We start from the raw sequence: 1,140,250 nt of genomic DNA, 5'->3' as shown, positions 1-1,140,250 counted from the left end.
AGTGATACCATATGATATTTGTCTTCCTCTTTCTGACTTACTTCACTTAGTATGATCATCTCTAGGTCCACCCATGTTGCTGCAAATGGCGTTATTTCATTCTCTTTTATGGCTGAGTAATATTCCATTGTAAATATGTACCACATCTTCTTTATTCATTCACTGTTGATGGACATTTAGGTTGCTTCCATGTCCTGGCTATTGTCAACAGCACTGCAATGAACACTGGGGTGCATGTATCCTTTCAAACCATGATCTCCTCCGGATATATGCCCAGGAGTGGGGTTGCTGGATCATATGGTAGCAATACTCTTAAAGCACACTTCCATGAGTGCAGAATTATTTTCTAGATAGTAAATATTAACTTTTTGAAAGGAAACTATAACCAAGCCAGTTTGTAAAACTATCTTGTTATTTTCAGTATTCAGAAGAATAACTGACCTGAAGTCTTTAAAAAGTAAAAGTAGGTCTTTGGCAGAGGCCAGGTTCTACTAGCAGAAGACTCTGCTAGCTGTTTCCAAAGCAGGTTTCTTTAGCAGCAAAATGCTTAGGAAGTAGGTAAGAGTTATCTGACTTAGTAAACTTGGTAGACTCCTCCTCTCGCCCCCAAAATGTTTGTCCCTGACACCTCATTGAACTTCTTGGAGGCCCTTCTCCCAGCCCTGGCATCTGACAGGGAGTCACCACTGCCGAAGGGGAAGGTCTCTGGTAGAATTAGGAACCAGCTCATGGAATCATGGGTGTAGCTAATATATTGATATTACAAATACACTGGATAAACAGGGCTCAGCAGATAGAATCAGAAAACAATTTGAATCATTCTTCCCACTGCCTATTCAAACCCACTCTGGGCACTAGTAGCCCTTTTCAACTCCTTTGGATAAAAATTCAGGCATAATTTCTGCAGTCCGACTTTTTAAAATTTCTCCATCATTTGACGCAGACACACACATACACACACATAAACGAATCAAAAGTTAGATTCTATGTAGTAGTCGAGATGTTCACATTTCTTTTATGTTTACAGCATTTCCCCTCTCGGGCAGCTTGCTGTTCCTCAAAAAAGTATGGCCAAGGGCTTCCCTGGTGGCACAGTGGTTGAGAGTCCGCCTGCCGATGCAGGGGACACGGGTTCGTGCCCCGGTCCGGGAGGATCCCACATGCCGCAGAGCGGCTGTGCCCGTGAGCCATGGCCGCTGGGCCTGCGTGTCCGCTTTAGGGGGGAAGGTGCAGTCACTTTGAAGATCGTGGCCTCTCTGGCTGGCTGTCGATGTCTGCTCAGCCCCTTGGAATCTGGCAGCCCACTATTCTGCGGAGATCACCTTGTTTCTTCAGGCCCTTCTCTTGGAAAGCATTTGAGATAACCAGCAGGCTGGCTTTCTCACTTGGGCCTGTGTGTATCGCCCACAAATGGTCCAACAGACACAGTCACATCCTCTGCCTCAGCAACCTCAGGCTCCCCAAGACAGCAGCCGCCTTCCCAGGCACAGCGATCCCACACCACACTTTGGAATGTGCAACCATTCCCATCTGTTGCTCAAGGTCACGGCTGAAACTGAACAGAAAGGTATTTTCTCCCGTCAGGTATCATGGGGCTCCAGAGCGAAGTTCCATTCAGTTTTAGAAAAATAAGCCTGAATTCCTTGAGTGAGTCACGGTTTGAAAATTTGTTGTCACGATATAATATTCACATACACCACGTGAGGACACATAGAACACTCAAAATATTTGTTACTGCTCTGAATATTATTAGCTCAGAGAGACTGATATGATAATATTACCTCATACCTAAAGTATTCTCTCTCCATTAAAAAATAAATCTATGAGCAAAACAAAGCGGAAAGGTAGACAATAAGACAATGGTGTGGCCCAGTAAAATAACCCGGGAATTTTTTATATACTTATGGAGAAGTAACATGGGTTTGTGGCAATGTTCCATTTCTTTTTTTTTTTTTTTTTTTTTTTGGCCATGCCATGCAGCTTGCGGGATCTTAGTTCCCTGACCAGGGATTGAACCTGGGCCCCTGCAGTGAAAGAGCTGAGTCTTAACCACTGGACTACCAGGGAACTCCCTAATGTTCTATTTCTTGACCTAGATGATATTTATTTGGGAATAATTCCTTGGCTATCCATTTACTATTTGTGCACTTTTCCGTATATATCTTATCCTTTAATAAAACTGAAAGAGGTGGTGGGCAAACAAATATTCATTTATATTCTTTATATTGTGGATATAGCCGTTATACCCCCATACAGAAAGGGAGTGAGAGAGTAAAAATGTTTTACATCTTTTTTATTTACAATGAAGAGGTCCTGATACTTTCATCATTCAAGAATTAAATTAAAAACTTGAAGAACAACGAAATCACTGAAAATTTGAAAAATAGATGCCTAGGTCTCATCCAGCTCCCCAGAGATTCTCCTTTAATTGCTGTGAGGAGGGGCCCAGAAATCCATAGTTTGAAAAATGTCCAATGTGCAGGGTTATAATTCACTCTTCTAAAGGTTAAATGGCTAGTTTCAGAGGCAAATTAACAGCTTTTCACAGTCAAGTGATACGCGTTAGGTTTTACTGTCAGGGAAATAATCTTTAAATCCTTCAGGTCTTCCAAGGGAAAGATCCACGTGTGGGAAGGCTGTTTCTCCTTCAACCTGGGAGAAGTCCAGGACCAGGGCCGACAGTAGGAAGGACTCTCCTTTCCCCACGTCTGTCAGGTGTACTGTTTGCTGTTTGCTGCTACCGTGGGAACAAGCTCACCCACCAGAGGGATACGTAAGGGCTCCAGTCACTGAAGACCTAAGTATTAAGCTTTTCCTTGCTGTGGTTGACCCAGGCTTGTTACATAGGCTATAGACCCACAGATGGATACTCTATCCCTGGTCTGTGCTGTCCAGACTCGCCCCCAGGGTCCCTAACACTTGCCCACCATCCTCCTGACCTGTAGGACCCACAGCTCTCTTAGAATCATAATCCTGGCTTTAGCCTCAGTTCTTGGGTCTGACCTCTGACCTGCTTGTCATGAGGAATTTGCTAGTACTCTTGCTACCCATCCTAACAGCAGGCCTGGGCCGGACCAAGCTGGCCTGACCTGTTGCTGAAACACTCTTAGCCTGATAAGCTTTGAAATTTTGTTACAAAGGGGTTTAATGCTTAGATCTGTCTTTAAAACCTTATAAAGAAGTTACAGGTTTTGTGTTATGTGTTGTAGAGATACGTGCACTTTTATCTGACACTGATGACACACTGCTAAGGACATTTCTCCTACTGACCCATGCCACCACACCTAGTCTCAATAGGAGAAGTACTTTCAAAGAAAACCCCATGTCTTCTCAAAGCTAGACTTACCCGGGCTTCCCTGGCGGCGCAGTGGTTGAGAGTCCGCCTGCCGATGCAGGGGACACGGGTTCGTGCCCCGGTCCGAGAAGACCCCACATGCCGCGGAGCAGCTGGGCCCGTGAGCCATGGCCGCTGAGCCTGCGCATCCAGAGCCTGTGCTCCGCAATGGGAGAGGCCACAACAGTGAGAGGCCCGCGTACCGCAAAAAAAAAAAAAAAAAAGCTAGACTCACCCATCTATGAAGCGATGCTGAGTGTCCTAGGTCCATCTCTCACTTGCGACCAAGAGAGCGCCAATAGGCCTATTTCCAGGGGATGCACAGGCTGGCCTTTCACTGCATTGGGTCTCCTCCCCTCTGTCTACTGTTATATCTGGTGAAGAGTAACCTTGCCTTTTCCCGGTGTAGAAATCTCCCACAACAATCCCTTTAGCCTCATCTCCCTAGGAATGTTGGTTCCGTTTATTTAAAGTTGTGTTTGTGTTAGGATGGTCCCACCACGTGCCCAGAAACTGAGCAATGTTTCCAGAAACACAGCATAGTATAGGAAACAGGTAAAATATATGACAGTCAAGTTGACACATATTGGAAGCAACAGATGTTTGTAGGGTTGTCATTTCACTTCTAGATAATTAGATGATCTATGCATGTGATAATAATCAGTGTCTGTTTTATAATTCTAAAACCCAAGAACACACAGACTCATTGTGGAGTACAGAAAAAGTAGGTTAAGTCTGAGGTAAGTGCCTTCTAAAAGCCCCAGACAGTCTAGACAACTAAGCTTCTCTGTTTCAGCCGTGGATACTGAAGGCCTCAATTCTCTGTTTCCAACCCACACTCCCAGGGAAGCCAGGACGGACAGACACACTAGCCCTGGGTCGTTCTTGTCTTAGGACAGAACGCCCCAGGCAGCAGTGGTTTTCAGCCTGTGTGGAGGGATGGAGATGGGATAAAGCACTCTCAATCCTTAGGCTCCTTGCAGGAAACTAGTGCAGAGGAAGGATCTCTCCTCTCCTCTCCTCCCCGAAAGCAAGTTGGTGTCAAAGAAATAAGCTGCTGGTGAAGTACAAGTAAAGGGAGGAAGGCCCCCTGGCGGTCCTAGATTAAATTGGGCACCTTAGAAATGGAGCTATAAATAAACACCTTAAAAGGACAGGAAAAGAAGACAGAGAGAAATCTGGGGTCGTTTTTACAGTGGTATCTTGTTTTGAGACTCAGTTGTGTTCCCCACGATGGTTCAGACATGTGTGGCACATCTGATAAATTGTTGGGCTCTGAAACACACGCACACACGGTTATAAATTGATAAAGAAACTGGATTAGAAAAGACAGAATGTGTTAGTGTCATGTATCTGGCCCGTCCACCCTATGCATTCAAGCCCCAGGAAAGAACTACAGGCAAACCCTGATGGAGGGATTTTCATGTTTTATTCGGAGACACAGAGGCCCTAGCAGTACACACTGGTTTCCAGGCAGGAAATGGGGTGCAAGGTCAGGGAAGGGCCCATCCTCCCTGTCCCACTTCCAGGCGTTGGCAGTTTGCCAGTTGGCAGCTGAGAATCCCTAGACCAGTGGTTTTCAAACTCTGGCCTTGGACCGGCAGTATCAGCGCCACCTGGGAATTTATCAGAAATGCAAGCCTTCAACCTCACTCCAGATCCGCTAAATTAGAAAATCTGGAGGAGAAGCCACGTAATCTGTATGGTAACGAGCCCTCCAGTTATCTGATGCATGCCTATGCTTGAGACCCATTGCCCTGGTGGACAAACCCCAAAAAGAATGGGACAGGTCAGGAAGAAGAGAGGAAAATGCCAAAAGAGGAAGGATAAAGTAAGAAGTTCAGAAGACTCAAAACCACATTATGTGAGGCCGCTCTGTACCTTTTCTCCCTTTATGAATAGTGTTCTATTTCCTCCTAGACATTGCATCCATTGGATTAGAACACACAGAGAACAGGTTACATCACATACTCAGCCACTCGCCTTCACTACCCAGCCCTATGATTCGAGCCCCTTGCTCAAAGCAAGGTCATAACCTGTAAATACTGGGAAAAGAAGACATTTGAGAGAGACTCTGCCATTCACAATCCATGGAATGAAAACCTGGAGCCCTCGTGGCTGGGTGTGGAGGAGAATCACAGAATCACAGAAAGAAATCAGATCCTCTACAGGCCAGCACCAGTTCTGCATCCATAAAGATACCTTCTACAGTAAAATCACAGTGGTTTCCAAAAGGCAGTCCTCAGGTTCCCATGCCCACATGTAATGTGTATCGTAGCCAAAAATTACAAGCCAAAGAACTTTGGTAAGAAGCTTGGAATGGGTTCTGCAATTGAAAAGGTGAACAGATACAAAGCACTGTACACGTAGAAGAAAATCAATTATTTTTATAAGAATGAACATGTTGCTTCTCTAAATATAACACACCCCAATTATTTCCCTACAGGAAATAACCAATGCTTTGGTTCAAAAGGCACATTATTTTGCAGGTCTTTGGGGTATGAAGACAACCTTGATTGAGGTCATCACCAGCTCAAAGGCAATGCTCTTTGCTTTACCTTTGCACTAATTACTTAGGACATAGAAACAACCAGACAATAGAGCTGATGACAATAAATCTGCATTTAAATTCAGTGGAGCTGAGGAACTTGTAAACAAAATACTCTTACCTCAGCGAGGTGCTTTCGGCAGGTGCTGTGGACTGAATATTGTCGCTCCTCAAAATTCACATATTGAAACTCTAGTGGCCAATGCGATGGTGTTTTGAGATGAGGCCTTCGGGAGGTTGTGAGATCATGAAGGTGATGCGCTTGTGGTGGAGTTAGTGCCCTTGTAAGAAGAGACAGAAGAGCATGCTTCTTGTCTCTCTGCTCTGGGCCGGGTGAGGATACAGCCAGAAGACAGCCACCTGCCAACCAGGGCGAGGGCTCTCAACCAGAGCCTGGCCATGTTGGCACCCCGATCTCAGCCTCCAGCCTCCAGAACCGTGAGAAATAAATGTTTGTTGTTTTAACCACCCAGTCTATGGTAATTTCTTATTACCATAGACTTATTAGCCTGGACTAAGAGACCAAGAAAGTTCATTTTGCTCAATTTCCTCATCTGAAAAACTGGGGTTATTGTATCTAGTTCAAGTGTTGTTCTAACAATTAAATTCTATGTTATATGTACATAAAGCACTTAGCACAGTGCTCGATCCACAGAAGTCATGGCTTATTCACCTGCTCTCTTTTTCTTGCAAGGATGACGCAGCTGACTGAGCATTCTCTAAGGAGACCATAAGAAAACACCAGTGGGTAAAACATTGATCAACACTTAGTTTCAGGTTCAAGAAACAGTCATCAATCTTACTGAATTACTAATCCAGCAAATTATCCAGAATTTGATTCACTATTTCCTTCTATACTTAGCAAAGGACTTAAAAGATAATCAGGTGGGCTTCCCTGGTGGCGCAGTGGTTGAGAGTCTGCCTGCCGATGCAGGGGACACGGGCTCGTGCCCCGGTCCGGGAAGATCCCACGTGCTGCGGAGCGGCTCGGCCCGTGAGCCATGGCCGCTGAGCCTGCGCGTCCGGAGCATGTGCTCCGCGGCGGGAGAGGCCACAACAGTGAGAGGCCCGCGTATAGCAAAAAAAATAAAAATAAAAGATAATCAGGTACATTTTGCTGGCTACTTTGGATTCAAACCTTCAGTGATTTTTGCCTTTATTTAAAATTAGTCTATAGTAACCGCTGGGAGGCTACAGTCAGGAGATCTTTAGCAATGTAATTGACATCACGGGGCATTTGTCATACAAGGTATTACGTGTGGATCACACCGGGAAGGACTTCCCCCCGGGTGATTTGACATCTTCCAGCTGGTTAGACCTCCAGAACAATATTACCAGAACAATAATTACTGATGCCAGTAGAAGTATAAAACTTTAATATTCATTTTAGTTTTCTTAATAACACCTCATAGGGTTGGTGTGAGGATTAGATCAATTAATAAATAAAAGCCCTTAGCATACCAAAAAGAAGTTAACTCAGTCATTACCAGGACACTGTGGTGGGGAAAAATAGACCTTAGAAATGTTTACTTATCATGGCCAGAAAGAGATTCAGAGTTGACCACCGCCTTTTGCTCACACTCAGGGGAGGGGTCACCAAGTTGTTGGATGGTTTTAAACGGTCTTTCTCCAGGCAGGTTTCTCCCCCCTATGCAGACACTTGTAAGGGGTTATCAGAGCCTGAGGTGTCTGTTGCCATATCTTTAGACTCCTACATTAGTCTTTTTGTTTTTTTCATTTAAAATATCCTTGCAGCAAGTACTTTGGGACAGGCCCTGTCGAGTCCCTTTGGATGTAGCTGTGGAGAAGAGGGTTGACCTTCTTCTAGGATCTCGCCGTCAAGGGGAATTTGGGATCCCATCTTCCAGGCCAGACTCCCCAAGAGCTTTCAGCTCTGTCTGTTCTCCACCCTCTTCCCCAGCCACCACCTTAGGACCTTCCCAGATATAATGTCTGGTTTCAGACCCAAATTCTTCCCATCCTGTCTGGTCTCAACACAGTTAAGCAGATCCCTCCTACACACAGCCTCAAATATGACAATTCTAATCAGGCCAAATCTGCCATCTGCCAAGTGGCAGAACTAGACTGCCTTGATTAGTTTTATAGATTATTCATTTTAGTTTGATGAAGAATTCAACTACCACTCTGTCGTATGTTTCAAACCAAACCAAAGCTTATTTTCACTTATTCATTTACTGGACCTTGGAAAACAAGACATTGTCCTTTTCTTTAAGAAAAAAAAAAATCCTTTAAAATTAGTCGAATTTTAGCTAACAGGTGAATAACTTTCCCTGTAAAATATATTAATTTTTAAATAAATTTTAAAACATTTAAAAGATGAGTATGGAACTTCAAAAGCTGAAGCTTTTAACTGTCTGTGAAGCTTAGTGAATCTAAGTTCATCACTAAACATTTTATCACTTTTCTAAGTTTTCCACAGAGAACACAATTCAAGAATAAAGTGTGTAACTTCTGCTTCAGCATTGTGTCAGAGGCCATTACTCTCAAAGACCTTCGTACTTTAAACCTAGACTCAGGACAAATAAGGAAAAACATATAACCACTGTTTGCAAGTTCTCTAAAAAGAAACAATTCTCAAATTTAAATTTTCCACAAAAGAATATCAGTTTATATGAGATGACTATCAGAAATCACCAATATTCAAAAAAAAGAGAAATTTTAGAATTAGAAACCAAATATAAATTTAGTGTATACTATATAAATAATGTTTAAGGGACAACAAAGTGAGCATGCAATAAGAGGGGATTAAAAATGATTGAGCACATATTTAAAAGAAATTTTAAAGTAACATTTAGAAATGATAATAGAAATTAAAACTCAATGGATACAATTTTGAGCCCTGGGCCCAACAGTGTAGCTTATACTGAATGAAATCTTCTACCAAAAATAACTTTAAAAGTTGTAAACACATATAAGCAATCCTTTGAAGGCCTTGGAGAGCCAGCACAAATGGTTTGCAGCAGCTGGAATCCCTAGAAAGGGATACACACAGGGGACTCGAGTCACCTCAGAAGTCTCCCGTGGGCATCTTCCAACTTGTGGCCAGGGCAACGAGGGCCCGAGAAGAAGGCAGGGGTCTCACGGGCCGAGACACATGTGGGGTCCGCGAAGCCAGAGGCGCTGGGTTTGAGGAGAGAGGATCGTCACAGACGGTGACCCCAAGTCTGCATTCGCCTTTCCCTCACATGGCTGGGCACGTGGCTGGGCAACCTTGGGCCGTGAGTGTGCAGAGCAGGCCTGAAGAAGGGCAGGAAGCAGCATCCATCGTCGGGGTCAAAGATAAGGGCCAGGTGCTCCATGGGGTCCACCAGGGGCTGTGAACTGGAGGTCAGGAAAAGTAGAAGCAGTGCTGTTGGCACCCCTCCCCTGCCCACGGCCCAGAAACACCACCAGGCTTTGGAGAGTGGCCTCCATCCAGGGGGCAAGGTGCTGATGTGCAGCTGGGGCTAGCACATCCACCCGGCCCCCGCAAAGAGCAGTGTAAGTGAAGGGCACCTGGGCTCAAGCCCCTCTGGGTCCATGGCACATCCCCCCAGGCATAGAGCCTGGGTTGGGAGAGGCCCGTTTCTCCAGCAATAGTCGGGAACTGCGCTGACAGAAGCGCTGAATTCTCTCCCTCACAGGAGAGGACCTTTCTGATCTTTCCTGCACTCCTTTCTGCCAGATGAGCCAGTTGTCCCCTCCTCTCTTTCCCTGATTTATTCTTCCTCTGTACGTCAACCCCTCTGCTTATTTCCAGTACTCTACTTATTCCATGGTATTGTCATTTGTCATTGGTGCCATGCTTTTTTTTTGTTTCCAGACAGCAGGAAACCGAAAAACCCAATTCAAGCGTCCACAAAAAAAAGTGGTCTTGGCTGGTGTCACTGGAACAGGCAGGGATAGAACTGGCCTCAGTGTCGCTGGGTCACATCTGGCTATGATTCTCTGTCATTCTCTTGGCTGTGCCCTTGTCAACGGCTGACTTCCTCAGGCTGATCCCCAGGTGGGTGGCTTCCTGAAGCAACAGACTCTACGTGACCCCTCTTTCACCTCTAGGAGAAAAACAAATTAGAAGCATCTCACAGCCACCAAACAAGATTTCTGAGCTTCGTGCAGAAGCCAACCCCTATAGATGAAAGAATGTCATATAGGTTTACACCTTGGTTACCCGCTCACTGCTGAAACAGTAACTATAGTAAACGACTTTGAATTATCCCTGGAGCTGCGTGTGATATTAATCCCATACAAATCCCTAACCTCCTGACTGCTACACAGTGGGAAACGCTTAGAATGGTGTTGGGTAGACGAATAAAGCATCGTTATAATCACAGTAGGTTTTTTTCTATTGTCCGCATAAAACCATGAGAGCCTGTAAGAAAGAGAGAGTCCTGACATACCTCAGTGCCTTCAGATCCTACTCGTGGCTGACATACGATCAGGATTCTACAGATTCAGATTCATTCACCTGAATGAATGGGCAAATAAAATAATAGTTGATTCTCCTCAAAACTATATTTGTCACCAACCATTCCTGTAGTTCTCTTTTTTTTTTTTTTAAGTCTAGTCTTTTGAATTTATTTTATTTTTGGCTGCATTGGGTCTTCGTTGCTGCATGCGTGCTTTCTCCAGTTGCAGCGAGTGGGGGCTACTCTTCCTTGCCGTGCGCGGGCTTCTCATTGCAGTGGCTTCTCTTGTTGTGGAGCACAGGCTCTAGGCATGTGGGCTTCAGTAGTTGTGGCACGTAGTTTCAGTAGTTGTGGCACACGGGCTCAGTAGTTGCAGCTCGCGGGCTCTAGAGCACAGGCTCCATAGTTGTGGCGCACAGGCTTAGTTGCTCTGCGGCATGTGGGATCGTCCCAGACCAGGGTTCAAAACCGTGTCTCCTGCATCGGCAGGCGGATTCTTAACCACCGCGCCACCAGGGAAGCCCCCGTTCCTGTAATTCTTAAAGCATATTGTAGTTGCAATAATATTTGTACAACACCTCATTTTTCAACCCCACCCTGCATGGTTGTAAGTTTTACCTATTGCTTTTTTGTGGTTTTTTCACTTGATTTCAACACATTACTGATTATATTTAGAGCTGCTATTAATACAGACTTCAATTGCTGTCCTGTTTTTCCCCTTGAGCAGTGAAGCAGTTGCCATGGAAACAGAATCCAATACCTCTCTCTAGAGCTTCACATCAATGCAGTTCGATGAGAGGAACTCACACACCACCTCCTACCTCTCTTTTATAAGTCTAAAGATCTATTACCTCCAAAAGATGCAAGTCATCACAGGGGTGAGGCACCTTTGATGAAGTGTGGGTTTGACAGCTTGTCCAAGAAGATGTATCAGAGCTCTCATCTGGAAATAATTCCCTAATCAGAGTTAGAGAAAGTTATTAATGCTTGAATTGACAAAAAAACCTCCAAGTCACAAGGTAGATTTTATTTATAGGTCGGAAGAAGGATCATTTTAATTGACAGCACGCAATCAGCACCAAGTCACAGGCTCATAACCACATCACCTGGTGATTATGTGGTGGAAGCATCATTGCCCCCACCTCCACCTACACAAAACGTGAGATTTGAAATCTAATCTAGGTGGGCTGATGGGGGAGGGGAGAGTAAGGCCCCAAGCCCCTCTGGGAGGGGCAGCTCCTCTCAGCCAAAGGCGAGGGCAGTTCTCTGGAGGAAGCTGTAGTAGTTCTAAGCTTGAGCTCCTCTACTCTGAGCCGCTGGGGGAGGGCACACTGGCTACGGGAACTCTGTGGGGAACCAGCAGCCTCAGCTGCTGAGTAGAAATGGTTGATCGCCAAGTCCTAAACCCTCAGTTGGAACAAATTTTCCAAGACCAAGCTTTGACCTTGTCAGCACTCCAGAGTCTTTTATCTGGTACTTGGATGTGCTATGATGGAATTTTCTGTCCTGTCCTGAGGTGTTTGCACAGAGTCTACCTCTGTGGGTGTATCTCTGAGGGTACCCTGGGTTAACCCAAGGATGTGGTCTGGAGAAAACCAGGCTGGGGTGGATGCAGGGGACAAAGAGGCAGCAGCAGAAAGATTACAACACTAGAGCCTACTGTACCATCAGGGACCTAAAGCATAGGGATCTAAGCAAAGCAAGTAGCCAGTGGACAAGCCACAGCCAAGTCATCATAGGGGTATTGACTCTTAGATACTGGCAGCTAACAGCAAGCTCATGGATGAGACACAAAGCCTAAAAGGTACATGTACAGACCAGAACAGGATCAATAGACAGAGATCGGTACCAGAAGAGGAGAAAAGGCAGAAGATGAGGCTGGTCTGTAAGAAAACAGACAGGATCCCATCCTGATTCTGTGCTGAAATCCCAGTAGATTTTGTTGCGGGATCTTTTCCTTAGGGCAATGTTTTTATATTTGTTTTCTTTTTGATTATCTGCTTGTTTGGTTTATAATCCCGACCTTAACAAGATGAGACCTTAAAGATGACACAGTATATTTGTTCTTGGTCTATGTTTTCTCTGTCTCAAGGAAAAGGAAGATTATCCATGAGCTGGATCAAGGTTGATTCTCCCAAGTGCCTTGGTTGCCACGGTTTTGTTCTTCGCTGTGTTAACCTTTGCCCTCATCCTAAACCCATCCCAGTGTTCCCAAGGAACATTCAATTCCCATCACTTTTCTAGAAGAGGAGGAGGTCAATATTCTTAGCGGAGTGTATTCTACATACCACCAGATTTGGAAATCTTTTTTGTCCAGACTTGCACAGGGTCCCCAGCTCTGATACTGCACAACAAAGCCAGACCACACTTGACCCATGTCTACCCAGGACTCAGGGGCATTCAGGGTTGCCAGGTTCTCTGCAGGTACTAGTTGTGGCTGCTATATTGCCTTCTTCATACTAAGCCTATTTCCAAGGGACTGGGTACAGATCAAGCTCTTAGTTGATCTGCTTTGGACAAAATTCCTGACCTGCTCCTACTCTATCTCTTACTTGTTTTCTCTGTACAACTTAAACCCCGCCCTTCACGCCTGCCCCCACTGCTTCACTGTGTCCATCTTCCTACTCCCCCGTTCTTGTTTTAACAATCCTACTGTACTCCCTACTGCCCCTCCATTCTAGGATGGCTAGGACGGCCAGACTGGATAGACTGAGACGGTATCGTGTCCCAGGAGAGCTCAGAGCAAAGCCAAGGCCATTGTAAAGACACTGGTTTTTACCCTAGGGAATTAGAGAGCCCTGGAGGGTTTCCAGATGAGAAGTGGATGCGGTCTGAAAATGACTGAAAATCATCGCTCTGATTGTTGTTTCAGGAGCAGATTGTAGTGGGGGGTGGATCTGCAGACAATCAAAATAGCTCTGATTGGGACGATGGAGCCCTGATACATGGTAGTCACAGGAGAGGTGGTAAGATGAGGTCAGATCCAGATGTACATTTTAAAAGGCAAAGTAAAAGGATTTCCTGGAGTTTCAAATCTAGGATATGAGAGAATGAACGGAGCAAGGCTGACTCCACAGGTTTTACTCTGAGCAATTATTTAAACACTCACATACTATTTCAGGGAATCACAACTATTCCAGACATTATTCTAAGCCCTTTGCCAATCACAGCTCATGTAATCGTCGGAACAACCCTATGATATAAATGTTATTAGCATCCCCATTTATGGACGAGGAACTTGATGTACAGATTGCTTAAATGACATGTGAATGTAATTGCCATTAGCTGAGAGGGATCGTCTAGGAAGTGAACAGATTGGAGCAATATAAGGAGTTCACTTTTCTACTTTTCAAGATCTAGAGAACACTAACCACCCAGCTGTCCAGGCTCAGTCCGCCTGTGCTTTCACAGTACACATGTCTTACCTGCAAGTGTTGTATTAGGTGCTGCAGGTTGGCGCCAGGGCTCCCACAGCTTGCTCTAACTCTGGAAGTAGTGGTATGATGGGAAATGTTTCCCAGTCCCTTGGAGGGGGGAGTAGGATTTTCTGAGTGTTTGCTGATTTCTGTGTAAATATTCAAATTCAATTTCAAACAATGTAATTTTATTGAATATGGAGTTTGAGAGAGAGGTACACAGTCTCCCGTCAGCTGCACCTTACCACTAACTGGAGCCTTTATGATAATTGTAAAGGGTTAGTGACTATCTGATTACCTACCTATCTACCTAGTATTTGGGGCCCCTAAATGAGGAGGAGAATTTATGGTTGGAGACATGGCCAAAGCAGATGGGAAAAGTAATTTAGACTTGAACTAGAGGTTGAAGTACGGATGATAAAGCAAGAATAGACAGAATAAATCCAAGGATGTGGAATTATGAAGGGACTACATAACTATAGGAGAGCTCAGTGGTTGAAATAACTGATTCTTGGCTGATGGCATGAGGGTCCAGAGCAGAGATGACCAGGATGTAAACTGAGGGGACTCCAAGGCAGGTCGGCCAATCAGGAGTCTCTGGAGTAGGTAAAGGAAGAAACTCAGTCAGTATAGAGAAGAGGCATCAGAGGACCCCGAGAGCAGGCAACAGCAGACACACTCAAGCTTGGTGTTTGCCAAATGACCACTTCTACAAACTGTCTGCCTCTGTATCTCCAGGAGTTCATTTCAAAAAATATTTTTGATGCAGTGTATCTGGGTTGAGTCAAGGAACTATGTGCTTCTTAAAAGCTTCCTAAGTCATTTATAGATAATATCAGGCTTGGAAACGTGTTAAGTACCAAAGACAGAAGGAGTCAGGATATCAAGGAATCCCAAGAGCCAATAAAAGTCACCTAATTATGAGATTAGAGTTTAGGGCCAGGACAGCAATGCCTGAAAGGAATAGGACCCAGATAACAAGATAGCAGGATACATAGGTAGGAGTTGATGCCGAGACCTGGACACGAGGACCATGTGAGGCACCCTCAGCAAGGGTTCACAAGGGTCCCAAACGTGTCACCAGGAAGTTTTTAACTTCTTGGCAATAGGTCCAAGAGAAAAATGTATTCAGGGAAGTGACATGATCATTTCATTTTCACAGAAGGATGGTGGGCAGAGTGCAAAGAAACAAGACTAGAAGTAAGAAAACTAACCAAGGGGGAAATCAAACAAAAGATGATGAAGGCGTGAACAATGGCTGTGACCATAGGAATGGAAGAGTGAGGTTGGTTTTAGAGACATTTCAGAGTTAGAACTGCCATAGGATATCTGATTGGATATGGAGAGGGAGGGATAGGGAGAAATGGAGGATAATTCTCACATTTCTGGATAAAGGGAGAGGAGGAATAGGGAGAAATGGAAGAGGATCCCCATACCTCCAACTAGGGCGATCTGGTAAACAGCATGCTGCAGGGAGATAAGCACCTAAGAAGAAAAATAGAGATGAGATCAGGACTCTTGGTGGCAAATAAGAGAAAATAACTCAACTGGCTCAGACAAAAAATGGCTTTTCTTGTTGCATGGAATCAAAGAAAGGCTTGAACCAGCAACGATGTCGTGAACTGTGGTAGCTACTATGCTGTCTTCTCAGAATGCATTTTCATATCCCTTCTAATCACAGTCTCCAGGTTTCGAGTACAGCTACATCTGACATACTCACAGACACAGGAGAAGTGGATGAGCGAGGACTGGCCAGTCAGAGTGTCCCACACTTTTGGTCAGAGTGACCAACTGAGAGGTGGTCGTAAGACCTGAGCTTGCCAATCAGTCTCAATTCATGAGGCTTCTCCAGTAAAGCCCGCAGAGGCTTTTCTCCTGCAGCTGTTGTCTTTGGGGTAATGTTTAGGCAGGATGAATAATTGGAGCAGCCTGCAACCCCCTTCCTCAGCAACCTAGAAAAGAGTCTAATTGCGTGAAGTTCAGTTGAGACCAACTCAAAAGCTGAGAGAAGAGGAGGTGAAAGATGGACAGTGTGAGTTCCAGGCATAAGTAGAGGCCGGGGTAATGCAGTATTTCTTTGATCATATTAGCTATTTCAATATCCTTCCCAATCATATGAGGAAATAAATTCCTTTTTCTCCCTTTGGCTAGTTAGCAAAGGGTCTCTGGAATCTAAAGTATTAGGTTCTCCACGAATACCTGCTGAAAGGCCAGAGCTACAACTGGGCCTCAGGAAAAACTCTATTTGGGGACTGAAGTGTCTGCAGAATCTGGTCCACCGTTCATCTGCACCTCTCTCTGGATGCTGGTGTCATTGTCTCCCACTACAGACTACTTTCATTTACATCATTGGCCCTGTGGCCACCAAACATCTCCCTAGGTTTATTCTTCATAGGTTCTGTCTCTATTTTTGAACTTGGTTCTATCTCTGTATTTGAACTTGAACCTGCAGAGAGTAAAAGGCAGGCAGTTTTACTCTCTGCCTACTCTCTTTACTTCCAAGTTCAAAATTTTTAAGGGAGGATTCTGATTGACTTGCCTCGTGTCATGTCATAGATCAAGCAATCGCCACAAGGATATTGCAATCCTATCGCTGGCTTAGGTTGGGCCAGGATGACATCCCTGAACCAATCAAATGAGGCCAGTGTGGCAGACTCATGTAAGAAAACAGCCATGCTCGTGGAAACCACAAAGTTAAAGGAAGGAGAGGAATAATTCCAAGAAGAACAGCAGTACAATTCCCGGAAGAAGGGCAAACATAGCCGTAGTTGTCCCTTACCAAAAGGATAATGTTTTAAATACGTTGAAGCCCCATGGAGGGTGACAAGAAAGTATGGATGGTCAACACTATTACTCACGTCTGTAGGAGACAATTTATGCATGTAATTGATTCTGATGAAACAGGTCGTCTCAGACTAAACTTCAAATTTAAACTGTAAACTGGGTGTAATTTTACCCCAAGATTACCTGGAACTCTAGTTTCCAAAACAATTTTGCTCACTCTCAAATGGTTATGGGATTTAGTAGAGTGGACATTGTATAGTAAGAGAGAAGAAAGGGGTGTGAGTCACAAAGAGGCAAGACCTCATGAGCAAAAAATCCTGATCTGTGTTTCTCCCCTCTTGGAAACAAGATCACAAGCTAGCAGACCCTCGGGACTCCAAGGTTTTTGGTCTGAGCAATTAGAAAAATGGGGTTGCCATTGACAGAGGAGAGGAGGATTACGAGCAGGGCAGGGCTGGGTAAGCAGGGCTCTCAGACGTTTATGTGGAGAGGTCAAGGAAGCTATTAGAAACATAGGACTGGGTTTCAGAAAAGCAATCTGGGCAGTCTCATATTTCTGATTGAATTATTGGGTTTTTGTGGGATTTCCTCTGTTTTTCATATTTGACTTTGGGGAGTGGATTTCATGATTTCAACTTATACACTCTATTTAAATTTTGGTGAATGCCCCCTTTTAGTCTTTTTTTTTTTTTTTGGAAGTGTAGTTGATTAACAACGTTGTGTTAGTTTCAGGTGTACAGCACAGTGATTCGGTTATATATACATTTATCCCTATTCTTCTCAGACTCTTTTCCCATATAGGTTATTGCACAATATTGAGTATAGTTCTCTGTGCTATCCAGTGGGTCTGATATTGAGAGTTCAGGAATAAATGAGGAGCCATCCAAGCAGATTGATGAAGCCTTCAGAGTATGCGAGGAAAACCAGGAGGATGTGATGTTCTGGAAGCCATGTCAGTGAAAAACATCAAAGAGAAGGGAAAATCACTGTGACAGATCCCGCTGGAGGGTCACGTAAATAACGACAAAGAATTAGCCATTGGACTTAGCAATGTGGCTGACATCGGTGATTTTGACAGTTTCCATGAAGTGATGGGAGCGCAAGGCGAGAGTTCCGCGGGAGGCATGAATGCCAGCAGGGTAGACAGAGATTAAGTGGGACGCTGTCCTGGAAACCCAGGATTCCTACAACACAGCACCTTCGGGCTCTGACTCAGCCACGTTCATAACGCCTCGTAAGCCACACCCCTCCCCCACGCACAGGGATACCCCCTGAGGGAGATGAGCAGGGCTGGGAGGGTCCTGATAACTGAACGATGTTTGTGTTGTTTCTATTTCATGAAGAGAATCTGAGTGTTAAATAAAACTTCTGCTTAAATGAGCAGATCACACTAAGCCTTAAATAAAAGTTCATGTTTTTCCTTCCTACCAGCCGGTGGGGAAAAGGACCAAATCAGCTACAGAAAAAACTGAAAGAACTACATGTTATTTATCCTCGTGTTGGATTTGTCACCTGTGTTAATAAGTTTTTGACCCTAATTGGATTAAAGTTTCATTATAATTTTTTTCAGCTTTATGGAGGTATAAATAGAATTGTGCATATTTAAAGTTTGCATTGTGATGAGTTGATTACACACATACGTTGTGAAATTATCACCACAATCAAGCTAATTAACACATCCGTCACCTTCCATGGTTACCTCTTTGTGTGTGGTGAGAATGAATCAGATCTACTCTTTCAGCAAATTTCAAATATACAACATTATAAAGGATAGTCACAGTGCTATACATTAGACGCCCAGAACTTACTCATAACTGAAAGTTTGTGCCCTTTGACCAGCATCCCCTCACTCTCCCCACCCACCCCCAGCCCTGGGCAAACACCATTCTACTCTCTGCTTCTACGAGCTTGACCCTTATATTCCACATATAAGTGAGATCATGCCTTTATTTCTTGCTGCGACTGTGGCTTATCTAACTCTGCATAATGTCCTCCAGGTTCATGCATGTTGTCTCCAATTTCAGGATTTCCTTCTTTTCTATGGCTGATACTATTCCATTATAATGTATATATAGTAACATTTCATTAAATATCACATTTTCTTTATCTGCTCATCAGTCAATGGGCACTTAGGTTGTCTCTGTATCTTGGTTGTGCCGCGATGAGCATGGTAGGTCAGGTATCTCTTTGAGGTACTGATTTCATTTTCTTTGGAAATATACTAGAAATTGGATTGCTAGATCCATTATGAATTTTCATTAATAAACTTCCCATATCAGATCCATAGCTTATTTTGTTAATTTTATTTATTTATTTATTTTTATACATATACATGTATCTATTCTTTTTGAAATTCTTTTCCCATTTAGGTGATTACAGAATATTGAGCAGAGTTCCCTCTATACAGTAGGTCCTTATTGGTTATCCATTTTAAATATAGCAGTGTGTACATGTCAATCCCAAATTCCCAGTCTATCCCTCCCCCAACCCTCCCCCCTGGTAACCATAAGTTCTTTCTCTAAGTCTGTGACTCTGTTTCTGTTTTGTAAATAAGGTCATTTGTACCATTTTTTAAAGATTCCACATATAAGTTATATATGATATTTGTCTTTCTCTGTTTAACTTACTTCACTGGGTATGATAATCTCCAGGTCCATCCATGTTGCTGCAAATGGCCTTACTTCATTCTTTCTTTTTTAACTTTTTATTTTATATTGGAGCATAGATGATTAACAATGTTGTAGTAGTTTCAGGTGCACAGCAAAGGGACTCAGCCATCCATATACATGTATCTATTGTCTCCCAAACTCCCCTCCCATCCACATAACACTGAGCAGAGTGCCCTGTACTCTACAGTAGGTCCTTGTTGGTTATCCATTTTAAATATAACAGTGTGTACATGTTGCGCCCAAACTCCCTGACTATCCCTTCCCCCCATCCTTCCCCCCTGGAAACCACAAGTTCGTTCTCTAAGTCTGTGAGTCTGTTTCTGTTTTGTAATAAATTAATTTGTATCATTTTTTTTCAGATTCCACATATAAGGGATATCGTATGATATTTCTCTTTCTCTGTCTGACTTACTTCACTCAGCATGACAATCTCTAGGTCCATCCATGTTGCTGCAAATGTCATTATTTTATCCTTTTTAATGGCTGAGTAATATTCCAACGTATATATGTACTACATCTTCTTTATCCATTCATCTGTTGATGGACGTTTAGGTTGCTTCCAAGTCCTGGCTATTGTAAATAGTGCTGCAGTGGACACTGGGATGCATGTATCTTTTTGAATTATGGTGTTCCCTGGGTATATGACCAGGAGTCGGATTGCTGGAGCATATGGTAGCTCTACTGTTAGTTTTTTTAAGGAAACTCCATACTGTTCTCCATAGTGGCTGCACCAATTTACATTCCCAACAATAGTGCAGGAGGGTTCCCTTTTCTCCACACCCTCTCCAGCATTTATTGTTTGTAGATTTTTTCTGATGGCCATTCTGACCAGTGTGAGGTGATACCTCAATGTTGTTTTGATTTGCATTTCTCTAATAATTAGTGATGTCAAGCATCTTTTCACGTGCTTCTTGGCCACCTGTATGTATTCTTTGGAGAAATGTCTATTTAGGTCTTCTGCCTACATTTTGATTGGGTTGCTTGTTTTTATGGTATTGAGCTGCATGAGCTGTTTGTAAATTTTGGTTACTAATCCTTTGTCAGTAACATTATTTGCAAAAATTTTCTCCCATTCTGTGTGTTCTTTTAATTTTGTTTATGGTTTCCTTTACTGTGCAAAAGCTTTTGAGTTTAATTAGGTCCCAATTGTTTATTTTTGTTTCTATTTCCATTACTCTGGGAAACGGATTGAAAAACATATTGCTGCGATTTATGTCAGAGAGTGTTCTGCCTATGTTTTTCTCTGAGAGTTTTTAGTATCCAGCCTTACATTTAGGTCTTTAATCCATTTTGAGTTTATTTTTGTGTGTGATGCTAAAGAGTGTTCAAATTTCATTTACTTACATGTACCTGTACAGGTTTCCAAGCATCATGTATTGAAGAGACTGTCTTTCCATCATTGTATCATCTTGCCTCCTTTGTCATAGATTAACTGACCATAGGTGTGTGGGTTCATTTCTGGGCTTTCTATCCTGTTCCACTGATCTATATGTCTGTTTTTGTGCCAGTCCCATATTTTTTTTGATGATTGTAGCTTTGTAGTATAGTCTGAAGTCAGGGAGCCTGATTCCTCCAGCTCCATTTTTCTTTCTCAAGATTGCTTTGGCTATTTGGGGTCTTACATGTCTCCATACAAATTTTAAGATTTTTTTGTTCTAGTTCTGTGAAAAATGCCATTGATAATTTGATGGGGATTGCATTGAATCTGTAGATTGCTTTGGGTAGTATAGTCATTTTCACAATATTGATTCTGCCAATCCAAAAACATGGTATATATTTCCATCTGTTTGTGTTGTCTTCAATTCCTTTTATCAGCATCTTATAGTTTTCAGAGTACAGCTCTTTTGCCTCCTTAGGTAGGTTTATCCCTAGGTATTTTATTCTTTTTGTTGCAATGGTAAGTGGGAGTGTTTCCTTAATTTCTCCTTCTGATTTTTCATTGTTACTGTATAGCAATGCAACAGATTTCTGTGTATTAATTTTGTACCCTGCAACTTTACCAGATTCGTTGATTAGCTCTAGTAGCTTTCTGGTAGCATCTTTAGGATTTTCTTTGTATAGTATCATGTCATCTGCAAACAGTGACAGTTTTACTTCTTCCTTTGCAATTCGGATTCCATTTATTTCCTTTTCTTCTCTGATTGCCACGGCTAGGACTTCCAAAACTCTGTTGAATGAAAGTGGTGAGAGTGGACACCCTTGTCTTGTTCCTGATCTTAGAGGAAAAGCTTTCAATTTTTCACCATTGAGAATATGTTTGTTGTGGGTTTGTTGTACATGGCCTTTATTATGTTGAGGTATGCCCACTTTCTGGAGAGTGTTTAATCATAAATGGATGTTGAATGATGTCAAAATTTTTTCTGCATCTATTGCGATGATCATATGGATTTTATTCTACAATTTGTTGATGTATCACACTAATTGATTTCTGGATATTGAAAAAGCCTTGCATCCCTGGGATAAATCCTGCTTGTTCATAGTGTATGGTACTTTTAATATGCAGTTGATTTCGGATGGCTAGTATTTTGTTGAGGATTTTTACGTCTATGTTCCTCAGTGATATTGGCCTATAATTTTTTTGTGTGTGATATCTTTCAGTATCAGGGTGGTGGTGGCCTCATAGAATAGATCTGGGAGTATTCCTTCCTCTCCAACTTTTTGGAATAGTTCAGAAGGATAGGTATTAACTGTCCACTAAATGATTGTTAGAATTTGCCTTTGAAGCCATCTGATCCTGGACTTTTGTTTGTTGGGAATTTTTAAATCACACTTTCAATTTCAGTCCTTGTGATTGGTCTGTTCATACTTTCTATTGCTTCCTGGTTCAGTCTTGGGAGATTGTACATTTGTAAGAATTTGTCCATTTATTCCAGGTTGTCCATTTTATTGACATATAGTTGCTTGTAGTAGTCTGTTACGATGTTTTGTATTTCTGTGGTGTCCATTGTAACTTCTTTTTCATTTCTAATTTTATTGATTTGAGCTCTCTCCGTTTTTTTTCTTGATGAGTCTAGCTAAATGTTTATCAATTTTGCTTATCTTTTCAAAGAACCAGCTTTTAGTTTCATTGATCGTTTCTATTGTCTTCTTTGTCTCTATTTCATTTATTTCTGTTCTGATCTTTATGATTTCTTTCCTTCTGCTAACTTTCGGTTTTGTTTTTTCTTCTTTCTCTAGTTGCTTTAGATGTAAGGTTAGGTTGTTTATTTGTAATTTTTCTTGTTTTCTGAGGTAAGATTGTATTGCTATAAAATTCCCTCTTAGAACAGGTTTTGCTGCATCCCATAGGTTTTGGATCATTGTTCTCTTGTTATCATTTGTCTCTAGGTATTTTTTATTTCCTCTTTGATATCTTCAGTGATCCATTTGTTCTTTAGTAGCATATAGTTTAGCCTCCACATGTTTGTGTTTTTTAGAGTTTTTTTCCTTGTAGTTGATTTCTAATCTCACGGTGTTATGATCAGAAAAGATACTTGATATGATTTCAATTTTCTTAAATTTATTAAGGCATGCTTTGTGGCCTAACACGTGGTCAATCCTGGAGAATGTTCTATGTGCACATTGAGAAGAATGTGTATTCTGCTGATTTTGGATGGAATGCTCTATAAATATCAGTTAAGTCCACCTGGTCTAATGTGTCACTTAAAGCTTACACTTCCTTATTGATTTTCTGCCTGGATGAACTGTCTATTGATAAAAGTGAGGTGTTACAGTCCTCCACTATTATTGTGTTACTGTCAATTTCCCCTTTTATGGCTGTTAGCATTTACCTTATATATTAGGTGCTCCTATGTTGGGTGCATATATATTTACAATTGTTATATTTCTTCTTGGACTGATCCCTTGATCATTATATAGTGTCCTTCTTTGTCTCTTATAACAGTCTTTATTTTAAAGTCTTTTTCTCTCATATGAGTATTTCTACTCCAGCTTTCTTTTCATTTCCATTTGCATGGAATAATTTTTCTAATCCCCTCACTTTCAGTCTGTCTGAAGTGGGTCTCTGGTAGACAGCATATATACAGGTCTTGTTTTTGTTTCCATTCAGCCAGTCTCTGTCTTTTGGTTGGAGCATTTAATCCATTTACATTTAAGGTAATTATCAATATATGTTCTTGTTGCTATTTTGTTAATTGTTTTGGATTTATTTTTGTAGGTCTTTTTTCTTCCCTTCCTCTTTTGTTCTCTTGTTATTTGACAACTAACTTTAATGTTGTGTTTTGATTCCTTTTTCTTTTGTGTGTGTGTACGTACTGTAGATTTTCACTTTGCAGTTACCATGAGGATTTGATATAGCAGTCTATATATAAAAAAGATTGTCATAAGTTGCTGGTCTTTTAATTTCAAATGCATTACCAATATCCAGCATTTGTGTTCTCACAATTGCTGGTTTTGATATCATATTTGTGTGTGGATGATTTCCTACCTTTACTGTGTGTTTGCCTTTATTGGTGAGCTTTTCCATTCGTAATTTTCTTGTTTCTAGTTGTGGCCTTTATTTCCGCTTACCGAAGTTCCTTTAGTATTTGTCAAAAAGCTGGTCTGGTGGTGCTGAATTCTCTTAGCTTTTGTTTTTCTGTAAAGCTTTTGATTTCTCTGTCGAATCTGAATGAAAGCCTTGCTGGGTAGAGTATTCTTGGTTGTAGGTTCTTCCCTTTCATCATTTTAAATATATCGCGCCACTCCCTTCTGGCCTGCAGAGTTTCTGCTGAGAAATCTGCTGATAACATTATGGGAGTTCTTTTGTATGTTATTTGTTGCTTTTCTCTTATTGCTTTTAATATTTTTTATTTGCCTTTAATTTTTGTCAATTTGATTACTATGTGTCCTGGTGTGTTCCTTCTTTTGTTTATTCTGACTTCTGGACTTGGGTGACTGTTTCCTTTCCCATGTTAAGGAATTTTTCAGCTATTATCTCTTCAAATATTTTCTCAAGTCCTTTCTCTCTCTATTCTCCTTCTGGGACCCCTATAATGCACATGTTGGTGCATTTAATGTTGTCCCAGAGGTCTCTTAGACTGTCTTCATTTCTTTTAATTGTTTTCTTTATTCTGTTCCATGGCAGTGATTTCCACCATTCTGTCTTCCAGGTCACTTATCCATTCTTCCACCTCAGTTATTCTGCCATTGATTCCTTCTAGTGTATTTTTCATTTCAGATATTGAACTGTTCATCTCTGTTTGTTCTTTAGTTCTTCTAGGTCTTTGTTAAACATTTCTTGCATCTTCTCGATACTTGCCTTCATTCTTTTCCCTAGATCCTGGGTCACCTTCACTATCATTATTCTGAATTCTTGTTCCAGGATTTTGCCTACCTCCACTTCACTTAGTTGTTATTCTGGGGTTTTATCTTGTTCCTTCACCTGGGACATATTCCTTTGCTGTCTCATCTTGTCTAACTTTCTGTGATTGTGGTTTCCATTCCTCAGGCCACAGGGTTATAGTTTTTCTTGCTTCTGCTGTCTACCCTCTGGTGGATGAGGTTGTCTAAGAGGTTTGTGCCTGCTTCCTGTTGAGAGGGCCCGGTTCCTGCCCACTGGTGTGGGGAGCTGGGTCTTTTCCCTCTGGTGAGCAGGGCCATGCTCAATAAGACTTTAAGCCACTCATCTGCTGATGGGTGGGACTGTGTTCCCACCCTGTTCATTGTTTGGCCTGAGGTGGCCCAGCATTGGCGCCTACAGGCCATTGGGTGGGGCTAATAGCAGCCTCCAGGAGTTCTCATTGCAATGAGCTCTTCTTAGAACTGCTGCTGCCAGTGTCTTTGTCCCCTCAGTGAGCCACAGCCACCCCCCAACTCCACAGGAGACTCTTCAATACTAGCAGGTAGGCCTGGCCCAGTCTCTTATGGGGTCATTGTTTTTTTTCACCTGGGTCCTGGTGCGTGCCCTCCAAGAGTGGTGGTTCTGTTTCCCCCAGTCCTATGTAATTCCTGCAATCAAACCCCACTGACCTTCAAAGCCAGGTTCTCTGAACATTCTTCCTCCTGTTGCCAGAATCCTAGGCTGGGAAGCTGGACATGGGGTTCAGAACTTTCACTCCAGTGGGAGAACTTCTGTGGTATAATTTTTTTCCAGTTTGTGGGTTGCCCACCCGGTGGGTAAGGGATTTTATTTTATTGTGATTGCACTCCTCCTCCCATCTCATTGTGGCTTCCTCTTTGTCTTTGGATGTAAGGTATCTTTTTTGATAGGTTCCAGCATTTTTTTGTCTACTGTTGTTCAGCAGTTGTAATTTTGGTGTTCTCTAAGAGTGCACGTCCTTTTACTCCACCATCTTGAGCTAATCTCTCGATAGCAGAATTTTTAGATCCATAGCTTATTGTTGACAATTCCTTTCAAACATACCTACTCTTTTTCTTGTGATTATGTGGCAACTGTAAAGCTGTCTCTTACTCTTGGTTTTGACCCCCCAAACTGAGTAACCCCCAAGTGAGATCCTAAAGGGAGAATTCATAAGTTAAGTTTGAAAATAGGAATCCACCTGAAAAGTATAAAGACAGTGGGAACAGAGTCAACTTAGAAGGACTCAGAGGTCAGGAACAAGACAAGTAAGGTTGTAGGTGATCAGCAGTGGATGAAGCAGGCTTAGAGAATTTTTGAACATACATGTCAAGGTGTATAGATACATTATAGTTTTTTACCTGCTTCAGGTACTTGAATGCACATTTCAGGTATCTTCACAGAGGTCAGAATGAGACATGGATCTCATAATATTTTAGAAAGTATATTAAAAATGAATAACCAAATCACTGAAATCAGAGACATTTTGACTTAAGAACTAACACTACCACTGATGTGCCATGTGGATCTGAGCAAATCACCCCTTGAACCTTGCTCAGCCTCGTCACCCATCAGATGGAGGTAATAATAGCGTGTAACGCACACAGTTGGTCTAAGAACTGAACAAAATAATGCAGAGAAGGGTCTTCATGCAGTCCCTGCCTATGGTAAACACTCCATAGTTATTATTTATCATTAGTATCATTATCCTCCATCCAGAAGTCTTCATTTTAGGGCCCTACTAGTGACCTTCTCTCCTGACTTGTTTCTACCCTCCCAAGCGCCTGCCGGCTCTCGTCAGAGTACCCATCAGCACCCCCCTGACCTTGCCCCGCTGTCCTTCCACCACAGGTGTTGTGTTGCCTCCCTCTTACCCTGTGAACCCATCAACTGGAAACACTGTTGAAGAAAAACCACACGTTCACACCAACAAGCAAGTGGAGAGGCCATGTAGGTTCACTGGCGGGCACGGTAAAGATTTTGTGCACAACAGGTATCACGGCTAAGCCCTGGACTCAAGAGATTTTATATTTTTGATGAGTAAAATCAAGTATAATTAAATGTGATACTAGGAGAAGTTTTTGGTCTCCAAAGGCGGAGAGTTTAAATTACCTCATTTTTAGAAAATCAACAAATGGGCCCTTTGACTACACACACTTAAGACAAGTCCTTTGTCTGTGACAAAGTTGCAGTGACCTGTAGGCTGAAGTCAGGTGTTGTGGTTTGATCAGTCACCATGTAAGGTAGAATGAACTCCATCTCTGAGAATATTGACATCCTTTGTTTATTGTTATTATTGGTTGATTGGTTTATTTGATTCTGTTTTGTTTGCTTGCTTGTTTGAAGCATTGAGAATCACGTGCAGGTGATGAAGCCCAGAAGGCAGAAGCTGCTCTGCTGAGACACCCAGCAGGAGCAGAACCACTTCAAGGCCCAGAGGACATCATGGTGAGGAGAGACTTCCTCCGAGCTTCTTCTAGAACTAACGGTGCCCTGCACCTCAGGAGCTGCAGCACTGTGAGCACAGCGGTGGTGCCACATCCATCAGTCACAGCAGCAAGAGGTCTTCTTCTGACGACTGTGATGCTGGTAGCTGGTAACCTAGGGAAACTAGAACAGGAAAAGAAGAAGAGGAAAATGTCACGTGGGCCCCATGATCACCCGGGAGGCTTCCCCTTTGGGGACTGGCAGACGTAATTGTGGGAACTTGGATGCTGAGGTCTTGTAAACATACTGCAGGAGGCATTGTAATTTCAGCTTTAAAAATAAAAGAGGTCAAATTTTATATAAACCGACTGGTGAGGACTTCTTTCAACCTCCTTATATTATGCATTAAAAACATGAGGTACAAACTCCTTAAGTGTCTTGACCAAGATTACCCAGGAAGGGAGAAGGACGTATGCATCAAGATTTTGAGCTATAGTATGTTATAATAATATAGAGTAAAAAACTAAAAATTGGTTTGAATTTAGAGAGTAAATATCTTCCTTACCATTCGCCAATCCAGAATCAGAACTGCAAGTAAGGCCAGGTGAGAATTTATCGGAAAACAGTAATTCTCCCAAATACAAGCTGCAGCCCTAAAAGGCAGTAACAGCCCAATTCTTGGGGTGACCATGGATTTCATACTGAGCATTCTTATTCTCTGAAATCATGGACTATCAGAAACATTTCTGTTTGACATTATTTCAGTAAAGATAAAACACCAGAGTCTGGTCTGGAGGAGTTTAATCATTGTGATACTCTGAAGCAGCCTTGATTTGCAGTCCATGTGCAGAGCTTCAGCAAGCAGGTCTTGGACACAGCATTTGACATCTACGTTAACTTTGTTTCCAAGGAAAACATAACTGTGGGTTCACTTCACAGGCCAGAATTGATGGTGGCCCCTTTACACACAGCCTGACTTTGCTTGGAGCCCATCAAAACACCACTTCATTTACATTGCACCTAAAGGCCACTCTTGCAAAATCCCATAGTAACTCTTCTTTTTTCCTTTCTTTGGTGAAACTCCCCATGGTTCCTTGGATGTGCAGTCTCCCACATGGCAATGAGTCAGTAAAGCTGACTTAGTTGGTACACAGGTTTGTCTCTGGTGGTCTTAGGCTGATTGAGCTAGGAAAAGACAATTTCTTATATCTTATTTTATTTTATTTATTTTTTAATTTCTTATATTTTAAATGTCTACTCTTAATTATCTGTATTATATCCTCTTCCATATGCAGAAGTAATGAAATAATCTAATTGCAAAACAGAAAAACGTTTATAGCTTAAACGTTTCCATGCTATAAACATAGAACGTTCTTGAGATCAAAGAGGAAGAAAATCAGTGTTTTTAAAATGAAATACACACATATTTGGTTTTCTTTTGCTTTCCCAAAACCCAGCCTGTGCCTCTTATAATACAACAGTGATCAATAAAGTGTTTTTTCTCCTTAGTTGTATGACTGAGCAACGCTTAGTGACAACAACCAGCGTCACTTGAAAGATACTGAAAAACTTAGAATACTGAAGAATTTCCACAACCTCTTTCCCAGTCCTCATTCTTAACATATGACCTTATTTTCTACTTCACAGAGAATTAGGCAAAAATCAGAAGGGAATGTACACAAGCCTCCAGCACATCTTCCCAACCTCCCGAAGCTGCACATGTATACTTGTTCCTGTGTATGACCTTCCTGTGCATCCAACAAGGATGCCTCCCTCTGCTCTGCACTAGGATCCCATCTGCTTGCACCCACACAAGGACATTGTTCCAGGAAATCTCTCCTTTCTTTTCCCTGGTGGTCCACCTTCAAGACAGCCCTGGATGATCCTCAATGCTTGGTACCTGCACCGTGATGCAGTCCCCTCTCACACTGAGTCAGGGATGGACTGTATAACCAGCAGAATTCTGCAGAAGCCCCAGTGTGTGACTTCAGATGCCAGGTCATAAAAGACAATGGCACCTCCGCCTTCTTGGAGTTCTCACTGTGGGGAAGCCACACCATGACATGGGGATACTCATGCAGTCCTCTGATGAGGCCTGTGAAGGGAAACTGAGGTCTCCCCCCAAGCAGTGAGGGCCAACGTGCCTGGCCCATAAGCAAACCTCCTCAGAGGTGGCACCTCCAGCCCGTCCACATCTTCAGATGCCTGGAACCATGGCCAGCATCTCCATGCAGTTTTGGGGGAGACTCTGAGTGAGAACCCCACCCAAGATGCTCCCAAATTCCTGACCCACAGAAACTGTGAGAGAGGACAGATGTCCAGTGTCCCCCAAGGCATTGCATTTGGGATAATTTGTTACGCAGCAATAGATAACTAATACATCTCCTGTGATCACAGGACTTGAGCTGCTCCCCATCTTTCCCAGAGGAAAATCCAGAGTCCCCTGCAGGCCTTACGAGGCCCCTCTCATCCTGTTCACCCCATTCTCACCACCCCAGGTCCACCCACGGTGACCTCCTTCTCTTCCTCAGAGCACTGAGATGGGCCTCAGGGCTTCTGTCCTCACTGTTCCCTCTCCCCTCCCCCCCCCAGCCATCCCTCAATGTCTCCCTCTCTGGGAGGCCTTCCCTGATGACCCTTCCAGAAACACAGCTCCCCACATACACCCACACCCACATCCACACACATTTGTCTTTCTCCCTCCTTTATTTTTTCCTTAATACATCTTACTATTTAATAGACCGCATGTACTGTTTATGATCTGGCTGCCCTCATAGCTGAGAGCTGAGCTGGTATAGGGATTGTTGTCTGTCCCCAGTGTCTATAACACTGTCCAGTTTACTGTACTTCCTCCATAAAGATGTCTTGGATGAATGGATGAATGTTAAGGATGCAAGGATGCAAAATTAATAGTACCTTAAAAATGCCTGACATAGACCTTTGTGATACGACTCCACTTTATAAACCTGCCTCTAAAATTTACCACTAGTTTATATAGCAAATATACAGGTCCTTAGAATCTGCACCTTTTGTTTCATCTTGATTTTCTTCTAAGTTTTTTAACTTTTATTCCTATTATTATGTCCTCGTTCTACACTGCTTCAAAGACTTCATGAAATTAATATAAATAAATGAAAGTAAGTAAGTAAATAATGTTAATGTTCTCCTAAACTCAGAATAGGTGATTAAAACCATCACTGGTTCACTACATTAGAGAACTGTAAACTTTTTAAGGAATAAAGATCTCATTTTTGGTGAACCCTATGTTTAAAAGTCATCAAAAGGTAATAGTTTTATTTTTCATTGAGGTAAACTTTATTGTGAAATAGTTTACATGAAAAATAAACTTTGAATCAGGACAGGAACATTCATTTTTAACATTCTGCCTCATCAGTTCTCAGTATCACAGTGTATTTTTCCTAATGTCAGTTTATCTTGGAAAATTTCGTTTGCTTTCTGGATATAATAAAACTCTTCTTGAAAATTATTTGTGATACACTGATTCCTTCTTTTCCACAGAACCCAGGGAGAATTCTTTTAAAGACTACAGTGGATGATTATGCTGTCTAGTGAATAAACAGGTTTTTTCTGCCTTCACACTATTCATAATTTCTCATTATGTATAGAATCCTCAAATTTGGAAGCAGGAGAGCACACCCAGTAGGATCCTATACGATCATTTAGCAACTACTGGAGGGAGGGAGAGTAGCCTAGATTTTGGAAAGCTCTTACAGCCATACTTACCCCCAAAGAGTCATAAAATGATAAACATCTGTTCAATGATCAAAATGGGAAATAATTGGTTTTGATTCTAAAGGAAAGAATAAAATAGCACTTCTCAGGATATGTTTCACTTTATAAGTACTTCTCTTATTTAGTGAATGGTTGAAAAATACAATCAAATGAAAAATATATATATAGGTATATACCTTATCATATTTATGTGATTGATATATTTACCTGGCTGAGGGAATAGTGTAATTGCCATAAAATAATCACAAACTTAATATTTTTGTAGATTTTTTAAAATTTACTTATGTATTGAAGTATAGTTGATTTACAATGTTTCAGGTATAGAGAACAGTGATTCAGTTTTATATATATATATATATATATATACACGTATCTGTATATATTCTTTTTCAGATTCTTTTCCATTATAGGGTATTACAAGATACTTAATATATTTCCCTGTGTTATACAGAAGGTCCTTGTCATTTATCTATTTTATATATAGTAGTGTGTATCTGTTAATCCCAAACTGCTAATTTATCCCTCCCCCCTCCCACTTTATTTTTTAGAACATCTCTAGATTTACATAAAAATTAAGCAGACAGGACAGAGTTCCCATATACCCTGTCTCTCCTCTTTCACAGTTCCCCTGTTAATAATATCTTGCATTAGTGTGGTACCTTTGATACAATGGATAAGCCAATACTGAAACATTTTTACGAGCTAAAGTCTGTGGTTTAGAGTTCACTCTTGAGGTTAGTTCTACGGGTTCTGACAAATGTATAATGTCAAGTACCCACCATTACATTATCACACAGATCGTTTCACTGCCCTTAATCCCCTGTGCTTCACACCTTCATTCCTCCCCTGCCCCACTTGAACTTCTCACAACTACCGATCTTTTTACTGTCTTCATAGTTTTGTTTCGTCCAGAATGTCATGTAGTTGTAATCATACAGTATGGAGCCTTTTCATATTGGCTTCTTTGACTTAGAAAGATGCATTTAAAGTTCCTTCATGTCTTTTTGTGGTTTGATTCTTTCTTTTATTGGTAAATAATATTCCACTGTATGGATGTATTACAGTTTGTTTATCCACTCACCTATTGAGGGACATCTTGGTTGCTTACAGATTTTAGCAATTATGAATAAATCTGCTAGAAACTTTTGTGTAGACATAAGTTTCCCTTCATTTTTTGTAAATACCTGGAAGGATGATTGCTGGATTATATGGTAAGACTATGTTTATCTTTGTAAGAAACCACCTAACTGTCTTCCAAAGTAACCACAAAATTTTGCAATCCCACCTGCAAGGAAAGAGAGTTCCTATTGTTCCAAGGTGTTTCCATAATTTGGAATTGTCAGATTTTTGAACTGGAGCCATTCTAGTAGATTTTGAAGTGTGATTTAATTTGCAAATGTTTTAACTTGTAATTGCCTAGTGACGTGATGTTGAGACTCGTTTCATATGATTATTGGCCATCTTTAAAACTATTATGAGCTACCTGTTCAGATCTTGAGTCCACTTTTTAAGCTGTGTAGTTGGTTTTCTTACTGTTGAATTTTAAGAGTCCTTTGTATGTTTTTGGATGTGAGTCCTTTATCTGATATGTATTTTACAAATGTTTTCTCCTGTATCAGGGTTGTCTTTTCATTCTTTTAATGTCTTTCTCAGAGAAGTTTTTAATTTTAGTAAGTTCAATTAATCAATTGTTTCTTTCATTCATTGTGCTCTTAGTGTTGTATATTAAAGCTCATCACCAGATCCAAAGTCGTTTAGATTTTCTCCTGTCCTATCTTTTACAAGTTTTAAAGTTTCGTATTTTACATTTAAGTGTATGATATGTGTTAAAATTTTGTGAAAAGTGTAAGGTCTGCATCTAGCTTAGTTTGTTTTGCACATGGATGTCTAGTTATTCCAGCACTATTTGTTAAAATACTGTCCTTTCTCCATTAAATTGCCTTCGTTTCTTTATCTAAAAGCAGTTGACTATATACATGTGGGTCTATTTGGGGCTCTCCATTCTGTTCCGTGGATCTATGTGTGTATTCTTTCACCAATACCACATTGTCTTGATTATTGTACTTTCCAGTAAGCCTTCAAGTTGGGTAGTGCTTCTCTTTATTGTTCTTCAGTACTGTGTTGGTAATTCTGGGTCTTTTGCCTTTTTGTATAAACTTTAGAATCAGTTCATCAATATTCACAAAGTAAGTTTCTAGGATTTTGATTGGGATTGCATTCAATCTACAGATCACGTTGAGGAGAAGTGACATCTTAACCATACTTTCTTCTATCCATGAACTTGGAATGTTTCTCCATTTATTTAGTTCTTTGATTTTGCTCAAAATAATTTTGTAGTTTTCCTCACATGGATATTGTACAAATTTCGTTAGATTTATACTAAATGTTTTACTTTTTTAGTGCTAATGTAAACAGTAATTTGCTTTTAACTTCAAGTTTTACTGTCCTTTGCTGGTATATAGAAAACAATTGACTTATATCTATTAACCTTGTACCTTGCAACCTTGCTATAATTGCTTACTAGTTCCAGGAGTTCTTTCTGGCAATCCTTTGGGATTTTCTATATATACAGTCAAATCATTTGTGAACAAAAACAGTTTTATTATTTCCTTCCCAATCTCTGTAACTTTTACTTCTTTTCCTTGTCTAATTGTTTTAGCTAGGAGTTCTAGTAGAGTATTGAAAAGCAGCTGTGAGAGGGGCTATCTTTATCTTATTCCTGATCTCAGTGGGAAAGCTTTTAGTCTCTCACCATTAAGTACGATGTTAACTGTGGGTTTTTAATAGATGTTCTTTATCAAACTGAGGAAGTTCCCCTTCCTCAATTTCTAGTTTACTGAGCATTTTTTTCTAAGTGGGTATTGGGTTTTGTCAAATGTGTTTTCTATATCTATTGATATGATCATGTGATTTTTCTTTTTTATCTTGTTGATATGGTGGATTATATTAATCGACTTTTGAATGTTGAACGAGGCTTGCATACCTGGGATAAATCTCAGTTGGTCATTAGGTATAATTCTTTTTATATGTTGTTGGCCTTTATTTGCTAATATTTTGTTGTGGATTTTTGCATGTATATTTGTGAGAGGTATTGGTCTGCACTTTTCTTGTAATGTCTTTATCTGGTTTTATTATTAGGATAGTGCTGGCCTCATAGAATGAGTTAAGAAGTGGTTTTTTTGTTTGTTTCTTTTTTCTGCAAGAGTGTAGATCATTGGTATACATTTCTTTCCTAAATGTCGGTAGAATTCACCTGTGAACTTATTCTGGGCCTGGTGCTTTCTGTTTTGAAAGCTTATTGATTATTGATTCAGTTTATTTAATATAAGCCTATGCAGACCGTGTGCTCCTCTCTAGATGAGTTTTGTCACATTGTGTCCTTTTAGGTATTGGTCCAGTTCATCTAGTTTATCAAGTGTGTGAGCATACCGCTGTTCACAATATTCCTTTATTACCCTTTCAACATCCGTGGGATAAGTAGTGATGGCCTCCCTTTCATGTCTAATAATAGTAATTTGTATCTTTTTTTCTTCAGTTAGCCTAGCTAGAGATTTAGACATTTTATTGCTCTTTTCAAATAAACAGATGTTTCCTTTATTTTCTCTATTGTTCTGCTGTTTTGAATTTCATCGATTTCTGCTCTTTTTCTTTCTTCTGCTTACTTTGCGTCTAATTTGCTCTTCTGTTTCTAGTCTCCTATTATGGGAAAAGAGATTACTGGTTTTAGATCTTTCTTTTCTAGTATATGTATTAAATACTATAAATTTCCTTCTGCGCACTGCTTTCACTGCATCCCATAAGCTTGATAAGCAGTATTTTCATTTTAGCTCAATATAAATTTTATTTCGAAAACTCTTCTTTGATGCCTTAGTTATTTAGAGGTGTGTTGTGTAATTTCCAATATTTGGGGATTTTCCAGCTATCTTTCTGTTATTTATTTCTGGTTTAATTTCATTGTGGTCTGAGAGCATACTTTGTGTGACACATATTCTTTTAAATGTGTTAAGATGTGTTGTACAGCCTAGAATGTAGCCTATTCTGGTTAACATTTTGTTTGAGCTTCCTGAGCTTCTATGTGAGGTTAGTGTTTTATGTGTTGTCTCTTGTGATTGGATGAAATACAAAACTGTCTTTCAGATCCAGATGATAATGGCGCTATTCAATTCAACTATATTCTCACTGATTTCATGCCTGCTGGATCTGTCCATTACCAATAGAGGGGTGCTGACACTGCAAGTGTAATAGTGCATTTATGTCTCTTTCTCCCTGCAGTTTTACCTGGTTTTGCCTCATGTACTTTGATGCTCGTTTGTGAGGTTCAGACACGGGATTGTCGTGCCTTCTTGGTGAGTTGACCCTTTATCATTATGTATCCCTGAAAATTTCCTTGTTCTGAAGTCTGCTTTGTCTGAAATTAAAATGGCCATTCCAGCTTTCTTCTAATTAGTGTTAGCACTGTGTATCTTTCTCCATTTTTAATCTGTGTCTTTATAATTAAAGTGGGTTTCTTGTAAACAACATGTAATTGGGTCCTATATTTTACTCACTCTGTCAGTCTTTATCTTTTAATGGTGTATTTAGACAATTCACATTTAAAGTGATTATTGATAGAGGTGGATTAATATGTACCATATACTTTTTTCTATTTGTTGCCCTTCTGCTTTGTTTTCTTTTTTTGTCTTCCCTCCTTTTTTCTGGTTTTAATCAGGGATTTATATGATTCTATTTTCTCTCCTCTCTTAGCATATTAATTATACTTTTTAAAAGATTTTAAGGGTTGCCCTAGAATATGCAGTAAACATTTATAACTATTCTAAATCCGCTTTCATATAACACTATACCTCTTCACAGGTAGTGCAGGTTCTTTATAATAAACTATTCCCAGTTCCTCCCTCCTGTCCCTTATAACATTGCTGTCATTCATTTCACTTACCCATAAGCTATAATCACCCAGCTTATTGTTGCTATTATTATTTTGAAGTGATCTATTAGATGAATTAAGAATAAAAAATAAGGTCTTATTTTTACTTTCATTTATTCCTTTTCTCACGTTCTTCCTTTCTTCATGTAGATCCAAGTTTCTAACTATATCATTTTTCTTCTCTATGAAGAACTTCTTTTAACATTTCTTCCAAGGCAGGTCTACTCATGAAAAATTTCCTGTTTTTGTTGTCTGAGAAAGTCTATTTCCTCTCCACTTTCAAAGGATAATTACACTGGATACAGAATTCTACATTGGTGGATTTTTCTTTCAGCACTATAAATACTTCATTCCACTCTTCTTGTTTGCATGGTTTCTGAAGAGAGAAGTCTGATGTAATTCTATTCTTGTCTTGCCATAGGTAAGGTATATTTTTTCTTCCAGCTTCTTTCAATATTTTTTTTTGTCTGATATTCTACAACTTGAATATGATACACCTACATGTAGATATTTTTGTATTTATCCTGTTTGGTGTTTTCTGAGCTTCTTGAGTCTCTGGTTTGGTATCTGCCATCTATTCTGGAAAATTCTCAGCCACTATTACTTCAAATAAATCTTCTCCTTCCTCTCTTTACTGTCTGGTATTCCCATTACTTATATTTTACACTTTTTTGTAATTTTTTCGTAGTTCTCAAATATTGTTCCTTTTTCAAAAAAAAATCTTTTTTCTCTTTACACTTAAATTTGAGATGTTTCTATTGACATATCTTCAAGCTCATAGGTTATTTCTCAGCTGTGAAAAGCATTCTTCATTTTGTATTGTTTTTGTTTTCCAGCAGCTTCTTCTGATTCTTAGAGTTTTCATCTCTCTGCTTATATTACACATCTGTTCTTGCAAGTTGTAAACTTTCTCGAGTAGAGATCTTATCATGTTAATTATTTTAAGTACTTTAAATTCCCAGTCTGATCATTCCAAAACCTCTACCATATCAGAGTCTGGTTCTGGTGCTTGTTTTATCTCTTCAGACTGTGTTTTTTTCTTGCCTTTTAGCAAGCATTCTAATTATTTACAAACCACACATGATGTATCAGATAATAGGAACTGAGGTAAGCAGGTCTTTAGTGTGAGGTTTTATGTAAGCATGGCCACGAGTAGGGCTGTGTTTACTGTTTGCTGCCTCAGAGGTTCCACTTTCCTTTAACATCCTTTGTTCTGTCTGCTGTCTGTCCTTGTGTTTACTTAGAAACTCCTTTCTGAATGGTGTCTGTGTCCTGAAGCTCTCTCAGTTGTAATCCACTGTTATTGTACTGGAACTGTTATTGTGCTGGAGAACTTTTAATAGATGGTAAGGTATTGGGAAGGAGAGGCATTCTATAATCTTATGATTGAATCTCCCTTTTTATCCGGCAGGAATCCCCAGGCTATGACCTTCAGAATAGTTGTTCAGCTTTTTTCTTGTGATGACAGGCATGACAAACTTCCAGCACCTTCAAATGTCCAAGTGGGAAGGCGCAGTTCTTTTTTTCCCTCATGTGAGACAGGGTAGAAGAGGCACAGGTTATCTAATTGTTCTCCCTGGAGGTCAGATGGAGCTCTGATATTGAAGTTTCCCTTGAGGGCTAGCCTTTGTTTCAGGAAAAGGAAGCTTTGGGTATACTTCAAAATGATTGCTTTCTCCCTCCCCTTGCCAGAGGCAAGAGAGAATTTTTCTCTGATCTTCACAGGACAGCCTTGTGGGGCTACTGAAAGTAAAACTCTGGAAAGTGTGGGTGCTCCCCTAAGGCCGAGTCCTTGCTCCCCCAGAGTTTTCCATTCTCAATTAAGTCCACACTCAGTCTCCAGCTATTCCCAGATCACAGATTAAGTGTCTCCACCCATTACTGGCTCTTGTTCCTAGTCAGCTGGGATTGTCTTCATTCACCTATTTCTTCAGTTTTCAGGGAGGTGATTTGTCCTGAATTCTCTGGTAGATGTAAGAAGAATTGTTGATTTTCAGTTGGTTCAGCTTTTTTCTTGTTGTGATGGCAGCAGTGACAGTTTCCAAGATCTTCATGCATCAGAGTGGAAACCTGAAGTCCTAATAATAATATTTTATATCCATTATATCTTTTGATGACATGAAAGGGTGCCAATGAAAAATTAGTCGATCTAAGAAAGAAATGGAAAATTTTATTCAAGCCAGTCTTGAGGATTATAACTCAGGAAGAGCATCTCAGAAAGCTCTAAGAACTATTGTGCCCATTAGAAGTCAAGGCACAGTTCTATAAGTGTTTTCAGACAGAGGGCTGTACATCAAGTGACATATTACTGGCAGTTTAGATGATCCAGATCTAATCGGCATCGTGGTGGGACATGTGATCCCCTACAAGATCAGGAAGGAATGTTGTCTTTTAAGGAGCTGTCTTGTTAATGCTGGGAGAATGTTGCTCGTTGTGGTTGAGCAGGTATTCCTACAAATGGGGGAGGTGTGGCCGGTGCATAATGCGGATACACAATGCATAGTGCCGGGAGAGAGGGGGCCAAAGGTCAGAGAAGGCTTTTTTATGTTTAAATTTTTCTTGTCTTGCCATTAAATACAAATTTTTATTTCACAAGGTTGCGGAGCACAGGCTCCGGACGCGCAGGCTCAGCGGCCATGGCTCACGGGCCCAGCCGCTCCACGGCATGTGGGATCTTCCCGGACCGGGGCACGAACCCGCGTCCCCTGCATCGGCAAGTGGACTCTCAACCACTGCGCCACCAGGGAAGCCCCACAGATCTTATTACTGGCATTTAACCTACAAGAAAACTGAGGCTGAAAGAGATTAAATAACTTTCCCAAAGACAAAGGGCCAGTAGATGAAGCTAACCCACATCTTCTAGACCCTGCCAAGACTCCTCCAACACAGACATGTATGTTCAATCATTAATGCACCTGAAACAGTGTGAAAGGAAAACTTCCATGTGAGAGAGGATCGTCCACATTTCAGTTGGCTCTGTGGCCTGATATAAAAAGCCCTGCCCTGGGATATTCCATAATAAATGTCCTCAAGCCTGACTCAGACCCCAGCTCCCATTTAGATTTTAGGGAATTCACAACAGTGGGAGTCTCAGTTTCTCGGTATGAATCTGGAGCAAGAACTAGAACCACATGACCATTCACCGAGGTCTCTTGCAATCAGAAAATGAAGCAGTGCTAGGCTGTATTTAGGCTCCACATTTTGGGAAGAGAGAGTCTGTGTATGTGTGTATCTGTGGGTCTGTGGGCATGGATATGTGAAAGAGGAAGTTATGTCTTTACAATTTTCCTTAACGGCTAAATTAAGCCTCTCCCTTAAGTGAAAAGCCTTAGCTTCTTTAATTCTTTAAATGACATGACACTTTACCTTCCCACCTGCTTAAATACACTATAGCTTATGAATGTGAATAATATTTAAAGCAGGACTTCCTTCCAAGATTTCCTCTGCCTTCGGATTTTCCTTATGTTTTCTCATGGTAACTCCACAACCATTACCAACCACTGAAATGACTCCGTGTGCAATGTCACTTCCTCAGAGAGGCCTTCCTTGACCTCTTAGGACAGAACCCAGCACTTCCTCTTTCTGAACCTATGAGTTCATGTCTGTGTCCCTCGCTATTCTGGAATCTTCATGAGGGTGGACTCTGCATAAGTCACAGCTGCACCCCCAGGGCTGACAGTCTAGGATGGACCTTTCTGCAGGATAGAGATGTTCTATCATCTGTAAGTGATTGCTGAGCTCTTGAAAAGTGCAAGTGAACTACTGAATTTTTAATCCCAAAATTTAAATAGCTATAAGCTGCTAGTGGCCACATATCGGACGGTGGAGGACTAGAGCAATGTTTCTCAAAATCTAAATCAAGATGTCAGGAATCTGCTTCTTGATCCATGCTCCAGGTAATTCTTACCAGCGGTAAAATATCACAACTGCTGGTCTAGAATGGGATTCTCAGTCCTGGCTTCACATTAGACTCACCTGGAGGAGGTTTTAAAAGAGAACAGTGTCCCAGCCACACCCCTAGAGATTCAATTTCAATTGGTCTGGTGTGGGGTTCAGGTATTAGTATTTAAAAAACGAAACAAGACAGAAACTCTCCCCTGGAGACTGTTACGGGCAGTCAGGCTTGGGCATCTAGAAGATCTGTTCTCACTCGACCCTCAGAATAGACCAAATAAATATACAGATAAACGGTCTGGGGGCATTTATAAAGGATTAGTGATTACAAGTGAAATCTTGTGATGTCCGAAGAGATAATTAGTGACATTAGTGGTTCAGATGAATTTCTTGACATTCCACGAAAAAAAAAGTCAGCTTTAGATAATCTCTAACGACTGTGTGAAATTCCTTGTCCTTTTATCCATAAGCGGTACAAATCATACCAAGCTCTGGGACATCTGGAGAGGGTGACACGCTCAGAGTTCCCTAATCAATCATCTCTTAAAATACACAAAAGCCTCTCTAGTTTGCTGGTTGATTGACAGAGGGCCTGGTGACTTCACATGGAGTCACATGATCGTGCCCTGCCCAGCAGCTGGAAGAAGGTGTTTTCCAACCTGCCGCTCTGGGCAGGTCCCGGGTCTCCTTTGCTAAGTCCTCCCCGTTCCTCCCCCCTCCAGGTGCGTCGGTCACCGTCTCGGCGGTAAGGAACGGCGCCCGGACTAGCGCGGGAACGTGGGTGCCGGAGTCCCGCCCTCCCCTCCTGCAGGTGCACAGGTAAGGGCCCCGCAGTAAGTCCAGACTGGACGGGTGCCGGGCGCAGAGGGAATCAGGCGGGTGCAGGCTGGGCACCCGCGCGGGGGGCGGCCGCGCGGGTGCAGAGCCCAGGGAATTTCAGCCCCGGCCCTGGGCGCGGCGAGGACCGCAACTCAAGGAAACCCGAGCAGCTTTGCAGGGGGAGTGTCTGATGATTTTTCAAAACATGCTCCTGATTGAAAAAAAAAAAAAAAATCAAGGCTCAGAATAAGTAGATTCAAGCACTGCTAATTTTAGCCAAGACACGGGAGGAGCTTGCCAGGCCTGGATTTGAGGAAATTAACATGAAACTAAAACCGAATCTTAGGTGAAGAGGAGCAAGCAATATTGATCAGCACGTACTAAACGCTAACAAAAAGGTCTCCGTAGAGAGAGGTTTACAGGAAAAAGTTTAAATTACTACGAGAGATTTAAGGGAGAAGTACTATTCAATGAAACAAAAGTACTAGAACAAAAATAAATGAATATAGTTTAACAATATATCAGCATATACTTACACATGTGAAAACTACTTTAGTCTAAAGTATATTAAGTTAATTTAAATATTATTCAAAAGTAATTTGAGCCTTGTTAACTCAACAGGTTTGCATTTTTAAAAACTGGGTCTAGTGTGTGCTAGAGTGATATTTTTTTCCTTTCCACAGAACTTCATTGATTTAGAATGAGGTAGATTCTTCCTTAAAGATAGTAAACATTGCCAACCCACAATGAAATTAGATCACATGCTTTCTGAAATGTACCAGAGGGGCATGCAATAAACTTCATTTATCTGCAGGTAATAACTAAGTAACACTGGTTGATGTTCACTCAGCAGTCAAAATGCAGTGTATGCACCGTGATTAGCACACCAGATTATTCTTTCAAGGAAATCTGAGAGGTTTAAGGTTGTCAGTATTCTTCAGTGGAGACATCGTTTTGCTCATGTTGCAATTTTTTTAAGGGTAGGCATTCTCTTCGCAATGTGCTTATAGAGGGTTTTTTTCGCTTAGCTGATTTTAGTTAAAATGGAAACAAAATAAGTTTCTTAGCTGGACTTAATCACGTGTCCTCAGTCCTGTGATACCCTTCCTGGATACCTCCTGCCCCTCTGACCTATTGCAGCTCTGGTATTTTAGCAACAATCCACCAGCTTGACCCTTGAGCAAAACCCACGTAAGCTATTGAGGGAAGCCACAGGGCTGAAACTTTTTTGTATCTAATAGTAAGCCTATTATTATTTTTATTGAAGTAGTGTTACTGTGTCAGTGTTTAAATGTCTTAGCATCTCTTCCTCAACTATGGTCCCGTGGAGGATATTGTCTTAAGAGCATTTTGTTTTATTTTAAGAAAACACACAAAATTTTAAATAGATATCTTTTTTGCTAAAATTTATTCATCAATTTGAAGTTATTCCTGTTTTGGGTTAAACTATGTTTAATAATACCAAAGAAGATATATTGTAGGTAGTTGTATATTTGACAATTCTCTGCAAAGAACCCATAAGGAACAATACGTGAAAAAAAAATGAAACACCTTAAATGTAAATATTTATCATTGTAAAATAAAATAATAAGGAAAGGTAATTTCAGATGTACTTTGTTCAATACACATCCACAAGAGGTTATCACTATAATATTAAATTTGGGGGAAAAAACCCACTAGATTATTTTAAATTCCATTCCAGAAGATTTATGTAGAGAAGTGAATAAATCAAAAGATCAATGTGCAAAATGATTTCAAAATGGTATTGTGGCATGACTCTGGTTACCTCCTGTGTTAAAAATGACTGTGTTATTTTTTTCTCATGTAGCTTGTACAACTAAAAAAGTGAATTATGTTCAATACCCTTTTCCAAATGTTATCTTATGAAAAATGTCTGGCTATTTGGGTTTTGGTCCTTTAGGAAACTAGAACTTTTTAATAAGCTTAGCAGTGTTGTCCAGTAGAATTTTCTGCAACGATAGGCGTGTTCTACATATAATCTGCTCTGTCCAGTATGGTAGCTGTTGATTATATGTAGCCATTGAGCACTTGAAATGGCGTTAACTTAGCTAAGGAGCTGAGTTTTCTTCTTTTACTAAATTTTAATGAAAATTTAGTTACCCGTATGTGACCAGTGGCTACCGGATTGCACAAGCATCTGACTAGCTGTTCCCCTTTGTTCTGCTGGCTGGTTGATAGTATTGCGCAAGACACAACTGCTGATCTCGTGCTGTCGGGGAGTCCTGAAGGTATTTTTCAAGAGCCTTAATCTGGAAGGGATTTAAGAGATATGTTTTTTTCATTTCATTTTTAATGACATTTGTTGCTTTGTTTTCATATTACGAGCAACACATGTTCACTGCAGACTACCAGAAACACATAAAAGCATAACGTAAAAATTTGCTATCTCCCATAATCCCCACCCTCCAGAGATAACTATTTTAGCATTTTGACACATTTCCTCCCAGTGTCTACCTATTTTTTTTTTCAATTGAGGTATACTTGACCTACATCACTCTGTTATTTCCAGGTGTACAATACAGTGACTCGATATTTCTACGCATTACAAAAGGATCCCTACAATAAGTCTAGTTACCATCTGTCACCATACAAAGTTATTACAATATAATTAACAATTTTCCCCATACTGCACATTTCATCTTGATCCCTTGGACTCATTTATTTTGCAGCTGGAAGTTTGTCCCTCTTAACTCACTCACCTATTTCACTCACCCCCCCCGACCCTGTTCCCTGTATCTATGACTCTGTTCTTTGTTATGTTTGTTCCTTTGTTTTGTTTTTCAGAGTCCACATATTAGTGAAATCATATGGTATTTATTTTTCTCCATATGATTTATGTCACTTAGCATAATAGCTTCTAGGTCCATCCATGTTTTCACAAATGGCAAGATTTCCTTATTTTTATGGCTGAGTAATATTCCATGTTGTGTGTGTGTGCATGTGTGTGTGTGTGTGTGTGTGCGTGCGTGTGTGTGTGTGTGTGTGTGTGTATATATATATATATATATATATATATATATATATATATATATATATCACATCTTCTTTATCCATTCATCTGTTGCTGGGCACTTAGGATGCTTCCATATCATGACTGTTGTAAATAATGCTGTAATGAATAGAGGTGTGCATATATCATTTTGAATCAGTGTTTTAGTTTTTCTTCAGAATGATACCAAGAAGTGGATTTTCTGGATGGCATGGCAGTTCTACTTTTAGTTTTTTTAAGGAACCTCCATACTGTTCTCCATAGTGGCTGCACCAATTTACATTCACACCAACTGTGTAGGAGGGTTCCCTTTCTCCATACTCTCTCCAGCATTTGTGGTTTGTAGACTTTTTGATGATGGCTGTTCTGACAGGTGTGAGGTGATACCTCATTGTGGTTTGATTTGCATTTCTCTAATAATTAGTGATGTTGAGAATCTTTTCATGTATCTGTTGGCCAAGGGTGTGTCTTCTTTGGAAAAATGTCTATTCATATCCTCTGCCCATTTTTTAATTAGGTTATTTGTTTTTTGATATTGAGTTTTATGAGTCCTTTGTATATTTTGGATACTAACCTATTATGAGGTATATCATCTGCAAATATCTTCTCTGATTTAGTAGGCAGCCTTTTCATTTGATTGGTAGTTCCCATGCTGTGCAAAAACTTTTTAGCTAGGGTAGTCCCATTTGTTTTTGTTTTTTAAAGATTTGTTTATTTATTTATTTTTGGCTGCATTGGGTCTTCGTTGCTGCGCGCGGGCTTTCTCGTTGTGGTGAACAGGGGCTACTCTTCGCTGTGGTGTGCAGGCTTCTAATTGCGGTGGTTTCTCTTGTTATGGAGCACGGGCTCTAGGTGTGCGGGCTTCAGCAGTTGTGGCACACAGGCTCATAGTTGTGGCTTGCAGACTCTAGAGCAGAGGCTCAGTAGTTGTGGTGCACAGGCTTAGTTGCTCCGCAGCATGTGGGATCTTCGCAGACCAGGGCTCAAACCCGTGTCCCCTGCATTAGCAGGCGGATTCTTAACCACTGCGCCACCAGGGAAGTCCCCCATTTGTTTTTTATTTTTGCTTTTGTTTCCGTTGTCTGGAGAGATAGATTCAAAAAAACAATTGCTAAGGCCAGTGTCAAACAGTGAACTGCCTATGTTTTCTTCTAGGAATTTTATGGTTTCAGGCCTCACATTTAAGTCCTTAATCCATTTTGAGTTTATTTTTGTACATGGTATGAGAAAGCAGTCCAGTTTGACTCTTTCATGTAGCTGTCCAGTTTACCCAACACCATTTATCAAAGAGGCTTTATTTTCCCCATTGTGTATTCTTGCTTCCTTTGTCATAGATTAATTGACCACATGTGTGTAGATTTATTTCCGGGCTCTCTATTCTTTTCCATTGATCTATGTTTCTGTTTTGGTGCCAGTACCATATTGTTTTGATTACTGTAGCTTAGAAGTATGAAATTGGGGAGCATGATAACTCAAGCTTTTTTCTTTTTTCTCAAGAAAGAAAAAAGCTTGTGTCATCTTTGATTTCTTTCATCAGTATCTTATAGTTTGCTGAATATGGGTATTTTTGCCTCCTTAGGTAGGTTTATTCCTAGGTATTTTATTCTTTTTACATGATAGTAAATGGGATTGCTTACTTAATTTTTCTTTGTGTTCTTTTGTTGTTAGTGTATAGCAATGCAAGAGATTTCTGTATATTAATTTTATATCCTGCAACTTTACCAAATTCACTGATTAACTCTAATAGTTTTCTGGTGGCATCTTTAGGATTCTCTATGTATAGTATCATGTCATCTGCAAACAGTGGCAGTTTTGCTTCTTCCTTTGCGATTTGGATTTCTTTTATTTCTTTATCTTCTCTGATTGCCATGGCTAGGACTTCCAAAACTATGTTGAATTATAGTGGTGAGAGTGGGCACCCTTGTCTTTTTCCTGATCTTAGAGGAAATGCTTTCAGTTTTTCACCATTGAGAATGATATTGGCTGTGGGTTTGTCATATATGGCCTTTAGTATGTTGAGGTAGGTTCCCTCTATGCCCACTTTCTGGAGAGTTTTTATCATAATTGGGTGTTGAATTTTGTCAAAAACTTTTTCTGCATCTTTTGAGATGATCATATGGTTTTTATTCTTCAGTTTGTTAGTATGGTGTATCAGCTATTATTTTTTTAAATATGTTTTTTGCCCCTTTTCTCTCCCTTCTCATTCCTACACCCCTTAATGTGAATGTTAGTATGTTTGATGTTGTCCCAGGGGTCTCTTAAGCTATCCTTCTTTGTTTTAATTCTTTTTTCTGTTTAGCTTGGGTGATTTCCACTGTTTTGTCTTCCAGTTCAATGATCCCTTCCTCTATATTATCTAATCTACTGTTATTTTTTTCTAGTGTATTTTTTTTTTCAGTTATTGTGTTCTTCACCTCTCTTTGGTTCTTCTTTGTATTTTCTAACTCATTGTTGAAATTCTCACTGTTTCATCCATTCTTTCCTCAAGTTTGTTGAGCATCTCTCCGATCATTACCTAAACTCTTTATTGGGTAAATTGCTTACCTTCACTTCACTTAGCATTTCTTGTGGAGTTTTATCTTGTTTTTTCATTTTGAAAATATTCCTTTGTCACCTCATTTTTCTGGTTCTTTGTTTTTGTTCTTCTCTGTATTAGATAGGCTGGTTATATTTTCTGATCTTGGAGAAGTGGTCTTAAGTAGTAGACATCCTAATCACCCCAGCAGCACACCCCCTGCTGGTCACCAGAGATGTATTCTCTAGGGGTGCTTCTTATATGGGCTGCATGAGTCCTTTTGTTGTGTTAGGGCCAACTACTGTGGGTACACTGGTAGGTGTGGCTGGCCCTCAGCCCAGTTGGTTGCCAGGCCCTGCCTAGTGCAGAGGCTGCTGGCCACTGGTGGAAGGGGCCAAGTCTCAGGATGGCTGGCTATGGGGACCATGTTGTCCCAAGACTGGTGCCCACTCACTGGTTGGTGAGGCCAGCTCCTGATGCAGCTGCCTGAAGTGCACCAGGGGGTCATGTGTCTAGTGCCAGCCCAGTGTGGAAACAGAGACTCTGCTCTTGAAGAGAGAATGCAAAATCTCACATGCTGTACTAGTGGTCTAACACTAGCTCCATGACCCCCTAATGCAGAATCAAGTCCTGGGGTGGCTAGCTGCAAGCCAGGGGGTCCTGGAGCTAGTCTTGGCCTGCTGATAGGCAGGATCAGGTTCTGCGGATACTGGGGACTGGGGGTGGGGGCTACCTATGGCTTCTGCTGGCTTGCTAGTGGGTTGGGCTAGTCTCTGCGTTGCTGGCTGCTTAGCCTCAGGCATCACAGGACTGGTGACAACTGGCCTTTGGGTGAGGCCAGATTCCAGTGCTAATAGGCTAGTGGGAGGACATCAAAATGGTACTTGCTAGCACCAGTGCCCTAGTGACAGCATGAGCTCGTGAAAATGGCTGTTGCCAACACCTGTGACCCCAGGGTGAGAGCTGCTTGCCTCCCGCCTCTCCAGGCAACTCTCCAAGATCAGCAAGAGGTCTGACCCAGGCTCCTTTCATATTACTGCCTCTGCCCTGGGTCTTGAAGTATGTGAGATTTTGTGTGCGCCCTCTAAGAGGCAGAGGCTCTGTTTCCTACAGACCTCTGGTTTTCCCAAATGCAAGTCTCACTGACCTTCAAAGCTAGAAGTTCTGGGGACTCATCTTCTCTGTGCAGGATCCCCGGTCTGGGGAGCCCAATGTGGGGCTTAGACCCCTCGCTCCTTGGGGAAATCTCTGCAATTGTGATTATCCTACTGTTTGTGGTCACCTACCCATGGGTGTCAGTCTCGACTCTACTGTGTCTTCACCCCTCCTCTCATCACCTTGTGGTTCCTTCTTTATATCTTTAGTTGCAGACGATCTTTTCTGCTAGCCTTCAGGTCATTTTCATTGATAGTTTCTTTGTGAATAGTTGTGATTTTGGAAGGAGGTAGGCTCAGGGTCTTCCTTCTCCACCATCTTGGTCACCTTCAAGAGATTGTTAAAGAGATCTTTAGGAGATTCTTCTATCTGTTCAGTTTTTTAAAAAGTCACAAATATAATTTCATGAACTATTTAAACTAATACACACCTAGGTGGTGCTACTGTTGAAGAAAAGTGCCTTTGCCTCTAGGGGATCCTGAGTATGTAGCAACAATACAACTTAAATGTGCCCTTAAGCTCGTGTTAAATAGTAGAACAGCTTGTGCTCAGAAGGCACTGATAGGTCTCAAAGTCTTCACCCGTGCTCTGTCATTGACTTGTCACAACAACCAATTGAACTGAACAGGATCCTGGTCCACAAATCTTCATGATACAATCTACCCACACAGAAGAATTTCTTTACGATATCATACAAATTGTATCCAGATCTTGGAAGAAGTTAGGTTTTCAAGCTCTGAAGACAAATTTTGCTTGTTTTATTGTTTGTTTTGTAGGTCAGTGATCAAAAAATATTTGTTGCCAACATAAATGAAAAAATGAATGAATGAACATGGGTTGTGAATGTAATACATAATTTCATAATGTCCTAACTTTTTATCTGGAAGGACTCTTACCATACTTTTGACAAACTCAATAAGTATCATGTATTGATCACAGTTTGCTCACAGATTCACAACTTTTTAATTGTTTCATTTTTACTCCTTTTATTTCAGAAGCTCTTGAAAAGTACATCAAGTTGAAAGTGAACCAGCTTGCTCTCGGGCAGGACCAGAGCCATGAGCAATAATGGAACAGACCTCACCACTGGTTTCATCTCCTCTATTGTAGCCATCCTTTTGTTTGGCTCAAACTTTGTACCACTTAAAAAATATGAGACTGGCGATGGTAGTTATGTTTCCTTCATTGTTAGTCTTAAATTAATTTTAAATGTGAAGTTCACTTTTTCGGTCTTTTTAAAATGATGGCTATAAAAATGAATTTTGCTGTACCTGAAACCAAATGAATAGAGCTTAAAAAAAATCATTTGACAATGCCCATGCCATGTTATCTGACTGCTAGTCAGTGTAGGATAACCTTAATATTGTGTTTCATCATAAAGCTAGGATGGGGAAAGTCTTTTAGCCATATCTGTTATGTTTAGAAAAGAAGGAAGTTAGCTCTACTGCTAACACTTGTTTTGCAAACACAAATTGCCAACACAATTGATACAATAGAAAACAATTCGCACATAACACGAAATCTGTGTTTGCCTATGAGCAATTTTGACTCTGACAAGCATTAGGTGAACACAGAAAACTGCACCCAGATGAACAAAGAGGCATAGTAATGCACAAAATATGCTCACACACACCCCTTCACACAACCACCAGGTCTGTCACACCACGCCCATACACACCTGGTGTTCAAGCCCTCATTCACCACCTCCCCAATAATCCACAAAAGCTACAACACTCCTGACATCCATTTGCATAAGCCAACTTCAGATCGTTTTTAAGGTAAAGTTCCATATTTATTGCAGCATTTGTGAACGTCTTAACCACTTAACCAGTGTAAAACTGCACTACCATCTTTTTAGGCTCCTATCTTTCCTTAATAAGTTGTTGATGGAAGTTTCTGAGTGTTGTGTCCTTAGCCCCATTTTCCCCCTAAGCTCTGCAGGCTTTATCACATGATTTTACACAGTACGGTGATGTTTAGGAACACACATGTCACATTATGGTAGAACTGACTGTAATGTGAATTATAGGGAAGGAGAAGCAGTAGTTGTTTTTATCTACCTGCCTTTCCTGTTAAAGCCAGGAGAAATTGGGGATGTTATGGTGAAACCCTGGTGGGAGGCATTGTGCTTTCACTCCAATTTATGTCTTTTTTTTTTCAACTTTATCTCAGCCTTTTTTCTTATGTCTTTATACCACTAAGACAATAGAGTTACAAATCCTTTCCCTCCAGAGCCTCTCTTCTTCTCCCCTTTGGAGTTAGAACAGGAGTGAAAAGTGCTGAAAAAATAACAAAAAACATACTAAGGGTTAGAGGACCTGACTTTTGGGTGTTCTACAAGAACGGAGTGATCCCAGACAAACCTTATCCACTCTTTTGTTCTCAGTTTCTCATTTGTAAAATGAAGTTCCCTTTCATCTCTGTGTGCTTACTTTTTTTGTCTTAGAGGTTAACAGCCTTTTTTTCTCTCCTCCACCGTGAGATTGACTAGAAATAGGGAAAATTTTCCAATAGAGTCAAAAGTGCTACACTGAGTTATAACTACCTTAGTATTTTTTCCAATGTCGATATTTTCTGTATCCTTTTAATCCCTAAAGCTTCCTTCTAAGCCTCAGAAAAGTACAGATACACCTCATATCACCATGTGACCTTCAAGTAACTTGCAGAGCATAGGAAGGGGAGCAGCCCTGACCTAGAAGGCTAATTCTCAGGTCTGGAATGTCTGACTCATTGCAGACACTCAACTCCAAGTGCGTGAGACCTACATATGGCCATAAAGGACTTTATGTTTATCCCAAAATGGTGCATATGGTCCCCAAAGGTTTAAATTACTATCATGCTGTTGTGACGTTCTTAATGCCTTGTCTTCGGTGAGGAATGGCACTAAGTATAGCATCTGAATAAAAGTATGTAGTCTTGGTCTTGCCAACATTCTTTGGTAGAAAATTTTTGATCCCTGTTAAGCCGGGATGCACGGTGTAGAGCAAGCTTTGGAGTCCAGTTGAGTTTAAATTCCAGTTTTACAGACTGTTAGCTATTTGGACAAGTTGCTTCATCTCTGATTCATTTTCTGTCTTTGAATTAGGGTTAATTATGTTGCATAGTAGTTACAAGAAATATAATAAACATGTAAAGTGCCTGGCATAGAGGCATGCAATAAATTGTGACCATTACTATAATAATTCATTGATATTCCCAAACGCACTAATTTCCTTAGATCAGTTTGAACCAATGACACCAGTTTTTTTTATTTCCAGGAATGTTTCTCCAGTGGGTTCTTTGTGCTGCCATATGGTTGGTTGCCTTGGTGGTCAATCTGATATTACATTGCCCTAAGTTTTGGCCTTTTGCAATGGTTGGGGGCTGCATTTGGGCAACAGGTAATATTTGATATAATTTATTCTTTAATCATTTTATGCTATGATCCAAATAAATCTGGTTCATAGTAGAAGGAAACTAAATGAACAATTTAGTTTCTCTCATTTATATGCTCCATAAATATTTTTGGTACATTTCCTGACTCTTTCCTTTTAATGATTTCTTTCTTAGTTCCTGGTAGATCATTGTGATAGTAAAATTATTACTATATATTATATGTATAATTATATAAAATTATTATAAGAAAAATGTTTCACTCGCTATCTGTTCAAGCATAACTCATATATTAGTTTAAGTGCTCTGGTCTTTCTTTCTTTCTCTCCCATTATGTTTGTCAGAAAATATTTATTAAATAGTCGTTTCTACTACTATCATCTTTAGGACTTGTCCTTAAAAGTAGACAAACACAGACACATTATCATTTCAAAAGCACTGGCAGAGAAACAGAAGCAAACAAAAATCTTCCCTCTGTTGCCTTCTCACTGTTGCCTGAAGTTATATAACTAGAATTTACACCTTTGCTTGGCCAATCAGGGATGCTTTTCTTCTCTTACTATAAATGCACCCCAGGAGAGTTTTCTTCTCTTTAGCAAAGAGAATCCCAAGTATCAAGGCTCTCTAGAGGCAGTTTGATTAAAAGCAAATGAATTTTTAAACGTTAAAAATGTACTGGGTAACTACTTAATTTGAATCTCTACAGAATTAAGTGATTTAGTGAAGATGATGGGTTGGAGGACAAAAGAGTTAACTTTTAAATTTCCACTAGAGTTGTAATTATTGTAGCTCACTTATACCTTAGTATGCTTATGATTGTCATGTCTAACGGGAGAGGGGAACAGAGAAAGCAACCATTCATCCTGCGGATCTTGACAACCACCATAGTATCTATATTCACCCAGCAGGTCCCACTGGGAGTCGGTGGGTTAGAGCCTAGTTTGAGAACTGCTGCAGACGGGGATGCTGTAGGTTACAGTAGCTGATTGGATGTGGGGAGCAGAGGAAAGGGAGGACCCAATGGTAATGTAGGGATTTTCTCGTGAGTGATTGGAAGAGTGATGGTGTCATTGACTTGGATGAGGAAAACAGGGACGAGAACGTGTCCGAAAGGGAAAATAATGAGTTCAGCTGGGACCTTTTGAGCTGAAAGTTCCTGGTGTTGGAAATTTCTTTTTTTTTTTTTTCTTTTTATAAATTTATTTATTTTTGGCTGTGTTGGGTCTTCGTTGGTGCATGCAGGCTTTCTCTAGTTGCAGCGAGCGGGGGCTACTCTTCGTTGCGGTGCCCAGGCTTCTCATTGCAGTGGCTTCTCTTGTTGCGGAGCACGGGCTCTAGGCGTGTGGGCTTCAGTGGCTGTGGCTCACGGGCTCCAGAGCACAGGCTCAGTAGTTGTGGCGCATGGGCTTAGCTGCTCCGCGGCACGTGGGATCTTCCCAGACCAGGGCTCGAACCCATGTCCCCTGCATTGGCAGGTGGATTCTTAACCACTGAGGCACCAGGGAAGCCCAGGAAATTTCTTATCGGCACTAAAACTCTGGAGAAGGTCCAGGCTAGCACTGGGAGCATGTGACTCTAGCTGATAGCTGAAACCATGAAACTGGTCAAGTACCCAAAGAAGAATATAGCAAGAGGAGGGGTGTGTTCTAGGGAAAATATTCAGAGGGCATCTAAATCCGGAAGGTGTGATGCGAAAGAGCAGCCAGAGAAAGAGAGAAACAGGAGGGAACTGGGAGATGAAGAGATCTTGGAAACCAAGAGAGGGAACCTTTCCAGAGGAGATTGACTGAGACCAGACAGCCAATCAAGAACTGGAAAGACCAACCATGAATTTAGTCCTGCGCACGAAGCACTGGGTGCAGGACTCCAGAAGACAAGTGGGTGAGCATGGGAGAGCAAAGTCTAGGGCCGTACTGGGACAGGGACATCTGCCAGTGGTTGGCCCTGGTTCGAGTCGTAGGGGATGGTCACTACTGATTTTATCATTGACCGGCTTCTGCAAAAAGACATAAAACAGAGACCTATGCTAAGGATGAAGAGCATTGGTGCAGTTAGGCAAGGAGCTAATTCAACATTTTCTCTGTAGGATTTTGCCCTAAGCCTGGCTCTTTTAGCAGTCACAATCATGAGTTTAAATGCCAAAACATGTGGCTGTTTTATTTTTAAAATGACGAATTGCGCTTTACTAAGTTTGTCCAAATCCCATAAGCTTTTTTTTCCATTTTTATTAAACCTTTATTTTGTTTTATTTTTAAAATTTTTTATTGGGTTGTAGTTGATTTACAATGTTGTGTTAGTTTCTGCTGTACAGCAAAGTGAGTCAGTTATACATATACGTATAACCACTCTTTTTTAAGATTCTGTTCCCATATAGATCATTACAGAGAGTTGAGTAGAGTTCCCTGTGCTGTACAGTAGGTCCTTATTAGTTATCTATTTTATATATAGTACTGTGTATGCGTCAATCCCACTCTTCCAATTTATCCCTCCACCCCCCCCTTACCCCCGATAACCATAAATTTATTTTCTACATCTGTAACTCTATTTCTGTTTTGCAGATAAGTTTATTTGTAGCCTTCTTTTAGGTTCCACATGTGAGCAATGTCATATGATATTTGTCTCTGTCTGACTTACTTCACTTAGTACGATCATCTCTAGGTCCATCCACGTTGGTGCAAATGGCATTACTTCATTCCTTTTTATGGCTGAGCAATATTCCATTGTATATACATACCACATCTTCTTTATCCATTCCTCTGTTGATGGACATTTAGGGTGCTTCCATGGCTATTGAAAATGCAAATCAAAACTACAATGAGGGGTGAGCTGTGACAAAGCGAGAGAGAGGCATGGACATATATACACTACCAAACGTAAGGTAGATAGCTAGTGGGAAGCAGCCGCAGAGCACAGGGAGATCAGCTCGGTGCTTTGTGACCACCTAGAGGGGTGGGATAGGGAGGGTGGGAGGGAGGGAGACGCAAGAGGGAGGAGATATGGAAACATATGTATATGTATAACTGATTCACTTTGTTATAAAGCAGAAACTAACACACCATTGTAAAGCAATTATACCCCAATAAAGATGTTAAAAAAAAAACCAAAAAACTACAATGGGGTATCACCTCACACCGGTCAGAATGGCCATCATCAAAAAACCTGCAAACAATAAATGCTGGCGAAGATGTGGAGAAAAGGGAACACTCCCATGAGCTTCAGTTGAAATTAAAATAAAAATTAATTCAATTGATAAACTTGTTTTCTGTATTGGAAATAACACCTTTCTTCTGTATATTTCATCTACAGGAAACATTGCGGTTGTCCCAATTATCAAAACCATTGGTTTGGGCCTTGGAATCTTAATCTGGGGATCATTTAATGCCTTAATCGGCTGGGCAAGCTCAAGGTAACACAAAGCAAAGCGTTTCAACTATGATTCTCTGCACTCACCCTCTGTGTAAGGCCAGTGCTAAGAATGGGACTAGCTGAGAGGAATAATGCTTGGTTCCTACCCTCACAGAGGCCACTACTGGTAAGGCATACACATAACATATGCTACCTTGAATTACTATTTCCCTTAAGTTCTAAAGAAGTGATCTGACGCTCTGATCAAGATAAAGTAAAGAATTGTCTCTAGGGAACAAATAGGGAGAGAGAAAGGACACTGATACTTATGTTCCCTTTCTGTGTGTGGCAATTTGCTGGACATATTATGTACATTATTCCCATCTCATTTTCACAACTATATGAGGTAAGTGCTATCTTATAAGAGAACTGGCCCGCAAAGAAGATGAGGAACTTGCTGAAGTTCACAGAGCTAATCAGCCATATTCAAACCCAAGCCTGCTGGTTCTAAAGCCCATATTCTTCCCTCTGGGGTCTGAGCCAGTGTCAGCAAACCCTGGTCCAGCTTCCCAGCCATTTTTGTAAATAAAGTGATATTGGAACACAGCCAAACACATCCGTTTAAGGAGTTTCTGTGGCTGCTTGTTCCCTATAATGGTAGAGGTGAGTAGTTGCAAGAGGCCACCTAGCCCGCAAAGCCTAAAACATTTACCCGCTGGCCCTTAAAGGGAAAGTTTGCCAACCGGCAGCTCTAGAGCTGAGCTGTCCAGTTAGGGTCACCGCAAGCCACATGTGGCCATGCGTATTTAAATTTAAATTAATTAAAATGTGATAAAGTTAAGCATCGAGTTCCTCGGCTGCACTGGCCACGTGTCAAGTGCTCTATCGCCGTATCTGGCGGAAGCTGCCCTATTGTCTGGTGCAGCCTGGGAACAGCTTCATCATCTGAGAAGATCCTTTTGGACTGCGCCACCCTCAGTCAGCATTACGATGAACATTCAAGTTGAGTTTGGGAAAATAAACAGAAAGGGGGCTTTTACTCTAACCTTGCTTTCCGGGCCCCTCTTCCCGCTCAAAACACTACAACAACCTCAGTTATAACAAAGCCAGCTAAGTTCCAGTACATTCTTTCCTGTCCTTTCCTCATCCCCGCCCTGCTTTTTACAAGTGCTATTTTCTTTTTCCTGTCCTTGCCTCCTTTCTCTGGCCCTGGGTGGTTCACAGTGATTGTCGGTGATGATCACTACAACCTCAAGACGTGGGAAAAAAAAAAAAAAGAATTTAAAGGGATACCAAAGAGCAGGGATCTTTAACCAAGCAGTTATTGAAGTCTATTTCAAGTATTATACACAATAGCAGTCAACTTGTCAGCATTCAATTACCCACTTAATCTAGTTTTTCTTCCTTCTTCCTTAGTCTTAATGAGAAAGGGACTTTTATTTTAGACAAGTACTTTTACATATACTAGCTCATTTAACCTTAAGAAACCTGTACGTGAGGTATAATTATAGGTATAATTGTTCCAGTTTTAAACATGGGAAATTGAGGCACAATAAAGATAGTTAACTTATCCAAGTCACAGGTAGGAGGTGAGGGACCTAGGATTTCAATCCAGGAATCTGACCCCGAGTCCATGGCCTTAAACACTGTGATGAACACATATTCAACAATATCTACTTTGATATGACTCTTTCAATTTCCAGGTTTGGCTGGTTTGGAATGGATGCAGAAGAGGTGTCAAAACCACTGCTCAATTACATCGGAGCCGGGCTGTCAGTAGTAAGGTACATGGCCATTTCTTATGATTTAACTCTTCTTCCCAACATTCAGGACACTTGTTAAAGATCCTGATGTGTGGACATTGCTTTACACCCACGTCTCATCAATCAACATGATTTTTTCTCAGATTCTTCATTTACATTGACAGGCATGGCTTCAGGGGACAGAAAGTGTCAGCTCTGGGGTCAGGGGCCCCAGCCTCAGTGGTCAAAAGCTCTGAGACCCTGGGAAACCTTTTAGCTGCTGTGAAGCTCACTTTCATTATCTGTAATATTCAGAAAAATCATAAGACATAGCTCATAAATGAGGATCAAATGGAGTTAAAGTATTTTGCGAACTAGAAAATGCTGTAAGTCAATGTTATTCTGGCTTCCCGATGCTCTGAAATAGCCACTGATTCTCTCTTATTACTCATGTATTCTTTGCCACTCAGTTTCCACTTTCCTGTCACGTCACTCAGCTCTTCTCAACCCGCTCACGTAACAACTCTCTCACCTGTGACAACACACACTCATGTAAATACCTGTTCGGGGATGTCTAGTTATATTCACTGTCTGAATGGCAGTGTTCAGTCCATAAAACCATCACAGAATTAGGTCACCTTAGATTCGGTCCCTTTTCCTCTCTAGGCTCCATCTGTATTTCCTGTCAGCACCTCTCATAATGGATAGTATTGCCTGTGAAGATTTTAGTACTTTTTTATTTTTCAGGGAAAGAGCACTATATTTCCCTTCCTCCTGCAGCTGACGGCTTTTCTCCAGCCACATTCAGGAACAATCTCTTTGTTGTTGAAATGTTGCCTTAGAGAGTTCTTCCAGACCAATCGGAGAGGAAATAACATTGATTATTCTAAAATAGCAGATTCTTGACATTTTTGGTTAGAGGCAATTTTGTATATTTTGTACAATTCACAGAGCATTCAAGCTTTGAAGAGCTCTCTCAGAAAACATTTCTTTACGCCCCAAAATTGGAATGTAGAATGCCTTCGTCTTGACTTAATGATAATTTGAGGCCAATTTATCCACTCCATCAGGCTTTGTTTTTCTCCATGTTCCTTCTCCCTTTAGAAAGTGTACATTCTCTAAAATTACAAATTATTCACGTTCTATCGCTTCTACTTGTGTGACCTTGGGCAAATCACTTAATTTCTCTAAACCTTGGTTTCTTCATCTGGGGATAAAGTGGGGATAATAATTGCACCAGCCTCATAGGATATTTTGAGGATTAAATAAATATGTTCAGTGCTATGTATAGTGCTAGACACATGGCTAATGCTCTATATGGTGGGTAATTTTAATTACACTAGTCACTCTTTTAATTAATAACTATTTCATGTTTGGTTTCTGTTACCCCTTTGGGTCTATGTTGTCCAACTCAACAGTTAACTAGCCAGCATGTCTGGGGGTCACCCAACTTAGTCTGGATCTTGGTCTGAGGCAGGAAAATGCAGTGATCTCTTCTGTGGTGCATCCTGGCTCTCTTCTAAGTTTCTTTTGTTGACCTGAAACAAATAGATGGCCAGATTGTCCCCAGCAAAAATGGGTTTATTCAGGATCAGCAGAGAATTGCAGTTCAGGGTCTGCAACCATGGCGAACCAGTACAAGTCCCTCACATCAAGGGAAGGAGAACGCTTTTATAGAGGACACAAGGAAGTTGGGAGGGTTATAGTAAACAAGGAGTCCATGGCTGTCCATTGGCTGAGGCCTGGCCAGGAAGGAAGAGGGGTCTGTCTCTTTCCCGTTGGGCTCTGCTATGATCACAGGGCATGTGAGCTCCCCATTCTGGTCCCTCGACTCTATTTAACTGAGTTTTCTGTTTGTTAATATTTTTTACCCTTTACTAAAATGAATTTCTGGAACCTTTCCATTTTAACTCCATTAAATCAGTTTGTTCTGAAGAGAATTCATTGAAATGACTTGGAGTTTCACAGCCAGTATAAGGAAACTTGGAATCTGGTTACATTGGTTTAGGATGTTGCTTTTCTTTTTAAAATGGAAACAATTGCTCCCATCCTCTGTATAGTCAACTGTAAAGCGTTGCTAAGGTCATGTCTAGCCTTACATCTTCCCTACGTGTTATCCAGGTTAAGTATCAGTCAGTTTCCATATCCAAGACCACCCCAGGCATCTTGAACAGCAGAGGATTTAGCACAGGGAATTGTTGACAAAAAATGTTATAAAGCCCAAAAGAGCAAAGGGAGAAGGTGGCATCACCCAAAGCCCAGGGCACCCACCCCAGCTGGCACTGTGGGGAGAAATGTGTCTGCCCTGAGCTGCTGACACCCCTGCAGCCACCCAAGGCAAGATGATGCCCGACCTCACCCCACCCCCACCGTTGGCAAAGCCGAGATGAAGCACAGTTTGGGCAAATGTAGTTTTCAATCTTCTAGTCCCCATGGTTCAGGGTGGAAGTGGAGTGGATGCCAAGAAACAAAGTCCAGGACACTCTCTTAGACATGCTTCAGTGAAGATCCAGGAGTCGGAGTTCACAAGAAGACAGATTTCCTTTTCAATTAGAAAAAGGCTTCGAGAGCTTCCCTGGTGGCACAGTGGTTAAGAATCCACCTGCCAATGCAGGGGACACTGGTTCAAGCCCTGGTCCGGGAAGAGCCCACATGTCTCGGAGCAAATAAGCCCATGTGCCACAACTACTGCACCTGCACTCTAGAGCGCTCGAGCCACAACTACTGAGCACATGTGCCACAACTACTGAGCACACGTGCCACAACTACTGAGCCCATGAGCCACAACTACTGAAGCCCGCATGCCTAGATCCCGCGCTCCGTAACAAGAGAAGCCACAGAAGTGAGAAGCCCGCGCACCACAAGGAAGATTAGCCCCCACTCGCAGCAACTAGAGAAAGCCCGCTCACAGCAATGAAGACCCAACGCAGCCAAAAATAAATAAATTAAAATTTTTTTAAAAAAGGCTTTGAATTATCCTTGAATCTACTCTCCATTCTTTTCTCTACTTCCTTAACTTGCTTCCTCTGTAGAGTTGTGTTGTGAGGAAACCCAGATCTTTGATTCTAGCGGTTAGCTTTCTTCAGAGCCACAGTCCTTACGTAGAACTGCGGATCAGGCTAAATATCTCGACATGCATGCCCCCCGGGTGCCTCCTACTCCGTCTCAGGTGGGGCTACCTGTGGAAGGGGACCCTGCCAGGTCAGGCACAAAGTCAGCCCTGCACAAACCCTGGGCTGCTGGTTCCTTTCTATTTGCCTTCAACATTTCCCAGTCAGAATTACTTTTCTTACTTTAGCCTTCCCTGGAAGTTGGTCCCTCTTCCTGTGTTCCTTCTCTCCATAGAAGGTATTAGCCACAGTCATTCAAATTCAGAACCTCGGGCATCTTGAATTTTTTTCCTTTGTACCTGACCCCATATCAAATCCTGTAAAATTCTTTCTGAATCTTTCAGAGGTTCCTCCTCTCCTTTCCCTCGGTCCCATACTACCTGCCCACCTGTATACAGTTGTAAAAATCTCACATCTCAGTTCCCTAGTTCCATTCTTTCTTGTTGCCAGTATGACTTGCTTGTATCTGCTCTCAAATCAGGACATCACTCTTCTATTTAGGAACCCCTGAAGGCTCCCCACTGGATTCAGAATAAATCTGTCTCCTTAATCCAGCATGTCCTCCACAGTTAGAGATTCAACACTTCTTCCTAGCACAGTTTCGCCCTGGGTTGTCAGTTCACTGACCCAGGATTACTTATCATACCCGACAGACACTTCCTTCAGCCCCCAAAGCCCTTTCCTCTGCCTCCCTGAAATATCACTTAAGATTTCCCATTCTATATGATGCTTTCTTGATTTTCTTCTTCTAATTATCAATAGAATGAGTCGCCCCTAAACTCCCATTGTATTTTGCACTTCTTCTATTGCCCACATTCTCAGGGTCTGTGTTGTATTATTCAGACAACCCTCTTTATCCTTAAACTATGAGATCCTGAAGGACAAAGTCTGTTATTTTCTTTGTGCACCATTTCTCCCACCATCCCTATCAGACTTCGCTGCACAGTGCTTGACATATAATAGAGGCTTGCTGGAATCAGTCGTCAGTGTAGACACACACGTGAGTTTTACTAATAGGAATGTGTATAGGGTTGCAAATCTAGGGAAATTGGAAAGGTTGAAAGTATAGAGAAGTACCCTTGCGTATAACATATTGATTTATTTTTAAAGTTTCCCATGCTTTTGAAAGCATTCACAGACTCGATCATGGAACTTTGTGTTTGACACACTGTAGCAAGTTCTTCAAGTCTGTAGCCCAGAAGACCTTGTGATCTATTTGGCTTTATGTTCATATCCATAAGATACATCTCATTACCTCGTCCTAACTTAGTGCCACCAGATTCCCTCTTGACCTAATCGAGCTGGATTCTTCTTTCTGACTCACCCATTTCATGTCTAGTATACAGGCTCAGACCACTGATTCCTTAGTCTTCATTTCTTCCTCATGCTCAGCACCCCGTCTCCCACCCAGTTTGTAGTTAAACTTCTCAACTGACCAACATATTTTGAGATTTTATCATGTGCCAAAAAGTACCCCGAGAATTTTGTAGCCATTACTATTTAATTCTCATCACAGTTCTGTAAAGTGGGTATATCTCCATTTTTTATTTTATTTATTTATTTTTATTTATTTATTTAAAAAAATTTTTTGGCTGCATTGGGTCTTCGTTGCTGCGCGCGGGCTTTCTCTAGTTGTGGTGAGCGGGGGCAACTCTTCGTTGTGGTGCGTGGGCTTCTCATTGCGGTGGCTTCTCTTGTTGCGGAACCCCAGGCTCTAGGTGCACAGGCTTCCGTAGTTGTGGCTCGTGGGCTCAGTAGTTGTGGCACATGGGCTTCAGTAGTTGTGGCTCATGGGTTCTAGAGTGCAGGCTCAGTAGTTGTGGTGCACAGACTTAGTTGCTCTGTGACATGTGGGAGCTTTCCAGACCAAGGCTTGAACCCGTGTCCCCTGCATTGGTGGGCGATTCTCAACCACTGCGCCACCAGGGAAGTCCCTCCCCGTTTTTTAGATGAAAAAAGTTGAGGGTCAGAGAGGTTAAGTGATTTGTTGGAGGGTCACACAGTTGTTTGAAGAAGCACTCTAGGGCTTTTCTCTGTGTCCTTCAAGTATATTTCTAACATATCATCCTCTATTGCTATTAGAAAAACAGATGGGTCTATACAAAGTAGAGGGTTTTCATGGTAACTCTGAGGAGAAAATGCAGTTGCAGTGTCTAATGTTAGCTTTGCGAATTAACATATATATGAGCGCACACACATGCCTATTTAACAGTTAAGATAGACACATATAATCAGGTTTTATGCATTCAATTTTACTGAGTGTCAGGTACTTCGAGGACCTTGAAGCAGATGGAAAATGTGGTTCCTATCTTCTATTGAATTGGAAAGTCTTTAGAGAAAAAAGATTACATGGACCTGTGGCAGATGGTCTGGACCGTGTGATGACGATTCTCAGTGTTTTGGGAATTCAGAGAAGAGGACAATAGGGGAGGACCAGCCAGGGGTGGGGCTCCCTTCTCAGAGTCAGCACTTCACGTCTTCTCTAGTTTGGGTAAGAGGTGAGGACACGGTATGTCCAGCTAAGGAAGGCTCACAAGCGGGACGTACAAGCTTGGAGCAGGGGCTGGTCAGGGAAAGAAGTCCATGGGAGAATTATGTTGAGAAAGGTTGGACAGGGCATGAAGCAGACAGCAGTAAAAATCAAAGCAAAACTTGAATTTCCCATGGCACCATTCACGTTTATAAAGCAGCCAAGATACTGAACTAAGGAAGCTAACTCGACATTTTAAATTTTTGTACAAAAGATCTGAGTTCACTAGTCTGCACTCAGCTACCTATACTATTTTAGTCTCATGTGTGCTTTGAAAACTTCTTATATTGCTTTAACTTTTGAACCATGCAAGTGTTTTTAAAAAGGAATATCAGAAGTATACCAAAGTTGTTAGTTTCCTTCAGTTAATTTAATATTTTAACACATTTTAGCATTTTGGCGTGGTTCAAAAGTCAAGGTCAGTGAGGCATTTGTTACAAAGATACTGGACATGAATAGTCAGTGCCTTGGGAGAGAGAGGTTAAAGGGCAAAAAGGCATTAGGCTTACGTGTGTTTTTATCTCTTAAAATATACTCTGGAGGTCTTTCCATATCACAGCACAGAAGGCATCCTCATTCCTTTTTTATGGCTGTGTCATATTCCACTGGATGATCATGAAGGTCGGCTCACCTGAGTGTGGCTGTGCTTGTGTTAGAGGTCCTGGAGCGGGACTGGTAGGGACAAGAGTGGACACACCTATGCCTTTAGTACATGGCCTCAGGGTCTCCTCTGCAGGGGTCACACAGTTCTGCACTCACACCAGTGGTACTTATCTCCTTGAGTTTGTCCAATTGAGGATGTTAAGCTTTTTTGGGGGGGGGTTGTCAATAGAACAGGTGAGATATATTATTTCAAGGTGTTTCCATTTGTGTTTTTTACCATGTGATTCCAGGGTTAAGCATGAATAAAAAGAAAGATGGGGCCATTGACTGAAACAAGAAAATCAGGAGAAAGATCTGATTTGGGAGGGAAGCTTATGAGTCTAGCTTTTAGGCTGTTGTAATTAAAGACAAGGAGAGATGTCAAAGAGAACAGCAGTGCTGGAGAAATGGCAGGACCCCTGAAGAGGCAGTTTGGAAGTAACCATCGTATCATTAAGATACGATGTTTTCCCTTAAATTCAGGCAACTTAATGTGAACCAGGGTTGTGATAAATGTCACTAAAATTTATTTTCTTTGCAGCGCTTTCATATTTTTGTTCATCAAAAGCAAAATACCAAATAACACATATTCTGTGGACACCACACCATTAATAACAGAGCATGTGAGTAGAGAATGAGAACCATCTTGATCTGAAACATATAATTAAGACAAAAGGAAAATGCATGAATTTGAACGCAGATAAGAGGGTAAAGGGGTATTTTTTTTAAATCAGGGCTATCTGAAATATTTTAGCATATTTATTATGGCTAGGTCTGTGTAGCCATCAATATTTCCACAGTAAAGATGCTCAACAAATACAGAGGTCTACTTCTTTTTATTAACGGTAGATCCCTACTAGGAGATGTACACACAAGCCCATATTTTGAAGTAACTTAAGGATTTCCGCAGTACGGGAACACTGAATACTGAGAAGGAACACGAAAATGACTTTAGAAAGGGGGAGGAAGGAGGCTTTAAAGTAGGATTGGGAGAGGGCAGGGGCCACAGATAAGACAAAGCCAGTGAAAGGGTAAATCAAATCACACGAAAGTGGGAATTAGACTTGACTTTCTCTATTTCTCTTTTCTGCCGTATCCCATTCCACTCAAAGGTGAAGACAGGAAATAAGTAAGGAGTCACTGTTTTGACCCTGAAGAACATAAATTAGTCTGGAATAGCAAGTCTAGGTTAAACAGGGGCAATCTTTACAAGACGGCCCGCAGCACTAGTGCCAGTGGCTCCATATACAGAAGTGGTTCCAGGGCAAACTGCCACGGCCATGAGCACAGACTCCAGCACCATGGATGCTGAGTGTCTCGTGCGCCTGCCCAGTGCTGGCTACCGCCTTTGAAATCCCACCTCCCACCCACACACTGGGGCACTGCCTCCCTGGAAGGCACTGCCTCTACTCCTTACTTCAAAATGAATCGTTTCTTCCCCTTCCTTCTTCCCCTATCAAAACTCTTATCAACTAAGGTGACAGAAACCTTAGTTAAATTGACGCTAAAGTCAAATAATAAGTAGCTTAGGTGTTAGAGGAAAGAGATGTATTGATCCGTAGGCCTCTCTGATCAGGGAGATGTTTCAGAGAGAATGAAGGAGTGAGACGGGGAGAAGGTGTCTGGTATTCCTTGCCCACATTAGGGGGGTGGGGAAGAAAGGAAAATAAATGCAACTTGGTAAAAGCTACAGAGAAGGCTAACGACCTTAGATTTTTCCATCAAGATGGAAGTATGTAAGCAAACTTAAGTTTAAAGATACATAAAAAGTATTGGTTACGATGCTGCTATACATCACGAGCTGCTCGTGGGGTGAGAAAGCATGATTGCCAAAGGAAAGCTTGATTTAGCACATAACGAAGAATTCAAATGTACAATAGTTTCTCACCTCTTGTGAAAGCATTAGGAGTATGGCATCAAGGAAACTTCAGCTAGGAGACAAAGATGCTTACATTCAATAGTAGAAATATTATGAATTTGCTCATAACTTTTCCTGACTTAGAATATTAGCTAATCTCAAAACAAGGCTGGAAATGTTTCGTTAGCTAATTTAGTTAAAGAATCTGGATAAAAATATGCCTATTGATCTTAGGTATTCCATAGTAGAAGAGTCTAAGTTCTAATTTCTTTACAAGTTATTAAAATTTGCAAATAGAATGCAAGCATTAATAACTTTTGTTAGCTTTGACAGGTGTATCAAAATAGCCATTTAATAAACTGTGAAAAACATTTAAACAGAGAAGTTGCCCACTGCCAGACCATTCTGAGTGACAGAGAAACAGAATCAGAAACATTTGAGTCTAGAGATGCCCACAGAATCAGTATGCAGGGTGACATGGTCATATTTTAAAGTGCGTTTGAGAGAGAAGAGAAAAATGCTGAACATCTTCTTGTCACCAGTGTGGTTATCAATTGAATGCTGTTTTCCTTTTGATTTTTGCCAATGTTTTCCATAGGTGGTTAACAAAACTCAAGACCCCGATCCTGAACATTCCTGGGTGGATAAACTTTCTACAGTGCAAAACCGCTTAGTGTAAGAAAAGGTTCTCTTATTCTGCTTTATATTTGGTTAAAGCAAGAGTGAAGTAATATTCATCTGAGTTCAAGACGAAAATGGTAACACAAGCTTTGACTTCCTAGCTCCATGGTAGAGAGACTTTCGGGTCGCTTGCTGAATTTTAAGGTACAGAGGGCCTTGGTCTCAGTGCTCCAAGGAATTCCTAAGCCACTGCAGTGTCTCTAGCCAATAAGTAGCTGACAAAAGCAATCTCATTTTGCAGGACTTTCGTGCCTAAAGTAAAAGTAAAGTTAAAAAAGAAAAAGCAAAGTAAAGTAAAACCATAGGCCACAGAGTATAATGGCCAGTATGCTCCCAGGCATCCCAATCGAATTAGGTCCACGTCTCCATTACATTACCCAGGATGCTCTCCACTGGAAATCCCTCCACTCGTGTGTCAGACAGTTTTATAATCCCAAGATATTTATTGTCAAATATAGTAGAATATTTTGTGTCTCTGTAGGCCCTAGTGCCCACCCCCAATTCTTTGTATCAAGACCAGGAGAGTTAGGCTCAATGACAGCCCTTATATTTTAGGGTTTGGGGGGCTGACAGAGAAATATGAGAATGTTTATGTTTTATGTATGAAAATTTTGTATATTTTATATAAGAAATATGGATATGTAATAGTATGTAGCTTGCATTTTTCAGTTGAGGGATGTTTTAGACTTTCTGTGGTGACACCTCAAGAATAGAAGGCATGTCCTCTGTTAGTATATACAATGACCTCACAGTGGGAAAGAGGCAGTACTGGGCGCATAATAGATGATCAATAAATATTTGAATAAATGGAATGAATGAAAGAATGAACTAACCCACACGCTTTGGAAGAAATAAATATGTTGCTATTTTTGCTTTGGAATAAAATAGATATATCAAACAAAACATTTTTCACAAAGCATTGCCTTTGTTAAGGGAATATTTGTTAAGAAGAATGTTTTCAGTTGTCTCATTGGCCAGCCTAGTCTATTAATCTGGTCCACATTTGGGACCCTCGTCCAGGACCAGATGGTCTAGGCCTCCCCAGGATGCAGGGGTTTCCATCATGAACAGAGCTCACTGGCCACGTGAGTGCCTACAGTCTCACATTCCTTAAAACACCACTAAAATAGACTTATTTTTTGGGGGTGGGGCCACACCCCATGGCATGTGGGATCTTAGTTCCCCAGCCAGGGATGGAACCCATGCCCCCTACAGTGGAAGCGTGGAGTCTTAACCACTGCACCATCCCTAAGCATTTGTTTTCAAGCTTGGAAAGGTATGGTTTTTGCCTAAAACTCTTTCTTGTTTCATGCTATTGTCCTTTACATTAAGCCAAAGGGATTGTTGCAAAATATTAATCACCTCCCTGCCAAAACCACTGGAAACACTTGCTTCACGCAGATATGGCCCAAGTCTGAGGGATCAATGTGACCCTAGTGCTTAAGGCAAAATGTTTTCTTCTTACAGGAAGTAATGTTTTACCTGAAATATTCAAATTATTTTGTTAGGGAATTCCCTGGCGGTCCAGGGTTAAGACTTGGTGCTTTCACTGCAGGGGGCCGGGGTTCAACCCCTGGTCTGGGAACTACTATCCTACAGGTTGTCGGCACAAAAAAAAAAAAAAAAAGGTTTCTTAAATTATGTTATTAAATCAGCACTTCCCCTTGACCATGCCTAAGACATAGGCAAGTCTGTGGATCTCAGCAGTTGTTTTGAACAAACGTGTGTTTGGTCCTTAGTCTATTCTAGTCATTATTATTATCTGTGCTATTGTCACAGAGGGTTTAAAAAAGAAGCATAGGGCACGGTGTCAGTCTACAAATACTGCATAATTTAATGAGAGAGCCAGGTTTATTTATGTCGCCTGTAGAATATGATGGCAATATTCCCACCTATGTAATGACAATTTATCATGATAATCCATTGCAGCGTCTGTAAATCATGTCCTTCCACCATTAGATGGTGGAGGACGGAAGCTGCATCACAGCAAGGTGGCATCAGGTACATTGACCCTGCAGGGCACTCCTGGGGCTTTTGCTTGTCACCCCACTTGAGATAGATGGGTGATTGCTACACAATGCCTTGTGATTTCCACTTTGAAGCATGCTTTTGATATGATTCCATGTGTGCGTTTGGCAGAAACATTGCTTTGGGCCCAGATGAATAGTGATTTATTTGTTTTTAAGGGGCTGCAGTCTCGCGGTAATATCTGGAATACTCTATGGATCTACATTTGTGCCAATCATTTACATCAAGGACCACAGCAAGAGAAATGATAGTATATATGCAGGGGCAAGTCAGAACGGTGAGAGGAAAAAGTTATTTTACTTTATAAATAAACTCAATACCCATGTATCTAGTTAAGAGTATAAAAAGAATGGGACTGTGGTAGATATTGGTACATAGATTTGTCGATGAAAATTCAATTAACAGAAGAGTTAAGAAGCGAAAATAGGGAATTTTATCTGAGCCAAACTGAGGATTATAGCCCAGGAGACAGACTCTCAGAAGCTCTGAGAACCGTTCCGCCTGTTAAAAGGCAAACGCACTGTCGTATACTGTTTCGAGACAAAGGATGGTACATCAAAATGACGTACCGATATTTTACGTAAAGTTCACCAAGGACACATAGTCCACCGTTAGCAGCTGCAAAGGAGCAGCAGGTCGCCATGGCCCGCTGCAGAGCTGGGAAAGAACAAGTCTTTTAAGAAGTTATCATACATTGGTAGCATCAGGAGCAAAAAAGAAATTGATCTTTCCGGTCAGGCAAGCGCTCCCATTCTGAGACGCTCCAGTTAAAGTGTAATGCAGATGCGTACCTCACATTAGGGGGGTAGGAAGCCCAGACAGACACAGAGAGAAGTTTATGTCTAGATTTTCTCGGCGTGCCTTAAAATAAAATTTCATTTCATCAGATTTGATCTTACTTTGTCATTGCAAGTGGTGAGTTAGAAGGGCACGGGAAACTAAAAATAAAGGACTGTTGGAATATTTTCATGTGATCTTTAACATACAAATAGAATAAATTTTAGTCAGGATTCATTTCAGCTACTTGGATCTTAACACATGGTTTTTGGCTTTACTGCAAGATTTGGAGATTATTTTCCAGTTTGATGACCTCTAGGAAAATATGTATTCTTCTCCTCTTTAAAAAAAAAAAAACACACAAAAACTGAAGTGTAGCACATAGTACTTTAAAATCAAATAAAGGTCAAAATATAGCCTGCTTAGTGTATAATTTTTCGAGCACAGAGTAACGCATTGAAAGGCCCAAAGTAATGCTGCCAAATTATCTCAGTTTCTAGCGCTAGAATTAATCTCTCAAGACGTCACTCCCACACAGTGTGCAACAGCCTTCTGCAGGCTCCGAGGAGGTGAGAGTGTCTAATTCAGGATCCTGTGATTATACTGAAACGTGGCTTACACCCACGAAACGATAAAAGAATGATATCGTGGTTAAGACAGTTCTACATCCATGGCACAGGAAATGAATGTCATCTGTGATCCGATAAGGGAGACTTCTGGAGGGCAAGTCATGAGGGAAAGATTGATGGAGAAGCTGGGATTTGAACTCTAAATGAGCAGATAGACTTTGAGTGACTACCATGGTCTGTTTCTTCCTTTTTATATTCAGCCCCACGAACAGTACTCAAACTTTTATTAATTTCTGTCTTTTTTAAAAGATTTTATACAAATACCTTTTGTATTTTTATTCTTTTCATTTCAAAGGATAAAAACTAACAAAAGTAGAATAGCATAGGATAAATTAAGAGAGAAGGAAAAAAGAGTGACAAAATAAAAGAGCCATGAATGAGTCGAAAAACTGTGCTACACGTGTACACTTGCTAGTGATGAGTCATAATTTGGCTCTAAGATGTCTTACAGCCACAAAGGAGATCAGATCAGTCCCAGAATTCAGCAAACACAAGATAAAAACAACTAATTGTTCAGCAGTACAGTTGTTCTTGGTACTGGGACATAATAAGCAATGTCCTCAACAATGTCCTCAACAATCTCTTCCCATAAATAGTACAATCAGTTCTTAGGGATCTTTCTTATGACAACTCAGATGTCATCTGATAGAGATACACTTTATTCCAATTTATTCAAAAATAATTCAAGGGGGCATATTTTTTTAATGTCACTTATTTAGCAATCACATAAATGGTATATGCTCCGTGCTGGGCGCTGTTCTAGTTACAGTAATAACTCAAGGGACCCTCCTAGCAACCTTACTGGTTGGATACCATTATTATTCCGGTTTTACAATTGAGAAAATTAAGACAGAGAGAGAGTAGGTAACTTACCCAAGTCTCCAAGTTAACAAGTGGTGGATTGATGAGTCCCACCAGGTTGTCAGTGTTTGAATCACTAGCTATGCTGCCTTTTCTGGTGGTCTTTGGGTGGATGTGTTGTGATATGACTCAGAGGTAGGATTTATGACTTTAGAAGAGACAAACCCTTTGACTTTCAAGATTTTCTGGCTAAACAGGGCCACTCATCTTTCTCCAAATTTAGTTGAGACATCGAGCCCAGTGTGACCTTCCCAGCCAAGAACCTGCATTACACCCATCTGTTTGGCCAAAGGACCCTCTGCTTTAAATAGTCAGTGGAGTTGGGTTTCTCAGATACTGGGCCACCGTCTGTGTTATTAACTCCCCCGTGTAATTAGGTTTATAGAAAACAAATAAAATCCTCTTTGGAATAACTTCCTGAATATCCTTCTGTATAGATGCCTGGGTAGCTTCCATCTGCAACCTGGAAGCTTGTCTCCAGATTGATCAATACACCATACAAAATTAGCACTTCTAAAATTTTTTTACACACCATCCCCCAACTACAGTCTACTTGGAGATTTGCTACAATGGCTATAGCCATCAGTAAAATTAGGTCTGATACCTGTCCTTAAAAAAGGAGATATGTTCTTTGTTATAAAGCAGAAACTAACACACCATTGTAAAGCAATTATATTCCAATAAAGATGTTTAAAAAAAATTAAAAAGGAGATATTAATGTATATTCACATAATGTTTGTTGTTTCTTATTTAGCTTTCCAAGATAATCATAAAAGCCAGTCTTTCAGGTTTGATTATAGTAACTAACTTCTTACTATTTTAAATATGTTAATTAAAATTCTATATAAATAACATGTAGATGATAAAATAGAATTAATGCTTCCTTTACATTTAAGGTTGATTTGAGTGAGTTTGTTTTATTCTTAGGACTCTAGATGTATTTGAAATGACTAAACTGATATGCTTGAGAGTTTTCTAACCTGTATTTCCAGATTTAGACTACGTTTTTGCACACTTCAGCGGCATCTTCCTTGCAAGTACAGTCTACTTTCTGGCCTACTGTATAGCCATGAAAAATAATCCTAAACTATATCCCAAAGCAGTCTTGCCAGGTAAGAATATTAACGACAGAAACTCTTCTTACTCTGTGAAAGTATCATGCCCTATTCATTTAGCTTGAATAATCGTCTTCTGGAAACCAAGCCATTCTCTGTGTGTGTCCGTTTTTGTGTGTCTTTGTGCGTATGTGTTCATTCCCTCAGTGACTTTGGCCCAGTTCACCACCAAATATGAAGGATTTAAAAACCGTGAAACTGGGTTTGAAATGCCAAGCCATTATTACAGAACCTAGAACTTGAACAATGAATCTAAGATTGTTTCCTGTGCTGAAACATCTTGTGTATTGAGGATCAGACTTTAGTATTTCTTCTTCACCAACTAAGGATGTATATTAAAAGTCAGAGTCCTGGGGCTCTCTCTATATTTTTATCTATCTATCTATCTATCTATCTACTTATTTATTTATGGCTGTGTTGGGACTTTGATGCTGCCCTTGGGCTCTCTCTATTTGCAGTGATGGGGGCTACTCTTCGTTGAGGTGCATGGGCTTCTCATTTTGGTGACTTCTCTTGTTGCAGAGCACAGGTTCTAGGCACGTGGGCTTCGGTAGTTGTGGCTCGTGGGCTCAGTAGTTGTGGCGCACAGGCTTAGTTGCTCCACAGCTTGTGGGATCTTCCTGGACCAGGGATTAAACCCATGTCCCCTGCACTGGCAGGCGAATTCTTAACCACTGCACCACCAGGGAAGTCCTGTATATATTTTTAAAGTGTCAACAAATACGAATCTCCAGTCACTTGGGAAAATAAACATTTTCTCCAAAAATTTAGGGCAAATTATTTTAAAGTTTAAAAAAGTTATGTTAAATACACATGCTTTTGGATTTAATCAGTTAGGCATTGGTTAAAAAAAAGTGTATATATAATGAAAAGTTATAATTTCTCACTTATTTAAGAGTTTGCTATAATTCGATATGGAATATAGATCCACAAGTAAAATTTTTTAAAGAACAAAATAAAGCATATGTCCGAGATTCACTTTGAGTGCCTGATTCATTTAAGCCAAAGTGTGCCACTGTACCGCTATACCGTTATAGAAAATGGTAGAATATTTACTGAATGTCTAGCTAAAGTATCCTGAAAATTTTAGCTGCTATTTTTATTCAAATTCCAGGAGGTTTTTTTTTCCCCCTTAGCTAAGCATCATCTTGAATTTCACATATTTTTTTATATTGTCACTAGGGAAAACATTTTCTCCAAAAAGTTAGGAGAAATTATTTTTGAGCTTAAAAATGGCATGTTAAATGTACATGCTTTTGAATTTAATCCACGAGGCACTGATGGTAATATATCTGTGTGTGTGCATATATATACATACACACACACATATATATAATGAGAAATTATATGTATTATAAATATAATGAGAAATTATAATTTCTCACTTATTTAAAAGTTTGCTATAATTCAATCTGGAATATAGGTCCACAAGTAAAGTCTTTTAAAGAACAAAATAAAGCATATGTCAGAGATTCACTTTGAGTGCCTAATTCATTGAAGACAAAGTGTGCCACTGTACCGCTATACCATTTTAGAAAATGGTAGAATATTTACTGAATGCCTAGCTAAAGTATCAAAACTTTTAGCTGATATTTTTATTCAAATTCTAGGAGTCTTTTTCCCCTTAGCTAAGCATCATTCTGAATTTCACAGATTTTTATGGTCATGGTTTAGAGTAAATGGTGTTTGCAGAATATGTTCAGGCCCAGTATCTTCCCTGGGTCCCCCTCCACTATCCAATCTTTACCTCAACTACTATTTTGGGTACTTGATTTCATGTCAATAAGGTAAAAGGTGATCTTTATACCCACAGCAGTCAAGAAAAGAGAAATCATTTGGTTTCCAAAATGGTCCTAAAACATGGCTAAAAAACCCATGTTGGCCGTCAGTGTTGATAGGAGTGTGTTGATCTGAGCACTTTAACATTCCAGCTCTACCTGGAGTGTGGATTTTTCAGGAGGGGAGGTGGTCGGTAAACGTGTGGTGTGTGTGTGTTTCAGGATTCCTGTCTGGAATACTCTGGGCCATTGCTACCTGCTGTTGGTTCATAGCGAACCACTCCCTCAGCGCTGTGGTCAGTTTTCCAATCATCACTGCTGTAAGTAGCTGAACTGCTTTTCCAAATTTTTGTTTTTCAAACGTAAATCTAATTTTTCTCAAGCATTCTTAGTGAATCACTGAAGCCTGTCATGGAGTTTAATTTTTCAGGAGTATAATTAGTATAACAGATTCATGTAGATAAACTGATACCCTCTAATCGCACGTCCTTGATCTCTGAGGGAATATTGCTAACCTCATTTTAGCAGGTTTGTTAATCTTTGATAACCTTGCAGTTTTTGTTTGGTCGTTTTACCTAATTTCGTTTGGGATACATTGTAATCTGCTATTGATAACAATATTCATCTCTATATAACAATTTATAGATGTAAAAAATGCTTTTGTGTGTATTATCACACTTGAATCTCATGACAGCCTTGTGAGACAGAAAGTATTTCGGCCCCTGTTCATAGTGCTCGTCAATATTTTAAGGAAGGCTTTCAGAAAGTGCTGAAGCAAAGTATTGTCTCTGGATGGTGGCATTTATCATGCATTCGTAACGCAGTTTGCTTCATCTGTTGTTTTTAGGTGCCAAACATGTAGCGCATAGGTAACAGAAAAACAAAAATGCTTCTTTTGACATAGGCAGGACAGGTATTGTCAGGCTTGTGCCCATTTTGAAGATGAGAAAATTGAGGCAGTAGCTGACAGAGTCGTCTGAAAGAACATGGCTACGTGGACATCTCAGGGCTTCTCAGGAGAGAGTTTCTTGCATGCAGGACTACATTTTGCCCTTAGTATAGAATCCAATTTAGAATGTTTCAGGTTCCTTATGGTACTAGGACCGAGACACACACACACACACGAATTAAGTGCTTTAACGTTGAGCTCTTATTTCTACTCTAGTATCTTAGGTTGTTAAGTTGTTTACCTGCCTCCCTGCTTCCTAAGTCATCATCATAAACAAAATTTGCCTAAAACATTTTAGCAGCGCACGTGTGCAAGCCTACAAAGCTGGTATTTTCAAACACGTCGTCTGGTCTAAAATACAATTCCATAAAAGTTTGAAACATCCTTAAATTTTAATTTAAATTCTGGGTTTCAAACAGCATATTTTGACAGTTCTGTGTTCATAAAACTGTTGGCTTTATTTTTTATTTGAATTTAGTGGTACACTAAAGTGAACTATTTTAATAGGTTAGGTTTTTTTTAATTTAAAGGGCTCACATTTTGACATTCTTAATTTCTATTGCGGGAAAATGTTATCAAAATTGAGCAAGTTATAAGGAATATATATATATATATTTTTTTGTGTGTGTGTGTGTGGTATGCGGGCCTCTCACTGTTGTGGCCTCTCCCATTGTGGAGCACAGGCTCCAGACGTGCCGGCTCAGTGGCCATGGCTCACGGGCCCAGCCACTCCGCGGCATGTGGGATCCTCCCGGATCAGGTCACGAACCCGTGTCCCCTGCATCGGCAGGCGGACTCTCAACCACTGCGCCACCAGGGAAGCCCTATAAGGAATATTTTTAAGTTTAAGTCCTCATCATTGGAATGGCGAAAGACCCAAATTTTTTCACAGAAAGGGTTTGTTTCTCATTATTTCAAAGATATTTAATGCTAGAAGTGACCATATAACAGGAAAATGTAATGGGCAATGGGATATATCACTTACCAGTGAAATGCTTAAAAGTAAATTTGTAGAGCAAAGTATACAGTATGATATGCACCTCGACTAGGGATGCAAATGTTATTTGACAGTCATATCCCACTACATAAGGAGGAATGACACATTAAAATAGATGCAGTCATTAATCACATCAAATTTAAGGAACTTTTTGTATAAAATACACAGATAGAATTAAGCCACACAAGACAGAAGTACAAACACAAATGGAAAATGAAAACTATGATACAAGTGAGAAAGTAAGCAAATAACACAGAGAGTAAATAGTTATGTGATTAAACACCGTTTTACTTTTGCTTGCAAAAGGGGGTGAGACAATGTGATAACTAATTCTTCTTAACTGGGAACATTATTTCCTCAGAAAAGACCAGTTATTTTCTAACACTAATATTTTTTTTGCTTTTGTTTTTTAAACACTAAATTCTTAATAGAATTTATCCTATGGGGCCTTATACAGGGGACGTGGAACAATAATAAATAATATTCTTCACAAAAATTTTATAGTAGATAGAGATATGGTTTTCCTCCTACTGTTTCTTGTATTAAGTTATGGTAAAGACTTCGCACAAGACATTAAAGCCCAATTCAGTGGAAATAAATGGCTGAGGCAGGTGGGGTGTAGGCAAAGGGCCGGTGGAAGTGGTCACTGTGGCATTTGGAGACTCGCCCATCCGAAGGATGATTCTCAAACACTGTGATGAAAGCAGGCGTCACACCCACCAAGTGTGGCTTCCTCTGGCCCCTGAGGATTGTTTCCAGGAGGGACAGGTATTTCTGGGAGGTGAGGGCCTAGGTCTTTATTGCTACTGGGCTCTTGCTTGGTTTCACTGTCATTAGTTCAAAGACAGCCTTATCTGTACGCAGAAAAGATTCGGCCCTGCCCTTCAGGATCTTACCTTCTTCTTTATTTTATTTTCATGGTAGAGCTAGATTGGTTTTAATTTTAACTTTTTTTGCTGGAAAATTTCAAAGACACCCATCACCCAGCTTTAACAATTATGAATATGGTCAGTCTTGTTTCATCAAGAGTACATTTTTCAAATCCCAGCAGCATACCCTTTTACCCTAGGACATGTATTTCCATTCTTAGGACCCATTGGCGACTAGACTGAGAGTTCCTTGAAAGCAGCATCTACATTGTTTATTGGCAAATATTCAATGAAAAAGAAAAAAAGAAAAGGAAAAGAGAAAGAAAGGAGAACAGCCCACGTAGCAGGACAGCGGGCTGGGTACCTGTGGTCCCGGTCTTCCTCAAGGAATTGAACGGCCGAATCAGCTTCTCAGGAAGGTGGAGCCTCTCCAGATGGCTCAAGCTCACCTTCTTTTCCAAGGCTGATTTATAAATGTGTAATTTGTACTCGTTTACAATAGAAAACTACGCAATCCCAGTGCCGGGACAGCTGTGACTCTTATTTAAGATGCCCTTCTCCGTTGACTGTCCTTTGCCAAACCAGGGTCCGCGCACACTTAGACTTCTGCTTGGGTTACATCTAGCAAAGCACGGCTTCCAGCAACCACAGTGCTCCTTCCAATAACTCTGAGGCCATGTCTAAACTCATATTTAGGAAGTCATCAGCCAGAAAGCTTCAGAGGTCAGTGGTACCTCTTGGTATTGTCTTCTCCCACGTACTCTGAAGGGATTAAAGAGGATAAAATTCTTGAGTGATTGTAATGATAGCATTAATATTTACACCCTATTCTATCATTTCCTCCCATCCTGCCCCAGGTCACTATGAACCTGCTAAAGGGCCCAGGTGTTTCTTGTTCCGTTTGGATTTTGAGGCTTAGGACCATACGTCATTGGTAGAAGACAGTTCCTTTGACCTATTTCTCTGGCTCTTTTGATCTTGACTTTTCCAGATCCCAATAAACAGAGTGTTCCTATTGCTTTGCTCACCTGCCAGGAGTGGAGTCCAGCTTCGGTGAACCAGTCATGTAGACAGTTGGAGTGGTGGAGGGGAAAACAGGCTGGGATTGTTTATTTGAAACTCTTCCAGAGTGTGTGCAGGGTTTGAAAAGGAATCGTCAAAATGCTGATACAGCACACCTTCTACACAAAGACTGCAATTAATCTAAATTCCAATGTTTTCCTTTCTCAGTGAAAAAAATTAATAAACTTTAATAGCTTCAAGTTTTCAGCTATTTCAGTTTTCAGAATCTTCCTTTTTCCATCTCATTTCTTCTCTTTTGTGCTGTATTATCTCATTCCTGTCTTTGTCTCCTGCTCACTAACCTGTTGTTTATTTTTCCTTACACGGTTTTCCCATCTTCCCATAATACTATCTGTAGCATTCACTAGAGCATAATGTGAGACATAGTTGATTACTGTGCAGTAATATCAGCTAAAGAGAACCTTTAAGTACATGCTGCTCCCATATGCACATTATTTTTCAGGTCCAAAAGAACATACTAAAATTTCTTTAGTTATGATATTATCTAATGTCAAAGGAAGTTATAAGTTTATTCATACACGTTTTCCTCTTAAGCCCATTTCTAGAATCCTAAGGAAGTAGTTCACTAGAAAAAGTAAACTATTTGCTTGTTAAAATATTTTATTATAAATCACATTAAAGAAACACATTGTATGGCATAAAATATTATAGCATCATCAAAATAATAAAAATGAAAACCATAGAGAAAAAAAAGGAAAAAAGTCTTCATTTTTTCACCTAACGCTACTTAGTTTAACTCAATGGTGAGCTCAGATTGAGATTATGAACAGTTTTTCCTGACAATATTGTTATATTTTTACAATAGAAGTTTATTTGAGGAAAGTGTCAGATCAGCTCTCCACCTTACTGTATTTGTGTAGAGTACAGTCACAGAAAAATAACCAATTTAAATAAAGTTCTTATTTTTTTTTAAGGGTCCAGGATTTATAGCTGCAATGTGGGGTGTCTTCATGTTTAAGGAAATACAGGTATGTACACGAAAGGTGCAGGTCCAGTTGAGAAGGGTATTTAATACTATGTGTTATTTTCTGAAAATTGCATGCAACATGAATGAATTTGACAGGTCAGATGTTCAAAGTGCTATCATCTCTAACTAGGAAAGAAAATATTAATGATGTGACAATTATTATGAACATGCTTTTCTCCACCCCAGCTTCAGGGAAAAATGCTTTAGTTGACTTTATTTTCCTGTAAGAGATTTTGGTTAAATAATCCAATAAAATATGATAGAGGGGAAATTTTATCTATTGTAAAATATGGTAGATAAACAAGATGAAATATTTTTTATCCCAAAGATTAAAATATCCCTGAGGCAAATGGAATTTGGGAATAGATTTTCTGTTGGCTCTCATGCCTCCCAAGGTCTTCCATATCCAACCACAAGCTTTACAGGAAAACAGTGTGGTAACAGGTGACAACTAACTCTTCCCTCTTGAGTGTAAATGGTGCTGACATTTTTTTTTTTTTAATTTATTTGGCTGTGCTGGGTCTTTGCTGCTGTGCGCGGGCTTTCTCTAGTTGTGGCAAGCGGGGGCTACTCTTCGTTGTGGTGCGTGGGCTTCTCATTGTGGTGGCTTCTTTTGTTGTGGAGCACAGGCTCTAGGTGCACAGGCTTCAGTAGTTGTGGAACGGGGGCTCAGTAGTTGTGGCACATGGGCTTAGTTGCTCCATGGCGTGTGGGATCTTCCCGGACCAGGGCTTGAACCCATGTCCCCTGCACTGGCAGGTGGATTCCTATCCATTGCGCCAACAGGGAAGCCCCCAATGGCGTGGACTTAAAATTGCATTTATCAAATAGTTCTAGGATGTGTGTGTGTATTCTCATTAAAAATTGTTTTAGGATTTTTCCCCTTTACCTTTATTTGTGGAAAAAGTCTTCAGTTGAGCAATCTATGTGAATAGTATTTTGTAATAGTTTTTACTAAAAAAATATATAAACTAGAGACACTGTCAAGGCATCATAGATACAATACTTTTTGTCTTAATAAGCAGCAAATAATTCCTATTTCTAAGAAGATCTGATGTTGCTAATCTCTGGGAGCCATAAAGTGAACATGTCACTGGATAATTCTTAAAATGATTATTCAGCTTTACATTTAAAACATCATTTCATTCATTCCAAATGAAATGTTTTGACTTAGAAAGCCATAAGATGTTAATACAAGTAAGATTTTCAGATTGAAGAAGTAATAAATTTGTTTAGAAGGTATTTGGATCACGATCTTAATTTTTGTGTTTTTAAATTTACAAGACAATTTAAAACATTTATAGACCCATAAGTTACTTTTGTGCACATGTTTCTTACTTATTTTAGTTAGGGTTGCTTTCCACAGAAAGTAATTCTATGCCTAAGGCATGCTGTAAATCTCTTTGCAAATATTTCATCTGCCTCGTGAAGGATAATGATTTCTATAGAATTGGGTGTTATCCAGCATAACACTCTGAAGCCTTAGAAAAGAACAAGTAAGTAACCATAGCTTATTTACAACTATAGATATAAATAAGCACAAACTGAGAATAGATTTATTATGAAGCATTTAAAAATTATTTTAGTCACTACCACAGTAATAATGATACTGAATTTTAAATCTTCTTCCCTAGATACAAGAACTCCCTTGAGAGAGAGAATCCCTAACCATTGGGCCTCGTGTTAATTCTTCAGAGTCCTCTAAAAAGACACTAAGCACATTCAAAGAAATGTTTTTTTAAGACACCTCTTAAAAAATCAGCTCAGGCCAAATAGAGGAGGAACTTTTAAAAATGATAAAACATGACCAAGTAGGGTTTAATTCAGGAATGCGAGGATGGTTCATAATATGCAAGTTAATTAATGTAATTTATTATACTATTAGATAAACAGAAAGAAACTCTGTGACAATATGTATTCAAAAGGCACTTACTAAAATTAAAAACCAGTTTTTAATTAAGAAAACAACCTCTTACAATAGTAGAAACCTCTTACAAATAGGAGGACGCTTTAGTTGATACAAGATGTCTATCAAAAAACAATAGCGAATATGTAACTAAGGTGAAACATAAGAGTTCTCTGTCAATTCTATCTCAATAGAACTGAAAAAAATAAGAGTTCTCTGTAAGTTGGAAGTCATAGATTTTCCATCATTGCTATTATTCAGTATTTTCTGGAGATCCTAGCCAGTGTGATAAGATAAAATTAAGAAATAAGAGGACTAGATATAGGAGAGAAAATTGTCATTTGCATATAACATTCTCTTCTTTAAAAATTTAAGAGTATCAGCTGAAAATCTTGAGACCCAATAAGATCATTTACTAAGGCACTGAAATATAGGATAAATATTAAATCAATAGCTTTCCAATATGTCACCAAGAACCAATTAAAAAGAGGAAAATAATTGCTATTAATACCTACAAAAAATTATAAAAATAAAATAATTAACAAGAAATGTGCTAGATTTATAAAATCTTTTCCTTTACTGCAGAAGTTTACTACAAAACATAAAAGACTATCAGAACAAATAGGAGACTCATATATCCCTGATGGAACAGCTCACTATGGTTTAGGCAGCACCTCCAATTACATTCAGTGTAATTCAGATAAAATCCCAGTGTGTTTGATCTGCAGATTTAGAGTGAGTGCAAAAGTTTGGCCAAGTATGTAAGTAAAAATAGAGAGAGGACAAAGCTGAAAGCACAGTGAGTTTTGCTAACCTTTTAACTCTAGTTCAAAAAGCCTTACAAATCTGTCTACAAACAGAACTTAAGGTGTGTCCAGCGATACTTGTTCAATGCATATACTGAGTTGCCTCTTGACAGCAACTTTAAAGGAAAGTTTTAAATACTTCCCATGCCAACGAGTTTAACAAAGAGTTATCAACTAGACAGTGATACCATAATCCTATCTGAATTTTTTAAATTATTTTTCTTAAAAAGAAGATAAAACCATAGAGGAAAACAAAACCAACACGTTTTCCTTTATGACTCATAGGTCCTATCAGCTATGTCTTGAAGCAGTCCTCAAAGACACGTATTTAAAAGTCTACAACCTGGAGCAATAAGGACTTAATGGGAGATCCAAGCACTCTTTGAGTGAAAGAGTTTAACGATTTTATTTCATTTTAATGACATCAGTGCTCTGTTTGTCTGATTTGCCCTTGAGACATTCTTTTATATCTGATATCTGTTCTTCTTGGGAAGTTTGTTTTAGAATCTTATATTTAGCTATTGTAAACTAGACAGACATCATATTTTTAGCAACACATTTTAGTCAGTGTGTCCACAGAAATCCCAATGCAGGGGATTGTTGCCACAGCAATTTACAGGTCCGTAGCAACGCCCAGATAAAGAATGAGATGATTTGTCATTTTAGTAGCTGTCTCAGAAATCCAAGTTAAACACTTTTCTTTGCTTCGGGAAGGAATGTTAGCATGATCTTTCTAAGAGTCAACATTCACCTTTGACAAAGGAAAACAAATATAATCAGTCTTTTTATCTAGGACACTAGGCAGTTTGGACAGATTCTTAACCTTAAAAGGGAAAAAATTTTACCCCCTAAGGACATTGTTCTTCTGTCTACATAGACAATAAAATAGAGCGCTCATGAAGTGTTCACATAATTAGGTGGTAAAGTGCTGATAAGTGAGGCCCCATATATTGTTTTTTATTTCAGTGATTGCATCAACTGGCTAATTCACAGAGCACATTTGGAAATTGCCCGAGTGTATTGATTCTTTGAACAAATATTTATTGAGCGCCCACTCTGCACCAATATTGGCATCTAGGCAAAGGCTGCAATCTTTAAGACTAAGAAAAAGATGTCAGGGACCCTTAACGCCTTCATGCAGGAGTGTGTGTGTGTGTGTGTGTGTGTGTGTATGTAAATAGGCTGCCCTGTGCCTGGCAAGGATTTGTGCTGTCTTTCACTTGTAGAGCTTGAATTAGAATGACTTCTGGTAGGGTTGGTGCTGACAATGAGTCAGGTAATTCAACCAGCCCAACCCAACTTGCAAAGACCACTGTGGTCATCAAACAGACGCAAAATCACCCACTTTAACCCAACTGTTTATCAAGATGAAAAAAAAGAGGATATACATTTTTGACTATATATTGTCATTAATCTTAAAAAGAAGCTGGTAATAGTATCATATGATTTGACTACCAGGAGATCTCAGTGTAATTGAGACCCTATATTACTTGCCTCAGAGTATTGGGTCTATATTTAAAGAGCTATATAGACAGCCTGGCAATCATTCAGAAGGAAACATCCAGGACCGTGCGGGAGCTTGAAACCGTTCCATTTGAAAGATAGTCAAAGGAGCTAAAATATTGACCAGGGAAAAAGATGCTTCAGGGATAAAAGACATTTATTTTTCAGTGTTTGAGGGTTTATCTTGTGGAAGAGAGATTAGAATTGATCTATCCGTACCCCTAGAGATGGAACTTATGAGAAATACAATATTTCTACTGCGCACAGGACGGTATTTCTTTGTTAAGGTACAGAGGGACTGGCTGCGGTGGGAAGTGGTCCTCCGTGCTTCCATCTTTAAGACAACATAGCTGGGCGAGTAAACTCCATCTCTGTTTTTCCCTTGCCCTTTAGACTGGTCTCTGTCTCTCCGTCTTCACTGCATCGTTTCCGCCCAGGAGGACTGCAATCACCTTCTCACTGGTCCCCTTGCATCCCTTCTGGCTCCCTCCAATCTGTTCACCATCTGCAAAAGCGTGGGCTTTACAAAATGCAAATCCCATCTTTTCACCACACCCAGCTCTGCCCATTCCTCCGATGTTTTCCTACTGCTTGGAAAAATAAAACCAAAAGTAGAGCATGGCCTCTAAGATGCCTGTGTGCTCAGGCCCATAGCTTCCAACCTCATCGAGCTCCACCTAACTCGCTGCTGTAGCCTCTCGGACCTTCTCTTAATCCCTGGCGAGTACCATGTTTCTCTTGCAGCAGAGCTCTGCACACACATTCCTTCCACCCAGGATCTCTACCAGCTGCCCTCCTTCCCTATTCAGTTCATTGATACTTAGAAGCTCAACTCAACCTCAAACCTCCCACCTTAAGATTCCTTGGTAACACACAAACAGCCTTGGGCGTTTGCTTATTAGCCTCTCTCTGTCTTTTAACATGCCTTTCTGTAATGATTTTATTCATTCCTGTCTCCCATATTATGTGAGTAACTGAATAGGGGCACGTTTTTGTTCACCATTTGAACCCCAGCAAGTGTGGATGCATAGTGGGAGCGCACATGCGTTTACTGAATGGTTAAATGATGGAGGATCTGCGGGGTTTCCAGAGAGTCAGGAAGATCAGGCAGAGGGGTAGCAAAAAACATACAGGAGGTAGACCAGATGGTTACTAAGGTCCACAGCAATGTTGAGAGTCTGTGCTGTTTGCATATTTGGCTCGGGTTTTCTTAATGACAGTTACTCATTTTTATTACTTAGGGTCGACAAAACTACCTGCTGATGATACTTGCATTTTGCATCATCTTGGCTGGAGCCTTATGCACAGCTTTTTCTAAACTCTAACAACCACAAGGCCAGCAGATGGCAGCAGTGCTTGAGAACACGTCTCTCCTGGACACAGAGTCTGCGCTGAGAACAAGGTTCATGTTCATACAGCAAATGGATCTCCATCCATCCCGGATTAGGGTAAATGATTTTTTTTCCCCCACAAATGTGAGAATGAAGGAAAACACTTTCAGTCGAGCATAAAAATGAGAAATTCTTCTAATGAAATATTTATGAAGCATTACACCTAAGGATGCTGCTTTAACGACTATATATATTTACTGGTGCATAATCTAGAAAACAGTGTGGATTTCGTATACAAAGAACTTGGTACATGTCCAAATTTCCAACATATGAACCTCATTATTGAAGAGAGGCATAAAAATGTTTGGGGAGGAGTGGGAAGAAGACTTATAGTGGAATTAGAATCCAAAGATATCTGGGGCCTTTGCGAGAAAAAGTAAATGTCAGAGTTGGTAACAGAATATGAAAAGGGCCATTTCATTATTTTTAGCCCAGACTTATTTTAACCTCAAATTAATGTTGCCCAGTTCTCCATCACCCACCTGACTTAGCTCAAAGTGCCTTTTGATTATCTCCAGATAAAATCCATCCTCAGAGAACAAAAACTTCCACTGTTGAGAATGTGTGTAACACATATACATACATAAACAAGTACACACATGAATACACATGCATATATGTATGTACTACTCCAAATTGGGGGGAGATTCTAGAATTGGTGAAGTGAGATTCTAGCTTATCGGAGTGAGAATTTTAAGGGACCAACACACTCCTTTAGATGTACAATTTAATTTTTTTTTCTGAAATATACTTTTCTAAAATCCCTCTTGTAACCGGTGGTTTTCTTCCTGTTTTAACTGGCGGTTTCCACTAGGTAAAAGAAAATCACAGAAAATGATAGTGTTCTTTAAGAAAACTGAAATGGAACTGCTAGTACAATGTTTATCACCGTGGTTCCCAAACTGTCAAAATAGTCGAATTAAAAAACCTGGAAGAGGGCTTCCCTGGTGGTGCAGTGGTTGAGAGTTCGCCTGCCGATGCAGGGGACGCGGGTTCGTGCCCCGGTCCAGGAAGATCCCACATGCCGCGGAGCGGCTGGGCCCGTGAGCCATGGCCGCTGAGCCTGCGCATCCGGAGCCTGTGCTCCGCAACGGGAGAGGCCACAACAGTGAGAGGCCCGCGTACCACACACACAAAAAAAACCTGGAAGAGTGCTGTGTCAATTTCACCCACTCCCTCTCCTAGAAGCACTTTACTTTGTTGCTAGGACAGGCAGAAGGTGTGTGACTCCCTAGTTAATCTGTATGGGTTCAAATCCCGCCTCTGCTTCATCTTGTGTGACTTTGGATAAAGGCCCTGCACCCCCTGTATCAGAGTCCCTATCTGTAAACTGGAGATAAGGGTAACATCCATCTCACATGGTTACTGGGATGTTCAAATTAGTGAAAATCTGTGAAGTATTTTCATGAGTGTCTGGTGCTTGGCAAACATATAATTCTTTTTTTTTTAAATTCACTTTTGGCCGCACTGGGTCTTCGCTGCTGCGCGGGCTTTTCTCTAGTTGCGGCAAGCGGGGGCTACTATTCATTGTGGTGCACAGGCTTCTTATTGCGGTGGCTTCTCTTGCTGCGGAGCACGGGCTCTAGGCACGCGGGCTCAGTAGCTGTGGCTCGCGGGCTCTAGAGCGAGGGCTCAGTAGTTGTGGCACACGGGCTTAGTTGCTCTGTGGCGTGTGGGATCTTCCCGGGCCAGGGCTTGAACCCGTGTCCCCTGCACTGGCAGGCGGATTCCTAACCACTGTGCCACCAGGGAAGTCCCTCTAATTCTTAGCTATTGTTATATGTCTTGTTTGAGAAAGAAAGCCTGTGTCTGTAGATTGGAGAATACTTTGTAAGAGCTACTCCTCTCACCACCATCCACACTCAAACAACTACTTATGCCTCTCTATGAGCTCAATTTAAAAATGATCCTGGAGTCCCTGTTTAATTGTTGAAGTGTGAATATAAATAAATATTTGATTGTAACGTCTTCCAAAAATTTTAACCTAAAATGTTGATATCTTTGAATCAACTGACATGATACGAAGCTATTTTTCTTGTTTAAATATATTTAAAATTTTTATATTAATGGCATTGAATTATTCTTTAGCTGAGGTTGCCAGTTTGTATGCAAAATTTTAAATGTGAAGTAAAGCAATTGCAGAGGAAAAATGAAAAAAAAAAAATCTTATTACCACTCTACAGTTTCCGCTACCAGATAGTGCCTATAATGTTAGGATAGTAGTGTGGGATAGAACAAGCTTTTTCAAAATGCTTACCAAACAAACAACTTTTTATGTAGAGGTTAGTCTAAATGGGCAATTTCCAAATCTCCACTCCCTTCGCTTATCTTAGGAAGTTAATGCCCATGGTTCTTAAAGTTTGGGGGTTTCCTTTTTCCTTGTCTAGTATGGTCAGATTCTTGTGTATGCATTCATTTTGGCTTGGCTTTCTGTCTCTGTGTTCAGAGGGCAGTACCTTAGGAGGGCATAGCCCCCAATGAAGCTGGCTTCCAGATTATGGTAATTTTCTACTATCAGAAGAAAAATGCCTGATTACCAAAAATCCCTAATGAGTTTTAAAGAATTAATAGTACAGACTTTCCCCTGAGCTACCAAACCTCGTTTTAGTCCTGTTATACTGATTTATTTGTACTTACAGAGTTGCTACCTACTAGCCTTGTATGTATCACTATTGGGAGAGCTTCTGAAAAACACATTGAGTAAAAAAAGGTGAGTTGTAGAGATGTGTGCATGGTATGATACCATTTAAATAAATTTTTAAAAATCAAAGAAATATGTACATTTTCTGTGAATTCATATGTATGCAACATATTAGAAAAACATGTGTACCGAACTCATAATAGTGAGAATAAAATGGTGACACTAGGTCAAGGTGACCTTGAGCATTACCTGTAATACTCTAATTTTTATGGCAATGAATTCATCTATGTGTTCTTTAATATGTGTTAAAGAATCAACGGCAGAAAATCTCAGAAGCATATGTCTAAATGTTAAAGTAATTCAAACTAGGTACTGTTTAAAATATCAAAGCAAGAATACACACACACGAACACACAAACTAAAAACACAAAGATCAGGACAAAACTGGGAAATTTTCCAGTGTGGGAGTCCCACCTCCTAAAGGTGGAAGCCAGAAACTCGCTTTCCTAGCCTCCCTGTGGTAGAATCTAAGGGTTTTTCTGACCATGGAGCCTCCAAGCCCAATTCCATGGTCCTGCGGGAGATTCTGTGAGCTACCTAATATAGTTGTTGCAGAAATTTGGCCTCATTAAACAACAACAACAACAAAAACTCACAAATACCTTGTAGTCTATTTTAATCAACTTTAAGAGGTATAATTTGCATCCAATAAAATTCTCCCATTTTAAGTGAACAGTGCTGTGAGCTTCAGCAAATATATACTCATGTAACCACCACTACACCCTAGATACAGAACATTTCCAACAACCCAAAAAGTTCCCTTCTGCCTCTTTGTAGCTAACCGGTGATCTGTTTTCTGTCATTCTAGATTACTTTTGCCTATTCTAAAATTTCATATAAATGGGATCATACAATGTACCCTTCATATCTGATTTCTTTCATCTTCTAGCCATTTTCAAACAATGTTTACTGATCTGAAACAATTATAATGCATTCTCAATCGTCCTCCCTAGTGGAAGAAAGCATATGTGTGTATTCAAAATAACAACTAAAGCAGAAATGATTAACATTTGGAATTGTTATATTTAAGTGTGTGATGTGTCATGTTCCAGAAAGTCACCATTTTAAATTAATAGTGTGGTTAAGAAGAATTCTTAGCTACCCTTTGAGTCCATCCCCACTCTATAATGTTCTCTTTTGAGGGGCTGTAAGATATTAAACTCCTTAAACTAGATGACCTCCATTTACTACATGTTGAAAAAAACGCCTGTTCTTGGGTTTCTTACAATGACCTAATGGATTATAATCTCTGGGGCTGGAAAGTATGAATTTGCATTTTTTACAAGTACTCTTGGTGATTCTTTTTTCATACCTTGCTATCTAAAAGATTTCAAAGTACTAGGTTATTACAAAATAAAAAAGAATATTGTCTTCCACTCCTAGAGGAAAGAGAGAAGATATAAAAGAATAGGTATCCACTTAATTTTATGAAGATTTTTAGGAGAAAAAAATGAAAGGTTTGAAACCATCCTGTTTACGTGGAATTTTTGGCAAAAAATAACAGTAATAACGACTGGGCATCATATTACCTTTTTTGGCTCAAACCACGTAACTTCCACACATCGAATCATCTCTGCCTGGTGGCCAAGCCTATTTTCACTTCAGATTATGCAGACTGATTCTTTCTCCAGTATAAAATCTCTAACACAATTCATGTTGACAAGATCCCATGAAAACAAACAAACAAAAATTCCAATTTCCAAATGGAGATTTTGCAACAAGATCTAGTGAAGCAAATTTAAACACTTGAATACACTGTTTGGTAATACTATCATGTGGAGATTTTCATGATGTGTCTGAGACTCTAGTAAAAACATGTTTATTATAAACACACAAAAGAACATGCAATTCTTAAGAGGTTCTCCTCTGGATCGTACCTGATCTGACATTAATTCGAATTTCACTCACTTATCTTGAAGTCAAATTAAGCTCTATAGAAGTAAACATGTGGAAGCGTGTAAAAAACATGGTTCAGCCTTTTAAGAAATTTGTGCACAGTCTGAAAAAGGAAACTCAATAGATTCTCTCCATGTGTGTAATGCATCTTTCAGCTGAAACCTGACACAGAGCTGCTGAAATACAAAGGAGGAGGGTAAGTTGTCATTTACTTGACCGGTCACAGCATTATGAGCTTGGTGGTCAGTTCATTCACAATAAATTTTCTAAATACATAAAACGTTTCAGTAAGTGATAAAATTCCATACATTTTGATGGAGAAAAACATGATAAGACTATGTTCGAAATAGTGCTTCTATTTGGTTCAAAATATGATATAGTAAGAGAAGGAAGCTTTGGGGAAACTTTGAGGTTTACTTTTATTGAGGCAAGTTGTGAAATTTGCTGGATGATAGGCCATGGGTAAGAGAAGGTCGGTGTGTGTGGACTGAACTGACGCTTCTTCACAGCAGCTCCTAACAATGTCTGCTGTATGAGGAACGGAAACCAGCAAAGAGCAAGGGGGAGTTGCCCTTATCTGATCTTGCAGACAGCTCTCCACTGGTTTTCAGTGTATAAGCGTCTACAGAGAAGCTTCTTCATCTTGTCTTACAGCCCCAGTGAAAAGTGGACACCCACTAATGACCCCACTGACATGCTGGGGAAAGGTACCCAAGAACAACTCTTTTGAGGACTTCCCTGGTGGTCCACTGGTTAAGACTCTGCAAGGGGGAAGGGGAGGGTGGGATGGATTGGGAGATTGGGATTGACATATATGCACTACTATGTATAAAATAGATAACTAATGAGAACCTATTGTAGAGCACAGGGAACTCTACTCGGTACTCTGTGGCGACCTAAACGGGAAGGAAATCTAAATAAGAGGGGATATATGTATACGTATAACTGATTCACTTTGCTGTACGACAGAAACTGACACAGCAGTGTAAAGCAACTATACACCACCCCCCGAAAAAGACTCCATGCTTCCAGTGCAATCCCTGGTTGGGGAACCAAGACCTCACAGGATGTCTAAAGCCCCACACCCGAGTACTCACCCCAAGGGGATTAGCATCTGAGATGCGACTGAAAGCAAATAGGAACAGTACATTGTAATGAAAAGCAGGTTCAGAGGAAACGTTACATTTTTGTTAGTAACAGGAAATATATCATACTTTGAAGACTATAGAGAAAATCACTGGATGGTGTTAGGGCCCCTACATACTACCAGCAGTGAAACTGTGGGCAGGTCATTTGATTCCCCTAGATTTCATATTTTTGTTTTTAAAGAAATAGTTTTTATTGTACAAGTAGTAAAGTTCAAGTTTGAGAAATTTAAAATTGTCAATCAGAAAAATTATCTGACCAGAGTAACCATGAAGAGCACTAGGTATGATTGCTGGCTTAAGAGACTATAGCCTGATATACCGTGATAATAATGTACATGTCTGTGTTCCTAAAATATTCATTTTAATATGCCTGATAAATATGCATGGTAAAATTATTTAAGGCATTAAATAATTCATTGTCTATTTTTTAAGATTAAGTAGTGTAACAGATCGAGGAAAATATTCTTTCTTATTATTTCTGCATAAATTGTAACATATATAAATACCTAAATCCCAAGTATATAAGTAGTATTATCCAATACAATTTACTACTTACAGTTTAGAAAAGTGTAGAATTGGGACCTCTCCAAAAAAGAGCCACTCAACCTTAATAACTAGGGGAAATGTAGTCAGGTGAGTTAGTGAAAATGGGATATTCGTACAAACTGAGGCACTTGGTTGCTCTACCTTTAGTTATTTTGACGTATGCTAAATAACCATTCATTTAATTCATCTGTAGAAATACATGTTCATATTTGACCACCAGAAGGCAGTATAGGCTTAGTTGTGATAGTCTTTATGTTAAAACATGTAAACTTTATTTTTTTTTTAAGTTTGAGCTTCCTCACTCTTCCCCGTCCCCACCCCTGCCCTGCCTTGCCCTGCCTTGCCCTGCCTTGCCCTGCCCTGCACCTCTCTTCGGAAATGACCATAATTTGCCATCAATGGTTTTTTTTTTTTTTTTTTTGCGGTACACGGGCCTCTCACTGCTGTGGCCTCTCCGGTTGTAGAGCACAGGCTCCGGACGTGCAGGCTCAGCGGCCATGGCTCACGGGCCCAGCCGCTCCGCGGCATGTGGGATCTTCCCGGACCGGGGCACGAACCCGTGTCCCCTGCATCGGCAGGCGGACTCTCAACCACTGCGCCACCAGGAAAGCCCCATCAGTGGATTTAAAAAATATAAACTAGGAAAGAAAACTACTATCTACCTTATGTCTTATACGTATCAGTCGAATCCCCAGTGTGACGTCTGCTTTTCAGTCTGTAAGTTTTCACGCCTTTTCAGCTTTATTATTTGGACTTTATGATTTGGTTTCCTAGAAGTTGAACACATCACAGAATGAACCCACACCTAGAGTTGTTCAAACAGAAGGGTGTGTCGCCTTAGAATATTCAGGACCTAGAAGAATTCTCGCAGCCCGTGCTGCCAACACTGTGAGTAATGCCGAGCAAATACTGAGCTAGAAGTCTCGTAATTCTCTGAGCCAGTGACAGAGCCGTCGTTACTAAATCGTCAGGCTGAATTGCCTCAGGTTTCTCTAAGATGCTCTAATAATTCTTCAGCTTCATTAGGCATTTTAGGTCACAGAGACCTGGGACTATTTGCCCTGCTATTTTTGAAGAACTTTTTGCAACCAAGAGGCAGGAATGTTTTCCCAATAGGCTATTAAGAAATCCTACGCTGTATCTGGATGGATTCTAAATATGGATTCTTAAGGGTCTTCCCATCACTGGTAGACTGGCTTGTGGAAGGCGAGTTCTCAGTTCCTATTTCCTGGGTACAGAACGATGTCTTACTAAGGTGAACTGTTTGACGTAAATGGAGTAGCAAATGAGCCTGATGTCTGTTTCAGCTCTTAAGTGCCTAGTGGAAAATTACCGTGAAACAACTTCCACGGAGATAGGAAAGCTGGACATGTCTAAAATGCTCAGATCAGAAACGGAGATATTTTCCAGAATCTTCTTAGTTTCTCTTCATTTACACAACAGAAGTCATTTAGAATCCTGTCTCTTCATTTACATCATCTCGTGATGCTTCCTATTGAGGACCTCAGGTCTGAAATTCCAAAATCCCATATAGGTGCTGTCTTAGTAATAAAACCTTCAGCTTTCACATGGAAATATAACATAGTTCTTAAATAGGTGGTAAGAAAATATATATAATTAACTCTCACAATATATTCCAATAGGATTTTGTGCATTTTATTGGGGGTGGAGGGGTTGAATGACAACTTGGTATTTATTCCAGCACCATTTGTTGAAAAATTCTGCTTTTCTCCGGTGTTCTGAAATGTTTTTAATGAATGCCAAATTCCTATAGGTACTTGAATAAATCTGTGGGTCCTGTAATCATTTTTTGTGCTAGGACCACCGAGTTGTAATGTACTGTTTTTGTTTTTTTTTTAATGTAAGTTTCCTTTATTTATTTATTTATTTATTTATATTATTTTTGGCTGCGTTGGGTCTTCGTTGCTGCGCGTGGGCTTTCTCTAGTTACGGTGAGTGGGGGCTTCTCTTGTTGAGGAGCACGGGCTCTAGGCACGGGCTCAGTAGTTGTGGCTCGTGGGCTCAGTAGTTGTGGCTCACGGGCTCTAGAGCACAGGCTCGGTAGTTGTGGCGCACGGGCTTAGATGCTCCGCGGCATGTGGGATCTTCCCGGACCAGCAATGGAACCCGTCTCCCCTGCATTGGCAGGCGGATTCCTAACCACTGTGCCTCCAGGGAAGTGCTGTAGTTACTGTCTTACTAACATATACTAAAATTGTTTAGCTTGTCCATTATTGTTGTTATTCTCTTTCAGGTTATTCCAGGCTATTCTTGCATGCTTAATTTTCTGGATGAATTTAGAATAAGTCTATCAAGTTCCAAGCAAACGCATATAACAGCAATGAACATCTGTTTGTATTTTGTTTGGATAGCATCTGAATTTGTAGATTTAATTCAAATATTGAATTATATTTTAATAACAATTCAAATAATTCAATATATAAATTTCAAATATTGAGTCTTCCTATTCAAGAGCATCTAATATCTTTGCACATTTTTAAAATATTTTGGTTGTGGTACTGCGTGATTTTCTATCTTATTATTATTGTTTTAAAGTACCAGTTCTTGGTTTTACTTGTCAATTCTACTACTTATCTTTCATATATCTGTTGTAATCATTTTAATCCTCTTTATTTTTAATCTGAGTTAAGTGGTTAATTCAATGTTTTATTCTACTTCTTTTAGTAAGTATAAGTTCCTAGGCCTATTAATTTTTCTATAAATATGGTTTTAGACAAGTCACATAATTTTTGATATCTAGAGTTTTTATTTTCATTTTCTAGGGATTCTGTACTATCAATTTCAGTATCCTGCTTTACACAAGAATAATTAAGGCAGCACTTAAAAATGTCCAGGTGGTTAAAATTTTTATTTTTCTACTTTCTATTTTTCACATAATTAATGCAATCTATATTCTTTCTATTTATTAAAATATACTGAAGAATTTTTTGTGCGCTAAGATAGGATCTTATTTCTATAAATGCTTAATGATGTTTGAAAATAAGGTGTCATAACTGTTCTTAGACTATTGAATTCAGCGTATACCTATTAAAGCAACCTTATTTATTGTCTTTTTCATAGCCTTTAAACAAATATTTGGGACCCCTGCTGTAGACAACTTAAAAGTATAAAAGAATATTAAAAAAGAAATCACACACCCATCCCATAAAACTTAGATTATTACTATTAACATTTTAGTTTATTTTCAAGAGTTTCCTAAGGATATTTTATTTAATCATGCTATGCAGTATTAAATATTATTTTTCATTTATTTCTACATGAGTATTTCCTATGGTAAAAGAAGAACATTTTAATTAACATTAACATTTTAATGGATATACAGCATTCCAATATATGCAAGTCATAACTGACCTAATCCTCTCCCTGTTGTAAAACACTTGGGTTGTTTCCAACTGTTACTATAATTAATCCTGTTATGAGAACCTCTGTGCTGGATCTTGGAAGTATCTCTATTTTCTTATATTAAAGTCCTGGAGAGTGAATTATAGGGCCAAAGAGTACAAACAATTTAAAGACTTTTAAAATGTATTGCCAAATTACTTTACAGATAAATTTTACCAAAATATACACCCACAAATTCTTGCTTCACTGCACATCTACCAGCATTGAACCTGAACACTATTTTAATCTTTCCAGTTGGATAATCAAACCTAAGCTCATTGTCATAATTTCCATTTTCAATGAGCCTGAATATTTCCTTATGTTTGTAGCCATTGACCTCTTCATAGGATATATGTTGCCATAATCTTAGTATAATTGGTCCATAGGGACCTGTATTCAAAGTTCCCACCAACTTGCAAATGAACTTCCAGTGTGCATCTCATTTGTAAGTTAGAAGCTGTTTATATTAGCTGTAGGTTAGAATGGAACAAGAGAGCTGGCACACTACCAAACTCTATCACAACAACCCAAAAGAACTTTCTGCAAAGTTGGAGATGCTTTATATTTGTCCATTATGGTAGCCACTAGCAACATGTGACCATTGAGCTCTTGAAATGTGGCTAATGTGACCAAGGAACTGAATTTTTTACCTTATTCCATTTCCAGTAATATTAATTTTAATAGCCACATATAGCTAGTGGTTGTCACATTTGACATCACAGCTCTCAGCCATTTGCCCATCTTAGGGAACGGGTCAGTCTAGGTTTTGTAATTGGCCTACTAAATCCATAAGCAAGAGGGAAAAAAATAAGATCACAGGGCAAACTACAGAGCGTGAGTCAAGCTCAGTAAATGTAGTATAGACTCAATATATTTTTGTTGGTTTTTGAATTGAAGTGGCCATGTTCATCTAGCATATTCATGTACAATAGTCATTAATACTTCTTCAGTGCTTACCCATGCACCTATCTGTGTCCCAGTGCCTTTCACATATTAACACACAATCCTCGCAGCAAGTCTTTAACATAGCTGCTCTCAGTTTCTCCATTCTACAGATTAAACAACTGAGGCACAAAGAGGCACTTACCTAGGGGCATACAGCTAATAAGTGCGAGCGCCGGGATTCAAGCCCAGCTGGTCTGACTCCAGAATCCATGCTTTTATTTTATTTATTTCTTATTTATTTATCTATTTTTGGCTGCGTTGGGTCTTCGTTGCTGCGCCTGGGCTTTCTCTAGTTGCAGCGAGCGGGGGCTACTCTTCGTTGTGGTGCGCGAGCTTCTCACAGCCCTGCCTGAATTTCTTGTCTGGCCTCTGATCAATTTCTATTGATTGGGGGAGGCCAGGAACCCTGGTCGGTATCAAAAACCCTGTGCAGTCCCATTCAAGACTATAATCAATACTGGAGAGAGGCAAATGCTGGTGGACAGGAAGGTTGCCTTAAATCAGAACGCCGGCAATCTGGGGAGATGGTAAGCTCACTGACTGCAAAACAACAACTCTGAAGATTCCGTTCAGCCGTGAAGGTTTTTAAAAGCAAAAAGGGAAGGGATCTCAGTGAACCACTGAGATAGGGGGTCACGGCTGTCGCCGTCCCCCACTGTGTACAGGCTGTCGACTTCTTGTGATCTTTCTCTAGATGCTATCTTGTTCACACAGCTTGTTCATGAGATTACTGAAGCTGGGGAAGAGATCTGGTCCTCTATTAATTATTTATTCTCCATTTCCACTTCTTTGATCTACGGAAACAACCAGCAAATTAGGCAAGGTATTGTGTGATCAAAAGATTTTGAAAGGTGTGCTAGGGCCAGAGATGAGTAGAGCGTGGGGGTGCCTAGTTTAAGGTTAGTGACAAGACCAACGGGCCTCCTGCAGAGAGCTCTTTCCTGCCAAAGGCTGCTTACAGTATCAGAGAGGCAAAAGTCTAAAACCCGATCCTGCCACCTACTAGTAGTGTAGTACTAGATCATTTGATTAACCTCCCTGAGCCTTGGTTTCTTCATCTATTACGAAGCCACATTATTGGCCAGAGTGCTGAAGACAATCTGTGAGACAGCAAAGTTCCAGAGGCTTGTCACACAAAGAGAGGATGAACCCAGAGACAAAATGGCATCAGCAGTCATCAGACCAGGATGAACTCAGAAAAAGACCAAACCCCAAATTGGGTTAACAGGGTTGCAGGGACAAAGCAAACGCAGCAACAGCTAGGATGAAGAAGTAATTTCAGATGCATGCCAAAGTCACAGTAAAAGAAAGATGATGTACCTGTCAGAATTCAAAACAACCTAGGGGCAGGACAGGAATAAAGATGCAGACGTAGAGAATGGACTTGAGGACACGGGGAGGGGGAAGGGTAAACTGGGACGAAGTGAGAGAGTGACATGGACATATATACACTACCAAATGTAAAATAGATAGCTAGTGGGAAGCAGCCACATAGCACAGGGAGATCAGCTCGGTGCTCTGTGACCACCTAGAGAGGTGGGATAGGGAGGGAGGGAGGGAGACGCAAGAGGGAGGGGATAGGGGGATATATGTATACATACAGCTGATTCACTTTGTTATAAAGCAGAAACTAACACAACATTGTAAAGCAGTTATACTCCAATAAAGATGTTAAAAAAATAAAATAAAATAAAAATAGTGGAAAAAATAAAATAAAATACCAACCCCGCCTAGCACAGTTATTTGGAGGAACAAGGGATTAATGCAAACGAAAACATTATTATGCAAACTAACATCCTATAACATTAAGTACCCATTAGTGTGTTTTCAGTGCCCTAATCAAGTATCTTAGGAGAGAGATTTTACTTACCTCATTATCCTAGGAAATATAAATGTAACTAGTAATCAAATTAATAGTTATTCTAAGAGGATGTCTTTGCTCCCTAAATTAAACAGGATTAAGACATGAAATCTCAGCACTTGTTTATTATTTAGGATTTTTATGTATTCTACTTTCTCTGATGGATATTTACTTTTGTCAGGGAGTGGGAAATTTCCCCTGGACCCCTCTTGAGTTCTTGTGGCTAGACTAATAAGAAAATTAACACAAGACAGATTCACAGGTGAAAAAAAAAAAAGCAAGTATGAATTCATGCTCATGGAGGTCTCATAGAAATGGGACCTAAGAAGTGGTCAAAGCAGGCAGGTTTTATAATTTTTAGACAAAGAAACAATACATTTGTGAGGAATTGACAGGACAAAAAACTTAGGCTTTGGGCACTCAATTAGTGAAGAATCTAAACAGTGTTTGGGCTTGGGGTAGTAAATTTAAAAAGAAATATGGTTTGTTTATACAGGCTTCTCCGCCCAAATTCCCTGTCTCTGACAGTAAGGATGTCCTTGCACCTCTAGATGCAGGGAGATCACCTTTCACAGGGGAGGTTTATTTCCTGCTTTTCTGGGAGACAGAGAAGGGTCAATTTTCTTCTTGGATTGGCTGCTTCTCCAGCAACTTCTATTCAAAGTAATCCATATGCAATTGTGGCATATTTGGGGGAGGCCTGGCCTGAGCCCCGATTCTTTGTTTTTTAATATATAGCAATTGAGTTGTTCTTATACTAGATCAAGGGTCATCAATCATGTATGCCAAAGTTAGCCACAGGGAATAACGATTTGTTGTGACATTAGGCTGCTTGCTTCTAGATACGTCAGCACCACTTACGAAAGGGTGTGCAATGCAGCGACTGATACAAACAGGCTAGCATTTTATTGACCCGAGTTAAACTCTAGCTCCACCACTTGGTATTTGGGTAAACTCTGGTACATTATGCCTTCTAAGCTTCAGTTTCTTCTTCATTTGTAAAGGCACATAAAAGAAAAATATCGGGCTTCCCAGGTGGCGCAGCGGTTGAGAGTCCGCCTGCCGATGCTGGGGACGAGGGTTCGTGCCCCGGTCCGGGAAGATCCCACATGCCGCGGAGCGGCTGGGCCCGTGAGCCATGGCCGCTGAGCCTGCGCGTTCGGAGCCTGTACTCCGCAACGGGAGAGGCCACAACAGTGAGAGGCCCACATACCTCAAAAAAAGAAAGAAAAATACCATGTTGCATAATGGGGGACCACAAAGAGTTAAGTGTCCCAGGTAGGTGGTTATAAAATGAGGCAGAAGAGGTAACTAGGAGCAGAGGGGGCTGGTCATGGATCTGTAAGTCATTTCTAGAAAGCTTAGAATTTAGTCAAAGGCTGCCAACTTTTTCAAATGTGAGAACCCCCTTTTAACATTGATGAATTTAGGGCCTCCACATGATGGTAACTGTGCTTTTAATATTCACATACATTAAAAATACACAATGTCTGGGCTTCCCTGGTGGCGCGGTGGTTGAGAATCTGCCTGCTAATGCAGGGGACACGGGTTTGAGCCCTGGTCTGGGAGGATCCCACATGCCGCGGAGCAACTAGGCCCGTGAGCCACAACCACTGAGCCTGCACGTCTGGAGCCTGTGCTACGCAACAAGAGAGGCCGCGACAGTGAGAGGACCGCGCACCGCCATGAAGAGTGGCCCCCGCTTGCCACAACTAGAGAAAGCCCTCGCACAGAAACGAAGACCCAACACAGCAAAAGTAAAAGAATAAATAAATTAATAAACTCCTACCCCCAACATTAAAAAAAAAAAGACACAATGTCAAACATTACCACAAGTTCACCACAACTGAGGAAATTATTATTTATATTACTAGTCATAACCTGCATCTACAAACTTTTGAAAAACAATCATGTAATTATGTATGACGTATTATTATTTTTGTTGAAGTATAGTTGATTTACAATAATTGTGTTAGTTTCAAGCAAAGTGATTCAGTTACATGTATTTTTTCATACTATATGCCATTATAGGTTATTACAAGATATTGAATATAATTTCCTGTGCTTATGCAGTAAATCCTTGTTGTTTATCTATTTTATGTATAGTAGTGTGTATCTGTTAATCCCATACTCCTAATTTGTCCCTCCTTCCCGCCCTCTCCCCTTTGGTAACCATAAGTTTGTTTTCTATGTCCATGAGTCTGTTTCTGTTGTGTATTATTTTCTAGATTCCACATACAAGTGATATCATATAGTATTTGTTTTTCTCTATCTGACTTACTTTACTAAGTATAACATTCTCTAGGTCCATCCATGTTGCTGAAAATGGCATTATTTCATTCTTTTTATGGCTGAGTAAATACTCCATTGTATATACAGAACACACCTTGTTTACCCATATTCATTTATCCATGGACACTTAACTTGCTTTCATGTCTCGGTTATTGTAAATAGTGCTGCTATTACAGCACTATTATTGGGGTGTATGTATCTTTTCAAATTAGAGTTTTTATTTTTTCCAGATATATACCCAGGAGCAGGATTGCTAAATCATATGGTAGCGCTATTTTTGGTTTTTTAAGGAACCTCCATACTATTTTCTATAGTGGATATTTTTTCAGATTATAATCAAATTTTGCATCCAGCATAGATCTGCAAACATTAACCAAAATATCAAAATATCATCAAAGGTTTATAGGCTACAAACTGGGTACTCTACTCTAGTCCATGAAAAGTCAATGAAGCTTTCAAACCCTAGAGAGAGATGGTCAGAACTGCACGACAGAGCAAGAGCCTGGACAGGGAGAGCTGAAGTGGGTATGGGGTCAATTGTTCATTTGAGATTTCCTGCATGAGGGCAGTGAAAACGTGAAATGCTCGAGAGTTAACTGATAGCATAGGAACGGTGAAGGAAGGGGAAGAGTGAAGGCTAAACACAGGAATGACCAGTAAATGCTGATGACATTAGCAAGTAGGAGGAGACTCAGAAGGGAAGGTGGTCGGTTCTTTCTGGACATGCTGATTGGAGCTGCCATGAAGTAGGAAGATGCACAGTGGACAGTAGATAAACACTCCGAAGTTGGAGGAGTCCACAGTGCAGAGTGATAGCCTCAAGCTTAAGAGGTCACACGGGGAGAGTGTAGAGAGTGACAAAGAGGGATGATAGCATGAATTGTGGGAAAGGCCAAGATTTAAGGGGTCAGAAAGGGAAAGGAGAGTGTGAATGAGACAGAGAAGGAATAGGGGCATCAAGGAAAGCCAGGAAAGTTTGGGACCCTTGAGTTCATGGTGAGGAGAGAGTCTGAGTAGAAAGGAAGAGTGCAGCTCCTGCAGGATCATGTATCACCCTGGGCGGCCGCTACAAAGTAAGAAAATGAGACTGATGGAGTGAGAAGCAGCTCTAGAGACAACCTAGTCCAGTCAGAGCCCTCATTTTGCAAATAGGAAGTTGAAGTTCAGAGAGGTTTGGTGTCCACCGTGGGTGAACTATAAACGGCAGATCTGGAATCAGGATCAAGTTCTGTAACAGCAAGACCAGGACTCACAAACTGGTACTGAAATCTGAGGGTATCAAGTGCCTGAGAGAAGTAGCCAGGTTGTTATAAGATCAAAACTAAAGACGGTATGGTCCTTACGAAACCACTTTCATTTCTAGGGATTTTTTGGCCTGAGCATTTTATCAGCTTCAGCTTACTGGCTTTGCCTAATTTGCAAATCTGTAAAACCTGCACTGGTGTTTTATCCCAACACAGAGACACTGTGTGTCCCTCGCATGGCTCCCTGCCAGGTCCAGGTCACAGTGACAGAAGCCACTGCACAGGAAAGAGACAGCTATGAGACAACTAACGCATAATTGCAGCACCTGCCTAGCACTTAAGGCCTGGCCTGGCCTCCTCTCTCTACCCCCAAAGTGTGTGTGTGTGTGTACGCACATGCGCGTGTGGGTATCAACAGAGATGTTTAGATATATGCGACACTTTTATATTAGGGAAATTCTTATGTTGAATAATCCTGTGGTAAATATAAACAATTTGGAAGGGAATGCCAAGTTTGTTTCCACTTTTTACGGCAAAGCTAGTGGGGTGAATGTATTGCAGTCACTGTAAGTGTATACCTTTCACAGTTTTGACGAGAATTTAACATCTTGATTCAAAAAGTTTGAATATCATAAGTTTCATAAAGTTGAAACATTATAAGGTCTTCCTTTTGGAATGGTGTTTGTGGACTTTTTTTAATGGAAAGTATATGAGGTTTTTTGTTTTTGTTTTCTGAGAGCACAAAATATTTTATTTAACAATTTGCATTTAGAAAACAGAGCAGCTCCCTCCTCAGAGGAAGCTTCTTGAGTCAAAAGTCGCTGGCAGTCAAACACAGAGAACGACGGGCAGGGCTGAGGAGGAAGCCAAGGGCGCCAGGTGGGTCTCGGCCCAGGAACTGCACCGATCGCTGATCCTGGGACGCGAGAGACTGCCTGTCAACAAGGTCAGCCTCTCCCAAAGGGACGAATTAGTGAAACATTCTGGAACTGAAATGATGGTTTCAAAGTCCCTTCTGGGTTTAATCTTACGAAATTCTATTCACAGTGGATTCTGGGAGGCCCTAATCCCTATGGCTATTTAATAGAGAAATCTTATCAGAATCTAAATTTCACATAACATCTATACTTAAAATGTTTCCTTGCAGAATCTTTCTTAAAATTATTTTCTCAGCTCCTGGACTAAGAATCATTTTATAAGCAAACACTATCGCTCCCCTACAAAGTAGCCTGCCTTCTCTCCCCGAAAACTGAGAGCTTTTTAGCAATATACCGATTTCATTTGGAACAACCTTCTGACTTGAACATTATTCTTTTGATCTTTTTTTATATTTACCAGCAGAAAAACAATGCAAGGGCATATCATTTATCTTTTGACTATAGAGAATTTTATTCTGTCTAGTAAGTCATTCTGTAGCCTCAAGTCACCTAACTTAAAGGCAGACTGCTTCAAAGAAACCAGCTGGTCTTCCTAACGATGCATCATTCATGAACCCAGCTCTTCAACTAAGCTGCCTTGGATCTATGTGAAATAAACACAACCTGTTTCAAAATAAATTCCTGGCTACTGAACTGAGATACTGAAAGCACACTCCTCTCCTGCCAGGGCCGTCGCCTCAAGCGTAAGTGTGTAAACCAACCGGAGTGTCAGGAAGCACCTGGGAGTCTATGCTCTGCCCACAATCTCCCTCACGGCAACTGCTAAGCGGCGTACCTATCAGACACCGGACACAAAGACAGCACAGACTCCAACTTTTCTAAGTACAGAATCATACACATTTAGATGTTAAAGAAGGGAGTGTCTAAACACCGCAAAACATGACAAGGAGCAAAAAGGACACTCGGAAAAGATGTTTACAGAAGCAAGAAGGAACCACATTAAAATCTGCACACCTACCCTGGAGAAAACTTTCCATACAATTCTGAGACTTACTGCAGTAACTGCTCTTAAGGGTGTATGAGTCACAAAGAACAAGAAAGAACTGATTTTTTTTTTTTTGCCTCTTGCTCTATCTTTGTAAGGTAACAGCGCCTGGAACCCTAAGAAAGGGCAGGGGGAAAAAAACGGCAGGGAGGCTGAAACTTGCAAAAGTATCAACCTAGGAACAACTGTCTGTGACTCAGTTTGCTTCTTGCCGTAGCCGGGGATAGGAAATACCTCTCTGGTTAACATCTGCATCACGTGTATTTAAAACAAAATCTTAATAAACAACTCACAATCTCCAAACCAGTTAACGCTTTTCAGGTAAAGGGGCAACAACTGATTTTAAATGGCTGTGTCATGTCCAGACGCTCTACCGTAGTACTTTCATCACGTAAAGGGCAGGCCGGCTTACACATTGCTCTGCCCCTTGACACAAAACACAGCGCTCGACCTCGGCTGCAACCTCTTGGTCACCTCGCCACGACGTTACCACTAGACACAACAGGGCTGGTCCTTGGTTCAGATGTCAATCTACCTCGTCGCCCGCGCGGCTCAGCAGAAACCCTTCAGCCAATGAACGCAGAACTTCAGAACCTTGGAAGCCAAGGGCACGCTGAACTCCTACAGAGATTCCCTGTTCCTACTGCTTAAAAAGTTGCAGGTCTGGCTTTTCTTCCAGCCTTTGCAACACAACCCCACACTGAGGCCACCCACTGAGGCTAGTGTCCACGCAGCTGAGCTCGCAGCCCGTGCAAGGCGGGGGCCACGTGGGCCTGAGCTGGCAGGCAGCCAGAGGGTCCGCCCGGCCCGCCCAGCCCGCAGGCCCCCGCGACCCGCCCTCCCGGCCTCCGACGCCGCGCGCGGACACGGCAGCCGCCTGGGCACCCCCGGCTCCAAGTTTTGCTTTTGATCTCGAGTGCAATGCAAAGAAGTAGACCGTATACTGCGGATTCCATGTGAAACGAGCCTTCCAGAAAAAAAGAAATCAGTTCCTGTTCCACAGATTCTGAAAAACACGCGGAGCACGATTCACAAAAAAAACAAGCACCCCAGTAATTTGCAGGGAACAAAAACACAAGGCAAGGAGTGTAAGAGATGTCTTGCCTTCCCTGGGAAACAGGAGTGTTACTGAGTGCAAACTCGTAGCGCTCGCTGAACGACAGGCGGGTAAATCCAGAGACAAGGTGTTGGGACAAGGAGTTGTGACTTCATTCAGAAAGCCCGCAGACCAAGAAGATGGTGGACTCGTGTCCCAAAGAGCCACCTTCCTCGACTTAGAATTCAGGACTCTTTTATATTGAAAGGGGAATCCTGGTTCCGCCAGACTCCAGAGGAGGTGTGTGAATTCCTTCCTTCCTGCGGCCATTCACCGGTGGGCCTGGTCAGGATGTTTCCTGGGAGCTAAAGGAAGGTATTTACTTAATGCTCATTACCTGGGGAGCAGGGTTAGGGTTAGGGTTAGGGTTAGGGCCCCCAGAGACGGGCCATTGTGTATAACTGAAGCTTCCAGGCACCATCCCTTTAGTGATGAACTTGTGATAGAGCCCAAAGGTTCTTCCCTGTTACAGAGGCCACTAGGGTGAAGGGTTGTACTCTGTTACTTCAGCAGTGGTGGGGAGGGGAGTCCTCTCTGATTTACAGAGCAGTATTTACTGTGAAGTGATGGCACATGTTTTGCTAAAGTTTCTCATATTTTCTCACATAACCCCGATTGTTTAATTATATATATATATATATATATATATATATTTTTTTTTTTTTGCAGTACGCGGGCCTCTCACTGCTGTGACCTCTCCCGTTGCGGAGCACAGGCTCCGGACGCGCAGGCTCAGCGGCCATGGCTCACGGGCCCAGCCGCTCCGCGGCATGTGGGATCTTCCCGGAGCGGGGCACGAACCCGCGTCCCCTGCGTCGGCAGGCGGACTCTCAACCACTGCGCCACCAGGGAAGCCCTGATTATATTTTAATATAACTATTCAATGATAAAGCACACTATAATCAAGAGCTATGAAGCCATTATACAAACTTGCTACTTCCGTTCCCCCAGGGTTTTTGAGGGAGGAGGGGGCTTAGTAGAAAATAGTTTTAATTCAGTAAAGGGGAAGAAAGATGCCAAAACATTGCACCAATTTACAGGTGAATTTAGTTAGGTTTCACAAATGTATTGAAGATAATTTATTTCCATAGGTTGAAATTTTTAAGGTCTAAAATTATATTCAGCTCTTGGAGGAATCTGTGTTCATGGCAAACTCTAAAACCTCTTCCACACAGAGAAAAGACAGTGGCTTTAAACACTGATTAAAATACATAGATCAAACCAGATATCACAAGTAATACTGTTTTATTGTCACCATGTTACTGCATCCTTGGCCTCAAATGAAATAAATTTCCAAACATAAGTCGCCTAGAGATCAGTGCTGTTCCTGAGCATTTCTCTGTGTTGGAGAGAAAGCACCCGTGTGGACTGTGTACCCCGAAAAAGGCACTATATGGGTTCTCGTGGAATACAGCTACCCCTGCCCCTGTAGTTACAAGAGGAGTGACGGTGTGTCTCAGGAACTATGCGGTCATCCGAGCCCCAGCCGAGTCTGGCTGCTGCTCTCATACTGACGTTCCAGGTCAAATCACTTCACTCATTTGTTTCATTATCTTAAAGAAATTATAGTAGTACATCACTGCAGCAAGAGCCCCAGTGTTATATTTATAACTCTAATTTCCTGAGAAAGGTACAGAGTCCCATACAAGATAAACCCAAGGAGTAATATGCCAAGACACATAGTAATCAAATTGACAAAAATTCAAGATAAAGAGAAAATATTAAAAGCAATACAGGAAAAGCAGCAAATAACATACAAGGGAATCCCCATAAGGCTATCAGCTGGTTTTTCAGCAGAAACTCTGCAGGCCAGAAGGGAGTGGCAGGATATATTTAAAGTGATGAAAGGGAAAAACCTACAACCAAGAATACTCTACCCAGCAAGGCTCTTGTTCAGATTTGTTGGAGAAATCAAAAGTTTTACAGACAAGAAAAAGCTAAAAGAATTCAGCACCACCAAACCAGCTCTACAAGAAATGCTAAAGGAACTTCTCTAGGTGGAAAAGAAAAGGCCACAACTAGAAATAAGAAAAGTAAAAAATGGGAAATCTCACTGGTAAAGGCAAACATACAGTAAAGGTAGGAAATCATCCTACCTAATATGATATCTAAACCAGGAATCATGAAGAGAGTGCAAAGGCAGGATATTGGAAATGCATTTGAAATTAAGAGACAAGCAACTTAAAACAATCATATGTAGAGAGAGATTGTTATATTTTGTATCCAGGAAAACTGATCAACTCTCACTAATTCTAAAACATAGCTACAAATTCTTTGGGTATAGATACACAGTCACATCACCTGTAAAGAATAGCAGTTTTCATTTGCTAGCCTTATTTCATTATTATTTTCTTTTCCAGTGCAACACTGAATAAAGCGGTGACAGCAGGTAATGTTGGCCTGTTCTTGCTATTAAAAGCCACCATTATTGGGCTTCCCTGGTGGCGCAGTGGTTGAGAATCCGCTTGCCGATGCAGAGGACGCGGGTTCGTGCCCCAGATTCGGGAAGATCCCACATGCCGCGGAGCGGCTGGGCCCGTGAGCCATGGCCGCTGAGCCTGCGCGTCCGGAGCCTGTGCTCCGCAACGGGAGAGGCCACAGCAGTGAGAGGCCCGCGTACCGCAAAAAAAAAAAAAAAAAAAAAAAGAGCCACCATTATCTATGATATTTGCTATATAATATTTCTGGTAGCTACTCTTATGAGATAAAGGAATTTTATTTTATACCTAATTTGTTTGAGGTTTTCTTTGTTCTTTTTAGTCATGACTAGCTTTTGTACTTTATCAATTCTTCGTCAGAAATAATGATATGATTTTCCTTTTTATATTTTTATTGTAGTAATTTATGTTAATTTTTCTAAAGTTTAACCTTTTATTTTTTGGATAAACTCAATTTGGTTGTGAATATCTACCCTACACGTACTGGTTTCTCCAATATCACTAGATCCAGTTTAGTAATATCTTAAGATTGTATGTTAATTATAGGCAAATTTGGCTTGCGATTTTCCTTTTTTCTACTGCGCTTGGTAGTTGCCAAGGGGACGATGAAATATAGCTCCTGTGCTTCTGCTGCATCTGATGGTTTTATTGCCTAACCTCCGCTCCTTTGGATGCTGCCGTTCCCATGGGAACTGAGTGGCTAGTCTGTAGCAGACCCCACCTGTCAGCTCTAATGGAGAGGGTTGCAGTGTGGACAGCTTTGCTCACCCTCCCATGAAGCCCAACCCGCCCTCAGGGAGATCTAGGGAGCCCGGTCACACCTGGGATGCAGGGAGTGAAAAACAGATTCGGGCCATGCATTTAAAGTCCAACCTTTCCATTTTATCCATTTAACGTAGATATATCTATACAGGATATAATATCTGTATATATGAATTCTATATTGCTTTAATTTGAGCCGTTCAATCTAAACCGATGTACAGGTGTACAATGAGAAATTTAAATGCTTAGTTATTTTTCCCAACAAAGTATAAAATAACCCTCGTCCGACAGTGGGATTTGCAAACTTTTGATGTTAATGGCTTTGCTCACTTCCTGGCAGGGCAGTTCAGTTACCCAATTTGTAACAGAGCCCGGAGGTTGAAAGTTACCTTTAAATACATGTACAAATAGTTATCAAACGTAATGTTATTAAAATACATTTATTATCCCTGAAGAAAAAAAGAAGAAGATCCATCACCACAGACCTTCTCAGTGACGCTGGTGTCCTCTCACCAGTGGGGCTTCTTGACCTGGTGAGCTGCGCCCTGTGGGTCTTCTGAGGGAGACATTACTATTCCTCATGCTCTGAACGCGCCCCTTCCTCCTCGTTCTGCCTCTACTTCTTTAGTGCAGCTCATAGCTTTCCAGTCTTCTGGGTGCCGAGCTGAAAGGTATTGCAGCTGGTCCTGCCAGAGAGTCAGAACCTTCAGGGTAGAGATAAAGGCAGATACTGAGGACAAGCATTGTTTCTGCAGCTTCTGTCCTCAAACAGGAGGAAACAGGCCACTTCTGCAGAGGGTGCAAGGGGATCTGTGGATTGAAGGTTCTCAAGTGCCTCTACTCACACAGATCCATCTCATGTCCCAAGTGCCACTCTCCCCAAACAGAGCCCTGACCTTTGCACGGAGACTTCTCTGGGCTGAAAACTCAGCCTCCTGACATCTCTTCCAAATGTACTTTAAGTCCTGTGCCTACATCACGGTTTACCAGGACTTCTGCTTGCAGAAAGTGAAAGTCTCTTGAAATATTGTCAAAAAGGTTCTTTGGGCTTCCCTGGTGGTGCAGGGGTTAAGAATCCGCCTGCCAATGCAGGGGACACGGGTTCGAGCCCTGGTCCAGAAAGATCCCACATGCCGCAGAGCAACGAAGCCCGTGCGCCACAACTACTGAAGCCCATGCGCCACAGCTACTGAAGCCCACGTGAGCCCGTGCTCCGCAACAAGAGAAGCCACCACAATGAGAAGCCCGTGCACCGCAACGAAGCTTAGCCCCCGCTCACCGCAACTAGAGAAAGCCCGCACACAGCAACGAAGACCCAATGCAGCCAAAAATAAATAAATAAATATTTTTAAAAAAAGCTTCTTTGAATGTCACACTGAACTTGAGGTCATTAATTAGTATATCCAGGTCTGCCGCTTCTTCTTGTCAGTAAATAATTGGCAGTTAGCAGCAGACATCTCATTCCATCACCCTTATAGGTACAATTTCCCCCGACCCGTTCAGATGCTCAAGAAATTTCAATATCTAGTACATCCTCTTTCATCTGTAGCCCATCCCAATTCACCACAGGTGAAAGTCTTTGCAAATCTTATTGATACAGCAGTCTAGGGGCTATCAATATTTCATCCACCACCAATAATGGGATTCCCTTTTGCAATCCAGTTGAAATTAAGCAAATCCTATCTTTATGGTCTGTTTCATAGGCCCATGCATGGCACCACCCATCTTAGATGTGATTCCCAAGAAGCAGAGCCTGACAAGAAGATCGTTGTTCAAGATTCACTGAGTGAGTATTCTCATGAGGAGAGGAAGGAAGACGGGGTGAGGAAGGGAAAAAAACGCTAAGAGGAAGTTTCAGCCTGATCGCACAAGAAAGCTTGAGTGCACAAATCACCCTATAGATTTGGTTACCCTTCAGGTAAGAAGACTGGCCTTTTGTGCCCCCTTGTCATTCAGACATCGGCTGTGGACTACCCCTGGAGAGGGCGCAAAAGTTTCCAGGTGACCTGGGTACCATCGTCACAGGGCATTTCTTCAGAGAAGAGGGGAAGCCCTGAGATGTCAGTAGCCAACACTCACAGCAGCTGAGTCATTGGTGTGTTAGTCAAATAAAGAGAATCCGGGCACTGCAGCAAACACCGTGACTGCATTTCTAGGGTTGCCACCTATTCTACAATCAGGAGGTTACTTGCTTCAGAACTATCATTTCAAGGCTATAATCTGTCACCACAGTGAGAAAAAGACCACCCACAAGAAGCCACCACAAACAGAAAGTCCCTGTAACTTTGCTACCACTCTTGTCTCAAGGTTCAAGCCAAGCTGCTACAGCCTGCATCCAAAAAAAAGACACTCTCCACACTGCCTCTCAGCATTGACAAAAAAATACCTCATGGTCCCTGGGACTCTGCTAACACTCCAGCGAGGGGAAGAAAGTTCCACATCTCTGCTTGCCAACAGAAGCAGCAAAAACAGCCAATCCAGATCCCTTGTGGGCACGTGTGACCAACTGAGCTTAAATCAGGGCTGGAATCTAACTGCGTGGGGCCTGGTAAACATTGTTTAGCTTCTTCAGCCCCTTGGTTCTGGACATCTCATCAAAAGGTGGGAGCAATGATGGTCAGCATCAGTCCACAAATCCGCCTTCGTCCACTCTTGTTATTCAGAATCTATCTCCAGTATTTCAAGTTCCGAATAAGAACATCAGTACCAACAACAGGCTGACAACAAAAATATAATAATTCAACTTATCCCCAAGAAACACGTCTCAATCTTTATATGGCAGAAAATGTCTTAATTTTGCCTTTACTCTCAGGTTAGAGTTTAGCTGTGTAGAATTCTAGGTGAACAACAATTTTTACATCAGAACATTGAAATTACTATTTCACTGATTTGTAGTATTGATTGCAGCCCCTGAGAGATCTGCTGTCCGTCTAATCATCCTTCCTTTATAAGTTAGCTGGCTTTTCTCTCCGGCAGAAGAAGTTTTTGTCTTCTTATTTGGTTCTGCAATTTCACTGTGGTTTTTCTAGATGTCATTTATTTTTCTCTTTCCTCCTGGATCTTGGTGTACTCCTTCAACCTGAGAGCCATCTTCAGTTCTAGGAAGTTCTCAGCCATTATCTCTTCTAAGACCACCCTTTGTCCTATCTTCCTGTTCTTTTTTTTCCTGGAATTTTATCAGCATATGCCTATGGATCCTTTTATTTTCTCCTCTCTGAATCTTAGCATCTCTTTCATATTTTTCATCTCTTTATCTCTATGCTTAATTTTTCTGTGCTTTCATCATTAATCTTTCAACGAACTTCTTCAGTTCAATGATTACACTGTTCACACTTTTAGTTGAGTTTTTAAAACTTCAGTTTCTGTAAATTTAACCATTCTTAACATTTTTGGGGGGAGGAGTGTTTCCAAAATTACCTGTTGTTTCCTCTACGCCTAGTTTTGACCCCTTGGTCGCTCAGATGTTTTTACGTCTACAATATTTATGCATGTAAATGTTCCCATTTATTGCATTTTCTGAATCTTGTTAATGTCACTTGTTCCTGCTGGTTGTTTGTCATTTTTACTATATGTGGGGGATGAGCTTACTTTCCAAAGTAGTTCAGCGTTAAATCTGCTTTGAAGCAACTTGAACCAGTACTTCTGCTTTCTAGTCTCTTATAAACATTTCCATTGCCATTAAAGGAAAGCACAAAACAAAATGAAAACTTCAAACTATAGAGATAAAGGAGAACCATGTATGCAGCAGAAATTAACACAACATTATAAATCAACTATACTTCAATAAAAAAAATTTTTAAAAGGAGAAAAAAATAAAAGTTCTTTTTAGTTGAAAAAGCAGTAGTTCAGTGTTCTCTGTGTTGTGGGAGAATTTCTAGAGTAATTTTGAGTTTCTTCTTTCAAGGGCCTGGTGGGTTTCATAAGTCTAGGACCAGCTTTCTGCCAAGTTTGCACCTCGGTGCCCTGAGTGCCGTGGGGAGCTCAGCTCCAGCCCTCTGCACAAAGCCACTTCTAGCCCCAATTCCCTTGGCTGGCCCTCATGCGTCAGCTAATTCACTGACCTGGGCTGGAATTCCCTCTTCATCATTTTACCTGATGGTTCTCCTTGCTTTGAAGCTCAAGTATACACAAGGGTTTGGGGGTTTTGTTGTTGTTCTATTTATTTTTGTAATTTTTATATATGGAAACTTGCAAAGGATTTCCCATACCTGCTCAGTCTGTCCTAGCAATCAAAAGTATTCTCCATGACCAATAGGTCTTCCATATCCTGAAAAAGAACAAAAGGGCAGTGGCAGTATCCCTCTAGGAATTTGGTGAAGCAGAATTGTTAGCAATAAAAGTTTCTTGAGCTGATCTTAACTTGTCACCTCCTAGATAGGAGACGGATGGTCCCTGGGGGAGGAGAAGGAACCCCATTGTACTTTATTTCCCGTTACTACACCCTCGGTTGCTACTGGTAAAATCTTATTTGGGTGGAAGAATAAAGTATCTGTCTATGCCAAATACATTTGCAGTTAAGATGCAGATGTTATACCATCTTGTAGCAAGAAAAGTCATTTCTTTTTATTCTATAACCAAGGTCTTGGATAAACAAAACTTAGTGAGAACAGGCCCAGTTGCTGGATTTCCTGATAATGTGAAAACGTATTTCTCACACAGAGAATCCTTTCAGCCCCTTGTCACGCTTCACACTCCACCTCAGCCCCCTCTCCATCCTCCCTCACTCAGCACAGGAGTGTCATCCTGCAAAGCTGCTGCATCTTCCCAGAGCCTCGTCTGCCCAGCCCCCAGATGGCAGCAGATCAAGACAGGGCCAGCAACCCCACTGTGTAATGAGTAAGGATGATTTCAGGGACCACTGACCTGCCTTGTGGACCTGCACCAAGGCTGCCCAAGACTCCTGCTGGCGTTGTTTAGGTTTCTGCAACTGAGAAGTGCAGCCATCCCAGATATGCACACACGTTTCTGTGATATAGAAACCCTTGGAAACGGGCCTGGGGGAGCTCTCCCACCACATGACATGAAGTGGGCATTACTATTTTTTCCCCCTTAAAAAGAGGGAATAGTCAATAAGTCTGGACCCTCCTGGGCCCAAAACCCGCTTCTACCTGCTCTCCACATGTGTGCAGCAAGTTAAATATTAAGGTTTTAAATTATAGAAGATTTTCTTCCTTCATTTTCTATACTGATTTGGTTTTGATACCATTCTTTAAATTACTTTTTGTAGATGTTAACTCACTATTTCTTCTTCAGTCTTCTAAAAATGCTAGGATCAAGTAAAATAGGATGGAGACTTTTTTTTTCCAAAATTAGTTTCTTTGTTTTGACATCAACCAGCTACAGGTCCACAACAGGTGGGCTGACGTCTAAAAATATGTTAGCAGATACACTTTGTATAATACTAAATTAAGGAATCCACCACTAACACAAATGCCTTTGCAATTAAAATGAAACATTTGTTCTTGTTCTTGTTGTTCTTAACATCAACCAATATATAGAGAATTAAGTCATTTTTTAGAGGAGCTAACATGCCCTGATTGAGAGCAAACTCCAGGATTTTTTCTTAGGAAATATTCTTCTATATTTTAAGATTAAACTCAGAACTTAATCTCCTTCTCAGTCCTGGGAAACACACTAGAACTTGAAATCGGGTGTTTTGGAGTGAGATGTTTTGGAGTGGGAATATGTGTTCTCTTTGAAAATGCAATTTGAATATATGTCTTAACTATGCTATAACTCTGCTGCTTGCTTTAGAGATTGCTTTTCCTAAGTGGATTGAACTTTAGCAGGACTCAGCACTAAATTTCACCTCCTTGAAATGTGTTTGTGTTACTGACCAAGAAGTTCTCAATACATATCAGTCAGAAGCTGAACCTCCTACTTGATTATGGATTCAAGCTAGATGGTAAAGTTTAAGAAAGCACTGGACTGGGTTTGGCTGCACTTAGCATATGTGACTCAGAGATGGCTCTAGATAGAGTCATAAAAATGTTCACATACCAAACACTATTCTAGGTTCTGGGGTCTGTGTTGTGGTCTCGTATTTAGTCTCATGGAGGCTACCTTTCAGTTAGAGAGACAGAAAATAAACAAGAAAACAAAGGTGCGCACGTGCACACACACACACACACACAGGCAAACAAGAATGTCAGATAGTTCTAAGATCAACGGAGAAGGTGAAACATGTAATGTGATGGTGAAAAGACAGGTGGAAATAAGAGACTATTTAAAGTGGGTCATCAGGGAAGGACTTTCTGCAGAGGGGCTACTGTGCTAAGGCCTGTTGTTGAGAAGAGGCCAGAGGGAAAACCCAGTGGAAAAGCATCCAGGCAGAGAGAACCACAGGAGCAGAGGCCCTGAGAAGAAACAAGCCAGGGAAGGTGAGGGGTAGAAAGATGATCCGTTTGAATAAACTATGTGAGACAGGAAGGAGGATGTTATAAGTGGAGATTGGACAGCTGAGCTGCAACATAACTGTACGGGGCCTTGCACCTGTCCATAAGCACTTTGAACCTGATTTTAAACGTGACAACATGGAGAGGATGTGGAGAAAAGGGAACCCTCCTACACTGTCGGTGGGAATGCAAGTTGGTGCAGCCATTGTGGAGAACAGTATGGAGGCTCCTCAGAAACTAAAAATAGAGCTACCATATGATCCAGCAATCCCACTCCTGGGCGTATATCTGGAGAAAAACATGTTTTGAAAAGACACATGCACCCCAATGTTCACTGCAGCACTATTTACAATAGCCAAGACATGGAAGCAACCTAAATGTCCATGGACAGAGGAATAGATAAAGGTGTGGTAGATATATGTGATGGAATATTACTGAGCCATAAAAAAGAATGAAATAATGCCATTTGCAGCAACATGGATGGACCTAGAGATTATCACACTAAGTGAAGTAAGTCAGAAAGAGAAGGACAAATACCACGTGATATCACTTGTGTGCGGAATCCAAAATATGACACGAACAAACCAATCTATGAAAGAAAAACAGAATCGGGGACAGAGAAAACAGACTGGTGGTTGCCAAGAGGGAGGGGTGTGGGGAGGGATGGACTGGGAGTTTGGGGTCAGCAGATGCAAACTAGTGTATAAAAGATGAATAAACAACAAGGTCCTACTGTACAGCACAGGCAACTATATTCAATAGCCTTTGATAAACCATCATGGAAAAGAATATTTTCTAAAATGAATGTATACCTATGTATAACTGAATCACTTTGCTGTACAGCAGTAACTAACACCTTGTAAATCAACCATACTTCAATTAAATAAATAAATAAATATGACAGCAAGTCATTTGGGGGTTTTAAAGAAGGAGTTTCCATGGTTGTATTTATAGGATCCCAATATATGTGAGAATCAACTCTAATATTTGTACACTTGTATGTTCTTCAGAGCATTTATTATAACATTATTTAATTGCTGGTGGGTGTCTTTTCTTTAATATCTGCCTTCTCCCTGGAAGCCCGATGAGGGTAGGAAAGAGAATGTTTTGTCTCCCACTGAATACCCAGAAGCTAAGCGAGAGTCTACACATGCACCATGGATGCTCACCCAACATGCGCTGGTGGATGAATGACTAGCGAGAGTCTACACATACACCATGGGTGCTCACCCAACATGCGCTGGTGAATGAATGACTAGATGTTAGACGTCTATTTGCAATTCCTCTTAAGGTCACAGGACACTGAAATCGCCCTCTCCAAAATAACTACAAGACAGCTGCACCAATGAATCGACTCCAGGCACCATCCCAACGTTCTCAGCGGGACTGCACACGCTGAGCCCAGAAAATACGTATTTTTATGTACTTTTCAATATTTGAAATCAGTGTACTTGTTTCTGATAAAACATAGAGAACTCAAAGAATAAAAAATATTCCCCACACAGAAGGAAAATAAGACAGAGCTCAACAGATAGGATTTTAATAGCTATTGTTTTATGTGGTAGAAGCTCTGTAATGGTTTCTGTCATGAACTGAAACCATTGACAGAAACCAATGGTTTCTGTCAGTTCAGTGAATTGAACAGGCCAAAACTACATTTCTAAATAAAAGCACTGAAAGGAATTTTATGGCCATTTCCTTCCAGCAATTCTGCCCTGGATGGAACCATTACAGCCTAAAACTTTGAAACAATAAACCCACAGTAGTTTTGTTCAAGGAGAGACTGAATCTTTCTGCTCTAAAGATACTTAGAATCATTTCAGAAAATAAAACCTGTGTATGCCTTCCTAGAAAGAAATCGTTATAGTGACCATGTTTATGGCCACTGCCAGCCTCTCTCCTCAAGTGGCTACATGCTGACTCCACCCAAACCTCCAGTTCTCGTGAGTGTATGTCTGCGTATTTCAGTGTTGGCTTTTTCACTTCTTTATTTTTTAATTCCGCCAGCCACCAAGTCATATTCAAAACTGCCAAGGGTGATCACTAAAAACAAATAACAGACAGGTCATAAGAATGGGCATGTCAGCATTTATCTTCTGTAATTTCAGGATATTGAAACATATAATTGTTTATAGTAGCCATAAGTTTGCTCCTTTTTGGCTGAACAGGTGATTTATAAACAAAGAGATGTATCAGAATTTCCCAAGAAGTATTTTTGTTTAGTTTTGGTTTGTTTTCTTGTTTCGAAATACACATGCGCCTCTGTTCTAAGTTAAATCTCTGAAAGTAGGATCTGGGCATGTGTACTTCTTTCAGTTTTTGTTTTGATATCATTTTAAACCTATAAGAAGGCTAAGAGAATAGTACAAAAAGCTGCCACCTACTCTTTATTCAGAATTCTGCTTCTTTTGCTGCATAACCAGTCCCCCAAAAGTTAGTTACTTAAAATAGCAGTGATTTTTTTAGATCGCAGATCTGCAACCTGGGCAGATCTCAGAGAGAAGGCTTATCTCTGCTCCAGACAACATCAGCTGCGGTACTGACCCAGCTGGACCAGTTCTGGGATGGGTCCTCCTTTGGCTGGCAGGTCGGTGCTGCCGTGAGCTCCGAGCCCGGCCAGCGCTGGGCTGTGGACCTCAGTCTCCGCCACTGTGCTCACCACGCAGGCTTCCGCACGACCTGCTTGAGCCACCTCTGAGTGTGGCGGCTGGTCCGAGACTGAGCCAGGCACAGCTGTACTGCCTTTTATTATCCACCCTGAAGAGTCATGTAGCATCATTTCTGCCATGGACATGCCCACCCAAATACAGAGAGGGGAAATAGACCCCTCATACTGGTAAAAGAATATGGGATGAGTGGTATTATTGTCAGCATTTTTGCAAAATGCAATGTTCCACACCTGGAATCAACAATTATTTACATTGTGCCCCATTTACTTTATTATTGTCCTTAACTATCTATATATTTATTTATCTATCTCTACAGAGATATAGAATGTCTATATATACATACACTACATATACTTACGTGTGTACTTCCTAAAAACTAGAGCATTATCTTTTGTTACCAAAGTCAGGAAATTTAATATTGATCCGTTACTGTCATCTAATCCACAGTCCACATTTGAATGTTATCAACTGTTCCCTCCCTTTCCTCTGTATCCATAAAGGATCTTATCAGGCATGTGTATTTCTTAAATCTCCAAAGGTGCGTCTGGTGGGCACTCTTAGTCTAGAATAACATGTGAATATTTGGAGACAGACCCAAGTGTAAATCCCAGCTTTGTCACTGACCAGGAGCATAACCTTTGGCAAATTACTTTAGCTCTCTCTGTCTCAATTTCCTCATTAATAAAAATGGGGAAATTGTTGGCTACACCACAGAATGGAGGGGAAATCTGCATGGTGCCTGCTTCTCAGCAAATCTTAGCTTTATCTCTTTTACTCATTAAAGCTACTAAATGATCACACAGAATGGGGTGCTGGAGGGGACAGGGACATACCACCTTTCAGCCTCCCTCACTTAACTCTAACCGCATAGGACAGCAGTTCAGCAAGAATTCAATCGTGCTTTTACCAAGGCTGCAGTCGCTTATGTGGGGTGTAATATTTGGAGTGTGTTCACTGATTCACTCCCACGTGAGCCAATTAGCTTCGTTCTGCGTGCTGATCTCAAACCCCAACAGCTTTCTTTCCTGCACAGACAACTAGAGAACTAAGCAAGAGCAGCTGAGTGAAGGGTAACAAAGCCATGCCCTCTTAGTACTCATCAAACAGCAGCATCCCCCAAACAGGAAGATGGCTTTTCATGGTTTATTTGATAAGTACTGAAAAGAAAGAGCAAGTATTACTTCCTCCCTGGCCTCTCATTACTATTTAAATGTAAACTAAAGGAAGAAATTCTTATTGCTTATTTTCGTCCTGTTAAATATGCCCTAGGATGCCCGCTACTATTGGCTCGGCTATTTACTCATAGCTCATCAGAGTTCTATGGGTTTGTCCTGCCAGCGATGTCATTTGAAGTGCCTTTATTAATTTTTACATGCCTTGATGATGTCATCATTAAATAACCCTTTTTACTATATATAAACATTTTAGTTATAAGGTCCCTAGGCAACTTGATCCATTTTATCAAGAGCCATCAGACTTTGGAATGACATTTCTTTTTTTAGCATCTCTATTGGAGTACAACTGCTTTACAATGGTGTGTTAGTTTCTGCTTTATAACAAAGTGAATCAGCTATACATATACATGTATCCCCATATCTCCTCCCTCTTGCGTCTCCCTCCCACCCTCCCTATCCCACCCCTCTAGGTGGTCACAAAGCAGTGAGCTGATCTCCCTGTGCTATGCGGCTGCTTCCCACTAGCTAGCTGTTTTACATTTGGTAGTGTATGTATGTCCATGCCACTCTCCCACTTCGTCCCAGCTTACCCTTCCCCGTCCCCATGGCCTCAAGTCCATTCTCTACGTCTGCATCTTTATTCCTGTCCTGCCCCTAGGTTCCTCAGAACCGTTTTTTTTTTTTTAGATTCCATATATATGTGTTAGCATACAGTATTTGTTTTTCTCTTTCCGACTTACTTCACTCTGTATGACAGTCTCTAAGTCCATCCACCTCACTACAAATAACTTCATTTCTTTATATGGCTGAGTAATATTCCATTGTATATATGTGCCACATCTTCTTTATCCATTCATCTGTCACTGGACACTTAGGTTGCTTCCATGTCCTGGCTATTGTAAATAGAGCTGCAATGAACATTGTGGTACATGACTCTTTTTGAATTATCGTTTTCTCAGAGTATATGCCCAGTAGTGGGATTGCTGGGTCATATGGTATAGTTCTATTTTTAGTTTTTAAGGAACCTCCATACTGTTCTCCATAGTGACTGTACAAATTTACATTCCCACCAACAGTGCAAGAGGGTTCCCTTTCCTCCACACCCTCTCCAGCATTTATTGTTTGTAGATTTTTTGATGATGGCCATTCTGACTGGTGTGAGGTGACACCTCATTGTGGTTTTGATTTGCATTTCTCTAATTATTAGTGATGTTGAGCATCCTTTCATGTGTTTGTTGGCAATCTGTATCTCTTCTTTGGAGAAATGTCTATTTAGGTCTTCTGCCCATTTTTGGGTTGGGTTGTTTGTGTTTTTGATATTGAGCTGCATGAGCTGCTTGTATATTTTGGAGATTAATCCTGTGTCAGTTGCTTCATTTGCAAATATTTTCTCCCATTCTGAGGGTTGTCTTTTCATATTGTTTATGGTTTCCTTTGCTGTGCAAAAGCTTTCAAGTTTCATTAGGTCCCATTTGTTTATTTTTGTTTTTATTTCCATTTCTCTAGGAGGTGGGTCAGAAAGGATCTTTCTGTGATTTATGTCGTAGAGTGCTCTGCCTATGTTTTCCTCTAAGAGTTTAATAGTGTCTGGCCTTACATTTAGGTCTCTAATCCATTTTGAGTTTATTTTTGTGTACAGTGTTAGGGAGTGTTCTAATATCATTATTTTACATGTAGCTGTCCAGTTTTGCCAGCACCACTTATTGAAGAGCCTGTCTTTTCTCCATTGTATACTCTTGCCTCCTTTATCAAAGATAAGGTGACCATATGTGCGTGGGTGTATCTCTGGGCTTTCTATCTTGTTCCATTGATTTATCTTTCTGTTTTTGTGCCAGTATCATACTGTCTTGATTACTGTAGCTTTGTAGTATTGTCTGAAGTCAGGGAGCCTGATTCCTCCAGCTCCGTTTTTCTTTCTCAAGATTGCTTTGGCTATTCGGGATCTTTTGTGTTTCGATACATATTGTGAAATATTTTGCTCTAGTTCTGTGAAAAATGCCATTGGTAGTTTGATAGGGATTGCACTGAATCTGTAGATTGCTTTGGGTTATTTTGTAATTTTTACTGTGAGCCCACCTTTGACACATGGGTTATCTAGAAATATATTGCTGCTTTTCCCACACTTACCTAGAAAACGATCCATATGGTATTGTTCTGGGTTTTTATCATAACTTAAAAGGAAAGATTCACAATGTCCAGAGCAAATGAAGGAGGACAATGCCCTCAATCCCTCGCAGCAGAAACCTACTTGGGTGACACCCTCCTTGACTTCCAAATGGAAAAGAACAGCCACAGCAGGAAAAATGATGCCATCTAATCATAAATCTGAAGAGGACCTGGGAGAAGCTTCATTTGCTACTGAAAACCTTGCTGATGTCAGTGTCACGTCCTCCAGGAAGCCTGGCCAGCAGCCTGGGCTGAAGTTTGCTGCTGCCACTGAAGCCATCCTCTCGCTGGTGGTTTCACTCCTGGGACCTCCACTAACCAGATCCAGGCTGCCTTCCGGAAGCTGCAGCTCACAATGGTTCCTGATGCCAGGGCTGCCCCCCAGGCTCTCCCAGAGGTGACTCTGTTAACCTGCGCATCATCTCTCTGTGTGGCACAGACTGCCCTCTGCACTGTGTGGACACTGCCATCTCTGCAACAACAAGCAATCTCCCTGAGCGGGTCTGGTGTGATGAGCACTGGCCAGGGAAGTTCTGCATGGGCAGCCCCATCTCCTGTCAACACCTGGAGAAGTCTCACCTGAGCTCTGCTTCTACAGATATCCTGAAGAGATGGAAAAGGAAGAGCAGGCCATTGCTGGAAAGGACATAACCAAGAAAGAATGTCAGGGTGAATGGGCTGCTCCAGCTCCCGAGTTCACTGCTACCCAACCCAAGGTCGAGACTGGTCTGCAGGTGTGCGGACCTCCCTGCTGGAGAGAGGTGACCAGCCTGCACTGAGCCCTGCCTGCAGCTAACAGGCCCTGCCTGCACCCCACCAAGTGACCTCAGCTGTTTTCTGTTTTGAGACAGAAAACAACAATTATTGGTAAGGCTATGGAGCAATAGAATTCCTGTACATTGCTTGTAGGAATATAAGTTAACACATTGAGAACACTTGGTCAGTATTTATTCAAACTGAACATATACCTACCTTATGACCTAGCAGTTGTACACATACTCACCAGAAATTCATGTACTTATTCACCAAAAATGTGGAGAAGAATGTTCTTTGTAGTGCTATTTACGACTGAGCAAAACTAAAAACTGCCCAAATGACCATCAACTGCAGAATGAATCAAGTGTGCTATTTTTCACAGTGGAACATAATGAACACACTGAGAAGGGGTGAACTCTGGCCGCATACAGGAATGAATCTTCCAAACATAACGCTGTCATGCTGAGTGCAGCCTCACAGACATAGAAACAAACTTATGGTTACCAAGGGGGAAAGGAGGGAGGGAGATAAATTGGGAGATTGGGATTGACATATACACATTACTGTATATAAAATAGAAAACTAATAAGAACCTGCTGTACAGCACAGGGAACTCTATTCAATGCTCTGTGGTGACCTAAATGGGAAGGAAATCTTAAAAAGAGGGGATATATGTATATGTAAAGCTGATGCACTTTGCTGTACAGCAGAAACTAACACAACATTGTAAAGCAACGATACTCCAATAAAAATTAATTTAAAAGAAACACAAAAAAAACACATAACATTGAATGAAAGGAGCCCTACGGAAAAGAGTGCATATTAGGTGATTCATTAGTGTAAAGTTCAAGGCCATGTATAACGCATGCATGATGCAAGACACGTTTCCCCTGGAGGAGGGTAGTGACTTGGCCAGGGTGGATGGGCTTTGAAGGGAGTTTCTGGGTATATATAGTGATGTGTTTCTTGATCCTGGTGCCTTTCACAAGTTTGGTTCATTTCTGGCAATTCATCCATCTGCACACATGTAGGATTGGTGTACTTTTCTCTCGTATGCTATCCTTCAGTAAAAATTGTTTTTAACTTTATGGTGATTTCATTCGATTAAGAGTATTTTCTGAGTTTACTAACTAAGAAATAATGTATGATTATTTGGATGGAAGAGTTTGTGTATTTCCACCGTGCATCAAATTTTACTTTTACTGTCTCTGAGACAAACTCACATATTTAGTATGGTACAGAGGAGTTATTGATGTAAATGCTTATGCCTGACAAAGATTCCCCCATCACTCATTTCCTTTTTTGACTATCTTATTATACAGTACATATTTGATTTTAAGTAAGAAAATGATATGTTCAAGATGGAAAGAATAGAACGTTTTATAACTTCTCTTTTCTGAGAAACCAGATGTCAGGCAGAATAAATTAAATAAAATTAAAGTTATATTTATGGGTGGGGAGAATCTTAATTCCACTGTGATTATTGACTACATATTTGAATGCCCCCCTTTCTAAAGTATATATCATTACATTTAAATTGCTTACATATTTTTAGAACCCACAAATGACATAAACTGCACTGAGAAATATTTTTAAAGTAAAGTAAATTATGTGAGAGTATATTCCTTAGTTCATAATACATTAAAAAAATTAGTCTTTTCTCTTTGAACCAAGGAAGCTATCTTTCCATCAAATGTACAGAAAATAAATCTCCATCACCGCAGAGGGGTTCCCTTGAGCCCTCTCATGGTTAATTCCCTGGTAACTAACTACTTGTCTGCTTCCTATTACTACAGCAATGCCTTTTCCAAAATGTCATTAAGTGAAATCATGGAGTACGTAGTCTTCTGTATCTGGCTTTTTTCACTGAGCTTAATATTTTTGAGATTCATACGGGTTGTTAAATGTATCCATCGTTTATTCCTTTTTATTGCTGAGCAGTGTTCCATTATATGGATTATCACATTTGTTTATCCATTCACCAGTGGATAGACATTTGGGTATTATCCAGTTTGGATCTATTATGAATAGATAAATAAAGCTTCCATGAACATTTACGTGTAAGTGTATGTGTGGACAAATATTTTCATGTCACTTAAGTAAATACCTAGGAGTGAGCTTGTTGGGTCATACAGTAAGTGTATTTTTAACTTTATAGGACGCTGACAAATGTACTGCAAAGTGACTGCACTATTTTGCATTCCTCTCAGCAACGTATGAGAGTTCCAGTTTCCTCATATACCTGCTAAAGCTTGGAATTGCCAGGCTCTTTAATTTTGTCATTTTAGTGCATGTATGGAATTCTCATTATGGTTTAAATTTGCACGGCTAATACTATTAGCGTCTATTCATGTGTTTGTTTGTCTTCTTTGATAAAGTGTCTGTTCAGATCTCTTACCCAGTTTTTAAATTGGGCTTTTGACTTCTTGTTATTGAGTTGTAAAGTTGTTTATATATTCTAATAAAAGACATAAGTCTTCTATCAGATATATGTGTTGCAAATAAATTTTTTTTCCTAGGCTGTAGTTTGACTTTTAATTTTCTTGACCTTTTCTTGACGTTTTCCCTTCTGGTATCATGCTCCTTCAGTCACTCATTCATTGCTCATTCAGCAAATGTGTGTCTGGTGCCTATTATGCCTCACAGTACAATCAAAATTTTTTTAAAAAGAGCTTTCTCCTTTTCCACGGGAAAATGACCTTGGGTTAACCATCTCACACTGTTTCCCTGGAAATGTGAAATGTCAGCTATGTTACTAGTCAACACAATTTATGGCAAAAATGATGCCTGGTTGGAAACAATATTAGCACAGGAGGACGGGAGTGGACTACAGATACCTGGTGGGAAGCCACAGCTTCGGGGTTTCCCTGAGGGCACTGCTCTGGAATGGGCATACTTTTTCTTGGGGATTTCTAGAAGACATTCTCATGGGACAAATACTACAAATGCTATGGGCCGTGGACCTGCTAAGCGAGGGTGGTACCTGCACCCACCCCTGTGGTCTCTTTCCCTTGAAGAGCTAGAGAAGAGGTTCCCACAGGAACTCCTGCTGGTGACGCACTTGATGCTGTGTTCCCATCGACTCTGATGTGTGCCTGGTGCCACGATGGCTCATCGTATCCCACACATGTATCTGGCTCGCTAAACCCAAGACCACTGCCGCTGGTCAAGCAGAGCGTGTGGTTTGGACCCCAAAACACGACGCACAGACAGTTGAGTGACCACAAAGACCTCGCTTCGGTCTCCATCATCTGACCTCCTCGAAGGGGAGACAGATGACAAAGACTCAGCATCACGGCAGGTGGGGCACTCTGTTGACAATGAAGTCACATGTGGGAAATAGAGAAGGACAGTGACATGGGGCTGGCGTGTTATAGAGTGTGCAGGGAGGGCTCTGTGACAGGGACCTCTGAGCAGAGATTTCAAGGACGTGAGGTAGCAGTTTAGGTGGATATCTGTGGGAGAACTTTCCAGGCACAGAAAATAGCAAGGGCACTGGTCCTTAGCAGAAGTGTGCTTAGCGTGTGCAAGAAACAACAAGGAGCTGACGTGGCAGAGCAGAGATGGAGCTGGGAGGCCATCAAGCTTTGGGAGGGCAAATCTTATCTATAGGGCTTTGTAAGCCAGCTGAGTCCAAAGGAGGCATCGCAGGTTCTGTGAGGGGGCGGGACCAGGCTGCTGTATGGAGAACAGACGTGAGACCCAGGGTGGAGGTGGGCAAACCAGTGAAGCTACTGCAGTGATCACATGGAAGGCAGAGTGGGAGCCACTAGGACACTGCACTCCAAGGGGTGAAAAGTGGTCAGACTCCAGGTGAGTTTTGAAGGCCGGGTTTTGTTTCCAGATTAACTTTTTCTTATGAGGAAAAAGAAAAATGAGTCAAGGTTGATTGTAAGGCTTGTGATTTAAGCGTCCAGAGGGGTATGTTGCCGCCAATTAAAATGGGGAAAATCGGGGGCTTCCCTGGTGGCGCAGCGGTTGAGAGTCCACCTGCCGAAGCAGGGGACACGGGTTCGTGGCCCGGTCCGGGAGGATCCCACATGCTGCGGAGCGGCTAGGCCCGTGAGCCATGGCCGCTGAGCCTGCACGTCCGGAGCCTGTGCTCCGCAACGGGAGAGGCCACAACAGTGAGAGGCCCGCGTACCGCAAAAAAAAAAGGGGGAAAATCGGAAGAGCGATTTTGGAAGGAAAATTGAGAGTCCCTGTTGCCCATTAGAATGCCCATTAGACATCTATCGAGAGATGCTGTATAGATTGTCAGATGGAAGAGGTTCTGGAAAGTTTGAGAATAAAGGTATAAATTCCAGAGTCATCAGGATATGGATGGTATTTGAAACCAAAGCAGTCCAAGAGCTGGGCCCAGATACTTATTAATTGTTAATTTAATCGAGCACAAGAATTTCAATGGATTTACACATTTTTCAGATTTTAATTCTGCTTGAGAATTTCATAATTTTTCAGTAAAGCGGTATGAGCACAAAGAGCTCTATAAAAATATGTGTAGAGTACACAGTCCTTGCTTTGCATGTGTGTTACTAACAAAAAGACGACTCCAGAAATGCAGTACTCCCATCAGGACAGGGACCTTAGAAAATACTTTTTTCTCAATTTGCTTCAAAGGGAAAAAAAAGCCTTCATTCTAGAATGCTTACATTCATGGCAGGATATGGTTCACATAAAAGTGGACTGTTATTCAACATGAAACATTCTAGACAACTTAATTTTTATTGTCTCCAACACTTGTTGTTAGGAAAGAGAAAACAAAATGTGCACAAATGTCACATGTGCAGGGTCACCATGACCAGTGGCTTGATTTACATTCTCTATGAAAACAATCAGAGCAAAGACTGCTTAGAGCCAGCATATCTAGATTCAAGCATCAAAAGGTAAAAGTTGCCAGGCTACAAGAAGGGAGGGCTTCCCGCTCTGCCTGGGAGATAGGAACTGAGGGTCCAGGAGGAGCAGAGTCTTACTTTTCACTGTATCCCATTGTGCCTCATCCTGCCCAGATTCCTTTTTTAAGGAAATACAGTGTTTGATAAAGTATAAATCAACTTCAATTAATTAAATCAAAATGAAACCTAAGATGTTAATGGAACTGGAGATACTGATGTCAGCAGCTCCTATGGAGCCAAAAAGTCCCGATGGCTTCAATCACCATTAAGTTTATGGCTTTAGGTTCTATCTACCATACGAACGCTTCCTTTTCCCTCTTTCTTTGGCCCCCGCAAAACAACCTTTAACTTCAGTGCTTTAGATGCAGTCAATTTGTTTTCTTTTCCTCTTTTCTATTAGCCCCTGCAAGACAAGCTTCTAAGTGGATTGAGAATTCTAGCTAGATTGGCAACCTTAAAGATCATAAACATTTGAGAGATTATGATTTCTTACCATATGCAGCTGAAAAAATAAATGACACTAAAGAGCAAAAGTGCTTATGGTTGGCTGTTGAACAACACGGGTTTGAATTGCTTGGGTCCACTTGTAGGGGCATATTTTTCCATAGTAAATACTACACTGATCCATGACTGGTTGAATCCATGGTACAAGGAGCCCAAGGTACCCAGGGCGACTGAAAGTTAAAATGTCGGGGGGTGGAGTTCCCCGGAACCCCACGGTGTTCAAGGGTCAACTGTATTTTTTAAAGAAACAAAACGTGCATGTGTGGGGGAAACTATCTGGCTTCTTTCTATGTCTCCAGATTATTCTTTGGGGGACCCTTTGCAAAACGCTTTAAGCACCTACTCAACCCAGCACACAGACCAGTGTGGTTCTAACTGATACATCACAGAGTTTTTATCTGCATGTTATTAATTTCTCTCTCCTTTCTGCATCTTTTCCCTTTGCCTCTTCTCTAGTATTCTGTACACATCTGTACACATGTGTATTCTGTACATATACTCACGCGCCGAACCCTAGATAATAATTTGTGACGAGGATAATGGACAATTCGCATCACCCTGCTGTGTGACGACAATCTGACAAGCAAAAGGTATGGCACAGGGCATTTAAAGGCAAGGAAACTATTTCACCGCGAGTGTAATATAACAGATAAGCCAGCTTATCTCCATAAAAGATTTGTTCAAATACTGAGCTATGATGTGTTTGAATTCATTTAGGGATCCTGCTGATATCTGGGGATATTCATCATCCCTAAGTGATGATGCACTGTCTTGCTTCTCCTCCCCTGGGCTAGAACACCAAATATCTTGCCGTTAGATTCCCTTTGTTTCTTCAACTTTTCAAGCTAATTATTTTAGAGCATCCATGCTCACATCCTGTGTCTTCTGTCTGTAAAATCTTTTTCCTTCCTTATGTTAAAATTGGATAATATGGGGTCTGCTGATGGAGATGACACAGCAACCTGTGACACTGCTACTTGGCTTTGCCGTTCTCTTCTAAGTATCCCACCCCACCCCTCTCCTGTCCCAGATGTTTGTATTTAGATGTGTGATGGGAAGGGAATTTTTTTAATTTTTAAGCTTATAAAATCCTTGTGACAGCCTGTTTCTCTGAGTCAGAATTAAACTAGGACCTGGTGTGACTCCCATGTCATGGGGCTTTCACGAGACAAAATCTTTTGGTCTTCCCACTAAAGAGTCTATATATTTCTTTAAGTTACTCAGGGACTCAGAGTCACAGCTACATATTCCCTGGATTCCGGTTGTCATAATAGAAAGTATCCCTGATTCTTTTCTGCCATTTTTTGACCAGCCTCGTGAAGCACCCAGAATGGGACCACTACCCGAGCTCTTTTGCTCCCTCTGAAATCACTTGTTATTCTCCAAAATGCAAAGGGAATTTTTGTTTTCTTTCTGGAAAACATATATCTGGGTAAAGCTTGTAAAACTAGAACTGGATATTTTGTTAATTCAAAATCAAATTTAGTGACTATACTAGCACACAAAAGGGAAGAGGCTCCTTTAATAGGCTTTTTATTGTGGTAAATGTATGACTATAATTTAACCATTTATAATCAAAAACAATTCTAATATCTTTTCTTTGTCTTAAATCAGCTTAAGTAAGGTATTCAAAGTGACATTCATGTATTTTAACATATTTATACTCCTGAGAAGCCATCATCACAGTCAATATAAAGAACACATCAATCACTCCCTAAAGTTTCCCAGTGCCCCACTGGTAGTCCCGCCCTCCTGTTCCACTGCAATGGCCTTTCCTCTATCCTCAGGCACTTACTAGAATTTTAGATAAATAGAACCATGTGATATGTAACCTGTTTAGTTTGGATTCTTTCACTCAGGATGATGATCTTGAGATTCACCCATGTGTCGTATGCTGAGTGTTACCCTATTATATGGATTTGCCACAACTTATTTATTCACCTACTGGTGAACATTCAGGCTGCTCCCAATATTAGACTATTACAGATGAAGACGTTATGAACGTTTGTGTTCAAATATTTGTGTGAACATGTGCTTTCATGACTCTTGCATAAACACCTAGGTGTGGAATGGCTGGATTATAAGGTAGGTGTATGTATAACTTTTTGCCAAACAGTTCTCCTACATGGTTGTGCTGTTTTCCATTCATACCAGGAGTTTATGAGAGTTCCAGCTGTTCTACATCCTTGCCAACACAAGACGTGGAGAGGCTTTTTAATTGTAGCAACTCTAGTGGCTCTATAGCAGTATCCCAATGTGGACTTAATTTACACGATGACGAGCATCTTTTCATATGCTTGCTTGCCATTCATAGATCCTGCATGAAGAGTCTATTAAATCTTTTGACTATTTCTATTGGAGTGCTTATCTTCTTATGAAGTATTGGACATTTTTTATGTGTTCTGGGTAGAAGTACTTTATTAGATATGTGATTGCAAATATTTTCCCCAGTTTTGAGCTCATGTTCTTTTAACAGTATCTTTTGGAGAGCAGTTCTCACTTTTGATTAAATCCAATTAATCAATTTGTTTTGGGGGGGATGTTGCCCTTGGTGTTGTAGCTAAGAAAACTTTGGTCTCCATCTTTTGGTATCATAGCTAAAAGATCGAAGATCACAAGATCTCTTCCTATACATTTTACAGGTTTAGATTTTATATTTAGGTCTATAATCCATTTTGAGCTAACTTCTGTACCAGGTATGAATCAAAGTTCATTCATCTGCACACAGATGTCCAATTGTTCCAACACCATCTGTGGAAAAGACTATTTTTTTCTCCATTGAATTTGCCTTGATACCTTTGTCAACCCTCAAATAACCATTATATGTGAGTCCCTTTCTGGACTCTTTATTAAGTTCCAGTGATAGGTCTATTTCACACCATGACTACAGTGTCTTGATTCCTCTAGATTTATAAGAGTTTTAAAGTCAGGTAGTTTATGTCTTTCAACCTTATTATTCTTTCCAACATGGTTTGACCTATTCTCTTCCTTTGCATTTCAATATGAATTTTAGAATCAACCTGTCAATTTCTACCGAAATGTCTCCTGGGGTTTTGATTGAAACTGCCTTGGATCTATTGGTCATTTGGAGGGTGGGGGAAATTACATCTTAACAATATTGAATCTCTGATCCATGAACATGGTAAATCTCTCCATTTATCCAGGTCTGTCTTAATTTTCATCAGCAGTGTTTTGTATTTCTAATGACAGTGCAGTGCCTGGAACCCAACAGTAATTTTTTCATCTTTTGTTGAACTGAACGGAAATAAACCTATAATGAGAGAAATCAAGCCTTATCGTCAACTTTTAATAAAAGTATACAGTGTATAATAGCCCTGCAAAAATTATCCTGATTATCAATACACGTTAACAAGAATGCCATTTAGAATGTTATACAACTTCATACTGATTAGATAACATCTGCTTAGACAAGCTTAGTAAATTCTCAAATCAATCTTGGTGTAGTTGCTAAATAGGTTAATATTTTAAATTCCCTTTTGAACCTGTTCCATTTCCCTTCTTAACTTCTCTTTCCCTGGAGGGGCTGGTATAGAGTTAGCCTTTCTTTATGTAAATCTCACTATTAATTCTCCTTTTGTGTATTCGGACAACCAATAGCCACACTCTCACCCATTCTTTGCCCTCTGCTCCCGCTTCATGAATAAATGATTCCGTAACTATTACCAGACCATCCTACTCAGGGTGCCGCAACGCTCACGAAGCATAGAACTGAACCGATTTCTCCCATGCTGCAATTCGCATTCAGTACCTGGAACAAACATTACAGGCCCTTGTTTCCCTTCTCTTACTCCACAACTATACATGAAGCAGGTTTATACATATTTTAACTGATGCAGACCATCGTGCTTTTCTTTCCTTAAATGAATTCCATCTTGAAATGGATCACTGATTTCTTTCTTTCATCTGAATAGAAATTATACCATATATCTTTAAATTTTTATTTTTTAGATGCCTTAGTTAGGGATAACAATATAATCTATAGGACCACATAATAAGAGAAATGGAAAAAAACAAAACTTAAATCATTAAGTTATGGTACTACTACCTACTAGAAGGAAACACAGGAATTTGAGAAAACTTATATAAAAAGGGTTTAATTTACTATAAAAACCTTAAGCTGTGAGTTCTGATTTAAGGGTCAGAAGAAAAAACGGCTACTCGTGGTTGTATGCCTCTTGTGACTTGCTGACGGGAGGAATTAAAGTTAGAATTGAAGTGTATATATAGCCCCGAAGAACAGATCATCTGAAATAGTTTTTTAAAGAAATATGCTGTAGTAGATTTTAACCAAGTTTTCATAATAGAAAGTAGAAATAAACAGACCAGAATCTATTAAGGACATATTGAATGTTTGCTTTGAATCTAATAAGAGGAAAATCAGCCTAATTTTATAGTTTCCTGTTTTTTGCATTTTAAAGATTTTGCCCTTAAATGTCATTGTTTTCCTTCAGCTAGTTTGAGCTGTCTTGCTGGAGGGCTATTTTTATGAACTGGAACCTTGGACCAACGAGATAGGAATAGTCTTCGTTAGAGGAATTTACTCCCATCCAGGATGGGACACTTGTCATCAAGAGATAAAGGTAACATTATTACAGGAGAGAAAGAAGAAATGTTTCAACACATCTGTTGAAATCTATTTGACAGTGGAGAGAGTCGACTCTAAAATGACATCATTTTCTATAATCCAAAGAGGCATCTAATTTATCTGGAAGCCAGTAGTTTTCACTCCTGATCACCAGCGTCTCCGAGATTCCAAAACAACCTCAGGGTCAAGGCTTAGTTGTACACCCGCAGGGGTCAAGATTGGTCTTTATCAAGTAATCAACCTACTCAGGGAGGATGAGAAGATAATGCAATAGTTTATGTATCCTAAAAACAATGAGTAAATTATAGTTTTACATGTTAAGGAAAAACTAAAACAGGGCACGATTTCTCAGGGCACAATCCACAAGTGCCTTCAACAGAAGTATCTGAGGGAATTCTAGAGTCTACTTTTGTATCAAGCTCCCCAACTAACGGTCATGCACATTAAAATTTGAGGATCATTGTTCTGAAGTTTCTCACTTGAACCACTAGCCAATGCGAAAAGTACAAAATGCTTCTTGTAGAGTATACACAGTACACAAGAAACAAGAAAGGAGTTATAAGAGGAGAAATCTGTGTGGGCTGCTCTCAGAAGATGACATTGAAAATACATAACTTAGGCTGAAACTTCAGAGAGAAGAAGAAGATGCTTCTTCTAGATTTTAGAAGCAGAGTGATACAAGGCAAAGAGAGGCATGTGTAAGCCTGCAACGTGAAAAGTCTGAAAAGAGAATGGCCAGAATCTTATACGGGACATAGTCTGGGTGATGGGCAAGGTAAAATCATATAGATCATGTATGGCTTGATGTAGTATTCATCTTCTTAAATTTGATGATAATTTGATTGAAAAAAAACAGGTAAGGAATTAGATCTAGCAACAGTATAAATAATTAATTATTTATATATATGTGAATAGTAATGGGAAAAAAAAAACAGAGGTAAGGAGTTTGGCTAAGTAACTGCTTCAGAAAAGATGCACTGAAGGGAAGAGAGAGGTCCAGGCTTGCTGTGTGACAGGTCGTCTCAGTGTCCTGCTACAGAGACTGAATAAGTGTGAGAGAATGTATTCTATCTCCGCTGATTATCCCTTATACCACAGAGTATAGCCAAGAATTGACTGGGTTTTTTTTTTTTTTCATTTCATTGGAGAAAAACATAAGAACAGAACAAAATCTAAAGGGTCAATTTGTTTTATTATCATTAATAAATAACTCCAAATATTTAGTAGCCAAAAGATTTCACAAGCATTATTTTTCCAATAAACAAATCAGACTTGAGAAGAGCCTTTGCTGTTAAATATGGAACCCAATTAAGACAGTAAAGATACCAATTTTCCAGTCACTGCCATCTCACTGCCTATAATGCATATTTTGAGTCATTGAATTGGCACATAACACATAAAATAAAGATTAAGTCAATCTTTAGTAATCCAGATGTTAAAAATAAACACATTCTGAGAGATTTCCTTTTCTGCATTACATGCCTGTCTAAAGGACTTCTTGGCTTCATAAAATTGAGTCTGTCATCTATCTTTTCTTCTAAAGACCCTATGCAAATTCACTCTATTGTCAATGCAGTAAAAACTCTTGCTATATTATATTTTTAGGACCTGATGTTGCATACATTTTGGAAACTCGTCCCCTGAAAAGGAATTCTAAGACCAAAACACTTAGAAAATGTTGAGAAATACCATGGAAAATCATTTTAATGACTTGAGGCCATGATGGCAGGGGAAAGCAATCAATCTAAAGGGAAATCTATGCAAGGAAATGGATGAGACTGTTTCTGGTAATGTGTATGTGAAGGGATACCACTTATCAGTAAGGTTTTTGTTGACCCAATACTAGCATTATGCATGTAGCATGTGATGTCGACACCTCTCCCCTCAGCCCCTGTGAGTGCACCTGAAGCTGAGGTCCACACACCTGGGAAGCTAACTTCCTACCTCAAGGATCTGTTTCTCTTCTATGTTTGAGGTTGATTTTTGACCCTTACAGGACGACGAAGTACTGGAGGGCTGAAGAGTTAAGATCACAAGGACCACCTTCAAACAACAGGGGATGAGATTTGGTGGGTAAATGTGCCAAACTTCCTATCCTCCAGAGGGGCAGGCCAGGGTTGCTCCCCATAGTTTCTGAAAGCGTTTCCCACAAGGCTGAGCCCCAACTGCACGCAGCAATAGCCCGCTCACTACACAAACTCTTTTGGCTTTTCTTCTTTCTCTCTCCCTCTTTCCCACTTCATTGGTTCGGGTCTCCCTCAAAGGTTCATGTCTTGGAGGAATTCAGACTAAGCCATGTACTAATACAAAATGAGAGATGAGTCTAGAAGGTGTCTCCAAGAAACTCCACTGCTACACAGAATTAAATTAAATCAGATATCCAAGGGTATCCAACACATAAGGCGTAATTTATTTCAACACTCCTTTAACATTAATAGGCTATATTATTAATTTAGGAAATTAAATTTTCATGTTTATTACACATTTTCAGAAATTTATTAGTGGCCCTTAGGCATATATTTTGCAAGTATTATAGTCATCAGACAGGACTTGGGTGTCAGCCCCTAATCAATATGGTCTGGAATATATTGGGAAAACTGCTTACCATTTTTAATACCTAAGATGTCCATGAAGAAACACGTCAACAATAGCATGTTTAAAGGGCTTGACAAAAATCTTGCTAAATGGGGACTTAGCTGGTTGAAGAGACATGCTAGTGAGATAACTAGGGCTTAGAGTAGAAAAGTTAAGAAGATGAAAGGGAATGTAGAGAGATCTTCCTAGTTTCTTTAAGATTCTGTATATGCTTCCTCGGTGCAAAAGCACTCAGGGTTAGGAGCTCTCTTGTTTCCCATCTTTACTTGCTCTCTCTTCTTCCTGTCCACTGACCTAGACTCTGAGTCAATTTTTTTCCATCAGAGCAGATATTAGAAATGGAAACACTAACAGGATAGTTGTGAAGGCAGAAAGCTATCAAACATTGGTCTGCTCAAACAACCCTCATTCCCTCCTCTTTCCTATCCCCAAATTTCCACCTTTCAAGCAACCTTTTCCGAACTTTATTTTTTATTAATTTTTATTGGAGTATAGTTGCTTTACAATGTTGTGTTAGTTTCTGCTGTACAGCAAAGTGAATCAGCTATATGTATACATATATCCTCTCTTTTTTAGATTCTTTTCCCATATAGGTCATTACACAGTTGAGTCAAGTTCCCTGTGCCATTCAGCAGGTTCTCATTAGTTATCTATTTTATACATAGTAGTGTGTATATGTCAATCCCAATATTCTAATTCATCCCACCACCACCCCTTCCTCCCTTGGTAACTATAAAAGTTTGTTCTCTACATCTGTGACTCAATTTCTGCTTTGCCAGTGAGTTAATCTGTACCATTTTTCTAGATACCACATCTAAGCTATATTATACGGTATTTGTTTTTCTCTTGAAACTGTTTTGGTATTGGGAAAGTGGCATTTCACATAAGCAACAAGTTGCTGAAGACTTGGCATATTTTGAAACTTTGATAATCCAAACCTAGTTTTTCCAAATTGAGAATTGGGGGTTGGGGGTGGATAATATCTACCTAAAATGAATAATTTACAACAAATGTGCTTTTGGGGGGTTTTTTGCTTTAACGTCTCCTTTTAATTTAGCAATATTACCTCTAATATTTTTGTAGAGGTCTCCAAAACTATGCCTAATGTATAATGACAATTATGAGGAATTCTTCATAGTATTTCATCACTTCTAACTTCCTTCCCAAAGTTACTGATTTTAAAGCTTGTTTTTCAGCACTAAAAGGAGTACCACCAGTTAAACAGTATTTGGATACCTTTTTATGTCATCTAAAAATATTTTCAATCGTGATAACAGGGAATGGTAAAATAACAGCAAAGTGGTCACCACAACCCCTCATACAAGTCCCCATTCCATGAACAATAGCTGGGTTCCCAAGATGCTGACCTAGGGATGGACATTTCTATTTATCAGCTGAAGTGGTGCCATGTGACAGTAGTGTAAACAGTTTGCAAGTCACTTGCCAGACCAGCCTTGAAATATTCTTTGTTTTTATGTGCTATACATAATACACATTATCTCATATTTTTCAAAAAGAGAGATTGCATTAATATTTTATGTTACTTGGTTGACAATTCCCATAAAATAAGATAGACATTGTGTTTAAATGAAATTTTCAGAAAAATTCTAAATCACAAAATTGTCTGGGTTCAAGATTGATGGTAAATAAAAAGTTGGTCTCTAGTAATATGACAATCCAAAATTTTTTATGAGTCTTATGACCACTAAGCATGAATTCTGATCTACCATATTAACACCATAAGAACATGTAAGAAACAAAGTAAATAAATGAGAAGTTTAAAAAATAAGTCGTCTGGATAACCTGCACTTAGGTAGAGCTGGAATTCTGTTCCTGCTGGCTTTGCAGGAAGTTTTTTGTTGGAGATAATAGTGCTCAGTAAAAAAGAGTAAGTAAATAAGGAGAATAAGGAAAAGCAATTTCCTAATCTCTTCTGGAGTCCTGGCAATAAGTATAATGAGATGTAAAAACATGTGAGTATTCTGTTATAATCATAGCTTTCACTAAACAAAAAACATACTTTACTGGTACTAAAATTTCCTCCAAGTCAATAAATTTTATATGTTTATTTTAGATGTAAGCTAAAATATTTTAACAAGAAATCAACTTTATTCCCACATCTGTTTAGCCCAGCATGGCCTTTGAAATTTTCGTAAATAATTTGGTAAAGGTAAAAGTAAATTTGCCGTCCATTGTAGTCGTATTAATTTTCTGAACAAAAAAAATTTATTCAGGGAACATTTTGACTCTACAAAGGATACATTTCTCTATAATTATAGCCCCTTATCTTGCTTGGCTGAGCAAAGGTAAGAAAGAAACTGCTCTGCATGTATAGAGATAAGCTAAGTACACAGAAAATAAGAAGGTATGCTGGATATTAATAGAAAAGCTGGATATGAAAAACTATTCTCCATTTAGTTAACTATGCTATGAAATAATAAAATGATTACAAACTGGAGAAATTGACTTTGCAGGCATCTTTGGTATTGTGTATTTAAAAAGCATCACTTGCTCTTTTCCCATTTAGTTTTTAAGTGAAATGAACTAACATTAGAAATCCTTGGACTTTGAAAACGAACCTTTTTTAATTTTTTTTTTATACAGCAGGTTCTTATTAGTTATCCATTTTATACATATTAGTGTATATGTCAGTTCATCACACCAGCACCATCACACCGTCAATCAAGTCCGGGAAGCACAGAGAGTCCCATACAGGAAAAATCCAAGGAGCAGCCTGTCAAGACACATATTAATCAAACTATCAAAAATTAAATACAAAGAAAAAATATTAAAAGCGACAAGGGAAAGACAACAAATAACATACAAGGGAATCCCCATAAGGTTAACAGCTGATATCTCAGCAGAAACTCTGCAAGCCAGAAGGTTGTGGCAGACATATTTAAAGTGATGAAATGGAAAAACCTACAACCAAGATTACTCTACCCAGCAAGGATCTCACTCAGATTTGACGGAGAAATTAAAACCTTTACAGACAAGCAGAAGCTAAGAGAATTCAGCACCACCAAACCAACTTTACAACCAATGCTAAAGGAACTTCTCTAGGCAGGAAACACAACAGAAGGAAAAGACCTACAATAACAAACCTAAAACAATTAAGAAAATGATAATAGGAACATACATATCAATAATTACCTTAAATGTAAATGGATTAGATGCTCCATCCAAAAGACACAGGCTGGCTTAACGGATACAAAAACAAAACCCATATATATGCTGTCTACAAGACACCTACTTCAGACCTATGGACACATACAAACTGAAAGTGAGGGGATGGAAAATGATATTCCATGAAAATGGAAATCAAAAGAAAGCTGGAGCAGCAATTCTCATATCAGACAAAATCGACCTTAAAATAAAGACTATTACAAGAGACAAAGAGGGACACTACATAATGATCAAGGGATCGATCCAAGAAGAAGATATAACAATTGTAAATATTTATACACCCAACGTAGGAGCAGCTCAATACATAAGGCAATGCTAACAGCCATAAAAGGGGAAATCGACAGTAACACAATAATAGTAGGTGACATTAACACCCCACTTTCACCAATGGACAGATCATCCAAAATGAAAATAAATAAGGAAAAACAAGCTTTAAGTGACACATTAAACAAGATGGACTTAATTGATATTTATAGGACATTCCATCCAAAAACAACAGAATACACTTTCTTCTCAAGTGCTCATGGAACATTCTCCAGGACAGATCATATCTTGGGGCACAAATCAAGCCTTGGTAAAGTTAATAAAATTGAAATCAGATCAAGTATCTTTTCCCACAACAGTGCTATGAGACTAGATATCAATTACAGGAAAAAATCTGTAAAAAGTACAAACACAGGGAGGCTAAACAATACACTACTTAATAACCAAGGGATCACTGAAGAAATCAAAGAGGAAATCAAAAAATACCTAGGAACAAATGACAATGAAAACACAATGAACTAAACCTATGGGATGCAGCAAAAGTGGTTCTAAGAGGGAAGTTTATAGCAATAAAATCCTACCTCAAGAAACAAGAAAAGCAGAAATTACTACACCATTGTAAAGCAATTATACTCCAATAAAGATGTTAAAAAAAAAAGAAACAAGAAACACCTCAAATAAACAACCTAACCTTACACCTAAAGCAATTAGAGAAAGAAGAACAAAGAACCCCCAAAGTCAGCAGAAGGAAAGGAATCATAAAGATTAGATCAGAAATAAATGAAAAAGAAATGAAGAAAATGAGAGCAAAGATCAATAAAACTAAAAGCTGGTTCTTTAAGAAGATAAACAAAATTCACAAACCATTAGCCAGACTCAGTAAGAAAAATGGGAGAAGACTCAAATCAATAGAATTAGAAATGAAAAAGGAGAAGTAACAACCGACGCTGCAGAAATACAAAGGAAAATAAGAGGCTACTACAAGCAACTATGTGCCAATAAAATGGACAACCTGGAAGAAATGGACAAATTCTTAGAAAAGCACAACCTTCCGAGACTGAACCAGGAAGAAATAGAAAATATAAAGAGACCAATCACAAGCACTGAAATTGAAACTGTGATTAAAAATCTTCCAACACACGAAAACCCAGGACCAGATGGCTTCACAGGCGAATTCTATGCAACATTTAGAGAAGGGCTAACACCTATTCTTCTCAAACTCTTCCAAAATATAGCAGAGGGAGGAACACCCCCCAAACTCATTCTACGAGGCCACAATCACCCTGATACCAAAACCAGACAAAGATGTCATGAAGAAAGAAAACTACAGGCAAAATATCACTGATGAACATAGATGCAAAAATCCTCAACAAAATAGTAGCAAACAGAATCCAACAGCACACCTAAAGCATCATACACCGTGATCAAGTGGGGTTTTTCTCAGGAATGCAAGGACCCTTCAATATACGGAAATCAACCAATGTGATACACCATATTAATTAATTGAAGGAGAAAACCCATATGATCATCGCAATAGATGCAGAGAAAGCTTTCAACAAAATTTAACACCCATTTACGATAAAAAAAAAAAAAACCCTCCAGAGAGCAGGCATAGAGGAAACTTACCTCAACATAATAAAGGCCGTATATGACAAACCCACAGCCAACATTGTTCGCAATGGTGAAAAACTGAAACCATTTCCACTAAGATCAGGAACAAGACACGGTTGCCCACTCTCACCACTATTATTCAACATAGTTTTGGAAGTTTTAGCCACAGCAATCAGAGAAGAAGAAGAAAAACAGGAATCCAAATCAGAAAAGAAGTAAAACTGTCACTGCTTGCAGATGACATGATATTATAATTAGAGAATCCTAAAGATGCCACCAGAAAACTACTAGAGCTAATCAATGAATTTGATAAAGTAGCAGGATATAAAATTAATGCACAGAAATCTCTGGCATTACTATACACTAATTATGAAAAATCTGAAAGAGAAATTAAGGAAACACTCCCATTTACCATTGCAACGAAAAGAATAAAATACTTAGGAATAAATCTATCTAAGGACACAAAAGACTATATGCAGAAAACTATAGAACACTGATGAAAGAAAGTAAAGATGATACAAACAGATGGAGAGATATACCATGTTCTTGGATTGGAGGAATCAACATTGTGAAAATGACTATACTACCCAAAGCAATCTACAGATTTGATGAAATCCCTATCAAATCTATACTGGCATTTTTCACAGAACTAGAACAAAAAATTTCACAATTTGCATGGAAACAAAATAGACCCTGAATAGCCAAAGCAATCTTGAGAAAGAAAAATGGAGCTGGAGGAATCTAGCTTCCTGACCTCAGACTAAACTAAAAAACTACAGTAATCAAGACAGTATGGTACTGGCACAAAAACAGAAATATAGATCAAAGGAACAGGATAGAAAGCCCAGAGATAAACCCATGCACATATGGTTACCTTATCTTTGATAAAGGAGGCAAGAATATACAATGGAAAAAGACAGCCTCTTCAATAAGTGGTGCTGGCAAAACTGGCCAGCTACATGTAAAAGAATGAAATTAGAACACTCCCTAACACCATACACAAAAGTAAACTCAAAATGGATTAAAGACCTAAATGTAAGCCAGACACTGTAAAGCTCTTAGAGGCAGAAAACATAGGCAGAAAACATAGTCATTTACGCTATGACATAAATCACAGCAAGATCTTTTTTGACCCACCTCCTAGAGAAATGGAAATAAAAACAAAAATAAATAAATGGGACCTAATGAAACTTAAAAGCTTTTGAACAGCAAAGGAAACCATAAACAAGATGAAAAGATAACCCTCAGAATGGGAGAAATTATTTGCAAATGAAGCAACTGACACAGGATTAATTTCCAAAATATACAAGCAGCTCAGGCAGCTCAATATCCAAAAAACAAACAACCCAATCCAAAAATGGGCAGAAGACCTAAATAGACATTTCTCCAAAGAAGATATACAGTTTACCAACAAACACATGAAAGGGTGCTCAACATCACTAATCATTAGAGAAATGTAAATCAAAACTACAATGAGATATCACCTCACACGAGTCAGAATGGCCATCATCAAAAAATCTACAGACAATAAATGCTGGAGAGGGTACAGAGAAAATGGAACCCTCCTTGAACTGTTGGTGGGAATGTAAATTGATACAGCCACTAGAGAACAGTATGGAGGTTCCTTAAAAATCTAAAATTAGACTTACCATACGACCCAGCAATCCCACTACTGGGCATATACCCTGAAAAAACCATAATTCAAAAAGAGTCATGTACCACAATGTTCATTGCAGCAACATTTACAATAGCCGAGACATAGAAGCAACCTAAGTGTCCATTGACAGATGAATGGATAAAGAAGATGTGGCACATATATACAATGGAATATTACTCAGCCATAAGAAGAAACGAAATTGAGTTATTTGTAGTGAGGTGGATGGACCTAGAGACTGTCATACAGAGTGAAGTTAGAAAGAGAAAAACAAATACCATATGCTAACACATATATATAGAATCTAAGAAAACAAAATGCTTCTGAAGAACTTAGAGGCAGGACAGGAATAAAGAGGCAGACATAGAGAAGGGACTTGAGGACATGGGGAGGGGGAAGGTAAGCTGAGACGAAGTGAGAGAGTGGCATGGAGATATATACACTCCCAAATGTAAAATAGATAGCTAGTGGGAAGCAGCCACATAGCACAGGGAGATCAGCTCGGTGCTTTGTGACCACCTAGAGGGGTGGGATAGGGAGGGTGGGAGGGAGACGTAAGAGAGAGGGGATATGGCGATATATGTAAACATGTAGCTGATTCACTTTGTTATACAGCAGAAACTAACACACTAATGTAAAGCAATTATACTCCAATAAAGATGTTAAAAAATATATATATATATATCTGACCTTATAGCACATAGAATATACTTTGTATGTATAAGCAAAATAGTGAGCTCTGAAGTCTCTTGTAATCACACCTTTCTTTAAATGGTTTTGTCTCCAACTTGCAATGCATTTAGACTCATTCCTTTTAGTGTAGTTTTAATTCTTTTTTTTTTTTTTTTGGCGGTATGCAGGTCTCTCACTGTTGTGGCCTCTCCTGTAGCAGAGCACAGGCTCTGGACACGCAGGCTCAGTGGCCATGGCTCACGGGCCCAGCCGCCCCACGGCACGTAGGATCCTCCCGGACTGGGGCACGAACCCGTGTTCCCTGCATCGGCAGGCGGACTCTCAACCACTGCGCCACCAGGGAAGCCCTTATTTTTAATTCTTAAATATTGCTTTTTAAATTTTTATTTTGTGAATATACATATACTTACACAACTCTGAAGTTGAAATTTTATAACTAAATATAAATTTAACCAAACATAAATAAAGTCTTATTTCCATCTCTCCCTTATTGACCTTGTTCCCCCCTGCCATAGGTGATACCATGTAAAAATTTACCATGTTAAATTTTAGCATATCCTTTCAGTATTTGATTTTGCAGGTAAACAAATATACACACACATGCACGCTCTCCCCCTTTCCTACACAAAAGATGATATGTCTTCAAGGTGTCATTCTGCACTTGCTTTATTCACTTAAGAATGCATCCTGATATCCACACCACATTGCTGTGTAGAGGATTTTCCTCATTCCTTTACATGTCTACCTAGTATTCCATTCTGAGGTGTACTACACATTTGGGATGTGTTTGTTTTTTCTCTACTATTATTACATATATATGCATTTGCATTTGTATATATTTACTTATAAATATGTGATTCTTTACTATATTACACATACATAACACATATTGTATATACAAATAACACTATGAATAATCTTTTGCTGACACCAGTCCTATTTATACTAATGTGTTCTTGGATTATATTCCTAGAAATTGGAATCAATTTAATCTCCAAAATATCAGAGAATATTTGAATATATTCAAATATATTTGAATATATTCAGAGAATAAATGAATATGTAATTTGGAAAAATACTGTCAAATTTCCTTTTATGGGGGATATAACAATTTTGCATTCCCACCACACCATATGAGAGTGCCTAGTTCATCAAAACATACAACAGTATGTACTTCCAAACATTTGAAATGTTGCCAACCTGATAAATGAGAAGTAGTACCTCAATATAGTTTTAATTTGCATTTCTTCTATTGTGAGATTGAGGATCTTTAAATATCTTTAAAGATCATTAAACTCGACATATATACACTACCAAATGTAAAATAGATAGCTAGTGGGAAGCAGCCACATAGCACAGGGAGATCAGCTCGGTGCTTTGTGACCACCTAGAGGGGTAGGATAGGGAGGGTGGGAGGGAGACACAAGGGTGAGGGGATGTGGGGATATATGTATACATATAGCTGATTCACTTTGTTATACAACAGAAACTAACACAACATTGTAAAGCAATTATACTCCAATAAAGATGTTAAAAAAATCATTAAACTCAATTTTTACTTCTTCTTGTGAACTATGTCATTTGCCCATTTTTATATCTCTATTTGTCTTTCTCTTTCTTGTTTTTAGTACCACCTTTAAATATTAGAAATACAAGATACAAATATTTTCTTCACAATGTGTGATTTTTCTTTTATTTGTTTATGGTTATTTGCCATGCAATTGTTTCTAAGTAGTCAAATATATCAATCCTTCCTTAAATGAGAGAGTCATGAAGTTTTAGCTGTTTTCCCAACAATGGTAATAAATTTTGGATAATTCATTGTCTTACCCAGACACTATTGCAAACAATTAATAATGTCTCAAAAAATGAATATAATTAAAAACCAGTTTGTGACACTAATGATATCACTATTCTACCTAACGATCAAATTGAATGCACAATTTTGACTTTATTAGTACTTTCGTTCAGCCACACTTCATGATATTATCATCTACACCAATCCCCTCATTTTACTAAGGACATAACTGAGACTCAGAGAAGTGGGCTGGTTTACCAGCACTCACCCACTGAATTAGGGGAGGTAGTTCTTGGGTTGGAACCAGTGTTCCTAATTCTTCCCATACTGCCTTAAGTTAGGGCTTCTTGGTTTCTATATTCATAAATCACCATGATAAGTATAAAGAATTATGTTCTTTATACTTTACTTCTTAACGAACAAACCTGCCTCTTCATATCTTACCTCTTTTTTGGAAACCTAACCAGGAGTTATTTGTAGTTTTTCTTGCTTAATGGAGAAAAGACACAGGTGGGAACACAAAGATGACATTCGCAGTCTCTTGGTTACACAACCTTCTTTCCACATGCTGTGAAGAAAAACTGCCAGGTAGATATCATTTCCCAGGTTTCTTACTCCACCTTTCCCAAAATGGTAGGCTGTTTTTCTGCAATTTCTCTCTCTCTCAACTAGATATTTAAAAGTAATGAATTTTCCTTGCGAAAATTGCCTGAGATAGTTTACGTTTCTCATTTTGGTGGCTCTGTCTATAGAGCATCAGCATTCACAGTGAGGGAAAGTAAATCACTGATAGTAAGTCTTCCTCACTGGAGAGTCTAAGGAAAGGAATCCAAAGCACATGGGTCACAGAACAGTGAGGGGCAATTCCAGGAAGGAGAAAGCCAGAGAAAGGGCAGCCCCACATCTGGTGAATAAACTTGGACCAAGTCTTTAGATGACGCCTGAACCACATATGCCTTGGGCATCAGGAAGCCGACTTAATGAAGATCTGTGCTGTAACCACTGAAGCTATGAAAGTTTCTAGTTTGAACAAAACCAAGCTAATTGTTTGCTAAAATAAAGCATATACACTCTTTAGACGAATACAGCAGAACCCAGTACCCACAAAATAAGGTTCACTATATCGAAGAAGAAATACACAATTACCTGATGTACACAGAACTAGGATAATTTGACCAATACTCAAGAATAAGAAAAATAGCAATTAACGTGACTAATCCTGAGATAACCTAGATGTTGGAAACACAAGACAATAAATTTAAAACATAAAACACTCATCACAGAAATAGAAAATATGAAAAGAACGAAAAAATTAAACCAGAAGTAAACAGCACCTAAAATTTTAAAAATAAAAAGTGTTAGATGGGCTTAGTAACATAATTTAGTTAACAGAAGAAAAATATATTAAATTTAAAGAGAGATCAATAGAAAGGAGAGAAATTTTTAAAAAGTTAAAAACATGAACCTGGCATCAGGTGTATATAATAATATCAGAATTATATGACGTATATTAATTTACAAGTAAAGGAAGCGCAATGAAATCCAAGCATAATAACTATGGAGAAAATCACACGTAAACACATCATAGTCAAACTGCTGAGGACCAAAGATAACAAAAAAACTTTGAAGGCAGCCAGAAACAAAACAATCCATTAAATATTGGGAGAAAAGAAAGTTTTAGGCCAGGGATTACTCATCAAAAACCCTGGAGTCCAGAATATATTGATACAATATTTAAAGTGAAAACTAAATAAAATAAAAGTAATGAGTTTTCCTCTGTTCTACTAAAGTTAGCTCTCACCACACTGTTTAACCATATTATTATAACTTTTAATTCAGTCTAATAGCACAAATATTGCTTTCAATAATTAATATGAGCACTCTTTAGAATGTGTTAGAAGCCGGAGAAGAGTAAAAATTAATCAGTAAGAAGAAAGAATATTTACATTTTATCTTTAGCCAGCAATAAATTCAATCATCCATTTCCTACACACACACATCCCTACTTCTTATTGATGACTGTTTACACTCACTCCTATGATTCTACTTTCTTTCTCTACTACATTTGTTCCAACTTCACTGTCTTTGATTTTACTTTTTCTCATATTTTCTAATCCAAAATTGACCAGATGGTTAAGAAACCCAAGATACCAAGTGCTCCATGGATTTCTTTACAAAGCAGTAAATATGCCATGTGTTTTCGTTAATAAAAAGAGCCAAAATTGCTTACCATGATCTTTTTTACAGCCTTGGTCATTAATATTTTAAAATATTTCTTATTCACCACTTTCATAAAAACAAATTATTCAAACAATGACCGATTATTGTACAATTTCCTTAACTAGCAATTACTTTATTCTCTTTTTAATAAGAACTCTAATATGTATTTTGCTTAAAACATTTTTTATTCCATAACCAAACAAAGCATGTTTTAGAAGAATTCATCAAATCACCCACTGTATGGAAGAAGTATCATAAATTATAGTGCTATGTTTTAAAAAATGTAAATACAGTTCTCCATTGCTAATGGAAGTTTAATAGACTGATTCATCACAGGCCAATTAAATTACTGAGAGTAATTGAAGGACTTCTCTGGTAGTACATTGGTTAAGACTCTGTACTCCCAATGCAGGGGGTACAGCTTTGATCCCTGGTCAGGGAAGATCCCGCATGATGCATGGCACAGCCAAAAAATAAAATAAATTTCACAAGTGATATGTGAAAATATTTTTTTAAAAAAGAGTAATTGAGACTAAAGTGATCAAGATCTTATTCAATCATAAGTATCACTGACCAATGAAAGCTAGTAAGATGAGCAAAATACATCTATTGTTAATCTCATAACTGAATATCTAGAGTTCAATAAATGTCAACTAAAAAACCCACTCCAATTAATATTTTAAATTGAAGAATTATAGATCAAAGTACAAATTCTAGACTGTAATAAATAAAAACACATCCACGGTCAAGTAATTAATTTTACAACATCGCAAGTCATTTTCACAAGTTACCAGACCTTTGGAATATTTTTGAGCCTGAAAGCCTTGCCTCTCTGTTCTTTTATAATAAGTCTCCCTTGGCCAAGCTATTATCTTACCTTTTTCTCAACTCCATGTCTTTTAAAACTAAGAGAATCTGCCCAAAGCATCATACAAGTTTTCAAAGCATGTTTGGCCTAAAACACTCAACTACATGAATCAAAATTGACTATTTTACCAAAATTTTCCAGACAAGTATTGATACCTCAATTTTTGAGTTTACTTCGCTTCTGTAACATATACTTACTATATGCAAAATCTAACATGTGTTTTTTATGTAATGCAGGCACTTTTTAAAGTCATAGCTGGTGGAGTGAATTGAATTGTATTCCCCCAACAGACATGGCTGGGTCCTGACCCTGGTATCAGTGAATGTAACCTTACTTGGAAACAGGGTCTTTGCAACTTTAATGAAGCTAAGGATCTCAAGATGAGCTCATCCTGGATTTAGAGTGAGCCATAAATTCAATGACTGGTATCCTTATTAGAAAAATTAGAGAAGTTTGAGACACAGACTCACAGAGTAGAAGGTGATGTGAAGGTGGAGAAGAGATGGGTGTGATGCGCTAAGAGATATCAAAGATTGCCAGCAGCTTCCAGAAGCCAGGAGACACACAGAGAAGAGAACTGTGGGGGAATATACATTTTTGTTGTTTTCAGCCACCAAATTTGTGGTAATTTGTTAGAGCAGCCTTAGGAAACGAATACAAATGGTTAAACAGTAAGACAAGCAGTAGTTGCAAAAACTAGTTATTCATACGCACAAGGTGTATAAGATACACCAGTTTCCAGTTTCTACCTGCAGTTTTACTTATACAAATTTACAAATCGATACGTCCAATACTATTTACAGTTTTGAAGCTGGGTGGCTGACATAATCCTCCAAATTTTAGAGGCTACTTGGAAAATAGCCTCTTTTCTTTTTACGGTAGCCTGCCTTCTCTCTCAGATTGTTTCCTTTTGCTCTGTCTCCAAAAAAGAGTTTCACTCAGTTCTCCAAGGGCAAATTTGGAGAAGACATTTCCCCTGGTTCTCTAGAGAATGTCGTTGGCAATACAAAGAAAGAGATGTTTCTGATGCTGTCTGGGTGGAAGAGGAGCAGATACCTAGACAATTACTCTGTTCTCTCAGCCTCAGTTACAGAAGAAAGACCCTTGGTCCCTGGAAGAACAATATTCCTCAGAAACATACCTGAGTACTCTTGGTTGAATTCTCTGATAGTCTATGGCTATTTGGGGTCATATAGTTATTCTCTCCTGAAGTGTAATATAGTCTGGGCGATATATTCTCATGAAAGAAGCGCATAAATCATAGAATGTTCCCAATGCATCCATCTTAGAAGTCTTTCATTCATTTGTCCAGTAAACACTCATTTAGCCTCTGCTTTGACTCAGGCACTGCAATAGGTATAGTAAACACAAAGCCATTCAAGAAATAACCTTTTCCTGGCCAACAGGCAAAATGAAATAAATGCTCAACACCACTCATCATCAGAGAAATGGAAATCAAAGCCGTAGTGAGATACCACCTCACATGTGTCAGAATGGCTAGCTGTAAAATGTCTGCCAATAACAAAGGTTGGTGAGGATGTGTAGAAAAGGGAACCCTCGTAAACTGCTGGTAGAAATGTAAATTGGTGCAGCCACTATGGGAAACAGTATGGATGTCCCTACAAAAAACTAAAAATAGAGCTACCATGTGATCCAGATATTCCATTCCTGAGTATTTACCTGAAGAAAATGAAAACTAAAATTCAAAAAGATACATGCACCCCAATGTTTATAGCAACAATATTTACAATAGCAAAGGTATGAAAGCAAACTAAATGTCCATCAGCAGATGAATGGATAAAGAAGATGTGGTACATATATACCATGGAATATCACTCAGCCATAAAAAAGAATGAAATTTTGCCATTTGCAGCAATATGGATGGACCTAGAGAGTATCATGCTAAGTGAAATAAGTCAGAGAAAGACAAATACTCTATGTTATCACTTATATGTGGAATCTAAAAAAAATTTTTTAATGAACATATATAAGAAAACAGAAACCGACTCAGATATAGAAAACAAACTAGTCGTTACCAGTGGGGAGAGGGAAGAGGGGAGGGTCAAGATAGGGGTATGGGATTAAGAGACACAAACTACTATGTATAAAATAAATAAGCAACAAGGATATATTGTACAGCCCAGGGAAATACAGGCATTATTTTCTAATAACTTTAAGTGGAGTATAAGCTATAAAAATATTGAATTACTATGTTGTGCACCTGAAACTAATATAATATTGTAAATCAATTATACTTCAATAAAATAAAATGACTCTGGCAAAGAAAATAAGTGGACCTTTCCCTCAAGTGGATAGAGGAATCGGAAAATAAGAAAATAAATTACAGTGTGGGATTAAAAAGAACCATTACAGAGATGTGGACAAAATGTTATGAAAACAAAACAAGAAAATGGAGCAATAAACTCTGCCTGAAAGCACTTAGAAAGAGATCACCGTCCAGACTTCCAGGAGGGACCCACAGAGGTGGCTACTCCCATGTGAAAGATGAAGATGGTGGAGGGAAAATAAGGACAAAGGCGAGGGGTGTGCAATGTTCCAGGATTCTCAGGCACCTTGCAAAGGGGGAGCTTGTGTTCTCTGGCCCTAAAGGGAGAGTTAGCCTTATTCAAATTAATCCAATCTGCATACTTGTCACGGTGAGGATTAAGCTGTTGGAATCTGAATCGGCAATGCCAAGAGGGAGAGAATCGGCTAGAAACAGCCACGTTGGAAGCCGTAGGTCTCCTTCTGGGTCTCGGTGGCCTCTCTGTAGAGCCCCTTGGTGCTGTCGACTGAGCATTCCCCAGGAAAGCCTGGGGCCACATACCCAGGACATGACACATGGCTTCACATCATTGAAGAAGAAAATGTTCCAGGAGAGAAGCAGCTCTAGCCCAAACAGAGGGAAAAACTCAAGCCCATCACAAAAAACAGAGAGAGAGATTTTAAATTAAAACGTTCACATTCCTTCATGCTGAATATATTCAATTTTGGTTGTCAGATCACCTTGGTTAACTATTGCTTATCCCTGCACCTATATATTCCTGTGTGGAAGATGTATAGAGGCATTTCTATAAAGGGATGGAACTAGGTTTTAAACAAACCTGAATGAAGCTGCAGCTGTAAGTGAAGGGGTCTCTCTTCATAACCACCCAAGAAGGTCATCTACTATTGTGGTGAGATGCTCAGCTACAAATGAAACTTCGCTCTTTATCTTTTCCCCTTCTCTGGCTGGAAGTGTGGCAGATAGCCCCGCAGAGGTGGGGAATTTGAGGTGGCTCCAATTCCAAGGGGAGCGTGGGCATTTTGGAATAATCAGAGGCTGATGCCAAGAACAGGAGATGGCTTTTGAGGCACAGAAGGTAGCCCTTTCAGAATGCAAGTGGTTCCAAAAATGAAAGCTTGTGAAAGAATATCTTTTAAGAAGGTGTTTCATAGTTCCATGCTACAGTAAAAGGGAGTTTATTCAAACTATTTAAAAGTTTTTATGAACGAAAGCTGCTTGTCTCCCAGTGATCCCTGAGAGCATGGGAAATGGGACTTGTTGCTGGATTCCTGAGAGGGGGATGCTTCACTCAACCATGGACCAGTGCCCCAAGCATCTGGAACCCTGGGAGTTGGGTAGTTACAGAACTGAGCGGTGAGAACTGGAATTAAACATGTGTTGCTATAACTACATCAGGAGGGAAAAGGAGGGTGAACTCACCCAGCTGAATCTCCATCTACCAACACAGGAAGTTAAAGAGAAGGTCTTAAATTGAACAATAAAAATAACTGTTGGCACATATTATTGAGAACTATGGAAATAAACACCAGAGGTAGCAGCTGAAGGAGTTGTGAATGGTTGTCTATGGACACCAGGAAAGAAGGGCAGAGACAGTGAATCCAAGAAGCATCCTTTTAAAAATGTAAACCTTTATTATAAATAATGAGCATTCATTCCTTTTGCAAAAATGTTTAACTTTAAAGAACCAAAAGGAAAACATACTGTATTATCTTTTAAAAAAATCCAGAACTGATGTTTGATTTAACTAATAATAATGAGGTACATTTTATATAAATCAGTGTGCTTTCATCCCTTTAAAAAAATCTAGTAATTTAATATTTTTTCTATAACTCTTCACTAACTGGTAAGAAATCCACATACTCTCAGATTTATAACCAAGCACAGGAGGTTAGCAGCTGAGGTACACTGGTCAGAGTTGATTAAGGATCTCTCTATTTTTTAGATTCCATATATATGTGTTAGCATACAGTATTTGTTTTTCTCTTTCTGACTTACTTCACTCTGTATGACAGACTCTAGGTCCATCCACCTCACTACAAATAACTCAATTTTGTTTCTTTTTATGGTAGAGTAATACTTCATTGTATATACGTGCCACATCTTCTTTATCCATTCATCTGTCAATGGACATTTAGGTTGCTTCCATGACCTGGCTATAGTAAATAGTGCTGCAATGAATATTGTGGTACATGTCTCTTTTTGAATTATGGTTTTCTCAGGATATATGCCCAGTAGTGGGATTGCTGGGTCGTATGGTATCTAGAAACAAGAAAAAGAAAATTGTCCTGGGACAGGACAGGAATAAAGATGCAGACATAGAGAATGGACTTGAGGACACATGGAGGGGGAAGGGTAAGCTGGGACAAAGTCAGAGAGTAGCATTGACATATATACACTACCAAATGTAAAATAGATAGCTAGTGGGAAGCAGCCACATAGCACAGGGAGATCAGCTTGGTGCTTTTTGACCACCTAGAGGGGTGGGATAGGGAGGGTGGGGGGGAGACGCAAGAGGGAGGGGATATGGGGATATATGTATACATATAGCTGATTCACTTTGTTATACAGCAGAAACTAACACAGCATTGTAAAGCATTTATACTCCGGTAAAGATGTTAATGGTTCTGAAGAACCTAGGGGCAGACAAAACTATAATTCGAAAAGATACGTGCACTCCTATGTTCACAGCACCACTATTTACAATAGCCAAGACACAGAAACAACCTAAATACCGATTGACAGATGAATGGTTAAAGGAGATGTGGTACAGATATACAATGGAATATTACTCAGCCATAAAAAAGAATGAAATAATGCCATTTGCAGCAACATGGATGGACCTAGAGATTGTCATACTAAGTGAAGTAAGTCAGACAGAGAAAGACAAATATCATATGATATCACTTATACTTGGAATCCAAAATATTACACAAATGAACTTATCTATGAAACAGACTCACAGACTACCATCTTATGGAAAAACCCAAATGAAATTTTTAGCCAACCCAATATATATATATATATATATATGCGTGTGTGTGTGTGTGTGTGTGTGTGTGAGTGTGTGTGTATGTAACTGAATCACTTTAGTGTATAGCAGAAATTAACACAACACTGTAAATCAACTATACTTCAATTAAAAAAACAAAACAACAGTGATACCCAGGCCCTATGCCTGATAAATTAAATTCAAATAACTGGGTGTAGGACCCAGGCTTTGGTATTGTTTAAGTCCTCCCAGATGGTTCTAGTATGACCCTAAGTTTACTAACCACTACTGTAGACATTTGTTTCTGTGGTGGCTCTCGTGTCACGTATGCAGTTTGGTGATTATGTCACAGAGGGCCCAGAGAATATTTTCATCTCTGCCTGGTCCTTCCCTGTGCCAAGGTCTTGAAACATGCTACTGTAGACTGAATGTTTGTGTCTCTCCAAAATTCATATGTAAAACTCAATGTGATGGTATTAGGAGGTGAGGCATTTGTGAGAGGATTAGGTCATAAGGGTGGAGCCCTCATGAGTGGGATTAGTGCCCTTATAAAAGAGAGTCCAGAGAGCTCCCTCCTTCTACCCACCATGTGAGGATACAGTGAGAAGGCAGTCATCTCTGAACATCTATGACATCAAATCTGTTGGTGCCTGTATCTCAGGATTCCCAGCCTGCAGATTTGTGAAAAATAAATGCTTGTTGTTTAAGTCACCCAGTCTAAGGTATTTTGTTGTATCAGTACAAACAGACTAACACAATGTCTACTCCAATAATGGAATCTATATTTATGCTTCTTTTATTACAAAGGCTTTTGTTGCTACTTCTTTAGTTTTTTATCAGAATATCTAATGTTTGGCAGGCCCCAGTAAAACAGATAGAATGGAGAGAAACAATAAATAATTAAGGAAAATAAAAATGTACACCTGACATAGGCAGATAATAGGAAAAATCAAAAACCTCCCTCATTAAAACTTATGAAAATTGTCTCAGTTCTTTAATTTATTTTGCTTGCACCAGTCCCCAGACACTCCAGATCTGAAACCAGCTGCCTTGGGACCCACAGGCCCATAGTCAGCTCTGCTATGGGACTTAACCCCACCCATGAGTGGGTAGGCACCAGACCCAGACCCTCGTCCATGCAGCCAGCTGCACCAGCACTTGGCCCTGCCACCACTACCTACAGTAGTCCACGCTACCACAACAAAATAGAAGGGCCCACTCAACCCACATAGAGGGCACACTTGGTAATATAGCTCTGGTGACCAGAGGGGTGTGCACTGCTGGGTCCCCTAGTATGTCTCCTACATAAGGCTATTTCTCCAAGATAGAGAATTATAACCAACCTACCTAATACATAAAAATGAAAACAGAGAATTAGGCAAAATTATGTGACAAAGAATGTTCCAAATGAAGGAAGAAGATAAAACCCCAGAAGAACTAAGCGAAGTAGAGATAAGCAATCTACACAATCAAGAGTTCAAAGTAATGATCATAAACTCAGGAGAGGAATCAATAAACACAGAGAGAGGTTTAACAAGAGTTAGAAAATAGAAAGAAGAACCAAACAGGGCTGAGGATTACAGTAACGGAAATGTAAAAACACACTAGAAAGAGTCAACAGTAGATTTGATGATACAGAGGAACGGATCAGTGAACTGGAAGAGTAGTGGAAACCACTGATCTGAACGGGAAAAAAAAAGGAATTTTTAAAAATGAGGACAGTTTAAGGGACCTCTGGGACAACATCAAGAGAGCTATCATTCACATGATATGAGTCCCAGAGGAGAGGAGAGAAAAAGGCAGAAAATTTATTTGAAACAATAATAGCTACAAACTTCCCTAACTTGGGATAGGAAACAGATATCCAGGTCCAGGAAACACAGAGAGTCCTGGTCAAGACAAACTCAAAGAGGCCCACACTGAGACATATTATAATTAAAATAGCAGAAAATAAAGATAGAGAGACACTTAAAAGAAGCAAGAGAAAAACAGCTAGTTAAGTACAACGGAAAAACCATAAGACTGTCAGCTGACTTTTCAGCAGAAACTCTTCATGCCAGAAGAGAGTGGCATGATATATTTATAGTGATAAAAGGAAAAAAACTACAACCAAGATTTCTCAACCTCATGAGGATGTCATTCAGATTTGAAGGAGAGACAGAGAGTTTAACAGACAAGTAAAAGCTAAGAGTTCAGAGCCACTAAACCAGCCTTACAAGAAATGTTAAAGGGATTTTCTAAGTAGAAGAAAGGACCACAACTTAGAAATATGAAAATTCCAAAAGGAAAATTATTATTGGTAAAGGAAAATACACAGTAAAGGTAGTAGATCAATGACTTAAAAAGCTAGTAGTAAGAATAAAAGACAAAATTAGTAAAATCATCTATACCTGCAAAAATGGTTAAGAGAGACACACACAAAAATAAAAAAGATGTAAAAGTTGACATCAAAAATATTAAGCATGGGGGGTGGTAAGATGCAATGTTGTTAGAATGCATTTGAACTTAAAATATCATCAACTTAAAATAAGCTATATATATGTATATAACATATATATGTGGCTAAATATAAACTTCAAGGTCCCCACAAGCCAAAAATCTATAATAGATACACACACAAAAAGAGAAAGGAATGCAAACATAACACAGTAATAGTCACCAATCACAAAGGAAGAGCGCAAAAAAGAAAGGAATAGACAGAAACTATGAAAAAATAAGGCACCAATTAACTGAATGGCAATAAGTATATACCTGTAAATAATCACTTTAAACGTAAATGGGCTAAATGCTCCAATCAGAAGACACAGACTGGCTGAATGGATACAAAACAAGACCTGTATATATGCTGTCTACAAAAGAGTTACTTCAAATCTAAAAACACACCCAGACTGACAGTGAGGGGGTGTTAAAAGGCACTCTATGCAAATGGAGACAAGAAGAAGGGTGGAGTAATAAGACTACAATCAGACAAAATAGACTTTAAAACAAAGACTAAAATGGAAAAAGAAGGACCTTAAATAATGATAAAAACATTGATCCTACCAGAAGATATAACAAGTGTAAATATATATGCACCCAAAATAGGACCACCTAAATACATAAAGCAAATATTAACAAACATAAAGGGAAAAACTGACAGTAATACCATAATAGTAGGGGACTTTTAACACCCTACTTACAGGTTATCCAGACAGAAAATCAATTTAAAAACACTGACCTTAAATGACACATTAGCCAAATGGATTTCACAGAAAAAAAAAAAAAAAATATATATAATATATATATATATATATATATATATATATATACACATTCCATCCCAAAGCAGCAAAATATACATTACTTTCAAATGTACATGGAACATTCTCCAGGATAGATCACATGCTAGGCCAGAAAACATGTCTCAATAAATTTAAGAAGGTTGAAATCATATCAAGCATCTTTTCTCACCACATTTCTATGATACTAGAAATCAACTATAAGAAAAATAATGCAAAAATCACAAACACATGGAAGCTAAATAATATGCTACTAAACAACAAATTGTTCACTAAAAAAATCAAAAAGGAAATAAAAAATATCTGGGGACAAATGAAAATGGAAATGCCATTTTCTAAAACCTATAGGATGCAGCAAAAGCAGTTCTAAGAGGGAAGTTTACAGTGATACACACCTACCTTAGTAAATAAAATCTCAAATAAACAACCTAACCTTACACCTAAGGGAATTAGAAATAAAATAACTAATAAAACCCAAATTTAGTAAGAGGAAAGAAATAATAAAGAGCAGAGCAGAAATAAATGAATAGAGACTTTAAAAAACTAGAAAAGATCAATGAAACTAAGAGTTGATTCTTTGAAGAGATAAACAAAATTGATAAACTTTTAGCTATACTCATTAAGAGTAAAGAGAGAGGGCCCAAATATATAATCAGAAATGAAAAAAGAGATGTTATGACAGACACCACAGAAATACAAGGGATCATAAAGAAATTACTGTGAACCATTATATGACAATAAAATTGACAACCTAGAAGAAATGGATAAACTCCTAGAAATGTACACTCTCCCAAGACTGAATCATAGAGAAGTACAAAATATTAACAAAACAATTACCAATAATGAAATTAACTCCAAAAAAAAAATCTCCCAAGAAAATCCAAGACCAGATGGTTTCATAGGTAAATTCTACAAAACATTTTAAAAGAGTTAACATCTATCCTTTTCAAACTATTCCCAAAAAATTGCATAAGAAGCAATGATTCTGAACTCATTTTACAAATAACGATTCTGAACTCATTTTACAACTCATTTTACAAAGTTACTGATTCTGAACTTTGTCTGGTTTGGCATCACCCAGATACCAAACCAGGCAAAGACACCACAAAAAAAAAAAAGAAAATTATAGGTCAATATCATTTATGAACATAGATGCACAAATTCTCAATCAAATATTACCTAACCAAATTCAACAATACATTAAAAGGATCATACACCATGATCAAGTGGGATTTATCCCCAGATGCAAAGATGGTTAATACCAGCAAATCAGTCGATGTGACACACCACATTAACAGACTGAAGAATAAAAATCGTATGATCACTTCTATAGATGTAGAAAAATCTTTTAACAAAAATTCAACATCCGTTTATGAAAAAATCTCTTTTAACAAATAGGCCTAGAGGGAATATACCTCAATATAAGCCATACATGACAAACTTACAGCCAAAATTATATTAAACAGTGAAATACTGAAAGCATTTTCTCTAAGATCAGGAACAAGACAAGAATGCCCATTCTTACCACTTTATTCAACATAGTATTGGAAATCATAACCACAGTAATTAGACAAGAAAAACAAATAAAAGGAATCAAATTAGACTGGAAGAATTAAAACTCTCACTGTTTGCAGATGACATGATGCTATATATAGACAATCAAAGTCTCTACCAAAAAAATTTAAAACTAATAAATGAATTCAGTAAAGATGCAGAATACAAAACTAATAAACAGAAATCTGTTGTGTTTCTATACACTAGCAGCAAACTATTTGAAAGAGAAATGAAGAAAACAATTCAATTTACAACTGCATCAAAGAGAATCAAATATCTAGGAATAAATCTAATTAAGGAGGTAAAAGACCTGTACTTAGAAAATTATAAGACACTGATGAAAGAAATTGAATACGATACAAAACAAGTGGAAAGACACATCATGCTCATGAATTGGGAGAAGTAATATTGTTAAAATGACCATACTACCCAAGGTAATCTACAGATTCAATGCAATCCATATCAAAATACAAATGGCATTTTTCACAGAACTAGAACAAGTAATTCTAAAATTTGTATGCAGCCACAAAAGATCCTGACTAGCCAAAACAATCTTGAGAAAGAAGAACAAAGCTGAAGGTATCACAATACCTGATTTCAAACTATACTACAAAGTTACACTAATCAAAATGCTGTGGTGGGGCTTCCCTGGTGGCGCAGTGGTTGAGAGTCCACCTGCCAATGCAGGTGCCTGGGTTTGTGTCCCAGTCCGGTAGGATCCCACATGCCGTGGAGCAGCTGGGCCTGTGAGCCATGGCCGCTGGGCCTGTGCATCCAGAGCCTGTGCTCCACAACGGGAGAGGCCACAACAGTGAGAGGCCCATGTACTAAATAAAAGAAAAATGCTATGGTGCTGGCAAAAAATCAGACACCTAGATCAATGGAACAGAATAGAGTCCAGAGATAGATCCACACTTATATGGTCTATTAATCTACAACAAAGGGGCAAGAATATACAATGGGGAAAAGACAGCTTCTTCAGTGAATGGTGTTGGGAAAACTGTATGACTACATACAAAAAAAAGTTGAAGTAGACTACTTTCTCATACCATATACAAAAATAAGCCAAAAATTGATTAAAATTTAAATGTAAAGCCTGAAACCATAAAACTCCTAGAAGAAAACATAAGCACTCTTTGACATCAATCTTAGCAATGATTTTTGATCTATCTCCTCAGGAAGGGAAACAAAAGCAAAAATGAATAAGTGAGACCACATCAAACTAAAAAGCTTTAGCACAGCATTGGAAACTATCAACAAAATTAAAAGGCAGCCATTTAATGAGAGAATATATTTGAAAATCACATATCTGATAAGATGTTAATAACTGAAATGTACAAAAAATTCATCCAGCTCAACAACAAAAAAAACCCCCAAAAAACCTGAATAAAAAATGGCCAGAGAACCCGATCAGACATTTTTCCAAAGAAGATATACAGATGGCCAGCAGACATATTAAAAGATGCTTAACATCTCTAATCATCAGGGAAATGAAAATTAAGACCACAATGAGATGTCACTTCACACCTGTCAGAATGGCTACTATCAAAAAGACAACAAGTAACAAGCATTGGTGATGTCCACTCTAGCCAGTATTATTCAACATAGTTTGGAAAGTTTTAGCCACAGTGTCAGAGAAGAAAAAGAAATAAAAGAATCCAAATTGCAAAAGAAGTAAAGCTGTCACTGTTTGCAGATGACATGATACTATACACAGAAAATCCTAAAGAGGCCACCAGAAAACTACTAGTTCTCACCAACGAATCTGGTAAAGTTGTAGGATACAAAATTAATGCACAAAAATCTCTTGCATTCTTATACACTAACAATGAAAGATCAGAAAGAGAAATTAAAGGAAACTATCCCATTTACCATCATGACAAAAGGAATAAAATACCCAGGAATAAACCTACCTAAGGAGGCAAAAGACCTATACTCAGAAAACTATAAAACACTGATGAAAGAAGTCAAACATGACACAAACAGAGGGAGAGATATACAATGTTCTTGGATTGGAAGAATCAATATTGTGAAAGTGACCATACTACCCAAAGCAATCTACAGTTTCAATGCAATACCTATCAAATAACCAATGGCATTTTTCACAGAACTAGAACAAAAAATTTTGCACTTTGTATGGAAACACGTAAGGTCCTGAATAGCTAAAGCAATCATGAGAAATAAAAATGGAGATGGAGGAATCAGGCTCCCTGACTTCAGACTATACTACAAAGCTACAGTGATCAAGACAGTATGGTACTGGCACAAAAACAGAATTATAGATCCAAGGAACAGGATAGAAAGCCCAGAGATAAACCCACGAACTTATGGTCAACTAATTGATGACAAAGGAGGCAAGGATATACAATGGAGAAAAGACAGTCTTCAATAAGTGGTGCTGGGAAAACTGGACAGCTACATGTAAAAGAATGAAATTAGAACACTCCCTAACACTATACACAAAAATAAACTCAAAATGGATTAAAGACCTAAATGTAAGACCAGACACTATAAAACTCTTAGAGGAAAACATAGGAAAAACACTCTTTGACATAAATCACAGCAAGATCTTTTTTGACTCACCTTCTAGAGTAATGGAAATAAAAACAAAAATTAAAAAATCGGACCTAATGAAACTTAAAAGCTTTTGCACAGCAAAGGAAACCATAAACAATATGAAAAGACAACCCTCAGAATGGGAGAAAGTATTTGCAGATGAAGCAATGGGCAAAGGATTAATCTCCAAAATATACAAGCAGCTCATGCAGCTCAATATCAAAAAAACAAACAACCCTATCAAAAAATGGGCAGAAGACCTAAATAGACATTTCTCCAAAGAAGACATACAGATGGCCAAGAGGCACATGAAAAGCTGCTCAACATCACTAATATTAGAGAAATGCAAATCAAAACTACAATGAGGTATCATCTCACACCACAATGAGGTATCATCTCACACCGGTCAGAATGGCCATCATCAAAATATCTACAAACAATAAATGCTGGAGAGGGAGTGGAGAAAAGGGAACCCTCTTGCACTGTTGGTGAGAATGTAAATTGATACAGTCACTATGGAGAACAGTATGGAAGTTCCTTAAAAAACTAAAACTAGAACTACCATACAACCCAGCAATCCCACTACTGGGCATATACCCTGAGAAAACGATAATTCAAAAAGATACATGCACCCCAATGTTCATTGCAGCACTATTTACAAAAGCCACGATATGGAAGCAACCTAAATATCCATTGACAGATGAATGGATAAAGAAGATGTGGTACATTTATACAATGGAATATTACTCAGCTATAAGAAGGAGTAAACCTGGGTCATTTGTAGAGATGTGGATGGACCTAGAATCTGTCATACAGAGTGAAGTAAGTCAGAAAGAGAAAAACAAATATTGTATATTAATGCATATATGTGGAATCTAGAAAACCAGTACAGATGAACCTATTTGCAGGGCAGGAATAGAGACGAAGGTGTAGAGAACAGATATGTGGACACAGTGGGGGAAGGGGAGGGTGGGACGAATTGGGAGATTAGGATTGACATATATACACTACCATGGGCAAAACAGCTAGTGGGAATGTGCTGTATAGCACAGGGAGCTCAGTTCAGTGCTCTGCGATGACCTAGATGGGTAGGATGGAGGGAGGTCCAAGAAGGAGAGGATATATGTATACATATAGCTGACACACTTTGCCGTACAGCAGAAATTAACACAACATTGTAAAGCAACTGTACTCCAATTAAGAAAAAGGTACTAGACAAGAAGCCCTGGGATGTAAGAGTTGGACTTAATATTTTTTATCTTTATACCAATCAGTAGTCCCTTGACCAGAGTAAATATTAAGATCTAGTAATACAATGGAGAATAAAATAAACCCATAAGGAAGAAAAAAATTACAATTCCTCCTCCCTATTATTAGCTGACAATATCTTAGGGTCAAATACATGTGAATATCCAGGCTTTAATTTTCATTTCCAGGTGGTTGGATCAGGGTTTCTCTGTTAAACTATCGTGTCTCCAACATTAAAGTTTGAGCGCCTGGAAATGAGTGTCAAAAATGGAAAGATATACAGGTATGTTTCTCATATTTAACCTAAAAAACTATCAAATTTAAAAATTTATTTTGGGCATGAGGCATTGAAGACTCTTTTACATTAAAAATTAAGGTGAGATCTTTGAACAAGATACTATGAGACATATCCTTTTGGAATGGGGGTAGCTAACAGGAGGAACCAAGGAAGGTTTGGTTTGGGATATCTTTTTGGAAGGTTCTCTTTAGAATCATAATTGTAATGCACAAATAAAATTTTCTAATATTTACCACTGAAAGTAGGCAAAGCTTCCTAAAATGGGGGAATGGACCCTTTATAAGCTCTAAATAATAAGGCACTAGAAATACTTGTTGCATAAAGTAATAAATAAATAAATGTTATAGCCATAATGTTTTTGAACCTATGTTTCAAGACTGATAACTTGTTCTGCATCTATGACTTGTAGTCCTGTTGACCACTCTTATTGCTCATCATCATTATCCAAATCTGCTCCTGCTTGGCCATGCCCAATTCTTCAACCCATCTGGCCTCTCCTGGATTCACTTACTTTGTTTTCCAGCCTGGAAAACATGATAAATTATGTCAACTATTTCTGTACCAGCATGGTCAGCTCCTTACCCCACTTTTCCTTCCAGTTAACTTGCATTACCAGTCCCTTACTCTGGATTTAACCCAACATCTTCTCTCTCTTCACTCTGGCATCCAGGGTGGAGAATAAATATAAGCATCTGGATTGAAATAAAAAATTGATGGTTTTCAGCCCCATCTGGGCTTCTTCTATAAACTGCCTCATTTCTTTTAAGCGGTATTTTTTTTCAACCTACAGCTCTCAAAGATGGAAGTCTTGTTATTCATCCTGGTTTGTGCTGAGAACACATATATATTCTCCTAATTTTCTTTTTTCTTCAGAAAATTTTATCCTTTTGTAATTTTTAATTGAAGTATAGTTGATTTACGATATTATATTACTTTTAGGTGTACAACAGTGATTCAATATTTTTTTAGATTTTGCTCCATTTAAAGTTAAATAAAATCTTGGCTATTATCCATGCACTATACAATATATCCTAGTAGCTTATTTGTTTTATACATAGTAGTTTGTACCTCTCAAACCTATACTCCAATCTCACCGCTCCCCTCTTCCCTCTTCCTACTGGTAACCACTAGTATGTTCTCTACATCTGTGAGTCTGTTTCTGTTTGGTTATATACATTTGTTTGTTTCATGTTCTTTAAATTTTATTTTATTTATTTTTTATACAGCAGGTTCTTATTAGTCATCCATTTTATACACATGAGTGTATACATGTCAATCCCAATCTCCCAATTCATCCCTTCATCACACCACCACCACACCACCACTTTCCCCCCTTGGTGTCCATACATTTGTTCTCTACATCTGTGTCTCAGTTTCTGCCCTGCAAACCTAGATTCCATTATAAGTGATAACATACAGTGTTTGTCTTGCTCTGTCTGACTAAGCTTAATGCCCTCCAAGCACATCCACGTTGTTGCAAATGTCAAAATTTCATTCTTTTTTATGGCTGAGTAATATTCCATTGTATATATGTGCCACATCTTCTTTATCCATTTGTCTGTTGATGGACACTTAGGTTCTTTCCATATCTGACTATTGTAAATACTGCTGCTATGAGCATTGAGGTGCAGGTATCTATTCAAATTAGTGTCTTCTTTTCTTTTTTTTTTGGCTATATACCCAGGAGTGGAATTGCCAAGTCATATAGTAGTTTTATTTTTAGTTTTCTGAGGAACCTCCATACTGTTCTTCATAGTGGCTGCACCAATTTACATTCCCACCAACAGTGGAGGAGGGTTCCCTTTTCTCCACATCCTCACCAGTGTTTGTTATTTGTGTTCTTTGTGATGATGGCCATTCTAACAGGTGTGAGGTGATATCTCACTGTGGTTTTGATTTGCATTTCCCTGATGATTAGCAATGTTGAACATCTTTCCATGTGACTGTTGGCCATCTGTATGTCTTCTTTGGAAAAATGTCTATTCATGTCTTCTGCCCATTTTTTTAACCCAGTTGTTTGTTGTTTGTTGATATTGAGTTGTGTGAGCTGTTTATATATTTTGGATATTAACCTTTTATCAGTCATTCCATTTGCAAATATTTTCTGCTGTTCAATAGGCTGTTTCATTTTGTCAATTGTTTCCTTTGCTGTGCAAAAGCTTTTAAGTTTAATTAAGTTCCATTTGTTTGTTTTTGCTTTTGTTTCATTTGCTTTAGGAGATGGATCCAAAAAAAATACTGCTACAATTTATGTCAAAGTGTGTTATGCCTATGCTTTCTTCTAGGAGTTTTATGGTTTCCAGTCATATATTTAGGTCATTAGTCCATTTTGAGTTTATTTTTGTATATGATGTTTGAAAATGTTCTAATTTTATTCTTTTACATGTAGCTGTCTAGTTTTCCCAGCACCTCTTATTGAAAAGGCTGTCTTCTCCCCATTGTATGTTCTTTCCTTCTTTGTCATAGATTAATTGGCTATAAATGCATGGGGTTTATTTCTGACCTCTTTATTCTGTTCCACTGATCTGTGTGTCTGCTTTTGTGCCAGGACCATGCTGTTTTGATTACTGTAGCTTTACGATATAGTCTGAAGTAAGGGAGCATGATATCTCCAGCTCTGTTCTTTCTCAAGATTGCTTTGGCTATTCAGGTCTTTTGTGGTTTCATATAAATTTTAGGATTATTTGATCTAGTTCCATTAAAAACGTCTTAGCTATTTCATTAGGGGTTTGCATTAAATCTGTAGATTGTTTTGGTGAGTATGAACATTTTAACAACACTAATTCTTCCAATCCCTGAACACAGGATATCTTTCCATTTCTTTGTATGGCCTTCAATTTCCCTCATCAATGTTTTATAGTTTTCAGAGAATAGGTATCTTACCTCCTTGGTTAAGTTTATTCCTAGGTATTTTATTCTTTTTGTTGCAAGAGTAAATGAGATTGTTTCCTTAATTTCTCTTTCTGAATATTCATTGTTAGTGTATAGGAGTGGAAGGGATTTCTGTGCATTAATTTTTTGTCCTAAAACTTTGCCAAATTCATTGATTAGCTCTAGTAGTTTTCTGGTAGCATCTTTAGGATTTTCTATGTATAGTATCATGTCATCTGCAGACGGTGACAGTTTTACTTCTTCTTTTCCAATTTGTATTCCTTTTATTTCTTTTTCTTCCCTGATTTCCATGGCTAGGACTTCCAAAATTGCGTTGAATAAGAGTGGCAAGACTGGACATCCTTGTCTTGTTCCTGATCTTAGAGGAAAAGCTTTCAGTTTTTCACCATTGAGAATGATGTTAGCTGTGGGTTTGTCATATATGGCCTTTATTATGTTGAAGTAGGTTCCCTCCATGCCCACTTTCTGGAGAGTTCTTATCATAAATCGGTGTTGAATTTTGTCAAAAGCTTTTTCTGCATCTATTGAGATGATCATATGGTTTTTCTCCTTCAATTTGTTAATGTGGTGTATCACATTGATTGATTTGCATATACTGAAGAATCCTTGCATCCCTGGGATAAATCCCAGTTGATCGTGGTGTATGATCCTTTTAATGTGTTGTTGGATTCTGTTTGCTAGTATTTTGTTGAGGATGTTTGCATCTACATTCATCAGTGATATTGGTCTTTAATTTTCTTTTTTGTGATATCTTTGTCTGGTTTTGGTATCAGGGTGGTGGTGGCCTTGTACAGTGAGTTTGGGAGTGTTCCTTCCTCTGCAATTTTTGGAACAGTTTGAGAATGATGGATGTTAGCTCTTCTCTAAATGTTTGATAGAATTCACCTGTAAAGCCATCTGGTCCTGGATTTTGTTTGTTGGAAGATTTTTAATCACAGTTTCAATTTCATTACTTGTGATTGGTCTGTTCATATTTTCTATTTCTTTCTGGTTCCATCTTGGAGGGTTCTACCTTTCTAAGAATTTGTCCATTTCTTCCAAGTTGTCCATTTTACTGGCATAGAGTTGCTTGTAGTAGTCTCTCATGATCCTTTGTATTTCTGCGGTGTCCTTTGTAACTTCTTTTCATTTCTAATTTTATTGATTTGAGTCCTTTCCCTTTTGTTCTTGATGAGTGTGGCTAAAGTTTTATCAATTTTGTTTATCTTCTCAAAGAACCAGCTTTTAGCTTTATTGATCTTTGTTAGTGTTTTCTTTGTTTCTACTTCATTTATTTCTGCTCTGATCTTTATGATTTCTTTCCTTCTGCTAACTTTGGGTTTTGTTGTTGTTGTTCTTTCTCTAGTTCCTTTAAGTGGAAAGTTAGATTATTTAAGATTTTTCTTGAGATAGGATTTTATTGCTATAAGCTTCTCTCTTAGGACTGCTTTTGTTGCATCCCATAGGTTTTGGGTCATCGTATTTTCATTGTCATTTGTCTCTAGGTATTTTTTAATTTTCTCTTTGATTTCTTCAGTGATCTCTTAGTTATTTAGTAGTGTATTGTTTAGCCTCCATGTGTTTGTGTTTTTTACCTTTTTTATCCAGTAATTGATTTCTAATCTCATAGTGCTGTGGTCAGAAAAGATGCTTGATACGATTTCAATTTTCTTAAATATAAAATGTCTTGATTTGTTACCCAAGATGTGATCTCTCCTAGAGAATGTTCCATGTGCACTTGAGAAGAAAGTGTATTCTTCAACTTTCAGTTAGAATGTCCTATAATTATCAATTAAATCTATCTGGTATATTGTGTCATTTAAAGCTTGTGTCTCCTTATTTATTTTCTGTCTGGATGATCTGTTGATTGGTGTGAGTGGGGTGTTAAGGTCCCCCAGTATTATTGTGTTGATTTCCCCTTTTATGGCTGTTAGCATTTACCTTACCTATTGAGGTGCTCCTATGTTGGGTCCATAAGTATTTATAACTGTTATGGTTTCTTTTTTGGATTGACCATTATGTAATGTCCTTCCTTATCTTTTATAACAGTCTTTATTTTAAAGTCTGTTTTATCTCATATGAGTATTGCTACTCCAGCTTTCTTTTGATTTCCACTTACATGGAATATCTTTCTCCATCTCCTCACCTGCAGTCTGTAATTGTCCCTAGATATGAAGTGTGTCTCTTGTAGGCAGCATATAGATGGGTCTTGTTTTTGTATCCATTCAGCAAGTCTGTGTCTTTTGGTTGGAGCATTTAATCCATTCACGTTTAGGGTAGTTATCAATATGTATGTTCCTATTACCATTTTCTTAATTGTTCTGGGTTTGTTTTTGTAGGTCTTTTTCTTCTCTGTGTTTCCCACTTAAAGAAGTTCCTTTAGCATTTGTTGTAGCACTGGTTTGGCGATGCTGAATTCTCTTAACTTTTGCTTCTCTATAAAGCTTTTCATTTCTCTGTCAAATCTGAATGAGATCCTTGCTGGGTAGAGTAATCTTGGTTGTTTGTTTTTCCCTTTCATCACTTTAAGTATATCCTGCCACTTCCTTCTGGTTTGCAGAGTTTCTGCTGAAAAATCAGCTGATAACCTTATGGGGATTCCCTTGTATTTTATTTGTTGCTTTTCCCTTGCTGCTTTTAATAATTTTTCTTTGAATTTTATTTTTGTTAGTTTGGTTAATATGTATCTTGGTATGTTTCTCGTTGGGTTTATTCTGCCTGGGACTCTCTGCACTTCCTGGGCTTGGGTGACTATTTCCTTTCCCACGTTAGGGAAGTTTTCCACTCTAATCTCTTCAAATATTTTCTCAGACCCTTTCTTTTTCTCTTCTTCTCGGACCCCTATAATTCGAATATTGGTGAATTTAATGTTGTCCCAGAGGTGTCTGAAACTGTTCTCAATTCTCTTCATTCTTTTTTCTTTATTTTGCTCCGCAGCAGTTTTTTCCACCATTCTATCTTGCAGCTCACTTATCCGTTTTTCTGCCTCAGTTATTCTGCTATTGATTCCTTCTAGAGTATTTTTAATTTTAGTTATTGTGCTGTTCATCTCTTTTTGTTTGTCCTTTCATTCTTCTAAGTCCTTGTTAAACCTTTCTTGCATTTCTTCTATTTTCTCCATTCTATTTCCGAGATTTTGGATCATCTTTACTATCATTACTCTGAATACTTTCTCAGGTAGACTGCTTGTTTCCTCTTCATTTGTTTGGTCTGGTGGGTTTTTACCTTGCTTCTCCATATGCAGCATATTTCTCTGTCTTCTCATTTTGTTTAACTTACTGTGTTTAGGGTGTCCTTTCTGCAGGCTGCAGGGTCATAGTTCCCCTTACTTCTGGTGTCTGCCTGAAGTGAGTGGGATTGGTCAGTGGCTTGTGTAGCTTACTGGTGGGGTGGACTGGTGCCTGTGTTCTGGTGTGTGGAGCTGGATCTTGTCCCTCTGATGTTCAGGTCCATGTCTGGTGGTGTGTTTTGGTGTGTCTGTGATCTTAGGCAGCCTGTGATTTTTAGGCAGCCTGTCTGCTAATGGGTGGGGTTGTGTTCCTGTCTTGCTAGTTGTTTGACATGGAGCTTTCTGGTGGTTGGGTGGAGCCGGGTCTTAGTGTTGAGATGAAAACCTCTGGGAGAGCTCTCGCTAATTAATATTCTCTGGGGCCAGGAGTTCTCTGGTGTTCCAACATCCTGGACTTGGCTCTCCCACATCAGGGGCTCAGGCCTGACCCCTGTCCAGAATACAAAGACCCTGCAAGCCACATGGTGTGGAAGAAAAGGGAAAAAAGAAAAAGAAAACAAAAAGACACACAAAAAGAATCACACACACACACACACAAAGAATCACACACACACAAAGAGAAAACAGAAAATAAGAGAGCAATCAAACAAATAAACAAGCCCCAAAATGCAAACAAACACTAAAAACTAAACTAACAAAAAGAAAAACAAATCAAAAGCAGAAAGCAAACTCTAGGGAGGTCTCTGGACCTGCTGTGGGCACAGTGGGGGCAGCTCAGACTCTGACCTTGTCCAACTCCTGCGTGTCCTTGACCCCAGAGCCCACAGCCTCAACTGTGGGAACATTCGTTGTCTATTCAGTTATTCCACAGATGCAGGGTTTACCAAGCTGACCGTGGGGATTTAATCTGCTGTTCCTACAGCTGCACAGAGAGATTTCCCTCCCTCATGTTTGGTCATGCAGCCCCTGGGGTTCAGCTTAGTTTTGTCCCCGCCTCTGCATGTGGTCCACCCACAGGCATCTGCTCGCCTCCCAGGCAAGAGGGGGGCGAAAGCAGCGGCTGGTTAGGGCTCACCTGCTCACTCAGGTCAGGGGGCGGGAGGGATATAGCAGTCAGAGGTGGGATGTGCGGGGAGTGCCTGTGGCAGCAGAGGCTGGTGGGAAGCTGCTACAGCCTGAGGTGCACCAGGCATTTTCCTGGGGAAGTTGGCCCCAGGTCACAGGACCCTGGGCAGTGGTGGGCTGCACAGGCAGTGGGCAGTGACCAGTGCTTGCTCACAGGACCCTGGCGGCAGTTGTGACAGCGGTAGCTCTTGTGCCCATCTCTGGAGTCTGAGATAGCAACCACTGCTCATGCCCTGGCCCTGGAGCTCCTGTAGGCAGTGCCCTGCTGTCTGTGAGTGCTTGGCGCTAGAAGCTCCTATGGCCCGTCCGCCTTTCTCCTCGTGCACCCTGCAACAATGGTCCCTTGCCTCTATGGCAGGCCCACGCTTTTCCCCGGACTCCCTCCCGGCTAGCCGTGGTGCACTAACCCCTTCAGGCTGTGTTCACGCCACCAACCCCAGTCCTCTCCCTGCGCTCTGACCGAAGTCCGAGCCTCAGCTCCCAGCCCCCGCCCGCCCCGGCGGGTGAGCAGACAAGCCTCTCGGGCTGGTGAGTGCGGGTCGGCACCGATCCTCTGTGCGGGAATCTCTCCACTTTGCCCTCCGCACCCCTGTGGCTGTGCTCTCCTCCGCGGCTCCGAAGCTTCCCCCCTCCACCACCTGCGGATTCCGCCCGCGAAGGGGCCACTAGTGTGTAGAAACCTTTCCTCCTTCACAGCACCCTCCCACTGGTGCGGGTCCTGTCCCTATTCTTTTGCCTTTGTTTATTTTTTTTTCTTTTGCCCTACCCAGGTACGTGGGGAGTTTCTTGCCTTTGGGGAGGTCTGAGGTCTTCTGCCAGCATTCAGTAGGTGTTCTGTAGGAGCTGTTCTACGTGTAGATGTATGTCTGATGTATTTGTGGGGAGGAAGGTGATCTCCATGTCTCATTCCTCTGCCATCTTTCCAAAACTCCCCATCCCTTAAGACTTTGAGCCAGTGATTTTTTTTAAGCTGAAAGTCTTTATTCATTAGCATAAAGAGATGAAAAATACTGGTAGAGTCAATTCAGTAAGCATGTATGGTACATGAACAAGGCAAAAAGCATTATTCTAGGCACAGTAAGGAATAAAAATCTAAATAAGATGCAGTCTCTTCAGGTATCTCACTAGCTAGTAGAGGACCTGACACAATGGCCAACTGCCATAGAAGGTGAACCATAATTGTCATATTGGAGCAGATGCAGTGAGAAATTCTTCCACATGAGATTTTTGCTGCAGAGATCATTACACATAATTCTCTGATTTTTGAGTACATAAACCCACAGACAGATGGTACCCCACAGGTTTGAGGAGAACTCTTCTCCCAATCTTCCCATGAACAGAGCAGCTCTCCAAAGAGCTACCTTCCTTTTCACACCCTAACCATCCGTCAGACACCATCCACGAGCCTGATAATGTTTTCTTTTCCAGCAGATTGTGGGGCAAGCTGCACTTTTTAGGTGTTCCAAGGGACTGAGTCAGGATTAGCTGTCATTTCCGGAAGATGGCAAGACACCTGTTCTTTAAAAGAGGCTCTGCTTTTGAAATGGAAGCCTCAGATTTCAATGCAAACTGTCATACGGAGAAGTGAGATCAGGGAACTTATAAATCTCCCAATGCTTTAAAGGAAGTAGAATGAAGTAAAAATAAATAAATAAAATACTTGACTGGGTGGTTTTGAAGGACTAGCTTATAGCTGAACTAGCTTATCACAGGACTAGCTTATATAACAGGGCAGCTTCTTTTCTGCCTGCCATGCTGCCAGACACCCAGTATTTTTTTTCCAGATACTATTAAGTTCCCTCATTCTAAATCCATACATGCCTGTATATTTTTTTAAAAGGGATGGATCTTACAGATATTAACTGAATTATTTTGTGCTATAGCCTCTCTCTGTCTCAAAAACATGGACAACAAGCCTTTATAGATCAAATCTATTAAAATCCCTTGATTTCCATCTCTACTAAATCAAAGCTACTTTACTGAGCAGGTAGGTCTCTAATCCTGTCTTCTTATCAGCAGACACTAGCCAAGAGCTGTCAAGTGGTGCTCAGGGGATGCTACTGTGAAGATCAAAGGACCACTTAGGGCTCATCTGTAAGCTGTTCTTTGAAGTTCCTCTCTGGACCCGATGTTTCTCTGACAGATTGGGGTAGATCACAGGCCATGTCCTTCTGCCACTTCAAACATTTGAGACAATAAAATCCCAAACCACTGGCCCTGTTTTTAATTTGAAATCTATTAGCCTTTATTGTAAAGTAAGGCATGTTTATTATAGAAAAAATGCAAAAATGCAAATAAGCAAAAATAAAATACATTTTAAATATTTATAATTCCAACTACCCATAGCAATTACTGTTAACTCTTTGGTATATGTAGTTCCAGACTTTTCTGCACACCAAAAAATATTCTAACACTATGTCTGTTGTTTTGAATCACAATATCTTGACAACTTTCATCTAACAAATATACTTGTACAGCAGACTTTTTTCAAATGGCTGCATAGTATTCCACTGCACAGATAGACATACATTAATTTATTTAGCTAATTAGCAATATTTTTATAAATACAAATAGATATTTATTTGTTTCTTATTACAAACAGCATTTCAAGGTATGTATCTGGTGCTAAGTATTTGTACATCTCTTTAGTTATTTCCTTAAGAACATCTATATTTTAAAACACTAGATTTTTCCATATGTTTTCTTATTTTCTTAAACAAGAAAGAGTAAGACAAAGTGTCATAGAATCTTTGACATATTTGAATAGAGCTCTGTTTCATGGTTAATGATTTATTTGCAGTTTTTAAGTCATATGTTCTTAAAAGGTCATTGTAATTATTTACAATTTATATGCATGCATCAGAAAAGCATTAAAGGTGAAAGAGAGATGAGAAACCACACAGAGAAAGAAGAGAGTTAATTTTAATATTCTTACAGCCAAGGTAAAAAGAATACATTACAGGTGAGGAAATTCTCATTGTCTGATAGAAAGAAGTGCATCAATTCAAAAGAGTCAAACATTTTGTCTGGCAATAGGGACAAAATATGTGTCCCATGGGTCTTTGTATAAAGATATTGACCAATGAAATTTTTTTCATCCAACATGTCTTATTCATAAAGCCAAGGGCACGATATAAAATTTATTTCAGGAAAAACATTTTTATAGGAAAAGCTAATCTAGTCCAAGTAGATGGCTTTTGATCTAACTTGCTACAAGGATAGAACCTAGGGGAACTTATCTTAATGGTGTCCTATATGGCTTCTTTCCAACATCTCTCATTTTAATCAGAAATTGGAAGGAGCTAAATAAGCTAGGGACTCCAGCACTGCCTGACCACAGGATAAATGTCTACCTCAAATCTTTGAATTTGGTCAAAAGCTTACATAACCACTATGCTGAGCCCCAGAGAGCAAGAAGTAGGTGACTGGACCTGGAAATATTTAAGGACAGCTATAATTGTCAACGAGCTGCCTTGACCATAGAGGAATTTCAAGATAGTTTGGGTAGAATGAAGGTTGCCAACTCAGAGGTCACTAAATGTGTAACGGGGCCAGGCGTGAACAGTGGGAAACTGGAGATGCTTACCTAAAGGCATTCACATTCAAAGACAACAACAGTGTGGCAGCCAAGCCCCTGGCAGATTTGGGGTTGTAGGAAGCCAGCTGGGCAATAACCCATCTGGAGCAGCAATGTTTCCTGTTGAGCCAACAGAAAAGGAGTTCACTACAAAGTGTACAGCCAATTTGCTGAATAAAAATATTCCAAGTATTCACTATTTGAATATTGGACTTCATCAGCCAAGAAAACCTATTTTAGTTCTCTTATAAGTAGCAAGCAATCAGGAAGAAGGGCTCCTTCTAATCTATGATAGTACCACCACATCATCAGTATAGAGGTTTGTCTGCTTTTCTAGATTTGCTGTAACAAAGGGATAAGCATGCAATTAATGTAAATAACAACAGTAATCAGACTATTGATTTGTGTTAATAAGAAGAGAGAATAGAATATAGCTTTCTTTTATTTCCATTTGAAATGGATCAGAACACCATCTTACCCATCTTGGCTTTGGAGAGAGTAGCATGAAGAATTCTTAAGCCCTAGAAAGTTCCCTGTGCCATCTCAGCTTCCTTCTCTCCGTAGTTTAGCCATTTTATGATATAAACAGTCAGACTGAAAGACGCAATATTGAGGAACAGAATAAACTTGAGAGAGAAGCAATGACTTTTAACCTTACTCTAAGGTCAAAGCAAATATTTCTGGAAAAATAACCCATGGGGAGATCATCTTTGAATAAAGATTTTCTATGGCTCAGTTTCTCACAGAGTTGATTCCAGGCATTCCATTCTTTCCACACTTAAGTTAACAAATGAATCCTTAAACATGTGACATTTTTAAAACTATAAGATTTTCTTTAAATTATATTAAAATAAGTCTTAGTCAAGTTAGTACACACTGATGCTTCTATACTACCCTTTACAAAAGATTAAATTCACAAGAGAAGAAAAACACCTATCAACATAGAATTTCCCTTATCTTTACTTTTGCCTCTACCCCAATTTTTTTCAAGAGTCTAGACCAACACCGTTTAATGGTTTAGCTACTAGCCACATGATAGCATCTATATTTAAATTTAAATCAAAATTAATTAAAATTAAAAGTTCAGCTCCTTAGTCCTATAAGCCACATATCAAAAGCTCAGTGGCCACGTGTGTACTGGGTACCACATTGGATGGCACGTATTTAAAACATTTTCATCACAGAAAGTTCTTTTGGACATCCGTGGTCTAGATAACATAAAAAGCCATCAGAACCTTGCTCACAGAGAAAATTACATAGAAACTTGCTGGGGGAAACAATTTGCTTATAAATACACCTGCTGATTGAGGAGTCTCAATTTGTTGGAGTTTAATTACAAAATGACATTTTTCTTTCAACTATGCCCACCAGCAATCTTGGATCAAATCTGCCTCCCCAGCTGGGTGATTGCTACCTTAACAATGTCTTAATTCTAAAATGATTCTCGGTTGCTAAAACAATCTTTTTTTCCAGTAATTAGGACTTGATGCCATTCATTTTCCTAAAAGTTAAATCTCACACTTGACTCAAAACTCTTGCCCTCTCTTACCCTCTTCCCCCGTCCCACACAAGTTTTAGTCTTTGAAGCAGAGGGGGAGTATGATTTGTCCCTGAGGCACCTCCTTTTCTTCCTTCTTACAGATATTTGCTATTCTGATTTGAAAACAAAATGGAAATGGGAATGAGGGTGACAACATTTTTATGTAATTGTCTCCACAGTGCTGGTTGAGAGGGTCCCTACTTTACTTCTAGTTTAGGCTGATTCCATCTGGTGATGGTGACCTCTGCATAAGTGATGTACATGTGAAGTTTCACACTGGACCTCCCTGTGTCTGAAATACTGCCAGTTTACCAAGAGCCCCTCCAGAGGGCCACTTGCCTTCTTCAACTTTACCATGACGTGTCTTCAAACATCAGGAGACACGGTCAAGCCTCTCCCTCTTCTTTCCCAAAGTGAGGGAGGAGAATTGAAAAGAAAAGTGTTGGGGAGCAAAAACCTTTCCCCTACACACTTAGGTTAAGTACCTGGGGGCCTTCAAATTAACCTAACCAAAGACAGATTTAACAGGAGAAAAGGCACACAATTTTTATTAATATATATGTGCAGAGGAGTTCACAGAAAATCAAAGAGGTGATTAGACTCGGGGGGTATATATCCTTTTAACAAAGGAAAGAGAGCTTGGCCTTTTAGGGACAACAAATTGTAGGGAAATGACTTGGAAATATATGGGGGAACTAATGGAAAATAAGAGCTACAGCAAGTCCCCCACATAAGAGCCTTCAAGTGGGAACTTTCAAAGATGAGAACTTGCGTTCGTATGTCCAATCACATAAGTTAGTTCACGTGTCTGGCGTACATTGTCATGTGCATGCATCCTCTACAAGTAGTTGTGCTTTTGTGTACTTTGATGTACAGGACTGTATACAGTACAGTAGCACAGTATCTTTATTTCAAGCCCAGGATGTCCTGAAGCAAGTGTAAAAGCATCAGTAATGTAGCTGGTACTGCTAAGAAGCACCAAGCAATAATGATGGAAAACAAAAGTGAAAATCCCTGAGAGTGGAGTGAGGTGAAAAGATGGTACAGGAAGGTCGCAGCAGCCATTCAGAATGCAATCCAGTGCTACCGTGTTATCTATGATGAGAAAAAAAGAGCTGCTATCCAGACACCCCTGGATCGTTTTTTCAAGAGGGTAGATAGAACTGAATCCAGCAAGGAACCAGGACCTGTGCCATCAACGTCAGGCGTGAGTGAAATTGCAGCTTGCCCTCCATCTCTGTTGCTGACGACCCTTCAGCTCTACCACCTCCCACCTCCTCTCCCTCCTCCAGTCAGTAACTCTTCTTGTCTGTTCACTCGATGCCAGCCCCTGGATGCCAGCTGTTGTGCTGCACTGCTGTACATTTCAAGGTGCTGTCCTGTAAGATGAAAAATGTTTTATTTTTTGTGTTTGTTTGTTTTTTATGTATTATTTGTGTGAAAAGTATTATAAACCTATTACAGTACAGTACTATATAGCCAATTGTGTTAGTTGGGTACCTAGGTTAACTTTGTTGGATTTATGAACAAATTGGACTTACGAACGTGCTCTCGGAATGAAACTCGTTCGCATGAAGGGGACTTACTGTATTTTAGTAAGATTGTTTATGCAAACTCATCTTGGTGTCAACTTCCCATCTTCAGTGATGAGTTGTTCTTCTCACCCCAGTGTGTTGGGGGAGACACCTTCCTCAAAGGGAAATTTGTGCCCTGCTTTTAGGCAGATAGGGAAGGGACAGAGGCTTCACCCCATGTTTGCTTTTTCTCGATGGTCTTCGGCTCAAAATAATCCTTATGACAAAGTGGCATGTTTTGGGGTGGCATATTCTAATATCTTTAAAAAGCATTCATACTTTTAGCTACAGAAGGACTCTGCAGATTCTGCAGCTAAGTAAATGTCCGGAGGAAAATGTTTCAGTCTCCCCTTTTTTAAGACACCCCAATCTCCATGAGGATTTTATTGAAGCTGACTCACTTGGTTCCATGGATGGAAAACCATCATTGTCTCCTCCTTCAAGGGCAGGGGAGGCAAGAACCTCTAGCCATAAATTGTGGATGTCCTCCCTTCCTGAAATTCCAGGACAGCGTGAGGGAATGGAGATGGGGAGGGAGTGGGTGGAAGAGAGATGGTGACTAGAGGTGGTGGCGGGAATCAAAGCCACTTAGTAAGCCCTGGCAGCTATTAGGGGCTTAGGAATTCTTAGTGCCTTGTGTCTTCAGCTTTGGGTTTCAGCCACAATTCCAAGACAACAAGAAAGTCAAACTCCAACATCCTCTTACATAGGCAATAGATATTAAAATCAGCCTTAAATTTATGCCTTTAATTTCCCATCCAGCCATAATAAAGAAGAGTTTTAGTCATGTGGAGGTATGTTCCAGGACAGTTTCCAAGTCAGAATAAGTAAAACCATTTGCCTTTTGATGCTTAGTATTTTATAGTTTCAAATATGCTGTTTGCAACCAGCCCTAAGGGTGAAAGACTCTAATTCATCTGGGTGGAGAAAAAACGTAACCAACCAGTTTCTCACGGTGAGAGGCCATGAGATGGAGCCAGCCAGCAGCTGAGAACCGGCAGTCAGTTCACAGGAGACGAGGCCCCAGTGTCCACAGTTCTACCTGGAAACTTGAGGACTGCCCCTGCATAATAAATATTTATCACTACATCTGAATGAATCAACATTAATATAGTGGTTAGAAGCCTGGGCTCCAGGGTCAAAGGCCTGAGCTGATTTTTCATCTCTTGTTAACTCTGAACCTGAGTCAGCTGCAGAACTTTCTGAGTCTCTGTGACATCCTATGATCATGTGTTTTGGGTAGCTTTGACTCTTTATACAATTGTATATTACAAGTATTAATATACGATAGTATATTATACAAATCCAGGGCTTGCATTACGGTTAAACAGTTGTTATTAAATTTCACAATACATTCTAACAGAATCAGAATACATGAATTTTTTTAAAACTATTTTTTCTTTTCTACATTTATACATTTGGTCTTGAGCACTTGCCCAATTATTTTCTTGGGATAAATTCCAGTGAAGGAAATTCTTGTGGCCAGGGGAACGTGTATTTTATTTATTTTTTTATTTTTTTTAACATCTTTATTGGAGGATAATTGCTTTACACTGGTGTGTCAGATTCTGCTGTATAACAAAGTGAATCAGCTATAGGTACACATATATCCCCATATCCCCTCCCTCTTGTGTCTCCCTCCCACCCTCCCTATCCCACCCCTCTAGGTGGTCACAAAGCACTGAGCTGATCTCCCTGTGCCATGTGGCTGCTTCCCACTAGCTATCTATTTTACATTTGGACGTGTATATATGTCCATGGCACTCTTTCACTTCGTCCCAGCTTACCCTTCCCCCTCCCTGTGTCCTCAAGTCCATTCTCTACATCTGCCTCTTTATTCCTGTCCTGTCCCTAGGTTCTTCAGAACCATTTTTTTTAGATTCCATATATATGTGTTAGCATACAGCATTTGTTTTTCTCTTTCTGACAGCATTTGTTTTTCTCTTTCTGACATACTTCACTCCATATGACAGGCTCTAGGTCCATTCACCTCACTACAAATAACTCAATTTCGTTTCTTTTTATGGCTGAGTAATATTTCATTGTATTTATGTACCACATCTTCTTTATCCATTCATCTGTTGATGGACATTTAGTTTGCTTCCATGACCTGGCTATTGTAAATAGTGCTGCAATGAACATTGGGCACTTTTTGAGTTGTGGTTTTCTCTGGGTATATGCCCAGTAATGGGATTGCTGGGGCATATGGTAGTTCTATTTTTAGTTTTTTAAGGAACCTCCATACTGTTCTCCATAGTGGCTGTATCAGTTTATATTCCCACCAACAGTGTAAGAGGGTTCCCTTTTCTCCACACCCTCTCCAGCACTTATTGTTTGTAGATTTTTTGATGATGGCTATTCTAATTGGTGTGAGGTGATACCTCATTGTAGTTTTGATTTGCATTTCTCTAATAATTAGTGATGTTGAGTATCCTCTCATGTGTTTGTTGGTTATCTGTATATCTTCTTTGGAGAAATGTCTGTTTAGGTCTTCTGCCCATTTTTGGATTAGGTTGTTTGTTTTTTTGATACTGAGCTACATGGGCTTCTTGTATATTTTGGACATTAATCCTTTGTCAGTTGCTTCATTTGCAAATATTTTCTCCCATTCTGAGGGTGGTCTTTTCGTCTTGTTTATGGTTTCCTTTGCTGTGCAAAAGCTTTGAAGTTTCATTAGGTCCCATTTGTTTATTTTTGGTTTTATTTCCATTTCTCTGGAAGGTGGGTCAAAAAGGATCTTGCTGTGAAGCATCCATGAATTATTTTAAATGCTGTAGAAGGAGAAGGAGGAGGGGGAGGGGGAGATGGGGGAGGAGAAAACTTTCAAGAAAACATTTGACAGCATAACATGTGATCAGTAAGTCTGTCATTTGCTTCACACACTACCCATCCTCCGGATGGCACTCCTCTCCATTGCTGGATTGCACTTTGTAATGTGAATTTTTGTTCAGGCACCACATCATTTTTGGTGCAGTATTCCTTTTTTTTAGAAGTCCTATTACCATGTGACATTTTTCCCGATTGCTTTGTCCATAGGAGCCACTGAGATCAATCGTTTTCTTGAAATGCATACCTCTTGTTATGCAAATGAGAAAATCGCAAGGATTCAGGTCACAAAGTTTGACCTAAGCACACATTTAATACCATCAGGCCTCCATATCTGCGGGTTCCTCACCCACAGATTCCACCAATCACAGAACAAAAATACTTGAAAATTTTTTAAATTCCACAAAATTCCAAAAAGCAGGACTTGAATTTGCCACACGTGCTGGCAACTATTCCCATAGCGTTTGCCTCGTATCTACAACTATTTCCACAGCCTTTACATTGTATCAGGTATTATAAGTGATCTAGAGATGATTTAAAGTACACAGGAGGATGTGTATAGGTCATATGCAAACGCTACACTATCTCATATGAGGGACTTGAGCATCTGTGGATTTTGGTAACTGAGTAGGAGATGGTCCTGGACCACTCCCTGCCCCCCACCCCATGGATACTGAGGGATGACTGTGCTAAGAAGAGCCTCCTGTGTCTGTTTTTCTCTCCAACCCACTATTTGTAGCATCACTAGAATAAGGGGAAATCTTTTCACTGAGAAAAAAATCGGAAAGCAGAATAATCTTTTTAAAATTCAAGTAAAAAATGAATTTATTTTCCAAATTCTTGTTAACTAATAAAATTCTATAATCAAATTAAAGGTAGTTTATATGAGAAGACAATGGTGGAAAAAATAATATAGGCACCGCTGTGGCCTGACTTGTATCCCCCCAAGATTTACATGTTGAAACCCTAATCCCCAATGTGATGCTATTTAGAGATGGGACTTTGGGAAGATAACTAGATTTAGGTGAGGTCATGAGAATGCGGCCTTCATGATGGAATTAATGTCTCTATAAGAAGAGATACCAGAGCACTCTCTCTCTTTCAATCCCCACCATGTGAGGACACAGTGAGAAGGTGGCCATCCACAGCCAAGAAGAGGGTCCTCACCAAAAAATGACCACCCTGGCTCCCTGCTCTCAGACGTGCCGGTCACAAGAACTGTGAGAAATAACTGTGTGTTGTTTAAGCTGCCCAGTCTGCAGTATTTTGTTACAGCAGCCCAGCTGACTGAGACAGCATTCCACATACTTTTATTATCAATGAAAGGTTTTTACTATGTTGAAATAAATGTGTGTATTGTTATGGAAATACAGGTATATTACTTTGAGTGGAATCCCCGGACATTTAGAAACAAGGCACAAGAGGAAAAAAATATTATTCTAGAATAATTTGTGAATATCTAAGTAAAAAGAGATGGTCATGTTCCGTTGGCTCCCTGTCTGAGGGTCATGTGAGTCTAGCGCTGACCGAGCAAAACCTGCTGGAACCGAGCACACGGCGGGAGGAGATTCGTTTAGAATCTACCTGCCCTACTGGTTGACAAACAAATTCAGTTCAAATATAAGAGGTTTAGACCTTCCTCACTATTGTGAAAGATTGAAATAAAAATATAGTGCCAAGTTTGGGATTGACATATACACACTACTATATTTAAAGTAGATAACCAACAAGGACCTACTGTATAGCACAGGGAACACTGCTCAATATTCCGTAATAACCTAAATGGGGAAAGAATCTGAAAAAGAATAGATATATGTTTATGTATAACTGAATCACTTTGCTGTGCACCTGAAACTAATGCAACATTGTAAATCAACTATAGTCCAATATAAAATAAAACTTTTTTAAAAATACAGTGCCAACACGATATAATTGAATAAGGGTAATTGGCTCTTCAATCAGTACATGTGAGCTTCACACTGAGCCACTTCCTGAAGACCTTGGGTTAATTGCTTAACTCCTCTGGAATTCAGTTTCCTCATCTGTAAAGATGAAAATGGTAATAATAGGCCAGTACCACTAAGTTGTGAGGATGCTAGGAAAGTGCCTGGGTTACAGCAAACTCTCCACTGATATTTAATGCCCTGACATAGCTGAATATTTAACATGGTTCATAAACTAACATTCATCCAGAAAACTAAGCATAGACTCCAAAGACTCCAGAAAGCTTTAACAAATCTTCTTTTTTTTTCAGACCCTACTGAGAACTCAGTTAGGCCTTTTATTAGTAAGAAATACATCCCCACGATGGAAACAGTAAGTTTCATGGCATCATAAGATATGGAGAATTTTCGTAGCATATATTTATTGATCCACAATTTTGGATGAGAATTGAAGAAATTTAGAAAAAAAATGTTCATTGCGTGTATGTGATTAGTTTTGTCAGAACACAGATATAATTGAAACAACTATATTTTAATTTTGATACAAGTTTTACAAAATTATACATATCTTCCCAATGGTCATGAATCAGTTTCCATTACAGACTTAAAGTAATTTTTAAAAACTTCAGGCAAATGAAGCTTGGACTTAAGAAGTATTTAATTGTTCTTTCATGGTACCATTTTACATTCCAAACACATTGCTTTTTTTTTTAATTTTAAAATCCTTTATAACTTAAAAAATGCTAGCCATCATCTGAGCCTTCAATGAGTATAGTAGTAACATCAAAGATCAATGATCACAGCTCATCATTACAAATATAATAATAATAAAAAAACTTGAAATATTGCAAGAATTATCAAAATGTGACATAGAGACATGAAGTGAGCAAATGTTGTTGGAAAAAAATGACATCAATAGACTTGCTCAACACAAAGAGTTTCCACAAACCTTCATTTTGTAAAAAAAAAAAAAAAAAAAAAAAAATGCAGTGTCTGTGAAGCACAATAAAGTACAGAGCAATAAAATGAGGCCTGCCTGTATCTTCTTTTAGCTCCATAAGGGGGTTTTATATCTCTCAATGTACAAGCTCCTATGATCATTTATTTATTCACCTAATTATAGCTCTAACGTATGTTCCAAAAGGATATGTTGTTGGAATTAACTAGCCAAATAAGTATTGAGAAATCTAATCCAACTGTCATACCTAGCCATTCTGTAGAGATAAAGAAAAAATTGGCCAAACTTCACAGGCCCCTATTAAAAGTGTTAATTTTTACACTTGGGAAAGGCCAGCTGTTAGATTGAGAACTGAAATGAAATATTTCTAGGAGGCAGTGCCTCATCGTTGGTGCTTCTTTCCAATATTGCCATTGAAGACGACCCACTTTGAAAAATATTTACTTCAAATTTCCAACGCAACAAACTCTAGGAGCTGCTGCTTTTTTAATGTCATTAAAGACCCATAAAAATATTTTGAAATTTTAAACATGTCCTCAAGAACCATTTTATGAGTATTTATAAAATGATTCAACCTGAAGGAGATGCAGGTGATATAAAAAGAAATTTCAAGTAAATTCAATGTCTTTGCTGAGGTGAAAAAAAAAGTTAAAAACTGAATTCTATAGGAGCCTGTACGTTAAGAGATATAAAACCAAACACATGCTTTTTTATTCAATCTGAGAATTTCTGCCTTTTATGGGAGCGTTTCGACTACTGGAGGATTGTACCTTTGGGACCTTTGGGGTGTTCTTTTTGCCCTTGGCCTCAGGTAATTTTCTTACACACACGCACTGGTCTATACTCAGGGGAAGACTCTAGGGGACCCTCTACAGATCTTTGAAGTTCTCTGAGGCTCCCTTCTCTCTGCCTTGTAAATTTTTTTATTGAGATATAATTGTCATACAACACTGTGTGCGTTCAAGATGTACAACGTGTCGATTTAACACATTTATATATTGCAGTATGATGACTGCTGTAGCTTTATTTTACACCTCTGCCACATCGTATAATTATCATTGCTTTTTTTGTGGTAAGAAATATTAAGATATAGTCTCGTAGCAACTTTGAAGTTTATAATACAGTGATGTTGATTATAATTGCTATCCTGTGCGTTAAATCCCCAGAGCTCATTCACCTTCTAGTGGCAAGTTTGTACCCTTTGACCAAAATCTCCCCCGACCCCAGCTCCTGGTAACCACCACGCTAGTCTCTGTTTCTACGAGCTCAGCTTTTTTAGATTTCACAGGTGAGTGGTATCCTGCAGTATTTGTCTTTCTCTGTCTGGCTTATCTCACCATGCACAATGCCCCCCAAACTTTCATGCCTCAGCCTACCCAATATCCATCTCCCCAACTCAGGGTACCATGACCTCCACCTGGCCACCCCTCTGCCTCTGCCACAGCCTGAAAACTCTCTCAGGCAGTGAACCAGGGCCATGGCAGGGCTCACCTCACTTGTTTCTCCCCTCTCAGGGATTCTTGTCCTCTGTTGCTTGATGGTCCACGTCTTGATCAGCCATTATTTCATGTATTAGGTCCAGTTTTTGGTGTTCAAGCAAAAGGCTAAATCCAGTTCCCTGTTACTACAAAAGGCCTCTCTCCTTGATTTCTGAGATTAAAATGAGCACCTGCCCTGGGAGAGACTTGGTTGTCCTCTCCCCATTGATGGACATGGAACCTTTGATTCCCTTCAGTTAATTCCGTGATGTTTCCCAACGCCATGAATGGCCAGTCTCACTACTGCTCCAGTGGGATGGTGGTGGCCCAGGGATGGTCCTCTAGCCTCTTCCTCACCGCAGCCCGGCATGCTCTCGGGCGGGGTCTCCACGGCACGGAAGGAGGAGACACCAGTGCAAGCCCAGTGAGCATATTTAAAGACCCCTTGCCCTTGACCGCTGACTTGACTACCATCTTCTCATTGTATATTTTTTAATTTTTATTTTATATGGGAGTAGAGTTGATTAACAATGTTGTGTTAGTTTCAGGTGTACAGCAAAGTGATTCGGTTTTACATATACGTGTATCTATCCTTTTTCAAATTCTTTTCTCATTTAGGCTGTTAAAGAACATTGAGCAGAGTTCCCTGTGCTCTACAGTAGGTCCTTGTACTTTTATTTAAACTCAGCGCTATTCATTCCCTTTACACATTGTGTATAAACTACCTTAGAGAAACCCTGCATGCGCTTCAGCTTTTCATGCCTTCTTCCTCCCCACCCAAGGCCCTCCCCTATCATTTACAGCCCAGGAAGAATGCAACCCAAGGTCCCTATGCTCTCCAGCCTCCACTCACCACCACCACCCAGATCCACTTGGTACCCCAAGGGGCCTCAGTGCACATCTGGGGGGAAGCCAGGCCACATCTCCATGCCCTGCTTATACCCCTAACGGTGACCCTCAGCCCTGCAGCCACAGGGGGAGCGACTCAAGCTCAGCTGAGCCTGTAGTGATCCATCTGGGGAAGATGCCTGAGTGGGCATCAAAGGCAGGCTTGGAGCTTGAACGCCAGCCTGTGAATTTGTACAGGGAGAATTGGGGGTGGGAAGAGAAGCAAGGGGGAGGGAAGAGAGAGGAACTCCTGGTGGCAGGTGCCCTGGCCCCATGAGGGGGATGGCACCCAGGGCTCTAAGGCCAGAGCTGCCCCACCGTAAACCTCTCCTTAAGGAACCATATCTAAAGGTACTTAACTATTTAAATGCTTCTGGTAAGAAACCTGCTTCTCTGTACCTAAAGTAAATTCCTTGGAAAAAAATCGGACTCATAAATTTAGTGGCAGCAAACCTAGAAAAACCTGAAGGCTTCAGCAGAAAAAATCATCCCCTCACTGGTGAAGTGGCTTTCTGGCAGACAGTGACTAAAATAACAAGGAGGTGTCTGGCGGGCAGATCGCAAGACCTAAAATGAAATAGAGTGTGTTTCTTCACAAAGTATTGGCCATAATTCTAACCAGCATTCGCTTATGAGCTATGGTTGTATCTGTCTGCAGTGAATGGGCTCCAGGAACTTTGATTCCCATGATGGGGCTTGAATGCCCAGAGGATGTCCTCATGTAGACGTGAGCCCTCCAGGGAGCTCCTGATGCACCTGGAAACCATCATAGGAAGAAACGCTCTCTGCCAAAGCTTCCCTTCCATCCATTTCACTGCAAGCACTTGCCCAAACTGCACCAGCATCTAAGTTTGTCATGTGGAAATAAAAGGAAATCTTCCAGATAAAAAGCTGACCGTGCGCTGCCAAGATAATTTGTCACTAGGTTTGTTTACACACATTTACAGCTGACTGAAATGCAGTTTATTATTCCTTTGGGCTAAGCGAAACTTCTCACTTTGGCAAAACAATCCAAAAGGGCTTTTATCAACTAGCAAGATATTTTTATTGCCTTGGGTCAGTAACAAAATTAAGAGATTTGTTTACGTGTTTCTTCTATTACATTTTTTAGGTGAAATTCACAAACCAAACAGGAAGCCTGGCTTCATTAACCCATGACAGAAGGAAAGTGTCATATCCGAAAAGAACTTGTAAAACTTTTTAAAAAGTAACATAATTTTTGCAATGTATTACAGTGACAGTAAGAGACAGAAACTGGGTTTGATTGAAAGTCACACGACAGCACCACACACTGACATTGTACACAGAACTCACTTCCTATCTCCAGAGGAAGACACAGAGAGATGGCAGTAACTTTCAAAGCGAAAAATGATTGGAAATTATCTTTAAACTCCTGCTGGGCACACATATTGCTGTGTCTGACAGTAATGCTGGCTGAAAGTTAAATGAATCTTACCAGAAAATTGGCAAAATGGAGACATTCGAATAAAATATATAAACCTTTATGTCTTTGACTTGTCTGGGAACTTGAACTTCTGAGATTCCAAAAGATATAGGACTGTGCTTCCCTGGTGGCGCAGTGGTTGAGAGTCCGCCTGCCGATGCAGGGAACATGGGTTCGTGCCCCGGTCTGGGAGGATCCCACATGCCGTGGAGCGGCTGGGCCCATGAGCCATGGCCGCTGAGCCTGCGCGTCCGGTGCCTGTGCTCCGCAACGGGAGAGGCCACAACAGTGAGAGTCCCGCGTACCGCAAAAAAAAAAAAAAAAAAAAAGAATAGCGGCCGATACGATATACATAAAATAGATAATTGTAACTACACATGTTTTTTTTGTTAAAAAAAACGCTAACCATCATCTGAGCCTTCCGGGAGTCATAATCTTTTGCAGTAGTAACATCAAAAATCACTGATCCCAGATCACCATGACAAATTGAATAAAAATGGAAAACTTTGAAATATTACTAGAACTACCGAAGTGTGACACAGAGACGTGAAGTGAGCGAGCCAATGCTGTTGGGAAAGTGGTGCCAACAGATTTGTTTGATGTGGGATTGCCAAGGACCTTCCGTCTGTAAAACAATGACACAGAGTATCTGCAAAGTGCAACAAAGTGAAGCACAATAAATCGGGGTACGTCCGTCTATAGCTGCTTCCGTAATGAGCTTCCAGTTTTCATCTCATTTCTTCCTCACAACAGCCCTTTAAAAGTAGGTATTAACCTTCTCGTTTTTCAGACGAGAAAACAAGTTTAGAGAAGTTAATTGATCTCGCTCAGGGTGAAATCAGTAGACAACAGAAAGGACGTTTGATTTCAAGTCTATCTACCTCTGAACGAGGTAATCTTACTGCATTACTTTATCCTGACCCGCCCCCCCCCCAGGTTAAAAATAAACCAGTAAGGTGAACTTTTAATACACAGTCTTTTGTTAGAAAGCGTTGGTAATAAGGATCCGAATTCTCGTTCCCAGGAGAGGGTGACAAGTCTCCAAGCCGGGCCCCTGCTGTGTGCGTGTGGTGGACCGGGTTGTGGATCGTACCTGTGAGCTCGTATCTGGTATGAGGGTCAAAGCTTTTCTGCCAGGCTGAGCTAGACTCAGGGCTGCCAAACGGTGTGGCAAGAGGCAGCCATTCATGGGAGTCGTCAGGTCGGATAACAGCTAGTAAGAAGCAGGGGGTTAAGTCACGAAGATGAAGGGAAGCCCTTCCTTCCATGTACTAACACTCACATGCTCTCCTGCCTCTTGTAAGCACCCTGGTGATTGTATCAGGCCCACCTGGATAACTCAGGACCCTCCTCTCACCTCCAGAGCTTCAGTGTCTCACACCTACAAAGTCCTTCCGCCGTATACGGATACATCCTCAGATTCCAGGGATTAAGATGTAGACACGGGATGGAGGATAATTTAGCCTACCATGGGCATGGGCAAGCATGCTTCTAATTCAAGCAACAGAACGCATGGAGAACACCACAGCCCAACATGCAAACCAGTTAGGAAGCAGCAAACCACATGCCCATCCTTCAGTGTTTCATCCCCCCACAGCTTGTCCGGACTTCCTTCCCTAAGTCATGCACATTGGTGTTGAAGGATGACTGTGTGCATAAAAGCAGGTGTGGCAAACAGCAAAGAAAATCTTGATTGAGTGCCTACTGTGTGCCATGGACTGTTTGGGCACCAGGGATACAGCAGTGAAGTGCTCATTCAAGAAAGGCTGACTCAGTGGGATGATTAACTTCTTGGTACAAAACAATTTTAGTTTATTGTCCTATTACATTTTCCAACAGCCCTTTTTGTCTTTCTCCTAATAACCTGTTTCTCTTGATCTTTCTCCTCTGGTTTAGTGCTCCTTGGTTGGGAGGTTTTTTTACTTATACATATGAAAGAGAGGCGTTAAGTAGCATCTTAGCGATCCTCTGGGCCTCATCAAGAAACCAAAATAGAAAAGCTATTTTAAGCACATCAAGTTTTAAATCTTCTTCCAGAAAAAGTAATTCCCTTGGCAGGGGTGATAAATTAGGAGTTGGGATTAACAGATACACACTACTATATATAAGAGATAACCAACAAGGACCTACTGTATAGCACAGGGAACTCTACTGAATATCTTGTAATAAGGTATAATGGAAAAGAATCTGAAAAAGAATATTGTAACACACACACACATATATACACATGCATATATAACTGAGTCTGTAATATAACTCTGCTGTATAAACAACACGACATTTGTAAATCAACTATACTTCAGTTAAAAAGTCACTGAAGGGCTTCCCTGGTGGCGCAGTGGTTGAGAGTCCGCCTGCCGATGCAGGGGACACAGGTTCGTGCCCTGGTCCGGGAAGATCCCACATGCCGTGGAGCGGCTGGGCCCGTGAGCCATGGCCACTGAGCCTACGAGTCCGGAGCCTGTGCTCTGCAATGGGAGAGGCCACAACAGTGAGAGGCCCATGCACCGCAAAAAAAAAAAAAAAAAAGTCACTGAAAAAATTGACTTTACCATAAATTACAAAAAAAGAAAAGAAAAAGTAATCTCCCTTTTCAAGGCATGGGGAAAACCCTGCACTGAGCCAATAGAGGAGATCTAGAAAGTAGCAGGTGGACGGAGCCACAGCTGCAAGCAGCACACATGTGCTCTTTGTGGACTCAGTAAGCGTGTCAGTCAGGGTTTAACTAGAGAATCAGGACCACGACGACTAATAGGGAACAAGGGATTCATCACTGGGATTAAACTTAACGACAGTGGGAGAAGGTGGGGAAAGAAAACTCCAGAAGAAGGTAGGCTTGGGGAATCAGAGAAGCGTCAGTCCCCAGGAACACAGAGAGAGCTGGTCTGTGCAAAGCTGTGTGTCTGCATCTGGCCACGAGTCTGAAGCCACCGTAGCTCAGCTGAGCCAGAGGGAGAGAAAAATCTGGCTGCTAAACTGGAGGAATCAGGGAAAAACTCGAACCCATGAAGAGCAGCTGGAACTCACAAAGACGAACTGAAACCCACCAGGACCAGTAGGACTGTGCCTCTGTCCCCATGGCAACTCCAGAGATGCGCAGAGATACCTGCACCCTTCACCACAAGGCTGTGCTGAAGCTGAAGGAGGACGCCCCGCCCCAGGTACATCCGCAGACCATGGGCTGCAGCAGCGCCTGGAGGCTGCCCTGAACCTTCCCAGTGTCATCACTGCGGATCCCTCAACCTGGCACACGTGGCACCCGTTTCTCTTGTGGCCAAACCTAGCCCAGAATCACAAGGAAAGGAGATTCCAGCACAATTTTCCCGTATGTGTGCAATTCATTCAGTCTCATTACCCATGTCTACTGTACATCAATTCTTACTTTGTCGCCTTTCCGATCCTAACATCCCCCAAATCCCCCAAAGTAGTGCTTCTCAGACTTGAGTGTGTATAAGTCACCTGGGAATCTTCCTAAAAAGCATAGTCCAGCCCAGTAAGTGGCGGATGGGGCCTGAGAGTCTGCGTGACGGACATACCATGTCTTTACACATGGTAACCCTCAGAAACCAACATGCTGCGGTAGCAGTTTTCAAACTGTGCTCCAGGGGACTTCCCTAGTGGTCCAGCGGTTAAGACTCCTCACTTCCGCTTCAGGGGGCGTCGGTTCAATCCCTGGTCCGGGAAATAAGATCCCGAATTCAGCGCTGCTCCCCCCCCAAAAAAAATAAATAATAATAAAATAATAATAAAACAAAATCTTTATTAAAAAAACAATGAAAATTAAAATTTCATGCACAGAAAAATATACATGAATCCCCTGATTGAGCAACAAAGACTAAAAATCAGTTGAATTTGAATGACCATGCACCTAGTTGCAAAATTATTTTAGCATTGTTTTTGAAGAACGGAAATTAAATACTCCACTGTGCATTACCTGCACCACACTTTGAAAACAATCTTGGAATAACACATTGAGAGCATAGGCTTGTTGATCACTTTATTAGTGACCTTTGCCTATTGGGTAATACCAGATTTCCCTCAAATATGTTTAATAGATTAACCGACTTCCCATCATGACTTTGGGCTAATCACTAAACTTAGAGATTTTACTTCTGTATCTATATTCAATTCAATTCAACAAATATGCACTGATGCTAAGTATATAACAGATGAAATGCCTTAGGATACAAAAGGGTTAAGTCACAGTTTCTGTTTTTGAAGAAATTTGCTTTCCATTAGGAAGAATAAAATGACTGGCCTTAAAAACCTGAGAGGGAGAGGGGGATGTAAAAAGGACAAGTGTGCAGGAGTGCAAAGAGAAAAGGGATGACCATTTGGGATGGTCTACTTGGGATGACCAGAAAGACTTCAGGAAGGAATTGGTATTGGAAGTGACTCTTCAAAGGATGGATAGGATTTCTCCTATTCACAAACGGGCAGGGAAAGAGTTTCTGGTGAAAGACACAGGGTGAGGAAAGGAAATTAGAGAAATAGAGGTATATGGAGAACAAGATGTATGAGACGGGATTCCAACAGGGCAGCAGAGTCACCGTGAATGTTACAGAATCTGGATTTGCAGTAGGAGCTGGGTCTCACACAGCTGTGAGAGGAGCCTGTAAATGAGGCTCCAAAGGAGGTTTTGCACCTGTCAATCTGAGAACCAGGCACATTAGCAGCAAACTGGCCTGGGAGGGGTGTTCCTGGGAGGAGGACACCTGGGAGGGGGCTCCTGGGAGGGGAAGTCCTGGGAGGGGGGGTCCTGGGAGGGGAAGTCCTCGGAGGGGGGGTCCTGGGAGGGGAAGTCCTCGGAGGGGGGCTCCTGGGAAGGGAAGTCCTCGGAGGGGGGGGTCTTGGGAGGGGGACCCCTGGGAGGGGAACACCTGGGAGGGAACACGGCAGAGGCATGATTTCCATGGTGTGGAATTTATTCTTAATTAGTTCCCAAGGGGATCATCGCCAGTGACGTGAGAGTGATGCTGGAGGTCTATTTTTTGCAGGTTCAGGTTGAAAAGCCTGAGACAGATCTCAAACTATCCAGTCCAGCCTGGGAAAATATCCCTGGGCAGGACGTCCTAATCCGTTCAGCCTTGAAACGTCCTTATTTAAGAGAGCTCCACGGCAAGGCTGTCCTGCTTGTGTATTTGAAAGGGGTTCGGATGCTGAGACGTTAATCCTCCAAGGCTACAGGGCTGTGCGCTGGCAGTCAGGGAGCTCCTAGACCAGTTGCCTCAGGCCGCGAGCATCTCTATCCAGGGCCCCTAGGAGGTGACCTAGCAGAGTGAGGACTGGCCCGGCAGCCCTCCCAGTGCAAGCAGTGAGCGTGATGTGCTACAGCTCGCCCTTGCTGTGTCCCCACGGAGCAGTGAACCGGTGAGCGGTGTGCCAGCACCTGTGTGTCTCTTTCAGCCGCCAGCTATAGCGTCATGTCTGCCCATCACGGACGAGGAGCTACAGAACCGCTGGAGTTCATGTCCTAGATGCCCACGGAGCACAGCAGGCAGCCTAAGTGTCCTAGCAGGAGTGGGAAGGGGACAGGGAGGAAGATAAGTTCTTGGCGGGAAAATAACCTAGGCAGTGGCTCTCAACCTTTGCTTTCACAGATGTGTAATTATTCTGTGCGTCTGTGGCTAATTTGCTGCTTTTCTGATTCAAACCATCTCCAGGTGATGGCCTTTAAAACGCACTCACATTCTGAAAATTAGAGCCTCATCATTAGTTTGAAATTCTGATACAAAATAGTTCAAGTAGATTCAAAAATCCATTAACAGTAAAAATAATTTCAATGTTTCATCTCTGAGGGAAAGAAAAGAGGAAGGGCTGCTTGAAATACAATTTCAACTGTCACAAATACTTTACTGGAATGGTTGAAAAAAGAGTTTTAATATTTTAAATCATATACCTATGTGATCAGAATTTTTCTTCGATGGTGACCATCAAGGCAGTGAAGATATCATCACCCAAAAGTATTCATCAGGAATTAAATACAACCATCGAAAGCATAGAACCTAATACTAAAATATTATGTTCATGAAAGCAAGTACAGGTTTCTCCTTTAAAAGATTGTATTTGGAATTTTTAAGCACATTCAATACTGAATACCTATAAAGAATATATGTATATCATATAAAATAAGTCTAGTTGATCTTTTCACTAAACATGGTATAATTGCTTCCAGATCCCGTCCTGTTTACTGCAGTGCATTGCACATTGTAATTTTAGACTTTTCTATGTACTCCATAATGTTAAAAATAAAATGGTTATACGGGACTATTTTTGAGAGTGAAGGTTAGGACATTTTGGGGGGCAGAGAGACACAAAGGAATCCTGCAGCTCCAATTCTCCGTAGCCCAACGTTATATCCCAAGGGCTGGCAACACCAGGAAGGATATTGACCATTGGGACCCCTGGATGAGGGCTCCTCTGCAACTACACGTCTGACCCAAGTTCATCAAGTGCAAATGGTGTTGAGGAGTAGCTAATAAGTCATCCTCTCAGTATCAGTCTTCCTCTGAAGACTAATTACCGTTTTTTCTTTAATTTTTTAAATTGAAGTATAATTGATTTACAGTGTTGTTTAGTTTATGGTGTACAACAAAGTGATTCAGTTATACATATACATATATATGCATATTCTTTTTCAGATTCTTCTCACTTACAGCTTATTACAAGATACTGAGTAGAGTTCCCTGTGCTGTACAGTAGGTCCTTGTTGTTTATCTATTTTATATACAGTAGTGTGTATCTGCTAATCCCAAACTCCTAATTTATCCCTCCCATCCCCTTCCCCCTTTGGTAACCATAAGATTGTTTTCTATGTCTGTGAGTCTGTTTCTGTTTTGTAAATAAGTTCATTTGTATCATTTTTTTAGATTCCACATATGTGATATCATATGATACTTATCTTTCTCTGTCTGCCTTACTTCACTCACTATGATAATCTCTTGGTCCATCCATGTTGCTAGAAATGGCATTATTTTATTCACTTTTATGGCTAATATTCCTTTGTGTATATATATATATACATATATATATATATTTATCACATCTTCTTTATCCATTCCTTTGTTGATGGACACTTAGGTTGTTTCTATGTCTTGGCTACTGTGAATAGTGATGCTATGAACATTGGGGTGCATGTGTCTTTTCGAATTATCATTTTCTCCGGATATATGCTCAGGAGTGGAATTGCAGGATCATATGGTAGCTCTATTTTTAGTCTTTAAGGAACCTCCGTACTGTTCTCCGTAGTGGCTGCACCAACGTACATTCCCACCAACAGTGCAGGAGGGTTCCCTTTTCTCCAGCATTTGTTATTAGTAGACTTTTTGATGAAGACTAATTATCTTAACGGAGTCCTTTAAAAGTTGTAGATTGGAAACTGCGTTTTAAGAAGCCTATCTGGCTGCAGCTATACATGGTGCAGTAGAAAGGGGGAAAACTAAGGAAGGAAGGGGACGTGTGCTCTTGCAACAGTCTGAGAACAAGAGTGATTGATGCAGCATCAGAGTAGAGTAGGTGTGGAAAAGAGAAATGAGGCTCTTGAGGCACCCTGCAGACAACATCTTCACAACTTGGATGTAAGGGAAAAAGAAAAGTTGGAAGAAGTCAAATATGACTGAAAGCTGGATCCTCAAGGGGATGGTAAAATAAAATTAAGGAAGAAAAAGGAAGTGTTGGTCTCAGGAGGAGAATGATGTTTTGGGATCCAGACAGGCTGAATTCAGATCCAGAGGGAAAACAATATAGACTGTCCATCTAGAATATCAAATAGTATTCAGAATATGAGCAGAAACATGATCAAATATGCAGTATCATTTTCAAACAGAAGGAAGAACAAATTGAATTGATAGTAAGTAATAGTAACTCAGACAATAATAATTCAGGTAAAGGTTTTGGAGATTCAGGAAGTGTTTTCCATGTTTCGTGTTCTTCCTCTGGACAGGCTTGTAAATGGTTTTCACTCCCCAGCTGTACCCCAAGCCTGAGGATTACCTCATATAGGCAACATGTAAAGACACTGGGAAATTTGTTGGCCTGTGATATGCTTTTAAAAAATATTTTTCATGTCTAAAATCTTTTCAATTTGTAGTATTTTCTTAAAATGATTTTTCCTTTTTTACTACTCAGCCATAAAAGAGAACAAAATAAAGCCATTTTCAGCAACATGGATGCAGCTAGAGGTTATCGTACTAAATGAAGTAAGTCAGAAAGAGAAAGACAAATAGCATATAATATCATTTATATGTGGAATCTAAAATAAGACACAAATGATCCTATCTATGAAACAGAAACAGACTCATAGAGAATAGACTGGTGCTTGTCGAGGTTGGGGGATGTGGGAGGGATGGACTGGGAGTTTAGGATTAGTGGAGGCAAAATGGTATATACAGAATGGACAAACAACAAGGTCCTACTGTATAGCACAGGGAACTATATTCAATATCCTGGGATAAACCATAATAGAACAGATGTAGAGAACAAACCTACGGACACCAAGGGGGGAAGTGGGGAGGGTGGGATGAATTGAGAGATTGGGATTGACATATATACACTAATAAGTATAAAATAGATAACTAACAAGAACCTGCCATACAAAAAATAAATTAAATTAAAATTTTAAAAAACATAATAGAAAAGAATATGAAAAAGAATGTGTATATATATATACACACACACACACACATATATAACTTAGTCACTTTGCTATACAGCAGTAATTAACACAACACTGTAAATCAACTATAGTTCAACTTAAAAAGGGATCTTTCCTTTTCAATCTAGCAAGACTCAGAGAAATGATATTTGCTCCTAACAAATCACACAGCACTAAGATAGGGGGAGGAGGGATGTGCCTCTATCAAACGTCACCTCCATGAACTGAGAAGTAATCAGACAGTATGTTAGTTTCTTTATTACAGACAAACGTGAAAATAATTCACCATCCTTCTGAATATTAGTCATTGGGAAAATGTAAAATAAAATCTTAAGACAGTATGTTAAAGCTCTTGATTGCATTGCAGATATAATGGCTAAGGGTGAACAAAAGTCCAGCCAAACTGAAGTTCATTCCTTCTTGCTGGCGAGATCATCATGGCACCGAGGGAAACGTCCTTCAACGCATATCCTTGACCAGAGCAAATGAGTCCAGGAGACATAATATCATTATCTCTGTCAAAGCCTTTCTCTCTAGGGGCTTATACTGTCCCAGAGAAAAATGCATGTAAATCTCCCATGAATTGCAGACATATCACATATTCTATGAAACATAAAAGAAGCAAGCAATACTTCATAGTTGAGTTGAAATTGTAGACTAATGATTACAATCTTCTTTTTCAGGTATTGTACTGTTCAAAGGGACAACTGGGCTTTCTTTGGAAAAAAATATGGAACAAGACAAAAAATTACCCTCTGTGACAGTATAATAGTTTTGCCAATTTTAAGTAACTATAGAAATAGGTCATAGATCTGTTTTGTTTGTTCCATGAGTCGTCACCAGAAAAATTAAATCAATAACATATAAAAATGTTTGCAGTTTTACATTTAGGAGAAAACTATGGTGGTGTTTTTTTGTTGTTTTATTTTTTATTTACTTACAATTTACATGTAATAAATTGCACAGCTTTTAAGTTTGCTGAGTTTTGAAAAACGTATGCATACATATAACTGAAATGTATACACCTATAACTGTGTTCCAAAGGGGCCCACATTTAGTTGAGTGCCCTGCTACTACTGTCTTGAAGTTCTTAATAATTTCATCTTTGATCTTGTGTTTTATAAATAGAGCCTGTTTGGAAAATAGAACAAGACGAGCATCTATGGTTCCTTATTGCCCCATTGGCATCTGGCCTTTGCAAAGCCCCAGGAGGACAAAATTCCAGGGGACAAAGGATGAGTGGGAGTTCAGCTCAGTGAAACTGAAGGCAGGTGAAGCACCTTACCTCTTGGAACGAACAAACGCAAGCACCACAGCCTCAGAAGCCACGATTCCCATGCCAATCAGAACTTGCTTCCAACACAGGAAGGAAGTAACAGTGTTATAGGAAACACCAATGACCAAGGAAGGAAATGTCATATCCTTTCCTATTTTTGTGACTCCCCTGCATTGGCCAACCACTTATGCTGAAAATGGTGCTCTAAAAGGAAAGGGAAGATAGGGCAGAGTGTAGCTTACTCATCATCAAGCCTAAGATACACAGAGTGTTGGTGGAATGTTTGTGTGTCAAGAAATGAAATTAAATCAGTTAAATTAGTTTTGTGCAGCATCTCCACTGTTTGGATAAGAACAAAAGACAGATGCATGTATGAGCTACAAAACACGAACAGTGTCATTTCAGTTATATAAGATAAATGTTCTTCTATTTGCATTTAGAACTGGCACTGAACAATGTAAAGATGAACAATAAATTTGAATATTGAATACTAAATTTAAATTTAGCCATTTTAATTGTTAATTTTTCCTTACTTTGAGCAACATTAAATAGCAAGTAAAATGCCATGATAATTCAAATAGCAAATAAAGATGTCATGATAATTCAAAAGACTTCAGACAACATTAAATAGCAAATTAAAATGCCATGATAATTCAAAAGTGGCAGAAAGAAAGAGCTGTACATCTTAATACCTTTAAGGGCACTTTTCCCTGCTCGTTGAACAATGGCTCCACACTTTCCTTTTGCACTGGGCTATTCAAATTATGTGGCCGGCCCTGCTGCCCCATATACAGAATCTCATAATATTGTTTCTTGTGTGTCTTTTTAACCTCAACATAAAGCTTTTATGAGATACATACATGTTGTATGTATAGAGATTGTTCATTCCCTCCTGCTGTTAAAGAGTATCCCACTGGATAACCATACCATTCCCCATGTTGATGGACATATGTATTGTTTCAAGTTTAGAGCTAATAAGAATAAAGCTGCTATGAACACGCTCGTATAAGTCTTTCTGTGGATATATGTTTCATTTCTCATAGATACCTAGGCGTAGAGCTGCTAGATCATTAAATATATATATTCATAAATATATATGAATTTGACAGATACTACAGAAAGCATTTTACAAAACGGTAAAAAGTTCTTTATCCTCGTATCCCTACCATCCTGATTTTCAAAACATTGACATTTCCCCTTGTTTGCTTCAGATGGCTTCTTTTAAAGAGTAAAACATTTGATACGGCTAATTCTCTACCCCCAGCTAGTTTCCCAACATCACAAGAAGTAACATGAAACCAAAGTTGGATCATGCCATTTCAAACATATTTTATGCATGTACATATCCAAAAACGATAAACTATGTATACCTTTTTTAAGCGTGATAGAATTTATGTAGAAATGGTATCACACCCAACATATTATTCTGTTGCTTCCTTTTTTTCACCTTACATTATTGAGATGTGGTCATTTTGATAACTTTCTTTACTTCTTTATTTCATCTTTTCCTTTAACTAAATCTTTCATTGTTTGTGGTTACCATGACGTTTTGATACTGCAGTCTATTTATATTTATATATATATATATGTATGATTGTTTTAAGTTGCTGATCTCTTAATTTCAAATATCCTGCATTCATACTCTCCTCTTCTCACGATTGCTGGTTCTGATATCATATTTGTGCACGGATGACTTCCTACCTTTACAGTATGTTTGCCTTTGCCAGTGAGCTTTCACTGTAAGACTGAACGAGAGCTTACTTATTCATGTGTCTATGGACTGACAATTTGGCCGATGCCGCATTTATCATTTTCACTATTACAAGCAACACTGAAACAGACATTCGTACACCTTTCACCTCGTCCACCTACAAGGGTCTATTTAAGGTCAATACATAGTATATGTGCATCTTTGACTTGATTGACAATTGTGAATTATTCTCCAAAATATTTGTGCTAATTTACATTCCCATAGCGATGTCAGATTCTCATCCTCACCAAAAGGTAGTACAGTCAGACTTTCAATTTTTGCTGACTTAGGGGTGCATTTTCTAGATTACTGAGATTTTGAGTATCTTTGCATATGGTTATTGGCCAAATATATTTCCTCTTTTGTGAGTTGTCTATTCATATTCTATACCTATTTTTTCTATTTTTGGTGTTTTTCCAATTGATTTGTATCTGTTCTTTATTCTGGACACAAACTTTTTGTTCGTTATGATGTTGACAATATAATCTTCCAGTAAAAGATCTGGCTCTTAATTTTGTTTATGGCTTTTGGAGCCATACAGAAATGTTTCATTTTAGTGTAGTCAAAGATTTCCAATTTTTATTGATGACTTGTACTTCATTTGTCTCAAGAAGTCTTTTCCTATCCTGATGTCATATAGATATTCTCCTAAATTTTCTTTCAAACGTTTTAAAGGTTAGATTTTCATTATCTACCAGAACATATTTAGTAATTTTATAGAGAGTGTGAGATTGATATCTAATTGTACTTTTTCCCACCTAGTTAGCAATTTTTACCCTATTTAATAGTCTTTTACCCCCACTGGTCTATAATGGCACCTCTTTCATACTCCAAATTTGTGTGTGTGTGTGTGTGTGTCTGTGTGTGTGCATTTGTGGGATCTATTTGCATCTCCTGATATCAAATTCATGTGTATTAATTACCATCATTTTATAAAAAGTCTTGGAATCTGGTGGAACAAATTAACCTTTTCTAATAAGTTCTTTCCTATTTAGAATAGTTTCTTATTTAATAACTCCAAAGGGGGGAATTTTGTGATTATGCAATATTTTCTTTTGACTCTATTAAACGTATTGTTGTTCTAGGCCTACACGTGGTAACCAGTTTTTCATAATTCAATCTCGAAATTCCTGTTAGTAATATGCTTCTGTCATAGAAAACATTGTGGCAAATAAAAGTATGCTTGCAGATCTCTATGAAGTTTACTAAGCATTTTACAAAACATTATCTTGTGATTTACAGTAAGGCTGCAGAACAGATTTTCTCCCATCTTACAATGTGCAAGCTTCAGAGCACTTAAGTAAATTGCCCAAGTTCCCACTAACTTGCTGCTAATAAGCAACAAATCCAGGTGTCTAATTCTAATGTGTGACCTTTCCAATGAATCCTATTACCCTTTTGTAATAACTGTTATGGTCTCTATTATTACTTTTTTATAAGTTCTCTTCGTAAGTAGATCATCTGCCCCTCAATTATGTTATAAGATTATAAAGGCAAGAAGACAGTGCCTTAGATACAGAGGTGCCTCATAAATATTTATGGATTAATTACCCAAAATATACAGACCTAACATTTAAGTTATTGATTTTTTAAAAATAAACTCTATAAATGAAGAGAAATGAGACCATCTTGAGTCTGTGTTATGTGGCATCATAGGGGAAGAAATACAGTGTAGATCTTGAAATAGAAAAATAGAGGGAAAGGTTGTGGTGGACATCCCAAGTGAGCTCTGCTCTCAGCGTCCTCCATGTACAGTGAGTAAACATCTTGTCCTGGGGATAAGTTGAGGCCAGCTGGCTAGAGCTAGCTGTATAGAATAATGCCAAACTTTGGATTTTATCCTGTAGATAACTATGGTATAAAATTATTAGTAAAAAAAAGAAATGAGGGAATTCCCTGGCAGTCCAGGGGTTAGGACTTGTAGCGTTCACTGCCGGGGTCCGGTTCAAATCCCCTGGTTGGGCTACTAAGATCCCACAAGTCGCGCGGCACGGCCAAAAAATAAAAATAAAAATAATTAAATAAATAGATAGATAAATGAGTCAAGAAGGAACAAAAAGTTATGGGCAAGTTTATTTCTAATATGTTGTCATGTCCATATACTATTTGTACTATTAGTTATGTAACATTTATCTTTACAATGGATTCACTTTCAAAACTTGGCAATAACATATGTGAAATCACAAGCTAGCTGTGCTTGTCCTAGCTTTTCCAACATATTCAATTAAATATATAACTCTAAAGATAAAGACGGTTACCATGTTGTGCATCCCTGGGAACTAAACACTCTTATAGTGAAAAGTTTTGCCTTGGCACTTACCGGTAATGTGACCTGTGCCGATTACCCCATGTCCATGTGCTTCAGTATCCTTCACTGTGAAATGGAGATAATATCAATTGTTCAAAGTTGCTGCGATGTTTGCATGATTGCAAAACTACAGGGCAGGTGCTGGGCACGGGGTAAGCACCAGGCAATGTTACATCCTCCCTCCACACTCAACTATTAAGCATCGGGGCAAATATGTCCGCACACATGTTCTCTGTCTTATGCCTATAATATCTGTTCAGCGCTCAGTCTATTATTTTGAAGATTTGCTATATCTTTGGATATTTTAAAAAGAAAATAGTTTTAAAAGCGGGTTTACAAAGGAAGAAGTATTAACATTACATAATATTGTTTTCAATGCATTGTACTTAGGTACGTGTATAATATGCTTTATTTCAGCAGTGTTTTTACTTATGGAAATAGCATTCAGAAGCAACTTTGGCATCCAAATGTGTTTCCTTAATTTATTCGGCCGAGGAACAAAGCCTAAGCCATTTTTACGGTGCTGTATGCTACTCTAATTCTCAGCTTGAGGGATCATTTCATAGGCAGAGGATGACCCTTCATGTTGAATGCACAACGTGGGGGAAGATTACAGAAGGAAACTCTCAGAAAGGAGCTAGAAGAAGAAAGTGATTTAAAGCCCCATGGTTTGTGGCAAATGTATAATTTTTAGCACACCTGTACAAATTCAAGAAAAGAAACCCTTTCATAACCTTGATTTAACGAATTGTGTATTACTGAGAAAGCAATACAAATATTCCCTATTGATTATTCAGAAATTATGCAAACGAAATTTATTACTAAAATAAATTGTTAGTTAGCCCTATAAGCCAAGAATGATACTGATTGAAGGAACCAAAGGTAAGGAAAGATTAAACCAGACTTTTCCTTGGGAAGCATTCTCATACGTTGGACATTACAAAGTATAAAATAGTTTTGTTCTGTTCTGTTTTGAAATGTTGTCTTGACCCAGTTGTGAGGCCCTAGTTAGAGGCCGGCCAGTTCCCCTTCTTGAGGAGTGGATTCAGTCCATACCCCAACCTCTTTCTTTACCTTATGGGGCTTTCACACTCAAGGCCATTATGCACCAACCCTAATCACCTGGGCCAGGTACCGAACACCTAGGGACGGCCCCAATGCCAGCAGCACACTGGAAATTATTCCAATTAGCCAATCCATACGGAGCCCGTGGAACCCGGCCCAGCTCACCTTGCTTGCCATCCATGACTCCAGCTTGCTCTTACCCTATCCCCGTGCATCTGCCATGTGACCCTGAGTGGCAGCTTCGCTCGTTTGGAGTCTATGAACCAAGAGTCCTGCAGTTCATTTAGCCCAGCATTTGTGTTACATCCTGCCACCCCAGAAAACTTAAATCCAACCTAATATCTCACATTATAAACGTGAGGTAACAATAAACAATGTAAATAATGATAACAATCATCTTCTCTGATTTGTTAGTGACTAATTTCTCTCTAAATATAATTCGTTATTTTTACAATTGCAATTCCCAAAGAGTACCTTGAAGCCCTCCACTGGAATACATCCAGGAGGTGAATTTTGGACACAGATACAGCAACTAATATTTTCTCAAATAACCAAAATATTTTGCATGATCTTAAAATCTGAGTCCATGGGGTAAAAAAAGTGTGGGAAAGGTGAGAATTGTGAAAATACAATCAATAAGAACTCCCTCATACCTATCACTGATATTGACCTTGCTAAGTACAGAAAAGGCTGGTGGAAGTTTTAAAGGATGGTTAAATTTTAAGTTCATCAAGGATCACTCAGAGCATTGCATTACTTTGCCCAAACCCTCTACTTACCAAAAAACAATGTATTTATTTATATGTCTAATCATATTTGTAAACTAAGAAAGCCTATACTAGTGGAAAGAACCACAGCTATAGCATCAGGCCTATCTGGGTCCCAATCTTGACTAGCCACTAGCTACCTTATGACATTGGGTAGATCCTTCAAGGTACTTTTCAAATATTACATGTACATGTATTTGTAATTGTTACATGAGTGCATGAATGTGATGATATCATTCACACATGTTTAAAACACGCATTTTTTTCAGCCTTTTCCTTTTTGACACACTCCTCTATTCCCTGTAATCCCTGGGCTGAAGCCCACACCACCTGCCTGCCTCCAGCAACACACTTCCAGGGGTTGGCATCAAAATTTATCATCTACATTTTTCACAGTTTAGACAAGACACACAAACATACACACACACACACACATACACACACACATGTAGCATATATATCATACATATCACTCCTGTGTAAAATAAAATCATAACCATCTCATTACACACACACACACACACACGTTTCTTGCTTTTTTCACACAACAGCTCACAAAAATTCCACTACCTCTATTAGTACAGTTATAATTATTTTTAATTGTGTATCTATACTATAATTTATTCAACCATTCTTCTACTGATAAACGTGTACTTGGCTCTGTTTACTTGTGCATTCATTTATTCCATTATTCATTTGCTTATTCATTTATTTTTGCCATAGCAAATAATGCAGCAGTAGATACCTTTGAAAATATATGCTTATGCACTGAGACTCATAATTCTATGAGACGCTTCCCAAGTGAAGGACTACTGAGTTAAAATGCACATGCATTTTTCATTTTTAATAGATATTTCCTGATTGCTTCTTCCAAAAGTTGTCAAATTGATATCTTCACAAGTATGTTTGAGAATTTATGTTCTCTGTATCCCAGCAGCAATCGCTGTTAGCAGTTCTTTTAAGTTTAGTCAATATGATACATGTGAAGTGGTATCTGGTTATCACTTTAAAATTGCCTTTCTTCTGATTATTAGTTAATTTGGCCATCGTTCAGTTTTTGTTGGGCATTTAGATTGGTTCTTAATGACCTAGTCATATTATGTGTCTATTTCTTACATTAATAGATGAACCATTATATTGGTTATCTGTTTTGCTAATTATAATCTTTTAATTAAATATGTCTATCTTTATTTGCATAGCTGCTAAGTTTCTAGACTTTCTTAGGAAGATCTTCAACAAACCTAGACAGTGCATATATCCTAGATTTTATTGTAGGCGTTTTATTATCTTATTTCTCAAACTTAACTTTTTAATTTATTATACGTGATGGATCCCCAATCTCATCAGCACCTTTATTAGAGAATTAGCCTTCTGCCCCAAAATACTAGCTTTGTCAGTCACTAAATTTATTCTGAAATATTTCACAGTTTTGCTACTATTATCATTTCTTTCATTTATATACTATACTGAGGCTTATTTCTAGAGTAGAGAAAAATATGATTTTTAAATTTAGCTAATATTGCTCACTAAAGGCCTGGAACCTAATCACAGGACTACTGAACACTTCCCTTCCCCTCACAACTTACAAACAAATTACTTAAAGTTTATTTACAGCAGTTCCTTTTACCCAGGAAATCATGTTTCAGTAAGAAGAAAAAAATTACAAGACATATTAGAAGGCAAAAAAAAATACAGTTTGAAGAGACAGAAGAAACATCAGAACCAGACTAAGATATGGCAGGAATGTTGGGATTATCAGACTAGGAATTTAAAATAACTGTGGTTAATCTGCTAAAGGCTCTAATGGAAAAAGTAAACAGCATGTAAGAATGGACGGGCAAGGTGGGCAGAGAGATGGAAATTCTAAGGAAGAATCAAAAACAAATACTAGAGGCCAAAAAAACTGCAGCAGAAATGAAAAATGCCTTTGACGGGCTTATAAGTAGACTGGACATCTCAATAGAAATCTCCAAAGCTGAAAAGTATACAATGTCTGCTCTCAGACCACAATGAAATTAAACTAGAAATCAATAACAAAAAGAGAGCTGGAAAATCCCAAAATACATGGAGATTAAACAACACACTTCTATATAATGCATGGTCTGAAGAAGAAATCTCAACAGAAATTTTAAAATATTTTGAAGTAAGTGAAAATGAAAAGACAACTTATCAAAATTTGTGGGATGCAGCAAAAGTAATGCATGAAGGAAATTCATAGCACTGAATGTATGTACTAGAAAAAATATCTAAAATCAGTCATCTATGCTTCTATCTTAGGAAACTAGAAAAATGAGCAATTAAATACAATTAAGTAGGGCTTCCCTGGTGGCAGCAGTGGTTGAGAGTCTGCCTGCCGATGCAGGGGACACGGGTTCGTGCCCCAGTCCGGGAAGATTCCCACATGCCGCGGAGCAGCTGGGACCGTGAGCCATGGCCACTGAGCCTGCGCTCTGCGACGGGAGAGGCCACAACAGTGAGAGGCCCGGGTACCGCAAAAAAAAAAAAAAAAAAAAAAAAAAAATACAATTAAGTAGAAGAAATAATAAAAATTAGAGCAGAAATCAATGAAAATTGAAAACAGAAAATCAATAGGAAAAGTGAATAAAACCAAAAAAAGGAAACAAAATGTATACCGATTGGAAAGGAAGAAGTAAAAACTGTCTCTGTTCACAGATGATGTGATCATCTACATAGAAAATCTGAATGAATCAACAAAATAATTCCTGGAAATAATAAGCAATTATAGCAAAGTTGCAGGATTCAAGGTTAATATACACAAGTCAATTGTTTCCCTATATGCCAACAATGAACAAGTGGAATTTGAAATTAGAAACACAATACCATTTAATTAGCACCCCCAAAATGAAATATGTCAGTATAATCTAACAAAATATGTTCAAGATCTATATGAGGAAAACTATAAGACTGATGAATGAAGTCAAAGGAGAACTAAATACATGGAGATATATTCCATGTTCATACACAGGAAGACTCAGTGTTGTCAAAATGTCTGCTCTTCCCAACTTGATCTATAGATACAATGCAATCTCAATCAAAATGCCAGCAAGTTATTTTATGGATATAGACAGATTCTGAAGCACACGTAGAGAACAAATGTATGGATACCAAGGGGAAAAGGGGTGGGGTGGGAGGAATTGGGAGGTTGGGATTGATACATATACACTGTTGATACTATGTATAAAATAGACAGCTGATGGGAACACACTGTATAGCACAGGGAACTCTACTTAATGCACTGTGGGGTCCTAAATAGGAAGGAAATCTAAAAGGGAGGGGATATATGTATATGTATGGCTGATTCATTTTGCTGCACAGCAGAAGCTAACACAACATTGTAAAGCAACTATACTCTAACAAAAATTAATTAATAAAAAATAATTTAAATAAAGTTGTATGAAGAATCAAAAGACCCAGAATAGCCAAAATAACGTTGGAGAAGTACAAAATTGGAGGACTGACACTAACCGACTTCAAGACTCCCTATATAGCTACATAATCAAGACAATGTGGTATTGGTGAAAGAACAGACAAACAGAGCAATGGAACAGAATAGAGAGCCCAGAAATAGACTCACACTTAGAGTATCGTCAACTGACCTTTGACAAAGGAGCAAATGCAACAAAGATGGTCTCTTCAAGAGGGTACTGGAACTAATGGACACCCAAATGCAAGAAAAAAGAATCTAGACACAGACCTTATACCCCTCATGAATATTAACTCAAAATAGATCATAGGCTTAAATGTAAAATGCAAAACTATAAAAGTGCTAGAACATTACATAGGAGAAAACCTAGATAACCAGATATAACATCAAAGACACGATCAATGAAAAAATAATTGATAAGCTGGTCTTCATTAAAATTTAAAACTTCTGCTCTGCAAAAGACACTATCAAGAGAATTGCAAGACAAGCCACAGACTGAGAGAAAATATTTCCAAAGGACACATCTGATAAAGGTCATTATCCAAAAGACACAAAGAACTCAACAATAAGAAAACAAACAACCAATTTAAAAATAGGCCAAACACCTTAACAGATACCTCACCAAAGAAGATATACACATGGCAAATAGGCATATGAAACGATGCTCCACATCTTATGTCATCAGTAATTGCAAATTAAAACTATGAGATACTGCTACACAGCTATTAGAATGGCCAAAATCCAGAAGCTTGACAACACTAAATGCTAATGATGATATGGAGCAACAGGAACGCTCATTCATTGCTGATGGGAACATAAGATGGTACAGACACTTTGGACGACAGTCTGGCAGTTTCTTACAAAGCTAAACATACTCTTAGCATTTGTTCCAGCCGTCGTGCTTCTTGGTGTTTATCCAAGGAATTGCGAACTTATGTCCATACAAAAATCTGCACATGGATGTTTATTGCAGCTTTATTCATGATTGCCAAAAAGACTATTCATGGCCAGTCCTTTGCTGGTGCACCTCTATACTACTTAGAAAGGGCTCCTCTACTTCAAGACAGTTTATTACCATCATTAAGATGTGATTTTGTTAAAGCAAGACACTGTATTGCCGTCCACCAGTATATTATAATAATGCGTATACAAATATGCAGCGTCTTTGGTGTGTATACCCCTCACCCCTGAGTTATGTAATGGCATAACCTGTGGTCCTGAGTCAGGTCACCATAAGCCTGTAAATTAATTAAATGTTTCCTTTGATAAAAGTGAATATTTATGGAGTACCAGCTTCAACTAACATTTGCATGCTAGGTGTTCAACACAGTGCCGAAAACATAGTAAGTGGTGGTGACACCATCAGAGTTTATAAGAGTATTAACCCATTTGATCCGAAAAAAAGAATTCTATGAGGTATATACTCTCATAGCAAAGTAGATGCTAAAATGCAATATACACATTCCTGAAAAACATCACATTCTGCAAAATTTTGCACTAAAACTAGCAGGGTTTATGGTGGAGATAGGATTCAAAGAGACGATTCAAAAAGTATGCAACTTTGTAAGCACTGCATTAATAAAATTTATTTAAAATAGCACACTTTTAAAATGTGATAAATACCTAACAATTAAAGAAATGATAGTTTATGTGTAGTTTGCCTCCTTCTCAATAATGTAGAAGAAATGTTATAGAAAACACAGAGCTTTACCTTCCTAAAAATGTGGAGTTTGCTGGCCTGAAGTGGGTATAAGAAAGAATAAAGGGGACTTCCCCGGTGGTGCAGTGGTTAAGAATCCACCTGCCAATGCAGAGGACATGGGTTCGATCCCTGGTCCAGAAAGATCCCACATGCTGCAGAGCAACTAAGCCCATGCGCCACAACTACTGAACCCGCATGCTGCAACTACTGAAGCCCGCGCACCTAGAGCCGGTGCTCCACAACAAGAGAAGCCACCGCAATGAGAAGCCCGCACACCGCAGCGAGGAGTAGCCCCCGCTCGCCACAACTAGAGAAAAAGCCTGCGTGCAGCAACGAAGACCCAACGCAGCCAAAATAAATAAATATTTTTTTTAAAAAAAAGAGAGAATAAAGGTGCACAGAGCGGACAGGAACAAAAGTCAGGAAGAAGCATACAAACAATCACTGCTAGCCAGGTGGTGGGGTCAGACACGTGTCCTAGCAGATCAAAGGTATCATCCCCGTTTTGCAAATGAGGAAACTGAGGTATGGAAAGCTTGAGAAACTTGCCCAAGATTGACAACCAGTAAGTGCTGGAAACAAGATTTGAACCTGAACTCCATCACTTTGCTAAACTTCCTCTTTCAGATTTCATAAACGGTTTCAAGAGTGAACCCATCCCTCGTATCAAAACACACATAATAGTAACTCAGGAAATAGCAACTGATTGATTGAATGATCCATATTTTTCATGTACAGAGGGGATACACAATATTTCCCATTCTTAGGTACTACAGTAACTCCTAAGGGGGCTTGGAGGGGTTTTTTGCTTTTTAATTATTTTTTTTACAAATTTTCCTGTTGGCTATTCTTCTTTTTCAGCTTTATTGAAGAATAAGTGACAAATACAATTGTAAGATATTTAAAGTGCACTCCTGATGATTTTATATTCATATACATTGTGAGGGGATTAATACATCCATCACCTCACATATTTATTTTTTTGGTGAGAACATTTAAGTTTTACTCTCTTAGAAAATTTCAGTTATACACTACAGTGTTATCAACTGTATTTATCATGTTATACGTTAGATCCTCAGACCTTATTCATCTTATAAAGGAAAGTCTGTACCCTTTTACCAACCTCTCTTTATTTCTCCCACCCCCCTGGCCCCTGGCAACCACTTTTCTATTCTTCGTTTCTAGGACTTGACTTTTTTTTTAGATTCCACATATTTACGTGATACCATGCAGTATTTGTCTTTCTCTGTCTGGCTCATTTCATTTACCATAATGCCCTCCAGGTTTAATAATTCTCCTATAAATTGGTACTCCAGTTTATTCCACATACTTATATTTCTTGCTTATATTTCTACATACTTATAGGTAGAAATATATTCTGGTCTAATCTTATGGTAGGTTTTATACTATCTTATTCACTGCATTGTCATTCTTTTATATCAAGTGCCTACTTTGCCACTAGCCAAGGGACTTGCTATTCCTTCTCTGCACCTCGGAAACGACTCCCAAGAGGTGGGAAATCACCTGTCTTTCTCTCTGCTGCTCACCGCACACCCCAGGTACTGTGTTGATCTGAAGGCAAGATCTGCTACCATAATCTGTGCTCTGCTCCCTCCCCCCGCTTCACATTCTCTCCCTTTCTTTTCTGTTTAGGAACAACATAAATTTATAGAGTAAAAAGAAGGAGAAGCAGTATATACAGAGTCATTCATTATAGCTCATGTGTTGGTTTACTTTGTTTTTAAGAAAACGTATGTTACATTTTTCAAAAAAAATCCATCAGTTTGTCTGGTTAGCTTTTTACCTCGGCCTTATATCAAAAAATTACGTTTCACATTTAATGTATGAAATTGCAAAAGGCCATATCCATGTGTTCAAATTAACTTTTGGGGATGTGAGTGTTCTAGGAGTCTTTTGTTTCCAAGTTTTAAAAAACACTTTGGTCGTTAGAAATACTTTTAAATTTTTTATCACAAATATAAATCTGTGAACCAATATCATCCTTCCCACAAACACCTGACCCATTTCTAACTCTGAGACTCTCTATTTACTGGCATTTACAAAGCAAAGGAGGTAAAAAATGCTCTTGGTAAATTCATGCCTTTCTTTCTGGTTTTGAGCTAAGCATTTTTGAATGTGTTTTATTAGAATGAGAGACTTTCAACACACACACACTGTGCCAGCCACATAACCTTGTTGCTATGATGTGAGATGGTCTCCACCTTCGTGCTCTTCCAAGTCTCACATCATCATTCTGACTGAGGCAGAAGAAGAGGTCATGGAAGGCCATACTACTGAAGCTTTTTCCAATTTTAAAACATCCCTGTGGCCATTTCACAAGGGATTGGAATTTCGAGCACACAAATCAGATGAGTTTGAGGCTGGCTCCATGATACTCTGCATAGTAATTGAAAAATCCTGTTAAGTTGCATCATTTGCCAAGAAACCTCTGAGTCTCTCTAGACCTGACTTTGAGTCTGCATAAGCAAAACCAGAAGGATTACAGAACAATTTTTTATCTGTTTGAGTCAAATTCAGTAGCTAATTTTCAGTTATCCCTATGGAAGTGGAATAGCACAGTGGCTAAGGATTCAGGCTTTGGGGATACATGTTTCAGTTGCCTGCTGGTTGGGTGGGGTTAGACAAGTTGTTTAACCTCTCCAAATTTTAGTTAGTTTTTTTTTTTTTTTTTTGCAGTACGCGGGCCTCTTACCGTTGTGGTCTCTCCCGTTGCAGAGCACAGGCTCCGGACGCGCAGGCTCAGCGGCCATGGCTCACTGGCCCAGCCGCTCCACGGCATGTGGGATCCTCCCGGACCGGGGCACGAACCCGTGTCCCCTGCATCGGCAGGCGGACTCTCAACCACTGCGCCACCAGGGAAGCCCCAAAATTTAGTTTTCTTATCAATAAAATGGGGTATTAAAGTCAATAATTTGTGTAAAGCATTAACACAGTGCCTGACAATAGTGAGTGTTCAATAAATTCTATTTATTAAAATAGTAGAGCAAATCACACTTTTAGTCTTGGCTAATACACACAGCATATTCAGATCAAAGATCATCCAGACATTGGGAAATAACTCAGAGTTGCTCTGCAGTGGGTCTGTTGCCATGAACTAGACACAGCCTGAGGAAACATATTTTAGTCCAGGTTTAGTAGAGTTAAAATTCCTCAGAGTAATTGAAAAATTCATGAAGGGCAAGCAATGAAAGTTTTACACACTGTGATGTTATTCTCTATAACTTTCCTTAAAATTAGAATTTTTCCACAGAATGGTCAAGAAAACTTGCAATGAATGAATCATGTTTTTATAACCAAAATATTTGTGATATATTAAATATTTCTAGGTACTTAAATCATAGAAACTATAAATGAAGACAGATATTTTAAACATCAATACAAATTTTAAACTGATGCACTGAAGACTTTTGAACTAGCCATTATCAAACTGTTAAGTCATCCATCATGCCAAGACAATTAATGCTAATAAAAAAAAACAAAAAAATGAACAGATGTAGAAAACAAACTTATGGTTACCAGGGGGGAAGGGAGGAAGGGATAAACTGGGAGATTGGAATTGACATATATACACTACTATATATAAAATAGATAACTAATAAGTACCTACTGTATAGCACAGGGACCTCTACTCAATACTCGGTAAGGATGTATATGGGGAAAGAAGCTAAAAAAAAAATTGATATATGTGTACCTATAACTGATTCACTTTGCTGTACAGCAGAAACTAACACAACAATGTAAATCAACTATACCCCAATAAAAATTTTTAAGAAAACATGATTCAATGAAATGTATGAACTTTATTAAGAATTCAATGTATCTCAAGCTGTGTAGTAGGAACTGGGAATTGTAAGATTAAATCCTCACCTTCAGAGGATTCATAACTGAAAAAGGAAGCAGACAAGTCATAATTTAAATGCACCTTTTAAATGCTATAATAGAGACATGTTTAACTAGCTAAGAGAAGCAAGAAGAAATCCAAGTGGACTGGGGAGATGAGAGGAGTCTGGAAAGCTAGAGAGAACTGATCATCCTCGAACTGTTCCTTAAAGAACGAGTAAGAATTTTCCAGGCTGGTAGAGTGAATATAGCATGGAGGGATGAACGTACTGTATGGCAAGCTTGCACCTCCTGACACACTGGACTTTAAGTCAGACCAAAACACCCGCACACAATTTTCCCACATGGCTCAGAAATGCAAGTTTGAAAATAAACAGGGTTTCTCAGCCTCATGTTCCTCCCACACTGCTCACTAATTCACCCCTGATTTGCCTGTCCCTACACTTCTGCTCCACACCCTGACTTCCTTACTACACCTCCCCCATTCGGTATTTGTGACCCGCTAGACAGAAATTTCTCAGACTCTGGTACATCTACAAGACTTTGGACTTCATTGCTTCCTTTCATGCATAGAGAATCACAACCAATATTTTAGAATTTTCCCTCCCAGTTTATTTCCTAAATAAAGACACATATAGATATTGATTTGGACATGTGCATATATACATGATGAGGAGAAAAGAAATTTGCTATGTAAAAACATACTACAGCCCAACCTGAGCCAAGCATGGTAAAACTGAGACCCTTTTGTTCCACTGAGCACCTTTATGGATTGGGCTCTATAAATATGAGCCCAGAGGAACTTCAACCTCATCGTAATGAAATAAATGAAGCATGGCTCCCTCCATAAACAAGGTGAGAAACAGAACTATAAATCTACCTTTGGTTAAACTAGAGCAATCTGAGCCTCCAAATCAGAAAACAAAAGAAAGCGTACAAAAAGTTGGGAAGGTCAGACAGGAGGTACAGGAAGATACGAAGAAAGAACAATTGTGTCTGAAAAGCTCAAAAACGTCAGCAAAAACTCAATTCTCTAAAGTGAGTGGCATGCCCTGAGATATCTTTAGGAACTATTGCATACTTGAAACAAGATAAATGAAGCATGTAGACTAATAGTGGAAAGCTCCCTGGATCCTATTTGCCATCGAGTGTAAAATATCTCACGGAGTAGAGATAATTTAGGAAACACATAGAGGAGCTATATTTGGGCAACCATCTGAGTGGGAGGCAAGGATGATTAAAAACAGACTATAGTGCCATTTTGAGTTGACTAGAGAGGAATAAAAGCTAAAAGAATGTATTCAGCCCCATGTCATAAGTAGAATTCTCTTTATCAAACTCTCCTGAAAAAGAAAAAAGATTATTCAGGAAAAATTCATTCAAAAATAAAAACAATAATGAAAAAAGAAAACTACATAAGATCTATTTTTTAAAAGGAGGCAGGCAACAAGGAAAATAAATAAATGGCATGTAGACTAATTACTGAAGAAATAATGACATGGAGCAAATAAAAATGGTAGCCAAATATACTGTGCTATGTATGAAAAGCATGGTGAAGCAAGAGCCTTTTTAAAACAAAAACACAAATCAGAGATACTAGAACTCAGAGCAGTCACAGCAAAACAACAATAGAAGGTGGAAAATAAGCTAAGTCAGCTCAAGAAAGAAGCGCAAGGAGAAAACGTCATCACAGAAGTGAGAATCAAATTGGAAGCAGCACAACAAAAAATACGCACAGTAAGAAACTAGAGCATGGTTATACAAAAATTGAGTAAAATAAAAAGAGCTAAGATTTTTAAACATTAGAAAGGAAATGGTGGCTTAGGAAGGCAAGTGAAGGAGATCCAACGTCTGCATATATAGTGTTACCAAAGAAGAAAATCAAAGGACTAGAAAAGAAAGAGAAAAAAAAAAAGACATAAATTAAGGAAATATTCCAGAAACAAAAGAATTAAATCACAGATTGAAAAGAGCATTTCTACAAGAAAATGGAGCCATATTAATAAATAATAATAATCATTTATATTTATGTTTTTCAGGTAGTACCTCATTTAATCCTCACAACACTGAGATAGGCAGTATCATTAACTGCATTTTACAACTGTAATAAAACTGAATTAGTGAAAGGTATCTAAGCAAAATGATCAAGTGACCTCTGTCGTAAAAATTCTGAATAGGTGTGACTTCTGTAGAAAAAAATAATTCATCATTAGAAGACAATAGAATAACACTCACAAAGTCCTCAAACAAAGAAAGTACAACCCAAGAATTTTATAAACAGACAAACTGTCATTCAAGCATAAAGACAACTGAAAAATACTTTTAAACATTTTAAAACCCAGGGAACAAAATTTGCATAAATTTTTCCTTAAGAAACTGCTAGAAGATAAACTTCAGTTTATCTGAAGTAATGAATAGAAAAATTACTGCAGAAAGATTGGGATTGAGTATTGATTCCACTTAAGTATAGGACCAAGAACAAAAGAACTATTTTTTCAGTCTACATCGCCAAAACTTAGTCAAAAGATAAATTAAAATCTTGCCAAAAAATATCAAAACACAAAGCAATAATTTCTATAATATGGAGATTGCTCCTATACCATAATCTAAGTGTGATAAATTGAATTATTTTTCAAATTTTTCAACTCTCCTCCTATGGGATAATTATACATCCCCTGACTTGTTGTACATAGGTGGAGACACTTTTGCTTTGACCAATGGGCTATGAACTGACACGTGTCACTTCCAAGCATCATGTATGCTTTTTGTTTGGCTCCTTTTGCTGGACACAGGATTTTTGAGATTTGCTCATGTTGTTACGTACATCAGTAGTTTGCTCCTGTTTGTTGCTGATTCATATTCCATTGTGTGAGTAGACCACAGTGTATCCGTTTTCTTGTGGATGAACATTTGGGTTGTTTCTAGTTTTAGGCTATTATGAATAATGCTGCTTTGGACATTCTTATGCAAGTCTTTTTGTGGACACGTCTTTTCAATTCTCTTGGGTAAATACTTAGGAGTAGAATTACCAGGTCATAACGTATCATAAAATAAACCTATGTTTAATTTTATATAAAGCTACCTGTTGGAGGAGGTCACTGAGAGGATATGACCACCAGGTGACCTGAGACCTGGACTCGGACGATGGGAGACTCCTCACTCCTGCCCCTTGTCCTTGGAATGTAGGCTCTGCCCACCGTTCCTACACTAGGGCCATTTCAAGGATGCAGCCTTGAGAGAGTAACTGTTGTCAGACTGAATATATGAATGAACTCCATTAAGGCCTCTGTATAAACTTTGAGACTGAGGAAATCTGCTCATCTTGCGGCGCCCAAGACTGCCTCATATGTAGGTTCCCTTGTTTGTTAAAGCTGTCGTCTACCAATGTGGAGGGGCCCTCCTCGTCCTTCAGCCTCCCCCTGAGCTCTGTGTACAGGGGCCAGCTTTGAATTTCACCTGGGAAACTCCCAAGGTTTCAAACCAATACTCACAGACTTCCAATGTGAGAGTTCTTCATCACTAAGGTTTGGTGTTACCAGTCTTCTCAACTTTAGCTATTCCAACGGGAGCAGAGTGGGAACTCACTGTGGACTTGATCTGCACTTCCCTGGTAACTTGTCAGGTTGAGTATATACCATTTGAATAACCTCTTTAGTGAGGTGTCTGTTCAAGAGATTTGCTCATTTTTATTGTGCTGTTCATCTTTTTTACTTTGTTCTTTACATGTTAATGTCAATGAGGGAGAGCTCTTCATTTTCTTTCTATTAGTTAGTGGATTCATTGTGCCTCTCTAAGAAATTTTGCCTACCCCAGGATCATGAAGATATTGTAGAAGATTTTATTCTTACGGAAGAAGTTTCTTTTTCCTCTAGAAATTTTATAATTTTAGTTGTTACGTTAGGTGCATGTTTCACTCAGTTTGGAGTGCAGACTGTTATGAATGTCAAGGTTCACTTTTTCCCAGATATTTACCAATTCTCTCAGCTCCATTTGTTGAAAAGACTTTTCTTTGCCCACGGAATTAAATTGAACTGGCAACTTTTCAAAGAGCAATTGATGTCTGGGTGTCTATTTGGGGACTTTCCATTCTGTTGCATTGATCTATTTATCTATCCTGATATCAGTACCACTCTGTCTCGATTTCTGTAGCTTTGCAGTAATTCATGAAATCAGATGCTGAAAAGTCCTCTAACTTTTTCTCCTGCAAGTCTCTGCTGACAATTCTAAGTTCTATTTTTCCCCTCTATATAGAGAGAAAATCAATGATTCAAGAGAGATAATAATTGTTCATGGTATGTATACAAGATTATCCATATTCCTTGTATTAACTATATCTTATTTGCTGTACTCTTTTTTCCTTTCTGGCTGCTTGTGTTGGGTCTTCACTGCTGCACATGGGCTTTCTCTAGTTGCGGTGAGAGGGGGCTATCTTTGTTGCGGCGCACGGGCTTCTTATTGCGGTGGCTTCTCTTGTTGCAGAGCACAGGCTGTAAGCAGGCGGGCTTCAGTAGTTGTGGCATGTGGGCTCAGTTGTTGTGGCTCACAGGCTCTAGAGCGCAGGCTCAGTAATTGTGGCGCAAGGGCTTAGTTGCTGCTCGGCATGTGAGATCTTCCAGGACCAGGGCTCGAACCCATGTCCCCTGCGTTGGCAGGTGGATTCTTAATCACTGCGCCACCAGGGAAGTCCCAATTTGCTGTATTCTTGATGCTCTGGCATCTGGAGCCTTGCTGATGGGAAGGAGTCACTAATTCCAGGTTAGCTAATTCCTAGAGAGAGTAAAGGGCTTGCCTGGAAGCATATCTTTTTTTTTTTTTTTTTTGCGGTACGCGGGCCTCTCACTGTTGTGGCCTCTCCCGTTGCGGAGCACAGGCTCCGGACGCGCAGGCTCAGCGGCCATGGCTCACGGGCCCAGCCGCTCCGCGGCATGTGGGATCTTCCCGGACCGGGGCACGAACCCGTGTCCCCTGCATCGGCAGGCGGACTCTCAACCACTGTGCCACCAGGGAAGCCCTGGAAGCATATCTTTGATATGAAATCCAATGAATTGGAGTCATAGACTCATATGCCTCACTTTATCAGGCTCTTGCTGCCTGGGAACACTATCCCCATGCCCCACCACCCCAAGGCCAGTTACTAGACAACTAGGGGTCACCCTAGCAGCCCCGAGCCCACCAAAATCATTCAAAATACCCATTCCCAAACCTGCTTAGCTTGCTTACCTGGTCCATTCCTTCCCATGAAAACCACAATAAAGGCTCCTACCCAGCACTTCCTCTCCCCTCTCTCTGTCTACTCATCTTGCCCTGGTGCTTTCCTGTGTGACCTCACATGGCAGCCAGACCTCCCGTTTGTAGGGGGTTGTGAGTATAATGGAAACTTCTTCCTTCACAGCGATCATTTCTGTGTCTGCATGTCTTACCATACCTGCTCAACACACATCCCAGGTACCATTAAAATAATCACACATCACCAATACTGGGATTTATCATTTTTAAATTTTGTATCAATTTGATAGCCGAAATTGAAGTTTTATTCTCAGTACCATCACTTGACTACCTAGGTATTTTACAGTTTTCTCTGTGTGTTTGTTTTTTCATATTTCTTTATTGAAAAAATTTTCCATGTTCTTTGTTCATTATTTTATTATGCCTTTGTATTGTTTTGCCTCAGGTGAGAATGCACAAACCACGCCTGAACTCTCTCAAGTGGTGCCAGAATACAGACTTGCTGGGGTGACAATAAATAGTGCAATATGGCAGAAAAGCTGTGCATTTGGAGAGCAGATAGAAATGCAGGTAGAAGCCAATATACGAAAGATCATGCATTACTTGCACAGGAAATTGTGTGTGTTTAGTGCAATGTCATAGCTGAAGGGATAGGCAGGACTGGAGTGCTGACAAGATAGTGAGCAGTTATTACCATACAGAGACAGACCGAGACTTTCAAGGGAAGCATATCCAAGAACAAAAAGAAAACTCACAGCAAAAAAAGCCCAAATCACGGAAAGACAACAAAACTGCAAGACAAATACAGAGGCTAAAAAAGGGTACAAAGGGTGATTTGGGTCAGAATGAAGGAACACAAGCCTTAGAATGACCCAAGTGAACCAAGCTGATGGTGATCAAATTTAGACATAGAGCAGACCCGGGTCATTAAGATGGAGATGGACAAATACAACCTCAGGGAATGAGAGAAACAAGGATTATGCACCCAAGAATTAGTCACAAAAATAATACTAATTAATCAATAAGTAAATAGAACAGGAGGAAAGTTTAGAGGTGATGAATGTGTTTATGGCATAAACCGTGGTGATGGTTTCACAGGTGTATACTTATCTCCAAACTCATCAAGTTGTATGCATTACATATGTACAGCTTTTCTATGTCAATCCTACTTCACTAAAGTGGTTTTTATAATGAAGAACAAATGCCTGGTGGGGTGAAGGATGTGAGACAGTTGTTGCGAAAAATAAAAAAGGGATTGATTAGAAGTAAAAGTGCTATTGAAGACCCAGATAAAATAGGAATTCACAGATGTGTCATGGAGTCAATCATTATGCTTTTGCAGGATCTTCTACCAACATTCAGAATATCAGGAGTAACAATGAAGAAAGTGGGTAAGCTCCACGTTAAATGTACAGAATTCTCTAACTGTTGTAAAGTTTATTGTCTTTTCTAACCAATCAGACTGTAAATTCCTGGAAAGTGGGGACCTGTGTTACACGACTTCTCATGCTTTACATCTCCTTGCTCCAGGTCATGTACAGATGAGCATTTAATATGTAAATATTAATAAATATGATACTGATGTTTCTATCCTATTTAAGTGCATATTGCAACTGTGTTGAAGATGTACAATGTCACGAGAAGTTCACGTGTTCATCCCTATCATGTGAACTGAAATACCTTTTTTTATACAGCAGGTTCTTATTATTTATTTTATACATATTAGTGTACATATGTCAATCCAAATCTCCCAATTTATCCTAACACTAGCCACCCCGCTTTTCCCCCTTGGTATCCACACGTTTGTTCTCTATGTCTGTGTCTCTGTTTCTGCCTTGCAAACCAGTTCATCTGTACCATTTTTCTAGATTCCACATATATGCGTTAATGTACGATATTTTTCTCTTTCTGACTTACTTCACTCTGTATGACAGACTCTAGGTCCATCCACCTCACTACAAATAACTCAATTTCATTTCTTTTTATGGCTGAGTAATATTCCATTGTATGTATGTGCCACATCTTCTTTATCCATTCATCTGTCGAGGGATAGTTAGGTTGCTTCTATGTCCTGGCTATTGTAAGTAGTGCTGCAATGAACATTGTGGTACATAACTCATTTGAATTATGGATTTCTCAGGGTATATGTGCAGTATTGGGATTGCTGGTCGTATGGTAGTTCTATTTTTAGCTTTTTAAGGAATCTCCATGCTGTTCTCCCTAGTGGCTGTATGAATTTACATTCCCACCAATAGTGCAAGAGGGTTCCCTTTTCTCCACACCCTCTCCAGCATTTATTGTTTGTAGTGTCTGGCCTTACATTTAGGTCTTTAATCCAGTTTGAGTTTATTTTTGGGTAAGGTGTTAGGAAGTGTTCTAATTTCAATTTCATTTCTTTTTATAGCTGAGTAATATTCCATTGTATATATGTGCCACAACTTCTTTATTGAGGAGACTGTCTTTTCTCAGTTGTGTATCCTTGCCTCCTTTGTCATAGATTAGTTGACTGTAGATATGTGGGTTTACCTCTGGGCTTTCTATCCTGTTCCTTTGACCTATATTTCTGTTTTTTGTGCCAGTACCATACTGTCTTAATTACTGTAACTTTGTAGTATAGTTTGAAGTCAGGGAGTCTGATTCCTCCAGCTCCATTTTTTTCTCTCAAGATTGCTTTGGCTATTCGGGGTCTTTTGTGTCTCCATACAAATTTTAAGACTTTTTTTTCTAGTTCTGTATAAAATGCCATTGGTAATTTGATAGGGATTGCAGTGAATCTGAAGATTGCTTTGGGTAGTAATAGTCACTTTCACAATATTGATTATTCCAATCCAAGGACATGGTATATCTCTCCATCTGTGTCATCTTTGATTGCTTTCATCAGTGTCTTATAATATTCTGAGTACAGGCATTTTACCTCCTTAGGTAGGTTTATTCCTAAGTATTTTATGCTTTTTGCTGCGATGGTGAATGGGATTGTTTTCTGTTCTTTTGGTTTAAACTACACAATGAGTTTTCTTATTTAAAACACAGTCTAACTTGTCAGAATCACACTGAAATAGTGTGTGAGGCTTGGATATAAAAGAAGCACTAATAAAGTTCATGACAAGCATAAACTACAGCCTAGCTACAGAGATAAGCTAGACGTCAAACATTGAAAACTATTTTAGTGTCAACAACCTGTCTGGACCACTACCTCAACAGAGGTGTTTGAGGTCACACTGCATACAGCCTCTGTGTTTCACAGGCCATCTGTTCCAGGCCATGGGAACTACAGAAATAAGATGTATGAACAGGAAACTTCTGGAAGCCATTTAACTCCACTTGACCGCACATTCTCCCACTTCATACTGTTTGGAGCCTCTTAAGCAAACAATCTAATGTAAGTGGAGAGTAGAAAATGAATATATACGAGATCAGTGCATGAAACACAGGTAGCCAGGGGTGACCTCTATTTGGGATCACATTATTATTACGGAAGTTTCAACATATTAAGAGGTCAATTTTAATTTAATGTTTTAGAGGAATAATGAATAGCTATGCTGTTATAGTTTTTAAATGCCATGTTCTTTATAAATAGCACATGAAGAGATTTTTATGGGGAATTGGCTCTATTCTGAGGCAATTATGAAATACAGAATTTAACGCCAATCAATTTTTAAGCTAGTTGTTAATAGATCCTCCTTGCCTTCCCCCCCCCTTCCTCTTCCTCCTCACATAAATCTATTTTCTTTGGCAAACAGCAGCAACTACAACTGTAGTGATTTTCAGTCCTGGCTTTGCATCAAAATTACCTGCAAAACTATTTAAAAATATTGATGCTGGACCTTTACCCGCAGATATGCTGATTCTGTGGAACTCATATGGGGTCTGGGAATATTTACACATTATTCCATAGGAGATTCTGAAGCATTGCTAGGAGTAAATATCCCTGTCTTAATTTCTATCTTGAACAATTGATAGATAGTACATAAATTACAAGCAACAGGGATCCAAATGGTTTACACAGATGTCATTTTAGTTCCAGAAATGAATACAACTGCAATGTGTGTAACAGTAGTACGGACATTCTATGGGGATTGGTGGGTTGATGTAAACACAACTCCTCACAAATCCTCAGGCCTGGTTGATGATGACGCCTCACTGAAAACACATGATAGCACATTTTGCATCCACTGAGCACCAAGAGATAACAGCCAGCCTTTTCAACGGTCCTGACAAAAGTGACATCATCTAGAGATTTCACTGACCCAATAGGAACAAGGGTACAGTCACGCTCTCCTCCTTCAGACAATGATTTCTGGATATTGTACTTGTCTCTCTTTTCTGAGATTTATGTGAACATTTCCCTGAGAACTAGTGTGTTTTCTGTTTATAGACAACGCATGTAATCTTCTTGTTCCCCTTTTTCTTTGAAAACCAGGAAGTTTAGAACCACATTTTTTGCTCAACTTTAGTAACTATGTAAAACACTACTACCTGCATGTTTACAGTCTTTCTTCCCTGCTTTGTATTATTTTATATTTTCCCTCATACAGATCTTGCTTAAAGAGTTTCCATTTTATTACATGAATTAGTTTAATTTTCCATTGAGTCAGCTTAACATGGAAAGTGATGGTATTGGAATCATTTCTAAATACAGTTACATAATTAGCAAAATAGTTTAATTCTCAGCCAAAGGAATATTGAAAGGTCATCATGATGAGCCTTCCTGAGCTTCTCAGAAACTAAAGCAATTTAGAGGTAAATTCTGCCATACAAATGTGTCATCATCACCTTCACAGATAACCTCGGTTGCAGTTCACTCTAAACTCAAATTTCTCCAAATTGGGAATCAGCAGTGATCATCTTACTTAGTTACACTCAGGAGGCTGGGGGATAGGCAGACAGTCAGTCACCCAGGTGTACACCAGACAAAACACCTAGATGACATTTGTGATTGTAGATACACTGATTTATGTCATCTTTCCTATCTTCACTTCCTAGAGTAGCAGCCCTTATTTTAACTAAAGGATGCAGTGCTTTGACTCGTCATTGGCTAGGAAGGTATCTGATATATTTTCTGAATAATTATGCATATAAGAAAGTCAATCAGCTTTCTCCAGAAATTTTTCAAAGTCTGTCCAGAACAAAGGTCTCCCAGGCCCTTGTAACCATTCAATATTTATGAAGAAGAAAGCAAGGTTTTTCATTATATTTTTTAAAATTGTTCTCAAAGATTTCTAAAGAGAAATCACACTGGAGTCTTAGGAAATGATTTTATTCTTCTGTTATGTTGTGATATTGTTGTCTGAAGACTGTGATTAGAAATGGTCAAAAGTTTATTTCCATTGTTTAAGAATGGGTTTATACCCATCACTACAATAACAGAGAAGTAGTACACAGTAGAGAATTAGTCAGGTAAACACTCCAGAAATCTAGGACAATTTCATAACTGCCAACCCAAGGCAATATTTTACAAGGTGGAATCTTCTAGATAAGAAGAATAAAACAGAATCTACCACCTTGAATATTCATCTTAGCTAGAGGTGGTGTGGTAGACATAATATTTACCCACTATCTTGTACCTTGTATCCTGAGGTACATTATCCTACTTAATGAAGATTATTGTTGGAGCTGATGTCTTTTTCTAAGAGTTTATTTGAGTAAAAAACAATTCTAAGTGTGCAGGACCAAACTGCAAGTGATTAGGAGAGCTCCACCAACAAGGAGTTTTATAGAGAAAAGGTGAAAGCACAGAAAGCAAATTATTGATGGGCTATAGCTTACAACCTAGTTGGCTATTTGTGATTTGTTGTCTTTAGCTTTCAATTTTGTAACCTTGCGCTTATAAGCTTAGATTTGAGGTTGTTTATGTTGGCCACCATGGCATTAGAACATCATAGGTCTAACAGCCTCCTTGTTTAATTAATTTAACAGTTCCCCCTTTTGGTTATCCTCACACATGAGCAACTGACCAAAACTTTGGTATTATCACCACTCTCAGTCACCACCTGAGTTAAGTTACTCTTGTCTTGTCCTGAAATTCATAGGCTGTGGTGTCAGAAGCTGATGACAGAGTCATGTTCTGTCTGTAGAGCAAGGGCTGCCCATTAGAATCACCTTATAAACTCTTAAAATTCCCAAGACCAAAGCCAAATCCAGCACAGTTGGATCAGAATATCTGGAGGAAAAATCTATGCATCAAATTTTAAGCTCCCATTAAACAGCCAAATTTGATGTCTAGCGTCACCTAAAACCAAACAATTAAATTATTTTTAAGTTATACGTAACTTGAATCAAGAATCTCATTACAGAATGAATAAAATAATCCAATCAATCAATGATTTCACTTAAAGATCACTCTTAGTAATGTGTGCTCTTTTTTCTACTGATATCTCCTTTTCCTTAAACTAACAAGAGATCCCGAATTAGTGTTTTCATGGTAAATTGAGTGAAATTCCGTAAAACATTTTATTATTAATTTTATTCAGGATGATTTTTGACAAATATTATACTCCTGGTTTAAATTTTAGACAGGAGTCTCAGAGCCAAATCATTACTCTAAAGGACAACAGACTTAATCTAAAAGGCAAAATTTGTTTATAAAATATTTAGAAGGAGGGTCTATTTAAAAACACATGATTTATTCAGAATGAAAACACAATGAGCAAACTCAAATGAGTCTTGAAAAATAATTTGAAAGAAGAAGGAGTAATTCTGTTTTGCTCAAGAAAATTGCTACATTAGGGGGAAAAAGTCAATGGATAGTAAATTTCCTTTATCTGTCATGTGTCAGTTTCAAAGAGTAAACAGGGCTTGCCATTCCCATGTCTGATTCTTATGAAATCTCACTGGTTTATGAATTCATTTGGAAGACAGTGTCATTAGTTTATAGAGAATACCTAAATTCCAGGGATTAGATATAAACTTTTATCTGTACTGTGTGTCAACTTAATTTACAGTTTCAAAGGATGAATTGAGGTACAAAGACATTAAATGACTCAAATAAAGTGTAAGTTTACTAATTTAGTATTATAATACCAACATTATCTCAGTATCCCAGAATCCCAGTAGTTTTCATAATAACCTCTTTTTCCATGAGTGCATCCCAATTTATACAAATTATTGTTCAAGATCCTTACCAGGGTTTCAAATATCTCTTTAAAAAAAGTAAACACTTGTACCTCTTTCAAAGCTCTCCTCTTTGAGATTTCTAAAATTCATGGTGAAATTTAGTCTTTTGACATTGGTGAGTGGAAACATTCATCCCTGATGGGGAAGAAGACTTCCATATCCAATAAACCGAACAAAATTTTCAAGAACGATTCATGTTTATGGAAAGATCCACATGTAGTGTTCCCAAGTCTGCCTTTCTGAGCCATCTGCTGTGTCTGTCATCAGGCCAGTCGCATAAACCAGCACCTGGCCTTTCCCAAAATTGCCTGTTTTGCATCCATGAATCATACCGCTGACTTCAAGTGGTTGGTAACTCTTGCTGTCAAAATTGGAGTTTTCTGACACAGCAAGGGTGGTGTGTGCTGGTTAGGAGTGGGTTGTATAGGGAAAACGGACTGGTTATTTTCATGAGAATACTAACCTCAAACGGGAATTTCTATAGTAATTGCATGCTTTCTTCTTTATGTGCTGTAGAGATATACTTTAAGATTATCAAAAAACAAAGCCCAATATAGTAATATTTAAAAGATGGGCAAATATCTATAGCTGAAACTCCTGATCAGACAGTTTAGCTGGTATCTGGCACCAAAAAGACTGGCATTTGATATCTATTTTATGCCATAATTCCCAAGTGATCTTTACCAGCTACCAATATTATATCAGTATTTTTCAAACTATGCCAGTCAAGAAGTCAACACCCAAGATTACTTAGCCTTCCCCCTACTGAGATGATTTACCCAAAACCTCAATGCCATGCCTTTCTCTAGGCTGGGAAGTACCACCCAACTTCCAGACATAGAGTTCTCACTTCCAGAGATGAGGAGTTATATTCATGTAAGACCCCTTTCTGGTCTCTGTATTTCTGTTCTGTTAGATCCTATTTCCTGGCCTCTTGTCCTAATCACACCCCTGCCTCCAAATTTCTCCTCCAGGTCCTTGGTAGAACTTCCCATGACATCTTTGACTGTGATGTCACCATCCCTTGACTCTGACGTCAGCTTCATCCTCTGAATTTATGATACTTGCTTTTCTCAGATTCAGTGTAACTCATTTTGCTTTCTCCAGCTTGTAACCTCATGCTTTCCTCTCATGTCTCCTCCACAAGCTCTCTGGATACTGTGTCATTTTCTCCTGACCAATCTCCACTGCAATCCACCACCCAGAACTGACAGCTGTAGTGAAACACCTATTATATACAAGCTGGGAATTGTGCATATTTACCAAGTAGGGCAGTGGTGATCCTTTAAAAGACAATAAATGGTCTTTATTTCACATGCTAACATGAATATCTCAATAAATAATTAAATGGGTAACTCACTGAGAGACAACTTTAAAAATAATAAATAAATAAAACCCAAAGAGAAAAACAATGTGCCAAAGACAACAGATGGTCAAATAATACAGCATGTATAAAACATTTGGGTAAAAACCAATTTGTTGAGTGGAGTGGACAGAAAAGGCCAAACAAAATACACTAGAGATCTTCATAAACAAGAGGAGATGTGCATCTTTCAGAGAATCATTTCATTGAAATAGAAGGATGCCTAACCTAGTGATTTTAAATAGAATTATTTGACTTCTTTTGGAAATAACTTTTACAAAAATCCAATTTTTCCCCCATATTCAATCTTTTAATGAACAAAGCAAACCCAAAGCATTTTAACTGGTGCTCTACTCAGTGTGACCTTCTGTAATTAGTTTCACATGTGATTCTTGTGCAACTACTAAAGAAAAGGAGGAGATCTTAAGGTTAAAAAAGATTTATCACGTTTTATCTTTGCTCTCCCAGTGTGTATGCACACACACACACATAGGCACACATAAACTCTCAAATCACCCTGGGAATAATAACCAGGGTCATGCAAGTTTACATCCTTTATGGGGGCGAGGGCCAGGGCAGGTTATGCAGCAATTGCGTAAGGAAACCTCAGCTGTCTCTTTATTCTTATGTAGCAGGAATGTGAAGGCAAAAATCACTCCCTCACATCAAACTGGCATTATAACCTTTGAAGGAAACACAGAACAAGGACAGTCAACCTCAGACTGGAAACATTTACAGGAAATATGCCTAAGAATATGAGACAGAGTTAAATAAATGTCTAAGACCAATCTGAGGAAGGACACTCAGTTTTTAGAGGCAGCTACTGACCATCCTCTGAGGGATCTGCTGAGACATTTGCTCTCTGGCAGCACTGAGGCCACCATCTCCCAAATGTAATGAAAACAAAGACAAAGAGTATCTCCCTTGTCAGGAGCACACACTGCAAATTGAGACAGAACTAGTTTCAAATACCAACCACTTAAATGCCACTGAAGCTCTGTGACTTTGAGCAAGTTCCTTAGTTCTCTAAGTCTTAATTTCCTTATCTTAATTTCCATTACATGGAAAACTCTTGGTTCTGGTGTTTGGCACAGGGCACATACTCAACAAATGTTAGCTGGAATAATAAACACAAGTAATATGAATAACCTGATACTCAGAAGCATGCCATTGGTCTCTTACTAGACCCCCTTTGGTTCTTCAAGGACCTGACTTTGTCTTGCAATTTGGTAGGTCCCAAGTTGGGAGTGATAAAAAAAAAGCCTTGCCTAAGAGACTATAGGCTGAATTCATAGGACAGGTTAAGGCAGGTGGCATTATCCTGATTAGAAAGGGAGAGATAGTGAAAAATAAACATAAGTCTATGCCAGGACAAGAGGTACAAACATGGCCGTGGAAAGCTATGAAAAGTTAACTGTGTAACGTGAGGTAGTGAGCACATGAACAGCTACACGGAACTGAGGTCAAGTTCTAAAGAGAAGGCGGCTTCATGGGTTGGGGTGTTGGGTTTTTTGTTTGTTCTTTATTTTTTTTAATTTTTACATTATATGGGAGTGTAGTTGATTGACAATGTTGTGTTAGTTTCAGGTGTACAGCACAGTGATTCAGTTATGCATATACATGTATCTACTCTTTTTCAAGTTCTTTTCCCATTTAGGTTATTACAGAATACGGAGCAGAGCTCCCTGTGCTATACAGTAGGTCCTTGTTGGTTATCTATTTTAAATATAGCAGTGTGTATACGTCAATCTCAAACTCTTGGGTTGGGTAGTCGTGATGGTTAATTTTGTGTGTCAACTTGACTAGGCCAAGGGATGCCCAGGGAGCTGGTGAAACATGATTTCTGGGTGTGTCTGTGGAGTTGTTTCTGGAGGAGACTAGCATTTGAATTGGTGAACTGAGTAAGACAGGTGACCCTCCCCATCGCGGGAAGGCATCCTCAATTTTTTGAGGGCCTGAAGAGAGCACAAAGGCAGAGGCAGGTTGAATTTACTCTCTGCTCAGCTGATTGAGTTGGGACATTGATCTTCTCTGCCCTCGGCACACCTGGTTATCAGGCCTTCTAGCTCAGCTTGTATCTACACCATTGGCCCTCTGATACTCAGGCCTTTCAACTACACCACTAGCAATCCTGGGTCCCCAGCTTGCAGATGGCAAATTGTGTGACTTCTCAGCCTCCATAACCCCCTGATAATAAAACTCTTTATATATATTTTTTTCTCTCTCTCTCTGTCTCTCTCCCTACCCCCCCCCCCGGTTCTGTTTCTCTGGAGAACCCTGACTCACACAGAGCAAGTAGAGCAAGTCCCCTCCATACGAGCCTTCAAGTTGTGAACTTTCCAAGGTGTGATCGTGCATTCGCATGTCCAATCACGTAAGTTAGTTCACGTGTCTGGCGTACATTGTCACGTGTGTGCATCCTCTACAAGTGGTTGTGCTTTCGTGTACTTTACTGTACAGGACTGTATACAGTATTTTATTTCGAGATCAGGGTGTCTGGAAGCAAGTGCAAAAGCAGCGGTGAAGTGGCTGGTACTGCTAAGAAGCACCGGGAATAGGAGGCCCAGGGAAAGGATGAAGAGAGACAAGAGGAAGAAGTAACTGAAGAACTGAAGAGATTCACGATGCAGGAAATGGCAAGGGGATTTTCTTTATTTGAGGGGACACTGTTAGTTTCTTCAGGCACAGGACCTGAAGGTAGAACGGTACACAAAGATTGCAGCAGCCGTTCAGAATGCAATCCAGTGTTATCACATCATCTATGATGAGAGAAAAAGAGCTACTACCCAGACACCGCTGGATCGTTTTTTCAAGAGGGTAGATAGAGTTGAATCCAGCAAGGAACCGGAACCTGTGCCATCAACGTCAGGCATGAGTGAAATTGCAGCTTGCCCTCCATCTCCTACTGCTGACGACCCTTCAGCTCTACCACCTCCCACCTCCTCTCCCTCCTCCAGTCAGTAACTCTTCTTGTCTGTTCACTCGATGCCAGCCCTGGATGCCAGCTGTTGTGCTGCACTGCTGTACTTTTCAAGGTGCTGTCCTGTAAGACTAAAAATGTTTATTTTTTGTGTTTGTTTGTTTTTAAGTATTATTTGTGTGAAAAGTATTATAAACTTATTACACTGCAGTACTATATAGCCGATTGTGTTAGTTGGGTACCTAGGCTAACTTTGTTGGACTTATGAACAAATTGGACTTACGAACGCACTCTCGGAACGGAACTCGTTCCTATGTAGGGGACTTACTTGTAGCATATTTTCCCTTATACCCTGTGTTAAAGGCTGTGTTTTGGTAGCTCTCCCAGTTCTACAGTAGAAGAACTAGGTTTAGATGACTTCCTGGAGCAGGAAAACCATGTTAATTATCTGCACCAACATAAGAGATGGGATTAAAACATTAAAATTAAAAAACATTAAAATTTTTTAACATTAAAATTTTCTCATAGATTACCTGCTCCCAGGCTAATGAGCCCACCATAAAGGTAACCCACTAACACATATGTTCTGTATGATCCCCCTGGATAGATGTCAATAGTGTGACTTCAAGAGGTAATTTTTTAAAGTTAGCTCTGTAATTCTAGGAGCATAGCAATTGCAGTAGAGGAACAGAAATGAGAAATAGGAAGCCTTTTCCAGTAAGAAGAACCCATGCCCAGTGAAGAGCAGCACCTCTGGTCATTGGGAATCTCACCTGGGGACTCTCCACAGCTCCACAAGTGCAGGCCGCAGGGTCCACGGACCACAACGTCACATAAAGGATCCTTTCAGCAACGTTATGACCATGGTATCCCTACTTCCATGAGTCCATCATCTTGTAAAATTTTCCTACAGAGACCAAAATGCCAATATAACATAAACCACATTTATAACCTAGTGTCTTATTTCTTAATATTCTGCCATTGTCAATAGCAAAGCCATCCACTCATTGTCACCTGTTATTCACTTTTATAGATATTGTCTATAAAACACATCTTTGAAACTTAATAAGTCAATTCTGACATTTATAACCTAGAAAGCATTTGTATCTTCCTCTTGGGTTCTACAGCATGTCAATTTGTGTGCACAGCACCTTTGGAGATGAGAAGAAAGACCTCTAAAAACATTCACAATTTTATCAAGGTAGACAACAGGAAAATATCTAAAGGATTTACTCAACAAGAATGCCAAAATTATCAAAGGAGGAACCATTAGTATGCACACACATCTTTCAGCTTCTGGCTTGACACCCGACTGCTTTGTGAATGCTGGTAGCTTAAAAGACACCTGCCTGAGGACAGGAATAAATATGCAGACATAGAGAATGGACTTGAGGACACGGGGAGGGGGAAGGGTAAGCTGGGACAAAGTGAGAGAGTGGCATAGACATATATACACTCCCAAATGTAAAATAGATAGCTAAACCTTGTAGCTGGAAGATACAGAGTTCCAGGAAGAAGATATCTCAGAAAAATATTGCAGATTTGATATTATTCTTGAGAAATTATTAAGAACTTGTGAGTGTAACAAAAACAAATGCAACAAATTAGAAACATAAGTAAAATCTTCAGGAAAAAAAAACAAAAGATGCCTAAAAAAATGAAATATAATCAAAGCATAATGGGAGCCAGAGCAAAAGTAGTTACATAGCCATAACAAAGTAAATAGTATTTGCTGATTTTCAAGTTTCAGAATCCATCACTAAATAAAAGCAGAAGAATTAATTATAATTACTAAATAAAATTTATATCTTATCAACCTTAACAATTTAAAGTGAAATGCCAGAAATTTGGTGAAAAAGAGAAATAAAAGTTGAAGGAAAGTCACATTCCAATGCGGGGAGTAAGAGTTATTGCCTATAGTATGCAACAAGAATTTAAAATACATTATTTAATTAATTATTTAAAACAGGCAGAATACTCTTTGACATAAATTGTAGCAATACTTTTCTTTGTGGGTCTGTCTCCTAAAGCAAAGGAAATAAAAGCAAAACTAAACAAATGGGACCTAATTAAACTTAAAAGTTTCACACAGCAAAGAAAACTGTGAGCAAAATAAAAAGACAACCTACTGAATGGGAGAAAATAATTTTGCATTTTTCCAAAGAAGACATGCAGACGGCCAATAGACGATGAAAAGATGCTCAACATCTCTAATCACCAGGGAAATGCAAATCACCACAATGAGATATCACCTCACACCTGTCAGAATGGTCATCATAAAAAAAAAAGAACACAACTAACAAATGTTGGCAAGGATGTAGAGAAAAGGGAGCCCTCCTACACTGTTGCTGTTAGTGGGAATGTAAATTGGTGCAGCTTCTAAGGAGAACAGTGTGGAGACTTCTCAAACAACTAAAGATAGAGCAATTCCCAGCAATACCACTCCTCGCTTTGTATTTATCCAAAAGAAACCCCAATGTTCATAGCAGCATGATTTACAATTGCCAAGATATGCAAACAACCTAAGTGTCCATCAACAGAAAAATGGATAAAGAGGATGTGGTATATATATATATATATATATATATATATATATATATACACACACACACACACACACACACAATGAAATAGTACTCAGTCATAAAAATGGATGGATGAAATTTTGCCATTTGCAGCAACATGGATGGACTTGGAGGGCATTACACTAGGTGAAATAAGTCAGACAGGGAAAGACAAATACTGTCTGATATCACTTATATGTGGAATCTAAAAAATACAACAAACTAGTGAATATAACAAAAAAGAAGCAGACTCACAGATATAGAGAACAAACTAGTGGTTGCCAGTGGGGAGAGGGAAAGGAGGAGGGCCAATATAGAGGTAGGAATGTAAGAGGTACAAACTATTAGGTATAAAATAAGCAACAAGGATATATTGTACAATACAGGGAATATAGCCAATATATTATATAACTATAAATGGAGTATAACGTTTAAAAATTATGAATCACTATGTTATACACTACTATACTTCAATGAAAAATACATAATTTAAATTTATCTTGAGGAAATAAAGTAAAATAATAACTATATTGGCATAAAGTAAAAAGGAAATTGAGTAAATTATGTGAGTGAGCTGAATTTTATCTCTTATAGCAGAAAACAGTGTCTAAAATTAAATCAAGTGTCTAAATCATATTTAAAATTAATAAATCAAGTGTTAATGGTACGTGTATTCTATATGCAGAAAGGCTGAAACTTCAAGAAGAAAGCATTGAAAAGTAGCTTCCTCTGGGAAGGAAGAAGTGTGACTGAGAGCTTTTCTTTACAAACCCTTAGCTACTCTTTGATTATCAACTGCGCACATGTTTTGTTTTCCCTAAATTTTTTTTTTAATTTTACCATAATGAGGTCTGTAAAATTCTACTCCCAACCTCTTTGTCTCACTTTATTTCTCATTTCTCTCTCTCTTTCTCCTTCTCTCTCATGAAAACTAGCTGCAACCAAATTTGACTATCCAACAGAAACTCATCAATCAGCCTATGTTCCCTCACGTGTGCCGTGGAGGACCTCTACTTGGTGCTGAAGACAATTAAATCCAGCTGGAGCACCATTTCCTTTGCCAGCAGAACTTGTCTTGTCCTCTTGCTTGCAGCTGCAAACACTCACACCACCACCACCACACCGCCACCCACTGTAACAGCACATTTTTGAGAGCTGATGCCACTTGGTCTTTGGCTTAGCTTAGATCTGTAGCTTTGAAACTCTCTGCTACTTCTCAGCTACTGTGAGGTCTCTCCTGGAATTCAGCTCTGTGGAACCCTCTTCCCCTACTTGGGTCATGGTCTCCTCTGCTAACGTAATGACCCACTTCACATGACTGGTCTTCCCCCAATCCTCAGATGCTGCTTACTTTGCATAGAGGTCACCGTGTGACTTGGTGACTTCTTCCCCATCTGTCAGAATCTCACACATTCTCCCAGGCCCACATCAAATACCAACTCCTCACAATTTCTTCTCTGTGCTCCACAGAACTTTGCTTCCTCTCTGTAATAGCAAAGGTCACCATGACTTATCACAAAGTTATTATTTATGTACATTTTTACACTTCTCTCAGTTTTAAATTCTTTGAGGCCCAGGACTATGTCTTGCTCATCTCTTCTCTAACATAGTAAATGGAATAATTCAAAATATATAATACTCATTAGATGAAAATTTAATAATTTCTTTTGGTGAGTCAATTTTCACGGTTATGCTTTGAGCAATTGGGAGTTATTTTCTATAAGTTTTGTGGGGAAGCCTCTTTTATTTTCTTCGCAAGCATTTATTGTATGTTACTCTGTTATTATATTATGGCTCTTACGAAATAATTAAAGATGTTTGCAAAATAATAATATTTAATGAGGTTAATAAAATGGAAAATGTAAGTGTGAAAAGGAATCATATATGCAAAACATATTTTCCCTGATTGAGCCTTAATTTTGTTGGGTTGAGCCTCCTCTTCTAGGAGTTTCATGGTTTCATGTTTTATGGTCAAGTCTTTAATCCATTTTGACTTAATTTTTGTGTATGGTGTAAGATGGTGGTCCAACTTCATTCTTTTGCACGTGGCTGTCCAGTTTTCTTAACATCATTTATTCAAGAGTCTATTCTTTCCCCATTGTATATTCTTGGCTCCTTTGTCATAAATTGACCATATATGTGTGGGTTTCTCTCTGGGCTCTCTATTCTCTTCCATTAATCTATGTGTCTGTTTTTATGCCAATACCATATTGTTTTGATTACTACAGCTTTGTAACATAGTTGGAAATCAGGGAGCATGATGCCTCCAACTTTGTTCTTTCTCAAGACTGCTTTGGCTATTGGGGGTCATCACACCTTAAAGACTTTTAAGCAAGAGAGTGATATGAAAAAAATAGCATTTAAGAACAACCACTCACATGTACCAAAATGTTCATTGCAGCTCTATTTACAATAGCCCGGGGATGGAAACAACCTAAGCGCCCATCATCGGATGAATGGATAAAGAAGATGTGGCACATATATACAATGGAATATTACTCAGCCTTAAAAAGAAATGAAATTGAGCTATTTGTAATGAGATGGATAGACCTAGAGTCTGTCATACAGAGTGAAGTAAGTCAGAAAGAAAAAGACAAATACCGTATGCTAACACATATATATGGAATTTAAGGGGAAAAAAAATGTCATGAAGAACCTAGGGGTAAGACAGGAATAAAGACGCAGACCTACTGGAGAACGGACTTGAGGATATGGGGAGGGGGAAGGGTGAGCTTTGACAGGGCGAGAGAGAGTCATGGACATATACACACTAACAAACGTAGTAAGGTAGATAGCTAGGGGGAAGCAGCCGCAAGGCACAGGGATATTAGCTCGGTGCTTTGTGACAGCCTGGAAGGGTGGGATAGGGAGAGTGGGAGGGAGCGAGACGCAAGAGGGAAGACATATGGGAACATATGTATATGTATAACTGATTCACTTTGTTATAAAGCAGAAACTAACACACCATTGTAAAGCAATTATACCCCAATAAAGATGTTTAAAAAAATAAAATAAAATAAAATAAATAAAATAAAATAAAATAAAATGGATATTAAAAAAAAGAACAACCACTCAAGCTGCAATATAGAGAATGGACTGAAAAAGTTAAGACTGCATAGAGGAAGACCAACGTGGAGGCTGACACAATAATCCACACAATGGATGAAGTGCCTTCAATAAGAAAAGGGCAGTGGAATAAAGAGTAGACTCAATATATTGATAGGACAGAAAACAAGCAACTTGTACAAAGAAGGGAGGAATCAAATACCCAATTTCTAACATTGGCAGTAGGTGGGTGATTGTGCTATTTCCAATGTTTTACAGAAGAAGAGGCAAGCTAGCACAGAAGATGATGTCATCACTCCAGGACATGTTGACTTTTAGGAGCTGTGAACATAGAAATGTAAATATTTAGCTGGCTGTTGGATATAAGTCTCTGAAGTTTAGGAAGAACACAGGATTGTAGGTAAAATTTGGGGAGTCATCTGCATATGGAACCAGTTTTTAGCCATGGGACTTAATGAGGATTATATTACATAAAGAAGAGACTTACATGCAACCTAAAGGAATATCAACCTTCAAGAAATGGGTGGAGGAAGAGATCCTCAAAGGGACTCTACAAAAAGGTAGAAAATCAGAAAGGGACCAGGAGCACGGGATGTCACAGAAGACAAGGGAAAGGTAAACCGAGAGAGAGGGAGGGGTCAACACAGCCATGCTGCTCCAAGGTTTAGGGGATTATGGAAGTGAATAAGGACTGCAGTGGGGTGGAGAATGAGTTGAGGGTGGATGTTTGAAATGACCACTACAGAGAATGTGAGAGCAAACTGACTTGGAAAATTTTTTTAATTGGAGTTGCTCTGAGTATCCATGTGAAGTTGGAGACCCTGAATATGTCCTGGTGAAAATCTACATAGTTATGCAATATTCTCCAGCAGCGAAGAGTAGAGACAGAAGAAAAACAGTTACATGGTTAGAGTGATCCAAAACTGTGGTTTTTCCCAGCAGGTGAGAAATAAGGATGAAGGTTCACCTGGTTCGAGATTAGCAAGAAAATGTTAGCTAAGGAATCTAAAATGAATAAAGAAAAAAGTGAAGAAGATGGACAGGGGAAGACCAAGGAACTAGATATTTAGTTATTAACAATAATCAGAGCAATACTGGCTGCTGGTAACAAACACCAATATTTCTTTTTTTTTATTTGTTTATTTTTGGTTGCATTGTGTCTTCGTTGCTGCGCGCGGACTTTCTCTGGTTGCAGCGAGTGGGGGCTACCCTTTGTTATGGTGCGTGGGCTTCTCATTGCTGTGGCTTCTCTTTGTTGCGGACCATGGGCTCTAGGCGCATGGACTTCAGTAGTTGTGACATGTGGGCTCAGTAGTTGTGGCTCGTGGGCTCTAGAGAGCAGGCTCAGTAGTTTTAGCGCACAGGCTTAGTTGCTCCATGGCATGAGGGCTCTTCCCAGACCAGGGTTTGAACCCGTGTCCCCTGCATTGGCAGGTGGATTCTTAACCACTGCACCACCAGGGAAGTCCAAACACCAATATTTCAATGGCTTAATCCAGTTCCATCACTTGAGTGTTCTTAAGATAGGTGAGGGGTTCTACTCCAACAGTCATTCAGGGACATAGTTTAACAGATGACCTAATATTTTCAACATATGCTTTCCAAGGTCACCCCTGAATAAGACATTCAGCCAGCACGCTGGAGAAAGTATGTTTGCTTCTTACCACCTGGACTTGGAATTATCACACATCATTACACTCTGGGTCCTTGGCAAGAATTAGTGCTGCCACCTAAAATGCAAGAGGAGCTAAGAAATATAATAACTTGATTGGCAGCCATTTGCTAGCAAAAACTATATATTAAGGAAGGGGAACATGAATTTTTGGTACAATTTTGAAGTATATAATACAATATTATTGACCCTAATCACCATGCTGTACATTATTCAATCTCCAAAACTTACTTATCTTCTAGTTGAAAGCTGGTACCCTTAAACATCATCTCCCCACTCCACTCACCCCCCTAGACCCCAGACCCTGGTAAGCAACACTCTACTCTCTGTTTCTACAAGTTTGGCTTTTTTTAGATTCTACGTATAAGTGATATCATACAGTATTTGTCTTTATTTATTCTTACCTTTTCAAATTAGACAATTGCAAATTAAATCCCAAGTCACACAAATTCTTTTAAGTGCAAAATTCTGAAAACTCTTTTAAATAGCATAGGTAGGTATTTAAATTAAAGTTCAGAAGTCAACAAGGACAAACCTCCTTATACACTAGACATACAGTAACTATTGTTTATATCATTTGCTGCTAAACAAAGAAAATGCATTCAGCTAGTAATCACAGCCTATTTATACAAAAGAAGTCACTTTCAGTAGTTCAGTGGAAGAAGCCACACATTAACTTGGAAGTGCCTTAAGACCTATGTACATTATTTGAATAAAGTAAATCAGTTTAGGTAAATTTGTTTGGTAAATACTTCACCTGAATGCAATATGACCTTTGGCAATATTCCTTGCTCCTATAACTATTAAAGTCCTTCTACAAGACACCTTCACAGAGATATTTGCTTCACTGTACTTAAAGTGGCAATGTGACCTAAAAACAGGTGTTTAAATTGGAATTAAAGATACAGAAGGTCCAGGCTTGGATCCAACAGTAGAGCTTGGCTTTAGGTCTTCATAGCAGAACTTTCTAAAATCACTGGGCGTCAAATATTCCATTTAAAATGCAAGATTTTCTTGTTAACATCAAAAATAAGCAATGTAAAATTAGCCTCTTGTACACATATGTAGTTTCTCCCACTGGTCCCTATGCTGTGATTAAAAAGAACATTTAACATGCTTCAAATCCCTTCAGATTCCTAAGACAAGTTTTCCCAAAATAAGAAATTAAAAAGATAAAATAGTTTTATTTTATGTCACTGATTGATCTTCTTCTAGACCACCTGGGTTTCTGGTTAGCACCTGGCACAAAGCCCTGTGACAATTTTTAACCACTTTCAAAAATTCATTTTTCTGAAAATTAAATAAACATACTTTTCCCCTGAGATCTTCTTGCATTATTACCGTGGCTTGTTTTCCAAATTGCCAACTTGAAAAGCTACGAGACAAGGAATTCCCATTGTTTGTCTAGCACTCCATGTTGATGGGTTTTTTTAGCAACTGGGTTTTATCCACTCAAAGAAGGAGCGGGACCAGTGTTTGAGGACATAAATTCTTCATTATTTTTTCATGTCTCAAGTGAACCAAGAGGGGACTTCCCTGGTGGTCCAGTGGTTAAGACTCCACACTTCCAATGCAGGGGGCATGGGTTCAATCCCTGGTCGGGGAACTAGGCTCCCACATGCCATGCAGCATAGCCAAAAAATTTTTTTTAATTTTTTTTTTTAAATGAGACAAGAAAGATCCCACTCCTTCTAGACCAGTGGTTCTCCAACTTGAGTGTGTATCAGAATCACCTGGAAGGTTTGTGAAACCATAGATTGCTGGGCTGCACCCTTAAGTCTCTGCTTTGGCAGATGGGGCTGCAGCCTGAGAATTTTTATTTCTAACCAGTTCCCAGGTCCATGCTCTAAGAACAATTGTTGTAGACTATTCTAGAGGTCTAATAAGAAAAAAAAGTTGTTACAAAAAATAACTTTAAATTACTGCTAAAGAAATAAAAACACTCATACTTTTTCTTTAGGTAGTATTTTTTTTTATTGAAGTATAATTAATTTACAATGGTGTGCCAATCTCTGCTGTACAGCAAAGTAACTCAGTTATACACATATAGACATTCTTTTTTATATTCTTTTCCATTATGGTTTATCACAGGATATTGAATATAGTTCCCTGTGCTATACAGTAGGACCTTGTTGTTTATCTATTCTATATGTAATAGTTTGCCTCTGCTAACCCCAAACTCCCACTCCACCCCTCCCCCACCCCCTCCCCCTTGGCAACTGCAAGTCTATTCTCTATGTCTGTGAGTCTGTTTCTCGTTCAGAAAAAGCCAAAGGAATTAGGAAACCCTGGCTTCCCAGCTTTTCTCCAAGATGCCTCACAGGACAGCCTCTGAGTGACGGAGGTAACGATGGCCCCTCCATAAAGCTCCAATCGCTGGAACCTACGTACCGTGGAGTGGGGTGACAGATTAGCTCTACACGTGGCCCACCTGTATTTCCTTGCCATGAAGCCAGGTAGCAGCCTTCGAACTAAGGGTCAGGGACTCCCAAAAATGCTAAAAGGGAAAGCTGCAAAGGCAGTGCCGTAATTCATCAACCAAGACTCTAAAACTTCTGGTTATTAGCTAATGAGTGGTCCAAAGCTAAGCCGCTGGCAGTCCCCCAGGTCTAAGGGACTTGTGCTACCAGAAAGCCCAGAGCCTGGACCAGATCAGTGGTTCCCAAATCACGATGCATAGATAGGACCCTGGAGAAGTTTGCACTTGTCTGCAGTAAAATGAGAGAAATAAAGACAATGTCATCACTTTTAATGAAACTAAACATATTCAACTGAGAGAACTCTTCTGTGTTTGAACGTTATATCTTCCCTAATTTTGTGGTATTCAAATGTCCTTACATTTATAACATGATGGTGAAAGATAATGGTAAATATGGCTTTTGTTGTTGTTATTAGTGTTTTTACTTTGCAAAATTGTTTGGTAACTCTATGTTGTCCCCATTGTTTTTATTAAAATTCTAGTTAATTATATAAGAGTTCTTTTTATGTGACCATCAGATCCAAAACCTCCTGAAGGACTCTAGACCTTTATACATGTAATACCCTCTGATTATTTTTAATATAATAAAGCGTAGCCTGATGGAATCTTAAAGAAACCGCTTTCACCATCCTCTGGAGCTGCACTGTCAGGTATAACGGTCATGACCACACATGGCTGTCGAACACCCGAAGTGTGCCAGTCCAAACTGAAATGTGCTGTGTTGCATGTGTGAAACACACACCAGATTTAAAGGACAGTTAAAAGAAGGAATAAGATATCTGATTCATAATTTTTATATTGACTGCATGTTGAAATGGTGCTCATTTAGATACATTAAGTTAAATAAAATGTATTATTAAAATTAATTTCACCTGTTCCTTTATTTTATATATGGCTACCAGAAAATCTTAAACCACATATGTGGCTCATGTTTTATTTCCATTGGACACCCCGGTTCTAAGTCAAAGTGTGCTCATGATTAGTTAGTCATGGTAAGATCCTGCGCTTTCTGGCAGTGGCTTGTTTGCGTGCCTCTGCAGTCAACTAGACCACAAGAGCTGACGTACATCTGGGACCCAGCAGTGTCACCTGCCTCACTACAGCCTCTACTCCCTCTCATCGTCTACATCTCATGGTCATGACACTCATCTTCCTTATTAGTATCCTTTTGATTTATATCAATTCATTGCTCAGATATCAATATCAACATATAATATAAATCCTACTCTGCTATCTTAATTAATCAACCTAATGTCTGACCCTCTCCAACAACCGATTACCCCGTGGCTCTCCACTATCATTTCTTGTTATTTTCTGGCATAACCCATCCATTGCTGCTGTTTCACATGCTTATCCTTTGCACTCACTCGTTTTTGACTTGAAATGTTTCTAGCATGCTCTATTGGTAAATGAGCTTCCCTGTCTCCACACTCACTACCCAGATATTCTTCCCGAACAAACCTTTCAAAGTTGACCCACCTAGCTCTCTTTCGTCGTCTCCTTCACACTCTCTCATATCTCATTTACTATATTGTGTTCACGGAATCAATTTGCATTCCTTGAGAGATTCGGTAAAAAATATACTTCAGGTAATCCATATATGTGTATTCTGTCTCCATACTAATCTATAAATTACATCTGTATTTATTTTTATTGGAGTAAAGTTGCTTTACAATGTTGTGTTAGTTTCTGCTGTACAATGAAGTGAATCAGCTATATGCATATACATATGTCCCCTCCCTCCCCATAACACTCATCTAGCTCGTCACAGGCACCGAGCTGAACTCCCTGTGCTATGCGGCTGCTTCCCACTAGCTTTCTGTTTTACTTGTGGTAGTGTATTTATGTCAAACCTAATCTCCCGATTTGTCCCACCCTTCCCTTCCCCACCATGTCCACATGGCTGTTCTCTATGTCTATATCTCTATTCCTGCCCTACAAAGAGGTTCATCTGTACAATTTTTCTAGATTCCACATATGTGTGTTAGTATACAGTATTTGTTTTTCTCTTTCTGACTTACTTCACTCTCTATGACAGACCCTAGGTCCATCCACATCTCTACAAATGACCCAATTTCATTCCCTTTTATGGCTGAATAGTTTTCCATTGTATATGTGTACCACATCTTCTTTATCCATTCTTCTGTTGATGGGCATTTAGGTTGCTTCCATGACCTTGCTATTGTAAATAGTGCTGCAATGAACATTGGGGTGCATGTGTCTTTTTGAATGATGGTTTTCTCAGGGTATATGCCCAGTAGTGGGACTGCTGGGTCATATGGTAGTTCTATCTTTAGTTCTTTAAGGAACCTCCATACTGTTCTCCATAGTGACTGTATCAATTTACATTGCCACCAACAGTGTAAGAGGGTTCCCTTTTCTCCACACCCTCTCCAGCATTTACTGTTTGTAGATTTTTTGATGATGGCCATTCTGACTGGTGTGAGTTGATACCTCATTGTGGTTTTGATTTACATTTCTCTAATGATTACTGATGTTGAGCATCCTTTCACGTGTTTGTTGGAAATCTGTATATCTTCTTTGGAGAAATGTCTACTTAAGTCTTCAACCCATTTTTGGATTGGGTTGGTTTTTTTTTTTGTTTTTTTTTTATTGACCTGCATGAGCTGCTTATATATTTTGGAAATTAATCCTTTGTCAGTTGCTTCATTTGCAAATATTTTCTCCCATTCTGAGGGTTGTCTTTTCATCTTGTTTATGGTTTCCTTCGCTCTGCAAAAGCTTTTAAGTTTCATTGGGTCCCATTTGTTTATTTTTGTTTTTATTTTCATTACTCGATGAGGAGGGTCACAAAAGGTCCTGCTGTGGTTTACATCAAAGAGTGCTTTTCCTATGTTTTCCTCTAAGGGTTTTATAGTGTCCCATCTTACATTTTGGTCCTTAATCTACTTTGAGTTTATTTTTGTGTATGGTGTTAGGTAGTGTTCTAATTTCATTCTTTTACATGTAGCTGTCCAGTTTTCCCCGCACAACTTATGGAAGAGGCTGTGCATTACTTTTGTATCCTGCAACCTTACCAAATTCATTGATTAGCTCTAGTAGTTTTCTGGTGGCATCTTTAGCATTTTGTACATATAGTATCATGTCATCTACAAACAGTGACTGTTCTCCTTCTTCTTTTCCAATTTGTATTCCTCTTATTTCTTTTTCTTCCCTGATTGCCATGGCTAGGACTTCCAAGGTTATGTTGAATAAGAGTGGCAAGAGTGGACATCCTTGACTTATTCCTGATCTTAGAGAAAATGCTTTCAGTTTTTCACCATTGAGAATGATGTTTGCTGTGGGTTTGTCATACATGGCCTTTATTATGTTGAGGTAAGATCCCTCTGTGCCCACTTTCTGGAGAGTTTTTATCATAAATTGGTGTTGAATTTTGTCAAAAGCTTTTTGTGCATCTCTTGGGATGATGATATGGTTTTTATTCTTCAATTTGTTAACATGGTGTATCACATTGATTGATTTGCATATATTGAAGAATCCTTGCATCCCTGGGATAAATCCCACTTGATCATGGTGTATGATCCTTTTAAAGTGCTGTTGGATTCTGTTTGCCATTATTTTGTTGAGGAGTGTTGCTGAGTCCATGGTAATTCCTATAGTGGATCTTAAGGTGGATTTTACTGCTGTGCTTAACAGGAAATATAGTTTTCAAAATAAAAAGTCAATTGTCTATTTCTCTGTCTTATCATTTTGCTTAACTTACTGTGTTTGGGGTCTCCTTTTCGCAGGCTGCAGGTTCATAGTTCTCGTTGTTTTTGGCGTCTGCCCCCAGTGGGTAAGGTTTGTTCAGTGGGTTGTGTAGACTTCCTGGTGGAGGGGACTAGTGCCTGTGTTCTGGTGGATGAGGCTGGATCTTGTCTTCCTGGTGGGCAGGACTACGTCCAGTGGTGTTCTTTGGGGTGTCTGTGAACTTAAGATTTTAGGCAGCCCCTCTGCTAATGGATGGTGTTGTGTTCCTGCCTTGCTAGTTGTTTGGCATAGGATGTCCAGCACTGGAGCTTGCTGGTCATTGAGTGGAGTCGGGTCTTAGTGTTGAGATGGAGATCTCTGGGAGAGTTCTCGCCAATTGAATTACCTGGGGTTGGGAGGTTTCTGGTGGTCCAATGTCCTGAAATCAGCTCTCCCACCTCAGAAGCTCAGGCCTAACACCTGGCCGGAGCACCAAGACCCTGTCAGCCACCTTCTGGGAAGTCTGAGGCCTTCTGCCAGCATTCAGTAGGTGTCCTGTAGGAGTTGTTCCACATGTAAAAGTTTTTTGATGTATTTGTGGGGAGGAAGGTGATCTCTGCGTCTTACTCCTCCTCCATCTTGAAGGCCTTCCTCCTCCCTTGTTGCTTTTAATATTTTTCTTTGAATTTAATTTTTGTTAGTTTGATTCATATGTGCCTTGGTGTGTTTCTCATAGTGTTCATCCTGTATGGGACTCTCTGTGCTTCCTGGATTTGGGTGACTCTTTCCTTTCCCCTGTTAGGGAAGTTTTCCATGATAATCTCTCCAAATATTTTCTCAGACCCTTTCTTTTCCTCTTCTTCTGGGCCGCCTATGATTTGAATGTTCATGAATTTAGTGTTGTCCCAGAGGTCCCTGAGATTGTCTTCAAATTTTTCATTCTTTTTTTCTTTATTCTGCTCCTGGGCAGTTATTTACACCATTCTGTCTTCCAGCTCACTTATTCATTCTTCTGCCTCAGTTATTCTGTTATTGATTCCTTCTAGTGTATTTTTCATTCCAGTTATTGTGTTGTTCATCTCTATTTGTTTGTTCTTAATTCTTCTAGATCTCTGTTGAACATTTCTAGTATTTTCTCAGTCCATGCCTCCGTTCTATTTCTGAGATTCTGGATCATCTTTACTCTCATTACGCTGAATTCTTTTTCAGGTAGGTTGCCTATCTCCTCTTCATTTATTTGGTCTCGTAGGTTTTTACCTTACTCCTTCATCTGTGACATATTTTTTTGCAGTCTCCTTTTTTAAATTTTTTTTTTTATGGGTGGGATTGTGTTCCTGTCTTACTGGTTGTTTGGCCTGAGGCTTTAGCACCGGGGTTTGTAGGCTGTTGGGTAGAGCCTGCTCTTGGAGCCAAGATGAGGACCTCCAGGAGACCTCACTCCGATGAATACTCCCTGGGGTCTAAGGTACTCTCTTAGCCCAGTGGTTCGGACTCGGAGGTCCCACTGCAGAAATTCTGGCCCAGTGCCCAGCTTCTGAGCCAAGATCCCACAAGTTTTCTCTTAGAAAACTAAGAGATATGTTAGAAAGAATTTAAAAAATTAAAATATAGATGAAACAACAACCAGAAGGTAAAATGGAACCACAGTAGTAAAAAACAAAGGAGAAGAAATAAAAAGCAGGAAAAGGCCTTGGCTGTGGGGGGTGGGGCTTAGGCAGGGGTGGGGTTTAGCCAGTGGGCAGAGCCTACACTTAGGACGCACAGGGCTGGAAAATGCTCTGGCGGGGGTGGCGGTGTTGGGGCTTAGGCTCAACGCAGCAGGAGGGGCCCAGGTGTGCTTCTGCCCTTGGAGGGCAGAGGACAAGTTCCAGGACCCCAGCAGGCCCACTGGGCCTGAATGGATTCAGGAAACACCCATGGTGCCTCCCCTGAGCCTCCAGTACTGGAGGGTTCCCCCCACACTCCGCCTTTCCTCCTCTCCCCCCCCACCACGCCCCGAGGACTAATGCAGCCCAGAGGGGGACTTGAAGGGCTGGGGACCCAGCCTGGGAGACCAGGAGACCTCCCAGGGCCGAGTGGGTGGGGAAACCGCCCACTGTGCCTCCCCTGATTCTCCGATCCAGAGGTGGCCCCCTCCCTCCTACACCCCCAGGACCAATGTGGCCCAGAGGGGGCCCCGGAGAACGGAGGACCAGGGCCTGGAACCCCACAGGCTTTTCAGCGTCGGATTGGGTAGGGGAAATGCTAGGCGCACTCCCCCCAATCCTCCAAACCCCTGAGGGTCCCTCAGGTGTGGGAGCCCCTCTCCCCTCCAAGCTGCCCCTCAGGGCCACTGGTCCTGTCCAGCTTCCACATCTCCTCCCCTCTTACTCCCCCATGTCCTACCTGGTTGTTCAGGGGTTCCTCCCATCTCCTTGGGCACTGAGGTCCACCACCAGTGTCAGGCAGTCACCCTAGCTGTGGGAAGACACATACTCCACGTCCTTCCCTGCCGCCATCCTGACTCCACCCCTATAAATTACTTTGAAGCAGAGTATTACATTTCATGAAATGACACATCTATATTGCATCTAAAACGTCAACTATTTGTTTTCTGAATGAGGCAAGTAAAGACCAGAGCACTTAAGTGACTTATCAGAGTTGACACATCTCATCAGTGGCAAAACTGGGACTGTATCTCTCCATCTTCTACTGGTCCTGCTGGAACAAGCTACCTTTACTTTTCTAATTTACTCTTCCTTCCAGCATGTGGGAGACACCCCTTGCATAAATCAGGTAGTCTCAAGTGCACCAAGCAGAGGTATCTGCCACAGACTGGGATTCTTAGGCTAGGCCTAAGGGCACTTAATCTCCTGTATGGCTGACCCCACAGAGTGAAAAGCAAGCCAAATCACAGGCAAGTGAGCTGGGGTTAGAGGCAAGGCTGCTATGGTTGCAGGGGAGCTGAATGCAATCTAGAAACCTGAAGCTGGACTCTGATGACTGAGCATGTACAAAGGGTTTACAGGAAAGAGGCGAGGAGGAAGGATGCTCAGGGAGAGGGCAGGTGGCCAGACAGGGAGCAGCAAGTCTAGTTTCCAGATCCCACCCCCTCTCTCAACCAGCTGCACTGTACTGCTTCTTTCATGGTGTTCATCTTGCACTAGGTAGCCTCAGTCTGGGTAGAGTGAGCCTGAGACCTGAGTGCCTTCATTTATAACAGTCTGAGAGAACTAAGTCAGGCAAGGTTAATAATACTAAACTCTGGAGATAGTTTGCATTTAACAAATGCCATCAACTGGTATTTACTGAGTAAGATGATAAATGATAGACAGATAGATAGATAAGGTAGAGAATAGATTAGATAGATAATAGATTAGATATATTAGATACATGATAGATAGATAAGATAGATGATAGATTAGATTAGATAATAGATTAGCTAGGTAGATCAGATAGATGTATGATAGATGATAGATAAGATAAATAGTAGATTAGTTAGATAATAGGTTAGTTAGATAGATTAGATAGATACCTAATACATAATAGGTGATATATAGATTAGGTAGATAGATAATAGATTAGATATATTAGATACATGTTAGATAGATAAGATAGATGATAGATTAGATAATAGATTAGCTAGGTAGATCAGATAGATGTATGATAGAGGATAGATAAGATAAATAGTAGATTAGTTAGATAATAGGTTAGTTAGATAGATTAGATAGATACCTAATACATAATAGGTGATATATAGATCAGGTAGATAGATAATAGATTAGATATATTAGATACATGTTAGATAGATAAGATAGATGATAGATTAGATAATAGATTAGCTAGGTAGATCGGATAGATGTATGAAGAGGATAGATAAGATAAATAGTAGATTAGTTAGATAATAGGTTAGTTAATAGATTAGATAGATACCTAATACATAATAGGTGATATATAGATCAGGTAGATAGATAATAGATTAGATATATTAGATACATGTTAGATAGATAAGATAGATGATAGATTAGATAATAGATTAGCTAGGTAGATCGGATAGATGATAGATAAGATAGATTAGTTAGATAATAGGTTAGATAGATTAGATAGATACCTAATACATAATAGGTGATATATAGATCAGGTAGATAGATAATAGATTAGATAGATACAGGATAGATGATAGATAGATAATTAGAGAGATAGATTACATAGATGCATGATAGATAACAGTTAACTAGGTGTTGAGCTAGCTAACGCTGTCCTCATCTTCACACTGTCAGTTCAGCAGAAGATCACTTAATTCTGTTGTGTCCCTATTACATCCCTCAAGGGCAACACATGAATCCACATGGGACTTGGTTTACCATTTAATCATTGATTCTCTGCCAAAATGACATAATAGCTTCAGATCATTTCCATCTAGGGTGAAATTGTTTAGATTTTGTACAAAATATATTTTGAAATACCTGTACCTATCCATTGCTCTGTCCCTGGTGCACATTTTGCTTGATATCATTCCCTAGAAGTCATTTCATTCCAGAATCGTTTAATTAATGCTAAATTGAGACAGCTAAAATTGTCTTTTGATGTGGCTTAGCAATGATGAGTATCTCAAAAGTGTTGCCTGATTGACAGCTGTCTATTAGAAATGCATCCATAGGATGAAACGACGTGACAGCATACATTTTAGCTCTTGGATTGCACTTATTTTTAATGTATGGGTTGACTTACTGTTATCTGAATATCTCTACATCATGAGGCCCTAATTAAGATTTTTACCAACCTCTTTCACTGGGACTTTCCCAGGTCTACAATCAAACAAACATTTTATAAAATGACTGTTTCTACTGCTGAAAATGACGATGGCAAATAGGTTCAGAAGCATGGACCAAAGCCCTTAACTATCATTATCTAATTTTAAAATTAGAACATAATGAAGAACATTATTATAGTGTCCTTTCAGTAACAGCGGGATGGAAAAACCACAAGATTAGAAACTTGAATCTGCATAGTACAGACAGGTTAATAATGCTCATCTGGCTTGACTCGCTGGGTTGTTCTGAGAAGTAATTTTCAAACAGAAGATCTTGTTACTATTCAGAGAGCCGCAATAAGGTTTCAAGAAGAAGTTCCAAGGTAAGAAAAGTTGTTGACTTCTATAAGCCTGTGTCAGCTACAGACGTGGAGTGGAAACCAGGATGCGCTCAGCCAAGCAGAGGCAATGACATCACAGGTTCTATGGGGCTCACAGTGCAGGTTGATCATTGAACAACGTGGGCAGGAAGGGAAAGCAAGGCAGGGACAATGTCTCTTTGGGTTTTTTGTTTTCTTTTGTTTTGTTTTGTTTCATTTGTTCTCTATTTTTTTAATTTAATTTTTATTTTATATTACAGTTGATACAATGTTGTGTTAGTTTCAGGTGCTTCACAGCAAAGTGATTCAGTTACACATATACGTATATCCATTCTTTTTCAGATTCATTTCCCATATAGGTTATTACAGAGTATTGAATATGCTCCCCGTGCTATACAGTAGGTCCTTGTTGGTTATTTACTTTATATATAGTAGTGTGTGTGTTCACCCAAAGCTCCCGAGTTATCCGTCTCCCCACCAACATCTATTTGTTTTTAAAACTTTTTAAAGTATGTCTTCAAAACTGCAGAACAAGAACTAACACAACATTGTAAATCAGCTATACTCCAATAAAAACTTTTTTTAATAAAATTACATTTTAAAAACGGCAGAACAAGAAAGTGAGAAAACACTTTAATTTAAATATAAGTAAGAAGAATTCTGTTTCAATTATCTGGTAAAAATCAATATTTAAACATTGTTCAGGGAAGTCTTTTGCTACAGTGAAGTTCTTCTCAACCAGGAGCAAGTTTGCCCCCAGGGGACATTTGCCAATATCTGGGAACATTTTTAACTGTCACAACCTGGGCGTGCTATCGACACCTAGTGGGTAGAGGCCAGGGATGCTGCTTAACAGGCTACAGTACAAGGCAAAAGACAGCCCTTCGCAGTAAAGGACTCTCTGGCCCTAAGTAAAAAATAGTGTCTGCTGCAATGTGTCTCTGATACGCTCAGTTTTTCTCCACCAACATGCCTATATAAAACTAATATTCCAGATTCACTGTCTTTGCTAGAAATAAGAAAAAAGTGTTATCCTGAAAAATCAAATGTCTAAAACTGTTCCTCAGGGTAAATAGCTACGTTACCAAAATCTAATATCATCTTAATGAAATGAGAAATTATTTTGAAGCTTTGCAGGGATAATTTGAGATTAAAAATACGTCGCAAGTGTATATTGCTGAAGAGTATTCCCTGGCTGCTGGTCAATTGTGTATGTCTGTGACATCAGGCAAAATGTTCAAAGCTGACGAAATAACATCAGCGTTGCATCAAAGACCTCTGTATTAACAGCTGACTTTATGCTGGACACTTCCCCAGGCAAGTTCCTCAGCTTTACTGTTGAGAAGCTTCTGATGGGCCTGCCCTTGACATGTCCCGCAGCATCCTTCCAGGAAGCACTATTTCTAGAATAACTGTTTAAATTATTAACCACTTAAAACACTTCTAGTGTTATTATAAACAATAAACATTTAAGAAACACTTATTGAACATGAAATGAGCACTCAAATCCAGTTAACCGTAAACATTTCTACCAAAAGGATGGGGTTTTCACTAAATAAATCTGCTGAATGAAGAAGGAATTGTGAGGATTCGTATACCTCATTTCTCGTTTCATGGTGTTAACTACTTCTACAGGAAAAAAGAAAAGCAGTGTCAGTGTAACCGTAGAGCCACCATGTAGAAATAGGAGTCAATGATATATTGGAGTCAATGATATAAAGTCAAGTAATTTAAATAGATTCTACATGAAGAGTGGTTAGGAGATTAACTTCACAAACAAATTTCTCATGTCAAAGTGCTACCCTTTGTTCTAGCAATAAGTGATCCCGTTGCAAAATAAGAATGATATAGCCTAGTTTAAAGAAAATGCACTCCTAATGCCGTTCGCAGCAACATCGATAGACCTATAGATTATCGTACTAAGCGAAGTAAACCAGACAAAGACAAATATCATATGATGTTTGTCTTATACGTGGAATCTTTAAAAAATGACACAAAAGAACTTATTTACAAAACAGAAATAGACCCACAGACATTGAAAACAAATTTGTGGTTACCAAAGGGGAAAGCTTGGGGGAGGGATAAATTAGGAGTTTGGGATTAACAGATACACACTACTGTATATAAAATAGATAAACAACAAGGACCTACTGTACAGCACAGGGAACTCTACTCAGTACCTTTTTTTTTTTTACATCTTTATTGGAGTGTAACTGCTTTACAAGGGTGTGTTAGTTTCTGCTGTATAACAAAGTGAATCAGCTATAGATATACATATATCCCCATATCTCCTCCCTCTTGCGTCTCCCTCCCACCCTCCCTATCCCACCCCTCTAGGTGGTCACAAAGCACCGAGCTGATCTCCCTGTGCTATGCGGCTGCTTCCCACTAGCTATCTAGTTTACATTTGGTAGTGTATATATGCCCACGCCACTCTCTCACTTCGTCCCAGCTTACCCTTCCCCCTCCCCGTGTCCTCAAGCCCATTCTCTATGTGTCTATGCGTCTTTATTCCTGTCCTGCCCCTATCTATTCAATATCTTGTAATAACCTATAAAGGAAAAGAATCTGAAAAAGAATATGTATGTATATACATATATACACATATATGTATAACTGCATCACTGTGCTGTACACCTGAACCTAACATGATATTGTAAATCAACTGTACTTCAATAAAAATTAAAATAAAAAAGAAAATGCATTCCATGCAAATGTTCTTTACATTTACATGCTTTTTCCCCCCACTGCTAAAAATAATAAAAGTCATCATCCTATGAACGGCTGCCGTTTAGTAACCACCCACAATGCTCTAGAACCCATGCCAGACATTCAGTGTGCCCTGTGCTGATCATCACAGCTACCTGGCTGGAGAGATGTTTTCCTCCCGAGAGGTAAGGCTCGGCCAAGAATTAGCAACTCCACAACTCTCAAGAAGCAGACTGTGACTCAAACCCAGGAAGGTTTTACTCCACAGCCAATGACCCAGCGTGGTCTCCACCGTAGTAAAACTCACAAGTCTGAGAAAATTTAAGATTTTTTTGTCATCCCTTTAGATTGTTCTTTGAACAATATCCTATCCTTCAAATGCCTAAACTCAGACAGCTCATAAAAGATTGCTGGAAGTTACTCTTTAATTCTTGCCTTATAGCTAATTCCACAAAGGCATTTTTGCCCTGTGTAGTTCTGTCCATTTCCCAGTCCCACGTCGTAGGGGAAAAAACACTTTGGGCTTCTGATGTATCTCCAAGCTCGATTTCTGTCTCTCTGCATGACTTTGATCAGTTCAGACATTTGTCAGAGTTCATACACACCCTCCTTTGTAGACTGTCACAGGGCATGCAAGCATGATGCTTAGAGTCAACAAGAAGAGCCTGTGTGTTCTCTGAAACTTTTCATCCCTCCTCAGCTTTGTCTGTGCATGTGTGTGTGTGCACGCGTGCGTGTGTGCGTGCGTGTGTGTGTGTGTGTGTGTGTAAAGAAGGATATTAAGACTTTGGAGAAGGCGGGTGGGGAGGAGAGATTCTGAGAGAGGAAGAAAGAAAAAAGAGGGAATGGAAAGAGAGAGGGAGAGTCAAGGGGAGAGGAGGGGGGAGCAGCTGCTTTGTAGCTGCTAAGATTGCAGACAGAAATAGCACACAACCACCGTGAGCCGATGCGACTCAGAAGCCAGGATCAAATTGTATTCACTTTCATTAATCAGTTTCTCTGAGGGAAGGAAATGACATCTGGTCCTGTCTTCCTCTACATCTTGATTTTTGGAAAATACTGTAAGTATGCTCAGCATTTAATTTTGTCTACCTTAGGATTTTATGAAATAATCAAAAGTACAAATGTTTATTACTGACATGAATGCTTTTAAGGTGCAACTGCTTTTTCTGATAAAACTGTTATCTCACTTCAGAATGATTCCTCTGAATACATTTCTGGTATTTATACTAAAAACTAGAATACTAACATGCCATGTAAACCTATGCTTCGTAACAACCAATTGGTTTGATATTAACAATTGTTTTATAAGCCATGGTATATTTCAAGAGGAGTGGTCCTTAAAGAGATTGTGTTCAAGGAATGTGCCCATTGACACATCCTGGGGAGGTCTGTACATTTGCTCCCGGCTCCTGTGTGTTTATAACGCTTCATTATCCTAGCCCTTTGTGATTTGTATCATAGGTACGCCTCCTTAGGGAAAGATGCATTCAGAAAACTCCTTTTTTTATTTTTAGCACGGTTTCTCACTATTCCTTGAAAGAAAAACCAGGGAAAGCAGAAAGCGATGAAAACCACAGACACATGAGGAGCCCAAATGGACATTTTACTTTGGCTATCATGACAGCTTTTGCTTCCTCTCCGTATACATGTTTTATTTTCAGAAAATCTGCTTTTTAATCAAAGGAAAAAGTTTGTTCTTCATTAAACCTTATTGATAGTTTATTAGGTAAATAGAAATAAAATGTTTCTTAGGTAATACATGATGAGGAAAGTCAAAGCAAATCAAGAAAGAAAACTTTCTGGGTCCCTTTCATACCTTGTGATGCTGGGAATTATTAAGCTGTAACAAATTTAGAATTCATAGGCATGTTTCCATTTCTCTGTCTCTTAAAAGTTTGCAGAAGTTTATTTACACTAAAACATTCTGTTGAAGAATACCTCAAAGTAAATTTCAGTCCTAACTCTCTCAATGCTGATGGCATGCACTGCACCAAAGTGATTTTTTTCCTTTATCTCCAGTCTTCCTGACCTCTTAGCACACCTCACTTTGTCAGTCGAAGATGTGGGGTTGCATGTAACCAAGGAAATGACTCCAAATCCTTTGGAAACATTCTAGTTCCTAGCTTTCTCCGTCTCTGATCTTATTGCTGACATTCCCATTTTTTAACTAGAGGATGAAAAGTCAAAGTGCACACCATCACCAAAAACTGAATGTTTCTAATATAATCCAAGTGTTTTGACTTTTGCAGCCAACACCCTCATAAATCCATAACATATTTTTCTATCTCCTCTCCCATTTCAATAAAATGAGCAGATTGAATAAGCCAAAGGAATACTTCCAAATAGGCATTCTAGGATGAGGGATTCAAGGGAATGTAAAAGGTATTCAGGGCAGGTAGAGAAGCAATTTGGCTAATGTGTTAACCAGTCATTTGGTAAAAACGTTCTGTGTTTAGTAAAAAAGTTCTATGTTCTCTTTTGTCAATAAAAAATTATCTTCATGAGCAAAAAATAGGTAATAGTGATGAAGATGATAATCTTCAAACCCTCCAACTTTTTAAATTTATCTTTGGACCTTTAAAAAATGTTGGTAATGCATTGTCAACCTCCTCCCTCCATGCCTTCCAGAAGCAGAATTGGGCAAGCAAGACTCCTGGCTACATGCTGTCAACAGGGTGGGTGGGCTGGAGGGGCATTTGACAGGGGCCCCCAACCCAGCAACCCACACCCATGACTCACCAGTTAGTTTATCCCATCATCAAGCCCCACCAATGAGAGGATTTCCTGGGCATATAGCAGAAGAAAACCACATAATGACAGCGTCTTAAATCTCCGTAACTAACCCCATGGTTGTTGTTAGTGGTTTGTTTGTTAACCCACTCTCCCGTTGCCTTGAAAGGACAGTGTGCTATCATGGAAGATTGAAGGGGCTTGACAGCACTGCCCTGTACTAGCTCTATACTTTTCCACAATAACTTACCCTCTGAGCCTTAGTTTGTAAAATGGCAATAAAGTCTTTTACCCTATCTACCTCCCAGAGCCCTTGTGTCCGGTTCTTTATTACATTAAGTGACCTCCTTGGATCTTCAGAACAACTCTATTAGGTAGATACAATTAAGCACATGAGGAAGGAAAGACCAAGGACATTCAGTACCTTGTCACAAGACTCAAGCTAATAAATGCCACGATTTGAATGTTTTCGTAGTCTATGCTCTTTCTCCCAGACCGTGAACATTCTCAGTAGAGATAATGTATACCACAGGGCTTTGAAAATGGAAAGCCCTTTATAGACCTAAGCAATTATCAGTCAGCCTTTTAACCAAAAATATTTATCGAATGCCAGTTACTTTAATAAGCAATAAGACTAAAGGGTGTCTACAGCATGGTCCCCGCTCTGAAGGGTTAGAGTGGAGGAGAGAGAAAGTTATCTAGGGTCACCAAACTGTGAGACAAGGGCAAAAACCTAGGGGTGCACAGAGAGGGGTGACATTAAGATTCAGAAAAGATTTCCTTTCAGCTTTGAGAATTTTTTATTCTTAAAAAATTCCTCCATCTGTTGTCTAATTAGCTGTATTGTGCCAATGTTAATTTCTGAGTTTTGATAATGTACTCCAGTACGATAAGATGGTTCCATTAGGGAAAGCTGGGTGAAGGGTATATGGGACCTCTTGTACTATTTCTGCCACTTCTTGTGGGTCTAAACTAGCGCAAAATTAAAAGTTATAGAACAATCCCCTGGAAGAATTGTATCCTAAGTCTTTATCAGCACATGCTTTACTCATTACTTAAATGGTATCATCAAGCAAAAAACAATCATTTTACTTAACACTTTGTTTAGGCAGGTAATAAGTAAGGAAATAGGACATAGAAGGGCCCAGATATGAACTTGATCTATTATAGTATTTTGCCAAGGCCCAACCCATCTGGGTAGGTCCTCACTTTTGGATTCCAAGTGGCTACTTACAAGACCACCTGGTCTTTGCCTTGAGTCCCAGTACTGGCATATCTTATAGCAACTGTCTTCTCTAACCACGAGGAAGAAGACAGGAAGAGCCTTTCCTGAACTAACCGTCAGTACACAAAAACCAGACCTTTAGTACATCAAACAGGAGAATACTGGCATATTTACCCACCTCCAAAAGATGGAAGAAAAAACTTTCCAATATGCAGACTACAGAGTATATAACAGTTCACCTGACATTTTTTAAGGTTGCTAACAATTTTATATTGTTCTTACTATGAATTTGGAATCACATCTTTACGTTTCAAACAGAAAATTAACAAGTCTGTGCAAATGCAGCACCATCATCTGTATAAAGATAAACAAATTATTACATTTGTGAACTAAATCGTTTTGCAAGCTTAATTTCACGCATTAGGACAAACCTATTAAACTGAAATGCCTGGAGTTGGGTATTCTAGTTAGGCTTATTTTTTGTCTGAAAAAATAAGCATTTTTTATTATATAATTTTTAGGTGTACAACATTATAATTCAACATCTGTGTACACTACAGAGTGGTCACCACCCCACATCTAGTTACCATCCATCACCATACAGCTGACGCCCTTCACCCATTTCACCCACCCGCCCCCAACCCCCCTTCCCTCTGGCAACCACTCATCTAATCTCTGTATCTATGAGTTTGTTTTTTTTGTTTTTTTTTTTTTGCGGTACGCGGGCCTCTCACTGCTGTGGCCTCTCCCGTTGCGGAGCACAGGCTCCGGACGTGCAGGCTCAGCGGCCATGGCTCACGGGCCCAGCCGCTCAGCGGCATGAGGGATCTTCCCGGACCGGGGCATGAACCCGCGTCCCCTGCATCGGCAGGCGGACTCCCAACCACTGTGCCACCAGGGAAGCCTATGAGTTTGTTTTTGTTTTACTTCATCTGTTTGTTTGTTTTTTCAATTCCACATTTGAACGAAATCATACAGTATTTGGCTTTCTCCATCTGCCTTACTTCACTTAGTGTGATGCCCTCCACATCCATCCATGCTGTAAATGTAATCCATGGCAGGACTGCATTCTCTTTTTACGGCCGCGTAGTATCCATTGTGGATGTCTGCCCCATCTTCTTTATGCATTCATACATTAATGAACAAAATCTGCACAAACCGGTTACTAGTAAGGGGATTGAAACAGTAATCAAAAATCTCCCAACAGGGCTTCCCTGGTGGCGCAGTGGTTGGAAGTCTGCCTGCCGATGCGGAGGACGCGTGTTCGTGCCCCGGTCCGGGGGGATACCACATGCCGCGGAGCGGCTGTGCCCCTGGGCCATGGACGCTGGGCCTGCGCGTCCGGAGCCTGTGCTCCGCGGCGGGAGAGGCCACGGCAGTGGGAGGCCCGCGTACCGCAAAAAAAAAAAAAAAAAAAAATCTCCCAACAAACAAACTGTACACATTTGTACCACTTTAGTGTCAAGTTCTAGGACTGTGGTTATGGATGTGGTGGTCATTATATCTCCCATTTATCGAGAGCTTTCCATGGACCACAAACTGTGCTAAAATGCTTTACAAACATGATCTGACTTTATCCCTGTAACAACCTTAAGGGATATTCTCACTTTACAAAATAGGAAACAGAAAATGAGAAATATTAAGTCACAAGCCTGGCATCACCCCTTAGTAAGTGTTGCAAAAGAGTGTTCAATCCAAGTCTGTGTCCTTGAATGGCCTACGCTAGTAAAACATGATTAAGTGCTAATGCTTTCTAAAGCTACAATATCTTAGAATTAAAACGGACCTGAACAGATCCCCTCATCTAGCCCACTGGCCTTTAATGAAGCACGTTAGATATTTTTCCATTTTGGAGATTAAGCAATAGAGAAATATTGATGAGCCCAAAGTCACAGAACTGGTAAATCCAAACTTAAACAAAGTTTCTACTAGAGCAGGCTGTCCTCACCCCAGGGAAGTTTGAGAAATCCATGCTCCATATTTATGCATGTCCTCCTATGGGCCAGTACCATCTGCTTTACATACATTTCTCATCGTGCACTGGGGATTGATGAATGAGGATAGATGTGTAAATAATGCGAATGAATAGAAAATTAGACTCAACTGTACTGGTTCCAGGATTTTGCCTGGAAAGCACTTTTGCTTACAGCCCATGGCACAGAGCTTTACCCACAGGAAGTACCAGTACATAGTGACTTCATTCTCATCTTAGCTCACTTCTCCCGCCCCCTGGATATTCCCCCCCCCCCGTTGTGTCCACAGTCGCAGCAGCCCTATTTCCTGTCTCACGCGCAGTGGTCCAACACTCTCTCCTCTTCTCAGCTCTGCATCCCCACCCATCACCCTGGTCGGAATAACTAGGCTCCATCACTGAAACCAAAAGCTGTTTCCTTCTTTGGAAATAAACAGGGGCAAGTTGTGAGTATTTCAAATTCAGTTTTTATTCTCTATCACAGCAAAGGTAAATGTTGAGTGGAAAAAAAGGACAGTATTAAGTGGGATCTCTGGTTATTTGTGTTAGGAATTGACATTTTCCTGTAAAATAGTTGTAGTTTATATAATAATTTGGAGATTTGATTTTCTGTTAAATAGATTTGTTTTATAATTATTTCAATATTACCTGAATTAACTAGAGCCACCTTATTTCTTACGCCTTCTATAATAATGAATATGTCTTTTTAAAATCTTCAGTGCTCCCCAAAAATGTGAAGATTATTTTGGGGGAGGAGGACCCTCGGCTTTTTCACTGGCTGTTCCAGGCCACACGGAGCCCTGGACTCTGGTCACTCTGCCAGCTCCTCTGTCCCCCTCTCCCTCCCTATCCTTCCTCCTCAACCTGCCCCCTACCCACATTGCCCCAGGAGCTCAAGTTCTCATTCTATAGTGAAGAAAAACACAGACCTCTCTCCTTAGCCCCTGTCTCTAAACCCAAAATCCAGGCCCACCTTTAGTCAAGGTGCCCACATGATTTACTACGAAAAGGGACAGCAGATAATCTGATACATTCTCTAATAGTAAGGTTCACTCCTTTTAGAAGGCAGTTGAGATTTTAAATCATCCTTTTTGTTTTCTGGTAGAGGGTTGAGTGTCTGCTTGAAGGTCACACAACTGCGTGCTCGAATCCACTGAAAAACAATTTCGCTGCACTATTTTCCCCCAACAGTTTTTTCTCTTGATTCTTACCTAATTCATTTAAAGAAACATTATATGAAGTCTCTTTTTCCGTCTCCAGCAGTCTGAGTCCTCAGTGAATCGCAACTTGATGAAACAGTTTCCTCTTATGTCTGTCAAGTACTTTTTAAATTTAAGTTTTATAAAATTAGACGTTTCTGAGTTCAAAGGAAATGTAAAGCTCACAGCGCACAACACCCTCACTCTTCATGTAGGAAGAAATTGAGGCCAGATACCTGTGCTCCCTTTTCTTTTCAGCTTTATTATCCTTTACTCACTTTTAAAAGTGGGTCTCCAGTTTCATATGTAGGACAAGACGGACAGGATAGGCAAGAAAAATCAGAAGGGTAAAACATCACCTTTAAATAGAAAGAACCTAGATTGGGGTTATTAAACCCGGGATTATTACATTTATTACCCACCAAAATCCTAGCCTCAAAAATTAAGATTTCGCAATACACTGACCTTGTGTCATCATGTTTCACACACCCTGCCTGGCAGATAAACATTTTCTTAACCAAGGATAGACTGGGCAGAGGAGAGAAGGGTCCTGCTGACACCTTCCCAAGTCCATGCTTGCACTCAGGTCCAAGTTTAAGGAAAGGGGCTTCTCAAATTGTCGGAGTAAATTCAGAGCCCATGGATGTTTCCACTCTCTGGATCCCTCGCTCCCATGCTGCTCCCCAGACAACTAGCTTGTCTTTAAAGTAGAGCGTTTTCATCACATGCCATGCGGATGAATGAATGGGGCCCCTGGGGTGTCCCGCTAAAGTGAAAGAGGCCTTGGGCGTGTGCTGCTGGGATGAGACTGAGATTGCCATGCAGGGGTCCAGGAGAAAACTGTCTACGTCCCGGGACTAGTTGGTAGACGATCAGAATCTCACTGCTTCTCGTTTCAAGACAGGTGCTTTATTTTCTCTATCTTACCCTCCAATAGCTTGGGCACCAAACACCTATGTGCTTAACCCCTCCCATAACTCCTTCCTCCCTTCCACCCCCCAAATCATCGCGTCTTCTGTCTCTGCGTCTACGCCGAGGCTGGTACCAGAGAGACGGGGTGCAGGTGAGACTCTGCTCCTATGAATAGAGGCCCCTACATTGGCTTCCCTCCGTTGCCTCACCGCAGCACAGACAACATTTCCTGAGATGGGCTCACGCGTTTTCCAATATCATGGGGCTTGAAGGGACGCTGACACAAGCCGTGCAAGGCATCTTCGCTGCTGCGTGATGCTCCCCAAAGGTATTCACATTTCACTCTTCAGTAGCAAGTAAACCCGACGCTGGTAGTAAACTCTCGGCTACCAAGCCAGTCCGCCGTCCTACTTTTCATGTGGGGTGAGACTGTCTTTGCATTTTGGCTCCAGGCATGGAGAGATAAAGTGGAAGGTAAGCAAGTCTCCTCGGGCACTCTCCCACTTCCTTCAAGTTTTGGTCCTGCTCTGTGCTCACTTTCCCCTCCTTTAAATCCCCATAGAATCCCAGCAGCATCTCCCCTCCTGGCCCCTGAGTGGCCCAGATATTGATTCCCAGATCTGATCAACCAGTTCTTCCTTCTCCCCTTTTTTATCTGAACCGTCCTCTCTATTCCTTAGGCTCACCACCCCTCCTGACAAAATCCACACGAAAGAATCTCTTGGCTCCAAATTTTGCACAGAATTCTTATTTCTACCCACCTCTTCTCCCTAAGATGCCCTCCTCACGAATTCGCACTTTCACAGAGGACAGTTGCCTATTAAACACACAACATGCACATTATACCCCATCCTCCCACCGCATTTTGCAGTTAGTTACCGGGATTCATGGACATTTTTGGCTAATTTTGCAGTATTTAGCGAGATGGTTCCAATACCTGATCCTTGCAGTGTTAAGGAAGTTACGACCCTGCAAATTTCTGTAGTTGCGGCCATTTCAACAGATACATCTTTCTTTACAGATTTCAGATTAAAATGTTACAGACCAAGATACGCAAATGGACATGAACTGACACATTCTGAACAAAATTTATAAATGTGTGTACCTGGATCTACTGGGAGAAATCAGAGAAGCTGAGAAAGGCTTTTTTGGAAGCCTTCACGCAGGACACATACTGCAAGTATAAATTAGTGAAATAACTGATTAAGTTCTGAGGTGTGTCGGGCGCTGAGGACACCAATCACGCCACCATCGAGTTCACTCACAAAGCCTCTGATCCTCATCTTTCTTGTTCAGCCTTTTCTCTCATCCTCTGCTGCTCACCCCAGCCTTTTGATATTTTAATAGGCTTTTCCCAGAGCAGGCTGGAAATGTTTGACTGATTTTTAATGGTCTAGAAGATTTGCCATTTTGACTTTCTTAGCTGTGGCCGATTTGTTGGAAATTGCAAAACTGCCTCATGCTTTATAAATGTTTCTGCGTTCTCACACATTTCAAACTTAGACGAGAAGACGTCAGCAGTCAGGCTGTCTGTTAGCTTCTCCTGACCTCCACTTAACCCCCCTCTTTGTGTTAAGATCGGGAGAGGTGGCTGGTTTGGCTACATTAAATATAGATTTTTATTTCTGCCCTTCTGGTTGCAGTCCCTACCCCTGATCTTCTGAGCTCACAGCACAACAATTTGTGCTCCCTGGAAAAAGGGATAGTTTTTGTTTGTTGAAGTTCAGCAACTTTTCTCAGCAACTGAGCAATTGTCCCCAGTGTTGACCTGAAATAATGTGGCAACTCATTTGTTCATCAAATTCAGTATAATCAGAAAAAAAAAAAAAAAAACCCTGTACAAATCCTTTTGTAGTGCTGCTGGCTCTTAGGCATCTTTTTTCAAAGTTTCTAAGCTAGTTTATGTAGCTTCCATATAATCTCATGATCCGTTTCAGTCATTACCTCCGAAGTTCCTTAGTTCAGAATCTAAGACAGATATAATGTATATCTTACTAGATAGACATGCATAAACACGAGCTAGAATTATTAAATTAAAATGAGAACAGATAGGTCAAGGCCAAGCATGTTACTATTACTGTATCCCCTCAACAGTTTGCCTGTGGAATAGTCATCATGAATGCCTGAATAGACAAATGGAGGATGAATGTAGGACTGATCAAGAATGGAATTTAACAAGGTGCATGTTACAGAGCAAAGAAAGAATGATGCCACGTGGTACGGAATAAAAATCGTGTTTGCAGACAGAAAGCGAACCCTCAGAGATGAAACCACCCAGCTGGCCGTGATGTAGACAGGGGAAGGAACAAGACAAGGTGTATGTGTTGGCGATGACGTTAGTGTAACCCTTTAAAGCCATTATATGTGGTACGGGCCTGGAGTGGGCTCGTAGGTAAAGACACTCATCTAGAACAACTCCTCTTTAACTCCTCTGAAAGGAGTTAAAGAAAGCCCCTTACACGTGATCTCCTAAAAGGAGTCTTATCAAATCCCATGGTCTCCCTTCTTGTCCATCTGTCTTCTATGCCCAGGAGACTTTGCCTCTTTATACCCCGATTTCTGTCCAATCCAAGGCCGCCTGGACCCCCATCTTCCTCTCATCTCCCCATCACTCAGCCTCCACTCCTGCTACACTCCCAACACTACACACTTCTCTGCTGTTCTTGGGCACAAAGTTTCCTTTCTATTCTGACTCATTTTTCAGGAGAAAACATTCTTTGCCCTTTTTTTCCCTCAGAACGCCCTTGGTAGAGGAGGAGTTCACAGAAGAAGGTCAAAAGGCAATGCCAGCATTCTCTGTCATGAAGTTTGAGGGTGGTGGGAAATGTTATAAACTATCACACACACACACACTCCAACAGTTTTGTTCCATCTTTAGTATTAAGTATACCCAAACCAGATATCGTATATAATATCAAATTTCCATACTTTTAGGCCACAAATCTCATGTTAAGAGATCAACTGAGGCAAATTAAAATTTTTAATAGTTTATGTGAGCAAAATGGATTTGAATTGAACAGCACCAAACTGGAAAGGGAAGTGGGAGACATACAGAGAAAGTTGCAGAGACCAAGTGAGGAAATCGTTGCTTGGCTACTGCTTAGAAGTTAGTCAGCTGTTTCTGATCGGTTGTCCCAGCTCTTTGGTTTCATGACCTTGAGGGCTTTATGGGCTTAGGTTTTCGTTTGCTTACCTCTGCTGCCATGGCTTGAGGGCCACCTCCATTTAAGGGGCTCCTTGTTTACTTAATTCAACAGTCAGATGTGCAGAAAATGAAATTTTATGTTGCTGTGACTCAACTCAGAGCTCGTGACTCCTGCATAAAATAGCAGGCCGATAAACTTGCTAATTCGAAATAGCTTGGTTTAAAAATCAGGCATGTTTTTAAAAAATACAATCTTAATCACTTAAGAATTGTCTATCTGCTCCACACTTTTCCAATTCTGCCCAAAAGCTTTTAGGTTCGAGGGCAGCTTCGGAAACATCCACGTGAGGGGGCAGGTAGAGAGATGAATTATCTACGTAACTTTGCCAGCTTCTCGTGAGATGTAACTTGTTCCTCTGGGCGTGGGCATCGGCACCTACCCAAGCATGTAAACACTTCCACCTTCTCCGGCTACCCGGCCAGATAACCCACGTTTCCCACCCAAGCAAGAGGCCGCTTCACACGGACTGTCTGCTCCTACCCAGCCTTCTCAGGAGAGCCTAGGAAACCTCAAGGGTCCTTCCTCCTGTGTCGGGAAGCAAGGGAGATGTGGGGCTGACTCAGACCCACAGCCACCAGGGCCCTGGTGCCATGCAGAGCACGTGGCTTCTGCCAGAGTCATGCCCTTTCCTTGGGCTGCACGTTAGAATCTAAGATTCTAACCACCTCTGCTTGGGCAGCCCCACTCTCTAATGATCCCCACCTCCTCCTTCCCCTAAGGAGCTCTAAATTCCAAGGGGACAGGAGGTTGTCACACGCAGCCATCACCAAGTTCAGGAAAGCAAGCTTGACCTTCCCTACAGGCTGTGGAAAGGCTCAGTGCTCTGTGTCCTTCAGTATTTGGTGTTGACAGTCAAGCCAAGATGCTCAAATTCAAAAAAGCATACCAAGTTTCAAAAATATTCTCTTTCTCAAGCATCTGGCTTTTGCCATTGGCTATTTTTGGCAGATGACTCTTCTACAAAGGTTCTTCTGAGCTCTACACTCCCTGAGCAATCAAGTACAGTCCACCTGCCTCCTATGAGTGGGGAGGGGTTAAAAAAAATAAAGGAATAACCAAGAAGGAAGTATATTTGGATACATCCTAAAAGCATGGAGCATTTGACAAGTAGGAATTATAAACACAAAGCCACAGACTTTTGACATAATAATTACAACGACATACATTAGTAAAATATGAACTCTTTGAGAATACACAAGATATATAATATGAAATATTTAGCTGTATTTCCAACCGTGTTACGTGGACACTAATGAAGAACATGTTTACTCCCACTTTTAAGAAATTTCTAAGGAAAAATCAGAATTGGCAAAACTTTCATAATGGTAGTAAGTATGGTTATTCACTTTATCAGAGGGGTATCTTTGTTTGGTAGGTTTTTCTTAATCACCCAAAAAAGTGCCCACCCTATTCGGATTCTGACTCAAAATCCTATGCTCCTTCTGTGCTATTTCCTCCCACTTTCCATTCTGTTGCCCAGACTGGTTCCTCTTATTTCACTTACACCTACCTTTTGTGTGATTTTTGCTTTCAATCTCTTTTCCCTGCATTTTACCTAGTGCTTTCTTCTCCTGTTGATCTAACCTACATTAATTACAGTACTATAGACGAAAACACCAAAATATAGAAATGTCATTCAAATTGTGAAAAATTGTTTATCTATTAACTTTCTTCCACAAATCCTTTCTGACGGAATGTCTTAAACAAGAGTTTGTGATAAATAAGAGGAACAAAGAGTAGTCTGTCATGATGCTCCCATCCTACCTAGAAGCTGTACCATCACAAACACACGTCTCCAAAGAGCTCCCAGGAAGCTAAACTGCTTTTAAATTCATCCTGGGGAAACTGTTGCAGGTTTTTAATATGACTGATAATGTGATTAGATACAAGAAATGTGCTAGGCCAAAGCTGCCATAGTCCAATGATTAACATGAATTATTTATGCTATCTTATTGCTACAGTTGTGAGTCAGTTACCGTATTGACATTCTGATTAAATGATAACACTTGAAAGTGTTGTCTAATTAAATCCTCCCATGAACCATGAAGGGCGATGGTTCCTCCCCTCACCAGAGGAGGGACTCAGTCTCAAAGAGACTTGGGAATTTGCCAAGATCACAGGCTCCCAAGTGCTTAATGCAGGACGTGAACTCACGTTTATCTGAGTTCTTTCCACTCGCCATACTAACACCAAAATCATGGTGCAGAGTTATGAATATTATCTCTCATTTTACGGGACAGATGAACAAACTGACCAAGCAAGTTGAACTCAATTCAGACCTGCCACTTACTGCTTCCGGGGGAAGAGGTGGAGGCAGGGCAGGCACAGGTGGAGCGTGGGCGGGGCCAGACCTGGGAAAACTAAGAGGAGTTGGGTGGAGTCATTAAGAGTAGGGCTCAGGACAGGCTGGGAGGTGCAGTTGGAGGAGCTCCCTGGAAAGACCAGGAAGACTTTGTGAGCCATGCTCAAGAATGACTTCAGACTTAGTGCATAAGCAGTTGGAAGGGAGGTTTTGCACAGAATGATAGAAAGAGTTTTTTTCTTTAGGAAGTAACTCTGGCAACTTACCCAAAATAGTCTAGAATGTAAGAAACTGAAAGCAAGCCCTAAAGGAGCGTGGAGGTTGCTCTCCATCTCTAAAGAGGAAGCGGCTGCGGCCAACACAAGTTGGCTGCAGCTCTTTTTTTTTTTTTTTGCGGTACGCGGGCCTCTCACTGTTGTGGCCTCTCCCGTTGCGGAGCACAGGCTCCGGACGCGCAGGCTCAGCGGCCATGGCTCACGGGACCAGCCGCTCCGCGGCACGTGGGATCTTCCTGGACAGGGGCACGAACCCGCATCCCCTGCATCGGCAGGCGGACTCTCAACCACTGCGCCACCAGGGAAGCCCATGTGTTTGTATTTTTTACAGTTTTTTTCCTGTAATTAATATATAGCCTCATAGTGTTGTAGTCGGAAAAGACGCTTGACATGATTTTAATTTTCTTAAATTTACCAAGGCTTGATTTGTGACCAAGATATGATCTATCCTGGAGAATGTTCCATGAGCACTTGAGAAGAAAGTGTATTCTGTTGTTTTTGGATGGAATGTCCTATAAATATCAATTAGGTCCATCTTGTTTAATGTATCATTTAAAGCTTGTGCTTCCTCATTTATTTTCATTTTTGTTGATCTGTCCATTGGTGAAAGTGGGATGTCAAAGTCCCCTACTATGATTGTGTTACTGTCGATTTCCCCTTTTATGGCTGTTAGCCTGTGCCGTATGTACTGAGGTGCTCCTATGTTGGGGGCCTAAATATTTATAATTGTTATATCTTCTTCTTGGATTGATCCCTTGATCATTATGTAGTGTCCTTCTTTGTCTCTTGTAATATTCTTTATTTTAAAGTCTAATTTGTCTGATACGAGAATTGCTACTCCAGCTTTCTTTTGATTTCCATTTGCATGGAATATCTTTTTCCATCCCCTCACTTTCGGTCTGTATGTGTCCCTAGGTCTGAAGTGGGTCTCTTGTAGACAGTATATATATGGGTCTTGTGTTTGTATCCATTTTGCCAGTCTGTGTCTTTTGGTTGGAGCATTTAATCCATTTATATTTAAGGTAATTATCAATATGTACATTCCTATTACCATTTTCTTAATTTGGGGGGTTTGTTATTGTAGGTCTTTTCCTTCCCTTTTGTTTCCTGCCTAGAGAAGTTCCTTTAGCATTTGTTGTAAAGCTGATTTGGTGGTGCTGAAGTCTCATAGCTTTTGCTTGTCTGTAAATGTTTTAATTTCTCCATCAAATCTGAATGAGATCCTGGCTGCATAGAGTAATCTTAGTTGTAGGCTTTTCCCTTTTGTCACTTTAAATATGTCCTCCCCCTCCCTTCTGGCTTGCAGAGTTTCTGCTGAAAGATCAGCTGTTAACCTTTTGGAGATTCTGCTGTATGTTATGTGTTTTTTTCCCTTGCTGCTTTTAATGTGTTTTCTTTGTATTTAATTTTTGATAGTTTGATTAATATATGTCTCAGTGTGTTTCTCCTTGGACTTATCCTGTATGGGACTCTCTGCACTTCCTGAACTTGATTAACTATTTCCTTTCCCATATTAGGGAAGTCTTCAACTATAATGTCATCAAATATTTTCTCAGTCCCTTTCTTTTTTTCTTTTTCTTGGAACCCTATAATTTGAATGTTGGTGCGTTTAATGTTGTCCCAGAGGTCTCTGAGACTGTTCTCAATTCTCTTCATTCTTTTTTTCTTTATTCTGCTCTGTGGTAGTTATTTCCACTATTTTATCTTCCAGGTCACTTATCCATTCTTCTGCCTCAGTTATTCTGCTATTGATTCCTTCTAGAGAATTTTTAATTTCATTTATTTTGTTGTTCATCATTGTTTGCTCTTTAGTTCTTCTACGTCCTTGTTAAATGTGTCTTGTATTTTCTCCATTCTGTTTCCAAGATTTTGGATCATCTTTACTATCGTTAGTCTGAATTCTTTTTCCGGTAGACTGCCTATTTCCTCTTCATTTGTTTGGTCTGGTGGGTCTTTACATTGCTCCTTCATCTGCTGTGTATTTCTCTGTCTTCTCATTTTTCTTAACTTACTGTGCTTGGGGTCTTCTTTTTGCAGGCTGCAGGTCGTAGTTCCCATTGCTTTTGGTGTCTGCCCCCAGTGGGTAAGGTTGGTTCAGTGGCTTGTGTAAGCTTCCTGGTGGAGGGGACTGGTGCCTGTGTTCTGGTGGATGAGGCTGAATCTTGTCTTTCTGGTCGGCAGGACCATGTCCAGTGGTGTGTTTTGAGGTGTCTGTGAACTTATTATGATTTTAGGTAGCCTCTCTGCTAATGGATGGTGTTATGTTCCTGTCTTGCTAGTTGTTTAGCATGGGGTGTCCAGCACTGGAGCTTGCTGGTCGTTGAGTGGAGCGGGGTCTTAGCATGGAGAGAGATCTCTGGGAGAACTCTCACCGATTGATATTACATGGTGCCAGGAGGTCTCTGGTGGACCAATGTCCTGAACTTGGCTCTCACCTCAGAGTCGCAGGCCTGACACCCTGCCGGAGCACCAAGACCCTGTCAGCCACACAGCACCACACTGGGTTCCGAGGGGCTCACTGGGAACAGGAAATGACGCCACCGCTTGGCCTCAGCCCCCTGAGGGATGACCTGGATGCTCCAGGGGCACCGTCCAGGGCAGGGTGAGAAAAGCTCCCACACCGAGGGACGCCCCTTCCCCCAACCCCACCTCCACAGGCTTCACTCTTAATTTCAGATGGCAGCATAAACAGAAATAAAATGTCGGGCAGTTGGCAACACAAAGTACCCTTAGGTGGCTATGTTCATTAGAACTCAATCATGAATGATTTGAGAATGGGAGAGCTCTACAAAAGATTAAGTGGAGTATTTACTAGTTCCTGATAGACTTTTATAAGAAAAGAAAAGCATAAGCAGCCTTTACTTGATCTCAGAGACAGTGTTAGCATTCAAGTGGACCACATGTGACTCTCAGCATCTCTGCCAATATTTGGCCCATGCTGCTTACAATTTCATAGGTTGTACAGTATAGATTTTGTTAAATATAATTTAACACAGTTGTCAGTTACAATAGAAATTACCTGGAAATCAAGACCAGTGGATAAATGGATAACCAACAGAGACCTTCTGTATAGCACAGGGAACTCTGGTGAATATTCTGTAACAACCTAAATGGGAAAAGAATCTGGAAAAGAATAGATACATGTATATGTGTAACTGCATCACTTTGCTGTACACCTGAAACTAACACAACATTGTAAATCAACTCTACTCCAATATAAAATAAAGAAGACCAGTGGACCTAAAAAGAAGGGGAATTCACATTTAATACATATGACTTCTGCGAAAGGCAGCAAGGGGCTCTTTCACCTCCATTGGTTTTGTCTAATCACACCAAAAACCCTGGGAGGGAGTTTTACTAATCCCCATGTTCTGGAAGAGGGAACTGAGAAGTGACAGGACCTACTGAGAGTCCACAAGGGCACACTGGGAACTCCCAAGACACCCTCCCTGCCCAGCAGCAGGCACACTCAGCCTGTGCTGGACATGGGGGTGCAGGTGTAGGCACCAAGCGTTGGGAACTGCTATGGTCTGCAGTTGTGGTAACTCCAAGAAAAGGCAGAATCAGCAGAACACTACTTTCAGATTTAAATGAGCCTGTTTGACTTTGCTGAATAATACGTAGCTGTAGGGAAAAGCATTCAAATTAAGCCCATGGTATATGTCATTCACAAAATAACAGCCACGTGGGAATTCTCAAAAGGAAGCAGTGGCCACTTAATCTGTAGCCTGCAGATGTGCGGTTGGCTAACAGTCCCTGCTCTGAGCTGCCCCATAATGGCATTTAGAAGCCTGCTTATTGTACATCCTCCCCAAAAGGTAATATCCCCACTATGCATCGTGAGACATTTGTGTCACGTCCAATAAAACTTTGTCCAACCCTCATAGCCTGTAAATGCCTTTGAAATTGTCCTTTGGGTTAAAGATGGAAAAAAATATCACTTGGAAAAATATTTTCAAAGATGGAAAAAAATAACACTCCAAAATTAGACTCCAAGTCATAAACACACAGATGATATGGAATGACATATCTTATAAATAATATTTCTGGCATTTAAAATTCTTTGTGTCTCACACCCATAATTCTGAGAAAGCTTAAAGCACACATGCATCACACACACACACACACACGGTGTCCAGGTAATTTCATATTTACTTAAAAACCGTGTGGGTATGTGTCCAAGTACCAGGCAGATGGGAGTGAGCTAAATAAATATTCTTCAAATAATAAAAATTCTAGGGAATTCTCTGGAAGTCCAGTGGTTAGGACTCAGCGCTTTCACTGCCATGGCCCAGGTTCAGTCCCTGGTTGGGGAACTAAGATCCTGAAAGCCACGTGTCTCAGCCAAAAAATAAAATCTAAAACCTGGAAACTTTACAAACCATTTCAGCTACAATAAGTTTAAAAGATTAAAATATGTTACCAAGCTTTTTTATTGTACTTTGAAAAATTTCAAACCTACAAAAGTAGTATAATGAATACCGATATACCTTTCCTCTGGATTCACCCATTAATATTTTCCCACATTTACTTTTTCTCTCTCACCAAACTCACACACATGCATATGTTTTCTTGCTGAATGATTTGAGAGTAAATTGCAGATATCATGACTCTTCCCACATAAGCATTTCAGCCTGGATCTCCTAAAAACTACATTCTCTTAGCCCCCATACGATGACTAAATTCAAGACATTTAACATTAATAAAATAGGAATATCTAATATAACATCCATATTCATATTTCATCAATTTTCCTAATTATGTCCTTTATGGAAAAAAATATTTTTTTCCTAATCCAGGCTCCAGCCAGGATCACATCCTCAGCTCTGTAGCTTCCTTTAATCTGGAGACAATGACGTGCGTTTTGAAGAACATGGGCCAGTTGTCTTATAGAATATTCCTCAATTTGGATTTGTCTGATGTAAACACAAGACTGTTACAAAAGTCGTCATAGAAATACACCAGAGGAAAGCTACCTGCTATGTTTGGGGTCTGATCTCTTGGTAAAGCATCTCCTCACATTTTCATTTGTTTTTCTTTAAAATTGTGACTCACGGCACTTCCTGTTTTAACCTGTCCCTTATTCTTCTAGTTGTCCTCAGACAATCTTCAGAGACTTGCATTTATCTATCGTAACTTTCAAGGTCATCTCTGTAGCCTTAACCCTAACCCGCACTTCCCCTTCCCTGGTTGGCAATCATTTCCAGGGTTCCTTCACCCTCGGAGCTCTGATGTTCCCCTCCAGGTAGGGAGCCTGCATTGCTGTTTTCATCCATCCCCTCTCTATCAGTGAGAAATGCACTCTACATGCAACAAAGAGAAAAACCAATCATCAGTGGGTTAAACAAATAAGAATTTATTTTTCTCACATAAACAGTCCAGCAGAAAGTGTTTGCTGACAACAGATCAGCTGTCCAGCCATGCCATTAGGGTCCTCATCTTTTCCTGTATTTCCCAGTCCACCATCCTTTGTGCTGGTTATTATGTTCCAGGCTTATCTCCTAATTCATGGAAAGATGGCCACTGCTGCTCCAGACATCAAGTCCATGTTCAAAGCAGGATGAAAGGGAAGAGTGGCATGTAGCTCCATCTTTCCCTGTTAGCTTTCCCAGAAATTCCTTTAGAAGACTTCTGCTTCTTAGATCTCATTGGTCAGGATTTGGTCCCAGAGCCGTGCTTAATTGCCAAGGCAGCAGGAAAAATGGGAAACAAGGGTAACCTTATTGTTGAAGCCAGACATCTCCTCAGCCAGGACTGAAGGCATTGAGAGGCAAAGGGGAGATGGACAACAGGTGGGCAACATACAGATTCTCTGGCTCCTCCAACGCTATGTAGATTTACTCATTCTCTCCTGCTCAATTTTATTCTAGGTGCCTTCTCAATTTTTCTTCATTTATCTTCTCTCCCTTCTACATCCCCTTGAAAAATGAACTTTCACACAGTTTTATTATCACTTCATCTTCCTCCTAGAGTCAAATAATATTACAACCACTGGTACTGTCTCCACCTTTGACGGGTGAAGAGAGCTGAAACCCAGCAAGGTGAAGACCCTTGCCCAAATTCACCCATCAGTTGAGAGGCACACCCAAGAACAGAACATAACTCTACTATCAGCATTGTCAGATCTGCCGCTCAGAATACATGGTGCCTATGTTCCACTCTGCTCTGTTTGGACCCTCTTGCCCATAACTTGGACATTTAAATATAAAATTCTCCATGAGGCTTCATCAATCCAGTTGTTTGTTTCTGGAAACTTCTCCAAAAAGGAAAAATAATAAGAAAACCGTATTTTTCCCTTTTTACTTTTTTAATTTACTCTCTAAATATGAAGGAGGGAGAAGTGGGGTGACAGACTATTGTCTTCCTTGTAAATCATTGCTCCTCTGAACCCTGAGTCTGAATTTGTAGAGCTTCCATCTCCAATACGTCTGTCAAGTAGCAATGGGACCATGTCTATTTAGATGCATCATTCTTGTCTTTGGCCTTGTTGGGAAACATCTTGGGACACCCAGGGCAACACAACATAAAATACCTTTATGAAGCAGCCAGCATCTCATCCCTGCACTGAAAGATTTAAAAGGGGGACACCGCACCCAGAATAGAAACAGTCAGAGAGGGAGTCAGTTTGAAGGTGTAATTGACCTTGGTCTTGAAGGGTAAGACTTAGCTGATAATAAGATATGCGGCAAAACTGTCACAAGCCAAGAAAGGGAAGCACAAATATGAATGGTTTTTCAGGGGTCTTATAAGCAGGTCAGTGGAGCGGGTGGGGGGACCAGTAGAGGGCAGTGGGTAAAAACACATGTTCTGAAGTCGGACAGACCTGAGTCTGAATCCCAGTTCTGCCACTTCCTAGTTCTGTGATTCCCCAAGCAAGTTACTCCTCTATGCCTTACCTTCTAAGCTGTAAGATCATGATAATATTAATAACTACTCAATGGCACTGTTACGAGGATGAAATAAAATAAGGTATGTAAAGTGCTCCGTGCTAGCGCCTCAAATATAGTGAATGCTTAAAACATGAGAAAGAAAAAACGACTGATCAGAGTGCAAAGGCCAATGTACTGGACTCTTAGGTTTAGGAAAGTAGATTGTGGCCAGTTGTGGAGGCTTTGGCTCTAAGGCTAAAGTGTAATCCAAAGGAAGCCATTAAAAGTGTACCAGCCAGACATGAGCTAATCCAGACTGGAATCACAGCTGGGAGAGGGGGAGTGGAAAGGCACTGCTGGATGGAAAGCCTGTTAAGAAGATGTACAACAGCCCTTGATTCATGGTCTTTATTTCTTGGCTGCACTACTAGTGTCATCTATGAACTGAGAAGGAATCAAATGGGATGGTTGGACAGTTGTGAAAAGAGTTGTGTCATAGTTTGAGGCCTATGCTGGAAATGTATAAATACAAAATTTAGAACTTCCAGCTATTCTGTGTGTTGGGAAGCATGTGCACTCATTCAATATATGCTCACTGGATGTTTACTATGGCAGAATACTAAACCCTAAGCAACGTTTACAATAACATCTCACCCAACTAAAGACCACTCATCCTAGAATCTCCAAAACTTTGATTCTTGAAAACCCAGGCATCAAAAAAAGAGAAAGAAGGAAATCTTGTCCTTTATCAGGCCCTCGTTCATAGCTTATCTGCTCATTTTACAAAGAGGTCTACACAGAACGTCTGAGTATCTGCATTTTTGCCATAGCAGATTTAAGTAATAAATTAGAAATGGTAATCAGAGCACTGACTCTATAGAGCAGACAGATTAATGATAGTTGAAGTGACAGCTGATAAAGAATTGTGGAGGAAAAACCATAAAAATTTGACAGGACTCCAAAAGCACAGGAGTCTGTGGTCAAAGTTATAGGACATGAGTGCCTTCAAAGCCCCTAAGGCATCAATGTGTTACCAAGTCTAAGTTCATACTGCTGGCTGCATGACAGGCCAATAAATGGAGAGACAGGGTGTTGGGACAAGGAACAGCGACTTTATTCAGAAAGCCAGCAGACAGAGAAGATGGTGGACTCATGTCCCAAAGAAACATCTTGCCCAGGGTTTGGATGCTAGTTTATCTTATAGAGCAAAGAGGGAGAGGTGAGGAGGTAAAGGGAAAATGGTGACAAGTTGTTGTAAGTCTTTCCTGGTCCAACCAGACTCTGGAGAGGAGATGTGTTAATGTCTTCCTTCCTGCAGCCATTCAGAGGTGCGCCTGGTCAGGACGTTTCCTGGGAGCTAAACACAAGTATTTTAGCTTAACACTCAGGCATGGGAGGCAGGGTTCCCAGAGATGGGCCACTGTGGACGCTTTAAGCCGTAGGCAACATCCCTTTAGTGATTAACTTGTAGCAAAAGCAATAGAACATAAAGGTTAAAGTAAAAGAAGCAGCTCCAATATGGAGTCAGGTTTGTTCTTCCCTGTTACAAACACAATAACCCAAATTCATAAAAGAAGGTTACTCTTGTGTTCAATAGATCTCCAAATCTTTTAGAAGTAAAGCTACACCCAAAACTTGAATCAGAGATACCAGTATAGAATTTCTGACAAGTTTTTCTAAAAATGGGAGATAAGAAATGAGGATGTACTTGGCATGGGGGAAGAAGTGTGTTTTCTTCTGGCTTGTTTTTAAGAAGGGAGACACAAGAGCATGTTTCAGGAAAGAGGTGAAGATGGACGATGCTGAGAGAGAAGGGAGAACCGCTGGGTCCGTCCTGAGCAGGAGAGAGGGATGGAGGCTGAGCTCAGGGGCGGGACTGGATTTAGACAACGTGAAGGGTTGCATGGAAGAGGTGGACCTCATGGGGCGGGGGGGTCCATGCGGGGATTTGTGAGGCTCCTCGGGTGGCCTCAGGAGGTGCTGGAGGCTCAAGGAGAGAAGGAAGGAAATAATCGTCTAGGAGATGGAAGAGTGCATGGGAGAGAGAACACTGCCGAGTGGCATCAAGGCCCCTCTCCCATCTCATTGGAAGGAGGCAGCAGTGTGCACAGCACAGTTGGGGACCACAAACAGACCTGTTCATGGGTCAATGCTGTGTTAAGCTCTGCAGTCAGACGGGAGAAACTGGACTAAGACAAGATCACGAAGGGATATTGAGTACCTGGATTTTGTCAGGACATTGGTGTGTTTTTCTTTTTGCTTTGTTTTGGTTTTGGTTTTTTTTCAGCTTTGTTGAGGTATAGACAATTGAATTTTTCAAGGTTTTCTGTGTATATCAATCAGAGTGCACACATGGCAAAATCTCAAATTTGAAGTCTAAAATGTTCCTTTAAATGGTAACTTCTTTTAAACATCTGTTTATGTTATTCATAGATTGATGGAACTAGTTCAAGCAGCCTGAAAATATTTTGTGGCTGATCCCCTTAATTTTGGCAGAATATCCTTAAATTTTCTATCCAATTTTTCAAAACCTCCAGAGATTCTCTTAGTGACCCAATCCATTGTTTAATGATCCTTGTAGCTAAGAAACGATTCCTTATAACTAACTTGAAAATCGTCCCTGGCATCAGAGCACAGGACAAACGGCAGCCTTTTCCCCATGTTACCTGCCAAAACAACAGCAATCACAGCCTTTCAAGAGATACAACAGCTGCACTGGTCCCCCTGCTTGGTAATGTCCATCTACTTCTAAGATCTCATGAAATCAATTAGGAAATCTCCACTAGAAGATAAACAAGCCACAGACGTAATGAACTGCCTGCCCTGCAAACGAGCGCACGTGTTCACAGTCTGCTGACACGGGATGCTTTCCCACTGGTGCTTCACCAATGCCTAATTCTGAGTTTCTCAACCTGGGCACTACTGACATTTTAGGACGATAAAACTTTTGTGGGGTGAGCTGTCCTGTGCATTGTGGGATACTTAGCAGCATCCCTGGACTCCACCTATTAGATGCCAGTAGCGCACCCCCAAGTGGTGATAATAAAAGATATCTCCAGACTTTGCCAAATGTCCCTTTGGCTGCAAAATCATTCCTGACTGAGAGCCACTGGCTTGGTCCTACCTCGTTTCAAAAGGTCTAAAGAAAACCAGCTAATTACAATCAGTGTATTTTCATCTATTGCCCCAAAACCAGATTTTCATGCATTTGAATCATCTGTAAATAGCTTCAGATTATTTTTTTTTATTGAAGTATAGTTGACTTACAATGTTCCAGGAGTACAGAAAGGTGATTCAGTTATACACACACACATATACATATATATTATTTTTCAGATTCTTTGCCATTATAGGTTATTACAAGATATTGAATATAGTTCCCTGTGCTATACAGTAGGTCCTTGATGTTTATCTATTTTATATGTAGTACTGTGTATCTGTTAATCCCAAATTCCCAATTTATCCCTCTTCCAGATTATTTTTATTAAAGCATAGTCACTTAAAAAAAAAAAAGTCCAAATTTTCCCAAGGATATAAACTGAAGAGTAAAATCACCCCTTTCTCTTACCATTATTGTCTCACTTCCCAAAGACAACCACTGGCAATAGTTTCTTGTTAGTATATCAGAATTTTATAAATGATATAAATATATATCTTATACAAATAAAACCAGACTATACAGGCTGTTGTTCAACATACTTTCTGTAACTCAGTGATATGTACTGAATATCTTATTATATTAGTAGGTGTATATCTACATCACTTTCCAAGTTGTTGAACTGAATATCTATTCAAGAATGCAGAGTTCTATAATTACATTATATGTTTATTTAATAACCCCCTATTACTACTGGTATTTTTACTTCTTTTGTCGTTGGATATCTGAAATACCTATTGATAGTTAGCATTTAAAATAGAAACTATAAAATAAGTGGGTTAAATATAGGGAAAGTTCGCCTTTGTACATGGTTTTTCATATTTTGTTTTTGTAAATTTTGCTTCCTAACAAAGTATTTTAGCAAACTGCCTCTGTACCTTTTATGCTGTGGGTAGTTACCCAAGAAAATAGGAATACTGTGTATTTTCCATAGACTATAAAAAGGATTTCAAATGCTGGTAATAAGTCATAGAATCCAATGAGACTCTTATCTCAGTGTTTGCAAAAGCCATGGCTATTCAGAAACACTACAAACAATTAAACAACACTCACCTCCTTTATTTGAACCTAAGTTAGCAGAACTGTCTCTAAGCAGTGACTGCATTGATTCCAGACTAACCATGCTGACATTTTCCATTTTAACGTTTAATGTTGTTACAGAATGAGGGTTATAATTTCACTGAGTTAGTGTTTTCCATAGAAAATGAGTTCCCTAGACACATTCGTAAGTGCTTGTGCGCTTCTGTCAAGGTCTGTCAAAAAGTAAAAGCTCAGTTTTATTCCATTAGTGATAAATCCCTAGGAACTTAGCTTCCAAGATATGTTTATTGAAACCCTTAAGATTTTAGTTCTGATAGAGGGATTCAAGATTTGGACACAAGCCAGGTCAGATCATGTCTCCCCCCAAAAATGATAACCAGCCCCAGCATAATCACCTCACTATATGGTTAATGAGGTCAGTTTCCTCAAAACCACATTATTAAAATGCTTTACTGTACTTCCTCTTTGGCTTTGGCCCTTGAATTACTCTGGCACCCGATTAAGTCAAAGAGAAGCTATGATCACTGCAAAAAGTCTGGACCATCTTTCCCTTTTCTGTGCACTACAGTTCCCCCAGGCCCACGAAATGCAGATACATATGTTTTAGTTATAAGGGAATGACAATAATTTGTCCTCCAGCTGAAAAAAAGAAAGCCACTGATTTTCACTCAGTACTGTGTCTCACTTGGCAACCAGTACATGTAACTGTTCATCTGTTTTTCCATCCACTTAATCTCAAAGTATTTCCAGGAGAAGAAAGAGATTTAAGTGCTTCATCCAAAAATATTTCTGCTGTTGCGATTAAAATTATTAAGCAAGTTTTCCAAATTGCTTCAAATTTTGACTGTAATATTTACCTGACTTCTTATGCATTGGAGTAACTTTTCAGTTACGGTGCTTTTTAAAAAATAATAATTTATAAATTTCTTAAATTATGAGTGATTTTTATATGAGAGTATTCAAATGAAAACAAACTGTAACTGCAAAAATTTTAATTCAAGTATCACTAAAAGCAAGATGCACTTATACCAACATTAAGTACTAACTTATACCATGCTGACAGAGCCAGTGCCTCATCCCTGCCATGCAGTCACCGTCGTCAACTGCCCCCTGCATCACGAGGGCTCTGCTAAGTATTTTACTTCAGTTCTGAGTCTGTTGCTACCCATTCTCTGTTGAAATTATTAATTTCCCGGTACCAGTGCCTTACAAATTCCCACTGCAAAAATATACCCAGATATATTTAATACTTGAATTACTGTAGTCAGAAAGCCTTCAAAAAATTATTTAGAGTCTGGCGCTCAAGATGTCGAAGCGAGGACGTGGTGGGTCCTCTGGTGCGAAATTCCGGATTTCCTTGGGTCTTCCGGTTTGAGCCGTGATCAACTGTGCTGACAACACAGGAGCCAAAAATCTGTATATCATCTCTGTGACGGGGACCAAGGGATGACTGAATAGACTTCCTGCTGCTGGTATGGGTGACATGGTGATGGCCACCGTCAAGAAAGGCAAACCAGAGCTCAGAAAGAAGGTACATCCAGCAGTGGTAATTCGACAACGAAAGTCATAGCGGAGAAAAGATGGTGTGTTTCTTTATTTTGAAGATAACGCGGGGGTCATGGTAAACAGTGAAGGCGAGATGAAAGGTTCTGCCCTCACAGGACCAGCTGCAAAGGAATGTGCCGACCTGTGGCCCAGGATTGCATCCAATAAAAGAAAAATATAAGAATAAAAATTACTTGCTCCATGTCACTCTTCTTGACACCACCTAACCCTCACCCCCTCTGTAAAATAAAACTACCCAGTGCAAAAAAAAAAAAAAACTTATTCAGAAATGCATCTACTCCTAAGCCACGTATTTTCCCTGTGAGGTAAGCTTAGCAACATTTGCACTAAATCCCATATTCTTAAACTTTTCTGTCTCATCTATTCACTCCTCATCTAAAAGAGCTTGCTATCACATTTAAGACTAAACAAACTTAATTTTAAAATAAGCAAAAAACAATGATTCAAATGAAGCCATTCAGTGTCCTCCTGCTGCTGTTCTCTTCCTTCCTGCTTTGATGCCTGGTGTGTGCGTGTTTGCAAATTCACACACACCCAAGACTAACATAAATGGAGAGATGAAAACGTGTTTGCTTACTCCGTTTAGGCCTCACATCCAGAAATCACTGAATCTTCCTTATTTAGAGCCAAACAACATAGAACCATCTAAACAGAGATTCTCAGTGAAGAGTAGCTTATCAGGATTGAGGGACACATAGAGTAAGGAATGTACGGCTTAACAGAGCAGCTCCAATATTGTAAGTTTATATTTTGAAAAGCCATTCTTTATTCCTTTCTTAGTAACTACAGAAAAATAACAGAACTGGACCAAATTGTCTTGGTTGCTATGTAGCCACAAAAGATATATACTCTTTCACACCATACACAAAAATAAACTCAAAACGGATTAAAGACATAAATGTTAGACTGGAAACCATAAAACTCCTAGAAGAAAATATAGGCAGAATACACTTTGACGTAAATTGTAGCAATTTTTTTTGGAACTGTCTCCTCAGGCAAAGGTAACAAAAGCAAAAGTAGACAAATGGGACCTAACTAAACTTAAAAGCTTTTGCACAGCAAAGGAAACCATTAACAAAATGAAAAGACAACCTACTGACTGGGAGAAAATATTCGCAAATGATATGACCAGTAAAGGGTTAATATCCAAAATATATAAACAGCTCATACAATTCAATATCAAGATAACAAAGAACCTGATTAATAAATGGACAGAAAACCTAAATAGACATTTTTCCAAAAAAGTCATACAGATGGTCAAAAAGCACATGAAGATATGCTCAACATCACTTATCATCAGGGAAAGGCAAATCAAAACCGCAATGAGATATCACCTCACACCTGTCAGAATGGCCATCATCAAAAAGAACACAAATAACAAGCATTGGTGAGGATTTGGAGAAAAGAGAACCCTCCTCCACTGTTGGTGGGAATGTAAATTGGTACAGCAACCGTGGAAAATAGTATGAAGTTTTCTCAAAAAACTAAAAATAGAGCTACCTTATGACCCAGCAGTTCTGCTCCTGGGTATCTATCTGAAGAAAATGAAAACACTAATTTGAGAAGATACATGCACCCCAATCTTCATAGCTGCATTATTTACAATGGTCAAGATACAGAAGCAACCTAAGTGTATCAACAGAGGAACGGCTAAAGAAGAAGTGGTACATATATACAATGGAATACTACTCAGCCATAAAAAGAAAAATAATGCCATTTGCAGCAACATGGTTGGAGCTAGAGATTATCATACTAAATGAAGTAAGTCAGACAGAGAAAGACAAATACCATGTGATATCACTTATATGTGGAATCTTAAAAAATGATACAAATGAACTTATTTACAAAACAGAAATAGAGAAAACAAACATGGTTAGGGGAAAGAAGTGGGGGAGGGATAAATTAGGAGTTTGGGATCAACATATATACCCTACTATATATAAAACAGGTAAACAACAAGGTCCTACTGGATAGCACAGGGAACTGTACTCAATCTTGTAATAAGCTATAATGGAAAAGAATCTGAGAAAGACTATATATTGTACCAATTACATATTCTATATTAAAACAAGTGGCCATGAATTCTACTCTCATGATTTGCATATTAACAACAAAATAGGATATTTTTTTCTATTTTAATATGAAAGTGCAAGAGTATATCATGCAAACTAAGAAGGCAAGAATCTGTTCGTGCTAAGACACAGAGTTGTCTTTCCAATGGCAAATTAATATCCTTGCAGAATTCTACACTCATTTTTCAAGCACCTCTCTTTGTTGCACTGATATCTGTGAATTGCAATAAACGATAAATGAAATTAAACTGCTTACTACCAGGTCAGAGAAAGCTCAGAACTATGGATATACATTAATGTAGAGCCAAGTCATAAAATGCATACAAGTTATTTTCGTCATTGAGGGCTTCTTTCCTCAAGAGTAAAGACAAGCTTCCTTCCTCTAGTCCAGGAAAGTTAAAATAATGTTTGTGGGAAGTCCCAACACTGTCTCCTTACCCTAAACTGGCTTTTTATTCCCCAGTCATCTCCCTTGGAGCTTTCAGTACACTGGCTGCCAGGGAAAGATCTGATAGCTTTGTGATGTTTTTATCCCCAGTTGATCTACACAGCCCAACAGAGAACACTAACCCCACCAACTCTGAAGGTATGTGTAGGTTATTCATGCCTGAGGCTCAGGGAGCGTGGCCTCCTGTACTGCCCCCTCCACCAGGCCCCCACCAGTCTTTCAATTACTCATTCAACCATCCTTGCAAATAAATTGCCAACATGAGATTTTTTTCATATCTGGAAAGAGGCTGTGTGTGTATAGAAAAGACACTTTTAAGTTCTTGATGTATGTTAGGAAAGCATTCTTTTTTTTTTTTTGCAAAATAGAGAAAATCTGACCTACCATGGCCTAAACAAGGATGTGTTTGTTTTTCTCACATAAGGAGGATGCTGCTTAACCCGAAGATTTCAGGGCTGGCATTTCCCAGATCCCTGTGAGTTTTCTTGGCCTCACAAGCCTGCTTGTTTCCTCATAGCTGCAAGACCGCTGCTGCAGCTCCACACATTACATCATGTGAAAGGCAGGAAGAAGGTGGAAGGCATGGCAACTGCTCCATCCATTCTTGTGTCAGGACAGCTAACCCCTCAGGACTTCCTCAGCAGGCTGCACCCGTGTCTCATTGCCAGAGCTGTGCCTCTTAGCCACTGAGTAGCAAGGGAGTTGGGAAAGAAAGTATTGTGTTCTGTACATAGGACCTGCAAATTAAACTGACAAGAGATAGATTAACAGGGAAAAAAGTTTACAAATTTTATTGATGTTATTATATTTAACTGTACATGCATGGAGTCTCCATAGAAAAGAAGTGAAAACTCAAAGAAGTGGTTAGAGTTGAGGGCTTATATGCTATTTTAACAAAGATGATAAATTGTGGGAAAGTGACAAGAGAGGGAAGGGGGCGATTGGGCTTCTGTAGGTGGTAAGTTGTGAGCAGGTAAACCCATGGGAAAACCAGTGGAAGAGAGGCTTGTTTTAGTAGTTTGCTTGTGCAGACTCATCTCAGTGACAACCTTCCTTCTCTAGTGATAAGGGTTGTTCTCCTCCTGATTCAGGAGAGAGCAGGGGAATACCTTCACCTGCAGAAGGGATTTTTACATAGCTTCAAAGACCCCCTCTACAAAATGCTTATTAATCACAAAGGTTAACTTTACAATGGAGAAGTGTGGGAGACATTACTATGATGAAGTGACCGAAGTGATCATCACCAGGAATGGGACAAAGCAGATCTTGCACTACCTGACAGGTTGACATGAGCATCTCTTCTGTGAATTTCTTGCCGAAGGTGCCTAACCTAAATCTAAATATGAGGAAATAAACCAAAATTCAGGAACACTCTAAAAAATAATTGAAGATAAGGAAAGACTGAGAAATGATTTCAGATCAAAGGAAACTAAAGGACTGTGACAACAAAATTCAAGGAATGACTGTGAACTAGATCCTCTCACTATGAAGGACAGTTTTTGGTCAATATGTGAAACTTGAATGTGTTCTGAGATTTAAATGGCAGTAAGGGATCAATGTTCATTTTCTAATTTTGATGGTTCTAGTGTGGAGAATGTCCTTCTAGTAGGAGAATGTCCTTTCTTATAGGAAATACACACCAAAGTTTTTAGGGGGATGGAGCATGGTCAGGAACTTACTCTCAAATTGTTCAGAGGGCAAAAACATTCTTAATAATATATTTGCAACTTCTCTTTAAGTTTGAGATCATCTCAAAATTAAAAAGTTATTTTTAAAATATCTCTAAGATTCCAAATTTATTTACTGAATCATAATATTTGAAAATGTAGGACTAATTTCATGACACTATCATTAAAGAACTATACCTGTTTCTGGGTCTTCCCTGGTGGTGCAGTAGTTAAGTATCCATCTGCCAATGCAGGGGACATGGGTTCGAGCCCTGGTCCAGGAAGATCCCACATGTCGTGGACCAAATAAGCCCGCGCGCCACAGCTACTGAACCTGCGCTCTAGAGCCCGCGAGTCACAACTACTGAACCCATGTGCCACAACTACTGAAGCCCACGCACACTAGGGCCCACGAGCCACAACTACTGAGCCCGCATGCCTAGACCCCGTGCTCCGCAACAAGAGAAGCCACCACAACGAGAAGCCTGCGCACCACAACGAAGAGTAGCCCCCTGCCTGCCACAACTAGAGAGAAAAGTCCGCACGCAGCAATAAAGACCCAAGGCAGCCAAAAAATTAAATAAATAAATAAATAAAAATGTTTTAAAAGAACTATACCTGCTTCTAAATATAAATTTTAAAGACAGGACATAAAAGTACAATATTCATAAAAGTAAGTTAGAGAAGAATTTTCAAAACAGCAGGATGAAAACACAGGCAGGTATGTTTAGTTAAAATGCCTTCAAACAGTCTCTGTGACTGAAGCCTGACAATTCATCAAAGAATTTTTTGATTTTTAAAGTTGGTTCTTAAAAAAATGAATGAATACATAAGACAGTCTCAACACAGATCAATGTATCTATACGTACACTGCAGGTCTCTGAAATGTGTGATGTTCTACCAATGACATCCTGTGGTATACAGATCCTGTGTCTTGACTCTGTTCTAATCAATTTGTTGAGAAGAGATTGATAAATAATTTTTAAATAATTTCACAAGTGAGAACACTATGTGTAAAAAGCTCATTATTAAATAGGTTTGACTATTTCCTTTATCAAATGATGCTCTCTGAGACAAGTAAGGACAGTCAAAACCTGACAGAGATGGATTTCTCCCCTAGGAGAATGTCACCTGCCTTGTTATCAAAATGTTCCACTGTATCTTACAAAGGAAATAGTCGCTTTTATTCTTTTCGTGTTTTGATGATAGACCACGAATACATTTTTACACAATAAGCTTTTCTGACTGTTCAAACTATTGCTTTTTTCTTTATAATTATTACTATTCTATAAGGTCTCAATGATTTACAAACTTAGTAAAGTTAATAAGCAAAAGAATTATCTTGGATTCTATAATAATCTTTGAAATCCTACAAATCTGAGATTTTAAATGGCACAGTTAATTTATGTCCCTCCACACAAAAACCTGCACATAGATGTTAATAGGAGCTTTATTAAAAATTGTCAAAACTTGCACACAACCATGATGTCCTTTCCTTAGGTGAATGGATAAACTGTGGTACCTTCAGACAAAGGAATATTATTTAGTACTAAAAAGAAGTGAATTACTAAGCCATGAAATGACATGGAGGAACCTTAAATGCATATTACTTAGTAAAGGAAGCCAATGTGAAAGGGTCGGGAACTATTTTATTTGATGCTACAGCACGGTGTCTTGCGCAGGACCTTGCCCTCGGGAACTAGCCCCACATGAGTGAGCGTGGGCTGTGCTTTCCTGTTTCCGCCCCTCCTCTTCCCCCAGTATCAGACCAGCCGTAATTCTAAGCCAATGGTAACAATGCAAGAAAGTCTTGATTTTTAAAATGACTGGATGAAATATTTTTGAAAGAGAAGAGGGGAATTGAGCTCAACGGTAAAGGATGGGCAGACATTTCATAGAAAAAGAGGGATGGTGAGGACATTCCAGGTGGGAAACATGAGAAAGAGCAAAGAGCGGAGAATCCTGGCATCTTCTGGAGACACGGAAAAGAACATCCTTTAGGGGTGGAGGTTCTTGGAAAATAGTTGGCGTCAGGCTGGTGCGCAGGGTGAGGCTGCATATGGACGGTGGTGCCTGCCAGGCTGACAAGAAGGAAGGTCTGTGCAACGTGGGGAAACCGCTCTTTGCAGTGCCTTGGGTAAACCTCTCTCCCCTCCCTCCTCGCAGTTGCTCCCGGGAGCGGGCAGGATGTCTCATGCGCCCTGGGCTACTTCCCCTGCGGCAACACCACCAAATGCTTGCCTCAACTGCTCCACTGTAATGGCGTGGACGACTGTGGAAACCAGGAGGACGAGGACAACTGTGGTGAGCGTGCCCCGAGTCACAGCTGGACGGGGGTCGGGTCACAGTAGCACCGGGGGACAGAGGACCAGGGTCAAGTTGCTGAGACCTCTCGGTACAGAGAGAAATGAGAAAACGAAGTTGAAATACAAAATATATGGCACTTAAGGAAATCTTACATTTATTTTACTAGCTTAACATATCCATTCTTATAAAGAAGATGCGGTTTTATACATATATATGTTTGTGCGTGTGTATACATAATATATACACAGTGGAATACTACTCAGCTCTAAGAAACAATGAAATGATGCCATTTGCGGCAACATGGATGGACCTAGCGATGATCGTGCTAAGCGAAGTAAGTCAGACAAAGACAAATATCACATGATATCACCTGTATGTGGATTCTAAAATATGACACAAATGACCTATTTACAAAACAGAATCACAGGCATAGAAAACAAACTTATGGTTACCGAAGGGAAAAGGGTTGTAGGAGGGATAAATTAGGAGTTTGAGATTAACACATACACACCACTATATAAACAACAAGGACCTAGGTATAGCACAGGGAATATATTCTTTTTTTTTAATTAATTTTTATTGGAGTATAGTTGCTTTACAATGTTGTGTTAGTTTCTGCTGTACAGCAAGGTGAATCAGGTGTACATATACATATATTCACTCTTTTTTAGATTCTTTTCCCATATAGGCCATTACAGTGTATTGAGTAGAGTTCAGCACAGGGAATATATTCTTTATCTTGTAATAAACTATAATGGAAAAGAATCTGTAAAAAAATATATATATATTTACTTACTATGACATATATATGTACAACTGAATCACGTTGCTGTACACTGGAAATTAACACAACATTGTAAATCAACTATACTTCCAATTTTTTTAAAAAAATCCATTCTTTCCTATGCATTAGCTCAGATTCTGTGGGGCAGCAATCCCAGCTGGGCTCAGCTGAGATGAGCTACACGGTCTTCTTGCCTCTGCTGTGCTTTCTCGATGCCTCTGCGGGCCTCTGTGGGTTGGCTCTGTCCCCGTGCCTGCAACCTGGGCTGAGACAGCTGGGGACACTGGCCCTTCTGCCACATCCCTCCCAAAGCACGTCACAAGGCCAGCCCTGTTCCAGCAGGGGAAGTGGAGCCCTCCTCCTGCAGAGAGCAGCTCAAAGTTAAGTGCAAGGACCTCAGACAGAGGGAGGGCAGGCTGCAGCCACGCTTGACACAGTGGGTATTACATTTGCTTTTCCCACAGACGTTAATATTAACTCACAGTGACTCAAAGAGTCCCACCTGCATGACCTTAGGAAGGTCTGTCTTTTAATTTAAATATTTCCAGGAGCAACCATGATTTGTCTGTTTGTTTATCTTATTAAAACAACAGCTGATATTTGAAGAAGTGATTTTTTTCTACACTCTTGATTTTGTAGTTATGTGTGTATGTAGGGGTGTGTGTGTGTATGTGTCCTCTTGATTCAGGGACAGTTATTCAGGAGGTGGGTAAGCTTTCCCCCATCTCCTGAAAATGTAACTGTAGTTTATTTGGGGGGGGAGATAAATTATGCAGATTTCTATATTTGGTCCTGAAGGATGTTCATTACTCTGAATCCTGGTAAATTTTAATAGAGAGAATATAACACTAGGAAAGACATTCAGGTCTATTTCTTCAAACTTAGAATTGAATTCTGATGCCAAGCATGGGCATGACTCTTGTGGAAACAGTACTTAATGGGAAGCAAAATCAGGTTGGAGATGCATCCTCCGTAACTGTTTCTTCTTTCCCTCCCCTTCCTGCAGTGTTTTCCACTCTCTGCAGGTCTGTGAACAGCCTCTCCCTCTCTGTCCCGTCAGTCATTTCCATGTGTCTCCCCTTCTATTCCTCCTCTCTAGCTGCCCACCCGCATTCCTTCCTTTACTCTCTCAACTCCCCTTCTTATTTTCATCCTTCTCTTGTCCTCCATTCTTTTTCAAATCAAATCCACCTCAGAATTCATAAATTAGATTTTAATGATTATTTAGCTCACTCCATTAAGTTTATAAGCTGCTCATTGTACAGATTTTAACACCTTTACTTCCAAAGAAAAAATCCAAGGAGTTGCTTTTAATTTCCAAGTAGCTGTAAAAACATTCCTGCCACGCCTACCCCACCCTTGGGCTGAGTTGCCCAGAAGGGTGGTTTTTATCTTATGGTCAGTGGACTCTGAGAATCAAGAAAATCTTCAGGCACGGTGCGGGGTCTGTAAATCCCCTGAAAACTATGAAATGTTGTGCATTTGTGTACATGTGCATTTTCAACAAGAAAAGTGTTCGTAACTTAACAGCTCTGCAAAACGTTTAGAGTTTTTAAAAGGCAAAAAGCTTCCTTATTCCTGCCATTGGCTAAAACAGAAATCTAGAAAAACAATTTCATCCCAAGCTGGAATCAGTTTCTCCCAACTAGCACTCTAAATCTGTCCATATAAAATCAGTAGTTGTGAGCAGTTTACGACAGTAATCGCAACAGCAACAACTTTCCCTTACCTTCTTTGATTTCTTTTTCTTTTTTTTTTGACAAGGAACTAATACTTATTAAGCACTTAATGTATACTAAATACCAACATTATACTTTAAATTTTTTTAATTTTATTATGGTAAGGACACTTAACATGAGATCTAGCCTTTTAAATTTTGAAGCAATTTTTAAGTCGGCCTTACTGTTTTTGTTTTTTTTTAACATCTGTATTGGAGTACAATTGCTTTACAATGGCCTTACTGTTTTTGTTTTTTTTTAACATCTGTATTGGAGTACAATTGCTTTACAATACAGTTTCTGCTGTATAACAAAGTGAATCAGCTATACATACGCATATATCCCCATATCCTCTCCCTCTTGTGTCTCCCTCCCACCCTCCCTATCCCACCCCTGTAGGTGGGCACAAAGCACCGAGCTGATCTCCCTGTGATTTCTTTTTAAAATAGAAACAAAGTTGTAGCAAGATTCCTCAACCAGGCATCAGAAGTCTCAGGCTCAGATCCTGGAAGTGCCTCTTTCTGTCTGTTGTTACTTCAGCAAATCATTTCTTTGTGCTAAGTCCCGTTCCTTACTGTGAAATTGGAGTAATAAATTCATTGTGAAGATTAAGTGAGTTACAGGGGTAGAAATGCTTGTCATGTAACGGGCACGCAGTAAATCTGGGCAGACCAGATTACTGACTACCATACTTGGCAGTTACTCTGGAATTCACCTCTTTGAAATTCTATCCGAGGAACTTTTACATTTGATTGGACTCCAAACCAGGGAAGTACTGGTTTGTAGGTGTGAAGGGAAGTATGAAGCAAGTTGAGACAAGGTGGCGTAAGCAATCTGTCCCCAAGATCTTGCTAATATATCATCTTAGGGATCTCGGACATGAGCAGGGAACGGTGTGTACTACTAACTTTTATGAAAAAGAAATATTCAGAGCATGGATCAAATAACTTAAGTTCTAGCTACATGTGCGTATAAATACCTTAAATATTAGCATGTGAAAATGAACAGCATTTGTTTAATCAACTATTACTAATTATTAAAAATACAGGGGACATTTGGAAAGCAATTAATATTTTAAAAACGAAAAAGAGTACGCTCTTTTAAAATCTTTGTTATTCACCATTGTTGACATTTAAAAATCCCCACGTCCAATTTTGGAAATATGGGGAAAATCATAATCCACTCTTATGAAGACATGTCTTTGTAATTGTAACAAATATTATGTTAAACTGTTCCTGGTCTTCTTATGCCAGGATCACATAACTCTCCTGAAATTCACCTAGACCAGCAGATCCCCAAATGTAGTTCAGGACCAAACCCATCAGCGGCATCTAGGAAATTGTTAGAAATGAGGTTCTCAGGCTCCATCCCAGCCCTATGGACTCAGAAACTCTGCCACTGGCCCTGCAGTTTCTATAAGCTCTTTGTGTCATTCAGATGCACAGTAGACTTTGAGAACCACTGACCTAAACCCAAGTGCGCAGGAAGTAAGGGATGCACGCGAAACAGTAGCCACAGCAGAACTAAACCTAAATCAAGACTTCAGTATGGCATGCAAGCATTCTAGCTTGCTACCAAACTCCATGATTACAATTATTATCAATTTTTTTGTTTCTATAAGAAAAATTGACACTCTACTAGTGGCAGTCATCTGGAAATTCCAAAAAATTGAACTACGCTCAAAACCTCAAAGATGGCCAGTTGAGATGCGCTGCTATTCATGCATGAAAGGGTTGGAACTTCCCAAGAGGAATGTCAGAATTTCACACCATTTTTACAGTCCAGGTCATAAAAATTATGAGATGTAGTTATTCCTTCCTGCTTCTCATTACTTTAATTTCCTTCACTAGCTGTGGTTTTTTCCTTCATTTTATAGTATCTGGATAATTTATGCTCCCCCAGCTGTTCATTTTTAAGACATCCATATTTAAATTTGGTCTAAAATGACCAAGTCAGAAAGTTGGTCCTTTTCAGAATATGTCAACCTCATGCATATTTGAATAAGCAGCATTAAATATATTTGCAATCACATAAAATACAATATCTTAGATATAAAAGGAAAACCCACAGCTAAAAATCACTTTCAGAGTGATCATTTACAGCTTAGTATATTGTCAAATAAAAAATCTTTTTCTAATGGAAGGGGGGACTTTTTTCTTGGTTAGACCTTTTAAAAGATACATCCTAAATAAAGTAGCTCCAAAAAGCTCTCCCTTATTCCCTTAAGCTACTTAACTTTGACACCAATAGTAATTATTAAAGTGGAGAAAAAAGTCAAATGGAAATAGTGGTAATAAAATTTAAGGAAGTCACTTAAAAAAAAATGAAACACCATCAAATAAGTTAAACTGCCTCCCCATGGATTGAACTATAATATAAACGAATTATATTTAGAAAGAACTGTTACTTTTGTATTATCACAGACATCTTAAACAAGTAGTCTAATTTGACTATAATTTTCCAGTTCTCTTTGAAAACCCATAGAAAACAAAAGAATATAAAATATTTTTAAAAAGTAAAATATCTCAGTACAAAAAGCATAAGGTATCAAATCACTGAACATTTTTTATGGACACAATGCAAGGAAAAGTTTAAATCAAGTTTCTGATATAAAACGATTAAAGTTTTCAGTTGCATTCACAAGGATCCCTTCTTTCTAAAATATCTGGGCAATACAGAATTTATATATATATGTCTACTAGGCAGTTACTCTGGAGTTCACATCTTTTTCATTCTATCCCAGGAATTGTTTACATTTGACTGAACTCCAAACCAGGGAAGTCCTGGTCAAAATTGATTGCACCGTTTTAATAACTTTGATCTTTACTGATAAACTCCAATATGGAAATGTACAAATTTTTCCCGAATTATGCCATTTGATATAATTCCCATATGTTTCTGCCATATATTACTAACCCATTTATTCATCTCCATGCAGAACTATCACAGACGCAATCAGAAAAGAGGCCAAAAAAGAAATCTTTGATTATAGTAGTGTTTAGTGTGACAATGACGAACCAAAAAAGGAGGGACCATTCAGTGTTTCAGCTAAAACTCTTAGATACTTGGGAGAATATGTCTGGGTAAATACCAAGGGAACCTGATTACAAAAAGGTGTGAGACTCTCATTCAGGAATTATCTTTGTCGATTTCAAACTGAGTGCCAACTTGGTAGTAAAAGTGAAATATTAAAATAGCATCAGAGGGGTGGGACTCCGTCCCTGCGTCTGACACCCTCACATCTTACTTCTCTCGGCCTTCATTCTCTACTCTTGGAAAACGGAGATCAGCAACATTATAATGAATGTGCTTTGCGATCTCATGATGGTCTATAGTATGCGTTAAATAGAATTTTGGCCGGGAAAGTGGAATCTTATAACCTGAAGCACTTTAAAAATAGCAAAGGATTGAAGACCTTCAAGATGGCAGAAGAGTAAGACGCGGAGATCACCTTCCTCCCCACAGATACACCAGAAAGACATCTACCCGTGGAACAACCCCCACAGAACACCTACTGAACGCTGGCAGAAGACCTCAGACCTCCCAAAAGGCAAGAAACTCCCCACATACCTGGGTACGGCAAAAGAATAAAGAGTAAACAGAGACAAAAGGATAGGGACGGGACCTGCATCTCTGGGAGGGAGCTGTTAAGAAGGAAAGGTCTCCACACACTAGAAGCCCCTTCGCGGGTGGAGACTCCGGGTGGCGGAGGCGGGGAGCTTCGGAACCACGGAGGAGAGCGCAGCCACAGGGGTGCGGAGGGCAAAGAGGAGAGATTCCCGCACAGAGGATGGGGCCGACCAGCACTCACCAGCCCGAGAGGCTTGTCTGCTCCCCCGCCGGGGCGGGCGGGGCTGGGAGCTGAGGCTCAGGCTTCGGTCGGAGCGCAGGGAGAGGACTGGGGTTGGCAGCGTGAACACGGCCTGAAGGGGTTAGTGCGCCACAGCTAGCCGGGAGGGAGTCCGGGAAAGAGTCTGGAGCTGCTGAAGAGGCAAGAGACTTTTTCTTACCTCTTTGTTTCCTGGTGCGCGAGGAGAGGGGATTCAGAGCGCTGCTTAAAGGAGCTCCAGACACGGGGGCGAGCCGCAGCCACGGCGCGCCTCACGCTGGTGCAACGTCACGCCGGCGCAACGTCACGCCGCCTCTGCCGCCGCAGGCCCGCCCCGCACTCCGTGACCCTCCCTACCACCCGGCCTGAGTGAGCCAGAGCCCCCGAATCAGCGGCTCCTTTAACCCCGTCCTGTCTGAGCGAAGAACAGACGCCCTCCGGCGACCTACACGCAGAGGCGGGGCCAAATCCAAAGCTGAGCCCCGGGAGCTGTGCGAACAAAGAAGAGAAAGGGAAATCTCTCCCAGCAGGCTCAGGAGCAGCGGATTAAAGCTCCACCATCAACTTGATGTACCTGCATCTGTGGAATACCTGAATAGACAACCAATCATCCCAAATTGAAGAGGGGGACTTTGGGAGCAGCTATATATTTTTTTCCTTTTTCTCTTTTTGTGTGGGTGTATGTGTATGCTTCTGTGTGTCATTTGTCTGTAAAGCATTGATTTTACAATTTGTCCTAGGGTTCTGTCTGTCCGTTGTTTTTTTTTTAGTATAGTTTTAGGAATTGTTATTATTGGTGGATATGTTTTTGGGTTTGGATGCTCTCTTCTTTCTTTTTTTAAATTACTTTTTAATTTTTTAATAGTTATTTTTTATTTTAATAACTTTATTTTATGTTATTTTATTCTTTCTTTCTTTTTTCCTCCCTTTTCTTCTGAGCCGAGTGGCCGAAAGGGTCTTGGTCCTCCGGCCAGTTATCAGGCCTGTGCCTCTGAGGTGGGAGAGCCGAGTTCAGGACACTGGCCCACAAGAGACCTCCTGGCTCCACGTAATATCAAACGGCAAAAGCTCTCCCAGAGATCTCCCTCTCAACGCTAAGACCCAGCTCCATTCAACGACCAGCAAGCTACAGTGCAGGACACCCTATGCCAAACAACTAGCAAGACAAGAACACAACCCCACCCATTAGCAGACAGGCTGCCTAAAATCATAAAAAGGTCACAGACACCCCAAAACACACCACCAGACGTGGACCTGCCCAACCAGAAAAACAAGATCCATGCTCATCTACCAGAACAAAGGGACTAGTCCCATCCACTAGGAAGCCTACACAACCCACTGAACCAACCTTAGCCACTGGGGGCAGACACCAAAAACAACAGCAACTACTAACCTGCAGCCTGCAAAAAGGAGACCCCAAACACAGTAAGTTAAGCAAAATGAGAAGACAGAGAAACACACAGCAGATGAAGGACCAAGGCAAAAACCCACCAGACCAAACAAATGAAGAGGAAATAGGCAGTCTACCTGAAATAGAATTCAGAGTCCTGATAGTAAAGATGATCAAAAATCTTGGAAATAGAATGGAGAAAATACAAGAAATGTTTAACAAGGAGAACTAAACAGCAAACAAACAATGATGTATAACACAATAAATGAAATGAAAAATTCTCTAGAAAAAATCAGTAGCAGAATAACTGAGGCAGAGGATAAGTGACCTGGAAGATAAAATAGTGGAAATAACTACTGCAGAGCAGAATAAGGATAAAAGAATGAAGAGAATTGAGAACAGTCTCAGAGACTTCTGGGACAACATTAAACCCACCAACATTCGAATTATAGGGGTCCCAGATGAAGAAGAGAAAAAGAAAATCACCAAGAAAATATTTGAAGAGATTATAGTTGAAAAAAAGATAGTTAATCAAGTGCAGGAAGTGTAGAGAGTCCCATATAGGATAAATCCACAGAGAAACACACCAAGACACATATCAATCAAACTACCAAAAATTAAATACAAAGAACAAATATTAAAAGCAGCAAGGGAAAAACAGCAAATAACATGCAAGGGAATCCCCATAAGGTTAACAGCTGATCTTTCAGCAGAAACTCTGCAAGCCAGAAGAGAGTGGCAGGACATATTTAAAGTGATGAAGGAGAAAAACCTACAACTAAGATTACTCTACCCAGCAAGGATCTCATTCAGATTCAATAGAGATATTAAAATCTTTACAGGCAAGCAAAAGCTAAGAGAATTCAGCACCACCAAATCAGCTTTACAACAGATGCTAAAGGAACCTCTCTAGGCAGGAAAGAAAAGAAAAGGAAAAGACCTACAAAAACCAACCCAAAAAATTAAGAAAATGGTAATAGGAACACACATATCGATAACTACCTTAAATGTAAATGGATTAAATGCTCCAACCAAAAGACATAGACTGGCTGAATGGATAAAAAAACAAGACCCGTACATATGCTGTCTACAAGAGGCCCACTTCAGACCTAGGGACACATACAGACTGAAAGTGAGGGGATGGAAAAAGATATTCCATGCAAATGGAAATCAATAGAAAGCTGGAGTAGCAATTCTCATATCAGAAAAAATTGACCTTAAAATAAAGACTACTACAAGAGACAAAGAGGGACACTACATAATGATCAAGGGATCCATCAAAGAAGAAGATATAACAATTGTAAATATTTAGGCACCCAACATAGGAGCACCTCAATACATAAGGCAAATGCTAACAGCCATAAAAGGGGAAATTGACAGTAACACAATCATAGTAGAGGACTTTAACACCTCACTTTCAACAATGGACAGATCATCCAAAATGAAAATAAATAAGGAAACACCAGCTTTAAATGATACATTAAACAAGATGGACTTAATTGATATTTATAGGACATTCCATCCAAAAATAACAGAATACATTTTCTTCTCAAGTGCTCATGGAACATTCTGCAGGATAGATCATATCTTGGGTCACAAATGAAGCCTTGGTAAATTTAAGAAAATTGAAATCGTATCAAGTATCATTTCTGACCACAACGTTATGAGACCAGATATCAATTACAGGAAAAAAATCTGTAAAAATACAAATTCATGGAAGCTAAACAATACACTCTTTAATGACCAAGAGATCACTGAAGAAATCAAAGAGGAAGTCAAAAAGTACCTAGAAACAAATGACAATGAAAACACGGTACCGAAAACCTATGGGATGCAGCAAAAGCAGTTCCAAGAGGGAAGTTTATAGCAATACAATCCTATCTCAGGAACCAGGAAACATCTCAAATAAACAACCTAACCTTAAACCTAAAGCAATTAGAGAAAGAATAACAAAAAAAAAAACCCAAAGGAAGCAAAAGGAAAGAAATCATAAAGATCAGATGACAAATAAATGAAAAAGAAATGAAGAAAACAATAGCGGAGATCAATAAAACTAAAAGCTGATTCTTTGAGAAAATAAACAAAATTGATAAACCATTAGCCAGACTTCTCAAAAAAAAAAAAAAGGGAGAAGACTCAAATCAATAGAATTAGAAATGAAAAATGAGAAGTAACAACTGATACTACATTACTACAAGCAAGTGTATGCAATAAAATAGACAACCTGGAAGAAATGGACAAATTCTTAGAAATGCACAACCTTCCAAGACCGAACCAGGAAGAAATAGAAAATATGAACAGACCAATCACAAGCACTGAAATTGAGTCTGTGATTAAAAATCTTCCAACAAACAAAAGCCCAGGACCAGATGCCTTCAGAGGCGAATTCTGTCAAACATTTAGAGAAAAGCTAGCAGCTATCCTTCTCAAACTCTTCCAAAATATAGCAGAGGGAGGAACACTCCCAAACTCATTCTACGAGGCCACCATCACCTTGACACCAAAACCAGATGAAGATGTCACAAAGAAAGAAAACTACAGGCCAATATCACTTATGAACATAGATGTAAAAATCCTGAACAAAATACTAGCAAACAGAATGCAGCAGCACATGAAAAGGATCATACACCATGATCAAGTGGGGTTTATCCTAGGAATGCAAGGATTCTTTGGTATACGCAAATCAATCAATGTGATACACCATATTAACAAATTGAAGGAGAAAAACCATATGATCATCTCAGTAGTTGCAGAAAAAGCTTTCGACAAAATTCAACATCCATTTATGATAAAAGCCCTCCAAAAAGTAGGCATAGAGGGAACTTACCTCAACATAACACAGGCCATATATTACAAACCCACAGCCAACATCATTCTCAATGGTGAAAAACTGAAAACATTTCCACTAAGATCAGGAGCAAGACAAGGTTGCGCACTCTTACCACTATTATTCAACATAGTTTTGGAAGTTTTAGCCACAACAATCAGAGACAAAAAAGAAATAAAAGGAATCCAAACTGGAAAAGAAGAACTAAAGCTGCCACTGTTTGCAGATGACATGATACTATACATAGAGAATCCTAAAGACACTACCAGAAAACTACTAGAGCTAATCCATGAATTTGGTAAAGTAGCAGGATACAAAATTAATGCACAGAAATCTCTTGCATTCCTACACACTAATGATGGAAAATCTGAAAGAGAAATTAAGGAAACACTCCCATTTACCATTGCAACAAAAAGAATAAAATACCTAGGAATAAACCTACCTAAGGAGACAAAAGACTTGTATGCAGAAAACTATAAGACACTGATGAAAGAAATTAAAGATGATACAAACAGATGGAGAGATATACCATGTTCTTGGATTGGAAGAATTAACATTGTGAAAATGACTATACTATCCAAAGCAATCTACAGATTCAATGCAATCCCTATCAAACTACCAATGGCATTATTCACAGAACTAGAACAAAAAATTTCACAATTTGTATGGAAACACAAAAGACTCCGAATAGCCAAAGCAATCTTGAGAAAGAAAAACGCAGCTGGAGGAATCAGGCTCCCTGACTTCAGACTATACTACAAAGCTACAGTAATCAAGACAGTATGGTACTGGCACAAAAACAGAAATATGGATCAGTGGAACAGGATAGAAAGCCCAGAGATAAACCCACACACATATGGTCACCTTATCTTTGATAAAGGAGGCAAGAGTATACAATGGAGGAAAGACAGGCTCTTCAATAAGTGGTGCTGGGAAACCTGGACGGCCACATGTAAAATAATGATATTAGAATGCTCCCTAACACCGTACACAAAAATAAACTCAAAATGGATTACAGACCTAAATTTAAGGGCAGACACTATAAAACTCTTAGAGGAAAACATAGGCAGAACACTCTATGACATAAATCACAGCAAGATCCTTTTTGACCCACCTCCTAGAGAAATGGAAATAAAAACAAAAATAAACAAATAGGACCTAATGAAACTTAAAAGCTTTTGCACAGCAAAGGAAACCATAAACAAGATGAAAAGACAACCCTCAGAATGGGAGAAAATATTTGCCAACGAATCAATGGACAAAGGATTAATCTCCAAAATTTACAAGCAGCTCATGCAGCTCAATATCCAAAAGACAAACAACCCAATCCAAAATGGGCAGAAGACCTAAATAGACATTTCTCCAAAGAAGATATACAGATTGCCAACAAACACACAAAAGGATGCTCAGCATCACTACTCATTAGAGAAATGCAAATCAGAACTACAATGAGGTATCACCTCACTCCAGTTAGAACGGCCATCATCAAAAATCTACAAACAATAAATGCTGGAGAGGGTGTGGAGAAAAGAGAACCCTCTTTCACTCTTGGTGGGAATGTAAATTGATACAGCCACTATGGAGAACAGAAGGGAGGTTCCTTAAAAAACTAAAAATAGAACTACCATACAACACAGCAATCCCACTACTGGGCATATACCCTGAGAAAACCATAATTCAAAAAGAGCCATGTCCACAATGTTCACTGAATAACTATTTACAATAGCCAGGACATGGAAGCAACCTAAGTGTCCATCGATGAATGGATAAAGAAGATGTGGCACATCTATACAATGGAATATTACTCAGCCTTAAAAAGAAATGAAATTGAGTTATTTGTAGTGAGGTGGATGGACCTAGAGTCTGTCATGCAGAGTGAAGTAAGTCAGAAAGAGAAAAACAAGTGCCGTATGCTAACATATATATATGGAATCTAAAAAAAAAAAAAAAGGGTTCTGAAGAACCTAGGGGCAGGACAGGAATAAAGACGCAGACGTAGAGAATGGACTTGAGGACACAGGGAGGGGGAAGGGTAAGCTGGGACGAAGTGAGAGAGTGGCATTGACATATATACACTCCCAAATGTAAAATAGATAGCTAGTGGGAAGCAGCCGCATAGCACAGGGAAATCAGCTCGGTGCTTTGTGACCACCTAGAGAGGTGGGGTTTGTAGGGTGGGAGGGAGATGCAGGAGGGAGGAGATATGGTGATATATGTATATGTATTTAAAAAATAAAATAAAGTACCATCAAATTCTCAAATGCTATGAAATTTATTGATTACATCCAGGCTTTTATTTTAAAGGAACTCTTTGAGTTTCCAGATTAGAATTTGCTAGCACTCCTTCTGTATTATAAACAAATGGCCATGCAGAAAAAGGCTCCCCATCACAGTCATGCTAACCTATCCTCATCCCAGTTGCAGGCACGTTGAATCACTCCACCATGAAGACCCAAGTTCAGATGCTCGCCTCGGCAGCCTCTGAACATCACCCTGCTCTGCACTTTAACAGCCTTGTCTACAGGAAAAGGATGAAGACATTGGTTCCTCTGTTTCCATATTTGTATTCCTTTGATCCACAGGGAAAACGGAAGCTTCCTCTAATACATTTTGGGTGATCAGTAAGTCAGAATCTGCTAAAAATGTATGTCCACCCAGAACCTCAGAATGTGACCTTATGTGGAAATAGGGTCTTTGCAAATTTAATGAAGGTGAGGAGTTTCTGATTTCCCCCTGGTTCAGCCCAGGCAGACCTTTCCCCTCTCCCTTTCTGGTCCAAGTCTCTTGTCTGGTCTGGGAACAGCAGAGCCCAGCTCTTCTTTATTTGTTTTTCCTCATCTATTGTCAGTGCTCAAACCTGGGCCTTTGATAACCAAATACTAAGAATTTGATTCTTTTGTTATCTGCAGACATCTGTGTCATCCCTTTTCCAAGGCAATGAAAGTGGAAAATTCTAGCCTCTTGCTATAGGAAAAGGGCAGAGTGCAAGGAATTCAAGGGAAAGGAAACTTTATTAATAACCCCGATTATTTGCCTGTCACTAATCTATGAGAATTAGACAAACAGTATTTATTTATGGGTATGATGGTGATGATACATACCTTTTAATAGGATTATAAGAATGTTTGAAGTGTATTCAAAGACCCTTTTAATTTTTAATTGGGCCTGCATTTAAAATTCCGGAACGCTAAATATCCCTTCATTTCCTTTTACACAGCTGTCAGGATGATGGCAATGCCAGGCAGTTTGATGTAGAACTTCCCTGTTCTCATTTTAGAATATTCCATTAAAGTTGGTAGTTTGTCTTTTTTAAGGTCAAAAAGACAGGAGGGAAAGTGACACAAGTCATAAATATGTGTATTGATACACAACTATGCATTGTACGTTCAAAAATGACTAGTTTCCTATTTATTATTCTCAAAATAGAGTTGGAAAAATGCATGTAGCTGAACCCCTGGCTTTTCTATAGATACAAACCTCGTTTTAACTTAAAATATGTTTACCCAACAATGCTTCAAAGATGTTTGAGTTAACTCCACAAAGACTTTCAGCTCAGAACGCTTCCTATGAGATAGGACACAAAAGACAGTTTCTGTAGTGGCTTCAATTTCTTTTTAAAAATCCCCAGGATAATGTCACAGCCTTAATTCCTTCAGAGTTGCCTCTAAAGGTACTCAGAAATAGAGTCACAGATGTAGAAAACAAACTTATGGTTACCAAGTGGGAAAGGCAGGGAGGGATAAATTGGGAGATTGGGATTGACATATACACACTACTATATATAAAATAGATAATCAACAAGGACCTACTGTGTAGCACAGGGAACTCTACTCAATACTCTGTAATGACCTATATGGAAAAGAATCTTAAAAAGAGTGGATATATGTATATGTATAACTGAATCACTTTGCTGCACAGCAGAAACTAACACAACATTTTAAATCAACTATCATCCAATAAAAATTAATTTAAAAAATAAAATAAAAAATAAAAGTACCCAGAAAGAGGCGTATGTATTCCGTCAGCAAACAGCTATTGTCATTCAAATTCAAGGAGATCTCACACTACTGGTCTGATGAATTGGTCTGTCTGATCAGGCGACACCTCAAGGTCTATTTTAATGGCCCAGGGCACCTCTACTCTGGGGATCATTAATTTCTGAGAAAGAGATGTTCCACTGTGTCCCAAGAATGGGTGCTGAGAATTGAGGAAATATCTGAGAATCAGGGATGCTCTGCTTGGCATAAATCCACACTTTATAAATTAACCGCATTGTAGCCAATAGGATTTATGCCTTCAGTTTCATGAAAGTGTAGAGCATTTAACACACAGCATCATGGCACCCTTCTTTGTCCTGGCTTCCTCTCTGACAGAGGCATGAGTCCCTCGACTTTGAATACTCAAAATCCAAACATGAAAGGAGCCCAGGAATGACCCCTGCAAACCTACAGGACTGTTTGGAAACCGTGCTCTGGCACAGCTGGCTGGTGAGAGGTGCAGAGTCCTGAGCTCCACCCCCAGAAACGTTGATCTAGTAGGTAAGAATGGGGCCCAGAAATCTGCATTTTAACACAGTGGGTGAGTAGCACACCTGTTAAAGTTTTGAAATGATTCACTTCCCAACGCAGACAATTTTATTACCAAATTCAGAACCCCTTGAAAGTGATTAATTAGAGTGATTAATTCAAACGTTAGCAGGCATCAGATCAGCTGGAGGGCTTGTTAAAATGCAGAATGCTGGACCCCATCTACAGAGTTTCTAATTGAAAGCTCCTGGAGTGGAGCCCAAGATTTTGCTTTTCTGTGAAGCTCCCAAGTGATACTGATGCTACTTGTCCCAGATCTGCACTTTGAAAACCACTCATCTAGACTTTTATTTTTAACTTTTTATTTTATATTGGAGTATAGCCAATTGACAATGTTGTAATAGTTTCACAACAAAGCGACCCAGCCATACATATACATGTATCCATTCTCCCCCAAACTCCCCTCCCATCCAGGCTGCCACATCACACTGAGTAGAGTTCCCTGTGCTGTACAGTAGGTCCTTGTTGGTTACCCATTTTAAATATAGTAGTGTATACATGTCAATCCCAAACTCCCTCTCCTCCACCCGTCTCCCCTGGTAACCGTAAGTTCGTTCTCTAAGTCTGTGAGTCTTCTTGTGCGAATACAGAAGCAAACAGTTCCCAACATGTATTAAAAGATGGCATATAAAAGGGTTAAACAAAATTAAAGCTATTTCTTTAAGGCTGATTTCCTTTCATCGTACTAGCCTGCATTATTAATTCCAAGTGGGGATACAGGATTCAGCATTTCCCAAGCATATTTAACCACAGAACTCTCTTCTCAAGAAGAATCCTGGGAAGCAGTTTGAGGAAAGCCTAATATAGCACCGTCACAACTATGCAGTGCCTTCAAGAAACTTGGACCTTTCCCATTCCCATCCAGACGTCAACCCTTGACACGCCACACACCCACCCCCGGCGCCAATGCCAGGGAATGTGAGAGCATGGAGAAGAGAGATGCATTCTCCAGAATTCAGATTGGTGTGTCTAACGCACTTTTCCATAAAATAAATTGTAACTAATACTAGATGCAAATGAAATAATGATTTACTATTTTATATACTTTATGAGAGCTAGTAAAAGTCATGTTTTAACTATATTAAAAGTACCTTAGAAGTCACTGAGGCAATAAAAATACATAAGCTAAGAAGATTAATTCCTATCGTACTCTCATAAGGAGATAAAATACATATCTAAATAGGCACAGTATGAAGCAGATTATAAGTGTAACAAGACATATGAGCAAAGTGCCCTTAAATTACGGACCACTTGCATTCATCTTGTTAACAGCAACGTTACTAAGGAAAAGAATCTGATCCTTCTGATTGACAGGATTCTTCTGCTAAATCTAGCCGTCCTCCACTGCAACATGAGAAGGGCTCTAGTCAGAGAAAATCCCATAATGCAGTTCTTCCAAAACTTGTTGTAAGACTCCCCCCGGGCATTGATGGAATATATAGACCTCCAGACCCCATATTGGCCAAATAAATCAGAGTCTCCAGTAGAGGAGCCTGGAAATCTGTGTTTTTGTTAAGTGTCCCAGTTCCCAAATTTTATTATAACATCAGGGAGACTGGGTTTTCTCTGAAGTGTCTTTGAGGACAGAGACCCATTCATTCATTCATTCATTGAATTAGCACATACTTATTCAGGCAGTATGCAGGACCAGATTTTTCTTGGTCTACGTCATTCATTCTTATTCAGAGCATCATTACATGTTTTTAGTTTTTAAAAAACCTATTTTTAGTAAATATATATACTTAATGCTCTTCATACAGCGCTACCAACACATACTAGGAACCACATCCCCTAACGCAATACCCTCTTGTACTGTGCTCTCTACTTTGTGATACCTCAGGAAAACTCAGAGAGTCAAATTTCAGTGGGATCGCAAGTAAAGTATGAAAAACCATTCTGCCCACTGTCCCATACATCCTTGAAATATGAAGGGTATGGGATTTAAGATATAGAAACACATATTCCAAAAGCTGTTTTCTGAAAAATGCTAACTTTCCAACTTTGCAATTTTGGCTACATCTTCTATGTTCTGTGTTCCTGCTTTCTGGTGAGAGGAAGTAATGGGTGGGAAGAAGAAAATGCTTTGGGAAGGCAGGGAAGAAGGTAAGTGCTAATTGCAAAGAAGCTTGTTTGTTTGATGATGCTGCTATTTAAAAAGAGATCTCCCCGCAAAACATATGCTCTCACTTGGAGAGCTGTAAGCCGTCTTGTCCTGTTTCCTTCTGCATTCTCAAATTCCCCATCACCTCTCTTTCTCTTTTCCCTCTCTTTTCAACTCTGTGTCTGTGTGTGTGTGTGTGTGTGTGTGTGTGTGTGTTGAGGTACAATGAGGTAGAAAAGGAGAGAAAATAATAAGATTGGGAAAGAGACAGAGAAGTAGCATAAATAACTACATCACTTGGATTTGTTGGACTAAAGTATTGCAACTACACCAGGTATAGTGAACCCCTCTAGAACAGATGTTAAGCACTGCACCACCTATTAATGGTAAGAATGCAGCAAATTGCAACAGTTCACTTGAAAAGCTCAGTTAAATACAGGGCCAGCTGAAGAACAAGAGAGAAGGAAAAGCAACGTCTTCCAGTGGTCACCCAACCACTCTGTCTCATGAATGTCACAGCAGCAGTGAGACACCACCCGCGGATACAGGTCCAGCCCTGCGATGCAGCACCTCACCTGAGTCCCGTCGCTGTGTTCTGAGGTCCAGGAGGATGGGTCAGGACACAAATGTGAGCATGGGCGCCCTCTCCCCCGCCCCCCAACCAGGCCCTGGCAGCCTGCGGGGTTGAGTCCTTCAGACCTTTCCACCCTCACTCTGTAGATACACAAAAACTCGTCTGTAAAAATAATCAGTGCCTCAGCATACCCAGAGCCAAAAGACATATCTTACCACGTGTTTCATCTGTAACGTTTATAAATGTATAAAAATTCATAATATTAGTATGAAAATTAATTTATTTTTAAATTTTTTTTACAAATGATTCACAATACTTCCATTGATCCATGGATAATAATGATAATGATAAGCTTAAATTCAAGTTAATAACTACTTCTGGTTGTTAAATAATTTTTTGTATAATTCACACAATGCTGATGTAAGAGCCTCAAGAATGGAAATGAAACAGGCAATAGAACAATAAATAGGTAACAGACAGTAACAGCTAAATATTTAAAGACAATGTCGTATAAAAGTTGGAATTTCTATAAGAGGAGTATAAACTGATTCAATCATCTTTGGACCTAGAAAAGAAAACATTAAAATAATGGTATTATTTTAATTCTTTCGTTATTTTTAATAATTCTGTTTCTTAGTCAAATCACTTAAAGTCCTCAGAATCAGTTTTTCCATCTGTAAGTAGAGTTCCCAATAATGACGAAATGGAGTTACTAGGAGAGTTGACAAGTTAGTTTCGTCAAGTAAAGTAACTAGCAGGCCTCCAACAAAAAAGTGACCTGGTCAGACAGGGGAAGGGACCCATTTACGCTGGGCTTAGGAAGGCTCAGTTGGATGAGGATTTAGGGTTTGCAAATTCAACTGAACATGTTCAAAAGTCCCATTACAATTCGCAGGGTCCCTCTCGTTCCAAATCAGTGTCCTAATGTGCACTTAAAAGACAGGACAAAATGTGAATTCAGCTTATGTTGTAACCTAGCAACCCATTGGATCAGATTCTATCTGAGTCCTGAGGTCCCAAGGGATAAAAGATTATCTTAGGGTAGTCATGGCAGCTCCCTGGTTCTCTGAATTTTCTTGAGCTGATGACATCATACCCTGAGCTTGTCATTTTCTTTCCTTAATCTCTCTGGGGCCATCTCTATAGTCATCTCATTCCACAGCCCTTGACATTTCTCATTTTCATTCTGATGAGTTACCATAGCATCCACTTTGCCAGAGTCTATCCTTCCAAGAGGCTCATAATCCAGGAAGCCAAGAGTGATCATTGAAACAACTTTTTTTGGTTGCTGTGTGCCATAAACTACGAAAGTACCATTTTGTAATGGTGACAGGACTACTGTTATCTTCAAAACCATCCAGGTCAGATAAACAGCCCAACCTTACTATGCTTGAGATTCTGTTATCTGCAATCCCTTCTGGAAGGAGGAAAGAGAAACCACTCTAGATTTTTTTTTTGCTTTTGCTTCAGAAAAAAGAGATTTCTTACAGAGAAGAATGTGTTTATAGAATCATTATAAAGACAATAGAAGCAAGAGTCAGGGGTGGGGAAAACACCACCATAGTTACAAACATCTGCCCCATTACTACTGCCCATCAGCTCTTCACCCAGGAAGCTGGAACCTGAGACTGGCCACGATAACTGCCCCACCTCCGCTAGGTACCCACAAGACTGGTGTCTACAAACTTCCAGTCTCGCAGGAGTGAGTCCCTTCGGTGGAAGCTTTTCTATAACAAGAACCTGAGCTGCTTGGGATCTGGACAACATAGATCTACGTTACCAGCCTCTGAAGAACAAGAAAGCATTCTAAACCAAAGATAGAATGCAGAGGGAGCAAACATGCGCTAAATCCCACAGTCACAACAAGCTACCATCTCTATTTGCCTGAACAAGCCCATTCTTTCAGATTTCCTCCCCTTCCTCCTCTTTCTCTACCTAAGGTGCCACCTTCTTTACAATGTCAAGGGTCGGGGAGGCACCTTGACCTGGTTCCTGGGTGTTCAGAAGCTGAGATTTGCTGTTTCTGGGGTGCTTCTCTTGTCCGCCCAGTTACTGGCACTCAGCTGGAGTCTCAGGCTGACATCTGCAGTTGGTAAACTTGAGGTCCATCAGTCATCACTGAGATATCATAATGATATCATTGAGATATAATAATATCTTTGAGATATCATCATACTACTTTGTTACTGGTGTTTATTTTGAAACCTTCTGTAATAAAGAAGTTTTAAAACTAATAAGTAATACTAAAGGATGGAAACTGCTATAAATACAATGTTTAAGTAGTCTCTCTTCTTTCCAGTTTGTTTTTAGTGGGACTTTAATAGGAAGTACACTCTTACAAGCATACATAGCACTTATGTTAGAATACCTTTCCTTCCCCAAATGTAATCTTCATGGAAGAGTTAATGAGCCATGAAAAAATAAGAAAATAACATGGAGATGAAGGAAAATTGTACAAATTATATTTCATCAGATATGAGCATATTCCAAAAAACTTAATTTCTCTGTTTTGAGCAGTTTGATAGATTGTAGGGACCATTCACCAATCCAGAGAATTTAGGAGGAATAGCAAGTTTATATGGAGACAGATAATGTGTCCCTTTTGGAGAATGCTGTGACAAGCTCCCAGATGACGTTCCTCTGTTTGTCAATCACTCATTATTTTTGTAATTAATTTTTATCGGAGTAGAGTTGATTTACAATGTACAGCAAAGTGAATCAGTTATACATATACCTGTATCCACTTTTTTTTAGATTCTATTCTCATAGAGGTCATTCAATTATTTTAAAGAGAGGACCTGTTTTCCCCAACACAACAGAATATTTCTGTTCTTGAACTTTTCGGCTCTGTGATCTTTATTTTAGGTGACAACAATGGATGGTCTATGCAACTTGACAAATATTTTGCCAATTACTACAAAATGACTTCCTGGTATCCTTTTGTGGCAGAAACATCTGAATGCTGTAAGTAATCAGAGGGAATGACGGTCCTTGCCTATAGGTTCATAGTAAGACACCATGTTCTTAACAGTTGGATCCAACATTTTAAAAAATTTATAGTTTTCTATTTGCAAAATTATAATGTTCTAGTAGACACGCAGCCTTAATTTGAGGATTTTATTTTACGATCACTCAAGGATCATAAGTGCAAAGGTTATAAATCATGCCAGGTATTGTTGTGAACAAGATTAATGTCAGTCCATCAGGGTTGCTATTTTTCATGCCCCCTTTTCACAATCATTATAAACTCTGATATAAAAGCAACTCTGATATAAAGGAAACTGAAAATAGAAGAGCAGAGAAGCTGTTTGGATTTTAACATTTGTAGGTGAGAAAGCTTCTGGAGTCTAAGCCACACCTTACAGCTACCAAAAAAGCCGTATTAATTACAATCAGCTACTTTTAGTCACATACCGAAAACTTACAAAAACCCTGGAAAGAGTCTGTAGGAGGGTATAACATTGAGGGTAAGCTATAATTTTTAAGATCAGAAAGATCTATATACATAATTCCTTTTAAATAAATGTTCTCTATTCTAATAAATTATTCAAATGTAAATGTGTGTCTTAAAGTTGTAATTTTAATCCTAGCTTTTCAAAACCTTGGTTAAAAAGCAGGCGCTGGGGAAAAGAATACTTCACTGTATTTTTCCCTTTATGTTCTACCACAAATTGTAAAGTACAGCTTTTTAAAATTTTTTAAATTTTTTTTTGTCTTCATTACTCAAAAGAGACTAAAAAAAAAACTGCTAGCAAACCCCACTTTAAGGGGGTATACATCCCTCCTGTAAGTCTCACAGGTAACTCAGCAATCTATCTCAACTTCATGTTGTCTTCTTGTCAAATATGGAGATCAGATTGCTTTATCATTAAAGAGCTAAAAGCTTTTGGGAAAGGAAAAAGTTAACAGGTATAATTTAACTACTAATACAAGGCAAAAAACTAATGGATTAAGCCATATGATCTCAAAATGTAGTTTTTATTTTCTTGTTTTATTGTACATCCTTTTCTTTTCATTTCTTAAGTTTTAATTTAATCTTTTTATATTTCACGTTATTCCCAAAAGGATGTTAGGCAATTTACAATAAAAATATGGCTACGAACAGACTTAACCCATTAACATGACATAAGAGACAAAAATTCCATGGTGAGTGGGAAAAGGAATGGAGAAGAAAAATTAGATAAGGAAATCCTCACTAAGAAAAGTTACTGCCTAGTTCTTAATTCTGTAGTCATTAAGTCAAAGAGGAAAAATAATGGGCTACATGACTTTTTCATAGTCTGGTCTGTAAAACAAAAATAAACAAAGGGGGAAAACAGATCAAGTTAGCAAGAGAAATAAATTTTTGCCCAGTGATGAACTCTGGGAGAAATGTGTCCTAAGTATACTTACATAAGAGGAATGCAGCTACACACACACAAAAAATGTTTCAAAAAATACAAAGGCAACGTTTTATCAATTCTTAGTAATGAACAAATATATAATTTTTAATTAGAGTTTTCAAGAAAGATGGGGGAGGGGTGGTAATTAATAATTCAATGTCTTTTTTCAAGCTTAAAAGTAGTGTAAAAATGAAATGGGAAGTGTAACGTAAAATTAAGGGGTGAAACTTAAATTAAGGTTCCTATGGTACCGCTTTATTATTTTTTTTGTACCGCTTTATTTAAATCAGATTATAATAAGGATTTATTGGAAATTTAACTGAAAATGGCTTATAATACTTTTTGGCTGGATGAAAGAATGTGAGGAATTCACAGTTACAAAGTCACCTCTCAAGAAAAATATCATGGAAAACATATCCATCACTAACCAATATATTAATAAAGTTTAAATTTCAAGAATTTGGAAAGTATGGAGATTTGGAAAGAATTGTTTACTCAGCCATAATTTCACCACTCAGAAGCTACCAGCATTAACTTGCTGGTGCATTACTCATCTTTTTTTATTTGAACATAGTTGAAATTTTCTATGCAATCCATTCTTATCATATTTTCAGGTAGCATTTTAGCATAATCAGGTATCCATATTATACACTTTTCAAAATACTCTGTAAGTGACAATTTGTTTCCTCCTTCTTTCCTGGCTGGATATTTAGGTGTTATTTTTTCATTTTTCCCTATCACAGGTAACCTTGTGATCAGCATATATGGATTATCTGAATTCAGTCTGCATAATAGAAAAGACACACTGGATTAATGCCAACTTCACCGCCCTCCATTTTTACCTCTCATACTGTCCCTCTCGGGACCTTCGTGTTCCACCCTAACCCTGCACATCCCATCCCCACGACACTCACATTAGCAGAGGATAAAGAGAGAGAATCAGTTTCCAGAGCTCCATCGCCAGAATGGTCACTTACAACCATAAACCTGTTTTAAAGTTCTTGGCACAGACTCTGTTTACAAAACACACAAAACCTAAATTACGATCGATCGTGAGCTCTCAGGATCCTGTAGGGAGTCTGCAGAGTTATTCGGGAGGAGAAGGAAAACACCTGTGGCCTCATAGCTGAGCAAAGAGACACGTGACTATTTCCAAGGCTGGAGCCGCCCGTGTGCATCTGTCACCCCCCAGCTTTGCCTCAGCGTGCCTGCTTTGCCATCACGATGATTTTCTACTCTTCAGAAGCTTTACTGTAAAGGTTATAGACTAAAAGTCTGCAAACAGACAGTTCTCACAAGAAGTTTTGTTTGTCCTATGATGATTTAAAATGTTTTAAGTTAGGCATTATTATTTTTAAGTAGGTAATTATATAATATGAAATATTGTCTTTCTGGCTTCTTTGAGGAAGTTGGTTGACTTGGCCACAGATGTTCCTGTTGTAATATAGGACAACAGTTCGGAGAAGCTGTCCCACTGGGACTGCTGGGTGCAGTCTCTACCCGCTTTGCCTGCCCCTGTAGATATTCGAGGCTGTAACCTCTGCTCTAAGTGCAGAGTTTCAAAGTAAACGTAGAAAAGATCACACCTCATTGCTCCCAGGAATCGTCCATTCCCCATCAAGCCAGCAGTCAGATGATGTCTCTTACTCTGAATAATAATCCCATTTCGTTGCTTAGCTACATGAACACACCACTGCAAGTCTCTAACAGACTTTAGAAATATCAGGTCACATCTTTAAGACTACCGCTATAGCCCCACAAGGTAGCCAAAGGCGTACATTCCATTTCCCCTCTCTTTCCAGCTCTCATCAGTGAGAACAGAATGGCTATGCATAAGAAATATTCACGTCCTCAAGTGAAGCTGTAGGCATCCTTACATCCCTACATAAGCCAAAAGAAGTCTTTTGAAGAACTCCTGAATTAAAAAAAAAAAAAAAATCTCCCCGCACTATAGTTCAGAGTTGAGTTCTCTTTCTTGCTAGTTAAAAAGGGCTTCGTCTTCCATTAAAACTATTAATACTTTATTCTTAAACAGCAGCTTTAATATGGACATTAACGCCCATCACACCCTGTCCTGTCACCCTGGGACGTAGCTACTCTCCAAGGATAAGAAAGAGCAGATGACTTCATTCATTTTGCAACAAATGGAGAGGGGCAGGCTGCTTTTTTTTTTTTTCTTTAAATGCATGGGCTGGTAAATGTATGTTTCCTTTTCTTCAAGTTCTAGCATCATTTTAATGTTAAAAGCAAAACTTTGGAACCTTAATTTAAAGCTCTGCACAAATTGCTTATGTAAGACATGACGCATTTTTGTATATGATTCTCTTATAGCTTTTTGTTTCTTTCTTTTCATTACCCTCCTATTCCTGGTCCCTCATCATCCGCATTCCTTACTGCTTCCTCTTTATTCAGTGGTCGGTTCCGTGCCCGTGCAATGTCTTTGCCGAGGTTTAGAGCTTGACTGTGATGAGACCAATTTACGAGCTGTTCCATCAGTTTCTTCAAATGTGACTTTAATGTAAGTAGAAAAGAATGGCTTCATCCTGACAGCCAGAACAGCCCCTGTAAAACTGTATCATAATCCAGGTGGTATTGTCATTATTAATAACGCATTGTCACTTAAGATGATATCATTGTTCCTTGGTCAGTTATAATGATTGCTGATATCTATGTGCGTTTATTACATGATAGATCTGACTCTAAATTATTCTATATGTTCACTTATTTAGTTAGCCCCTCATAAAAACCTTATGAAGTATTTAGTATCGCCACATTTTATCTAAACAAAAGATGCAGTCAAGTGTATGTGCTGGGCTTCCCTGGTGGCGCAGTGGTTGGGAGTCCGCCTGCCGATGCAGGGGACACGGGTTCGTGCCCCGGTCCGGGAAGATCCCACACGCCGCTGAGTGGCTGGGCCCGTGAGCCATGGCCGCTGAGCCTGCGCGTCCGGAGCCTGTGCTCCGCAACGGGAGAGACCACAACAGTGAGAGGCCTGCGTACTGCAAAAAAATAAAATAAAAATAAAAATACCTCTCAAATAAAATCTCTTTAAAACTTTTTAAACGATATTATGAATACAAGAGTGACATCATGAAGCAAAATGTTTCCTGAAAGCTAGTGTTAAAGTAAATAAAGTTTATAATTATTCATAATGTTGTTAAAAGTAAAGAAAAAACCTTTAAGTAAGAACCAAAATTTACATTTATTTCAGGTCACTCAAGTGGAACTTAATAAGAAAACTTCCTCCTGATGGCTTTAAGAAGTACCGTGATCTTCAGAAGCTGTAAGGAAAATTTTAATTCTTAGTATTGAATTGACTAACATTTTTTGGCATATCTGTTTCTTCCCACTTCTGCAGAGACAAACACTGCACCACTGCTTAAGTCTAACCCCTCTTTGGGGAATTATTTAGCCATTAGCTGGAGACTACCAGGTAACATTTTTTTTCCTGAGTAATTCTAGATGCTATCCTAGAAAAATCTCATGATATCTATCCCCAAAGAAACCAGAGTACGTGTGCTATGAACCCTCCAACCACACTCCTCCCAAGTGAAGATACTCAAGAGGTTTTACTCTCTGCATTTCAATGCCCATCTTACAGAATGATGTAATGACCCCTTACCAGAGCTGCCCTCAAGATTAGATAGAGAAGGGACTTCCCTGGTGGTCCAGTGGGTAAGGCCCCACACTCCCAATGCAGGGGGCCCAGGTTCGATCCCTGGCCAGGGAACTAGATCCCACGTGCTACAACTACAGATCCTGCACATGGCAACAAAGATCCCCAGTGCTGCAACTAAGACCTGGCACAGCCAAATAAATAAATAAATGTTAAAAAATAAAAAAGATTAGATAGAGAAGAATTTTCTTCCATATGTTTGCAAAGTCAATCTCTACCTAAGATAGAAAGTCCTTGTGGTTTGAAACCTCCAAGCATGTTTTTTAGGGACTTAATTCCGTTTTCACATCTGCCTCATTGGTTGAGTTTTATCTGAAATGCTAGCTTCTCTTCAGTCTAAGATTACCTATGTACTCACAGAATCCATAATGGCCCAGGGGATGGTTATCTGTTATTTAGGTCAATTTTGTGGCTAAATCATATTGTCATAGGCTTAAACTGTTGGGTTTAAAGAGTCTGTGTCTGAATCACACTATCTAGAAGACGTCTCAGAATTCCCAGTTTCATTCTCACACCTACACTGGTTTGGGATTTGTTTTTACACTAGAGACCCCTGGTATATCAATATCATCGATCTGTACTTTTTCTTTAAGATAATAAAGATAGAGCAGAATCAGAAGAAAAATGTATCCACTTTGTTTGATGAAATGTTCTCAAAGCTCGGATTACCTGCAGAAAAGTATTTCACATCAGAAAATTAAATTCTAATAAAAATGACTTTTCAGAACTGTATTCTAGACATTTATCAATCAAGTGAGAAGAGCTTTTCAAAATTAAACCTGATACACAAACTTCAAGAGGATACTTCCTTTATTTTCTGATTTCTGGAGTAGGAAGATTTTTTCTGATCTGTAGCACCACCTTATGTCCACATGGTTTAAAAGGAGTCCGGGCTTCAACTCTAAACATCAGGATTCAATAGTTCAGCAATTTTACACAGTGAACATTGAATTAATTCTTGAACAACCAATTTGTTCCAAGTAATAGATCAAAATAGCCTAATTACCAAAAAAGTTCTAATTGGTAATTGGCTCCGCCTCCAGGCAATATAATCTATTGCTTAACAGAAAATTACAGTACTTAGAAATAAATGAATAAATACTTGTCAAAGTTTTTCTGTTTATTAGTGAGAAAGATGCATTGCCTAGTAAATGATTGGACCACAGCATGTTCTGTGAGAGTGTTAGGTGTATAACAAACTTAACATTTTACAATCAAAGTTAGGTTTCTTGCATGCTGGAGAAATAGGGACTCTCCTTTAGTCAAAATTTCTAATTAACTGAGAGTTGGCCCATACTGGTTTATCCCTTATCACTCCTAAAATCTGTGAAAATTATACATAAACTCAGCAAACCCTGAAGAACAATGGTGACCTGCATCAGCAGAAGAAATAAGACTTGAAGCCCTTACTTTTGCCCTTGTTCACAACCTGGGGCCAGTGTACGTAGATGTGCAGAGCTTAAATGGGTGTGTGGGATGCAACGGCTTGTGCTCCAGGTTCTGTCTCCTTTGACCTCCTGTTAACTCCAGGCCCAACCTCCAGCAGGACCTCAGTGAACTCCGCAGCCAGCATACTTCCTTGGCCTTCCAAGCTAATTTGTCTTCTTCTAGACCTGATCCTTTTTTGCTGTTCGTTTTTTAATATGAAAACCAAGTGTTACTGTTTTTACTTCTTGCTCCTGGAAATTTTCTTTTAGTAAACATTATACTTCTGGTTTCAGAAGTTTGGGGACTCTTCCAGGCTAAAAATAAGATACTAATAGATGCTTCCCCTGAAACTTGTCCCACCCTCTACATTCTGGAATGTTGTCGATCTTCTCGGTCCACCTGATTCTTTCTATTTCTGTTTTTCTCTTTTGTCATATATACTCTTGGTAAGTTTCCTCAAACAGTTTTTGGAGCGAAACTTAGGTGTCAAATTAGTACAATTCAAGTTGATTTGCTTGGCCAGTTTGTGGTTTACATGGAATACGGTTTGGGGTCTTAACGATGTCACAACCTTGTCGTTTTGCCAACACTGTGTTGAATACTGTCAAGTTTGTAGAATTATAGCAGAAAATGTTAAAAAGTTAAAAAGGCTTCTAGGCTTGTTTGATTAGTGAGTGCATTACCATACACTAAAACTGAAGTTTCACTCATTAAAAATTCAAACATTAATTTTAGCTCTCGGGCTTCCCTGGTGGCGCAGTGGTTGAGAGTCCGCCTGCCGATGCAGGGGACACGGGTTCGTGCCCCGGTCCGGGAAGATCCCACACGCCGCTGAGTGGCTGGGCCCGTGAGCCATGGCCGCTGAGCCTGCGCGTCCGGAGCCTGTGTTCCGCAACGGGAGAGGCCACAACAGTGAGGGGCCCGCGTACCGCAAAAAAAAAAAAAAAATTTAGCTCTCATGTGCCTACCTTTATAACTAGAAGTTCCAAATAAAAACTAGCCTAATCATATGTGAACTTAATCAAGAAACAAAATGACATGATACCCAGCTCCGCTAAATTATTTTGTTATGTTTACCTTTTTCAATTTTTAAGAATTTTTTGACATTTCCTCTTTCATTTTTTTTTAATTTTTATTGAAATATAGTTGATTTACAATGTTGTGTTCATTTCAGGTGTACAGCACAGTGATTCAGTTATACATATACGTACAAATATATGTATTATTTTTTGACATTCTCTTCTATTATAGGTTATCACAAGATATTGTGGTAAAATACACACAACATAGAATGTACTGGCTTGACCATTTAGTGTACATTCAGAGGCCTTACATACACCCGCATCTTTGCAGGGCTATCACCATCAGCCATCCGCAGAACTCTTTTCATCTTGCAAAACTGAAACTCCATTTCCTTACGTTTTCCTTTTAATAATCATTTTCACAGGTGCCTGCAAAACAATAAGATTAGATCCGTATCTGTCTATGCTTTCCGAGGACTCTACAGTCTTACTAAACTGTAAGTACCAGCGCCAATTAGTCTGCCCTTCCATGGTGGCCTGCCAGCCCGACCCATCCCACCCAACACGGCCCTCCCGCCCACGACAGTGCCCACGGGACATGCAGACAGTGGACGGTGCAGCACAGCACTGGGGCCAAGGGCATGGGACCCTGAGTCACACAGGCTGCAGTCCCAGTCCTCCCTCACCACTCACTGGGTGTGTGAACTTGAGAACTTAATTTCCTTTCTAAGCATCAGCTCCCTCTACCGTAAAATGCAAACTACAACAGTACCTGCCTCAGGATTGTTGTAAGGAACGAATGAGAAAATCCGTGGGAAGAATTGGGCACACTGTACCGGGCACGTAGTAGGAGCTCAATATACATAAGCCGTGGTGACGGGAATGAGGATTGAATGAACTTTATCACCATGAGAAAGCCTGGTGATGGTTAAAATTTATGAAGGAAAAAACCCAAAGACTTCTCCAGTTACTCTTTTCCCACTAATTCTGCTTTTACAAATACATAAAGCACGATAAGTTTAAAAGAACAAAGCTTTTTTAAAAAATTATGGTAAAACATATATAACAAATGTGCCATTTTAATCCTCTTTAAGGGTTTCGTTCAGTGGCGTTCAGTACATTCACACTGTTGTACAACTATCCATCTCCAGAGCTGTTCACCTTCCCAACTAAGACTCCACACCCACTAAACACTAACTCCCCACGGCCCCTCCCAGGCCCTGGCACCCACCATGGTACTTTCTGTCTCTAAGAATCTGACTACTCTAGGGGACCTCACAGAAGTGGAATCAGGTAATACTTTCCCTTTAGTGTCAGGCCTTTTTCATCACGTCTTAAACTTAGCATAATGCCTTCAAGTTTCAGGCATGTTGTAACATATATTAGAATTTCCCTCCTTTTTAAGACTGAATAATAGTCCATTGTGTGTGTATATATATATATATATATAAAGTACCACATTTTCTATATTCATTCCTTGATGGATGGACATTTAGGTCGTTTCCACCTTTCGGCTATTGTGAATAATGCTGCTATGAACGTTGGTGTACAAATATTTGAGTCTTTGCATTCCATTCTTTTGGGTGTACGCCCAGAAGTGGAATTGCTGGGTCATATGGCAGGTCTACGTTTGATTTTCTGAGGACCCACCATACTGTTTTCCAGAGCAACTGCACCATTTTACCTCCTGGGATTTTGTTGTTGTTTTGTGTTGTGTTGTTTTTAGTAACAGCCATCCTTATGGGTGTGAAGTAGCATCTCATTGTGGTTAAGAGCTAAGCTTTATAAAACAATCTTTCTCAAAGTTCCATTCCATTTCAGCTGCATTTTACCAGGCAGCTGAAACTTACCACCTAGAAGTTACTGAATGGAAATATAACCCAAAAAATCACATTAATAAACAACTCCCTGTATTTCTTTCTGGCCCCTTGCCTTCTATCCTACCCCAGTTTTTATTCCTTAACCCAAGAAACTCTTTCCGGTCAGATTCCTCACTGGCTGTATCAGAGTTTGGGGTTGAGTCAAGAAGGCCACCTAATCATTTACTAGCAGAGAAGGTCACCGGAGACCCAAAGTCTTAACGGTAACCGCTGTGGCTGTGTCTATCCCTTCCCTGCTCTTTCGTGTCTTGGCAAATTACTCGAAGTCAATACTGGAGTCGTCCGCATCATGCTTCTGCCTACCTTTCTCTACAGCCTCTCACAAATCTGTTCAAAACTTGCTGAACAGCTCTGCTTGGTTTAACGTTCAATGGATGTGCAGGAGGCTCTTGAAAGACGGTACAGACTGGAGAGTAAACTTAAGTGTCTTCCATCTGCGCCTTGGTTTTTTCCTGGCACGAGAATATTGTCTGGCTGTTAAAGTGTCACACGGTTCTGGTCTTTCATGGGTAAACATCAGATACTGCTCTTCATTCATCCGTAGACACTCATTACCCCTCACAGTGTGCAAGGTCTTCAGCGAGACACCGTGGGGGGCATAGAAAGAGAAGTCAGACCTGCTACCTTCTAGCTCCTTATGACCCAGTATTGCAGGTAGAACCCTGTGCTTCCACCGGGGAGAGGCACCCACTCGCTCTCTGGAAGCTTACAGTCTACGGTGGGGAAACAATGCCAACATACACACAGCAGCTGGAGAATGGCAAGGGTGTTTACTTAACTAAGACTTAAACCTATGTTGTTCAGACCACAACTGCTAAGATGATTCCCTAAAAGGAGTGATTATTTTGGGTCCAGAGCAGTGAAGGATGACTCTGAAAAATGAAGACGACGGGGCAAATCAGACAGCACAGGGCATGGGGGGTGGATCAAGTACCTTTCTAGAGGATTTCTAGTGGCTCTTAAGGGAACCCCTGAGGTGTTCAGGGCAAGTGTTGAAGAGATTCTTAACATCTTCCTGTGCCCAACTGGGGCTCCAGGCTTGCAAGGGAAGGAAGTGGCTCTAGTATGGGGACTTATTCTTTGCTACCCCCAAGAAAAGTCAAATCTGATGGAGAACGGGAGATTCCTGGAAGGACAGATTTTACAGGATGTCAGCTCTAAGATCTGTCGGAGTAGCAAAAAGAGAAATCAGTGTGGTCTGTGTATCAGGGGAAGAGGAATTTGAACAAATACTCACATGAGAATCATAGGCAATGAGGAAAAAGAACAGGAAAGAAGTTGAAGTGGGAGGTTGAACAGAGACCTCATTCTACTAATATGCACCAAGTGTTCCTGACATGCCTGGCTCAAATGTTCAACAGCCCAGTGAACTAGGTACTGGTGTTATTTCCATTTTAGAGTTGGGGAAACTGAGGATTTCTGAAGTCGCTGTTTGTTTCAGGTCACACTATTAGCAAGTAGCGAAGCCAGGAACCCAACTGTCTGACAGCAGACTCAGAGCAGTGAGTTGCTGCATTAGAGAAACTGAGAGAAAAATAAACACGCAAGACAATTTCTCTGCCATTTTAAGACAAAATGGAAGGAAAGGTATATTGCACACATTCGAGTCCAGTGCTTTTGCTACCATTGGCAACCTTAGGTATTTTGAGAGTCTCACCTCCACTTTACCAAACCAAAAGGACAAAGTTAAGTGGAATTAGAGTTTTCCAAATATTTCCCTTGCTTTACCAGCTTCTGTTGGGCTGTGTGTGGTTGTGTGTGTGTCCAAAAGTTTTCTTCAGAAAAAAAAGAGAAAAGGCCACATAAAGACTCTAAGACCGGGGCTTTCCTGGTGGCGCAGTAGTTAAGAATCTGCCAGCCAATTCAGGAGACACGGGTTCGAGCCCTGCTCCAGGAAGATCCCACGTGCCACAGAGCAACTAAGCACGTGTGCCACAACTACTGAGCCCACCAGCCACAACTACTGAAGCCCGCGTGCCTAGAGCCCATGCTCCTCAACAAGAGAAGCCACCACAATGAGAAGCCCGCGCACCGCAACGAAGAGTAGCCCCCGCTCACTGCAACTAGAGAAAGCCTGCGCGCAGCAACGAAGACCCAGCGCAGCCAAAAATAAATAAATTTTTTAAAAAAATAAATAAGGCCTCTGTAAAAGAAGAGAGGTGATTTTGAAAGTTGTTAAAAGCTGGTGTTTGCTTTTGGAAGAAAACAAAGAAATAAACACATAAGAGATCAGCACAACAGAAGGAAGAGTTGGTTCACTCTGCATAAGAGTGAGAAGTAAAGTCGGGTCAAAGTACAATGGGTCTGACTCTCCAGCAAGGCATTCAGTGTCTTTTCTCCAGAGCAGGTCCGTACCTGCCTCCAGGGGCATCTCCTGCATCCCCTCACAGCCTCTTTACCGTGACCCCTCACCTTGTCACCGTCGCACCTCTCACCTTTGCATAAGCCATTTCCTCTGCCTGGAATCACTCCCAGCCATGCTTTGCTTTGTGAATGATACACCTCATCCAAGGCTCAGTTGAGAAGAGCCTTTCTTTTTCTTTTCTTTTTTTGTAATTAATTTTCATTGGCGTATAGTTGCTTTACAATGTTGTCTTAGTTTCTGCTGTACAGCGTAGTGAATCAGCTGTACATATACATATAGCCCCTCTCTTTTGGATTTCCTTCCCATTTAGGTCACCACAGAGCATTGAGTAGAGTTCCCTGTGCTCTACAGTAGGTTCTCATTAGTTATCTATTTTATACACAGTATAATGTATATATGTCAATCCCAATCTCCCAGTTCATCCCACGCCCTCCTTTCCCCCTTGGTGTCCATACGTTTATTCTCTACGTCCATGTCTCTATGCTTTGCAAATAAGATAAGATGTGGCACATATATACAATGGAGTATTACTCAGCCATAAAAAGGAACAAAACTGAGTTGTCTGTAGTGAGGTGGATGGACCTAGAGACTGTCATACAGAGTGAAGTAAGGCAGAAAGAGAAAAACAAATATCGTATATTAACGCATATATGTGGCATCTAGAAAAATGGCACAGATGAACCTATTTGCAGGGCAGGAATAGAGGCCTCTTTCTTTAACACTCCCTGTCCCCTCTCCCCTCCAAGCTCTGCTTCCCCAGTCCCAGCAGCGGCCGACACCTGCTCTGCTGAAAAGTCAGAGGACCTGTATGCTCTTGTTCTTTTCCCTCTGCTGCTGCAATAACTACCTGCTCACATGCTATCTTCTACTAGATGCAAAGCCCCTCGGAGAAAGCGATTCCACACCTAGCACAATGCCGTAGCATAGGGGCTCAAAACAATTTGATGAATAAATGAATAGACAGAGGGAGTGAGGGATTGGCTGCTGGTGGGTTGATTATTGGGAAATGAAAAACTAGACGTGAAAAGGTAAGTGATAGAGAACTTTCAGGGCTCCGAGGACAGGGAAATGGCCTGATGAGAACAACATATAAGAAAATTTAAGATGGACAATTATTGTTCTTCCTTTCCTTGTTATAAGATATCAAGAAGGTATCAAATTTACTGTAGTTATTTCTCTTTTTTCAGGTATCTCAGTCATAACAGAATAACCTTCCTGAAGCCGGGTGTTTTTGAAGATCTCCACAGACTAGAGTGGCTGTATGTTTAATTTATGTGGCATTTTATAGTACTAGCCTTTATGTTCGAAAAATATGTAAATGAACCCATTTTTTTCTTCTGGCTGGCAGGATAATTGAAGAGAATCATCTCAGTCGAATTTCCCCACTAACATTTTATGGACTGAATTCTCTTATTCTCCTGTAAGTACTAAAAATTTATGCAAATATTTCAACTGAAGGAAAAGGCATGAATAAAAATTGGGTTTAACAACATGACATTTGGAATTAAAACCCTAAAATGGAATTTTCAACTAAAAACCATCTCCTAGTCATTTCCTATGAGGCTGTTTTGTAGTTGTAACAGTTTTATAAGATCTTCCATCTTCTAGAATGTCAGCCCATCAAAACTGAACACAGCCCCACTGCCATGCTTTATTGAAATATTCTTAAGCACACCAGTACTATCCTATATTAATCTTGGTAAAGAAAAGTACGTTTGTTTAAAATCACCTCCTTTTCAGTACCCACTACTGAAGGGCACAGGACTTTTCTTCAGTTGCTAATGTTACTGCTTCCTCCATATGATGGCTACCGTTTGTCTAATTTTATTACTAACAAGCACTTAAATATATCAAGACTTACAGAGAGAAATTTGAGTGAGAAGACAACGAACTTAGTAGATGTTCACGACTTCATAAGAATAATGATAAAACCACGTTTTGACTTCAGTTGAGAAAAGAGACAGAAAACTCAGACTCCTTTGTGTTTCTCTTTTTCAGAGCACTGATGAATAACATCCTTACCCGCCTGCCTGACAAACCTCTTTGTCAGCACATGCCCAGGCTGCACTGGCTGTAAGTTGCTGTATCTCCTCTCTTTAAAAATGTTTATTGAAATATAGTAGTTGACTTACACTGTTGTGTTAGTTTCAGGTGTACAACAAAGTGATTCACTTATACATATACATATATCCACTCTTTTTTAGATTCTTTTCCCATATAGGTCATGACAGAGTACTGAGTAGAGTTCTCTGTGCTATACAGTAGGTCCTTATTAGTTATCTATTTCATATACAGTAGTGTGTATATGTCAATCCCAAACTCTTAATTTATCCCTCCCCCCCCTTTCCCCTTTGGTAACCATAGTTTGTTTTCTATGTCTGTGAGTCTCTTTCTGTTTTGTAAATAAGTTCATTGGTATCATTTTTGTAGATTCCACATATAAGTGATATCATATGGTATTTGTTGCTTTCTGACTTACTTCATTTAGTGCGATAGTCTCCAGCTTCACCCATGTTGCTGCAACTGGCGTTATTTCATTCTTTTTATGGCTGAGTAATATTCCACTGTATACATGTACCACATCTTCTTTATTCATTCCTCTGTTGATGGATATTTAGGTGGCTTCCATGTCTTGACTATTGTAAATAGTGCTGCTATGAACATAAGGGGTGCATGTATATTTTCAAATTAGAGTTTTCTCCAGATATATGCCCAGGAGTGGGATTCCTGGATCATATGGTAGCTCTATTTTTAGTTTTTTAAGGAACCTCCCTACTATTCTCCATAGTGACCGCACCAATTTACATTCCCACCAGCAGTGTAGGAGGGTTCTCTCTATCTCTTCTTACAGAAGACAACTAACTTTTCTGGTTTTGCCTAGTTCACTTCAGATGTCAGGTTTTTTCAAATGGTAGTTGTTAATATTTTTAGCATGATTTTCTTATTAAACATCCCTATTATCTAAACTAACTCCTCTAAACTCTTACCAAAATAAAACATCTCCAAAGCACAAGACATACTTTGGAGGCAGGAAGAAGGAAGACAGAAGGGCTGTTATGATATCTATGTAACATCACCCCTTCCCCCCTGTCAATCTGTTCACCTGTTCATTTGGTACAGAAAGACTAAGCCACTTTTAGTTTCATTGCTAAATTCTGTGTAATAAGACTATGGTACTTAAGCTTTATTTTTGAAGTCTCATCATAACAGAATGTGTTCCACAGAGTTTTTCACACAGTAGTTTTGTCTGTGGTAATTAGCATCACTCTACCTATGCAGAACTCAATTACCCAGTAAATGTGTCTATTTAAAATACAGGCAAAAATGAAGAAATAAATCCAAAATATTTCTTTAAATGATCAGTCAATAACCTGCATATACTCTGTATATGAAAATCCCCTCTGTCTTTTATTTGTAGGGAATTCCCAAAAGTTTGGTCAAAACACACTAGTTTGGAACCGTCTAGGGGAAGAGAAACATCCCCCAAATCATTAGTAAGTCCAGAGGGCATCTTGATATGACAGTATAGTACCCTCAGTAATGACGAACTAAGTCATCAAGGAAAGGGGAAATTAAGTGCAATATTCTTTGTGGTGATTAAATTTGGGCTCAAAAGAATTCACTAATGGTAATTACATGCTCAGTGATCCAAACTTAGTAATGAAGTAAAACTGATTAATATTTATATGAGTAAATTAAAAATTCATGCATTCAGACCAGAAGCAAATGTGGGAGATTTTATGCCCACACAAAAAGAAATCTTTCCTTTGCTTTTAAAAAGGTAGCCAAGGGCTTCCCTGGTGGCGCAGTGGTTGAGAGTCCGCCTGCCGAGGCAGGGGACACGGGTTCGTGACCTGGTCCGCGAGGATCCCACGTGCCGCGGAGCGGGCTCGCTGAGCCTGTGCGTCTGGAGCTTGTGCTCTGCAATGGGAGAAGCCACAACAGTGAGAGGCCCGCGTACCGCAAAAAAAAAAAAAAAAGGTAGCCAAATGTATATTTCAGATAAAAATAAAAAATGATTAGGATTTATAACTAAAGACGTGGACTTTTTAAATTTTTGTTACTAAAATTATAATCTTTAAATTTTAGCTATCCAAAACAACTCACTCCACATGCATCCCTGAGAGTGAATGTTGTCCCAATTTTAATGCTAGTAATAATTTTTGCTTTATAAGTATTCATTTTTTTAATTAATTACAATATCTTTACCTTGTTCATGAACTTTCATTTAGCAAAGTATAAACTAGAAAATCTGTTGGATGTGTCGGCAAACGTTTGTTTAACTATGGTTAAGTAGAAAAATAGAAATAAAACAAAAAGAGATATGACAGCCCAGGAGAATATATTCACAAGATATACAACAGACAACAGATTAAAACCTTTAATATAGTTCTTTCAAAGCAATAAAAAAAGACTATAAACACCACACTAAAAGATGTGAAATTCAAAAAGGAAGGAATATAACTAATAAATAAGCATATGAACAGATGGGGCAATAGCCAAAGATGAGCTAAAGAGCAAGAGGGTAAAGTAAACTTTTATCCAGGGATGAGACAAAGCAAGTTTATATATAGGCAGAAGAAGCTAATGTAAAGAATTTGTAAACATGGAAAACAGTGAGGATGCATTACGGAGCAAGGTCCTGGAAGCCGTGGAAAGGATGGACAAATAAGATGGGATACACACACATGTGCAATAAAGATGAATGCACCTGCCCTGCTTCAATCGACACGGCACAATTTCAAGATCGTAATATGAAGTATAAAGAAAAAGTCACGGAAGGATACATATTATATATGACAATTCCATTCCAACAATGCTGTGCTGAAGCTGTAGGCAGCCTCAAGACAATATTGCTCCCACTCTACCAATGAGGAAGGACTTTACAATCTACACAGTCTTAATTTTCTCCAGCCTGTCAGTCATAAGGCAAGCAGGGAAACTGAATTCTAAGGAGTGACCAAGAGAGACGGGACGTATACAGTATTTCACCTTTGGCAGAGCACAAGGTGAAGCGTTGACCCTCATAGAGCAGGTACAAAGAAAACTGCTAAAATTTTAATAAACCTGTAAAGGTTAAGTGTGGGCTAGTGTAACCCTTTGGAATACTGGGAACCCCACACTCAAGGGAGTCAGCTATTCCTAACCGGCTCTTTTTCTCTGGCCTCCACCCACTCATGGAAAAAGCTGGGAGTAATTAAGGAAACCAGACAGAGTCTTCTTTGGTGGCATGCCAGCACAAACCCCACCTTCTCCCCTAGACTCTTCCCTCTTAGGAAGGAAAAGCTTTACACCATGGGGAGAGGGACAGAAAATCTTCCTGCAGCCCGGGACTGTGCATAGATCCACTGCTTCCAAAGGAGCGATAGCAGCCAAAGCTCTCTACTCCAGCAATAGGGGCAAATAAACCTCTCCAGCCCAGGATCCTGCACTGTTGCCAAGTGGGTTGGGGCTTCTGGGGCATGTGGGACAACTATGCTGAGAAAGCCCCATCCCAGAAAGAGCACGAGAAACAATCCTTGTCAAATTATAAAGCAATCAACAGAACTAGGCCCAGAGATAACTCAGATGTTACAACTACCAAACAAGGAAATTAAAATACTTATGATTAATCAGTTAAATGATATAGTGGGAAAGGTGGGCAAAACATGCACACATGGAAAATGTCTGCAAAGAGATGGAAGCTTTAAAAAGAATCAGAGAATTACTTCAACAGGCTGAACACAGCTAACAAAAGAATCAATGACCTTGAAGATAGGTCAATAGAAAGCTTTCATTTGAATCAAAATGAGAACGGAGCGTAAAACAAAGATAGAACAGAGAATCCAAAAGTTACAGGATAATATAAAAGTGTCTCAAAATGCATTAAAGTTGTCACAGCAAAAGAAGAGAAGGACAACAGGACAGAAGATGCTACTAAAAATCTTGAGTCTGCTCACCAGACACACAGCAAAGCCAATCTACTGGCACCAGATTGTGGTGAAGAAAAGTACAGCATTTATTGCAGGTACCAAGCAAGGAGAATGGGCAGCTCGTGCTCAAAAGACCCAAATTCCCTGATGGTTTTCAGGGAAGGGTTTTTAAAGGCAGGGTGATGGAGAGGACTGCAAGGTGTGTGATCAGCTCATGCACAATTCTCTAATTGGTTGGTGGTGAGGTAACAGGGTGATATTACAGGAATCTCAATCATCAACCTTCTGGTTCCAATCAGCCTGGGGTCTATGTGCTGGTGATCAGCATGCCGTTAACTTTCTCCACCTGGTGACGGTTTTAGTGTCTGCAAAACAACTCAAGGATATGGCTCAGGGTATTATCTATTGCCCTTGAGGAGGAATTAAAGGACCTTGAATTTGTTTTATGGCTAAACTATTAGTATTTTGTCTTGCTTGACTATTTTCCTTTGTTTAACCATTTTCTCACTTCTCTGATTAAATCTCCTCTTTGGAACTCAGGGATGGCCTAGGAGGCTAAAGCTTTTCTACAAACAAGAGGTGGGGGACATAGGGTCCTGCTCATTTTTCAAAGAAATATCTGAAGAGATAATGACCAAGAATTTTCTAAAATGATGTAATACAAAAAACCAAAAAAAACTAAGAACCTCAGAAAAGAAAACAAGCAGAAGTAGAAAAGAAAAAAAAAAAAAAACTGGACAAATCATAGTCAAACTGCTGAAAACCAAAGATAAAGAAAAGCAAAGAAAAAAGCTTGAGACAACCAGAGAAAACAGAGATATTCAAGCTGTAAAACAAAGATAAGAAATGCAGCACTAATTTTTTTAAAAAGATGGAGGGGCTGTGTTAGCATTGGAAAAAAAATAGCCTTCTGAACAAAGACTATCACCGGGGATAAAGAGAAATATCACAGAATGATACAGGGCTCAATATGGCAAGAGCCACAATAATCTTAACTGAGTAAGCAGTTTCAAAGGAATAAAGTGAAACCATAAAACTATAAAGAAAAATAGCCTGGCGTCAAGAGATGTCATTTAAAACTAAGAAATCTACCAATATGTGGATATTTGATATTCCTAAGGTGAATATTAATAAATAGTATATTGATAAAAATCCTATGGTGAGAGAGAGAGATGAAAGAAAAGTCAGGAAGACAACACATACTAATTCCATCATTTCTTATAATAGGAAATTGATAAGTGTTATTGTTATTCTCTAAGAAAGAGAAGATGCGGTGTATTGGGTAAAGTTGTAGTTATAAAGGTTACCAATAGAATATGCAAGCCTTTTTCAATGTTAGAATAAATAAAAGTTTTAAGCCATTTGTTGAAAGATTTTTTAATCTATAAAACCATATAATAATATTTTTAAATAGCAGACTAAGGTAAGATACATCCGTCAGATCGATAAACATAAGTGGGCTAAAATTACCTACTAAAAAGAAAAACAGATGTTCAAGTTGGATCACGGAGCAAAACCTAACTCAGTACTATGTACAAAAAAGTCCAGCTGTAACTAAGTGATTAAGAAAGATTAAAAATAAAAGACTTCTCAAAAGTATGCCATGTAAATGCAAACCAAAGAAAGTAGGCATCATTTTTTATCTAAGTAGGTAGAAGTTTGGCCAATTTGCATTAAGCAGTACAAAGAAGGACATTTAAATGCTATAGTGTGCAATTTCCAATACAAGATATTATATTAGGAGTATATATATGCACCAAATAGATTCATATAACAACCAAAACAAAAGAAAAATAGACATACATAAGCGGTAAGAAATAATAATCCACCTCTTTCAGTCCGTGAAAGATCAAGGAAAACCAAAAAAAGGATATGGAGAACTAAATAACATAGTTAACGAGTTAACTCTAACTGGCACATATCAAAGTGCAAAGTCCCTTCTCGATAACAGAACAGATTTATTTGGGGCGGCAAAGTGCCCAGCTAAAATACTATATTCCCAGACTTCCCCACGTCTAGACAGAGCCACGTGGCCGAGTCCTAACTAATGAGGAGGAAGACGTATAGTGTGGAACTTCTGGGCAACCTCCTTAAAGAGAAACAGGCAGAACCTCCCTTTCTTTCCTTATCCAGAAAAGACAGATATGATGGCTCAAGCTTTAGCAACATCTTGGAACACAAAGACAAGGACCTGTGGACAGTGAATATGAAAGACCTTAGGTTTCTAACAACTTAGTAAAATTACCAGACTAGCCTTGGACTACCTAACCCTAGATTCTTTTTTTTAAATCCTTGTGTAGTTATGCTGTTATAGTTGGGTCTCTGTTCTATGTACCTGTGCTTAATCTTAATAGATATAAACTGAAAGTGAAGAACGCCCAAAAAACATTCACCAGAATTGACCATGTAATTTAGGACATACACGTTCACAAACAAAACTCAGAAAACGCGGGATTAGCCTAAAGCAGAAGGAGGTCATCGCATCCTGGGTAGGAGACCAGGTGCACATACAGGTAAATCACGGATGTCGGGCAGAAAGGCGAAGGCTTTCCCCTCCTTCATCACCTCAATTTTCTCTGTGAGATAGGAGCCAGAAAAGTACGGGAGGAAGTAGAGGGAGAGGAGATTTGCGTGTTTACAAAAAGCCCCTAGGGGATGAGAGAGGGAATTGAGAGGGCAAGATTCTTGGTGTTTTTATTTTCTGTTATTGTTCTTCAGATCCAAGAACCAAATTTTCATTTTCAGCCAGTTCTGCCATGTATAGAGGGAAACATAAAGTGGTTAGATTCAGAGGATCATTAAGTTGGAAAAGTGATCCAGGCATTAAGTAAGCAAAACACCCCCTCAGGTCCATTAGAACTTGGAGCCCAGGCACAAGGAACAGATTTGTATGCCATACCCCTGCATATCAAGAACTAAAACCTCTAATTTTAGGAAGAAAGCCACAGCAAATTCACAAATAAAGATTAAAATAAACTCAACATTGAATTTAACAATTTAATCAAAAGTCCCTAGTTTATGCCTCTTACTTTTACAAATAGTAAATTAATATTAACGTAAATATTTTTGCTACCTTAATAGAAAAAAAAAAGTTACAGGTGTAACTAACAAGAAACTAACATCAAGAAATGTTGTGAGGCTTAGGAGAAGGTCACCCCCTGGTGGTAGATTCCTGGTAACAACAACAAAATAGGAAAAGGAAATAGAACAGTCTGTGTCAATCATAACCTTCGTTATGGAAGGCCAAAAGCCTTGGCCAAGCCTAATGATCAAAAAAAGATAGTACAAGTGCTTTATTTCCAGTTTAATAGAATAATAGAGGTTTTTCTTTACAAGGGTGATCTAGAATCAAGATTTAAGATTTTAACACAACATTCCATATGTACAGAAATCCTGTCTACAAAAACCTTGTTATAGTATATGCCCTTCTTAGATCACTATAGTAAGAAGAAGCTTATTCTCTGGACACCATGGATTGTGAGCTTAAATTTGAAATGTTTTGTGTCCTTCAACGAGTAAATCTGATTTTGCAGTCTGATGCAACAGAGAAAAGCCCTATGCCTGACTTCAAATATATCTCTCTTCTTTGCTCGTCTCTGTGGTAAATACACCCTTTTAGTCCATGGACTTGATTTCTAGAACGCTTACATGCTGGCCTTCCAGATCTTCCAGATGGACTTTGATTTGTCAGCATCTATTTTTATTGCAGTGCCACAATAAAATTGACTGTCCCAGATACAGCCTCTCCCGCAGAAAAAATAGGCATGTCCACTAATGTCACTCGTGTTTCCCAGATACAGCCTCTCCAGCAGAAAAAACAGGCGTGTCCATTAATGTCACTCGTGTTTCCCGCATAGATTTTAGTAGCTGTGTCAGACTTCAGCTCAGATATTTTAGTGGCAATTGTTCCTGAATGGCTTTACGTGGTATGGTGACTGGTAAGCTAAGTGCTGGGGTAAAACGAGTAGATCTAAGAGCCAGCATCTTCTTCTGAAAGTGTATCCCTGAGCTCGGCTAACTCTGTTCTATGAACTTCCGCCATAAACCCTACGACAAGATAAAAGACAGGCAATAGAAGAACGCTTTCATGAAAACCAGGAAGCAGAGACAATTAAACAGCAAGGGAGCTCAAGTCAGGTCTGCAAGCAGCGCCCTGAGTCGGGAGTGGAGAGCCAAGGGCAGCTGTGGGTCTCCCTCTGCACTGGCCCGTGTGGCCATATAATGAAGCAAGAAAGCGTGTTCTCAGGGGTAAAAGGCTATGGAGAATCTTTTCTGCGAGTGTCTAGGCAAGGGAGGTAGAGGTTAAACACTGTTTTGCGGTAGCCTCTTCTCAGCAATGGTAGAATCTTCTGCGGGCTGTAGCAGATAGAGTCACGCCACTCAGAGAAATGCCAGTGGTACCTCTGGACGGGTGTTCAATGCAGATCACTACGTGCTTTCTGTTTATATAGCTGGTAGTTACCACAACAAAAACTTTCCATGTGCCTTTTTTCATTCTCTTCACATTCCTTAGGATACATATGTACCCATATGAACACCTCATACCTACTCAGCTCAAAACATTTTTACTACTAACACAGAAAAAAAGAAACATTACATATAAATATATCATTTTGGCTATTATGTAAGTGGCTACACTTACATTATGTGAGAATCCCTATGAAATCAGCAGTACGTGGGAAAAGGATATTTTACTAGAAAACAAATCATTCTTAACTGACTTTTGTGTGTGATTAAAATTTAGCTTTATCATTTTTTATTTTTATATTTCAGGGACTTTGAAGGCAACCATATCCATAATTTAAGGAATTTGACTTTTATTTCCTGCAGTAATTTAACTGTTTTGTAAGTAATGTTTTGTCCTTTTGAAGTATCGTTTTATCTCTTTACAAATAAAATGAATCATTTATGCGAACAGAATCTAGCATAAACATGCATAGTAATTACAGCAAATGTTCCCTCTCAACTTGAAGTTTTTTGAAAAGGAAGCACATTGGCAAAATTACTGAAGTTCAAACCAGGCATAACCACAGATTCACAACATACGTGGGTCATCACAATGGTACTATCTTACATGAGACCTGCTTTTCTCAACCTTACAAGTAAGACCCAATTTAAGGGAAAAAACATTTCTCATAAACCACCTAGAATCTGCCCTTGGATCTCAGTTTCAGAAACACCAAATTAAAGTCCTAATCTATAAAAATTATTACTGCAAAGACCGTGGGGGAAATTAATTATAACTTTTAGAAACTGTAGAATGTTCACACCCCTGAGGATGTAACTGCGGACACCAGGATAAACCTTAGAATGTTATCGAGTATAATTTCTCCTTATACTCCTCTCTGGCTTACTTTAAATTCAGGGTGCCTCTTCCATAACAGTGAGGGATACTGGGGCTTCCTTCAGTATAAAAGTATAACTGCCTCATTTGCAGTTTATTCCTCCAGAAGAGTATTTTTCAAATTGTGGGTTGAAACTCACAAGCAGGTGATGAAAGCAATGTAGTATGTCCCGAGCCACATTTTTTAAATGAAAAAGAATAGAATTGAATTGAATAAAAACATCAGAGTACAATTCAGATGATTAAATGTATTGTTCCATGAATCTTGGGTTGTGTGGGTGTATATTATGTCCCAATGCAAAATGCATTTTTCTACTGTCGGTTACCATGTGAAAAGTTTGAAAATCATCATATTAAGATATACAGGACCCCTGTGTACGGGCAATGCAATAGCTACCACTGACACAACAAAAATTTTTACCCAGTTATGCCCTCCGCCCCATTCCAGTGGGCTCAAAGCCACTGAAATGTGTGAACTTTTCTGCAGTGCGTTTAGCAGTCTTCAGATGCAGGATTCTATCAGTCATGCAAAACAGTTCATGGTAATTGCCCAAAGGAAACCAAATTGCGCTTAAAGGACACAGGCCAAATAAATATCCAAAAAATGTAGCCCTTCTTTTCTATTCTACTTGTATTTGTTCTTAGAGAACCCTCTGTATGAAGAAATCATTCGTGAGTTTCCTCTTCGCAGATGCTTGTGTTTTTCTGGTCCAAGGATGCTGGGAGAAAGTGGTAACGGTTTGGAGTGCTGAGAGGAAATAAATGCTTAAGGATGGGACGAGGCCAGGTTCCAGGCATGTCCCACAATGCCTCAAGAACTGGAAATCTTTTAAAGGTTTCCTGTGAGTTAGTCCTTTATGCTATCTCATAACACGACGTCAGGGCAGAGATGAACTGTCAGGACTTACAGTCTCATTCAGCATCCCAAACTAGAGGTCTTCTGAGTTGGTCCAGCTTGAAGTAGACCTCCTGCAGCATCTCCACCCTAAATCACATCAACTGCCCAATGTGCACCAGTGCTATTGTGTGGGAGGTATTTTGTTCGACAGACACACCATGAAGCCTACAGAGGCGACCCTAAGGCAGCTCCCTGGGCTGACGCTCAGTCTGTATTCTCAGGAGTCAAGGTTTTCACTCTTCCCCTGTGGAGCTCTTCCCTAAATCACTTAGAAATTTGAGCACTACTTTACTTTTATCATCATTGAAAGATCTGGGAAATTAAAGTTATTACAGACTGGGTAATTTATCACGCTACTTCAACCTCTCTTGACGTGAAAAGTGCACTCCACGTAATTATCTTTGTTTCTCCGATAACTCACCTATCAGTTACCTCTGGAAGCTACAACATCCCTTTCTTTTTACTTTCAGGGTAATGAGGAAAAACAAAATTAATCACCTCAGTGAAAACGCGTTTGCACCGCTCCAGAAACTAGATGAATTGTAAGCTCGATTACACATATATTGATAAGAATTTTCTTTCTACTGTTCCAGTTCGTAGTTGTCACACGTATACATTTTTATACACTTAAGAAAGATTTATTTTTCTCTCTTCCTAGCACTATTTCTGCATACCTTGAGCCACAAAGGAATTCTGATAGTTAAAAAAATATGTGTAAAGGAAAACTATAAAATAAATATTTGAGGAAAGTGAGGTAAGGGAAACATAGCTGTGGAGAAAGAATAAAGTCTGGGGAGATCAATAAATAAAATACATCTTGCACCACTCTAACCCACTGCTGGAGAGGGATAGCAAATTTATCTTTAAGTTTCCTGGAGAGTTAGGATTTAAAAACCGGAGATAAAAAGACACCACTCTGCTGATTCTGAAACCAAAGGATAATCTTGGATCCATAAGGAAATTAGACACTACCATGGGTAACATCCCAGACTATAATAATGGAAAAGAGAGCTATTTATAATGTCCCTTTTTTAAGATCAATGACACAGTTCCAAAGGACATTAAGACAACTCTCTGATAAATCAAAGCCTTGTGGTCCAAGCACATAGGAGCTGATTGTCCAAATAAAATATACACAGGACAACAAATGAAGTACATGTCCTTCAGACAATTTTTTATTTTTTACCATTAATTTCTTCAACTGGGTTTTTGCTAAAGTTTAGGCTAGCCACCAGTTTGATTTTGTGAGTTCTAGAAAGAATCTGAAGTATGGACAGAAGGTATATGTTTGACAATTAACTGGGCAGAACTTTGATTCATTAAAACTTGTCCATAAAAATTAAAGAGTGTAACTAAACTGTTTCTCGGGACACCTTACCTGCAAACTAAGACAGGTGGAGGGAATACACAGGCCACAGACAGAAACGTTCCTCGGGAACCAATGAAGCATTGTGCTCCAAAACATCAATAAACAAGCCACTGAAACCCCATTTTTCCATGACCATTAGCTTGAAACATTTTTCAGTAGACAGTACCAATCATTCACAAAACGCACAAGAAAATCTCAATAGATATCAGAACCAAGCACCTGCTGTAACAGCTCCCAGTGTCTGGCATCTACTCTAGGTGATAATGTGTTTCCTGAGCCCATTCAGAAATGGACCTCAAGTCCAGTTAAGTTTAGACCAACTTTCCTAAAACGAAACTGAGAAAATGGTCTTTTCACACATCACTTAGGGTCTAGGCCAAATGTTCCCCATTACATGATTCATGATAAAAGAACTATATGTCAGAATTGGCTCTAATAGCCGAAACAGGACTCCCACCAGAAACAGCCAAACGTGATATTTCAAGACTTAATATCCTCGTGGACTCTTCGAAATCTGTTTTTCACATTGCCTCACTAACGTGATCCATCTTTTACTTGGCTTCCCATACAAAGAACTGGAATTGTGCCACCACTTTTACCTAAATATGAAGCAGGTCGAGTCTGTTAATGGTCTTCTAGGTAGGGATACAAAGAATAGCTAGCCAAAAATTAAGCTAGATGCTGGAGAGCCCAAGTTGAATAGGTACAGGGCTTGCTCTGAAAGAGATCACATCCTTCAGAAGAGGAGAATGTATGTACAGAAACAGTTTTAATATGATGTTATAAGTGCTGTATGTGTTATCCATGCTACATACAGGAGAACAGAGAAGAGAACGCCTAAGCTCCCTGGTCACAGAGGAGTGACACGTGAGCAGAATCTCTCTTTTTTTTTTTTTAAGTATAGTTGATTTACAATATTGTGTTAGTTTCAGATGTAGGCAAAGTGATTCAGTTATGCATACCCATTCTTTTTTCAGATTCTTTTCCATTACAGGGTATTACAAGATATTGAATATAGTTCCCTGTGCTGTACAGTAAATCCCTGTTGTTTATCTGAGCAGAATCTTGAAGGATGAATAGGGAGTTCACCAGAAGGACAAGAATCAAAGCTTATTCCAGGCAGAAGGAAGCACCCGTGCAAAAACCCGGAGGTTGAAATACTGAGATGCCTTCAGGCCCTGGTGAAAGTCATTTTGACTGAGTAGAATGTGGTAGGAAACTGAGCTGGAAAGCTAGACAGTGGCAAGATATTTAAAGGCTTTTTTTATATCACACTAAGAAGTTTTGATTTTATCTTCTATGCAACAATGAGCTATTGAAGGATTTTAAGGGATGAAATTTTAGAAACATTCCTTTTGTTGTCAAATCAGACCATCTATCTATCTTCACAGGCAATTCACCCATGGAAACATAAATAACAAAAACAGCCTCAAGGTTCAGTTTACAGTATAAAAATAAAACATTTACAGCAAAGACATTTATAATATTGATTACATTAGTTACTTTTTAGTTTTAAAAACTCAGTCTAAATCTATCTTGCCCTTCCAAGTTGAATAACCTAACTTTTGATTTATAAGCACTGCAATAACAAATAGATCTATTCCCATGCTTCTCCCTGTAGCAACTAATAGGATTTGGAGATGGACAGGGAAAGTGGTTAGGCTTTCTCTTAGTATCTCTTGATGACATTGAAGAACTCAAGCCTATTGAAAGATTGTCTTATTTAGAAGAATCTGAGGCTTTGACAGGTTGCCGCTGTCAAAGCTACCGGAAGAGCTGCTACTGTCCAAAATCTTCTCACAACTAAGCTACAAGTTCATACCACTTTAGGTAGCCCAACCTCTAATACGTACATGAAGTAACATACAAAATATTCTGCCCCAGGTGTGTATGAGATCCAGTGTATATCAGCTGTGGAAGAAACTGGAAACTGAAATAATCCACTTCCAGTTGAAAATTATAATACACCCAAGCAAAGGAAAAAATTAAGGTTCCAAAGCGTATTTCTACTTTAGCAAAGGAAGGAAGGGCGGGAGGGAGGGAGGGAGCAAGGGGAGGAAGAGGAGAAAGGAAGAAGGGCACAACACATATATTAATTGAATTAGAAAATTGTATCTATTAGAACTAGATCAAATACCACCAAGTACTGTCTCTGAGTGAGCAATAAAATGGGATATTTTTATCTTTTACCATCTCACTCCCTTTTTAAAGTTTTGACTTCTATTAATTAATATAACTCACTAATGGCATTATTTGAAAGTAGTCTAATGTTTTTTTAATAAATTACAGAACTATGAGTAAAGTCTTAAGGAAATAATATGACATTTGCAATTGTTTCCCTAGGGATTTAGGAAGTAATAAGATTGAAAATCTTTCATCACTTGTCTTTAAGGATCTGAAGGAGCTCTCACAGTTGTAAGACTGATACGAATTTTGTACCTTTATTTTTTAACTTATTTTACTTCTAAAAATTGTGATTAAAATATACATAAGTATGTATATTTACCATTTTAACCATTTGTAAGTGTACAACTGTGGCATTAACTTCATTCACATTGCTGTGCAACCATCACCACCATCCATCTCTAGAACTTTTCCATCTTTCCAAACTGAAACTCCATACATATTAAGCACTAACTCCCCATCAACCCCTGCCCCTCCAGCATCCATCACTCTGTTCTGGCTCTATGAATTTGGCATCTCTAAGTACCTCATAAATCAGTGGAATCATACATATTTGTCCCTTTATGACTGGCTTATTCCACTTAGCATAATGTCCTCAAGGTTCATCCACAGGTTGTAGCATGTGTCAGAAGTTCTGAATATTATCATTCTGAATAATAATCCGCTGTATGTAAGTACCACATGGCGTTTATCCATTCATCCATTGGTGGACACTTGGGTGGCTTCCACCTTTTAGCTGCTATGAATGTGGGTGTTCAATATCTGTTCAAGAGCTTGCTTTCAATTCTTTGGGCATATAACCCCAGAAGTAGAATTACTGGATCATATGGCAACTCTATTTTTAATTTTTAAAGGAAACACCATACTCTTTTGCATAGTGGCTACACTATTTTATATTCCCACTATCAGTGCACAAGGATTCTACTTTCTCCACCTCTTTAACAACACTTGTTATTTTATATTTTTTGATAATCGCCAATCTAATGGATGTGAAATGGTGTTTCATTGTGGATTTGATTTGCATTTCTCTAATGATTAATGATGTTGAGCATCTTTTCATGTGCTTATTGGCCATTCATGTAACTTCTTTAGAGAATACCTATTCAAGTCTTTTGCCCGCTTTTAAACTGGGTTGTTTGGGTTTTTGTTGTTAAGTTGTAGGAGTGTATATATTTTAGATATTAAATCATTTTCAGATATATGATTTACAAATGTATGCTCCCATTCTGTAGGTTGCCTTTTCACTCTGTTGACAGTGTTTTCTGATGCACAAAAGTTTTTGATTTAGATATAGTCCAATTCTTGTTTTTTTTCTCTTTTGTTACCTATGTTTTTGGTATCATATACAAGAAGTCATTGCCTAATCCAATGTCATGAAGCTTTTCTCTTATGACTTCTTCTAAGAGTTTTAAAGTTTTAGCTTTTCTATTTAGGCCTTTAACCCATTTTGAGTTAATTCTGTACATGGTGGAAGCTAAGGGTCTAAGCTCTTTTTTTTTTTTCATGTGGATATCTATCTGGTTTTCACAGCACTATTTGTTGGAAAGATTGTCCTTTCCCCATTGAACAATCTTGGCACATTTTAAAAATTATTTGACTATATATACAAAGAGTTGTTCCTGGGCTCTCCATTCTATTCCATTGTTCTATACAACTATCTTTTAGCCAGCACCACACTGTTTTGACTACTGTAGCTTTGTAGTAAGTTTTGAATCAGGAAGTGAGACCTCCAACTTTGTTCTTCTTTTTCAAGGTTGTTTTAGATATTCAGGTTCCCTTGAGATTCCACACGAATTTTAGGATGGATTTTTCTATTTATGCAAAAAAAAAAATCATTGGGATTTTGACAGAGATGACACTGAATCTGTAGTTTGCTTTGGGTAGTATTAACATCTTAACAATATTGTCTTCCAGTCCCAAAACACAGAATGTCTTCTTTAACTGATGTCTTCTTTAATTTCTTTCAGCAACATTTTGTTTTCAAAGTGCAAGTCTTTCACCTTTATTCAGTTTATTCCTAAGTACTTTGTTCTTTTGATGCTATTGTAAATGGAATCATTTTCTTAATTTTCTTTATGGATTGCTCATGGTTAGTGTATAGAAATGCATTTGATTATTGATTATTGTTTGATTATTATGTGTTGGTTTCACATATGGCAATTTTGTTGAATTTATTATAATAGTTCTGACAGTTTTTGTGTGTATGTGTGTGTGAAATCATTAGGGTTTTATACACATAAAATCATGTCATCTGTGAACAGAGATAATTTTACTTCTCCCTTCGCAATTTGGATGCCTTTTATTTCTTGCCTAATTGCTCTGGCTAGGACTTCCAGTAGTATGTTGAATAGAAATGGCAAAAGTGGGCATCCTTGTCTTCTTACTGATTTTAGAGGAAAAGCTTTCGGCCTTTCACCATTGGCTATGATGCTCACTGTGGCTTTCCTATATGGCTTTTATTATGTTAAGGTCGTTTCCTTCTGTTCATAGATTGTTGAGTCCCTTTCCCTTCTTTCATACAACACATTTCTTATTGTCATCCTTCCTCTCTTCCCTTCTTTCTGTAGTCACTGCCCCTCCCCCACCCAACTAATGGTCTAATCTGCAATAAATTTCTTAAAAATTGAACCTGCCCTGAGAAGGTCCCTTTAATCAACAATTCTTATTTCAAGGTGTTGTTTTGCAAAGATTCTGAAATTTTCTCCATTTACACTCAGCTACACTGTCACTCTGACCTCTGTTTCTTTGTTTCTAACTATAGAGCCTTTTACTTTTCATTTCATGCCTCACAAATTGCTAACACAATATGCCACTCTTTGACATGATTTACTGTAAAAAGCATTCAATGTGATTTCACTAATTCAAGTTTTGACTAAATGAGATTCTTCTTTCTTTCATTTAAACCACACCTGATGATAGGCAAAACCTAAAGTGGTGTGGCTTCCCTTTGGGTACCCTGCTGCTCCTCTGGTGGGACCGTCTCTGGACCTCCCCACCTTCACGCTTCCATTCTCTCAGCTCTGTCATTAATGCACTTACTGACAGCCGTGCACTGGCCTAAGAGTTCTGTTTCCATTAATCCATTTGAATGTCCAACGAGCCCTAGGGGTCAAGTGACATTGTTGTACTTTTTTTGTTACTGTTTAAAAGTAACCCTAAGTCAAGAGACATTTTCTCTTTACTCAAATACTTTTTAAGAATTGACCTATTGCTGCTCTTTTTTTAAAACAGGAATCTTTCCTATAACCCAATCCAGAAAATTCAAGCAAACCAATTTGATTACCTTGTCAAACTCAAGTCTCTGTAAGTATACACCTATGGGGATAGTTTTATGATGTAATTTTTATTTACATACTAGCAGCTAATAAATTCTATGAAATAAGACTGATAGGACCTCAAATCAGAAGCTTTAGTCCCAGGATATTGGTTAAACTCCAGAAAAACATATAAGATGAGTGCTTGCTGGTCTACAAACAGATAGCTATTAGTTTAATCTTTCGTATTTATAAGCCACAAATTAGATAATGATTAATCATTTCATATATTTCTGTAATCACCAGAAGCTTATATTGGATTGTTTGCTTGATCCTCTGAAGGCATCTATGCATATTTATTCCTTCATTAGCACTGGGTATCTAAGAATTTATTATAGCCATCGTTATCCCAAGATGGAATGTTCTAGATGATATAGGTCATTACTTGCAACACACACACACATAAACACACACACACAAATTATGTTAGGGTCTAAGAATTGCCTTAAGAAGGTAAACTTTAGTTCTTTTAAGTGTTCCCTCGGTAAAATGGCATTTTATTAGAAAAACATTTATTATTTAAAATTATTAGAAAAACTTCAAGAATGTAAAATGCCTCTGCTATTGCAATATTGTCTAAAAGATAATGCTTGTTCATTTATTTCAAAAATATATATTGAGTGGTTACTATGAAAAAAACATTGTTCCACTCTCTATTAGAAGCCAAAAAATTCAAATAAGCAGGATATATACATATAAATAGCAGAATCAAAAAGGCATTGGGAGAAAAAAATGGGTTATTATGGGATCATATGAAATCATGTGTGTGAAACTTTTGAAAATTGTAAAGCACTGTAGAATTTAAAGAATATTTCATTCAATAAAAAAATGTTTTAATAAAAACATTTTTAAAGGAGTTGGGGAAGTGCCTAGGGAAGGTTAAGTATGAATGTTTGGTTCCGAATAAGTGTTAACTAACAGAATTTTATTAAACTGCCTGTCACAAAAACTCATTTTATTATACCCTGCATAGCATTTTTTTGATAATTAATTTGATATTTTTAGCAGCCTAGAAGGAATTGAAATTTCAAATATCCAACAAAGGATGTTTAGACCTCTCACGAATCTCTCTCACATGTAAGCAGATGTTTTTTCTTGTTCTTCACCTTGATTTTAGTCTTTTACATTTCCACATGTATTGTGCTAATACCTCCATACCCAATGCATCCAATCTATTAACATTTTCTACTGATTAATTTGCCTAAACAATAATTAACTCTTAAAGCGTTGGTATTGGGTGGGGTGATTTTTAGTTCTCCATGATCTGGCAGAATGAAAGGAGTTTTGTCTGAATGTCAGACAGCAGGAGTGTGGAGGGAACCCACTCAGGCTTGTAAACTCTCCCGAGCCCTGATGCCACTCACTGATAGTCACGTTTGTCCACTCAGCTAGTAATTTGTGCACATGGCACAAATGTGACCAGATGAAGAAGTTACATAAACAACATAAAATAATTATAAATAATTCATGTAAATGGAGGAAGGGAAGAGAGAAATCCTCTTCAGTGAAAATTGCCCACAGTGTCAGGGCATGATGTGCAAGAGTGTATGGATAAAATGGTAAACCAGGAAAAATCTTTTATTCAAACAGTGTGTCTCATCATGCCATCAATTACATGCTTCAGAAACATTTTCTTTAATTGAATGTAATATATAGCAGTATATATATGAAATATATTCGAATGGTCTCCATGCCAAGGTAATTAATTCCCAATAATTTAGAAAGTGTCATGGCAGTCACCACCACTCTATAATCTTGCTTGTATTTTAAATCTAACGGAGGATACTGGGAGTTTTTTTTCCCATAATTCCTCAGAGAGCATGCCTATAAAAGTTTCCTTGGTTGCACACAACATAAAACACTCTGACTAAATTAAGCAAAGCAGAGTTTATTGGAAGAAAATGGTGTAGGTCACAAAACCCAAGAAACAAGGAGCAGAACCGAATTGAGCAGAAACCACGGCAGATCCTGGGATCCAGGCAGCAAGAGTTAAACAACAGGACAATATACTATAATTGTCAAATTTTTATCTTGTATTTTACTACAACTCCTTATACTATAAAGATCACTTATATTTTTTGCCAGAGTACATCGCTTTAGGGGCAGAAATATCTAATTTAAATCCTAATTTCTGCATTTATTAGAAAATTTCCTAGCAGATAATTTGCCTCCATTGAAGAGTCATCTTCTTGTATGGTGATACTGACATCACGCTCATGGAGCTGATCTGAGAAGTTATTCTTGATACTTGGAAGATGCTCAATAAACGGTGCTGGTGTTGGTGGTAGCACAGTAGTAATTACTGATTATCTCGGTGGTGTTTTATTAACAAGGGAGGTCTCTCTACTGATGAAAGAATTCACTCAACACACATTTATCGAACACCCTATTATGTACCAAACTCTAGCGTGAGGATAAGCATGTTGTTAGCAAGTAGCTACAGATCACACAAATTCTATACTAGAAAAGCCATAGAAACACAGAGGACAAATTCTCTTCCCCTGGGTTTGAAAAAGAAAAATCAGTTGCAGCAACCATAGGAGTTATGTAACGGTGGATTTATTAACACATGCACTAAACACTGAAAACCCAGTAACAAGTTTCCTTGGGTGGATTGTCCTGATCACATGCTAACATTTGATTTATATTCTAAGACATGTCTAGCACTTGTATGTTTATTACGTCTTTTTGCGGCTCTCACTCACACATTCTTTTGAAAACCAAGTTAATGAGAATTAAACTTAAGGTTAAATCTTCAGTATCCCTAATGTTTTACCTTCATTCCTCTGAGTCTCATATTAAGACGTTTTCTTTCTACTGAGAGAATGTAGAAAATAGATATGAATGTAGAGTGACACTGACTTCAGTTTAAAATCTTCTTTTCCCTTCTCTCTGCACGTCAGCTATTTTAAGAAGTTCCAGTACTGTGGCTATGCACCCCATGTTCGCAGCTGTAAACCAAACACTGATGGAATCTCATCTTTAGAGGATCTCTTGGCGAGCATTATTCAGAGAGTATTCGTCTGGGTTGTGTCTGCAGTTACATGCTTTGGAAACATCTTTGTCATCTGTATGCGACCTTATATCAGGTCTGAGAACAAGCTGCATGCCATGTCGATCATTTCCCTCTGCTGTGAGTATTTCCTGGCTGAAGAGGAATAACAGTTTCAAAATATATGAAAGCGTTGCTATTAGACAATAAGTAACGAGAGCGGTAGAATTATGAGATTTTTAAAATTTCTCCCCTTTGCTTATATGTTGTTTTCACGTTCGCTACAATGAAAATAAAATTACTTTAGCGATAAGAAAGAAAATAAGTTTTTAAAATAAGAAAACTCAGCCACCTTACACAGATTAATGAAGGGCTCATTCATTAATTTTTTTCTCATAAAGAAGCTTTTGTTCATTTGCTTTCTTCTCTGATGAAGAAAGCGAATTTAATATTATTAAATAATTTATTTAAAATTATATTATAAATAATATCTTTATTATTTAATAAAATAATATTTTATCAAAGCATGTAAAATCTTTTACTATAATCAAATTGGACCCTTTCATGGTTCCAGAGCTGTGTTTATTTCTTGTTTGAATGTCCAGTTCATGGATACTGACTTCAAACGTTGTTTTTCTGGTCTCTGAGCTTCTACATTCTTTTCCATTCATAATTTGAAATATTTAAATAAGAAAGTGTTTTAGGCAGTATTAAATTTTTTAAGTTTTTGAAACGTGATTGCAAGGTATTATGTTAAATGAGGAATACAAAAATAAATAAATTAATTAAAAAAAAGCAAGAAACCAGTCCTCAGGGTGTTTATAATCTTGGTCAAGTGGCCTATAATTTACCCATCCTACCTCAAGCAGGAATCAATCTATACGATGTTCTCCTTCTTTACAAGTGCTGTGCCATGTCTTACCCTCGCCCTCACTCAAAGTATAATGTCGAACTGTCTTTTCATTGCAAGCTACCCAAGAAACAGAACTCAGAAATGGTTTACTACTTTGTATTGTTAGTTACACAATTTTGAGTTTGCTCAATTTCCCTGATAAAGGCTGGAAGATAACCTCGGTGTTTAAAGATTAGGGCCAGCCTTACGATGTATACCGTGATGTGACTTTAGGATCGTTGTATAGAATGCTTGCACGGTCAAATAAAAAATCTCACCTACTCTCTGATATGTAATATCTGCTTAAAAAGCAAATACACCAAGAAGTGTATCACATTAACAGCTGATGTGGGGGATGGGGGAGTCTGAAAAGAGACAGAGAAAGATGTTCAGATGGGAAGAAAGAATCAGAGAGAACAGTTTTGCTTCGACCACCCCTGGGTGACTCATTGAAGCCCCTCAGAATTATACTGACTACAGAGCACTTCATAATTATTCACATCTTCAAAATGACAGACCTCAAAATTCATAGTCATTACTCTGTCATAGCAACTTCTGGATTACTTTCTCTGGGATTTTGAATGACTTAAGTTTCTTAAGCTGGGAGAATTTCCATGGAAGAGATGAACCAAATTATAACTTCCCAATCTTGTCCCTAATTGAATGCTCATGCATTTTACTCATTTACTCAGCACTGCTAGGTGATGGGACTAGAACAGAAAGCAAAACAGACAAGACTCCTGCTCTTACAGACTGTGTATTAGACGAAAACAGAGGAATGATTACATAATTGGCTGCAGAGGGTGCTCTAAGAGTGCTTAGCAGGGAGAGTTGATGAAGTGGTCCTTACCCATAAATGAACTCTTAGAATAAAACTTCCCTCCCCCGCCCCCAAGATACAAGGAACTTGGCTATTTGGGGCTAATATTAAAAATATTTCTGGGGCTTCCCTGGTGGCACAGTGGTTAAGAATCCGCCTGCCAATGCAGGGGACACGGGTTCGAGCCCTGATCCGGGAAGATCCCACATTCCGCAGAGCAACCAGGCCCGTGCACCACAACTGCTGAGCCTGTGTTCTAGGGCCCGCGAGCCACAAGTGCTGAAGCCCGTGCGCCTAGAGCCCGTGCTCCGCTACAAGAGAAGCCACCGCGATGAGAAGCCCGTGCACCGCAACGAAGAGTGGCCCCCACTCGCCGCAACTAGAGAAAGCCCGCGCGCAGCAACGAAGACCCAAGGCAGCCAAAAATAAATAGATAAATACATTTTTAAAAAATTCTGCTTAATGATAACTCCATCTTACCTATTTATTTCTCTAAATTTGTGAAATTCACTGATCCCTGTAGGTGCCGACTGCCTGATGGGAATCTATTTGTTTGTGATCGGAGCCTTTGACCTGAAGTTTCGAGGAGAATACAACAAGCACGCACAGCTGTGGATGGAGAGTATTCACTGCCAGCTCCTGGGGTCCCTGGCCATTCTGTCCACGGAAGTATCAGTGTTACTTTTAACGTTTCTGACAGTGGAAAAATATATCTGCATTGTATATCCTTTCAGGTGTTTAAAACCTGGAAAATGCAGAACCATTACAGTTTTGATTCTCATTTGGATTATCGGTTTTATCGTGGCTTTCATTCCACTGAGCAATAAAGAATTTTTCAAAAACTACTACGGCACCAATGGGGTATGCTTCCCTCTTCATTCAGAAGATACAGAAAGTACTGGAGCCCAGATTTATTCAGTGGCAATTTTTCTCGGTAAGAAACTCTGTATTAGAAGCCCTTTCATACAAATGCTAGAATAAATCACAATCTGAATCTCATTATGCCTTTTAATATTTACAACTTTCTATTTCAGATCTTCTAACCAGAATGGACATTGAGGGTGGATTGTATCAGAATCCCCTAAAGGGATTATTTTTTCTAAATTACCACTTCATCATATCAATTCTTATATGATACACTTGAATAAAAGACAAGATGCTAAACACTTGCATTTCATGCAATCACCCTAATAATACTAAGGAAAACATATTTTAACTCTTTGCCTTTATGATATGAACAAATCCAAAGTAGCCACACAAGTCTTTGGCTTGGGAGCAGACAACCAAGTATGTCCTCTTGTGAAAACTATTCTCAAAATATAACGAAGTAATGGAATTACCAAAAAAATTAACACAAGACAGATTAATTTAATAAGCCCAAGAGAGTCATTGAATCACTATAATCTAATTTTAATATGCCATTTTAAAAATAAACATTTCATCATTCTTATAGCTTCAACAATATTTAGAATTTTTTAATTAATGATTTTTGTGCCTTAGTAATTCTTACAGAGAACAAAAAACACATTGTGGTCTTTGTATCTTCTCCTTTACAATGACAGCTAAGGGTATGTTTGCTTGTTCTGAAAGAATGTGCTTATTCATTAATCATCATCTTTGTGTTCTTTATAGGTATTAACTTAGCAGCATTTATCACCATAGTTTTTTCCTATGGAAGCATGTTTTACAGCATCCATCAAAGTGCCATAACAGCAACCGAAGTACGGAATCAAGTTAGGAAAGAGATGATCCTTGCCAAACGTTTTTTCTTTATTGTTTTTACCGATGCATTATGCTGGATACCCATCTTTATACTGAAATTTCTGTCATTGCTTCAGGTAGAAATACCAGGTATGAATTTTTTCTTCCTGTAAAGAAATAAAAAATCTGTCCATTAATATTTGCCTTGTATATTTAGGTGATTCTATGTTGGATGCATATACATTTATAATTGTTATATCCTTTTCTTGCATTCATCCCTTGATCATTAGGTAGTGTCAGTCTTTGTCTCTTGTAACAGTCTTCCATTTAAAGTCTATTTTGTCTGATATGAGTATTGCTACTCTGGCTTTCTTTTGATCTCCATTTGCATGGAATACCTTTTTCCATATTTCTTCCTGATTCACTATTATAAGTTTTTATGTTTCTAGGAATTTATCCATTTCTTGTAAGTTGTACAATTTGTTGACATACAACTGTTAGTAGTATTCTCTGATGATTGTACTTCTGTGATATCAGTTGTAACTTCTACTTTTTCATTTCTAATTTTATTTATTTTGATCCCTTCTCTTTTTTTTCTTGATGAATCTGGCTAAAGATTTAGCAATATTTTATCTTTTCAAAAAACGAACTCTTAGTTCCACTGATCTTTTTGACTACTTTTTAGTCTCTTATTTCTTTCTGCTCTGATCTTTATTACTTCCTTCCTTCTACTAACTTTGGGCCTTGTTTGTTCTTTTTCTACTTCCTTTCATTAGAAAGTTAGGTTGTCCATTTGAGATTTTTTTGTTTCTTGGCGTGTCCCTGAATCACTGTAAACTTCCCTCTTAGAACTGATTTTGCTGTGTCTCATAGATTCTGGAGGATTGTGTTTCTATTTTCATTCATCTTAAGGTAATTTTTTGTTTCCCTTTTGATTTCTTTGTTGACCCATTGGTTTTTTAGTAGCATGTTGTTTAGTCTACACGTTTGTGTTTTCCCACTTTTCTTCCTATAATTGGCTCCTAGTTTCATACTATTGTGGTTGGAAAAGATGCTTGATATGATTTTAGCCTTCTTAAATTTACTAAGACTCGTTGTGTGGCCTAGCATGCGATTTATCCTGGAAAATGTTGTATGCACATTTGAAAAGAATGTGTAATTTCCTGTTTTTAATGGAATGTTCTGTAGATATTTATTAAGTCCAACTGGTATAATGTGTCTCTTAAAGCCACTGTTTCCTTATTGATTTTCTGTCTGGATGATCTAGCCCTTGATGTGTGTGGGGTATTAAAGTCTCCTACCATCTTCTAATACTGTCAATTTCTCCCTTTATGTCTGATAATATTTGCTTTACATATTTAGGTGCTTCTATGTTAGGTGCACATATGTTTACAAATGTTATAGCCTCTTCTTGGGTTTACCCCTTTATCATTATATAAGTGCCCTTCTATGTCTTTTGTTACAGACTTCTCTTTAAAGTCTATTTTGTCTGATATGTGTATTGCTAACCCAGCTCTCTTTTCATTTGCATTTGCATGGAATATCTTTTTCTGTCTCTTCACTTTCAGAATGTGTGTATCTTTGCTCTGAAGTGACTCTCTTGTAGCTAGCATAGAGATGGGGCTTGTTTTTTAATCCATTCATTCACCCTATGGCTTTTTATTGGAGCATTTAGTCCATTTACATTTAAAGTGGTTATTGGTAGGTATGTACTTACTGTCATTTTGTTACTTGTTTTCTGGTTGTTTTTGTAGTTCTTCTCTGTTCTTGTCTTCTTTTAGCATATTCCCTCGATTTCCCTTAGTGTTATATTTGGGTTCCTTTCCCTTTTTTGTGTGTGTATCTATTGTTGTTTTGTGGTTTGTAGTTACCATGCCATATATATATATGTAATATATATATAATATATATATTATATAATATATATATTATATATATATTACATATATGTATACACACACACACACAAACTGATAGTTAAGTTCAAATGCATTCTAAGAGCTCTACATTGTTATTCCCCCCTGAAGGTTTGTTTTGATATCATATTTTACATCTTTATATGTATCCCTTAACTGTTTATTGTAATTATAGTTGATTTTGACTTTACAAACTTTTGGTTTTAATCTTAGTACTAGCTCTTTTAAGTACTTGATCCACTGCCTTTACTCTATATTTGCCTTTATCAGTAAGATTTTCTTCCTTCATATATTTTACTTTTTATTACGGCCTTTTTTTTTTCACTTTAACGGTTCTTGTAAGGCTGGTTTAGTGGTGATGAATTTTTTTAGTTTTTGCTTGCTGGGAAACTCTTTTTTTTTAAATACATCTTTATTGGAGTACAATTGCTTCCCAATGCTGTGTGAGTCTCTGTTGTACAACAAAGTGAATCAGCCATATGCATGCATATGTCCCCATATGCCCCCCATCTTGAGCCTCCCTCCCACCCTCCCTATCCCACCCCTGTAAGTCACCACAAAGCACCGAGCTGATCTCACTGTGCTATGTGGCTGCTGCTCTTTCAATTCTGAATGATAACATTGCCAGGTACAGTATCCTTGATTATAGGTTTTTTCCTTTCTTTCAACACTTTAAATATATCATGCCACTCCCTTCTGGCCTGCAAATTTCTGCTGAAAAGTCAGCTGGTAGCCGTATGGGGTTTCCCTTGTATGTGACTCTTTGCCTTTCCCTTGCTGCCTTTAAAATTCTCGCTTTAACTCTTGCCATTTTAATTATTATATGTCTTAGTGTGGATCTCTTTGAGTTCATTTTGTTTGGGACTTTATGTGCTTCCTGGATCGGATGCTTCCTTCTTCAGGTTAAATTAAATAATTTTCAGCCATTATTTAATCAAATACATTTTTTGCCCCCTTCCTCTCTCTTTTCTCCTTCTGGGAACCCTATAATGCAAATGTTAGTACACCTGACGCTGTCTCTGAGGTCCTTTAAACTATCCTCATTTTTTTTAAGTTATATTTTTCTTTTTGCTATTCTGATTGAGTGATTTACACTATTCTGTCTTCCAGGTCGCTAAGGATTCTTCTGTTTCATTCTTCTGTATCGCTTACTCTACTGTTGATACCCTCTAGTGTATTTTTCATTTCAGTGATTGCATTCTTTGGCTCTGATTGGTTCTCTTTTACATTTTCTGTTTCTTTGTTACAGTTGTGTGCTCCTCTAGTCCTTTCCCAAGGCGGGTGAACATTTTTATGACCATTGCTTTAAATTCTTTGTTAGGTAACTTACTTATCTCCACTTCGTTTGGTTTTTCTCCTGGGGTTTTATCTTGCTCTTTAATTTGGAAAATAGTCCTCTGTCATCTCATTTTGTTTGACTTTCTCTGTTTGTCTCTGTGAAATTAGGCAAAACAGTTGCCTATCCTGAGCTTGATTTGTGTCCTTATGTGGGAGCACCCCTATGCGGTCTGCACATGCCCAGTGGCTTTGGTGGGAGAGTTGAATCTGAAACAAACAGGCGCAAGGGTTTTCCTGGGGCATGTCAGGCCCATCGCCTTGGTGGGGGTTTGGGGGTTGGAGACGAAGGGGCTACAGTCAGAGCCCCATGTGAGCCAGGGCTTCTCCTGGGCCACTGGCAGCTGCTGCCTTGAGGGGTGGGGGGCTGGAGCCAGAGCATGGCGGGGGCTACAGCTTCTCCTGGTGCAAGCTGGAGGCTGCCACGTGTTCAATTTTTTCCACAAATGCCAAAAAACATAGTGACTATGGGAACAAAGGAACAATGATTCCAATAAATTATACTCACTGTGTTGAAATTCTGATAATCCCATGCTTAAGATGACCAGAAAGGAACACAGGTCAAAATGATTATCAAATAATTACTTCATTTTTTTTTTAGAACATAAGAAATTTTTCTTCCTGAAATACATAGCAATTTAGGGAACATTACCCCAGAGTGTGAGAGACGACAGAAGAAGGCACTCTTGATATTTAAAAATAAGGCGCATCACATTCATTAGGATGGCCGTTCTCAAAAACAGAAAATAACAAGTACCGGCAAGGATGTGGAGAAATTGGAACTCTTGTGCTGGTAGGAATGTAAAATGGCACAGCTGCTGTAGAAAACAGTATGGTGGGTCCTCAAAAACTTAAACATAGGATTACCGTGTGACCCAGCAATTCTACTCCTGAGTATATACCCAAAAGAATTGAAAGCAGGGAATCAAACAGACATTCATACACCCATGTTCATGACAGCATTATTCACAGTAGCCAAAATGTGGGAGCGAAACAACCCAAGGGTCCATCAATGGACAGATGCTTAAAGCAAATGAGTTATATACACACAATGGGTTATTATTCAGCCTTTAAAGGGAGGAAATTCTGATACATGCTGCAACATGGATAGATTTTGAAAACATTATGCTACTGAAGCAAGCCAGTCACAAAAGAACAGATTCTGTAGGATTCCACTTATATGAGGTAATTAGTGTAGTCAAGAGTCACAGAGACGAAAAGTTTGTGAATGGCGTTGTCAGGATTGGGGGGAGGAGGGGGGAGGGGGAGGGGGAGTGTTTAAAGGTACAGAGTTTCAGTGTGGGAAGATGAAAAAGTTTTGGAAATGGATGGTGGCGATGGTTGCACAACAATGTGAATGTAGTTAATGCCACTGAACTGTGCACTTAAAAATGGTTAAAATGGAAACGTTTATGTGATGTATATTTTACCACAATAAAAAAATGTATAAAATCCTGTTAGCTGTAAGTATACTGCAATATATATTCACACTTTAAAAATTTATAAACATACAACTTTAATTTTGCTTTATCCCATGGTTGGTGGCGATAGTGCCTTACATTTTATAAGTAAAAGAGGGAAGAGAGCATAAATTAAATTATAATAAATATCTGAGTATTAGGTAGTTGCATATATACTGCAGTAATTTTAAGATAAGGTTAGCCAAAGATGTTTTTACTGAAATAAATATCTAGTCAAAAGCCTAAAAATGCATACCTGTTTTTCAAACCAAATAAATAGCAGAAAAGAAATCTATTAAAGCTAAGTCTATATATTCTGAGAAATATTACCTGTACTATCTAATAATTAAAACACTTGAAAAGGTATGATTCAAATACTAAACAATATTGTTTTTCCTAAGATGGAATCATATCCAAGTAATATATAATCACTTGGTAAAACACATTTCTACCCAATAGAATACTTTTGTTGATGTATTCGAGAAAAGCTACTTAGCAAAAAAACCTGGTTTTTGATAGTGTTAGCACCTCCCTCAAACACTGGCATCCTGGAAACACATACAGACTTGGTATTTAATTATGTGACATTAAGGGGAAAAAAATTAAGACTCAAAAGTCAGTGTGGGGGGCTGGGGGGGTTAGGGGAAACAAGGACAAGGTGTGTCCATACCTTGTAAACATCCATAAACACTCAAGGAATTTCATTTTTCTCTTCCAGGTACCATAACGTCTTGGGTAGTGATTTTTATTCTGCCTATCAACAGTGCTTTGAACCCAATTCTCTATACTCTGACCACAAGACCATTCAAAGAAATGATCCATCAGTTTTGGTATAACTACAGACAGAGAAGATCTATTGACAGCAAAGGAAGTCAGAAGACATATGCTCCATCGTTCATCTGGGTAGAAATGTGGCCCCTGCAGGAGATGCCTTCTGAGCTAATGAAGCCAGCTCTTTTCACAGACCCCTGTGAATTATCACTCATTTCTCAATCAACTAGACTCAATTCCTATTCATAACCGACTGAAACCTATTTCTACACAGAGAATATTGTGGGATGCTTTATGATGGATTTATTAGTATAAAATAAATGCCACAAAATAATTTATAACGGCTAAAATAAATTAGCTTACATGGACATGAGGTTATTTGGGAAAAAATCAAAATGACAGATGCCCATGTAAAGGGAAATAAAATATATTGATAATGTGTATAAACTGATACATATTTTGGATAGGAAACTAAGAGAAATCTACTTCAAGGTTCATTCATTCTTTTACCATGCATTTATTGAGTACCCACTGTGTGCATGGCACTGCAGTAAATTCCTGGGAGTAGACAGTATAGAATCTTTTCAATTTGCAATGTTAAGTTGTATTTAACTACAAGAATATAAAAAGTCCATCTGCAGCTCCTAGTTTAAGGTAGAGCTTTATCTGTCTTGCTTACCAGCAAAAGTAAGAATCACAGACACTCTTAAATAAAGGTTTATGGTTTTGGAATAATCAGTATACTAGCATCAGAAAAAATGTCTGATTATTAGCAAAGTACAGACATTTTGTTTTAAGAACTCATCTTACCTCTCTTCAAGTCTGTATACTTGAGAGCCAATAAACATATTTATTACTATGAAAAAAGAGATCTGATATTAACTCAAAACAGCACCTCTCTGTCACTTCCTTCCCAGTTGTCTTTTTGCTTTAAATGAGCACCATTATATGAGATCATAAAAAGAGAATAAAAGTATGGCAAAGGAATGAATCAGAAAAGCCAGAACAAGGATAGACATTTAGATCAGTGGAACAGAAGTGAGAGTCCAGAAATAAAACCCTCATATTTAACAGTCAGTTGATGTTCAACAAAGACGCGAAGACAATCAAATGGGGAAAGAACAGTTTTTTCAACAAATGGTGCTGGGACAACTGGATATCCATATGCAAAATAATGAATTTGGACCCCTACCTTGCACCGTATACAAAAACTTACTCAAAACGAATTGACGACATAAATATGACATGAATCACTTAGAAGAAAATATATGGGAAATCTTCCAAACCCTGGATTTGGCAATGGATTCTTAGATATAACAACAAAAGCATGAGCAACAAAAGGAAAAAAAATGGATAAACTGGACTTCATCTAGATTAAAATCTTTTGTGCATCAACAAACATTATTAAAAGAAGTGAAAAGACAATCTTCAGAATGAAAGAAGTTTCATTCATATATCTGAGAAGGGTTTAATGTCCAGAATACATAAAGAACTCTTATAACTCAACAAAAAAGACAAGCAACCCAATTTATTAAATGGGCAAAGGACTTGAATAGACTTTTCTCCAAAGAAGATTCATAAATGGCCAATAAGCATGTTCAATATCACTAATCATTAGGAAAATACAAATTAAACTATAATGAGATAACACTGCACGTACTAGGAGGGCTATAATTTAGAAAAACAAAACCAGAAAATAACAAGTATTGGCAAGGACGTGGATATTGAAAACTTTTCTACATTGCTGGTCAGAATGTAAAATGATGCAGTCACTGTAGAAAACAGTTTGGTGATTCCTCAAAAGCTTATCATAGGGCTTCCCTGGTGGCGCAGTGCTTGAGAGTCTGCCTGCCGATGCAGGGGACATGGGTTCGTGCCCCAGTCCAGGAAGATCCCACATGCCGCGGAGTGGCTGGGCCCGTGAGCCATGGCCGCTGGGCCTGCACATCCGGAGCCTGTGCTCCGCAACGGGAGAGGCCACAACAGTGAGAGGCCCGCATACCGAAAAAAAAAAAAAAAAAGCTTATCATAGTATTCCCATATGATATAGCAATTTCATTCTTGGGTATAAACCCAGAAGAAAACAGGACTCAGATCCTTGTATTCAGATACTCATCATAGCATTATTCACAGCAGCGAAAAGATGGAAACAACCCAAGTGCCCGTGAACTGACGAACAGATAAACAAAATGTGGTGTATACATGATGGAATATTATTCAGCCATAAAAAGGAATAAATTCTGACACATGCTATAACACAATGAACGCGAATAAACCAGGCACAAAAAGTTCAAATGACTGTATGATTCCATTTACATGATATATCTAGAATAAGCAGATTCATAGAGACAAAGTAGATCAGAGGTTACTGAGGTGGGAGGGTTGGGGAGATGATGCCTGAGAAGTACAGAGTATCTTCTTGGGCAAAAAGAAGTTCTAAAATTGACTGTAGTGGTAGATAAACAACTCTGCGGATATATGAAAAGCCACTGAATTGCACACTTTAGATGGGTGAATTTTATGGTATGTAAATTATATGTCAATAAAGCAGTTAAGGGAAAAGAAAAAAAGGGCCATAATGCATGATTCAGGACCTGAACTTCAGGGGGAAAAGATCCGCATGTTTTACTCTATAGGACATTTTTACTCTACAGAGAAAGTCATCAGGGGATGAATTTACCTTCTGTTCATGTGGTCAGCAAGTTCACCAGATACTTTTTAGCTCTGAGCTATTGAAATTTTTTGCTTTCATAATTTGAAAACATTACACAGGAATAAAATGTTTTCAGGTAGTTTTAAATACCCCCCAAATGTCTGAAACATGAAAATACTGGAATCAAAAACGTAACAAATTTATTGAATAATTATATAGATTTCTTTTGAAAATAAACTACCCGAACTTTAATTCTGTTAAAAATATGGCTTGTTTGAGTCATTTCTGTTCTTACAAGGAATGATACCAATACGTTTTCCACATGAAGAATGTGGTAGGCTTTCAACAAATGTGTGTATATATATATATATTTACATATATAAAGAGATTTATTATAAGGAATTGTCTCATGTGATTATGGAGGCTGGCAAGTCCAAAAACCTGCAGAGCCAATGTTCTAGTTCAAGTCCAAAGGCCAGAAGCTCTGTAGAACCAGGAAAAGCTAATGTCTCAGTTCATAGGTCATCAGGCAGGAAGAGCTATGTTTCCAAGGCCTTCGACTGATTGAATGAGGCCCACCCAGATTATGAAGGGCAATCTGTTTTACTCAGGCTACCAATTTGTTAATCTCATCCAAAAATGCCCTCACACAAGCACCCAGAATGTTTGGCCAAAATATATGGGTACCCTGTGGTCCAGCCAAGTTGACACATAAACCATCGCATGGGAAGAGTAAATAAAATCACAACCTTGAATATTAATAGGTCTAACCAAAAGCTAGGTAGCTAGGTATGTTATAGACAAGCATATTAGTTTTGGTGTCAGAGGCCCTCAGGCAAATTATTTCATCTCAGCCTGTTTTCTATTCTGCAGATAGGAATAATATCACTTTCCTCAGAGAGCTAATATGGTTACATGAAATAATGTCTATAAAGCTCCCAGCATACTGTCTGATGCATATTTCATACTAGGAACTTTTGAAACTAAATACACTATTTTAATGCTAAAAACTCCATCTTATTGACTTCAGCCTCTTGAGGCTTTTAAAAGTTTACATCAGTCAGAATAATAAATTGTCTGAGGTTTGTATAGAGCTGGCAATGAGCTACTAAGTTTAAATTTTTTTCTGAAGTCTTTAAGAAATGTTTATGCTCTGAGCTCTTCCCCAATCTCTCCCATGAAGCAGAGCAAAAAGAAATATAAAACGGGATGATTTTCTTTAAAAGCCACTCTTGAAAATAAGATGAACTTCTCTGTGGACCCTACCGGGCAACAGAAACTATAAGCAGAGCAGAGCTGCAGGCCTGTGAGCTCCAACATTAGCAGCTATAAGTTTGGTAGAGGAATTAACTAAAGTGTCCATAGATGGCTCAGTGCCTGAAATCAGGGTTAGCCCAAGCTGATGGCAATGAAATAAAATTAGAAATCAACTAACATGCTTTTTCTAACTTAAAAAAAACATACATGGGGGAGGAAGGGAGAGGAACTCACACAAAAACCAAAGTAGTACAGATCACACTCATGATACAGCCAAAACGGGAAGTTACAGGAAATCTTAGCTTGAGATCAAGCAAATAGATCAAAAGAATAGAGAGCTCAGACTGAGGCATTTATATGGCAATCGAATGACATGTAGCATTTGAAACATGGTATTTGGAGGAACACCTATACACATACAAAACAAGACCCGAAAATTAAACCATAAGCAAAAAGAAATTCAGGTGGATTAAACACCTAAACATTAAAAACAAACTTTTTTAACTTTTGGAAAGACATATAGGAGAGCATCTTTATAACATTTCCTAGACAAGACCCAGAAAACACTATTATGAAAGATTGGTGAGATTAAATTAAAATGAAAAACGTTTATTCAAGGAGACTCTATAATCAAATATAAAAATAAACCACAGACTACAAAAGATGGTTGAAACATACATAATGGATCATTAGTTAGTATTCAAAATATGTAATACCTACAAATCCATAAGGGAAACACAAAACATAACAGAAAAATGGACAAAAGGTATGGTCTGGGAAATCACACTGCATTTCCTCAATAGGCTGGTACTTACACAAGTCAGCACTATTCAACGTGGGAGACTCTACAGGGCCATGGGTTTCAGGCGAGAGAAGACCACTGGGGCCCTCTGGAGGCTGGTTACTACATACACAAAATAGTAGTTTTTTTTTTAAACTGAAGTATAGTTGATTTACAGTATTAGTTTCAGGACAGTACTTTGCAGTGTTATGAAAACGTGTATACGTATTAAAAATACAAGAACGCAAACTAGAATATGCACCACCTCTAGGACAGTGGTTATCTCTGGGGAGAGAAGAAGGGGATGGGATCAAAGAGGTAACAAAACAAGCTTCAAATGCATCTAACATTTACATACATGCATAGATCTGAAGAAAACATACCAAATGCTAATTCAGTAAATCCACACAGTGAGAATACATGGGTGTTCTTCAAATCATTCACCTTTCCTGTTAGGTTTGAAATATTTCAGTAAAAAGTTTTAAAATAATGAACCCAAAGAAATGGAAATAACATTTGGTTTGAACAAAAGTTTATTTTTGTACATTTTAAAAATTGCAATTTTCATGACACATAAGAAAAACAGTTTTCTAATATCAAAACAAGCATCTCTTTGGTATAGGAACACACCATATGTGTTATCCTTAACTTAAAAAAATTAATCACGAACCATGACCTAATATGCTAAACAAAACTATCCTTTGCCCATCCATGTGTCCCCTTTCACAGGCCCATTGTGGGGCTTGGGAATATAGTTCTGTACATACCTCCTTACCTACAAAGAAGTAAGATACTGTATCGGAGGCATCCAGAAGTTACACAGCAAGAGAATTAGTTGGTTCAGTCACTGACATATACGACACAAACCCATCAAAAAAGAGAAAGAGAGAGAGAGGGAGCGCAACGTAAGATACGGGACAAGTGAAATAGAACACTGTCATGAAGATCGAATAATAGGAAAATAATTACACCATTTAAATTTGATGCATTTTTAAAAAGTAACTTGTTTAGAATTATTATATTTAGAATTTAGAATTATTACTTGCCAAGCTCCAAAATAATACAGAGCCACAATTTTGATAAGGCACTTTAAAGAGAGCAAACATATAACAACATCAAATATGAGAAATATCCATAAAAGCAGTTAACCTTAGGGAAAAAGTAGGCATTCTTTCAAGACGGGTTTCAGTAAAAGCTTTTTTGGAAAGCATCATAGAAGGGTGAAAAATATTTATCATATATTTTAAAAAGCTGTCAACAGTTAAAGTTCAAAATCCTGTTTTAAAAAAAAAGATAACATTTTCCTTCAGGTCAATGAGGTTCTGACTCAAATACCTTTTCGAAAACCAATTATAATCTTTATGCTAAAAACAGGAAGAAAAAACAGATTTTAATTACGTTGTCAACTCTTATTCATCAAACATTTAGTGATTGTTGTGTAACAGACTTCTAGCTGCTGGACATATATAAGTAATAAGACACAATCACTGGTTCTAGGGAACTTAGCCTAATGGAGCTGAATCTAACATTGGTCCATATAATAAAGCTCGACTTCAAACTCTGCCATTTTTGGTATCTTCTTGCAAACTGAAGAGAATAATGGTCCACCTGCTACTGGTAGCACTGTGGCATTATTAATATTATCTACTGATTAAATTAACTTCCATAGAAGAATCTTTGAAAGTTTAGAGAACAGAAAATGCTTAAAGATAAACGGGCCAGCATCAAAAATAACATCATATTCTGTTTTCACAAAATGAAGAAAACCAAGAAAAATTTCATCTTCTGTATACAGAACTGCTGGTGATTATCCTATCCACACGGTACATGTGCACACATCATAAATGAGGTGGTATGGATTATTACAGTCAAATCAGTTGTCAGGCTTCAAGGAATCATAGCCTTCTTTCAAGAGGTCCCGCCACGTTCTAAGGAAACGTGCATTTTCTGTACATTTGAAGGCAAGCTCTTCCACTTGAGCTGATACAGCAGATGCAGCTTCAAGAAGTTTGGTTAATGAAAATGCTGCCTGAAATTATAAAAAAAAAAAAAAAAGTCAAACAATAGAAGCTTTTTTTTTTACTTCTCTCCGCATCTTATAAACCAACCTGAAAATAACTTAGAACCTCGAATCCAATGCCCAAGTTATTTTCTTTCAAAGTAAAAAAATCTACAAACTAAAACATCAGCTCTTTCGTGGAACCTAAGAAATTTTCTTTTTTTTTAAATTTAGTTGCTTCTTTGCTTGCACCGGGTCTTAGTTGCAGCAGGCAGGCTCGTCTCTGGGGCACGCGGGCTCACTAGCTGCCCGGCGCCGGCTCTACAGCGCGCGGCTCAGATGCCCAGGTGGCACGCGGGATCTTAGTCCCCAGACCAGGGCTCGGGCCCGCCTCCGCTGCGTTGCAAGGCGGATTCTTAACCACTGGACCACCCGGGAAGTCCCAGAAGTTCTTCTATATGAAGTTTTGAGGAAGTATGTCTGCGAGAAAGATAATCCATGACGGATGAGACATGAGCACTCAGCATTTTTTTTCGTTGAAAATACACTAGAGTTTCATTTAGCTCAACAAGAAGCCTTAGGCCCGTTGACACCAAGTACCAGAAGTATCTGAAGGTCTTATGACACAGCTCTTACTGATACGTGGGTACCAAGGGCCGTGCTCCACTGTCTTTACCTGTGAACGCGTCAGGCCGTGAAAACGTACAGACAAAAGAACAGACCCTCAAGTTACACATCCGCACTGCATTCTACGCGCTCACTTGGAACCAGCCTGCTCAGCAGAGAAACTGCTGCAGCACTCTCGCCATCTTCTAGAACAACAAATACCGACTGAGCAACGAGACATTAACGGAGTTCACTCCGCAGTTTGTGATCTGCACGGGAGGGTCTCCCAGTTAAGACACACCCTACACTTGACCTTAAATCCTGAAACCGGTACCCCTCGGGGAGGAGGGGTTTGGAAATTGGAGGTTCAACAGAAGCCGTCCAGACCCGGCGTCCCAGCAGACACCCCGGGGAGGGGTCTCTGCCCCGTTAGTGGAAGCCGTCTGGACCACCGGGCGGGGAGTGACCCGTCCTGACTGGGTCCGCCCGTACAGATAATCGCCTTGTCAGCGGGCTCTGGGCAGGCGGCCAACCGGGACGGGGGCGCCTTAAGTCCCGGCAGAGGGATCATGGCCTGGCCCTCAGCCCCGCAGACGAGGTGGGGCGGGCCATGCGAACTGCGCGGTTTCGGGTTACAGCGCCGGACGGGACCCCGGCAGCCGAGCACGAAGAACCCCCGGCGCGGGCGCAGCGCGGGAGGGATGCCCGGGACTCCCGACGCGGATCCTGAACACGGGCGGGACCGGCCCGGACCCGCCGGCCGCACTCACGTCTCCGATCTGCAGCTCCACCTCCTCCAGCGGGTCCACCGGCCGGCCGCTGTTCCTGTTCGGAACCGTCCGGCCCAAACCCCCCGGGGTGCCGGGGGAAGATGCTGAAGACGCGTCTGAAGACGAGGCAGAGGAGGGCGGCGGCTGCGGGGAAAGCCGTAGCGGCTGCGGGGAAAGCCGCAGCTCCTCCGGGTCCGCCATGGAGAGGGCTGGGGGTGGGACGGCACCTCGGTGGCCGAACCGATGATACCAACCGACTTTCAACCGCTCGCGCCTAAATCCCAGCTGGCCCGCCTCCTCGCCGCTCTCGGCCCTGGGCCGCGAAGCCCTGTCACTTTCTCGGCACAGCCAATCAGGTGCCAGTGAGTGCGCCTCGGGCAGCTCTGCGCCCCCGGAGCGGAAGACAACACCTCCCAGGGTGCCGTGCGCGCCGCTCCGCCCCACCTTCTTGGCACTGCGCGCGCGAAGCACCCTGGGATTGGTGGTCTCGGCCCCCCAGAGCTCCGGCGGCCTCCGCGCGCCCCGGTGAGAGGCCGCGCCGCCTGCAGTCGCGGGCGGCGCCGGGACTTGGAGTCTCTTCCCTTGCCCCCTCAGTCCGTGACCCGGAAGCACTGCCTTCGTCGCGTCTCGCGCGGCATCAGTGCAAAGCAAGAGGGAGGCGGGAGCGCCGTGAAGGCGGAGCAGTCGCTGAGGAGGGAGGCGGAGTCTCCGCGTGTGCAGGCGGGCGATGGCGCCCCCCGTGGCCTAGAGGTCCCGCGCCCGGGCGAGCCGAGCCCGAGCTTCTCCCGCGGCGTCCGCCCCCGTACCGACTGCAGTGAACATGCAGGTGCCGCTGGCCAGGCTGGCCTGCCCGGGTGAGCGGGGTCTGCGCGCGCGGGTGAGGGGAGCGAGGTCGCGGGGCAGCCCGGGCCCGCGTCATTGGGTGGAACCAAGGCAGAGGTCGCGCGGTCAGCGCCCGGCGGACCCTGGATTCCTCCCCGGCTTCCTCCCCGGCTCGTCCAGCTGCAGAGTTGACAACTAACTAGGCCAGAGGTCACGGGCGGAGGAAACTTGTCTGCACGGCGCCGCCGCGGAATCTCCCCGAGCGCCAGTGCTGAGCCCCCTCCCGAAGCCCAGGCGTTGTCTGTTGCCGAGTTGGAAATGGGTAAACTAACATTTGCACAGCTTTTCCCCTTGGTCTTCAGCTGTCTGGCGTCTTGGCAGTCGTCCTACTCCTTTCTTAAGAATTTGAACCGTTCTGCCACCAGCAGTAACTTTCAAATGCTGCCCAAGTGACCAGAGTGGATCTGGGGCCAGGAATTTTTCTGCGTTGCCTGAAATTAACTCTAGGGCTTTTCGTGTCATGGTTGCGCCTAGAACCGTCAGGATGACTTGGTAAAATACCTCATTACCCGCCCCCCCTTTCACTTAAGAAAAAAAAGTAGAATGATGCAGCGGGATGGGTTTGGTTTTGTTTTGTTTTACTTAAAAACAAAAGAACGGTTAACAAGTCAAAAAAAAAAGTTTACTCCAGGATATTGAATTCTCCCACAACGGCCTTAGTTTTTATCTTTAGTTTCTTTAAATTAATTTGTGGTTATACAATAAACAGGTGTACCTATTGCAAAGTCAACGAATTTCATGAAATTAGAATTGTCAAATTCGGCCATCGTGGATTAAATAGTTAGGATTTCATTTAAAGTTTCTATACCTCGTGCGTGTATTACTACACCTAACGGGTAAGTATTGTTGACTGAAAAAAAAAAAGCACAACCTAAAGATTGCGAATTACGTTTTATTCGCAGACACACTGAGCACTTAAGCCCAGGAGACAGCCTCTTCAGATAGCTCTGAGGGACTGTTCTGAAGAGGTCAGGGAGAAGCCAAGATGCAGAGGAGTTTTTGTAAAAACAAACAAACACAAGCAAAAAAAAAAAAAGCCAGGTAGTTGGAACATGAAAAGATTACTGGTCATTAGTGAAAACCAGATATCTCAAGTTAATGAATTCAGCATTTTGCCAGGTATGGGAAGATGCAAGAGTCTGGCCTCACTGAACTCATTCCTTTGATGTGCACCTTTGCTCTCTGGGGCCAGTGTCCTGCTTCTCTCCATCCTGAATCCCCCCAGGGTGCACAGCTGGGACAGCTGCAGTGGCTGAGGGCTTGATGGCTCCACATCCTTTGTTTACTGAGATGGCAGGTGACATTCTTTGTCCACAGTGCCTCCTCTTACTCATAAATTTGACCAATGTTTGGGAGTCATTTCATGACCAGTTTTTGTCCCATGGTGCTAGGAGGGCTCATTCCTAGATCAGGCGAAGATTCTGTTGAGAGGCCACCCAATGTGTTATTTTGGGGATTGGGCCCTGTTGGTAATCTAAAATTCTCTGCAGCGCCTGTCTTACTAGTTGATGACGATCCAGGAGCTGTTTTCCCTTGTTACTTCTTCCCATATCTAAAGTTGCACTGTTACAATTATTCTAGAGTTATGTATGTGATCAGCTGTCTTAAGACATCATTGATTTTGTTGGAGGCCTGGTTACACATTGGGTAATGCAAGAGAAAGCAATCTTATAAAATAGACAGGACATAAATAATACAGCTAATAACATTAGTAAGGTCAGAGTGCAGCAGAGAGAGGGACAAGTCATAAGTAATTTGAAACTAACAAGAAAGCAAATTAAAACAATGATTAGTATAACTAGTTGTAATCTGGTCGAAATAAGCCATCAAGTCCCCAGGGGAGCCAGCTGGAGAAGCCAAATTCTGGAGGGATCAGGTAGAGAGAAAAAGAAATGTTTCATCTTTGTTTACAAAGGTATACTTAGTCAACTTGGGGTAAGTGTAAGAGGAAAGGTTTTCCAGCTCAGTGGTATGATCTAAAAGTTGTCAGAAACTTGTATTTGTCAAATAGTCCTTTTTGTAAATCTTCTTGAAGATCTTCATTATATAAAAGCATCAGAGTAAAACAATGATTGTCTAAAACGACAAAAGACTTAGTATGGCATGGTTAAAGATCTGATTACAATGCAATTGACAAGAAACTTGGATATTTCTGTGACAAACAACATTTTAAGATAATAACTAGAATTATGACTGATAGCATTATACCAGGACATATCAGACTTTTAGGAATTCTTTACAAATTTTGGAATATCTATATGAATGACATCTAACCTTAGAAGGTATTATCACCACATATTTGACAGTGTTTCCCATGTATGTTAACATAAATAAACTTAGTTTAATATCTCTCTTTGAGATATCTCAGGATTCCTTTGAAGCATCTCAGAGTTAGCTGGGGGTCAGAAGAACTTTAGTTAGAAATTTCGATTTGGGAAGTTTGTCAAAAGTATCAGAAAGGTTTCAAAACACTTGGTCAAATAGGATCATAGGTTGCTGTGAAACAACACTTAATTCACTTAATGAAAGTGACAAAATACTTCAAAAGCAAATCACTTAGAGTCAGGGAAACTCAATCTCTTATCAAAAGCAGTGAAAACTTTGTTCTCTTAACAAAGAGAGGAACCAAGTCCATTCCTACATCAGCCTATTTTTAACAACAAAATCCATTTACCTAATTAAATTTAATCTAATCCCAGCCTGACCATGTCCAGAACTCCTTTTCAGGGCTCCCTTTCTGCAAACCTTCCACAACTTTCTGTGTTCATATTAGTTTGTTCCTTAAATTTTTTAAGGAATTTTTTTAAGGAGAAGTAAATGTCTCTAGGACAAAATCACCCTTCTTTTTCCAACAAATTCATTTCTATTCTTCATATCTTCTTTTGCTGAGAACATACATCCTACTTTCCTAGCACACTGAAATGTTTCCCTTGATATTTTTAGTAGCTTTGATTACATATTACAGTTTTAACCCTTAAAAACCTTAATCTTTAGCAAAAACTGAAAAGGAGCAAGTGATTATGAACTGTTTGTTCACAAACAGCATTTCCTGGTTTGAATATTCTATAACCTTTAGAAACATACATCTTCTCATAGCATAATTTCTTTCCTTAGTGTGGTACAAGAAATGTGTCTAATAAACCCAAACATCTTTAGTTTCCCTCTTGTAAGGAGACAAAAGTAGGTAGATTTAGACCTGTTTAGCAATTAACGTTCCAGTATTTTATCTTATTTGAAATAACCTGGATATTCAATAAATTCCCATCATTTTTAACTTGTCAAAACTCAAATTACCAAAAATCTGAAGAAACTATTTTAAGATAGACCTACCCAAAACATAATTATTCCTGAAGAGTTCACCTGAAAACTCTTATCTCACTTACCTTTATTTTGTAACTTATGAAAATCGTACTATTTAATTTTTTTTCTTGTTGACAAACTGTTACAAATAACATGAACTTATGACCTTCAGTAAACCTAGGTACAATAAAAGTAAGACATGTCTGTATTGACTAAACCAACAAGCTTAAGATAGATTTAATATCAGATATTAATTTAATATTGAATATTTCCTAGATCATGTGAACCCAAAATTCACTCTGGCCAGTTTCTTTTATATTAGAAATATTTAGTTTGTAAGTGCTTATTTTAAGTCAATTAAATAGAGCTCTTTTATAAGTTTAATTTTGATAATATTTTCCAGAGTTTGAGACATCTCATATGTAATGTACAGCCAGACATATAAACAGACAAAACTAGAGATCGCATAGCTTCACTCTAAAAGCTTAGTTATGAATCAGGTATTACCATATAAACTCACTAGTTTATAAGTAACAGTTGGAATAAGTTAAATTTGTTTGCTCAGATGACCAAGGCTTCACTATTTGTGGAAAAGACTTAAGATTTGTATTTGTCCTTGATAAACCCTTAAGGAGGCTATGAATTAGATTTTGGGTGAGGAAACCTTTCCAACAGTTTGAGTTTAAAAAGGCCTTTTTTCCCTTTTTTTTCCCCTTGGTTTCAGGTTTTACCTGTTTGAGCTAATTAGGCTCAGTCTCTGGTCTTTGTGGGCTGTATTTACATTTCTGATTTGTAGAGATTTGAAAGGTACATCTGCTCCTAATTCTCCAAAGAACTGATCTGCAACCTAAATGATATTAAAATATTGATTTGCCCAACTATACTTACTTTATTTGCTTTTGTATCAGAGAGAAGATTTCCATCTAAACTGAAAATCAAGAGTTCCATGTTCTAGAACTTTAGGATTTAATTTATCATGACTTCAAAAGCTTGCATAAGGCATTAACAACGGCCCTCTTTTTGAGTGCACAGGGTAGACCCAGAGCAAAATGTCTATTATTATATTTATTGACCCCTGAGTATTAGTTCCCAGTTTTTACCTTATATTGTATGGGCTCAGGTAACCCTATTGGTTTCATTTCATATGTTTAATAGTTCATGAGGGCCAGATTCATATGCCCTGTCTTATAATACCAAGTAGAGGAAGCCCAGTGAAACATGTCTATCCCACAATAAATATCCCACAAGCCTAGTGAAACATGTCTATCCCACAATTTCAGCAAAAGGGATGTAAACATCTTATATAAAGCCTATTTAAATATACCAATTTTTATAAACTTTCATCTCAATTCTGTCAACTTTTATACCTTTAACTTTGGTTCTCATTAGGACCCAGTCAACAAGCTTTGGTCATACAAGGAGTCCTAGAAGCTTTCTTTCATTCCCCAACCATTTTATCTATTTTGTTTAAAAGGCTCTGGGGTCCCTAGTGAGGGGTTGAGCCAAGAGACTCAGGCCCTTTTGTCAGTCTTTTCATTTGATTAGTTGGCCTGTTGCCCCAAGTAACTGTTGGTCAGGTATCTAAATGTAATTTTCTTCCAGCTTTTTAAATATATATGTTTTTTAAGCTGGGTAGAGTGGACTTGTTTGGGGCCCTTTAATGTTGGGAACCAATAGGGGGTCCCTTTGGCCCATCATCCATAGGTAGTGTTGCATCAAAACCTTTTGTTTTAATCCCACTAACATCCATTTTATTTATCCCATTTATTAATAACCATCTGTAGATTTCTTTATTTGGGGGGTACCAGTCTCTAAAATTTCCACCTTGTCAGGAAGAAGTCTCTAGACTTTTCCCTTCATTTTTTTTAACTTCCGTGTTAAACTAGTTAACATTAATTAGCCTAATGCTTTTATTAGCATCTGTAAGACCCATTGAGGGGAAGCAGAGGCCACAAATAAGTCTTCCCAAACTGTTTTTTCCTTTGTTTGTTTTAAAGGAGTTCTTAGGTTAATCATTATATATGTCTTTTTCTACCTTCTAATTTGTTTTTTTCATGGGTGCCAATAAAACAGCTGCTCACTATGAGAGCGCTCTAAAATTTTACCAGTTTAGAAGTATCTCCAATTTACAGGATCCATCATCTGGCCCTTAATGAGGTATATCTTAATAGTGGCTCAAACCAATAAAATGCAAGAGGCTTCCCAATAAGAGAGTGTGGAGGGTGCTGACTAAACAAGATCCAGAAGGTTTACTCCCAAAAATAGGCTAAGAAAGTAAAGGCCTTCGTTGAACAGGCTGACACAATGAAGGTTAAGATGGCAAAAAAAAGTCCCTGAGAGTTGGCACAGACAGAAGACTGCTCGGAATCCCAGTCAGTTCGATTGGCTGACAGATTGTACACCGTATGTTACCTTCCGGATGGCAGAGACCAAGTTTAAAAACACACACAGCACCGAAGATCAGGTAGAACATTTACATCTCAAAGGCACAGGAAGGAAAATGCAAGTTCCCCCTAGGAGGACTTTTGTTACTTTAAGGTCAGAATTCTGAAAAGGTGTCTTATCAAGCCGGTTTTCTCTAACTTAACTGTGTGCACAATAAAAAAGCCCCATCTTTGTCATTTTTGAGGCAAGATTTCCTTTAATTCCCAATTAAGTAAGTACTTGTAAGTATAAGGTTTGTACGTACATAAACCTGGCTGGAGTCTTAGTTGGAGGCAAAGATATTAGGCCAGCCTCTCACCTCATCACCCAGTCCAGAGTCCCCAGTGTCTTTTAGCCAGGCCCCCCACCCCCAGTATCTTTCAGCTTGGGAACCAGGTGCCTGTTACACACCGCCACATAAAACTCTGGATCATCAACCAATAATCTGGAGCTCTGAGAACCAGGGGAGACTCACCCAGATTCGTCTGGAGTCTCTCAGGAGGTGGGTGGACAGAAGAGGCCTCTGCTGGTACCAAGGCTCCTGTTCCTCAGAGAGTTCAGGTGAAGGAGAGAAGTCAGCTCTAGGTCCCTTAGTGGTCGCCAGACTGTCACCTGGGGGATAAAAGAACACAATGTAAAAGTTGAGAATTATGTTTTAGTCAACAGACATTCTGAGGACTACAGCCTGGGAGACAACCTCTGAGACGGCTCTGAGGGACTGCTCCAGAGACATAAGGCAAGAGCCAGGATCTGGAGAGTTTTTGCAACAATAACAACCAAAACAAAAAACAAAAAAAAACCAGGTAGTTGGAACATCAAAAGATTACTGCTAATTAGAGAAAACTAAAAATCTCAAGTTAATGAATTTAGTGCTTTTCCCTGTATGGGAAGATGCAAGAGTCTGGGCTCATTGAAATTATTCCTTTGATGTGCACCTATACCATCTAGGGCCAGTATCCTGCTTTTCTCCATCCTGAGTCCCCTCAGGGTGCACTCTTGGGGGCAGCTGCAGTGGCTGAGGGCTTCATGGCCTCAACATCCTTTGTTTACTGAGATGACAGGCGACATTCTTTGTCCACAGTTTACTTATGTTTTTTGGAATATCAAAGTAAAGCGGACGCTATCTGCCCGACTCTTAATTGAGTTGAAATTGTTCTTGGGTCAAGTGCTACCCAAATTCCACCCAAATTACCATTTCTATTTTCATCGGGTATTTAAATCATTGCCATTTCATAGCCTGGTGTTAGCACTACTGGCATCAGAGATGGACATAGAATTGCCATCTGTGATTTTGTATGGTGATGTTATGAGTTCACTGGACTTTTTGACCTCACTTCTCTACCACAATTCAGCCGGTGTGTCTAAGTGTTTAAATCTCAAAAATAAAAAAGACAGTTATGTTTATATCATTTTTTGGTCATATAGATGTTTTAAATTTTTAGTTAAGTGATCTTATGATTTTTGAGATTTTTTTGCCACACTTAGAAAAAGCTTTCCACATCAAAGTTTCGTTAAAAAAAAATTACAGTTGTTTTCCCCATAATCTTTTTTGTGTGTGACTGTAAATGTTCTTTTTTAAGCAAGAGTTTTATTGAGATACAAGTCACACACCATACAATCACGTCATCTGAAGGATACGACTCAGTGGTGTTTAGTATATTCACAGAGTTGAGCAACCGTCACCACAGTGTGTCTTAGAACGTTGCCATCATCCCAGAAAGAAACCTCATACCCATTAACAATCACTCCCCAGCCCCTGCAGCCCTAGGTAACAACTCTCCATCCACTAATGGACATTTGGGTCGTTTCCACTGTGGGGCTGCTGTGAATAACGTACCTGTGAACATTCATGTACAAGTTTTTGTGCAGACATATGTTCTCTTTTATCTTAAGTATATACCTGAGGAAGGAGAGGTCAGAGGTCACGGGGGCAGGAGGCATTTCTGCCGCTGGCCTAGTTGCTGTGTAGCAGAGGGGTAGGCATCCGCCGCCACGTTCTGGAAGGTTCTTGGGCTCGACTAGGGCAGTAGCGCCAGGACTTCGGGTCTCTGCTGGCTGAGTGGAGCCGCCACCATGTTTGGCCGCTTGGTGGCGGGGAGGCTGGTGCAGACAGCTGCACAGCAAGTGGCAGAGGATAAATTTGTTGTTGACTTGCCTGATTATGAAAATATCAACCGTGCTGTGGTTTTTATGCTGGGAACAGTCCCATTTCCTGAGGAAATGGAAGGATCTGTCTACTTTTCCTATCCTGATTCAAATGGAATGCCAGTATGGCAACTCCTAGGATTTGTCACGAATGGGAAACCAAGTGCCATCTTCAAAATTTCAGGTCTTAAATCTGGAGAAGGAAGCCAGCACCCTTTTGGATCCATGAATATTGTCCGAACTCCATCTGTTGCTCAGATTGGAAGTTCAGTGGAATTATTGGACAGTCTGGCTCAGCAGACTTCTGTAGGTAATGCTGCTGTGTCTTCAGTTGACTCATTTACTCAGTTCACACAAAAGATGTCGGACAGCTTCTACAGTTTTGCTTCATTTGATGTCTCTCAGGCCCAGATGACACCAAGTCCATCTGAAATGTTCATTCCGACAAATGTGGTTCTGAAATGGTATGAAAACTTTCAAAGATGACTAGCACAGAACCCTCTCTTTTGGAAAACATAATCTGAATAAATTAATTTTTAATGGAAGAAAAAGTATATACCTATGACTGAGTTATATGGAAACTGTATGTTTAACATTCTGAGGAACTGCCAGACTGTTTTCCAAAGTGGCTGCGCCATTTTACTCCCCCCCCCCCAGCAGTGCACGAGGGTTCCAATTTCTGCACCTCCTCTCCAGCACTTGTTATGTCTTATTGATTATAGCCGTCTTAGTGGATATAAAGTGGTATCGTGTTGTGGTTTTGATTTGTTTCTCTGATAGTTAATGATATTGAGCATCTTTTCATGTGCTTATTGGACATTTGTTTATCTCCTTTGGGGAAACATCTATTCAGATTCTTTGTGTGTTTTTAATTGGGTTGTTTGTCTTTTTGTTATTAGAAATGAGTTCTTTATATATGCCAGATACAAGTCCCTTATCAGATATATGACGTGCAGATACTTTCTCCCCTTCCATAGGTTATCTTTTTCCTTTCTTGTTGGTATCTTTTAAAAACAAAAAGTTATTTTTATGAAGGACAGTGTATCTGTTTTCTCTTTTGTTGCTTGTGCTTTTGGTGTCATAGCTAAGAAACCATTGCCTAATCCAAGGTCACAAATATTTACACCCTTTTTTTTTTTTGAGATAGCACGAGGAGTTCCCATACACCCTTCACTCAGCTTAACTTCGTATCCATAGAACAATTAGTAAGAAATTAACATTGGTGCAGTACTATTAACTAAACTACAGACTTTATTCAGATCCTTTTCTGTCCAGGACCCCACATTGCTTCAGCTGTCACGTCTTCTCATATCAAGTCTACTTCGGTGTGGTAATTCTGCTGTCTTTTCTTATCTCTCATGACCTGGCACTTGCGGTGTGCACTGGTCAGGCGTTTTGTAGGAGGTCCCTCGATCTGAGTCTGTCTGCTGCTTCCTCTCGATTAGACTAAGGTTGTGGATTTGGGGGAGGCATAGCACGGAGGTGAGGAGCCCTTCTCATGACATTACATCGTGTGATGCCAGGATGTCTTGTTGCTGGTAATGGTAAAGTTGATCACTTGGGTAAAGTATCTGTCATACTTCTCTACTGTAAAGCTTGTATTTTTCCCTGCCGCACTCTACTTGTTGGAAGCTAATCCTTAAGTTCAGCCCACACTCAAAAGCAGAGAATCAAATAATTTGTGGATATATCACCATAATCGTTTTTTTAATTAATTAATTTATTTATTTTTGGCTGCGTTGGGTCTTCGTTGCTGCGCACGGGCTTTCTCTAGTTGTGGTGAGCGGGGGCTACTCTTCGTTGTGGTGCGTGGGCTTCTCATTGCTGTGTCTTCGCTTGTTGCGGAGCATGGGCTCGGCGCGTGGGCTCAGTAGTTGTGGCTCGCGGGCTCTAGAGCACAGGCTCAGTAGTTGCAGCTCACGGGCTTAGTTGCTCCGCGGCATGTGGGATCTTCCCGGACCAGGACTCGAACCTGTGTCCCCTGCATTGGCAGGCGGATTCTTAACCACTGCGCCACCAGGGAAGTCGTCACCATAAACTTTTATACTTTGACTTTTCCTGTTAAAATCATTGATCAAATGGAATTCATTTTCATATAAAGAGAGAGGTATACTTTTTTCCAAATTTTCTACCTGTCTCTGACCATTTAATGACGAGCTCTCTCTTCTTCCTTATTTGAAGTGGTGTCTTTATCACATGACAGATCCTTAAGTGTATTCCGTCTATTTCTAAACTCTTTATTCTGTTCCTTTGATTATTCCATCCCTTCTCCCATAACAGATTTTAATTACTTAAGCTACAAATACAAGTTTTTATATCTTTCAGGGCTATTCCCAAGGGAGGATTCTCTGCCCTTCTTTTATTACGAGAAGGATTGCCATGGAGAGGAGTACCAGAGAAGGGAGTGAGAAATTGAAGATACAGGAGTTAGGGGGGTCTTTGACGTAGGAATGTCTCTAAGAAGATGGGAAGGGTTAGCCTCATCATCCAGGTGGAAGGATTACTCTAAGTGAGGAGAAAAGACATCTCTTTATTATAACCTGAGAGAATGAACAAAGGACGGACACAATACAGATTACATTAGAGGTTCTTGCCAGGAATTGAGACAGTTCCCACCTGATTGCTTCTGTCTTTCTGTGAGGTTTGATGTGCTTGGTTTCAGGTAAGGGAGGGAGGAGATAGAGGTGAAGGTTTAAGGACAACAGGTTTAATGAACATTCTTGCAGATAAATCTTTGCACACTTCTGTTTATTTCCATAAAATCCTATTTGCTAACTCAGAGAATAGATACGTTTTTGAGGCTCTCAGAAGATGCTGCTATATGGCAGCGTCCACTTAATTTAAAAGGAAGCTGAAACGCAGTTTGCCACCTTGTCCCGGCATAACCATTAGTAACTGCCCCTTATTACTTTCAAAGTATCCAGTTTAGGTGATAAATTATATGGTCATCCTATTTATAAATGAAGCTTGACATGAGGTAAATTGAATAAATTAGTTTATTAGATACTTTTAAAATGTTATAATTTGAAAGCACTGCTTTCTGAGGAAAAGCCAGCTGAATTGTTCACCTAGGAAAGACAATTCACAGCTAAGGGCTCTGCAGCATAGATGTAACCATTCACTGACAGTCCGCAGTGTTGACGTGTCCAGAAGATATACATGTTTCCAAAGAGAAGGTATCATGTGGACTCATAAAATTTCAGGTCAGGGTGGTACCTCAGTAGGGGAGTTCCCTGGCGGTCCAGTGGTGAGGATTCAGCGCTTTCACTGCTGTGACCCTGGGTTCAGTCCCTGGTTGGGAAACTAAGATGCCGCAAGCTGTGTGGTGTGGCCCAAAACAAAAAAAGATGGTCCCTTAGTGATCACCTGGTAGCCCTTTACTTTTTTGAATGAGGAAACAGAAATCTAAAGCAGTTAAGTGATCTGTTTAAGCGTTTAGGGTAATTAACAGAAAACCAAACAGAAGCCAGATCTGATCCCCAATCGTAGATTTTTTTTTTTGCTTTAAAAAAATTTTTTTTCAATCTACTCCTGAGAAAAACTAATTAGAAAAATAATACTGTTCATGATTTTTATGCAGCATACCAGTGCTTTCATGCCTTACAAATTAAGAAAAATTATCTACCTCTGTGTGCTACAAGATGGTCTTCAACTTCTACTGTACCTCGAATCACTACCCACTATACTGTTCATCCCCGGGATAAGGACAAGCGATGGGAAGGTAAGTAATCGTTTCTGTAAAATTGTTGAGACTTTTCTAGACAGTTTGTATCATTTTGTGGAGGTAAATACTATATTTTTCATGATAGTGTAAAATCATCTAATAATATTTTATAACTTTACAAAATCTGTTACATATTAATATTTAGATAAGCAAATGCTTGCAAACTTATAATAATAAATCTCAGTAATAAAAGTTGGATTATGGAAGTTAAAATAAGATACGTCCTCGAACAGAACCTAAGAGAATAAACTAAGACAGTAATGGACTTAGTATAATTCTCCTGGGAAGCAGAGGGGTTATTTCTATAAATAATGCTCTAAAGGATAGTGGGTACTTGTAACCCAGCCTGTAATTTCATCAGGTAATAGTCATCCCAGAATTGATATGTGGGTTTTTTTGGAGCATAGTTGATTTACAGTGTTGTGTTACTTTCTGCCTTACAGCAAAGTGAGTGGAATCTAAAAAAATGGTACAAGTGAACTTCTTCGCAAAGCAGAAATGGAGTTACAGATGTTACATATGTTTAAACCCTCTCCCCTCCAGGGGTGAACATGGAGCGGTTTGCAGATGAGGCAGACGTGGTAATCGTGGGTGCCGGGCCTGCGGGGCTCTCAGCAGCCACTCGGCTCAAGCAGCTGGCGGCCCAGCACGAGAAGGACATCCGCGTGTGTCTGGTGGAGAAAGCTGCTCAGATAGGCACGCACACACTCTCAGGGGCTTGCCTGGACCCACGAGCTCTCCAAGAGCTGTTCCCAGACTGGAAGGAGAAGGGAGTATGAAAAGTAGTTTTTTATACCCAATCTCGTCTTATTGCATCTCTATTTCCAAATGAAAGGAGTGTGGAAAACCTTTTCACCCAGTTCTGTCTCTTAGAGGATACTTGTAGATAGATTTTTAATTTTAAAAGGGCCAAAAAATTTGAATCATATCAAATAGAGTTAAAATTTTAAGCTATTAACTCATTTAATGCCTTCTGCACATGGTATCTGTGTACTGGATTTATGAGAAGGTGTTATCTTGAGAAGATCTTTGAATAAATATAGCTTTTTGATTTTGAGGGTATTTCCTAACTTGTTCCATAGGTGTTTATATCATTGTTCTTAATAAAGTGTTCTATAACTTTCCTGGGACATTGCAGTATCTAAAGCCAAGGAGGATAATTTAATCTAATTTTCTAAGGAAATACATTAATAAGACCCCTTATAATGTAAGCAGAAAAGTCACTGGTATGATACACAGAGAATCAAGTGCTAGTTTTACTGCAGTCATCATTTGTATTACCTTGGTTAAAATATTGTACTCTATGCATCTCAGTTTTTTTCTTCTGTAAGATGGGGTTTTTGTTGTTGTTGTTTTATTTTTGGCTGCCTTGGGTCTTCGTTGCTGCGCGCGGGCTCTCTAGTTGCGGCGAGCAGTGGCTGCTCTTTGTTGCAGTGCACGGGCTTCTCACTGTGGTGGCTTCTCTTGTTGCAGAGCAAGGGCTCTAGGCGCACGGGCTTCAGTAGTTGTGGCACGCGGGCTCAGTAGTTGTGGCACGCGGGCTCAGTAGTTGTGGCTCATGGGCTGTAGGGCACAGGCTCAGTAGTTGTGGTGCATGGGCTTAGTTGCTCCGTGGCATGTGGGATCTCCCCAGACCAGGGCTCGAACCCGTGTCCCCTGCATTGGCAGGCAGATTCTTAACCACTGTGCCACTAGGGAAGCCCTGTAAGATGGGTTTTATTACTCCTGTTCAAGGTATTCAGTGTTAGAATATTTAGTATCTGTGAACATACTCTGTAAAGATTGTTAGAAAACAAAATTCACCTGAGTAAATTTAAAGATCAAATTGGCTTTATTCAGTGATTCTGGGCAGCATCCCATCTAGCAAACAGAAGGGAGCTCCAAGGAGCAGCAGAAAAGGAAAGGGTTTGACAGGCAGAAAGGGGGTGGGGCATGGAAGTCATAAGCAAAAGGGTTATTTCAGGGTATTCCCTTGCAGGCCAGTGGTTAGGACTCTACGATTTAAAAAAAAGGGTGGGGGGGGAAAGGGTTAGTTCAGGCACTGTTGCCTACCAGGCGAGGCTTCAGGTGGTGCCTCACGAGGACTGGTGGAGAGGCTGACGCGTAAGATTACATTCCTTGGAGAGGCCGGAACTGAATGAGGTTAAGGTCAGGGCTGGGTTTGCTGACGTGGGGCTTAGCACAAGGGACGATGCTCTTCTTTCTAAAGTAGTGAGCTCCTTGGAACTAGAAATGCTGTAACTATGCCTAATTAACTTCCTCTCTTCAATGTTATATCAAAAATAGGTATCACTGAATTATTATTGACACAATGTCAATTCTAATAGAAAAAGTTTTTCACATCAAAGCCTTATGTAGCCAGGCAGATCCAATCCCTTCCATGCCTGTTAATTGCCTTTATCTAGAGGAAAACTAAAACTCTTCTCTTTCCATGGAGCAGGAAGTTACAGCAGGTGCCTAGGCATCTCACACAGAGGCAGGGAGACAGGAAGACAGCCCCCCTGATGTTCACTTTCAAAGGTGGCTCCAAGGCCCCCAGCAGAGACATTCCTGGGATGCAAACTGGCTTATTTAGGTTTAAAAAGATTCCCATGCATCTCAAAGAGACAAAGGATTTACGGTGTCAAGTTCTCCAAAGGAAGTGATGGAAGAAATGTGAGGAGGATAGTTCCCTTTCCTTTTTGACACAGTAGTTTATGATTTGTATTTACCTCACAAGTATGAACTAAAGTCCTTTTCTCTCCTCCTTTTGTTTCCAGGCTCCACTTAACACTCCCGTTACAGAAGATAGATTTGGAATTTTGACAGAGAAATATAGAATTCCTGTGCCAATTCTCCCAGGTGAGGAATGATAAATACTCGTAGACTTAACAGAATTCCACAGCTGGAAGGAGCTACATTTCATCGGGTGGAATCCCTTCCTTTTACAGATGAGAAAACTAAGTCCCAGAGACTCGAAGGACTTAACCAAAATTTCACAGCTAGCTTGTGGGGAAGAAAGCAGGCCTAGAGCCCAGTGCTTTTGTCTTCCAGTCTAGAAGAATTGAGATAGTCTTGTACGGCAACCAGGGATTTTTAATTTAGTCTGTAATGTCGTTTTCAATGCAATAATAATTTGAACTCTAGACCAGAATTGTTAGAAAATAAATTGAAATTATGGCCATAAGATGATGTGTGTGTATTTATGTAGAAATTAGACATTGATTAGAACTTCTAAATTAAGTATTTCTGTTTTTGAGATGTTTTACCCATAAAAAGTCAGACTCCTAAACCAAGCATGTATCTGTAGGTCTCCCAATGAACAATCATGGCAATTACATTGTGCGCCTGGGACATCTGGTGAGCTGGATGGGAGAGCAGGCGGAAGCCCTGGGTGTGGAAGTGTACCCCGGCTACGCGGCTGCAGAGGTTTGTGGGGCCCTGTTCTTAGTGCTTATAGGACACGGTCTCTGTTTCTTCTGAAAAGCAACCAAGATGGGTACAGAGGTAAATAAATGTATATTTTTCAAACAGCCATAGGATTTTAGAATTGCAAGATCAGAAGAAATCTTAGCAAGATCTCACGCAAAGGGTACTTGAAGTCCTTGTCACCACATCATGTGACTGTCCAGCTTAGGACTGAACACCTTCAAGGATGAAAAAATATCCCCGATGTTTGGTTTGTTGGTGATACTCTCTTCCTTAAGTTGAGGAGACGTTTATTTACTGTTTTATACTGTGTGGAACGAATCTGTGCCCTCCTCCAGGGAGAACTCTCCTTCCCCACCTTCGCAGGTGGTTTTTCTCTTCCCAGTTAAATAGCCTCCATTCTTACAGCCACCATATAATATGTAAATATTTTGAGTCCCTTCAGTATTCTCCTTGCCCTCCTCTGACCGCGTTCCCTTTTTATTCCCTTTCGAAGTGGCACCCAGAACGTCTGCACTACTTCCAGCCTGCTGTACAGCAGGGCTATTCCCCTCTTCATTCTGGAAACTGTTCTCCCAGTAATTTCCTCAAAATAACTTTTGGCGGCCACATCGGACTGTAGCTTCTCACTGAATACTGTTGGGGAAATTATTAAAACTAAAATCTCCTGCCAGCCCAGAAAAATCACCTCTACATATTATAAACAAGAATGAAACAGTTTTTTTCTTGCCAAGACTACAGTGCAGCTACAGGCCATCTGCTAGGGAGGTCGCCGAAACAGAAAGAAATCTCACCCTTTTACAGAGTCAGGCAGATACAGTCCATTACATGCACGTTAATCGTCTCTATCCAAAGGACAAATAAAGCGTCCTGTATCTTTGTGACAAGTGGGAAGTGACAACGTGGAGGCCAGCACGGAGCCCAGACTCTTCCCCCAGAGAGAGGGAGACCGGCCACCATCCTCCTCCATGGTCACATCTCAGGTGTGTCCCCGAGTACCCAAGAAACTCATTGCTGAGATACAGACCTGGCAGGAGTCTTACTTAGCTTTTAACATGACTCCCATATATCTAAGAGAGACAGAGAAAGGGTTTACAGTTAAGTTTTCTAAAGGAAATGCTAAAAAAAATCCGGATGAGAGAGGGAGTGCTCTTGTTTTTGGCACAAGCGAAAATTGAAAAACTTTGTTTTTACCTTTACAGTATATAAACCAAATAAAATACATGGTCCCTGCATTACACTTGCCACTACTGATTTCTGGTTTCCCAGTTCATGCACATGCATTTGGTTTTGCATTTCTCCCAATTAAACTGTGTTCAACAGGAATCAAAGTCAGAAGTAGGTGTTCTGTAGCATCCATGATTTTCACTTTTTGAGTGTATCTGCACACATGCCCGCTCGCCTGCGCTCTCTCCCCCTCCATGTCTCTCTCTGTCTCTCTCTGTCTCTCTCTGGTCCCTTGCAGCTCTCCTCTCCTCCCCAGGTTTTGTACACCGAGGCCGTTTTCGGGTCCAGGCCACAGCCACATACTACTGTGGATTTGTTTTCAAGGTGTCACATCCATTGCTGCTGGTTCTTGTTTCGCCTTTCCTCTCCCGTGCTTTCTGCTGTGAGGTTCTAGTGTACAGTTTGTTCTTTCCTGTCCAAAGAGCATTTTCCTCCAGAGGAAACAGAAACCAATGTTATTTCTCATCTTCAGAATCATACCTTTGACCAGTTTTCCCTTTTCTTTGTGGTCCAGAAATAACTTGGACTGCCTTCAGCCCCTCTCTGTTTTGTCTTGTTGTTTGGTCTTTTGGTTTTGGGGTCTGGGCTCACTGGAGACAGAGGCTTTCCTGACACTCTCCTCAGCCGCCCACCTGACGGTCCATCCTGTCACGGGTGCTGACCCCAAGCTCTGTGCACATGCCTTTGACCCCTGAACTTGGCAGAGGGCTTCCCGCTGCATCTTCCCGGCTCCTTCGTTGTTCTCTGGCAGCTCCCCCTGTTCTTCCTCACCAGGTCAGGGCATTTCCTTCATTTCCAGCTGTTTGAGCTGTGTTCTGTCTAGAAGGGAGTAGCTTAGAAGCACACCCCCTTTTTTGCCGGAACATTCTTAAGCCTTTGTCTCTATAACCTTGAGAACAAGCTCACCTTCTAAAAACCGAAGGCTGTTTGTTTCTTTGCAAGCGGTTGTGAATCCCCAGGTGATAACCAAACGTGTTTTCATTCTAGGTCCTTTTTCATGAAGATGGTAGCGTGAAAGGAATTGCCACCAACGACGTAGGGATACAGAAGGATGGTGCGCCCAAGGTATGCACATAACAGTTCTGCGCTTCACAAACTGACAGTGAAAGAGAAAGAATCAACTCACACCCAATAATTCAGTCTTGCTACAAACTGCACATTAATTAAGTGCATGTTAGAACATTAGTTATTAATGTGGAATTTTTCTCATTGTTAAAAAATAGAGAAACATCTTTGAACTAACCATAATTTAGGCAAGTAGATATAACACGTTTAACAATAATTTTCTTAAAAGAAAAAACATGACATACAAATATCAAACAAACATGGGTCAAAGATTTTATTTCACTCATTAATTAATGAGGGAATCAGTAAGATGTTACAACCAGTTCAAGGAGAATCAAAAACCATGCACACGTGGGTCAGCAGCTGGGCCACCTCCACAGGTTCCACTTCTGTGGACAAGAGTCATTTTCATTATTACTGTCAGTAATGCTGATGGAGTCTTTGACAGGATTTTGACATCTTTTGGTAAATGCAAAACTGATTGACCTCATCTCTTTCAAAATAGGCTTCAATGGCCTTCTGGTTTTCACAACTTGTTATTTTTGCATTTGTAAAAGAAGAGCTCCTAAGACATGGATCTCACACTCTGTAAGATCCCTTGGAAAGGACAAGGAAGAAAAATACCTTGCTTTCCTATGATAATAAGAGCAAAACACAAATTAACATCTTGATAAATTAACTTGCCTATTCATGTTTATTTGTTAATTGTCTTAATTTCTCAACTAGATTAGAACCTCAGAGATCATGGAGGGTTACTCCAGAGCTAGCATAGTGCCAGGCAGTGCCGGGGCCTCAGTAGAGATTTGTCAACTCCTAGTTAGTCCTCTCTGCCATTCTAGAACAGAGCTGGGCATCTAGTCTAAGTCTCCTCCAGCAGATCGTCCTGCTTTTCAATCCTTCCTGCACAGAGATTAGCAGGTGCCAAAGCTCTCGAGTCTTACCTGCATCGTCGTTCTCCTAGTGGCTTGGCTGGCTACACCAGAATCACATGAGGCCTTGGGGCTCAGCCTATCCTGTGGCAGGGCCCAAGAAGCTGTCTTGTATCAAGCCCCAGGGATTCTGATGCATACCCAGGTTTGCAACGCCTCTTATCTCATCCTGCTTCTTATAGTGTGACCTGTACCCTCAGCACAGAAGGCCAGACTCTGATAGCAGGAGTTTGCAACAAAGTAAGAGTTTATTGCAGGGCTCCCAGCAAGGGGGTGTGAGACAAGCCTCTCAGATCCACTGCACCCGGTCTTTGGGTTCCGGGTGTTTTAAAGCAGAAGAATAAAGAAGCTGGGAAGAATCGTCATCTCGTGACATTTCTTACTCTGTTTCGGGGGTCAGGGTGTCTCTGACTGACGATGCTCTGGCCGGGTGGTCCACGCCTCAGGGGGTCTCTGGGCTCATCTTGCCCTGGAGAAACAGCCTGAGTTTGTACACTAGTGATGAGGTCTACAAGAGCCATTTTAGTACAGTGACTGTTATCAGTGGCAGCCATTGTAGTCATCGGACTCTAGTTGAGTGAGCGCAGGGTGAGGTCAGAGGGCACAGAAAGGGAGCAGAGTTTTGGATGGAGAGGAATCATGAACTCAGTAAGGGAGCTCGGGCTTAAGGGAACTCAGTGATGATAAAAGAATACTGTCTTTCTTGTATTCTTTCCTGTGTTACGGCTATTCTGTATTATGATCATTTGATTATAAATTGCATTTTATTCTTTAAAAATGTCCGTATTTAATATTACAGCAACATTGAAGCACGCAAATTCTACCATTCTGATAGTTCTTTTTGTGTGTGTATTGTCAGGGTATTTGTTTAAATGTATATTTTTGTGTCTTGTGCTTTGTAGTTGTAAAAACACTCATATATTGTATTTATATAGATATAAAAGCATAGAAGAGTATAGTGGAGTCTCAGTAATTTGAGTTTGTAAATTTCTTTTTCTTTTTTTTTTTTAATTTATTTATTTATTTTTGGCTGTGTTGGGTCTTCGTTGCTGCGTGCGGCTTTCTCTAGTTACGGCGAGCGGGGGCTACTCTTCATTGCTGTGCGCAGGCTTCTCATTGCAGTGGCTTCTCTTGTTGTGGAGCATAGGCTCTAGGCATGCGGGCTTCAGTAGTTATGGCTCGTGGGCTCAGTAGTTGTGGCTCGCGGGCTCTAGAGCACAGGCTCAGTAGTTGTGGTGCACAGGCTTAGTTGCTCTGCAGCATGTGGGATCTTCCCGGACCAGGGCTTGAACCTGTGTCCCCTGCATTGGCAGGCGAATTCTTAACCACTGTGCCACCAGGGAAGTCCCCCTTTCTTTTTTTTTAATTTATTTTATTTATTTTTGGCTGTGTTGGGTCTTTGTTACTGCACGTGGGCTTTCTCTAGTTGCGGTGAGCAGGGGCTACTCTTTGTTGCAGTACGCAGGCTTCTCATTGTGGTGGCTTCTCTTGTTGTGGAGCATGGGCTCTAGGTGCGCAGGCTTCAGTAGTTGTGGCTCGCGGGCTCTGGAGTGCAGGCTCAGTAGTTGTGGCGCACGGGCTTAGTTGCTCTGCGCGGCACGTGGGATCTTCCTGGACCAGGGCTCGAACCCGTGTCCCTGCATTGGCAGGTGGATTCTTAACCACTGTGCCACCAGGGAAGCCCATGCAAGTTTATTTTCATATGGCCGGTGGGGTGAGGAGAAGCAGGGATGGATACTTTGTTCTCCGCCAATTGGCTCCGTTGATCCCGGCATGGTTAGGCTTCCTCCTGCTCTTGCACGGAAACATTCTCGTTGCTCACAGACACCTCCGCCTGGTGGTACCCAGCTCTCTGTCCTCTCACTTGGCCCCTGGTGGGCAGTGCTGGCACAGCTGAATAACTTTTTCATTCCTGAAACACTGTCTGGACCTGGCTTTTCACACCACCTTCTCCTGGTTTTCCTGGTGTTTCAGGGCCCCTCCTGCCGCCTTTGCTTGCTCTTTCTCTGCGCCCTGTCCTCTGAGTATCCAGTGACAGGGCTTGAAACACGTCTCCCCTGAGTCCCAGAATCCTGCGTCCTGCTGCTCATTCAGTAGCTCTAATCTTAGGTCTAATAGGCATCTTACTGTCAGAATTCTGATGTGGATGTTTTCATGTTTTGGAGGTTAAGTAACTTGCCCAGGGTCAGGCCACTGTTAGGTAGTGGAGCTGGGGTTGGAATAGAGGCTCCAGAGCTGCCCCTTGCACACTAAGGAGCATATTGCCTCTAAGAGGAATATTTTAGTCCATTAAGATCGAGTTGTTTTATAAGTGGTGCTGAGTAAACTGCATGTCCATCTGGAAGCAAATAGACTTTCATTTTATTTTAATTCTGATGATTTCTTAAAACAATAAAAAAATTAGAAATCTAGGTTATAATTACAACCTAGGTGTAGGGTAGATAAACCATCCTATAAAGGCAAGAAATTAAAAAACTATAAGAGGCAGGCCTTTTTTAACTATTTAAAAATTAAACACTTCTGTATACCAAAAATACTAGTGAGTCTGCAGATAAGCAGGAGATCGGGGGAAAATTTTTGACGACCCGTGATGTCAAAGAGCACTTCTACATTGACAAGAAAAAAGAGAACACAGTAGAAAAATGGGCAGAATCTTACAAAATGAAGAGCAGATTCCGGCGAGCAGTAACCACTAGCCAGGAGGCAGGTCCTCTGATGTCTCTTATCTGGGCCCCAGGGTCCTGTGCCGGCTCCCCAGCCCTCCTCACGGCACACAGTCACACCTAGTCCTTGCACGCCCGCGTAGTCATTTATGTTTAGCTCTGCCTCCATGCCTGGCCCCAGGGAAACGGACAGTGTTTTTCTGTCATCTCTGCCCCACTGCCTAGCATACAACCTGGCACACCAGAGGTGCTCAGTTAATATTTCTTGAATCAAAAAGAAAAAGTTGCTGAAAAGAGTAATCCGGAAAATGCAAATTAAAATAGCAGTAAGTTAGCCAGCTCTACACTTAGCAAAACCGTGAAAGGAACAGTTATACTGTCACTAGCTAGAAATAGGAAAAGGGTCTTCTTATACACTGTGGGTGGAAATGTGAATTGTTCAGGCTTTGGGGAAAGCAGTCTGGGAACATCTCATAAAATAAAAGTAGGTGTGCCCTTTGATTGTACAGTGCCACTCCTGGGAACCTAGCTTACAGGAATAAAAGCACCAATGTTGTAAGGATACATATACAGGGTGTATGTTTTATGCTATTGCTTATCATAGCAAATAAACTGGAAACAGTGAATGGCTATTACCCATTAGCAGAATGGCTGGATAACCTACGGTGTTCCCACACGGACTACTACCTGCCATTAAAAAGAAAGATTTGAGCCACATGGTGACTTGGAAAGGTTTCCATGAAGTATTATTGTGAGAAAAGTAAGATACAGAAAAGTCTGTATTATATGATGCTACCGTTGTGAAATAAATCAGGAACCAAAAAAGTTGAGGTGTCTGTGTAAATACTTCAGTCCACAGGTGCGTATGTATATATATTTGGGTAAAACTTGGCATGCTAGGCTGTTAACAGGGTTTATGGACGAGTGAAGTATAGTAAGAGGAAGGAGATGGGAACAGATCCAAAGGTACTCAGCACAGTCACTTATAGGACGTGTGTGCACGTGTATGACGTTGGTGAGCTCTGCACAGAGAAACACAGAGTCACCAACAAACGTGAAAGATGTTCAGACTCTCTAGTGACTGAACGTATGAAATCAGTAGTGAAATAGTCCTTACCACTTAGACCGAGAATATTTCGCGTCAAGGATATCAATGTGAGCCATGCTTATAATAGTGAAACAGCCTGGAATAACCTAAACGTCCAGTTATTGAGAGCTGATTGAGAAGGTAGGAATCTATCCAAGCATTAAAAATGGATGCTTAGGACTTCCCTGATGGCGCAGTGGTTAAGAATCCGCCTGCCAGTGCAGGGGACACGGGTTCGAGCCCTGGTCTGGGAAGATCCCACATGCCGTGGAGGAACTAAGCCCATGCGCCACAACTACTGAGCCTGCACTCTATAGCCTGTGAGCCACAACTACTGAGCCCGCAAGCCACAGCTACTTGAGCCTGCATGCCTAGAGCCCGTGCTCTGCAACAAGAGAAGCCACCACAGTGAGAAGCCTGTGCACCACAATGAAGAGCAGCCCCTGCTCTCTGCAACTAGAGAAAGCCGGCGCACAACAACGAAGACCCAGCGCGGCCAAAAATTAATTAATTAATTAATTATTTTAAAAATGAATGTTTAATTTGGTATATATTGCCTTAGGCAAATCACTTTATATTGTATAATGTGAAAACAGTTATAAAATGCTTTGTCCGTATAAACCATTTTTTTTTGTATGAATGTTTCTGTATACACACAATACCTGTAAACATATGAATGGAGAAATATCGGGAAATATATATTTCATAAGAGACTTTCCTTATTATTCTGCATTCCTTTATTCAGGAGCTTTACTGCGTACCTACCATGGGCCGGATATAAGTGCAAAATACAGAGAGCAAACGAGAGAGAGAAAGACTTTTTAATTGTAGCTTATTTTTTCCCCTTGGAAAAAACAAGTTGCAGTTTTACAGTATATATCCAGCAATAGAGAACAAGTAAAATTAAAGTGAAAAAAGCAAGTAGCTGAAGAGTATGTTTAGGATGATCTTGTTTGTGTTAGAAGGATATACATAGTCTCATGTAGTTTTTTTATTCATGGAAAATTTCTGGCATGATTCACAAGAAATCTATTAATGGTGTTTTTTGCTTCAAATCATGGGACTAGAAAAATCAGGAACAATGGGGAAATGGCCTTTCACTTTAAAAAAATTTTCTTTTAGTTATATAAGTTTCAGGTGTCTAGCATTATAATTCGACATCTGTATACACTAAACAGTGGTGAGCACCCCAAGCCTGGTTACCACCTATCACCACACACTTGACCCCCTTCACTCATTTCGGCTGTCCGCCTTCACTTCTCACTGTACATTCATTTGTAGATAATTTTTCGTGGGGGGATGAGCATGCTTTATTTGTTTTTTTAATGCATACAGACTTAACCATTCGATCAATATGACAAAGACACAAGATACGTTATAAAATTTAAATTAGATTCCACTTAAAACAGTGTTTAGTTCTGTTACTAAAATTATATATCTGCACCTTCTCTTCTATACCTGAATCATAGATCAATTCAAAACTGACCAGAATGTGAATATTTTTAAAATTGTCAAACATTGCAATTTAACGTGTTCCTGTTTCTTAGACAACTTTTGAGCGGGGGCTGGAACTACATGCCAAAGTCACAGTCTTTGCAGAGGGCTGCCACGGACACCTGGCCAAGCAGCTGTACAGGAAGTTCGACTTGAGGGCCAACTGCGAGCCCCAGACGTACGGGATCGGGCTCAAGGAGGTACTCGAGTTTGCCGGTGTGACTTTCACGTGAAAAGATGAAGCTTACATTCATTTGTATTGTCGTGTGGTTTATAATATTGATTTAATTTTATAGTTATATTTTTCATTAACCTGAAATGTTCATAATGACTGAAAACATTAGGGATATTTTTCAAGGGGCTGGAGAATATTACTAATCAAATTTTACTGTTACCTAAATTGTGTCTGCATGTTCTAGTTGTTTTATCAAATGTTGATTGAAGTCTTGAATTTGAAAATATTTGTGATATTGATCTTTTTCATGGTAATGCCATCTGCCCTAATAGGATTTGACCTGTTATCCAATGCTCTTTGTAAAATGACCACATCGTACAAAAATTGTTTATTCAAAATTATAACATAAAGATAATTTAGTTTATGAAATATACATTCAGCCATAGTATATTGACCTGCAGCCTAAAATTTAATTAGGCTGAGTGTTGTATATTTTCTCAGTTTATCCAAACCTTAGGTCTATTAGCACAAAAGTTTCATCATAACTCTTTTGTTAAGAATCCTTTTAGGGTAAAGCTCAGAAAGTTTCAAATTCTATATATAACTAGATTCATTATATTGTGAATACGGGCTTAATTGTTTTGGTAGACTGTACATAATTCTATGTGGTGGCACATAATATCTGATTTTTAGATAATATTTCCTGTGGAAATTGTTGTTTGCAATTTAAAACTTAACCATTCTGAAAACAGGATGATCAGTTAGCTTCAGTCGGGGAGAGGGTGGTGCAGGAGGGAGCACACTGGTTTCTTTTACTGAAGAATAACATCTGTCCTGTAAAGTAACAGATCCGAAGTGCAGGGCGCAGCTCACGTTCATGAGGCGAACACGCCCGTGTGGCCGTCACCCGGGTCAGGGTGTAGGTGGTTCCCAGCACCCCATCTCTTCAGCGGCGTTTCCCACAACCGCACGAACGCTTTACCCATCTGAGAGCTTAATTAATGTCTTACAGAGTTCCTCACCTGTTTCTTTACTCCGATCGTCCTGCTGCATTTTGATGTCATTTTCTGGGATATTTGAAGTACTTTTTTGTGTGTTTCTCTTATTTCTGCTTTTCAGTTGTAACTTTCATAAATAAGACATAAAACTTAGCAAGTTTTATACATGTGGTGACATAAAACATCTAAATAATACTCTAGGACTTTTTTTTAAAGTTATGGATTATCGATGAGAAGAAGTGGAAACCCGGGAGAGTCGATCACACTGTTGGCTGGCCCCTGGACAGACACACGTATGGGGGCTCTTTCCTCTATCACCTGAATGAAGGGGAGCCCCTCGTAGCGCTCGGCTTCGTGGTAAGTTACACTCCGTGATGGGAAATTCCACTCTGAGAGCCACTGGGTCTTCAGTGTCACAAATCCAGGGCTTTGCATCTGGAGAATGTAAAAGGCTTCTCATTTAAAGCTTCCTCTCTGCTTTTGTCCACATCTGAAGTGCTTATGGCCACTGTAGACAGTGGTCTGCTTCAGCTCACGTAGCTGTAGTACAGTAGCTGCTACACGCCAGGCCCTGTGCTGGATGCTTCCCTGGGAATCCTGGTCCATAAGAATCCTGTGAAGTTGGTCTAGCGTTATTTTACTGGTGGGAAAACTGAAGTCCAGACAAGCTAAACAGCCTTCCCAGACACACGCATTAAGTGATAGAGGCAGGACTCATACCCGAACCTGTCTGACCTGAAGCCCATGTCCACTGTGGCACACCACTGCAGGAAGTGCAGTCCGCACTGGGTTTGAACCTCTAACTAAAACAGGACCATTTCCTCCCTTTTGGTCGCTTAAACATCCTTACAGTAAATTACATCTTGAACATTACAAGGAATGGAAAAGTGATATGAGTTACTGCACGTTCCAGTTGCAGCTCTATAGTTCAATGTCATGGTTAGACTTAATCTTTTCAAAGCAAAAAGGGTTTGGTTATTAATTTCAGCATTTTTGGTAAAAATGTAATCTCTAATGTTTTTCACCTTCTTTTTTTGTAAGTGTGAATACATTCTTTTTCTTCATTTTTGCCACAGTAGTACTGCATTGAGCTTATTAGTTTATTTCTGGAGTTGGTATTGAGAAATGAATGATAAATTATTACAACTCCTTTTGTAGAAACATAATGTGTAACACTTACCTACAAACATTTTTCTAATTTGGACTTTGATTTACAAAGCACAATGATTTATTAATACATTCTAAATGTTTTCAAGTTCTGCCAGTTACAAACACATGGCATCCTTTTGTTTACACTTTCTTTTCCAAACAGATTTTATTGGGTTATTTATTTAAATTTGGGTCATTGCATACCTTTCTCTAAGTACTTTGAGTACAAGCAGTTTAATGTACATGTTCTCTGGTAAATATTGCTCACATTTCAGCCTGATATAATTTGAAATAACGATGTCTCATTTAAACATTTTAAGGTTGGTCTAGACTATCAAAATCCGTACCTAAGTCCATTTAGAGAGTTCCAGAGGTGGAAACACCACCCTAGCATCCAGCCGACGTTGGAAGGCGGGAAAAGGGTTGCATATGGAGCCAGAGCCCTCAATGAAGGTGGCTTTCAGGTAACACTTCCGCATTTTTAATCCTTATTTCTGTATTTTAAATTCAACGTTGAAACATAAGGTAACAACTTTAAATAAAGGATCGAAGATTATCTCAGGAAGAAAATTTAAGTAACTAAGCAAAGCACCCTAGTATTTATAAAACTGTACCACACCAGAGTTAAATGACACCATGAATTTAATTTTAAGGATATATTGATTTCTAGAGAAAAATTCATGGGCTTTTTTGTTTATTGGTTTGTCTTTAACCAGAGAATTTAAACTATGTGATCCAAGATCTTTTCCTTTATTCCTTTGCTGCCAGGAAACTCAAGGACAGATGTAGTTTTCAGCAAAGGTAATTAATTAATCTCAACTACCTAGTGTCATCCATGCCCTTTAGGTGGCTTCTGTTAAGTTTTTACCCTTAATTGTCCTATTTTAGTATATGTTCAAAATAAATACTATCAAATGCAGTTAATTTATTAAGTATTTAGTTATTAAACAATGAGATAATTTATTAAGTATTTAGTTATTAAACAGTGAAATAAGAGCTAGATGGCTAACTATGATAAAAGCTATTAGAACTGTTTTGGAAATAGTATTCGACAGGTAAGATGATCTAAAAGTCAGCTCTAAAACTTACACCAAATGGTTTGGTCAAGTTATTTAACTCCTCGGGCGTTAAGGGCTCATCTGTAAAATAAAGATGATCCCTTTTGTCTCTAATATTCTAGGAATCTAGAACTGTTGATATTTTAGAAATCTGATATCTTTTTGTTTTTAATCTGTTGTAAAAGTAACAAATAGATCATAGAAAATTGGGGAGAAAAGTTGACTTAACCTTTAAAGTGAAGTTCTAAATACATTCATAAAGTCAAGTACAATCACAGCTAAATTATGAATGTCATCACTAGAACCCTAAAAATAACACTGTCCCTAAATTCCATTGCTGCGGGGTTACCTCCCATGAGGTTGTTTTTATTTCTGGAGCAGTTATTCGTTTGCAATAATATTTGCTAAATTTCCTATGTTCAAGCCCATTAAACTTTTTTGAATAATGTGCATAATACCTATTGCCAGCCTAATTCTACTCTTTAATTTATAGTGTAAAGGCTTCTGTGTATGCAGTAGTATATACAGACTCGTGTTTATGACACCTGCCTTGTGTGCTTCAGCATCTCAGATGATCTTTAGATGAGCAGGAAGAGGTGACCCCACACACACAATACACTTTTTACCTAAGTTTTCTGATTTAATTAGTCAAAGATTCAGAAACTTACTTCCATTAAGTTTTTGAAGACCCTTCAGAGACAAAAATTTGGAACATCCAATTTTATTTTGCACTAACAAGTATTACATGACTTTTTATTTCTCTTTCTTCGGTCTGTACCAAAGCTCCCCTTTCCTGATGGGTTTCTAGTATTTAACCCCTGTGGTTTTTTTGGGGGGGGGAGGGAGGTTCTTTTTTTTTTCTTTTAGTGCAGGGAAGTGTAATTTTATTTTGGTGCAGAAATAGATTAGGTTACAGAAACGTCCTAGAAAAAGGAAGTTACGAGACTGATTTTACCAATTGTCAGGTGGAAGGGTAAAATCTGTTACTGTAGAACTACTCCAGGCCATACCCATCTTCTTCAGTGATATGGCCTGGTTCCTCATTTTAACCCCCGTTTTTTTTGTTTGTTTTTTTAATTTATTTTATTTACTTTTGGCGCCTTGGTTCTCCGTTGCTGTGCGCGGGCTTTCTCTAGTTGCGGCGATTCTCTAGTTGCGGCGAGCGGGGGCCACTCCACACTGTGGTGCACGGGCCTCCCACTGCGGTGGGTGGCCTCTCACGCTGTGGAGCACGGGCTCTAGGCACGTAGGCTCAGTAGTTGTGGCGCACGGGCTTGGTCGCTCCGCGGCATGTGAGCTCTTCCCGGACCAGGGCTCGATCCCGTGTCCCCTGCATTGGCAGGCGGATTCTTAACCACTGCGCCACCAGGGAAGCTCTAACCCCCGTTTAATGGATGTCCCAGAATACATCTCTCTGTACGACTTTTCCTGGGTCCCCCAGGTCCTTAACAAGATGTCCAGCTGCCCGCACAGGGTAGGATCCTCACAGAACTGAAAAACACACATTTCCCTTGGGCCATAACGTTTTTTATTCTTAGGACTTAAGCACCCATTTGGAAGAATTTGCACTAGCAGGGCCACAGCCTGATTTGAGAGGAGCATTGTCATGATCCAGGTTCCTAACCATTATCTCTGTTTGCAGCTCCTGGCATTCCAGAAAGCCCTTTCCCCTTGTTGTCTGCTCTGCGGCCCTGATTTCACGCTCTCTTATCTGCATGTTTCTGATGCTGAGTTTGGTGGGAGAACAGCAGTCACCCCTGGGCCCAAGCCTTCTTGTGCCAGCGTTGCTTTTGCTTCTCACCGCCACTCCCACGCAGTTAGAACTCTGTAATCACAGGAGCGCAGCCACAGCCCCACGGCGTGGTGGCTGATGGTGGCGGGCTCCCTGTTGACCTCCTCCTCAGGGTCCCTCTCCGCCCATCGGCCACACTGTCAGCCACCCACCACTTTCTCAACAAAGATCCGTGGCGTACTGTGGGAAGCCTCCAGGGAGGGAAGCCTCCAGGAGGAAAGAGCAACTCCACAGCTTTCTTTTCTTCCTCTCCACACTGTAGGTTACAGTACAGTCTCCTGAGGGAGGCAGTCTGTAACTTAGCTGCTACATCGTGGGGCTAAACCAAAACCGTCACCCACCCTTTAGTACGTTGTTTTCCGTCAGAAGTGTATACTGAGGCCCAAACAACCATCTTAAAGTTTATTTTGGAAATTCAGTTTATTCTTCGGTTAATTAAAATATATTATTTAAGGTAGTGGCTAATTGTGGCGATGCCATGATTAGAACCTAGGTTTCCAAAACTCCCTGGACATCAAGGTAAAACAAGGAGGTATGAAGAGTTAAGATAACATCCTTTGTAAATCACGTGTTACCCACAATGCGTGTAAAAGCAGATCACAATTTAGATAATAGACGTTCAGGAGGTTTAGAGAATATTCTTTTCATTATGACATAGATATGTATAAATAAAAACATTTTATGTAAATGTTAATGCTCTGGTCTTAACGTCTGTCTCATGCAGGTAAGTCATGGGGAGGAAGATGGAAAACGTCTTAACAGAAAAAGAGCAATAGTTCTGATCCTCGTTCCTAGAGGAGGAGAAAAACTGCCCTTGCTCTGATTTTTCTCTTCACTCGTATTCATTTGCATGTAATTTTTTTTTCGGTTTTTCCCTACAGCTTTCAAAGAGGCTATAATTTGGAGTATTCGGTTCTGTTTGTTTAATTTGAACTAACAGGTGCACTTTGACTGTTTCTTTCCTCAGTCTATACCAAAACTCACCTTTCCTGGGGGCTTACTAATTGGTTGTAGCCCTGGTTTCATGAATGTTCCCAAGATCAAAGGGACCCACACAGCAATGAAAAGTGGGATTTTGGCAGCAGAATCTATTTTTAATCAACTAACTAGTGAGAATCTCCAATCAAAGACGATAGGTAAGAACTCCCATTTAATCTCACGTTCTTCATGGGGATGTTTAAAAAGAAGCTATTTAAACATACACTCAGTGTACAGATGGAGGACGACAGTAGATACAGTTAGAAATCTTGCCGTCTTGTACGTTTATCTCATTGGGCATTGAAAGATGCAGTGTGACTGTCCCTCTACACAAAGCGTCAAGATGCCTGCTGGGCAAAGCACACTGCAGCCTGCTCGCCGTGAGGTTTTTACGGCCACGTGCCGTTTCATGAATGGAAAGTAGAACGGGCCTGAGGTGTCCCGCCCCCTGGAAACAAGTTCAACGTGAGGGTCCCGCCTCACATCGCACAGGCCCAGGTGGACCCTTGCAGGCGCCCCCAGACCTTCACTCCAGGGCAGGCAGCGGACCCGCCTCCGCCTTCACCTCCTGTCACCCTCCATCCCAGACATGCTTCCTGGGTCCCGGGGGCGGCACCCAGCTGATGGCCGGCCCCCAAGCTCCCCGCACCTCGGCTCGGATCTCTCTCCGGGGGCCTCGCGCGGACCTCACCAGTGAATCTGCACCGCGCACGCACGCACATAGGCACACAGCCCTGCCAGCCCCTCTCGCCGCGCCGCTCCCTCTCCGGTGTGTTCCACCTTCCGGCTCGGCTCACTGTTTAACGTACTTATTGATCACCCTCGTTTCCTTGGACGGAACACTCCTCCCAGAGCAGGGGCTTGGCTCCCTGTGGACGCAAACACCAGGAGCAAGTCCGTAGATACCCGATAGATGAGCTGCGTTCCGTAGTCGGGTGACACGCTCCTCCAGGTGGACTGTACCTTCAGGCACGCTCGGGGACAGGAGAGGCAGGGCCAGTGCCTCAGACCGCCTCACCAAGTCCGCGTCCCGCTGGGCGCCAGCCCGCTTGCCCCGCGCAGGTCGGGCCGGAGCAGGCAGGTCACCGGCACCAGGAGGAGGGTGGTCACGAGAACGAGGATGTCCTGTTGGAGATTAAGTGCAGGGCCCCAAGCTTTAGGTGCTGCCACCTCCTAGGACCACCACAGCCGAGCACTACGAGCTGGGCAGCTTTAACCAGGAAGGTATTCGGAGTTCCGCAGGCGAGCACTTCGCAGCTGTGTCCGAGTCTCCAGCTTCCGGGGGCCCTGGGCTCCTGGCAGAGCACCGCCAGCCCCTGCCTTGTCTTCCTCTGGCTGTCTCCTGGACGCCAGTCATTGGACCAAGGGTCCAGGCCGCTCCAGCATGCCCTTGTCTTAACTCGGTATACCGGCAGCGACCCTCTTCTGACCGATTCTGAGACAACTAGGGGTCAGGACTTGAAAATACCGCTCTGGGCCTTCACGGTTCAGCCCGTGACAGAAGTGTTTCAGTGATCAGCTCCATAGGTAGCATAAACTCTCCTAGCTTCCTTTTCAGGTTCATTGAATTTTGCAACTAATTTTCCATGCTACCAGTATGGCCTTACTGCCTGTTAAACAACCTATCAAATGGGTATCTTTTTGGAAGATGTCAGCATTTATACATGAAACGTTCTTCAAGTGTGGTCTCACATGACCACCTGCTTTTTTAACTATGTAAAAGTCATGTTATTTCGGTAGCAAAGTACCTTGACAATAAAGTGTTTTATACTCCTTGAGGCAATTTCACTTAACATTTCATGCTTTTCATAAAAAGGACTTGATGTAACTGAGTATGAGGACAATTTGAAGAAATCATGGGTGTGGAAAGAGCTATATGCCATCAGGAACGTCAGACCGTCCTGCCATGGCGTCCTGGGTGTGTACGGAGGGATGATTTACACTGGAATCTTCTACTGGATATTCAGAGGGATGGAGCCCTGGACCCTAAAACATAAAGGTAATTCCGGCCTGAGTATGAATGTTAGTCCTTAACTCAGGAAACGGGATCCAGTAAGTAGGGAAAGAAGGTGACCTTCTACACTTTACTATTTTAAACTTGCTTTCTTAGAGAAATGATGAATTCAATATCTTTAGGAGGACAGGGTATCATTGTTGAAAGAGGGCTAAAGTCTTATTTCTTCAGTATAATATTTACAGGTTTTTATTAAAATATCTAAGGAAGTACTTTAGAATTAGATACATTTTTACTAAAAACCTTCCTCAAAACTTGGGAAGGTTCTGACTCTGATCAGCTCAAGCCAGCCAAGGACTGCACACCTATTGACTATCCAAAACCAGATGGGCAGATCAGTTTTGACCTTTTGTCGTCCGTGGCTCTGAGTGGCACCAACCACGAACACGACCAGCCGGCACATCTGACCTTGAAAGATGACAGTGTACCTGTAAACAGAAACCTGACCATATACGACGGGCCTGAGCAGCGGTTCTGCCCTGCAGGTCAGTACACTCATTTCCATCCACTCCTGAAACGTCAATAGGAGGATTTGCTTGAAACACGTTAGAAATAGGCTTCCGTTTTTTTAATTTCTCCTTCTATTGCTTGGAAATTGTAAATGACTCCCATCTCCAGCTTCCTTTTGAAAACTCATTCTTATGTTTCTACTCTAATGCTATAGTAGTAGGGATTTCTCATTAAGCCTAATTCAGATGGCATTTCTCAAAAGCAGCCTTTCTCTTTTCACCCTCAGCGCGAGGTTAAGGGTTACGGGGAAAAGCACCAAACACCTCTTTCCGTGTTCATGTGACTTAAAAAAAAATCGTTTCTGTCATGGCTGCTCCTGTCTGTATATATGTATGCTCATGTACACACACACATATACATTATATATGTGTACATAGCCTAAAATACTAGATTTTGGCCACATGCAGCTCAGGGAAATCGTCCTGGACTTCAAATGCATCATGGATACAGTATCTTCCAGTGCTGAGCTTTCAACTAGAATTATAGTAGGAACTGGGTCTCGAGTGCTGGTAGAACAGCATTCAGGTGTGTGAAAATCAGTACCTTCTGGACAGGAACTAGAACATACGTTCTGTGAGGGAGGGACCTTGACTGTCTTGACTTTTATCTTTTCACCATTTCTGTCATCTCACTGGGTTGTAAGCTGAGGGTAAGGGCTGACCTAATCTGTGCAGTCGTGGCACACATGTATACGGAAAGATCACATTTTATTGCACCTGGCAGACACTGCTTCTTTTTACAAAGCGAAGGTCCCTGGCAACCCCGTGCTGAAGAAGCCTACTGGCGCCATTTTTCCATTTGCTCACTCCACGTGTCACATGCGGTAATTCTTGCAAAATTTCAAACTTTCTCATTATTATATTTGATATTGTGCTCCGTGATCTTTGATGTTAGTACGACTTGCTGAAGGCTCAGATAGCATTTTTTAGCAATAAAGTGTATTTTAAGTAAGGCATGTACATTGTTTTTTAGACATAATGCTGTTATTGCACGCTTCACAGACTGCAAAGTAGCATAAGTGTAACTGTTACATATGCACTGGCAACAAAAAAATTCACATGACTTGCTCTATTGTGATAATTCACTTTATTGCAGCGTCTGGGTCTCTGAAGTATGTCCGTATATAACATCACACCCGAAAACTGCTCAACCTCGAGTTCCCTTGTTGGTAACACCAACTCAGCCACATGCTGCCGTACCTTGTGCTTTTATCATTTTTAATTTATACAACAGCAAATGCACACACCCAGATCTCTGTAATATTCTGTGGGTAAACATTCAGTCCACAAACGCTGAGGGCTTCTGTGGCTAATTTCTCCAGGACTTTAGCCTCTGCTTTAAAGGCAGCTACTGCACGGAGTTGCCTATGTTTTCTTACAGGAGTTTATGAATTTGTACCTTTGGAACAAGGTGATGGATTTCGACTACAGATAAATGCTCAGAACTGTGTGCACTGTAAAACATGTGATATTAAGGATCCAAGTCAGAATATTAACTGGGTGGTACCCGAAGGCGGTGGAGGCCCAGCATACAATGGAATGTAAACTGCAGCCGGCTTCACCCGTGCCAGTGTCTCTAAAATGGACGGCAAGTTAACTTCAAATGTTTGGAAGTTCACAGGTGTCAAAAAAGCTTAAATATATTTTTGATCAGAATGTTCATAAAGTAATTATCAGTGAAATAATTTTATACTATACCTAAAACTGTCCCATAAAAAATTATGAATGTCTCTTAAATAAAACTTTATAAGTGATGTAGCATCTACTTCTCTCTCCAAGTCTTCCGAGATTCGAACACTATTGGCACTACTGGCCTCCAATGTACATTTGACTCATCAGGCTCAGCACTTCCAGCGAAGTGTATCTCCTAGACCAGAGGTTGGCGTCCAGCCCACCACTCTTCTTACGCAGTTTTACTGGAACACAGCAGTGCCTCCTGGCTTACACACTGTCGATGGGGGCTTCTGAGCTCCAAGTGCAGAACTGGGTAGCTGTGACAGACTGTAATGTCTACCTGACCCTTTAGAGACGTCTGCCAGCCCTGCACACACGTCACAGAGAGATGCATCAAAGAACTGAGAAAAACAACATACATACTTAACTTTTGATCTGTTTATTCAAACAAGATGTGTCTAGAAGTTTAAAATACACTGGACACTATTATCCTTTGTAATGCAGAGAGCCATTTAAAATGAGTCCAACTTCAGCATATTTTGTAACACTGGTCTATTAAGAGTGAATCCCTACCTGTATTCCTAGACTGCAAACAAGGGGAACTGAATTGTCAGAGGGAACACATTAGGGATCATACATAATAGACAAGATCCTTTAACTGTCTCACTTCAATGCATACTTAAGCAAAACTGAATTCCTTATTAAGCAAACATTTTTGCATAAGCTGCCTTCTCTTTATCTTTCTGTGCCTTTATCTTTTGCTTGACTTTCAGCAATTCTGCCTGGATAGCTGCAAAATAAATATGTAATATGAGTTATTTCTCAAAACATCCAAAAAATTAGGCTGACCAGCAAACTCATGCTTTAGTGTGATAAAAAATGATATAACTCTTTGAAGGGTAACTGAGCCTTATTAACAGTGTATTTTACTTGGAGAAAGCGACCACACAAACATAAAAACCACAGAGCACAATTTTAGGAGACTGTCCACCGAGAGAACTAACTGAATTACACACAGATACGCCTTCTCCCTTCCATCAGAGGGGGGACCCCACTGAAGTGCCTCCCCAAAGACCTATTTCCACATCTAGACCTAGAATCACCATTTGTACTTGGTTTATTTGAAAAACAGGCTTATTTTTGTCGCAGCTTTCCAAAACTTTCCTAAAACATATTCAGTAGCTAGAATACTTAGGTCATGGCCACGTTCAGCTTAAGAAATGGTCCCAAACACTAAATTCGCCCTAAATACTGTGTCTTCTAATGCTGCTCTTCCATCTAGAATTACAGGACAGCAGAGCACACAGTCTTCAGACACATGGACAGTGGCTGCAGTGTAAGCTGAAGGCAGAACCCTGACTTGTGCCTTCTCCAGCATGCCTGGAGCCTGGCCTGGAACAGGCGCTCTGCAGTATCTGCTGGACAAGGCAACCTCTAAGTGACAAAGCGTATGCTAGTTCATGAGGATCAATTCTGAAGGGACAAAATGAACTTGCACTACAGAAACTGCCAACTTACCTTTATCCTCTGGTGCTATCTCCTGAGCTTTCTTAAGATCAGCCTTTAATTGGGAAAAAAAATTAAAGAAATATTAGGTTATGAGTTATGAAAGTGGTTTTTTTAATTAAAATTTAAAACAGAGAGGAGCTTCAAGATGGCGGAGGAGTAAGACATGGACATCACCTTCCTCCCCACAGATACATCAAAACTACATCTACACGTGGAACAACTACAGAACACCTACTGAATGCTGGCAGAACACCTCAGACCTCCCAAAAGGCAAGAAACTCCCCCACGTACCTGGGTAGGGCAAAAGAAAAAGAAAAAACAGAGAAAAGAATAGGGACGGGACCCACACCTCTGGGAGGGAGCCATGAAGGAGGAAAGGTTTCCACACACTAGAAGCCCCTCCACGGGCTGAGACTGCGGGTGGCAGAGGGGGGAAGCTTCGGAGCCACGGAGGAGAGCGCAGCCACAGGGGTGGGTGCGGAGGGCAAAGCGGAGAGATTCCTGCACAGAGGATCTGTGCCAACCGGCGCTCACCAGCCCGAGAGGCTTGTCTGCTCACCCGCCAGGGTGGGCGGGGGCTGGGAGCTAAGGGTCGGGCTTTGGTCAGATCCCAGGGAGAGGACTGGGATTGGCGGCGTGAACACAGCCTGCAGGGGGCTAGTGCGCCACGGCTGGCCAGGAGGGAGTCCGGGAAAAGGTCTGGACCTGCCGAAGAGGCAGGTGGTGCGCGAGGAGAGGGGATTCAGAGCACCACCTAAATGAGCTCCAGACACGGGCACGAGCCTCAGCTAAAAGCACGGACCCCAGAGACGGGCATGAGATGCTAAGGCTGCTGCTGCCGCCACCAAGAAGCCTGTGTGCGAGCACAGGTCACTATCCACACCTCCCTTCCGGGAGCCTGTGCAGCCCGCCACTGCCAGGGTCCCGGGATCCAGGGACAACTCCCCCGGGAGAACGCACAGCACGCCTCAGGCTGGTGCAATGCCATGCCGGCCTCTGCCGCTGCAGGCTCGCCCCACATCTGTACCCCTCCCTCCCACCGGCCTGACTGAGCCAGAGCCCCCGAATCAGCAGCTCCTTTAACACCGTCGTGTCTGGGCGAAGAACAGACGCCCTCCGGCGACCTACACGCAGAGGCGGGGCCAAATCCAAAGCTGAACCCCAGGAGCTGTGCGAACAAAGAAGAGAAAGGGAAATCTCTCCCAGCAGCCTCAGGAGCAGCGGATTAAATCTCCACAATAAACTTGATGTACCCTGCATTTGTGGAATACAGGAATAGACAACCAATCATCCCCAATTGAGGAGGTGGACTTTGGGAGCAACGATACATATTTTCTTTCCCTTTTTCTCTTTTTCTGAGTGTGTATGTGTATGCTTCTGTGTGTGGTTTTGTCTGTATAGCTTTCTTTTACCATTTGTCCTAGGGTTCTGTCTGTCCTTTTTTTTTTATTATTACTTATAAAATATTTTTTCTTAATATTTTTTATTTTAATAACTTTATCTTCTTTTTCTTTCTTTCTTTTTTTCCTACATTTTATTTTGAGCTGCGTGGAGGACAGGCTCTTGTTGCTCCAGCCAGGCGTCAGGCCTGAGCCTCTGAGGTGGGAGAACCAAGTTCAGGACACTGGTCCACCAGAGACCTCCCAGCTCCACGTAATATCAAACAGCGAAACTCTCCCAGAGATCTCCATCTCAACACCAAGACCCAGCTCCACCCAATGGCCAGCAATCTCCAGTGCTGGACACCCTATGCCAAACAACTAGCAAGACAGGAACACAAACCCACCCATTAGCAGAGAGGCTGCCTAAAATCATAATAAGGCCTCAGACACCCCAAAACACACCACCAGACGTGGACCTGCCCACCAGAAAGACAAGATCCAGCCTCATCCACCAGAACACAGGCACTAGTCCCCTCCACCAGGAAGCCTACACAACCCACTGAACCAACCTTAGCCACTGGGGGCAGACACCAAAAACAACGGGAACTATGAACCTGCAGCCTGCAAAAAGGAGACCACAGTAAGTTAAGCAAAAGGAGAAGACAGAGAAACACACAGCAGATGAAGGAGCAAGGCAAAAACCCACCAGACCTAACAAATGAAGAGGAAATAGGCACTCTACCTGAAAAAGAATTCAGAACAATGATAGTAAAGGTGATCCAAAATCTTGGAAATCGAATGGAGAAAATACAAGAAACGTTTAACAAGGACCTAGAAGAACTGAAGAGCAAACAGTGATGAACCACACAATAAATGAAATTAATTCTCTAGAAGGGATCAATAGCAGAATAACAGGCAGAAGAACGGATAAGTGAATTCGAAGATAAAATAGTGGAAATAACTACCTCAGAGTAGAATAAAGAAAAAAAATGAAAAGAATTGAAGACAGTCTCAGAGACCTCTGGGACAACATTAAACACACCAACATTCGAATTATAGGGGTCCAAGAAGAAGAAGAGAAAAAGAAAATGACTGAGAAAATATTTGAAGAGATTATAGTTGAAAACTTCCCTAATATGGGAAAGGAAATAGTTAATCAAGTCCAGGAAGCACAGAGAGTCCCATACAGGATAAATCCAGGGAGAAACACGCCAAGACACATATTAATCAAAGTATCAAAAATTAAATACAAAGAACAAATATTAAAAGCAGCAAGGGAAAAACAACGAATAACACATAAGGGAATCCCCATAAGGTTAACAGCTGATCTTTCAGCAGAAACTCTACTAGCCAGAAGGGAGTGGCAGGACATATTTAAAGTGATGAAGGAGAAAAACCTACAACCAAGATTACTCTACCCAGCAAGGATCTCATTCAGATTTGATGGAGAAATTAAAACCTTTACAGACAAGCAAAAGCTAAGAGAATTCAGCAGCACCAAACCAGCTTTACAACAAACGCTAAAGGTACTTCTCTAGGCAGGAAACACAGGAGAAGGAAAAGACCCACAATAATAAACCCAAAACAATTAAGAAAATAGTAATAGGAACATACATATCGATAATTACCTTAAATGTAAATGGATTAAATGCTCCCACCAAAAGACGTAGACTGGTTGAATGGATAGAAAAACAAGACCCATATATACGCTGTCTACAAGAGACCCACTTCAGACCTAGGGACACGTACAGACTGAAAGTGAGGGGATGGAAAAAGATATTCCATGCAAATGGAAACCAAAAGAAAGCTGGAGTAGCAATTCTCATATCAGACAAAATAGACTTTAAAACAAAGACTATTACAAGAGACCAAGAAGGACACTACATACTGATCAAGGGATCGATCCAAGAAGAAGATATAACAATTGTAAATATTTATGCACCCAACATAGGAGCATCTCAATGCATAAGGCAAATACTAACAGCCATAAAAGGGGAAATCGACAATAACACAGTCATAGTAGGGGACTTTAACACCCCACTTTCACCAATGGACAGATCATCCAAAATGAAAATAAATAAGGAAACACCAGCTTTAAATGATACATTAAACAAGATGGACTTAATTGATATTTATAGGACATTCCACCCAAAAACAACAGAATATACGTTGGTCTCAAGTGCTCATGGAACATTCTCCAGGATAGATCACATCTTGGGTCACAAATCAAGCCCTGGTAAATTTAAGAAAACTGAAATCGTATCAAGTATCTTTTCCAACCACAACGGTGAGGCTAGGTATCAATTACAGGAAAAAGATCTGTAAGAGATACAAACACATGGAGTCTAAATAATATGCTACTAAATAACCAAGAGATCACTGAAGAAATCAAAATGGAAATCAAAAAATACCTAGAAACAAATGACAATGAAAACATGATGACCCAAAACCTATAGGAGGCAGCAAAAGCAGTTCTAAGAGGGAAGTTTATAGCAGTACAATCCTACCTCAAGAAACATCTCAAATAAACAACCTAACCTTACACCTAAAGCAATTAGAGAAAGAAGAACAAAAAAACCCCAAAGTTAGCATTAGGAAAGAAATCATAAAGATCCAATCAGAAATAAAGGAAAAGAAGTGAAGGAAACGATAGCAAAGAGCAATAAAACTAAAAACTGATTCTTTGAGAAAATAAGCAAAATTGATAAACCATTAGCCAGACTTATCAAAAAAAAAAAAAGGGAGAAGACTCAAAGCAATAGAATTACAAATGAAAAATGAGAAGTAACAAATGACACTGCCGAAATACAGAGGATCATGAGATTACTACAAGCAAGTGTATGCCAATAAAGTGGACAACCTGGAAGAAATGGACAAATTCTTAGAAATGCACAACCTTCAGAGACCAAACCAGGAAGAAATAGAAAATATCTACAGACCAATCACAAGCACTGAAATTGAAACTGTGATTAAAAATCTTCCAACAAGGGCTTCCCTGGTGGCACAGTCATTGAGAGTTTGCCTGCCGATGCAAGGGACACGGGTTTGTGCCCTGGTCCGGGAAGATCCCACGTGCCGCAGAGTGGCTGGGCCCGTAAGCCATGGCCCCTGAGCTTGCGTGTCCAGAGCCTGTGCTCCACAACGAGAGAGGCCACAACAGTGAGAGGCCCGCATACCACCAAAAAAAAAAAAAATCTTCCAACAAACAAAAGCCCAGGACCAGATGGCTTCACAGGCGAATTCTATGCATCATTTAGAGAAGAGCTAACACCTATCCTTCTCAAAACCTTCCAAACTATAGCAGAGGGAGGAACACTCCCAAACTCATTCTACGAGGCCACCATCACCCTGATACCAAAACCAGACAAAGATGTCACAAAGAAAACTACAGGCCAATATCACTGATAAACACAGATGCAAAAATCCTCAACAAAATAGTAGCAAACACAATCCAACAGCACATTAAAAGGATCATACACTATGATCAAGTGGGGTTTATCCCAAGGATGCAAGGATTCTTCAATATACGCAAATCAATCAATGTGATACACCATATTAACAAATTGAAGGAGAAAAACCATATGGTCATCTCAGTAGATGCAGAGAAAGCTTTCGACAAAATTCAACACCCATTTGTGATAAAAACCCTCGAGAAAGTAGGCCTAGAGGGAACTTTCCTCAACATAATAAAGGCCATATATGGCAAACCCACAGCCAACATCGTCCTCAATGGTGAAAAACTGAAAGCATTTCCACTAAGATCAGGAACAAGACAAGGTTGCCCACTCTCACCACTCTTATTCAACATAGTTTTGGAAGTTTTAGCCACTGCAATCAGAGAAGAAAAAGAAATAATAGGAATCCAAATTGGAAAAGAAGTAAAGCTCTCACTGTTTGCAGATGACATGATACTATACATAGAGAATCCTAAAAATGCCACCAGAAAACTACTAGAACTAATCAATGAACTTAGTAAAGTAGCAGGATACAAAATTAATGCACAGAAGTCTCTTGCATTCCTATACACTAACGATGAAAAATCTGTAAGAGAAATTAAGGAAACACTCCCACTTACCACTGCCACAAAAAGAATAACATATCTAGGAACAAACCTACCTAAGGAGACAAAAGACCTGTATGCAGGAAATTATAAGACACTGATGAAAGAAATTAAAGATGAAACCAACAGATGGAGAGATATACTATGTTCTTGGATTGGAAGAATCAACATTGTGAAAATGACTCTACTACCCAAAGCAATCTACAGATTCAGCGCAGTCCCTATCAAACTACCAGTGGCACTGTTCACAGAACTAGAACAAGAAATTTCACAATTTGTATGGAAACACAAAAGACCCCAAATAGCCAAAGCAATCTTGAGAAAGAAAAATGGAGCTGGAGGAATCAGGCTTGGACTTCAGACTATACTACAAAGCTATAGTCATCAAGACGGTATGATACTGGCACAAAAACAGACATATAGATCAGCAGAACAGGATAGAAAGCCCAGAGAAAAAACCATGCACATATGGCCACCTTATTTTTGATAATGGAGGCAAGAATATACAATGGAGAAAAGACAGCCTCTTCAGTAAGTAGTGATGGCAAAACTGGACAGCTACATGTAAAAGAATGAAATTAGAACACTCCCTAACACCATACACAAAAATAAATTCAAAATGGATTAGAGACCTAAATGTAAGGCCAGACACCATCAAACTCTTAGAGGAAAACATAGGCAGAACACTCTATGACATAAATCACAGCAAGATTCTTTTTGACCCACCTCCTAGAGAAATGGAAATAAAAGCAAAAATAAACAAATGGGACCTAAGGAAACTTAAAAGGTTTTGCACAGCAAAGGAAACCATAAACAAGACGAAAAGACAACCCTCAGAATGGGAGAAAATATTTGCAAATGAAGCAACTGACAAAGGATTAATCTCCAAAATATACAAGCAGCTCATGCAGCTCAATATTAAAAAAACAAACAACACACTCCAAAAATGGGCAGAAGACATTTCTCCAAAGAAGGTATACAGATTACCAACAGACACATGAAAGAATGCTCAACATCATTAATCATTAGAGAAATGCAAATCAAAACTACAATGAGGTATCACCTCACAGCAGTCAGAATGGCCATCATCAAAAAATCTACAAACAATAAATGCTGGAGAGGGTGTGGAGAAAAAGGAACCCTCTTGCACTGTTGGTGGGAATATAAACTGATACAGCCACTATGGAGAACAGTAGGGAGGTTCCTTAAAGAACTAAAAATAGAACTACCGTATGACCCAACAATCCCACTACTGGGCATATACCCTGAGAAAACCATAATTCAAAAAAAGTCATGTACCACAGTGTTTATTGCAGCTCTATTTACAATAGCCAGGACATGGAAGCAACGTAAGTGTCCATCAACAGAGGAATGGATAAAGAAGAAGTGGCGCATATATACAATGGAATATTAGCCATAAAAAGGAACAAAACTGAGTTGTCTGTAGTGAGGTGGATGGACCGAGAGACTGTCATACAGAGTGAAGTAAGTCAGAAAGAGAAAAACAAATACCGTATGCTAACATATATACGGAATCTAAAAAAAAAAAAAAAATGGTCATGAAGAACCTAGGGGCAGGACGGGAATAAAGATGCAGACCTACTAGGGAATGGACTTGAGGATGCGGGGAGGGGGAACGGTAAGCTGGGACAAAGTGAGAGAGTGGCAATGACATATACACACTACCAAACGTAAAACAGATAGCTAGTGGGAAGCAGCCGCATAGCACAGGGACATCAGCTCGGCGCTTTGTGACCACCTAGAGGGGTGGGATAGGGAGGGTGGGAGTGAGACACGAGGGAAGAGATACGGGGATATATGTATATGTGTAACTGATTCACTTTGTTGTAAAGCAGAAACTAACACACGATTGTAAAGCAATTATACTCCAATAAAGATGTTAAAAAATAAAATTTAAAACAAAACTTTACCAATGCTTGGTCGTATTCTTTTAGTCCTTGCCATCCTTGGGCTCTACGGTACAGTGCTTTGGTATTTGCCGGATCTATTTCAAGGGCCTACAGAAAGTTATACAGTTAATATTTTTATCTAAGTACTGAGTACTAAGTATACATGCTGGATTTCCATTTACTGCCCGTCAGCTCCAAAACAGCCGTTCGCTGTTCTGTGATAAGGGCGCTGGGCCCTGAGAGCCTCCGGTTACACGCTGCTTTGTCAGCAGAGGGCGCCCAGTGCCCACGGCCGAGGGACCCACTTCCCTTCCAGGTCCCTGCGAGCCTCCCGCGAGCTCCCCCAAGCTCCGGGGCACCCAGTGTGGCCCAGCCCCCCTCCCCGTCGCGCCTGGGTCTCGGCCCAGGGCCTCCATGCACCCCAGAGGGAGCAGCTGCTCCTGTATCACACACGTCTCTGCACATATACATACACATATACCCTGCAATGCCCCGATCCTTCAGCGTTCCCTCTCCTAGCCAACCCCTCGCTACTCCAATCTGCCCCTTATGTGTATCCGACAGTAACCTTTCTCTGTTGGAATTACTGTGTGGTGTCTATCTCCTGATTGGGCCCTAGCTGATAGGAGAAAAACATTCTGGATAGAAATTTGGATACACTCATTTAGTTGACATCTAGGGGTTTTTCAGGAGCATGAGTAACTTCTAATAGGTTTTTCCTCTGAAACATTTTAAAAATAGTGTATTTAGTAACATCTTTTAGAGGTCAATATTCGGATTTTACTGAAAAGGGTGTATATTATCTGCCTCACAAAGGTCAAAAAGCGATCCAGAGTGAAGAGCAATCTCGTCCTCTGTCGCATGTTCCCTCCTAATAAACACATTCTTATTCCTTATTCCACCTACCCCACTAAATTAGGACCTCATTTTATTTCCACTTGCTCGGGCATAGCTGATCTTTGTGACCTAGATTAATGTGCAATATACATAAAAGTTACTAGAGGCGGTCTTTCTAAAATATATGTTTTAGTTTGGAAAACTGCTCAAACTGTGCAAGAGGGAGGCAGTCATAACTGCTCTGTTTAAGGCAGGCAGGCTGCCACCTTGCCAGCTTTGTCATTAGCACTCCCGGACGTCCCCGTGAAGGTAGGGCACCTTCCTGTGTGTTCCAACAGCACGCACTGTCCCTGTACAAGTCCTGACGACCCTACGTTGAAACTGACTCCTTCTCCCACCAAAAAAGCTCCTCAAGCTCCTCGAGGGGAGGGTCTTTCAATTAAAACACTGAAGTGTGTTAGCTGCTTAACCTGCTCCCAGCACTGCGCTAAAGGCTTTACGTGCATTACACATGGTCTTAACAATCCCAGGAGGAAAGCAGTATTTCCATTTGGCGTACGAAGAAACTCAGACTCTCCAAGTAGGAACTTGCTCAAGATGGCAAAGCGACGACGCTCTGCTAACGACCTCGCCGGCCACCGTCGCAGTCATTCCTGGCTCTGTCTTCCAATGCCTGGCACATAACAGGCGCTCAAGTGTTAAGTGAATAAATGAGCTGAGGAGGAAAGTGTCTTCAGAGAAATTAAGTGATGTAGTGTTATAAGCTAAATGAATGGTCTGAGAGGAAGAACTGAGGTCCAAAATACTCAGAGATAAAGTGACTTAGATTATGTTTCACCGGATCTCACTAGGTCCTCCGCAATAAGATAGCAGTAGTGTCACATAAAACTGCTTTTGTTCGAAGTAGTAAGTCATCATCCAACTCTTTCAAAAAGGTAACATCAACAGACTTACCTCCAAACAGCTGTCGACTGCTCCCTGCCAATCGGACAGCTTCAGTTTGCAGGCTCCGATATTCAGCAGGCAGCTCAAAGTGACAGGCTGCAGCTTTGCTCTGCCTGCGTTCTCAGTAGCAGCCTTCGAGCCTTCCACATACCTGGAGAACACATCGGTACAAGCAGCAAGCAGCCCCCATTAAGACTTAACTCTGCTCTCCTCCACTCGGTCAAAACGTGCTGCGTCAGTTCTGATATGAAAGTTCACCACATGCTAATATTAATGTTCTTAATGACCACAATCTTTTTATTAAATGCTTTCCTTTAGAAGATTTTTACTTGTTCCAACTTCTTTCCCAAAATGTTCAAAGAAGACAACTTAAGAACAATCCCCAAACCTAGAGATTATACAGTAAGGAACACTTCTATTTGTAAAGCTCAGGTTTCCATCACCCACTTTCCAGTGTAATTAGGTTTGGAACCAAGACTGTCATTGTGGGACAGGGACTGGAATGGGGACAGGTGAAGAGCCCTGTGATGGTGATTCTGACTTGTCTTTTACTATAGTTCCTAGCTGTTTACTGAAAAGGGCCTGGCCCCCAGAATTTGATTTCTAGAGTCTGTCCCCCACTGAAAAGAATCAGGGCTCCTTGGAGAAACTCAGATCTGGACACAAGGTTAAGTATAAGATGGGTCTGGACCATCTTGTGGCAGAAAGCAAGAGCTCACAGACTAACAGAACAGTCAAAGAGATACAGGAACAAAGAGATACAGGAAAGGGGCTCCCATCAGACAATCGGGAAGCCTTCAAGCATCAGAAAGAACGAAGGTAATAGTATAATTCGTTGAATTGATCAAATACTACAGTAATACTTTAAAAGAAGGAGGGGTAGAGGGTCTTTCAAACAGAAGAATGCCAGCTCGTAACTGCAGAATGAGAAAATCGCAGTTCTGCAAGCGTCAGTGTAATAACTGATTCAGGCGAAGGGCTTCAATGGTGCTGAAACCACTGGATGAAAGGCCAGGAATGAGATGTTCACATAATCTCACAGTTATCACCTCACAGAGGGCTTATTATTTACAAAGGGGAAAGGTACTTTCATAACAGAGACGTGGCTAACGCCACTTTAACCAAGTGCCAAAACTCAAAACGGGCGAAACTGCCACGTGCCTTCAGGACACGGTATCATAGGAAACATACACGTCACCTATTCAAGTCCTTGCTAAAATATGTAACCTCAAACTAACCTTGAGGAAGCAATAAACACACAGATGGTATTCCGTAAGACAACGGGCTTCGACGCCACAAAATGCAAATGACTAAAAAACGTGGAGATTAAAGATTAGAGGAGCCTTAGAGACATAAAACCAAAGGATATAATGGATACTGGCGTAAAAACAAAACAAAATTGAAACAACTGGGGACCTCTGAATATGGATGACATAATGATATTTGGGAGATGTTTTCATAGTCTTAAGGCTAAGTAGAAGAGTGTCCTGGCTTCTCAGGAAATGCTTGCTAAGATATTGAGGGGTAAAGTGTCATGGTATCTGCAACTTCCTTTCAAAATGATTCTGCAAAAACAAGTGTGGCGAAACTTAAAAACTGGTGAACACAGGTAAAGGTACATGGCTATCCATGTACTATTCTTAACTTTTCTGTGTTTTGAAATTTTTCAAAATAAGAATCTGGAAGCAACCAAAGAAGTGCAACTATTTCAATACACCTGATTACTCTGCAAGTAATATGCCAAAAATAGAACAACTCTTGAATTTCAGTTTATAATTCAATTTCAAGTTCTTACAGCAATTTATTAAAAATATTTTATTACCTTAAAACTTTTGTGTATTTTTTAATGGCCATCTCCCAGTTCTGGGATTTGAAAAAAGTATTTCCAATGTTTTTTAAGTCTTCCGTTATTAATAAAATTTTATCTACCTGTACAAAAGAAAGAACACGAATATGTTGGGTTTTAGTATATAACGCGGTTTAGTGCTAAGTTCTATCATTGAGACAGACTGATACAAAAAGCTCAAAATTTTAGGGCTAAATATTTTTAGCAGTTTAAGTACTTAAACTTTAACCCACATGAAAGTACTCACGTCTTTTACATCTATGTCTGCATCCTCGGGGAAGTCTGGATGACTGTCACCAGATCCATCCTTGGGGAATATTCCCCAGTCATCCCCGCCCTTCAGTTCTCCGCAGTCTGCAGTAACACACAACTGTAAAAACAACCGTCAACTGTAGAAGCGTCTACCTTATTAATGACGACTTTAACAAGAGTCTGGGCTTAAAAGCTCTCCAGCCGCAAGGCATGAGCAACAGCGTCCAAGCTGCTTCTGACGCGACAGGCTGGCGTCGGGAGGCGCACCTCTGCACACACCCCGAGGAGCACAGCAGGGTCACTTCGCAGCATACGTGCCTGGTGCTGCTGTCCAGGAGCTCCGTGCACACAGACTATGTGGGAAGTTTCATCGTTCCCCGTGGGATTCTCCTTACGTGGGCACGTGCCTTCGACTCACTGACTGCTGTTTCCTTCGCACACTGAGTGGCAGCCCCCCTCCTGCAGGTCTGAGTCTCCAATTCCACTCACAACCCTGCCCGTGAGGGTGGATTCACACACATTTAGAGCACAAGCCTCTTGGGAGTGACATAATCCAGTCTAAACCCTTAAATGATTTATGCAGGCTGAGGAAACGGGCCAAGGAAAGTTAAATAACAAGAGCAAGCCTAAACCACAAGTTAAATGGCAGAGAGGAGACCAAGTTTCTCGGTTTCCTGCTCTCTCTGTACTCATATACACACTGACTCAAAGTTTTGCAGGTCTAGGAGAGTTAAGTTACCAAAATCAGCAAGAATGATGCTGAAATCATAACAACCTCCTTTTAAACTGCCCTCATCTCTCCCAGTGTACAAAAGAGCTTTGAAGAAAAAGTGGCAGGGCCAGGCTTCTTTAACAAGAGCCGTCCTAACGTCTTTCAGCTAACCATCATCTGAGCCTTTTAATTACATTTGCTAAGACAGCAGCTAGGATAACGAGGGTCTTACCCTGTCACTTGGTACTCACTTTGGCAGGTTTTTCACCTTTCACCTCCACATTCTCCAGAATCCTTGCCACACCCATTCCTTTAATCACTTGGCCAAACACCACGTGTTTGCCATCCAAGTGAGGAGTCGGAACCATCGTGATGAAGAACTGAGAGCCGTTTGTGTTGCGGCCTGCATTTGCCATGCTCAGTAATCCCTCCTTATCATGCTGCAGGAATACGCCATTAAAGAAAACCAAGGTTAGAGTTATTGTCTGAATTACTCTCTACCAACCATTCACAAAACTAGGGTGGACTGCAATACTATTTAGATCACACCGTGTAGTGTAATCTTACTTTGTACCAACTGTAACCTTTAATTCACAAAACGTGGGATACTTAATCACTTTTTAAACTTTAAGAAAAGCTTATGAAACGGAATGAAGTAACAGAAACAATCGTGGGGGGCAGGGGTGGCACTTCTAAACCGGCCATATTGAGAAAGTGCTTACGCTTCGTCTTTAAGATGAAGACCTAATGATTCGGCTTTGCCCTTTCTTATGATGGGGGCGTTTTTTTCTGAAAAGCACTCAACAGCGCTCCCGCTCTCAGGCCTACATTATGATTCTTCCTTTACACTGAGAACAGCGAGGGACATTCAGTTTAGACTGGAAGTTCCGTTAGGTCCTTTCCTACTCTCCAAGGAAGCCAAATATCACGGCTTTCATCCAGTGAAGCACTTCTTGAGAGAATGCCCAAAAGGAACCGCCGCGTACCTCCCGAAACCCAACATCTACCTTGGCCCAGCCTGTTCAAAGGCTCCGTGGCCCCACTGTCTTCCTCTTTCCACCTGACCCTAAGGCTTCCTAAACGCACTCCTTGTTGGGCCGCACGTGTAACACTCATGCTGGTCCTCCCGCCTAAGGTGCCTTTACCCCTCAACCTAAATCTAGCCCTGCCTTCAAGGCCACCAAGCGTGTAGAAGAACCAGATGCCCTTGCAAAAGGCCCCCTTGCTTCTTCTCAACACGTCTGTCACATGATCTTAGTGTTCATCCTTCTGGTAGCTTCCCTTTCTCCCTTCCAAAAGTTTGGTGCTCTTCCCACGATATTAAATATTATTAACCTTATTTCCTCACGCCTTTGTCCTTCCTCACTCACATCCCTCCCTCACATCCCTCCCTCAAACTGGCATCTGTATTCTAGTTCCTTCTAACCAAATCTCAGCCACCTTGCGAGGTCCAGTTTGCCCAGCTTAAGTACCCATTCCTCCTCAGTGTCTTCCCTAATATATATCATACTTTCTTCCTACAGCATACACAGAAAGTCACAATCAACTTAGCATTTACTAGCGTATTATTGTATTATTCTCCAGTTGTCCTATGTGTTTTAATCTTGTCTTTCTGGCAAGATTTTTAATTCCTTATCATGAAGGCGTTTCATTTTTATAAACTCTTTGGCGCCAGTGACAGTACTAGCTGCAGGCAATAAACTGTTTAAAAGACTGATGACATTTTATTCTCAAATTATCCTCATTACCTTGCTCATATTCCTCATTTCCAAAAAGAGTCACTTTACTTTTGTACTTACACGTCCATTCTTATAACCTGAATGATGCAACATACCCTGACGGGGACATCTTGGGACCAGGAAGATAAGAAGGCACAGGCACCACTAACGTCCTTTAGGAGCCTGGACGTTAACCAGATCTGCTAGTGTGCAAATCCCCTGACATCCCAGACATTAGCGATGCTTTTGTTGCTCTTCAAATTTAAGGATAAAGCATACCATCCCTCTGATGAGCACATTTTTCCTGGAAACAGTTTTGCCATATGGTGGCCACCCTTAAAAACACATTGGCTTTACTGAAGTATATAAACCTGGATCACAATGAAATAGCTGTTGCATTCTTGCCAATAAAATCACTACTGGATGAAATTTTTTCGTATTAAAGACGTATATTTATGGGGCTTCCCTGGTGGCGCAGTGGTTAGGAATCCGCCTGCCAATGCAGGGGACACAGGTTCGAGCCCTGGTCCGGGAAGATCCCACATGCCGCGGAGTGACTAAGCCCCTGCGCCACAACTACTGAGCCTGCACTCTAGAGCCCGTGAGCCACAACTACTGAGCCCACGCACCACAACTACTGTGCCTAGAGCCCATGCTCTGCAACAAGAGAAGCCACTGCAATGAGAAGCCCGCGCACCGCAATGAAGAGCAGCCCCCGCTCACTGCAACTGGAGAAAGCCCGCACGCAGCGATGAAGACCCAACACAGCCAAAAATAAATAAATAAATTTATTAACCAAAAAAAAGATGTATATTTACAAATATGATACCTTTCACAAATAAAGGAGATCTGAGCACATCTGAGGCATTTATCCTAATTCAACAAGTATCCCAGGCACATAACTTTTATTATCAGCAACAAACACGCATTTTTGTCTACTTTACCTTATAATGGAAATTTTCATCTTCAAATTTTTCACCATAAATACTTTCTCCACCTGTCCCATTCTGATTTGAGAAGTCTCCACCCTGAATCATAAATTTCTTAATAACTACAAAAAAGGAAAATCGCCATTAGAAGCTACAGATGACTGCAGCAATGCTGACTAACGGATATGTCGTAATGAGGACAACTTCTCTCCTGTCCTTCCCCACCCCCGTCCACAACTGCAAACTCTTAAAAGGCTTTTCACAGTCTGAGTCCCAGCTACTCCCACTCCCTGATGGCCCACCAACACTCAAAGAATCAGTTCGCATGGCACCTCCCCTATAGAACTGTCAGACCCCAAAACTGGAACTCCTTATTTTTCTCCAACAGCATCTTGATTCTACCTCCCTTTTATCATATGTATCATAATGATCTGTCTCTCCCGGCAAACAATTAAGTACAGCAACTCCTTTTTTCCTCCTTGGTAACCATGTGCATGGCTGGGCACATAACGGTTACTCAAAAATGCTACTGAATAACCAATTATTCCCAAGAGGTTTGTTACACTGTAATGCAAGTACTTCAGCAAATATTATCACTTAGTAGCAAGGGTTCCCAAGAACACTGCCGCATGCTCAGAGATTTCCCAGGACTCACAGAACTCGGTATCTGTTTGTATTACATGGATGTAGTAAGAAGACACAGCTGGATGATAGGGAGAGAAGATACAGGCAGAGGCTGGAGGAATCCAGGTGTTCCCTTATGCTCCCTCGCTCCCATGAACGGTCACAGGGCACATTCCTCTTCCCCCCAGCAAAGAAATGCAGCAACATGTGCACAGTGTTTCTCCCCAGGAGAGCCCTGTAGAGACTCAGCACCCGAGGTCTCTGCTGGGGCTGATCTTGCAGGCACTGTCTGCCCAGCAGGAAGCAAAATTCCAGACTCCCAAAGGAGAGCAGTGTCCAGCATAAATCAGAATGCACAAAGAGTCTAGGCAGAGTAAATCACCTCCAGGATTCAGAGAGAGGTTCAAGCGCCACGCTCCCTGACTCCAGGCAGTGGCCACCCTTTGCAAGTAGACTCTTCTAAGGCCAGCAGCCTCAGGCCTGATACGTTAACTCTTTTCTGCACACCCTTTATTAGCACACAGGCACTCCTCCATTTATTGCGCTTTGCAGATACTCTGTTTTTTTTTCTTTACAACTTGCGAGGCTTGTGGTAATCCTGCATAGAGCAAGTCTATCAGTGCCATTTTTTTTTCAAAAGCATTTGCTCATTTCATATCTGTGTCACATTTTGGTAATTCTTGCAATATTTCAAACTTTCATTATTATTTGTTATGGTCATCTGTGATAAGTAATCTTTGATGTTACTATAATTGGGCATTTTTTAGCAATAAAGTATTTTTAGATTAAGGTACATACTATTTTTTCAGACATAATGCTATTACATACAATAGACTACAGTATAAACATAACTTTTATATGCACTGGGAAACCAAAAATTTGTGTGACTTGCTTTACTGCAATATTCGCTTTATTGCAGTGGACTGGAACTGAACCTGCAATATCTCCATGGTATGCTTATATTTTGGTATTTTATTAAACGTGAAAGTAAATCAACAGTTTAAGTATTTTAAAAATCACTGTTAGGGGCTTCCCTGGTGGCACAGTGGTTGAGAATCTGCCTGCTAATGCAGGGGACACGGGTTCGAGCCCTGGTCTGGGAAGATCCCACATGCCGCGGAGCAACTAGGCCCGTGGGCCACAACTACTGAGCCTGCGCGTCTGGAGCCTGTGCTCCGCAAAAAGAGAGGCCGCGATAGGGAGAGGCCTGCACACCGCGATGAAGAGTGGCCCCCACTTGCCACAACTAGAGAAAGCCCTCACACAGAAACGAAGACCCAAAACAACAAAAATAAATAAAAGAAATTAATAAACTCCTACCCCCAACGTCTTCTTTTAACAAAAAAATCACTGTTAATTTTTTCTTAATCAAGTTTTAGAAGAATTTAAATACTCATAATTATAGTTTAACTCATTTGTTTATTCATTAAACAAATATTTATTGCGGGCCTACTCAATAACTATGCTGGATGCTAAGGACAAAATGGTGAGAAGATACAGTTTCTGAACTCATGGAGCCTACAGTCTATTGGGGGAGCCATCAAATAATCACTGAACAAAGGTATGACTACACAGTGTGAAAAGTCACCTTTTGATCACACATCACACCAGGTGTCCAAGACACAGAATCTTTAAGTTGGCTGCAGTCTTCCCAAGCAATCCTGCCCAAGAAGTAGGCATAACTTTCTGTCAACAGGTAGTCAAGCTACCCAAGCTCTGTCTGTTTACCATGGCCACACCCTGGTGAAGCTAGGGTAGTCCATTTCTGTATAAATAAACCTTAGTACCCTCCCATAATTAATTCCACCTTCCACAGACCAACCTTTATGAAACTGAGCTATCATCTCAGATCTCAAAGCATCCTTTTGGAAACTAACAGTAATTTTTTTTTTTTTTTTTGGTTCATACAGTTTGGAGGATTTTTTTTAATTGAGGTAAAATTTACATAGCATAAAATTAACCACTAACCATTTTAAAGTGTACAATTCAGTGACATTTAGTACATTCACAGTATTGGTAATTATCACCTCTGTCTAGTTTCAAGTTCTTTTCATCACCCCAAAATGAAACCTTGCACAAATTAAAAGCAGTCACTCCCCATCCCTCTACCCCTAGCCCCTGTCAACCACCAATCTGCTTTCTGTCTCTATAGATTTATCTATTCTGGATATTTCATATAAATGAAGTTAAACAACAAGTGACCTTTTGTTTTTGTGTCTTGCTTTTATCACTTAGCATAATATTTTCGAGGTTTGTCCCCATGGTACCATGTATCAGTACTTCATTAGTTTTTATGGCTGAATAATAATCCAATATATGTAATTGTTAACTCTCACCCTCTACTTAGTGTTTTCTTCCCTAACTCCTAAAGAACAGGATCCAATCACCTATAAGGAAAACCAGATTCAGAAAACGCATTCGTACTTCGATGGAAAGGACATCCTTTGAAATGCAGAGGTTTCCCAGTGGTGGGTCCGATGCCTTTTTCTCCTGTACACAATGCACGAAAATTTTCTGCAGTTTTGGGTACAATATCTGCAAACAATTCCAAGACAATTCGACCAACTGAAAGAAAAAATGAAACTGTGTCAGTATGCAAAACAACCAGCTAAATAAGCAAATGGTAAAAGGAGAGTTGGTAAAATTATGGTGACTGAAAGACCAAGTTCTCTTTTTTGGTCAGTTTTCTAATATTCAAATTCAGTCTACCTCATGTTAAGTATCATGTATCTAGATGAATTTGAAACAATTATTTTACTACATCTTACAAAGGATCATCAACACAGCAGCCAGAAGAGTAGCACCATTTAAGGACACCATGAACTAGGAATGGTTTTCATTTGATTAATTTCTCTGACATGTGCTCATAACTTCCCATCACCAAGTAACCAACAGGAGAAAATGAAACATACTGAGGGGTCACGTCGGCCATGCTGTAGGTACAGCTGTAGTCTTTGTGCTCTGTGGAACCTGCCCAGTGCTGCCTCTGAAGCAAAAGCTGAAAAGTTCACATTCTAGACAATTCCTAAGGTAGGTAAAAGATAAACCTGGCACTAAATTTCAAAACAAAATCAAAGTACTGATACATATAAGTCTGTGGGGGGGGTGGGGGGGTGTATGCGCGGTCGCGCGCGTGTCAATGGAAGAGGATCACCTGCCCCACCAGTAAGCAAAGGATGTTGCAGCCATCGAGCCCTCTCATTACAGCCGCCTGCACAGTGAGCCCTGTGGGAGCTCAGCATAAAGACCAACGGGCTGCCCAGTGCCAAGCCCACCGAGCCCTCAGCCGCTGCAGCCAGCCCAAAGGTGCCCCCTGAGGAGACTCAGAGTGAGAAAGCACAGGACGCTGGCCCCGGCAGCCGAGGTGCACGTCCAAGGAAGGTTTTCAGTGAGCCCGGACTCTTGCATCTCCTCATACACAGAAAAGCGCTACGTCCCTTAACTTGATATGTCTGGTTTCCTCTGTTAACGGTCATCTTTTGATGTTCCCACGACCTGGTTTTTGCTGCAAAAACTCCTATATATCCCGGCTCCTCCCTTAGCCCTTCAGAGCAGTCCTCAGAGCTATCTGCAAGGCTGCACCCCGGCCTTAACGTCCTCAGTTTTGCCCGCCAAATAAAACAAAAATCCGGAACTTTTAGGCAACGGGAGCCCCCGAGACGCATATCCGGGGTTTTCTGAATGTCCCCCAAACATAAAAGCAGGTGGCGGGGAAGGGCGGCCAAGTCGGGCAAGACAGACCCAAAGGCCGCCACCACCCCCGAACAAAAACCTCCAGAAACTTCCGCACGCCCCAGGGCACCGGTACAAGGTCGCGGGCCCACCCCAACCTCTGGGACCCCGACCCCGGGAGCCCCGCCTCCTCACCTCGCTCCCCTCCAACGTCCACGTCCAAGAAGACTCGGGGGTTACTGGGGTTGGACGGCTTAGCCTGGGGGGACGGGTGCGACATTGTGGCCCGCAGACGTGTTCGCGAGCTCCTCGGAACACCCCGTGGCCGCCGCGCAGCCCGAACCCCAAAACCGGCTGCGTCTGCGAAGAACCGCGGCGCTGGCGACCAGCTTCCGACAGGAGCCCGGAGGCCGCGGCCCGACTTCCGGCGTCTCCGCCCGACTTCCGGCGTCTCCGCCCAACTTCCGGCGTCTCCGACCGACTTCCGGCGTCTCCGACCGACTTCCGGCGTCTCCGCCCAACTTCCGGCGTCTCCGCCCAACTTCCGGCGTATCCGCCCGACTTCCGGCATCTCCTCCCGACCTCCGGCGGCGTCAGACTTCGCTCCCGGCTGTGCTCTTCTGGTCGTGCTTTCTCTGCCCCCGGCCTGCCCTGTTTTCTCGCTCACTGAAGCCGCAGCCCCAGGTATTTCTATATCTGTCGCTCGAGCTTTATGGCTCTTCCTGCTGTCGTGGCGTGGGGGAGAGCGTGTCGGACAGCCACGCCCTTTCCAGCCTCCGGGTCCCGCTCACTAGTGAGGGGCCGCTGCTGTGAAGCTCCGTTTGTCTGGGAAACGGGGCAGGAAATGCCAGAGTCCGGGGATTTGGGGCAGCCTGGCGGCGGCGCGTCCCTGCTCCCCGGGCCGGGCCTGGGCGGCCGTGTTGTGCTTCGATTTTCGCCCGGCCGTGGGAGTGAGGCGGGGGCCGGGCGGAGGGTTCCCGGAGCCGCGGCCTTGCTGTCGCCCGGGTCCCCGTAGGGGCGTGTGTGCAGGCCTCTGGCCCCGCCGCGGGGCAGCACGCCCTCGCCTCTTCGTGCAGCCTAATTCTGGAGAAGGGTGGTGTGGTCCTTAGCACTTCGCAGCGTTCTCGTTGCTTATTAACTTCCTGCTTCATTTGTCTCCTCCCGTTAGAATGGAACCCCGGGCAAGAATTGTCTTTTCTTTTTCTCTTTCTGTCCCCGACGCTTCTCCCGGTGTCTGGCCTTGAGAATGTTTATGAGAAAATGTTAGCAAGAGCGTTTGTCTCCATGTGTCTTTATGGACAACTCCAGAAGGGCCGCTCCATCAGCTTCTCGCGCTGACCTTTTCAAATTCCAGCGCCTTAAAATTATTGTAGGGGCCTCCCTGGGGCTCCAGTGGTCAAGAATCCGCCTTCCAGTGCAGGGGACGCGGGTGCCATCCGTGGTCGGGGAACTAAGCTCCCACTTGCCGCCGCGCAGCCAAAAAAAGAAAAACAGTTACTGTAAAATGTTAATTTCTTATGAGTTGATGTCCTTCGGTTTCATGGTGTTTATCCATTCTGTTTACCTGAAGATCCAGAAGGGCTCAGCACATAACCTCTGGGCCCCTTGATAAATAACAGTCGAAGTAAACTCTTCTCTAACCCAGTCTCATTTCCGGGCTGCAAGCTGGTAACTTTGACTTTGCCTCCAAATATCAAAGGATACGTAATAATTAAAATTTTTATTCTGATTTACTAGCTTAAAAGCAGGTTTTAGCTTATTATTCCAAAAATTGTCACTTTTACACTGTAACCTCATAACCATTCTTACCAAGATGATCCTGATTAACTAGGCAGCATAACTAAGCACTGCTACTTGGCTGTCAGACTTTGGGGGGTTCAAATTCAATCTCTAATAGATACTATCCTGTGACTTTGGACAAATTACGTAGCCTCTCTGCCTCAGTTTCCTCATCTAAATCTGGGTAACAATATGTGTATTTTAAGGCTTTTATGAGGATTAAGTGAATTATCTAGGTGTTTTAGTATCGGACACACAGCAAGTACTCAGTAAGTGTAAGCAATTACTAACCATAAATAGCCAATACTTTATTATAATAATTACTAATATCAGCATATTTTAAAATGAAGTTAAAACTGCAAAGGTGCTTCGAGGCTGCCTCTGCATTCTTAGAAAATAGAACGTGATTCTTCCTGTTATACAGGTTTCTGGGTGTAAGAGACTAATCCAAATGTTACTCTCACTGTGTCTAGAGTTTTCACAGTAAAGTAACAGCTTTATATAAACTGTCATATTCCTCGAACCAACCCGAATAACAGAATCATACCTTTGAAAACCTCTCCAGAACTGATCTCCAGTGAGAAGATAAATCCTCCTAGAAGACAACGTGTCAGTCTGCTTAGTTAAGACAGGGCTTCTGAGTTCTGAAGTCTTGCCCATGTGTAGCTAGAACAGAGCCAAGACTATGCACTATCTCTGAAGGCTAAGGACACAATTTCATCCCAAGAGAGGGAAGAATATTATTCCGAAGAGCCTATTACTGTTTCTGTCTGTTCCTCGTTAAGTGTGGCAGGACAGTATTAACAGGTTGTCTCCTCCAGCCACTATCCTCTTCTCTCGATGTTTTTGTGCATCACTCCACCCCAAATGAGCAGCTAGGCATTCTGTGCTTATTGCTTTAAGGGAAGATGTGACAGCAAAGAAAGCGTCCTTCCTGGCTTTGGTGTTGCAAAAGGCTTGGCTTTACAGGAACAAAAAAGACTCCTGGCAGAGCAAGAGATTTGGATAAAACATGTTTTGTAAGAGCCTGGCTTTCTACTCGCAGAAAAAACTAAAACAAACCCATCTCCTGTGCTGGGGACCAAGGAGGCTGTGAGTGGTACAGGCAAGAGAGAAGGAGGGGGGCAGTGGGGGCCAGTCTCCACTGTCCCCGAGATAGGGAGTCTGAACCAAGCTCCCCAGTCCCGTCCTTGGGACACTGCAGACCTCCATATTTGGGTTTGTGAGATCCAAGAGCAGGAGGAAGGTGTGCCCAGAGACCTGAGCACCGCCCAGGAAGGCAGTGGGCCCAGAGAGAGAATATGGACTCATGGGATGCCTGGTGTGAGTAGGTAGGTGGCAACTAGACGGACTCTCAAAGACCTTCTGTGCCCTAACGTGGAATGCGAGCAAAACGGTATCCCTGTATATCCAGGTGTGCCGTGGAAGAAGAAAGACATGTGCATACTTCAAGGGAGCTTGCAGAAGGGAACTCTGAGCCCAACATAGGCTGGGGAAACTGATGACTGCATTAAGATGCTGTGTTTCTCACTGGATGCCCATGTAGACAGATGGCATTGGAAACCAGAGGCTCCCAACCTAAACACTCATCACCAAACTAGACATTCTCAAATTTAGATTCAGCTGTGGGGTTGATGGGAGATACCAGGAATTGGCAGAGATTATGGTATCACCAACCGTTTGGAAGAGGCAATTCAAAACTGAACTTAATTAAGGTGAGTTATAGAAAAATAAACTTGTGTTTGTACCTTCACATGGGAATAGGCTGTGATAAGGACCCAGACCAGTTTGAAGTAACACCCAACCCCATTGTCAAAGGTAAGAAATCAGGAAGGACACCAGGGACTGGGGAGGAAGCTTCAGGACCTTAGATGTTAAGAGTCAGCCTCTGACAGCAAAGTTGGAACTCGGGGAAGAGGTCCACATGCAGCTCTCGAAGGAGACAACATGACTCTGCTCCTAGAAGGAGTGCTGGTGTGGATCAGGTGGCAAGGTGTTGGAGAAGGTCCTCAGTAAGGACCCCTGCTCTGAGCTGCTCAGAGAAACGGCTGCTTCCAGTGCAAGGTCAATCGTTAAACATTAGAGTGGAAAGGCAGCGTGCAGGCTCTGCCTGCTAGATGTGTGACTCTCTAAGGATAATTGTAGGTCTTCCACGTGGGAACATTGAACCAACGGAAGACAGCAGATGCCACCAGGGGACAGCAGAGTCTCTGCCATGAGCAGAAATCATCCCACAGACAGAAATGGTGCCATGCGCTCTGGGCCTGAGGACCCCCATGTGACAAGATCCATCCTCCAGGAGCTGGAGGGGATGCAACAAAAAAGGGTATTGATGACCGGTGCACAGTGACACCAGTAAGAGGGTTTATGTCTACTCCTTTCCTGAGGAGTAATAAGATTCATTCTAACTGTTTTCCATTGCAAAATGTGTATTTCTCTGATAGACCAAAACCAATGATACACTAATGTGAACCCAAAAAACCATTGTTGAAATCCTTAGTATTCCTTCTCTCTGAAGAAAAATGTTCACATTCATCTACAAGGACTTCCTCAAAATGGATTTTATAATTATCACAAACAGAAATAATACCAACACCTACTGCTCATTGCTGTGTGCCAGCCTCTGTGCTGAGTGCTTTACAAAATTAATGTTATTTAATCCTCAACATAACTCTGTGTCATAGGTGATCTTAACATCTTATTTTACTTACCAGGCAAATAAGTGCTAGCAAGGTCACGAAAGTTGCCTGATGTGGCCTCCTAAGCCAATTCACTATGTACTAGAAAGATGGAACCTGACACTGTATCTTTAAACCTATAAGATTTAAACACTGTGTAAGAAACTCCAAGATATTTAAAGGGCCCCAAGGTCCTTGTGACATCAGCACTGGACTTGGTTTATCCTTCTATAACTTGGCTTTGACCTGGCATCTTAAACAGTTTAGGCTTCTATACCTTTTGTAAGTCATTATCTATAGAATGTGAACTGAGGCAAATAAAACACTTTTCCATAGAAAAAGAAAACAATAATAAAATTTCCTCCTAATCACTTCGCAGAGAGATTAGAGAGTTGGTGCCAGTCTTCTGGCGTCTCCATGAATTTCCCTAATTCAGGGCAGAGATTGAAGGCAAAAGAAACTAATAGACATGCAAGTAACAAATCCTGGTGACTGACTGAAGGGTTACCCTAAGTAGAAGCATCTATATAGAGAAGGTCTGTTAGGACCTTTTGATTGACAGAGACTTTTGTGATATGTTGGGGATTTAGGATTATCTCTGAAGAGGCAACGTAGGATTTTTAGCAGGGTTAACATTAAAAGATTTGCATTTTTAAAGATTACTCCGGTTCTAGCATGGAGAACAAAATCAAAGGAGCCATAACAGATGGAAGGAGGGCTGTGCACCACTTAGTAGTGGTGAGAGGTGACTCTAGCTTGTGCAACGATGCTGATAGTAAAGATGGATAAAAATTGATAGATGAGAAAGCCAAATGGGGAGGGAGGTGTGAAATCAACAGTTCCAAGCAATGGATTGGATATGGGATGTGACAGAGAATGGATGAAGGACAGACCACACCTGGATATGGGGAGGCTATTTGCGATTTATGGTGGGAAACTGGAAGAAGATAATATCTGAGTGGAATATCCTAAGTCTGGTCTTGGATACGTTGAGTTTGAGGTACCCTTGAGACATTCGAGTGGGGATGTTGAATAGTTAATTGGATATATCATGGGGGAGGTCTAAGATCAAGATGGAAATTTAGGGGTCATTAGTATACGGGTGACAATTTCATGGGGACAGGTGTGATTTCGGGGGGAACAGAGCAGAGGGTGAGTAGAGAAGAGGTCCCAGGGCAGAGCCTTGAGGAACCACAACATTTAAAGGCCCAGGAGAGAAGGATATGTCTGAAATGAAGGCAGAGAAGAAAAGTCGGAAACACAGCAAGGAAAGAATGTGGTGTCTGGGAGCTCCCTGGCAGTCCAGTGGTTAGCACCCTGCACTGTCACTGCCAAGAGCCTGGGTTCAGTCCCTGGTCGGGGAACTAAGATCCCACAAGCTGTGCAGCACAGCCAAAAAAAACCAATGAGGTATCATGGAAAGAAAGAATGTTTCAAGGAGAAAGTGAAAAACAGGTTGACAGGTAAACCTGGGAGGTCAAGTAAAAAGAGGACTGAAAACATCCACTGAATATAGTGACCACGGAGGTCTTTGATGACCTCGCTCTGGCATTAATAATCAATGGTACTACATCTCTAATGGAACAATTCATGGTAGTAAGACTTATTCCCAATAATCTTAACATTAGTTTTAATGTCCTTAAACTTACTGAAAATGATAAGTACAGTATAGAATTCCTGTAGACATTTAAACGTCTTTGGAAAAAGAGGTTTTTTTTTCCCACAGCATGATCCAGTTCCTTTGGCAGAATGATTTGTGGGAATTAAAAGAACTAACATTGCTGAATATCTGCTGTGTGCCTGATGCTTTCACATGCCTTGTAAGCATCGTCTGCATCCTAGCGTCCATGTCAACCATTGTAGATCAACACTGATGGCTGGTGGTGACAGTCTGAAGTTCAAAAAGGTGAGTTGTCACATGGAAGGTTTTGAGTCCTCTTTCCTATACCACATCCCACCAAAGTTGTTGTGTCCAAAACTGAGCTGTCATCTGCAAGTCCCCACACTCAAATTACGTTCTCCTCGTGTCGTACCTTCTCTATTTTTTAAAAAGTATCATGGGCTAGAAATATTTAAGCTCTCACTCTGCAGAAGCAGAAAGCGTCTGGCAGGCAGCCGGTCCTCAGAAATGTTCATTGTCACAATCTGTCCGTTTCTCTTTATAACATTCTCAAAGCCACCTCCCTCCTGTTCAGGAGCTTTCACACTGAGATGGAATTGTCATTGATGGGTCTGCCATCTCTAGGTTCCCCCCTAGTTCATAAGAGGAGCATTAAATAACACGATGGATGGCAATACCAAAACACAGACTCTACTACTCCCCAAGGCTTTTTCTTGTATTGACCCTCAAAAACAAGTATACAGGGGCTTCCCTGGTGGCGCAGTGGTTGGGAGTCCGCCTGCCAATGCAGGGGACACAGGTTCGTGCCCCAGTTTGGGAAGATCCCACGTGCCGTGGAGCGGCTGGGCCTGTGAGCCATGGCTGCTGAGCCTGTGCGTCTGGAACCTGTGCTCCTCAATGGGAGAGGCCACAGCGGTGAGAGGCCCACGTACCACAAAAAAAAACCAAAAAAAAAAAACAAGTATACAAAGGAACATATTGTTAAGTCATTTTTACAAGTGGCCAGAATAGTACTGTCTATTGAGGGGTATAGATTTCTAGAATTCAAATTCGAAGGATGGCTATGTTTAGCGAAACCAGGGCTTAAGTGCTTATCATGTTCTTTTTGCAGTTCCTGCTGACAGTTATGTGGTATCAGCTAGGCTTTTAACAGGCTCTGAATTGTGGCTCCATCATTGAGATGACAAGTGACAATGTGAAATGAAGGATTTCTATGCTGTTGATAGAGTCATTCGAGTGCCCTGGATATCAGACCAGTGTGAAGCAGAGAAATGAGCTTGTATTTTTGCCCACAGAAAGGAATATCTCACCTTGCTAAGAAGAAAGGTTTCAGAGAGGGTTATGGCTTTCCTCAAATCGCAACAATGGATCTATTTAAGTCCTGGAACTCTGCTGGTTGCCCCAGAAATCTGTACTACAAAGCATCATCCAAAAAAAAAAAAAGTCAACCTTGACTGTCAAAGCAGTGAGGCTGGTGTTTGAATCCTTTTTCACAGAGGAGGAAACCAGGTAGAAGAAGCCAAATAATATGTCCCAAGGCTATGTTGTCAGAGCTGTCAGGCCGTGAAACATGCTGGCTGGGTCAGCAAGAGCATTGCTCTTTCTCTATCTCGATGTTTGGGAACATCTGCCAATAAAACAGTTTTGTTTTTATCATTAGTGATGATAGTTTTATCATTGTTGCTTTTGAGAAAACATTAGCCAGCCGGTTCAGCTGCTTCTTGAGTATTCCCTTAAAAGTGACCACTGGACCATGCTGTTGGAAGGAGGCTCTGTGTTCAGGTCATTAAAAAATAACAAATCTTGGACTTCCCTGGTGGTGCAGTGGTTAAGAATCCTCTTGCCAATGCAGGGGACACGGGTTTGAGCCCTGGTCCAGGAAGATCCCATATGCCACGGAGCGACTAAGCCCGTGTGCCACAACTACTGAGCCTGCGTTCTAGAGCCCACGAGCCACAACTACTGAGCCCGTGAGCCACAATTACTGAGCCCACGTTCCACAACTACTGAAGCCCACGCACCTAGAGCCCGTGCTCCGCAACAAGAGAAGCCACCACAATGAGAAGCCCGCGCACTGCAACAGAGAGTAGCCCCTGCTTACCGCAACTAGAGAAAGCCCACACATATCAACGAAGATCCGATGCAGCCAAAAATAAATAAATTTTAAATAAATAAGTAAATCTTTTAAGCTTCAAATGGAGAATTTAGATCATAATTATTTAGTACACAGTTGAATTGGAATGGGATCTAGGAAAACAGAATTCCTCTGTACTCATTCTTGAGACATGCTGGATGAGGACTCTGTTCATTTCAGTTTACTTTTATATCTAGGAGAATACTCAAGATACGATAAAGTGATAATACTTGCTGAACTATTTCCATTAGTAGTATAACATCTACTGAGAAAAACTGTCTTTATTCAGCTGACATAACTGAGTACCTAATACCTGCCAGGCCTGACATATAGTTATAAGGAGAAATAGACTTGCTGTTTTTAAGGAGTTCACTGTTTTACAAAAGAGACAAATCATTATAATATATGTATAATATGTATAATTTGTGTATAATAATGTGTATACATAATAACATGTATAATACTCAAGACGTGGGAAAAGAATGGGAGATTCAACTTTGGAGATCTCTAACAATTTTATAGGGGAGACACCATTTGATCTAAGTCTTCTTAAATTCCAGAAAATACTTCACCAGCGGACACTTGTTAATGTTATACATATAGCATGGCCTAAAAACTGTTTAAGAAATTAAAAATTAAAAACCAGTGAAAGAAAAGCTGTTATTCCCAAAGTATGGGGGAGAACAAGATGGAATGTTAATAGTAGAACATCTGATAAGAATGAGACCTAGATTCTCAGTTTATTGAGGAAAAAGGTAGTGTGCATCCTGATGGTCTAAATACATGAAAGTCAAATAGAAAAAGAACTCTCCATGTATTCACAGTTCATCCAGATTTGCTCCAAACTCAGAACTGTAAGCAAAACTCGACTATAAATAAATAATTCTAGAGTACGTTCAGTGTTTTCATTCCTTATTCAAAATCTAAGAATGTTTGAGAGACGCTTGAATGACACATATTATCTACCCAAAACTTTCAATTGCTCAAAGACTAACTCATGAGACATTTTCATTTGTATATGGAAAACGTTTCCTTCTAGTCATGTTGCCTAAGTAGAATTTTTTTTACAATTAATTTTTATTGGAGTATAGTTGATTTACAATGTTGTGTTAGTTTCAGGTGTACAGCACAGTGAATCAGTTTTACGTATACATAGATCACTCTTTTAGAGATTCTTTTCCCATAGAGGTCATTACAAAGGATTGAGTAGAGTTTCCTGTGCTGTACAGCAGGTCCTTATTAGTTACCTATTTTATGTATACAGTGTGTCCATAACAGTCCCAGTCTCCCAGTTTATCCCTCCCCACCCTTATTCCATAACCATAAGCTTGTTTTCTACATCTGTGGCTCTATTTCTATTTTGTAAATAAATTCGTTTGTATCATTTGTTTTAGATTCCACTTACAAACGATACCATATGATATTTGTCTTTCTCTGTCTGATGTACTTTGCTCAGTATGACAGTCTCTAGGTGCATCCATGGTGCTGCAAATGGCCTTATTTCGTTCTTTTTTACGGCCGAGTCGTATTCCATCGTGTATATGTGCCACAGCCTCTTCATCCATTCCTCTGTGCACGGACACCTAGTAGATTTTTTAACTTACCGGACATCAGTGTTGGGGAAAGGTGGAACCGGACCCGGAGCCAAGCCGGGTGGAGTGGCAGCCCGGAGATGGCGCTGGCCACCGAGGCTCTTTCTGTGGGGCTGCACACGGAAGTGACAGTGCTCAAACAGCCGCTGCTCTAGCGAAGCTGCTCATCCTAGGGGGTCGCGAACCACTGCCCGCCCCCCACCACTGGGACCAGCGTGCCGGAGAGGAAGGTCCTCTCCCCGCCGAGTGTCTCCACCCAAGCCGAGGACACTGCGCGGTGGCTGGGAAGCTAGTGCTGTGCCGAGGCCTGAGCCCCTGGCTGGCGTCCACCGCCCTCTGCACCGTGACCCAGGCGGCGTGAAGAAGGCTCTCCCTCCGGAGGAGATGGAGCAGGTTTCCGTTAAGCCTGGCACGAAGACGTCTCTGACGACGGTGGTGAAGGAGACCTCCTACCTGATGATGATGATGCAAGGCATGTCCCACATGCTGGCCCACCCGCTGCGTGTCATCTCAGCGCGCTGCGTGGTCCAGTTCGTGGGAGGAAGGCCAAGTACAGCGGAAAGTTGAGCTCCATTGGGAAGATTTTCACAGAAGAGGGGCTGCTGGGATTCTTTGTCGGCTTGATCCCTCACCTCCTGGGAGGTGTGGTTTCCTTGCAGGGCTGTAACCTGCTGGCCTGCTTCCTCAGTGCCTACCTGGTGGGTGACACTCCAGGGGGGCTGGGGAACGACCAGAATCCAGGTTCCTGGTTCAGCCAGGCCCTAGCCATCCAGAGCCACCCCAGATACGTGATGGGGATGGCAGTGAGCGTACTGACCTACCCCTTCCTGCTGGTGGGCGGTCTCGTGGCTGTGAACACCTGCAGGCTGGGTCACCGCCTCACTCCTCAGTGTTGGAATCCGGATCTGCTGCTGGAAGGACCCGAGTGTGCAGGGCCAGTTCTTCCGAAGCTCCAGCCTCCTTCTCTGCCGGGTGTCATGAGGATCATACCTTGCCCTGGAGTAACCTGAATCACCTAAAAAAGCACACTGTCTCGGCCAGGACACCGTGGGTGAGGCCTGACCATCGTGGGACACGTGTAAGATGACCAGCCCAGCAAGACCTAGATGTGCTCCAGGCCAGCTGGACTTCAGTTTCCGTAGGTGCCATGAGTCTGTCCAGAAGCAGGGGCTGGGTGGCAGTGAGACTGCGTCCAGTGCATTGGTCACTGTTAGGCCTGGGGAAGGTGGGGCAGAATCCCCTGGCTTTGCAGATTTCCCGAGTCTGCCTCGTGCAGGGGGCCAGAGAATGGCTCGTGGAGCCTGAGGTTGGATGAGCAAAGGCTCGTGAGGTCAGATCCCAGCCCCCATTCACAGCCCTCAGGTCAGCCCCCCTCTTATCCTGCAGCTCAGCTGGGAGCTTCGCTCTCCAGCTTTGTAAATAGGGTGTGATCCCTTTTCAGGAGCCACCGTCATGTCCAGGCCTTTGCTAGGAGGCTGTCTTCGTTTTTCTCAACACTGCTTTTCTGATAAGGCAGCACCTTCTGAATGGAAACCGTGTGACTGCTCAGAATGTCCCCCTTGTCAAATGCTCGTCGGTTTCATGGTGACGCCTCACGTGCAGGTTATGGTTACTTGTGCGGCTGTGAACACCCAGATGTTAGGTAGATCAGTGTCTCTAGTCCTGTCCAGTTGCAAGTTCCTAATAAGATTTGACCCTTTTTCCCTCAAATAAATGCATTGGTGGTGATTTCGAAGAAAGTAAAATAAAATTGCCAGGTCTTTTAACACCGTTTATGAGAAATGTAAATGGTAACAGACCCAGATTGTGGGACTGCATGGGCTAAAAGAAATGCCTTTATAATTTATAGTAAGGCAAATATTATTGTTTAAAATTATTTGTATATTATAAAATTTATAGTATTTCATTTTTAAACAGCTGATTTTTTAAATTCTCTACATATCTTTTAGTGGAAGATAATCAATTACCATTAAACTGAAATTTTAAATAAGCACTAATACGTATTGCATGCTGATGTGTCACCAGTGTTCTATATACTTTATATCAATTTGCTTTTTAAGAAATAATTTACATGTTCGAAGAATATAATCAAAAAATGAAAAAGGTATAGAGTGAAAAGCTTTCTGGCCACTGAAGAAATACTTCAAAAATTTCCACCAGGAAATTCCAGCTTTAGGGGAAATCAATGCTACCATTTTCTTAAGTGTTTTTCTTGAGCTTTTCTGTGATTATACAAACAAATATATATACATATATATATATATATATATATATTTCCCTCCCCTGTTTTTACACACTGTTCTACACCTTGCTTCTTCTGATTAGCAGTATATCCTGGTAATATCTCATTCGATGGCATAAACATTTCCTTGTTCTTTATTACAGCATGGTATTTGATTGCATGAGTCCATCAGAACAAACGCTTATAGATGGATATTTAGGGTTTTTCCACTCTATTCTTACTATAACAGTTATCAATTTGCTCATTTACAAGCACATCTGTTCAATAAATTCCAGCTAGAGGAAGTGCTGGTAGAGGTATGTGTGTGCATTTGATAGATACTGATAGATATTGTAAACTGTTTTATGTGGTAGCTGTATCGATATACACCCCCTTGAGCAGTATACCTGTCTCCACCAGACGGTCACCTCCAGAGGTGTTATTGATCTTTTTGATCTTTGCCAGTCAGATAGGAAGTGTCTTATTTTGCTTTAAATGGATTTTCTTATTAATGCCTATAACAATAAGTACTATTATCATCACCATTTTATATATGAGAAATTAAAGCTTACAGAAGTTGGGATACTTGCTCAGTTACTCAGATAAAAGGTGGAAGAATCAAGATTAAATTCACCCTTGTCTGTGTCTTAAACAAAACTCCTAACCATTAAGGAACACAGCCAAATTGTCTTGAAACTTAACTTATATTTCTTATAATTATTTTTGATGATTCAGAACTTAATTCAAAAGGTGCAGCAGGATTTTGCAGTATCTTAGTGTCAGCATTATCACTATAATTATCACTGAACAATAGATGTGTGTCCTAGTTTAAAAGGCATCCTTGTAGATAGAAGGCAGGTAAACTGGCTTCAGTGGTCTCATATGCTATCGCGAATCCTGAAAAATTTCACCCCACCCCCAAAACTTCAGCCCGCATAATCCACACCCAGTGGCTTGGTTTCACAGCTAGTTGAACACAGAAGGATGAACTTATATTAGCTGAAATAAAACTTCATTAAGCCTAGGATGCTGATGTCACAGTAACATGCTCAAAATCTAAAAGATAACACGAGGATTACATAGCACCTTTCTTCTTCATAGTTCAAAGTGCTTTGCAAATATTAAGTTCGGGTCTTCCTCACATGTTGACGGAGTAAAGTCTGCAAAACAAACAACCAAAACCATGTGACTATTCCCTGTCGCCTCCTGGCTTTATTGGAGAGACGGTATGTGGAGTGGAGAAACCAACTAGATGGGAATCATGCGCTCACATCATTCCAGGCTGCAATTTGGAGACCTCACATACTCCGGTACTGGTGTAGGTTTGACTTGTTTGCAGCTCTCAGTGGCGTGTTTGAGGTCTCTGCCCGCCTGGAGAGGTTTCACAAAGAGGAACCACTGTCACCACAAGCTCAGCTCAGAAGCCATGAAGTCTGCCCAAGAATCTCCTGGGAGGCGTTTCATGTCAACGGAGAAAACATGGAGCATTCACCAAACGGTGAGGGGCAAATTGGGGACCATCTGAAAAAGCAATAAAGTCGGACATGTAACGCACATCTTGTACCAAAATGAATTCCAGATGCAAAAAAGATTTAAATGGAAAAGAAAAAAAGTTATCTCAGATGGGAGAGGGATTTTATAGTATGACACAATACTCAGAACCCATAAAAGAAAATATTAATGAAATAGACTTCCAATTTTTAAAACTTCTGCATAGAAAAATCATAAAGTCAAAGACAGATGACAAGCTGGGAACATTTTATTCTGTGGACTGAAAAAAAAAAGCACAATGTGAGCGTTGTGAGTTTTATTTGGGGCAAAAGGAGGACTAGAGCCTGAGAGACAGCATTTCAGAGAGCTCTGAGAAACTGCTCCAATGAGGTGGGGAGGGGAGGGGGGAGGTCAGTATGTACGTGACTCTGGTGAAGGGGGGACGTGCAATCAAGCACACGTTTTGGCAGAAGTTTGCTGCTAGTCTCGAGGAGCAGATGTCACCATGAAGGATTTTAGTGCTTTTCTAGGTATGAGAAGATGCAAGAAACTGGGTTCATAAAATCTTCTCCTGAAAATATCTATCTGAAGACCTGTTCTGCCAGTTTCTCCCAGAGCACAGAGGGCCTCATTCCTGATCTCCAGCCTGAACTCCTTTTAGGGGGTGTTGAAGGTCAGCAGCTGCAGTGCCTCATGATTTAATCCTTGTAGAGGTAGATGGCAGGTGCCAGTTTGTGGTTGGCAATTCCAACTATTATCACAGGCAAGTACTTATTTCTGTAGTTCACAAAGAGCTTATACAAAGTAAATGAGAAGACCAACATCCTTAGAAAAGTGGCTGAGGAATATGAACTTACAGTTTTCAGAAATGGAAATATAAATGGCTCCTTTTTTTTTAATGTAGTAGCATTTGTATTTTATTTTTAATATCTTTATTGAAGTATAATTGCTTTACATTGTTGTGTTAGTTTCTACTGTATAGCAAAGTGAATCAGCTACACATATACATATATCCCCATATCCCCTCCCTCTTGAGCCTCCCTCCCACCCACCCTATCCCACCCCCCCATCCCACCCCTCTAGGTGGTCACAAAGCACGGAGCTGATCTCACCGTGCTATGCGGCTGCTTCCCACCAGCTATCTATTTTACATTTGGTAGTGTATATATGTCCATGCCACTCTCACTTCATCCCAGCTTCCCAATCCCCTGCTGTGTCCTCAAGTCCGTTCTCTACATGTGTGTCTTTATTCCTGCCCTGCCACTAGGTTCATCAGTACTGTTTTCTTAGATTCCATATATATGTGTTAGCATACGGTATTTGTTTTTCTCTTTCTGACTGACTCTAGGTCCATCCACCTCACTACAAATAACTCAATTTCGTTTCTTTTTATGGCTGAGTAATATTGCATTGTATATATGTGCCACATCTCCTTTATCCATTCATCTGTCAGTGGACACTTAGGTTGCTTCCGTGTCCTGGCAACTGTAAATAGAGCTGCAATGAACACTGTGGTACATGTAGCTTTTTGAATTACGGTTTTCTCAGGGTATATACCCAGCAGTGGGATTGCTGGGTCATGTGGTAGTTCTATTTTTGTTTTTTTAAGAAACTTCCATACTGTTCTCCACAGTGGGTGTATCAATTTACATTCCCACCAACAGTGCAAGAGGCTTCCCTTTTCTCCAATAAATGCCTCTCCAGCATTTATTGTTTGTTGATTTTTTGATGATGGCCATTCTGACCAGTGTGAGGTGATAGGTACCTCATTGTGGTTTTGATTTGCATTTCTCGAATGATTAGTGATGTTAAACATCTTTTCATGTGTAAGGCCAGACACTATAAAACTCTTAGAGGAAAACATAGGCAGAACACTCTTTGACATAAATCACAACAAGATCTTTTTTGACCCACCTCCTAGAGTAATGGAAATAAAATTAAAAAATAAATAAATTGGACCTAATGAAACCTAAATGCTTTTGCACAGCAAAGGAAACCATAAACAAGATGAAAGGACAACCCTCAGAATGGGAGAAAATATTTTCAAATGAAGCAACTGACAAAGGATTAATGTCCAAAATATACAAGCAGCTCATGTGGCTCAATATCAAAAAAACAACCCAATCCAAAAATGGGCAGAAGACCTAAATAGACTTTTCTCCAAAGAAGATATACAGATTGCCAGAAATGGCTCTTAAACTCATGTTCAAACTCACGTGAGAAAAGAAAGGCAAATTAAACTACACTGTGTCAAGAATTCAAAAGCTGTTAACAGCCTCAATTGGCCAGGCTCTAGGGGAAACTTGTATGCTCATGCTGGTGACAGTAATTTGGTCAAATTTAGGATTTAGGAAAACTCAAATGCTTATGCTCTTTGACCCACCAATTCTACTTCTAGGGGAATGGAAGTTTGAAGAGGGTAGTCAGGAAAGGATTCGATGGAAAGGCAAAGTCTGAAGGAAGTGAGGGAGTGAGCTGCGCTGATGCAGTGGGAAGACCAGCCCAGGCAGAGCACCTAAAGCTAAGATGAGTGGAGGGGGGTGGGGGTGGTAGGAAGAGGGACAGGGAGGGAGAGGCAGGCGGGTGGTGGGACAGCAGGAGGGCTAGTGTGGCCAGAGTCGGGAGAGCAAGGGGGAGACCATGCGGGAGATGGCAGAGAAGTTTTGGGGGAGCAGGACAGAAACACACATACACACATATGTATACACATCTGAATATATACATATATATTCTTTTTCAGATTCTTTTCTTTTATAGGTTATTACAAGGTATTGAGCATAGTTCCCTGTGCTGTAGAGTAGGTCCTTGTTGTTTATTTATTTTATATATAGCGGTGTGTATCTGTTAATCCCAAATTCCCAGTTTATCCCTCTCCCCCTTCCCCTTTGGTAACCATAAGATTGTTATCTATGCTTGTGGGTCTATTTCTGTTTTGTAAATAAGTTCATTTGTATCCTTTGTTTAGATTCCACATATAAGTGATATCATATATTTCTCTTCGTGTGACTTCACTTAGTATGATAATCTCTAGGTCCATCCATATTGCTGCAAATGACATGATTTCATTCTTTTTTATGGCTAACATTCCATTGTATACATGCGCCACATCTTTTTTATGCATTCTTCTGTTGATGGACACTTAGGTTGCTTCTATATCTTGCTTATTGCAAGTAGTGCTGCAGTGAACATTGGGTGCATGTATCTTTTTGAAATACAGTTTTGTCCAGATGCATGCCCAGGAGTGGGATTGCTGGATCATATGGTAACTCTATTTTTAGTTTTTTAAGGAACCTCCATACTGTTCTCCGTATTGGCTGCACCAATTTACATTCCCACCAGCAGTGCAGGAGGAAGGACGTTCCCTTTTCTCCACACCCTCTCCAGCATCTGCTGTTTGTAGACTTTGTGATGATGGCCATGCTTACCGGAGTGAGGTGGTGACCTGCACTTTTGAAAGCTCACCCTAACTGCTGTGCTAAGAACAGGGAGCGGGATGGAGCAGTTAGGAGCGATGGGGTGAGGCACGAGATGACAAAGGGTGGCATCAAGATGACAGCAGTAGAGGTGGTGGGAAATATCCAGACTGTGGGTGTGTTGTGAAAGTAGTCACTCGAATTATCTATCTGGGGTTGAGAGAAAGAGTCTAGAATGACTCTGAGATTTCTGACCTGAAAAACTGGAAGGGTGACCTTCCATGAACTGTGATGAAGGAGTCTAAGGGGGAGCAGACTGGGAAGGAGCTCAGGTGTCCAATCACAGGCAGGACCACATGGAGGTGCTCGTTAGACACGCAAATGGAAATACCAGCTCAACAGCTGGCTATAGGAATTTGGGGTTTGCGGGAGGGACCCGGGCCGAAGCTCTAAAATTAGGAAGTCAGCACATATAAAATGGTCAGCAAAGCCTGAGAACTGGCTGGATGAGAGCATCAAGTTAGTGCATATAGAGAAGGGAAATGGAAAAGCATCCTCCAGTGCACCAACACGTAGAGGTAGGAGTGGTCAGAGGAGCCACAGAACAGACGGGGAAGGAGCAACAAACGAGGCTAAGAGCAGAACCCAAGGATGGAGTCCTGCGAGCCAGACAAAGGAGGTCACCCAGGGGGCACAGTGACAAGTTCCCACACTGCCATTGGAGCGGGAAGAGGGGCCTGAGAACAGGCCATTCCGTCTGTCGTAGTGATGTGGGTCATCAAGGAGCCTGACCACACACGGTCTTAGATGGTGGGAGGGTGAATGCAAGACCGAGGTGGGTTCCAGAAAGCAGAGAATCAAGCCCCAAGATGTTACTACCGCTCATCCAGAAAAAGAATGAAATAATGCCACTTGCAGCAACATGGATGGACCTGGAGATGAGCACACTAAGTGAAGTCAGCCAGAGAAAGATAAATACCATGTGATATCACACTTATATGAGGAATCTAAAATAGGACACGAATGAACTTGTCTAAGAAACAGAAACAGACTCACAGGCATAGAGAACAGACCTGTGGTTGCCAAAGGGGAAAAGGGGGGAGGGATAAATTAGGAGTTTGGGATTAACATGTACACACTACTGTATATGAAATAGATAACCAACAGGGACCTACAGTATAGCGCAGGGAACTATATTCAATATCCTGTAATAAACCATAATGGAAATGAATATGAAAAATATATATATTTATGTATTCTATATGTATATAACTGAATCACTTCTCTGTACACCTGAAACTAACACATTGTAAATCAACTTTGATTTTTAAAAATGGAAAAAAAGAAAGCTATTACTGTCAATTTACAGGAAATATAGGAGAGACAGGAACATGCTGGAAAAGTCATGAGGATGCAGTAAGCCGAATCCAGAACGTGGGGACTTCCACGGGGAAAATGAGCTTTGTATAAAAAACCAGAAAACATAAATGGCATGAAAAGAGGGGAGGGGGCGAAACTGTTAGAGACGAAAAACCACCTCTAAATACAATATGTTGAGTGCCTGAGTTGAGTCAATCTATTATAAAAGAAAGATGTTTTTGAGACAAACTAGAAAATTTAAACCCTGATCATGTATTTATTGTAGATTTGTTGCATGATATTGGTATTGTGACTGGCATTTTTTAGAGTCATTATGTGTTAGAGATGTACAGTGGATGATTTACAGGTGAATGATATGACGTCTGGGATTTGGTTTAAGATAACTCCAGATTTAGGGAAGGCAGGTGCATGAAATGAGATTGACAAAATGTTTACAGTCTTTGAAACTGGGTAATGATATATGTCTTTCTACCTTTGTGTATGCTTGAAGTTTTTCAAAATAATTTAAAACAAAAAGACAAAAGCTAAATTCAAGACATATAAAAAAGCAGCAGCAGTGCTGAAGGGATAGCCATAAGGAAAGGGCGCTTGAAAGGCTTTTTAGATTTTTTTTCAAGGTGGGAGAAATGAAGGAACATTTGTATGCTATGGGGAAGGTGAAGCAGAGAGAGAAAATGCGATGGTGCCGGAGAGAAGGGAGAATGGCTAGGGTAAAGTCTCTGCATAGAGAAGAAGTTTTGAGATCTGGTGCAAACGTGGAAGAACGGACCGGTCGCCCACAGTAACAGGAGGTGGGCACGGGTGCGAGAGGCTCTGGACATAGGAGACAGGCGCGCTTTGAAATCCTGGAGCTTTCAGTTCCCTCAGGGAAATAGAACGCAGGGTCACCAGCCAAGCGTGAGGCTGGGGATGCCCTGTGGGAGGTCTGGGCAAGGAGGATGGTTTGTCCCGGAGGCCGGGCGAGGGGGAGGGATGGTGTGATTATCAGGCAGCGTTCAAAGCCTACTGGGAGTTCAGTGTCCAGAAATTAAAGTGAGCCTGATCGGCAAGAGTTTTTCTCTGGCCAGAAACCATGGATGAGCTCAGGGGAGGGAGAGGTGGAGTTTCAACCAGGCCTGTGGTCTTGCCAGGGGAGTATTCAGACGGGAGAGAACCAAGGGCGTTGAGAGCTGTATTTTTTTTTTTTTTTGCGGCACGCGGGCCTCTCACTGTTGCGGCCTCTCCCGCTGCGGAGCACAGGCTCCGGACGCACAGGCTCAGCGGCCATGGCTCACGGGCGCAGCCGCTCCGCGGCATGTGGGATCTTCCCGGACCGGGGCACGAACCCGCCTCCCCCTCATCGGCAGGCGGACTCTCAACCAGTGCGCCACCAGGGAAGCCCCGAGAGCTGTATTCTTTAGAGTCAAGCTAGGCTGCTGTAACAAAGCAATCCAACATTAATTCTGAGACTTAAAGCAGATTTTATGTCTATTTCAAGCCACAGACCGAAGTGACCGTTCCAGGTTACTGGGTCTCAGCTTCAGAGGATCCTTTAAGGGGCAGAGGGAGGGGCTTTCTCTCTCGTTTGTCTTTCGTGATGGGGCTTTGTTCCCATCTGAATCGTGGGTACTGGGAAGCAGGCACATCTTTACCCGTTATCAGGAGGGGAAAGAACGCATGAGGAGAAAGCACTGCGCTTCTTTTAAGGGCCCAGCCTGCAGGGGTCGCACATCACTTAGGCTCTTATTCCGTTGGTAAAAGGTTAGTCCTACAGCCACATTTAAATCAAGGAAGCCCAGGAAATGTCGTGTATATGGCCAGCTGTGTGCTCAGCTATAATTCTAGCATCTTGGAAGGAAGGAGGATGGATAGGGCAGGTGGATAATTAGAACTCTCTGCAAGGGTGTGAAATAGTAATTGACCAAGGAAAGTATGCTAGGTAAGGAGGAGAGAGGGGGTCCGGGGGGCTGAGCCGTGACCGAGAGGTGGTGGGTCGAGGGGCTGCAGACCTCAGCACAGGAACAGGGTGTCAGGGACCAGAGGCGCCGGGGGTGGCAGTGGTGGTACCAGAGCATGCTGGCCATTGAGAGTATGAGGTCAAGCTCTAGGGTGTGATCTCACGGTGCATGACTGACTCAGGCAAAAGCCTAGGAAGAAAGGAAGTCAAGGGGCTGAGGGCTGGAAAGCTGAAGCCCGAGCCAAACGGATATTGAAATGACTTAGAATCATGACAGGACTTTTCCTGGAGACGAGGACAGGGCGCCAGCTGCTAAAATCTCTGAGAAATAAGGGCAAAGGGCAGTGAGGCACAGGAGGTGGTGTATCTGATGACGTGAGATTCAAAGCTGGGGATGGGAGGAGGGGAGGAGTTCGAAAGTGGCCTCGAGGAGGAAGGAGACCCCAAGTCCACGCGGCTTATGGGACCTCAGCTCGCCGACCAGGGGTTGAACCCAGGGCCACGGCAGTGAAAGTGCCAAATCCTCACCACTAGGCCCCCAGGGAACTCCTCAGACATCCTTCTTACAAGAAAATTTTAAATGATCCTTAATGTTCAGTGAAAATAATGTTTCTGGAACCCTCACAGGTGGAAAAACTTGAGCATTTTTCTCAAAGCCTTAGGAAATGAGAAGCAAATATTTATGTCCTCTGGGTCTCTGAGTGAATCCACACTGGGAGACTCTGTCCAATATCCAGGTCATTTTGTCTCTTTAGTTAAAAAAAATATATCAAACGGCTTGTCAAATCTGCTATGCGGTAGAATCAAGCCACACTATCACCCAGTTTTAAGGAACTATAATTCTTTTGAATCCTTTCCAAGAATCTCTCCCAGATTATTCCTGTCGCGTTTCTAGTTTATGAATCAGGACTTTCATTCATTGATTTCTTCAACAAGTATTTCTTTCCTTAACCGTTCCAGCACAGCTTTGTCCTAGGCACTTAGAAGGTTATAAGGCAGTCCATTTCCAATCCCACAAGGGTTTGCAATCTATTTGGGATGGCAAGAGGAAAAAAAGAAAAAGGAAGGAAGGAAGGAAGAAGGCCTTTGAAGTAGTCAAAATATATGTGTCTTAAATTCAGAAAAAAAATGCGAAACCCATGAAACAAAAACTATGAAACTTCATTGTGGGACATGAAACAAGGCTTGCAGAGGTGGAGAGACTTTCTGAGTTCCTGGGTGGGAAGAGTCAGTATTGGAACAATATCAAATATGCCCAAATTCATCTAAAATGCAGTGCACTTCAGTAAACATCCCAACCCAGATTTTTACAAAATTGACAAGTTGACATAAAAATGATTGGGAAAGGTAAATAAGAGCCAAAAAAAAATTTTTATGAGAATGAGAGTAAGTGAGGGACTTGGCCCTTGACGGAAATCAAAATATCCTCTAAATCTGTAATGACGAGAGTCTCATAATTGACTGGAAAGGAAAACACAAATACGTAGAAGAGAATAGAAAGTCCATGAAAAACAGTTGGAAGTTAATGCTAACTTCTAACAGTGAGTTTTTCATATGTTGGACACCAGTCTAATTTTTAATGTTTAGAACACAGTGATTTTTTTAAAATTTGACTTGGAAAAAATTATAATGCTGTAACAAAATTCCTTCCATTCTCATCTACTTATTTACGTAAATACAGTTTCTCAGCGTTTACGTCTATAACAACAAAGGAAAAGTATGAATTAATGTTGAACCTGTCTGATTCTTGCAATGAGTAATATTTATCCATAAGAGTGAATAAGGTGAATCTTAGCTTTATCTGTCATTGAGAAATGCATTTATAGCACAATTTGATTTTTTATGTTTAAGAATTATAAATTTTTGTTATATTGATAAATTTTGAACTAGAATGATAGGATATTTTAATTTAGAGCTTCATTAGCCCAGAAAATTAAATTTATATACATATTTTGTTACAGAGTATAATTGAATAATCAGAGATTTTGAAGTATACAAATTGTTTTACATTAAGATAAAATTATGTGAGAGAAGTGAAATAGAAATATTAGTTCAAGGATATCAAAGAATGATGCAAAATCTTTGCCTGTTAAACAAGAGGTATCATGCAGATTTCATTTGATATTTTATTGTACAGTATATTGATATAATTGCTTATGTGATTGTTTTTCTGTAATAGTTTGTCTTGTGAGAGTAGTCAAAAGGATAAGATTCTAGTGCCAGACTGATGGTTTCTAATCATTGCTTGGCTGTTCATTAGCTGTGCACAGCTACTTAACTGCGTGTATCAGTTTTCTCATCTGTAAAATGGGAGTGATAATACTACTTCCCTCATAGGGTTGTTGCCAGGTTTAAATGAACTAACAACAAGAAAATGCTTAGGACAAGGTCTGGGACACAGTAAGTGTTACGGATGGCCTTGCTATTATTTTTAAGAAATAGTGTGCCACACCTAAGAATATCAGAGATGACTGATCTATTAATAAGAAACATTTGATATGCAAATTGGCATACAGTCTGCTTAAATAACTAACAATTGCCATGCTATATGTTGTTATTCATTCAACAAATACTAACTTGGCTACTGGTTTGTGCTGGTCTATGTGATGTATCTTTTAAAAATATTTTATACTTTTTATAGTCACTAAAAAAAGTAACTGCTCTAACTTCTTAATGTATAACAAGGTTTAGAGGAAACGTATGAATCCAAATTTAATTCCTTCCAGCAATTAATCTGAAATCATATTTTGCTGTCTAGTTTAATCCAAATCACAACTCATGAACTCCTCTCGTGTTTTATAAAGACAAAAACAATTTTTAAAAGGTTGAAAGGTTAAATAAATTTGAGAAAGGCTGGCTTACACCATAAAGTTACTAAAATGTTGAATAAAAGTACAAGGTTGTCAAAATACCTGCATTAACTTTTCTAGTTGGACTCCAGCACTATTTATGTGGCATTATTATATAAAGATACCACTGAATGACAACATATGCACGTTTTTTTCAACTGAATAAAATTTAACTATAGGCTTGGTCAACATCACTGGTAGGTGCCAATGGATCCACATTAACTTTTTCGAGCCACTAGATTTTTTTTTTTAATTGACGTATAGTTGATTTACACTTGTGTTAGTGTATCAAGCCACTCGATTTATATTCAATGCACTGAAGTACTAATGCACTGCTATTCGCCTTGGTAATGTGCTAAGCAATGGACTGAAAATTCAGCCAGTGCTTTCCAGTCTATAACGTTAATGAGTTTTACAAAGTATTTAACTCACTACAACAATAATTAGCTGTGCTTTTGACCTTAATTAATGAATGGAATCTCAATTATTCTTGGAAGGAATGCAGACAGAGAACAGCCATGCTTAAACTTTTTTGGGTTTGGGGGCATCAAAGAGAATCTTAAAAGTATGGTCTTTCTCCAAAAACCTGCACATTCTTGCAAGACCTTGTGTAGAATTTCAGGGGATCTGAGTGATGTTTCTCAAAGTATTGTCCACAAACCATCTGCATCCATTTTTCTTTTTTTTTTAAATTAATTTATTTTTGGCTGCATTGGGTGTTCGTTGCTGTGCGCGGGCTTTCTCTAGTTGTGGCGAGCAGGGGCTGCTCTTCGTTGCGGTGCGTGGGCTTCTCACGGCGGCGGCCTCTCTTGTTGCAAAGCACGGACTCTAGGCGTGCAGGCTTCAGTAGCTGTGGCACGTGGGCTCAGCAGTTGTGGTGCACGGGCTTAGTTGCCTCGCGGCATGTGGGATCTTCCTGGACCAGGGCTTGAAGCCGTATCGCCTGCACTGGCAGGTGGACTCCTAACCACTGCACCACCAGAAAGCCCTCGCATCCGAATTTGTTGAGGTTCTATGTAAAGTTCATTTCCTGAGTCCCACTCTCACTAGACTGGAATCTCACAGGATCAGGCCGAGAAATAGGACTTGAACAATGTCCACAAGTGAGACTGTTTAAAAACAAACTTTACTTTTTTATCAAAGGAAGACACACACACACACAAGCACATTCATATCTATCATTTAAAAAGTCAAATAGTTTCCAAAGAAGATATACAGCTTGCCAACAATCACATGGAAGGATGCTCAGCATCACTAATCATTAGAGAAATGCAAATCAAAATTACAGTGAAGGGGCTTCTCTGGTGGCGCAGTGGTTGAGAATCTGCCTGCCAATGCAGGGGACACGGGTTCGAGCCCTGGTCTGGGAAGATCCCACATGCCGCGGGATGTGAGCATCCCGTGTCACACCCGTGAGCCACAGCTACTGAGCTTGCACGCCTAGAGCCTGTGCTCCACAACAAGAGAGGCCGCGATAGTGAGAGGCCCGCGCACCGCGATGAAGAGTGGCCCCCGCTTGTCACAACTAGAGAAAGCCCTCGCACAGAAACGAAGACCCAACACAGCAAAAATAAATAAATTAATTAATAAACTCCTACCCCCAACATCTTCTTTTAAAAGAAGAATAATAACAGTGAGGTATCACCTCACACCGGTCAGAATGGCCATCATCAAAATATCTACAAACAATAAATGCTGGAGAGGGTGTGGAGAAAAGGAAACCCTCTTGCACTGTTGGTGGGAATGTAAATTGATACAGCCGCTATGGAGAACAGTATGGAGGTTCCTTAAAGAACTAAAAATACAACTACCACATGACCCAGCAATCCCACTACTGGGCATATACCCTGAGAAAACCATAGTTCAAAAAGAGTCATGTACCAAAATGCTCACTGCAGCTCTATTTACAATAGCCAGGATATGGAAGCAACCTAAGTGTCCATCAACAGAGGAACGGATAAAGAAGATGTGGCACATATATACAATGGAATATTACTCAGCCATAAAAAGAAACAAAATTGAGTTATTTGTAGTGAGGTGGATGGACCTAGAGTCTGTCACACAGAGTGAGGTTAAGTCAGAAAGAGAAAAGCAAATACTGTATGCTAACACATGTATATGGAATCTAAAAAAATAAATGGTTCTGAAGAACCTAGGGGCAGGACAGGAATAAAGGCACAGACGTTGAGAATGGACTTGAGGACACGGGGAGGGGGAAGGGTAAGCTGGGACGAAGTGAGAGAGTGGCATGGACATATATACACTACCAAACGTAAAATAGATAGCTAGTGGGAAGCAGCCGCATAGCACAGGGAGATCAGCTCGGTGCTTTGTGACCACCTAGTGGGGTGGGATAGAGAGGGTGGGAGGGAGGGAGACGCAAGAGGGAGGAGATATGGGGATATATGTATACCTGTAGCTGATTCACTTTGTTATACAGCAGAAACTAACACACCCTTGTAAAGCAATTATACTCCAATAAAGATGTTTTAAAAATAAAATAAAATAAAAAGTCAAACAGTACTAAAAGGCTTTATAATAAAACCCAGCGGGGGTTTCCCTGGTGGCACAGTGGTTAAGAATCCGCCTGCCAGTAAAGGGGACACGGGTTCGATCCCTGGTCTGGGAAGATCCCACATGCCGCGGAGCAACTGGGCCCGTGAGCCACAACTACTGAGCCTGCGCGTCTGGAGCCTGTGCTCCGCAGCGGGAGAGGCCGCGATAGTGAGAGGCCCACGCCCCGCGGTGAAGAGGGGCCCCCACTCGCCGCAACTGGAGAAAGCCCTCGCACAGAAACAAAGACCCAACACAGCCAAAAATAAATAAATTAAAAAACAAACAGACATGGGTCTCCTGCCCCACCCTTCCACACAGCCAGTCCCAGCCCTACAGGTTACCACCTTCAACTTTTCTAGCTAGCTTCACTGATATCTTCTTCCATCTCTTTAAAAAGTTATATGCTTCTGTCACTGTTTCTTGATTTGCCAATTTAAGTCTTTGTCTGTTGACTTCCCGCCATTGTGAATAAATACTAGACTATCCCTCCCTTACCCCGACCCCACTTTTCTTCTACCCTCCCCCAGCATAGTTACGTATAATTTTTGTTAAATCAGTAGCTGACGTTACATTAGTGAGACTATATAAATATCGGCCACTCAGTGACCAAGAGCCAACTAACGCATTGCAACCACTTTTGCTTTCCCTGCACACGCTTTCTTTTTTTCTGAAGTTAATAATTGCCTCATTTTATCATTTGTTTGGTTTTCCAGCTACCTATCGTTAATTTTTCCCCAATGCTCCAGCACCTCTGCCATATACTTATTAAGAATATACTCCTTACACTCGAATACTTCCGTTCTGTTTTCCTTAGCTACCTCTGGAGCCCCTTCCCTTCTCCTGCCCCTAGCCTGTTGTTTTCTAGAGGTCCTGGGTCGCCCTTCCTGCCACCTAGCTGCTTTTTTTCCTAGTATCTTCTTGCCTGTATCTTCCCTTTTCTTGTTTTAATCCCCTATTTTGCTAACGTACGGACATCTTCCAGCTGCCTGAAAAAGAATGGAGGTACAATGTTTGAGAACTTGTGTATCTAAAAGTGTGTGTATTCTACACTACTGATTTATGGTTTAGTTTAGTCCAGGATCCTAGGATGAAAACAGTCTTCCCTCTGAACGTTTAAGGTGCCGCTCTGTTGTCTGCCACCATCAAGAGCAGCTAGAAACGGCTCTGATGCTGTTCTGAGTCCTGCTCCTTTTTTTTTTTTTTTTTTTCCGGTACGCGGGCCTCTCACTGTTGTGGCCTCTCCCGTTGCGCAGCACAGGCTCCGGACGCGCAGGCTCAGCGGCCATGGCTCACGGGCCCAGTCGCTCCGCGGCATGTGGGATCTTCCCGGACCGGAGCACGAACCCGTGTCCCCTGCATCGGCAGGCGGACTCTCAACCACTGCGCCACCAGGGAAACCCCCTGCTCCATTTTTTGATTAGCTTTTCTCTCTGAAAGGTTTTACAGTTTTTTTTCCCTTATCCAAGATGTTCTGAAATTTAATGATGAAATGCCTTGAAGTTCAAGGACATGTCCTGTTCTGGGCAGGCCCTATCCATATGGGGATACCTCTCCTTCAGCTATGGGAAATTTTCTTTTATTATTTCTTTGATGATTTGCTCCCCACTGTTTTCTCTGATCTCCTTTCTGAAGCTCCTATTAGTAATTCTCTGGATGGATTCACCAACATTCTCATCTTTCCTCTTCTATTTTCCATCTTTCCCAACTTTATCCTTCAGTTCTTTTCACTGAATATTTTATTTACATCATATATTTAATTTTCAAGAGAGCTTTCTTGTTGAGTGTGCTTCTTTCATAGCTTCCTGTTTTTGTGTTACAGGCATATCTTACTTTGTCCCTTTGATGCTATTAATCAATTACAGCTTTGAAGTCCCTTTCTCCTTGCATTGTCTGTTTGCTCCAGTTCCCTTTCACTTCTGTGTGTATTTTCCTTACCATGTTGCAGGTTACCGATTCCTGGACTGCCCCTCATACTGAGGAGTGAGACTCTAAACATTTTAGAAGAAATTCTCTGTGTGGAGTACTGATTTGTGAAATCCACAAGCAGGTGCTCTAGTAGAGGACCAGCCTTCCACTGGGCTCCTGCCACGGCAGATGTCTGGAGAGCTTTTGTCTGCCGCCATCCTCTCCCTCTGGCCAGGCACTCACCTGATGCCCCTCTTTGGCCCACGGATGGATAGATGGTGCCTGGTAGTGCAGGGTGAGGAGAGAAGGGCCCTGGGGTCTAACTAGTTCACGTGTAGACCGTCACCCATCCTTCAGGGACCCTCACCTCCCAAGTGCAGAGGCTTCAGAGTCTCGGGGGGGGGGGGCTGGCCTGCGTCTTCATTCTTGGGTTTGAACTCCTCCTCTCTGATCAACTAGTTACTCCTCCTTCATCCACTTTCCACCTGCAAACACTTGTCCTTGGCCAAACGTTTGTGGAAATCTCTCCTGCCCTTTGTCCTTGTTCCTTGCAGGCCGACACCTTCTTATTCCTCTGCTGTCGTTTTAGTGGGCTTTGAGGAAGGGGAGGTGGGGCAGAATGTGGGTGGGCAAGTCCCAGTTTGAAGCAGAATTCCAAAGTAATTTTTGTGCAACAAACAGGGAAGAGTCAGTGGCTAGGGCACAGGTGGCATTGGCACACCAGATGACTACTGGCTAAATACGAGAACTGGATGAATTCACGTAGAATTCACGATTGAAGAGTAATGAAGTATGATGTCTGTTGAACTACTGACTTAAGCGGTCATCAGACCCCCAAAATAAAATCCCTGTCAAATGAACAAGTGAAGAAGAAAAAAAAAAAAAAAGAAGGAAGGAAGGTCACACACATGTTATGTGTAGCTATTTCTACTTACCCAGCTTGCAGATGGACACATGACCATAACCATCTTTGTACCTCCCTGCCTCCTCTAAATGTTACACACTGTGTTTGAGTGTGAATGAGTGTGTGGGAGAGGGTTTCTGTATCGCTCCCAAGACCTCACCTCTGGAGGTGAAATAAAGTCCACAGAATCTGAAATATGTACATGAATTTAAGTGCCTGGACCAAAGTTACACGCCTTAGAGGCATTAATAAATAGGTAAATATTACCTGAAAAGAAACTTTTTTTTTTTTAATTTGGAAGAAGGAATGTCTTGTGGGCAGTTTTTTAAACTGAGAAGTAACAGTATCAGATCAACATTTTTACATTTAATTTGTTCAAAAAACCCCACATCGCTGCTACCGATTACCTCACAGAATCCACGTACGGAGCTGGAGATGCAAAAATCCATAATCCTCGGTCCTGTCAATAGTTGTATTCATGGCCAGTTAGGGTAATGCTCCTTCAAATGTAGGAAAATATGCAATAAAAAATTGAGTTTGTTATGTTTAAATTCTTTTTAAAATTTATTTAAAAATTATTTTTCACACAACTATGTATAACATAGACAACTAACAAGAAGCTAGCCTGTGTATAGCAAAGGGAACTCTACTCAATGCTCTGCGGTGACCTAAACGGGAAAGAAATCCAAAAAAGAGGATATATGTGTATGTATGGCTGATTCACTTTGCTGTACAGCAGAAACTAACACAACATTGTAAAGCAAGGATACTCCAATAAAAATTAATTTAAAAATTATTTTCACCATTCCTTTATTCTTGCCTCTTATAAATGATTTGCAAAATGACATCAAAATATGAAAACAATGGAGGAGGTCCATTGGTGATGACTGTTCCCCTGGTACACTGAAAGTTAAGCAGGTAGGGTTTATTTGCCTCAAATAACAAGCAGTTGAGGACAGAAAACAGGACCCTCTCTTATACACTGCTTTTGGCTTCAGATACTAGCAAATTATCTCACTGAATGGGGAAGGTCAGCCGGGGTACAGGGACTGTGGCTCAATAATGTTACTGAGGGACACACCTCCCTGCTCTGGCTGGTTTCATGCTCAGGCTGCAGCAAAAGAACTATCGTGTTACACGTAGACATACAACCTCCAAAGGAAGGGAAAACCCCACCTCCCTCCTTATAGCTCTCTATGAAGAGTGCAGAAACTTCCAGAACACCTCCTTCCCCTCCAGCTCCTTTCCCTCTTGCCTCCTGTTCCCCATTAGCTCATTCCTGAGCTACCACCTTGCAAAAGCAACGGGATTTCCCGTAGATCTTTCAGACTCAGGCTGGGGACAGTGTCGGTCTTCCCTGAGGCGCGCAGGCCTGAGGGAGGAACGGACACCTGAACAAAACTGGGCTTCTGTTGGGAAGAAGGGGGTAACAGGTATCGGGTAGGCTACAGGCTCCACGACATTCTAATTGTGGAAGCAAAACACCTAAAGCAATTTGCAGAACTCACACTCAGACTGGAGGGAACGCTCACCAGGACTCAGAATGGAATAGGACCAGGAAGTCAGCCTTCCCCATCTGAGACCTATTCTGCGTCTCCAGACCCTCAGGATATTGTTTGGGTTCCTCCTCCTTTCCACGGCCGCCTGCAGGAGCAGCCGGCAGATTACTGTCCAAGACGGAGGATGAGGTGTATGAGACTATGGAAGGACCAGTGCTGGAGCCTGGGACGGCGCTAAGCCTCAGGGCTGAAACAGTGACCAACAGATGCCAGGGGACTCGAGGGGTTTCTGAAGAGGCCCGGAACAGCCAGTAGGAGAAACAGTGAAGCTGGGGTGCAAGGGCTGTCTGGAGCTGTCTCCCAGAACTCGGTGGGTTAGGATTTTTGTAACACTTAAAATCCAAAGCGAGAAAGGTGTGGCCAGGGCACCATTTCAGTTCCTTTTTTCTCCCCTAACTGAAGTGTTGTCTTTAGTTGTAAATGCACACTTTTCCTTTAGAGCTGCCCAGTCAGGTCCAAAATTGAGAAAGATGGCGGGGCAGGCTGAGTTTTTAATTGTCCCTTGTGGATGATCCCACAGACTTGGACGGCGGGGGGGGACAGGAACAGCCCTTGGAGGTGAGGAACCAAGGACACCATACCAAATTCCTCTTTGGTACGCTGTTGCAAAAGCTGCTAGGCACACCCCGAGTATGCAGATTTTAGTTTTAAGAATAAAAGACATTTTCTGACCAAGGATGGGGTAAGGAATGGTGGTGTGTGGCCGGCCATAATATGACTCAGGACCTTGTCTTAATAAAATCATAACAGATGAGCCCAATACCTGAAATACAGGATACTGACCAGTACTGGCAGTCCTGTGAGGCAGATGCTTTCAATAAACAGAGAGAAACAGCAGAGCTGCAAATCAGGGTTCTGTGCACACTCCATCATGGGAAAGGATGAACCAGCATGAACATTTAATTCACCATTTTAATGGTGAAAATCTGAAGGAAAAAAAAAAATGACTGCGTTTCAATTTCTACCACCTTTCCCATACTTTTGTGAAATTTCAGTACATCTTCACTCACAGCTAGTTTCCCACCAAGGCCAGAAACCTATGCAATAAAAAATGATAATGCAAATTAAATTAGGCCCAGAAGAGATATCTTGGATTATATTTCTATTCATGGAAATACATTTGCCTTTTTGAGTCTCCAGGAGGCCTCCTTCCAACAAGTGTAAGAGAATCCAGGTGAAGCGCTCAGTGACCGCGGCTCATGCAGGACATGGTGTGGGTCGGGATCTCACCACCGTGTAACAGCTGGGCAGCCAGCGCTGGAAGGCTGGTCCCTCACACCGCAGCCGGGAGTTCTCACAGACCCAGGGAGGGGCTGGCAGGTGAGTGAACTCAGTTACCACGGTAAGACCTCCCTTCCCCACACCAAACAGCGTCTGCCTGTTATCAGGTTAGGATGTGCTCTGTTACATGATTAGGAAAGCAGTCCCTTGTTCTAAAATAGCTTGTTTCTAAATCTACATAGTGAATTCCACGTGCAACTTTTTACGTAACTATGGGATGGTGGCCCAAGATGCCAAACAGCAAATTACTCGACCAAATATTAAAAAACCCCAAAACCTCATAAAAGCAAACCCGGAGAACTCTCACGTGGATCCGGCACAAGCGCCAGTGCCTGGGGTGTCGCGAGATTCCGGCCAATCAACCCCTGAGCGGCGACCTCGTGCAGGAAGCCCGCTCCCCCAGCGCACGCCTCCCGCGAACGAGCCCGCGCACCTGCACAGGCGACGGCCCAGGTTCAGCGGCTTTGTCTCAACGCGACAAAGACCCGCCCTGCAGCTCTCCGGGGCTCCGAGGGACGCAGCGCCCCGGGGACCCCCGCCGCCTTCGGAGCCGCGCCCCCCTGCCCCCTCCCACGGGTCCCGGCCCCAGTTCCAGCACCACCCCTCCACCCCGGCCCCCCAAGGGACCCGCCTCGCGTCCCACAGCCCTCCCGCCCCCCCCCGCTCCCCGCCCCGCGTCCCAGCGCCCTGCCGCCCCCGCGTCCCAACACCACCGGGCCCCGCCCCCCCGTCCCACCAACACCACAACCTCCACCCCAAACTCCAGCCCCCAGCCCTACCCCCCGGGTCCCCGCCCCCTGCCCACCAGGGCCCCCACCCAGCTGGACCCGCACCCCGCCCTCGGGGCCCCCGCTTTAAGCACCGCCCCTCTCCGCCCCCGCTCCTTCCCCCTTTAAGTGCCCTGCCCCCGCCTCCCCGAGGCCCCACCCCCTCCCCCTTTAAGCGCCCAGCGCCCCCCCCCCCGGCGTCTCCCCAGGCCCCCTTTAAGCGCCTCGCCCCGCCCCTGCCCCCCGCCTCCTGCCCCACGCCTCCTGCCCCCCGCCTCCTGCCCCCCGCGGCCCCCGCCCCCGGATGCGGGGCCGGGCGGGGTCCCGGGGCCAATGGCGGCCGCGCTCCTCCCGCGCCGGCGGCGGCTCCTCCCGCGGGGAGAACTGTCAGCGCGCGGCGGCGGCGGCGGGCCAGCCCCGTCATATGACCGGCCGGCGGCCCCGGCGCCGAGCACAGCTGCCCGCGACGCGATGGCCCCGCCGCCGTCCCCGGCCGCGCGCTGAGCCGGGCCGAGGCCGCGGAGCCGCAGCCGAGCCGCAGCGCCATGGCCCCGACCCTGCTGCAGAGGCTCTTCAACAGGAAGGGCGGCGGCGGCTCCGCGGCGGCGGCGGCGGCGGCGGCGGGGGCGGCGGCCCCGGGCCGGGCGCCCCGGGAGGGGCCGGCCTTCAGGTGAGGGGCCGCGGGACGGGGGGGTTTGGAGCGGGAAGGGACGAGGGGAGGGGCCCGCCCGGCACGCCGCCGCCGCCGACCCGGCACCGTGGGCCCCAATCAGGCGCCGCGCGGCGCCCCTCCCCACCCACTTGGAGGTGCCGGGGCTCCGGGGGTACCCGCCGCGGGCCCGGGGGTCGCGGGTCGTGGGGGGCCTGGGGCGCCGCTGCAGCCTATTGTGTGGGAGACGCCGTGGCGCGAGCGCGGCACCGCCTCCTCCCTCGCCGTGGGACTGGCTCTTGGACGCGTGCCTGGCAGCGAGCCGCTTCCCGGCCGCGGGGCGCCGGCTGCGCGGGGCGTGTGCGGGGCCCGAGGTGCCTGCGCAGCGAAGCTGGTGCGTGTGCGCACGGACTGACCCCCGGTACGCGCCTCCGGAGACGCGCCGCGCGTGCGGGCGGCGCGTTGGCATCCTGGGTGCCTTCGGTTGCTTTCTCCCGGTTGCTCGCCCGGCAGCCTTGGGCGCCGGGTGTGATCCGATCCCCCTTTCACGGCCGAGGGAACGTTAAGTCGCAGAGAGCGCGACCCGCAGATGGGGGCGACAGACCCTGCATTTGACCTGCGCGCTTTGAGCGCACAGTCCAGCCTGAAGGCTCTAGGCCCGTCCGCCCTCCCGGGCTAACTTTAACACGGGGCCTTAAAACGGCCTGTATTGCCTTTCAGCTCGCTTGTGTTGAGAAGTTCCTTTACTTCCCTGTAACAGTTTTTTCCCAGCAGGTGTTTTACTGAGCATCTACTTCCAACTTGGATACTCTGCTGGGTGCTTTTTGGCTAAAATGTCTTGCAGAAGGAGTTTATAATTGAAGTGTAGACCCAGGGTACTTAACCTTTCAAAAGTTTCAAGCGGAACTTTGACTGCATTTTGGGCCAAGTTTTGTGTTCTAGATTTTGCTCCGCGTAAATCCCATTCGCTGAAAGCGCCCAGAGCCCTTCACGGCAGTTACGTGAACGTTACCAGTCTTTTGTGACCATGGGTGTGTGTGGGTGTGTGTTGTTATTTGGAAGGTAAGTTGTGAAGACTTGACACACCTTCGTTAAATTCCCGCGTGTTCTGTACGTGAACTGAATCGTTACAATTCAAGGAGGGAATTCTACTCCTTTCACTGCTTTGGGTACTAGTGATGTTGTGTTGCTTCTCAGAACTCGGTAGAATTACTTCTGGCCCAGGGTGTGTAATTTCTCCTCTTCCCTCCTGGTACCCCAGACTCGGTGGAGGGAACAAAGCCTGGAGAGGACAGGGCATGTGTTCCAGGTGTCTTTGCTTGGGCAGCCCTTGTCAAGGACACAAGAGCCCTCTGAATGCACGGTCGTGGTTTCCTGTGCTCTACGCTCACTTTCCCACCACCGTTTCCTCCATCTACAACTGTAAGGGAATGTCTTTTGAACAGAAAAACTGTGGCTATATTTAGGGCCTGGCCATATTAGGGAAACTGATTCTAACTTTGTGGGAACATTCTCAGTGTAGTGTTCTGACTTCCTGTTGGTGTCTAGTGAAGAACACAAAATTGGGCCAGGGAATGGTTTTGGAGGTTTGTTTTTGTTGACCTCATTAGGATTTTCTGCAAGTTTGGGAGGTGAATGCCCAGGAGAAAACTGGAGGTCTCAGGGCCCTTCAGCAGTGTCCCTGCTAAGGGTTCCCCTTGGAAAAAGAAATGCAGTAAAGACTCAGGAAGATGAGGGCCAAATCAACCGTGTCACACCACGTCGACCAAGGGCACCCGGACGAGTCTTTCTTCCTGCTCTCCTCACCTGGGTGAACTCTCAGATGCTGTGCAGCCTTCCTGGGAGAGTGGAAAATTTCCCTCTCTCGCCCTACAGAATGATGACCTCGCACTTCATATCTATCCAGGTTTAACGAAATAGGAGCTCGCATGTGCTTTTGGGGGAAGGGGTACCTCAGACAGGCAATGAGCTGCCCTTGGGGGCCCACTTTGTAGCTGAATAGATTTTCAGAAGTTAAGGTGCAACCCTTAGGTTGAACCTCTAGCACGCCTAACGGGAATTTGTATTCTTTTAAATTGTGTCTGTGAAATTTGTCTTCTTTTTCCCCCCTTTGGCCACGCCGCACGGCACGGGGGATCTTAGTTCCCTGACCAGGGATGGAACCTGTGGAAGTGCGGAGTCTTAACCACTGGACCGCCTGGGAAGTCCCTGGTTTTGTATTCTTTAGTGCCTTTAAATACAGGCAGTACCTTGTAGATCTCGAGAATGAAAGGAAGATTCAGGCTGGCTTTTGGGCGGTTTTGTAGCATAGATCTCCATGCATTTTGGGGAAAAGCCTAAGTAAAAATAAGACCCAGTTTGTATATACATCTTTTTGTTTTAGAGTTCTTCTCTCTCTCTCCTCTCAGTGGTGGACTTACACTAGTCATCTTAAGCCCTTCCCCCCTTCTCTGCAGTCGTGCCCTGGATGGTGCTCTGCTCGCCCTGTGCCCGGCCCTGTCACCTCCCCAACTTCCTCACCGTCCGCTCGTCCCTCCAGTTCGCACTCACTGGACTTGATTAGAGAGGAACTTTGAGGCCTGGTGTAAGTAGCTTACCTCACAGGTCATTTTCAGATCTTTGTGCTTCCCAGCGTTCCACCTGCAAAGAGTCATCACAGTTGGGATTCCTTCTTAAGTGTATTTTTTCAGGATCTCGACAAGAAGCCCTTTTCATAGCTTTGAGGAAAGAGCTTGCTAGGAAGACAGAAAAGGAATCAGAAGAGATTGAATTTTCAAGTTTGGGAGAAGGAGATGGGACACTCTGCGATTATGGTATTTGTGAAGTGTAAGCTCTAAAGTTATAAAGTTGCATCGTGGTCTTGAAATTTGAGAGAATTCTCTATTTGCTGGTCTTTACAGTGCTTTCACTTTTACCTAATTGATATATACATACACATACACACACACATATATGTGTGTGTGATATAACTCTTTTTTCCAGAAGGATAAACGAGAACAAAATGAGGTTATTTGTCTGGAGGCTCAAACAAGTAGAATTGGGTTCTTGGTTCCCTTGCATCTTAGGGAAGCATGTTCATTTAGGAACTTTTAAAAGCCAAGGTGTGCCCACTGACTTCTTTTTTTTTTTTTTGCGGTACTCGGGCCTCCCACTGCTGTGGCCTCTCCCGTTGCGGAGCACAGGCTCCGGACGCGCAGGCTCAGAGTCCATGGCTCACGGGCCCAGCTGCTCCGCGGCATGTGGGATCTTCCCGGATCTTCCTGGACCGGGGCACGAACCCGTGTCCCCTGCATTGGCAGGCGGACTCTCACCACTGCGCCACCAGGGAAGACCCCCACTGACTTCTTGAGCTGCATGTCTGGTTCAAGTTTGAAGTTTTATCTTAAGGTGTTTCTTTTTAATGTCTCTGGTAAATTAGTGGACCAGTTTCCACCTCAGATGTGTATGCAAGAGGGAGGCGGAAGAGGTCACCGGTTAGGCAGTGTCTTATTTGGGACCAGTTAGACGAAGCGAGTAAGCATGCGTGTTGCTTGGGATGTGAGGGGTAAAGGAGAGCATCTCAGCCGCTTGGTAGGTGGCTGTGTAAATGCTGGGAAGGAGAGACCCCACCCCTGCGCCTCTCCAGTCCTGAATATCCGAGGCCACAGGGCCTAGTTAGTGCTAATCCAAACGGTTCTGTTAGAACAACATTAAGTCACCCGTTCCAGGGTTAGTAGTATGTAAGTATGGTTTAATCCACTTACCACTGTTATCCAGTGGCGCCTGAGGCTCATCTCCTGGGCTTGTGGCTTTGCGCTCCGCCCATACAGACCAAGGTAGGACAGTCTGAGGACAGCAGGTCCTACGCCGAGATGCACGAACCGCAAAGAACGCACTGGAAACTATAACAGGAAGGTAATTCCGACGTGGATGAGGAGTTCACCCCTGCGTTAAGTACCACACATGGAGGATGCACTGTTCTCACCCTTGCTGTGACCGAGGATTCACTCTTCCCTCCCAGAGGAGCCTCCACTGCCAGCTCCCACGACGCTAGCATTTCTAATGAGCTTGTCCTGGGGTCGGGGGGATATTCTGGAAGAAACACGGATTAGCCCCACTACGCTCACGTTTTTACTGACTGTAACATAAGACACGTGACACAGAAATCACAGGTTTCATTTCTTTTTTTGGCGTTGCTGTGGGGATATGTGGCGAGAGCCTCTTTATTTAGTTGCAATACACGTGATAACCCAAAAGGTGGTCTGAATTGAATCTGGATTCGTGCCTGAGTTTTCCTTCCCTAGACAGTGAGAACATGAGGAAAGGAATCATGGCTTACTATCTTCTTTTAATTTAATTTTTATTTTATACGGGACTGCAGTTGATTTACAATGTTGTGTTAGTTTCAGGTGTACAGCACAGTGACGCAGTTATCCATCTGTACATACATCTTCTTTTTCATATTCTTTTCCATTATACGTTATTACAAGATACGGAATATAGTTCCCTGTGCTGTGCAGAAGGCCCCTGTTGCTTTCTTTCTACTACTTCCTAAGTCTTCCTGGAGGCTTCCTTGCACGCTGCTCTGGATCTGTGAGCACACCCCCCCCCCCCCCCGATCACATCTCCTGGTCCTGACCCGTGCCCTGGGTCCCGGCGGGGTATTAGGGGTTTGGGGCCGGTCTGGGCTCATGTCGTGGGTTCTTTTCATGGCGGAGGCCGTCGATTTTGTCCTGTCTCGTGCACCATGTTGACATGGGACCCACATGTCTCTCAATTTCTCTGGGCCTCAGTTTTGGCGTTTGTAACGCGCCCGTCCTGTGTAATAAGGTTGTGGTGAGGAGGTAATATATTTGAAAATCTTGTGAAAAGAATAAAATGCAGTACAGAATGATTTTAAGTATTACGGAGAGCCTCTTAAGTCATGGAATTCAGTATCATTCATATTGAGGCTTTATGGACATTGAACTGTTTTCTCTTTCTATAGATGGGAGACTTGAGACAGAACAGAAGCCACGTGATTTTACTTTTTTTTTTTTTTTCCACTTGGATGGTGTCCGTGATGAAACAGACTGAGCCTTCAGAGGAGCGTTAAGACCGGTCACTGAGACCCGGGTGGAGGGGCCTGGACAGTCAGGAATGGTTTTAGGAGTACGGTGTGTTTTTCAGAATTATTTGCAAGTTTTTCCTACCAAGAATAAAATCTTATTTAAGCAGCAGGAGAAATGTGTTAAGTGAAGTGACACAGCTGCACAATGGCTGATACTCTGCAGCCACCAAATCTTTATTTTATGTCTGTTTATATATATATCACACGTACATGTGTATTTATGTATATACACACATGCACATACACATGCACACGTGTTGAAGATGTTGAAGATGGGCGTGTGGGGTTGATTGTGTGTGTCTGTACAAAGGTGAGCGGCCCTGCACACCAGCATTTTAACAGGGGTGGTCAACCGGCGGGTGAAGCTTTCATTCGACTCTTCTGTGTTTTACATTTTGTTGGTATTTTGGATTTTGCTCTAACAAATTCGTGCTGCCTCTGTGATTTAAGCGACAGAAACCAGCGCCTCTCTGCATCTACACTCTGGGCATTAAAAGGCCGCATTATTTTAAATGTTAAGTAGTCTTTGGAGTATTTTGCATCGTGAGGGAGGGACTGGGTGTAACACTGGCGGAGAGACCTGATTTGAGTAACAACTCTCTAGAGACTTACTCTTCTTTGTAAAAATAAGTGGTAGTCCCTGTTACGGAGAGCAGTATGCTGCGAACTTGAATGTACTTAACACCGAAGTCCGTGACGACCCTCAGGAGGCCAGTGTAACTGGGGAGGCTGGTGAGCGTAGGCGGTATCTGTGTGCACAGTTTTCATCGGTGGGGCAGGGTCCCGGCCCTCCTCCAGCCTCAGGCAGCCTGGTCTCCAGCAGGGCTCAGGAGCTGCACCCAGCTCTCCAGTCGGCGGTCGAGAGAGACCTAGGTAAGATTTATTTGAAATATACGGAAAAAGGTGACACGACCTTTGAGATTTGGGGTACTTTGGGTACGCTGAGGGGCTTGGACTGGATGCTTTGAAAGCTGAGACAGGCATTTTAATTTTCGGTTCTGAAATCCGAGTCAGTCACGTTACACGTTGTCATTAGACTGAGTAGGTGGTCTTGAGAGGTGGGCCGGGCCTGTGGTTTTTTAATGCACAGAGTGTGTGGACGTAGCGAGGGCGCTGGTTTCTGTCGCTGTGGCTTTGGGTTGTGTTTCTCATGGTCTGCCTGTGAGGTCAGCCTAAGGAAGCCCTTGCAGTTGTGTTTCCTCGGCCAAGGGGGTGTAAAAGGTCGCCCTTGCGCTCGTGAAATGCTCCGGCTGCCAGTGTGAGCTCCTGGCGGGCGAGTCTGATTTGGGACCTGGGACCGCGCTGACTTCCCCAGCCACTGGTTTTCTTGGTGTGGACGCAAAGGAGCAAATGTTTCATCGCGCTTGTCTGAGTCCCTGGCGGGCGGGAGTGGTTAGGCCCTCAGGGTGAGATCGTGTCCTTGGCTGTAAAAGTCAGTCTTTCCCTTGCGGGTAAGAGTGCTGAAATATTTAGTGAGCTCCTACTTACCAAGCGTTCTTTTTATTTCTGGTCCGTGAGAAATGATTACTCTGGAGAAGAGGAAAAACAGGACGGACTTTTCCAGCTTACTGGGCATGGAATGGCGATTTCCCTCAACCCCACCCCTCTGTAAACGGAACGTCCACGACTCACTGCTCAAGCCACACAGGCACTCTTGTGAGGCGTGCTGGGTGGGAGGCGGGGGCGGGGGCGGGGGGGATAGAAGCCGGTGGGCTGCCGACCCTCTGTGTTCAGCCGGAAGCTGTCCAGCTGCCTGTGTGATGGACTTCTGGAAGGGACAGTGTGCCTTCTCACACATCACGTACATACGTTTTTCTTACTGCACACTTTCTGTTTGTGCCAAAATAGTATAATCTATTAAGCGCAATAAACGCAGCCATTAATACTCTAATGTCGTGGGGATGTGCTGTATGGCAGGTGCTTTCTGTTACATAAGATTTTAGTATTAGCACGAGTCTGGGTCCCCGGCTATCATGTTCCTCTCTCTTTAACCATGTGCTTCTCATTCATATGTACATTTGGAATATTTTTCTTGTTATTTGTCCCTGAATCTTGCTTAATTTGTACATCGTGCTTTAGAATTTGTGTCCAGTGTAGTGTTATAAAGAGATACGTGTCTGCTTTACGAAGATGAGTTCATCACCACGCCTGAGGCCCTTTAATCATAAATAAGAGCATTTCTGTGTTTGAAGTAATACATCTTTAGATCAGTGGCCACTGGTGTCTGATTACTCACAGATGTCTACTTGAAAATGACCACCAGCTCATGCAGGGCGGCCACTGGGGCAGCAGAAATTCGGCCCTCAAAGCCGACGGGGGCCAATGGGAAACCTGCTTATCTGATGGGGACCTCACTCTAGTTTCCAGTGAGGATAATGTTGGACGTTAATAATGTAATCATGCAGCATGTGTGCACAACCTAAATATACTGTGTGTTTATGATAGAAGGACTTTTCTAGGGAAATTGATAGTCTGTTTATTTGAATATACCCTAGGTGACATTGTGTAATGGATATCAGTAGAAATGAAACATGTCCCTGAATTTACCTGACAATTTAACACAACCTAAGAAAGGTACTAACGTTAGAAGTATCTGGTTTTCCTTGATTTAAGTATACTCGAGACCCTGTCATGTGAAAGGCCGCATTGCCAATATTGACTTGTCAAACAGTCATTGTTCAATTTTATTTATTTGTGGCTTACTCTGACAAAAAGGAGTGTGTGTTTTTAAACATTTTATCCATGAAACTTTTCACAGAACACATTATCATTTATTCTGATGGTTTAACAAACAGAAAACTAGCCTTTGCTTACAAGTACACACATACCAGTTAAATGGAATTGGGTGGAATTTTGCATTTCATTGGTAAATTCTGCTCACTAAACTTCTCGTTCAGTTGTCATGGCAACTCTGTTCCTTCACAAGTTGGAGACAAGTTAGACGTTAACCTGCTTGTTCCTCCAGAGATGAAACAGGTGTTTCATTTTAGGATGTGTTAGGAAGAAGCAGTAGTCTAATGTGTTCTGCCTTTAACACCTTATAAATACTTCAGATTGCCAACTGTGGTTCCCTGGTGTACCCAGAAAATTGGACATTTTTTTTTTTCTAACCTACAGTTGAAACCTTTGGGGTGATGGGGAGCAAATGTAGTGTATTTGATTGCATTTAGCTCTTAATTAACTGTTCTCATTTACTCAAGTTCTCTTATAAAACATGATTGAGAAATAGAACAAGAATATCATTTAAATTTGCCGCTTTAAGCATACATTTGAGTAACTGAATGAAACAAGAAAATGTCCACGTTGTGGGTAGATATGGGAATTCTTCTAATCCTAGCCCTCTTGTCGTGGCTGTAGTGCTTAGTGCAGGGCTTGGCAGGAGGTTGCACTTAATAAATACTTGTTCGATGAATGAATGAATGAATGAATGAATACGTTTAAGAGTTTTGCAAACAGACGATCCTTAAAGATTCTCTGGTATTCCAGAATCTGACCTCTTGTTATATTATTCTTTTTCTTGATGTTTCTGGCATGCATATTGTCATTTTGTTATAGACCACACAGTTTCCTTCTTTCCATTAATATGAATGAATTTATTTTTGGTATCAAAATCATAAGGTAAATACTCTAAAGGGACCTGCCCTCTCCTCAAAGTAAAAAAAAAACACCTAAAAAAGACACTTAAGTAATATATCTGAGACTCAGTTATAAACTCCCACAGCTGTTGAAAGCAACATATAGAAAAAAGTATTTTATTTAAATAATCTCTGCGAACCTCTGAAATTATCAGCTGTGTGTTGATAGCTGTAAAACTGCGTTCTATACCTTTTAGATTCCTTGAATTTTTGTGTGGCTTGTTGAACTGAAATACATGATGGAATGCAATTAGCTAAGCGGTTGTTTCCAATAGAAGATGGAGCTCACTTAGTTATGAAAACAATGTTGGTACTGTGAATCCCGCAGAGATGGCGTTTGCATGCTACCTGAAGTAAGCGCTTTAGAAAGAGGATGGAATTGTCGCTGCTTTGCAGCTGAGAAACTCACTTAAAAATGGGTTTGTAAATCTGACATGTTCTTTAGGAAGAGATGGCCCAGACCACGTGTCATTGGTGATGGCCTCAGAGGCGAGGAGGGAAGCCACAGGCAAACATCTCCCCGGCGTATCGGGTGGTGACTGTTTGCTTTAGGTTGGCACATTGAGTAAGGGAGTTGCCAGGGCCACAGCAGTGAGCACAAGGCCAAGAAGGGCACTTGGTCCCTTCCGCGCGTGCAGGGCTCCGCGGAGACCCTGAGAGCACGGGCACTGGCCAGTGCCACGTGGCCTTGAGAAACGGCTCACAAATTATGATTTTTTTCAAGAGTATTAACTTTTCAGGGTACCTGATTAAAACTCAAAACAGTATAAAATGATACACATTGAAATATCAACCTCTCATTTCACACCCCTAGTCTCTCTTCCCAAGGGCCACCCTTATTATACCAGTTTCTTTTAGTGTATCCTTCCAGAAATATTCGATGCACATACATTCTCTTTCATTCACAGAAATGGTAGTTGCTGTACACACCGTCCAGCGTGTTGCTGATAGGTGCCCGGCTTCCACTGAGTGAATGTGCGTGGAAGACTAACTCAGTGGCTGTCAAGTCTGGCTGGACATTGCAGGGACCCAGCAAGGTTTAAATGCCCAGACCATTCTCTGAGATCCTGATCTCATTGATCCGGGTTGCCTACGGATCTGTCCTTATGGACACCTCCCTGCCACCCCCCGGGTAATTTTAGTGGGCAGACAACTACAGTAAGTTTAACCAGTCCCCTGTTGACGGATGTTTAGATCGTTTTCAGGCTTTTTTGTTAGAGACGGTGAACTTCCTGGCCAGAAGATGCTTATTCATAAGCTCAAGTATATGTCTAGGGTCAGGACCCAGGGTGGAACTTCTGCCTAATCGCTCTTCAGAGATGCTGTACCTACTTACACTCCTGGCAGCATCACGTGAGTGGCTGTTTAGTGGAGGTGATTTAGTGACCGGAGGAAACTGTGCTGGTGGGTGGTGGTGAAACTCGGACCCTACCCCTCGCTTGGTAGCTGTTGACCCCTTGTCTAGCTTGTTCTAGATTTAAAAGAAAAAAGTTCTCTGCGTGAAGAGGTTAAAAAAAAGCAAAAAAGCTTTCACACATGGAGATGTTCTTTAGACATTATTGTTATAATGATAAACATCTAAAAAGAATTATAATAGTTGTCTAACAGCAGGAAGGTAGCTAAACTGTGATGTTAGCTTTGTAGGATATTATATGATGGCTAAATGATTATGAAGACTGTATTAATATGGTCACATTGTGTTTTAATATAATATATAAAATACACTCATGTATGTTTAATATGTCAACAAATACATTAAATACTATATGTTAAAATATATGTTAATTATAACATATATATTATATAATATACATATATAATGTAATACATATGTACTATGTTATAATTAATATATTCACATTTAATATAACATAATATAATCAAATGTTTGATATGGTAAATAAAAAATCCAAAATCAGTTGGTACCTACAAGATGAATATGTTAGTAAAATATATAAATATATGACCAAGGACTAGAAAGGAAAACAGGAAAATACAAGAGTTGATTTGATGGGGTAATGAACTTGTGGATAAATATCCTTTTAAAAAATTTGTTTACTGTTATAAGATAGCGTGGGCAAAAAATAAAAAATGAGAAAAAATTCTTTTGTAATGCAAGTAGCCGTTTGTGACTTTAAAGATGTATTTTCATGTTGTGAACCTCATTAACTGGTGGACGTATTATGGGCTGTGCATGTAAACAGCGTCTCTGCAGTCTTTTAAGACGCCTGTGAGTAGCTGCTTCTCCAGAATGTTTACGGAGCCCCCCCGCAGTGTTTGTGGAGGAGGGAACCGCGCCGCGTGGCATTTGCTTACATCATCTCGAAGTTACCCTTTGAGGTTTCGGATATTTCATTAGCTAATTTATAGGTATAATGTTGTAATAATTTACAGATGAAAACTGAGGCTTGCTGGAGATCACTGTGTGGGTAACTAGTGGTGCTGGGAATTAAAACCCAAGTCGGTACATGGTACATGGTCTGTATTCCCTCTCTGCAGGTGAACATTTGAAGTTCCTAGGAGGTTGATGTTCTGTGGGGTTTATAAGGAAGTATGAGGTCTAAATATTATTTCTAGGGGGCTTCCATTTTAACTGTGCAAATGATAGGTATTAAGTTTAAAAAACTAACTGATAAGACATAGCAGTAAGGAGTTCAGGACCAAGTCTCTACGGTCCTGTTGAGATGTCAGGCAGGGGTGAGGGCCCTTTAGTCCGGCTGCTTCAGGGCAGGCTTTACCCAGGAGCTGGGATCTGATGGGTATGATTCGGGTGGAGAGGATGAAGACAACTCTTACCTTGGAGGTGTTCCTGGGTCAGGGAATGGGCCGGATTCTTTGAAATAAGAGTGCTCCTGGGAGGCAGGGCCCACTGGGGCCGGACTCTGTAGGGCCTCGCAGGCATTGTTCCTGCTCAGGTGTTTTTTTTGTTTTTTTATTTGCGGTACGCGTGCCTCTCACCGTGCGGCCTCTCCCGGTGCGGAGCACAGGCTCCGGACGCGCAGGCTCAGCGGCCATGGCTCACGGGCCCAGCCGCTCCGCGGCATGTGGGATCTTCCCGGACCGGGGCACGAACCCGTCTCCCCTGCATCGGCAGGCGGACTCTCAACCACTGCGCCACCAGGGAAGACCCCTGCTCAGTTTTAAACTTAGGTGGCCCCGACGAGTAGGTGAGCGTCCTCGGTCTACACTTTGAGGGTTAATAGAAAGAGTAGAGACTCCGGTAGGGCCTGTGTTCTTGAGTCAAAGCCTGCTCTCCCACTTACCACGTAGGGCATGTCGTCTCTGAGGGTTCTCTTCCGTAAGATGGGTGTAAAACGGCTTTCCTTGCACGGGTCTGAGGACTGGAGATTACACGCGTCGGGTACACCTGGCGCACAGCGCTCAGCGCCTGCGGGGCCTCGGGTCTCGTAACCCTCAGGGCCCAGCGTTCCGTGTCTCTGCGCGCAGCTCCTCCAGCTGCTTCCCTGCGTTCACCCCGACTCTGGGTGGTGCCGAGCCTGTGGCGGCCGCGAGCGGCTGGTCTTCCTCGGGAGGTGGCGTTCCCTCTCGGCAGGCACCGGGGAGCCACCGCAGGCGTGAGCGCGGGTGGCTGTGCAGCAGCGCAGCACCAACACCTTCACTTAACTTGGGGGCTGGGATCCAAGTTAATGCAGTTTTACTGTGTATGGTATTCCTTAGTCTCCCCTCATCCGCAATCCCAGGACTCTCTTATCTCCAAAGGGAGGAAACCAAAACGGATCCGAGCCAGCAATGTCACGTGTGTGGTTCCCCTCCCAGCCTGTGGCAGAACCCATACTTGGTAAGCCTAGCACGTGTAGGGAGTGCGCTCTCTCTCTTTTTAAATAAAGACTTTCTTTAGGGCAGTTTTAGGCGTCCAGGAAGACTGAGAGAAAGGCCCCGAGGTTTCCCCTGTACCCCCTGCCCCGCACATGCGTAACCTCTCCAGTTATCAGCAAACTCACCAGAGCGGTCCGTTTTTTAACCAGTGACCACCTGCATCCACACACCATGATCACACAAAGCCCCTAGTTCACCTTGGGGTTACCTCTTTGTTCGCTCTTGTTCTGTGAGTTTGGACGAATGTGTAATGACACGTGTCCACCATGATAACATCATACGGAGAATTTTCATGGTCCTGACAACCCTCTGTGCCCGGCCTCGTCATCTCTCCCCAACCCCCACATATCTCTTTCTATAGCTCAGGAGCTCCATTTTTCCCCCAAAGCAGTTTCCCGGTAGTTCTGCTTCCTGTATTGATGAACGGTTTCCTGAAATGCAGGCCTGCACCAAGGAGAGGAGATTGAGCTTGAATACGAGTTAGATTTTCACAAGCAGGAAGGGGGAGCAAGGGGAAAAGAGAGAGAGGCGTTTGTCTCCGAAGCTAGACGAAGGGAAGCCTTGCAGCTGTCCCGTAATCTCATCGAACTGAAGCGCTAAGCACTGGTCCTCACTGTAGCGGGCTTGGGGGGTTGCAGTTCGGAAAGCCCGCACCCTCCGCCTTCCTGCAGCTGACGCTGTCAAAGGCCGCCTGGTTCCTGCAGGTGCAGCCGCACCCGCATTTCACAGTGCGTTCAGCATCGCGTCTTCCTTCTTCCAAGCCGCCTCCCTTCAGACCGGGCGGTGCTGGACTTCGCTCTCACAGCCGATGACTGCCCGCTGCTCAGATCGCTGCATCGAGGATGGAGCTTTACAGCCTGGACCGTAAAGGTCAGTAGTGTGTTTAACACGGTGGTGGCCACGTGAGTTGCCCTGAGCTTGCCTTGACTGCTAGCATGTTCAGTAGCTGTTTAACAGGAAGCTGCTTTTCAGAATTACGTCAGAATGAGCACTTGATGGCTGTGATCCAATCAGGCCGTAGCAGGTGACATCCTGGGGGTGACAGTCTTGCTGTCCATCGTATGTTAGGTCCGAGCTCTCTCCCTGTGTTTTAGAAACCTTTGTGCGCAGGGCCCTGGGCTTCCAGGACCCCAGAGACATCGTCGGGGGGTGGAGGCACAGTTATCCCCGAGGATAAAATAACAGGATCACTGCTGTCCTTCAAAAGAAATCCCAAAGTATTGTTAAACTGTCAGTTATCACCCCTCTGCTCAGAAGACTCACCTTTCCTTCCCACCCTAGAAATATTTGGGGTGCAGGACTTTGACCACCTCTGCTCTGGGCATTGGGGCGGGCAGGCTTCACAGGTCTTTTTTTTGCCAGCCCACATTCTCAGTGAGGGTCCTTCCTCACCATCAGGTTAATTCTCTGTGGCCTTTTGGGGGGCAGAGCAAGAGGCCTTTGGCCTACACGGGTTAGGCTCTGAGATCCTCACGGCTGGAATTCTCCATCTGTTCTGAGCCCGGCGCAGTCCGGCGTCCCAGGATTTAAGGCTGAGACCGGGCGTCAAAGCTCAGCAAGTAATTCTGGGTTTGTCTGTCCTCCACTGCGTCCTCTGCAGGCGGTTTCCCCGGGGGGCCTAAATGGTATGCATGGAGGACTGTGCGTCAGGCATGTTTCAGGGGAAAAAGGGACAGGAAGTGAGAGGGCCAGGGAACTGTAAACAAAAGAGTAAAGAGTCCTCAAACAGGAGCAACATAATATATAAAATAACTTCCAGGGTTTGAGCCAGAGTAACCGGGGCGAACAGTAGTGTAGTTAATGCAAGTAGGGCAGTTATAAGGAGAAATGACTTGAAAAAAGGAACGCGTATGTTTGTTTCTGCGCGTGAATTTGAGGTGCAGCTGGACACCCCAGTAATGACGTTCAGGGGACAGTTCAGGCCAGTATTTGCCAGAGGGCCTAGGAAATCCACATCTTGCTCTTAAGACTGTTCTTCTTCTTTCCGTTTTGTGTGTGTGTGTGTGTGTGTGTGTGTGTGTAATTAAAAAAAATTGAGGGACTTCCCTGGCGGTCCAGTGGGTAAGACTCTGCACTTCCAATGCATGGGGCGCGGGTTCGATCCCTGGTCAGGGAACTAAGATCCCGCAAGCCCCGCGGCCAAAAAGTAAAGAATAAAGAATAAAAAAGATAAAATTGTGGGAAAAAATCGAAGTATAATTGTTATACAACATTATATTGGTTTCAGGTGTACAACATGATTCTCTATTTATATATATTGTGAAACAATCACAGTAAGTCTAGCTAACATCCGTCACCTTGCGCAGTTATAAAAAAATTCTTATCACGAGAACGTTTAAGACCTTTTTTCTTAGCAACTTTCAAATATGCAGTACAATGTTAACTGTAGTCACCATGCTGTACATTACAAGACTTTTCTTTTTCTGTTCCCTCCCTCAAAGTTACTTTTGTCCAAATTCTGCTTGCTCTTCCCGACACAGTTCAGATGCCCCCCAACTGTCTTGAGCCCTGAGAGGGCTCACCCTCCCAGCTCCTGCACTTACTGTTTCTTTGTTTTGTCTTTATGGCACCGACAGCATTCTACCAGCTGGTATTCTAATTAACCAAACACAACCAGATTATATGGTAAGTGCAGGGAGCAGAATATATCGATGTACGTCCCTGTAGTGCACTGCATAGCACGGAGAACACTGATTGGAGCTCAGTCATGTTTAAATATATTTATTTGAGCCTGTTTTTTTTTTTTTTCTCAGCTAGTGTCACTACTTAGAGGAATATAAATCTATTAGCCATTATATAAAGTTCCTTTTTGTGCATAAACTTACCTCTTTAAAGCTTTAAGGACATCTCCCCACGCTTACATTGCAGAATTTAACCAGTAAGTGTGTTTACCCTGTCGTGCCTCTGACTGTGTTTACCCCCTTCTTCTTCTTTCTTTTCAGTTACAGGGTTATGTAATTTTTCTTCAACCTTAGACCTATAGACCGTTTTATCTTTTTCTATGCTAGTTCCAGTTTAGATTTCTGAGGTTCACTGCCAAGAAACGTATGATGTATTCTCTTAAGAATATACTTTTTTGAGAGCTTGGGTTTGTCATAAGACTAGCTTGAATGCCGTCATTCTCTAAACTGATCAGACCTTTGCTCAAAGTAAAACTCATGTACCGTTTACTTATCTGTTTGTTTGTTCAAAGAACCTGAAAGGACTTACTGTGTGTTCCACTTTAGTTGGGCATTTTCCTGCTGGAAATGTTTAGTGCCATAGATACACGTGGCCCTATCCCTGGCCAGCCTCTCCCTCAGATCAGCCATGAAAATGTTGAGTTCGCTCTTCACGCATCACTGAAAAGACCACTCTGTTTATACTTCTCCGTCCAGAGAAATGTTTGTTTATGCCTACTTCTGTTTTCTCGTCCTAATCCAGATTTCTGTCCAAGATAAATATTTTACTGGCTTCACACTGTTTTATCCTCATAAAAACAAGTGACCAGACACCTGTGGTTCGTAGAGTGAAAACTTTAATGGCAGGTGACTCTCGGATGCATAAAGGGACACTTGTTTTGGATTCTTATGGCCACAGCTTAAAAGCACAAGCCACCTAAGTTTACTAGTGCATGAATTATATACACTTACAGCTTCAGGAACAGACGTCTGTTCCTCCCATTTGAATTTTGTGGATGTCAGTTTTGAAATGAGAGGGCCAACTAGGACTTGAGAGCATTTATATTTTTTATTTTTTTAAATATTTATTTACTTAATTAATTTATTTTCCTTATTTTTTTGGCTGCGTTGGGTCTTCGTTGCGGCACACAGGATCTTCACTGAGGCATGGGGATCTTTCGTTGCAGCGCTCGGGCTTCTCTCTAGTTGTGGTGTGCGGGTTTTCTCTTCTCTAGTTGTGGCGTGCCGGCTGCAGGGCGCATGGGCTCTAGTTGAGGTGCGTGAGCTCAGTAGTCATGGCGCACGGGCTTACTTGCTCCACGGCATGTGGGATCTTAGTTCCCTGACCAGGGATCGAACTCGCGTCCCCTGCATTAGAAGGTGGATTCTTAACCACTGGACCGCCAGGGAAGTCCCGAGAGCGTTTATTTCACCCATAAATTGTGGCTGTCTTCACATAGTGGTGAGAGTTGACAGTGGTTTTTACTTCCCAGAGAGCACAGCTTTGTTTGGGAAGAAGCTCCGATAGTCGCCCTCTGCGGCCTTTATTCCTTGAGACTCTTGCTCCATCTCTTAAAAAAGTAGTGACAAGTTCCCTGGTGTCAGAGGTATTGCAGGCTTTTTTTTTAAATTAATTTATTTTATTTATTCATTTATGGCTGCGTTGGGTCTTTGTTGTGGTGCGCGGGCTTCTCATCGCGGTGGCTTCTCTTGCTGTGGAGCACAGGCTCTAGGCACGCGGGCTTCAGTAGTTGTGGCTCGTGGGCTCTAGAGCACAGACTCAGTAGTTGTGGCTCGCGGGCTCAGTAGTTGTGGCTCGTGGGCTTAGTTGCTCTGCGGCATGTGGGATCTTCCCGGACCAGGGCTCGAACCCGTGTCTCCTGTATCGGCAGGCAGATTCTCAACCACTGCACCACCAGGGAAGCCCCTGGTATTGCAGTTTTAATCTCTGGGGCTTTCCGTCTCCTTTTGACTTTTTGTGGTTTCCTCCTCATGATGCGATACCCTTAATTTGCCATGTTATCGACTCAGATGTGGTAACTTCTCAGTGGGGTGTGGACACAGGAGACACAATGGGGAGACATGATTTTCTAGCACTGCTTCTCAAGGCCCGAAGGTTTCTTTTAATCCCCAAGTGTGTGATTTGACCTTTACATCTGACACAGGAGCACCTGTGGCTCCAGAAGCCTGGAGGTGGGGAGACCGACAGGCATTGCAGCGTCTTGTACTTCGACGTTGCTGAGAAAGTACCCCCCACACGCACCCCGAGTGCAGCTGGCCCGAAGTCCTCTTACTCGAATCATTTCTTTTCCTTGGCAAAGACAAAGACTTATTTAGCCCTGGAAATGTAGTGGTGATGGTTTCAGAGTAGAAACAAGCCACGCTGGAAGTTTAGAGTGCTGCGGTTAGGAATCACATTGCCACGTAAACCAATGTCCCCCATGGGTTTCTTTTCTAAAAATTGGGATGAGAGAGAGGTGCGTATTGGTTACACGTGCTGCTGGGCGTTAAGGGCCAGTGTTTCAGAGAGAGTAAGTACATTGATGAGACGGACTTAACTGTAATAGTTCACATCACGTGGATTTTGTTTTCCAAAGTGGTTGCATTTATTTCATACAGCAGGCCACGGGCCCCCTGACCAGGGTGCTGGGTGCCCGTGCAGGGAGGGCTGGGTCGGGAACACAGACCTCTGGGCTCCTGCATTGCACTGTGGACAGTTTTCACCCCCACAGATTTGGCCGATTCCCTTTTTTTTTTTTTTTTTAATTTTTATTTTATAGTGGAGTATAGTTGATTTACAATGTTGTGTTAGTTTCAGGTGTACAGCAAAGTGATTCACTTACACATATATGTGTATCCATTCTTTTTCAGATTCTTTTCCCTTATAGGTTATTACAGAATATTGAGCAGAGTTCCCTGTGCTATACAGCAGGTCCTTGTTGATTATCTATTTAACACATAGCAGTGTGTACATGTTAATCCCAAACTCCTAATTTATCTCTCCCCCCCTTTCCCCTTTGGTAGCCATAGTTTGTTTTCTATGTCTGTGAGTCTGTTTCTGTTTTGTAAATAAGTTCATTTGTATCATTTTTTTAGGTTCCACATATAAGTGGTACAATATTTGTCTTTTTCTGATTTACTTCACTTTGTATGATCGTCTCTAGGTCCATCCATGTTGCTGTAAATGGTATTATTTCATTCTATTTTATGGCTGAGTGGTATTTCACTGTATATATCTGCCACACCTTCTTTATCCATTCCTCTGTCGATGGGCATTTAGGCTGCTTCCATGACCTGGCTACTGTAAATAGCACTGCAGTGAGCACTGGGGTGCGTGTGTCTTTTCAAATTATGGGGTTTTTTGGATATATAAGCCCAGGAGTGGGATTGCTGGGTCATATGGCAGCTCTATTTTTAGTTGTTCAAGGACCCTCCAGACTGTTCTCCAGAGTTGGCTGCACCAGTTTACATTCCACCTACAGTGCAGGAGGGCTCCCTTTCCTCCACACCCTCTCCGGCATGTATTGTTTGTAGCAGTTCCCTTGTTTTGCACTTGTTAAAAATTGTTATGAATTTGTAACTAAAATGCATTTTATAGTTTCTAATCATCGTAAAAATGCATTCTTTTGAGCATCATTGAACGTGAGGTCTGTGCTCTTGTCTGGTATTGCGGTGCTCAGCGCTGTAACCTGTGGCCCTTAAGAGTCAGGCCTGGACTCCCCCACGTGGTGGGCGGGTCTCGCTTCTCCGTGCTGTCCCCCTCCTTCTCACCTGAGTCGGAGTGAACCCGTTCCCTTTTTGTGAAGCTCTCCTTTCCTGGGCCTGCCTCGTCCTCCTCCGCTAAACCCCGGCTCCTACCTAGTCTGGGGCCGGAGCGGGCGTGGGCTCCACAGCCAGACCTCGGCTTTGCCGTCCTGCTGCCATCACCGTCGCGCAGCCGCGTGGTCCCGCGCGCGCCCCGGAGCGTCTCTGCTGGGCTGCCGCCTTCTCGTCGGTACAGTGGGAAGCATAGCGAGCGCTCGGGGACGCGGCCAGGAGGTGGACGTGGGGTTGCCCTTGCAGAGTGAGAGCAGCGCCTGGTCCTTGGTAAGTGCCCCGGGGCTGGGGCGCCCACACCCCGGGGGACAGGAGAGCCCCGGCTGCTTTGTGGTCATCACTGCACTCAGCACCCCATCCTGCTGGCTCAGCGTGGCCTGTGCCTGACTCTGCCACGGCCCCGCAGGGTCAGGGGTGACGTGCCGCGTCCGTGTGTTCACGGGGGATGCGGCGCACGACACACGTGTAGGCACGTTTGAATAAATGAATAAGCGACGGCCCTGTAAGCAGAATGCCTTCGACTCAGCTTTCCTCCCCTTCTGTGAAGAGCTTCTTAGCTTTCGTTGGGGGCTTTGCATGAGGAGAGACGTGATAGAAAAGACCACCTCCTGGTTGGGCCTGGGGTTCTTTTGGGAGCTTCTGGGGTTGGGACTTTGCTGCTTTGGGCACTTCATCCCTGGGGAAGAGGCGGTGCATACCGACAGGCCCCTGCGAGAGGTGCCGTGGCCTCGGAGCCAAGGTTGAAGTGGGCTCCGCTCACTGGGCTGGAGCAGGCTGGACTCGAGGGGAGCGCCAGGTCCGCGCTGGCCGTGTCTGGCATCCCCTCGTTCTGGTCACGGCCGCGCCACCCGGCTCTAAACCCGTGCTCGGGGGGTTCTGTCGGCCGTCAGGCACGCTCTGGGCACCGTGTAGCCTGGAAGCCACTTGGCCTTAGTCAGGAAGGAAGACAATGCAGAGGGAGAAGCTGATGCAAGAGGAGAAGAGTTTCTGGCCGGAAGTAACGAAAGAGAAGCGTTTTCTGCTCCAGGGTGGAGATGGGGCTTCACCCTGGCAGCCACCCCGTGGTGGGGTATTCTCGGTGAAAAGAATGCCTTTCTTAGGGGCAAGGGGCGGGGGGGGAGGACGGGGCTCGCTGGGCCGCCGTGATTCCTTTGTTCAAAGCCGTTGGAGGTTCAGCCCGCTAAGAAGAGTGATACCGGCAATCAATTGCTGTGAGATCTCTCGGATCTCAGGGCGGTGGTGGAAAGCAAAGACCAGCTGCAGGCTGGGCTTTCAGGGCAGAGCCACTGGTGGGACAGGGACCGCTTCTGAGTGTGTCCAGCCTTCCTCCACCTCCCCTGCCCTGGTGGAGTGATGGGCCACGCACGCCCACGGCTCTGAGCACTGTCCGTGTGGCCCGCCGGGTGCGATTACGAGCGTGTGCGTGCGTGCATGTGTGCGTGTGTGTGTGTGTGTGTGTGTGTGTGTGCGTGCGTGCATGTGTGCGCATGCGTATGCGCGCCTGTCCCACCTCTTCTCATCCGCTATGTGACTCTGGGTGGGTTGCTTCCTATCTCTGCGTATCTGCAGGTGGAGATAGAATCCCTGCTGATGAGACGGTGCGAGCGCGGTACCGTGCCAGGCCGGGTTAGCACAGCAAGCGGTCCCACGTGCGGTGCTGCCCCCCGCTGGGCGTGACCCTTGGCTGGGACTGGTGTCCCAGGAGGTGGACAGAACCCCTCAGAGCCCCTGCCGGGAAGCTCATGAGGGGCGTTTACCTGCGCCTCTGCCAGTAGGGGCCGCGAGCGCTGTCCCTCTGCCTTCCCAAGCCCCTGGCCGCCTTGTCATTGCTCCTGCGTCTCTTTGTTTGTCTCTCACACCTCGCTGAGCTGCCCCCAGAGCTCGAGGGACCGGACGCGCTCACGGCAGCCCAGCTCCTTTCATCCTCCTTCTCTAAGACGCGCCGCCTTCCACGGGTGCTCCCCAGCCCCGGGGTCTGAGAGTCTCTGCCACCCTGCCTGGCCCTCAGCCTCCAGAAGGGGAGGACTGGGGTGGGTGAGAGAGAGAGAGACGCAGCAGGCTCTTACCACGTGGAAGCGACTTTCACATAGTTAAGATGGTAAAGATGCTATTCTGTTACGGAGAGCAGCTAGTTCATGCGCTTTTAGAATAATGGGTATATCACAGGGGGGTTGGCAGGATGGCCAGTACTCTGACCACCTCTTATAATGATGCTTCTGGCGTGCATTCTGAGCTCTGAAAGTCACGGGTGAACTTACAGGACCCTGCACAGTAAATCTTCATTCAGAAGCATCTGTTGAACGTCTTCCATATTCCAGGTACAGCGAACTGTTCGGATACAGGGGTGAATGAGGCACATCACTGCCCTGAGCAGTTCAGCCCACGAAGGTTCATTCCATACAGTTCCGTTGTAACAGGTGTAACAGGAGTTAACAGTGTGCCATGCGGCAGAGGCCGGGGGCCTTACAGAAGCGCCCAGTAAATGTCTCTTATGTGATCAAAGTCCCTAAGCTTGGTAGACGCCTTCGTTTTTCAGGTTGTTGTTCTTGTTTTTTCCAGCACTTTCTTAGATTTTTTTTTTATCTTTCCGTTTGGAGAGTTAGATACTAAATATATATGTAAGTCGTTGTGATATTTGAGCTCATAGTTCTTAAATCCTTGTTGTCCTTCCAGCTCATCTGCAGGTGATTTATTAAAAGTGAAAGCCAAGTTCACGTGATTAAGACGTGTCCGCTAGTGCCCTGCAGACCTGACTCAGGGAGCTGGACAGTGTGGGGTGAGTGTTAGGTGAGAGGAGTGGCAGTGGATGGGACGTGGCATTTCCTGCAGGGCTTTGCGGTTTCTCCCCAGACCCTCAGGCTGAGTTGCTTCCAGTCCCCTATCTGTCCTCGTTTTCTGTTCAGGGTCCCCATATACTCCAGGCTTCAGACGTTTCTTCTGCAGTGAGAGCCTGTAGGGCGTTCTCACTGTTGGTGCGTTTGCAATACTAGGAATTTTGCCAGTTGTGACCAGCGACGGTTCAGATGCAGGAAATGCTTTTGCAAAGTCTCCACTTCCGTGGGGCCTCCCAGCCCCGCCCGCCACACCGACCTCAGCGGTGACCCTCTGTGTCCTGCTCCGCGTCCCACGCGCCCCCTGCATTGCATGGGGTGAACCGTGAGGGCCGCGCACGTCTGCCATCTTCCGTGCTCTGTGGGCCTTACACGGAAGGGTTGCACGTGGGTGACAGGTGTGTGTGTGCGCATCTGATGGGGCCTGAGCAGGTCGCAGACACTGAGACCCAGGTAACAGGGGCCGCTAGTCCTTCCCCTTCGCTAGAGGAGGCGCAGGTGACTGTGGGCAGGGCTCTGGCTAACTGGCACTTGCCCCGCAACTGGGGGGGTGTCTCTGGGACCCCCAGAGGACAGAGACACGAGCTGCTTCTCTGGAGCTTGCGGAGGGCAGAGGGAGCGGTCCTGGAAGCCGGCCCGGGTGCCAGGTGGTCGTCCCCCGTCACTCGTGGATTCCGTGTGTGCAAGCTCGCCTACTCCCTGAAATCGGTTTGTGACCCTCAGATCAGTGCTCGGGCCGCTTTTATGGTGGATCAGGGCCGCGGGCAGGCTGTCAGAATCCTGCTGCCGCCCGACGTGCACCTCCCAGCTGAGGGCAGAGGTAGCGCTTGCCTTCCCTGCAGACACACGGCCTCTTCGCAGCCTGTTTCCTGTCGAGGTGGGTTTCTCTTTGCATTGTTGTGCCCTTTGCTGGTGACGTGGCTGTGGAAACGGCCTCAGGCATGGTGCCAGCGCGCTGTCCAGTGTGCCCAGGCAGCACGGTCCGACGGAGAAGGCGTGCGGATGCGCTGCGAGCCCGGCCTGCGCTCTGGCGCTGTTGGCTGCGAGTTCAGTGTGAAGGAAGCAACGGCGCCTGTGCAGTGACAGAACCGCGCGTGAAACAAGGCTAAGTGCTCATCGGCCGATGAAAGGCCTGTGGCCAGACCCTGTATTTCCCCCGAAAGCAGTGGTTTCCCGCTGGCTAAGTCCATCTTCCTGGGGCGTGTACAGCGCGCGTGCACCGCGTTGGACTTGGCTGGCGCCGGGAGGCGGAGAGTGGGCCCCGGCTCCTGGAATGAGCCCTGGGCTTGTTTCGGCTGAAGGACTGACGAGGTGGCCTCAGAGCCAAGCTTCGTAGGGCTTGGAGGTAAAGAAGCGAAGCCCGGATGGACTGGCACGGGGAGACTGTGGGTGGATGCTGTCGACGGAGGGTGGGCCTGGGTGGGGGGCCGCAGGCAGAGGGCCAGGACGGCTGCGGGGCAGACGGGGAGGCAGCGCCCGCGGCACAGCACGCCCGGCCCCGCCGGCAGCCCGCGGGTGCGGAGGCGATGCCAGGGCCCCCCCCCCGCGTGCGGCCGTGGGCGCCTTCCCAGAGGTTCCACGCACCCTCAGGCGAGATCGGGAACCGAGCAAGTCGCGGTGTAGACGCGGCTGCGTAGAGGCCCCTGCAGGCATCGGAGGAGGGGCGGGGTCTCGCTGCACAGACACGCGTGCTGTTCCGGCGTACAAGCCCCGCCCCCTTTGCCGGGGGCGAGTGGGACAGGGGCCCAGAGTCAGCCAGGTGTGCGGGTTAGGTTGGGGGGGCGGGGAGGGAGTGAGGGCCGGTCTTGAGATGCTCCGCCTTCCGCAGAGCGGAGGGAGCGCTCACTTGCAGTTCCCTTGTTCTCCGCCGGCGCCCACGGCCCCTCCGTTCCCGGTTCCCCTGTCCTGCGATTGTTGCTGGCCCGGCCCGAGGCTGGCGGCAGGCACCCTGTGGCTCGGTACAGAGGGAGCCGCTCCCCTCGGTTCTCCTGCGAGGGGTGGGGCTGAGCAGCTTCCCCTGATGCTCTGAGAGGTTCCTGCGCAAGGCCGGCCTTCCTGGCGTCCCCCCTGCCCTGCACCGCGTTCCCTGCCAAACTCTCCTCCGGGCTGGCGATGGAGGAGCCGCCGGTGGGACACGTCCACGCTGCTGGCCTTCTCCTTCGGGTATGTCTGGGGCCGCGGCGAGCGGCCGCCTGGGGTCAGCCCGAACGGAGCTGTGCTCCGAGGGTAAAATTCACGTTTCGTCCATTTCGTCTTTGTGTTTTTTCAAATGTGAGTATTAGAAAATTTTAAATTGTACGTGTGGCTCCCCGTAAATTTCTGCAGGACAGTGTTTCATTGCTCCCTTTGAATTTCTAGGAGTAATTTGAAAACGCTGTTCCATGGTACTACTTCTAAAGACCAAATTCTTAGGTCCACTTGTCTTTGTAATTCCGCGGAAGTTGCCAGTGTACCTGAATGTAGCTCTTGTAAACCAAAGGAGTACTGTCGTGAAGACGAAAAATCTCTCTGCGGAGAAAAAATTCTCCTAAGAAGTTTGCTCTTTTCTTGTGGAAATTCTTGTGTAATTCGGTGTCACAGGCAACATTCATTTGCACTGGGGGGACCGTAACCGAAATAAATGTTAGCGTTAGCTCACGTTTTGGACTAAGTCCAGTCGGATTTTTAAATGCGTGATTATTTTTCACAGGAGCCCTTGACTCTATACCGCCTTGAGCCATGATGAGGTTTCCCTGTCCCTGAACCTGGGTGAACAGCTGTGTGTGAGGCAGCCTTAGTGAGTACGACTGAAGAGGGGTTCTTTCTAACTTCAGAAACACTTTCCGAGTGCCTTCTCTCTGCTCGGTGTTAGCTTTTAGCAACACAAGCGAAACACAAAAGAAGTGAAAGACGTGGCGCTCACGTCCTCAAGAAGCTCATCGTCTGGTTTAGAAGCTCGTAGCGGACATTCTAACATCCTGCTGGGGAGAGATTAATACCTGACATGTAGCAGCTAAAGCATTGCAGTCTGACAACTGTTTATCACCAAGTGCAGATTCAGGGTCACTCTGAGTCAGCACCGCTTTCGCGTGTGTTCTCTCTCGGGGGTTGTGCGTGGCCAGCAGCGGGACCGTCGCCCTGTGTGAGACGCAGGGGCTGTGGCTCAAGGTGCGGCCGAGGGGAGGTTACAGCAAGGGCGTCGGAGGGCTTCTGAGCTGCTGGAAACAACCAGCCTCCTTCGGGGGCTCTGTCTGTCTGTGAGTCCAGTCTTCCCGTTGTAGATGTTGGAGCATCTTCAGGAGAAGGGTCCTTGTGGGGAGCGTTTACAGGATAGATGGCCCTGGGTTTGGGTCCTGGAAGAACCCGGAGGCTTTGGCTCGGAGAGTTAGGCACACAGGGTGTTTTAGGGGGCGCAGTCGGGGTGGTGGAAGGGACCCAGGAGCTGGAAAAGAAACTGATCCGTGGAAGAAAGAGTGCCTTATGTTTGCTTGAAAGCTAATGATTTCATAGATTTCACTTCCCAACTGTTGCACTAATTTGTTCTAGAGCTTATCGTTCCCGAGGGGCTCTGCAGTGAGTTTGCTTTGGAAGGCTTAATCGCCTGCAGCTTCCAGAGACTTGGCCCTGTTTGAGTAGGCGGGTGGGAGGCGACTGACTGTCTCAGATAAAATGATGATTTGCCAGATGTCATTGTGGCCGAAGTTATTTCTCTTGGCTTCGTGTTGTATAAATGCAGTGCAGTCGTCCGTGAGCTTAGCCATTCAGACGGGACAGTGAGTGCTTTTGGATGGGCGTGTAGAAAGTAGGATGCACCACATCTGTCTGAGCGGTACGGTTTCTCAGGGGGGCTTTCGCACGCTCGCAGCGAGCAGCCTTATCCACCTTCCTGGCGGGCAGAGTGAGTTTCACCATCACCATTTATTTCCAGTTGAGGAGACGGAGGCTCAGAGTCACATGGCCCCTGAGTGAGGGGGCCGGAGCCGGACACAGCCCTGGGCCCCCCAGACCGCGGTCCTTCCCCTCATGTGACACCCACCGACCGTGCTGGCCCTCGGGCTGCTGGGTCGCCTGGTCCCCAGCCTCGTCATGAGGAACTGAGTCGGGAGGAGCACGTCTGCTGATCAGAGCTCACACCCTTTCCCAGCTCTCTCTGCGTGTAACTGACTTCTGCCGACTCCCAAGCAGCCCCCTCAGTCCCTGTGGCTGCGACAGCTCTCAGAGCGCTTGGGGACTCTGGTGCATTTAATTAGCCAGTGATAAACTTAACATGAGAAGCTTTGCATTTTAGTTAGCTCTGTTACGGTGGCATTGCTGTTGCGGTTCTGTTAAACCAGACCGAAGAAGAACAGGCGAGAAGCATCTTCTGTCACTAACTTTACTCTTAACCTAACCTCTAGTCGGGTTCCTTGAATTACTCTCATTACCTTTATTCTGTTGTGTACGTCGACTATTCCATTGACTGGACTTGTAGCCGGCCAAGAATGGGAGGGCTGCCAGTAAGAAAGCTGTTGCAATAGTCCTGGTGGACCCGGGGCTCGGACGAGGTGTAGCCGGGGAGGTGATGCGGCTGCCCTGTCTCCGTGGTTGGGGGGTGAGGGGGGGACGTCAGGAGGGGGCCAGGAGCGCCACGTGTGCCACGTAAGGCTCCCTCCCTCCCTAGCTTCCATATCGCCAGTGGGGAGGGGAGAGCGGGCCTGGGTACCCTGGGTACTTCTAGGAAGACCCTCTCTCCCCCTCCCACCCCCCAGGACACGGACGGCCCCGTCACACCATCGCACACCTGCTTCGAGACTGTCCCCACACTCACTCCGCTTCCCTGTGTGTCGTCAGCATCCTGAACGGCGCCTGGCGCGTCAGCGTCCGAAAGGGTGAATGAATGGAGCCCTCGTCGTTAGAGAGCGCGTTTCCAAGGCAAGGTCACCAACTGTTCTGCAAAAGCAATGAGATTATCTTGATAAATTGTAGAAGAGCGTCAATGGCTTTTTTTTTTTTTTTTCATCTCATTTGGTGGTTCATTTCATTACAGCACGGTTTAATTGATAGCTCCTAGTAATTACAAAATTATCCCAATGGCTATAATAGTTAGAATAATAATAGTTGTTGGTGTGATACCATTAACAGTAATTTGATTGAATTCTTAGTTCCTCTGTGAGATAAATAGCTGTATCCCCATGTTATAAATGTTAAAAAAAAATTATAAATGCTTCAAAGCATTTTAAAAATGTTATAAATGTAAGAGAGAGTGGGCGGGGGGCAAGTCCTTTTCACAACAGAGTTATTCTCCAGGGAGATCAGAGACCAGTCCAGCGTGGGACACAGGCGTGTACTTTACCTGAATAGCACGAGGCCTGTGAGGGGCTCCAGAACGATGGGAGGGCTTACTGCAAGGGGGTCTGTGTGCTCAGCCAAGGGGGCTGGAGCTTCGGCTGTGGCCTGGGGGTGTGAGCTGCCGTGTCTCAATAGGGACAGCACCTTAGGACGTGCCTTTGCCCGTACAGCTCTGCGTTGTACCCTGAGCAATCCAGCAACTGCTTCAAAGCATCAACGGAAAAGTTTAATGATGTTCTAGCTACACGTTCACCGGAAGAGAGACAGACACAGACGGGGAGCCCCTTCCTAGGTATTTCTCAAAACTTAACTTCTCGTGAGTTACACAGTTTGGGTGAGAATTAAGGCAGTTTTGAAAGGAGAGATGGGACCCCTGAAAACTGGCCATCCCGCAGAGCTGCTTGAGGTCTAATAAGTCGAGTGAGGCGCTGTGCTGGACAGGACTTGACTCTTCCACCTGACTCTGTCACCGCGTGCCCCGGTCACATGCTTTGCAGAGGGTGATTCCCGGGCCGACGCCCCGGCCCTGGAGCTCAGCCCCGAACCTCTTCCCCGACCCGGCCCACTGACACTTTGCTCAGGTCCACACGCTAGTGGCAGCCTGGCCCGGAGTCAGAGTTAAACTTTAAAAGTTGTGTAATCTGTTGTCACCAGTGTGTTTCTAACTTCTGGAAGCCTTAAAAGTAATCCTTGTTGTCGTTAATTTCTGAGAAACGGGGGTGGGGGGGGGGCCGGGCCAGGCTGTAAAAGTCATAGGGAGGGAGGGTTGTAGATCGAGGTCTGATACTGGACCTAAAAAAGTGACGGAAGCCTGTCTCTGAATTGCCGGTTATCAGGCTGACTCCAGGAAGAGTGAATCACTTCACTGCGATGGCAAAACAAGCAGTGCTCCTTCTCGCGGGTGGAGAGTGTCACCCCAGAGAGCCTCTGACCCGGCCCTAGCGAGCCTGGCTGCCGTCTCCCTTGCTGTTAAGGTTGAGGTACAAAGCAGTTAGAGCCCCAGTTTCACTGCGAGCCTCCTCAGAGCCACCTGTTCACTTAACAAGCTTGGGGACCTCCTGGGGTCTCACCTTTCCTTTCCTTGTGTGCAGCTTAAAAATCCTCTCGTTGGGGCTTCCCTGGTGGCGCCGTGGTTGAGAGTCCGCCTGCCGATGCAGGGGACGCGGGTTCGTGCCCCGGTCCGGGAGGATCCCACATGCCGCGGAGCGGCTGGGCCCGTGAGCCATGTCCGCTGAGCCTGTGCTCCGCAGCGGGAGAGGCCGCAGCAGTGAGAGGCCCGCGTACCGCAAAAAAAAAAACAAAAAAGAAAAGAAATCGTCTCGCTGTTAATACACGTTGTGCTGCTGCTGGTACTAAGCTGAGTCTCCAAATAAAGGGAAATGGGGAGTTTTGTTTTCAGTTAGGTGTTTTAAAGGAGCCTACAGCTGCAGCTCTCTACCTTTGCTGGCTTATGTAAGTATTAATGATAGCAGTCACACGGAAGGAAAAGCTGTGTGACTAGTACAGCAGTCTCATAGCGCACGCGCTTTGCTTTTCCTTCCAGCCATCTGAGATTGTTTTGACTCTGACAATTTCCTTACAATAAAACCCTCAGAATTGTTATAGAACAGAGAAGTGAAGTGATCATTACTGGTTTGGCAGCAAGAGTTTAAAAACGTGAAGTCGTTTTCCCCATGGTTTGTAAGTAAGGCATAGCTGTTGTTGAAAAATGGAAAATGGAGAATTGTAACGGGAAAAGCATTCTGAGTCTCGCTGCGCACAGCCATTCTGAAGTTTCTTTTTGGTTCCTTTTTCTGCATTTGGTTTTCTGAACTCACGCTAGTTATCAGAGTGCCTCCACCATTTTGTGTTGTATCCGGTTCTTTTTATTCGGCTTTGTAACATCAGAATTTTTCTGTGTTTCACAGATTTCATGAAGGTGTCACACATGCATTCATTCTTTCAGTGGCTGAGAGGCTTTTCCATGCTGGGTGCTGCGTGCTCTGTCCTCAGAGTCCGGGGGTGCGGGAGTGGGAATAATCTGGATCGTGATCGGGACTGCACAGGGCTGTGAACTTTCAAGTAACTTTGATCTGAATCTGAAAGCTCAGTTCTCTCTCAGCTGCTTCCTCATTTTAAATCAAAGCAGTCATATTGGTTGATTTTATTGTCTATTCCATCTAACTTGGTATGGATCAAAGTCCCTCCGTTTAGGAGTCCGAGCCTCAGCTGGGTAGGTCGGGAGAGGAGGGCAGAGCAGTGCCCGGGAGGGCTGCTCCTGCGCGGGGACTGTTCTCGGGGCAGGGTTCATTGCCGGCGAGGTGTCCCACGAGAGACTTGGTCACCGCAGTGCACAGACTGGGACTGAGTGAGTGAGAATCTGGACGTGTCGGGGCCGGGGTCAGAGCTGGAGGAGAGAGACTCGGACATGACTGTCGAGCCAGGGACATTCAGCCTCCTCCTGGATGGAGGAGGGGACATCCGCCCCTGAGGACCGAGGACTGAGGCCGGCTGGGGGGAGGCATGGCTCCCCTGTCACTGGCAAGGGTGCCCCGGGTCCCGGCTTGCCCGGCCCATGGCGGTTGGCGCCTTGGCCCGTCTGCTGCAGAAATCAGTGCCGCTCACTCCCTGTGACCGGCGAGCCAGCGGGTCGTCACTGCCCGCGTGGCTGGCTGCGCGCTGCCGGGCTTCCCGAGTGCGAGCTCGTCTGGTGGGCTTCGGCAGGTCCGGTGGGCGCTGCCCACTGACTGCTGTCCTGAGGGTGGGCCGAGGCTCAAGCAGCCACGTCCTGGCAGACATGGTCTTCGTCCCGCATCTGTCTGCAAGCCCGTTCCCCGAAAGCATGCTGCCTCCCCCTGCCTGAGTCCATAGCTCTAGCCCAGCAGGAGGCCTTCTTTTTTCAGATTTGATACTTTTATTAAATTTAATTAACTTATTTCATTGAAGTGTCGGTGATTTACAATGTTGTGTTAGTCTCAGGTGTACAGCAAAGTGATTCACTTATACACACGTATATGTGTTCATTTTCAGATTCTTTTCCCTTATAGGTCATTAGAAAATATTGACTGTAGTTCCCTCTGCTATTCAGTAGGTCCTCGTTGTTTATTTTATATGTAGTAATGTGTATCTGTTAACCCCAAACTCTAAATTTATCCCTCCCCCTTCCCCCTTTGGTAACCATAAGTTTGTCCTCTATGTCTGTGAGTCTGTTTCTGTTTCGTAGACAAGTTCGTTTGTGTCATATTTTAGATTCCACATATAAGTGATATCATATAATATTTGTCTTTGTCTGATTTACTTCACTTTGTATGATAATCTCTAGGTCCATCCATGTCGCTGCAAATGGCATTATTTCATTCTTTTTTATGGCTGAGTATTATTCCATTGTATATATGTGTACCACATCTTCTTCATCCATTCATCTGTTGATGGACACTTAGGGTGCTTCCATGTCCTGGCTATTGTAAACAGTGCTGCAATGAACATTGGGGCGCATGGATCTTTTCGAATGCGGTTTTCTCCGGATATATAAGCCCAGGAGTGGGATTGCTGGATCATACGGTAGCTCTATTTTTAGTTTTTTAAGGAGCCTCCATACTGTTCTCCGTAGTGACCGCACCAGTGTACATTCCCACCGGCAGTGCAAGAGGGTTCCCTTTTCTCTACCCGCCCTGCAGCACTTCTCGTTTGTAGGTTTCTGAAGATGCCCGTTGTGACCGGTGCCAAGCGGTACCTCATGGTGGTTTTGATTCGCATCTCTCCGATGATTAGTGACGCTGAGCGTCCTTTCGTGTGTTTGTTGGAGGCGTGTTTTTAACTTCATACTGAGCGAGAATATACAGACAGGAAATGTACGTACTCTGCTGCCTGCATGCTCACAGCAGCAGCGCCCAGATCAAGAAAGAGTTTACGAGCGTCCTCTAACTTCCTTGGTGTCTCCTGCTGGGGACCGCGCTTCGAGAGCCACTGGTAGGAGGGCTTGCTCTCAGTCATTCCTGGGTGTGGGAAAGGCATTAGGGAGGGAGGGGATGAGCCCGTCAGAGGGTCCGCTGCCACGGCTGTGGGTCCTAAACCCTGCCCGCCACCCCTCCTCTCCGTTTATGCTTCCCTTCTTTTCATCAAGGTAGGGTGAAGAGGCAGAGGGAGAGTCATTAGATAGGACTGATGAGACTGGACTTTTGGGGGCACTGTGTTACGGCCTTCATTTTTTCTCTCTGCAAACCCACGTCTCAGCTGTGGCTTTTGAGTTGATTTTTCTTTACACACAGTGATCACTGTTTTTTGTCACCTGAAGGGTGACACTTTAATTCTCCCAACTCTGAGTCAGGGATGGGGATGGAGTCGTCCTTAGCCACCACGTCTTGGGGGCTGGAGGTGTCCCCGGAGCGCCACGCTGGAAGGACTGGAGAGAGGTCCTGGCTTGGACCAGGACCTTGAGTGCCAGGAACCTTCCTCGTGTGGTCTAAGTGGCACTTCTGCTCTTCTCTGGGACCACTGGGTCCAGTCCTGGGCTGTGAGGTTGGAAGCGCGGCAGATGCAGCTCACAGACCTGAACCAGGAGCCTGCCTTCTGCGCACCTGGCCCGTGGGTTCACGCTGCCACGCTGCTCCATCCTCCCTTCCAGCCTGTGACACAGCTCGCCCGTCGGGGCGGTGTCCGTGAGGGCGGCAGCTGCTCCAGCCAGCGTGCAGAGCTGCGGGTGGGCTGCCGGGGCCAGCGGGTGACCGGGGACCCTTCTCCCAGCGTGTGAGCCTGGCTGAGCCGTGTGGGGAGATGGAGAGCTTGACCGTGAGGAGGGGCCGCGATGAATGGTCGCGTGCATGTTACCCTCTGTGGAAGAGCAGGGGATCCAGCGTGGTAACGAGCGATGGAGCCCGTAGGAGAGGATTCCGTTTTGGGAAAGAGAAGAAGGAGGTCATGGGAGGCGGGGTTACCTTTCTCTCACCTACTCCACGCACTGCTCTCGTGTCTCAGGAGAGTCGATATGACAGTATCATTATTACTTGTCTTTCCATTTACTGAAGAAATTTTAAAGCTCCCATTTAAATGTAAAGAAGTTTAGAGCCATATTGTGGCATCCCCTTTGAGTACAGTGGTAGTGGTTTTGATGTACATCTCTACTCTATTACATACAATCAGATTTTGGACTGTGGAATTAGGGTTCTTAAGGGGGAAACATTAAATGGAAACGTTAAATGGTAAAATAGCACGAGTCACGTTGATTGGAGTGAACGCGAGATGTTAAAGCTTCTAAAGGAACTCTTGCTGCGCTGAGTAAGAGAGGGAGAGGGAGAGTTTGAGTGCAAGCGGCGCCCTCTGGTCAGAATACACTGTCAGGGGGCAGGCAGCTTTCTGTGGCTGGATTCATGCCCTAGTTTTAATGTGTAAATACTCAGTGGTGCTAACCCAATTAAAAGGTCATGTGTGAGACCTGCACAGAGGGAACTGGTCTTGAGACCCAGTTTTTATCCTCAAAGAATGTATGATCTGGGTAGCATCTTAAGATGCATACACTTCTCTACTGCCAAGCAGTTATGTGTTAAGTGTTAAAAGTGTGTTTTTGGAAGATCACGGCAGAATTCAAGCCTGGGACGTCTTCACGGGGAAGCTGGGATGTTCACTGGGGAAGTGGTTCTCCAGCAGGTGCTTCCCAGGCCAGGAGCGGCAGCTCCTGGGAACTAGTTAGAACCGCATTCTCAGATTCCACCCCGGATCTGCTGAATTGGAAACCGGGGGTGGGGTTGGCCCATCACTGGGCATTTAGGAGCCTGTGAAGTTTGAGCACCACCTACGAGGGAAATGGAGGCTCAAGCTGTGCTGGCTGAAGTTAGGGAGAAACACTGATGAAGAAAGGAAAAGCACCGGTCGCTGAAACACAGCTTAAGTCTCGATACAAAGACTACGGGGCACCATCCTGATTCCTTCTGTTGCTCATCCTGGCATGTTAGTTGAAGGCTGAATTTGGGTCAGAGTTTCCCATGCCAGTCAGCTCAGTTTCTGTTTAAGGGGTTCTTTCCCAATGCAGTTCCATCCTTATTTCATCCAAATGTCCTTTGTAACCACGTTGTCATTTTCTTATAATTCTTGTCGTTTAAAAGTGTTCACATCAGGGCTTCCCTGGTGGCGCAGTGGTTGAGAGTTCGCCTGCCGATGCAGGGGACACGGGTTCGTGCCCCGGTCCGGGAGGATCCCACGTGCCGTGGAGCGGCTGGGCCCGTGAGCCATGGTCGCTGAGCCTGCGCGTCCGGAGCCTGTGCTCCGCAACGGGAGAGGCCATGGCAGTGAGAGGCCCGCGTACCGCAAAAAAAAAAAAAAAAAAAAGTGTTCGCATCGTCTGGATAGGGGATACAATTGCATTTTTATAACAGTGTTTGAAGCCTTGGGAAGATGTAAAATGTTAGAATGATTGAACGGCTTTGCAGCTAACTGCTAGGAAGGTGTATGTCCAGAATACATATTTAGAAAGGGTTTATGTCCTTTCATCAGGGCCTGGATAAATAAGTTTTAGAGACTGAAGTTTTAAAAGTGAATTTGTTTTTTTACACATAGAAAGTGGGATGTGTTCCCCCAGTGTTTCCTCTACATATTTTATAGAATCTAGCTACTTGGGCATTTTTAAAGGCCCTGCCCCCATCCGCATGGAACGATGCTTTCATTTCTGCCGTGATTTTAGACAAGGCAAGCCAGGCCCTGGTGAGTTGGAGGCATCCGCCTGGGACCTTGCTTGGGCCTCCTGTCAGGTGGGCGTGATGGTGCAGGGGGTTCCTTCTGACCTTTGCTTGCTGGGCTGCCTGGGCCGAGGTGGACAGGTTAGAGCTGCTGAGGTGCTCTCTGTTCCTCTTGTAAAAAAGCGAGAGTGGTTTTCCAGACAGTTCAGAGGAAGAAAAGAGGAACCCGTGAGCTCACCGTGGCCGCTGAAATTAAGCCGTGAGCTCCAAATGTGTTCCCTCCCTGGAGAAATGGATTCACTTTCTCCTAACCTGGTCCTGTCTGTCATTTGAGCCTGTGCCGCAGAGGAGCTGGTCACCATCGTAGGTGTGTTGCAGTCTTTCTCTCTCAGAGGAGGGTGTAGTTAAGATCTTCTGTGGGTTTGTTACAGAGGAACTTTAGGGTCACATGTACAATAAAGTCTTCAGGTAACTGAGACTTCTGCCACAAGACCGTTAGACCTCGTCACGCTTGCAGAGTGAAATATATGTGGCTGCCATGTGTTGATGCACTTAAAAGCCCTCTGAAGCCTGTCGATGAAAAATTAATCAACAGTCGATCTACGAAAGAAATAGAAAATTTTATTCGAGCCAACCTGAGGATTATAACCCGGGAGACGGTCTCTCAGAAAGCTGTGAGGACCGCCCCGCCCGTCAGAGGTCACGGCACAGTTAGATACATTTGTGAGACAAAGGGTTACACGTGGGCTGACGTATAGACAGTTTACACAACCCAGATCTGCACAAAGAGTTAGTAGAGCGCCATCCAGACCCCGCACAGGATTAAGAAGGAATGTAGTCTCCTAAGGAGGTGTGGTCAGTGCAGACACACGGCACTTGCTGGCGGGGAGCAAGGAGGCCCACACGGGCAGAGGAACATTTTATGTTTAAATTTTTCTCGTCTTGCCATGAAGTATGGATTTTATTTCCTCAAACTAAAGACCCAGCTGAGGGCTCATCAGATTTTAGGGCTCTGCTAATATTTTCTTCAGCCAGATTCCAGGATGACAAGAGGAAAACAAGTTGGGACAGACCCTTGTAGTTTTTTGTATCAAGACTTGACCTGTGTTTTAAGGACCAGTGCTTTTTATTTCTTCTAAAAGAGAAAATTATTTTTTCCATGAATTCACAATACTATGGAAAAATCATATTGATATGTATGATATATCGATATGTCATATAAAATGTGTAAAATATAAATGTGTATCATAAAATAGTATATATATCACAACATATAACAAAAATGTAAAATATGTATTATAAAAATCATATGGAAATATGTAATATATCATAAATGCACAGAATATAAGTATCATATAAAATATATTTCTTAAAATATAACAAAAATATAAAATATGTGTCATATAAAATATTGAAGTATGTGATATATCAGTATATATCAATATATCACAGATACATCATATTGATATATGATACCATAGTATTATTCTCATTTTACAGATGAAGTATATTCATGTCAGAAGTCAAAACTGAACTGCTTTTGTTCTTGGGTTCTGCTAGTTCAGGGCTCTCTCAGCTTGAATATGCTTAAGAATTAAGAATCCAGTGCAAGAGTTGTGAGGGTTTATGGCTTCTCAGCTTATTATTGCTTTTCTTGCATAAATAAATTAAATTCTATACTGGTATTAAAGCCAGAATGCGTCCCTGCCCACCCGCCCCCATGTCGCCCCCTGTGCATTAAGCCCTACGTCCGTCTGCTGAGGGTAACCATCTCTCTCCCTTGCTCTGGGGCGTTTTGCAAGGTTGCAGAGTAGGACCTGTCAGCTGACACTTGGTCACAGGAGAGCCATTCACAGGGTGGTGGCCAGTGTCAGAACAACCTTGCAGCTGAAGGCGAGTCACTGCATTTCTCTCACAGCCCTGTGAGCCCTGTGAGCCATATTCAGAGGTCTTGTGATGAATTAATTGGCTACGACGTCATCCCCAGCAGGGCCACAGATGGAGTGAGTCAGTCCGAGCTGCTCAGCCGGTTGAGTGTTTTTGTCTTTTGTAACCGGAGCACAAACCCAGGAACAGAAGTAGGAAGTGGGACTTGGACTTGTCAGATTGTAATGGCTTTGCTGAGAGCATGTTTTACAGTGTGAGGGATGCGTCTGACTTCCCAAATCATCGGAGGGCTTAATTTACCTAATAAGCGAATGTTCCTGTTTTGTTTCTGTTTTTTTGTAACTTCTGGAAGAGGAAATTAGTAGGCTGCAGCCGGGGAGCTCGTGTCACCTCCCGCATCTGTACGGGGAGTGCAGGGATCATTTAGCACAGCTGGTCACTGAGGAAATCCTCCAACAACGGGACCTTCCAGGTCCACGCGGAGAGTCAGGACCACCCAGAAGAGGACTGGCCTGCCGAGGAGATGTGTGGCTGCTCAGCCAGGACCACAGCCCGGCCGGGGGGCCGGCGGGACGCGGCCAGGGGTGTGAGCGATGGGCAGACGCACGGGACACTTGCGCGCTCGAGGATTTGGAAGTGCGCCGGGGTGGGAAGGGTCACCGATCCCCCGGAGCTCGACAACAGGTTTGAAACTTCAGTTCTATCTCAGAATCTCAGAGAAATATTTCTGTAATTCACTGGGCACCAGGGAGATAAAAGCGTGTTGATGGGAAACTTGAGTTTGCAGACAGGCACGGGGTGGCTGGTAGGTGTGCAGACACGTCCTCCCTTTACGGAAAAAGTGGAGGATGGGCACTTCCTAGTGGCTGTTTGGATTCTGCTGCCCTGTGCTTCCTCCTGACCCTTCCTTTGCCCCTGCTGGAGCCACCTGCAAGCAGTGGTGCCGCCTGTCCTGTGTGGAAGCTTGAGCAGTGGTCCCACTGGGGCTGTCGGGGAAAGAAGGTACGGCCCCGAAGGATCAGCACGCTGACAGATGGGGCGCGGGGCCAGGGGCCTCACTTCTCAGTCTGGACGGTGTGTGGAGGGCTGGGCGTCTCCAGCTGGAGGTGGGTGGTGACGGAGAGCCCGGGCTTCCTCTTCTGGAAAATCCTTTCCACCGGCAGGAAGGAAGGCGCCGGGATGAACCGGGGCTCCTAATGCAGCCCATCAAAGGAATAGCATTGTTCTGGCTGTATTCTTTGTTTTTCCTGATGTGCAAATAGTGGTTTATTCCAAACTCCTGCTAATTCTGTGGTACATATCTCTCAATTACTTCACCGTAAATTTAATAATACCTTTTTGGGGAAGAAAAACATGTTTTTTATCTTTGGTAATCAGTAATTACATACTTTTTTTTTTGCCCATATAACTTATTTATTTATTTTGGTTTTCATTCTGTACTTTTGTTGATTTTTTAAATTATTTTTTATACAGCAGGTTCTTGTTAGTTATCCATTTTAATACATATTAGTGTATACATGTCAATCCCAATCTCCCAGGTCATCCCACCACCACCCCCCAGCCGCTCTCCCCCCTTGATGTCCATACGTTTGTTCTGTACATCTGTGTCTCTATTTCTGCCCTGCAAACCCGTTCATCTGTACCATTTTTCTAGGTTCCACATATGTGAGTTAATATACGATATTTGTTTTTCTCCTTCTGACTTACTTCACTCTGTGTGACAGTCTCTAGGTCCATCCACGTCACTACAAATGACCCAATTTCGTTCCTTTTTTATGGCTGAGTAATATTCCATTGTATATATGTGCCACATCTTCTTTATCCATTCGTCTGTCAGTGGGCATTTAGGCTGCTTCCATGACTTGCTGTATTCTTTTGGGTTGATTATTTCATCCATTTTGGAAGAATTCATTCATTTTATTAGTAGTAGCTCTTAATTAAAACACTACTTGTAGAGAATTTTAGTGCATATCAGTGAAACAGAAAAGTCCTTTGGGAAGTGCATTTCATTCCAAAATTTTAGTTAGATAGACAGTGAGGAGGGCCAAAGAGTAAGCTCTGATTCTCGTGATTAGTGTAAGTTTCTAAATTCACTTAAATGTTTCTGCTTTTTTCCTTGTAGAAGTTTTCTCAAAATTACTATGACTCATAAACTGTTTATCCCATAAAGGTAGTTCTTGGTTGACAGATAATCAGCATATGATTTCTGTCATGTAAAAATTGTTGTATTTCTTCAATGGAAACTTAGTAAAATGGTATATAGTCCCCCGCAGGGTAGGCGCTCATAGATTGAAAATCCCGTGCTGTCCACGCAGTCACAGAGATTCGCCTGAGTGTTCAGATACGAGTTTCACTTGTGGCTGTCCGTGTCCGTTTCTCATCTAGAAAGGACGGCTGAGTGGCAGGAGGAGCCGGTGGTGGGTTGACACTCAGTCGTCTCGAGTCTTGATCTGGATCCGATCCTGATCCCAGCTCTGCTGCCCGGAGGCCGTGTAACCCTGGCGAGTCCCCTCCTTTTCTGGGTCTCACTCTCAACTGTTCAGCTGTGTAGCTGGTTCAGACTACTTCTGAAATTCTCTCCTTCTCTGAGATTGTACAGGGTAACGCCAGGACCTTCTGAACTTCCTATTCCTGTTATTCAGACAATTCTAGATTCCCCCAAGTAGGTATTTGGGGTTCCAGGGGTGGCACCCACATGAGAAGATGGCGACGTGCAGGGCCACACCAATTCTTACAGAACTTCTAAAGTTTTCGGTATGAACTTCTGCTTCTCACTTTCAGTGAATTTGCTGTTTGAGGCAGGATTTTAATCATTTTTATGTAAACAGTACTTTTAACTTAACAAGAAGTTTTCACATCCATTAGCTCCTTTCCTTAGTTTAATTTCCTTTAGATTTACTCCTCAGGTGCTGAGACGTTCTTAGACTTCTGTACAGTGGTGACGTATGTGTCATTTAGTTGGAATTCATCTCTCGTTGGACCAGTTGTCTTGGTCCCTTTCCCACTTTCTCTTCCCCTTTGTACAGTCTGGAAAAGGTGTGCGTTGTGTGCAGTACTGTGCTTGGTTTCCTGAGTTTCTCTAGGACTCGGGTCGGTCTCAGGATGGAGTGAATTGTCGTTAGGCGCTTGTGCCCCAAGGATCTGGCTCCAAGTGCTCACGAGTTGTCTGTGTGTCCAGGTCAGGTGGCAGCCAGCCAGGTGTGACTCCCAACACCTGCTTTGCTCTTGGGTTGCCTTAAATCCACAGTTTCGGGTGGTCGTCTACGCTGAGCTCGTTGATGAGCAGTTTCTCCTTTTTGCTTTTTCCTTCTCTCCTCATGATTTTCCACTTAGGCAAAGGTGAAGAGAAAGATTCCACAAACACGGTGGAGAGGTTCCAGGTACCTAACAGTGGCACGGTGTAAACCTGGCGCAGTGCAGGGCAGAGAGAGAAATGTTCGATCTTCCCACCGTGGTTCTTGTGGAATGAAACATTTCAGACCTGGGAACTCTGAACTACGATGCTGGGCTTCAAATGTAATTGCTTCCAATCTGCTTTCTTAAAGCTGCTAATAACTTGATTTTCCCAGCTTTCCCAGCAAGTTAGATACATCCATAGGGCTGCTTATATGCGGACTCTGGGAGGATTTGCCACGTTTATCCGTGAACTGCTGTTTCTCTGATGGCAGGAGAAAATTCGACACATCTTGGCCCTGAAAAGTGTACCCCACACATGCCGAGGAGGAACTGAAACAGCCCTTCAGAGTCAGTGGTGCCTGAAGTTTCACATCTTGACATTTAGATTCAGAAGAGATCCGTTGTACTGCTTTACGGGCACCAGGACGGAGGGAGCAGAAGTAATGAGTGTAGATCTCTGATTTATCTACGATTTGGATGAACTAATTTTATTGAACAAGGTAGAGGCTTCGCTTGTCTGTGGAAGGATCTTACGGAGAAGACAAATACAGAAACCGGGCTGTGTTTTCCCCAGTGCGTGCCTCACGGAGATATGCTGGCTGTGACTGCACCACTGTCTTTGTTTAGGGTACTTGGGGTGTTCTGAAGATTTTAGTAAAAGGCTACTAAAGGGAGGGTCAGGCAGGCTGGGGTGGCGAGGGGCGGGGGGTGTTCACTGTGCTTTCCACCTAGAAACACCGTGAAAACCTTCCTGCTTAGGAGATGGAGCTGCCGGACGGGTTGAGTGCAGGGCCTAGGCAGAGCCCCGCCCGGGCCAGCTGACGGCCCCGTGCTGGTGACCCACTCCACAGGGGGCTGCAGACGCGGGGGCGGGGGCGGGGGGGGGGACTCTCCCAGATGCCTGGGCATTGCCCCACAAGTTCCCTGCCCTCCCTGCCTGCCTTCCCTTTTCGCTGACTTCCTGTGCCACGAGGAGTTTTCTCTGACTCGTTAAGAGAGTCTGTTTCCACTGGTTGATGGATGGGATTTCGAGGTGTCATCTGAGGATGAGTGAATGGTTGCAGGAATGCAGTAGAAGTTGGTGTTGCTGCAGAGTCCTGCTGCTTGAGATTCAGAGAACATTCATCTTTGAGGCCGCATCTCTCAGGGATGAATCAGAGCAGCCTCCATACGGGGGCTGCTGCATCGAAGCTGCCAACTGGCTGACACTCTGTCTGGCTCTTATTCTGATAAGTATCGACGACAAGCAGGGTAAAGCCCTTGTTACTCGTCACCATAGAGAACTGTGTGGAGAGTGACAGTGTTCCAGGCAGAAGGCAGGTCCCTCCAGCTCTGGGGTCCACAGCCAGGCGCTGGGCGGCAGCCGAAGGCTTTTCCCCAAGCTCTGCTCGGCCGGGTGCACTGGCCACGACTCCTGGGTCTCCTGGTGAGTCCTGTTGTGAGTCAGGCTGAGGCTCAGCCTTATCGCTTTATTGTTACAGTAACAGAAGCTGATAACCGCTGAACAAGGGGAAGCAAGCCTCGTGGGAGTTGGTGAGAGCGATAACCCGTGACCCGCCTGATGTTGTCACTAGACTCCCAGCCAGAACTCACCAAGGGGGACCCAGCCGAGGGATTCCCGGCCATGCGCCTCCCCTTTATGGGATCCCGGGTTTACATGGAATGCTGGGCATCAGGGGTATGTCCATCCATCAGACATTTACATCTTGAAGGGTTTCCTCCTCCTCTTACTCTCTGACCTTTCTTAGTTTAGAAAGGTTAAAAATAACCCACAAAACACTACTCTCAGGTCTTTACAGAACAGATGTGAATTAAAATGCGGTCTTTTTTTTTTTTTTTTCTCACTATGACATTTTCTTTCACTTTCATGCCTCACCCTCCCCAAAGGCAAACAAAATAAAAAAATAAAAACCCGAAACCTTGGTAGAGCTAAGCTAGTTTTTCCACTTAGTGATTTTTTAAAGAAACTCACCCCTAACATGTGAGAACATAGAATGTGGCACCAGGTTTAGGGAAAACTCCTCTGATCTGGGATCTTGTCTGCCTTGATCTCACCATCTCAGGCTCATCTCCCCCTGGAACTTGCTGTGTCTTCTGGGTGGTCACCTCATCTCTCTGTATTTCTGTTTTCTCTTCTAAAAGAAATTAAAGTGGTAGACCGGGTGGGAGATCCCCAAAGATGTGTTCTTAAAAATGTAGATTCCTGAGCCTCACTTCAGATCCACTGGACCAAATTCCTGGAGGTGGAGCCTGGGGAGCTTTGTTCATTACAAACAAACACGCAGAGCCTCTGGGGTTAGGTCTAGCGAAGAGTCAGGTCTGGGACCACCAGATGGGGTGTCTGAGCCCCTCCAGCTCTAACATGCCAACTGTCTGTCAGGAACTGACAGGACCCAGGGATGTCAGACAGACGTGAGGACCTTGGCAACCGAGGGAGTCATAACTGTCTCATCTGGGGAGCAAGCCACGTGGGCATTTGAGGAAGCATATTCTCAGGAAAGGGAGGAGTAAGTGCAGAGCTCCTAAGGCAGGAACATGCTTGGCGTGCAACCTAAACAGTGATGCCCGAGGGATGCAGCCAGTGAGCGGTCCTCCGTGGGCCCGTGAATGGGCGGTCGGGCCTGCAGCTGCGCACTGTGGTGTGAGAGGAAGGCGCAGCTTGCCTGCCCCCCAGCCTCTCGCCCATTGGCCTTTGCTTGAGAACACACATTCCTGCCACTGAGCCTCTTTTCTTTGTATCTAACCATTGTTCTCTCCAGGCAGTGACTGCTGCCTTCGTGTGAACTGCTTTTACGAGAGCTGATGGAGGACCACGGTAGGCTCTGCAGAGCCCGGTGCGAGGCCCCCCTCCTCCCAGGTGGGCGCACGGGCCCCAGGGGAGGTGGCCTGCGCTTCTGCTGAACCAGGCACAGAGACCTTTGGCGGCCGCATGCAAGCTCAAGTAACGTGTCCTTGGTTCTCGTCTTCACAGGGAATTCTCTAGCAGTCTAAATGATCTTCAGAGAATAATCCTATTGCACACTTAAAACCAGTGCTTATTACTCAGAGTTCCTATATTTTAAAAGTCCCCTTGACCACCGAATTTTTATAAAAATAGACTCTATGTTTTAGAGCAGTTTTAGGTGCCCTGGAAAGTTAAGCCGAAAGTTCAGAGCCCCTGTCTCCTGCCTGCCCCTCGCGCACCCCTCCCCTACTGTCAGCATGTGTTACAGCGGATGAACCTGCAATTGACACATCATCATCACCCCTAACCCCGGGTTACATGTGAGGTTCACGCTTGGTGGCGTTCATTCTGTGGGTCTGGACAAACGTGCAATGAAACGTACCCATCAATAGAGTGTCATACAGAGTAGTTTCACGGCCCTAAAAATCCTCTGTGTTCTGCCTGTTCATGTTTCCCCTAACCCCCCGGCAGCCCTGATCTTTTCAACTGTCTCGATAGTTTTGCCTTTCCTAGAACGTCATTTGGTTGGAGTCATGCAGTTCGTAGCCTTTTCACGTTGGCTTCCCTCACTCGGTCATATGCATTAAAGTCTTCTCCATGTCTTTTCATGGCTCGGTAGCTCATTTCTGTTCAGCACTGAATGATGTTCCATCATCTGGAGGTACCAGTTTATTTATCCAGTCATCTACTGAAGGACGTCTTGGTTGCTTCCACATTTTGGCAGTTGTGACTAAAGCTGCTGTAGACATCCATGTGCAGGGTTTTGTGTGGACCTAAGTTTTATTCCTCTGGGTAAATGTCAAGGAGTATGGTTCCTGAGTCGTAAGGTAAGAGCTTATTTAGTTTTGTAAGAAACCACCAAACTTCCGGAGTGGCTGCGCCGTGCTGCGTTCCCACCAGCGGCGAGTGACAGTTCCTGTTGCTCCACAACCTCTTAGCACTTGCTGTTGTCAGTGTTCTGGATGTGGGCCACTCTAATGGGTCTGTGGTAGTATCTCGTTGTTTTGATGTGTATTTCTCTGATGACATATGTTGTGGAGCACCTTTTTCATGTGCTGATTTGCCATCTGTACATCTTTTGTGAGCTGTCCAGGTCTTTTGCCCGTTTTTAAATTGGGTTGTTTGTTTTCTTATTGTTGAGTTTTACGAGTTTTTTGTATATTACGGATACCAGTCCTTCATCGGAATTGTCTTCTGCAAATATTTTCTCCCAGTCTGAGGCTTGTCTTCTTCTCTTGATGTTGTCTTTCACGGACCAGAGGTTTTAATTTTGTTGAGGTCCGGCACGTCAGCTGTTTCTTTCATGGCGCGTGCCTTTCTGTGTGGTCACCACCATGCTCAAGGTCATCTGTTTTCTCCTGTGTTATTCTAGGAGTTTTACAGTCTTGCATTTGGGGTCTGTGATCTATTTTGAGTTAAAACTTTGTAAAGGATTTAAGGTCTGTGTCGAGATTCTTTCTTTTGAGTGTGGGTGTCCACTTGTTTCAGCACCGTTTGCTGAAAGACTGCCTTTTCTACAATGTGTTGCCTTTGCTCCTTTGTCGAAGGTCATTTGAGCACGTGTGACTCTGAGTCTGGGTCCTCTGCTCTTCTTTGTTGATCTATTTGTCTGTTCTTGCACCAGGACCACGCTGTCTTGTTTACTGTAACTGGAGTAAGCCCTGAAGTTGGGTAGTGTAATTCCTCTGACTTTGTTCTTCTCCTTCAATGTCCTGTTGGCTGTCCTGGGTGCTGTGCCTCCTTTCCATGTGAACTTTAGAACCAGTTTGTCGATATCCACAAAGTAACTTGTTGGGATTTTGATTGGGATTTCATTGAATCTTTAGACCAACTTGGGAAGAACTGACGCCTTGAGTCTTCCACCCGTGAACATGGAATATCTCTCCATTTATATAGTTCTCCTTTGATTTTCTTTATCAGAGTTTTGTCGTTTTCTTCATATAGATCTTGTACATATTGTGTTAGATTTATACCTAACTATTTCTTTTGGTGGGGGGATGCTAGTATAAGTAGTATTATGTTTTTAATTTTAAATTCCACTTGTTAATTGCCAGTATATGAAATATTTTAAAAATATTTTAACAGGTATATTTTTGAGAACATGGCTGCATTCGTGTCAGGCTAGTTGCATTCTCCTTTTTAAATGCCTCCGTCTTTTTCTTTTATATTGTTACTAAACTTATTTTTAATATTTTTCTTAAACATTTTTTCTGATTATCACAACGGTACAATTTTGTTACAAAGCATTTGGAAAATGCAAGCAAATATAAAAATGAAAACCTAAATTACTAGCAGTGCTATCACACAAATTTTTACTCCTGTTAATACTTTGATTTATTTCCTTGCAGTCCTTTTTGGTACATGGATGTAAGCTGCACTGTATTAACTAAACCATATATTGATATATATGTATTTTACATATATATATGTATTATATATATATAATACATATATATAATATATATATAATACATATATATATATATATATATAAAATCTGTTTTCTTACTATTATACCACGACATTTTTCCCATGTCAATAAAACTTTTTTTTTTTTTTTTTTTTGTGGTACGCGGGCCTCTCACTGCTGTGGCTTCTCCGGTTGCGGAGCACGGGCTCCGGACGCGCAGGCTCAGCGGCCATGGCTCACGGGCCCAGCCGCTCCGCGGCATGTGGGATCTTCCCGGACTGGGGCACGAACGCATGTCCCCTGCATCGGCAGGCGGACTCTCAACCACTGCGACACCAGGGAAGCCCAATAAAACATTTCTAAGACAATTTTTAATGACTTTGTAGTATCTGAAATCGATGGCCTCAAAAATCTTGGGTATGTTCTGAATGGATATGAAGGTTTCCAGTTTTTGACGTTACAACCCTATTTGTATTCAAATATCTGATGGTCTCCTTGGGAGGGCATTTTCCTTGGAGATGTTCCTTGGAGGAAGTCTGAAGGAGACCCATTTTCCTTCCCCAACAGAATTTGAAAATTGAGACACAGAAATTGGTGAGGTAGGTGGGAAACAGGCAGCGTGGGTTACAGGGGGCCGTGGCCTGTCGACGCTCAAGAGTCAGCACCGCTTGCTCACTGGTTCTCAGCATCCTCGGACGCCCCGGCCTTGCCACACGGGATGCGCCCCGTGCACCTGAGGCCGGGAGTTGAGGACCAGGTCAGCACGTGTGCGCTCTGCAGGCAGGTGGATGCCAAAGAGTGAAGGCAAGTTGTCCATCAGAATTGATTCCTCTTCCCCGGGAGGCCAGTGTGCGGGCTCGTCAGAACTGGGCCTCTGCTGGGAACCTGGAGGCAAAGATAAGCAGGCCTCCAGCCCTAACGTCTTCTCTAGGTTCCCAAGTCACTTCTTAAAGGGTATGAACGTGAGCGTTTTTCCTTAACATTTTGAAGAGCATTTTATCTCCGTGTCCTCAGACATAATACATTCACTTGGTTCAACAAAAAAAAAATATACATCTGAACCTTGTTGTTCCTACCTCTTTTTTCTTCCCCATTCCATTCAGGTAATCAGTTTTATTAGTTTGCTATAAATTTCTTTTTTTTCTCATTTTAAAAGCCATGTAACACTTTCATTTTATTATGAAATATTCGTCATCCCGAAAGTGCAGACTATGCTATGTTAATCATATGTGTAACCACAGCCCAGTTTTCTTAAATCTTAACATTTTGCCACTTTTGCTTCACATGTATGATTTTTTAAAAAAAGAACTAAAACATTAGGGAAGTAGATGATGCTTCCTGCATCATCCTTCCTGGGCCCCATCTCCCTCCCTTCCTTCCAGAGGTAACCACGGTCTGAATATGGTACTTCACATTCCTCTGCATATCTGTCATTTACTGGCTGGGATGTATCCATAAATCGTACTGGGTTACACGTATTTAACATTTTAAAGTGGATATCATACTGTACGTATTATTTTGAAGCTTACTTTTTTATACAGCTGTATGTTTTTGAGATCCGTTTGTATAACTCCATGTACCTCTAGTGTGTTAATTCCAAATTCACTATAGCACTCCACTGTGTGAATATGCTACAAATTATGTATCTGTTAGTCTATTAATGAACATTTCTTTTTTTTTTTTTTTTACAAATTTTACTGTTATAAACAATGTTGCAGGGTATAGTAGTATCACGTGTCCCTGTCTGCACATCTGCATGGATTTCATAGGGTGAAAGAAATGGAGTTTAAGTTTTAGGAAATGTGACCCTTTGGCTTTACTCAATATTCTCCGAAGTGAGTGCCCGACTCCCTTCCCACCAGCAGTGCGTGGTCGTCCTCACTGCACACCACCTTTGGCGCAGGGTCGGTTAAAGGGGAATGTAAGTGGAATCTCGTTTTCTTCTAAAACAGCTTAATCGAGATGTCACTCACTACTACAGTCCACCCATTTGAAGTCTATCCATACTTAAGTGGATGTGCTGTGTCCTCGGGGTTAGACACTCATCACCACATCAACTTCGGGACATTTTCACGACCCTTGAAAGAAACCGCCTCCCACAAAAGTTGGCTGTCGTTCCCCAGTCTCCTCAGCTCTAGGCAGCCACTAATTAACCGTCTGTCTCTGTAGATTTGCCTGTTTCTGGACGTTTCCTGTAAGCAGCAGCGCACAGTCCATCATACCGTATGTTCTTCCGTGGTTGACTTCTTAACATTTACGTCGTTTTCAAGGTTCACCCATGTTCTGGGCATGTAATGGCACTCGTTCCTTTCTAGTGCTGAATCGTATTCTGTCGAGTGGATAGGCCGGATTTTATTTATCCAGCGAGGGACGTGTGGTTTTTCCCATGTTTTGCACCTCGTGAATGGTGCTGTTCTGAAGATTCCTGGACAGATTTTATACGGACTTTTTTTTTTGGTTGAAGAGATGATAATTTGGATGCCGGGAACAGCAGACACAGGTCCCAGGCGTCCTCCTGGTGCAGGCGGGCAGGTGGGTGAGAAGCGGCAGGGGGCCATTTCTCCAGCCCCCTTGGCCAGCGTGGCTCAGGGCCTCCCCACCGACGTCGTGGAGTCACGGAGACCTCGTGGCGACCCCCGTGGAGCACGAGCCCTTCCTCCCCCTTCCCCCGCAAGGCCTTTCCGCAGCAATCACGCGTGTTCCGGCCTCAGGTCCCGACTGCTGGTCTCTGGAGGACGGTGACCCAGTGCTGTCTTTTGCGAGGCTTGTCTTCTCCACCCAGCCAGGGAGGGCATTTCCAGGCCAACTCATCCACCATCTTGGCCTTTTAGTTAAGACACCAAGCTTAGGAGGTGTGGGGCCAGCTCCTGGCCTTGTTTTGTTGGCTTCATCCCACTCCTGTCCGTGGCTGGCCGTGGACCACAAGGTCTGGAACTCCCTTTCAGAACCAATGGAGCAAACACCCACTCCTGATAAACTAAGGTCCCTCCTTACCTGGATGAGCCGAATATTCTAGTGAGTTTTGCAATCAGAGGTCAGAACTATTCTTGCCCTTCCTACTTTTTAAAAACTCAATTTGCTTAAACTGAATCTTTTTACATTTCTTTGGTGTGGAAGTAAGCAAATACGAATATGTATCCTTCCTTCTTCCACAGGAGGAGGAGTGTGTGCCCCAGGGTCTGCTCCCTCTGTGTGGACTTGGCCGTGGGACCCGGCTCTCCACACTCCCCCCCCCAACCGTGTCCAGCTGGGTGCATCCGGCAGGAGGGATTGAATTTGCCCCACCCGTGTTCTCTCCAGTTGTTTCTAGTTCTCTGCTTTTAGCACACATGCTACAATCACACGTTTGCGCCTGTTTAGTTCCAGAAGCGGGATCGGAGTTCCAAGGTTAGCGACACTGGTGACTCTCAGAGCTGTGACCAGTTAGCTACCCTCCGTCTGAACCTGCACCGATCTGCGCCTCTGCCTGCGTTTCTCTCGTGTGGGCGGCTTACCTTTTGGATCTTTGCCGCCCTGATAGGGGCATGACTTTAATTTGCTTTTCTCTTTCCAAGAGTGAGAGTTAGCATCTTTTCCTGTGTTTAAGGACCATCTTATTTTTGTTTTTCTGTGAACTGTCTGTGTCCGTTGCCCACCTTTCCATTGGTTTGCAAATCTTTATTGATTTCTGGTTGTTCTTTATCTGTTAGGGAGATTAATCCTTTGTCTGTGATACGAGTCGCTGACGTTTTTGTGAACTTTTCAAAAAGTGCTTGATCACATTTTTTCTACACAATTGAGGTCATACTATATACATAATCCCGTGTTCTGTTTCTCAGTCTTAACACTGTATCATCAGCATTTTTCTTTTTCAAATGTAGCATTTCTTTAGACCCTGAGACGGAAACGCAGAGGGAGGTCTTGGGATGCAGAGCGTGTGACGCTGAGTGGTTTGCTCGTGGTGTGGAGGTGATGGCCCAGCAGCGCGGGGAGAGCAGAGTTTGGGGTCAGGAGACATTGGTTCGAGTCCCGCCTTTGCCACTTACTGGTTCCAGCCTTATTAAAGTCTCCTAACTTCTGCACAAGATAGGGGGTGGTGTGCCAACTCTCACAGGGCATCTGTGGACGCCAGCTCAGGTACATTCTGGAAAGGAGTTAGGTGGGTATTTCTTGGGCTCCCTGTGGCTCTCACCACCAGCCTCCCTGCCTGCACCCAGACGTCAGGCCTTCTGGAACTAGCGTCTCTAGTCTCTGAGATTATGCAGTAAAAATGGACAGTTATTTAACACGGTGGAAATCAATTCAGTACAGTCCTGGAATGGTAGTCACAAACTGAAAGCTGTAAGTAGGTTGGATAAATGGGAAGAGGTATCACTTTCTTAGAAACGCCATCCTGTCTTTGGGGGAAGCAGGGGGTGAAAGGGGGCAGGAGAATGTGGCGTATGGATGCTGAGAAGGAAGCTCATTAAATGTTACTGTCTAAGGCCGAACTACGGGTTTGAAATGGAATCTGAAGGCCCGGAATCCATTAAGGTCGTTTCCCTGAGGGAGTTCACCCACTGCCTCAGGCCTCAGCTTCAGAAGCTTCTTGGAGCAAACTGTCATTGAGCTTGTTTGTCTTAAGACAATACTTGAGTCTTGGATGGATTTAAAGAAAGAGTGTTCCTGCTGTATTCCTCAGTTTCATTATTTATTTTTAATTTTTTCCAGAGCGAGTACAGTCATACGGTTAAATATTCAAAAGCCACAGTGTCTTTTTTTTTTTTTTAACTTTTTTATTTTTATTTTTTTGGCTGTGCCGAGAGGCATGCGGGATCGTAGTTCCCCAACTAGGGATGGAAGCCGCGCCCCCTGCAGTGGAAGCTCAGAGTCTTAACCACTGGACCGCCAGGGAAGCCCCCAAAGCTGCAGAGGCTCAGTGAATCCCCGCAGCACGCTGACCAGCGGCCTGGCTCTGCGATAAGCACTTTGCAGTTAACCCTCAAGTCAGCGCTCGTGAGGAGGGTCCCACTGTCATCCCCATTCTGCAGGTGGGGATGCCGAGGAACACAGAGGGAGGTGCTTGCCAGGCGGCACGGCTGGGAAGAGGCAGGGCGAGGGCGCAAACGCAGCCTGCCCGGCCCCGAGCCTGCAGCTCCCTTGCTCTGCGGCCCAGGCAGACGTGCATTAGGTGGTGTCAGGAAGCCCTCTCCCTGTGCCCTGGAAGGAGGGGCCCACTTGCTTCTCTCTCCCAACAACCCAGCCCCCTGCTCCAGATGGCACCAGTCTTACAGCTACACGTCTTTCTAGACGTACTCTGTGCAAATACAATAAAATCCAGAGTTTTTTCCTTGTGTCTCCTTTTCAAAAATACATACGGTAGCTTTCTATACACAGCGTTTTATACTTCTTTTTTCCAGTTAAAGTGATGTCCTAGCGCGTATTCTGTCATCACATGAGGAGAGTTCCCCATTTGGGGTTGTATCCGTGTAGCACCCCATTGTAGGGATGTACCATCCCATGCTAACACTTAGCTCCAGTCCTTTACTGCTCCAAACGGTGCTGCAGTGGATCCGTTTTTGTGCGTAATCAATTTGGACCGACGTAAGTTGATCTGTAGGATTAATTCCTAAAGTGGCATTGCTGGGTCAAAGAGTATGTGAGTATTTGTGTTTGTACCCATCTCTCTCTCTCTCTCTCTCCCGCTCTCTCTCTGTTTTCCTTATTTTGGCCCCTGCCCTGCAGCACTGCCCCCCCACTCCTCCCCCACCTACTCGCCTATACCCGTCTCTTCTAGGGATAATAGTTTACGACCAAAGATAGGTACAGCTTTTACTTATTTTGACTTTCCCATTTTGCAAACACAAGATCTTATGGGAAGAATCATGCTTTTAACCTCTGAAAACCTCTGGAAAAACTGACCTCTAGAAACCTCTCGGGAAAAAGAATCATTACCTTATCTGTGTGCAAGTTAAATGGATCTAGAATCAACTCATGTATAAGGCTATGTCTTGAATGTTTACTTCGAAATTCATTCACTTACCTGTTATGAGTAAGACAGTTTCCCTGGGTGGAGGGGAGGCTGGGAAACCTTCCCTTCAGGAAAAGCTGTGGAATCATGTTGATGCAAGTTAGCTTTGAGCGGAGGTGAAAATTACATCTCAGCCGTCCTGGGATACAGGGATGCATATTGATGGTTTGGGTTATGCTGACAAGAGTGTGAAAGAATTAGCTCAGGGAATAGTGAATTAATGCATGTGTGGAGGTGGATTGCAAAGCTGCTTTAAAAAAAAATAGTTTCTAGCTTCTAGATACAAGAAAAGAATTAGTAGTGCTCTTTTGAAAATTCAAGGAACGCTTTTGGAAAATATGAGCCGTATTTAGAAATTCTGTAAGTTTTTAAAGAGGAGAAAGGGAAGAACCTGTTGATAACCAGAACGGAACCTGGGAAGCCAGCGAGGGCGGCATCCTGGCTGGTGCAGTGCCCCTCAGGGACACCTGCCCACTCAGCGTCACTCTTGCCTCGAGAGAACTTGCGCTTTTCCCCTTCAGACTTTGCCAGCAATCTCTGAAGGTTCTGCCGATTCGAGGTGTGTTTGTGCTGCTTCTGTATCACAGTGCAGACTCCCTGTAGGAAGGCGAGGGGTACCATGCAGGGATGGAACTTAGTCCACGAAGGTGGCTGTCCTCCTCGTACCCGGCTGAGGTCACCTGTTCTGAGTTGTACTCTGCACACCCAGTAGATGGTTTGTGTCAGAGTCGGAAGGCTGAGACCTTGGAGGTCATTCTGGCCGCAGTCCGTCTCTTACAGAGGAGGGGGCACTGGGGTCAGATGCTCGTCCGGGCAGGGGGCCGGGCGTCTGGCATGCAGCCTGGTCCCGGCCAGGGGCTGTGGGGACCGGGAGCGCCACACAGACTCCACCTGCTTCCGAGTCCTCCTCGACGTCACCCCGAGCTCAGGAAGGATGGACGGGATCTGTCTTTCCTCTTCGGTGTTTCACAGTTCCCTGTTCGTAGCTCCCAAACCTCAGACCGTGTGGTGACTCATGATGTTCTGTCTTTGCTGTGTGAACATATTACGTGAAGGCTGTGTGGTTTGAGCTCGTGACCGGCGTGGACATTCATAGCGCTGTCTCGGCGGGAACCGCGCTCCCAGCCACCGGCGGCCTCCCTACGCGTCAGCCTCCACCGCCAGCTCGTTAGGACCGCTCGTATCTGGGGTGATGTAGAGGGGACTTCTGGCCTTGACACTGGGCAGCAACCTCTTATCCTACAGCCCCCAAATCCTAAAACCTCTGAAAAAAAAGTTGAAACTGACCTGAACTACTCATAATAGTCTCTTGATAATCCGTTTAGTATAAACATTCATCACTTGGGCTGGTGAGATTCTAATTTGTTCGACGTTGGGGTTTGATTACACCTCAGGCCCTAAAGGAGCTGTTATATAATATGTGGTATAAGCTTCTTTCTAAAATTAAAAATAATTCCGAATTCTGAAACATCTGGACCCAAGGATCTCAGTTAAGGGACCGTGTATCTGAACTCACCTTTGAGGCCTGCGTTACAGTTAGGAAAGTACTTTCATCCTTAGTCTCTGTCTTTCCCAGCAGCCTGGTGAGGCAGGTGAGGGCTGCCTTTGGGGACAGCTGAGCTTTGGAGTCGGTGCCTTCCCAGAGTCACCTGGGGTGAAAGTGGCCGCGCTGGAGTTGGGAGCTCAGTCTACCCTAGAGGGTCACCCATTTTCCAGGTGTCACGTGGTCTGTGACCTCGCCCCAGGCTTCACCCCCGCTAGGCAGACTTGGCCTCTCCCTCCTTCTGTAGATGTTTATCTCCATCCCCATGACGGCAGCGTTTACTGATTGGTCTGTGCGTTGGCCCTTCCGTGTCAGATTGTAAGCATTTTGAGGTAGGCACCGATCTCATTGATTTCGCTTCCCGGTGTCTTTCATGGCACCTGGTCAGGCCGGATGCAGGCGTGGTCACTGGGGCTCAGGTTACAGTGCTTTTGCCAAGCCAGGCTGCCCACAGTGGGGATTGATTCTTTCAGTCCACATTTCTTTTACAAAAGCAATAAAGGATTTACCTTTATTTATCACCTGCTTTCTTTTTCTTTCTTTTTTTTTTTTTTTTGCGGTACACGGGGCTCTCACTGTTGTGGCCTCTCCCGTTGCGGAGCACAGGCTCCGGACGCGCAGGCTCAGCGGCCATGGCTCACGGGCCCAGCCGCTCCGCGGCACGTGGGATCTTCCCGGACTGGGGCACGAACCTGTGTCCCCTGCATCGGCAGGCGGACCCTCAACCACTGCGCCACCAGGGAAGCCCTATCACCTGCTTTCTTAAAGACAAAAAGAAGTTGCAGCCAATATCCAATATAAATTTCTTCTGGGAAAATAACAGCGGGGTACGTTTAATTGGAATCGTTTAAAAACTGTACCTTTAGGTTCGTATTATGTATTAAAGCTCCTGATGAGAATCTGAATCTTTAAGTACTTTTTCACTATGCTCTTGACCCCAGGACAGCGGTGAATTCAGAGGTGAATTTTTATGTAGGTCTTCTGAAACTAAAAACCAGGCAGTCTGTGGAGCTGAAGTTGTACCAGTGCAAAATAGAGGAAGAAAGACGAATCAGCTCATTTGGAAATTACTTTTCCTGCTAGCCATCTTCCTGAGCTACTAACCTAGGAAAAAAGAAACAAGGAATTCCAAATATGTTACTGCCATGTATCTACATAATTTTTTTTTCTTGCAATAAATAGCTTGCTACTGGGCGGGAAGTAGCACACATTTGTGCTGACACTTTTGTGCTGACGGGGTGAGCTCTGATCGCCATCTCATCAAACACAACTTCCCTTTTTCCTCCACCCTGCTGATCCTTTATTTTCACGGTGGGAAAACGTCACCATGAGCACAGTGAGTTCATGGGAGCAGTGGCCGTACCCAGGGCCTGGAGCTGCTGGGCGGATGGATGGATGGTGTTTGCCAGTCTTTGTTGTGACCATCATTGTCGCTTTTGTTGATTCTGTGGCGTTTCATATTCCTTTTTCTTGGACCATTTAAAGTTCCCTAGCATACCTGACTCTTTAAACATTCACATTCTCAGATCACAAGACGGTCTTTCAACTCCTCCCGGGAACTTGACTTTGACGATTTTTGTTTCCTTGTGTGAGAGCCAGAGGAAGAATATTTTTGAGGTCTTCTTCTCTCATAGACTGTGGTTCCACCGGACGTACTGAGCCCACTTCCAGCCTGATTCTTGCAAATGTTCAGGGGAGGAATCCGACGCCCACCCTGCAGGTCCCGGGGGACAAATCACTGCAGCAAACCTGACACCTCCTGGCCTGGTCCTTGCCAGCTTAAGGCCTGGAAACCCTGGGTGCGCAGGTCAGGGCCCCTCTCCATTTCCCAGAAGATGGTTTCTCAGGCAGCTTCAGTCCTCTCCTAGCACAGGTCTGATCGTGTCAGTCGCTCTCTCAGGAGGCTGGAATGGCACACACCCCATTGCTTGTGGAGCGGACACACGTTCCTTGACGTAGCAGTCAGGGTCCTGCTCCGGAAGTCCTGAACTTCCCAGTTCTGTGCGGTCCTGCTGCAAGAGCCCTAGCCTAGCCGCCCCAGCCCTGGACGCCGTGCCACTCGACCGTGGGCCTGTGCCCTGCCCTCGGCCTGCAGCGACTTCCCACTCGCTGCCACGTCCGAGCCTGGCCACCCTTCACTCCTTCCAGTCCAGACGCTGCTTCTCCCGGGCACGTCTCCTGTGCCTTGTCCTCTTGTTTTCTCTGGTCACCGACGTGCCTGCCTCTTCAAGTTCTTAGGAATAAGGACATTTCTTATTTGTAATATCCACCCCCTACCCCCCGAGGGCCAGCATTCCTTGGCTTTCCTGCGCTTGTAGCCCGCAGCTCCGATCTCTGCCTCTGACATCACACAGCCATCTTCCCTGTGTCTGTGTCCAGATTTCCCTCCTCTTAAGAAGATACCAGTCCTTGGATCAGGGCTCAGCCTGATCTAGGATGGCCTCGCCTTGATGACATCTGCAGAGACCCTGTTTCCAAACAACGTCATACTCACAGGTACCAGGAATTAGGAACTAGACATCTCTTTTGGGGGGACACAATTCAGCCGCAGCACGTGGTTATATCTACCTTAAAGACGATTCTGTTTTCTCTACTTACAATCATTTGAACGATTATTACTTGTCACCTTTCAGGTAAGTGATTGAGACTTTGGTCCCTCACTTCGCGCTCTTGATGACCAGTTCCAGAAACAAGATCTGGTTTAGTTCCAACCGGGCAAATCTTCACATTGTGGAATTTTAAAACTGGAAAGGGCCTATCTAAGTACTTCTGTTTAAATTTTACAGTAGGGAAGGGTAGACAAAGCATCTTATTTTCTTCTGCCTCAGGTCGTACAGCTGTGACCATAAAGTAGACAAATAATGCCGTGTCCCCCGATGCCAGGGGCAGTGATCTTCCCTTGCTTTCAACAAAAGCCAAGACACAGGGTATTTCTGATGAGAGTAAGTGTCTTTACAGCTGTAGCCAGATATTTTACGGCAAAGGCCCAAGGCTCATTTTTCAGCCTCTTGCAATCCTGCAGAGAGTCACCCTCAGCAAAGCTCCAGGAACGGTGTCTGGGGGTTGGGGTGAGTGTGGGCACGAAGGGAATATGTATGGCTGTGGCCACGGGTGACTCGAGGGTGGCACGGAGGAGCCCGCGGCGTGCTGGGGGGCCGCACCTGAGCGCCTGTCGTCCTTGTGACCTGCGGCGAGGCCAGAGCCCAGGGGGGACCCAAGCTTGCTTCCTTCGGAAGCATCGTTTAACCGCCTGCATTTCCTGTCCCGGGTGACTCGACTGTGACTCCCTCTAAGGTCAGAGACGGGGGACGCCAGAATTACAGTTAGGTCTTAAATCAGTGACGCTATTCATGTGCAAGAAGAAAAATAGAGTTTTCCTCGTATTTTAGAAAATGCTTTATAAAGTATTCGGATGGTCAAAAAGTTGGACCATCTGACATACATGGTTTTCCTTTCCCACGTCTTTTCTTTTCATCTTTTTAAATTGAAAAATCACGTGAAATGTTTTATAGGGTGTTGTGATCATTATTAAATTTTAGCTCTTCCAGAGGGGCTGTCCTCAGTTCAACTGACATTTGAGTCACCGTTAACCCTCAGAAATAAGGACTGAGCAGGCTGCTTTGTAAATGATAACGCTGTTTTGACAAGATGTCATTGTTGGGGCAAAACAGATTGAGCATGAAGACAAAAAGCCATTAGATCTTTGTCGCTTTTTCGATGTGAATGACTTCGACCTGTGCTGTGCTTTAGTAATTGCAGAGGGTGTTTTTAATGACCTGGTGTAAAATGGCATGGTTCCTTCGGGACTTGTCGGGGTGGGGTGACAGAGAGCTGGCTGACGGCTCCCCTCTGCTTCCTCTGGTGACTCGGTCCTCAGGTCAGCTCTCAGCTCGCGACGGCAAGAAACAGGCCCCGGCTGCGCAGCCCAGTTTGGGTTAGGGGGACGTGTCCAACCAGCCAGGCCTGGACCGAGAGCAGGAGACGATCAACTTCTGAAACAAACTTGCCGAGTTGTATCAAAACCAGCACCAGGGCTTCCCTGGAGGCGCAGTGGTTGAGAGTCCGCCTGCCGATGCAGGGGACAGGGGTTCGTGCCCCGGTCCGGGAAGATCCCACATGCCGCGGAGCGGCTGGGCCCGTGAGCCATGGCCGCTGAGCCTGCGCGTCCGGAGCCTGTGCTCCGCAACGGGAGAGGCCACAACAGTGAGAGGCCCGCGTACCGCAAAAAAGACCCCAAAAAACCAGCACCAAGGGTGCTGGGCCTGGCAGCTTAGAGCACAGACTGTTGAGAAGGTGCAACCAGAACTTGATGTTTTGGAGGCTAGGATTTAAGACAACAGGTCTGCTCCCCGAAAAGCATGTGTTCTGTGTTAACTACCACAGCCTGAAAAGGAAAGGACCAGTGATGCACAATTCGTGGTTGGGGACCAGATGCTGTGGCGATGTTTCTAAAAAATCGTTACCATGAACAGTTCTTTAGGTAATTATTAGCATTTCGAGCACTTACCTGTGTCAGCCGCTGTGTAAAGCACTTTCATTTAGTTCCTACGGCAGCTTTGCGAGCTTGGTGTTAATATGTCCGTCGCACTGATGGAGAAACGGATCTCAGAGGATGTGGATCTGTATCCACACGTGTGTGACTTCACTCTGTTACACCATCTCTTAGTTTTACAGTGTGATGTTGTCTGTCCTCTAACTCTCCGTCTGCCACCACCTTCCTCTTCTGTGCTCGCAGCGCCTGGCACCCGCCGGCCCCCGTCCACACTGAACCTGCCGCCGGTACCCGTCCCCTCTCCTCCCCCCGGCTGCCGTCACTCTAGCCTCGGTTTGAAGGGCCCAAGCTCTGAAGAGTAAATTCTACCTGGCCCTCCTGCTTCTAGTCTTAATCCGCCCCAGCCCTGTTTTCCTTAGAGCTGCAAATTGATCTCTGGAAAGTGCAGGCTGAGTTTCCCGACCTGCTCGCCTGTGCTCAGGGATGAGCCGGCCCTTGCTGCCACCTGCCCACCGCCCTCCGCAGCTCGCTGTCTCCCTCTGCCTGTCTTTTCCTGCATCTCCTCCGTCCCGTCCTCTTCCTGCTGTGTCCTTCATTCCCACACTTTACCTCTCTTTAACTCCTGCTTCTTCAAGTCCTGCTTAAATGTCCCTTCCTTAAACCCTAGGGACTTCCCTGCCGCTCCCCGGCACCGCTTAAACTTGAAAATATGAGTCTTACCGCATCCTTTTCTTTCTTGCACTGGGACATCTGTAGTTACACGTGACGACTCGCCCAGTGTTCCGCACTGAACTGTGTCCTCCCTGAGGGCAGGGACAAAGTCTTCTTCGTTAAACAACTGCTCGATCTCTAGCTTCGAGCACAGTGACGGTTACACAGCAGCCACTCAGATCTGTGTCGACTGGTTAACAGACACATAACTGAAGATGCCCGAAGCCGTGCATCTTGATGGTTGCCCTTTCTTAGTCCTCGCGTTCTGATTTCACTTGCTGCTTGAGAACGAACCTGCGTTCGGAGCAGTTTTGTCCCAGTGGCTTTTGGTTGGCTTTATCGCTGATGGTCATTTTCCGCCATTCAGACGCTGTACCGTGATGCACTTGGTTTTCCAAACTTCTGTGTCAGACCAGCCACGATACGAGGAAAGACTAAGTTTCAGGACATGTGGGCCCTCTCTGTTTGTCCTGAGCCTGGGTGGGTGGGAGAGGGAAAGCGAGGGCTCCCCTGACCGGCTGCGGGTTCCTGGCCCGATGGCGCAGAGGCGTGAACGCTCCAGAGCCTCCGACCTCAGCTGTGACGCCCCCAGAACCCAGGCCCGGGGTTCAGCTCCCTCCACAGCCCTGGCCACTCCTGCCTGATGTCTCTGCCCAAAGTTGCTTTGGAAGGAGAAGCTTTCCCTCCAGTGGTTTATCATCTCAGGAGCCTTCCCAGCCTTGGTCATGGGCACTGGCCCATCAGAGTCCACGGACAGGGCCGTGTGCCCGGGTCTGTGGGGATCACGCCTTCTGCACACTGGGGCTTCCGTGTGCAGGCGGACACCGGCTGGGAGACTTGTCTGTCTGCGACCATCCCAAGCGTCGCCGCTAACACGACTTCTTTCTCTCTTGTGAATCCACAGCTGGTCCTGTTCGCAGTTGGACCTGAACGAGATTCGCCTCATAGTTTACCAGGACTGTGAAAGGAGAGGCAGACAAGTCCTGTTTGATTCTAAAGCTGTTCACAAGATCGAGGAGGTGGCAACTCAGGTAGGAAATATGGGTTTGCTTTCCTCCTTTTTGTTTGTTAGTCCATTGCCTGCTCTTTGGGCTGAATTGCACAGCGCCGTCAGCGGTTCAGAGGAAACACGGGCAGAGGCCCCTCCGCCCGCCCCTTTGCGTTCGTATTAACAGACACGGGTGAGACTGTCAGCGAGTCATGGTGCAGATGCCAAGCATCGCACTTCAGACGCTACCAGAAGCGAATTTGCCGGTAAGTTGCAGTCCAGTCGGATTTTGATGCCAAGCGTGTGCCGTTAATGGGAAGACTGAGAATGCTAAAATTCATGAAGCGTTTGCCTGAAGGGAAGGTCTGGTATTACCCATAGATAGTAAGAGGTGATACATAGCACTGGGTTAGACAAAACTGGAGCGCTTTCCTTGCCACGGGGCTGCAGGGTGCTAACATGCACTGTCGTCTGCAAAAGGGCCTGCAACCCAAGCCTGTTTGACCAAGGAAGTTTTACTTCCTTTTTATAGCGGAGGGCGGTGTGGGGGTAGTAGTGGTGGTGATGGTGACGGTGGTGATGGTAGAGGTGAGGGTGATGGTGGTGATGGAGGTGATGGTGGTGGTGATGGTGATGGAAGTGATGGAGGTGATGGTGATGGAGGTGATGGTGGCGGTGACAGAGGTGATGGTGGTGGTCTTAGTGCTGGCGGTGGTGGTATGGGGCGTGGGGGTCTGAGGGTGGGTAAAGTGGGGACAGAGCAGCTCTTGATCCCTCGGAGCCAGAATGGGAAAGGTAGAGTGATGTGTCCAGGCAGGAGCAGGGCCTAGTCCTCCCTGTGAGTCTTCAGGGTGGCCATCCAGTGTACTTCTGACTTGTCGCCTTTCAGCAGTTATTCAGATGTCTACAACTTAAATAAATCCCTTTGTGTTCCTTCTTTTCGTGTTCAGTAACCTGATACCTGCACTGACCGAATCCTGGCAGTTTAGAGAATGTGCAGCTAGGTAGCTGAATAGTTTATGTCAGGGTCTCGGTCTCGTCAGGGCTGAGGTCTCGTCCTGCTTCTGATACGGTCGTTTCTGCAGGAAGGAAGTGTCTGGTTAAAGGCGGTTTAGCTGTACGGATCCCGTGGTGCTTTCACGTGGAAGCTGGCCAGGTAGCTAATCATTACAGCCGTTGCTGGGCTTGTTAGGTGGGTGGCTGGAGCAGGGGGGATGAGAAATCTCTCGGTGATTCAGCGAAGGCTTCCATGGTAGATTGGTATTAGTTCAGGTGAGCCAGCACTCGGCCCTTTGTTTGGTGGACCGCACACGGCTTCCCCCTGTTTTCCCACATCACTTCCTGTCTCCCCAAGGCCTTGCACAGGTGGTGTAGTTGCACACCCACGCTCCGTCACTAGGGTTCCTGATGGTGGTAGCAGGTGGAGGGAAAAAATTCTCACCTGTTTGCAAAAATAACCGGAATCCTGTCTGTAGGAGCAATGATGACCCCGGAGTCTGGAACAGAAGCTTCCTGGGATGGACACACTCATTTCCTCACAGAGGCAGCTGGGCCCGGGGAGGCTTGGAAACTGCCCAAGGCTGCAGAGGGAGTCCAGCGGGGGCTCTGCTCACTGTACCGGGAGCTGTCGCCAGTTGTGGACGGCGCGGCCGGTGGGCCCAGCAGTGTGGGGCGGGTGTGGACCGCGTGTCACTCCGGGCCCTGCAGGGCCGTGGATCGCCATCCCGCCCGCGACCGCTGGGGGCAGGCTTCCTGTTCCCCTTCTGTTCTTCCCCCATCTTCAGCCCCCCACCCCATGGGCAGGCACGAAATGTCAGGAGTCAGCAGCAGGCACGTGACTGCAGGCATTTGCATTCGACCATCAGTGTGACTGTCACACTGGAGATTAGATAAGCTGCACTTGCATTCATGTTTTTCCAAGCAAATCTACGCACAAAAAAGCAAAGAAGACTCAGGATAGAAACAACGTTATCACGGAGGGTACAGGCTGCTTCCGTAGGGAGTAGTGTACCTTGGCCTAGGAGGAAGGGAAACGTGAGTGAAGGTGTATCCTTATGCCTCTGTGTCACTGTTATAAAAATCTGCCATGAACTCCATGTAGGGAACGTGTAGTAGCTAATCCTCTACAAGCCGTGACCTTTGAAGGCCGTGTTGCCTCACATGCTGTGTAATCACAGCAGCCCCTGTTCCAGCATTTTGTCCTCATCTTTCACAAGCTTGACCTCATGACTTTCTCTAAAGCCGTGCGGGGGGAGGTGTGTCATTAAAGCACATGCTGGTCTTTCCAAATGAATAAATACTTCTGCCTTCTCAATTCCGTTTGCTTGGGGAAAATTTAACTTTGAAGCGATGTCTGTATCCTCATCAATTTTATAGATTATGACTCTACATAGTACTAAAAAACCCTCTAACAACCAGAACAGAGGTCAGATCTCATCGATGATTTTAGAATATGAATTAAAACGTCAAGTGTTCTTGGGGACTTCCCTGGTGGTCCAGTGGTTAGGACTCTACGCTTCCAGTTCAGGGTGCCTGGGTTCAGTCTCCGGTCAGGGAACTAAGATCCTGCAAGCCGTGCGGCCAAAATAATAATAATAAAATAAAGAGAATAGTCTTAATACATAACCCACCACCTCTATCACCCTTCTCAGCATCTTCCTCTTCCAAATGTTATAGACTCACAGGAGCCACTCTTGGTCCTCGTTAAAAAGAAAACAACAACACCCCGGTTTTTCTGTGCAGCTGAGGCTCAACAGAACAGAACGATGTGAGAAAGGGGCCCCCAGTGAGCGTGTGCTGGGGAGCCTGGTACGCTCAGCGGTGGCGGTGTGTTTACCCTCCTCTCCCTGTTCACCCAGAAAACGGAGGACGTCCCCACGAAAACGCCAGCCAAGTGCTGTCAAGGAGGTGGCAGCGGCAGCCTCTCTTCCCACGGCTCTTCCGGGGGATCTTTACCACATGCCAAGGAGCAGCTTCCAAAGTACCAGGTACAACCACCCTTGCGTGCGGAATACCCCGTAGGCTGAAGCCATTTACTGACATTTCTCCTCGGGGATAATGGCTGCTTGAGGGCCCCGTCCCTGGGATAGGAGACTAAGTATCCAGAACCCTGCTCAGTACTCGGTGATGGCCTCTATGGGAAGAGACTCTAAAAAGAGGGGATATGTATATAACGTGTAACTGACTCACTTTGCCATACAGCAGAAACTAACACAACACTGTACATCAACTCCACTCCAATAAAAATAGAACAAACAAATAAACAAAAAAAAAACCCCAAAACGGGCTCTTAGGTGTTTCAGGCCAGTGCTGTGCTCACACTTTGGCTTTATCTCTTGATAAAAACTATAACGGAGCAGCAGGGATCCAGTGAAACACACACCGAATGAAGAGAAATATTGCAAAGGAGGTAAACCCTCCTGTTTTGCTTCCTTGCTGGTCAGAACCAGATTAATGCACATGTGTTTTCCAGTTTTTTTTCTAAGAGCTCTGAGGATTCTGCGGATGAATATTGTCATCCTGAGAAAATAGCACTTGCCAGTAGAAGGAAGAAAGCCTTGTATAGGAGCAGATGGAAAGGCAAGACCTAACTGGAGTGTGAAGTGTGAAGGGCTGGTATATTGAGAAATGTTGGCCAGCTGGGCGCAAGGAAAGAGGTTTCATAAATATTGAATAGCAGAAGGGTACTACCTGATGGAGGATATATGAGTGTTTATTTTTATTTTTGGAGCTATGAGGAATTTTGTCTACCGTGTTGCTGACACGGCAAAGCCAGGGAGGTGTATACCAGCAGCCACAGGTGTATAGAACGTTGTTCGTTTCACGGTCGGGATCGCTGCTGTGCGTCTGCCCTTATTCCACAGAGCTGCCGGCTCTCAAAGCAGTATGTGGTTAAAACAGCATAGGGTGAAATTTTCAGCGAGTTGAGAATTGCAGTTGGCACGTGGACCTTGTACCCCAAGAAAAAGCAGGTTCAGAAATGGAGGTGATGGGTGGAAGTTATTCATAAAGAAGGTGAAAGCCTGTTAGTTTCTGTCTGCAGGAAGCGAGAAGAGGTTGGTAGCAGGCTCGTTAAATCAGGCGGATAGGTGTCTGCTCCTCTTTCCTCCTTTGCAAGCAGGTGTAAGTAGGTGTGTATATGTGTGTCCGTGTGTGTGGACATATGCGTGTATGCGTGTGGATTTGGAGTTGAAAGGCTCATGGCCATGGTCTTGCTTGGGTAGAAAGCGAGGCAGCAGACAGTCTGGCTGGTGGCCTGGGTCACAGGAGATGGAGGTACGGTTTCGGTCAGGCCGTGCGGGTGTCGTGCGCACTGGTTTGGTTGACACTCACATCCATCCTCAGTGTGTGTCACCACCACTTACAGTGGGAGCTGAGCATCCTGTATCCAAACGCATGCACCTGTGTGTCATCATATGTTCACAGTACGCACAGTGTTACGTCATGTGAGTGAGGGCGTTTGGCTTCCAGCCGCCTGAGCTCCAGGGGAGTCCGGGCCCCGAGATGAAGGTGTATGGGGGTTCCCGTCGGGAATAACTGGAATCACAGCAGCGGTTGAGGACGCAGACAGTGACCCTGTACAAGGGATGGCTTGAGAAGGTAGAGATTTAAAAAGGAGAGCAGGGCTTCCCTGGTGGCGCAGTGGTTGAGAGTCCGCCTGCCGATGCAGGGGACGCGGGTTCGTGCCCCGGTCCGGGAAGATCCCACGTGCCGCGGAGCGGCTGGGCCCGTGAGCCGTGGCCGCTGAGCCTGCGCGTCCGGAGCCTGTGCTCCGCAACGGGAGAGGCCACAACAGTGAGAGGCCCGCGTACCGCAAAAAAATAAATAAAAATAAAAAATAAAAGGGAGAGCAGGATGTGAGGGTGATCTGGCTGCGACATCTGTCACCCCATTGATCGCCAGGGTTGATTCGGCCGATCGGGCTGGCTAGGCGGGAGTCCCCTTCCTCCCTCACCGTTCCAGGTGTGTGTCCCTCCCGAAGCTGCGCGCTTGGTCGGAGAGGACGACCTTCTCCGATAGAGGAGGACCGTTCTTCGGTCAGGGGTATACAAGTAGCTGCGCTCCCCTGCTAGAACCTGCAGACAAGCTCTCAAGGTCCATTTGTAGGAGAACGTAGGGTAGTCGAGCTTCCAAGACTCCAGACACATCCAAATGAGGCGCTGCACGTGGCAGTCTGCCTTTCTAAAAAAAATAAAAAGTAATTTAAAAAATATAAAAAGGAGAGCAATTATGTGCATCAGATACCGTGAGACGTTTAATAAAGCCAACTGGGAAGCGCCCATTGGCTGGGACAGGAGCCGTTTGAATAGCGGGGGATGGGGGAAGGTGCCGTCCACCCTCTGCGGTGATAAAGGGGACGCCGAAGACTGGTCAGAAGCTAGGGGGTCAAAAAATTTTTAAATGTTTCAGTCAGACTTTGGGGTGACCAGACTGTCCGTTATCTTTTGGACCCACGAAACCCTGCCCACACCGATTGGCATTTTTGTTCCACACGTTGATTTTGGTTGGATAACCCTGAGGGCTATATTTCATTTCAGGATGTGTTCTTAGTATCAAGAGGAGTTGCTCTGCCTCTTCCGTCACTTAATCTTTCTATTTAGACTTTGTAAATGGGGACGATGAAAGTCATTGTTTCTCATAACCAGATTAAAAGTGAACTCTGGTAAAGCGCGTGCACCCTGTACGAGGATACAGTGTATAAAGAAGAAATCGTGAACGTTAGTGATAACTTGGGGAGAAGAGTGGGCAGTCGTCATTGTAGATTAAGACTGTAAAATGATCAGTTGCTACTTTGAGAAGTGGTTCTAATTACCAACAAAATTGCACATTATTTTCTGTCGTGTTGTACTCGACACGATTTTGGTTTCTTGCACGTCTGGTAGTACACGCGCCCCGCCTCTGATGTCAACATGCTTGGGGAGATGATGTTCGGCTCGGTCGCCATGAGCTACAAAGGCTCCACCCTGAAGATTCACTACATACGGTGAGTTCCGTCCACTGCTCGTGAGACGTGGCTTGGGGATGATGACTCCATTCAAACATGCGCAAAACTGTTACGCAGTAAAATAATAATCTAAACTTTGTCATCTCGTATTTGCTAGCACTTGATACCTTTTGCATATCTTTAGCAGTTAAAATAGTCTGACATTTTCTACATCACTCTGACCTTGAATCAGCTTAGCAGGACAAAATCGTAAGCTTTAGCTAAGTACTGTAAGTGAAAAATGTGTACCAAAGCATTTTGAGTATCTGCTAGGTTAGTAATAGCAATACTTTTAATCAGAGTTATTCAGATATTTTAAGTTTAAAGTTTAAAGTCAGAATTTCACAAATTTTCCATTTTCAGATTAAAGTTTGGCATGATTTTTTCCTTGTATTGAGATACATATTTTTTCAAATTATTGAACGCATGCCGAGTTTTATTTTTGTTTCTAGGGAATGGTGTCTAGAATAAAAGTTTCTGCAAAAAGCAGAATGTGACGACATTAAAGAACACGTTCCTTATCTGCATGTCAGAATAGAATTTAACTCGCTGGAGGCACAAGCTCTACGATGTGTGAAAGGAAGCCTTTTCCCAATCCTGCACTTATAACCTTCTGTCTGTTCATCTGTGCCACATGGCAGGTGGAAAATATACCCTGAGAAAAAAACAAACTTCTGCTTTGCAATATTTCTGCTAAGCAAAGTTTGTTCATCTGAAATATTTGCTCCCAAGGAAAATGGCCCTGGCAATGTCTCCATAGCTCTCTCTCAGGGTTTTAACATTCTTGGGATTTTAAAATGATAAAATTGGAAAAAAAATCTAGACACCCCATTGATACAGTGATTTGAAAAATGCACGTCTCATTTTCTGTAAAATAAGATACAGAAATGAATAAAAGCTTGAGAAAAAGTTAAAAAAAAAAAAACCCCATGCATCTCTCCCTCTTCTGTCCGTTTGTTTTTTCTCCAGTTCTCCTCCACAGCTGATGGTTAGTAAAGTCTTCTCCGCCAGAATGGGCAGCTTCTGTGGGAGTACAAATAAGTAAGTGCGGGATTTTCCCCCTCCCCTCCCCATCCCCCCAATTTTCCAAGTGGCTGTTTCTGGGTAGAGTCATTCTTTGAGGGCCGTAAGGCTTTTTGAGGTTAGAAGCGGGATGAGTCCACATTAACAAAGGGGTTTTCAAGGTGGCCTTTGTCCAATACATAGTGAGTATGAAGAGGCCTTGGACCTTAGCAGGTGGCCTTAAAGACAAGTGATGGTCTACATACATATATTGGGGGTCTTCACCTGTTAACCCGCTCTGTTCCTACTGCCAGTCACCATGTTCTCACTCCCTGGAAAATGAAAAGTGAAGGGGAAAAGGATATTATTTCATCTTATAAAAAAAAAATCTCGGGAATTCCCTGGCGGTCCAGTGGTTGGGACTCTGCGCTTCCACTGCCGAGGCCCGGGTGTGATCCCTGGTCGGGGAACTAAGATCCCACACGTGGCACGGCCAAAACCAAAACCAAAGCAAAACAAAACTAAACAAAAAAAATCTCACCTGTCAGTCTGCTCGTTTATTTATTTCTGAAGGAATGAGGCACAGGGTGAGTTTCCCAAGCTGAGAGGCACCTGGATGGCAGGAGGGATCGTCTGTCTGAGCCATCCGTGTAACCTCTGTGGTCGGTGAGGACTCGGGCCAGGCAATATTTTGATTTTCACTCCCGAGTTTTTGTTTGTTTGTTTGTTTGTTTTTTGTTTTTTGTTTGCGGTACGCGGGCCTCTCTCTGTTGTGGCCTCTCCCGTCGCGGAGCACAGGCTCCGGACGCGCAGGCTCAGCGGCCATGGCTCACGGGCCCAGCCGCTCTGCGGCATGTGGGATCTTCCCGGACCGGGGCACGAACCTGTGTCCCCTGCATCGGCAGGCGGACTCTCAACCACTGCGCCACCAGGGAAGCCCACTCCCGAGTTTTTTTCCCCCTCTTAATTTTACACTTCTGTGTAGACTAAGGATACTTAAATGTCTAACTTAACTCTTAGTCTGGCACAATTGTTCATATATTTTGAATTTTTCAAGCAGAAATATTTCACATAGTTCTTTTTTGAATAAAACAACAGAACATTTATTACACTTGGGTAAGTTTGGAAGAAATGTTTATTGTAAATTAAAGGGGTATTCTTAGGGGTCAAATGAAGGCTGTTATTTTTTACAATCCTAGGAAATTAAAAGTATGTTCCTCTTCAAATTTGGGTACCTTTGAGTAAGTCTGCTTACTTTTCAACAGAATAATGAATTTACTTTTTTGAGCGTTTAACACTGGATTGTCATGACTTAAGCCAGTATAGGAATTGATATTTTTTTGTGAGGTATTATTTTTCTGACCCTTGATATTACCTGAACATTTATTATACTAACTCCCTCTAATAAAATATCAAGCTCAGATTTAAGTAAAAATTATTTTGGCTTCATTATGCTGTATTATCCTCGAAATCTTTATTTCATTTGTTAACAAATACAATCAATTATTAAAAGCTGCTTGTCTCACGTGTGTTTATGAGTAATTCTAACTTTTAAGAAGTTGTGAAATCAGACTCCTGTAAGAATCATAGTTTCTGTTATATGCTCCTCCTGAAAAAGGTTGCTGAATTGCTCATGGATGTTAACTAAGAGTTAAAATGAATTTCATTTTGAGGGTTTATGTAAAATTACCCTCGAAATGAATAGCCATATCCTAGGTATCAGTCACCGGAGGAAGATTTTAGAATTCGGTGTCCCTCATTACATAATACTGTGAAATTGTTTGGAATGTGTCATTTAGTTCTATAGGTTGAACTACCTCCCAAAGCCTCTCTGTGTCTTTTCCTGCAACAAATTCCCCTAAAGTTTAAGTCTCTTCGGTAGATGTGAGACTTTATTAATTCATGAAGAAAAGTTGTCTGTTAGCAAACAGCTTTGTTCGTCCCTTGATGTTTTTCTCCTCTCTCTCCCTTCCTCCCCTCTCTGAACTCAGCTTGCAAGACAGCTTCGAATACATCAACCAAGATCCTAACCTGGGGAAACTGAACACAAATCAGAATAACCTGGGTCCCTGTCGTACTGGAAGTACCCTAGGTAAACTCCGCCACGTAAGCGGGGTCTTGCTTTCCGGGTCCCGCCGTCGTGGGTGTCCGTTTTGCTTTCTTTGAGTTTGTGGTGTTGTTTTGCTGTGGCATTATCTTTAATCTGCGTTTATTTCTGTGTGTGTACTTTGTCCGCCCCCCTGTGTGTCTCCGCCCCAGGTGCGCTGCAGGGAGGCGGCAGCAAACTGCCCCCGGGGGCGGCTGAAGGAGGACCGCTCCGGCTCAGCCGCAGTGCCTCTTTCTTTGCAGGTTTGTGTGGAATGCTGAGTATGGTACGACCTGCACACGTTAGTAACTCCTGGGCAGGTTCTTAGAAACAAATCTGTTGGGCGCCTCTCTAGAAATCCAAGGGGCTCGTGAGATGTTTAGTTCCATATGCTGCCGAGCGCCTGGCGTTCTGAAACCTCCACCCCAGAACCCCTGTTGGAAGCGTCTCTGCTAATACCCCCGCGGCGTAAGCCGGTTTGGATCTGAAATGAGCCCTTCGTGTTTCTAAGAGGATAACATCTTCCGATTTTCCTCGGCCTCTTCCGCTGCCGTGAACTGTTTCTCTTTGCCGTGGCATCTTTGATCCATTTTTCACCTGCACCCTTACCTGCACTGTGTCTTCAAAAGTCACTCTAACAAGAGCATGGAAGACCGGCCTCTCCCTCCCCCTCTCCCTCCCCCTCTCCCTCTCTCTGTCCGTAGCATTTAAGTAGTTCAAATGTACTTTCCAGCTTCTTTACAGGTGTAGCCACCTCCATCTCTGGGTAGGTACATCCTGAGACCGGCCTGGCCGTCTAGCCCAGGCTGCCGAATATCTGCCGCAGGCTGGCGTGATTAACTAGTGTGGGAGCCTTCATTGCTAACGTTAGGGGTTGTGTTTACCGCAGACGGTATTCTGCATTCTGCTTTTCACCGTAGCCGAACTATGCTAGGCACCCTATTTAACTGACTGCTTCCAGGTGAGGATAACATGTTTATATACTCTCCTTAAAATTGTGAAAATAAACACGCTTCACAAAATAGCTGGCAAGTATATTAATCAGGCAGAGCAGCGGGCTTCTCGTGCACCGTAAAGCTTACGGTAGCAACGTGTGAGGCCAACGTAAAGCATTCCTAGAAGTCTGCAGTCCTTTAGAGTGTTTTCTTAGCACCTCTGCAGTAGTGTTGTGTACGGGTGTATATGGAAAAGAGGCAGAGGAAGAGATATTTGAAAATGAATATAAGTGTTTCTGTCTGCCAAGAGAGGGTTTATGAAACACAGAAGGGTTTTTTAAATTCCTGAAATGGTTTTCAAGCCTTTCTCTTCTCGAGGTTGCCTGTAGTTACTGCTGAAACTGATTATAAAGCATTTTGAAAGTCCTTATTAATATTTTGCAGTATTTCAGTACACTGAAACTACTGAGATACTTAAATGCTATCTAACTACTACTAATGAGGAAAATGGCTGGAAGTATCTGCTCGAGGATGTCTGCTCGTCGTATGAAGTGTCCTCACAGCTGATGACTCGGCTTCTTTTAGAGGCGAGAGGCCCTCGGAAGAGCCTCTGTAGTGCTGCCAGGGGACAGGCACGGGCAGGTGGTCGCTGGCCTCTGCCCCCTCCTTCCCCCGTCTCTTCTGAACTGCATTCTGCTTTCCCGTCCCTCCCTGTGTGTCCTCGTGCGGTCACCGCCAGCAGGCGTAAAGCGAGTGCAGGCGGTCTGAGCAGCCCGCCTCTGCGAGCCCCGTGACCAGGTCTCCTTGCTTCCTGCAGTGCACAGCACTCCGGTCGACATGCCGAGCAGAGGGCAGAGCGAAGACAGGGACAGCGGCATCGCCCGCTCAGGTACGTGCTTTCCTCTTGCCGGCCGCCCGTGGAGCGAGCCCTCCCTCTGAGATCTGGGTGTGACGTGCACAGGGACGGCTCCTGCGAGACGAACGTACGTCGAGCAGCGTCCCGCTAAAAAGAGGGGAGCCTCCTTGAGCCAGTGGTCCTGGGACCTGCTGGGTCCTGAGCATCCAACCAGGGGAAGGATAGTGTGCATGGGAATCTCTCTGGCTGTGACCACGGGGGCTGTCCGGTGACCTGCTTCTGTCCTGGAGTCGTGATGCTCTAGATTTTGTCTCCTGTACCCCTTCTCTCCTCATGTCAAGTTGTGACTGACCAGGGTTCTGGGCCTCCTTGAGCAATAGAAATAGACTAGAGGCCAGACAAGAAATTGAGGCAAGGCTTTATTGGGGCCCCTGCTGCACCATGAGGGAAGGAGAACAAAGGACAGGTTCCCTTGCTGGCTCGCTCCCTGAGCGGGGATGAGCTGGTTCCTTATAAGGCGTGAGGGCAGGGGTGTGTCCAGGAGTCAGGCCAGAGGGGCGGCTTAGGTGTTCTGCCCGCCCCTTAGGTGGTGCTGAGTGCAGACGGCGTGTGCGGTGCCCTGCTTTTGCTCCTGAACCCCTGTTTTTGCTCCAGCCTCTTCAGAAGTGGCAGTTGGGTTTTTTGGTCTCTTTGTATCTTTTGTCCATAATGTGCCCCAACTGCGCGTGCCCCCAGTTATTTTTAGTCCCTTATAGTTTCTTTGTATCTGTGGGTGGAGGAGAGGTGTGTCCAGGTGCAAGCCCTGCAGCAGAGGGTCCCAGGTCCCACTCTAAATTGCTCCTAAGACGAGTGTCCCTTGCCCTTTGAGAAGCGGGACAGTTGAGGGCCGCGTTGGCATTGAAGTGAAAGGTCAGTAGCAGCCGGATCTGAACGCTTTCTCGGGAGGAGGGGGCAGAGGTGAACGTGATGCACATGTGAACTTTGGCTTTGTTGGCAGCTCAGCCCCTGAACCCACCGTGTCTCCTTTGAGGCTCCCGCCCTCCTGTTGGGAGTCCGCGCAGATGGGGGGCTGGCTGCACGGGGCCCCCCGGGGCCTTCTGCTCCCCTTCCGTCCCGGGAGCAGCTCTGAAACCCCCGGGTCAGCCCTGGGAGGGTCGCCCTCCACCAAAGGCCGCTCGTGCGCCCGCCGTGGCTGGTTCCTCACGTCGCCCGCACTGTGTGGACCAGGGTCCTCGCCCTGGAGCAGAGCAGCGACTCCGACTGTTTGAGCTGAATTCACAGTGGAAGATGGAGAGAAATTACAGCCACGGTTTATTCCTGTTTTCTGTAATTTGTAACTTCCTGTCTGCAGAGTTGAGAGACGGGGCAAATATCTTCAACAGATTTGTTTTTCAGAACAGTTGTAGATTTGCAGCGCAATCGAGACGGTCGTGGGGAACTGCGGTGCAGCCCCCTGTCGTTAACACCTTAGCCCGTGAGACGGGGCGGTCAGTTGTCACGTCTGTTTGACTCTGCTGGGCTCAGGCAGTTCCTCAGACTTGCTGTGTTTTGTGACGACCGTGACAGTCTCCGGAAGTAGCAGCCAGGTGCTGTGTAGAATGCCAGCTGTTGGAATTTGTTTGATGCTCTGCACGTGAGTGGACCGCGTTTTGGAAGAGAGGTCACGGAGGTTCGGTGACACTTTCGTTGCCCCCGACCAAGGGTAGGTACTGTCAGCGTAAGTTATGACCGCTGACGGTGGCCTTGGTCACCTGGCTGGCACGGTGACTGTGTGGCCTCTCCCCGTCTGCTGCGGGCAGGGCCCTGCGTCAGCTGCTAGGAGCTCTTCTGCGTGGCAGCCTGTCCCCCTTCCTCATCCGTGCAGCCCGCCAGTCGTTCATATCAATATGGACTCAGAATGCTTACTTTACACTTCAGGTCACCCCAGTCGCTCACGTGGCTCCAGCTTTGGCCGTGGAAGCCGTGGAGCGCTTTCCATTGGCTCCAGTGTTTCTTTAACCTCTCTCACTCTGTGTGTGTGTGTGTGTGTGTGTGTGTGTAGCGCTTCCTCGCTTTCTGGCACTACAGGATGCTCCAGACGTGCCTCATGTATGTCCTGCCCCATCCCTAGAATCAGTTGTGTCTCCGTGTTGCCCTGTCCTTTCACTGGAGACGGAATTAGGTCCCAGGGTCTGGACCCCAGATACGCTTGTTGCACCTTGACGCCAGCAAGCAGGAGTGTGAGTTTGTGCCGGCTGTGTGTCTGTGTCTCTGTGCGTACTGCTGTCGGCGATGCCCGCACCTACATTCAGCGACGCGTGAGTGCTGCGGATTTCTCCGTGTTGCCCGCCATCTGCGAGCCCGTGGGCCGTCCCACCCTCCCCGCCCGGCTTATCTGCAAACCGCCCCCCATGGCGAGACACCCGGCTCCCGGCCTGCCGCGCATTTAGGTAATGGATTCATTGCAGGGCACACACAGCAGCGTCAGGGTGCTTACCCCAGTGCTCCTGTGGGAAATGCCTTTTTTAAACGAGAGAGCAGTGCTTGTGTGCAGTTCCTCTGACCTTTTGTCCCGCAGACGTCACTCGTTGCCAAGGTTACCTAGGCTGGCGCCTTTGGAGATGGGGAATGTTTGCAGCTGTCAGTACCAGGCCAGCAGAAGCTCTGAAGTCACAGCTGACACCAGTTCATCTTCATGATGAACGGGCTGCATGGCGGCTGCCCCAAAACTCTGAACACACAAGTCACATCTGAAGAGTGACCTCAGAGTCTTTTTCTTCCCCAGTAGTTCAGTAAAGAAGTAACTTTAGAAAAGCTTCTATGTTTGTTTTTTGCTTTTTAAATCATCCTCTACAGAGAGGGACTCGATCCGGATGAAGAGTCTGAGAGCACACAGTACGGTTCCCCGGCAGAAAGACAAGACACCGAGGGTCTCTGTCGCCCTCCGCCAGCCCCTTCCCCGCACCTGTCTTCCGCCCGCGTCAGGGAGGAATGTTGTGGGTGCTGACCGCGTGCCCCTCGTGCACCATGTGCCCCGGGGCTGCAAAGCGCTGTCTGGGTTTGCACTCCCGAGGGCCCTCTGTTGTAGGAGAGCTCAGTTACCGTGGTGGCTTCCACAGTTGGGCCAGTTTGCTACAATCGAGGTGAAGGGAAGGGGTTGGCAGGGTAGCCCTGAGTCAGGCCGTGAAGCCACATTTATTACATTTATTGAATAACAATCTTGTACCCCCTAGGCTGGCAGGCTCTGCCAGAACTGGGGCGATGTAGGAGATGAGTGACCCTTAGCACCCGCCCTCAGGAAGCTCCATGTAAACCCAGAGCTAAAACAGCGGGTGAAGAGTGCTGCCTCGCCCGCCCTGTGGGAGCCGGGGGCCTGGGTGTGGCGCCTGGGACGGGGGTGTTCGCGGGACGACAGCTGGGAGGGAGGAAAGAACTGCATCAGCGTCGAGCAAAAGCGCCATTTCGGAAGCTCGTTTGTGCAGGGGTGTAGGTCCTGGGGCTGCCCGGGTAAAATGTGCCCGCAGCGTCAGGGACTGGGGGGCGGGGGGGGCGAGCCTCATCACAAAAGGCACCGGCGCCCTGTGAGCCCTTGGACTTAGTCTTGTTCGGGGCAGCTAAAGGGGGAACCTGATTGGCTCCATATTCTAGGTCTATTTGGTGCCTCACCAACTGCTCCAGAAAAAACTGCACCCGTATATTCATTGCTAAAGTAGATCAGTTGGGCAGGGGGTACAGGACTGAGGGAGGTGGGCAGAAGATAAGATTTTTTTCCCATTAACTTTTTCTCCCCCGAACTCACCGCTGTGTGTGTGTGTGTGTGTGTGTGTGTGTGTGTGTGTGTGCGCGCGCGCGTGCACACGCATGTGTTTGTAAAGCTAGTGTAAAAGGATTATCTGATTTAGCATAAAAATTTTAAAAACAGTTCATTGGGTTTTTTTCTCCTCTTTCCCTTCTTAGAATAGTACCTGAGAAGAATAGCCAACTTTTTTCTGGGTTATTCAGTAGCTTTTACTATAATAAGAGAGGAAATCAAATCTTAATTCTGATCTATGCCTTCATGCATTTTACCCTTCACGATAAGTGCCCCAGTGCCTCTTTACATAGCTTGTCACACACGCAGAATAAGTAATAGAGCAATAACAAGGATATCCCATTTATTGCTCTAATGGGTTAGACTATATCCACCTATTTTTTTTAAAGACACTTCCTCAGTAAAGGAACAAACTCAATATCAAGCTCACAGTGTTTTTTACCTTAGAGTATTAGCGGTTTACTCAACGGTCTTTGCCTTATTTCCTGATTTTTTGTATTAAGGAAGCCAAGTGAGGGAGACATCTATAAAATCTGATGTTCATCTTCATAGACTTTACTTAAAGCAAGTTTGAGAACCATTTTTCTAGTGTCTTTGTGGAGGGTGAAAAGTAGGAGTAGGAAACTCACACGATGAGCTGTTGTCACTAGCAGAACATTGGAGGTGACCTAGGTGTTCATCCAGGGCCTGCTTAAGTCACGTTCGTCCCACAGAGCAGCCCCACGCGGTGGTTGGAAGGGCACGGCAGCCTAGCAGGCCTCGAAATAGAACAGTTCTCTTAGATATATTTGTAAGTGAAAAAGAAAAGTTGATCAGCAGTTGCAGTAAACGGTCATTTATGTTTCAAGAGAAAAAGGGCATATACAAGATCTCTCTCCACATATAAAGATAGAAAAGTGTGTTCATCGAATGTGTCTGGAAGGGGTCCCCCCCGGGACAGGGATGGAGGGAGTGCATTCTCATTCTTTTCTGGACACTGTGAATGTGTGCCCTGTGCATATATGAATCAGAAAGATAAATTCATTCTCAAGAGGTTATTTGAGTGGCTGCTCTTAGGAATGTTCAGGTAAGGTCTCGGGAGAGAGGAGGGATGGGTTTCAGCCGTGCTGGAAGGTGGTCCTGGAGGGGCTCGGGGACTAATGGGACACAGGGCATGGCGGGGGGACAAAGGGCGACTCTCCAGTTTCTAACAGGACGATGAGTGGGGCATGCGGGCATGCCCCATACCGGGGGAGGAGGCGCCTGGGGAGACGGGTGTTGAGCCAGTATCTCAGTCACAAGTGCCCGCAAGTGCCCCAGCCATGAGCAGTCAGCCGTAGTTCAGAAAGAGGACACGGGTGGGGCAGAAGCTGCAATCTGGCGGTCGTGGCGAGGGGGAGAGGAAGGTCCAGGCAGCTGGGGCTGGGACCCGCCTCCCAGCCTGGTCAGCCATCACCTCCATCCAGCTGCTGACTCCCTTCCCCAGCAGCACACTCACATCACGGGCAGGAAGGTAATGTCTTCATTCTCTGTGCCCTGGAAAGTAGTAAAACCATCAGTGTGAGGAGAACGCCTAGCTCATATGTTCAGACACGTTTATTAAGTGCTTTACGGTCAGCCTTCAGGACAAGAGCACGCGTCGTCATGGTGTTCAGACAGGACCCGAGTTTTGGCCACTCTGCCGTTTGGGTGTGAAGACAGATGGCACACACGCACACATGCGCACACACATGCACACACACACACACACACGCACACACGTGCGCGCACATGCACACCCACAGGGAGTGGGGGCAAAGGGAGATTCATGACCCACAGAGTGAGGCTGCCTGTGAGAGACGGGACAGAGAGGGCCCTGGGATGTGGTGCTCGGGGCGGGCCAGCATGGGGGTCTCTGTCCCCCTGGTTCTGGAGAGGGGCGCCATCGCCTTCACCACCACCACGACCACCTCCACCACCACCATCACCACCAACCATCACCACCTTCACCATCACCAACATCATCACCACCACCATCACCTCCACCACCACCATCACCACCATCACCTCCATCATCGCCACCACCATCACCCTCATCACCACCACCACCATCACCAACACCACCACCACCACCACCACCATCATCGCCACCACCACCACCATCACCACCACCATCACCACCACCATCACCACCATCACCACCACCATCACCACCACCATCACCACCACCATCACCACCATCACCACCATCACCACCATCACCATCACCTCCACCACCACCATCATCGCCACCACCACCACCATCACCTCCACCACCACCATCACCGCCATCACCTCCATCATCGCCACCACCATCACCCTCATCACCACCATCACCCTCATCGCCACCACCATCACCACCACCATCACCACCGCCACCACCACCACCATCACCACCACCATCACCACCATCACCACCATCACCACCACCATCACCTCCACCACCACCATCATCGCCACCACCACCACCATCACCACCACCATCACCCTCATCACCACCACCATCACCATCTTCACCACCGCCATCATCGCCACCACCACCACCATCACCACCACCATCACCACCACCATCACCACCATCACCACCACCATCACCACCATCACCACCACCATCACCACCACCATCACCACCATCACCACCACCATCACCATCACCACCATCACCACCACCATCACCTCCACCACCACCATCACCACCACCATCACCTCCACCGCCACCATCATCGCCACCACCGCCACCACCATCGCCACCACCACCACCACCATCACCACCACCATCACCATCTTCACCACCACCATCATCGCCACCACCACCACCACCACCACCATCACCACCATCACCACCACCACCACCACCATCACCACCACCATCACCACCATCACCACCACCATCACCATCATCACCACCATCACCACCATCACCACCACCACCACTACCATCACCACCACCACCACCACCACCACCACCATCATCGCCACCACCACCGCCACCATCGCCACCACCACCGCCACCATCGCCACCACCACCACCACCACCACCACCACCACCACCACCACCATCACCACCACCACCACCACCATCACCACCACCATCACCACCATCACCACCACCACCACCACCATCACCATCACCACCACCACCGCCATCGCCACCACCATCACCACCACCACCACCATCACCACCACCACCACCACCACCACCACCATCACCACCACCACCACCACCACCACCACCACCACCATCACCACCACCACCACCACCATCACCCTCATCACCACCACCACCACCACCATCACCTCCACCACCACCACCGTCACCACCACCATCACCACCACCACCATCACCACCACCACCACCGTCACCACCACCATCACCTCCACCATCACCACCATCACCACCACCATCAACTTCATCACCACCATCACCAACATCATCACCACCAGCATCACCTCCATCACCATGACCACCTCCACCACCATCACCAGCATCACCACCACTGCCATCATCGCCACCACCATCAACTTCATCACCACCATCACCATCATCACCACCAGCATCACCTCCATCACCATGACCACCTCCACCACCATCACCAGCATCACCACCACCATCACCTTCACCATCACCACCAAACAGAAGAAAGATTTTCTTTTAATGGGGGGTGGGGGGTAGAGAAAATTCAAATGCTCTGCATACAGCTTTGACCATAGGAAACTTTTTAATAAATTCAGGCTTTGAACTCTCTCTAGAAATTTGTATTCTAATGCTTTGTTTCCGCCATGCTTGCCAATCAAGACAGGCATCACTGTCCTTCACATAATCATTTTCTTGTTCTTCATACGGCAACATTTCTTAAGCATCTTATGTGCCAGACATTTTTGTCAGATGTGGGGATAGATCAGTGATCAACTAGACATGGAATTATATTCAATAAAGGGGACACAGAGAAAGACTATAAAATGTAGGCAGGCACTCATCACCACCAGGGTGCTCAAGGAAGGCCTCTCCCGGAAGCTGAAATTTCAGCTGACTTGAGTGCCCCTGGTAGACAGCTTGGTGAAGCCAGAACAAAGAGCATCTCAGGCCTGGGGGCTGCTGGGGCAGAGCTCGGGGGTGGGAGCTGGCTTTGCAGGTTTGTGTGTGGGGCGCAGAAAGACCATTGTGTACCAGGAACAGAGGAAGGCTGGATGTCGTGAGGGGAGTGTGCAAGATGAGCTTGGGCAGGAATAGGGGCCTGGTCACATTAGCCTGTTTTCATTTTGGTGGCAGTGTTTCCAGATACACAAACAAGCCAACCTCAGAATTCTTCCCGTTGAAGGAATTATAGCAGCTTCTGAGTGCTTGACTTTTGCACTTCCTTTTCCAGTGTCAGGCTTGCTTCTTGGGACTCACCACACTCTGTGGTTATCTGGTAATTTCTTAGGGATGTTTGTTTGTTTCTCCTTCTCCCCTAGAAGCTCCCCGAGGGCAGAGACCCACCTGTTGTGCCACACTGACTGCTCCATCCCCAGCAGCGTGAATCCCGCCTGGCATATAGGAGATGCTCAATGGATATTTGCGTGAGGCGGGGGGATATGTCCCCCATATGTACCAGGAGGAGTACACATGGATTGTTTTAAAGACTTACTGAGATGATCTAGTTATTTTCCTAGGGAACATCTGGGATGCGCTTTCCATGGATGCCTCTTGCTGGCGTTTTACTCTTGGCTGAAACGTCCCGTTTTCACAAGGGTGTTGTCTGACTGCTGATGAAAGAGTAAACCTTTGCCCTCGTTGCTTAAAGAAAATCACAGGAACTTATCACCGTCTGAAATCATCTTGTTTACTTATTCCACAAGTGTGAGCTTCTTAAGGGCAGATACTGTCTCTATGCTGTAACTTTCTGCCCCAGGCCTAGGTGGTGCCAGGCTCTTAGTAGGTGCTCAGAAAATGTGTGTTGAGGGAATGGGTTTGATTTAAGAGTTTCAGGGCACTATTTGTTCAAATCCAAATCCTGTAGTCAGATCATCAGTACGGTGTTTCTAGTAAACTCTCCAAACAGCAAACGTATTTCCAGAGAGAGTTAAACATTCATCTTGAACTTGAATGACATGGGCCAAGAAGAGCCAGCAATCAGCATTTTTAAGCCTTTAGACTTATTCTTTTTTCTCACTGCTAATTTCTGCAGGAATAAATAGATGCTCACTGAAGAGCCCCCTCAGTCAGGAGGGTGGGGATGAAAGCTCAAATTATTTTCTTATTAATGTACAAAACTCCAAAAGTCTTTGCAGTCTGTATGCATTAACATTTGTTCTAACTGTAAAATTATTCTAAAAAGAAAAGTGATACTAAAAATATTAAGGAGTGTTAGACATAGCACTTTAAAAGCTGAAACTGAGCCTAGGTATAATTTAACTGAAAGTCGCACATTTTACAGCTGTGGCACCAACTGGAGAATTCCTCTACCTGGCTCACGAAGCTGGGACCCACCCCACGTAACTCTCATGCAGAAGCGCTTCGGTGTCCTGGAGGTACCAGTCCCCTTAGCAAAGGTAGGGAAACAGCTGGGCACGCTTGACGCAGCCCTGGCGACGGGGACGTACACCAGGGCCCCAGCACCACTCCACGTTGCACTGCCTTGAAGACCACGGCCCAGGCCTGTCACACGCACTAAGTGGTGATTGAATCCACCCTTTTCTCGTGAAAATGGCAATAGGTTACAAGCCAAAATTAGGCCTCTTCTTGCATTTGAGAGTTGTAGCTGTATTGTTTCCTAGAATATCTGATTGACGACATATACCACAGTACTTTTACATAGAAACCTTACTACATGATATTAAAATATTTTTGAGGAAATGCTGGAGAGCACTAAGCCAGTCCTTTAGATTATATTTCGTAAAAATTATTATTCCGCATTTTATAGTAGGGATAAAGGGAACATCCTCCTTGGGTTTTTATTATTTTAATTTTTTGCCTTTTTCATGTCTCCGTTACAAGTTCTTGGTTCTTTTCATAATTAATCAGAATTAATGACCTCTCAGTACTCTGAAATGTCTTACCTAGTCCACCTTTTCCAAGAATTATCAGAGAGAGTGAGTAGCTAGCATTTACTGTATGGGGTGCTGGGGTAAGTGCTTTACACGTATTTTTACACGTATTGATTTGTTTAATCCTCACAGGAACCATATGAAATAGGTCGGTGGTTTTCAAAGTGTTCTTTTGTCTGCAACCCATGCTAATGCATTTCATCATCATGATGCAGTAACAAACATCTTTATATATAACAAACAAAAGTGTCACCAATTAATGTTAACGCTGCAACCTACTCTATTTTCTTTTCTGCTCCTTTTTTAAAATACCAGTTTTGATCCGCTAAAGACTTCGTAGCCCACTAGCAGGTTGCAGGTCTCACAAAAAGTACTGCGGTGTGGTCCTTTTTTGCCCCCCATTTCACAGATGAGAAAGCTGACAGGTTAAGTGGACTGCCCAAGTGTCCCAGCCGGTGAGTGGCAGAGCTGGGATTTGAACAAGAGCATGGGTCTTACTTGGTTTACTAAACTGAATCATGCAGCAATACGACTTCCAGAAGGAAGTGGTCCTCAGGGTCATCGCCATCTTGCTTCTGTGATCAGGGAAAAAAAAAAAAGTACTTATAATACAAGTACTGTAACTCACCTCTGTTCTCCACCTGCCAAGAAGGAGCTGTTACACCCAGCATAAGATCGGGAGAGGGATGGGACCCTGAAGATTTGGGACTAGGGGGTGAGGATCTTCTGGTCTTATAAGGGATTTTGAAAACTTGGGGGTGAGGCAGACATGTTTAATTAGGATTTTTTTTTTTATTAAGTAGTACTGTGTGACTTTGAGGAAAAACTCTCTTCTATCTCCCTTCAAAATTCTCAGTAAAATTACCTACTCGCTGATACTTGAAACCAGGATTTGATTTTGGAGGTTGAAGTCCAGCCTCAAGGCTGAAACCAAGGCAGCCTCACCTGGTAACACTTCAGCGCAGAAACGCCGTACGCTCAGCCAACATTTATTAATTGTCCATTGTGTCTCAGGCGCTGTCCTGGGTACAGGGAATCACAGATGAATAAGGTCTCCTGGACACAGTTCCTGTGCATGTTGACTGGATCAGAAGAAAAGCATCTTGTGGATGCTCATAGCACCTCTGCGGTGGACAGAAAGAAGCCTGAGTTGTTAGCATCTCACCTTGTGGCCAGGGGTTCCCTGGTCTCACAGCTCTTCAGCTCCGTGTGGGATCCCTGTGCGCTGAACAGCGCCTGGCACGTTGTAGACACTTGACTCGCAGCCAGGCAAGTTGGATTTCAGAACTCACGTCGGGGACTCAGCTGCTTTCCATCTGCCTGTAAAAGTGTGAATAAAAGTGCGACCGTTCACGTGGAGAGGCTGCCTTCCGAGGGGTGTCCATGAGCATGGTATACTGCACTTCCTGAAGTCGGCCCGGTGCCCAGTGATCCGCCTGTGCAAACATCAGCCAGCCGACTGGCACATTCCACTCCCTCTGCCCCCGACTGAGTAACATTTCAGTGTCCTGATTCCTTGACCCTGGGGGGCAAAGGGGAAAACATCTGTTTCGTCCCTCTGTTCTTCCAAACCCACAGAGCTCCTCCAAGCAGCCGGGGTTTGAAAGAAGCCCTTTGCCTGCCCTGACGGGGACCGGTGGGGCTGTGCGTCAGCCACACCTAGGGACGCACCGTGACGGAGGCCGCAGAGAGGCTGAGGGCAGCCGAGTCATCCAAGCAGAAAGCACGTCTAGGAGCAGATGTGCCTCCTGCAGAGCCGAGGGAGTCGTGAGGGGCGGGAAGTGCCGTGTATCTGGAGATGGCGGCGGGAGAGGGTGCTTTGCGGGGCAAGTACCCTTCTGCCTGGATTCCACCTCGAAACACGGGGGACCAAGCAGTCAAGGGGGGACACGCGCGCGAGCCGGCTCCGTGTGCGGCACCGGCTCCCGGGCAGCAGTAGCAGTACTTCCGTGGACTCCGTTGTATCCGAAATCTGCAGGCTGCCCTCTGACTGGATGAGTAATGTTTGTTTACATTTGGAACGGGGCTGGTGCCTGGTCACCGATGCCCTTGCCGTGTCGGCGACCCCTGTTCTTTTTAAAGGGTGTTTTCTTGGCTGTACGGCAGCCTGAGAGGGCTCCCCCTGCTGGCTGTGGCCGGTAGAACCTGAACGGTTAGGTCCCGGGGCTTGTATAGATATTTTTCACGTAGGTGCACGTGGGCTCCTGGAGCCCAGCTCTCAACTTCCCAATCTTCTTCCCGCAGCCTCCCTGAGCAGCCTTCTGATCACACCGTTCCCGTCTCCAAGCTCCTCTACGTCCTCCTCCAGCAGTTACCAGCGCCGCTGGCTTCGGAGCCAGACCACGAGCTTGGAAAACGGCATCATTCCCAGGAGGTGAGCTGGGTTCCCCTGGCTGCGCAGGGCACTGGGGCGGGCGGCCCGGCGATGCTGGCGGACACTGCACTCACTTGCTGTCACCACAGACGGGCCGGAGCTTTCTGCTCGGCTTCAGCTCAGCCTGGAATTCACAGGTGAGAGGTTCCGGGAAAGACCCTGGGACTACCTGGGTAGATCCGGCATTGGTTTAAAGTGAATGTGTGCTCTCTTTGCACTGGGTCCCTTCCAGGTGTGCCTTCGTAAGTTAGAAGGCTGGAACCAATCTTTCCTTGGTTTACGGTGACGCCAGTGTGGTCTTTGAAAATATATGAACTCAAGGATGGTTAATTTCTGGTGAAACAAATTCTTAAACAGTCAACAGTCTGATTATGAATAGAGACAGCGTCGAGATACTCTCTGCCTTCCTTTCAGTTGGTTTTCAGGTCTAAAGTTTCGTTATGTTGCAAAACTCACGTTTTTGGCTTATGATGATGTTACATCAGTACCTTCCCACCTCTTCTTCCTACAACCCAGAAACTTAAAGGGGAATTAAGAAATGAAGGAATTAATTACCTATGAAAAACCCACATGACAGTTGGTTACCTTAGTAAGTGAATAGAGGTCGGCATGTGTTGGCTCTGAGAAGGGGTAAAGAGCTGGCTGCAGGCCTGCACTTCAGGAGCTCACAGAGACGATGCTCACGTAAACAGTGGTGTGAAGAAGGTAAGTGCTAAACGCTCAGAGGGGCATGGGGGTGTGCGGCCCGGGGGCGGGATGCAGCCTCGCGGGAGGTCTTGGGGTTTGGGCAGCCTTCGTGAAGGGGGGGACCTGAAAGCACAGGCTGAGAAACAGGGGAGCCGAGGCGTGTGCAGGGCATCAGGCTGCTGGCCCTCTTCTCCCAAAATTAACATCACGTGTTAGTTTTGTTTGTTTGTTTGTATTTAAAGAAACATTATGTTCCAGGGCTTCGGGCATTTTCAGAATAATCTATAACATGAATGTAAGGCTTTTCCATTAAAAATATTTTACTTACAAAATATAATAGAAATAATAGTGATACGTGACTATTATCACAAAGTTATAAATTACTAAAATGTTTTGGTGTAAAAATTTTATATAATATAATCAATAGTAATACTTCAGTCACTATCTTCATTCATCGTAAGTTTTTGCTGGCTCACTTTTCTGCACATTCATTCGTTTAGGTCATCAAAATGTGTACGTCAATCGACATAATTGAAAGCAGCATTAGTCACTCCTGGCAAATGCAAGCTGACAAATAATTTTTGATAACTTTTTTATTTTGGGAAAGTTCTTTGTGCGCATTGAAGGTGTTACTGGAGCTTTATAGGTTATAACAACATTGAGATGAATTTGTAATAAACCTTAAAAATATAAATTTTGGGTTGTTTGGCCTGAGGTGATCCAGCACTGGAGGCTACAGGCTCTTTCTTGAGGCTAATGGCGGACTCTGGGAGGGCTAACGCCAAGGAGTACTTCCCAGAACTTCTGCTGCCAGTGTCCTTGTCCCCACAGTGAGACACAGCCACCCCCCACCTCTGCAGGAGACCCCCCAACACTAGCCAGCCGTGGGGCTGACAGGGTCTCGGTGCTCTGGCCGGGTGTCAGGCCTGAGCCTCTGAGGTGGGAGAGCCGAATTCAGGACATCGGACCACCGGAGACCTCCCAGCTCCACGTAATATCAATGGGTGAGAGCTCTCCCAGAGATCTCCATCTCAACGCTAAGACACAGCTCCACTCAACAACCAGCAAGCTACAGTGCTGGACACCCTATGCCAAACAACTAGCAAGACAGGAATACACCCCCATCCATTAGCACAGAGGCTACCTAAAATCATACTAAGTTCACAGACACCCCAAAACACACCACCAGATGTGGACCTGCCCACCAGAAACACAAGATCCAGCCTCATCCACCAGAACACAGGCACCAGTCTCCTCCACCAGGAAGCCTACACAACCCACTGAACCAAACTTACCCACTGGGGACAGACACCAAAAACTACAGAAACTATGAACCTGCAGCCTGCGAAAAGGAGACCCCAAACACAGTAAGTGAAGCAAAAAGAGAAGACAGAGAAACACACAGCAGATGAAGGAGCAAAGTAAAAACCCACCAGACCAAACAAATGAAGAGGAAATAGGCAGTCTACCTAAAAAAGAATTCAGAATAATGATAGTAAAGATGATCCAAAATCTTGGAAATAGAATGGAGAAAATGCAAGAAACGTTTAACAAGGACCTAGAAGAACTAAAGAGCAAACAAACAATGATGAACAGCACAATAAATGAAATTTAAAATTCTCTAGAAGGAATCAATAGCAGAATAACTGAGGCAGAAGAACGGATAAGGGACCTGGAATATAAAATAGTGGAAATAACTACCGCAGAGCAGAAAAAAGAAAAAAGAATGAGAAGAATTGAGGACAGTCTCAGAGACCTCTGCAACAACATTAAACGCCCCAATATTCGAATTATAGGGGTCCCAGAAGAAGAAGAGAAAAAGAAAGGGACTGAGACAATATTTGAAGAGATTATAGTTGAAAACTTCCTTAACATGGGAAAGGAAATAGTTAATCAAGTCTAGGAAGCACAGAGAGTCCCATACAGGATAAATCCAAGGAGAAACATGCCAAGACACCTATTAATCAAACTGTCAAAAATTAAGTACAAAGAAAAAATATTGAAAACAGCAAGGGAAAAACAACAAATAACACACAAAGGAATCCCCATAAGGTTAACGGCTGATCTTTCAGCAGAAACTCTGCAAGCCAGAAGGGAGTGGCAGGACATATTTAAAGTGATGAAAGGGAAAAACCTACAACCAAGATTGCTCTACCCAGCAGGGGTTTCATTCAGATTTGACAGAGAAAATAAAACCTTTACAGACAAGCAAAAGCTAAGAGAATTCAGCACCACCAAACCAGCTTTACAACAAAAGCTGAAGGAACTTCTCTAGGCAGGAAACACAAGACAAGGAAAAGAACTACAATAACAAACCCAAAACAATTAAGAAAATGGTAATAGGAACATACATATCGATAATTACCTTAAATGTAAATGGATTAAATGCTCCAACCAAAACACTGTCTGAATGGATACAAAAACAAGACCTGTATACATGCTGTCTACGAGAGACCCACTTCAGACCTAGGGACACATGCAGACTGAAAGTGAGGGGATGGAAAAAGATATTCCATGCAAATGGAAATCAGTAGAAAGCTGGAGTAGCAATTCTTATATCAGACAAAATAGACTTTAAAACAGAGTATTACAAGAGACAAAGAAGGACAGTACATAATGATCAAGGGATCAATCCAAGAAGAAGATATAACAATTGTAAATATTTATGCACCCAACATAGGAGCACCTCAATACATATGGCAAATACTAACAGCCATAAAAGGGGAAATCGACAGTAACACAATCATAGTAGGGGACTTTATCACGCCAATTTCACCAATGGACAGATCATCAAAAATGAAAATGAATAAGGAAACACAAGCTTTAAATGATACATTGAACAAGATGGGGACTTAATTGATGTTTATAAAGGACATTCCATCCAAAACCAACAGAATACACTTTCTTCTCAAGTGCTCATGGAACATTCTCCAGGATAGATCATATCCTAGGTCACAAATCAAGCCTTCATAAATTTAAGAAAATTGAAATCGTATCAAGCATCTTTTCCAACCACAACGCTATGAGATAAGAAATCAATTACAGGGAAAAAAACGTAAAAATACACAAACACATGGAGGCTAAACAATACGTTACTAAATAACCAAGAGATCACTGAAGAAATCAAAGAGGAAATCAAAAAATACGTAGAGACAAATGACAATGAAAACACGACAATCCAAAACCTATGGGATGCAGCAAAAGCAGTTCTAAGAAGGAAGTTTATAGCAATACAATCCTACCTCAATAAACAAGAAAAATCTCAAACAATCTAACATTACACCTAAAGCAATTAGAGAAAGAAGAACAAAAACCCCAAAGTTACCAGAAGGAAAGACGACATAAAGATCAGAGCAGAAATAAATGAAAAAAAAAAGAAGGAAACAATAGCAAAGATCAATAAAACTAAAAGCTGGCTCTTTGAGAAGATAAACAAAATTGATAAACCATTAGCCAGACTCATCAAGAAAAAAAGGGAGAAGACTCAAATCAACAGAACTAGAAATGAAATTAGAAATGAAAAAGGAGAAGTAACAACTGACACTGCAGAAATACAAAGGATCATGAGAGATTAATTACTACAAGTAACTATATGCAAATAAAATGGACAACCTGGAAGAAAAGGACAAATTCTTAGAAAAGTACAACTTTCCAGGACTGTACCAGGAAGAAATAAAAAATATAAACAGATCAATCACAAGCACTGAAATTGAAACTGTGATTAAAAATCTTCCAACGGACAAAAGCCCAGGACCAGATGGCTTCACAGGCAAATTCTATCAAACATTTAGAGAAGAGCTAACACCTATCCTTCTCAAACTCTTCCAAAATATATCAGAGGGAGGAACACTCCCAAACTCATTCTATGAGGCCACCATCACCCTGATACCAACACCAGACAAAGATGTCACAAAGAAAGAAAACTACAGGCCAATATCACTGATGAACATAGATGCAAAAATCCTCAACAAAATACTAGCAAACAGAATCCAACAGCACATTAAAAGGATCATACACCATGGTCAAGTGGTGTTTATCCCAGGAATGCAAGGATCCTTCAATATATGCAAGTCAGTCAATGTGATAAACCATATTAACAGATGGAAGGAGAAAAAACATATGATCTCAGTAGATGCAGAGAAAGCTCTCGACAGAATTCAACACTGATTTATGATAAAAACCCTCCAGAAAGTAGGCATAGAGGGAACTTTCCTCAACATAATAAAGGCCATATGTGACAAACCCACAGCCAACATCGTCCTCAATGGTGAAAAACTGAAACCATTTCCACTAAGATCAGGAAAAAGACAAGGTTGCCCACTCTCACCACTCTTCTTCAATATAGTTTTGGATGTTTTAACCACAGCAATCAGAGAAGAAAAAGAAATAAAAGGGATCCAAATCAGAAAACAAGAAGTAAGACTGTCACTGTTTGCAGGTGACATGATACTATACATAGAGAATCCTAAAGATGCTACCAGAAAACTACTAGAGCTAATCAATGAATTTGGTAAAGTTGCAGGATACAAAATTAATGCACAGAAATCTCTTGCATTCCTATACACTAATGATGAAAAATCTGAAAGAGAAATTAAGGAAACACTCCCATTTACCACTGCAACAAAGAGAATAAAATACCTAGGAATAAACCTACCTAAGGAGACAAAAGACCTGTATGCAGAAAACTATAAGACACTGATGAAAGAAATTAAAGATGATACAAACAGATGGAGAGATATACCATGCTCTTGGATTGGGAAAATCAACATTGTGAAAATGACTCTACTACCCAAAGCAATCTACAGATTCGATGCAATCCCTGTCAAACTACCAATGGCATTTTTTACAGAACTAGAGCAAAAAAATTCACAATATGTATGGAAAGACATAAGATCCCGAAGAGCCAAAGCAATCTTGAGGAAGAAAAACGGAGCTGTAGGAATCAGGCTCCCTGACTTCAGACTATACTACAAAGCTACAGTAATCAAGGCAGTATGGTACTGGCACAAAAACAGAAATATAGATCAATGGAACAGGATAGAAAGCCCAGAGATAAACCCGAGCACATATGGTCACCTTATCTTTGATAAAGGGGGCTAGAATATACAATGGAAAAAGACAGCCTCTTCAATAAGTGGTGCTGGGAAAACTGGACAGCTACACGTAGAAGAATGAAATTAGAACACTCTCTAACACTGTACACAAAAATAAACTCAATATGGATTAAAGACCTAAATGTAAGGCCAGACACTATAAAACTCTTAGAGGAAAACATAAGCAGAATGCTATATGACATAAATCACAGCAAGATCCTTTTTGACCCACCTCCTAGAGAAATGGAAATAAAAACAAAAATAAACAAATGGGACCTAAGGAAACGTAAAAGGTTTTGCACAGCAAAGGAAACCATAAACAAGACGAAAAGACAACCCTCAGAATGGGAGAAAATATTTGCAAATGAAGCAACTGACAAAGGATTAATCTCCAAAATTTACAAGCAGCTCGTGCAGCTCAATAACAAAAAAACAGCCTAATCCAACAATGGGCAGAAGACCTAAACGGACATTTCTCCCAAGAAGATATACAGGCTGCCAACAAACACATGAAAGGATGCTCAACATCGCTAATCATCAGAGAGATGTGAATCAAAACTACAATGAGGTATCACCTCACACCAGTCAGCGTGGCCATCATCAAAAAATCTAGAAACAATAAATGCTGGAGAGGGTGTGGAGAAAAGGGAGCCCTCTTGCACTGTTGGTGGGAATGTAAATTGATACAGTCACTATGGAGAACAGTATGGAGGTTCCTCAAAAAACTAAAAATAGAACTACCATATGACCCAGGAATCCCACTACTGGGCATATACCCTGAGAAAACCATAATTCAAAAAGAGCCATGTACCAAAATGTTCATTGCAGCACTATTTACAATAGCCAGGACATGGAGGCATCCTAAGTGTCCATCGACAGATGAATGGATAAAGAAGGTGTTGGCACATACTTACAATGGAATATTACTCAGCCATAAAAAGAAACGAAGTTGAGTTATTTGTAGCAAGGTGGATGGACCTAAGCCTGTCATACAGAGTGAAGTAAGTCAGAAAGAGAAAAACAAATACCGTATGCTAACACATACATGTGGAATCTTAAAAAAAAAAAAAAAAGTTCTGAAGAACCTAGGGGCAGGACAGGAATAAAGACGCAGATGTAGAGAATGGACTTGGGGACACAGTGAGGGTTAAGAGTAAGCTGAGACGAAGTGAGAGAGTGGTATGGACATATATACACTACCAAATGTAAAATAGATAGCTAGTGGGAAGCAGCTGCATAGCACAGGGAGATCAGCTCGGTGATTTGTGACCACCTAGAGGGGTGGGATAGGGAGGGAGATGCAAGAGGGAGGGGGTATGGGGATATATGTATACATACAGCTGATTCACTTTGTTATACAGCAGGATTGTAAAGCAATTAGACTGAAATAAAGATGTTAAAAAAAAAGAAAAAAGCATAAATTTCAGTACATCTGGATCAGACGATTCTTATGGAACATTTTGCTAAAGATTCAGTTCTTCACACACATCCATTTTGTGTAAGTCTGAATTGAATTTTAAATGTATCTTTATGCACCGTTATTTTAATGTTTCCTCTGCCATTTCCTGTGACTTACAGAGGTCTTACAAGAAACTGGAAGTGTCTTCATGGGCTGCATATAATTCAGAATGCCTGTTTACGCACTGTGTCACTACATCGTCAGTTATACAGAAATTTAATTTTAAAATGGGCTTCATTTCTAATAATTTCTTCTTCTGAAGCTTCATATGAAAGTTGTGGGTATTTTCTATCCAATGCAGCAATCTCTACATTCAATTTCTGTTTCTGTGCCTGTGAATATTTGCTTTGCAGTGTTGCTGCAGTTTTCAAAACGAGATATTAACAAACTCTTTAAAGAATTCTAGTAACTCCCTGATGTACTTTATCGTATTGTGAACCGTAGGCTCTTCCTTTGTGATAGTTTACTGCCCTGGGGCTCAGGACGAAGAGCTAAGTGTTGTGCAGACTCCACAGGGGTGGGCTCTGATGATGGGCAGACAGGCTGCCTCCCCCTCGGTCCGTGCCTTGCCCCAGCCCTTCCCCCCTCCCATGGCCGTGCCGTCTGCCGCCGCCGCCGCCTATCTGGGCCCAGGTCCCAGCCTTGGGGCCTTGTGGCACCGCCTTGGTTCTGGACTTGTGGGTGTGTGCCTGACCCCAGGCCAGCGACCCAGCTTCCGACCCCGCGCCGTGTGCTCGGCTGCCTGGCGTCTGCCCTGCCCACGCCCATGCGTCATCACCCCATCAGACTTCACTTCCAGAGCGCAAGTTAAAGGTGACACGGTTAAGAATCAAGGTAGCACCCAGAGAACGTCACCGGGAGCCTGGGCCCTCCTGAGAGCAGCCCCGCAAGGCGGGGGTGGGGGGGGCGCAGGCTGTGCGCCGGTGGTCCTGGACTCGCCCTTGCCTGACGCCCAGGACGGAAGAGCCGCGGGCGCTCAGCTTCGGTCACTGTGCCCGTGAAGACCCTTCGATTACCGGGGTCGCCGCCCGTCTCTCCCTTGTGGCAGGTGTGTGGGCGGGGATTAGTTTCTGACGCGGGACCGGAGAACACTGGGTACCAGGGATGCGATCGCCTCCGGCTCTGAGAGGAAGTCACCGCACTCAGTGACCTGGTTCCTGAGAGAGTGCAGGGCGGCCAGGGAGGATCTTCACAGTCTTACGGTTGGTTGCTCGCTGACCCCCGTGCCACGTGGGGAGCTTCGGCGACCGGCGGGTGGGGGGAGTCGGCGGGGGGCAGTTTACCCGCTGGCGCAGAGGTGCTGTCCGTGGAGGAGAGAAGCTGCGGATTCCCCCCTTAGTGCGGCTGGTGAAACCCTAAAGAAGCAGGTATGACGTCCCAGAAAGTCTTTGGCCCGGAATTGTAAACTGAATAACCAGAAAGAGTCGCTGATGAGATGTTCCTTGACCTGCAGAAATGGCGATTTCATATGTACCAACATAACCCGTAGATTCCGCCTCCATTCAGAGCTGACATAACCAGTCAGACTGAGCAGTCCTGAGGCCAATTACAAGTCACTGAGATGTATTTAAATAGTCAGGTTTTGCTTTATTTAGGATCTTGAAGTATTTACAAGGTATGTAAATGCTCATTCATGTGTCAACAAAATTCTATTTGAAAAATCCAGTGTGTAGCGTGGTCTTCCCTTGACTTGAAGGCCTGTCAGCTGGTGTGACCGCTCCCAGCCCGTCCCTGCAGTGGGTGGGTCAGACGTGGCGCCAGAGCCCCTGGTCACTCCCAGTGTCCGAGCAACGAGCCAGGGCTAGCAGACAGAACCCCTGGGCTGTGACTCCGGCGTGGTCACTGAAAAGCTTTCTGTTTTGAAGCAGGTTGGTTAGTCACTCTGCCCCAGTTTTCACATTTGCAGAATGGTCTGTGTATCTTACCTGTTGCCTTGAGGGTAAAGCTAGGATGAAGTAGTTGTGTGCAGACTTAAATTTTTTAAGACGTTCTGAAACATGCTTTCATTGTAGATTGATCTTAAAAGTATATTTACAAATACCGCATGACCTGATTTATCCCAGTTTGCGTGGTTGATCCAAGACGACAGGTTGAATGAAGCTCAGTTGCTTTAGAATTCAGAAGAGACATAGGGAAGCGAGTAAGAGGCACGCACGCCGTTAAAGCCGCGGGTGTTTCTCAGAAGTTCGGCAGACGGCACCGTCTGCTGTGCTAGGTGCACTTGGCTGCTGTTTCTGGGGTGGAGCTGAAGCTGACACACATCTGCAGAGGGCTCAGTGGTCGCTGCGGTCTGATCACCAAGGACCACGCTGGCCAAAGATGAGTGGACTAATGGAGTCATTTTACTTCTGCAAAAGGGGGGATGTAGGAGATAACGAAGAAGAAAGGGTTGTAAGAAAGAACTGGTGTAGCAGAAGCTCAGAATTTCCTCTACAGAATAGGTGTAAACTGGTGCGGAAAAACAGAGTTATAGGACGAGCACTCTGGAAAAGAAGAGGGAGCATGGTTTGCAGTTAAGTAAAGTGGTAAGAGCGCCTCGAGAATTTCTTCCTGACGAGCACATGGTTAGGATCTAGGGATTTCTCAGAGAAAGCAATTGCTGGTTTATTTTAACGGGCAGCGTTCACAAGAGCATCTGGAAACCACGTCCTTCCTGCGCCATGTCTGTCGGCGAGGACTTTTACTGATTTACCAGCCACACCTAAGTCTCCGGCATCTTGCTTAAAGTGGAGCAAAACAATGACATATCCCTCTGAGGTTAGGGCAAGATGTCTTCTCCTTTCCTTTAAGATAGCTTTCCTGACCATAAAACTTCTGATGTGTGTTATGTTTTTAAGACGTGGGTATGTTGGAAATCACGGGAACATTACAGGCTGTGAGCAGGGCACTACAGAACAAGTTAAAGACCAAGAAGGGGGCTTCCCTGGTGGCGCAGTGGTTGAGAGTCCGCCTGCCGATACAGGGGACACGGGTTCGTGCCCCGGTCTGGGAAGATCCCACATGCTGTGGAGCGGCTGGGCCCGTGAGCCATGGCCGCTGAGCCTGCGCGTCCGGAGCCTGTGCTCCACAACGGGAGAGGCCACAGCAGTGAGAGGCCTGCGTATCGTTTAAAAAAAAAAAAAAAAAAGACCAAGAAGGAGGATGGCTGCCTCAAGTCCCATGAGCAGACGTGACCGTTTGGGTGTAGTTTGTAGTAAAGGAGGTGGTGTCCCAAGCTTGGTGACAGACAAGGCTGAATGGTGGAGCCCATGAGAAAGAGAAGGCTCCCTGCACGCCTACCATGTGCCAGGCTAGGCGCTTTCATTTGCAGTGTGATGTCCTTTGCTTTGGTGTCTTTGTAGAAAAAAACAAACTAATTAAAAAACTTTTTTTCACTCTTGCCGTTAGCAGCTATGTGGTCACATGCTGGTTTTTCAGACTAGTTAAAGTAGAGATACGGATTGGCCATATTTGTGAGGCTTACCCCTTACGACAAATTGAATACATATTCAGAGTTTATTGGCTTCTTTTATCCTAGAAGCAGAGTCTCTGCAAAGAATCTTAAGTTGGTCGAGGATCTGACTGTAGCAAAAGCGAGGTGGGTCTTTCTGCTCGGGGGGTTTCCCAGAGAGTATCCCCAGTCGCATGGCTTAATCTCAGCATTTACAGGAGTAACTTCATCTAATGGTTTTAATAACCTTGGGAAAGTAAGCCTCAGCTACTAGTAAATGTCCAAACGTGATGCCTGGGTCACACAGAATACCACAGAGGACCATGTCTCCTCAGATGTTCTTATCCATTGGTATCTATCAGCTAACGGATGCTTCACACCCCTTCCTAAATGCGGCCAATCTGATGTAACATAGTCCAAGGGAAAAGGGCTAAGAGTCTAACAAGAGGACGTTTGAAATTACTTTCAGTTCTCACTTAAGTTTCTTTTTGCGTTAGGCTAACACTGAATGTCAGGCGGAGGTTTTCATTTTCACGACGGAGTCTGATGCAGGAGGACAACCTGGCGGTAGACACACGTTGAGTTAGGACCGCATGCCCGGATCGGCCACCAGGGTGTCGCCCTGGCTTTACGGTTCGTCCTCGGTGTGGTTCACTGATGCAGCATGACTCCCAAAGCCCCTTCTCCTTCCAGGTCAACGGATGAGACGTTCAGCTTGGCCGAAGAAACCTGCAGTTCCAACCCGGCCATAGCTCGGAGGAAGAAGATTGCCATAAGCCTCATCTTTTCCCTGTGCGAGACGGAGGAAGCCCAGAGGAACTTCCAGGACTTCTTTTTTTCTCATTTCCCCCTGTTTGAGTCTCACATGAACAGGCTGAAGAGTGCAATTGAAAAGGTACTGAGAATGCAATCCATTGTCACACGGGGCTGTAAGGGTCAAGGGCTCTCTGTACCCGCTCGCTTTCCCAGGGCATGTAGATCGGCTGCAGCAGTGGTAGGACGTTCCCTAGGCACACTGAAGTCAGGTACCAGATCCTGATTGCTTTGGGAAAGGGAATTACTGCCCCCAACGACTTCGGTCATGACTAGCTTGAGTGTGGGCTCTAACATCGTGTCTTATTAATAAAGCCCAGTAGATGGTTACGAAGGAATTTCTTCTCCACGTAATGTGGCTTGTTTTCTTTCCACCGAAGGCCATGATCTCGTGCAGGAAGATCGCGGAGTCAAGTCTCCGTGTCCAGTTTTATGTCAGCCGTCTGATGGAAGCTCTGGGGGAGTTCAGGTAAACTGGCAAGGTTTGGCAACCCCAGCAGGGGAAATTGGTGAGCAGCGGTAGCAGCGGCCGTGGATCTCGGGATGCGTGGAGACCACAGCTCGGGAGTGTGGGGGGCTAGCAGTTACTAGTCATTTTGGCAGCTCCTTCCTTTGAAGCTAAGGCCCAGTGGAGCAAAAAGTGTAAGCCACCAGCACTGAGTAATCCTCACGACTGCCAGAGAGACGGTCCCTGATGTGACTGTTCCTAACAGAGTGAATGGAGAAAACTAATATTCGTACGTCTCGTGTCATCTCCCAAAAGCCCTAAGAGTAAGCACTCTTAGCCCATTTTACAGATGTGGAAACTGGAGGTTGAGATGCTTGTCCACAGCCTGAGTGGGGAGAGTATGCACGTCAGGGGGGTTACACTCCAGTTTGCCGGGACAGCCCTGTGTGCACCCGGTGTCTTCCCATCGGTGTCCTGGTCGGGACATTAAGTTGTACGGCCACCCTAGCGTGCCCTCACTGTCATCTCCTAACTGTTGGTACTTGTGCCCCGGAGAGCGGTTTTCTGGAGCTCTTGCCCCTCGTGTCTGGGCTGTAGCTGGGATCCATGGTCACCATGCTGAGCGGGGCTGTTGCAGCGCTTCTTAGGGCCAGTTTCTGGGTGTGGAATGGAATCGCACTTCAGAGCCGTCACGAGCTAATTAAGAGTCCAACCGTTCCTCTCTAGCCCAGGGATAAAAATGTTTACGATTCTTACAATGTTAGAACGTTTTTGTGATGCTTAAGGCAGAGGCTGGTGAACTCTAATGCTGCTTGGAGCAAAATCCCCACCCAGCCTTAGTTGAACCCTGGGTTGTGTGTAAAGTACTCAAGTAGCACGTTAGTCCTTATCTGGGGATCATCCAGACCCACGTCGCACATTTGAGAAATAGTGTGAAGCTGTGTGTTTCGATGGCAGTGGGGTGACTAGCGAACCTTCTATGGTTTGTGTGGGCAGCGCCGGGCGGGCTGTGGTCAGGCTCGAAGCTGGCTTGTGCTGGAGGGTCTGGACACTCATTTAGTAGAAGGTCCGGAATCTGAACGGACAGGACCTGAGGCCTCACTGTGGATAGACGGGTCTCATCCTTAACCTCAGCGACCTGCTGCTCCAGAAACAGCGACAGGATCACGTGTTAGCGTTGGAAACCTTGGTGTCAGTAAGCGAAGCCCAGGTCCACGTAGCTGTCACTTGTCACTGCTGGCTGCTCAGCAGGTGCTCTGCCTCGTGCCAGGGCAGGATCCTGTGTGTCCCAGCTCCTTGATGCACACGGCCGGAAACTCAGGTCAGAATATGCCTCGTGTACCCCCATCCGGGAAGCGGGGTGTCTCCTAGACGCAGAGGTGCCAGTGGAGATCCTAGGCTCGTTGGTGCGCTCCCTGGAAGGACTGCCACGAGCCACGCGGCCTGGAGCAGAGTCCCCGGCACGAGGCGCTCTCATCCAGACCTTGTCATTCAGTGCGTGTGTGTCTCCCGCAAGGAACTCCTTTACACCTGCAGTTTCCTAAGCCGTAAAGTGACACGGCCAGACTCGTCACTTTCCCTAACAGCTTACAGTTCTAAGAATTTGATTCTGTTAGCCCATGTAACAATCTAGTATATAATATGGTGAAGAAGAGCCATTTATTTGTGTTCTTTTTTCATTTAAAGTGAATAGGGTGCTTTGGTTCAAAGAACAAAAGCACTAACCAGAAATTGGGTGACTTGAGTTCCCTCTGGTCACATTTTCAGTCTAGCATGTTTATTCTTTCTTCCTTTATTTTTTTCCTATGAAAACTGGCATAAATTCTGACACAAGGCATCGTGCAAATAAGTCTTTTTAAGGATGACTATTTTATATCAGTGGTTAGTATACCTTTCCTGTAAAGGGTCTGTGCCCCACGGCTGCTCAGCTTTGCTGTGGTGCAAACGCAGCGACAGATAATAGGGAGATGATTGAGCATGGCTGTGTGCCAATAAAACTTTATTTATAAAAAAAAAGGTCAGATTTGGCCTGTGCATCGTGTCCTAGTTTACCGACCCCTGTTTAATATTCTGCTTTGGATGCCTTAGGGGCTCCCTAGACCCAGGTGAGTGTTTTCTTCTAGATTCCTTTACACAGAGATCATCCACTGTGACATCTGTGACAGTTCCCTGTACCTTCTCTTCCGTAGAGGGACCATCTGGAGCTTGTACTCCGTCCCAAGGATAGCCGAGCCCGTGTGGCTGGCCATGATGTCCAGCACCTTGGAGAAGACGCAGCTGTGCCAGCGCTTCCTCAAGGAATTTACACTCCTGATAGAACAGATCAACAAGAACCAGTAAGCGGCGGCGCTCTGGAGCCTTGAATGCCAGTTCCGAGGCTGGTGTACGTGCTGTAGGTGACATGCCTCTTCCTGCATTGACTCACCCCGTTGTGTTTTCTCCCGTTTCTCCAAGGTTTTTTGCTGCCTTGCTGACCGCGGTCTTAACCTACCACCTGGCCTGGGTGCCCACCGTCATGCCCGTTGACCACCCTCCCATCAAAGCCTTCTCCGAGAAACGCACCTCTCAGCTGGTCAACACGCTGGCCAAGACACACCCATACAATCCTCTCTGGGCGCAGCTGGGTCAGTACCGTACAGAGACCATGTGGGACAGAATAGGAAAGACGGGAGCCTCTTCTGTTGCTATCCGCCATCCGGCCCGGCGATTCCCAGTTGTCACTGGGCTGCAGGGAACGGGGGACTGGCCCACAGACTCTACCTGTAAAGCAGCCCCCGTCCTCCCCTCCCCCCGCCAGAGCCTCGTTCTGCTCTTTAAAGCCACATAGGTCCGCAGCTGCTCCTCCAGTGGGGCTCCTTAACTCGGCACTGTTGACATTTGGGCCAGAAGATTCTTTGTTGGGTTAGGGGGGAAGAGGACTGCCCCATGCCTGGTCGAATGTTTAGCAGCATCACTGGCTTCTGTTCACCAGCTGCCAGTGAAAACCCCTCTTGCAAAGTTGTGATGGTGAAAAATGTCTCCAGACAATGCTGAATGTCCCCAGCGGGAGAGGAGAGCCCCTGGCTGAGGACCACTGCCCTAGAGGGCGGGCCGGATAGGAAGGAAGTCGGACAGAAAAGAGAGTAACACACTCTAGGATTTTGCCGCCTTTTAAGTTTGAGCTGAGGGCAGAGCCCTTGTCTTTCTCTCCATTGCCCCCTTAGCTGCTTCCTTCGAGCTTTGTGCTCAGGCCTGGCGCGGGGACCTGACGCGCCGCGGGGCTGCTCGTGGAGTGTGCGCTTGTGAGCCCAGGGCTCGGGGGTAGGAGAGGCGCGCTCCAGGGCCTGTCACTTGGCCGAGTCTGCAGTGACCCGTCAGGCCTGCGCATCCGCTCTGTCCCAGGCCCCGTCCCTCTGCGGGACCCAGGGCCCGGGTGACACGCAGCTCAGCCTTGGGGAGCCTGCTGCCCGGTGGAGGAGAAGGGCCGTGTTCAGAACGCCCCGATCACTCCTTTGCTGGGGTGAGCAGAAGCCTGCGAGGGATGCAGTGCAGTGCAGAGGGTGAGGACATGCGCAGACGGCTGGACCAGCTCCCAGCCTCCTGGGCAAGTGCCCTAACCCTCTGTGCCTCCGTTTCTCCCTCTGGGAGATGGGTGGTGATGGCTCATGGCTGCCGTGGGAGTTCCACTGCTTGTACGTGAAGCCCCCTGTGACCGGCACCGCTGTTGTGGATGTTGATACGGGGGAGGCACCAGGAGGGGGGGCATGGGGGGAGGGGGCCTTCAAGGAAGACACACTTGAGGAATCGGTAGAAGGGCAGCATTTTCCAGAAAATAACGGCAGACCGGGGAAAAGCACCGCAGTCTCGGGAAACAGCGTGTTGTTATAGTAGTGAAAGCTGCCACCATGGGCCAAGCACTGTTCTGGGTGCTTTCTGCACGTATTAATTAATTAGACTCTCATTCTAACCCTGGTACTGCGTCCTCACTGTATCACAGATAATAAAGCTGTCTTTCCCTGTGCCCGGGGTCATGAGATACGGGAGGTAATATGGTTAAAAAAAAGCCACAGACCCTAACATTTATCATCTCAGCCATTTCTAAGTGTGCAGTTCGGAGCGTTAGGTCTGTTCACATTGTTCACGCTCTTCTTCACCCTGTAAAATTACACCCGTGCAAGACAAAGGCATCCACTCTAAAATGAGTAGCTTCATCAGTCCTGGACTCAGAGAAGTTGCCTTCAAGGTCAAGGTCCATTCAGCCTGTTACCTTAGTGATGCATTGTTCTGTGGAGTTCGGCTCTGAAGTAGCACTGTTTCCATACACAGCTCCCCACTTCATACAGGTTAAACTGTCGTCAGTTGTATTTTAATAGCCTTCTTTGTTTTTACTTTTTCCCATTTATGACTTAGTTATTATAATGCACACCACCAAAAGTTAAATGCATTGCTAAAAACTGTCATTCTGAGTGGACGTTCCAAAGTGGGTTTTTTTGCCAGATTTTGGGTATGTAAATCTCGTCTTCCTTATTAACACTGGGGCTGATTTAACAAGAGTGTCTCATGAATTCCTGATGTGGCCGTGACACCCCGCAGCCATGGGCAGATGTGATCACGGGAAGTAACAGCAACACGCTCTTAGTCAAGAAAGTTTACTCAAACAAAAGTGCTTGTGCTGACATCAGACTACAGTTCTGAGTTTTCTGAAATCTTGCACGGTTTCTCAGTTGCAAAAGCCTCAGAGATAACATTCTACTAAGCCTTCACCTAGCCCTTTTATTTATGTATTTATTTATTTTTGGCTGTGTTGGGTCTTCGTTTCTGTGCGAGGGCTTTCTCTAGTTGTGGCGAGCGGGGGCCACTCTTCATTGCGGTGCGCGGGCCTCTCACTATCGTGGCCTCTCTTGTTGCGGAGCACAGGCTCCAGACGCGCAGGCTCAGTAGTTGTGGCTCACGGGCCTAGTTGCTCCGCGGCATGTGGGATCCTCCCAGACCAGGGCTCGAACCCGTGTCCCCTGCACTGGCAGGCAGATTCTCAACCACTGTGCCACCAGGGAAGCCCCACCTAGTCCTTTTATAGAGAGGATTGTGTGATATCACTTCTATCCTGCCCTTTACCTGTTCTCAGGAGGCTTACCCTGGAAACCCTCTCTAGAGGGGGCACCTCTGATGCGTGCTGCCCCTTTTCCGTCAGCCTTAAACCTTAACACTGTGATTAGTCTTATCTAACAGATGCCTCTCCTCCTCCCGCCAGATGGAGTCCGACTTCCTGAGTTCTTATTTATAGCTGCTAACCATGCATCTCCTCTCCTTTATTTAGGATCTTTTCACATTTTGATTTATTCCAACATTCTGATTTTTCCTGCAATGCTTTCTGACTTAGGGCTGCTTATACAGATATGTAAATGAGATAAGGCCATGTAAAACACTCAGCACTGGGCTTGCGCAGTCAGGAAGTGTTGGCTTTTTGTTGTAATTGTCAATAATATTATTATCAAAATATGGAAGGTGTGACTTACCAAGTGTAATTGTCAGGTTTTATTACATGCCATAATTTTAATAGGCACTGGACAGACACTTGCGATGAGGAACCTGCACTGATGGTTCGTTGACAGGTTTGCCTTTCTTCTTCCACCTTTAAGCCAAGTGTTCATGCTTCATTAGCCGGCTTTTCATCAGTGTGTCAGGGTATAAGTTATGGGACATTTTTCTCCAGTAGAATTTTCATGTGAAGTAATGGGAAAAAAATGAGATGCATTATTCCTGAGCAAGTGATTTTCTTCTTGTTAATCACATTGATTCTTCTTGGTGCCTGTGTGTATCGAGCGGACCATCTCATTCAGCGTTTTGCATTGACTCACTTCCGCTTTCTGTTCAGAGATCCCGCAATTTCACCCCAGGGCCTGTTGTCCTGGGGTTCTTCAAAAAGATCTCACCATTCTAGTTTCCAAGATAAATTATTTGGTTTGGTCACATATTCAGGGCTCTGGCTTTAGCCTTACCTTGGGGAGATGGGATCAGCCAGCCCACTGAGCTGCCCTGGAAAGGCCCAGCAAGCACCTCGAGGGACTGTGTACACACAGCACTGCACCCTCTGTGCACTGGCACCGCACTGCCCCCAGTATACACCAACACTGCACTGTCAGTGCACTGCACCCGATACACACGGGCACTGCACCTGAGCACCCAGAACAGGGCTGATCCTGGCAGGCCGACTTTACGTTGCAGAGGAAAACTGAAAGGTGGTCCTTCTAGGAATTACCTTTGTGCCTCAGTCAGGCGTGTGAAGAAGCGATGCTGGCCTGGGAGTAAGTCATTTGCATCTCTCCTGTTCGGGCTGACGTACCCTTGACACGCTCCCCCAGACGACTTGTCTTTCTGTCCACTTTGCCTCTAGGCGACCTTTACGGGGCCATCGGCTCTCCGGTGCGACTGACCCGCACGGTGGTGCTGGGGAAGCAGAAGGACCTGGTGCAGCGCATACTGTACGTGCTGACCTACTTCCTGCGGTGCTCGGAGCTGCAGGAGAACCAGCTGACGTGCAGCGGGGCCTGGGGGCCAGACGAGCAGGCGCTGCCGGGGGGCAGCATCACCACGGCCCTGGAGAGGGGCGAGGTGGAGGAGTCCGAGTACGTGGTGGTCACGGTGAGGAGCGAGCCCGCCCTTCTGCCGCCGCACACTGACACCGGAGACCTCTGTCCCCACCTCGCCGGACGAGGAGGCCGGGGGCCGGAGCAGAGCCCCGCGGCCCGCGGCACCCGGAGACCTCGGGGCGCGTCGTGTGGGGACGAGGAGAGTACGGAGGAGGCGCCCCGCGGCGGCTCCGCGAGACTCCCCAGCGGCGCAGGTGCGTGCGCGGGGCCGGCCGGCGGGGAGGGGTCGGGAGGGGAGATGCCCAAGAAGCTGCCCGACCGCTCGGCGGCCAGGCCGTGCCCTGAGGGGCGTCCCTGGGAGAAGGTCACCTTCCACATCGGGAGCTCCGTGTCTCCGGACTCGGACTTTGAAAGTCGCACCAAAGCGACGGAGGAGCGGCTGCGGGCCTGCAGGTGTGCGGAGCCAGCGCGCCGACCCCCGGCTGGGCCCGACGCAGCCCGGGAGGCCCGGGACTGGCGGGCTCCGAGGTGCTCCTGGGCCCCCGAGGCGTCTGCGGGGGCCCGCGGCGTCAGGACCGGGGCCGCCAAGGAGGCTGCGGAGACGCCCGGCGCACCTGCCGCCCGGGGCGCACCTGTCGACCCCGCGCACGCGCCAGTGAAGCCGTGGGGTCGGGGCGGGGAGAACGCGGACGGGCCTGCGCCGAGCGGGTGCGCGGCCGCAGTGCCGCGCGAGGACGCCGGCTTCAGGCGGGAAGGAGGTCTCCCCAGGAACGAAAGCTCGGACAGCGCCCTCGGCGACAGTGACGACGACCCGTATGCGCCGGCCTCGCCGGACCTGGGTCCCGGCAGTGACGGTGACAGTGAGCATGACCGGCCCGAAGGGTCGCCGGAGGTGGAGCTGCCGCTGCCCAGGTAAGGCCGGTGGCGGGCCGGGCCGGGGAGAGGATGTGCGTCCAGCCGGCACCCACCGGCACCGCTGCTGTGGGCTGCTACAGGGCAGGATTATTCTCTCCAAGCATTAGTGTCCCCAGACCGGCTTGCCCTTCCTTAGCCCAGCTCTGAGCTGGGAGCTGGCGGCGGCTTTGCAGCTCTGGGGACACTGGGGGACGCTAAGGGGCGCGGGGGGCAGTGGGGAGCAGGGGTGTCATCTTCCGTCGTCCCCGCGGCAGATCTGTGGCCGCGGACACCCAGCCTGGGAGGTGGTGGGTGACATCCTGCGGGTCTCTCCTGCCTGCCGGTCAGAGCAGCCTGATGCGTCAGGAAAAGCCCCTCTTCCTGAGGCGCTGTCAGTTGAGGTTTGGTCCGCGAAGCAGTAACTAGAGATGCCTGCTGGTCTTTCGCTGTCCTGGCTGCACCCTGAGCAGGTGTGCCGAGTTCCTCAAGCCAGGCTTCGCCAGGATCCCCTCAGCACGCTCAGACCCCCCTTTCTTCTCTCCACACGGTGGCTGGAGGATGCTCTGTGTGAGGTGCAGGCCCAGGCTCGCAGCCAGCCGCCAGAATACTCATTTTTTCCTGCTCTTCCCCTTTAGGAAAACTCCTTTTTCCCTTCAACTCCCTTCCTTTTCCTGTACCACTGACCCACTTCCTGGAGGACTTGTGATCCGAACCACCCCGAACCTGTTTTTCTCACCTGTGCCACTGGGGCTCTGTTCCAGCTGCAGTGCAAGAAGGGAGCGCGTTTTCGCGGTGGGTCCTGATGGCCGGTATCATTTTAGGTCTCAGAGCGGCAGCGCCCCGAACGTGAGGAGCTTCGGCCGCTCCCTCCTGGCGGGCTACTGCCCCACGTACGTGCCAGACCTGGTGCTTCACGGGACCGGCAGCGGTGAGAAGCTGAAGCAGTGCCTGGCCGCCGACCTGGTCCACACGGTCCAGGTGAGCGATGCCAGCTGGTCGCCTCGGGCTGCTGACCGGGGCGGCCAGGGGTGTGCTTGGCAACGGCGATCGAGGGATTGTCGCTGGAGATGCGGGCAGGGTTGCAGGAACCGGCGAGGCTGGTGAGCCACCCGGAGATTAGCAACAGCTGGAGACTGTGAGCGCACCGGGTGGGCAGCAGTGGGGGAGGCGGCGGGGGGGGGGGGGGGCGCGCCTGGCTGCAGGAGCACGGCAGGGGCGGGGACCTCACCTCGCTCCCCTCCAGCGTCTGAGCTCTCTTGGTGCCCCCCGTTGGCTGAGCCCAGCCAGAAGCCACAGAGCAAGGTCGTAGCTGATGCAGACGCGGTCCCAGGGCCCACAGAGGTCACCTCCCGAGCCACCCGAGTGAAGGGTGGGTCTGGGGGGCGGGTGGGTGGAGCAGACAGAGGAGTCAGCACAGATGGTGACAATTGTGTGCCTTCACGGGGAGGGCCGAAAGGATGTCACATATGGTTTGCCTCTTAGCCGCTCCTTGCAAGATCCTAAAAGTAATTTATTTTAACTGATGTGTCATTAAGTTCGCTTTGATGGCTGCATGAGAATGACTGTGTAGAGATTAACAAGTCTTCCTGCAAGATTTTCTTGTGGCTGCTGCTAAGCGCTTCTCCGCTCTCTGCAGCGTGACAGGAACTGAGCGGCGATGGAAGTGCTGTCGATCTGACAGGCCTGTTTTCAATTGAGCTGCTCTTGGACAGATGTGCAAAAATAGCTGTTTTGCATTGGAAACATACTGTATCTTGGGCAATAGGGAAAGTTCTCAGCGCATTAGGAAAATTGGAACTTGGCTAGCTACCTTCCTCCTCGCCCAGCAAATCCTTTTGGAGAGGTGGACAGACGGCAGTGCGTGCTGCCTTTGACCTTGAGCTTCTCCTCTGTGAAGACCAAACGCCCATCAGGCACAGGCCAGGCAGGCTGGAGGTGTTGCTGTGAAATGGGAAGAAAAGCCTGGTGGTGAAGCAGATGCGCTCACCCCCCTGAACGGGGAGGGAGGGAGATGGGGAGAGGGCGGCCTGAGGCTGGGGGCCCGCCCGGTGTGGGCGTTGGTACCGCGATCCTGACCCGCCCTGCTTTGTGCTTGGCCACCACCCTCCCCAGGCTGGCCCTGGAAGGAAGCAGTGCCATTAATATTCTATCTTCATAGTCGTCAAGAGCACTGTGTCCTTGCCTGTCACCTCAGAGGCCCGTACGTCGGTGACCTCGGAGAAAGGAGATGCCCTCCTTCGACGATGCTCTTTCGGGGTCGGCTGAGCCACGCGTGGAGGCTCAGTGGTTCTAGAGCCGTGCACATGTTTAGTGCATGTTTAGTGCCCGCCCCACTGTGGACACGCATCTATCGACTGATAGCCCGTCTTGCCCTTATTATCTGCAAAACCATACACGACACTTTTTATATCTTCCACAGGCTGACAAGTTCAGAGGTTTGTGTATTAGGTTTCCATGGTGACCATCTAGCTCTATAATTCTTATACTTAAGAAAACAAAATCATGTTTCCTCTGTTTGTAACTCTTAAAGACTTGTCATCTCTCATTTTCTCTTCCTTGCAGAAGTAGTGTTTTCACAGTGCAGCTGTTCTCACCTCTGTAGACTGTGCAGTCAGCCTGAGAGATGCAAAGCTGCTGACCATAAAAACCTGTATTGTGTCAGATTGTGGGAGCACGCCCCGTGCAGCCGGCTTGGGTGTTAAGAGGAAACTGTGAAGGGGCATAAACTATGTTCAGAAGTGTACTGCACTCAGGATGTGTCCGGTTAGCATTAGCGGAGTTCTCATGTCACTTTGGCACGTTCATCTTAACGGATTTGGCTTTTGAAGTAAGCGTTCCATTTAAACTGCTTCTCAGACTGGGGCTCTGCTCTGTGGCAGAGTTTAAATAGAAATTGCCGTTGACGAATATTTGTGGAAAAGTAAATTAGGAGGTTTGGGGGGGGTGCGTTATATTGAATTTACTGCCCCTAAAGCCTAGTAGTTATTTAAATTCTTGAGTGTGTTATCAGAGGAAGACTCAAAGGCCCAAGAACAAGTACATGAGCAGAGTCAGGGCTGAAATAACAGCTTGCTGAGGAAGAGGGGCTCGGGATACATTGCTGTACTGTAATTTGCTTTCTTTCGAAAACCTGTTTTTCAGACGTTAATAATTTCTAGTGTTCATGCCAGACTTCATCCAGCTTTGAGATTCATAATTGTTTTTAGAGAAGGATTTTTAGTAACTGTTTAAAAGCAGTTGATTTACATTATTGATCTGTTCTCTAGGCCTGTGCACGATTGGATTGTAAAATCTGTCTTACGTAAATGCGTACTTTTGCAGCCTTGGTGGACCAGCTTGCGGAGATTCTTCTCTCACTGAGGCATTACATCTGGAGCTTCCAATACTAAGAATTTCTTTTTGTGCATTTCCTTATCGTAGTTTCTTATGAAAGAAAGCTGTATCAACTTTATTTCACGCATTTTGATTTTTATTACTGGCTTCCACGTGGTAAGATTCTGATGGTCTTTAAATATTTAAACACGTGTTCTTGTTTAATCCACATACTACCTCTGTTCCGTCACTGGAACTGTTTCTTTGCCTTCTAACATAGAGATTATACAGCTGCCTTCAATTAGGCTGAAGTCATATTTAGTTTCATTCTTTTCCTGCCGCATCTAAACGCGAATTCTTTCTTCTGTTTTCCTTTTGGCTTTAAATGGTGAGGTAGGAGAGAGGGGGTGAGAGAGCCAGCTTCACTCTGCACCTGTGACTCTCAAGGAGCTTTTTCTCTCTTCTTTTTTTCTCATGTGTCTTGTCCGCCTGTGGGTACTGCTGACGGGGGCTGGGGCAGGTAGTAAGTTACGGGGCAGTGGAGGTGGTGGAGGAGACCGACTTGACACTGATGCTTTGGTGTTACCACTTGTTCGCTGGTCGTCAGGTAAATCCATTGGCTTCGCTAAGCCTCAGAAAAATGTATTTAGAGGAACAGATAAAACGTAACCCAGCAGTTAAGAGTTTGGCTTCTAAAGGCAGGCAAACCTGAGATTGACCCATGGTTCACCCCTTGTGGCTTCGTGGCCTTGCTCAGGATTCTTTAATCGTCTAAGCGTCAGTTTCATTTTCTAGAAAATGACGGCAGTTAGAGGTCTGCCTGAAGTCCGTGAGATGATGCACACCCAGTGTTGAACACAGCGTCCAGCACATTACTGAACGCCCGACAGACGGTAGCTGTTACAATGACACCCGTGCACGCACTTTGTAAATGAGTTTCCCAAGATGCTCCTGCTGGGGGTGGTGGAACAGAAGTGGGACCCATTCATTCAACGCTAACGGCGGCTGCTTTCCCTCCCCTGGTGGCTTCACGAGGAGCGGCCAGGCCGCTCCAGCTCTGTAGGGTCGGGTCATCGAGACCAAAATTAACATCATGTATTAGTGTTTCTTTTAACAAAAACTGTGTTCCAGGGCTTTGGGTGTCTTCAGAATACTCTATGAAACGAGGTATCGGTTGGATATGGCAGCCTCTGTCGTTTCTTTTTAAGAGTAGCAACAGACTGCAGAAATATGCAGAAATCAGCAGCGCAGCGGAGCAGCTTTGCTGACGGCTTGGCTGGGACGCGTGCCATGAGCACCTGATTGCCCGTGCAGCACAGTCAGCCAGGGAGCCGACGCAAGGACAGCGAGTCACAGCGACCGAAGGGCATCACTTTAGCACCGCGGGCAGCGCTGGGGTGGCCGGAGTCAGTAGCAGCCTTAGGTCCGTAGCGCTGTGGGGCAGACCTGCTGGCGAGACGGAACACATCCCGGCGCGGGGTGGTGTGCACAGCAGGGCGCGGGCCTTCAGCACCGTCTGGCTCTTGGGGGCTGTACATATGGATGCACCTGTATCCCTGGGTTACGCCGTTAAAACGCATTTCTTACCGCAGATGGGGGTTTTAAAAATATCTGAAAAAACTACCAATCTGGGTATCGCCAACCCCGGTCTGAGATCTTGGTGACCCCTCTCCTCCTAAGCTGCCCTCCACCTTCCAGCCTTGCACGTGGCCACGGAGGGCTCCTTCTCAAACGTGGCTTCTGTCGGTCACTCTTCTGCTCTCATAGGGGCCTGTTTCTTTATAGAGTGAAATCTAGGCTCCTTGGCTGGAACTGCCCCCTGTATGTGTTTCAGATACATACGCACACATGCAGCCCTGCTCTCCCGTGCGGCTCGGTCACACCATGTGCCAGCCTGTAACGGCCCGCCCTCTCTCTCACCTCCTTGCCATGTGCGTTGCTCCCTCTGCCTCAGGCGCTGTTGAAGCAGCCCCAGTGCCTTTTGCAGGCCCCGTTCCAACGTTGCCCTTTCTCTGAACCTGCCCCAGGCCCTTTGCACGCGGTGCTTGGATATGCCTCCAGCATCTTTCTTCCACCAGGCCTGCGGGCATCTCTCCGTCCAGCGCCTGGCCCGGTGCCCAGGGATGCTGCACGGTCCCCCTGCGCTGGGCGGAGGAGCGTGTGTTGCTGCAGATGAAGCTGTGCCTCTGAGTGTGACCCTCCTTCTAAAGTAGAGAGACGTGGCAGAGAGTCTGCCTTTAAGACATAAAGGGGAAGAGTTCTCTGTTTGGACATGCCACCTGGGGCCCTTTGTGTTCTTTTTCTTTACCTAAAGGAGAATAAAATGCTTATTATACGTCTCAAAGGCATCATTTCTCTTGCATCTTGTAAATATCGGGCGCATGGCTAATTTTATGTTTTCCCCAATTTTTTTCATTACATGCAAAATATTTGGACATCTGTGCCATTCTCTGCAGAAAAATCTGTGTACCAGCCTTCTTACGTTGTATTTTGGCGTCATGCACATCCTCCCATAACTGTTCTGATGACCCTTTTTGACCTTGAGCACCGCTCCTCGACTTCAAACTCTTTCTTTCCTCAGCATGTGACCGTCCTGACATTTAAGGCGTCCCCGAGGCTGCGCCCTGTGTCCACAAGTCCGCAGGCACAGACACACAGAAGGTCAGGGGTTTCCTCTGGATCCTGCCCCCCCGCCGGACCCTCCCCGCTCCCGCTGCCCCAGGTCCTGACGTCCTCACCTCCCAGGACCCCTCAACAGTGCCTGTGGTCCAGAATGATCGATTCGCTCTCCTTCTCTACCTTATCACCACTCGGAAGCCTTTAGAGACCGACATGGAGCCTGTTTCCGAGAGACACATATAGCACATGAAACAAAACAACTCCAACACGATGGGCTCATGGTCAGGGTGAGGGAGAGTGACCAGTATAGCCAGGGGCGTTAGCCCTCCTCCAACAGTCCAGAGTAACTGTTGAGTAGGTATGTTTAAGATGGCTACAGTGATAAAAGAAGGAATTGGAATCTTTAAAAAGACCGTTTGTTATGACACACGACTATTTAGATTTGTAAAAGAGCCGAAGAGAGATGCTAAAATGGAAAAATGCAGTCATGGAAATTAAAACTCGGGGGAAGGTTAAAGAGCAGAGCAGATTAAATACAGCCAGAGAGGATTAGCGTTTGTGAAAGAGTGACTAGATGCAGAACTACCGCTTTGACTGTAGCTCAGAGACAGAGGCACGTGAAAAAATGTGGAAGAGCAAGTAAGAGACCTGGAGGCTTGAGTGAGAAGGCTCTGTCGCGCATACAGAAGGCGGGAAAGAGAAACAGCCTTTGAAGGAAGAACGGCTGCGATCTTTCAGATGAAGTGAGCCCACTGACTCCCAAGTAGGGTAGATATAAACAAACCCTCGCTGAGCGGCAGGACATCAAAGACAAAGGACCCTTGTCAACAGCCAGAGAGGAGGCATGGCCCCTGTCCTTCAGGAGGTTGAACTCCAACAGGTGATTAAAGACATAAGCAGTGAAAGCAGAGCCCACAGCGGGGTGGGGGTGGGGGGCAGGGAGGCACAGGACAGCCTGGGGGCTTCCTGGAGGAGGTGACGTCTACAGTGGGGATGAGCGGAGAGAGGGCGAGGGGGCCGGGCTTCCCCAGGGGCTACAGACTAACCACAGGCGGAGCCGGCTCTGCTGCCACGGGAGCTTCTGTCTGTCTGTCTGTCTCTGTAACTGCTGTCGGGAGAGCCTGCATGCTGAGCATTTAGTGTTTAGTATCCTGGATGACTTTGTAGGCTGGAGGAAGTGTTGGAGAACGGCGAGTGGTAATCAGGTTCCTGTTCTCTGCGCGGATGTGAGACTGAAGGTTTTTAATAAAAACTGGCCAGCCATCCACACGTGTCTGCGTCCTGTAGGCGCCCTCGGCCGCCCAGAAGTGGGTGGACTGGCTAAGGACTGGCTCGGGTTGCTTAAGTCCTCGGTTCCAAGGACACGGAGGGGGGTTGGCCCCTACGGAGGTAGAAGAATAAGAACGGGGTCCGATGCCATTTAACCAAGAGCAGGTGCTGAGACTATGGCCCTCAGGGCACTGATCGTCCATTTTCTCTCTGTGACCAATCCAAGGCTTCACTTGAAGCCATGTAAGAGCTGCTATCGTTAAGTCGTGGGGCTATAACATAACGGGGGGGGGGGATTTCTTTGAAAGGTGTTTTGTCATGTCACATTCTCTGACTCAAGTTCAGTTTAATAAAGTTGTAGAACTTGACAGAAATATCTTCTAGGAAGTGATGAGCAAATTGACACTCAGATAATACCCAAGAATCTTACGTTTTATAACTCAGAGTGTTTCAGAGAAAAATAAAAGAAACAGAGAGGTTCTTCCCATTACCTGAGTCATAAATCACCTGCTCCCTTTGTGTGTGAGACAGGCCCCCAGTGGCTCACCCTGGTTGCTAATCTGCCCTGCTGTAGTCGGTGAGCAGATTGTAGAGCTGGCTGTGAGTACCAGCGTCCGTCTGCACACCTGTTACCTGTGATCCACGTGTGGGCTGGCATCTTTGAGGATTCACAAAGGATCGGTTTAGTTTTTTTCAATTATTTTTATTTTTGGCTGCGTTGGGTCTTCATTGCTGCGCATGGGCGCATGGGCTTTCTCTAGTTGCGGCAAGCGGGGGCTACTCTTTGTTGCGGTGCGCGGGCTTCTCACTGCAGTGGCTTCTCTAGTTGCGGAGCACAGGCTCTAGGCACGCGGGCTTCAGTAGTTGTGGCTCGTGGGCTCTAGAGCTCAGGCTCAGTAGTTGTGGCACACTGGCTTCGTTGCTCTTTGGCACGTGGGATCTTCCTGGACCAGGGGTCAAACCCGTGTCCCCTGCATTGGCAGGTGGGTTCTTAACCACTGCGCCACCAGGGAAGTCCCGAGGGGACTTTTTAGAGTATGTATTGGGCAATACCAGCAGCATAAAGATGGGAAGTTTGTTAGCAAAGTCATAATAGAGGTGACCGTGTTTTTTCCTCTTGTCATTATGTTGCAAGTGTCATTCCCAGTTGTTGCAATCTTGTCTTCCGAGGGATTTCCACCCTGACAAGCTCCTAGGGTTTCAAAGTAGAGGGCTTGGCAGGCTCACTGAGCTACGAGTCAGAAGCACTTGAATGAGTTCCTAGATTCTCTTTCTGACGTGCCAAGCTACTTCATGAGCTCTCGTACTTCTTGTCCTCACGTTCCTCTCTGTAGAGCAGGACTGCATCCTGTGTACTCACGGCAAGAAAGGTTTGATGAACCCATCAGTAGTTGAAGGAAGCACATGTGGGAGCTGGTACTTTCCTACTCCTGAGTTAGAAATAGGTAACCACCACCCAGTCAGAAAATGGGCAGAAGACTTAAATAGACATCTCTCCAGAGAAGACATACAGATGGCCAAGAAGCACATGAAAAGATGCTCAACATCACTAATTACTAGAGAAATGCAAATCAAAACTACAATGAGGTATCACCTCACACTGGTCAGAATGGTCATCATCAAAAAGTCTACAAATAATAAATGCTGGAGAGGGTGTGGAGAAAAGGGAACCCTCCTGCACTGGTGGTGGGAATGTAAATTGATGCAGCCACTATGGAGAACAGTATGGAGGTTCCTTAAAAAACTAGAAATAGAACTACCATATGATCCAGCAATCCCACTCCTGGGAATATATCTGGAGAAAAACATAATTTGAAAAGATACATACACCCCAATGTTCACAGCAGCACCATTTACAATAGGCAAGACATGGGGCAACCTAAATGTCCATCGACAAAGGAATGGACAAAGAAGATGTGGTACATGTATACAGTGGAATATTACTCAGCCATAAAAAGGAACGGATTAGTGCCATTTGCAGCAACGTGGACAGACCTAGAGATCATCATGCAAAGTGAAGTAAGTCAGAAAAAGACAAATACCATATGATATCATATATGTGGAATCTAAAAAAATGATACAGATGAACTTATTTACAAAATAGAAGTAGACTCACAGACATAGAGAACAAACTTATGGTAACCAAAGGGGAGGGGAGAGGGATAAATTAGGAGTTTGGGATTAAAATATACACACTACCGTATATAAGATAGGTAGGCAACAAGGACCTACTGTATAGCACAGGGAACTATATTCAAGATCTTGTAATAACCTATAATGGGAGAAAATGTAAAAATATATATATATTTATATATATATATGTATAAATGGGTCAATTTACTGTATACCTGAAACTAGTGCAACATTGTAAATCAACTGTATTTCAATAAAAATTTTTAAAAAGGAAAAAGGTAACCATGTGAAATGTTAGTCATTTAAGTGCAATACGTGGAAAAGAAGTATGTTGATAGTTGTGTGGATGACTTAATAGGAACTGGATTGAATCTAAAAATAAAGAAATAGAGAATTGTTCAACAGAGCCGGCATGCGTTAGATATTTAGCACATGCCTTGCCTTTTGTTTTGCTCATTTCCGAGGCTATGGAAGAAAAATGTGATTTCTCTCCTTGAGTTACTTACGAAATCACTGAGTAGACAAACAGATGTGAAATCCAGAGCAAGTTAAGACCGTGTGATTCAATGCCAGAGAGTGGACGCGGGGAGTCCTGTTGAGGGGTGCAGGGGCGTGAGGACCCAGGCTGGGTCACTGAAGAACTGGAAGACTTAGCAGGCAGCCCGGAAGACATTCTGGGCACAGCCCGAGTAACAGGTGGGCGACCTCCCTGCCCAGAGCAGGGAGTTCTTCTGAGGGCGCCCTGGAGGGGAGCGTGTGCACGTGACGGTGGGCCCAGACGGGAGCTTCCAGGATGGCAAGAGACAAGTCTGAGCCTGAGCGTTGGGGTGTCTGTGCTGGAGTAGGGTCCTGGGTTGGTGAGGGAAGTGGTGCGGCGAGGGTTTGGGGGACGTGGTTACATGGAGGTGGTGGTGTAGGGAAGCAGCAGAAGGCTCCCGACAAGCGGTGGGCGTGGCACTTCGTGTTCCACGCTCATTTTTCTCACAGAAACTCTCAGCCAAGTACGATCATACTTTGCAGACGTAGACCCTGAGGCCTAGGTGAATGGTCACTGAGGCCCCAGGGCTAGTAAGTGATGGAGGTGACAGTTAAGCCCAATCGTGCCCAACTTCGGAGCCTTGGCTCCTTGGTGAAATATCAGATCCAAGCTCTAAGGATGGAGCTGGAGGGACTGGGCTTCTAGTAGGTGTTTGAATCATTCAGTCTTAACGTTTTACAGCATTTGGTAAAGTACCTAATTTCTCAAAAGCACTGCGCCATGTATGTTGTTGCTGATAAGTGTCTGTATTTGTGTGTACGTGAAGTGTATTTGTGTGTACCCTGGTGTGTATGTGAAGTTGATAAAATCATGAACTTAAGAGACCCGCCTGACAGATTTCACTGTCAATTACTTCTACAGTTAAGATATGGCTCATAAGGAAAAGTAGTAAGAAGCAGCATCATATAATTCAGTGTTTCCTTTGTTTATTGTGGTTCTCTATATGCCTTAAAGAGCCTTTGGACTTCCCTGGTGGCCCAGTGGTTAAGAATCCGCCTGCCAATGGAGGGGACACGGGTTCGAGCCCTGGTCCGGGAAGATCCCACATGCCGCGGAGCAACTAAGCCCGTGTGCCGTGGCCGCTGAGCCTGCGCTCTAGAGCCCGCGAGCCACAACTGCTGAGCCCGCAAGCCACAACTACTGAAGCCCGCGCGCCTAGAGCCCGTGCTTCGCAACAAGAGAAGCCACCACAGTGAGAAGCCCGCGCACCGCAACAAAGAGTAGCCCCCGCTCGCCACAACTAGAGAAAGCCCACGTGCAGCAACGAAGACCCAATGCAGCCAAAAGTAAAAATAAAATAAAATAAATAAATCTATTTTAAAAAGTAGAGCCTTCTCTAAGAGGAATTTTCCATTGAATACCAGGCAGGGCGGAGGGCGTGTGTGGGTGAGTGTTCCTTTGATAATCCAGGCATGGTCTTCTGGATCATGGAGTTTTTTAAATTCTAAAAGCTTAGACATTGACTAATCCGCCACACCATGATACGGTTAAACTGCCCTGTCTTTCGTGGGCTTGTGTTTCTTTTGGGAAGATATGTATCAGAAATCTCCATAATCGCCAGGACTTAAGCTTCAGTTCTCTGACCTTAGAGAAGTTTAAACCACATCAGAGCTGGGCAGGCAGTCACCCTGGTGCCCCTTAGATTATAACTTAATCTAAGTTATAGACATATTTTATCTCTCTCCAGGATTCATTTCTTTTTCTTGACTGTTTACATTTTTTATCTCTCTCCAGGATTCATTTCTTTTTCTTGACTGTTTACATTTCCCTCTATTTCCATTTTCCTTTTAAAAGTGTTTATTCTTCAGGAAATAAGTAACTACTAGATGGTGTGCTTAGAGGCAATTGGGGTGTGTTCAGGTAATTACTTGTTGGATATTTAGGAGTCCGAGGACGTGTAATCCTTTTTTCTTTAATCTCATTGAAGTAGAGTTGATTTACAGTGTTGTTAATTTCTTCTGTGCAGCACAGTGACTCAGCTGCACACATATATTCTTTTTCATACTCTCGTCCATTGTGGTTTGTCACAGGACACTGAGTATCGTGCCCTGTGTAATTCCTTTTTAAGGTGCTCCGCTGACAGCTCTCCGTGGTTCTCTGTGTCCCTGGAGCCTGCACACGTGGGGGCACCATGCTGTGTTCGGGCTGCACGTGCTTCCCTGCCCTGTCACCGCTGTGCTTGACCTGGTCCATCTTAAGTTTGTCCCCTTTCTCGAGGGCCCGGTCCTGGGCTAGGAGCTAGCTGAGAGTCCAGGGAGAGAAGAGTCAGCCCCTCCTTCAGGGGCTGGGCTCTCGACCCCCTGTCCGTTTGTCCCAACCTTCAGACCTAGCCTTCCTGTGTGCTACGTCTGTGCTCAGGTTTCCACTGGTGATTTAAAAATGGCTTAGCTCACTTCCTTTCTTTCACAGTTCTCTGACCCATTTCGTTCTTCCTCGTAAGATACCTGAGCCAACCCCTCTGTCCCTCCTCTGCTGTTACTACCCCTGGGTCTGCAGCCTCCTGGGCTCACTGGGACCTGGGCAGCCTTCCATGCATCGCTTCCCCAGTGAGCCTCGCTGCCCTCGTGCCAGTGGCTCACTTCCGAAGGCGGAGCTCTGTGTGTGGTTATGGGGCCCCATAAGCTGCTGTCTGTGTGCTTTCCTCGGGTCCACACACTGCTCCCTTCCCTGTCACGATGCTGGGGAAGTCATTTAGGAAATTGTGCTGAGTTGGAAACTAGGGCCCAAATTATCTACTGCAGACAATTAATCCAACAAAAGCTAGATTTTTACCCCAGCCCTTCTCAGCCTGCTGGCCCCCTGCTCACAGGGAAATCTCAGGGGAGGAGCATCTGACTGGCCTGGCTTGGGTCCTTTTACCACACCTTGCTAGAGGGAGGTGAGTGAAATCCAGGTGAAAGGGGATTGGCATGCATTCCACTCACCGTACGTACGTTGGCCTCTGGTATTTAATGATTATATATATACTTTCGGAACGCAAGTCCGTTGAAGAAAAGGTCTCACTGTAGATCCGTTGTGTGCTATACCCAGCACACTGTGAATTTCTGATAAATGCAAAGCACTGAAGGAACTTGAGCTCAAAATACAAATCTTTTAAATTTCCAAATTTCCATTTCCTTTGGTCATAAGGACCAGGTACACCAATGGCAAGTCATCGTCCTCTTGCTGTGAATTTATGACATACGGATTGAGCAAGGACTTGCAGGAACTTGTAAAGGGAAGTCATTGCAGCCCGGTCGTTACTTTCTACTTTGGAGAGTGTGCGAGAAGCGTAGGACAGAGGGGTCATAAAAACCTGTGGGTGAGAGTGGGAATTTAAGGTCATTGTGTGTGTGTGCATTTCGACTGTTCAGTAGCAAGTCTTAAAGAATGAGAGCCATCCTTGGGAAACTGGGCTTCATTCATTCAGGAATCTGCTTTGCCATATTCTTTCTCACGCTTAACCTGTGCTTAAATAAATGTTGGGCCACTAGACTTTGCCTGATTTGCTCTTCTTTTCAATGGGAAAAATATTCTAAAACGTGAAAGTTTCCATCCTGGATATAGTTGAGGAAAAAAATGTTGGTCTCACCAAAGTTCTCATTCAGTCACTTCCCCATCTGTGACAAAGAACACAAAGACTGAGTGGAAAAGCCCCCAAGGAGGGAGCCAGATCGCCTGGTGAAAGTACAGCGTGACAGCAAACAGCTGGGTTTCTATCATCGGCCTTCCCACTACTAGTGTTAAGTCTCAAAAATCTCGGGTCTCGGTCACCCGAGACAAGGTCGTGTATCTGTGTGGGTTCTTTGCTGCAAGCAGCAGAAACCGACTCTTGTTAATATAGCCGGAAGGGACTTCACTGGAGGGATGTTAGGGATTCTTAGAAATGGTCAGGAGACCGAAGAACTAGGGTTGGGGCCGGCAGGAAACAAGGCACCTGTGGAAGTGCAGGAACCAAGAATCGCTGTGGGTATTCGTGGCGGCTTTTGTCAAGCCGGAGTGCGGTGACCCCAGCTGCTCCCGGCCTCCTGGCCGCCTGCTCCAGGCAGGCGGCCGGGAGGGAGAGTCTGATTGGCCCAGCTTGGGCCCTGTTCCCACCCTGTGACGGAGGGAGGGGCCTCCAGGATTTTCCCGGGAAAGGTCCTTCTCCAGAGGGGAATCAGGACGAACCTAGCGCGAGGAACTATGGCCCAGCAGCCAAAGCAGCGAAGGGCCACCACAGGGCAGCGGAAGGAACCGCGTGACAGGAGGAGGCCACGCCCGCTGTGCCTTCAGTGACTGAGGCTCAGAAAGGTGTGCTCGCGGACGCCGGCTTCGAGGCGCGTTGCGTCTGTCTCCGGCTCACTGCGTACCTGCCCACCCCCTCCTCTCTCCTAGTTTGGGGCTGGAGGGAAGTCTGTTGTGCCCTTGATTTGCACACGTGTGGGATCCTGAACACGTGTGTCAGGAGCTAGTGGTGAAGCAGTTATACTGTGATCAGTTTTGAGAAATTCAATTTTTTAGGCCGTTTTGTTTTTAATTAATTTTTTGGGAGTATAGTTGATTTACAATGTTATGTTAGTTTCTGCTGTGCAGCAAAGTGAATCAGTTATACGTATACATAGATCCACTCTTTTTAGATTCTTTTCCCATACAGGTCATTACAGAGCATTGAATAGAGTTCCCTGTGCTATAGGTACTTATTAGTTATCTATTTTATATGTAGCAGTGTATATATGTATCCCAGTCTCCCAATGTATCCCTCCCCCTTCCCCCCCCACCATAACCATAAGTTTGTTTTCTACATCTGTGACTCTATTTCTGTTTTGTAAATAAGTTCATTTGTACCGTTTTTTTGTATTCCACATATAAGCGATATCATACAATATTTGTCTTTCTCTGTCTGACTTACTTCACTCTGTATGACAATCTCTGGGTCCATCCATGTTTCTGAAAATGGCATTATTTCATTCTTTTTTATGGCTGAGTAATATTCCATTGTATATGTGTACCACATCTTCTTTATTCATTCCTCTGTCGATGGACACTTAGGTTGCTTCCATGTCCTGGCTATGGTCAGTAGTGCTGCAGTGAACATCAAGGTGCATGCATCCTTCCGAATTATGGTTTTCTCTGGATATATGCCCAAGAGTGGGATTGCTGGGTCATATGGTAGCTCTGTTTTTAGTTTTTAGTTTTTTAGGGAACCTCCATACTGTTCTCCATAGTGGTTGTACCAGTTTACATTCCCACCAACAGTGCAGCAGGGTTCCCTTTCCTCCACACCCTCTCCAGTGTTTATCGTTTGTAGACTTTTTCATGATGGCCATTCCGACCAGTGTGAGGTGATACCTCATTGTAATCTTGATTTGCATTTCTCTAATAATTAGTGATGTTGAGCGCCTTTTCACGTGCCTCTTGTAGGCCGTTTTCCTGGACTGCGTCAGTGTTCACCCTGTTTGCCCCGTGGCACATTTCCTATGTGCTCCGTCCATCACTGCCCAGTTGCTGAGGATTTGGTATTTTAAGTATGTCCGTCAGTAGCCACACTTGTGCCTTTTGGCCTCATCTCGATACACAGCTCTCTAGCCCCGTCTGATTTTAGTTGTCCTGGAGTTGATTTATGCATGTAGCACATGGTTTCTGAATAAATATTGCCTCATGATTAAAGCTATACCTTTCAGGGACTGTTAAGTTACCCTGCCAAACCTTGTGATGGGAAGAATGGCAGCAGACTCCTACACCTTTTTCTGACCGTATCCATGTTAAAAGGAGAGTGCAGAGACTTCCCTGGCGGTCCAGTAGTTAAGACTCCACGCTTCCACTGCAGGGGGCCCGGGTTCCATCCCAGTTCAGGGAGCTAGGATCCCACAAGACTCGTGGGAAAAAAAGAAATAAATAAAAACAAAAAGCATAAAAGGAGAGTGCAGTCTTCCAGAAGGAAATGGGCTTTAATGTCCTGGGATGTAGGGAGATCACAGGCCTTTTTGCTTACCTCTGCATGTTTGATGACGCTTATAGTGTGCCCCCTGGGCGCGGGAAGGAAATAATGACTGGGTGTAGTTTTGTCAAGTTAACATTTAAATGACTGTGGGATGACACCCCAGCTCGGGTCCCGCCATCACCTCTGCCCCTGAGTCTGACGCTGCACAGAAAGTTCTGGACGTTCTGATGTCACCGGAAGCATGGTGAAGAGTTGACCCCGTGTGTCTGTCCCGCAGCACCCCGTGCTCGACGAGCCCATCGCCGAGGCCGTGTGCATCATTGCAGACACGGACAAGTGGAGCGTCCAGGTGGCCACAAGTCAGAGGAAGGCGGTGGACAGCACGAAACTCGGCCAGGACGTCCTGGTCTCAAGCCAGGTGTCCAGCTTGCTTCAGTCCATCCTCCAGCTTTACAGGCTTCACCTCCCCGCCGACTTTGTAAGTATCGTTCTCAGACCATCAGAGAAATGAGCTAAAAAAGCATTTCCGCAGCATCGTGGTTATAAAGTCACGAATTCCTGTGTATTGATTTTAGTCTAACTGGATGTTAGCATCAGTGAAAACAGAGCGTGTGACACAAAACCAGCACACGGGCTGGATTCAGTAGCAATAGTCCTTCTGGAGACAGAGAGCACAGAGTGACACAGTCTTTTTGAACAAGTTACATGGAGAAACAGGTCAGGTATGGGGGCAGGGGTCGAGCATAAAGGGAAATTTAAAATCCTCCTTTGGGGGACTCATTGGTTTTCCCGTCCTCAGGTCAAATGCAAGCCAGCCAGCTTCCGAAGGGACTAGTTCCATCTGTTCAGAGACCATCCTCCCAAAGTTGTTATGGATAAATAGAATATCGTTCGTGTAAACACTTAAAATGCCGAAGCACCATAGCCAAAGGGGATGGTATCAATTGTTGCTTTTCGAATGGGATTTTAAAATCACTTTGATAACGTTACATTAAATACAAACAGTAGACAGACCCCCTAAACTCCAAGAAAATGATCAGCAGCTCTCCCTGAGTCCCTGAAATAATATGCAAAACAAATTCCTGTGCGTGTGTCTGTGTGTCTGTGTGCAGAGAGATCAAGAGAAAATACATTTAGCAAGGAAGGGAGCAAGGTTTCCAGAGCAGAAGCGCAGCTGAAGGGCACGTACAGGGCAGAGCCCCGCGAGTTGGCGGGGCTGCAGCTGGGATGAGCTCACCAGCTTTCTGGACTCCCCCTCCGTCAGCCCCAAACCAAACAGCATCTCCCTTCCAGCCTCCGGCCTCCGCAAAAGATGCAGAGCTATTGACAACCAAGTAGGAGGCTGAATATGAGCCACCTCCCTGGTTGCTCATGGACGGTTTCCCCTGAGCTCTCGTGACCAGATCTGCAGGTGCGCCACACTCCTCGGAAGGTGTCCTTGGAGGAGGTGCTTTGAAACACTGGCCGTCACTTCAGGTGACAGCACAGCGTCACGGGGCGCCACTGGACATCTTGGGGGTCACGTCCGGGCTTTGCCGTTGGTTCGTCGGGCATCTCGGGGGCCGCAGCTTTCTCCTCTGCAAAGTGAAGATGGTACCTAGGCAACAGGCATGTGTGAGAATCCTCCAAGGTGCTGCTTTCTACCTGTCCAAGCTCAGGCGAGATGAGATGCCCTGGCAGCCAGTGGACAGTAGTGGCCAGTCCGTGGGCTTTCAGTGGCCTGGACTCAGACCCAGGCTTCTCTGCTTCTGAATCGTGTGCCTTGTCGAAGCTGGGGCACAGCAGAACCTATCCTGTCTGGTTATAAAAATTAAGTGAGATAATTCAGGTAGAGCACTTGAAGTAGTGTTGGATGTTATACACACTCAGGAAACAGCTACTGTTAGTGTAACTTAGTGAGAACCAGTTGTGTCAACAGTGTTCATGGTTTTAAAGACTGACACCACCTTTTCACTGAAACCTTTATTTGGGCTTTAAACTGTAGGAGGCCTGTTCTCAGGGGTAACACAGAAGGCACCGCCTGTGGCATGTTACAACCTGATGCTTGTTCTACATTTGTAGGCAGTTTTTCCTTCTAGTAGCAACTTGCATCATGCTGATTTAGAGGCCAAAGTCTGCTTTTCTGTAAGGGAAGAGAGATATATTTGATTTTACAGTTTTTTACTGTTATATTTACCAAACTTTTATATTGTATTCTATAATCCATATCTCTTGCTATGTTTGATGCCTTAGTTATCCCAGCAGTAAATTACCACAGTTAATTCTTTTTACTTCATTTAGACGTAAGTTACATATAACTACTTAATAATATGAATGACTTGACAAGATCAGGATCAAAGAACATTTCATCTGCAGTTTAAAATTCTCCTTAAAAGTCACTCGAATGAAACACGTGATTAAAGGCCTGTTAGGACCTTCAGTACGAAAAGAGAAAGTAGGTATTTAAAATTTCAGAAGTTAAAGTTGAAGAAATCCGTCTCAGAAAGGAGGGAGAGGAATCCCAAAACAGTTCAATTTCATAGTCAGGCTTTGAAAAAACTTTCTAAGTGCTCTGATTGCAAGTCCCGTGCACATTTCATATGAACCAATGTTCTGTTTATTTCCGCACTGCAACACACAGTTTTCCTGGGGACTATGAAAACACAGTAAATTCACTATTTTAAAACATAAAGGATTCAACGTAATGTCAGTGTTCTTTTTAATATTTTACAACACTCTTACTAAAACTTTGTATTTGCTCCACAAGGAACTGACACTGAACTGGAGACCTTTCCGCACTTAACTCTGTTTTCCTGGGGGAACATTTTCCCCCAAGAGAATTGGCGAAATCCTCCTTGCTTTGATTATTACTCTTACCCACTTACCAGTTGTGTTTCGTCCACACAACACGATGCACTTAAGATTTTAAGCCAAGGAAAAACGGAAAAGATTGCATCTCGAATGGATACTTTTTCCATGTCACTGATCAGCCCAGGTGGTCGAGATCAACATTTTCAAGTGCATCTGTTAATCTTTTTACCTTGAAAATAGCAGGCATAATGGTCTAGAAGAAAATCATGTCTGATGGAGTGACTCTTGTCGGAGCCATCAGGTGACTTACTGAGCTGCCTGGATCGGTCTCCCTGCCAAATGCAAAATCATTTGCCTCTGGTGCAAGACACGAGTGACTGCTGCTCCCTAAAAACGAAGCTGGACACAGTTCCAAGGGTAGAGATGTTCTGAACAAAATTGCCCTTTCTTCATTGTTACTAGAGACCTAGTTAAAATACACTCTTGACAGCAAAAAAGAAAATGGTTCAGAATAACCTTGTTCCGGTCATTCTTCTGGGAATGAATTGCACCAAAATAATCTGAGATATAGGAAAACAAGAAGAAAGGTGCTCTTTACAGAATTATGTATAATAACAAAAATGCAGATGGCTATGTGATTTTAGTAATGGTAAATTCACGTTCTGAAAAATCAGTCAAAAATTATATTGATAAAGAATTTTTAATAACATGGGAAGAAAGGATTATTGGAAAGTTTTTTGAAAGCAAGAAATAAGTATACTTATAGAATGATTTTAACTATGTAGAAACAAATGCTTTTTTAGAAAGGCCAGAAAATATATATGAAGATCTTAACAGTCACTGGAAAAATTAAACTTTATTGTTTTACAAAAACCTATTCTTTTTTATTTTTTTAAATTTTATATTGGAGTGCAGTTGATTTACAATGTTGTGTTAGTTTCAGGTGTACAGCACGTGGTACACACACGTATCTATTCTTTTTCAGATTCTTTTCCATATAGGTTATCAGAGTACTGAGTAGAGTTCCCTGTGCTTTTCGGTAGGTCCTTGTTGATGACAAAAACCTGTTCTCATCCCTGCTCATGGTAGGGTTTGAGCTGGGTTGTAATTCTTGAAGTATAAGTTAAAGAGATGAGATGACAGTAGCGCACTTAGAAATGGATTGAGGGAATTACGGCTCTTAGACGTTGGCAGAGATCCGAGTTCTTGCCCTCACCATGAGCGTGATTGGCTTTGCAGTGCATCATGCACCTGGAAGACAGACTACAGGAGATGTACCTGAAGAGTAAGATGCTGTCTGAGTATCTTCGTGGACACACGCGCGTGCACGTGAAGGAATTAAGTGTCGTTCTGGGGTGAGTTCTGGGGAGTGCCAGCATCCCCCTGCGGGGGGCTGTCCCCTGCGCTCTACCCACTGACCTGTCCAGCCTCTGGGGCTCCCCAGTGAACGGCATGTTTCTTGTATCTGATACTGGAGTGTCACACCTGGAAACACATGCAGACCTTGAAGCTAGTGGTGCCTTGTGAGTCTTCCCCCTGGATTATTTTATCCTTGAAAGTGAAAAGCGTAATCCTACTCCGTCTGCCCATTTCTCGTCATTTCAGTAAGATGTGAGAGTCACGAGCTGTCACACACGCGGCAGCAGCTGTGTTTTCCTTGCTTTTTCTGGAGGAGGCGGGGAAGGCCGTTCCCCTGGACTTGGGGGCCCGTCTGCACGTCCCGGGGTGACCGTACTCTCCTCCGTTTTATTATGAGCCCATCAGAAGAGGAGGCATGCATGTTATCGATAACGTATATCATTTTCCAGAGGCTTTGCCCTAACTTCTCTGGGGGAAGACATTCTGACTTGTGTTTTACTCTCTGCTTAGTTTTCCACAGAGAAGTAACAAAAAAACATCGTGTAGATGATGCATTGTCTCCCCCCCCCCCCCCGCCACCACTTTGGGGCAAGGAAATACCGTGTATAAAGCGTCAACCCTGAAATTCTCTGTTAAGCCTGCCAACCAAAGTATTATTTCAAGGCTCAGGCCTCTGCATTCCTGTCGGACTTTTCATCTTTCACACCCAGGATATGACTTATACTGTATTGTTTGGCTCTTAGCGTTTCCTGTCACTTTTTTTTTTCTTACATCATTTAAAAAATATTCTCCCCCCCCTTTTTTTTTTTTTTTTTTTAATGGTACGCGGGCCTTTCACTGTTGTGGCCTCTCCCATTGCGGAGCACAGGCTCCGGACGCGCAGGCTCAGTGGCCATGGCTCTACGGGCCCAGCCGCTCCACGGCATGTGGGATCTTCCCGGACCGGGGCACGAACCCGTGTCCCCTGCATCGGCAGGCGGATTCTCAACCACTGCGCCACCAGGGAAGCCCAATATTCTCCCCTTTTGAGGCGTTTGCTTTTGCACTTTTTACTTAGACCTCTTCACCAGCCTCACTGTAGTCCTACCCCATACCCCATCCGGTTGCCGATGCAGGATGTGCAGCTTTTATTTCCAGGACGCTTGCCTGGCCCCTGACTGACAGGTGCCCACCATCAGCACCCCGAGAAGGATGGTGAGGGGGGATTTACCTCCTCGTCGCCAGGCCCCTCAGCGCCTTGTTAGTGGGGGTCCCTCCAGCCCCTCCTTAGCCCCTCCCGTGGTCAGGCCAGCAGCACTAAGGTGCTGGGAGCTCCCTGTCTGCCCTGAAATGAGATCCGGAGGGAGCATTACTGGAGAAGGCATGGAAAACTCCACGAGCTCATGCCAGCTGCCTTTTTAGGTTATATTTTTAATTTTTGGTTTCGGAAATCAAGGGAGAGCATTAGGACATATTTCAAGGACCAAGACTGTCCTGACTTCTCCAGGACGCGGGGCCTTCTGCCCATGCCCACCTGTGACTGTTGGGCACGTGCTCATTGGGGGTCTCGGGCGTGTCAGCCTTGAAGAAATCTCCGGGGTTCTGGAGACGCTGCCACTGTCATGCGTTCCCAGAGACGAACGTGAAGCCGGTGCAGACTCGGGGTGCAGGCCGGGAGGGCTGGCCGGAGGGGGACTCGCACAGAGGCCGCGCAGGGATGCGGGGAACGTAGAGTCACAGGGACAGGCTCCCGTGTCCCCGCCTCGTTCTCTCCGTCATCGGTTCTGGGCACTGACCGGCCAGCCCTGGGGTCCGGCGCCGGGGCCCTTCCCGTAAGTCCTGCTGCTTTAAAGCGACGTCCCCTCCTTTCTCCACCTTCAGGATCGAGTCCAACGACCTGCCCCTGCTGACGGCTGTCGCCAGCACTCACTCCCCGTACGTCGCTCAGATACTCTTATAAGCTGACGCTCAGGACAGCTGCTCCGTGGAAGAAGGATCAGCCGCTCAGCCGAAGGAGGGAGGACAGACGGCCGCTCCCCAGGACCACGAGGCCCGGGCAGGGCAGACGGAGCCGGTCCGGCCGCGCTGGGCCGGGCCAGGCGGCGGTGTGAGCACGTCGGGGCCCAGAAGCGGGGCTGAGACATCTCCGAGTTCCAGCGCGAGCTCCCCAAGCTGGGGAGAGGGGTCCCAGCGTCCTGAGAAGACGGTCAGCGCGGGGACCCCGGGTCAGCGGCCGAGTGAAGCCCGCGCGTGCCACCCTCCGCTCCAGTGGCTGCGGCGTCACCGTCACCGTCACCGTCTGGCGCAAAGCACGGGGGGCCGGGAGCTCCAGGGACCCGCTGCTTCCCCGTCTTGTCCCAGTCTACCGTGTTCGAGGTGCAGCCACGGGTAGGTCAGGGACGGGTCGTTGGTGCGATCGAGGCAGGAATCGGCGCGGCGTCCTCAGCCCGGCCCCGTGTGGTTCCGTGGCAGCTGCGAGCTCGGGCCCGACCCCGCCCGGCTTCTCCAGACGCTTCGCAGCTCTCGGCAGCCTTTCAAGCGGGGCCGTTCACCAAAGTTGGCTCTGTAAGCTGGCGAGTGGTTCTGTGGCTGAACTCCTCCCCGCGGAAGCCACCTTCTTCCTATACTAGTTAATACAAATGACTATTTATACCTTAAAAGGCCCAGCTGTCCGGGTGGGAAATGAAAGCTGCAAGAGTGCAGGATGACTCATGAAAGGAATTCGTTTGAACGTTTGTAAACAATCCAGATATGAGCTGAATTTTTACACTATCATCTCTGTGCCTTCCAATCCCTATGTCCTTTTCAAAACAGCTATCCAGAAATTCACTGCCCCGTAGTATAAAAACCTGCCAAAATGAAGCATTGTTTATTTATGAGCATCGTGTGCTTTTTAGAAATCCTTAATTTTCTGTTGACGTTAACTTTAGTTTACTGACCATCATCCAGGGTAAAGGAAAAGCCTCTTTGGTAAATGGATGGTTGAAAGGCAGGGGGCTAACCCAGTACAGCAGAACTGTTACACCTGCAGATCTTGAGGTCGGTTCGTTGTAATCAGGCTCTGATTTCCTTCTCTTTTATGAATTGATGCTGGTCCTTTCCATGTATAGCCTTTGCACCTCAGAATATGAAACGACTTCCCTTTCAGGAGTTAAGATGACTTCATATTTTCTACCTGATAAAATCCTGATCCCCAAACCCAAGTTACATTCATCTGTGTCTTTACTCTCTGACAAACACACGCGAGTTGTTTGTTTGAAAGAGGAGAGCGGCAGGACCAATGGAGAAACACAGGTGTGTTCTTCCTTTCTTAGGAATAGGTCAGAACTGCAGCCTTCCCCGCTCTTTTTTAATAAATCTTCTTTCTTTCTTGTGGCTGCTCCAGGCGGCTTGTAGCATCTTCGTTCCCCGACCAGGGACTGAACTCAGGCCCTCCGCAGGGAGAGAGCACCGAGCCCTAACCCCTGGACCCCAGGGAATTCCACCCCCCTTTTCTTTTTACGGTGTGAAATGCAGAGAGGCGTGTTGAGGCTCTTAAGATCTTGGATTTGTATCGTATGCCTTTCTCTCATAAAAGTGACGTTGTCCATTCTTTCTACGTTTTCTGTTTCCTCTTGCCTGATGTCTGGCACGAGACGGGTGTTCCGAGTCCTTGGCTCCGTGGCATTGCGGCGGTTGTCACGGACCTCGCCCATGGCCACCCTCTCCCCGTCCGTGCTGAGTGAGGTCACAGCGTCCCCTCTGCACCGGCTTCGAGCACCCGCAGTCTCGGTTCCCTTCTCCTCGCTGACACGTTCTGGGCGCTTCCCCTCCCTCCTCCCCCGACCTTCCAGGGCTTCACAGACAATAACTATGAACAAAAATCAGTGCACGTAGCGGCCGGTGAGCAGTAGACCTGGCCCGGGGGACGCTGAGCTTCAAATGGCCGATTCCAAACTCCACGCATTACAGATGCGGCCCAGCCCCCGGAAGCTGAGGAAACTGGCCTTGCCTCCGCATCTCCTGTCCCCCGCCTCCCCCGGGAGAAGGTGACGGAGGGAGAGCGCTCAGGACCCTGGGCAGCCCCGACCCTCACGGCTGCCGCCTGCACAGCAGACCAGGGATGTGTTGCTGCTCGTTCATAAACCCTCCCCTGGAGGACATCCACCTGTGCTCTCTCCTAAACTCAACCTCCTCCCAAAAGCGGAAAAGAATCTCATGGAACTGTGTTGAGACACACACCGGACCCCACCTGGTGGCTTGGGTCTGTCTTAGCCCAAGAGGCAAGGAAGGGACCCACCCTCGCCCAGGCCCACCTCAAGAAAAGAAACAAAAGTAAAAAAAAAAAAAAAAAAAAATGTACAAATAGAGAAAACTACCTCAGTTGACAGGATTCCACCTTTAGGGTTTCTTCAACTTTGACGTCTTACCTGTTGAGTGCACCTTTTGTAGCATCTTGCTTTTCCACGCAAGCTGGGAGGCAGGATAGAGCGGTGTGTGCCCGCGTGACCGTGATGGGCCTCTCTCTAGCATGTCGCGGTTTTATTTTTCATAGACTGACGGGTGATATGAATGTAAAGATCATTGTGTACGTTTAAACATGACAATGAAAACTTAAAATGTAGCTTCCATACTTGTGCATAATTCCAAAGTATTTTATTTTTATCAGTGTTAAATAGCTTTTTGTATAGGCTTCGATCCATTTTTCTGAAGTGTGCTGTTTTTTAATGAAAGTAACTCCAAACTTTTCACATCCCATGGAACTGCCGTTTACACATCGCAACTTTTTAAACTTTCCATATTTTTCAAAGTTAACTTTTTTCGAGGGATGAAAATCCCTGCCTGCTAAGCGATACTAAACTGTTGTTTAGGCCCTTCTAATTACAGCCTGTAGCGTTTTAGGTTCCTCACTAGAGTTGGTTGTACATAAAAATAAAGAATATAAAGTGACCCCACGGTTCTTTTAAATATCTGGATTTTTCCACTAACACATACTTTTGAAAGTATTTTGTTCATGCATATTTTCACCAATAAACTGAAAAAGCCTTTAGCTTCTCGGTAAATGTGAACCATTTGTTTTCTCTTGTGCTTTGGCAGAGGGGACCTTTTAATATACTGTTTGCCTAAATCAAGCAGCCCCCTCTGAATGTTAATTTTTAAATGTCCATCTTTGGTGAACCGTGTATCTTGAAAGCAAGATTGCAATATGCTTAAATTTAAGTGGTTTAAAAAGGAGAAAATTCTGGGATTGATTTGTTACTACTGAAGCTCCATTAAGACAAATTGGTAGGACTTGATGTTTTTGATCAGTTAAATAGGTATCAATGGCAATGTATGGAAATTTTTTTTTTCAAACTTGTTCACGTATTATTTTGACCCATTCTTATGTGGCATTTGGTGCAATAAACCTTCTGAATTTATCTTGAACATTTTCCTGGTACTGCCTATGATGTGTTTGTTACGTTTAATCAGACTTAGACGTCTCATTTCCGGTAATTCATGCTGACACAAGCCCACTGTGTATGTCAGTGACTCTCAGCGGGGCTGTTTGGGAAACGTAGGGCCTCTTTGGTGAGCATGGTGGTGGGCAGGGGCTCCTGGCACAGGGTGGGCAGGGGCTGAGGGGGATAGGAGAACATCTTGTCACGTGCAGGGCACCCCGGAATGAGGCGTTATCCCACCTCCCGTGTGACTCACAAATATCCTGCTGACATTCAGGTGGGTGAAAGCCTTAGTTTATAATGAGCTAAGCTGAGAATTTAATTTTGCGTTACATACAAGCACAACGCATTTCTCTCATGAGCTTACTATACGCTGAATTTTCCAGGAATGCCACTGTTGTATATAAACTGAGGCGAGGTTTTACTTTGTAAGGTTGAGGATTTCAGCAAGAACTGACATGCATTTGGAAAAGCCTATTTACCCGTAGCTGTGCTCCTCATGAAGTCTGTCACCAGCACAGTGTTCCGTATCATCTCTGCTTGTAGCGGCTGCCTTCGTGGAGATTCCATCCAGGAGTGAGTATCTGCTTTGTTCATTATATTTTCTAATCTACTAGTGCCCCAATGTCTGTGTATTAAAGTATATGTTAATATAAGTTGTCAAACAGTACAACTAGGGCATTATAGTGGTTTGTTATAAGTTATGTGTGTAAGGTTATTCTGTTGATGAATCTTGTGAATTTTATTTTAGGAAAATAAAGGGCATTAGAAAATATTTGCTATGAAATGTATCACTGATACATACGGCCTCAGGAAACATATGCTATGAGGTGTAACTTTTGTAGCTACATAAGACCATACTGAATCCTGTTGTTTGCAGAATACAGGAAGGAGTAATATTAGGTATTGCTAAATCCTTTTTGGATTAAAGGTAAATTTCAAGTGTTTTTCATGTTCCCTTTAAAATCACGCCATTGAGAAAGCCCTGACACACACATACACACACACACACACACACACACACACACACACACACCACATTGCTTCTTGGTTCTGTCGGATGCCTGATATATGTCACCTCATTTGATCCTCACACCTGGATGAGGTGGGTATTATGACAGCTAATCTGATGTGTCACCTTGGTTAGGCCACGGTACCCAGATACCTGGTCTAACGCCCGTGTGACGTTGCCGTGAAGGCTTTTTAGATGACAGCAACACAGATGAGTCGGCTTTGAGTAAAGCACGTTACCCTCCATACGGTGGGGCGTCTCCCCGGTCAGTTAAAGGACTTCAGAGAAAACAGACTGAGATCCCCTGAAGAAGAGGAAATTCGGCCTCCCCACGGCCTTCACACTCGTGCCTGGGTCTCCAGCCTGCTGGCCTATGTGCAGATTTGGGGTCTGCCAGCCTCCACAGCCATGTGAGCCAATTCCTTAAGAGAAGGCTATCCATCTGTCTGTCTCTATGCATCTGTCCATCCATCCACCACCCATCCATCCATGCATTTGTCCCTTCATTCATTCATGTCTATCTATCTCTCCATCAATCCACCCACCCATCCATCCATCCACCCACCCACCCACCCATCCATTTGTCCCTTTATCCATTTCATCTATCTCTCCATCCATCCATCCATCCGTCCCTTTACCCATCCATTTGTCCCTTTATCCATTCATCTGTCTGTCTCTCCATCCATCCATCCATCCATCCATCCTGTCGGTTCTGTTTCCCTGGAGAACCCTGACTAACATAGGTACTTAAGATATCGGTCCAATGACATCCATGAGGACCCAACGAAGCAGTTGGGAGTCAGAATATTGTCACACCAGGTTATTGGAGGTTGACTTTAAAGCAAAGATCTTTAACATAGTGAAGAGTACAGACTTCAGAGGTTCCACTTAGATAAGTCACATAGTCTCTGAACATGGGATGCAAAGAGGGTGCTGCAGAACGGGAAGAGCCTAAATTAGGACAACCGCTGAGACAGCAGAGGAGGAGGTACCAGCTCATTCGTGGTGGGAGAGAGGAGATTAATCCCCACTGCTGTGCCTCGCCCTCTGTGTTCTTGGGGACCTCAGGCCAGCAGTCATCGTCCCTTTCTCTCACCTTCAAGCACTCAGTCTACCGACCTTCCTCCTAGGCCCCTGCCTCCACCCCTCACCTCACAAGGTCAGGTCCATCAGCCTCCCCTGGCTCCTCCCATGGTTACTGAGGTCTTTCCCCACATCAGTCGGCACCCAGAGCTGCTGAACTTGCACTCTTTGGGTGCCAAGTGCATCACCTGCTCTCCTTGCTCTTTCCTTCTTTCAGTCCTTCCTCATTCTCACCCGAGTTACCAAAGTGCCCTCCAAACTCACCTCCCTTTTGTAGCAACACTTCTCACCAATCTTCCTCCAGGCTGATGTCTAACTAACCTTCCCAAAATGAAAGTTTAATCCTGTCACTTTTGTTTAAAAGTTGGCCCAGGAAAATCCAAGCTCCTCAGCACCTGAGCCCCCTCCTCTGGCCTCAGCACCGGACACCCACCTCTGCAGGCTGCTGGTTACCTAAAGGCGCGAGCTGATCACTGCCTGTGCCCTGTCAATCCTTCGTCCTGGTTTCCCACTCCCTTCTGCTCCATCAAGGCCCCCCCGTTCTGGCTCAAAATGCAGCTCGGGGCAAATCCTCCAGCGCCTTGCTACTCGGCATCCCTGGATCAACCAGAGCCGCCTCACCCGGGAGCTTGACGGATGTGCAGAATCTCAAACCCTGTCCCAGACCGACTGAACCAGGATCTCACCTTAGTACGATCCCCAGATGACACATATGCACATTAAAATCTTGAGAATCACTACTCCCACACCCAGTGTGAGTGAGTGAGTGGGTGAGGGAAAGAACATATCAGTTACTGAGATTATGTCCATGTTTTGGAAGCAAGGGGGGCAATGAAGATATTTGCAACAAAGAAATGAAATAGAAATGGATCACGATGTTGAAACTGCCTCATATACACATAAATTTCACGACACTTAAGTAGCTATTATTTATGTGGAGAAAAAAAGGTCAACCCAAAGAAGGGAAAACAAATGTAATAGAAGATAGAACTTCAGAGACATTTTGTGACTTAAAAGAAGAAATTTGGGGAAATGTAGAAAAACAGTTTCGAAATTTGCCCAATTGATTTCCAAAATCATTTCTAAGAGCATTTTGGGTAATGTATACAAGAATTATACATACTGTTAAATACCATAAATTGCACTTCTAGAAAGTTTTAGAAACTTTTAGAAATTAATCTCTAAACTTAGGTTTATAAGAATAAATCCAAACTCAACAACGTGAATATAAAATATCCCCATTTTCAACTATCTATCTTGATGAGAAAGCATTGTGATATTGTGGGTTGGATTATGTGTTTAAAATTTTCCCCAAACCCCCCAATACCATTGGCAAAGTTTTGTTTTTCCAAGGCTGCTTCCAGTGCATGGTTCTGATTCTCGCAGCATGAGGATGGCAGATGGGCTGCGTCTCAGGTGAGTACAGTAACAGGAGCCACGCACAGGTGGCTGGTGTGACGCTTATGCTGGAAGCTTGAATTTATCATTTGCTCCGAGTTATCTTCCCCGAAGAGAATTTATGTAAAGTAGGGGGGAGGGCTTGAGTACTTAGTGAAGTGTCAGCCACGAGAACCCTGTGGGATGATCCAAAGGATGGACTTGGGGAACAAGTTTCTAAGGTATCTCTGGAATTAAGTAGAAAGCCGGTGCACGGGTGCGGCGCGCTGCGGGGCGGCCGACGCAGGCAGAAGCGGGCGTCCCGGGGACGTCCGGTCGGCGCCGCGCGGAGCGGGCAGCGGGATTGGCTGCGGCACTCGCGTGTCAGGGGGTTGCTAGGCTTCGGTCGCGCGCCCCGCCCTCGCGCTCCCTCACCGCCCGGTACGCGCTCGCGCCGAGGCTGCGGTGCGGCGCTAGAGCTCCTCGGTTTAAAAAAAAAAAAAAAAAAAAAAAAAAGCCTAAGCTGATAAAAAAGTTTATTTTGAATGATACGGTATTTTGTTTCTCTCTGAAAGGGAAGAGGTGTAACCAAGTGATCAGTTACCCTCACCAATGATGAGTTAAACTCACGTCAAGTGCCTCTTTGATGTGATACCCTGAGGATGACACGGCATCACTCACCTTGGGATTCCTGCGCAAAACACATCACCCGAGGAAATAGCAGGTAAACCTGAATTAAGAGGTATTCTACAGAACTGGTCTGAATTGTTCAAGAATGTCAGTGTCATGAAAGACCAGGACTGAGGAGCTGTTCCTAATTGAAGGAGACTAGTGAGGTTTGAGGACTAAACGTAATACCTGGTCCTGGATAGGACCCTGGATCAGGGAAAATGACAAAGGACATCGCTGGGTCAATTAATAAAATTTGCTTATAAACTATAGATAAGGTAATATTGTATCAGTGCTAAATTTCCTGGATCTTATCATTGTACCATGGTTAGGTGCGAGAACGTCCTTGTTCTTAGGCAATGCACCATGAATATTTAGGGGTAAAGCAAAACCACGTCTGCAACTTACCTTCAAATGGTTCAGTAAAAACCAGTGTGTGTCTGTGTGTGTGTGCGCGCGCGCGTGTGTGTAGAAATAACGCATTAGAATAAAATGAACTGATGATTCTGAGTGAGGAGTCTGTCAGTTCACTTAGTACTGTTCTTGTGCTCCTGTAAATTTGGAGTCATTTCAAAATCAGCCTTTTAACAGATTTTTTTTTAATGCACAAAGACATCTCAATTGGATTTAGTGAATGAGAGATAGTAGGAGGAATTTGGGACGGTTTAATCCATGATCTCTCTAATCCTACACAAAATTAGTTCAGGTGGAAAATAATCCAAGACTCCTTCACACACACTGCAATAAATCTCACGTGGACCCAGCTCAAAATTCAGACCACATAGGAATGTCAGCAGCTGAACGCTACCTTCTTCAATACAGAGCATCCCTGGGGCAGGACCTACCAAGGAGGACGTCCACGGCTCCTCGCAGAGTGTTTCAGATGGATATACAGTTAACTGTCAAACAGACATCTCCTGATGAACAGATCTCTGGCGACAGAGGGTAAGCAATGTTCTAGGGCAGTGGCAAGGTTCTCCAGCGGAGCAAGGAGCCTCTCTCCATGTAGGGAACAGGAGCCTCTAAGTGTATTCCCTTTTCTATCACGGAAGCTTGTTGTCACACTCAATATTGAAACGCTGGATGACTACAGAGTGGATTCGCTGTGGCATTATGCAGAAGGACCTCAGGAAATAGTTGTCCATTTGAATACATGCTTACACACTCTTTACTTGAGTCTCATGATAACTCTACAAAATATTCAGGACAGATACTAACATCCCCATTTTACTAATGGAAAAACCCACATCGGGAAATATGCAACTTGTTCAAGATTCCATAGATAGTAATGGGGAAAAAAACCTTGAATTTGAACTGGTATATTCTTACTCTGCTAGGCAGTCTGTGGGGTGTTTTTTTTTTTAATACATTTATTTACTTATTTATTTATATTTTTGGCTGCGTTGGGTCTTCATTGCTGCGCACGGGCTTTCTCTAGTTGCGGCGAGTGGGGGCTGCTCTTTGTTGCAGTGCGCGGGCTTCTCACTACGGTGGCTTCTCTTGTTGCAGAGCACGGGCTCTAGGTGCGTGGGCCTCCGTAGTTGTGGCACGTGGGGTCAGTAGTTGTGACTCGCGGGCTCAGTAGTTGTGGCTTGCGGGCTCAGTAGTTGTGGTTCGTGGGCTCTAGAGCACAGGCTCAGCAGTTGTGGCACACGGGCTTAGTTGCTTCGTGGCATGTGGGATCTTCCCGGACCAGGGCTCCAACCCGTGTCCCCTGCATTGGTGGGCAGATTCTTAACCACTGCGCCACCAGGGAAGCCCAGTCTGTGGGGTTTTAAGAAGCGTTATAGAGTTAACTCCATCTCACAGACTGCGAGTTTTCTCAGGTTTTGGAAACTGAGCAGATGGCTGTGCTCTCCAGGTTAAACCATGTGGTAAATAAGCAGTTCTAAGGACTGAGCCCCACACCTCCTGTTTTCTGTAGCTATAAAATGGGAATAATACCCACCCAGTCCCTATACGGACATCACTGTGGAAATGCAATATGAGTTACAAAACGTTCTGATAGGTTGAAAGGAGCTATAAAACTCATTATTCATAGTACTGCTATTAAGGAGCGTTCTCTAACGCACACGTTAAGACAGCTTGACTTTTTCTATGATTCCGAAAAGCAAATGATTGTACCTCCTGCTCTTTTGGTAGCTTTGACAGCTTAGGCGGTCTGGAAACTCTTGGCAATGCTACCTGGCTCTGCCGGAGGAGGACGGCCCGTTTGGAGTTCCTTTGATTGGTGTCCTCATAATCACCCATATGCCAGGCAATGAAACCACGACTGAAGCTTCCTTCTGCGTCCATAACAGAAGGATTCGGCTGCCTGAAATAGGAACAAATCGGTTGGTTCTCAAATCGGAAAATGGTTAGAAATAAGGCCACCGGTTTTCAGATAGTTGAGATCTGTCTGCGTCTGTTGTGATTGTGATGACTTCTAGCCCTGGAGCTTGGGAAAGCTAAGGCCCTGAGCCCTCAGCCAGTGTCCTGAGAAGCTTCTGGACTCTGCCCCTCCACTTCCCTAGACATCCAGCTGCTGGAGATGCAGGGAACTACCTGCACAGGTGGACACTTATCCAGGAAGCTTGTTGATGACATCACCCTGGTACCACGACTGCTCCTGGCATCCTTTAGAGCCGAGTAGGCAAGATGCTGGGAATTTGGGGGCAGGCCGAGGCCTTGAGTTCTCCTGCAGGACACGCCTGTCGGGTTTGAGACTTCGGGGGATTCAGGGAAAAGCCAGCTTGGCGATGACAGAATCTGACTTTGGACAGTGCGTGGGAGGAAAGATCCAGGCTTCACTCTCTTTCCCCAGTGAAATCACGGTCTCCGTTCCAACGCCCCTTACTTAGACTATTATCTGAGGACTGCTTCCCCATTGAAAAGGGCCAGGTCTGGGGGAAAGGACAAGAAGGATTGTAGGATAAGGATTTGCCATCTCTTTTGGAAGGCTGTTGTCCCCCAAGAGAGCTCGTGGGGCTTCTTACCTTCACGTAAGAAGCAGACCTTCATTCTGTTTTATGGCCAAGTAATATTCCATCTTGTTTATCTGTCCACCAGTGGATGGATGTTTGGGTTGGTTCCACGTTTTTTTCTACCTAGGACTAGAATTGTGGGGTTGTATGGTAATTCTATGCTTAGCTTTTTGAGAAACCACTAAACTGTTTTCCATAACAGCTTCACCATTTTACACTAACACCAGCAACGTAGGAGGGTTCTAATTTCTACACATCCTCATCAACGCTTGTTATTGCCTTTTTTATTTTACCATCCAAGTGTGAAGCAGTATCTCATGTGGTTTCCATCTGCATTTCTCTAATAACTAATTATGTTAAACGTCTTTTCATGGGTTTACTGACCACTCGTGCATTTTTGGAAAGCTGTCTATTCATACCTTTTGCTGCATAATTTTATGCAGTTGTCTTTTAAATCATAGGGAAAAAAAAGAGTTAAAAACCAAAATACATTAATGCTGACTTTTTTTTTTTTTTTTTTTTTTGCGGTACGTGGGCCTCTCACCATTGTGGCCTCTCCCGTTGCGGAGCACAGGCTCCAGACGCGCAGGCTCAGCGGCTATGGCTCACGGGCCCAGCCGCTCCGCGGCATGTGGGATCTTCCCGGACCGGGGCATGAACCCGTGTCCCCTGCATCGGCAGGTGGACTCTCAACCACTGCGCCACCAGGGAAGCCCCATTAATGCTGACTTTTAAATTTACCTATGCAGTTACCTTTACCACTGGCTTGTTAATTATTTTGTGCATTTGAGTTACTGTTTATTGTCCTTTCGTTTCAACCTGAAGGACTCCCTTTAGCATTTAGTGTAGGGCAGGTCTGCTAGGGACAAAATTCTCTCAGTTTTTATCTGTAATGTCTTAATTTCTCCTTCATTTTTGAAGGATAGTTTTGCTGGATATAGAATTTTTTGGTTAACTTGTTTTTCTTTCAACACATTGAATATATCATTCCACTGCTTTCTGGCTTTCATTATTTCTGCTGAGAATTTAGCTGTTAATCTTGAAGATCCCTTGTATACAATGACTCATTTTTCTTCTGCTGCTTTCAAGATTCTCTCTTTGTCTTTGCCATTTGACAGTCTGACTATGATGTATCTAAGTGTGGGTCTCTGAGTTTATCTTACTTGGAGTTTGTTGAGCTTCTTGAATGTGTCAGTTACTGTTTTTCATCAAATTTGGGATGCTTCTGGCCATTATTTCAAATATCCCTTCTGCCCATTCCTCTCTTCCTCTTTTCCTTCTGGGATTCCCATTATGCTATGTTGGTACACAGTCTCAGAGCTCTGTTCCTTGTGCATTTCTTAAAAATTCTTTTTTCTTTCCATTTCTCAGAATGTATAATCTCAGTTGATCTATATTTAAGTACACTGATTCTTTTCTGATAGCTCAAACCTGCTATTAAGCTCCCATTGTGAGTTTTTCATTTCAGTTAGTGTACTTTTCAACTCCAGAATTTCTATTTTTTTATATGTATGATTTCTATCTCTTTATTGATATTCTGTTTGTCAGGACCTTGTTCTCATACTTTCCTTTAATATTTCAGACATGGTTTCTGTGAGGGGAGGGTCCAAGTTCAGTCCATGCCTTCCCTTCTGTTCCCAAGAAGCTCTCTGTGCTCAGTGCAGGACATGCTGGCAAGCTCACAAGCCACACTGCATGAAAAGAGCTCAGAGAGCAGTCAGTACGTACCTGTTCCCTTTATCTGGAGCACATGTAAACTTTCTCAGAACCGCTTAGCCATGCATGCGTAAATGGCCCACAGGTACACCCCCAACTTTGTGTATTTCAGACTCTAAGGGGTAAGAGTTGGCACAAAGTGAGGCAAATGCAGCCATGCTGCCCACTGCAGCTGCCAAGTGGACCCACGAGCCATGGGGGTCTGCCACACCTCCAGGAGGTGGATCTTGTGTACTCTCTCCTCTTGAGGTAGGTACACAATGTACCATTGGAGCCTGCATGCCTGTTGTCTGCTCTCAGTGGCCTTGAGTCATGGTCATGCACTGGCCTCTTCCCTGGCTGGCATTTACCTGCCTGTTAACTTTGGCCACACTCACGTTCTGTTCTGTCCTCTGGCACAGTCTAACCACCTACAGAAGCAGTGTCCCTTAGTATTTTGAGCCTATTTGAATCAGCTGACTTAAAGTCTCTGTCAGCTAAATATACCCGTGCTTCCTCGGAGACACTTTCTATTGATCGCTTCCTTTCCCTGTGTATCAGCCATACTTTCCTGTTCCTGTTCCTGTTCCTCATAATGTTTCTGTTGATAAACTGACATCTGAAATAATACACTGTGCCAATTCTGGAAGTGAGATTTTCTCCCTCTCCCCAGGGCTTGTTGCTCCTGCTTGTTTTGTTTTGTTTTTCTCTTTGTTGTTGCTTTTTGTTTGTTTGTTTGTTTTTGGTGGTGGTGGTGGTGATGTTGCTGTTGTTTACTTTCCTGGACTAATTGTTTAAAGTCTGTCATGTGTGCCCCCTGAATTTTCTGTTTGGTTAGCTTAGTGGTCAGCTAATGATTGGACAGAAATCTCCTGAAATGCCTCAAATCCATGTGTTTTCTGGTCTTTGTTTGTGTCTAGGCATACCTTCAATGCCCCAGCAGACAGTTTACAACTCTGCCTTAGCCTTCGTTTCCTGCTTTCATGGAGCTTCAAGGTCAGCCAAAGGTCAGAGATTAGGACCTTCTGGGGCCTTGCCTGGGCATGTGCACAGCACTGCACGTGTGCACAGCCTTCTAGATTTCTAGGCCTATGTTAGAGCTTTTTGAAATCCTCTAGAGACATGTCATTTCCCAGTTTTTTCCTTAAAGATTTTTGGTCAGCTTCTTGTTTGCGCCAACTTGTATTGCCCTCCTCCCCCCAGGCGACTGTGATATTAAATGATTGTTGTTTTTGACGGGTGCTTGTGAGATAGAGATGTTCATACAGAGTCAGGTCAAATAATGACAAGCCCTGAGAATGGAGATTTTCCAGGGATTTTCAAGACAGATCAAATAATGAAACAAAACAAAAAGATAATCTACTGAATGGGAGAAAATATCTGCACGTGATATGACCAATAAGGGATTAATATCCATCATATATAAACAGCTCATACAACTCAACATCAAAAAACAAACAACCTGATTAAAAAATGGGCAGAAGACCTGAATAGACATTTTTCTAAAGAGGAAATGCAGATGGTCAAAAGATATATGAAAATATGGTCAACATCTCTAATCATCAGGGAAAGGCAAATCAAAACCACAATGAAATATCACCTCACACCTGTCAGAATGGCCATGATTAAAAAGAACACGCTAATAAAGATGTTAAAAAAAGAACACAAATAACAAATGTTGGCAAGGATGTGGGGCAAAGGGAACACTGGTACACTGTTGGTGGGAATGTAAATTGGTGCAGCCACTATGCAAAACAGTATGGAGGTTCCTCAAAAAATGAAAAATAGAGCTACCATAGGACTCAGCAATTCCACTCCTGGGCATATATCTGGAGAAAACTATGATTCAAAAAGATACATGCACCCCAGTGTTCATAGCAGCACTGTTTACAATAGTCAAGGTATGGAAGCAACCTAAGTGTCCATTGATAGGTGAATGGATTAAGATGTGGTGTATATATACAATGGAATATTACTCAGCCATAAAAAAGAACGAAATTTTGCCATTTGTGACAACATGGATGGACTTGGAGGGCATTATGCTCAGTGAAATAAGTCAGACAAAGACAAATACTATCTGGTATCACTTATACGTGGAATCTAAAATATATAAGAAATTAGTGAATATAACAAGAAAGAAGGAGACTCACAGATATAGAGAACAAACTAGTGGTTACCAGTGGGGAGAAAGGGAAGAGGCAATACAGAGGTAGGGGGGGAGTGGGAGGTACAAACTATTAGGTGTAAGGTGGGCTCAAGGGTGTACGTTCGACACAGAGAATATGGCCAATATTTTGTAATAACTGTACATGGAAATTAACTTTTTAAATTGTATAAAAAATTTAAAAATTAAAGTTAAAAAAAATAAAGAGCTGGAGTTGGGATTTGAACCCAGCCAGTTACACACACACAGACACAAAATCAAATATAACATTTCTCTAAGTAGGAAGCTTTTCAAGGCGCTTCAAACTTGTGTTTCCCCTTCAGTGACTGGTCAGCTGCTAGTTTTCACAGCTACCATGGTTGTGAGGCTATTGGTTTTTTCAAGGCTACCTTGAAGCTGGAAAGAGAGGATGGGAATAGAGCAATTTTAATTTAAATTTAAAATGTCACACAGATCGTGTTTCTAAGATTTAGCCATTTTTCTTAAATACGTGCTCCATGGATTACTGAAAGCATTTGTGCATTCATTTCCAATGTTTTGAAAAAGGTGATTTTGACAATTTTTGCCACTGTTCTTATTTCTTTTATGGAGGAAATATATTTTTGGAGGTCCTTACTGCACCATTCCTGAAGTGGTTTCCAAACTGAATTCTTTTACAATGAAACAAAGACTCACTATTTAAGGAAAAATCGTCTGTGCCTTCTGTTTCCACTCCATTTGCCCCTGCTCCAAATGCTGCTTGGTGTTGCTTTTACTTCATCGTGATGGTTCTGACCCCAGCTGACAGCAGCCTCCTTCCTGAGATCAAGTCACCTCTTTTCAGACTTCCTAGTAAGACTTCCAAGAAGCATTCGTGATTGTGGACACTGTCCTCCTCCTGGCTTTCTACTGGGCTTTCAAAGCTCTTTTCTTTCTGTCTCTCCTCTTACTTCTCATATTACTTCCTCTACTTTTCTTCTGGAATAATCTTTTATTCTTTTGGCTCCTTTATCACTGGTATTCCCCAGGATTCCATCCTTGATTCTCATCTCCCAATATACAACCACCCATCTCCAAATCGGGAAATAGCCTTTCTATCTGATGATCCAACCAACAATATACTTATGTGTAAATTTTTTACTTTCAGCTCTAAAAATCTGAGTACAAATCCCCAGCTTCTCACTGAACCTAGTACCAGGAATCTCATTACTAATAATGATAACTGTTTCTAGCATTCATTGAGATATATGAGGTTCCAGACACTATGCTAGATGCTTGATATGTATTACCTCTCTCTAATCTTTATTATAGTCCAACGTGATAGATGTCATTTCCTGCTTTTTACCTCTGAAGTTAGACTAAGTAATTTATCCAAGATCAAACAGTTAAAAAGCAGTAGAGCTGGGAACTGCACTCAGAGTTGTCTGATTCTAAACGTATATAATTACCTCAGCTGTAAAATGGGGATCATATTGTAATACCTACTCTTTATAAGGACTAAATGAGTCAATACCTAGAAAGCACTTAGTATCTGGCCCATAGTAAAAATTCAATAAAATGTTGGCCATTTGTATTTTAATTATAGGATGCTGCCTCTCAACTCATCTTGCCATCTCCCCGTTTTCTCTCTTCCCCCAAATAGACCCTCTTCTTCCTGCATTCCCTTTTTCGTTCAATGCCATAACCGTTTCCCCAGCCACCCCCAGAGAGGCACACTAGAACTGCCTTGGACTTTCACATCTCCACCACCCACCCACATTTTGTTGGTTGCCAAGCCTCGTGGAACCTTTCTCTAAACGACCTCACCATCCCCGTCTCTCACTCGGGCTCCTGTCGGTGTGATTATTCCAATTTTACTTAACGTGCCTTTCTTCTTCGGGCTTTCCTTTCTCTGCTCTGCCCGCTCAGCGAACAGTTTTCAACAGCTACTACGTGCCATGTATTCTTTCTATCACAGAGATTTAATTATATCGCTTCCTTACTTAAAAATTTGAAACAACGCTTCGTCGCCTACAGAACTAAGCACAAAACCTTCGTCGGGAATTCGAAACACTGCACCATCCGGCCCCTGTACTGCATCCCAGTCTCACCTCCTGTCACACCCCAAACCAGCGCCCTGTGCTTCAGCCACGCAACAGTCTTCCCTCTGCACACCAGAAAGGCTCACTCCTCCGAGCCTTTTTTTTTTTTAATGGTATGATTGCTTTTATGTAAATAATAAAAGATTCATACATATAATAGGTTGGGATACTCATATTTTTTCACAAGTAGGATACATACAAAACTTAAAGGAAAGAAATTGACGGGGGTGGGGTGAAGCGAGATTAAGCTGTTCATTTTACTCCTTTGTGTACTGTCTGAATTTTCTAACCAAACACATCTATTAGTTCCATTTATATTTTTTTAACAGCTTTATTGGAGTATAATTGCTTTACAATGGTGTGTTAGTTTCTTGCTGTATAACAAAGTGAATCAGCTACAGGTATACGTATATCCCCATATCTCCTCCCTCTTGCGTCTCCCTCCCACCCTCCCTATCCCACCCCTCTAGGTGGTCACAAAGCACCGAGCTGATCTCCCTGTGCTATGCGGCTGCTTCCCACTAGCTATCTATTTTACATTTGGTAGTGTATATATGTCCACGCCACTCTCTCACTTCATCCCAGCTTACCCTTCCCCCTCCCTGTGTCCTCAAGTCCATTCTCTACGTCTGCGTCTCTATTCCTGTCCTGCCCCTAGGTTCTTCAGAACCTTTTTTTTTTTTTTTTTGATTCCATATATATGTGTGTTAGCGTATGGTATTTGTTTTTTTCTTTCTTACTTCACTCTGTATGACAGACTTTTCCTTATGGATGGGATTGCTTCCCTGGTTCCACCTCCAGGCTCACCTTTTGATTTCCCACCCAGCCTTAAAAATGCAGCTCAAGCTACCCCTCCTACAGAACATTCCTGATTGGCTATCTGACCTTCAACACTGTTTACACATTGTTCACTCCTACTTTACTTGGCGTCTTGCAGAAAGGGAAGGAACCCTGTCGTACTTTTTTGGGTCTTCAGTGTCTAGCAGAGTTCCTGACATAGAACACGTTTCCAGTCGAGTTTGCTTGCTTCTCTCAAGGTACCCAAAGATGGTCAGTTGTTACCTCAAGGCAGAGAGCCTGTGACTGCATGGGTTGGAGGGTTTGCAGAGAGGTGGGATTGAGTTCAAGTTCACACTCTCTTTTGCTAGTTGAATTTTTTAAACTGTGAGCATGTAATTTTTTTTTTATAATAAAAGATGTCTAAATGTTGCTTAAAAACTGTTGGTTGTTCGGAAAATGATCAAAATTTTCCTAGCAGACTGGACAACAGAGAAATAAGGTCAGAAGATAAAATAGACTCCAGCACCGAGTTAGGAAATGACTGGCTGGGACTTGCTTATATAACTGTCTAAAACCGATGGGACAAACTGAACTTTGATGTTGACACTTGTGCCAGAAAACATACTCCGGGTGGCTGAAGAGCAGCCCTTCGAGGGCAGTGCTCTGCTTGGTCTTCTGGGTTCCCACCTTTTTGTGTGAGCTGGGCCCCAAGGAGACTCCAGGGCAGCCACCTGGATTCATGACCCAACAGTCTTGTCCAGGAGCAAAGCTTTTTCTACTGTTTGGACATCTGGGTTCCCTCTGGTTGAGTGAAGACTGTTCTAATAAGTGGTAAAATGACTGTCTCTTGGATTCCAAAGTTCAGGAAACAAATCGCCGACTGTTTAAGCCCCAGTGAGTCAGTCTGGCTGCCTTATACATACCTGGCGACAGTTACTCACTAGAGTTTCAATAGAGAAGGACGTGGAAACTTCCTCCTGGGCTCAGCATTCTCCTTGCAGCATTGTGAAGTGATGTAACCCTGTGCGTTTCTAGCCTGTGAAGAGGCCTGGGGCTGTATCCGTGTAGCGACTTAAACGCACCACTACTTAGTTCCCCAGCAAGCTAGTTCCCCTAAATGTTTGCTTTCTGGCAGGGTCATTGATTTCTGCTCTTTCCATTTCCGGAAGTACTCAAAAGCCATCGATGGCTCAATGGAAACTTTTGAGAAACACATTCCGAAACCATTTGGCAGGATCCTTGCTTTCTTGGAGAACAGGCCTTCTATAGAACATTTGCAGGAAAATAAGACCCCAGTTTTTAAAAGATCTCTGCATTTACGGTATAGTCCACACCTAAAGTCAGAATCTTGCCAAGGATACAATTAGGGCTTTCATGATGTTTAAAACTGTGTTTTTCTCTTCTGAACTGGCCTTCTGCATTGATGGAGTGGGTGTTACTGCTGACACTGGCAGCCACATATGTCCAGTGATTTCAGAGACAACAGCCAGAGACCAGGGTTCCTCCCGAGCACACAGTCGGAGGAGGTCATATAAAGCATCATCCCCTGAGCCTTCTCAAGAGAACTTATCTTGGAGGGGTGGTGCCACAGAGGCGGACCTGGGAAGATTGGGGCGGCTGCAGGTCGGTGTTAGCTGTGTCATCATTTAGTTAAGTCAGACCTCATTTCTTACCCATTGACCTTCCTTCTCTCCCTGCCCTAGAGAATCATACGTGATGCCCTAGAGAATCATACATGATGCCCTAGAGAATCATACGTGAGGACGTTGCATCTTACTTTCAAAAGACACCGTCTTAATCCTCAGGTAACAATTACTTGACCCTGGATCAGCAGCTGTCATGGAGATGATTAAAAAGCATGAAATTATCTTGATGTTTCATGTTTGGACAAAGTGAGTGCACGACTATATTTAGCAATTTTTAAAATATAAGTTTTAATGCAACTGGAATTTATCCTAGGTTGTTTGTTGCCCAGGAGATTCTTGTTGAGTGGAAAGAGAAAGAGGCTTATTTAAAAAGCTAATTCTTGGGCTTCTCTGGTGGCGCAGTGGTTGCGAGTCCGCCTGCCGATGCAGGGGACACGGGTTCGTGCCCCGGTCTGGGAAGATCCCACATGCCGCGTAGCGGCTGGGCCCGTGAGCCATGGCCGCTGAGCCTGCGCATCCGGAGCCTGTGCTCCGCAACGGGAGAGGCCGCAACAGTGAGAAGCCCGCATACAGCAAAAAAAAAAAAAAAAAAAAAAAAAAAAGCTAATTCTTAGTAATTCATACCCAAAGCTGCCTATAAAGACTTGTCTACAAGATGCCGACCTTCCTTCTTTAATGTGCAGTCTTCAAGATGCTGGGAAAATCAATGTTCTACCTCTGAGTGATAACTTAACCAGTTTACAATAAAGGTCCAAGGTTAAATGTAACTGAGTGATTAGGACAATGTGTGGAGATGTACAGCCTCAAAGATGCAGAAGCCGCCTGCATGACTGGTCAAGTCTTCAGACAACAAGAGTCTGAACCCGAGTTTTTTGAACAGAGATTAGTATGTGCTCATCCGTGTCCCAGGTCCCTGGAGACCACGCAGAAGGCTAACAGCGTATGTAAGAAAGACACATGGCACGGGACCAAAACATCAGTGCATGAATCCACAATTGCTTATTTACCTCTGTACCTGTCAACAGCTACTAAGAAGTTATTTGATTGCAATAAACTTCCAGTGTTAATCATTCATGATGAAATGCAGAAGAACATTTTTTTGTTTTTTCTTTTGGTACGCAAGCCTCTCACTGCTGTGGCCTCTCCCATTGCGGAGCACAGGCTGCGGACACACAGGCTCAGCGGCCGTGGCTCACGGGCCCAGCCACTCAGCGGCATGTGGGATCTTCCCGGACCGGGACACGAACCCGTGTCCCCTGCATCGGCAGGCGGACTCTCAACCACTGCACCACCAGGGAAGCCCAGGAGAACATTTTTATGCCTGTTTGAATCTTTTACTCTTGTTTAGTAGTTCTCTCCTTGCCCAAATAACAAAAATGCCTACGATCAGTTTTACACCATTAACAATTTGAAAACAAACTTATTAAATGGGTCTGCATATCTATGGGCACAAACTATTTTGCAAAGTAGATAGAATTATTTATATTTATAAACAAAACTGTGTGATTCACATTAGCATGAGACATACCACCTCAAGGATGAAAATGAAATTGCTTCCCAAAGAAATATTGGGGAAAACACAAGCGATGCATCCCCAAATTGCCACCGTCACCATTAACTATTTCAGACACAAGAACATTGCTTGAATGCTATTTTCAAAAGACAGAAAGAGATAACTAAATGTAAGAATATTTATTTTTCCTTTAAGTAGAAAAAAACCCACTCTCTTGGGCTCTCTTCAAGGAGGAGAGCATCTAAGGCTGTGCAGTTCTGTAAAATTACACACACCATATGCTTCAGACCTCAAATTGTGATTATTTTGATTGGATTTATTGCTTTTATTCCATAGGAGACACAACCACTTTATTTGAAAGACTTGTTAAATATTCTACCACTCGGCTGGAGTAAAGAATTTATTGGAACAAGAGAGGTCTTGCATGACCCTCAGCAGACAAACACTTCTTCATTGCTTTGCCAGCTTGTCTTCCCCGAGCTCCAGGATGTGGAGCTCACGGCTGGTTGCACTTATGGATGTCAGCTGGGCTTCCAGTCACCCGGGTCATGCCGTCGAAATCAAACATGCCGTCTTCCTGTGCCTAATAACACACTCCACGAGGTTCTTGTTGCCAAGAGTTGTTCCACAACGTGGGCCTACACAGAGTTGTTTACTGACTTTCGTTCAGTATTTTAAATGATTTATATGAAGTGACTATCACTTGTGCTCACTCAGAGGCAGCTGTCCAAAAGCTTTCAGCAATGCAGCGTGTTAGACTGTCTGGGGTCACCTGTGACGAATGTTGAATGGAATTCCTGATGTTGCTGGAGATGCGGGCGATTTTTTGTAGGACATCCAGGAAGTCCTGCCAGTTTCAGCAGCACGGGGCATCTCTCCATGCTGGTGCTTGCTGGGTGACACTTGCTTTTTTTGCATCCAGATCAGAAAACCACAAGGGGAAGAAAGGGCAGCAACATGTATTTCAGCTGTGTGGCAGCAATCCTGGGGAAGGCTGGTAGGGAGAATATAACAGTATTGACTCAATTTAGCTTTGGACATGCTTATCTATCCAGATGGTGAAGCCTGACCTTCATTAACTAAGGATAAAGTTGATAGAATTTCATCTTAGTTCCTTTGGAATCTAAGGATATAGAAAATTAGACAAAATGGTTCAAAGAGCCTCAAGGACCCATCACCATCTTCAAACGCTATCAATTTATAGCCAGTCTTATTGAATCTCTATCTTACTTACTAATCCTCCCTCCGCCAAGACATCGACTCTCAAAGATATAAAAACTATTTTTGCTAACATCATCACAATGCCATTATTTCTCCTAAAATTATAATACTTTCACCAAATATTCAGCATTCAAGATTCTGGCTAGCTCATCAATGTTATGACTTTTTTATCAGCCTGTTTGTTAGAAACAGAAGACATGTAAGCTTCACACCTGTAATTGCTTAAGGCTTTCAAGTTTCCTTTAGTTCATAGGTTCTCTCCATCTCTATTCTCCTCTACCTCCCCCTCCTCTTCCTCCTTGTCTTTCTCCTTCTCACTATTTGTTGAAGAAACACAATTTCTACAAAAATGGTGTTTCCATTTGTCCTATGAAATTTCCCACATCTGACCTCTCCAAGTCGTCATTTAACATTTTCCGCCATCATCTTATTTCCTATACAGTGTTGGTTGGATTTAGAGGCTTGATCTAAGTCAGGCTGGGTTTTGGGGGCAAGACCACCGCGTTAGTTTGCTAGGGTTGCCAACACACAGTGCTGCAGACAGGCAGTTGAAGAGCAGAAATGTAGCATCCGCCATTACAGAGGCTGGAAGTCCGAGATCTAGGGGTCAGCACGGCTGGTTTCTCCCGAGGCCGCTCTCCTTGGTGTGTGGACGGCTGTCTTCTCCCTGTGTCTTCACATGGTCTTTTCTCTGTGTGTGTCTGTGTTCAAACCTCCTCTTCTTATAAAGACACCAGTCAGATTGGATTAGGGCCAACCTAATGACCTCATTTTAATTTAATCACCTCTTGGAAGACACTTTCTCCAAATGCAGTCACGTTCTGAGGTACTGGGGGGTTAGGACTTCAACACAGGAATTTCGGGAGTGAACAAGTCAGTCCATAATAACTTTCCAGGTAGTTGTGTGCCCTTCCATCAAGATGTATATATATAATATCGGATCGTTTGTCTTTTTGTGGGTTTGGCAGTCGCTCATGATCAATATCTAGGTTCATTCACTTGAGTTTGCAAAGTGGTGATAGCCTAATTCTGTTGTTACTTCTTTATGTATTAGCTAGATTCCTTTTTTTTCTCTTTTTTTTTTAAGTTGATTCATCTTCTCTTTGGTTTGCAGTGGTACACTTTGTATTAGAAAGGCAGAATTAATATTTGATCCTTTTCGTTTATTTACTCATTTTCAAAATAATAGGTTGGTTCATTGGAATCCTCCAATGTGATCAGTCTGTTGAGGCTTTTTAACTGACACTGTGAACTCATGGATGTTCACGTCTGTGTGTATGAAGGTGTGATGTATGTTAATCCACTGCAGTTATTACCTTTCCCTCAAGTTGTCCTATGTTTGGCCAGTGGGAGTCTCTGCAAGCTTGGCTTCCAAGTCCCTCAGACAGGACTGCAGTAGTCCTGGAGAGCTTCCTTATCTGGTACAGCATGATGTGCCAGGCTCATGTTTTCCATTTCCTCTCCAGATCCGAGCAGCTCCGGTTCCTTTTAGTGGAAAAGGTGCTTGAAGAGCAGAATCTGAGCACTAGGGGAGCTCACGGCTACTGAGTTGATTTCTACATCTAGGCCTTTATAGTGAGTCGAACTATGAACCAGCTGTACGTAAACATCCATCATCATACATATGTGTACATATATAATCCCAGTCAAATTCAGGGTTTGCTTTATCTTAACATCTGTCTTTCCTCTTTCCCACTCCAAGAATCCTGGCCTCAACCACAGCAGGAATGATTAAATAAGAACCCCACGTTGCTGTCCATTTGCTTTCACACACGACACGCGCACAGCAGAGTCAGACTCGCACAGCTAACACGCCCACCAAGCTTTCTGCAGCTCTTTCTGTCCTTAGATTTGTACTCAAATCACTGTGCTTTACAATCCCTGGGAATATTTCCTCCCTGTGGGTTAAACCATCAACTGGGTACATATTTAGGGTGTTTGTTTTTCATTTTATATTTAAATACATTTATTTTATAAATAAGAACTCAGATATGAGGTGCACATCTTATATGTCTTACGTAAGGTGAGACACGCACATGGTTTCAAAGCCAAACCAAGTGTGGCGCCAGCAGTGCCTTCCTGTTTTTCTCGTCGCCCTATGTGTCTAAGCCAGAGAAAGGGTTGGGTTTGTGTGGTGGCGGATTTGGAGGAGGAGGTGATGCCTGAATCGTGTCTTACTGAACAGCTGTAAAGAGTGACTCCGATTCTGGGAGAATCTGTCTCGAAGGCCTTAGGGAAGAAAACATTTGTTCTGCCACCCACCATGTAATTCTTCTTTGAATTTTAATGCGTTAGCCTTTAGGCTGCTAGACAGAAAACAGCCGCTGTGTTCTGTTTAAACTCGGCCATCTTTCTACTTTGCTGTAGAGGCTAGAAATGAGAAGGTTTTGTCAAGTATATGGTTATGCACTCCAAAGTAGTTCGTCTGGATCTGTGAAGTTCCATCTCGTGATAACATCTTGGAGTCTAAATATAGCAGTATTATCTAAAATAGATAAGCAACAAGGATGTATTGTACAGCACAGGGAAATTCAGCCATTATCTTGTAATAACTTTAAATGGAGTATAATCAATAAAATTTTGAATTACTTTGCTATACACCTGAAACTAATGTAATATTGTATATCAACTATACTTCAATAAAACAATAAAGCATAGTGTAAAAAAAGAAAGATAAGTATATTTTTTTAAATAAAACAAATACAGGAGTTTTAATGGAAACAAAATTAATTAATTAATTAATATAACTGTCCTAGAAGCCAACTTCCACCCATCCTTCAAGCTCAGGGGACCTTATGGAGCCTTCCTGATGTCGCCCCAAAGTTTAGATTCCCCGACATCTGTTTCCATGACACCCGCTAGAATACTCCTATTGTAACAGGCATTGCACTTAGTCGTTACACTTTAAGTATCTAAGACACAAAGCATGGTGCCAGGCACAATTTCATATTTCTATCACTGAATCCAAATATACTCTAGTATAATTATTCGTTTAGGCGTCCCTTTCCCCCAACTATTCGATAAGCTTTCTGAGGGCAGGAACTGTGTCTTCCTTCCGCGGTGCCACACTTGTTCACAGTTGGGATGGAATAAAGAACAGAAGAGATACTATTGGATATAGAATTAGAATAACAGAGGCTAAACCCAGCATCCTCTCGAGGATCATATTATAAGGATGAGGCCACCCTTGAAAGTGATGGATAGCATCCTCGTAAACGCTCAACGCCGCTGGACGCTACAGTCTGACCTCTGTACCCTCAGACCATAAAACATGATGTGAACGCTGCAGCATATTCTATACATGTTGTGGCGAATCCTACAGTCATTTTGAGACTTCCTTAAAACGGGGAAAGAAGCTACCCTCCTGTGTGTCAGATCCATTCCGGATGCCTTACACGCTCACACTTCATCCTCAAGACAGCCCCACGAGACAGGTGTTACTGTTTCCCCTTTTACCGCGAACTGGGGTCCGAGAGCATCTACGTTTCACGAGATGGAGGAATTCTGCCCAACTCTGTCAGCTGCAGAAAACCTGGCATTATGAGCGGGCTTAAAAGAACAAGTGAAAAGCAGAGAGAATGGTAAATAGTGCACATCAAATGGACTGTGTGATTATTGTTCTCTTGCTTCATCTGGCCATGTGGACGGATGGAGGCCACATGATATCATTGATCTTTTGTAAACCACTTCCATAGATGTTGGTAATGAGGTAAGAGATACAGGGGCCTCGGGTTAACCTGCTGCAGCCAGTTTCATGCTGACCCTTTGAGATAAACTATCAACAGGAACGACACGCCCTGATTGGGTGAAAGACAAAGCAGCCCACCGCAGTCTCCTCATTCTTGTGGTCAAGAGGACTTCCCAGCCTGACACATGCGCAGAAGGGGTCCCAAGTCATCCTCTAGTAATCTGGGCTGCGTTGTAATATCATTATAATACCATTAGCATTGCGGTTTTGACCCCCTCCCCCCATGGGTTTCACTTGGACGCTCACGGGGAAGACTCGAAACGGTGCCTGGTGGAAGCCCAAATAAGGAATTGCAGATTATGTGATCATAGGGGAAGGAAAGGGGAGCCACCCGCATCTAAACCCCATATTAACAACCTAAGCTGCCCCTAGGAGGTGCACCTCACTGCAAGTTTGCCCCTGTGCTCTCCCACACGCACTGTGCTTCTAATAAATGCTGGGCCTGCTTTGCAATCTTGGTGTCTTTGTTGAACTCTTGCTTCAGAGAAGACAAGGACCGAGTTTCACCAAAAACAGTAATATAAGCATGTTCGAAACGACCACGGTTGGGGCATGTTTATGGCTTTGAAAAACTGAATCTAAGATAGCGAAATAAAACATTCCAAACACCTGTAACACATCTTGTCCTTGTTTTTCTGCAGTCTTTTTGTCTTTGCCTGGGCCTAACGTCTGTATTGGATTGCAGGCCGTGCTTGGATTTCAAGACCATAACCTATTCCTTTAGGACCAGCAGCTGTTCTTTCGGAGACCCTGTCTCCTGAAACAGGCCCTAAGAGCTACCGTTCTGACATCCGAAATGCTGAGAAAGGGAAGATCATAGGCCAGTGAATTGCGAGTGCCTCTTTCTTACACACTTCAGGCTTCAGTAGTTTTCGGAAGTTCCACAGAGGGTACTTTGCCACGAAGGGCCCCGTTCTGACATGAACTGAATTTTCCCCACCTGGAAATCAAGTGATCAACCAGGAAGTTTTCTTCTCAAGAATAACAGCACTGACTCTTCTTTCCCTGGCTTTCCTTTCAATAACAGCTGCATCGTATCCTTCTGCTATAAATGCTCCATCCTGGGATGAGGAATATCTACTCAATCAACAAGAAACATTTACGCGCAGCCTGTGTTTCTCCATATGGTACCTCCTACGATGAAATGATCAGTCAGACATTAGGCTCTTTCTGTCCTGTCTCTCCTGATGGAATATGAGGAAGACAGGAATTATCTGTCTTGTTCACTCCTGAATCCCTGGGCCTAGCACGGTGCCTGGCATGGAGTTGGCAGTTGGATATTTACTGAAAGAATAAATGGGCCTCCGCTATCTGTGTGGCACCACAACAGTGACCAGCACGGGAGCTCTGCGCTGACCCTACTGCACCTGAGCTTCCTGAGAGCCCTCGCCCGACACTACAATGATGGAGAGGTGGCTGGGGAAGGAGGCTGGGGGTGGGTGGGTCCAGGGGAGGAAGTACAAAGGCAGTTTTTAGGTAACTAGCCAAAAGGAGGAACAGGTGCTGATGATCTCAAAAAATACAATGGAATACTACTCAGCCATTAAAAAGAGTGATATAATGCCATTTGCAGAAATTATGCCAATTGCAGAGATTATCATACTAAGTGAAGTAAGTCAGACAGAGAAAGACAAATACCATATGACATCACTTACATGTGGAATCTAAAATACGACACAGGGCTTCCCTGGTGGCGCAGTGGTTGAGAGTCCGCCTGCCGATGCAGGGGACACGGGTTCGTGCCCTGGTCCGGGAAGGTCCCACATGCCGTGGAGCGGCTGGGCCCGTGAGCCATGGCCGCTGAGCCTGCGCATCCGGAGCCTGTGCTCCGCAACGGGAGAGGCCAAAACAGTGAGAGGCCACGTACCAAAAATAATAATAATAATAATAAATAATAAAATATGACACAAACGAACTTATCTACAAAACAGAAACAGACTCACAGACATAGAGAATGGACTTCTGTTTGCCAGGAGGGAGGTAGGTAGGGGAGGGATGGCCTGGGAGTTTGGGGTTAGCAGTTGTAAACTATTGTATAGAGAATGGATAAACAACAAGGTCCTACTCTACAGCACAGGGAACTATATTCAATACCCTGTGATAAAACATAATAGAAAAGAATATGAAAAAGAATGTATATATGTGTATAACTGAATCACTTTGCTGTACAGCAGAAACTACCACAACATTCTAAATCAACTATACTTCAATAAAATAAATTTCTGAAAAAATTGTAACATTTTGCTCCTTAAGGTTCACTGAAATCCCCCCAATGTGCCAGTCACCGATAGCCTTAAAAATAGAAAGTTGTCAAGATCTATGGATGTTTTGAGGAAAACAACTCCAAGAAAAAAGCAAGCATTTATGTACCAATATATTTTTAAATAGTGGCCGTCATTAAGTCTGTGCTAGTTCAACAACTGGCTTTGGCAGTATTTCATTATGAAATAAAACAGGGAATTTTCTACACAAGCCTTAACTGATGCCAAATACAGGCACACCTTCTACATTTCTGAATAAACAGAAAGCCCAGTTTATTCAGGTCAGTGCTTATTTCTTTAGTACTGAAAGCCCTAGTTTTAGAAATATTTTCAACTTAGGACCCTAACTACTAAAACTCTAGTTGACTGAGTTTCTATTTCTCCCACTTTATAATTAATTTTCAATTTTATCAAGATAAAATGCTTGTACATAATGTAGTGCTAATTTTTTTCCATTTTAATGCAATCATTTAGGTACATGATACATAAAAATAGTACTAAAGTGAATATTGTGAAGATTACTCTATATAAGTACACCTGTAACATATAATATTGTACAGCAACTATACTTCAACAAAATATATAAATAATAAATAAATAAATACTACTAAAATGCTTATAATTAAAAATACTTCCCTGTCTCTCCCTGCTCCCTGTCCCAACATTCTCTTCTCCAAAGTACCCACTTTTAGCTCATTTGCTTCTTCTGGAACTTCACCCAATATCTGTACACAGTAAATGCCCCCTGGAGAGATCCCACTTGCCCTGTTCCTCCTCTGGGCCCCTGTACAGCCACATTCCTGGTTCTCTCCATTACCATTTTGGGAATCCCCTTTGCCTGTCACCTTTGTTAGTTCTCTTGTTTCTTGGATCATATTCCTTTCTCTTTCCCGGATTTCCCCCTATTGTCTTGCTAGATAATATTCTCCAGTTGCTTCTTAGGAAAAAATGCATTTTTTTGAGTACATACATACATGAAAATGTCTCTTTTCAACCTTCCCACTTGATAGTTGGGCTGGGTATAGAATTCCGGGTTGAAAGTCACTTTCTGGCAGACAGGGAGGTCATTGACAAGTGTCTTCCAGAGCCCAGTATTGCTGTCAAGAAGTGTGATGCCTTATTGATTCTGGATCCTTTATATATGTCCTAGTTTTCCTCTGGAGGGCTTAACAGTAGGCTTCATCCCAGCAGTGAAATTTCACAGTGACATGCCTTGACACAGTTGTTTTGTTGTTGTGGTCATTTTGCTTTGGTGGAGACTTCCAATCTGGAAATTCATGTTATTCCCTCCTGAGAAATTTTCTCATTGATTTTCTTTCTTCTGTTTTCTCTGATCTCTTTTGAGGTCTCTTATTAGTCAGATATTAGACTAATTTAATTTTAATTGATTTCTTACTTTACTATTTTTCACTTTCTTCTTTTCTGTCTCTTGGACTTTTTGTTCTACTTTTGTAAGATTAACTCAACTACATAGCATGAAATTTCTCTCCTATACTGAATCTCTATACTTATTTTTTTGCTAATATAATAGGAATTGTAATAAATGCATTTTGTTACATTATTTCAATGTACTTCATTTATTTAACTAATTGATAATGTTTATTAACAGAGTGGCCTGATTTGCTCAAGATACCTTCAGGTTAGCCTCTTGTCCAAGTGATCAGTTCCATTAGCTTCCTGTTTCACTCTCAAAAGTGTCCTATTTTGGGTGATAAAATATATGGTCACACTATTTACTGAGCACTTAGTTTGTACCAAGTGCTGTTCTAAGTGCTGTATGTGTAACAACACATCCGTACAACAACCAGCAGAGTAGATTCTAATCATTTTACAGATTGGGAACCTGAGGCATAAATAGTTTAAGTAACTCATCCAAGGTGTCACAGCTACCAGGTGGTAAAGTGGGGACTTGAATGCGGGAAGTCTGCTTCAGAGCCTTGCACTTTTTTTTCTTTATCAACTATATTTGTTTGTTTGTTTAATATTTGTATTTACTTATTTATTATTGAGGTATAGTTGATTTATAATATCATGTTAGTTTCAGGTGTACAGCACAGTTTTATACATATATATACTTTTCCAGATTCTTTTCCCTTATAGGTTATTACAAAATATTGAGTATAGTTCCCTGTGCTGTAGAGTCGATTCTTGTCGGTTTTCTATTTTATATATAGTAGTGTGTATCTGTTAATCCTAACCTACTAATATATCCCTCCCCCACTTCCCCCTTTGGTAACCATAAGTTTGTTTTCTATGTTTGTGAGTCTATTTCTGTTTTGTATATAAGTTTGTTTGTATCATTTTTTTATATTCCACATATAAGTGATATCATATAATATTTGTCTTTGTCTGGCTTAATTCACTTAGTATAATGATCTCTAGGTTCACCCATGTTGCTGCAAATGGCATTATTTCATTCTTTTTTTATGGCTGAGTTATATTCTATTGTATATATGTACCACATCTCTTAACCACTATAGATCCCACTTCATCACTGCTTATTTGGGGGATATTAGGTTATTTCTGAATTTGCATTACTGCAAACACTGTTGGACTCCTTTCTAGCTAAACCTTTCTTTACCTCCTTCATTATTTTCCTGGAGGATAAATTCCTAGTGAAACCAGCTGTCTTGATTCTCAATTCACACTCTTTAGACTATGCCGTGCTGTGCAACCTCCTGAGGATAGGAACTGGCTAACAAACCCCTTGGTTATGAAAAGACAGAAAGCAAGAAAGCAGACTAGGAGAGCCAACACTCTGAAAAGAGCTGTGATCCTCAAGTCAGGGAAGGTTGTAGTTCATTCTGATTTTTAAAACTCGTAGCGCTCCCCTCTGCATGGCTGACACCTAGTCTGATCACTCTCACCTTAGAATCTGCAGCCTCCTCGACACCCACACCCTGACCCCCACCGTCTACTGACATTAGGGCAGAGTCATAGCAGCAGCTCCTTTCTGGAAGGAGGTTTGCCTGTGAATGACTGTTGATTTTATAATCTCAGCAAGACTTTCATTTGCATGGATAACAAGTTTACCCAGGTAGGCAGCCATCGATTTTCCTAAAATGCTCCTTCTAAATCCAGCTTAAATTTCATCTCTCTCAGGAAGTCCTCATGACTTGAAGTTATCCAGCTTTTCCAGCCTGAGCTATACCAATTTGTGCCATTCGGAGTACAAGAAGAACTGGGATTTGTCTTTTACACCGATACAGCAAATATGTACTGAGTACCCGTGTATGCCACGCTCTGTGTTAAATGTAAGGAAGAGAAAAGGAAGGCAAGGTATTTCCATGCCCCACAATTTTCAATAATGTGTAGCTTCTACAGATTTCACTTACTCCTTAAACAAAACAAAAAGCCCTGCCCATTCACTATTTGCAGTGCGTTCTCTTGTAATTTGACTCTTTTAATATGACTGTAAACTGTTCTCCCATCTCCTATCTGTGTTTTTTATTCTTCTTATTGAAATTAAACATACGGTTTGTATATATTGGAAAACACCCAACTGCAAACAGAAGAGACCACGTAAAAATGAGTTAATCATCAGGTCACGTGTCTAGAGAAACTTCTGTATTTAAAGCAAGAGAATGTTTCCTTCAATTCAGAAGAAAAAAAATAGAGTCAACCCACACCCAGTTACTGCAATCATTCTCCATCAATGGATATTGCATTGAACTCTGTTTACATCTATCTGTCTTGAGAGTCTGTCAGCTACTTGAGAGCAAGGACCCTGTTTATTAATTAAGGTCTTCATCTCAAGTCTGTTGAAGTGTATCTTTACTGGTCTTTAAGATGCAATAAACAGGAGAACACACCATTGATTTAATAACAGCTTTACATGGGAAGAGAAAAAGAGGCCCTACATCTATAAACAATTATTATAAAACACATCCTGATTTCAAGAAAGTTAAATTTTAAAAGTATGCCCCAGAATGGAGGAAATCCTGTCATTGTCTTTGACTGGACTTCTGGTCTCGAAAACAAGGTGGACTCTTGCCTCTATTAAGTCAATGGACAAAAATTCTTTAGTGTTGGTTGTATTGACTCAACTCATCCTCCTCTTCCTCCAGTGCTTTTTCTGAGACCGCTGATAACTTCCAAATATTTGTCTGTTATTGTTTTCTGGGATTTCCATTTCCTCGTATGGAACCCTCCTCTTTGAATTCTTCGCTGGATTTTACAGCCTCCTGCTGTCCTCAGGGTCCTGCCTCTGAGGCTCTGTGGTCCTTCACTCACCTTGTCCTCTGTGTGGGCGCCCCGGCCCCCCAGGCTCTTCCCGTTCCTCTCTCAGTCCTCATGAGTGGTGCTCAGCCCTAGATACATTCTTTCCATCCTCTGAGCCCTGTTCAGGCCATTCCCTGGGCCAGGAATGATCTTATATTCACCTTTCCAAGCCAACTTAATAATTACTTCTTGGGTGAACACTTCTCTGACCTTCAGTCCAGGTCGATGTCCCTGGTAAAACCTTCTCTTTCCATCCCATAAACACCCTTTTGTAATGAAATGTTTTATCATGAACTGGACGGAATAGGGCAGGATATTAACTTTTCTTTAATATACCACTATATTGTTTTATTTGTTGCCATAAGCATGCATTATATCTGTCATTTAAAACAATTATTTAAAAGCATGAAAGACAGTATGACATACTTGTTCAATGTCTCTCCCCTTCCCTAGAATACAAATTCCAGAAGGGCATATACCGGGCTTGTCTTGTTCAGCACTGTGGCTGCAGGATCTAGCAGTGCTTCGAACACAGGAGGTGCTAGATTTAGAGAGTGAATGCAGTTGACTGAGAGGACAGAACACGAAAACGGTCGGGGAGGCTAAGCACGAAACTTGCCCAGGATGGAGATGGCCCTCTGTCCAGCTGAGAGAACGCAAGCAGGTGGGCACACCTGGGCCTGTCAGAGTCAGCATTCTCTTCAAGATCCTCTCCCCAGCCTGAAGGTGGGGCCTGGAAGGCTTTTAAGCAGCAGTTGTGCTTAGTCTCGAGAGGGCAGCGTTCAGGTTACTGGCACCTGACTAGTTAGAAACAGGACCCGAGCCAGAGGCTGTGGGCAAATCTAATTTTTAACTTTATATTTAAATTTTTTATATTTAAAAATTTGTAACTTTTCTAGTTATACTTTTCTAATTGTATTTAATTTTTTAAACTTTTCTACTTATAATTTTCTAATTACATTTAAATTTTTAAAACTTTTCTAGTTATAATTTTCTAATTGTAATTATCTTCATTAAGAATTTAGTACTCACCACATGCAGCTTGGTTTCATAATTTTGATCTATATATTCATCTACAATTTCCCAACTGAATCCACAATTCCCTCGGTACAAGGTCTTTCTCATAAACATTTTGCATCCTCATGACTTGGTACAATCCATGTCATATTCCCTACAAGTGAATGTAGCCAACATTCTTTCATCCAAGGAAAATGCTCAAAGTGTCAATATTTCTCAGATTCTTTCCAACAAGTTTTTTATGTTTAAATAAGTGGAGCAGATGTTCACACTTGTATCACCAATGCTTGTTGAAGTTACTGTGATTTTCAATGGCCTTTCATTATTTTTGTTGTTTTTGCTTAGAAATATTTGATAGGGTATTTGTAAATAGGTGCTCGCAATGTTATTTGAACAAATGAAGTGGAATATTTAAATGAGAACATGTGCTTTGCATGCAATAATTGTAACTATTTCTCCATGGCTTTAAACATAGGACATGCTTTGTAAGTTGTAGGAACTGTGCAATGATATCTTTTGTTGTCCTGGATCGTATCATAGTAACTAATAGACATTTGACATGGGGTTTATGGTCTTGTTTCTTTTTGATGCAGCTTATGTTGTGGTGATATAGCAGAAACAGACTAAAATCCACTAATTTTGTCCATGCTAATAACGGGAATCTTCAATGATTAAAAAGGAGGTGAAGTCGGCTCCAGAAACCCTGACCTGCAAAAGTCTAAGGAGAACAAAGACATTATTGAATCTGCAGTCTTTAAGAGCAATGCTGATTGATCCCTTTCCCTCTTAGAAATCTGAATTATATGTTCCATCTAGATGACACGCCTAGGTTTTGCTTTTCCCGTAATTGAACACACCTTGCACTAGGCATGTTTAATTTAGGTTACCAGCTGCTTTAAGAGAGTGTCAATTCAAGCCATGCTGTGACTTCAGTAGGGCTATGTTTATTAACCAGCATGACCCGTTATGATGGTTTCTAGGCCAACACCATGAAATGAGCGTTTTTAAATTTTTATTTTTTTATTTACTTTTTAAATTATTTTTATTTATTTGTGGCTGCGTTGGGTCTTTGTTGCTGCGCATGGGCTTTAGTTGTGGCGAGCAGAGGCTACTCTTCGTTGCGGCGCGTGGGCTTCTTGTTGCGGAGCATGGGCTCTAGGTGCTCAAGTTTCAGTAGTTGCGGCGCGTGGGCTCAGTAGTTATGGTACACGGGCTTAGTTGCTCCGTGGCATGTGGGATCTTCCCAGACCAGGGCTCGAACCCATGTTCCCTGCATTGGCAGGCGGATTCTTAACCACTGTGCCAACAGGGAAGTCCCATAAGGGTTTTTTTTAACCAAAAAAATTATATTCTTCTTCTTCCACAAAAAGATTTATATAGTTAAAGCTACCGGACCCGTCCAGTGGCTGTTCTTAACAGGCTGGTTCCTTTTTCTCCACTGTGCTCTCACCACACTTGCCCCACCTCTTTCCTCCCCTTAATGAAAACCTAGTAGATAGTGAACATTTTGTTTATGAGGAATAAAAATTCATAATTATACAAAGAAACCTATAGGACATAAAAAGTTTTAAAATATTAACCCTGTTCCTAATTTAGGAAGGAAACACATTAATTAACTGATGTAAAATGTATTAGTATGTGCTTACCATGGGTTCTGGTATCTGTGGCTTAGTTTCTCAACAGCAGCTTGACTGAACTCTTCATACTGTAAAAGGAAGAACATGAATTAAGTCCCCTGATTCCAATGTCACTGGGCACAAACATGTCTGAGAGTCTGGGTTCCTGCTCAAAAAGGAGGTCAGTTTGAGCAATTAAACAGGAAATGCTAAGTTCAGTTGAAAGAAGATGGTCTTTTGATTTTTGAACTGAGAGGAAAAGGCATAAGAGGTAAAATAACTCTGAGCCTCTGTGCTTTCCCTTCCCCCTCTGTCAAAGGACAGGTGCTGGGTCCCAAGAAGAGTGTCATCCCCAATCTCTAAGCTCCTAATGATTCTGTGTCTACACCAGCAGGCATGCAAAACCACAATTTAGCATTTAGATTCAAACAGCTCAGCTCTTTCCACCTCACCTTGCCCTCACAGAATTAGGAAATGTGGTGGCTATAGCACAGGAAAGAGCTGGGTGACAGACAGCCTGTGGTGCAGTCTAGCTCTGAATGTTCCTTTCAGAAAGCATCACAGAACGTCGATAAAATATTTGGTTGCTTAGAACTAGTTCTCACATGAAAACATATCCCCGTGCCCGTCCCTGTGCCTAGAAATTATCTCTCATAACTGAACAGATGACTATAAACTGGCCTCTTTTCCCCAGGAACTGTCAATGGAGGACACATTTTATGCATAAACATGGGAAATGGGGGTGTCAAATTTATACTGAAAAGGGTTCGGGGCCTTAATCAATTCTCGATTTTCCATACTAGGGTTGGGAAACAGTGATAAGGATTATCAAAAGTACTTCACTTCAGTTTTGTCTATTTCTTAAAATTAATTAATTTATTTATTTTTGGCTGTGTTGGGTCTTCATTTCTGTGCGAGGGCTTTCTCTAGTTGCGGCAAGCGGGGGCCACTCTTCATCGCGGTGCGCCGGCCTCTCACTGTCGCGGCCTCTCTTGTTGTGGAGCACAGGCTCCAGAGGCGCAGGCTCAGTAGTTGTGCCTCACGGGCCTAGTTGCTCCGTGGCATCTGGGATCCTCCCAGACCAGGGCTCGAACCCACGTCCCCTGCATTAGCAGGCAGATTCTCAACCACTGCGCCACCAGGGAAGCCCTTCACTTCAGTTTTGGAATGCATTTTTACACTGATGCAGGATGCTACATTCGTAACATCAAAAAGTAGCAAACTCAAATGAGGCAACTGACAAGGGATAAATTTCCAAAATAACAAACAGCTCATATAGCTCAATATCAAAAACACAAACAACCCAATAGAAAAATGGGCAGAAGACCTAAATAAACATTTATCCAAAGAAGACATACAGATGGCCAACAGGCACATGAAAAGATGCTCAAAATCGCTAATTATTAGAGAAATACAAATCAAAACTACAATGAGGTATCACCTCGCACCAGTCAGAATGGCCATCATTAAAAAGTCTACAAATAACGAATGCTGAAGAGGGTGTGGAGAAAAGGGAACCTCCTGCACTGTTGGTGGGAATGTAAATTGATACAGCCACTATGGAGAACAGTATGGAGGTTCCTTAAAAAACTGAAAATAGAGTTACCATATGACCCAGCAATCCCACTCCTGGGCATATATCTGGAGAAAAACATAATTCGAAAAGATACATGCACCCCAGTGTTCGTAGCAGCACTATTCACAATAGCCAAGACATGGAAATCCCCTAAGTGACCACTGACAGATGATAAAGAAGATGTGGTGTATATATACAAAGGAATAGTACTCAACCATAATGAAATAACGCCATTTGCAGCAACAAGGATGGACCTAGAGATGATCATACTGAGTGAAGTAAGCCAGACAGAGAAAGACAAATACCATATGATATCGCTTACATGTGGAATCTGAAAAAAAAAAAGATTGTTTTCAACTAGCGACAATAATCATAACTTGAAATTGGATATTCCCTATTAAGCAACCTTTAAATAAGTCTAGGTATTAATTTAAAAGGATATGTCTGGTAATTACATTCAGGTACTGTGAATGAGACACAATTTCTGAAATGAGCTGTTAAATTTGAGTTAAATTAATCACAGACATTGGGGCCCATCCTAGTTAACAATGAAAATCATTGCTTAAAAATGTCATTTTTAATCCCAAATCACCTCTAGTCTAGAACTCCCATCACTGAGGAATTCTCTTGCTTTCTTGCTATACTTAGCTCAGGAAGTTTTTCCTAATATACCCAATTTGACTTTCCTTACTAGAAAGGACCGTCTTCCATCTCTGTAACGATGAGGCCTTTCTCGCCAGCAGAATGAGTACAATGGCAATGCGTTTCAAGAATGTGTGGACACTAGAGTTTCTCTTCGCCATCCTCCTCCTTTGTAACATAGAGCTCTTAGTACCAAACATTGGAGTGGAAAATCCCCTAAGGCTACCTTTTCTTATGCTAATGTAATTTTTTCTTCACTTGCTTCCATTTGCAAAATATTACTGTTAACCGCTTAGGTGTCTTTCTTCCCACAGCCAGTGAGAAGCATTCTCATTGCTGGCATTGGGTCACCAAATTGCATAATGCTGCCTATTCTAGACTGGAACTATTGAAGGGAGAAAGGGGGGCTTCAAGCCTTTGTGTACATGGCGCATTTGAAGCATTCATTTTATATTCAGAGTAGGAGTAGAAACAAAACAGTTCTCTCTGAAAAATGTCAGTGCTCAAGGCATGGATTCTGTGATGCATTTTTCTCACTAAAAAACAAAAATTGAACAATGCAGAGGCTCATACTTCATTTTATGCCACATTATACGTGAGCCTGAGTTGAGTACCAACATGAATTATATCCTGGTCTCCCTTTTTTTTTTTTTTAACTGCACTGTTTATTTAATTTGAATTAGTACGTCAACTTTCAGCAAACAGACTAAACATTAAGTTTCATGAGTTCCTTGACTCTGGCCCCAGTATGTGTTTTCTGTGGAGTATCCAGATAATGAGAAACATATTCCATTATGTTTCTAATGTGCTTATCATAACATAATTTAAAAATCCAGGACTTCCGTGGTGGCGCAGTGGTTAAGAATCCACCTGCCAATGCAGGGGACATGGGTTCAATCCCTGGTCCGGGAAGATCCCACATTCCGAGGACCAACCAAGCCCATGTGCCACAACTGCTGAGCCTGGGCTCTAGAGCTTGTGAGCCACAACTACTGAGCCCGCATGCTGCAACTACTGAAGCCCACGTGCCTAGAGCCCGTGCTCCACAACGAGAAGCCACCAATGAGAAGCCTATGCGCCGCAGTGAAGAGTCCCCCCACTCACTGCAACTAGAGAGAAAGCCCGTGTGCAGCAACGAAGACCCAACGCAGCCAAAAAATAAAAAAACAATAAAGTGAGCTAAAAAAATCCATGTAGGCAAGAAAATACGGTATATAGAGACATTAATAATACTAGATCCCATTTCTTGAGACTGTACTAGAGTCTGTACTAGATACTATGCTAAGTGCTTTACACACATCTCACCAAATCCATTTAACAACACTCTAAGTTATTGTTATTATCCCTGTGGAAGACAGAATTCTAAAGACCCCCAAGATTCTCGCTCCTTGGTATATACACCTTCTCCCAGATATTCAACCAAATACTAGGTACTGCTGTGAAGGGATTTTGCAGATGTAATTAAGATCCCAAATCAGTTGACTGTAAGAAAGGGAGATTATCCTCAGTGGCCCAAACTTCATCAGGTGAGCTCTTGAAAGGATCTGGGCTCTTCCAGGCAAAGGGGATTTGAAGCATGAGAGGGATTTGGACATGAGGGAGAATGTCTGTTGCTGGCTTTAAAGATGGAGGGCACCATAGCTATGGTATGTGGGCAGATTCTCGAGGCTGAGACTGGTCCCTGGCTGACAGCCAGCAGAGAAATGGGACCTCAGTCCTACAACCACAAGGAACTGAAAGCTGCCACAACCACATGAACTCGGAAGAGCCTCCAAGCCTCATGTGAGATCACAGCCACAGCCAACACCTTGCATCCAGCCTAGTGAGTGCTGAGCAGAGAACCCAGCCAGGCCTTCCCGGGACTTCTGACCTATAGAACTGTGAGCAAATAAATGGTGTTGCTTTGAGATGCTATGTGGTATTAGGTTATGCTCAACAGAAAACTAATGCAATGCCCGTTTTATAGGTGCAAAAACTGAGACATTATAAAGAACAGTAGGCAGACTAGCATGCAAAGAAAGAAAAGAGGGAACATGAACATTTCTTCAACAGGCTACTTTTGCGTATTCAGTTTTTCGTTAAGGCATAGATTTGCCCTGAAAAGCACTATGAATCCTCGCTGCCTCATTTACTCTCAGAGAGAAGGCACATTTCTATTATTTTTTTCTGCACTTCCCCAGAGAGATTCATGTTTTCCTTATTCACGTGATAATTCAAGATACACTAGAATTTTATTTTAAAGCAAGACTAGAACTTATTCTGTTGGGAATTGTTAGGATATGTGATGAGTAACCAATCACTCTGCTACCAGCCCTTTATCCAGAGTTAGCAGAAGGTCCCTACCAGGGTCTGAAATACGAGTGGATTCAACTATTCAACCTACAGAAAAGCGACATGGGAGGTTCCCGAGTCTCTGCTTGTGCCCAGTACACAGTTTCTGAAATATAATCAAGTGCCTGGTTGGTTCTTACCCTTGGAGTTTCCTAATGTGTTGGCACTGTTGTTAATTCAAAGGTTAGGAAGAGTGTTCCAAGTTAACTGTCCAGTTAGCTCTACAACACAGAATTACACTGGGGGTGGTAGCTCAGGCACTGTGAACATAACAGTATAACTAAGTTTCAGTAAAAAAATATATAGGCTAAGTAGTTCTCAAATGACTATTGAATAAGCTAGGAGGAAAATAATTCTCAATCTCACACACACTTAAAAGCTCATCTCCCCCCTCCTTCTGCAACTTGGTCTCTTAACAAAGACTCTGAATGAGAAAAGAATGGGATTTCAGTCTCCGTCTCCCATCATTTCTTGACGATCATGTACACTGTGCTAAGCACGGCACAGAGGGCTGTGGATGCTGTCGGTACAAAGCCAAGTACGACACAGCTCTCAGACCTCAAGGTGCTTACAGCCGTTTGGGATGTGGCTGGCACTGTGGAGACCGACTGTCTCACCAAAAACTTCAACAACGATCACAGCACAGAGAAACTTCCTACGAATTCCTCCCCAGCTGCAGGAGCCCACAAGGCTTCCAAAGCACTGATTTTCAATGCCATTTTCTTTGTGCCCAGAGACAGGGGGACCGCATACCAGGGGCCCCTCTATTGAATGGGTTGTTTTCAATTTGCTCAATTAAGATTTCTTGGATCCTAGGTTCAGTCCTGGGAAGAGAATAGATATCTCCAGATTGCTATGCATTCTATGCATTTTTGTCAAAGCAGCGGAGGTACCCCGGAAGTGGTGTATATGAATAGTAGGGAAAAGTATAATCCTCAATTTATAATGCTATTAGAGTTTCCTCCAAAGATCTTAAAAAGCCAAGATTTAGAAAACATACGTCCTGGTATTTTAGCACCTGTGCTTGGGATATTAGATCACGCACAAGTTTCCAAATTGTTGACAGTAAATTTAAAGGACCCTGGCTGTGGAGCCAACGTCAGGTTTACTAGACCCCATTCTGATTTATGCAACTTTTTCTTAGCTTTCTATCTCCCTATCATCCTCAAATACTATTCGCTGAAAACCTATGGCACATGCTTAATACTAACTTTAAGAGGTGTAATTTTTTAAAAAGGTGATGTTTACATTGAGATGCAAACTCAAGATGCACGTCAAGACTTACAAAAGCTAGTGACCACCATGGTGTATTTGCAGCCTTCCTTAATTAGGAATAAAATCACTCACTAGACTCTAAATTACACTGAGTTCCTTTCTTCCTCCCTCCCTCCCTCCTTCCCTCCCTCCCTCCCTCCCTCCTTCCCTCTCCCTCTCTCTCTCTCTCTCTCTCTCTCTCTCTTTCTTTCTTTTCACATTTCCACATCCTAACAAAAGATGTGAACATGAGGATGTCTTTTTTTTCCAATTCACCAATAATCATCCATAAACTCACAGCCACAAGGAGGAAGCCCACATTTGGCCGGGGCTGGGATGCCTGGTGACATGTGGAGTGGCAGTGTCCCCAGCTATCAGCAGAGGTGCTTCTCCTTCCAAACCCGCTATTCTTCACGGAATGGCTTTGAACACAGCACAGAGAGTGCATCTCAGTGATATGTGCCTCGCTTGTTGTTTTCATGGTCTGTTCCAGAAAGGAAGCATCAAAATTAAAAACTTATTTTCTGGGAGTTCGGATACAAGTAAGTTCCTTCAATTTATTTGGGGAATCCTATATAAAGCCAGGTTTTATAAAATGGAGAAAATATAACACCTGCATACAAGGGGGTTGATGATGTTAATACATTATTTTCAAGAAAAAGGAGGGTTATTTGGCTTCTGTAGCCAAGGTTTCTTCTCCTTCATAGACGGTCAGCATGTGGCCCTCCCCTACCAGAGGCTTCCCGTGGTACCAGGAAAGCCATTACTTTACACAGCACTTAAGGATGAAAGGTGCTAATGTAATTATTTTTATATTAAACGACAAACTGTTAGGATGCAAATAACTCTAAGAAATATAAAGTGAGAAATAAACACACACCCATCTGGGAAAGAAACAGCAGCCATCCCAAGGCGCTCCTAATTTTAGGAAAGCTATTTTCTATTTTGCTCTTATAAGTTGGTTGGAAAAGGAAGCTTTATTATCTTTCAAAAGTCTTCTATATTGATAATAACATCTGGAGATTAGGAGTGTGAGATCTTAGGAATTTTAATGAGACTGTTTGTGATTTGCCCAAATGAACCCAAAGGTAAATGAGAAGCTTGGGGGGAAAAACACCCAGAAATTCTAAAATGTGTGATTGGTGGTCTACATACTGATCAACTCCACACCAACAATACTTCTCTTTTCTAGGTGATTTTGAAAATTTTCCGGGACGCTGTCGTGTGGAAGTGGGTTTGGGAGAATGCACAGGGTGGGGCTGGAAAGAAGGTACAGTTTAGGGGGGGAACTTTACTGTCTTCTCTTTTTTTTTCCAGAATGCCACAGATAATATTCAATGATACGTTTTGAAGCACTCTAGAGTGCTTATTACACAGAAACTGGAAAATAATAAAACTAAAAATAGAGCTACCATATGACCCTGCAATCCCACTCCTGGGCATATATCCAGAGAAAACCATAATTTGAAAAGACACATGCACCCCAATGTTCACTGCAGCACTATTTACAATAGCCAGGTCATGGAAGCAACCTAAGTGTCCACTGACGAATGGATAAAGAAGATGTGGCACATTTATACAATGGAATATTACTCAGCCATAAAAAGAATGAAATAATGCCATTTGGAGCAACATGGATGGACCTAGAGATTATGATACTAAGTGAAGTACGTCAGACAGAGAAAGACAGATATCGTATGGTATCACTTATATGTGAAATCTTTAAAAAAATTACAAATGAACTTATATACAAAACAGAAATAGATTCACAGACATAGAAAACAAACTTATGGTTACCCAAGGGGAGGGGAGGGATAAATTAGGAGTTTGGGATTAACATATACACACTACTATATATAAGATAGGTAAACAACAAGGACCTACTGTGTAGCACAGGGACCCTCACTCAATATTCTGTAATGACCTATAAGGGAAAAGGATCTGGAAAAAATAGATATATATGTATGTATAACTGAATCACTCTGCTGTACACTTGAAACTAACACAAGATTGTAAATCAACTCTACTCCAAAAAAAAAATTTTAAGATTTAATAAAGAAACAAAAAAGAAAATAACTATTACTAAGCTCTTTCTTATTATGTCAAATATGTGGGTGATACCCACTACTGATGATTCATTTTACTACGATGAATGCAGCATCTGTGTGCAAACGACGGAGTGGTGGGGATCCGGGAGAGGCTTGAGGCCCCGTGAAGAAAGGACGGGCCCTTAGGAGACAAGGCAACCGGGACTGACCCGGGCCGACACTGCCTCGGGGAAAAGTGCTCGCCCTGATGAGCGCCTCGCCCAGCGGCTCCAGCCCCGTGTTCCGACTTCGTTTCCTGTCACTTCCTCTCACACACGCTGGGCTCCCACGAAGTCCCTGAGCTCTCGGCCTGGGCTGAGATCCCAGCTCCATCACTGACCAGCTGTACGGCCTCAGGCAAGGGGCCTCAGCTGTCAATATCTCCGACCCCTCCTCTGTAAGATGAAACCGATCACAGTGCCTCCCTCACATAGTAAATAGTCAACGGGAGCTCTTTTTAAAAAAAATTTATTTTATTGGAGCATAGCTGACATACACTTGTGTTGGCTTCTGGTGTACAGCAAAATGATTTAGTTATGTATATGTTTTCATGTTCTTTTCCATTAGGGTTTATTATTAAGATACTGAATATAGGTCCCTGTGCCATATAGTAGGACCCTGTTGTTTATGTTTTATACATAGTGGTGTGTACATGTTAATCCCAAGCTCCTAATTTATCCCTCCCCCTCCCCCTTTCCCCTTTGGTAACCAAAAGTTTGTTTTCTATGTCTGTTTCTGCTTCATAAATAAGCTCATTTCTGTCATATTTTATTTTATTATTTTTTGGCCGCACTGCACGACATGCGGGGTCTTAGTTCCCACACCAGGGATCGAACCCGTGCCCCCTGCAGTGGAAGCACCAAGTCGCAACCACTGGACCGCCAGGGAAGTCTCTCTGCCATATTTTAGATTCCACGTATAAGTGATATCATATGATATCTGTCTTTCTCTGTCTGGCATACTTCACTCAGTAGGACAATCTCTAGGTCCATCCATGTTGCTGCAAATGGCATTATTTCATTCTTTTTTATGGCTGAGTAACATTCCATTGTATATATGTGCCACAACTTCTTTATCCATTCCTCTGTCGATGGACACTTGTTTCCATGTCTTGTCTATTGTGAATAGTGCTGCTATGAACATTGCATGTATCTTTTTTTTAAACATCTTTACTGGAGTATAATTGCTTTACAATGGTGTGTTAGTTTCTTCTGTATAACAAAGTGAATCAGCTATACATAGCATGTATCTTTTTGAATTATGGTTTTGTCTGGATATATGCCCAGGAGTGGGATTGCAGGATCATACGGTAGCTGTATTTTCAGTTTTTGAGGAACCTCCATACTGTTTCCCATAGTGGCTGCACCAATTTACATTCCCACAGCAAGAGCTCTTTTTATGTTTACTTTCTCTAAATAAATTCGCAGTGAGAAAAATGTCTCATAAAGCCACCGACCTTGGATTGATTTATTCGACATCCATCAGGAAGTCTGTTCCCATGTCCATGAAACTCAGAGAAGCCCTCTGTGTTCATAACATGGGAATTTGGGGCAGATAAACAGGAGGCAGGAGTTTCAAAGCCTCAAAAACTTTCCTTTTTATGATATGACACTGTATCCCAAATAAATATATTATTGGCGCGTCCCCAAGGTTCTCTTCATTATCTTCTACACATCGCTCAAGGTATTATACCGTATGATATATTGGTGGTAATAGCTGTTATGATTCACTGATTTAATATTGTCTTTGGGACCACACCTATGAAGAGTCAGTCCTCAAGTCCAGTATCGCATTGTTTTTGTGGGAAAACCAAGTGTCAAATCATCTGGCCCTGAGGTCAGATGCAGGAGTAGAAAACAGGCATTGGGTTAAAGAAAGGCCAGGGGAGGGAGACACGAACCGCTTAGCTACAAACCACTACGAACCCAGCTACGAACCACTTAGACATGCTCCTCAGTTTGAAACCAAAGGAATTGTTTCACTGGTCTCCATATACTGTTGCAGAAACAACACACATAGTTTGGCAAAGACCAAATCCATTTAAAAAAAGAAAAAGAAGAAGAAGAATGTACTGCTCTTAAATCTGAGACAGTAACAAAAGCAGTGATCTTTACTGGTTTATTACACGTGCATCATCATTACACTGCAGCCCCACATCCGAGCAGGAAATAGCCAAACACAGAAAGACCCAGAAGAGAGACCCGATGTTGTCATTTTCACTGTCCACTGCAATGTGGGAACTTTTTCAGGTGTCACTCAGCCTGGAAGTTACTATCTTTCTACCCAAATCCAGATGATCTACAGACCCCTTCCCAGTGCCCCAGAGAGGAGAGACCATTCCTGAGCAGGAAGCAGCTGCCCCAGGCATGTTACCGAGAGTCTACTGCAGGTGCCCGAGCTTCCTTAGCTGCTGGTCTTACTGGAACCTAGAGCAGGAAATTAGGAAGAGCAGCTGTTCTGGCTATAAAAATCCACTAGGTGAAGGTTTGTGCTTAAAATCAAAGTTCTGAGTTATCTCGGTGGGAGCCACCGAGGAATCTCTGAGGTTAGACAGAAACAAAGTGCCACCTTGGTGGGACTCTTACAGACACAGATGTCACGGGGATGGGATCGAGGGCTACCAAGGACAAGAAGCCAGAGACAGAAAAGGACGCGGATGCAGACGTTGCCCTGGGTTACATCGCACGGAGGAATGGACCAGCTCCCCATCAAGGAGGTGTGAATTCATGGCACAGGTGCTCACGTGTTATTTGTGATTAGGGGCTTGTTTCTAGGCATGGAGTGTGTATCTATCAGCTCAAACGTCACTTCCAGCCAAGTCTCACTGATTGGAAGGGGCTGCCTGGAGCTCTGCGTTGTTAAGGTATCCAAGTCTGGGGCTTGACTCAGAAGCTGACCTTGGGGGGCAGGGGATGGAAGCAGGCCCTGGGTGCAGGGTTGGGGGAGGTTGGCAGTCTTGGTGACAAATCCTAGGCCTTAGCTGGTGGGTAAATCATATGTGGTTCTTGACCTGCATGTACAGTCATTCTCAGTGCATCTTTTTGCTCTCATGATAAAGTTCTAAGTCCAAGGAATCCTTTAAGACTTGTTTAAGATCGTTACCTGAGATAAGTACATCTTTGAAAACAATTACTGTCAAAATGCTGGGGCCAAGAAAATGCACAGATGACAAGTCCTCACAGCCTATGCCAAACAAGACCAGCTTCTGTGTGAGCCACGGGGTTGGGCGGCGGGGTGGAGGTCTCTGTATGGCTCACACTCAGTCCCACCAGGGTTAAGAGGACCGTGCTATCACGCAGAGCGGGGATTTAGAGCCGTCTGTGAAATTCCATCAAAAGAAACCGAATAAATCCCTTCCTGGAAGGCTAAGTCAAGGCTGATGTGAATCTTGCATTCACAGCTGCACACACTCAAGATGGGCAACAGATCAAGGGCTGTGCACAAAAGCCCGGCGTCACTGGAGAGAAGCAACAAGGCAACAGATGTTCTGGACTCTGTTCAAACTGGCTGCCTTGCTTTTGCGTTTGTCCTCTTCTCACTGGTGGCCACTTTTGATATCGAATCAAGTTTCTGATCTTCATCTTTATCGCCTGAGTGGAGTAAGACCCAGTTTAGGAACCTGAGCCCTCATTCTGTGTCACTGGCCCTGAGTGACATTAAGTACAAAACCACAGTCCCAGTCATTGAAATCGGGGTGTCAACTGCGTGCCGGGCACCACGCAGGGCGCGTTCCTCATGCCCTCGTATTTAGAAGTCACGACATGACAAGAATCATGCTAAGACATAGTCTTTTTTTTCAGAAAAAAAAAATGGGATTTTTATTGTAATTGCATGGGAATTACTTTTATCAATCTGATAGATTTGACATCTTTATGATATTGAATCTTCCAATTCATAAACATGATATATCTTTCCATTTATTTAGATCTTGTTTCAGTAGTTTTATCATTTTTCTCCGTGTGTTGAACATCTTTTTTTTTATTGAAGTGTAGTTGATTTACAATGTTGTACCAGTATATCCTTTTTTAAGATCTATTCCTACATACTTTGTACCTGTTGACGACGCCGTAACTAGTATCCTGTTTTATTGCATTTTCTGTCTGTTTCTCATATATAAAAATAAAATCGATTTTCATACCTGGATTTTGTATCCTGTTGATTACCAAATTCTCTTATACTTTGAGGTGTTCTACATGGACAAGCATATTATTAGCAAATAATGATAGCTTTGCTTCTTCCATTTCAATCCTTACACATTTTATACTTTTTTTCCCCCTTACTGCCATGGTTAAGACCGCCAGTACAAAGCTGAATGAAAAACTCATGATTTGGGGAATCTGTGTCTTGTTCCTGATCTTAAAGAGAAATGCTTTCAATGTTTTATCATTCAGTATTGCTATTGTTATAGGATTTTTTTGTTTTTTGTTTTTTTTGTAGATTGTCAGATTAGGGAAGTTCTCTTTTATTCCTAACTTAACCTAAAAGGGTTTTCGCTTTTTGGGTTTTGTATGTAACTAGGAAAACCTTATGCTGGGAAGTTAAGAAACATAAAAGACATAGAGCCTTGATGTGTTCCAGGCACGGTGCCCAGCACTTCACAAATGTTTCTTTACGACAGCCTGATAAAGCAAATGCGCAGATTCATGACGAAGAGGCACAGAGGTCAAGGAACTGGCCAAGGCCACTCACAGCTAGCAGGTGGCAGGAGTGGGATAGGAATTCAGGTGGTCTTAGGAAGTGGGCACTCTAACACCGCCACGGGGCAGAGGAGGCATGGAGACCCAGGGAGGTGAACTCAAGCCCAGGGTCGCAGAGTTGGACCTGACTCAGAGGCAGGAGTGGAACCCTTCTTGACCTCAAAGACTGAGCTCCCAGCTGCTCTCCTGTACTTGCCGAGGGTTGGCCAGAAAAAGGCTTTTTCCTTTGTTAACCTTTACTATATGAGGCTGTACTATATTGCCTTAAGAAATCCAATTACTGCATCGTTGATACATATTTTCAGGTCAAGTCTCGCCTGGGAAAAAGTCAGAATCCTCAGATTTTGCTTCTAAAACCACCCGTGCTCTCTCCTGTTTCAGAGGAGAACGTGTGGGGTCACGCCCACATCCACATCACCAAACGGAGACAGACAAGTTTCGCGAGAGCCCTCTGACTGCGTGCCCTGGGTGGTCTGATTTAAGGCATGACCCACACAGTGGGTTTTAGAGCCCTGCGGCTGGTTTCTAGGCTGGTGGATGAAGTGCAGCACAGGCCTGCTGCTTTAACACCACCCACTCGCCAAGCCTTGCAAGGATGGGGGAGCCTGTGTGAATGTCACAGCGTAGATGGGAATCTGGATGCATTCCAAAGCCAAGTGCAAATGCTCTTGGAGTGCCCTCGGCTTCATTCCCTTCACACCTCTCCTTGCCGGTACTAAGGGACGAAGGGAGTGATAGCAGCAAGTACATTTTTTCACACACTCATTTTTCTGCAAAAACTCCAATGCCATTGCTTCTCAAGGACAGGTCGAGAACATGACGTTTCCCACGGAAGCAAACTCAGAAAGCTTTCAAACCGGAAAACAATGTGCAAGGAGGAGCATAGATTTAAGAAAAATACCTTAACGCGAAAGCCAGTCTGAAGCCTTGTTTTGTTGATAAAATCATACACTGGTATTCCCCAACCAATTTCACCAACATACTCAGGTTTATATCTGGCCGGCAAGCTTCTCTTTGAGGCAGGCCTCTGTAAATATCTGAGATCTCCAGTTTTTTCTAATGCAGGACGCTTTTCTCCTATATAGGAAGTATGCTGAGCAACTTTAGGGAGATGATCCTTTACATAATCTGGGCCTTAAAACAGAAAGAAAAAAACACTTTAAAAAAATCTCCACACTTTATTCTAAGATGCTTTATTCTAAATGGTGGAAATAATAATATATAATGCTTGTATGTCATTGACTATATTCTAGGTGCTCTCATAAGCCTTTTAGATATGTTAATTCAATTACTCCTTGTATTAACCAAATGAAGTTGGGAGTATTATTTCCCCCAGTTTATAGGTGGGGAAAACAAGGCCCAGAAGGATTGGTTACTTGTCCAGAGTCACAGCTAATGAGCCTACAGGCTGTCTCGCAGTTTTCTTTATAACCAACTTAACACAGACACGTTCTTTTTTTAAAATTTATTTTATTGAAGTATAGTTGATTTACAATGTTGTGTTAATTTCTGCAGTACAGCAAAATGATTCACTTATACATACACACACACACACACACACACATATATATATGTATATACATTCTTTTTCAGATTCTTTTCCATGATGGTTTATCCCAGGATATTGAATATAGTTCCCTGTGCTATACTATAGCTATAAGTCTGCTATAGTAGGACTTGGTTGTTTATCCATTCTCTATGTAATAGTTTGCATCTGCTAATCCCAAACTCCCAATCCATCCCCCCCAACCTCCTCGCCCTTGGCAACCACAAGTCTGTTCTCTACGTCTGTGAGTCTGTTTCTGTTTTGTAAATAAGTTTATCATTTGTATCATATTTTAGATTCCACATGTAAGTGATATCATATGGTATTTGTCTTTCTCTGTCTGACTTACTTCACTTCGTATGATAATCTCTAAGTTCATCCATGTTGCTGCAAATGGCATTATTTTGTTCTTTTTTATAGCTGAGTACTATCCCATTGTATATATGTACCACATCTTCTTTATGCATTCATCTGTCAATGGACATTTAGGTTGTTTCCATGTCTTGGCTGTTGAATAGGAGACACAGTCCTTATACTAAAACTCCTCACTAATACCACATTTGCAGGATGTTGGTCTTTAGACATCGAGATGTTTTATCTAGAGAGATAAAATCCTGAAATGAGGATTAGAAAATTCCCCAAATGTATTAGAAGCCATGGGAAGATGGAGAGAATTGTCAGATGAGGACAGCTCATAATGGATGATGCCCAAAGGCAGGGCCATTTAATAAACATCGGTATTTTAAATGTAAGACCATGAACAAAGGAATCAATGAATTGTGGAAGTGGGTGAAGCAAAAATGACAGGAGGTGTGGGAAAAGATGGCTTCCATACACTTGGTGTTGAAAGCTGATGACGTGAACATGTAAAGAGGAGCCAGAATGGTCCTGATTAGAACAGACAATGATCTGCTGGCCCAGGAAGAGTTTCGGAAGTCCCGGAACCAAAGTGGCTGCAGGATTGTCTGGGCAGGTTGGGGAACACAAAGAAGAAACGTCACTCCTCTTACCCAAGGTGAACCCCAGACCTTGGAGGCAGAGGCTGTGCTGTGGTCACGGTGTCACCTGGCCCTTCCTGACCCTGTGGCCCCTCTCATTTTGTCTTGGGTCGTGGAGCTCAGGGTTTGCAGGGAGCACAGGTGGGCGGGGGGTTGACCACATGCTCCGATGCAGTGGTCGGTGTGGTTACAAGTCTGTGCCTGGAAACATCATCCAAGCTTTCCAAGGGAGCTGAAAATGTGAGAAATCGCTCCCCAGACACAGGCTTGGGGCAGATGTTGCCCCAGCTTCCCAGTCACCGCGGCTCCCATGACGCCTGCGTGTTCACTGTACCTCATTTCCCGTGACGGACCCATCATAGCCCCAGGTTCTCACTCAGGTAAAGTATAGGATGACCCAAGCATGAAAAACTGTTTTCTCTCCCAATGTGATGGGTCTTGAGGGCTCACCTACAAAACTCCTGCCATAAGGAAAATTTTGCAATCTCCTCCAAACAGGATGAAATTACAACTGTATTAGTCTTGCTGGAATTTCAGGGTATTTTGAGGCTGGTGTTTTCCCAACTGTTCCCCTAATGCTGCTCCCATGAGTGTCCATGACAAAGCCCAGGCGTGAACTGGGGGTTCTCTATTGTCAAATACACTTGAGAACACTATCCGTTTGCCGTTGAGAGAGTCCCAGCACATGAAAGTGTGTTAAAAGTTCTGAGAAATCCGGGCTTCCCTGGTGGCTCAGCGGTTAAGAATCCGCCTGCCAATGCAGGGGACACGGGTTCGAGCCCTGGTCCAGGAAGATCCCACATGCTGCGGAGCAACTAAGCCCATGCACCATAGCTACTGCACCTGCGCTCTAAGCCCATGAGCCACAACTATTGAGCCCATGAGCCACAACTACTGAGCCTGTGCACCACAACTACTGAGTCTGTGCTCTAGAGCCCGTGCACCACAACTACTGAGTCCACGTGCCACAACTACTGAGCCTGTGAGCCACAACTACTGAGCCCACGTGTCACAACTACTGAAGCCCACGCGCCTCGAGCCCGTGCTCCAAAACAAAGAGAAGCCACCACAATGAGAAGCCCACGAACCGCAACGAAGAGTAGCCTCTGCTCAGCCACAACTAGAGAAAGCCCACACGCGGCAGTGAAGACCTAACACAGCCAAAAATAAATAATAAATTTATTTTTAAAAGAAAAGTTCTGAGAAATCCTGCGGTAAATTAACCTGTTTGCAATTATGTAATCCAGCGTTTCCCAAACTTATCTAAACATGGATCCTTTTCCTCCTTGGGTCACCTGTATGCATCCTGCAGACACCAGCAGATTTGGGAAAATATTGATCCTCCATGTAATTTTCGGTTGTTGCTAAAATTTTGTCATCACCTCACACTATTGCAAAAGTGAGAGCAGACGTATATCTATAGTTATTCCTTGTCACTCTGCAGACCACATTTTTTAAAAGAGCAATTACTTGACAGCTGAGTCTAAACACTTCGTTTTAGACAGAATCGTAGAAAGTGAACGTGCTTTACAAGCCAAGGGTGGGGAGAGGAGCTCCCCAGAGAATCTAGCTTCTCTGTGGCATTTCAGTTGAGTCACTGGACTTTCCTGAAACCCCATGTCCTCCTGTGTGCTTTAGAAATAGCGTGATGCAGCGTGAATGGCACAGGACGTTCTGGGACATCCCTCCCTGCCTGCATAGCTGACGCGGGCACCCGCCTATACAGCAGAGGCAGCTAAGAGTCACTGTCTGCAGTGGGCCAGGTTCACAGCCGTCGCCTGGAGCCGGCCTGATGCTCACCTAACCAAAAAATCCACTCTCACCACCCAGCCAGCAATGCAGACATGGGGTTTCCCTGATGGGCAGTTCCACGGGTGTTTGGCTTTAAATGACCCATATTTTCCTCCCCTAACCCTCACCCTCCAGAGCCGAGACTCTCTGCTGGATCCGATTCCCTGCTTCAAGGTCAAACTTCCAACTCCTGTCCAATCCACGGTCGCTTTATTTTTCCTTTAACAGCTATCATCTCTGTTCGACGACTGTTGCTACATCCCTTAGGGTGTTCCTAGCTGTTTTTCATCTTATGGCAAGTTTTCTTGGATCGTTCATTGTTTTCCCCAAAACCCCGGCCCCCATTTGCCAGCCATGAAGTTGACAGCTCCTGGGTTAATAAAACCCTCATGTGCCCATCTGCTTTGGAGTTCTTGTCAACACCTGAAGACCAGCTCCAAGGGGACAACCCACAGCTGTAATCCTGAAACAGAGCTGCCCAGCATTGGTCTACTGCCAGGAGAGCCACGTCATGATGGGGGAAGGAGAGGTACTTCCATTTACATCTGTGCCAGGCTTCATGGGTCCTCATTTCTGCATCTTCCTGCCCTGGAGAAACTGTGATCTCACGGCCAGCGGGTAGATCCTGTCTCCCCTGTACGTGCCCAGTGTGGCTTGTTCATCAGTGTCTGAAATTCTCAAGTTACGGTCGAAGATGTGGTTTTGAAGCTAAACTACCGTAGGGTCAAATCCTGGCTTTGTCTTGTGCTTTGTGACCCAGGGAACATCATTCGGCCTCTGAGTTTAGGCTTCCCATCTCTAAAATGAAAAAAGACACATGCACCCCAGTGTTCATGGCAGCACTGTTCACAACTGCCAGGACATGGAAGCCACCTAAATGCCCATCGACAGAGGAATGGATAAAGATGTATTATATACATACAATGGAACGTTAGCCATAAGAAAAACAAAATAATGACATTTGCTGCAACATGGATGGACCTAGAGATGATCATACTAAGTGAAGTAAGTCAGACAGAGAAAGACAAATACCATATGACATCACTTATAAGTGGAATCTGAAATATGACACACATGAACTTACTTACAAAACAGAAACAGACTCACAGACATAGAAAACAAACTTATGGTTACCAAATGGGAAAGGGGGGGGGATAAATTAAGAGTATAGGATTAACAGATACACACCACTATATACAAAGTAGATAACCAAAAATGACCTACTGTAGAGCACAGGGAACTACATTCAATATTTTGTAATAACCTATAACGGAAAATAATCTGAAAAAGAATATATACATATGTGTGTGTGTATGTATAACTGAATCACTTTGCTGTACACCTGAAAGTAACACAACACTGTAAATTACCTATACTTCAATTTTTTTAAATGGTTAAAAAAAAAAAAAAGAATAGTGATGCCTGTCTGGTAGCCTTGCTGGAAGGAGAGGAAATAATTTTATTGAAAGAAGTGCTTATCTGAGGATCTGGCACATAAGATACAGCAATATTATTATTCGTGTCTCTTCCTCTTTCTTGTCTGTTCGCTTCTTGTTTTAATTTGATGCTTTGTCTTACCTGTTACATTTTTTAAAGTATATTTTAGGAGCTTTCACTGATAAATGATTTATTTCTTATTGTGAATAAACTTCGAAGCCTTTCCTGAGAGCTCTTCTAGATCAGGGGTTGGCAAACTTTTCCTGTAAAAGACCAGAGAGGAAATATTCGTGGCTGTGCATGCAGGGCATACAGCCTCTGTCTCAACTACTCAGCTCTGCCCTTTAGGGCAAAAGCAGTCATGGACCCTATGTAAACAAATGGGCGTGGCTGGGTTCCAATAAAAGTTTATTTATACACATTGAAATTTTAATTTCACGTAATTTTCACATGTTACAAACTATTATCCTTCTTTTGCTTTTCCCCCCAACCATTAGAAAAAGTAAAAACCATTCTTTGCTCACAGGGGGCAGGACAAATTTGATCCAGGAGCCATAGTTTGCCAACCTCTGATGATGGTGGACAGAAAGGCAGCAGATGCAGCGGAGGGTGGGAAGAGGCCAGACCGGCGAATCCTGGCGGCTTCCCAACAAGCGTGACCTGTTGCCAACACTCGGAAAGGCCCGGCCACGGCATGTGTCAATAGAGAAAGAAAGTTCCATCCTGAGGCAGATGTCTCTTTCTGACTTCTCTCCTCTGCATTTGCAGTGTTTCAATTAATTAATGAACTCATTCCTTTATTCTCTCACTGATTGATTCATTCCTTCAACAAATAGTTATTGAACTGTACGCCAGGCACCGTTCCAAGTGCTGGGCATAGAGCAGCGAACAAAGCCGAGGCCCTGCCTTCAAGGAGCTTCTCTTGTGTTTGAGAGGCCGGCGATACTTGTAAACGGTCCTTCAGCATCTTTCACCTGGCTTCTCACAGTAACCTAACTACTCTTAGCTCTAGCTTCTCTCCTATCCATCCATCCTCCACGCAGCTGCCGGGAGGAATCGAAAACGGAGGTAAAAGAACATGTCTCTTCTCCTACAAATCATGAAATGGTTTTCCATAATGGTGCCTGTAATTGTTTTCATCCAGATTTCCTAGGATTTCTGACTAGTGTCTTCATAAACTGAGCCAAGCCTAGGGATGGAGTCTTACCTTCCTTCACCTTTCCTTATGATCAGAACTCATCTTTCAAGGCTTATTGTGAGTGCCGCCTCTTCTGGAAAACATCCCTAATCCCAAGTCAAAATTAGACACTCGGGCTTCCCTGGTGGCGCAGTGGCTGGGAGTCCGCCTGTCGATGCGGGGGACGCGGGCTCGTGCCCCGGTCCGGGGGGATCCCACGTGCCGCGGAGCGGCTGGTCCTGTGAGCCGTGGCCGCTGAGCCTGCGCATCCGGAGCCTGTGCTCCGCGACAGGAGAGGCCGCAACAGTGAGAGGCCCGCGTACCGCAAAAAAAAAAAAAAAACCCAAACAACATTAAAAAAAAAAGTAGACACTCAGCATGCTGCATTCACAGGAGTCTATTTCATCTTTAAACATATCATACTTATTGGATCCATTCCATTTGTAACCTCCTAGCGGGTAAAGGGTATATTTTATTTATCTCTGTGAACACCTAAAAATTTTTTTTTAATTGAAATAGATTTGACATATAACATTGTGTACATTTAAGGTATACAACATGTTGATTTGATACATTTATATATTCTAGTATGATTGCCATTGTAGTGATAATTAGCACATCTATCATTTCTTTTTAGTGGTTGGACTAATTAAAACTAGTCCCTTAGCAAGTCTGATGATAATAATACCATATTGTTGTCCATACTCACTATGTGGTGCATTAGATCTCTAGGCTTATTTGCTACTCTTTGCAAGTTTGTACCTTCAGACAACATTTGTCCTATGCCACCAATTCCCAGCCCCTGGTGACCACCATTCTACACTTTAAGTGTGTGGCTTTTTTAGATTCTACATATAACTGAGATCATACAGTATTTGTCTTTCTCTGTCTGACTTATTTCACTAAGCGTAATGTCCTCAAGGTCCATCCGTGTGGCCACAAATGGCAGCTGTCCTCTTTCTCATGGTTGAATTATATATATAGATACACATATAATCTCTGTAAAGTCTTAATTGCTAGCACAGTGCTTGGAACATAGTAGGTCCTCAAGAAGCATGTGTTGAATGCTGAAGAGAACTGTTTGTTGAATAAGTGAATTAAAGAATTCCATCATAAGATGGGAAGTACATAAAGCCATGCTGAGGGAGAAACGAGCAGTTCTTTAAATATCTATAAGCAATCTAATTTCCAGAGCTGCCTTAGACCCTCCTAGTCTGGACTTCATGATTCGACAGTTCAGGGTAAGGTCAGAGAAAGGGCTGCTTTTCACAACATTTATTCTGAATAGTTGGAGGCACAGAGAAGGATGAGTGCTCACGGCGATATCACTTCGTCCCATAATATGGCCTCATGAGGCCAATTCTCCACTTCAGCGACCCAAATGAAACACAGCAAGGAAATAAATCGACAGGCCTCGAGGGGAACACGGCAGTGAGTGTTTTAACACGTATATTTGAAAACATGTTGACAATACGGGTATAAACTGGCCATTACAGATGTGCCATGCAGAACAACAGGGTTAGTCGGGGGAAGCAAGCCAAGGCAAAGGTCAGAGGGAGGGATGTGAAATATGAAACAAACTCTAAGGGACACATCTGACATATGCACGTGGGGAAAGGAGAGGAGATGATAATTGTTATAACTGCTAATGTGCACAGGACTCTCCATTTCTAAGAACTGGCACACAGTAGACTCATAGACAGGAACAGTTTTAAACTCCGTATTTCAATGCAATTCGTGCAATTATTCAATAGGTCTAACCATCGGATGACCTGGAAGACTTAGTTTGTCGATATGCGTTTGGAAGATGGTGGAGTAGCGAGGCCCTGATCTCATTCCCCTCCCCCCACCACCAGCACGCCAAAATCACCACTATTTACAGAGCAACTATGGATGCAAAAGACCAGAAGGCTAGCAGGAAAGATCGTCTACGACTAAAGATGTAAAGAAGGAATCTCAATCAGACGGATAGAAAGGAAGGAGACACGTGCTGAATTATAATTCATTTGGTGTTTATGCTCTCATGCATGAGGATATGACTTTACAAGGAAACAGAGAAATGGAGGCCAGCCAGGGGCCCCGTCAGAACTCACCTTCACAAAATTCAGGGGAGAGAGGGCCGTGTTGCTCTCAAACCCTCTGAGCTAGAGCAGAGGTGGGCAAACTGTGCTACGAAGGGCCAGCGAGTAAATATTTCAGACTCTGGGGCCTTAGCCTGTCTGTCACCACAACTCAGCTCTGTCTTTGCAGCACAAAAACGAGCCATAGGGACTTCCCTGGTGGTCCAGTGCTTAGGACTCTGCGCTTCCACTGCAGGGGGCACGGGTTCGATCCCTGGTCGGGGAACTAAGACCCTGCATGCCACGGGGCATAGTTGACTATCCTCTGATCTGGAGTGTGTCTCATATTTGCCTTTTATTTGACACTTTCTCCATGCGTATTTTAGACAGAAAGCTTCTCCGTTTGTTTGTTAGAGTCAAATAGTTGAGTACATGACTGCAAAAATTAGTATTTCATTGAAATGCACTATTTTGCATCAAAAAGCCTACCTTTTATTTGTACAGAAGGTCCCAAAGAAAGCGTTGCTTTATTCTACTCTGCTGGTGTTAATTTGGCCCATCTCATTTCTGACTCTGTGATCACTGATTTTCATATTATTAGAGTTGTGTAAGTGACCAGTGAGGAGATGCAAATATAGTTAACCTGCCAGTGCAGATAAAAAATAGAAAAGTGGGTGGGATGATAAATGATACAGATACACTGGAAATTAAAACACGAGGTAAGAGGGCTTCCCTGGTGGCGCAGTGGTTGAGAGTCCGCCTGCCGATGCAGGGGACACGGGTTCGTGCCCCGGTCCGGGAAGATCCCACGTGCCGCGGAGCAGCTGGGCCCGTGAGCCATGGCCGCTGAGCCTGCACGTCCGGAGCCTGTGCTCCGCAACGGGAGAGGCCACAATAGCTAGAGGCCCGCGTACCGCAGGAAAAAAAACAAACAAAAAAAAAACACGAGGTAAGAATGACACTGGTTTACTGCTAAACAGGTATGCGTTGCTCTGTTCGTGCTCTGAGTAATGATGGTAATTACCACCTAATCCAGAGAGAAGAGCTTAACTAACTCTGGGCTGGGTGGAAACAGCTGCTATGGATTGTAAAATGTACCATCGACTTAATACTAGGTTTGCTTCAAAATGAGAAAAGAAAAGAAACTTACTACTTTAAATGTAGGCATTGATAGCAAGGCACATCACAGACAAGTTAAAATGTAATTTATGAAAATAACACTTCTTAGCCTTCATGAAATATGGCCATTTCCTTCTCTATCCCCTGGATAAACAGGACATCAGGAAAGGATTGTTTATTTCTAGATGGCAGTAAGTGACTTCAGTTTAGACCAGGGCAATTTAGACTAGTAAGTGGTGTTTCTCCACCTTGTAAATTATATAATAAGTGAGTAAAAATGGCTTTAAAGTGGCTGAAAGTAGGATGTAAGAAAAACATGGGAACTCGCTATTGGGATTATTGAGAAATGTTTAATTGTAAAAAAGCAGGTAAGCAGTAATCAACAGATAAGTACTCTTTACACTTTTGTATCTTTTAAAAAATTTTGTATTGAAGTATAGTTGATTTACATGTGTTAATTTCTGCTGTACAGCAAAGTGACTCAGTTATACATATAAACACATTCTTTTTTATATTCTTTTCCATTATGGTTTTTCCCAGGATATTGAATATAATTCCCTGTGCTATACAGTAGGGCCTTGTTAATTACCCATTCTATACATTTTTGTATCTTTTTTATTATACCTTTACCCTTTTCTACTCAGCCAGCCAGGGAACTGGCTGTTTTCCCAGATACTAGTTAAGGGGATTGAAATGAAACAAGTCCTCATTTATTCCAAGAACAGATTCACTACATTGTGGCACTTTGTTTTTAAAATGGGTCTGTGAACAGGTGAAATATTAGACTCACAAAGCCATGTGAGAGCAGAGATTATACATTAAAAACTAAGTTAAGGGGCTTCCCTGGTGGTGCTGTGGTTGAGAGTCCACCTGCCGATGCAGGGTACATGGGCTCGAGCCCTGGTCTGGGAAGATCCCACATGCCGCGCAGCAACTAAGCCCGTGCACCACAACTACTGAGCCTGCGTGTCTGGAGCCTGTGCTCCACAACAAGTGAGGGCGCGATAGTGAGAGGCCCGCGCACCGCGATGAAGAGTGGCCCCCGCTCGCCGCAACTAGAGAAAGCCCGCGCACAGAAACGAAGACCCAACACAGCCGTAAATAAATAAATAAATAAATAAACTAAGTTAAATTTCCTTATCAGTCCATATCTGCATGTCCTTACTTTGGGGATCTACTCTCCCCTCCCTGCGAGCAAACCTTTTCTTCTCGAATCAACTTGGTGCAGCAAGGAGAGCCCTTGGACAGGAGGACAGTGACATTGGGACTTTGGTCTTGGCATGGCTGCCACGCCGAGAGGACCTAGGAAAATCCTCACATCTTCCTTGGTTAATACAATTTCTTCTTCTTCTTTTAACAACTTTGTTGAAGTGCAACTGACATACAATAAACTGCATGTATTTAAAGTGTGCAGTTTAAGTCTTACAAACATGTACACACATGAGCAGGGTGCCACATAAATACAGAACACCCAGTTAAGTTTGAATTTCAGATAAACACTAAGTTTTTTTTTTTTAGTATAAGTATGTTCCAAACATTGCATGGTACATACTTATACTAAAAATATTCTTTATCCGAAATTCAAACTTAGTTGGTGCCTTATATTTTCACTTGCTAAATCTGGCAACCCTATCCATGAAATATCACCACAATCAAGATAAAAAGCATATCCATCACCCCCAAATTTTCTCACCTGCCTTTGGAAATTCTACCTTTTCCCACTCCCTGCCCTTTCCTACACCCAGGCAGCCACTTATCTGCGTTCAGTTCCTATAAATTAACTTGGATTTTCTACAATTTTATATAAATGGCATCATATACCATGCACTCTCTTAAAAAATTTTTTTTATTGAAGTATAGTTGATTTACAACATTGTGCCAATCTCTGCTGTACAGCAAAGTGACTCAGTTATACACATATATACATCCTTTTTTTAGATTCTTTTCCATGATGGTTTATCACAGGATATTGAACATAGTTCCCTGTGCTATACGGTAGGTCCTTGTTGTTTACCCATTCTATATGTAATAGTTTGCATCTGCTAATCCCAAACTCTCAGTCATACCCTCCCCTGCCCTTAGTAACCACAAGTCTGTTCTCTATATCTGTGTCTGTTTCTGTTTTGTACAATAGATAAGTTCATTTGTGCCGTATTTTAGAGTTCACATATAAGTGATATCCTATGGTATTTGTCTTTCTCTTTCTGACTTACTTCACTTAGTATTATAATCTCTAGTTGCAACCGTGTTGCTACAAATGGCATTATTTCATTCTTTTTTACGGCTGAGTAATATTCCACGGTATATATGCACCACATCTTCTTTATCCATTCCTCTGTTGATGGACACTTAGGTTGTTTCCATGTCTTGGCTATTGTGAACAGTGCAGCTATGAACACAGGGGTGCATGTATCTTTTTGAATTATAGTTTTGTCTGAGTATATTCCCAGGAGTGGGATTGCTGGGTCATGTGGTAATTCTATTTTTAGTCTTTTAAGGAACCTCCATACTGTTCTCCATAGTGGCTGCACCAACGTACATTCCCACCAACAGTGCAGGAGGGTTCCCTTTTCTCCACACCCTCTCCAGCATTTGTTATTTGTAGACTTTAATGATGGCCATTCTGACTGGTGTGAGGTGATACCTCATCGTAGTTTTGATTTGCATTTCTCTAATAATTAGTGACGTTGAGCATCTTTTCATGTGCCTGTTGGCCATCTGTATGTCTTCTTTGGAGAAATGTCTATTAAGGTCTTCTGCCCATTTTTCTATTGGGTTCTTTTGTTGTTGTTGTTGAATGGTATGAACTGTTTTTATATTTTGGAGATTAATCCTTTGTCAGCTGCTTCATTTGCAAATATTTTCTCCCATTCTATAGGTGGTCTTTTCATTTTGTTTATGGTTTCCTTTGCCGTGCAAAAGTCTGTAAATTTGATTAGGTCCCATTTGTTTATTTTCATTTTTATTTCTATTGCCTTGGGAGACTCTGACCTAAGGAAACATTGGTACGATTTATGTCAGAGAATGTTTTGCCTAACAGCATGCACTCTCTTTTGTCTGGCTACTGACGCTAAGCATAATTATTTTGAGATCATCCATATTATTATAACTTGTACCAAGAGTTTATTCTTTTTTACTGCTGAATACTATCTTCTTGTACGGATGTGCAGTAGTTAGTTTATTCATTTTCCTGGTGATGGACTTCTGGGTTGTTTTCAGTTTGGGGTGCTTACAAATAAAGCTGCTATAAACATCTGTGTACAGATCTTTGTGTGGACGTATGCTTTCATTTCTCTTGGGTAAACACCTAGGAGTGGAACAGCTGGATCATATGCAGTAGGTGCATCAACCTAGGGAACTACCACACTCCTCCCCTAAGTGGTCACGTCATTCTACCTTCCCACCGGCAGTGTTCTGAGAGCTTTCTCCACATCCATGCCCAAACTTGATAGAGCTGGTCTTAATTTCTGCCCTTCTAATAAGTGGGTGGTGGTTACCTCATTTTAATCTGCACTTCTCTTATGACTAATAACGTTGAGCATCTTGTGCTGATTTGCCATCTGTACATCTTCTCTGATGAAGGGTCCAAGTCTTTTGCCCATTTTTTAATTGGGTTGTTTGCTTATGGAGAGTTTTGAGAGTTATTTACATATTATGGATACAAGTCATTTATCAATATGCACTTTGCAAATATTTTCTTCTAGTCTGTCATTGTATTTTTATCCTCCTAACTGTGTCATAGGATATCGCTTATATGTGGAATCGAAAAAAAAAATGATACAAATGAACTTATTTACAAAACAGAAACAGACTCACAAACATAGAAAACAAACTTATGGTTACCAAAGGGAAAAGGTGGGCAGGAGGGATAAATTGGGAGTTTGGGATTAACAGATACACACTACTGTATATAAAATAGATAAAGAACAAGGACCTACTGTACAGCACAGGGAACTCTGCTCAATATTCTGTAATAACCTAAATGGGAAAAGAATTTGAAAAAGAATAGATGCATGTATAACTGAACCACTTTGCTGTACACCTGAAACTAACACAACATTATAAATCAACCACAGTCCAATATAAAATAATTTTTTTTTTAATATTTGAAATGGGGGACTTCCCTGGTGGTCCAGTGGTCAAGAATCTGCCTTCCAATGCAAGGGACGCAGGTTCCATCCTTGGTCGGGGAATTAAGATCCCACATGCTGCGGGGCAACTAAGCCCGCCCGCCACAACTACTGAGCTCGTGCGCCTCAACGAGAGAAACTGCGTGCCTCAAACTACAGAGCCCGAGTGCTCTGGACCCCGCGCCCCACAACTAGAGAGAAGCCCGGCATCTCAGCGAAGACCCAGTGTGCCACAACTAAGACCCGACGCGGCCAATAAAGTTAATTAAATAAGTATTTTTAAAAAGAATGTAAAAACTTATTTTAAAAAAACAAAAAAACTTAAAAAAAGTAAAAGACTATCCTTTCTCCACTGAATTCCCTTTGCACCTGTGTTTTAGTGGTACACACACACACACACACACACACACACACAGTGTTAGTTAACTGGGTCCCTATGTAAAATATATTTCTTACTCTGGGCTGCAGTCAGAAAACTTTGAATGCCACTGATGTAATGGTCACCTGAATTACTTTTTTCTGTCTGCTTTGGTCTCTTAATCATACTTCTCACTTGTACACATTCAGTCCTTCCTACTTCTTCCATTTTCACTGTTCCTCTGAAACTTCATTTTCTGTGGAAGCGTATTTGTCATCACCTCAGGACACCGTTGCTTTCACTGCCTCTTCAATTGTTCCCTCGTCTCTGTCGTTCAGGGAAGTGATGAAATGCTTTATTTCTCCCCACCAAGTTTATATCACGCTCTGTATAATTCACACTCTGTCCTTTCATTCAATATGTCTTATGGTTTGCAGTTGGTTTACAGCAAACCATTTCCTCTTTCATTTGTTTTGCTTTATTGGGAGGCATCATGGTGTGGGGAAAAGAGAACGGGCCATACTTCATCTGGATTCTATTTCAGACTAGGTTTGTCACTTTCTTCAAAAGACTGCTTCTCAGGCTCAGTTTCTTTATCTGAAAAATGAAACTACATCTAACGACTTCATGCAATTGTTGTAAGAATTCGGAGCTATTGTACGTAGGCTAGGTCAGCCGTGTCTATACGTGAACCTGGCACATAGCAGATGTCTGGCGGTTGGCTATTATCATATTATCTACCTTCTACCCATTTCTGCTATTTCCATCACCTTCTGCCCTGCCCTATCTTCCTCTCTGCTAATGCTACTATACAAGATTAAGCCTGAGATAACTAAATGCGATGCCCTGAACTATTATACTGGGAAATGATTAATAACATTACACAGGAAGTATCATGGTGCCAAACAGATGGACGTCAGATTTAATCTTACTCTAAAAAAGAAAAAGACTCTTCTTCTACAAAAGAGACCTTACAATCTTCTTCCCATTGTCAAAGTGGACAGAAAAATACTCCTCTCTAAAGAGAACATGGGGGAGGGATAAATTAGGAGTTTGGGATCAACAGATACACACGACTATATATAAAATAGATAATCAACAAGGACCTACTGTACAGCACAGGGGACTCTACTCAATATCTTGTAATAACCTATAAGGAAAAAGAATCTGAAAAAGAATAAATATATATGTGTATGTATAACTGAATCACGTTGCTGTACACCTGAAACTAACACAACATTGTCAATCAACTACACTCCAATTAAAAAACAAAAACAAAATTGTGGCTACTGGGACATTTTGAATTACATATGTGGTTTGCATTTGATTCTTACTGAACAGTGCTGGTGTGGAGTCTGGAAACCTGTGAAATTCTATGGTATGTAAGCTGGTGGATCACTATAAGCGTGGCGACTGGGGAAATTGTTGCAACGTTTGTTAGGGAGGGCGAGGTCTTCAGGGCATATAACTGGCTGAAGAGTCAGACAGACGTGGTCCCGAAGGGTCTGTTCAGACGACCAAAAGGAGACTGCAGTGAGCAACCGTGTTTCTGCAGGGGAAGGGCTAGTGGCTTGGCTGTGCGGCTATGTGACCACGCCCTGTCCCTGCAACTACAGTTAGACTTGTTTGCTCATCCCTCAAACCTGTTGCCCATGTTTCTGTGGCTGACTGCTCACAGTTGGATCCTTTTAAAGTGAGATTACATTCCCGACAGGACATGTTGTACATGCTCACGGCCTGAGAGCATCTAGGTTTTCACTCCACGTAATACTCGTGTTAGGTCACATGATGCCTCTGAACGAAGCAGTGAGCATGACGGATGGATTGTAGCCAATCTAGGTGGTGACAAACAGAAATCCCCAGGATCTGCAGTCGTTGGGATCAGACACAAAAGGATCTTAAAGACAGAAGGTTTTGAAGTCAGCCTGATATGGTAACGTCAGTCTATTATCAGAGACTGATAATAACCTAAGAAGGATGTAGAAATAAAAAATGTGTCAGGCATAGCAGGTCAACCTCCTGGAAGCACAGAGATACAGGAGTCAGAGCGGCAAACTGTGATGATGCCCACGCACCACAGAAGGGGGCTGAGGGGTCTCCTCTTGGGAGGTACAGCTCTGAAGAGGAGATGTAGGATGGCCAGGCTATTATGGTTTAATGCCATTTAGCCCATGTTTACATAGCTTTCCCTGCAATGCCAGTGTTCTAGGAGTGTTCTGTGGAAGCGCTGATGCTAGCAATGTTTTCTTCTAAAATGTATTAAAAATATATTTAAGAATATAGTGATTGTATAATAAAAATATAGTTGTCATCAGTAAACTGTATTTGATAGACTCACAGACACAGAGAACAGACTGGTGGTTGCCAAGGCGGGGGTGGGAGGGATGGAGTGGGAGTTTGGGGTCAGCAGAGGCAAACTACAAGGTCCTACCGCATGGCACAGGGAACTATATTCAATATCCTGTGATAAACCATCATGGAAAAGAAGATGAAAGAGAATGTATATACATATATATTATATATATATAACTGAATCACTTTGCTGTACAGCAGAAATTAACACAACATTGTAAATCAACTCTACCTCAATAAAATAAAATTTTAAAAATTTCATTAAGTCACACACACACACAAGGAACGCTGTATTTGAGATTTCCAGGACTTTCCACGTGAGATCACCTGACCCACGACTGCCTGATGCTCCACACGCACTGATACATAAGCATCTTGGGCCTGTTGCTGTGACTCAGGTTTTTATCTGTACAGCGGGTTTAACAGTATCTACATGACAGATTTTTATAAGAATTAAATGAGATCATCATAAACTTAGAGCAGGTTATGAGTCTGAGTCAGTAAGTGTTAGATGGTGATGATAATGGTGAATCGATATATACATTTATTTAAGAATCACTAGTCTATGTTCATTTTCACTTATAATTTTAATACACGTTTATGAAATGGATCAAATGTTGACTTTTTCTTACAGCAAGTAATTAATATATGGAACCATATTTCATTGTTTTAATCCAAGAGTACGCTTTATTTCATGAACTCCATTCTTGGTAAATCCTTGCAACACATTATAATTGAAACAATATTGCTTAAAAAAATATTGCTCTGGTTACGTAGCCAGGGCTCAGGGAACCTTCATTAAATCCATGAATGAAGTGAATTGAGCAGTGTTGCATTAGACATTCGATCATCCTATAATTTCTGTCTGCTCTAAGTCTACAGGGATGGTTTACTGGTAAATGTTGAACTACCAGCTCTCAGAATTTATACCAATTCCCGTGGTGTAAATATTGCCACTACGGCCAATTTCAAACTACCAATCTGAGGTCACTGAATGCAGAGCTGGAAAGAACAGCAGCATCACCTGTGGACTTAGTAACAATGCAAAATCTCAGGCCCCGCCTCACATGGTCTGAAACAGAAACTCCGAAGGTGGTGCCAAGCTCTCCGTGTCCGAGCAACCCCTCCAAGCCAGTCTGACACCTGCTGGGGTTTGAGAACCACTGCCTTACACCAGGCTGTTGTTTCTGAAGAAGCAGAGGAGCTCAGTAACTTCTAACATGTATTAGCTAGTGTGCTGACACTAACGATATTGGTATTTTGATTCTTTTTTTTTTTTTTTTTTTGCGGTACGCGGGCCTCTCACCATTGTGGCCTCTCCCGTTGCGGAGCACAGGCTCCGGACGCGCAGGCTCAGCGGCCATGGCTCACGGGCCCAGCCGCTCCGCGGCATGTGGGATCTTCCCGGACTGGGGCATGAACCTGTGTCCCCTGCATCAGCAGGCGGACTCTCAACCACTGTGCCACCGAGGAAGCCCCATAGGTTTGTTTTTGATATCTGTAAGTCTGTTTCTGTTTTGTAAATAAGTTCATTTGTATCATTTTTTAAGATTAGATTCCACATATAAGCGATATCATATGGTATTTGTCTTTCTCTGTCTGACTTACTTCACTTAGTACGATCATCTCCAGGTCCATTCACTTTGTTATAAAGCAGAAACTAATAACAACAACAAAAAGATGTGGTACATATATACAATGGAATATCACTCAGCCACAAAAAAGAATGAAATGATGCCATTGCAGCAACATGGTGTTTTGATTCTTAGGGCCATCTAAGAGCCTTTGAGCTTGTAACATATATTCCTGGAATCAAGAAAGGACCCTAAGCTACTACTCCCATGGGAAGATGGGAAAGGTAACCCATCTTCCAATACTTCCATGTTTCAGCTGCTGTTCAGAGGCTCTGTGAATGAATCATTAAGCGCTACTGGTTGTGATTTCTGGTGGCTTCTGCCGTGGAGACCAGAGCAACATTCCCGTGTAAAATAAAGAGATGTCCTGTTGCATTAGTGCATATATCAATCCACTTGGGTTGCCCGTAGCTTTGGCAGTCCCATTACTACAGCCCTAAAGCCAGCTACGGCACCCACAGTACTGGCCGAGAGGCACACATTTCCAGAGAGTTCTGGGGCTTGGGACTGGTCGGCAGGTATAACCTTGTACCCTTAGGTAGGGCTCCCTCCCACTGCTGGCATTCATCCAACTGCCAGAATTGTCCCAGCAGCAGAAGCACATTCTATTTTTGGACAGGTCTAATTATTCTTTCTTCTGTTGAGCTGAAATCTGCCTTTCTGTAACAGTCCCACATTGGTCTGAAATCTGAATCTCAGTTACTAATCCCTCTCTCAGGGGACCATCTGTCGGACACGGGAAAAGGCTCGTACTAGGTTCTTTTGCAAATCGGGCTCCCCAGTTCCTTCCGGTGTTGTTCGCATGACGTGATGCTCAGATGCCTCCCCACCCCGCCCCATTCATCAGCGTCTGCCTTAAAACGTGGTCCTCATCGCTGAAAATGAGGCTACGTGTGACCCCCTTGTCTGTGGAACAGAGACCTCCGTGATAACGCGAGCTTTGTCGGCAACCAGGCTCACCTCTGGGCTCACCCTGAGTTTATAGTCAGCTACAAACTCCGCACCAACCAATCACACCACGATTTACCGAGTCTTTACCTGTGTTACGGAATTTTTAACCCAAAGTGCAAGGTTCATATTTCTTCCTGTCAAATTACAGTCTTGTTCATTTCAGCCCTAATTCTAAAATATTATCGTTTACAACCCAAACTGTCATCTAATTTTCACTCTCTCTCTCTTTCCCGAGGTTGATGCCTTCTGCAAACCTAACAGTGTGCTCTTCCTCTATTCAAATCACTCAGAAAACTGTTGAACAGAATGAGCTAACCCCTACCCCCCTCCCTCAATCAATTATTAAACATCAAAGCTTGAAACCAGAATAAAATGTCCAAGTGAAGTGCCAGTTAAATATTGACTCTCGCTCGCCAGTTTTACCTCAGTGCGTTTCAGCTGAAGTAGCCTGAGAAATAAAGATGCTGCAGTCACCGTAAATAATTCCTAGGGAACGTTCAGACTCCCCAGCAGCTATTAAATATTTGAAATACATACCCACATTCTTCAATGTGTGCAGAAAAAGGCAGTTTAGGAACAGTATAGAATAATTAAAAGCTTTAATCGTGATCCCAGGTTCGCTGAAGGATTTAGTGGGTATTGATACTATACTGGAACACATGACTACAAAGTTTTCGTTCTTTCCATTTCCTTCGAGTTAATTACTTTGGTGTTTGTGAAAATTACTCCTCCAGTGGCCACTTAGATCTATGAAAATTGAAAATTATAAAGAAAGATTTTATAAAGACGTTCTACTCGGCATAGAGGAGTTTACGGGTTAAATGAAGAAACATATTCCTAAATTCTGTTTATGAGCTGCATAATCATGGGAAATGTGAAGCTGAAAGCAGATACTATCAGGATCACAAACACCATCATTCAGTTCGGGAGATGGTTTCTGAAATGATATCTGAGCTTTTTTTTTTTTTGGCCACGCCATGCGAGATCTTAGTTCCCCCACCAGGGACTGAACCCATGCCCCCTCCAGTGGAAGTGCGGAGTCCTAACCACTGGACTGCCAGGGAAGTCCCAGATGGTATCTGACCTGATACCTTTAGACCACCCGGAGAGGAAAGATTAGAAAATAGGTTTCTGTTGACACAGATGAAGCCACTGCTGGGGAAGGGGTGTGTTTCATTTTTAACATGAACCACCCTGGTGAATCTACAGCACCGCAGAATTTTACAATAGTTTTTGATGAAGCAATGCTGACGTAACATGGCACCAAATGTTCCCGTTTATTCTGAACCCTCCCTTGAAAGTAATACTGTGTACTGTTGCATTACTTCTTCCAGGAAAGCAAGTTAACTGACACATTTGAATAGGTGGTCAGTGGTCCCAGGTCTATGATTATTACTGAGTGGTCACGGCTTCTTCCCAGTAACCAAAATATCATGCTTAGATGTTTTAAAAATGAGAGGTACAGAGAAATTAGAACACTGTGTATTGCTAGTGGGAATGTAAAATGGTGAAGCTGCTGTACACAACAGTATGATGATTCCTCAAAAAATTCAACATAGGGCTTCCCTGCTGGCACAGCGGTTGGGAATCCGCCTGCCAGTGCAGGGGACACGGGTTCGAGCCCTGGTCCGGGGAGATCCCACATGCCGCGGAGCAACTAGCCCGTGAGCCACAACTACTGAGCCTGCGCGTCTGGAGCCTGTGCTCTGCAACAAGAGAGGACGCAACAGTGAGAGGCCCGCGCACCGCGATGAAGAGTAGCCCCCACTCGCCGCAACTAGAGAAAGCCCCCGCACAGAAACGAAGACCCAACACAGCCAAAAATAAATAAATTAAATAAATAAATTTAAAAAAAAATTCAACAGAGCAATTCAACTTCTGGGTATATACCAGAAGTGAAAGGAGGGACCATAACAGGTGTTTGTACACCCGTGTTCATAACAGCGTTATTCACAACAGCCAAAAGGTAACGTAGCTTAAGTGTCCATCAGCGGCTGGACAGACGGACAAAATGTGGTGTGTGTGTGTGTGTGTGTGTGTGTGTGTGTGTGTGTGTGTGTGTGTTAGCCTGCCAGGGCTACCATAACAAAATACCACAGGCTAGGTGGCTTAACCAACAGAAATGTGTTTTCTCACAGTTCTGGAGGCTGGAAGTCCAAGATCAAGGTACCCTCAGGGTGGGTTTCTGGTGAGACCTCCCTCCTTGGTTTGCAAGGCCCCTTTCTCTGTGTGTCCTCATGCGGTCTTTCCTCTGCACACACAGAGAGAGCTCTGGTGTCCCTCTTCTTATAAAGACACCACTTCCACGGGATTAGGGTCCCACCCTACAACCTCACTTAACCTTAGTTACCTTCATAAAGGACCTGTCTCCAAAGAAGGCTCATTGGGGAGTGGGGCTTCAACAAATGAATTTGGTGGCGGAACAGTTCAGTCTATAATGACACACAAAAGGTTATTATTCAACCTTTTAAAAAGGGGAAATCCTGACAGAAGCTACTATATGGATGAACCTTGAGGACATTATGCAAAGTGAAATAGGCCAGTCAGAAAAAGACAGATACTATCTCATTCCAGTTATATGTGATTACTCAAGTGGTCAAATTCATTGAAATAGAAAGGAGAATGGTGGTTGCCAAGGGCTGGGGAGGGGGAAACAAAGCGAGTGTTTCGTGGGTACGGAGTTTCGATTTTGCAAGATGAAAACAGTCTGAAAATGGATGAGAGTGACCATCGCACAACAGTGTAAATGTACTTAATGCTGCCTTTTTTTTTAATTTTAAGGGTACCATTTTACATTATGGTCATTTTATCACAATTTTTTAAAAATAAAAAAATGAGAAAAGTACTCAAACATTCATGCTTTAGTGTGTGACCCCAAATGGCACTCACTCTTGGTGGGTCTCTGTCCTGAAACACACACACTATGTTGCCATGATGTGTCTTCAGTCTATCAGCTAGTGGTCTAATTATTTGTTTATGCTTTTTTTCCACATTGTCTTTTCAAATGTAGAGGACGGGCATTTCATCTCTATGTCGACCTCTCCATAAAATCTCTATATTTTTAGTATGAATTGTGACTTAGTTTTTCTCAAGTGTCGGCATCACAATGATGGTAATAAAATGATATATTTACTGAATTATGGGAAAATCAGTTTGGGGACTTCCAAGCCCTACAAGAATGTAAATAATTTAACAATATTCTTTGATGTTAGTTGACTGTAAACTAGAAGAATTGGAAAGTCCCAGGCTTGTTTTGCACTTGGTCCCTTTCCCCTCCTCAACCAATATACAAATGCAGAGAATGCCTGGTTCCTGACTTACAGTAAATATTTGTGGACTAAATGAATAGTGTGTGATATGCAGGTTACAGAAAGAATTCCCTTACTGAAGGAAGGGAGAAATCCAATGTCTCTTACAAACCAGTGAGGTGCGGACTCCAGAGCAACATATTTTGAAATAGTATCACACTCTTGCTGGAATAATGCAATTTTTATTGTAAAATACAGCTGATAATTTTCCATTTAGAAAGAATTTTTTTTTCAAGTGTAGCAAAGCCTTTAGAAATGAAATTTAGTTCAGTATCACTTAGTCCCTTTCATAAAGCCAAAACTAAGAACACTGGTGCCACTTCTGGGTATGTGTCTTAGAGTCTTTGCAGATACTGTAATACAAAATTTCCAAGTTTTGCTAGACTAAGGGAAGAGAAATAATCTATTAGAAAGAAAAGAATTGGAACAAAGAAACTTAGCTTTTTGTAATGCTTTGCATTGTAATTTACATCTAAATATGAATAATGTATATTAGAATGCTGACAAAAGATAAAAACCTACAATTTTGTGTGATTAGACTGATTAATGTTTAAAAATTATATTGAGTGCTTACTACGTGTGCAGTGTTATGTTGTCTGATGAGGGGAAGGCAAAAGGCTAAGGCTCAGCCCAACCCTCAGAGAGCTTATAATCTAAGAAAGGAGTGGTACCCACTGAACAACCAGAGCGAAGCTGGGTGATGCTACCTTGCAGTGAAAGAGAAATTCAGAGACAGGGCAGGAGCAGTGAGAAGTAGTCACGATAGGGATAAAGCAGGATAATTAGTTAGTTTAGAAATCCCACTAAGGGATTAAAGACAGAAAGGGAATTTTAAGGGAGTTTGGGAGACTCTTGTAAGCTAATGACCACTCTAGGAAAGAATCCAGTAACCTAGCAACTCTACCTTGAAGGTAGACCAGGTGCATTCAAGCACCAGGCACACTCAAGCCACAAACCCTGATAGCTAAAACACAAGACAGTAGACATGGCGTCTGAATCTTGTTAAATGAAGTCAGGAAGTTATGGTCCTTGAAGAGTAGCATTTCTGCATGTAGCCAAGACAGGAATACAGGTGAAAGGGGAAAGAAACTAGGTGAAAGTGGACACTACACTGAAACCTGAGATGAATTACCATATTTTAGTCCGTCACCATCCTTCTGCTAATATACATATGATTTAAATAGTGCCATGACAGTCCCAGTTAAACCATATAGGGCCAACGGAGGAACTAATGATATAAGCCTTGACATCTGCCCAAGAATGAGGAAGAAGGTGGTCTTCTCCCCTCCCCACTTTTTCTTTGATTATGAAAATGTAGCCCCCTTTGTTCTCAGGGCTGCGACCTCTTGCCTGTCTGCTTGTATCTCTCGCAAGCATCCTATGCTAATAAACTCACTCTTCACCTGTCACTTTACCTCACGCTGAATTCTTTCTGCATCGAGACAAAAGAATCTGAGCTTCAGTAAGTCCTGACACCAGGTGAGCGGTTTCAATTAAAAGATAGTGGGTTCGAGTCCCCTCCTAAGTCAGGGATCGAGGGTTCAAGCCCCAGTCTGAGTTTTGGTTGGGTTCAAGTCCCATCCAAGAAGGAGTGAGGTTTCAGTCAGGGGAAATGTGGGTCTTGAACAGGACTTGGACAGGTTGATGGAGTCAACATAAAAGTTTGAAAAATTAGAATTTGTAACTTTTTAAAATACATGTATACAATCAAATACACGATGAGTGTGGGGACGGGAATTCGTTCAATGTTCCTGCTGCCTGTGTAAGAGAAATGGGATGGAAAGAGGATTTCCAGCATCACTGCCAATCACCTCCATTAACTAGACCACTACAACATGAACAGGTTCATACAGAAGCACCTCGGAGTTTTCCACCCTCGGCAAACACTGGCTATTCCCTCCAGCAGATGAAGAAATTACATCGATAACCATGGACCAGTTAGCTGAACTCCCTTTAGTCCATTTGTTACTGCAGTGTTCAAATTACAAAATAACATTACTTTTGCACCATCAGGTGTTACTTTTTCATGTCAACTATTATTGGGGGAAATGCAATAATTTTAAAATGACAGCTCTTTTTTCTAGTTTGCAATTTTCTAGTTAACAGAAGAGGGGAGGGGATTCATTCTGTTATTCTTTCTTTTTTTCTTTTGTTTAGGGAGGCTTTCTAGATTGCCATCTTTTCTAGTTTATTTTCCTACCTTTTCTTTAGGAACCCCTTGCGGTTGCAGCCTAGCTACTTCATGCTTGTCTGTCAGTTTAAAAAGCTGAAGTAGGGAGTCCTACTGGGCTCCCAATTTCTCATTTTTATAACAGCCCGCTCCCCACAAGGAGACACTGGGTGAGAAGCAGCTGGGCCACTGGTAAGAAGAGGGGCTTAAACGCGTTTGTTGCCTTTGAAGTTGTGTGATTTCTTCCCGTTACTGGCCACAGTGCATCTGCAGTACCTTAACTTTTCCATTTCCACTAAAAAGCCAATCTCTGTCTCCAAAGGAGCATGAACAGACATAACCACCACCCTGGAAAGGTCTGGGGGTGGAGGTGATGGGTGACCAGCGTGTACATTGACGGGAGCAGGTGGAAACTCCTTGTCTGAAATCTTGATGTTGGTTTCAGCAGTGCTTGATTAGGGACCAAATCATATAAATCACGGAGAAAGGAGAGTTAGAGACATCTTGGATGAGAGAGGAAGGAGATACCGCGGAGGACTCCTGTGCTTTCTACAAGCACACGTCTACTCCAGGCAAAGAAGGGAGCACAGAGAGGAGACAGCGATGTGCTCCCTCTGCCTCGTCCTTTAATGCTGAGATCATTTTTGACCCCCTTAAGGGATTAAAAAGACATTCAGAATGACTCTCTAGATAGGAGAACGATTGGTCAAATGTGTGAGTTAGTGTCTGGGAATAATGTGATAAAGGAAAATGCCAGACGGTAAACTTCTCAAGGATCTGTCAGTTCATCAGTTCATTCACGCCTTCCTTCTAGAAGCTTTTTTGACAGCATACTCTGCATTAGGCTGCCCTTGGTGCTAAGACAATGTCCTGTCTGCTTATTCTCTGAAGCCGGAACCAGAAAGAAGGTGAGTCCCAGAAGTCCTGGTCCCCCAGCTCCACAAGAAAATAATTCTGTGTGTGACACACCCACAGTGGAGGGTCGGGAAAGTGATTCAGATGCTGGGAGACAAGCAGTAGATCAGAGGCTGTGGTCAAGCCAGTGTGGCTTTGAAAACAGTAAAGAGGGAGTCTTGGGGCCAGAAGACACACAGGGAAGCCAGGCAGAGCGAGCCGCCGGGCTCACACAGGTATGAGTCACGCAGATCCAGGATGCTGGCCACCGTGCCCAGGTGCGCTTCGGAGATGCTCCCGACCGCTTAGAGTGGGCTTTCCTGTTGCAGGATAAACTGGAACCTGACAGAGCTGGCTGGACCCCAGTGGGTCTCTCACCTGGCCCAGGAGTCAGAGAGGCTGAAGGGGGTCACGGAAGCTGCTGCCAACGGTCAGTAGCCGCAGCAGCACCTGGCGGCACAGACATACTGTCTACTTCCCTTCTGCCTTCCAATCTCACGCCAATGGCTCCCTGGCCCCGACTGGCCCAAAACTGTGCAGAGGAGGAGGTTCTGGGAAATGCAGTGCCAGCTTCCCTAAGTCGACAAGGCACAGACCCAGCTCATTTAGGTCATAGCAAGTTCAGGATAGCACACGGGCTGTGCTGTCCCTCTGATTTGCACTTCACATGATTTATGTGACCCTCATGTTAGGTAGGACATTCCCACTGATGACAGAAACCACTCAAATACATGGACAGCTGATTGTTGAGACCAAGGCAAAAAAAAAAAAAAAAAAGTCCAAAACATAAAAAGGGAAAAAAGATTTTATTATTTTTGCCTCTAAGCAAATGTGACGGCCCAGAATGCTGTCTTGCCCCTCTTGTAAAATTTGAGGCCCCCTCGGATTACTGGAAACAATTTAGGATAGATTCAGGGTCTCCTGGGTTTATGATGAACTTAGTAGATGATCTGATACAAGTGGCCCTTATTTTATTTTATTTTATTCTATTTTATGTTTTTCTCTCAACAGTGCCTTTGCAGAGCAAAAGCTTTTAATTTTTCCAAGTCCAATGCAGCAGATTTTTCTTTCATGGATTGTGCTTTTGGTATCGTGTCTAGCTACTCTCTACTCGTTGTTTTCATAAGTAACTTTTTATAAACCTTTTTAAAAATCTATTTTTTTTATTGAAGTATAGTTGATATACAATGTCATGTTAGTTTCAGGTGTACAGCACAGTGATTCAGTTACATATATATATTCTTTTTCAGATTCTTTTCCCTTATAGGTTATTATAAAATATCAAGTAGAGTTCCCTGTGCTACACAGTAGGTCCTTGTTGGTTATCTATTTTATATATAGTCGTGTGTATATGTCAATCCCAGCCTCCTAATTTATCCCTCCCCTTGCCCTCCCCTGAAGAAGGGGTGGTACATATATACGGTGGGCTAGTAGTCAGCCATAAAAAGAGGATGAAGTTATGCCATACGCAGCAGCATGGACGGATGATCGTACTAAGTAAAGCAAGTCAGAAAGAGAAAGACAAATATATATCACTCACATGTGGAATCTGAAAAAGAAAAGATTCGACTGAATTTACAAAAACAGAAATAGACCCACAGACATACAAAACAAGTGGTTTTTAGTCAAGAGAAGTAGCAGCCCCATATCAGACAGAGGCAGAGAGGCCAGTGAACACACGTGTCTAGAACTGGGCAAGATGTCCTCAGAGCAGAGGGGTGCATCTACCGAGCAATCGCCGTGGCAGCCACTGGGCCTGTTTATTTTCCTCTGAGTACCAGGGAGGAAGGTAGTAAAGGCTTACACATGAGGGAACTCCTGCCGGGTGCTTTGACTGCACCAACATTTCCCCACTCTGCTTCGTGCAAAATTCAGATAATGAATTCAAGTAAATGTGTTGAGGCTGGGATAGGGCAGCAGTTATAGGGCTGGAATTAGGGTGACCAATTCACCCAGTTTTAGCACTGAAAATCCAGTGTCCCAAGAAACTCCTCCTCGTGGGTAAACTGGGGTAGCTGGTCATCCTAAGACAGAGTGCGGTGTGGCTAGAACAAGGTCTCAGCCTGGGCAACAGGAGAAACTAAAGCCAGAGGGCAGAGGACATATCAAGGAGGGGGGCACCAGCCACCTGGCTGTTGGATTTGCCTGCTGGGGTGGGAGCTACAGTAAATCAGGTCTGTACCAGGGCTGAAATTCAAAGCTCTAGTCAAGATTCCCTGAATGTCCTTCTGTAGGAGTTTGACAAATGTAAACAGAGACCAACTAGGGTTTGTGATAATCTCTGTGCAGCTTTTTTTGCTCTTCTTTCTTCTTCCATCTCCTTGTAACTGCAGAAGAGAAGAAGATGGGGGTTTAGGGTATACCAGTCATTTGATGAAGGTGGGAGTCGATAGAAGGTCCCAATGTTTGTGATCCCTTCTGATAAACAGACTCTACAAGAATAGCCATCATGGCAGAAGTTGTCTTTGAAGCCTCCTTATATTCAAGTCGCTTGCTCAGAATTTTATCTTCTCAACTGTGTCTGGTCAAGAGGTAAGAAGATAAGTATCTTCGACCTTGGACCCTCTGCCTTTGTGCCAGGTGGGATGGGGGTCCTTTCCTTTCCATTTATCGGTGTGTCTACCCTATCCCACCTTCTGTGAACCCTGAACTTTCTGCTTAAATACATGGTCCTAACTTTTTGTACAACCTCAGCCTTTGGGCCCAATCTCAGTCCCAAATATATGTTTCAACTTCCAAATATTTTAGCTAGGCACCCTCCTTTTTTTTTTTTAGGTGATTCACAGTGATGAAGTGAATGTTTACACATACAGTTTTTGTCTACGTTATATCATCACACAAAAATGGCTGGAAAAACTCCCACCCAAATTTGGAGATAATGTTTAAAGACAGTTAGACTGAAAGGCTGGTTGTTGTGTATGAATATCTGAGTCTTCCAAAGCCATCCTCCAAGGCCACTAAGACAAGAGTGTAACAAGAGGCATGTAACTCTCAGCTGAAGAAAGCCATAAGAAGATGCTCAGACCCCAAATCACAAAGGCAGAGTCTCAATCTCCCACATTGATTGTGGACAAGCTGCATCCTCAGAGCCCTCCGGGTAGGGAGCAGCAGGAACTATTTATTTAACAATGATTAGGGCTTCCCTGGTGGCGCAGTGGTTAAGAATCCACCTGCCAAAGCAGGGGACATGGGTTCGAGCCCTGGTCTGGGAAGATCCCCCATGCCGCAGAGCAACTAAGCCTGTGTGCCACAACTACTGAGCCTGCGCTCTAGAGCCCACGAGCCACAGCTACTGAGCCCACATGCAGCAACGAGGACCCAACGCAGCCTATATATATATATATATATATATATATATATATATATATATATATATATAAAATAAATAAATTTATAAAAAATATTCTTAAAAATACCACAATGATTAATGGGGTTCTTGACCAATACATAGACTAGTGTAAATAACTTCCTACTTTATAGTCCTTACACCAGAAATCCATACAGACAGTATATCCACAGCACTTCTCCTCCAACAAAGTTGGGGATTTACCACAAACTGTCATTTCAATCTTTTCTTCTGAGTAATTATAAGCCAAAGTCAATGATAAGCTATCATTTTTTGGGGAGGGGGGCATTTCAAGGAAATCTAAGACATTGGAATTGAGAAAAGAAACGAAGAAATCGCTGTGATCTGGAACTGGTAACTTTTGTTTAATCCCTGTAGACAAGAGGGGTTGACAGTCCTCGGGTGATTTCTGCTGAGAATGTGTGTGGGGGTGTCGGTGTGCACCCAGCCCCCACGTGTTCCCAGAGGAGGTGATGCGGAGGGAGTGTGGTCCAGCAGTGGAGCCCGTCCTAAGCAGCTGCACAGTCCCCAGGAAAGGAAATGAACGAGATCTACCACGTCAGTCCCTAGGATTGCAGAATCAAAGGCTGTGCTTTTTAACATCTTTATGTAGCCCATGTGATTAGCACGCCTACTTCATTCTGCTTCCATATTATGAAAAGAGGGTGGCTACTCAGCTTGTGAATTGAAGTTTGAAAGAGTTTGGTATCTCTAAAAGGAAGAGACATGGGAGGTATTATTTCCTTGCTATGAACAAAGAATTCATCTAACCCGATTGCCATCAACAATCTTGACCTCAGATAGCTTTGCTTGCATAAGTTTTGACTACTCAGATTCCTAATTATCCTGTCATCAGTGCCATAATCCACTGGGCTGAAAGACATATTTTGTTTTATATGATCATTTACAGAATGATATAACACATACTAATTTGAATTATACAAATGTTCCCAACCTTTTTAAAAAAAATTATGAGCCTTTAAATTACATTGAAAAACTTTTAGATTACATTGTAAAAACATATATCTGAGAGTAGATATATGGATATGTGACTGAATCACTCTGCTGCTGTACACCTGAGACTAATACAACATGGTAAATCAACTAACTACACTCCAATATAATAAAACAAAAACAAAAAAACACAGCAATGTTCGTGAGCTGAATCTTCTGTGCTGACTAGAGTCCAGTTAGACCTTCCAGCCTTGGAGGACCTGTGACCTTCCTGGGGTAGAACAGGAACAGTGCCTGCTGCCCAAGGGTCTACGTGTTTCCCACAAAGTGTCACGTGGACCACCTGCGTCATAGTCTCTCCACGTGCTTCTATAAGTGCAAGTTCCAAGGCCCCAGGAAAACTAACTCAGAATTTGGGGCATTCTGCATCCTTAAACGTCTCCATAAGCGGTTCTTCTGCACATTACATTTTGAGAATCGGTGCCCTAGATCTGGGACTGGTTAGTTCAGAGTCCTCAGCGGGGAGGTCTTAGTATTGCTGGCAGAAAGCGGATTTGCTTCCTATTTCCAGGCGCACTGTTTCTCCCCGTTTCTCAGTAGCCCCCTCCCTCCCCCAATTACGGGCTGGTGAGTTTTGATGTTGTTTAGCAAACCTGGGAGGTGCTGCACTCATTCCAGCCACTCGGGGTTCCCCGCCTCCATCCCCAGTGCAGTTCCCTTGATTGACAAGAATAAGGCTTGGAAAGAAACCAGAGCTCGCCTTGCCTCCACCAGAAGCTTTCCTCAGGCTGCTCTAGGTCCTTGTCTGGGAAGGTCAGTCCTGCTAGCCCCCCGCTTGGAAGTGGGGTGCTGGGGCTCCTTGCCAGGTCTGTCGAGTTCAATCCCAGATACAGAACTTCCTCTTCTCAAATGACTGCCTCGCCTGCAATTCTGTAGCTTCCAGAAATTATTTCCTTTATTTTAGAAAGTGCTGCCCCAAAGAAGTGATTCGACCACATAAGCGTTTTGAGGTCTCTTTCAGTGCTATTATTCTTAAAAGCCTGGGCAATCTTCAATCTGTCTCAGACTCCTCCCTGGAGTGTATTTTTCTCAAAGATGGTATCTGTGGTCAGAAGGGCCGTTTGGTAGGTTTCACCGTTTCTGAGATAATTTCTGGCACCTGGGGTCAGCTAGACAGCAGGAACTTTACCCTTTCTCACTGGCTGTGAGTGAAATCAACTAGGATCACACAGGGCAGGGGCCTGGGAAGGTGCTTTTGCCTCTCCTCCTGCAGCAGACAGGAAAGGGGAGGGGGACAGACCCAAGGGAGACAGACAAAGGGTAAGACTTCCCACCCAGGGCCCCGAAGGGGACCTTTCTATCCTTCCTGACGACAGGATGCTGGGTTGTTTTCCAAACCAAGATCCCGTGCATTCATGTGGTTTAAGGTAATATTCCAAAATCTGCCATTCTATATTACACAACATTGTAAATCAACTATGCTTCAGTAAAATTAATTCATTTTTTTAAAACCTGCCATTCTATCACAACATTGTTTTAATGGAACTTGTTTTCCTTAGTATTATTTAGATCAGGTTTATAGGAAAATCCCAAAGGCCAATCGTTGGCAGCTTAAAAAATATATTTTGTGTTCTGGGCCCATAGCCAGCAGTTTACTAGTTTATATCGCTAGTGATCTATGTCACATGATAACAGTTAACGCAGATATGGAGCATAACACGTGCCAGACACTGCTCTAAGTACTCTATGAGCACCGACTCACTTAAAACTCCCAGCAGCCCTGTGAAGTAGATACTAATATTGCCATTTTATAGACCGTGTAACTGGCGCACAGAGTCCAAGGTCCTAGTCCAACAGGTAGTCCAGAGTCACAACAGTAAGAGCCAGAAGAGTTCAGACCCTCACCACTCAAGGTATGGTTCCTGCAGCACAGGCATCACCTGAGAGCTTGGCAGAAATGCAGACTCTCAGGCCCACCCAGACCTTTGGACTCGGAATCTGCATTTTAACAAGACTCCCCACGCGATTCGCGTGCACATTGAAGTTTAGAAACCACGGCTTAGATAGTCTTACATTATTTCTCTCTGTGCCCATTAAAAACCCACCTATGGCTTAAGACTTTAGAAAATAATGTGTACTTGGCTGGTTTGTTACGAAAAAAAAATAGGATTCTAAGATGATGTTTGTGTCCTCTCCTAGCTCCTACCCCCTTCAGATAATCAGTTCTCAAGAAAATAAATAGGATAAATTCGTTTTTTAAAAAGTCACGGAATTCTTATTATACGCAGGCACTTTCATTAGATCATCATAGAATATGCTATGAAATAGGTACTACTAGCCTCAAATTACCGATAGGAAGACCGCGGTCGCAAGGGTTAAGAGGAAAAGACAATGCATGGACTGGGAGAAAGTTTTTGCAAACTATGCAACCAACAATACACAAAACAGCTCATACAAGTCAATATCAAAAAAAAAAGAAAAAAAAGAAAAAAAAGAAAAAAATGAGCAGAAGACCTAAATAGACATTTCTCCAAAGAAGAAATACAGAAGGCCAATGAGCACATGAAAAGATGCTGAACATCACTAATTATTAGAGAAATGCAAATCAAAACTTCAATGAGGTATCACCTCACACCTGTCAGGATGGCCAGCATTAGAAAGTCTACAAGGACTTCCCTGTTGGCACAGTGCTTAAGAATCGCCTGCCAATGCAGGGGACACGGGTTCGAACCCTGGTCCAGGAAGATCCCACAGGCTGCGGAGCAACTAAGCCCGTGCACCACAACTACTGAGCCTGTGCTCTAGAGCCCGCGAGCCACAACTACTGAGCCCGTGTGCCGCAACTACTGAAGCCCACGCACCTAGAGCCCGTGCTCCGCAACAAGAGAAGCCACTGCAATAAGCCCTAGCGGCGCAACAAAGAGTAGCCCCCGCTCACCGCAACTAGAGAAAGACCACGCACAGCAACGAAAACCCAACACAGCCAAAAAAAAAAAAAAAAAGTCTACAACATTAAATGCTGGAGAAGGTGTGGAGAAAAGGGAACCCTCCTACACTGTTGGTGGGAATGTAAATTGGTGCAGCCACTATGGAGAACAGTATGGAGGTTCCTTAAAAAACTAAAAATAGAGTTACCATATGATCCAGCAATCCTACTCTTGGGCTATATCTGGAAAAGACGAAACGTCTAATTCGAAAAGATACATGCACCCCAATGTTCACTGCAGCACTATTTAGAATAGCCGAGATATGAAAGCCACCTAAATGTCCATCGACAGATGAATGGATAAAGAAGATGTGGTACATATATACGGTGGAATATTTCTCAGCCATAAAAAAGAACGAAATAATGCCATTTGCGGCAATGTGGATGGACCTAGAGATTATCATACTAAGTGAAGTAATAAGTCAGACAGAGAAAGACAAATACCATATGATAACACTTACATGTGGAGCCTAAAAATATGGTACAAATGAGCTTATTTACAAAACAGAAACAAACAGGCACAGAAAACAAACTTATGATTACCAAAGGGAAAGTAGGGGGAGGAAAAATTTAGGAGTTTGGGATTAACAGATACACACGACTATATATAAAATAGATAACCAACAAGGACCTGCTGTACAGCACAGGGAACTCCACTCAACATCTTGTAATGACCTATGTGGGAAAAGAATCTGTAAAGGAATACATATGTATGTATAACTGAATGACTTTGCTGTACAACTGAAACTAACACACCATTGTAAATCAACTACACTCCAATAAAAAGAAAGTAAGAAAAAAGGTTAGGAGAAGCAGCTGAGATGACAGCTAACCTGACAGCCCCGCTTCTTGAAGCAGGCTTCTCGTGTTGATGTCCTCACAGGTAGCACACTAGCACACAGAACTATCCACTAATCTTTGACAAAATAATTTTTTCAAGCCCTGTCTCAAAAGCCAAAAACATTTTTTGCTTAATCCTGAGCACTTCTCCCTGATTTAAGGAAGCGATACTAATGTAACCTACAAAGTGTCAACTTTGGAAAATCAAATCAAAGCCCAGAAAGTCTAATCAATTCTTCTCCTTTCGCTCTTACTTCATGCAATAAAGGTGCATATTGTCTTAAAAAAACCCAAAACAAAAAAAAAAGAGTATGAGACAAAGCTTGTCCTTAGAAGTCCCCTTCTAACGGCTTGGTTTAGATGCTTTTCAAAGTGATGCCAGCAACTAATATTTTTTTCCTGCGAGTCACATTGGTGATGATTCACATGATCAGTAGTTTAAGGTAGGATTGATTTGAAACTGCTTTCACTTGTAGATAAATTTTGATTCAGGCAAATCACACACTATGACTACAGAATAAAACACAGATTAGCCAAATGTGTCAGGCCCATTAAAATGTGTAAGCTTTTGTCATGAATTAGTTTTTTAAAACGGGACGTATTTGCTTCCTGAATTATAGTGATGAGACTTAAGCTGAATTTGCAGGAGGACTATTTGATTCTTTCTTCAAATAGGAAACCACTGGCATTTCTGTGTGAAGTCATTTTCTATTTTTAAAATAACTGAATTTGAGACATGACTATGAGTGTGACAGTTTCACAAGGCAAAAACTAAGATGAATAAATGGGTCTGAAACCCAGACTAATGGAGCGAGCTGTTCATAATCACATACATGTTTATGTACTTCTCCCATCACTAAAGCTTCATTCATCATATTGGTTTTTGGCCATTTCCTAGACAGTATTTCCAATTCTAATATATTTCTAACAGAAGTCCCATGTTGTGATCACTCCTTTATAAGGTGGAATTCTGCAATATTCCTGGTTTACATATGCAGATTTTCTAGTAGATCTATGATGGTTGAAAAAATACATTAATATATTTATTTAGTCAGTAATCTGGATATAACACACATATATACATCATATAAACAAGAGCAGGCAGAGGCTTCCGCCCTTCTGATCAAGGCTGTGTGACCTTGAGGTTAAAGCTGTGTGATCTCGAGCAGGTCACTTAGCTCTCTGAGCCTCAGTATTCTCATCTGAAAAATGATGGGTTAAATTAGATTATCTGTTATGGTGCCATTTTTTTTAACAGCTTTATTGGAGTATAATTGCCTTACAATGGTGTATTCGTTTCTGCTGTATAACAAAGTGAATCAGCTATACATATACATATATCCCCATATCCCCTCCCTCCTGCATCTCCCTCCCACCCTCCCTATCCCACCCCTCTAGGAACGTGCCTTTTTAATTTAACATCCCATAGTAATTATCCCATCAATCTCTCAATTTGGACCAAGTGGGAATTCATTTAAAACTCTGAATGAAAAACTGTATTTTTTAAATGTAATTTTGTAACTTTAAAGCAGCATGGGACCTGGAATTGGGTAAGCAGTATCATTTGTTTGCAAACAGATGTTGTAAAAATACATAACCATGCTCTAAAATACTTTAAAATCTCTTCAGAATTTTGTTTATGATATTAATTTTCATAGTAAGACCTTTGTAATGCCAAAATAACATTATCTATAAAATCTCTTCACTATGTAATAAAACTTAGCAAAGTGATAATAAAACTTACATGAAAGAATAAGCCAGCAAATAAAATGTTTTAAAAATACAGACAATAGTTTACCTTATCAGATTAAACTCATAGTTATCAAAAACATATGGATTATAAAAATAAAAACAGTCTGAGTTTGGTGGGATTGGCTGGGAAGTGACATAAAGGCATATTTTAGGATGATGAAAATATTCATGATCTTGATCTGAAAAGTAAATGCATCAGTGTGTTCACTTTGTAAAATATTATCAAGCTGAACACTAGACGAACATACTTACTAGAGTATATGTTACATATCGACTTTTTAAAAAGTTTTCAAAGTTGGACCCACTGACATTTGAATCTCTATCCCTTTATTAGTTGCAAAATAAATAAAATCTAAGATCCATCCATCATGGAGGAGACAATCTGTGCTCTAATTATGACAGTCAAAAGAAATGAGTAGGAGACAAAAGAAAACAAAGCACAGGGTGTAGTTTGTGGAGTGTCCAATGAGGTAATGGTCCTCCATCCCCACTTATTCTACTTGACTACTCAAGGCCTTTGGAATTGGGTTTGTGTTTCCTTTCAATGTCACACTACACCTGTGATGGATATTTAGATTAAATAAGATAACAGGATAACCTATAATGTTCTACATGCTTCTAGAAGACAGAAAACAACTTATTCCTGTTCATTTTTGTATCCTCCGAAGCTCGTGGACAACTTTTTAGTATTCAATAGGGATCCAATTTCTATTTGTTACGCTGGATTTCAAATCTCTATGATAAAAATTGAGAATCAAATTTTTTTCTGAAATATGTTTTAAAGGGAAAAATATTAAAATTGGGTAGAAAAATAAACCTTGATGAGCGGTCAGGTTAGTTCGGTAGTCACAGCACACAGTAAATATACACTGCGAATCGTCTCACGGAATAATGGAATCTCACTAGAAATGGAAGAAATTAAAACAATTATAGCTACCAATGATAAGTATGAGGAGTGTCACACTTATGGCAGAAAAGGGAAAATTTGATTTTTACATTAAATTAGACATTAACAAAAACACTATAAAACTCTTAAAAGTGCTCTGAGGGCTTCCCTGGTGGCGCACTGGTTGAGAGTCCGCCTGCTGATGCAAGGGATGCGGGTTCGTGCCCCGGTCCGGGAAGATCCCACGTGCCGCGGAGCGGCTGGGTCCGTTAGCCATGGCCACTGAGCCTGCGCATCCGGAGCCTGTGCTCTGCAACGGGAGAGGCCACAACAGTGAGAGGCCTGCGTACCGCAAAAAAAAAAAAAAAAAAAAAAAAAAGTGCTCTGAAATCATCCTCAAAGTTGCTGCAAAATTTCTCAGCTATTTTCTCATCCTCTTATAATCTGGTTAGTTTTTCCTTATGTATCAGCATTTGAGGTAATTGTTTAAACTATTTCTCATGATATTTTATTGTTTTTACATTAGTTATTAATAGTGACAAATATTTTCTATGTTTTTATTGCAACTATGCAATATTTGACGTAAAATATGCAGCAAATCCACTTTTCATTTGCCTAACCAGGGTACATACCCGCTTTTGCCAACACTTTTATAAGAACATGGACTTTCCATTGAGATCAGTTCCAAACTTGGAGGGAAAAGAGGCTAAGTTCCAATAACTTAGAAAGGTCCTAAGTGATGGGCCTTAGAGAAATTGACGTTGTAACATCTGACCTGTGTAAAAGTTAATGTGTGATGTGTTGACCACAGCAGCATTCAAGAAACAAGCTTCCCTAAAGGGTTGAACCTACTGAACTCAAGACTCAACAGCCAAATTCAATTTTCAGAAAATACAGAGGATAGAGGAACACGTTAAATGACATGACAGTAGCCACATCCAGAATGTTGGGTTATTTCTACTGGATGACTGACACAATTTCTGCAACAAGAAAAAAAAAAGAAGTCTATACCAGCTTACAAGACACCAAAAGAAACAACACAACCAAATGCGATGAATGTGTGGACTTAGCTTGAATCTGTATTTTCACGATCAATCATCAAAATGCACTTTAGGGGCAATGAGGGAAACATTACCACGGACTAGTTATTACATAATGTCACAGGATACTTGTTAATTTTGCTAGGTGTGATAATATCAACGTGGCTATGTAAGAATATGTTTTTTTTTTTTTTAAGAGATGCACAGTGAAACATATAGGAGTGAGATAATATCAATAGAATATCTGGAATTCACTTTTAAATAGTTCAGCAAATGAAAAAGAAAAAAGCTATGTGATCAAATGTGGAAACATTTTGATAAATTGTTGAATATAAGTAACAGGTAAGTGGGATATATTTTAAAATAGTCATAACAAACTTTTTTTTTTTTTTTTACGGTACGCGGGCCTCTCACTGTTGTGGCCTCTCCCGTTGCGGAGCACAGGCTCCGGATGCGCAGGCTCAGCGGCCATGGCTCACGGGCCCAACCGCTCCGCGGCACGTGGGATCTTCCCGGACCGGGGCACGAACCCGTGTCCCCTGCATCGGCAGGCGGACTCTCAACCACTGCACCACCAAGGAAGCCCCATAACAAACTTTTAAAAAATTGTATCAAAAAAAGATTGATATATACCTCTCCATTATCAAAAATAAATAAAAATGGGGAACTTCCCTGGTGGTCCATTGGTTAAGAATCCGCCTTCCAGGGCTTCCCTGGTGGCGCAGTGGTTGAGAGTCCGCCTGCCGATGCAGGGGACACGGGTTCGTGCCCCGGTCCGGGAGGATCCCACATGCCGCGGAGTGGCTAGGCCCGTGAGCCATGGCCGCTGAGTCTGCGCGTCCGGAGCTTATGCTCCACAACGGGAGGGGCCACGGAAGTGAGAGGCCCGCGTACAGCAAAAAGGACAAAAAAAAAAAAAAAAAAAAAGAATCCGCCTTCCAATGCAGGGGACACCGGTTCAAACCTTGGTCAGGGAACTAAGATGCCACATGCCGCAGGGCAACTAAGCCCGCGCGCCACAACTACTGATCCCACGCGCTCTGGAGCCTGCATGCCACAATTAGAGAGAAGCCCACACGCTGCAACTAAGACCCAATGCAGCCAAATAAATAAATAAATATTTAAAATATAAATAACTAAAAGTAATTTTTAAAACTATTTGCAGGCTTTAAATACAAATACATTGTTCATAGTATTTTATACAATCCTCTGAAGTTCGTGGCCTCAACAGGAGTCTGTACCTTTCACCACCTAATTCCACTCTTTGTAAATATACCACAAGAAAATAACAGATAGGGAAAAATAATTTACCCAAAAGTTTTCATGTAGCTTTACTATAAGAGAAAATTTGGAGACTAAATATAAAATACAGGAGAATATGAAGTTAATTATTTTGTATCAATATAATGAAAAACCTTAAACCTATCAAAGGTGACAAGAATTTGAGCTACGTAAATACATGAAACTAAGTACACACTGGCATAGATTAGAAGAAATTTCAAGTATCAATTAAGACTCTTTCACAGTTGGAAGTGACAGAAAAGCCAACCCAAACTGGCTTAAAGCAAAAAGGAAATCAATTAGCTGGCAGAAATGAAAACTTTAAAAGACAAAGGGGACTTCCTTGGTGGCACAGTGGATAAGTCTCCACACTCCCAATGCAGGACGCCCAGCTTCAATCCCTGGTCAGGGAACTAGATCCCACACGCATGCCGCAACTAAGAGTTCGTATGCCATGACTCAGGAGCCCGCAAGTTGCAACTAAGGAGCCCTCCTGCTCAAATAAGACCCAGAGCAACCAAATAAATAAATAAATAGTATAAAAGAATAAAATAAAAGACACAAAAATCACCTTGACGGATCATAGATATAATGAAAACAGTAAAAACTTTTAGAAGAAAACAAGGAGAAAAATCTAAGGGACCCTGGAATTGGTTTTGAATTTTTAGATACAACATCAAAAGCACAATCCATGAAAGAAAAAATTGATTCCTTGTGCTTTACTAAAACTAAAAACTTGTGCTCTATCAAAGACTATGTTAAGAAAATGAAACGACAAACCACAGACCAGGAGAAAATATTTGCAAAACACTTATCTGATAAAGGACTTGTATCTAAAATATATACAGAACTGTTAAAACTCAACAATAAGAAAAAAAATTATAAAATAGGCAAACATTGTGAACAGACATCTCATCAAAGAAGATATACAGATGGCAAATAAGTATATGATCATTGGTCATTAGGGAATTAAAACAACAGTGAGATGTAATTACATCCAGTTAGACTGGCTACAGGTAAAAAATAAGAAACACCAAATGCTGACAAGGGTGCAAAGCAACAGGGATTCTCGCTCTCTGCTTGCTGGTGGGAACACAAAGTGGTGCAGCTGCTCTGGAAGACAGTGGCAGTTTCTTACAAAGCTAAACGTAGTCTCACCACGTGATCCAGCAATCCCATTGCTAAGTGTTTACCAAATTGAGCTGAAAACATACCCGTGCAAAAGCCTTACAGAAGTGTTTTTTTTCAGAATTGCCAAAAACCGCAAGACACTAAGATGATTAGGTAAACAGTTATGATCCAACCATACGATGGAAGGTTATTCAGTGATAAAATAAATGAGCACTCCAAGCCATGAAACGACATGGAGGAACCCTCAGTGCCTACTGACAAGTGAAAGAAGCCAGTCCGCAAAGGCAGCACACTGTGTGGTTCCAGCTCTAGGACGTTCAGGAAAACGCACAACTATGGAGACAGTAAGAGATCAGTGGTGCCAGGGTCTCAGGGAGAGAAAAGTGGGGAGTGTGTAGGTGAAGCACAGGGACATTCAGAAGGGTGAACCTGTTCTGTATGATACTGTCATGTGGGTACACGGCCTTACCAAGTTGTCGAAGCCTGTAGACTTCACAACACAAAGAGGAAACCCTGATGTATACAATTTCAAAAAATCATTTAGGGAACTTATCTAGGAAACAGACTCACAGACATAGAGAACAGACTGGTGGCTGCCAAGGGGGTGGGGGGATAGGGGAGGAATGGACTGGGAGTGTGGGGTTAGCAGGTGCAAACTATTACATACAGGATGGGTCAACAACAAGGACCTACCGTATAGCACAGGGAACTATATTCAATACCCTGTGGTGAACCATAATGGAAAAGAATATATATGCATATGTATAACTGAATCACTTTGCTGTAAAGCAAAAATCAACACAACATTGTAGATCAGCTACACTTCAATAAAATAAATTTTAAAAAAATCATTTAGGAGTTTAGGGAGCTCCAGGACAATTCAGGCAGTGACAGGAGAATCTAACTGCATTACAGGTGTATGAAGCGGCCTCACTGGAGGGGCTGGGGAAAGGTCCCGACCCAAGTAACTTTGGAAACAAGCAGAGCCTGTAAGCCCAAGGGCAAGAGAACGTCAAGGAAGCACCATACTCTGGTTGATAAGGTTTTCTCCCCTGGAGAACTGGTTAACAATTCTGATACGTGTATATACATGTACTGAAAATTAACAATTAAGTGAATGGATGGCAACGAGTGGGAGCCAGGCTTCTCATGATTGGAGGGGGAATTTACAGATAAGCAAGCGGCATGCTTAAAAATAGGCTTGTGATTTTAAAATATAAAGGAAATAAGATTAAACGTGGTTTATCTCTTACAGACATCACAATTAGTCGTATTCTATTTAACTACACTTTTTTTTTTTTCTTTGCGGTAGGCGGGCCTCTCTCTGTTGTGGCCTCTCCCGTCGCGGAGCACAGGCTCCGGACGCGCAGGCCCAGTGGCCATGGCTCACGGGCCCAGCCGCTCCGCGGCATGTGGGATCCTCCCGGACCGGGGCACAAACCCGTGTCCCCTGCATCGGCAGGCGGACTCTCAACCACTGCGCCACCAGGGAAGCCCTAGCCACACTTTTTTAACTGAAGTACAGTTGATTTACAATGTTGTGTTAGTTTCGGATATACAGCAAAGGGATTCAGTTACACACACATAATTGCACACACACACACCACTCAAATCACTTAAAGCAAAGCTGAAGGAACAAGATGCCAGCCGACAACTTTACTGAGCTTACTACACGTCCTGCTCAAATTTTTATCAACCAAATATGTCAAAGTTTATAAAAATGCAAGAAACTTAAATCAGTATTAATGAAAATTTGATCACAAGTATACTTTTTATCAACATCGGAGCAGCCCCCATTACACAAAACATAAACTTTATGATACAAAAATATTCCTTTGTGGAAGTTAGCTCAGATGTCGTGAGAACGGGAACAGCTGTTCATGGCAGCCTGGTGTCGACGCCCAGACTGAGTGCATAAGAGTAGCAGAATCGTGTAAAATAAACATGTGTTTCTTTCGTTCTCATGTCCATTGTCATGTGAGCATCATATAGGTGAGGGGTAAAGAAAGCTTAACTCTCCTTGTGAAATATACTCAAAAGCCCTTTACCTGTAAAAACCATCCGCCTCCCCACTGTGGTCGATACTGGCTCTTGAAAGGATACACCTGCCATGGTTGTAGCTGTGCTACTGGATTTTCTTTCTCAGCTTCCTCACACCAGTTTATCTGCACCAGAAACAGCCAAAGACTTTTCTGTCTCTCCTCTCCCTGTCTGTGACCTGAACTAGGTGGTTGCTAGGGACTCTTTATGACAGGAATGCAGGGTGTTCCTTCTAACAGCTCAGTGTTCCAGCCTCCAGGAACAGACAAGACACAGCTGTAGCATCCCCAGGATCGGCATCCAGTCTTTTCCTTACCTGTCAACATCGAGTCCAGAAGAGACCTGTTCAGGTTCTAGATCTAGAGCAGCCTTACGTCCCCAAAGACCTGGCAGCCTCAGTCAACACTGTCTTCCAACATATCCCAAGGAATGTTCTGCAGAGGGCTGTCACTGCACAAACCGAACAAACAAAAATCACAAACCACGGTTAGAGGCATTTGAGAAGCCCTGGCTAGATAAAAGGCAATTAGAAATTATATTTTAAATGAATAAGATCATTGTTTATGCATTTTTCCCAGCCCCGTATTTCAACACGTCCTTAAACACAATCTGTGCCTCGGTCATATTAATCTATCTGTGGTTCCCATCATGTGTGATGCTCTTTCGTTCCTCTGAGCCTTTACCCATTCATTTGCTCTTCCGATAATGTTCTTATGTGAATATTTCTGTCCTCTGAGAGTCAGAGCCCGTGCCTCCTCTCCCAGGAGGATGCCTGCAGACACAGCTGACCACTGGCTCCTTCACGCCCCTTTAACTTCTACGGTGTCTTGTTTATACCTACCTGTTAAACTGCTACCACGTTGTTTCAATTGTCTATTCTGTCCGCCTCCCTACTAGAATCTCACTCCCAGTTCAGGGGAAAAGCATCTTTATTCATATTTCAATTTCCAGAGACTGTCATGCAATAGATGCTTAAGGAATGTTTGTGAGATGAATAAATGAACCAACAGCGAATTCCAGCCTGCCCAGAAATATAATATTGGCCACCTGATAATCCATGGAATATAAATTCTAACAGCAATTTTGAATTCAACCTTAATTATATGGAGGTCTTTACTGAAAATGTAATGCCTTTTGTTTGTTGAGAGAAATTACAGTAAAAACACTCTACATTAACTATGAAGAGGGTTGCTAGCCTGGTGGCAAAGGGATATAACCCCCAAGTCCCCCTCCAAGGAAAGACTTGTGCGCCAGCTGCAGGAAATACCATCAGTAGACAGCCTGCAGCTGTCAGCTCCTTCGGGGGCTGCTTTAGCTGCAGCGGGCTGTGTCCCTCTCGTGGTGTCTCTCTCTGAGGCAAGCCCTCTCGGGGCAGCATGGTCAGAAGACTCAGTAAGGTGAGGGGATAAAGTCCAGATGTTTCCACCTGCCATGGGACCATTTTTCACCCGGTGAGCGGAGGCTTTGTTGAGCCCTCACCACAGTTCAGCTTCTTCCTCTGCCCAATCCTGCTTCAGCCTCTTTCTGTTCACAGGCATAGATCCCAAATAACCATCTTGCCCCCCACCAACTTCTGGAGGGCATGACTTGTGGCAGCCAGACAGCACAGATGTGTAACAGGGAAGAACAAACCTGCTTCCGCATCAGGTCTATCCCTGTAGCTCTAAGCCTTGTGCTCTGTTGCCTGTGCTGAGTCCTGCGGGCTCTGCACCTTGTGAAACAATGTTGCCTGTAGCCTGAAATATACAGGAGAGCCTATTCTGAAGGCTCTGACCTTTAAGAGTAAAACACTTTTCCATTCATACAGAGATACAATGTTGCAGAACAGAGAGTAACAGTTGTGAACAAAGGATTCCCGCACCAAGACGTTTCCAACAATCAGCCACGCCCACTCCCATTTTAGTATAAAAGCAGCCTGACTGCTAAGTTGGGGCAGGTGGTTCTTGGGGACACTAGTCCCCCATCGTCTCCGGCTTCCTGAAGAAAATCTCTATTCCTTGCCCCAACACCTTGTGTCTCGATTTCTTGGCCTGTTGTGTGGCGAGCAGTACGACCTTGGACTGGGTAACATGTACAGGCGCAAACGTGTTACACAGGAAGGCTTCTTGTTTTAACCCCTCAACCCTCTAACCAGGAGCTGATTCTACTCCCCCAGCATGGGCAAGTCTACTCGTCTTCTTTGATCTGCCCTGCATGGCAGTCTTCTTTACCTCTGCAGTGTCAGAAGCTTTCCTACCCTTTCTGGGGTTAACCAGTTCTTGTTACTATGGTCGAGGGCTCTCCAGCCCCAGCCTTAGGCTTCTCTCTGAAATGTCCCTATTTGTGTCCTCAGAACTACCGCTTTCCAAGTCAGCCAAGTGTGAAACCTCCTAGTGGAAGTCAGGAGCCCGCCTATTTGGTTTCTCACTGCAGTTTTTGTGATGCGGAGAGAGAAGGAAGGAGGAACCTGAGTGACAAAAAGAAATTCTTTAGTAAAATAAGCAGGAAGTAAAGATCTCGCTTTTGGCCGAGGACCTCCCCTTAACCCATCCTGAGGAACGCAGGCTTCCACTTTGCCTCAGAGACTGTTACAAACTTTTCAGTCTGTTGTGGGCTTAGGGTCAGTGATTCTGATGGCAAAAGGCTGGAGGGAAGGGAAAATAGAGGAGAAAAAATCAGAGTTAGTTCTTTGGGAGATCTTTCCACCTACTCAGTACACGTTTAGGTTCATTTGTTTAGTTTTGTTTCATTTTTTAGGGATTAAAAAATTCTTGTGTAATTAAGTAAAATATTTACATGGTTTCAAAGTAAAATTCTTAAAATAAGGGATATTTATAGAAGTCTAGCTTTTATCTTTGTCATCTACATCTTGTTACTTCTTTCTCCTTATAGGAAAACTTGTAAAAACTAAAAGAAAAATATATTTATAATCATATCCTCCCCTTTCTCAGAAAAAGAGTAGCAAACTAAACACGTGTTTTTCCACCTTCCCTTTATTCAACGAGATCTCTATTAATGGTTATATGGGCTGTTTCCAATCTTTTGCTCTTATAAAATGTGCTATAAAATATAGGTTTCTGCAAACATGTTCTCATTTATTTTGCAGTACATCTTTGGGATAGATTCCTAGAAGAGTCATTCCTGGACCAGAGGGTAAGGCATATATACATTAGCTTGATACTGCCAAATTCCCCCCCGCCCCCGCCATAGGGCTGTACCACTTTGTTGTCCAACCAGCAATGTCAGAGAATGCCTATTTCCACATGACCCCACCCACAGAGTATGTTGTCAAACTTCTGGATTTACGACAGGTAAGAACTGGTCAAATAGTAATCGACATTCCTCTCCTATCAGCAAGACGGAACATCCTTTCGTATATTTAGGAGCCATTTGAATGATTTTCTAAGACCTTCTGGTCATCCCTCTTGTGTAGTTTACTACCAGGAGCTGAGCTTTGTCTACTTTTACAAGAATGAGCTAACATTCCAAAGAAGGACAACAGACACACCAACAGAGAATCACAGTAAAGTGTCAGAAGGGCAGTGATGGTTACGGGAATACATTTAACACCTAGTTTGTTCCTGGAGACATGGGGACAGAGGGGAGGGTCACCTGCCGTTCCTGGGACAGAGGGCGAGGCTCTTGTCTGAACTGTGTCTCAAAGAATGATGAGGACCCAGGCAAGGGATGGGAGGTTGGGGGATGGTGTGGGCGGAAAGGGCATTTTGGACAAAGAGGACAGCTTGAGCAAACGGCCCAGAGGGGAGACACAGCCCACAGAACTGTACATGGCAGAAAGACAAGTTCAGCATTGCTGACGGTCATGGCTAAGAGGGGAGAGGGGAGAGGAGGCCTAAGGGGCTCGGCCAGGCATGTCAGGAGCAGGGACTCTATTCTGTAGGCATCGGGGACCCCTGAAGGTTCAAACAGGCAGAGACTGGTCAGTGTTGGGTTTAAATGGAAGATGCTTGGCTGGGTGGAGACCGAATTGAGGAGAAGAGCCTGGGGACGGGGGTCCAGGCAAGTACAGGTGAGGCCAAGGCAGAGGTGATGGGAGCGGAGAAGAGATGCATTCGGGAAACACACTGAATCTAGGTGGTAAGGAATCAGGAGGACCCCGGTTATCCAGCCTGGGTGACCGTGAGTAGTAGGGTCACAAAATAAAACACTGGAAACAAGAGAAAGAGAGAAAACCAAGGCCAGTAGGTAAAGCGATGGTGTTAACTCGGTGTGGAGCTGACAGGATAACCAAGCAGTTAAAATGAAGCCCATATTGTCATCAAAAGCTGCGACAGCTTCTGAACTCATTAGAGGGGATTAAAGACGATCTCCTGTGGCCACCAGATGCTCTTCAGTTAGAGAAAATCCCTATTGTTTATGAATCAGCCGCAACCTCCTCTGATGAAGCTCAGGGTTTACTGCTCGGCACAAATGAAACGTTGGCTGTTGTCTTGCTTTGCTAATGTAACAGTCACCTGAGAGTTGAAAACTGCTTCACGGTACAGCTGTGGAGGCCAGTGCCCGGTGCTGAGGCCCTGCAAAAACGCCTGTTCCAGTGTTTGGGAACGCATCCAGCTACACAGTTAATGATGGAAAGTGATACAAACTAGAAACTCCCATGATGCAGCAATGGAACCTATCTCCAGGTGAATATAGGGTCAGTACTTGCTAAAATTAATGCTCAAATACCCTATTACTAGGCACACTTTGCAAACTGGGGAGCTTTGCCACCCCTATACCAGTAAATCTTTCTTTATACTTTTAGGCGCCAAATAATTTTAGGTCCTTTCCCTACATTCCTGTTTTTAGGCAACGATCTGGAAAACTCACGGAATAGAGACACAGACCTGGCTTCAAATCTCAACAGTCTTCTGTGTAACACTGGCAAGTTGATTTTCTGTAAAATGAGAATACTTGTGCCTCCCCCCCATAGGGCAAAGGGAATAACGTATATAAAATGCTTGTCACAATACCTGACACACTATGTAGTATGTATGCAGTAAATATTCTCTGTAATATTAGTCTCATCACCTCCCCCTTACCTTGGCCTCTCCCCGTTCTTCCTTTAGAAAATACATGTGACTAATATACATTTAAAGTGTGACCATCATGGACCTCAAGATTATCATATTAAGTGAAATAAGTCAGACAGAAAAAGACATATCATATGATATCACTTATATGCAGAATCTTAAAAGATGACACAAATGAACTTATTTACAAAACAGAAACAGACTCACAGACATAGAAAACAAACAAAAGGGGATAGTAGGGGTGGGGGGAAGGGGGGAGGGATAAATTAGGAGTTTGGAATTAACAGATACAAACTACTATATATAAAATAGGTAAACAATAAGGACCTATTGTATAGCGCAGGGAACTCTACTCAATATCATGTAATAACCTATAATGGAAAAGAATCTGAAAAAGAATAGATATTATATATATAAATGCATAACTCAATCACTGCTGTACACTTGAAACTAACACATTATAAGTGTATGTATATGCGTAGCTGATTCACTTTGTTATACAGCAGAAAGTAACACACCATTGTAAAGCAATTATATTCCAATAAAGATGTTTTAAAAAAACCCTATACTTCAATAAAATAAATAAATAATGAAAATAAGTAAATAAAACAATAAAGTGTGACCATCATAACCTTTCTTTTTATATTTGGGCTTTCAAGGCCAGCTCACGAAAGTGTCTGTATTCTTCATCTTACTCATGTAGCTAGAATTTGGGTTAAGTTGGCACCAGAGATGCTATTCCCTGCCCGTCCAATCAACCTGACCTCCCACGGTTGTAGTTAATATAATTAGGGATTATAGTATACATGCCTTTTCTATAAAAACACCGTTTAGAAAATTAAAACCACAACACATTAGAATTGCCATCCCCTAACTGCTATACTCTACATGGAGAAACAATAAATAATTAAAGCAAGTGCTTTAGCAACCATAGGGTGATACCTTACAAATGTGTGAACTGTTATTGTGATAAGGGACCGTAGCTACTCCTGAGATAGAGCCCCTCGGCTTCCGCTCCAGCAATCTGATCGTGGGAGAGGCCAGCTGAGGGGCTAAGCCACGGCGCAGGGGAGCCGGAGGAAGAGCCAGGACGAATCCACCCGCCTGGTCTTCAATTCAGGGCGCTCTTCTCCCTGCTCCACCTTGAACAAGAATCTGTCATCTCTTTTTCTCGTGCGTGGCACTGTGGATGTCAACAGCCCTTGCAGTTCTGCTCTAATGGTTTATGCGGTCTTCCTTCTGCCACTAGTTCAACTTTCTGGTGAAGACTTTTTCACTGAGCAGTGAACAAATATCACTGGACACTTACTGCATGCCAGATACTGTGCAAAACACTTTCTCCAAAGTTGTTTTTTTTTTTTTTAACATCTTTATTGGAGTATAATTGCTTTACAATGGTGTGTTAGTTTCTGCTTTATAACAAAGTGAATCAGTTATACATATACATACGTTCCCATATCCCCTCCCTCTTGCGTCTCCCTCCCACCCTCCCTATCCCACCCCTCTAGGTGGTCACAGGCACCGAGCTGATCTCCCTGTGCTATGTGGCTGCTTCCCACTAGCTAGCTATTTTACATTTGGTAGTGTATATATGTCCATGCCTCTCTCTCACTCCAAAGTTTTTTCACTGTCTGCACAACAGTGCTATGACACAGAATTATTATTCCTGGTTTATTGTTGAGGTCGGTGTGTTCCAGAGAGTTTAGTGTCAAAGTCTGGTCTCATTGTGCATAACAGAGAATGTGGGGTTCCAAATCTGGCTAATTATTTCTGAGTTGTAGAAATGAAATCTAATTTTGATCTTCAACAGACATATTTGTCTCCCGTGATAAACCATAATGGAAAAGAATATGAAAAAGAATGTATATATAGGTACCACTGAATCACGTCGCTGTACAGCAGAAATTAACACAACATTGTAAATCACCTAGACTTCAATAAAATTTTTTTAAAAAGCACAATATAAGGATTTAAAATGAAAAATAAACATATTTATCAAAATTATGAATATGGTTACTTTGAATATAAGTGAAATTCTCCCATCTGGGTGCTACTGCAGCTTCTCAGCCTGTAATAGTAGCATTCCCTCCTAAATGTTCCTGGCAAATACCCTTCCCATCTTTGCCTTTAAGAAAATCAACCCCCTTCCAAATTTCTCTTCTTCCCCTTCCACCAGCACAGATCTCCAGAGGTCCTCAAATGCCCACACTTCCTTCTCTGCGCTCCTACAGGCTTTACGTTTTACCTTGGCTGTTGTGCAGATCATTTTTGTGCAAGCAGGCGTCCCTCTCCACAGTGGCCCCGGCCAAAGTGGGGTTCTGCTCTTCCCTCCCCAGCAACGTCAACCACTGGTGGGCTCCTGGCTGCCATGCCATTCTCTGTACCGCCACTCAGACCCAGACTCCTGGATGCAGCGGGCAGGAAACAAGTCCCTTCCTCTATGACATGCTCCCTTGGAAGGCCGCCAACAGACTTTCTTGGGCCCCAAAGAGCAACGCAATCTGGGGTGACAGCTCTTCTGATGACTTAAGAGCTCACTCCTGACTGGGTGGGTTTTGGGGGGGGGCACTGTGATTTGGAGACTCCTCCAGCCCCACTGGTCTTTTGTCGAATCCAGGGCATCGTGCCGTACTTAATCTTTCCTCCTGCCGGGACAAATCTACTGTAGAAAATTCCCTCCATCAGCACCCTCCCTCCACCCAGCTCCATTCTTCCTATCCTTCATCCAGTTCGCCAGTTATTCTCCTGAGAAACTCGCAGCTCCCTTTGAAAACACTGAACGCAATGACAAGGCAGCAGCAGAGGGTGGTTTCCCCAGAGCACAGCCAGGAACCAACCTTTCTTACCTTTCCGAGCAAATGTATTTCTATAATGGACTATACGTACTTATACTTACCGGGGGGAAAGCAATTAAATATCATCGAGAGTGTGTGTGCTTCCATAGGTTCTTCTAAACCTGGACGAATGTCTGAAGCTCAGCGTCTTATTTTCATCTAGTTTCCGGAGACTAAGCATCATTTACAGCAGTTCTACAATCCAAGATTCGTTTCAATGTCTGAACTTTTTTTTTTTTTTTTTTGTGGTATGCGGGCCTCTCACTGTTGTGGCCTCTCCCACTGCGGAGCACAGGCTCCGGACACGCAGGCTCAGCGGCCATGGCTCACGGGCCCAGCCGCTCCGTGGCATGTGGGATCTTCCCAGACCGGGGCACGAACCCGTGTCCCCTGCCTCGGCAGGCGGACTCTCAACCACTGCGCCACCAGGGAAGCCCCAATGTCTGACCTTTGATGTTGAAAAAGTCGACGTAGCTTCTTAGTATTTGCCAATCATTTGCCATGACATAGAAAGAGCATTCAAATGTATGGAACCTCAAAGAGGGTCTGATAATTACAAACAATCTAAAAATAGCATATTACTGAGCCATAAAAAAGAATGAAATAATGCCATTTGCAGCAACCTGGATGGACATAGATATTATCATACTGAGTGAAGTAAGCCAGACAAAGACAAATATCCTATGATATCACTTATACGTGGAATCTAAAAAAAAAAAAAGATTCAATTGAACTTATTTACAAAACAGAAACAGACTCACAGACATAGAAAACAAATTTATGGTTACCAAAGGGGAACCATGGGGGAAGTGATAAATTAGGAGATTGGGATTAACAGATACATGCTACTATATACAAAATAGATAAACAACAGGGACCTACAGTATAGCACAGAGAACGATATTTAATATCCTGTAATAAACCATAATGGAAAAGAATATAAAAAAGAACATATATATGTGTAACTGAATCACTTTGCTGTACACTTGAAACACTGTATAAATCAAATATACTTCAATAAAAAAGTTTTCTAATAATAAAAATAGCTGTTATCTCTCACTTGAAATGGATTATACACTGGTTTATAGTACAAGTGTTTGGTATAGTCTTAAGAAAAAACCCTACTTTGAAAAACTTCATTTTTTAGCAAATCCCATTTAGATGTCAATGGGAAAATAACTTTTCTTCTTATATATTTTATTAGGATTTTTAGCTTAATCTTTTTATTAAACTCTAATGTAACACTTAAAAATGTTGTTTAAAATGTCTAGGAACAGTTTGAGCGGAGAAGGATGACAGCATCTAGGAAAGGACACGTGGTGGGTTTGGGAACTCCTTGTGGTAGAAGCTGAACCCAACCCCAAATTTACTCCCACACAACCTAGATGGGAGAAGCTGAAACAACACCAAGCTAAAATGCCCTGTGTCAAGGAAAATGAAAGTTGAGGTGAGGAGTGGGTCTGGGGGCTCTTGGACTAGAGGAAAAAACAACAAGCTGGAAGAGAAGGCTTTTTAGTCTGGGAGGCCAGTGAGGGCGGGGCGCACGTGCCCAGAAGGGCAGTGGTGATGCTTCCATGTGCTTGGTTGTCCGAGAAACTGGCGAAGTCTGATTTCAGCAAATGACTCGTTTCAATTTTAAGTCGTTTATTATCTTGTGCTTGGCTGTAGTTCCATTCGGCAGCCTGTGTTGGTGGCCTTTGGGGGAAGTTGAAGAAAGCAGGACAGGGCCCTTTGTAGAGCAAAACTCAGCAGGAAATGCACCTCAGGCTGCAGAGGAGGGGTAATTCCAGAGAGACAAGACAAATGGGAAAGTAAACCTTCAGGGTGTCCTCTGAAATCTTGAGAGAAGGATGTCCACAACCTGAGGGAAAGGGGTTTTATTGGGGCATTTTATTTTATTTAAATGTTTTATTGTATTCATTTAATTTATTCAATTCGTAATTTATAATTTTAATAAATTAATTTTATTTTAATTTATAAATTAAAACTTATAAACTTATAATTTACGATAAATAACATTAATTTATTTAAATAAAGGCCTTTTATTTTATGTATTTAAAGACATTTTACTGGGGGTACTGAAGTAACCGCTGAGCCCAGAAGGCTGACAAGCCTGAGGATTTGGGGTACAGACACCCCATAGTAACATGTAGCAATAACCCAAATCAAATGGCAGGCCAAAAATAACTAAAATATTTTAAAATAATTTGTTTTATTACTATAAAAAGTTTAAGTAATCAGGGAACTGATTATTTAGTCATCGGGTGTTTTAATCTCAACTTTATAAAATGTACCAAAGCGAGAGCATTTTTAAGTTGATGAAATCACAGATACATTATTTATTTTGCGTGATTCACAGTTTCTTAATATGAGCTGAAATCAATTATACTTCAATAAAAAAATAAAGTAAAATAAAATTAAAAAAAATACATAAGCTGGGGACTTCGCTGGTGGTCCAGTGGTTAAGACTCTGCGCTTCCACTGCAGGGGGCGTGGGTTGGATCCCTGGTCACAGAACTAAGATCCTGCATGCCATGTGTCATGGCCAAAAAAAATAAACAATTTGAAAAAAAAAAAATACATAAGCTGAAAACCATGCTTACAGCAGCCTGCACTAGAGTTTCTCGTACTTTATAATTTTGGGGCCATTTCAGGTGAGGAAGGGGAAGCCCTGAGGGTGAGGCCCGAAGGGGTGTATGAAGCAGAGATGGTTTAAACTGTCCCACAGAAGAAGTAAAGGAATGTGTGAGGGGAGCCCAAAAAGGGACAGGGCGGGAGGTGGGGGGAGAGACGTGGGCTAGAGAAGGTGGAAGCTGGATAGGGACAAACAGGCTGTTAGCTCTGATGCTGCGTAACAAACGACCCCAAAACTTAATGGCTTAAAGCAACAACTATTTAGTATCTTGCTGTTTCTGTGGTCAGGAACCTGGGAGCTGCCTGGCTGGGTGCCTCTGGTTCAAGGTCTCCCAGGAGGTTGCCATGAAGGTGTCAGCTGAGGCTGAGGTCTCAGGTGAAGACTTGGTGTTAAGAGTACGGTTGAGGGCAGGATTTGGTTCCTCAAGGGCTCCGGGGCCGTGTTTGTTGCCTCTTCACGTGGCAGTTGGCTCTTTCCAGATGGACCACAAGACAGAGGGAGCACCCAAGACAGGGACCACAGCCACTGTGCCACCCACTCTTATAGGCGACATCCCATCCCTCTGCCACATTCTATCTGCTAGAAACAGGTCACTAAGCCCAGCCACCCTGAAGGGTAGGGCACTCCACAAGGGTACGAATACCAAGGGCTGGGAGACTGACTCACCACTGAAGAGGTGGGGTGAGGTGGGTGTGGGAGGGCAGGGGTTGGTGGGTAGAGTTGAAAGTTATCCAGACTTGGATATTTGCTTGTCTCACTCTTTCATTCCTGTATTTTCTGGGGCCTTTTGGAGCCTTCCACTTTTAGTGACCGGGATCCTATCAGTCCTGTTAGACCACTAGTATTCTGGAACCTGCCATTTAGAAACGCTAGCAATATCACTCATGTTTTTCTAAAGCAAGCATCAATTCTTGTACATTTTAATTTAAAATTTTTTAATTTTATTGGAGTATAGTTGATTTACAATGTTGTGTTAGTTTCAGGTGTACAGCTAAAGTAATTTTTTAAGAGCTATAAAAAGTAGGTTGTTACTATTGACCAACTAAGTAATCAACTCCTAAATAACTCCAAATACACACTAAAAGTTATTTATTTCTAATAAGGAAGGAACCTCCCCCAATATATACATACATGCATGTATTTATGTCTAAAACCATTTGCTCATCTATTTAAGCAATATTTTTCTTCCTTAACTGTATATTTTAAAAATTCCTTCTGATCTTCTCCAAAATTTACACTAGACTTTAAAATTGAAAAGCATTCTTCTGATTCCTGCCTTGTTCCAGGACTTGACGGATTGCATTTTTATCTGCCAATGCTTATCATCCATTCCTAGGCAGCCTCCATCAGTGATCTATCTTGGTCTCTTTAACTGTCATGTCACAGAGTCACATTACAACAGACTCTTGGTAATCTGAAAAATACCAAGATGCTCCTAGATAACTAAAACTCCTGGTGAGTAGAAGTCCCTGCATCTGCCAGACAAGCCCTGCAGGAAAAACCAGGGTGGAGCCCACGTGGACGGGAAGGGTGTTTAAAGCACAGGGTGCCCACCCTGCTACGGGATGTTCTGTGATTTTTGTCCTCCTTTTTTTGCGGTTTTGCATGATCCGAAATAAGTTAAAACGTACAAGAGAGGGTTTCACACGTGAGAACCATGATATGACAGCACGTCATAGAGAAACGAACAAAGAGGAAAAGTAAAAGTCCTGCAACTCCCAACACGTGGGCAAGATGCTGCTTACCCGTTGGTGTGCTTATCTTGCAGCACAGACGCTTGTTCTTCTTAAACTGATGTTTGTGGTCCAGAGAGGAACTGCTGTTCCTTCTCTTCCACTCCCCGCCCCCCCCCAACCCCGACCCCGAACTCGCTCAGGTCACCCTCGGACATCCTCCTCCATCCGCCAGAGCGTGGTGTTGGAGGACAGACCTGGCCTCTGTCTCAGACGGGAGAGATGCCCGTCCCATCTGAGCCCGAAGGGGCGGGATGGATGCTCCCCGGTGAGCGCAGGCGCCAGCAGATGCCCAAGTGCAAGTTCAGGGCGGCGCGTCCTTGCACTGCTCCTCCAGAGCGGGCTTCCTACGCAGGGCATCCCAAACGCCCCGTTCCCTGGAGAGGGTCCTAAAGGAGTTCCATCCTCAGTGTTGGGCTTTGTCTTCTTGTCCTTAACCAAGCTCAGAGCCGGCTTCCCTTCCGCAGGCATTTCTGAGCCACGTTCAGGCAGACAAGGGGAGGGGGCGCCCCCAGCCTCCCCCCCCAATTAAACCTGCAGAAGGACCCTCACTGAGAATGCCTTAGGTTTGCTTATGAGGATACTGTCAAAGAAGTTTGCTTACAATGATAACTAATAGTTTTAAGAACTGAGACAATCACACCCGAAACTAACACAACATTGTAAATCAACTATACTTCAACTAAAAAAAGAACTGAGATAATTTACCAGATGATCAAGAGTTCAAGACATTATTTAATGTCAGAATATAAAACATAAGCTTTTAGGTTGAAATACAAGATTCGAATTCCTTAAAATATAGATGTCAAAAGTTTACTGCTCATTATACTTATAAAAAATTATCCGGGCTTCCCTGGTGGCGCAGTGGTTGAGAGTCCGCCTGCCGATGCAGGGGACACGGGTTCGTGCCCCGGTCCGGGAGGATCCCACATGCCGCAGAGCGGCTGGGCCCGTGAGCCATGGCTGCTGAGCCTGCACGTCCGGAGCCTGTGCTCCGCAACGGGAGAGGCCACAACAGTGAGAGGCCCGTGTACCGCAAAAAACAAAACCACCAAACAAAAACAAACAAAGAAACAAAATATTATCCATCACGAATTTTCACAGAAAGAAAATACAACAGTTTTCTAATGTAACTTTTTTTTAAATGATAGGGATTTCTGAAAAAAACACTGTCAAGAAAGATAAAGTAACATCAATTTGTCATATCTCAATGGAGTCTACATTCAACACAGATTAGCTTTAAAAAACAAGAAGGCACAGCTGGACCTGTTAAGCTTTTTGTTTCTGTGTTTTCTTTCACTACACACAAAAGTCTCGGGCATTTTTGATTTCCTGAAAGCACCACAATAAATAGCTTTGAAAATCGCTGAGATGATGTAAGAAAGAAGCTTGAAAATGTATAGATAATATCGAGATTCAGAGAGATTGATTAAAGAATGGAATGCAGACCAAGTGATTTTAAACAGTCACTAAATTTGATCCCAACTTAGGATTTTCAGTCAACTTTCCTTGAAGGTATTTATTCTTTAGAATGTTTTGAATCTTTATGATTCTTTGGGAATACTGGTCACCTGTTCTCAATTTTTTATATTAGGTCAGGATCTACTTAAAAATGAGTTAAAAGCCACATGAATTTTGTGTCTGTCTGGAAAATAGGGCCTGACTTCCACAGATGCCCTGGAGATCGCAAATATATACTGCATTACAGCCCTGTTATTTTAGCTGTCACAGAAGAGACAAAAGTAGATTTAACGTTGGAGAAATCTTGGTAGGAAATGTGCATTGGGGTATAGGCTACTTTTGACTCCTAGGATTAAAGCTTCTTGGTGAAAGAAGACAGTCTTTTGATAACACATCAATTAATGTAGACGTTATTTTAAAAATTGTGCCTTGCTGAAAGATGTCCCTTGGTATCAGCACATCAGCTTTTTTTGACTCAGCTGGGAAGGCAGTGAAAATAAAGTTAACAGTGGCATTAATCAAGCCTATTTTTTTTTAAACCTCTCTTAATTTTGACAGCATCTGGATTTCATTCTTCTTACTGGGTTAGCGCTACCATTGCTCTGTTTTATGTTTTGACCATCTGTGCTTACTGGTAACCCCGGCAGGCTTGAGAAGTGGCAGACAGGTGTGACTACCTAACTTAAGTGTTGGCCTGGTGAGTGGGAGAGAGAAGTGATCGCATTTTTAATAGATAAAATATGTTTGCAATTCATGGTAGCGTGAGGACAATAATCAGAACAAAGATGGGTGGTGAAAAGAGACATGTGAGTTAGGAGCAAGGATCACTGTGTATAAGTCATTGAAACCTCCAGCCTAGACTCAGCCTTAAGATCACATAAGTATAAATTTACTGTTTAAAATCTTAAAGAGGCTTCCAAGAAAATGCTCTTCTTTGAATTTTCTTGCAGAAACATAAAACCAACTGGCTGTATAACAGGGTAGCAAGAGTTTTAGTAAATGTAGCTTGAATTATGTTCAGATGAATGCAAAGTGCTATGTTTTCTGGAAGAGGCTTTTTTTTTTTTTTTTTTTGCTTGAAACTGTTAGATTTGAGATGGGCTTTTGCGGGGGGGAGCCTTGTCCTTGCACATCTAATACCAGTAGACTACAAGCTGCTCAAAAAAAAAAGATTACCTCTACCATTTCCCTGCTTCCCCCCCAGGGTACACAACAGGAGCTAAGAAATATTGTTGCCCGAATGACTAAAGCGTCACATTCAAAAGCACTTTCATTACCAAATGCAGAGGAGAGACCACTCACACCGTGGCTATTTCCAAAATCTACTGCTGCTAATTAATGAAATCTTATCTGCCATGAGATGTAACATCTATTTAGAATGATGGAACGAGAATATCTTTCTTTTATTGTCATTTTTATTCCACCATTTGCTTGTTTCCATAACAGCAAGGACATCGGCCTTGGATTCATTACTCAGGTTTTTCTCCCAGCCAAGCAAAGCCCTAGGCAGTGTCGGCAGAGGTGTGTTAAGCCCTGGCCCCCCGCTGTGTGCCAGAAGACAGCAGACCACCGAGCGCTTCTCGACACGTCTTTGCGGCCTCTTCCTCGCTACTTCATTGCTGTTTGATATGTACTGAGTGTGTCAGCTCCATCCTTTCATTTCCTGTCTTAGGGGCGGCGCTTTGCCGGGAGCTTCCTCACCCTTCCTCCTCCTTCCCTGCTCCACCCCCTCTAACTACCTGCCACCCAGCTCACCCCCCAATCAGGATGTTAAAGCCTCCCTGGCCTCCACCTGAGTTCCCAGCGTTCCCCCCAAAGACTGAAAATGACTCAGGTGGAGGGAGATAGGCAAAAGAGAGGAGGAATCCGGGGCAAACATCCTGACTAGGTGAGTCCACTGGAGAGAAAGGCGTGGGCAGGGGGTGCAGACTCGGGGCATCACCTTTACCCCCTTTACCAGGAGGAACTCCGGGAGGGGCCAGGGACACAGACTGAAGGCAGAAGCCTCCCAGGGGAGCACGTGCAAACACACACGTACAAACATGCACACATGCACAGACATACACATGCACACATGTACGCGCATACACATACATGCGTAAACACGCGCGCACACATGTGCATACACATGCACACATATGCATGCACACACATACATAGGCACACACATGAAAACACATACAGGCACATATGCAGACATAAACATACACATATGCACACATGCGTGTGTACATGCACACACGTATACACACACACACATCTTTTGCACATAATAAAGGATCTATCTACCCAGTGCCACAGACTGTAACTACGCATTTGTATGGGTAAAGCAGACTGAAAATGGAGAGAAGGTTGGGGCTCAGGACTGGGCTCCTCCACTTTCTAAACGTGTAACCTTGCAGATGTAAGCCTCGACCTTCCTTTGGTGCGGGTTGGGTGATGTTGCCGTCCGTCCCCACAGGGTTGTCATGAGGATCATTTGTTTTTTAACTACTGGAGTGAAGGTACCGAGTCCATGCAGAACGGCAGAACTGCGTGGCTGCCCAAACATTTTGTTGGTCATTCTGTGGTGTTAAGTGTTATCTGCTGTACGCTTCCTCTTTAAAAAATACAAACAGACATGGATGGATCATTAATATATCGATTTCTGAGTTCGTAATAGCACCTAGAAGGACACAAGGATGGCCAGGACCCGGGACCCAGCACTTCGCATCCGTGGGTTCACCTGGCCCACACGTCCCCCTTCAGGTCCCCTCCAAGGATCTAGCAGGGTTCCCGAAAGCTCCAGGTGTGCTTTGTTTCTGAGTTCCTCTCCACTCCCCACCGCTTAGAGCCATTCCTGGGAGACCTGGACAGGCTCTCCCTGCCCCGGGGTTGTTCTCAACAGACTAAAGCCGTGCATGGTACAGGAGCAAAGCCAGCAGACATTTCCCGCCCGCCCCCCACCTCCTTCCTCTTTTCTTTCTTTTCTTTGATTTGAAACAGATCCATACTGTAGCCATTCTTATTCCAGTTTATCACCATGTCCGCTCAACTCCTTCTCTAAAATTCGTATAATAATGATCCTCTCTCTTACTCCCATCCCTCCCCCATCTCACAGGGATGCGGAAATGCAGCCCTAACTCCTAACGATCCCGAGACCCCAGGGATCCTGCTTCCAGGCTCCACAAGCCCATCTGGCTGGCACTGTCCCCTCACTCCAGACCACAAGCAGCCTGTTCCTCTTCTGCTGACACCCCTCTCTCTCCAGTCCACTTCCCCACGCACAGACGCCTTCTTCCCTAACCTGCCAGCATGCACTGCGAACAGAAAGCAGCGTGTTTGACATTCTTTACTGAAAGGTAGGGAGTTACAGAGGGACCTTACACACATCGTGGGAAACCACTGGAGACTTGGGTTCTGAAAACCTGGTATGTGGAGCACAGAGGCCGCCCACTTCTCAGCGCCGCGTCCTGAGCGCAGTGCCTCTGTCCTTGTCCAGCTGAGTTGCTGAATCCCCAGATCCTCCTGGCTTCTCGCTGGAGGCCCTGCCGTCTTTCCTGGTCTGGTTCCCTGGCCCCTCCCACCCTGCCCTCATCACTCCTCCAGAAAACGCTTCACACCATAATAATCTCTACAGCAGCTGCTCTGCCAGCAATGGAGTCAGCATTTTAATGGCCCACACTTCGAGACGATACTGGACACCCTGCACCAACCATCGCGATTTAACTTCTTCCCCAGGTCCAAGGCTTCTCCAAGAAAATCTGCGGGACTGAAAAGGCCTATCGAAGCCTCTCCCACCCCACAGAGTTTGAGTTTGCCGGATGGCCACATTTAAAACCATCAGAAGCGTGGGGCTCTGGGGTCAAAGCATCTGAATGCTTTCCTATTTCAGGAGCAATCCCCTTCGACCTCCTTAAGGAAGGGCGCATCACCAGGAGTTCGTGAAGGATTCAGTTGGGAGAAAAGCATTAGAGCCCCGAGGCACGTGTGCTGGCAGGAGGAATGACAAGACGTGGGGTGTCCGTGATGTTTGGTGGTACCACCTGACTCCTTCCCTTCTTCCCTTTGAGGACTTCCAAAGGCCGGGCGAAACTGAACCATATGAAGAAACCTCAGCAGCCAGAAGCTTTCGTCCTTGTAGTTTCTGTTGCCACAAGCAATAAAAACAATTCTCGAAGGGTAAGGTTTATATGGTAAGCGTCAGTGTCAATTGTGTTCTGACCAGATTCAGAAGTTCAGGTGGGTACCCGGGAAGGAGGGGTCTCTCCCTTCCTGAGCACCGTGCATTTTTCAAGCCAAGGATAAAGAAAGCTTGCTCTGCAGAGGCTAGCTTCCAGCTCCCGATGTGAGTTTATGCCACTGACAGTGACCAATACACTGCTCACACCTGTGTCACAGGGAGGGCCCGCTCGTGTCAGCTTAGATCTCTCCAGCTCACAGAGATAACCCATGTTCCAGCACCTCCCCCTCCCCCTCCCTCATTTCCTTTTTCCCTCCCAGAGGTATGTTGTATTTCATTGTAAAGCACTTAGAGACTGCAGCAATATGCACCGTATAAATAATAAATGGAATGCGATAGAACTGGAACAGTTGAATTTCCACGGTGATCTGATGTCTGGCTTTTCTAGGGAATCCAATCAACAAGACTGAAGACTGGCTGCAGGATCGTGGGGAATATAGTGAAGACATCTGAAGTAGAATGTCGCCAGCACTCCAGAAGCTCCTTCTGTCCCCTTCCATTCACTGCCCTGCTTCCAAGCGTAACCAATACCCTGACTTGTAGCATCAAAGATAAGTTTTGGACCAGTCCCTCCCATCAGGAAACTTCCACAAGCCTCTTGGATAGCCTCATCCACCAGAGGGCAGACAGCAGAAGCAAGAAGAATGACAATCCTGCAGCCTGTGGAACAAAAACCACATTCACAGAAAGATAGACAAGATGAAAAGGCAAAGGGCTATGTACCAGATGAAGGAACAGATAAAACCCCAGAAAAACAACTAAATGAAGTGGAGATAGGCAACCTTCCAGAAAAGGAATTCAGAATAATGATAGTGAAGATGATCCAGGACCTCGGAAAAAGAATGCAGGCAAAGATTGAGAAGATGCAAGAAATGTTTAACAAAGACCTAGAAGAATTAAAGAACAAACAGAGATGAATACAATAACTGAAATGAAAACTACACTAGAAGGACTCAATGGCAGAATAACTGAGGCAGAAGAGCGGATAAGTGACCTGGAAGACAGAATGGTGGGATTCACTGCTGTGGAACAGAATAAAGAAAAAAGAATGAAAAGAAATGAAGACAGCCTAAGAGACCTCTGGGACAGCATTAAATGCAACAACATTCGCATTATAGGGGTCCCAGAGGAGAAGAGAGAGAGAGAAAGGACCAGAGAAAATATTTGAAGAGATTAGACTCGAAAACTTCCCTAACATGGGAAAGGAAATAGCCACCCAAGTCCAGGAAGCACAGAGAGTCCCATACAGGATAAACCCAAGGAGAAACATGCCGAGACACATAGCAATCAAACTGGCAAAACTTAAAGACAAAGAAAAATAATTGAAAGCAGCAAGGGAAAAACGACAAACAACATACAAGGGAACTCCCATAAGGTGAACAGCTCATTTCTCAGCAGAAACTCTACAAGCCACAAGGGAGTGTCATGATATACTTAAAGTGATGAAAGGGAGGAACCTACAACCAAGATTACTCTACCTGGCAAGGATCTCATTCAGATTCGATGGAGAAATCAAAAGCTGTACAGACAAGCAAAAGCTAAGAGAATTCAGCACCACCAAACCAGCTCTACAACAAATGCTAAAGGAACTTCTCTAAGTGGGAAACACAAGAGAAGAAGAGGACCTACAAAAACAAACCCAAAACAATTAAGAAAATGGTCATAGGAACACACATATCGATAATTACCTTAAACGTGAATGGATTAAATGCTCCAACCAAAAGACAGGCTTGCTGAATGGATACAAAAACAAGACCCATATATATGCTGTCTACAAGAGACCCACTACAGACCTAGGGACACATACAGACTGAACGTGAGGGGATGGAAAAAGATATTCCATGCAAATGGAAATCAAAAGAAAGCTGGAGTAGCAATACTCATATCAGATAAAATAGACTTTAAGATAAAGAAGTTTACAAGAGACAGGGAAGGACACTATGTAATGATCAAGGGATCAAACCAAGAAGAAGATATAACAATTATACATATATATGCACCTAACATACGAGCATCTCAATACATAAGGCAACTGCTAACAGCTCTAAAAGCGGGAATCGACAGTAACACAGTAATAGTGGGGGACTTTAACACCTCACTTACACCAATGGACAGATCATCCAGAAAGAAAATTAATAAGGAAACACAAGCTTTAAATGACACAATAGACCAGATAGATTTAATTGATATTTATAGGACATTCCATCCAAAAACAGCAGGTTCCACTTTCTTCTCAATTGCACACAGAACATTCTCCAGGATAGATCACATCTTGGGTCACAAATCAAGCCTCAGTAAATTTAAGAAAATTGAAATCATATCAAGCATTTTTTCTGACCACAACGCTATGAGATTAGAAATCAATAACAGGGGAAAAAAATGTAAAAAACACAAACACATGGAGGCTAAACAGTACGTTACTAAATAACCAAGAGATCATTGAAGAAATCAAAGAGGAAATCAAAAAATACCTAGAGACAAATGACAATGAAAACACGACAATCCAAAACCTATGGGATGCAGCAAAAGCAGTTCTAAGAGGGAAGTTTATAGCTATACAAGCCTACCTCAAGAAACAAGAAAAATCTCAAATAAACAATCTAACCTTACACCTAAAGGAACTAGAGGAAGAAGAACAAACAAAACCCAAAGTTAGCAGAAGGAAAGAAATCATAAAGATCAGAGCAGAAATAAATGAAATAGAAACAAAGAACACAATAGCAAAGATCAATACAAATAAAAGCTGGTTCTTTGAGAAGATAAACAAAATTGATAAACCATTAGCCAGAATGAAAAAGAGGGAGAAGACTCAAATCAGTAAAATTAGAAATGAAAAAGGAGAAGTTACAACAGACACTGCAGAAATACAAAGGATCATGAGAGATTACTACAAGCAACTGTATGCCAATAAAATGGACAACCTGGAAGAAATGGACAAATTCTTAGAAATGCACAACCTTCCGAGACTGAACCAGGAAGAAATAGAAAATATGAACAAACCAATCACAAGTAATGAAATTGAAACTGTGATTAAAAATCTTCCAACAAACAAAAGTCCAGGACCAGATGGCTTCACAGGTGAATAGTATCAAACATTTAGAGAAGAGCTAACACCCATCCTTCTCAAACTCTTCCAAAAAATTGCAGAGGGAGGAAAACTCCCAAACTCATTCTATGAGGCCACCATCACCCTGATACCAAAACCAGACAAAGATACTGCAAAAAGGAAAATTACAGACCAATATCACTGATGAATACAGATGTAAAAATCCTCAACAAAATACTACAAAACAGAATCCAACAACACATTAAAAGGATCATACACCATGATCAAGTGGGATTTATCCCAGGGATGCAAGGATTCTTCAATATATGCAAATCAATCAATGTGATACACCATATTAACAAACTGAAGAATAAAAACCATATGATCATCTCAACAGATGCAGAAAAAGCTTTTGACAAAATTCAACACCCATTTATGATAAAAACTCTCCAGAAAGTGGGCATAGAGGGAACCTATTTCAACACAATAAAGGCCATATACGACAAACCCACAGCGAACATCATTCTCAATGGTGAAAAACTGAAAGCATTTCCTCTAAGATCAGGAACAAGACAAGGATGTCCACTCTCACCACTATTATTCAACATAGTTTTGGAAGTCCTAGCCACGGCAATCAAAGAAGAAAAAGAAATAAAAGGAATACAAATTGCAAAAGAAGAAGTAAAACTGTCACTGTTTGCAGATGACGTGATACTATACATAGAGAATCCTAAAGATGTTACCAGAAAACTACTAGAGCTAATCAATGAATTTGGTAAAGTTGCAGGATACAAAATTAATGCACTGAAGTCTCTTGCATTCCTATACACTAATGATGAAAAATCTGAAAGAGAAATTAAGAAAACACTCCCATTTACCATTGCAACAAAAAGAATAAAATACCTAGGAATAAACCTACCTAGGAAGACAAAAGACCTGTATGCAGAAAACTAAAAGACACTGATGAAAGAAATTAAAGATGATACCAACAGATGGAGAGATATACCATGTTCTTGGATTGGAAGAATCAACATTGTGAAAATGACTATACTACCCAAAGCAATCTACAGATTCAATGCAATCCCTATCAAATTACCAATGGCATTTTTTACAGAACTAGAACAAAAAATCTTAAAATTTGTATGGAGACACAAAAGACCCCAAATAGCCAAAGCAGTCTTGAGGGAAAAAAAACGGAGCTGGAGGAATCAGACTCCCTGACTTCAGACTATACTACAAAGCTACAGTAATCAAGACAATATGGTACTGGCACAAAAACAGAAACATAGATCAATGGAACAGGATAGAAAGCCCAGAGATAAACCCACACACCTATGGTCAACTAATCTATGACAAAGGAGGCAAAGATATACAATGGAGAAAAGACAGTCAAATAAGTGGCGCTGGGAAAACTGGCCAGCTACATGTAAAAGAATGAAATTAGAACACTCCCTAACACCATACACAAAAATAAACTCAAAATGGATTCGAGACCCAAATGTAAGAAAGACCAGACACTATAAAACTCTTAAAGGAAAACATAGGAAGAACACTCTTTGACATAAATCACAGCAAGATCTTTTTGATCCATCTCCTAGAGTAATGGAAATAAAAACAAAAATAAACAAATGCGACCTAATGAAACTTAAAAGCTTTTGCACAGCAAAGGAAACTATAAACAAGACGAAAAGACAACCATCAGAATGGGAGAAAATATTTGCAGATGAATCAACTGACAAAGAATTAATCTCCAAAATATATAAGCAGCTCATGCAGCTCAATATTAAAAAAACAAACAACCCAATCCAAAAATGGGCAAAAGGCCTAAATAGACATTTCTCCAAAGAAGACATACAGATGGCCAAAAGGCACATGAAAAGCTGCTCTACATCACTAATGATTAGAGAAATGCAAATCAAAACTACAATGAGATATCATCTCACACCAGTCAGAATGGCCATCATCAAAAAATCTAGAAACAATAAATGCTGGAGAGGGTGTGGAGAAAAGGGAACTCTCTTGCACTGTTGGTGGGAATGTAGATTGATACAGCCACTATGGAGAACAGTATGGAGGTTCCTTAAAGAACTAAAAATAGAATTACCATATGACCGAGCAATCCCACTCTTGGTCATATACCCAGAGAAAACCATAATTCAAAAAGACACATGCCCCCCAATGTTCATTCTGGCGCTATTTACAATAGCCAGGTCATGGAAGCAGCCTAAATGCCCATCGACAGACAAATGGATAAAGAAGATGTGGCACATATATACAATGAAATATTACTCAGCCATAAAAAGGAATGAAATTGGGTCATTTGTAGAGCCGTGGATGCATCTAGAGACTGTCATACAGAGTGAAGTAAGTCAGAAAGAGAAAAACAAATATCGTATATTAACGCATATATGTGGAACCTAGAAAACGGTACAGATGAACCGGTTTGCAGAGTAGAAATTGAGACACAGTAGTAGAGAAAAAAACATACGGACACCAAGGGGGGAACACGGGGGGCGGGTGGTGGTGTGATGAATTGGGAGATTGGGATTGACATGTATACACTGATGTGTGTAAAATGGATGACTAATAAGAAAATAAATAAATAAATAAATGAAAAAGAACTAGAACAGTCTTGGGCACCCTGACTTTGGCTCCCATCCCAAAGCAGACAGGTTTAGGCGTGTAAAAGCTGCTTCTTTGACAAGGCTAGTATTCTTTTCCCTCCCTTTCTTAAAACCGTCATTTCATTTGCTCATTGGGATGAATGTCCCTGCATATGAAATATAAGGAATAAAGGCAGAGACGGGAGGGCAGGGGGAAAAGGCAAGGAATATAACAGGATAGAAGTAAATAAAGCCAACAGTAAACAGACACCTATTTACCAGGCACTGTGCAAGGTGATGAAGGGATACACAGGTATCGAGGTCTGAGACACAGGCTCCATTTCCAAGGGGCATGTGTAGCCCTGTGTACAGTCATCACACAGCAACTTGATAAACGCTAGGAGGCAGACGCTGTTACAGGAGACAAGTCCATTTCAGTTGGGGAGATAAGCCTGGAAAGACTTCCTACATGGGTCTTAAGTAGGATTGTAGAGATCTGAGGAACAAGCATTGGATGGAGAAACCATGAGGAAAAGCAGATGTATAGAAGCAGCAAAGGAACAGGTGGGCTCGGGGATCCACCGTGGGTGGGATAAAGAAGGCTGAGCCCAGCCTGGAGAGGAAAGAAAGGAAGGAATTCATGCCCGTCCAGGAGGCCCTGCATTCCAGGTCCTTGATGAATTCTCATCTAATCTTCTACATAGCCTTGTAAAACAGATACTATTCTTCTCACTGTACAGATGAGTAAATTGCAAGGTTAAGTATTAGCACAGGGGTGGGACGTGAATCTGGGTCCTCTGAGTCTGTGGCCTGTGCTCCTTTGGGGATTCCACGGTCCCTGTGTCCTCTCTGTTGCCTCGGAACCAGGTCTCAGGATTTGGAATTTACCTATGGACAGTTGGAGCCATTGAAGGTTTTTTCAACAAGGGAGAAATACGGTCATCAGAAAAGACAGAATAACCTTTAGGGTGTTCAGTTCTTACGTTTATCAAAGGGCCTCCAGAGAAAAGTTTTCAGACGGGGCCGTGAGCAGGCAAGGGGCAGTGTTCTCATTTCTTAACTGCCCTTTACCACATCTGATAACTGATAATCTCATAAAAGATTTTACATCATTCTCTAATAATCTGAAATTAATCTGAGTTTTAAAATAATCTGATGTGTACAGCAGCTGAGGTGACATTTTCCTCTCTCTTATTTGGTTTCCAAAAGATTAATCACATCAGAGACACCTATTCCAAACTTAGTGCAAATGAAAATCACTGAAACATTCAGTGCTGGAGCACTTGTGCTTGGCTGAGGGTAGAGAAACTAGGAGAATCATTTAGAAAAGCAATTTGAAATTACAGACCTAGTCCTGAAAATGTTCATTTTTGGAAACTCAGATTAAGATGCTACTTCAGGGACTTCCCTGGTGGTCCAGCGGTAAAGAATCTGCCTTCCAATGCAGGGGACATGTGTTCAATCCCTGGGAACTAAGATCCCACATGCCGCGGGACAACTCAACCCGTGCACTGCAACTAGAGAGAAGCCCACGCACCTCAACTAGAGAAGCCCACAACAAAGGGCCTACACACCACAAGGAAGACCCAGCACAGCCAAAATAATAATAAAACAGAAATAAATAATAAATTTTAAAAAGATGCTACTTCAATTGAAGCAAACTGTGTGTTAATATTAAAATGAAAGATACCAGCGCCATGTCAGAATATGGAAATATTTATGACGCAATGTTATATGGAAAAAAGCTGAGTATTATAATTTTTAAGTAACTAGTAATTAGTTTTTTAAGTAACTAGTTCAATTAGTAAGTATAGGAGAATAATATGGAAAGGGTCATTGTATTGCCTTGGGCTTTTTTTCTTTATAACTCTTGTTTTGTTGTTTTGCACACACCTTCTAATGGTATTATTTTCTAAATGTCATGGTTGTAGCCACAGGCAACTAGGGTGAAAGGGGACAGAAAACCAGACTGGTTGCTAAGAGTGTCGTGTCAAACCACAATCAGCGCTTCTTCTGCTAAGAACAAGCAAAAGAAATACAGTTTCTGTTTGTTTTGTTTTGTCTTTGATCCTTGTTTATATTGTTAAACCAGAAATGGCTGGTATTGAATGAAGGAAAGGTATAGAACTTCTTTTTATTTATTTTTATTTTTTAGAACTTCTTTTTAAAAATGTATGCCTCATATTTATAAACAGGAAAACATGTACTTTACATTTTTTTTCAACGGTGTATATCTTCTTCTTTCTGAATAGGCTTAAGGGCAGCTCTGCCTAAACTTAGAGAAAAGGGTAAGAACTTTAAACTCTCTTTCAGGCATGTGATTCTATGACTATCATCGCAGAACCAGAGCTATTACAGGATAAAGAAAACAAACAGCTATAAAGAAAATAGTGAAAACATGGCTAAGAGTGGCTTATTTCTGGTTAAAAGCATAATTATAACAAAGAGGATAGTATACTTTTTCATTTTAACTGGCACATTTATGAAAAAACAATGGCATAAGAATGACTGAATAACTTGAACAGTGTTTTACAAAGCACGCTCCTACCCATTATCTTTATAGTTTTATGTAAAGTAAAATACTGACCCACAAATGGCTAATAACACCTTTAATTTGCCTTCCCAATTTGATTTTAGAATAGTGATTATAATGACTATATGGCAGTTTTTAAAAAATCTAAGTGTAAATGTCATTGTGATGGATGCTCTATAGCTTAATACATCTTTTAAAAATTTATTTTATTGGAGTCTAGTTGATTTACAATGTTGTGTTAATTTCTGCTGCACTGCCAAGTGATTCAATTATGTGTGTGTGTGTGCGTGTGTGCGTGTGTATACATACATTCTTTTTCATATTCTTTCTATTATGGTTTATCACAGGATACTGAACATAGTTCCCTGTGCTGTACAGTAGGACCTTGTTGTTTATCCACTCTATATGTAATAGTTTGCATCTGCTAATCCCAGACTCCAATCCATCCCTCCCTCACCCCCTCCCCCTTGGCAACCACAAGTCTGTTCTCTATGTCTGTGAGTCTGTTTCTGTTTTGTAGATAAGTTCATTTGTGTCATAGTTTAGATTCCACATGTAAGTGATGTCATATGGTATTTGTCTTTCTCTGTCTGACTTACTTCACTTAGTATGATCATCTCTAGGTCTATCCATGTTGCTACAAATGTATAGCCTAATACATCTTGAACATAGACCTAATCTGTGAGAGTTTATGTTCTGAAAGGGGTAACATGAATGTAGACATAGATCCTCGGACAGCTCAGCACAAGGAGAACAGAGAGAAAAGACAATGGCAGGGGTAAGAGAACCGCCAGTAGATACACATTATGAGTCTGTACAATACACAATACAGGGTGACACTTCCCTGGACACTGGAATCCTCTAAGAGTCTGAGGGCCAAGTCTATTCTTTGTCACAGATCCCAGACAGCAAGCTTTCCTGAGGCTCCATATCCTAAAGAATGACTGTGAATCTAGGCGTGATAAAATATGGGGTCAAATCAAACTGTGAAGGTTGTTAAGAGTTGATTTTAAAAGGCAGGTGAGTTTTGTGAAGGCATCCGTGGGGAGATAACGTCAGAGCTGGGAGGGGCGACCATCACAGGGTTCACTGAGGAGACAGAGCTGACGGCTTCCAGAAGATGGGGTGGGGACTGGAGGGGCAGCGTCCCTCCCCACGGGAGGTGTGCAAGTGCCTGACTGTAGGGGCCGACCTCCGCCTTTGGGATGCGAGGCAGCACAGGCACCAAGCATGAGCATCCTCTCCAGTCGTTTCGAGGCCCATGCAGAACCAAGGTGGGGTTCAGGGGCCCCCCCAGGCGTGCAGGGCACGGCACAGTGAACCCTGCCAGGCCTGACTGTTGCACAGGGCGCCAGGCCCTGGGCGGGCCAAGCTAATGTCCAGGAGGAATCGAGTACGTTCCGAAGCTGCCGTAAAAGGGATTAACACAGACTTCCAACTTTGCCAGCCAGGTCAGAGAGGGAAATGGACTTGGGCTGGACCTTCAGGGAGGAGTCCGGTGTCAGGGTGGGACAAAGACGGACAGAGCCAGAACCCAAAGCCCAGGGTTTAGAGCCAGACACCAAACAGGGAAGAGATTATGCCCCAGACGCTGGGGGAAAACAATGGCAGCTTGAACAAGGAAGAGCGGCTAAGAAAACGTAGACCAGGAAGACAAGCATTTTCTGAACAGTTGTGTCTGGACGGGGCTGTTAACAGTTCCAAACCTGAGGGACTCTGGGGCGGCAGGTGCAGGTTATCCTGTGGTTACATCCCGCGCAAAGCAAACCAACTAACGTAAGCTTTAGCCGTGAGATGCCTTGGCCGGATGTAAGTCCTGCACCCAAATTTCCCCTCGTGGAGTAGTATTAAGTACATGTAAGGTATCTGAGTACGCTGACAACGCAGGGCAAGCTGGGGGGAAAGGCATGCAGCCGGAGAACCACAGACCAGAGGCAGGGCCGGGGAGTTTGGTCTCTGCTGGGCGGGTCCCACCACCGCCCAAGCCCCAGGCCCGAGCGGCTCTGCCCCTTCCCCTCCAGACCCTCAGGCCCGACTTGCCTCACCCTGACACTGGGGCCACGGCTGGCCCTAGGCTGGATCCCGAGACGCCCGTTCATGGTGGGCAGGGAGAGATGTGGGTCCTCCGTGAATCCTTTGAACAGGATGACAGGCTTGTAAGAGAACTGAACGCTTAAAAGACTGAGCACGAACACCAGGAGCCCCATGGAAACTGAGGCCTTCCGTCTGGGAAATGGTGACTGTCTATGACCGACGAGGGGAGCATGGCAGCATGGAGACCAGGGGACCCAACGTCAGCAGACACGCGACGGCACAGAGGCTGGCATGACCAGAGAGCCCAGCAACAGTGGGGAAGCACAGAACGCGTCAGCAGGGGCACCGGGGCAGTACCCACGCAGGTGTATGTGCAGAAAGTAGGACCACAGCTGCCTGCCAAGGAGAGACGGGGCCACCCAGCGGTCCTGCCAGAGCAGAGAAACAGGCGCGGTGGCTGCAGTGCGAGGAACGGCAAACACGATGCTATTTTATTACCTTTGCAGTAGTTATCCCTTGATTGTCCCCTGCCGGGCTGCTCTGGCCTAGAAAGCTTGGGTTACACGGATTTGAAACCAAGATAATAGGCTTTAGTTGCAAAAGCAATTTCAATTGTTATATTTTTTCTTATTAATAATGTCACTGTTTTTTTAAAAAAATGAAGTATAGTTGACTTACAATATTGTGTTAGTTTCAGGTGTACAGCAAAGTGATTCAGTTACACATACATTTTTCTGATTCTTTTCCATTATAGGCTAAGATATTGAATATAGTTCTCTGTGCTACACAGTAGGTCCTTGTTAGTTATCTGTTTTATACTTTGTAGTGTGTATATGTTAATCCCAAACGTCTGTGAGTCTATTTCTATTTTGTAAATAAGTTTATTTGTATCATTTTTTTCTTTTTTAGGTTCCACATATAAGTGGTATCATACGACATTTGTCTCTGTCTGGCTTCCTTCACTTAGTATGATACTCTCCAGCTCCATCCATGTTGCTGCAAATGGCATTATTTCATTCTTTTTTACGGCTGAGGAATATTCCATCGTGTGTATACATATCTATATACCACATCTTCTTTACCCGTTCATCTGCCGACGGCTTCCATGTCCCGGCTATCGTAAATAGTGCTGCTATGAACGCTGGGGTGCACGTATCTTTTCCAGTTAGAGTTTTCCTCTCTTCTGGCTATATGTCCAGGAGTGGGATTGCTGGATCATATGGTAGCTCTATTTTTAATGTTTTAAGGAAACCCCAGATTGTTTTCCATAGCGCATTAGCCACTATTTTAAAACACCTGTTCCATGCTAGTCATTATGATACACAGGCCATTTATACACGCACAAAAGATTTAACTATCCCCCTTTTTTAGGCAAGGAAATTGACATGCAGATGAACTGAGACTCAAACTCATGTCTGGTGCCTTTTTCCCGAACCCCTTTCCCCCACTACCCTCTCCTTTAACTTCTCCCCGGTAAACTCTGTACCTCAGGGCACTGTCTTGACTAGTTTTGAAAACTGATTCACCATCTGTTATTGATCCATTTATGTTCAGTTCATTCAGACCGACTGCATTTTAAATAGTCTGTTCTCCCCAAAGTTGATAAAAATGTAGGAAGAATTACCATTTGGTTTAAGTTTACCTATTTATGACTCAACCCCACAAAGATAATTGCAGCATAAGATGTGAGGGTAGGCATAGCACAGGGACATCAGCTCGGTGCTCTGTGACCACCTAGAGGGGTGGGATAGAGAAGGTGGGAGGGAGACGCAAGAGGGAAGAGATATGGGAACATATGTATATGTATAGCTGATTCACTTTGTTATAAAGCAGAAACTAACACAGCATTGTAAAGCAATTAAGCTCCAATAAAGATGTTGAAAAAAAAATCATCATCAGGGGGAAAAAAAGAATACAGTTTACCCAAAAGATACCTAAGGAATAAATTGCTCAAATTGTTGGTTCAACAACTGTTTTATGATGAAAGGAGTTTAATCTTATTTGTAGCTTATTAACATTGATATAAGTGATTGCTTTTTTCGAAGTCTACCCTTTATCTCATACAATTGTATGTGGAAAATGTTTACAAATTATTATGTAAATTAGATTATTCACCATTTTCCAGATTAGTTGTGTTTTGTTATATATATACATATTTTTAAATTAAAAAAAAAAGATGTGAGGGTAGCTTTGCAAAGCCAGTTTCAATGCTTTCGTTTCAAAGATCAACAAAAGGGAAGGTACTGAGAAAAAATAAGAAGTTTTTATTAACATTGAAAGCTGGGCTGAAAATGTTTACAAATTATTATGTAAATTAGATTATTCACCATTTTCCAGATTAGTTGTGTTTTGTTATATATATACATATTTTTATATTAAAAAAAGATGTGAGGGTAGTAGTTATTCAGCTTCATCGTACTCTAAAAATAAATAAACTTGTCTTTAGGAGGGTGGCATTTCCCTTGCCTTATTTCATTGAAGTTTATTCCTTAAGCTTTAGCCGTTAGGTGTTTACTTAGGTGCTTACAGGGATAATGTCAAAAGACAGCCGTAAGAGCGTTAACTTGGATATTTGTCATTTATGACTGTGTATTATTAATAAGAGTTGGTGAATAAATAATGAATACCAAGATGAACAGTGAATATTTTCGAATCAACAAAATTGGTTTGAGAAATGGTTAGGAGAGAGTGACTGATGCTTAATGTGTCAGGGGTTTGCGTCCTTCAAATTTTGCCAAGGCAAAAACACCACGTGGAAACAGAAAAATGTATTAGAACATTTTAAAACATTTCAAGTAAATTGTCTCTAAAACTTCAAAGACAGAAATGCCTATGGAAACAAAAGTAGCTTCACTGCTATTCTATCTCAATGCTTATTTAGTGTTTAAAAGAAATTTCTCCATTACGTCTTCTTTTTTTTTTTTTGCGGTACGCTGGCCTGTACGCTGGCCTCTCACTGTTGTGGCCTCTCCCGTTGCGGAGCACAGGCTCTGGACGCGCAGGCCCAGCGACCATGGCTCACAGGCCCAGCCACCCCGTGGCGTGTGGGATCTTCCCAGACCGGGGCACGAACCCGTGTCCCCTGCATCGGCAGGCGGACTCTCAACCACTGCGCCACCAGAGAAGCGCACGTCTTCTATTTTATTCAGAAAAATGACAGAAGTAAGCTAGAAAATAATTACTAAGGAAAATTCTACTTCTGGTGTCAGTGATCTTCTTGAAATTCTTCACTGTTTCTTGTTTGAAACACAGATGAATAGTTTCCCTCTTATCTTACTCAAAAATGGTTACTGGCAGGATTGTTTTAAAAACAACGTTAGGGGCTTCCCTGGTGGTGCAGTGGTTGAGGGTCCGCCTGCCGATGCAGGGGACACGGGTTCGTGCCCCGGTCCGGGAGGATCCCACGTGCCGCGGAGCGGCTGGGCCCGTGAGCCATGGCCGCTGGGCCTGTGTGTCTGGAGCCTGTGCTCTGCAATGGGAGGGGCCGCAGCGGTGAGGGGCCCGCGTGCCGCAAAACAAAAAAAGAAAAAAACAAAAAACAAAAAAACAATGTTAACCTTTTCTCTAACATTTATAATGTTTAGGGATTCCTCCCCCAAATTCTGTTATTTTAATCATATTGAAAAAATTAAACTACCTCCAAATTTATGAAAACTACATTAAATGTTTAGACATGTATATTGCTTTAAAGCTCTTTTCATTAAAATGTCTTAGTCTAATTCCATTGAGATAACTCTCTTTCACCTGTGAAGTTGTATACATTTTTCAAATCAAGTTCTACACGTGGAAGAGATACACATCTGTACCGAGGGTATAAAAGGAAGCACTGATTACCTCTCAAATTACATTAATGTAACACAACATGGTGTTTCCTATTTGGTTCTGTATCTTTGCATTAATAATGCATGCAGCTATATGCAAAAAGAATTTTACCTTCTTGGGAAGGTGTATTTGGTCAGGGGCCCTTTGAGAGTGTTTCAGTTTATACCTGCTCATGTAAACGGAGGCCACCCCTGCACTCACCTGCTCTCTAGTACAGAGCGCTGAGCCATTTGACAAAGGTGTCTTGCTGGTTCCTCACTAAGCAGATTTTCTTTTAGAACCCTGTCTTAATCTTTTCAGGTCATTATAACAAAACACCATAGACTGCATGGCTTATCAACAATAGACACTTATCACTCACAGTGCTGGAGGCCGGGAAGTCCAAGATAAGTTGGCAGATTGAGTTTCTGAGGAGGGCCTGCTTCCTGGTTCATAGATGGTCATCTTCTCTTATAAGGGTGTTAATCCCATTCTTCAGGGCTCCACCCTCAAGACCTAATCACCTCCCAAAGGCTCCTCCTCCTAATACTCTCGAATTGGGGATTGGGTTTCAACATATGAATTAGGGTGAGGGAGCACAAGCATTCAGTCTGTAACAAACAGAGCTGATTTTGAGTATCTGACACTGAGTAGAGACCCAGCTGCAGCACCTGTTTTAAACAAGGGGGTGAGGGGCTTCCCTGGTGGCACAGTGGTTGAGAGTCCGCCTGCCGATGCAGGGGACACGGGTTTGTGCCCCGGTCCGGGAAGATCCCACATGCCGCGGAGCGGCTGGGCCCGTGAGCCATGGCCGCTGAGCCTGCGCATCCGGAGCCTGTGCTCGGCAGCGGGAGAGGCCACAACAGTGAGAGGCCCGCGTACCGCAAAAAACAAAACCACCAAACAAAAACCGCAAAAAAAAAAAAAAAACAAAACAGGGGGGTGGGGTGGGGTGGGTGGAAGTTACTCTCTACCTTCTGAGTAGATGTCTTGGATGTTTCTAGATAAGTTCATCATAACCTACATTTCCTACCATGAGGAAGAATATCTTTTCATAGTAAATAAAATTAATATTCTTAATGAATTTATTCATGTAGTCCATTTCTTGAAAGGCATTTTTCTCTACAGAACAAAAGCTTCATAACAATTGAGGGTATTTGTATTTTATAGACAATGTATTCAAGCACTATATTGCTTTCCTGTTTCTCTTGGCATGGTGGGAAGTGAAATTACACCATGTTAATTATGTGTTTAGAAATGACAAAATATATAACCAAAGGGGATTTGTATCCTTGTATTCATTATAATTGAATAGGTTCTAACTGAAAACAAGTCTAAGTTTTAAAAAATAAAACTACTGATTGATTAAATTACTGCAAGATAGAGAAAACTCATTTGGGAAAATGATTTGTGGTGTCTTCTGTGAGTTGCATCACACCACGAAAAGTCGTATCAGAAAAGATTGCCTGAAAACAAAGTTGAGCTAAAGAATTTACTGGAGAAATGAGTCACTGCTTCCTTTACTGAGAGAAAAATGCTCCATCTGGATAAATAAGATGCAAACAAAGTGCACACACTGGCTCTACACCCCTCGTATGATCAGAATAGCACTGGACTGCATTGTGCACAGGACAAAGGGTCTCCTCTTCTCCCTCCCCGCCGTTATGCTACTCCTTCTAGGCTGGACCACACTTCCCAACCACCACAGTCTGCACCAGCACCCTGCCTTCCTTTCCCAAGCCCTAACATCTCCTCCGTCCTCACCCTGTATTTTCTGGCTAAGTTTCCCTTCCCGTTGCCTCCCTAATGAGTAGACTCAGACAGATTACTTATACCAGTCTGATACCCTTCTAAGACAGTTGCATAGGCATGATTTAAAAATGAGGCCAGGGACTTCCCTGGTGGCACAGTGGTTAAGAATCCGCCTGCCAATGCAGGGGACACGGGTTCGAGCCCTGGTCTGGGAAGATCCCACATGCCGCGGAGCAACGAAGCCGTGTGCCACAACTCCTGAGCCTGTGCTCTCGGGCTTGCGAACCACAACTACTGAGCCCACGAGCCACAACTACTGAAGCCTCTGCGCCTAGAGCCCGTGCTCCACAACAAGAGAAGCCCGCGCACCGCAACAAAGAGTAGCCCCCGCTCGCCACAACTAGAGAAAGCCCATGCGCAGCAACGAAGATCCAACACAGCCAAAAATAAATGATTAATTTTTTTAAAAATGAGGCCATATTGCTAAACAATTGGAAATTACTAAATAGCTTTCCAAGGGAAAGAATGGATAACTGTAAGTTTTTAATACCACGTGTTTGAGATAATGCCTTCCCTCAGAGCCCTGAGAATTATGAAGCTCACCCCAAATAAGTGACTATAAATCTTTGATAGCATCTTTATGTATTTTGCCCCTCTTCTCAGAGTAAGGTAGTTGCCATGGAAATGACAGTGGCTAAATTCAGCTAGAAATACTTGCTGTTATATACGCCACATGGTTCTTTCTTTCCTTTGAAGCTGGAGAGGGGTATTCTGAAGAGTGACTAATATTCTAAAGACTTTGTAACGCACTCACATTCATTGCAAGGGTCACATATTGATATTTTGCTATAGACTTTATTATCCTGATTTTACAGATAAAGAAAAGTGAGGCTATGAGAAGTTAAATACCTCTTCTAAGGGTTACATGGGTAGGATTCAAATTGGGGCAAGGCTGATATCAGGGTCCCCTCTGCCATGTGGCCTCCAATCATTGTGGCAAGGTGCATATCTCACTGCTCACTTCTTTCTCAATTTTCCTAAATGGCTTTCACCTTTATGATTCCATAGAAATAGTCTTATTCAATATTCTAAATTTTTTAGTAAAGTTTAAAAATTTTCAGTCCTCCAAGATTCCAGTTACATTTTACACAACTTTTATTTCTCAGAAATATGACCTGTTATATAACTTGAGAACTATTTTGCTATAAAACACCCATAACTGCTGAAAAAAAAAACCCTAATACAGAGCTGATCTATAAGTAATATCTGCAGGAGTCAAAACTGAGCAGTTAGGACAGGAGTTGTGAGTGGAGCAGTGCTGTGGAGGGGTGTTGGTGTGGCAGAAAAATGTGCTGTCCCAGATCTAGGAATTTGGATTTAAATGTCCTCAGGATATGAGGCCTTAGGCTCTAGACTCATACAAGAGAGAGAGTTAGAATCAATAAATCTGCATGAGTTCAGGACCTTAAAAAGCTATGTTCTTAGTGAAAGTATGGACTGTAAAAACAAAAACAAAGGCAACCTCCCAACTAGCACATGGAGTGAACAAAGAAACTTGTCAGCTTGGACTCTGAGTGGAAAAAATTAGTCTCTCCTCGAGACTCTGTAACCTTCTACCTGCTCTTACTCTGGTTTAGGATTTGAATTTATACCAGAGGTTGACAAGCATTCTCTGTACAGGGCCAGATAGTAAATTATCAACCTGTGGGCCATACAGTCTCTGCTGCAGCTCTTCGGCTCTGCCCTCGGAGAAGAAAAGCTGTTGTTGACAATATGTCGACAAACGGGCATGTGTGCATTTCAATAAAACTTTATTTACAAAAAGAGATGGTAGTTTGTTGAATGCCAATATAGTATCTGCCTGGGCCAAGTATCTGTAAGTTGAAAAATTGATGTAAAAATTGGTCCTGTCCAGTGATAGGCTCCACTGGACAGGGCCACCTAAGGCTCCTGGAAGAAACAAACATAAAGCTGTTTTGAAGGGACAGCTTGTTCGCTCAGGATGTGAGGGATTCCCCTGCTGAAGGTGAACACAGGTTCTTGAATACAGTGCACACAAGGAAACAGCTCACCAAGTTTGAGAGTCAGCAGACACAAGTAGAAGGATTCAGTTTCCTAAGACCATCAGCTAACATAGAACTATTAAATAGGGACAAAAAAATAGACATAATGTGATTAAGAGCATAAAAGAAAGACTCTAACATGTGAGAAAATAATAAGTCTATGAAAACCCAACATATAGATTGGAAAGAAATAATTAAATACAGCCTCTATAAATATGAAAAACAAAAGGAATTGAAATGAAATACCAATGGGAAAGTGAAAGAGCATAACTGAGACTTGGTAAACTCTAAGTCAGGTCTGGGGAAGTGACCCACATTCTACCGTGCAGAGATGAAGAGACAGAAAGTGGGATGAAGAGGAAAATGATAAGGCCTAACTCACAAATACCCTTAGAAAACATTTGCATCTCTTAAAAGAGAGAATCAAGAGAATGGGAGACATGTAATACTTAAAGAGATAATGTCTGAAAAACTTTTAGAATTGCTAAAGACATAATCCTTAGATTCACAATTCACAGTGAGTCCCAAGCAGTATAAGTAAAAATATATTTCAGTGAAGCTTCAGAATAAAAACAAAGAGAACAGTTTAAAAGAAATCAGTGAAAAAGACAAATTACCCACAGAGAAATGATGGATAGAATGACATACGACTTCTTAACAGTAACAATGGAAGACAAAGAGAGTGGAATACTTCAAAGTACTAAGAGACCATCTGTCAGAATTCTATATTCTGGAGACAACGATTATAGGGTGAGAAAAAAATTACTGTTTTAGACGAGCCTTCCATACCACTGATCATCTTACCCTACTTAAAGCTCTTGCTGTCACTTTCCTTCCATCTCCCTGATTATCCATTTCCCCTCAGTTATGATGACTCAGTCCTTTCCCATGAACATTCCAAGGAAACTTGTCCTCGGCTCTCTGGTCTTGCTGGTCATTTACTCTCAAGGCTCCAAATCTCTGTGACTTGCAGATTCATGTCTCTTTTGCTCCATATCTCACTGAAAACTCAGTCCTGGGTCCTAAGGCAACAGGAAATGTCCAGCTGCTTATGTGACTAAAAGTGTTTCAAGTAACATTCGCCAGAAAAAGACAAATACTACATGATCTCACTTATATGTGGAATCTAAAAAACACAACAAGAAAACAACTGCCTCACAGAAAAAGAGATGAGATGTGTGGTTACCAGAGGTGGAGGGGAGAGGGAGGGGGAATTAGATGAAGGTGTCAAAAGGTACAAACTTCCCGTTAGAAGATACATAAGTCCTGGGGATGTAACGTACAGCGTGATCACTATAATTAACACTGCTGTGTGTTACATATGAAAGTTTTTAGGAGTAGATGCTAAGAGTTCCCATCACGGGGAAAAAACTTTTCTTTTTCTTTTTTCTTTTGTATCTATATGAGATGATGGATGTTAAGTAAAGTTATTGTGGTAATTACTTTACAATCTATGTAAATCAAGTCATTATGCTGTATACCTTAAACTTATACAGTGCTGTATATCAACTAAATCTCAACAAAAGCGGGAAAAAAAAGTAATTAGAAAGGAAGGTAACATCTCACCATGCTGCCACCACTGACCAAATTAGGTATCTCTTCCAGTGTCCTGTATCTTTCAACACCATCACCAGTTCACAGATACCTAACATTAAAACTTGGGGATCATTGCCCAGGGGGAAACCTCAATTCTCATATCCAATCTGTCCCTGCAGCATATTACATTTATTCAAAATATTAATTTATTCTTATGATAACATCACTTAATTCAGGTATTTTTGTCTCTCTATTGCTGAAGAAGTCAACAGCTTCCTCATTGACTTCTCTAATCGCAGTCTCCACCTCTTCTGATCCAGTCTGAAGGTGACTGCCAGGTTCTTAACACTGTCTTCTTGGTAATCACCTCCTTTGCCTTTTCACCCTTCATAAGCCAAAGTCCAGCTTTATCACATTGGCACTGAAATGCCCCTGTATACTGGACCTGTAGTTTTTTTAATTTTTTAATTTTTTTGCGGTACGCGGGCCTCTCGCTGTTGTGGCCTCTCCCGTTGCGGAGCACAGGCTCCGGATGCACAGGCTCAGCGGCCATGGCTCACGGGCCCAGCCGCTCTGCGGCATGTGCGATCTTCCCGGACCGGGGCACGATCCCGCGTCCCCTGCATCGGCAGGCAGACTCTCGACCACTGCGCCACCAGGGAAGCCCTGGAGCTGTAGTTTGAACTCACTCTATCAATCTCATGACTCCCCCTGGCTACTTCCCACATCTTATTCTGGACCATTCTGGTTTTCCTTCTTTACCTATATTTTTGTTTCACGTCTTGTGTCTCATTTCCTGAGAACCTTGTTTGGCATTATACCAAGACTGAGATGTTTGGAACTGTATGAGCCCTTGTAAGTAACATATTTATATTGTAAGAGGGGCTTTATAGGGATTCAGTGTGTGTGTGTGTGTGTGTGTGTGCGTGTGTGTGTGTGTGTGTGTTCCACATCTTTTCCTACATAGAAAGCCTGAGTAGGAACGATGGCTCTAACAGGGAGGACTTCAGAAAAATGGGCAGACTAAGGAAAGGGGATTTCTGGGAAAGAGGGAGGGAGCCTTGTGGTCCAGCAAAGCACATCACTAGAGGCTGAGATGGTTGTCCTAGGTTTCATGTCTGTTTCCCAACTTGTTTAAAGTTCCTTGATGACTGAACGCAAAAGCAACAACATCCTCCATCCCTTTTGCATCTTCTTCCCCCTTCTCTGTATCCAATCCTGGTTGGATAAATGCTGGTTGAATTAGGAAACGGGCAGCATTTCTGAGAATTTGTACCACAACTCAGTACTCTTCCACTCGAACTGCAGTGGGAGCTGCAGGGCTAATGATGCAACACCTCTGAGCAGACCTTTCCCTTCCTTGGTTCCCTCCCACATTGGTCCCTCCTAGAGTGCATTTCCTTCTAGTAAAAATTAAATCCTAGCTCTGGCCCCTTTCTCTTTCTCTTCAGATGCTTTTGAAATTAAGCAACAACAGAGGTCTTTAGGAAACGTGGATTTGTGTTTTTAACTTAACTTCTACCAAACCTTGATATACCATGCTGCATTTCATATCAGCATTTTCTCATCCTCTTTAGGAGCTCATTTGTATCAATGTGAACATGATATGTATATTACTTTCTTCAGTTGTTTTTTATTCCCTACGAGGCAGACACCCAAAATGCTTAATACAAAGTGGAACATCCTTGAGTAACGATTTCAATTTTGTCTCCATCTTGTTATTTTCTGATGTTACCAAGAGTGGTTTCCACCCGTCTCTCGTCTCTCTCAATCTACTGGAAGCCTTGGGAACCACGATAGCAGAGACTGGGTGTTTAAGGCCACAGGGAACAAAGCATGTCATATTTTAAGCTCCATTACTCTAAAGAGAGGCAGTGGCTGCAGCCTCTTGCAAAACTCCAGCAAAGAGGTGGTCCTTTTTTTTGGTAACAACAATTAATCATGACAGAAGGACTCAGATAGGGGAAAAGGACAGATGGTTCTTGTTACAACCTGCCTCAAACCTGAATTACCATGCCCGACCATAAACAGAACATTTGTACCAAAACTGTGAGAGAGGAATAAAATCAGAGATAAAAATCTACAGTGTGTTGTGCTATCAAATGGTTTAAAACCACAATGTAGGGCTTCCCTGGTGGCGCAGTGGTTGAGAGTCCGCCTGCCGATGCAGGGGACACGGGTTCGTGCCCCGGTCCAGGAGGATCCCACATGCCGTGGAGCAGCTGGGCCCGTGAGCCATGGCCGCTGGGCCTGCGCGTCCGGAGCCTGTGCTCCACAACGGGAGAGGCCACAACAGTGAGAGGCCCGCGTACCACAAAAAAAAAAAAAAAAAACAAACCCCACAATGTAATGATGACTACACTTATAATACAGTGAATACAGAGGAGTCAGGAAAACTTTGGGCATAATGAACATCAAAAGTCATCAAGTGTTTAATTGATTCTAAAATAATATAGACACCGGCAAATGATAAAATGTAAATATGTCTTAAGTTATTTTTTTGAGATTCACTCTAATAGTCCCATCATATTGTCTGAATCTTGACAATTCCACCCTAAACTTATGTTTAAAAAAGCTTTAATAGTTCACTAAGCTTTGATCTATATGGAGTAAACTTTTCTGAATGGGGATTAAGTTTTAATGCCTGGACATTATTAATATCAACCAAATGATAGATGTGTGAGCATTTTGCTAACTTTGAAGACATTAATCTGGTTAGATTGTCCTCAGTATGACCATATATAATGTAGTACAGTGTATAGGGAAGGATGCTCTATCATTTAAATGTGTCCATACCCATGTAATCAGGGTTTCCAGTATCCTGAAAGATAAGGGCGATCCTTCTGTGTGTCAGAGAGTCCACGTTTATGTGGCAATGGCTCCTTTTTATGGATGTTTCAGAAGGGAGAGATGCCAAATGAGGACTCATCTCTGAAGAACCCTGAATGATGAGCTGTAACCATTCACTGTGGACCGAGGCCAGGCCTCCGTGGTCAGCACGGATCATGAGCACGCCTGGCAAGAAAGAACCACCAAAACAGACTTCATTTGTTGCCCTGTGGGATCGGTTCCAGGGAATATTTCTGTCTCTCGATGAACAAAGCATGGCCTGATAGGCTGAGAATGTAATAATTGGTATAATTAGCCAATAATTTTGCAGGGAAAAAGCTATTAGTGACTACTAGCTAACTCATTTGCATGCTAATGTTTTGAGGGGAGAAAAGAAAAGCTTCTGAGGCTTTTTTTTAGCGTTATGTCCGAGTTATCTCTGACTTCGGTTGTTGTTGGAGTACTGTAAAGGAGGTTATGTTAGGCTGTGTCATCAGAGGATCTTGTGAGGTGGCTGGTAGGACCTTTCTGTGCTTCCTGGCACCACAGTTCAAGTGGTCCAGGGTGACCTTCCCCTTGAGGCTCTGCGGAGGACAGAGGGCTGGGCAGAGGGGTAGCCTGGGATTCATAGATGCTCTTATGTGCCCACCTCTCATGATCAACAAGCGACGCAGCTATTTCCATAAACTCAACCAAACACAGAGCAGCAATGACACACTTATTGTAAAAGAAAGTGAAGCAAGTCCCTGGTGTGGGCCCTTCCGAAGCCCTGAAAACAAACTTTGAACATCCCTAAAATGTCAGTCACTACCCCTTCCTATTAACACTGGCTGCCTGAGAATTCTTTCCTCTTTTGTCATCACGAGGGAAAGACTTCTTTTTTTTTTTAAATGTGGTCACGCCACGTGGCATGCAGGAGCTTAGCTCCCCGACCAGGGATCAAACCCGGGCCCCCGAAGTGAAAGCACCAAGTCCTAACCACTGGACCGACAGGGAATTCCAAAGACTTCTTCTTCTGTGTTGGCCCAGTAGGAGAGGACACTGGAGGAAACTACTTTAGGGGGGTTACGGGGTTGGCGGCTTGGGAGATATTCCAGCATCCTGGCAGCAGGTTGGAATGTCACTATTTAGCCCTCAGGAACAGCAGGGAAGTAGTGTGCTTTGGTGCAGCTACATGGGGATTAGTGGTTTCACAAGGCCTGCGAGAGACCTAACCACCACTTTTAACGTTGGTTCCCTAGGAATATTTTCTTGTAAATTCCAAGTGAATTCACAAGTATCCATTTCAACAGTAAAAACAGCAGTTGGTAGATTGAGGACAACTTGGATTTGGATGTCTCCCTTGCCCATCCTCTCCTTGGGGAATATTTTCCCAATGTTCCCCAACCCTCCTTTGTAGTTATTTCTCGATCTTGTCTTTTCTGTTACGGTGTTTTAATGATGCTCATTGTTAATCCTATAAACTCGGTGTCCCAAGTTCTCCAGAGAACCGCTTCATCAATAATGATATAAATGCTCTAAAACTACACTTAGAATTTTACTGAAAAGAGGTCCTTTGATAACTACAATGAAAAGCGGTGAGTTGTGTTGGCTTACTACTTCTAAATGTAGGAAAATAAACTGTTATTAATAGCTACACACCATTTCCTATCTTTTCAAGGGCTTTGTTAGTTAGCCTCACAACGGTGCTGCCAGGGAAATACTATTAACACAGAGCAAAGGGGGCGGCAGGTGGGATGCTCTTATGATGGAACAAATGCCCCTTTTGTCTCTTGTGCTGCCTCTGTACTTTTCCTGAAGTACTATGTTTAGGATAAATCAATTTTCTTCTATTATTCTACTTAACATTCGTTCAGGCTCTCTCAACCAAACAATTAAATAAGTGAAGTTCCACAATGAGCATTAAACCCAAAACACCACTATTAGTCATTGGTACCTAACCACACTTGCTAATTTAAAAATGAGAAGAAAGGAAAGCTCTCCCCTCTTTGCACAGCCCACTGCCATACGCTGTCTCCCAATCCAATCATTTTCCCCTCTGGGAAATGATCTGGACTAAGAACTTGTCCAAAATACGTCCCAGGGCATATACTGAATTTCAACAGAGGCTTTTCTGATGATGAAAAGTTCCATCAATTTTCACACATATATGGATGGATCGGGACTTTTCTAGTGCATTTCTTGCCAGCATCACTGAATTCTTCAAAACAACTAATTCAAAGATTAGGCACTATTGCCCCCATTTTACAAGTGACCAACCTGCAGCTCAGAGAGGATTATTAAAACAAGGTCACACTTCTAATAAGTGTTTAAGCCCGTTTTCAAATTCCGGCCCGTCTGCTTCCGAACTTTGTCCTGATGATTATAGAATATTGACTCCCAATAGATCGCTCTTCTGACCTACTGTTTTAATTCTGGATGATATGTTTATGTTATTATTATACAGCTTACGGCAGGCTGTAATTGATTTCACAGTTACTTTGGATTATTTTTGTAATTGTTCTTATTTCTATTAGTTGAAAGATGCAAGTAACGTGTCATCGCTAGAATATTAATGAAACAACCATTATATTAAGAAAACAAGTTCCCATTAAAATAAACATTATTGGACTTCCCTGGTGACACAGTGGTTAAGAATCCGCCTGCCAATTCAGGGGACACGGGTTTGAGCCCTGGTTCAGGAAGATCTCACATGTCACGGAGCAACTAAGCTCAGCACCACAGCTACTGAGCCTGTGCTCTAGAGCCCGCGAGCCACAGCTACTGAAACCTGTGCACCTACAGCCTGTGCTCCACAACAAGAGAAGCCACCGCAATGAGAAGCCCGCACACCGCAAAGCGTAGACACCACTCGCCGCAACTAGAGAAAGCCCGTGCGCAGCAACAAACACCCAATGCCGCCAAATTAATTAATGAAAAAATAAAAATAAAATAAACATTATTTTCATCCACAAATTGAATACACTTCACTATTTAAAACAAAAAAATTGGGGTGAAATCCAGATGTCCATTTTTTTTAAAGATAACATATAAACAATAATAAATAAAGTTTTCCTTTAATGAGTTTTTCTCTCAAGAGAGTGTTTCTAGGGGGATTCTTCTTTGTTTTTTAACCTGAACTTTGAGGTTTGTAATAGTTTTTACAAATTATTCTCATTACTGAATAAGCTTAAATTCTATTTTAAGTGGCTATATTAGGAATGTATAATTGAATTTTTCTTTTACAGTTTTAAAATTTATCAAAAAAATAATTTCCTTCATTAAAACTGACCTCATTAAACTCAAAAGACCCAAGTTCACTGCATGACTCATTTAGGACTTTATATTCAACCATGATGTGAAGAGATCTTTAATTACCTAGACAAAACCTCTTGAGTAACAGAGTGGTGGTTATTAACATCTGGGAGAAAGAAAAAAAAAAAAAACAGAGGCTCCAATTTAATGGAACAAAGCGTCATTCTCTCAAATGCACTACTGAAACCGAGATATGCAAATGATCTATTGTGGTGGCAAGCAGGTGGCACTTTCATTTTCTTGTTCATTTTACAGAGGGGATGTGATCAGGAGTCTCAAGTCCACAGGTAAATGACAAAGCACAAAAGTCAAGGTATCTCTAAAAATATTATTTTAAATGTGAACGAAAGCAGAAGCCTGGTGAGATGGATCTTTCCAAGTTAAATCTAACCTTTGTTTTTAATTTTTGCTTCAAAAAATTAGAGAAAAAAAAAAACTAGAATGAACAGCATATGAATCATTTCTGTTAAATGAAGTCTTCAGTGTCTTATGTGTTTTATTTCATGATTCCTGTGCAGGAATCGTGAGGACCAGAGGATGCTCTGAAATCCCAGAACGGTGTCTCGCCTAGAGTGGGTCCCCAGTACATATTCTTTAGACGAATGAACTCCTGAGCAATCAGCCAGTGTCCGGAATAGAACACGATGATCCTGGACCTACATGAACTTTGTGGTTTTCAGGGTGATGGGGTGGGGCGTTCACACTGGCCCTCCAATAGCCCCGCCCCAAATGCAAATAGTGCCCCAGTGGAGAAACTTTGAGGGATTCAGGGCTCTTCCCCTACTAAATGCAAATACCTGCCGTGAAGGTACTTAAGCTGGTCAGCACTTTATCTTAGGCTGAATGAATTTTTGAGAACCTTTCCAAGCCTGGCAATTTTTAGCAGAGGATGGATGGGGATGAAGAGGTGAAGAAAGCATGAGGGATCCATGGGTAGGACACCACGGGAGAGGCTGGCAGTAAAAAGACAAACCCCTCACATTCCCTGCGGGGACAGAGCCGGTCACAACACAATTCAAACAGGACCTCGTTACTAGATCAATATTTCCAATTGATAAACCAATTTGTCATCTAAAAGCCAAATGGATGCATTAAAACATTGATTTTTCGTCAAGAAGACTTGGAATTTTTGTGGTTGCCCTTTGGTTGGTAAATTGGTTGGTTTTACCAGCCAGGGCTCTACTGTGCATTTAAAGCACACTTTGGGGAATACTGAATTTCATTTTAGGCTCTGCTTTCATTTGATGTTCTATATAAGGAAGTGCCTGAAAGTTGCCCCTGTTTCTATTTCTATGTCTCTATCTATCTATCCCTTTTTAAAAATTGGGAGATCATTGTAAATTTAGGTTTGGAGCCTACTTTTTTATTCTCACTAAATACAATGTGAGCATATACTCATGTTAATAAACAACCTTGAAAATCTGATTTTAATAGCTGCATGGTATTCTATTGTATTGCTTTGGCATAATTTATTTAATAAGCCCTTTATTGCTGAATACTTAGATTGTTATCACTTTTTTTTTTTTTTGGCCGTGCTGCACCGCTTGTGGCATCTTAGTTCCCAGACCAGGCATTGAATCTGGCCACTCCACCTCCCCTTCCCCCGCAGTGAGAGCCCGAGTCCTAACCACTGGACCACCAGGGAATTCCCTGTTATCACTTTTTTATTACTATTGTAAACAGTGCTGCAAATAACTCTTGATTATTTATTTTTTTTTTGAATTTTATTTTATTTATGTTTTTATACAACAGGTTCTTACTAGTCATCCATTTTATACACATCAGTATATACACGTCAATCCCAATCGCCCAATTCATCATGATTATTTCCTAATAATCAATTTCTGGAAATGAAATGATGAGTCAAGAAGCGCCTGGGATTCTAAGTGTACAGCATGCTAGAATCTTGATTTTCCCATCTCCTCCCGTCATGTCCCCATTGAGACACAACACAGACAAGTAATGCACCTGGCTTACATGAGCACACTTGAAAAATTGTTCTACTCTGATTGAGGAGAAAAAACCCTGAAGAAAAAAATCGAGCAGAAGGAAGGAGAATGTAAATCTGACAATTCACCTTTCCTCTGTGTGTGTGTGTGTGTGTGTGTGTGTCTGGTGTGTGTGTTTTGCTTTGTTTTGTATTTGGACCTTATGGGGGGAGGGCCGACCAAATACGAGTTCAGAAAAGATGAAGGGTCTCAGGACTGGGAGTGGGAAGTTAAGAACGGTATTTGAAAATATATATATATATATATACATATATATATATATATATATAAAGTATCAGGGAGGGTGTGCATAGATTTTATGCAAATACTACACCCTTTTATATAAGGAACTTGGGCATCCTCGGATTCTAGTATTTGCAGCAAGACAGGGCAAGTTTGGAAGGACGAACTACATATGCTGTTGGCTGAAAATTTTTACAATTATTTTTCAGCTATATGTGCTTTCTCCTCTTTGAATTATCTGTGCAATTACTTTTCAATTTATTTTATTTAATAATACATTTATATAATTCATGTATATTAATAAATAAAACAATTAACAGGTTAAAAAAATGAATGGTATTTGGTGAAGTGCTGAAATATTATCTTCAAATAAAATACATATAATTTTAGTAAAAACAATTTCAACTACATTTTCATAAATGAAATTAATCTGCTCGTAAGGAAAACTAGGTTTCAGGAACAATTCTGGCTGTGAATTGGCAGGTAAACAACTGATGCAATTTCACAGTTCAAGCGCTTACTAGCTATGAAATGAAACTTGTGAATCTCCGTGACCCCACCCGCTTCCTGACAGCATCATCAGAGCTGAATTTCTTGGCTCCTGGTATTTTAAGTTATATTCATATTTCTATTTAAATGTAGTTCTTTGATGCTTTTTAATCATCCGGGAGATGGATTCAAAATGGTACAATTTTCTCCTTTAAATTGTGTGCTTAACTCCTGTCAATGTTAATACATATTGTGTGTGCACATCAAAGTAAAACTATGAATAGGCCATGCCTTGGGAGATGAAATGCTACAGATTTCACAGATACTGTCAGAAATTGCCTTCTTTCTTTCATATTTCATTAATTCAGCGGAGACCCTCATGTATGCTAAGTATAAATGATCATGTAATTTTTCTGAGGTAAAAATGTGATGTTCTCAGAGAAATCATCTTTTCTGAAGATTCATTAGACTTTGTTTAAAAGCATAGCTTTGAGAAGCAGTCATATTTTGAAAACATGTCAGTTTCCCATACTCATCATCCTTTTCAATTCTGGAAAAATGAATACTAGGACAAGTTGATTTTAATTAACATTCTCATCAATCTCTCCAGAGTGCACTGTAATTTCCATTACTTTTAAAGTGCTTCTGGAACCACAGGGGACAACATTCCCCAGTTTAACTACACAGTTACATACAATAAGTGCAGTAAATGTTACTGTGGTATTTTTATTTTTATTTTTTTTAATTTTTTTGGCCACACCATGTGGGATCTTATTTCCCTGACCAGGTATCGAACCTGCACCCCCTGCAGTGGAAGTGCAGAATCTTAACCACTGGACCGCAAGGGAAATCTGGCATTTTGATTTAAGGAACTCGTTGAAGTTACTCAAAGCTGCTTGGTCAAAAAACTAAGGATTAGGTCCTGTCAATATGCTGTCTTTTATGAACTAGTTAGCTACCTACAAATTTAAGAAAACAAGTGAGGATGAATTATCTTTTTGTGTGGAATGAAGAGGTATGCTTAGAGGAGAGGTTCGATTACAAAAGTTTGTACACTTTTGTTTTTTTTAGAAGGTTATCTCCCTTTTTAATTTATTTTTAATTAATTTATTTTTGGCTGCATTGGGTCTTCATTGCTGCGTGCGGGCTTTCTCTAGTTGCGGCGAGTGGGGGCTACTCTTCGTTGCGGTGCATGGGCTTCTCATTGTGGTGGCTTCTCCCGTCGTGGAGCACGGGCTCTAGGCGCACAGGCTCAGTAGTTGTGGCATACGAGCTCAGTAGGTGTGGATTGAGGGCTCTAGAGCGCAGGCTCAGTAGTTGTGGTGCACGGGCTTAGTTGCTCCACGCCATGTGGGATCTTCCCGGACCAGGGCTCAAACCCGTGTCCCCTGCACTAGCAGGCGGATTCTTAACCACTGCGCCACCAGGGAAGCCCTATGCGCTATTTCTATAGGGGGTGGAGCAATCTTATAGTTTGGATATATGCAGGGCAAAGCTATCAAATGGATTTTGTGTTACAAAACTTACTCATAGAAACCAGAACAATGCTTGACACCTGAGGTTAAACAGGGTTGAACTCACCCTGCATCTACCTGAAGACAACCTACCACTCATCCTGTCGTATAAGAAATTATATTTTGTTTTTTTAAAAGCATATATTTGAACTTAGACACTTTTTTGGCTGATATCACCTTCCCAATGTGGTCACTACACATCATTGTTCCTGGTTAGGTCAGGTGCCCCCAGATCATGCTGGGCTGTCTTTTCACAGACCCCGGTCACAGACCCTTAAAAATCCTAAACACCAGGAATGGATAAACAAGATGTGGTATATACACACAGTGGAATATTACTCAGCCATAAAAAAGAATGAAATAATGCCATTTGCGGCAACATGGATGGACCCAGAGATTATCATAGTAAATGAAGTAAGTCAGACAGAGAAAGACAAATACCATATGATATCACTTACATGCAGAATGTAAAAAGATGATACAAATAAACTTATTTACAAAGCAGAAATAGACTCACAGACAGAGAAAACAAACTTATGATTACCAAAGGGGAAAGGTCGGGGGGAGGGATAAATTAGGAATTTGGGACTAACAGATACACACTACTATATATAAAATAATCTGGTACAGCACAGGGGACTATATTCAATATCTTGTAATAACCTATAAGGGAAAAATCTGAAAAAGAATGGATATAGGCACATGTATAACTGAATCACTTTGCTGTACACTTGAAACTAACACAACATTGTAAGTTAACTATACCCCAATATCAAATAAAAATTAAATTAAAAAAAAAAAGAAAATCCTAAACACTGAAAAAAACCCACAGTGCCTCATCCCCACATGTGATTCTAAACAACAGTAACAATAAAAAACCACTAATTTATAGGATAGAGTCCAACAAATTCTGATTTTCCTTCTGACACTTTTTCCTTTTTTCTTTCTTCTCTCCTGTCTCCCTCCCTCCCTTCCTTCCTTTATTTTCCCCTTTCTTTCTCTTGAATTCTTTCAAAATATATATTTTAAAATGTCCCTGCTATGCTGGTGCCCTAAATATGTACTTGTTTAGTCTGTCTATTCTGTTACTCAACACTCCCTAGTAATGGACACACCTCTAAATGTCCTCAGTTTGCTGGAGCCCCTACAAACCACCTCTAGTATAAATAGCAATAATATGTCTAAATGTCTCTGCTCACTCAAAACATGAAGATGCGTCCACTGCCGCTCATTTAGTCTTCCTTCAAAAGGGAAAAGAAACCAAATGAAATGCATAACCCTGGTTGGAAGCATTGGCAACAATAAAAAGGTATCTTAGGGGCAATCGAAAGACTTTGAATATAGAGACCAAATTTTAGATATAATCAAATTAAATTTCTTAGGAATTACACTGGTATTGTGATTTCATAGGAAATGTTCTCATCAATAGGAAGCGTATGCTGAAATATTTAGGGGTTTACTGTCATGATGTCTGTAACTTGCAAATTGTTCAGCAAAAAAAAAAATGTGTGTATAACGTGTATATATATATATATATATATAGAGAGAGAGAGAGAGAGAGAGAGAGAGAGAGAGAGGGAGAGAGAGACAAAGACAGAGCTAGAGATAGAGAGAAAATTCAAAATGTGACAAAAATGTGGTAGAATACGTACTGTTTTTTCAACTTTTCCGTACGGGAGAAACGACATAATCACTCAAACTAGAATGCCAAGAATCAAAAGAAACACAGTTGATATTATATGGAGCTAGGATTTGGGGTTTTTCCATAGTCTGTAAGATAGTTGGAGGACTATAGCTTTGATTCATTAGATTCATCAAAGAAATCTAAGCTTTAAAAGATCATTTCAGCAATTTTAGATCATTTAGATAAATGGATTTAGGCACACACACACGAAGACCTGAGTTCAGTCAGCCCTAGAAGTCACTGGCCAAATGCCCATTGCTTTCTGAGGAAGTCCAGCCCTTTAAAAGCCAGCTAACTGGTTTCTTTTGATGAATTTCTTCTACGACATCAGCTTTCAAGGAGCTCAGAAACTGCTAGGAATCAATAAAGCAATATTTCTTATTCTCTCCCAATCAATAAAATAGAGTTTCTTCCTTTATTCATCCAATTACTAAAAATTTAGTGACGGCCTACTCTGAGCCAGGGCCAGTGTTCTCAGAACACACACAAAACCCATGGGCTCTGTCCTCAAGGAGTTCAGGGTCACCTGGAGAGGCAGTTGTATAACACATGATTATAGAATAACGTAAAAAGTATTGTGGGCTTCCCTGGTGGCGCACTGGTTGGGAGTCCGCCTGCCGATGCAGGGGACGCGGGTTCGTGCCCCGGTCCTGGAAGATCCCACGTGCCGCGGAGCGGCTGCGCCCGTGAGCCGTGGCCGCTGAGCCTGCGCGTCTGGAGCCTGTGCTCCGCAACGGGAGAGGCCACAACAGTGAGAGGCCCGCGTACCGCAAAAAAAAAAAAAAAAAAGTATTGTAAGTATGGTACATATAAGCTGCTTTGGGAGTACAGAGTGAGAAGCCCTACACTACCTGGTGTGTGTGTGGAGGAACGGTGAGGAATCAGGGGATAATGATACAATAATAAACAATGATGGTCACAGCAACAAGAACAATAGTGGTCCTAGACCAGGAAAGTCCTAACTACAACAGCTATACTTAAGCAGGGGTAAAGGACGGTGGATTTGGCAGAAGTCAAACAAATTACTAGTAGGAAAGGTGCCTGGACATATCAATACAAATCTCGGGGAAAATATTTTAACAGGTCTGCCCAGCTGAAACATTTTGCCGTGGCCATAAACTCCCTTCCCAGGTGCTTCGCTCATGTTATCTAGCTAATATTGTCTCCATTTAAATAGGCCCTGAGGCTCATGGGAGGCATGTGAGTTGCCTCTGGACAAGCAGCTGGTATGTAGCAAGACAGAATCTAGGTTAGGACTCGTGCGTCTTGGACACTTGTTCCATCTTGCTATGTAACGTCACCTGCCCACAGACCTTTGCTTAGGAAGGCCTTGAAGAGGAGTAAGAATTTTGCAGGTGAACCTTGTAGGGAAGAGACTTCTGGGCGAGAGGTGAATACACAAGGCATTGAGGAATTAAGAGAGTTTGGCAAATCCTTGTAGACCCTATTGTTAGAAATGATTGGAATAGAAGTTATGTGGGTGGAAAGTGGTGGAGGAGAAAACCTGACAGGGCTCTGGAATAAGAAACAAGGGGCTTATATCTTATGGAGTAAGTGTTAGAAAGCCACTGAAGGAAGGACTTTCAGCTTTGGGATTATACAATCGATTTGCCTTTTTCAAAGATCCTTCTGTGCAAAGGCCCAGGCAGTTTCTAACAGGAGGGGAGCCAGCCAGGGGGAAGAGCCAGGCACTGGCTGGGTACCCACCAAAAGATGGGGCCCGCATTTTGGAGGCAGCTGCAGGGTAAAGGGGTCCTACCCTTGCCTGCCTTCTCTATACAACTTATGGTCCTTCTTTCAACATGACTAATTGTAATGTCTTTTCATCATTCTCATAAAAAGCATCATGGCAACATGTTCTTTTAAACCATGTTGAATAGGTATCACTTTTGCAAATGGTGCTAGGAAAGCAATAGATTCCTCTGCTAATTGCGTGGGAATACTCTGAAATTCCCATGCTGCTCCTTCAGAGGCATTGTGTGTGTGTGTGTGCGTGTGTGTGTGTGCACAGCGGGGGGAGGAATCGGAGACAGGAGATAAGGCTCGGGGGAAAGAGTGCCCAGACTAGGTCAATGGCAGTAGAGGGGCAGGGAGGATTGCATTGCGATTCAACATAATTTAATGAGTCGACATTTTTTTTTTTTTTTTTGGCCACACCATGCGGCTTGTGAGATCTTAGTTCCCTGACCAGGGATAGAACCCACTGCTTAGCAGTGAAAGCATGGAGTCCTAACCACTGGACTGCCAGGGAATTCCCTGATTCAACATAATTTTAAGGATTGAACTCAGGGACTGAAAGTCAGAAAGTGAGTCAAAGATGATGTCTGGTTTTGCCTGAGCAACTAGGTGTAAGGTTATGTCATCCTCCAAGATACGGATACACCTGGAGATTTCAGAGGAAAGATATTGAGTTTGAATTTGAACGTGTCGATTTTGCATATGGGTGCCCAATTCGTTGAAAAGGCCCCTTTCCCCATGGAATTACCTTTGCCCCTTTGTCAAAAATCAGTTGATTATACTTTTGCAGGTCTATTTCCGGTTTTTCTATTGTGTTCCATTGGTCTATGTGTCTATCCTTCGCCTTGATGAATGTTGTTTTATAGTAAGTCTTAAAACTGGGTAAGGTGAGTCCTTCAACTTTGGTCATTTTTTATCAGAAGTGTTTTGCTTTTCCATGTGAATTTTGGAATCAGACTGTCAATACCTACATAAAAGTTTGCTGAGATTTTGACTGGCATTGCACGGATTCAATAAAATAAGTGGGGAAACACTGACATCTTAAGACTGAGTCTTCTGATTTATGAACATGGTATTCCTCCCTATTTTACTTAGACATTTTCGATTTCTTGTATCAGAGTTTTTGCAGTTTTCTGCATACAGCTCTGGTATGTAGCCCTAAGTACTTCGTTTGTTTTTACTGGCCATGCCTATTCTGAGGTATCTGTGTACATCTTTATGCAGATGTCCTGTGGGCAAGCCTGGAGGTCTGGGGCATTGTCTGGGTTGGAATTCAGGTTTGGTATCATCACATTTGTCATGAATGTCACATTTCCCAGGGACAGAAGAAATAGGGCTGAGGACTAAAAGTCATCTTAATTACTATCAAATGGTTAATTCTGGTTCTTGTTCTAAGTTTAAGAAGTAAACCAAGGAAGATCTGAGAACCCCGCAATGAGGGCTGAACACGTGTGCTTCGGCGCCAGAGAGCATGTGTTTAGCTCCTGGCTCGGGGACCTCAAGTCTCAGCTCCACCTAATTGTAAAGCATGTACGGTAACAGTGGCCACCTCATAGGGTCATTGGAAAATTGATTACGACGGTGCATCTGGAGGACACAGAACAGTGCTTGGCATGGCAAGCACTCAATACCTGTCAGCCACTGTTATTAGTCACATAAGTGAATTGCCAGGAGCTCATCTGGGGAAATCCCTTGGAAAAAACTTAATGGTCTTTGAGAGTCCTGGCATTGTTCGGTAATGACTATTGATCTTCACAAGAAAAGATGGGATTCACTGCTTGTGTTAATTTTTCTTGCACAATATACGCCCAGGACTCAGTGCCCCCCTCCCGAGGGTGAACTGAATATGAGAAAGAATATATAGCATCTGAAATTCCCTGCTGAAAAGCTCTTTGTTTAGAAACCAGGGCTGCTAGTGCCTTTTGATTCGTGTTTCCAACATTTCCCAAATTAAGCATGAGAGTTGTGACTGGATATTGCCATGGACTCACAATTTCTTTCTGAAAGAAAACGAGGAAGGTGGTCAGCACTCATATCCTACTTCCTATCCCTCCCTACCACCAGTGGTTGCCTAGCCTTGTTCACAGAGGTTACTGACCCGGTTTAGCCTGTCTCCAGCTTTGCATGAGTTGGCCCAACCCTGGACCCAGAATCCTTCAAAAGAATCCCACTTCTGGAAATCGTGTAGTGACAACTGGATGGTGTGGACATTGTTTGGCACTTTGTTTGACCAGGGGTAGGGGTGGGGAGGAAGAATTGAAACCCTTTCAGAAAGTCTTTATTTTCTCCAATTCCCATTTCATTGTGTTTAAAAGAAAGGTCAAAGGAATATCTTGGCCAGCAAAAGGAATGCACCCTAATATTGACAGGTCCCAGGAAAGAGACCCACAGCGAAATTTGCATCTGACATAGTAGCGTAGACCGCAGATGTTTTAATCACACAAAGAGTTAAACAGGTGCTCTGCTGAGATCTCTGGTAGAATTATTGTCGGGAGAAAACCAATTGGCCTAGGACCCAGGGTCAGCGCTGCTGCTAGTATCTGTTCTGAAAATTCTGCAGTGCTTTTGTGTTCACAAATTGCCATAGATGTTGACGTGTGTGTGTCTGTGTGTGTGTGTGTGTGTGTTTAAAATCACCATAAAGATAAATGGGTGGAAGAAATGCTTCAAGTTAAGTTTGCACAGATTCTGCTCGGTTACCAGCTTGTAACCCTGCCGCTAACCTTGGGCGGAGACCATGGAGAGCTCCTGGAGCATCGTTCTTTGGCCCATGATGGGCCAGGTAAGGCACAGATTGATGTGATCTGAAAATTTGTTTAAAATATGCGAATTGCAACTGTCACAAACATACCACTTGGGAATGTAAATTGGTGGAGCCACTATGGAAAACAGTATGGAGGTTCCTTAAAAAAATAATAATAGGGGTTTCCTGGTGGTGCAGTGGTTAAGAATCCGCCTGCCAATGCAGGGGACACGGGTTTGAGCCCTGGTCCGGGAAGATCCCACGTGCTGCGGAGCGACTAAGCCCGTGCACCACAACTACAGAGCCTGTGCTCTAGAGCCCGCGAGCCACAACTACTGAGCCCACATGCCGCAACTACTGAAGCCCACGCACCTAGAGCCCGGGCTCCACAACAAGAGAAGACACTGCAATGAAAAGCCCATGCACCGCAACGAAGAGTAGCCCCCGCTCGCTGCAACCAGAGAAAGCCCGCGCACAGCAAGGAAGACCCAACACAGCCGAAAATAAATAAATAAAATAAATAAATTTATATATTAAAAAAACTAATAATAGCGCTACCATATGATACTGCAATCCTACTCCTGGGAATATATCAGGAGAAAACTATAATTCAAAAAGAAACATGCACCCCAATACTTATAGCAGCACTATTCACAATAGCCAAGACATGGAAGCAACCTAAATGCCCATCAACAGATGAATGCATAAAGAAGATGTGGTACATATACACAATGGGATATTACTCAGCCACAAAAAGAATGAAATAATGCCATTTGCAGCAACGTGGATGGACCTAGAGATTATCATATTAAGTGAAGTAAGTCAGACAAAGACAAATACCATATGGTATCACTTATATGTGGAATCTAAAATAAGGTACAAATGAACGTATCTATAAAACAGACTCACAGACGTAGAGAACAGACTTGTGGTTGCCAAGGGGGAGGGGGTGGGGGACTTGGAGTTTGGGATTAGCAGATGTAAACTATTATATATAGAATGGATAAACAACAAGGTCCTACTGTAGAGCACAGGGAACTATGTTCAGTATCCTGTGATAAACCATAGTGGAAAAGAATATGTATATGTATAACTGAATCACTTTGCTGTACAGCAGAGATTAACACATTGTAAATCAACTACACTTCAATAAAATACATTAAAAAAACATACCACCGTGAATTTTAATCTGTAATTAAATAGGATCTCTGGTTCATTTAATTTTTTTATACATATTTTTTAGATTTAGTCGTTGGAGTGCTAGGTGCAGATTTACACATGTTCATATTTGGAATCAATAATTCTGACACAAAAATGGGACAATAAAAAAATGGGACAATAACACACAGATTAGTAGATGGCAATCATCCCTTGCTTTTTGAAATGGGCATAAACCTGGCAATAGATTCAATATTTGTAAGAGTCAATTCTGGTTTTTCATTTATTTGATAAAAGCAGAGATGCCATCAGACTTGGGTTTGATGCATCTGAGAAGCAGCTCCTATTCTGCCCTGTGGAGCGCGGAAGACTTTCTTTCTGGAGACAGCAGCCCTGCCTAGCTCTGCCAGCACTCTTAGCCTTGTGAAAATACTGATCATCCCCAGCTAGGAACCACTGCCCCAGGTAAAACATTATTTACCTTTGAGGCTCTGGGCTACTTGCTATAAGTAATTAAAGTTTATTTACTAAAATAGACTAAATAAAAGAACTATCTCTAAGTTCAAAATTCTGTATGTAAAGTCAATTAGGTCAATATATTTTTAACCTAAAATCTTTCTTTCCTAGAAATTTGAAGGGCCATATAAATATTCTTTGACTAAAGCTATTCCTTTAAGGGGAAGGGAGAGATGAGAAAGAGTATTTACTTTTTAAATTTAAAAAAAAAAACGTTTTTTGGCTGGACCGCACAGCTTGTACGTGGGGTCTCAGTTTCCCGACCAGGGATTGAACCCAGGCCCTCGGCAGTGAGAGTGCAGAGTCCTAACCACTGGGCCACCAGGGAATTCCTGAATATTTACTTTTATAAATCCTGTTTTGAGTCATTGTCATAGTAATCTAGCAAGGAAGATATTTTTAAACTATATTTTACAAAGGTAGAAACTAACGTTCAGAGAGGTTAAGCTCTTTCCTCAAGGTCACAGAGCTCATGTCTATCAGAAAAGGCTTTCAAATTCAAGGTTGTGTGATAGTAGATTCTAAGGTTTTCCCACTATATCATATATTCCACTCTGCCCTTATAAAGCTGCATTTTATTGACTCCACTGGGAAAAAGATGACATTTTTTCCCCCTGCAGCAACGTGATAAAGTTCTGTTAGTCCAATCACTTCTATGCTATCTTCTGTGTCAACAGCCCCGTCCCTGACGCACCCAACCAGGTGTGGGTGGAGTACTCTGAGTTTACTCGGTCTTTACCCTGACTTAATTACCTTTGGATTCTTACAGACAGCTATGATGCCACAGGCTCATTCCTCGTAGGTGAGGTAAGCATGAGACGGAACCAAACTCAGTCTTAAATGTCTTACCAGCACTTATCACTGGTCATACTTATGTGATAAGTAAAATGTTCATATAAGAAGAACACTGAGGATGGGCAGGGCCGTCGTGATGTGCCTCTCCAGGGCTCGGAAGGTTCTCTTCTGAGCTATAGCTCACCTATTATCTTTACTGCTTCTTGTATCAGATCCCAGCCAATGGTCAGAGTTTTTTTGCTTTTAGTTTTGTCTTGTTTTTTGCCATTTACTGGTGCTTTCCTCATTCAGGTCTCTAACTTGATATATCTTCATATTGAAGGTTTCCTCCTTCAACCCCCATAAAGGCAATGTGCTCCCCGCTCCCCCCTCCCCCCTCCGGACTTCCCTCCTTTAAATTTTTGTGTTGCGAAATAACGCACCTTCTGATAGTTAAAACTAACACACAATGCAACAAAATAGCCTCCTTTTCCAAACGGGCCCTTAGTGCATGTTTCCCACGCCCTTGTTTGCCCTTCACTTCCTTTGCCTAATTTAGATTTGCAAGCTCAACACACAGACTCTCTGTCTTTGTTTATGTACATATGGTGTCTAGCACTAGTCTTGGGTTTAACAAATATTAAATAATCATGACTTCAGAATGATTGTTAGTATTGGTGTTTAAAAAAATCACAGCTGGTCAAGAATACTGCTTTTTCCGCCCCCCCGCCTCACAGACCTTATCTGATTTTGCAGCTCTTATAGCAGACAGCTGTATTATAGCACACTTGCTTTCCCCTTGAACACCACTCGGAGACCAGAGCTGGTGATAATTGTAGCTGCTTTTCTTCATTGGAACACATTTACGAATTCTGCACTGCATACCGGTGTGTTTGTGGATGTAACTTCAGTTGTATGCAACCACCTTAACATAACTGGAGAAACCCAGATACAATTTTATACAATGTTCCATTATGCATGTTTGAAATGGAAGGTTTTTTTTTTTCTCTCTGCATAATTAATTTAAGCATTCATGATATCCAGCATGGGCTTTTAAAATCTATGCATTAAACACTCATTGACTGTGTAGTGGCAATTACATTGTTAGGTTTTGAACTGAAGTCCTTAATTTTACCTATTTTCAGGCTTAAAAAAAACAAACAAAACAAACAAAAACACCCTGAATCTGCATACTTTACCTAAACCCTTTTAGAGGTCTCCTTAAAATTGGCAGACTGATTTTGCACTACAGTTCCACAGGGCGATTCATAAAAATAAATGCCAAACACTAGGCAACAACAGAAGGAATTGACAGTGGATCAAAAGTTTAACAACGCAAGTCCTTTAAGAAATGTCAGCATCAGCTTTCTCACCATCAGGAAATAAAGAAGGCTGTGCTTTCCCACTGGTCCAATGGTTCAAATGCAAACACATCAGCAGAAGAAAGTGGTTATGTCAGGGTGCAGGATGCAATCGTGTAACCGGATAAAACAGTTTTATTTGTTAGCTCGAATATATATTTCTGACTTATATTTTTATTTAATTTTGTGGCCAAGGCAGAACCAAGGTCATAATATTGATAAATTAGGAAAAAATGGTTTCTTCTTTTAGAATCAAGTCCAAAATATCTACACATCGAGATTTAGCATCGTTCTTACTCATGTGACAACATCCTCAGCTCTGAATTTATTAGGATTCCTATAAAATCAAACCTAAGAGTCTGAGTCTAATTGTGTATTTGATACACTTCATCTAACTTGTTTCATGAGCTCTCTGCTATGTATACACTGTCTCTCCCTGGGCTCTGTAACTGTATTCTCCACCAGGGACTCCGGAATGCTATTTGCAGGTAGATACAATATTTCCTAGTGGAGTGTGCTCTGTTGAAAGCGATACAGTGTCTAAACTATAGCCTTCCACTCTCCTGAGAGTCAAGTAACTGCAAAACAATGTGCATAAAAATTGTCTGGGAGGAGCCCGATTCATGGGAGGAACACCTTTACTAGAACTCCACCCCTCTCAGCTCTAAACCTTGCTTTCAGACAGTTGTAACAGCTGGACAAGATGGTAACGAGAGGGATCTCTTGTCTTAGAACAGCGCAGATTGTTCTCAGACAAGAGATCCTAGTGCCCTGGCCATTCTCCTAGATGAGGTGAGTAAATGAGGCAAATGCCTGGCACACAGAGTCAGCTCCCACAAGGCCAGGAAACGGAGCACGCTTGTCTTATCCACCATTGGTACTCCAAACATAGAGATCAGTACCTAGTAGACAGCATGCAATAAATATCAATATTTATTGACTGAACAGTGAACGTTCAAGGCGTTTTTTTGAACAAAATGACTATAGATAGATAGGTGTAGATGTATCAGTATTACTCTTATGTTGTAGCTGGACCCATAGGAATTAAAAAAAAAAATCTACTCACTTTAAAAGATGACTGTAAACACCTCACCTATATATTTAGAGATGTATTAATATTAGGTTTTACTGTTGGAATCATCAAGGCTTTTTGAAGTTACAAGTCGAATGGTATTAAGGCCAGAACTTGAAATGCATTTCTAGACTTAAAACACAGTGTTCTGTCTCTCTATACCCTAATGACTTTCTAGGTAATATGATGGTTGTAGAAACAGAACAAAGAAGCTGTCATCTTTATACGTGCCTTTATGAAGCAGCATAATAAATGGTTTACTTTATTATTGGAGCAGTTTGGTTTAGGCTAACTGGCAAACTGGCAGGTCTATGTCTAATTCTGTCACCCATGGTATACACAGCATACTGTTGGTGCTCAAATGTTAATAAAAAAATAACAAATTAAAAAAAAATCTACTCACTTTAAAAGATGACTGTAAACACCTAAGCTATATATTTTATTATATAAAATATATTATATAAAATATATAAAACAAAGCAATGCATGCCAAGTATCAGGTGTCCTAGATGCCGAATGGCATTATTAACGTACTTACATAAGTAATTATAAGTAGCGGGAAAGTTAACTTTAATTGAAATTAAATGATAGCTTAGAGGTTGACAGCGAGGTAGTCATTTTGTTGGTGGACAAGACATACTATTAGGCCTCACCTGAGGTCACTGGGGCAATTCAGTATCACAGCAGAGCACTCAGAAGAGCGAGCTGGGTTTGCATCTGTAAGTCACAGCTTTCTGGCTGTGCGGCCTGGGTGAGTTGAGTTCTTGCCCATTGCCTAGGCTTTGAGGGGCCCTGCTCCGGCTTCACCTTCCCCATGGGACAAGGAATTCCATGCTTTCTGAACACCTTAGGCCCTGGAACTTACTGCCCTGCCACTTCCAGGCCTGACTGTCCAAGGCTGGAGGAATCGCCAGGGGGTAGCTTTTGTGAGGGGTATGGTGCGCAGGCTAGGGTGTCCTCGCGTGTATGAGCCTTTTTGTAATACATGATGGAGCAGAGATGGGAAGAAAATGGGGTGTGAGTTTCAGGCCAGAAGCCAGTAGTCACTGCCACACTGTGTTCCAGTTAATTTATAGCTTTAGACATTTACGATGGGGTCTACATTAGCTTGCCCTGGGCCCTTCCAAGCTTCCAGGCAGGCCTGGAACTAGGGCAAGTCACATAACCTATTTTAGTCTTAGTTACCTCATCTGTAAACAGGAATGATAATAACCGTTCTACTAACCTCAGAGGGTTGGGATGATGAGGACGATCTTAAAAATAACCACCGTTTGTTGAGCACACACCGTGGTTCAAGCGCTTTACAAGTCACTGTCACTTTGCGTGGATTCTCCTGGATCCTCGAAAATCTTCAGGGTATGCCATCTTTATCTGCTTTTAAAAGAAGAGCAAACAGGCTCAGAGAGGTTAAGTTTCTCTCCTAGCCTCCCCTTCCCCAACAGAGATAATGTATGTATCAGTTCCATACACATACAAGGTAGCACTATAGTTATTCATTCATTTACATCACGTTGGGGGGTGCAGCAGTGAACAAAAGGAACAAAAAAATCACTGACGTCGGAAGCTTACATTATGGTGGAGGGACACAATAAATAAATCAAGTAAGTGAATTCCGGCGTATGTCAGATGGTGGTAAGCAAAGCAAGGGAGAGAACTAGGGCATGTGGAGATACAGGGAAAGTGACACTTGAATAAAGACATGAAGGAGGCGAGGGAACACCATTCTAGGTTTGGTTTGGTTTGGTTTTCTGGTGGCCTAGGGGAGTGGGTCACTAATTCAGGTGGCAGCGGAACAGCAGAAGGAAAGGCCATGAGACTGCGGCTAGCTTCCTGTGTTCCAGAAGCAGCATGGAGGCCAGTGTGGCTGGGAAATGAGCAGGGGGTAGAATAGTAGGAGATGAGGTCAGAGAGATAAAGGGGGCGGGGGTGGGGAGGGAAGGAGAACCAGTTCTATAGGTCATTTAGACCATGATAAATAAGGACCTTGAAAAAAAAAAAAGTGGTGGGGAGCTAATGGACTTTTTGTTGTTGTTGTTTTTTGTTTTGTTTTGTTTTGTTTTTTTCGGTATGTGGGCCTCTCACTGTTGTGGCCTCTCCCGTTGCGGAGCACAGGCTCCGGACGCGCAGGCTCAGTGGCCATGGCTCACCGGCCCAGCCACTCCGCGGCATGTGGGATCTTCCCGGACCCTGCATCGGCAGGCAGACTCCCAACCACTGCGCCACCAGGGAAGCCCTTTGTTGTTGTTTTTAGCAGAGGAATGACATGAGCTGGAGTGAAAAGACTCACCCCGACTCCCTGGTGCTGGAGGCAAGGGCAGAAAGAGGGAGGCCAGGTAAGTGGTTACTGCAAAGCTCAGGCAAAAGCTGATGCTGGTGTGGACCAACGTCATGGTCGTTGAGGTGGTGGGTAGAGGTTAGATTCCAGATATGGCACTCTGAAGGTTGAGCTGACAGGTTTACTGAAACCCGGGGTGGGGGGGTTGGTAAGAGAAAGGAAAGAGTCAAGAAAGAAGCCAAGGCTCTTCACCTGGGCAAGGGGTGACAGAGGTAGATGCCATTAGCAGGAATATGGAAGTCTGTGGCTGGGGCATGTCTGGGGCAGGAGATCTGGAGTCTGGTTTGCACAGGTGAATTCTGAGATGTCTACCGGGCACCAGATGGAGATGTCAGGTATGTTTTTTCACTTCATTGGATCTGACTTTTCTTCTCCTCTCTCTTCACAGAGCTGTAATGGCACTTATTCAAGGTGGTGGTGGTCTAGGTCACAAAGAATTGGATGCTGGGTTTCAACTAAGGGCTTCGAGAGAAATATGGGGAAGCAGTTGGAGCACAGGGTAACATCAAGGGTCTAGAGAGATAATTTGTAAGATTGTTTCAGGAGGTTCGGCCAGGATGGTCCCATCTCTTGGAAGCCACACAATCTGTTTAATGCCACACAGGTGACTTCGGAACCCTAAAACGTTCGTTCATAACCTATTCCAAGTGTTTACAATAAACTAGATGTCGAAAAAGTTATGTTTGAAAATTTGAAAAGTGTTCAGCGTGGTAGGTCCTCAAAATAGCAATCCTCCTCTGAGTGCGGCCTCCATAGAGACAGCAAAGCACGAACTTGATGCGGGTGGGGAAGGGGAGCCAGATGAAAATCAAGCTCTAGGGGCTTCCCTGGTGGCACAGTGGTTGAGGGTCCGCCTGCCGATGCAGGGGACACGGGTTCGTGCCCCGGTCTGGGAAGATCCCACATGCCGCGGAGCGGCTGGGCCCGTGAGCCATGGCCGCTGAGCCTGCGCGTCCGGAGCCTGTGCTCCGCGACGGGAGAGGCCACAGCAGTGAGAGGCCCGCGTACCCAAAAAAAAAAAAAAAAAAAAATCAAGCTCTAGGACCAGGACTCCAGAGCTGTTCCCGCTGCTTGGCTGGGCTTACACACCTCGACCTGGCTCGCGGGTGGGCGTGTGAGGGGGGAGGACACAGCAGGACTGGTGACATCTTAAAGGGCTCTGTCCTAGTGCCTCTGCACCAAGTGACTCCGGGGTCTGGACGTTTACCCGGCTCGTGCCAAGCCACATCTGCCAGTGTTTCTGCTTATGTCACATAACTTGCTGTCCGGGTCTCACCTTTAAATCTGGAGTGTTCGCCCGTCTGGGGGTGGTGTTTGGTCTAGGGTTGAACTGGCACGTTTCCATCTCCCTCCTTTCTTGGTCATTTAAGTGTCTAAAGGTGCCCTGGTGAGCACGGAAGACAGGAGAGGAACGCTGTCCCTGCAGAAAGTTAAGGATAAGCCAAATAAATCCCTAGAGGACTGATCGCCTCTGGAGCGACTCGGAGCCAACCCCTGGGTTCAAAACGACTGCCCAGGGCGGCCCAAGCTGCGGGCCGGGCTTCTGTTCCGGGTCGACGTGCCGCCTCGGCGGCCGAGGCGTGGCGCCAGGGGCAGTCTGGAGGGGCGACGCGACGCTGCAGGTCCCCCGGGACGCGCGTGGGGTGTGGGCCGGCGGCGCGGCGTGAGCCGCCAGAGGGGAAGCTGCGCCCTCCGCCCGGCAGCCGGGGCGCGCCGCCTCCCCGGGGCCAGGTGGTGCGGGGCCCCCTCCAGCCCGGCCCGGGCGCGGCGACCCCCGGGTGCCCGGCGCGCGGCTCACCTGGGCCGCCGAAGGTGCAGCTCCGGAGCGAGGGCGCGGCCGGCTGGCGGGCGGGCGGCGCGGGGGCGGGAGCCGGCGCCGGGACGCCCCGCCCCCGCCGACGCGGCGCGCTTCCAGTGGCTGCCGGCCCGTCACTCGCTCTTCACCATGGTTGCAGCACAAAGCGCCCGGCCCCGGAGGCCGCTTCCTCCCTGAGCGCGGCGGGGCGGCGCGGGGGCGCAGGAGGAGGAAGAGGCGGGGAAGAGGAGGGGAGTCGCCGCTTCCCAAACACTCTCCGGGGGGCTGTGCGCGACGCCCGCCGCCAGGAGTCCGGACCCGGTGCCCGCGGCCCCTTCCCTCCGCGCCCGCAGCCCGGGAACAAAGTTGCCGAGAGCCAGCGGGCCGAGCGCGCAGCCGGGGGCGCTCTGGCCGCTCCGCGCGTGCAGATGGGGGGCGGCGGCGGAGCGCACGGCGGCGGCGGGGCGGCCCGAGGGGATGCAGCAGCCGTCGGGGGGCTCGGCCAAGCGCAGTAGACGGAGCCGCGGCGCGGCGGCGGGGACGGCGGCCGAGGCGACCCGGCTTCGCAGTGCCCTGACCTGAGCCGGTCATCGGACGGCGGCCGCGGCGCCCCCGAGTGCTTCCCGGAGCCCCCGAGAGGAGGGGGCGGCCCTGCGCGCGGAGGATCGCGAGGCCCGTGCGCCCCAGCCAACCCCTCCCCGCCGCTCGAACTCCCTAAAAATAACTCAGGCCGGCGGGGGGCGGGAGGAGCCGCCGCCGTCCCCGAGAGGAGCCGGGGAGGCGTGTCGAGCCCGGGCCCGTGGGGAGCCTTCCCGGCCGCGCGGCGCGGGGGAGGCGGAGGAAGCGGGAGCTCCCGGCAGCCGGGCGCCGCGGGGACCCTCGGGCCTCGCGCGCCCCCCGCCCCGCCGCCGCCGCGGTTTGGCTGGTTGGCCCGAGGCGGGCGGAGCGCGTAGGGCGGAGGCGGCGGCGGCGGCGGCGGCGCTGGGCCGGGAGGCGGCGGCCGAGGGCGCGGAGCGGCCCCGGCCCGGGCTGCGGGGGGAGATGGCGTCCTACGTGGATAACAGCTTCCGCCAGGCGGTGATGAAGAACCCGGCCGAGAGGACCCCCCAGGTGAGCCCCGCGTCGGCTGCGCGCTCCCTGCCCACGTCGTTCGCCCCGCGCGCCCGCGCCTCGCGTCAGGTCCCCAGCTTCCAGGGGCTTCGCGTCTCCGCGTCTCCCCTGGCCGTCCTGGCGTTATTTCCCCCTCTCCTGGATCTTCTCCTCCTTTTCGCTGCTCTCCCCGTACCGACCTGCTCCTGCGATTGCCCCGCGGGGCAGGGAGGTCTCTCCCGAGCGTCCCCTCTGCCCAGCCTAGCGCGGGGCCCGGGAGCCTTTCGGGGCGGGGGGCAGTCACCTCCCCTCGGCCGGCCCCTCCTGCCCCCCACCCCCACCCCGGCCGCAGGCGCCCTGCCTCCCCGGGCTTGTGGCCCCTGGTACCTTCAGAGTTCTTCGGCGTTTGCAGAGGTGTAGGAGGAAACTTGCAGGGCTCTGCGGAACGCGAACCCGTGCTGGTCTTCTAAAGTAAAAGGTTGAGATGTTTGTATGTTTACTATTTTTCTTTTCCTTTTTTTTTTAATTTGGAAAAGTGATGCCGCTTTGCAAGGAAGGGGTTGGTGGGGGGGAAGTTGAATAGCTAGGTTAGTGCTTTTAGTTTCAACTGCAGACAGAACTGCAGAGTAGGCATATTCAAATACAGCCCCGGGAAGGGTACCCTGCGGATTCTTTTGGTGTTGCACAACCTTGTCAAAATTAGATAAGTTTGTTAACCTTCATACGTTCGTTTACCTTCAGGCTTATTTTTCTCTGGCTTTAAGTAGAGGAATTGCTGATGGTGGTGGATCTGGTCGTCTCAAGTTGGACTAGAGAGGGGGAAATTTTATAAAAATGTGGTGGTTTGATTTTTTTTGCTTTTAGCTGCTGACTGGATAATGACGCATGCTCCTAAGCGTTGGGATGGTGACTACAGGGGATCCTGCTGCCAACCGTCTTAAGACAAATAAGCCCTCCTGATCCTTGGGACCATCAGACATTTAGGATCTAATGCTTGAAAGAGTTGCTTCGCTTGTTAGGTGTTGGATGCCATCTGTTCAGAGCCAAAGGCTCTCCTCCTCTGCTGTTGATTGTCATTATTTAATGTGGGGCAAGGAGAATAAAATAGACGCTTCCACTGGCTGCCTTTGGACAAGGCCCAGGAATGGCACCTGGTACGGTTTTTGATTTTTCATTTATTTTCTGATGGAGGTGGCACATCTGGGGATCGTAGGTAGATTGCACTCGTTTACCAGACTGTGGAAGATGGTAATCTTGCAAGGCAAATTCATTTCACAGTGTCTCCAGAAAGTTCCTAATCCAAAGGATTACTTTATCGAAAACGAGGAAGGTCCTGCTTTTTGCTCTTGTTGCACTGCTGCTCATGTGCCTTCTGCATTTCCTGTCGGTTTTAAGTTGTTAGTCAGTCTAATGCAGCTGAAAACGCACGTTCTCAGTCACAGTGTGGTGGAGGAGCCCATTTCAGTGAAATGTTTCAATCCCTTTCAGTGTTTGAAGTGCCAAGTGAAATCACACATGCTGAGAATATTAGAGCCTAGCAAGGCAGGTCAGAAAATGATGTCAGAGGCCTTTAGTGGAAATTAGAGAGCCGGGAAGTGGAATCTCAGGTTGGTTGATTAGAATAGCAATGACTCCAAATCTACTATCAGGTGGGTGGAGGGGGGTGTGTCCCCCAACAAAACTGGAAGAGACAGAACCTCCACTGTGACCGCGTGCTGACTGTGCCAGAGAAATGAGCTGTTAAATTTCCCTGTTGACGCGCCGGTTGTGGAGAGCAGAGTGAAAACCGACCAGCACAGAGCTTGGCCCGAGTTAGAAGTGGGCCAGTTGCTACTGACACCGCAACGTGAACGCTTCGCTGACCGTCTGAAAGCAGCACATTTCCCCCACCAAACCTTCACAGAACAAGTCACCTTAGAGAAGCCTACCAAACATTTGGAACATTCATAAGTATCCACCCTATTAACACTGATGCTCCCTTGGTTATTACTAATGCGGACCTACGTGTTTATTTATTATTTTAAAGAGAAAGTAGATGGAAATGTGAATGTTTTCCACCTTCACCTGGCTTGTCAAAAATAATTACTTTTCTGAAAGTTTGAAATTTACTCAAAAGTAAAAAAATAAATGTTTTGGTAGCAGGTGCCTTTTCTGTTGAGTGCTTTGTGAATGCAAGGGCTGGAAGTTTTTCTGCCCTGTCTTTTCTCTTGAGTGCTCGAGGGTTAGAAGTTTGTAATATAAAAGCCAAGTTATTAAATAAACTTGATACGGACAGACAGATACGAATTAGGGAAGTTTTGCTGTCATGCTTCCTTCTGTTTCTCAGGATAGATTTGGTGAAGGAGTTTGTACGATTCTTACGGCAGGCAAGAGAAAGGTGCCTTAAAAGAGGAAAATATATAAATATTCTGTTAAATTCATTTTCTTCCTTTTTTCTTTTTTCTTTTTTTTAACCCTACCAACCCAGTTTGTCTCCCAAACGCTGTGAAGATGTGGTTTTGTACAAGGTCACTCAGTTGCCTAGAAGTAATCGTGCTGTCACTCGTGTAACCTAAGAGGTTAACTCCAAGAGAATCTGGGGGTGGGGAGAGCCTCAGTGCAAACACAGGAACTTTGAAGAGTGTTATGAAATTAGGAAGCTTTTCATGCCCACCTGGAAAATGGAAACCCATTTTCCCGTTTATTTAGGCACGTCACTAGAGGGGGAATGGCAAGGAGAAACAAAATTGTCACTCGAATTTTTAGCTAAATCTCACATACTCATATTTAAGGGGCTGTCACTATTTCACCTGATATTCTGAGAGGACAAGAAAAGCCATCTTTAATCCAATGTGTGTCCCATATTGTGTGTCTGGAAAGTGGCTAAGTTCTAGTCAGTGGGGCACTGTATTCTCGATAACAAACCTCCTTGAAAATAAGGAGCACTAAATGTTCTATTAATATTTTTCAGTGCACCTCTGTTGAAAAACAGGACTCTTAAGTAACTGCTTTATTAAACTGTTGGGGTTTGTGTCTTTAATCACTTAAATGGGAAGCTTGGTCACCTAAGCAATTAAGTGAAGTGAAAGATGTAAATAAATTACAAACAGCTTTCCCCCCAAGTCTTTAAACAATGAAATGACTTTTCTAAACCATATTATTAACTTACTGGATTCAGACCCTTTCAGGTTGCTTAGGTAGAGTGTTTAAATGCCTGTTTTCAGTTTTTCAGGTGAAACATCTATTGCAGAATATTCTTCTACTTTAAAGATTTCATATGATGTGTTTTTAGCTAGTTGTAAAAGTTACTTTTTAAAATGGCTTGTGTAAAATCTCCTGCCTCATCCCTTCCTAGTAATATTACTTTGTTCTTCATTACTGAAATTTTTTTCTGGCTGTTACACCTTTTGATTTAGTTGCTAAATCATGAATTTGTCATTGGAGAGCTCTTAACAGTGCAAGACTTAATTCTTTGCAAAAGTCACTCAGTAGCATGTGTCTTGAGTCATAATGAGAGGGCTGAAAAAGTGCCTTTAGCACAGAGAACTTTAAATTATGAGAATCTGCACAAAAGAGTATCTCTGATGAATATTTAACTTTCAAATCCAGTGGAAGAATTGTGTCTATGACAGATAAATTTTCCATCTCTTTTTTATCATTGTTTATGAGCAGTCTTATGTTTTCATCTGACAACTTATACTTTGATTATATTTTGGCTCATTTTGGGGCTCTAGTAATAAATAATTTGTTCCTTAAGTAGTTTTTGTTCGTAAAACACAACTAAATGGTCTGGGTACACTTTTGAAAAGCATGGCTCGCAAAGTAATGACTGGCCACAAGCATTTAGCTTTCATAACAATGATATTTGAATTTGGAGGTTAAAAAAATACACATTTATTTCTGAAAAACCAATTTCAAACTGTATTAGCATGTGGCTCTGAACAAGTGAGGACTTGAATTCATGGTAAAAATTATTAACATTCTTTTGCAATATTGGTAGAAACTTAGTCACCTTCAAATAACCTTTTAAACATTTAGTAATTAACAGTTCCATAATTAGCTTTGCATATCTTGGCTGAGGTTCAAAATGAATCTCTCCTACTGCAGTGCTTCGTGAGGCTGGTGTTTAACACAGTCCTTCCCAGAACCCACCCTGGGCTTTCACAGACACTCAAAAAAACCCAAAAAAACAAAAATTAAAAAAAAATTAAGAGGACTTCCTGGTTGCCAACTTGTTGCGGTTTTCTTCCTCTCGAAAAAGGACCTAAAATAAAAACAAAACCAGCTATAACCTCCTAGCACTGTCATTTTAGCTTATTTATGAAGACTCACCATGCTTCTTTTTTCTTTTAATTGAAGTATGGTTGATTTACAATGTTGTGCTAACCTCTGCTGTACAGCGAAGTGATTCAGTTAAACATATATATACATTCTTCTTTAAAAATTCTTTTCCATTATGATTTATCATAGGATGTTGAATGTAGTTCTCTGTGCTGTAGAGTAGGACCTTGTTGTTTATCCATTCTCTGTGGTTTGCATCTGCTAACCCCAACTGCCCAATCCATCCCTCCCCTACCCCCCTCCACCTTGAAACAAGTCTGTTCTTTTTTTAAAAAATTTACTGTTGCCCTGAAAAAACTTTATCCAGGTGGATTTTGGGGGGAGTTAAGTGAACACAATAAGGTCTGCCTTGGGTGATGTTTGAAATTCAAGTCTTATAAAGTCATATTATGTAAAGTAATAGTGGCATATGCTTCCAACCTAAATGAGCTATTTGAAATAAAGATACAGTAACCTTTTCAAAACACAGAAAGACTATGCCTTCTTGACTCATTTGAAACCTTTTTTTTTTAGCTTTGTTATGTATTTTTTAAGTTTTATATGGAGTGAAAAGGAACTGTAATTGCCTCAAAGAACTTTGATCTTGACTAGTGTAGAGTAATGGAAATGTGGCCTCTGGTGATAGTTCTGTATTATATGGGCTGTTCCTTCTCACCCCATTTTTGGTTAACAGCTTCCTCATCTGTAAAATGTGGGTAATAGCTTCTCGAAGTTGTTCTGTGGATGAAATGGAAGAAGTGCATTTACTGTTGAGGCAGTGCCTAATAATAGTTCTTGTTATCACATTTTAATGAAATACCTATTACTTACCAGGCCTTGGGGATTCATTGAGACGTCTGTCCCTCAAGCAGCTCACCAATCTATCATGTCATAAGTAGGAAGTGATTCATTAGTGCTGTGACAGCTGTCCTAGGCCAGCATTGCTGAGGTTGGGGACTTCCTAGATGGGTGTGTATTGAGTCTGGGGACTTCCTAGGTGGGTGTGTTAAGTCTTAGGGGAGTAGAAATTCACCCACCAGTGGACCAGGAGGCTATGAAGGATTTTCCAGGCGAACCCAAGGTCATAGAAGCTGCACAGGTGGTTTGTAAGGAAATAAGTGTGGACCTTTGTTCAGTGCGCCTGGAGCCAAGGGATTGAGTGGGGGATGGAAAGTGGCGCTACGTGTCCTGTGGAAGCTTGTGATTTGTGGACAGTGGGAGGAGACTGGAGTTCTGTTAAAGCAGAGGTCTGACCTCCAGGGTGGAGATGGTCAAGAGCCCGAGCTACACAGCGGAGATATCCGCTCTGCTGGACAGGCCGGCTGCACGTGTGCACGTTCGTATCAGCTGCTCATCGTGTCGTGCCGTGCACACGTTTACGCCAGTGCAGCCTAGTCACAGCAGTTGGCGGTGATGGCCATTTCTTAGTTCATAGGAGAAAAGTCCAAGTTGTTGAACATAATTTTCTGTATAAATGTATTTATTTATTTATATTTGGCTGTGTTGGGTCTTTGTTGCTGCGCATGCGCTTTCTGTAGTTGCGGCGAGCGGGGGCTGCTCTTCCTTGCCGCGCGCGGGCTTCTCTTGTTGCGCAGCACGGGCTTCAGTAGTTGTGGCTCGCGGGCTCTAGAGCGCAGGCTCAGTAGTTGTGGCACATGGGCTTAGTTGCTCCGCGGCCTGTGGGATCGTCCCAGACCGGGGCTCGAACCCATGTCCCCTGCATTGGCAGGCAGATTCTTAACCACTGCACCACCAGGGAAGTCCCCATAATTTACTTGATTTTCAAGATTTTTTTCAACTTACACTATTTTTCCTTAAACTTTGATGTCTTTTCCATGTCCATTCTGGAATCTAATATGAAATAGCTAATTTCTCATATCATTATGCTAAGTATATTAGTATTTCTTAATCTGTGATGATAATGGGATTTCCAGGCATTCCATCCTTTGCGGGAGTTGAGGAACATCTGAATTTAAGCTCACAGTTGACTTGTGGTGGCACGAGGTAACGGTTGTAGCGAGTCTGTGAGGGCAGTTCCTTATTCCCCTACATCGTTTTTTGTTTACATAAATTAATGTTGAAATAAGGAAGGAGAAGCAATTTGTAGTACATGTAATTGGTCTTTTGTAGCTTTGTCAGAGCTGGAATATATACAGTCAGTAAAAATATGTTCAGAGGTTATAATGTCAGCCTTTGTGGGGGGAAAGTAAGCTGATTGGCTCATTATTATTATTTTCTTTTTTGCTTTACCTGCAAAGTTTATTGCATAGAGCACACATTTATATGAAAGCGTAACAGTGTTTCAACATGTGAAATTTGTACAGAAAAATATCAGAAACACATCTGTTAGGATGACTGTCTCTGCCTTTTTTATAAAAGAGCTAGTGTATAAAAAGTTTTTAAATCTAAGGCACCAAGCTCTATTCTACAACAGAGATACAGTACTCTAAATAGCAAAGAACTAGGGAATCAGAAAGAATAGCTACTTCCTTTTACTGATCAAAGACTGGTGGCTACAAAGGAACACAGGCCTGCTTCAAACTATTTGTGATTCACCAGAAATCTCATTAGCATTAGGACAACTAATCTGAATTCAAGTTTTAGTCAATGGTTTAAGCAGGATTCAGTGGATTTCAGGAAACACGTATCCCGTGTACACGTGTGTGCATGTGCACATGTGCGGCACGTTATTTTGACTGTTAGAATGTTTATCTTTTCAGGAAAAGAATGCCTCTGGTCTCACTTGCTAACTAACTAGGACTCACTGCACTGTTACGAAGTATGTTTCCTGCTGTATTCAGGTGTTTTCTTCTTCAGCCAGTTGCGGTGGTCGGTGGTGGCCGGGTTAGTTTTTGTAGAGCCGGAGGTTTAGTGCGTTTTAGATTCTCTTGGCATCACCATTTATTTTTGTGCCTTCACCCCCATTAGGCAGTAAAAAGTGTTTTGAAGGGGTTGGTGTGACTTGAAAAAGGACCTTGTTTTGTTGTTGGAACTAAAACCCTCTTCCCGCAGTTCTCATTGCTTGCCTCCTACACATTGAAAATGATCTAGAACTTCTCAAGTATTTAATATGAGCTAAATGAATTGAAATCAGATTTTACATGTTGACCCTGTTAACTGCTGGTAGTTCAGTTGACAAACCAACAGTTACTGGCCCTTGGCAACTTTGTGTTCTTCTCCAGCTGGTGGTATTTGTCCCTCCCAACATAAAAGCTAATCGGAAAAGAAGAGACCCTGAAGAAGAATTAGCTGTTGGCTGGTTATTCTAGGGAGGCCTGGAAGTAACTTTCCTAGAAGCCAGCTAGCAATCGGTGGATCTGAAGGGTTGGGGCACAATGGTGATGATCTTATCTCTTCTGAGTATTCACGCTAGAGTTGAAACGCATTATCTTTTTTAAAAAACTTTTTTTAGTTTGAGATAATTGTAGATTCACACGCAATTGTAAGAAATAATGCAGAGATCCTGTGAACCTTTTACCCAGTTTTTTCCATTACAAATATCTTGCAAAACTGTAGCGTAATATCACAATGAGGATATTGACATTGATAAAGTCTAGATGCAGAAGAATTCCATTACCACAAGAATTCCTCTTGTTGCCTTTTTATAGATACAGTTACTCCCCAACTCTGCCTCTGGGGAGGACTAATCTCTTCTCCATTGCTACAGTTTTGTTATTTCAAAAATGTTAGGTAAATGGAATCGTACACTATTTGATCTTTTGGATTGGCTTTTTTCACTCGGCATAATTATGGCTTCTTACCTTTTGGCTAAAATGAATGTAGCTACTGTTGTCTCTGAGTGGTTTGGGCTGTGTTCTTTTGCCGTACGTGGGCCTCTCACTGTTGTGGCCTCTCCTGTCGCGGAGCACAGGCTCTGGACGCGCAGGCTCAGCGGCCGTGGCTCTTGGGCCCAGCCGCTCCGCGGCATGTGGGATCTTCCCGGACCAGGGCACGAACCCGTGTCCCCTGCATCGGCAGGCGGACTCTCAACCACTGCGCCACCAGGGAAGCCCTGGGCTGTGTTCTTGAAATACCAAAATTATTTGGGATTGGGGGTGGCACAAGGTTAGGTGGATTTAAACAGTGACAATGATGAGAAAATTCGGTAGTAATATGTGTAAAATAAAGACCAAAGATCATTAGGTCTTGGATGAGCAAGAGTTGTGAGGGTGTAACACACTGGGGATATGTCAGTATATACAGTTTTTTTCCATAGATTTTGTTGTTGTTGTTCATGATGTAAGTGGTAAAGGTAGTCTTACCATCGATCACCCCTCATTCAAAGAAACTACCTGATCTTCCGCAACTGAAGTGGCGTTTTACAATTCAGAAGGAAGTCTAGTGAGTGTATTTACAAAGGAGTCCCAGTGGAACAATTTGAACAACAAAATAAAGAAGGATTATAGCCTCTAGGGGAAAAAATATCCATGAGCTCATGCCAATATAAGTAAATTATCCAATAAATAAATAGGGGAGAGGAGACAGCTCTTTGTTATGGTAGAATTCCAATAAAAAATGTAGAAGGTATGATGGAAATGGAAAATCACCAGTAGGCAAACCTCACAGTGATAATTGTTGCAAACAAGAATCAGTAGGTGCCAGACTTAGTGGGTGAGAGTATGATGAGAAATGTATATGTCAGATATCAGAATATTTGCATAGTCTCAGAGTGTCTCCCCCAGCAGATTAAGTAATTAATTACAAAGGGGGGAATCAGTACTTTTAAAGTGAAGAAAACTAGCAGACACCAACTTAACTAGATGATCAAAGTTGTGTCACAAGACGTATCAACATCATGATGCACTGAGAAGGGCGCATCTGAGGTGGTACTCTCACTAAAAAACCCTTCAGCTTAAGTGTCAGAAAACACTAGACAAACGTAATTTTAGGACACTCTGCAAAATGGCTAGTACTCAGAAGTGCTCACCTTATGAAAGGATGAAGTGCTGAAAGAGTCACAGATTGGAGGAGACTAAGGAAGCGTGATAACCAAATGAGCTGTGAGATTCTGGATTAGGGCCTGGACCAGAAAATAAACGGTGGGACAGCTGGTGAATTTGAATAGATAGTTTTACTGAGGGATGATGAATTGTAGGCTGGATGAAGAGTCTGTGGGATCTCTGAACTTTTTTTTTTTTTTTAATTTCTTTTAGTCTAAAGTTATTTCAAAATTAAAAGTAAAAAAACAAACCCAGCTTTTGGAATTTTATTGTGACTCTGACAAGGGGCCACCAAATTAAGATATTTTTGAAAATAATCTTTTTCCTGATTTAATCTTAATGAAGAGCTCAGTACCTTTCAGCTAAATATTTTGCGTACATTGGACCATTAGTGACATGGCTGAAGCAATATATTAGAGGAAGCTTAGATACACACACAAGCTTATAAATAAATGGACAAGGAGAGCTAAAATAATAACATTTAACTCACCTTTATTCCTACCTGAATCTTGTAGATATTCACATAAAAATGCAGTGTATTTTACCAGGTGTGACGGTTTCATGATCCTGAATGTAAGTAAATGGGAATATTTGGTATAAGAAAAAAATGTGTAGGAGATAAAATGAAGCACAGTAGAAAAGAAATTGTGATAGTAGTTTAAGGAAGTCAGTGTAGGTGAAATCAAGTTTGTAGAGTCTCCCTCCTTTTCCTTTTCTGTGAACTTAACAGATCTTTCAGTTGTTACTTTTGGTAGGAGTGAGGGGGTGGAAGGGAGGGAAGGGGATGGCAGGGTGTGTTGAGGGAGGCTGGTCGGAGGCATTATTACAGCTGCAGATGGGGAGACCTAAGCTGTGTGTGCAGCATTTCATTAAAAGCAGTTCAAGGTAGAAATATCTCTACAAACCTTTTTTCCATGTATATATATAAATGCCTTTGCATTTCAATTATAAAGCCAGCTGCCCGCCCCACTCCTCCCATAGCCACCTACCGTTCTTTTTTTGTGTGTGGTAAATTCTGAAGAATGCATGTTGTTTCCGTATAGTGTGTACTTTTTTCCCCTGTAACTGGAATTGGTACCGGAAGATTGGATTAAAAACTATGGGCCCTAACATTTGAGATAACAACAAATAAAATGTAAGCTGGGAGGTATTTACTATTTTCAATTATAAAGATAAAAACCATTTGTTTTCTATATTTTAATGTATTTTTTTTCTGTTTGATGTTTTCAGTAATAAATTGCATTTGCGGGCACAAGTGGAAAAGAAAAGAGCTGGCCAGGCTTTGAAGTAACTAAAATCTTATAAAATAGAAAAAGTGAAAATGTGTAGGTGTCTATTAACACTTTAACATCTGTCCAGTTGTTCTGTATATAAGTAACTATTTGAAGTCTTCAAGGCAATACATTTCTGATTTCTTCCGTAAGCTACATTATGTAGCCTTGCAAACTCCATTTTCTTTTAAGCACACTCAAATATTTTAGAAAATTCTTGGTCAAATTGTTGGAAATATTTGGCTAAGTAACATTATTTAGTTATGGTATTAAGAAACTGCTTGATCAGATTTATACATTTGCAAACAACTAGAGATGGATTTCGAAAACTCATGAGTTAAAGAAATTGAAACACAGTAGCATGAAATGCCAAGAATTGAGGTGAAGAAGAATTTGACTGCATTTCAGTTTTTTCTAGTCTTCATTCGTGTCGGCTCCCCTTACTTTTGTAAGAGCTGGAATAAACCAAGGGGCAAGCTAGCTTTAGGGGCAGATGTTATCACGCGTTGCCCTGCGCCTTCAATTTGGGAAAACACAAGACTTCTTTAGAGGCAGGCAGTGTATGCAGAGACCCACAAGTTCTTTTTTTTTTTTTTTTTTTAATTTATTTTGGTTGCGTTGGGTCTTCGTTGCTGCACACAGGCTTTCTCTAGTTGCGGCGAGCGGGGGCTACTCTTCATTGTGGTGCGCGGGCTTCTCACTACTGTGGCTTCTCTTGTTGCGGAGCACGGGTTCTAGGCGCACAGGCTTCAGTAGTTGTGGCTCGTGGGCTCAGTAGTTGTGGCACGCGGGCTCAGTAGTTGTGGTTTGCGGTCTCTAGAGCGCAGACTCAGTAGTTGTGGCGCATGGGCTTAGCTGCTCCGCGGCATGTGGGGTCTTCCCGGACCAGGGCTCGAACCCGTGTCCCCTGCATTGGCAGGCGGATTCTTAACCACTGCACCACCAGGGAAGTCCCGACCCACAAGTTCTTTATCCCCAAATATGAATCTCCAAACCTAACGTCATCTGAGACGTAAGTTGGAATGGGTGAGTATTCCTATCTTGATTCCGTTTTCTCTGGTGTGGTTTAAATCTCCATCAGTTAGAGGAAACTCTGTGTCTGTGGTGGGGAGGGGCAGCATGGTAAAATCATTTCACTTTAAAAGTCCTTGTTCCCACTTGATATATTGTGGGATGGCTGTTTTTCTCTGTAGTTATACATTTGTATCTTTAAGTCTGAGTTTACTTAGTGCATTTCCTTTATCTAACCTGGTGGTTACGACCCTGGACTTTGGTGTCCAGACCACAGACTGCTTTGTGCTCCTGGGCAGGTTACTTAACTTCAGTGGGTCTCAGGCTTTTGGATTTCAGGGACTTTTAAAAATCATAAAACCCTGGGGTCCTGATATTGATTTGTCACCTGTTTTGCCAAGTCAGCATGTTAAAATGAATGTAATGTAAATGTAAAATGAATGTAAACTCTCTACTATTCTCATTTCATAAAAGAAAGGACATTTTCATATCATAAAAATAGGTCACAATCTCAGAATAAATAAATTTAGCTCTGTTTCACCATACTGTTCTGTTTTTGTCAAGGATTCTTAAAATTTTACCGTGGGTGACTGTGGTAACGTTACCAACCTCAAATGGTTGTAAAGGTTAAATATGTTCTTGTACATTTAAGTTCTGTAACAGTCTCTGGCTGGAGTGTTTAATATTTGTTATTAAATTATTATTTTTCAGCAGTTGGTATTCATTTATCCCTTAGGTAATATTTCATCATTCGTATATCTTATGATGAATTCACCAAAGTGGTTTATATATAAGTATTTGATAGATTTGATTGTGTGGGGGTTGCATTAGTCGGAAGGTTGTCAAAAACTGCACACGTGGAGGCTTAACGGTGGGCTTATTTTTCTCACATAATAAGAAATCTGAAGTTAGGCAGTGCAGGCTTGATACAGAGGTTCAAGGATGTCATTAAGGAAACTATAGCTCATTCTACTTGGCAAGTGATTTTGGTTTTCAGAGTCCCAAGATGATGGCTGCACCCCAAGCAGGAGAGAGGGGAGGAGGTTGAGAGTGCTTTTCTCGGCAAGAGTTGGTTCTTTTGGAGGAAAGCCCTCTCCAGGTACTTGTCCTTGGCCAGAGCTTGGTCACCGGGCTCCTCCTAGTTGCAAGAGAGGCTGGAGATGTGAGGATTTTGCTTTTAAGCCTCGATATTGCAGAAAGGCAGGAAAGAAGATTAGGGTGAATAAGTGCTGTGAGCCCACAGTATTTGTCCAACTTACTTTGCATAGGGAACAGGTGATTGTAATAAGTTTATGTGGCGATTCTCAGGAGACCTCTTTGGAAGTCTTACTTTCAGAGGTCTTGCAGTAATGTATAGAGCTACATTACTGTAGCTACAGTTTTGGAATCATATAGACATATTCAACTTCTTAGTTCACTTATTAGATGTATGACTATTAATTTTCTGAAGCACAGTCTCCTTTGAAAATAGAGGTAAAAATAGCATTGCATGAACATTATATATAAATATAACAGTGTAACTTTTAAATATAAATATTTCTAAATGGTAACTATTGATTTAAAGTAAAACATAGGTTTATATTTTATAAATTCTTTTTGCTTCAGTTTTACTCTATTTTAAAATTTTATTTCATTTCTTACGTGCTCCAGTTTTGTGTCCTGATATTTCTGTGTGTAGTAATACTTTGTCATTTTTCTGGGACCTTTAAGTTTTCAATTTAACTGTCATTCCTCCCACAGGCTGAATCATCATCATTTTATAAGTCAGTATACTTTTGTATGTAAAGTATTTGTGAACAATAGCTGTTTAGAGTTTTCTGTAATTAGTTGAATTCATACTTGTATCATAAACTTATGTCTTTGAGAAAAGTGGTTTCATATTGAATGTTATACAAGGCTAGCTTTGGTATTAAAACTTTAAGTATGCCCTGTGTCCTGCCTTAGAGCATTCGTTATGTTTCATTATGGGCTTTTTATGATAGCAGTCAAGATTTACGTAGATAAACTGCTCTTACGTGTAGTGGGGTCAGTTAAACAATTTACTGTCAGAAACTAATGGCTAGAAATGTTATTGGAAAGAGTCAGGGTATTTGTCATTTTAAAGCATTCTGTGTTTTTTTGTAGGATGTATTTTTGGGGGGATGCTGGGGGCTAAAATATGCCTGAATTTGGAGTCTTAAGTTAGGACCTCGATTTCATTTAAAATGGATTAATTTGCGAGGTGTCTGTCTGCCTCACTAGAGAGCTTACTGGGCTGGGACTTGCTATTCATCTTTAAAGCTCATGACTTGGTGCACAGCATAGCACAGAACTGGAGCTAATAAATGTTGGTTAATGACTAGATCTTTTTTTTTTTTTTCCTGAGAATTTGAGGTACAGCAGAAAAAGTAATTATATACTTCCACATTAAGAGCCAATTGGATAAAAGCTGAAAGGAGCGGTTATTTTTGGTTCAGTTTCTGTCACACTGAAGTCCTCCTTTATAGAAACGTGTAACTTTGTGAAACAAAGTTGTTTTTTCTTGAGTATCAGACAGTTACGTCCCCATAAGTTTAATCACTTTGGTGCTGGTATTTTGAACTGTTGCTTATGTGATATTTCACTGTCATTTAACAGAGTGTATAAATTCTTCCTCTGAGCTCCTGTGACACCTTTGTTCTACTACGCAGTACCTTTTAAAAAAATTTTTTTTTTAATTTATCTATCTATTTATGGCTGTGTCAGGTGTTAGTTGTGATGTGCAGGCTCTTCTAGTTGCAGCACACGGGCTTCTCTCTAGTTGTGGCACATGGGCTTAGTTGCTCCGCGGCATGTGGGATCTCAGTTCCCCGACCAGGGCTCGAACCCGCGTCCCCTGCATTGGAAGGTGGATTATTAACCGCTGGACCACCAGGGAAGTCCCTGCAGTACCTTTTTTTTTTTTTTTTTTTTTTTTTTACTTTGAGATTTTTGACTATGGTGAGGGACAGCAGTTTAAATTAATGACAGACTTAAATTATAAAATTAAATTGAATTCTAGTATTTAGAACTAATTTTCTGATTAACTGTTACCAAGTAGAGATGTTAGCCTAGACCCATTTTAATAGACATGACTATATAGATTGTAGAATGATTTACATGCAAATATAGTAACTTCTTGAGGGGTGGTTTCTGAAACAGGCTAAATATGCTCCACTGAAATCTTACTTATTGATTATATATAAAACGTTAGAAAAGAGTAAGCTGTAATAAAATTCATTCTGGGTAAAATTTTTACAGATTTGTAGGAAAAGACATCTTAATTAAATACATGTATAGAGTAGAATCTAACTTCATTGTTTTCTACTTTTCACCCGTACTTTGTAATTTTTAATTTTGTCATGTAACATTCTTTTTTATGGAAGGGAATAGTGTGATTTGTGGAGCATCTGAAAGGCCTGTAATTCAGACTGCTTCCCTCACCTGTTGATGCCTGAAGGGGAGACCTTGAGGAAAACAGATTGGTCAGTATTGGTTCTTGGTGCCGAGTGGAACCTTAGAATCAGGTGACCGGTGGTTTTGTCGTTGTCTTACAGACCTGGAGGCTTTTCAGGGGCCTTTGGGAAGTCCTGGAAATCTAGCCTAGCCTCCACCGTTAATTTTTATTAGAAAAAGGAGATTTACTACTAAAAAAAATATTGAAAATTCCTGATCTAGTTTGAGACTCCTGAGTAGAGGAAATAAATACCAAGAGTAGTTGGTGAATTTCCCCATGCAACAGGGACAGAGCCAGCAAACTGTTGAAAATTTAATCCCCTAGATCAGGGGTGAGCAAACTGCAGCCCTTGGGCCAAATCCAGCCCATAGCCAGGTTTTGTATATAAAGTTTTATTGGGACACAGCCAAGCTCATTCTTTACGAGTTGTCTGTGGCTGCTTTCATGCTACAGAGGCTGAGTATGGCCTGCAGAGCCTAAAACATTTGCTGTCTGGGTCTTTACAGCAAGTTTGTCCTTTGCCTTAGACTCTCATTTCTGAGAGCTTCCAACTGATTTCAGGGCTCAAGGATTTAATCCGCCTTTTATAATTGCAAGTCTGTAATCATTTCACTGAGGAGGTATCTTTACACAGAAAGGAATGAAGTGGAGGGGACTCACCTCAGCCTAGTCTCACTGTTATTTAAATGCTGCAAAAACAAAGCTGTTTTGTCAATTTGAATTATTTTTTTTCCTTCTAGCTGTAGCCAAAGAAGAACTAGGACTTTTAGTCATTCTAATAAAGTATCTCCTGGTGCTCTTTACAAATACACTCTGAAAGAATTCCACAATAGCATTAACATAACTATTCATAAAAAGTCTTAAAGGCACTGCGTATAATTCTTTATTATTGTTCATCTGTTAATATTCATCCAATATTGTTTTTCTGAGTCACACAACTTTGCTCCCAGGAAGGACATATTATTGTATAGGTTGTTGTCATCAGTTTTCCAGCCTGACTTTATTGAAACTGTGTCTGTGATCTTTTTCTAGGTTTTCAAGAAATCTGGAGTTAGATGAGAAGTTTTAAGAAAAATCCTCTTCCTGAATTAGGCTTTTGTTATTAAAATAAAACAAAACTGAATTATTTAAGCCCATCAGATATACCAGGTCCCCAGTCCCTGGCACACGCTGGGTGCTCTGCTTAATTAATCAACTTTGCATTGTGCTCAAAGATACCCTCATTTCCATTGAGTTTGCAATCAAGAATGATTTTACTGCTACAAAATAACAACTAGTTAACAGATGATAACCTGTACATCTATGGTAATTAATTATATCAATGTGAGTAAAGAAAAGAGACTATTCCAGTGAGACTTTGGGGGTTAGAAGTGAAATTACTTAGTTGAAAGGATGTGCTTTCTTCATAGTTCAAGAGAGAAACACTGACTGCTCCAAAATTGCAACAGTCTTGCCAGTGTTCAGCAAAACTTTGTAGAAAAGGCTAATGAAAACCTTATTACAGTGTATCAATATATACAGTATCAGAACTCCTCACTCCCAAATAGAAATGTTCCTAGTGTTTACTCTCCTTCCTTCCTTCCTTATCCTTAGAAAATAATTGATTTTCGTACTGTCAGATGTCACCTCAGTTGTCTATGAAAACAGTTAATGTGGTCTTCTGGAAAGGACTGAAAACTAATTTAAAACTTCAGGCATATTGTACAGTATTTTGAGTATTTCTATTTGTGATTTTTTTTTTTTTTAAGGAAGAGAGTAGATGTTAAACATATTGAATCAATTTTTAGGAAAACAATACTTACCTTCAAATTGGTTGCAAGAAAATACAAAATAGCATGGGGGAAAGAGAAAAGAAGCTAGCATCTCCTAGATATCTTTGAAAGTCTGGTAGAAAGCACGCCATACTTCTCATCAAGCTGGGTGAAATTTTTTCGAAGTAAGAAGAAAGAGCTCACCCATAACTTAAAATCTGGCCTTTTGTATATCTTACAGTTTTCTTTATATTTTCGATAGGTTAAATGACTTAAAAAATTATTTATTTATTTGGTTGGTTGGGCCGGGTCTTAGTTGAGGCAGGCAGGCTCCTTAGTTGTGGTTCCTGGGCTCCTTAGTTGTGGCTCACAAGCTCCTTAGTTGCATCACGTGGGCTCCTTAGTTGTGGCATGCGAACTCTTAGTTGCAGCATGTGTGTGGGATCTAGTTCCCTGACCAGGGATTGAACCTGGGCCCCGTGCACTGAGAGCTCGGAGTCTTATCCACTGCGCCACCAGGGGAGTCCCGGTTAAATGACTTTTATTGTAAAATGTCATTTACTCTGTCTTGTCCGAGGATTAAAAAAAAAAGTGGCTACTCTCTATCAACTCTTTCAGAAGATTATAAGAATTTCTCAGAATTTTCTTAATTTATTAGACAAACACGCCCCTCTGCTGATTGTGAAAATGAGCACATTAAAAAATGTTAATAGGAACCCATGCTTATCCTCCCCCTCTGCTATTGCGCTAGGCCCTAATTTACGTTTCCCTTCATTTTTACTTTTCTCAGTTGATTATAAGATCAGGAGTACAGGAAAAGAAATGCTGCTGTGGACCTATTTATTTAGGGGTGGTATGTCAGAGGAAAATAACCTAAGGCCTCATTTCTCATCATCAAGTAGAACCCATTCATGTGGATGGTAATTTCCAAGAGTGATACTTGTAACCACAAAGAACAGTAATCTTGCAATATCTTCTGGGTAAACTGCTCCTGTGTTTTGAATTAATTTTGTAAAAAGCTAAGCATGGAGTTTGGGAACGAAAACATTCGTTTATTTTTCTTCATAGATCTTCTTTTCATTCTCACTGCCCTCATTCTCAGGCCCTTGTCTGTGTCCCACAAGCAAAGCTTTGGATTCCTTCCTTTTTACCCAGGCTAGTCACACTTTATTCCACACTGTTCTCCTTCCTTTCAGACCTATCCTGGGTATTTTAAAAGGACTAACTTAAATGTTTCCTCCTCCATAAAGATTTTTTCTGGTCACTTGAGCTAGAGATTGAATTTTTCTTTATGAGATTTTTACTGATTTTAACTTGCACTTCTCTGTAAGGCATTTATCCTCTGGTAATGATTTCATAATTATTAGGAATACACATCTTATCTCCTATTTTATTTATTTTTTTATTGAGGTAAAATTGGATATAACATTGTATAAATTTCAGGTGTACAACATTATAATTTGATATTTGTTTACACACAAAACGATCACCACTGTAAGTCTAGTTACCATCCATCACCATATAGTTGACCCCCTTCACCCATTCCCCCTCCACCCGCCAACCTCCCTTCCACTCTGGTAACCACCAGTCTGTTCTCTGTATCTGTGAGTTTGTCTTTGTTTTATTTGTTTATTTTTTTAAGATTTCACATATAAGTGAAATCATACGGTGTTTGTCTTTCTTCATCTGACTTATTGCAGTTAGTATGATACCCTCATGGTCCGTCTGTGTTGTCACAAATAGCAAGATTTCATTCTTTGTTATGGCTGAGTAATATTCTATAGTGTATATAGTTTGTATAGTGTATACACACACACACACACGACATCTTCTTTATCCATTCATCCGTTGGTGGACACTTAGGTTGTTTCCGCATCTTGGCTATTGTAAATAGCGCTGCAGTGAACACAGGGGTGCATGTATCTTTTCAAATTAGTGTTTTTATATTCTTCAGATAAATACCCAGGAGCGGAATAGCTGGATCATATGGTAGTTCCAATCTGAATTTTTCCGTGAATCTCCATATTGTTCTCCACAGTGGCTGTACCAATCTACATTCCCATCAACAGTGCATGAGGGTTCCCTTTTCTCCACATCCTTGCTGACACTTATTTGCTGTCTTCTTGATGAAAGCCATTCTGACCCGTGTGAGGTGGTATCTCATTGTGGTTTTGATTTGCATTTCCCTGATGATTGGTGTTGTTGATTATCTTTTCACATGCCTGTTGGCCATCTGTTTGTCTTTTTTGGAGAAAGGTCTGTTCAATCCTCTGCTGATTTTTCAATCAGGTTGTGAGTTTTTGTTGTTGTTTTTGATGTTGAGTTGTATGAGTTCTTTGTATATTTTGTCAGATATATGATCTGTAAACATCTTTTAGCATTCAGTAGGTTTCCTTTTCATTTTGTTGATGATTTCCTTCACTGCAGAGGTTTTAGTTTGATGTAGTCCCATTTTTTAATTTTTCCTTTTGTTTCCTTTGCCTTTGGAGTCAGATCCAAAAACATCACTAAGACCAGTGTCAGAGAGGTTGCCGCCTGTGTTTCTTTCTAGGAATTTATGGTTTTTAGGTCTTACATTCAAGTCTTTAGTCTATTTTTAGTTAATTTTTGTGTGTGGTGAAAGATAATGGTCTTGTTTCATTCTTTTGCATGTGGTTGTCCAGCTTTCCCAGCACCATTTATTGAAGAGACTGTCTTTTCTTCATTGTATGTTCTTGGCTCCTTTGGTGTAAGTTAATTGTCCATGTATGTGTGGTTTTATTTTTGTGATCTTATTCTGTTCCATTGATCTGTGTGTCTGTTTTTATACCAATGCCATATTGTTTTGATGACTGTAGCATTGTAATATAGTTTGAAATCAGGGAATGTGATACTTCAGCTTTGTTCTTCTTTCTCAAGATTGCTTTGGCTAGTTGGGCTCTTTTGTGGTTCCATACAAATTTTAGAATTATTTGTACTAGTTCTGTGAAAAATGTCATTGGAATTTTGATAGGGATTTCATTGAATCTGTGGATTGCTTTGGATAATATGGTCATTTTAACAACATTAATTCTTCCAATCCATGAGTGTGGAATATCTTTCCATTTTATTTAGAAGTGTCTTCAATTTCTTTCATCAGTGTTTTTAGTTTTCAGTGTACCTTGTCCCCTATTTTAAACTGCAGAATTCCTTGAAGGTGAAACTATCTTATTGACATTTGTGTTTCCAAGGTGTTTTATAATACCTTAACATTCCATAAATAGTTAAATATATGAAGTGTGTGTCAGACGTTCTTATTATAATTCAATAAGCAGTACTGATGGGGCCCAACACAGTTTGGTACAATTTTAAAATTTAGCTCCTAGGAAGTTATTTTTTACTATTTGAGCATAACGTAATTTAGGATTGTGATTATTTTAAGACAGAGCCACAGTTGATTCTTAGAATTGCTTGGTTAGGTAATAGTGATTCAAATTTTACTTAGTCATGATGACTTTGGTCATTCACAGAAGCAAGTCAAAAGTAAAAACCTGAATTCTAGACATGACATTATGAATTCCTAAGCCTCGGACTTCAATTTGTTGCCTTGGATTTTATTGGAGTATGTATGCATTTGCTGTTACTGGATTCTGAACTTTTTGTAACCTGGTAGCCTTTCTTAAGTCAGATCTGACAGGTTTGTTTTTTTTGTTGTTGTTGTTTTTTTTTTTTGCGGTACGCGGGCCTCTCACTATTGTGGCCTCTCCCGTCGCGGAGCACAGGCTCCGGACGCGCAGGCTCAGCGGCCATGGCTCACGGGCCCAGCCGCTCCGCAGCATGTGGGATCTTCCCGGACCGGGGCACGAACCTGTGTCCCCTGCATCGGCAGGCAGACTCTCAACCACTGTGCCACCAGGGAAGCCCCCCGACAGTATTTTAACTTGGTATATTTAATCTCTTGTAAGATCCAAGAGGGGAAAAAACAAAAGAGGAAGACTAGCTGGGAGAGAGGGCTGGTGTGATACCCTTTATTCTATGAGTGACCTTGGCAACTTTCATTGGGCCTCATTTTTCTGGTCTGTAAAACAGAGCATGCTATTTTGCCTTACCTCTTTTCCAGGATGTCTGTTAAGGGTTAAATGTGCATAACATATGAGGAAGGTGCCTCTCAAATGGAGAAGTCTACAGTAATGTGTAAGACATTACAATCATTGACGCAACAAAAGTATTAGTGTCAGTGGAAATTGTGAGTCATCTTTAAAGCTAATAGACTAAGATCCTTTTGCTATTTGGCTAGTAGTATTTATAGAAGTATGGCTCTTTCTGGTGTGAGTGAGGCAGTAAAACCATGTTTTCAAATTATTTCTTTATTTGGTTGTCCAGGTTAATAGTTATCTGGATCATTTTAGAAGCATAGGCTTCATGTTGAGTTTTCTAAAGGGCTTTTCTTTGTTAAACCGTTTTCAGACTTCAAAGAACCATTGTGTAACAACTCATCTACACCAATGTATCTCAAGTCGTTCTGATTATTTTATGTTGAGTAAAAAAGCTGAACTGAAAATTTTTCACTTTCAAAAGTACTCAAAAGTGGCAAAATCTTTCCATATGTGGAACATGTATATATATTCTCTTCTAAGAGTGTTTATCAGAATACATATTTTTGGAGTAAAAGCTTTATAATTATGTGCTATGAATGGATACGATTTTCTTTTCTTTTCTGATTATTGAAGTTTGTCATCATTGTGTATTTAAATTTGAATACTCTGTGAACATAGACATATAGCCAGAAACTTGCATGAGAGTGTTAACAAGTATAAGAATATGGACTAGAGATATCATGACTGTTTTTGAAGAATTCGAAGAGGAATTGGAATTACTTTCATAATATAAATGTTCCCCATTGAAAGGTGCAACAGTAAATGGATCTTTACACTTCTGGTTATCCTTAATTAAGAGTTACTTTTGTAATGCAGCCCCTTTGAAAGTCCCATATTAGTGACTTCAAGTAGTCATCAGTGTAGTAATACATAATACTTTGAGGTGTGTTGTTTGCTCTTCATTTATATTTAGGGAGAATGTAACTCAGAAAGAACAACTGAGGGAAGATACGTAAAAGCAATTGACATTTATTAAGTCTTTATTATGTGCCAGAAAGTCAGCTAGGTTTTTTCTCACTTTTTTAGTTAGTTTTTACATCAACCCAATTAAGCAGGAGATGCTGTCCTCAACTTACCAGTGAAGAAGCAGCTGAGATACAGAGAGGTTAAGTCATTTGCTTAAGGACACATAACTGTCTGATCTCAAAGTCCATACTTTTCCACTCTGCCAGACTCCTGCAGTAAGATTGGGTGTCAGTGTCTGTACTGTCGTCAGTAAGGACTGTTACGAAGTGAAATTCCGATTTGCTTAAGGTCTTTCTCTTTATTCAAAATGCTTGAATTGGTTAGTTCTACTTCAGATTTGAGCTTCAGGTCTAAAATCTAATTTTATTAAAACTTTGGGACTTCCCTGGTGGTCCAGCGGTTAAGACTCCACACGTCCACTGCAGGGGGCACGTGTTCGATCCCTGGTTGGGGAACTGAGAACCCGCAAGCTGTGCAGTGCAGCCAAAAAAAAAAAAGTAGATAATTTTAATTTTTAAAATAATTGGAATTAGTAGGGTGGGGCTGGAAGGTCTACTTTTAACTCAGATCCAGGTACTTGGCAAATAGATAAGTCTCAGTAAATGTTAGCTATTGTTATGTTAACTCTTTCTTTTAAGTAGCTTGTCTTAATCGCCAGGTTCATCTGAAAATAATACAGAATTTCATATGATGGTTTTAATAGCATCTAATATTTATTGACAGTTTTGTCACTGGACACTGTGTTAAGGATGTAAATGTATTATCTTTTTTCTTCGTTTTCAGTACTCCTTCCAGTTTATATAACGTGTGACATAATAACATGATAAACATATTATCTTGATATCTTCTTCTGATTAGTTGCTGTGGGTTTTTGGTTCTTAGTTTTTTTGGTCCGTTTTTTTGTTTTGTTTTTAATAATCAACTACATTATTTAGGATTTTTGCCAGTTGATGAGGAATGCTTTGGTGTGGGCTAGCTTGATGCCTTTCAAGTTGTTCTGTACTGGGGTGGGGAAGGGAGGAGAAACCAGTTTTTCTCAGCAGTAGCACAGCCAGGCGTCTACTGGTTTGTCAGAAACACAGACTTGACATACCTCTTATTTCCATCGCTCATGAAGTTTCCACACGGAATTACGTTACTACATAGCCTTTCTATCTGGGAGCGTAGCTGGGAGCCTTGGTTTTCAGTGCTGGCTGGCAAAGGTAGGGGAAAGGTTTGGGCGCTTGCTACCAGGGACAGGATTTGAATGGGTTACAGTCTTCAGAACTAGCAAGTTGAAGGTTAAAACATTCCTGGTACGTCTGCTTCTCTAACTTGCCATGAGGATGTCTTAGCTCATAAGTGAGTTTTGTTGTCTGGCTACACTATTTCAGAAAGGGGCTAATCAAACTGGAATTTGATCAGAATTGAGAAACATTCAGAAATTATCCAGATATGCTAAGAACTAATTCATAAGCCTGTATCTTGCACAGAGATACTACTTACCTTCTCTGACATCTAACACCATTTTATGATTGTACTTCATGGTCTCGACTATATAATGAAAGACAGATTGATAGATTTTGGAATGTGAGGTCTTACGGAGTCTTAAGTGCTTCTGAAATGCTAAAATCCAGATGCTCTGGTGGTGCTGGGGGTGCATCTGTGTTAAAATATGTCTTGGAGTCATTCAGTTGCAGAGACGGGTCACTTTGTGTCTGTGGCAGTAAGCCCCGCTTGTTCCCCTTTGTCTTTACAAGATGTAGGAAATACCCTTATTTTAAGGATGGAAGAGCACAGCACTCTAGGGCAGAAAGGTAGGAGGTTTTCAAAGGTATAACAAGTTCTTGGTTTTTGTTTTTGTTTTTAATCTGGGTTTTCACATTTACAGCTCCTTTAAAAAAAAATCATATCTTTTCCTTCCAAAACATCCTTTACTGTTTCTTAGACTCCTCATTTTCTTCTATTTTTGAGAGGTACTGGGGTCAGAAAGAAAGGTTAAGTGCACAGTCTCCTAGTGGATTGTTCATTTTCTTCTGGTGATTGAAAGTTAACTTGCATTGTAAGTGGACGTGGTAACATGTTCTGTCTCTGGGATGTTTTCGGCATTCCAGAAGTGTTCATAATTTGTACTTAAATTATATATTTAAAAATTAGTGTTTTAAATATTATTTACTTAGTTTTCTGCATAGTTCACACATCAAATATTATAAAAAGGTATACAGTGGAGAGTCTTAACTCCCTCCTCTGTTCCACATCTGCCTAATTCCTAATCCCTAATGATAGTGGGTGATTTTAGTTGTTTATTCTTCCAAAGGTTTCTTTTTAGAGATCCATATACAAACCCATACAAAATATATTCCTCCAACCCCCAAATTATACCTACACACTGTCCCTTGCCTATTTACTTAAAGTATAATATAATTTGGGGATCTTTCTAGAACAGTACATGAAGCGCTCCCTTGGAGGGTGAGTATGTGTGTCTGTGTGTGTGTTTAACCGGTACAGAGTATTCCCAATGCTGTGACAAATATTCCTTACATATGTGACATGGTAAATTTCTGCTGAGCCAAAGGGTTACTGCGTTTTCTAATTTTGATAATTACTGTAGTAGCAGTTTACACTCCTGCCAACATTATATTAGGAATTAAAAAAAAAAAACTTGCGATTAAGTTGGATGCCGCTTTTACGAAAGTCAGATATCATTTATCGATAGTAAGATTTAACCTTTTCGAGTGTAAAGAGTTTGAACGCGTGTGTCATCACACCACTACCACCACAGTCAACGTAAAGACATTTCCATCACCCTGCAGAGTTCCCTCGTCCCGTCTGTACTCGGTGCCCTCTGACCAGCCTTGTCTCCAGCAAGCATTCGTCTGATGTCTCTCCCGGCAGTTTTGCTTTCCCAGAACGTCACGTACGTGGAATCTATATAGTGGGTCATCTTTTTGGATGGCTTCTTCATTACTCAGAATGCTTTTGAAATTCAGCCATGCTGTGGCATGTATCAGTAGTTTCCTCTTCTTCTGCTGAGTAGCATTTCATTGTATGGATGTACCAGAATTTGTTTATCCCCAGTTGATATGTGAGTTGATTTCAGTTTTTGACAATTATGAATAAAGCTGCTATAAGCAGTCATGTATAAGTATTTATGTGGGCATACATTTTATCTTTCTTGGCAAATACCTAAGTGTGGGATTCCTGGGGTATATGATGTTTGTTTAACTTTATGAGAAACTGACAAACTCTGTTTTCTTTTTCTTTTTTTAAAATTTAATTCAATTAACTTACTTTTATACAGCAGGCTCTTATTCGTTATCCGTTTTGTACACATCAGTGTATACATGTCAACCCCAATCTCCCAGTTCATCCCACCACCAGCCCCCCGCCACTTTCCCCCCTTGGTGTCCATACAGACAAACTCTGTTTTCAAAGCAGCTGTGTGGTATTGTATTTCCATCCACAGTGCATGAAAGTTCCAGTTGTTCTGCATCCTAGTTAGCACTTAGATTTGTCGATTTTATTTTTTTAAGCCATCTAATAGGTATGTAGTGGTATCTTATGTTTTTTAAAAAACAGCTTTATTGAGTCATAATTCACATACCATACTATTCACTCATTTAAAGTATACAGTCAGTGGTTTTTAGTATATTTACAGGTATGTGCAACTGTCATCACAATTTTAGAACATTTTCATCACCTGAGAAAGAAAATCCCTGTGCCCTTTAGCTGTCACCTCTGGTTCACTGTGCGCTGTTCTAAGTAACCGTGAATCTACTTTATGTCTCTCTAGATTTTCCTATTCTGGATATTTCGTATGAATGGAATAATATGTAATTTTTTGTGCCTGGCTTCTTTATTTGGTAGGTTTTTCTTTTTTTTTTTTTTAAATTTATTTTAGTTATTGAGTTTTGGCTGCGTTGGGTCATCGTTGCTGCCCACGGCTTTCCTCTGGTTGCGGCGAGCAGGGGCCACTCTTCGTTGCGGTGCGTGGGCTTCTCATTGTGGTGGCTTCTCTTGTTGTGGAGCACGGGCTCTAAGCATGCAGGCTTCAGTAGTTATGGCACGTGGGCTCAATAGTTGTGGCACATGGGCTCTAGAGCTCAGGCTCAGTAGTCATGGTGCACGGGCTTAGTTACTCCGCGTTTGTGACTGGGTTCTTTAATGTAGCATGATGTTTTCAAGGTTAATGCCTGTTGTAGTATGTATCCAGCATTCCATTCCTTTTTTTGGCCAAATCATAGTGCATCATACTACATTTTGTTAATCCGTTCATCAGGTGAGGGACATTTGGGTTGTTTCTAAGTACAGTTTTGAGTACTGCTGCTATCACCATTCATGTACAAGCTTGCATTTCCTTAATGATTAATGATGAGAATCTTTTCATTTACTTATTTGCCATCCACATCTCTTTGGTAAGTCTTTGCAAGTATTTTGCCCACCCCATTTTAACTCTTTATTTTGAAATAATTTTAGATTTACATAAAAGTTACCAAAATAGTAGAGAGTTCCTGTATACCTGTCATTCAGGTTCTACTGTTTACACCTTTTAGAACCATGGTATATTTGTCAAAACTAAGAAATTAATACTGGAAAAACACTGTTCACTAAACGATGGACTTTGTTTTGTACTTTACCAGTTTTTCCACTAATGTCTTTTTTCTGTTCAGGATCCAATCTAGGACCACATTGCATTTATCATTGTGAAAAATTAGGTGTTTTTCCTGAGTTGTGAGAGTTCTGTATTCTGGATACAAGTTCTTCATCAGATTGAATGCCACTCTGTGCCTTTGCAAAGTTCTCCTAAATGATTTTTATTTGTAGCAGAGTCATTACTCATTTTAATGTTTTGGCTAAATGCAAATCAGTATATTTTTAAATGCTGATTTAATTTATATAACGTTAGAGGGCTGTAGTTTCCCCATTTATGTAACAAATGGATAGGTTCTAAGAAGTGTGAGAAGGTTGTATTTTCCCCAGATTCCACTATAGTTTTGCAGATATGTTCTCAGAAAAATATGTTCTTATTGCTGAAATGCTCCCTGTGTAATGTGATTTTTCTGACAAACTTAGGGAAAGGCCCTTTGCAACACCAGGATGGGGCAACGCAGAAAGCCTGGAAAGGTCAGGAGGTCTGGCCCAGGAACCTTTTGCATTGAGGCAGGTTTTTTTTTAATTTTAGTTTTTTCCTTTTACAGTGAACCCACTGCAGAAATATTTTTAGCTTAACAGATACCAGTAAACATCCACTACTCCTATGAGTCCTTGTAATAGAAATGAATTAATTCAGCACATGTCTGTCAGGGCTCTGCTGTGTTCCACTCGCTGTCTCAGGCATCGAGGATGCTGCTGGGAACAGCAAAACCTTTCTGCTTGGTACACGGAGCTCGCGCGCCAGTGAGGGGAGGCTCGCAAACCAGAGCCTGTATGTACAGTAGGTGCGGTGTTGCTAAGTATCATAGAGAAAAATTAGGGTGAGCGCGGCCACGTGTGGAAGGCTTCACCGATAACGAAGCGGTGTTTGAAGAGGAGGGCCTGAGTGGCAGGACGGAGTCGGAGTCGGCCTTGTGGGGAAGAGAGGGGAAACGTCAGAGACCTTCTAGGGGGCATCTCGCGGGCGAGGGTGGGGACTTCGGGGCTGGAGCCGGGAGGTAGCGACACGCGGAAGGTGTTGACATCAGGTTGGCGAGAAGGCCGGCTTGTGCAGGAACTCTGGGCTCCTTCTGAGCTTGTTGGGGCTGCGGGAGGGCGTTGGGTAGAGGCGTGGTGGGGTCCGCCTGGGCGCGGGGTGGGGGGGCGGAGGCCAGCGGAGGGGAGGCAGTGGCCACAGGGAGGCCAGTCCGAGGCTCACGCCGTCGCTGCAGGTGGTAGGAGGCAGAAGTGGTCTTGCGGCCACGGAGTGTGTACGACGAAAGTAGAGCAGACCAGGGCTGTTAGATTTGGATGGAGAGCGAGGGGACTCACACCTGACTTCGGGTCTCCTGGGGGCATGGGGATGATGGTTATTGGAGAAGAGGACTTGGGGAAGGTCAGGTTGATTGAGAAGACAGTGATCAGGAGCTCGGTTTGGGCACGAGTAGAGTTGGGGATGCGTGTTTGTGACCCAGAGTTGTCGTCAAGGAGGTAGTTTGGAGTTCACAGGGCTGGAGATTTAAGCCTCTGATGTTGTTTGACTCACACCTGACATCTCTTTGTCATTAGAAAAATCTTCGTCCTTAGTGACAAGAGTGCCTAGCACACGTTGGGGAGTGTGTTTCATACATACCTGGTGAGTAGATTTGAGGTGCAAATCTCAATGCTGCTTTCTCTAGTGATAGGTTTGACTGTAATAATCGTTTCTGGGATCTGAAGTGTACATTATTTTCTTTCAAATGAACTTTAGTATAATAGTGTAACTTTATCAAGTCATGAGGAAGTTTTGTTTTGTTTTTTTTTGCGGTACGCCGGCCTCTCACTGTTGTGGCCTTTCCCGTTGCGGAGCGCAGGCTCAGTGGCCATGGCTCACGGGCCCAGCCGCTCCGCGGCATGTGGGATCTTCCCGGACCGAGGCACGAACCCGCGTCCCCTGCATCGGCAGGCGGACTCTCAACCACTGCGCCACCAGGGAAGCCCCATGAGGAGGTTTGATAACCCTTCCTATGCAGTGGTCTCTGGGACTAAGTAGCATTAAAGGGGAGAGCGTGCAGCTGAGCCAGGGGTGTCCATGCTGCCTCTCAGGACCTCAGTTCCTGGCCAGCATCCAAAGTGCTGACCTCAACTCCAGCTTCTGGTCCCTGATGGCCACTGGTTTCTAATCTTAGACGGTGGAAGAAGCTAACTGTGTAATGCATCATAAGTCATTTGCAATCGGAAAAAGTGAGGGTTTTTGTAGTAACTATTTTGGCTCTGTTCTGTTCAAATATATTATTCTTTTCGTGTGCTTTTGAAACTTACTGTGGCTTGACTTTGCTGGATTTAAGAAACTTACTGTATTAGTCAGCTCGGGCTGGCACTCCAAGATAACATAGACCGAGTGGCTTAAACAACAGGAATTCGTTTTCTCATAGTTCTGGAGGCTGAAGGTTTAAGATCAAGGGCCCGGCTGATTGGGTTTCTGGTGAGGGCTGTCGTCTTGCTGTGTCCTCCCATGGGCTTTCCTCTGTGGGGATGCAGGCTGGGAGTCGGCATGGGGGTGGGGAAGAGAGAGAGAAAGCAAGAGATAGCTCTGGTGTCTCTCCCTCACCGATAAGGACACCTGTCCCATTGGACCAAGGCTCCACCCTCATGACCTCATCTCACTCTAATTACCCCCTGAAGACCGCATCTTCAGATACCATCACAGTGGGGTTAGGGCTTCATCATATGGATTTTGGGGGAACACAGTTCAGTTCATGACGTTTACTATGGTTGCCTCTCTAAACACTGGGGTTACACTGCATTTCCCTTGTGTGTGGAAAAAACAAAAAACACACCTTTTAAAGGTATTTGTACCTGAGGCGTCGTTCTAGAAAAGGAGAATGAATTTGTGAAAAACAAATGCAAAGATCTAAGTTTACTGGGAAGGGTAGTTTAAATTTCTGAAGTGCTTACATTCTAGAGTATTTAAGTGTGGAGTCTTACCCACTGGACCACGGGGAAGTCCCTTTACTGCTGCATAGAATAAAATTTTGTCTCTTCTCAGCTTTTGAAGTATAGGCAGGTATGGGGGAGAAGTAAGAGTAAGTTCATACCTTAGGATGTAGCCAAATTTTGTTGTTAAAATTCCACTCTGTTCAAATCTGGAGTTGAATAAAGACTCTAGGATGCCAGTGAGAGTAAAGGGACTCACTCCCCTTGTGGTGGGTTAGTTAACAATATGTGGGAAGTGGAAAGATGCACATGAAGGAATAGGATTTCCATTTTGGGGGAAAATTTCCTCTCAGCTTTATATGTTTTTTAAATGATGAAGGTAAGAGGATTTTGAATTTATATTTTGACTTGGTTGATTGAAAGTGTTAGGAAAAGCAGTGTAATACTCTCAAGCTGTATCTTCATCCCTTTGTTACTGTTCTCTGGGACCATTTGAACCAAAGATAACCGGACCAGGGTACCAGTCATCTGGTCCTACATTAGGGAGTCCATGTATTTTACATTGCAAGGACACCCGACAGAACTCCCACCCGAGGGGATTTCCAGAGAAGCATGAGGTGAAATAGGTGTGGCAGAGGAGCGCTGTCAGTTTCCAGGACATTGAGTCTCAAGCGGTTTGGTGCACCTGGATGAGCAGCATTTTTGGTGAATGTGTCATAAGTCGTAACCGTAAAGTTCTGCGAGGCGCACACTTGTGCATTCCAGGCACCCTGTCACATGCCAGGTGTAGAGCACACATCTGTGTGTGTGTGGCACTGTGCCGCTAGGCGCGTCGGGATACGCAGATGCACGAGACATAGTGCGGGGCGCTCACGGCCCAAGGAGGGTGGTTGCCCATAGGAGGAGAATTCGTACAACAGGCTGGGGGTCTGGTGATGAGGTGGCGTGGAAAAGAGAGAAGGAACTTGAACGTGCAGGTATCCCATCACAGACTCCAGAGTTACTTCTATCGAAAGGATTCTATTGAAAGTGGCATCTTGTATACATTTACTACAGTCTTGTTTCAGAGTTAATCCTGTAGTACTATTTAGGGCTTTGAGAAGAGCATCTTACCCAGTGTAAAGCGTACATACATTTAGAGCATAGAATGACGAAAGAAGTTTCTAAGGCATTTTGAGCAGTGTTTCCTGAACTGTCATATATGCCCAATATATACAGAGCACTTGTAATTTTTTCCTTACAGGCTATTCAGGTAATTTAAAATTCCGAATTATAACATTGGAGGGATATTAAGCTCAAAATTATTCTCAGGTTATCTTTTGTTACATGAGATTTGTTGAAAGATTTTCCTTTGTTCAGTATTAGCACGTGGATAGTGAACAAAGCAGGCAGATTTTTGTCAGGCATAAACAGCTTTGCATCCTGTTGATTACATAGAAAATACCTAAGTGAATGTCTGTGCTAAAAATAGATTCCTTCAGGTTTTTGGTTTTGTCACACCAGGGGTGGGGGGGAGTCATTAAACAGGAAGAATGAAATCCAGTAAACAGGAAATGCATGCCGGTTTTTTGAAAGGGAAATGGAGGCCCATGCTCTGCAAATTTCAACGGGGTATTTCACCATTAGGAGGATCTTTTTGAGAACGCTGGATCTGACAGTGTCAGGTGGTCTTTTCTTCCTCACTACTATGATGATAAATCTTTGCTAGGATCGCACGTTGCAGGTTAAAGGTTTGAAAGCTAATTCAGTTGGATTTTCGCTGATGAAACCCACTGGGGTGTTCAGCCATGTTTTCAACACTATGCTGTAAGGAGATCTTCTTTCGTTTTAGGTAGAGATAGTTCTGGTATAATTTAGAGTGGTTAGCATACTTTCGCAGAGTCAAGTATGCCCCATGTTTTTATATTTATATATATGTATATTCAAGAAAGTCAGGAAAATGTCAGCTGTTATAGTTTAAAAGGGCGCCCCCCCCCCCGGAAATCCAGCAGGTACACAGCACGCAAACCTGAATTTACCTTCCTCTTTTAAGACACTTGTTTTTGGAAGCTACATATTAATTCCAGTAATACTGCTATTCCTTAAAATATTTGGGGGATGTTTCTTTTGTAGTTGCTAAATGTTATGTCGTGCAGTGACAGCTTTAAGTGTGAACAATATCAGAGGATTCAGGATTGGCTGTGGGCTGGGACAGTGGAGAACTGGATGGCCAGGGAGTGCTGTGGAGGACTCGTCTCATGGCGGGGTGGGGTGTGTGTGTGTGTGTGTGTGTGTGTGTCCATATGAGGATGGGCTCTGTGTTGATTCTGTAGCAGATAAGGAGAAAACGAAATCAAGACCAGCGTGGTAGATAGCAGATGGGGGCTGGCAGGAGAAAATATAACATTGATAATGCCAGTGTAACATCTAATGGAAGATCTTGTAAGCAGTGATGCAGGATAAATTTTGTACCTCAGATTTTTTTTCCCTGGAAGTATTTTTGTTTAATTTAAAAAAAATGCAAACACCCTAGACCCTAATTTAAAACGATATAAGTAAAATTGTCTCCCTCCTGGATACCACCATCCCAAAGTCTCTAATAAGTTTTTATGTACTTGGAAAAAAAAGCTTTATGATCCCACAGCATCTTTTGATTTAAAAGATTTAATTTAAGCAAGTGGAGTCGTCTGTACACACAGTTCTTGCCTTTTCTTTTAAACAATGTTTCCTGCTCAGGGGATGCACAGATGCCCCTGTGCATCCTCAGTTATGTCCTGGTTCCCCCAGGTTGGACATTCATGGTGTTTCCAGTTTGCATGTCCCCTTACAAATAGTGCTGTGGCGAACATCACTGTGTCTGTGCGTATATGTGTTGGTGGATACTTTTTTGAGCAGATACGTTAGCTTAGATTCCTGGTAGTGGTTTACTGAGTCCAAGTATATGTTACTTAACATTTTGATAGATATTTGCCAAATGGCTCATTGAAAAAGCTGCACGAATTTATATTTCCACTACACTGTGTAAAAATCCATGCCAGCAATGGAGTTCCATTAAACTTTTCCAATTTTGCCAATCTGAGAAGTGAAAAATTGTACTGTAGTGTTTAGACAACATTTCTTTAATTCTGTGAAGTTGAACTTTTTTGTGTGTGCTTGCTGGCTAGTATTTGAAAGTAATTTTAATCAGTTTTACCTGTATGTCAATAAGAAATGCTTACTACTAAGGGGAGACAGGCTCAATAAACTATGGGATCCTGAAAGCCCGGCCAGCACCTCATAGGAGAAATGCTAGCATAACAATATAACATAGCATAAAAATGTAACGTAAGAGAAGTGCTTGTATCAGTGTTGTTAGGGGCATATGTGCAGAATGGAAGACAGAAAGAATTTTCTGTAAACTTCTGAATATATGTGATCAAACATTTTTCCACACTGTACATCTAAGATTATAGGAATAGCAGTTGCATTCTTATTTTAAAGCAAAAAACATTATCTAGAACAATTGAAGTATATGACTTAATTTGGATATTTATTTTTCTCTTTGAAAAGCAAGAAGCGATGCCTTAACGCCATTCAGAACATTAAAAATCATGGTAATATCTTGTATTCTTTCCTTTTTGTTATAATCAGAAGTTTAATGGATTTACAGTTTTTACAAAATGAGGAACATTTTTCTCATACGTAATGAATGATTTCTAACAAAACCAGTAAGTAATTTATTTGCAGTATTTGAAGATAAGTTGTAGCATGGAAAAATCCTCCTGGTACCTTGGCAAGTGGATGGACCCAGATGATCAGATATTTCATTTTTGTGCCTGCATTTCATGAGTCGGTTTCACACAACAGCTGTTGTGGAGGAAGGGTTGATTTATCAGAATACTTCATGGTTTATACCCAAAAAAAAGAAAAAGAATATGAAATTTGTGTGGCCATAAAAGGGTAAACCAAGCGAGCTTACTGCTAATAGATAAAAAAAATCACTTAAAACATAGATTCTTAAAAAGAGCCCCCGTTTTTGGTTTTCGGTGTCTCAGTATTTTAAATTATGGAAAACAATGGTTAGTTCTAAAAAGTCTTGTAGCTTAGAAGTAGTAATAACTGATAGCAAACATTTATTGAATTCTTCCTGTGTAAAACACGTCACCTACATTATGTAAAGGACACATTATGGGAAGAGGCTTTGGAAGTGCAGTGACTTGTCAGGGCTGTGTACACTGTAGGTGATGGGGCTGGTGTTGGAATCCAGGGTCTCTGGTTCTAGAACTTACACTCTCAGGCAGTGTGTTAGGCTGTATCCAAGTTAGTCATCATGAGGAGTATATGTAATTTGTGAATTTAAAATAAATACCTGTTTGTTTTAAAATGTTAAACAGTTTTCCTTGAGTGCTTTTCAAGGATTAAGAAAACGTTCTTTCTGCAATAAATACCCATTTCTTCTAATTTTGTTGGTGAAAAGTGTTGGTATTTGTGCTGCTCTAGGTTCAGATCTTAATTTTCCCTTGTTCGGGCCCCAAAGATTATGTGAGGACTCCCACACTAAATGGAAACCCATAAAAGTGAGAGAGACTTAAAAAATATATGTTTGGAATGTCTGTTTTTTCCATCTTACAGTGTACTCATGGAGAATATACTTTCTGGCACAAAATACTCCACTGGGCCTATAACTAGTTGATTAATAAAAGGGGGATTTGTAAGAACCATATGATATAGTGGTTTATCTTGACTCAGGGCTCAGATCTAATTTTATAAATTTTTTACAGCTGCAGGGATATACATATAATACATAGAGCTCCATCAAATCTTACATGATTGCTTTCAAGTTAGCATTTGATGGGGGTGAGTTATATGGAGCTGGTGTTTCTGGTTTTTTTTTTGGATGGGCAGGGTGCTTTTGGGGGAAAGTATTTTCTCTGACTCTGAACAAATGCCTCCCTTTTTGACAGACCGTGTTGTTGCCATGGAGACCTTTAGACACTATAAATGCAGCCTCTAGTTCTAGCGGAGAATATGGCCTAGGGTTGTGTTTGGGGGGCTGTGGGAGCAGAGGGCGGTCCAGATGTGTAGAGTCTGTTCAAAGAAACTGTTTTACAGTAGTCAGAAGCCCGTGGGCCTCTTCTGCAGCCTTCTTTCCTTTGAATTCTTTTTTCCTGTGTTTGTGTGTGTGTGTGTGTGTGTGTGTCTGACTGACATGTATAGAAGCAGTGGAACAGCGTAGGGAAAGACCCTATTTTCCTTCTCTGGTCTCATATTCCTTTCTCTCAGAAGAGGACCCAACACTGCTGAGCATTTGGGAGGTGTCCTTGAGCCCACGTTTTTCTTCTTTTACTCCATTTGTATCTCTACAAGCTGTGATTTGGTGTTTTTTCCACACATCCTTTTGCGACTTGCCTTTTTCTCAGCCGTAGTTTTTGCGTCTCTTCATGTCGATGTATATCTGGTTCATTTATTTCAGTTGGTGTCTGGAGTTCCGTTGTAGCATAGTTAATCTAGGAACTCAATAAATACTTGCTTGATTTAATTTCGATTTAGCTAAAGCTAGGTCTCATGCTGTCATTAATCTGTTCTCTGGTTCTCTCTAATAGACTCAGTTCATCTTATTATTAAATTAAAATTTTAAAAAATTGTTTTAGTTACCCTCCAGTCATTTCTTTCTTCAGCTGTTCAACCTAGTGAAACTGACCTGTGATACATCTTACCCAGCTACTTGTAGCTTGCCCAGATTCCAGGACGTTCTTGATGATCTTTTCAGAAGATTATCAGTAACAGCATGGCTATTGCAAGAAACTGCTTGTAACATCTTGGCGGGTCTAGGATTTATAGAGAAAGCAAAACTGTAACCTTTTAAATACTTCTGTTCACGTTTCACTGGTGGTTTTACTTAGTAAACAACTTGTTTTCTTATTTATTTATTTTCTTATTAGTCATCCATTTTATACATATTAGTATATACATGTCAATCCCAATCTCCCAGTTCATACCACCACCACCACCACCTGCTGATTTCCCCCCCTTGGTGTCCATACGTTTGTTCTCTACATCCGTGTCTCTATTTCTGCCCTGCAAACCAGTTCATCTGTACCATTTTCTAGGTTCCACATATGTGTGTTAATATGTGATACTTGTTTTTCTCTTTCTGACTTACTTCACTCTAGATCCATCCAGTCTCTAGATCCATCCACGTCTCAGCAAATGACCCAATTTCGTTCCTTTTTATGGCTGAGTAATATTCCATTGTATATATGTACCACATCTTTATCCATTTGTCTGTCAGTGGGCATTTAGGTTGCTTCCATGACCTGACTATTGTAAATAGTGTTGCAATGAACATTGGGGTGCATGTGTCTGCTTTTTTTGTTTTTTTTTTTTTTTTTTGTGGTATGTGGGCCTCTCACTGTTGTGGCCTCTCCCGTTGCGGAGCGCAGGCTCAGCAGCCATGGCTAACGGGCCTAGCCGCTCCGCGGCATGTGGGATCTTCCCGGACCGGGGCACGAACCCATGTCCCCTGCATCGGCAGGCAGACTCTCAACCACTGCACCACCAGGGAAGACCGCATGTGTCTTTTTGAATTATGTTTTTCTCTGGGTATATGCCCAGTAGTGGGATTGCTGGGTCATATGGTAATTCTATTTTTAGTTCTTTAAGGGACCTCCATACTGTTCTCCATGTGGCTGTATCAATTTACGTTCCCACCAACAGTGCAAGAGGGTTCCCTTTTCCCCACACCCTCTCCAGCATTTGTTGTTTGTAGATTTTTTGATGATGGCCATTCTAACCGGTGTGAGGTGATACCTCATTGTAGCTTTGATTTGCATTTCTCTAATAATTAGTGATAACAACTTGTTTTCTTGTTTCCTTATTATTGTAATACTATTCAGAAAGTACTGCTGAGGACTCAGTGTTTGCCTAATACAGTTGTCAAAATACAGTGTATATATAGACCAGTGCTGTCTGATGGATAAGCCACACGTGTAGTTTTAAATTTTCTAGTAGCCACATTAAAAAATTCAAAACAGAATAGGTGCCATAAATTTGATTTAACCAGTATATCCAAAAATGTTGTCATCTCAGCATGTAAGCAATGTAAAAATCGAGATATTTCACTTCTTTTCATGGCAACTCTTAGAAAGCCAGTGTGCGTTTTACACTGACAGTGTATTTCCACTGGGGCTAGCTACATCTCAAGCGTTCTGTAGCCACATGTGGCCAGTGACTACCATATTGCATAACGCAAGTATGGAACATACAAGTTTAAGAAGTATTAGTCAGCAAAGAAGATACACAGACGGCAAATAAGCATATGGAAAGATGCTCCACATCCAGTGTCATCAGGGTAATGTAAATTAGAACAGTGAGATACCACTATGCACCTGTTAGAGTGGCCAAAGTCCAGAACACTGACCACATCCAGTGCTGACAAGGATGTGGGGCAATAGGAACTCTCGTTTATTGCTGGTGGGAAAGCAAAGTGGTGCAGCTGGTGTGGAAGCCCGTTTGGCGTTTTCTCACAAAACTCATATACTCCTGCCATGCGATCCAGCAGTTGTACTCCTTGGTATTTGCCTAATGGAGCTGAAAACTTACGTCCACACAAAAACCTGCACATGTATGTTTATAGCAGCTTTTCCAAAAACTGCCAAAACTGTTCCAAAGTAAAGTGTTTTTTTTTTTTTTTTAAAGACTCACCATTTACAACATTAATCTGAATTTTTTTCTTTTTTCTTTTCCACATTACTGGGCTGTTAACCAGACTCTTTATATCTGAAACTAAAGATTAGTGCGTAAGCATCATTGGGGAAAATTATTTCCAAGATTAAGGATACTGTCCTTAAAGAACTCAATGAGAAAGGCAGACCCGTCAATAGTGAATGAAAGAAAAGGAAAAATACCAAAAGAAGAAATAAGGATGGCCTAAAATATATGAAAAAATGATTTTCACTAGAAATTAAAGATGCAATTTGCATGAAATAGCATTTTTTGTTGTTCATGAAATTGGGAAAAAGTTGGAAAAAGAAGGATAATACCCAGTTTTCTTGGAGGTTTTAAGGAATAGGTACTTTATTAGGGATGGTTGGCTTGTCAATTTTATAACGTTTTTGGAGGGTCCTTGGTTAATATGCACTAAAAGCCTTAAACATATACAGGTCTTTGACTCAGGAATTTTTTTTTTCTGGAAATATATCGTAAGATAGCAATTAAGGATATTTGAACAAGCAGCCATTTCGGGGTTAATTTATATACCAGCTACTGCTTTAAATTTACATAATTTTCAGAGCACCCTTAAGAGACTCAGAAAGGTCAGCTAATTTGCTCATGGTCACATGTTACCAAGTGACAGATGAATATTGCAGAATTGCTTAAAGTCAAGAAGACAGCAGGTACTTAAGTAACTGAAATGAGTGGCTTGATGGAGGGAATAGAGAGTTTGGAGTGGAAGATTATCTTGTGGTCTTTTACCTCCTGAGATATTTATAGTAGATGTCAGTGATGAAAGCTGATTACAAAACAGAAGGTGTATTGTACTCGAATTTTTGTTTAAAAATACACTCACACACTCATGTGTACACGGGAGTAGAAATCACCTCGGCAGACTTGTGTTCAAGTTTGTGCTTTGCTCCTCACTAGGTGTGTCACTTTAGTCAAGACACCTAACCTCTTCCTGCCTCAGTTTTGTTTACAGACATTCCGTTCCCAATTTACAGGTAGTTGGATGATTGAACTACATGAAAAGCAGAGAGTTCTTTGCAGTGCCTGGCATATGTACCTGATAAATGCCCCTCAAAAGTCCTTAAAAAATCTTATTACTGGATGAAGGGATTACAGATAATTTAAACTTTCTTATTTTTTCCTATCCTTATATACATTTTTCTACAATAGACGTGTTTTGTGAATTGAAAAAAAAAGGTTAGAAATGCTTAATTTACAAAATTTTAAAGACCGAAAAGATAGGTGTTAGATGAGATGTATATCAGAAAATGTTATATTGCTTACCGAATTGGAAAATTTAGAGAATCACTCATGTAGTGTTGAAAAACAGCCATTAAACCGCATTTACATTTAATAGTATTTATAAAAATAGTAGATTTTATTGAATCCTAGAGCTTATTCTTTAATTTTAGGGTAGGTGGTTAGGTGAGGTTCAATAAAGAAAGAACAGATGTTAAAAACTGTAAATGCTAGTTTCTTATACTTACATTCAGGGAAGTTTTTAGTTTTAATCATCCTTATATTTTAATAAAGAGAAAGTCAAAGTATCAGATGATTTACTAATTTGGGGGGTTACTTATAATGGATGCTGCTTCCAGTTATTTTTCCTGATTTTATTTCCATTTTGCCTCTAAATACTTTGAAGCAACTAATAAACATATGGGGGTCCATGTTTAATAACTACCTATTGAATGCCTACTCTTTCCAGTTAAAATGAAATTTCACTGTAGTTTTTCATGGTTCTCTTGTAAACCGTTCCTGGGTTTGATTGTACTTGGGCATTGGGTACAGGAATGAACCTGGCTTCCATATTCGATTTTCTTGGTAGTGGAATGAGCATCTTTCCGTTTACTGGTTGTATTCTGTCGGACTGTCAAGAACAAGTGCAGAAGAAACAAAAGTAAACCTAATTCAAAGAACATACTGTTTTATTTTATATAATTTTCCCTATAGTCTATTTTATCAAATGTTGACATTTTAAGACATTTGTTACTATGTTTCTTAAAAAGAGGGTGTTGTGATCAAGTTATTTTTTGGATCCGAATTAAACTTGGATTAAACAAATTTATTTCCTGCAGCATTTTTGGAGCCCTTGATTTTCAAGTCTGCATCCTGCCTGTCTACCATGGGAGAGGGTAGAGTACGTGTTCCCTAAACTTAACGTGACTAGGAACCCCTTTGCAAAGCATAGTGGAACACACTCTGGGAAATAGTGTTTTCAATACAAATACGGAGAGCAGAGGAGAGAAAAAAGAGCTGGAATACCTACCCATTGAATAAGAAGTAAAATTGGCTCTTAAAACTGTATTGTGGACATTTAAAAAATAGCAAATTTAGGGCTTCCCTGGTGGCGCAGTGGTTGAGAGTCCGCCTGCCGATGCAGGGGACACGGGTTCGTGACCCGGTCCGGGAGGATCCCACATGCCGCAGAGCGGCTGGGCCCGTGAGCCACGGCCGCTGAGCCTGCGCGTCCGGAGCCTGTGCTCCGCAACGGGAGAGGCCACAACAGTGAGAGGCCCGCGTACCGCACAAAAAAAAAAAAAAAAAAAAATGCAAATTTAGTTAAAATTTCAGCTGTAGTTTTTCTTCTTCCCTCTACCATCTGTCCCTCTTTTCTCTCATTTTTTTAAAAAATAAGAGACTGTTTTATGTAAATTATGAAAAAGAACTAGAGAATTATATTTTTTCCCCTAAACAGGTCATTTCTATGTGTATGGGTAATATGAGTGCTCAAAACTTGCTTTAAGTGTTAGACTGTCTAATTTTGTGGAAACACTTAATAGAACAGAATTGTTTAGGATCTGGTACGTTTGCCCCTTTTTGTTTTAGAGCCATAATAGAAGTTCATAGGAGAATTGTTATCGCAAACAGGTGTCACTTAGAACATAACTTTAAAACTTTATAAAATGAATGCTATTCTAAAAGCAGTTGGGGAGGTGTTATTTGGATCTAGAAAATTGCCCCTGTAATCCTAGTCCTTTTACTTAGAATCTTTTATTTGTTTTTGCCCTGGATTTTGCAAATCCTAGGAGCAGTTTCATCAGGTAGCACTAATTCTTTGTTGTCATTTGGTTTTACTGTTACTAGTTATATTGTTACTGTCATTGGTAGTATTTATGTATCTGGTGTTCACGGGAGCTAGACTCTGTAGAGAACACTGACTTGGCCAGTACTGAACTGCTGCTCCCCGGGTAGATACACGGCTAGCTTCTTGCAAGCCTCTGGTCACCTTTCCGTCGACTGATCAGTGTTTGACCTTCTTTGTGTGTGTTTCTGTTTAAAGACTCCTCACTCGATAGAAATTTGTTGCTTCATGAGCAGTGAACTGCAGGCACCCATACCTGAGCGAAACTCACCTAACACGTATATTTTCTCCCTGAGACATGTCACAGCTCTCTTACACTTGGGATCACCAGATAGCACTTCAGCATCCTGCTTGGGGGCCTGTAAACTGTGAAATCACCAATAGGAACGGCACAAAAGTTGGAAAACCGTGACAGAAGACATACCTCGTCAAGGACTCTTGTGCATAGCACAGGAGCTGCCGTGAGAAGGCGGAGAGCATTGCCTTCTTCCCCCCCTGCACAGAGGATGACTCACGTTTCTCACTGCCCTGCACGTGTACCTGAATGACCGTGAAGGGGCCTCGAGTACTGAATTTGGGGTTACAGATAAAGTTTAGCAGTTAGGCGACTTTACACACGTGGGCTCCTCAGTAATGAAGGTCAAGGGTGTGCGGGTTGCTTTGGAATCTGGTGCTGGCCCCGGAGCTCAGGGCCAGGTCTGCTGGGCTGCCGTGCAGCTGACTGCCCGTCCCGTCCTTTCCTCCTTTGGTGCTGTGGTCCTTGGCAGGTTGCTGTCAGGTGTGGGCTGGCTGCTGCCACTCTGGTAGGCAAGAAAAACAGGGTGTGATCATCAAGTAATGAAATCTGAGCAGTCAGTGGAACTACGCCTTGGCTTTGCTTCTGATTTTGCCAACAGTTGGAAGATAAATCAGAGATCTATCCCGTGCTTTCCCGTTCCCTGTACTTGGGTATGAGTGTCTTTATGACGGAGCCATAAATACTGCTTCCAAAGGTCGACCACACCATGACAGCTGTAGAGCACTCTCAGTTCTACCCATGTGGCTGTTTGGCTTCTTTTTTTCCCTGTGGCCTTGCAGTTGCTCACAGCTGCAGTCGGAGATACTGGCTTACCTACAGCGTCTCGTTCAGTTTGGTGCTGGTCATCTGATTTGATATGAAGTTGAAAAGATGATTTGAATGTGGTCTGAACAGAGCATGTGTTAACTGATTGTTGAGAAGTTTTTTTTTTTTTTGGTTGAGATTTTCAAACTGATTTAATGTGGAAACTTGTTTTTTTAAGAAAATTAAAGGACGTTTTAGGTACCTGTTATCCATAAAGTTCAGGGCTAGACGGTGGAGGGTGAATCTGAATAAATAAGAACTGCTCTTTCCTGTTTTTTGGGGAGCTCACAATCCCATGCAGGATAAAAAGTATTGAAAAAACAAAGAAAACAACCCCCAAAGTATTGTGGGCTTTGGGAAACATTATTTTGGCTAGAGAGTTAAGATGCTTGGGGAAGGTGTGAGGTAAGTAAAGATCAGTTATTACTCTGTGCTATTACTGTGTGTGTGTGTGTGTGTGTGTGTGTGTGTGTGTGGTGTCTGTTTAAAGTAGGGTGTTATCAGAGGTTTTCAGGTTTTGTGTTTCAGAGATATAGCAGTTGTGTGAAATTGACAGGGTGGGAAAAGACTAACTTAGGAAACAAATTTCTGCGCCTAAAGGCACGGAAGAGGCCGTGTTGAGGGTGAGGAATCACCAGGTCTCCATCCCTGATGTGGTTAAGATGAAAGGAGAGGGTCTGTGGTGTAACCTTTTAGGTCTCTGAAATGATGACTGTTTCTTTCTAGTCTGTAAATCGTTCCCAAACTAGAGTCCAGAAGCAAAGATTCCGAGGCCAGGTGTCCATGGCCTGAACCTATGAAGTCCTTTTGCGTTGTTGTATCTCTTGAGCTGTGTCATGAAGTAGTTTTTGGATCCATCTGTCCACATGGATACAGTTGTTTCAGAAGTAACCTCTTCATCCTGGAATAACTTTGGTTTACAGAAGAGTTGCAGAGGTGGTACAGCAAGCCCTTGTGTGTGCCTCACTGGGTTTCTTCTTTTGTCACCTCTTGGTTACTGTGATTCAGCACCGGCTGAAGCACCGGCACTGGGGCACTACTGTTAACGCTCCACTTTGTTCGCGTTCTGCTGGTTTCCCACGGATGCCACTCCAGTTCCAGGACCAGCCAGGACGTCAGACTGCACTCAGTCCCCACTCGGGGTTCAGCCCCTTCTGACCTGTGTTTCTCGCTCTTTCCTGGTTCCTCATGACTTTGATCCTTTTGAGGACTGACTAATGGTCAGTTGTTTGGTAGAATGTCCCTCAGTTGGGTTTGTCTGATGCTTTTCTCGTGACTGGACTGTGGATGTTGAGTTTCTGGGAGGAAGACCACGGAGGAAAAGCGCTGTTGCTTCACGTGATATCAAGAGTACTTCCTGCACAGACCTACTAGAGAACGGACTTGAGGATATGGGGAGGGGGAAGGGTGATCTGTGACAAAGCGAGAGAGAGGCATGGACATATCTACACTATCAAACGTAAGGTAGATAGCTAGTGGGAAGCAGCCGCATAGCACAGGGAGATCAGCTCGGTGCTTTGTGACCGCCGGGAAGGTGGGAGGGAGGGAGACGCAAGAGGGAGGGGATATGGGGATATATGTATATGTATAACTGATTCACTTTGTTATAAAGCAGAAACTAACACACCATTGTAAAGCAATTATACCCCAATAAAGATGTTTAAAAAAAAAAAAAAGAGTACATCCTGTCCACGTGACCTGTCACAGTTGGTGCTGACCTTGATAACCTGGCTGGGGTGATGCCTCAGATTTCTCTGCTGTTAACTGTCCCGCCCCCCCCCCATTTCCCCCCCATGGAGGAAGCATCTACGTAAATAATTTGGAATTCTTCTCTAAGGAAGATTACCTCTTCTCCCTCGTTTATATTTCTTTTTTTTTTTTTACAGTTTTCTATCTTGCTTTTTTGACATTAGTTTATGAATATTTTTCCATATCTTTATGCAGTTTTTATTTTCCTCTTATATTCAATTATTTATGTCAGTATGGATTCAGGGGTATTTATTTTATACTTTGGGTTATAATTTAATAGTATATTATTTTCTTGCTGGGCATTGAAGCGCTTGTGCTCATTTGCCATGTCTTCATCTTTTTTTCTTGAGTGCTTTCTTACTTTCTGGTACTTCTGAACGCTCCAGGCTCATCCTGTGTTTTCCCCACCGTCTTAGAATCAGCCATTTCTTTGAGGACCCTTGGTTCCTTTTATTGGAGAAACTAAGATCTGGGTGCTGGGTGTGCTCCTTGCTTCTGGGGTGTTTCCTCTAGGTCCTCTCACTGGACAGAGCTGGGATATAAATACCTATGTATGCATACTGATGCACATAGGTATAGCTTTGTGTTGTATCAAAAGATTTAATGTTCTTGTGTGTGAAGCTTAAAATTTTGAAGTTAAAGGTATGCTCCTCAGGCAAATTGGTGTCTCTCTAGGCGCAGACGTGAGTGTCTGTAAATTGTGTAGGTAGATTAGACAAGGTGCATGCCCCAAAGTCTCCTCTTTCTTACAAACATATAAAGTTATTATGTTTACTACTGTTAACTCTTCTGGTATGAAAATTTAGGCCCACCATTTTGCTGCCCTAAAGAATAGTTATTTTTTTTCATGCATGAAGAGATGTTTGAATATCTGTCGTTTGGGGTTTAATAAGTTACAAGCTGGGGTAATTTTATTTTGCTCTTTGGTTTATTATGAAAAGGGAGTTCACATGCATGGATTTCCACATTGGCCTTTGCACTCAATATTAATAATTTTTCAGAAGAAGAGATATTTAAACTGAAGAGTTAATCATCACTTCTGGACCGTAAGATACGCTGTTAATGTTTTTCTAAATAAAAATAGAGAACTTTAATTTCTAGTGTAAGGCAGTTTTCTAACAATGTAATAGTATTTGATGTAAGTTTTCAAAAAACTAGTTTTGAAAGTTATTTACTGTGTTATTAGAATTACTTTGATTATCTTATTGTCATAGATGAGGGACACCACAAACAAGCTCAGTGTGAGCTGCGATGAAGGACCTTGTAGGTTTTTTTCCTTTAAATAAAATTACTATTAGTGTAAGTATTATTATTTATATGATGTTTTTATAATAAAAATAGGGAAATGATCCCAAGGTTATTTCTCTTTCTGTTTCCCGTCTTAATTACCAGGTGGTCCTAAACCCAAGCAGTAAACACCATCTCTGGGACCTGTGGATTTAATAGGAATATTTTCAGCCCTGTGACAAGAAATAACAAAGGTAGAATGCAATAGAGGAGTTATTTAGCTTCTGTTCCTCAAGGTGACCATTTAAGTAAAATTGCCCAGGCTTTCTAACATAGTTTATGCATTGCTTAAATTTTACGTGTGACAAAGGAGCTAAGAAGTTGTATTATTCTATTTAATTTTTCAGGTAAGAAAATTTAGCTCAATGTAAGTTAAGTGTCCTGTCCATGTTCCCCAGAATAGTTAACGGATTCGATCAGGACCACAAACCATCTAGATAGCCTGGCTTTTATTCTAGTTATTCACACACACACACACACACACACACACACACACACTATTATAGTGCAGTCGTCTGGTTTATTTTATTTATTTAAAAATTTTATTTCATTTTAAAATAATTCAGTTACTGAACATAATGTGTCTCATTTTGCAAAAGCAGGTATTAATGCTTACAATTAGGAAGCATTACGATAGAATACATTTTATATTTTTTCTGACCTAATGCTCAAGGAAAGATCAACCAGAATAAAACATGTCAACCATACATCATCGTTTCAATTTTCTTGTTGCTGTTCTTATTCCTTCTTGGGGGATATGGGGGACAGATTACAGAGTAGCATGAATTAACAATGAAAACCCATAAAGAAGATGAGAAAAGTTAAGCCCAACACTAGGGCTTTTGTATAACTTTTATGTTTGTAAGGAGGCACAGAATTTCATCTCTAAGACTTTTATTTTCAACATCAACTATGGTAGGAGATTACTGAGAGAAAGATTCTTTGGTATGTCTTTTTAAGGTCTTATGACAGTATTTATTGATTAGGGAAACTTAGGGAAATTACTATTGGACTCATGTATTTATAATCAAGTTTTATAAGTGTTATATATCTTAAATGTGTTCTTGTCTCAAATTGTCTTCTATTTTCACTTTCTAATTTTAGGTTTTGCTATCTAGGTGGTTAGTGAATATTTGAAGGCTTGTTATATGCCATTCACTTTGATTGTTTACACTTTTATGTTGGTGAGTTACTATAGCTTTTCAGTAATCTTTTATCTGTCTTTAACAGATGATTTAATTACGGCAACTAACCTTTATTAGCATTAGAATTATCAGAGTTGACTTAGATGTAGAATTTTGGAGCTAGATTGACCCTAGCTATCATCTGGTTCTTTTGACTGTACATTGGAAACATCTGGGGGAGATTTTAAAACCTACTCGAAGCCCCACCCCAGAGATTCTGATTTCATTGATTTGGAGTGTGGCCTCAGCACCAGATTTTTTTTTTTTTTTTTTAATCATCGTGGTGAATGTTTATTACAGCAAAGGACATACTGAGGGAAAGCAGGAGAGGTATCCGTAGGCAAGGGCTAGAGAGCTGGGGTTCAGGCTTCCAAGTCACCCCTCCTTGCATGAGTCCCACGAACATGCATTTCTCTCCAGCTGCAAACTACAGAGACATGTGTCAGATGTCTCCACCCAGGGAAGCCGGCTGGAGTTTGGAATCAAGAGTTCTAAAGAGGGTCGATCAAGCAGCTACAAACCAGGCACCAGGTGCCCATCACAAATCTTCCCGCTGACATGAAAGAATAGTGACAACCTGGTCCATCCTGACACACTGCCTTAGGTTGGCACCGGATTTTTAAAAGTTTCCCCAGGTGATTCTAATGTGTAGACAAGTTGGAGAACTACTATTACAGTTCCTCATTCTGTGAACAAGATACAGTAAGACCCAGACTTAACAGGTGATTTCTGCTTTGAGGATCCAAAATCATGAATGAAATTGGTGCATTTAGCATGAGTTTTTTAAAAAATATATTTATTTTTGGCTGCGTTGGGTCTTTGTTGCTGTGCACGGGCTTTCTCTAGTTGCGGCCAGCGGGGGCTACTCTTCGCTGCGGTGCGTGGGCTTCTCACTGCGGTGGCTTCTCTTGCTGCGGAGCACGCGCTCTAGGCGCACAGGCTCAGTAGTTGTGGCTTGCGGGCTCAGTAGCTGTGGCTCGTGGGCTCAGTAGTTGTGGCTCGTGGGCTCTAGAGCGCAGGCTCAGTAGTCGTGGCGCACGGGCTTACTTGCTCCGGGGCATGTGGGGTCTTTCCAGACCAGGGATGGAACCCGTGTCCCCTGCATTGGCAGGTGGATTCCCAACCACTGGGCCACCAGGGAAGTCCCAGCATGAGTCTTAAAGTAGATGTCCATATTGGTGGCTTTAATAATTTAGAAGTGTAGCAAAAATAGGGGGTCTCATTTCTTCTTTCAGCTGAACTCTTCACAGTTTTCTACGGTGAGGGCTTCCACATCAGCACAGGAGTGGCTAGATTTTCTCTGGCATGTGCAGCATTTCGTTCTCTGCCCTTGCGTTTTTTTTTCCTTTAAACTTACTGAAATCGGATCTTTGCTCTTTTTTGAGAAACTGTCCATTCCATGGAAATTATTTATATAATTCTTGTAGGCTGTTCAAGGAAGGGGTACTGTGCAAATTTGTAATGGATGTTTTAAATGAAACTGTGAATTAGTTAACCTTAGATTGGAAAGAAACACATAAATCTCAGTGCTTGGCATGGTATACAGTAGACGCTTAATTTGTATGTGTGTGTTTTAATTTTTAAACATGTTTCTGCCTCTGAGTCCATAATACTGTAGCCAGTAAGGATATTTGCCTTGATTGGCCAGCTAGGTAAGGAATCCGTGTTCAGTAAGTTGATGAATGTCTTTAAGCTTTAGTTTGCTTATCAAATGAGGAGTTGGAGAGATTCTAGTATTTTATGATTCTGTAACCATGAACACATGGTGCTACAGTTGTAAGTGAGTGGCAGTTTGTCTCCTGGAAGCCCAGAGGAGAGTTTGTCTTAGCAGCTGGTTAGCGGGTTGCCCCCTAGAGTTAGCACGAGAAATGCCAGTGGGCTTCAGTACCCTGGTGCAAAGGCAGCAGTGGGGTCTGGAAAGGACAGCAGTAGAGGCCCGTTCTCTCCCTACCTGACCCCTGAGTACTCCTCACAGGTAAAGAAGGCACCTTATAGTATTGCCTAACCGGTACCGTCCTGTCTGCGTCTCCATCTTTTGAAATCCTTTCACTCATAGAGTTGTCTTCGCGCTTTGGAGAATGCAGTGTCCTCATGTCCTTGAACTCAGGTTACCATCACGTTCTTATGTAATCGCGCATTGCACTCGCGTTACCTTCGTTTCTTGTTTTTTCTTTGTTTCTAATTCACATTGCCTCAGAAAGTGGTGACAGCATGTGGCATTTAAGAAAGATCCAGTGATTGATGTTTGGCTATGTTAATGTACTTGATAATTTGTACAGTACGCGTTCTGGAGATGGGTAGGAGGCTGAGTTAGTGATTGACTAAGGAGAGTTTAGAATTTAGAGATGCTTGGTTTAACCATTTTTGAAAGACACGTTTGGAATCGGAGACCCAGAGGGAATTGAAGATCCCTTGCTCAGGATCTCAGATTTGATTCTGGATCTCAGTCAGATTCCTTTGCAAGTCACCACACTGCTTCACAAGAATTCTACATTAGACCAAGGAGGTGGAGACAGATGTTCAGTTTTGATAGTAATGTATGAGGATAATCCACATGCCATAGTTACAGTTCTGCTTGCCTAGAGAGCCAACCACTTGTATAATCTATTATAAGTATATGGTACACACTGCTTTTCAGTAGCCTACATATTTATTTAAAGCAATAATTTTTAGGGGTGAAATACTCAGCATTATTAAAAAAATTGATATTTGGAATTCCAATAATCCTATAACTTCCATAACAGAAACCGCAGAAATTAACACGGGGAAACTGTGGCTACAGTGGTTCTCAAATTGGAAATAGGGGACAATCTTAAACTATATAGTAGGGGAGTCAGCGAGATTTTTAAGTTTTCCAAAAGTGTAGATGAGTGGGGAAAAGTTGAGAAACTTGGCACTTAAAGCCAATATGGAATTCCAGCTGAGCAGTTTTAATTTTCCATTTTGACGGACAATCAACCTCTTGCACCTTTTTTATTTCCTCTTCCTTGTTTTGACAAGGTCTAAGAGGACTAGAAAATTAAATGTTAAGGCATTTCTTCTTCCCTTTGGCCTTGAACAAGGGTAGGAGTGTTCAATAATATAATTCCATCTTGAGAAGAAATATATTTAATGGAAAAAAGATAATGGGCTTCTTTGTGAGATGTTTCCAGGTAGCGGAACACGGGTGATGTTAATCTGTTTCTCTAGTAGGGCTCTTACTGGGCAGTATTCTGTTGTTCCCCACCTGAATTGACTCTCTTTAGAACAGCAGAAACTCCTGGAATTAGTTTGAGCAGTACTGCAGAAGATGTGACAATTCTCAAGTACGTCTTTTGATTCCTTCTCAAGGAATAAAAGAGCACTGTTCTGTGTCTTGGCAGACCTGACATTCAATTAGTAAAGGCATCCTTATACTTCAAGGTTGAGTCATTTTTAAAAGTAAGAGCAATATGATTGATCTTGAAAAACAATAAATATTTTCCTTGTCATGTACCTTGTTACAAAGTGTCGATGAGCTAAATCGTTACTTTGAAAATGGTCACTTTCTAACTTCCTCACTCTGAAACCTTTGAGAAAGGTCTACTTAATTAAAATATACATTCGCATTTTTTTTCAGGCAATTGAAAATGTATATTATCAAGTTGAATTCTTTTTTGTTTATAGTTTCCCCTTTGCAGGTCTACTCAACTCTTCCCAAGATTCTCTAGCCTACAGTGAAGCCATCATCCAAATTCATTTTTTGAATTCAGTAGCATCAAACTCACCTGTTGAGAATTGCTGTCATCTAAAGCACTGTAAACATTGCAGAAGTGGGCAGAGTAATTGTGCTTGCTCTTAGGTTATTACTGCTATCTTCGTATAACATCAGTGGCGTGTAGTCCAGCCGAAATGGTGGTTATATTAATTACAAATATAAATTATAATTATTAATAGTAAAGGGTAAGTAAACACTGGCAGAAAGCACCCTAAGCTTGCAATTCAGGCTTACATAGACTTAAAAAGAGACACCGGGGTATCCTTGCTCAACCAGCTGGGGAGGGTAAATGGCTTAAGGAGACAATTCCATTGAATGTTCCGGGGAAGAAATATGTGTATTAAACCTAATTGGAAGCATGAGATCTGTTTTTACCACCCAGGATCCTGAATTAGTGGAGGTTGGGAGAAAGGACTAAAATCTATTCTGAGTGTTGTGTGCTGGAGAGATTTAATTTATCATAGTGGTTAAGGATGCTAGATTACAAGCTCTGTGATCTTCAGCAAGTTACTTAACCTGTCTGAACTTCCTTATTCGTAAAATAGGGGATAATGAAAGAACCTACCTCCTAAGACTGCTCTGAAGATTGAAAATGATCCTTCTCAAACAGGTGGCTTTTATGATTTTTGACACTGTCGAATGCAATGTTGAGTTTGGATGATGGCTGCATTTTATCTTGCGAAGACCTGGGTAGAGCTGAGGAGAAATTATAAGCAAATAATTCAAGTTAATGATACACATTTTTGATTGCTTAAGACAGTAGTTGGAATAGCTTAGAATAGCGTCTAGTATAAGGTAAGTGCTCAAATATGTTAGTCATTTTTTATTAATGGTACACCTATTTCTTACTTAATTGTAACGGTAAAACTCTGAAATCATTATTACCCCTTTTTATAAATGAGACTCAGAGAAGTTTGGTAATTTGCTTCTTTGTAGGAAAGCTGAGATTGAAATCCCGGCTTTCAAATTCTCAAGTCAGGCTACTGTTACCGTGCTCTAAAATGCTGTGTATCTGTTCTCCTGAAGGACTGACAAATACTCACATACATTTATTCCAGAAATTTAGGCAGGAGCTCGCTATAACCCTTAAGACGTTTTACGCTTTTTCTGTTTAACTGGTTTATGGCATCTTTGGTTATTTATGTTGCTGTATTATAGCTATTAAACTAACTTACCATAAACAAAAACCATGATTTTTATACCCTGTTTGGAAAGTGAAAATTCTGCCCTCACAATGCCATCCAACACCATAAGATTATCAAGGACAGTGATAATTAGGTGCTTTTGACAAGGAACCCAATTGCACATAATAGGAAGCCAGTGATCCTTCAAGTGTTCCCTTACTTCTGTTTTTCCCAAACTCATCTGATTACAAGAATTCCTTGACGGGGTGGCTGGGGTAGACACATTCTGCTTGTGAAAAGTATGGATCCCTAGTTCTCTGGAGTCCATGATTTAGTACAGCTGGAGAGGGGCTCAGGCATGTGTATGTATTATTTAAGAAGCTCACTGTGATTGATGATCAGTTCGTTTAGGAACCATTTTTCCCACTTGGCATGTCGCTTTGTTCATTGGCTGTTCACCTTATTTGGCCGGTTAAGATTCTTGCGTTGTCCATTCAAGGTGAGGGAAAGACATCTTCATGAGGAACTTCATGATCTGTAAATGTCGGCGAGCTCTGCAGACTCCATGAACCATGAGGTGAGGACTGCAGCTTCCCCGTTGTTGTCAGGACATCTGATGGTTGTAGCTGAGTGAGCCTGAATGAGACCAGGATGTAATAGCGAGAAGAATGCTGGCCTGGAGGGTGCTCCAGTGCAGGGGTGGTGCCTGAGCACCTGGGAGAGAGACAGCATTCCTGTTCTTCGTCTGTGATTGCCGATACTCCTTTTATTGCTGAATTGTGTGTTTCTTGTATTCTTTACTTTCCAGTTTGGGAATCGCAAGCCGATGACCCTTTAAAGTGGTTTCTAGGGTTTCAGAGTCATGCCTTTGACTTAACTTGACTGTACCTGTTAACCAAGACGAATGAATGGCTTTTGGGAAGAACAGGTTTTACAAGACTACCAGTTTTGTTGCACTTGGTGTCTGTAATCTACTTGTGAAAAGGAATTTTTCAACAAGTCCGTTTTTTAGGATGGAGGGGAAACTTAAGAAATAATTTAAATTTCTGTATTGCAGTGGCTTTCCCTGTCCATTCAAATGTCAACTTTTCCATCTGGAATTTTTAAAAGACCCTCCCACATATGTCTACTGCTAGAGATGCATTTCTCTAAGAAAGGAATCCTTTCTTAGGACAATCCCTTAGGCAGTTGAAGCCATTTCACCCCGTTTTTCCTTTCCTCCTTGTGTCAGTGGCAGTGGTGAGAAGGGTAGGGTAGGGAACCTGGGGGTTGGAGGAGTTGGGGTGTGGAAAGAGGCAGGGGCAGTGACAGCAGAGCATAATGAAATTCTGTAGTAAAAATAGCAAAGAGTACGTGTAGTCGTTCCATTTAGAAAGTTGATTCTCCCAAGTGATTGTTCGCCCAGTTTGTTTATCCAGCGTTTCAGAGTTATACTGAACTTGCGTAATGTTTTCTTCTTAAAAGAGATACATGTAAAACAGAAGGTCTTTATAATTTTTATTCTTAGGAGTGTCTGTGTTGCATTTTTGCCAAAAGTGGGTAGAGGGAAAGTTCCTGTTTATCCTCTGCTCCATTCACTCCCCACCCAACAAAACTTTCTAGGAGCTGCAATTCAGTTCTCTTTTCTCTCTCATTGTTCTCCTTTCTGGGAAAACATTATTACTTAGGTGTAAATACAGATACAGAGTATATTTGGACAAGAAGCGAAGGGAAGCATGTTAACTGTCCTTTGGTTCTCTTTCTTGTGCCCTGAAGCTGCAAGTCTTGAAGACTGCCTAGTGGGGATTTCCCTGGTGGTCCAGGGGTTAAGACTCCACGCCTCCAAGGCAGGGAGCCCAGATTCGATCCGTGATCAGGGAACTAGATCCTGCGTGCTGCAACTAAGACCTGGTGCAGGCAAATAAATAAATATTAAAAAAAAAAAAAAGACTATCTAGTGAACCTCCACTCTTCCATGAGGGCAGTACCTAAACCATCTTTTTTACCTTCTACCTTTACCTTTTATGTCAATAAAATGACACCTTTACCTTGTCATTTGCTTTTTAAGAAAGCACTTAAAAGGTTGTCAGTGGTATCCAACAACCTCCTACCTAAATCTCTCTACTTTTAAGTACAGGACACTTGTCGTTTACACAGTTCCTTATTGGACACTTTGTGCAAACGTTCTCTTCTTTGTGGAGAGGGAATGGTAAGTAAGTACTGATGGCAACCCTTGGTGGTTGCAAAAAAAAAAAAAAAGCAGAGATTACTGGTCATTCACGTGAGCATCAAAAGTAGCTTGAAAAGCACACAAAACTTAGTCTTTTCAGTTTGCTCATTTTGTACAATTTTAATCTTATCAAGAAGGATGAAATTTTTCTTTAAAATTTAGTGTTTTATTTTTGGCTGCATTGGGTCTTTGTTGCGGCGAGCGGGGGCTACTCTTCGTTGCGGTGTGCGGGCTTCTCATTGCGGTGGCTTCTCTTGTTGCAGAGCATGGGCTCTAGGCGCGCGGGCTTCAGTAGCTGTGGCGTGTGGGCTCAGTAGTTGTGGCTCGCGGGCTTAGTTGCTCCACGGCATGTGGGATCTTCCCAGACCAGGGCTCGAACCCGTGTCCCCTGCATTGGCAGGTGGACTCTTAACCACTGCGCCACCAGGGAAGTCTGAGAAGGATGACATTTTATTAGCAGTATTTGCTAAATTGGACCTGGGATCTTAAAGGAACCAGAAATTGTCATTGGGCATCTTGCTGGAAGGTTTCCGTCTTATTTGGCACTGTGGAGTCTGTCTAATCCTTTTTTCCCTTAAATTTGAAACAGTGGCAAAAGCTATAAGATAGCCAACGTGTAAGTGCTTTATGTAACTTATTTCATCTTCACAGTTGCACTGTCGAGTAGGTATTATCTTCAGTTTACAGAAGCTTCAGCTTAGAGCTGTTGGGTAAGTCTTACCAGTTGGGTAAGTCCCAGGACTGCAGCTGGGTTCTGATGCCAAGGTACTTCCTCTTAATTGTTACCCTCTGCCACCTCTGTCATTTGCAGTGTCTCCTTCAGCCTTTTCCTTCTGGGTCATGTAGCTGTTTCCATTCTGCACCGTCCTCCTTCTGTTCGACAAACAAGAATTCGTAAATTCAGATTCCACTGTATGGCAGAAGTGGCATGGCGTCATTATTATTCTCTTGGGGAAAACATGTTGCCTGAATCTGTGTGGGGAAAATTCTTTTCTTTTGATTTCAGGACTCGTAATGGGGTCAACCTTATGGAGATTTCCAAGAGAACACACAGTGTCGTTCTTGTTGTCCCAGGGCCTGTTAAAAACGATATTCCGGAATCAGGTTTGACAACTGCAAGATTCTTTATGTTTGTGATATGACAAATTAAATTTGAGGCATTACATGTTCCAGTCTCAGAATTTTTAATGATCTGCTATTTAAAAAGGATCTGTGCATTGGCTGGGCCATGGTGGAACAACCCATTTATTTATCAACCCTTCACTGCTTTCTGTGGTTTACTTTGCTCTTTTTTTAGGTACTTTCTCATGACTTAAACAGTTTTGCTCCTTTTTTTTTTTTTTTTTTTGCCGTACTCTGGCCTCTCACTGTTGTGACCTCTCCCGTTGCGGAGCACAGGCTCCGGACGCACAGGCTCAGCGGCCATGGCTCACGGGCCCAGCCACTCCGCGGGCATGTGGGATCTTCCCGGACCGGGGCACGAACCCGCGTCCCCTGCATCGTTAGGCGGACTCTCAACCACTGCGCCACCAGGGAAGCCCGATTTTGCTCCTTTTTAAGAAAATTAGCAGAATATAAAAATTCTACAACTTCAACTCTTCATTAGAAGCATGGGGGTAATTTTAGTTGACAGCATGAACAATGGTGTTCTGAACTTGTATAGCAGCATCCTAGTCCCGGATGGAAGCAGCTGCATCCTTTTTCTTTTCTTTTTTTTTCCTTTTTCTTAATTTAGGAGGAACGAACCCCATTGTTTTCAGGTCCCCAGGTGAATGCTTCTGTGGAAATTGTGAGACAAGGATAACACAGGTAGTATTGATTTCCCTCTGGTCAAACTTTTATCCATCTGCAAGGAAGGAGAATCCCCCCTCCTTTTTTTTTTTTTTTACTTTTTATTTTATTTTGGAGTAGAGTTGATTAACAATGTTGTGTTAGTTTCAGGTGTACAGTAAAGTGATTCAGTTATACATATGCATGTATCTATTTTCAAATTCTTTTCCCAATTAGGTTTTTAGAGAATATTGAGCAGAGTTCTCTGTGCTATACAGTAGGTCCTTGTTGGTTATCTGTTGTACATATAACAGTGTGTACATGTAAATTCTAAACTCCCTAACTATCCCTTCCCCCCATCCTTCCCCCCTGCCCCCCGTATCCATAAGTTCATTCTCTAAGTCTGTGAATCTGTTTCAGTTTTGTAAATAAGTTCATTTGTATCATTTTTTTTTTAGATTCCACATATAAGTGATATCATACAATATTTTTCTTTCTCTGTCTGATGTACTTCACCCAGTAGGACAATCTCTAGGTCCATCCATGTTGCTGCAAATGGCATTATTTCATTCTTTTTAACAGCTGAATAATATTCCATTGTATATAGGGTGTTTGGACATTATCTTTTTTTTTTTTTTTTTTTTTAAGGAGAATCCCTTTTAACTCTGATACCTAAGTATGAAATGTGGCTTTGGATTCGTAGTAATTGTGCACTTACATTATTTTTTAATTTAAAAGGATTTTTCCAGGAAGAAACTGTCAACATTCTTTTAGTATTCTAGCTGGGCAGACTTTGAAGAGTCTTTTTGTGTGTGTGTGTCAGGTAAACCGTAGATGACACGTCTGTCTATCCTCACTTTAAAATGTTACTTATTTTATGACATGTACCTTTTACTGACTGATTCTTCCTTGTTATCTCGCATCAATTTCTGATAGTCATGGCTATGTGAAATGTTCGCAATAGCTAATATTTAGGCAGATTTAACCCTCTTTCAAACCGAATGAAGGACACACCTGTTATCCTTATTTTACAGATGAGGAAAGTTGAGGAATTTACCCAAGGTCACACAGCTAGTAATGGTAGAACCAAGCCTCAAAGCCATGTCATTAAAGCCCCATTCATGACACAGGGATATCCCTGTAGTGCCGGGACTATGGCTGGAAGGTGTTCATTGCATTTATTCTAACAGCACATACGTGAAGAAAGTCTGCTTCCATGGACTGCAATGCAGCCCACAGAGCTTAGACTAGAGGCAGGTGCATATCCTTAATATGTGTGTAATGTATCTGTTTCTATAGGTAGCAAGCTGTCTGGGTGAACATCTGCTATTTTGCGCTTTAAAGCAGTGACTCCAGAAGGAAGTGGACTTGGTTTAAGTGAAGTTGGAATGTAGGCTCTATCTACATAATCCTGTAAATCATCTTTTTCTCTTTAACAATGAAACTTTTTGAGTACAAGGCGGGAATTCATATTCAAGTTGGTTTTACTTATCCCTATTGAGGTTTAAAAGGTAAAAAACAGTGCAACAGTTTCTTCTGTAGTTTGTCCTATGCTATATTTTTAGTCTTCTGCTAATTTCTTGTGATCACATATTTGGAACTAGTTGGAAATTAAAGTTCTTTAAAGCTATAGGTTTTGAACGCATAAACGCTTTTTCCCCCCCAAAGATAATACATAAATTATGTGGGGAGAAGGGAAGTGAAAGAGGAAAAAAGGATAGCCATTTGTGTGAGGACATTCTTTTAAGTATATGGTTTAAACAAATCTTGGGGGTAAACTTAAAAAGTGGATTGTTGTGTAGCATTTTAAACATTTTGAGATAGATTTTTGTTTTCAATTGTTTTCAGGGATTGACTACTTAATATGAATTAAAGATTCTGTTAGAAAAACTGAATTTTGTAATGAATTTCTTCTGTGATATTGCTTTCAGAAAGCAAGTGGTTAGAAGAGATCTTAGCTGTATTTGAAGGTAGTTTTCTTTTAACATAGTTAAATTATGTTTTCAGATCATACAGAATTTGTAGTTCCTTGGTAGTTTTTCTTTCTGTGAAAGTGTTCTTTGATTGAAAGAAATAATTTAGGTGTGGTGGCGGTTGTGGTAGTTCGTTAATCATAGCCCTGCATAATAGCTTATCTCGTACAGAATAAATTTGATCCCTGGTGTGTGGTTAGGTTTGATGAATAAATCAGGATGGTGATCCGTTTCAGGAATCTAATCGTTGCTTAATAGAGGCAGTTAAGACTTGTTTTTTGAGAGCTATGGTAATTCAGATTATCTCCCAGATATGTTCTAAACTTTCCTCGTCTTTTTAGAGCAAGTGTTATAAAATTCTGGAGAGAAAAACCCTCAGAACTCAGCATGCAAACAACTGTAAACCTTTCGTTCTGCTCCTTTTATGCTGTCTCAGCAAATTTTTAAGTGTTTATGAAAAATCTGGGTCTCTTTATGTATATTGCAAAAATTCCTCTATGATAACTATCATGATTGTTATTAGAAGATAATTTTCAACCTCCAGGGAGGCATACACCTAAGTCTTTGCCCTTAAATTTGGGGCTGGTTGTATAGAGGAATGAACCTGGACCAGCGCCTGCGTAAATCCCGCCCACATGTGTACACTGTGCTCCCAGCCATGGACCCAGCACCTAAGGGTTTTGCTGGCACCATCTCATTTAATCCTCACAGAACTCCTGTGGGTTAAGTACGTATTAGTTTTCTCACCATGTTTTCAAATGGAACTCTTTCTCAGGTTAAGTAACTTGTCCACAGTTAAAATCACATGCGGGGCAGAGCTGTGGATTGCACTCAGTCTGGCACCAGGGCCGTCTCTCACCCACTGTGCCAGCCTGCAAGGCATATTCAAGTACGCATTCCTGCAGACGCTTCTGTTAGCCTTGTAATATTTTTGTCTCATCACGTGACTCAGGGAGAGAAGAAATTGTTGAAATGTCAGCGTGTAGGCAGTGGCCTGGAACTCTGATCTTTTTTGTTCCCTGCTGCCCTCTGACTCCCCAAGACCCCCTCAAATAGGAAGCATTTCTGATGATTTGTGCACCACCCGGTGAGCTGTGTAAGGTAGTTAATTTCTTTTTAATTTAAAACATTTTGTACCATATTATTCCAGAAAAGGTGGTTAATTACTAGAAGATGTGAGTGCTTGAAGTAAGTGGTTCAGTAATGTTTTATTTACGGCAAAACTGTTTCTTCTACTCAGATAATTTTGTGCGTCATCACTGTACCTATTTTACAGATTTATAAAACTGTGGTGGAATTTCTCTCTCCCTCCCCCAAAGCCCCAGTAACACCCTGTTAGTCCCTCATATAATGAGAGTTAATCATGGAGATGTTATTTTATTGTGAAGTGTAAACATTGAATATTGAATAAGCGCTTTATCCTGATGGTTATTTTTGGTTGTGGATGCTTACTTTATTTTGGGGGGGTAAAATTGGTTGTTTTGTTGATAGAATAATGCAAATAAAGAAAGATTGTAGAAGTTCAATAAAAATGTGAAAGGGCATTCAAAATATAGGTCGTTACTTTTTTTCTAGAATTTACTTTTTTACCTTAAAAAATTTTTTTTAAACAAATGGTGGTGATTAACATAAACATTGTATGTTAAAAGGTGCCCCCCAATAAGGTAATTATCATGTCCATCATCTCACATCTGTATCTTTTTTGTTGTTTTTGAGAATATGTAAGCTCTACTCTTAACACATTTCAGTTATGCCACACAGTTGGCCCTCTGTATCTGTGGGTTCTGCAAATAAGGGTAGAAAATATTCAGGAAAAGGATAGCAGATAGTTCTAAACAGCAACACTTGCGTTTGCCTAGTGGTGACAACTGTTTACATAGCATTTATATCGTATTAGGTATTAAAGTGATCTGGAGACGGCTTAGTCTTAGGTTATATGCAAATACAGTTGACCCTTGAAGGATGAGGGGTTTAGGGGTGCCCACCCTCCATCGGTGCCCCCCGCACCTGTGGCTCCACATACTCGGGTTCAACGAGCCTCAGAGCCTGTGGTCCTGCAGTACGGATCTAGTGAACCAAATCCAAGTGTAAGTGCACCTGTGCAGCTAAAGCGCACGTTGTTCAAGGGTCAACTGGGCTGCACCATTTCATATAAGGGGCTTGAGCATCTCTGGATTTAGTACCTGCGGGGGTCCTGGAGCCACTACCACGCCCTGCCAACCTCCCACTGATCATGACTGTGCAGTGTTGTCAGCCATAGTCACCGTGTTAGGACCGTGTTATGGTTGTCAACCATTATCCACCGTGTTGGATCCTCAGACCTTATCCATCTTATAACTGCAAGTTTGGACCTTTACCATCCTCTCCCTATTTTCCCCACCCTGTAGCCCCTGCAGCCACTTTTCCACTTTCTGTTTCTCCATGTCAGTGATACTGTGCCGTGCAGTATTTGCCTTTCTCTGTCTGGCTCATTTCAGTTAGCATGATGCCCTCCAGGTTCATCCATCTTGTTGCACATGACAGGATTTCCTTCTTTTTAATGGCTGAATAATATTCCATTACACATAGATAAATAAAATCTCACATTATATATATGTATATATGTATGTGTATGTGCATATGTGAGATATATATATATAGATATATGTAGATATAAAATGTGATTATATATACACCTGTATATCTATTTCACATTTTCTTGATCTGTTCATTCATCCACAGACACTTAGATTGTTTCCATACCTTGGCTATTGTGAATAATGCTCCATTAAGTCCATATCTTTTACATTATATGTTGCAGAAAACAGTTTGGTCTTACATGCAAAAATGAAATATCTGATTAAAAAATGACGTTCATTCTTCTTAAAATCCATGCGTTGAATCAATCCAGTGAGACTGTCAAAGGCAATCCAAGGAAATTTGTTGTTAAAATTAATTTATTGAAATTATTTAGTGGGCATGAAAATGAGAATTACCTTTTTCAGTGCACTGGAAGAAACGTTCTGTTCATTGACTCAACACATTTTAATTGAGGGCATATTATATGCTAAATGCTGTATAGTTTTAAAAGATGTAGAGATGGATGTGCTGAACGGTCAAAGAGGATCTGGAAAGAGTGGACAGAGAACCGTGGGGGCCGTTGCGGGCGTCCGGGTGAGTGTGAAGCAGCAGTAGGACACGTAAGATGACCAAAGCTTGAATCTTAGGCCCTGGAGGGTGCCACTTGCTTTGAGTATAATTAATAGTACTTTGGTTTGTGTCAAGATATATAGTAGTTTAAAAGTGACAAACATTTTTTAAAAGTGATCTGTTGTGATTGGACTTGTATTTCTAAATACAAAATGGTACAAGCATGCACTTAATTTTAGATTTCTGGAAGGTTATATCATAGTTTGAAACAACACTAGGACTAATGGTAAGTTTTCATTAAGGTACGTATTCCTTTAGTTTTAAGTTTGCTGGTTAGGTAACCATACCATGTGTCACTCCCAGTAATTTTCTTTCTTTCTGTTTTTTTCTTTCTTAAAGGGGAAAGAAAGGGAGAGGGAGGGGGGAGAGAATATGAATGAATCTGGGAATATGATAATGAATTTGAATGAGAGGCATGAGTACGGGAATATCTGTTTGTGATTTGAAAATTCTGCTGTAGCAGATACGTAATCATCTCGCTTGTTGTGGAGTTTGTGTGTGTATGTGTGAGGTGGGGTTAGCAGTTTGCACACTGTCTTTGATTTCTTTTCCTTTGGCAATTGTTAGATATAAAGTATCTGCATGTGGGATTGTTACAGAAATTAGAGATGATAGATGTAGACCATACAGTACAATGCCTGGCATATAATGGATAGTTGTTACCGTTCATAAGTAATAAGTTACCCTTCATATAACATGGATGGTACAGTCAAATGATTTAAATAATGCCTTGAAACAATAGGTATGAAACCAATATTCTTGGTAATTTTTATTACTAAGCTGTGGAGACATGGCATCTCTACAAAAATAGTACAGCCCAATATCCAAACAGTAAATTGAATGCTAGATCATTAAAAATACAGATGTCCATTGTGTTTTGTGACCTAGTCTGGTTTGCTATTTTTGTATTAGTCTTAAGGAAAACAAGGCTCCAAAGCTCTGAAATATTGCAAACACACAGAATGGTACAGAAAACAAGTGTACCCTGCTGAAAATCTTTAATATTATGTACTCCTGCTGAAAATCTTTAATACTAGAATATATTCTGCAAACTTTGAAAAAAATCTAACACAAAGAGCCTTCTATGTTCCTTGAAGGAATTTGTTTCCCTTTGGGGGGAGGGGAGAAGGTCTGTGGGATAAGTTTATTTAATATGACATCAGTTGAATAAAGCCAGCTGTGAGTAATTATATTTGGTATTTGATTTCCAGCTATTTTGTTGAACTATTATTGGCTCTCAAGGTATTTGGATATTAATTAAATGATGACTTATTGTGAAGGAGTCTTGTTTAATGTTGCCTCAAATAGAACATTTAAAATGGGCCACCTGGTGCAAAGTTTTAATTCTTTCCGGTGTAGCTGTTTGTTTGGGTTTTTTTTGCAGGAGGCCTGGTTACATGTGAATTTCAGATATAGCTGTTATTTTAAAGTCAGTATATTTTTAACTCAGAGGAAAATGTAGGGCTCAGATGTTTCAGCAGTGATTTTCTCTGTATTATATATGTATACATGAATAGAATTAAATGTATCCACTCTCTGTCTAAAGTTTTTCAAACTCAGGTTATCATCAGTGAAGAACTCATGTCAGGTTGAGTATAGAAGCAGGTATTTTGTTTTTGTTTTTTTAGCATGTTGGCCATTGTACCGTCAAACTGCGTAAGCAGTGGATATTGTGGGAGATTTGAAAAAAAAAAATTCACAGGGGATAAGTGAAAGCAGCCACAAACAAAAGAATTGAAGAAAGCGAGGTAAGAAATTGGTAGTAGGAGCTGGACAGTCGTGGGTTAGTCCTCCAGGGATGTCGGGAAAAGAGCAGAGGCCTGAACTGGAGGCCTTAGCAGCTCTGGCAGGAGGCACGTGGAGGTGGGTGTGTGCACAGGTCCAGGGTGCCCCCCGGAGGAGAGATGCGTGCGTTGTGCAGGTAGCAGTGACCAGACGCGCCTTTGCCCCTCCTCCTGCATCGGGACCTCGGTGCCTCACGCTGTGAAGTGATCTGAGCCTCAGGACCAGCCTCACCACAGCAGCTGGCCACGGGGTCTTCTGCTGCTCGGGTTCCAGAATCCAGCACTTCTAGACATTTCCTGGGGTCGAAGGCGAGTAGGAGGGAGGTACGAGATAGGGTCCCTCCCCGGGATACGGCCTTACCCAGTATTGCTCGTATTGCCCTGTTCCTGCGGGTGTTTCATGTGTATGTTGAAAAATACCAATGCTACAAACGAACGTATCTGGTCAGTTGCTCATGACTGAGAAGAGGGGAGGGGAGCGTGCAGCAGAGTGGCCCGAAAAGGCCTCCCGGGGGGTGTGAGTGGAGGTGCCCATCAGGATGGCCGGCAGGAGGCTGGGAGACAGAGCAGCCTCCAGTGGAGGCTGGGGCAGGGGAAGTGGGAGGAGGCTGGAGTGGGACCTCGGGGGCACCCAACCCGCTTGTGTGACAAGATGCAAATCGGCGATCCAGGAAAGTGTTCCCCTGGTGGAGGTGACAGCCTCTCTAAAGCTGCCCAGGGCCCCTTATTTTGTTTGTGTTATGCATGATAAAAGGGAAGAAAGCCCTGAAACTGCCCATGCCATTGGAAATAGACTGGAAAAAAGAGTGACAGGAAGCTTCACGGGATTGAAAAACTAATTAAATGTGTGAAAAAAGAGAAAAGAGCCTACAAGGAGCAACGACAAGTTGGAAGATAGCTTCTCAGGTTTTCACTGGAAGAGCTGGGCCCCTTGAACCTGTGGCAGAAGAGGAGAGGTCAGATGTAGCTAGTCTTTGGGGGTGAATATGATGTGGATTTCAGCTACCATTTGAAGTGATGCTCCAGCAGCTTCAGAAGGTAACCGATTGGGGGGTGACTGGTGGTTTGTAAGAGCAGTCAGGGTCGAGGGGTTACTTGTAAAGATGGGCTGAGAGCAGATACGGTTTCTCAGTGAAAGCAGCCTTATACAGAAGAGTGAGGTTCGAGGCGTTGGGGAGACCCGTGCAGCCTGCAGAGCCCCTTGAGGGGCCCGGGAGACCCAGGGGGAGGGGTGGGCAGTGCTGTCCCGCCCCTGACGTGTCATGCTCTCCTCCCTTTGCTGTCTTTCCTTCTGACTGCTCATCACTAACACTTTCGATACTGTGCTTAGTCAGTCCCTTTGCTCCCACTGGACCCGCATGTCCACAGGTCAGGGGGTTTTGTCTGGTTTGTACACTGGTGAATCCCTAGCATCTAGAACAGTGCTAGGCACGGGGTGGAACAGGCAATGCTAATTTGTTTGAAAGAGATCCTTGGTGATCTCTGAGAAAGGGATTTCAGCAAACTGAAGGGCAAAGATCAGATTCTAAAAGGTTGTGTAATAACTGGATAGTTGAGAAAAGGGGTAAGAGGGATGAACCTCTCACTCCAGAACCTTGGCAGGGAAACAGAGCTGCTGCTGTGAGGACTTCGGAAGGTCAGATGAAGGAGGGTCAGTGGGAAACCTCTGCGTTTCTAAGAAGAGAATTGGAGGGGGTGGGGAGAGCACAGTGTTGAGAGCTGAAAAATCTGGGGGTGTGGTTGTTGTTTGTGTGATTCCGTACGTACGTTTGAACGGCTTACTCATTTCAGAAAAGACACAAAGGGTGGTGAAGCAGAAAAAGTATTCATTCCGTTTTGGGGTTTTTTTTTCCGTTCTTTTAAAATGTGTAAACATTTCATTTTCTCTCAGGGTGCTAATACTAATGGCAGGATGGACATGAGTGTTTGGGGGTGTGATCAGTGCTACCAGACTGTTTTCTGCGTTTCAGATTTGTGCACTCAGTGCTTCACTCACAAGGTAAAATTGGCCCCCTTGGGCAAGACCTGTATGTGTGGCTGGTGGAATCCCCAGCGGCATTATGAAGTAAGGGGTTTCAAAGGTTACATGTGGGTCACTTCAGTGACATCTAATAATTACCTTCCTGAATAAAACAATGCCTTGGGCCCAGAAGAATAAGAAATGTAACAGGTAGTCTTTATCTGCCGTATAGTTTAGGGTTAAGGAGGGGAAAATGATACACAGGGACAAGTAGTCTAATGTAGTAGATTTAGTTCCATATTTATCTAATGTTTGAGTTACTAACGTTTTCCACTCAAAATGAGGATTAGCTGCAATGAAGTGAAATTTTTAAAAAGGCAGGGATTAATATATCTAAATAATATCCTTAACATTTGTCACATTTCCAAGTGACACAGTTCTTATGAAAACCCGTGCTGTTGCTCAGAACATTTTTAGACCATATCATGGTGGTGTTATTAGAGTTGCTTAGTGAACCCCACAGGGAAGGTACCTCTTTACTTCATGTAATTGTATTTTATTTTTGATCCCGCTGGAGCTTACATGACCAACTCATTCCCTAGGCTTAGTTCTGGGTGAATGTTGGATGTTCTCAGAAGCCAAAGCTCCCAGAAATAACTGCTAGTGATAATATGCAAAAAGAATGTGTTTTCAGATATTCTGGTTTTAAAAATTTTTATTGAAGTATAGTTGATTTACAATGTGTTAAATAACTTCTGCTGTCCAGCAAAGTGATTCAGTTATTCAGTTATATATATATATATATATATATATATATATATATATATATATATATATATTATATCACATACATTCTTTTTCAAGTTGTTTTCCATGATGGTTTATCACACGATATTGAATATAGTTCCCTGTGCTATACAGTAGGACCTTGTTGTTTATCCATCCTGTATATAATAGTTTGCATCTGCTAATCCCAGACTCCCAATCCATCCCTCCCCTTGGCAACCACAAATCTGTTCTCTATGGCTGTGAGTCTGTTTCTGTTTCGTAGTTAAGTTCATTTGTGTCATAGTTTAGATTCCACCTATAAGTGATATCATATGACATTTGTCTTTGTCTGACTTACTTCACTTAGTATGATAATCCCTAGGTTCATCCATGTTGCTGCAAATGGCATTATTTTGCTCTTTTTGTGGCTGAGTAATATTCCATTGTGTGTGTGTGTGTGTATAGCACATCTTCTTTATCCATTCATCTGTCGGTGGACATTTAGGTTGCTTCCATGTCTTGGCTATTATTGCTGTGCACGTTGGGGCGCATGTATCTTTTTGGACTAGAGTTTTGTCAGGCTATATGCCCAGTAGTGGGATTGCTGGGTCGTATGGTAGTTCTGTTCTTAGTTTTCTGAGGACCCTCCATACTGTTCTCCATAGTGGCTGCACCAGTTTACATTCCCACCAACAGTGCAAGAGGGTTCCCTTTTCTCCACACCCTCTCCAGCATTTATTGTTTGTAGATTTTTTGATGATGGCCATTCTGACCGGTGTCAGTGGTACCTCACTGTAGTTCTGATTTGCGTTTCTCTCATGGTTAGTGATGTTGAACATCTTTTCATGTGCCTGTTGGCCACACAGATGTTCTTCAAGCATATGTAGCCCCTGCGGACGGTCAGCTGCTGGGAGTGACTGAGGATGTGAGGATGGTGGTGCACGGCCTGTGACCAGAGAGGGAGCGGCTATGCCCCCGCCTCCCCTTCTCCTCTGCCTGGCTCTGTCCCAGTTCATCCTGTCGTTGGCACTTGGCTCTGACAGTAGACTGGATGCAGGGCAGTGGGGGGGCTCAGGCCCCCCGAGTTCAGCCTAGCCGGTGGTTCTGTCAAGTTGGGTTTCATCCCCAGAGGCGTGCAAATTTATTTGACTTTTTGTCAGAGGGCATTGCTGTATAATCTATCATTGAGCTGTAATAAATTTAAATAACTCAATAAAGATATACTTTGGGAATGACGCTGCTTTTTCTAGTGCTCAAAGGACTTGAAGCTAAATGCAGGGTCTAATCACATGTTCCTGTGCGTGGTAGGTACTCAGTGGCAAGTTGTGAAGGGTGAGGTTCATTAGTTCACTGTGTTTGTGTGAGGGTCCCGGGCCCCCAGGAGAATGTGTGTGATGTGGTGTTGATGAACAGCTGGCAGTGGTGATGGAGCGGTGGAGAGCATTTGTTGAGTTTGGGAGTTAGAAAACTTGTTTTACGATGCCTGTGGCTTACAACTGAGTTTCTATCTCGCACTGTAGTCATCTGTGAGGGAGTTTGTGGGTCCTGTCAGACGGAGTGTCATTCTTCTTTTTCCTTCTTGTTTCTTTGTTGATTATCTTTAAAAAAAAATTTTTTTTCGGAGTATAGTTGATTTACAATGTTGTGTTACCTTCAGGTGTACAGCAAAGTGAATCAGTTATACAGATACATGTATCTATTCTTTTTCATATTCTTTTCCGTTATGGTTTATCACAGAATATTGATATACCACAGTATATAGATACTGGTTTATCGCAGTAGAGTTCCCTGTGCTATACGCTAGGTCCTGATTAGTTATCTGTTTACATATCGTAGTGTGTCTTTGAGGACCAGCATTTGGTTGAACTGTCTCCAGGACGGCGCCCGGCGCGGGGCTGTGTGCACAGCGAGTCTTCCGTGCCTGGGCTTTCCCTGTGAGCCAGGGGAAGGGTAACGTCTAAACAAACAGATTTTGGGGATCTTCTCTCCCCACATTCTCTGTTGAAATTTGGGACTCAATAGCAGTTGTCATTGGTATTAGGAAAAATACGAGCTGTGTTTAGGATTCTTTATTTTCGAGTCCAGCTGTTTGCTACTTCTTGCAGCACTATGTTGTACTTTAAAACCCGAAATCGCCGAAGAAGACACAAAGGAAAAACTATAGTGCTATTCCGAGTATGTCGCCTAGACGTCTCTGCCGCGTGGCCGGAGAATTCCTGATGCTTCCTTCGCCCTGTGGCACCCGACCGCCTGAGATTGCCATCGTTGTTAAAAGCGGAGTGATAAAGATGGTAGCTGGTGCTCAGAAGGTGCCTGCTCTTTGCCAAGGCTCTGTCCTCGGCACTTTGTGAATCTTCCTTTAGATACCATCATCCTCTCCAGTTTGCAGGTGAGCAAACAGGCACAGAGAGGCTGAGTGGCTGCCGGGAGCGCAGAGCCAGGACTGGGGAGCAGAGGCTCCGAGGAGAGTTGCCCGCAGGGTGCACCCCCATCGCCTGCCCTGCCCAGAGCATCTTGCTACATTTTCTGCAAATTTTCCATTCTATTCCAAGGCCCGGCATTCCACCAGAAGATTATAATGTTTAGAGATTTCTTTAATAAAAATTACTGAAAAATCTCCTTTTGGGGGAAGGGTCAAAATACCTAGTGTGCTTTTCTCCGGAAAGTTTTGAGAATGAGAGCTGGAAGTAAGAGGTGAATAGTTTGGGGAATTTGCGGTCACCCCTCACCCCCCTGTTAGCGGCAGGCTCACCTAAGTGGGTGCCCCAGGTTCTTAGGTTTCATCGAGTGAGACCCTTGACCCTCCTGACCACCACTCAGAAATTGAGGTGCCAACATAATGTGGGCAATTACAACAGATTTCTTCTACTAATGATATTCGAACAATGAATTACTGTCACCTAGCATCAATATGGTTTCAAAGGATGACATTATAGAAGCAAAAAGAAGCATGTGAAAGTGGCGATGATCCCCAAAGGTGAGCTCTTTAAGTTGAGCCCCTCTGGCTCGTCAAGAACCTCATATAGCACCCTTGGTTTTTCACTTTGCTGCATGCTAGAGAAGGCCTTCTTGTGGACCTACATTTGGAACCCCTTCTCGAGGCTTCTTTGAAATTTGTCCTTTACCAGGAAAAGAAAATTTCACAGCTTCCTTTTCCTTCTTCCTATGTGGATCCTCTGGTTCTGGGATGAAGTAGCTGATCAGCAAATCCACCTCCCCTTTATCGCACTGGCCCTGAAGTGCCAGGCGTTCTGAGTTCTGAGTAGTTTAGGAAACGTGGGGCTGGGGGGCTGCCTTCCCACCTTCCTTCTCATTCCCCTTCCGGCTGTGATGGCTCCCCCACCGTAACCAATTTCACCGAGGGCTCTTTGTCTCCTCCTGATTTCTGGAGGGTCTTGGTAATGATGCTCAAGGTCTCCAGGGATGTGTGTGTGTGTGTGTGTGTGTGTGTGTGTGTGTGTGTGTGTGTGTGTGAGCATTGCTGTTTTGATGGCCAAAGGGTTTTTTTTGCGGTACGCGGGCCTCTCACTGCTGTGGCCTCTCCCGTTGCGGAGCACAGGCTCCAGACGCGCAGGCTCAGCGGCCATGGCTCACGGTGCCAGCCGCTCCGCGGCACGTGGGATCTTCCCGGACCAGGGCACGAACACGTGTCCCCTGCATCGGCAGGCGGACTCTCAACCACTGCACCGCCAGGGAAGCCCGGCCAAAGGGCTCTTGATTTATGATATTTATTTATGAATGTGATGGAGTCCAGTGTATAGATCAAATATACACATCCACAAATTTAAGCTGTCAGACGCACGTGGTACATCCTGTATAGTCGGGGGCAGTAGGACAGCTATAAAGTAATGATGTTAGATGTTAGCTTCCAAGGAGAGTTTGAAACATGATGGAAAGGTAGGATGCTTCAGAAACTACGACCTGCTGTGCTTTCCAGTGGAGCACTTGATTAGAATTACTTATTTATGGACAGATCTGAAAGAGACCAATTTTGAACAGTATCTAAAATGTCTTTAGCGTTTAGTGCATTTCTGCTGAACATAGTTGGAAGGCTTTCATTGTTTAGGTAGAATATTCACATGTGCTCCTCCTGTCCGCTTGAGAAATAAAAAAAGTTTGAGAATCAGTAATACTCGTGGTGGTTGACTCCTCGGTAAAACATTCTAGATGGGAAAAACATATGTCAAATTATTTTTGTCTTTTGTCCTAGAAAAATAGCAGCAATGCCGTTTTCTATATTTAAAACCTGCTTTCATATGGGAGTGCTTCCTTTCTGCCAAGAGGCTGTGGACAGCCCGTGTCCTCAGTGACCTGCTCTGCTTTGCTTCTGTTACGCCAGGACTGTGCGGACCCAGTCCTGTAGGGATGCTCAGGCTGGCACAGTGAATGGTTCCGAATGCACACCTCTCAAGGAGCCTCTGCAGTTAGGTGGTCTTTGGAACTGGGGGCATCCTGAGGGTAGTTCTGCAGCCCTGGGCCCTTGTTGCCCAGGTTTTCGGTGCGCTCTGCCCCCTCCACCCATCCGCACCAGCTCGGTTCCTGCAGGGCTTAACCCGAGCCAGACCATCCCTGGGGAACGAGTACCACACTGGGCCCAAGGTTGTAACTGTGTCCTTAGAGGAGAAGTGGGTGGAGGGGACATGATTGGCTTTTTTTTTTTTTTTTTTTTTAATTGAAAGGGAAGATGGTCCAGGAATCATTTTATCCTAGTCGGCGGTGGGGGGGGGGGGGCGGCGAAGTTGTGTGTGTGTGTGTGCGCGCGCGTGTATGTATACAGCTGATTGACCTTTCCGGTTGTACTTAATCAGATGTTTAAATGTTAACTTAAAATGTGCTCATTCACTGCCTGCTCACTTATTCACGGAGAACAAAAACCAGACTGGCATTCAGTTCACGGCAAATCATTTTCTAGTGCGTTCATCTGTGTCCGTGCAATTAAAATTTGACTACACATTTTGCAGTCTGAGGGATTAAAATAAAGTAGATGCTTCACAGTGAAGATCTGTTGTGATGTTTGTTCCCGCTGCCAGAGAGATGTGGATTCGGGGGAGGTGTCAGCTTGGTCGTGGGCATTGTTCTGAAGTGGAAATACACATACTGACCCTTGAAAACAGGAATCGTGGACTGATTTAGACAGTGGATATTTTTCTTATTTGTCCGCCCGATGAGTTTTTAGTTACAATGAAATTGTTGATTTTTTTCTAATGAGAAAATTTAACCTTCACAGACCAAACTTGCTCTTTTCCCCTCGGACAGGGCGGTGAGCGCAGGGGCGTAATGTGTGTCTCAGCTGTTAAACAGAACGCTGCCCATTTAGGAGCATAAGAGCTGCCACCGGACGGCTGCTGCTGCCGAATCATTTAACTCTCATGTTTTCTTCAGTGAGGGTGAGGATTACGTGCGATACGTCCTCTGCTCCTTAGAATGTAGGAAGTACTCCCCTGCCTCTGCAGCTCATCCCCCCTGCACTTGAGGCTCTTGGGCTCCCTGCTGCCAGCTACAAACAGAGGAGGCGTGGCAGCCTCTGCTCTGCTTAACCCCGAGGTCTGTTTTGTCATTTTCATGGCTAATTCAAGAGGTACTTACCTTATAATTATCCCTGTCTCAAGTTTAGGAACTGTTCAAACACTCTCTTTTTTAAAGATATAGGAACATCTGAGGAAATTTTGGACAAACAGAATAGCTTGAACCTGTATGTTTTACTCCTGGAATTCCTCATCCACGTGTCTTGTAAAGATGCAGCGCTCAAGAGCCTGGGGCTGAAGGAAGGTATCCAGGCTGAGTCTAGATGACCAGTAATATAATCACCAGGTTTTCCTGCGGTTTTTGTTTTTTTAACATTTTTATTTTTCTGCGTTTTGATATGTGCATTTGAATGAAATCAAAGCTCTGGGGGACTGGCTTCCTTTCGGGTATAAATTAGTAAGCTCAGAAACAGCCTTCATATGATTTAGGGTTGAAATTGCTGTTTAAGAACAAACTTAAGAGTTTTACTGAATCACTTTGCTGTACAGCAGAAACTAAAACAACATTGTAAATCAACTATACGCCAATAAAAACTTAAAGAAAAAGCTTTATTTTTAGGACAGTTTTAGATTTACAGAAAGACTGAGAGGATAGTACAGAGAGTTCTCGTATGTCCTCCACACAGTTTTTCGTATTATTAATTTTACAAGGATGGTACACTTGTCACATTTAATAAACTGATACACGTCAAAAAAAAAAAAAGTTTTACTGAAAGTCGTGCACTCCACCGTGGATTTTTCCTTACGTTTCCCTGAACTATGTGGTGATGTAATTTCCTGGGGTGTGAGGCAAGAGGGCCCCAGACAGCTCAGCAGTGTACTGATTGGACATCTTTGTTTTAAACGCTCTGGTTCTTTCCCAGGGTGTGTAGGGTTGAGGGCGGTGCCCGGTTTAAAATAAGATTTCTCCCTGCTCGGGATGGTAGAAATGAAGTGACTTTAATGGGAGTGTTGGTGGGCCCGTTTCCTGTCCCCCGTCCCCTTTCATTAGGAGCGGAGGAGAAAGGACGGTCGTGGTCTCTGAGCCACCCTCAGGGATGCCGTAAAGGTCCAGTCTCCTACTTACATGTGCACGAGCGGTGGGCGCGCCTTGTAAGACCCAGGCCTAGAGGGACCGCCGGTCCGCTCTGCTGCCTGGTGGCCGTGTGCACGCTTGCCTCCGTCTGTCCGGGTACCGGGGCTGAGAACACCTTTCCCTGCCTTCCCTTCGTCCCGTTACTCCCAGGGCTAGCGTTCGCTCTAGGGTCTCGCACACCACCAACCCTTCTCTTTCCTGGCAACGCAGCTGGTAGCTAGATGCAGAGATGAGAAAGAGGTGTGAAAGAAAGCAGTGACTTTGGGGTGTCCTCTGACCGAGGAGATAACAGGTGCCCCCTGGAAGGTAAAACGGCTGCACAGAGCGCACGTGGGGTGCCCGTGCAGGTGTGCAGCCCGGGAGGCTGTGACGGCTCAGGAGGGGGTTCCCTGCAGGCAGGGGGTTTGAGGGGCTTTGTGTTGGGCTGCACCACGCACTGCTGGCCGCGTGCATGGAAGGGGTGCGAGGGTCAGTGACGGGGGGCTCTGGGAAGCCAGCCAGGGGAGCCCTGGAGGCAGGCGGCGACAAGCTTCAGAAGTGCGAGCAGGTCTGCGCTCTGCGGGCGGCTGGCACCCCCTGTCCGGTCCCACCGGATGTAAAAGCTGGATTGATACAGCAGGCCATCCAGGGGCCCTTGACATGTTTCATGAATAATTCACTTGACTTTTTTTTTTTTTTTTTGGATAGAGATACATATGAAAAGGATGCAGTGATTTATACAAAATCTGATGTATATAAATTTCAGGGATATTTAAAATTTTGTAATTCTTGGCGTTCCTGTGTGCCTGTCTGCAGATCTCATAGGTAAGGAAATCAGCTACCCCACTTTTCAAGGGTCTGTATGTGCCGTGTGTCGTTATGAAACTGTATGTCATTTTGGTGACACAGCCCAGCCAAGTAGGTGGAGTCATGCTGGTGTGCGGACAGAGTCTCGGTAGCACGTGCAGGGTCTCAAATCGGGCAGCAGTGGGGAGGACGGCCTGGGCTCTGCTCCATTTGACACCAGCGCTCATGTTCTTTCCACTATCTGTCCGAGGATGGCTTTTACGTGTTTCAGCGTAAAGAAGTGTGGCCTCTCCCAGGTAAAACTTTTCAGCTTACCCCCGTGTCGGTAGACATAGCAAAGTGTGCAGACCTCTCCCCCTTCTGACCCTCCCCCGTGCACTGTGGCCTTGAACAGGAGCCTTGGATAGTCTAGCTTTTAACCTCCTTGTTAATATCGTTCAGAACTAACTCTCATTCCTTGCTAGTGGTCCCTGGTCAGCAAGGCTGCGGTACCTTCTTGTCTTGACGAGGGAGAGCAGTAGCATGCTTCCTGGTCCCGGCAGGGCAGGCAGGGCGCCCAGGTCACTCACCGCGTGGGCCTCCATAGGCCGCAAGCTCTAGCGCAGTCTTGGCCTTAGCTTCTTTGATGTGATTGAGATACAGTCTTTTTTTTTTTTTTTGCGGTACGCAGGCCTCTCACTGCTGTGGCCTCTCCCGTCGCGGAGCACAGGCTCCGGACGCGCAGGCTCAGCGGCCATGGCTCACGGGCCCAGCCGCTCCGCGGCATGTGGGATCCTCCTGGACCAGGGCACGAACCTGTGTCCCCTGCATCGGCAGGTGGACTCCCAACCACTGCGCCACCAGGGAAGCCTGAGATACAGTCTTTTTAAAGGAACCAACCGTACTTGTTTTTTGTTTTAAAAAATTGGTAACTGGAAGGTTGTACCTTTGACCACCTCGCTTCTGGTTATAGTTCAAATATGTAGCTTCATAATGTGAAACAAAACTCACTTTAAAGGAAAAGGATATATTCTTTCTCACAGTACAGCGCAAAATATGCGTCTGTGGAGGGTGGGGGGGAGGTGGAGGGTGCGTCTCCTCTTTCAGCGCTTCAAAGATCGTGTTAAAATAGACCGTAAGTTGTTAGCCAATCCCCGTGTTGCTAAGCAAGGAAATTAAAACCTGGTTTTCGGTGAATTGTAAGTCTGCTCTGAAGCCGATTATACCCTGAGTGAGCCTCTAAGGAGGTGCTAGAGAATGTGCCCAAGATGTAGGAGCTCTGCCTGACTTCTTCCGGTTGAGCCTGGGTTGTGTTTACACACTCTGGGCAAAGATGATCCTTTAGGTTGTGAACAGTCATTCTCCCAAATGACTTAGAGGATGCTTTTGGGTTTCGATACATTGTTTACATTTGAGACTAAAAAAAAAAAAAAAGTCTTTTTCATGGAAAACTGCATTCCAGTTGGCTGGTCAGTGTTCTTGTCTGCTGGGCTACAGTGGTTTTGTGACTTTGCCTTCAAATAACATCTATTTTTAAAAAAGGATGTCCTTTCTAGAAAAGGCCTATTGTTCTGAAAAATGCTGCTTCCTGGTTAAAGCAATCTGTTCCTGTTTGTATCCAGGACTAGAGAATTTGCCGGGGGGCGGGGGGGGGGAATAGCTTATATTTTTTGAGTGCCCTTTAAAATAGTAATAGTCAAATGGGTTTTATTTGTCCTGGGAGGTGCGGTGGGGAGGTTTGCAAGTTGTTTGCACATCATGGTTTCTGGACAGAAATGACACAGTTTGATGCTTTAGGTGACGTAGTGCTGCAGCATTTTTTTTTTTTCCTATAGTCAAGTTTGTTGAAACATAACTTCACTCTGAATGTCTCATTTGTGTAGAGAGAAAAAAAAAAAGAACCCAAGAGTGTAAGTCCCTGAAGGACACGCATTTCCCTGTTCCCCTTACGAGGAAGCTTGCTCTGAGATGCTGCCCATGTGGCAGATACCAGCTTGGTTAGAGCAGCAGGGCTCCTCAGCACCCACCCTTGTGCCTTTTTGTTCCCGTGCTGGGTGAAGGCCGTTCCTTACCAACTCCTAGGTTATTTTAACAAAGGCCAACCACGAAGGGGGGATGAGGGTTGAAACCTCCACGTGGAAAGTGGAGGAAGCGTGAGGGGCGAGCTCGGAGGGGTCAGGCAGCTCCTGGCAGAGCCTCTGTCCCCGGGTCTCCTTCCTCGCGCCCCCGGTGTATTTCATTTCTGAAATCTCCTACCACCTAGAGATTTGTTTGGACTGTGGAAATGCAGATGCCGGCCGACAGGTCCCCGGGGAAGATGCGGCAAAGCCCTGTGGATCACTCACGTTCGTGTTCACATCGTCCCCCTTTAGCTTCTAGACCAAGGCAGGGCGCCCAGAGCGACGGCATGATGCGAGGTCGCTGGACACCTGGGGAGAGGGTAGAAAAAAATTGATAAGATGATTCAAAAGGCCATATTTGCCTATTTCAAAATACCGCCCAGTCCACCTTGCCCCTAGGAAAGAAGAAAACGTGTGTTCCTTTTTGCCTTTCAGTGTCGTTCACGTCACCTGCAATCCCTCATCACCGGTAAACCTGCTATTTGGCCACCAGGCTCTGTGTTGCAGGGAAGTGTGGCTACAGGGCCGGCCTTCCTGTAGTTTGCAATCTCCCCGGCTCATCTCTGCTCAGTTGTCTTTCATCCCTTGGAGTCCGAGAACAGAGATTTCCCCATGCCTTTTTCCTAAGCTTTCCTACTTACCTAAACCTGTGCTGGTCCCAAGTGAAACATTGCATGGACTTGTTTGTTGCCTGCTGTCTAGATGTCAGTTTCTTACTGTTCCTTCTGTTAGTTACAAAGACGAGATCTCAGGTTGAGGTGGAATATATTTGTAAAGTCGTCTAATTCCAGCTAGATGAACCAGCCTTCAGCGTGAAGGCTTCGTGTTAGAATAATGACGTCTGCGCCTCGAGTTTCCAGGCTCCTCGTGGCATAGGCCAGGTAAAAGTTTCCTCTGAGATGACTTCTTCTAAGAGTAATAGAGAAACTCTGGACGTAATTGTTGAGTTCATTGAAGAAGCTCATGGTCTGGCCACACATCTAAAATACGCGACACAGTTGCACCAGATTCTTTGGTTCTGTATTGCTTGACAGACACATGTTTAAACTTACTCTGCCCCCAGACATCAGGATTCTGTGCGGTGCAGGTGTTTTATTTATGCAGCTACACACAGACAGAAGGACAAACTGCATTTTAAATTTGCTCCTGCAGTAATGGTGTAACGCACAGGCTCAGTGCATATTACAGGCCCTGAAACAGCTTCCTGACCTGTCACTTATGTCAGCGCCTTACTGGTAAGGGCACGCAGTGGTCCTGCACGTTTTTATGAACTAATAAACAGTCGTATTGAATCTGCAGGTTTTAGTTATGCATATTGTCTTAAGATGAAGGAATAATGGTAGTAGTTATTGTTCATAGATAGATTCTGTGTAATCATGCAGGTTATGCATTCATACTCAAAGTTGCTAAGTTTATGGATGCAATGCTGACACTCGTAATGGGCGTGACATCATAACTTATCCAGGAAGGTGCCCTCGTCCAACTAGGAAACCGCACAGTGTTAAAGAGCGACAGATGAATGAAGTGCCGCAGCATCAAGGAACGTGCTTTTTTACTTGGCTTCTGCTTTGCTGGTTTGAAGGAGGAGACACTCTTGTTACGTCCAGGCCTGTTGTCTTTGAAGGGTTAGGGCTGTTCTTTTGCTCCACTCTGACTCGAATCTTCCAAATTCTTGTTCCTTTCAGGTTTCTTTCAGACTTCTCCCTTCCCCAGCTTTCGAAAACCCCTATTTCTTTCTACTCCTTTCCTAAATAGACATTTTTGGTCAGTGTAAATATTATATTTGCCCGATGAAGGTTAATGAACATAATAGTCTTGTCTGTTTGCTTAGATGGAAGTACTGTGGGCCTTGGGCAGCTTGTAAGGGGCTGATTGGTATTTCAGTGAAAAAAGTGTAAGACTTTTCGTGTTAGATTCAGATTATAAGCTCTTCAGAAATGGGAGGGTGGCCTTCTGTACTATGTAAGGACTGCAAGTAGCACATATTTGTAATACCTAAAAGAGAATGTGAACCTTAGCGTTATTCAGAAGGACTTTCTGTTATAAGTATTAAAGAAAACTCATTAATTAGGACATTTTTGTTGGCTTTCCCTACCTGCAAATAGAATATTAAGACTGGGGTACAACTGCGTCTAAAGAAGGGATTTAAGGGATTTATTAGCTTTAGGAATGCACTCTGGTAACTGGATGGCGGGGAAGGTTTCGTTTTAGCTTTCTTATTTGTATTGCATTTTTAGGTCTAGACTTAGATTTCAATCTATAAATAGCTTTTAAAAGACTTATGGGAAATAACAAGACTACAGATGAATAAAATTAAAGTCCATCAGTTTATTTGAAAGTTGACCATTAGAGGGCGACACTTCAAACTTCTAGTATTAATAAATTTTAAATTGGGACAATTGAGAATTATAAATGAGGTTTTTTTTCCTCTTAACACATCATAATATTGTTTTAAGGTGTACAATACTATATTTTAGGCTGAAAACCTTCTTGGAATCCTCTTAGGAAGGTTTTGAATTCCTTACCTAGTTATTCTGTGAGCTACTGTCCCTTCCCTGTGCCCTTGATACATGAAATCTAAGTGCACAGATACTTTGAACTGTTCTCAAAGGTATCCCTAAGGTTGCAGAAATTTTTTCTTAATCAAAAGAGAAGATTAAATCTAACCAAAGTAGTGCAAGACTTGTACACTGAGAAGTAGAGAACATAGTTGAAAGGAATTAAGGAACACCTAATTCAATGGAAGAACACCCCATGTCATAGATTGGGAGACTTGGTACTGTTACGGTGGCTGTGCCACCTGAGCTGATCATCAGGCTCAGTGCGACCCTTATCAAAGCCCCAGCTGGCTTTTCTGCAGAGATGTACAAGCTGATTCTAAAATTCAGATGTGAACACAGGGCACCCAGAAAAGTAGAATAAGGTTGGAACACTCACAGTTTCTGATTTCACACTTGCTCCAAAGCTGCATAAGCGAGACAGTGGTCGTGGAACGAGGATGGACATACAGACCAGTGGAATAGATCTGAGTCCAGAAATGAACACTGGCATTTATGGTCAGTTGATTTCCAGCAAGGGCACCAGTACAGTTCACTGGGGAAACAATAGTATCTTTAACAAAGGGTGATGGGATAACTGGATATCTGCACGCAACAGAGTGAACTTGGACCCTTACCTTACTGAATATGAAAGTAATTAAAAATGGATTGTAGACTTAAACGTAAGAGCTGAAGCTGTGGAAGAAGAAGCTCTTAGAAGCAAATATTAATGAATTGTGACCTTGGATTAGATCATGGTTTCTTAAATGTGACTCTAAAAGCATACGCAGAAAAGAAAAAATAGGTAAACTGGACTTCATCAAAGTTAAAAACTTTGCGCTTCAAAGGGCACCATCCAAGTGAAATGACTGACCACAGAAAGGGAGAAAATATTTACTGATAATGTACCTGATAAGGGTCTTCGATCCAGAGTACATAAAGAATTCTTAAAATGCAATAATAAAGACACATAACCCAATTAAAAAATGAACAGCAACTGACAAAGGATTAATCTCCAAAATATACAAGCATCTCAATATCAGAAAAACAAACAACCCAATCCAAAAATGGGCAGAAGACCTAAACATACGTTTCTCCAAAGAAGACATACAGATGGCCAACAGACACGTGAAAAAATGCTCAACATCACTAACCATTAGAGAAATGCAAATCAAAACTACAGTGAGGTATCACCTCACACCGGTCAGAATGGCCATCATTCAAAAGTCTACAAACAGTAAATGCTGGAGAGGGTGTGGAGAAAAGGGAACCCTCTTGCACTGTTGGTGGGAATGTAAATTGGTGCAGCCACTATGGAGAACAGTATGGAGGTTCCTTAAAAAACTAAAAATAGGGCTACCACATGACCCAGCAATCCCACTACTGGGCATATACCCGGAGAAAACCATAATTCAAAAAGGGACATGTACCATAGCGTTCATTGCAGCCCTGTTTACAATAGCCAGGACATGGAAGCAACATAAGTGTCCATCGATGGATGAATGGATAAATAAGATGTGGCACATATATACAATGGAATATTACTCAGCCATAAAAAGAAATGAAATTGAGTTATTTGTAGTGAGGTGGATGGACCTAGAGTCTGTTATACAGAGTGCAGTAAGTCAGAAGGAGAAAAACAAATACCGTATGCTAACACATATATATGGAATCTAAAACAAAAAAGATTCTGAAGAACCTAGGGGCAGGACAGGAATAAAGACACAGACGTAGAGAATGGACTTGAGGACACGGGGAGGGGGAAGGGTAAGCTGGGACGAAGTGAGAGAGTGTCATGGACATATACACACTACCAAATGTAAAATAGATAGCTAGTGGGAAGCAGCCGCATAGCACAGGGAAATCAGCTCGGTGCTCTGTGACCACCTAGAGGTGTGGGATAGGGAGGGTGTAGGGAGACGCAAGAGGGACGGAATATGGGGATATATGTATACATACAGCTGATTCACTTTGTTATACAGCAGAAACTAACACAACATTGTAAAGCAATTATACTCCAATAAAGATGTTAAGAAAAGAAAGAATAAATAACCCCTGGGGGAAAAGAAAAGTGAACAAAGAATTGAATAGGTATTTACCCAAAGATGTACGAATGACCAATAAGCACATGAAAAATGGTCAGCACCCTTGGTCATTAGTGAAATGCAAATCAACACCTTCAGACACACCTGGGAAGGCTAAAATAAAAAAGACAGACGTTAGTGTTGACAAGGATGTATGTGGAGAAATTAGAGTCCTTAGACCTTGCTGATAGGATTATAAATGATGTAGCCACTTAGGTAAACAATTCCGCAGTTCCTTGAAAAGCTAAACACAGAGTTACCATATGAATGAGCAGTTCTACTCGCAGGTATACATATACCCATGAGGACTGAAGACAGGTGTGCAAACAAAAACGTATGCATGAGAATTCACAAGAGCATTATTCGTACCGGCCGTAAAGTAGGAAGAACCCAAATGTCCATCAGTGGATGAGCGGATAAACAAACTGTGGCATCTCTCTATAATGGAGTACTATTGGGTGATACAAAGGAACGTATCGTTACCTGCTGCAGCCTAGATGAACCCTGAAGCTATTAGGCCAAGAGAAGGAAGGCAGTCACAAAAGGTCGTGTGTTTCCCTTGTGAGATTCCATTTGCACGAAATGTCCAGAATAGGCAAATCCATAGACACAGAGCAGATTAACAGTTGCCAGGAGCTGGGGGAAGGGAGGATGGGGAGTGAATGCTAAAGGGTGCGGGGTTGTCTTTTGGGTGGTAAAAATGTTCAGGAATTATGGTGGTGATTGACAAACACAAACCACGGAATTATTCACAACTGATAAATCTTGAGTTCTGGCAAGTCCGGCAGCCCTGGGCCCACTCACAGCGGCTCATCTCTAGGAGGAGGGGGCAGCCCGGGTGGAGCCAGGGGCCAGGGAGGGTCATGCCCACTTCCTGGATTGGGTCCTGTGCACAGTGCGGCTGTGGCCCCCTGCAAGAAAAAAAGAAAAGAAAATGATGTGTGAATTATCTCTCAGTGGAGCTATTATTTTAAAAGGGTAATTTTACAAAGTTCTTAAAATACATTTGTTTTACATTTTGGCTAAGATTTGGGGGAGGAGTAAATGTAGATTTGTATTCTTGAGATCAGAAACTGCTAGATATTCACTGGACTCTTTCTTTTTAAGTTTGTTTTTTTTTAATATTTGGCTGCATTGGGTCTTTGTTCCAGCTCATGGACTTTCTCCAGTTGTGGCGGGCGGGGACTACTCTTCCTTGCGGTGCGCGGGCTTCTCATTGCGGTGGCTTCTCTTGTTTCGGAGCACAGGCTCTAGGCGTGTGGGCTTCGGTAGTTGTGGCTCGTGGGTTCTAGAGCGCAGGCTCAGTAGTTGTGGCGCACGGGCTTCGTTGCTCCGTGGCATGTGGGATCTTCCCAGACCAGGACTTGAACCCATGTCCCCTGCATTGGCAGGCAGATTCTTAACCACTGCGCCACCAGGGATGCCCCCTCATTGGAGTCTTAAAATACTAACCTTTGTAAATCCAAAACTTATATAATATTGTACATCAACTATACCTTAATTTAAAAAAATACTAATTCCCTGCTGGCTTGCATATAAATGAATATAAACAGGATTTTGAATTTTTACCTGTTCTAAACGTTCATGAATAACTATGAATCTTTTTTCTATGTATTGTAATATGATCTGGAAAAGCAAGGCATGTCTCTTTTTCTAAAAGAGAATATTTAAATATTTCTGCATATAAGAAATGTCATTTGGTAAGAGTAGAAAACAATTGAATTCATGCTCATTTTTAAGTGTAGGCATGAAATAACATGCATTAATTTTATATTGACTAAGAAAATCATTTAATGATGGAATTGGTAAATATTTATACTTTAAAATTAAAACTTTACATTTGATATTTTGATGTAAAAGCTGGGAAATAGGTGATAACAATTTATGAGGAATTTATTTTTGTAAATTTGAGCCAATTTAGTTTATATTTTAATGGCCTTTCTATGTATCCCAAAGGCAGTTGTGATGCATGACATTTTGTGCAGTCCAGCATTTCTCTGAATAATGTGATTTTTGATGTCTAAAAAACTTGTATTTATAAAAAAGCTATTTTGAATTTGGTCTGTTAATATAATGCCTTATTTTAGAAGCCTCTTTTCCCGACAAGTTTAATAATTTCTGTCCTTTTTTTCAAACAGGATCTGGAAATAGTGTATTCCTATTTACATGGTATGGAAGCCTTATCCAACCTGAGGGAGCATCAGCTTAGGTAAGTCATTTTAATATGAATAACAGTAGCATGCTTGGATTTTATGTGATTATTTATTATTGTTTAGAAGTAGGATTAAAGATGACTTACTTGTGAAAACTCTGCCTCATCTGGCCTTGTAAGTTTTACATCCATATAATAATTTCCGACGTTTCTGCCGTAGTGATCACCTCTCTGCTTCCCGTCCCTCTCCCTGCCCTCCCCACCTGAAGTAATAAACACCACTTGGTGACTACACCGAAGGAGCATTATTTGCCATCCTGGCAAATAAAAATCTACTTCCTAGCACTCAGCTACATAAGAAGCCAGAATGTGTTTAACTGTTCCAGGAATGATTCAGTTCACTGTTTTAGTATGTTCTAGGTCTTTATATATAACATATTTATTGCATTAAGTTGACTGCCCTTTTCTGAGAAACTCAGTTTATACCATAGTTGTTTTTTATATAGTCCATTCATATACAAATCTTACCACTTCTCTTGTACAGTGATACAGCAACCTTATTTATGGTTATCTGGGCTTACACTAAAAGATCAGAAACATCTCGTATAATCCAGTGATTAACTGGAATAGAAAATAGAAAATAAAGGACCTTAGGAAGATGCATTACATATAAACGCCAACTAGGACGTTATGGGAAAGTTTTGTTGTCTCCAGCTACTTTTGATACCAGCAGTTTTTAATTATGAAAGGAATACGTTTTCTGTGTATTTCCCCTTTACTCTTTAAACACTAGTTAATTTGTGAGCATGTCAATTTCATATTTAGTTGTTAATTGAAAAAAGTGTCAAGAGGATTGAATACTTCTAAAATTGAATTTGTAATGAAAATGATTTAAATTAAAGTTTTATTAGAAAGGGCAAAACCATTGGGAATTTGGAAGATGGCTCAAATTAAAGCAAGGATAATTTCTAAAGTATGTAACTTTCATTTTATGTTTTTTGATGACAGCTATCCTAGGAAAAAATTATAGTGCCAATTGTCTGTTTAATTGAATGCAGTTAACCTGCAAATGCAAATGAATTAATTAATATGAAAATATAAATGTCACATTGCCATATGCATATGACTACACATGGATAATATTTCAATAATATTCAGATATATCGATTATATGATGTGTGTCTGTAGTATATGTAGTTATAAAATTACTTAGGTAATAGTAATTTGGTGCAATAGAAAAAGGAAAATTTTAATACATCTTATGAAAATTTTTAAGATTACGAAAGTAGAAGTAATACAATAAAGCCCCATACACCCACTAACCATTTTCTGCTATTTCAAAAGTAAATTTTGGTTAGAAACAACTGATAACTTCAACAGTATAGCTTAGCAGACTTAGACTTAAAGAAGTCTATTTTGGAGACTATTCAGCTTTGTTGGCATGAACTTACAAGGAGTCACCTTTAAGATGTGTCTCTTGTTCTGCTTGTGTCAAAAAGTCGTTTGTTTCTCATATTTATGCAAGACATCAACTAACTCGAGTCCTTTTTTAGAAGAAGATCAGGATAGCAGAATGAATAATAGCAAGAAAAGAAGCACAGATAAACTCGATGACTTGGATAAAGTGCTTTGTTATAACTACCCTTTCTGGGAAAAGTACGTCTTAATTTAGAGAAGTTATTTCCTTTGAATTTTATAAATAAAATTTTACCCTTGGGATTAATAGAGAAGAGTTAAGACTTCCACATAATACAGTTTTCCAATTTTAGCAAAAAAAAAAAAAGCTCTTACTCAAGGTTTTCCAGGTCTGTTTATTGAGTGCTGGGCAGTGGAACACTGGTCTCCTAGGAAGGAGGGGAGGCTTTCCTCTTTGGGAACCTCACTTTGTGCACCGTGGGGCTGTCCGTATGCAAGCAGTGCGTTGATCCTGAGCAGTTGGTGACGTGCAGTTAATTGGCTGTGTTGCTGTAAGGTCACACACTCTATACAATGGAAAGGTTTCCAGGTCCTCACTGACATACTGTACGTCTTTTCCAAACAGCATTATTTTTCTAAGGTTTACTCCCTTCATACAGGTGGGTCAGAAGCAGCATATTTGCCAGAGGGGAGGAGGGAGCTCCAGTGGGAGTGGAGGCCAAGAATCTGTAAAGAGCAGAGTGACTGGGGCTGCTCAGTGCGGGAAGCAAGAGCCTGCTGAGTTATATGTGTGTGTGTGTGTACATGTATACATACTACATATATATAGTATAACATATGTATGGTTATGTGTGTGTACAGACATATATATACACACTACATATATATAGTATGACATATATATGGTTATATGTGTGTATACATATATACACACTATACATACTACATATATATAGTATAACATATATATGGTTATATGTGTGTATACATATATACACACTATACATATATAGTATATATATGGTGTGTATATATACACACACTACATATACAGTATAACATATATGGTTATATGTGTGTATATGTATATATACACACTACATATGTATATATAGTATAACATATGTGTATACATATATACACACTACATATATAATATAACATATAGTTATATGTGTGTATACATATATATACTACATATGTGTATATAGTATAACTTATATATGGTTGTGTGTGTACATATACATACACACTACATATATATAGTATAACATATGGTTATGCGTGTGTACATATATATACACACTACATATTTATAGTATAACATATCTGGTTATATGTGTGTATACATGTATACATACTACATATATAGTATAACACATATGGTTATATGTATGTGTGTATACATGTATATATATGTACACTACCTATATATAGTATAAAGTATATATGGTTATATGTATGTGAGTTTGTATACATGTATATTCTTTAGCATTATGGATGAGCGTAATTATTATTATACAGGCAGTTTTAGACATTAAGGAACAACTAAAATCTGGCTAGTATATTCTTTAGGAATTCAGGGAAGATCAGTATGCTTTTGATGAAACATTCCTTAACGATGTTTAAAGAAAAAAAAAGCATTTTGATACTGTTTCCATTTATTTAGAACATTGTCCTATAGACGATTTTATCATGATTTTCTCGTGGCGCTAGGTTAGTTGTTTTATGCAGTCAGCAGTTATCCACTGCAGTCCTACTACCTGCTAGACATCCAGGCAGGCCATGAAGAAACAGCAGTGAACTAGACCAAACTCCTGCCGTTCCTAGTGAGGCAGACAGGATTTAGATGTTAGCATGTCGGGCATGGTAAGAATGGACGCTCGGCTGCTTTGACTTTGTGGCTGAAAGGAGGGAACACTTGGGTTGGCTCAGCTGTGCGGAGAGCCCTGCAGTGCCGATGGGCTCCTGATGCTCCACGGTGGGAACAGGCAGGGGCCGTGGGAGAGTAACTATAGGATGCTAAGTGTAGTCAACAGTGCAGGGCTACGTATTCAAGGATAGGAGTTTGGATTTTCTTGTAAAGGCAGTGGAGATTAAGAGCAGGTGTGAGGTAGACGCCTGCACACCGCAAGGAAGAAAGATCCCGCGTGCTGTGACTAAGACCCTATTCAGCCAACATAAATAGATAGATAAATAGATAAATTTTAAAAAGAGCAGGTGCGAGGTGATGTGACATCATGTCTGGAGAATGGACAACAGGTGTGCAGAACAGACTAAGAATCTACCTGTGTGGTCCTGGTAGGAGATGACAGTGGGATGGTGGCTGAGACTGGGTTTTCACCGGCAGGTGGTGAACGTGGTCTGCCTGGGAGGGTGGATTTTGGAAAAAGGACGTGGCGGAAAGATGGGATTTGAAGGAGAGGGAGGAGAGTCAAGGATGGCGACTCCAAGGTTTTGGCCTAGACGATTGGGTTCTGACTGTGGGAGAGCAGAATTTGGGGGAAGGAATTTAAGATCTGTTGGACGTTTTGAACATGGAGCGGCTATTCCACCGAGTAGGCATTTGGATGCGTGGTGTCACGGTGAGAGGTGAGGTGTGGGGCATGGCTTTGGAGCATCAGCTTACGGATTACATTAAAAATCACAAACTGGGGCTTCCCTGGTGGCGCAGTGGTTGAGAGTCCGCCTGCCGATGCAGGGGACACAGGTTCGTGCCCCGGTCCGGGAAGATCCCACATGCCGCGGAGCGGCTGGGCCCGTGAGCCGTGGCCGCTGAGCCTGCGCGTCCGGAGCCTGTGCTCCGCAACGGGAGAGGCCACAACAGTGAGAGGCCCGTGTACCGCAAAAAAAAAAAAAAAAAAAAAAAAAAATCACAGACTGGATGAGGTTACATGGTGCAGAGGAGAAGAGGGCGGACAGCCCCTGGAGGCGATGCATTTCGAGTCAGGTAGAGGAGTGAGAGGGGCAGAGAGTCCAAAGGAGACTGAAAAAATGACGAATTAGAGGAAAACCAGGAGGCTTAGAGCAGAAAATGCTGTAAGGAAAAGGGAGTCATCGCGTGTTGCTGAGAAGTGGCATTAATACAAGGTCAGAAAAGATTTAGATAACACAGAGGAAGCTGACAACTCTCAGAGTTGTTTTTGTTTTTTGGCCGCACGGCTTGTGGGAGGTCAGTTCCCCAACCAGCGTTTGAACCCGGGCCCTGTCCGTGGAAGCGCGGAGTCCTACCCACTAGGCTGCCAGCAGCTCCCCCTGACCCCCCTTTTTGTTGAGTTTCAGGGACCCAGTGATGGAGGAGAGGGAGGAGGGCGAGAGAATGGAGACAGTGTATTCCCGTAGACAGCTCTAAAAGGAGAATTTCTGTTGCGGGAAAAGCGGTTAGTAGCTGGAGGGGGATATGGGACCAAGCATGTCTCCTTCCCCACACAGTGGGCGGTCCCCATAAGGTGTGTTTGTGTATTAAGGAAGCAATTTAGGAGAGAGGGGAAATGGATGATGATGTGGGAGGGGTGAGCCTGCAGGAGTCAGGAGTACAGGGTCAACCGTAGAAGGACCAGGATCCAGTGAAAAGGGTGTAACAGGAAACAGGGCAGAGCCTGTTACATAATTTAAACACCTGGTATTTTTAGACCCATTACTTGTGTCTCTCATCCTTTCCTAGGAAGAATTGGTACGATGCAGTCTATTAAAACTTTGTTTAATGATGTGTATTCAAGGTTCGATGCTACCTTCTGGAGTTAAGTGAAAGTTTCGGGTAAGGGATTGAGAGGCTGAGGGGGCCTTTGAAGCAGGGTGCTGCTTCAAGGCAAAAGAGAACCCAGGAGGCTCGTTTTCAAGTGAAAAATCAAGAGCGTGCAAACAGCGGAAAGATGGATATGTGTTGATCCCAGTGTTTTCACAGATGGGACTGGTAGCCCCGCTGACCAAAATGGCACTGCTGTTGAAACAGTCACTTTTTTTTTTTTTTTTTTTTGCGGTACGTGGGCCTCTCACTGCTGTGGCCTCTCCCGTTGCGGAGCACAGGCTCTGGATGCGCAGGCTCAGCGGCCATGGCTCACGGTGCACGGTGTCAGCCGCTCCGCGGCACGTGGGATCTTCCCGGACCGGGGCACGAACCCGTGTCCCCTGCATCGGCAGGCGGACTCTCAACCACTGTGCCACCAGGGAAGCCCGAAACAGTCACTTTTACAGCCAGCCTTTTCTATTTCCTAGTTCCTTCTTAAGAAGAAATAATCCTTTTCTCTTGCATTTCTGTAACTTTTGGGAAATTTTACATGGGCTTAATATAATAAGATGCTTTTTGAAGATGCTGCTCTTGAGGTAATTTTGAATATTTAAACATTTATTCATGTTTTCTATAATTTTCATAGTTTATTTTCCTCAGGGATGAATCATTTGAAGTAAATAAATCTTTAAGTTGTAAAGCGTTCATTTAGTCCTTAGTCATAAAAATACGCACTTTAATAAAAGCCTACTTTTGTCTGAAATTCCATACTCTTAAGTAACATTAATGTTAAACTGTGAATTATGTTATCACTTTTTAAGTTAATAGGTTTTCCTTTCTCATTTTCTGTTTACCTTGGAGAACATTAATTTGTCCGCATGTCATTTACAAAGTATAAAACACATACAATTTTGTTCCCTATGAAATAAACTAGGTGAAGCTGACATCTAACAAAATGTTTCTTTTCTAGCATCTCTTTACCAGATTTCATTTTATTTTGTTAACCTAGGCACCACAAATATTTATCTTGAGGCCAATGAATGATTGTGACAATTCATAAAAGGAATGTTAATTTTCTACATAATGTCTCATTTACGTTTTTAAACTATTAGTATGTTTTTTCATGACAAACGATGAACTCGTGTCTTTATTTTTTGTTTTACAGGTTAATGTGTGAAACTGTGAGATACGAAAGACATGAAGCCAATGAAGTTTTATACTAGTAGGTGTTTCCTCTGTCTTTGCACAATGTGTAATGCAGTGGCGAGATGATGTCCTTAAAGTATCAAAGAAGTACTAGGGGCACCTTGTCAAGTCAGCACTGCCTTAATTTTGCATTAACTTTTATTGCATAATTTAGAAATGTGAAGCATTTCAGCTGTTTCAGTCCTTGGCTGATAAGTTCACATCAGCATCTCTATGTTACTCAAGTGTGGTTGGAGGTAGCATTTCCCATTATGGAGTATTTTGACGTTTATGAAATGAGAAATAGTGTAGAGTCTTTCCAAAGGAAAGTTTCTTCTTTAAATCATATTGATGTTCCTTTTAAGATCTGTAACGTACTCCTTGAAAAAATGGCAACTAATTTTCTAAGCAATGTGATAAACATTCAGTAGATAAATATTGGTGTGTTACGGATACTTAAGCTCTGATTTACTAGACATATTGTTTTGTTAATGTTTGCTGTGAATGACGGTTGTTCTGCTGACTTTCCTTCCTGTTTTTCAAGGCACTCACTCAGTAATTACTACTTTCCATGCATATTATAGGGAATCTTTAATGAAATAAATAAAATACAGCTTCTGCCCTTAGGGTGGCTATAATCTTTTGAGGGAGGTAGAAATAGAAAAAAGGAAAGCAACAACAATGAAAACTAACCCACCAGAATAGCTGAGACCATAGGTTTGTACAGGAGGGGTGCAGGGGAGGGTCTCGGAGAAGGGGCCCTTTGCCCTGGATCTCCTAGCGTGTCTGGTGGTCTCGCGGGACTTTCTTGGCAGGAGGCACTGTGTGTACAGGGACAGAGTGGGAGGGGCCTGGCATCACGTGTTGAACAGTGCGGCCAGCTTAGAGCGCATGGCCTGGGGTGTGTGGAGTCAGGAGAAGGGGCAGGGCACAGTCACACTTGCGTGTGAATGTGTTGTTGAAAAAGTCATCCTCGATTCTTTAGACGACTGGAAATAAGTGCTTTTCCTCCTCAATTACATTCTATTCTGGAAAATTACAGATGTTCACAGTATTAGCGACAGTAGTAAAACGGGCCCCTGTGGACTCACCTTGCCACGTTGTCGACTGACAAGAAATGATGTTTCATCTCTTCCTCCACCTCCGGTGGATTATTTTGAAGTAAATCCAGACATATCAATTCAGCCATCAGTGTTTTGATATGTGTTTTTATCTTTGAAAGATAGACTTAAAAAAAAACACTTAACCCCAATATTATCATCAAACCTTAAGAAATAATTTTCATATCATGAAAATAATCAAATTTCTTTGTCTCAAATTTTTTTTGGTACAGGTTGTTTATTGGTTGTTTATCGTTTTTAAGTCTCTTTTAGTCTGTAGGTAGGCGGCCAGTTTTCAAGCAGGAAAATGATGTGACCAGATGCCTCCCAGCCCCACACATCCCCTCAAAGGGTGGATTAGGTTGAGTGGATGGGCAAGGAAATCTGTTAGGAGAGAATTGCAGTCATCTGAGGTGACAGTGCTTGAACTTGGGCAGATGGAGGAACGGGGCCATCACGGATGGATTTTAGAAGATATGGGTGGATCTGATGCAGGATGGCTCTTGGCTGTCAATATCCATGTAGGGCTTCAGAGAATATACATGCAATAGAGAAGAGCAGTAAATAACCCAGACATACGTGGTAATGAGAAAATTCGCACCAGGGGCCAATGCCCTTAACATATTTATCCTTGGAGGAATCATGATGTAAATAACTTAAGACTATTTGTCCTCTTTCAGGAGCAATTAAAAGCTATCCGTTTAACGGGTGTGCACCTGTCAGGGTTGGCAATCTCTGATGAATATTACTGACGTGTATTTTAGCAGTGCAGTGGCAGTCAGCGTCAGCTTTCTCTTACTTTGTCCTTTCCCTCTGAAACATGGTTTGGGCCGTGTCGAAGACGAGGCAATAGCAAACGTGTAACAAGCCCTTCGTCCATCCCACACACTCGAATCCGTGCTCTGTGTGCATTGATTTAATTCCTCCTTGCAGCCGTCTTGCAGGTAGATCTTTCATCACCCCTGGTTTAGATATGAGGTGCTGAGGCTTGTGTCACTGCTCAACTCGGGATCTGGACTTGTGCCCAGACCTGGTGACTCTGCAGCCCTATAGCTGCCCCCCACACAGCAGCATTTCCCAGCCTTCTTCATGCCTCTGTAGAAAATGATGCTGTGTGCGTGCAGGCGCGAGGACTGCATCTCTCCCTGGGGTGGCGGCGGCCCCTGAAACCCACCAGCACTTCTGCCCACATTGTGCCGGCTTCCTGACAATTATTATTTATTATTCATTTAAATGGAAGGTAGATTGCAGTGTTTTAAACATATTTGCTTTCTCTTTTTAAAGTCAGTTTAGGCAGTGAATATGAGCCCTGCGCATCATGCAAAGCCATGACTTGGATAATCCTAAATTGAATGCATTTAGGAGTTTGCAGCAAGAGTTGATTGTAGTAATTGTTTGTTTTGGACTAATTACAATGAGGTGGCAGTGTTCCTAAGCAATGAAGAATCTATGGGTATTTGGTAGATCATGATTTCCTGTGACCAAAAATTCAGAGACTAAGTGCAGATACCCTCAGTCAGATTCCTAGTATTTGGTCAAGCTTGTGTTGAAGGGTAGTGGGAGGATTTTCCTCTGTGATCCTTGAACAGACTTGTCTCTGCTCTGAGCAGTTGGCGTAAGCACGGTTTTGAAAATTAAAGAACACTTGTATTTGGAGTGTATATAAATCTGCAATAACTTAGTAATACCACCCCTCTTCTTTGGGACCTGTTGTCATTACCTCTTAGGGGGAATGAGTCTGTGCTTGAGCCTGGAGAACAACAGTGCAGTTGGAATATCAAAGACTTTCAGAATTTTGTTTTATGACCAAGAGATGAGTATTCATTTTCCTTATTATGTTTGCGTGCCGGTGACTTCCGAGTCTATGATTCCAGTAATTTCACCAGGTAAATATAGTACTCTTCTGATCCACCTCTGTGCCTCCTTTTTATTACCTGTAAAGTGGGGACACAGTGATCACAGGGTGCAGTGTTTCCGGCTGGCGTGAGGCTGAGATGCAGGGCTCGGTGTGAAGGAGGTAGAGCAGGGCGCACGTGGTCGGCGCACAGAAATGTCAGCCGCGGGCAGCGTTCTCGCTCCATTCACTGTTTTGGTAATTTACGTTTTGTTCTCTCAATGTTTTAGCTGCTTTAAACTTTCTTTAGGAAGGAATGATGACAGCACTGTTCTAATTCCCCTGGTGTTACTGTTTTAACAGGAACAGTATGACAAACAGTATGCCCTTTAAAATTATATTGTGATTCAGGAGAGAGCTGTGGTTCTGATAAAACGGAATTTTTAAAGTGTAGACTTGCCCATTTAATTAGGTACGATTAGTTGAGCTTTACACGGTGGACAGGAACATCAGGTAATTTCTGCCTTTCTTTCATTTGCTATCTACTTAGATGCTGGGTATTTTGCTAGCTTGGAAATACTAAGTGAGATAATACTCATTTCACCTGAGGCACTTATTTTAGAGAATTTAAGAAAGGAGATAAACAAGTGCATTCATTCTCCTTACTTTCTCTTTAATGGCCAGCCATCCTCACCATTTCAGCTTAATATATAGTTACATGTAAAGTGCTAAAAACCTTTAGATCAGAAATTCGACCGTTCAGATATATCTTTTTTACGCCTGCACACACAGCCGCTCTCTAAACACGGGTATCGCTGAACCATGGGCGCGATTTCCACGCATGGGTCGGACTGAATGCTTCGGTTTCCAGAAGAGTTTTCAGAGCACTTCGTTACGGGGTTTATCTCCCCTTATTGCAGGAGAGGAAATCGTTCCTTTTTCAGAGGAAGCTGCGTGGAGGCTCGTGGAGCCTTTTCAGGCATTTTCACTGAAATCTGTAACCTCCGAACCTCCGGCCCAGCTGCCCCTCTGCCTGCGCTTACCGGTCTCTTCACTCCACGGCTGGGTTTCCTGTTTCCACCGCAGCGCGCCCTGTCCGCTCCGCGTGCCCCTCCTCCTCCAGTGGCCCATCTGGGCTCAGAGCTGCCTGTGCTCCTGTCCCTTCCCCTCCTGGAGGGAGAGCTGCCCTCCCTGCAGTGTTGCTCTTCCTACCCCCTGGGTCCCGCCCTGTTTCCCACACAGAGTGAGGTGCCATGTCTCCGTCCTTAGGAAGCTCTCCTGGGCTCTGGCCCATACCCAGTTATTGTACTGCTTTCTCCTTTCGGATGTGGCCAAGCTTTTATTTATTTTTACATCGTAGTCTTTTTATTTTAATTTTTTAAAATTTTTATTACTTTTAATTAATTTATTTATTTTGGGCTGAGTTGGGTCTTTGTTGCCGCGCGCGGGCTTTCTCCGGTTGCAGCAAGTGAGGGCTACTCTTGGTTGCGGTGCGCGGGCTTCTCCTTGCGGTGGCTTCTCTTGTTGCGGAGCACAGGCTCTAGGCGCCTGGGCTCAGTAGTTGTGGCATGCGGGCTCAGTAGCTGTGGCTCACGGGCTCAGTAGTTGTGGCGCATGGGCTTAGTTGCTCCGCGGCATGTGGGATCTTCCCGGACCAGGGCTTGAACCCGTGTCCCCTGCATTGGCAGGCGGATTCTTAACCACTGCGCCACCAGGGATGCCATCTACATCGTAGTCTTTTAAGAAAATTTTTATAAAAGCACTATCTACTACCTAGGTTGCTTTGCTTTTTTTGTTTATTTTCCCTCAGGAGACAAAATACTTCAAATCTGCCTTCCTTTCTTCCCCAGCAATATGTAACCACTATTTGGAGCGTCTATGTTTCCATAAGTTTACTGTGCTTGTGTGTGTGTATAAGGAAAAGGTGAAACCTGAGGTTTTCGTTGACTTGAAGGCATGACACCTCTAAAGACTTAGCCTTTGCACAGACTTGTAGGATAAAGATGCTCAGCCCTGAGCTTGGTGTGTTGTGATGTACACGTGTGCTCTGTGTAAGTATGACAATTCAAATAGGCACGCACGGATACGCGCATACCCACAAATAGACCTAAGATTGTTTTACGTACATATGGCGATACTTGAAGCTTTCTTGCCAATAATGATATTTTTATATTTACTGTTAGTCTTTGAATGAAAATGTTTTATTTTTGTGGTGAGTGAAAGAGTAGTAAAATAAAAACATTAACAAATGTATTTAGTCTGTAAACTCCATCAAGGCAGGGACTGTGTTTAGTTCAGATTTACATGTGCCGTGCCCAGCATAGACATTTGCATCTTGTCTGTTCTCTGTTGTTATTTTTTGCATTTATTTCAAGGGATATATTCCTTTGCTAGATCAGCAGGAAGAGACCTTCTTTACGGCCTGACTTCTGGGTAAAACAGCCGACTGCAGGTTAGGTGTTCGGTTCTTCCTGTCAATTCTCTGTGAAACTACTTAGTGAATAAAAACCTCTGAACTCCTCTTAACTATAGGTGTTTATAGTAACGTGTAGCTCTCTCCCTATGCTTTCTGGTCATTGCGGGTCACGGTGCTTGTGAGCTGGTAGTGCCATTCCCATCACCCGGGACCTTGGCAGTGGGTGGGCGGATGTGGTGTGAATTTGGTCAGTCTCTGGATGTCTGAGTTCTCTTTAGCAATTCGGGTGCCAGTTTTCTGTAGAAGAGGGACAGGTTTGTCGTGCAAATGAAACTGCAGTGTGTAACTGAAAGATGCAGGTTTGTGAATTAATTTCGTGACCCACTGGTAGTTTTCAGAAGAGTTCATTTTGGCTGCTCTCTTAAATTTGAGAAATTGTCGAGCCCTTGGGTGTAGCCCTCTGCCCTCAGTCTAGCTGAACCATTGATTGATGGATTGCCATATGTATGTAATCTGTAGTGAGTTTTTTTCTTTCATTCAAAAATAAGTTTATTGAGTAACTTCATAACTCCCAAGACATCACTCCCTCATTTCATTTTTAAAATGGATTTTATAAATTTAAGAAAGACTGCACAGTGAGTCTATAGAATCTTCGGCTTTACTAATTCTTTAGTATTGTTCTTTATATTGTTCCCTCTGCTTGTTAAGTGAATTATCACAGTTAAAAAAATTATGTCCACTTATCCCCTATATTTTCAAAACAAAAATATTCTCAAAATACTTTAATATTTTCAAAATAAAATATTTTCAAAATAAAGGTGAAATAGCCTCAGTATTTCCATCAGTTTTCAGAGTTTTTATTGATGTTACTGATTTATCCTGTTTGTTGGTCTAGCCCCTATAATTTATTGAGAGGAGGCTAAGAACTTTCTGAAAAACCTAATGTTAAAATGATGCTTTTTTCCTTCAGAGTTTTAAGTGATAAAAGTGAAGTAACTTCCTTACAATTTAGAACTTTCAGGAAATGGAACAAAAAGTTACCCTCCACTTTTAAAATGTGTTGTTTCATAAGTGTGAGAATTTGTGATTAAATATTATGACGTGCATAATTTTATAGTACAGTATTGCTATTCTGTACGTCAGAAATGTACATTTTAACTCTCCGTAGAGCTCTTTCTATCATACGGTCTACACTTTATGCCTGAGTACATCCTGCTGGTGTGTGCACTTCACCTTTCTTTTGACCGTGACCTGGTGTTGTCAGGGCCCACACTTGCCATGTTGCATTAACTTTTCTTGTGAGCTTACTTTGTGCCATTGGCCGTACAGAAATACATAAGACATGTTCTGTCTTTGAGCTTAAAGCTTAGAGCCCCATCAGAGGAGCAAGAAAAACAATCATTAAACTTTTTGATAAACCCAGTAGCAGAAGTGATGTAATGTATTTGTGAAAAAGAGTACAGTTATTGTGTATCTGAAAAGCCATCTGCATCTTGGAAGGTGGACATTTGTTAGGACTTCTGTTTTAAGCCCTGGAACACTTCGTTCATAGGAAATCCGGCTCGGATCCATTGCAGTAGCCGTTAGGGTGGGAAGAGGGCTGGACAGACTTCTGTCCCAAGGGGCTCGCCACGTCCTACTGAATCAACTGCTGGATTCCCAGGAAAGGGGTAGAGGGTAATTTATTGTCAACAGGTAAAATTCTTCCTGCTTTGGCTATCGGCATAACTGTACATTTGAGAGTACAAGCCTGTGCGCACGGTCAGAGGAGTCTAGGTAACAGTGTAGGCGGCCAAGAGCGAGGCCGCGAACTTCAGCAGAGGCTTCCGAGCGGAGACCACAGAATGGGGTGGGGGGTTGTGCGGAGGGAGAAATTTAGGAGGACTTTCTGTTTTCTGGTTTTATCCTTCCGTTGGATGACGCTGCTGGGACAGCAGGTACAGGGAAAGAGACGGGTGCTCTCCTAGCCGTGGTCACGGGTGGCTGTCCCTGTGGGTTCCTTGCTAGCGGGCTCCACTTACTTCGTGGAACTTTGTATGGTTCTCGTTTTATTGCCCATCTGGCTTCTTAGCTCGAGATGTGGAGCCAGTAGGCCCGGGTGGTAAGAATCCCGTTCCCATCTCTCCCAGGTGCCGCCGGCTTTGTCGTTTGGACGTGGCGTAGCATCTGGGTCGTATATATAATAGAATGCAGCCTCTCTTTCTAAACCGCCCCGAGTCCTGATGCGTGTTGGCCCACGCGGCTGCGTGCTCCCACCTCTCCCTGAGTGGGCGTCCTCTCCACCGTTTCTCCACCAATACGTTTCCGCCCGTATTGCCCGCCCTTGTTCCCGCACGGTTGCCGCCTCGTGCGTCTCCGGGCCCTGCTGCCGCCGTAGCTGTCGCCCGCATGCAGCGCCGCAGGGTGCCCTCTACCCCAGGCCCTTGTGCCGTGCCAGTGCCTTGCTGCCCCTCATCTGCTCACCGGGAGGAACCCCTTCCCGTACCCGCGACGCCCTCCTTGGGCACTGATTTCTGGTCCCAGACTGTTTGGGGTTTTTTGCATGGGGACCATTCCTTCAGTTTCTGTTGGCTGACTCACCCGCCCCCCTGCAAACACACACGCAGAGACGTGGGTTAGGTGTCGGTTTGTGGCCGGCAGGAGGTGGGTGTCAGCTCCGCGTCCACTAGGACACGTGTGCCCTTGCCCAGAGCCCCTCCCTCGCCTCTCCCCCCCCCCCCCCGCCCCGCAGCCTTTTGGCCAACTGGGCTCCCCTTAAGTTTTCTCGTATTAACAACTGAATAAAGTGGCTTTTTCCCAAGTTGCTTTTTTGCCCTCGCATAATCGCCTTTGCTGACTTAATTTGTTTTCTTGTGATGTATTAGCTTATTATCCTTTCAGCCCCCTTGTCAACTTGGACTTCGTCCCTCGTATTCATTCTCCCCCGGCTTCGTTAACGGGGACCGCGCAGCTGCACGCGCAGCCCTTTCGTGGGGAGACACTGCCACCCTGTGCACCTCTAGGGTATTGCTGAGGACGTTCTTTAAGCCTCGCTTCATTTCTCCAGTCCCTGGTAAATTGCAACTCACGTCTTTGACTTTCAGTCGTTTTAACACCATATCTGAGTTGGTGTCTATTCAGCTGTTAATGCATTGGTCAATAAAATGTCTGAGTGCCAGTCGAGCCATATCTAGTGTGTCTGCTGGGGGTACTGGGGCGCTAGAGGAGTTTAAGAGCTAATGGGAGAAGGCTTCCGAGGTAAACGATGATGTCACTCTGCTTCGTGTGAGCAAATCCAGAGTGTCTGGGAATCCAGGACAGAGGGACTCGCTTTATTTGGAAGATACTGAAACGTTGCTCAGAGGAAGTGGTCGTTAACCTGGAATTCAAAGGGCGAGCGATGAGTTTCCTAGGCAGAAGGTGCCCTTTAGGAGTGGGAACATCAGGTTTGTTCAAAGGCCTTGAGGCCTAGGTGGAGGAAAAGGTGGAGGACGGCTGAGCAGGGCGCAGTCTGAAGCCCAGGATCTGCTGGGGTTCGGAGCAGAGAGTAAAGGTGTAGGCTGACCCCTTCAGGGTGGGTCTCCCACCCTTTATCAGGTACTGGGGTGTTGGCGGGAATGGGTAGAGCCTGGGAACATGCATTTTTACTTCGCATTCCAGGGGACTCGTGTACGTTAAAGCTCGAGGACCACTAGAACTAGACAGAATCGAGTCTCAGTATTAGTCCTAGATAATATGAATAATAATAATTATTATGCTAATCAGTCTTCTGTTAGCCAGCTTCAGCGCCAGTGTGTCTGCAGGCAAGATCTCGGATTCATTTTGCGTCCCCTCTAAGTGTAGACAAGTTTGATGCTGTTACTGCTAGGTAATTTCATTTTCATCTTTTCTTTTAAAAAACAAACGGTCGTCGCTTGGCACCTATAGAGCCCCGCAGGTGACAGGTGCCCTGTGAGAAGGGACGTATTTGCAGACCTTGAAGGGAAGGGTCGTGCCCCATGCTGAAACACTTGCCTGCCTGACGACATGAGAGGGGAAAGCACAGAACAGGCTAAATGAGATAGCACAGTGATTTCAGATGAGGTCAGGAGACTTTTCTGGCCGATTAAGACTGAGTAAAACAGATTTTATGGTGGCATCTCACAACGAGGAATTTTCAGAACAGAAACCAAACCTGAGTCCTGTGGGGTGTGGGTGTGAAAGGTGAGGGGGTGTGTTTCTCTAGCTTACAGCTGTTTCCAGAGCATCTTTAAAATGAGACTCATTGTTTTTGTATTCTTAGTTCTGATTAGTTTGCTTTTGTAAGACATGAATCTTTAAAAGAGACAACTCACTAATAAAGACATCGTGACTGTCTTATTTGGCATGGCAGGTAGTAAACGCTCACCAGATCCAGTCAGCATTCGAATGGTCATTCTCTGCAGATGCCTCCACCAGCAGGCACAGCTCTTGGGAGTTAAGATTTGAATTTTTTGGGAAAGGGAGAGAAACAGGCAAATGAAATTATAGTAAGTGACAGATTGGGGACCAGTTTCTTCTCTTCACTTCCTTAAATCTTTTCCAAGGCTCTCCTGATACGAAGAGTCAGCCCTAATTGTAGGGTAATCGGTGGGTATTCAGGGGGCCAGACTGTTTGCTGTCACAAGTGTTTTATCCATTTTGGACATGGGTTGCCTTTGACTTGACGCGTGTTTTCTGATCAGCTCCAGGAAAGCTGAGTTTACAAACATTGTGTTAATTTTGTCCACAGTAATTTTACTTTCAAAAAGGACAGATGTGGAATAACTAAAAAGCCAGGGAATGTTTGTTATGTTCTCTGCGTCGCAGTTCATCTGGACCATGGTGACATTTATTGTGCTTCTTACCGTGATAAAAACTGCGGGATGGTCATTATTTGTGTTTACTGAGCCTCTGTACAGCTCTGCTCACATGCCTAGTTAGTGGTGATCAACCTTGACTTCCTACTAGATCTCATTTCTCTTGACCAATCTTTTGGTGATAAAGGGAACATGGTAAGTGCAGGAGCAGATTAAAAGTTTACAAGATAATTCCTTTTTTCTTCTTTTTATTTCAGTGTTTTATTACTTGTTAAAAATTTTTAACTATTTTTGCATCTGACAACACATTTTTACCTGACAGAAATCAGAATGAATAATAATGCTGTCACCTTATGTTAAGGAAGACAAGTACATTTTTTCCCCTAAGCTAGGTGAATGATTGTTTTTAATTTATTTATTTATTTTTGGCTACGTTGGGTCTTTGTTTCTGCGCACGGGCTTCCTCTAGTTGCGGTGAGCAGGGGCTCCTCTTTGTTGCGGTGCGCGGGCTTCTCATTGCTGTGGCTTCTCTTGTTGCGGAGCACAGGCTCTAGGCACGCGGGCTTCAGTAGTTGTGGCACGCGGGCTCAGTAGTTGTGGCGCACGGGCTTCGTTGCTCCGCGGCATGTGGGATCTTCCCGGATCAGGGCTCGAACCCGTGTCCCCTGCATTGGCAGGTGGATTCTTAACCACTGTACCACCAGGGAAGTCCTAGGTGAATGATTGTTGATTGCAAAAGCTCATGACTAAACACTGGAGAGAAAGGGGTATAAATTATTTTTTGAAGTACTTTGCATTTTCATTTGGGAAATCATTTTACTTTGATGGTTTCATTGGAACGAAAGTCTATTTGACAACATTTTCCTTCATGTTTTCTTGAGGCTTTGCTGTCGAGGACTAAGCAGTTGTGAAATTGGTAAAGAACGGGCTTGGGAGGAAGCAGCGACTTGCTGCTGATTTGCTCTGGAAGCAGGTAGCAATGAAAGTGATTAGGTGAGATTGATTAGTGTGTTAAATAACTTAATTATTCAGAATTTTAAATACAACTTGGTGGTCTTTGGCAACTTCTGGAATCCATGTGCCAAAAGGAAAAAAGAGAGTAAAAAGGTTTGGCAGAGGTTGCGGAAGACTGCCTTGCAACGCACATGTGGTTTGCTGGGCTGCAGCTTCCAGGCTGTCCTCGTAGAAGAGATGGGGTAGGCTGTGTGCCTCCTGCTAGTGGTCAGAATGCGGACAGGTGTGGGTTAGGAGCTGCCCCTTAGAGTCTGAGATGGAGGCCACGGGCCGGGGTGAGCGAGCCACACAGGGAGAGAGCCTGGGTTCCCGACACCAGGCTGTCACTACATGTGTGAGAGAAATGGGCTCCTCCATTGTTCGGCCACTGCTGTATCGGGCTTTCTGCTTTGTTTTCATAGTAGCTGAGCCTGTATCCTGACTAATAAATTTGATAAACTTGCCTTTATAAAATAAAACAACTTAAGACATGGCAAAATCAGGATAAAGTTCAAACAGAAGCAGCGAACTGGGGAAAAGGTTGTCACAGCTCATGGCTTCAGAATGCTAATTTGTATAAAGTGCTTCTAGATAAGAAAAAATCTCATGATTTATAGAAAATTGGTTAAAAGTTATGAACTGATTTCACAGAAAAAGAAATAGGTAGGCCTCATGAGCATAAGAAAAAAGATGCTTTTACAATAAAGAAGAAAAATAAAAGTACACTAAGAGGGCTTCCCTGGTGGCACAGTGGTTAAGAATCCACCTGCCACTGCAGGGGACCACGGGTTCAAGCCCTGGTCCGGGGAGATCCCACATGCCGTGGAGCAACTAGGCCCGTGAGCCACAACTACTGAAGCCCATGTGCCACAACTACTGAAGCCCGCACTCCTAGACCCCGTCCTCCGTGACAAGAGGAGCTACCGCGATGAGAAGCCTGCGCACCACAACTAGTGAAAGCCCAGGCGCAGCAAAGAAGACCCAACGCAGCCAAAAAGAAGTACACTAAAGTACAGTTTTCATCGAGCAGATTGGCAAAAACCCCAAAGTGTGATAGACAGGTTCAGGGAAGGAACACCCCTCAGCCCTCGCTTCAGCTGCACCCCTGGCCACCCTGCCCAGCTGCCTGGCCTGTGGCCTCTGCACGCATCCCCCTTCCCTTGGCCGAGAATCCTCGTCCCTCCGGAGCCATTGTCTACTCACTTCCTTTGTTCAGATCTGCTCTTCTCAACGAGACTTGTCCACCATATGTTTAAAATTATAACACCCCACCCCTATTTTCCTTACCCTACGGTAACTTATTCCCAGAGTGTGGATTTATAATTTACTAATCTGTTATATTTATTATTATGGGTACTGTCCCACCAGAATACAAGTTCCGTGAGGGTGGGGATCTTAGTTGCTGTTTCCTGAAGTATCCTAAGCACCTAGAACAGACTTCGTCCTGAAATTGTTAAACATTTGTTAAATAAATAGACAGACTCTACTTGCAAGGCGTGGGAAGGTGGTAGGCACATAAGTTACTAACTAACCACCACGACGGTATTCATCAGAGTCCCAGTGTCTGTGCCCTTTGACTCAGCTGCAGGTCTAGTTTTCTAGTCAAGGTTACTCCTGTAGATACAAGATTACTCATCGCAGTTTTCATGTTCTTGTGAAATAACTGCATACACGAGAAACCACTGAAATGACCAGCAGTAGGGGCTTGCTTAAGTCAAATAAGGCACATCTAACAAGACAGCTGTCTCCTGTTGGAAAGATCTCTGCGTTAGCACAGAGGAAAGAGCTCTGTAGTGTGTGCCATCTTCTCCGTAAAAAGGAGAGGGTGGAGGGGTAAGAATGTATGTCCATCCCTGTGTGTGGATGAGGAAGTTCTGAAAGATGCCAGCGAGTGTGGTGGAGAAATGTAGGGGCTTGGGAGACGGGGGAAAGGGTGGGAAAGCTCAGGTCCGCTGTTTACCTCTTTGTATTTTTGTTTTGTGAAGCAAGGGAAAGTATTTTCAGCTCAAAAAAATGAAACTAAAACCCAAAACTTGGAATGGTAGGTGCTATAGGTCTAATGAACGTTTAAAACATTTAAGTTTGCTGATAAATATCTTTAGCTTATTTAGGTGTGAAAAATAATTTTTAATTCCAGTAGTTGAAGAATGGTATTTTAGATGTGTGTTTTGTGACATGTCATTGTTCTTCAGGATTGTACGAGTAACATGGATACTGTGTGCTTTGTATGTTATTATTTTTATTTTTTTTGTTGGAGATAATTATCTGATTTTATTATCTTTTCTTTTCAGTCCTGATGATATTGGGACCTGCTGGTACATCCTCCTCTCTGGTTCCGTGTTCATCAAGGAATCCATGTTTCTGCCACGAAGCAGGTATTGCATAGACATTCTGGAGTAGAGTTTCCATGGAGCTTGAAACCCTTTTGCAGAATGAGTTCTTTTCCCAAATTCCTCTCTCGTCGGATTTCCTGTTCTGCTGACACAAAGCAAGGCAGCACCTTGGGTTGTTGGTATATAAATCTTAAGAAAGGACTCTTCTATGTTGTAAATACTGATTCAACCTCTTTAACAAAGGGCAAGGACAAAGGACGTGCTGGTGACGTGTTAACGTGGACGTATCCGGCTAGTTGAGGACTCGTGTGTTCAGAGGGAATGAAAACTGCCTCTCATACACGTCTAAAGAGAGGCCGAGAGGGTTCCCTGGGCTCACGTGGGACTAGAAACAGAAACCAGGGACTAGGTCAGCCCTGGGGACGTTCTCCCTGGGACTTTGGCTCCTGGGTGCTGACTGTTGGTTTATGGCCTGTGTCCCTAAAGCTTGCACCATTTGACGGCTGTGCCCATGTCTTTTCTTCGCATCTTCAGGCCACAGTCTGGTGGGGCCGGGGCAGCGCGGTTACCTAGTTCCAAGCAGCTGTGGCCAGAGAGGGTCAGGGCTCCCCTGCCACCAACGTGCTGCCCCTGTGCGGGTTCCTGAGGGTCCCTGGAACCACTGAGTTTCGGGAGTGATTTTTTTCCCCCTCGTTGTGTGTGTTTCACAATTAAGTATGTTTATTTTGACTAAAGATTTTAACTGATTAAGTATCTTTACTTAAAATTACTGAGTAAGTAAATTGACTAAATTTATCCCAGCATAGCAATCTACGCCCCTCCACTCCCCACCTTCTATAACCTAACTCATAAAAATATTAAGATACATTCTTGATAAATCATTCAGAATGGGTCAGGGGCATGTGAAGAATGTGTTTTAGAAATTTTTGTAAAAAGAGTAAGCGAGACGGGGAGAGGTCATTTGTATCGGTCTGCCGAGGTGCAGGAGGTGCTGGGAGGGGCCCGGGTGGCAGGAAGGAGGCCCGAGGTGGCGTCTCCGATGGGAGAAGCCTCCGGCGTGGTTCCCAGGCCTCCCCACTCTCGAGCTCCTCCCAGATCAGCTCGGCAGGCGCTATCCTGCTTGGAGAATGGCCCCCTGAGGGAGGGAGGAGCCATTGCCTGTCTGTTGCTCTCGCAGTAGCACTACTTACAGGATGGTAGTAGCCCCGGTCATAGTCGTAAACAGAAGTGTAGTTGTACTGGTACTAAAATGATGAGAGAACAGTAGCTAAGGCTTTGGTAGGCAGTGCTTTCTGTCTGCCAGGCATCATTTGAAAAGCTTTATTTATATATAAATCATTTAATCTCATGACTGTCATTTGAGGTAGGTATGGTCGTTAACCTGCATTTCTTTTTTAAACTTTTAATTTTGAACTAATTTTAGACCTACAGAAAAATTGCAAAAAAAATAGTAGAGTTCCCATATACCCCCTCATCCAGCTTCTCCTAAAATTATAACGTCTTGTGTGACCATAATACAATGAATAAGACCAGGATAATTCACTTTGGTGCAGTACTGTGAACTAATCTACAGATCTCTGAACTTCACCGACTTTGTTCCAAGCTCCTCTGTAGGATCCCGCCTTGCATTTATTTTTTATTGCTCCGTAGTCCCCTCCAGTCTCTGGCAGTTCTTCAGTTTTTCCTTATCTTTCAGGACTTTGGTATTTTCGAAGAGCCGGGTGTTTTTTATGATGTTCCTCAGTTTGGTTTTGTGTGACGTACTCACATGATTAGAATGAGGTTTTGCATTTTTGGCAAGATGTTACCTGCGTTTTGTAACAGAGGAAACTCTGGCAGTGTAGGCTGGTGGGTGGTTTTCCATCCTCGAACTCTGCCCGGGAGGCTTGGTGTGACCCTGTGAATGAGTCCGATCATTCAGGGATTCTGTTTCCCAGAGGAGTTGAATAGAACACTCTTCCTTCAAACACAGGACCTACTATTTGCTCTCTTTCTGGGGGCTCTGACTCTATTTCCAAACTTGGAGGTGGGTACAGGCAGCTGATATGTAAGCATAGGCATGCTTTTAAAGTTACATATAATTTTAATGTAAAAAGTAATGAAAATTGCTATATAAATGCTCAAAGGGAAAGGCAAGGAACAATACCCTCTGAAGTCCGTCATCCAAGGTAGTCATCCTTTAATAGTCTAGTCTTTTCTTATCTAGCCTTACATGTATGGGTTCTACATACTTAAGAGCATACTTTATAAACAATTGAATGTCTTGCTAATTTCAGTTAAAGAGTATGTATTCGCTTGACTCATTAATGTCAAAAACTCTTTGTAAAGGCTTACTCGTTATGCATTAGGATGTCTGTTTAATGTTCAGTTATTTGAACGTTCCACAGTTTGGTTAATCATTGTAAAGAGTAAGTTTTTGATACTTTTTATTATAAATAATGGTATAAGGAATGTGATTTGAAGTTTATGCATCTTAGAGAGAACGAGGTTAGCGACGTCGTGATACGAGGTCTGTTGTACGAATGAAATCTATAGACCAGGTCCCCAGAACGGTACAGGAGCCTGTGGCCATCTTTCCTGACTACCAGCCGTCGTCAGCTTCAAGTGACAGCTTGTCCTAACTCGTGGAACGGGAACCCCGTGTTCAGAAAACTGCTGTTCTACAAGAAAGAGGATTTGCAGTTCAGGCCTGTTTGATGAATACGTTGGCTGTCCACGTCTAATTGTTTTCAAAGGTGACATGCGTTACTCTTTCTCTGGCTGTCTGTCAAATGCCGGCGGGTCAGGGCTGTAATGGGGTGAAGAAGGGATGGTGTTTCTGACTGAATGACAAGCCAGCGCTATTTATAGGTTATTTCTTCACGTTGCGCCTGGTGACCTTTGCTGCGTCCGAGTTATTTGTTTCCTTTGGAGATGTTGCCTTAGGGACGGTCCTGAGATTGTTTTCGTAAGAAGGGCCCTCTGCTGGTCCTACCTTAAAGGTTAACATCAGTGACCTAACATCAGTATTTTCCTCCAGGAAACACTGAGATTTGATTAAAGCGTCGTGTGGACGAGGTGTTAGTAGCAGTCTGGTTTTATAAAACAACTAGTTCACAGATGACTCTCTCCATTTACCATGTTAGCCTGGAAATTGGTTATCCTTATGTATAATAAGTAACCTGACCATTCTCTTGAAAGTTTCAACTCATTTTGACGGGCAATTCACCCCGAACAGTTAGTTTTGGATCAAAGCACCTTGGACAACATTTTCACATTTTTGACTAATTCTCATGAAATTGCCTTGACATGTGATATCATCCGGTAGGAAGGGTGGGGTACGCTGCAGGTTGGCTTCCAGATTTCATGAGCTTTATTGAATTCCTCAGTTGACATTTAGGCCAGCATTTTATGGTCTTGTTTTTATTTTTAGACAGGTAAAAGTTGTTCTGTGTTTTGGTTATTCAAGCATGAATATTATTCCTTGATGAGATTTTTAACATTTGTGGAGCTTATGAATCCCTTTGTGACTGTCAGTGACAACCTACTCACTCTGCCTCAGTCCACGCCATGTCAGTGAGAAGATGATGTTTTATGGGTTTTACTGTAAACCTATTAGAAATGTACCGAGTTGTGAAACATGGATACTTGCACAGGTGGCTGTCCTGTCACTTACAGCGTTGCGTGTAATGCCGTTGTTACAATTCAGTGTCTTTGCATGAGCAGAAGGCGGGTGAGCAAAGGCGAGGCAGCAGTGCGGCAGAGGCTATCCTCATTCTCATTGAGGAAAAGGCCGGAGTGGACACTTGCCATAGATGAACATAGAAATGGTAGAAACGGCATGTGTCTTTCCAAGCCTGTAAGCAGAGCAGTTAGCAGTTGTGGTCCAGGCTGTGCCCCGCTGTTCATGTCCACAGTCGTGGTATGTAGATTGGTGTCTTAAGACAGTGACGGGCAGAGGGTAGCGAAGTGTCTTGAAGAAGGTGTTTTCCCCCCAAAGTTTTTCAGAGCCATCATTTGCAGCAGCCTTGGGGCTGGGAACTGAGAGAGGAAAATTATCTTAGCTGAAGGTGCAGGTTTAGAAATCGTTTTTAAAAGAACATTTGGTTTTCTGTACACAATGGGCAGGAAAATATTAATAGTGTTTATTGCCCTAATGTGCTCTAAATCAGTGTATTTAAGGAACTGTAATAGACATTATTATATTCTTAAATCTTCTCACTTTCAAAAGTGCCCCACTCTACAGTGCTGAAGCCTATTTATAGCAAAGTCACAGAATAGTAACTTGGATTAATGTTATTTTTTGACTGCTGACTTCTTTGAAAGGCTGATAATTCTGTGCAGTAATTTAGGTAGTAAAGATAGGCCCAGACTGTGTTTCTAAACTTTCAACTTGCTGTTTGGGTTGTTTATTAGAGAAGGAAATAGCTTCCCTAAGTGTGTTTTTTTTTGTGTGGTTTTTTTTTTTTGGCTGTACCACACAGCTCGCGGGCTCTTAGCTCCCTGACCAGGGATTGAACCCAGGCCCTCGGCAGTGAAAGCGCAGGGTCTTAACCACTGGACGGCCAGGGAATTCCCTTCCCTAGGTTGCATATTAACTCATAGAATTGGAATCTTTTTCTACCAATATAGCAATCATTTTTATACTTATTTGCAAAAAAAAAAACAGGTACACTAGATGTTTTAGATGTGAAGCATTATTGTTGGACTCTTCTTGAATTTATGTTAGTCACAATCCTGAAAAAAAAACAAAACACTCCTACTAAAACATTGAATCTGATTTTCTCAGTGGAATCAATTTTATCATAGAGGCCTCCAAGGAAGGCCTTTTAATAGAAATGATCGTGCACACCATATTTAATCATAAATACATAATATTTTTATTGCTCTGACAGTCAAAAACTGCCTCTGTTTTTCACATTCAGAGCAATCAGTACGCAGTCTCTTCCCCTTCATATCAATGCAGTACCAGGGTAGGGCCTGTGAGGCTGAAGGGATAGATAAGCCCAGACTAGCCGTAAGCCTCGGAACTTGGAAGATGCCGAGAGAAGGTTCATAATTAAAGCCAGGAGCCAGAGGGAATGGGGACAAAGGCCTGTACAGAGGGCGAAGCTTCCAATGCATGGGCCTTAGGGTCTAGGTACCAGGTTTTGTCAGGCGGCAGACCTAGTAGGCAAAGCAGTCTGTACACTACACGTGGCGTGAGAGATCAGTTCTGTAACTGGAAAAGTGCTGTCCGTGGGAATGGCTGAACATTGAAATGCCATCAAAATTTAGGGTCGTTTCACGGCCCTTTTCATGGTTATGGGTTATTCTATCTCATTCTGAAGTAGGTTCGGTAGAGTTCCAATTTTGAGGCATATTTCCATGTTATTTCCAACTTTGGTTGAAACTTGCAGGAAGCCCTGCTCTTTGGTCTCTGAGTTCTGGTGTCTGCATGGAAGCAAGGCGGTCTCCTCCCTGCGGGCAGGTAATTTAGTACCTACCTGGCTGGGGAGACGAGGCTGTCGTATGTGCAACATGAAAAAATTGCCCAGGGGCCATTAAACGGTACAGTGTGAATCGGTGTAGCAAAGGCCACAGCGAAGGCAAAATCCCCTCAAAGACAGGGGCATTTTAATGCATGTGGATGGTAGTCGAGGGTGGCTGTTGAGGAAGTGAATTTTGGGTTGCGTTGATGGTTTAGACTGTGGGGCAGTGGTCGGAAAGGAAACCTGAACATAGTAAAGAGCATGAGTGACGGCACGGAAATAGGAGTCAAGGACGCCAGTGCAAAGATGTGTAGGAGCTCAAGTAGGGCCACGAGAGGAGGACTATTTGCCTGGAATAGACGTGCACTCCAGGCGTGGAGTAGCTGCCAAGCATCAGCGATGGTGCCGTTCACAAGAGCCCAGTTTGCAAAGCTGCATCGCGTAGCTGAAAAGCCCAGGGCTGCTGGTCCCTTAGGTCTCCGATAACACTGGCACACGTCGGAGAAGGGCGTGCAGCATTGGTTTGCACCGCAGTAGCTGTGTCTCCCCCTACGGTTAGTGTTTCTCTGCCACCGATACCAAATACACCCACAATTTAAAAATTAAAATTTTGTCACGGTACTCTCGATAATCACATTTTAAATTAGAGCTGGCAGCTATGATGAGGATAAGTGGGGAGACAAGACATTTAACTAATCAGTGCTGAGAGGCTGAAATGCTATCCTCATTTTGACTCACATGACAAACAATGAGCTACTCGAGATGAAAAATCGCAGGCCTCCTTTCTGCTTGCCCGTGCTACATGGTAGGTTAATTGATTGCTCAGAGAACTTGCTAGTTGTTTGCAGTAGTGAAAGAAGGTGAAACCGTGGGAGAATGATTCTGTGTCTCTGTGGTAGGGACTGAAGGCACAATTAAATATTCCTTATTCCACGTAAAGGGCTGTATAGGATTAGAATATCGTATTCTTGGAAGGGGCACAAATTCGTTTCGTCGTGTGATACCCTATGGGAGATGGACGATGGCATCTTAAAAACAATTCGCGTGTCATGGAAGGGCGCCCTCATTGGGCATGTGTCCGAAAGGTGTGAAGAGAAGCGGGGATCAGTTCTGGAAGTTGTCCATTACAGGTGAGGTTTACCTCCAGGTGTTGGCAAAATCCCAACAGTGACGGCACAGATTCAGCTCAGAGGGAAAGCGTGGTTATGGAAGACGGGATGGGAAAACAGAAAGACAAAGGAAAACTGAATCATCTGAAAACTGCCTCATTGAGTTTTAATGAGGAGATAAAAAAGATAAAAGATACCTTCTCACATGGGGAGACATCAGTAACTTACAACAGGATTTAATGAGGTGATAATAAGCTTTTCTAGTTTTCTTTATATTTCTTTGCTGTTAGAAGTTTCTCGTATTTCTTGAAAACATCCTCCCTCCCTCCTTCCCTCCCTTACTTCCAAGAGAAACCATAAGACTCTGTTTAATGGTTATTTGGAGTGACCTAAAGTGAGTGGATTAACAGCAGAGTAAGGGCTAATAGGAGCTACTTATCTCGGCCATTATTTTGTATAGTCCGTTATCACATTGTTTTGTAGAAGCAGGTGACTGGACCTGTCATTGACCAGTTAATGAAATAGTTGGTTAGGCATGGAGTCCTAGAAATGTACTTCTATTTTAACTTCTAACTTAAAAATGTTCAGTTTGATCTGCACATGGAAACATATGTATAGCTGAATGTATAATTGGATTAAAATATACACCTGCATGCATAAAGGGTTGTGTGTGTGTGTGTGTGTGTGTGTGTGTGTGTGTGTGTGAAAGAGAGAGAGAGAGAGAGAGAGAGAATGTGAGAGCTGGTCCTCTGGGACTTGACTGTTTTCCCTCAAGCTTCTACAGTTATTTCCTCCACATCCAGCCCAGCAGCAGTTAGGCTGACATACCTGTATCAGATCACCAAAGCATTCTACTTCATAGGTTAAGTAATTATTAAGTTAAACAGAGAGTTATCAAGAGTAAATGGGGACTGTATTGTTCTTTTAAATCCCTAGGAGGGATAGTGTCCTAACACCTTCATATCTTAGGAGAATGTTTGCCACAAGGGTGATCAATAGTGAAGAGCAAAATGACTGGAACTGATTTCCAGAATCAAACCTCACCCTCGGCTACTAGTTGTGTCTCTTTGAGGGAGCTTGATGCTTAGTTAGTACGAGTGAGCCTTTCTGTCCTGCCCTCTGTCCTGAGTGGCTCCGCTGCTGGTGTTTATATGCGTCTCCTTCTGTGTTACTCACCACCCTACAAACTGTAATCGAGCCTCCACGTGCCTGCCTGGACCGTGGTGCTGACACGGAGACGCTGCTGTGGGTCCCCAGAGCCGAGGGCTAATGGTGTTGTGAGCAGAGAGGCGGGGGCGGTCTGCTCGTCTGCTGCTTCATGGAGCATCAGTAGGGTGAGACTGGAGATGTGACTTTGGGTTTAACAACCTGTAGGTCACAGGTGGCCTGAGTGAGCCCGTCTCAGTCAAGTGGTAGAGCTCGTTGTGCACATGAGCACTGGAGAAAGAGAAGTTGCATTATTTCCAGAAATTTCACTGTAAAGAGGAGCAGGGAAGCAGGGTGGTGGCTGGAGGTCCATGGGGACTTGTCTCTTCAGAAGAAGCCAGAGCGTGTTTGTGGGTGGATGGGAGTGACCCAGCAGAGAGGGCTTCATACAGGAAGGAGGGGGCTTGCTGCAGAAGTGGCTGAAGCCTGCAACGGGGCAGGTGTTGGCTCTGGAAAGAGTGCGAGCGCTGCACCCTTTCATGTGCTCTCGATCAGAGCCACAGATCCGTGGGTGGGTGTGGGAGCCCATTGGTGGGCGCTGAGGGGTTTTGACAGAGAGGGAGGTGGTAAAACAAAGGGAGTGTTGAGTGCCCACTTAATACCAGTGGTCATTGAGATGTGGTCATTTATGTTCCGCCCACCGCCCGGCAGGTGTTTGGGGGCAGGTGTGGAGCAAGTGGGTGTGGGCACTGCTGGCTTTGTGCTTTGCCAGGGACGCGGTAACGGGGCCAGGGGAGCAGGGCTTACGGGTGCTCCCAGGCACTGGGACTGAGGATACATGTCTGGAATTCCGTCTCTGATGGCTTCATAAACAGCTTGTCACCTACTCTAGAAATTTCTTTGAGTCTCAGTTCTGACCTCTCTTTTCTCTCCTGACAGTTGCTTTTTGTTTTCTTTTAGCAAGTAACCCTTCAGAGTTAGGAATGACCGTACCTGTCAAGTCACCTGCCTCGGTCACCACCGCCAGGGCCTTTGTTAAGTTGTCACCTGCTCTGTCAGAGCACCTCCCCACCTGCCCTCAGACTGCTTCCGTATGAAGCCATATCATCGTTTAAAAGCTCAGACTTTGCTTGTTGATCCCTTGCCTAAGGAGCTTAAGTGACATTCAGCCGCCAAATAGATAAAACCCAGCCTCCGCAGCGAGGTGTGTAGGGCAGCTCAGGACGTCTTCAGGCCCACCGTGCCGGGCCGCTCCCTCTGCTGGGACGGCCACTTCACCCCTCCTCACCTGTGAAAACCACATGCTTTCTCAACCGTGAGAGTCTTTAAAGGCCTGGGCTGTATTGTCCATCTTTGTCCCCGGTGCCTAGCACAGAGCAGGCATTCAGTAAATATTCGTTGAATCGTACCGGTTCAGGATTATATATTTAACGTGCCCTTTAAAAAAATCACTTTAAAAAGGAGCTTAGCAATACTATGCTAAGCTAATTAATGCCTTTTAGAAATCACTTGTAATAAGCTATGATTTATTGGAAGTCAGGTTAGTATAGAGGAGAAGAGTTGGGAGGGAACGGGGCTGCAGTGTGTCGGAAGGACGGGTCCAGGGAGCCTGGGGTGGAGGCATCGCGTCATCCGTGCAGGGCGTGGGAGAGGGGAAAGGGCAGATGGCATCTTACTGGGTATCGTTCGTTTGCCGTCTGTATTAATTACAGTGAAATTATTAATACTGGTTGCGTGAAACAGTTGTACGAGCATAGCAGGAGCTACTTTTTCTCTCCCGTAAGAGAACCCTGAAGGTCCACAGCCAGGACAGCCCTAGGTCCCCATCCTTCTTCTCGGCTAATAGCTTCCACTCAGGGCACAGGCTGGCTGCCAAGCTCCAGCCATCACGTCTGCAGTGGGAGCTAGAAGCAGGGGAAAGGCAGACGAGCAAAAATGTTAACTTCCATCTTTGAAACAACATTTCTCTTCACATCACATTGTCCAGGTGTGGTCATATGGCCGCTTCTGGCCGCCCAGGAGCCTGAGGCATGTAGTCTTTTATTCTGAGATGAATTATGCCCCTGAAAATAATGACATAAAAATATCCTTCTAAGGAGAAAGAGGAGAATGGATATTGGAACAGACAGCCAGCAGCCTCTTTAGTCTCCCTCACGCTCTCTTAGTTTGTCAGTTACCCTTCTTTACGAGCCGCGTCTGTTGCTCAGCCCTGTACCTTTATTCTTCAGCTGTTACATCATCTATAACTTCCACTCGTCCTACCTGAGGTTGACTCAAGTCCAAGTATTCCCAGGACACACACACACACACACACACATAAGGTAAACATATATATTAAAGATTTTAAGGAAGCGCTGGGAAGGAGCTCCAAGTAAGGCAAATACATCTTGAAATAAATGTGAGCTTGGTTGGACTAGAGTTGATGCTGTCGAAGGGAGAGTTTAGTTGCACTTGATGTAAATATGTGCTGTGTTAAATTTGCAATACGGTAGACGTGTAAGTTAAAGGAATAGGGTAAAATACGTTAAAAGATACAGTGGGATATACCAAAACATTCCCCCTTTGGGTATCAGCTATACTTTCTGCCCCAGTACACAGCATCTTCATCTTGGACAGCTAACATGATTTTAGCATCATTTAGACCGTACTCCGATGTGATACCCGATCCTCAGAGCAGTACTGTTCTCTAGAGAGGGAGCTCGGTGGCTGGGTCCAGTTGGGAATTTGGTTGCTATAACTACAGCTTCGCAGGTGAGCGGTACATGTAAGTCAGGCTTCCATGGTCCTTGGACTACTGGCATTGGTGGTGTCCTAACAAAGTAAGTAGCCTTCAAAGGAAGATCTCTGATGTGTTTGTGTGTAGAGATGATGTGGTATCACAGGTCACCTGATGCTTGAAGTCTTCAGTCGTATAACTGAGTGTGTGATTTCATCCTAGAAGTCTGTATTTGCAGTGATGTTTGGATTTCTCTTGCAAAAGTAGATATTATATTTCATAAAGGTTTTCAAGTGTGACATGCATGCGTCAATGAAATACAGTATTGTTTTTCTCTGTAAAATGTTGGAATTATTTGTCTGCTGCTAAGCGTAAAGGAACTCCCAACCCTTGTGTGTGCACACTTATTTTGGGGAAGGGTTGGTTTGGAGGGGTGTGTGAATTACTGTTTCACCTGTATGAATTCAAAGTGTCTTAAAATACATAGCAACTAAATTGGGTTTTTAAAGAAATATACTTTCAGTATTGGGGACACTGACAGAAAATGACGAGAGTAAGGCTGTCGCTAAGAGAGAGATTCATAGAAGAAGCAAACTATACTTGGTAAAACTGGAATGTCTATTAAAATAAAATTTCCAGTTAACCGTAGTTCAGGGACCTTCTATTTTATTTTACATTGACTATAAAATTACTATGACTATAAAATTACATATACAATATATATAGGTACATGTTATATATAATAGACAACACCAGTCATATATTTGAATGTTAAAGAAAATGAATTTATTCTGTACTATGAACCCCACTTTATTTTTCAGATGTACTAAAAATTTTTTTAAGTACTTCAAGAATTAAGGAATAGTTTAAATAAAGTGAAATAATAGCTTAGACATGTATATCACTGCCTTTTTTATGTTAGAATTTAATTACATATAATGTGGGTTTAAAAGCTGCCAGCTTAGTAATTTATTACTGATTAGAATATTGAACTGTAAGTTCAAAATATTAAAAAATTATTTCCTTAGATATTTTGCCACACATTTATGGCTTTATAGGTGTTGGATATTTTTGCTGTTAAATATAATTTCTGGTGTTGAATGTTCATGTGTTATATAGATCTACATAAAGATCAAATAACTGGATTTTTTTAGTTTTGCTTTTCAAAGGTTTTTTTTGAGTCAGACATTTAAGGATAATTTTTACATTATCTTTTACTGGTGACTCACTCTGCATCTTATAGCTGTAAACTGCTTAGTGTGTCGGTTTCATTAAGATAACTGTTATTTCTTAAACATTTTCAGATAATTTTTAAAATTAGGGCCATGGCCAAAATCTGTCAAACACTTTCCTGTATTTTTTTTTTATTATTATATTTTGGTTCATTAGGGTGCAGTTAGAAAACCACCATTAGTATTCATACTTAATTCAGTTTTACAAATAGGAAAACTATTTTCTTTCATCAGTCTAAATCATATCCAGAATGTATATAAGCATGTATGTATGTACATCAGAGGTTTTCTGCTGCCATGGTAGTTTTTATAGTCTATAATAATAATAATTAATTCTTATTCAGAATTTTGAGACCACTTCAATTTACCACTTTGTCACCTCATCTTGGATTTTAACTAATATGTAATTTTGGAAACAGAGAATGCATAGGGTCTTCAAGGTTTTATAATCATTATCCTATTTAAGTGAACTTTAAAAAGAATTGAGGTAATATTGACATATATTAAGTAAACTTCTGTATGTTAATTTTGTATATAGTTAATTTATATAGTTATATGTAGTTTATATTATATATAGTTATATATATATATAGTTAATTTTGTGTATGGAAGCATCATTGTGGCTAAAAGCAGAGATTTTTTTTTGGTTATTTATGTCAGAGTACAGAGTAATTATTGTCCTTCGAATAAATGGAGAAGAGCTGCCTGATAACCTCTCAAGCCTGAGAAGTATGTTTTAATTTTGCTAAGAATGTGCTTGTGGAACAAAACGTAGAAAAAACCTTGTTTAGAGTCCTTGTATTTGGCAATAAAGATGGTTAGGAGATAACATGAAAGGTTTGACTGAACTGGGCCTGTTACTGGATTCACCTGGCTTAGAATGGGCACAGCACGGAGGTCCAGGCTCTGGAGGTTTTCAGTCACTACAATCTGGGCTGGACTTCATACTCCTGTTTTCAAAGCTTACAAGCATTTGGTCAGTCAGATCTGAACTGAGCAGCTGGGCTAATGACCGTGGAACCAATGTGTAAGCACTGGAGTTTTAAGATGAGTGAATGAGGGGACCCTGGAAGATGCCATAAAGCTGGGACTGGAGATAGGAACCCCATCTCTGTGGCCTTGGTTAGCCAAGGTCAAGGGCCTGACCAGTGTTTTCATGGAAATAGAATTCGATGTGAGAGTAGTTTAGGAGGACTGATGATGGAATTTAGTGACTGAAATTATAGATAAGGGAGAGGATGGACTAAAAGATGCTTTGAACTTGCGTGTCTGGCAGTGTGATGCATTTGACAGCTACAGCCTAATCCAGAGGGTTGAGGTGGGTGGATATTAGAGGTGAAATGAGTATTTTTGATTTTAGGGCAGGTTATGGTTCGTGCTTTGACAGACAGGGGAGCTGCAGGGAATATGAAGACATGATCTGGGCATTGAGTCACCTGAAAAGCTTTGGGGGAAGAGGGGGGCAAGGGAGGGGAGGGTGGAGGGGCAGGTAAATAGGGGGAATACAGAGGCAAAAAAAGAGATGCGTATCATGTCAGAAGGCTATAGGGACAGACTTTGACAACTAAACTTTTGCTTTACTGCCCATTCCAGTCCTATTTTGAAGCAAGTCATGCAATATATTGCCAATTCTTATATAAAGGGGATGCCAGATATTATAAATCCTATTGAATTTTGTAAGTGAGGTAGTATTAATTTTTACAAAACATAGTTTGAAACTGATGGTTTGGGTTGCTTCCAGTTTTTGGCTTCTGTTTGTGTGGACGTATGTTTTCATGACTTCTTGAATACATACCTAGGAGTGGAATTGCTGGGTTATGTGGTAAATGGATGTTTAACTTTATAAGAAGCTGTCACACTGTGTTCCATAGTGGCTGTAACATTTTGCCCTTCCCACTAGCAGTTTTTGAGAGTTCTGGTTGCTCCACGTCCTCTCCAACACTTGGTATTGTCTGTCTTTTTAATTGTAGCCACTCTAGCATATATGTGACGGTCATCTCACTGTGGTTTTATTATGTGTTTCTCTGAAGACTAGTGTTGTTGAGAATTTTTTAATGTGTTTATTGGCCATTCACATATCTTCTTTGAAGCGTTAGTTTACCCGTTTCAAACAGTTTTTTTTAAAAATTGGATTTTGCCCATTAAAAAAATATTGAATTGACTGTCTTATTTTTGAGTGTGTTCTTTATGTATTCTGGGTACAATTCCTTTTTTAGATATATTTAGCAAAAATTTTCTTCCAGTCTGTGGCTTGCCTTTTTCTTAACTGTGTCTTTTAAAAGCAAAAACTTTCCACCTTAATGAAGTCCATTTATGTCAGTGTTTTCTTTTATAGTTTGTACTTTTGGTATCCTGTTTAAGAAATCTCTTCTTCACTTGATGTCAGAAAGGTTTTCTCATGTTTTTCTTCTAGAAATTTAATAATTTTAGCTCTTCCATTTAGGCCTGAGATCCATTTTGATTTAATTTTTGTGTATGGTGTAAGTAAGGGTTGAGGTTTGGCTTATGTTTCTTGATACAGATATTCATCTGTTCCAGAACTATTTATTGAAAAGAACATTTTTTATGCATTAAGTTGCCTTGGCACATTTATTAAAAATCAGTAGACCAAATTTGTTTCAGGTCTGTTTCTGGACTCTTTCTTTTCTTCTGTTGATCTATTGATACATGTCAATTCTTATACCAATACCACATTATCTTTATTTGTGTAGCTTTATAGTAAAAATCTTGTAGTATAAATCCCTCACTTTTGTTCTTTATCAAAATTATTTAGCTCTTCTATGTCTTTGCTTTTCCATATAAATTCTGAAATCTGCTTGTCAGTGTTAGGGTTTGACTGGAATTGTATTGAATCTGTAGATCAGTTTGGGAAGGTTTACTACCTTAATATTGAGCCTTCCAAACCATGAACATGGTATAGCTCATAATTTATTTAGATCTTCTATTATTTTCCTTTGTAGGATTGCATCCCCTTTTGTAGTTTTTAGTGTACAGGTCATACACAGCCTTCATTAACTATATTCCTGAATATTTTTTGATGATACATACTAGGTTTTTAACTACCTCAGTCTATAAGAACAGATCTGAAAAAGGTTAAACAATATTGCCAGGGTTACTGTTGGTAGAATTAGAAGGAATGGTTATTTACAAAACAAGGGGAAACAAGATAAGTATGGTTTGTGAAAAATGTCCACATTCCATGCAGTTGAATTCAATAAATTGACATTTTATTACTTGATATCTTTGTAAGAAATCACACATATGTGTGAATTTATGCTTTTCCTTTCTTGGAAATGTGTTCTTTTAACTTCCAAGAATTTTGTGAATGCAGTATTATTCAAGTGACCTGAATTATTGTTTAGGTCCTATTTTATAAAGACATGGGTGCTATTTCAACATCTTTTATGACATATACCAGATTTGGGGGAAGCTGGTGGCTGGGTTTGGGTGCCATTCGTATAAGCCTTTAAAGAATATCAGATGTTTCTGTTGCCATTATTTGAATGTTTGATTCTTGAGATCAATTCAGGTTTTTACTGGTTAGGACGAATCTGAACGATTCATTTGAATTCATCTACCATTTTTCTCACTAACAAGTTACATAGGTCTGTTCAGTTTTTTCTTCATGTAATTTTTTATTTTACCTCTAATGAATTTTACAAAACTCAAGTTATTTTCTTTTTTGTGTTATTTTTTATATAAATTTGTTTATTTTATTTTGGGTTGCGTTGGGTCTTTGTTGCTGTGCACGGGCTTTCTCTAGCTGCGGCGAGCGGGGGCTGCTCTTCATTGCGGTGCATGGGCTTCTCACTGCAGTGGCTTCTCTTGTTGTGGAGCACGGGCTCAGTAGTTGTGGCATGCAGGCTCAGTAGTTGTGTCCTGTGGGCTCTAGAGCACAGGCTCAGTAGTTGTGGCGCGCGGGCTTCGTTGCTCCGCGGCATGTGGGATCTTCCCGGACCAGGGCTTGAACCCGTGTCCCCTACACTGGCAGGTGGATTCTTAACCACTGCGCCACCAGGGAAGTACAAAAATCAGGTTATTTTAAAATAAGACCTCAGAGCTGAGCTTCCTCGCCTCTTCAGCTCATCCACAGTGTGCTTTGCACAATGAAACGGGGAAGATTTAACAAAGGCGTTTTGGATAAGGCATGTGTCCAGAAGCTGGTGGGAAAGCTGTTATGGACCATAACTTTTCTGCAAACTGATCGGCTGCCATCTGTGTACAAAGCTCTGTCATCAGCAGAGGGGCCTGTTGGTGCCACTGAGTCGACTGATAGCAGCACACCAGTTTAGCTGAGCTGTTCGCCAGCAGTTGGTCACGAGGACACAGACACCACCGAAGTGTAGCCATCATCCCACCCCTGGCCTTTGCTGCTTAGATTGTGGCAGGAGACAAAAAGCGCTTTTGCTCCCTTCACCCCTGTACAGCTGAGGTAGAGCCACCTTTCTTCTCTAGAAGGGAAAAATAAGAGCAAAAGCGGCCTCTTTCAACTCCTGATATAAATTTGATATAAATTTATGCTCGTCTTTTCCACGGTAATCATTCCAGCCAGGTGCACAATTCAGCATCCCTTTGGTGGTGGAGAGCAGTGTGTGCAGTGGAGCTCGGGTAAATTTTAATAACAAAATTGCATTGCCGAGCCCACCTAGGCGCTTGACCTTGAAGGCTCAGAGGAGAGCAGACATGGCAGATTTCCCTACGTGCCCTTGGCTTAGGAGAGTGGGTAATGAATGGAAATTGATAAAGAGTGCCTGTCAGGCTGCCGCTGAGGTCATGAGGCTGGTATGCGGAAACAGTGCCCGCACGACACGCGTAACTCAGAACTGCAGCCCGGAGGGTGGGTGGGTCACCGAAGCAGGAAATTGGCCATCAGGCGGAATGCGGGCTCCGAGCACAGGCTGCAGCCGCGTGGACTCAGCCGGAGGAAACACAGGGGCCATGGGGCGGGCTCCAGGCTGCAGACACCCAACTCCTCTACAGCGAGGCAGCACTGTTGCCGCTGCTTCAAAGATATGGAAGCCAGTGCAGGTTAGATTTGTTTTAAGGGATTGAAATGTTAACAGCATAAGTATCAGATGTCTAGTACTTCTGTAGTTACTTAGATCACAGGCTACTGAGGAATGAACAGAGGGGGGGAAAACATAGCTCTGAGGCTTCGCTTGTCATGTTTTTTTCCTGTGCTCTGTTTTTATAAGCGAAGGTTAAAATGTGGAGATTCGCTGTGTAGAGGAGCCAATCTCTGTTCATCTGTGCAGGGTGATGACTGTTAGAATACTTCTAAATGAGCCTTGAAAGAAACTGTCTGTTTAGTTCTCCCAAATAGTTCTGAAGTAGCCTGTTCACACACACAGCTTCTATGTGTACTTGGTGTGTGTATGTTTTTGTTTTAAATAGCTGTTACTTTTTTTTTGCTTGTTAAACTAATGAGTGAGGACAAAATATTTTTAAAAGATTAAATGCATTTTTATGATGTCTTTAAAGCCACTGTCTTCTTCTGTTAAATGTATTCCTGTAGAGTCCACTGATTTTTGAGAATGGAATTGATTGCATCAGCAGTTACTTGTTAGATTTTTTTTTTCTTAATGTGTATTGCTGTTCTGCTATCTGAAGACAGGGGCATGTGAGTACTTTTTGTAAGTCCTAAATAAATGAATTGGTTTTGGTTTAGGAGCATCAGGCCAGACATTTTTTAGGTTTTAGTAACTGCTTATCATTTCCTAGAAATGAAGATATGAAAAATGGATATCTCGGAGAATCACGTTTTCAATCATTTTGTAAATTAGGATTGCCTACCAGTGTAGTCACGGTTTGATTGCTGTGTATTCCCTCTCTGGATGTAGCCTGACATGAGAAAGTTTACATTCCAATACTGAGGAGTTGCATTCCACTGGGCAGTTCTGACGTACCACAGGAATGCGGAGGCCCATACAAAGGGCAAGCTTAGGGCCACTGACGGAAGAGGCTTCCGTGCTCAGCGACTGCCTTTCGTGGAAACTCACACTCACAGCAAGTGCTCATGACTCAACTTGGATGGGGAAAATGCGGTCACAGGAACGCAGGACAGGATGGCCTTCCCTCAGAAGGAGCCTGCAAAACCCTGTCCGGTGAATCACAGCCTGTGGGTATTTGTGAAAACTAGGTAAGATTTTATATTTGCAGGCATTGGTGCTGTCTTCCTGTGAGCCTTGAACTTGAAAGTTTATCAGGCTGTTAACGTTTTTCTCTGTTTTACATTGTGTAGAAGACTAATTACTTTCAGTAAATTTTTTGTCTGCATATTGTGGGCACTATCAAGTCATTCCATTTTGCACCTGTAAAAATATTAAACTTAGTTTACTTCGCTTTTAGGAACAACTTGTAATTCTTAATGTTTAATTTGTTCCGTTAAACTAACTTAATGGGAGTGAACATCTGGATTGTTAAACTGTCTTTGGAGCAGCCGTTCCTCAGTTAGTTTTACTGGGGGAATATGAGCATTTAGTAATACTCTGTTGTGCCGCAGGTGGTCTTTTCATTAATCATTTGCTGGGAGTTTAACCTTTTTTTTTTTTTTAAATAGCGCAGAGAACCAATAGGTTGATGCAAAGTGAGTCTGCGTCACTTTTAGTTGTCACCTTTGGTTGTTTAGTGTAAGATTATCAGGACATTCTGAAATTGCATTGAGGTTAATGGTTGAAAGCCAAGCTATACACCATACTTTTACAAAACAATTTAGAGGGATTTAAAGACTGTAGTCATTAAATGTTCACACCTTGTAGAATCAGAAGCCTGTCAGCGTTCTTAAAACACACATACCGTACTTCTCCATTTCTCCGCATCTCTTTCTAACTTTCTGGCCTTTTGTGAAAGGCTGGCATCAAGTAGAGGAAGGGCTAACAGGTTTTTAAGTACTCAGACCGTCTCATTGATAACTGTTACCTACATCTTTTTTTGAAAGACAGTTATTATATATGTATTTTAATATTTGTATCTTATATGTAAATGCCCATGTACACAGAAAGACTGAAATTACCAGAAGACAGGGATAATTTTTTTTTAAGTTTAAATTCAAAGTTAAAAAAAAGCTGTGTCACTTTAAACATTGAGTTTAAATTGTAAAAATATCCTTGTTTATCTTGGTACGCCGTATTATGAGAGCCATTTCAAAGGAGCAGATGTGCTAGGACTTGAATTTCTGGCAGCAGCTGCCTGAAGAGGCTTGGTTTTTATAGATTTGACATTTAAATCTTTGAGTCTCCCAGGGTAACCCTCAGGCTCTTGATGGTCATTTGTAATTTTGCTGAATTCGAGTTGCCTTCTGAATTACAACAGCTGACTTGTCTTTTTCACTCAGCTAGCCAATGAGTGAGCGAGCTTCTGAGAATCCACCTTCCCACAAAGCTCTGTTCCCCACTTGTCACTGGGTTTATGCTTGACCGGTATAAGAGATGCACTATAGCAATATTCCTGAGGAGGTCTGGGAATTATTCCTTGTACATGGCAAGCTTACCAAAGACCAGAGTTCTTATATTATTGAGTGTGGAAAAGGGCTATAGCAGAAAGTCAGAGGAAGGGTCAGGTCGGTGTGGGATCCCAGAACCCTGGGTGATGGGAGTCTGATGGTAATTTTGGGCATCTCTTTTAACCTGCTCTTAGGTAGGTTGGCTTAGTTTCTCCACTTACGCAATGAAAATTGAACTGGAGGGACGGTTCTCATGGGAAGAGGAGGATGGTGGGTCATACATATTATAAGCACTTGGGGGCCTTTTCCTAAATAGAAATATTTGAGGGCTTTTGATGTAGCACATTGGACTCTGACATACTTTCAGGTGTGAAGCTGGAGAAAAAAATGCCAAGAGACCCTGTACTATATGATTTTCAAGTTTTTTCTCAGCTCTGACATTCAAGAAATGCATTTTTTTTACGGTACGCGGGCCTCTCACTGTTGTGGCCTCTCCCGTTGCGGAGCACAGGCTCCGTTCGCACAGGCCCAGCGGCCATGGCTCACGGGCCCAGCCGCTCCGCGGCACGTGGGATCTTCCCGGACCGGGGCACAAACCCGCGTCCCCTGCATCGGCAGGCAGACTCTCAACCCCTGCGCCACCAGGGAAGCCTGCATTTTGTTTTTGAGATGCATTGTAGGCAGCAAATATGACATTCTTTTTTATTAAACGCATGGCGCTCGCTTTTCTGCCTGTTATCACAACTCTCTGTGTGGTCATCTTCCGTGGGACACAAACTAAGAATAGGGGCTATATTTAGTGAGCTTCTTGTAAGCTCTGTATTGATTACATAGCTCATGTTGATTCTGTAGTACGTGTCCAGTGAGAATTTGGAAGAGGGATAGGAAACAAAATTGTATGTGTGTGTGCATCTCTCTCTCTTTCTCCCTCTCTCTCCATATATATGTGGACGCGGGGCAGGGAGACGCCCTAATTTATGACCAGGGATAAAATTAAAAATGGGATAATGCTGGATGAGAGGAAAATGTAGGTATAATTGACTCTTCAAAACTGATTTCAGGTTACCAGGCGGGAAGGGTGGGTGGGAGGGATAGACTGGGAGTTTGGGATTGACACATTCACACTGCTGTATATAAAATAGATAACCAACAAGGACCTACTGTATAGCACAGGGAACTCTGGTCAATATTCTGTAATAACCTAAATGGGAAAAGAAGTTGAAAAAGAATAGATACATGTATATGTATGACTGAATCATTTGGCTGTACACCGGAAACTAACACAACATTGTAAATCAACTAGACTCCAATATAAAATAAAAATTAAAAAAAACTGATTTCAGATATTTCAGTAACATTTGTTTACCATCTCTTTGTATCTTCCTAGTTCTTTCACCCATGACCTCTATCACTTCATTGCTAAATTAGTGTAGAAAAAGATCGGTTCCAAGTTAATCAGTGGTATAGCTCAGTCATCAAACTTAACTCTTCCTTTGCCCCTAAGGTTGGTTCTTGTTTGGTCAAAGTGGAATTACTCCTTTTTCTTATTCAAGTCCTGAATTTTGCCAAAATGCTCAAAACCACTAAAACAAACACACAAATCTTGATAAGTTTCTCTTACATACTTAAAAAAAAAGTGGATATGCGCATGTGTGTGCATAACGTAAAATATGCCACTTTAACCATTTAAAGTGTAGGATTCAGTGGCATTAATTGCAGCCACACTCTGGTGCAACCATCGTCACTACCTGTTTCCACAACTTACGTCGCATAGCTCCAAACAGAAACTTTGTAACTTCGCATTTCCCTAACCCCTGGAAACCTCAGGTCTACTCTCTGTCTTTATGAATCTACCTATTCTAGACGGTTCACACAAGCGGTATCTTACAATATTTGTCATTTTGTGACTGGCTCTTGCACTTAGCATAATGCTTTCAAGGCTTGTCCATGTTACATATGAGAACTACCGTCCTTTTTATTGCTGGATAATATTCCATTGTATATATCACATTTTGTTTATCCACTCATCGGTTGACACTTGTGTTGTTTTCACCTTTTGGCTATTGCAAATAATGCTGCAGTGAAATATCTGTTTGGGTCCATGTTTTTGATACTTTTGGGTATTTATCTAGGAGTAGAATTGCTGGGTCTTACATTAATTCTGTGTTTAACTTTTTGAGGACGTGCCAAACTGTTTTCCACAGTGACGGCACCATCTTACATTCTGAACAGCAAAATTCAAGGGTTCCAGCTTCTCTAGATCCGCTTCAACATTTTTTGCATTCTTTGCATTTTTTTTTTTTTTTTTAAATTATAGCCATCCTAATATCTCATTCACGTCTAGTATCAGGTGTGATATGGTATCTGGTTGTGTTTTTTGTTGTCTTTTTGTTTGTTTTGTTTTTATTTTGAGAAAGCACAGCAAGGATTTATTAAGCACTCTTGGGGGGAGAGTGGGCAACTTGGGTGAGTAGCTTCGTTGTGGTTTTGATTTACTTTTCCCTAATAACTAAGGATGTTGATACATATATCTTCTTTGGAGAAAGGTCTATTCAAGTCCTTTGCCTGTTTTTTAATTGGGTTGTCTTTTTGTTGTTGAGCTATAGGAGTTCTTCATGTATTCTGGATATTAAACCCTTCTCAGCTATATGATTTGCAAATATTTTCTCCTGTTCTGTAGATTATCTTTTCAGTTTCTTGGTAATGTCCTTCAATGCACCAAAGTTTCCAGTTTTGATGAAGTTCAGTTTATTTATTTTTCCTTTTGCTGCTGGTGCTTTAGGTGTCGTCTCTGAGTCCATTGTCAAATCCAAGGTAATGGTGATTTATCCCTTTTTTTCTCCCCCAAGAGTTTTATGGTTTTTGGCTCTTTTATTTAGTCAGTGATCTGTTTTCAGTTAATGTTTGTATGTCATGAGAGGTGGGGGTCCAACTTCATTCTTTTTCATGTGGAAATACAGTTGTCTCAGCACATTTGTTAAAGAGACTGTTCTTCCCCCATTGAGTGAACTTGACCTTTGTCAAAATTAGCCATAGATATGGGTTTATTTCTGGGTTCTCGGTTTTATTTCGTTGGTCCATATGTGTCTATCCTTATGCCAGTACCACACTGGTTTGATTACTGCAGCTTTGTAGTAAGTTTTGAAATTAAAAGTGTGAGTTCACTAACTTTGTTGTTTTTCAAGATGGTTTTGGCTAATTAGGGCCCCTTGCAATTTCATATGAATGTGAAGATTGGTTTTTCCTTTTCTGCAAAAAATATTTTTGGGGGGATTTTTATGGGAATTGCATCAAATTTGTAAGATCACTTTTTGTAGTCTCTTATAAGACTTAATAATAAAAAAGAATGCATTTGATAGGACTAACTTCATTTCTGACAGTGGCACCAAGGAACATTTGGAGGAGAACTTAGGCAAAAAATGGCTTTGGAACAATCTTTATCTATTTCTGACTTTTCTTAAAACTCTCAAGGATTGTAGGTGTACTTTTTAAGTTAACCAAGTTCTTATTTAATCTGTATCATTTCTACAATTCCTTAAGTCATGATTTTAGAAATTTAAATGATACCAACTTTCAGCTGCTATTAATAAGATTGAATGAAGTGTTCTTTTAATTTGTGCCTCTGGTTTTACAGAAAGCCCTTTGGCTACCCTTAATTTTTTTGGTGGAAACTTTTTAGCTTTGTGTTTTTCCCCTTAGAAACTTTTCTGGGGCAGTGCTCTATTGTAGATTTATGTGGTTTTCTATAAGGGTATGTATAGTAATTTTCATTTTTAATTTCTCCTAGTGTGTCCATCCTTTTGAGGTGTATCTCTGTTTATTATTTGTTATTTATTATGTTAGCAGTTTACTGTGCTAATGCCTTGAAAGACTTCTAGTTTTCATTTGACTTTTAATTGAAACATGAGAACTCTTTGCTGTTTAATCTTATCTTACACACTTTGTGCATTTGATCACTTTTCACATAGAATATTTCCTTGTGAAGGTTGGGTCCTTCCTGCTTTTTTATACGCACATAAAACTTTATAAAAATGGCTTGTACTTTATTCTTACTGGCTTTGTTTTGTGCTTTACTCTCTAAACGTCTCTGTGTCATTTGTAAACCTGAGGATTTCTCTCCATTTCTTCCTACTAAATCATCTAAAATATTTTTAAAATTTGGTCTTAATATCATCTGTGGGAGATCTTACCTGCTGTATGTCTCTATCCAGTTACCTTTTTTATCTCTAAAGTTTTCCAGGACTGTATTTTTAAAATTATTTTATGTGTTTATTTATTTTTCTTGGAGTATAGTTGCTGTACAGTGTTGTGTTAGTTTCTGCTGTACAGCAAAGTGAATCAGCTGTACGTACACATATAGCCCCTCTTTTTTGGATTTCCTTCCCATTTAGGTCACCACAGAGCCTTGAGTCCAGGACTGTATTTTTAAAAGTTTATTTATATAGAACTTGGTCAGAGATTTTTTAAAACTTAGTAAATAATGGTGTTTACTTACTTTTGTTTCTATATTTATTGTTTCAAAGAATCAGAGAGTAGAAGCAGAAGTATTTTGTGGGCTGAATGGGTTTCTAGGTGACGTTTTTCATTCCCCCCTGACCATTCCTACCTTACAGCTTCTGGTTTGTAAGCTAAGAGCCAAGGGACCTTGTCATTAGGCCCCAGCGAGTGCGTTCATGACTTGCGCTTTAGCTCTTTTGAGGCCACTCTTTCCTTCCGGGTTCTTGGCTGTGTTCGAAACAATGGATTTTTGGATAAATGAAATAATTTATTCTCCCTTGCTGGAGTGGGTTCTCTGTGCATTTGCCTTTTCCCCCTCAATGTAGTCAAAGAATTAACCTGACAAGAGTCTATTTTTTCTCCTATGGTTCACATCTTTGTGATGGTCAGTAGAACCTGAGTCTTTTGGGGCTTCAGAGAGAGTTTTGTTAGGTTTTAGTGCAGCTCACTTTGCAAAAGGCACAGAGATATTTTTTGTAGCTCATCTTAGGGGATGCACACTTTTCATCCCTAAAGTAATAGTGTTAGTGCAACTAAATACATGAATATCTTCTCAGCCATAAAGTTCTGTTGAACTAATGGCTGATTGGTGAGGGGTTTTACAGCCTTAATTCTGGAGTAGGGAGTGGTTGGTACTAGAATTAGGCATAAAATAAATAAATACCACATAGTTTATTCGTGTTGATGTCACTACTTTTGTTGCTAAAATTTGTGAGCAACTCAATTCTAGCAGTTTTTATTTTTTAAGTTGTCATCTGAACATTGTATGCATTACAGACGTTTGTTTTTTTGTTTTTTTTTTACTACATGAAATTTTAAAAAAGGAAAACCACTCGATCATTATGATTATGAAGCTTGTCTGGTTCTGTAATTTAATAAAATACGAAAAAACTTAGAGTCACATGATTTTCTTTAGATTTTAATGCTATTTCATTTAGTGATAAAACTTAAACATACAATATATGTTTTTACCTAGTCCTATAACAGGGTTCAATGGGCAATGATGGCATGAAACCTGCTACATATTTTACTAACACACTGAGGTTATTTCTTAGTTTGTAGTGCATCATTAAATTTTAAGCTTCATTGTAAAAACTTAAATTGCAAGTAGGTAGTTTCAAAAACCAGAAGCAAATTTTTGTGTGTGTTGAGAATTTTCCGCAACTTTAGTGGTTTTTAATTGTAAACTAAGAGGAGAATATGTAAAAATTTAGGTCATTTTAATTGCATGTGAAATAACATGACAAAGAAGATAAGATTATTTTATTTTTCTTGGTAGATTTTTTTCCACTTAAAAAAAGCACTTCAATATGTATGGTTGTGAGAATATGTATGTATGAATATTTTTTGAAGGATTTTTCAGATATGCTAAGTATGGTTCTTTTTGATTTTCATAGAAACAATTTTGGAGCAAGAAATGACTTCAGTGATGGCCTGGGCTCACCCGATAACCTTAAAAATGAGTATAGTTTAGACTATGAGGATGGTCAAGTTGGTTTGCTAGAGGTCACAGGCTGATAGAGTGAGAATGTTGACTTTCTTGTTCTCTTCATCTTACATGACTTTTTTTTTTCCCTAATCCAAGTTGGGTTCTAATATGTGAAACATTGTGTACTACCATGACATAGAGAGAGTTATAAAAGGAATGAGAACGTCCATAGGAGCCGCTCAAATGTCTAATTGATTTGGGAAAAAAATGCTCGGTAAAATAGCTCTTTGGAAGCGTTTTTCCCTCATATTTTTCTCAAAAGTAGGTTATTAAAAATGATTACTGGGACTTCCCTGGCAGCCCAGTGGTTAAGACTCTGTACCTCCGCGTTTCCACTTCAGGGGCCGTGGGTTCGATCCCTGGTTGGGAAGTTAAGATCCCCCATGCTGCACGGTGTGGCCACAAAAAAAAAGGGTACTAAGATGTTGACTGGAGGGAAGGGAGGCCTTTTGGAGTAGTGAATGAGCAGAGGTAGGTGGTACATTAGCAGAACAAGTCATGACTACTTAGAACTCTTCGTGGCTCTAGTTGGCATATAGCTATGCCAGAGAGAATAAATCTGCTCTAGTGTTAGGTGGGTATTTCCACAGATGGGGCAGAGGTGCCGTGTCTGAAGTCGGCAGTGCAGTGGAAACGCGGAAAGGGGCTTTGGGAATGCATGTCCACTTAAGTCACTGTGTAGCTGAAAGCCCTGAGTTGAACACCTTTTCCTTAAACTGATTTTGAATAAGTTGATTTGAAAATTTAGAAAAATAACTACATTTTTAAGTGAAAGAAATGTTTAACCTAAGCAAATTAAGTTATAGAAGAGGATTATATGCATTTTATACTTTGGATATTTTTATAGTTTGCCACTGATCCAATTCCCACCCCTGTTAGAATATTCTAAATCTTCACCTGACTGGGAGTGGTTTCAAACAGCCTAACCCAAAACACATTCATAATGATTCTTCATTACTTACATTATGAATTCAAAAACGTTATATTGGAATTTTCCAGAAAAATATATCTGAGATTTAAAAATTTGAATGGTTCCTTGTCATTCTGTGTAAATAATGGTTTGAGATAGCTCTCTTTCTTCAGTATATATTTTTTATAGTTGTTTTCTTCCTTGTTTTTATTCATCTGAAGGGTTAGCTTAAATTCATAATTTGTATTACTTAAATCTTTTTTTTCTTTCTAGTTTTGGCAAGCGTTCTGCAGGAAGCTTTAGGCGTGGCTGTGAATGCATTGTGTTAGAGCCTTCTGAAATGATTGTGGTAAGAATACTTCTGTGAAGACTTTTTTCCCTTAAAAAAAGTTATGAAATAAAAGTATTTTCACAAACTACTTATAATAGTGTATTATATATTTCATAACTTTAGGTATATTTATTTCATAACTTTTTGAGTTTTAATTCATAATCATTATAATTATTTACGGGATTCAAATAATGAAAAAGAAAGTTTAAAAGGGTCACGTACCTAAATGTTTGGTGTTTGAACTTTATAAATCAGTCTATGAAAATGCCATTTAATTTAAACTTGGGGAGAATCTTGGAATTGCAGGATTTTAGCTCTCCAAATATTGGTTGGAATGAGTGAGATACTTTAAATGAGACACAGTGATATGTATTCAGGCAACAATTGACATAAGGAAATCAGTTCACTTCCTTTATCTAATTGAAAGAAATTTGGAGGACTTTTATGCTGGTTAAATACTCTGTTGAGATTTTTATCTCTTTTTAATTGAATAGTGTGATTTAAAAAGTATATTGAGGTAAGACATATGCAAAAAAACATAACGTTAGAAGAGATATTAGCAACATAATTATTTTTACTGATGCTTTAAGAAAAGCCTGTCACATTCTTCCTTACTATATAAAAATGATTTTAAGATGGGACACTATGTACCCCTTAAAAAAATCAGCAACAAAAATAAGATTGGAGGGAGTGCCCAGTAGAGACATTCAGTTGGCTGATGTACATAATATTTCCCATCCAGCATCTATCTGGGCAAGGAAACTTTTTGAATAAATGATGGCCTAAAATAGATGATGATGGAGGCTTTTTATTCATGTTTAATAAAATATTTGGTAAATGCCTATACATCTATTTTCAGAGGAGATGTAGGTTTTTTCCCTATGATGGAGGAGAGGAATTTGTCAGAAATGGGAACTTCCTCATCAAAGCTAGTGAAAACTTTTGGTAAAATTTCCCAAAATTTACTGTTAAGTGAGAAAGTGGCATGGTGGTGAGTAAAGATTTAGGAGTGGAAAAATGTAGGCAGATACGTTGGGCTTTCCAGCCACAGGTCTTGAAAAGCATTTTAGATATTCCCTCAAGATTTTGGTCTCTGTTACTGCTATTTTGTGTTGATCTGAAGGATTTTTGATCTCCAAAATTCCTTGAGGATTTTGTCCTTGTCCGTATGATGCTAACTACTAGGTTTGCCAGTGTGAGAACCATCTTAGAATCTAAATACGCTTTTGTGAGCAATACATTATGTAAGTGTGACGGGGATTAACCGAACGTAACTTTTCTTCTTTTAGTCCATTCATCACTTTCTAAATGTTTAAAATGAGGAAATTATGTTTTGAGAGCAATGCTATTTATAATAATAAAAAAAAAAACGAAACTGAATCCGTAGAATGAAAGTAGGAAGAGAAGCCCTTAAGTAATCTACCAAAGTCATTCTGCCAGTAGTCGTGTCTGAGTCATTTGGGATTTGGGTGTTTTTTTTTTTTTTTTTAAACAGATTTACTTCATGAGAGTTTTTGTGCTTTAGTTAAGACAATGGGGCAGTTGCTTTCATAATGCATGGTGATGTATCCTGTGAGATCTTTCATTAATAAATCAGAACAAAGACTACTGAAAATATCCTTCCCTTTGAGACTGCAGGAAATTCAGGAGTTACCCATATTGTCCTAAGTGGAACTGAAAATGCCTCTTTTCTTTTATAAAGAAAAGTTACTCAGAACCAGTTAGTTCTAGGGAAGTTCAGAAACATTTGAAGTCTGTCGAGATAGTTTGTCTACAAATGTCTTTGCACAGTGAATGAATGTAGACTATCCGTAAGTTTTATTCTGCATCTAATCTTAATATGGAACATGGTGTTTGAAGAAATGAAATCTTGGGGGATTTTATTTCAGGTAGACTATATGGATGAAAATGAAGAATATTTTCAGCGTCAAGCTTCTCATCGACAGTCTCGAAGGAGATTTAGAAAAATCAACCAGAAAGGGGAAAGACAAACGATTATTGATACTGTGGATCCTTATCCTGTGGGCAAACCACCTTTGCCTAGAGGCTATCATACGGTAAGTTATACAAGTATAATAATTATCTTTATAGCTTTTTGTTGGGAGTTTTGTGAAAAGGCATACATTTTCCATTTTTGCTGAATAATTCCTTTCTGTGGTATACTTATTCAAAGTGCAGATTTCTCTGGAAACACATAATATGAATAGTTTAAGGAGCACTGAAATAAGATATCAAAAGGTTTAGCCTTTTTATTTCTTAACATGGTCTCTGAGGATCAGCTTTGTGGTCAGCATGTACAGTTGTAACTGGGATATTTTTAGGTCCTTATCTTAATCTAAAATTTTGCCCTTTCCCTCACCGTCCCCAGTGACGGGTATCGTACCTGTTTTTTATTCAAAAGTTAGATATTTAAAAATTACCTATTATTTTCATACCATTGTGAGAATATTATCTGAGAATTTTTTGTTTTTAATATGATGAAGTGAGAGCATAATTTGAAATGATGCTTCTGTAAATCCCAGCGTAAAGATGGTCTGAAGCATTTCTAATAGGTTCAGAGGTCCTCTTTAATACTTTCACCACTTGATTGTCATTTATTTAGTAAATATTAGGTGAAGAAACTACTTATGTTTGAGGAAACCGAGGCACAGATAATGAGTGATTTGTACAAGACCCCAGCGTAGTCAGTTTGGGAGCCTTATTTTTCTCACTCATTTCTCTCTGCTCAGCTGCGCTGTGTCCATGTCTCCTGGTGGCCCACCCAGAATAGTGGCAAATATATTTGAGGATTTCTGTTTTCAAGAAGAAAGTAACTTGAAATCTTCCATATGTCATAATAAGGTCAAATATGGTTCATCTATACTTACAATACCATTAAATGAGCACTCATTCGTGAAATTAATTTTAAAATAAACATATGAAAGAATAAAAATAGGTAAATGACAACTATTTTACATTTCTTGTTTGTTTGTCTTCCGTATCCTCTTCTTTCTTTTTGCAAATAAGTATAAATGCAAACCGCATGGGGAAATGTATATAGACTTGAAACTATGTACGTAATTTTCTGGGAACTTGGAGTGGTGCATCTTATACCCGCACTTGACGTGTTCCATTTCTGAGAGCCCTTTGTATCTGAATATTCAAGCAGTTTTGGCCACCAGCTCTCAGCCTGCTCCTCTCACTGCCCATGCGCACAATTTTAATTTCCCATGAATTTCATAGTTGAATCATTTCATTGAGCTCATTTGCAAAGGGTTGCTTTTTGCTCATCATAAAGTCAGCTTTGTTTGCCTGCTGCAGAGCCTTGGTATTTTTTTGAGAAAAACCTATGAAAGGTTTTTTGTTACCATTGTCTATACAAGAAGGTAGTATTTTTAGTGTCGATGGAGCATCGTGGAAGAAGGAACTATGGATTAAAAATAGTTGTACACATTACTAGTACAACCTACTAATATTGTTAATACTCTTTCTGCTTCGGAATTATTTTTCCAAATCAGATTCTATACCAAGATATTTAGCGGCAGTGTGGGTTACTAAAAATTTAGCGTTCAAGCTGATTGGTTTGATTTTATAGTTACATTTGTCCCATTTAAGTTGGGGGGTGTCATTTTATAATTATTTCTCTCTCCTATCGCCATGTTTTCCCCCTTTATGGGGAAAACACCCACCTCCCCTACATGACTCCCCCTTTTTAATCTGATTTTTTTGTAACTGTGTAGTTTTTAAAAATTATTCAAGATTCCTTTTTTTTTAGTGGTTTTAAAAAATGTCTTGCCTGGTCAACAGGTACTTTTATGAGGGAAAATTCAGTACTAGGGTGAAAATTTTAACTTGCTCACTGATGGATCAGGTACCAGTTTGCTAATATGTGACATGGTGGTATTAATTTTTCTAAGTGAGTTCAGATGGGCAACAAGTGTCATAATTCTAAATATTGAATCCCGTCTTTTCATGCAAATTGTGTTTTAATTTCCTTTATATAATTATTATTTTGCCTAAGTACATGATTTTAACATATGAAAACAAAAAAATTAGCCCTAAGTCACATTTACTTATTCTGAGCAGAAATACTCCTTTTGAAAGAACCATAGTAAGGTGGGAGCCAGGGTGAAAAGTTTGTTGAAAAGGTGCATGGTCCTACTTCACAGGCGACCTAAATGGTTGCAGGTGCATTTCAAGTGCATGGCTAAGGAACATAAAGGACATCATACATGTAGCCAGTGCTGTATGGTCGTTCTTAACCTAATTTAACATGATCTTCATTTTGGCAGATGTACTGTAGCATGTCTGATAATGTCATCTTTTCCTTTCCTCCTCTATGGCACTCATTTCATTTTGGCTCAAAGGAATGCACTAAATCTCAGGTATTGTAATTTGTGTGTGGTCTCCTAATACTAACCTCAGTTCATTTGTGAATTTGCATCGTAACTAATGAGTTTATAATATTGATGTGTTTTGCTTCATCTTGTTCTTTTGTATTTTGCCCTGATTTAGTAAAATCCCTTACAACTTTGAAACTATCAGTGGTTTGGTTGATGTCACAGGCTGCTTTATTTGTGCAGACCTAGGGATAAATTGCTCACTTTCTTTGAAGAACGAATAAAAACGCAGACTACGTATTTTTAAGAATGAGTGGAGCACAGTTCTTAACTAACCTGCTTTGCGCATAAAGAAATGGAGAGAGAAAGACAGGCAGATAGGCATCGTGGGTGTTTAACTGCTTTTTGTGTGAAAGTTTTATGGGAAATCCATTAGACATTTACATTTTAAAGGCTATAGGTGAAAGCTTTAAATTTCAGGAATCCCAGTGTGAGAGAGCATTTTGGGAGACCACTGGTAAAATTTTAGTCAGAATAAAGGCTTTGTCAAAAAGGAAATAAGAATTTACACTTCGCTTGCATTTTCTTATTTGCGCTTGATTTTTAACCAGATTTCATGCTTTTACTTCATTCTGTATTTTAATTGAGGCCTATAATAATATATTTGCTCATTTGTCTCATGCCAATATATGACTAATTTACAGTTTCAGCATTACTCGTTTGAAATTTTGGGTCAAATTTGGGGTTATCAGGGAATTTGGAGTCAGGGAAGAAAAACTCATTTATCTCTGGAAACTAATTGGTTAAGTAACTAGTGAAATGTTATGGTTGTGTTTTCTTATTGCCCAGGAAAAAGATCATGAATAATTTAATTCACATCAGAGGAAGGCTACTGTCAACGTAATATCTTTGGCTATTACAGTAACCTCGCCTGAAAACACGAAATATTTGTATAACTTTTCAAATTAAGGCCATTACCTTACGTTCTATACAATATAATGCATATTAAAATGTCACAGGTGACATAATAGCTGTATTTTATTTTAGAAGCACTGCTAATTTTTCAGTGATGTGGTAAATCTAAAAAATGTTGATAGTTTTTAAATTCGATTAAGATTCTTGTAAAATTGTATAAAAATTTTTTAAATTGCGCCAGTGTTTTGAGCTTTTATCTAGTACATGTATACTTAAAACGTATATAACTTTAATATTTTAAAAGGTACGCCAGTATGTAATTAGTCCTCTTGTTCAGTATGAGAAATTACAGGTTAGTCTAATTCCCATGTAGAGGCAGGAATTGAATTTAACATGCGCACTGGGTTATGACGTATACCTTATGTACGCTTTTAAAAATTAGACGTGTTGCAGCAGTTTAACACAGATGATAGTAATTTCTTCAGAAACGCGAACACTCGCACAGTCCGTGTAGAGTGCTTTCAGGTCACTTTTTCAAGGCAAGTGTGTGAGGTTTGCAGAGAATAAGCATTTTAAAATGCAGTGAGAAGGCAAGATTGGAGATGGCTTTCATTAGCATTTTCTTACATTTTGATGAGTTGGGTTGAGGCTGTGTTTAAGACTGCCAGAAAACAGGATGCGGCATGATTTTTCAGTCTTTGAGTGGGGAGAGGCAGGTGGCAGAGTCAGGTCGTGGATAAGTTTCCCGGCGGAGGCTGGGGAATTCGGGGTCATTTCTAGACTGACTTGGGACTTTGGACAGGTTTACCTTGTCGACAGGCTCGGAATAGGGTGGGGGGGGGAACCTGTTTATTTTACCCCTAATTACAGGCCCCGTCTGCATTGATGGGTAATTTATTCTAGAAGTTTGGGTGGGTAGGGAAATGTGAGTTCCATAATAAGAATGGAGAGGAGAGGGAGAGGACTTAAAAGGGAAGAAGGGCCTTCTTACTTTCACCTGGATGCCGGGATGGGGAAGCTGGCACATACCTGCACATACCTGTTCTGTCATCTTTTTATTTATTTATTTATTTATTTTATGGGAAAAAGAAAAAAACAGCTCTGCTCTCTTCCTCGTCTAGAAAGTGTGAAAACTGTACAGAGATATTAGACTGAAGACTGAGGAAAAGTTGTCCCGTCTAAACTGTGGAGGTGATGTGTACCGACTGACGTTTCCTACCGTTGCAGCCTTCCAGGGCTGGTTGCGTAATTAAAATGCTCTCCACTCTTTGAGGTTCCGATTGACTTTCCACCTCCACTCCTACTTACCCCCCAAAGTGTGGCTTTACTTTATACAAATTTGAATTAGGAGGATTCAAACACAATATAACATAAAACTTATTTATAAAGTTTCCAATCAGTGCAAACTTTTGGAAATGAGGAGAACCCATCGGTCATAGAAAAAGGTATTTCCCACACATTCTGTTAGTAATCCTGTTCTACAATGGGAATATACACTTCAGGGCACCGTGTAATAATTATGTATTGAATTTTTCTGTAGGTCAGGCTTAGTTTAAAGTTCTTGGTGCAGGTGTGCAAAAGAAATAAAAATACTGCATAAAAGTAAGTTAATATAATCTAAGTCGAATACAATGTAATATTACAAAAACATCATGGAATTAATTTTTTTTATTATAGTCAGCGATAATACAATATCTTTAACGTAGCACCAATGTAATAAGGTTGATTCTTATATGAGGCGTATGAAAATGAGTCCTATTTTTAATAAGGTTATTCTTCATAATATAAGACAAGTACTATTTCTTCTAATGGTAATCATTCCTAAGTTATATATATCTTATATATTTCTGAATATAATCTATCACTTTGTTTTAAGTGATGGATTTGATTTAAGTTGGTTTCATCTTTAGTTAAGGACTTCTTAGTAGGTTAATTTCAAAAAAATTTAAATATTGAAACATGAAAAAATTACAGTGTTTGTGTGATTATGCACATTTATTTGACATTAGACTTTTTGACATGAGCTGTTGTTCTCTCATTAGAAATAGGCAATATTTTCCCTCATGTTACGGCTTTGCTTTGTCACTTATTCGTTACTTTTTCACTGAGGTCTTCCTACTTTAATCCAATATATGCTACTTAACAGTAAGAGCATGTGTTGTGTATCAGTGACTTGTGTGTCTACTAAATTTCCTAGAATATTAAGGTCTTAAGATTTTTAACTTATAACAGTCAGTTCGTATCCCACTTGACTAATTTATTCAATGATGATATTTAAAATCTGTTTATGTGCATATACAGAAATTATTCAAGTATGGGGAAATTTCTTAATTATTTGAATATTTTTATTCTTCATCTTTCATCAGGCGTTTGTTTGCTTAATTAAATCTAAAGCCGTTGTCTTCAGTATGGTCCTCAATCCCTCTCTGTGAATTATAATAGGATGGAGTTTCAGAAAACCTGTCTATTCTGTTTCTTGTATCATAGAGGAAAGCTCAGTATTTTCATTTATATGTTTTTATTATTTTAATGAATATTATTGAGCGCCCACCTTGTTTCAGGGCTGTGCCAGACTCCATGGCTGTAAAGGTCTACAGGACAGACAGAATCTGCCCTCATTGACTTTATGGCCTCGCACAAAATACAGATAAATCGACGGCAGTTAAGATAGAGGGAAATCCAGGTACCGTGGAGGCTCAAAAACCAGGCATCTTGAGGAATCAGGAGTGGCTTCCTGAATGGCCTTACTGTCTTTGCTCAAAGGAAAATCTTCTTTAATCCAAGAAAGCCCAATAGAAATGTGAAAAAGAAATGAATTGGGAAGTAAAGAAGGGAAAGAGGGGATGTGGATAGACTGTTGACAGGAGTGATAGATACAAAACTGCCCTCCCCATTTTGGTAGATACTGTTGTGTGCATGCCCCGAAGTCTTTATATTTGCATCAGAGAGTCTTTTAAAGAGAGTGGCAAAAGTATCCTTTGCTTTTCATGCTTATTCTCAGCAGGTTTACTAGCCCCTCCTCACCTAGACCATGTTGCATTTTAAAATCCTGCAGAAAGCTTCCTGCGGAAAGGTCTTTGAACAATAGGTGGACATGACAGCGTTGCATTCCTGGCAAAATGCAGCCTGTTAGAGCTGCTGCGGTGGCCTCTGCCTCCTTGCTTTGGGGGGAGCATTTCTCTTTCTTGCAGTTATAATCAGGTATTTATGTTGATTTAATTTATACGGATTGAGAAATTATACCATAGAGTCTGTTTAGAAATTGAAATGTAAATCAGGAAATAGTGTAAAATATGAAATGATTAATCTCGTGCTATTAACAGCATGCATTGCAAATTCATGCAAGGCAGTTGAGAAGAGTGTGCAGTGCGCTGTTTACACAAGTTTCAGCTTCTGTTAGAGGATGTCTATTTTTATGTATGACATCATCGCTGCTGCAGAACTCCCGTGGCCACTGGGATTTACTGTTCTTTCATTCCATTCTGAAAGAAAGCTTGTATTGATGTCATAATTGGACCCATCTTTTGGTTGCACTTGGAAATTGAAAGTAATCGGGGTGTTGTGTAGCATGTCATGGCAATATTTCAAGCAATTTATTTGTCAGAAAGATCACTGCCACTTTGTCCTGCCTCTAACTGTGAACACTGGTGGCTCTCTCTGTGCCTGTTCATGTTTTAGATATATTTGGCTAAAATTTAACTTTTAGTCTCAATGGCAACAATCCTTTCATCTTCAGCCATTTCATTTCTTATGTGATTTTTCCTTTCTTTCCTTTTCTTTTCTTTTCTTTTTTTTTTTGCCATGATATTTTGCAGTGCTACACACTGATTTGAAAAATGTCTCTTTTCTTTGGAAAAATCTACTTTGATATTCAGACCTATTTCCTACCAGTGCTGAACTGGCCTTTTTTACAATTAACTGATCCATTCTAAGTTGTCTGTTTTCACTATTTGAAACATTGGGTGACTAGAAATGTTCTCTTTTGATTTTGAATCCTGTGTTAAAACATTATTAACTTTGAAATACCTTTCTATTAGCTAGAAGATATTGTTGACCAGCCTCTGGAAGAAATTCTAGCATGTGATTCGATGTGTGGGTGTTAGGTTGACATCACTCATGAAAGGAAAATTTTAATGATTCATATTAAAATAATTTTTAAATGTCTACTAAATTTTGTACATATTCTTGTGTATAAATTTTCCTCCTTATCCTCTCAAAAAATTAGTCATTATCCGTATCTCAGTAGGAAAGTTTTTTTCCCTTTCTTTTACAGAAACTAATTAAGAACAAACTACAGATTAAAAAAATAACAGGTTTATTAAGTTACAACTCACATGCCATACAGTTCACCTATTTAAAGTGCATAATTCAACTCTTTTTCTTTTCTTTTATAAAAAACATATAACACTGAGACTTCCCTGGTGGCGCAGTGGTTAAGAATCCACCTGCCAATGCAGGGGACACGGGTTCGAGCCCTGGTCAGGGAAGATCCCACGTGCCGCGGAGCGACTAAGCCCGTGTGCCACAACTACTGAGCCTGTGCTCTAGAGCCCACGAGCCACAACTACTGAGCCCGTGTGCCACAACTACTGAAACCTGCGCCTAGAACCCATGCTCCGCAACAAGAGAAGCCACCACAGTGAGAAGCCCGCGCGCCGCAACGAAGAGTAGCCCCCTCTTGCCACAACTAGAGAAAGCCATCGCGGAGCAACAAAGACCCAATGCAGCCAAAAATAATAATAATAATAAATAAATAAATTTATTTTTAAAAATATGTAACACTAAATGTACCATCTTAACCATTTTTAAGTATACAGTTCAGTAGTAGTAAGAATATCAGTAGTAATGACTGACTTGAACATACCCAGTTCACAGGTGTGCCTCACAGCCTTTGTGATAGTTTAAATTACACATAGGCTGAAAAATAACTTTAAGATATTTAGGAAAAAAATAATTATAGAGTCTATTGAAAAACAATAAAAGGCTTACTGAACAATTGTAGTAGAGCAATTTCTTATGAACTTAGTGTGGGGTCAGTAGCCTCTTGTTTTTTCCTGTGTCTTCCTTTCTCACTTTCAAGTGGAATATTGGTGGCGGTTGGATGTGATGCAGAGTTTAGAACTGCTAGCCTAGAGGAGAAATGATGTGACCACAGAGTGGGCCAGATCTGAGAAATGAATCGCTAATTGCAATAAATGGCGGAGGAATTCCGAGGGGAAAGGTTTGAAGATGAAAAAGAAAGTGTTCAGGCTGTCTTGACTTTTACTCAGATATCTGTGAGGATAACAGTGATAATTGGTCACCTGTGGCTTTGGTACAATCCGGAAGGCATTTAGGAGTGTTAGAAAATAAGGTTAAAATCTCAAAGTAAGTTGTAGCGTTTCCCTCGCACTAATTATTCGTGTACGTCCACTTTCCGTCCACTTCTTTATCCAAAATTTTAAACCGAACCTTCAAAAACCTGTTTGAATCATCAGGAATTTCGGAATACTCAGGAACGTTTTCAAGAAAAAGATCATTTTGCCATTTGTTACTCTATGAAGTATGCACATCCCAACCAAGTGTGATGAAGAGAATACTTGGGCCTCGGCAATGGTCTTGATGCCCTCGATGCCCTTGACGGTAATGGGCATTCTTAACAAGCACTGCAGTCTTTTTATTCCTCCTCGGCACGAAAGTTTGCCTAACTTTTGGTACTAACTTTAGTTAGATAGGGAAGGTGTGAGCAGCTAGCCTTCCTACAAGTGGATGTGCTGTTAGAAGGTTCAGCTGAGGTAGGACCTTACAGGGTTTTATCTTAAAGGAATCTAAGGACAGCCGACAACTGGGTTTTTACAAAGAGCCAAGAGGCTGATCATTTTCTGGTTCATCTCAGAGCAGCAGCTGTCAAACGTGTCCATCTCAGGACTTGTTTACACTCTTAAAACTTTTTGAGAGGGACTTCCCTGGTGGCTCGGTGGTTAAGAATCCACCTGCCAATGCAGGGGACACCGATTTGATCCCTGGTCCGGAAGGATCCCACATGCCGCGGAGCAACTAAGCCTGTGTGCCACAACTACTGAAGCCCGCGTGCCTAGAGACTGTGCTCCATAACAAGAGAAGCCACCGCAATGAGAAGCATGCGCACCGCAACGAAGAGTAGCCCCTGCTCGCCGCACCTAGAGAAAGCCCGTGCACACCAACAAAGACCCAATGCAGCCAAAAGTAAATAAATAAATACACTGGGCTTCCCTGGTGGCGAAGTGGTTGAGAGTCCGCCTGCCGATGCAGGGGACACGGGTTCGTGCCCCGGTCCGGGAAGATCCCACATGCCGCGGAACGGCTGTGCCCGTGAGCCATGGCCGCTGAGCCTGCGCGTCTGGAGCCTGTGCTCCGCAACGGGAGAGGCCACAACAGTGAGAGGCCCACGTACCGCAAAATAAAAATTAAAAAATAAAAAATAAATACACTTATTAAGGAAAAAAACTTTTTGAGGGCTCCAACAGCTTTTGTTTATATGAATTATCTACATCATTACTTGGCATATTAAAAACTGAAACTGAGAAACTTAAAAATATGTATTCATTGGTTAATTAAACATAATAAACCCATCATACATTAACATAAAGGTTTTTTTAGTGAGAGGTAGCTATATTTTCAAAACAGAAAAAATGAGAGGAAGGGTGGTGGTGGTTTATAGTTCTACAAATATGTTTAATGTTTGGCCTAGTAGAAGGCAGCTGGATTCTCATATCTGCTTCTGTATTCAGTCTTTTGTGATGTCCTTTTCTGGCTGAAGTATATAAAGTATGGCCTCACACAGATAGGTAGTTGGAAGAGGGAGGAGAGTTTTAGCAGCTTCTTCAAATAATCTTCCTGATACACTACACCAAAGTTTGACAAACGGTAGTTCCTTAAACCTGCTGTTGCATTGGGGAACATAACACTCTGTCAGTTAGCTTTTAAAATTTTTCTTTTATTAAAACCCATTCGTCTTACTTACACACCGAATGGGTCTTTCTATTCATGTGTGATTTTATAACATCATGCATTCGTCATTGAATTTAGGTCTTCTAAATTTTGGCGTGTTACACAATATAAAAAAAAATCACATTTGTTAGTATCACTACCAGTCTCATGTCAAAAGGCCTTAATTATTGGGAAGCTGTCAAGCCTATGGGATTGGACATGTTTTCCTAATGTCTAATTTTTACTTGAAAGCTAAAATTTTATCCTTGGGAAAGTGCTATCAGCTGTTTTCCTTGAAGTGACAAGCTCAGTTTGTCCATTTTCAAGAAAATATCGGCCAAGTACCCTAGTCTTAGTAACCACAATTTGTCCATTTTTTGTTCCTTCCCACAGAAATAGCTTTCCATGAAAAAACCAAGTGCGGGACCCTTCTGAGAGCAGGGCCTGTAGACGGCTGAGCTTGCAGACCTGTGAGGCTGCCCCGCCCTTGTTTCCTGTGTGATTCTTCCCCTTACTTCCTTTTCCTTTTTGCGGCTTAATCTCCTCATAGATACAAGGAGAAAATGGAAAGCCCTCAAGCTAACTAGGGATGGTGGAATCAGAAGAATTTAAAAATGCTTTGTATTAAATAATGGTTTTAAATATATTAATTAATTGGTTTGGATGGTCACCAGCAGTCCTTTTTGTAGTTACTGTAGTAATCTTCAAAGGTACATATTTTTACTTAATTGATTTAGCATTTCTCATTTAGAGAGTGTTTCTCTTTAGGAATTTTATCTTTGGAGCCCCTTTTCCCCCCAGAAAGTTCTCTGCCTCCTCTTCCCTATTAAGGTAATTATGAGCCATTATGTGGAATTATAAAATATTTAAACTTTTCATGCAAACATTTGTGTGATATGAAAGTATGACCTAATCATAACTGTAAAGAGTGTGTTAGACAACATTTTTTTTTTTTTTTTTGCGGTACGCGGGCCTCTCACTGCTGTGGCCTCTCCCGTTGCGGAGCACAGGCTCTGGATGCGCAGGCCCAGCGGCCATGGCTCATGGACCCAGCCGCTCCGCGGCGTGTGGGGTCTTCCTGGACCGGGGCCCGAACCCGTGTCCCCTGCATCGGCAGGCGGACTCTCAACCACTGCGCCACCAGGGAAGCCCTAGACAACCTTTAAAACTGAGTTTTTGGTCTTATGCTAATACCGATAAGACTAGTTTTGGGTGTCCTCACCCACTGCCATACCCTCAAAAAAAGATCCTCACCAGGAGTAATTTCAGCAGCCTCCTGTGCGTGATTAATACTTTAGATTCAGGATAATGTAATGTATTACAAATTGTTTCAGTTTGATAGTGCGAAATAAATAAACAGTACCTCGCAATGTATTCAAAACTTCTCTAACCTTCTTACTATTTTTCTCGAATTTTATCTTTGTTATCCTCTAGTTTGAGTATCTTTTTTTCTTTTTTTACTGGCTCCCTTTTTCCTTTTTGGTCTAAATAAATATGCTGCCTTCACTCTTTCCACTTGTCCTGCCTATGTTAAGACACCAGTGGTTGGTTTCCTTTGTCATCACAGCGTGTGGTTTACTTCTCATAATGGTGCTCTGAGATTCGGTGTGCTTCAGTTATCCGCTACTGCAGTAGAATATCTGAAAGGGTAGCGCTGCCTTGGGGAAGGGACTGGAAGTTTTCCCGCTCCCAACCTTGAGATGGTAAGTTTGCCCTGGTAAGAGCTGAAATGTCCACTTGTACATTCTATGAAGTGTTCACTGACTTCAGTGAACTTCAGTGAAGTTCAGTGACTTCAGTCACTATAGATTCCTGCATCCCTTCTCGCTTAGAGAAGGTGATTGTCTCACTTTCTCCCCTACTGCATTTTTATCTTTATTGTAAATAGCATGCTTTCTGGTAGTGTGTATGATATTTTTTTCATTCATTTTTTATTGAAGTATAGTTGAATTACAATGTTGTATTAATTACTGCTATACAGCAGAGTGATTCAGTTATACGTATGTATATATCTTCTCTTTCATGTTCTTTTCCGGCATGGTTTATCACAGGATACTGAATATAGTTCCCTGTGCTATGCAGTAGGACTTTGGCGTTACCTAGTCTATATATATTAGTTCGCATCTGCTAACTCCAAACTCCTAATCCATCCCTCGCCCACCCTCCTCCCCCTTGGCAACCACCAGTCTGTTCTCTGTGTCCCTGATTCTGTTTCTGTTTCGTAGATAGGTTCATTTGTGGCATATTTTAGATGCCACATATAAGAGATATCATATGGTATTTGTCTTTCTCTTTCTGACTTAATTCACTTAGTATGATAATCTCTGGTTGCATCCATGTTGCTGCAAATGGCATTATTAGTTTTGGTTTTTGTTTTTTAAAAGTCCACTGAATTGAATGGTATGTTGTAAAATTTTGGCCCAACAGATTTTTTTTTTTTTTTTTGGCTTCACCTCCTTGAAAAAGCATTACCTATAAAATACAAGCCATCAAGAAAAGTAGGTTCTGTTATACATTTGCTCCAAGGCAGCCCTTTAGTAACCATTTCACATGATGCACAGTACATTTTGCTTATGTCCACCACACTGTTGAACTAACCAGGATGATTTCTGAAGGTCATACCTGATTTCTTGAACTCCTGTCCTGTCCCACTTTGTCTTGGGGGTTAAGTGTAGAATGAATGAGTGAATGCTACTTATTCTGTTTAGTGTTTCATTATAGATTTATGGTTGTGTGTTAATACAGTGAACTGCTACTTTATGGCACAATCAGGAGGTATAATCTTCCGTGATTGTGATTCATCTGGCCAGTTGTGAGCAATTCTAACAATTATAGTTGTCTGAGACATACAGTTAAATATTCTAGTCTTGTCCTTTAAAAACACCAGCATGGTAGTAATTGAACATTTCAAAGCGCAACTAAAATATGAATAGGGTAAAATACTCTGTTTGCCTTTTCAGAGCTTTTAAGGAGAGGGAGAAATTAGATGGGCGGTTTTTGTTTGTTTATTCATTCATTTATGAGAAGGAAGATTGAATATTGTCATCTTAAACTCATGTGGTCATGGTGGGAGGCTGGCTTCTTTTATAAGGGAACATTTAAAAAATTTCTGTGGCATCTAAAATATTTTCTATATTGAGACAGTCTCTTCTATATTTAATTATTTTCCAGGCAAATTTACTTGGAAGCATTTCCTGTCTGGAGTGTATTTAATTACATCAGATGGGCAGTCACAATTCTATTCCTGGTCGTGAAGTCCACTGATGAATGCTGCTGCTTATAAATACTGTTATTTTCATGTAGAGTGAAGGTTATTGAACCATTAGGAAAATTTATACATATTTATTTGAAAACCTCAGATTTAAAAAATGAAAATATGTTTGTTAAAATTAAATTCCTGAAGAGTCAGGAGAGTCTTTGGAAGCAGACAGTATTTCGTATGCCTTTGTATACGTTTTGCACAGTGTGTATGCTGTTACGGTAGGTCCTCAGCAGTGTCCTGGTTCCATGCTGGTGTCAATCAAACTCCCAGAATTAGCATTAGTTAACATTTCTAGGAGAGGCATCATAGATCCACCTGCATTAACGCATCGATACAACATTAATTAATGGGTTGCCCAAACCTTGAGTGCAGCTGAATTTTTAGAATATCTTGGAAGGAATAAAATCAACCCTTATTGGATCCTTATGACACGTACCAGTCGTCAGGGTGCTTTTTCATGTATTTCGTCAGTCAGACTTTCCTGCAGCGTTGAATGTTTGGTGATGGCATCTCCACTGTTAGGAGATAAGCCTCCTAAGGTCAAAGGTGTCAAGCAATGTGTTCGATGTTCATGGTCACAGAATCAAATAAAGGCATAGGTCTTCTCTGTCCCTGACACAGAACATTATTTATTTTTGAAAATGAATTTAACATATATTGCTTTTATGTTACTTAAACTTTAAATTTGATCTAAAAGAAATATAATATGTATCATATAATCCACCCACTTTAAATGCCTACAATTTAAGTACCTTTAAAGGAAAGAGGCCAGAGCACAGAATGTCCACTCTGGTAGGCTTTGGTTGATTCACCAGTCTTTTTTGTTGCAACTGGGTGTTTTCCCCTCTCGAACCATGCATCCCTCATCAATAAAGCACAGCATCCCCCCCCCATTTAAATAACCTTTCTAGCTTCATTCCAATACAGAAATGGGTTTTCACTGGCAATCAGTACTATTTCATAACAGAGCATAACTATGTAATTAGTGTGTTTTAAAAGTTAGGTCCACTGATATTATAAGTAACAAGCCAAATCTTGCCAGAAGATCTTTTGTAAGTATGACTTTTTAATGAACTAAAACAACTTACAGTTGTCTAAAGGTAGTCATCATTTTTAGAGATAAAAACACGGGGGCTTCCCTGGTGGCACAGTGGTTGAGAATCTGCCTGCCAGTGCAGGGGACACGGGTTCGAGCCCTGGTCTGGGAAGATCCCACATGCCGCGGAGCACCTAAGCCTGTGCACCACAACTACTGAGCCTGCGCGTCTGGAGCCTGTGCTCCGCAACAAGAGAGGCCGCGACAGTGAGAGGCCCGTGCACCGCGATGAAGAGTGGCCCCTGCTCACCGCAACTAGAGAAAGCCCTTGCACAGAAACGAAGACCCAACACAGCCAAAAATAAATAAATAAATTTTTAAAAAAACAACAAAAAACACACCGCCACAAAATTACTAACTTCTGCACCAGAAAATATTGGAAGTGTTCTGGTAGTATTTAAGAATATTGAAAATGTATATCAAATAATTTCAGGGGGTTTATAAACCTTCTGTAAAACTGATGATGTAGTTATGTACGACTTTTAATAATTCAAATTATTGCTACCATTAAGAAAAACACCGTTTACTTACCTTTTTCTAAGTTTGACAGCATTTAATTTGCAGAGTAAGCGATGTTAAAAAGAAAACCTTTAAACCATTGTCCAATTATCACTATAATTTTTAAAAAGTAAGGGCATTTTAATACTTCCTCTCTGGCTGCCAAAGTAGGAAGATAAAAGGTTTCAGAATAAAGGATAGTTACCACCAGGAAATCTTATCCCAAGATAGACCATCTGAATGGAAATATTACCCCTCTACCCCCATCTTGCTACTAGCTAACGTTTGGGACCAGCCATATAGTTAAGATAACTTTAAGAACGTAAAAGGATTTTAGGAATCTGCCAGTCAAACCACTTAATAAAATTTATTTTTTTCTATGTGATCACTGACGTTCGTCCTCTGCTTTAAGATTTTTAGTTACACTTAGCACTGATATTTGTGAGACAGTCCATACGTAACGTGTGTCAAAATTGTACCCTACCTCCTGGTACAAAGAAAGGGTTTTGTAAATCATAGCAGTTATTGTTGCTTGTAGGAAAGGCCTAATTATTAAGCAACTTCCCTTATGTTTAGTGAAATCTGCCTCTCTGTACCTTAGTCTGTGGTTCTAGGTATCTCTTAAAGCAGCACAAATGAATATTCGTGTTCCATTTCCATGTAACTGTGCTTCAGGTATTTAATGAGACCCTGCTCTGTTCAGCCTCTTCTCTAGGTTACACATTCCTAACTTCTTATAACTTTTCTGAACCCCTTATCATCTTGATCTTCTGCTGTTTGAACATTACAGTTACTCATTCTCGGTCCTAAGTCATGATGTCTAGAATGGGTTGCTGTAAACCACATGCAGGCTACAGCACAGCTTCCTGTCCCCCTCCCTCTGGGCCTTATGCGTCTGATAATGTAACCTGAGATTTTATTAGGGTTTTCAGTCACCTTGGAGCTTTTGGCCAGCTCCCTTTTACAGATAGCCCCTCCAACCTCCTTCCCCCCTCCCACCTCCCCCCCCCCCCCCGCCACGAATTGTTCCTCCAGCCTGACCTTCCCTCTCCTGTACTTGTAAGAGTGACACTTTGATGGTACACATGGTACACTGTTAAATTTAGATTTGCTGGTTTTCATCTACTCTTTTCACCTGCCAAGTTATTTAAAACACCTAATTTTGTCAGCAAGCAAATCGGACATCTTTCGTGGTTGCACAAGTATCCTATGACTGTTTTCTCAGCTTAAAGTAAAGCTGCTGTAATACTGCTTCACAGGTGACTTTTGAAAATGTGTAAGTGGAATTACTTATGCATTTATTCTTTGAGCAATTACTGTGTGTTAAGTACGAGAGATAAAACATTTTATCATTGACAATATGAGATAAAATGTTGTATGGTCCCTGCTTTCAGCTAACTTACGTTCCAGTTTGTGGTCAGTATTTCTCTTTTTGTTAAATAAAAATAAGAATGATAATTAACTGCTGTGTTCGTGCAAACATATTAATCATAAGGGAGTAGGTTACATGCCAAATTAGTAATAAAGATAGTAATTGCTTTTATTTATTTATTTATTTATTTTTTGCGGTACGCGGGCCTCTCACCGCTGTGGTCTCTCCCATTGCGGAGCACAGGCTCCGGACGCGCAGGCTCAGCGGCCATGGCTCACGGGCCCAGCCGCTCCGCGGCATGTGAGATCTTCCCGGACCAGGGCACGAACCCACGTCCCCTGCGTCGGCAGGCGCACTCCCAACCACTGCGCCACCAGGGAAGCCCAGTAATTGCTATTTATATTTGGAGTGGTGCTCTATGAAATACTGAAGTCAGGAGCCCACTTGCAAGCCTCGTCCTTTAGGACAAAGCAGTGAAATGATTTGCAACCAGTGTACAAGGACTTCCCCTCTGAGGCTGAGCATTTTGAGGTGAAGCCTGGTCTCGTTAAAACAGGTTCTTGGGAATGAGGTAAGCTTTGTGAAATCAGCTGTTAAAGTCTGTGCATTTTGAAAAGCCCCATTCTGTATGTTGGAATTTCTTACTCGCTTACAGCCTTCTTTATTTTTCTTAGTTTTTCTGCATGTCTCCATTTCATGCCATCTTTTTTTTTGGCCGGGGAGGTGGGGGCATGACCAAGGATTGAACCTGGGCCATGACGGTGAAAGCGCTAAGTCCTAACCGCTGGGCTGCCAGGGAACTCCCCATTTCATGCCATCTTTTAATCGTTCTCTTCTAACGTGGCCCATGTAAATAGTGAGCATATTTTTTATAGACAGGTTACATTAGTTCTCCAGTTACGAGTCAGGTGCAACATAAGCAGTTTGTTGTCAGACAGTTTTTTTTTATTAAAGACATAGCCTAAAGATTTCTTTGAATATATCTTTAGAGTATATCTGGGTGATCTTTTTTGGTCTCATAATTCAATCTAAGTGCTAATTCAGGTAATGGTTCCTAGTATTTCTAAAGCCTTCATTTAAATTAAACTCAGATGTGTATTCAACGGTTATTATGTATCAGGCATGGTGTTGGTGTCTCTCATTTTATTTCGTAATTAAATTATTTTAAATAAAGAACCTGAAGTATCTTTTTATTGGTCAGAGTAGAAAAAATAAAAATTCTAGCCCCGATTTCCTCTGTGAGGAGGGTGTGTGGGGGGACCTGTCTGAAGTTCACCCGAGGATGAAACAGATTGTGTGAAAGGTAAGGATGAATTACGGTGTGAAGAATTTGTCAGATAATCAACTTTTTTTTGTTTTGTTTTTTGTTTTGTTTAGAAAGAAATCGTAATACTAATGGGATGTTTTGGGTTTAGGAAAAGAGAAGTGAAATTTCTGACCGTACCTTGCACAGTTTTGCATTGGCTTGGTGCTCAATGGGTTTGGTGTGGTTGTGTAGAAAATAGCACTTTAAAATGTCATTTCTTTGATGAACAATAAAACATTAGGGTTCAAATTTGTAAAATTTTATGTTTCCAGATATTGAAGAATAAATTCTTCCTGCCTCTCCAAGAGATTTTCTCCAACCTCTGTAGTTTTTCCTCTGGGGAAGGGAGAAGAGGGAAAGCAATCAACATACGTATAGTGGATAAAGTAAATTATATTAGAAACCTGGAGTTCTATTTTGTGCTCTTCCAAACTACTAACCCTGTAATCGCATACACTTTATTTTTCTGGGAAAGGACGAATACATTATTTTACTGCTTCCTTGGGTGCTGACCAGGCTTAATTAAGTGTTTGCAAAGCACTTGGAGATCTATGGATAAACACTATAGATGCTCTACATAAATAAACACATATTAATCCTAAATGTGGTTGATAATTACTGAGAAGAACAGACCATTTTTCTCAATTTCATAGTAATTAAAAAGGGCATACTTTAGGTGGAAAAAAGTATAAATGAATATGATGGGTTTAAATTTAGCATCGAAAGCCTTAAGTAATTTCTTGAATTGTGTTATGATCTATCCTTTGGGTCATTGTTGCTGATAATTTAGAAGTCACTAGAAGTTCTTAGGCAGAAAGCTGTTACGTGGTCCTTTTTCTAGCTGTATCTATTTAATGCTGTTTGCTGAATCTAGATGGTTAAGGAATAGGGTAAATAGAACCAAAATCAGCCTAATGGTGATTTTTTTCTTATTTGTGTAAAATCTGTAATATGGGATTCTCTTAAATCTTCGGTTCGTATTTTATGTTTGGCATATTATAATCTGGTATAATTGTATTTCATTGTACAAGGTAGTAGGGATAGTAAAATTTCAGTACTGCAGTCATGAGTTTTGAAATGTGTAGGTTGTAGGCGTGGAGCCAGGTTGGGAGAGAAATCTCACCAGTCTCAGCACAGAAGAGCATGAGTGCCTGAGGATGTGGGACTCTGACCTCATCTCTCAGGGTCCCCGATGAGGTTAGTTTCCTCCTCCAGAGAGGTGACAGGTTTTTCTGCAAAGACAAGCAACGCGAAATCTTCCCCTAAAAGGTCGGCCGCCGTCAGCATGGAGGTGATTTGACTTCTCCTTGGAGACGGGTTTCTGTCGCGTGGGCCTGTGGGGCACGGGCTGGATGGGTGAAACTTGTGCGGCTTGATCATTTAGTTCTTGAGTTGCCATTGGCTTTATTTGCGTGTGTAGTAAAATACACATAACATTTAAATTTATCATTTTAACCGTTTTTAAGTGTCCAGTTCAGTGGCATTAAGTACATTCACCTCATTATGCAGCCATCACCACCATCCATCTCCAGAACATTTTCATCTTCCCAGAAGAAACTCCATACCCATTAAACATGACTCCTCATTTCTCCCAGCCCCTGGCCACCACCATTCTCCTTTCTGTCTTTGAAGTTGATACAAGTGTAGTCATACAGTGTTTGTCTTTCTGTGACTGAATCATTTCACTTTAGCAGTGTCTTCAAGGCGTGTCCTTGTTGTAGCTCGTTAGAGAATCTTGTTCCTTTTTAAGACCGAATATCCCATTGTATTGATATGTATATACCACATTTTGTTTATGCATTCATTCATAGATGGACGCTTGAGTTGCTTCTAGCTTTTACCTTTTGTTTTTTTTTTCAAGGTTTTATTTTTTAGAGCAGTTTCAGGTTTACAGCAGAATTGAGAAAAAGGTACAGAGATTTCCCATATATCTCTGCCCCCATGGATGCATAGCCTCACTCACGAGGATAGTACTTTTTTTTTTTTTTTTTTTAACCAAGGATGACCCTACATTGACACATCGTATTTGTGCAAACCCCATAGTTTACCTTAGGGTTCACTCTTGGCATAGTACAAATGGGTTTGGACAAATGTATAATGACTTGTATCCATCATTATACCATCATACAGAGTATTTTCTCTGCTCTAAAAATCCTCTGTGCTCTGCCTGTTCATTCCCAGTGCACCTCCCCTCCCTCCACCACCACTGACCTTTTACTGTCTCTATAGTTTTGTCTTTTCCAGAATGTCGTGTAGTTGGAATACATACAATATGTAGCCTTTGGAGATTGGCTTCATTCACTTAGTAATATGCACTTAAGGTTTTTCTGTGTCTTTTCATGGCTTGATAGCTGGTTGCTTTTTTAGCGCTGAATAATGTTTCACTGTCCTGACATACCACAGTTTACTTATACATTCACCTACTAAAGGGCCTCTTGGTGTGGTTTCCAAGTTTTGGCAGTTATGAATAAAATAGCTATAAATATTCATGTGCAGGTTTTTGTGTGGACATAAGTTTTCAGTTGCTTCGGGTATATATCAAGGAGTGGGATTGCTGGATCATCAGGTAGAAGTATGTTTAGCTTTGTAAGAAACCACCCCACTGCCTTCCAAAGTGGCTACACCATTTTGCATTCCCATCACCAATGAGTGAGAGTTCCTGTTGCTGCACATCCTAACCAGCATTTGGTGTTGTCAGTGTCTGAGGGTTTGGCCATCCCAATAGGTGAACAGTGGCACCTCGTTATTGTTTTGATTTGCATTGCCCTGATGACGTATGGTGTGGAGCATCTTTTCATGTCCTTATTTGCCATGTGTGTATCTTCTTTAGTGAGGTTTCTATTAAGGTCTTTGGCCCTTTTTTTTTTTTTTTTTTTTGCGGTACGCAAGCCTCTCACTGCTGTGGCCTCTCCCGTTGCGGAGCACAGGCTCCGGATGTGCAGGCTCAGCGGCCATGGCTCACGGGCCCAGCCGCTCCGCGGCATATGGGATCTTCCCAGACCGGGGCACGAACCCGTGTCCCCTGCATTGGCAGGCGGACTCTCAACCACTGCGCCACCAGGGAAGCCCCACAGCCGAAGTTTTTAATTTTAGTGAATCCAACTTATCCATTATTTCTTTCATGCATCATGTTTGGTGTTGTATCTAAAAAGGCATCACCATACTCAAGGTTGTCTACGTTTCCTCTTATTATCCTGTAGGAGTTCTGTAGGTTTGCGTTTTACATTTAGGTCTGTGATCCATTTTGAGTTAATTTTTGTGGGTGGCGTAAGGCCTGCTTCTAGGTGGTGATGATGCTTTTTGCGTGTGGATGTCCATTTGTTCCAGCACCATTTGTTGAAGAGACTCTCTTTGCTCTATTATGTTGCCTTTTCCCTTTGTCAAAGAACAGCACTGTTTACTTTTAAATAATTCATTTGTCTGTTATAGAAAAATATCTGGGACTTTTTTTGTTAGGGATTGGTTTACAGGATCAAATATGGTCTTGCTAATGTCCATTCCCAGTCACTGGGGGTTTCATTCATTTAAAAAGTGTTGATTGTATACAACACGTAGCGTGCTATGCACTGCAAGTCCAGGGGCACGCAGGCAAGCACGGTGTCAGCCATCAAGGAGAGGGGTGTGTAGCAGGGGAAAAGCAAACACTAATTGCACATAAGTTCGTGATTAAGCATGAACTCACGGCATGACAGGAGAGTGATGTACAACATGATGGTAGCTTTGAGGGCATTTCACCAGTGGGTTTTGAGGGGTGGCGTAGGAGTCGATCAGGAAAGGGAGGGTGAGGGCGAGTTCAAGGCAGAGGAAATAACACGTGAAAAGGCCCCCTTGCCCCTTCAAGGAAGCAAGAGCCGCTGAGGTGACCTGAGGGTCTGAGTGTGGGGTGAGTCTTGAAGACACGCAGGTCTTGCAGACACCACAAGAGCTGTAGTCTGTGCGCTGAGAGCAGTGGGAAGCCATGCGTGTGTCTGGGTTTGAAAAGGGGGCTCAGTGGATTCAGATGAAATGACCAGACTTTAGTTTTTCAGAGATCTCAGAGGCAGTCTGTCAAATGGGTTGAGTGGACGAGGTTAGAACTGAATCCAGACAGTTCAGTAAGGAGACTTTTGCAGTTTTCGCGGCAAAAAATATTGATTGGAGTGGGATGGTAGCAGTGGAGATGGAGAGAAATCTGAATTGTAAGGAAGGTAGAGACGTAATTAGTGGGATACTGTGACGGATCGGATGTGGACAAGGGTGTTAAGGGTGACTGGTCGACGTCTCAGGCATTATAACAGGACCGTGGTGGTCCTTCATTTGAGAGGGCGGTGCGGTGAGGGAGTGACGGAACCAAAGTAGGTGATTCCTCAGAGGTTTGGGTGTGAAGTGGGGAAGAGGTCAGACAGTAGCCACGGGAGAATGTAGGCTCTCAGCGATGTTTCTGGTTTTGGTTTTGTTTCTGAGATGGGAGTGACCTGAACATATTAAAAAGTGGAGGGCTTCCCTGGTGGCACAGTGGTTGAGAGCCCGCCTGCCGATGCAGGGGACACGGGTTCGTGCCCCGGTCCGGGAGGATCCCACATGCCGCGGAGCGGCTGGGCCCGTGAGCCATGGCCGCTGAGCCTGCGCGTCCGGTGCCTGTGCTCCGCAACGGGAGAGGCCACAACAGTGAGAGGCCCGCGTACCGCAAAAAAAAAAAAAAAAAAAGTGGAGAACCTCTAGTTGTGGGCGGGAGGTTGAGTGGATGATATAAGAAGTCTGTGGAGGGGGCATGCTGGGGGTAGAAGGATGCCCAATCGAGAAGTGGAGGGCCTGGCTGCCTTCAGGTGTGCAGGGAGAGGAAAGAGAATAAGTGGTGTGGGAGCCAGGTTAGGGAGCAGCGGGTACGGGCAGCTCCAAAGTCAGGTACTCAAGTAGCTAGATTTTCCATAGCTGTTTTCGATCGTGGATACCGTTTATAGATAGGTGCGACCATGAGAACCGGACCAGGGCTTCCAAGCTAAAATGTCAACAGTAATGCTGTCTTTTCCAATAACCTACTAACCCGGGTGGAATTCAGTGTGGTAGAATTACACAACCTTATTAAATTTCAACTTTCTACCTCTAAAAGAAGTTTGATTTGGTTTTTATAAAAAAAAAAAACCTGAGTGGGTTTATTTTGATATAATTTGCAAGGTGCTGTGTGTGTGTGCCCGAGTGTGTGTATGGGTGTTTGTGAAAAATCACATCTTCTGAATTTATACAAAGCTTGCATTTTGTGAATTTTTGGTGGGTACTTGTTTCCTACAGCACGGTGATATTCGAGGGTGGGGACGAGGTCACAGCCATCCTTGTTTCTTCCCCTTGGTGAAAAATCATATTTTAGTTCAAAGCTGTTCAAGTGAGTCCTTGCTCTGCTCTCCCACCCTGTCTTCAGAGATATTATTTGGAGTCAGCAATCAATGGATTCCATCCCTCTGAGACTTGCTTAACCTACAGCCGCTGATAAAATACAGGCAAGAGCTCGTTACTTTATCTGAATTGTCCATTGCTACCTTAATGAGTGAAATGGTTAAGTAGAGGAGGGGGCGAGCCTTAAGGAATGTGTGTACCGTTTGAGCTGAATATTTCAGTGTATATAGGGAGAGGGAGGGCGAGAGAGAAATCCACTTACATCACTAGAACTGCATTGAGTGTGAGCCTTGCAGGTTAAGAGACAGACTCCAGTGTCTTGCTTTCTGCAGGAAGCAGCAATGCCGCCTGTTTCCTAAGAGGAATTTTTTATTTAGAAAAGGAAGCTTTCTCTCTACCCAGGAAATGGCTTTCCTTGTGCGTTGCTATGCCAACTGCCTGCAGCCATGGTCCTCCAAAGTAAGCACAATAATGTAATTATATTGGTGTATTGCATTCAGACTCGTGCTTCTCAAGACTGTGTGTGTGCGTGTGCCGTGTTTCTGTTAGTGACTCTCTTGCTGGCAGTCATGCTTGTGTTGAGTGTAAGGGACAGACATCATTAGATCAAATGTCCATCAGTGTCATGCCGCCGAGATTAATTGTGCAAACTTGGTTAGTGGAGTGGGACAGAGATGACTGGTCACCGCTCCGTCAGCATCATTGGCAGCCAGGGAGGAGGTCCCGATTCACACGCTCTGCCCTGGTTCTTTCTTTCTTTCTCTTTCTCCTTTCTTCCTTGGTCGAAGGGGTCCGTATGTGTGATTGCAAATGAGACAAGAGTATTAACAATGCTTGGCTGAATGCTGAAGACTGGTTCCTCCACCACCCTGACCGAGATCATTCTCTAGGAAGCCTTTTGGAGGGGAGTCTGTGTGCAGTCAGCCATTTTAGCTTTTTTTTTTTTTCCCCCTTTTCTTTTGCCTCTCGTTCTTCGGTCTCAGAAATGATCTTGTTCTCCGGGAGGACTGAGAGCTGGATAAGGTTTCCTCAGTCTCGTCGTAGCCGGAGATGGCTAGAGTTTCAGCGTTATAAAAATGGAGACCGGCAGGGTCGTGTGGATCCCTTTTCTGGTCCACAAGTATGAGGGTTTTCAGCTCACCGGTAGTGAGACTTGAAGCTGCAGCTGGCTCTCCTCCTCTTTTTTTCTTTCTTTCTTCTTCGTTTTTCTTTTAATTCAGTGCTGTCAAGGGTGACTTGGCATCCATGAGAGACTGGTACATGATGTGTAAGTTCAGTCCAGCATATGTTTCTTCATTATGAAACCACTAGCAATCCCAGCTAACCATGGAGTTGTGGGCCAGCAGGAGAAACATTCAGTAAGTACCTCAAATGCCGCTGTGCTTCCACCTTGCGTCATAGGGAACGGCTTTAAAATGGGGATGATCGCTGTGTCTCTTCAGGGGAGGCATGTTTTCTAGAGGGTCTGAGAGTCTGCTTGGAGGAGGGAGGGTAAGTTACAGATGGCTTGTTCTTCCACTTCTGTTGTGATTTAACCATTTTTTCCAACAAGACCAGCAGTCCATTTAAAGCAAGATCACAAACATTGTGAAACACTGGACGGCTGATTTTTATAATCAGAAATTAAAACTTGGCAATTCAGCTTTAACTCAGCACTTGAATAGTCTCTTTAAAATATTTTGTATCGTTGAATTTAACGAGAGATCATGAAAAGGTTATTGGGCACAGGCGTCTGTGGTACGGAATTCACATGTAGGCTTGAAGGAGGGAGGAGAGCTTCGGTTATTGATTTGGTAATAAAACCATCAGGGGGACTCATCTGACTTCTTCACAGGAATTAACAGGTGATGAGAGCACGGAATTTTGTTTGTTTGTTTTAATGCCACAAGTATTGCTTCTTTACAATTGATCCCATGAGTCAGCTCTGCATCTGTCACGCTGAAATCCCACAGACAGCTACTGCTGTTTGTGAGAAACACTTTTCTGCGGTTAATACCAAGTCCCAGCCTCCTGTTCTAGGAATGTGAGTTCTCACTTTGCTGCCTTTGTACCACCATGTTGGAAGCTTTCTGCCATCACGCTAATTCATATGTGCGTGTCTCACATATATATTTAAATGTCCCAAATGAAAATGCATACATTTAGGCAGTATATATAGTAATTAGTCTAAGTATTTTTAAAATGCCTATTTTTATATTCTGGCATCTAGCAAGTACCCTATTAGGGTATAGGAATTATCTTTTACGTATGCTAAAAAGATTGAGCTGTTAAACTTTGAAGACGGAGGTAAATCGCTGAGGCTTTGAAAATTTATAGACAGAAGGCCGTGAATTAGAATATTTAGATGCCTAGGTTTATGGATCTAATTTGGTTTTGTTCACCATCACGAACAAAACTGTTAACTAAATCCGAGAGGTTTTCTTAGATGAAGCTACGCATAAGGCATCGCCCTGCACGCCCAGAGAGTGGTGGGATGTTCCCGGGCAGTGGCTGTGTTGCAGGCGTGTTATGATGCAGGGCTTGGAGCCCAGCCCCCTCGTAATGAGATTCTTGTGGTACCTCGCTAATTAAATCTCTTCGGATCAGATCCAAAAACAGACCAGCCTTATACTTAATTTCACTAATAAGAAAGGTTGTTATAGAGAAGTTCTACTCTAGTTAGACTTTAGTAACGGGACCTCTGACGTGAAGCTCCCCTGCACTCGGGACTTTTTCAGGGACCAGTAAGGTGTGTTACTTAAACTGCACTTGAGGAACCTTAGAAGCAAAGTTCAAATCACAGGCTCTTTGTTTACCTTTTTCACATGTCCTTTCTCAGAATGGGGGGAGGGGTTACTGAAATTAATAATAATATAATTTTAATGAACAAAGAAAATAGTTTACTGGCGGGGGAGGAAAAAGTAGGACTAGATTTATGAAAAGGAGCAGTTGGGCCAGGTAATACCAAATAGTGTGTGGACGCCTATTCCGTAAAGCGTATTTATTTCCTAACACGTGCTTTACGTTTTAGTGAATTCCAGGGCAATGCTTTGACAAAAGTAACCGTAGCCATAAAATAGCTTTGAGTCAAGTGATATCTAGAAGGCGTGTCAGTGGTATCTCCCACCATATTTCTGTTACCAATTGAGGTCCTGGAGTTCGCCGCCCAGATCATCCTCTGGGGCAGGGTTGTCAGTTGGTGCCCTCAGGATCTTGCTGCGTGGTCCTTGTTGATGAGGCCTTTGGTTATGTAGACTCTGCTGGTTAATGAGCAGACCTTTAAGACTTTAATTTCATGCAGGAGGTGAACAGAACAGTGTCCCGGCTGTCACATAATAGGTGACTCAGTAAAGAGCTGTTGAGCAAACATGAGTGGGACACCCCTCTTCTGACCTATGAGGCTTTACGAGGATAATGTCAGAGCTCATTTTAAATGCGTGAAGTTTGGTAACGTCACAGATAACTTCCATTTTCGCCTCTTGGAGAAGTTTGTGGCTCTTTAAGTGGCTCTGCTTCTTTGACTACAGAAGTGAGTGAGATACTAAAAGGAACAACACTGAATCGGGGGCTTTTTTTGAAGCTGTGGTTGAGCAGGGGTAAACTCGGTTTTTCTACTTTGTGAGAATCTTTCGGATCTCACGGGCTTTTATTCTTTCCCTGTCGGGCGCCGTGCGTTCTCTCAGCTGCTGGCGCTTAATAGGTGCACAGTAAACACTGCTGACTTTCTCATCTGAATAAATTTGGGTTAGTGAAGCCCCGTGTACCCTCTACACTAGTGCCTTGTATACGTTTTGTCACCTCTCCTCCCTGTCGCGGTTCCACCTGGCCAGGTGTGAACACCTGTGCGTCGCCAAGATGGCCCCCAGCACTGGGCTCTGTTCTCACTGCCGCCTGGCGCTCAGTCCGTCTCCAGGGGAGCCTTGTGATTTGGGGGCTTTTGACAATAAAAGGAGATTATTAACGTTAAAAAAGATGTATGCTAAAACTACATTTCAAAAAGACTGCTCTGGACCACTGGTGGCACAGACTGTTCATAGATGTTACACAAGAAAAGTTGCACAGGCTTAAGAAGTTGCGGAAAACCTGGGGGTGACAGGAAAGGCCATTGCTCCATTTACCAGCTGTTCCGTGTTCTACCCGCCCCCCGCCTTCTTGCCCACCTCAGATGAACTGGCGGGAGGAGGGTGCCTTCAGCGTGCCTTTGAAAGTTGTGCGATATACGATGACTTAGAAACTTTGTAAATTTTTTACATGAATCACTTAAAATAAATCAACTTGGTATTATCAAACTGATCATCTAGTTTTCCTTTGCACATCTGATAGAAATTATTGATATATGTAGTGTGCTGTACTTACAATAAATGAGACTTCAGTTGTGATGAAATGATTTTTAAGAAGTGGTTTATGTAAGAACATGCCTCCTTGAGTGCAGGGAATAAACAGCAATAGCTATCATTCGCTGAGCACTTACTGTATGACAGGCACTGTGTACTACATATTATCCGAATTATCACAGCAACCCTTTAAAGAAAGATTTATTAGCACCTTTTCAGAGACGATGAAAATGAGGCTTAGCGAGATTAAAAAATACCTTTTTCCCAGGACTGTAAGTGGTGGAACCATCACTGGAGCCCAGGTGTGTCTGATTTCACAGCCCTGCTTTAACCACCACCCTGTACTGCTTCTCCTTCTGTGGCTAGATTTAGTCTAAATCAGGTGTTTGGATTGTACACTTATCAGAGCTGATGTGAATTATTGGAATACACGACTTGAAAAACATGCTTGCTTTTCTTTGGCTACTCTTGTTTTTCCTGGTATGTGTGACATTCCAAGTTCATATAAAAGGGCAACAGTATCATGATCAAAATTATTTTACAAACTTAAAAAAATAGTTTTATAAAACTATTTGATAGATGCAGTCAATAAGCTTCTGTCCTTTTTTTTTTTTTTTTTTTTGCGGTACGTGGGTCTCTCACTGTTGTGGCCTCTCCCGTTGCGGAGCACAGGCTCCAGACGCGCAGGCTCAGCGGCCGTGGCTCACGGGCCCAGCCGCTCCGCGGCATGTGGGATCTTCCCGGACCGGGGCACGAACCCGCGTCCCCCGCATCGGCAGGCAGACTCGCAACCACTGTGCCACCAGGGAAGCCTAGTACCTTCTCATTTTTAATTGCTGCTTAACTCTTTAAGCATAAACTTGATGCCTCAACTTCCTCTGCTCCCTTTGTAACTTCAGACGGCCTGACCGTGGCCACCTGTACTCCGTGGGCAGCCCTGAGCCTGGCTGTTCCACGCCCCCATTTCTGCTTTGGTAGAGTCTGCATCTGCCATGGAGCCCGACTTCTGCTCACGACCACCTCTCTGAAGTCCACACTGGCCGTGGCTCGTCTGTAGCCACAAGTCATCGTTTCATGAGTCTGACTTCCTGTTGGTCACCGAGGACCTCTGTCATCTACATTCTCTCGCTTAGGAGCATATTTTTTTCCCAACTGTGCTTTTTTCGGTTAGGACAAGGTGCTCTGATTACAGAGGCTAAGGGCCCCTTTTCTTTTCCGATTTTTCAGCCTGCAGTGCTCTGTGCTTGACCTTCATTTGCTCCTTGTTTCTGTTCATATTTATCTCTGCTTCCTCTGAATAATGATTTAGTGCCGCTTAATATGTAATTCTTCATTTTATTAATTGTTGTAATTGCTTTGGTCTCTGCGGTTAGATGAGACATCGTATCTGGAGTGAATTCGCCCCCTTCCTCATACCAGGTGTGAAGAATATGGTTGGGATTCAGAACTCTTTATCAACTGTTAAGAGTACAGAATAGAGAAGGCTTTTGTAGGATGGAAGAATGGCAAGTGAGAGTCCAAAGATATAAGGAATTAGAAGGTTATGAGAAAAACAATGAGATCATCACTATTGGAATAGATTATGTCAACGAGAGTAGGTCAACACAGGTGACAGAGAGGAAGGTGTTAGGACACTTGACAAATTAATGACTATAATATGAAGATCCAGCGAAGGAGTGTAACCTCCTTCTCCCTCCCACCCCGCTCCTGTCTTTAACTAGAAAAGATTCAAGGAAACTCAGTTTTGAAAAAATTGCTTTCATCCTACCATGACAATCTGACCTGGTCTGTAAACACTGGGGAGAGTGTCTTTTTAATATAATTTGATTGATGCATTTTCCTTAGCAGGGTAGAAAATAGCACCAAGATTAATCATAGGTGTTAAGTTACACCTCTTTTGGGTTAAGACTCTACCTCTTCTTTATCTGATCTTTATTTTGTCTATTATGACAGATATATTTCCCGAGATGAAATAAACTATCTCTTACTATCTCTTGGGGAGATTTTCCACTGTGCTAGCTAACAGAGGCCTGAGAGGAAGCAATATCCTATTGTTTTATTCAAGGACAAGGTCATCTTGCCTTGGATTTGGGCCAAGAAACCCTGGCAACAAATAGTAGATCTTTTTACCCTGTTAGAAGTAAAGAAATATATTTTAAGAACTTGCCAACGCATTGCATACACAACTTGCATGTATAAGATTGAAAAAAGCTCTATCTCATTGTAGGACATATTAAAGAACAATCCTTACTTTTAGTCAAAAGAAGAAGCATACTTTCCATCCTTGCTTTTAAACGTTGTTTGGTAATGATCGATTTAAATATAGACTACATAAAAATAAAATCAATTAAGATTAGTTGGAAAAGAGAATGATCAATTAAAAAAAGAATGCTCAAAATGCATCTTATTAGAATATCAAGTATTTCTTCTTTAACTGTTTAACCATAGTAAGACTAAAGTTACAGTTTTATTTCTCATTTAAAATATCATACTTTATATGTTTGAAATACTGATGTTAAATTTAAACCAAAATAAATACTCTGTAAATTTGGTCATGTAGATATAATTATCCCTGAAATATAAACTGAAATTTCTTTAGTCCATTTCCTTGATTTTAGGCCTGACCATAAGGCCTGACTCTTAAATATTTTATTCAGGTAATCTGTTTAAGAATTCTTTGAAGAGTGATGGTTGAGTTTCCTTCTTTTTTCCTGTGCTTAATAATCATGTAAAAATTATTTTTATTTAATTTAAATCCTTAATGAAGTACCTTTTAGTGCTTACTTTATGTACCTAGTGAAAACAAAAGGCAACTTACTACTGTCAGGTCTGTAGCAATCTTCTCTAAACTTTTTTTTTTTTTTTTTTGCGGTACGCGGGCCTCTTACTGTTGTGGCCTCTCCCGTTGCGGAGCACAGGCTCCGGACGCGCAGGCTCAGCGGCCATGGCTCACAGGCCCAGCCGCTCTGCGGCATGTGGGATCTTCCCGGACCGGGGCACGAACCCGTGTCCCCTGCATCGGCAGGCGGACTCTCAACCACTGCGCCACCAGGGAAGCCCCTTCTCTAAACTTTTGAAAATTTTTTCTACTTAGATCAAGTGACCATTTTATCTTTATCCATATATTTTATTTGGATTATGATTTAGTTATGAGCTTTTAAAAATTTTTTTAAACAAAAGAAAATGAGTGCTGTTATATACATAGAGATATACTCGTGAGGGAGAACAGGGTGCAAGTGTGTGTGTGTGTGTGTGTGATTTAAATGAAAGTTAGTAAATTTCCTCAAGGTCTCTGTTAATTTCCTTGTCCTAAGATCTTTGCTTTCTCTGACGTCCTTATTTCTCTTCATCATTAAGAAATGGTCTTTATTTTCAGAGGTCTGACTGACACATGCTTGTGATCGTTTCCATGTACGGTATTAAAATGCCAGGGCTGTTAGTACTATCTTAGGTGTTACACAGAACGAGGTAAGTAAAAGTGTCTGTTTTGGGGAACATAGATAAGAAGCTTGTTAAAAAACATACAAGAGACCATAAATGCACATTTACACGCTAAAGCACGTAAAGAGATGATGCAAGAGAGCACCCGCACTAAAGAATCACGTAGAGTGTAGCACACACGCTGGCCTCTTGGGCCCTTGGTCCCTGCCTCTCCCTTTCCTGCTGGTCTAGAAACACCCTGGCCACGCAGAACTGGTCACTTGTCAACCTCTGCCATTTCTTCTTGTTGACCAAACCTCCAGCATGGGCCTTATTATGTTAGTTATGCTGTGTTCCTCTCTCTCTCTCTCTCTCTCTCTCTCTCTCTCTATCTATCTATCTATCTATATACACACACACACACATACACATGGCGTGTGTGTATATGATACATAATGATCTTATTTACTTGTACAGTCTGTGATAATGCCATATCCGCATAATGTATCGGTCAACCCCCAATCAGTGTTTCTTCTGTAAAGTCTTTACACAGATATTCCCCACGTGCTTCCAGTCTCCTCACTTCACATCAGTAATACCAGATCCTCTTTATCACTTACACTACCTGCTCATTATAAAGGCTGTTCTCAGAGACGTCATAGGCATGGACTCACTTTACAGTTTTTGATCAATAAAGTGACACTGAAAAACACTCCTGGGTTAGTAAGGTACATATTCCTCTTTAGTGAACTCCGAAGAAGTACATTACTGGTTTATAATATTGACTTGGTTTGATTATAAAATAAAACATACCCCCTTATGTATGCATGTATTTCATGCATGTGTGTGTGTTTGTGTAAACATGATTAATCCAGAATCTCATCTCTAATTTAGGTATGTAGAAAAAGCTAGAATTCTGTTATGTATTGGTAGAGGGTAATTTTCAGAGATATCTGAAAATATGTGTAATCTCCTCTGATAACCATTTTATTTTCTTACAGCTCTAATTTAAAGATCTTGAAAATACAGATTATGAGGGAGCACCTTATTATGGGTTATCTCCGATAGGTGAACATTTCACTAATTTTAAGTTCTAGTGCACAACTTCACACCTTTCATAATAAAAGACAGTGAGACATGACTGTAAAAAAGGCGTAGAATTGTAACCTTTGATTGTCTCTATTCTGCTGGGAAAAAAAGAATGGGTTCAACCTGACATTTTTACTCTAAGTTTTAATAGTGAAAGCGCTCTCTTTTTTTACTTGTCTCAGTAATTAAGAAAAATTTGGAGTTAAGTGGGAGTGTCGTGGCATGTAGTTTTTCTGAATTTTCTGAAACCGAGAAGTTCATAGTACCTTTAATATTGCTGAAAAAGATTGTTTCAAGTTGTCAGTAAGGATCTGGAAGGGTTCTGTAGTCACTGGACCTACAGCGTCTGGGTTGGTGGGGATGGAGCGAGGTTGGCAGAAGTTGAATGATGAGCACAATTTACCTGTCAGGTTTCCAGTAATTGAGAATGTGAAGGATGAAATTAGCTTTTTCTTTATGGCTAATTAATCTTAGACTTACTTGTTTTCTTAAAAGTATACTTTTCTTATTTTAAATGGCAATTTAAAAATATGAATATAATACTTTAATATTAACGTATAAGGCCTCCTATTTCTTACTGAAATTCATTCCACTTGTGGAAACAATCAAATGTCAAAATCATACTACTTTAGGGGTAACATTTACCTAAATATAAAACTATTTTATTTACAAGAGTTACCCTTTGAATAGCTAAGCTAAATTTCAGTGCTTGCTTTGTGTTATGGCTATTTAGGTGTCAGTTTGGTCTGTGGTTTGTCCCTTATTAGTTGTGTTCATTATTTATAATTTTAAAAAATACATAGCTATACATGTGTTTATTAAAGAAAAACTAGAAAACAGATGAAGACAAGGACAGAAAAAGAATCACAATTTTACTACCCAGATAAACCATTGGTAACATTTTGATACATAGCCTCTTATTGTAGAAATGGGTTTTTTTTAATTTATTTAATTTATTTTTGGCTGTGTTGGGTCTTTGTTGTGGTGCATGGGCTTCTCATTGCGGCGGCCTCTCTCGTCGCGGAGCATGGGCTCTAAGCGCGTGGGCTTCAGCAGTTGTGGCTCGCAGACTCAGTAGTTGTGGCTCATGTGCTCTAGAGCACAGGCTCAGTAGTTGTGGCACACGGGCTCAGCTGCTCCGCGGCATGTGGGATCCTCCCGGACCAGGGCTCAAACCCGTGTCCCCTGCATTGGCAGGCGGACTCCCAACCCCTGGGCCACTAGGGAAGTCCCAGAAATGTTGTTTATATTATACCATAGCATAAAATCTGGCACTGATATTTGTTCTAGATTTCTCCCAACCCCCAAATATATGTAGAAGGTATATTTAAGGACAACTTATTTAAGAGACACGTTGTAACTATCATGAACTGCTTTGTCTACTTTATAGTTTTAAAGTTTGCCATATAATATACATTAATATGTAACATGATATATGTATTATATATAATGTAGTATATATAATATATACATAAAATTGAGGGAAAAGTTACTTACTTAAAACCTTCTTTAGTTACTGTTAGAATTCCATTCCAATATGGGAAAGAAAGAATCCAGTGTGATTTTAATAAAGTTTACTGTAGTCAAACCATTGTGCTTTTCTTGAAGTGGATGCAAAATTTTAAGATACAAAAAGTCAACATTAAAGTGTCAAAAGGAAAAGAAGTGAACTTTCAAATAGCTTAGCTAAAGAAAATATTGATATAAACACCTGTGACAACATTCCTTTCCTCTTCCCATTCCACTGGATAGCATGTCTTTTACCACTGAAATCCTTTGTGTTCCTTTTAGTTGGGCATATTTCCAGACTTCTTTCCCCTTCATTATCCTGTTTTCGTTTTGCCCCCCCCGAAAAAAATTAACAAACTGATATAAGTAAGATTTAAAGAATGTCTTTGAAGAAGCAAACATCACAGAAGTTGATAGTAGTGATATTAAATGAAAAGTTCATTTTGTTCTAGAAAAAGAGCTATGGGTAACCTAAATGCCTCTCAGTTTTTTCTCAGAACAAGAAACTACTTAAGGTCTGTCTTTGAATAGAAGAGGAGAATAGAGGCTGTAGTTCTCATTTAACAAAAGTGTCTTTCAATATTAGTAGAATAAAGTGTCAAAATAAACTGAGTACTTTTTAAATTAGTAGCTGGTAAGAAGTAAGTCTGTACTGATATGAAAAGTATGTGGATTAAAAGAAATACATTAAAAATTAATGTAAAATTAATTAAAAATTACAGAAAGTTATTAACGTTACTCTTGTCCTTTTTTAATCTCAGTTTAATTTTGTCCATTTTGAAATTATATATTCTACCTATTGCCTTTTGAAAAGAGAAAATTAATAATGAAACAATATATTTTGAATGTTTTCTTGTGGGTTTTATCTAGATTTCTATAAAAGTGATTTAAAAATGTGGTTTGAAAATTTTGCCTCTGGTTGGAAGTAACATATATTTAAATGCTGGGTGAGCAGTAGGACCAAAAAAATACATAGGAGCCCCCCGGCAGGAATGTCATTTGTGACTCAAGTAGATGAAGAAGGAAATAAGAATTGAGCTGTGCCACAAACAGGGGTAGGAGACAAGCGAGGTAAAGAGAAAAGAAAACGGGGCTTTTTGCAAGGCAAGAGGAATGAGCTAAAGCAGTGAATCGAAAGTGTCTGTGTACAATTAAGGAACAGTGAGTGGGGCACTTCCCTGGTGGCGCAGTGGTTAAGAATCCGCCTGCCAGTGCAGGGGACACAGGTTCGAGCCCTGGTCCGGGAAGATACCACATGCCGCAAAGCAACTAAGCCTGTGCGCCACAACTACTGAGCCTGCACTCTAGAGCCCGCAAGCCACAACTACTGAGCCCGCGAGCCACAACTACTGAGCTCATGTGCCACAACTACTGAGCCCGTGTGCCTAGAGCCCGAGCTCCCAACAAGAGAAGCCACCGCAACAAGGAGCCCGCGCACCACAACGAAGAGTAGCTCTCGCTCGCCGCAACTAGAGAAAGCCTGCGCGCAGCAACGAAGACCCAACGCAGCCATAAATAAATAAATAAATAAATAATTTTTTTTTTTTTTTAAGAAAGGAACAGTGAGCGGATTGGTATGGCTGGCGTGGCCGGCATGGAGGGGCAGCTGGGAGATGCAGGTTGATGAAGGAGAGGCCTTTGAATGTCAAGTCAGAGAGCTTTGGCCTCATGCTATCGATTTATGTAGTAATTAGAAAGCCATCAATAGTAAAATGTAAGGAAATAAAAGTGGGATGTGGGATAACCGTGTTCCCGATTTTGGTTTCTGAAGTCTGGGCTTTGTGTTAGGGCTTCCTTTAGGGTGGCTGGTAGTCACACCATCTCTGTTAATCTGCCCATAGTTGTCTAGTGTAAGGCACTGGGGGTTAGTTCGCTTGACTTTCAAGGACTCAGGATTTTCTTTTCATTGACTGTAAGACGGATCCCGGTTTCAAAGATGTTAAAATTAAAAAAGAAACCGTGCACCTTAGAATTTGTGAAATGTACTATTAGCTACGTTAGTATACTGGTGTGCTTAATGTGGCCGTGTCTGTATATTACAGTAAGAGTAGTGGGTTTACAGTTGTGGAACTAGATATGCCAGATGACTTGTTTGCGGGAACTGTGTTCTGTGTTTGGTCTCGAGTATTTGAGTGTGAGGACGTCTTGGCTCCTGTCTTAGACCTGCTCACAGACTAGTAGCAGAGAGAGACCCTCTGACACGTGCCCGGAGTCTTATGGATGGGGGTGGGGTGGGCAGGGAATGTGCCGAGCAGCTGGAGCCCACCAGGTGCATAAGGTTGGACGTGGGGGGCAAGGGCGTTTCAGGCAGATGGATTTGGAGGTTTTAAGTAGAGCACCAGAGTCATCCTGATAGAAGAGTAGAAGCCCAAGGTGAAGCGGGGTTGGAGATGCCCTGCTCTCATGTTCAGTGCCACACTCTCATCATTGATAGGATGCTGTTGTTCCTACCCCAGAGGAGCCCGAATCCTGAAATACACTGAAATATTGGGGCCGGCCAGAAAGTTCCTTCGGGTTTCCCCAGCCGTTATGGGGGGATCCCGAACGAACTTTTTGGTCAACCCAATAACTACCCAGGGATCTGCAGGACCTCCCAGGACTTATCAGGGGCTGGGTTGCGGGGGGGGGGGGTTCTCAGTGAGAAAACGATGCTGCTCCTAGAGACCCGTCTGTACACACAACCCAGTGTGGGAAATAGTTTGTACCTGTGGTCATGAAGGCTGTCATCTGACCAGCTGTAACCCTTGTTACACGAAGGGAAGGGATTAATAAGAACTGTAGACTCATGATCAGAGCGAGGCTGCAGAGCCAGGAGCCCGGATCTACGTTCTGGCTTCGCCACTCGCTGTGTGATGCTGGCTAAGCGTTTAGCTTTTCTATTACATGGAATCCTCCTTTGTCACGTGGAGATAAATGGTTGTGTGACGATTAGAGGTAAAATCTGTAAAGGCTTAGAGCGATGCATGGCCCATCACAGGCACAGTTCTTAGGTTTTTTAAAGATGTTGTTTATCCAGAAGGTAAGGAGAATTAAATCTGTCACGCAGGTGGGTCAGAGACTGTGTGTTAGGTTTTCCCTTTGCTTAGACGACGTGTCCTTGAGTTGATTCGCTTTGTTTTCTCTACAGTTCCATACTCAGCAAGCAACCTTCCATTGATTATTCAATATTAGAGTAAAAAAACAGTAGCAATAATGTCATTAGCTAAAGTGGAAGGCTTTCTGTGTTCTTAGGCGATGTTCTACAATAGAAGCATATCCCCTTTTTATATATGAAGAAATTAAGGCATAGAGCGTAAAGTAACTTTCCCAAAGTAATACAGCTAATACATGGTGGAGCCAGTGGCAGTCTCTCCTTGTACATGCAGACACACACACCCACACACGTGTGCCCATGCAGATCTGTTTTTGGAAGCTACATGAAATACCTAAATTTGCTTCTCCTACATCGTTGCCAAGGATGGACCAATTCCTTGTTTTCTGTGTGTCCCATGGATTATAATTCTCATCAGACAGTTTGAGAACAGGTTATTCCTCCCCCTACATTCCGAGTTGATTTTCTTTAGTGTAAGTTTCGAAGGGATTTCTTATGCGTGATGTAGTAACTACCATTCTTACCATAGAATATAGAGTGCTTTGATGTTGAAGGAAATAAACCCTTCAAGTTTGGCCAGAATGGCAAGAATACAGTTTTGTATTGAAGAATAACTCTTTACATGAAAGTTTTCTCTTGTTAATGCAACTTTTTACAGGAAGGTCACCATGCTTATCTGACATTTCCCATCTGTGTGGTTCTCCAGAGGTCTTTTACAATTACTCTGTTTTTCGACTTGACTATAGAAGAGAATCCTGTTTCTGACTTACTGTTTGGGTGATATGATTGCTCTCTTCATTTGTTTCCAGGTAGATAAGTAAGTCATAAGGAGCTAATTTTACCATATAGCCAGATGAAAGAGTTTTCTCAGCCAGACAGACTTAGCAGCACTGTCTTAGACATTTAAAATACAGGTGTGAATAATAATTAGGTCCATCTTTATTACAATTTTGACATCTCTTTAGCCTTTATCGCTGTAACACATATTCTTGGGACTGTGGAACATAGCTATAACTTGTAGGGAGCTGTACTTTCACACGGCCATCATGAAGTGACCTGGTATCCAGTGATGATGCTTCTCCTTGCATTAAGAACAGTCTTGGGGCTTCCCTGGTGGTGCAGTGGTTGAGAGTCTGACTGCCGATGCAGGGGACACAGGTTCCTGCCCCGGTCCGGGAAGATCCCACGTGCCGCGGAGCAGCTGGGCCCGTGAGCCATGGCCGCGGAGCCTGCGCATCCGGAGCCTGTGCTCCGCAACGGGAGAGGTCACAGCAGTGAGAGGCCCGTGTACCGCAAAAAAAAGAAAAAAAAAAAAAGAACAGTCTTGTCTTGTAAATAAGTTCATTTGTATCATTCTTTTTGTAGATTACACATATAGGTGATATCATATGATCTTTGTCTCACTTATTTGGGATTAACGTGTGCACACTGCTATATCTAAAATAGATAACCAACAAGGACCTACTGTATAGCACAGGGGACGCTACTCAGTATTTTGTGCTGGCCCATATGGGAAAAGAATCTGAAGAAGTATAGATACGTGTATATGTGTAACTGAATCACTTTGCTGTACACCTGAAGCTAGCACAACATTGTGTCAACTATGCTCCAGTATAAAATAAAAATAAAAAAGGAACAGTTTGTCTTGGCTCTGCTACTGGCCCTGGATTCAGAATCCATCCTTTGTAAGGAGGAGGGTGGGCGGGGCTTCCCCATCCTAGGCAGGGTTAGAGAGCATCCTTCAAGGCACATGTATCAAGGACTGGCTGTGTTAGCCGTGGATATATTCATTACTACGTATTAGTTCTTCTCTCTATTTTGTTCCCTCCTTCAAGTGTTATCCAAAGATGCTGTGGAAAAAAGATATTGCCGACGATTGCTTTACAGTAAAGTTGGCAAGTGTCTTTGAAATGTTAGCCTGAGCCTGAGAGCAAAAGGGATGCACACGAAAGTGTCACGTGCAGCGAAACTCACTTGTGACCGCTGCCCAGTGCCTGACACCGTCAAGCGTGCTGACGAGGACATTTAGAGCAAAATCCCCTTCATTTCACCTGTGAGCCTTTCCCCATAGTACTAGGAAGGAAGGAACTACTTCAGCTAGGTTTTGTGTATAGTAGAACAATAAAATATGTACCGAGACCTTGCTTTGAGTCCTTGTTCTGATGTTGACTAGCTGCGCAGCTACTAGGCAAGTCGTTTTTTAAAAATTTTATGTATGTATGTATGTATGTATGTATTTATTTTTGGTTGCATCGGGTCTTCGTTGCTGCGCGTGGGCTTTCTCTAGTTTGCAGCGAGTGGGGGCTACTGGGGGCTACTCTTCGCTGCGGTGCGCGGGCTTCTCACTGCAGTGGCTTCTCTTGTTGCGGAGCACGGGCTCTAGGCGCGTGGGCTCAGTAGTTGTGGCATGCGGGCTCAGTAGTTGTGGTGCACGGGCTTAGTTGCTCTGCGGCATGAGGCAAGTCATCTGACGTCTTGAAGTTCCTGTTTTCTCAGTTCACAGCGGAGATCATGATTACAATACCAGTCTCCCCACAGCATGCATTTGAATGATTATGGTAATAGCTACATTATTTTACTAAGTGCTTTACATATATTATTTTCTTCAATCATCAAAATGATACTAGGAGCCAAGTGAGATTCTCCCAGTCTTACAGATGAAAAACTTGAGGTTTAAAGGAGGAAAATATAAAAAGAGTTAATGTCTTCAGAGTCTTTTTGCAAACTCTAAAGCCTATGTGGGTGTCAGTTATCGACATTAGATTATAGTACTCCAGGGTCAGTCCTCTGTAGGTTGGAGACCTATCTCTTCTGTGTAGCTGTGTGGCATTGAACAGATGACTTGAATGTTCTGAACCATTTTTCCTAGTCCGTAAAGTGCTCTTCATGATGCCTACCTCATAGGTTGCTTCTGGGGGGTTCCATATATGGCACAGGATCTTGCACACAGTGGCATCCATGAACTAGATTCCCACTTTTCCAGCCAGAAGATTTCCCTTTTTTGGTTTTTAAATAGAATGTTGACAGTGATTCAGACATGTATTTTCCCTCATCTAATTTTATGTTCATAGAACGTGATTCTCTGTCGGACATCTTTAGATCAATTATGATTTGCTTTAAGGTCCGTCATTAACTACTTTTTACAAATTGGTACTGGTTTTCAAAATAGCTCATAAAAGATCATAGTTGCTAAGAAAAATTCCTGTTCAATTTTTCACAAGTACTTAAAAAATTTTCCCCACTTATTAAGTGATTTTGTGCAAGCAGAGCTGCTTAGTAAGACCTGTCTTTGTAGTCATTTCGCGCGCGCACGCGTGTGTGTGTGTGTGTGTCTGTGTTTGCAACGAGGTATTTTTAGATAGTTTAGCTGAACAGCAATCTGACGTCTTTAGAGGAGACATCAGTTCATTATGTGGATACAAATTCTATGCTTTCAGCTTTTATACACCAAGTCTTAATTTAAATCTGTTCTTCTTGCCGTTTCTAACGAAAGAGACTATATCATGGTATGTATTCTATTTCTTCCTAAGGCTGGCCCTTCTAGTTAACCTTTGCTTAGAGAAACGATCAAGGTAGAAATGCCTGTATTTGCTCACAACTTAATATAGATTATACAAGTGTGGAATTTTGGGTCATATTTAAATATGCCATTATACAGCATGCTACACAGTGTTTTTCTATTGCGATGTGATTCAGGGGATTTAAAATAGTCATTATGGGCTCATAAATGCTGCTTCCTCATAAGAAGAACAATTTAAAGGCCAGGATGTGGGAGTTCTATCCCTCTAACTGTACATATTGCTTTATCGGTTCAAAAAATGCCTTTTGCTTTGTGAAAGATAATTTAATGCTGAGTATGTAAGAGGAACATGGTTATTTGCTCTTGTTGCTCTAGACAGTGTCATGTATTAAGTTATGATATCTTCTTTTATCTGTTTTGTTTTTTCATCTTTTTAAAAATTCTGGGAAAAGAAGCTCTTGCAGCTTAAGCAAATTAATGTTAGTTGTTTGTGTTACTTGTTCTCACAAAAAGGATGCCTTTGGTTACTAATAAGCATAGAACTGATATGTTTGTTTTTCTGATTTTACTATAGCTAATTTTGGGAAGATATTCATATAGAAGTTCGAAAGATTTTTTAAATTAATTTTCAAAAATTTCCTTTATTCATTTTCCAAAATTTAAAATCTATTTCTACTTCATGTCAACATGTCACAGCTTGAGTGAAAACTTTTGTTATTCATTCAGATGTGTTATCTGTGTGTTGTTAAGCTTCCAGGATTTGAGGCGTGGTTTATAATTTTTAATTCAGTTATTTGATAGTGTGTGAACCAGCTGGGATCTCAGTGATATTTTAATTATTGCAATGGAATTCTTCATATTTTCCCTGATTTTGTAAACATGAAGTATTATCATAGAGAGATGAGTTACTTAACCTAAAGAAAGTCGTGAGCTTGGAGAGTCAGGTTAATGATGGGTTGTATCTAAAGATGCAGAAAGCTTTCATTCGTCAAGAAAAAAGCAATAAGCAAGATCTACATATATGGAAGGGTCAGACAGGACATTTCTGTAGGATGAAAAACAGAGGAAATCCTAAAGCCCTGACATTAAAAAAAAAAACAAAAAACCCTTTCTTGTTCTTAAAAATTAGTGGTGTTATGTAACCATTTAAGAATTTAGCTGAAGCCTGATATTAAGTGACTCAGATTCCTAGCTTCTTAATGATGCTTCTTTACAGTGAAATCCAAGCAGTTGCCAGATTCTTGAGCCATGAGTTCATTCTCCCTCTCCCCAAAATTTGCATGCCATCAAAATTGAGACTCAGTGCCAGAGGAGGTGTGAGCGCTGCAATTCTTATATGCTAAGTGTGATACACTGCACGTCATGCTGTTCCTCAGTGGAATCACTGATATTTCAATTTAAGAGAAGTGACCAACTTCAGGCTAGAGTTTCTTTACTGGGAAGGGGCATAAAATCTCCTGAATCTGGCTTTATTGGCCCCTTTTCTTACTCCCCACGGCATCTGCACCAGAATAGCCATTGTTCTTTCAGAACCGTCCCCCCAAATCAACTGAGAAAGCGGGCCCTGCCCTTCTTCTGACACAGGGGTGTATTAACCGTATCAGCTAAACATGCACTCCTCACGTCACCAGTGTTTTCCGGTCTCACCCCTGGCTTCGAGGAAGACACTTACATAAACTGCTTCTTACACACATCACCCCAGGGGGCCTTCAGGAACTGTGAAATAGAACACTTCAAGATTTTTCTTAAGGTACCTGGTGGTTCTCACCACCCTAAGGAGGATTCAGGTTGGAAATATTAAGGATGTAGTTAATTGTCACCCCATTCCCCAACACACACACACACACACACACAGAGCCAGTCATGGGCACTGAGATTAGTGAAGCAGTGTCCTTGTGGGGATGTGTCGTACCTGACTTCTCAGGTGTTTATTCAGATTGACACCCCCTCCCCTGAGTTAAAGGTGATTAAATCTTACTGTTTTGTTCCATTCCTTTCAAAACGTCTTATAGATCTGAACCATCAGTACCTGGAATTCTTGGCCACTGTGTCATGTGTCACCTTTCCCTTCCTTTCGCCTTGTCACTTATTCACTTTGGAATTAAAGATGTCTTAATTCACTTCCTTCTGCGTTGACTAGAGATGATTTTTCACCTCCAAAACTTCATGGTTTATTCTCCACGTTTCCATAATTGGAATATATTTCTCATTCCCCAGTTTCCCATCGTTGGTAGAATACATTAGAATGAGCCTTGTTCATTCATATGTTAAGATATGCATATATCTACTTTGATGGGAAGGTATCTAGCTTATATGCATCAGAGAGTAACAGGACCATGGCCTTCAAGGCAGGAGGCCACACAAGAGAAATTAGGGTTTATCTGGTTTGCTCGATAGGTTTTGTCATTGGTGTCTTGGTTACTACTTCGTGTTTCTCGACTCTAGTCTTCAAGTGAGTTCTCCGAATTGATACATGAGAGGAAGTAGCTTTCTATCTCAGGAGATTTCTTAATCCTGTTGATAAAACCGAAGGCATTAAGGAACCGATTTCATTTACACGGGCACATTAAGTGAGATGGCAAACATCTAGCCAAGTTCATATCTCAGCTGAACTTTTATTAGGTTGATACATTAGGAGGAGGCCACTAGGTGTTTCTCAAGTTCTTTAAAAGAGTCTGTGAGCAAAATCCTAGATGTTGAAACTAACTTTACTTTAAAATATAATTGAATTCTTGTTTTACATTCCTGTGGGGCTCTTTTGTCATGCTTTTGCTAGTATGTATCTAACACCTTCACAGTTAATGGCTTAGCTCAAAAGGGACAGAAAACTTGAGACCTTTTACCTCTTATTACCCCATCTGTTTGCTGATTTCAAGAATCATTAGCTCATCACAGGATGGATCAAAATGTCCTCTTCCTCATTATCATAACCATCTTGATCATCACTTATTATTATTTTTGTATGCACTAATATTAATCTGGAAGCACTTAACGAGCAGGTGAAAACTTTTACAAAGTTCCCCCCCCCCAAACCAGACATCCGCTGGTTGATTATAATCAAAATTCAAGACTGTTTATTCCATTGCCCACGAGATAACTGTGAGGTTGTCACCTCGGATTTTTTTTTTTTTTTTTTTTACTTTTTATTGGAGTCGAGTTGATTGACAATATTGTGTTAGTTTCAAGGGGAGCAGCAGAGTGAATCAGTTATACATATAATACATATATCCACTCTTTTTTTTTTTTTTTAAAGATTCTTTTCCCATATAGGCCATTACAGAGCATCGAGTAGAGTTGTCACCTCGGACTCGACACAGCCAAAATATGACTTCTGAGTGTTCTCCCAACCACCAACCCAAGAAATCAACCCAACCAGCCAAGCAGACCGCAAACACTCATGGTTCTCCAGGTTTCCTCCCCTCACCGTCCTTAGTGTTACCATTTACTGAGAGATGAAGACCCCAGACCTGTGAATTATCTTTGGTTCTTTGGGTGGCCCAGACTCCGTGCTCTTCCGCAAGTCTTGTTTATCCCTCCCTCCTGCTGGTGGCTCTCCCTCCATCGTTAGCATACTGGTCCAAGCTATCAGCACCTTCTCGCTTGGACGCTTCCCGCTGACTCCTGGCGTCCCCCTTACTTCTAATCTTGCCCTTCTCTGTGCCATTCTTCACAAAGCAACCCACCGTATCTTAAAAAAGCAGAACCAGACCATGTCATTTCTTTTAAAATTCTCCAGTGCTTAGAATAAAATCTGCCCTCCCTGCAAAGCTGTGCATGAATTGGGCTCATCTTGGTCTCCTCTCTTAGCCACTTCCCTCAGCTCCTCGACCTTCCTTACGTTCATAGAACGGACCAAGCCATGGAGTCTTTCCACAGGTTGTTCTTTTTTGCCCGAATTCAGTCTCCTGTGGCCTTCACCTGGCCTGCTCCTAGACGCTCCGATCCCAGGTGCAGGAGAGTCTCCTGCCAGGCCAGTCTGGGGTAGCCACGCAGGCATTTCTGTTACAGCACATTTATTTATTTGTTTATTTATTTATTTATTTATTTGCGGTACGCGGGCCTCTCACTGTTGTGGCCTCTCCCGTTGCGGAGCACAGGCTCCGGACGCGCAGACTCAGCGGCCGTGGCTCACGGGCCCAGCCGCTCTGCGGCATGTGGGATCTTCCCGGACCGGGGCACGAACCCACGTCCCCTGCATCGTCAGGCGGACTCTCAACCACTGCGCCACCAGGGAAGCCCTACAGCACATTTTAAAAAGTATCTGCCAAGCATTTATTATTATGTTTATGTTGTTCTTGCTGTTGTTTATGTTTTTACTGCTTATTTATTAAGTGTCTCTCCGTTGAAACGTAAGCCTCATGAAAGCAGGGACTTCATCCGTGAGATTCAGCACTTAACCTGGCGTGTCTAGGATATGTTTACCATGAAAAAGCCATTTAATACATATTTACTGAATGTGTGAGAGATGATTTACTAAGAAGTACAATAGGGCAGATATGGACAAACGTCAGAATGAGTAGATAATTGTTTCCCCTGGAGACGATATTTTCCCCCCTACGGCTAGATAGACTTCGATGAAACTGAATAGGGTCTAAAGACTGAAGGCATATTTACATTAGCAATCGTAATGATAAGTTAGGGTTAACATTGCTGACTATCAGCATTTTGTTGTAATAAGTCATGTAGTTCTTTAACATTTACATAAAATAAGGAAATAAGTATTATTCACCTAAGCAGCTAAAACTTTCTGGGATAAAAGCTGTTCAGGAATTTGGGCTGATATGAAGTTGTAGGCATTTGGACATTCTATCTAGAAGGAATATTAATATGGATTATATGAAAGATCAAACTGTCTTTGAAGGCCTTCAGTATATAATTCAGTGCCCAAACCAGGTCAAGGTACTTGCTTGTGTTTTTACCTGGTGGGACCTCGACTGTCTAACGTTATGAAAGTTACATGCTTTTCTAAGAGCGTTTGTCTTAACATACATAAATCATGGAATTGAGGTTAAAATTAATTTTGGTTTATGCAACATAATAGATCATTAGTAATGAACTCCAAGTTACTTTTCCCTTTCAGTATTTTTCAGAATACTTGTTTAAAAATAATAATGCCACAATTTACATTGTAGAAAATTTGGAAAATATTCCAATTAATTTTTTTTATTATATGAAAGTAAGATCTGGATTCAAGTTTTGGCAGTGCCATAACTAGTTCATTTTTCTTGACATCAATTCCCACAACTGAGAAATGAGGAGATTATGCTAAATAAATCCCTAAAAATCCTTCCAGGTCTATAATTGTACTATACAAAAACTTGCATTTGCATAATGCTTTATATTACTAGAGTTCTTTCACGTTGGTCGTCTGTTCTCAGAGCTGCCTTGTGAGACAGGCAGGATAGACCTTGTTATGTCTACTCCACACTGGTGAGAAAATGAAGCTACAAGGAATTACAGTGATTTCTTGGGTCACACAAACTGCTTGGATATAGCCATGTATTGTTTCTGCAATTTCATATTATAATGTATGACCTCCTAATGCTAATCGCTGGTTAGGAACTTGGTCAAAATAAGTATTCATTTTGTTAGTATATTTAATAAATTACCACTCTGTAAGAAGTTGAGTATTTTTTATAATCTGACCCCTTGTACCTGGGAAATTTGGTCAGGTACCCACATAACTTAGAGGAGGCCAGAACTAATTACTAAAGTGTTGTAGCAATCAGTGACACATAGGTGATCTCCCTGATGGAACTTTACGTAGATGGGATTTTATCTTTTGAGAAAGTTAAGCAGTCGATTGCAGAGGCCCCTCTAAACATGACCAGGTTAGGTTTTGAAAGCTGTTAAGTTTGTTTGCTGTGGTCCCAAAGGCACAGCCCACTCCATCCCGGCTCTCTCCCCGTCTCTCTTCTCCCTCCCCACCACCTGGACATAATGATTTACCTTTCTTTAGAAATTTATTTTATTGAAGTACAGTTGATTTACGATGCTGTACCCATCTCTGCTCTACAGCACAGTGACTCGGTCATACACATGTATACATTCTTATTCTTTTCCATCATGCTTTGTCACGGGATATTGAGGATAGTTCCCTGTGCTATAAGTAGGACCTTGTTGTTTATCATATATATATATATATATATATATATATATAAAATAGTTTGCATCTGCTAATCCCAAACTCCCATTCCTTCCCTCCCCCAGCCAGCCTCTCCCTTGGCAACCACAAGTCTGCTCTCTAAGTCTGTGAGTCTGTTTCTGTTTCATATATAAGATCATTTGTGCCATATTTTAGATTCCATATATAAGTGATATCATATGGTATTTGTCTTTCTCCATCTGACTTCTCAGTATGACAGTCTCTAGGTCCATCCGTGTTGCTGCAAATGGCATTGTTTCGTTCTTTTTGATGGCTGAGTTATATTCCATTGTCTATACGTACCACATCTTCTTTATCCATTCACTGGCCAGAATAATTTGGAAAACGTTACTGGATCCTGTTAGTTTCCTGTTTAAAAGCCCAGTGGCTTCCCATTGCCCTTAACAAGCCTCCTTTGTAGTAGGATTGGTTCCTACTACTCTGAGCTTGTTTTTACCCCTCTGCCCTCCAGTAACCTTGAACTTGGTTTCGTTTCCTGAGCATCCCCAGGTTCTTCCTCCCTCGGGGCCTTTGCCCTCTGTATTCCTTCCATCTGTCGGGCTCTCCCCCAGATTGCGTTTGGTTGGATCCTTTGTGTTTATTCACCTCTCATCTCAGATATCACTTTCTCAGAGCAGCCTTCCCAGTGCCCCGTCTAAGTAGTCTCCCCAGTCCCAGCTATCATGGTCCATTGCATCACTCCCCCCACCCCCTTTAGTATTCTCTATATAGTACTGATGATATCTACATTTATTTTATTTGTTTATCATTACTTATCGCTTTTTTCACCTTCCACCCTGAAGCCTCCTGCCTCCAGAAGGAAAAATTCCAGGGAGCAGGGCTTTGCCAGTGCCCATCATTGCCTGATAACGAGCTCCTATAACTATGCCTGGCTCGTTGCAGTCGGTCCGTGAATACTTGTTAAATAATTGAGTAGATGAATGAATCTTACAATTCTGAGGAGAGTTCAGACACTTCTTCATGTGCCAGGCTCCTCTGTTGGAATCTATACAGACAGGAACTCAAAAAGTTTTGCGTCCACAAGTTTTGTCCTGACTTGGAGGAAATCCAAACTGAATACATTGCTTAACTCTGCTTACCGTTAGCCTAGGTTTAGTATAATCTCATCCTTCTTCTGTTCCTTGTCATTTCGCTTTATTCTGGCAGTCTTACCTGTAACTGCCGGCAGAAAGGAGTGGCTGTTGAATTAGGACAGGGGAGGCCACCCTAATTCATTTTCTCTCGGCCTCAGTACCCTCAGCTGTAAACGTTCAGTGACGTGTGTGTCTGTTCAGCACAGACTGTAGTTCAGGCCCTTTGAGGCAAGGGAAAGGGTGAAGGAAAGGCAGCCGTGCTCCCTTTTGGACTTAACTCCGGGGAGGCTGGGATGTTTAGAACAGCAGCTGCTGTAAGGGCGGCTGAGCTCTGGGTGACACAGGAACCTCTGACGACAGCGTCTCACCTCCAGGAGGGGAGCTCAGGAATTAGGCAGCCCAGGGGCGCCCTGCTAGGAGGAGGTAATAGCAGAGGCAGAGGAGAGAGAGAGACAGGGTGTGGCATGAGAATGAGCTGAGAGGGGTGTGCAGAGATCACAAGGAGAAGAGGTGCGTGCAGTGGTCGGAGGTGTGAACCTGTCCCTGCGGTAAAGAGGGTCCCTGACAGGCTCCTGGCCAGGGATTGGCGTGATCAGGTGCAAGTTTTTCTATCCTCTTCCAGAAGTTCACTGAGCTGCAACGTGGAGAAGAAATAAAAGGGAAACGAGATTGTTGTAGGAAGCAAGACAGGACGATGGTGGTGCAGTGGCATTAGATGAAGTAGGAGAATGTATGTAAATCCCCATCAGAGGGTCTCACGCACAGTGGGCGCTTGGCTAATTTTCTAAGTTCTCGTTTCTGCTGAAAGTGAATCGAGCCTTTGAAACTTCTAGGCTGCGGAAGTTAAACTGTTTATAGTAGAGGACATTTTCAGGTTGTTAACGCGTGTGTGCGCACACACGCACATGCACGCACTTATGACACCACAGGTTATATGAAACCCGTTGTAAGATTCCCTAAGTGTATCTTGATTAACGTGATTCTGTTTCCCTGATTTAAACTTGGGATTAATAAATTAATATGCATACACATACGTGCTTAAAAGTTCAGAGAAAGCAGTTGAAGTTTAAGGAAAGTAAAAGCTTTTTAGAATACTAGATGTTGGTCTTTGTTTAGGAGGAATGTGCTACCTGAGACAGTTGATCAATTGATTATGTAAATAAATCCTTGGAGATGACGAGAAGGTCACGAGAAATGCTGGCACATTGACAGAAGTGAGGGTATTGCAAAGGAGTCTCCTTATGAGGTCACACGCGCTCAGCTGTGTCCTAGTCATTCAGACTCGTCACCAGGTGTTATGGTGTCTGAGGCTTACCAGTCTAAGCAAACAAGCAAGCAAGCCAAAAAGGAAAGGCGGAGGAAAAGAAAAATCTATTAGCCTTTATGCAGTTTATGCGGGATATATTTTTGATGGCCCTGGGCAATGAGTAATGCACCACAAATGTTCAGTTAATTCTCCCCCAGTGCCCTCTAGACAAAGCTAAAGCAATGAAATTATCTGGTGTGCCCGGGTTGACACACAAAGCCCTTGAAAGTAGACGTTAAATTAGATGTCTTATCACTGAAGTCCTTAGAAATAAATGCCAAAATGAATATGTTTATCACTGAAGTAAAAGGAAAAGCTGATATTCTAGACACATAAAATTAATGCCCACTATTTTGTGTGAGTAACTTAAGAGGGATAACGTATAATTATTTTTTGATTTAAAGATTATTGTCTAGCTAAGTTGTAATACTCATCACTGGAAAAGCGGCAGTTGTGGTTGTGTTTGAGTGAAATCTAGAAATGGAAACATTAGCAGTGGAATCTGAGGTGTCGTTTGAATTCTAGGTAGTCTCGTGTGTGTGTGTGTGTGTGTGTGTGTGTGTGTGTGTGTGTCTCACACAGATATAAGAGGAACAGGGTGGGATTTTTCAGTAAATAAAGTTGTATAGCCAGTGTACCCAGAAACCATGACTTAGAACAGACATGGCTTCACAGTTGAGTCACTGCCCGTGGGACATCAAGTAAGATGAGCTACGAGGTCCTTGTTTGTCAATGGCCTCTTGGTACAAGTTGTAATAAACATCTTTTACTCAAGCTATGTGGAATGACTATTGAATATTTCTCCAAAAGGTAACATATATCTGCATTAAGCATTTTAGGAAAATGTTTTAACTTCGTGATGAATGTATTGTGAGTGCTAAGAACCCCCGATCTTTCCATCCCACTCAGGGTGAGATCCAGCGTCAGTCCCACAGCTTTCCCACATGATTTCACCGTGGCGTCTCTCTCTGCTCTGATTCCCTCTGGGCTTCTCAGGGCTGGTGCTGACTTCCTAGCTGTTCCTAAAACACGCCAAGGCCACCGTGTCTTCGGCTTGTGCCCTTGATGGCCTTGTACGTGGGACTCCTGTTTCCCCATGTGTACCTGCAGGGTGCAGGCTTTCACTCCACTGAGGTCTTTGCTCAGAGGACACCTTAGCAGTGAGACCTCCTACCCTCTATATCCCGTGTCCTGCTTTATTAATTTTCAAATTACTTACCTCTGTGTGACATATTCTTTTTTTTTTTTGCGGTACGCGGGCCTCTCACTGTTGTGGCCTCTCCCGTTGCGGAGCACAGGCTCCGGACACGCAGGCTCAGTGGCCATGGCTCACGGGCCCAGCAGCTCCGCGGCATGTGGGATCTTCCCGGACCGGGGCACAAACCCGTGTCCCCTGCATCGGCAGGTGGACTCTCAACCACTGCGCCACCAGGGAAGCCCCAAATCTATTTTATACTGTCTTTGATTCCTAAGGTACTATGATACTTAGTTGATTTCATTTTGAAGTTGCATGAAGAGCCCAATAATTTTTCATAAAATGTTTAGTAATTGGATTCCTTTGGCTTAGGGATATACTAGACTTCTCTCAATTTTACACAAAGACAAATATAAATATAACATATACTTCATAAATATATGAAATATAAGTATGTGCTAATATATAAAGTATGTATGTATATATACTTGTATGTATGTCTATGTGTATAAGATATAGATCTATAAGGTGTATGTGTGCGTGTATATATATATATACCTAGTAAAATGGTATATATATCTAATAAAGTGGTATGATTAGAACTATCCCTTTAGGACATAACTGAGAATATAAAAACAAGTTTTCTCATCACATTGTCACATCTTCAGTCTTTCTTGGCTATCCCTTTTTTTATTTTTAAAGATTTATTTATTATTTATTTTATTTATTTTTGGCTGCATTGGATCTTAGCTGAAGCACACGGGACCTTTGTTGAGGCGTGTGGGATCTTTCGTTGTGGCGCGTGGGCTCTTCGTTGTGGTGTGCGGGCTTCTCTCTAGTTGTGGCGTACAGGTTTTCTCTCTCTGGTTGTAGTGCGCAGGCTCCAGGGTGCGTGGGCTCTGTAGATGTGGCGTGCGGATTCCATAGTGCATGGGCTTTATAGTTTGCGGCACGCGGGCTCTAGTTTAGGCACTCGAGCTCAGTAGTTGTGACGCGCGGGCTTAGTTGCCCCGCGGCATGTGGGATCTTAGTTCCCTGACCAGGGATCGAGCCCGTGTCCCCTGCATTCTAAGGCGGATTCTTTAGCCCTGGACCACCAGGGAAGTCCCCCCAGTCATCCTTCTGTCACATCAGTCTCTTTTAATCTTTGCTGAATGCAGCACTTATCACTATTTGACAGTTTTCTTCGTTAATCTTTTATTATCTTGCCCGCTGGTTGTAAGATCCATGAGAGCAGGGAGTTTATCTTACTTGCTGCTGGCTTAGAAAACTGGGACCAGTGCCTGGCATACTGGCATAAAGTGGGTTTTTAATAAATGTGTTTGACTGACTAAAGGAGCTCTAATGTTGATTTTATCCAAATTGCACACAGCACTGTGAGGTCAGGGTGTCATCAGAGCCCTACCTACTTCTCTTTAAGGAACTGAGAATTTCACTGTGGAAGATTTTTTGCAGACAGGTCACAAAAAGTATCATCATATTTGTATTTGTATGAGTTAGATAACGCTAGCCATTGTATCAAACCAAGCAAAATACAAGGGTTCAAATACAATAGAAGTTTATTCTCTTTTGCTTAAGATCTGAAGCAAGTACTCTGGATCACTTAGTGGACAGTTTTCCTCTAAGCAAGGATCCAGGGATCCAGGCCCCTCCGCTTTATGGCTCAGTTGTCTAACCTTCGGCGCAAAGCTTCTGTTGTCTTCCGTCAGAGACTCTTGATGCAAGGGGAAGGTCTCGGCGGGTCTGTAGAAGATGCTTATAAGGAGGGTGTGGGCACAGCATCCATCACTTCTGTTTGTTCATACCCTGAAGGTGTGAAGTCAGTTGTATGGGCACCTATGTGACTGTAAGGGAAGTTGGGAAATGCAATCCAGCTGTACTCCCTGGAAGAGGAGGACATTGGTGAACAGCTCGCCAGTCTCAGCCGTTTTTTGGCATTTTATCGTATAGAGACCTAAGTGCATTTGTGTTTGGATGTCACGTGGCTTTTGTAACTTTTTTTTAAAGAGTTGAACATTGCTTGTGGGGTAATGTCTTTAATTCTGAGTGAGGCTTTCTTGCCAAACCAACTGTTTATTTTTGTTCAAAAAGAAGGCAGCTTAGGGTCACCCATGGATCCCATAGGAATCTTTTTTCCTCTGCTTTAAACGCTCATTTCCCTGACTCCACGCTCCCTTGAGCATTTTTACAGCTGGGATAACTGCCCACAGTCTCTCTGCAGCTCATCAGAGTTGTTGTCTAATTGGTCCTAGAAACTGCCTTCTCCTATCACGAGCGGCTCCCCTCCATCTCCAGGGGTCTCCACTTCCAGAGCACCGATCCCATGTGGTCCTGGAAAACACGAGAACTCAAGTTTTAGTACCTGTAGAATATGATCAGTATTACTATATGGATAATCACCAATTTTGCTGAAAAATATATTTATTGGGTTGGTTTTTGTATTAGACAATGAAGCTATGGTGATATTAAAGTTTCTTAGGATATTTCCTGTTTAAATAAGGGAGAAGATGGGTGTCACAGTTGGCTTAGAATATGGCCCCAAATAACAAATTTCTAGAGTCCAGATGCAGAGTGCAATGGGTATAGATTTTGGGAGCTTTGGACCTGGGAGCTTTGGACAAGCCACTTGAGCTGTTTGACCTTCTGTTTCTCCGTCCATTAAGTGCAGTATCTGGGCTCTTTATAAGTATCGGAACAAACAGGCATCAAATATTCACCACGTTGCTCATTAGGTACACATGTGCCCCAGATAATGGGGGAATTATTCCTAACGTGAGGAGAGTATGCACATAGGGTTAGGATTTCTGTAGGTGAAGTGCTACCCAGAAGGTGACTTTTCAGTTACCTGACTCAGTGCCAAAATTTGCCATGTATTTTATTGAAAATACCTTGGACTAAGTGATCTAGACATTTTTTTTTTTAAATTCCTCAGAGAAAGGTGTGCTTTTCAGATCACTGGTTATTGATAGCTGCAAATAAACTGAAAAGGAGAAGCGATTACATGGGGGTGTGTGTGTGTGTGTGTTTGGAATGAGAATGGAGTGGCTGTCACTTGAAAACCATCATAACTGTGTTCTTTAACAGACAACGGGACATTTCCTTTGGTGATATATACATGTTAATTAACTACCTCGGTATTTCTGTGGAAGATTATATAGTTTGTATTACTTTAGCTCCCAGATAAACATTTTCATTTTGAAAAACTACAACTGTCTTTCAGAGGACAAACTTTTAGTGGTTCTGATATTTATTATAGAACTGTTCTCACTGTGCCAGGTGTCTTTCTTTAAGGTGATGAAATTAGTTGACTAGCTTATTTGTGTGTGTGCCTGCACCCACATACTTTTTCTCTGATTGTCAGATGTTAGGGGTATTGTATAATATATCAGGCAAGATTTCGTTCTGCAAGAGTTAACTACCAGAGAAGGAGTTGCTTTTGTCTCTTACATTATGAGTTTCTCTCTCAATTCATTTTACCTTTTTTTTTTTTTTTTAAACAAAAAAAGTACTCTTCAGTAAGGAACATAAGGCAGTAATGCCCTCAAACAATGCCAGCTTGGAATGTTGTAAGGGTCATATTGTGGAACGTGGGATGAAGGAGTTAAAGAAGTTTTCTGTTTTACACAGATTTAATAATGATTCTTGGATATGTGATCTCAGAATTGCAAATACTGGTTATTACCATAACATTTTAAAGGTTAGCTTATAAATAGTAAATGATTTTGTAAAGAACCTACAAGACAATGAAAAATCAACCTCACTAATGTTGCACAGAATATCACAAAGAGATGCAAAAAGTGGTGCCTCTCAAACAATTTAGAAGGAATGAAAACTCTATTGGATGACTCAAAAAGTGGCAGTGTGATGTCAAAATCGTTGACATTGGAGATGCAGATTTTGTTTTATGAGTGAGAAATTGTTTTAAATGACTATTTTTCTATATGATTTTGAAATTTGTACAAGAAACTACATTAGTAAATTGATATAAGCAGACATTTCAGAGTTTCATCAGTATTCATGAGAGTTTTCAAGTCAACCAATAAGTCAATAAATAAAGTTCAGTGCTTAAATGTATTCAGTACAGGGCCAGGCAGCCAGGAATCTCTCTCTGCCACCTTTTCACTGTGTGATCTTGGTGCAAATAGCTTAACTTTTCTGTGTCTTAGTTCCTCTTATCTAAAATAGTCATAATAGGGCTTCCCTGGTGGCGCAGTGGTTGAGAGTCCGCCTGCCGATGCAGGGGACACGGGTTCGTGCCCCCGTCCGGGAAGATCCCACGTGCCGCGGAGCGGCTGGGCCCGTGAGCCATGGCCGCTGAGCCTGCGCGTCCGGAGCCTGTGCTCCGCGACGGGAGAAGCCACAGCAGTGAGAGGCCTGTGTAGTGCAAAAAAAATAAAATAAAAAAATAAAATAAAATAGTCATAATAATAACCTACATCATGAGATTCTTGTAAGAACAGGACTGGTGCGCGGGTGACCTTACTGTTGCCTTACATCTTGGAATAGATGGTACTTAGATCATACACTTTCTCCTCATACTAAAGGATTCCACTTTTCTGGTTTGAAGTGAAGTTCACATGAGTTTCCTATTCAGTGCTTTCTATGGATGTCCGATAGAAAAGGCTTCTTAAAAGTATTTGCTTGAAAACATCAGTCGTGTGACTGACAGCTTTTCAGTCAATTTACTAGTTTTGCTTATTTATTTTCCTCAACAGATGTCCGAGTTGTTCTGTTTGTGTTCCATTTATCCTTATTTCATAAATGTAGGGATTAAATTTTAGATTGTAATTCATGCCACTGTAGCCAAGGAAGTTTATTGTTCATTCATAGGTCACCAACCCTAAAAAACACGCGGGTAGCCTTTCTCCCCTGGGGAGAGGGCTGGGTCACCACCACATTTCAGGAGATATTTCTAACATATAAAGAGACTTTAAGAATGGTCCACATCAAAAAATCTTTAAAAAATAAAATATAATATGTAGACTTTTGGGGGAAATATATATAATAAGTAAAGTACTATAATGGTGGTGTTAGGTATGAGAGTGTCAAAAATAAGTTAGTTTTTTTTTTTTTTTCCCATTGAATTTGGAAACTATCTGACCTAAGATGGAAAAACGGCAGAGGGAATGGAAAGGGAGAGAGACAGCTAGCTGCAGGTGGATTCTACAAGTTATTTCATTTAGTCACTGGACAATGTTATATTAATTTTAAAGAGGAAACTAAGGTGCACAGAAGTTAATCAACTTGCTCAGGGTTGCTTGACTTAGCAGGAAGTTGAACGGAAGATAACTTGATATGTACAATGAGACTTATGTCTTTTGAGCCTGCCAGGAAGCTGGGAGAATATTAAGTTCTTACAAATTGCTAATCTTTTGGCAGGTTCCTCCAGTAAATATAAAGCAAATTTTTGTTGAACCGTTCCTTTAAAGTATAGTCATACCAACATTTTAAAATGTCTACATGTATTTTAATGAGAAATATTATTAAATCTATCAGTTTATTAAATTATTATCTCATGACCCTTTGGGGAAAGCTTTGTTTCTTGCCTTTATGTATATTTACAAACAAAAGAAATTGTATACTGTGCATAAATCTTTCTCTTTGCTTTGTGGAATACTGATGGATGAAGTATTATTTCAAGGATGAGTCCTGGGTCGTGAGCACGTCTTAACGGGATATGAGAGAAGTAAAAATGATTTCTGATGAATAATATTCAGGAGTCCAAATGCTTACTTTTTCTGGTGTTCCTAAAGAAATATTATGGGGTAGAGAAATAAAAGTTGACCACAGTATAAAGTGGTCTTTAAAACGAGCTACCAAATAATATTCCTGCCTATGCAAGCTGTATGTAGAAATAGGTCAGAGCGTGTCGGAACTCGTCGTATTAGAAAAGATCAGTTTTAGTAAAAGAAAAGCTGTGTGTGTGTGTGTGTGTGTACACAGAGAGAAAATATGACTTGCTTTTAAAGTACAACCTTAGTCCCACCGTGGCTGAAGGAACAGTGTCTGGAGCTGGGTGATGACTGGCCCCTGAGGCCCTTTCTGAGAGCAGCTCCGTCCCTGCTGGCATCCAGACTAGATTCCAGGGGCAGGAACCCACAGCTGGGAGCCCCTGTGTCTTCCACGAGTCTGCACGTGGTGGTTTATGGCCGACACCCTTCTATCTGGTTCTGGGTGCCAGGCTCTCCTCTGAGTGCTTTCTACCCAGTCGTTCACTTAATCCTCACCACACAGGTCTTTAATAAATGATGAATGAATGGGAAATAGAGGAGACTATTTTCACTGACACCTCAGGAAAAAATGGGCAGTGTGTCCAGGAGTATACCAGCTCCTCCCCTCAGAGCCTGAAAATAGGAGTGTGAAAAGCGCTCACAGAGCTCCAGGGATGATCTGGGGAGAAGAGCACTCATTTGGGTAAATTCTTAGTGTTGCGTCTTAACATGAAGCTGGTGTTCAGTCACTAAGTGTGATACTCAATTTATCTTAGTACTGTTGTTACTCAAGGTGAACTGCCAGGGAGGATTGGATAGATTCTAACCGTTACCCCAAACCTTGTGTGTTCTGTTGTAGCAATTTCTTGAAATAAAAGTGATTCTGGGGTTTGTTGGGAAATTTTTAGTGAGGTAAATTTCAACTGATGGTGACAGTGTTTTTTTGTTTTGTTTAGTTTTGAACCGTTGGATTTCTCAGCAGTCCTACGATGCTAATGCATCATGGAACATACAACTCTACTATGTTTCCATTACATAACCAGTGTAATGGACCAATGTATTACCAGTGATATACCAGCCCTTTCTTGTAGAGCTGGAAAACATAAACTTAAGAAGTTTTGGAGAGGGAGAGAAGGAAGGGGAAGAAAGGAAATGCCCTAGTCTCTACTATGTTAGCACCACTTTGAGGAATTTTACCAGTTCAGCAAAGTATTTATTTAGCGGTGTCAGAGATTTCAAGGCATCCTCACCCACTGGATTTATGTTCAAAACAGAGTTCATTTATTAGCAGGTACTTTTATGAATGCCAATCATTAGATTAATTAATAAACCAAAGGCTATCAAATGCCTGTTCGTATATGAGCCTTAAGTCTTCTCTAGTACTTCTTACTTAAAGCTAATTGTTATAGCACCCCTGTTTCTCCCAAAAAAGAAAACAAAACAAGCTATCATTTAATTGATACCCAGATTTTACAAAACTGTGATTAATATTGTTTATGCTTACTTTACGCATTTAAGAATCTGATTTAAATACGTATTACCATTGTTGTTTCTTATGTAATGAATAGTGTTTCTGGTGAAACTATGATTCAGTCATTTGCCTGACACTAGTTTGTTACAATTGTGATTCACGAGTGCCCTATCTTTAGGAATATAGATTGCTTGATCCAGGAAAAATGTGAGCAGTAATATATTCATACAATCAAATATGAAAATAAAAGCATTTAAATGACAACAAGAAAAATATAAGAGATTTCCTTGAATTGCGTTCGTAATGAATTGCTGTTAAATATTGAATATATTGGTGTTAAGATCAAAATGTATAAAATATATTAATTTCCCCTTTAATTTATTTAATTATTATTTAATTTTATTCAGGTAACTACTGCATATAGCCCCAGCTTCAAAAAATTTTCTTATTGTTGAGCAGAATTTCTGTTATAAGTGGTGGCTAGAGCCACAAGATAATTCCCAGCTCCATTTAATCGGAAATTTGATTAAACAGCATGATGATAGTAACTTAAAAAGGCCCTGGATCAAGCGTAGAAAAGCTGGGACAAGTGAGTCTTTTGTCCTTGGCGTGTGGCCCCCTGCTTCGGTATGTTTTGCTCAGACAGTGAGTTACTGGCTCCCAGCGTTCGGTGTTACCCTTTTGCCCTGAGGTTGAACGCGGTGCCTGTGCCTGTGTTTGCACCCTGACTCCCAGTTCCCGGCCGGTTCGTTTCCTCTGAAAGAGCCGCTTCCCTTAGGCCTGGGCTCAGGTCTCCAGTCTGTAGACTGTGAGGCTGGGCCGCACCCGTGCATTTCAGGCTCTCTTCTCTCGCGGCAGACAAGCTCCACACCCCTCCCATTCCACAGCCTTGGCCGACGTGGCCTGTTGATAGCGTTTAATCACGGGACTCTCATCCCCATCTATGGGGAAAAATGCGAAGCTTTCTCAAGCATGGCATCTGTTCTCATACAAAGAGATATTTAGCTAATACTGAATTTTATATGCATTAACTTTAACATTTCATTGTCTGCAAAGCACCCAAGTGGTGGTGGGGAGATAAAAAGCCACATTAAAAAACTATGTTTGAGGGAGTTCCCTGGCCGTCCAGTGGTTAGGACTCCGCACTTCCACTGCTGGGGACCGGGGTTCGATCCCTGGTCGGGGAGCTAAGATCCTGCAAGCCGTGCAGCGTGGCCAAAAACAAACAATGTTTGACTCATTTTTCTATTGTGCATGACACCTACTACAATGACTTTTGGGGTAGTAGAATTTACATTTGGAATTGGGGGTGTCTCATTCACCTTGATATTTCCTGTCCCTAACAGAGTGTCTGACATAGCAGCTACTTAATAAGTATTTATAAAGTAGAATTGAATTCTTAAGAATGAAAGTGTTTCTTCTTTTCTCTTTACACACAGACTTTATGGTTCTTAGCTTAACAAAGCCACATACTTCTGCTCTTTGTGGGTGTAAGTGAGCGTAGATGAATAGATTGTGGACTGTCTCTTCACACTCCACAATCTGTTTAGAGCTTTAGAGCTTGAAGGCTCCTGTGCTTTCCCCACAGTGCATTTAGTCAGGAAAGACGACCAGTTGATGGACACTGTCCTGCGAGACTTGAGTAAATAACTGTCTGGTGAGTAAAAATTCATCAGATGGATACATCTTTATTTGACATATTCAAGTTAATTTTTAAAAATCACACTGTGTGGCACATGTCATCTCTATAAAAGATAATCGATAGAAATCAGTTTATTGTTCCGTAAGTACATGTATCGACTGATGCCTTTTAAAGTCGCTGAGCTACGGAGTCTTGGTTCTTCAGTTGCCTTTTGTGGTGAGTGACTGCATTCAACGAAACCAAGATGAGGAAGGGTGTTTATCCTGGCTTTGAACCCATTGTTTTAATATCTGACATGTATCACTCAGCTACAAGTAAAATACAGCTTGGCAAACTTTTGTCTTCAGACTGTTCCTGAAGAAATCCTGGAAATATTTCGCTATTCTACATTGTGAATAAAATATATAAATTCTCAAATTTGGGGGTTTTCGCCTATCTGTTCCTTGCAGGGAAATTGTTATTTTCCCAATTTTATCTATTTCAAATCATCTTCAATTATCAGTTAAAAAAACATTCATAGTGAGACATACATCATTCTTGCAATGATTTCACACATTTGAATAAACATCTCACTTCTCTGAGCTTCTCCAACATTTTATCTGTTTATTTAGCATCTGTTTATATGCCCCCCAATAAATTTGTTTAAATCTTTTCTTTGTATATTTTGTCTCCCGTGATGTTAAAAATATTATTTCTATGCAGACTATATTAAATGGTTTTTTTTTCTGAAGGAGTATAATTTTACTTTTTTAATTTTTTTAATTTAATTTTTTTATTTTTTATGCAATTTAAAGGTTGCTTTCCATTTACAGTTATTACAAAATATAGGCTATATTCCCCACATTGTACAGTACGTCCTTGAGCCCATCCCATACCCACCCCTCTTCTCCACCCGCCACTGGCAGCCACTAGTCACTAGTTGTTCTCTGTATCTGTGAGTCTGCTGCTTTTTTGTTATATTCACTACTTTGTTATACTTTTTTAGATTCCACATGCAGGTGATGTCATACTGTGTTTGTCCTTCTCTGTCTGACTTATTTCACCTATAGCACAATGCCTTCCAAGTCCATCCGTGTGTTAAGTACTATTAAGTGTCATAATCCGTTTATTGAGTCAGGTCTGAATGGTTGTGAGTGTCAGGAGCCTGCATCACGTCCCCTGTGGGACTTATTCTAAACTCTGAAGTGGCATCTTGGTTTTGGAAGGGGAGGAGGGATGAGGGTCACAGGAGAGAAGGCAGTATTGCCAAGGCAAGCTCTTACTTAAGTTTGATTTTAACAGTTAGTCTTTATTATTTATTATTCAGCAGCCAAATAGGATCAATATGCCAGCAGGAAAGAAAGATATTATCAGTGTGCAGGGTGTCAGTTAGCATATATTTTGAAATGTCAGGTTTATTATTGGCCAATAGTGTCTTCTAAGTGTGATGCTATAGATACATAGTGCCCTTTTTGAATTCAAAAGAATTGCTAATAACTTACGAACGTAAGATTTTAAGGGCAGCGTTTTCTTAGCATCTCATTCACTAACTAGCACACAGTAAGAGGAAGAGGGCTCAGTAAATATTTGTTGAATGGGTGAATGTTTCCTTTTTCAGTGCATTTTCTCTGCTGTATGGGGGGTGATAGAAGCACTTGGGGGATGCTGAGGGAATCTGTTCAATAGGCGCAATTTTTATTTGGAGTTTAAACGTGAACAGGTAGTATCTATGTGTCTGTGATAGGTAAATGTTGTCCATAACCTTCTCGACTCTGCGTTCTCCGAGAGCATACTTTCCTGTTTTCTCCGTAGTGCCTGTGTAGTTACTTGTATAACAATACACTTTGTTCTAAGATGCTCATCTTTTTAACCTTGAAACATCATTTGGGCATACATGAACCTCAAATCTGTTTTCTTATTTAAGCTGTCTCTTGCCACAAAGTTGCACTTTGCTGGCTAACAAATAGTAGAAGACTGATTTGCTCATTGGTGTATAATTTGAAAGTTGTAGCCCATTGGATTCAGTGCTCACCAGGTTAATCTTAACTGCCAAACCCACCTATTTAAGCGTTGAATTTAGTATGATTTAAGGCTCATTGAATGCCCATAAACTTTACAAATTCATTTTGTGATTTTTGGTAAATAGGACAGTATTTAGTCATGGTGAATTTAAAAAATGAAGGACCTTTCCTGGCCTGGAGTAGAGTGTGACACAATTTGTAGATGCCTGCTTGGAGTTCTTGGTTCCAGCTGTAACACAGTTTCTCCTGATCCTTCCCCAGCTTCCTGCAGATTTCACAAAGCTACACCTCACCGACAGTCTCCACCCACAGGTGACTCACGTCTCCTCCAGCCACTCAGGATGTAGCATCACCAGTGATTCTGGAAGCAGCAGTCTTTCTGATATCTACCAGGTAGGAAGGTGTTTTCCTTGTCATTTGCTTCATTTTCATGTATTCTGAGGAGTTCTGTGATTTTTCATGGATAGAATCTTAAAGGTAAATATATGTGTGTGTATTATATATGCACACATGGACATAAAATGTTAATGTTTATGCTTCACACAGACATGTAGTATGTTGTATGTTTGTTTTAGGAAGTCGAACTACAGTCTAAATGCATTTGCCTCTGCTATTACCAGTTACCAGAATTTTAAATGGAGTGGTTACAATGGAAATGTGTCCCCGGACTGTAAATATTTTATTAATTTGACTGTAGGTGTACTAGGTTGATGACCCTTTCTTGAATAAAATTGTAGGGGGAAACTTCAGAATTATGCTTCCATACTAAGTTTTTCTTAATAAAGTCTTGGGTGTGACAAAAGGAAGAGATTATTAAGATTCGGTCACTGAATTATTTTTCTTGCATTATTTTTATTACCTATAGACTTACATGTTTCAAATAAATTCTTATGATAGTGATGGATAGAAAAACTAGAATTATGGAATTTCAAAAATGTTTTAAAAGCAAAATAATTTTAATTGTTAAGGAATAGTTCATTGGCTTAGAAAATGCAAATTTAGGAAAAGTGACTGAAATATGCAAAACAAGGTCCCTTTTTTTGGTTACAGCTAATATGGGATTTCAGATGGTTTCAAACAAAAAGAATGTAATACTCACTTTACAAAGTATAATTCTTGGCTCCTTAGGAATCGTGATATGAGATGGCGGCAATCTCAGGCCGCAAAAACCTTTCTCTAACAATATTACAGTGTTTCTGGATCATTGATACATTCAGACAGCGCTCAGTTTCTGTCTTTTTAAAAAATTACTAAAAGTGTCTAAACAGAGTACCATCAGGGCAAAACATGTCTGTTTAAGTCCTAAATTTAGTAGATCTTAGAAAGTGAATTTTCTTTTCAGGAGGCATTAGGTACCCACTTTTCTGTAATTCACAGGTGTTGTGGAGAGCTCACTGGCTAATAAGTGATAGCCACAAATGCAATTATTTGCAGATTCTTAGCTGATTAAGAACTTTTTTTTATTATTTTGCAAAAAGAAACATAATGACCTGGCCCTTTAAAGTAACTTTTCAAGTTTCTACTTTGAGGCATTAAATGTTAACTTGTAATTAAATCTTTAGGAAGTAGTCCCATTTTCAAATGTTAGAGGAGGAAAAGGTGGTGGATCAGGGTAAAATTATTCCCCCCCCCTTGCATAATGCCTGTTTTTAGAAGTTGATTTTTTGAACATTTATTCAAGAGTATCCCTTATAATAGAACAATGCACAGTAGAAGTAAAAGTTGTGCTTTAGCTTCTGTTAATTGAAACATCGTGATAGAGCCTTTGTCTTCTACACTTTGAGGTGATCACGTGCTTTAAAGACCTGTAGTAGGAACACAGCTTGAGGTTGTAGCAGTTACCCCTGCTGTTCTTCGGGTGTAATTCCAGGCTGAATGGAGCCTCCTGGAAGGTAAATTTATAATAAGAATGAAGTGAGTCGTTTGTATACTTTATGGAGGCGTATTCTGAGGGGAACTTCAGCTTTATGTTATTACCTTGGGTAGGTTGGGGAAGGGTGTGATTCTTGATGGTACTTTGGCTGTCCCCAGCCCCCATCAGGCTGTCTGAGGATCCAGACTGTGGTGAGAACTCCACCTGGTTCTATGGGGGTTGGAGTTTGCAGCCTGCAGTCCGGCTTTAGCTTGGGGTGTAGTTGGAAAAGAGGACCCCTGCGTATTTTGATTCATTTTAGTTGAGTTTCACAGCTGTTCATTTCAAACTTGATGACAGGCATGTAGCCTGGTAAGTTTGTATCCTTCCTAAGGAAAAATCCATAGATGTAACTAAGGATTTGGTTACTGACTGTAGGACTAACATTGACTAGAGATCCCCTATTGTCTTTAAATCAGAAATTCTAAAGGTGAGAAGAAATCTGCCAGCTGCGCCTGGTTTGGCGACCAGCCTTGTGTTTGAATCCTCTACTCTCTTCCTGTCAGTCAGGTTGATTCTTGAGCGGCTCCAGTGATGGGCAGCTGTCTCCCATGGCGACCCCTTTCTCGTGCATCCAGTTCTGACTTGGGAGGAAGCTGTCACGTTGGAGCGAGTATAAATGCTCAGGAGATGGATACAAAGAGGTTGTCATGGAATGCCATGTGCCGGAGAGAAAAAGTTAGAATAATTTTTCTGAGAGAGCTGGAGGAGAGGAATTCAAGAGCAAAGTGGAATCACTAGCTTATTTAAGAAAAGAAACCTCCTCTCTTTTAACAGGGGCATATGATGGTGGATTTGGAGTGGGGAGTTTGGGAGTTGAGCGAGTTTCTGCCTGGTGTCTCTGAGTTCCTTCTTTCAGAGTGAGAGGGTTGGCAGGTGGAGAGTCTCAAGGAGAGACACATTTTGAAATCATAGTTTTGGAGAGAAGGGGAGCAAATTGACCAGGGCATCAGAGGCTCAACTGGGTAGGTGCCCTCAAATGCAGAGTGATCTCCCTCTGCCCTGGTAAGTAGTTTTCTCCACAGTGAGCACAAAGAAAGCAAAGATTTGGCTTCCCCCAGGACCGCCTCTTTATTCAAGGAGCGTAGTGGAAAGACAGACGGAGCAGCACAGCATGCCAGGCTCCTTGTAACGCAGGGCTTTGTTTTTGCAGGCCTTCTGTCCAGAATTTTCTCTCCTTTTCGGCCTTCATTGATCCCTTTCGGCCTTCGTTTCCAAGGACCGCTTTCTCAGAGAGTTCTTCCCTTCTTACCCTTTGAAACGCAGGTCCTACATGTTGGTCCCGTCCCTGGCTGGTCTTTTAGACTTTAATTGCAGTGATTGTCACTTTCTAAGTTAGGTCTGTCCCCCAGCATGACTGCTTCAAGAGACAGGGACTTCTCTTCTTGTCTTCGTCTGCTCTCTAGAGCCTGGAATAGGGCCAGGAAGTCGTAGGCCTTCAGGAAAGACGCGTGGAAGGAATGGGACTGTGGTGTTAGACTAGGGGGCAGAAGCTGGAGTGTGAGAGCCAGGCACGAAGCTCAGAGAGCCTGGAAGACTGAGGAACACGCTTGTTTGAAAAAGGGCTGCCTTGGAAGGCAATGAAAGCAAGCTGAAAAGCGGGAGGCTACTGGTGACAGAAAGCAGAATGCCTAAGCTGGTGACACGAGACAATGCAATTTCCAGTCACGGTAAGGTCCTGGTTAAATGGCGTGATTATCAGAGCAGTGACTTGGGTGGACTGGAAACAGCTACGAAAATAGGCAGACTGATGGAACAGAGTTCAAGCAAAACGAAATTCACGTGTAAGCATGCAATATGTAATAGAGGAAACCTCAAATCAATGAAGTGATGGATTATTCAGTAAATGGTCTTTGCGGGAGGGGGGCCCACTTTAATGACCATACTTCATATCATAATTAAGATTAAATTCCAGATAAAGAGTTAGCAAACTTTTTTTTTTCTTTTTTGGAAAGTATTTATTTATTTACTTACTTACTTACTTTACTTTACTTACTTACGGCTGCTCCGCAGGGCATGTGGGATCTTAGTTCCCCAACCAGGGATCGAACCTGAGCCCACAGCAATGAAAGTGCCGAATCCTAACTGCTGGACCGCCAGGGGATTCCCAGGAGTTAGCAAACTCTTAATGGTGTAATGAATGATCAAAACTTTTAATAATTAAAAGAGCAATTGAGACAAAGATTTAAAGTCAGACTTTTAACTCACTTACGCAAATTATAAGAAAAATACTTCACTCATAGCATAACGATATTCAAAGGACAAGGGTAGGTAATTTGCAGAAGAGAACATGCACGTGTCTATACCTTAAATAAATATTTAAGACATAAGTAATTGAGTATATGAGGATTTAAATATGACACTATTTTTCCTATCAAATTAGCACAGACTTTCTTACTTATAATAAATATTTGTAGGTAGACATTCTTACACCTGTTAGGATTGTAGCTTTTGGAAAGAAACCTAACAATTTACATTAAAAGCTTTAAAGAATTGTTCTTCTCTTTTAGGTAAATCCTATATTGAAATTTAAAAAAAAATTCCTAGTGTAAAATTAGGAAGAGCATAAATTATGATACACAAACTGGATTTAATGCAAGCATTATACTTATTTCCAAATATATTTTCATAGTTTATGCATATATATGGCTTTGTCTGCAGTGCCTACTCACTTTGTTGTCTCAGTTAAATTAGCATCAGCGTTAGCCTTCACCATAAATTTCTAGCCTAAATTTATATCAGGGTCTGACTCAGGTGCTATTTGGGTTACATACGTATGTTTGAAATTCTGCACAAAGTTTGTTTCAAGATTACTTATAAAGCAGCCCTCCTAAACATGGGGATATGTGTGGGTGTGGGATATTTAATAGGCAAAAAGTTTTTTCATAAATGATTTTTAAGTACTTAATGATAAACGTGTAGTAGTTACATTGTTTTTTTTTAAATTAACACTTCACTGGCGCTTTATGGCATTTAATATTTCCTCAGTTTCTTCATTTACTTGATATCCTTAAAAATGCCAAATAAACTGGTTTTAAGAACTGTATTCATAATAACAAACTATATTTAGTCCCTTTTTATTTAAATAAATCATAGAGCTTTCAGCATTGATCTGAGAATATTAATAGTTTTTTTTGAGAATAATACTATTTAGCTGTAATGTGCACCTAAATCTATGTTATGTTATATATGTGGAAGGTAAATTAATTTAGAACAGGAGTTCTTTGCCTAAATGACATTGTTCTATACCTTTTATTTATTTTTTATTGAAGTACAGTTAATTTACAATATTGTGTTAGTTTCAAGTGTACAGCAATGCGATTCAGTTATATATGTATATTCTTTTTCAGGTTCTTTTCCATTATAGGTTATTTCAAAATACTGAGTATAGTTCCCTGTGCTATATAGTAGGTCCTTGTTACCTATTTTATATATAATAATGTGTGTATGTTAATCCCAAATTACCCACATACCTTTTAAATATAAAGTGTGTGCATATCTTTATTGAGAATGAAAGGGTTTAAAGTCTAGCATTATCTCAGTAATATTGTACTTTGGAGGAAACTAGAAGATAGCAAGTGTTTTATGTTTATATACAAATGTAAATTTTATGTTTTATGACTTAGCAAAGCAAGACACATTTTATTACTTTATTATATTTTAACTATTTTCTTTATGAAGACAGTCTGTTTGGAAAACTGGGTGAAGTATTATAGTGCAAAGTATTTAGTAGTTTGTGTTGGTTGGACCCGATTTTGAGTCCTGGCACAATTACTAGGTTTTGTTTCGTTTTGAACAATTTAGTTAGTTTCCCTTCGTGTTTTCTCATCTGGAAAATAGTGGTAATAATCCTAATTTGCTGAATTGATATGAAGATTATTATGTACTAAAAGCATCAAATGTAGTGCTAGATACACAGTAGTCCTTCAATATAGAATCACTGTGTTTATAATTATCGTGTGAGCCGTTTAGTCAGAACTTAATGGGTGCAGTTAGCCTGAGGGAAATTTTTACAGTGTGTAAGGGGTTGGGATATTTAACAGAGTGTTGGGGGGGGGTGGCAAATTCTGCCAGTGTAAATTGCGTGCAAGGCTCATTGCTGGGGTAGAGGGGTGCCGGCACAGAGGTGGAAACGTGTCCCCTTGAGGAAGGGACTTTAATGTGGCCTGTAACTGGCTTTCTTTCCCCATATTCGATGCAAGAACAATCCTGTGAATGGTGAAATGTAACTCCAGCTTCCTGGTGACAAAACTGGGTCTACAGAGGATCAGCGACTTTGATAAAGCCTCTCGATGAATGCTAGAGCTCAGATTTGAACCACTAACCTCTGCTTTGTCTGTTCATTCAGCGGATGTAAATGCAGTGAGTCCCAGGTTCCGCGCACTCAAGTTTAGCCCTCTCCCCATCCGCCGTAGACCAGTCAGTGCTCACTAAACCTTGGACTCCACTCAGCCTCCAAGGGTCTCGTGGTTCACGAAATTAGTAGATTCCCAAAAACTTGTTCATTGAGTTCTATTTAAGATGTATTATTAAAAGGAATTCTGTAGTATTTTAAAATAAAAATGGGTATTTTATTTTATTTTGAATTTTATTTTATTTTTTTAATACAGCAGGTTCTTATTAGTTATCTGTTTTATACAGATAAAAATAAAAATGGGTATTTTATTTTATTTTAAATTTTATTTTATTTTTTTAATACAGCAGGTTCTTATTAGTTATCTGTTTTATACAGATAAAAATAAAAATGGGTATTTTATTTTATTTTGAATTTTATTTTATTTTTTTAATACAGCAGGTTCTTATTAGTTATCTGTTTTATACATATTCGTGTATATATGTCAATCCCAACCTCCCAGTTCATCCCACCCACCACCACCCCCCTGCTTTCCCCCCTTGGTGTCCATATGTTTGTACTCTACGTTTGTGTTTCTAAAACATGGGTATTTATTTTAAATAAAAATAATCTTCTAAGTTACTGGTTTCATAAATGTTATTTTATGAATAGTTTCTTAAGCAATGGAATACACATAACAGGAAGAGAAAACAACTAATGATCGTTTACACAGATGGGGTGGCGGGCTCAGTTTTGGAGAGATTAATCCAACTCACATTGGAAAACCTTTTTGTTCTATTTAAGACTTAAATATCATTCATTTAAATGATAGGAATGATTTATTTGGGATGGTGTAAAATATATCTTTCATCTCTTACCATATGTTAGATGTTTAAAAGTTAAGAAAAACCTTAAGTTATATCGCTATATTACTTAAAAGTGTTTTGTTCTTATTTTTATCTTCAGTAGTGCCTCTTTACTCTAGGCTAATATTAAAGAATGTGGATATAGAGGACCGATTGTATCTTTGAAAATATAAGGTGACGAATAATAATCTTTGAGGTTAAGATGAAACTGAGGTGAAAATGTACTCATAGCAACCATTAGCAAAATGTCACATTTGTAGGCGTTAGAAATAAGGTGGTGATAACAATAATATTGGCCTAGTTTCTCTGCTCACAGCCTTGGCATACCGTATCACATCCAGTGCTGTTTCAGTGTCATTCTGGAATCTAGAGACGATTTAAGTTAGAGATATGAGCAGATCCACACCGCTGTGTATAAAATAGGTAACAACAAGGTCCTACTGTAGAGCACAGGCAACTATGCTCAACATTCTGTAATACACCATCATGGAAAAGAATATGAAAAAGAATGTGCACGTCTGTGTATCACTGAATCACGTTGCTGTCCACCGGAAACTAACGCAACATTGTAAATCAACTAGACTTCAGTTTTTTAAAAAACCATAAATGAGAGGTGAGCTGCTGACTGTGCCACAATTAATTAACTCTCTGGCCTTGGCTGCAAGGCCGTGTTGCTGTCCCACCTGGAGCATCTCAGCTCACCGTGGTCCTGCCCAAGCAGCAGTATTCACTAAGGCCACTGCTGAAAGAGCTTTTGTAGAGGTTAGACTTTCCATTTTCACTCATGCTGTCTTCATTAGGTATTCCGTCTTCAATTATTTTCCCCATAGGTTTTTCTTATAATGTATGGCGTAATGTATGTTCAGGAAATCGTACGTAAGGAACTGAAATGTGATGAAAATTCTTTTTGTTAAACTTCAGAAAGTATTAACACATACTTGTATTGCTTCAAAATGTAGAATTAAATATTCTATGATACAAACCGAGACTTCAGAAAGCTGAAACTTTGTTGATAAGAAAATAATATGGGACTTCCCTGGTGGTCCAGTGGGTAAGGCTCCATGCTCCCAATGCAGGGGGCCCAGGTTCAATCCGTGGTCAGGTAACTAGATCCTGCGTGCGTCCCACAACTAGGAGTTTGCGTGCCGCACCTAAGAAGTCCACATGCGGCAGCGAAGATCCCGCATGCCGCCACTAAGACCCAGAGCAGCCAAAACAAACAAATATATATATGTGTTCTTAAAAAAATAATACAATTTATTCTTTAAACATTGATTTAAACTAAATGGTAGAAAAAGTATAGATCCTTCTATAAGCTGCACTCATGTGTTAAGTATCTCTTACAAAGAGGCAGGTTAGGTTGTAGTTATGACTGGAGCTGGAATTCCTGGCTCTGTTCTTGATTCCACAATTACCAGCAACATGATCTTGGAGAAATAATTTCTTTTTACCTATATGTTTGGAGAATAGTAAAAGTCAGTGACTGACTTCATAGGACTGTTGAAGGGTTAAACAAGTTAAATGCATGTGAGGCACTTAGAGCAGAGTTCCTGGCACACTGTCAGTATTTGGTGTTGGCCTTCTGTTATTAGGTTCAGCGTTTTATATTTTCATCTTTCATTTATTTATTTTAATCTGTATTTGCCTATTCTTAAAAATAAGATGTCTTTATTGTCTTTGAAAATCATGTGGACTGTGAGTTATTTGAAGTTGGTAAACTTTATGTCTTCTACAAAATTAATAGTTTTACAGTAAAGCGTTTCTAAGCGTTTACTGTTTTATCTGGAAAACCGCGTTTGTGATGTTCACAATGGATATAGTTGATATTTAATTGTGCTCATTCTTAGTGTGCTTCAGCAGTTAGTAAATTCTGGGCACATGTGTCAAGTGAGGCCAATATGATACATAGCACATGATCGTTGAGATGATCATTACAAAAGCATACAGAATAGCCTAGAAAGGATAGCGCATCTGTACTTGAGATAGCTCAACAGAAGAGACCATTTTGAAACTTGTGACTCTTGATTCGGACTAAATATTTGTTTTTAATCACAGAACCATAACAGGCCTTGGAGTCTCTTTCCAGAATTAAAAACGAATTCTAAAAAATTTAAGAGATTGGGTCATTGCATTTATTTAACATTTTTTTCAGCACTAGAGCGTAGCTACAGATTTGCAGCTATGAATAAAGACAGTAGCATACTTAGACTTCCTTCCTTCTCTTCATTCCTGTTATACCTGGTTCCTTCAGACGTTCCTGAGCTAATTTTACGTTTGCCTCATTCTTTCTTGATCTTGATTACTTGAAATTTGGTTTGTGCTGCACACTCAGCGGTGTTGAGGAATGGGAAGAAAGACTGTGTCACCTACAGGCATGTAGGGTCTTTCACACCTTTGGTGATGTATAGTTGGAGAGTGGACACTGGGGTCATCAAAGTAATTATTAATGTTTTGTTTGCGTAGTTATCAGGTTACCTTTGATTTGGGATTCACTTTTTCACAAAGACTGTCTAATAAGAGAGAAGTGGTTCAGTCTTCTTGGCATTAATAAGTCTACACCTGTTCTTTGGGGGAAGGAATTGTTCAGAATTAATTGTCACCCTTAAGCTCTTAGCTTAAGCCATTCTCTTTGAAAAATGGAGTGAAAACAGATACTGTCTTTTTCTTATTCTGCTATGTTTCAAATGCCGTATGACAGGTAATCAGAATTATTGATAGTCATTAATCCTAACCACAAATTCCAGCAGTGATAAAAATCACTCATATTTTGTTGAAGTAATTCTTTTCTGTAGTGCCTAGTGCATGACTATTTGTTAACACTGAATACGTGTAACTTAGTTATGGAAAGTTAATATGAGAAAAAACAATATTTCGAACTAGACTTGTTTTTATTTCTTTTGGGCACAAAAGATTTCCTTAAGAAAGTTGGTCTGTCTGTCTATACATCTGTCTATTTATTTGGGGTCTGTTTTAAGGCCACAGAAAGTGAGGCTGGTGAGATGGACCTGAGTGGGTTACCGGAGACAGCAGTGGACTCTGAAGATGATGACGACGAAGAGGACATCGAGAGAGCCTCGGACCCTCTGATGAGCAGGGACATCGTGCGAGACTGCCTGGAGAAAGACCCCATCGACAGGACAGACGATGACATCGGTAAGTCTGGGCGAGAAAACGAATCTCATAGCAATTTAAAGAATTCAGAGGTAAGACTGTGTAATACAACGGAGCCCAAGAATAGTAGGCTCTGAAAGGTCATTAATGTATCAGTCAGTGTTCCTTGGCATTTGTTGTTGAAAACATTTTTGAAACAATTAATTTTACTCAGGCCATAGCTTCAGGAGACTACAGCTAATAAAAGTTGCTAATAAAACCCTTCCACACGAGCCGTTCCTTAGCTTACTCTCGGACAAAAAAAATAAATATAGCCTTCCAAACATTATTACTTCTATTAATCGTCTTGCGCGCACTATTTCTAGGAAGCTCGAGTTTTTCTTTGTGAGAACATCAGTCGGGTGGTGGTCGGGAAAACCGTCATGCAAATGACTTTTCTTCTTCTCTGGTTCCGTAGGAAGGTGAGCCTCAGGGGAAGAAGAGAGCAGAATGTCAAGTGAGCCCCGCGTGAACCTGGGGGTTGAGGCTTTAAGTGCGCCCTAAGGTTAAGAGTCTAAGTGGCTTTGTGTCCACTTTTTCCTTCCCCGGGGTCGCCTTTACCCGGCTTTGCCGTCAGAGTAACAGTTGACTGTGTAATGGTGCTGTAGCATTCATGCCTGCCTGATGGGCCCTGCTCCTTCCTTAGATGCCGGGGGCAGTGAGAGCAGCTTCCTCTGAGAGCATCTCTGCCCCGTAGTTCTGGAATCTGATTGTCTGTTCTTCCACACCGTCGGCTCTTTTTGGGCCAATATGTATTTGAAAGAAATTCAAGGAACTGGGTCTAGTGGGATTAGATATAGGACAGTATGGGCATCATCGTATGTGAGTGGCCGGTTGCTTGTGTTTTAAGGGAGCCAATATCATGTATGAGGAGGCCCTTGTACCGTTTAAGCACTGCACGTATGCTAGGGAATTAAAGATGGAAAACCAGAACCTTGGATTAGGTATCTAAAATATAACTAAAGCCATTGATAGGAATCGCTAGCTCTTTAGAGATGACTGCTGTGTGGAGTGAGCATTCGGTCATCGGCGGATGTGACTGAGCGCCTTGTGTGGACTGAGGGTTTCCTAGGTCCTGGCAGACCAGTGGGAACAAAACAGGGAGCCCTGGTCCTGCTGGGGTCTGAGGAATAAAGTGGGGGAGATATTTCGGGGAGTGCAGCGAACAGGGGGCTGTTTTAGGAAGGAAGGACTGTCAACGCCCTTTTAGAAGTTCAGACCCAAAGGAGGTGGTGGGAAGCCAGCCGTGCCTGCACCCCCAGCACAGAAGTGCCTCTGCCGTCACCCTTCCGGGGGCATTAACCTCTAGATTTCTGTTGGAGGAAAGGACGTAGCTGCTTCTCACATGCCCATCCCTGTCCCTCCTCAGGTTAGCCCACTCCCTCCTCCACCTGGTCCACTCCCCGGTCTTGACGTGCTCTTAGTCACAAGTCTTCTGAGGCTTCCGCAGCATGAAGTGAAGTGGTCCTGTTGCATCCCTGAAGACGTAGGGTTTAGCTTCCTCCAGACTGATACCACACGTTCATCTGATTTCCGTTGTCCAAAATTTATTCCACTCCCTTATTCTCTTTGTCCTTGCCCGCTTCTTTTTCATTTTTAAAAAACTTTTTATTGGAGTATATTTGACTTACAATGTTGCGTTAGTTTCAGGTGCACAGCAAAGTGAATCAGTTACACATGTACGTATGTTCATTCTTTTTCAGATTCTTTTCCCGTATAGGCCATTACAGAGCACTGAGTAGAGTTCCCTGTGCTGTACAGCAGGGCCTTATTTGTTATCCATTTTATATACAGTAGTGTGTGTGTGTGTGTGTGTGTGTGTGTGTGTGTGTCAATCCCAGTCTCCCAATGTATCCCTCCCTCCTATGTTTCCCCTTCGGCAACCATACGTTTGACTTCAAGATCCTACTTCTTTTTCAAAATCGCTTTATTGTAGTTTTAAAGAGAGAATGAAATTGGAAGTGTGTTTGGTTTCCCATCTTAAGAATCCTTGCTCATAGGGTTTTTAAAAAATTAGATTGAACACTGCGTATGAACAGAGTGACATGGAGGTTATCCTTTTTTGAGTATGCTCATGTTAGTATCGTTATGGAAGAAAATTATGATTATGCAAATACATGTAGCATGTTATTCTTGGAAATTTAAGACTTTCACTTCATATCTGAGAAGTTTTCTCTCTCAGAATTTCTAGAAAGCAAGAGCTATGCTGATTCCTACAAATGAACACACTATTTTTTTTTTTTTAGTGTGCTTGTTGATATAATCTCTGGATGAATTACTTACAGTTGAATACTGCCAATACGCTTGTAAACAGTGATAACTCAGATGCATGCTCCTATCAAATACATTTTTATTTAAAATAGTAAATCATTATCACGAAAGATAAGGTCTAGGGACTTCCTAGTGGCGCAGTGGTTAAGAATCCGCCTGCCAATGCAGGGGACATGGGTTCGAGCCCTGGTCTGGGAAGATCCCACATGCCACGGAGGAACTAAGCCCGTGCGCCACGACTACTGAGCCCGCACTCTAGAGCCCGCAAGCCACAACTACTGAGCCTGCATGCCACAACTACGGAAGCCCACTGCCTAGAGCCCGTGCTCCGCAACAAGAGAAGCCACCACAATGAGAAGCCGGCACACCGCAATGAAGAGTAGTCCCCGCTCGCCGCAACTAGAGAAAGCCCGTGCACAGCAACGAAGACCCAACGCGGCCAAAAATAAATAACTAAATTTTTAAAAATTGCTAATATTTAATCATGTTTTTAAAACTGCAGGAATTAAAAAATTTCCCTTTGGGTTCCCACAGATTCTTGGGTATACCTTTGTTTCAGTACTTTGAAGAAAGGGACATTATTGATTTTTGCGCTTCAACTCGTAACTCTGTAGGTACTCAATTATTGAATGGTTCCAAATTTAGTATTTTTGGTTTTGAGGCCTTCACACATTAAGGTAGAGAACTACTTTGATCCCTTTCAAAGAATTCCTTTTTTTTTTCCCCCGCTTGGTGTACCACACACACATACAAATCCACAGGTTTTTTTAAAAAATCTTAATATTAATTATTTCTTATATAAAATTAAACCAAAGCAATAAGATAAGAATTTTCTGAATTGACTAAAGCTTCTGGTGTCTGTAAGTTGATTATTTAACTTTTCTTTGTGTTACATTGACTAGAAAAAAGTTTTTTTGAATGTCTAATATTTTTCATAAACAGGAATATTTCTTTCCTAACAAAGTAAGATAGATCACATTAATGTATTATTCAGACAGATTCTTCCAAGCCATGTAGAATAAAGCTGTCCTGTTTCTCCCCTCCACACTGCTTCTCTCCATACGTCCTGGGAACTATCTCAGTACTCATTCCACGCTCTGAATTCTTGGCTGACATAATCCCTGTAACTCTGTGTGCTTCCTGGGGCATCATCAGGGTTTATGTTGAGCTGCTGTAGTCAAATGCTTCCATTTTATATTTATTATTTTTTTAAAGATTGGTGATATAAATTCTTTATTTTTTTTAATTGCTGTAGTCCTCCAGTGTAATACACGATAGAATAGAAGCTATCACAAAACCAGTGATACCATTATTGAGTCTTTGAGAGTTTTAAAAATACTTGGATGTTGTCTGGTTAAGTGTTTGTTTATTTTTAATTTTTCAACTGAGCCTGGAGAATTATATACATTTACTATTACTCTGTCTTCTCTGTCTCCTTTATTATTTATCCTTATATGTGATACACAGATATTTTCTATTCTGTTGTATCTTTTAGTGTTAATCACTACTCACATATCACAAATTGATTTCATGACCCACTAATGGAGTAGGAAACTGCGAGAAAGCAAGACAGATGTCCGTGCAGGCACTTCACATCATTGCTGCAATATTAGTGGATACGTTTTATACTTCATATTCATATGCTTCATATTCTCCTATCGTGTGTGGTGGTAATTTGACTTTTATTACTGTCTAAACATGTTAAATTTAGAACATTTCTGGCAATTAATTTCTGGTTTCATATTTTTCTTAAGAGCGTGCATCTCTGCTTGTCCAAGGAAATTTAGCTCTTACTAGGAGAGGAAAAAAATGAAATGTGTGTTCTAATACCTATAGTAGTATTTTAATACCTTACAGTGAGGGGTGTGGGGCGTGATAGCCAAAGAGAACAGAGGCTGGTTGGTAACAGCAGAACTAACGGGGATGTGCCAGCCAGAGGACCATGATTTGTTCATTTGCCTTTATGTTTCATGTCACAAAGCCAGTGCGTTTGTAAAACACTGAGTCCCACCTCCCACAGTAGGTGTGGGTCATCTCTTGCGGTGCTATTCAGAATTGCCTTATAGCTGCCCTCAGGCATAAACATATTTTATGACAGGACACAAACACATCTTCTCATTCCAGAAATGAAAGTTTCACTCACCAGAACTTATTCTTTCTGTAACTGATGTACTTTGATACTCTCGCTCCTACTCTTTTAAAAATGCTGGTTGCAACAGTAAATTGATGTCCTGACCCATCGGTCTGGGTCAAGTTGAAGAGCGCTGTCTTGTTGGACAGAATCCCTGGGTACCACGTATCACTGTTATTCTTTCTGATTACCAGAGCCACCCCCGTAATGAAAAGTCTTGTACAGGAGGGATGACGTAGGGTCTAAGCAGAACAGACGTTACCAAGCTGGACCAGAAAACACCACCTAGTCTGACCTTGTGGAAAAGTAATGTTTTCACAGAACATATCTTTATATTATACATTGTTTTTGCAATTAACAGACTATATCCAACAACATAAAACTTGTCACTAAATCCTAATAGACAGCAGGAATGAGCACAGGGACAGTGTCATTATGTGCGGACAAGAAAAATGTAGTAGCATTTTTACTTAGCCAAAAGTTTGAACAATACCATGAATATAATAATAATGGTAATAACAGCAGTTCCCATGTATTGCATATCTACTCTCTGCTAAGGACTTTATCATCTTCATTCCTTTTGATCCTCAGAACTGTCCAGTGAAGGTGGGTATTATCTTATTCTTTTCCAAATGAGAGAAACACGCCTTAAGGAAATGAATCACCTTCCCCAAAGTAATTCAGCTAGTAAGTGTTCACAGGCTGACACACGCCCTGTGGTCTTTATCACCACCTGTGATGTCCAGCCTGAGCATGGAGACACACAGTCCTGAATCGTGTCACTGCCACTTCCTAATTGTATGCCTTTGAGCCACACGGTTTCCTCCCTGTGAAATGAAAAAGAAACCATGCATCACTTACAGCCATGGTGAGGAGTGAGGAAAGAACTTAGTAAGGAGTTCTTACCAAGAAGAAGCTGTTTGTCCACAGCATTGCCCATAGGAAGAGTGAGCAAACTTTGTTTTCGTCAATCTGTGGGATCAGAGATAATATATCCATTTTCATTCGCCTTTATCATATAATGTTGTAAACTTGCTAATGGATTACTTTTTATGGATTTGTCTGACCCACAGAAAATATTCCCTGGTTTCTAAATCCTGGAGTATCTTTAGAGTGAAGGTGGTTGTTTCTGCTGTGTGTTTTGGGCATCCACTCGCCCCAGAGGCACCGGAATGGACCTACTGACTTTCCTAGAGAATTGTCAGAGCTCTGTTTCATTTCAGCTTATCATTTCATCCCTTAATAAGCCTTAATAAGATCACAGCTCATTTTCAATAGAAATTCCCCATTTGAAGTTTATTAATTTCTTCATTCCCACTGGAATTTGAATTGCACTGTGTCCTGTTGCTCCTGAATCAACAAGGAAATGTCACCATTTCCACAGTGACAGAATTCTTCGTGTACCTGCAAGAAATTCAACGTGTGCTGAAGATAATTTAAAGTCTTTGTACTGTTCACCAGGCAGAATTGTAGGACATTTAAAAAGAAAGAGCCATAGAGCATTCTTTCTGAATGCTTGTTTTGGGAAATAGTTGTCATTTTTTCACACGCCTTCTGCTTTTCAGAACAACTCCTTGAATTCATGCACCAGCTGCCGGCTTTTGCCAACATGACGATGTCGGTGAGGCGGGAGCTCTGTGCTGTGATGGTGTTTGCAGTGGTGGAAAGAGCCGGGACCATCGTGTTAAACAACGGTGAAGAGGTTAGGAAATATTTCTGCCGCTTATAACGTCTCTATGTGAGCCTCGCTCGATGCAGCAAATGAACAAAAACCCCATTCTTCTTCTTTCCTCCTTACAAACCATGGGCAACAATAAGTTTCAATCATTCGGGAATTACGATGCACTCGTTGTGTCAGAGTCTTCCAAGTTCATTATTTTATTTTCTATTATTTGCGGTATTCCAGATGATACTCGTAGAAACATTTTTGACATTTTAACTTTTCAGATTTTGCAACTTAAACGTTCATAATATTATGCCTCTTGTCAGAACACAATGCTGTTCTTATCAAGGCTGTGGTGATCATTTTATCTTGTTTACATGTGTTTTGGGGAACAGAAGACACTTTTTCCCTAGTGTCGTTTAAGAGAGGAAGAGCTAGAGTCATTAGGAGAGAGGAGTGCCGTGCAGGCACCCGGAAACCCGTGGGTCCATGGCTGTGCTTTAGTTCTCGTTCTGTGAACTTGGCCAATGGTCAGCTGTACTTGGGTTATTTGTTCCCTCTTTAAAAATTAAAAGATGTAAATCATTTTTAGGGACCGTTCCAGCATTTACAGCTTCACGATCATGATATTATATTTTCTGCTTTGTTTTCATTTTTTGGAACTAGCTGGACTCCTGGTCAGTGATTCTGAATGGTTCTGTGGAAGTGACTTACCCAGATGGAAAAGCAGAAATACTATGTATGGGAAATAGTTTCGGTGTCTCTCCTACTATGGACAAGGAATACATGAAAGGAGTGATGAGGACAAAGGTGGATGACTGCCAGGTATAAACTGTCATTATTCTGTGCTTAATATAAAGAACTTACGTATGCAGTTGAGGTAAGATTTTTCAGCCTGTATAAACAGGTCATCTTTTAGATTTATAAAGAAGATTTTAAAGTAGAACTATGACTTTTAGTGTTATCACACTCCAGGAAATTAAAAACAAATCTCCCCTAAAGTTACTTGGACTCCACAGAGCTAAGCATTCTGTAAATGTGTTCTATTAAAAAACAGGTGTTCTATAAATACAGTATTTTTAATTTCCATCAATAATAATTTATAGTCTAGTCAACAAAAAATACGGAAGTAAAAATGCCCATGATGAAAAGAAATTATATGTAGGTTAGTAAAGATGCTGTGATACAGTTACACAGTATTTTTATTTAAATACATGGAAGATACGGAATTGATTTTAGAAGTCATGAAAATTAATCATGGTATGAATCAGTAGAAACACTTGATAGTAAAGAAATGATTGCTAATAAAAAGAACAGTGTCAGTATTGATATTATGTTAATATTCATTATTTAAAAGCATTTAATAAAAGAATAGAGAGAATGTTGAGACCAAATGTGAAATTTAATTAGATCGATCTAACAGGTAACCTCTATATTAGTGTAAAAAAAAATTTAAGACGCTTTTATCATTATTAAGTATTTATAATTTATGTCTTAAAAAATTGTCCTTGGAAGATAAAATATTTTAATATAAATAAACCAGAAGAGTTGACTTAGACTAATTAATGTTAAGTGGTCCTTGTATTTATTAGTCTACAGTCTAAAATACGTCATCTGAATATAGTTTATGCTAAAAGAACATCACTGAATTTTTATAATGTCTGATAAATATAAAATAGTGCTCATTTAAATTTTCATTTCAAGCGTTTTACTTACTAAAAAGAAAAATGACCATGGCTATAAATAAAATCATCTTACTTAGAGAATAATTTTGCTAAATAATTCCTCCAGTGAGCACCATAGAGAGAGGAAAAAAAAGGCTATAAATTCAGTTTTTGAATATGTAATGCCAGAAGAGCTTTCTTAATATAGCCAGCTCTCAATTATTTGGCAAAATAGAGGAAAACAGAATGGTACATAAATCTCAAAGTCTATATTTGGCCTCAAAATGTTAAAAGGGGTCATATGTGATATTTCTGCTTTAGAATTATATTCCCAAAAAAATAAAGCCAAACTGAGTCAAAACGAACTGGAAAATTGTTAAAGGTTTCTCTGTCCTGTTATTGCTTCACAGTCTCTCCTTGGGCCCTTCTGCAAGTCAGGATCACTAGAGCATCTGGGTCCGTTTCTGTCCTTAAAGGGCGAGTAAAAGCTGTTTTATTTCTGAGGATTCCGCTACTACATTAGCGCCTCATAATTGGCCAACCCCTTTTGTTAGAAATTTTGTAATCTTGGGACTGAAGTGATGTAGGAGGCATAGAAATGTCTCAGAATAATTGATAAAAATATTATGAGTTAATATTCCAAGAGTGCTGAAGTAATGTCAGATGTAGCAGGTAACATTAAATATTTACCCAGGAGTCCTGGGAAAGGAGGAGGAGGTAGATGTAAGGAAGAGAGTTCATCTCTCTGCTGGATGAGGAATCAGCGAAAACTCCAGAGTGACAGTCATCAAGGTAGACGCCAAGAGAAAACTCTAATTGAAAACGAAAACTCTGATTGAGGTAGTATTAGGCTCCTACGGTTCCTGATACGAGACTCCCGGATGTACATAGAGGGTCAAGGGTGCAGTGTCTGCCAGACAGAGTCCTTCTCGCTCTGCAGGCCTCTCCACACGTTGTAAAAGGAACGTGAAATCAGGGGTTCAAGAATCACCCTTGTGATTCCCACCCATCTCAGGCCTTGCGTTCCCCCCCTCCATATTAGAACAGGCATGGAGAATGAATTTAGATATTTTAATGCAAATGCTTGTTTGCATTAAATTATATAGCGTATTTCTGCTAAAATGTCATTTATTTGTCAGGAAGTGCGCGTGCCACATCCTCCTCTTGTTGGGAGAACTAAACAGTGAGAATCACATTTTTGTCCATAACGTGGTCTCCACAAGGGTGTCATTGTACTGAGCACATTGTAGGCAATCAAAGGTTACTGAATGAAATGAACGAAAGTGGTGTTCCCTTTACCAAGAGGAAGCAACCTTGGCTAGGTTTGGCCCTCATTTCCTTACAGTTCAGTGGGTTCCCAAAATACATCTTGGGTAGTGTGGTATAGAGTCGAGCCCAAGTTCAGCCTGAGGACACAGCATGAGTGGATTCAGTTTGACATTTATTTCTGTCTATTTGGGTCCCGTGATGTGCTCAGTGCTCAGCACTGTGCTTTGCCCTGCTCCCTTCTGTGTGCCTCTCTTCCCATTCTCTTTTTCTTTTTCTTTTTCTCTTTCTTTTTTTTTGGGGGTGGGGTGGGGCACACCACTCGGCACGTGGGATCTTAGTTCCCCAACCAGGGATTGAACCTGCGCCCCCTGCAGTGGAAGCACGGAGTCTTAATCACTGGACCACCAGGGAAGTCCCCTCCTCTTCCCGTTCTTGTCCCCTGTTGGGTTTGAAGGACAAGGGCAGGGCCAGGCACAGATGTCCTTTGGTACCAGGTGATTGGTTTTCCATTCCCCATCCACGCCTTTTCCTTTTCTCTTTCCCTCTTCCTGTCCCTCTTTTTCTTTCCCGCTCTTCTACTTCTGTCTCCCCTTCCTCTCTCCACCACCTACATCTAGGGCCTGCCAGTGACACCCAGGCATGGCCTCGCCCTGCCCTGCACCCTTCAGCGGGGAGGGAACACTTGGATGCCTGTGTGAACAATTAGGTATGAACTCCCTTGCAGATGCAAAGTACCAGTTTAAACAGATCTAATGTCTTAAGGTAAATCTGTTAGACTCATGTTTTCTTGAGACCATGAGAGCTAGTGATGCTTTGAATTTTAGCAGTAGTTTTGGAGGAGAAAGCAATTGCATGGATATAGTGAAAGCTGACTGTTTTGTATGTTGATAAAAGTTTAACTTTACTTCATTCTTTTATCATTTTTAATATTTTTACTAAATAAAAGTTGTGAGGTCATGTGCCCAAAAGAAAATTATCCTGGGACGTAAGAAATGAAATGAAATCATTGCCCTTTTATAGATGAAATCTTGCTTGAATTTTTATTTCATATCAGAGTGCCAAGATCATACAGGACTTTCACCTGTGAACACCTGTCTGAAAGTATAAAACCTCACTAAAACAATTATGTGTATAACTCACAAATTTTCAACTGGTTTCATCATACCAATTAAAAATTATATTTTTCCTATAAATTTCATGTTACACCTAAAAACTTCTTAAAGCAAAAATAAATTTGCTAATGAAAAATAAATGTTCTCTTGTAAAAGTTATTTCTTTTGAGATATCAGTTCTGTATGGCCATAATAGAAATTCAGTTTGGGCGTCTTTCTTTTTTCCTTTTTGGACGGTATTTCAGTTTGCTGCAGAAGAAATGCCAAAGATGTCTGTCTAGACACTAAGAATTTCAAATCAAACTTATTCTAATTTCTTTAAGTCCTTAGTCAAGAAGATTAATTTTAGTACCTTTCTCTTCAGAAAGCATTTTCTTTTTATCTCTCCACTTACTTGTTTTAACTCAGGGATACATTTCTTTTTTAGGAGATAAATGATATAATTATGTTCTCTAAAAATGAGTATAAGAAAGAACACCTAAAATTATTTGGAGACCTGGGGAACAATTTTGCTACCCTGTAAAAAGAAAAAAGTTTAAAATATTTTTGAGGCAAGAAACTAAGGACCATAGATTTTAAACATACACACACCTGTGGTCAGTGTTAAGGATATGAGTCTGTAGGGGTTTTTTTGGCATTAAAAAAATTTTATTAAACTATCCATAATTGCTTACAACAAAAGCCTATGCTTTTCGAATTTTAACTTTTTGATTCTAAACTCTTAATAGAAAAGTTAGTGAGATGATATCAATCAACTTGATGGAAGAAACCTAATATCATAGTATGCTCGTTCTTGAGTGTGAACTGCTGCTGCTACTTCTGCAAAAAAGCTTTACTGAGTATGCAGAAAGTATGGAGAATACAGGAAAGTATATTAAACAATGAAAGTCACTTGTAAATGGCATTGCTCAGAAATAATCATTATTAGCCTTTTGTTATGCCAAGATTCTGATATGCATGTATAATTTTTTTTAATTAGCAAGCACGTACTTATGAGACATTGGGTACATGAGCATGCCGAATGCACAGCTGTGTCCTCATCTGTACAGCGGGGATAATAGTAGTACCTTCCTCATGGGCTGGTTGGGAGGATAAAGTGAGAAAGTTCCTATAAAGCTACTGCAATATCATGATGATAATAATAATGTCATCATTGTCATTAAAATCATTATTACAATATTTGGTTTTAATTTTTTTTTTTTAATTAATGTGTTATCATGAATATTGAGCCGGAAGTCTAAACGTCCTATGAAAATATGATTTTAGATGCCTATAGCATCTTTTATCTTACGTACATTATAATTTAACCATTCCCTCTTTTCATCTTTTCACCTTAAAGGAGAAAAAGAAATGTCCATCCTTTCTTCATTCCTAACAGATTTTTAAAATGAGAATAAATTATTCAAAATTCAGAGAAAACAGTAATTTTTATTTACGAATCTACTGTTGCTTTCTCACTGGCCTCTGGCTAATCTGTGTAACAAGTGATTTCTAGAATTCATTCATAACTTTCTTTAAAACTACTAAGAAATGTAATTAAATGGTTTGCCCTGAGCCCTAAAATTTTTTATCTTTGGGGTCGTGGAGGAGTAATTGCTTGAAGTGCATATTTTTGTTAACTTTTTCTTTAAAAGAGCAAGGATTAACCTTCATACCAGTTATGAGGAATAATGATTTGAGCTTAACAAGTATGTGGCTTGTTTTGTGGACCTTTTCTGAACAGACTTTCTAAAATGATTTCTTTTATCAATTATAATTAGCAAATTTGTTATATCTACTGCTTGGGTATCTTTGAATTTTGATATCTTTTATTAAGATCATCTTTATTTTTAAATTGCTGCTCTGAAAGTCTTCAAATTTTTAAAGCCCACTAAATGATAATTATGTTTTAATATCTTTTTTAAATAATAAAATTTATTGAGCACATACTGTATATCTAGCACAGTTCAGGAGTTTTACCTGGATTATCTCACTCAGCCTCCACAAGGATCCTATGAGGCTGGTGCTCTTATGACCATCTCCCCTTTTCAGATGGTAAAATGAGGCCCACCGAGTGATTGTCCCAGGATCCCACAGTGAGAGGTAGTAAAGCTGGGGTTTGAATCAGTTCACCTGACCCTAGAAGTCACAGGCAGGAAGGGTTGGGGCAGGTAAGAGAATTTCTTCTGACAAGCAATTTTATGGTGATTTTATTAGCACGCTCGGATTTCCTAAGCACCAGAGAGTCCCAGGTTTGTACCTGCCCACTGATAGTACAGCAAAAAATCACAATCTAAAAAAAGTCGTGGTCACTTAGCTCAGTCCCCTGGATTCAGGTTGCACATTACAATTCTTAAACTAGAAAGACCACCCAGCAGCTACCCTGATGGAGTGGATTACAATCCATTATTAATATCATTCTATTCTGAACTCTTTTCATATTCTTCCATTCTGCTGGGGCCATAATTCTAACAGATACTTAAACGACCACGTATAGACTCTTCAGAGCTTTTTTGCTGCTCTGCCCACAGTTGTGTGTGCTCTTTTTTTTTTTTTTAATTTTTATTGGAGTATACTTGATTTACAATGTTGTGTTAGTTTCCAGTGTCCAGCAAAGTGATTCAGTTATACATGTACATATAGCCAATCTTTTTTTTTTTTTCTTTTTAATATCTATCCTGAGAGTCCCCTCTCCTCCCCCAGTGTTTTCTAAGTGTCACGGCTTGGGGGGTGGGAGTGGTGAGAAAGAACTATTCTAATTTTATCTTCTGATATTTTTCATTGTTAGGATTTTTAATATAAACTACATATAAATATTCTAAAAATGAAACTTTTCTTGACCAAGGAGGAAATACATTAAAAAGTAGAGAAGTCCGATTAAGGTTCATTACTGCCCTCATTTAGAAAGTATGGGAGAGACATGGGAAAATGTCAGTGTTAAATAATTAAAACACTGAATCATTAGCGCCGCTATAGGTCTCTCGCAAGCACTTTATCATTAGCATGTGACTTACATTTTATTCCAGTTTGTCTGCATAGCCCAGCAAGATTACTGCCGCATCCTCAACCAAGTAGAAAAGAACATGCAAAAAGTTGAAGAGGAAGGAGAGATCGTCATGGTGAAGGAGCACCGAGAGCTCGATCGAACGGGAACAAGGAAGGGGCACATCGTCATCAAGGTGAGACAAACACGCCTCTGCCCCGTGGCCGGAGGGTTTAGGTAGTACCCGTTAGGACGGTGTAAGATGCCCCCACTCCGTTTTTAGGCGTAACTTCTCTTAAATGTTAGCAATTGTAAAAAATCTTTATCCTTCCTGAAGAACAGCAGTCTTAGTCATTATTGTGTATGTTACTGTCCAGTTCATCTTAGGCTGAAGGTTTGAAATCAAGGTACCATATAGTTGCCATTCATGCGGGATGCTGGTGACGCCTTTGATTTGTTGCAGGGCACCTCAGAAAGATTAACGATGCATTTGGTGGAAGAGCATTCGGTGGTGGATCCGACGTTTATAGAGGACTTCCTGTTGACCTATAGGACTTTCCTCTGCAGCCCGATGGAAGTGGGCAAAAAGTTGTTGGAGTGGTTTAATGACCCGAGCCTCAGGGATAAGGTTGGAAGTTGCGTTTTAGTTTCCTTTCAACTATGAAACATTCAGATACAAAGTTAAAGAGACTTTAATATATATTTGTCATGCCACTTATGTTCAAAATATTTTGATGGGATAAGAGAATGTACTTCTTAAGCCAAAAGAAAAAAACAAGGTGATACACATAGCAGTTCTTGTTATAGATTTCTAAGTTCAGCCCTAGAATTTTGTTGTTGTTGTAAAGCCTTGCCTCTTGGGCTTGCAATTTATTTATTTGTTTGTTTACTTATTGGGCCGCGCCATGTGGCATGTGGGATCTCAGTTCCCCGACCAGGGATCAAACCCACGCCCCCTGCATTGGAAGTGCGGAGTCTTAACCACTGGACTGCCAGGGAAGTCCCTAGAAATTTTTTTCTTTTTAACGCAAAGGCCGATACATAGGCCAGCAAATGTTTCAGCAGGTATTCTGTGAGAATCCTTCCCTATGTGGATGTATTTTTGATGTATTTGTGGGAGGAGGTGAGTTCCGTGTCCTTCTCCTCCGCCATCTTGATTCCCTTCCCCCCAGCAAATGTTTATAAACTTTAGTTCCGTTGCAAATTCTGTTAAAACACAGCCCTCAGTCACCTGGGTTCCATGGGAACCTGCATCCTCTGGTTCAGTGGACGGCCAGTGTACACCACATAAAAGTTAGTTTTTCAGTTGGCACCCGAGCAGCATCCCCTCAGAACCATCGCGGGCAGGTAGGCCCCAGTCATGTAATTCTGAACAAACCCTCTTCAGCAGCTCTTGAGTCAAGCTCTTTCTCAAGGCCAGAGTGGGTGATAAAGTACCTAGTCTTGTGAGGTTTGAGAGTTAGTTACTCATGGCCTGTACTCATTTCTCCTTCCACGTGACGGCCTGGTTTCCATGAGGCCGACTTGGGAGAGTCAGGGCGTACAAATCCAGAACTGGGCACTAGCAGCAAAGGGCCTCCAGCTCCAGAGCTTCCCTGGTGGCGCAGTGGTTGAGAGTCCGCCTGCCGATGCAGGGGACATGGGTTCGTGCCCCGGTCCGGGAAGATCCCACATGCCCCTGAGCAGCTGGGCCCGTGAGCCATGGCCGCTGAGCTTGCGCGTCCGGAGCCTGTGCTCTGCAACGGGAGAGGCCACAACAGTGAGAGGCCCGCGTACTGGGAAAAAAAAAAAAAAAAAGGCCTCCAGCTCCAGTGCTGGCCCTGCCGCTGACTCGCCGGTGGCCCTAGAGCAATCGTTTGGACAGTAATGCTCTTCATCTCGTAATCTGAGGGTCACAGGCATAGAAGACCTCAGCCGAGGTCCTTAGCCTTAGCATTGCCTCTGTCATGTACCTTCTGTGTCATCTCACCCTCCTGCTACTCATCTCTTTACTTGTAAAACAGTAACCAGCCTCCTTTTGGGGTTGCTGTGAAGGTGAATAACCGTGTAGGGCCTGGCTCCCAGCAGTCTCTTAGTGCATCTTAGAACTATTGTGACGGTAGTTGGTAGTATTCAGTTTATGATTTATGAATCTTGTTTTCCTAACCTGGAATATGGCTAGTAGACTTCTAAGTTGGCTTCTCAGCTACAAACTTTTAATTTTATGAAAAGGTCAGGTGTTAAGGATATAGTTTCAGGGGAATGGTCATCTGGGTTTCCTAAACTTGAAAAATGGGCGTTAGTGGAAATAAATGACAAAAAATTAATACAACTATCAAGAGTTGACTCCTGAGTGATTAGTCAGGTTATATACTATAATTTGTCACAGAGTACTGACTATAAGCAGTATTTTAACTGCAGTTTGAAGATTAACTGTCTACTGTCTACTCTGTCTCTTTACTGCTAGAATGGCATGCTTAATTTTCCCACTTTAAGAGGTTAGTTAACGCTTGAAAACAATGCTATGGAAAATTTCTTTGATCTTGTTATTCAAGATTTAGAACATTAAACTCATATAAAATAAAACAGGTACTTTTAAAGTTGCAGTTATACTCACTTCGTATAGTAAAATTTTACTGAGAATTAGATGTTGTTATAAATATTAAGGATGCCCTTAGAACATAACAGGTAAAGTTGTCGTCCTCATGGAACTTACAGTCTAATGAAAGTCACACAGTTCTTGCTGATACAAAGCTAATACCCCATAGCTGTGAGTGTGTGTATTGTTCTGTATAAAGCTCAGTGTAGGGCTCAGTGAAAACATGTGTGCAGGGTAAGAAAAGGCTACTCATTTTCCCTGCACAATTGTAGATGTTAAAGTTTCTGTCTTCTTTTGTATTATTTTGATTTTATTATAGTTTTTGTTGTGACCTATTTCAAATATATTTTGAGATGAAGCAAGATAAAAGTTAGTTACCATCCTTCACAGATTCAAAACCCTTCTCGGTCAAACAGCGTAAAGTCCACATTCAAAGTATTACCGTATATTTTTAGAAGGTCATTCTCTTATGAATGAAATCTTAGAGTTTTATTGTTACCTTTCTTGCTCATTGTTATGAGGTAAATTGTTTGTTGGATAACTTTTTTGAAATGACTTTAATCGTAAATTTTTAGCACTAGAAAGAAGAAAACCTATTAAAAATAATTGATTTTGCAGGTTACACGGGTAGTATTATTGTGGGTGAATAATCACTTCAATGACTTCGAAGGGGATCCTGCGATGACTCGATTTCTAGAAGAATTTGAAAATAATCTGGAAAGAGAGGTAACATTGGGGATCTTTAAAAAATAAACCATCAGCTTTAAGTTCATTTTATTCAGCCCATCTTTGAAACCACTCTTTTTGAACTCTTGTAGAAAATGGGTGGACATCTAAGGCTATTAAATATTGCTTGTGCTGCTAAAGCAAAAAGAAGATTGATGACACTCACAAAACCATCCCGAGAAGCTCCCTTGCCTTTCATCTTACTTGGAGGCTCAGAGAAAGGATTTGGAATCTTTGTTGACAGTGTAGATTCAGGTAGCAAAGCAACCGAGGCAGGCTTGAAACGAGGGGATCAGGTATGGTATTTCTGAATGCGAACATAAGGGTAAATGCTGGTGTCTTTTTCTCCTTCAGTCAATTGGGAAACTGAAATTAATTTTATAACTTTATTTTTAGATATTAGAAGTAAATGGTCAAAACTTTGAAAATATTCAGCTGTCAAAAGCCATGGAAATTCTTAGAAATAACACACACTTATCTATCACTGTGAAAACCAATTTATTTGGTAAGTGGTTTACATTTTTGCATACTTTCATTTTCCTCCTTTTTTTTGGTCTTTTTTTTTTTTAGCATTTAGGTCTTAATCATGAAAAAAGTCATGTTTATCATTCAAACATCATAAGAATTGAAAATTTATAGTAAAATGCATAGATACAGAATTAATTATGTAAGTGTATAATTAGATCTGAATCAAAGTCTACTTACTTGAGGACCATAACATTATTTTTATCGATGTTTTTATTGATAAATATTTTAAATATCTATACATTTAAAGAGTGTACTATTTTAACTTAATCTGAGTAGAAGTGACAGAAGATATACAAAAACAGATTCTTGGTGTCATTTGTTCATTGGAGTAGTGTTTTTCTACAAGATTACCATTTTGGTAGCTGAAGTCTGTACTTAAATAATATTTCCAAGTTCTGCAATCGCCTTTGAATTGTTCAGATTTCTTATAATGGGTGTTTTGCGGTGTTTGTTTCCTTTTTAGTGTTTAAAGAACTTCTAACAAGATTGTCAGAAGAGAAGAGAAATGGTGCCCCTCACCTCCCTAAAATTGGAGACATCAAAAAGGCCAGTCGCTACTCCATTCCAGATCTCGCTGTAGACGTAGAACAGGTGATAGGACTTGAAAAAGTAAATAAGAAAAGTAAAGCCAACACTGTTGGGGGAAGGAACAAGCTAAAAAAGATACTGGACAAGACTCGGATTAGTATCTTGCCACAAAAACCATATAAGTAAGTGTCTGTATAAGTTTTCTGTACATTATGTTATTGTGTTAAAATGACATGCAAAGGTGGTGATGTAACTAGTGTTTGCACATGAGTGTAAAAACTGTTTTCAAGCTTTTATGGCTGAGCTATCTTAGAAGCGATATTGAACAATTAAGTTTGTTTTAATCCCATTTTTGCCACTTACTTGCCCACTCCGATCTTCACTGAAATACTTTGGTTCTCATTTGGACTTTTAAAAGGCAAGAATGTGTGTTTGCTCCTGTCTCCGCCATGGTGTGGCGTCATTTCTGCTCCTGTTTCTTTGTTCCTGGGTGTCTTCTCCACCGTCAGCGTCTGCTGTGTGCCAGTCAGGTCATGGCTGCTCCCAGTTGGTTCCGTTCACGCTTGCCATTCTCTTGTTTCCTCTCTCTCCTGTTTTCAGTTATTTAACTGTTGCCAAGACATCACCAACCAAGCACAGAACTCCTTTCCTTCCTCCCAGTGGGCTCTGCAGTCCGAATGTCAGGTGTATTCTTGAATCTCTTCTTAGCTGTTTACTTAACGCCAGGAGCTCATACCAGACAGAGTTGCAGGTGTCGCACTTTTTTAGCTTTGCTTGTCTGCTTGCTTTTGTTTTCATTTTAGCTCCTTCTGGGTCTGTGGGTGTTCTATAAAACCCAGTTACCATCAGCCAAAATTCTTTAAAGTATTCAATTACACGGGGGCCCCAAATTCATTTATTATTGATTCCTCAAACTACAGAGGTGTAAGAGATAACCTGAAAACATAAAGGTTATTTTCTTCCTTTGATAATCTAATGGGTCCTACAGAGGAGCAGCACATATAAGCATTCAGGAGTGTATCGAGCATTTTTTTTAAATTCCACTTCAGATAAAATTTTCATCCAAATACTAGAGAGATATGGTCTAGGATGTGCTGTTAATGGGTCGAGTGTCAAACTTGTGTTTTCCCCATTAAACTATAATGATTGGTGGTTTCATATCAGCTAGAAAAGACTGCTACATCAGAGTCCTGAGGATAAGCAGTGAGTAAGATGGCTTTATTTATAGACTCGAGAGTATGATTATACCAGGTAAGTTTCTAAGAGACAGTGGATTAGGCCTGCTGGCATTATAGAGAATAGGAATCGATTTTTTAAGTGACCCTTCTTGATGAAAAAGTCATTTTTAAGTAGATAAGAAAAGTTACTCCAGTCACTTTAATGCAGAATTATTAGCAGGACGGTAACAAAAAAAATCTTAGAGTCAGTTGACCATGAGTTAAATATGAACCTTTAAAACAATCTAACACAAGTCAGCATGACCCTGCCGAGTATTAATAGAAACGTGACATGTCAGAGCTGGGACGTAATCCATCCCTGGTACAGGGTGTTGGCGAAGGACACGGGATGAGAATACTATGTGTAATGTTATTCTGTGTATTTAGAAAGATATTCAAAAGCTAGAAAAGGGAAAAGAAAAAAGGATAATAATTAGACGTGATGATTTTAAAGCACTGAGGAAACATCTTAAATTTGCCTTGAAGAACACAGATGACTCATTTAAATCTTTATGAAATATTAAATATTATTATGAAAATTATTTGAAATAATCCATATATGTAATGTAATTGAAATGAAAAGAATAGTTATATTTAAAAGAAGGCTCAGTAAACTGTAGGATCTATTATATTGGTATGATAGACTTTATTTAATACTAGTTACTACTAAAACTTTTCTCTCCTAGAAATAAGCATATGTTTAGAAAGATTTTTTTTTTTGACAAAGCTACCAAAGTAGTCAAGCAGATGAATCTTCTAGTACATTCTATTTTTTAATTTTTAAATTTGTTTTTTATTTTTTGGCTGCGCTGGTCTTCATTGTGGCATGTGGGCTCTTCGTTGCAGGCTTCTCCTTAGTTGTGGCATGCGGGCTCTCTAGTTGAGGCACGCGGGCTCAGTAGTTGCGGTGCGCGGGCTCTAGAGCACGCGGGCTCAGTAGTTGTGGCATGCGGGCTCTCTAGTTGTGGCACGCGGGCTCAGTAGTTGCGGTGCGCAGGCTCTAGAGCACGCGGGCTCAGTAGTTGTGGCACACGGGCTTCTCTCTAGCTGTGGCGTGCAGGTTTAGTTGCCCCGCGGCATGTGGGATCTTAGTTCCCCGACCAGGGATCGAACCCACATCCCGTGCATTGGAAGGTGGATTCTTAACCACTGGACCATCAGGGAAGTCCCAGATGAATCTTCCAGATACACTGTTTTTTTTTTTTTCTCTCTCAAACATTATCAGTATCACAGAAGCTAAGATGTTGGATGATGGCAGCCTGACAAGGATAGGCCCGGAAGAGTGATGTGACTATGGGGTGGGTGGGCAGGAGGCTGGTAAGGCTCAGGTCTGTCGTGTAAGTGGAGAAAGACTGCAAAACCCTGAGGAAAGAGAGAATAAACCAACAGACTACATATAAAGTTAACCAAGGTCAAAAAATCTCAGTAGCAATGAGAGAGTTCTAGAGGTCCAGCAACAAGAGAATGTGCTCAGAGGTGGACCTTTCTGAACTAAGCCTTTAAAATAAAGTAGTTTCAGTCCAAGAGTAACCCTGCATCTGTGGACGTCAGAGATACAGCTGATAGTAGAGCGTTAGATCATCATGCTTGGTATTGAAACGTTGCTGAGAAACAGCTCAGAAGAAGGCTGCTCATTGGGGGATGCCTGGAGTGCGCCAGGATTGATAGCATCTGTGCCAGCAAAGGCCCAGTTGGCTCTGTCTTTGGTCTGAGTCCATAGCAGTTGTCTCATGTACGTATGACATCTAATATTTTTGGCAGTAAAGCCTGGTTTATATGGTTGAAAAATAAAATTCCACTAAAAATGTGAAGGTTTTAATGTTGCATAGAACATGAATCCTTTTTGTCTGTATGTACATGCCTCTATGCACTTAAATGGAAATTTAATTTTGTTGTGGACTTACCTTTGAATCTTTTTTTAACTGTTATTGCAATAGAGTTGATTTACAATGTTGCGTTAGTTTCAGGTGTACAGCAAAGTGATTCCGTTTTATATATACATACTTTTTAGATTCTTTTCCCATATAGGTTATTACAAGATATCGAGTATCGTTCCTCAGGCTAAGCAGCCTCGTTGGTTGTCTGTTTTATACACAGTAGTGTGTATATGTTAATCCCAAACTCCTAATGTATCCCTCCCCACCTTCCCCTCTGGTTACCGTAAGTTTGTTTTCTATGTCTGTGAGGCTATTTCTGTTTTGTAAATAAGTTCATTTGTACCATTTTTTAATATTCCACATGTAAGCGATATCATAGATAATTTGTTGTTCTCTGTCTGACTTCCTTCACTTAGTATGGTAATCTCTAGGTCCATCCATGTTGATGCAAATGGCATTGTTTCATTCCTTTTTATGGCTGAGTAGTATTCCATTGTGTTTATATACCACGTCTTCTTTATCCATTCATCTGTTGATGGACGCTTAGGTCGCTTCCACAACTGGCTCTTGTAAATAGTGCTGCTATGAACGTTGAGGTGCGTGTATCTTTTCAAATTAGTGTTTTCTCCGGATATATGCCCAGGAGTGGGATCGCTGGATGATATTTACCTATGAAGTTTGAAGAATTTACACTAAAATCATCTTTGGTCTTGTGCTTGCTTATTTGCCTCTGTAATTTCTATTTCCCTCCCAAATAAAGAGGAAGAATGCTGCTAGATTTTTTTTTCTTTGCACAGCTATTAAAAATGGTAGTTATTTTGATCAAGCTGTCATGTCCGAAAGCCTAATTGATGCTAAGTGTCTTCATTTTATGGCACCTTGGTTGGTATTCCAACCTTAGTATGATCTTCTTTCTCCTTGTTTCAAGGTATTTATAGAAATTGGTCAGAGCTATAACCATTTGCTTGTGTTCTACTTATTTTGTGTTTGTTTGTGCTTATTGTTTCATTCTGATGTTTTGGAAACAGTTGGCCCTTCAAATCTAGAAATAATGTTATGTATTATTAAACCATGTTTCAAGAGTTGTCCCCAGGCTTTTATAAATGGAAATGAGTTTGTAGCTATCCATAGTAAGTAGTATTTCTCTGGGAGCTTAAACGTGGAACTAGAAATTTTGAGCAGTGAGCTCAAAGTGAAAGTGAGTCATTGGATTTCCATTGCCTCTTTTTTGATGCCAAGAAATGTCACCATGCACCACTGCTTTTTTAGGCTCTGTATAATTAAGAAATAATGTCTGTGTCAAGCTTTCTTTACACTTGACTCCATCATGATCTCATTTATTTCTCTGAAACACTGGAGAATGAAGTTGGGACAGTTTGGATTTTTTTTCTCTATTCATTTTTTACTCAATTTCTTCATTTCTTTAAGATTATAAAACAACTTACCCTTCTGAGGCAGAAGTCATCATTTGAGTGACTAAATGCCTTTTTAAAAATGTGCTTTTTCTTAAATCTATTTCCATGACTAACTAGGGCTTATCTTTTCTTGAATATATGTCTGTACTCAGAAACTACTAATATTTTTTATGATTTGTCTTAAGCTAAAAAGACAAAGGTTTTAGAGAAACATGCTATGCACTTAAGAACATGAGTTGGATACACTTAAGCAGTAGTTGCTTTTGCAAGTTCCAACCGAATTTATTAATCACAGTTGTACGTTAACTGCAGGTTTTCTGAAATACGCTTTATTTATTGTCCACATATCTGTTGATGAGTCATAACTTTTTAACTTGCCGATCGTCTCTTTTCTACCTTTCCTCTTGGTTCAGCGACATCGGGATTGGTCAGTCTCAGGATGACAGCATAGTCGGATTAAGGCAGACCAAGCACATCCCGACCGCGCTGCCCGTCAGTGGAACCTTATCATCCAGTAATCCTGATTTACTGCAGTCCCATCATCGCATTTTAGACTTCAGTGCTACTCCTGGTAAGCGTGGCCCGCACTGCTTCTGTTTTCTCGTCTTTTTTTCCCCTGACATAACGGTAATGCTGTGTGTATCTCTCTTGGCGTGGCATGGACTCTATCAGATGCTAAAAGTCAGGATAAAACGTAAATTTCCAACGGCTGGAACCGGTTCATTTTTATTCTTCAGACCAATCTGATATGCCCATGTGCAAATGAATCTCTCTGAACTTGCATTCTTTTTCCTAAAATGAAGTTAGCACGTACCATGCAGGCATCACCAGGTCATGTTAAGTAAAGAGTAAGAGGCATATTTTCAGTCAGCTTCCTGGGCTCTTCAGTGTAATAAAGATGGACTTCAGATTTCAATGTTTCATTTTCTGCTGACAACCCTGCATGCTGCTCTTGTGACCTGACCTGTTTGCCTTTGTCTGTGGGTAATGTGACTGTCTTTAGGCAGATGTGTTCATGCAGCATGCCTGTATATTGACTGAGTGGATCTTTGCAGGAGGGTTGAAGTAAGGGAGAGATGACAGTTGAGCATGATCTTCTCTGAGGAGACGCTTTCAGGTTGCATTCCTTAATTGTATTGCCAGGTACTGAAATCCTTCCTACTGACGGATGGCTCTTCTTTCCCCCAGACTTGCCAGATCAAGTGCTAAGGGTTTTCAAGGCTGACCAGCAAAGCCGATACATCATGATTAGTAAGGACACCACGGCGAAGGAAGTGGTCATTCAGGCCATCCGGGAGTTTGCTGTGGCCACCACCCCGGACCAGTACTCACTCTGTGAGGTCTCTGTCACACCAGAGGGAGTGATCAAACAAAGAAGGCTTCCGGACCAGCTTTCCAAACTTGCCGACAGAATACAGCTGAGTGGAAGGTAGACGTCACCTACCCTGTTGGATTTCTTTACCCCGTCCTTAAACCCACATCAGAGTCTGGTGAACGCTTTCTGAGGGTTTTTAAAATAAGTTGCAGGTTAAAAGCAAGATTTTCCCCATTCACCAAGCATTGCCGTATCAAAGGAAATGCACACAGGAGACTGTGGACCCCTCGCAAGGATCTCTTAGGAGCTCGTGCAAAACAAGGGCGCTGTGCCCTGACCGTTGTCACTGCCGGCCAGCGCTCACGCTCCCATAAGGACGCGCAGGAGGGCACCTCCCTTCTCCTGGCAGACGCACCTTCACAAACACATCTTCCACTAGTACCCTCTGTCACCCGCTCCTGCCTACCGGACTTTTCCAGGAGCTGCGTTTGTTCACGCGGAGATGTCTGTGACAGTGTGGCTGGCTGAAACTGCCTGTTACTGTTCGTGACACTATGAAAAACCCTTCTTAACTCTGCAACCAAAGCTCATTTGCCTCAGAGTGTGGTCTGCTGCTGCTTGGTCTTCAGAGCGCTTCTATCACACAGTACTCGTAGGAAAATATTGTATGGGGTCTTGTCAGCCTCTTGCATGGTGTTTCCATTGATAAAATGTAATTGATAGCCTCAAATCACAAATAAGGGAAAGTTGAAAAAGTAGTTCGGTTTTGGCTCTCGTATAATGACTAGATTCGGCACTTAGTGAAAATTGTTTTCATAAGTCACTTTTTTTCTTTTTTCTATCACCATACGGAGTGTTTCATTGTATTCTTGACTTCTTTGTCTTATGCATCTAAACCTGGTTTAATTCATTCAGAGCTTCTGCTTTCTTGCTGTCAACTATAACTTCCTTTGTCTTCTTTACTTTCACTTTATTTCCAGCCCTGACACTAGTGGGTAGGGCTGTTTTAGGAGGCCCATTGTCTCCTTATCATTTGAATGTGCGTTGACCTATGTGTAATCTTGGTGGAGTTCTCCAAATCTCACTGAGGTGCAGAGTCATGATTCACAGTCAGTATTCAAGAAAATTACAAATGGATTCACATCGTGGGCTTCATGAGTAATCAAAACTGAGAACGTGGGCTTCCCTGGTGGCGCAATGGTTGGGAGTCCGCCTGCCGATGCAGGGGACACGGGTTCGTGCCCCGGTCTGGGAGGATCCCCCATGCCGCAGAGCTGCTGGGCCTGTGAGCCACAGCCGCTGAGCCTGTGCGTCCGGAGCCTGTGCTCCGCAACAGGAGAGGCCACAACAGTGAGAGGCCCGCGTACCGCAAAAAAAAAAACTGAGAACGTGAAATCTGTGAGTGTCAAGGTCCCGAGGTCTGTGTCTTCGGCGATATATGCAGAAGGCCAGTTTAGCAGGACCACCCTGCTCATTCTGTTTCTTCCTTTATGGAATCTGGCTTAAGGGGAGCATCTTTGTATAAAATCGGGGGAAAAAAATCACAGGGCAAGCATCTGGATTCTGTTTTCGTCAAGTCACTTGACGGAGAGAAAGGAGCGCTAACCCTGAGTTTTCTCTCTACAGCTGGCGTACATCTTTGGGAGCCTCCGTTTCCTCATCTGACAAATAGGAATAATACCTGTCCCACTTACTTGGAGGGTTTTCGTGAAAATCAGATATTTGAAAGTTAAAATCTATTTTAGGATCGTTCTCCTCATAAGATCAAATAGAGGGAAATAGCTTACAGGTTTCTTCGGTATTTGAATAAATAGGTTGGATTGATCAATCTTTCCTGTTTCCTTCCATAGAGCTTTAAACTTTAGCTATTTTCTGTCCTTTTTAGCAAAAAAAAAAGGTAATCTAGAAGGCAGGGAAGGACGAGACAAAATGGATTGCACCTGGTACAGATGCAATTCCATGTGACGCGTTAGTTTCTGTCGGTGGCTTCTGGGCCGGGCTCTGTGATCTGGTGACCGAGGAGCTGCTGCCTTCTCTGTCTGTCCTTCCATCATTCAGTAGAGTGTTCTCACCACCGTTCAGCAGACAGCATCGTTCCTTCAAGGAGTGTCGTGAGACTGCTGCTTAGGCTCTGAATTCTGTGTCTCTCACAGGTATTACTTGAAAAACAACATGGAGACAGAGACCCTTTGTTCGGATGAAGATGCTCAGGAGCTGCTGAGAGAGAGCCAGATCTCCCTGCTGCAGCTCAGCACCGTAGAGGTGGCCACGCAGCTCTCCATGCGGAACTTTGAGCTCTTCCGCAACATCGAACCCACTGAGTATATAGATGATTTATTTAAGCTCAAATCGAAAACCAGCTGTGCCAACCTGAAGAAATTCGAGGAGGTCATTAACCAGGAGACGTTTTGGGTAGCCTCTGAGATTCTGCGGGAGACGAACCAGCTGAAGAGGATGAAGACCATTAAGCATTTCATCAAGATAGCTCTGCACTGCAGGGAGTGCAAGAATTTTAACTCCATGTTTGCAATCATCAGGTAAGAGCATATTTGTCGTAAGGTTCGATTCAGTTTGCAGATTTAAAGACGCATCAATCCCTGAGAACCATAGACTCGGTGTGAGTAGTTTTTAATTGCATCATATGGAACAATTCTTTGAATCTTAATCTTAATCCTTAATTTAAGATCTCTTGTAGTGGATGGACCTAGAGATTATCGTGCTAAATGAAGTAAACCAGACAAAGACGAATGTCATATGATATCGCTTATATGTGGAATCTTAAATATATATATATATATATATATATAAATGAACCTACTTACAAAACAGAAACAGACTCACAGACGTACAAAACAAATGTATAGTTAGCAAAGGGAGAGGAGGTGGGGGAGGGATAAATCAGGAGTTTGGGATTAACGTATACACACTACTATATAGAAAATAGATAACCAACAAGGACCTACTGTACAGCACAGGGAGCTCTCCTCAGTATTTTGTAATAGCCTATAAGGGAAAAGAATCTGAAAACGAATAGATATATTCTTTTTATATATAGATAGAATAGATATATAGAGAGGTGTGTGTGTGTGTGTGTGTGTGTGTGTGTATGATGAATCGCTCTGCTGTGTATACCTGAAACTAACACAACACTATAAATCAGCTGTACTTCAAAAAACATTCTCTTTTATGCTAATTTAAAGCCCAGAAAATCTATATTCACCACTTTTTTAGCTCTGTGACTTTGGGCAAATTATTTGAACTTCTCTGAAAGTCAGTTTATTTCTCTGTAAAATAACAGTGACCCAAAGAGTTATCAAGTAGACTAAATGACACAATGTATGTGGCGTTCCATCAGCCAGCACAAAGCAGGGAGATGCCTAGTAAATGTTACTTTTCTTCCCTTTTAAGTGCTTAGACTGAGGCTGGAAGAAAGTGCAGACTGAAACAATGAGCAATACTGACGTTGATGGTGATGATCCAGTTAGTCATTTTTTCTGTCTAGGAGTTTGATCATGCTCTTATTGGTTTTTTGTTTTTTTTTTTTTTTTACGTGGCGTATAGTTGCTTTACAATGTGGTGATAGTTTCTGCTGTACAGCGAACTGAATCACTGATACGTATACATATATCCCCTCTTTTTTGGATTTCCTTCCCATTTGTGTCACCACTGAGCACTGAGTAGAGTTCCCTGTGCTCTACAGTAGGTTCCCATCAGTTGTCTATCGTATATGTAATATCAATAGCGTATACATGTGGATCCCAATCTCCCAATTCTTCCCCTCCCCCCGCTTTCCCCCTTGGTATCCATACATTTGTTCTCTACGTCTGTGTCTCTATTTCTGCTTTGTAGATAAGATGGTCTATACCAGTTTTTTCAGATTCCACATATATGCGTCAATGTACGATATCTGTTACTCTTCCTGTTCTTATGGCTTTTGTTTCATGTTACAACTCTAGGATATTTGTCCAGTCTGTTTTATCAGACAGCTGCTTGGCACCAAGCACTTTACGTATGGAGATGAAGCAACAAAACACAGCCCTGCCCTCAGGACACCTGGCATTCCAGTTGTTCTGCCCACAGTAAACAGACCGGGAGGGTGTAAAGGGAAAAAGAGTAAAACCCCTCGGCCCTGTCCCTGGTTCCAGCTTCAGTTCTCATTACCCAGAATCATTAACACTCTTATGAATCCTGTACTTGGCTCTGCATACACAGCACTCACACAGAGCTGTTACATGTTAAGAAATAAACAGCATGCTCTTCTACTTACTTCGTAAGGATGAGTCATTTAATTTTATACCGCTTTTCTTTTTTCCCCCCTCAGCGGCCTAAACCTGGCACCAGTGGCAAGACTGCGAACCACCTGGGAAAAACTTCCCAATAAATACGAAAAGCTGTTTCAGGATCTCCAAGACCTGTTTGATCCTTCCAGAAACATGGCAAAATACCGCAATGTCCTCAACAGTCAAAACCTACAGCCTCCCATCATCCCCCTGTTCCCGGTGATCAAGAAGGACCTCACGTTCCTTCACGAGGGTAAGTGTAAGTTGGAGGATTTCTGTCTCCACTTGTGGAGGCGTAGGGTAAATGCCATGTGATTCCCTTTTCCTTCTTTGCCAATTACAGGGAACGACTCCAAAGTCGACGGGCTGGTCAATTTTGAGAAGCTAAGAATGATTGCAAAAGAAATTCGTCACGTTGGCCGAATGGCCTCTGTGAACATGGACCCTGCCCTCATGTTCAGGACTCGGTGAGTGTGTCCCCCTCAGCAGTGCTCACGGGGTTAGAGAAGGTTGAGCTTAGCGCTTCCTAGTAAATGAGAAGATTTTGAATAGGCCCGCCTGTAGCATGGTGGCATGTACCAGGCTGTGTGGGGAATCTCCGTCGAGCTCTGATTTGGAATGACTGTGATTCCACATCCAGTGCACTGTGGGCTGTCGTGAAAACAGTTGGTCCCTCTGGCGTTTTTCATTGAACGTGAGGCACAGCTATTTTTATTTTTCAGAACGCTGACTTGCAGAGCTAAAAGGTGTAATGGATAGTATGAACTAGAATATGTAAACAACCCGAACAGTATTGTCTCACTGCCCACACAAGGGATTTAGCCGTCAGTGTAGCCGGAAATGATGAATGCGGTGAAGGAGAGAACAGAAGCCTTTAGAAGCAAATATTTACATATGTTTGTCTTTTGAGCCAGAAAACTGTGGCTGGTCGAGTTGTTTGTGTGAGGAGGTTTGTGGGCTTCTAGTACTGCTTGTCCAGAAGTCTAGTCCTTTCTTTCTGAGCTTGTGATCTCTCTGTCTCTCTCTACACCCATGCTTCAACCTCCACGGCTCTCACTTACAGGAAGAAGAAGTGGAGGAGTCTGGGGTAAGTGGCGGGGACACTGCACACCCACACTGTTCTCGTCCCGCTCGTGGCATTGTTTTCTTACCTGCTGTGTTTTCTGATGCTTTGCATTTTTGCATTTTTTTCCTAACCCTCTTGCTCTAGCAGAATTTCAGTTGGCAAACTGACTTCAAGTTTCATCTCCTGGGGCTTTTGCTTTTGAGGTCATGACCCAAGAGAGCTGTGAAATGATTGATGATTGTTCTGGGGAACAGTAGGCCAGGCCTACTCCTGAGCTTTCAGAGAGACTTTAGTATCATTTGTGTGTTTTGAAATGAGAAAAATCTAACCTGGGGTGAGGGGAGAAAGGATGTCAGAAGGAAAAATTGTGCAGTTTAAACGCTATTGCACAGATTTTTGAGAAGTAAATATATGTCGTACAAAAGGTGCCCCTTGGTGTTAAAACTAAATTTTTTACAGCTCAACTAACTACTGTTTTCATCCTATAAACCAATTCTTTTCAAAAATAATTCTTAACAACTCGTGTGCTAGTTTCCATACATGTGTTTTCACATTTGCATGACCCTTTTATTAACAGATTGACCATATTACTTGACGAACTCACTACATTTAACCCAAGCAATAAGAAAACAATCGTGAACATTGTAATTTCTTTAAATTTATGTAAGACATCCTCTTTAGGAGAAAAAAAATTAATGTCACTCTTAATGATTGCAACTGTGTGTTTATTCTTGCATGAGCTTTTACATATAATCATTATTACTTGCTGGCTTCTACGAGAGAGCTGCCTTGAATGCTCTATAGAGGCGAAAAGTAGAAATTTCTAGTTGGAACAGAACAAGTGCCAAACATACATGTGTATGTAGAGTGTATGTAGGATTCTTTTCAAACTTGAAAAAAATTTTTTTGATCTGTATGATTCTCTATTCCTTTGTAAAGTTTACTTACCAGAATGAGGCATGTGGCCTTTTGAACGTAGACTATTTGTAGGTGTCTCGGCACGTTTCCAGTAGATAAAGTGATCCCATGCTGGAGCGAGCTGCAGCTCTACCTTTTCGTCTTCCAGGTCTCTCAGCCAGGGTAGTACAAACGCAACAGTGCTAGACGTTGCTCAGACAGGTGGTCACAAAAAACGGGTGCGTCGTAGCTCCTTTCTCAATGCCAAAAAGCTTTACGAGGATGCCCAAATGGCTCGAAAAGTGAAGCAGTACCTGTCCAATTTGGAGCTGGAGATGGACGAGGAGAGCCTTCAGACGTTATCCCTGCAGTGCGAGCCGGCCACCAACACATGTGAGTTTCTCCTTAAGGTGGCTGCCGGGTCCGGCTGGAATGCAGATTGGTTTCCTGTGCCAATAAAGCAGGGCTGGGCACAGGGGGAGCTGGCATCCTGAGACACGCTCGCCTTTCCCTTGAAGGCGGCTCTGGAGACCACGCGGCGCTGTCCTGGGCTGAGCCCCGTCCGTGCCCAGCGGGGTTCGCGTGGGGACCACGACACCGTAGGCTTCTTCGGGGTGACCGGCTTTGGTTTCATCCCGACGCAGCCAGAGTGCCGTCAGGGGACACAGGGGCAGGTGCAGCTCCCATTTGCATCCCTTGTTTTCTCACAAAGATACTTGCCAAGTGATGGGCAGCCTGGGAGCGGCACAGAGCTAGGTGTGCTGGCTGCCTCTGACCCCCTCAGCTCGGCCGGCACTTGGCACTGAGTTCAGCTACCGTGTAAGGCAGGAATTCTCCACAGGGAACCACAGCTCAGCCTAATGTGTAGCTCCCCAGCCTTTGAAAGTGCGGCCAGGCCAGAAACGGGGGCTACTTTCTCTTTCTCAGCATCCATATTTGTAAGACAGAGGCGTTTTCCGTTTAGGACACTTTGGGGTCTTTTATGGGCAAGTTTGAAGATACTTTCTATAGGGCTTAAATGTTAGGTAATTTGAGAAAGATTCAGGTTATCAGACTTACCCAGGACACTCTTAAAGCACTGTGTGTCATGGTGAAGAGTTTGTCCTCAAGAGGGAGATGGGTCTGAGTTCAGATCCTGTTTGTTCCTTGTACTAACAGTGTCACCTTAGGCCGGTTACTTGAGCTCCATTATGTGTACGATGGGGGAAGGAAGTCATTGAGTTGTCTTGAATGTTAATACACTTAAAATACAGCATTTAATTGCCCTGTTAAATTGGCTTGCTTTCCATCTGCCGTGGAATTATACACTCAGTACAATACTCAAGGAGTGTTGGCTGCTATTAGCAGCATAGATAATTCTACCCCATTGGAGAGAGAATTTGATAGTGACAAGACTGCAGCTGGTATCATCTACTAAATTAAAACTAAGCTCGTATATGTCAAGACATTTTGGGTGTCATTTTAGAAAAATAATTCCTAGTGGTCCTCCTGTTGTACCTTGTATAATAGATTTGTGTTTTTCGTAGATATACGTACAGCGTACTGAGCTATCCACATTTTTCGTTTCTTTTTAAATGTGGTACTTGAAACAGTATCATCTCTTGAGACGGCTTGTTTCATAAAGTGAATCTTGGTTCCGTCGCGCCTTCTTTCGGTGACGGAGGCTCTCCCCCCGCCCGCCCCTGTTTCTCTCCTTTATCTATGGGCCACAGGGAAAAAAAAGATACATATTTCAGTTTTCTAACTGTAGGAAATGCTCGTGCAGTTGTAAAAGTATCCCGTGTGTGGCCACTAACCTCTTAAACTTCTCGCTCTGTTTTCACACCGAACAATTACCAGTGCCTAAGAATCCCGGTGACAGAAAGCCTGTCAAGGCCGACACCTCCCCGGTGGCCCCGAGGGCAGGGCTGCAGCCGAAGCCGCCGCCGCAGGCTCCGCAGCCGTCACAGAGGCCCAGCCCGGGGCTGCAGCTTCCCGCCGTGCCCCTCTATCCTTCGCGGAAGAAAGTGCCCCTACGGGATCTCCCGCCTTTCGGTAGGTGACTAAGTTCGCGCACACTTTTTTTTTTTTTCCCTCTTAATTTACTTTCTGTTGAAGTAGAGTTGAATTACACTGTTGTGTGAATCACTACAGTCAGTTAAGCTTTGACAAAGGAGGCGGGAACATGCGGTGGGGAAGCGACAGTCTCTTTGGCGAGTGGTGCTGGGAAAGCTGGACGGCCGCCGCATGCAAATCAGTGACGTCAGGACACATGCCCTCGCGGCCGGCGCAAAAGCATGAACTCACAATGGCTCACAGACTTCAACGGAAGACAGGACACCATGCAACTCCTGGAAGAGAACACAGGCAAAACATTCTCTGACATAAATCGTAGCAGTGTTTTCTTAGGTCAGTTTCCCAAGGCAATGGAAATAAAAGCAAAACATAAACAGATGGGACCTAATGAAGCTTACAAGCTTCTGCTCAGCAAAGGAAACCGTAAACAAAACGAAAAGACAGCCCGTGGGCACTTCCCTAATGGCGCAGCGGTTGAGACTCCGCGCTCCCGATGCAGGGCGCCTGGGTTCTATCCCTGGTCCGGGAACTACATCCCACATCGCATGCTGCAACTGAGAGTTTGCATGCCACAGCTAAGGAGCCCCCGAGCCGCAACCAGGGAGCCCACCTGCCACAACTAATACCAACACAACCAAATAAATAAATATTTAAAAAAAAAAGAAGAAGAGGCAACCTGCGGTCTGGGAGAACATATTTGCAAACAATGTGACCGACAAGGACTTAATTTCCAAAATATACAGACGGCTCGTATAACTCGACAACAAAAAAACAAACAACCCACAACCCTCTTTTGGCGCTGTTCATTCACTGCCTGCTTCTCAGACTAGGAAGCGATACTTATCACGGGTAACTTCATCTGGTATACTTGAGTGTCCCTCTGGTTGTTCCCTCTTTATAAGACATTAATGTTCACAGAGTTAAACTTTACTTTTACCCGTGAGAAGGACTGTTTTCATAGAGCATCTCATTTAATCATGCTCGTTTGTCATAGCAGTGGAGGCAAGGCATGCCATGGGGAAATTATGCTATTACTCATTTAATTTTTAACAAGTACAGAGGCTGTTTTGTCCATATACCTTGTTTAAACTAGCTTTGCCTTATGATCAGTGAGTTGCTGGAATTTAGGCGGAATATTTTTAAGTGAAATGATTCGTCTGGAGGCGAACTCTCATTTGTTGAGTCACTGATTCTGTAACTTGGGAGGAAAATACAGTCAGTTCGTGAATGTTAAAGGAGCCAAAGCAGGGACTTCCCTGGTGGTCCAGTGGTAAAGAATCCGCCTTCCAATGCAGGGGATGGGGGTTCAATCCCTGGTCGGGGAATTAAGATGCCACACGCCGTGGAGCAACTAAGCCCGTGAGCCACAACTACTGAGCCCACGTGCCACAACTACTGAAGCCCGCGCGCCTAGAGCCCGTGCTCCGCAACAAGAGAAGCCACCGCAATGAGAAGCCTGCGCACCGCAGTGAAGAGTAGCCCCCACTCGCCGCAACTAGAGAAAGCCCGCGTGCAGCAACGAAGACCCAACGCAGCCAAAAATAAAAAAAATTTACATTGTTCCGCCTATCACAAATGAACTGAATTAGTGTTCCTTTGTCCGCTGTTTGTTTTTTTTTAAATTATTATTATTTTTTTTGGCCGCACTGCGCGGCACGCGGGATCTTAGTTCCCCGACCAGGGATTGAACCCGTGCCCCCTGCAGTGGAAGCGTGGAGTCTTAACCACTGGACCACCAGGGAAGTCTCTCCACTGTGTTGTTAATATTCTTATATTCGCAAGTCCCCCTCAAGCCGACCTCTACTGCCTCTTTTCTGTCGAGCTTCTGATATGGACACAGCCTGTTAACCCCCATGCAGGTGTACCTGATGGAAAGCCATCCCCGGCCCCCTTCCCCAGAGAGACTCTCTCTCCAATATTTTTAGGCCTATTTGAATTTATGACCTTTAGAAATGCGGATGGGATAGTCATGTGTCGTCTTAGAATAGTTTCACATTTAAAGTCACAGAATATAACATAGTAACTTAGAGATGCTGGGCCCACCCCCATTCATGAAATAAATTTTGTCTGAATACTTCCTGTATTTTTCACTTCAGTGCCTTCGTCATCCCTAGAGCTACTTTTGAAGTGGAACAGATTTTTCTGAGGCATAGCATCTTCACCTCCATCTTCACTGTTTGAAGGCAGCACTTTTTGAATCTGTGAATGATGCTGGCTTGGAAATCTTTTCCAAATCAAGGCTATTCATTCGTATAGCTTTAGTGTAGCTGGTGTTTTCATGTACCCTGTATATATCAGTATCTGCACATGTAATTAAAAGATGGCTTGAAAAGCCATTTTTAAAAGATGGTATTAAAGTAGTATCGAACACTTACAGGTGTTGAGGTGAAACGAAGACTTAGATCTCCGTTAAATTTCACTGCCTCCTTTTTAATAGACTCTGTTAAGTCTGAGAACATAAAAACTAACGTCCACTGAGGTGGTGTCAACCTGTAATGCCTTCCCTCCGGTCTCTTTGTTGTTCAGAATGAGGTAAGTGAGAGTGCCTCATAATAAGGCTTAGTAAACATCTCTTAATGTGACTCCCTCATTCCTAAAAGTAAAATTTTAGGGGAAAAATCACCTGGTATTGGCACATGGAATCCTTTTTCTTCCGCCCTACGTCATCCGACTAGATCCTGCACTTGGCGCTGTGCTGGATGGCGTCCCCCTCCGCGCCCCTTTACCGCACTCCTGGGAGCCCTCCCCGGTGGCTTGCAGGACCCTTCTGGGACCCGGCACTCTCTGGGTCCCCTCCTGCCTTCTCTGTCATCCGCTTGCTGATCAAATACTGGCCTGATTTCTTAGCGCTCCGTCAGTCTGTTTTCTCGCTACTTCCTTTGGGCTCTTGGCTTTCCTTCCATCACTCCCACGTCCCATGAGCTGACTTTTCCAACACCACCAAAATACCTGTTCCCAACCCAAACTTGAGTTCTGATAAATCTTCTGAGCTGCGCGCTCTCACCCTAACTCAGAGTATTTCCAGATCGTCTCTTTGTTTCTCCATCGCTGTCTGATGTATTGTTGAAGAGGGTGGTGATCGAGGTTTGGAACCCAGAGTGGAATGGCAGCAGCAGCCTTTCTGGTCCTCGGCAGGTGTCAGCAGACACAGGGCGGGCACCTGGTGCCCCCTGCGATCTCACTGTTTACACGGGCAGAGTACAGAGACCATCGAGCCTGGAAACAACCTGCTACGACATGTGACATTCAATCTTAACACAAAAAAAGTGGTTTTGTTCTTCACGGTAGTCTTTTCAGTCTTGGAAATGCATGTTGAAATCATTTTCTTTCTCTTACAGGTATAAACTCTCCACAGGCTTTAAAGAAGATTCTTGCTTTGTCTGAAGAAGGGAGCCTTGAGCGCCACAAGAGGCCGGCAGAAGACACGGTATCGGATGCGTCCTCCCGGCTCTCCTCCCCACCGACCTCCCCGCAGAGCTCGCCAAGGAAAGGTGACTGGGTGACCCCTCTTCTCCTTCATGGGGACCTGTGCTTTCAGCTGTGATCAGTTCTAGTTAGAGATTACATCACTTCTGACATTAGAGTCGTTTGAAATGACCTTGGGAATTCGCTGGCGGTCCAGTGGTTAGGACTCCATGCTTTCACCGCCAAGGGCGTGGGTTCGATCCCTGGTCGGGGAACTGAGATCCTGCAAGCCGCACTGTGTGGCCCCCACCCTCCAAAAAAAAAAAGACCTGATATGTAACACCCAATGGATTTTATTTTTCCCCTCGGTTTATAAATTTGGAAGAACTTTGGTACTTTTTAATATTATAGTTATAAATAAATAGCTTATATGACTATATAAATAGCTTATATGACTATATAAATAGCTTATAAATAAATAGCTTATATGACTATATAAGCCCCTTCAAAAATTCATTTTTTTACTGATTGTAAGTGTGGAAATAATTCTTTTTATACTAACAGTTGTTCTAACTAAATATAATTACATAGCATTCATCACAGAGTAGAGGCCTATAAAAACATAAGAAAAACTAATATCTTCCTGATTTATCTTTCATTGTGTTAACATGAGTCGGGATTATCTTTTTTGTTGCTGTCTTGTTTTATTTTTAAGGAGATTAAATTTTAGGCACTCAGACTCTCCTGATACTAATGCTTTCTTATCTTAGAATACTAGATCGTTTTCTGCTGCATAACCTCGGGCTTACTTTCTCCCCTACCCTATAATTGAATGGGCGTAAGCAAGCCGGTAATAAACGGCCAGGACAGTTTTCACTAGACGAGGCCAAAGAGATTAATCCGTTGTTAGATTTCACCGGCACAACAAGTACCTTTCCTGCTTTACTTTTCAGCTGTCTCAGACATGTGTGCGTTCTATGTGGGTATCAGTCTCTAGTCCTTGTTCAGTGGGTGCGTCTGAATTCTTCTCTCGTCCGTCGTTGGGTGGCAGTGGCAGTCAGCTGAGATCGTTTGGCTGCGGGCAGTTGGACTAAACCAGCTCCCCATCTTCTCGTGGAAGCGAGAACAGTAACAGGAATAACAGTGCATCACGGACCTACGGGATAGGTGGGCCAGCAGGAAAGACAGGGGAAGGGGGTCATCTCATTAGCTGAGGAAACTGGGACGATTCCTCCCCATGCCACATGCTCCACCTGAGGGATTATTTCTCTAGAGATTTTGTTTTTTGCGGGGGGGGGGTTGTAGACTGTTCAGGGAGGGTTTGAAATCTTGTCTGTCAGAACCTGCAGTGTGGTTTATAAGAAGACATTTCATAGGTGAACACGTGAAATCTTATCAAGACCTGTGCAACCTTTTAAAGAAATAAATCAGGAATTCGTAATTTACTGAAAGGATGGGGAAGTACTCTTCAGAGAGTAAATCAGCAACACTTAGGTGCTCTAGATGGCATTTTTTTATTAGGTTTTCATTGGGTACATATAATCATATAAAATCAGTATTTTAAGTAACATGAGATTCTTAATAATGTAAAAAATAAATGAATACTGAGAAAGGAGTATTTGGATTTTTTTTGTTAAAAATGTCAAGACAAGCCTCTCTTCCTTTGTGACTTTCAGTTTTAGCAACAAAGAGTTAAGGGTCCTTCAGGCCAAAAAATGGACATCGGTTTAGACATAGTGATGGTCCAGGGAGAAAAATGGAGATTTTGTACATTATGTCCTTCAAAACAATTGGCTTTCATGTGATTTATCCAATATATTATTAATGCTGAAAAAATCAAATGGCAAAAATCCAAAGATATCTTCTTCAGGTCTTATTTCTTATTCACACATGTCCATTTAAAATTATAATGCAGGGGGCTTCCCTGGTGGCGCAGTGGTTGAGAGTCCGCCTGCCGATGCAGGGGACGCGGGTTCATGCCCCGGTCCGGGGGGATCCCACATGCCGCGGAGCGGCTGGGCCCGTGAGCCATGGCTGCTGAGCCTGCACGTCCGGAGCCTGTGCTCCGCAACGGGAGAGGCCACAGCAGTGAGAGGCCCGCGTACCATCAAAAAAAATTATAATACAGGGACTTCCCTGGTGTCCAGTGGTTAAGACTCAGTGCTCCCAATGCAGGGGGCACGGGTTCGATCCCTGGTCTGGGAACTAAGATCCCATATGCCTCACAGCGTGGCCAAAATAAATAAATTAATTAATTCAAAAAAACAAAAAACAAAAACCCAACATTAAAAAATAAAAATAAAATTATAATGCAGATCTTTCCAGTGGAGTTCTTCTATGCTGTAAAGTTCTAAAAATGAAAACTCCATTGAAAACAAAATTACTACTGACTTTGCAGGTTGAGAAGAAAACCATACTTTTAAATATCATCCTAGCCATTCTTCATAGTTTCGTTTACACAGACTAATGTAGTATAATTTGTAGTTAAGAGAGCAGCGTCGAGTCGTGCCGTGATCCAGTCTGCATCCATTCCTGGGTCATACGACAGTGTATTCTTTTTTCCTCTCTAAACTTTCATCAAACACACTAAACTGTATTTGAGTAAAACTTGACTGTAGCTCAGTCTCCAAGTAGAGTGTTTTCTCCCCAGTTCCGTGGTGGCACCTGTGGCCTGCTTTCTGGTTTTGCTACTGAGGAGACGTCAGCTGGACGCCGTGAACCCTCGGTGTCTAAGGACTGATGTGTTTCCCACGCAGGCTACACTTTGGCTCCGAGTGGCACCGTGGATAACTTCTCAGATTCCGGCCACAGCGAAATCTCCTCGCGGTCCAGTATCGTCAGCAACTCCTCCTTCGACTCGCTGCCCGTCTCGCTGCCCGACGAACGGCGCCAGAGGCCACCGGTCGGCACTGTGGAGACCAGCCTGGCCGCAGGCCGGCCGGAGAGGCGGCCGGCGGGGGAGCCCGACCAGTGCAGCCTGGGGTAGGGGCTCGTCCGTGTGCTCGCTCCTCTCTTGCACGTGTGCGGCGCTGTTCACGGGACGCCCGGGGTGCTCTCCCAGCCCAGTTCTGACGTTCACCATTTCCCGATCATGAAGCGCCATGCAGACTGCTTTCCCAGTGAGGTCTGTCCTTCGCTGGGACACGTTTGCTCTGCTCTGAGGGCAGGGGGTGACTCAGTCCAATGAGCTGCTTTCCCAAAATAGTCAGATTGTAGTGAACACTGTAAGGAAAGTGCTCCTTTACTGTAAGCAGGTCATTGCTCCTTTCCCCCGTGTTGATATTGTGGTGACGTCACAGGGGACGAAGCTGGACAGGGCCGAGTGGCCACTGTCGCTCAGTCTGGTGGGGCCTAATCCTCCTCCTGGAAGGAAAGGAGGCCGCCTCTCGAGGAAAAAGTGGTTGCGTCTTAGCCCAGAGTTATTAGTTAACAATCTTGGCCTTTCCCCCCTCCTCCCCTCCCCTCTCCCCTCCCCTCCCCTCCCCTCTCCCCCCTCCTCCCCTCCCCTCTCCCCCTCCCCCCCTCCCCTCTCCCCCCTCCTCCCCCCCCTCCCCCCTCCTCCCCTCCCCTCTCCCCCCTCCTCCCCTCCCCTCTCCCCCCTCCCCCCCTCCCCTCTCCCCCCTCCTCCCCTCCCCCCTCCCCCCTCCTCCCCTCCCCTCTCCCCCCTCCTCCCCTCCCCTCTCCCCCCTCCTCCCCTCCCCTCTCCCCCCTCCTCCCCTCCCCTCTCCCCCCTCCTCCCCTCCCCTCTCCCCCCTCCTCCCCTCCCCTCTCCCCCCTCCTCCCCTCCCCTCTCCCCCCTCCTCCCCTCCCCTCTCCCCCCTCCTCCCCTCCCCTCTCCCCCCTCCTCCCCTCCCCTCTCCCCTCCCCTCCCCTCCCCTCTCCCCCCTCCTCCCCTCCCCTCTCCCCCCTCCTCCCCTCCCCTCTCCCCCCTCCTCCCCTCCCCTCTCCCCCCTCCTCCCCTCCCCTCTCCCCCCTCCTCCCCTCCCCTCTCCCCTCCCCTCCCCTCCCCTCCCCTCCCCTCTCCCCTCCCCTCCCCTCCCCTCTCCCCTCCCCTCCCCTCCCATTCCCTCCCCTCCCCTCCCCTCCTCTACTCTCTTGTCCCCTCCCTCTCCCCTCCTCTCTTTTCTGGCCCCCCTCCCCTCCCCTCCTCTTCTCTTTATTATTTTTTTTTCTTTGTTTCCCTTTGGCCGCCTAGGTCCTGTGCACCGCTGTCTGAGAGCCGGGGCCTGTATGCTGCAGCTACAGTGATCTCTTCTCCCAGCACAGAGGAGCTTTCCCAAGACCAGGGGGACCGAGCCTCACTTGACGCTGCTGACAGTGGCCGAGGGAGCTGGACGTCGTGCTCCAGTGGCTCCCATGATAACATCCAGACCATCCAGCACCAGAGGAGCTGGGAGACGCTCCCCTTCGGGCACACTCACTTTGATTATTCAGGGGACGCCGCAGGGTTATGGGCCTCAAGCAGCCACGTGGACCAAATCATGTTTTCCGACCATAGCACAAAGTATAACAGGCAGAGTCAAAGCCGAGAGAGTCTCGATCAAGCCCAGTCCCGGGCAAGCTGGGCCTCCTTCACGGGGTACTGGGGAGAAGACTCGGAGGGGGACACGGGCACAATCAAGCGAAGGGGGGGGAAGGATGTTTCCCTCGAAGCTGAAAGCAGCAGCATGATGTCTGCGACCGCCGAAGAAGCCAAGCCCGTCGCCATGGCTGCCCACGTGGCCGTGCCGCCCAGCGCCACCAAGGGGCTTATTGGTAAGCTGACTGCGGGCTCTGTCATGTCTGGGTCGTGGCTGCACCCTGACTTATTTCAAAAGTAAAAGCGTGTGTTTGCGGTTCTTCTCCTCATTCTGCCCCACCCATTGACATGTAGGCCTTCCAAGTTAGCAGCGCACTCAGGATTTTGAAATGAATGGTGGTTAAGACCCCAGGTTCTATGGTCAGGTGCATATAAATACCCTGCAACCGTCAACCTTCCATGCACCGTAGCTGTCGGGATCAGTAGGTTGTCCTTATGGGTGTTACCTGCTCTGGCGTTGATCTTCTCAGCTGAAAATTATCAGGAAGGATGGCCATTCTCTCTAGAGGAAGAATATTTTTTTGTTTAATTGGAACTGTTCTAAATGTTTTACTCTTGTATTTTGTTCCCTTGAATTGTATATTTAGAACTTTACCCTTTGCATATTTAAAAATCTTCTATCGATATTTGTCATGCAGGTAGATTTTTCTGTGCTAGACAAGTTCCCTCTGCACAGGATAGAGCAAGGAGGAGGGTGCGGAGAGCCAAGGTAGTGAGTAAGAGCCTGGGAGTCAGGCAGGCTGGGGGTCTGAATCCCTGCTTTGCCACTTTCCTCGCTTTGTGACACTGGGCAAGGCACTAAACAGTGTCTGTTTCCTCATCTGTAAAATGAATTTAATAATTTCTACCAGTGCAGTTGCTATGAGGTTTAAACGAAATCTCTGCAAAACACTAGTGCCTAGTTAGCAGTTCATAAGTACACGAAAGACGCTATCACTTTGCCGCTGCTGTTTCTGTTGTGAAGTCTCTTACGCTCCTTTAATGCTATCGGGATATATTCTCTATGGCACGTTCAATGTCTGTATAAAGTGTAGGGATACATCATAGGATACAGAGTGAGAGATTCTGGAATATAATCTTCACAGACATCGCTTTCATTAGTAGGGAAATTGTAGTTATTTTATCACGTAGTCATGGGTGGACGTCGAGTTTAATATCTTTTCAAGATGAATAAGGAGAAGACAGTTAACACCTATCCTTAGGCTGCAATTTTTAAAGCACTTTTTTTTAATTGAAGTATAGTTGATTTACAATATTATGTTAGTTTCAGGTATACAACAAAGTGATTCAATTATATATTTTTTTCATACTATTTTCCATTATAGGTTATTACAAGATATTGAATATAGTTCCCTGTGCTATACAGTAAATCCTTGTTGTTTACCTATTTTTATGTAAAGTAGTGTGTATCTGTTAATCCCAAACTCCTAATTTATCCCTCCCCTCTTTTCTTCCCTTTGTAACCATAAATCTATGAGTCTGTTTCTGTTTTGTATATAAATTCATTTGTATTATATTTTAGATTCCACATATAAGTGATATCATAAGACATTTGTCTTTGTCTGGCTTACTTCACTTAGTATGATAATCTCTAGGTCCATCCATGTTGCTGCAAATGGCAATGTTTCATTCTTTTTTATGGCTGAGTAATATTTCATTGTATATATGTACCACATCTTCTGTATCCATTCATCTGTTGATGGGCACACGGGTTGCTTCCACGTCTTGGCAATTGCAAATAGAAAAGCACTTTCTTTTAACAAACTAATACACAGATTTTTTATTGCAAAGGAAAGAAGAATGATTTAAGTTCCTAACAGTTGAGCCTAGAAAGTTGAAGATAATAAAACTTTGCTTTTACTTGCCTTTACAGATTCATGTTTTAAGTCATGAAATTAATATAAAAGGACTTCAAAAAAATACATACCTCACATGCACATGGTTTTAAGTTTTGAAATTTGCATCATTTTTTGTACTATTCTTCCAAATTTATTGTGATTCCCTATTTTCCGAAGTGAGGCCCAAGACTTGAAAGTAACCTGGGATTGATTCTCTGCCTGGTGAGGGTAGATGGCCCAGCAAAGAAGAACAGCTCGCCTGGCCCTCCGGGGCAGGGAGAGGGGAGGGAACCGCTGACAGGCACCACTCCCGTGTTGCAGGCGTGGGACTGGGTGCCTTTCTGTTCCCTTTGTTCCGTGTTTCCAGTAAACCCCAGGGTTGGGCGTTAGCCTGGTTACTGCGTGACAGGTAGAGTCGCTCTGCGGTGACCCGGTGAGAGTTACAGGTACTTAGATTGCTTAGTTTTGCCTGTGCCGCCGGAGATGACCCGGTGCGTGGCGGGTTTGGTGCGCCCCGCCCTGCGCACAGCCCCATAGGCCTTTCACCGCGGGCGCTGTTCGTCTTGGTCCGCCTCCTTCCCGATGAGCGCACGTGGCCTGGGATGCGCTCCCCCCGCCCTCCCATGCTGACGGCGGGCCTTGTCTCTCCCTCCCGCAGCGAGGAAGGAGGGACGCTACCGGGAGCCGCCGCCCACCCCGCCGGGATACGTGGGCATCCCCATCACCGACTTCCCCGACGCCCACCCGCACCCCACCCGGAAGCCGCCGGACTACACCGTGGCGCTGCAGCGGTCCAGGATGCTGGCCCGGCCGGCCGAGACCCCCGCCCCGGGCGGCGCCAGGCCCGCCCCGCGGCCGCAGTGGCACCGGCCCGGCGACGACCCGCGCCCCGGCCCCTGCGCGCCCCCGGGCCTTGCCGCCGAGGAGGACGGTACATGCGCTTCCCCCAGAGGTCCTGCTTCCCGCCCGGGGTTCCACGCCCACCCCAGGCCTTGGTGCCAGCCGTTGGGTTGCGTTTTGCTCTTTCCGAAGTGGCTGGAGAAATAACTAGAGATTGCGGAGGGGTCCCCTGTAATACCGTGTGGGCATGGGTGCGTTTCCCTCCTAATCCTCGGTTTTCTGGGGAAATGCTATGAGTCCCAGATGAAAGTCTGCTGGAAAAACCCACTTCTCTAGAGCTCTTTTGTCTTCGCTGTACGAGTCCAGCTGGCCGTGCTGGGGTGAGGTTGAAGGGGGAGACTATGCCCCCCTCCTTCCTCCTGCTTTTAAGGTTTGAGTTTAACATGTTTTATTCTGGAAATAATCATTATTGGAAGAAGCAAAACACAATTCATGAAAACTACTTGTAACCCTGACACTTGCAGATAACTTCCGTTAGCGTTTTGTTACATACCCTTCTAGACTTTTTTATATGTATACACGTGTACATTGCTTAAGAAGTCATGTGTTGTTTTATAACTTTTTTCAATGAATTTATCATTCATGAGTTTCCAGTCAGTAAATATACAATGTATTTTTATAGTGGGTATGTATATTTAAAGATGTGCATCCCATATACTTTATTTTAAACTTTTTTTTTTTATAAATTTATTTATTTTATTTATTTATTTTTGGCTGTGTTGGGTCTTCGTTGCTGCACACAGGCTTTCTCCAGTTGCGGCGAGCGGGGGCTACTCTTCGTTGTGGTGCGCTGGCTTCTCATTGCGGTGGTTTCTCTTGTTGGCAGAGCACGGGCTCTAGGCGTGTGGGCTTCAGTAGTTGTGGCTCGCGGGCTCGGTAGTTGTGGCTCGTGGGCTCTAGAGCGCAGGCTCAGTAGTTGTGGCGCACGAGCTCAGTAGTTGTGGCTCGTGGGCTCTAGAGCGCAGGCTCAGTAGTTGTGGTGCACGGGCTCAGTAGTTGTGGCTCCTGGGCTCTAGAGCACAGGCTCAGTAGTTGTGGTGCACGGGCTCAGTAGTTGTGGCTCGTGGGCTCTAGAGCTCAGACTCAGTAGTTGTGGCTCCTGGGCTCTAGCGCGCAGGCTCAGTAGTTGTGGTGCACGGGCTCAGTAGTTGTGGCTCGTGGGCTCTAGAGCTCAGGCTCAGTAGTTGTGGCACATGGGCTTAGTTGCTCCGCGGCACGTGGAATCTTCCTGGACCAGGGCTCGAACCTGTGTCCCCTGCATTGGTAGGTGGATTCTTAACCATTGTGCCACCAGGGAAGCCCCTTAAACTTTTTTATTATGATTAATCATTAGGTAGAAAAGCAGTTGAGGATCTTAGGTGACCTATACTAAGAGAACATAGTTGTGGTATTTTTATTTAGCACGTCGGTGAACACGTTCCCTCTAAGCACAAGAAAACGACTTGCTTGCTTATTGATTTTTCTTTTGTTTCTTCCTTTCTTTCGTGGTTGTGTCGGCAGAAGATGAACAAGTGTCTGCGGTTTGAGGCACGGGCTCCTCTGCACCCGTGTTGGCCACCCACAGGAGAGCACAAGAAGACGTCCCCTAGCGTCAGAGCCTTGGAGCTCACACTCTGAGGATGGTGGACCCGTTTGCCTCCTTCCCTGCCTTAAAAGCAGCATGGGGCTCCTTCCCTCCTTCTTCCTGTCCCCTTTGCATGTGAAATACTGTGAAGAAACCGCCCTGGCACTTTTCCGCCTTGTTGCTTGAATGCACAGCGCAGCGTCTCCAAGCTCCTGTGGCTGCCTGCCACGTCACACAGCATCATTCCAGACTCCAAGGTCATCACCACCCATGAGTCACTCTGGCTGCACTTCTCCACGCCTGGAAGGAGTTTTTAAAAAATCTTCCTTTTAGATTTCAATCCAGTCCTAGCACTTGGTTTCATTGGAATCGGGAGAAAAGCCAGCCATGGAACTACTTGGGGTCTTTAACCCACCGAGGAAGACAAAGGAAAACAATGAAATCCTTTGAGTACAAATGCTTGTCCGCTTGTTTACAGTGCCCTCCTCTGTTTTTTTGGGTTTTTTTTTTCTTTTCTTTTAAATGAGTTTAATGATTGTGTTCAGAGAGTAAATATTATATCCATTTAATGATTTTACAGTATTATTTTGAACCTTTAAGTAGGGTTGCCAGCCGGGGTTTCTCAAAAACCAAATATGCCGGACAGGGTGTGGTCACACCGGGGAGAGGGAAGGCCGGCCCACAGCCCCGCTTCCTGTGTCCCGCCGCGCCTGGGAAGTGCCCTATCCTGGAAGCGTGAGATGTTAGCCAATTACCTAGACCCCAAGGCCCCCGGCCCCTCCTTCCCCAGGGGCTGGGGCTCTTCTTTACAACTGTTTGCACATGGCCGGGGAGGGAACTGGGACTCTTGCGTCCTGTGTCTGAGCCTGTGGAGCACAGGGCAGTGTCACCCGAGGGCGTGTCCTGCTCCATCGAGACAGACGGCAAACCCCATGTTTTTTTAAATTATGTTTCTTTGATTTCTGTTTATTTTAGCTTTAGGGATTCTCTTGCTTGTTTTCAAAGAGCAACGTTTATAACTGGATAGCATTGCAATGAAAGCAGCTCGGGGTGTTGGCGCTAAGGCCAGCTATTCATACTGCTCTTTCAAGACAGCCTCCCCGTATCGATCAGTCGCCATGAGGGAATAAACAAGCCTCTAACGTGAAGATGATCAAAAGATCCAGAACCCAGTGCGATCCGCCAGCCTTTGTTTGCAAGGCGGGTTGGTCGCCGAAGACTGACCCGTAAGTGGCTTTACGGACGCCGAGACGGAGAAGGCCTGAGTGTAGCAACCACGTGTTCACAGCTGCTATTAACCCCAGAAGGACTGAGATGACCCCTCCAGTCTATTTTTGTGTTGTTTTTGCACAGACTCCGGAAAAGTGAAGGCTGCCAATCCGAGTAGTACTCAGATGTGAGGAACTGCTGGTCTTGGATTTTTTTTCCATTAAATTCAGCTGATCATATTGATCAGTAGATAAACGTAAATAGCTTCCAATTTTAAAAGTCAAATTGCAGTGTTTTTTCACTGTATCAAAGCAATGTCAGTGCTTTATTTAATAATTCTCTCCTGTATCATGGCATTTGTCTACTTGCTTATATATGACATTATCAATGATGCATTTGTAATTTTACATGTAAGATGCGTTATTTGCCAGTTTTCTCCTCTAGGCCGTGGACCTCACGTGCATCTAGAAAGACAGAACTCTTGCTCTACACAAGTCGCACAAATGTTATCTAAGCATTAAGTCACCGTAGAACATAGGACTGTAACCTCAGTTCGCTCTGTGATGTCAAGTGCAGAATGTACAATTAACTGGTGATTTCCTCATACTTTTGATACTACTTGTACCTGTATGTCTTTTAGAAAGACATTGGTGGAGTCTGTATCCCTTTTGTATTTTTAATACAATAATTGTACATATTGGTTATATTTTTGTTGAAAATGGTAGAAATGTACTATGTTTATGCTTCTACGTCCAGTTTGTACAAGCTGGAAAATAAATAAATATAACATAATGCCTTGCCTATATTCTTAATGACTCGTGCACGCTTTTTCTTACTGAAGCATAGGAAAGCCCTTGGATCTCACTGCAGGAGCGAGTCCACAGGGCACTGAGGGTAGACTGACGATGTTGCCTAAAACTGCCCAAATAGCCTATTCTTTTAGGTAGCTTTCTGTTGATTCAGAGAAAAGAAATTGATATCATTCATGTTAAGAGAAATTAATATCACTCATGTGTCCAGAATTCATAGTGTTTGAGATTCAGTGAAAAGTTATGATATCACTATGTATCTATCGAATGCATAGCATTTGTCTCTGCCCAATTCTTTTCCAATAAAAACCTCTATGGGACATAATATTTTTGATTCCCAATATACATTCAAGATCATGGCCACTAAGTTAAGAGTACAATCTAGCAAGTGATTTGGAACTTCTACATCAAATATCATTGTTCTGTCTACGAGTCCTAATGCGTGATAGGTCTGAATAATATTTTGGTCTGTGAGAAGGGCACTTACATTTAAAAAGGTGAGAATCAGTTAAGCAGCAACCCTTTCGAGCACATTTTGAAATCAAGGATTATTTCTTATCCTCAAGCAGGCGTTAATAAAAGTCCCGTCCATCACCCACCCGGAACCCACAGAAGGCGGAGTGGCAAGGCTGTGGAAACACGAGCACGAAATGTGAGGAAATGTGAAGGCGTCTAGAAGGATGGCAGGCGTTCAGTCCTGATGCTAAAGGGAAAATGGCCAAACTTAAAACTCTTCCTGAGGCATTTGTGCTACCTTGGTGAGTAAATTTTGATAATCTGGCCACCAAAACAGTTTGGAGAATGAAAACCATTCCTGTAGCTTCAGCTGTACCTGTTCAGAAGGCAGGTGCCCCGTGTGGACACATGTGTTCCCATGTGTCTGCCTCTATCATCTGTTCACTATAAAACCCTTCGCTCAGGGAAGCCCTATCACGACAGCAACCCGTGCTCTCCTTAAATTTCTGTCATTGAAAAAGCTTGTTTTTGTTTTGTTTTATTTTTGGCTGAGTTGGGTCTTCGTTGCTGCACACGGGTTTTCTCTAGTTGCGGCGAGAGGGGGCTACTCTTCGTTGAGGTGCACGGGCTTCTCATTGCAGTGGCTTCTCGTTGCGGAGCACGGGCTCCAGGCGCACGGGCTTCAGTAGTTGTGACTCGCGGGCTCAGTGGTGGTTCGTGGGCTCTAGAGCGCAGGCTCAGTAGCTGTGGCACACGGGCTTAGCTGCTCCGCGGCACGTGGGATCCTCCCAGACCCGGGCTCGAACCCGTGTCCCCTGCATTGGCAGGCGGATTCTCAACCACTGCACCACCAGGGAAGCCCTGTCTAGTGTGTTTTGAAAAATATTAAAGATCTGATGTTTTGAGGAATTACCTCTTCATCACTTTTTGTATTCTGCTAAAAATAAAGGAAAATGACAAATCAGACATGATGCCTGTTCTTCCGCGGTTATGTTTTAGGTTACCTTTAAGTAGCAAAGACTCCACTCTAGGTTTGTTAGAAGTATGTGTTCATCAGATGTGATCAGTGGTAGTGACAGAGTTTACTCTGTGTCATGTTAATAACAGACGTTTGCCACGTTGTAGGAATATTGCAGAAAGCTCTCCTCTCTAATCAAAAAGACTATAAACGGACCTGGTTCTGTTTTCATACATGCAGGTTAAAGCCCTCCAAATATTTTCCTCAGCTTTAACTCCTTCCCTCTTCTGGGAGGTGTAGAGTTCATGCTCATCTGTACTTTAATATATTTGATCACCAAGCCACTGATAATCTCTCAAAATGTTCTCAAAGGATGCAGGCTGCTGAAAAAGTGTGTATCAACACACCTGGTAGGTCTGTGTGCTGATGTATTTCTCAAGGAATGTGTTTCGCACTTCTATTCGTGCCGAAGAAAAAGAGGAAGCTCTCTGAGTCCTTGATACCCTGTTACTCAAAGAATAAAGGAAGTGTAGCACTGAGGGGGTCAAGCTGTTGATTGGAGAAGCGAATGATCTTGCAAATACTCACAAAGATTGTCAGCCAGTGGAGGCTGAAAGGGGCAGTCATGGAAATGGAAATGAGTAGGACAGGCTGCAGCCGAGGGGCCAGGACCCTTCAGAAAGATCTTACACTGAATGAGGGTTTACCCAGTTGACAGGAAGACAAAAACACTGACTGGAACGAAACAATAATTTGTGAATTGCACGTTTTTCCACATTCATATCTCAGCCAAGGACAAGGCAAGTGCAATAAGACTCCTGCCTATGTTTTGAAATGATACTTGCCCAGTTAATTTTTACAGAGCCATGGCCACGTAACAGGGACATTTATAGAAGCGATCAAAACATTGCATGCAAGGTTAAAGAATCTTAGAAAAGGCTTTATTTTATGGGCACTCAATACGATCCTAACCATTTTCATTATGGGAAAAATTAAGCATAGAATATAGTATCTGAAGTAAATTCACAAACGACCAATTTTTATGGAAGAGAAAAACTAGTGAAATAAATTCACCGTAGGGTATTCAACACTTCAAAAGTCAAGGCTAGTTCCTTTTTTTTTTTTTTTCTGTAGCTAGTTTAATAAAATTTAGGAACTTTTCATAATATTAACTCTGACCAAGTGGTTGACATGCGGTGTGGTCTGATGGGAACCAATGAAGTAAAAGTATATCCCAGTATTTGAGGTTTTCCTTAATTTATATAGATTGGAACCTTTTTTTCAAACAAGACTATAAAACTGATTTAGCCACATGTAGCATGAAGATGAAAATACGTACAAACCTACCAGGTGTAGTTTAATGAGCTAATTTCACTTGTGTGCACTTCCTATGATCCAGGCACTTTTCTTGATGCCAGATATTTACAGATATCACTAAAGTGAACCAAAGTGCCTTCCAATTATAGCCTTCTCTTGGCTGAAGGTCTCCCATTTCTCAGACCTGAGAGGGGAAAACTTAACTGAGTGATCCCAGGATCATAAATGAGTACCTTACCAAGCAGCCTTGATCACAGCTAGATCAAAGATATGAGATGCCTGGTCCACAAGCTGCCAATCCAGGCTTGCGAGCCATCTAGAAGAAGGTCCTAGAAGGAGCACAGTGACCGGTAGGGAAGGGAAACCAAATTGAACTCATCACATTCTCTTTGGGGAATTTCTTTGTGAAGGTGAAAAAGAGCAAAGGCTCACCCAGTCAGGATGCAGAAGCTGTGCGACAAGAGAAGTGATGAGAATGCAAGAAGCGTGAGTAAGAAGAGAGGGGGGCCACGAGGTCGGGAAAGTGAGGGGTTGATGGCAGGGGCATTCAAAGCCGAGAACAGCAGACACCTGTTTCTTGGGGAACAACCAAGTGCTAGGGCATCGTTGCCCCAGCATGAATGTCCAGCCTCAGAACCTGTCCTCGCAGCTGGGCTCTCTGGGCTGTTCTTCCTGAAACCCGAATGGAGAGCCATTCCTCTCTCGATAAGCACCGTCCTCAGCACCTAGAACAGTGCCTGGGATAGTGTTAAAGGTTTTAGTAAATGAGCATCTTATCGGGGCCTCTAGAGGGCCCAGTTATAGATAGATTGGACAGTCAAAATCAGCTAACGTACATTCATGTATTTGTTATTAAAGCACTTATATTTTAGACAGTGTTTCGGTTCACAGCAAATTTGAGTGGAAAGTACAGAGTCCCACAGACCCCTCGCCTCCCTCACCCGACATCGTCCACCAGAGTGGTACATTTATTACAATGGATAACGCAGCCTTGACCCGTCCTTATCCGCCACATTCTGCAGTTGACGTTAGGTTCACTTTTGGTGGTGTACATTCTACAACATGCATTTATTGAAGGGCGTCTAAAACTGTGCCCAGTACTGGTGAATATTCAAAAGTAAAATAACTTTAAAATATTTCTATTTTCTTTATTGCGGTGTAGTGGACAAATAAATGACTCTTGACAAGGCTAGCAAGGATTTACGATTAACCAAAAGGGAGCAAAGAATAAAAGACCGTCTAGGAGCTAAATTCTGTGTGGCTGAAGAAGTTCAGATGAATGGAAGATGGACAGAGGCTGAGTTATCCAGGGGAGAGTCTTTGGCTGCCCCTGAGGTCTCCGCGATGCCTGGACGTCGAGGAGACATGCCTAACTAAACAGGGCTTTGGGATTTGGAGACACTGAGAAATTGGTTGGAATGAGCAAGGGAGTGTGCTATTACGTGGGACAAAAATGTTTTACAGAGATTGTATTTGTTGTTTTAGGGGCTCAATAAATGTTCATAAAAAGAAAAAAGGAAGGGAAAGAGCAGAAGAAAGGATCTGTGCTGAGATAATGGTCTGGAGGGAAGATCTGATTCAGCTGGAGTACAGGTCGCAAAGCTGGGTGAGGAGAAGGGGGTTACCCAGGCTGGGAGGCATGGGGTCGGGACAGGAGGGAAGAACAAAGACAGCTCAAGGGAAATATGAATCAGTAGAACCTGATGTCCAACGGGACATGAGAAATTAAAGGTAAAATCAAGCCCCTCCCCCAGCATCGAAAAAAAATGACTTTTAAGAGACTTAAAATTCCTACTCGGAGTGCTTAAGGTGGAAGAAGCTACATTGACAAAGATGGAGACATTGCAGAAAATGATGCTGATTTTTATCTGTTCATCTGTCGATGGACATTGAGGTTGCTTCCATGTCTTGGCTATTGTAAATAGTGCTGCAGTGAACATTGGGTGCATGTATCCATTTGAACCATGGAATATTCCTCAGCCATAAAAAAGAATGAAATGATGCCATTTGCAGCCACATGGACGGACCTAGAGATGATCATACCAAGTGAAGTAAGTCAGACAAAGACAAATACCATATGCTATTGCTTATATATGTGGAATCTAAAAAAAATGATACAAATGAACTTATCTACAAAACAGAAACAGACTCACAGATGTGGAAACTCACAGTTAAAAAAGGGGAGACGGGGGGCAGGGGTAGAGTGGTGGAGGAAAAAATTAGGAGTTTGATGAACATACACTACTATATTCCAAATAGAGAGCCAGTAAGGACCTACTGTACAGCACAGGGAACTCTGCTCAATATTTTGTACTAACCTATAAGGGCAAAGAATATGAAAAATAAAAAACATATGTATAACTGAATCACTTTGCAGTACACCTGAAACTAACACAACGTTGTTAAATCAGCTGTACTCCAATATAAAATTAAAAAGAAAAGAGAAGATGATACTGGTTTTCAAAACCAAGTCAAGAAGGGTTCTTGTCCAGGGACTCAAAGCCCCAAGTGGTCTCCATTCCACCTCCCGCATCCGCGGGGAAGGGATGCATGCGCTGAGGAAGGGGTGTCCACCCTACGAGGTACAGTCCCTGGTGAGGCCATGTGGCTTATCCACTGCATTTGCCAACACATGTTTGATTCATTCTTCTATGTCACTGTCTAGGTTTCAAATCACTACATCCAACCAAGCTATTTGTAGCCGTATGGACCCCAGGTTTTCTCTTCAGTGACAGAATTGGTGTGATCTCGGATCAGCTGGGGAGTTTGTTTTTTTTATAGCGCTTTGAAAGACCGAAAGCGTAGAAGAAACAAAATAGCCAAGCAGAAAGTGAGTAGTCATCTACAGGGAAGGTGAGTAGGAAGGTTAAGCCACAGCCCCGCACAATTATATTTTTTTTTTTTTAAAGAAAAGTATAATTCTTTCCTGGCACGCAAAACGAGGCCAGAAAAGAACATTTACTATGAGGAATTTCTAAGATTCACCTCAAAAAGGCACTCCAGGAGGATGAAAGCCTGCGGGTGGAGAGCCCTGACTCTCTGAGGGTCCCGTCTCCTGGAAACTTTCCTGACGGGGAGTATGGGGGGCGCAGGGGAGGATAGACTGGTGATCCCACCTTCCATGTGCTGCTGTCGTGCCCTCTGCCACCCAGGAGACAGGGCAGACGTCTTCTGCTAAAATCCTTACCCCTTCAAGAGTCCTGGGACCTGACCAAGTCTGCCGGATGCAGGTTCCCGAAAAAAAACCAAAAAAAAAAAAAAATTTTTTTTTTTTTTTTTTTTTCAAAAAAGCTTTGAAATGAATAGATGCCAAGGTTTCTCTCACAGTCCTGTCACCATTCTTCTTGGGTGCAAGGATTTGAACTGCCTGGTTTTGAGTTTTTCCTGTGTGACTCTGGGGAAGAACCTGAATTGCTTTTTTTTTTTTTAACACCTTTATTGGAGTATAATTGCTTTACAATGTTGTGTTAGTTTCTGCTGTATAACAAAGTGAATCAGGTGTACGTATACATACATCCCTATATCCCGTCCCTCTTGCGTCTCCCTCCCATCCTCCCTATCCCACCCCTCTAGGTGGTCGCAAAGCACTGAGCTGACCTCCCTGTGCTATGCAGGTGCTTCCCACTAGCTATCTATTTTACGTTTGGTAGTGCATATATGTCCATGCCACTCCCTCACTTCGTCCCAGCTTACCCTTCCCACTCCCCGTGTCCTCAAGTCCCTTCTCTACGTCTGCCTCTTTTTTCCCGTCCTGCTCCTAGGTTCTTCAGAACCTTTTTTTCTTTTTTAGATTCCATATATATGTGTTAGCATACGGTATTTGTTTTTCTCTGTATGACAGACTCTAGGTCCATCCACCTCACTACAAATAACTCAATTTCGTTTCTTTTTATGGCTGAGTAATATTCCATTGTATATATGTGCCACATCTTCTTTATCCATTCATCTGTTGATGGACACGTAGGTTGCTTCCATGTCCTGGCTACTGTAAATAGAGCTGCAATGAACATTGTGGTACATGACTTTTCCTGAATTATGGTTTTCTCAGGGTATATGCCCAGTAGCAGGATTGCAAACCAGCACTTTAAATGTGTTTTTGGAATCAAGTGGGTTAGAAATGAATAATATATATTAACCATTGTGGTGCTTTTTTCTCTTTTGAATATTCTATTGATTTATTTCTACCATAAAATAGTTCCTTCATCCCCTCACCACCCCCCTACCCTGACTTAGGAAAAGAGTTCCTTTTTTCAGGAGTCTTTGGTGCTGAGCCATGTCTTATTGAAGGGTGGTTCTCATCAGAGAAATGTGTAAATACATGAATTCCTCAGGCTCAGTGTGAATCCTCTATTGCCCAGTCTTTAGAGTCTTTGAAACCAGCGTTTCCAAATCAGGTGAAGCGTGTGGCTGTCCTTTCTTGCTCGAGACCTCCTCTCATCACCCCGCAGAGAAGCCTGGAGAAAGTTCATTCCATCCCACCAACAAAATAAGATGTTGTCCTTCCCCCTTTAAAACAAGTACAGGCAATGGGCATCGCCATTTCACTAAGTTAATTCATTACTTTCTCAGATCAGACTGGTGTTTGTTTGTCTTCTGAGAAGCTCCTGGCTGTGCAGGAAGAGCAGTGAATGTGTTTGATGCGGCGTAAGTGTGAGAGAGAAGACGAGGTGTGTGTTTCTGTGTGTGAGCGCAGGCGAGGAACGATGGTGTAAATAGAGTGGCGAGGTATGGGGGAAGGAGGTAAGTCAAAAGGGAAAAAAGGAAACAGTGGACGCTTACAGCGGGCACAGTTTTACAGCTTCACAAAATGCTTTATTTTGTTGTGTTTTTTTGTTTGTTTGTTTTTTTGGCGGTACGCGGGCCCCTCACTGTTGGGGCCCCTCCCGTTGCGGAGCACAGGCTCCAGACGCGCAGGCTCAGCGCCACGGCTCACGGGCCCAGCCGCTCCGCGGCATGTGGGATCTTTCCGGACCGGGGCACGAACCCGCGTCCCCTGCATCGGCAGGCGGACTCTCAACCACTGCGCCACCAGGGAAGCCCTAAAGTGGGTTTTTAAAAAGGAAAATGCACTCTGGGTTGTTGGAGCGTAAGTGTAACCAGCCACGTTTCTTCCATGGAACATAACTTTTTTCCAAAAGAATAACTGCTTATTCGGGTTTGGATAGTTGACGTTATCAACTGAATGTTGTGTCCCCAAGATTCATATGTTGAAATGAATACTCTGCCCTCTGATGATATTAAGAGGAGGAGCCTGTGAGAGGCAGTCAGCATTAGGTGAGGTCCTGAGGGTGGAGCCCTCTGAATGCGTTTAGTGCCCTTGTCTGAGTCGGGAGAGAGCTTGCGGCCTCTCTCTGCTTTCCACCTATGAGGACACAGCGAGAATTCAGCAGTCTGCATCCGGGTAGAGAGCTCCCTCCAGAATTCATCCAGGCTATTGCCCTGATCCCAGACTTCCAGCCTCCAGAAGTGTGGGGAATCACTTTCTGTTGTGTATGAGCACCCAATCTATGGTAACTTGTTATAGCAGCCCAGACTGAGACATATAATGAAATGTGTCAACAAAAGAAGGTTGAAAACCACTTCCTTAAAATTTAGCTTGGGATCCTATTACCCAGACCATTTTGATCCTTCCTTACTAAAAACAAGTAGACGGAAGTCACACATGAAAATTATGAGTTTCTACTTGAAAATGACGAACAGCTAAGCTGTTAGGGTGAATTTGAAGGAGTGTGGACATCCAGGGTTACTTGAGGACAAGGTAAAACTCATTTATCTGTGGAAAGTATAGATATGAGACTCTTAAAAGTTAGTTCCATTTTTCTTGTCTCATTATAAGAGGAAGATCTAGAACCTTAACAATCCACATTCCACCTTGGTTTGACTATATTATAAATAGAATAGTTTCTGGTGTCACATAGATCTTGGTTTAAAACCCAAATCTTCCTGTTTCCAGTTATGTGACTTTGAGAAATTTACATCTCTGAGTCTCCAAAACAGCCCTCCGTGATCTCTGTTTCCTGGTTTTTACACCCTTGTGTCCCCTTCTATGATGGATGTTGGTCCGTCTGATCCATAGAATATGGTAGAAGTGAAGGCATGTAACTTCCAAGGTTAGGTTATAAAAGACGGCAACGTCTGTCTTGAGTTCTTGCTTTTCTTTTGGAGCGCACACAGCTCTTGGGGAGAGCCAGCTGCCAGGCCCTGAGGCCACTCAGGCAGCCCCGGCAGAGGCCCAGGTGGTGAAGCCAACGGGCACGCCAGTGAGCTTGGAAGAACGTTTCAGCTCCACGGAAGCCTTGAGGTGCCTGGTGCCCTGGTGGACAACTTGCCTGCAGCAGCAGGAGAGCCTGAGAGGCAACCAAACAGCTAAGCTGCTCCCAGATTCCTGACCACAGAAACTATTTGTTGTTTTATGTTACTATGTTTTAGGAGTAATTTATTGGGCAGCAGTAAGTATTAATTTTCTACAGTTTGCTAAAATGTTACTTTCATTCTTTGAAATGTGTCCTGAACATTCCAGAAATGTTTTTCCCTAGAAATCTGGTAAATGTTGACTTAGTTGTCTGAATCTAAACTGGAAATGTCAGAACCACAAAAGCAAACAATCCTTTGCTTGAAATAGGCAGAAGTTTGTGGTCTGGTGCAAAATAATAGAGGTTTTCCTGGAAGGTAGGAGCCAGGCTCACAATCTTAGCTATGTTTCACCATCTTTATGATACTGTTTCTCTGGTCATTTTGGTTGTTTGAAGTTAGTTCTCTAGAAGGTTCATTAGGAAAGATTCATGGGGAAAGTTCTTGCTTTAGTTTGACTGAATCTAAAATCCCTAGCTCCCTTTTCTTGAGCATCTTAAAGAGTATGCCATTATCATCTTGCATAAAGTAGTACTAACTCATAATCTGATGATAAACTGAGTTTCTTTTCCTCTTAAGTACAGTTGTCCCTTGGTATCCATGGGGGATTGATTCCAGAACCCCCCTTGGATACCAGAATCCACAGATGCTCAAATTCCTAATGTAAAATGGTATGGTATTTGCATCTAACTTAAGCACACCCTCCTATATACTTTAAATTCTCTAGATTACTTATAATACCAATACAGTGTAAATGCTTTGTAAATAGTTGTAAGTACAATGTAAATGCTATGTAAACAGTTGCCAGTGTGTGACAAATTCAAGTTTTGCTTTTTAGAACTTTCTGGAATTTTTTTCCAAACATTTTTGATCCGAAGTTGGTTGCATCTGCGGATGTGAAACCCTTGGGTATGGAGGGCTGATTATACTGTGGTCTTTTTGCATTGATGCTTAAAATACATTTTTCCCCCCCTGAAAAGTTATAGCTTTGTTAGAAAAAATCTTGTACTGTGAGTTGTTGGCTACTATTTCATACAAGCAGGGGGCACATTCAGTAGTTTCACATCCTCCCTAAAGAAAGTTCTATTAAATTTTGAATTTCAGCATTTGTTCTTTTGAATTATTTGGTTTTCCTCTTCAGAGGCCCCCTGTAATACACATTAGATCTTCTTTTGCTGTTTTCTATAGCTACCACTTTCTGTCAAATCCTTTTTGTCTCTTTCTTCATTTCCTTTTGATGTTTAAAAATAACCTCCTTTGCTATCTTCTACTCCCCTTAAAGCATTTTGTGTTGTATTTGTTATTGTGTTTCATTTGGTTTATCGTTGTTTCTCAAATGATTTTTTTCAAAATAATTTCTGGGTTCTTTCACTTTTCATTTAACACTTTTTTTCTACTTGTATTTATGCAATTTAAAAATTCTGGTTTTTGATGTTTTTATCAAAGCTTATAATAGTTTTCCTTATATTATTTTAAGATATTTTGAAATGGTAAGTTGAAGTTCTTATTCATTGCATGAGCTTGAATTTCTGGCATTATTTCACAGTATGTAAGGATTTAATATACTCCAAGTTCTCTTTTTCTAATAATAACAACTTGGTTTGAGATTTAATAAATCCTTTTCTGCAGCTCATTTTGAAGTGACAGGAGTATTTCTGTCTTTTTAAGAGGGATGAATGAGCCAGGATAGCTTTTCTAACTTCATGACTCTAGATCTCTCTGTTTTGTTGTTTTCAGAAAGTGAACTTCCTCTCCCCTGATCTTATCTTATTTGTCAGGTGGCCTCAGCCTGCAGGGGCTTGAAACAGGATTTTGGTTCCCGACCAGATATTGAAGTCAGGCTAAGGCAGTGAGAGCCTGAATGCTAACAACTAGACCGCGAGGGCCAGTGGCTGGTAACAAGGCTCTGGCCTGTCGGCTTTGTAGAAATGAATTTCCACAAAGAGACCGAAAGTAGTGAAACAAGTAAAGTGTTTATTAGGAAGAAAAAGAGTACCCGTGAATAGGCTCCCAAGGCTGGACTCAAGAGAGAAAGTCGTGGTAGTTTGAATCACATTTATGGGGCAGTTCTTCTGGGTTTCCTCTGGCCAATCATCTTCCTTTGTCTGGCTCTGAGTCTGTATTTGGTTTATCTCAGGGTCTTCCCCTGTGTGAGCACATCTCTTAGTCAAGATGGATTCTAGCCAAGAGGCCTGTGGGTAGGTTGACATCGCTTACTGTGGGGTGGCACACCCTCCCTTTTGACCCCTGAGGAGACTTTCTGCACATGTGTAGTCGGGAAGGTCTCCTTGACCTTGAGAATGAGAAATATGTGGTCTCTTTATGTTTTATATGAGCAGGACTCAGTTCCTCTCTGCCCCTGCGGTGACTGTTATCTTTAAGTGTCCACAGGAGGCAAAGTCCAGCTATCTACCCTGTTCCTGTTGCTATTTTTATCTGGAAGTGTAAACAGGAGGCTGGCTGTAAATGTCTAACCTGTCTGTCCTGTCTGTCCTGTCTGTCTAACCTCATCTGGACCTCCCCCTTCCTTCTCCCCTACTGTTCCTGCCCTACTCAGTGAGGACCCTGCTTTCAGCATCTTTTCCTCAGTGCAGGGCTTTGCCATGGAGAGTTGGTCCGGTTTGTCACCGTCAGGGATCCATAGGCACCAGCTCCTGGATGGATCCAGAATCCTCAGTCTTCCTGCAGCCCTGCTGGAACCTTCTGCACCGTGAGGCCTGCAAAGTGCCCTCCATTTCTGCTGCTGTTCTCAGAATAGTCTACCATGCTTTTCAGGGAGTCATCAACAGTAACTTAGTAGATCTCTGTCTTTGGTTTTGCTTCTTGGTTGCTCTGATTGTTTTTAATGGGAAATTCAGAGAGATTAAAATACTGAACTGCCATTACTACCTAATTCCCAGAATGGTATTTTCTTGCTTTTTTTTTTTTAATAATTAATTTTTGGCTGCGTTGGGTCTTCATTGCTGTGCACAGGCTTCCTCTAGTTGCGGTGAGTGGGGGCTACTCTTCGTTGTGGTGCGCGGGCTTCTCGTTGCGGTGGCTTCTCTTTGTTGCAGAGCACAGGCTCTAGGAGTGTGGGCTTCAGTAGTTGTAGCACATGGGCTCAGTAGTTGTGGCTCGTGGGCTCTAGAGCACAGGCTCAGTAGTTGTGGTGCACGGGCTTAGTTGCTCTGTGGCATGTGGGATCTTCCCGGATCAGGGCTCGAACCCGTGTCCCCTTCATTGGCAGGCGGATTCTTAACCACTGCACCACCAGGGAAGTTCTCTCTTGCTTTTGTTTTGCAACAAAATTCCTTCAGAAAATTTTAAGAAACTTGTGCATCTATTTAAATTGTTTTTTAATTAGTTTAAAATAAATAGTCATTATGTAAATTTTTAAACATACACAGAGGTAGAGAGGATAGTATTCTGCCACTCTTCCACAGGATCATTTTCAACAATCATTAACAGATAAGTAATCTTATTTCATTTTTAACCCCATGTACTCCTGCTCCCTTGATGGATTATTTTGAAGAAAATTCAGGACATCATGTCATTTTAACACAAAGTGCTTTCATTTTTCAATTATTTTTGAATGCTGAATTTTGTCTATCCTATAGATAACATCAGGCTCAGGTGATTTACAGCTTCACATAAGCACAAGTGCCTAGCGGAGCCTTGGTTTCACACAGTTTAGGAAAACTGTGACATCAAAATTATTCTTAGAGGTTTATGAGAAGACAATACTAAACAACAACAACACCTAAAACCATCCATCCAGTTTTTACATCAGTAAATCTGAGTCATCCTCAACTGCCTTTTCTCTCCTGAACAGAACCAGCATCCGAAGTTCTCTCTGCCCAACGTCCCTAGTATCTCTGTTCCCAGCATTACTGCCTTAGCTCAGGACTCCACATTTCCTTCCTGGACTCTGGTGATGGGCTTCCAATGCATCTCGGGACCTCCAGTCTCACCACTGTCAGCTGCTCCTCCAAGAACCATTAGCAAGGTCTTTCTGAACTGTAAATCGATTCATTTGCCTCTTCTGCTTAGAAGCACTTTGTGGCCTCCTGTCTTTAAAGCATAAAGAAAACACTGCTTTTGAAATAAACTAGGCTGCTCAGGACCTGGATCGTGTTTCTTTCTTCAATCTCTCCTCTTACTCTGTACAAACACCACCTGTGTTTCCTTCAGTGCTTTAAATGAGGCTTCTGTGCTTTTTTATATGTTGTTCTATTTTTCCCTCCCCCACACTGCCAGCCAAGCTTCAGCAATGTCTCTTCCAGCTCTGAAAAAAAATAGCTGACAGAGTACAATGACTACAGTCTGTTCACAGAGAAAACGTGGATATTACTTTGGACTTTCCGTATCCTGCTTTCATTCTTATCTCATTGCTTCCTCCAGACTCTCCGTGAAGTAGGTGAGACAGGTGTTGGCTTCTGTGGATGAGTAACAGGTAGCAGTCAGCAGGAGGTAGGGGGAGAAGACACTGGAAAACTCCAGCAGGTGCATTCTGGAGCTTCCTGAGCATAAGGCACATCTGCCTTTGTTTCACGTGTATCATTTTCAGTGAACGCCGGGGATGTCTTTCATTATGCAGCGTTTTGACTTTGCTTTTTCCTAAGCTGTTAAGACTGACCACTAATTATAAATAATAGGCAACTGAAAAGTTTTCTATTGGAAGAAGGTCAGTTTTTCCCTCACCTTCTTCACTCACAAAAGCACCCAGGTCAAAAGTTTAGGGAAGCTTGGTTTAAAATGGCATCTGTGTTTTGTTATTGTAATTTTTGATTTCTAAATACGGAAGAGATTTAATAGTAAAATCCCACTGGTCCAGGTAGAGGTCATGGGAATGCCTCTATCTGAAGGTAAAGAATTGGTTTTAAATTTTTAGACGGCCAAAGGCTGATACAGAACAGAGCTAGAGAAGCAGTTTATGACCTTTACCTACACTTGAACCGGAATGATAATCCGCATTTCCAAAGGCGTGAAGAGTTCCCATTTGAATTTCTGTGGTGACACTTGGAAAGACTGATCACTCTATTCTGAAAGAAGGTGAAAGAATGTGGGTGAGAGGTTACGAGCAGACGACACTGCCAGTTGGAGCGGACAGTCAATGGGAATAGCTCCAAGAACTCTGTTTTTCTAGATGCAATATTTAACTCATTTTTTGGTTTGCATCTGGTAAACAAAAATTTAGAAATTCAAGTGTTGTGACATCTGCTGTCCTACTGCAGCTGACAAGATTTGCTAAAATGGGAAAGGTTTTTGTGTGTGTGTATGAACTGCCTTTTTCAAGCTGTGGGAATAATTTAGGTTTTCAATGAATGTTTTTTGATGAAAGATACATAAATAATAGAACTAATTTCAAAATTCTGAAACCTTATTTTAAGTTTTACTTTGTAGTTTCAGATAGTAATGTCTTCACAGGCAGTGATGTATTTCCTTCAGAGATTTTAATGAACATAACATGTCAAAAATAAACTGATTAATGTGGATGAATAATAATAAAACCACAGTTTACTCAGGCCTATAACCTCTTCCACTGAATAATGTAATCTTGAGAAAATAATTAGATAAAGCTGATTTTTTTCAAGATGAAATTTAAGAAAATTTGGCTATTTAAGAACTGAAAATAAAACACCAATTTAGTCCTTCAGAATTACGTTTGAGAATGCTGAAAATTGGCCTCCCTTCAATTAAAAAAAAAATTTTTTTATAAGTATGTTAGAAGAGACCTCTAGTGTTTATAGTAGCTTACTGCAGTTTCATTTTTTTAAAAGTCTACCTCTGGGAAGATGGGATAAATGTGTTTTCTTTACTCCTTCCACCAAGTAGAACTAAAAACCCTGACATTCTATATAAAACCAACAGATGATTGGTTCTTCTCAGGACCAGATTGGCTTGAGACCTCAGGACCAGAGGTGATGTGCTCGTGGTGTTTTCTCTTTGCCTCACATATCCCAGACTTGGAGCTAAAGAAGCCAGCAACCCAGAATTGCCAGTGAATCCAGACCAAACAAAACAAGCCTGCTCTGTAGCCAAAGAACCAAGAAATGGGCAACTAGCAAGACTGTTAGACAGTAACTGCACTGCTGCAGGGAAACACTGCAGAAAAAATCGGAGCCCCGCCTTACCCATGCCAGCAAAGGCTGAGGTGGGAAGCCTAGTTTCCACTGTTCTCAGGCTGTAATGGCAGTGGCACCAACCTGCCCTTAAAACCCCCACTGGTCTAGTGCCAGAGAAAACTGAGCAGGAACTGGGACCTTCCTCCCTCCCAGGCAGTGTCAGCGGGCACCACGTAGATTTCCGCACCTACTTGGCAGTATGAACAGCAATGAGATGCCCTGTCCCTCCTTGCTGGGGTGCTTTCAGAGGAGGCTGGCTGGAGAGTTGGGCCTTTTATCTCCACCCAGTAGTAATGAGGCCATGAGGTCAGTGGAGGCCATGAGGGGAGCAGTAACAAGGCCCCTTGACCCCTCTCACAGGGAGGTAGCAGTGGAGGCTGAGTGTAGGAAAGGGACTCCAACACTAATGAGGAGCCCTTCCCCTCAGGTGTCAATGAAGATCAAGTGGGAACCTGAAATTCCACCCCATCTCCAGAAGGAGGCAGTGCAACCTCCACTTCTGTTTGCCCTTCTACAAGAAATTACCTAGACCAGAAATTTAAAGAAAATCCAAATCCTATTATATAATGTCTAGGTTTTAATAGAAAATCACTCATACCGAGAACCAGGAAGATCTCAAACTGAATGAAAAAAAGTCAATGAATAGATGCCAACATTAAAGATGATAAAAATGTTTGAATTATCTGATAGACGTTTTAGAGGATTCATCATAAAAATGCTTCAATAAGCATTACAAATGTGCTTGAAACAAACAAGTGTAGAATGTATCACCAAGGAAACAGAAGACAAAAAGAGAAATGAAACCTTTAGAACTGAAAAGTACAGTAACCAAAATAAAAAACTCAGTGAATGCGCTCAACAGCAGAATAGAGGGGATAGAGGAAAGAATCAGTGAACTTGAAGACAGGGCAAGAGAAATTACCCAATCTGAAAAAGAGAGAAAAATAGATTGAAAAAGGGTAAAGAGACCTTCAGGGACCTCTGGGACTATAACAAAATATTTAACATTCTTGTCATCTGAGTCCTTAGAAGAAGCAGGCAAAGAGGACAGAACTGAAAAAGCACTTAAAGAAATAATAGCTGAAAAGTGAAAGGGAAATGGTATCCTAACTATGTAAGAAAAACCGTCTGAATAACAGATTTATCATGGGAAACCATGGAAGCCATAAGGAAGTGACTCAACATTTTTGAAGTGATGAAAGAAAAGAACTGTCAACACAAAATCTATACTCAGCTAGATACCCGTCACAAATTAAGAGGAAAGAAGGCATTCTCAGACGAAGAAAAACTAATAAGATTTCTCACCGATAGACCTACCCTAAAAGAACAGCTAAAAGAAGTTCTCAAAACAGAAAAGAAATGATGAAAGAAGGAAATTTGCAACATCTGAAAGGAAGAAAGAACAATGGAAAGAGTAAATACGATGTAAACGTAAAACATTGTTTTTTCTTATTTTGGGTTTTTCCCAAATTATGTTTGAGAGTTGAAGCAAAAGTCATAATACTGCTAGATGTGGTTCTGAATGAATACAGAAAAAGATTTAAGCCATTTATAAATGGGGGAGAGTAAAATGACATAAAGATAAGGTTTCTATACTTCTCTCAAATTGGTAAAATAATGATACCAGGAGATGGTTACAAGTTATGAATATATAATGTAATACCTAACAATCACTAAAAGACTGCATAAAAAGATATATTCAAAAACACTGGATGAACCAAAATGGAATACTAAAATATGTTCAGGTAACACACAGGCAGGAAGGAAAAAGAAAACCAAGAAATGAAAAACAGATCAAACAAAAAACAAATGGCAGATTTAAAGTCTACCATACCAATAATTACTTTGCTTAAATGCACAAATTAAAAAATAAAGATTGGCAGAGTGCATTAAAAACCTGATCCACCTATATGCTGTTCACAAAAAACTCACTTCAAACATAACAATATAGACAGGTTGAAAGAAAAAGATGGGAAAATTTACATCATGCTATGCAAACGCCAATCAAAAGAAAGCAAGATTAACTATATTAATATTAGATAAGTAGGCTTCAGAGCAAATAAAATTGCCAGAGACAGAGAAGGATATTATGTAACGATAAAAGAATCAATCCACCAAGAAGACACAGCAATCATGAACAGGTGTCTACCACACAACAGACCCTCAAAGTACATGAAGAAAAAACTGATAGAACTGAAAGGAAAAAGCGACAAATGCACAATTACAGGTGGAGACTTCAACACCCCTCCTTCAACAACCGATAGAACAATTAGGCTGAAATTCAGCAAGGATGTAAAAGAACTGAACACCCTCAACCAACAGGATGTAATCAACATTTATAGAGCAGTCCACCCAACAGCAGTGAATACAAATTATTTTCAAGTACCCATGGAACATATACCAAAACAGACCATATCTTTAGTCATAAAGCAAACTTTACCATATTATCAGACAAAATTAAAAATCACATGATCATATCAATTAATGCAGAAAAAGCATTTGACAAAATTCAACACCCTTTCATGATAAAAACTCTCAGAAATATAGAAATAGGAACACCCTCACCTTGGTAAAAAAGCAGGAAATGCGTATGTTTTCAAAACTGGATCAAACCTTAGATAAGAAAGCTATGATTTCAAAACGTGGACTGACCTACCCACAATTGGTGATAGAATGGAACCTATACAAGACTCTTACGTTAACCATTTCTCAATGAAATTAAGAACACTAATTCATCATATTATCTGTTACTTTCTATTGGAGATAAGAGATAAGTGTGAGGCTGTTACCTGGGATGGAAGGCTTGGAGCAGAGGGAAAAAGCGAAGTCCAAATTTGGAGCAGAAAACAAGCAAAGAGACTACAGATGCTTCCAAGAGCAATGAAAGCATTAAAGTCCACAAACATGGCCACTTTCAGAACCAGCAAGTTGGAGTTAACCAAATGCATCTGATACTGTGGTAACATTGAATGAGGCGCTAAACCTGGTAATGTCAAGCAGTCTAAGGAGGCAACCTGGGCCAACAGGACCATGACCAGATGACCATGGAGCCTGAGTCTTGACCCAACACAGCTCTGGGGTCAAGACTGGAATTCCAGTCAGTGGCAGACAGGTCATTGCAGGGATTTTACACAATGTTTTGAAGGGAAAAAAATTAACATACACACACTACTATATATAAAATAGATAACTAACAAGAACCTACTGCATAGCACAAGGAACTCTACTCAATATTCTGTAATAACCTATATGGGAAAAGAATCTGAAAAAGAATGGATATGTGTATATGTATAACTGAATCACTTTGCTGTACACTTGAAACTAACACAACATTGTAAATCAACTATACTCCAATATAAAATAAAATTTTTTTTAATTATTTAGATAGAGAATAAATACCTCATATTTAAAATTACAAGTTGATGCAACTGTAAGCTAAAAAATGCAGACTTCTTTTAAAATTAGAAAGAAACAGAAGAACCCCAAAACAAGAAAGAGAAAATATTCAATCAGAAAAGAGTAGAATAGTTTTAACTGTCACAGGTTGACCAGCTCCTGAGAAGAGCTGGAATATCGAAATCTCAGAGTTCATTATTTCTTGTTCATCCTATGTGCTTGAGTTAATTATGATTATACATAATTCTCATTTTGTAATACAGGTTTAGTTATTTTTGTTAACTTTTCGGTTGTTTATACGATACGCTCATTACAAAACTCCTTTTGTTATTCTCATAGTTATTCCCACTGGGCAAGTTAGATCCCCACTAAAAGCTGCAATAAAATTCTGTCACTCAAAACAGGAAAATGAGGGAAGCAGCACTTCTCCAGGCTGGCTCCATAATTCAGCAGACACTTGATGTAACTGATTATATACTACATGTTATGATCATTTAACAAAGAAATGGTTAGAAACCAAGACTGTAATTTTATAATAGAAATAACAAATATCAACATGAAAAATGTGTCGACTGTGATTTTGCAGATTCCTTTATCCATGTAATAATTTTTTCCTATTTCTCTAGGTCATCTTTTCTGAATAAGAGAAAAATTTAAATCAAACTAAGAAGATATATCTACTCTTGGATGAAAAGAGAATACCTTATCTAGAAATAGTTTTTTGACTTCAAGAGTCTAAGGATTAGTTTGTGAAGATCAACTGTAAAGGCCTTTAAAGGCTATGGGATAGAAAGCTTTATTGGTGCCTTTTTACTTCATTTAGTAAGGTGAGTTTTGAAAATCAAGAGACTTTGGTTCAATTACTCTTACCATTCTGTCTTATTGGAAATGAGAGTATTGTGCTCTAAACATCATGTTTTCATTGTTGTTATTTAATCTTTTGGACAACTGAATTGCTTATTTTCTTTTAAATATCCCCAGGGTTTACAGATCTGACTATGGGCTCAGATTTTTGTGATGTGGTTTTGCAATCCTAGAGTATTTGGTCATTTTAGTAAAAAAATAGTCCTTTCATGATTCAGCCCTAGGCATGGGAAAAGATCATTTCTCTCACTCCAGTGTTATCTGAGGCTCCACAAACAACGGATTGACACTGTAGCTCAAAGACAGAGGTAAGGATCTGGATTTAGGAAGCAATGGTTAGGGTTATATTATTTGCAAATATTTTGTCCCATTCCATAGGTTGTCTTTTCATTTTCTAGATGGTTCTCTTTATGTGCAAAAGCTTTTGAGTTTAAATAAGTCCCATTTGCTTATTTTTGCCTTTTTTTCTTTTGCATTATGAGACAGATCCAAAAAAAAAAACATTGCTGCAATTTATGTCAAAGAGTATTCTGCCTATGTTCTCTTCTAGGAGTTTTATGGTTTCAGGTCTTACATTTAAGTCTTTAATCCATTTTGAGTTTATTTCTGTATATTGTGTGAGGGAATGTTCTTATTTCATTGTTTTACACGTGGCTGTCCACTTATTGAAGAGACTCTCTTTTCTGCATTGCATATTCTTGCTTCCTTTGTCATAGATTAATTGACCATAGGTGCATGGTTTTTTTCTGGGCTCTCTATTCTTTTCCATTGATCTAGGTATTTGTGATAGTGTCAGTACCGTGCTGTTTTGATTACTGTAGCTTTGCAGTATAGTCTGAAGACTGGACACTTTATACCTCCAGCTTTGTTCTTTTTTTTTCCCAAGATTGCTTTGGTGATTTGGGCTCTTTTGTGGTTCATATGAATTTTAGGATTATCTGTTCAAGTTCTGTGAAAAATGTCATGGGTATTATCATAGGCATCACATTAAATCTGTTGATTGCTTTGGGTAGTATGGTCATTTTAACAATATTAATTCTTCCAGTCCAAGAGCATGAGATATCATTACATTTCTTTGTATAATCTTTGATTTCCTTCAACAATATTTTATAGTTTTCATAATATAGGTCTTTCACCTCCTCGGTTATATTTATTCCTAGATATCTTATTCTTTTTGATGTGATTTTAAATGGGGTTGTTTTTTATTTTCTCTTTCTGATAGTTCATTATTAGTGTATAGAAATGCAACAGATTTCTGTATATTGCTCTTGGATCCTACAAGTTTGCGGAGTTCATTTATTAGTTCTAATAATTTTGGGGTGGAGAGTTTAGGGTTTTCTACATAAAATATCATTTCATCTGCCTAAGGGATTAATAACCAAAATATATAAACATCTCACACAGCTCAATATAAAAAAACAAACAAACAGCCCAATCAAAAATGTGCAGAAGACCTGAATAGACATTTTTCCAAAGAAAACATACAGATGGCTAACAGGCACATGAAAAGATGCTCAACATCACCAATTACTAGAGAAACGCAAATTAAAACAGCAGTGAGGTATCGCCTCACACCTGTCAGAATGGCTATTATCAAAACATCTACAAATAACAATTTTTGGAGAGGATGTAGAGAAAAGGGGACAATTGTACTCTGTTGGTGGTAATGTAATTTTGTGCAGCCACTCTGGAGTACAATATGGAGGTTCCTAAGAAAACTAAAAATAGAACAACCATATGCTCCATCATTTCCACTCCTTGGTATTTATCTGGAAAAAAATGAAAACACTAATTTGAAAAGATACATGCACCCCAGTGTTCAGAGCAGCACTATTTACAATACCCAAGATATGGAAGCAACCCACATGCCCATCAACAGGTGAATGGATAAAGAAGATGTGTTTTTTATATATATATATATATATATATATATATATATATACATACAGTGGAATATTACTTAGCTCTTAAAAAAGGAAGGAATTCTGCCATTTGCAGCAATCTGGATGGACCTAGAGAATATTATACTTAGTTAAATAAGACAGAAAAAGACAAATGCTATATGATATCACTTATATGTGTATTTTGAAAAATAATACAAATAAGTATATATGCAAAACAGAAACATACTCACAGATATAGAAAACAAACTAGTGTTTACTGAAGGGGAGAAAAAAGGGGAGGGGGCAAATTAGGAGTATGGGGTTGAGAGACATAAACTTCTGTGTAAACAATAGATAAGCAACAAGGATATATTGAATATCACAGGGAATTTTAGTCATTTTCTTGTAATATCTTTTTTTGGAGTGTAATCTGTAAAAATACTGAATCATTATGCTGTATACCTGAAACTAACATAGTAAAATCAACTAGACTTCATAAAAAATATAAAATCACACTGTTGTACACCTGAAACCTAAAAAAAAAAAAAAAGAAGAAGCAGCAATGGTTATTTTGCCTTCAGAGACTGTCTAGATATATCATTAAATGTTCTGCATAGAGGGTGACACTTGGGTCCAACACGGGTGTACTGGGCATGTTAATTTTGTTTGGCTGTTATCCATGTCTCCTATTCGTTGCACCTTTATTTGGGTGAGGGAATCCATCCCCCTCTATTATGTGACCTGGACCATATATATGCTCACCCTAGGCTTTAAGGAGAGCACATGACTCAGCCCGGCCAATCAGAGCACCATGACCCACTAGTGATGAACTGGGTCAGGGATGTGCTTGTGACCTCAGCCGGGTCCAGGAGAATTCTCTCTGGAACTTTTGCTGGAACCTTTAGGAACAAGGTAGTGTCTTCTTCTGTAACAGAGCAGGACCCTATGGGACCTTCCTGGGACAGACCCCTCCCCCATATCCTCTGCTGTAGTTTTTCTCTGAAATACCCAGATAATAGTATCTCGTGCATATTTCCTGAGTTTTTCAGATGCCAAAGCCACCACCAAATGGAAGAAATTAACTACTTGATGATCATGAGCCAGTAGTCTCCAGACCTACTGGTGCCTAAGGATTGACAGTGTGAACCCCTGTGACCCTGCCCTATTACCTCACCATCAACCAATCAGAGAATTGTGTACAAGCTGATCACATACCCTGGGGTGCCTCTCCCTCACCTGGCCTTTAAAAATGCTTTGCTGAAACCCTTCAGCAAGTTTGGGGTTTTATTCGAGCGTGAGCCACCCATTCTTCTTGTATGGCCCGGCAATAAAACCTTTCCTGCTCCAAACTCTGACATTTCGGTTTGTTTGTCCTCACTGTGCATCGGGCACACAAGCCTGTGTTTGGTAACACTTCTGCTAGGGTGGCCAAGCTGGTAGATTGCAGTCTGGAACTTCTGGTAGCCACTTTTTTGCAAACACTGAGAAGCATTAGCCTTTGCCTGAGAAAAAGCCAGCCCAGAAGAAAGCAAATCAAACAGACGGTGCAAGTAAGACATTCCTGAAAATGTAATTGAGCCCTTGCTTCCCTCTGGGCCTGAGCCCATCCGTACCCCTGCACTGTCAGTGAGCCAATACTTATTATTAGGATTTTAACTTAAGCCAGTGTAAACTGAGTTACACTGACCACCGAAAGAGTTCTGAATAACACAACTAGTTTTCTGTGAATGGGAAGAATTTGCCATGACAAGGAGTGAATTATTATGAGGTCTTGGGGTCCTAGAGGAGAGTGACTGAGGAAAATCAGAGTAAAGGACAGGATTTCAGGTTAGCTATTAAAATAGTGCAGGCTGCCTGCCAGATAGCGAAAACTAGGTTTTATCAATTGACCCATACTGTAATGTGTGAAACAAGACATTGTTTAAAAAAAATAGTGCAGGCTGGTCCACCTTGTTCAAAAGGAACAAAAGCCATATGTCTGAGGCTGAATAATAGCCTCCCAATGTTATCTGCTTTTTAATTCTCAGGACCTGTGTATGTTCCTTTATATGGCAAAAGGGACTTTACTGAGTGATTAAGGTAAGGATCTGGAAATAGGGAAATATACTGGATTGTCTGGGTGAGCTCTAAATGTAATCACAAGGGCACTTATCAGAGGGATGTAAGAAGTCAAAGGAGGATTAAGGTGATGAGAAGACAGACACAGAGTTTGGAGTGCTGTGACTCTGAAGCAGGGGATGCCAAGGCAGCCTCTGGAAAAGGCAAGGGACAAATTCTCCCCTGGACCCTCCAGAAGGAACCAACCTTTCATAGTAAGATGAATTTCAGACTTTTGATCTCCAGAATCACAATAGAATAAACTTGTGCTGTTTAAGCCACTACATTTGTAGTCATTTGTTATAGCAGGACTAGGAAACTAATACCCATGTTGAATTAAATGGATCTTTTTGAGATGGACCAAATATTGAAAAATATTTTGCCACTTGAACTACCAGCAGCTATTTGGGGAAAACGATCTCCAAGTATACCTGGACCTTATTCTCTGAGCTAATTAAAACAACATTTCTAATTAGGGGTAAAGATGGGGATTTCCCAGGGGTTGGATGACTTAAAAGGATCCTCAGGTTCAGATTATATCATGGTGTTCATGATTTTATCATCTAATTACCCAAGAGAAGCACGTTAGGAGGCCTAAGGATGGTGGGATGATTCTCCAGCCGACTTGAAATGTGGAGAGACGAGAAGTTAAAATTCCTCTCAGGAGACAGTGTGTCAGTCAGGAAACTATTTCCTGTCTGTTGAAGTATCTTTTTATAGCTGGGAAAATCTACTTGTGAGCCATGGAGAAAGGTTTCGGTTATTTATTGACTTCGGCTTTTGGAAGTTCATGTTCTTGGACGTGAGCAGATGTTGGCTCTGGGGAGAACAAGCTTGAGGACAATTACAGCACAGATGTAGGTCTGCAGCGCGCTGGCGTCACCCATCGCTGCTCATTGCTGCCCGTGAGCGGGAGAGCGATGAGGGCCTAACCTTCCCGGAAAGAGGCAAAGCGTGTTTCACCTCAGCTGTAACTTAGATGCCATGTCCTACCTTGGTGAAGTGCCATTTTGTTTAAAAGAACACATCGTGAGCATAGACAGCTGGAGACTCAGAAGAGACACACCCCGAACACGCAGGCCGGTCAGCGCCTTTACGCCGGCTCTTCTCTGCTATAAGCGCTTCTGGAGAGACAAAGCCTGGCTGAGTTGATCCTTAGATTGGTCTCAGCACAATAACTCTTGGGCAAATCTAGGGACAAGAGTCTCTCCTTAAACCCTCCTACACTGTGGGTGGCAGTGTAAACTGGTGCAGCCGCTATGGAGAACAGTATGGAGGTTCCTTAGAAAACTAAAAATAGAGCTACCATATGACCCAGCAATCCCACTCCTGGGCTTATATCCAGAAAACATGAAAACTCTAATTTGAAAAGATACATGCACCCCAATGTTCATTGCATCACTATTTACAATAGCCCGGACATGAAAGCAACCTAAATGTCCATCGACAGATGAATGGATAAAGAAGATGTGGTACATGTATACAATGGCATATTACTCAGTCATAAAAAGAATGAAATAATGCCATCTACAGAAACATGGATGGACCTAGAGATTGTCATACTGAGTGAAGTAAGTCAGACAGAGAAAGACAAATATGATATTACGTGTATGTGGAATCTAAAAAACAGATACAAATAAACCTATTTAGAAAATAGAAATAGACTCACAGACATAGAAAACAAACTTATGGTGACCAAAGGAGAGGGGGAATAGAGGAATAAACAAGGAGTTTGGGATTAACAGATACACACGACTATATATAAAATAGATAACCAACAAGGACCTACTGTATAGCACAGGGAACTCTACTCAAGACTGTGTAATGACCTATGTGGGAAAAGAATCTAAAAAAGAGCAGATATATGTATATGTTTAACTGATTCACTTTGCTGAAAGTAACACAACATTGTAAATAAACTATAGTCCATTAAAAATTAAAGGAAAAAAATAGATAATGATGCCTCCAAGCCAAAGGGAGTCTGCGGACTGAGCTATTTCACGTCCATGGGCTTGTACTCCCTTGAATGGAAGATGGAGACACACTGGGTGACTCAGCCGCGGTCTGGGTGCGGAAGGGGCCGTCCTGCCAGCTCCGGTGCTGAGTAGGGGGTGTGGAGATGGGAATGATGCTCAGGACAGACTCTAACAGCCTGTCTCTGCCTGAGACGGGGCTGTCTGACTTCCCGGCATAATGGGATTCCGTTTGCAGTCAAACTAACTTGAATTACCTTAGCAAGTGTCAACGGTTTCCCTCTGAACTGTGTCAAATGCTCTTCTAAAATTAGACTAACACGTGAAACCCTTACACAGGTTTGGTTTTTTGTTTTTTGTTTTTTTCCTTTAACAAAATCTAGATCCTGTTTCAGGCAGAGATGCCACTGGATTTCATCACAGGGAAATTTCCCCCGAGGATTTTGATGCCTTTCCCAACACGCGGGGACCTGTGGAGGGGGAATGTGTGCCCTGGGGGTGTTTCCTGTGAGCGCGGCTGTGCCCCTAATTCACCCTCTCCCCTCCAGAAGCGGCTGCGGACCCCGGTAGCGCCTACCTCTTTGAGAACAGCTGCTGCGTACTACCACACTTGTAAATGCTGAGAAATGGCTCGGAATGAAGTGAGGACTTTGGAGATGTCACCATTACTGTTTGGAGCCTTGGGTGTGGGCTGGCGAGGCAGGTAAGTCACCGCTTAGAAGGTGGCTTCGTGGGAAAGGGCTGCAGGGCCTGGGGAGACGCCCCGCTCCTTTGAGGCAACGTGGATGGGGAGGGATTTAGCTCAGGGGCCGTAAGTCATCCGTGCACATCCCTCCGCCGGGCAGGCAAGGGAGACCCCGACGGGAGCCGGCCGCCCGACGTGTGAGCAAAAGGTGGGTGTTCAGGTCCCAGTGGGCCCCGGGGCAGGCAGAGCACGTGGGGACCGCTCAGCACTGAGGCGACCGTCACGGTGATCTGGTCTATGGGGCGGGGGCCGCCAGACCACAGAGCCGGCCTTTCTAGGGTCTCCGGGAACACGGGGTCCGGTGAGCAGGGAGGCCTTCGTGTCCCCCCCACCCCCTTTCCCACTCCACCCTCTCTTCCTTCAGTCCTTGCCTTCTCCCCACGCCCCGTTGCCTGCTCTGCTGGGTTTGCTCCCTCTTTGGCTATGCTGTCCATACGCTTGAGTTAAGGGGACATCGATTTCACCGTTCTCTGTATTTTTCTCTAGTAAAACCCTGTGCCGTTCAAGGTAACACATCCTACCCGTCCCCCGCGCTCTCCCCCAGCCCCATTTCCTCTGTTTCCGCTCTTCACAGCTGGCAGCGCAGGGAGGGTGGGAGTGTGGAGGGGCTCTGACCCCCTCCTGGCCTGAGCTATAAGGATCCAGGGGTTCTGATAACATGCCCCAACCCTTGTCTTCACTGCAAGTCACCTAAGAGATCGCCCCCCAAAGGAGGGGCACAGGAGACCCCAGGACAGATCCCTCCGGACTTCTGCCCTGCTTGCTTCAGTCACCGCCAAGGCCAGAAGCCCCAGTCCTCCAGGTCATCCTTTTTACTCTGACTCTTATTCCCATAAAGTTCAGGACATTCTCATCTGGCTCAGCACGCCCCTTCCTGCCCCCCTGAAACAGGAGGCAAGGGGGCAGGGCACGACCTTTAAAAGAATGACATAGCCATAGGACATAACGAAACTGGTTAGAACCGACTAGGTCCAAGATGGCGGAAGATTTAACTTCCAGTGGACCTTGAGCCTCATTATACGCTCATTCTGACACATCAACTAAATGACACACCCACCTGAGCCTGACCATAAAGGTCAAAAAGTGGGCGGTGGCCCTGTTCCTGGAAATCCCCGCCCCTTCCCCAAAATAGCCAACTATAGCCAATCCTCCCACTTATTAGCCTATGAAATTACCCAGCCCATAAAAACTAGCCACGCCATATTTCAAGGCCTCTCCCCTTCCGAGATGGCCCATACTCTGTATGTAGAGTGTGTTTCTCTCTAAATAAATCCACTTCTTAACCTATCACTTTGTCTCTCACTGAATTCGCCCTGCGACGCGACGTCAAGACCTCAAATTCGGGCTTTCCTGGTGGCGCAGTGGTTGAGAGTCCGCCTGCCGATGCAGGGGACACGGGTTCATGCCCCGGTCTGGGAAGCCATGGCCCGTGAGCCATGGCCACTGAGCCTGCGTGTCCGGAGCCTGTGCTCCGCAACGGGAGAGGCCACAACAGTGAGAGGCCCGCGTACCGCAAAAAAAAAAAAAAGAATATGCTGTCAGAGGGAGAGGGGGCAGACAGGTGAGGACCGCTGCCCTGGGTTTTTTCATCCAGCTCCACCTTCCCGAGGGGAGGAGGGACTTTGTCCTTATTTAGACTTGATCAGAGGTGTCATGGCGTCGGTGCATGATGGGAACTTCTTATTTGCAAGGTTAATGTCACTGTAATGGGAACATAAAGGGTAACAGGTTACATTCGGGCGCTGGAGATTCTCGCCTTTCCCCAGCTTTCTTTGCGTGTCTCCGGGACACTTATCATCCCAAAATGTGTGGTTTCCTGGAGGCTCCTGCTTTCCTTTGTCTTCCCGAGGACCCCTGCTGTTTACAAGATGAGTGGTTTCCTGCCGTCTGGCCCCTGCCCCCCTTTCTCTGCTCACATCTAGCTCCCTGCCTGCTGTAACACATAGAAATGTGGATGTCCAGAGAGCTGGGCTCTGAGAGACTACCAGCCACCTGCCAACATCCATTATCCATTTCTCCGTATTCATACAGGTATGATACACTCACTGCTGGCCTGTTAGATCACATTTCCCGGCCTTCCTTGAAGTTCACAATGACTGTTAACATGTAACTGTTCTAGCCAAAGGAACGTGAGCGATTTTTGGTCAGGGCCTCTCCTACGTTCCGCTTCTCCTTCCCATTTGCTGGAATCTAGTCTGAAGGGAGATTCATCTTTGATTGTGCAGGGGTTGACAATGGTGTAAGGGATGATGGAGCAGTGAGACTGAAAAAAACCGAACTATTCTCCCCAAACTGGCTGCTCATAGAGCTATTACATGAGGACAAAATCAACTTAGTTACTCTTTAAGCCAATGGACTCTTGGAATCTTTGTTACAGCAGCTTTGCCCTCACCCTAGCAAATACAATCTGTGAAATAAAATTCGTATTTAATGGCATGACAAGAAACATGTAAACATAAAAAATCCTTCTCTGCCCTTTGGCCCCCTCTCTCCCCACACTGTGCATTGTGTGTCTGCCTTATGCTTGGACCAGACCTCCCCCATCAGCAGGAATACCTGCTCAAGTATGAACAGCAACATTCTGCCAGCATCAACAAGACAACTCCTTAAAGATAAGATTCCTTCTTGATCTTCTAAGGAGCCACATGACCCACCACGATGACGCTTAGATCTGGATCATGTAAACTGTCAGTAAATACATCATTTGATTTGCAGTCCTCCGTGTCAAAAGACTTACATAACTGTGCCTTGGCTTCAAACAGGTGGAACAGTTCTCCGAGCTTTCTGAGATGCTCTTCCTGGGTTGTAATCCTCAGATTTGGCTTGAATAAAATTCTCCATTTCTTTCTTAGATCGACTGATTTCATTTTTCATTGACGAGACCTTTATTACATTTCCCCTGAAGGGTAGCAGAATAGGCCACCCCAAAGCACACCACTTTGACGTTAGGATTCTTTTGCGTTGAAGGCAATTCGGAAGCAGATATAAGAAAAACTCTCTGCCTTCCCCTTATTTGCCTAATAGTGGGACATCAAATTGTAAAGGTGCCCTCCCGCCCCACTAGGAAGGACAGAGGTTTTAATCACCGGAGACAATTCTAGACCCTCATCAGCTCAGAGATGGCATCAGAGGAATCTACATAACAAACTTGGCTGAAACAAGCCCTTATCTTTCCTTAGTTTCCACATGTACTTACCTTCCACAACTTGCCATCCTAGACCCTCAGAGTCCTTTTTTTTTTTTGAGGTACTCAGGCCTCTCACTGTTGTGTCCTATCCCGTTGCGGAGCACAGGCTCCGGACGCGCAGGCTCAGCGGCCATGGCTCACGGGCCCAGCCGCTCCGTGGCATGTGCGATCTTCCCGGACCAGGGCATGAACCCGGATCCCCTGCATCGGCAGGCGGACTCTCAACCACTGCGCCACCAGGGAAGACCGAGTCCTTTGTCTCATCACTTCTCTAAACGTTTACTGTTCTTTTGTTAAGATGCTAGATAAGCCCAGATTCTATCCATCCATTGCCGAGTTTTCCCACGTGTATGCGCGATACACATGTTAATAAACTTCTGTTTGTTTCTTTCTTGTTAATCTGTTTTTTGTCCATTTAATTTATAAAGCCCCAGCTGGGGGACCTCTGAGGGTAGAGAGAAAAATATTTTTTTCCTTTTCTACACCCCCATGTGCTCATACAAGGAACTTGTGTTTATTAGCATTTTGCTAAAGAAAATACGCGAAGGATAACAAGAGTTTAACGTTATAGTGAAGGATTAGCATAGCTTAGAGCTTTAAACAGAGCGTTAGATTTGTACTTTTTCTAATGCCCCTTTCTTAGGACTCTCACGGGGACTTCTCATTGGCACCCTTTACTTGGTCCCCCGCCTCCTAATTTCCAGGTCCAATACCTCAGCACTCATATTCAATGCTTCATCATAGTGTCTGACCCTCCTAACTACACTTTCCTTCCTGAACTCCGCTCGTCTTATTTTGCCCTCATGACAAAACTACATGGCAATCTCCTTGCTGGCCTTTCGCCCCAGCCCTTTAATGAAAATATTTCTCAAGGGTGAGTTCTTGACTCTCTTTTCATTCTGCACTGTCCCCAGGGAATCGTGGACATTTCCCTTCCTCAGAGGACAGTTCCGTGGGGATTATCCCCAAACCTACTTCTCCGGCTCTGACTTCTCTCTTGGGCCCCATCTCGCATTTTGGACTGCCTCGTATCTCTGACATATAGGTGTTTCACCAGATCAAACACACGTATTTATACATTTGACAGATATGCTTTAGACATCTATTAAATACTGTGCTGGGCAGTAGGAGTACAGTGACGAGTAAAATGGATAAGATTTCTGCCTATTGAAGCTTGCAGTCTATTGAGTAAGGAAGGACTGGATGGTGTGGATTTAGAGAATGTTCTGGGCAGAAGCTATAAATAAACCTGAATACAGGCCCTGTGGTAGAAGGGACGGAAATGTCGAGGAGCTTAAACATCAGGGTGGTTCCAGCAGAAGGGAGAAAGTAAAGCAAGGTTCCAGAAGCACAGGACAGACCATACAGGGCTTGCAAACCGCGTCAAGAGTTTGCTTTTTATATTGAGAGGTACTGAAAGCTGTTTTATACAGACTTGATCATATTTTCATTGAAAAGATCCCTCTGGCTCTGGGGAATGGAGCAGTGGTAGATTAAAAAATAAAAGCTACAAGGGGTATTTAGTAGGTAAGATAGGATTTGGTGAGAAACTGAATATAGTGGGAGGGAGGGGAGAAAGGAAGATATTATAGATAATTGCTAGGTTTCTGGGCTTGGATAATTGAACAGATGGTGGTACATTCACATAGACAAGAGATGTTGGAAGAGGACAAGGTTTGAAGGGGAATATAGGTGTTAAATAGGCAGTTGATCTAAGGGTTTATATCTTACAGTAGAGATGTGGGCTGGAGATGTGAATTTATGATTTTTTTTTTTTTGCGGTACGCGGGCCTCTCACTGCCGTGGCCTCTGCCGTTGCGGAGCACAGGCTCCGGACGCGCAGGCTCAGCGGCCATGGCTCACGGGCCCAGCCGCTCCGTGGCATGTGGGATCTTCCCGGACCGGGGCACGAACCCGCGTCCTCCGCATCGGCAGGCGGACTCTCAACCACTGCGCCACGAGGGAAGCCCTGAATTTATGATTTTTATATGGTAATTAGACCGAGGATGTGGATGAGATTTCCCAGGAAAAGAGTATATAGTGAGAGGGAGAGCAGCCAAGAGAGGAACTCCAAAATTTAATGGCTCCATAGAGGAGACTGAGCCAGGAAATATGGCTGAGAAGGGGTGGTCAGGGCAGTTGGAGGAAAATCAGGAGTGGAAAACAATGTTTTAAAAAACAGGGTAGGGCTTCCCTGGTGGTGCAGTGGTTAGGAATCTGCCTGCCAATGCAGGGGACACGGGTTCGAGCCCTGGTCCGGGAAGATCCCGCATGCCGTGGAGAAACTAAGCCCATGTGCCACAACTACTGAGCCTGCGCTCTAGAGCCCGCGAGCCACAACTACTGAGCCCACGTGCCACAACTACTGAATCCTGCATGCCTAGAGCCCGTGCTCTGCAATAAGAGAAGCCACCGTAATGAGAAGCCCACGCACTGCAACGAAGAGTAGCCCCCGCTCGCCGCAACTGGAGAAAGCCCGCGTGCAGCAACGAAGACCCAACGCAGCCAAAAATAAATAAATTAATTTTAAAAAAAGAAACAGGGTATTATGGACTGAATGTGTCCCCCCAAAATTCATATATTAAAATCCTAACCCCCAACGTGATGGGCCTAGGAGGTGGAGGCTTTGGGAGGTGATGAGGTCATGAAGGTGGAGCCCTCGTGAATAAGATTACTGTCCTTAAAAGAGAGACTCCAGAGAGCTCTCTTGGCCTCTTAGATGGCCATCTCCAAACCAGGAAATGGGCCTTCACCAGACGCCAGTTCTGTAGGTGTCTTCATCTTGGACTTCCAGCCTCCAGAACTGTGAGAAATAGATGTCTGTGGTTTAATCCACCCCATCTACGGTACTTTGTTGTAACAGCCTCAACGGACTAAGACGGAATGCTCAACACTGTTGCAGCAGCGCAAGGTATCATGTAGGAGGCCCAGAACATCCACTGGAGTTTGCAGAGTAGAGGTCTCTTGTGACATTAGTGAGAATCCTTCCAAAGAATAAGTTAGGGGGCTTCCCTGGTGGCGCAGTGGTTGAGAGTCCGCTTGCCGATGCGGGGGACGTGGGTTCGTGCCCCGGTCCGGGAAGATCCCACATGCCACGGAGCGGCTGGGCCCGTGAGCCATGGCCGCTGAGCCTGCGCGTCCGGAGCCTGTGCTCTGCAACGGGAGAGGCCACAGCAGTGAGAGGCCCGCGTACCGCAAAAAAAAAAAAAAAAACAATAACAAAGAATAAGTTAGGGAGATTGGGATTGACATGTGCACAGTGCTATATTTTAAAATAGATAACCAACAAGGACCTTCTCTGCTCAATATTCTATAACAACCTAATTGGGAAAAGAATGTGAAAAAGAATAGACACATGTATATGTATAACTGAATCACTCTGCTGTACACCTGAAACTAACACAACTTTGTTAACTATAATCCGATATAAAATAAAAAGTTTTTTAAAAAAAGCGATAATGGGGTGAGAGCCAGATTAGAGATGTCGGGAAAGTGAGTGAGAAGATAGAAGGGAGATGGTTCTGGGAAGGAAGATACAGGGCAGAGGCTGGAGTGTAGGGTCTGGGAAGGTGTGCGCATTAGTTTTAATGAGAACTAGTTGGACATGTTTAAATAGGAAGGGGAAGGATTCAATTGGGAGGGAAAGATTGAATTCAAGATAAAGTAAGTCTGAATCTCCATCCTCCACTCTTCCCCCGTAGGCCGCTCAGATTACCTTAGAGAAGAGCTTTCCAGCTCGAATAGAAGGATAGCTAGAGCTGTCAGTAATGTGGTATGTTTGGTAGAAGTAGACAGAGGGTTCTAGTCTGATGTTTTTATTTTTATGGAAAATAGGAAATAAGGTTATTTCCTGAGAGTGAGAAAAGTAGTTGTGTGTGTGTCTGTGTGTGTGTAGGGTGACGTTAGTAGGAGGATTCAAAGGACTAGAGAAATATAGGGAAGTTTCCAGTTTTCTGTCACTGCTAACAAACCACCTCAAAATGCAGTGGATTAATAATTTAATCATGGACTCCATGACTCAGGAATCTGTACAGAGCACATGGGGATACTTTGCCTCTACCCCATGATGTCTGGGGCCTCAATCAGAAAGATGTGAAGGTTCGGGGTAACCTGATGGCTCGGGCTGTTACCATATGGAAGATTCTTCATTCACATGTCTGGCGGTTGATCCTGCCTCTTTGCTGAGACCTCAGCTAGGTCTGTAAACTGGACATAGACGTGCGCCCATCCCGCGGGTCTGGTCTTCCTCACAGTACGGTGGCTGGCTTCTAAGAGTGAGTGCCTGAAGAGACTGGAAGAGGAAGCGGCCAGTTTCTAAAGCCTGGCCTCTCCACCTGGATGGGAGCCTTAGTTCCTGCCGAAGAACTCAAAGATATTGTTCTGTGTGTGCCTTGAGGATTCGGAACCAGGACCCTGCCCCCAGGCTGCACCATTGTTTCTTCACTGCCCCTCCCTTGTCTCCGCATCCCCTCCCTTCCCTGATTAGCAACTCTTTGAACCTGCCCTTTGGAACTCAGGGAAGGTCATGGAGGCTAAATGAAGCCTATTTCCTACAAACAAGAAATGGGGGACACGGAAAGGATATGTACCAAGGAGACCCACAAGGTCCTGCTTGGTTTCACAAGGACTGACAAATGGACAGTATGGAATTGGACATTTTATCAGTTGCAATCCTGGCTAATCACTAAACAATTGGATACTGATCTCAATGCAGTGGTTAAAAATAGTTGATTCACCAGGGTAATAGCTAAGGATCCTGCTAAGTCTGTGTGTTACACGTGGGAAGCAGTTATTTTCTCCTCCATCCCTGTGTTACACAGCTCACAGTTGTAGCCACCGTCCTCCCCCTCCCCCCGCTTAAGTCTTTGTCTGCAGCTCCTTTATAATGCCAGGCACTTGTGCTAAAAATAGCCGTTCCATTTTCTCGTGATTCCACCCAGGTTCATCTGCCTGCTTTCCTTGCGTCCCGGGAGGCCGTATCCACAGTAAGGACTTTTTAACAAGGCTTTGTATTTCTTCCCCTCCAACTACACACGACCCACCCCGCCCTTCCTCCGCGGGGCTGCGGGCAGCTTTCCTAAATAGTGCCTTAGAGTGGGTGCCCAGCAGCACTGGCGCCCTGACAGGGACTCTTGGAGGGAGTGGATACCAGAGGAAACATTCAAGAGGAAAAAGGTCCCTGCCTAGGGAAGCAGTCTCTTTGAATCTTTATAAAAGGTTGAGAGACCTTGCTAGAGAGATCAGGGGTGACACCACGTGAAAGGGAAGCCCAAACAATGGGAGGTCACCAGACAAAGAAACAGGAAGAGGCTTGAAAGGAATTCGTCGTCCTGATTCTAAGATGTACTTTTTTTTTTTTTTTTCCATATTTCAGTGTTGCACATGTTGAGACATAGCTTACAATGGCTGGGTACGTTTCACATCATGGTGGTGTTTCTTCTCTCCCCTGCTAGCCTTCTAGCTCCACTCCACCCCAGAAACAAAGGCATTATTAAAGTGCAGGCGTGCCTCTTGCAGTGGATGGTGAACAGATTTGATGAAACAATATATTCACCGAGGTAAATTCAGCACGGTCCAGGGTTTACCTGCAGCCTTGTGAACTAAGAATCGTAATTTGCAAGCACACGAAAGGACATTTTCTAAGAAAAAATCTACTATTTACTTGGCTTACAAAGATGGAAGTATAAATTTAGACTGTCCATTGAACAGACGTAACAGACACACTGGGAGGGGTGGAGGAATGTTCAGGTCAGACCAACAATTTCCCTCCTACAGTCGGCCTCGGATGCAGAAGCCTCATTTTCATCAGGGAGCTGAGTGGGTCTCACAGGACAGAGTCTTGCCAACAGGAGTATGACACTCCTCGGCCTCTGTGACTTTCCTGTCTGAACCTCCTTTGCGGGCACCTCCACTAGCCCTTTCTGACGACTCTGGTTTTTTCTCTATATTTTTTCTTGGGAATCCAGGCACGTAGTATTAAAAAGCAAAAAACAAAAAACACTTTTATTTTAAAAGAAGAGTTTTTAAATCTCTGGGTAGAATTATTCTACCCTTAGGTGTTAATCCTTTGAAAGCACACACCCTTTTTTTTTTTTTTCCTTTTGAAAACACACTCTCTTAAATAGGACTATATGATCTGTATCATATATGATCTATATCTATATATCTATGTCTATATCCATACAGGAAAATATTTTGCTTTAGCTACACTCAGAAATACAGCCTTGAGAGATTCTGTTTCTTTACAGTATCCATTATATTACATCACTGATTCTCAACCTGGGCTTCAGATGGCCTGTGCACCATACCCCCTGACCCCTTTTCTCAGGTGAAGAGTTATTTTTGTACATTATATGACACGGACCATATCGTATTACTCTTTTATGCTCGGTTTCTTTCACTCAACATGTTTGTGTGAACATCAGTGTCGTGGCATGTAGTTGCAGGTTGTCAGATGGCGTGAGCGTATAGGGTTTCATTATGCGAATACACCAGTTTATTTATCCCCTCAACTGTTGATGGGCATTTGGGTAGTTTCCAGTTTTCAGCTACTTTGAATGCTGCTATGAACATTCTAGCACGTGCCTTTTGGAGATCATATGTACACATTTCTGTTAGGTTTATACCTAGGAGTGAAGCAGAAACCGTGCACCTCAGATTGGCACTTGAACCCACAGGGCCAGGACTCGAATCTGGCCAAAACACAGTCTTCCAACTGAGATCACACACCTGGTTTCAGGACTCAATGAAGCTCAGGTTCTCGATGTCTCATCTCAGAAAGAATTCAGTGAGAGACAAAGTGATAGGTAAGAAGTGGATTTATTTAGAGAGAAACACATGCCACAGGCAGACTGGGGGCCATCTCAGAAGGGGAGAAAGGCTCCAGGGTATGTATGGGGTTGTCAGTTTTTATGGGGGTGGGTAATTTCATAAGCTAATAAGTGGGAGGTGTATTCCAGCTATTTTAGGAAGGGCAGGGATTTCCAGGAACTGGGCCACCACCCACTTTTTGATGTCTTGGAACTGGCATGGCACCTGGGGGTGTGTTGTTTAGCTTGCTGATGTGTTACAGTGAGCGTATACTGAGGCCCAAGGTCCGGTGGAAGTTGACTCATTCGCCATCTTGGACCCATCTGGCTCTAAGCAGTTTATGTCATGTCCTCGGGCTATGTCGTTCTTTCAAAAGTTGTGCCCTGCCTCCTTCCCTCCTGTTTCAAAACTGATGAATTAAAAGGTTTGCCTATATTCAAGCTAAGTATATATAGAATATTTTCTTTGAATGAACATCAGGCCATGTGACTCACCTTTTGAAACACTCACTGACTCGCTTTTTTTTTAATTAATTAATTAATTAATTAATTTTTGCTGTGTTGGGTCTTCGTTTCTGCGCGAGGGCTTTCTCTAGTTGCGGCAAGCACGGGCCACTCTTCATCGCTGTGTGCGGGCCTCTTACTATCGCAGCCTCTCTTGTTGTGGAGCACAAGCTCCAGACGCACAGGCTCAGAAGCTGTGACTCATGGGGCCCAGTTACTCCGTGGCATGTGGGATCTTCCCAGACCAGGGATCGAACCCGTGTCCCCTGCACTGGCAGGCGGATTCTCAACCACTGCGCCACCAGGGAAGCCCACTGACTCACTTTTATAGTTTTTTTGAAAGTGAAAACATTATAACATACTTTTCCAAACTAAATATTAAAATTAATATTTAATTTTCAACATAGTCTTAAATTCTACGTACATAATCCTGAATGTCTAGACCATGTGTTAAATAGCTGAATACATTCTACTGACACTTCAGATCTTCAGACACCAACAATCTATTAATATAGCTATTACTCCAGGACACACTTGGATAGAGGTCTTAGATCATTTTTAAGCTCACTTGAAGAGCACCAATCACTAACAATCATTTTTGCATTTTATTCATAAACACTGATACAATTTATGTTAAATATTTTCTTTTAAAATGAATGTGTGTTAGTTTCAGCGTTAGAGTAAGCTTTATTCCAATCTCTTTGTTAAAAAACACATTATTGGGGCTTCCCTGGTGGCGCAGTGGTTGAGAGTCCGCCTGCCGATACAGGGGACACGGGTTCGTGCCCCTGTCCGGGAAGATCCCACATGCCGCTGAGCGGCTGGGCCCGTGAGCCATGGCCGCTGAGCCTGTGCGTCCGGAGCCTGACGGGAGAGGCCACAGCAGTGAGAGGCCCACGTACCGCAAAAAAAACAACAACACATTATTTTCACAATATCAAAATCTACTTTTCAGTGATCTGTGCCATCATTGCTACAGATACTTTTTTGAATTATCAGAATTATTTTTTGAAAAAGAGAAATGATCCAGTTCTGGTCCGTACACCTTATACCCACTTTACATCTAACACACACAGCTCTACGGCTCATGCGATAGGCAGGGTCTGGCTAAAGGGCCCTGGAGGACCAGGCTGTGTCTAATTCCTTCTCTCCGTCATGTTTTCTCCTGTTATTTGTCTGAATGCTTTTCCCTCTGTTTTGAATTTTCTTACTGTCCGATCCCCTGTCCTACACACCCACAGTCCACATAGCCTAGGTCCTAATGGGGAGACTCTTCTCATCCTGCAAACGTCATCTTTTTGGGATCATGGTTATCTAAGTAAGCACCTCCATTTTATTTTTGCTACTTCTATCAAATTTCTTCATAGCACTTGCAACACATTTGAAAGTCTACACTAATTTTTCTTTTTTGCTTATCTGTGTCTTCTTCTAGCCTTGGGGGACTTTAAAAAAAATACCTATGTGTATGCCCCACTCCCAGATATCCTGATATAATTCATTTGGTGGGGATCCTGGCCTTTTAAAAACAAAACAAAAAAACTCCCAAGCTAATTAAAATGCCACATACACATCATTATAAATAAATACTGGAGGTGTGATATAAACAATTTTTATTGATGGATGTATACAATTCAAACTATTTGGAGACCACTGGAACAGCCCATACAGCACCTCATTTGGCATCTTAGGGAACCATATTACAGAGAATCTCTGAATTAGGTTCACTGTTATACAGCTGGTTACTGCTATAGCCGGGCCTACTCCAATTTCCAGTCTCATTGCTTTTGCACTGCAATGCAAACTCTGGGTGTTTCATATTCTAATTATTTGCGCATGTCTGTATCCCTCACTGAACTGTAGCAACTGGGACTGTGTCCTCTTCATAATCTCACTCTCCATAGAACAGTTACATATAATTCTCTGCTTGCAGTAGACTGTCAATAAAAGTGTTGAGAGCCAATAATATAACCATTTAGATCACTTACGTGACGCATATATAATATGCTTCGCTGAGCTGGTTTTGACATTTTATACCTTGAGCACTGATATTTCATCATTTCAGAATCTTTTTCTTTGCACAATAAAGAGTTGAATCAATTTTAGAGCCTTGAAGCCAAAGAGGTTTGAGGATGCTCGACATTACAGTACTGTGTCTGGAGTATTAAGTATCGGTAACAACAGGGACTATCTTGGTCTATGGTTCGACGATTTTTAGCCATAATATTGGGAAGTATCCAAATATAAAGATATATCCAAATATAAATTTATATATATATATCCAAATATAAATCAGACTGGTCATTTCAGTAACTACACAGTACTATGAATTCAGGGGCATCACTTGACTCACAGTATTTGACTCAAATTAAAAGGAAAAAAATCGTTGTACAGTTTTTTCTGATGATTTGTATTTTGTAAAAAAGAAAAAACGATAGTCAAACGTACAAGCTATTGTCTTAAATTAATGAGGTAGTTCTGGCTCTAAAGAGTTTTGGGCTGGGCTCTTTGCAAATAGAGTGAAAATATAATTGTCAATAAAATCCAAGAATTTTTGTGGTTGGAAATATACGGTAAGCTGCCTTCTCTTAGCTGGTATGGAGGTTGGGTTTCTAGGAAATAGAGTACCTGGTAATTTTTTCTTTGGCAAGATTAAATTCCATTAGAAAACAGAGGGTTAGGGGAAAACAATTAAAATAGCATTAAAATAATTTAATGTCAAGCATATAACAATAAAAACTTTAAAAAATTCACAATAAATAAAAAGTACGAAAGGAGCCTGTTTCATCAGTATAAGAGTCTGCTCCAGAATAATCCTCTTTAATTGAGGAAACATTGCTCTTGGCTTGATGATCTACTGAAGCCATAGGTTTTGTTTTATATGAAATGTGCTGCATTGAAAATTTTCCAAGCTGGCCTTTGCTGGCTTGAACGGTAAAGTCTTACGCTCTTGCATTCTTGTTCTTGTAAATCTTGGCAAAATGCTAAACTCCTCACAAGTTATTGTGGTGCCCAAGGGCATGCTTTCCAGGCTGGATCTTCCGGCCATTTATGGAGAGAGTTAAGTAGAGACAAATCTCCCAGGACTTCTGCTCAGCCTTGCCCTCCTGAGAAGCAGGGATGGGGGGCGGGAAGCAGTGTGTGCCGACTAGGAACTTTAAATCTGTGGAATAACAATAAAACCCCGACTGTCGCAGAACCACTACTGGAAAGGATGATATTTGCATGTCACCCTTTCCACCCTTAAGGTCCTTGAGAGCAGTGTTTTTCCATCTTTACATCCCTAGCTCTTGTTACAATGTTAAGTGACTGTTGCTTATTATGCAGTTGTTGAATGAATTATGCATGTGACATTGTGAGGGTTATTGTATGAGAATAGCCCCTTAGTTGTCTCTTGCCCCTTAACGAATCACCTTTTCTCTGTAATTTTCGCAGCCTTCTCGGGGGTCAAATCGGAAAGCAAATTAATGTTTGTTGCTCATTGTTAGTGGGAATTTACTCAGTGGAAGTAGTTTACCCACCGAATGAAATTTAGGGCACTTCCCATACCTTCTCCCCTCACACTCAGGGAATAAAATGTTGGTTGGTCAGTAATTAATTAGTCAATTAATTAATTAACATTTTTAAAATAAATTAATTAATTTATTTTTGGCTGTGTTGGGTCTTCATTGCTGCGCGTGGGCTTTCTCTAGTTACGGCGAGCGGGGTCTACTCTTCGTTCCGGTGCGTGGGCTTCTCATTGCAGTGGCTTCTCTTGTTGCGGAGCATGGGCTCTAGGCGCACGGGCTTCAGTAGTTGTGGCGTGTGCGCTCAGTAGTTGTGGCTCGCGGGTTCAGTACTTGTGGCGCACGGGCTTAGTTACTCTGCGGCATGTGGGATCTTCCTGCACCAGGGCTCGAACCCGTGTCCCCTGCATTGGCAGGCGGGTTCTTAACAATTGCACCACCAGGGAAGCCCTGGTCAATAACTAAAATGCCCCGTTGCATTAATAGTAAAACTTCAATTCTACTTACACTAAATGAGTTCTTCCTGCTTAAGGAAAGGGGATGTGGTCAGGAGACAGGGAGAGAGGAAGGGTCTGCATTCTGATCAGATGCTGGTTTCCTCTAGGTTTGGCCCAAGTTCAAAGCTTGTTCTTTTCCTCGTGGTCCTTCCTGGACTCCATCTCTTGGGATTTCTCACCAGCAGCTCCCTTGACCCAGGCTAATGCCTCTTTGCTTCTGCCAGGCACTTTATGGTAAATAAATTCATGTTCTCTGCCCCAGTGTCTTTCTGTAGGGCATGCAAAGCAGCCACTCCTCATTGGATGATCTCTACTCTGCATTTTCCAAGGCAGATACTAAATCACCAAGGATCCTACGTGACATCAATCTTCTTTTGGATCCCTCTTGGCTTGTGAGGCAAGGGGGATTTTACTTGGGATTGTCCTGGTTATAGCATGGACACTCCTGATTCCCTGGAGCCCCTCCCTGGGGTGCAAAAGTCCTGGTTTTCCGCAGTGGGTGTGGCAGGTTGGGAGAAAAGCACAAAACCCACCCCCAAATAGGGACTGAAAACAACATAATTTCAGTGTTGAACAGATATGGCGCGGATTATCCGTCTCCCATAATTGCTGTCACAGTCATGATTTGTGGGACAAGAAGCGGCGACAGAGACTCTCTCCTTGACCAAACTGATCGGGCTCCTCTGCCCCCTCTTCTTGACCAGGCCTCAGTTTGGCCCATGAGAACTGCAGGCTCTCAGCACCAGCGACTTCATCCAGTCCCCACACTAGGACATGTGAACAAACACGAGTCTAGTTTCTAACAGCTCAAGGTCACGTCCCTAAGATGATGACTCCGGCTGCCTTAAGAATCTGCCTGTGAAAGCCCAGCACTGTCAAAAGGATTTACTGTCTGTTCCAGCCAATACCTCCCTATAGACCCTTGACCTCCCTTTTCTTAGAAGCATTTCCTTTAAAAAAAAAAACCAACAAAAACCTTGCAATTATAAATCCTTTCTCTATCCTTTTGCAATATATCTTTTTTTTTTTCATCCTTGAACACAACCATTTTTTTATTGTTGCAATATATCTTTTACAACCCAGAGACGTCTTTCTCAAGAACCCGGGTCATCCCTTTGAAATGTAAGTGTCAGGAGCCTCTATGGAGGGTGGGAGCCTGAATTTGGTAAGCACACAGGTGGCTAATCACATGGACTTCCCCCTTTTGAACCCTCAAAGCTTTTCCTTTAGCTCATCCCAGAATTTCAGAAGCCTCCTGCCTTTTGTTTTGGCAGAGTTGAGCTGAGTTTAGACTGAGTTCTCTCCCCCATTGCAGAATTACTGAATTAAATCTGCCCTACACTAACTAGTGTCCAGCTTTGTTTCCTTCTGACAGTGTGAAACATAATTGTGTGTAATCGTGAGTGTTAACTGTCCATCTTTGATTTCGGATTGACTATGCTTTGTACTGAGATAGAGCTAGCTTAATTTTTTTTTTTTTGCGGTACGCGGGCCTCTCACTGTTGTGGCCTCTCCCGTTGCGGAGCACAGGCTCCGGACGCGCAGGCTCAGCGGCCATGGCTCACGGGCCCAGCCGCTCCGCGGCATGTGGGATCTTCCCGGACCGGGGCACGAACCCGCATCCCCGGCATCGGCAGGCGGACTCTCAACCACTGCGCCACCAGGGAAGCCCTAAAGGCTATTCTTTTAAGAAGTTACATTGCTAGCATCAAAGAAAGGAAAAAAAAATTGATCTTTAAGGTCATCAGGCACCCCCATCTTTGAGGAGCTGTGGGTAATGTGTAATGCGGAGGCACCCTGTACATGGGGAGGGAGGGGTCCCAAACAAACACAGAGAGAGAATTTTATGTTTAATTTTTTCTTGTCCTGCCTTAAAATATAAATTTTATTTCATCAAACCCCATATGGAGCTCGATTCTCACAAGTCTGGGATAAGCTGTGCAAGTACTTCTAAATCAATGAAAAGTTTTATTAGTTCCCCCAAAGGCACCAACGCTCATGAGAAAATATTTGCCATTGAATTAGCTTGGGCATTCTACAGGAGTGAACATTATGGTTATTGTTCTGTTGATTGTTCTATGAAGCCCAGTGAAATCACATTTCCAGAGTGGAGGTTGCAACTTAAAATGTCTAATGGTTGAACAAAAAGGGAAACTTTGGTAACAGGTATTTTGACCCCTTTACAGGGTAGAGCTGATTCTGTCAGATTGCACCAACAATCATGCTTTCTACAGTGTATCACGTGATGTGTTGAGCCATGGCAACAGAAAATGTTCCTGCTAGCACTTAGGTACTTTGATTCAAAAAATGGAGTTTCAAATCTTCTTAAACTCTTTAAAGGTTTTTTTATTATTATTATTTTTCGGAGTATAGTTGCTTTACAATGTTGTGTTAGTTTCTGCTGTACAGCAAAGTGAATCAGCTGTACATATACATATATCCCTTATTTTTGGATTTCCTTCCCATTTAGGTCACCACAGTTCACTAAGTAGAGTTCCCTGTTCCCAGTAGGTTCTCATTAGTTGTCTATTTTGTACATAGTATCAGTAGTGTATATGTGTCAATCCCACTCTCCCAATTCCTCCCACCCTCCCCCTTTCCCCCTTGGTATCCATACATTCGTTCTCCACGTCTGTGTCTCTATTTCTGCTTTGCAAATAAGATCACCTTCATGAAACCACAGAAAATATTGAATAAAAGATTATTGATATCTTGCCTAAAAACAGACTAGACTTTGCTCATTCACCTGCATATTCCACAGCGCAAATGTAAATGTTGGCAAATTCTGTTCAATCCATAAACTTCTTACCTGCTAAACGTCCAGCACACCTTGTATATAACACCGATAAGATGGGTGTGCTTTGCTTTCCTGTGACACTGAGGCCTTTGTGATGAAAGGTTTTGGTCACTCTTCAGTTTCTCAAAATGCACAGAAGCGATTCATGAGATTTTGTGCAGAAATGGAAGGAACTAGCCCCTCAGACATGTGTCCACAAGCAGGTGTCAGAGTTGTTGGCCACAGAGAAAATGTAAAAATATCGGTCTGCTGTGAAATCAGCACATTTTCCACTTTAGCTTTTTAGAGTTTGGGTCAAGAAGAGTGTCTTCCTCTAATTAGGAAATGCACTGAGGGTAAAAAAGGAGAAAGGATCTTACAAAGAGGGACGTATGTGCTGTTTTTCCAAAGCACACGAGAGGCTTTAATAAGGATGAGCTGACTGCACCTGGGTGTTCAGTGCTGTGTGGGATGCAACCAAAACTCATATAGAAAAGAAAAAAAAAAACCCAAAAGGCTGATTTCTTTGGAAAAAATATTGCTTCAAAACTCAGAATGAAGTCTCCAGAAGAGAACAGCCAAGTTAAGCAGAACCTTCTTGATTTATTCACTAAAACTGTAACTTACTTGGAATCCGACTCTGCTATCCAAAGTTCAAGTGACCTCTGTGCTTCAAAGCCATTTTTCCTGACAAACAGGAGTTTCACTTATGGTGACATCTGATGTGCATATGTGTTTACAGTGAAGGGCATTTTAGACCTGGAAGAGCCTGTATGACAAATTAGTAGATGTAAAGGACCCAGCTGACAAACTCCTGGGCTACCTACACGACCCTGTAGATACAAAGTGGGTGGACAGTTTTGGAGATTTGGAAGCGTATTCCTACAGCTAAAACCCTGCTACTGCTAGTAGACAAAATCGCAAGCTTTCTCTACTTAAATGTGTTTGTCAAGAGGCTATTTAGCTCAATGTGCTCACATTAGACTCATTCGAGGAATCAGTGGAAGGTGGGCTTGGTAAGAGCAGAGAAGCAAGTCAAAGTGAATTGTGCATTTGACCCTATTTTCTTGCTTTTTTTTTTACATCTTTATTGGAGTATAATTTGACCCTATTTTCATCACTACCTAAAAGAGAAAGAAGAATGTCCCAAAGGCCACGGGCAGCTCAGAAAAGTATTATTGGAAAAGGAAACAGAAAGAGTAAAACTCCTGTGGTATCGTGGGACAGAAAGCAACATGTCATTGCTGTTTTTTATTAAATATGGGAAACTACCATATTGTATTTATTATCTCCTTTTTAAAAGTTGTACATGTGGGGATTCCCTGGCAGTCCCATGGTTAGGACTCTGCGTTGTCACTGCTGAGGGCCCAGGTTCAATCCCTGGTTGGGGACCTAAAATCCCACAAGCCTTGCAGCCAATAAAAAAAAAAAGATGGTAAAAAAAAGTCGTACACGCGTGTATCTTAAAACCACACAGTAATTTACCTACAAAATCTAAATACCTAAAAAAAGAGAATTGCTGTAGCAGAGGACAGAAACACAAAATCATTGTCATGTTTTTCTCATGCATATTATTTCTTTCATTAGCCCTACTCTTAATTTCTACTAATCGCCACTATTAACTAATCCTATTGTTTTCTTTCAATAATTTATAATTTAACATTTATGTAAATGTAGAAAAGTAAATACTATAGAATCAAAATAATTTTAAAGACAGCTATTTTCATATTTTATGTTCAAGTAATAACACGTATGTAATTACTTATTATGTGCTATATTATTATGTGGGGTTTGAGGTCTTGTATGGCTGTGCCATGATTGCTGTCTTAAACAGTTGATCATCCTGAGTGCCAACCTCTCTCCACTGGAATAGAATTAGAGTTTGCCAACATGTCTCTTTCTAAAAATATCTCCCTTTCACACACACACACACACACGCACACATGCACACACACACAGAGCAAGCCTCCCAGGCCTGTCATATCATACCCTTGATTTGGGTGAACACTGAAACATTAGGTGAGCACTTCCATGGAAAAACCTTCATTAAGGTCTTGACCTTCACCTTGGTGCCTCAGGCTCTGTTTTCTGCATTTAACTGACATCTTTTGATTTATTTTCTAAATTTCTAATAAGCTTTCTCTCTCTCTCTACTGCCCTGTGGATGGTCCTCTCCCTGAACACCGATTCAGTAAAGCTTTGTGAACTGCCTGTCTTTGTATGATCAGGAACTGATGAACTCGGACCTTACCTTAGGGAACAGACTCTACCAGGGCGGTGGTTCGTGCTGTTCACGAGGGAAATGCCACCGATGTTGGACCAGAGTCAGATCCAGGATATGCTCACCTGCTTTAGCAGATCCAAGAGAACTTTAATTATTCACTGTGACTGGTGTTTGAAAAGCTGCCCGTGTCCTTGTCCATTTTAATGCATAATTTGCTTAGAGTTTTTCAATATTTAATGTTTAGAAGAAAACCCTATTCGATTCATTAACAGAGGCTTTGTATGGTTAACTGCTCATGGACTGCATTGTTCTGGGGGCTCTGGCCTCTCTAGGTGTGTGGTTTTCTTCTCCAGGGGACCAGTCAACAGAAGCATATTGCTTTCCAAGTTTTTTAATATTTTCATAGGTAATACCTTCACATGATTCCAAAATCTAGAGTGTATAAAAAAGCCTACAGTAAAAGCTCTTCATTCCTCTCCTGCAGCAATGACACCCTTTCCCCATCCACTTCCTTGGAGACAACCAATGATATCAGTTTCTTGCGAGCCTTCCACAGATATTTTATGTACAGTAAGTCCCCTACATACGAACCTTCAAGTTGTGAACTTCCAAAGATGAGAACGTGTGTTCGCATGTCCAATCACGTAAGTTAGTTCACGTGTCTGGCGTACATTGTCACGTGCGTGCATCCTCTACAAGTGGTTGTGCTTTTGTGACTTTACTGTACAGGACTGTATGCAGTAGTTCAGTATCTTTATTTCAAGCCCAGGATGTTTGAAGCAAGCAGTGGTGATGCAGCTGGTGCTACTGTACTTTTCAAGGTGCTGTGCTGTAAGATTAAAAGTGTTTTCTTTATTTTTTGTTTGTTTTTTATGTATTATTTGTGTGAAAAGTATTATAGACCTATACAGTACAGTACTACATAGCTGATTGTATTAGTCGGGTACCTAGGCTAACTTTTTTGGACTTATGGGCTTAGTTGCTCCACGGCATGTGGGATCTTCCCAGACCAGGGCTCGAACCAGTGTCCCCTGCATTGGCACGCGGATTCTTAACCACTGCACCACCAGGGAAGTCCCTTTTTATCCTTTTTTAAAGGTCTTTTGTAGGGACTTCCCTGCTGGCACAGTGGTTAAGAATCCACCTGCCAATGCAGGGGACACGGGTTCGAGCTCTGGTCCGGGAAGATCCCACATGCCGCGGAGCACCTAAACCTATGTGCCACAACTACTGAGGAGAAAGGTGGCTGGAGCATATATTGTCACTGGTATGGCCTGAATGTTTGTCCCCTCCCCCGCCCCCCAAATTCATATGTTGGCGTTTAATGACCACTTGGATGGTATTCCGAGGAGGGGCCTTTGGGAGGTGATGAGGTCATGAGAGTGAAGCTCTCGGGAATGGGATTAGTGCTCTCATTAAAAGAGACCTGAGAGTCCTCTTGTTCCCTTTGGCCGTGTGAGGACACAGTGAGAAGTCAGAAGCCTGTGACCCGGAAGAGGGCTCTCTCCAGAGTCAGACCGTGCTGACACTCCGACACCAGCTTCCATGACAGCACAGCTGCCAGAGCTGCGAGGAACAGGTGCGCGTCGCCTATAAGCCAGCCCCTCTATGGTATTTGTTACAGCAACCCAAACAGACTAAGACAGCCGCTCTATACTAGATACTGAGAAAGACACTTTATATGAGTTCCTAACATTTAGGGTTAGTTCTAGAAGGTTCGCAACGGGACCAGTGATGATGCTGACGATGCTACTACTCTGACGACTATGGCTAACGATTATGATACTATCCAAAGACAGCAACACCATGATGATAATAAAAATAGTAGCTAATATTTACTGAGGACCTTCTATGTGCCAGGTACTATGGCACATAGTACCTGATATATAAAAAAGTACCTGATATATAAAAAGTTTTTATATATCATCTCATTAAATCTCCTCAACAATCTGAGGTAAGGACTATTATTTGTCAGGACTGTTGCCTTTTCCAGTTTTTTCATTTACGCCACGGAGCCAAATGTAAGTAATTTAAGTTGACAGCAGAGAGAAATATGAGGCTAGGAAATCAGAATGGTTTAGAAAGCAGTGGAGATTAAATGTGGAAATATTTGGGCAAGTGGCTTGTATTATAAACTGCTGTACAAATGAAATGTATGCATTATTTACCCTGATTTTGTTCCACACTGAAGGTAGTCAAGAGACCAGCGGGCAGGAACAAGTCTGCCCTATGCCCCTGGGAGATGCTGGCAGCAAATGCCTCAGCCGTCTGGCTTGGTCATGCCAGGCTAACACCTACCCCAGGAACCTGTGCAGATAAGAGGGTGGGAGGGAAAGCAGAACCTCCAAATACAGAACCCCCAAGTCCCCAAGGGAGACCAAAATATTATCCTTCTGTTTTTTTCCTAGAAGCAATAAACTCCCCCCCCCAACCCAGAGAAATGAGAGTGACCTCAATCGGAGCAAAACTTCCCAGTCCAGTCTCATGCGTTGCGCAAATTTAGCTTCTGGCACTCCAACCTCACTATCTTTCATGGGTCCTGCTTGATGCTGCGTGTTCTGGAAATGGAAATGCCTGCGTCCCACGGGCTGCACAGAGGCGGATGAAATCGTGGATAAGAAAGCACGGAGCTCACGAGATGTGGATTTGTACGACTACTACTGCAGTCAAGGGCCGGCTTGGGAATCTGCACAAATATTTCACTTCGGCAGACAATGAGATTTTATAGCGAAATCATACAACTGGGGAAGGGTCCCCTCTGACTATGCTTCTTTTCTTATCAAAATATCCCTGGAGTTCCCCAGTGCTTACCGACAAGCTACAAATCCACGAGCCCGTTGAAACCGAACTCTAACAATACTTGTCAGTCACTGCCATCTCCTAGAAATGCCTGTGCGACCGGGAAAATGGTGGTGGAATTCACATCCCGGGGGTGGACCTTTGACCAAGCGGAGATCGGAATCCCCTTTCCACTTCCGCAAGATAACGCTACTGACCTCAGATGCATTTTGCCCCAAAGATGCAACAAGGAGCTGCACACATCAGTGGTCAACTCAAACGACACCGTCGCACTGGCTCCCCTCCCTTCCCTGTTTCCTCCTCCTGCCCCTCCCTTCTGCTCCCTGATACAGCAATAATAGAATAATAGTGCCCAAGGCCTTCCCTGCCTCAGGCTCTGCTTTCTGGAGAACCCACTTAAGGCATCCTCGTTTCCACCTATCAAAACCCTCACCACTCATTCAGCCATCTTATTTTTATTTCTTTATTCATTTTTTTGTGGTACGCGGCCCTCTCACTGCTGTGGCCTCTCCCGTTGCGGACGCGCAGGCTCAGCGGCCATGGCTCACGGGCCCAGCCACTCCGCGGCACGTGGGATCTTCCCGGACCGGGGAACGAACCCGCGTCCCCTGCATCGGCAGGCGGACTCTCAACCACTGCGCCACCAGGGAAGCCCGTCCCGTGCTCTTTTAATAACGAAGGGGTTCTTCGGGGCTCAGCCCCCTCTTTAATGGCTCACGCCCTCCCTCTGGTGGTAGTTTCCTGCAACCGCAGATTATTTCCTCGTGATGCACGGAAATGCTGAGTGTAAGCCCTAATGTACTGAATTAACTTCGCCGTGTCAACTCCAAGACCCGCTGTTCTCAAAGTAAAATGATAAATACATCCCTCAAATATACCAGAAGTTGCACTTTCCTGAGGAACTGAACAATTAAAGTGGCTTTGCTTGGTTACAAGCGAGGGTGTGGAGAGGGGGAGGGTGCAGTACAGTCTAGTTTGATTTTGGACAATGAGAATTTAAGAGGAGAGGGATTTGGAGAAGTATGTAAAAGGGCATGTAAAGCATTGTGTACCTGTGAGCTTATCTGCATTAAAGTTAGCCTGACAGTCCATGTAGTTTGCTTGTTAGCTTTTTTCTAATCATACTTGGGCCTATGTCTCTCTCATTTTTCTTCCCTGATAATAGACAACAAATGTCCGTCACTATTTGCGCATTGTTCTTTCACATACTGATATTTCTAATTAAATTTTTCCTGTTTCTTACATCTCTGAACTAAACAGCTCTTACTAGGTATACTGGGCATAGAATCGATTTCCAATGACTTTATTTCATTCATTCACCACACGTGCCGTAACTCTTTTCCAGGTATGTTAACATTTTTTATGAAGCAAAGGCTATATACTCAACCATTTATTACACGAAGATATTTTAAATTTCTCTTTCTTTTCCAAACAAATCATCACAATATAATACTCATCGCATTTTAAAACTTAAACTCTACTTTTCTGAATACAATTTGGGGTGTTAATATTATATGTGTATCTTAAGGCCAGTTTATTCCACAAGAAACTGATCTGTCCCAGATGTCTGGTTTCTGGTCTACCTTGCTGCTTGCCGATACTCTTGCTGCCAGTCTAAGTAGATCTTTCATTGGTTCTGAATCTGTTGTGAGGAAGACACTGGGCTGATAACAGAACTTTTTTCCCTTGAATTGTGGTGGCTGGTCTCCCTTTCTGAAAATAAGTGATATTGTATATACATCTTGGGACAATGCACAAAGGCAATCTTTTATTTTTGAAATGTGATGTGAAAAGTCAGTTGTAAAAAAAAAAATCAGGTCTGAGTAAACAGTAAAAAAATTGAAAAGGAAATGCACAATGTGTCAACAGGAAAGAGGGTTGTAGAAATAGGATTGAATGTCAGGGAAAGGGTATGGAAAAGGAAGACTTCCGATACCTACATTGTATAATATTTAAACAGTGTACAAATACTTTGGTTCATTTTTACTTTTGGCTTTTTAAAAATTGGAATACAGTTGATTTACAAAGTTGTGTTAGTTTCAGGTGTACCGCAAAGTGATTCCGTTATACACATACATATATTTACTCTTTGTTTTTGGGGATTCTTTTACTTTGGTGTTTTTTGCTTTTTAATTATTTTCAAATGATGTTTAAGAAAAGGAATGAATGAAAACGATATTCCAAGATTCAAGTAACTTCCACGTTAACACTGTGGGGGAGGAGGGAAGGAGTTTTGTGGGGACCATCAGATCTAGAAGGAGTCAGGGGTGGAGTCCCACTTGTTGGTGGGTCGGCAATGGCATTCCCTCTACTGACCCTCCCGCGGGGGTTGCGGGTGATTGCAGGGGCTTAGAACAGCTGAACTGCGCAGCACCTCCCCACGCAGCCGAGGTTGGAAGCAACCTTCTGCACGACACACTCCCCGTCAGTCTCCCCTCCTCTCCCAGCTCTTCTCCCTAACTTTGGTCGAGCAGACTCCTTCTCATCCTTCAGGTCTCAGCCTAAACCTTGCTCTCTCATGGAAGATGTGCCAATGTCTACCTCCCAACCTACATCAGATCCGCCGACTGCTCATCATCGTGGTGTTTTTTCATGGTGCTGCTGGCAGCTTGAATAGGTATGTTTATTTGTCTCTCCCATATTGTAAGCTCCACAGTGGAAAAGCCCCTATCCGTCTGATTTAGCACCGGATTCCTCACCCAGCACTACGTCTGTCCCAAAGCCACGCTCAGTAATGTGTTGAATAAATGAAGAGTAGCCGTATCTCTGAGATTGTTGAATGGTTCACGAGTGTAGTTACAATTCCATGCCTTTAAGTGCCGCTTTTGAAATGCTCATCTGAATCCATTTTGCAATGACATCATTATCCTTTCTGCAAGAGAAACACCCTGCTTATCCTCAGCCCTGGTAGATGCTTCACGGTCAGTGTATATCAAAGGCTTCCCTAGGAATATAAAATATGACACGGAAGACATTGTGCTCAGAGTGTTATCAACACAGTAATTCCTACAATAGGTATTTGCTGACAGGCTCATATTTTCAAACCATCCCTTTCATCTCATTGTTTCCCTGCTCAAGAACATACAATGGCTTGCCCTTGGGCAATCATATTAAATCAGAAGATGCAAAGTGGGAGGCCAGGTAAACGTCCCAGCTGCCTCACTTCTCTCTTTTGATAAGTGAAGGGGTTCTGGATCCAGGGAGGTCCAGTGGTTCATCTGGATAGTGGAGGGGCCGCTCTTAGCCTGTCTCATCTGTTTACCTTCTCAGGCTGTCCCTATTCCAATGCTTCTCATCTGCCTGATTTTATTTGCCATCACACCTCCTGCACGCTGGGCGGTCTGGTTCCTTGACTGAAATATTTACTTCCTCACCCAGGTGACTGAGCCCGTGTTAGGTCTTTGTTATTTCTGCGGCGACCTCCTGTTTGGGCTCCCTCGCCAGTCTTTTCTTGTTCCCATATAAACTTTTCTAGAAGCAGAGCTCTGGCACGTCCCTTCCCTGCTGGAAAATGTGGACATTGCCTAACGCCCAGACTCCTTAGCCTCACGATCTGATCTCACAACTTTTCTCTTTTAGTTTTCTCGTATACCCTTTCCAAAACTCTTTGCTCTTAGCCTAGCCAAGCAAAAATGATTCTGTGTTTGTCATGCATATCCTGTGACAGATTATTCTAAAATATGATCCCCTTTCTTATGAATTCACTATGTCAGGAATTCTTAGCCCCACCCTCTCTAGCCTTTTATGTGTCCTTTGCATGTCCAAATCCTACCATTTTTTAAAGTCAAGATATTTATCTTTTTGCTTTTTAGTTGTAGGAGTTCACATGTTTTGGAGATTAACTCCTTATCAGATATATGGTTTGCACATATGTTCTCTCATTCTGTATGTTGCCTTTTTATTTTGTTGATGATTTTTTTTTTTTTGCTGTGCAGAAGCTTTTTCATTTGACATCATCTTACTTGTTGATTTTTGCTTTTGTTGCTTGTGCTTTTGGTGTCATATCCAAGAAATCATTGCCCAGACCAATGTCAAGAAGATTCTCCCTATGTTTTTTTCTAGTAGTTTTACATTTTCAGGTCCTACATTTGGATCTTTAATTCATTTTGAGTTGATATTTGTGTCTGGTGTAAGATAAGTGTCTACTTTCATTCCTCTGCATGTAGCTATCCACTTTCCAAGCACCATCTGTGGAAGAGACTATTGTTTTTCCATTGTGCATCCTTGGCACCCTTGTTAATTATCAATTGACCATATATGTACGGGTTCATTTCTGGGCTCTCTATCTTGTTCCATTGGCCTATATGTCTGTTTTTATGCCATACCATACTGTTTTGATTATTGTAGCTTTGTAAAGTATTTTGAAACAAAGGATGCCTCCAGCTTTGTCCTTTTTGCTTAAAATTGCTTTGGCTATTCAGAGTCTTTCATGGTGTGATTTTTAGGATTGCTTTTTCTATTTCTGTAAAGAATGTCATTGGAATTTTAATACAGATGGCACTGAATTTGTAGATTGCTTTGGATGATATGGAAATTTTAACAATATCTAGTCTTTCAATCCATGAACACATGATATCTTTCCATTTATTTATGTCTTCTTTAATTTCTTTCATCCATGTTTTATAGTTTTCAGTGTACAAATCTTTCACCTCCATGGTTAAGTTTGTTCCTAAGTATTTTATTCTTTTCTGATGTTATTGTAAATGGAATTGTTTTCTTAATTTCTTTTTTGGATAATTTGTTGTTAGTGGAAAGAAATGCAGCTGATTTTTTTCTGTTGATCTTGTATCCCAAAACTTAGCTGAATTCACTTATTAGTTTTAATAGGTTTTTTTTGTGTGTGGCATTTTTAAGATTATCTACATATAAGATCATGTCCTCTGTAGAGATAATTTTACTTCTTCCTTTCTTATTTAGATGCCTTTTATTCCCGTTTCTTGCTTAATTGCACTGGCCAGTACTATATTGAATAGAAGTGGTGAGAATAGGCATTCTTGTCTTGTTCTGACATTAGAGGAAAAGTACTATAGACTGAATGTTTGTGTCCCCAAATTCATATGTTGAAGCCCTAATCCCCAGTGTGATGCTACTTGGAAGTGAGGACTTCGGGAGAAATTTGGTCATGAAATTTCCAAATGTGGAATCCTCATGTATGGGATTTGGTCTTTATAAGAAGAGTCATAAAAGAGTTAACCTCTCTCTCCACCATGTGATGATACATGAAGGGAGCTGCCTGCAAACCAGGAAGAAGGCTCTTACCAGGGACTGAATCAGCTGGCATCTTGATGTTAGACTTCCCAGTCTCTAAAGTGTGAGAAATAAATTTCTGTTGTTTAGGCAATATGGTATTTGGTATAGCATATAGCATTTTGTTGCTAAGACAAAAAGCTTTCAGTTTTTCACCACTAAGTGTGATGTTAGCTGTGTGCATTCATATACATATATGGCCTTTTAATTATTTTTATTTTTTTTGGAAACCAAATTGTTTATTTTCAGCTGTTTAGCTCTGAAAGATTTATTGAGAGAAAGACCCCTAGAATGACATCATTGATAAACTTCCAGAAATTTGGGAAACTCTAGAGTGCAAGATGATATAAATGTACTATATAAATAAATCTGCATTTACTTATAGAATAGCATAAATTGGAATTGTTAAAATACATATGTTACATATTTCAAAATTCAAATTATCCAGACAATTTTTTTAAAAGACCAGAATTCTCCTCCAAAGTTTATTTTTCTCTTTTTTTTTAAAAATTGAGCTATAGTTGTTTTACGATGTTGTGTTAATTTCTACTGTATAGCGAAGTGGAGTCCCCTGTGTATATGGCCTTTTTATGTTGACATAAATTCCTTCTGTACTTAGTTTGAGAATTTTTATATGAAAGGATGTTGAATTCTGTCAAATGCTTTCCCCGCATTGTTTGAGACGATTATGTGATTTTTATCCTTCATTTTATTAATATAGTGAATCACATTAATTGATTTATGTATGTTGAACCATCCTTACATCCCAGAGATGAATCCCAGTTGGTCGTGGTATAATCCTTTTAATGTGTTTCTGGGTTTGGTTTGCTAGTATTTTGTTGAGGATTTTTGCATCTACATTCATCAGGGATATTGGCTTGCAGTTTTTTTTTCCTGTGGCATCTTTATCTGGCTTTGGTATCAAGATACTGGCCTCATATAATGAGTTTGGCAGTGTTCCCTCCTCTTCTCTGTTTTGACAGAGTTTGAGAAGGATTAAAGTCAGTTATTCTTCAAATTGTTGTTGGAATTCACCAGTGAAGCCATCTGTTCCTTGGCTTTCCTTTGTTGGAAGGTTTTTGATTACTGAGTCAATCTTGTTCCTTATTATTTGTCTGATCAGGTGTTCTGTTCCATCATGATTCAGTCTTGGTAAGTTGTATGTTTCTAATAATTTATGCATTTCTTCTAGATTATACTCTTTGTTGGCATATAATTGTCATCTCTTATGGTCCTTTGTATTTCTGTGGTATCAACTGTAGTATGTTCTAGGCTTTGTGCCAAATGTTCCCATACAATTACAATTTACCTAAAGATCTTATCTCACTGGTATTATAATATGTGACTATTTTCCTTAAGCGGGGAGGTAACATCACCCAGCATAACACTGGGCAACAGAAATTCTCAGATCAAGTGAGTGCTTGCTCACTACAAGCCAGTGGCCACCTGGGACCACCTAGGGCAATCCCATGCAGCCTTAAAATTAAATTATTTCTGACGTCTCATACTCAAATGCTTGAGCCACTAATTTACAAGCCAGTTGGGTGACACATTACAGAGCAGCATAATAAGTAGTTAAGAGCCCAAGGCTTAGAGTCCCTCTGCCTGGATTGGAATCCTGGCTCCACCAACCATGGCTTCTAACATTTAGTCAGCTACTGTTGTAATATGGGTTTTCCAGAAGCAGACGCTGAGAAGTTTGGTGTTCAGAGCATTTAGGGATCAACACATGTGAAAGGAAGGGGAAGCAGGCAGGATTGGCAGAGGGAGAGATCAGACTGTGATGTAGGCTTGACCAAGGCTCGGCCAAGCCCATCGGGAGCTCTGAAGGGAGCACACATGCTTGTTGTCACAGTGGCCCCATGGTGGGGTCAGGCCTTTAAACATTTTTGTGACTCATTACTTGGTATGGGCTTTGCTGGAAAAGATATCTCCTTGGGCAGGATGGCTCTCTGCAATTGGAGGAACAAGAAGGGTCTTGGTGGTTCATCACAGCGACCTGACCCTTTCAGAACTCATTGGCCAAGTGGCAATGATAATAGAATTGACCTCCCAGGGGGTTGTAATAATTAGATGGATTATTGTACAAAACGTGTTTAGAACAGGGGTGGGGGACACAGAGTAAGCTCTTGATATACACTACTGAGGACGACGATACTGAGGACAATGCTTAGGGCTTTTCAGCCAACAGGACAGTTGGAGTTCACCTAATTCAGGAGTTTCCAATGTTCTGCATGTATCAGAATCACTTGGAGGGCTTGTTCAAACACAGGTTTAGCCTCCAGAGTTTCTGACTCAGTAGATCTTGGCTGGAGCTTGAGAATTTGCATTTCTGATAAGTTCCCAAGCAATGCTGTTATTGCTGGGTTTGTCACCCCACCTTGAGGACCACTGGTCTACACATTTCCTTTTCAGTGGAAATCACAGGTTATGATTGGCCAGTGCCCTGTAGTCAGGTTGTAGCAGAGGCAGAATTATATCCAGAATCAATATTCCCAGTCCGCTGGTCTTCTGCATCTGCAGTTATCATGTCAGCATTGAAACGGCTTCTTCTTCAGAGCTGAGACCATCTGCAGAGGATAAAAATATTTTGTTTGTATTAAGATTTTTTGAATGTGGCTAATAGCCTGTGTAACATCGGATTCAGCACATTGGTTCTATGAATTCCTGCAGGTAATTACTTTTATGGAATAATTCCTGGTTGTACATTTCTCTTTTCCAGCACTCCTGGGGATATCTGAAATAAAAGACAAGTAATTTTACTGTAAAGTTTAATTAAGAGAAAATACTATGTGGCATATATCAAACTTTAATGTGCTCTATGGATGCGAGTCATGAGGGGTCCTGGCTCACCTGAGACTGTGGAGCACATCACGTCACCTGCAGTTACTGGAGAGCTGTTCTTTTCCGCACCGTCGTCCGAGACATTGGAGCCTTCTTGCTTCTGTACTTCCATCCTTCCGGCAGGTGTGACGTCCATCTCCCCTCCCACCCCCATCACATGCCCGACACTCACTCTGAATAATCTTCCCCGGGGACCAGTTGCTCTCCCCTTCTTTCTCTCTTCCTCCACTTGCATGTGGCCTGTGCTGAGTCTTAGGAAAGACCAGAGCTACACTTGCTAGATTGCTGTCTCCTCTCTCTGTTGACAAAAGACAAGCCTCGTATTTGTTCAGGCTGCAACCTGGGCTGCCTTCTGACATATCATGTGGGGCTTGCCATCCTGTACCTCCTGGTCATGATTCTGCCAGCAGGAGGGGATCTGGGCTATTTTCTGGGGACATCATCCTGTTTTTGCTTTTACACCTTCTGAGTGTGGAAGGTCTAGTGAGCGTGAAAAAAGACATGAGCTTACATTTTACTATTGTTCAGCTTCTTATTTGAAATCAGAGAAGATGGTGATTGAGGAGTCAGAGGGCGTAATTTTAAACTGTGCTGAATGGCCCAGGCCGGGTGAAGGGGACGGAGGATGGAGAGAAGAAGCTTGGGGTCCCCACCTCCCTGATCGACCATCAGCTACTTTGACTTCACCCGACTCTTCTTTTCTCTTGCCTCACGATGTGTACAAAGAAGAACTGACAAAAGAACTGGCTAAATAATTTGCAGGGTCCCATGCAAAATGAAAACGCAGAGCCCTTGTTCAAAAATCATTAAGGATTTAAGATGGTAACAGCAGAATGTGACCGAGCGCGGGTTCTTCTGATGGTGCCGTAAGTGACTGCACAGGTTGTATCCCCTTGAAGCCAGTCTTGGGTGACAATCAGAGCCTGTGACCATGTGTTACACTAGCTCCTGCGCCAAAGTCTTCAGGTAAACTTTCCTGTCCTAATTTGTGCATGACACCCAGTCAGACCTTTCTGCTACTCCACCTCTCTTGCTTTGAGCTTGGTCAACTAGAAGGATTTGGGGCTGCTTCGGCCGTTGTCCTTAAATTGCAGCCTAAAGGGCCTTCAGGGCTGAATATTCACCTATAACATCATAACTATTGTCCAAACTTAACACCGTCAGCTGGAAACAGTTCCTCAGGAAGCAACAGTGAAAAAGAGACAATAGTCTTAAGACAAAGATGTGCTCAGACTCTGATCTTCCTAAAGCATGGAAGGGGATTTTTAAAATTAATTTTTATTGGAGTATAGCCACTTTACGATGTTGTATCAGTTTCTGCTGTACAGCAAAGTGAATCAGCTCTACGTATACATATATCCCCTCTCTTTCGGATTTCCTTCCCATTTAGGTCACCACAGAGCATTGAGTAGAGGTCCCTGTGCTCTACAGCAGGTTCTCATTAGTTATCTATTTTATACATAGCAGTGTACGTATGTCAAAGGGGATTTTGCACAGGGTGCTCTGCGAGTCAACAAAGACTGAACAGAATTCTTGTCTCAGAATTTTACAGCAATGAATGCATAGGCTTTTTGTCCTTTCTCTAGCAAAGCACCACAGAAATGCCCAAAGTCAAGGGAGGAAGGAGAGCCCATGAAGGTGATCTGAATGGTGATGGTAACAACCTCTTGCTTTCACAGTTTCCAGGAGAGAGGCTGGACACTTGTCCTTCCCAGACACGTCCCTGAAGTTTAGCAGAGAAAAAACCAAATACTAAACCTGCTGGTACATGGGCTGACTCAGTGATTAAGTGCTGCTGGTACACAGCTCTAGGAGTTTCAGGAGGTGCAGGTGGGAAGCAATCTCTTACGGGGTTTTATAAAATGATAAAATTAATTCCAAAGGGTACCTGAGATCATATATCTTGATTCTGTTGTCCTGCCCACCAGTCATGTTTGTTGTAACTTATTTTTTTCTGAAGTAAGAAGCAGTCCACATAAGATATGGATGTTTATTTTCCCTTAATTTTAAAATAATTCCTAAAACAGTTTTACAGAATGAAAACAAGATGTTTAGAGCTGAGTCCACTGTTTTGTGAGCTACAGACAATCAGAACTTTGATTTCATTGTTCGTATAATGGCATAAATTGGAAGGAAGGAATGAAAGGATGGAGGAATATTTAGTTTGGTCAGAAGAAAGGCCAGGATCCCATCTGAATATTCTCCTGATTCCACTGAATTATTCCAGGATGAGGAATGTGGAGAGGAAGACCCAAGGCATCCTGGAGGAGATCAGTGGAAAGGCTCAGGATGGAAGGTTCTCTGCAAAGGCAGCTCTCAGAAACTGAGCCTCTTCAGAGCAAAAAGTGCCTCCACTCTTGTTGTTTTTACCTCTAATATGGCTTCTTTCCTCAGTGGGGCCTCAGTGCCCCTGGGTGAATGAAAGGAAATTATCTTTGGAGTATTTTAATTGAATTACAATACACTGTGGTGAGGGCTGGAACACTGCATAACCAGCTACGTTCGCCAACCTTGGCAGTTTATCTGCAGTTTCAATTCACAGGCCAAGTTTTAATCTTTGCAGGTTAGCTACTGTCTCTACCATCTCAGCAAAGTCCACAACCATACGTAACCTGTAAAAACAGCCAAGACAGCAGAGCGAGTAGCCAGGAAGAAGGGGGATGTAAAATGCTGGAGTTTTTCTTAAAAGAGGTGTGTGACATTATCACGACATATTTTAGTCTTAAAAATGTGCAATGGATCCTACTATATCGTAGTAATTATTTTATTCTGATGCTTCTGGGGTTTATTCTATGTTTTTTAAAATGAATTTTTATTGGAAATGGATTAAAGACCTAAATGTAAGACTGGACACTATAAAACTCTTAGAGGAAAACACAGGCAGAACAGTCTCTGACATAAATCACAGCAAGATCTTTTTTGACCCACCTCCTAGAGAAATGAAAATAAAAAAATAAATAAACAAATGGGACCTAATTAAACTCAAAAGCTTTTGCACAGCAAAGGAGACCATAAACAAAACGAAAAGACAACCCATAGAATGGGAGAAAATATTTACAAATGAAGTGATCGACAAGGGATTCATCTCCAGAATATACAAACAGCTCTTGCAGCTCAATATCAAGAAACAGACAACCCAATCCAAAAATAGGCGGAAGATCTAAATAGCCATTTCTCCAAAGAAGACATACAGATGGCCAAGAGGCACATGAAAAGATTCTCAACATCACTAATTATTAGAGAAATGCAAATCAAAACTACAATGATTTATCACCTCACACCGGTCCGAATGTCTATCATCAAAAAATCTACAAACAATAAATGCTGGAGAAGATGTAGAGAAAAAGGGAACCCTCCTACACTGTTGGTGGGAATATAAATTGTTACAGCCACTATGGAAAACAGTATGGAGGTTCCTTAAAAAACTAAAGATAGAAATACCATAAGACCCAGCAATCCCACTTCTGGGCGTATACCCAGAGAAAACCATAATTCCTAAAGATACATGCACACAATGTTCATTGCAGCACTATTTACAATAGCCAGGACATGGCAGCAACCTAAATGTCCATTGACAGAGGAATGGATAAAGAAGATGTGATACATATATACAATGGAACATTACTCAGCCATAAAAAAGAATGAAATAATGCCATTTGCAGCAACATGGATGGACCTAGAGATTGTCATACTGAGTGAAGTAAGTCAGACAGAGAAAGACATCATATGACATCACTTATATGTGGAATCTCTATACTGTATGTTTTTGAATCTAGATCTAACTGAAATTTTGCTTTAAAGAATGAAATAGGGATCCAGCATTACTTTATAGTAATTGTTTTGTTGTGTTTCCATCATTATGCTTTGGTTTACAGGATTTAATTGTTTTGACTTTCAAATTATCTGTAATTAATGTCGGGGTCCCCTGGATCTCCTGGTTCAGCTGTTTTGATTGCACTAATTGTCAATTAATCAAGGTAGCTACCTCTTAGTTCCCTGAACCCACTTCTCTATAGGATTTTGTTTCCTCCTTAATCTTATCCTCTTTCTTTTAGTCTCAGAAGATAAGATGCCATTTCTAATGGTTAAGGTCAGTTTGTCCTTTGACACTGTCCTCTCTCTCCTCCAGGAACTTGCTACACGAAGCATTCTTTCTTTTGTCTATATCTTCAACTTTATCCCCTCTAATGGTGCTTTGCTTTCAAGACTATAAACTTGGTCATGGAGGTGTGTTTTACTACTTTATCCATCGGAAGTCTGGACTTTGTTCTTTACACTTCAACTTGAGTTCAGGAGCAGGGTGGCTTTCTCTTCCTAACAACCGAAGCCTCTTCAGGGCACCTTGGGAAACTTTGTTTAGGGGTTGAGATTTAAAGAGAATCTGGAGCAGTTGAAGAGGGGAGTGACCATACAATGTGGACTGGAACTGTTCTGGCCTTGCAAATCAAAAGGTTTGCACAACTCTTTTCTCTTAAATGGATTTCAGGATTTTATCCTGAATTTATTGGAATTCTAGACCAGGAAAGCTAATCAGGAAAACTAATCTATGTTGGGAAAACCCCAGAATGTTGGTTTCCTCCTGGGAGGAAGAATTGACACAGAAGGGGAATGATGGAATTTTCTGGGATAATTATAATATTAGATATCTTGACAGGAGGTTAGGTTACACAGGTACATACAAGTATATTCACCCAGACATTTTTATATCTACCCAGATAGTTGTCAACTCTCATGCTCTAATGCCCTTTCTGAAGATCAAAGTTTTAGTCTGTATTATTTCTCTCAACCTGAATAAAATTTTAAAGCTTTTCTCGTAAAGGAGTTCTACTGGCAATGAATTTCTTAGTATTTTTAAAAAAATATGAAAATGTCCTTATTTCTTCTTCATACTTAAAGGAGAGTATTTTCACTAGATATAGAATGTTTAGTTGAGAGTGGTTTTCTTTCAGCAATGAAAAGACAATAAGCCACAGCTTCTGTTTGCCACAGTTTCTGTGATAAATTTTGAATTGTAATGTGTCATTTTCTAAATGTAATATGTCATTTTCCTGTGGCTGCTTTGAAGACTTTCCTTTAACTCCAGTGTCAGCAGTTTGCTTATGACGTGCCTGGGCATTTTGTTTGTTTGTTTGTTTTGTTTACATTTTTCTTAGGTTTTACTGAGCTTTCTGAACATGAAAATTTATGTATTTCATCAAATTTGAGAAGTCTTGGGGCATTGTCTCTTCTTCTTTTCCTTTTTTTAGAAATAGATCTTTATTTCTACAAAATTGCTTGTATCTTTTATGGGTTGGTAGATGCATGTATGCATATACATATCTTACCAAAATATTTTTTTTTTGGTATTTAAATTTATTTATTGATATTTAAAATTTTTCGATGGAGGAAATACACTGAATACACAGGCAGAATTTAAAAATACTTATGTAAACATAACTATATGTTGCAAATATAAATTGCATTATAACTATATAGTTTGTTTACTTATTTTTCTTTATTTTTTTTGGCTGCATAGGGTCTTAGTTGTGGCATGCAACATCTTCGTTGAGGCATGTGGGATCTTTCAGTGCGACGAGGGCTCTTCGTTGTGGTGTGCAGGCTTCCCTCTAGTTGTGGTGCGCAGGCTCCAGAGTGCGTGGGCTCTGTAGTTTGTGGCATGCAGGCTCTAGTTGAAGCGTGAGGGCTCAGTAGTTGTGGCGTGTGGGCTTAGTTGCCCCGCAGCATGTGGGATCTTAGTTCCCTGACCAGGGATCAAGCCCACCTCCCCTGAATTGGAGGTGAATTCTTTACCACTGGACCACCAGGGAAGTCCCTGTATAGTTTCATAACCTGCTTTTTTTCACTTCATAATGGATCTTGGTCTTTCCATATCAGTGTATGTGTTTCTGCCTCATACTTTCATGGCTGCCTAATATTTCATCAATAATTTATTTAATTAATTCCCAACATATGGACACTTAGGTTGTTTTCCACTTTGCTGCTCGTGTTGGAGGGTCTCCTGAAGAGGCGGGGGGTGGCTGTGGCTCATGGCAGGGACCCAAAATATCTTATAACATGTAATTATGTTACATATTTTACAATACTTGTCTTATATAGTCAACCAATTAAATACAAAAAACAGCTGATCAGACCAACAGTTCTCAAATGGAGGCAATTTTGCCCCCCACCCCAGGGGAACTTGGCAATATTTGGAGACCTTTTGTTATTGGCAGGGGCATTGTCTTTTCAAATAAGTTGTATGCCTCATACTCTCTCACTGCTTCTTCTTGAGTTTTATTCATGGCTGTTAGACATTGAAGATTGTCCTCGGGTCCTTGAAGGTCTGTTCATTTTCTTTTCCTAATCTTTTTTTCTCTGTGTTCTACATACATACATTGACTTATCTTCAAGTTTCTGACTCTTCTCTCCTTAATTTCCATTGTTGTTAAGCCAATATAGTAAACTTATAATTTTAGGAAATGTACTTTTCAGTTTTAGAATTTACATTTGTGTTTTTTATTGCTTATAGTTCATGGTTGAGATTTCCTGCCTTTTCATTCATTGCAAGCATATTTTCCTTTACTTCCCTGAGCAGAGTTATAAGAGCTATTTTAAAATTCTTGTCTGTCAGTTGCAGTTTCTAGGTCATCTTACCAATGGTCTTAGTTGCTTGTCTTTTCTCTTAAAAATGGGTCACATATTCCTGTTTTTATGTTGAGTAATTTTGGATTTTATCCTAGGCTTTATGAAAGTTATTTTGTGGAAACTGTCAATTCTGCTATATTCCTGCTAGGAGAGTTTTATTAAACAATTTACTTTCTTGGACTCAAACTTAAAACTCTCTTTTTGGTGGAAGTTCAAGTCATACTTCAATTCTTTTAACTTAGCTGCACTGTTTTAATTCTGTTTCACGCCTGTTTTCATGGGGCAGCCAGAGACTTTGGTAGAAATTATGTACATAGCATGGTATTCAAACTCTCTGTTTCTCTTTTCATGAGATTTACCCCCTTATTTTCTAGTATCAATGGTTGTTATGAACTGCATCTTCTTTTTCTTCTGGCCAGAAATATATGAGTTTTTATGTCAAAGTTTTAGTCACTTTACTTGGTGTCACTTGCAAGTTGAAAGCCATAAAAAACATAAATATGACCAGTTCTTCTTCCAATTGTTTTATTCCCTCCAAAATTTGCCTACTTTTAAAAAAACTCTCCAGTTCCTTCAGGTCATTATTTTATTTTATTTTACCCACACTTCATAGCTGATATCTGCAGAAGTATCAGGTCCAGTAGGGATTTACTTAGCTGTATTGGAAGTGGGTACTAGTTTTATTTTGAAAAAAGTATGGTAACCATAAAACTTTCAGAGTTTAGGGCATTTACATCAGTCCAGCTATAGGTACACTGCATTTAATAATTTTTCTTTGTACTTAATTTTTGTTAGTTTGATTAATATGTGTCTCAGCACATTTCTCCTTGAGTTTATCCTGTATGGGACTCTCTGAGCTTCTTGGACTTGGGTGACTATTTCCTTTCCCATGGTAGGGAAGTTTTCAACTATAATCTCTTCAAATATTTTCTCAGACCCTTTCTCTTTCTCTTCTCCTTCTGGGACCCCTATGATTTGAATGTTGGTGCATTTAATGTTGTCCCAGAGGTCTCTGAGACTGTCCTCACTTCTTTTCGTTCTTTTTTCTTTATTCTGCTCCACAGCAGTTATCTCCACCATTCTATCTTCCAGCTCACTTATCTGTTCTTCTGCCTCAGTTATTCTGCTATTGATTCTTTCTAGTGTATTTTTCATTTCAGTTATTGTATTCATCTCTGTTTGTTCTTTAGTGCTTCCAGGTCCTTGTTAAACATTTATTGTATCTTCTCAATCCATGCCTCTATTCTATTTCTGAGATCCTGGATCATCTTTACTATCATTACTTTGAATTCTTTTTCAGGTAGGCTGCCTATTTCCTCTTCATTTATTTGGTCTTGTGGGTTTTTATCTTGTTCCTTCGTCTGCAACATATTTCTCTGTTGTCTCATTTTGTCTAACTTACTGAGTTTGTGGTCTCCGATCCACAGGCTGCAGAGTCGTAGTTCCTCTTGTTTCTGTTGACTGCTCCCTGGTGGGTGAGGTTGGTCCTGGGCCTCGTGTAGGCTTTGTGGTGGAAGGGACTGGTGCCTGCACTCTGATGGATGGAGCTGAGTCTTTTCCCTCTGATGGGCAGGGCTGCATCAGGTGGTGTGTTTTGGGGTGTCTGTGAGCTTAGTATGACTTTAGGCAGCCTGTCTGCTGATAGGTGGGGCTGTGATCCTGTCTTGCTGGTTGTTTGTTGTGAAGTGCCCAGCACTGGAGCCTGCAGGCAGTTGGGTGGAGCCGGGTCTTAGTGTTGAGATGGGGACCTCTGGGAAAGTGCATGCCAGTTAATATTCCCTGGGCCTGGGAGTTCTCTGGTGGTCCAGCGTCCTGGACTCAGTGCTCCCACCCCGAGTGCCCAGGCCTGACCCCTGGCCCAGGAACCAAGAGTCTGCAAGCTGTGTAGCATGGCCAAAGAAAGAAAAAGAAAAAAAAGAAAAGAAAAGAAAAGAAAAGAAAGAAATAGACAAACAAAACTCAAGACAAATAGCAAAAACTAAAACAAACAAACAGCAACAATAACAAGGCACAAAAAAGAAAACAGACAACACCCAAGACAAATGATAAAAACAAAGCCAAATTAACAGAAATAAAGAAACAGACAAACAAAAAAGTAAACAAAACAAGACAAAAAAACCCAAAGAAAACAAAAAACAAGAGAACAACTGAACAAAGAACCCCAAAATGAAAACAATCAATAAAGACTAAACTAACAAAAACAAAAAATAAAAAACAAAGCAAAAACAGAAGGCAAGCTATGAAAAAGCAAAGGAAACATAAACCACAGAAAAACAATCAAAAAACAAAAACAACAAAAACCCACACACAAAAAAACAAAGAACAAGAACAGGAAAAAGCCACAAAACAACAAAAAAGTAAAAATAGGAAATATATTACAAAATTTTAAAAGGAATAAATAAATAACAAATTGAAAATAATAAAAGCAACAACAACTGAACAAAATGAAAGAAAACAAAATAAAGAATAACGGTAATAAGAATCTTTTCCTGGGGCCTCTGCTGCCAGTGTCCTTGTCCTCACAGTGAGCCACGGCCAGCCCCCGCCTCCCCAGGAGGCCCTCCAATGTCTCTAGGTTGGTGTCTGGACCTGCTGTGGGCACGGTGGGGGCCGCTCAGACTGTGACGTGGCCCGACCCCCACGTGTACTTGCCCCCAGAGTCCACTGCTGCTAAGGCTAGACGAGACTTGGTTGTGAGAGCACTCACCGTCCAGTCAGATATTCCACGGAAGCAGGGTTTACCAAGCCAGTCTCGGGGATTTAATCCACGGCGTGTGCAGCTGCAAGGAGAGATTTCCGTCCCTCTTCCTTAGTCGCACTGCCCCAGGGGCTCTGCTTCGGTTTTGACCCCGCCTCTGCATGTGCGCCACTCTCAGGTGTCTGTCCCATGCCCAGGCGAGAAGAAGCGGAAGCAGCGGCTGACCAGGGCACGCTTACGCGCTCAGGTCGGGCAGGGGTACGGCGGCCACGAGGGGTGTGTGTGCGAGTTGCTGCAGTGGTGGGGACTATCAGGCAGTTGTGACAGACTGGGGCACACTTGCTCCGGTGGGAGTCCCTTCCAGTGCCCACAGAGGCAGGGGCTGGCATGTGGGGAGGTGGCAGCCCTGCCCCTTGTGCAGTGCTCAATGATGGCGCCTCATTTCCTAGGCAGACCACACTTCCCCTAGGGGCATTCCTGGCCCCAGAGCCCCTCCCTCCCGTCCCCTCTGTTGTAACCACGCAGCCAACAGATGTCCTCTCCCCAGATCCGCTCTCCTAACCCCACGCTTTAGCACTCAGCCCCCGCCAGCATCGGTGGCTTCCTGCCTCAGGCAGGGGCACCCAGGGCTGATTCCCAAGGAGGCTTTGGCACGGGCGGCGCTCAGGACCTCGGAGCCTGTGCAGGCAGAGGAGGCCTTGGCTTGAGGGGTGGGTGAGGCTGACTCAGATGGGAGTCCCTCCCAGTGCCCACGGAGGCTGAAGAGGCCAGCGGGTGGGGAAGGGGGCTGGGATGGCGGCCCACCCCTTGCGAGCCGCTCAAGAATGATGCCTTGCCTCTGTGGTGTCCCAGGCTGCTTCTGCAAACTTTCCTGACTGTGGAGCTCCTTACTCCTGTCCCTTCAGGCTGCCTCTTCACAGCCAGCAGCTGTCCCCTCCCTGGGTCCACACTCCGAACCCCACTTTCCAGCACCCAGTCCCCCTCTGCACCAGGAGACTCATGACACAGGCTGGGGTGTGCAGGGCTGTGGCACAGACCATGTGCACAGTTCTTACTCTGTCCTGTCTTCCACAGACCATCTCCTGCACTCCCCTCCAATCTCCTGAAGATCCCTTTCTGTCCCAGCTGATTCCCCTGCTGTGAGGGGTTTCTCTGAGCGCGGGGACCTCCCCTCACCTTCAGCTCCCCACCAGGGCTGCCGGTCCCTTCCCGATTGCCCTTTTCTTGTTTCTTTCTTTCATCCTACCCAGTGGCGAGGGGATTTTTCTTGTCCTTTTAGGTGTCTGAATTCCTCCGCTAATGTTCAGCAGGTGCTCTGTGAGAACTGTTCCATTTGTAGACGTGCTCCTGACGTACTTGTGAGGAGAGACGAATTCCACGTCCTCCTATTCCACCATCTTGACTTCTCCCCCTCAGTACGCTGCAGATATATAACAAATGTTTGTTGAATGAGCAAATGAGCTAAACATCTGATCTGATTACTTTTTCACTGAAATATGTTGTCTGATCTAATTAGATACACTGACTCTTTGACTTACGTTATTCTGTTAACCCAACTGTGGACTCAGCAAGAGGAAGCAGTGTTTTCTTTTATCTGAATGATGTTTGTTTGGTGGATTCTTGCTTTACTTAAATGAACATTTCTGAGGACACCTGCTGTTGTTTCCTAGCAGTGAAAATCAATCAACCAGAAGAGAAATACATGTTCAGTTTTGGAACAATAAGATAAACACTCTTAGTTTGTCATTGTTCTTAAGAAACAGATTTCAATTGAGAAGCAAGTCACTTGGGTAAATAAGATTGCTTTAGCTTCTAGTAAAATAATGGAACAAGTGCTTTGTAGAAAAAAAACAACCTGCTCACTTAAGTGTTGTAAGGGACATGAAATATGAACAAATCAACAGTCTATAATTACGAGAAACTCATTTGATTGCTTTTCCAAAAATAATTCAATTACTGAAGTAGTAGTCGAAAGAAATAGAACAGATGTTTGATCTAGTACCTCATAAAATATTTTACTTAAGCCACATATGAATGAATTAAAATTGATTTTCATGGATGTCAGTTCAGGAGCCACTATGCTGTGTAGCTGAACCCCAAATTACTCAGGAGATTCATTTTTCAACAGTGCTATGTAACTTGGAATGGGGAAAGTTCTGGAAAATTGGAGAGAGGAATGAGCAGCCAAGGTTTGAAAACCATATACTGCTTATAGGAATATTTTAAATCTAGGAGCTTAAATAGTGTTTTAAAAATATATGCTTAATATTTACTCAATAGAGCTTATTACTGAATAGACAGGTTTAATAATCCTTACTAAAGGTAAAGTCTAATCCCTCCACCCTCCTACTCTGAAGATGAATGGACTTAGTGACTTTCTTCTCAACAAGAAAATGTAGCAGGAATTATGGTGAATGGCTTCCAAGGCCAAGTCATAAAAGACAGTGCTTCTGCCTTGCTTATGCTTGAGTCACTCACCCAAGGGGAAGCCAACCCGTTGCATTAGGACACTCGAGAGACCCTACCGAGAAGTCCTTCTGTGAGGAGCTGAAGCCTCCTGCCAACAGTTTGCACAAACTTACCAGCTATATAAGTGAACCTCAGTCAAATCTAATTTCAGACAAACTCTTAGAGAACTTTAGGGGACTGCAGCTCCAGGTGAAACTTGACTAAAACCTCATGAGAAACCCTGAGCCAGAACAATCCAGGTAAGTTACTCTTGAATTCCTGACCCAGAGAAACTGCAAGACAATGAATGTTTACTGTTTTAAATGACTGAATTTTGAAGTAATTTGTTAGGCAGCAGTAAGAAGTCACAAAAGTCTAGTTTTCCACTAATTTCCATTTATACTTAGAAATGGCCCGAGAGCTTACCTTACATTATATTACGTTTAACTAGATTTTTCACTACTTCTTTTTAGGTTTGGAGGCCAGTTTCCCAAGATGAGGGCAGAGATTCTCCCTGTATCTCTCTGACAGAGACTTTGTGTTGGGGGGTGAGGTGATGGTGTTGGGAGAGAGAGAGAGAGACTATGTTAGAGACAAAGAGGGGTTAAATGGAAGAAAAATAATGCTCTTGAGTGGAATGTGGTGAAAGATGAAATGTGTACACAAGGGACAGAGTAGATCTGTTAGCAGTACGTTCGGGACATAAAATCCAGGGCTGCTCCCTTGAGTGGCTACGTCACTGATTACTTTCATATTGTGCTCAGTAGTTCACGCATCAGTTGGAACAGGCTGACACCTTGATGACACGTAACTGACTTTGACCTTCGTGAAAGATAGTGATTAAGAGACCAGGCTTGGGACCCAGACTGCCTGGGTTTCCTTCCCTGCTCTGCCACCTACCAGGTATGTGATTGTTACCCAGTCCAAGCTCGTACTGCTTGCTACACAGCAGGCCAATAAAACCAGAAATGAGGTGCTGGGACAAGGAATAGCAACCTTATTCAGAAGGCCAGTAGACCCAGTAGATGGTGGACTACCATCCCAAAGAATTGTCTTGGCTGAGTTAGAATTCAAGCTTCTTCTTCTTTTTTTTTTTTTTTGCGGAGCACAGGCTCCGGACGCGCAGGCTCAGCGGCCATGGCTCACGGGCCCAGCCGCTCCACGGCATGTGGGATCTTCCCGGACCGGGGCACGAACCCGCGTCCCCTGCACCGGCAGGCGGACTCTCAACCACTGTGCCACCAGGGAAGCCTCCCAAGCTTCTTTTAAGCTAAAAGGAGAGGCAGTAAAATCAAACATTTCCTGGTTCTGGCACGACTCTGGAGAAGATGTGTGAATTTCTTTTTTCCTGCAGCCATTCACAGGTGGGCCTGGTCAGGATGTTTCCTGTGAGCTAAACAAAGGTATTTTAGCTTAATGCTCATTACCTGGGAGGCAGGTGTCCCAGAGATGGGCCATTATGTATAATTTAAGCTTATAGGCAACATCCCTTTAGTGATGAACTTGTAATAGAACATAAAGCTTCCCTATTACATGACCTTGAAAAACTTATTTAACCTCTTTGAACCTCAGTTTCCTCATCTTTGAAATTGGATGGATAATGAGTATCTACTTCAGAAGGCTGCTATAAGGGTTATAAAAGCCAGGATTTGTGAAGAGCTCAGACTGTCTGCTGTCTATGGCAAATTTTGCATGAACATCTACCCATACATACATATAAATCCACAAAGACCTGGTACTTTTCTAGCTATGTCATTGGCCAACGTTTGTGACCACGGACAATCCCGTAACTTCTTTAGCTACTTTTAGTCCTTATTTATACAGTAAAGGGGTTGGATTGAGCTCCATTCTAGCTGTGCAAGTCTGTGATTCTATCTTGGCGTTTGGAGCCAGTAGTAGAGACATGAAGAGCACCATGGAAATAATGATTGGAGTTCACACTAAATCATCTACAGAATGGGTGGAGATGACTCAACTGCCTTTCCACTCACCCGGTATTTGAAGGCACAGGATGACCTGTAGGTGACCCCAGATTCAGGAGCTTATCTACATAGGCACCTGCCAGATAAAAGGAACAGACAATGGCATCAACCATAAGATACTTTTACACTAAAAATGAAAACTTGATGATACAGACTTTGTAAAGCCTGGCTATAGCTAAGATGAGGAAACAGCTATACCTTAGTCAGGAGAAGAAAACAGCCAAAGCCTTAGAACAGCAGTGACACTTAGCCACTGTCCAGGCTGGTCAGGTGCGCCACCAATACAGACTGTCCAGCAGACTTCCACTGATGCCCTCAGGTGATACCCTCAGGTGATACTCCAGATGATGTCCTCAGGTGATGCCCTCAAGGAAAAAACTGTAAAATGAAGGAACTGAGCAGGGTTTGTTTTCTTTTTTATTAAGATAAATTCCACGATATTTGGAGAATTCTCATCTTGTGAAACTGAACAAAGTTTAAATTCTCAAGTGGGGTGGAAAAAGAGATACATCCAGAGACCACACCATTTCACTGCAAAAAAGAACGATGTACCTTATAATGTATACCTTAAATCGAGTCAGAGTATCTTTAGGATTCTTAAAATATTTTTCAATTTTTATTCTCCCTTTATTCTTTGGTTGAAATCAGAGGTATGTTTTGAGTATGACCTTAGCTCTTGCTGGTGAATTTGAGCTCCTTGCAAAGAAAAGAGCATTGCTGAAAGAGCCATAAATAAACAAGAAGTCGGTGTAGATTTGCAAATGTTTCCTCCACCTCCAAGCTCTAAGGGTCCCTGCAGTATTGGAAAATGGAACAAAAGGAACAGTTAAAAGACAGAACATCAACAAAAAATGAGAACTTCAAGGGAAAATACACAGAGAAGCAGAAATATTTAGTTAAATTAACGTCGACTGAAAGGGTCAAGATGTTGTAAGAACCACATAAAGTAAAGAGATCTTTGAGAGAGTAAAAGCCATGCCAATAAATAAAAAGGAGAGTTGTGATAAGACTTTCAGTGGATAAAGCTGTGAATTTACTGTTTTCTAAACAGGCTGATTTTCAAACACAGGCAAGGTCTTTACTATTAGAAAGTCCTGAGGACTTTTTAAAAAGCCTGGGGTATTGTATTCACTTTGAGGCATTTCACTGCCAGGTTGAAGGCAAACAGAGATGAGAATTCAGAGGAAAGAAAAAATACAACAAAAGTATTTCCGCGTCTATGGAGGATTGGCTTTTCAAGAGAAAGTACTGATAAATAGAAGAAATAATAGCTTGGTTTGCAAAGTCTAAAGAGAGGGAGGTGATATGCTATACGTGCCTAAAATTTAACAGAGGAAAATCACAAGGCAACAGGCAACGCCTCATTCAAATCCCATAAACGTATTTAGTTATCAGTATGATTCTTCCATTCACGTTAGGGTTTGGACATCTATGTATGAGTATTTGTGTATATGGAACATTTGTACACATGCACACACACACATCCATGTAGCCAACGAGTATCTAATCTTCTTTTCCTTTTGACCTCTGAGACTACTGAAAATGTCGCTGCTCGTATTTCCTCTAAAGAGATTTAAGGGACCTACGTCATTGGCTGAGCTAAAGTTTGCCCATCTCAGCTCTGGCTAAAGTGAGCTGCTATTAGTTTCCATAAGAGTATACAGTACAATCCTTTTAAAGGTGTAGCTTTGTTTACAGTGAGTTATTGGAGGGGGATTGCTAGTCATTACAATATTAAGGTAATTAAGTATATACTACTGTTTTTTCTCTCACTGTACAACAGATGAGAATCTCAGTAGAAGACACTGACCTCCACTGAAATAAATTATTGAACACATATGAGCAGGTAAGAGGCTCAAAATATATAGATTTAATATTGTTGCAGCTAACCTATGGCTGTATTCTATTTTCTGTTTATTACCCATTCTCTTCCCTGCCCTATTTCAAGCCTTTTACACAGTAGGTGCACTAAACAAAAAATTATTCAATAGACAAACGCCAATGGTTTTACAGATAGAAAGGTCCAGGGAGGCTAGGCTGCTGACTTCTGAAATGCTGGGATGTTTTTAGCCTCATTTGTAATCCTTTCTGCTGTGTAAGCCGTAGATTACCTTGCTCTATGGTTGGGTAGCTATAGATGTTCCATCGATGGGAGCAACCGGGCGAGGCTCAAGCAAATGTTTTGTGCCGCCAGCTGGGCTTCAAAACGTGTCAGTCCCCGTGTCTGTTGCCGACTAGTATTTTTCAAGAAAATATAAAAATTGTCATCTCCTCTGTCAGCACGAGATCACTGAATCATTAACATTCACCAGGAGAGATGTTTTCCTTTGCTGTGAATTTCACCATTTTATGGGGAGCGGTTTTCAAAACCCTGAGTTTAATGCGATGAAAATGACATTTATTGCACGACAGGTATTCATAGAAGCTATCACAACTAAACAAAGGTGAACCGAGCAGTTCCAGCCGGATGACTGAATTTAACTAGAAACAAGATGAGGGAAGGCGGCAACATCTCCCAGTGACCAGCAGGGGTCACTCGACAACCAGAAAACGAATAGAAGGCGCGTGCGTTCCGGCGGCTGAACCGCCGGGCCGAACATGCTCACATGCGAGGTAGCAGGATGCCCTCCGGGAAACACAGAGAACCCACTCAAAACCCTAACTCAAAACCGAAAAACAGAAATGCACTTCTCAGAAAGGACGTTTTCCTCTGGATAAAAGGGGAAAACCTTGGGCCCAACTCCGGGGCCCTGCATGGAGTCGGTGGAACTGGGGTCCACGACGATGGAAGAGACAGAAGGGGAGAAACTCTGCTGCGTCGGATGCCATCGATCCGACTCCAGAGACGCAAACCAGAGAGCCCAGCCTCCAGCTAGGCTGCCTTTGCCACGTTCAAGTGCGGAACATTAAAAACGATTCCTGACCCCTTGTGTTTCAAAGGTTTTTGTAAAATGCATTTTTAAAACATTTTTTAAAAAAAGTTCAGATGGCCGGGTTTTTAAACAATGATTCTTCTCTTCTTGCCGCTGCTCTGTATTCTCTTGCTCTTCAACGTCTGCCGTAAACACAGGTGTGTCCTCATTGATGCTTTGTCTTTGGATTCCTGAATCATTCTCTGAGAGATCTTCAAGGGGATGGATTAGTCGTAAAGGCAGCAGGGAACTTTCCTGAGAATGTGCTGTATTTGCCTCTGCCCTGAGCGCTCACTGACTCTGTGAATGTCTGATAACCCACAAAGGGGCCCTCTGATGTGCACACCACTTTAAGGATGATGGTAAAACTGAGTTTCACAGAGCCCAGGTTTGGTAGATGTGTGCTCCCAGCACCCATGCTGTTTGACTATAAATCTCAGGCCAGAGGACATAAAGGAACTTAAAATTCAACTGTTCCTATCACCTGTCTGATACTCAGATTCCTTCGACAGCACCTCTGTCAGCTGGTGGCCTTGCTGTGGTTGTACATTACCGTGATGGGGACCCATGGGTCTTTCTACATCTCCACCTGTAAGAGATGCCTTACGGTTGGCTGGAAAAAACCTCTGTGCCTAGAGGGTCAATAAAGGAAGACTGATTTCTCTTCCCCTGACAGTACTTCCCACATTTAAAGGGCGTTATTCTGAATTTCCCATGTGTTAGTGTTCTCCAGAGAAACAGACCCATAGGAGATTTCCTATAAGAATTGGCTCACGTGATTACGGAGGCTGAGAAGGTCTATGATCTGCCGTCTGCAAGCTTAGAACCAGGAAAGCTGGTGGTGTGGTTCAGTCTGAGCTGAAGGCCTGAGACCCTGGGAAGCTGGTGGTGGTGTGAGTTCCAGTCCAAGCCCAAAAGCTCAAGAATCGGGGGCGGACGGTATAGGTCCTGGAGTCTGAAGGCCGATATCTGAGGGCAGGGAAGATGGATGGCTCAGAGAGAGCGAATCAGCCCTTCCTGCCCCTTTGTCTTCCATCCAGGCCCTCAATAGATTAGATGTCATCCACCCACAACATCTAATGGTGAGGATGATACTCTTTCCTCAGTCTACTGATTCTAAAGCCAGGTCTGGCCTCTGTACCCCGACACATTGAATCTCGGAGACAGAGTTTTGGGCGAAGTAGAAAAGAATCGCTTTATTGCTTTGCCAGGCAAAGGGGGACACCGTGGGCTAATGCCATCAAAACATTAAACATTAATGTTAACGTTAAACATCGTTGACACACCCAGAAACAATGTTTTACCAACTATCTGGGTATCTCTTAGCCCAGTCAATTTGACACATAAAATTAACCATCACACCCTGAGTCTCCTCTGTTAAATGCATTGCAATCTCTCAGAGGTCTTCTGATTTTTTAAGCGTGGTATCATTTTCAATCCTTCCTCCATCTGAATGACCCTCATGGTCACCACCATACATGTGGTCCCCAGAGTGGATCTGAGGTCAGCATACAGCAGGTCTGTCATCTCTGTTTTCAAGATACTATGTTTCTATTGATGCCTGTTTTCTAAGAAACCCTTGGATTGCTATTTTCTTTTTTCTCCTGCTTCTTGTGTATTTTCTCTTTACTTCCCAGAAATGATGCTTTATTTCTGGGTCCTTATAACTGGATAAAAAAACACACAACAATATGATGAAAAATAACTTAGTGATGGCATGTAACAAAAGGCAAAAATGTTTTATTTAAAAAATTTTTCCAGCCATGCCGCGCGACCTGTGAGATCGTAGTTCCCCCACCAGGGATGGTACTCGTGCCCGCTGCAGTTGAAGCACAGAGTCTTGACCACCGGACCACCAGGGAAGTCCCAAGGTAAAAATGTTTTAGTAAACATTAGGCTCAGTGGTATTCAATGGTAGGATTCCACCTCTGAAACATTCCTTGACTTTTCTTATAACATCTGTGCTAACGGTGCTTTACAAATTATGGTGCACACACTAGGCTTGGTTGAAGTAATAAAGTTTAGAAAATTAACACGAAATTCCTGGCCAGTTACCTCTACGCTTTTATAAAAACTCATATTTAAATAACTTTAGATGTATAGATTATAAAAATAACATGCTAAAGCCTTTGCCTTCTTAGGAGCAATTTACAAGTATGATTTAGAAAAACTATTCAGCTATTCCAAGAGAGTGTTTTGAACAAGTTGGAAAACAGAATTAAACACCATGTCATGCAAAGTGGTGACTGAGTAAATGTTTCTTTTTTCTTCCTAAGGGACTCTAGAGCATTATGAATATATGCAAACGATCTGAACTAAGGCCGCCTAAGATGTCAATTCAAAGTTATTAGAGTCATTTTATAGGCATTAAAAAAATCACCTGGCGTTATCTTTTCGTTCTCAAATTTCATAAGTGGACAAAACCTATTTGCACATGGTTGCACCCAGATGACGTTAATTTTTAATGTGGTTAAACTCCATTTGAATGTATGCCAAGATAGAAGCCATGATTAGCTTATTTTGAAAATGACCACTTCATTCTTCCCCGTTATCAGATAACCTCTGGTGAAGAGAGAGCTTTCATAAAGTCTTCCTGTCTGAACTCTTGAATGGTCATAACACTGAAGCTCCGAGCCTGACCTTTAGACCTCATGCTGACCCATTGCGAATCAGACCTTCTTCAGGACTTGAATTGAAAGCTGTTGAGCCAATGCTTGGAGGAGTCATTATAGAGCTTAACTCACAGAGCAAAAGAAGGTGGAGGATACAATTTAAGAAAATTTTCCTGCTGGTCAAGAAAAGGACCTTCCTGACATGAGAAGATCAAAAGAGAAGGATAGAAGGGATAGAAGCAGGTGAGGCCTGAATTTCTCAAAAGGAATCCAGTGCCGTAGCTCTTTGGGTCTCAAACAAGACTGTCTATGTGATGGTCAAAACCTAAGATAAGTTGAGGGGCATCCAAACAAAATAGAGATCTGTGTCCACATGAAATCCAGAGAAGAGAGAGCCTTACCAAGTGCTTCATACCACATGGGCAGCTTTAGAAGAAGAAGAAAAAAAAGATGTGTGTTCTGAAGTAGTGAAGGTCTCACAAAATTGCACAGTTCCTGAGATGGTACAGAGGGGTCATTTGTGCTGTTGGCAGGTCTGGGGAGGGGGGTAGGGGTGTGGGGTAGAGAGGGAACAGGTCTGAGGTCCAGGCCAATGGGACGTTATCAGACACGGCCTAATCAGAGACCAGGAGAGAACTTGGAGTAGCTCAGAAGTTACAAATGCAGATACTAATAGGGGCTGGTGTGTAGCTAGGATGAGCCAGTTGGCTTGCCCTGTCTTCCTCCTTCTGCAGCCCTGAGTCCACTCTGGGAAGGAGCATGGGTGAGCCTCCTGGAGGGTGAGACAGCGTATGGAGCAGAGGCAGCCTCCAGCTGAGGCCCCTGAGACCAAACTGCCTGTCTACACATGGCGTGAGAGTGAGGCCATCTTGGACCATCCAGCCTCAGCAGAGCCATCAGCTGACCACAGAGATTAGCCCTGCTGGCCCAGGCTAGAGGAAGTGCCCAGCTAACCCAGAGGATGGTGAGAAATAACAAATGACAACACATATATTTAAGTACTGAGAAGCTCCCTTCACTGTCTCATAGACCAGAGCAAGAGTCACCTGTGTTTCAAGTTGTGTTCATTTGCCTGTTAAGACAAGGGCTGAAGATACACTGACCGTGTGTCCACTTTATCTTCCTGGTCTTGACTATGCCAATTTAATCAAAATCCTCGATCTACAATATTGCCTTTTACTTAAGGAAATGAATTTTAGTGTGGTTTATATACAGCATCAAATAAAGAATATTTAGCACTTCTCACATTTTATAGATGATCTTTAAGATCAGAGGCTTTTAAAATTCATTGTGACAGGGTATGTTAGCAAAATTTGTTAAAAAACAAAATAAAACAAAGCAAAAAAAAAAAAATAACGTGAGGAGTAACAAATGCTTGGTAATTTAACAAAGACCCTTTATTATTATCCTCATGTTTTATAAGTGGAAAAAATCTATTTGCACATTGTTTTAATATAACATTACCCTGATAATATTGATTTAATTTAATTAATTTATTTATATGATTTTTTATTGAAGTACAGTTGATTTACAATGTTGTGTTAGGTTCAGGTGTACAGAAAAGTGATTCAGTTATACACATATATACATATGATGATGTTAATTTTAACATAGCTAAACTCTATTTAAATTTGGGTCAAGGTAAAAGCAACAATTTAGTCTTAGAAATGACCATTTTCAGGCTTCACCACATTGGACAGGTTCAAACCTTACAAAAATGAAGTTAATCATATATATTGATGAAGTGTTTATTTGCTGAAATTTGAAGGACACTCAGAACCTGATAGTTCAAACTTACGTTTACCTCTGGTCTGCTCTGGAGTCTAGAATTCTACAGTTTTAAGGATTCCTTCCTGAAGGTGAAAACATCTCAGATTTCCCCCACAGTTAAAGAGCTAGAGAAAAGCCTCAGAGATTGTCCAATCTAGAGGGTGCCAACCGGTCATTCCCAGGCCACTTTTGGCCGACAGCTGTGTTTTTTTTGGCCTACACGGAGCTGGCTCACAAATTTTAGAAGTTTGAATTAGTTACACTGCCACATTTTTGGAAATTGGATAATTACATAGAAAATCTGCATATCCAGATTCTCTTGAAGAAATGTGGAGGTGTGTCAACACTGAGCGCGCAGGACAGCTGTCTACTGAAGCTGAATACTGGTGGGAACTGGCGAGGTCCCTAAGGAGACCGCCTCTGCCCGCTACCTGACACCCGGTTTGCATAGCTCATCCACAGGACACACTCAGCCTCCATAGGCATGTGAATGCATAACCTCTGATCTACTTCAATGACTTAACTTTTCAGATAAGCAAACGTAGGTTCAGATAAAAGTGACATCATCGTCAGCCAGCGGTGGACTTAAAACTATGGTATAAGGATAAAGTGCTATGAGCTGTGGGACTGATGTGAGCTCTCCTTCCCACCCAGCAGCTGGCTGAGGGGAGAGTTGCCTTTGAACAGATGTGAGCAGCATGGAAGAGTCGGGGATTGTCCAAGACAGCAAGGCTGGAGGGCAGCTCGGGGACCCCAGCGTCAGTGTCAGGCCCTCCATGGTTAGAGGGTGGGGGGCCCCAGAAGGCAAAGCGAGAGCTAGACGATGTGGAGGGTGAGGGAAGCAAATACCTCTTGCTTCCTTAGGTTTGTCCCCGCCTGCCATGTTGGGCTATCTTCACTGGGAAAACATTGTGCTACTGACGATGTTGACAGACTTTAGAATTCATGAAAGTCTCTCAAAAACACAAGAAAGACTGTGAGATTCCAGCTAATCTCACTGATGGCCAAGTCTTTTTTCTTTTTTTAATTTTATTGGCATATAGCTGATTTACAATGTTGTGTTAATCTCTGCTGTACAGCAAAGTGATTCAGTTATACACATATACATTCTTTTCCATCATGGTTTATCACAGGATATTGAACATAGTTCCCTGTGCTATGCAGTAGGACTTGGTTGTTTATCCATTCTGTATATACTAGTTTGCATCTGCTAACCCCAAACTCCCAGTCCCCCACCCCTTCCCCCTTGGCAACCACAGTCTGTTCTCTATGTCCATGAGTGAGTCTCTTTCTGTTTCGCAGGTAAGTTCATTTGTGTCATATTTTAGATTCCACATATAAGTGATATCATATGGTATTTGTCTTTCTCTTTCTGACTTACTTCATTTAGTATGATCATCTCTAGGTCCAACTGATGACCAAGTCTTGATAAAAAAAATATGCTTCCTGAAAGTTCTTTAAAAAGATGTTTAAAGTTCTAAATACTTCCTAGAAATCTGTCTTCCCCAATATCCAGTCATTAGCCAAGTTTCATCTCACAAGCGTCTCTTGAATGTCAGCTGTCAGCTTTCTCCAGTTTTTTTTTTTGTGGTACACGGGCCTCTCACTGCTGTGGCCTCTCCCGTTGCGGAGCACAGGCTCCGGACACGCAGGCTCAGCGGCTCACGGGCCCAGCCGCTCCACGGCATGTGGGATCTTCCCGGACCGGGGCATGAACCCGCGTCCCCTGCATCGGCAGGCAGACTCTCAACCACTGCGCCACCAGGGAAGCCCCACAGTCACTTTTAATTCCTGGAATGAGCCTTGATCTCTACAACCTCCTGAATTTTGCACGTACAGTGTTTTCCCTGCCTGGAATACATATTTCCCAACTGTTATGGACTGAATGTTTGCATCCCCCCAAATTAACATGTTGAAACCCTAAGCCCTGATGCGATGGTATTTGGAGGTGGAGGTTTGGGGAGGTCATTGGGGTTAGATTAGGTCATGAGCGTAGGGTCCTCGTGAAGGGATTCATGCACTTACAAAAAGAGGACAAGACATGAGATCTCCTCCCTCTGTGCACCCACCAAGGAAGGCCAAGGGAGGCTGTGAGCAGGAAGGGGGTCCCTCAGTGGACCAGGCTGGCTTGCTGACCTTGGACTTGCAGCCGCCAGAGCTGTGGGACATGTTTCTTATTTAAGTCATCTAGTCTATGGTCCTCTGTTATATCCTGAACAGACACAGACACCAGCCTATCTGCTTCAATTCTTTCCATCTGTCAAGTTTTATCTGATAGGTTGTTTCCCTGAGATGTTTTTACGACTCCCCGAGACTGGGTTGGTTACTCTTCCTAAGAGTCTCCATAACACCTTGTATTCACTTTCGCACGGTTACTTTGCTGTATCGTAAAATCTTACTTACTGTTCTGTATCTTCTACTTGACCAGAAGCTCTGTCAGGGCGGGGGTTGTGTCTGGCTGGTTCACAGTTTCTCCTTAGCTTTTAGCAGGCGGTAACAAATATGGAAAAATTAATAAATATTGGCTGGATAAATGAATAAATTAGGCAGCAGGAAGAAGCAAAGATATTTAAGAAATCAGTCAAGCAAAACAAAAACAACGAAACCCTTTTACTTCTGATAGTCTTTATCTTACATCTTTATTTTTTAATTTAATTTGACTTATTTTAATTGGAGTAAAGTTGCTTTACACTGCTGTGTCAGTTTCTGCTGTACAGCAAAGTGGATCAGCTATACGTATACATATAGCCCCTCTCTTTTGGATTTCCTTCCCATTTAGGTCACCACAGAGCACTGAGTAGAGCTCCCCGTGCAGAACTAGCAGGTCCTCACTAGTTACTACTTCATACCCAGCGGCATATATATGTCAATCCCAATCTCCCAGTTCATCCTACCCCCCTCCCCCCTTGGTATACATACGTTTGCTACTTACATCTTTGAAGACAACTTTTACTTGGCCGTGGTCAGGTGTAGTAATTGGCTGGTGAATTTGTTACGAATTTCCCGTCTTTATTTTCTGCAACTTTTAAAATCCCACACTTTAAAAACTCAGTAATGGAAGGACTTCATAGATTGTGTCTTCCAACAATTATATTTCTGTATACATTAGGCGCTTACCCTTTGCAAGCTTAGGGAGTCTTAGGGCCTGCAAGTGATTATGTTAACCTAAACTCTAATCATTTCCTTTGGCATAAAAAGTCCAGCAGTCGGGAAGAGGCCAAAGGCGCTAGCAAGTGTCTCAGTACAATTTGGATGGATGTGGATGAAATCGCACTCACATTTTATGTGTTGGATGCCGTCCCAGTTATGAGCTTAGTCACATCCGAGAGTTCAGAGGGTTCAGAGCAGGGGTGGGGGGAGGATACACGGTTCCTAGTAATTATTCCGGGACAGAATGGGCTTTTCTCTGCTCTGACCAACATGGAGGTGAGCTCTGACTGTCTGATCCTAGGTGGATTAAAAAAAACTTCTCCAATCTTCCCCAAACATTATCTTTACGAAGTTTTACGCTTGGGCAGCTGGTTGTGGGGAGGGGGAAAGGGAGAGGTGGCATTGTGGGAGCGGCTGTTCAGATGTTGCAATTATTTCGGGACTGGAAACAGAATTGAAATGACCCAGATGGTTGGCCTAATGAAGCTGAGCCAAAATCTATGCCAAGAGGAGCCAGAGCCATGTTTCGTCTGTGTGTGTGTGTGTGTGCGTGTGTGTGTGTGTGCGTGACAGAGAGAGGAACCAGCGTGCATGCATGGTTGATTTTTGGTTGAAAAGATCTTGCGGTTGTAGGAATGAAAGTGCAGCATGCTGAGATGGACGTGCTTATGCAGAGAAAAGAAATCACAACAAAACACAGAGCCTTTTTCTGCCCTGGTCTGGCCTTGGGCAGGCCTGTTCCCTCTCAGTTGCACCCATACGGAAAATCCACTTTCCTTTGGCTTTTAAAATAGACCATATTTCCTGGGAGAGTATGGTGCCCTTTGGAGAAGGTGCTTGAAGTGATTAAGCAGAGCAGGGGACATCCATGCTGCCGACTTGTGCCAGGGCATTCGTCCAAAACTGCATTGCTGGTGGAAAACACATTGTGTTACATGCTGGAGCGACGGGCCCCAGTCACCTTGTCTGTGGACGCTGACTTGCCGACACCAACCCCCCATACCATTTCTGAGCTTGAGTCAAGAGTGAAGACAGGGCTTCCCTGGTGGCGCAGTGGTTGAGAGTCAGCCTGCCGATGCAGGGGACGTGGGTTCGTGTCCCGGTCCGGGAAGATCCCACATGCCGCGGAGTGGCTGGGCCCGTGAGCCATGGCCACTGAGCCTGCGCGTCCGGAGCCTGTGCTCCGCAACGGGAGAGGCCACAACAGTGAGAGGCCGCGTACCGCAAAAAAAAAAAAGATATAATAAAGAAAAATCACGAGGGGTTGACAAGTCTACAAACAATGGGAGATGGTGACGACTCTGACCCCCCATCTCAATGATTAACTGAGAGTACTTCACTTTTTCCCTTTAAAAAGTTTAATGACCAAGCAGAATCTTTAGAGTTGGCTTTGGGGGACACTGAATCACCTTCCCCCCAGACTGTGGGGCTTTTCTGATTAAAAGCAACTTTCCTTTCTCCCAACACTTGCCTCTCAAGCATTGATTTTTGAGCAGTGAGCAGCTGGATCTGAGTTTGGCAACATTATTATTATTTATTGTTTATTTAACATCTTAGCTACAAAAATGCTGAGTACTGCCATCAGCCCTCTGGTGGATGGCGGCGTGCCCATCCAGTCCGCTAAACCTCTCTCGAGGGACACGAACACGGGGCCTCAGGATAGGACGTTTTTGCAGACACACTGCTTAAGCCACAGAGCAGATCGTGTTAGGGGTCTGGCTCCAAGAAGGGAGGCAAATGGAAAGAGATGAGGCCATAAAAGCATCATTAACGCTGCGTCCTGGGCTCCTGAGTCTGTCATGCACGTTCTGCAGTGTTTCAGTGCCTTTCTGTTTAAAAGTTGCTTCCTCAGAGTGCAAATCTTTACTTGCTTTGATCTTTCTAAACAAAACTTATATTCTCAAGTTGAGTTGCACATTCCCATAAGAAGAATTGTGCCAGATGTGCACAATAAAGATAGGGGCTGTTTCTGCCCCATCTTCCTGTGTGCTTGGTTCAGACAGAACTGCTCTGCTCTTGGCAGTGATCTTGGAAGCTGCTGGCTACCGTGGGTTCCTAAATGGTTTTGGAAGCTGCTGGAAACCATCGGAACACGCAGCAGAGGGGAAGCAGCTGTGCTTGCTGCAGGGGAATTCAGGGTGTGGGCTCCTGGCTCTTCCTTGTATCAGTCACACTCACAGTGGTTCTGTGCTGATGGTGAAAAACGCCTCTTTCCAGTGGGATTCTGTTCCATCCATCAGTCTTCAACACGCAAATGGTGAGCTGCTTTCAACCAAAATAGTTATTCCTTCACTTGACAACACATATCTAATTTTTAAGATCTAGTTAACTGTTTTCATTGACCAAATGATGTGTAATTGGCTGTTTTAAAATTAGGATGGGGACAGACATTCTTTTGTATTCAAGAAGGGACTCTTTGATGTCCAGAGCTGGAGTGTTATTGCTTCTGGAAATGTCTTTGTCCTGGTTTCTGTGGTACCACACTCTCCTGGCTATTTCTCGTCAGTACTTTTTTTTGCCGGTTTCTGCTGGACCTCTAATAATGTCGGACTGATTCAGTGAGTGCTTGGTCTTTGACCCTCTTCTCTTTTTGGACCTTCTCTAACTAAATATTGGGAAAGCATTAAATATTGATAACTCTTAAATTTATAACTTGACCCCTGACTTCTGCCTTGATTTTCATTTTCACATATCTGTCTGAGTCTCCACTTGGATATTGAATTGGAACTTTCTTCTTTTTTTTTGTAATATTTTAAAATTGAAGTATAGTTGATGTTCAATGTTTTGTTAATTTCTGCTGCACAGCGAACCGATTCAGCCATACATATATATATATATATATATTCTTTTTCATATTCTTTTCCATTATGGTTTATTACAGGATATTGATTATAGTTCCCAGTGCTATACAGTAGGACCTTGTTGTTTATCCATTCTGTGTATAATAGTTGGCATCTGCTAATCCCAAACTCCCAATCCATCCCTCCCTCACCCCATCCCCCTTGGCAACCACCAGTCTGTTCTCTATGTCCGTGTGAATTGGAACTTTCAAATGAGCACGTCCAGAACTGGACTTTTGATTTCTCTTTCCCCAGAGCTGCTTCTCTCCCATCTTCCTTAAAGGCAACACCATCCATCAGGCTGTTCAGGCCAAACACCGAAAGAATATCTTGGGTTGCTCTCTTTTCCTTCTTTTCCTGTCCAACCCATCCACAAATCCCCCAAATTTGAATCCCAACACTTCCCACCATCTAAATTGCCAATAGTATGGTTCAAACTACACTGATCTCTCCTTTGGGTTGTCTTCAAATAACCACCTAAATCGTATACCCCTCAACCAGTCTTATCTCTTACAGATTATCCTACACATGACACAGAAGAAGTTATCATTAAGGTTTATTATTTATTTATGTTTATAGAAGAGGCTTGAAGGAAAGATTGGCTTGTTTCAGATCACATAGGTGTAAGCATGGCAGAGGACTTGAATCCAGTTCTCCATACTCCTAAAAAAAGTGAAACTTTGAATGATTTTTTTATCCCATCTCTTAATCATTTAAATTAGAAAGTTTACTTTTATGATTCTACTAATAATGGTTAACAATTATATAACACTTAGTATGTGCTGAGCAGGGTTTCGAGAACTTTACATAATTTAGACTCATTGATCTTACGATAGCCAAATGGACCATATACTGTTATTATTGCTATTTAATATGTGGAAACTGAGGCCCAGAGCTGTTAAGTGACTTGCCCACGGTTACACAGCCAGGAGGCAGCTGAGGCAGAATTCAAACCCAAGCACCTGGCTCCAGGGTTGTACCCTTGCCCTGGGTTACACTGACCCTCAGTTGAAGCCACGAGTTTGATCCAACGTGATTCATTAGTCTGTTTGTAGGCATTTATTTTTCTTTGTGGACATTGGTTATTTTGGTTATTTTATCTGTTAGAGAAATTGACTGTAATAACAAAAATTATCCATTACTCTACCAATTAATTTTTAAGTACAGCTAAGGAGAATTGGAGGAACTTTTAGAATTTTTTCTACATACATATGATCTGTGCCTCACAATTTTGAGCTTTAGGTGATATTTACCTCGGGGGCAGGCTCAAAATGAACTCCCAAATTGCCACAAATATTTTTCTATTTAGTAACATTTCCCCAAAAGGCTCTGCCTTGAAAGCTGCTACATGAAAGAGCAGATCCTATTATGTCTCAGTTTAAAAATAGTTGGTCTGTCTCTCTTTCACCTGTGCTGTGTGCTTAGTAGATTTATTTAGTCAGGAAAAAGTTCAGAAAGGACTGCCCTTTGAATTGAACCTAGATAAACTGAAAGAATTTTAAATATTGAAGGGAGAAAGTTTCACCCATGCCAGCTCCACACTGTGCAATGTGCAGAAACTATACACCTGTTTGACATTTAATCTATCGGGATGCTAATACCTTTATGTCCCAAAGGCGACACACCTCTCGTTCACCTGGTCATCATCTGTAGTGTCAGCTCACCCAGGAACAGAATTTTGCTTCCTTTCAATCCCTACCTACCTCTCCACCCACTCCATCCTTGTGAAAAGTTCTTTGCTGATAAGGAACCAGTATCAATATTATGTTTTGCCATCTTCGTTGGATGTGGGCGAGTCCTTTGTTCATTTTAATCTGTCTCCAGGCCGTGTTTTTTTTTTTTTTTTGCGGTACGCGGGCCTCTCACTGTTGTGGCCTCTCCCATTGCGGAGCACAGGCTCCGGACGCGCAGGCTCAGCGGCCATGGCTCACGGGCCCAGCCGCTCCGCAGCATGTGGGAGCTTCCCGGACCGGGGCACGAACCCGTGTCCCCTGCATCGGCAGGCTGACTCTCAACCACTGCGCCACCAGGGAAGCCCTGCTTTACTCTTTTAAGATGATTGTCTGGCAGTGGCTTCCACTCGAGTGACACTTGTAATTTACACAGTAACCAAACAAGCTGATCATACCAGCCAGCACCTGGTGGAAAACAAAATTTAACTTAAGTGATGCAAGATATTTTAATGGAGAGAGTACTTACAGGGATGTGTGTATTTGGGTGTACGGCTGAGAGAACCCAAATAAAAGAACTTGGTTGAGATACCAAGACATTAGTAACAGCAGTAATAGCATTTTTAGTTTTGAATTGGCAAGGAGAGGAAATAGTATCAACAGAGCCCAGCGTGAGATGGAACTAAAGAAACAGAATCACAGATAGTAGCTGAGCCCATGAAATGATGTAACCACTGCTGTAAAAGTGGCCCAGAATGTGTAGGTAGGGGACAAAATACCTCAACCTCTTTTCCTTCTGCTAATAAAGCCCATTGTTTGACCCCAATCAGAAGTCAGCTAGCCACTATGGAGAGCAGTATGGAGGTTCCTTATAAAACTAAAAATAGAGTTAGCATATACTCCTTGTCATATATCTGGAGAAAACCATAATTCAAAAAGATACATACACCCCAATATTCATTGCAGCACAATTTACAATTGCCAAGACATGGAAGCAACCTAGGTGCCCATTAACAGGTGAACAGATAAAGAAGATGTGGTGTATATATACAATGGAATATTACTCAGTCATAAAAAAGAATGAAATAATGCCATTTGCAGAAACGTGGATGGACCTAGAGTTTCAAACTAAGTGAAGTAAGTCAGACAGAGAAAGACAAATATCATGATATAACTTTTATATGGAATCTGGAAAAAAATGATACAAATGAACTTATATACAAAACAGAAAGAGACCCACAGACATAGAAAACAAACTTATGGCTACCAAAGGGGAAAGGGTGGGGCAGGGAAAAGTTAGGAGGTTGAGATCAACATATACACAGCACTAAATATAAAATAGGTAACCAACACCTACTGTATAGCACAGGGACCTATGCTCAATATTTTGTAATAACCTATAAGCTAAAAGAATCTGAAAAAAAAATGAATCACTTTTCTCCTCACCTGAAACTAACACATTGTAAATCAACTATAGTTCAATTAAAAAATAAAAAAAAAGTAAAAGAAGTCAACTAGCAAGAGCTAGCTGTCCAGGGTGATGTAATCTTATATCGGTCAGGCTCCCAAAGTAGGAGCAAGACAGAGAAGGACAAAGAAGAAATGAGGAAGGATCTCAGAGGAGGGAGACTCCTTCAATGAAAAATTTCAAATATTAGAATTTACGGACATGGATACTGGCTTACTCTTCCCTTAGAACTGAAGAAGTTTCATTCAATCTTTTCTTCTCTCTGCTGAGATGCAAGGAAATGAGGCACATTATTTATAAACTTTCTTTGTTTTTCACAGCAACGTGCCTTTAGAAACTGAATCAGAAAGTAGAATGACCAGAAATGGATCATTTAGTATTATATGCTAAAAGACACGAACATTTAAAATTTTCTTATGTCAAACTCACTCCCAAGGAAGAGCCTAAGGCTGCTCTGTACAGGCTGTAGTCACAACTTCTCTTCCTGGACAGTATTCATGCATAGATGAGGGGAAATGCTGACTCAGGGGAAAAAAGTCAGCTGAAATGGAAGAGAATCTGTCAACGTTATGAAAAATGAACTGTATGGAATTTTAGACACACTGCATGACCAGATGGGTAAAATTAGAGATTGTTTGAAGAAGCTGTTATAAAGGAAATGTGATTGAATGAAAGTATTTTGTGATATGCAAAATACAAAAAGTGATGCATATGTGTGCATGTGTCTGGGGAAGGGTGTGAAGGGGAGGGAGAGTAGTAATACTGATGGCAACATGCAGAGAAAGTGTAAGAATACATAAGAGCTTTTCATTATCTAGGAGGGTAAGTGACACTCTCAAGAAACCTATGGTGAAAGAATTTCTATATTCATAGAAACTTTCACTGTTTTTTTTAAATACTTTTTTTTTTCATCTTGTAGAACTTCCATCAATATTGCATCAATTCTCCAATTTTCCAGGAAGACAATAGCAGAGTATAGGCAATTACAGGGCTGGATTTGCACATAAGAGAGATAGAGATAGATTCAAATTCTGACCCAAGTTGAGATTTCAACAAAACTTTCTGCTGCTGAAAAAGTAGATCTTGCTGGCTTTCATCGCCCTTAGATTACACCTGCCCTTTTGTTGTAAACACGCGTGTCTTTCACATCATCCCAATACAATTTGCCATGGGTGACCCCATCTCAAAGCAATGTTTGTTTAGCAAAGGTAGTTTATCCTGGCAAAGTTTTCTAAATAATTCATAGGTGATTTGTACCAACTGAGAAAGAAATGTTGGTCTCCATATATGAAAAAATAAGTAGTAAATGTCCATCTTTAATCAGACAAAAAGTGCCTTTATCAAAGGGTATAATACGTACCTAAAATGTAGAAATAATGAGTGCAATTTTCATAATGTCATTACCTGTCACACAAAGTGAAAAAAAATTACCGAAGCCTGCAGAACAACGGGAATTATTCTACAGCTTGGAGCCCTAAGCCTCCTGGTGGGATATTGGGCTCATTTGTATTTATACCATCAGCGAATATTTTAACAGTTTGTGAATCTGTCCTTAAAATAATATGCTACCAAATTACTCTGGCTCACCTACAAATTTGAAATAAAAATTAAAAGTGGAACGAGGAAGAAGCAAAAAATTCTGGGAATCAGGAGACCTTGCAAGTTTATCCTCTGCCACTAACAGCTGGTATGACTGCTTAGAATCAGTCTCATTTGAAAATTTTGTTGTGATTCTGTGACAACAATGAAACAGAATTAAGCCCCCAACACTTGTCTTAATGAAATGAAAGATTTTTTGACATCACTAAGTATAGAAACTAATAAGTAATTTAGAACTCTTTATTTACCATGACTTTAAAAAATGGATTATAGATAAAAAATCAGTTCTTAAACAAGTCAAATTATATGGGAATAATTGTGCACTTTATGGCTTTATCCTAATGTGAATGTCTTTAGTCCTCTCAACCACTTGCAATTCTTGATAGCTTCATGCTTTTTTTGCTTTTGGGTCTTTGCTTATACTTTTTTCTCTCCCTGTGTCCTGCCTTCACTGGGTAAATCATATACATTCTGAATCCCCTCCCCAAACTGCATTCAGTGATGCTGAATGAACCTCATATTTGTATAGGCAGTATGTCTGTGTCAGGGTGGTAGTAATGAATAATTCCAAACTTATTAGGAGGGAAGGGAGAGGGGTACAACCTTTAAAAGAATGACGTAGCCATAAAACATGACAAAAGCTGGTTAGAACCGACTAGGTCCAAGATGGCGGAAGATCTAACTTCCAGTGGACCTTGAGCCTCATTATACGCTCATTGTAACACATCAGCTAAATGACACACCCACCAGCACCATGACAGTTCTGAGGTTAACAATAAAAGGTCAAAAAGTGGGCAGTGGCCCAATTCCTGGAAATCTCTGCCTCTTCCCCCAAATAATTAGAATAATCCTCTCACTCTTTAGCCTATGAAATTACCAGCCCATTAAAACTAACCACGCCATACTTCGAGGCTCTCTCGCCTTCTGAGATGGCCCACACTCTGTCTGTGGAGTAAATAAATCCACTCTAAATAAATCCACTTCTTACCTCTCACTTTGTCTCTCACTGAATTCTTTTTGCAATGAGACATCAATAACCTCAAATCTACTGGAAACAAAGTCTCAATAGGCTTAATGTAAAAAGTCTTTAATTCTCACCTATACGACACAAATGCTGGTCCACAGGAGTTTTCTGCTTATTGTAACTACTCAGGCACCCTCGCAATGGAAGCTTTACTTGGTATACATGTCCATGATCACCTGTCTCCCAAAGTCTCCAGTGGGACTGACACATCACTGCTGCTCATTTATCATTGGCCAAAGCAAGCCCGTGTTTCCAACTTCAATATTTGTTCAACAGCATCAGTGAGCACCAGCTATAGCAGTGGTAATGAGTAAGACGTTGCTATCTAACCACTTGGCTCAAATTCTGTCTCTGATCCTTGCTGGCTGTGATTTTTTTTTTTTTCTTTTTTTGCGGTACGTGGGCCTCTCACTGTTGCGGCCCCTCCCGTTGCGAAGCACAGGCTCCGGACGCGCAGGCTCAGCAGCCATGGCTCACGGGCCCAGCCGCTCCGCGGCATGTGGGATCTTCCCAGACCGGGACACGAACCCGTATCCCCTGCATCGGCAGGCGGACTCCCACCCACTGTGCCACCAGGGAAGCCCCAATGGTGGAAGTTTTAGAGGTCAGACTTTCTGAGAAAAGGAACAGGACTTGTTCTCTCACAATAGTTCTGAACTCAGAAAGTCGTTCATCAACTCTTTTGAATCACTTTTCCACCAAAGGCTCAAGTAAAGAATGTGGGTTAATAAAACTGGGTAGTAGCAGGAGACGTGGGAGTCATTATCCTGTGTCTTTTAACTGAGTTTAATATTGCGCCTGGAGAGAAAGTAAAAATACAGGAAAACTACAAAAAATATGCATATGTATGATAAACATATCTGGTTCAAATTTTTTTTTTTCTTTATAAACTCCATTATTGTGGATCAGCTTTCTTTAAATACCTTCCTCCTTTCTGAGATTCATGGTTTTTGAGGGTGGATCTATATTCCGAATAAAATGATTGGTGGTTGTCAAATAATTTCAATGTTTGATGTAAAAATTAAATGTTTCTAATATCAAGATAAGGGCCAGTTAATAAGGAAATATATCTTTTGGCCAATAATTCTTTCTGATATGAGCTTTTCCACAGTACTTTGTGTCCAGGAGTTTAGAATGTTTTGTGAGATACATCATTGTAGCATTCCTTTCATTTAATATTAACTCATTTTTATTCATTTAATATCCAGTAGATATGGATATTGACCCTGTAAAACCATATGATAATAAACATTGGGATGAATTAAAAAGTCATCAATATTTTCCATTGAAAAGAATACACCTGGAGGTTTTAAGATTGCTGGCATAAATATTTTTTAAAACCTTTATCCAGGTATTGGTATTGTACAGACTTAGATTAGAAAATAATTTCTACGTTGTGGGCCCGTGGCAAATCCTGGCTACTCTGCTTGCTGTTCTGAAATCTGGCTCACTACTGTGGCAGCAGGAAGATTCACCACTGAGGTGTCACCAGATCTCCTGCAGGTCAGGGGCACACCCTTCCTGACAATTCTCAGAGCCATAGAAATTGGCTGCAGGCTACAGGAATGCAATACAAGTTTAATCTGTAGGAATAAACATCTCCTATTTCACAGAACAAGAAGAGTGGTTGCCAAGGGCTGTGTGTGTGGGGAAATGGGGAGATGTAGGTCAAAGTGCACAAAAACTTTCATTTATAAGTGAAACCAAGGGGGACCGTGTGGGGCTCCTGGGCACAAAAACCTTTCTGGGTCCCCTGTTTCTTGTTTGTAGGAAATAAACTTAATTCAGCCTCCTTGATCTTCCCTGAGTTCCAAAGGTCAGATTCAACAGTTGCTAATTAGGGAAAGAAGGGGATGAAGAAACAAGGGGGTAGCAGTCAAGAAACAACAGTGCAGCCTTGGGGCAGGACCCTGATGCCTCCTCAAGGAATATATGTAACAGTATCTTTGAGTTCTTCTGCAGGAACTAAGCAACTTCAGGCTGAGCACAAGGTTCCTGAAACATGGCCCTGTTACCTCACCACCAACCAGTCAGGAGAAAGTCACACCTCCTGCAGCCCTCAGTCGAAATTTTGCCTATAAAAACTTTTCCCTAAAAACCATCAGAGAGTTTGGGGTTTTTGAGCACGAGCCACCCGTTCTCCTTGCATGGACCTGCAATAAACCCTCCTCTGCTCAAAGCTCTGACTTTTCAGTTTCTTTGGCCTCCTCACTGTGCATTGGGCACACAGACTTGTGTTTTGTAACTTAAGGAGAATTAAGTTCTGAGGGTCTTATGCACAGCATGGTGACATAGTTAATAATGCAGTGCTGTATACATGAACGTGGCTGAGAGTAGGTCTTAAGTTTTCTTACCACACACACAACAAAGAGTTAACTATGTGAGGTGATGGATGTGTTAAGTACCTTGATCTTGGTAATCATTTCATGATGTCTATGTACATCAAGTCATCACCTTGTACACTTTAAATATATGTGACTATATTTGTCAATTATTCCTCAATAAAATTGGAAGAAAGAAAATCTGCTATTTTCGTCTACTGTCTCCCCACCTCACTTCAAGGTTGTTCCCTGTAAAAATGTTTTGACACATTAAATATTTTTCTTTGATGTTTGGTAGGAGGTTTGCAGAAGTGAATATTAAAATCCTATAATTCTTAGCATTTAAATAATGACAAAGTTGAAGTTCACTTTTAAAAAAAATTTATTTATTTAATTTATTTTTTGCTGCATTGCGTCACTAGTTGCAGTGAGCGGGGGCTACTCTTTGTTGAAGTGCGCGGGCTTCTCATTGCAGTGGCTTCTCTTGTTGAGGGAGTGCGGGCTCTAGGCGCATGGCCTTCAGTAGTTGTGGCGCATGGGCTCACAGTTGTGGCTCGCGGGCTCTAGAGTGCAGGCTCAGTAGCTGTGGCGCATGGGCTTAGCTGCTCTGCAGCATGTGGTATCTTCCCAGACCAGGGCTCGAACCCGTGTCCCCTGCATTGGCAGGTGGATTCTTAACCACTGCGCCACCAGGGAAGTCCAAAGTTCACTTTTATTTATTTACATCAGGTAACTAATTTGTTGCTCCAGCGGTTTCTTCTCAGAGACTAGATAGGAATATACTATCAATTGGTTTTGACTTACTTTAAAAAAAAAATTATTGGAGTATAGTTGATTTACAACGTTGTGTTAGTTTCAAGGTGCACAGCAAAGTGATTCAGTTATATCTATCTATCTGTCTATCTATCTACCTATCTATCTACCTATCTATCTGCCTATTCTTCCTCAGATTCTTTACCCATATAGGTTATTACAGAATATTGAGTAGAGCCCCCTGTGCTATACAGTAGGTCCTCGTTGGTTACCTGTTTTATGAAGTGAGAATGGGGACAGAGGTCAGGAGTAAGAAAGCAGGATTTAAGGTTCTCTAAATACCAGTGGCCGCCTATCACAGTTGGAATATGGAAAGTCTAAAATGACATTGTAAAATTCTCCCTTGTTATCTAATAAAACTTTCAACAATAGTTACACCAAAGCTTAGATATACACATTAACTGAAACAAATTTGCCTAATCTATTTTGCTAATTATGAGTTCATAGAATACGTGACATCGGATGCTTTGTATTTCTGAAGTGGAGGAGGGTTATTATAGACCTGAGTGAAAGGGATGAGAATCTGGGTAAAGAGGCTAAACAATTATTTTTCTCAAAATAAAAATTAAAAAAAACCCCTAAAAGCAAAAACGTGCATTCATCCTGCTCAAGTTTTGCAGTCAAATGTCTAATTGCATCTCTCAGCCTTTCCATGTGTAACATTCCAGGCAGGTGTCACGCTAGCCAATGTTTATTGTAATTACACCGCATCTTAACACCTGAGTAGAAGACTACTGAAATGTTGCACATAAATGTTTCAATGTAATAAAATCGCATATTAGGACATACATCTCAAGGTAGAGAAGATGTGAACAGAGCACTATATATATTACTAACAGCGACTATATAATTTCTTGAAAGATTCAAGAAGTCTTGTTCCCTTTCTCTTATCCTTACTCTCTGGACTAGAGTCCAGCAGATGTTCAAGGTCACTGTCATTCATTTTCCACAGTCCCAGGGACCTTTGAAGGATTCAGCATAACTGAGTGGCCATACAGTTGTAAAAGACATTAACATTCCTATTAAGCTCTTGAGAATTTTGACCTTTCTGAAATGTCAGAAAAGGGATATTCTGCAGATAACTTGTGATCGACTAGATGCATAATATACCAAGTGTTTAGGTTCGTCTGTCTACCTCAGACTCGTGGGGGTGATAGATTGAATAAAATGCTGTTTTCTATTATGTGGGAGTACTTGATAATTTTCTTAGAGGCTATCTTGGTAGAGAAAATGCTACAAGATCTGACACTGGTGATCACAGAATTGTATTCACCCCGGACTGCACTTTTTCTCCCGTGTACTTTTTTGTCCTTTTATGCAATTTATTATATACTGAAGTTCCAAGAAGAGGAATTTAATTTTTCATTATAATTTTAATAAGGTGCCACAAAACATGAAATTCACATTTGAATCCCAATTTTCTTTCCTCAACCGTAAAGAGTTCTGAATAGTAAAGGCAAATCTGACCACATAAATTACCATTGTGTCTGGACTTCCCAGTTTTGATGGTTATATACGTGTTACTGTAAATCCAAACACATCTTTGCCTTTTTAAGGTTTACAAGCCTATATGAGGCTAATTATCAGCCCTGTTAGATCTTTGACTAATTTTGTTTTTTTCTGGTTCAAATACTCCTGGCTTAGGCCCTAGAAATCTCTTTAGAATCCTTGAAGAATAGCAAAACATTTTTCAGGAAGACTGAGAATGTGTGTCTGTGTGTGTGTGCATGTGTGTGTGTGCATGCTTATATGTGTATCTTTTCCTTCCACAAAACCCAAGGAATTTACTTTTTCCTCCAGAAAACCCCCAAAGTATTACTGCTTTCTAAGTGTTGATTCTCCTGCACTTAAATTGCTGGCTTCCTGCACATACAAGGCTGAGTCGAGTTGTCTTTAGCAGTTGCTTATATGGTTGGCATTCACTGGGGTTAAGTGAAAAATCCATTGCCTAAAAGATGACATTTTAAAAAAGGATGTTCTAATCCAAATAGGAAACTGCACGAAGTCAGATTTATTCTTTCTTAAAATTAGCTGGAATCCCTCTAGACTGCACTTTAATCTCCAAGAACATACTGGTAATGTTATCTCTGAAGCTAATTTTAACATATACATGGTATTTTAGAGTTCTGAGAAAGTGCCTTTATCTGATTTAAATTAATTATACAGGGTGAAGTACCATTGTTTGGACGGTGTGCCAGTTTTCACGTTATCAAGATAAATTTTGCACTGAAATGGCATTCTCTGGCCTTCCTGCTGGCTGACAGCCTCCCCACTCTTACTGTCAGCTCGAAAACCACTTTGCCTTTTGCCCAAATCCCCTGCTGGGTACAATCATCTCACCAGCTGAGGGACAGCTCTGGTTCTATCTTTTATATACGACCAGCCCCCTTTTCTAGGTCCTCGGTAGAGAACCATATGTTATTACTGAAATAAATTGTTAAAACTAAAAAGGCCCTTGACAATCACTCAGTCCAACCCTTTTATTGATAAATGAGGACCAGGGAGTGTAAGAGCCTTGCCCAAATTCAGAACTTCTTAGTGGCATCGGTGGACACAGAACCCATGTGTCCCAACTTTAACTTTCTGTCAGCTCTGCTTTTCCTGTTCCTCTCTGTCTGATAGGCTATAAAAATTCAGTCACATTTGGTATGATAAACTCTCGATAGATCAGATGGGTCACTTAAAAGTAACAAGACTTTATAATCCTCAGAAAGCCCCAAAGTACCCAGAATCTGCAATCTTCAAGTATTTCTTCGAATGTGACGAATTGCACCCTTTTGTTTTAACGGATTGTGCGGTTCATCTGATATCTCCATCTAAGGATCTGACCTTCGCACTGTGAGGGGTGCCTGGAGGTCTGCTAGGGGGACCTGCCAGGAGGATATTCAAGTAAGGGATTAAGGAGCATTTTGCAAATGAAAGGAATCTCTGCTACTGGATGGAGAGGGAGTGAAATGTGGAAGCTGGCTCCATAGCCTGGCTCAGTGAGGAATGAATGGGGATGAAAATAGGGGTGAGCCCTGATGGGAACAGCCAGGGTTCCCTCAGGAATATGCGTCCTCTAGCCATGCCGCATGAACCAATGGACACATCCAAGGGAGAGAGGGGCTTAAAAAAAAAAAAATCTACAAAGAAATTAAATCAGAAAAAGCTATTTTAACTAAAATCTCTCTGAGACATTTGGTATGTAAATCAACACGTTCTTGGTACTTATGTTAAAACTGGAACACATAGAAAAGCACAAGAAGGCCAGTCTTTAGTTTCCATGAGGAATTCAGCATTGCTTAGATCTCTGGAGGTCTTTTGATAACTCACAGCTCTGGTATCAGTGGGATCTGTTTCTTATTTTTTCCCTGGATCAGACCCCAGACACTTGATGACGTTTTTGTGTGAGAAAGATGACAGGCAGCTTGGAAAGTGTAGGGTCTGTTTGGATAAGGGCCCGGAGAACTTTTGGGTGAAGGACTTTTCTGGAAGGTCTGGGCAAAAACAATGGTGCTTTGAGGTCTGTCTTGGAGAATGTGGCACAAAAGGAAGGTGAAGACATCTCCTCCTCTTTGCCACCCATTGCCACTCAAGTTTTGTATTTTGAGGGGCCCATGCTGTCAGTGATGGGAATGCCCAGCCTTGCCTGCTGGAAAATGACAGCCGTGCCCGGTGGACAGCATGGGAATTTCAGGGCAGACTAGCAAAGCAAGAGGTGACTTGGGAGCTATTCGCAGTGGAGGGGGCAGCGTGCCCAGAGGAGCCAGGGCACTAAGAAGATGTGGTCTTGATACCCGGGGGTGCTCACCAGAGTCTCTGCAAACACTTGTGACACCTTTCAGGGGACTCTCAGAGGCTGTTCTGAGTCTCTGTAGTTGGGTGAAGGGAAAGAGGGTGGAAACTTGAGTTACGTTTGCTCTCTACTTCTCAAGTCTCTTGATCCTACTTGTGCTGAGGTTAGAAGCACATCTGTTTACTTGTAATTTCAAATTTATAAATTAAAGAACACTTCTATGGAACAGATTTGTGGTTGCCAAGGGAGAGGGGGTGGAGGGAGGGATGGACTGGGAGTTTGGGATTAGCAGATGCAAACTATTATATATAGGATGGATAAACAACAAGGTCCTCCTGTAGAGCACAGGGAACTATATTCAACATGCTGTGATAAACCGTAATGGAAAAGAATATGAAAAAAAATAATGTATATATACGTAAACCTGAATCACTTTGCTGTACAGCAGAAATTAACACAACATTGTAAATCAACTATACTTCAATAAAAAAGAACACTCCTAGGGCTTCCCTGGTGGCGCAGTGGTTGAGAGTCCGCCTGCCGATGCAGGGGACACGGGTTCGTGCCCCGGTCTGGGAAGATCCCACATGCCGTGGAGCGGCTGGGCCCGTGAGCCATGACCGCTGAGCCTGCGTGCCCGGAGCCTGTGCTCCGCAACGGGAGAGGCCACAACACTGAGAGGCCCACGTAACGCAAAAAAAAAAAAAAAAAAGAACACTCCTAGGAATACTAGCATTATCGTGAATGATTGCAATATATTACTAGTATTTTCTTGATTCTCCTAAAATAATATCCTCTGAATGAACAAATCACATGTTAACTGCTCCATACTTCACACTAGAATCTTATACAGTTTAATTTATTTTCTCTATTATAACTTTGCACACCTAGAATTTTAAAAGAAAATTTCAGTTTTCGAATTTTCAGTCGCCTCTTTGCTGCAATGACAAAACAGCATAAGAATCATGAAAGAAACAGAATAATTTCATGAACAACCTTTTCAGTGTCTGTGTCTAACTTTCCTTAAGATCTCACGTCCTTCGTCAAACCAAGTCTCCAGATGGTACTGCTGTCAGAAAGATCTAGGAAAATAGATGACCCAAATATATTTTTACATTTGTGTTTACATTTGTATTCTTTACATTTGTAAGTCACTTGTTCTGTTTTTGAAATGTTTTTCAGGTCAAAGCAGTTTTAAGATCCCTCTTCAGCAGTTACTTGCCATTCTCACCCTATCCTTCCCATTTTCTGTGTATTAGATGATTTTTCAGTCTGGAATTTATAGTTCCCAGTGCAATACAGAGAGCTTTTGAGAATCCACATTTTCTTCCCTGGTAAAGTTTCTTTTAGCAACAACGGAAGTACTTAACTAATTTTGTTTTACAGAATTTTTAATCAACATAAATTACCATTAACAACACAATCACATGCACCTGTGGACCCACAATCGTGTCCTTTTTAAAAAAATTTGTTGTAAGAATGTTTAACATGAGATCTACCCTCTTTACAGATTTTTAATTTTAACTAATGAGGTTTTTAAAATTTTTATTGAAGTATAGTAGTTGATGTGCAATGTTGTGTTAGTTTCAGGTATACAGCAAAGTGTTTCAGTTATACAAACAATATATAAATCTATTCTTTTTCAGATTCCTTTCCCTTAAAAGTTATTACAAAAGTATTGAGTGTATATATGTCCATGCCACTCTCTCACTTTGTCACAGCTTACCCTTCCCCCTCCCCATATCCTCAAGTCCATTCTCTAGTATATACACTACCAAACATAAAACAGATACCTAGTGGGAAGCAGCCGCATAGCACAGGGAGATCAGCTCAGTGCTTTGCGGTCACCTAGAGGGGTGGGATAGGGAGGGTGGGAGGGAGGGAGACGCAAGAGGGAAGAGATACCGGAACATATGTGTATGTATAACTGATTCACTTTGTTATAAAGCAGAAACTAACATACCATTGTAAAGCAATTATACTCCAATAAAGATGTTAAAAAAAATGTATTGAGTATAGTTCTCTGTGCTATACAGTAGGTCCTTGTTCTTTATCTATTTTATATATGGTAGTCTGTATATGTTAATCCCAAACTCCTAATTTATCCCTCCCCACCTTCTATGGTAACCTTAAGTTTGTTTTCTATGTCTGTGGGTCTATTTCTGTTTTGTATATAAGTTCACATGTATCTTTTTATTTTTTTTTGGCTGCACCACACAGCTTATGGGATCTTAGTTCCCTCACCAGGGATCAAACCTAGGTCCCGGCAGTGAAAGCACTGAGTCCTAACCCCTGGACCGCAAGGGAATTCCCTATCACTTTGTTTTAGATTCCACATATAAGTGATATCATATGGTATTTGTCTTTCTCTGTCTGACTTACTAAACTTAGTATAATCTCTAGGTCCATCCATGTTACTGCCAGTGGCATTATTTCACTCTTTTTTATGGCTGAGTAATATTTCATTGTATATACATCACATATCACATCCTCTCTATCCATTCATCTGTCAATGGACATTTAAGTTGCTTCCATATCCTGGCTATTGGCAATAGTGCTGCTATGAACATTGGGGTGTGTGTATCTTTTCGAATTATAATTTTCTCTGGGTATATGCCCAGGAGTGGGATTGCTGGGTCATATAGTAGCTCTGTTTTTAGTGTTTTAAAGAACCTCCACACTGTTCTTCATAGTGGCTGCACCAGTTTACATTCCCATCTTAGCCTCCTCTCCAACAATAACTTTTGTGTCAGGCCCGGTGCAAGGTCTCCTGGAAGCCCTGTCAACTGCGTGCTGCAGGGGAGGGACAGGAGATGTGTTTCATTAGCACATGCTGGCAAGCTGCCATCTTCAGTCACTTTACATATAGTAACTGAGCTCCTTTTGTGTGCAAGGCTGTGTAGTCAAATGAGGAGAGAGGTGGCTCCCTGAGGGCATGCAGAGTTGTTAATATTTGGTGGCCATGAAAGCAAAAAAAAAAAACCTGAAGCACGGGGAGGTGCTCCAGGGCTCAGAGATACCTAGACAGATTGCTGCAACGAGGCTCACTCATACAGAAGTGGGTATAAGCGGGAGTAGAGGGTGAGTGGAAGTAATATTGAAATGGAGGCAATGGCATTTTTCTGGAGACTTTCTATTCAGTCAGCAAATAGTTATCGGAACTTTTAGGCTAGTGGACAGTCTGTAAACATACGGACATGTAAATGTGTAAGGGCAAATAGTGATAAAGGGAATAGAGGACAAGACAGTGAGGTGAGGGAGATGCACGGTGCGAGGTGACAAGGGCTTGGGGGGCCGGGGGCCGGGGTAGTTTCTGTTTTGTTTGAGGAGAGCGGGTGAGTCTTGATGGAAGTTAGGGACCAAGCCTGCAGCTATGGGAGGGAGCAAGGGGTTCCCCTCAGGGGGTAGGAACCATGGTTCGATGGTCAGAGCCAGAAAACTACCTGGCGTGTTCAAGGAAGAGGAAAGAGGCCAATGTGGCTTCAGGAGAGGATGCTAGGAGGAGAGTTCAGGAGAGGTAGTTAGAGAGGAAGGATGTGGGGTGCAGATACAGAGAACCTTGAAAGCTAGTATAAACTGTGGATCTTACTCTGAACATGCTGGTAATTGATTGGAGGATGTTTGCCAGAGGAGTGACATCATAGAACGCATTTTAAAGGCGCACACTGGCTGCCGTGTTGAGATTAGATGACACGGGTTCAAGGGCAGAAACAGGAAGATAGAAAGTATTTACAGAAATCCAGGAGAGGAATGATGGCTTTAATCTGAATTGTACTGGTGGAAGAAGTGATGAGAGGTCAGATTTGGGATTTGGGGGATTTTTGTTTGAAAGTAGAATTGGGAGGACTTGCTGTTCTTTGTCTGGGACACTACGTGTCAGCGCTCTTCTCCCTTGAGGAGGGAAGTGTGCGGGGTGAGCTCTGAGCAGGGAGCGGTCCTGTGCTTCCCTTAGTCGGGACTTCGGAATACCCTGCAATCATGTGTAAAATACCCAGGACCTGAAACCGCCTTCCCCAGGATTGCAGTCTATTCTGTGCAGAAAGAGTGGAGGATACTGAGAGCCCATAAGCCGTTCTAAAGAGCCCCTTGTTAACAAAAGCAAGATCCAGGTTGGATATAGTGCAAGCTACCATTTTCCTCTAGTTCCAGTGTGGCTTAGGAATTCAAAGTCTTCTGTCATCTTTCGGGAGTTGTGATGGTTAATTTCATCAGTCAACTTGGCTGGGCCACGGGGTGCGCAGATGAAACCTTACTTCCAGGGTGACAGTGAGGGCGTTTCTGGATGAGATTAGTATTTGAGTCAGTTTGATAGGCAATGGTAGCTTATTTTACTTTGCCTTTTCTGGTTTGTTATGAAGTTAAATTTCTCAAAATACGAACTCACAGTTACGACTAAAAGGACCTTTAAACCATGCATAGCTAAAGCACGTGAAATGGTTAAAGGACAAGTGTATTTACAGGAGTCATGTACCTGGATGTCAGTCTTTATCTATATTAGTTGGATGAACTTTTATGTCATCTGTCTCTTTCTATAGTTTGCACATCTGTCAAGCAGAAATAAGATTTGCTCTCCTAACTGTATTGTAGGAATGTACAAAAGATCAAACGAAATTACGAATGTGTGTTAAACCACAGTGATGTTACGGAATGCAAATTTGCACGCCTGACACACTGTGAGGTCAAACAAATCAAAACGTTGGAGTTTGGAGCAGAGAAAGATTTATGGCAGGGCCAAGCAAGGAGAACAGGTGGCTCATGTTCAAAAATTTGAATTCCCCAATGGCTTTCAGGGAAAATTTTTTTTAAAAAATTTTTTTTTTTTTTTTGGCTGCTTTGGGTCTTCGTTGCTGCACATGGGGTTTTCTCTAGTTGCAGAGCATGGGCTCTAGGCATGCGGGCTTCAGGAGTTGTGGCATGCAGCTCAGTAGTTGTGGTGCATGGGCTTAGTTGCTCTGCCGCATGTGGGATCTTCCCAGACCAGGGATCAAGCCCCCGTCCCCTGCATTGGCAGGTGGATTCTTAACCACTGTGTCACCAGGGAAGTCCCCAGGGAAATCCCCAGGGAAAAGTTTTTATAGGCAACACTTGGGGTGAGGGCTGCAGGGTGTGTGACTTTCTTTACATCGGTTGGTGGTGAGGTAACAGGGCAGTGCTCCTGGAATCTTGTGCTCAGCCTGAAGTTACCACCCTCCACCTGGGTGGGGGGCTTGGTTCCTATAGAAGAACTCAAAGATATTGTTCTGTGTATCCCTTGACGGTGAAACCAAGACCCTGTTTTATCACTGCACTATTGTTTCTTGATGGCTTCTCCTTAGTTTCTGCATTCCTTCACTTCTCTGATTAGCAACTGTTTGATCTGCCCTTTGGAGCTCAGGGAAGGTCAAAGAGGCTGAATGAAGCCTATTTCCTGCAAACAAGAAATGGGGGACACAGAAAGGATTTGTATCTGGGAGCCCCACAGGGTCCTGCTCAGTTTCAGTAACCCACTGCACGTCTGAATTTGGATTCTAATTCTAACACCTCTAATCTCTGTAATACTCTTCACCTCAGGTTTCCCTGAATGAAGATGATAATAGTGTCTATCTAAAAATAATTAAGTGAGGTAATATTTATAGTGTTCAGTAGGGGGCTTGACCCTTGTTAATACCTAGTAAGCGTAAGTAATTAGTAGCATTTAAGTATGTGAAAACAAAATATAAAACACTTCATAAGTGTAAGCTTTTATTAATTTATTATTCAGATAATAAGTCAATTATCTAATTTGCTTAGGGGTTTTATTTCTTTCCCTGGAGTTTTGGCATTGCTTTACATAGGAGATATTGGAATGTTTTTACTAATAAAATGTGTTTTGAAAATAATCATGGATACAGAAATCATAGTGAAACCGTGCACCTCAGATTGGGACTTGGACCCACGTGGCTGGGACTCAAACCCGGCCAAAACCCACAGTCTTCCAAACTGAGATCATACACCTGGCTTCAGGACTTAATGAAGCTCAGGTTCTTGATGTCTCATCGCAGAAAGAATTCAGTGAGAGGCAAAGTGATAGGTAAGAAGTGGATTTATTTAGAGAGAAACACACTCCACAGGCAGACTGGGGGCCATCTCAGAAGGTGAGAGCAGCCTTGGGGGAAACACATTCCACGGACAGAGTATGGGCCATCTCAGAAGGTGAGAAAGGCACCAGGGTCTGGGGTTGTCAGTTTTAACAGGGGTGGGTAATTTCATAGGCTAATGAGTGCGAAGAGTATTCCAGCTATTTCAGGAAGGGGCGGGGATTTCCAGGAACAGGGCCTCCGCCCACTTTTTGATCTTTATGGTCGGTCCTGGAACTGTCATGGTGCCTGTGGTGTGTCATTTAGCTTGCTGATGTGTTACAGCGAGGGTATACTGAGGCTCAGGGTCTAGTGGAAGTGACTTGTCCACTATCTTGGACCCATTTGGTTCATATCAGTTTATGTCATGTCCTCCGGCTATGTCATTCTTTCAAAGGTTGTGCCCTGCCCCCTTCCCTCCTGTTTCAATAGTATCATAGTAGCAAAAATACATTTGCCTGCAATGCATATTACCATCAGAGTAATATGTTATATTGAACATGCCTGGTCATATTTTCCATTTATTTTCTAAAATTATGCAGTTAATTTAAAAAAGTGAGTTGATGAAGACTTTCTCTTTTGACCAAACATGATTTAGGCTCTTCTAAGTCCTCTTTTTGACCTGCTCATGGGCTTTGTCCTTGGCCCATTTAGTCAGGTTTTAGCAAGAATCCTGCTGGGTCATTTCATCGAAAATCTCCTCACCTTTGATGATCTGATCAAATTCCTAAGCCCCACTCTTGGTATCCTATCATCCTTACCCACCTTCAGCAAAAATCCTATCAAGTCGGTTTAGCCAGAATCCCCCTCGCCTTGATGTTTCCTCTTAGTAATTTTCCATCCACTGACCCTCACCCTGCTCCTTGGCTATAAATCTCCACTTGTCCTTGTTGTGTTTTGAGTTGAGGTTAATTTCTCTCCTTTACTCCCAGACCCCTCCTTGAATAAAGTCTGTCTTGCCATCTTTAACAAGTGTCTGAATAATTTTTTCTTTAACAGAGTTCAAAATCATGAACTGAGCAAAAAAAAATTGAACTCAAGCAAATTTGAAGTAATTATTCACAGAAATCACGGAACAACAGAGGGGGGAATCTGCATTTTACAAATGGGTTGGGCAGTGGTTCTTTCAAAGGAAAAAGTCGGAACAATGACTCTGGTTGATCTTTGGTCCTGGAGTTATAAAGGCAGGAACACAAATGGTTGCTATTAACATAGCCTCGGGGAAGAAAGAAGAAAGAAACTAATGTTGAATTTCCAATATTGCTGTGTCTGCTCTGATATTCTGGAAAGCAAGAAAAAAATGGAGGGGAGAGTACAAATCTGCATTTCCCCCACATAGAATGCCTTTCCTGCTATTTTCATTTGGCCCCAAGGTTTTGGAGAGATCAATACAGATACTTTCCAGGGAAGGAAATAAGACAGGAACATGCGCCCTGTTGGAGGTGTTTAGAATATTGAATAGTTTTTGACATAAGTTGATGGAGAGGCAAGGTATTACTCTCCAAGGAGGGAATTGCTACTAGAGTGTGAAGCTCATGGGGGAAAAGAAACTAAATGAAAACTGGAAGGAGAATGAGTGGAGGTTTTCACTCCTCCCTACTTCTCAAGTTCACAAATAGGATGGTGAGTTGAGAATACAGGAGCTCAAAAAGAGCACTTTCCTCTGTTGAAAACGGTTTCCCACCCCATCATCACTACAGCAGAGGGCAATGAAAATGCCTCTGCCTCGATTTTAAATCAAAATTCATTCTTTAGGGTAGTATTTGCTTTCCTTCCTGTTTCATTTGATGGTTGCACTGCTGACATGGATTCACAATGGTCATTAAAATATTCACTGCAAAGAGCTGGTGTGAGCTCATTTACTGCTACTCCTTTACTCATCTGGATTAATCTTTCTCAAGCAATCACAGCATTGTAAACACCCCTCAGCATTAAATACAAAACAGCAGTGTGCAGATTTAAACGACAACGCTTCAGCATTGTCTCTGGCCCAACGCGTGACTTGTTTCAGTTAGCAGTTTCTGCATTCCCCCACTGTTTAACAATCATGCACAGCTGAAAGCTTTGCCCTCACTTTCTTTCCCTTGTTTAATGAGGCCCAAGATAAAATACTCTGTCCTTCCATTTTTCCCTTAAAGGTCAAGACTTGAATCAGAATCAAATTTGGAAGGTCAGTGTTCAAATGTTACTGCTTTAGCTTACATACTGCCAAGAAAAATCAGAAGTCAGTTGCATAGAGAGTGGCAAAAATTAAGTCAATGTTGGTTAAGAAACTTGTATGTATTAATGCAACATTGTGGCTGAGAATTTAAACTCCTAAAAGTCAAGAAAGTCAAAATTATGATCCTTCCAGCTACGGTTATTCATTCCTTGCACACATGACAGTATTTTATGTACTACATTTGCTGTTATATTTATATAGAATAGGCCAAGTTATAGTTACTAGGGGAAGCATAACTTTTCATTTCTAACTTTCCTGCATTCTAATTCTTCAGCACAATTAGCATTAGCCTTCCTTCACTTTCCCCTCATTTTGTTTCTCAAAGAAAAAAAAAATGAGATGACCTTGTATCTCCCTGTTTTAACTGTTCACTGACCTGTGGGACATATTCTGTATTTGTGGGTCAGGGTGACAGTAATGTAGAAAATTTCCTTTGTTTGGGAGAAGAGCCTTCTGCAGCTTGCAGAAGGCGAGCAGGAACTTGATGGAGCTCTCCAGGGTCCTGATACTCTGTCTTTGTACTGTTCCTAGATTTGTATGTGCTGCCTTATGTTTAGTTTGGCAGATAAGGTAAGATTTAAAGGTAAAAACGTAGCAAGTAACAGAGTACAGGTCTGTGCAGTTTCAGAGTAAATATTTAAGAGAAAATAACCAGTTTTTACTAGATTGGACATTGTTCTGTTTTCAGAAGAGAAAGTGTAACAGGGAAGAACAAAATCTGACTCCATGTTGGATCTGTTTCTTTTACTTTAACCTTTGCTCTCTGTTGCTTTTCGTTACTATAATCACTAAAAGGATGCTGTCTATAGCTATTGGCATATATAATGGCCTCTGTTGGGGAACCCTGCTCCTCTGCCTAAATGTTAAACTAAAGTGCCTTTGTTCAGCCCACAGGGAAACATTCTGACCCTTGCCCACTTGCGAATGACTGCAAGAAAGGAGAAATTAATACATCCGCTTCCCAAGGCTGGCCAAACCAGGAGATGTTTTGCAAGACTTATGGACTTTTTACTTTACTTCCTCACCTCCTCCCTCTTCTCTGTTCTATAAAAGAAACTAGCACCCAGACCCTGATAAGATGGTACTCTAGGACACTAGTGAGCCATCCTCTCAGACGCCTGGCTTTCTGAATAAAGTTGCTACTCCCTGCCTCAACATCTCATCTCCCGATTTACTGGCCTGTCTTGCAGCAAGCAGAGTGCGCTTGGACTCAGTAACAAAAGTGCTTTGGAATACTTGGTACAGATCATCTCAATCCACCTTAATCAAACTGGGTAACTAATGTGTGCTTAGAGACAAGAGGTTTATTCAGAGTTACTTTCAGGCTCTATTTTTTCAGCATCATGTAGCTGGTAGTGGAAGACATTTTGGAGCAGATGGATCTGGATTCAAATCTTGATTCTGATACTTACTAATGGTCCCATTTGGACAAGTGACTTAAAGTTTCTGAGTCCTGATCTCCTAACTTTTGAAACTGGTAACAATGGCACTTTCTCATAGGATTGTGTAAAGATTACATATGTAATTTAAATCATCTATCAGGTGACTGGTGCTCATATGTATAGCAGAGTGATTAGAAGCAAGGTTACCAAAACCAGACTGCCTGGGTTTGTATTCAGGCTATACCACTCAGCTGTGTGACCCTGGACACACAAGTTAGTTGATCTCTTGTTTCACATTTCCTATCTGTAAAATAGGGATAATCATGAAATTCTTGTGAAAATTAAATGAGTTAATTTATGTAATTTTTTTAGGACGGTGCCTGAATGTTAAGCACTCTATCTATGTCAGCTAATAATACCATTTCTCCCTTCTAGATATTTAGTGTCCAATTGATTCACAATCAAAAATAACTTGAGAGATTTACTCCTTACTAACTATTTTGCAAATTTTCAAATTGCCTAATTTGTTTTTCAACATTTAGAATTTCCCTCTCTGATAAATACTTCACTTTCAACTTATTTCTAACATCTGGTAAAACTAATGGATATTTGTTTCTAGTTAAAGTTTGAAACAAAGGCAAACTTTGTGTAGTCAGTATTTACAGCCAGGTTAGGTATGATGCCCCTAGTCACCATTGTTGTATCTTTTAAAATCATTTTTTTCTTTTTATATAACGTTTCAGAAACTATTAAATTTACTAGAGTCAAATTTTGATTTAACTTCCTTAAATCATGACTTTGCATAAATTACTCTTGAAATAAGTGGCCCAAATTTCACATAAATTATGTTGATCTTTCAATTACATTGTTACCTTCCTTATGAACAATATATATTGTATATATCACATTCATTTCACTGTATCAATATCTCTCCCTTTGTCTTTGGTTTTGCAACTTCAACCAATACTTACTCTTTGTTTTAAGTGCAATTTCTTTACTTTCCAAATGTATCTACCTTAACACTTGCCTTCTTTTAGGTCTCAAACATGCAAATTATTCATTCCTGCATGCTTTGGAACATTTTTATTTCCTTAGACAAAATACACCTGATAGGTAAGAAATTGTTTTCACTTTCATTTGTCATTTTATGTAATAAATACTTACTAAGCACCTATATTATGCCAGGGACTAGGGGTTTTAAAGCATGTGCTAGGCCTTGGGATACAGCAAAGAACAATGATCCTAACCCTTGTTTGATACCATTAAAATGTCTATATCAGTGCTCTCATATGATATATCTATATATAGATATATAGTATAATATATGCCAAATATATAATTAAAAAAAATTTGTAGCTATATAAAAAAAGTAAAAAAGAAAAAGTTGAAATTAATTTTGATAATGTATTTTATTTAGCCCAATAATGCACAATTTTATCATTTCAATATATAATTTATATAAAAATTATTGATGAAATATTTTACATTCTTTTTTGCACACTAAATTTTAAATTTTTTAGCTTTGTTGAGGTATAATTGACAAATAAAATTGTAAAATATTTACAGTGTGTAATGTGATGATTTGATATACATAGAAATTGTGAAAGAATTCCCCCCATATAATTAATTAAAACACATCCATCACCTTACATATTTATTTATTTTTCTTTTTGGTGTGAATACACACTAAGTCTTTAAAATCCAATGTGTATTTTACATTTTCAGCACATCCCAATTCTGACTGACCACATTTCAGCACATCCCAGCTCTGACTGACCACATTTCAGCACATCCCAGCTCTGACTGACCACATTTCTACTGCTCCATACACACATATAGCTGTTGGCTACAGTACTGAAGAGCACAGGCTCCTTTAAGACAGGAGGCTCATATCAAACACTGTAGCATAATGTGGGGTTAAATAGCACCTATGCAATAAAAGGATTTCACCGTACCTTCAGTAAAATGGTTTTGGATATTTCCCCTAAATCACTGCATGTTGGTATTCCCAACATAGCAATTAGCATTAAAAATAAATTGTTCAGATCAGTGATTTTTGGTGAAGATGTTACAGTTAAATTATAAAAGCCATTTATAGTTGAGATAGTCTTGGGGACTGATACATTATTACCTCTGATGAATTTTTTTTCTGGAGTTTAAAAAGTAACTTAACTTTAGATTTTAGGGTAGCATAAATTTAACTAGAAGTAAATTCCTGGAATATAAATTGTAATGACTTTTTTTTTCCTTAAAGGACATAACATAGAAACACACATCAAAGATAAAGTATACACAAGCAGGAGACATTGGCAGTGAAAGATGTTTCATCTTCGAGACACTCACATTTTCAGGTAATCTAGAGGAGCTCTGGAATTCACCTATATAAGCCCAACAGTAATGGCTTGCGCAGCACTACAGACAGGAGCCCTGGAGGTGTTTCAGAACGCTGGTTAGAATACTATCTTACGTTTCAAGGTGAGTCCAATGGAAATCTACAAGTGTGAACTGCAAGTCAGGCATTTTAAAACCATAAAAAGCAGACCAAGAAAAAAAAAAAAGGAAAATGGAAAGTCTGAGAAAAAAAAACCAAAACAGTGATCTCAAGGGAGGCCAAGATAATATACACTGAAACAAAATACACAAACTTTTTTATTAGTTTAAAATGAAATTTTTTCCATTAAGAGAATTTTGTAAAGACTGAAATAGATGGAAGTCTGAAGGTGCAATGCCTGGTGAATATGGCGGATGAATCAGAACTTCTCAGCCAAGCTGTAACAATTTTTACATGGTCATCCAAGAAATGTGTGGTCGGGCTTCCCCGGTGGCGCAGTGGTTGCGAGTCCGCCTGCCGATGCAGGGGACACGGGTTCGTGCCCCGGTCCGCGAAATTCCCACGTGCCGCGCAGCGGCTGGGCCCGTGAGCCATGGCCGCTGAGCCGGCGCGTCCGGAGCCTGTGCTCCGCAACGGGAGAGGCCACAACAGTGAGAGGCCTGCGTAGCGCAAACAAACAAACAAACAAAAAGCATGTGGTCTCATGTTATCCTCATGGAAGATTATGCGTTTTCTGTTTACTTCTGCTTTTTGTCGAGTGGCGCTTTCAGTTGGTCTAATCGGGAGCAGCACTTGTTTGAATTAATCGTTTGGTTTTCTGGAAGGAGCTCATAATAGAGGACTCCCTTCCAATCCCACCATATACACAACATCACCTTCTTTGGATGAAGACTGACCTTTGGTTGGTGGTGGTTCATTTCACTTTCCCCACAGTCTCTTCCATTCCACATTGTTGTACAGTATCTGCTTCTCATCACCCGTCACAAATTGTTTTAAAAATGGAAGGTTTTTCATTACATTTCAGTAGAGAATCACATGCGGAAATATGGTCAAGAAGTTTTTTTCACTTAACTTATGTGGAACCCAAACATCAAGGAGATTCACATAACCAAGCTGGTGCAAATGATTTTCAGTACTTAATTTGGATATTTTGAGTATGTCGGCTATCTCCCATGTGGTACAATGTTGATTGTTCTCAATTATTGTTTTGATTTGATTATTGTCAACTTCAACTGGTCTACCTAACCGTGGAGCATCGTCCAGTGAGAAATCTCCAGTATGAAACTTTGCAAACCACTTTTGACATGTTTGATCAGTCACAGCACCTTCTCCATACACTGCACAAATCTTTTTGTGCATTTCAGTTGCATTTTTACCCTTCTTGAAATAATAAAGCATAATATGCTGAAAATGTTGCTTTTCTTCCTTCCATCTTCAATATTAAAATGGCTACACAAAAATTCACCAATTTCGAAGTCTTTTTTAAAACATAAGCTGATATAACAGCTGTCACATAAAATCTAACAAAATTGTTTCAAATGAAATTAAAGACAACTATGTACTACTAGAGCCATCTTATGGAAGAAACCAAATGAAACTTTTGGCCCACCCAATATGCCCATCTCCAAGCACAGAATGAATATTAATCTGACTTCATATTGCATCAGAAAAAAATCATGAAACTGATTCATAGAAATTCCATATATCAAACGGAAGATAAACCTTTATGACATTGTTGTATTTTTCCTCCAGTTTTTCATGTGTTTTCACTTTGCTTGGTGAATCTTGCCATGCAGAAGTGTTTGCTATGTAGGTAGCTAAATTTATCCATTTAGCAACCTTAGGACTTCTGAGATTTAAAATCATGATTAGAATTGTCTTCCCCCTCTGAGATGATGGTAAATTCTCCAAAAATGTCTAGTACTTCTGTAGTCACTCCCTTCCTTTAGAAACACACCCACACACACCAAAAAACCCCCCACAAAACACTACGCCTCCTAAAAGTGGTTGAGGTACAAATATCAAAAGGAAAAAGGAAGCCCTTCTGGCACAGACACAATTGAAACAGACCTTCCCGCTTGGGTCTGAGAGGTTTCTCCTTGAATCTGCTTTCCGAGGTCATCTGGTCCTGCCCCTGCTTCCCTCATCTACTGCTCTTGAAGTGGAAGGCGGCTGAAGTTGACAAAGGTGTTATGCAGGCTATAATTGAGGGTAATGTCTCCCTCCTGCCCACCGATGGTAGTAAAATGAGAACATGATATTAGTTTGTGCAGGGCTGTAGAAAGCAATTGGAGACACATACACTGTGGGATAGATCTGATATCATTAACTTTAAGGTTAAATGCCTTCACAGTGAGTTACCTGTGCAAGTAAATTAAATCAAACATTTAACGTTAGCCATGCGGGTTACTTCATTTATGAACGTTAAATAGCGGACTTTCAATATAATTGCTTAGCTCCTGGGTGGTGGAGATCTGGAAAGGGTTCCTGTTGTATATACCCTTCTAAATTGCTTAACGAAAGCATCCATGCATAGTAATAACTTATTTTCTCATCTTTTCAATGTGGTAATGAAATGCCTGCAGGGGGCAAGTAATATAAATTAGCTATTTATTTGATTAGTTAAAAAAACACAAAACAAAAAATGATCATCCTTCCTTGTAACTATGAAAGTAACATAGTTTATAAAGGAAATACTAAATACTGATTGCTTAAAGAATGCCAAAAAGATTAAAAAAAAATTTTCCCCCAATAAAGGGATTTTTCAGATCTTGGGATATTTTAATTTTCATCACTGTCAAATATTTACATTAAGATTGCATAGCCATTGTCAAATATATGATACACTGCTCTCCGAAGTTGCCATTTTTATTATAGCAGAATTACACTTTTCTAACACCACACTCAACCTGATGGGGTCAGGCTGAGGTTCCTTGATTGGTGGTGGAAAGAATGGGAATGTGGCATTTATGGCTTATTCAACAGACTTGTTCAATCACACAAACCCAGTGTCCAGCAATTGGAAAATAATGATTTATAAACTTCCAGTGAGCATTGTACTGAGACCAGGAACTCTAACACAGTATCAATTATTTATTAATCACTAAGCTAAAGAATTAGCTTTACAGCATGAGATTGGTACTCTGTAGAACCATGGGATCTACATTTTGGAATGATTCACGAATGTCATGGGTTTCAAAGCCCCAGTTTTCTCCGAGGGTTGGAAAGCCATAGAAGGTGGGGCTGGAATAATTGTGCATATTTCCCACTGCGGAAATGTCACAGAATGAATATTAATCTGACTTCATGTTGCATACAATCAATTTTTTCCTGTAAAAGCTAAAGTTACCTGTAGGAGAACCTGGTATCACGTATAAAACAGATGTAGTCGTGTCCCCCATATCACGTGTACATGGCATTCAGCCACTGACCTTGAATTTCCTGAGACTTCAGTGTGTATCTTTCCTTTACAGCTTAGCTTCTTGTAAGTGAGTGAAGCATTAATTCCCATATTTTGACCTCCTCAAAGGAAAAGTCTCTTAAAATGCCAAGTTATAACCCCTACAAGGTTCAACTCAACAGTCTTTAAAAGTAATAGCCCAAAGCAGTAATTTATTGTTAAGAAAGAAGAAATGAAACAGAGTGAAGTCTCTAAATTGACTGCATTAAAATGGAATCTCTCTTCCCTGGCTCTCTTTCTAGATTTAATGGTTAATCAACTATTAACATTTTCTAGTTATTTTAGGTTATGCCTGTACTTTACTGCCACATGTTTTAGAATTATAAAATAAGCATATGAATAACTTCTAATGTGAGCAAAAACCTTTTATTAGATTAGCTGTTGACAGAAACAAGTTTTCTTAAAAGGGCAGAGGAGTTACGTGAATTTTATGTGACTTAATCAGCCAGATTTCTGGGTGTGGTTTTTAAGATGCATTATCATCATTGCAGCTGAATTTAACACCTAATTCTTGCTTGCATGTACGAGACTAATAGCAATAGGTCTCTTTTGGATATGGAGAGAGCAAAATTCTCTCCATTTCTGCTTTCCAATTTCCTTCCTTAGGAAATTTAAGGCTCATTAATGGCAAAATCAGTGCTAGATATTTTTCTAGTTGGGTATAGGAACAAAAAAATCTTTATATGTGGCATAAAAATATATCAGTTGTGGCCATATATATGGTCATTTGTTAATGTTTTGTCTTCTGGCACACCTGAATTTTCATAATACATGCTGGATCTGCTAGGCTGAGTGCCAGTGGTTGGCAGGCATTCAGTGCTGCAAAGTAGAATGTGCATATGTAGTGGGACAGCTTGTTTTGGTGGCCTGGGCCACGACCCCTTTCTCAGAGAATCAATCCTTACCTTCCTGACCATAGATACGGGCCACAGCAATCATCTTGATAGCATGTTGTCACTTTTCTTTGCAAAAGCGGCTCAGAGCAGTAGTGAATAGCAGACCATAGTGGTTAAGTCAGATTTGCTCTTAGAGACCAAAACCAGCATGTAGAAAACAACATGGGGTGGGGAGAGGTGCTTTGCTTTATGATCTCTTCCCAGGTCTTAGATCTGGTTCTTTATGAGGCTTGGTTACATTAAGTCCTTTTAGAGAAAATTCCTCCTTGCGACTGAGCTAATTTGAGTGGATTTCTGTGTCTTACAACCAAAAGAAACTTGACTAAGTCAAAGGGAATAGTGACAGAGTGGATAGCATCCCTTTTCTTGGTATTCCTTCTTTCTTACTAAGTCAAACAAAAAACAGTAAGAGAACCGATTGTTGTATCATTTCAAGGTTATTTGAAGAAGTTTTAATACTGACAAAAACTCTCTCCTCTGACTAAGCTTGAGTCAGGATTCTCTGAGCCCTCAACTGACTAGGCCATGAACTTGGGCTCTGTCCTTGGATGGCTTAGTTCAGGTTCACCAAGAATCCTGTTAAATCAGTTCATCAAAAATTCCTCATCCTCTGTATCTGATCAAATTCCTCATCCCCCACCCTAGGCGGTTTGCCACTCTGATCTACTTTCAGCAAGAACATTGAGTCAGTCTAGTAAGGATCCTTCTAGCCTAGATGTTTCCTCTTAGTACCTTTCCATCCACTGGCCTTACACTGCTCCTTGGTGGTAAGTCTTCTCTTTCTCTTGCCTTTGTTCTATTCAGAGTTGAGCTCAGTCTCTCCTTGTTAGGGAACCGTTGACTGAAACTGCCCGCCTTGGCCAGGCATGATAATAACTACTTGCATGAGTTGTCTCACAACAGGAAGTCCCCATAAGAAACATGCCACTGCCACCAAAAACTACCTGGGAGAATTCAGGAAGGGCCAAAAGAAGGGAAGAGACAGCCCATAATATGTCCTGCCAACCTCCCAGAAACCCTCACGCTGGAAACCATTTTGACTGAGAGATTCAAGCACCACCAGGAAGGGCCTTGAATCAGACCAAATATGGGCACAGGCAATATAATTGGCCAGAGACAACTTGGAAAGCTAACTGCCTCACCATAAAACCTGAGACTTGAGCCATGTGGCAGAGCAGTCCTCCTGCGTTCCCTTACGCTGCTGCTCTCTGCCCAGGAGTCCCTTCCCAATAAAGTCTCTTGCTTTGTCAGCACGTGCGTCTCCTTGGACAGTTCATTTTCAGGTGTTAGACAAGAGCCCACTCTTGGGTCCTGGAAGGGGTCCCCCTTCTGGTACCATCCCCTACTGCAGGACTCCCATTGCAGGACCCCCCCCGAATAAAACCTTCTTTACCATCTTTAACAAGTATCTAAATAATTTTTTCTTTAACTACATACCTACATGGAATTTATCCATCTCAAGCTTCCTCATGAAGAGAGTCTTTTAAAGAAATGAGGTTCCAACAAATCTCTGGGGAGGAGTGCTTGACCCTTTGAGGAAAGTGTTTCATGTTCATTTAGCGTTACCTAAGAAGGTAAGACACATTTAGTGTTGAGGAATAGGTGAGATGGCAAGGCAGCAATGAATCAAGAGGAGTGGTTGATGGCAAAAGTTAAGGATTTTATTATCACAACTTGATAAAAACTTGGTAACCTCCAAATTAATTTTTGAACAACATGAGACTACATCAAAATGCCAACTGAGCATTTAGCACACTGTATCATTAAATCTGTCGTGAGACTTTGCTTTCCTGAGTAACCCAAATCAGGATCTGGCAAGCCTATGACATGCGTCAGAAAATTCCATAAGAATTTATGGAATTGTTTTCCTTCCCTTAGGCTGTGGCGTTAGGATCCAAAGCATTGTCTAGGTGATATTTTGTGCCTATTATCCCCCCAAATGATGCTAAAGTGAATTCATTAATTTTTAACCTGAAAACACTTTAATTCAGAATATGAAAGGTTAGTTTGAAAATAAGGTATGATACAAAGGGGATGGCAGGCACCCTGTGTGTGCAGCAGATTGCCTCTGATCTTTTGCAATCCAGACGAGAGAGGCTGCTGTTCAGTTATGGATGAAAAGGCTCATTATCTCAAAATTGCCCAGATGCCATACCAGTGAGGTCACACTAAACAGGGCTGTGGTTTCTGAACCAAATACTTGAGCTAATAGTTAAAGGTGTAGGGAATCATTTTTAATGTGCTGTAGAGAACAACCAATAAATACTTCCCTTAGCCAAAAGGTTTAACCATTCCTGGAGACTGGATGGAGCTACATTGTGAATTTGCAATAATTAGGAAGAAAGGAAAAACCACTTTTTCATTCTAGAATGTGGTCACATGTTTTCTCTACTGTTCAAGTTTTGTTGGACTTTTCTCCAAATGTGCAAATACTTCTGTCAACTTTTAAAGAAAGTCATGCAGCACATGTGAAATAAAACTCATGTTTTATGGCAAGACAAAAAAAAAATTTAAACATAAAAAATTCCTCTCTGCCCTTTGCTGAATCATAAATAGCAACATTCTCCTAGCGTCAGCAAGATGACTCCTAAGAGACAACATCCTTTCCTGGTCTTGTAAGGGGTCACATGACCTACCACGATGATGATTAGATGTGGGTTATGTAAACTGCCCGTAACACATCTTTTGATGTACAGCACTCTATGTCTCCAAAATCTTATATACCTGTGCCTTGACTCTTAATAGGCAGAACTGTTCTCAGAGCTTTCTGAGATGCTCTTCCTGGGTTATAATTCTCAAATTTGGCTCGAATAAAGTTTTCCATTTCTTTCTTAGGCTGATTAATTTTTCATTGACACATAAAAGGGTAAGTAGTAAAATATTTTAATATATTTTCGTTCTAGTCTACATTCTTAAGCTAAGCCTTTATGTTACAAGGTTTGTGAATACATTTGAAATGTTGAAGCCCTAGACATTGACATTTTCTGGAAAACTGCAATACAGTGGGTGAAGGCAGGGCTGAAAAAAAAATAACAAGTGAGAATCTGACCTCTTACTTCAGTCTCTGACTCTTCCAAGTAAATGTTACGCTTGCTTGGTTTTTTTTTTTTTTTTTTGCTTGCTTGGTTTTTTGAATTGCATCATCTCATAATGACTCGGCAGGTGGTGCTATCTCAATTGAAATTAAATTTTATAGTTAGTCACAGGGTCTTTTTCTGTTAGAAAAACTATTAACACTTTCAAAACTAAGCAAATTTAATGTGGGTTGTGCGACTTTTATGTGATAAAGATCAAGGCTGACCATCCATAATCGTATGTATAATTTCGTCCTGTTCCATTTTCGCAATTTGTGGAGCAGACAATTAAGAGCAGCAATATCTATAGTAAAAACCAAGTATGGGGCTTCCCTGGTGGCGCAGTGGTTGAGAGTCCGCCTGCCGATGCAGGGGACACGGGTTCGTGCCCCGGTTCGGGAAGATCCCACATGCCGCGGAGTGGCTGGGCCCGTGAGCCATGGCTGCTGAGCCTGCACGTCCGGAGCCTGTGCTCCACAATGGGAGAGGCCACAACAGTGAGAGGCCCGCGTACCGACAAAAAAAAAAAAAAAAAAAGAAAAAAAGAAAAAAGAAACCAAGTGTGGACTTTGGAGCATTTGCAGATAAGCACAAGGAGGGAAAATTTGGACAAGGTCTGGTGTGGGATATGAAATCTACTGGAACACAGAATGAGACAAATTAGCATCATAGAACCGACACAGTGAAAGAATCTTTTTCTCCAAGCTGAGACTGGCTTAAGGTTTTATCGATTTTTCCTTTGTGAGATGACTTAGAACTTTAGTACAGGAATTGTAGAGGATTTTTCTTATTGTAAATAATTTTTTAATATGGAGTGTATCTAGTTATCAGCCACACTGGAGTCGTTTTTTGGAAAAGACTGCTTGTAATGAAACCCTTCTCTCCTTTTGGGTGACAGACCCCTTCTTCATGACACAGTGACACAGTGAGTCAGTATCATTTTCCTGGCCACAGTGATTGATTCACATGTGCCAAGCTAGGTTGTCTTTTTTTTTTTTTTTTTTTTTTGCGGTACGCGGGCCTCTCACTGCTGTGGCCTATCCCGTTGCTGAGCACAGGCTCCGGACGCGCAGGCTCAGCGGCCATGGCCCAGGGGCCCAGCCGCTCCGCGGCACGTGGGATCCTCCCGGACCGGGGCACGAACCCGCGTCCCCTGCATCGGCAGGCAGACTCTCAACCACTGTGCCACCAGGGAAGCCCTAGGTTGTCTTTTGGATGAAAGTGATGGGGAATTATCCACTTCCTCTCTTTTGTGGGATTGTAAGCTTTTGCCTGCAGACATGCCTCCAGCAATGTCACCCTTCACAAGGAGAAACCCTGAGAGAATGAACCTGATGCCCAGGTCCGGGCTAGCCCACGAGTCTTGATACTTTCTAAATTCCTAGCTCTAGTCCTGGAGGTCCTCAGGGCTGCCCTGCTTTCTTGGAGCACTTCTCATTCTGTGGCTACCACAGGAGTGATGGGGTTTAGGACACATTACCCTAAAGTTTGGCATCTTGGCATGTTGCCTATTTCGAGCTAAAAGAGTTTGAGACATGGTAGGTGCAGGAAGGACTTTCTGACTTTCCCCTGAATCAAGTCATGAAACACTCATGTGAGAGGTGCCCTTCCTGTGCCCAGAAGAAAGGAGCATCCTTATCTCCAAAGAAGAAAAGGAACTCAGGGAGGGGCTAAAACCAAGCAGGACACTGTGGGGTCCTCCTGGGCACACAAACCTGTCTTGTCCCCAGTTTCTGATTTGCAGGATAAAGGCTTCAGCCTTCTAGACTTTCCTGAGTACCAAAGAGCAGATTCCAACAGTTACTAATCAGGGAAGTAAGGGAACGCAGAAATAAAGGAGAAGCAATCAAGAAACGATAGTGCAGCTATTAAAGCAGGATCCTGGTTCCTCCTTAAGGGATATACGTAACAATATCTTTGAGTTCTTCTGCAGGATCTAAGGCTCCCACCGAGGTAGAGGATGGTAACTTCAGGCTGAGCTCAAGATTCCTGGAGAACTGCCTTGCTACCTTACCACCAAGCAATCAGAAGAAAGCCACACACCCTGCAGCCCTCACCCCAAAGTTTACCTATAAAAACTTTCCCCCAAAGCCATTGGGGAGTTTGGGATTTTGAGCATGAACCACCCGTTTTCCTTGTGTGGCCCTGCAATAAATATTTCTCTGTTCCAAACTCTGACATTTTGGGTTGTTTGGCCTCACTGTGTGTGGGGCACATGAACTTGTGTTTGGTAACAGGATCTGAACCAACAGGCCATGCTAACTTTCTCCCAGTTTACTACAGTCAGCTCAGTTTTGTCCTGTCATACCTTTCTATGACTTTCCCCTCTTTATCAAGCCTAGCGTAAAAACACACAGGTTTAACTGTTTCTTCAGGTCTCTATTTCTTTATAAAGACTCCCATGTCATGTAGAACTTATATTAAATAAATTTGTATGCTGTTAATCTGTCTCTTGTTATAGGATTCCCAGTGGAGAACTAAAGAAGATAGAGGAAAAGATATTTTCCTCCCACAGAGGAGCTTTACGATGCTCCTTTTAAAATTGGTTTGTCTTGGTTTCTGCTAATGGCAGTATACTAGGGCAAGTCACCCAATATCTTCATGAAAGAGATAAGATCTACTGAGGGGAAGCAGACTGTGCCACCCTAAAATGTGCCATGTTGGCTTGTGGATTGTTATGAGGTGAAGGCAGTTAAGACCCAGCAGACTCAGGGAAAGCTTGTTACTTCTCCCTTAACTGCCTAAAATAATTTAGACAGGGGGTCTGTACCAGAAAGAGAGCTATTTCCAGAGATAACTTCTTACATCAGAAGAACTTACCTGCATGGCAGGACAAACACTGGTCTACGGAACATTTGCTTTTCTCATCTTCCTGTGAATTATCCTCCTCCTCTTTGCAGCCTCAGGTCCGTGTCCCCTTTTTCCTTGGCTCCGGGTGGTATATAAACATTAGTTGCTGACTACCATTGAGTCTCATGTCTCTGTGGGGCTCTCATATGGACATAGTTAAATTTGTTTTTCTCCTGTTGATCTGTCTTATGTCACTTAATTAGCAGACCAGCCAGAGATCCTAGAAGGGAAGAAAGGAAACTTTTTCCTTCCCAACAATATTCAAGGGGAATCTCTCAGCTTGTTGCCACTTACCTGCACCTGGAACCATTCTTGCTTTCTTCTCTCTTGAGTCAGAAGAGGAAGTGTCCCTTCTCACACATGACACCCTCTGTCCTGTGTCAAGACTTTCTCATGCTTTTCCTTCTGCCCAGCATACTGTTTTCTATTCATTTCCTTTCATCTTCAACTCCCCAGAGAATTCTGAACCACAGAATTCTGGGGCTTCCTCCCCATACTATCCTCTTACTATGTATGGTTTCATATCCCTCACACTCATCCCAATTATGTTTATGTTCTCATGTGTTGGCTAACATTTTCTCAGTCTCCTTTACTATAGTGGAAACTCTGTACGAGCAGGGACCATCATTTATGTTACTCTAGCACCTAGCTCACTTTTAAGGCATTGATTAAATTAATAAATAAAAATTCTTTTTGCTCTTGCTGAAGATAATTACCTAATCAGAGTGAACTTCCACCATCAATTACAATTATGATTCAATTCCTTAAAATGGGCAGATCTGAGAAAAAGTACACATGGGACTGATTTCATTTGGTTGACTATCAAGCTCCCCTTGTCTCCCATCCCTGCAAACAGAACTTTGAAATTTTCCAGATGTTGGGCATCCATTTGCTTGGGAGAGCAGGAGTCGTACCCTCCTCAGCACCAAGCACCATTCTGATTAGTAGAAGACAACACTGATAGTTCTAGTCCCTTTGCCAATGACTCAGGAATGAGCATGGCTAGGGAGGCTTGTTGGCCTGCTCTGTGGAAGTTTCCCTCTCTCTTAAGAAAGGGGGTCCGGGCTTCCCTGGTGGCACAGTGGTTGAGAGTCCGCCTGCCGATGCAGGGGACACGGGCTCGTGCCCCGGTCTGGGAAGATCCCACATGCCGCGGAGCGGCTGGGCCCATGAGCCATGGCCGCTGAGCCTGCGCGTCCGGAGCCTGTGCTCTGCAACGGGAGAGGCCACAACAGTGAGAGGCTCGCGTACGGAAAAAAAAAAAAAAAGGGGGGGGTGTCCAAGGAGTTAAAAAATGATTATAGAAGATATTTTAGGAGATACAAACAAACTTTATTTAATACTTAATGAAGTGAGCAGTCTCCATTAAGAAAACTGCAGGGAATAGCTTTAAGATGGCGGAGGAGTAACATGTAGAGATCACCTTCCTCCCCACAAATACATCAAAAATACATCTACACGTGGAACAACTCCTACAGAACACCTACTGAACACTGGAAGAAGACCTCAGACCTCCCAAAAGGCAAGAAACTCCCCACGTACCTGGGTAGGGCAAAAGAAAAAAGAAAAAACAGAGACAAAAGAATAGGGACAGGACCTGCACGTCTGGGAGGGAGCTGTGAAAGAGGAAAAGTTTCCATACACTAGGAAGCCCCTTCACTGGTGGAGACGGGGGCTGGGCGGCAGGGAAGCTTCAGAGCCACAGAGGAGAGCGCAGCAACAGAGGTGCGGAGGGCAAAGAGGAGAGATTCCCGCACAGAGGATCGGTGCCGACCAGCACCGAGAGGCTTGTCTGCTCACCTGCTGGGGCAAGTGGGGGCTCTGAGATGAGACTGGGGCTTTGGAGGTCAGATCCCAGGGAGAGGACTGGGGTTGGCTGAGTGAACACAGCCTGAGGGGAGCTAGTGCGCCACAGGTAGCTGGGAGGGAGTCAGGGAAAGTGTCTGGTACTGCCTAAGAGGCAAGAGACCATTGTTTCGGGGTGCATGAGGAGAGGGGATTCAGAGCACCACCTAAACGAGCTCCAGAGACGGGCGTGAGCTGGGGCTATCAGTGTGGATCCCAGAGACAGGCATGAGACACTAAGGCTGCTGCTGCCGCCACCAAGAAGCCTGTGTGCGAGCACAGGTCACTCTCCACACCTCCCTTCCGGGGAGCCTGCGCAGCCCGCCACTGCCAGGGTCCCGGGATCCAGGGACAACTCCCCCGGGAGAACGCAGGGCGGGCCTCAGGCTGGTGCAACGTCACGCCGGCCTCTGCCGCAACGTCACGCTGCCTCTGCCGCCGCAGGCCCGCCCCGCATCCGTACCCCTCCCTCCCCCCCGGCCTGAGTGAGCCAGAGCCCCCGAATCAGCGGCTCCTTTAACCCCGTCCTGTCTGAGCGAAGAACAGACGCCCTCAGGCGACCTACACGCAGAGGCGGGGCCAAATCCAAAGCTGAGCCCCGGGAGCTGTGCGAACAAAGAAGAGAAAGGGAAATCGCTCCCAGCGGCCTCAGGAGCAGCGGATTAAAGCTCCACAATCAACTTGATGTACCTGCATCTGTGGAATACATGAACAGACAACGAATCATCCCAAATTGAGGAGGTGGGCTTTAGGAGCAACTGTAGTCTTGGGGTTTGTTTTCTGCATCTAATTTGTTTCTGGTTTTATGTTTATCTTAGTTCAGTATTTAGGGATTATTATCATTGGTAGATTTGTTTATTGATTTGTTGCTTTTTTCCTTTTTTCCATATATATATATATATACATATATTTTTTTCCTTTTCCTCTTTGTGTGAGTGTGTATGTGACGCTTCTTTGTGTGACTTTGTCTGTACAGCTTTGCTTTTACCATTTGTCCTGGGGTTCTGTCTTTCCTTTTTTTTTTAAACTACAGTTTTTAGTGCTTGCTATCATTGGTGGATTTGTTTTTTGGTTTGGTTGCTCTCTCTTTCTTTTTTTTCACCTGTTTATTTTTAATAATCTTTAAAAAATTTTATTTTAATAACCTTATTTTATTGTATTTTTCTTTCTTTCTTTTTTTCCTCCCTTTTCTTCTGAGCCGTGTGGCTGACAGGTCGACTGCAGTGAAGGAGCAAATTTAGAGATGATTTCCCAGCTACAATGTGGCCCACAGAGAGTTTATAGCAAAAAGGAAGCGCTGCCACGCACAGTTTGGAATATGACAATGGCAATTGTTTTTATGATTATTACAGTCTATTTCTGCTGGATGTGAATGGTCCAGCCAACTGGGGAAGTGTCCTCACACTTGGACCCTGTCCACTTTCCTGCTGTGTCTTCACTTTCTTGTTCTCTATCTGTTCTGTCCTGGCAGCCTATCAGATTGAAGTTATGAAGCCTCGTGGCTTAGTTAATGCCTCCAGTTAAGCTTGGGGAAGAAAGCAGGAAGCAGCAGACTGGCTTCCTAAGCAGGTTTAAAGGGGGTAAGAACACCCTTAACAGGTGGCAGTTTGACTCGTGGAAAAGTCAATCGCTTCCTTTCATTTCCGGCAGGTATTGAGAAGAGCTGGATGAAGAGTCCACAGAGCAGCCTGGATAAAATGCCACTGAGCGTAGAGAGAGGGAAGAAGGAACTTCTGAGCCACATCAGATCAAAGGATGTTTGAGGCTGGGTTAGCACTGGAGCACTTCAAAAGTGTGACGTGAGCCCCTCTGCCCGTCTCCAGCCTCAAATGCTGATCCAATATTCTGGGATAAGCTTTCATATGCAAAGCAAAAATGAGAACTGGCTTTCCCAAGAAATGCTTTGTTATTTCTTGTCTTTCATTAAGCTGGGACCTGAGAGCACCCAGAGAGGAAAAATATAATGATGAAGTTAAGCTGATTTTTTTGTGGAGCTGAAGCTCTTGTTAAAACTCAGATGCTTAAGTGTGGCTAGTGACTGTTTAAGACGATTATTTCAAATGGTAGCCTTGCTTCTCCCTGCTGATCTCATTTACTGATTATCTCACTCTGGTTTGGAATTTCTGAATAAAGAAATGAATGATGAAGAAAGAAGAAATGGAGGAGTATATGAATAAAAGGCCATCGCTGGAACTTTAATGTTATGAGCTTGCAATGCCATATTGAACAGGAAAAAAGGAAGAAGAAAGCTTTCTATTCAGTGACCGTTTGAAGCTCACCAATGTGCAATATGTTTTCATCACATCGAAAGCATCTGACAATAGAAACGTGATATGCAGTTTCTTTCTTGCTCTCTCTCTTTTTAAAATTGAATGGCTGAGGTATATCATTCTGCTGTATCGTGACCTTGACTAGAAAACACTTGGAGTATTTTAAAGCCACAACAGATGGAAGGGCTTCAGCTGAACGGAGTAAAACTGAGGAGGTTTTTGGTCTCCTGATTCAACTTATTCACAGGAAGAAGGGAAGAGATCACTATAAAAATAAATAAAAAATGCATTTGTCTCAATAGAATACAGACAAATGCACAGAGCAGCAACTGTAATATTGTAGTCAAATTACATTTTAGAAATGTTAATCGATTGTAGGTATGTACCACATCTTCTTTGTCCATTCATCTGTCGATGGGCATTTAGGTTGCTTCCATGTCCTGGCTATTGTAAATAGAGCTGCAGTGAACATTGGGGTGCATGTGTCCTTTTGAATTATGGTTTTCTCAGGGCATATGCCCAGTAGCGGGATTGCTGGGTCATATGGTAATTCTATTTTTAGTTTTTAAGGAACCTCCATACTGCTCCCCACAGTGGTTGTATCAATTTACATTCCCACCATATTACTCAGCCATAAAAAGGAATAAAATTGGGTCATTTGCAGAGATGTGGATGGACCTAGAGTCTGTCATACTCTAGGTATGTGAAGTAAGCCAGAAAGAGAAAAACAAATATCATATATTAACGCATATATGTGGAATCTAGAAAGATGGTACAGATGAACTTATTTGCAGGGCAGGAATAGAGATGTAGACATAGAGAATGGGCATGTGGACACAGGGTAAGGGGAGGGTGGGACAAGTTGGGACATTAGGATTGACATATATACACTACCATGTGTAAAGTAGATAGCTAGTGGGAACCTGCTGTATAGCACAGGGAGCTCAGCTCGGTGCTATGTGATGACCTACATGGGTGGGATGGTGGGGGAGGGAGACCCAAGAGGGAGGGGATAGAGGTATACATAGAGCTGATTCACTTCATTGTACAGCAGAAACTAACGCAGCATTGTAAAGTAATTATACTCCAATAAAAAAATACATAAAAAATAAAAATATCAATCGAGAGTAAGACAAATACAGAGCTAAAACTGTACTCCTTGGATGGGACTCAAACCCAGCCGCACCTCAGACTGGGACTTGAACCCACAGTCTTTTGTTTTTTTAATAAATTTATTTATTTTATTATTTTTAAAATTTATTTTTGGCTCGTTGGGTCTTCACTGCTGTGCCTAGGCTTTCTCTAGTTGCGGTGAGTGGGGGCTACTCTTTGTTGTGGTGCACGGGCTGCTCATTGCTGTGGCTTCTCTTGTTGCAGAGCACGGGCTCTAGGTGAGTGGGCTTCAGTAGTTGTGGCGCACAGGCTCAGTAGTTGTGGCTCGCGGGCTCTAGAATGCAGGCTCAGTAGTTGTGGCACACAGGCTTAACTGCTCCGTGGCATGTGGGATCTTCCTGGACCAGGACTCGAACCTGTGTCCCCTGCATTGGCAGGCGGATTCTTAACCACTGCGCCACCAAGGAAGTCCGATCGAAACTGCTCACCTGGTGTCAGGACTTACTGAAGCTCAGGTTCTTTGTCTCGATGCCGAAAGAATTCAGTGCGAGGCAAAGTGATGGGCAAAGAGTGAGTTTATTAACATAGGATGCTTGTGAGAGGTACAAGCAGGCAGGCAGGGGAGCACAGCCCTGAGAACAAAGAGGGCTACATTTTTACAATCAAAGAGAAAGTGGGGAGGGAGAAGACCACCTTCTTCCTCATTTTGGGGTAGAGGTCAAGGTTTACATCATTGGCTTCTCCTTTGACCCTATATGGTCTAACCAGGATTGTCATGGTGCTATTTAAGTCATATGTATATTAGCAAAAGGATGATGACGTAGACTAAAATATGGTAATTCATCCAATGTTTTGGCATAATGTCCCCTTTCACCTGGTTTTTTTCCCCTTTCACCTGTATTCCTGTCTTGGCTACATGCAGAAACACTACTCTTCAAGGACGGTTAACTCCTTGACTTCACTTAACAAGATTCAGACCCCATGTCTACTGTCTTGTGTTTTAGCTATCAGGGTTTGTGGCTTGAGTGTGCCTGGTGCTTGAATGCACCTGGTCTTCCTTCAAAGTAGTGTAGATCGTTGCTACGTTACTGGATTCTTTTCTTGAGTGGTCACTAGCTTACAACAGTCTCCCAAAATTCCTTAAAATTCCCTTTCTGTCTTTAATCCACTAGTGAGATTTCTAAACTATTTAATTATCCTACTCTATCTCTATCAGAACTGGTTGCATTAGGTTCAAAGATTTATGTTTCATTCTGAGTTATTGACAAACTCATTCAAAATTCATTTTCACTGAACAGCAGGCTGACTCAAAGTTCCTGATGGGACTCACCCATAGTTTTGATGATAAAAGTGCATAGGTGAAGCAAATTCGTAGACCTCATGTATCTTGTCCTTCTTGAGGCACCAAAGGTCAAATACATGGCCTGTGGCATGAAGCAGCCTGCTGAGACCTTCTGCTGTGATGTTTAAGGTTAGACAACATCCTTGTCCTTCCTAAGTGTCAGAGGGAATACTGGTGAGTCTTTTCCTGAGAAAATGGCCAACAGTATCGCATATCTGGATGGATTATCAGACTTACTCTCTGAGTCTTTGTTTTCTTATCTATAATGTGGGGATAATAACAGTAAAACTCAGTGGAGTATTGGAGAATTAAATAATCTGTGTAAAGCACTTAGTCTGAGAAATAGCACATGTTCCTTGTCATGATTGTTTTGCTGTCCTTGCTGTATTTATCTGAGCTTTAACATCCTTGTGGTAACAAATGACGATTTTTAATTACCTTTATGCTGAAGAAAGCTGTATGTGCAACATTTTGCTCTTCAAAGTGTTCATTCTTTCAAAGATACTGTTTCATATGACCACTGTTGTAGAGGATGCTGTGGGATGCATGAAGGAAGTTGTCTCTGACCAAGAATGCATAGGGAGGTTTCCACGGAGGAGGTAATGTCTCCACTGAGTTCTGGTGTACCAGTAGGAGCTGGGGGCAGACTAGATGAAAAAGCAGGAAAGATGGTTTGAGGCAGATGGCACATGTGGACGGACAAGGACCTAAGGACTAGAATTATGGAGTGCGGTGGATAAGTAATTTCCAAGGATGGAGGGGAGGGAGAGGTGAGGGGTAGAAGGTAGTGTCATACATATACTACAGGCTGGGAGATTATAAAGAACGTCAGTGCGAGGGTAAGCCATGCAGAGCTCTTGAAGGGTTTTCAGAATGTGACAAGACTGCTTGATCATGTTTGTGATTTAGAGTGGGGGTAAGATTGAGAGGTGTGGGCAAGCAGAATCATGGAAATCTGGAAACAATTATTGCAGAGAATTATGTAAGAAATGATGATTTGGGACTAGAATATACACATGACTATATATAAAATAGATAACCAACAAAGACGGTAGAGCACAGGGAACTCTACTCAATATGCTGTAATAACTTATAGTGAAAAAGAAGCTAAAAAAGAATATATATATATATATATATAAACTAGATATATGTAACTATATATATAGCTGCATATATATAAAAACTGTATATATATAAAGAATGTATATATAACTGTATCACTTTGCTGTACACCTGAAACTAACACAATATTGTAAATCAACTATATTTCAATAACATTTTTAAAAAATGTGAGAAAAAAGCAATGAAGAGACACTGACTTAACACTCCACAAGTGGAAATAAAGAGTTAGGGATAAAAAAAAAAAAAAAAAAAAAAAGAGTTAGGGATCCATAGGAGATGGATGAAAGGCAGTGTCCAGGAATTTGTGACTTTTCGATGGTGTGAAATTGTGGAGAGAAAGAGGCTTCTGCGCCCAAAAGGTAGTAATACGACTGAGTTGACAAAAGGAGACGTGAAGCGAGTTATGGCAGGAAGTGGTTTATTTTGGATATTCTGCTTTTGAGGTGCCTAAAGGATATTCCCAGACGATTTCTATTAGTCACCCTCAGAGCCAAGGGGATCTCTAAGGGTGTACATACAAATAAGACTGTCGGTGGGTACACAGGTTTATATAAAAATATACGTACATACTCCAATCACCAAAAGTATTTAATTGAAATAATTTCTAAACAAAGTTGCATAGATTTATTGTCTTGAGCATTAAAAATATTAAATCTATTAGCAGCCCTACTGACGCCTCTAGAAATCCAGTGACCCAAAATGGAATGATCTTTTGCTCAAGCAACTAATTCAGACAGAATTGTGCCCAAACCAAACAAAATAGACATTAAAATAGGAAAACAAGCTGGTTCTACATGACTTAGTGATGAAGTCTAATCATATGGGGCCCATTGCTTTAATATCAAGAATACATAGAATTACAATAAAATAATAACTCTCCCTCCCTTAAGAATAATTATATATATATATATATACACACACACACACACACACACACACACACACACATATAAAGGCTCCCTCACAGGGGCCTATAATTTAACTAATGTAAAGAATAATAAAATTTGGAGGCAGTAGTCTAGCATGATTAGCTGGAAATAAACAGAAAAATAATTATTGCAATATTGCGTTATGTAAAGGATATTCCTGTTTTTCGGAGACAATGCCAGATTCTTGCTTTGGACACAGAAAACGTCAGCCTTTTCCTTGTTCATTGTAATTTGTTGGAAGATAAGGCTTCCTTAATATTTAGTATTAAGGTCTCTGATATGTTCACCTGTTTAGTAGTTTGGTGTCTTAGCAATTGATCAATAAAGGGCCAGATGTACACAGTATGAAGCGTTTATTTCTCATGCATTGAGATCAGACAGGGGTAGAGCAGGCGACTCTTCTGGGTTTTGCTGGGATCTCTCACATGTTCAGGGGCTGATCTACTCTGGCTGTAGGGTGATTGAGTCCTACAACAAGAGCTTCTCAGCCTCCAGCCGGCTGGATTGGATGTGTTCTCTGGCAAAGGCAGAAGTGCAAGAGAAGGGAAAAGCTATTCACCCAGGGACAGGCCAAGTGCCCTGTGCACACAACAAGGAGTAAAGCATAAGTAATGGAGGGCTGGGAAGTGCTCTCAGAAGACACATTATTCTTGAGGGAAATTCGGGACCATTGGACATGATTCCTTTTTTTACATTTTATGAAGACTAAATTACATTAGCTATTATGTGTATGTGGAAGTGATTGCTTTTAAAACATATATATGACTTAGAAAATGTTATTATTACCAATTTGCATTTATGATATAATTGATTTGTTAACTCACAGCATTTTAATCAGTAAATTTTTTAATTCTCATTACTTATAGGAGTTTTGAACATGATCTATTATGAAGTAGCAAAAAATACATATATCTATATGTATTAATAAAAATCACATGTTTTGTTATGCTTATTAGAACTCAGGGAAATAACAAATTTGATACTAGTACTTGTTTAAATTGACAAACTACACTAAATCTGGCTTTAGACTGTTACAGCACTTTTCTGTCATGAAACTACTTGTTCACTTCTTCTCCCAGAAATCGATAATCCTGAGTGATAATGTTTCTTGCAAGTCTTTTGATCTTTCTTTCTTTGTGTAAATAATGGGTAGACATTTTTACTTTAAATTATCTTGGATTTTGACTTTTTTTAATAGACACTGCTACTTTAGGGTAACACTTTTCCTTGTCAAAGTGCAATCATGTGGCAGCTCAAACAGGGATATTCTAATGAGAAGTCATCACCCTGTATGTAAATGGTTTTCAGTGTTTAAATGGGACACAGGTGTTTGGATTATCTCCCGCTCAAAGTTCGATCCTGCTTCAAAGATAGCGCCAGGGAACACACGTCACCACTACTAAGAGGGGCTCAGTGTCTCCAGGACAGAATCACTGTTTCTCTCGTTATCTGTAATCTCCATTTTGCCATAATAACTGATATTGAATATCATAAAGGATTCTGGCAGGAGACTGAAATAACCTTTAACTGAACATCTGCTACATGGCGAGAGTGTTTGTTAATATAGATTTTATTATTAGTAACGCATCAAACATTAGCCAAAGTATTATTTATGCCAATATCAGAGCATTACTATAAGACCTGTTTTATTCATGTGATTCATAGTCTCTTTTGATTTAAATATAAATTGAATTTACATAAAATGGCTTTATGCCAGTTAATCTAAATATAAGGATAAGATTTCCAGAGACTCTGGGAATATTGTTAAACATATTAAGCATTCTTTGGGAACCAGGGCTACAAGTTACATTTAGGAATGTGCTATAAAGCGGAGAGGATAAATCTAGATGGCGGAGAGTAAGTTTAAATTCAGACTCATCAATGTATTTTTCTTTAGTTGAAATACGAAAATGAAGTGCAGTGTGAGAACATTTTTTTTTCCTGGTTGAGGGAAATGTAAGGAAAGTGGGAGTTTTGTGCTCCTTAGACCCTGTCCTGGGAAGTCCAACTGAGCCATCCTGGGAAGTCCAACTGAGCCAATTTGAAGGTTGTTAAGGCATATTTGCTCATTAGTATATGGGCTTAGAAAACCAAATTCTTAATTTGCTTTTCTATTGAAAGATGGGCAAAGGAAAACTTCTCAACAGTGTCCTAAGACTTGGGAGAAAGGCACCACGTGGGGAGAAGCTAAGAGCTACTGGCAACTTTGCTCAAAGGTAGCTGGATTCCTCTCTGGGGCACTGTTACATTTTGAAACATGACACTGCCCCATTAGTCTGCTTTTTAAAAAACAATTATAGTCTACTTAGGTTTTTGTTTCCTAGCCAATTAAAAAAAAAGATTATCATGCCCTTTTCAACTTTTGTTCTTACCAATTTATAATTTCTGCTTTTATTTTTTTGAATGAAGTTCATTTCTCCCTTCCTCCCCTCCCCCCTTATATAAAAATAATATATGCAGGGTAGACTATTAAGAGAAAAAATAGTGTTGAATCCTGAATACTTCTAATCTGCGATTAGCACTGGCTCTTAAGTTGGCATATTTCATCCCATTTTGTTTAACCTTGTTGAAACTGTCCTATAAATAGATACTTTTATCATGCTTTTTCTTCATAACATTGTATCAAGAATCTTCTCATGGTATTTCCAACATACCAAACATTATAAATCCGTGTCTATGTCTATATAATATTCTAAGTGTGGATGTGTTATTACTTTATCTAGGGCAACTCACGTGTGATTTAAAATTTGGAACTCTGTCATTGTTTCATTTTCTTAAGTAGCTAACTGGGTGCTCTTGCTTTATGCAATTTTAAGTTATTTAAAGTTTGTTAAAGCAAAATTTAAGCTACCCGTGCATTCCATCCTGAAGTCCCACTTCTGAAAACTTTCATTTTAGCCAAAAACATATGGCACACATGGCTTTTCTTTAAGAATATTTATCACATATTCTCAGAAAGATTCCCCTTCAAGATGTTTCTATATATGGAGTTAACTTTTGGTTATTTTATACCAATATCTTTTTACTCTCCTTAAAAATAGCCATCCTGTAGACTGTGCCACGGAAACAAATGATTGGCTATCATTTATCTTATTCCATTGTTGAGGAAAGATTTGGAATTATGACTGGTCATCAAAAAATATCTGAGAGTCAACACGCATCCTCATGATAAATTAGGAGCTTGGGATTAGCAGATACAAACTACTATACCTACAAAAACAACTTATCCTGGGACTTCCCTAATGGTCCAGTGGTTAAGAATCTGCTCTTCCACTGCAGGGGGCCTGGGTTCCATGATGGGGGAAGTAAGATCCCGTGTGCTGTGTGGTGCAGCCAAAAAATAGAATGAAAAATGAAACAAAACAGAAAAAACAACTCATCTTTATGAAATGCACAAGACTGGTTATTGGCCAGCAAACTGACAAACAGTTTGAAAGAGCGATCGGTTGACTTTAAGCAAATGAACTGGTCAGGAGAATGTTCTTTCTTTAATTAAAAAGATGGCCCCTATTGCGAAAACACTTCACTAATTCATGGATGTGATATGTGGCACTGTGAAATCTCAAGTCGTTTGTCTAAACCTGTGCGTTGCACAGAACAAAGGCAGGGCCCTGCCTGCAGTTTTAACCTGAAGGTTGATGTGCTCCCATAGGACGATGGCAGTAAAGCCTGGCTCACAGCAGCTGGGGGAACGGGTTCTTTCCAGTTCAGCAATCGATTATTTCCCACTGGTAGTGTGGCTGTAGGAACGATCCTCACAGACCTACTAGGGACCTTGGGACTTTTCTTCTAGTGACTGAGTTCTCCTTCTGCTCTTCTGCTGGGTGGGATTTCAAGTAGGGAAGCCTCAGCAACAGGCTAAGCCAGTCCAAGGTCGAGTGCAGAACCTAGAACGTGTAGTATGTCCTAAATGAGTACTTGCTGAGCTAACGCTGATCCATCACCACGTCTTTCAGAATTTCAAAAAGAGGTGGCTTTTAGAAAACGAATTTCTTTTTAAAATTAATTAATTAATTAATGGCTGTGTTGGGTCTTCGTTGCGGTGCACGTGCTTCTCGTTGCGGTGGCTTCTCTTTATGCGGAGCACGGGCTCTAGGTGCGCGGGCTTCAGTAGTTGTGGCACGCGGGCTCAGTAGTTGTGGCTCACGGGCTCTAGAGCGCAGGCTCAGTAGTTGGGGCGTGCAGGCTTAGTTGCTCCACAGCGTGTGGGATCCTCCCGGGCCAGGGCTTAAACCCGTGTCCCCTGCATTGGCGGGTGGGTTCTTAACCACTGCGCCACGATGGAAGTCCCAGAAAATGAATTTCTTTATGCTAAAGAGTTATATTCCTTTCCATTTCAGATGTATTCTTAAAAAAACTTGAGAGATAAGGGCAGATTGCCATGTTAATCTTTGCTAATGTCAGGGAGGTGGGTTTTAAGTGTTTAAACCCCCGGGAGATAAAAGGCTTTCACCTATTTCCATTTTGTTCTGCAGTGAGACAGACGTGGGATGCAGTAAGGTGCTCACCCTCCTTCCAGTGGTGACTGGTTACACAGAGCTGTGCTACTCACAGTGAAGTCTGTGGACCCGGGCTGGTCCACAGTAAGATAAGTTACCAGTCTGCAGTAAGATAAGTGGGGAGATTCAGAACCAGTGAATAGAAACATTTTATAGCAATCTGACATTGTCCAAACACCCTAGCATGCGAGTGGATTCATCTCCTTGAACATGATATAGACCAAAAATATGAGTTGACCCATGTCAAAAACGAAGTGAAAATAAAGGCAGACAAAACTGGTCTTCTAGCACAGATGGATTATGAAGCACTGATGCACTTAGATATGTGACCTCAACATGACAGCCTTCTACACTTCTTACACTCTCTGTGCCTGACGGTTAAGGTGATTATTTCTGGAGATCTGAATGGCAGACCTGTTAGTGACAAAGTCTGAGGTTTGCCCATATAATGTAGGATCTTGAGGGCTTTTCTTTGTTTGTTTTTTTTGTTTTGTTTTGTTTTGCGGTACGCGGGCCTCTCACTGTTGTGGCCTCTCCCGTTGCGGAGCACAGGCTCCGGACGCGCAGGCTCAGCGGCCATGGCTCACGGGCCTAGCCGCTCCGCGGCACGTGGGATCTTCCCGGACCGGGGCACGAACCCGCGTCCCCTGCATCGGCAGGCGGACTCCCAACCACTGCGCCACCAGGGAAGCCCGAGGGCTTTTCTTTCTCCTCGATGAGTCCATTGTCTAGTAATTGTTATGTGACTTCAGGAAGAAAGCACCTGGTTGAATTCGTTAAAACACTAATTTAATGTCAAGCAAGTGAAGAATATTACAGCTGGTTCCCTGGGAAGAAATTTGTACATGGCCACCTGGTACTGATCCTTTCTCACCTCTAGGGCAAGTGCCTCAGGAAAAACCAAACCAGTCCACACTCTGATCTTGGACTCCCAGCCTCCAGAACTGGAAGAAAATAAAATTCTAGTAGATAAGCCACCCAGTTTGTGATACGTTGTTAAGGCAGCCCCATACTGTAATACACTCAGTATGCACTAGATGTAGCCATATAGGAAGACTTTTATAATAAGCTTGAATTTTGCCATCAGGCACTGTGAGATTAATTCAAACTCCTTCTGTGTTTTATTAAAAGCATTAGGAGAGAGTAATTAGTAGTACCCTCTCATCTTTGTAGTAGTTATATTGATGCTATGTTGGTTTTGCATTGCTAATGTGTCACCATTCAGTCATTTATTCAACTCCTGAAGTATGAGATCCGCATTCAGCTCTATATCAAAAAGCTGACTTTATTACTTACTTAAGAAAGGGAGAACTATGTCTGTTAGGCACAGTCTCTTCAAACAAGACTGCTGATCTTATATAGCATTGTCGAGAAGCATGGAATTCAAGCATTGGTGAACTTTCAGTGTCAAGGAGCTTGGTCACTGGGATGGGATGTCGCTGACAGGCTGAGTTCCAGAAACGTATTCATTGACGTGAGGCTGTCCCTCACTGGCTGGATGTAAAAGGCGGGAGGACGGCACTGGTTGGCTGGCTTTCAGAAGCAGGTTTGTTGATGTGAGTCGTCATTGATTTGAGCAAACAAATTTAATCCAGTTCTGGTTGTTACTGTTTACCATGACTGTAAAGCAATCAATCTCTTCCTAGGAGTGTGGAAACTGTGACTTGCAAATAGTAAGTGTCAATAAATATTTGCTGAACTAATTGACAAATGAAAGATAGGCCTTTAAACACCCAAGTCTGGGCTTCAAGGGAGTGTCTGGGTCTTCAGGAGTCGCCACTATATGGTTGGGATTTAAAGCCTGATTCTGGATAAGCTCACCTTGGGAGTACACGTAGGAGAAGGAGGGTAAGCCGGAGAAGTGATCCCTGGGGCATTCAGGGCTTTGCAAGGCTTTCTTCTCTATAACGTGTTAGTTTACAACCTCAATAGCCTGAAAAGTCAAAAATATTAACAAAGGCATAAAATTAATTGGCATATGGCTTAATTACTATGCCAATTTCTTGTGTTTGCTTTGAGTTCTTTGTAACCATCCTGCACTCCGGGTTACTGAGCACAAAGAAATGAGAAAAGTGATGGTAGGGTTCAGTGACGCCTTTTGAGCCCCGAGATAAAACTGAGTAAGAAAGATCCACGTTTGTTCCCACCCTCCTCTCCCCAAGTTGGAGCATAAATAGAAAATTCATTGGAAGACAGTGTTCTTTCCAGAAAGCAGAGATTACAGAAAAAATAGTGTTAGAGCGTGATCCCGCCCAGCCACTGGATGATGAAGGGCAGCTTTCAACTCTTCCTGCTGCGAAGAAGTGCTCCAAAGTATTTCTCAGGAAAACTGGGAGCAATTTAAGCCCAAGGAATGGTGCCCACTTCCTGGCCTAGAGGTGTCCCAAAGGCCCGTTCTCACAGTGTGGGGGTTCAACGCTGGTCTTTGGGGAGAACGTAGTCTCTCCAAAGAGACTCCCCAAACGTAGTGAGTCCACAGCAGCACGTGCATGAGGGTAGATGGGGTTGCCTGGGAGTAGGCAGTGAGCTTTGGAACTAGAGGAGGCAGGGCGTGCTGTCACCACAGCAGACTGACAAAACGAAAGAAAAATCAGCCTCGGTGGGATGCATGGAGACCAAGAACGAGGCCAAAGGGAAGGCAGTGGCCTTGCCCCCATGGCATTACCCATCCCAGAAAGCTGTGCAATCAAATGTTTCATTGGAGAGCCAGTCATAGGCTGCTGGGACTGGCGGCCAGACAGGAGGAGTAGACTGGTGGTGGTAGGCAGCCAGGGATGAACATGAAGCAGACGCATAGCTTCCCTGTCCCCCATCACCTCGTGCAAGGGGTCACTGGGAAGACCCTCGTACTCCGATGCTGGTACAGCCAAGAAACGCATGAAGGGGAGAGCTCCCTAGGAGTTCAGAGTTAGGTGGGAGGGGGCAAGAATGAGAGTTTTGAAAATCAGTCATTTCTTCATTTTCCGTTACCTGATTTGGATTAAAAATGTCTTCCTAAACTGAATTTATTCAAATGGGATGCACTGTTATTAGCTCTTGGGATTTAGCACAAATATAAGAGAAAATGATCTTGACAGAGACGCAAAATTGACCAAGGTAAAGAACGTTCTGGAATAACGTTAGGCTTTGCTCTTTCTCGTTGACTTTAGATCTGTGCCTGACATAGAGCGAGAGCTCCGTGGACTTTTGTACCCTTCGTAAATAGCCCTGCAAGTTATCCAGAGGCATTAGGATTGATCTGAGAATTAGAAACAACGTTCAGCTTGTTATTTTAATTTTTAAAGTAGGCTTTTTTTTTGAGGCAGTAAAAAGCATTAATTTTACTAAATTTCAATCCTTGAATATCTTTCTTTTTAATACCCTATGTGACAAAATGGGATGTCCGTAAAGCATGAAGTAGGCTTTTGAAACTCATGCTAGAAAAATTAGATTTGAAAAAGCAAACTTTGATTTGCAAGATATGAATTCTGTTAAGAGAAGAAAGACTCTTATGAACTAAAGAGAGGCCGTGAAGGAAGCAGGGTGTGGACTTCACACTATTGCATTAAATCCAGCAGAGAGCAGGGCAGAGAAGGTCCCTGTGCTGGAAGCAGGAGGAAAAGGGTCTTGGACCCTGAGCTGGAGAAGCTCCGTTGTGTCTGGTACAGGGTGCCTGAATTTAGTGGAGTAGTAGAAGCTGCTTGGAGAAACTGCTGAATACCTTAGGTGACCAGCACCAGGGAGCCAGGCAAATGTCTCTTTTCCTTCTGATAAGCTTGGGCTGCTGCTCGGGGGTCCTTCTAGCTGATCGGCTCATGGCTGCCTGTTGTCTTGCCTCAGTAGAAGCCTGTACGCTGTCCACAGGTTGTCTAGCACAGGTGATGCATTCCCTGCCCAAAGATGTGACGAGTTGCAACCAAACTCTCCACGTTCACGTCCCTTTTCCCAATGTCCAGGCCACACTGCAAAATAGCCAGCGAAGACTGTAACATACACCCTGGTGGCGGTCTTGTGGAAGGAAGGCTCTCAGCACCGGTGGCTAGGTGGCGCTGGAGCGCGGAAAAGCATCTCTATTACATGTTCAATTAATTCCCGTTATAGCTTCTTGTGCTCTTTCTTATCTGCCACCTCATGTCATCTGCAGATGTCAACGATTACATTTAGGATGGATTAAACAACATGGTCCTACTTTAGAGCACAGGGAACTATATCCAACCTCCTGGGATAAACCATCATGGAAAAGAATATAGAAAAGAACGTCTGTGTGTGTATAACTGAGTCACTTTGCTGTACAGCAGAGATTGGCACACCATTGTAAATCAACTACACTGCAGTGAAAGAAAAAAAGAAACAAATCTTACCAACCTTTCAAATGATCACCAAGTCACCTCTTCCGTGAAAACCCATTCTTTACTTCGCTCCCACGCCATGCTTTCTTGACTCGTGTACTAGTTTAAGCAAACAAGGGAGTTTGTTGCCTCTACCATCCAAGACAGAGAATGCACAGGGATGGGGATGGGCCTTTGGAATGACTGAAATCCAGGGTTCATAGCCCTCACTCTGCATCTTTTATTAATGTTTCGCTTTAAAGCAGTATGGATTTGCCCAAGCTACTTCTCCCCATGAGGACGTAATCCAGGCTACCAGAAGAAACCATGGCTTATATTTTTCCAGCTTCATCACTGGAGAAAAATGGAACGTGTCTCCTTGATCCCAGTTCAGTATAACGTTACGGGATGGACTCTGCACATGACCAGCCATGGGGTTATGGTTTTGGGGTAGTGATTGGCAGTCCCATGGACATGAGGGGAAGCGGTACCCAAACAATCGTGATGGTTTTCCTGAAAAAACAAAACAAAACAAACCCACTCTGCAAACCAAGCCAAGATAAATTAAATACAGGGAGAAAATGGAGTAACACTGTAATGACTAGAAAATTATATCACATTTCATATAACTTTGTTATAATAGTTCCATTTCTGATGGTTTGTATTGCTGTATTAAAAGTATGAGGACGTTATATTAGATTAGGAATTGAACGAGGTAATAGAACTTCTGTGGTTTAGCGATTTATCTTTTTTTTTTTTGCGGTACGCGGGCCTCTCACTGCTGTGGCCTCTCCCGCCGCGGAACACAGGCTCCGGACGTGCAGGCTCAGCGGCCATGGCTCACGGGCCCAGCCGCTCTGCGGCATGTGGGATCTTCCCGGACCAGGGCACGAACCCGTGTCCCCTGCATCGGCAGGCGGACTCTCAACCACTGCGCCACCAGGGAAACCCTAGTGATTTATCTTTATATCTCAAGACTCAGACTGAAATAAGAAGGTATATTTTCTATTTTTTGTTAGTTTTTTACTTTTATTAATTGAAGTGTAGTTGATTTACAATGTTGTTTTAGTTTCAGGTGTACAGCAAAGTGATTCAGTTATCTATCTATCTATCTAGATAGATAGATATATTCTTTTTTTTAACATCTTTATTGGAGTATAATTTCTTTACAATGTTGTGTTAGTTTCTGCTTTATAACGAAGTGAATCAGGTGTACGTATACATATATCCCCGTATCCCCTCCCTTTTGTGTTTCCCTCCCACCCTCCCTATCCCACCCCTCTAGGTGGTCACAAAGCACTGAGCTGATCTCCCCATGTGATGCAGCTGCTTCCTACTAGCTATCTATTTTATATTTGGTACTGTATATATGTTAATGCTACTCTCTCACTTCGTCCCGGCTTACCCTTCCCCCTCCCCATGTCTTCAAGTCCATTCTCTATGTGTGCATCTTTGTGTTATTTGTAGTGAGGTGGATGGATCTAGAGTCTGTCATACAGAGTGAAGTAAGTCAGAAAGAGAAAAACAAATACCGTATCCTAACACATATATATGGAATCTAAAAAGGGCTTCCCTGGTGGCGCAGTGGTTGAGAATCTGCCTGCTAATGCAGGGGACACGGGTTCGAGCCCTGGTCTGGGAGGATCCCACATGCCGCGGAGCAACTAGGCCCGTGAGCCACAACTACTGAGCCTGTGCGTCTGGAGCCTGTGCTCCGCAACAAGAGAGGCCGCAATAGTGAGAGGCCCGCGCACCGCGATGAAGAGTGGCCCCCGCTCGCCACAACTAGAGAAAGCCCTCACACAGAAATGAAGACCCAACACAGCAAAAAATAAATAAATAAACTCCTACCCCCAACATCTTCAAAAAAAAAAAAATCGTTCTGATGAACCTAGGGGCAGGACAGGATAGATATATTCTTTTTCAGATTCTTTTCTATTATAGGTTACTACAAAATACTGAGGGTAGTTCCCTGTGCTGTATAGTAGATATATTTTCTATTTTATAAGTTAATATATGTGTTACATATCCAAACATTCAAATTATTTATGCATCATATAAGGAACAAAAAGGCCTATTTAGTTTCTTCAGAAATTAACTGCATAAGATAATAACTCAGTTATTTGAAGAATATTTCATAAAATAGCTTATGCAATGAAAACAATCAACCTCCCTATATATTAAGTATCCAATTTATAATCTGTTTATAAAAAATTAAGTTTTAATTTAAGCAATCTACTCAGTTGGTCTACATAGTAGACAATTCTGACATTTGATAGATCTAATCAAATTGGAAACATAAAAATTGTAACGTATCTGTAGGGTCAAAATGCAAAATTATCACCGTGAAGGCAGAATACTGGTTTCTGGTTTCCAGGGGGTTGTAAGTGGGAGGGAGTGGGGAAAAACTGCTTCATGGCTAAGGGATTTTGCTTTTGGAGTGATGGAAAAACTTTGAACTTAGGTACAGGTGGTGGTCACACAACGTTGGGAGTGTACCAAATGCCACTGAAATACTTACTTTAAAATGGTTGATTTTATATTCTGTGAATTTCACCTCAATAAATTACTTTTTCTAAAAAAATAAGAAATTAACTGCGTAATGGGCCCATAATGAAATCAATATCGTCGGTGCCTTTGGGATATGCTGATACTGTTTTTTAAACGAAACTTCCCTTGACACACAGCAGAATTTTAGGTGAAATTTGTCTGTCATCAATCAGTGTGTACACAAAGAAGTGTACGACTTGAAGTGAGTTTACAAAAACTATCCCATACTTCTGCAAACAACAACAACAAAAACTGTTTAGGTTCAAGCAGCAGTGGGAATAAGTTCTAGAATGGCTCCTTTTCATAGTCTTTTCACCCTTCACAATTTTCAATTGTATTTCTCACTATCACACCCATGAGGAAGGACCAACATTGACAGCTGTGGTGGGATTTGTGATCTATTGTAAATTCAGAGCCACAGCCCAGGATCATTATCACATATAAAATTGTCATAATTTTAGTTGAATTCTTTACTTGTTAAAGATGGTTGCCCTGAGGGCAACTCTTACAGTTAAATTTAATTTTACAATGGTCATTAAGTGACCAGGTAACTCATTTACAAAGGGCCAGTTTGTAATGCAATTGGGGAGAAATAAAATCCTAGTATTTTAAAACTTTTCATATTAGATCCAAAGACTAAAATGTAGTTCCTGTGTGAGAGTGTGTGTGTGTGTGTGTGTGTGTGTGTGTGTGTGTTGTGTGTTTTGATAAAGAATAGCTATTCCAGGGTGGTCTAGGAGAATTTCCTTTACCATTTAGAGAAATGAAGCTTTTGTTTGTTTGTTTTTTTCATTAGCTAGACAACAGTTTATGGTTCCTCATCATTGTATAAGAAGTGGTCAAGGAAAAAAAGCCCTGACATAGATATCAAGAAAAAAGAATCAGGGAGTCTTCCCACAAGTGGTTTTTTATACCCTCCAACTCATGCATGTCATCCTGGTGACAGCTGTGGGTGCAGAATTGAGAAAATAATAACAAAGCTTAATGAGATTTGTAAATTATTATTATAAAAAAACCCTTCAAGCACCAAGCTCAGTTCTGCAATTGTGTAAAACTCTATTGCAGAAGGGACTTGGTTTAGAATAAATAACATTTTTCTTTCCTGAAAAGAAACAGAAAATTTAACAGATCTTTCTGCATATGAATTGTTAAAAATCTTTTATAGTTGAGTGTCCTAAGCTGAATTATGATCCCCTAAAGATTTTCCACATCTTAATCCCTGGAACCTGTAAATATATTACCTCACATGGTACAAAGGATTTAGCAGCTATGATTAAGGATCTAGTAATGGGGAGATTATCCTGGATTATTTGGGTGGACCTGATGTCCCCAGTCACAACAGTCCTTATAAGAGGGAGCAGGACAGAGCCCATTGTAGATGTGACAAAGGAAGCAGGAGATGGGAAGGATGCCGGGAAGGGGCCACAAGCTAAGAACAAAGCTGGTTTCTAGAAGCTGGAAAAGACAAGGAAAGATACATGCACCCCAATGTTCACTGCAGCACTATTTCCAATAGCCAAGACATGGAAGCAACCTAACTGTCCATCAACAGATGAATGGATGAAGAAGATGTGGTGCATATATACAATGGAATATTACTCAGCCATAAAAAAGAATAAAATAATGCCATTTGCAGAAACATGGATGGACCTAGATATTATCACACTAAATGAAGTAAGACAGACAAATATCATATGATATCGCTTACATGTGGAATCTAAAAAAAATGATACAAATGAACTTATTTACAAAACAGAAATAGATCCACAGGCATAGAAAACAAACTTATGGTTACCAAAGGTGAAAGGGAGGGAGGGGAGGGATAAATTAGGAGTTTGGGATTAGCAGATACACATTACGATATATAAAATAGATAACCAACAAGGACCTATTGTATAGCACATGAAACTCTATTCAATATGTTGTAATAACCTGTAAGGGAAAATAATCTGGAAAAGAATATATATATATATATATATATATATAAAACTGAATCACTTTGCTGTACACCTCAAACTAGCACAACATTGTAAATCAACTATACTCCAAGAAAGAAAGAGAGAGAGAGAGAAATAAAGGGTGGAAGGAAGGAAGGAAGAAAGGAAGAAAGAAAGAAAGGGAAAAAGACGAGGAAATGGATTCTCCCCTGGAGGCTTCAAATGAACCAGTCCTGTGGACACTTTGATTTTAGCTCCATAACACTCATTTTTGATTTCTGACCTCCAGAAGTGTAAGACAATAATTTTGTTATTTTTGTCACTGTTTGTGGTAATTTGTTACAGTAGCAATAGGAAACTGAGTTAATGCTGTGGCATTTACACAGGAATCTTTGCACCATTTCACGTGCAAGAGTAAAAAACTAAGGAGTAGCACTGATTACTTTTAATCTGATCGCTTGTGTTATCACCTTAAGAATAGGGCTTCCCTTCTGAGAGCTGAACTGATGCTAAGGTGATTGTTTATGTAATTAACTAACTCATGCATTCAACAAATAGATATTGAATACCTGCTATGCGCTTGGTAAACAAAACAGACATGACTCATGCTCTCACATGGATTAGTGGGGACCACAGGAAGCCTGAAGTGAATGATTTCACATGAATTTGTTATATTTTTATATAGTTTATAATACCATAAGTGTTCAAAACAGGGTAACTGATTTAGCCTGTGATGTTAGGGAATGCTTCCTTGAAGAAATGTTGGTTTGTTGAGACATATGAGTAGGAGATAGAGTCTTTTGGTTATTAAAAAATAATTTTATAACTTTATTTTAAGAGATTTTAGAAGGGGTTCATGGCTTTTAAGAAATACTTGGGGCTTCCCTGGTGGCGCAGTGGTTGAGAGTCCGCCTGCCTATGCAGGGGATGCGGGTTCGTGCCCCGGTCCGGGAGGATCCCACATGCCGCGGAGCGGCTGGGCTCGTGAGCCATGGCCGCTGAGCCTGCGCATCCGGAGCCTGTGCTCCGCAACGGCAGAGGCCACGGCAGTGAGAGGCCCGCGTACCGCAAAAAAAGAAAAAAGAAAAAAGAAAAAAAGAAATACCTGGCTGCAGTGTGGTTTGGAAGGAAAAAGAAATCTAGAAATACCAGTGATGAGCTGTTTAATCAGCCTAGGAACATGAAAATAGTGTATTCTGATAGGATGGTGCCAGTGGGGATGAAAAAATTCAAGAGAAATTTAGGATACAGAATGAACAGAAAGGGGAGGGGCAGGTAGAATGTGAAGAAACACCCGATACATACACGCTCAAAGTAAGCAATAAAGAAACATGTTAGCACCTTGCTTGTTCTGCAACATTTCATACCTTACATATAAATAAAAATGCAAAATTTTAAACCAAATATAGACAGAAACAACTCTTTAGAAAATCCAAGTTTGTTATTACCGGGTTGTTAGGAGGAATTGTGGGGAACGGGATTGGAGACGGAGACAGAGGCCCCTTTGTGCAGCTTTGCGGGTCATGACAAGGAGCTCGGATCCAATCTCATAGCACAGCTTGCCATAGAATGGTTTATGAGCAGGAGAAGGGACTTGTGCTTTAGAAGTCTTATGGCAATGAAAGCAGACTAGGAGGCTTCCTGTAGAGAGGGAAGAAGGCCACGTGAGAGGCGCTGTGTATGCGTGAGCTTGCGGTGCTGCAGGCTTGAGGTGCTCTAGGTATGCACCTTCAAGAAATTCTTCAGAGCCCATGTGGAGCTCAGAAGTGGGTCTCTCCAAAGCTTGGGCTGTGGGAGAAGGCCAAGATTTCAAGTGTTCAAGATGTGTCTGATAGCAGAGGTGGTGGGGGAATTAGATGAGCGTGAGAGAAAACGCTACAATGACTTCCAAATGTCCATCTTGGGTGGCACCACCAGCTAAGGTAGGTAATACAGAAGGGGCAGTCGATGCAGAAGAGAGATCATGACTGAGAATGATGAGCTAGCTGTTTATCTCATAATGGTTAATCTTTATCTCATAATATTTTATTTAAATGGTTCATGAAGGAAATATAACATCATCAGTGATGTCTTTCCATTTGTGGCATATGTCAGAGTGAAGATGTGATACTATATCTTTGGAAATGAAGCTTGATTTCAATGTTCATTCCTGGCACCCTAACATGGTATTTTACCATGAATTCATAGATATATTTTCAATAGCATTTCTGTAATTTCTTAGTCATTTGCAGAAACTTGGCTCCAATTTGAGACTTTAAGAGTTATACAGTGATACTTGGAATTAGTTGTGTGTTGGAACTGGCTTGTACCATTTCACAAAGGACGGATTGATTAACTTTCAGGAATTTAGTGAGCCATTTGTTAATAACTCAGCCATTATTAAACTATAAATTGTTTAAAATTATAACTAAGTTATATCAAAAACAAAAAACATCCAAAACCCATCACTTTCTAATAATTTTATTACATTTTACTATTATCCCAGCTCTGGAGGTTATTTACATCTATTGCATCTGTATGGTGGAAAATTTATATAGTGATGTGCTACTAACCATGTCTTCCAAACTCCATTACCAGTGATATAACTCTGATAGCTGGAAACTAGTCATGATAGGAGTATTTACATCATGGAAATCAGCAAATGCTACAAATCAGGGCTTGATTGATTGTTTTGTTCATTGGGTAAAATTAAGAAAACAATAGAGAGAAGATTAATAATGCACATTAAACTCTAAAAGTGTGCATGTCTGTAGCCATTGTGTTGCAAAAAGCAACAACAACCAAAAAAGGGGAAATATTCTGCCAGTATTTGAAAATTATTATCCTATTCAGCAAAGAATTTGCTCACATTATAATAGAATGAATGAAACTCCAACACAGATCTTTGCTTCACTTTCGTCCTAATTATTAATGTAAATGAAAATATCAACCAACATTCATCTTAAAATTGTACTTACTCATCCCTTGCAACCAAAGTTTGGCTACTGATAAAAAAGTTTGGCAAAAATCAAAGAAAATATTCTCTGAGAATTGGTTGTCTAAATGGGATTTACATAACAGTAATATATATTTTATTATTTATAAGTTGTGTGATATACAACTTTATTTCAGTAAACTTTGCGATAAACTTATGCACCATGTATATAGGCAGAATTTTTTTTTCTTCAGAGAGCTTGTTAAACATTTGTCAGCCTGGAAATATATCCACAGAAGATGCTAAAAGTACCATTGTGCAGTTTTAAATTGGAACATAGGTCTTACCGTAAAAATTCCCAGAGTCTTAATTCTCTTTTCTATTGATTCTAATCCTTATGATAATGGCTTGAAGTTCTCCAGGAAAAGCATGACTTGGACTCATCTATCCTGGATATTGGACTCAGCCTGGATACGCTGGGAAAAACAGAGGAAGAAGGGCCAGCCAGAAACATTGTAATCACCAAGACCCATGCCCCCTGTAACTGTGGCCCCTAAGAACGATGGGGTAATATAAAATGTGGCAGAGACCAAAGGCAAGCCCAGTGAGCAGCTTGCATAGGGATTTCCTTACGTCCTTTTAGTATTATTGGTTTAGTTGGTTTTTTGACTCTATCTGGAGTCAGTTTTGGTACTTGAATTATCCCAGAGTAATATCTGTTCTGTCATTGTTTTTAACTTAATTGTTCTAGCTTCTCAAGTTGAATTCTTATTTGTTTTCTACTTTGATTTAATACAAAAATATGTAAAACCATACATTTTCTCGGGAGCAAATTTTTTACCATGTTCCCAAATTAATTATGTTAATTATAATCATTTTTAAAAAGTTTTTGTCTAGGGGAACATATGTATATGTATAGCTGATTCACTTTGTTATACAGCAGAAACTAACACACCATTGTAAAGCAATTATACCCCAATAAAGATGTCAAAAAAAAAAAAGTTTTTGTCTGTCTCAAAATATTTGTTTCCTCACATAAATGAAAGTTGGCTGTTGGGATAAACTGTATGGTAAATAGGCTGATCATCAACATAATACTGGTAAGAACACAAGTTCTTTCACGGTGTTCCACCATTTTGCATCAGTTTCATCTTGAGACTGGCTCTATTCTTTATCACAGCTAGTTGCTTTCTTGTTCACATGCAACAAGGCAGATTGAGAGAATTTCTCCTGTAACCATGACATATAAGTCCTTTCCTCCTGATTGGACCACTATGGTCACATGACCACTCCTGAGACAAAAGCAGACACAAAAAGCCAGCTTTTGGTGTGCTCAGACTAGTCAGAATCCATCCTAAATTTGGAAAGAGATTCAGCCTTCCTCAAAACACAAATTTCTGAAGAGACAGAGGAGAGACACAATAATATGGGAAGAAAGAGGAGGGAAAAATATGCTGGCTAGGAACCCACCTTGGTCTTTTTCATCAGTCTATGCCTATTATGTTGCTTTATGTGGGTTTTAAATTTGTTATTATTGCTATATGAATGCCTTTTATATTAAGGATAGATATGGAGCTGAAATATATGCTTAATTATTTTTAATTTATTTCATTTAAATTATTTTTTTGATTTTTTTATCCAAAGTTTACAATTTTATACAACTAGATCTATCAATTAGAATTTCTTCTATTTCATCAATCTGTAGAAGTTTTTTTTTCATTGATAGATATTTTCCTTATGGATGGTTCCCGTAAAAATTATTTTGGTGTGTTATATGTAATGAAGTTCACGTTTATTTTGTTTTCCAAACTGTTAATCTGTTTTCTGGTTTCATCTACTAAGGAGTCCTTTGTTTAGCCACTGGATTTTTTAAATGAGAAGAGGGAGGTATTTAAAAATTTTTGTATCCAGTGAGGTTGTCACAAAACAGTTTGTGATCTGTCATGAAACATAGTTCAGAATATTGGTGTTCAAAGTTGATTTTCCAGCTTTATCTGTGAAAAACCAAAAATATATAGATCACCTAATGTGTGCCCTGTGATTTCTGTATATTATCTTATTTAATATTTACAGCAATTTTGGGGAGCTAGTAATCTTTCTCATCTTATGGGTGAGGAAACCAACAGGTTAAATAACTTGTCCAGAGTCTTATAGCCGGGAAGTGAGGTGGTACACCTAGGATGTCAACAAAAGATGCCAGGGCTGTCTGCTGGTGACACACTTAAGGGTACTGAGGTTTCCTTACATAAAAGTCAGCTGAGACACTTGTGAGGAGTCCAAATATGAAAGCATCTTATTAAAAATACTCTTGGAAATTTTTCTTCTACCCATTTCTGCCTCATTTTTTTTGTAGCTGAAAAGTTCTCATTTGGTAAACAATTATTATTTTATTGCCATGTCTCCCCACCCTACCCCCTGTAAGGTGAGATATCCATGACGATTTTGGTCTTCAAAATACACTTGAACAGAGTGAGGTTTCAATAATTCATTACTTTCCAAATCACTGCTCAATTCAGCACTCTACATGAATTTTTCCCTCCTGAAGTGGCTCAAGAGAGTTTATTCTTCATGGAAGAAAAGCATAGCAGAAATGGGATCGTTGTAGGCATAGCTTTCACTTTGCTTCTGGGATGGGTACATCCCATTCTTAGGTGCTTAAGTGAATCTAAGCATCTACAACATGATATTCTAAGAAAATAATAAATTCACTTTTGCTATTTCTCTCTGTCTCTTTCAGTGCAAATATCTGGTATATTCAAATGATATAAGAGACCATTAAACTTTTTTATAAGTCAATTTCCTATTGATTCCAAGACAAGGGTCACTGATATATGATGCCATTCCTGGAATCCTAAAAGGCAAGAATTCCATGAAATCGATTTTAGAAGTTAATGTAAAGAAAAACTCTCTTTATTAAAGGACGACAATGCTTTTGTCTATCAAATAATAAATAAAACACACAGAATTGGCTGCGTTACTAATTTTGCTTTGTCTTCAGGGAAAGTTCAGAGCTAAATGTCATGCTAGCTCAGAGGTACTGCATTCGATTTCGTGGTTACCACGTTTATTTCTACCTATATATAATGGCTTGGAGTTTTATATGTATAGTTTTTAACAGCCTTATAATAAATATACCTTTTCTTATAAGCCAACTCAAATCCAATTTAAGAATCAGGAAAAAAGATGTAAGTTAAACATTATCAGATATATTCTTCTTCCAAATGTTGGGATTTACTAGACTACCAAGAAGCCAGCTTTTCAGATTCTGCCTTCTAATTGGTTTGCTTTGCAACAGAATGGAAAACTCTCTGCATGAACGCCATAGAAATTCAATTAGCTAACATCAGTTTCAACAAGATCTTGAAGGAGCTCAGACTATTGAAATGTCTGAGTGGAGAATAACTTCAACCACCTGCTTAGAATAGAGAATAGATCTGTAGTAGAGTTTTAAAACCTCTTTTATCTCATCTCACTCCCACCAAACAAAGAAACTTAAAACTAAACCAAAATCAATTAAGCAAACCACATACGTAACACCCAGAATCCCATCTTTCTCATCGGGACCTTGCTGTGGTCCATGGCAGTGATATACAGCCCTCCATCCAGACTTTCTTAATTGTTGCAACATTCCAGCCACTTCTCCCTGTGTCCATGTGCCTAAACCACTAAGGGATGCAAAACAGACAAACAAAAGCAAAAACAACCATCTAAACTTAAGAATACTAAACTACTTCCCCACCAGGTACTCATGATTCTGACTTAGAACACAGGGCGCCATCACCTAGATGATAATTTACACTTTATCTTGAAAATAGACTCAGCACATAAGGACTTCATAGCCTGATGGAAATTATTGATATAAGTACATTTGGAGATATTTGACACACACAAGCATAATAACTTTTGATGGATTTGTGACAACAAATGTATCACAACTGTTTTATAATTCATCCCTCAATTGAGGTTTGTCATCTTGGCTTAGAAATGTGTATCTTTGCTTAGGAACAAATTAAAAAAAAAACACATTTGTTCATGGATCTATAATAGAAACCATTGTGTCTCCTAGCCCTTTGAAAAACATATCATGAGTTTCAAAGCATCTCTTTAAGTAACTGACTTTGAGAGTTTCTAACTGAAGAATCTGATGTCTTGACATACCTTTTCCTGAAACAAGAGGTGCCTTCTAGGTTTTCAGTTTGGAGTTTCTGCAGTGTGTCAGCTACCTTTATGAAAGAGGGAGCTATATATTTGGAAAGGAGTCAGCAAACCTCAGATTGTAATTGTTTTCCCTGCCAAAAACACAGAGTTCTGCTGAAGCCTTGACAGCTGTGTCTTGTCATGGAGGAAGATCTTCAACAGGAAAACAAAGAAACATTTATCCCTATCATATATTCTGCTCTAGCAGTGTGCATAATCTGTCCATCATTTTAAAAACTTTGTACATAATTATTTTAAATAACTCTACCAAGAAGCAACAATATTAAAGTTTTTTCTTCCTATCTGGCTTTTAAAAAAATCATAAAATTGTTTTGGTTGGGGGAAAAGAGAAGATAATTATAGATAGATCATTTTCCAGTATGTCAGGGGGCAGAGTTACAAAAAAGTAGTTTTTCTGGGAGCTTATTCGTATCGATGACACATGGAATTTAGGCATTTTCATCATTTCTATAGTCAGTTAAAATCAAAACTCTACTGTTATGCTATTACACCTTCAGGTTAAAGTCTAGAATCACTTGCGCGATTGTTCATGACTCTTTGCTTCAAAAGCAGGAATTTGTATTTTGGCAAAATGGTTTCCTAAAAAGTCTGACTACAATTCAAACTCTTTCTCTCAAAATGGTGTTAGGGAGAATAGATATGAGCATTCTGGAATATTAGAAATCAGTGGACTCCTGAAATAAAAAGTTGATTTACACAGATTTTTGGAAATGCGTCCAGAAATCAGAATACATGTTAACAATTTTAGGTAAGAAAAGACACTCTCTTTGGACCCAAGCGCTGGAACACCCATCACAGTTTCTCACGTGGACACAGTTTAAGTTCAGCTGGGATGGTTTCCTCCAGAACCTCAGTGTGCCAGTCATAGTACATCATGCTCTTTTTCTAAAACTAAGTAAATCTAACTTTAAATGATAGGAAATGCAAGCTCAGTTCTTTCTTTATGTGCAACCTAATCATGGGACAATTACTAGAGGTCTTACTCAGAGTCCTACAGAAGAGGAGGTCCCTCTGTGCTTTAGACATGGGTAGTGATGTCCAAGCTGCCACGATTCCTTGAAAATGAGAGGCTTGCCATGCTGGGGGCTGGGTGGGCACATCTGTCAGGGCTAAGCGTGTGGGAGCCTCTGCTCAGCCTTCTCTGGGTCCCTCAGTTGATCACATGCTATTTCTTTTCTCTTTGAGTACTTGTGTACCTGAGGACCCCAAGTGGGAACGAAATGATGTTTTTCCCTTCTGGGGAACCCACAGTCTTCTCTCATTTTCCCAGTTGTGAAAAGTCCCTTGCTCTCATCTCTTTTTGTCTTTCTCCTTTCTACCTCAGAACTACTTAGCTAGTAATCTCCTCATTGGGGTTACCCTTTGAAAACAAAAAACAAACTAACAAAATGAAGGAAACCCCCTCCCCTCATCAGGGTTATTCTATTTTTCAACCTATAATATAAGCAAATATAAAATATAAGCAAATAGGAAAGGGCGCATTAAGGAGAGACTGCTTTTCCAGGAAAAAGGGAAGAGGGGAAAACACAAGAGAAAAACAGCAATTCATACCCACAGAATTATCTTTCTAGTTATGGGAGTTAGGGCAAGTTATTTAAATTATCTGCACCTAGGTTTTCTCATCTATAAAATGGGATAATAAGTATACCTACGATGAAGATGAATGTCTGTACTACATTCAGAGCCACACCTAGCACATCGCGTAGCTATTATTAATATTCTTGTTCTTATTTTGAGACAGTATAGCAGAGAGCAGGAGAGAAGCGCACTCTTCCTGGGTTTATACCCGTGAGCCATCTGAATTTGGGCAAATTTACCTGTCAGAGTGTCGGTTTCTTCGTCTGTAAAATGATGGGGCTGATAAACAAGCCAGCTCATAGATTTTGGGGAGTGTAAAGTGTTTGGGAAGGTGCCTTGTGCAAAGAATTAAAAAAATCTCTTGATAAAAATGTACCTCCTGGCATACCAGTCTTAGACCAAATACATGTATCATATATCACAATCCAGTGGGTGGGTATGATATAATATCATGATATTATACATGTTAGTGAACACAGAAAAATCAATTAATTTGGTTTTTCTTAAAAGATTTTTTTGATGTGGACCACTTTTAAAGTCCTTATTACTTTGTTACAATATTGCTTCTTTTTTATGGTTTGGTTTTTTGGCCCTGAAGCATGTGGGATCCTAACTCTCCAACCAGGAATCGAACCTGCACCCTCTGCATTGGAAGGCAAATTCTTAACCACTGGACCACCAGGGAATTCCCAATCAATTTGTTTAAGTGTCTTCTGAACTTGATAAAATGAGTTACAGAGCAAAAATTAAAAAAAAATTTTTGAATTGTTCTGAGCTTTTGCCCTCTTGTATTGATTAAAAACACCACTAACAACAGCAATAAATCTAGGGTCTAGGTAGTTCAGAGTTGTGGATATAGTGGAACAAATTCTGGGGATAAATGATCAACTTTTAATAAAGGATGTGTCTAATTGAGTGAAGTCAGACTTTGAGTGATATTTTTTCCAGAACAAGTATTGGATTTTATACCACTGAAAATGTTAACTTTTATTGTAGCTATAAAATATATTTTGGAATTTTCATACAGTCGAGAGTTTGAAGATTTTAAACATCACTTTTTGCTCTCCTCCCTTTTCATCACCAAGAATAACTCATAATAAATATAAGAAAACAAGAAAATATGAAGAATAATTGGTCTCTGCATTTTACATAAATCTTTACAAAACAATTAAGCTTCCTGAAAATGAAACATGGTTTCAAATACATCAGGAATAATGTGAAAATACAGCAAAATCTGAAGTGTCTGAAATATCTACTGTTACTCTAGTCATTTTTGATATCCCATATGGTTACATCAAATGTCTTCAGTAAAGTATCTGAACCGTCAAAGCCAGTTTGGCTCATGTGGTAGAGAGAATAAATTCAATTATATACTTAGCTGTAGAGCACATACTGGAAGACAGAAGAAAAGCATTGCCATAGCAGCAGGTACAAAAATGGAATCAGGTTGCTTGTATGATTTCCGAGGAGTAATTCTGAATTGTTTAGGACAGTTTTCACATAAAAATAGGTTATCCACACACGAGTAAGATTAACATATGGCATTAAATAAGGGTGATATGTGCACAGGAAAAATCTTGGGATTTTTTTTCCTCCTAACAATTTAAGGTAATACTCTGTGTGTGTATATGAAAAGAGATTGCTAACTTAGCCACTCAGCGTACTTGACTTTTTAAAAAAGAATGAAATATTACCACTTGTAGCAACATGGATGGACCTAGAGATTACCATACCAAGTGAAGTAAGTCAGACAGAAAGACAAATATTATATGATATCACTTATATGTGGAATCTTAAAAAAATGATACAAATGAATTAATTTACAAAACAGAAACAGATTCACAGACATAGAAAACAAACTTACAGTTACCAAAGGGGAGGGGGTGGAGGAATGAATTAGGAGTTTGAGATTAACACATACACGCTACTGTATATAAAATAGATAAACAACAAGGACCTACTGTAGAGCACAAAGAACTATATTCAATATCTTGTAAAAACTTATAATGGAAAAGAATCTGAGAAAGCATATATATATGTATAACTGAATCACTTTGCCGTACACCTGAAACTAACAGACACACACGCACACATGCACAAAAGGTACCTGACTTTTATACGTTTTAAAGTTATACTTGACATAACTTTTAAATTCAGTGTTTTTTTATACTTTGAGTAATTTTATACTACTCCATAGGCTGACACACATGGTGAATTGAAAAAAATGATCACACTTTAAAAACAATAAAATAAGGCAAGATTTAAAATACTGTTGATAATAATTGCTTTTTAAAAACAGGGAGATCAGCTGGGTGCTTTGTGACCGCCTGGAGGGGTGGGATAGGGAGGGTGGGAGGGAGGGAGACGCAAGAGGGAAGAGATATGGGAACACATGTATATGTGTAACTGATTTACTTTGTTATAAAGCAGAAACTAACACACCATTGTAAAGCAATTATACTCCAATAAAGATGTAAAAAAATTTTTTTTAAAAATAAGTGAAATAAGTCAGACAGAGAAACACTAAAAAAGAAAATCAGTTAGAGGGATTATACTGCTTTTAATCTTTCAAACCAAATACCTGCTTCTGCCTGATGAGCCATAACCAGAGTCGAAAGATCTTCCAATGGCATGTTTTCACTAGCAAACTCTTTCCACAGTGATGGCGCATGCAATGAGAAAACCTCAGTGGTGTACCAGATAAGTCTTTCGTTCGCCACCAGTTTATGCATCTGGATCTGCTACAGGTGTTTTGCTCCCTGGGTCAGCAGGGGTCGCTTTGCTGCATGTGTTCTTCATCCTCCTTTGGCCAGCAGGTGGGTATCCTGTGCTCTCCTTGTGAAGACAGCAGACATGCAAAAAGGAGTGCCTCCCTGGACGAGCTCATATCACACTCTTGCTTGTTTGACCAACACAAGTCCCAGGGTCAAGACCAAAGTCAAGGGCTGAGAATAAAACATTCACCCTCCTCTCCCAAAATGAGGCCATCCCAAGGGGTTGGACGCAGAGAGGGGTGAAGTCTTGTGGCCAATTATTGAATCTGCCACATGTAGTTATTGCTACAAAGTTAGAAAAGCTAACTTAGAAGGACATCATTTATGGAAGAAATTGATGGACCCAAATTTTGAATACCGTGGATGGACACTTCCGGTTCTAGGCTCTATGACAGACGATGACTATAGTACATCACACCTGGAGCCCTGAATGGTTTTCAACCTGGAAGGTAATAGGAAAGTGCTTTGTAAGCAAAACTAATGGATTTGACTCTGGAAAGCATTCTTCGTGTCCTGTGATACATTTTGAAATTATTGAGAAACACGCCTAGTAACTAGCCATTGGTTACTTTCACTAATGAGTAAGTAAATATTTTCTTTATAGTCCAGTCTGCTTAGTATATTCTAGCCTTGAAATTATTAATATTTTCTATTCTGAAGTGACAACTTTTAGGCTATTCAAGGGAATTCATCGTGTGTGTGTGTGTGTGTGTGTGTGTATGTATGTATACACCCTGTTTTATTCCCTCACTCCCCAACCTGTATGCACATCTTTTCTCTTAATGGCCAGCATACTCTAACAGGAAAAAGCAGGATCTCATATCATTGTCTATTTTTTATTTTTTATTGGGCAGCCTGAAAATACTTATGCTCAGGGGCACAATCTCATTTCATTCACATTTTTCACAAATTCCTTTAATGTTGAATCAAGATTAGGAGGCAGTGTCAACTGTTCTGTATGATTAATGGAATGTGGTAATTGGCATTAAGGAACAGACTTTTGAATTTGAGTAGCTAGACTCTTTACGGCTGCATTCATAGCTGCTACTCTGTTAGTACTGATCACAACGTATTTTTTCTTTTTCTTTTCTACATTTTGGTGCACAAAGAAATCATTAACTAAAGTAAAAAATATCTCTTCTACTGTGTCATGAATTTTCAGCAACAGAAAAAAAAAAGCCAGCAAATTTGCTCATAAATTCCTGCTGTGTGTGTGAAGAGATAGTTGAAGCTCTGCCCATCTGTAGCTTTATCCAACTCTAAGGATCTGTGGCTTTATTCAACTCTAAGGTGGAATCTCTCTGACGTGCATTGGAAATAGTACTTGGTTTTCCAAATTACACGCTCTTGTCATCCGGTGCCATTTGAGGAAGGAATTCTGCCAATAACTCAATGATATTTAACTAATAGAGATTGTTAGTGAAGTGCTTACAATTTTTTTCTTGGTAAAACACTTTCCTGACTGTGTGCGTGTGTGTACATTTAAAGTGGAAGGAAGGCACATGAAGGTGATGCTGCACAGTTTTAATTTATTTATTAATTTAATTCCATTTAAATGATTAACTTAAACATAGCCCTTTTAATTTTTATTCATTTATTGGAACGTTTAAAAAATTGACTGAAAGATTCTTTAAATTCTGTAATGCTTTACAATTTTCAAAAGTTTTACACACATGATTGCATATAATCCCATAGTAACCCTTTTTCTCCCTCTACCCCTATCTTGCCCTCCCTCCTTCCCTCTGCCCACTGGTAACCACTGGTTTGTTCTCTACATCTGTGAGTCTGCATATAGCACTTTTTAAATGCCAGGCAGTATTCTAAGTGCTTTGAAAACATTAACTCATTTAATCATCATAATACCACGATGAGGTTTATACTTTTATTATTCCTGTTTTTGCAGGTGAAGAGACAGAACCGTGGACAGCCCCCCACAAACTTGCTTTTACACAGAGGAGCTGGGATTCAACACAGGCTTCGGGCTGTCTATATAAACACATTTCTTTGTTACAATACCATTGTATTCTAAGTCTTTCAATTTCTAGTGTCTTGGTACACTGAACTGTTCTCATGAAGACAAGATGAGAAGAAAAACTATTGCCTAAGAGCAACCAGTTAGAACATATTGCTGAAGCAGTAGGTGAGCAGAAAGCAGTGAAAGTGGATTGGAAGACAATAAGCCTACAGTGATATTATTTGACTGCTCTGGAGTTGGACAGTACAATGCTTGACAATTTGGAAAATGGAATAAGAGACTATTTGCTGAAATCAAGTATCTATTTAAACTTGTTGGTAGTGAAATTTTAAAAGAAAGTTAGGGCTTCCCTGTGGCGCAGTGGTTGAGAGTCTGTCTGCCGATGCAGGGGACACGGGTTCCTGCCCCGGTCCGGGAGGATCCCACATGCCGCGGAGCGGCTGGGCTCGTGAGCCATGGCCGCTGAGCCTGCGCGTCCGGAGCCTGTGCTCTGCAACGGGAGAGGCCACAACAGTGAGGGGCCCGCGTACCGCAAAAAAAAAAAAAAAAGTTAAATATGTGAATACATGTTTGTTATAATTAAAAGGAAAAGTAGGTAATCACAGTTCAAAAGGCTACTTTGTAAATGAGAGTTTATAACAGCAGGCATATATATTTGTTAAATGAAAAGGACACAAGAGGTGACCCTGTAGTTTTAATATGTATCTGTAGCTACTTTTTATTTGTTTTTGGATAATTTCATTTAAGGAACTAAATGCTAACTCTCCTTATTCAATATTACCTCTCTTATGTGTGTTTCAACACACACACCAATGAGATCTGACAGGACGCCCTTAAGTTACCTACTAGCTATCATAATAACATGGTATAATGTTTCAGATGAACATAAATAATGTGTCCAAACTGTGTATTTATATTTCAACCTATGCATTTAACATGACATAGTTAAATACTTAATAAAGTGGGAAATTCTAAAGATATGAGAATGTGTTGGGTTTGTGTGTGTGTGTGTATGTGTGGGTGTGTGATGGCTTGTGAGATCGTTCTCACTGTTTCAGTGTAATTTCCTACAAGCGTAGGAAAGTAAGTATAAATTAAGATCCTGTTTACGCTTCGCCTGGAAGTTTCATATTTTTGGTTTCATATACATTATTTTAGCTAAAGCCATGAGTGGCCCAGAGGAAAGAAAAAAAAATCTTTGATAATGTACATATTTATATTTTAGATCAGGAATTCCAACTCAGCCAACAAAGCTTATACGGGAAAGCATATGGTCTATCTTAAACTAAAGTAGCATTTCGTAAAGGATAAGGAGGCTAAGAATGATTGGGAATTTCATTTCACTTCTATGATGACAAGGGTCTCTCTCTTTTTTTTTTTTTTAGTACGCGGGCCTCTCACTGTTGTGGCCTTTCCCGTTGTGGAGCACAGGCTCCGGACACGCAGGCTCAGCGGCCATGGCTCACGGGCCCAGCCGCTCCGTGGCATGTGGGATCCTCTCGGACCGGGGCACGAACCCATGTCCCCTGCATCGGCAGGCGGACTCTCAACCACTGCGCCACCAGGGAAGCCCGAAAACAAGTAAGTTCTAAGAAAGAATTTAGCAAAAACCTTCATTGAACATGTATGCTCTTTTTATTTTATTTTTTAATCGAAATATAGTTGACTTACAGTGTTGTGTTAGTTTCAGGTGTTCAGCAAAGTGATTCAGTTATATATATATACATCTATTATATTTCAGATTCTTTTCCCTTATAGGTTATTACAAACTGTTGAGTATAGTTTTCTGTTCTATACAGTAAGCCCTTGTTGGTTATCTATTTTATATATAGTAGTGTGTATATGTTAATCCCAAACTCCTAATTTATCCCTCCCCCCTCCCCTTTGGTGACCATAAGTTTGTTTTCTATGTCTGTGGGTCTATTTCTGTTTGGTAAATCAGTTCATTTGTAATTTTTTTTTTAGATTCCACATGTAAGTGATGTCATATGATATTTGTCTTTCTCTGACTTACTTCACTTAATATGATAATCTCTAGGTCCATCCATGTTACTACAAATGGCATGATTTCATTCTTTTTTATGGCTAATATTCCATTGTATATATGTACCACATCTTCTTTATCCATTCATCTGTTGATGGACATTTAGGTTGTTTCCATGTCTTGGCTACGGTGAATAGTGCTGACATGAACACAGAAGTGCCTGTATCTTTTCGAATTATAGTTTTGGCTGGATATATGCCCAGGAGTGGCATTGCAGGATCATATAGCAACTCTTCTTTCAGTTTTTTAAGGAACCTCCATGCTGTTCTCCATAGTGGCTGCACCAATCTACATTTCCACCAACATATATTCTCCTTAAAACAATGATGAAACAAATTCATCCACAGGTCCTTGCTGACAAATGCCTACAGAGTTTTCCGTCTGTTGGAGACAGTTGATGCAATCTGGTAATCTATGTTACGGATTAATAGGCTTTTGGGTTTATCATATTTGTTCATGTGGTCCGGGTGGAAAGAGTCTGTAGTAATGCCTAGAAGGTAATTAAGGTGTCTGCACCTGAATCAATAAGGAGAGATAAAGGAAAGCGGATTAGTTAGTTGGCTCAGAAGATAAATTTGAGAGGTGACGATGTCAGTCTTCAGGCGTATGGTGAATTATCAGGCAGTGTAATTTTTCTCTTTCTAGTACAATGTGGTAGGAGGTGGAATTGGTCAATCTTTCATCAAATATTTATTGAGTGCTTATTTTTTGCACAGTGCTGTAGGCAACACAGAGAAATAAAGCTATCCCTAAGTGTGCACTCTCAAATACAATTTTAAAAACTTGATGATCTGCCATGTGTAAGTTTATGAATGTGTATAACTTCTCCATGGTTTATTTTCAGGGAGAGAGTAGCAGCTATTCTACTTCATATTTTGACAGGGACCAGAAAATATTGTGATCTTTGGTTAAACATATGGCAGCCTAGGACAAACCACATTTTCAGTCTCTTCTGTAGCTTGATGGGGTTAAGTCTCTAAGTTCTGATAAACAGACGTGAGCACAAGTGTGCCTAAAGGGAGGAGTGTGTCCTGTTCTCTCCTGTGGGCTGAATTGTAGAGCTGGCCGGAGTGACACAAGATGAGGGTGTCATGGGTCCTTCATTACCCGAGACGGTGCCTTTGGGAATTTGAAATAGATGGCAGGCGTACCTCATTGAGGAAATCTGCTTCCATCTGTGTAAACCTGTTAATAAAAATCTACCATATCTATGATCTGAATGACACTCTTCAGAATCATGCAGTGCAGAACCTGTACAACCATACTTGGTAGACCTGCTTGATAATTACCACACCATAACTGGTCCTGGACTGCAAACACATTTTACAAGTTTGTTTGTTTTCCACTTTTTTAGTTCTTTTGGTCATTCAAGGCCAGACCTAATCTTAGTTAAAACACCTTTCTCAAGAATGAAAGCTCCCCTGCAGCAAGGACATTATCTACTTGTCTCATGGTATTTTCCAGTGCCTAGAACAGGGCCTGCTATAAAGAAGATGCCAAAATATTTGTTTTGTTTGTTGGATGGCTTACTGAAAAAAAGAAAGGAAGGAAGGAAGAAAAGAAAGAAAAAGAGGTTTTTCTTCTTTACCTTCCTCATATATCCAGAGGGAAAGGAAGAATATTTTTTTATTTGCTAAGAGTTTGTGGCTCTTTGAGATTATTATATGTAAAACTACTTTCATTAGAATTATATGAAAAATGCAGTTGTAATCATAGCATTCGTATCCACCACACTTTGTGATTAACACTATCACTTTATTTTTCTAGAGTAAGGTTTACATGTAAGCTATGCCTATTGATGTATGTTGAGAAGTCAGGCATATAAAAATGTAAATTGTGACCATTTTTTGAATGGTTGACGAAAGAATTAAAGTTCTTTCTGTCAACCATTTAGCATTTACTACACTTCTGTAAGTGTAACGCTGTGTGGGCTCCGTGTAAAGCATGGAGAGAATGTGTGACGTGTGATTGCCAACCTCACTGATCCTTTTTAAAAAATTTTTATTGGAGTATGGTTGATTTACAATGTTGTGTTAGCTGCAGGTGTACAGCACAGTGAATCAGTTATATATATATAAATATATATATATATACTCTTTTTCAGATTTTTTTCTCATATAAGTTATTACAGAATATTGAGTAGAGTTCCCTGTGCTATACAGTAGGTCCTTGTTGTTTACCTATTTTTTATATAGTAGTGTGTATCTGTTAATTCCCAACTCCTAATTTATCACTTCCTATCCCAATGTTCATTGCAGCACTATCTACAATAGCCAAGGCATGGAAGCAACTTAAATGTCCATCGAAAGATGAATGGATAAGGGAGATGTGGTATCTATATACAAGGGAATATTACTCAGTCATAAAAAAGAATGAAATAATGCCATTTGCAGCACCATGCATGGACCTAGCAATTATCATACTAAATGAAATAAGTCAGACAGAGAAAGACAAATATCATATGATATCACTTATAATGTGGAATCCAATAAAAATGACACAGATGAACTTATTTACAAAACAGAAACAGACTCACAGATCTCAAAGTCATTGATTCTTTTTATAGGTTCTGAACGAATGGAGAAATCTATGAAGGAGTTAAAATTGCTCATTAAAAATGCTTGTTTCTGGGCTTCCCTGGTGGTGCAGTGGTTGAGAGTCTGCCTGCCGATGCAGGGGACACGGGTTCGTGCCCCAGTCCGGGAAGATCCCACATGCCGCGGAGCGGCTGGGTCCGTGAGTCATGGCCGCTGAGCCGCCGTGTCCGGAGCCTGTGCTCCGCAACGGGAGAGGCCACAACAGTGAGAGGCCCGCGTACCGCAAAAAAAAAAAAAAAAAAAAAAAAATGCTTGTTTCATTGCTGTTAAAGCTGGATTGGAGCTTCCAGTCTCTGGAGCTTCCCTACCGGGTGCAGCGGGATTAGGAGAAAGTGTGCCCGTGGGTTGTCGGCACTGCTCACCCAGCTATTTCCCCAAACTACCAGGAAGCATCTCTGATAAGCCCCTGACTCTCCCTGTGTTTGGATGTAGGTTCCTCCAGTGTTTATTTTCATCTGCTGATAACATCCTCCCTTGTTTCTCCAGCACAGTTTTGGACTTGTTTTCAAATATATTTGTCATTTCCCTGAAATCTTGGGACAGGCATGAAGTCAGTGTAAGGGTCAGTTTTTCTTTACATTATTCTATAGATAAGGTCACCAGGATTTGTGTATTTTTTTTTCTTTTTACCTCACACATCTTCTAATGTAATAACTGTAAAGAAAAAAATCATTTGTTTCCACAGTCTTATATGTTTTTTTCTTTAGTCCTATATATTTTGAAATGTATTTTGTTCCTGCCCTTCTTCAAAACTGTTGCTGACTGTGAACTCCATGCCACCTGGAGATAAGAGGAGAGATGGTCAAAGAAAGGTGCTTGAAAGCCGCGTTTGATGTGGATGAGAGGGTGTGTTTAACCAAGTGCTTAAGTAATAAAGTCACATCCCTACATGCAAAGTTAAAAGTTGGCAAGGCTATTTTGAGATTCATAGGGAGGCTTTCATTTAATCCCTAGGCAGCCTTGGTAAGATTTACACAAACATGTTTTTAATGTTGATGTGACTCTTACCAGGGTGTCATCTCAGATCAGTAAATTGGAGACAGGAAGAGGGCCCTGCTGGACTGAGAACTCTAGGTCATAAGGGAAAGCTTGTCCCTTTCTTTATATGGGTTTGTCCCACTGCAGAAAATCTGGTTTATTAACAGAATATATCTAGCCATCCAACAAGATTAGAAAAATTATCCAGGGTTTTTTCTTTATTATTCAAATAGTCAGAGGTTCCCAACACCACCAGGATCAGTGATTCTAGACTATTGTAGGCTATTCTGAGTTACAGGACTCAGGATATACTCAGGGTATGACTTATTAGAGCAAAAGGCTACAAAGCAAAGAGGAAACACACAGTATACACTGAAGCAAACTTAATTTTCTTATGAAATATGCAGGAGTTGAGTGGAAAAAAAAGTAGCAAGATTAGCTGTAACCTGCAGTAAATATATAGGTATACGTATTTCTGACATCACTCTCTATTAAATCTTTAAGCAATTTACTCATGGGAATTCAAATGGATTCATTTCTTCTACTTTTCCCTATTTGTTGCCTGAAAGTTACTAAAATGGGACATACTATTAATCACCCACACAGTAGGGAGTAAGAGACCTAGTATGCAGTAAAGGGTCAACCCCAGGCCTGAACTGAGACAGCTCTCTACGCTTAGAAATATCTATTTGCAAGGTCGGGCAAAGTCCAGAGGAAACCAGGCCCAAGCTTCCAGGGATTATTCTCCAGAGGAGTCACACAGAACATGCTGGATTCCTCCAGCACTGAGTGGTGATAAAATGTTTTCCAGGGAAGCTGCATAGAGACTCAGGGCCCAGGATTTTTATCAGTGCTGGTCACAAGGTCACCCTCCGCTGAGCACATACCTGAATTCTAGACTGCCAGGAGAAAAGCAGGTGTCCAGCACAAGCCATATTGTTTGTACAAACAGATTAGGCTCAGCATATCACCTTTATCTCTAGAGAATCATGGGAACACTCTTGAAACCCAAGTTCCCAGATGCCAGCCAAGGGCCGACCTTGCAAAAAGACATTTCTAAGCGTAGAGAGCTGTCTCAGCTCAGACCTGGGGTTGAGACTTTGCTGCATAGGAAGTCTCTTCCTCCCCGCTGTGTGGGTGATTAATAGTTTGTCCCATTTTAGTAACTTTCAAGCAACAAATAGGGAAAAGTAGAAGAGATGAATCCTTTCGAATTCCTATGAGTAAATCTTTTAAAGATTTAATAGAGTTTGATTTTGGAAATATGTATACATATATATTTTCTACAGTTTGCCTATAGTCTTGCTACATTTTTTTCCCACTCAAGTCCTGCACATTTCATAAGAAAGTTGAGAGTTTGCTTCAGAATATACTATATTTTTTATTTTATTGAATTATGTGATTTATTAGTTGTTTTTACTATTCATTTATTTTTTTGATACTTAAAGTTTTTATTTTGAGATAATGGTAGATTCAGATGTGATTGTAAGAAATAATGCAGGGAGATCACATGTACCCTTCACCCAGTTTCCCCCAATGGTAACATCTTGCAAAACAATAGTACAATATCACAACCAGGAAATCGACTGAGTACAACCCACAGAACTGATTCAGATTTCATCCGTCTTACATGGATTTGTGTGTGTGTGTGTGTGTGTGTGTGTGTATGTGTGTATGTCTCTTTTGGTTCTATGCAATTTTATCATATGTGCACATTCTCATACTACCACACCTCCATCATCAAGATAGAGAATATCTTCATCCCTGTAATGATTTCTTATGCTGCCCTTTTAAAACCACACCTAGGGGCTTCCCTGGTGGCGCAGTGGTTGAGAGTCCGCCAGCCAATGCAGGGGACACGGGTTCGTGCCCCAGTCCGGGAGGATCCCGCGTGCTGCGGAGAGGCTGGACCCGTGAGCCGTGGCCGCTGAGCCTGCGCGTCCGGAGCCTGTGCTCCACGGCGGGAGGGGCCCCAGCAGTGAGAGGCCCGCGTACCGCAAAAAATAAAAAAAATAAAAAATAAAAACCACACCTATATTCTTCCTCACCCACCTCCCCTCCACCTTCCCACTCCCAAAACCCTGGTGACCACTAATCTTTTCTGTATCTCTATAACTGTGTTATTTCAAGAATGTTGCACAAATGGAATCATATAGTGTGTAAACTTTGGGGTTGAGTATTTTTCACTCAGTTAATTCCCTTGAGATCCTTCCAAGTTGCATGTACCAATTGTCCATCCTTTGGATTGCTGAGTAGTATTCCATGGTGTGGATGTACCTTAGTTTATTGAACTATTTACAGATGGACAGACATTTGCGTAGTTTCCGGTTTAGGGCTATTACAAACAAAGCTGCTATGAACATTTACAAGTTTCTGCAGGAGAATAAATTTTCATTTTTCTGCAGTAAATGCCCAGAAGTGCTGTTGCTGCGTTTTATGGTAATTACACGCTTATTTTTATAAGAAACTACCAAACTGTTATCCAGAATCGTTGTACCATTTGACCTTCTCACTAGAAAAGTTTGAGAGATACAGTCTTTCCACATCCTCACAAGCATTTACTGTTGTTACTTTTTAAAAAAATTTAGCCATTCTGACGTGCAGTTTTATTTCATTTTGGTTTTAATTTTAACTTCCCTAAAGTCTAATAACTTTGAACATTTTTTCATGTGTTTATTTGCTATCTCTAAATCATCTTAGGTTAAATGTCTATTGCATATTTTCTAACTGGATTCTTTTTATTGTTGAGTTTTGAGAATTCCTTACATATTCTAGATACCAGTTCTTTTTCAGATACTTGCAAATACATTTCCCAGTCTGTAGCTTGCCTTTTGTCTTTTCATCCTCTTAAACAGAATGTTTCACAGAACAAAAGTTTTTAATTTTGGTGTCTAATTTGTCGATGTTTCCTTTTGTGGCAAATCTAAGAATGCTTAGCCCTAGGTACTAAAGATTTCTTCCTAGTTTTTTTCCCCTAAAAGTTTTATATGTTATGTATTTAAACTGACTGCCTAGAGTGATAATTTTTAGCAAAAACACCACCTAGAATGTCTTTGTGAGTGGTGACACACTAGACGTGTTTTGTCACTGTATAATTGTCAGGTTTGTGGGAACACATCCTATTTATTCTGTTCTAGCACACAGGATGCTGTTAATGCTAAGTGAGAAATAGTAAAATGGGGTAGAAATAAACTTCAATTTTTTGTTAAATTATATTTTGAATTACATTTTATCACATTTGCTCACCTCAGCCTGTTTCTTTATTGATCTGAATAACTGAAACAATGTCAAACAAAACACAGGAAACAGTGAAACATGTGGGTGTTCCTTATTGTTTTCTGGAAATTTAAAACTAAAACTATAATATTTCAGTAGTAGAAAGATCAGTTCATCTTGTAGAATTATACCTTAAAAGCATTTTGAGAGTGCTTATTCATAGATGTCTCAGGAAAAAAAAATTCTTGCTTTCATTTTAAATAAAATACAGAATAACTCTTGACTATCATCGTGGCTCTTTCTCCAGGCTGCACTTTACCTCCCATCTTGTTCAACTTTAACAAGGTCAAGTACATCTACAAACTCAATCCCACAGAAATGTCTAATTCTGGATGTTTTTATTTTGCTTGAATTTTGCTTGACACAGAAAATCATACCATAAAATTTGGCTTTTAGCCTGCAACAGCTTTCTTTCCATACTTGTCACGTATTAGAATATGGTTTCCTTCCTGACATCTACCCGAGGAATTTTAATCTCTCTCAGAAGAAAAAACTCCCCCTTTATATTTTTTAACTTGTTTATTTATGGGTTTTTTATTTTTAAATTTTATTTTATTCAAGTTTAGTTGATTTACAATGTTGTGTTCGTTTCTGCTGTACAGCAAAGTGATTAAATTATACATATATATGCATTCTTTTTCAGATTCATTTCCATTATGGTTTATCACAGGGTGTTGAATATAGTTCCCTGTGCTATATGGTTGGACCTTATGCATTCTATATATAATTGTTTGCATCTTCTAATCCCACTCCCACCACTTCCCTTCCCCAGATTCCCCCTTTTTAAATTATAGAAGTTGAATTGCAGGGAAGGTTTTCCAACCCTGTGGGTCTGGAGTCAGGGACTAGCTCCAAATACATCAAACTGGTGAAAATGACCTGATGGCCTGTAGATGGCAGACTGCCACTATTTGTTCTCAGTTTTAGAACAATCCCTGGTTTTTAGTCACCAGGTAGCACAGGTGCCTGTCCCCAGATGCAAGAACCGTTCAATTTTCCAATTCTTTTTTTCATTGTTTTCTTTGTATTCTGAAGTTGCCTTGGACTTCGGCTACTTTGTTTTGACTCACATTCTTGTGAACACCTCTCGATGTTCAGACATTCTATGTTAATTGTTTGCAAACATATCACTGTTTCCACCCTAATAAATTTGATATACACGTACACACGCTCTAAAATCATTCACTGGCATTTTTGTGCTGAATCTGCCTAATAGCATCACTCACATAAATAAAATGTAAGTATATAAATAGAAAACCAGTTTACTTCATGACATTTCTCAACCAAATAGTGTTATATAAGCAAGGTATTAACTTCCTTTCTACCTAAACCGCATTTTTATTCCATACATACTTTTTCTTTAACCTATCATTTATGTGAAGGGGATATGAATTTGAATGTCAAAAACAGTGACAGGGGGGCAATGACAGGACATACATTGACAGTGTACGTCCAATAATCTCCTCATGCGTGAATTCTCTACCAAAAAGGAAAGCGAAAGTGCTCTTTCAACGGAACCACAAGAGTTTTATGCTTTCCAGCCCTTTTAAATGTCGACTTTATTTCACAATAACATTTGAAGAAAGAGATTAATTTTGAATTATATTTTAAGTGTTACAGGATTTTAAGGTAGAGCTTAGAATTTAAATTGATTTTATGACTTAGTATGCCATTTTGAAATACAGTTTTAGCTGATATAAAATTTCAGGTTGGTTTATTTTTAGTGATTGTAACAAAGTCAGAAGACGTTAGCAACAGCAATATTTACATGGTGTCATAAGAAAAAGTTTGGAAATATTACTCTCTCTAGACTTAAGGTATTCTGTGAAACCAGGTATAATGGAATCATATCTAGAAAACACATTTCAGTGAAAGAGCCACCTCCTGAGATTATATCACTCACAGGAATGGGATGGAGAAACAAGCTTTCCTAGGTGCATGATGCTTTTAGTCACTGTGCCACAAAGCGATTAAACTTGGGAATGATGATAAAATGTGGTAGGAATTTTTCAGCTTTAAAATGCTCTTTATCATTGTTTCCAGCCCTGAGATTCCATGTGAGTCCCAGTGAGTCTCCGTATTTCTCCTCAGAACTTCTGACTGTTGATTAGATTGGATGTTTCCTGGAGGAAATAATGTAATTATGTATGTGTCATGTCAACATCTCCTATTTTTTATTTTTTATAAAATTTATGTGCTTGAGAAAATAATTGTTAACCACATATCTGACAAAGAACTTGTAGGGACTTCGCTGGCGGTCCGGTGGTTAAGACTCCGTGCTTCCATTGCAGAGGGCACAGATTCGATCCCTGGTTGGGAAACTACAGACCCCGCATGCCACTCGGTGTGGCCAAAAAAGAACTTGTACCTAGAATATATAAAGAACTCTGAAAACCCAGTAATAAAAATACAAACAGTTCGGGCTTCCCTGGTGGCGCAGTAGTTGAGAGTCCGCCTGCCGATGCAGGGGACGCGGGTTCGTGCCCCGGTCCGGGAAGATCCCACATGCCCCGGAGCGGCTGGGCCCGTGAGCCATGGCCGCTGAGCCTGCGCGTCCGGAGCCTGTCCTCCGCAACGGGAGAGGCCACAGCAGTGAGAGGCCTGCGTATGGCAAAAAAAACCCAACACACACACACACACACACACACACACACACACACACAAAAACACCCCAAAACGGATGTGCCTATTTCTACCTGGAGATCACGCCATGCTAATTAGTTTAATCACGCCATGCTAATTATATTAGATTAGATGAATCCCCCTCTATTTAGAGGCTATTGTTATTGTTATGATAATTATATCAAAAGAAACACACTTATTGGATATGAAAGTGTTACATGCAAAAAAGTTTCATTTAAATAATTTTCTTCAGGAATCTGTACCCCTCTTAAGCCTTTTAATGTGTCAAATAGTCTATGACAATTTTCACTTAATATTTCTTAGGATTCTGTTTCCACGTCACATATGAGGTGTAGCTTTTAACTTTTTCTTTTCCATTGGATCTAGATTATGTTATTTGGATCCTGCTTCTAAGAATACTTCAAAATAGTACAAATGAAAAATGAAGAAACATGACAACTTGCGTATAGACTTTATGATCCTGGCAGAATTCTTAGTGCATTCTTTGTGGAAAAGTTAACTTTACTTAAAAATAAATTTCTCATGTAATACCATTGGTATTGCTAGAAATTTCCTTAAAAAGTTTCTAACAAAATATAAATGGTTTACCTAAAAAAATGTCTATTTCCCTAAGACCGACTTTGAATCACAGTATCATGGTGACAGTAAACTTGTGGGTTTGCAAAATGATCATTTATTTTAGAAAGCATTAAACTTGGACATTTTGGCACTTATCTAGAATGAATCTCCTTTGAGACTGATTTTCTTGAATTAAGGATGTATGTCTGGGCCAAATTCACCAGTTTGGAAGCAATTAAAAATCTTTGACCTATTTACAGACCTCTCCAGGTTTTCTTGGCTTTCATTTTATTCTTTCTGTCTTTCTTATCTCTCTATCCTGAGAGGCTTTGGGCTGAGCCCAGACTTTCTGACAGATGACTGGTCTGTTAATAGATCAAATCTTCTCCCTGCTCAGAGTAGGAGCTATTGCATGTGTGACCCAGAGGTAAGCAGTCAGAATTAGACCTGAGTGGTGTTTGTTAAGCATCCTCCTATAGCATGTGTAGGAAGCGGGGCTGGGAGAGCTGGGCTGGGGTGTGTGGGTATGGAGAATAAAATGGCTAAAACATATACCAAAATGGACAGACTATTTTTTCCGTGTTGCACATCATACCATAGATTAGGCCAGACACATGAAATTTCTCCATGTTAATTTAGAAGCAAACCTATAATTTAAAAACTTTAAACACCGTGGCAAGATTACTGGGTTTAGAATCAGAAGATCTGGGTTAGAGTACTGACTTTCTAATGTTCCAGCCTTATGACCCTGAACGAGTAAATCCTGTGTTCTTCAATGATCTCTTGTGTAAAGTGAGGCTTGTAATACTGTTCTAAAACGGTTTTCAGAGGATTAATTAGTTAATGTATATGTGGAAGAAGTCTTCAAAATATTAAGGTCTATTTAAATATGTTATTGCTCTTAATGTAATGTATGCAAATTTGTGTTTGTGTGTGTAAATTTGCTTCATGAAGGCTGAGAACAGGCTTCCCCCCTTTTAAACCAATATGTATCCATAACCCATCATATAGAAGGTACTTATAAATATCTTTAAAGTAATATATATAATGTATATGTCTATATACATATTAAATGAATGGGTGAGTACACTTCAAGAAAAAAGAATGCTTAAATCTAAAGAATTCATTTAATCTAATTTAATTGGTGTCAAGATAAGAATAAGCACAGGAACTTTAGAGCAGGAACTGAATTACAGTATCTCCTAGTGAAATTAAATACTTTTAGAAAAGATGGTGTTTTTTTAACAGTTTCATTTTACTAGTGCAGGCATAGCTATGAGTGTCAATCACAACGTTCTTCTGCTCATAAACCTTAAATAACTCTTACTGCTCAGAAAATAAAATCCAGTTCTTTAGCCTGGGGCTAACATTTTCAGATTTATTTTCCCATGTTACTGTCTGTCTCTTTTGGATATTTCCTATGTATCACCCAAATACCCCTTTCCCTCTTCTGTCTCTTTGCCTGTGTCCAGGCTGGATCCTCGTTTTGGAAAGCCCTTCAGTTTATTTCCATAGAATCAGATCCCACCCATCTGTCAAGTTCTGTCTTGAAGGTCACTGTCTCTGAGAAGCCTATGCAGATATCCTCAGTTAAAGGTAACCTCTTCCTGCCTGAATATCCACTTCATGTTTGTCCTCTTGAAACCCTTGTCACTTCAGAGTCTAGATAGTACGTTTTTGACAGCAGATTTTATGAATGATTTGCCTGTGTATTGTCAAGATTGCCTACATTGTAAATACACACCAATTATTTGTTTATTGAACAAATTTAATACATACACATTTTAATGTCTGCTTGTATTGCATTTATAAATGTCTTGCATTTATCAGTAATTGTTATTTACCAAATGGAATATATAGGTGTCCATGATTTTGACTTATCATTATTACAGTTAATTGATTTTGGCAAAAGTGCAAGGTAGTTCTTTTGGGAAATGATAACCTTGTCTACAAATGATGCTGGAAAAATTGGTTACCATATGCAAAGAAAAAGAGAAAAAACAACAACAAAAAAGGAAATTTACATTCTTAACTCACCAATAACAAACATTAACATATAATGGATCACATACTTAAATGTAAGCACTATAAGTGTAAAACACATGAGAAAATCTTTGTAATCTTCAGTTATACAAAGAAATTTTAGATATGATAACATCAAAAGCATAATCTATAAGAGAAAATATGATAGACTGGACTTTAAATTAAAAAGTCAAGTTTTGCTCTTAAAAAGACACTAGTAAGAGAGCAGAAAAGCCAGAGAATTCAAGAAAGTATATCTTGAATATATTGATCTATCTTGAGTATATCTGGTAAAAAACTTGTATCCACAATATATGAAAAACTCTTACAATTCAATAAGAAGAAAAACAATCCAAGTAAAATATGGACACATGTTTTGAATAGACATTTCAACATATGGGTAGCAAATAAGCACATGAAAATATGTTCAACATTGTTAGTCATTAGAGAGAGAAAAAAAAAAAGCCAAAATGGCATACCCATTGCATTCTCTAAAATGGCTAAAATTAAAAAGAAAATAGCAAGTGATGTCAAGAACATGGAAAAATTAGAACCCTGATATATTGTTCGTGGGAAGGTAATATAACAGAGCTACTTTGGAAAGTAGATGTATCATGTCTTAAAAATGTTAACCATACGCTTGCCATGTTACCTAGCATTTCTACTTCTAGGTATTTACCTAATAAAAATGAAAACTATTATCCACACAAAGACATCCCTATGAATGTTGATAGTAGCATTGCTCAAAATAGCTCTAAACTGAAAACAAACCAAATGTCCATATCCAATTGATGAATAAACAAAATGAAGCATATCCTTACAAGGGAATATTATTTGCAATTAAAAGGAACAAAATATTGTTGCATGTAACAACACCTGTAAACTTCAGAAACATCCTAAGTGAAAGAAAACACATGAAATGGTTCAGTATAGTATATGAAGTTTCTAGATAAGATAAAACTATAGAGACAGAAAGAAGATCAATGGTGGCCTGGTTCTGGGAATGTAGATTGCTTCCAAATGGATGTACTAGAACTTTTGGGGGAAATGGAAATGTTTCAAAGCCGAATGGGAGTGTTGTTCGTAAAACTACATCTATTTACTAAAATTTATTGACTGACACACTGATAATGGGAGAATTTTATGGTTTATAAATTATACTTTAGTAAAGCTGGATGGGGGTGGGATTTTATTTAGGTTTTGATATTGGGAAAAGTACGTATGGGAATAACATTTAAGCTTAGACCTGAAAGATGAAAAGGAATTAAGAAAGACAAAGAGTATTCTAGGCAGGAAAGAGAAAGGACCTTTTAGGTGACCAATGAAAAGTCACAGTGTCCAGAGTTTGGTGACAGAAAGGATGAGTGATGAGGGAAGACACTGGGGAATTAAATAGAAACAGTCATATAGAGCATTCAGAAAGCACTAAGTCATTACTTGTTGAGTGAATGAGTAAATGAGTGAATGATGTAAGGATTGGAAACTTCAGTGATAAGACCCCACAATTTCTCAAAACCATTACGATTTGAACAATTACCTTGTTAGAAATATGTGTTCTTCCTTCTGTTGGTTCCAAATCTGCTTTCCTATGGATAACACCAATTCATTCTGCTTCTATAATTCTGGGGCTATGGTACAGATGTACAGCCCTTCAAAGGTTTGTATAAAACTAACATGCCATTTTATATCTTCTCCAGAGCATAGTTCTTAATTCCCCTGTTTTTCATCTGACTTGTTTTACAGATCCTTTACTGTGGGATTGATGGTAACTTGGATGTGTTCTCTCTCCCTGTGCAAACATGATCCTTAGAACAGAAAGCATTTTACACATAGACTTGGAGGTAGCCGTGATAGAGCAGCTCCATCCCATCCCTCTAGTTACCTGGTATTAATAGGGCCCAGGAGCACAGTAACTTTTTAATGACTACAAGGTGACGTTGACTAAAATGGTGTTTAGTGTCAAATAAAATGTTTTTCTTCCTAACATATGCTGCTGCAGCTCAATTCCTTTTTCTCTCTCACATTATTCTCATAAAATTAAATGTCAAAACCTTATATTTATTTTTGTTTCCATTACTCTAGGAGGTGGGTCAAAAAGGATCTTGCTGTGATTTATGTCATAGAGTGTTTTGCCTGTGATTTCCTCAAAGAGTTTTATAGTGTCTGGCTTTACATTTAGGTCTTTAATCCATTTTGAGTTTATTTTTGTGTATGGTGTTAGGGAGTGTTATAATTTCATTCTTTTACATGTAGCTGTCCAGTTTTCCCAGCACCACTTATTGAAGAGGCTGTCTTTTCTCCATTGCATATTCTTGCCTCCTTTGTCAAAGATAAGGTGAGCCTATGTGTGTGGGTTTATTGCCAGGTTTTCTATCCTGTTCCATTGATCTATATTTCTGTTTCTGTGCCAGTACCATACTGTCTTGATTACTGTAGCTTTGTAGTATAGTCTGAAGTCAGGGAGCCTAATTCCTCCAGCTCCTTTTTTCTTTCTCAAGATTGCTTTGGCTATTCAGGGTCTTTTGTGTTTCCATACAAATTGTAATGAAACTTAAAAGCTTTTGCACAGCAAAGGAAACCATAAACAAGATGAAAAGGCAACCCTCAGAATGGGAGAAAATATTTGCAAATAAAGCAACTGAGAAAGGATTAACCTCCAAAATATACAAGCAGCTCATACAGCTCAATATCAAAAAAACAAAGAAGCCAATCCAAGTACGGGCAGAAGACCTAAATAGACATTTCTCCAAAGAAGGTATACATATTGCCAACAAACACATGAAAGAATGCTCAACATCACTAATCATTAGAGAAATGCAAATCAAAACCACAATGAGGTATCACCTCACACTGGTCAGAATGGCCATCATCAAAAAGTCTACAAACAATAAATGCTGGAGGGGGTGTGGAGAAAAGGGAACCCTCTTGCACTATTGGTGGGAATGTAAATTGATACAGACACTATGGAGAACAGTAGGGAAGTTCCTTAAAAAACTAAAAATAGAACTACCGTATGACCCAGCAATACCACTATTGGGCATATACCCTGAGAAAACCATAATTCCAAAAGAGCCATGTACCACAATGTTCATTGCAGCTCTATTTACAATAGTCAGGACATGGAAGCAACCTAAGTGTCCATAGACAGATGAATGGATAAAGAAGATGTGGCACATATACACAATGGAATATTAGCCATAAAAAGAACTGAAATTGAGTTATTTGTAGTGAGGTGGATGGACCTATAGTCTGTCATACAGGGTGAAGTAAGTTGGAAAGAGAAAAATAAATAGCGTATGCTAACACATATATAGGGAATCTAAAAAAAAAAAAAAAGGTTCTGAAGAACCTAGGGCCAGAACAGGAATAAAGATGCAGACATAGAGAATGGACTTGAGGACACGGGGAGTGGGAAGGGTAAGCTGGGACGAAGTGATAGAATAGCATTGACATATATACACTACCAAATGCAAAATAGATAGCTAGTGGGAAACAGCTGCGTAGCACAGGGAGATCACCTTGGTGCTTTTGACCACCTAGAGGGTAGGATAGGGAGGATGGGAGGGAGATGCAAGAGGGAGGGGATACGGGGATATATGTATATGTATAGCTGATTCACTTTGTTATACAGCAGAAACTAACACAACATTGTAAAACAATTATACGCCAATAAAAATGTAAAAAAAAACCCCTTATATTTGTCTCCATTATTTTAAATTTTTTTACAATTTTAAAAAATGAAGTATATTTGAATACAATGCTATATATAAATTACAGGTGTACAATATAGTGATTCACAATTTTATATGTTATACTCCATGTATATGTATTATAAAATATCGGCTATATTCCCCACGTTGTACAATATTCTTTAGCTTATTTTATACCTAATAATTTGTACCCTTACCCCCTACCCCCCCACCCCTGTCTTGCCCCTTCTTCCTTCCCTCTCCCCACTGGTAACTACTAATTTTTTCTTGATTTGTGAATCTTCTCTTTGTTATGTTCATTAGTTTGTTGTTGGTGGGAATGTAAATTGGTGCAGCCATTGTGGAGAACAGTATGGAGGTTTCTCAGAAAACTAAAAATAGAATTATCATATGACCCAGCAATTCTACTCCTTGTATCTGAGAAAAACAAAAACACTAATTCAAAAAGATACATGCACCCCCATGCTCATAGCAGCACCATTTACATTGCCAAGGTATGGAAGCAACCTAAGTGTCCATCAAAAGATGAATGGATAAAGAAGATGTGGTGTATATACAATGGAATACTACTGAGCCATAAAAAGAATGAAAATTTGTCACTTGCAGCAACATGGATAGATTTGGAGGGCATTATGCTAAGTGAAATAAGTCAGACAGAGAAAGACAAATACTGTATGATCTTACTTATATGTGGAATCCATTACTTTTTTTATAAAGACCTGTTTTCTGTATCCAGACTGAAACCGTTTTGGATTCTAATTCATTCACAGAATATTTCTTGAGCATGGTCAACAGGGAGGTGAGGTGCTGGCTATCAAAGAGCTCATGTTCTAGCAGCTTTACATTACTCTAAAATATGATCAGATTATTGGGTTTTTTTCTAGCTTTATCCAGGCTTGTAAAAGTAAAAAGTTCAAGATTAAGGGTGGCACATTTCTGGAAACTGTTCACAAAATTGACTTAAATAGATTGATAAGTACTATGTCATTCAACTAGCACAATAATTATTCCTGAACTTTCAAATTCAGGCTGAATTCCAGATACATTATGACTTCTGTCTTTCCCTGTACCATACCTTCAGTCCCATTAAAGTGGAAGTGAATTTAATGTATCTTTATGAGATAGAAGATCCTAGTTAGTACACCTTCTTCTAGGACACCTCCCACATCCCCTGGAACCCTAATTGGCTTGAAATAGCAATAGAAGTAGTTGTAGTATGGGTAAAAGTAATGGTTAATATTTATCGATCAGTTGCTAGCTTTCATACTCAGTATCAAATGCTTAAATAAGTTATTTCACTTACTCTTTATAATAGCTAAACGACATAGGTCCTGTGTTATCCCCATTTTATGTATGTGGAAGTAGAATCATTACAGCATTAAGCAACCTGTCTCAAACCACACAACTAATAAGGACTGCAGCCATTCCCTGGCATCCTCACCTGTCACCTTATACTGCCCTTCTTGAAAATCAGAACCATTGCATCTCTTGTCTAATGTGATGCCTCAACGACTGCCTGTGGGTTACCTCAGGGAGACAAAACCATTAGTAAGCGAGTCAGGAATGTTCAAAGATGGCTGCGCATAGAAGAATGAGGACTCTAAGGTCTATGCTCACCGCTGTACCTTGCCTTTGTGCAAGTTTTGGTCCGTATGGTAACATATCCTCCTTTCTGTACTTTAGGCTAGAGGACCTGCAGTCTAAGCTCACTTTGTGTAAGTGAGATATAAGCTGAGGGCCTCTCTCCATCCAAGAGCTGAGTGAAGTTAATTTCACAGCCCCCCAAGTTTCATGGCCTCATCAAGATTTTTGTGAATTTCCAGTGGACTTACACTCTCAGGGTCACCTTGTCCTGACTCTCTTCTACCCATGAGAAATTCAGCTCCCTTTTTGATTTCCCACAGAAAATTGCATGTGTTCAAAGCGTTTTGAGTTGAAGAGGTTTTACTGAATGTGTTTTGAGACAGTGTTTACATGCTGCAGAGAAAACAACTTGAACTGGAATGGCAGATATGATGAGGTATGGATTTCCATGAAATGAATGAAGTTTTATGGGCTCTTACTTGCCCATGTTTCTTTCAAAGATCTGCCCTAATTTGAAATTTGGGGTTCTTTTTTTCTTAACGAAGACCACCAGAATTGTGTAAGCTCATCCCTACAAAACTTAGATCAGCTTCTGGTCGTCATTATTAGTTAATTTCTTTCAGCTGTCCTTCTAGCATGGTGTTTTCTCGGCCTTTACTCCCCAATTTTCCCAATCTCTCTCCATCTCTAAGTTCTTTCCTTTCCTCCTACTTTCTTCCTTTTCTCTGTGAACAAAGACATTCTATTTGTTTAGCTTGGATGAATTTAGTTCTCTTCTCCAATGTTTTAGTGCTCCAAGTGAACACTGCCCCAATTAGGCTATTTTTCTCAAGAATAGAGCCCACAAGAAAAGGAATTCTCATGTCAACTCTTAAGACAAAAAAAATTTCTCCACCTCATTACATAAGATTTTACCTCCATTCTCTTTCAGCACCTATTATAGACTCCAACTTATTTCCATGAAAATATCTGTCTTTGATCCAAACAGGTCTGTTTCTTATGAAAAGGGTATACACATCTACTGCTGTATTCTAATTTTGAGCCACCTTTCTGTCTTCTTAAGTGAAATCTATAACTTTGTATCAATTCTTTTTTATAATTCCAAATTCATTTTGGTGCTCATGGATGGGTGTTTAGGGTTAAAAGTACTATTTCCATTTCCTCCCTAATTCAGTTCACATATGAATCACTTCTTATACTCTAAGCTCCCAATCTGTTTTCCTCTAGTCGGTGTTACAGGGATCGACTAGAAAGAGGTCCTTTAATCTTTTTTGGATCCTGTAGATCACTTTTAGAATATGATGAATTCTGTGGACTATGTCCTTAAATATACACATATATAAATTTTTTTCCTACAATATCAGGGGCTTTATCTACACTTTGCAGCCCACCCATGAACTCCCAGGCCCATAGACATCAGACTAAGTATCCTTGTAATACAATTACCACAACCCAGAATGTGTAGCAATATGTGCTGAATCACTTTGAAAATTTATTTTTATTTGTTATCGTTTCAATTTCCTTTTTCTGTTCTTTGAGATCCTTTTGAGATGTTCTGCATGAAAGCAAGGTGTGGAATTACTATATTCTTACCATTTTGTGGAGCAGACACTATGTATTTGGTTGAAGTCTCCCATAGGTTTTTTTTTTTTTATTACCGAACAGTGACTCTTGTCTTTTAAAACACATTAAGGGTTGAAAAAGTCATTAGGATGTGAATGCGGTTATCTCAGGAGTTGATGTACTACAGTTGGAGCTGTTATATTAATGAGAGGGAGATTGTCATAGAAATGAATCATATAGTCATAAACATGTAACACACAGTGCGGTCCATTAGCATGTCAGTAGAAATGATGTGATGCTATCAAAGAAAATGGGTTTTGTCTTAATGGAGAGCAAATGCGAGCAGAAAGTGTAGGTGAATTTTAGGAAACCCTAAGAGGACTTAAGCCAAAACTACCCCTATATATTAAAAGTCATTAAAATAGTCTATTGTCAAAATGAGTATATTGAGATGACGATATTATTTATTATATGAGCTAAGAAAGGTAGAAATTAGCTACTCTAAGGTTGTTACTTTCTACCTATCTTTTAATATGCACAGAATTTCTGCTGATATACAGATGCATCTTTTCTGCCTGTGTCTGTCTTGGCAGCCTAAGAATCTGACATAAATTCCTTTCCCTGAAAGCAATTCAAGTCCTCTGTTTAGAAAAGTGGCTTTTGAAATAGATGTTGGGGCTAAAATCAAGATATTAAAAATTCACCTTTTATTTGCTGTGATTGCAATTAAAGTGGAATCGCAACTTGCATTCTATATTGAAAATAATGTGAGTAGAATTTGTTTAGAGGAACGCATAGTAATTAATTAGTTATCCTCAAAGTGGGAAGCCTGCTCGACTAGGTCCAGTGTGAGTGCTGGGACAGAGATGAGGGCTATTGACCCTGATGAGAGAATCTGGAGTCATCGTCTAGTACATTTGTGATTCAAAGATCTCTGAGAAGTCTCACACAGCTAAGTAGTATTTGGAAGCTTATGACTCTACCTTATTATCATCTTGTAATTGACTCAGATACTGAACTGAAGGAAATCTTATATCTCAATTTAGAAATAATATCTTCAGATGATTTCATATTTTCCATTTGTATTCTGGAAAACAAAATAGGTTACATGAAGAAAATATATTTTCAGTGTTTAAGCCATCATAGCTGTGAATTGATGAAAACTAATAAAGTAATATATAATCTGTTCAAAAATTTGGGAACTCATAAACTAAGGCTAATGGCCAAGGGGAAAACTTTCATGGAAATTTTAACGTCTTAAAATAAAATTGTGATTTTTAGAAATAAAAGCTGAATCCTTAGTAAGATGATCAATTGATATTCATTAAATTGGTACAATCATGAATAAGGCAAAGGAAGCCTTCTCTGACTCCACAAGACAATTATTTATTTACTTATTTATTTATTTATGGTTATTTAATAATAACCATAGTTATTATTAAGACAATCATTTAAATAGATATTTTAATTGTGGTGCGATAAGCGCTAAGTGAAGGGAGTATAGCAAGTGGTAGAGGTACTCATACCTCGGGCATGGAGTTTAGTCTGGAAATTCTGAGATTGCTACTAGCTTGTCCTCCAATTGTATCTCGATACAAATCACAGCACCCTGAACACTGCAGATGTTAACAACTGTTTATCAAATGAATAAATGAAGATATCATGCCTGCCCTCTAGTAGCTAACAGCTTAGCTGGGGAAACAGATACATAAAGATGTCTTGATTACATACTTGTAATAATAATGATAATGATGATGACCTTTTAGTGGGTATTTCCTTTGTGGTAGAAACCATGGTAGGTGTTTTACATCTATTATTTCTAGTCTTTTAAACAATTGTGAAAGATAATAAATATAAACTAGTAGCTGACTTTCATATGATACATACTAGGTGTTAATCTTTCTGTTTTCTCCGGTTGAGAGAGGGTGAGTTAGAGAGAAGAGAATAAGGGGTGACCCTTTTTCAGGTGAAGGGTACGTTCTGAGCAAAGGCAAAGAGATACACGAGTGAATGGTTTGTTCAGGTATTGAGGTAGTTACTTTATTTCAATGATCAAATGATTTGAAAAAGATGTTGGAATTCAGTGTTACCCTGGACCTACTGCCTGTCTGACCTTCATGTGACATGAGTCATTATTTTCCATGAAAGGTGAATTTTCTAACGTTAGATCAAACCCTACTCTTTCTCCAGTGTATGCTGGTATATACCATGGTCTTGTCTTCATTATGCCTGGAGGGGAGAAGGTCCTGATTCATCCTCTGTTTTGCCAGAGGAAGTATGAGTGTAACATCAGTGAGATTCACAGGGGAAGGAGAAATTATACAACTGAATCTTAAAACTCTTACCAAATGTTTTTCACACCGCTGAAGGCTCAGGCTCCTATAAATTGGTGAAAAGCTGCTGAGATCACTCTGTCTCTCTTCCCTGTTTCCCACCACTGCTTTTATGTTAGAATAATGCAAAGCCAAAAAACAAGCCTGTGATCTCAGCTGCTCCGAAAAAGCCACTTTCGATTTCTCTGTTTTAAAAATATGGCAAAAGTGATTTAAGCAAATTATTAGTCACATTAGTGTGAGGATGTGACAAATTATAGATGAAAATGAGAAACCCCTCCAGGAGAGGTTTATAATAAAATTGTCAACACTCTCTTTAAGGGGCCCAGCTGGAGGCAGCCACAGTCTTCAAGATCAGTATCCCCCCATTGTCTTTTTTCTCCTTTACTGAAGCACTGACATCAACCACAGGTGGTAAGCAGCAGCCCATTAAGCTTCCACTTTCAAAATTAACAGCATTATGCAGCCTGACAGGCTCATAGCCTTGGCCTATGTGTGTGGACCATCAGGCCATGGTTACTTCTCTTTTTCACCAGGGAATATGTTAAATGCAGCGGCCAGAGCTGACCAGGGAGCCCAGCTGTCTCTCCTTCCTTCCCCTAATGAGCTGCCAGCCCTGTGCGAGCGGTGACCCTCTTCCTAGAACCAACCTCAAGCAGCAGTGCCTGCTTCCGGCTCCCACCTCCGGCTTCTGGTGTGGATACACGTGTCCATGGAAATCTAGTGGAAATGTCAAAGGGGCCGTAGAGATGTCTTAGGTTTACATGTTTCTTGCTTGAGATTGCTGAGACAGAAAGTAGAAATGCAACATATGTATTTTTTAAATTGAAGTAGTTGATTTACAATGTTCTGTTAGTTTCAGGTGTACAGCAAAATGATTCAGTTATATACGTGTGTGTGTGTATTCTTTTTCAGATTATTTTCCCTTATAGGTTATTACCAAATATCGAATATAGCTCCCTGTGCGATACAGTAGGTCCTTTTTCGTTGTCTATTTTATACATAGTAGTGTGTGTATGTTGATCCCAAACTCCTAATTTATCCCTCTCCCTGTTTCCTCTTTGGTAAGCATAGGTTTGCTTTCTATGTCTGTGAGTCTATTTCTGTTTTGTATATAAGTTCATTCACATCACTTTTTTTAGATTCCACATATAAGTGATATCATATATTTGTCTTTGTCTGACTTTCTTCACTTAGTGTGATAATCTCTAGGTCCATCCATGTTGCTGCAAATGGCATTATTTTATTCTATTTTATGGCTGAGTAATATTCCATTGTATATATGTACCACATCTTTATCCATTCCTCATCTGATAGACATTTAGGTTGCTTCCATGTCCTGGCTATTGTAAAGAGTGCTGCTATGAATATTGGGGTGCATGTATCTTTTTGAATTATGTAAACGCAACATCTAATTAGCTGCATTATCGCCTACTACCTGACGCTGTTTTAATTAGTAAGGTTGAGAGATTTATATACAACTTACAATTCTATTATAATTAGTCTTCATGTTTATCTCATAATGCTCATATCCCTGTTTTCTTCAGACTTTATTGTTGTTGCTGTGAGTCACTTTAAGCCATGTCTTCACCAGGGGAAGGTCAGACGACTGCAATAATCTTCTAAACTGTAGCATTCCCAAGGCACCCCTACCTCCATGGCCAGTTCTATTCTGTCCTGTACATTTGAGACAGATTAACCATTATGTTATATCTTCCGTTTGGAGACTTTAAATTTTTCCACATTTCTACCACATTAAATCTAATGTAATTCAGGGAGTAGCTGGCAGAGTACCAGGACGCAAAAATCCTCTATTTGGCTTCAGTGATCTACTTACTCAGTTTCTTTTCTTCTTTCCTTACGTATCACTGTATCTTCTTTATTTAAACGTATACTTTGACCACTACCAGACCCAATTCTACCTTTCCTGATAAGTAATTTGCAGTATTTTCTGACAAACTGCCCTTATTGTTCCTGGTCCATTACTTCATGTTCTGAGATGATTTCAAAGAACAAGCTTTCATCTGTCATTTAAAAAATGTCCACACGTTTTGCATTATAATCCGTAACATACTTGTGTTCACCTAAAAAAAAATTTCAAATCACTTGCCATTCAGTCAAAGTCTAGAATATGCATCGTATTTACTTTGTGGACTTTTGAGGACTCACACGTATTCCCTATCATTTTTCATGCAGGACACCATCTTTGGCTGAGAAGTTGGTCTCTTCATTGTTTACTTCTTCTGTGTTATGTGTTGTTTTTGCTTTCGTGTTTATTCAAATCAAGTCAACCTCATCTCTACTTCTTCCCTGAAGCTTTCCTCATGTCCTTTAGGCTTTACAGGTCTTTCCCCCGCTTTTCAGCTCTTAAAAAACAAAACGCTGTACCGTGAGTTTATTGGGCATCAGATTTGAAAAAAGAGAAAACCTGCTTATTTACTGTCTTGCACATTTCATCTGTTTTAATCATATTTTCCAGTTAGAGTCTAAATTCCTTAAAGGCAGAGGTTGTATCTTAAGCTGAATGAGTATCACCAGAAATACTTCATACTCAGTATGAAGTAGGTGCTCAATAAATCCTTTTGGAGTGAATTAATGGTTGATCGTGGAAGGTTTCTCAGTTACTGGTGTGAGAGTTAAAAGAGTGCAAACCATTGATATTTGGTTTTGATAGTCGGACTGTCTTTTTTAAAAATCAGTTACTGTTGGTATTCTGAGCAGGAAACTCTTCAGAGGGACATTTTTGTCAGAAGAGTGATAAAATGTGCTTTCATTTGTATTTTTCTAGTTAGTTTTGTTTACTTTGTTTTTCACGTGTTAAAAGCTCTTACTAATGACCGTCACATAAATAAGTCATTAGACTGAGGGGCAAAGTTTAGTGTAAGGATGATCTAATTAATTTCACTCTGACTTCTAACGATTATTGCCTTCTCTGAACCTGTGTCATGCCTGTGGTCTTACCACACCACTTAGTAGCTGGCTACAGGCTGGGTTTTTCCCTCGAATAATTTTTGTACAGAATTAGTCCACCTCAGAAAGGCAGAACCTGTTTTTGCAAATACTTGTGCACCCCGCTGTGCTGGGGACCCTAAATACTTGACAGATTGTTGTTCCAACCTGAGCTTAGAGCTGAGAAGTAAACAATATGCCTAGACAAGAAACTGTCAGAAGGCTAATCCCTTACTTCATATTCAATTTGCATTTCATAATAATGCCATGACCTTGTAAGTGTGTATAAACATTTACCTTTCAAAAGCTTTCAAATTATAATCTTATTTCATCCTTTTTTGTATTGTATTCTACTGGTTCCTTACCTTTTATGATAATAGTGCCTCAGGTTGATTTTATAAACGACGCATGACACTTGTAATTCAGTTTCTGTTATCCTTTGTGGCGGAGCAGTTTTAAATAATCTTGACATAGAAGCATTTTGCTTTTGAAAAATCAAACCCCATTTTCCTCAGTTTTATAGTTTAGAAGGTTTTCTGTAAGCTTTTAAATATTTTTAGCACCCTAAATTTTCTCAGCCTATCCAGTGATGAATTGTAACCCACAAGGTTTATACATCACCATCATTAGAAATCACTCAACCTGTTGTACTGACAATACAAAGTTGCCATCAGAAGAAACACATTTGTCTATCAATCACTTTATCTGCCCACCTATCTACCTATCTCTCATGTTCTATGACTCCCAGGGTCAAGAGGTGGAGTAGATATTATACCTGCTTGTCAGTGTCACATGCATCTCATTTTCCTCCTTCCTCCTTCAAATACCTTAGTTTCTTTGAAGTTTACAACACTCACTAACCACAACGTCTAACAGCCTCCTGATTCCTCTCATTCACTGAAAAATTTAGCTCCCAGCTCTTTGTTATCTTCCTCTTAATGCAGTCATTATTCAGAGTCAATTCCACATTCACATGGAGAAGCCATCCAACATCCTGGCCTTCCAAATCATAAATCTTCTCATTTCCAAAGGTCTGTTCTCCACCTACCTTTGTCATCCACTGCCATGGTCATGTATAGCCTAGACCTTGCCATGTGCATACTTATAGCAGTTCCTGTTCTTCCAATTCAGTTATTCTAGTATACTTCCCAATTCCAAAACTCTTTTAATCCAACCAAAATTTCATATCTACATATCAGTGATATCATATGGTGTTTGTCTTTCTCTGTCTGACTTACTTCACTTAGTATGACAATCTCTAGGTCCATCCATGTCACTGCAAATGGCATTATTTCATTCTTTTTTACGGCTGAGTAATATTCCATTGTATATATACCACATCTTTGCTTATATGTGGAATCTAAAAAAATGGTACAAATGAACTTATTTAAAAAACAGAAATAGAGTCACAGATATAGAAAACTAACCTAAGGTTACCAGGGGGTAAGGGAGGCAGGGATAAATTGGGAGATTGGGATTGACATATACACAATACTTTATATAAAATAGATAACTAATAAACCTAATGTATAGCACAAGGAACTCTGCTCAATACACTGTGCTGACCTATATGGGAAAAGAATCTAAAAAAGAGTGGATATAGGAAGATACATAATTGATTCACATTGCTGTATACCTGAAACTAGCACAGTATAAATCAACTATACTTCCATAAAAATTAATTAAAAAAAATAACATTTATATCCATTTTATTTTCCATCCTCCTTCTATTTTGTTTTTTTTTAAACATCTTTACTGAAGTATAATTGCTTTACATTGTTGTGTTAATTTCTGCTGTATAACAAAGTGAATCAACTATACATATACATATATCCCCATATCCTCTCCCTCTTCCTCCCTCCCTATCCCACCCCCCTAGGTGGTCACTAAGAACTGAGCTGACCTCCCTGTGCTATGCGGCTGCTTCCCACTAGCTATCTATTTTACGTTTGGTAGTGTATATATGTCAGTGCCACTCTCACTTCATCCCAGCTTACCCTTCCCCCTCCCTGTGTCCTCACATCCATTCTCTACATCTATGTCTTTATTCCTGTCCTGCCCCTAGGTTCTTCAGACAATTAAAAAAATTTTTTTTAGATTCCATATATAAGTGTTAGTATACAATATTTGTTTTTCTCTTTCTGACTTACTTCACTCTGTGTGACAGACTCTAGGTCCATCCACCTCACTACAAATAACTCAATTTCGTTTCTTTTTATGGCTGAGTAATATTCCATTGTATATATGTGCCACATCTTCTTTATCCATTCATCTCTCGATGGACACTTAGGTTGCTTCCATGTCCTGGCTATTGTAAATAGAGCTGCAGTGAACCTTGTGGTACATGACTCTTTTTGAATTATGGTTTTCTTAGGGTATATGCCCAGTAGTGGGATTGCTGGGTCAAATGGCAGTTCTATTTTTAGTTTTCTAAGGATCCTCCACTCTTTTCTCCATAGTGGCTGTATCAATTTACATTCCCATCAACAGTGCAAGAGGGTTCCCTTTTCTCCACACCCTCTCCAGCATTTATTGTTTGTAGATCTTTTGATGATGGCCATTCTGACTGATGTGAGGTGATACCTCATTGTACTTTCAATTTGCATTTCTCTAATGATTAGTGATGTTGCGCATCCTTTCATGTGTTTGTTGGCAATCTGTATATCTTCTTGGGAGAAATGTCTGTTTAAATCTTCTGCCAATTTTTGGGTTGGGTTGTTTGTTTTTTTGATATTGAGCTGCATGAGCTGCTGTATAGTTTGGAGATTAATCCTTTGTCAGTTGCTTTTTGGCAAATATTTTCTCCCATTCTGATGGTTGCCTTTTTGTCTTGTTTATGGTTTCCTTTGCTGTGCAAAAGCTTTTAAGTTTCATTAGGTGCCATTTAGTTATTTTTGTTTTTATTTCCATTTCTTTAGGAGGTGGGTCAAAAAGGATCTTGCTGTGATTTATTTCATAGAGTGTTCTGCCTATGTTTTCCTCTAAGAGTTTTATAGTGTCTGGCCTTACATTTAGGTCTTTAATCCATTTTGAGTTTATTTTTGTGTGTGGTGTTAGGGAGTGTTATAATTTCATACTTTTACATGTAGCTGTCCAGTTTTCCCAGAACCACTTATTGAAAAGGCTGTCTTTTCTCCATTGTATATGCTTGCTTCCTTTATCAAAGATACGGTGACCATACTTGCATGGGTTTATCTCTGGGCTTTCTATCCTGTTCCATTGATCTATATTTCTCTTTCTGTGCCAGTACCATACTGTCTTGATTATTGTAGCTTTGTAGTATAGTCTAAAGTCAGGGTGCCTAATTCCTCCAGCTCTGTTTTTCTTTCTCAAGATTGCTTTGGCTATTTGGGGTCTTTTGTGTTTCCATACAAATGGTGAATTTTTTTGTTCTAGTTCTGTGAAAAATGCCATTGGAGTTTGAAAGGGATTGCATTGAATTTGTAAATTACTTTGGGTAGTATAGTCATTTTCAAAATGTTGATTCTTCCAATCCAAGAGAATGGTATATCTCTGTTTGTATCATCTTTAATTTCTTTCATCAGTGTCTTATAGTTTTCTGCATACAGGTCTTTTATCTCCTTAGGTAGGTTTATTCCTAGGTATTTTATTCTTTTTGTTGCAATGGTAAATGGGGGTGTTTCCTTAACTTCTTCCAGATTTTTCGTCATTAGTATATAGGAATGCAAGAGATTTCTGTGCATTAATTTTGTATCCTGCTACTTTACCAAATTCATTGATTAGCTCTAGTAGTTTTCTGGTAGCATCTTTAGGATTCTCTATGTATAGTATCATGTCATCTGCAAACAGTGACAGTTTTACTTCTTCTTTTCTGATTTGGATTCTTTTATTTCTTTTCTTCTGTGATTGCTGTGGCTAAAACTTCCAAAACTATGTTGAATAATAGTTGTGAGAGTGGGCAACCTTGTCTTGTTCCTGATCTTAGTGGAAATGGTTTCAGATTTTCACCACTGAGAATGATGTTGGCTGTGGGTTTGTCATATATGACCTTTATTATGTTGAGGAACATTCCCTCTATGCTTACTTTCTGGAGAGTTTTTTTTATCATAAATGGGTGTTGAATTTTGTCAAAAGCTTTTTCTGCATCTATTGAGATTATCATATGGTTTTTATCTATCCATTTGTTAATATGATTTATCACATTGACTGACTTGCGTATATTGAAATCCTTGCATCCCTGGGATGAACCCCACTTGATAATGGTGTATGACCTGTTTAATGTGCTGTTAGATTCTGTTTGCTAGTATTTTGTGGAGGATTTTTGCATCTATGTTCATCAGTGATATTGTCCTGTAGTTTTCTTTTTGTGACATCTTTGTCTGGTTCTGGTATCAGGAAGATGGTGGCCTCAGAGAATGAGTTTGGGAGTGTTCCTCCCTCTGCTATATTTTGGAAGAGTTTGAGAAGAATAGGTGTTAGCTCTTCTCTAAATGTTTGATAGATTTTGCCTGTGAAGGCATCTGGTCCTGGGCCTTTGTTTGTTGGAAGATTTT

The 1,140,250-nt window shown here is 41.9% G+C and overlaps 8 protein-coding genes, 1 long non-coding RNA gene and 3 pseudogenes across 38 annotated transcripts; 9 read left to right on the top strand and 3 right to left on the bottom strand.

Annotated features, from left to right (window-relative positions):
- The first annotated feature begins 43,290 nt into the window (after positions 1 to 43,290).
- Positions 43,291 to 86,306, top strand: TMEM144 (transmembrane protein 144). 2 transcript variants are annotated; one of them, XM_089912491.1, is made up of 11 exons: positions 43,291 to 48,099; positions 50,190 to 50,312; positions 53,611 to 53,710; positions 55,353 to 55,433; positions 62,215 to 62,296; positions 64,130 to 64,206; positions 66,399 to 66,517; positions 69,500 to 69,619; positions 71,623 to 71,720; positions 76,213 to 76,266; positions 81,722 to 86,306. In XM_089912491.1, exons 1-11 carry the CDS (start codon positions 47,991 to 47,993, stop codon positions 81,803 to 81,805), a joined length of 1,047 nt encoding a protein of 348 aa, XP_089768617.1. In that variant the 5' UTR covers positions 43,291 to 47,990; the 3' UTR covers positions 81,806 to 86,306. The 2 variants fall into 2 exon arrangements, with proteins under 2 accessions (XP_089768617.1, XP_089768616.1); XM_089912490.1 differs by having other exon boundaries at positions 71,554 to 71,720.
- A 157,002-nt stretch (positions 86,307 to 243,308) lies between these two features.
- RXFP1 (relaxin family peptide receptor 1) lies at positions 243,309 to 339,741 on the top strand. The gene is made up of 18 exons (XM_022582231.3): positions 243,309 to 243,645; positions 275,395 to 275,532; positions 296,210 to 296,308; positions 300,139 to 300,244; positions 300,938 to 301,009; positions 304,278 to 304,349; positions 309,285 to 309,356; positions 309,446 to 309,517; positions 310,096 to 310,170; positions 318,783 to 318,854; positions 320,722 to 320,793; positions 323,964 to 324,035; positions 327,036 to 327,107; positions 328,124 to 328,195; positions 330,022 to 330,251; positions 332,346 to 332,756; positions 333,455 to 333,673; positions 338,953 to 339,741. The coding sequence occupies exons 1-18, from the start codon at positions 243,597 to 243,599 to the stop codon at positions 339,252 to 339,254; spliced, it is 2,277 nt and encodes a 758-aa protein (XP_022437939.1). The 5' UTR covers positions 243,309 to 243,596; the 3' UTR covers positions 339,255 to 339,741.
- LOC111179129 (large ribosomal subunit protein uL14 pseudogene) lies at positions 268,582 to 269,686 on the top strand (annotated as a pseudogene).
- On the bottom strand, positions 338,058 to 347,644 carry C5H4orf46 (chromosome 5 C4orf46 homolog). Its single transcript, XM_022582243.3, has 2 exons — positions 347,072 to 347,644; positions 338,058 to 345,725 (listed from the first exon to the last, which is right to left on the bottom strand). Exons 1-2 carry the CDS (start codon positions 347,270 to 347,272, stop codon positions 345,570 to 345,572), a joined length of 357 nt encoding a protein of 118 aa, XP_022437951.1. The 5' UTR covers positions 347,273 to 347,644; the 3' UTR covers positions 338,058 to 345,569.
- A 70-nt stretch (positions 347,645 to 347,714) lies between these two features.
- On the top strand, positions 347,715 to 390,642 carry ETFDH (electron transfer flavoprotein dehydrogenase). 4 transcript variants are annotated; one of them, XM_089911335.1, is made up of 13 exons: positions 347,715 to 347,925; positions 359,403 to 359,543; positions 360,090 to 360,319; positions 362,306 to 362,387; positions 362,836 to 362,954; positions 365,169 to 365,246; positions 371,473 to 371,619; positions 372,809 to 372,949; positions 374,062 to 374,205; positions 377,559 to 377,727; positions 379,386 to 379,568; positions 379,847 to 380,068; positions 383,464 to 390,642. In XM_089911335.1, exons 1-13 carry the CDS (start codon positions 347,892 to 347,894, stop codon positions 383,511 to 383,513), a joined length of 1,740 nt encoding a protein of 579 aa, XP_089767461.1. In that variant the 5' UTR covers positions 347,715 to 347,891; the 3' UTR covers positions 383,514 to 390,642. The 4 variants fall into 4 exon arrangements, with proteins under 4 accessions (XP_089767461.1, XP_089767462.1, XP_022437946.1 ...); XM_089911336.1 differs by having other exon boundaries at positions 383,407 to 390,642; XM_022582238.3 differs by lacking the exon at positions 383,464 to 390,642 and adding an exon at positions 381,474 to 381,851 and having other exon boundaries at positions 347,717 to 347,925.
- On the top strand, positions 348,222 to 359,462 carry LOC149749245 (protein Hikeshi pseudogene; annotated as a pseudogene).
- Positions 382,006 to 402,606, bottom strand: PPID (peptidylprolyl isomerase D). 4 transcript variants are annotated; one of them, XM_022582240.3, is made up of 10 exons: positions 402,358 to 402,606; positions 400,915 to 401,055; positions 397,882 to 397,988; positions 395,471 to 395,659; positions 394,503 to 394,625; positions 394,232 to 394,338; positions 392,419 to 392,560; positions 390,649 to 390,735; positions 383,285 to 383,327; positions 382,006 to 382,133 (listed from the first exon to the last, which is right to left on the bottom strand). In XM_022582240.3, the coding sequence occupies exons 1-10, from the start codon at positions 402,440 to 402,442 to the stop codon at positions 382,006 to 382,008; spliced, it is 1,152 nt and encodes a 383-aa protein (XP_022437948.1). In that variant the 5' UTR covers positions 402,443 to 402,606. The 4 variants fall into 4 exon arrangements, with proteins under 4 accessions (XP_022437948.1, XP_089767463.1, XP_022437950.1 ...); XM_089911337.1 differs by lacking the exon at positions 402,358 to 402,606 and adding an exon at positions 401,403 to 402,269; XM_022582242.3 differs by having other exon boundaries at positions 382,025 to 382,167.
- A 126-nt stretch (positions 402,607 to 402,732) lies between these two features.
- LOC111179025 (uncharacterized) lies at positions 402,733 to 411,267 on the top strand. 3 transcript variants are annotated; one of them, XR_016393167.1, is made up of 3 exons: positions 402,733 to 405,272; positions 405,356 to 408,525; positions 409,352 to 411,267. It is a non-coding gene; the product is annotated as an uncharacterized LOC111179025 (long non-coding RNA). The 3 variants fall into 3 exon arrangements; XR_016393169.1 differs by having other exon boundaries at positions 402,735 to 402,846; XR_016393168.1 differs by having other exon boundaries at positions 402,744 to 405,656; positions 408,346 to 408,525.
- Positions 411,268 to 412,046: 779 nt separating this feature from the next.
- On the top strand, positions 412,047 to 413,963 carry LOC149749244 (mitochondrial carrier homolog 1 pseudogene; annotated as a pseudogene).
- Positions 413,964 to 434,655: 20,692 nt separating this feature from the next.
- On the top strand, positions 434,656 to 560,809 carry FNIP2 (folliculin interacting protein 2). 10 transcript variants are annotated; one of them, XM_022582253.3, is made up of 18 exons: positions 434,656 to 434,898; positions 492,976 to 493,102; positions 495,918 to 496,046; positions 498,942 to 499,042; positions 500,012 to 500,083; positions 502,036 to 502,136; positions 502,304 to 502,393; positions 503,883 to 503,954; positions 515,980 to 516,109; positions 527,472 to 527,673; positions 527,972 to 528,060; positions 530,229 to 530,375; positions 530,494 to 530,663; positions 534,413 to 535,520; positions 536,324 to 536,480; positions 551,553 to 551,753; positions 555,305 to 555,420; positions 557,285 to 560,809. In XM_022582253.3, exons 1-18 carry the CDS (start codon positions 434,774 to 434,776, stop codon positions 557,361 to 557,363), a joined length of 3,216 nt encoding a protein of 1,071 aa, XP_022437961.2. In that variant the 5' UTR covers positions 434,656 to 434,773; the 3' UTR covers positions 557,364 to 560,809. The 10 variants fall into 10 exon arrangements, with proteins under 10 accessions (XP_022437961.2, XP_022437964.2, XP_089767460.1 ...); XM_022582252.2 differs by lacking the exon at positions 434,656 to 434,898 and adding an exon at positions 470,114 to 471,270; XM_022582256.2 differs by lacking the exon at positions 502,304 to 502,393.
- SPMIP2 (sperm microtubule inner protein 2) lies at positions 549,351 to 710,120 on the bottom strand. Of its 7 annotated transcripts, XM_089911339.1 has the most exons (7): positions 709,438 to 710,120; positions 708,916 to 709,059; positions 706,530 to 706,678; positions 646,954 to 647,087; positions 591,900 to 591,958; positions 567,940 to 581,491; positions 567,179 to 567,278 (listed from the first exon to the last, which is right to left on the bottom strand). In XM_089911339.1, the coding sequence occupies exons 1-3, from the start codon at positions 710,023 to 710,025 to the stop codon at positions 706,619 to 706,621; spliced, it is 792 nt and encodes a 263-aa protein (XP_089767465.1). In that variant the 5' UTR covers positions 710,026 to 710,120; the 3' UTR covers positions 567,179 to 567,278; positions 567,940 to 581,491; positions 591,900 to 591,958; positions 646,954 to 647,087; positions 706,530 to 706,618. The 7 variants fall into 7 exon arrangements, with proteins under 7 accessions (XP_089767468.1, XP_089767470.1, XP_089767465.1 ...); XM_089911342.1 differs by lacking the exons at positions 567,179 to 567,278; positions 567,940 to 581,491 and adding an exon at positions 549,351 to 553,397; XM_089911341.1 differs by lacking the exon at positions 567,940 to 581,491 and having other exon boundaries at positions 567,226 to 567,278.
- On the top strand, positions 709,588 to 955,533 carry RAPGEF2 (Rap guanine nucleotide exchange factor 2). 6 transcript variants are annotated; one of them, XM_022582247.3, is made up of 30 exons: positions 709,588 to 710,544; positions 790,705 to 790,775; positions 797,027 to 797,083; positions 810,477 to 810,560; positions 836,782 to 836,857; positions 838,729 to 838,896; positions 841,186 to 841,203; positions 899,693 to 899,824; positions 909,518 to 909,695; positions 915,660 to 915,796; positions 916,424 to 916,582; positions 922,808 to 922,960; positions 923,228 to 923,392; positions 925,961 to 926,068; positions 926,161 to 926,364; positions 926,465 to 926,573; positions 927,060 to 927,306; positions 932,047 to 932,204; positions 932,822 to 933,062; positions 935,102 to 935,485; positions 937,270 to 937,481; positions 937,572 to 937,695; positions 938,292 to 938,315; positions 939,361 to 939,584; positions 941,031 to 941,225; positions 944,585 to 944,737; positions 947,408 to 947,633; positions 948,847 to 949,406; positions 951,727 to 951,999; positions 953,469 to 955,533. In XM_022582247.3, exons 1-30 carry the CDS (start codon positions 710,476 to 710,478, stop codon positions 953,492 to 953,494), a joined length of 4,935 nt encoding a protein of 1,644 aa, XP_022437955.2. In that variant the 5' UTR covers positions 709,588 to 710,475; the 3' UTR covers positions 953,495 to 955,533. The 6 variants fall into 6 exon arrangements, with proteins under 6 accessions (XP_022437955.2, XP_089767452.1, XP_022437957.2 ...); XM_089911326.1 differs by lacking the exon at positions 841,186 to 841,203 and having other exon boundaries at positions 709,589 to 710,544; XM_022582249.3 differs by lacking the exon at positions 938,292 to 938,315 and having other exon boundaries at positions 709,589 to 710,544.
- Positions 955,534 to 1,140,250: the final 184,717 nt, after the last annotated feature.

Source organism: Delphinapterus leucas, chromosome 5 (assembly GCF_059928025.1).
Source record: "Delphinapterus leucas isolate spDelLeu-1000000601 "Yukka" chromosome 5, BTC_Dleu_Yukka2, whole genome shotgun sequence".
NCBI lineage: Eukaryota > Metazoa > Chordata > Mammalia > Artiodactyla > Monodontidae > Delphinapterus > Delphinapterus leucas.
The sequence above is the reverse complement of the archived record's forward strand: the minus strand, read 5'-3'. Positions and strand labels throughout refer to the sequence as shown.

What these genes read in the sequence shown, in the direction of transcription:
- C5H4orf46 (XM_022582243.3), bottom strand. Translation starts at nt 347,272, where the DNA reads ATGGCGGACCCGGAGGAGCTGCGGCTTTCCCCGCAGCCGCTACGGCTT. An exon ending in TGGAGCTGCAGATCGGAGAC is followed by an intron (nt 345,726 to 347,071) that starts GTGAGTGCGGCC and finishes TTATAATTTCAG; the next exon opens with GCAGCATTTTCATTAACCAA.
- RAPGEF2 (XM_022582247.3), top strand. Translation starts at nt 710,476, where the DNA reads ATGGCGTCCTACGTGGATAACAGCTTCCGCCAGGCGGTGATGAAGAAC. An exon ending in TTGCCACAAAAACCATATAA is followed by an intron (nt 927,307 to 932,046) that starts GTAAGTGTCTGT and finishes CTCTTGGTTCAG; the next exon opens with CGACATCGGGATTGGTCAGT. An exon ending in ACGGGATCTCCCGCCTTTCG is followed by an intron (nt 941,226 to 944,584) that starts GTAGGTGACTAA and finishes TTTCTCTTACAG; the next exon opens with GTATAAACTCTCCACAGGCT.
- FNIP2 (XM_022582252.2), top strand. Translation starts at nt 471,110, where the DNA reads ATGTGTGGCTGCTCAGCCAGGACCACAGCCCGGCCGGGGGGCCGGCGG. An exon ending in CCCCCGGAGCTCGACAACAG is followed by an intron (nt 471,271 to 492,975) that starts GTTTGAAACTTC and finishes GTGAATCCACAG; the next exon opens with CTGGTCCTGTTCGCAGTTGG. An exon ending in GTGGAGCTGCCGCTGCCCAG is followed by an intron (nt 535,521 to 536,323) that starts GTAAGGCCGGTG and finishes GTATCATTTTAG; the next exon opens with GTCTCAGAGCGGCAGCGCCC.
- ETFDH (XM_022582238.3), top strand. Translation starts at nt 347,892, where the DNA reads ATGCAGGTGCCGCTGGCCAGGCTGGCCTGCCCGG. An exon ending in TCCTGTGCCAATTCTCCCAG is followed by an intron (nt 362,388 to 362,835) that starts GTGAGGAATGAT and finishes ATGTATCTGTAG; the next exon opens with GTCTCCCAATGAACAATCAT. An exon ending in AGAAGGATGGTGCGCCCAAG is followed by an intron (nt 365,247 to 371,472) that starts GTATGCACATAA and finishes CCTGTTTCTTAG; the next exon opens with ACAACTTTTGAGCGGGGGCT.
- TMEM144 (XM_089912490.1), top strand. Translation starts at nt 47,991, where the DNA reads ATGAGCAATAATGGAACAGACCTCACCACTGGTTTCATCTCCTCTATT. An exon ending in ACAGTGCAAAACCGCTTAGT is followed by an intron (nt 64,207 to 66,398) that starts GTAAGAAAAGGT and finishes TTTGTTTTTAAG; the next exon opens with GGGCTGCAGTCTCGCGGTAA. An exon ending in TCATGTTTAAGGAAATACAG is followed by an intron (nt 76,267 to 81,721) that starts GTATGTACACGA and finishes TTTATTACTTAG; the next exon opens with GGTCGACAAAACTACCTGCT.
- RXFP1 (XM_022582231.3), top strand. Translation starts at nt 243,597, where the DNA reads ATGACATCTGGTCCTGTCTTCCTCTACATCTTGATTTTTGGAAAATAC. An exon ending in TCTTCAAATGTGACTTTAAT is followed by an intron (nt 300,245 to 300,937) that starts GTAAGTAGAAAA and finishes CATTTATTTCAG; the next exon opens with GTCACTCAAGTGGAACTTAA. An exon ending in CTTGTCAAACTCAAGTCTCT is followed by an intron (nt 327,108 to 328,123) that starts GTAAGTATACAC and finishes TGATATTTTTAG; the next exon opens with CAGCCTAGAAGGAATTGAAA.
- SPMIP2 (XM_089911342.1), bottom strand. Translation starts at nt 710,025, where the DNA reads ATGACCGGCTCAGGTCAGGGCACTGCGAAGCCGGGTCGCCTCGGCCGC. An exon ending in CTGCACCTTCGGCGGCCCAG is followed by an intron (nt 709,060 to 709,437) that starts GTGAGCCGCGCG and finishes AACTTTCTGCAG; the next exon opens with GGACAGCGTTCCTCTCCTGT. An exon ending in CGAACACTCCAGATTTAAAG is followed by an intron (nt 706,679 to 708,915) that starts GTGAGACCCGGA and finishes TTCTTTTAAAAG; the next exon opens with CAGATAAAGATGGCATACCC.
- PPID (XM_022582240.3), bottom strand. Translation starts at nt 402,442, where the DNA reads ATGTCGCACCCGTCCCCCCAGGCTAAGCCGTCCAACCCCAGTAACCCC. An exon ending in AGGATGTCCTTTCCATCGAA is followed by an intron (nt 397,989 to 400,914) that starts GTACGAATGCGT and finishes CCTTTTTTGTAG; the next exon opens with TTATTAAGAAATTTATGATT. An exon ending in AAGAATACGACCAAGCATTG is followed by an intron (nt 383,328 to 390,648) that starts GTAAAGTTTTGT and finishes TCCCAATTAAAG; the next exon opens with GCTGATCTTAAGAAAGCTCA.